The sequence below is a fragment of the Manis javanica genome, chromosome 9 (genome assembly GCF_040802235.1).
Source record: "Manis javanica isolate MJ-LG chromosome 9, MJ_LKY, whole genome shotgun sequence".
In the NCBI taxonomy this organism is placed as follows: domain Eukaryota; kingdom Metazoa; phylum Chordata; class Mammalia; order Pholidota; family Manidae; genus Manis; species Manis javanica.
In genome coordinates this window covers 24,123,435-25,276,867 of record NC_133164.1, presented here as the reverse complement: position 1 = coordinate 25,276,867, position 1,153,433 = coordinate 24,123,435, and the positions used below count along the sequence as shown (strand labels likewise).

Below are 1,153,433 nucleotides of genomic sequence, written 5' to 3'. Positions count from 1 at the left end.
CAATTTCTCGAGGAGATGGGTTCAGGAAGAAGCTGCTCATGCTTATATACAGGAGATGTTTGCCTATCTTGTCTTCTGAGAGTTTTATGGTTTCATGACTTACATTCAAGTCTTTAATCCATTTTGAGTTTACTTTTGTGTATGGGGATAACAATAATACAGTTTCATTCTCTTACATGCAGCTGTCCAGTTTTGCCAACACCAACTGTTATTTCCCTATTGTATGTCCATGGTTCCTTTATCATATAGTAATTGACCATATATTGTTGGGTGTATATCAGAGCTCTCTAGTCTGTTCCATTGGACTATGGGTCTGTTCTTGTGCCAGTACCAAATTGTCTTGATTACTGTGGCTTTGTAGTAGAGCTTGAAGTTGGGGAGCATAATTCCCAAGCTTTATTCTTCCTTCTCAGGATTGCTTTGGCTATTTGAGGTCTTTTCTGGTTCCATATGAATTTTAGGATGATTTGCTCTAGTTCGTTGAAGAATGCTATTGGTATTTTTATAGGAATTGCATTGAATCTGTAGATTGCTTTAGGCAAGATGGCCATTTTGACAATATTAATTCTTCCTATCCATGTGCATGGGATGTGTTTCCATTTATTGGTATCTTCTCTAATTTCTCTCATGAGTGTCTTGTAGTTTTCAGAGTATAGGTCTTTCACTTCCTTGGTTAGGTTTATTCCTAGGTATTTTATTCTTCTTGATGCAGTTGTGAATGGAACTGTCTTCCTGATTTCTCTCTCTGCTAATTCATTGTTAGTGTATAGGAATGCAACAGATTTCTGTGTATTAATTTTGTATCCTACAACTTTGCTGAATTCAGATATTAGATCTAGTAGTTTTAGAGTGGATTCTTTAGGGTTTTTTATGTACAATACCATGTCATCTTCAAACACGGACAGTTTAACTTCTTCCTTGCAATCTGGATGCCTTTTATTTGTTTTTGTTGTCTGATTGTCGTGGCTAGGACCTCCAGAACTACGTTGAATAGAAGTGGGGAGAGTGGGCATCCTTGTCTTGTGCCCGATCTTACAGGAAAAGCTTTCAGCTTCTCACTGTTAAGTATAATGTTGGCTGTGGGTTTGTTATATATGGCCTTTATTATGTTGAGGTACTTGCCCTCTATACCCATTTTGTGGAGAGTTTTTATCATGAATGGATGTTGAATTTTTGTCAAATGCTATTTCAGCATCTATGGAGATGATTATGTAGTTTTTGTCCTTCTATTTGTTGGTGTGGTCAATGATGTTGATGGAGTTTTGAATGTTGTACCATCCTTGCATCCCTGGCATAAATCCTGCTTGATCATGATGGATGATCTTTTTGATGTATTTTTGAATTCAATTTGTTAATATTTTGTTGAGTATTTTTGCATCTATGTTCATCAGGGATATTGGTCTGTAATTTTCTTTTTTTGTGGTGTCTTTGCCTGGTTTTGGTATTAGGGTGATGCTGGCCTCATAGAATGAGTTTGGAAGTATTCCCTCCTCTTCAATTTTTTGGAAAACTTTAAGCAGAATGGGTATTAGGTCTTCACTAAATGTTTGATAAAATTCAGCAGTGAAGCCATCTGGTTCAGGGATTTTGTTCTTAGGTAGGTTTTTGATTACCAGTTCAATTTTGTTGGTGGTAATTGGTACATTCAGATTTTCTGTTTCTTCCTTGGAGAGCCTTGGAAGGTTGTATTTTTCCAGTAAGTTGTCCATTTCTTCTATGTTATCCATTTTTTTAGCATATAATTTTTCATAGTATTCTATAATAATTTTTTGTATTTCTGTGGTGTCCGTAGTGATTTTTCCTCTCTCATTTCTGATTCTGTTTATGTGTGTGGACTCTCTTTTTTTCTTGATAAGTCTGGCTAGTGTTGTTTCTATTTTGTTAATTTTTTCGAAGAACCATCTCTTGCTTTCATTGATTCTCTTTATTGTTTTATTCTTCTCAATTATTTTTATTTCTGCTCTAATCTTTATTATGTGCCTCCTTCTACTAACTTTGGGCCTCATATGTTCTTCTTTTCTAGTTTCATTAATTGTGAGTTTAGACTGCTTATGTGGGATTGTTCTTCTTTCTTGAGGTAGGCTTGTATTACAATATACTTTCCTCTTAGCACAGCCTTGGTTGTGTCCCACAGATTTTGCGGTATTGAATTATTATTGTCATTTGTTTCCATATACTGCTTGATCTCTGTTTTTATTTGGTCATTGATCCATTGGTTATTTAGAAGCATGTTGTGAAGCCTCCATGTGTTTGTGGGATTTTTCATTTTCTTTGCATAATTTATTTCTAGTTTCAAACCTTTGTGGTCTGAGAAACTGGTTGGTACAATTTCAATCTTTTTGAATTTACTGAGGCTCTTTTTGTGGCCTAATATATGATCTATTCTTGAAAATTTTCCATGTGCACTTGAGAAGAATGTGTATTTGATTGCTTTTGGGTGTAGAGTTCTGTATATTTCTTTTAGGTCCATCTTTTCTATTGTGTTTTTCAGTGCCTCTGTCTCCTTACTTATCTTCTGCCTGGTTGATCTGTCTTTCAGAGTGAGTGGAGTGTTGAAGTCTCCTAGAATGAAAGCATTGAATTCTATTTCCCCTTTTAATTCTGTTAGTATTTGTTTCACATATGTGGGTGCTCCTGTGTTGGGAGCATAGATATTTATAATGGTTATATCTTCTTGTTGGATTGACCCCTTTATCATTATGTAATGTCCTTCTTTGTCTCTTGTTATTTTCTTTGTTTTGAAGTCTTTTTTGTCTGATACAAGTACTGCAACTCCTGCTTCTTTCTCTCTGTTAGTTGCATGACATATGTTTTTCCATCCCTTCATTTTTAGTCTGTGTATGTCTTTGGGTTTAAAGTGAGTCTCTTGTAGACAGCATATAGATAGGTCTTGTTTTTTTATCCATTCAGTGACTCTATGTTTTCTGATTGGTGCATTCAGTCCATTTACATTTAGGGTAATCATCAATAGGTATGTACTTATTGCCATTGCAGGCTTTAGATTCATGATTACCAAAGGTTCAAGGTTAACTTCCTTACTATCTAAGAGTCTAATTTAACTCACTTAATATGCTGTTAAAAATACAATGTAAAGGTTCTTTTCTTTCTCTCCTTCTTTTTCTTCCTCCTCCATTCTTTATATATTAGGTATCATATTCTGTATTGTTTGTGTATCCCTTGATTGACTTTGGGGATAGTTAATTTAATTTTGCATTTGCCTTGCAATCAGCTGCTCCACCCTCCCTACCGTGATTTTACTACCTCTGGTGACAGCTATCCAACCCTAGGAACACTTCCATCTGTAGCAGTCCCTCCAAAATAGACTGCAGAGACGGTTTGTGGGAGGTAAACTCTCTCAGCTTTTGCTTATCTGGAAATTGTTTAATCCCTCCTTCAAATTTAAATGATAATCTCGCCAGATAAAGTAATCTTGGTTCCAGGCCCTTCTGCTTCATGGCATTTAATACATCATGCCACTCCCTTCTGGCCTGTAAGGTTTCTGCTGAGAAGTCTGAGGTTAGCCTGATGGACTTTCCTTTGTATGTGATCTTATTTCTGCCTCTGGCTGCTTTTAACAGTCTGTCCCTATCCTTGATCTTTCCCATTTTAATTACTATGTGTCTTGGTGTTGTCTTCCTTGGATCCCTTGTGTTGCGAGACCTGTGGATCTCCATGGCCTGAGAGACTATGTCCTTCCCCAGATTGGGGAAGTTTTCAGCAACTACCTCCTCAAAGACACTTTCTATTCCTTTCTCTCTCTCTTCTTCTTCTGGTATCCCTATAATGCGAATATTGTTCCACTTGGAATAATCACACAGTTCTCTCAATATTTTTTCATTCTTAGAGGTCCTTTTTCCTCTCTGTGCCTCAGCTTCTTTGTATTCCTCTTCTCTAGTTTCTATTTCATTTGTCATCTCCTCCACCATATCCAACCTGCTTTTAATACCCTCTGTTATGCTCTTCAATGATTGGATCTCTGACCAGAATTAATTCCTGAGTTCTTGAATATCTTTCCGTACCTCCATTAGCATGTTGATGATTGAACTGCCTTTCAGAAGGAGTCATGAAGTCCATGCTATTTAAATCTTTCTCCAGAGTTATATTAATTTTACTCTGGACCAGGTTCCTTTGGTGTTTCACATTTGTATATGGTACCCTCTAGTGTCCAGAAGCTCTATTCTCTGGAGCTGCTCAGCCAGTGAAACAATGTCAGGGGTCACAGGGGAGCAGTATTGGTGCCTGGGGGGAGGAAAGAGCTGTTTCCTGCTCCCCGACTGCTATGCCTGTCTCCACTGCCTGAACCAGTGGGCTGAGCACACAGGTATAAGCTTTTGTCCCAGAGCAGCCAGATGGATCCCTGGTCTCCACAAGTGACTGGATTCTCAGTCTCTCCAGGAATTCTGCCTGTCTTAGCATTCCAACCCCATAATCACATGAGTATCATGAAAGCACCATGAAGTGTAGGTTTGTGCTCCCAGAGCAGATCTCCCGAGCTAGGTATTCAGCAGTCCCAGACCTTCCACGCCCTCCCTGCTCCATTTCTCTTCCTCCCACTGGTGAGCTGGGTGAGTGAAGGACTTAGGTCTCACTGGGCCACAGCTTTGGTTCATTACCCTGTTGTGTGAGGTCTGCTCTTTTCTCCAGGTGTATGCAATATGATGCCATCCTCTTTTCTGTTGCTCTCTCAGGATTAGTTGCACCAACTATATTTTCAAATTGTATGTGGTTTTAGGAGGAAGCCTCTGTCTCACCTCTCACACTGCCATCTTTAATCCAAGATCCCTGCCGTTCCTTTTTTCACTTCCTATTTTTTCCATATTCATTAAGAGCAAGTCTGGCTTTGTAGTTCAGTATTTTAAAGTTATCTGAATTCTCTACCACTAAAAATGCTCTTTCTATTTTTTATATTATTTTATTTTTTAATATCAAAGCTTTTGAACTCAATTACTTCCCTTTTGCATGCTATACCTTGACTTTTAATAGTCTATTTAAAAATTTCATGTTACTGTACTTTTTCTAACTTTATCTTATTATTTTTATTTTATACAATTGTATTTATTCAATTACGTCTTTGCTTACTCCCTTATTGTTTCCCTTTTTTTTACTTCTTATTTTCTCCAGAACATTTATCCTCTTTGACCATTTAACTTTCTATTTTAATTTCTTAATTTTTTTCATTTAATTTTTCTGCCTCTTTTTACAATGACCACAATAGGAACAGGGGAGCAGCATAAGAAAGAAGTAGCACAGAGTACTTGTTTTTTCCCTGAGGGAAAATTACATGACCATAAGTTACTACTAGCATAATATTCAGGAGAATTAATAATTATTGAGAAATCATTTATTCAAGCTTTGGAGTTTTGTATCTTCAAATAATAACATCGATTTGGCACGCTTCTCTCTGCCTTTCTCTAAGAGTGAGTGCCTCCATAATACCAAATGAGATTCTGTTCTCTCAGGACCACCTGACCGCAGGTAATGCATGTGGAGCCTCAGGGAGTCCGCTCCCCCGAATCTCTCCTGACCAGACCGCAGAGGTTCCAGAGCATGCACACAGGGCTGGAAATAAGCCTGCCGAAGAGCCTGCTCTTGCCAACTTATGCAGTGTTGTTTTCTCTCCCAGGGGGTCCCGCGTGGAAGACGTTGCTCTACTGAGTCACCCTTTCTTGCTGTATGTGCGTTTTGAATGACAAAGCTCACCGTGTTTTCCCTCTTTGCCTTGACGGTTGGAACAGTTCTAGTCTGACCTGTGGCTCACCTCTTGTAGCTGTGGCCCAGGAGGGCACCTCTTTCCTTCTCTTATCCGTGTATTCAATTTACCCTGATTTCTTTACTAACTAGTATCCTTTGTGTTGTTTTCCTTCTTTTATGTATTATGAAAGGTGCTATAAATTAGCTTTAAGAGTGAGACAAGAGGCCTTTTTTTCATACTATAAAAAGTTTTTCACAGATTGCGTATTTTTGAGCAGACACTATATGCTCCATCTGCCTCCCCTGGCACTGAGTAGTACACTACCTGATGTAAAAAAGGTGTGAATTCACATTTAATTGATTCCAGAGTGGTTCTGTGTTTTTACTGTCATACGGAAACCAAGTATTTAGGATTCATATACACTCTCATTTATGATTTTAAAAATCAGGCAATTAGGAATGTTTCTGAGGCTCATCTTCACTGGGCTGCTGTACTCAGGACAATGCTTACAATGGCTTCTGGTTCCTATTCTGCTACCTTGTCTAATAGTTCAAGGTTCATTAATCCAAGGCATTGCACCCGGCAGCATCATCTTTCACAAGTCAATCGACATATGTGCACTTTTTGCCCACTTAGTATTGTGAGGTTTCCCCAAAGCTTTTTCTATTACCTTGGAAAAAATGTTAAGTATTTTTCCTATGACTAAACGTTTCTTAAGGATATGTATAATGAAGACCAGACCTTTGTCAAATTGTGAGGAAGGATGAGAAGAGGGAAATTTTCAGGGAAATCTCCATTAAAATCATTTAAGCAGCAATGATTTGAACTATTCTTACGGAGCAAAATATCTTCATTATCCAGTATATTCCTAAATGCAGTGCTATATCTGGGAAAAGATTAGGTTAGAATTAAAGGCCAAATTCTTCAGGAAGTATCTGGCTTAATAACCTCTAGCTGTCCCTCAGCCTGAGGATATAGGGAAATTATTCACATATGCTCAGCACAAAGAGAAGATTCCTTCCTTCCTCCTGCACACAGCAAAATGGAGACAGCCGTCGAGGGCACAAACCACAGAACTCTTGAGAATGAGTAGATTAACACTTCTCTTCCTATGGGAGGAGTTAGGATTGTATCTATATTTTTAGAATGCTTTTTTAAATTGAAATTTAAAAGTATCCTTGTTGACCATCTGGAAAGTTGTGTGAATTTTTCTGGAAGCTTTAGTAACTTCAGATGGAGTATACAGGAACTAAAGTATTGCATTGTATTTTTTTATGTGAAGCCACATAGTATATTCTAGAATGAAATGTTACAGGCCTACAGATACTCTTCTTAATTCTGTGTTGAAGACAATAGTTGCCATGAGCCAAGAGACAGCTATACAACAAAAATCATCATGTATCAAAGGTTATACAATAATTTTAAATATCAGTATTTTAGAGAAATTCAAGTAATATTTAAAGCAATCTAATGTAGGAACTTTTAAACACAGTATATTCCATTCTGGATTTGAATTCACATCAGCTTGTGTGTAGCCATTTTAATTTATTTTATCCTAAAAACACTTTTTCAGCAATAAAAATAACATTTCATTACAACCAAAAATTTCACTGAGAATCAAATTAAATGGTCTAAAATTTAATATTACCACTTTAACTACACAAATGATCTGGTCTACATAGCTACATGTGTCCTTTACTACAGACTGTCTTTGGAACTATTTAATTCCATTGTTTAAAAATGACTTGAGTGATATCCATCAGATATTTGCATTTGTATATGCTAATACGAAACACCTGTCTCCCCATACTGTCATCCTTATATAGACTGAAAAGTAATCTCTAGAATTCTCCGTGTTGGGTCCTGGCTAGAGCCCCACTTCTGCCTTCTATGCCCACACTGACAGTATCATCTTGATAATCTGCACTTCACTCTATCAAGACTGTCCTTCACCTTTATGGATGTCAAATACCAGAACAAGCAAAATTTCATGGTCACACACACACATACAAAAACAGATGATTTTATCTTCAAGGGCTAAAACAGTCACTATATGGCAGTGGCCAACTTTATAGGAATTTTTAAGTCAATATAGCCAAGATAGTGATGCTAAGGATAATATATAAGAAAAAACTCCAATAGCCTATTAACCACTGGCTTGTTAATATTGAGAAGAGATACCACTAGAAATAGTTGTGTTTATACAACCCATTTTAATGGCCTTGCAAAACATCCTGCTCATAGGAAGTTTTTCTCAGGATGAATTTTAAGTCAAGGTAACATAATAACAAGTTAAATATACATCATAGAATCCTGAATATGAGTTGAGTAATTTTATAGATTAACTTTGCATATCTACAAAGAAGAAATGTTTCTTTCTAGAAGGCCATTTTTGAAACTTACTATAAATTTTCCTTTCATGAGGTTATATTCTTTTTCCCTGAAAACCTTTCTTTTAAGTCAATGTGCGATTCTTACATGTATGGAACAAAGGAAAAATGGTTTTTCCACATACGCATAAGATTGTAACCATATGCACCCAAAAGTCTAGTTTCTACTATGGGTTATATTACATCAAAATAAATGACAAAATCTCTGCCTGGAAAACCACACCAGTATTACAGGGGAATAAGTGATGTAATAAAAATAACCAGAGTGTTGTCTGTTAACTTTAATTGGAATGCATTTTCACTGCAGTTTCCAGAATAAGAAGTGTTAAGCAAAATTAGGAAAATTTCAAATACACTAAATAAGTTCAATAGTTAAAAATATGTGCTATTTTAATCTTACACACTTTCCATTTATTTATTTTTTGCTTTTTAATATAAGCATTATTTTAAGAGATGAAGTGGGAAATATGATTGATTAATCAGTGTTGATTAATGACATTTACAACCCACAGTAAATTTTTAAGGCTCTCCTTTTCAACTCTTTTAGTAAAGCAGTTTTATGTATTGAGATTTGCCTTAAGATTAATTTTAATAGAATAGTTTTTTTTTAATGAAATTTGATACAATGTTTGAAGACCACTGGATAGTGGTAGAACATTTTTTTCCCCCAACTCTGGTTTTCTTGAAGAAGGATTTTACCTAAACACACTGTTGGCTCCATCCCACCCTTACTGTTACCTTGTAGTTACCTAATTGATTGGAATTATTTCAGTGATGGGTGCCCAAATTGGTCCACAATTCTCCATGACATGGGTAGAATTCTCAGAAGTCCATTGCTTGGGTTTGATCATTTTACTGCTTCTTTCTCCATTCACACTCACCATCAAAATAAGTGTGTTGAATCCAAAGCTTAAAATTTCTAGTGGTGGGCCATCCCAGTGTTTAGCCTGGAGGCAGTCTCCTTTGTTTATCTTATTTGGCTCTCATGACAAGTTATGTAACCTGGTTTTATCTGTAATAAGTGTGATATTTTTTATTTCCATCTTTGTTTTATTCTTTAAATTGATCAGAATCTGATTTGACAATTACAATGATGGCTATGCCCGAGATCCCAATTGAGTAAATGTCTTGCAAGGGTTTTCTCCTCCACAGAAAGAGAATAAATATTGCTACCAACTTGTATTTACTAGATGCCACACTCTAGTTTATATGATTTGCACATATCATGTTTCCTAGTGCCTCTATAGTCTAGTGTGGTTACTACTCTCATGCTCATTTTACTGATAAGGAAACTGAGACACAAATATGTCAGTTACTTGCCAAAGGACATAACTAATAAGTGGCAGAGTCACAATTCAAATTCAGTTCTGTCAGATTTTAAAGAGTCCTCTTTTTCTTTTTATGCTAATCCTAAAAAAATGTGAAAAACATTTTTTGAAATGAGGAAATTGCTGGCAATTCCAAGAGAAAATTGATAATCATTTGAATAGAAGTTCAAAGACAAATACAAAATTAAAATATAGGACAGTTTGTATACCTTCTCAGATTACCCAAGAAAATAAACCTACCTTTTAACTATTTTGCAAGTAATATTATGATATCCAGTGAGAAACTATAAAAATGTTTACAAATACTAACAAAGTTACCTCATTAATAAAAAATATTCTGTTGTACGTTGCCAAATGTGTACCTGTGTGACCCTTCTGGAGTTAACACTGTCATAATTTTTCGAATGAATAAAATAGTTTGGACTATGTAGGCATGGAGACTATTGTAATCTTCAATTTAAAAAGCTGTAAGAAAAAAAGGTTTCTGAACAAATGCCAGCAAGACTCTTCTTTTTTAAGAGAAATTATTTATGTGACATTCAACATGAGAAACATGGCATGATTAAATTAATATTTGAATTGTTTTGGTGTTAAGTGAGAAAAATACAAAATTTTAAAAAAGAAAATATAAATACCCACAGTTTGATCATCTTCTATCTGCTCCCTCTTTCAATCTTTTTCTGATAAATCCAATGCTGATAAATCATTGTTTATGTCCTCAGAAATTTCCTTTCTCTTATAAAACTTATATACACATACAGATAATTTGTTTTTTATTTATGTATTTGTAATTATAATCTATGAATAACTATAAAACTTGTTTTCCAACAAATATATATTTCATATTCTATTTTTAGATTTATTTATGCAATAACTATCATTTTACATGAATTAGATTGTATCATCAATAGTTGACTGTTTTTAAAGTTTAATGTCTCTTTAATTTACTACCCTCTTCCCCCTCTTCTTTCTGTATCCCTTTACACAAGAGCTCACTGCATTCACACATAACAAAGTAAACACTGGTTGTATTTAAGTACTCTTCTACATGCTTATATATTTACATGATATGTAGATTTATAACTTGAGTTTAGATAAATCAGGCCATAAGAACTCAACTTTAAAGGAGGTTTTCATTGACTACCCCTATTTGTCTTGCTAAGTTTTCTTATTATTTAAAAGGTTTCTTAAGGATTTTTTACTTCAGGAACAGATGGGCACCATCACATGAGAGCCACCCACACAAAGTTTTATAGTTAATGCATTTTGTGGCAAGTTTTCCATTTGACATCTTACAGTTTATAAATTCATAGCAATAAAAATATCATGCAATATGCATCCCATGATGACATTTCTTTTGTTGATTATGGTATCATTTGCATTCTGTTTCTGGATTTCTTTAGTCTTTGCTCTTTTTTTAAAAAAGAATTAGATGTAGAATTACAAAAACTATTTATAGACAGATTTTGTCTATGAGTATGGCTAAAAAATTCATAACAACTGCAAAAGAATTTAAAAACAAGAGTTAGTAAAATGTTTGAATGATTAACTATAGGATTTATAAGATTATTCAGGTTTTCTCTTTGATATCAGTTTTGTAGGTTGTATTTCTGTAGTGCTCTCATTATCTTTTAAATGTTTGATATCGTTACACTGGCTATTTGTGACTTGTCTCTTTTTAAAATTATTTCTGTAAGTCTTGCCAGAGACTTATTAGCTTCATTGTTTTAAGAAACAACTTTTGTCTTTTGATTCTTTATTTTCTATTTCATTAGTTTCTGCTCTTATTATTATTACTTTATTTTTTTCATTTTGTTTTCCATTCTATAATACATTCAGATAGGTACTTAGTACCTTCCTGCTGGCCTTTTTTCTCTTCTCGTGCATGCATTCAAGCAGGTATGTGTTCCTTTAAGTGCTGCTTCAGTATACTGACCAACATGTAGTATGGTATATAGTATGTTATTGTCATTTATTTTAAAACTTTTTTTATTTTCTGCTACGACTTTATGTATTATATATATGATATTTAGAAAGCTACTTTTCTATTTCAATAAATGTGGACATTTTTAAATATGTTTTTGCTGATGCTTTCAAATATAATAAATTATGGGCAGAGAAAATTCTGTATCATTTCAAGCTTTTGGCATTTTTAAGACTTATTTATTGTCTACCATATGGTCATGATTTTTGATCAGTAGTTGCAAATGTTTCTTACGTGTGTGTCTGAAAATAATGCTATACTTATTTTTTGATGGTTAATATTCAATATATACCCAGAAGATATAATTTTTAAGTATGTTGTTCAAACACCTTTATTTTTATTAATTGTTTAATATTCCAGTGATTATTTGTTAAAAATTTTCACTATATTATTTTGGATTTTTCTCACTTCCTTTTAGTTTTATTGAATTCTGACTTTGATATTTTTTAATCCATATTATTAGGCACAAAAACATAATTCTTATTCCTAGGAAATTGGGAAAAAATATCATTATGATATGGTCCTTTTTATATTAAGGAAGATTGTACCTTAAAGCCTATTCTGTGAAATTTTAACAAAGGTATACCCAATCTTTTTTTTGCTATTCTTTGTTATAATTTACCATCCCTTTATATTCAAACTTTCCACACCCTTATACTTTAGAATGTTTCTGTGTAAACATAAAACTGTGGCTCTTGCTATTGTTGATCCTGTTTTCAAATGGTATTCAACTGAATAAGTGACAAAAGAAACATCAGCAGTACGGAGGACAAGGTGTGTGTTAGGTCAGTGTTTGCTGCAGCAGTGGGGTCTGTGTATTGCTGAAGCTGCATGTTTCCTCTGTGGCTGCTGTGGTGTTTCCCAAACACTTGATCTTCTAGAAACTATCTGAATTTGTTCAACAGTAGTGATAAATGGATAGGTAAAGGTGAGTAAATGGTGTTGGAATATTCTGATCAGTGTTCTTTATGCCTGTGAGTATATTGTGAAGGTGTTTGCCTGAGACAGCTGAGTTAAACAAAGTCTGCTAGTAACTAATTCCAGCTAATCCTGGAAGAGATTAGAAGAGCTGGGGGAGGAAGAGAGAAGAAGGAGGGGGAGAGGAAAAGAGAGTAGGAGGAGTCTGATCATTCTCAGGACATCCCTTCCAAGAGGATTCCAGCAAGAATGAGTAGTCTGTTGACTATGTTGGTATAACAGGCAGATTATGAAGTCATCAAGTCAATGGTCATATTTGTTTTTAAGGTTCAGAAAATATTGTTCTGTGATTTGCAGTGTTGTCTCATATTTTTCTATACCTCAGGATGCATTTACCAACTGCATGTACAATAAAAGCAAATGGTAAGAAATTCAGACATGGAAAAGTTTGGAAAAATAATAATATAAACTAGAACATTTGACCATTAGACTGATTTAACTTCTTATTCTCATCTTTTAAATGCTTTTCATACTTTCTCATTTCACTAATCTTAGAGCAGAGAATGGGAAATTAAACCACTTGTAGAATAGGCTGTTTCAGGAAGGTAGATAAGCTATACAATGTGTCAGTTTTGATGTTCTTCCCCACTTTCTGGAGGTGACCACTTAGAAAGATCTTTGGTTTTAAAAGAAGTCATATGCGGAGAGACAAATGATTAACCTGAGTGTTCTTATGATTTTTTTTTTTTGGGTGTTTGGACAAAATTTTAACCAGATTATTGATACACTTCATTATAGTAAATATTATGTTAGAGATTCAACTACGAATCCAAATGATCTGAGACAATAGCTAAAAGCTGTATTAAAGAATACTAACTCTGATGAATATACTAGTTACATGAATATGGCAATTATATGAGATACTAAATGTGAAAGGAACTGGGATTTTGTCCTTATCAAAATGGTAGTTACTTCCATTCTAAATGTGATTATAGATCCTCCTTGGAAATGCTGGGTAGAGATGAAAAACGTAGTAAGCATTAACATGGCCTTTATTATTTTAAGGCATCTAATAATCTGGCTGACCCAGATTGAGCCCTAATATCTTCTTGGAGGAAAGATAAGGTATAGATTTAGATAATTTTATAGCTCAATACAAGTTTAGCAAAAGATCACAGCTCATCACTAAAAATAAAACGAGGACATTATTTGCATGCAAATTATTGCAGCTAAGGAGAGACTGGAAAATGTACACCAGATAAAAGTCAACAGTCATAACACTCACACTAAAGAAAGAGAAAGCAGGAAATCAGTGTGAACACACAATTCCTCAGAAAATTCATAGAAACTTCATGTGAGACAGTAGATATTCCTTAAAACTAGCCATGAGGACTGGAGCCAGCTTGATCTAATCTCAAAACAAAACAGGGTGAACTCAGCTGATATCTGGTCTAAATTTCTACTGAATAATTTTTATGAATTTGAATTATCTTGGTTATTTGACTAAAATTCTCCGTGGAAATCAGACTTCAAAATGCTTACTTGTATAAATTTGACAACTTATAGGAAGAACAGGTTTAAAAATGGGAGAAGCATTACATAAAATGGTAACATTTGTCTTATGAGTTTTCAACAGGTTAATGACCCTTTCAAGACATGTTTATATTAAAAGTTCCTTTTGTTCACATTCATAAATGCCAAAAAGCACATCTCACCTAATCTCATTTCAAAGCAGGACTGAAAAGAAGACTATGTTCCATACCTTATTTAAAAGCTGCTGCAATAAAATTTTAGGAAGTTGAAACCATGTTCTTGGGTACTGAGGGAAAATATTAATGGAGAAAATTAATTGTGAATGAAATTAAATAACTTCTTTTTCAAAACTCTACGTTATTTCAGATTTAAAAACACTTCAGCATAACATACACACAAAAAAAGTACACAAACCATGGATGAAGAGGTTGATGAATTTTCAGAGTGAAAACACCACACAGGTCAGTTTCTACACACACACACACACACACACACACACACACACACACACACACATTGTTATGATTATTTGGATCTTATTAACTCCATGGACCAATGTGAAAGTAATTGGCATTTTTACAGAATTGAGTCCTCGGCAGCAAACTGATGAAGTCTTTAGTGAGAAGTTCTAGCTCTTCTAGTTCATCCATTCTCCTTAATTCTATTAAACTCTAGATATTCATTCATTTATTCATTCACCAGCACACACATATGGGGATTTAATTTGGATAAGCCTATCTTTTGTTCTTTGAGTAATTATAAACTGATGGGGTAAATAACATATGCATATAACTAACAATAATGCATGCTGGGCAATTTTAAATGCTTGGAAGTAGCACACATAAAGTAGAAATGAAATTCAAAGATGAGAATGAATAAACAACACAATCAAGAATGATTTCATGTTAGAGAAAAGTTTTTCAAATAGCCCTGGAAGAAAGGACCAAACTCACACATATAACAAGACAGCAGTAACACCGTAAGCATAGAGAACTTAGTGAATAGTCATGTTGGCAAGGATGTAAACAGCATGGGTAGATGTCTGGGTCTCCTGCCCAAAGTTATTGTTTCAGCTGTTTGGGGTGATGTCTGAAGATTTGCATATCTCACAAGTATTCATTTGATTATGATACTGCTGGTCCAATGACTATACTCAGAGACCACTGCTCCTTCCCAAAACAGGGTATCCCTAGGTGTGGCCTACAGTCCTGGGATTTCTCTAATCTAATCCATGTTATCTAGATCACATGCCTCATCTGAACTAAGCACTGTAGCCTGGATGTTCTTGGACTGGCTTGGATCATATGTCCACCTCTGTGTCTACGAACAGGGTCACATGGGTTGAGAGAAGTAAAGACCCACAAAGGATATTTTAGATAGCACTGCCAAAGAGAAGGGGTACTAGGCTAACAGAAATATTCACCAATGTGCTCTAATTCAGTCTTCTGATTCACTGAGTTATTAATAAGATCATAATACACCATTAATAATAACTCCAAATGATTGGACAGCTTCTCTGAAACATGTCATCTGGACTTTAAAATGTGATAATATCAACTATAACATGGAAGGATAGATATACATATTTTTCAAAACATTTCAATATATAATGCATAATGATTGAAAAGAAACTGTTTGCCAACTACTTCCTCAAACGAACTTAGTTTAGTATCAACGTATTGTGCAACTCCGCAGAGCAGCGTTCATTTTGTTGGCTATGTGAGTGACAATCATGCATCTGTGCAGTATGGTTGATTCTTAGTTACATTCAACATCTTCCAAAAGGTATAGCTCATTAGGTAGATACCATTCTCTCGGCTGTGACATTTCATTGGTCAGTTTTACACAAGGAAGTTTTCTTTAAGAAAATATTTTTATTAATCTACAAAATACTTTTTCCTTGGCAGGTTACAGTTTTTGCTAGTCTAGATGAAGGCTGCTCTAAGAACACTCAATGAGATTCTGGCTTCTTTCACAGACATCCTTTCCAGAAACACCCAGAAGGTCTGCATTGTCCATGAATCCACAATCTCCTATGGGACTGTGATAAAGTTACTCACTTTATGGCATTAACTTAAGGAGTTACAGGATGGAATTTTTTTTTAAACTTCTTTGGACACACAGTTAGCTATAATACACCAGCCAAGACAAAGAAAGCCTTCTAGCAAATTTCCCCCCAGAAAAAAATTACTTATGTAGAAAACAAGTATGAAAGCCCACTTGAACATTATAAAACCTCAATGTCTGAACACAGATAAAGTGATTTCCTAAGAAACTAATAACCATGTGAGGGTAATTTTCACACATTTTAATTCTATGGGAATTGAATAATTTGAGAACAAATAGGGAAAGCAAGGGAGTAATTCTTTAAGCAGACCTGCTATCCTGTAAACTTGCCCTTGTGAAAAACTGCCCAGGAGCATATTTAAGGGCTTATTGTTCTGTTTTCTGTGTATATGAGGTATGATCATACATCTGGGGAATGAGTTATGAAATGGAAAATGTTCTCTGGCCTGAGACTACAGACAGAGCTGTTCCGGTGTTGCTTTGGCATGGGGACAACATTTTAAAATTCTTCTTAGTGCAGCCAGAGTTGAGAGTCTCAATTACTCTCAAACAGTAAGGTAAAAATTAGCCTAATTTGCACCCTTTCTTGTTTGATTTTATAATTTTGGCCAAGAAATCACAACAGCAACTTACATATTCAATTACACGATAGTTCCGAAACATCCTTGCTTAATTTATTTTCTTACTTGCTTTCAAATGTTATTCAATACCTAGCTAAACAAACAAGTAAAACATGTGTGAATATTTGTATAACTGTCCAAAAGACATAGATGAGTAGCAGTGAAATAAATACCATGACTTTTTCCTTGGCTCCAGATTTGTTGATTATGGACAGAAAAAGTTAAGAAGTGTGATTTTCTTGTAATACTATGTCTCTATTATTTGGAGATGATTTATCCAGTTGTCAACGTATTTAATCTAATTTCCTATAACTTGGCGTCGTTTGTGACTGGGTGGTACATAGTGAAGCATTAGGGGATTTCAGCACAATTAACTCTATTATTTCAGAATAAATAATTCTATTAACATATTGGAAGAAAATATCTGCATGTACTAAAATATTTATGAATACAGTACATTATAATATCTCTTAATGCTGAAGTGTTTCTCTAAGGGTTAAAGTTTGTATGAGATTCCATTGTTTTATTTAGACAAGCTTTTCAAAAACTGCTTCAACAGGACATCAGCGAGATGGCACAATACGAGGTTCCCTGCTTGTATTCTCCACAGCAACAATAATTTGGCAGCCATCCATGGGCAATAGTATTTTCTTGCTAGAGCGTTGGTATGCACACAGGAAGCAGAGAAACCATGGTGGGCCTCAAGGAAAAAGAGGGCCATCTAAGAAGGCTGGTCCATGACCAGAGGCCAGACTTGGAGACTGGAGCTCTGGATACTTACCCAGAAATAGTCACATCCACCTGAGTTTAGCCATAGTCTTGGTCCTGCCACCAGTATCGTCCACCAAAGGACCTGGAGAAGGGCACCCCTACCCATGACTTGGGTCACAGGACCACCAACTTTGGTCCTAGCTGTGTACCCTGAAGCAGTCCATGGCCTAGTTTCAGCCCCTCTCCAACCCATGGATACAGATTATGAAGAGATTTAAATAGTGGCTTAAATAATATAAAACACAGTGGGAGAGAAGCAAAAGTACAGCATTTGTGTGTGCAAAGTTAAGTTGTAATCAGCTTAAAATACATTGTGGTAAGTGTAAGATGATTTATGTAAGCCTCATGGTAATCTCAAAGGAAAACTGTGATACATATACAGAAGATAAAGAGAAAGGAATTAAAGCAGAAACTATAAAAAACTACCAAATCACAAAAGAACATAGCAAGATACCACCTCACAGCTATTAGGATGGCTGTTACCAAAACAACAAGGGGCTGCAAGTGCTGGTGAAGATGTGGAGTAAATAACCTCTGGTGGACTGCTGTTGGGAAAATAAGTTGGTATACTCACTACTGAAAACAGTATGGAGGTTTATGAGAAAATTAAAAATATAACCATTATATTATCCACAGTCCCACTTTTGCACATAAATTCAAAGGGAATGAAATAAAGATGTCTGCACTCCCATATTAATTTCAATATTATTCACTGCAGTTAAGATAGGGAAACAACCTAAATGTCTATCGTCAGATGAATGGAAAAAGAAAATGTGGTATATATGCATAACGTAATATTATTCATTCATAAAAAAGGAAATCCTACCATTTGCAACAACATGGATGAACTTAGGACATAGTATGCTAAATGAAATAAGCTGGATGCAGAAAGGCAAATACTCATGATCTCATTTATATGTGAAATGTAAAAGAGTCAAACTTAGAAGCAGAGAGTAGAATGATGGATGCTAGGGGCAGGGGGCTGGGGGAAATGGTGGTGAAAGTGTACAGACTTTCTGTTAAAGGTGAAAAAGGTCTACAGAACTAATATACAGCATGCTAGCTGTAGTTAATGACACTGTATTCATCGTATTCTTGAAATCTTCTGAGTGCACAGATCTGAAGTAGTCTCAGTATATATGCGTGCGCACACACACACACACACACACCTGTGTGAGGTCCTGACTGTGTTAATTAGCTTGCTTATGGCAATCATTCCACAATGTATATGCACCAAATCATCATTGCCTTAATATTTTCAATATATATTTATAAATTATACCTTAATAAATATGGAAAAATTGCTAATATATTAAATTTCTTTCTTCTCTTTGATTTATGGAAAATGATTCTTCATTAACATATTTTTCCCGAAACATGGGAATTGAAATGGGAGTAAATTATAGAAGTAAGTTTAATTGAAAAAATATATTTAATAGAAGAAAGATGAAAATAGCTTTATTTTGTAAACTTCACCCATCATTATTTCATATTACGCATACTAAAATATATGGTGCTTGGAAAATTTCACGAATAAGTTGGAGTTACCAAAATTAGGTTCTTTGACAGGAAAAATTTATTTCTGTAGCACTTACCCACCAAAAAATTAATGTCCTAAAATTTAGAGCTAATTTGAGAACAGAGAAACCTTATTTTGTCTGCCATTCCTTTAATAATGTTTAACTGTGGTTTGATTAACAGAACTGAGTAATGTATTACTTTATGTAAGATAATTTTGCATAATCTTTTAACCTCCAGCTTTATTGGCCTTACTTTACATAATGTAATATTAAAGCTGTGATTTGACAAAATCTTTTAAAATGTACATACTTTGTTATCCATTATGGAGTTGAAGTTTTCTTTGGTTATAACTGTTCCTAATTTACTAGATTCCTAAATTTGTTATGTAGACATTGAATGTCTTAAGTTCAAGCATTAGGATGAAAATTTTCTCTCCATGGGCAGATTCTGAGGGTGGGAAATTGTGTAAAGGTTCTTCCTCTGTGGCTGGTTTATTACTGATACTTATTTCCTCTTTATCGGCTATGGAAGTAGGTATTTTCTTAATATAAAATGCACTTAAAATGCAGTCCATTTTGAATAAAAAGATGTTCTGATATTGTCAGTATGTTAAATCATAGGATCTCCTAACTACTCTTTATTTTTAAAATTATATTTACCATATCTGTCATATGGGTGTTTTGAAAAATACAGGTAACAGTCAGTAACTTTACTATTAAAAATAAGAAAGAAGATATTCCTGGATGTTTTTAGTGCACAGTATGTCCCTGAGGAATAATCAGACAATAGGTGTTCTCATCAGAGGAATGGTCTTACATCAAGTCCTTGAAGTCAATGTCCATTTGCATTACTTTTTGGGTAAAATGGTATTAATACCAATAATGGCACTACTTATTAAAAACAGAGGAATTCATTATTTTGATACATACTTCAACAGCAGTGAATAATTTGGAGTGGTCTTCACAACTAAAATAACAGTAAATCCTAACTTCAACAATTTTAATGTATTAGACAGTTTTGTGGGTTTTGAGTTGTTGTTTCTTTTCAGCATACTATAAATCACCTAGATTTACTCATTTATAGCTATGTTTATATAGGACACTTCTACATAATTTTATTCATAGTAAAGTAAATTTTGTTTTTGTTATTTCTAACAAGATACTGAGAAATAGCATGTTGTTTTTCTTAAAGTCTTTGTGCTTTTCATGTAAAAAGGAATGAATATCTTTCTCTAACTTGTCCTTATAATTTGTGCTCCATCCAAACATCCAATATGTCTGTATTTCATAAAATTATTCCTTTTGCCCAGTTCTGTTAGTTCAAACTTCTAAAAACCAACTCCTGTCTTCAGTCTCAAAATATCAGCCTGAGATATAGAGATGGAGACATATCGTTGTGGGGACAGCACCCTCCAATGAAGCCAGAGTTGATTCTTATAAGGAATTCAAACTGAGGAGGATTTTAAATACTCATTAATAACTTATAATGTTATTATTAATTCGGAATATTTATTTTCCTTTGGCCAAATGAAAGAAGCATACCAAAGGCATAGATGAATTCAACCCTTTGGATATCTGTTTGCAATAAGAATGCTGTGTTTCCTGAGGAAATTAAAGCAGTATATAAGGGGTCCTGTAATGTGTGAAATCTAAATATTCTCCCTCGGAAAGAGAAGACAGATTTATTGATAAGAAATTTGTTCCCTCCCCTTTCTATTCCCCTCTTGTCAAGCTTATGCTTAGAAAATTGACAGAAGCAGGGCCTTTGTTGAGGCTGCTGTAGAGTTGACATCCATCATCAATGCTTCCTCTCCTCAAATCTTTGAAAAAAATTAAAGATCATTTATTATATTCTTTCCTTTCCTCCCTCCTTCCCAGTGGAGGAACTTTACTTCCCTTTTTTCTTCTTTAATAAGGCTTATGATGATCTGCAAGAAGCTTCTTTAACTAAAAGGTGACATCTGATTCTGTTTGATATGACTTCTGAAATCATAAATTGGCTTTGAAAGTCAACTCAGGAATATAATTCTTCTAGTGGTGAATAGTTCCCAGTTTTCCAAGAGTTCTGAGACAGTAATATTTAAAATGTCCTCCATGGCCTTCTGTCTGTCAGCATGCCTATGAAAAATCTGTCAAGGGCAAGAGAAATTGACTGATATTCTTTTCTAAGAGTCTGTTCACCTTAGTGAGCCTATAGCAGAACAGAACTTTGGTTTTCCTAATTAGTCAATATTTTTTTTATATGAACTTGAAAGACAAAGGCAGTAATCGATGTGTGTTGGTTACATTATAATAATAAATAAATATATCTCTGATATGTTAAAGTTGGCATTAATTCAGAATATTTATTCTGAAATAAAGTGGGCATTAAAGATTCATCATTTAAACTTCAAGCATAGGTAATGGATAGATTCCTCAAAATACTTTGAAAACCAACACTGAAACTGAAATTAAATAATTTGATTCACTTAAGGGGTTATTTTTTATATATTGAAAAGATTATAAATTACGCACACATTTTTGAATCTAGTAAAGATGTAGAGACTATATTACAGAAAGCTATGGAATATACAAATGCTTTTCTAGTGCATAGGAAATAGTCTGGAAGTTTTATAAACAGAGAATACAATTAAAACCCAAATGACTCTGGAGAGTACTGTGGGTTGCTTATCAACTATCTATGCAAGCATAGATTTTTTTTTTCTCAGGCTGAGCTTCTAAATGAGCTGTTTTTGGTTAAACACTAAATCTGTCTATCATTCAATATTGTAAAATCAGAAATGAATTTGTATAATGTTTAAAATAGCCTATCTCACTAGGTGTTAAAAATGTCTTTAGCTTTTGTTGATCTGATTACCTACTTTGTCAAAATATGTAGTGGCCAGTATATTTTTTGCGTGTAATTTTTGTGATGGCCACTTCCTACCTCCCTCATTGTGTTTACAGTGAATGGACTGTTTGTGTACAGCAAAAGACCATCAGGATCTCTTAACTTAATGGAATTTAGTCTAGAATTGCTTGCTGTAAACAAGGATGAGAAAAGGACACGTGCTTTACCCAGAAATGTGGACTAGTGTCTCAATTTCTGGTTTTACGGGCTTAGCATGTTTTTTGTTTTGATGAATTTCAGTTTTGCAAGACAAGCTCTGAATGCTTTTGTGTGTGATAGCTCATTGTTAACTAAGATATAAATTTAGTTTTGATTTCTCTTAAATATATAATCAATATTCTCAGTAATACTGAGACAACTAGAAAATGCATGTTGCTTCTTTTATTGAGAAATTGAATCCCAGTCAATGATATATGTATATATCACAAGCATACTATGGACCAAGCACTGTCTTCAGTGATGCAGGAAATCCAATTGAACTATATAGTAGAGACTATGGCAGTGGTGAAAGGGTTGCTGGTGGCAGTTTTACTCACACCCACACAGAGTCTTAAAAGGAATTTTGTTGACTGAAATAAAATAAGAAGACATGTAATATCTGTCCTCTAGGGGAAAAAAAAAAGACTTGCATACAACAAAAATGTATAAGTCCAAGTTGAATGGTAGAGAGAGTGCCAAATACATGTCAAGGGCAGAGAAGAATGCAGGAACTTACAGAACAAGGGGCATGAATCAGGGGTGTCTTTATGCAAGTTGTATGGCTTGAGCAGGCAGCATTTTATATGAAGTAAGCAATAATGGGAAAGCCCAGATGTATGAATACATTTGGAATAGTAGGGACAACAGATCTGAGGGATTTTTTATAGGCATGCAACTAGGACTGAATTCAGAGAATGTAGATTGAGCAAGCATTCTGAGTAGTTTGAACTTTCTCTGAAAGCAACGGGAAGACACTGAATTCTACTTATATTATACTACCACTTATTGTATATATGCTATGTTTTCAAGCTTTGTGCTATACATTGTATGCATATTATTCCTTTTTTTAATCACAAAACGTTTAAGTGATATGAAGAGAAATAGAACAGCTTCACTTTCATGAGGTTTTTCATCACAGTAGAGGAATAAAAGGAAAACATATTCTGAGTGTCTCTAGCTGGTGGCTGGTTAAATTATTTTCATCTCTATTTTCTCCTCTTTCATCACTGGTTCACATTTTGCTAAATACACTCAATGTTTTAGACACTCAGCTGAAACTCAAGATGGCTAAGTGGTTGAACTGGGTATAAAATATATTTGCTATGACTGCTCTTTCCTCTATGACAGGGAACTTTTCAGAGGCAGTAGGCTTGTCACTAAGAAAGTGGCAGTCTGAAATCCCCTCTATGTCACTGTGTAAGATGGTTTCAAGAGAAACTAAGGAACTGAGATGCTGACTTGGCCAGAGTCACACAGTCAGAAAACAATTGATGTTTAACTGCTTCCTTCCCAAATTACCTTTAACTGTATGTTGCTCTCGGTATCCACCAGATGACAGACGTCAAGTGAGAGTACTACACAGGTTTCCTAGTGCTACCACGCAGTTCTTTTCATTTGTTCTGACCTTGTTATGTGTAATAGAGAAAGACTGAGGGTTGAAAAATCTCATGAACTAAATAATAATCATTACTGTTTCTATTTCCATCTTTCCTTACATACAAAAAATACCCAGTATAACTTCTAAAGCTGTACAGATAGTTCATTCAACTATAGCCACTTCCGCTAGAAGCTATTAAGTTAGAGACAGTAGGAAAAATGATAGGACTTAGAGAAGGAATTACTCCTTTTCTTTCCATGAGCAAGTATATTGCTAAATAACTGAGAAAAATGATACAGTTAAAGAAAAGCCTTGTGTTTGCCAATTAGCATAAACTGTGGTATTTCACCTACTTCCCAAGTCATTTTTATTAATTCCATTTTCTTCTATATTTCCCAATTACTATATTTTAAATTTTCAGCCATCATCAGGAATGCATTTGAAAGAAATATGTACTGGGTTTAAATATTCTGGTAGGAGAATACTAAGTAGCAAAATTGACTCAGTTGAGAGCTATTTCCAACAGCTGCATTTTAGCTCAGGGAATATCTAAAAATTGTAGGATCCAATATTCCGGTGCCCTCATCGAGGTCCAGAGTTAAGAGGGGATCGTCAAAGTTCTAGGTCTTGAGCAACTGAATATGTAGAGGTGATTTATGAGGGGAACAGGAAGTAAACACGTGTTTTAAGGCTCAGGCAACTTACTGGGTATGTTACCTGGGGAAGTCACTTAACTTCTTGTTTTTCCCATTTGCTCAAAAGAAGTATGAATATACATGTCTTATTTACTTCATTGGGTATGAACTTTCATATTTTAAAGTTAGGCAAAGCTCTTTGAAAACTTTAAAGTGTGCTACAAATAAAAAGGGTTCTGAAATTTTACCAGTCATTATTATCAACATCACGTCATATTCCTTTTGCCCCAACTTTTGTATTATTCTACAGAATATAACATTTCAAATATGAGGTGCCTAAGTGAAATTGCAGAATGGGAAATCGCCTGAAATACTGAACACGTGCTGTCATTGAGTGCCCATCAATTAGATTGCACATGGTCCCCCAGGGGACACTGGTAGAGCGTCAGCATCCCAAATCCACACAGTCAGGAGGGCTGCGGTGAAGTCAGTTTGTGTGCTGCTCAGAGCACTCACCACTTCTTTCTGGAAGGTGAACTGACTGATCAATAAACTCATTTCAGTTGCCATGCTAGTATACAACACAGTCAGAAATGAACTGGTGGCACTGAGGAAAGTATTTTGGAACACAGGTAAAAAAGCCAAGAGTAGAAGTTTTGAACCAAAAAGTGAGGCAGGGGACTCGTATTTAATGCTGTAGAGTTTCTATTTATAAAATACTTTTATATTAAATTAATTATTGTGAAGGATGCTTTAACATAAGTAGATATGTGGAAGGTCAGATCACAGCTTAATTTTTAAAAATACAGGCAGTAAGAAAAGTTATTTTAAAAGACCATATATATTTTAGAATTTTCTCAGAGCATTTCATCAATACACTTTTTTTTTTCCTACTGATACTTGAAAAAATGAGAAACATGACTGAGAAATTGAAATCTGGAATCAGAAAGGTATGACTTAAATCTTGGCTCTCCCCAGTTCCACTACTTGCAGAGAATTTAGCCAAATTTTAACTTATTTGATCCTTAGTTTCTTATCTGTAAAAAGGATAGTATCACACTTAACTCATGGTATTTAATCAAGATTACATGAGAATATGTATAAAGAACTTAATTTAGTAATGGGACCGAAATTATGTGAACAAATTATAGCTATTAGTATTACAAATGATAATTTGGTATTTAATATTAACAATATTTAAAGATAGGATACTTGTTTCCTTTTTCATAAACATTGCGAAGTTAAATAAGGTATTGATAAGGAACATGATCATCTCTTTTTTTTATCAGCTTAGCCCCAGTCTTTTATATTGCTGTACTAACTTGCACTGCCCATTTTTCAGAGGTTTTCTCATCACTGAATTGATTTGGGTAGGAACTGAGGAAGGCCTGGAGAATGTGCTGATGTAGAAAGGGAAGGATTTTCTGGATCAGAAAGGGAAAAAAGGAGAGGGACTTTATGTGCTTTTCCCTTTCGTTTTGGTATAATTTTGTTTTAATGGGTGACATGGAAATGTAATTGCAATTAAGTAAAATTATTATTAGATAAATAATAATTTTAACTCCAAACTGGTAGAAAGGACACTTTCTCGAAGTTACCTTTTGTAAGGAAGAATGGGACATAAACATGTTAAATCCCCAATAATGTCTGCGTTAGGCACCTAGTCCTTGCAAAGTTTTATGCTAAAACACAGGAAAACAAGATAAAGAAGTCACTGGGAACCTACCAAGTGAAGGAGATGTATTTATAAAAAAATAAGGAAATAACTGACCAGATACAGGGCTAGATCATGTCCTGTTGGACTGAAGGGAGGGAAGTTATTCTTTTCCAGAAGGTAGGGAGGGGATGTCACAAGAAGGGTCACTGGGGAGGTACCCTTGGCGCTTGATTTTGATGACACATGGTAGAAAAAAGAACAACATGTAGAATCGTGTGGTTTTATATGTGGACACAGCATTTGAGGGAAGCTGGCTGTGCAATAAAGCCTGATATTTTCTATATGTCTTCACAAATTAAAATTGCATTCACATACATTACAGTGCTTAAATCCTCAAATGTTTTTATAAATTACTGTATTTCTCATAGATTATGCAACTCAGAATGAGAGCAGTTCAGTGATATTTCCACACAAATACACCTAACACAGCTCAAACCCTTTTTCTTATTATTCTGAGTAAATATTTTAAACATATGTGATTTTCAAGAGCATAATTGTGAGGAAATTATGTAAATTTAGACACATTAGTATAAAAATTTCTCAAAAGGATTTGAGAGTAGGATTTTTGGATTTTTTGAAAACTCAGTAAGTGAAGTTCTAAATGTAAAAAAAAAATTTGCAGCAAAACATTTATTTAATCTCAGTGTTGTTTTAAAATGTTTTTGTATGATCCCATGTTTGGTTCACTGGATCTCCTCCAAAGAGAACTGAAATGCAGAGCCAGGAGTGTGACTTTCTCAACTACTGTTGGTGAGATAAAAATCCAGTGACTCTATGTGAGAATCCCTCATCCTGCCTTCATTTTGCATGTTGGAGAGAAGATACTATATTAAGTAGGCAGGTAATATCATGAATATTATACTATATGAGAAAATTCACAAGTTATTTCCAATCCTAGTTCAGCCACAAAATACTATGTAACCTTGAATAAATTATTTTCCCTCTCAACACTGTTCTCTACAAAATGAAATCATTAGATATGTTTTAAGACATTTATTAGCTTATTGAAGCTAATTGAAGAAAATACTATTGAAAAATTGAAGGAAATACTTTAATTATTAGTGAGGTTTTAATAAGGTGGGAAACTGTTGGACCGTTGTGTTGTATACTTGAAACTAACACAATATTGTATATCAACTATACTTCAATAAAAAATAATTTTTAACACAAACTGTTTTATCAAAATTGATTCAAAATTGAAGGAAATACTTTAATTGTAAAAGCTATATAAGGGTTTTGGCATAAATTAAAGGTAATGGGGAAACTCACTAAAAGAAAATTTAAGAAGAAGATAAAAAAAAATGTATTTAGTGGAACAATTGCAAAATACTTCTGTGTAAGCCATCTCCAAGGATTTGCACACACACACACACACACACACACACAAAGCATTTAGGTACAGAAATTTGTTTTATTGTATAGATTATTGTATAAAAAAAGATATTTTATATTTTTAATTAAAAAGATGAGAAAATAGAGAAAGGTATAGAAGCTAGAACGAAAAAAGAATTTGAGGGGGTATATGTATTACATCTTCTTTATCTATTCATCTATTGATGGACACTTTGGTTGCTTCTGTATCTTAGCTTTTGTAAATAATGCAGTAATAAACATAAGGGTGCATATATATTTTTGAATCAGGAACTTGTTTTCTTTGGGTAAATTCCTAGAAGTCATAGAAGCCATAAAAAGGAAAGAAATCCTGCTATTTGCATCAATGTGGAAGTATTATGCTAAGTGAAACAAACCAGGGGGAAAAAGAAAAATACCACATGATTTCATGTATTTGTGGTATCTTAAAATAAAACAAAAACTAAATGAACAAAATATTAGTAGGCTCATAGACACTGAGAAGTGACTGGTGGTTAGCATGGGGGAGGGGTTGAGGTGGGTGGGTTGGGAGGGAGAGCGGGGATAAAAGAGCACAAAAATTATTAACCACAAGTTGGTAAGAGGGATGGTCATAAGCATGGGGAATATGGTCAATGATTCTGTAACATCTTCCTGTGCTGACAGAAAGTAGCTGCACTGGTGGGAGTGAGGATTTAATAAGGTGGGTAACTGTTGGACTGCTGTGTTGTATACTTGAAACTAACACAATATTGTATATCAACTATACTTCAATAAAAAATAACTTTTTACACAAACTGTTTTATCAAAATTGATTCAAAATTGAAGAAAATACTTTAATTATTAGAGAAAAAATAAGGAGAGGTTATAAAGAAACAATGTATGGATGTGCCAAGGGGGCTTTTGATGAACAGTGTCTTCATCTAGGATTGCAGGAAAAAAATGATAAAATATGTCTCCCAAACTAGTTTTTGGCAAGTGTGCAAATAATTGACGCAACACTAAAATATTTATATTTTACTCTAATATTTTGGAAATATTGCACATTGTAAATATGGGGCCTGAGTCATCTGATACTCATAAAAACAAGTTTCAGTAGTGAGGAAAATATTTTGGCTAATCACTTTAGACTTCAAAATGTCTACATGGACCTCGGAAATAGAATGTTGAACCCACTTAGGAAGATGGGGAGACGTGTTTAAGAGAGGAAGAAACAAGTCGGAAAGGGGCTGCTGTGGGGCTGGGGGAAGGTGGGGTTGTATTGATTACCCTGTATTATTGTCTTATAACGGGCTGTTGCAGACTCAGATTTTGGAAGTGAGACAGTTGAAAGTAATGTTGACTTCTGGAAATCAAGCCTTGTGGTAGATCATATACTTACCAAAGAGGAACAAGTAAAGAAATAGTAAATGAAATTATATTATAAGATAGATTTCATGTATGGAGTGAAATTCTCTGTATATTGGGTATATTGGGTAAGCAGGAGTTCTGGAAAATGCCAATTCTTTCATATCTTATCTTAGACATTTTTTTTCCAGTAAGCCTTCCTTGACTGGGTTTTGTGCCTGCCTGTGTACTTGAAAAGTTACAGCCTATAAGGAATTCTAGCACAATCGTCTGTAAACTTGTCTGCTTCCTTTATTTAGACGTAAACTCTGAGCGTGGCAGGCGTTACCCTGGCCATTGGTTTACACTGCACTCAGCACCATGTTGCCACAGAGCACACAACATAAAGAGGTACGAGTCTGTGGTAGCAGAAATTAAGCTAGTCAGTAGAGAATGAAAATATAACAATAATAGTAAATACAGTAAAAATTAGGTGTGCGAAGTGAGGTGTTTAAGATCTAGGGTTCTAATAAGAATTTTTTTTTAATCCAAGATGTGTCACTTAGTATGTGATCAAGAACCACTATCATCATGTTTCTAAGCCTTAGTTTCCAAATTTGTAGATGGACACAATTGTAGTGTCTGTCTCATGGTGTTGGTGGGAGTTTGAAATGAAGTAACACAAGTGCTGCTATAGAGGAAACATTCACAAAGTGTTTACTATTACTTTTATTGACTATACATTTTTGCTACAAATATCACTAAGGCATACAAAAATAGTGAAGAATTTTCCTACGGAGTGAAGTGTATTTAAAATAATATGAAATATTTGTGCCATGGAAAAAAGGTCTTTAAGTTAAACAAAACCTGTCAGTACCCATTTTAGAAAGTATGATGTTATCTTAGAAATTGGATTATTTCAACATTGTAATAGTACTATTATATCTATAGTGTGTGTCACATAATAATTCAATAAATATCTGCCAAATATGTGAAGCCCCTTCACTGCTATATTAAAATTCAGAATGTCATAGTGTTATACATTGGAAAGGAGATACCCATTCTTTTCCTTTTTTCTTAACTAGCTAAACTTCATAAACTTCTTTGAAATACAGGCCATCTCATGAGTCATTGGTGGGAATGACTTAATTTACTTAAAAAAGACAATATTCTCTCTTTTGGTACACCAATGCAAGTTACTACAAGGTGCATTTCCCTTACGGTTATGATAATCCCTCTTTGGAATCTAAAGGGTATCTTCAACTTGCACGTGTGTTGTGCATGTGCATATGAGCATTGTAAGGAAGCAAATTCAAGATGATTATGTAATTTGGAAGAAGAATAGATGCTTTGATTTTCTTTTCTTTTTTAAGAACCTGGGTGTTGCCTTTTCTAATACTAGGTTGAGAAATCTTCCTGCAGCTGTATGGGATGTACATCATATAATCATAGAGCACATAATGATAATGTGAATATGTGCTTCCGGCAAGAACATCAGAGATGGAACAGAAGACATGTTTAACAATAGGTAGAAATGTATTTTGGGGGGCATTTATTACAGTAAAAGTGTCCAAAAAACACAATTTATATGCTCTATATCCCACGATAAAATTTCTTTTGAGCTTGTACTATCCCAAATTTTTTAGATCATTTAGTTTAATTCTTAATTTTTCTGATACCTCTCATTATGCCCGAGGAATTCTTCAAAGAGAAGAATGTGATCTAGAACAACAACTCTCAGTATCAGTGAATGTGTATGTGTTTGTGTTCTTTGTGTGCAAAGTTATTCCAGGGGAATCTGATTCCTACTCTCGGGGGCCATGAGTCCCACTCGCCACTGAAATGCACCACGGTGGTTTGGGACAGTATCACTAGCTGTTCGCTCGGCACCTACTGCTCCTCCTTTCCTCAGGATATGAACTCCAGCGAGATGACTACATTTTCTCATTTCTCTTTAGTTAGAGGTGACCGAATCACACATTTTTAGTGACTAAGACTTATCAAAATCTACTGTATGTTTCTTAGAAAGTTGTGCTTTCTTGAATTTGACCCTACACGTCTTCCTTCTTCTCTTGAGTGAAATTCAAAATGAGTTTGAACGTCTTACAACCATGAGGACCAGCGTTGCATGATAAGGGTAAGTTTTGGGAAGCAAGGAGTGTGGGTCATTGAGATTTTCTCAAGCAGCCAAATCTGTATGCTGAAATGCCTATTTGGACACTTCCTATTATTTGGAATAAATAAATGACACAGTGGGAGGTTTTCTACATCAGGCCAATAAGACACTCCTGCTACATAATTCTCTACTCTGTGTTTATAGACGTGGAGACATAGTTCCAAAGCATTTTATTATTTGTATCAAATTATCTGTATACTACTGACTCCTATATTCATATCTCCATCTTGAAACTTTTAACTGAATTCCAGACATATACCCAAACGTCTGCTTGTCATGGCCATGTGACTGTTTGGGAACATTACAAAATTAACAAGCACGACGTGGAACCTCATAGCTCCAATTTTCCATTAACAGAAGCTGGTCATCCAACAGGGTTCCAATTTATACTTATTGGCTGTTCCATTTACGCTCTTGTGCAGACCCAAAACTTTGAGATCATCCTTCACTCCCTTTACTCAAAACTCATATCCATCAACTCACCGGTTGACCCTTTCTCTAAAATACATCCTGATAGCCATTTTCCATGACATCTATTACTATCACCTTGATTTGAATCATTATTACCACTTTCATGAATTACTAAAAAGTCTCCAAACTGATCTCTTTACTTCTAGCCTGTCCTTCCAATGTTTTACCACAAAGCAACAAGGGGTATTGAATTAAAGAATAAATAAAAATAGGTGTCATTTTCTGATCACAACTGTCTTATTCAGATTAAAAGTCAAAATATCTTCAATTTCTCACGTGTTCTATTTTCTCTGGCACATCATTTCCTAACATTCTCTACCTCTCACTCCATGCCAGAAAAATTTATTGGTGGGTGTCTCCAAAGGATTATTTAAAAAATGAGTTACTTCTACTATTTTGAATTTTCAAGGATGCCTTCATTTCAATTATTTCACTCTTTCTCAGTCAAGGCTGTAATTTATTAGGCTGTAAATTTCATTAGTATTGTACTATGTCAGCCCATGTGATGACAATTAGGTTTCATTTTGTTTTCACCCTAGCTCTGCACACAAGGCTTACAGGATCTCTCAGCATGTTCACAGAAACTCCTCTTTCTTTCTGTTCCCTTCAGGCCTGGTCTGTCTTTGCTTCAAGTTATTCACCTCTGTCTACTCTCAGTTTCTACCTTATCTTCTGGTCCTGTGATCCTTAATACTCTTTATAACTTTCTATAGTGGCAGAAACCCATAGCCCCACTAATGTATTATTTCACCACCATGCTTTATGCTGTTACTTTCTATTCTAGAAAATGAATGAAATGCACTTCCCTTCCCTCATTCTTGAACAGATAATTCCAAATACTGTATATTCCTGATTGTAATGTTCCATTCTCTTACACTTGTTTCTGATACATTTAGGGTTGCCTGGTTGCAAGTTTAAGCTGACTTTGGAATAATTTCTTGGGAAGAGAAAAGAGTTTATCAGAGGTCTCAAAAAATTCAAAGGCCATAAAACTAGCATTGGGAATCAGCAAAAACAAGGACTAAGTGGAAACAATGATGAAATATTCAGAATGGTTTCATATAAGAACAATCTTGTTAGGGCTCTATCTTTAAAAAAAGCAAGAAATCTAAATATTAGTTAGTGTGTCACTTGCTCAACAATCATAGACAAAAAGATCATATTCAGTTGGCTGAGCCTAGTCATGAGATCAACCTATGGCTCTGTTCCAGTGAAAGAAAGTAGCTCTTTGGATCTCTGGAATCCATAATGGAAGGATTTACAACCCCTCACAAATGGAGGAGAGAATTACACCAAAGAATATATGGTTGGTGCTTGGAAGGGATGAAATTAAATATGGGTGATCAAAAGATAATCAAAGAACTACCATAGAGATCCTATTCAACACTGGTTCCCCAAATAATACATTGCTATTATTAAAATTATTATTTTAATCTTGCTGGTTGAGAGTTTCCTTGTCAATGTTATATTTACTCTTTAATACTTGAAATTTTACCTGTGGCAGAATGAGCAGACAAAAATTTTTTATAGAGACTGAAATAAGAAATGATCAAATTAAATTGTAGTTTAAAAGTCCTGTAAAACTGTAAGAAAATCTTTCTGATAGCAGAGTATATAAAGTGAGTAAAAGTGCCTGTGAATTGTGTTAGTATATTATGTTCTGTGTTATTTCCAACTAGGAAAAGGATTTAACATCAAACAATTAGCTGATTAAACTATTACCATATATGAATTACTGGAACTATTACTCTATATTTATAGTTATTTTTATCACCATCCTGTCATGCTGATTTTCACATTTTCCTTTCCTTTCTTTTTTTTTATCTTAATCCATGTAATCTACTTACTCTACATAAGGTCAAAATTAATAAAATGGCCCTGCTTACTGTTTCAGCTTTGAAATGCTGATAAAACATGCTCATGGAAAATTTGTAACATTAATTTTAAAGCAGTAATTGGACTAATCTAGATAAAAGTAGTGAACCACTACAAAGGGAAGAAGAGAGATTGAGAGGTTTAAATACTGATAGGACTCATAATCATACTTGATTTGAAATGTCTTTACTCAAGGACTTTTGGGAGAGATTTTGAAGGACAGTGGAGGTTATACCTACAGCCAGACTTATTGAATCTTTTCCTTAACAAAAGTCCTCATCTTATTAAAGACAAATATCAGGAATAAAAGATGATGTTATACAAGCAAGACAAATATTTTTTCCTTTGCTAACTTTTACCTAAAGGAAAGCATAGGAAACATTATTTTTCACAGAATGTATTTGATGAAATTACAGTATCTTAAATAACCATAACAGTTCCTTCCTGTCCTCTTGTTAATGTTTAATCTTTTCAAGATCATAGGATCTTCTCTTCCTAATTTAATAAAGATGTTCACCTTTCTTATCTTAGTTTTATAATACAAAAAGATTCCAATATAAAATAAAATCAATAATTTTCATTATTTGATGAATACAACTATAGAATATTTAACTATCTTTATATTAAGAAGAAGTGGCACAAGTTTATTCACTAACCTGACACATTTTAATAAACTCTGTTCTCTTTTAAAAAGAATACATAAAGAGATAAAGAAGATTTAAAAAGATGCAAGATTTGGTTCTAATCATTTTATTCTTTTTGGTAAATTCAGATAAAGATCCTCAGTTAATATGTGCAGAGTCTATAATATTATCTGCTCAAGATGAGCCAGGGAAAATATCAGTTGTTAAAAAACAGGAAGTCAGGTGGAGGTAAGGTTGGACAGTGTAGCGGAAATTATAAAGGTTTAGTTGCATGCAAATTATTTAAACTCCTTGAATTTCAGTTTCTTTACTGACAAAATGGAATAATTTGACTGATAATATTTTTATGCTGATGTAAGACAATATACTTAAATACTTGCAGTTGATACAGGAGATAGGCTCTCTACTTCCCTCTAACATTGTTGTCTTGCAAGTCTGCAAAATTAAGACTACCTTCCTCAGTCACCCCTGAAATCCTGGAAATGATGCCTATTTGACTAACCCAGACACTTGCTCAATATTTGACAATCAGAAGTGACTCAGAGGTCACACTCTCCTGCGGGTGAAATTTTAGCTGTTTGCTATCTTGACGATACTTGATTTTTCTTTGGCCATATTAGCTAGCAGAGTGTGGCGTAATGTCACTGGCTTTGTGTATGACAAGAAGTAGAGCTGGACCTGGTGACAAAGGTATGCAAAAGGTGAGGCATGGACTGGCCTGGTGACAATAGCTGATCACAGTGATTTTGAACTTTTATGGTGATTGTGACAGTGGCCTTGTCATTCTGCAGCTGGCAGCTGAAATAACAGCTACCCAGTTCCCTGCCCAGTCCTCAATTATGGGAAACAGAGGAGCTTTCTTTACAGCTGGGTAGTCATTCATGAATACTCAACCCAGAGTCTATTTCTTGTACCCTCCAGTAAATCCCTTCATTTTTAAGTGTCTTGAGGAGATGAAATGCTCTGAAAAGAAGCCTCAATCAATGCAGTACTAAGCAGATACTGATGCACAGTTGATGATTAATGGCAACAGTGATCATATTATGGCTGCAACAAAAATATGCATGTACAAAAGAAAGCACATTTGAAATTTTAAGTGTAACCAGAAGGATCAAATTCTTAACCAAATCTGAATGAACTCAGCATGCTGAAAATTTCCAACTATTCTGTTTCCTTTTATTAAATCTAACGTTGTACACTAAAATGTAATTGAACAGTGGATGTGGTGTAAATGAATTCTTCCCTGAATATAAAACTGGGCTTTAATCATACATTTGTAAGTAGGTGTTCTTTTTAGCAAATCCAGATAAGGAAGCAATGTAGTCAATATGTGCGTAGTCTATTGCAAATTCCCTGAAGAATGCTTTGATATGTTGTACAGTTGATATAAACAAGGAACATGCTCTGAAAAGTATCTAGAGGGAGTCAAATTGTATCCAAATCCAAATTCAATGTAGAAATATAACATTAATAAAAAATTTAAATCCAAGCAATTTATAGACTGGAACCAACTATGCCCTTTTCCTCTAAAGAAGTTTACATGAACTATGACTATATGTGTATAGTACACATTTGATTGCTCCCAAGTTATTTGAAAAGGCTCAAAACAACATTGAATGCACTTAAAAACATGTGTTGCTGCTAATGTCTTCTGGGAAAACAACTATAGCAAGTGACTTTGCGGTCATCAAGAATCAGGTCAGCTTAAATAGCAATAACCAGCAGATGTAAAATAAAGGCAGGAAAACTGAAAGTCTTTGGCTTCTGACTCCAGCAAAGTAACAGGAAATGAACAATTCAGGACATATGGGCAGACTAAATATTCCACTGTAATTCTTTGCCTAAATCAAGAAATTATTGCATAGGATACACTTTATTCTGTTCATTTAAAGCTGCTATAATCACCAATATTGTAATGTATTTTTTCTATAAACAATGTTTTTATATGAAGTTATTAAAGACAAATGGCTCAAGCTGTTTTATGTATTTTCAGAGTGCTACTTAAGTTTCATACATTCTAAGATTCCTTAAAATAAAGCAAATACAATTAGGTTTCTCAAATTTACAAGATAAAAATATAATTCAAGGTTTATAAATTCATATAAAAGCCTGCATCTTGAAACATTGATGGGAAATTTAAAGTTGGAAAAGATTTTGCAGCTTATCATATCTCCAACCTCCTTCCCCTGACAGTCTCAACAATTTAAAGACAAGAATTAGTAAAGGTATGTAACTAAATCATACCAGCAGTGTGCTTATTAGCGATTTTCCCAAGTATGTCATAAATATGGGCATTTATTCAGAAATACATATATTTTCTTTATCTCTATCTCCATCTAATCTCTTGCACATAAGTACATAGGAGATAATTTTGCATAGCAAGACTCTGGAACAGCTATGTGTGAGCTATTTTTTACTTTAACTACTATAGTCATACTTTTTAAGGTCAAGTCTGAGTAACAGAGATAAAATCTTATAGACACATTTGAAACCTCAATGGATTTCCTCACTGTTCTATCCACAGGCCAGTGGTCTTCCCTCATTCCAGTTTGGACCTCTAGGATGATGAGAACTCTATCTTATTTCCAGGTCTTCTGTTTCCAGATAATCAAAGGAAAGATGTGGGTGTCTCATGTTGTAACTCCGGGGAGGAGAAATCCTGGGACAAAATACCTAACTGAAAACAAGATCACTCAAAGGGAGAAATAAAGTTTAAAACCCATTTATTGCTTTCAAACTGTGGTTTGGGTCTGTCTCTTTCCTACTCCTGCAGAAGCAAGCGAAGCCTGCCCCCAAACTCGCAGGTTCGGATAAGCCCTAGGTCGCCCAGGTCCCATTGATATGGAGATGAACTACTGCTCTCCACCCCTTAGGAACGTCTGTTAATATGGAGAGGCACTAAAGCCAGGTGAGAGATTCTGGAAATATTACAATTTTACCTACACATGTGAACTAATTAGAAGGGCCTCAAGTGAACACTGGATGAAAGGCAAGTTCTCTTTTTGCTGGACAATTTAGGTACAACATGGGAGGTTATGAATTGACAACCACAAGAGGGCAACGAATGGGGCACTGAGGTCCCTCCACACTAGATGTCAAGAGATGGTCCAAAGACTTATGTCTGCTTCTGTCAGGCCCCCCCATATTGGATGGGCAGAGAAGGAGCTCAGCAGTTCCTAATTCTGGCCCTACACCTCTCTCCAGGACTCATCCAGGACCAGCCCCTTAATTCACTACCTCTTGACCTCTTCAAAGGATGTAGTTTCTCTTCCCTTCTAGGTGACCTTCATCTGGTCTCCCCAAAGAGTAGATGCAGGTGGATTTGCTCCCTTGATCCTCTTTGTAATCTACTGTTAAACTCTAACTTCAGCTTTCCTCCAGCATTTCCCTTTTGATTCTAAAAAGCATATCTGTTAGATATGAAAGACTTTGTGTTTGTGGGATTTTTTTTCATGCTTGTGCTAATAATACTGATTCTTTTCCAGACAGTGCTGATGCTTGAATGACTATAATATGGGATGCAAAAAAAGCAAAGCATGATAATTGATATTTCGAGACACACTTCCCTGCCTATGTAAATAGAATGGTTTTTGCTGCCAGGCTAAAGCCTCTGCTGATTCTAAAACCCCCACTTCAGCCACAGGAAGCATTAGCTTTCATTTGCTGGCATGCTGTAGCCGCGTGTTTGGTGGGGGTCAGCAGCAGGATGTTCATGTGAAAGGAGACTGCACCTTCACGTTTCCATAGATTTATGAGCCAGCTCATAGAAACAGAAATAGACTGAGAACTTGGAACATATTTTTAGGAAAATTGTGCACTTTATTCACTCTGTTTAGAGTGATTTCTGACAAAGAGATGAACACTTCTTCATGAGTACTGTACTGGTGTAGATACAAGCAGTGTTGAGCTTGACAGGGGTTAGTGCGGGTGATGGCAACAGGGCAGAAGACAATGAGGAAGTGATTAGTTTGGGCAAAAGACACAGATATTACCAAGGCATGCAGACAACCATTGCTACCTGAACAATTCGCCAATATCCTTGTGAAGCAAATATCACGCCCAATCAAGACTACGCTACATCTCCCCACTCTTTCATCCTCCCACTTGCTGAATGTCCGCAGTGCTGGACAGCAGAGGTTCTCTCAAGCACTAATCTATTGAGTCCTTATAATAGCATTCTGCATAAGTTAAATGTCCACATATTAGAGATTAATAATCTGGAGCAAATGTAGTCAAGGTTGCCTAGTAAGTGTATAAACCACGATTCTCAACCCATTCTCCCTACTCCAAGTGTAGTGCTGCTTGCTCCATGCCGTGCCTATTTCTGGAACTGCTAGGGACACAAGCACCAGAGCTGTGTGATGCCCAACCTGGTGTGAGGGCTACTTCAAATTACAATAATAGATGTTTATCACAGACTCTTGCAAGAACTTTGCATGCCTTATTTTTATTTAATCCCTTGAGTAATCCACAGAGACAGTCAGTGTTTTCTGATTAAAGAATCTGAAACTAAGAATGGTTCAACGACTTCCTAAGGTCACACACACTAATGTCTAAGGTAGTGTCAGATCCAGGCAGTCTGACTTCAGAGCACTTACTATTAAACATGAAGCTGTAAATCAAAAGGTAATATCAAAAATGCCCACTGTTTTCCTTTCTGGTCTTTCAGAAAGCATTTGTTAACTTGTGCATGGTAACTTCTTTTTTTAACTGAACTCATGAATGAAATAATTGTCAACTTCATTTGAAAAAGATTGCAGTAAATTAAAAATCTGTGTACTCAATATTGCACTGAACTCCACCATAATCTGTAAGTATATGAATTCCAGAAGTAATTATACAAATTCCAGATATTTTAGATTTTACAGCTTTCCTTATGTACAGATTCATTGATGTACTTCTATATTTCCCTAATACAGGAAGATATATTGATGAATTATTGAAATATAAATATATTCTATTGCAGATTGGAACCCCAGGAAGCCCACTGTGAGTCAGATTATCTTGCAGGAAGTTTATTAGGGAGTATTCTTGGTTCATAAGCATTATTTTCTTTGATATTTTACTACCTACTACATTGTTAATAAAATCAACACAAGAGCTTTCAGTATTTGAAGTTATTTAAAAATTTATATAAGCTGAAATAGTTTGTTAGATTTACAAAGGAAATAAACATTATAAAGCAAATGGCTGAAGCAACAGAGAAATAAGAGGAATAAGCAAAACAAGGAAGGCAGTATATATATATGAATATATTAAATATGTATATATTCATTCATAACCATTCAACCTATTGGGGAAAATACCTTTAACAGAAAATGAGAGAAGTTAGAAAATACCATGTTCTGCTAAGTACAATTTTATTGGTAAACTAAGACTTTGTATTGTTAATATTAGGCCTTTGTAACACTAGATTTGCAAAAACTGACACATTCTTCATTGTTAATAACTGGCTACAATCAAAATAATTAATTCACAGCCTTGCCTTTATCACCCTTTGATGGGATTCTTTACTAGATTCTGATTGAGCATACTGCATGCATTAACACATTTCATCATCTAAAATTTTAGAGAGTGTATACATTATTGCCTCTATTTTACTGAGGAGGATGGAGCTAACAGTAGATACGCAGTCTGTCCAAGGCCACATAGTAGTGGAGTCAAGAAGTGGACATAGGCAAAATTATTTCTGAATATCCCTTAACCCCTCATGGGGAAATATATCCTTATGCTATTTGAAATGGAAATTATTTTATTTTTTCACCTTTGCATAGATATTTGTGAGTTTTAATCACTTCTGTTTTCATTAGCATTATAATCTATATTATTGCACATTAAAAATATGCATTCTTAGTTCAAATATTAATTCCAAGAAATAAAAGGTGATGCAGTTTGAGTAAAATAAAAATGTATTGAAAGAATAGTAAATGTTACATATTATTTATAATGTAAAATATTTAATATATATTGTTATATACTATGTTCTAAATATACTATATATTTATATATGATATATAGAGGTTGTTAATAACTACATTTTATATGTCTTACATATACTATATAGTACATGTAATATGTAGTTTTAATTATATTTAAGCACAGAGTAACATTTTTTATATTATACAGATATGTAGATATTTTAACACATGAAATGTAATTGAGTGTACATTTAACCTTGTATGCTTTTTAATGTAACTGGAACATCAGCATCTTTCTTCCACAGATCTAGACTGCTAGAGGGATGGACAGAAGCAAATGGCATAGAAACTAGATGATTATTTTGTGACTTATTAAGGTTTGGCTATAGGGATTTTTCCCTCTCTAATGATAATATAATTACATGTTTCCAGAGTGAACTTGAAATTTAATGATAGAGGACTGTCTTGTTCTTTTCCTAAGTGAACAGATAACGTCTCAGCCCTTCTTCAGACACATAACCACCATTCTATAAATGACATCCTATAATTCAAGTGAATATTTGTTAGAACGAATGTAATTGCACATAGAATTTCCCATTTAGGTTCTGATCTGTTGAAATTAGGTAAAGCGACAGGGTAGGTAAATTCTAATTCTAATTTCATAAGGCTTACATCTTATTTTAAATTTGAAAAATGGAAGAAACTAAACAAAAATCTAATTATCCTCTTATAGTTAGTTCTGCTGATTCTTAAATAAATATTAGGACTAATCTTCACAAAGTAAAGAGGAGATGTAACAACAGCAGAGAAGGAAATCACTTTTGTACATATCTTTTTAATTGAGCTGAATTCTCACTTCTTCATATTCTATAAACAGTGTTCCTTTAATGTCTGAATGTCCATGATGGATTTACCAGACACTGAGGAATCCTACTGTTTAGACACCCACCTAAGCCGCTGACGTCACCTTTCGCCGTCTACGGAAGCTGAACTCGGGTTGTGACAGAGCTGCTCTTCAGTCCTCAGAAGAGGCTGAGGAATCAGTTGTGAATGGACTTGGGCAGCTTTGTTTGCTCAGCTTATAAACAGTTTGAAAAGTTCTGAAACTTGCCCAGAACACTTTGGCTTAGAGACAGCTATGCAAAAGTGTATAAAAACAAGCTTCGTTTTCACATTGTCCTTAACTGTTGCAGTATGACAAATATTTTCCTTCTATATTTTAAAATATTTGTTTGACTGTTTCATCCAGATATGCCATCGAATATCCCTGTTTCCTTTCAGTAGTCAAAAATGATTCATACCATATAAAATTATTTTAAGATGTTATCAGAGAACAAAACACTTTCTAAAGACCCTAATTTGTATTATGTTCATTTGTGAGTGCATTTTTATTTTTTTAGGCTCTATTTTCTGAAACAGTTTTAGATTTACAGGAGAATACAGAAGATAGTATAGGGAGTTCCCATATAGTCAGTTTCCCTATTACCCATTTTCCCATATGGCATATTGGGATGGTAAATTTGCTAATTAATCAACCAATATTGATTCAGTATTACTAATTAAGTCCACAGTTTACTCTGATTTCCTTGGCTTTTACTTAATATCTATCAATGTTCCAGGACCCCATCAAGATATCGCATTACATTCAGTTTTCTTGTGTCCTAGGGCTTCTCTTGGCTGTGAGTTTGTCAGACTTTTCTTGTTTTTGATGACCATGAGAGCTTTGAGGAGTACTGGTTAATTATTTTGTAGAATGCCCCTCCATTAGAATTTGTCTCGTGTTTTTCTCATTGTTAGACTGATTTGTGGGTGTTTTAGGAGGAAAATCTCAAAAGTAATTACTATTTGTAATACACAGCAAGGGTACGCAGTATCAATACAGTTTATCAAATGCTAATATTCACCTTGATCACCTGGCTGAGGTAGTGTTTGTCAATTTTTTCCATAGTAAGGTTATTCTTTCTTTTTTCCCATTTCTAAGTTGAAATCTTTGGAAAGAAGTCACTATGCACAGTTCACCTTTAAAGGGTACAGACTCCTTGAGGGCAGAGTACTTACATAATTTATTTGGATCTTAGCTGCAAGGGAGATCTGTCTCTTCTCTACCATTTATTTATTTATTCAAAAATTTATTTGTATCAGTATGAACTCATGGATATTCATTTCCTACATTGGGTTTTTGTCTAAAGTACTTTATTCTCTTTAAATCCTTCCAGCTCTGGTCACTGGGAATTCTTTCAGTTGGTTCCTTTGCCAGACACCCATCGATGCAGAGGTGGACTTTGTTGTTGACTTAGCACTGCCTTTCTTTGTGTTATTACAAGATGATCCAGGCTTGTCTTGTATCTTTTCTAACCAGTCCTAGTTTAGTTATTTCTCCAGAGATCCATGAAACCCTTTACTGAGAATGGTATTAAAATTCAAGACTGGGGGCTGGGTGTGCTTGTTACACTGGAGTGACATTCTAGTCCCCCCCTTAGATAATAGAGGAAAGAAACGTATGTCCATATACTAATCCATCCATCCATAAATATATATATTTATATATATAATGCATATTAAACGGAACCGGAGTTCAGATTACATCTCCAACTCTATTACCACATGGATTATTTTAGCATCCTCTCCTTGCTTTACTGTGAATTCTCACTACAACACTAAGAAATCTGGATCCCGCTATTCATTATCCATTTGCTTAATTGTTCAGTTCTGGTGTGCATGTGTAACAGTATCAGATGAGAAACTCTTATCGAAGTCTGTGCTCCTTCCTTGAATTACCCCAACCTTCTAAATGCTGTTTTATTTGCACACTTAAGGTTTATTTTTTGTGCTGTTAAATTTGATGGGTTTTGACATACGCATAATACCAGGTGTCCATTACAGAAACATATAGAGTTGTTCCAATGCCATTAAAACAACAGCAAAACAGAAAACAAACAATGTGTTCCCTTCCCCCAGAACCTTTGGCAACCAGTGATCTTCTAATGTCTCTGTATTGTCTTTTCTAGAATGTCATACTGTTGGGATCAAACAATATGTACCCTTTTCTGACTGGGTTCACTCGCCTGGCACTGTTAGTCCTGCCTGTTCATAGCTTGAAGGCTCACTTATTTTATCACTGACTAACACTCCACTGTATGGTTGTATCACAGATTATTTATCCATTCACCTACTGAAGGAAATACTGGCTGTTTGCAGTGTTTGCTGACTGTGAATAAAACTGCTCCCTACATTCATTTGCCATTCTTTTCTGTGTGCATATAAGTTTTTAAATAAGTTGTGATTGCTGCATCATATGATAAGATGATGTTGATTTTTAGGAAATGGATAATCTATGATTCCATTCTCAATCACAGGAAGGAACAATGATATTAAGTATGATTATAGCTACAGGTTTCTTGTAGATTTTTAAAAAATCAAATTTGCCTTTGATGAAGCTGCCCTCTATTCCTCTATCTCCTAATTTTTTGAAATAAATCATTAATGAATAATGGATTATGTTAAATAATTTCTCTGTATCCATTGATATGATTATTCATATGTGATGTTTTTTCTTTAGTCTTTTTATATAGAGTATTATATTAACTGAATTCCTAATGTTGAAGTGGTCTTTAATACCTGGAATAAATCCCATTTATTTGAAATGGATGAGTCTTTCATACCTTTTTGGATTCTATTAGCTAATATTTGGTTAAGGATTTTTGCAACTTTAGAGACACTGGTCTGTAGTTTTCCTCTCTTACAATTTTATCTATTTTTGTATTAGGGTAATGACCTAAATCCTGAGTCCTCCCACTGAGAAGCTTCCTTCTCTGAGGAGAAAATCAACCATCCTTTGTAGATGTGTAAAAAAATGACTTTTTGCCCACTGCAAAAGCCTTATTATTTTGACTAAGTCCATATATTTTTACTAACAATCCAGCAACTTCATTAGGCCAGGTATGAGGAAATGTTAAATCTGACTTACTTATACCTCTTTTTCATCAAGAGGCATGTCACATTATTTTATAACACCTAAGTGTTTTTACTATGATAATTGTAAGAGATATATGCTTTATATGAAATGTTTCACAAAAGATAAGGGAAGGTAAATTTGATTAATGTGTGTTTTTTTCATCTTGTCTATGACCCCAGGGAACATGGCAGTATTCATTTCTATACTCTTTAAGTATATCATACTTAAAAACCAATGATATACATATGAAAACATAGTTGCAGACAAGATGATCTCTACTAAAGCTATCATTTGTCATTGTATTACACATGCTTTATTTTTAAGAATAATATAATCTTCAGTGGCATTTTGAAATTTTCTTTTTAAATTCTCACCAGTATGTTTAATATTCAATTTTAGAGGGCACAGCTTGCTTTAATAATGAGTACACCAGCATGTAATGAACATTAAGAGTGTGTTAATATTTTAAACAGAGAGACTTTCTTCCAGATAATTTACTATAACGTCTAGCAATGATGTGAAGAGAAAGGTCAAGTAGCAACTTAACACTATTATTTCTTGTCAATAACAGAACAAAGATATCTAGAGTATTTCATTAGTACAACTAGTTCAAATGTAACATACATCTCTGACCTTCCTTTTCACAGTAATTTTAATTTTGCTTTGGGGGAGAACTAAAAGATTTTTCTGTATCAATTATATTTTTACAATTTTTTTCCAAACACTCTGATGTTTCTTTCACTGTTCCTAGTTTTTAAAGTATGTCTGAAGTTACCATTTATTAATGAAGAATCCTTTTAATTTGATCTTGTCTGTATTTGTCTGTAATTTGACAATTCTGCATGATTAACAAGGAACTTATTTCATATTCTTAAAATAAACCAATCTGTGCTTTTCCAACAGTTCTTCCAGCTGATTTCTTTTTTAAATTAGATTTTTACATATACACAAAGTCCAAAAGGGGGAGAGTCCGAATAGTAAGGAGCATTGCATTGGATGTTGTTGAATACAGTTGGATTTGTACAGAAAAAGGGCCATCTTAAAATGATCTATATTTTTCTTAAAAACATAATCATTTGCAATTTCTGATGACTCTTGAGAAATGGGTCAAACAGTGTATTTTTGGTACTGATTTTCTAATCTCGTGGGTAAAAAGCTAATTACTGAAGGATGGAAGGCATTCAGTGCAGAGACCTTTCCCAGGCTCTGAGCGCCACTCTTTCAATGTGTGCTGCCAGCCTGTCAGCCCTTAGCAGGGTCTTAACCATTGCCAGCAACTGCAAATATCAGGCCTCTCACAAGGGGTATAAAGGGCCAATTGATAGGAACAGACTTTAAAATGCCTAGAATTGCCAGGACAATAGCAATTTCATCCTTTGAGATTATAAAGATTTAATAGGGAGCACAGAGGAAGAACTAATAACGACCTTATGTAATATTCCTTTTCAATCTGACATCATTGCACAGATTGTTTTTAATACGCGTTTTTAAAGGACTGAGACAACAGCAATTTTGTTCTTCTGGTTTAGAAAAAAATTAATGGAAAGTACAAATATTTTAAAAAGATTTAAAAACTGGTTGAATGTATCATTCTCTTTCATTTGTTACAATCCCTCAGGTGATTTTTGTGTAGCTTTTTCTAAATTTACAATTAATTTTTTACTCATGTACCAATGAAGAAGATCCTGAAAAATTTGACATAATGCTTAATAAATATCCAAGGAGACTTTACGGAAGACCAGAGATTTTTTGGTTGATTTTCCTGTTTAGAGGGCAGCTAAACCATTAGGCAGCTTCATAGTCGCTGTGCTATTTAATAGATAAATATATCTGTTTTTCACAACTGTGGCTTATTGCCGTGTTTTATTATCTACTTCCTTGTTCTTCCTCTGTTATCTCACAAATTTCCATTATTGTTGATTAATTCCCCGCTATCATTACTTAAATTACATCCCTAATTAAAAATAAGAAAAAATACTATTTTGATTATATCATTATCCTTGACATCATATCAAATACACAGTGCTGCAGATTACAATTTTTGAATCAACTATGAAAATGTTCAAAGGAAAAAGACAACTTTACTTACTAAAATAAGTATAGCTCTTAAATAAACATTTTTAAAGTGAATGCTCTTTCTATTAAGCAAAATATAAGAACAAAAGAATTATGACTTACACTGTTTTCTTAAATGCGGCAGTTATGAAAAATAAAATGTACTACTTAGCAATAAAATGCTATATGTAACTGTGAAGTTGCTGAAAATTGCTCCTAGAGTTTGTGTTCTATTTAACTAAAGTCTAACTATGGTATGTCAATATATTTAGTGCTCAGTCCCTTAGGTATGCATACAAGGACTGAAAAAATGCAATCATCAGGAGAGGTAACAATTAACTTTTAATTATTTAAGAGGAAATGTTGGTTTTAATGGTTTGCTTCTTTTTCAGGCAGGCCCCAAGTTTAACCTCCTTTTTGCTACATTCCTGACAGGTATAAGCAGACCAAGAAAAAAAGAAGAAGAATAAAACAAAACAAAAAAACCCCAGAGGAAATCTGTAATCATCACATTTCTTTAGATATATTTTCAACATTTAATTTGAGACTCAGCTGGACTGTTCTGAATCTTAATTTTTTTGTTTGATTTAGTTAATGAAGATAGAGAATAATTTAAACAACTACCCAGATATACTCAAACATACTTTTTCAAAAAAGTTATTTGAAAAGGCAGCTTTTTCATGATATTCAATAATTGCTTCAGAGAGAAAAGGTAAATATAGACTAAATGATCATCTGTCTCTCTCATATCAAGAGAGAATTGAAAAACAGGGAAAAATCCTGAAAGAGAAGAACAGGGAAATAGAAAAAAGAAAAATGGGCAGGATGTCACTGGTGGAGGATTTCTCTCAAAGCATTTCAGCTCATTTTGAGGCCGTTTGGAAAACATGGGAGAAAAACTTTGTGGGAATCCAGTAACTACAACAGGATTTGGCTACAATTCAAACTGAGAGAAATGTGACTGTACCTTTTAATTTAATCCAAAGAACGTCTCAAACACTCTATACAGGTATACTTTGTTTTATTGTGCTTCTCAGATATTGCATTTCTTACAAATTGAAAGCTTCTGTCAACCCTAGGAAGTGTATCATCATTTTTCCAATAGCATTTGCTCACTTTTTTCTTGTCTGTCACATTTTGGTAATTCTCATAATATTTCAGTCTTTTTCATTATTATATTTCTTATGGTGCTCTGTGATCAGCAGTCTTTGATGTTACTACTGTAATTTTGTTCAGGTGCCATGGACCATGTGCATGTAAGATGATTAACTTAATCAATAAATGGTGTGTTCTGTCTGCTCCACCAGCCAACCATTTCTGCTTGTCTCCCTTTCCTCAGGGCTCCCTATTCCCTGAGACAAAACAATATTGAAATTAGGCCAATTAATAACTTTACAATGGTCTCTATGTATTCAAGTGAAAGGAAGAGATTCATGTCTCTTACTTTAAAATCAAAAGACAGGAGATGATTTCTTCATGGAGGAGGCATGTTGAAAGCTGAATAGTTGAAACTGGGCCTCTTGCACCAAACAGTAGGCCAAGTATGAATACAAAGGGAAAGTTTGGAAAGAAATTAAATGTGCTGCTCCAGGGCACACATGAATGTTAAGACAGTGAAACAGCTTTATTGCTGATGAGGAGAAAGTTTTAGTGACCTGGATGGAAGAACTAACCAGCCATACCATTCCCTTAAGCCAAAACCTAATCCAGAGCAAGGTTTAAACTCCCTACAATTCTCTGAAGGCTGAGAGAGGTGAGGAAGCTGCAGACAAAAGTTGGCAGCTGGGAAAGATTGGATCATAAGGTTGAAGGAAAGAAGCCAGGTCTGTGACATAAAGGTGCAGGTGAAGCAGCAAGTGCTGATGTAGAAGCAGTAGAAAGTTATCCAGAAGATCAAACTAAGATCATTAATGAAGGCGGCTACACTAAAGAACAGATTTTCAGTGTAGATGAAACAGCCTTGGTTGGAAGAAGAAGCCATCTAAGACTTTCGCCTCTAGAGAGAGGTCAATGCCGAGCTTCAAAGTTTCAAAGGACAGGCTGATTCTCCTGCTAGGGGCTAATGCAGCTGGTGACTTTAAGTTGAAGCCAAGCTCATTCACCATTCCAAAAACTCTAGGGTCCTTAAGAATTATGCTAAATCTACTCTGCCTGTGCTTTGTAAATGGAACAACAAAATCTGGATAACAGCACAACTGGTTACAGCATGGTTTACTGAATATTTGGAGGCCAGTGTTGAGATGTACTGCTTAGAAAAAAGAATTCCTTTCAAAATATTACTGTTCATTGATAACACTCCTGGTCACCCACAAGCTCTGATGGAGATGTGCAAGATTCATGTTGTTCATCATTCATGCCTGCTAACACAACATCGATTCTGCAGCTAATGAATCAGTCATTTTAACTTTCAAGCATTAGTATTTAAGAAATACATTTCATAAGACTACAGCGGCTGTATGTATTGATTTGTCTGATGGATCTGGGCAAAGTTAACTGAAAGCCTGAAAGTATTAATTATTCTAGATGCCATTAAGACCATCCATGATTCATGGGAAGAGGTCAAAATACCAACACCAATAGAAGTTTGGAAGAAGCTGATTCCAAACTTCAAGGATGATTTTGAGTGATAGACTTCAGTGGAGGAAGTAACTACAGATACAGTAGAAGTAGCAAGAGAACTGGAATTAGAAGTGGAGCTGGAAGATGTGACTGAATTGCTGGAATCTCATGGTAAACTGTGAATGGATAAGGAGTTGCTTCTTATGGATGAGCAATGAAAATGGTTTCTTGAGATGAAGATGTTGTGAAGATTGTTGAAATGAAAATGAAGGATTTAGAGTATTACATAAACTTACCTGAAAAAGCAGCAGCAGGGTTTGAGAGGACTGACTCCAATTTTGAAAGAAATTCAAATGTGGGTATCAAACACCATCAAATGCTACAGAGAAATCGTTCATGAAAGGAAGAATTAATCTATGTGGCAAATTTCAGTGTTCTCTGATTTTAAGAAATTGTCACAGCAACCCCAACCTTCAGTAAAAACTACCCTGATCAGTCAGTATCTATTAACATTGAGGTAAGACCCTCCAGCAGCAAAAAGAAGACTACTTTATTACTAAAGCTCAGGTGATGGTTAGCATTGTTTAGCAATAAAGGATTTTTAAATGAAGGCATGCACATTTTTTAAGCATAATTCTGTTGCTTACATTATTGCCTTTTGTATAGTTTAAACATAATTATGATCTGCTCTGAGAAACCAAATATTATGACTCAATATATTATGGCAGTCGCTTTATTGTGCTGGTCTGGAACCCAAAGTATCTGGGAGTTATGCCTGTACTCTAAATTACCTATAAAGAATATACTCTTAATGAGTGTCCCATAATTTTTTCACAAACCAAGAGCTTCTCATGGTTCCTTCTTCAAACAGATCCATATGTGAGCAATATCTCATACTATTCAGAGATAGAAAATCTATCTCCAAGTTCATTTCAAACAAGCAGCAGAAAATGTGCTAACTTCAACAATTAAATTATCTCATATTTTACTTTTTAAAATTATGTGAATGTCTAGATTATGGGCCAGCAAATTATGACCCATGGACCAGATCTGATTCACCATCCACCATCTGCTTTTTAATGGCCAGAAGTCAAAAATGCTTTTTTCCTTTTTTAAATGATTAAAAAGAAAAAAGAAAACAAAGATTTTGTAAATGTGAAAATTACATGAAATTGAAATTTCAGAGTTCATAAAGTTTTATTAGAACACAGGTATGACCATTCCTTTATGTTTGCTTTGGGAGTCTTTACACTGCAAAAGCAGAATTAAATAGTTGCTAACAGAGACTGTATGCTTGTAAATAGTAACATATTTATTACCTGGCCCTCTTACGATCTGGACCTTTCACAGACCTAGATCTGATTCCAGCCTAAGTAAAGCTATTGTGAACGTACATATTAAAATTATTTGCTAATTCACGCACACACTGATTTAGAAACACCTATTTCCTTAATTTTTGTATGAAATCTTTTTTGTTCCTAGGACTACATCTTTTGGAATATATAATGATGCATTTATTCTTCCTGCCTTTAATAAAATGAAGTTTTAAAAAATACACAAATGTTAAACATCTTCTGATAAAAAAGGGAGATCAATTTATGATAGTATCTTCAGTTTTTAAATAGTTTAGTGGCTTAATTTAAACTATACTACCACATATTGAATCTCATTTGATTCCCACAGAAACTCAGTGAAGTAAGCAACTCAGGCATTGTGCTTATTACACAAATGTAAGTATTAATAAAAAAGGCATGACTTTTCTAAAATCGAGCTTCAGTGGTAACTTTACAATGACTATTTTATGTCCTTCCCAATATATAACAATGATGATAGGTACGAAAAGCTTTAGCATGGCATTTGAACTGGCAGTGAAATACACTGTAGTTAGACTCAACAGAGAGACATGTGAGGAAAGAATTAGTAGAATAGAGGCAGAAGATTTCAGAAAAATTAAATAGTAACAACACAGATTCAAGATTTGTTAGGAAAATGGTCAATAATACATCAGTATCACTGAAATAAGGGGGCTTAATATCAGGGACTGTACATTATGACAGCTCCAGGGACAAAAGTGTGCTTGACTTTCAGGGTTAGTAATAGAAAATTTGAAATCGATTACTCAGATATAAAGTGCAATCTCCAATTCCATATAAAACTTGCATTACACTAGGAAACTCTACAGCATTTGCATTTGCTAACTGTGAAGGAGTGAACCTGGTACAATGGGTTGCAAGAAGGGCAGGAAGTCTGTGGTCTTGAATGACAGACAGTGGAGATGGTGCAGGCCAACAATATTGGAGCAAGAGCCTTTGGCAGCCTTTGCCTTTCCTTTCCTGTCCCATCCTTTTCTTTCCTTTCCTCCTTTCTTTTTATTCTCTTTCCATCTTTCTTTCTTATATATTTTTTTATATGTCATATTTTAGGCATACTTACTGTATGATACTCCAGGGGCTAGAGACAGCACATTATAATCAAGCATTGTTATATCTAAAGAAAGATATATGAATTTGATACTAAGTGGAACAAAAATGTCTGGAGTCTCAACTCAGTTTAGGTCAGGCATTACTTCCAAATAGAGTTGTCTCAAACATATAAAATGTTTCCTTTCCTCAGCTCTTGGTAATTTTGGAATTGGAAATATATTTTTACCATCTTATGTTTAAGTTATATATAAGAACTTATATTTAATTTAGGAGAAGCCCAAACTAAAGATTTTTGAGCGAAATTAGAGCAATACCGAGTTCCTAAGCCATTTATTTCATTTAGCTTTGAATACAGAATGGGATTGAAGTGAGAGAAACTAGAGATGAAGAGAGAAATCTGTGGGCAATCAGGATTGAATCTACACAAAAGAGTATAGGTGTGAGTTAGATGCTCAGTACAGAAATGAGAGCAAAGAACTGATCTGAAAGAAGTTGGAATAAATCTGACAAGATTTAAAAGGTGATTCAGTACATTTGTTGATGCACAAAATCTCTATATGCCAGCATTGCCATTTTCAGAAGAATAATTTTAAAAAATTTAAATCCTCATAATTTCTGTGATGAACATGGCCAACTTATTAATGGAATCAGTGAGTAACAAGTGAGATCACTATAGAGAAATTTAAAAGTGTTTAGCTCATGGTTATTGTGAAGACAAAAAGTAACTTGATTATTGTACATCTTTATTCATTAAACATACTTTATTAAGCACTTGCTATTTTTTTCTCATGCTACGTGAGACAGGTTATAAAGATGGAAAAGATAGAGTCTGTCCTCAAAAAGTCACAGCATGGGAGAAGGAAATTATATAAATAATTATAATCTAGAATGATAAATGATATAGTAGTTGATTGTAAAATATAGAGGGTTTAGGAAAATAAATGGCAAATTCTTCCTGAGGCCTCTAGTCATAGAATGGGCAGAGTGGAAATGAGAATCATTTAGTCAAAGAGAGAGACACTTGAACTGAATCTAACAGGATGAGTTGGAGATTTACAATTAGAAAAATGGTAAGTAAACAATGTTTGCCAAAATAATAACCTGTGAAAGATCACGTGGCACATAAAGGGATCATCCAGTAACTGAAAATGTCTGGACTGTGGAGGGAGTAAAGTGAGAATGAGCCAAGTCTAAAACTGGAGAGGAAAGCAAGGCAATGGAGGAAACAAGGGTATTATCTTCAAAAATGATATTAGTTACTTCTTTTAGGAAAGAATTGACGGTGAGAGTGGAACTTGCATACTGGAATGAATCCAGTTAAACTACTCAGAAACTGAGATGAATAAAGCACTCAGTATGAAAAGTAGGGGTAAGGATGGACAGAAGAAAGTAGATCTCAGAGCTAATTAGGAATTAGCATCAATAGGAAATGTCACAGAAACGATTTGCAGAGGGTGAGTTACAAGAGATACGTAATCTAACTTCCACATTGCAATTCCACTCTGCTTGGATGATAGTTGCCCTATAAATCTAAATAGGTCAATTCAGGAAGAAAAGTAAGTTTGGGGTAAATATGATTAATCTCAGTTTGAGAAGCTGAGTTTTACCGTGTCAACCAGACATACAGATAGATGACCAGATGGCGATTAAATAGAACAACTGATATTATTAACAGTATAAGTGATTATCTATAACATACAGGTCGTAAAAACATGGTATCAGAAGAAGAGGTAAAAACAACTAACATTTATTAAACACTGTGTGTGTGATGGACTATACTGGGGATTTATATTTTCCATTTATCCTCCCTAAAACCACCTGAACAGGCAGTGCTGAGGGTGAAATGTATATATATTAAATACATATATCAGAAAATAGGGAAAGTCTTAAATTAATAATCTAGACATTCACCTCAAGAACTTAGAAACAGAAGAGTAAAATAACCCAAAGCAAGCAAAGGGAAAGAAATAATAAAGAATAGAAAATAACGGTTTTGGAAACAGGAAAACAATACAGAATATCGATGAAACTAAAAGCTGTTTCTTGAAAACATCAATGGAAGACCTCTAGACAGAGTGCAAACTACCAGTATCAGAAGTAAACAGGAGTTGTCACCACCAACTGTGAAGAAATCAAAAGAATAATGAGGAAAAACAATGGACAAATCTACCTACATAAATTTGATAGCATAGATGAAATGCACCAATCCACACAAAGCAGACTAACCACAACGTACCCACTAAGAGATAAATTGTATAAATATCTTGTAGTTACTAAGAAAGTCAAATTCATATTTTCAAAAAAAAAAAAGCCAGATGACATCAATGGGCTTTCAGAAAATGGGAAAAAAAAGCAATTCCTAAGCTTGATAAAGAGCATCCACCAAACCTACCGCTAACATTATACTTAATGGCGAAAGACTGAACGTGTTCTCCCAAGACTGAATAAAAAGCAAGACGGTTCTCTCACCACTCCTGTTAGTTATTGCTGGGAATGCCAGCCAGTAAGATAAGACAAGAAAAGGAAGCAAAATATATGCATACTAGAGTGGAAGAAATAAAATTCTTCCTATTTGCATATGTCATGATTGTGTAGAAAAATCTCAACAAATTAAAACAGAATAACCTACTAGAACTGAAGATGGATGCAGCAAGGACACAAGATAAATGAGTAGAAGTTAATTGTATTTATGAATACACTGAAGCTAAATATTCAACACCATTTAAAGTGCATAAAAATGAAATATTTATATGTAAATCTAATAAAATCTGCACAGGCTTTTTTATGTTCAAACTACAGAATGCTGATAAAAAAATCAGAGATCTAAAAAAAATGGAGAAGCATATTGGATCCACGAAGGGGAAGATTCAAAAAAGGAAAGATGTTAATTCTCCTGCAAATTGACATAAATATGACATTAATATGATTCTTATAAAGTACCCTCAAGCTTTCTTGTAGACAAGATTATTCTAAACGTACTGGAAATTCAAATGAACTAGAACAGTTAAAATAATTTTGAAAATAAAGACTGGAGTGAGAGAAATCTGTTTACTTAATTTTAAGACATTAAATAGCTCCAGTAATCAAGTATATGTAGTATTGGTGGAGAGACAGACATACAGATCAATTGGATGGAAGGGAGAATCCAGAAACACCCACACAAATATACCCAACTGATTTTTGACTAAAGTAAAAGAGCAATTAAGTGGAGGAAAGATAGCCTTTGAAACAAATGGTGTTGGAGCCATTGGGCAACCACCGATAAAACAAAACAAAAAACACCTAAACCTAACACAGACACCTTATTATGATAAACATTGAATTCTTAGAGAAAAGTTAACAAACACTTAGTGGATTACCAAACAAGACTTAAGCTTCCTTAGATTGATATTGCAGAAGGTCATTTTAACATGGCCTTTTTGAAGAGGTGAGCAGTGTAATTATCAAACAGTTAAAATACTCCTAACTCTCCCTCAGGGTTTTTCCAGATGTGAGCAAAGTTCCAAATCTCTGCCAGATGCAACTGACTTCATTTTATCCAATAAATTCCATCTTACTAGTAAATACCAAGAAGACTGCATGCCACTGCCAAAGGCTGCATACAGTGTGCTTTGCTCTTGGAAATACAGCCTTTGGAATTTCATAACATGGGGGAAAGAAAGCACGGGAAAGCATGTATATTACTGTTGTTGTTCTCTCTTCTTTTCTCCTTAACAACTCAAAATAACAGATCAAATTCCCAGTCGATGGGGATTTTATTGTTTTTATTTAGTCTGAATATACTATAATGATTTCAGCTATCCAAGAAATGTATATTTTAACTGTAGTGGTATAACATTTATCAGTCTCCTAAATGTAATACTCATTGAGAGAAATAAAAGGTTAAAATAATAGTATGATTTTTGTATGGTAATTACCTATTTACTGGAAAATTAACAGTGATTCCTAGTAATATGAGCCTTCATCACATTCTTTATGTTTAATAGAGTTCAAATTTCTTGACTTTCCCTTGGTTCAATTTTAGTCATTTGTTATCTTGTACAATAGTGATGAGGGTGTAATTTTCAAATAATCTACCAGAGTTCTAATATTACTTTAGTTTTTTTCAGAATCTATGATTATATACTTCTTATATATAAATTTCTTTTTCCTCTTTTCTAATTTGACCTTCAACTTTTCTTCTCCCTCTCTCTCTTTTTTTCTTTTTTTTTTTTTTTTGTAAAGAAACTTATTGGATTTATGATATTTATGACTCCATTATTTGATTCATTAATATTTGATCTTTATTTTATTGCCATTAAGAATGCTTTGCTGCTCTTTTCTGGCATTCTTACTGGATGAATATTTAGTTTATATATTTTCAATGCCTCTTGCTTAATTTGTGAGCATTTATAGCTGTGAGTAGATATAAGACAGTATTCTGAAAGCATTTCAATATATTATACAAATGTCTAATTATTTTCCATTATATCTCATATGTCTTTCCTGTATGTATCATATACAGTATAAATGTTTATAACTATATATGCTTGTTTATAGTTTAATTTATTTTCTATGTAGTCTAATGATACCCCTGATTTCCTCTGTTCTCTCAGATTATTTGAAGATGTTAAAAATTCTAACTGATTTAACTCTGTTAATATCTAATTTTATAATACATAGAAAATTTGGTTAGTGATATTGCTACATTGTAGATTTATTATAGCTTTTTGTGTGTCAGAATATATTTATTTTTTAGTGTTCTGTGGGCACTTGTAAAAGCTATATACTCACTCTTTGCAAGGTAGAAAACTTGATACACATTGATAAAAACTTACTTATATAATTAAGATTAATATTTTAATTATTAATTTAACTATTAATCTTCATTTTGTCAGTTTTATAATTAAGATTATCTATACTTTATCAGATTTTTGTCCACTTGATCTATCCAAAATAAAGACTATATGTTAATATCCTCACTATGCTTGTGAATTTATTTCTACAATTAAAAAAAAATTTCTTCTGAGATAATTGTAGATTCACAGGCAATCGTATGAAATAATACAGAGAGATTCTGTATACATTTACCCAGTCTTACTCAATAGTAACATTTGTAAGTCTATAGTGCACTATCCCAACTAGGATACTGAGATTGATAAATTCAAGATACAGAACATCTCCATCAACACAAACATTCCCACAGGCTGCCCCTTTACAGTCATAACCACTTCCCTCCAATCGTCACACCTACCTTAACTACTGTAACCAATAATCTGTTTTCTATTTCTATAATCTATAACCATTGTACAGTCTGGCTATTCTCTACCCTTACATTTAATACATTGGACAGCTTTACGATATCAGGTTTGTATCCATTTGAAATAGACTTGAGACAGTGAGCAAGTAATTGCCAGCTCCAAAAGAACCCACTAATCTTACACTAGATTATTCTTTTTTTGCATTCTGCCACCTATAGTTTTCTTGGCTTTTGATCCATTTGAAATTGACACTGTTTTTGAATTTATCCTCTCTTAGAGTTGTGATTAGCTTCTGGACAGAAGTGCTTGGTCAGTAGGGCTCACTGGGTATGTCAAGAGAACTTATTTCTAATTAATTTCTCTCCCTTGTTTTTAGTGACCCAGCCTCTTTAGAGAAACCATACCCTGACCTGTCTGGTACACTCGAACCAATCTTCCCTAGAAAGAACAAAATTAAACCATTACAATTTTAATTGCCAGAAGTATGCCAGGGAAAGGTCCCTGGACTAGGAGTTAGGAGCCTCGACTTAGTCCGTTTTATCTATTTATGCAGCTTAAGATTTCTTTATATTTCAAATTCTTTTCTAAGCATAGAAAGATAGTATGGTTGTATTAAAATTTTTTGAAGAAGATTGGTATTTTGGAAGATGTTTAAGGGTCTTGAAGTCTTTAAGACTTTAGGAATCAAAGAAATAAGTTAATAGTAATAAAACATTTAGTAAGAACATTTACCTTAAACTGGAACCACGGAAATTATGTCAGTTAAGTAGCTAAATATTCAACCTACATGTAAAATACAACTAAAAATAAGTGTTTAGTAAAGGCTTGTGGGTGTCTCAGTGCTCAAATTACATATTGAATGTACTAAAAAAAAATAATTGAATGTCTTGCTTATACAGTGCCAACCAAAATGAGTGGTGAAGTTTACTCAATCTGATTAGATGTGTTTTTTAAATGTTATCTAACTTTGGTTTCCATTAATGAAGACAGTACAAATCTCAGTGCATTGAATATAGAAAAAAGGATAGTGTGTTAAGAGTTGTTAAACTAGAGAAAAGTTATATAATCAAGTTATAATTTATTGCCCCATTGTAATAAAAAAAAGACATTTTACTGGAGCTTTTTTGTTACTCAAATAAGTTCTTCAAAATCAAAATGCATTTACATTTATCTTATATGGTCTTTTATGACAGTAATACCAAAAGTTAAGTAGGGTATTTTTTGAGTTAAGTTGTAAAATAAAACAGAGTTAAACTAAATAATCACTATGCAAAAGAAAGTGGAACACCGAAAAAAAGATAATTATCTTTTTACAGATTGTTCTTCTGTAATTCATCATATATGATAAAAAACCTTAAGGTTAGGTATTTTTTCTCTTCCAAAAAAATAACTGTTGTGCTTGAATTTTTTTTAATGATCTTGGAACACAGAAGGTCATGGTTCCAGTGCGCTAAAATAGTCGCCATCCCGGGAAAGGCTAACAACTTTTATCCCCAGAAATCCCTTAATGCATACAGAGCAAAGTGTAATTTTCGAAAGGGGTTTAGGCCTAACAGCCATACTTTCTAAGTATTTACTAAGTATAAAGAAGTAAGCTACAGTTCATTTTAAATGCAGGTTATGACTTCAGTCCAACCATTTAAGTTTTCTAAACTGGGGTTTGTGGTATTTGGCATCAATTCTTCTGTTCTTCTGATAAGTACCTAAACAGGATGTCCTTGCAAATTAAATGAAAAATAGCTCTGGAAGTTTTCCTCCCTCAGGAACAAGCATTAAGATTGGCAGATGGCTTAAGTGGAAATACACAGGAATGCACTTTAGCGGCATTAGGAAAGTGTTCCAGCAGATATTACTGAGGTTAATTCATGAAGGCCCATCTCATTTCCTTCTGCATTGAAATGTTTTAATGGCTTTAAACTAAAGAGACTTAATTTATTTTGTCTGCACTGTTAAAACACAGCCTCAAGGAGGAGGAGAGCTTACATACACCTAGTAAAATAAAAATAATGGCTAACTTCTTACCACAGAAATTTTATGTCTTGATATTGAAGAAAAAGACACCTCAACTCAAACATGATTTCCAAACTTGGACTGCCCAAAGACTATGCCATTCTTCACACAACTTAAATTGTCTAACATTACATTTTTTTCTCTTTCTATCCCCCTTTTTAGGCACAAAAAGCTTATATGGCCGATATTTCATTATTGTCTCATGGTTAAGTGTTCAAAACCTTATGAAAAGAAACCATTAGAAATACATTAATGTTCCAACTTAAAAATATTTGGTTATTAGAAATAATTGGAAAAATTCTATGAAAACGGAAATTGGTGAAATAATACTTGAAAGTAGTACACTAATTTTATTCAATTAAATAGTTCATAAGTCATGATATTTCTAAAAATATGGACAAAATATGCTTAGTTAGGAGCAATCCTAGGAATAGACTTACGTGAGGAAAATGTGGAATTGTCCAGCAGGAACTTTCCTGGGAACGAAAATTGAGCCCTCACTGCCTCCGCAAAAAAAAATTATTTCTAGAGCTTCATTGCCTATACAATTACCTTGTATCAATAGCATGATTCCTTACAAACCTAAACTCATGAGATCTTCAACAGAAAAAGTAGAAACTCCTCATTACAGTGTATTCTATCAAGAACCTCTTAATCTGAGACTGCATACCTTACCAAACTTAGACCATGTATACAAACATACTGAATCACCCCACCATCAATTACATTTTTATCAAAACTTTTACACGGCATTGTATCACACTGAAATTGAGGTGCACAAATCAAATCACCCCAGGATAGAGGTGCATGTGTTTCTTCTTTGAGGTCTACCATTTTTCCCAATACACATTTTGATCTTAATCATCAGCTGCATTAAACAATATGAATTGTTAAATATTTTTATTGGATTGAGTCTTTGGTCATTACAAAGCGTTTGTTTCTACCTCTACTCTCACTTCTTGATTAAATTCTCCTACTGAAAGAAACAAACTATGCACTTTTGGCTGGTGTACACATGGTATGATCCTTAACTATCCTTTCAGTTTCAGCTTTCTTTAGTTTTTATGTTTAAGCCATTCTATTGTAAACGGCATATATTTGGAAATCGATTTTTAATTAATTGTGGACATTTTCTTTCTTTTTAATATTTTTCTCTATATTTAATATATTTACTGATGTACTTGTTTTTAAGTTTGCCATATTATTCTTTCTATCTTATTTATTCTGTTACTTTTGTTCTCTTTCTTTGCATTATTTTGGCTTAATTGATGCCTTTTTATGCCATTGGTTTTCTTGCTTAGTTGGTTAGTTATATATTATTTAACAAATCTTTTAATGGCTATTCAATATTATACCATGAATTGTTGATATTAAAGTCTACTCTTTTAGGGATCCAAATACATGTATATTTTATACTTGTTTCTGCATTTCTTTTCTTTTTCCTTTTTTTCACAGATAATCTTTTATTTGTTCTACCTTCCATTTAATTTTTTTCATATGTTCTAATTTCTTGTCACTCATACACTGAAATAATTTATTAAATTGTTCAGTTCTAGAGGGTCAATGGATTTTTTAAATAACTTCCTGTTTTCTACTAATATTCTTCTTCCTGTCATTTAGTTTATTTAATTTTTTGTTAAAATCATTTTAAAGTTCCCTTCTGGTTACCCTTGTGTCTTATCTTCAATGAGTCTATTGTTATTCTTTCCTCATATTTTTTGGTTAATTCCTATATTTTGCTTGCCCAAGTTACTGTTTGTTTTTTTTTTGAACCACTGAGTACACAGTGGTGTTATGAGGAGGAAGGACGGATGTGGATGGTAAAATTATCAGGTGTTATCTTTTAATAATGTTAAGTTTGAGGCATCTATAAGATAAGTCATGTAAGGCTGAAGGTGTACGTTCGAAATTGGTTATAGGAGAATGGAATTCAGAGTTTAGTGTTGAACTCAGAATGAAATTCAATATTCATAAATGTTTAATGTTGCCAATTTACTGATAATGAAGAAATTTCCAATTATTATTCATAATTATGAATTTAAAAAGTATGCCTTTGACTTACTACTTTTCACACAATTTAAAATGCTAAATAGATGCATTATTTTTTTGTTAGGTTTTAAGACTTACACTTGTAACATGAAAAAAATTCAGATAAAAACTCCATTCGGTTTGAGATAGATTATGAATTAGTTTCTCAGTCTGTCAGCCTGAACTTCCAATGTCCCTGCCTTATCTACGTCTATTCACCATTATCTCTTCCCCCTGCAGTTCCATTTCTCAGTGCTTACCCATTTGGCTTTCATCTTCGGTATGTCTTCAGAAATATCCTCTATGAAATAATCAGCAATCTCTTCATCGTCATAATCCTCTGGTCAGTATTCTATTCTACTGCTCTGTAGAGTATACATTTTTAACCTTTTCTTCTTCTGGAAGCTTTTTCAAAACTGTTATTTATAATAGCAGTCTCCCTTAGATTGTTCTTGGTCTCTGTCTTCTAAATCTCCTTCACAGCCTCCTCTTCCCTTATAAACTACTTCAAAGACAGGCGATTAAAATCCCTCCCTTGGGCTTCTTCTCCTTGTGCGATGAGTTCTCTTCCAAATCCTTTATCCACCATTTTTACTGAGAAACATCCAAAGCCATATTCATACAAAAACATTTATTGGTGCCTGAGGTGTATGAAAGACTGTGTTATGTCATCAAGAAGAAAAATGCATAAAAACAGTACTACACAGACTGGGTTTTAAGAAAAAAAAATGAGACTGAAAAACATTGACAAAATACTGTGCAGTAATTATTTATAGAGCACAGTATGTTATGGAAGGACAGAAAAGAAATGATTGTTCTTGCACAAAAAAAAAGGAAAGGCTGAGTTAAGTAAGCAATGAACACTGGCTAAAATTTTGCTCGTTCACAAATCAGGAGGACAATGCAGGCAGAAGAATAACTTGTATAAAATAATAAAGATAGGAAGGACTCTGGTGTCTACAGAGCTTGGAATAGTTCTACATGATCAAATTCTTCACTGGCTTCATCTAAGCTAAAGGGCATCGTTACTGCACAGCCCTCAGTATTCTAATAAGTGTTCTTAATTTCCAAAATTCCTAAATGTTATATACTCGTGTGAAAGACTCATTAATATTGTACACCAGTATTTATAGCATTTCTCATGCTGATCTGGCAAGTGACTTTTCAGAGCATCTCTTTTGAGCACTAGTTTTCTGTACGTCACTAGTCATGAAAATGCAACTTCGGTGTGTTTATACAGGTGCCTGCCTCTTCAATTATTCACTTTTCAAACTACAGTAAATGCAGCTACCACACATGCCCAATTGTCCTATTAATTTTTATGTGAATAAACATGAAACATGATACATGAAACCTCTGCTGACCTTATGCTATTCTAGCTACTCACTTCCTCAAAAAAAAGTAAAATATTTTTCTGCGTTCATCTCTTCCTCTTAACCTTTTACTCACTTTTTGTATACATTTCTGAGTCATCACATATATTCAAACAGTATTTAGGATAATATAACTCATTTAAGAAAACTCAGATTATTCAAATATTAATATTTTGTTGCATGCATTATTTTCTTTGAACATCAATAATTATTGAAACAAGGTCACTCTGCCATCCCAGCTCCTAGAAACCCATTGATTTCTCATTCAAAACTATGTATTCTATGAAGCTGCTATGAATTTTTATCAATAGAATTTTTACATGTTTTCTACATGTTTATTTATACTAAAACAACCAGTGGAATATATGGAGACAAACAAGTAACAGAGAACTCATACACTATTGTTCAGGGTGATTTCAAGATTTGCATCAGTGGTATTACGGTTTATCTGTTTACTGCTTTTTTTTTATCAGTCACTGAATTTTTGAGTTTTCCATGTAGATATATTTAGTGCTAATTGAGGCATATAAACTTCAGTAGTATGAAATTTACTCTCTATGGTATGAATATGCCCTAATTCATCTCCTAATTTCAGTATGTCTAGAAATTGGTATTTGTTTCCCTTTCTAATTAACTCAGTAATTCCGTTGGGCATATACTTGTACCCTTTGCTCGTGCAAATGTCTGAGTTTATCTGAGGAGTTAGAATGGCATTGACTATCAGTTAATTTAGGAAGTACTGCTATCTGTTACAATGTTGAGTGTTATCTCTAACCATCACACTAATATTGTATATATATTAGTAACCAGAAAAATCTGATATTTGACTTATGGGACCATGTAAATTTAATTTCCTTTTTCTCAAATTACTTATCAAAGTATTACTATTATGCCTGATTTTCTCCGAAACTGTGATGCTCTGTTTCATCCCCAAATATCTCAATGACAATTATCAGTACATAAACGTCTTATTGTTCACCCTTGTTTACCCAGAACTGGAAGAGTCCTTGTATGCAGTGAATTTTTCATATGTATTCATTAAAGAAAGATTAAAAGAGTAGAAATGAATGAACAATTTCATGAAACTGAAGAATATATTCTAATTTATGCATAAATTAAATACTGGACAATAATAAAGGGCAAATTATAGTTGAACCAAAAGACACTATTAAACTATTTCTGTCATTCGTTTAGCAGATGTGCCTTGTATGTTTTCCCTCCAAAATATTTCTTCCAATTGTCCCTGAAATTCCACCATTTGAGAATAACCCTTTTCCTCAGCATAACACTTTGTTAAGGCTTTCTGTTTATATGCAGCTTCTTCAGAATGATACTATGTATTTCCCCCCCCCCATTAAATAATATGCTATTGTATATTCATTTATTCATTGAATCCTTTAGCATTTAAGTGTTTAATATTAACAAGACATTATGTTGGATGACTGAAGTACAAACATTTTTTTAAAAAGATATAATTCCTGAGTTCCATTAACTCACAATTTACTAAGCAATGATGTTTTCTTATATTAGAGCTAGGAACTGAAATTACAGAATTATTGAAAATCAGCTTTCAAAACAAAAAAGAATTAATGAAAAATTCTAAGGGGCTATAAAAATAAGCATATAGTACTGAGAAGTGATTGAAAAAATAACAAAACTTTTCCTATTATAACGATTTATCCGACATCTACTATATCACATGCTGTACTAGATGCTTTACTGATGAAGACATTAAAACTCAGACAAAGGTTAAAATTGCCCCAGGTGACACAATTACTAAGTGTCTAGTCAGGCTGGCTCTAAAAAACATACTACTTTTTCTTTTACCCTAGGCTGTCAGTCTATAAAGACAGAGTATTTATTCAATTGTGTAACACACTATTGGCTTTGACCTAATAGCATCAGTAGTCCTCGTTTTTCAGAGTTTCAGGAAGGCAAAATAACTTGAGAGATATTGCTGGTAAGACATTTATTCTTATCAAAGAGTGCTAAGATCAGAAACCCCAGAAGGATCTAGCATTCAACTCTATAATCTTATAACCGCCCCACTCAGCTGTTTTCCACATTCACACTGACTATTCTCTTCCTTTCCCCAATGTCTACTTCTACAGCTCATAAGATCATGCAGTGTTTGTTCAATATATATATGTATATATATATAAATTCTGTGCTTCACTGTTTAAAGGTTAAAAACAATATTTCATGTTCAGAGTTATTTCCAAATGATAACTTACAATCAGAATTTTGTTACATATTTTATTTCATGATTTAGTTTCAAGCACACACACCACACAGACAGTTGGAACTATCTTTTAGAAAGCCTGCATAAGAGTGTTTTCTGTATTTCTATTTTAGAGTCTCTTGAAGAAAGAGAACCACAGAGTCAAATGTTAGATTACTTTCCCCAAAACTACAAGTCTTTATCCTTAGTTCTTAAATCCCAATTACTAAGCACGGTGTCAATATTAAGTAGATTCTCAATAAGTGTGCACTGACTAAACACACAAATGAAATAATTACTAAGTGAATGGATATGACATTTGATGTAGAATCCCTCGCAAAATCTCCAATCCTACAGAATGAGCAGAGTAAAAAAAGTAAAATATTTAATAGGCTGGAAGGCAAGAGATCTGTTTCAACTTATTTAACTCCCTTGAAGGCATACAGATGTTTTTCTCCATAGAGAGGAAAGAAGAGGAAGGTGAAATTGAAGAGATAAAAATAGTATGTCTTGTCAGCAATTCCGGAGCAAATGCAAGAGATTCGCCATTAGTAAAGAGGGTTCAGGGATAATGCAGTGTAATAATGTTATCTTCACACAGGAAGCAGAAGGCTAGTTTTATTTTTTTTCAAATCAATACTCTGCTATTTGCTATATAGTTACAGATAGAGTGGCAGTAAAAAAAAAAAGAGGCTGAGAGAGAAAATTCAATTGTTAAAATGGTACTTGAGTATCTTGACTTGTCTAAGTAAAATTTCACAAGTTATTATAAAAGATTGGAAAATACAGGTTGATTCATTCTCATGAGGAAATGGTGCAGCCTTTTGAAAAATTTTATTTTTTCTACCCTTTTTTTCCTTAAACTACTTCTTACCTTCTCTTTTTATCATTCTTATTTTCTCTTTTTCCATTCTCTCTCTCCCCTTTATGTTTCTATATTGTCTTTCCACTACTCTTTTTTTTTTCTTTTAACCACCAATGCAATTCTTCCTGAGGTTGTGGCTGGGAGCATCTGGCATTCTTGATGAAAGTGGGATCAGTAAAAAAGATCTGTACGGAGAGGAAGAGCAGAACTTCCCTGCGTCCTGTGAAGCTGCAGCCACTCCTTTCATCTGGTTTTGAGCAGGATCCCCACGGGGCAGTGGACAGGAAAGAGACCTGGGGTGCAAGTTATAAATTCCTCCATGTTCTAAGACCTGCCACTTTAGGGCCAAGCTTTCTTATACCTAGAAAATGAGTGGCATTTTTCCATTTGTAATTAGATAAAAAGGAAGGTTTGTCATGTATTATTTTCAGATGCAGAGTTGGGTGGAAGTTTTAATAGCTGGAAAGAAGATAAATGTGCTTCATAGTGTGCTGCTGTGCCTTACTTTGCTGAAAATTTTAAATACACTGTCAGCATTAAAATGAGGTTTATTTCAGATTTGTCAAGGGGCATTACTCCAGTAGTTACAATTTGTTTAATATTTTTCAAAATTTAATATCACATTAAAGATATTCAAAATATTTTGTTTTGCATATGAATAACTAACAAGGCACTTTAAAGAATTTGTTCTCTGTTTCTAAAGAAGAGATTTATGTGAAATAGGCATTTCTTTGCAGTTAGATACAAAGTCCTTAATTTACTGTATTCAGCTGACATGATGAACAGAGTTGTTAAAAGAGGCACCAACAACTGAATTAGTAAGTAAATCAGAATGAGATAAATTCCCCAGTGTATGGAATTGGAATTGGGTGGCTTATTTTTAAATCTTTGTTTAAAATATTAAAATATTTATGGTACCCTGACTTTTTATTCCACCATGTAACTATACTACACATCTATTTCTCATGTGTGTGTGTGTGTTCTGATCCCTGAGAGTTAGAGGTTTAAGACTGTCACAAGTTGATATATATATGTGTGTGTATTTTGTACATGTGCATTTGCCTTCAAAGGTAGTTCAAACTATGGTTTCCAGTAATGATGTATAAAAGAGAATTTACTAGTTTCACATATGCCATTTTATTTTACTTAATTTTCAGTGTTCCTGTTATATTATGGCAGAAAACAAAAGACTTCTCATAGAATCAAGCAGAACATGGCTACTTCTAAACGGAAACAAGGAGGGACTCCTTTCAGTCTGAGATAAGCAAACCACCATTCAGGTGATAGAATGGGCCACACCTCAGTGAGTTTGTCATCCAACTGGCACATGTGCCAACACTGATGATGGACATAGTGAGTCTGTGTAAACATGCAATATGGCTGCTATAAGAATTACCTGAAATGATAGTGGCTAACTCAAATAAAGAATAGTAGATAACAGGGGTCACTTCTAGTTGATGTAAAAAAAAATAGCAAGCTTTGGATCTGAGTGAATGAATAATCACTTACAAAGGCACAGTCAAGAGTGAAAGTCTTTTGGGTGACTTGTCTCCGATTCACGCAGAACAAAACACAGAGAATCTAGAGAGAACATTTACCACACTAACGTTGATGAGCTTTCTTTTCCTTCTTTCTTTACACACTCTACACCTACATCTCCTTCTAACTGGTTATATTTATCATTACAAGGTAGATAGGCCACATTTAGGAGCCCAGTGCAATTTCTACATGGCCCTCAATACATTTGCTTAAGACTGCTTTCTGTAGGCCAGAAAGTGTGTACAAATACACTAATTATAATAAAATGGTAACTTTATATCTTTAAATTAATAAAAATGCCCATTAGTAAATAATATTTGACATATTTGCATGTGCATTAGTTAAAACCATCTCATTAGGTTCTTATCCAGAGAGCATACTCCTGTCTATAAATGATGGTATTCTTACCCCTAAGATGTAACTCCATTTTTCTGACCACTAATATGGCCGGTAGAAAGCCGAACCAAACCAAACCAAATATGAGAAAATAAAACCTCTAAATTACTTGGATTATAAGTACATTTCTTACAGTCATTTTCTTTATAAGTATCCAAAGAAATTGTTTTTGTATTGTGCTTTATTACACCTATTCTCTAGCTTTTCAATTTGCAGGCTATTGACTTGATTTTGGCTAATGTAGAAAAGAAAGGCTATTTAAAGAGAATGTGTAATTTGGTAAGTCAATTTAAAGGAAAATTTTAATATTTCAGGATCTTCAATGATTAACTGTTTTTCACGTCAATTGTGAAAATATTATAAAATGAGTAAGAAGTGTATCTAAAACAAATTAATGTTCAGAAAGATTATGTTAGTGTGTTGACAATGTGTGGGTAAAACTGCAATACTTCCAGAATCTCTTGCCTGGCCTCAGTATATCTCTGTCTCAATCAATAGGTGTTTCCATGAGTGGAGAGAAGTGGTCCATCTCCACATCTGTAGGTGCTTACGAGGGTCCGGGGAAGAGCAAATGTGCACCCAGACCTGAGAGGTGTTTTTGGGTTCTTCCCAGCCAGAACAGGGAGAGACATGGGTGAGCAGAAGTGGATGACTGCTTTTAAGTCATAAACGGATTTCTTCCACTTTTTATCTCCCTTTGACTGACTTTAGTTTCAAATGTATTTTGCCCTGGGATTTTCCCTCTGGAGTTACAGTAACCTTGAGGAAATTACTTTGCTCTCCTAAGCTTTAGTTTCCATATATTACTTATTTCCAACCTTATGAAATTAATGTGAAGATTCAAGTAAGTAATGTAACAATGAAACTTCAATTTTCTGGAAGGATTAGCCATTGTCAGATAATCTATCTTTTTATTAAATCTCTAAAATTCATAATTTTAGGCTCCTTCCATGGAGACTTAGATATAGTAATACTAGAAAGGCTTCATTATAATACCACTACTACATTCCTTCCATAACCCTTAGGATGCTGAGTGTAGAAGAAATTACTCTACACTGTTTATTTGATGAATACGTGAACATCTATTATGCTCTAGTAGAATATTTCCCAGTAACTATGTGAGAAAGGCATATCATCCTTGGCTTTTGTTATATAAAATAATCATTGTTCCATTTTCTTAAGAGCTGTGCAAGAACATCATTAACAAAAAACTACCTGATTTTTAGGTGGATCTAAGAAGCATCAAAAATACAGTTGAGCCAATGAATAACTTAGAACTGAAGTTTTGATGCATTTATAAAACTGAACTATGTATGAACACTTGCAAAGTGTGTGTATTTGTATTAAGCTATACAAACCACAGCTGTCGAGATAAGCCTCCTATAGTCTCATACCTCTTTTCTGCATTAACTCATCCTTTAAGTTGTGTCTAGAGAGGGTTAATCCCTGGCAATTAATATGAGCAGAATTATTTCTGCCAACTGAAATAAGGTAGTAGATTCCTAAAACAAGGTTCACCATGCAGGCTGATATCTCTGCATGGAATTACAGTTTCTATAATTTCAAATCTGAGACTATCAGCAAGAGAAAATAAAAAATATGTTAAATTATATACATATGGAAAATTGTTTTTATATAGCTCTTACATACTGTTTTTTTAGTTTCCCCTTCTTTTGTTTACATTAAATATAATTTCTAAGTTATATTGCAATAACAAAAATAGCTAATATATATTTTACATTCTGTAAATCCAGCATTGTGCTAAGGGCTGTTGGAGATTGTATTTCACTTAATATTCTCATTACCATTTTACCCTTCAAAGATCTATTAAAGTTGCTCATGAAGGAAACATTTAGAGAAATAATACATTTAGGAAAAGGTAATACAAATTGTAATCTTTAATATGGTTACTTAAAATCATATTTATCAGTCGTAGTAAATTCTCCTGTTACTTTTCTTTTCCTGTTCACCAAGTTATGCTTAGAAAAGAACATTAAGATCAAAAGTAGGTTTCTGGAAAAATAGCAATCTAGTTATGAAATGTTTAAAAAATTGCCCTACATGTTTATTATATTTATTGTGTTAACACATTTGGAAATTAAATTTCCTGAAGGTGAAAACATTTATTTTACTTTATTTTTTTCAGTAGTGTCTAATACCCCATGCAAAGCACAGAAAAAAATGTCCTGATAATATGAATCAAAAAGTAGTTAAATCATATTTTAATATATAAGTCTAAAACAATGAGAAAAAGTGACTTATTTATAAATCTTATTTATAAGATATATCAAGATAGCAAAACATATTAGGATATGATAGCTTACACATTTCCATCAGCTGTCAAACAAAAATTTAGGCATTTATAAAAAAAGATAACATAATACACAATTTAATATGAGTTAGAAGATTCCACTGCTAATGAAGATGCTCTATGGATGACACAGTCATGACTGGATTCAAACATTCACTCCTTGAATTGGACAATCTCTCATTCATTTAGGAGTTTACTTATCAAATATTTACTAAGTTGATGGACAGTGACTGTAATGGGTATGTGGTGGGGACTTGATAATGGGGGGAATCTAGTAACCACAATGTTGCTCATGTAACTGTATATTAATGATACCAAAAAAAATTATTAAGTTGTTAGATGTCAGGCACTTTTAATGTTAAGATATCATCTAGATACATGTTTCTGAAAGTACACGAAAACGAGAAAAGCTTATAAGTGTGTTCAGAAGGAAGGCAGAAAGCGAGACAGGAAAGCAGTGATGGGGGAGTGACAATTTCACATTTGCCAATAAAATATCTTTATGTCACATTTACATTTTCTATAAGTGATATTCATTATGTCAACTTTTATGATTTCTACACAATAACTTTCTGTTAAAGAAAATATAAATAAATATTTTAATAAGAATTCCTATTTGTCAAAATATTACTAGTAGATTTGGCTTTAAGTTTCCCAAGTATGGTGGCGGAAGACAAATTTACTTATCCTCTCTGGGGATCAATTTCTTGATTGGAAGAGGAGGAGCTTCTACTGAAAATACAGCGACTTTCCAGGCGGCAAATTACAGGTTCCTTGACTGTTACTGACTGAATGGCCACTAGAGGGCACTCAGAACATGTGCTCTGGAGTTCAGTTTTCAGCTTTATGCCATCAAGACGGTGGGTCTTCACTATCATGTCATAAATACCCAGAGGAAAATAAGAAAACATTTCTCACTAACTGAAACTGATTAGAAATTTGACTTAATCTCAAAACAAGAAAGAAACAAAGCATGTAAATACTTTTGTGGTATATATAAAAATGAAATCCACAGTTTTAACAAGTTTGATATGGAAACTTTACAAAAATAGAGATCTCTAACTAATTTTTCTCAGTGATGATACCAAAAGTGGCACCATGAGATAAGATCATATGATGGAATAATCACAGGATGTAGAATCATAATAATAATGACAGCTACCATTTATGAGTGCTTATGATGCACCCTTTTTATCCTAATTACTTTATATATATGCTATATCACTTCATTTAATTTGCACACACACATAAAGTATGTTACAATCACTCTAATATTTTCTGGAGGTTTTTTTTTAAAAAACATATTTTTTAATACAATGTGAGCTTTAATAAAATACTACAAGTTGAATCCACAATATGAGCTTTAATAAAATATTACCATTAAATAGAAAAGTTCTATTTCAAATGGTACTTTATTTTAGGTAATATTTAATGACATAATAATATAAACATTTAGTTAGATTTGTCTTCTCTTTGGTTCTCTTTATTTTTCTCATTTATTTTTAGCAACTAGGTAGTAAAACTTTGAATTTTAAAACTAACAGCTTCAGAATTGATCATTCTAAGAACTAGACCCCAATGAGATATGTTCATTTTAATTTCCAAAGCATAATTTTTATATTAAAATAGTCATTTAATATTATTAGTGATGTTAATTTATAATGAGGTTTATGATGGACATGACTCATTAATGCCTTTAAGGAATAGTAAAAGAACTAACTCTTACTGTCTTTATTGTTATGACCCTTCAAGTTTTCAGATAAAAACATTATTATTCCCATTTTACTCATGAAAAAGCTGAGATCCAGAGAGCTGGATTTAAATTTCTTAAAAGTAGTAAGTATTGCTATGGATTGAACGTTTATATGCTTCCCATCCCCAACAAATTCACATGTTGAAATCTAATCCCAAATGCTACAGTATTTGGAAATGGGGCCTTTGAAGGTAACTAGGTCATGAGGGTGGAATCCTCATGATAGGAATAGTGTCCTTGCAAGAAGAGACAAGAGAAAGCGTGCCTTTCTCTCTCCCTTCCTGCTCTGAGGATGGAGTGAGAAGACAGCCATGTGCAAACACGGAAGAAGGCCCTCCCCAGAGCCCAACTTAGCAAAGCACCCTGACCTCAGACTTCCAACCTTCAGAACTGTGAGGAAGAAGTTGCTGTTGTTCAAGTCACCCGTCTAGGGTATTTTTGTTACATCAGCCTGAGCAGACTAAGGCAAGTATAAGGTGTTTTAAGTTCTTGTTAAATGTTATCCTGTCTTTATATTTAATCATGTATTTTTTCCTTTGGCTCAGAGATACAGAATTCTCTTATTATTCATTAAGCATCCCTTGTTATTTTGCTGTGTAAGCTTATGAAACTCGGTACTTTCATCCTTTTCCCTCATGTTTAACATAATAAACCATTTTTCCCATCATGGCTATTGTTCAGGAAAACTTCAGAATATGCAGGAACAAACTACAGAGCTATTTTAGTATGGTAGGAAGCCTCTGTTAAATGAAAGTAGCAGAAAAGGTGAATAGATGATTTTATCAGTAGCTCACATTTTGACCTCTTGTCTCATATTTTTAGAGGCCTGGCTTAGAGGGCTGTTAAATAGGATTGAGTCTCATTGAATAGAAGTGTTAGAACTGTTAAAGTTGTCTTAATATGTGCTTCCCACTTTGGGTAAATCCTCAATCCCAGGTCCCCAAAATACACTGTAGAAAAATCATTGGACTACAGTCTGTGCTCTACTTCCTCTGCGAGTTCAAGAAGCATTAAGGTAGAAATCTAACTGAGACTATTCCCTTCAGATAAACCTTAGTTTGATGGATGCTCAAATACCTGACAAAGCTTAAATTACTCTAGGAAAATGAACAAAGAGAGTACATTTGCAGAGAAGGTGTCTAACTTTGATTTGAGTGGTTAAGCTAGGCCTCTTCAAAGAGATGACTTTTAAACAAATTCCTAATGAGGAGAAACAAATATTCAACATAACACCTCTGAGAAATGTTTCTTAGGCATGGGAACATGAAGTGAGTGAGAGGAGAGAAAGCACAGGGTGCTCACGATAGTCACCGAGAGCCAGTAAGAGGGGCAACTGGAAGAGGCAAGGTCATAAAGGCAGAGGGGGCCAAAACCTGCCGGACCTTGTACGTTATGGTAAGGAATTGGGTTTTTAAAATCTGTTTGCTATGGAAGCCATTGGGAAGAAACGACATGATTTGATCTCAGTTTGGGAACAGTATTCTACTACTAATGAACCATGTTGAGGCAACAGGAGAAACAGAGAGACCAGCGAGGCTGCCAGGGTGCCGCCCAGAGAAAGACTGGCAGAGGTCCTCAGTGAGAGGCTACTGAGCTTCTCGTGCGTTTCACAGCCGATGAACTAGAAGCCTTGAGAGGAATCAAGGGTGAACCCTAAGTTCCAGCAAGAGCTAATCAGCTGATGGTGATGCCGTTTGCTTATCAAGGGAAGAGGGATGCGAGAACTTTTACTATGTACAACAAGGACTTCATTTACAGATTCACTGGAGTATCACTGCCTGAAGTTCAGTTGCTTCCTGCTAAATATTTATTGATAATCCTTCCAAACACTTCCCTGGTTTATGTCAAATAAAAATGTACATAACAGTCTTCAGACTGTTTTTAACAGAGTAAGTAGCAAATTTACATATTAATATACAGATACTCTTTCCAAAGACATTTCAGAATTTAAAACTCATCGAAAGTGGAAATATAATCTTATTTAGAAACTTAAAATGAACTTTCAATGATTGTTCAAATAAGGGAACAGTTTACTGATGATGGGAAAACAGGGGAGGGGTGATTCTTATGTTTCAAAAACAGAGAAGTTGACCTAAGTCATTCATTGAAAATGATATTGGACAGATTCTTCCAATTACAGAAAATAGAAAAATACAAGTTAGAACATTAGGAGTAAAATAAAATGATCTTACATATATCAAAGACATGGAGAAAAAGAAAAACAGACACATTGAAAAGGGAGATGACAAGCACAACAGTAGGAATAATCCAGCAGCTTTAGAGGAATTCTAAAGCAGATTTTTTTGTTATAATGTTTAACAAAAACTGAATTAGAAACAAAAATCACCTTTTAATTTTTATTGCATTGACAAATCTTACTGTTATGTTAACTTCTTGTCCTTGTAAAAAAAAAATGTAATACTAGAAGTCAGCATAGAAGGTTCACTGAGTAGATCAAAGAAATGGGACACCTCTGGAAGTAACAAATATTAAAAGTGACAAAGAAAGAAAAAGAGTGCCAATGCCTTAGATAAGATATGTACGGAAAACTGGAAATAGCCAAGAGTCGTGCACAACTGTAAACATCTATTCTCCAAAGAAAGGACAAATGAATGGTTGATTCTATTTTCAAATCTATTTCTCATGTATGCTTTTCTCATCCACAGAGACAAAGATGGAAACAGAAGAAAAAGAAGAGGCTAGAATTAGAATCAGCACCACCGTGTGGCAGAATGAGTTGAATCGAAATAAACCGAGCCACTCAGAATTGAACTGCAGTGAATACAAATGAATTGTGGGACTTGTACTAATTGTGAATAGCTGGCTGTGTGGGAGGGTGGCTGAGCGATTAGCCAGGAGCTGGATGAGAAAGCCAACTGTGCAAGATGGCTGCAGAATGAGTGGAAAATGAAATGAGAGATTGCTTCTGGTAGGAATTGGTTATTAAGACGACAAAGCATAATCATTACAAGAAGAAGCTATTCAGAGAAGAAAATAAACTTGCTACAGACAGATGTCAGAAATAAGAGAAAATGACAAAAAAAGAAGCATAGGAGTAAAAAAATAATGGAATAGAAGTCTACTGAAAGATGTATATTAATCATTACTTGATTAATTTTCCAGCTCTTGGACTTGCTACCTTCCTCCCCCTGCGCCCTGTGCGGGAAGCTCGCAGCATCCTCTTCCGTCCTGGTGTCTGTAGTTTCAGTGTGGCCCCGTTGGTCATAGTCCTCATTTCATTCATATTCCTGGTAACTTGATGAATTCTTTGAATTGGCAAACATTCACCCTTTCATTCTGGAGGTATTTCTCATATGTCATCTTTCATAATTCTCTCACCTCTGTTTTCTGTTTTTTTTCTTTGTGTAACATTTTGGTAAGATGTTTTATCTCCTTTATTGAACCTGCAATTGCCTATAATTTTGCTTGTGCACTACCAACCCCTCCACCCTGCACATACACCATACATATTTTATTCCCCCACCCCTACCCCAGGATACTTCTTGAGCTTTGAACGCCATCATACCCCATATGTCACCAATTGTCTACTGAAAGCATCTTTGATAGAAGCTAGAATGAATTCAGAACCATAGAAACAAGTAAGTCTGGGAACTAAAACTTTTAGATCAGGGGAGGAGAAGGAGGGGCTGGCAGGGTCAGGGAAGTTACACAAAATAAATGAAAGTGGGTATCTTGTGTCAATCGATAATATGTAGCAGTTGGATTCCTGGCCTATTCAGAAGCCCTCACATATTGAAGTAACATATTTTACTATCTCCTCTCCTCATTTTCCTCACCCTGTGTTTCATATCCCCAATTTGGAATAAAGGAGGGAAGGAAGGGATATAGGAAGGAAGGAAAGAGTAGGGAAAGGATGAAGGAAGGGAGGGAGGGCGGGGCAGCACAGTTAATGACTCTTATATGGCAGAATTATAGTTCGGAATTTTATACTGATTATTTCCTAATTTTACAAAAAAATCACTTCAAATCATCAGTGCCATCTTCAGTGTCTCTACTCATTCGTCCCCATGTCTTTTTCAGCTGGTGACTATACTTACTGTCTAACAAAGATACTGAAGGCCATCAGGTAAGACTTCCTCAACTACCATGTCATTCTCATATGACCAGAGTGATTTTCATCCCTTCTTATTTGTCACCCATCCTCTCTTGACCACTGTGTTTCTAGATGATTTTCTCTTCCTTGTGCTGCTGTCCCTTGTCCTTCCTTCTTCCTCAGGAAATCTGTCAGTGACACCCATTCATTCTGTATTTTTAAATGGTTACCTATTGATTCTATTGCCTCAATTTAGAGATATGTCCATAATTGTTCTTTCTTGAAATAAATCCCTCTATTTCTTTTATCTCCCTTTAGCTACTGCCTTATTTTTCTCCTTTGCTTGGGTGCCCAGCTTTAAGTGGGTTAGAGAATTCCTTGACTCTACATCATCACTGTTCAGTTACGGAGGAATGGGTAAAGCTTTGTTGACACAGACCTCCTTCTTCGGATGTCACCAAAGATATTCTAGTTACTGAATTCGGTGGTCACTTTTTAATCTTTATCTTTTATTATCTGTTTTTACTTGAATTTTTACTTTGACACATTTATTAAACAAATATTCATTGACTGTTATTATCTAGGCACCATTCTAGACTCTGGGGAGTAAACATAACAGTAGAAGTTCTTTGTTCTTACATTGGTTATTGACTTAACAGGGTTAGGCAGATGAATTATAGACACAATGAATATAAAAGACATATAAAATTTTTTAACTAAGTAGAATAAGCTAACAGGAATTGAAAATGCTGAGTGGCCATAGAATATGTATTAAAATCTTAAAACCATGGTCAAATACAAGGTTAAGAAAGTGATACTAGCTTATTTGACAAGGTTAGAACTTGCCCTGAGGAGATAAAGGAGTCTATATAACCAGATAAAAGGCAGAAGGAATGCTTACCCCAAAGCAGGAAACTGTGTGGTATTTTCTGCTGCATAACAAACCATTCCCAAATCTAGCAACTTTTATAACTTTTCATTTTCATTGTTCATTAAAATTCGTGGTGTCAAGAATTTGGTCAGGGCTTGACTGGGCAATTCCTCAATTCTAGCCAGTACTGACTGACATTATCTATCGAGTACTGACTGACCAGGCTAGGATTGCTAGAAAGCTATTGCTCTGCTGTAACATCTTCTGGAGCACCTACATGTGGCTACTCTCTCACAACAGTCTCAGGATAGCTTGTCTTCTTACATGGTGGCTGGTGGTTTAGTGATCTAAGTGAAAGCTATAAGCTTTCTCGTGACATAGCTTATGAAATTCCATCATGTATCTTCAGCGTCTTCTACTCAGGCAAGTCACTAAGGTCAGTATAGGTTCAAAGGGAGTGAGGTTTAGACCTTCAGTGATGAAGAAGTAAACACTAACAGAGGGGAGAAAAACAAAACTAAAACAAGGATAAGAGACAAATAATTGTATCATCAGAAATGTGAGGGCCCAGACAGTTTACATCACATGCATCCCTTTTAAGGAAGCTACCTAGAGGTTAAAACCAAGCAAGAAAAATATGTAAGATACAGAAAATTCATACAGTTAACCAGAAAATTAAGGAAAAGACTATCAGGACAATAGCACAGGTGGCCTATAAAGCAATTGTTTTACATAAGAACATTTTCACAAAGAAAAATGGAATTGTTTGGAAACAATAGCTAGAAGGACTGAAGATCTTTAGAAAGACTAAAGACTAAAGATCTGATATTAATAAGACAATAAGCAATCTCTATTGTTCTATTCTTGACCCCCCCCATAAAAAAGTAATTAGAATTTTCAGTAAGAACAGTGTAAAATGTTATCTCAATCTTCAAAAACTAATAGCATCTTCATGGACCAACAATAATCAAATAAACACAATAAGGGATAATTTATAGTAGTAAAAATAATATATAAATTATCTGGAAATTATCTGGATGCCTTTTTTCAGTAACCAATGAATTACACTTTATGATTTTAAAATTAAGTTGCCAAATTAATATTATGAACTTAGTACAGGAAGATGATTCTAATACCTAATAATAGCACAAAATAAGGAATACAAACCAGTTTAACTTATGAACATAGATATAAATTGCACTGAACAAAGCACTGGCAAACAAAGTCCAACAAGGTATTAAGTGATATATCCTTGCCAATTCAGGTTCCATCCAAGAACAAAAGCATCACTCAACGACGGGTAGTCTGTGAGAAAGTTCCCTGTTAGATGACAAAGAAAGTGTCTGACAAAATCAGTAGTCAAATTACTTTCTTTATAATCGAACAAGGACTTTGTTTTTAATATGATATGAAGTATTTATCTCTGCCAGGTTGTGTGCATGAGGGTGTTTCTAGATGCTTCGTGCAGTGCTGAGTGCAGACGCAGCTCGTGCTGTGCATTAGCCTGTCAGCGGATGCCCATCAGCACTGTCTGATTTCCATTAGAGATTTTCCAAAAAATCTCAAATTCCAATTAGAAGGGGCTGGCATATTCGTCCTTCTATCCTTTTCCTTGGCATTGTGTGTCAGTTTGTCTCTACTGCTGGAGGGTCTAAATCGCACTATCTGTAAAATCTGAGTTGCTCGTGCTCGTATAAACCACAGCTTCTTCTGCACTTCTGCGCTGTGGAATCCCACCATTTGCCACTGATAAGATGGGAGAGATCCGCTGAAAAGAACTACGGCCACTGCCGCCTAGACTCTTCTGGCTCTAACTCTGCTTGGAAGGGTAAGAAGGATGATTTAGTCACAGAGGCAGAATCACGGAGGGCATGAGGTCCCGGCTCCAAATCTGGGGTGAAGGGCTCCATAGTCTGGCACTTCTTGTTAGCTCCGGCAGGGAGCGCTGACGCGAATGTAAGTCAGCTGCCACTGAGACACATTTCGTGATGAGCCACAGTATATTATGAAATGTATTTGACATTTAAAAAATCTTTATTTACATTCTTTTAAATACAACATTTAACTTTTACATATTTTAAGGAAAATTTTTAAATTTTTGAATACTAAAATATATGTTTAAGTATAAATAATGACCATAAAGTCACATATTTCTAAGGTAAGACAGTTGAGAAAAGGAAATACCCTCTTTTTAAAAAAGTAAATCATTTCATGAGAAACAAAGGAAAGTGCTAAAGAAAGAGTTGCAAGTCAAATCCAACATCAAAACTGAGTGACATCAGCTTATTTCCAAACTGTAAGACTCAATTTTTTATCTCTTAATTGAGAAATATGAGTTACAATGATTTCTTCAATTTCATCTGGATCTAGCATTCTCTAAATCACATTATTTTCGTATTTCTATCCAGACAGACTTTCTATTGTTAACCTAAAGCAAAAATAAATATTAATGCAACGTAATAATATTGTAAGTACGATGATGTCTAGAAAAGGAAAAATAGTAAAGTTTCATGAAGACACACACATTCTCATATAAAATATTTTTAATTGAAAGATTCTTATACATTAGAAGAAACATTTTAATTCTTTTTAAAATACAGCTTTAAATTAGTCCTGAAAAGTTAGCAGTTGTAAATATGGGACCTTTCGGAAAGTATCCATCACAGAGGTTGGCAACCTATGACTGTGGGCAAACCCCAGTTCATTACTTGTTTTTATAAACAAAATTTTACTAGAACTTCACTACACCCATTTGTTTATGAATGCCTGTGCTGCTTTTACACTGTAGTGGCAGAGCTGAGTAGTTGAGAGACCACATGGCTCACTCTATTACCTGGTCTTTACGGAAAGTTTGCTGACCCCTATTCTTTCTTCATGTGAAAATAAATGTACCCCCAGCAATTAGACTACAATGGGTAATGAGGTTATTTTATGAAAAAAGTATAAATATTTCCTGAATAAAAAGACTATATTGAAAAAGAATAGGCTGTGATGCTATTTGATAAACATCTCATAGTTTTGAAGCTTTAATTTTAATATTTGTTGTACTTCGTGCTCTTTCAAAGGAAATACCCCAACTGCAGGTATCATCAACACCTTCTAATTCTTTAAGAATTTTGTAAATTCTTCTCGTTGGTGCTTTGGTATCATTTAATGAATAATACCAAAAGCCTTAGAGATTTTTCAGTTTGAAATAACAGATTATCTATTCATCTCTGCATTTTCTTTTCTTTTGTATTGTCCTTTACTTTCTACTTAAAAGAAAAAGAAGAGGTAGAAATTATTTTTTTGAAAATAAATCTCATCAGATAGAGACGTACTTCAAAAAGAAATGATTTTTAAGCCTTACTTGGATTCAAATTCTGTAATTAACAGTAAAGTTACAAGTGGTGTGTGATTCTTTGTATCTCTGCATAGTTTTGGGGGTATAAAATGAGGTGGAAATGGGTTGATGAGAGGAGTAGGGAAATGCGAATAGGAGAAATCTCCCCAGGGCATACTGAGTTCTGGGAAAGGTGAACATTATTATTTCAGAGAAGCCTGTGTAATGTTTTCCCTCAGGTCCATGATGTGGTAATATATTTTCAGGATACTTTTTTATTGTTATCATCTGCAGAAGGAAAATGATCATTTGTAAGGAATAAAGAATGTATTAAGAACTATGTAGCAAAACTTGGGCATATCTTTATTATTTTATCTTTTAAAATACAATTACTTTAAACTGATCAAAGCATGAGTCTTTATTATGGTTGTTATTTATATGCCATTATTGCGAGTAATATATTCTGCCTTTGTCTTTACAACGTTCTCAATTCTCATTTTCCTAACTTCAATACTGGCCCACGATATGACAAATACTAGAAATCCTAAACCTAAGTCTTATGCTGCAAGTTATATGCATTTAATTACATTTATCTAGCAAGCTCTTAAAGCCCACTAAATTGTGCATATATGGTTTTTTAAAGGTCATTTTTAACTAATCATTCATTAGCTAATTTTGTTCCCTATGGTCTAATTGATCATTCTAAGGACCGATTTATTTCCTTTTTCAGAAAAAGGTGTTTCCTTCCACTACTATTACTACTTTATCTGAAATATACTCAAATCCCAAAACTATGCAATGCCAGCAATAGAGAAGTTTTTAACACTATGTAGTAGTGTAGTATTTCTTGTAAACTAAAAGGAATTGGGTTACATAGTGAATTTGTATTAAGTCATACAATTCTTTGATAGTTAAATCAAGTTAGAATTTATACAATAAAGAGGATTATTATGGCTACAAACCCGTCCAGTGAATCAATCTTGGGAAGCAGGGAAAGATGGCTGAGACAGCCGCAACATGTATCTTCTAATAAGAGGTCATTATTCTTTAAGGAGAATACATGTTAGTATGCAGTATATTGGCATGTGATCTGCTGGGTTCCATCTACAGTGGTTGCCTAATTTTTTCTTGTGTAATTGCTTAGAAACTTTATTTAACTTCTTTCAAATCCTCCCTGTAGTTAAGAATTATGACAGCCCCAGTTTCTTCTGAGGTCATACCAGGAGAAGTATGTTAGTAATTCTGGACATGGACACTCAGGGAATGCTTGATCGGAATAGTAATTTAGTGAGTTTCTCATACTCTAGAGGAAATGTCTCACTTAAAGGAACAGAACTTCACTTATGATTCTAAGGAAGAACAAATGATTCTGTGAAACATATTAAAATTGTTCCAATAAAAAAATATATTATTCATGTTGGGTTGGAATGGAGGTGTGATATCTGGGGAAAGCAGGAGACATTCTTCCAGAATGCCCACTTTCTTGGTGAATTTTCAGTGTCTAGGGCTCCACTCAACCTCTGAAGTCTCCACAATTGGATTTTTGTGTATGCATTTATTCACTTATTATTAATAACTGAGAGTCTACTAAATGCCAGGACCCATTTCAGTTGCTAGGCAAAGAGCAGTGAAGAAAACAGCCCCAAGGCCCTGCACTCATCAAGCTTACATTACATTCTATTGCTGAAATTCACATTTTCTTTTAAGGATCACTTTTCTAAATATTTTGTGTATTGTAACTCATTTATTCATCACTATGATATATGGTATAAGATACTATTATTTTTCCTATTTTAAAAATAAGGCACAGAGATATCAGGCAATCTTCTCAAGGTAAAACTAGTAAATTACAGTGCGAAGAACTCAGAAAGTTGGGTCCATAATCTGTGTTTTAAACCACTGCAGTTCCTGATGGAGATTTTGGCAGCACATTAAGAATGCACGAGTGAATTCAGTTTTCATAGGCAGAGACCAAATTAATCAAGGTCATATTAATTACTGGACCTTGAAAATTATATTAGTTCAGAATCCTGTGCAAAATTTTCAAACTGTAACCTGTGTGTTCTTTAATTTTGGAATGCATCTATTCCTTTAGCAAGGCTGATGTATAAATTGCCAGAGTACCTGACTCCAGTAATTTCTTACTACAATTCTAATTTGATCCGGTAATTTCCAAAGAGGGAAATTCTTATGTTCTCTAAATCAAGATGAGATAAAGAGTGGAAGGATATTTAGGTAATTATACACTCAAATATTACTCATGGATGTGAGTACCAAAAATGTGTGTAAAATTGTATGCCTGCTTATGTAGAACACCCTTCAACTATCAATATACTCCCTATAATGAGTCACTGCCTGGTATATCAAGAGGGTCCTACCCTGCCAGTGAACAGAAACAACCAGGTATTGCAAAAGATAGAATTTAATATGAAGACTTGTTAATTAGGAATAGAGTTGTTGATCAGGTTATTGAAGGAGCAAAAATAGGACACGAGGTCTCAGAGAGGTAACAACCGTAGGAAGCAACTGAGCTCAGATGCAAGGAACAAGGAAAAGTACGTGGAAGTTTTAAAACTCAGAAATTTAAGAGGAGGCTCCTATGGATCTGAAACACAAGTCTCTGAGAAGCAGGTGTTACTTGACTGACGTTGGTATCTCCTAGCTAAAAAAAAGAGACTCATAGGTCTGGGCTCCTAGAATAGGGAGGCAGCTGGCTGATGTTCATGCTCCCAGAGAGAAGCATTCTTCTATTGGGAACTAAGATTCCCAACAAGTGTGGTTTAAAATTGGAGGGACAGGAAGTTCTATGAGAGTAATTAGCTGTAATAGGTGAGAGGAGTGTCACCCACTCCCACTGATTGATTTCCAGACCAATGCCTTCCCGTGTATTCTGGCTGATGGGAAAGACATTGCTGTATATTGATTGCTGATGCAAAGTACATAACCAACTCCTTTCATGGGGTTATCTTGTAAATGGCACTAAAACTGTTCCTTTTATTCAAGAATCCACATCCAGAATTGTTGTTATTCCAGTAAGCTGCCCTTCCATGATGAAAGAATACATTATTAACAACTTGTCCCGGGTCCTGGCTGGTCCCCACAGTAAATGATTTTGTATCAGTAAGTCAATATTGATCTCTGCTGGTGCTAGATGTGGCTTGTATTAGTAAGAGCACCCAGGCTATTCTTGCAGAGGGAAGTTCATGGAATTGAAATCATGCACAGTCACCATCTTTGCAAATGTGGCCACTTTCACTTGGGGTTACTGAACTATTACTGGGTGGCTGGGGGAATGTGGCAGATGGACCTGTTATTTTACCCACTTTATATCTGAGAGCCTTCCTTTTAGTGGATGCATTAACACATTTAGTGGATGCATTTAGTGGATGGGACACAATTGTCATCCTCCCACTCTGTGCCCATTCTATGAGGTCCACTCACCTGCTACTTCTCCAGTTGCCCTTAAACCACTCTTCAAATCATGTTCTTTTTGTGTCCTGTTAATTCATCCAAATTGACAGCAACAGCCCAAGAATCAATATAGATCTGATCTGGGCTGCCCCAGAAGGAGACCACAATGATACTGCCATCAGCGGTATCACCGTACAGAAGTAGTTCTGTTCAGCAACTGAGTGCACAGTGGAGAACTCTTTTGAAAGCAGGACCAAGTTTTTCCTCCTCAATTCACTGTCAAAAGAACTGCATTTCAGTCTGATGTACATCAGTGGACCTATATAACAGTACCTTTCATGATACAAATAATATACAGAAAATAAAATTGGTATTGAAGCATCACCAATACAATTCTGCCCTAGAGCCTCCAGAAGAAACGCCAATCTGACAACCCCTTGATTTGAGCCCACAAGACTCATTTCAGATTACTAAACATCTGAACTCCAAGATAATAAATGTGTGCTGCTTTAAGAAGCTAAATTTGTGGTAATTTGATACAGCAGTAATAGGAAACTAACACACCAGTTCATTAATGTCCTCTTCCTTTTCCAGGATAAGCCTAGAGCCTCACACTGACTTTTCATGTCATGTCTAGTTAGCATCCTCCAGAGACTGAAAATTTCCCAGCCGTTGCTTATTTGTGATGACCTTTGCACTTCGGAAGAGTACTGGCTCTTTTCAAAATTTCCCTCATTTTCTGTTTGTCAAATATTGTTTCGTAAATAGATTATCCATTGAGGTGATGAATGCACTGCATACATATATATAACTTGGAAGTCCTCTATGAGAAAGTTTGTCCATTCTTCCAACATTTTTTAAATTTATTTAATCATTTATTTATATTAGTAGGGATTTATGGATTTTCTTTGTACTCTTAAGGTTACAATAAAATATGATCACTATTTACTTTGCTGCTCAAATTGTTCCAACTTCGATTATTGGCAGTTTTTTCAGGTTAATTTTCTGTCCTCTTGATATAAGCCCCATCCAACACCTCTTTTTTAGAACTTCCTTACTTTCTGGAACTATAAGATACTCAAGGCTCATATGTTATTTTTCCTGCCCAAATCAAAGATTCAGCCATTTCTTCAGGGATCTCTGGCTCCTTTTATAGAATAATTGGCATTTAGAAACTAAGGTCTGGGCTCTATACATGCTTTTATAACAACTGCATTTTTTTTTTGAGAGGGCATCTCATATTTATTGATCAAATGGTCGTTAACAACAATAAAATTCTGTATAGGGGAGTCAACACTCAATGCACAATCATTAATCCATCTCAAGCCTAATTCTCATCCGATCTTCTGAAGCATAATGAACAAGTTCTTACATGGTGAACGAATTCTTACATAGTGAATAAGTTCTTAGATGGTGAACAGTACAAGGGCATTCATCACAGAAACTTTCAGTTTTGATCACGCATTATGAACTATAAACAGGTCAAATATGAATATTCGTTTGATTTTTATACTTGATTTATATGTGGATCCAACATTTCTCCTTTTATTATTATTTTTATTTTTAATAAATTGCTGAAGTGGTAGGTAGATGCATGATAATGGTAGAAAACATAGTTTAGTGTTGTAAGAGAGCAATTGTAGATGATCCTGTGTGTGCCCGCAGACTATGTGCTAATCTGAGCTAGACAGGGGCAATAAAACATCCACGGATGCAGAAGCTTTCTCTCAAAACGTGGGAGGTGAGGTTCTAAGCTTCACCACTGTTGTTCCCCAATTTCTCACCTGATGGCCCCCCTGTGACTGTGCCTGTCTTAGGTTGTTCCTCCCTTGAGGAATCTTACCCGTCTCTGGCTAACCAGTCATCTCCCGGGGCCATACAGGGAGATGTAAAGTTGGTAAGTGAGAGAGAAGCCATATTGTTTGAAAAGGTCAGCTTTTTACTTCTTTGCAGATTTATGCCCTGTGGCTTCTATGCCCAGCACTTGTCTCAAGGTATCTTTGCCACCTGGAGGAATTATGATGCTCGGTAAATTCGATATGAGGCACGAATTCTATTTAAGGGTTCTAATTAGGAAGGAAGAAGAAAAACTATAGAGGTAGCATATGGAAGAGAACATGGGAGGATTGGTTGTTTCTTTGACATATCTTCTTGTAGAGTACCTTAATCATGTATAGGTTTTAAACTACTAACTTGTGCACACATAATTAACATAATAGGAATACGGTGACATAAACAAAGCAAATCTATAATTACCAGCCATCTCCAGTGAAACCAAGAAAGCCAGTTAGGCACCCTAGGCATTTGTGAAAATTTGTCTATGATATGATGGATATTGTCCAACTGTACTTGAACAGTCTGAGAGAAATCAGACAAATTAAAGCAACCCATTTCTGGGATCTGTTCACATCCCATATGTTCTTGTAACCATAGATAGTCTATAGTCGTAAGATTTTGGAGTGCTGCAACTTGCACCCCTCCCAACTCCTGGTTGAGTTCCAACAGTACAGATCCAGTCAAATTCGTTGTCTCACTGTATGCACATGCCAGCCTAGACATCTCCCTCCTCATTCCAGTGGCAAGTCCAGGATACGGTGGGATGGACGTAGCCACAACCGCAGCATTGCCTGGATCCCTGTGGAGGCTTTTTGATGATCACCCCCGGCATGAGTCCTCCAGAGAGTGCTGATGCCGGAAGCTCCTCCTCAAATCGTATCTTAGTTCATTTTCTGGGTAGCCAAGCTAGTCTTGATCTTCTGTTAGTCCATTTTTGGGTTCTGTAATTCCGCTGCTGTTTTACTCCTTCAGTTTTTCCTTTGTTCTTTTACTCCTCAGATGAGTGAAATCATTTGGTATTACTCTTTCTCTGCTTGGCTTATTTCACTGAGCATAATACCCTCCAGCTCCATCCATGTTGCTGCAAATGGTAGGATTTTCCCTCTTCTTATGGCTGAGTAGTATTCCATTGTGTATATGTACCAATCTTCTTTATTCATTCATGTACCGATGGACATTTAGGTTGCTTCCAATTCTTGGCTATTGTAAATAGTGCTGCGATAAACATAGGGGTGCATCTGTCTTTCTCAAACTTGATTGCTGTGTTGCTAGGGTAAATTCCTAGGAGTGGAATTCCTGGGTGAAATGGTATGTCTGTTTTGAGCATTTTGATGAACCTCCATACTGCTTTCCACAATGGTTGAACTAATTTACATTCCCACCAGCAGTGTAGGAGGGTTCCCCTTTCTCCACAGCCTCGCCAACATTTGTTGTTGTTTGTCTTTTGGATGGCAGCCATCCTTACTGGTGTGAGGTGATACCTCATTGTAGTTTTAATTTGCATTTCTCTGATAATTAGCGATGTGGAGCATCTTTTCATGTGTCTGTTGGCCATCTGTATTTCTTTTTTAGAGAACTGTCTGTTCAGTTCCTCTGCCCATTTTTTAATTGGGTTATTTGTTTTTTTTGTTTGTTGAGGCATGTGAGCTCTTTATATATTCTAGACGTCAAGCCTTTATCAGATCTGTCATTTTCAAATATATTCTACCATACCGTAGGGTTCCTTTGTGTTCTATTGATGGTGTCTTTTGCTGTACAGAAGCTTTTTAGCTTAATGTAGTCCCACTTGCTCATTTTTTCTGTTGTTTTCCTTGCCCAGGGAGATATGTTCAAGAAAAGGTCACTCATGTTTATGTCTAAGAGGTTTTTGCCTATGTTTTTTTCCAAGAGTTTAATGGTTTCATGACTTACATTCAGGTCTTTGATCCATTTTGAGTTTACCTTTGTATATGGGGTTAGACAATGGTCCAGTTTCATTCTCCTACATGTAGCTGTCCAGTTTTGCCAGCACCATCTGTTGAAGAGACTCTCATTTTGCCATTGTATGTCCATGGCTCCTTTATCAAATATTAATTGACCATATATGTTTGGGTTAATTTCTGGAGTCTCTAATCTGTTCCACTGGTCTGTGGCTCTGTTCTTGTGCCAGTACCAAATTGTCTTGATTACTATGGCTATGTAGTAGAGCTTGAAGTTGGGGAGTGAGATCCCCCCTACTTTATTCTTCTTTTTCAGGATTTCTTTGGCTATTCGGGGTCTTTGGTGTTTCCATATGAATTCTTGAATTATTTGTTCCAATTCATTGAAGAATGTTGCTGGTAATTTGATAGGATTGCATCAAATCTGTATATTGCTTTGGGCAGGATGGCCATTTTGATGATATTAATTCTTCCTAGCCATGAGCATGGGATGAGTTTCCATTTGTTAGTGTCCCCTTTAATTTCTCTTAAGAGTGACTTGTAGTTTTCAGAGTATAAGTCTTTCACTTCTTTGGTTAGGTTTATTTCTAGGTATTTTATTCTTCTTGATGCAATGGTGAATGGAATTGTTTTCCTGATTTGTCTTTCTATTGGTTCATTGTTAGTGTATAGGAAAGCTACAAATTTCTGTGTGTTAATTTTGTATCCTGCAGCTTTGCTGTATTATGATAGTAATTTTGGACTGGAGTCTTTAGGGTTTTTTATGTACAGTATCATATCATCTGCAAATAGTGACAGTTTAACTTCTTTATCAATCTGGATTCCCTGTATTTCTTTGTTTTGTCTGATTGCCGTGGCTAGGACCTCCACTGCTATGTTAAATAACAGTGGGGAGAGTGGGCATCCCTGTCTGGTTCCCGATCTCAGAGGAAATGCTTTCAGCTTCTCACTGTTCAGTATAATGCTGGCTGTGGGTTTATCATATATGGCCTTTATTATGTTGAGGTACTTTCCCTCTATTCCCATTTTGCTGAGAGTTTTTATCATGAATGGATGTTGAGTTTTGTCAAATGCTTTTTCAGCATTTATGGAGATGATCATGTGGTTTTTGTCTTTCTTTTTGCTGATGTGGTGGATGATGTTGATGGATTTTCGAATGTTGTACCATCCTTGCATCCCCGGGATGAATCCCACTTGGTCATGGTGTATAACAACTGCATTTTATTTTAATATAAATATTTGTTTATCTTTATAAATACATTTACTTTATTATGAAAGTAAGGAATATAGAGGACATTATTGAAAATTATAAAACTAATGCTATATCTCATCATTCTGTGATAATCACTATGAATTTCTTCATGAACTTTCCTTTTTGTACATAAACATATTTTTTGTAGTGGGATACAATTATGATTTGAGTAGGCCTTTAGTTTTTGCTTGCATTATTTTTTATTTTTATTGTTATTCATTATTAAACATTCTTTTGAGGATTTGTACCTACCATGACTCACTCTATTTCTGAACTTGTATGTAAGAGATGTTTAAATCACCTCATGCTCACACAATGACCAAAATCAAAGGAGAATAACACAAGAATGTATTAATTTAGATGAAAATTAAATTGATGTAGTGATGTAGATGCTTATCTGACTAAAGATGTTTGAAAAAACTATTCAGTATGAGGATTTTAGAGCAGTTATTATTAATAAGATCTGATTGCAGCCATGTGAAGAAAACTGAAAGATGTGATAGTTATTCCAAGCTTTATATATCTATCTGTACTTTGTAATTACTTATCTATTTTTATTTCATAATTAACTTTACTTTTTTATTTTATATAATATTTTATTTTTCAATAATGAAGGAATATAAGGTGATACAACTGAAAAGGAGGATTAGTATGTCTACTTATACAGCCTCAATTTAATGAAATTATTTATTTAGAGTAATTTTCAAATTTTTAAAACCAAGAAATAAGAATTTACTCTAGTTTTGGCTTCAGTTTGTTTAAGATAAAATGAACAGAATAATGATTAATAGATTAAAAGAGGCCTTCATCTATATCAAGAAAAAGGGTATAATATAATGAGTTGTAAGAAATACATAGTTGGTCATTCATATGACCAACTATGTATTTCCCAGGTATATTACTAGTCTTCATCCACAGTTCCTGAAAACACTACAGAGTCTTAAACAGGTATTTTGTCATGTTAATGAGAGACTTTTGGACCCCACCCAAGGGCAGGGGTTGGAGGTTGAATCAGCCTATAGCGAATAATTTGGTTGATCATGACTATGCAATGAAGCCCTCAAGAACCCCTGAGAAGAGCTTATCTCTCTCTGCCTGCTCCGTTCAATCCTGCTTTTTGGTTGGAGAGAGCTTCTATGCTTGGGGAACCACAACACCTCCACGTGCCACAGGGCCAGGCCCCAGACTCCACGAGGTTAGAAGCTCCTTTATTAGGAACCTTGCCCTATGTCTCTCATCATCTAGCTCTTAACTTGTATCCTTTATGGTATTCTTATTAAAATGGTAAATATAAGTGTTTTCCTGGGTTCTGTGAGATGCTCTAGCAAATTAATCGAAACTAAGGGGGAGGTTGTGAAAACCTCCAATCTGTAGCCGGTAGGTCAGAAGTACCAGTAACTGCCTGGGGCGTGTGATGAGCATGCGGAGTCAAGGGTGGAGGGCAGTCTTGTCCAACGGGAGCCCTTAACCTGGGAATCTGGTACTGTCTCCGAGCAGACAGTGTCAGAACTGAGTTAAGTTCTCCAACACCCTGGTGTTTGAGAATTGCTTTGTGTTAAGTATGTGTGGGAAGACCCCTCTCACACATCACATATTAACACACATTGGAATCAGGTCTGGGAATTTGAATGAACTTATTCTACTATTACTGCTGTGTATAATATTGTTGCTGTTATATATATATATATATATATATATATATATATATATATATATATATATATATATGTAGGTAAAATATACAACACTTCATTTGGTGTTGGACCAAAGGGGAATCACAGAGGGAATTAATAAAATCCATTGCACTCTATCTGTCTAGGAGCAAAACAGAAGAAGAAAATTTGCAACAAAATCAAAGACTATCAGGAAAAAAAAGGAAATAATTACCATACTATGTTGGTGATACACAGAGGCATAATTTAAACATTTAGCACAGTTTTGTTCATGGTTTGCATACCTGGTGTATCAATGTGTGAATTAAGCCATATCTCTATTGTCAAGGTCAAAAATAATTTTGTTTTATTTTCCTTTATGCTCTTTTGATTGTTAGTATCTCACACTCAGTATTTTTTTTTCCTAAAATAATGTATTGGAGTATATTTCTACAAAAAATAGCCCACATAAATCTGACAATGATCAAATAAACAAAACAACTTGTCAAATAAGCTGAAAATGAACAAAACAAAACAGCTTTAAATTTTCTTTGACTCACATGAAGCTGTGCTATCTGAATGCTTGTAAGTGCACCTTGGTAGTATCATTCAATTTCTGGGGAAAAACTCACCACAAGAGGAAAAAAAAATATTTAAAAAAATCAAAATAAATGTATTAATTTTCTACTTCTGCATAGCAAATTACTACCAATTTAAGAGGTTAAAACAACACACATGTACTATCTCTCAGTTTCTATGGATCAGGAGTTCTAACATGTCTTTGCTGGGTTCTCAGCAAGGCATAATCAAAGTTCAGCCAAGGCTCAGTTTTCAAGAGAGAGTAAGTAAGAATTTACTTGCAACAGATCTACCTCCAAATTCACTTTGGTACTTGATAAAATTCATTTCCTTGCAGCAGTGAAATCGAGACCCACAGCTTCTTTCTGGCTCCCAGTTGGAAGCCTTTCTCACTCATACAGGCAACCACACTTCCCTGCCACAAGGCCCTCTCACATACAGAGGAAGGCTTCTTCAAAGCCAACATGGAATACAAAGAACAAGTCAGCTAGCAAGGCTCAGTCTTACATAATGTGCAGTAATCATGGAAGAGATCTCAAATTTCCTTTTGCATTCTTTTGGTTAGAAACAAGTAGGGGATCCTTCCATTACCTTAGGCAGGAGATAATAAAAGTGTGTGAATACCTGGAGATGGGGATCAGGGAAAGGTGTGTTAAAATCTGTTTTCCAGGAGCAGAGCCAACATGGCGGTGTGAGTAGGACAGTGGGAATCTCCTCCCAAAAACATATATATTTTTGAAAATACAACAAATACAACTAATCCTAAAAGAAAGACCAGAAGACACAGGACAACAGCCTGACTACATCGACACGTGCGAGAGCCCAGCGCCTGGTGAAAGGGGTAAGATACAAGCCCCGGCCGGCGGGACCCCAGCACACCTCCCCCCAGCTCCCGGAGGGAGGGAGAGGGAGCCCAGGACTGCTAAACACCCAGTCCCAGCCAACCGCACCAGAGTGCAGACACAGTGCATGCGTGGAGGGCTGGAAACTAGGGAAATAGGGCAGCAAGACCTCTGAGCAGGTGCCGAAGCTGATGCCCCTGTGACAAAGAAAAGGCAGTGCTCTTTGAAAGTCTTAAAGGGACAGGGATTTAACAGCTAGACGGAAACAACACAGGTCACAGCCCAGTGGCTGGAAATTACAGGGAAAACTGGGCACACTAACCCCCTGGGCAACAGCTCTGAGACCCCCCACGGAGGTAAACAGCCAAACAGCACCCCCCCAGTCCATTACCCCTCCCGGTGCTGCAAAAGCAGAGAAATAGCCTAAGGCAAAACACGCCCAGAGAAAGGCAGAAACGAAAATTCCTACACTTCGGCCGGGCAAGACACAAAGACCCAGCCTACACGCAATTACCCAACACAAGCCACTAGGGGTGGCAGTTGTCCCAGTAAAGAAAGGCCAGTAGAAAGTGAAAAGCTTGGCCCTCCCAGCTGACAGTCAATAGCACCTGTCAACATGAAAAGGCAAAAAAATATGATCCAGACAAGACTAACCCAGATAGCATCGGCATCTGCTACATCTTCCCCTGAGAAGGAACATGAGTTGTAAGAAATACATAGTTGGTCATTCATATGACCAACTATGTATTTCCCAGGTATATTACTAGTCTTCATCCACAGTTCCTGAAAACACTACAGAGTCTTAAACAGTAAGGACACAGAGGCACTGAACAACACACTAGAACAGATGGACCTAATATACATCTACAGAACTCTACATCCAAAAGCAACAGGATACACATTCTTCTCAAGTGCACATGGAACATTCTCCAGAATAGACCACATACTAGCTCACAAAAAGAGCCTCAGTAAATTCCAAAATATTGAGATCCTACCAACCAACTTTTCAGACCACAAAGGCATAAAACTAGATATGAACTGTACAAAGAAAGCAAAAAGGCTCATAAACACAAGGAGGCTTAACAACATGCTCTTAAATAATCAATGGATCAATAACCAAATCAAAATGGAGATCCAGCAATATATGGAAACAAATGACAACAACAACACTAAGCCCCAACTTCTGTGGGACACAGCAAAAGCAGTCTGAAGAGGAAAGTATATAGCAATCCAAGCATATTTTAAAAAAGAAGAACAATCCCAAATAAAGGTCTAATGTCACAATTATCGAAATTGGAAAAAGAAGAACAAATGAGGCCTAAGGTCAGCAGAAGGAGGGACATAATAAAGATCAGAGAAGAAATAAATAAAATTGAGAAGAATAAAACAATAGCAAAAATCAATGAAACCAAGAGCTGGTTCTTCGAGAAAATAAACAAAATAGACAAGCCTCTAGCCAGACTTATTAAGAGGAAAAGAGAGTCAACACAAATCAACAGTATCAGAAACTAGAAAGGAAAAATCACGACGGACCCTACAGAAATACAAAGAATTATTAGAGAATACTATGAAAACCTATATGCTAACAAGCTGGGAAACCTAGGAGAAATGGACAACTTCCTAGAAAAATACAACCTTCCAAGACTGACCCAGAAGGAAATAGAAAATCTAAACAGACCAATTACCAGCAACGAAATTGAAGCGGTAATCAAAAAACTACCTAAGAACAAAACCCCCAGGCCAGATGGATTTACCTCAGAATTTTATCAGACATACAGGGAAGACATAATACCCATTGTCCTTAAAGTTTTCCAAAAAATAGAAGAGGAGGGGATACTCCCAAACTCATTCTATGAAGCTAACGTGACCCTAATACCAAAACCAGGCAAAGACCCCACCAAAAAAGAAAACTACAGACCAATATCCCTGATGAATGTAGATGCAAAAATACTCAACAAAATATTAGCAAACCGAATTCAAAAATACTCCAAAAGGATCGTACACCATGACCAAGTAGGATTCATCCAGGGATGCAAGGATGGTACAACATTCGAAAGTCCATCAACATCATCCACCACATAAACAAAAAGAAAGACAAAAACCACATGATCATCTCCATAGATGCTGAAAAAGCATTTGACAAAGTTCAACATCCATTCATGATAAAAACTCTCAGCAAAATGGGAATAGAGGGCAAGTACCTCAACATAATAAAGGCCATCTATGAAAAACCCACAGCCAACTTCAAATTGAACAGCAAGAAGCTGAAAGCATTTCCTCTGAGATCGGGAACCAGACAGGGATGCCCACTCTCCCCACTGTTATTTAACATAGTACTGGAGGTCCTAGCCATGGCAATCAGACAAAACAGAAATACAGGGAATCCAGATTGATAAAGAAGAAGTTAAACTGTCACTATTTGCAGATGATATGATACTGTACATAAAAAACCCTAAAGACTCCACTCCAAAACTACTAGAACTGATATCATAATACAGCAAAGTTGCAGGATACAAAATCAACACATGGAAATCTGTGGCTTTCCTATACACTAACAATGAACCAACAGAAAGAGAAATCAGGAAAACAACTCCATTCACAATTGCATCAAAAAAAATAAAATACCTAGGAATAAACCTAACCAAAGAAGTGAAAGACTTATACTCTGAAAACTACAAGTCACTCTTAAGAGAAATTAAAGGGGACACTAAGAGATGGAAACGCATCCCATGCTCGTGGCTAGAAAGAATTAATATCATCAAAATGGCCATCCTGCCCAAAGCAATATACAGATTTGATGCAATCCCTATGAAACTACCAGCAACATTCTTCAATGAATTGGAACAAATAATTCAAGAATTCATATGGGAACACCAAAGACCCCGAATAGCCAAAGCAATTCTGAGAAAGAAGAATAAACTAGGGGGATCTCACTCCCCAACTTCAAGCTCTACTACATAGCCATAGTAATCAAGACAATTTGGTACTGGCACAAGAACAGAGCCACAGACCAGTGGAAAAGATTAGAGACTCCAGAAATTAACCCAAACATATATGGTCAATTAATATTTGATAAAGGAGCCATGGACATACAATGGCAAAATGAGAGTCTCTTCAACAGATGGTGCTGGCAAAACTGGACAGCTACATGTAGGAGAATGAAACTGGACCATTGTCTAACCCCATATACAAAGGTAAACTCAAAATGGATCAAAGACCTGAATGTAAGTCATGAAACCATTAAACTCTTGGAAAAAAACATAGGCAAAAACCTCTTAGACATAAACATGAGTGACCTTTTCTTGAACATATCTCCCTGGGCAAGGAAAACAACAGAAAAAATGAGCAAGTACAGCGAAAAGCTTCTGTACAGCGAAAGATACCATCAATAGAACACAAAGGAACCCTACGGTATGGGAGAATATATTTGAAAATGACAGATCCGATAAAGGCTTGATGTCTAGAATATATAAAGAGCTCACATGCCTCAACAAACAAAAAACAAATAACCCAATTAAAAAATGGGCAGAGGAACTGAACAGACAGTTCTCTAAAAAAGAAATACAGATGGCCAACAGACACATGAAAAGATGCTCCACATCACTAATTATCAGAGAAATGCAAATTAAAACTACAATGAGGTATCACCTCACACCAGTAAGGATGGCTGCCATCCAAAAGACAAACAACAACAAATGTTGGCGAGGCTGTGGAGAAAGGGGAACCCTCCTACACTGCTGGTGGGAATGTAAATTAGTTCAACCATTGTGGAAAGCAGTATGGAGGTTCATCAAAATGCTCAAAACAGACTTACCACTTGACCCAGGAATTCCACTCCTAGGAATTTACCCTAACAACACAGCAATCAAGTTTGAGAAAGACAGATGCACCCCTATATTTATCACAGCACTATTTACAATAGCCAAGAATTGGAAGCAACCTAAGTGTCCATCAGTAGATGAATGGATAAAGAAGATTGGTACATATACACAATGGAATACTACTCAGCCATAAAAAGAAGGCAAATCCTACCATTTGCAGCAACATGGATGGAGCTGGAAGGTATTATGCTCAGTGAAATAAGCCAAGTGGAGAAAGAGAAATACCAAATCATTTCACTCATCTATGGAGTATAAGAACATAGGAAAAACTGAAGGAACAAAACAGCAGCGGAATCACAGAACCCAAGAATGGACTAACAGGTACCAAAGGAAAGGGACTGGGGAGGATGGGTGGGTAGGGAGGGATAAGGGAGGGGGAGAAAAAGGGGGTATTAAGATTACCATGCATGGGGGGGTGGAAGAAAGGGGAGGGCTGTACAACACAGAGAAGACGAGTAGTGATTCTACAACATTTTGCTATGCTGATGGACAGTGACTATAAAGGGATATATAGGGTGGACCTGGTATAGGGGAGAGCCTAGTAAACAAAATATTAGTCATGTAAGTGTAGATTAATGATTAAAAAAAAAAAAGCAGTTCCTGTGTGGTGACCTCCAGTGAGTTCAAACAATGATATAAAGGGCATATAAAAGTGTAGGCATAGGGTCTGTTTGTGTTTATACAGAGGATCAAAGCTTAATTTGGCTACCCAGAAAATGAACTAAGATACGATATGAAAAAGAACTTCCAACATCAGCACTCTCGGGAAGACTCATGCCAGAAGATGACCATCAAAAAACCCCAACAAAGATCCATGCACTGCTACAGGTGTATATGCACTCATCCCACCAGTTCCTGGACTTGCCAACGGAATGAAGAAGGAGATATCTAGGCTGGCCTGTGCATACAGCAAAACAACAAATTTGACTGGATTTAAACTGTTGGAACTCAACCAAGAATTAGGAGAAGTGCAAATTGTAGCACTCCATAATCTTAGAACTACAGACTATTTACTGTTAAAAGAACATATGGGATGTGAACAGTCCCCAGGAATGGGTTGTTTTAATTTGTCTGATTTCTCTCAGAGCGTTCAAGTTCAGTTGGACAATATTCACCATATTATAGATAAGTTTTCACAAATGCCTAAGGTGCCTAACTGGTTTTCTTGGTTTCACTGGAGATGGCTGGTAATTACAGGTATGCTTTGGTTACATAACTGTACTCCTATTATGTTAATGTGTGTGTGCAATTTAATTAGTAGTTTAAAACCTATACATGCTGAAGTTACTGTACAAGAAAGTATGTCAAAGAAGTAATCAATCTTCTCAGGTTTTCTTCCACCTACTACTTCTATAGCTTTTCTTCTTCCTTCCTAATTATAACCCTTAAGTAGAATTCATGCCTCATATCAAATTTACCAAGTATCATAATTCTTCCAAGTGGTAAAGACACCTCAAGACAAATGCTGGGCATAGAAGCCAGAGGGCATAAAATATGCAAAGAAGTAAAAAGCTAACCTTTTCAAACAATATGGCTTCTCTCTCACTTACCAACTTTACATTTCCCTGTATGGCCCCGGAAGATGACTGGTTAGCCATAGACGGGTAAGATTCTTCAAGGGAGGAACAACCTAAGACAGGCACAGTCGCAGGGGGGCCATCAGGTGAGAAAATGAGGATCAACAGAGGTAGAACCTCCCCCCACCCTGTTCTGAGAGAAATCTTCTGTATACGTGTATGTTTTATTGCCCTTGTCTAGCTTGGATTAACACATAGTCTACAGGCACACACCTGATCATCTACATTTGCTCTCTTACAACACTAAACTATGTTTTCTACCTTTATCTTGTATCTACCTACCACTTCAGCATTTTATTAAAAATAATAATAAAGAGAGAAATGTGGTATCCACATATAAATCAAGTATAAAATCTAATGAATATTCATATTTGAACTGACTTTATAGTTCATAATGCATGATCAAAACCAAAAGCCTCTGTGATGACTGCTCTTGTAATGTTCACCATGTAACTTATTCACCATGTAAGAATTTGTTCTCCATGTAAGAACTTGTTCGTTATGCTTCAGAAGATTGGAGACTGACGAAAATTAGGCTTGGGGTGGATTAATGATTGTGCATTGAGCATTGACCCCCCCTATACAGAATTTTATTGTGTTTAACAACCATTTGATCAATAAATATGAGAGACGCCCTCACAAAAAAAAAAAGTACACACTTCCAATTGTAAAATAAATAAGTAACCGGGATGTAATGTATAGCATAAGGACTATAGTCAAAATATTGTAACAACTTGGTATGGTGACAGCTGGTACCTATAATTATCATGTATATAAATGTTAAATCACTGTGTTGCACACCTGAAACTAATGTAATACTGTGTGTCAACTACCCTTCAATAAAAAAAAAAATCTGTTTCCACAGTCCAACACTTTGACCCCTGTGACTCACATCCCTCTCACATGTAAAATACATTTACCTCAGCCCAAGGTTCCCAAGAGAGTCATGTTATTAGACAGTCATGTTATTTACTATTAAGCTTATCTCAGATCTGAACTTGTAAAAAATCTTTGCACTCAGGAGTAAGGAGACAAAAGTGAGCTCACGAAATACAGCATCAGCAAAGTCCAAAATTTCATCATATAAAAGAGATCCAAGTACTGATTATTATCTTGGGTGTAATCCTTTAAGTAGCTCCTAGGACACTTTTTCATCTGTCCATGGACTTTTGTAACTACAGAGACAAGTTATCTGCCACCACATACCCAAGAGGCTGTGGGTGCAGAGGCACAGGCTAACAGCTATAGACATCACCATTCAAATATGGGAAATGCAGGGTAGAAAAGAGCTACCAGACTAGTTATTAAATCCAGGCCAAGCAAATATTGGGAGTTCCTTGATCAGATTTAAAACCTGGGAATAACTTCAGAAGAAAGGAAACCCTCTTTCTTTTCATGATTTGTTTTGTATACAAAATAATATGACTCCACTTTCTGGGCTCTTGTCTCTGCATTCTGACTCTTGGTTCCTTCCTCTGAGTAATCTTTTTCAAGCTGTGGCTCTTTTTTTTAATTTAAGTTCTTCACTCAATTAATTATTATCTTCTAATTAAATACAGGCAATAAGAAAATTAAAAAAAAAAAACAGGCCAAACAGGGGGCATCTTCAACATTTCCTTGGGAATCTCTTTAGTTATAGTACCTTTACCAGTTTTGTCAATTTTTTTCATCTCTCCCATTTCTTTTGTGCTGGAATAATTCAGTATAGTCATTATGTGAATTTGCCTGTCAAACACTAAATGTATACATGTCTTATTGACACAGATGCTTAAAAAAATAGCCACCATGCCATTATCACAGTATATGAAATTTCTATCCCTTCAAAAACTGTATTAAGAATGTTCCTGAGTGGTTAAGAAAGTGGCATAAATACTAAGGTCAGCCTTATCTCAAATCTGAACTTGTAAAAAATTCTCTGTGTAGAATAACATAATTAGCCTCAGTGGATTTTTATTTGCTCTCTATAGCAAAAGTTAAGTATTTTATTTGAAAAGTGGCCACAGACGACTAAACATTTTTTGTTATGAGATGCCTCTAAGAAAAACAACATTTTCTCTTAATCTTCCTAAATGTCCGCTGTTGATTCTGTGATATGTGTCTGTAAGGGTATGTATGTATATATATGTGTGCACATGTGTGTGTATGTGTGTGTGGGTGTGTGTATGTTGTGAGTATTTGCACTCAAGAGTGGGGAGACAGAAGTGAGTGAATGGGTGGCTCAGACCCTACCCAGATGAAGATTGAGAACCTCCATAGCATTTGCCATCTGTAAGTCGGAGTCCAGAGTTTGGCAAATATCTTCTAAGAATTTCCACAGTTTTTTGACCACCAAAAGGCACAGGATTTCCACAATGTAAGGAAGAGTTGACATCTGAGGAGTAAGAGCCTTGCATATATATATATAGCATTTACTTCTCTTCAAGCTAGTTTGCACATCTGTTTCCCCACAACCAGATGTATTTCTCCATCCCTTACAAATTCTGCACAGCCATCCTGGGAGCTCATCAAAGCTGTTACCCTTCACTTCTCTAGGTTACCCTTGCATTCTTCTCCATTTCGACCTAAAAGCATTCAGAGAGTGTGCTTGGTCCACAGTCTAGACTTAGGTTGCAACCTAAATACTTAGACTTGAGACAGCACATCACACTGAATAATCTAATTTCTTCAAGTTTCTAACTGTAATAAAAAAGGGAATTCCAATACAATTTAGCAATCAGTGAATATTTTCAAGTATACCAAGCATTCAAAGTACATCCAGTTGCCCAAATCCTTTATAATATCACATCCTAACCCAACCCCCATCCCTACAAATAAATAAATAAAAAACCCCAAAATCATTCTGATTCTTCCTCATCTGTCCTGAATGAAATAAAATCTCTATGGTTTTTCAGAATGTGTATATACCATTTGTGTTGAAATATCTACTACTCTCATATTATTATATCCCTTTTATATGTAAAAGAATAAAAATAGTATTTACAGCCCAAAAGATTGAGTATGTTACTAGTGAAATAACGTGAGTAAAATGCTTCTATGAGTGTTTGACATAAATGGGTGCTAAATAAATACTGGAAATTACTGCTATTAGCTGGTTCTCATTGAAACCTCAATTCCTGTCCTTTCCTCTAGGCCAGTCTCTTTGCATTTCTATTTAAAACAGTGGTTAAACCTTGTGGTGGTGTGCTATTTCATTTGGGAACATAGAGATTAGGAAAGCACATTCAAGAGAAATAACCCCAAAATCTAATCCCAGGAATTTAGGCTATTCTTAACAGATGCCATAGCAGTGTCAAACACAGTCGTGTTTTTGTTCACCATCATGAGGCTAGGAGAACATAGGGCTCCTCAGCAGGATAGCTTTCCTTAGTAACACTGACATTTCTAGCATATTAGAATTTATTTCACCTATGAATAAAATGAATGTTATTTAAAATGATCTCTGTGACTTTGGGGATCAAAATTTAAATGAGTTAAATATGGAGTCAAGCCCAGAAATATTATAAAAAATAAAAAGAATATTATTTTTATATGTCAATACTTTATATTTCTACTGTATCATTCAGAAGTAGAACATATTTTAATAGAAGGAAATGGTGCCCTCTAGTGTTTTAAAGATAAACAGTTAGATAAATTAATTTATTCTATTTGAATTTATGTTTATTAGTTTCTCAACTCAAAATTATTTTATACAGATCATAGACAAAAAACAAGGTAAGCAGGCTATTAGTATAAGGTGTTAGGAAAATACATGGTGTTTCTGATTCAGTTTTTGAATCAGCATAGAAAGACTTAAAGCCTAGAAAAGAATTGGGTGAAAGATCAGGTTCAGTTATGCTGTACCTAATAAAACTTAGCTTCTCTACTATAAGGTCTGTCTCAAGCTTGGGATCACTACATATATACAAACAATATTACAGATGTCAATATAAATAATTACATAGAGGCAAGGGGAAAAAGATGGCAGAATGAGAAGCGAGGCAGAAACCTCCTCCCAAAACCATATATAACATGAAAAAACAGCAAATACAATGAATTTTGAAAGAGTGACCAGAGACTGCAACAGACTGCCTACATCTGGGGAAAAGAGAAGACCTCACAGAAAAGGGTAAAGTAGGAAAGTCAAGAGCCAGCAGGACCCAGGCCCCCTTCCACTCCAGCTCACAGATGGGAGGAAGAGAAATGGAGTGTGGAGGAAGTAGAAGCCCAGGACTGCTAAAACCCACTCCTAGAGAACTGCTCCAGGAGCATGAACCTACATTACATGGTGCTCCAGAGATTAGAGGGGATGGAAAGCAAAGACAGGCAGAGTACTCAGAGAGACTGAGATTCCAGGCACTTGTGAAGAACAGGTACCCACAACTGGCCACTCCAGGACAAAAGAAAGGCAGGCACTTTCAAAGACTTCCCAACAGTAAGAGGGGTGCTAAAGGGGCAGAAATTACACAGAGCTTGCTGCTCAGGAGAAAGGACTCATGGACAAAATCATCCCAACACACTCAACTCAGAAGGTTGAGGACTCTCACGAGCTTCAGATGTTCCATTCCTCTGGCTGACAACATAGTGCTGGAGCCCCTCACTGTGATACACAGCCTGATGCTCCTTCCTCCTGGCAGGCACCAGTCTGCACACCTGAGGCCGCCATCATGTGCCAGACCAGCCAGAGAGCAGCCCCACCTATGGCAGCTACAAGGGCATAATGAAGAGGCTACTCCCTGCACACTTTATCCAGTGTCACTGGTGATAGAGGTAGACATAGCAGCTGAGAAGCAGGAAAGAGCTCTTTCCTCCCAGTAGATGCTGGCTCTGCATGCCTGTGACACCCACCATTGCACCAGGTGCTGGACAGCTTCAGAGAGAAGAGCTTTTGGGCACTAGAGGGTGCCACCTACATACACAAAGTTATTACCCCAGAATAATTACTGCAAATGTTAAATGGCAAAAAATTATTGTACAAAACAGAATCCCCCAAACATGAGAAATAAGGTTAAGTGAAACTGAAATCACCAATCCTCTTAATAAAGTTTTCAAAATCAAAATCATAAACATGCTCAGGGAGCTACAGAAAAATATTCAAAATCTCAGGGAGGACTTCAAGAGAGAGAGAAACCTTTGAAAAACACAGTACCTGAAATGAAACATATAATGGAGGGTTTTAAAAGCAGATTAGATGAGGTAGAGGAGTCTGTAAATGAAACAGAAATTTCAGAACAGGAGTACAAAGGATGGGAGGCACAGAGAGAAAAAAGGTTCTCTAGAAATGAAAGAATAATAAGAGAACTCTACAACCAATCCAAATGGAACAATATTTGCATTATAGGGGTACCAGAAGAAGAAAAGAGGAAAAAAAGGTTAGAAAGTGTTTTTGAGGAAATAATTGCTGAAAATTTCCCCAACCAGGGAAGGAAATAGACTCTCAGGTCGTGGAAGTGCACAGATCTCCCAACACAAGGGACCCTAGTAAGACAACACCAAGACATGTAATAATTAAAATGGCAAAGATCAGGGACAAGGAGAGAGTATTAAAATCAGCCAGAGTGAGAAAAAGATCACACACATAGAAAAGAACATCAGACTATCATCAGACTTCTCCACAGAAACCTTACAGGCCAGAGGGGAGTGACATGATATATTTAATGCAATGAAACAGAAGGGCCTCCGATCAAGAACACTCTACCTGGAAAAATTATCATTAAAATTTGAAGGAAGGGTTAAAGAATTTCCAGATAAACAAAAGTTGAGGGAATTTACCTCCCACAAGACATATCTACAGTGTATTTTAAAGGGACTTCTCTAGATGGAAGTGCTCCAAAGGATAATAGCTGTCACCAGAGAAAATAAAACAACAGTAAAGGAACTAGAACAATTAATTACTAAGCAAATACAAAAGTAAATCAACTTCCCACAAAGTCAGTCAATGGATACAGAAAGAGTACATAATATAACACCTAAAATATAAAGAGTGGAGGATGAAGAAAAAAACGGCAGAAGAAAATACCATTTAGACTGTTTCTGAAATAGAGTAATAAGCAAGTTGGACTGTTAGATAGTAAAGAAGCTGCCCTTGAACCTTTGGTAACCATGAATCTAAAACTTGCAATGTCAATAAATATATATCTATTGATAATCACCCTAAATGTATTGTACCAATCAAAAGACATAGAGTCACAGAACAGATAAAAAAAAAACAAGACCCATCTATATTCTGCCTACAAGAGACTCACTTCAAACCCAAAGACATACACAGACTAGAAGTGAAGGGATAGAATAAGAAATTTCATGCAAATAACAGGGAGAAAAAAAGTAAATGTTGCAGTACTTGTATCAGATAAAACAGACTTCAGAACAAAGAAAGTAACAAGAGACAAAGAAGGACACTGCACAACAATAAAAGGATCAGTCCAACAAGAGGAGAGGATATAACTGTTATAAATATTTATGCACCCAACATAGGAGCACCAAATATGTGAAATGAATATTAACAGAATTAAAGGGGGAAATAGAATGAAATGCATTCATTTTAGGAGACTTCAACACACCACTAACTCCAAAGGACAGATCCACCAGACAGAAAATAAGTAAAGAGACAGAGGCACTGAACAACACACTAGAACAGATGGACCTAACAGAATACAGAACACTCCACCCAAAAGCAGCAGGATACACATTCTTCTCAAGTGCACATGGAACATTTTCAAGAATAGACTACATACTAGGACACAAAAAGAGCCTCAGTAAATGCAAAAAGATTGTAATTGTACCAAGCAGCTTCTCAGACCGCAAAGGTATGAAACTAGAAATAAATTACAAAAAGAAAACAAAAAAGCCCACAAACACATGGAGGCTTAACAACATGCTCCTAAATAATCAGTGGATCAATAACCAAATAAAAATACAAGTCAAGCAATATATGGAGAGAAATGAAAAGAATAAATGAACATCCCAATACCTGTGGGGTGTGCTAAGAGGGAAGGATATTGCAATACAGGCCTACCTCTGAAAGAAGAATAATCCCAAATGAATAGTCTAAACTCACAAGTAATGAAACTAGAAAAAGAACAAATGAAACTCAAAGTCAGCAGAAGGAGGGACATAATAAAGATCAGAGAAGAAACAAATAAAATTGAGAAGAATAAAACAATATAATGAATCAATGAAACAAGGAGCTGGTTCTTTGAGAAAATAAACAAAATATATAAACCCCTAGCCAAACTTATCAAGAAAAAAAGAGAGTGTACATACATAAACATAATCAGAAATACAAAGAATTATTAGAGAATACTATGAAAAATTATATGCTAACAAATTAGAAAACCTAGAAGAAATGGACAACTTTCTAGAAAAATACAAACCTTCCAAAACTGAGCCAAGAAGAAAAGGAAATCTGAATAGACCAATTACAACAACGAAATTGAATTAGGAATCAAAAAAACTATCTAAGAACAAAATTCCTGGTCCAGATGGTTTCACCACTGAATTTTATCAAACATTTATTGAAGACCTAATATCCATCCTCCTTAAACTTTTCCAAAAAGTAGAAGAAGAGGCCATACTTCCAAACTCATTCTATGAGGCCAGCATCACTCTAATACCAAAACTAGGCAAAGACACCACAAAAAAGGAAAATTACAGACCGATATCCCTGATGAACATAGATGCCAAAATACTCAACAGAATATTATCAAACCAAATTCAAAAATACATCAAGAAGATCATACATCATTATCAAGTGGGATTTATTCCAGGGATGCAAGAGTGGTACAATATTCAAAAATCCATCAACATCATCCACCACATCAACAAAATGAAGGACCAAAATTACACGATCATCTCCATAGATGCTGAAAAAATATTTGACAAAATTCAAAACAGATGAAATCTAGCATCAAGAATTTGAAGCAAAGTAATTTGGGCAAAAGGAATATAAAGAAAACCTTGGATGGTTTGGCTACAGTATGATTAGGGTGGGGAGAATTAACTAGATTTTCTGGGTTTCTAAAATTTGAATTTGAGTATAAATTGTTTGTGCTGTTTTCAGTAGTAAATTAATGTGTGTATACAGGATCTTATTAAAATTTGAATACACTTAAAAACAAAACAAAAAATGGACCCATCGCCAGCAAAGGACAAAGAGAACTGAAGTCCCCACCTTTAGCTGCAGTAATCCACAGTACACAGGTCTAGATCTGAGTGTAGTATCTCACATCTCACTTGAACTTATATTTTTAATCATGGTATTAGAGGAACAAGTCTTAACTAAACCAAATCAGACAAGAATATGTCCTCACACCAGTCATTTAACATTTAAAAATAACTGTGATTAATTTGATAATAATTTGGAGAACCTTTCAGTCAGTTTTGATGGTCAAACATAGGATGTCTCAAATAAACTGAGATATCTATTCAGCTTTCCCAAGTTAATATTTTAAAACACATTCTGTTAGAATGTATAGAAAGTAAAATAGAAGGACAACATTCATTCATTCATTCTTCTACTCATTTGTCATCTTTTAAAAAAAGAATTATTAAACACCATTCTCTGTCTCACATTGGAACACGAAGATGGGAAGGCATTATCGTTTGGTTTGTCTTAGAAACGAAAGAAGCACCTGGTCAGGTAAATCTTTTTGCAAAATGTACTTTATTTCCCTCTCTCTCTCTCTCTCTCTCTCTCTCTGTGTGTGTGTGTGTGTGTGTGTGTGTGTGTGTGTGTGTGTATCTATTTCCTAGGATTGCTGTGACCATAAAATGAGTTAATGTGTAAAGTACTTAGAAGAACACCTGGCACAAATTAAATGTTTACTAAATTGGGAAAATGACATAACCTGTATATACCCCTGTTTCTGCATTAATAAAATGAGAAAGATGTATCTACTCATAGAGTTGTTGTCAGGATTGAATGAGATAATGTGTATACACATATGAGAGAGAGAGCACAATTATTACTAAACCAAACAAGTGCGTAGTATATGAGCACAGAACGATTTGCACAAGTCATGTCAATTTTAAGAAATTATTCCTCTTATTTTCTAAGAAACGGATGAACACTGAAACCTCAAAGGCAGTTGGAATATAAATATCACTGATTTTTAAAGCTTTCTTCTCTTGCAAAATAAGATCAGTATCTAATGGTCCAGAAAAAAGGGAATCTTTAAACAAGTATCTGGCTAGTAGTGAAATGCCATTTTTGACCATATAATTTTTCTCTTTCTTGAGCTCACCAGTTTAAATGCTCAATTGGCAGGCTTATTACTGTTTTATGAGTAAAACTATGACATTAAATGAATTCATGGAGTATTTTACTCAATGACATTCTGTAGTAATACCTATTAGGTGTATTACTGAAAGACACAATTCCCACTGAATTTATACTTGAACTAAAAATTTTCAAGGGACTCTTCAAATAATAATTGATAAGTCCATTCTAGGGCATTGGGACAAATACCTCAAGTATTTTATGTTGAATGTTACTATTAGAAATTTTTTTCTATTTGTGTATGTATGTGGAGATTGTGTAAAAAAAGTCACAGAGATTGGAAACCAATGGACAGACTGCTAATCATGAAATTGTTTTTACCTTAAAAGTCTACCCAAATAAGGTAAAAAGGTTCATAAAATATAGGATAAATTCATTTCACTTTACCATATATAAATCATTGATAGAGTGGGTATGTCAAAATCAGGCATCTTCTGGCCACTTCTGAAGCCGGAGTTTTAGCAAATGAGAGTAAATAATATTTTTATTTGGCATATATACTGGTTATAAAAGTGGAAATATTTTCTTTTTCATTCTAATTTATATTCTCAATGAAAACCTTTCAAACTTAACATTTACTTCACAGTTTATCAATGGTTGAATAGGTAATGGGATACCCAAGGAATTAACAGCTTTTATTATTTTCTAATTGTCATTACCACACATTCTTCCCCACAGTTTACAATTTGCTTGTATTTTGAAAAATCACTTCCCATTAGTGGAAAAGATGTTTTGTTTTGTTTCCTTAAGTTTCACATCCTTAATCTGGGAATACAGTTTTAGAAGGACAGAAATGATCTCGTGGAAATTAGAGCTTCTGGCATGCAAATACAGTGCTTGATCCTCTTCCTCCTTTTTATTTAATATCTGCAGGCCTTCTGAGACTGTTTTTATCCTCCAGTTCCCATTAAAATAAAGCAAACAAAAATAGCACTCATTACTGCTTGTCTTGAATATATGAATCCCATTTCTAGGAGGAGTTGACTCTAGAAAATGATGTCTCTGGTTTCTCAGAGTTTATTAGTCTAATAAAAATATTAATCTACTTAATTGCTCAAACCATATGTGGAATTTTTAAAAATGCAGACAGCTTTTTGTTGTAAATCCAATGATAACATTTTCAAAGTACCTAATAACTGTCAACATATTATTCATACATATATTATCATTGAATCAAGTTAAGAGAAGCAGGAATTAGCTTTGAAAATTCCATTTGAAATGTATTTTAATCTATTACAATATTGGGTAAAACAAGCCTATACCATGCTTTAAGTGAAAAGGTGGAAAATGATGGCGTATGAACTAAATCTGGGTCTCCTGTTTTTATAAAGTATTATTGAAACACGGCCAAGTTCATTTCCATATCATCTATGACTGTTTTCACACCACAACAGTAAAGATGAATAGCTGTAACAGAGACTATTGTAGTCTGCAAAGTCTAAAGTACTTACCTGTTGAACCCTTTACAGTCCTCTGTAAAATGGCTGACCTCTGCTTAGAGTTCCCAAGGTAAGAAACCTCACAGAAAGCTTATGCATTTCTCTAGTGAATATTAATTAGACAAAGGCAAACTTTATTGCATGTGATAGACCAGAATTCATGCCAAGCCTAGTAAAGTGTCCACTATTAGACAATGAACTGCGAGGGCTTTCCTTCCAAAGAGGCAGCAATACAGCAGAAATGTCACATAGTATAGCTTTGAGCAGGTAAGGTTGATTATGATGCAAAATCTGTTACCGTGTGAACTCAAGTTAGTTACATAACATCTCTAAACTTCAATTTTTTTATCTAACTGAAGAAAAAAATAGTATCTACCTCACAAGGTAATTTTGAGTATTAAATAAGCAATGCCTATACACAGTATTTAGCACAGGCCCTGGCAAAGAGTAAAAATTAAATAGAGAGCTATTATGCTAGGGGTAATTATGCAGTCTCTGAAAATGACTGTGAATAGTAACATTTCTATTCCCCTAATAGTGTTTGCTAATTAATACAACAGGCATTGACTGTGTTTCATGTCAGGCACTCTGTAATGTGCTACAGAGGTACTTATTAAATATACATTTCCCTAAGATAACCTCATGGTTATTTATTTCTCTCATTATTCCTCTGTCTCTGTTTCAATTCAGAAATCACTTAGGCAAGGGCTAATTTTGATTATTTTTGTCTGACAAGTTTAACAATAGTAAATGAGATTTTCCTAATGCCAACTTTTCAAAATAAATCCCTAGATCCCATTTAGAGATTTAACTGTATATATATATATATTTCTTCTCAATGACTCACCACATAAAATTAGTTCATTTGCTTACAGTCAAGGAAGCATAGTCTTGCAAATGTTTCATTTTCCTTTTCTTGCCCATGGCAAGTAAGTCCTTTCTTTCCCAAGTAGAAGTTCTTAAGTAACATTGTCAGGCTTTCCAATGTGGTCAGATCACTTTTCTTTCAACTGATCTCATTTTAAGTATTTGTTTAAAATGGAAATGTCCACACTTGAAAGAGCAGAAGCAGATATTTTTGGGTTGTTTAAATGTAACTTATACAAACTTTAAAAATTAATGGGGGTAACAATTTCCCTCCTTAATTGGGGGAAAATACTTCTTTATTATGATAAACTTAGTAATATTATGAATATAAAAAGTGTGCACTTAAAGAGTTGGTTGGGAACCATGTTACTGTTAAAATGGACTTCATCTAGTAATTTCATTTTAGATGTTTGACATATAGTTACATTAAAATTCAAACATTAAAAGCCAAGGTTTAAATTAGAGTATAAACTACCAATAATATCTAAAGAGTCAAGATGCAAAGAAGTAAAAATCTTAACATAGATAGGAAAACAACTGTCCAAGGATTTTTTTAATGGTTCTTAATCATAATGGCACAACATTTATACATGACTATTGCAATTTCTTAAATACTGCTAAAAAATTGTTTAAAAAGTTGGGAAATGATAATTCATTTATTATTTACTATTGTTACTAAGTATTTATGAAATAAATATATTTTATAGATGACGTGAATGCATTATTGAAAACTGTCATTTATACCCAGGAAAAACCTAGTAAATATACTCATGAAGCTATAACACAAAAGGGCAAAGTACTTTTGACTGAATAGATACCAAAATTCAAGTCTATAACTTCTCTACAAATAATTATTGACAGCTGCTTATTAGTAACTGTAGTCATTATTCCATATACCTCCCATCAGATCAAACCTTTATCTAATTCATTCATGCCCAAATCTGTGAATGCATTATTTTGGTGGCTCTCATTCCCTTGGACATTTTCATATTTTACTTTATTTCCAAAAACTGTTGTACACAATAAATGCAAGAATGCCTTTCCTAAACTGACCTCTATACAACAGTATTACCTTTCTCCCTATCTTTTCCTCACATATTTTTCTTAAGCTTCAGGCTTAACTAATTCTGCTTTCCCAAATAGTTTACGCTGTAGTACATTAATGTATTTAGAATTGTCTCCGCAGCAGCCCCACAGAATCCATCCCCACCTGTTTCATCTGTTTATGACATTTCAAAACTCTGATGTATCTCCTTGAGGAGGTTTCACCCACCACCATCTTTTTCTCCATTAATTTCATTAAAAAAAAAAAAGACAAGTAAGGGCTTCACACATCAATTAGCATACTACAGACTCCATGTATATTTTGCACTTTCTCTACCTGATCCCATCCTGCACTGTGTCTTCTGTACCTTTATCATTCCATAAAGGACTATTAAATTATATACTTCCCCATCGTCACCACCAGACTTTCGATTCCCATAAGGTAGTTTGTCTAATTTGCTTGCTTTTCAGTTTCACACAAGAGGAAGTAAGTATATTTAGAAGTAAATGAGAAAACTCATAGAGAGAAAATGTTACATTGATAAACAGCAACAAAGATAATATAGAAAGAATATTTTTAATAAATTTGTTGAATTAAGCTTCTATACAATAAAATTACACTTTAAAGTATGCAGTTTGACAAATGTGTGTCGTCATATCACAACCATGACAATCCAGATTTTGAATATTTCTATCATCTCACAAAGTTCCTTCATGTCCCCAGTTGTCAATCCCTGTACCTTCTCTTGACTCCAAACACTAATTAGTTTGAGGTCACTGTAGTTTGGCCTTTTCTAGAACTTCATCTGAAATAGAATGTATAGTACATAAAGCCTTTTGTGCTTGGCTTCTTTTACTTAGAATGTTTTTGAGATACATCCAATTTGTTTGTATTAGTAGTTTGTTCTTTAATTGCTGAATAGTATTCCATTGTATGGATATATCAACATTTCTTTATCCATTCATCAGTTGTATGTCAAAACTTATAGTTGGACCATCTATTTTCTCTAAAATCATTGGACAATGGACATGGTATTCCATTGTCATCTGGCAAACTCTGTTGCCATGGAAATGAATTATCCATTTAACTGTTGTTCCATTAATGATGCTGAGTTTTTATCTCTGGCTCTCTTTCAGAGTTTCTCTTTATTCTCAATGTCCTGCATTTTTTCTCTAATATTTCTAGATGCATGCTTCTTTTCATTTATCTTAATTGTGATTCATTGAGTTTTAAAAATATGTGAGGTGGTATATGTATCAGAAACTGCTAATGGGCCACCTCAGAATTTCTTGCCTCCTTCTATCCTTGGGGTCCTCAGTAATTTTTTTACTCCAAGATCTGATGTATGTTCTAACACTATATGGTCTCTACCTATGTTTGCAGACCCCACAACTCTTTGCTTTACCTATGTCACATCTTCTTCTTCCTGTCCCATAAAATTTTATGGCTACAGTTAATGCTAGAAAGGGGTAAATTTTGGCCAAAGGGATACAGGAAAAAACAGACTGTGGTTTCTATATAAGACTAACAATTGTTAATTGATCTACCACAGGCACAATTATTCAGAATAGGGCTTTAGATCTAAATAATGAATTTGATTGGTTATTTGATTGGTTATTGTAGGTAAAATGGTGATAAACACGGTCATAGAATGCCAGTTAAATCACTGAGGCTTTAACTTACATTTAATTAGGAGAGAGGACAGGTAGGAGCTGAAGTATTGAGAGGAGCAGCAGTTGCTACAGTTGATTTGTGTGAGGGCAATGATAATTCTAGGGATTCTAGTGAGGGTGAGCTTCTTTAAATGATGCTGAAATTTTTGCAAAAAGAAGTGTGAGAGTCAGAGAAGCCAACAGACAACTACTGTGTACTGTGAAAAGTCAGAAAGTCTTGTCTATAGCTTTTAAACAGACTCTAATATTTATAGTCACAGGGAAAACTGTGCTGATTATCTGGCCCATCATCTTATAGGGTTGCATAGGAGTCTAATAATAGATTATTCCAAGGAGGAATCTATTATCTACAAAATTACATCCTAGGAAGAATTGTACAGATTAATGTCACCATCAAATATTCAAAGAACACATAAGGTCCTTATTTCCCTCATCCCATCCCATCTCCAAAAAATGATGGATTTTGGCAGATCACAAGGACTGCTGTAACTTTAACCTGCTTGCTGGATGTTGTATCTCTACTTGATCAGTCCTACGTAGCCTCTTTCATTTGGTGTGTTGCTATATTGATCTAGTGCATGCATTCTCTTTCACCTCCATCAACAGGGGCGATAAACATCAGTTCACGTGACAGTATACACTCTCTGACTTGCTCCAGGACAATGGTAATTCTCCTGCTCTTTGTCATCAACTAGTCTGCTGGACCCACCATTGTTTTATATTCTACAAAACACTGTACTTATCTGATGTATTGATACTTGGCTAATTGGAATTTAGATTTCCTTGGAAGCGACAAGTACCCTTGGAGGCCCTGTGTAGACAATGTTTCCCAGAGAGTAAGTGATGAAAACCCAGGAAGAGTCAGATCTGCCTTAGAGTGAAGGTTTTTGGGGTAGCTTGCCCTCTAAGTTATGGGTGAATTGTTGCACCTCACACTTAACTACCTTTAAGAAAGAGGCAGAGTGCATGTCAGGCCACCGTGGATACTGCAGGCAGCACACATTACACAGAGGTAAGTTCTCTAATCCCCTTACCAGTCTCAGAAAACTACTTATTTCAAGGGAGGCTGAGAATGAGAGGCATATCGAAGCAGGGTGAGGCTGAGGAGCAGGCCAGTCTGCCACGGTGACCACATAACCCAGTACATGTAACATATGACAGGTATCTGTGGTTGATAGAGTGCAGTGTGTAGAATCCCCAGCAAATTACAATAGGAGTGTTTCACAGAAGACCCCCTGGGAACTGGGGCAAGGCCATTCCTCAACCTGCAGAAAATCCTCAGTTTCCAAAGCAGCTCCTGTCATGCCGCTGGCCCCTTCTAGTTCTGTGTGACCACGGGACAATGTAATAACCTAGTGCTCATACAACATCAGCTTTCTTTCACAAAATGATTTTTACTAGATTTATTATGTCACAAGTTCCAGTGGACCCAATAGCTGTCTTTTGTAAAATAAAAATGGTACATTCAAAATCAGGACCAAGCATGCAAAAAGACATGAGTAAATAATGAACAGGTGACCCTTTTCCTCAACTTATAACCATTTCTTTCTAGGATGTTCCCCATAATTCACTGACTGTGAAGAAAAGATCACAACAGACCAATGTTAGAAATGAGTTGACGTGACATATTGGTGCTAGCCAGAAAGGACTGTTGTTCCATTATCTTTCCAGTCAGGGAGCTCAAAGAACTGCAATGAAGGGAAATGTTCCATGAAGAAAGATGTATGAGATGTTTTTCCTTGCATTCTTTGTGTTACAGAGAGAATTTTTCATTCATTCATTCTTATAATGCTAATATCTCTGAGCTCCCCAATTTATATGAGGATTGTATTATAATAGATTTTTAACTTGAATAATCCTGAAGTTCACTTTCACTTACTTTAGCATATTAATCTCAGACAAAAGTGTCTATAGGACTCAACTTATTATTTTGGGATACCAGATATCACCACACCATTTCACTAACCTAATAATCACTTCCCTTTCCTGACTAGTACACCAATACCTTTACAAAGATTTTTTTAAAATTATCACATATTTTTGTTTGTAAAGTAATATTGATCTTGCTTCTCAGTCCACTATATTACTAGAAATTGTTTGAATACCACTTCATCAGTGGCCACCGAGCTACACAGAAGCCTGTATATTAGTATAGTGGGTCCCCAAATCATACCAGACTGTGACTCTTGGCAAGTTTTTCATCTTCAAAAAATCCCATGGAAAGAGAAACTAGTCAGGTATGAGAACTGAAGAAGAAATGTGGTGCCTTAGAGCAAGATTAGTTTGTAAAACTGGTGGAAATTAACAGGAAGAGAACTAAGAAATAAAAGATGGTAGAGTGAGGGCAGTTTAGAAAATTACTCCCCAGGTTGCTTAGACAAGGCTCAGTGTTCTCAGAGGAGCTTACCTATGTCAGACATTTCCAATAATTTGTATGTAAATTATTCACAAATAATTTATAAATAACTGAGGATGTTTATAAGATTGATTTTCTTCATTATTCAGGCTTTAGACATTAAAATATGTCTGTATTCATTCATTCTTCCATTTGCCTCCTAGTAACTGAAACATTTCTCATGAAGTAGTCAAATCCTAAGTCTCTTACTGTTCCCCAGGGAAATAACATTATATTTTTCCAAGTATATACCCAGGCTACTGACTTGATATGATTTATCGCTGTAAGGGACTGCCAAGTTTCTCAAATATAAACCTTGAGTCCTTACTATTCTTGGTGTCTGGGCATCTAGAATATAGTTGGTCCTGAGTAAATGTTTATGTTGTTTAATAAATTACCAGTCTTCTTCCTCAAAAATGTTTCTTGGATTACTTGTCTTGAATGTCCCAATTTAGCTCTCCTTTGCATTAATGTGGCAAAGGTTTACAATTCAAAAGCATGGGTATTATTTGGAAGGAATAACATATTCAGTCATCTTCTTAAGAAAACAAACTATATCCTATAAGCTTTTAAATAGTTTTGTGAGTGTATCAGAAATAGAACATGAGTGATTTTTATGCATAGGAAGGGTATAGATTAACGAGTACAATAATGTTTGACACTGACTACCTGGAATTTTTATTTCACAGGGTTAAGAGCACAGGTAGGAGACTGTCTTCACTTCAAAAGACTGTCACAAGTTTGGGAATCCTCAGGCCATCCTCACTTCTGAGCATGAGCATCTGGCTATTAATTTGGGGGCTCCCATTATCCACTCAGGTTTGATGAATCCCTTGTATGACTCACAGAACTCAGGAAGGCAATATACTTAAGTGTTTTTATTACACAGTAATACGCTTCTTTAGGGTTTCTGGACCTGATTCCAATGTGTGTGTTTGTGTGTGTGCAAGCAATTCTCAAACACCTGCAAGGTGCCCAAGAACTCAACTCAATTCTGATACTATCTTCCCATAGCCAGCACCAGATTCCCCAGGTTAAGGGATCCGTCCTACAAAACTGCTCTCCATGGCACCCCCACCTTACCCTCTACCACCACTCCAGATGCCAGTTGTAAGCCCCACACAGTTAGTTACCTGTGCTTCTGACCAACCGGCTATAGATTGGAGGTTCTACAACCTCCCCTTTACGGTCCATTAATTTGCTAGAGCAGCTCAGAGAACTCAGGAAAATTCAGGAAGACACTTAAGTTTACCAGTTTAAAAAAGGATACTATAAAGGATACAAGTTAACAGCCAGATGAAGAGATACATGGGGCAAGGTCCCAAATAAAGTAGCTTCTATCCTTGTGAGCTTGGAGCCTGGTTAGGTGGCACATGGAGGCATTCTGGTTCCCCAAACATGGAAGCTCTCTCCAGTGGAGATGCAGGATGCAAGAGACAGGCTCCTCTCTTGTGTTTCTGTGAGGGCTTCATTGCATAGTCATGATTGACCAAATCACTGGGCATGGGCTGATTCAGCCTACACCCCCACTCTCAGTGGGGCCCAGAAGCCTCTCATAAACATGACAGGACACCCATTTCACCTTTAAGGCTCTTAAGTGTTTTCAGGAACTGTAGATGAAGACCAAATATGCCTTGGAAATACATATTTGGTCATTCAAATGTTAAGTAATTTTATAGCAAAATAATACAAATCAAAACCAGACAAAGGGAGAGATGCATAGGGGAAGATCTGAGAGGGTCTCAAAGCTTCTGTTGTCTTCAGGGTCATGTTATCCACCTTGCTCAGGATGTGTGGTACCATGCGGAGGACAGTCAGGAAAATTGTGGTGTCCAGAGTTTTTATTGGGATTAAATTACATACTGCCCAGGTGGTTGACCTTTAGCCTCTATCACCTCCTAGAGACTTGGGGTAATAGCTTTAGTATCTAGATCCTCTAGAGGTTGGAACTGATATGGCATGTCGCAACGTTCCATCATAAATAACACTGGTAGACTGTCCAGTAGCCAAAACCCCGGACAAACAAAGAGCCTCCTATGAGGTACAACATTCCAGGTGCCTAGAAATCCTCTTCCAGCGGCCAAGGGCAAAGGTCAAAGCTTTCTTTGGGTGAAGTTAATTGTCTACTACACAAGGGACATTTATGATGTGGAGGGCCACATGGAAGAACACTGGTTGTAGAGGCTAGGACTGTGGTTAGGTGGCAAGGAGCAGAGACTTTCAAAGAAAATGGTAATAGATGTTTAGAATAATGTATGCTAAATTCAAAGAAGACAATAATGGATACTTAAGCAAATATTATTTGAAATCAAACTTATTCCAGCCTTTTGACTACACTTAACCCCGACGAGCAAAGCCACAGTTGACTAGCTGTTGTCAAATACTCGTACAGGACACTCTTACTAAGGAAACCTCAGCCTAGCAACTTTCCACTAGAGATACCAGAAATTGAAGTTGAGCTGTACTACAAACACCGAACACCATTGATGAAACAACAATAATTATCTTCTCCATTATTGGAGATAAGGCTAAAATACTAATGACTGAAATCCACTGCATTAGTTTCCAGGGGCTGCCATAACAATGAATCACAAACTGAATGGCTTAAAAACCAGAAATTCATTTTCTCACAGTTCTGGAGACTAGCAGTCTGAAGTCAAAATATCAACAAAGCTGGGGTATTCTGTGGTCTCGCCGCTCGGCTTGTGGAAGGCTGTCTTCACTCCGCCTTCGGGCGCTCTTCTTTTCGTGTGGGCATCCTAATGAGGATTCCTTGTAAGGCCACTGGTCATGTTGAACTAAGGCCGATCCTCGTGGCCTCACTGTAACTTAATTACTTTTTGAAAGACCCCTCTCTCCAAATATAGTCACTTTCTGAGGTACTATAAGGACTTCAAAGTATAAAATTCAGGGAAACAAAATGCAGCCTGGTACAGCGTTGATCCACCGGGGCATCTGTACCAGTCCTGCTGGTGTCATCTCCGTCTGCTCTGTTAGTGGGCAGTGTTCTCAATATCAAATTATCTGAGCTGTCTGCAGGGTAACATTTTAAGTAGTTCAAAAAATTATAATTTTACAAGAATGTTTATCTTGTAACCCATAATATGAGTTTATTTAAGTGAATATTCTGGATCTGATATTTCTGTACAATATTAATATGGCAAACTTTTTCATAGGTAATTAAATAAATGAGCTGAATTTAATAATTAATGATGACAATTTAGAATTTATTTAGCAATTAACTGTATACAACTTAAAAATATATATACATATATAATATAATGTTTGTTACTGAAATGCAAGCTTTAGTAAAAAAATTGCAGAGATAAGCCTTGGTAAAAATGTTAAAAAATATTAGTTTTTCCAATGTGATGTTTAAGCAGTTACATCTCAATGTGATTATTTTTAATCTAGAAAAGAAGCAAAGGGGACTACCTTTTTAAATCATTTTCTGTGAAGAATAATTTATATATGCTTTTAAAGTTAGTGTAATTTTGAAACCTATGGTTCTTCTTTCCCATGGAATATTTCATAGTTTTCTACAAAGATGGATTCCATAAGAATGCATCATCTTGCCAAGTGTTTTAAAGAGGATTTTACTGTATGCTTTTGTGCTTCATTGCTTCAACTAAATAGGAGAGCATTAGTAAAGGATTTGAGATGGTTGTAAGGGTGAAAGTAAGGTTCAGAAAGTGTGCTTTCTAAAAAACCTTTAGCTAGAATTGTAAATGAAGCAAAGAACTTCAGTAAGAATCTGAACCATATGATAAAGTACTTTTTCCATTTCACAAGGACAAAAGAATAGTCCTCATTAGCCCAAAGAGGTAGTTCTATATAGTTATCATAGCTAAATTGATATGTTGGTTAAATTTAATGGAACATATTGACATTTTGAAGGAGGTTGAAATAACATTTTCACAAATTATGGTAATATAAGAATTCTAACTCTAATAAAATGTACTGCTAAAATAAAAACAATTATATGTCATTTCATCTTTGGAAAATAAGATACATCTCTAAGACACTTCCAAGAGATTTTTGCCCAAGTCAAACTGTGCATTTGTGAAACACATGGATAAGTACTTACTGAAAAGGAAAATTTCAACTGAATTATGATTTACAAAGTTTAAAATTTGTTGTCACTAATCAAAAGAAAATAACATCATATACTGTACGTGATAAAAAAAACATAATAAATACCAACCAGTCACTTCTCAGTGTTTATCAATCTACTGCTATTTTGTTCATTTTGTTTTGTTCTGTTTTTAGACTCTACAAATACGTGAAATCATATGGTAATTGTCTTTTGCCCCCTGGCTTATTTCACTGAGCATAATATCCTCTAGGTCCATTCATGTTATCACGAATGGCAGGATTTCTTTGTTTCTTAAGGCTGAATAGTATTCTATTGTGTGTATGTACCACATCTTCTTTATCCATTCATCTATTGATGGACATTTCAGTTTCTTCCATATCTTGGATACTGTAAATAATGTGGCAATAAACGGGAGACTGGTGGTTACTATGGGGAAGGAGTTGGGGTGGGTGGGTGAAGGGAATAAAGGAGCACAAAAAATTCTCAATAATAATTTAAGTTGATTATAGGATTGGAGTGCAGCATGGAGAATATAGCCAATGATTCTGTATCATCTTTCTATGCTGACAGATATTAACTGCACTAGTTTGGGTGAGGATTTAATTACATGGGTAACTATTAAACCTCTCTGTTTTATACTTGAAACTAACATAAGATTGCATATCAACTATACTTCAATTAAAAAAAAGAAATGAAGTACTAAAACATGCTACAAATTGGATGAATCTTAAATACTTTATGTTAAGTGAAAAAAGCCAATCACAAAGGATCACATATTGTAAGGTCACCTTTGTACAAAATGTCTAGAAGAGGCAAAACCGTATAGAAGTTAGATTTGCCTAGGGATGGGGGCTGGGAGGGAAATAGGAAGTGACTGCTAGTGGGAGTGATGAACGTGTTCTAAAATTGTGCTGATGGCTGCAAATTGTTTACTAAAAACTATTCACTTAGACACGTCATGGGTAAATTACGATAAAACTGTTATTAAGAAAAACATAATAGGACATGACTCCGAATTTTCCTTATGCTAGTCTTTGATAAAAAATGCATCAACTTCATATTAAAAAAATAATATCAACTTGACTTACTATAATTAATTTTGATTACTTATTATAGGAAATATATTTTATTAGGTTAATTTTCTTGTTGAGATTGTCTGGAACTGGAGAGACTGGATAGGGAAAAATTAAATTGACAAAGAGGAGTGAGGAATGGGAAGAATTGTTTTTAGAGTTTAAGCTGATAGAACTTACTAATGAAGTCAACTGGTGAGGGAGGGTGAAGTAAAGAAGAAAATAGAGGAGTAATTATTTTTTGGTCTAATATCTAGTTAATGTTATATAATTATTGGGATGACAAAATAAGGATAAAAGCAGTTTTACAAAGGGAGAACGACAAGTTTTCCCTTGAATATGTGAAGTTTGAGATACAGAGTGGTTATTTAAGGAATTATGTCAAGAAAGTCCTAGATACATCTGCTGCTTACATTATGAGTCAGAATTGGCTGCAGAAATGTGTGAGCTGTCAGTGTGCAGATGTTACATAAAGCTGAGTTGCTATCATATATGGAAGGAATGTAGAGAGAGAGAGAGAGACAGTTAAGGATTAAGAACAAACTTCAGGGCATTCCTAACATTTAGAATTCATGAAGAAGTGTAGAAGAATCAAAGGAGACTAAGAGGAAAGTAGATCAGAAAGAAATACAGAGAAGTGGTGTCAGAAAAGAAAGAGAACAAGTTTAAAAGTAAGAAGTCAATCATCTGGGTTAAATAATGCCTGAGTTGAGAACAGAGAAATGACTGATTATACACAAATCATCAACAAATACTCTCAGCTCAACATCAAAACACATCCAGAACAGACTACCTATCACCTTCACTCCTTCACCCACCAGTCCATACCACCACCATCTCTAGCCTGACATACTGTGGTAGCTTCTGTGATGGTTAATTTTATGTGTAAACTTGGCCAGGATATGGTTTCTAGTTGATTTGTCAAACACCAGTGTAGATGTTGATATAAAGGTCTTTTTAGATGTGATTCATATTACCATCAGTAGACTTTGAGTAAAGCAGATACCATCCACAGTGCGGATTCAGCTGGAAGCCTTAAGAGCAAAGACAGGTTTCCTGATGAAGAAACAATTCTTAAACTCTGAAACACAGAAACCCTGCCTGAGTTTGCCCCAGAGATTTCAGACTTGTCAGGCCCCACAATTTTATGACCAATTATTTAATCTCTCTCCCTCTCTTCTCTCTCTCTCTATATCATATAATATATGATTCAAACACACACACACACACACACACACACACACACATACAGTTCTACATATTCTGTTTATCTGAGCATGGTAATATATTTCCTAAGTGGTAACCCTGTTTTCAAACTTGTCTCTCTAGAAACCTTTTTCCACAAAGCAGTCACAATAATGCTTTTAAACCTTAAGTCTAGTGGTCACTTCTCACCTTTCTATGGCTTTCAGTGGCTTCTTATTTCAATCAGATTAAAATCCAAAGTGACTGACACATCCTAAAAGACCATATACATATAAGAACTGAGTTTTATCTTATCCTTCTGACCACATCTCTGACCATTCCAGGTCTGGATGACTCTGGCAGCCGCACTTGCCTATTCATAGGTGCTCATTCCCATCTCAGAGCCTTTTTATTTTGTGCTTCTTTATATATTCTTCTTTGTCCCCAGGTACCTCCATAGCTTACCCTGTTTCTCAAGGTTTTTCTTCAGGTCTTGATTTATTCTCAATGGAAAACAATGTCTCATGTTCTCCATAATGTGTTCCCTGATCATTCTATATAAAAAATAATAATCAGATATATTTATTTTCTATATCCTTTACCTTCCTTTATTGTCATTTTAACACTTATAATCACCTCACACACACACACACAAGTGATAACGCTGAAAGAATAGGCGTTTACTATATATGGCTGCAAGAATGAATAAATAGATGTTTATTGATCATTGGTCTTGGGTGTAGATGGAGGTATCTATGTGAGGGACAGAATGGGCTAATAATTTAAATTAATGAAAACAAAGGTTATAGTAAATATTACTGAGTGTGGTAAGTAGAAAAATGATACTCCACCCCCGATCCATGCCACATATTAATACCTAGAATATGTAAATATGTTACCTTATATGACAAAAGGGACTTTGCAGATACGGTTAAGGCTCAGAATTTTAAAATGGAGAGATTACACCATACTATCCAGGTGAGGCCCATGTAATCACATGGGTTCTTACATGCAAAGAACTATTCCCAACTGTAGTCAGAAGAGATGTGCTGACAGAAGAATGTCAGAGAAATTCATTGTTGCCAGCTTTGATAATGGAGGAGGAAGACAGAGATTAAAGGAATTGGGTGGCTTCTAAACTCTAGAATTATGACCTACCAAAAAATGTAAATGATAACATGTCTTGTTTTAAGTCACTAGGTTTGTGGTAATTTGATTCAGCAGCAATAAAAATCTAATACATTGAGTACAAAATGGACATGTACTGGGGATGGATCCCAGCAATCCTCATAAATATGAATCAATCTGTTCATTGATTCAGCAAATACAAATCCAGAGACTTCTATGCACATGATGGTTTGTTGGCACAGACATTACAGTATTGAGTGAGGGAGACATCCTTCCTTGCTCTCTTAGAAGTTAAAATTCATAAAGAAAACCATTAATGAAATAATTTAAAAATATCGGTTTATAGAATTGCAATAAATTCAATGAAGGGACAGAGAAGGTAGCTTTGGGGCATATGAAATGATAACTGAAAAGCAGAAAATATATATTCAAGGAGAAGTAAGGATATAAAGACAGTGCCAACCTATGGGAACAGTATAGTCAAAAGTTCTGAATCTGCAAGAATGTAATTTCCAACAGGAAAATGACTAAAGGTCATGGGCTGGTGCATAGTGAGAGGAGGGGACAGATGACATCGGAGAGCTCACCGTTTATTACCTCTGCTGTTTGGGTAACAAGGCTTTCCTTTTATCACCTTCTGCTTTTCAAATTTAATTCAAGTTGAAACATTACACAAATGGGAGACAGACTTTTTGTTCCTGCAATAAGAACCCTGTGCCCTGATATCAATGTTGTTCAGAACTCTTTTAGAAGAAAAACAAATTTTGCCAGGTTCCACATTGTATTACCTATAATACAATTATTTAAATATGAACATATGAAACTGTGTATCAGTTTTTCATGATTATAGTTCTTATTATATCTACAAAATCTAAATTACTGTACAAATTAAATGTGAGCAAAATATAAAACCAATACAGTTAAAGGTACCACTTCATTTTAATATGACAGGGAATGTTGTTTAGAAAATACTAAACACCCACTGAATTCAACAACTTTAATTACTGTACAGCCTAGGATCTATTTAATTTGGAATACCTATCCTTCCTAACAGTAAGTCTGTCAATAGGTCAAAATTCCATTCTTCCTTTTTTATTGGAATTTGCTTGAAAGCTTTCTTAGAATGTCTTTTTAGATTAACATCTAGTATCATTATGATGTAATAGTTTATGTCAACTATTTCAGCGAGAGTTCTGGGACCATCTGTATCAGAATCCCCTGAGTGTGCCTTTGAATTATGCAATTCTCAACTACACAGAAATGGTAATTTCTAATAAACATTTTAAAAGAAACAATTCATGATTTTACCATATAACACAGAAGCATATGTTTTTCATATGTAAGAAGTAACAAAACCTTTTGCTGCTTTTAATGCAAATTAAAATTTGCTTACATGTAACTAGCAGAATTTATCTGATAGATAGCACAATAGATTTGTTTTCTTAGAAGATCAGGGGCTGATGATAAAGTTCATGCCTCCTCAGTGCCCTCCCTTTTCCATCAAAAATAAAAATCCTTAACCTTGAATGCAGAAACTTTAATGAGTACATAATTTTTATAATGTCCAAAAAGTGACTGTAATAGCCTTGGACTATTATGTGCTCCTCTTCAGATAAAAATTAAAGTTTAAACATGTTTCAAAGAATGGAAATTTCCAAAAGCAACATTTGCAAATACTATTACTCATATAAGGAACAATTTATGACTAATAACCAATATGAAATTCTAGACTAAATATTCTTTATTAAAACCAGCTTATGAGTTTAAATAAACATTTTATGTTTGGGTGTGTGTTTTAGTTTGAAGTGTCCTCCAAAATGATATCAGGAGAAACATGTGGTTCTCTGTGGTAGCTCATTTGTAAGTGACCTCAGGAAACCAACTGGAGAAAGTGGAGAGGGAGAAAGAGAGGAGAGAACGGCGATCTGAAGACACATCACACAGTAGGTTTGTGGGCAAAGAAGCTCAATATTTCAGGGGACGCTTGAAACAACTGTGTAGAATGAACCTCAGACTAGTCCCCCCAAGATACGCTCTCATCCTCTGATGGTCCTGGGTTGCCCCCACTGGACTAACTCTCTTACTTGTTAAGTGTGCTATGTCTCCACTCTGGACAGTACTGTCTCGGGCATTCAAAAGGACAGCAGCAGAAAAGTCTTAACACAGACAACATGAGAGACTGTGGAACTGAGGCAAGCTACTGTCAGGCTATAACCCGTGGGCAACTGGTTTCTCCAACAACGTCTGATGTGCAAATTTTAACCAAGAGAGTACAGATACATGGCAAAAATATATGGCAGAATCTCCCCCTTGTACTGTTCATATCCACTGTGTCCTACCTTATATGAAGTCTTTCACTGAACTGTCATGCTGGCAATCAGTGATGATCTCTTCAAAGATATTCAATACAAGTGGGTTAATGGAACTAGCTATAGTCCCCTCCAAAAACTTGTAAGGTCAAAATTAATAATCATCATCTCTTTTTTCACCAATGACTACAGATTTCCCTCACTCCAGGCCAGCGTTTCAACGTTTTTGGATGGCTCAATTTCATCCCCTCAATGTTGAATGCATTAGTTTCTTTACAGATATTGTGGTTGCTACTAGTGCCTGTTTACATCTATAATTAGGCATGGAACTGCAAAAATATATCCCAGTGACTCTACCTTTATGTTTCTAAGCATGTTCTTTTTCTGCATAGGTAGTAATGTGCAGTTACAGCTCCAGCTCATTAGCAATTGGTATCAGTCACCTCTGCCAATATAACTTATTTTTCTGTCTGCTGGTCTACTGACATGGGAAACTCAAAATGGCTAGGTGATAAGTGTAGCTTCTAATTCAGTGGAATTCTCAATGCTTCCCAAGGCAAAGCATTACCTTAGGAACTAGGCTTCTAAAACAACAGAGGGTAAAGATATGCAACTTCCCCAAGTGAATCATTTTTATAATTTCCAAAAAATGATTGCAATAGCCTTGGACTGTTATATAGTCTTCTTTAGATAAGAGTTTAAGTTTAAACATTTTTCAAAGGATAGAAATTTGCAAAAACAATATTATTTGAAATACTATATATATGGAAATGGAGATAAATACTATATATATGAAAGTAGAGATTCCATTGCAGATACAGGAAAAAAATCCTACTTCTACATCGTGATAACTGGCATCTATCTATCAATCTATGTGTATGTATATAAACTATATATAGTATATACATGGGATATGTGTGTGTATACATATGTTACTTGGTAACCAGTATATTCTAGTTATTGAGTAGACAGTGCTAAGAATCACTAATTGGTTCAGTGCACATACCACAATGTGGAGGACAATTCTCTGATCTTCAGGGTATTGTCTCTAAACTGACACCTCAGTTGAGCTTTGTAATAGGCTAAATGACACTCAATGAAGCTGACTGCTTCTAGATGACAGAGCAAGATTGTTTCACTCTGTATTCATATGCCCATTAAAGCTCCTTTTCCACAGGTAGATTCTTTGGTCTGAGAAATATCTCTAAGGGCTTATGTTGATAAATCAGGTATTCTGTCAGTCATTGGTGGCAATGGCAGAGGTACTGCAGGCAGTGTAGCTAGTGAGAAAAAACCTTCATTAAGGGATGTCATTCAGATGAGGTAAAGTGATTGACTCCCGACATGGAAGGGATTCAATGTAAGCAACCTAAGACTAAGTGACATCTTAAGGAATGGGGCCATACTTTTTGCTCAGCATCCATCTTGGCTGAAGGATGACTGGGGGTTCAGTAATAACACTGGCTAGAACAGACTTAGAAAAATCTCATGCTGTTGGGAATAAGGCGTGTCTTCCATATCCTCCACCAAAATCTTTCCTTTCCTGGCTCCTAGAGGGTAAAAGAAAGGCCTGACTGACATACACATAATGAGTCATCCTGAATAGTTAGTGGTTGAATGACTCCTATATTGCGGGTATTTTATAGGGGGCATTAATGTGAAACATTTCATGAATAGTGACCACATTTCTTCAGCCCATCCACTGATCTCCTTCCCAAACATCCTGGTTTCCATTTTTCCAATCTTGCTTCTTATAGGCCCATGAACAATTAGACAATCATCATTGTCCAACATTTGATGTAGAACCACAACAAATACAAAGTGATGACTAAGTGCACTGTCTATAATTCAGGCCACTGGAAGGATTTCTCTTAGCTAGCTCAAACATTGCATGTTAACCCATCTATTAACTTTTCTGAGTGTTTTCCTCTGTTAGTTAGTCATAGGGAATTAAAAGAAGAAAAGTCAGACCAAGGATGAAATATCTTAACTGAGTACCACTGTGAGTACTGGGTCTCAATCTTAATGTGAGCTCAGAGTACCTTTTAGTATATGTCTCAAGACTGCTGTCTTAGACACATGAGAGAGCATTTATTGACCACCAGTACCTCTTTGATCAAGTATTTTTCCAAGATTGGTAACTTCCTCAAACCTCTAGGGTCCAGGACAGCACATGCACAGTATGGCTCTGTGGGCTTGCACAGGAGTGCTGCAGGCAGTGGCAGAAAAGCCAGGGGTCAAAAATAGGAGATATACATTAGAGTTGAAGTATGTTAGTATCTTCTTCTTAAGTTTTATCTGTATCTATATGATTGCTGCAATAATGACTAGATCCAAAATGTTGACTGAGAAGCAAATGGGAGATGTTTACACAGGTGTTAGGCAGGAAGCCAGAGATAAGTAAGAGGAGAGGTCAGAGTGATCACATGGAAGTGGAGACTAGAGAGTTGAGACTACAGATAGCTTCCGCCAATGAGAAAATCCTTATCAGGAGGAGTACAACCAAAGAGAAAGCCCACAAGCTAGAGTCAACTGGGCATGCTCCTGGGGTGTCCTGAAGTAACCTTTCCTCATTATAAAGTCATTTAAATAAATCTGCATTGTTGTTTTGTCCCCCTCTGTGGGCAATCAGAGAGAATTCTAGCAAAGAGCATGCACAGTAGAAATTAGCTTACATTATTGGCAGCCTGTCAATCAACACTTGTTTGAATAACAATATCCCTCCTAAAAGCCTCTGGCAAACCCCATAAAAGGGAACTTGCCCTAAATATTCAGGGCCCTCTGACACGAGGTCGAGGCTGCTCTATTAAAGAGCATAATAAACTGCTTGTCTGCTTTCTTGACATTGGTTTCACTCTGACTTCCCTGCGTCACCGGCCCAGTCTCCTTCCTAATATAGGAATATCTCTTTCACTTTGCTTTCTTGTACTTCAAGGACACTGCCATTTTTACAAATTGAAGGTTGTGACAAACCTGCATTAAGCAAGTTTATCAGTACCATTTTCCCAACATTTGCTCACATCATGTCTGTATGTCACATTTTGGTAAGTTTTGCACTATTTCAAACTTTTTCATTATTATTATATTTGCTATGGTGATCTATGATCAGTGATTACAACTTTTAAGGCTCAGATAATGGTGAGCATTACTCAGCAACGAAGTATTTTTTTAGTTAAAGCATATAATTTTTTTTAAGGCATAATGCTATGGCACACTTAGAGGACAGTACAGTATAAAAATAACTTTAATATGTACTAGGAAGCCAAAAAGTTCACTTGACTTACTTTATTGAAATATTCATCGCATTGCAGTGGTGTGAAATCAAACCCACAGTGTCTCCAAGGTATGCCTGTATCTTTATGCTCATTTCTTTATTTTATAAACACTCACAGTATATAACATGTATAAGGAATGGATCTTACCCTCAAAAGCATTACAGCTGAATGGAGGATTAGATAATTGCATAATTAAAAAAAACTTATAAGGAAACAGGAGGTGTACCTTTAAAAATATAGATAGGTCATTGTTTTCCAACAGTTGGAGAGCTTACGTATGACACAAGAGCATTCATGGCAGCTCTAAAATACTCCTGTAAACTCTCACAAAGTTATGGAATGGTTTCATTTTTGGCCTGTCTAAAAGTATTCTTGAAAAATACTTTCAGAAAGTAAAATCATATGATAAGTAATAAGTGAAAGGAATAATTTTATATGAACTCAAAACCATAAAATGTAAACACCGACTAAAGAACTGGATATTACGTCAAATGCTGTCATTACCTTTTGGTGGTAGAATTATGGATTATTTTAAATCTCATTTATATTCTCTATATTTTATACTTCTTATAAGCATTCATTTATTATATAGTTGCTTAATGTATACATTACTTAAATATGAACATATGATAGGCAGGACTGAATAAGAAAAATAGATAAAAATTTCCAATAAAAAAATTTCCAAGCAAAAGTAGATAAAAATTTCCAATTTAAAAAAGTGAGAATCGGGGGCAGAGCCAGGATGGCGGCATGAGTAGAGCAGCAGAAATCTCCTCCCAAAACCACATATATCTATGAAAATATAACAAAGACAACTCTTCCTAAAATAGAGACCAGAGGACACAGGACAACATCCAGACCACATCCACACCTGTGAGAACCCAGCACCTCGGGAAGGGGGTAAGATACAAGCCCTGGCCCGGTGGGACCCGAGCACCCCTCCCCCTGGCCCCTGGTGGGTGGAGAGGAGTCAGCAGGGAGGGAAAGAGAGCCCGGGACTGCTGAACACCCAGCCCCACGATTCCGGACCAGAGCGCAGACACAGTGCATGCGTGGGGTCCTGGATACTAGGGAAACAGGGCGGCAGGACCGGTGAGCGGGTGCCTGAGGCTGACGCCGGAGAACAAAGAAATGGGAGTGTTTTTTTTTTTTTTTTTGGCGAGTGCTTTTTGGAAGCCTTAAAGGGACAGGGACCCCAATACTAGGGAAACAGGGCAGCAAGACTGGTGAGCGGGTGCCTGAGACCGGTGCCTGAGGACAAAGAAAATTGCGCATTTTTCCCTTTTTTTGGTGAGTGATTTTTGGAAGCCTTAAAGGGACAGGGACCCCAATACTAGGGAAACAGGGCAGCAAGACCAGTGAACGGGTGCCTGAGACCGGCGCCTGAGGACAAAGAAAATCATGCGTTTTTCCCTTTTTTTTTTTTCTCTTTTGTAGTTGCTGTTGTTGTTTTGGTTTGGAGAGTGCTTTTTGGAAGTCCTAAAGGAGCAGGACAGGACACTTAGCCCAGAGGCAGGGAATCTGGGGATCTCTGGGCACTCTAACCCCCTGGGCAACAGGGAGCACAGAGGCCCCTTATGGAGATAAATAGCTTCCCGGCTGCTCCCCCTCCAATGGGGCTCCACCATTTTGAAGGAGAGCCCCAGCCAGGCCACACCCATAGCACAGCGGAGATAAACTCCATAGCAAACAGGCAGGTAGCAGAAGCCCTGTCTGCGCACAGCTGACAAGCATAAGCCACTAGAGGTTGTTATTCTCCCAGAAAAGGAAGGCCACAAACCAACAAGAAGGAAAGCTCTCCCAGCTGTCACTCGTACCAGCTCTGCAAACTGTCTCTATCACCATGAAAACGCAAAAATACAGGAAGACAAAGATCACAGAGACAACACCTGAGAAGGAGACAGACCTAACCAGTCTTCCTGAAAAAGAATTCAAAATAAAAATCATGAACATGCTGACGGAGATGCAGAGAAAAATGCAAGAGCAATGGGATGAGATGCAGCGAAAAATGCAAGAGCAATGGGATGAAGTCCGGAGGAAGATCACAGATGTCAGGAAGGAGATCACAGAAGTGAAACAAACCCTGGAAGGATATATAAGCAGAATGGATAAGATGCAAGAGGCCATTGAAGGAACAGAAACAAGAGAACAGGAATGTATAGAAGCTGACATAGAGAGAGATAAAAGGATCTCCAGGAATGAAACAACACTAAGAGAATTATGTGACCAATCCAAAAGGAATAATATTTGTATTATATCGTATTATAGGGGTACCAGAAGAAGAAAGAGGAAAAGGGATAGAAAGTCTCTTTGAAGAAATAATTGCTGAAAACTTCCCCAAACTGGGGGAGGAAATAATCGAACAGATCACGGAATACACAGAACCCCCAACAGAAAGGATACAAGGAGGACAACACCAAGACACATAATAATTAAAATGTCAAGGATCAAGGACAAGGAAAGAGTTTTAAAAGCAGCTAGAGAGAAAAAGGTCACCTATAAAGGAAAACCCATCAGGCTAACATCAGACTTCTCAACAGAAACCCTACAGGCCAGAAGAGAATGGCATGATATATTTAATGCAATGAAACAGAAGGGCCTTGAACCAAGGATACTGTATCCAGCACGACTATCATTTAAATATGATGGTGGGATTAAACAATTCCCAGACAAGCAAAAGATGAGGGAATTTGCTTCCCACAAACCACATCAACAGGGCATCTTACAGGGACTGCTCTAGATGGGAGCACTCCTAAAAAGAGCACAGAACAAAACACACAACATATGAAGAATGGAGGAGGAGGAATAAGAAGGGAGAGAAGAAAAGAATCACCAGACAGTGTATATAACAGCTCAATAAACGAGCTAAGTTAGGCAGTAAGATACTAAAGAAGCTAACCTTAAACCTTTGGTAACCATGAATCTAAAGACTGCAATGGCAATAAGTACATATCTCTCAATAGTCACCCTAAATGTAAATGGACTTAATGCACCAATCAAAAGACACAGAGTAATAGAATGGATAAAAAAGCAAGACCCATCTATATACTGCTTACAAGAAACTCACCTCAAGCCCAAAGACAGGCACAGACTAAAAGTCAAGGGATGGAAAAATATATTTCAGGCAAACAACAGTGAAAAGAAAGCAGGAGTTGCAGTACTAATATCAGACAGAATAGACTTCAAAACAAAGAAAGTGACAAGAGATAAAGAAGAAAACTACATAATGATAAAGGGCTCAGTCCAACAAGAGGATATAACCATTCTAAATATATGCACCCAACACAGGAGTACCAGCATTTGTGAAACAGATACTAACAGAATTAAAGGAGGAAATAGAATGCAATGCATTCATTTTGGGAGACTTCAACACACCACTCACTCCAAAGGACAGATCCACCAGACAGAAAATAAGTAAGGACACACAGGCACTGAACAACACACTAGAACAGATGGACCTAATAGACATCTATAGAACTCTACATCCAAAAGCAACAGGATACACATTCTTCTCAAGTGCACATGGAACATTCTTCAGAATAGACCACATACTAGGCCACAAAAAGAGCCTTAGTAAATACAAAAAGACTGAAATTCTACCAACCAACAGCTCAGACCACAGAGGTATAAAACTAGAAATAAATAGTAAAAAGAAAACAAAAAGGCTCACAAACACATGGAGGCTTAACAACATGCTTCTAAATAATCAATGGATCAATGAACAATCAAAATAGAGATCAAGGAATATATAGAAACAAATGACAACAACAACACAAAGCCCCAACTTCTGTGGGATGCAGCAAAAGCAGTCTTAAGAGGAAAGTATATAGCGATCCAGGCACACTTGAAGAAGGAAGAAAAATCACAAATGAATAGTCTAACATCACAATTATCGAAACTGGAAAAAGAAGAACAAATGAGGCCTAAAGTCAGCAGAAGGAGGGACATAATAAAGATCAGAGAAGAAATAAACAAAATTGAGAAGAATAAAACAATAGCAAAAATCAACAAAACCAAGAGCTGGTTCTTTGAGAAAATAAACAAAATAGATAAGCCTCTAGCCAAACTTATTAAGAGAAAAAGAAAATCAACACAAATCAATAGCATCAGAAATGAGAATGGAATAATCACGACAGACTCCACCGAAATACAAAGAATTATTAAAGACTACTATGAAAACCTATATGCCAATAAGCTGGAAAACCTAGAAGAAATGGACAACTTCCTAGAAAAATACAACCTCCCAAGACTGACCAAGGAAGAAACACAAAAGTTAAACAAACCAATTACAAGCAAAGAAATTGAAACGGTAATCAAAAAACTACCCAAGAACAAAACCCCGTGGCCAGACGGATTTACCTCGGAATTTTATGAGACACACAGAGAAGACATAATACCCATTCTCCTTAAAGTGTTCCAAAAAATAGAAGAGAAGGGAATACTCTAAAACTCATTCTATGAAGCCAACATCACCGTAATACCAAAACCAGGCAAAGACCCCACCAAAAAAGAAAATTACAGACCAATAACCCCGATGAATGTAGATGCAAAAATACTCAATAAAATATTACCAAACAGAATTCAACAGTATATCAAAAGGATGATACACCATGACCAAGTGGGATTCATCCCAGGGATGCAAGGAATGTACAACATTCGAAAATCCATCAACATCATCCACCACATCAACAAAAAGAAACACAAAAACCACATGATCATCTCCATAGATGCTGAAAAAGCATTTGACAAAATTCAACATCCATTCATGATAAAAACTCTCAGCAAAATGGGAATAGAGGGCAAGTACCTCAACATAATAAAGGCCATATATGATAAACCCACAGCCAACATTATACTGAACAGCAAGAAGCTGAAAGCATTCCCTCTGAGATCAGGAACCAGACAGGGATGCCCACTCTCCCCACTGTTATTTAACACAGTACTGGAGGTCCTAGCCACGGCAATCAGACAAAACAAAGAAATACAAGGAATCCAGATTGGTAAAGAAGAAGTTAAATTGTCACTATTTGCAGATGATATGATACTGTACATAAAAAACCCTAAAGACGCCACCCCAAAACTACTAGAACTGATATCAGAATACAGCAAAGTTGCAGGATACAAAATTAACACACAGAAATCTGTAGCTTTCCTATACACTAACAATGAACCAATAGAAAGAGAAATCAGGAAAACAATTCCATTCACGATTGCATCAAAAAGAATAAAATACCTAGGAATAAACCTAACCAAAGAAGTGAAAGACCTATACCCTGAAAACTACAAGTCACTCTTAAGAGAAATTAAAGGGGACACTAACAAATGGAAACTCATCACATGCTCATGGCTAGGAAGAATTAATATCATCAAAACGGCCATCCTGCCCAAAGCAATATACAGATTTGATGCAATCCCTCTCAAATTACCAGCAACATTCTTCAATGAACTGGAACAAATAATTTAAAAATTCATATGGAATCACCAAAGACCCCGAATAGCCAAAGCAATCCTGAAAAAGAAGAATAAAGTAGGGGGGATCTCACTCCTCAACTTCAGGCTCTACTACAAAGCCATAGTAATCAAGACAATTTGGTACTGGCACAAGAACAGAGCCACAGACCAGTGGAACAGATTAGAGACTCCAGAAATTAACCCAAATATATATGGTCAATTAATATTTGATAAAGGAGCCATGGACATACAATGGCAAAATGACAGTCTCTTCAACAGATGGTGCTGGCAAAACTGGACAGCTACATGTAGGAGAATGAAACTGGACCATTGTCTAACCCCATATACAAAGGTAAACTCAAAATGGATCAAAGACCTGAATGTAAGTCATGAAACCATTAAACTCTTGGAAAAAAACATAGGCAAAAACCTCTTAGACATAAACATGAGTGACCTATTCTTGAACATATCTCCCCGGGCAAGGAAAACAACAGCAAAAATGAGCAAGTGGGACTACATTAAGCTGAAAAGCTTCTGTACAGCGAAAGACACCATCAATAGAACAAAAAGGAACCCTACAGTATGGTAGAATATATTTGAAAATGACAGATCCGATAAAGGCTTGACGTCCAGAATATATAAAGAGCTCACACGCCTCAGCAAACAAAAAACAAATAACCCAATTAAAAAATGGGCAGAGGAACTGAATAGACAGTTCTCTAAAAAAGAAATACAGATGGCCAACAGAGACATGAAAAGATGCTCCACATCACTAATTATCAGAGAAATGCAAATTAAAACTACAATGAGGTATCACCTCACACCAGTAAGGATGGCTGCCATCCAAAAGACAAACAACAACAAATGTTGGCGAGGTTGTGGAGAAAGGGGAACCCTCCTACACTGCTGGTGGGAATGTAAATTAGTTCAACCATTGTGGAAAGCAGTATGGAGGTTCATCAAAATGCTCAAAACAGACATACCATTTGACCCAGGAATTCCACTCCTAAGAATTTACCCTAACAACACAGCAATCAAGTTTGAGAAAGACAGATGCACCCCTATGTTTATTGCAGCACTATTTACAATAGCCAAGAATTGGAAGCAACCTAAATGTCCATAGGTAGATGAATGGATAAAGAAGATTGGTACATATACACAATGGAATACTACTCAGCCATAGGAAGAGGGAAAATGCTACCATTTGCAGTAACATGGATGGAGCTGGAGAGTATGATGCTCAGTGAAATAAGCTAAGTGGAGAAAGAGAAATACCAAATGATTTCACTCATCTGAGGAGTATAAGAACAAAGGAAAAACTGAAGGAACAAAACAGCAGCGGAACTACAGAATCCAAAAATGGACTAACAGGTACCAAAGGGAAAGGAATTGGGGAGGATGGGTGGGCAGGGAGGGATAAGGGGGGGAAGAAGAAAGGGGGTATTAAGATTTGAATGCATGGGGGGAGGGAGAAAGGGGAGGGAGGGCTGCACAACACAGAGAGGACAAGTAGTGATTCTACAACATTTTGCTATGCTGATAGTCAGTGACTGTAATGTGGTTTTTAGGGGGGACTTGGTATACGGGAGAGCATAGTAAACATAGTATTCTTCATGTAAGTGTAGATTAAAGATTAAAAAAAAGAAAAAAATAAAGGAAAAAAAAAGAAAGAAAGAAAAGGGGGATTTCTCCTTGATAGGATAAAACTATTGGTAAATCAAAGATTAACGCATGCTTTAAATATCCTTAATTTTGATCACTTAAAGGGTGTAAGATAATCAGCTATGGAGGTACTCTTTTCTGATAATATTCCTTTCTCTTGATAAAAATAAAATAAATAAATAAATAAAATAAAAATTAAAAAAAGCAGCTCCTGTGTGCTGACCTCCAATGAGTTCTGCACAGTGGTATAGAGGGCATGTCAAAGTGTGTGCAAAGGGTCTGTTTGTTTCTATGCAGAAGATCAAGGCCTAGCTTGGCTACCCAGAAAATGAACTAAGATACGGTATGAGGAGGAGCTTCCGGCATCAGCATTCTCTGGAGGACTCGTGCCGGGGGATGATCATCAAAAAGCCTCCACAGGGATCCGGGCGATGCTGCGGTTGTGGCTGCGTCCATCCCACCGTTTCCTGGACTTGCCACTGGAATGAGGAGGGAGATGTCTAGGCTGGCATGTGCATACAGTGAGACAACGAATTTGAGTGGATCTGTACTGTTGGAACTCAACCAGGAGTTGGGAGGGGTGCAAGTTGCAGCACTCCAAAATCTTATGACTATAGACTATCTACGGTTAAAAGAACATATGGGATGTGAACAGATCCCAGAAATGGGTTGCTTTAATTTGTCTGATTTCTCTCAGACTGTTCAAGTACAGTTGGACAATATCCATCATATCATAGACAAATTTTCACAAATGCCTAGGGTGCCTAACTGGCTTTCTTGGCTTCACTGGAGATGGCTGGTAATTACAGATTTGCTTAGTTTATGTCACAGTATTCCTATTATGTTAATATGTGTGCGCAAGTTAGTTAGTAGTTTAAAACCTATACATGCTTAAGGTACTCTACAAGAAGATATGTCAAAGAAATAATCAATCCTCCCATGTTTTCTTCCATATGCTACCTCTATAGCTTTTCTTCTTCCTTCCTAATTACAACCCTTAAATAGAATTCGTGCCTCATATCGAATTTACCAAGTGTCATAATTCCTCCAGGTGGCAAAGATACCTCGAGACAAGTGCTGGGCATAGAAGCCACAGGGCATAAATCTGCAAAGAAGTAAAAAGCTAACCTTTTCAAACAATATGGCCTCTCTCTCACTTACCAACTTTACATCTCCCTGTATCGCCCCGGAAGATGACTGGTTAGCCAGAGACGGGTAAGATTCCTCAAGGGAGGAACAACCTAAGACAGGCACAGTCACAGGGGGGCCATCAGGTGAGAAATTGGGGAACAACAGTGGTGAAGCTTAGAACCTCACCTCTCACGTTTTGAGAGAAAGCTTCTGCATCCGTGGATGTTTTATTGCCCCTGTCTAGCTCGGATTAGCACATAGTCTGCGGGCACACACAGGATCATCTACAATTGCTCTCTTACAACACTAAACTGTTTTCTACCATTATCATGCATCTACCTACCACTTCAGCAATTTATTAAAAATAAAAATAATAATAATAATAAAAGGAGAAATGTTGGATCCACATATAAATCAAGTATAAAAATCAAACGAATATTTAAAAAAAAGTGAGAATCTAGATGAGAAAAGCACACTCTACTTGCAGAACTTCATCACAAGAATGTATGAGAGAAGCTATTAGGGGAGTTACAGTTCAATGTTTATTAGTGTCTAGATTATGAAGTTTATGAGTTTGCACTCTAGCCTATAGTCAGTGGTAGCTGGGAATATTTTATGAAATAACAACAAACAGACAAAACCCCCACAAAATCACAAAACTATGAGCTTTAGGCTCTAGGACGGCTTAGGACAATTTCAGTTTTCTATAAAATTAGATAAGGTTTTGTGCCTTTCTTTGGTCAAGAGAATGTGACAGAAGTGAAATGGGTCGTTTGCCAGGTGAAAGTTTGTGGAGCTGCTGTGCCATCTGCTGCAGTCTCTTCCCCTGACAGAGCGAGGCTGAGAGCAAGGCTGTCACTTGGAACTGTGGAGGTTCTTTCAGGCTAGAGCCTCAAGGAGGAAATACCCAGGCAAGTGCCCCTCCTCTCCCAGGTAACCTGATGAGAAAGAATGAAAAGTAAACTTCTGTGGTATTAAGTCACTAGCTTTTTGTTTGTTTCTGAAGCCTTACTATGTCTGTCACAGGGCAATATTTTAGAAGGGTTGATCTGGGGAACAGGGATGGACTGTGTGATACAGGAAATAACTGAAGGCAGCGAGAAAATAGGAGGCTGTGGAGGTAATCCCAACAGGGAGGAAGAAGGACTGAATTAAGAGAACAGACGTGAAAAAAAGAAACATGGACTTAGAAAATGATCTGGATGTAGGATCAAGTGTAAATCTTAATGAGTAATTGATTATGAGTATAACAAGAGGGAAAAATGGAAATGAGGTACATGTACTGACTTGGGGGATCTGGAACACTGAAGTTTCAGTAAGATAAAGACAGCAAGAGAAGGAATGGGTTTAACAGATCATGTCATTGTGTACTGGAAATATGATTACTGAGGTGCTGGCAAGATACTAAGTTAGGGACGCTAACTAAGTACAGATATAAAATTGATGCTGGGGTCACAGTACAAGTCCAGGCTGGATAAATATATTTGGAGTCATTTGCATGGAGATGATATATAGACACATTAGATGAAATTAGTTTGTTAAAAGAGGATTGAGAACATGCATGCTGCAGTTGAGAGTGGAGGAAGAGCTAAGAGGGAAATCTCTGGGAAGACAGGCAGGAGATCACCAAACCCAATTATGGAACAACTTTTCAAAAGGGAGAGATTATGACAAGTGTCACCAGCTGCGAAATGATGAAGGAAGATTAAACATAAATACATTTGGTAAGCGGGAGGTCATTGGCGACAGTAGGGAAATAAGTTTCAGGAATATTAATGGAAGATGTCATAATCAAATATAGAGGAAAAAAATGGCCAGAAACACATTGTAATATTTGTGGAAAGAAAAGAATTAGATAAGGTCTCAAGGGGCTACTTTTTCCCTAAGAAAGGGATATAAGATGTCCTTTAGAGGTTGAAGAAAAATATATATGTAGCAAAATGTAAAATGCACTGTAAGTATATGTACACTTTGAGTAATTTTAGCCAAAAGCTTCAGAAATATATAACAATTTTAACTTGCAACGATTTTTTTAAATTAATTAATTTTTATTTTTTTGAAGAACATTATGTTTACTAGGCTCTCCTCTACCCCAAGTCCCCCCCCACAAACCCCTACTTGCAACAATTTTTAATATAAAATTTTATTTTGAAAACAAAGATAAAAAGAAATAGAAATTGATGTAGTTTCCAAATTGCATAAATCATGAAACTCACAAAATGACCTCATTATGAATTTCTATCAGAAAGCCTAAAGTAGATGTTTTTTTTCTGACACAGACATCAGAGAAACCATTTTATCACAAATCTTCCAAGAGACTTCCACTTCTCCTGAAAGTAAACGCTTGATAAAAGGAACCTCAACTTAAAAACCAATGTTTAAATGCCATTTTTTCACTTTTTCTAATGTGTACATTGGTTGTAAAACCTCTAGGGGAAAATGATAAAAATTTCTTATCCACTTAGACAAACCTGAGTTAAGAAAATATGTGCAAGATGTTTGGAAGTACCTAATGATTCAATTATCAACAACCAAAATTCATTTATGCTAAGTGCAAAGAAATGACCTACAATTTTATTTATATTAGTGACTTATAATTTTATTTATATTAACGTCAGCAAACATTTCTGTGGGGAGAAGAGAAATTTTTAAAACACATTACTTAACAAGAATAAATGTCACAACACTGGAATGAGAAACATTAAATATTAAACAGCTGAACCCTCTCGCTAATAGACAAGTAATGCAGGGGGCAAAATGTCAGGAAATTATGCCTCTGGTTAAACAGAAGGACCAGGAACTTAAATCACCACATGGAAGAGATCTTCCCACAAGAGTTGGTAGGAACAAGCTAAGCCATTCAGAAAACAATGGTAGTATGACCTCTGACATGCACACGGTACAAAATTCATTTTCAGCCATGACTTGGCATGAAGTGTAGCCTGATTGAAATGTAAGCACTGTTAGTGGGTTTTGTAAAAGGACAATTGTGTCCTTTAGAAAAGGGAACTATGCACCAACTGTCTTTGAGCTAGAACCAAAATAAAGGGATATACAAAAGAAAACCTTGAGCATTGGTGTCTAGCTCCCTGAGCATTGGTGGTCTGCCTGGTGATTCATCCAGTAGAATTCTGACTTGGCATGAGCCCCACTAAGCTCCCAGTCTGGTTTCAGCTGAAAATACTGAAAGGCTAGTAGCGTGATGGTTAGAGAGGAGCAAATGTCCCCAAGCATGAGTCAGAACCTATGATTACCGTAGCCTCTGGAAGGAGCAGCCACTGGACAAGCGTAGGCCCTCTGCGTGGTCAAGCGGCATTATAGTTAACACAGCCGTTGTGTATTATGACAAACTGAATCAGCAAGCCATCAAGGGGAAATCAGAGTAAGCATGAACCGTATTCTCCTTTGGCCTGTCACATAAGGATATCAAGAGTGGTCTGTGATGTCTCTAACAGAGTATATTTGAATTTCCAACAACAAATTCAGTTTGTCAAATGGGAGAATATTAAAAAGGAAATCATTAGACACATTAAATGGCACAATGGTTGGAAAGAATTATTTTAGGATTTTGAAAAAATATTTTTGTATGTAAAAGATTTCTTGTTCCCTTATGTTCTATGGCATATACTGCCTACAATGTTTCAAAAGAAACATGATCAAGATGAATCAAACAAGATGAGTTCTGAGAATATGCCTTCGCATGAGTGACAAATGAAAATACCATACAAAAATAAAAAACTACCAAAGAGGCACTGAACATAAAATTAAATAGTTGAGAAATTGAAGCCAATAAGTTATCCTAAATTTAGAAGAAACTGATGAACTTTCAAGAAGAGCAGTGAGATAGGGGTAAAGCAGATAATAGAACAGGAAATACAGAAAAATGAAAAATAAAGAGAAAAATAATAGAAGAAACTTTATTCCAGATGAAAGAAGACATGCATCTTCATAAAAATGATCGATTGTATATCAAGCAAAATGACTGGAAAAATATTTGTGTGCGTGAAATTTTGTAGTATTTAAGGAAGAAATTCAAAACACTACCCAATTTCTTTCCAAAAAATATTACTCTAATTTCTACTTGAAAAGTAGTTCTACCAGACCTAAAATATGATGCATACCTTTTAAAAAATTAAAACAAGTTATTCTTAAAATTAGATTGTATAAAAATTACAGTGGAAGTGCATTCTAAAAGTTTCCTGAAACCTTGGTGGAGTTACAGATGCATAAAGTGAAAAATATCAACTGCACACATTTTCTAATAAAACAGTACTACAATTGTATAACCTAACAGAGCTGATAGGATGACACTTTAGCAAGAGTGATAAACAGTCATATCAAAGTTGCCGTGGCCAAAATACTCTCTTTCCTCTGAAGATGGGTGCAGTCTGGTGAGCCATTGCTAGTCACAGAGCAAAGGCAGACATAATGCTAACTGCTATAATATATACATATATGATTTCTAATACTAAATTCTAGCCTTTAATCAGTAGGCAAAAGACTAAACACAGTTAAGCAATAGAAGAATACTGACTTACTCCATTTTGGGAATTTTTAGATAAATATAGAACTTAAATTGTAACTAAGTCACAGTTCTATCTAGAAAATATCACTCTATGAAAGGAATTGTAACTGTCACAGCTATATTGTCAGTATATAGATAAATAAATAGGTAAATAGACATTTTAAGAATATTAAATCAGGTTATTGGGGAATTTCTGACTTCCTTATTTTTTTTGAAATCAATTTGTTCAATGAAAGAGTTGAAACAAAATTAATTTTATCAGTGTTTGCCTAATATCTATAAGAGTAGGTATTACAATTTTAACCATAAAATTGGAATCTCTTAAACTATTAAAAACCAATTTCTTCTTTAATTATTAAACAAGAAAAAGATATAAATTATTTTGAATTCAAAACCAAAAATATTATAATTTCCCTTTCATTCAACATTTTCTATTTTTGACTCTTTATTAAATATCTTTAAATGCATTATGATCTTCTTGGGGTTACTTGAGCTCAAGTCTTTAAAACCATGTATTTTTTACCCTAATGCAGAGAATATAGTGAAGGAATTTTTTAAAGAACATGGAATTGCTTTTAAAATTTGGAGTAGTTCTGTTAGTATAATTATGTAATTGTTTACTTAAATGTTTTATGGACCAATTATTTCAAAAGATTTTAAAATGCAATATTGAAACTTACAACAGAGAGAATAGGAATAACCAAATTCTGCAAATAATTTCAAAAGGCATTAGAGTATTATCTGAAGTGCTGTAATATAGATACAGTGACAATCACTTTTGCTTGAATTAGGAAGGAAAATTGAAAACCATGTGCTAACTCTAACCCAGCTTGGAGATCAAGCATAGCTGAAACGTTATCCAAAGAGCCTGATACAAAATTTAAGGTTATGACTACTTTAACTTACAGTTTTCCGGTAAGTGTAGAGAGTATCTCTGTTTTTCAGAGAAGCAGTGTGTCTACAGTATTGCATAAAATAAATATAATAGATATAACAAGTATAATTGTCCAATTCTCCAAAGTTAATGAGTTGAAACACACATATATATATTTGCGCGCACACACACAAACACCAATAACATCTTAGTTTGTTTGTTAACACTAAGTAATTTAAATCTTTGCAATATGAAGTATGGAGGAAAGCTATTATAATTACTGCACAGTGCATAGAACAGATGATGTTCTGTATATATTCCTCAATGTTACTGAATATTTTCATCGGGACAAGGAATATGTTGTATACATAAATTGTAAACATTAGTTATGAAACAATTCTACAAGTCATTGTTATCCTCTTCCTGCACATTTGGAGCCCGAGAATCTGAAAGTCAACAGTATTCCCATTGTAAGTGACGAAGCTGGAAATGAAATCTAGGTCTGTTGTATTTCAGAATGTCCTGCTCAGGATCATTATGCATCACGTTTTCTTACATACTGGGTAACAGAGAATTAATGTTTGCTTTTGGCAAAGAATGCTTCAAAGTAAAATCGTGAAACTTAAATCGGAGAAACTGAATTATAATTTAAAGGAGGAAATGCTTTATCAATGTTAGGAGGCAAGGGGGAAGAATTTTATTGAACTCTCAAGACTCCTAAGTATGTAGACAGGACTGGCTTTCCAAAAATACGAGGAGTAAAAGCAGTGGAGCTCCGGCACCCTCTCCTGATATTTTGTAGCGTTGAGTGCGGCTCCTGCTGGTGCCTCTGTCCCTTTCTCCCTAGTTTCTTCTAATTTCCACCTGATTGTTTGGCCATGCATATAGACGCTGCCTCTGAGCTTTTGAACATTTGAATTTTCCTCTAGTTTAGATATTTTGAAAATTTAAATTCCTTAAAACTGCGAGTCCCGGAGTATGGATCCTTAATAGCAGGAGTTCATTTAAGCATGATGTGTCTGGGAGGTACCTAGATGTCTGACGGTGTATTGCCCTCCAAATCATACCTATCCATCTTGCTTTAAGAGGTGACATTATAAAAAATAATAATAATAAATGATTAATTTAAACCCCAAGACTTATAGAGAAAGGGTTATAATGAAAAATGTCTGCTCAAAGTCCCTTCAGTCTAATAATTTGTAAAAATGCAAGTTGTCATTTATGGAAAACGAATAGATGATTTCTCCTTATTTTAAAGGGAATTTGTGCACATGGAGATTACCACAATAAAGGTATCATTTCATTAATGTCTTCTATCACAATAGACAGAACTGAGTATTGTTTTCTTGGAAATCTGTTAATAAAAAGGAAACTAGTTATATGTAGTTCACTCTTTAATATGCAATTTTAAAAAATGATACGTTACCTTTTACTTAAAATGTAACTGATAGTTTACAAACATGAATATTTAGCTGTAAATGTGTATAAATAATATTATTACATTTATTACCTCTTAATGCATATATTCATGCATGTTTAATCTAAATGTCATGTGAAAATTCTTTAAGGTGTAAGTATTTAATTAAATGTGTGTGAAATACTATAGTTTCTAAATGGCTCTTTCATAGTCTTCAGAGGAATAATATAAGCAATCACACTTTCCAACTTATTTTATGCATCAGTAAATGTATATTATAGATTCAATGGTAGCCCTATTTAATTATTTATTAGAATACTGATGAATTTAGGGTATTTAAAATGTTTATTCAAACGATATAGGACCTGTTTTTAAGAAATGACAAATATCACAGACAGTTAATGAGATGCCTAGGAAAGCTGTGCATGAGAGACTTTTCCTGGCTGCTTCATGAACTCAATTTAAATTGCCCTAGTTTCTTGTACTTGGGTGTAAGGCCAGATGTCTCTGAGCATCTGTAAGAGTACTGAAAGGAGTTGTTTCATGCATTACCATCTAAAATACAGGCTTGTCTACCATCTGTGAAAGGGAAAATCTAGCTTGATGTTCATAAAGCTGTTTGAAAGCAGATAATATATAGAGTTGTAACACTAGAAATGCTCTCTCAATCTGCTTCATACTAGAGCAGGACTGAAGAAAAACACTAACTTCTGTCATAAAAGATATCATACCCTTCAATTCAATTTATTCTTTGCTTCAAGTCCAACAAAAATAGGCAAAATAACAGAATTTTCACAGGAGACAATGTATTATCTACTGTAATGATTAAAATGTAAAAAGTGAAAAAAATCAAATATGACAAAGACATGTAGTAATAAGATCATTGACCTAATGTTGGTGGAAAGAAAAGTTACAAATACTTCAAAAAAGTCTGTGCAAATATCTGCTAAAGATGAACATATGAATATCCTATGATCTAGAAATTCAATTTCTAAGTATATACCCAGACTAAGTGCATAAATACACTAATTTAATGTCAGGTATTGAATTGATATTAGCAGCCTTATTCATAACAGCTCCAAACTGAAAACTATACCAATCATTAGCATAATGGATAAAATTATGCTAAAATTTTAATACATTTATATAATTGAATTGTATATAACACTTATTCTCAAGGGGTGATATCACCATAACAGTTTTTAGGAAAAAGATTTTACTCCTTTACGTAGGAAGGATAGATGGATGGATGGATGGATGGATAGACAGATAGTAGATAGGTAATGTGTACCTATCTATATTTCTATCTATCTAATAAAAGATACATAATATATCTGTAGTATAAAGTTTCATGGTGCACAAATAGGAAAAATATTGCTTAGAAAGGTTTATTGGGAAGCATTCATGAAAAAAAATACTGAGAGATATTGCTAACAGCAATGGAATAAATTCTCTAGAATGACACACAGTAATGTAATGGTAATTATACTAATAAATCTCAGACACAACATTGAGTGAGATAAATCATATATGTGCTATATGCATATTTTTATAAAAAATAGTCTAAAACAACACATATTGCTAGAGGTTAGTTGTGGTTATAATTGGGGAAAGGATTTGTAGATTTAGACCATAGCTACTCAAATATACTCAGTTTGTGAAAATGAATTGAGCCGTTTGATATGGGCGATTTTAGTGTATTGTAGAGTATACAGTAAAAAGTTTAACAATATTAAAAAGAAGGGGACAGTATTACAAACATAAAGAAGACTTAAAGCATGTATCTGAAAAGGAAGCTTTTTAAGCAAAAAGCATTAAAAGTTTAAGAGAAGAAAGAGTTATTGTATTGTTGAAATGAATAATTCACAATACATGGACAACAGTTATGGACCCAATAATACATCATGTATTATTTCATATTTTTTTCATTAATGTATTTTTTCATTCATGTAATAATAGATAAGAAAAATTACAAAAGTCGCATAGAGTAATAGATTCAATTTCACTTCTAAGTGGATAGATTTAATTCACTTATTTTAGTTAAGGGATAATGAAGTTGACTTAAATTTGTAAGTTGATTTAATATGTAAAAATAAAAAACAGTCAATAAAACATCTTTCTTCAAACACACACACCCATACACAAACTCACATGCATATCTGAACTCCTCTATAATTAGAGAATAGAGTTTCTTCAAGCAAATTAAGAAAAATTTTAATATTTGACCATGTTTAGACTATATTATGAAACAGTGCATTATAATGAAATGCAAATCATATAAAAATCTATGCAGTCTAACATAAGAAATCAAACCCACCTGAAAATAATTTAGAGGTTACCCACCCACGTGGCAAATAGAAAACATACTATAATAATACATAATATAATAAAGTAAGTTAAAAGGAGATGCAAATACATAACTGCAAAACATAGAAAATAGCAATAAAAATATTTAGCATATTAAAATATGCATATTTCATCTGGCATAATTTGTAATAGAATAGTAGAATTAACTCATATAGATTAATCTACAATAGAATAATGGAATCTGTATAATTCATCTAGAATAATCTAAGGAGGAAAATTAATGGAACTAACTACTCATGTTAGAAAATCCAAAGTGAATTAAAATTTCAATCCAAAAATCTATAAAAGAATGACAAAGTATATCAAAATATGTCAGAAGAAATTTAAAAAATGCAGAAGCAAAAAATAATGGGAGCAATAATGGAGTACTAATATATTTTTTCAAGTAATCAAGTTACATATACTGATGTTTGAAATAAGGGAAAAGTTGGAAATGGAAAGGCAATACCTTATGATTTTCTTTTCAAGTCATTTTCTACCCCTTCCCTAATTCCTGTCAACCACTAGTATGTTCTCCATATCTGTAATTTTTTCATTTTGGGAATGTTATTTAAATGAAACTATATAACTTTTTGAGTTTGACTTCTATTCACCCACCATAAAGCCCTTGAGATGTAACCAAGCTGTTGTGTATATCAATATTTTTTTCCTATATATTGCTAGTATTATTTTTTGGATACTACAAATACAGTTTGTAATGAAAACTCATGTATTTTTTGTGTAAAGAAATAATTCATTTTTTTAAGATCAATTGTGTTTCATGTATATTTCTTTCTCTCATTTTTTTTCTTTTGTTTTTCAATTGGAATAATTTCTACAAACCCATCTTCAGGTTCAATAATACTTTCCTCTATGTTCTGTCTGTTAATGATCTTATTGAGGGCATTCTTCTTCAAATATACATAAAATTTACATTCCACTTCTCTCATTTTTGTAGTTTCATCTTTGTGCTCATATTCCAGCAAAATCCAGACTCTGGGGAACTCTAAAGGTCAAATGCTGCAAGTGTTTTAACAGATAAATTATAAAAAATGAAAGGGAGAGAAAGGGCACTTTAGGTTAAAAGAGACATAAAAATCACACTCATGAATGTAAAATGGACTAAACTGTGCATTGGGATGCACACCTGGATGACCAAACCATAAAGATCTGAAAGGAAATGGTCACCAGGAGAGTGACAAGAATGGCTACTGTTAAGGGGAAAGACAGTTTGAGACTCAATCTGAGTCTATGAGGGGCTTTAAAGTTCTGGTTTATTTTTTTTCTTGATTTTTATGGTACTTACTTTAAAACTTAACAATAATTCGTTAAGCTATATATTTGCTTTTCATTGTTTTTGTTTTGTATCTGTGTTCTGTTTTACATCTTAAAAGACTTAAAAAGGAATGAGGTTGATCATATTAAATGTTTAGTCTTAATAATTCAGAAGAGTACTGTGAAACTGAACTAGTACAGCAACATAGAATCAGAGCACATTTTTCTTCATGTGAGAGGAATCACAAAGCATTAACTTCCTTTTTGCTGATGATTTCCGAGAGTCATTTATTTGATGACGCGGTAGATTCTATTTAATTATTTTGAACAGTACATTACTTTATTTTACTCACAGATGATTGCTGCTTTAAATGTTTAGATTTTACCTGAATTGAATTATGGCTCCTTTTACCATAAAATGAATGAATAGTCCAATTCAACAAACTATGTTTCACACTTGCTTTGAGATAAATTGACCTTTACTAGATTAGTTTCTGCTCACAAAGTGGACTTATTTAAAAATGCCAATTTGCATGGAGACCTTTCAACAAGATAGCAGGAGACAGTATGAGCTATTAGGTATTTTCTTGTCTTCTGACCTAAATTCACTCAATGTAGTGGTCAGTGGCTTTTTAATACACTTCCTTTATTTTCTTGCCTAAAATCTCTCTGTACACAAGTGCTTGACCAGAATGTGCTCTGCTGAACACAGATAACAAAACAACTGCAAGAAAAGTTAGAGCTACAGTAAAATTGATATATCATCCAAATCAAGAAATGCATGACTTTAAGTAACCAGGACACTGATAGTGCATAAAAATACTTTAATCATTATAGTTTTCAGTTTCATTAAGAATAAGCAATAATAAATTAGAAATGTTGAAAGGAATCAAACTTTCCAAGAAAGTGACGAGAATGCACGGTGCCCTTTTCTCTGGCTGTAATGCAGGACAGTGTGCAGAGGGCCAGGTGGGCTCTAATACCTTTATGGCACTGAATACAAAAATTAGCCACTTGGAAGAAAAAAGACATAAACAGTTAGATACTATATTCCAATACACAGAGCTGCAGCCAAATAATTTTATGAGAGAGAGAGGGAAGGAGAGAAAATTATTTCAGGTATAATTTATTTGAAGGTTAGTTATTCTTTCTATATTAGAAACAGAAGCAAAGATCAATGTATATATACACATTTTGACAAATACTGTATGGTATGATCTCACATATATGTGGAATCTAAAAAACAAAACAAAATGAAAAGAAATGAACTCATAAAAATGGAGTTAATTAGTGGTTGGTAGGGGCGGAGGAAACAGGAAAGGATGTTCATATGACACAAACTTCCAGTTATGAGTAAGTCCTTGAACCTAATGTACAGCATATTATATTTTATATATATTAAACAATACTGTATGATACGTGTGAAAGTTGCTAACTGAGTAAATCTTAAAACTTCTCAACACATTCACACACACCCCAAAACACTACTATGTGAGATGATGGATGTGTTAATTAAACTCATTGTGGTAATCATTTTGCAATACGTATGTAAAGAAAATCATTACACTGTACATCTTCAACTTACACAATGTTATATCTCAATTATTCCTCAATAAAGCTAAAAATACATATACAGATTTTATTTTTTTGCTGCATGGCATATGTGTGTGTTTATTTGCTTTTGTAAATATTATGTTTTTAGCATTATTGCTCTTATTTTCTACATAAGGTTAGTGGGAAATATCACTGCCTATGGAGCTTTTAGAGTGTTTACGATAATTTAACATTCTGTGCACAAGGAATTGGTTCTAGTTTAACCTTTCCTCCAATTAGATGTCAGACTCTCTATTTTCCTCTAGGTGGCAGAGTAGTATTCTAAATGTTAAAGTTACCCTTTGTGATAAACATTTTAAACATCCTGCATTTACCAGCTCCGTTGAAAATATATTTCCCGCTTCCTACAGCTAAGACAAAATAGAACGTATTCATGTGGTACATTTTTTAATTGGTGAATACAGTACAATAAGAAGTAAATACAGTATTAAAAACATTAAAGCTATTACATACTTGACAGTACTTGTAGTGATGTAATTCGCATGTCTGCATTTATCGAGAGACCAAGACAGTCCAAGGTCATTTAATAGTGTGTATCTTACTTCTAGAGTATATTGCCTGGCATTCAGTTTTATAGCCCTTACTACTTGCATTAGGGTCCCTGATGAAAGGACGCAAAGAAACACCTAGTGGTAGTTAAGTGCAACTTTCCCCAAGAGAGTTCCTGTCAGACTTTCAGGATAAATTATGTCTAAGAGCCAGACGGAGTTCCTACAAACACTATGGGTGAGATCTCCCTGATGTCCAGCGTCCCCTTTTTCCGAGTTTCTCTAGCACTAAAATGAAGCAGCATGCTACCTATCTATGCATCTCCTCTGCAGACTCACTGGGCAGATGTCATCCTGCTTCTAGAGACTTTGAAACTGAGAGGGCTTTTCACCATTTCCCTATTCTAGCCTGAAAGTCTTAGGCATATTTTATAGCAGTTGAAACTTCCAAATAGCCATCTTTTGTATTTTGCTGACTATGTCATATGTGAATTTGATTTCTATGAGAACATTTATCTTTCCTGCTCTCTTATACAGAGCCAAAAATAAAGATGCATAAAATATATAGATAAAATATTTAGTTAGTAAGGCAGTAATATAAAACTTAACGAATATGAAATAATGGTAGACTATTTTATGGTAAATTTTAAATAATGGTAGAGTTCTCTATGATGACAAATGTTTGAGGTCCATAAAAAGTAACACGACTTACTAACAAGGGAAACTATTTTTTTTTCTCTCCTCATGAGTCAAAGACTGATTTTCAGTTGTTTAGGACTTCGTAAGTGTAAGTAAAAAAGGACAATAATTATTATTGGGAGGGAAACAAGTGGGAATTTCCCTACTACCTGAATCAAATTGCATCCTTCAGTCCTGGATGTTGTGGTCCTACAAACCCTGTACAGGGAAACAATTCTCCAACTCTTAAGATAATTCAATGAAAATATAATTTGATATAAATGGTGACTATTGCTCCTCTCTTGTAGAAATATGGTGTACTCCAAGGCTGCTTTACCTTCTTATTCCAATATTCCTATTTCTTGCAATAGACTGAATAGGCCCTACTGAATGTGAAATGAAGACATTATTTTACAAAACATACCACACAATGTATTCATTTATTTACTCAAATTTTAATAAAAATAAAAGTGTATATTGAAGATATTATTTAATCAAATGCTTTTCTTTCAAATAATCAGATACTTAAGATTTAGTGTTTGATTCTGTTTGTTAAGATAAAAAATATTCTCATCTTCACTTTCTATGTGCATGTGACATATTTTATTTCCAGTTATATATTTCACTTCTAATTATTTATCCAAATCACATAAAATACTATACAGTCTATATTTTGGACTATGTTTTTCAAAGTAATAAATATGTATTAACTATCAAGAACTTTTATATACCCCATCACTTCAGTGTCCGTAAGGATCCTGAAGTGAATATATAGTTATTTTGGTTTACAGACTATGAAAACTAGAACTCAAAGAAACTAAATAGCTTGCTTAAGGCAATAGGTAAATTAAATAACTGGAATGTGGGCCCTGTAACTTCAGCCTGGAAATTTAGTTTTTTTAATGTTGTTCATTATGACAAATCTAATTTGCTGACATTCAGCATATTTCTTTCAGGCCCTAGTATATTTACTCATGTTATATTTCCCAAATGACATAGATCTGATGAAATCAGTAGATCTTCCAAATTAAGTAGCACCAAAAAATATTATTATTGTGTTTTCTCTGTTAGGACTGCTGCTTTTCTATTCACTTGTCTTATAGTTGGTTATTAACTATGAAAAAAGAATGTTTTCTATAGCTTTGAGATAGAACCTCCGAGCTTCTTTGGAGATTGTGAACTTCATGTCTCTAGAGGAAATGTCAGGAAAATTAAAATCTTCATGGTTCGTGAGTACTTTGACCTTTCCATTATCTTTTCTAACTGGATAAATTGTTCCTAATCTGTTTTCTAACCCTACTTACGATGACATTTATGACTTCACTCTGAAATCTTCACATATCACTTAACTGTACTGTATTAGAAATGCACATAAACTCTTGTGCATTACATTCATTTACTTGTGATAAACCTTTTAAAAACAGACTTTTTTAAAAAACAGGGTTACTCCTGACATGAAACTCTTATAAAGGCTACATTACCAATGATTGCTAGCAAGTTTTCAATCCCTGAACTGATCCACTGTTTTAATTTAAATTCATTTAAACAATGGAAGGTCTTACTCTTTTTAAATTGTTCAAGTTTCATATAAATTGCTATTCATTTTTTAAACCTCAATTTTCAAATCAGTGAAATAAAGGAGCTGAATTATTTGGTTTGTAAGGATTCTACCAATTTTAAAATTCCATGCATGTCATGATTCTATGATTTTTATTTACTTCAAAATTAAGCTAGGCAAATACACAGTAAAATTCCTTTTAAATATCTATGTACCTGATTTCACTGAAAGTTTAAGTATTCTTTAATTTATGCACACAAACAGAGATATTTACAATTACATTGACTTTCTTAGTAGAACAGAATAGCTTCAATATTCTTACTGTAATCATAAAATGTTAATTATCTACACTTAGAATGTAATACTCTATTTCCATTCTTTGTTAACTGAGTTTGAAACTTCAAAATAAAACGTAAGCTTTTTCTTATCTTTGAAATATGTTTTACATTAACCCTTAGAAGATAAAACTTTAGAAAGCATGTGTTGTAACTCTTTCTCATGAAGTTCTGAAATTGGTTTTCATTTTCTTTTTTATGTGAAAAGCAACATTTTTGAGATCAGATCGTTTACCATGAGAAAATCACCTCCCTTCTTGAAGCCTTGAACAAAGATAATGCTATATTTCAAAAAATGAATCCCTATGTTGTCAGAAAACTCTCCCTGTAACCTGGTTACCTCCCCTGAGCACCAAAATCTCTCCCAGAATCCATAGTAATGTCCAGAGGTATAATGGGTTGTGGGTCAGGAATTGGAAGAAAGAGTGAAGGATAAAACAACAGTGCTTACTATCACTTTACAAATAGCATGAACAATACCAAAACAAACAGTTAGGAATTTAAATTGTATTTTTATATTTACAGATAAGAGAGAAAAAGAAAGAAGGGAAAGGAAAGAAATGTAAGAGAAGAGAGAAAGTTAAAATTAAATAAAAATACTTATTATTTTAGGTGGTCTTACACAGAATTTTTCTTTTAAGATGACGTTTGATAAATTTTCAACTGTTGGAGCTTGGTTAAATAGTGACTTTATATGCTGAAATATTACATAATGATTCAAAGTAATGTTATTAATACAATTTTTTTTACATAGAAACTGCTTATGTTGTTAAATTAAAAATTAATGTATAAATGCTAAAATGTGAATACATTTTATACACACATATATTGTCACACTCCACCTATACATCTTTAAGTATATATGATGGATATCATATATGTATGTGTGCATGCATGTAAACATATACCACACATGCATATATATAATTACAAATGCACTGTAAGTGCATACATATACATACACATGTGCACAAGTAGTCTCAGATTCATAACATAGTGAAAAAGAGACAGACACAGCAAAAAAAAAGAAAACTAATGGAGTTTGTATCTAGGAAGAATTATGGGTGTTTTTTTTAATGCTTTATTGGTATTTTAAATGTTATTAAATAAAAATATAATTCCTTTATTAATTAATATGCTATTATTTGAAGACTCAAAACTTAGTTCATATGCTGGCTTTTAAAAAGACAGGATTCATACAGATACACACAAACTGTATTTATTATAAACTGTAAATAATTTTTAAATTTGGTCACTGTGAAAAACACTTTGTTAAAATCTGTGGGAGGTATATTCAAAGAAAAACTGGCAAATATTTTAATAGTCTGAGCTCAATGAAAAATAGGAAGTAGATCAAGAAAGCATATACTTCTCCCAATAAATTTTTAGAAAAAGATAGCCAAATCCTAGTTATTTATTTTTAATTTAAGGTTGGTGTTTCAACTTCAATAATTTTTTTTCTACCATTTGTTAAGGGATTTGATTTTACTCTCCTTACAAAATAATCAGTTATCCTCTCACCATTTCAGGGATTCCGGCAGAAGACATGAAACTCCTGGGACAGAGACAAAGCACTGTATTGCCTATAGCGAAACAAGTAGAAGGAACATCAGCGTGTGCCTCAGCTGCCTTTGCCTCAAGTTTCACAAAGGTGACAACTCAGGCCCAAACAGATGCCTGCACCAGCAACAGTGTGTGGACATTGGACTTCAGGAACCTGCTGTTTTATAACAATAATTAGTAAGTCTTCTTTTGACCTGGAGGTAGGTTGATTTATGATTGATGTAAACACAACCCTGAGAGAAGACCCAGAAAATTAATGGTGAGGGGTTTGTGTTCTTGGCATACCCAGCATGCCATGTAGGAATAGCAGTGTGCCTAGAGGACTATCTTTTTCAAAAGTATTTATGCTACCAGGTGCTATAGCAATGCTATGTATATATCTGTATTTTTCAGCCCCATACCATGAAGCAGTTATAACATCCTAACATACAGGCATACACACGTGTCCCATTTCTATATCATTTTTTCCTACTACCTTGCTATCTTACCGATTGGGTTGAGAAACTGGGACAGCTGCTCAAATTCTCAATCCAAATTGTTTCTAGTGTCTAGTGTTTTCCCAATACAGTATATTACTTACATTTAATAATAAACATATAAAACCAATGAGCAATATTCTATAGGTTTTAAGTGCTACTAAACAAAGTTTAAAAAAAGAGAACTCCATAGAAAGGATAACCAAACAATCTATGAAAAACATGCAGGATAGAATAAAATAGCCATTGATAACTAAGTAAGTGAAGAAAGTGGCACACTGGAGAGTAAAGGCTTAGAATACAAAAGTAAATACTGGGAAATTTCATTGGGGTATATCATAAGAATGCAGAAAATAGAATAATTTGGAAAATGCAAAAAAATGTTGGTATGGTAATATTTAATTATTATATTAAATAGTATGACAATATAAAAATAGTAATATTTCTTATGATGTTTTAAGAAATCATAATATATTCATAAAACATTTTGTTAATTTTAGGTATCTCCTCTTGCATAGGGAATACTTATGTTTGCTGTTACCAAGTTAAAAGTCACAACATCTTTCCAAGAGAAAAGTAGGAGAAGGGAAACCATTGGGAATCCTATTCATCACAGACACCAGCAAATGACTTTTGCAGCCAGTTTACTAATACCTGATGACAAAATGTTGGCAAGCTAATGTGCTAAAGAAAAATATCAAAAATGGTTGATATTATTAAAAGCTGTGGCTATCCTAATGCTTTATTATGGATTTTCTTCCTCATACCCTTAAATATAGATATCATCCAAAATCTGACAATTCACATTTATATTACATTATTTTATATTCAAATGACTGTTTGGGATGGATATGATGACTAACTATAATTATCTACATGCAACTTTCTCAATGCATCTATGATGATGTATTTTGCCTGCTGTGACAGTTAATTCTATGTGTCAAGATGGAGGGTGTTTTCGATGAAAATAACATTTAAATGGGTGAACTGTGAATAAAGCAGATTGTGCTCCATAATGTGGGTGGGCCACCCTCAATAGCAAAGTTCTGACTAGAACTAAAAGACCAACTTCCCAGAGCAAGAAGGAACTCTCTAGTAGCATGTCTTTGGACTGTATCTGTACTGTTGGCTTTTCTGAGTCTCTAGACTACTAGCCCACTGCAGATTTTGGCCTTGCCAGCCTCCATAATCTCCATAGATATAGACGTGGATGTACATTTCCAATAATTACATTTAAAAACTATAATTCACTGTAAGCAATATAAGTTACTCAAATGTGTTAAAGGAATGGTATTAACTCTTCATTAACTTTACCGTATATGTAAGGTAAGGTTGTGCATAGCATACTTTTTATAAGGTAACTTTGTATATTATCTTTATATAAAGTAATTTCACCTTATTTTATCTACCTCATGATTATTATGAAGATTAAAATTACATATATATATACATATAACTATATATATATATATATATATATATATATATATATATATATATACATAGTTTGCTTTGAATATTTTCTAACATAAAGTTGCTGCTCAGTAAGTTACCTTCATTTGAATGTATGGAAGAAAGCAGAATGTAAATCCAGTTACATGTGTGAAAGCTAAACTGACTCATAAATAATTAAGGATTACAGTTTAATTTAATTACATGCTATATTCCAGTCACAAGAAAAACATCTTATGTACTTATGTTTATATATCACCACCATCTTTCAAATATTAATAGAATGAAATATTCACATATCTTTTTCACCAACTTCTATTTTCCTTCAGAAAGTAGGCTTGGGTAACTATAGAATTAAATTGAAAAGTTACATTTATAGGGCTGCTTTGTTATGTAGTATCAACAATGTTGTGCTGGTAAATTTTAAAAAACTATTCTCTAAAGCTGATATAAAGCTGTTTGCTGATTTCTGTGGTATGCATACTCAAACCACAGTCAATTTCAAGCAATTAATGTGACACTGCTGAACTTGGAGTGAGGGAGAAATGCATATAATTGGCTCACGAAAGGCTGTATGATCTGGCTCTAGCATACACTCACTTCTATCTTGAGGACATCATGAATATACACATAGACGGAAATACACCAATTTATATTAAAGCAGCTGAACCTACTCTATGTGGTGCATATATTGTTAGGTATAAGTTCCTTTTAGAAATTCATTAACTGTTTATTATTACTTAAATAAATTCTCAAATTCTACATATTCCACATATAAAAATTACTTTTTTTCTGGTGCAAACTATAGGCATTAACTCACAAAGAAGTCTCTAAGGAATAGTAGAAAAAAATGCAAATGAGAGAGAGAGCCAAGGACAAATGTATATGTCTTGTAAAAGAGATTCTAGAAATACACAGGGCTAAACGGGCCAATCTTTGGGGAAAAAAATGCCTAAGGAACTGGAATTTTACCTTAATATTTTAATATAAACCATTCTATGGAAAAAATCTTAATACTTATCTCTAAATGAATAATTTTTCCTGAGAGGTATCATTAATCATATGTACTCTTTTCAAGAAAAAATTCGATTGTCTCATGAAAAGTAAGTGGGAAAGTCCTATTTCTGCCTGAAGTCATTATTTGCCAATCCCCATGTATTATACATGATTATATTGAACTCAAGAGATTTGAGGACAACAAAGAATTATTAAGATTTAGAGTTTGGAAGGAGTGAAGCAAAAAATCACTAATATGCCAGTTTTATTAGAAGTCCACTCTATAAATCCAAGCTTATTTAAATCTGATTACCTTCATGCAAAATGCAAATGAGAGAGAGTGCCAAGGACAAGTGTATATGTCTTTGTAAAAGAGGTTCTAGAAATACACAGAGCTAAACGTGTCAATCTTTGGGAAAAATGCCTAAGAAACTGTAATTTGTCCTTAATATTTTAATATAAACCCTGGTATGGAAAAAATGTTAATATTTATCTCCAAATGAGTAATTTTTGAATTGAATTCAGAGGCAAGAAAGCCTCTAATCTACAGAGTAAAATCTCTCTGAATACAATCCTTGGGATAATTCTAATTATCTCTTTCTGTTGAAATTAAAAAAAAATTTTATTGACGTATTGTTGACATACAATCTTATATTGATTTCAAATGTACAACACAGTGGTTCAACAGTTATCCATATTATTAAATCCTTACCCCCTCTAGTGCAGTTACTATCCATCAACACAGGAAGATGTTACAGAATGACTGACGATATTCTCTGTGCTGTACTACTGTGCCTGAGACCATCTTATATTGAAATATCGTTTTACCATGCCTCAGATGACAGTTAAAAATTAAAGAAAAATTATACTTTTTAAGGGAAAAGTGACATTTGACTAAGAATCATGGAAAATTAATAAAATTCACTTTGTGGTAATATGCCCCTTTGAGAACTAGTTATTTGGCCAATAGTGGATCCACAATGCAATTTGGAGAATGAATTTTATTGCAGTAGAGGAGAAACTTTAATAGGCATGCAGTCATTATAAATATTAGCTCATAGTACCTTATGACTACAATTTAAACAGAAAAAATTATAAAGAAAGATGACATTACTTACAAAAACTCTATGACTGGGGCGCAGCCAAGATGGCAGCATGAGTAGAGCAGTGGAAATCTCCTCCCAAAACCATTTATATTTTTGAAAATACAACAAATAAAACTATTCCTAAAAGAGAGACCAGAAAACACAGGACAACAGCCAGACTACATCCACACCTGCAAGAACCCAGCGCCTCACGAAGGGGGTAAGATACAAGCCACAGCCTGGCAGGACCTGAGCGCCCGTCACCCCAGCTCCTGGTGGGAGGAGAGGAGTCAGAGCAGGGAGGGAGAGGGAGCCCAGGACTGCTGAACACCCAGCCCTAGCCATCAGCACAGGGGCACAGACACACAGTGCATGGGGTGCTGGATACTAGGGAAACAAGACAGTAAGATCTGTGAGCAGGTCGCTGCATCTGGCACCTCTGGGACAAAGAAAAGTGAGTGCCCTTTGAAAATCTTAAAGGGACAGGGGCCTCACAGCTGGACGGAAGTGCCCCGGCACAATCAACTCAATAACTGAGAATCCTGGGGAACTCTGGGCACCCCAACCCCCTGGGCGGCAATGCTGCTCGAAGGCCCCTCATGGTGATAAAAAGCCTCCTGCCCATTCCTCCTCCAGCGTGACTCCGCCATAGCAGCAGTGGCCACGCCCACAGCAACTGGGCAGAGCTTCTTCCACAGCAGCCGGGCAAGAATCAGACACACCGTCTGCACACAACTGCCCAGAACAAGCCGTTAGGGGTCACTGTTCTCCCAGGAGAAGAAGGCTACAAACCAGCAAGAAGGGACGTTCTCCCAGCCGAAGCACGCACCAGCTTCCAACAAATATCTCTATCACCATGAAAACGCAGAATTTGATCCAGACCAAAATCACAGAGTCAACCCCTGAGAAGGAGATAGACCTAACCAACTCCCTCAAAAATAATTCAAAATAAAGGTCATAACCATGCTGATGGATATTCAGAGAAATATGCAAGAGCTAAGGGATGAAGTCTGGAAGGAGATTACAAAAATGAAACAATCTATGGGACGACTAAAGAGCAGACTGGATGAGGTGCAAGACGCCGTTAATGGAATAGAAATCAGAGAAGAGGAACGCAGAGAAGCTGACACAGAGAGAGATAAAAGGATCTCCAGGAAAGAAACAATATTAAGAGAACTGTGTGAGCAATACAAATGGAACAGTATTTGCATTATAGGGGCACCAGAAGAAGAAGAGAGAGAAAAAGGGATAGAAAGTGTCTGAAGAAATAATTGCTGAAAACTTCCCAAACTGGGTGAGCAAATAATCAATAAGACCACTGAAGTACACAGAACTCCCAACAGAAGGGATCTAAGGAGGACAACACCAAAACACATAATAATTAAAATGGCAAAGATCAAGGACAAGGACAGAGTTTTAAAGGCAGTTAGAGAGAGGAAAAAGGTCACATACAAAGGAAAACCCATCAGGCTATCAGATTTCTCAACAGAAACCTTACAGGCCAGAAGAGAATGGCATGATATATTTAATGCAATGAAACAGAAGGGCCTTGAACAAAGAATACTGTATCCAGCATGATTATCATTTAAATATGAAGGAGTGATTAAACAATTAACAGACAAGCAAAACTTGAGGGAATTTACATCCCACAAACCACCTCTACAGGGTATTTAAGAGGGACTGTTCCAGATGGGAGCACTCTTAAGACTAAATAGATGTCACCAGAGAAAATAAAATCACAGCAAAGAATGCAGATCAACCAAATACTAACTAAAGGCAAAAAATAAATCAACTACCCACAAAAGCAGTTAAAGGAAACACAAAAGAGCACAGAATAAAACAACCAACATATAAAGAATGGAGGAGGAGGAATAAGAAGGGAGAGAAGTAAAGAATCACCAGACAGTATTTATAATAGCTCAATAAGTGAGTTAATTTAGACAATTAGATACTAAAGAAGCTAACCTTGAACCTTCGGTAATTATGAATCTAAAGCCTGCAATGTCAATAAGTCCATATCTTTCAATAATCACCCTAAATGAAAATGGACTGAATGCCCAAATCAAAACACACAGAGTAATAGAATGGATAAAAAAGCAAGACCCATTTGTATGCTGATTACAAGAGACTCACCTCAAACGCAAAGACATGCACAGACTAAAATCAAGGGATGGAAAAAGTATTTCATGGAAACAACAGAGAGAAAAAAGCAGGTGTTGCAATACTAGTTATCAGACAAAATAGACTTCAAAACAAAGAAAGGAACAAGAGATAAAGAAGGACATTACATAATAATAAAGGGCTTAGTCCAACAAGAGAATATAACCATTATAAATATATATGCACCCAACACAGGAGCACCAGCATATGTGAAACAAATACTAACAAAAATAAAGGAAGAAATAGAATGCAATTCATTCATTTTAGGAGACTTCAACATGCTATTCACTCCAAAGGATAGATCCACCAGACAGAAAATAAGGAAGGACACCGAGGCACTGAACAACACACTAGAACAGATGGACCTAATAGACATCTACAGAAATCTACATCCAAAAGCAACAGGATACACATTCTTCTCAAGTGCACATGGAACATTCTCCAGAATAGACCACATACTAGGCCACAAAAAGAGCCTTAGTAAATACAAAAAGACTGAAATTCTACCAACCAACATCTCAGACCACAGATGTATAAAACTAGAAATAAATAGTAAAAAGAAAACAAAAAGGCTCACAAACACATGGAGGCTTAACAACATGCTCCTAAATAATCAAAGAATCAATGAACAAATTAAAATAGAGATTAAGGAATATATGGAAACAAATGACAACAACAATACAAAGCCCCAACTTTTGTGGGATGCAGAGAAAGCAGTCTTAAGAGGAGAGTATATAGCAATCCAGGCATACTTAAAGAAGGAAGAACAATCCCAAATGAATAGTCTAACTCACAATTAACAAAACTGTAAAAGAAGAACAAATGAGGCCTAAAGTCAGCAGAAGGAGGGGCATAATAAAGATCAGAGAAGAAATAAACAAAATTGATAAGAATAAAACAGTAGAAAAAAATCAATGAAACCAAGAGCTGGTTTTTTGAGAAAATAAACAAAATAGATAATCCTCTAGCCAACTTATTAAGAGAAAAAGAGAATCAACACACATCAACAGAATCAGAAACGAGTATGGAAAAATCACTACAGACTCCACAGAAATACAAAGAATTATTAAAGACTACTATGATATCCTATATGCTAACAAGCTGGAAAACCTAGAAGAAATGGACAACTTCCTGGAAAAATACAACCTTCCAAGACTGACCAAAGAAGAAACACAAAAGTTAAACAAACCAATTATGAGCAAAGAAATTGAGGCGGTAATAAAAAACTACCCAAGAACAAAACTCCCGGGCCAGATGGATTTACCTTGGAATTTTATCAGACATATAGAGAAGACATAATACCCATTCTCCTTAAAGTTTTCCAAAAATTAGAAGAGGAGGGAATACTCCCAAACTCATTCTATGAAGTCAACATCACCTTAATACCAAAACCAGGCAAAGATCCCACCAAAAAAGTTAAAGACCAATATCCCTGAAGAACGTAGATTCAAAAATACTCAATAAAATATTAGCAAACTGAATTCAAAAATATATCAAAAGGATCATACACCACGACCAAGTGGGATTCATTCCAGGGATGCAAGGATGGTACAACATTCGAAAATCCATTAACATCATCCACCACATAAACAAAAAGAAGGACAAAAACCACATGATGATCTCCATAGATGCTGAAAAAGCATTCGACAAAATTCAACATCCATTCATGATAAAAACTCTCAGCAAAATGGGTATAGAGGGCAAGTACCTCAACATAAAAAAGGTCATATATGATAAACCCACAGCTAACATCATACTTAAGAGCGAGAAGCTGAAAGCTTTTCCTCTGAGATCGGGAACATGACAGGGATGCCCACTCTCTCCACTGTTATTTAACATAGTACTGGAGGTCCTAGCCATGGCAATTAGACAAAACAAAGAAATACAAGGAATCCAGATTGGTAAAGAAGAAGTTAAACTGTCACTATTTGCAGATGACATGATATTGTAAATAAAAATCCCTAAAGACTCCACTCCAAAACTACTAGAACTGATATCGGAATACAGCAAAGGGTGCAGGATACAAAATTAACACACAGAAATCTGTGGCTTTCCTATACACTAACAATGAACCAATAGAAAGAGAAATCAGGAAAAGAACTCCATTCACAATAGCATCAAAAAGAATAAAATACCTAGTAATAAACCTAACCAAAGAAGTTAAAAACCTATGCGCTGAAAACTATAAGACTCTCTTAAGAGAAGTTAAAGAGGTCACTAACAAATGGAAGCTCATCCCATGCTCATGGCTTGGAAGAATTAATATCGTCAAAATGGCCATCCTGCCCAAAGCAATATACAGATTTGATGCAATCCCTATCAAATTACCAGCAACATTCTTCAATGAACTGGAACAAATAATTCAAAAATTCATATGGAAACACCAAAGACCCCGAATAGCCAAAGCAATCCTGAGAAAGAAGTAGGGGGGATCTCACTCCCCAACTTCAAGCTCTACTACAAAGCCATAGTAATCAAGACAATTTGGTACTGGCACAAGATCAGAGCCACAGACCAGCGGAACAGATTAGAGACTCCAGATATTAACCCAAACATACATGGTCAATTAATATATGATAAAGGAGACATAGACATACAATGGGGAAATGACAGTCACTTCAACACATGGTGCTCAAAAAACTGGACAGCTACATGTAAGAGAATGAAACTGGATCACTGTCTAATCCGATACACAAAAGTAAATTCAAAATGGATCAAAGACCTGAATGTAAGTCATGAAACCATAAAACTCTTGGAAAAAAACAGGCAAAAGTCTCTTGGACATAAACATGAGTGACTTCTTCATGAACATATCTCCCCGGGCAAAGGAAACAAAAGCAAAAATGAAGAAGTGGGACTACATCAAGCTGAAAAGCTTCTGTACAGCAAAGGACTCCATCAATGGAACAAAAAGGTATCCTACAGTATGGGAGAATATATTCATAAATGACAGATTTGATAAAGGGTTGACATCCAAAATATATAAAAAGCTCATGCACCTCAACAAACAAAAAGCAAATAATCCAATTAAAAATGGGCAGAAGAGCTGTATATACAATTCTCTAAAGAAGAAATTCAGATGGCCAACAGTCACATGAAAAGATGCTCCACATCGTTAGTTATCAGAGAAATGCAAATTAAAACCACAATGAGATATCACCTCACACCAGTAAGGATGGCTGCCATCCAAAAGACAAACAACAACAAATGCTGGCGAGGTTGTGGAGAAAGGGGAACCCTCCTACACTGCTGGTGGGAATGTAAATTAGTTCAACCACTATGGAAAGCAGTATGGAGGTTCCTCAAAAAGCTCAAAATGGAAGTACCATTTGACCCAGGAATTCCACTTTTAGGAATTTACCCTAAGAATGCAGCAGAACAGTTTGAAAAAGACAGATGTACCCCTATTTTTATCACAGCACTATTTACAATAGCCAAGGAATGGAAGCACCCTAAGTGTCCATCAGTAGATGAATGGATAAAGAAGATGTGGTACATATACACAATGGAATAGTATTCAGCCATAAGAAGAAAACAAATCCTACCATTTGCAACAACATGGATGGAGCTAGAGGTTATTATGCTCAGTGAAATAAGCCAAGCGGAGAAAGACAAACACCAAATGAGTTCACTCATATGTGGAGTATAAGAACAAAGAAAAACTGAAGGAACGAAACAGCAGCAGAATCACAGAACCCAAGAATGGACTAATAGTTACCAAATGGAAAGGGACTGGGGAGGATGGGAGGGAAGGGAGGGATAAGGGCAGGGAAAAAGAAAGGGGGTATTACGACTAGTATGTATAATGTCAGGGGGGGAGCATGGGGAGGGCTGTGCAACACAGAGAAGACAAGTAGTAGAGGCATGGAGAAGTTAATGCAATTGCCATAGGTAATAATTTAAATGCAGCATTTTAGTTTGGTATGGATGTATTCTGGAAAATTGTACAATACTGTAACTCCTACTGCTGAGCTTTTTGTTTTAAAATTAAAATAGGTTTTCCAAAAAAGGTAAATATTAAACTATGAGATTTATTAAAAGCAAAAATGAGCAAACTGATATGTTCAGGAGAAATCTGAGTAACATAGACAACACTCTGATATTTCAAAATATGGCATAAAGACAAGACACTATCTTTGTGCAGAGAATAAACATTTTGAGTTGGCCTCTGGCGAGTAAATAATAAAACACTAGATAACAAACATAGTGATTTTTGTTCAAGGAATAGTTTTTTTCCCTCAGATAATCTTGTTGAAAACCCCCACCCAATAGGCATTAATGATGCCTCATAAATAAGATATACTAGGAGAAAAATGAAAGCAGAGCTTCTTGTAGAACACGTTTGACTCATTTTCTCTCCTAGCTAGCTAGCTTTTTTCCTCACCTCATCTTCTGTGATTCTAAAGAGAATAATAAAATGCTGTTCTCTAATTAGGGTAGCATTTTAAAATTTGTTTTGAAATGTGTGAACTGCTGACATTTTCTGCTTACATTTAAAATACTATGGTGGCAATTACCATGGCTTTGGGTAAGCTCATTGGTGAACAAATACATCAGAACAAAGCCAGGAAAGTTTTAAAAGTCATAGCCCCAGTTGCTTGGTAATAGCTCAATTGTTTTTTTAATGAAAATATTTCCTATAGGTCTGCCACCCTAGTACTGTGTTAGTTTAATTTTGTAACAGCCTGGGGGAACTGGAAGATCCTCCAGCTGTTTACTAGGAGAGAAGGACATGGAGGAACTTGTGCAGTATGAGGGAGGGGTTTCTAGCCGAGACGAATTTGGGACTAAATTTCAATTTTTCAGGACACTTGAGATTAGACAGATACTGGGAAAGAACATGCTCAGTATTTCAACCTAGAACTTGGCTTAATTCAAGCAAATATTAGACATCACATTTTACAAATTTAGGTAGGACCCAACAGTAAAAATTAACCTCATGGATATAGTCCTGAAAGATGTTAGTCTGGTACTGCAGAAGGTATATTCCCCAATTCCAGAGACCTAGGAGCTCTCTGACTCAAGAGATAGTAAACATGACAATGAAAGCAGGTGTTAGAACACATCTGCCAACCCCACAAGTAACTGGCATCAGGAAATGTGCAAAGATTTTGGGAGTTATTTCCTCTAGGGATAAAAGCAACTGCTTATGGCCAAAAAGTACTCCGAAAAGTCACAAACAGGAATTGTCCCTGACAGCTGCTATTATAATAATATGCCTTTGGAGGCTGAGGACCGACAGGGTGGGAATCTGGGGCACATACTCTTTGATCTGAAGTTCATGGGTCTCTCACTCAGGGGGGAAGGGTAAACACCACCTAAATCGCCTATTTGCTATGTAGTGGGAATGTGCCAAGATAAAAATGTAATAAATTTAGAGGTCAGGACAGTCAAACCTTGATGTTAGCTCTGTTTGCAGCCCTTATAAAACTAAATCCTGAAGACTAGAGATTTTTGTCACCCATGCTATTAGAAGTCAGATGCTCTAACCCTGGTATCATTCTTGAGTGGAAGAGAAAATGGTTTGCCACTGAGAAAGTTGGTGAGATTGAAAGTTAGAGAAGAGGATGAAGCCTGAGCAGCTGCAATGACTCTAACCTGACAATCCGGGTGCAGAAGCTACAGCCCGAAGAACAGACATGTGGTGCTAGTATGATGAATTCTTATTACGAGATTATTGATGTTGGCTAACGAGTAATTCGTCTGCAGCTTATTTTCTCAGAAGTTTGGGAGAAAATATTCAGAATCTCAAGAATGTATCTTTATCCAATAATGCATTTATCCAACAAATAATACTAGATGTTAAAAGGTTAAGAAGTTTTTCATGAATTTGTTACAGATCCTATTTTAACAAATACTGCTTTTATTGAATTGTCAAAAGAACTAGCTTTTCAGATTCAATGGACAGTATATTTAACATTTAAAAGGCATTTTTAAAATTCAGGGTTTCTGAAATTTCCTGGAGTTCATCAACACATACCTACAGATATTCCCCAGACTGAACAGACTTTTCAATAGATTCATTCTTTTTTTTTTTTACAAAATCTTCTCATCTACTGTCCAAGTGCCCAGGGATGAGTGATTTTCTTTATAATCATTGCTGATTTGCCTTTGGGAAACGATGCAAACAAGAAGAGTTGAGAATTTTATTATCATGTATGATAAACAAGAGTTGCAATAATTTTTTATATTCAGACAATATTATACAATTCAGACAATACAAATAAATATTATAATATTTAATAGGATGTGTCCATAGAAACATCTCCAAGAACGAGTGGTAATATATACCAAAATTATGAAGAGCTGCTGATAAGAGTGCAACCCACCATTATATCATGTTCCCCACTATCTGAAAATCTGTTTGACATTGTGGTAAAATCATGTTCTGAATGATTGCAATTGTTTTTTAATTTGTTAAGGTTTGTTGTATGGCCAAAAATATAGTCTACCTCAGTATGTGGTCCATGGGTTTTTAAAAAGAATATGCATTTTTCTGTTGCAAGGAGGACAATTACATAAATGCCAATTAGACATTGTTGGTTAATGGTATTACAATTTATGGTATATTCTTCCTGAGTTTTATTTAGTCATTCAGTCTTGAAATCCCAGCTATAACACTGTCCTGTGATTTGGAAAAAAAAATGCCTATTAGGAAAAACTCAGTTTCTTCACCTTTAAAATGGGTTATAGAATGCTTATTTTTTAGGATTCTTAAGAAAAAACAAATAAATATGAAATATTTGGCATCTCACAGACACTTTAAATAATTATAGCCTTTACTGTTTTAATCATTGGGATCTGGTAGATAAGGCAATCAACAATCTAGTTGGCAAACAGAATCAGTCACTCACTTACCTTCTCCCAACTGAGATCAGTACATAGTTAGGTGTTACCATGTTCATTTCTTCAAGGAGTTATTTCAAATATTACTACTAATAAGATGTTACTGTTTGGAACAGCCTTAGTTTTATATTAGAAACAGAAAATATAAAGATATGGTACTTAAGGAAGAATGACTCATAATCAGATTGGAGAAAACAGAATGGACATAAAACCACAAGCAAAAGTAAAATAATATTTATGAGTAAAGCATTCTTCCAGAAAAATAAGGAGCAATTACTTTCATCCTTGGTCCAATTAAAAATGGTGTCAAGCAGAGGCTGGTATTCCAGTTTTCTTCTTGAATAGTTCATAAAACTATGAAAGGCAGATATGTGGCTAGCGATATTGCAAATGAAGAAACAAAGTTTTTAAAGAATCATAATCTATTTCAGCTGCAGTATATGGTAAAACAGAAAGGCAATATGAAGCAAGTCTGAAGAAGTAGTATAGCATAGAAAATTTATTATTTAATATACCATGCTAAGAAGTGTAGATCTAATTGTTAAAGAAAAGGTCATAGAAAGCTTGACAGGTGACTTATAGAATTAGTATTATAATCTACTGCTTGAAGAGTCATGAAAAAATGGAAATTAACATTATAAATGTGCATGTTTAATAGAAACACTATCAAAAATAAAATAATTTGTAGAGATATGATTATGACCTAACGGTATATAAAATTGAAAGTGTCTTCTTAAAATGTTATTTAGCAATTATGCTTTCAAATCACTCATTGGCTTACCCACGTACACACTATAAGGTAATCTAATACTATTTCCTTAATTGCATACTTCAGCAAATTGAAAAATCAAGTGAGTCACCTGAAATCCTACCTAGTTTGCAGATATATAAATGCAAATCAGAATGGTTATTTTCAATTTCTGTATTTGAATCTCTGAACTCTTATGCTTGACATAACTCAATATAATATTAATTGTACAATTAATATTACATTAATTATATTAATATTGTATACAATATTGTATACAATATTAATTGTATACAATTAATTTATACAATTAAATAAAATACATTGTATCCTAAGTGACCTTGCTTAGACCCTGGACTAATGCTAGTTAAAGTTGGTTTGAATGAGTATGAGCACGGCAGAGAAATCAATTGATTACTGACCCTCATGCACTATGTGTGCAAAAAATTACTACTTCTTTTTTATAGAGTATACAAGTGGAAGAAGGAAGATAGGATTTAGGAAAAGAAGGTAGAAGCTTTGAACCCCAATAACTCTTTACTTACTGTATCTGGCTTGGGGAAAGCAAAGATTCTCTTGGACCTCATTTTCCTCACTTAAAGTGGGTGAAATTAATACCTGCTCTCAAGGTAAGTGCAATATCAAGAAAAAAAAGTTATAAAAAATACAGTAATATGTAATTATATTCTATTTATGGTAGTTATTCTCTAGATTGTTTCTGTAAACATTTTTGCTAGAAATGAATATCTTGTGTGCCACATTTTTAATTCAAATTTTGTTTAGAAAAGGATATTTCTCTCTTTTCCTGCTGCCTAGAGGGCTGGTCTAACTGTCACTTTTATTATCCTCTAATTTACAATTTTGTCACTTTTTTTCATACTTCATTTGACATCCTTTTTCTAATAAATATAATCCATTTTTAGTTCATTCTTCTTTTTTCCAAACTTAAATAAGGATCTTTTCAAATGGACCAACTTGCTCTGACCAATTAACTGACAATCCTCTTCTGCTGTTTGAAATTATTCTTATTGGAAAACAATGAACATGTTCCAGATGTGAACAAATTTTCCAGGTTCAAACCAGGATCTGTTTCACCACAGGACATTTGAAAAATGCAAACTAATAACCTCAGTCATCACATGTAGAAAACTATGTGTAAAGAACACTTTATACATTATTTATACTTTACACACTTAAGCAAAACCTCAGTTCTGAAATTCATTTCCAAATTCACCACTCCAACCTGCTATGATTCATTTTTCCTTTTTCCAATCCTCTACTTTTCATTGTGGGTATCTTGGTTTTCTGTTCTTTGTTTACCATTGATTCTTGGCTGCATTTTCCCAGCAATGAAACTAGCTCAGGTCTCCAATGATTTGTGTTTCCTTTCTTTCTATTCTTGCATCCTGCCCTGAAGCAGACAGCTTTGGATCACTTTGGTCCTAGAACACTCCTATCCCAATGATGCACCTTATACAAAGCATGGCTAGTAGGCTTACCTTATCCCCAAAAGCACTGACCACAGAAATACAAAACTACAGTGCTGTATACCTTCTCTTTGGTCCATGTGTCAACATACAATGCTGATGCTCTATTGTTTGCAACTCTCCCGAGCTAGTTTTTCTTAATTTGTTCTTTATTGTATTTAACCTATCCTAAATTTAGATACTGAGTTCTTTATCTCTGGAACACTGGATTATCTCTATTATAAGTGCTTGAATTTGAAATACTGTAAAATGTGCATGCATCAATGCCCAACTTTATTACGTGTAAGCAATAAACCTTTATACCTTCATGTTTCAACAAGATGTGAGCTTGATATTTTACATTCAAGGAATAAAGGACCTCTATGTTTTTGCCTAATAGAATAATTGTAAATGGCACTGCAGAAAATCAAAAATAAAATTGTGTAGTACATTTAGTACTCTTCATTATATTTATTCATTTTTCTTCATTGTTATTTATTACACTTTCACTGATTGCTGTGCTTTAAAAATATCTGTAGGGTCTTTGAATGATTTGAATTATGGTTTGAATAATAATTGTACCTTAGATTTATATTGCTTTACAGTCCATAAAACATTTTCAGATACATTTTCTCAATTTATTTGATATTCAGAACAACAGTGCCAGAAAAGGGCACCAATGTATCTCTGTTACATAGAAGAAAACTAAAATTCACAGATAGTGACTTCATGCATCCTCACTCAGTTAAACATTATATTCCCCTATTTATTCCATAGTATGGAGCATACAGTGACGTGAAACTTCATTTTTCTCTCATTGCCCAGGCAAGAGGCATCAGACTATCAGGACTGTCAGCAAAGCTTTTGTTCTTCATATATTTCAGTATATCCAGAATCTTCTTATTCTTCAAGATCTAGAACAAATTCTTCCTCTCCTGTGAATCTTCCTGGTTGCTTTATCTTGAATAAATTCTCTCTCTAATGGATTTTTTTCCAAACAGCATTTAAAATTTTTAGAGAAATTATTTAAACTAACTTTCATTGCTTACTTGGTCTGCTTCTTTATTTTTCAATCTCATTGTTGACGATCTGTTAATACATACTTCTTCGTAGGCACTTCATACACATTTCTTCTTTTCCTCAGCCTATGTTTGCTCGTGCTTGCCTAACTCTAACGCCCTCTTAAAATAACATCTGTCTATAAACATTTTTCCATGGTTTGTTCAAACTCTCAGTACACATATCCTGCCTGACTCACAGATATGGAAGTTAAGTGCTCCCTCTTTGGGAATGTATATTTTATATGTATTTATTTAATTTTCACTTTAAGTGCTGTGTATGTATTGACATTTCTCCAAAATACATTTCTTGAGATCATGAATATATTATATATAAATAGCAGCATAGTTAAATGCAAGTTTATTTACAGTACCTGGTACATACAAAATTCATAATGGTGATTAGTATATACATGTTCAAATAAACACGAAATAGCTTTAGTAGTGTAACTAGCTCATTATAGAAGCTGAACCTTAGTTCACAGGGAAACACTTCAGGCATTCTCATTTCCAGCCCTCTAAACCTATCATCTTATTACACTTTCACTGAAGTGTAATAAATAACACTGGATATAAAGCTATATGCAAGTATTTGGGTCACTTTCTGCAAATCAAGAGTCCTCTTTAGTGTAATATAAATTTTCCAAATCTTAGTGCAGATTAAAACTTCTCTTCACTAATGCAAACCTTCCTCACTTGGTGGATTCTGCAGCACAGAAGGAGGCATAGTAATTGTTTCTACCTCTTCTCTCTCTCCTGCTTATTAGCTTAAGTTTTGGGTCCTTTAATGGGTCGAAGCAGGGAAAGAGGAAGAGACTTAAGGTGTAGGGACGACCTTGCTAAGCTGGTATAGTTTTAAACTGGACTAACTTCCCATAGTGGATACCATAGCTGAATCTTTCTCATTAGTATTTTTGTGGGTTTCTCAGATATATTTTCTCAGAGTCAGTCTTTCTTCTGGGTTAATTAGCCCCCCATTCTGCCCTTGTCTATAGCTGCCCAAATGGAAACAGGCATCTTTGCCCCACTTTTGGTGTAAATATCATGCAACTAAAATATTCCTCTTGTTTTATCCAGTCATCTAAGCCAAGTGTAGCCTCAGATTCTTATTTTCAGAATTCTTCCAACAAATACCAGTCACCAGTGTCATAATCAAACACATAGATCCACTTGAGGTTTATGTGAGGTGGCTCAGTGTAGGTTCAGAGGCACGGGGTCAACAGCACTGACAATGCTCCCCAGCACTGTCCTTGGAACATCTTTCTGGCTCTGAGACCGGGCCTCTGCCTTCCTCCCTGGGTTCTAGACCAAGACTGAGCTACCTAATATCTTTTCATAAAAATGCTTCTTACTATAAATCAGCAGTTACTATTTTTGCTTTCCTTTTTTTTTTTTTACCAAGAAATACAATAGATACCTTTTATATAGTAAGAATAATAAGTAAATATCACTGCAACATTATACAAGTTTTCAACTGTTTTAATTACTTCTTTTACTTTTTATTGAAAGGTTATTCTATGATGCATTTTCTGAATTGTCACCCTGAATTTATTATTTCTTGTTATGAGAATGAAAAAATGTAGTAAATTAATAAGATACAATTCAGTTACTCCCATTCAGTGCCCATTTTATTTCTTTCAATAACCCCTACTTATGCAAAGAGTATTGCCCTATATCTCAACACCTAAGCATAGCAGAAGTTCAAATAAGCAGTACAATGTTGAACATAAAAACTTAGAAATTAAAGCCACTTACAAGTTATGACAGTAAGGTGGTATTTTTTAATAAATATAGCACAAAATGCACACAGAATATAAGAGTTCAGACTCTGTAACTACATGCTGTATAAAATGTTCACATGCTGTTGGTACAAGATTGAAATGATGGCATTGCTGGTAAGACTCGTAAAGAGGAAAAATATTCAAAGTTTTACAATTGACCTTTATGGCAGTTTCATAGCTTAGAAACAACGGAGCTAACTTTACTAAATTTCTGCTCCCATGATAGTCATCCTTGCCTAGACAAATTTGGAAATTCTGTAACCTATATAATGTCGAGTCTCATTATATTTACAGTCTCATCACAGATAAATTAACAACTGCAGTGGACCAAATTGTAACTGAAAAGGATTTTAAATCTTTACAGAAGAAATTCAAAATGCCAAAAACGTGTTTTAACACAGAAGGTACTTCTAAAATTCTTCATATTATATACTACACACATTAGAATGTCCCCAAGTTTTACTTTCCTTTTCAATCTCATTTGAATTTTCCATCTATATCAGCTTGGGCTGGATTAAACTTTTCAGTCTATTCACCTAAGACTTCTGGAGCTCTTCATTTGTTTTCTCGCCAGTAAATATATCCTATTTAAATGAATTCACCAAGTGAGCCTTAGAGACTCTCAGTTCATCTCCTCAAAGCCTGTCTTGATGTTGCACATGAAAATCTCACAAGCAGAGAAGCCAAAAAATCATTTCCCTTAATCAGTGCACAAGTGGAAAAGATTATGAAAACCATGTAGTAATGCTTGTCCTGTCATATTAAGGAAAATGAGTATTGATATGAGCTGATGTTGTTTATTGTTTGCAAAATAATATAGGGTTAAAGTAATCAAGTAATATACATATGCATTTGTGTGTGTGTGTGTGTGTGAAAGTGTGGCATTTATGAAACTGATTAAACGACATTATATTGGGGTATTCAGCACAGTACTGTTTAACTATATGTACTATATTGTACAGCAGATGCCTAGAACTTATTCATCTTCATGATTGAAACTTTACACTGTTGAACAACAACTCTCCATTTCCTCAATTCCCCAGCCCCCAGTAACTACTGTTCTACTTTCTGCCTCTGTGAGTGGGATCATGCAGTATCTGTCCTATAAGTGGCTTATTCCACTTAGTATAATGTTCTCCAGGTATATCTATGTTGTTGCATATGGCAGGATATATTTCTTTTTTAAGGCTTTTGTTATTAAAAAATTATAAAATAACAAAAGAGTATGGAAAACAACACAAATTTGAATGAGAAGTAATTAAAACTTCTTGATATGAATATATGTGGTCACAGGAATTAAATATTCACTGAATAAATTAAGCAAAAGCTTATATAGAACTGTAGAATTTATCATACTGAGATTTCTAAAGAGCTGAAAAAAAGAGAGTGCTAAAAAAATAACAAAGATATAAAGATGAAAATAATGAAAGAATTTAATAAAGATGGAGAACAGATTTATAGGGCTTGGGGTTAAGTCTGATAAGATATCTTGAAGATGGTAATAGAATAAAGTAATATTTGTGATAATGGCTGTAAAGTTTCAGGAATTAAAGAAAGCCCTGGGCACCCAAGAGTTTTTAAAAAATCAACCAAGGTCAAAGAACATGAAGTATACACATGGATCCACCTAGACGCAGAAAATCAAAGGCAGAGTAGGGTTAAGTGTAAATAGAAAGAAAAGAAGGTCATTAGCATAAATGCAGATTTACCATGTGTAATCTGATATTCTAGAAGCAAATGAGGTTAAATATTTTTGTAAAAATAATAACAGAATATTAACTTTTTGGGGAATGGGACTAATATATGATTTTTTTGTTTAAAAAGTTTTATCTGTTTACTGTCAAAATTGAGTCCTTATAGTGAAATGATGTGAGTGCTAGCAGTTGTTTTAAATACTGCAGCAAGGCAAGCTTGTATGCAGAACAAATTTTTTAAAAGCTAGAAATCTGGTGTTATAGAAGCTTGGTAACAGCTACACAGGGGTTCATTTTACTATTCTTTTGCTTTGGCATGTGCTTGAATATTTTATGAAGTCTATCAAACTAAAATTCTATACATATTGCTTATATATTCATAACAACAATGCTTACTTGTGGATTTTTATAATAAGATAGTACTAACAACAAGGATACTATGGACAATGGGGTGAATGAGAAGAAATGCTTTTGAAAGATAATATCAATGGACTGTGATAAATCTGGCTTATCTAATTAAATCTTTAAAGTTTAGCTATATAAGTAATAGGAAGACAAAGTATAAATTTTGAAAATGGTAGAAGAAATTAAAGTAATGTAGAAAACCTGGTAAGTTATATAGAAGAAAAAGACAAAAGAAAAGCATACAAAGTAGAAAACACAGAAAAAGATGAGAGAAGTTCAAGTCTATCTTCAATTAAATAAATGGAAATAGTAAAGTCATTCCTTCAAAGCTGAAATCATAATGTAGATTTTTAAAATAATCCTGATATGTAATTTTTAAAAGTATCTACAGAAAGCATAAATGTAGAAAAATTGAGTGTAAGGGTATAAATATATATCAGAAAAATGCTAACAAAATGTTACTGATGTCTAATAGAAGCATAGGTTGTCGAACAAAGGTCAAAGAAATGAATTTTATTCTACATGATGAAAAGTAACTATTTAGAAAGAAATTATAATCCTGAAACATTTTGCACTTATAAATATATAAACTCACAGAACGCCCCAAAAAAGTGCACAAGGAGGGGTGTTTAAAATTTACTCGTTCAAAATCTCATAGTTCAATAATGAAACAAAGTACTTAGATACAAAGTTTTAACACAAGCAACATCCTATGTAAGTGGCATTTATAGAATCATGTACAAAACAAGTGGAGAACACATCTTCTTGAAGCACACAGGAGTATCTATATGTAAAAAGAGAATGTATTAGACCATAAATAGGGTTATCAATAAATGCAAAATTAGCAATAATTTAGAGTCTATGCTTTCTGAATAAAATGTACAATCTGTAATAACTGTGTGTGCAAGGGCTCTCAAATGAGGCATTAAGTAGCAGAGACAAACAGAAACTCCCACTAACTCTCCACTCTCAACCACTAAACTGCCTGCATGATTTCCAAGAGACACTTCTTTGTAGTTTATTCTTCTCTGTAAAATCAAAATGCTGAAAAATAAATGTTCATTTTTATTGTTGTGAAACATTAAGTCAACAAACAACATGTGGGACTTATCGTCTCACTTTTAAGGGAAAATCCTGTCAGACTGGTGGACATCTATAAATAAAAAGACGGGCAGTACCGACCAAATAACACAGCTTTAATGGATCACAGCTTTAGTAGAAAGTCTTACTTTTATGGAGTCAAATAAAGCACAGGAAATAATGCATCTTGAAAATCATTATGTTCTCTATTCTTACAATTGCTTTAATAATTTATAGAGATAGCATGTAAGGTGACAGGAAATTGATACTCAGACAAATATGTTTCCCCAAACTACTGTCAAATGAGCTGCCCTCTGGATGTGTCCTGCCTGGCATGGCAGTTGAAGCGGTCCCTAAAGAAATCAGTGAGCTGCAGCAATTTGACAAAATGACTCTGCAGAGCACGCAACCTTTACAAATTACTCTTTGTTTGAATACTAAAATGAATAATCTCATTTTCAAAGAGCATATGGGGAAAATGCTGTAAATCTTCTACTCCCACTGGATCAAAGCATATCTATTTTATCCATTATTGTGGAGTAAATTCTGATTTACTCAGTTCTTAGAGAAATGCTCCAGTGAAAAAAGGAAAGTATGGCTCAGCAACTTTTGGCTCACAAAATGTTTCTCTTGCTACAACTTTTAAAAACCCAGCTATGATTAAACTCACAAAGAAACTGATTCAAGAACAAATATAGGAAAATTTCCAACTGGACCTTTACTCAGAAACAGCAAACATTTCCAGACACTATGGAATGTTTAATTATAGAAACATCTATACTTAAAAATTATTTTCTTCACTTCTGTTATTTTCATTGCTGCTAATTCTCCTCCATTCTAATTTTACTATGCTCCCACTTTCTTCCCTTTTTAGTGACAATATCTATGTCAGACAACAGTACATGATACAATACAAATGTATAAACCTAACTCATGGCAGACAGAGAGGAAGGGAAGGTTCAATAAAAGCAGGACACATTTATTTATAGTCCCACAGAGGTGATTTTGGGGGAGAATTTCTTAATATTATTGTCTTGATTTCTTAATTTGTAAAGTTTCTTTTATGATATTAATTTTTTCATGTCCTAAAATAGCTATGATTACTAAGCAAGTTGCTGAATGGGAAAGCATCTAGTAAATTCCAAAATGCTATTCAAGTACAGAACCAGATTTTTCAAAAAAGAATAGTAATAGAAATGTTAGGATGGGAGGAAAGGGAAACAAACACTATTTTTATAATCACGTCTGTTCTGAATATGCAATGTAAGATCATGTATATTCCATGAATTCAAACTCAAAGATCTAAAAAACCTTTTGCTGCATATCTAGGTGCAGAGTCACTGAGAAATAATAATTTGTTAAATAGCTCTCCAACTGATGAGTAATGCCATAGTAATCAATTTGTGGATCAGGAAGTTCTTTTAAAAGGAGTGTTTATTTTAATAATTTCTAATTATAAAGATTCAATAATTACGGCATGGAAAAACCATAGTTCTGTGTGAATAATAAAATTATGTTCAACTTCATGATGTAAAAGCCTAGTAGACTAAAAGTAATTATCACTAATCAAATGACTAGAAGTTTCCTAATAATCAACATGTGAATTTGAAATCTAAATATATCTAGATGTCAAAGAGCTCTAAAGATTCAACTTTCAGCTTTGAAACTTTAGTTTAAACAAATTATTCTATAAATGGTAAATACTTTTTTCTATTCTCATAAAATTTTTTGTGGTGCTTTCTCTCACATATAAGGTTAGACTGACATAAAAGGGCTATAGAGACAAGGGAGGTTTTGTATGACATGTTCTGAGTTCCTATAACCGAAAGGTTAGCAAAAATAAGAAAGAAGCAAGCATTTGGATTTCAAGAGCAATGCCATAGTAGAGTTTCTGCCAGTTTTGCCTGAACTTTTGGAAGTCTACTTAAACTGGTCCTCAGACTGGAGCTTTCCTCCTGGTCAGCGATGACCTCTCACAGAGCAGCCCCCCTCTGTCTTTCGCAGCCTGCTGCAGTTCGTGCTCCTTGCTCATCTGTGCAGTTTGCCAGGGAAGAAAACTTCCACTGATTCGCAGGACATTCCAGTAACACAGTCACAACCTCACTCTCATCAACTCTGATGCATTGTACTTGCTTTAATGTTTTTATTACAAAACCAAAATCTTCTGCCTCTAATGAAGTAACTCTTCTTCCTCCTATGCCCCCCTACCCCCACCCCAAACAGACACCACAAGGACCTGTCCTGACATCTATGTCCTAAATTAAGTTCCCTTTGTTATATGATTTGCAGAATTTATTCAACACAGTGCAACACAAATGATCTCTCAGAATACTGAAGAACACCCACGTGTACACTGACATACTCTGTGACTGACCCTACTTTGGTTTGCCTCTCCTTTGGTCATAACCTACTAGGCTTAATACACATACGGGTCTGTGGGTAAATATTTAACAACGAGCTCTTAAAAAAATGACCCTTATTTGTGATGTTTTTAGATTTCTATGGTTTAACTATCCCCACTACAGATGATTTCAAGTTAACAATATGATGTAGGAAATTTCTGAAAATGTGATATTGTACTCTCAAAAATCATTATAAACTGACTTTCTCATTTTATTAAAAGTAGGATGTTTAGCCAATTAAAATACTCATTTCAGGTTGGTTCAAACCTTGCTCAGAATCCTCCCTCTAGTACTGTAGGAATTAGCAAAAAATATTTAACTACTTTATATTTCAGACCCTTCATTTGTGCAATGGGGATAGTAAAAATTCATCAGGTTGATGTGAAGAAAAATAAGATAATTCAAGTAAACTTTTCCACATTGCCTGGTTCATCAAAAAGTTAACGAATATTATGGACTACCATTAGTATTAGAATTAGTAACATAGGTAATATACTGAGAAACATGTCTCTGTTACTCTACAGCTAAAATCGGTATGCCTTTCCTCTCTGATTCCATTTAAGCTGTCTGTCTAGGAAACATTAAATGCTGCATTACTCTTTTCTTGTTTTGCCCATACATATGACACATTATTATTGTTATTATTATAGACTTCTACATTTTCATTATTCTTTGATTATAATACAGTGAAATTATGCTGAAGTCAAATTTTCTCTCTCTACATATCTTTCTTGAATATTATCATAAATAAGATGGTTCTACTGAAACTTCTCAGGTTCAAAAGACAATATATTATAGTTCTGGTTAATTTTAACTGATATTGAGAATCACTCATTCTTCAGTGTGACATTCATGAATTTTCACAACTTGACCAGAATACATTCATGTCATTTTTTTAGGGGCATTTTTAAGCACTTCATATTCAATTCCTCTTTACTCCTCTCTTGAGCAAGCCCTTCACTGACCCAGTTCAGTAGCTGGACTCAAAAAGGGCATTCTGACGATGCCTAGATGATTCCACTGAAGATAAATGATTTACTGGTACTACCGTTATTTACCAACTTAAATATTCAATATTTAAAACTGTTTATTCCTTTGTTTTTATGCCAACTGATACCTATATGATAATATTTCCACCTAGGAAACTGTGGTATTTGTTAATATATCTAAATTCATGGTGTGTGCAAACATAGGTCTGTGCAGAAGTGGGAACAAAACTGGCGATATTTTCCAAGTGTAAAAATTACAGATAGAGACTCTCTTCACCCGTACAGCCAATAGTCAAAGTCTACTATTGCTGGTCACTCCATAAGTGAAATCCAATATGCTTTTTTACGGTGATGTAAGACTTATCATTAAGATTTAGAGACAAAGGAGCTTTTGTCACTTTCCTCTTTAAAAATCAATTCCCTTTCATTTTCCTAAAAAAAAAAAAAAAAAAAGTCAATGGTTTCTTTTTAAAGGCTTTTTGTTCCTTTTTTTTTTTAAGCTAATGTGACCCTCTTGGAGTTGGTAATCCCTAAAAAGTGTGTTTTACTTCTTAAAAAGTGTTGTGCCCCTCTAGCACTGAACCTCACACACTACTTCCTTCACCTGGGCAATCTTCCCCTTCGTATTCTTCCCACATGCACGCCCAGGGCAGGTAGCCACACAGTCACAACCTGCTCCCTCCTACCCAGTCCCCTGCGGTGCTTCAGACTCACCTGAAATTACCTTGAGGTTTTCTCATTGGGGTTTGTCTTGTCACACCCTTCACCTGCCTAGCCAAGGTATCTATCTCACATTACAAGATTTTCTTATTAAATCTTTGATTTCCCCACGAGCCTATTAGGTCTGTTATAACAGAAAATGTGTTTGTATCATTCTCTTTTATACTTTCAACAGATAATTGGTCTACAATATAGATCACAAACACCTATGCATTGACAAAATAAAGTGAATAAATATTCTCTCACCTGTGCTATTAGTTTCAGTTAGAAGATTACTTATTTTTCAAGTTTTAATGCAAACTATACACATATATGTATATAATGCATTTATGTATTTAAAATTATGATATGAAAAGAAGAAAGAAAATCGCCACATTGTCATTTCATATCATGCAAGATAAGACTAGTGCCGAATGGGACTGCGGCACTTGTAGTATATAACTGACTAATTTGGATAGCATGCCACTTATTTCATTGTAAGAGTGCCAAGTTACAAGATACATAGGATGAAATATAATCAAACAAAAGTCCTTTATTGGGGGTTATAACACTGGGGAGAAGATAGTCACAGAGTGAGCAAGAGTTTTATTCGTCTGTCAATTGACTGATTGGCAGGTCTCTGTAAAATGGGCCTTGAGGGATTTGATACTTGAATTTTAATTAAACCAAAATTATTCATTGTTCAGTTCTAAATCCCTGAAGAGATTTTGAAAATCTTGCAGAGAGACTCCCAGTGGTAATTACATGTTCTGCTGAAATTTAATTGACTTGCATTACTCAGATAGATCTGACGAATGGAGAGCTATGCCATGGCATTGGTTTTTAGAGGAATTAGATGAAAGGCAAAAATCTACTAAAAAATAAAACAATGGCCAAGATTCTGCACTGGCTGCTCTAATACAAAAGAAGAAAAAATAATTTCTTTTTTAATGTGGGCCACCTATATAATATTTATAGGGATTGAATAACTTGTTTTTTGCATTCCTCTTTTTTCTTCTACTAAGCAATGTGATTTTTAACCCAAAAATATCTTTGAAAAATATATTTTTTGTAGAAAACTATGTTAACTGCAAAATAATATCTAAAATATCTCTTTCCTTTCTTACAAAGAAACAATGACTTACAGTTGATTTTCTCTACCAATTTCCCCTGTATTTATTAATTTATTAATCCTAATATTATTCTCCATGTAGGAAGATGACACTTTTGATTAATCATCTATTGAAATGTTTCTATGGGTGTTGTTTTTTTTTTTCTCATGATAGTAATTAACAGAAAGTATTAATTCTCTTTCTTGGTTAAGCTTTTTCAGGATCTCTTAATATTCAGGCCATGCATAAAACCAAGCTTATTAGTCCCACAGGCATAGAATCTACCCAAGAGTAAACAGTGTAAGATAATAAAATTAGGGCCAATCTTATTTTAAAAATTCCTCTATCCAGTTCTTCAATAAAGCATCACATCTTCTATTCACAATTCCTTTTGTTGAACTACAATAGTGAAAGTATTGTCTTTCACCATTATGTTACGATCTTAGCTATAAATATTTTGCAGATGTCATTTATCAGGTTAAGGAAGATTCCTTTTATACTGAGAGTTTTTATCATTAGCACAGGTTGAATTTTTTCATATATTTTCTCAAGCAATGGAGATGATCACATAACGCTTCTCCTTTAGTTACCTTTGGGTATTGTCTCACGTGCTCATGATCTTACTGCTATATTGTTGGATATAGTATCTCATGTATTTTTAGGAATTTTGTATGTATGTTCAAGAGGGATACTAGTTCATAGTTTTCTTCCCAATAATGTCTTTACTGGTTTTGCTACCAGGGCAACCCTAGTATCATAAAATGGGTTTGCAAGAATTCTCTCCTCTTCTACTTTAGGGAAGTGTTGTTGTCTTTTTTTATTTTTTTGGTAGTATTGGTATTATCTCTTTTTTAAATGTTTCATAGAATTTGTTAATGAATACATCTTGGCCTGTAGTTTTCTTTGTTGGATTTTTAAACAATTGATTTGATTCCTCTAATACATATGAGCCTGTTTAGGCCACCTCTTCCTTCTTTAGTAAATTTTGGTAATATATACGTTTCAATGAGCATGTCGATTTCATCTAAGTTATTAATTTTTTGGCATGAAATTGTTTATAATATTCTCTAAGTAATTCTTTTATGTGTTTCAGATATGTGGTGATACTCATTTCATCTCTGATATTAGTAATTCGTGTTTTCTATTTCTATTTTTATGACTGTAGCAATACATTTTTTAATATTATAGGTCATTAAAAAAACTGTCTCTTACTTTTCTAGTGTTTTTTAACTTCAGTTTTATTTTTTCCCTCCTCATTTATTTTGTTTTAGGTTAAATTCGCTCTTGTATTTCCAGTTTCTTAATTGACGGCTTAGATGGTTGATTTAAGACCTTTCATCTTTCCTAATACAAGCTTTTTAGGTTTTACATTTTCTTCTAAGCATGACTTTAGTTGTGTTCCACACAAACTGGTATGTTTCCATGCCTGACTGGAGTCTGAGTGACAGAGCTCTGATTTCATTTTCACCTAATTCAAAATACTTTCTAATTTTCCTGTGACTTCTTTATTGATGTATGGAATTATGTAGAAGTACTCGATAGAATATGTTGTTTAATTTCCAAATAGTTTTGAATTTTCTAGATATTTTTCTGTCACTAATGACTAAGTACCACTGTGGTTAGAGAACATAAATTATTTATTTTCAATCTTTTAAACTTCTAAGATTTATTTTGTAAGGTAGAAGATGTTTTTTCTTGATACATGTTTTAGAGGCCCTTGAAAAAAAGTGTGTACTCTTACCTCATTTGGTAAAATGTCCTGTAAATGTCAATTCAGTCAAATTGGTTGAGGGTGTTGGTCAATGTCTTCTATATTTACTCATTTTCTGTTTAACTTGTGTTTATTAATATAAGAGAAATGTTGAGTTTTTCTACTATTATAGATTTGTTCACCTCTCTCACTTTTCTTTTTAGTTATGTTGGAATTTGGCTCACATATGTTTAAACTCTGTTGTGGGGTACATACCTATTTAGAATGGCTATGTCTTCTTGGTGAATCATCTTTTACTATTGTAAAATGTCTCTTTTTATCCCTGTAAATATTCCTTGTGTGAACTATACTGTTCCTAATATTGATAATGCCATCTAGATTATTTTGATTGTGTTTTTTGTCTTTATGATACAGATTTTTCTACATGCTATGGTCTAAATGTGTCCCCCTAAAATTCACATATTGAAACCTAACCCTCAAAGTGATGGTATTAGCAGAGGGGGCTAGGTCATGAGAGCTCTGCCTCATGGTATTGGTGCCATTATAAAAGGGGCCTAAGACTGCTCCCTGGACCACTTTCACCATGTGAGGGTACAGCATGAAGGCTATGAATGCTAGTGCCTAGATCTTAATTCCCACAGCCTCTAAAATTGTGAGAAATAAATTTCTGTTGTTTACAACCTGCTCAGTCCAAGGTATTTTGTTATAGTAGCCTAAATAGAGTTAGAAGCTACCTTTATTTTTTACCCATTCTGTCCTCATAATCAAAGTGTGCTTTTATTTTATTCAACCTATAATCAAATCATGCTTTCTAATACAATTATCAAAGATGGATAATTTTAATATATATTTTTATATATATGTAAATACATATGTTCAATTGACTATACAGCTTATCTGTGACTGATCATTGACATTTTTGAATCTTATTTCTCCTTTTCTTCCTTATATTCTTTCCCTTCTTAGTTGCATATGTTTCTTCTTTCCTTCCATCACTTCCTTTATATATAAAATTGATTACTATTTATTGAATTATATGATCAAAATGGTAGGCAGTTCCTCTTACTTGAACATTTTATCAGATTCCCTTTATTTTCCACTCTTAAGATATTATGTTGTATAATTTTTAAGAACTCACAACATGAAGACCTAGACCTTAGGGAATTTATTCTACCTGTCTGTGCCTCAATTTTTTCAACTGTGAAATAGGGATAATAATAATAATACCTATATCATACAGTTTCTGTGAAGACTAATGAGTTAATATTTGTAGAGTGATCAGTGGTGCCTGAAACATAGATCTGCTATAAAAATTTTTGCTGTGATTAGTACTAAAGATTAATTTTACAATTTATGTACAATTAGAGAAATCAAGACTTTAAAATCTGTCTTAAATTGTTAAAGACTTTGTTGCTGTTGTTTTAAATTCAAAGGACATGTGGTTTCTTGCATTTGGACCCACTACTATGCTGATATAGTAATATATATTCTGTTTAAATAACAATTAAAAGATAAATCAATTCATGTTCTTTAATAACAAACTTATGTGATACACTATAAAACATTAAAAAGTAAGTATACTGAGATAACTCTATAGATCATGGAAACATATATGCTATTTTAAAGAGAATTTTCCATTTATCCATAACAGACAATACAAAGTAAAATGTATCACATTTTTCCTGTTATCTGAAAGATAAAGATCACATCTAATTCTTAAATGTATTTTGTCTATTGGAGTATACACTATGATAGTGCTCAGTATTTATCATTGGTTTAATCCTATTACATGCCACATAATTCTTACTCATGGAGAAAGAAAAATACCTACATTACTATAAAAGCAGATGAGTTAAAAAGAGTTTGACAAAAATTCATATGGAACCACCAAAGACCCTGAATAGCCAAAGGAATCCTGAGAAGGAAGAATAAAGCGGGGGGGCGGGGGGATCTTGCTCTCCAACTTCAAGCTCCACTACAAAGTCACAGTAATCAAGAGAATTTGGTACTGGCACAAGAACAGACCCACAGAACAGTGGAACAGAATAGAGACTCCAGACATTAACCCAAACATATATGGTCAATTAATATACGATAAAGGAGCCATGAACATACAATGGGGAAATGACAGCCTCTTCAACAGTTGCTGTTGGCAAAACTGGACAGCTACATGTCCAGTACATGTAGCTACATGGACAGCTACATGGACAGCTACATTGTCTAAACCCATACACAAAAGTAAATTTGAAATGGATCAAAGACCTGAATGTAAGTAATGGAACCATAAAACTCTTAGAAAAAAACATAGGCAAAAATCTCTTGGACATAAACACGAGCAACTTCTTCATGAACATATCTTCCCAGGCAAGGAAAACAAACGCATAAATGAACAAGTGGGACTATATCAAGATGAAAAGCTTCTGTACAGCAAAGGACAGCATCAATAGAAAAAAAAAAGGCATCCTACAGTATGGGAGAATATATTCATAAATGACAGATCCGACAAAGGGCTGAATTCCAAAATATATAAAGAGCTCACACACCTCAACAAACAAAAAGCAAATAAACTGATTAAAAAATGGGCAGAGGAGCTGAACAGACAGTTCTCTAAAGAAGAAATTCAGATGGCCAACAGACACATGAAAAGATGTTCCACATCGCTATTTATCAGAGAAATGCAAATTAAAACCACAATGAGATATCACCTCACACCAGTAAGGATGGCTGCCATCCAGAAGACAAACAACAACAAATGTTGGTGAGGTTGTGGAGAAAGGGGAACCCTCCTACACTGCTGGTGGGAATGTAAATTAGTTCAACCACTATGAAAAGCAGTATGGAGGTTCTTCAAAAAGCTCAAAATAGAAATACCATCTGACCGAGGAATTCCACTTCTAGGAATTTACCCTAAGTATGCAGCACTCCAGTTTGAAAAAGACAGATGCACCCCTATGTTTATTGTAGCACTATTTACAATAGCCAAGAAATGGAAGCAACCTAAGTGTCCATCAGTAGATGAATGGAAAGAAGATGTGGTCCATATACACAATGGAATATTATTCAGCCATAAGAAGAAAACAATGGATGGAGCTAGAGGGTATTATGCTCAGTGAAATAAGCCAGGATGAGAAAGACAAGTACCAAATGATTTCATTCACCTGTACAGTATAAGAACCAAGGAAAACTGAAGCAATAAAACAGTAGCAGAATCACAGAACCCAAGAATGGACTAACAGTTACCAAAGGGAAAGGGACTGGGAAGGATGGGTGGGAAGGGAGGGATAAGGGTGGGGAAAAAGAAAGAGGGCATTATGATTAGCATGTATAGTGCGTGGGGGGCATGGGGAGGGCTGTGCAACACAGAGAAGACAAGTAGTGAGTCTACAGAATCTTACTATGCTGATGGACAGTGACTGTACACTGTACAGGAGTATGTGGGGGGGGGGTTGGTGAAGGGGAGAGTCTAGTAAACATAATGTTTCTCATGTAATTACAGATTAATGATACGAAAGTTAAAAATTAGAAAAAGGAGTTTGAAAACTGACAACTGGAAAATTCCTGTTAGCCTTTCGTTTCCACTACTTCTATCAATAGTGAGGCCAAATGTCTGTATTTCTGTATAATTGCAACTTTCTCAGATATAACTACCTGGCACTATGATGAATTTGACCAGTCATTTTCTCATATTTTGTCATGTAGATATAACTCATGATTTCAATATTTAACTTTTTTAATAAATTATTTCATTTTGTGATAATTTTTATGTGTAAAGAATCAAGATAACTGAAATTTAATTGTCCCAAAAAGGAAAAGGAAAAAAAAGGAAATAAAGAATGTATTTATGACTGGAGTTATGAATAAAAATCTATTAAATATAATACTATATCTTGTTGAGTATATACTGCAATATATTTAGTGACAGGCTTTGGGAAAAACAAATGGACAATGTCTAGTCCCTGGTCTCAATGTGAACATTGTCTTGACAGGAGAAAATCAAAATGTGAGTAAATACATGCCATTCTGAAAGCACTTAGAGAGGAAGTGTGGCTGGGATTCAAACTGGGGAAAGGTCGGGAAAAAAAGGTAACCTCACCAGAGCCTGAAGGAAAACCTTGTTACTGTTGTTTGTATAATTACATACAAACCATCTTACTCTCGATGTTGAGACAGACCTAGACCTTTGGGAATTTATTCTACCTGTCTGTGGATTTAGGCAGAATAGGGTGAGAGCCTCCAGGAAAAGAAAAAGCAAAGCACGATAATTACAGTCAGAACAATGTAATGATGTGCAAAGAAGTCCCTATCGAAACTCTGTGTTAAGCATTATGCAAAGTCAGAATCACACTAATTCTCTAGGGTAAAGATACCAGACTAGGAACATAGACATCTTCAGTGAGATCAGTTAAAGCTCAAAGGCCAGGAGCAACTTGGCCTGGAATGTTGGGTGTTCTACAGATAAAGAGAAATGTCTCAGCATAACCCATGACTTCACTGTATGAATTAGATCATGACACTGTAAAATTTACCTTAGCCTGCTAAAAGGCCCAGCTTAGTTTTAACTGTACCTATGTACTGTATTTCCTTCTCTGATACTAACCAAGTAATCTGCAACCTAGGAAAAAGACTAATTTAGTAAGCAAGCCAACTATAAACAGTCCAAAAAGTTAAGAAGTAAGATTATTAACACACTTTGGCAAACAGGCAACAAGCCAGCCCACCTTGGGGGCAGGGCAGGCAGTCTTAATTGACATGCTCCCACAGGGAAACTGCTATCCTCAGAAAGAGTCAGAGCAGCAAATTTCATCTGTTACTCATCAAAAGTGAACTTTCTAGGACCACTCAACAAGTCTACACCCCTAGCCCTTTACCCCCATGCCTGAAAATCCTCAACCGTGCGTAAAACCCCTAGACAGTGAGCCAACCATGGACTCTCTTGTCCACTCCTGGCATGAGCTGGGAGTTCTGTCCTCTCACTTTCTCTCTAAATAAAAGCCTCTACCTTGTTTTCCTACTGTTATGGAAAATACTGGAAAGCCTGGACTGGACTATTGACAGAAGAACCAAATGGCACTCGGAGGTCTTGGAGTATTGAGGTTTTATTTCACACCGGTGGGCTCAGAGGGGAGTCATCTCCCAAGGTCTGAGCCCTGAGTACAAGCAAGGGGAGCAATTTATATTATTTTGATATGTGGCATTTCGGTATACGTAGGGCAAAAGAGGAGCCTGGAGGAGGAGAGGGGGCTGGGATGGCTTTGCCAACCAGAGGAAAAAAGCCATTTGCTGATGTTGATGGCTGTGTTGAATATTTTCCTTATCACTCCCCCCCTCTGATGCCCCTTTAAACACTTCGTTTTAGGGGGCATCATCTTTTTGGTTTATGATAGGGTTATAATGACTTGTATTTATACTTTTAATTGCTTTGAGCTAGGATTTTTCCTTATTACTTTTTCGTTAAAGTCCTGAGAACTTTGTGAAAAACACAAATGATTATGTTTTTATGCATTTGTCTGTATGGGCTTTGTGTGTACAAGTTGAAACCAGTCCTTCAGACTCTTGATAAGACTGTGCTTAACAAAAAATACCTAAGTTTTCTCAGTCTTAATTTATTTTTATGCAGTTGAGCATTACACTGAGGCTGGCTTATATAAGTGTGAGAGAACAGGTGCTAAGGGGATAGGGCCACTGAGGGCAGCTCCCTTGGGTGATGTCCGTGCACATTATAACTTTTGTACAGTTAAACATTATAGAGAGGTACTTTGGAAATGCAGGCTGAGACTTGAGTTCAGCTAGGAGAGACAGGTAAGCACAGTAAAACAGCTTAATGATTACTTAATAGACAATAGAAAGGGCAACTTTTTGAGGAACAGTTTAGTCAGAGGGGGCAGCAGAGTTTAATGCTCAGGATGAGAGATTCTGTTCTGGCAAGGGCCAGGATCCACGGTGTGCAGGTGTTCATTTGTCAGAGGGTAATAGTCAATTGGAGGCGGAGAGGATTCTGGAGGTCTGGCTGGCCTTCCACTGGTGTATTTCTTTGTCTGGATTATGGGCCCTTTCACTCTGGAATAATGGACCCACAGAGCGATGCCTGTAACTTTGAGGGCAGTAAGAGTGGTTAGAACTACAATGTGGGGGCCAGTCCACTGAGGTCTGAGTGGGTCTTTTTTCCAATCTTTAATCCAGACTGAGTCCCCAGCCTGGAAGGACTGCACTGGGGTTCCTAGAGAGATCAGGGCTCTTTCTATGGTGTATTGTTGTAATTTATCTAGGGTAGCTCCCAAGGCTTGGAGCTGTTCTCTTGCTCCCTTATCTACTATTTGGTGTAGGTTCCCTCGGATGCTTCCTAGACATGGGGGAGGGTGTCCATAGACTAATTCAAGAGGGAAAAAGCCTTGAGTCCCAGGTGTGCAGCGAGCACACAGGAGAGCCAGGGGCAGTAGGTCTGGCCACGGGAGGCCAGTTTCTTGGCAAAATTTAGCTATGGTTCCTTTCAGGGTGTGATTCCTTCGCTCTCCACTTGCTTTGAACTTTGTGGCCTGTATACAGTGTGGAGTTTCCAGGTAATATTGAGAGATTTAGTTAAAATCTGTACTGCATCTGCTACAAAGGAAGATTCATTGTCACTGTGAATTGTGGATGGTTGGCCAATCTGGAAGAGCCAGGGTCCCTGGTACTGGCAATAACCACACCCAGGGAGGAGGAGTGGAGGCTATTCTGAACCTCTCAAATAGTGCACCTGTATTCAGAGCTGCCTTCCCTTCAGTATGGGCTGAAAACAACCCACCTGGACTTGCTCATAACTGAGCCCCTGTCATTGTAAAATTGACTCCAGGGGCCCAGCCTCAAAGACAGTGACAGTACCCTTCTCACAAGAGGTGAGAGCAGGCATCCAAGAACACCTGATCAGACTCAAAGAAGCAGGTATTCTAACCGAGTGTCAGTTGCCCTGGAACACCCCGCTTCTACCAGTCAAAAAGCCAAGAGGAAGGTACCAGCCTGTGCAAGACCTGCAAGACATTAACAAAATGACCATTTCTTTACACCTGGTGGTCCCAAATCTGTAAACCCTCCTCAGCCAGATCCCGGGGTCTGCCAAATGGTTCACTTGCCTAGACTTAAAAGATGCCTTTTCTGCCTCCAGCTGGCCCCGCAAAACCAGGTTTTGTTTGCCTTTGAATAGACTGAACCTGATACAGGGCGGCAGATACAAGTAACATGGACGCAGCTTCCACAAAGGTTCAAGAACTCACCCACTTTCTTTGGAGAGGTGTTGGCCGCAGACCTCACCAGCTTTCCAAGGGAAGCCATGTGCTGCACCCTCTTGCAGTACATAGATGACCTCCTCCTTGCCAGTGACACCCAGGAAAATCGTGCAAAAGGCACAAAGGCCCTCCTGCAACTTCTGGCTGGGCAAGATACAGAGACCCAGTCTACACGCAATTGCCCAACACAAGCCACTAGGGGTCGAAGTTGTCCCAGTAAAGAAAGGCCAGGAACAATTGGAAAAAGTCTAGGCTCTCCCAGCTGACAGACGTGTCAATAGCATACCACTGCACCTATCAACATGAAAAGGCAAAAAACTTTGATCCAGACAGGACTAACCCAGACAGCTTTGACATCTTCTACATCTTCCCCTGAGAAGGAACCTGGGGAGATAGATTTAACCAGTCTTCCTGAAAAAGAATTCAAAACAAAATTCATAACCATGCTGATGGACTTGCAGAGAAATATGCAAGAACTAAGGAGGGAGAATACAGAAATAAAACAAGCTCTGGAAGGACTTCAAAGCAGAATGGACGAGATGCAAGAGACCATTAATGGACTAGAAAACAGAGAACAGGAACGCAGAGAAGCTGATGCAGAGAGAGATAAAAGGATCTCCAGGAATGAAAGAATTTTAAGAGAACTGTGTGACCAACGAAATGGAACAATATCCGCATTATAGGGATACCAGAAGAAGAAGAGAGAAAAAGGGATAGAAAGTGTCTTTGAAGAAATAATTGCTGAAAACTTCCCCAAACTAAGGGAGGAAATGGCCTCTCAGACCACAGAGGTACACAGAACTCCCATGACAAGGGATCCAAGGAGGGCAACACCAAGACACATAATAATTAAAATGGCAAAGATCAAAGACAAGGACAAAGTATTAAAGGCAGCCAGAGAGAAAAAAAAGGTCAGGCTATTATCAGACTTCTCAGCAGAAACCTTACAGGTCAGAAGAGAATGGCATGATATACTTAATGCAATGAAACAGAAGGGCTTCGAACCAAGAATACTGTATCCAGCACAATTATCATTTAAATATGTAGGAGGGATTAAACAATTCCCAGACAAGCAAAAGTTGAGGGAATTTGCCTCCCACAAACCACCTCTTCAGGGTATCTTACAGGAACTGCTCTAGATGGGAGCACTCCTAAAAAGAGCACAGAACAAAACACCCAACATTTGAAGAAGGGAGGAGGAGGAATAAGAAGGGAGAGAAATAAAGAATCATCAGACCGTGTTTATAATGGCTCAATAAGTTAGTTAAATTAGACAGTAAGATAGTAAAGAAGCTAACCTTGAACCTTTGGTAACACAAACTTAAAGCCTGCAATGGCAATAAGTACATACCTTTCAATAATCACCCTAAATGTAAATGGACTGAATGCACCAATCAAAAGACACAGAGTAATAGAATGGATAAAAAAGCAAGATCCATCCATATACTGCTTATAAGAGACTCACCTCAAACCCAAAGACATGCAGAGACTTAAAGTCAAGGGATGGAAAAAAATATTTCATGCAAACAACAGAGAGAAAAAAGCAGGTGTTGCAATACTAGTATCAGACAAAATAGACTTCAAAATAAAGAAGGTAACAAAAGATAAAGAAGGACATTACATAATGATAAAGGACTTAGTCCAACAAGAGGATATAACCTTTATAAAAATATATGCGCCCAACACAGGAGCACCAACATACCTGAAACAAATACTAACAGAATTAAAGAAGGAAATAGAATGCAATGCATTCATTTTGGGAGACTTCAACACACCACTCACTCCAAAGGACAGATCCACCAGACAGAAAATAAGTAAGAACACAGAGGCACTGAACAACACACTAGAACAGATGGACCTAATAGACATCTACAGAACTCTACATCCAAAAGCAGCAGGATACACATTCTTCTCAAGTGCACATGGAACATTCTCCAGAATAGACCACATACAAGGCCACAAAAAGAGCCTCAGTAAATTCCGAAAGACTGAAATCCTACCAACCAACTTTTCAGACCACAAAGGCATAAAACTAGAAATAAATTGTACAAAGAAAGCAAAAAGGCTCACAAACACATGGAGGCTTAACAACATGCTCCTAAATAATCAATGGATCAATGACCAAATTAAAATGGAGATCCAGCAATATATGGAAACAAAACAAAGCCCCAACTACTGTGGGATACAGCAAAAGCAGTCTTAAGAGGAAAGTATATAGCAATCGAGGCATATTTAAAGAAGGAAGAACAATCCCAAATGAATGGTCTAATGTCACAATTATCGAAATTGGCAAAAGAAGAACAAATGAGGCCTAAGGTCAGCAGAAGGAGGGACATAATAAAGATCAGAGAAGAAATAAATAAAATTGAGAAGAATAAAACAATAGCAAATATCAATGAAACCAAGAGCTGGTTCTTCGAGAAAATAAACAAAATAGATAAGCCTCTAGCCAGACTTATTAAGAGGAAAAGAGAGTCAACACAAATCAACAGAATCAGAAACAAGAAAGGAGAAATCACGATGGACCCCACAGAAATACAAAGAATTATTAGAGAGTACTATGAAAACCTATATGCCAACAAGCTGGGAAACCTAGGAGAAATGGACAACTTCCTAGAAAAATACAACCAACTGAAGAGGTCAGTCCTGGAGAAGGGTTGATAGGAAAGCACGGATCAGCCTGTCTGGGTAGTCCTGTTCTCATCAAGCCTCTCATGCTCCCATGTCACCAGCATCTGAAAAATGCCTGCTCCTGGCTGAGGGTACAGTCTGGCTGCTGGTCCAGGAGAGAGTGGGTCTGCTGGTTCTGGAGGTGGCGGGGAGGCTGATGGTGGTGGGGTGTCTGGGACCAGGGGTCTGGGTGCTGATGGCCTTGGAGGCACATAAGGCGGGGGCAATATTAGCTCTTCCTCTGGGTCACCAGCAAGAATTTGCGGAGGCTTAGGCTTCTGCTGATTCTTTGCAGGCTTCTTTGTTGAGGCAACTAAGACCCTACCCTGTCCCTGCCTGTTGCAAGCAAACCACACCCAAGGGAGAGGAGTCTGGGCAACTCCTAACCAGGAGTCAATGTATGGGGACTGGTCAGGGTGACCCGCCAGACCGGGCGGACTGTTGGGACATCTAGAGACCGTTTCAGAGGCCTCCCTACACTGAAGTTGGGCCCATTCGGATTCACACAGGGCTTTTAATCTGCCAGGAGTTAATTTCACTCCGTAGTCTTCTGAAAGTCTCTTCCTGAAATTCTTGACAAGGACTGTGGGTTTACTGTGCCCTGACCCCATGATGTGTCTGTGGACAGTGCCGCGACAACAGACAAGGGAGGGGTGCCTCCTCTAGAGAGGAGACCAGTCAGATGCGGTCCGTTCGTGCTCCTCTCAGAGACTTGAGTCAGCCTTGACTAAGGTGCACCCGTATTAAGTCCGGGGCCAGGTCAGCCGAAGCTGAGTCACCATTATGTCGTGACGCCTGACGGTGAATGCGGATGAGGGCCCACTCAGATTCCGTAGCACAGGCTGAATGGCTTCAGCCGCCCTGCACACTCACTCACACACTCAGACCAGAGTTTAAACATTCCCCCCTGGGAATGTCTACCTGTGAGACTTCTAAGAAGTCTCTGGGAGGTGATCAGGCTTCCCTTCCACCCCAACGGGTGGAACTGGCTGGGTCAGGTGCCCCGGGGCCTTACTGGATTTGACGTTGGAACCAGGTCCGCACCTGAGTCCGGCAGGAACAGCGGGGCGGGGCCAGCCCAGGGCAACCAGGGAGGCTGCCGAAAGGTCAGGCAGGGCGCACCTTCTCTGTTGGAATCTCTTCTTCCATCGCCGCCCCACCCCCGTCACCCCAAACCGGTGGCAACAGTGGGCCAGTGCGGTTGGGTTTCCAGGTTAGGGAACCAAATGTTTAGGAAGATACTGGAAAGCCCGGACTGGATCACTGACATGTTCAGCTTTGGTATGAGAGAAAAATGATGCTTTTTAATATTTTTTCACTTTAGTGTGATTTGTTTCCCATGACTAAGCAGCACTTGGAGGTCTTGGAGTGTTGAGGCTTTATTTCACACCGGCGGGCCCAGAGGGGAGTAATCTCCCAAAAGTCTGAGCCCTAAGTATAAGCAAGGGGAGCAATTTATATTATTTTGATATGTGGCATTTTGGCATGTGCAGGGCAAAAGAGGAGCCTGCAGGAGTGGAGGAGGGAGCTGGGAGGGCTTTGCCAACTGGAGGGGAAAAGTGGTTTGCTGGCCTTGGCAGCTGTGTTGATTTTTTTCCTTATCACTACCTTGAGTGTTTGCGAAGCTCTTTCTTCGGCTCCGTGAACAAGAACCCCGGCATCAATGTCATTACTTTTCAGCGTTAGCACAATGTCAAAAAATACGCCTAACAGTATATGTTGAAGGAGAGAATTTCACAGAAATATTTTGGAAATTTAGTAAGATAACAAAATATCCATGAACTATACTTGATTTCCCACCTGGCTTTATTGTTAGCTCAGGGTCATGTGAAAAATTCTGGCCAGTGTGGGTCGATGGATGTGATAGATGGTTTTGTGTAGCTCACTGGCTCTTTGAGTTCTTTCTGTAATCTCGCCAGAGGCCACAGATTTAAATTGCAACATCAAAAGCTGGGAAAAACCACAATCTTGAATCACCGTTTACTGAGGAGAGCTACCCGAGAAAATCTCAAAACTTTTAGGTGAGCAGAATAAGTTTTTGATATGTTAAATTACTGAGCTCTGGTGAGATGCTGCCACAGTGAAGCATAATGTAACCTGACAAATACAGAGATGGCAGAGTTCGCATTTTTTTTCTCTAAAGCTTGCTTGTATTCTGACAGCTGTAATGCAATTCTTTTTGCCATATTTATGAATGATTATAAATCCTTTCCTCCTCAGTGGGCAATAACAAAAGGCTTTGTGAGACGCACTGCAAGGCTGACATGGCCATCAAAGGAACATTACCCTAGCCTCTAAAAGTTTAGTACTGTAAAGAATATAAAATGCAGCCCATCGTTAATGGTTGTTCCTTCTACAGCACCAAACAAAATAGATCATGTCTCTTTGCCACCCTGATTTACTTACTAGGGACTTGTTTCAGACACCCAAGATTATCATTGTAGACAGTCTGAAGAAGTCAGGTTTCTTTTGTTTTTACTTTAATTAAACTTACAAGTATCCTAATCCATCAATCCTAAAACATACCTTTTACATATATTAACATCTGTGAAATTGAGAAGTATGTATAAATCAGTGTTTCTTACAATTACGCTTTCTTTGTGACACACGAAATATTGGTGTGCTTTAAAAATGATGTTTATATCAAATATAAAAGACTGCAATATTTTTATACTTTATGATCATTTTTAGTTTTCTTTTTAAAAAAACATTGTGAATTAATTTAGAATATTTAAATGTTTCAAAATGTTTATGTGAAAACAACCATTTTAACAGTAAATTAAAGAGTTATTTAGTCCACAAAGGCATCCCTGCATAATGTTTAAAAGACAACACTAAATGAAGGTCACAAAACCTAGATATACTGCAGAGTTTCATATAAACCAATTAAGAAAGCCTAATCATGTTTCCACCTTCTCAAACATCATTTACGAGCTGCATTCCCCCCCCCGCCCCAAATCTCCAGTGTTTTCCCATGGGCTGTTTTCCTATTTGATTGATTCATCGATAAATTACCTAGATTACTCTGTAGTCTGTGAACCTGTGTGTCTGAATTTAATGCCTCTTTGAAGTGTAATTTTATATTTTATATAGTAGATAACCACATGCCTATTAGACCTTCCATGTCAAACATTAAATTAGCAAAAGTGTTGCTGCCAAAATGAAATACAGCAAAAAGAGAGAGTACCATTTTATAAAAAAGAAGTAAAATAGTCATGGGAAACAAATCACACTAAAGTGAAAAAATATTAAAAAGCGTCATTTTACTCTCACACCAAAGCTGAACATGTCAAACAGATGTATTAGGTGTGAGTTCATTAGAGGCAAGATTCTGAACTAATCTTCTCTGCTTGAACTATATGGGAAATTTTAGGTGGCAAGTATGTTTACTGAAAATCAATATACTGATCTTATTTCTATTTTCAAACATTCTGCTGTAGAACTATGTCAGATGTAGCTTTACATGGAACTCTGAATTTCACAAATGGAGGTCAACCAAATAGATCCATATTTTTTCCAAAGACAATAGTATATACCTCAGAATATATGTCAAATTTAATATTTTAAACCTTACTTGCTATCATAACAATACAAAATAATAATTATAGCTATAAAAGTTATCTCAATTTCTCCATCTGTTTCTTCTTGTTACATAAAGAATAAACTTGATAGGTATTACTCTATCTCTCATACATTATTCAACACTGAGAAAGACATTATAATGCAACACAAGGAATACTGAAATTGAGGAGATCTGTGTCTGATGCCAGCTTGATCCCTGTCACTGGCAGTGGATGCGGACCAAATTCCATGTTAATATCTTTACAAATATGCTACGCATATTGGTAATCAAAAGATAACTTATGCCTCAATGCTATTCAAAATGTTAATGAATTTCTGTGCTAAGAATGCTACATGAGATTGGATGTCAGCTAGTATGTAAAACTACTCTGAACTACATCAGGAAGTCCCCTGTAGAAATATTCTTTACTCGTCATATAGAAGATTACAGATAATTTAGAAAGGTTGATTTGTGTAATATTGAAGAAATATACCAAAACTCCTTGTCTTCACATCAGGACCCAGGAGCCAGGTGCATGTAAATTGCAATATTTCTAGAATCTCTTGTTTGGCCTTAGTTCATCTCCATATCAACAGGTGTTTCCAAGCGATGGAGAGAAGTAACCATCTCCATCAATAGGTGATTGCAATGGGAAGGAGGGCATGTGTGGGCAGGAGAGGTTGGATGGAGTACCTTTTTGCAGCAGGGTAGTGAGATACATGGGCCAGCAGAAGTGGATGAGGCAATAAACAGGTTTCTTCCACTTTATTTCTCCCTTTGACTGATTTCAGTTTCAAAGGTATTTTGCCCTGGGATGGGAAAATATTTTCCCCCTAGAGTTACACCAAGATATGAGAAATAGGATGTGAGAAACAGGATTAAAAGTCCTGCTTTCTCTCCCATGATGTGGTCTTTAAATTGAATGATTTCATCTAAAAGACTCAAGTCACCATTTATTTTTCTAAAATCCCCATATAACTTCACTCTTAGTGTGATATCACTTGATTTATATCATGACTGGACAGTGGTTTACCTCTCCAGCTCATCTTTGGCCTAACACCCCATAGGCTACAATCTAGGCATACTCAACTATGTAAGTTCCCTAAACATGCCCTAATGTCAGCTTCACCTGGGTTTTTGCAAATGTACTTTCTGTATCTGGGAAGCTCTTCCTCTTGCTTATGACCTAGATAAATCCTACCACATTTCTGATCTCAGCTTGCTTTGTCTTTTCCTTTAAGAAGTTTTTCCCAAACCTCTCTACATGTTCCCTTAGCACCTGGTACTTTCGCCTTCTCCATAGCACTTACCACATTTGAATGAAATTACCTGTTTGTTTCTCATTTTCTCATATTTAGAAAAAACACGTGTCTTCTAATCTATATTACATACCCTGAGCATTCTACAGTCAAATCAGTTCTCTGTGTAGAGTAAGGCTTGGGAAATATTATTATTAAATAAGTGTGTAAATGAGTTATTATTCATGTGCTAGAAGATACCACCAATATGCAATGTTTTTCAAAGATTGACACAGTGTTTTTGCAAGATGCATCTAGGCTCCAAGAAGCCAGATGTTTTTCACATATTTCTACAATCTAATAGGTAAAGCAGATTTACAAAAGAGCAGGCAAACTAATAACTGTAAGTGAAATGAATAGACCTCTGATAGTTAATCATTAAGGTGAGAAAGCACAGAAGGATTTTCTGGGACGGTGGCATTTAATCTGAGAAATAAAGAATGTAAATATCATGAGAAGAGTCAATGGGGATAAGACAAATATAAAGGCTTCAAGATGACAAAGAGAAGCAAACACTGTACTCTCCAGACTCCAGTATTGCAGAATGCTTTAAATTGTTCTTTCAAAAAATAATACATAAAACAGAAGTGATTACCTATTTTAAAAAAAAAGATTATATAAGTATAATTTTGTTACAAAGTGGAAACATTCCAGAAAGTAACATTTTAGTTTTTGAATTGTACTATGGAATTGTATTTTAATAAGAATCGCAATTATAGTTTCTAAGGTTAAAATAATTAACTTTTCACAGGTTGGAAAGCAAAAAACAGACATGCAAGCCTTAAATTTAGGATACATATTTTCTTAGATAAGAAGAATATACATGCTTCTATTAAGTAAAATATAGTTTTCATAATTAGTGGATTTTGAAACAGTCTGTGTTTTATTGTCATGAAAATACAATTTGTAGATTTCATTGCAAGGGGATAAATGTGATTATAATAAAAGCAGAGTGGATGATCGAATAACAAACTTCAAAGTTGATATTTTACGTTTTTGTTTTTGAGAACTGTTACATACTAAGAAAATGGTAGCAGAAAGCTTGAGAAGGAAAATACAAGCCAGTATTAAAATACACCCAATGACAGAAAAGTGACAATGAATGAGGTTTTCATAATAAAGATACAGAATGGGATTATGTTATGGCATGGACTTCGTTGAAAATTAGTGACAGGCAATGGTTTTGATGTAGGCCAAGGGAATAATAAAATAGGTAGGAGAAAGAAAGTGTTTATGGATGATTTCAGAGGACTTTCTCATCAGGCAAGATGCATAGGGACCTTCAGTAAAAAGATTAAAGAACATTTACTCAGGCGATTATGAATTGGCTGGGCATATTTCAATATGGGAAGATAATATGTTAGAAGGGTAAGGTATTTTATTAAATTTATTTTCAATATGTACCTGTAAAAAGTGCACATACCCTATAATGAGGAGGGCATGCATAAAATTTGTTATAAAATTTGACATCTATCCTTTTAAAAAAAGAATAAATGCTTAGTTTCTGACATTTTCTTGTCACTTGTTCTCTATACATCTCAGTGATAGATTTGCTTTTAGTTTTCTGATGTTTTATATTCTTACTTATCACTGAGCCTGCGGTCATTGTAAACTTTACTGAAATTGGCTGCTAAGGCCACAGTTATTAACATTACAGAGACTGGCAGTCTGATTGATAGCTTAATAGCAATAATACCATTTAACTTTCATTTCCTACTGAGAATGTGAGAGCACTAGGTAGTTTTATAATCCTTGTTTCCATGGGAAACCAGGCTAAATACAATGATAAGACTGACTGTTATTTTTGTATAGTCCATTAAATTATTTCATTTTATATTTTTATACATGACTGGTGTCCTTATTGATAGAATATAATGTTACGCTCCATTATCTGCATTAAATTTTCATAAATATCCATTTTGGTTACAAAATATGATAATGCATGTGGTTCTTAGGAAGCTGTATTTTGTATATTACATATACTACATAATGTATTCTTATGATAAAATAATTTAGAGAAAAGAAAATTTTTTTCAAATATTCATATATCTACATAATATTTTCCAATATAATTATTAAAAAAGCCTACCTGTAAGTGGACCTGATCAACTGTATATGAACAAGAGAGAGAAAGAGAATATGAGAGAATCCTCAATTTATGGCATCTAAGATTGTATTATATATGGAAGTAATTGATAAAAAGAGCTAAAAAAACAAAAGACTGTAATATCTATAATGTCTAAAGGAAAAAGAAACTTCACACATAAAAAGTAAACATATGTATATACATACACACACATGTATATAAAATCTAATTTGGTATATATATTACACTGTCCCAGACTCTAAGAACAAAGAGTATTTAAAAATAACTTCTAAAATATTAACATGTTAACGTGTGAATGGTGAACAGACATGTTATGGTAAACATTTGGATTTTATCTTTTTTGTGGCTTTACCAATATACAGTCCCCCCCATTTTTTTTTTTAGTGGAATTAACTTAGTCTAAAGTTTTGTATTTTTAAGGGTAGAATAAGTCTGCTGCGCAGTTCGGAAGTCCAGAAGACCAAGTTTGCAACTTTCCTTACTTGTATAACCAGATTTCAGGCACCAGACTTGAAAAACAAGTAGCCATCTCTCCCAGAACTCGGACTCTTCGGCCGACGATGCAAGGAGTGAAGAAAGGCTGGAAGTTAACCACTGCAGCCCTGGGCAGCAGGAGTGGCTACGTCAAGTATACTGTCCTCACTTCTATGCTGGGTTTGCTGTATCCTTCCTTTTGCCCCCAGAAGCTTCTTTGTTTCTGTCTGTTCTCTGAATTGGTTACCTCGTGTCCCATCCATGTGAACCTCTTAATAAATTTATAGTTTCTTGCTTAAGTAACTGACATGTGGTAACTATTCTTTGAAATCATCCATTCATTCAGTTATTCCACACTTTGAATGTCTATATATATTAAACACTGCCTCAGGGGGGCAAGGTACATCAAACAAAAAATGAAATACTTTTGTCCTTATAAAGCTCACAATCTGAGATAAACTGTAAACAGAAAACACAATAAATAAATTATATCAGGCTTCAGAAGATAATTAAAGTCTAGGTAAAATGAAACAGGGTAAAGGAGATCTGCAGGACTGGACAGGCAGGAGCAGAGAGAAGTGTGAAGTTTATTAATTCTCCATAAAACCCACTGCAATCTCAACATTGTGAGAAATTGGAGCACTTTAGTATTTATCAGAAGCCGAAGATATTTATCATAAAAAAATAGATGTTCGGTATAAAGCTGAAAGGGGAAAGTAATATATTACAAAATAATTATATATTACTTGATTATGTAAATTATATCTGTAAGAAGGTCTTGAAAAAGGTGACTCTGAATGTTCTTGCAGTTACTTTCCAGTCATAAAAATGGGAGTCACTTGTTTAATTTTTGTGTTTGCTTCTTTATATCTTTCAGATTTTCTACACTTATCTGTACAACCTTGGAATTAGAAAGTACATAATAACATTTAACTCCCGGTAAAGTGGTAGCAGACTGACTATGAAGATATACTTGTATAAGTCTTACAGATGAAGTATCAACAAGTCATCACCACTAAAAAATGAATCATTTACATATATGTACATTTAAACAAATTAAAATCAATGATGACAATAAACTGTATATTAGAGACTGAGGAATTTCAATTTACAGAAACAAGGGAATTGAAGGCAAAAATATCAAGACCTATGCAAGCACCAATTTTAAACTGGAATAATGATGAAAACAAGAATGGCTAGAACAATTACTATATGTATGAGCAGTTATATATGTGTTAAACCATTAAATTTTTTGTAAAGGTTAGACACATATTATTGGTGAGTGAAAAACGGTGGGCCTATGATTGGAAGGAAGGTCTGAATTATCAAAACCTCATGCCAAATGTCTACTTACAGTCTTCAGACATGGGAATTGTATACAAAATAAACATAAACAAATTAACAAACACAATCCAAAAACATTATTCTTCCAGTGACCAGATTAGTGTATTCCCAAGCCCCATTCCAACCTCACCTCACTTCAAATAACCTGTGTGTGTGTGTGTGTGGGGGTGTAACATCATAATTAATTTATAGTTGATTCTGAGACGTCAGTTCTATTTAAAATTTGGGTGGGAAGAAGTTCATCGCCTGCCTGAAAGAAGTAGGCTCGAATCACGGGAGAATACTGATAGCTTTTTCTACTCATAATATAGAACATACACACACACACACACACACACACACACACACACACACACTAAAAGCAACAAAAAATAGCGCCTTTCAATCAAGTTTAGCAAGTAGATTAAATATTTAATATACAGCTATTTCAAGTCAATATCAAAAGCACTTACTCTCTAGTACGTTGTAAAAGGAAAATTTTCCACTTACATTAGCACTATCTTAGAAAATTCCAACCTGGATATTGTACTGTATCACAACTAGTTCTAACCCACCATAACTGACAGAACTGTGTACTCTGTGTGACTTCAGTGTGCCAAATCCTTTCTAGATTCAACTATAGACAAGTTTTGGAACAGGATTTGCTTTAAGCAATTGTATGTATATATCTGGACTCATTCTGACATATTTAGATTCATCTTAATACTGAATGAGTTATCCCCCCTCCTTTATAGCATATCCAACCCCTTAATTTTTCACCTGGTGAACTGCTTGGTGACTTTTTCAACTAATATGTGTTCCCTTTCCTGATAAGACAAAACACTTAGGTTGTTTTTTTACCCCCTTGATATCAGTGACTTACAATGTAAATGGGTAAATATAAGAATAGATATTTCTAAGAAAATACATTAAATGCCAATGAATGATTCAAATTTAAGAAAAAAATCCTATTAGCAATGACATCAGTGGAAAATGAAATATCAGTGGTATTTCCTTCATTAATTCACATATTTATTTAACTCTTACTACCTGCCAGGTTTAGGATAAATGTAAGTGACCAAAAAAGATTATTTTATTATCATTTTTAAATATGAAAAGTCAATGAAAGTTCAGAGCATGGAAAAATAAGTATTACCATATGTAACTTTGGATATAAATCAGTGTAAGAATTTTGTAAAGCAGTTCGGTGAGATGCAATAAAAGCTTTAACAATGTGTGTATTCAATAATTTCACTTCCTGAGACTCTATCTTAATTTGTATTAAAAATTGTATGTAAAATTTATGATATGTTTAGCTTAAATATATGAAAACACTACAATACAGTAATTGTACAGTAGGACACAATGAATCCATGTAAAACAAATTCTGAAACACTGAAAGTGATGCTTGTAAAACATATCCACCAAGATAAGAATCTTCATAAATGACATTACATGAGAAAGCAGTTGTATTATAAATATAACATTATATAAAATATGCTGAGGAAAAAAGATCTTAATTAATAATACATAACAATTAAAAAATATATTTTCCCTTTATATGATTCCTCTTAATATTTTTCTTTACTTTGCTCATTTTATACAATGAGAAAAATTTTTTTAATTTGCTTTGATTACTGTTTTTGTGCCATTTTGTTTGTATATTTAAATGTCAGGGTATCAGAGATTAAAAGGATCTTGAAAATAATTTGTTCTACCTTCTTTTTTTTTCTTTTAAAGAAATGGTGTGGAATTATCAATTGCTCTCTCTTTGGATTTCATATACATATATATACATACACATATGTGCACATGCACACACATAAAATTAGTAGGCCCTAAGCTACTGTTACTGATAGAAACTGTACTTCAGTACAGTAAACTATCAACTAAAAGTAGAAGGAAGAAAGAAATCTATTTCTCTCTCATGGAAGAGTGTGAATGAGTGCCATATTTGAAAACATGAAGCCTAAATCCAGTACTCAAATTCCTGGTCACTGAATGGTCTATTGAACTCGACAAATCAAAAATCATCAAGAACAGATCTAGATGTCATCTAAGTGAGGCTGCAGTTAAGGCAAAAGCCCTTCACTGGATCTCTTAGGCAGAAAGACAAGACATTGAGTGGGTAAAGATAGAATAAAGCCAGTAAAGCACATTAAAAGAGACTCAAAGAGTTAACCACATAAAACCAGAGAGCCAGAAAGGACTCACAGAATTAATTAATTTGTTGAAATTTTAAAGGCCAAGAGTGACTTGGAATGTCCTGTTATTCTCCAGATGAAAAACAATTCCCCGGATAAAGAAAAACATCAGAACACAGCCCATGTCTTCATTGTGCCAATTAGATCAGGCCTCCAAGGCCAAAGATTGTCAATCAATGACTTCTCTGCCTTCTCCATGAGGTAGAGCAGGAAAATGGGCAAGGGTTATGCCATTGTAAAATCTACTTAGCCTGTGAAAAAGACCCAGTTTATTTTTAACTTAAAATATATGCTGTTCTTCCTCTACTTGCAGCCCCTTAATCAATTAAGTAACCTTGCAACCAGGACAGGACATAGACCTCCAAAGTATAAATGAATCTATGTGGATAAAGAATGCTGATATGGACCAACACAGTCATGTAAATAACCCTATTCTTAAGACAAAACTTCAAAGGAATTATGAATCACCTATATATGCATCATGCCTTATTGCTGACTCCTACCCAAAAGGTCCTATAAAACCCCAAGCCCTAAACCCTTAAGCATGCCTCCACTCTGAGGTTGCCCACACCTTTCTTTCTTTGATTGTGTACTTTTTGCCTTAAATAAAGACTTCTTACTGCTCAACTTACTATGTTTTGTCTCTGTACTCTTCCAGTGATAAGCTTCTTTGTCATTTTGCTACTTCATTCTATTCTGCAGACTTAAGCACAAGTTTTTACTCTGTCTCTCTTCTACTCCAGATAAGTTGGAAGGCACCACTGAGAGTTCTGATTTGGGCTTGCAAGTTCCTGTCGTGTGGGTGACCTGGACCAGACTGCAGCTGTATGATCATGCTCTCTAGTAGCCTGCCTATCTCACCTTAGCAGGCCCATGCTGTTACTCTGTAAAGAGTGAAATAAATTTACTTTGCCTTCTTGACTTTGTTTTCAGTATGACTTCACTGAGTCTCTGAACTGAATGCCCAACAGAACCATGTAACCTCTTTGAGGCAGTTGAACAAGAGCAATGTCTCAGTAAAACTGTTCAGAAAGCAGAAGGAATGAAGTTGGTTTGGGAATGTCTTTGCTCAGAAGAAAGAACAGTTAGTCATTTTGCATTTGGTCTGGAGCCTTTCAGTGTATTACCACAGTGAGAGAGCAAAAAGAAAAATATCTAAAGCTAATTGCTGACATGTGCTGTATGTAATTTATACTTTTTATTATATTCAATAAATGCTAATCAATAAATTATTGATTTAATTACTAATTAAATTTATAAATAAATTAGCCTATACCTAATTTTATGTTTAAATTTTAAGATTGTAAATTTCATTCCATAAGATGGATAAATTTCATAAGAATTATTAATTTAAATTGTAGTATAATAATAGTTTATAAATTCTAATTATTTTTCTAGGTTTTGGCAATGAAATTTAAATACATTAAATATTGATTAAACTGCCATATGGAAAGCAGTTAGCTATTTCTTTTTCTCTAAATCTTTATCTTAATATGGATACTTTTTATGTCATATACTTTCCATATTACTATGAAGGGTAACAGGAAATGCCACTACAAAATACCCTGCTTTGGTATATTGATTATTTTAATCTATAGGCACTTGAAAAACAGCAAATGCAAGGAGAGGCTTTCTTGAACTGTTACCTGCCTATAGACAGATCCTACCAAAGGAGCTTGATTTATGATAATTATAATAAATCTCATCCTGGAGTTTCATCACCCGGGTAAGACTGACTCATCACAGACCAGAAGTGGGTACCATACACACTTTTTCACAAACTATCACAACTCTCACCTGTTCTAAGGGCGTATTCGAATTTCCTAAAAGCCACTGAACTCTCCTCTACAAGACCCACACCACCCTCCCTTTTCCCATTTAAGATCTTTTTCAAGTCTGAATTCTAGGCTACTGTGGGGTGTTATTTTTCCCTGGCCGTCTTCCATTTAAACATGAGGTAAACGTTCTAATAAATTCCTGTTTGTTTTTCTTTTGTCAATCTGTCTTTTATTACACGAGTCTCAGCTGGGAACTTAAGACTTTCCTCCCTAAAAACCATTAGAAGGCAAGGGCAAAATCAGATAAGGAAAATCCTAAAGCCATATAACTCTGAACTTTTGAATCAGACTAATTAGATATTGGATGGCTGCTCCTCTGACAAGGCAAATTTATTGAAGATCCAGACATTTTGGATCCCTTCATTCCATATCTGGGGGAAACTCTACAGTATATTTTAGAAGGAAAATACTTAAATATTATTAAAACTGAAACTAAGGGAGAGACTTCACATAGGTTCCTATACATGCTACATTTATAAATAGATTTTTTATTAAACTTGATGTTATAATAAACAATGTATTAAAACAGTAAAACATTGAAATTTCCATAATGTATCTGTGTATATTAACTCTGTGCTTTGTAAACCCTTTCTTCTAATTCTTGAACTTTTTAAAGCAGTTTGAGAGTACTGACAGAAATCTGGTCATGACTCTGAGAAAGAAAGGATGATATAGGAAATTACTTGCCACATTACCTCAAAGAGTGGATTTGGGGTTTTTCTTGGATTGTTTTTATGATACTAGAGCAATGAGCTCCTGGATAAGAAGAGTCTTTTTATGAAAACCTTAAGCTATTGATTGGCAAGATAAACTATACTGCTCAAAAAGGCCTTAAGGTGAAATTGAGAAGAGAGAAAAACAATGCTGAGATGAAAAAGTTTTATAAAATACAATGGATTATAAAATGTAGTATAAATGTCGAAGAAAGAAAAATGATGGAGATACAGAATATTCTCAAAAGTACAGAAATTAGTTAAGATATTTTTAGCATATACAAAAATAAATATAAAATATAGCAAGGACAGTATTTGTAATACTCCAATGAATTTATATTATTTATATGTTATACATACAAATATAAAACTATTTCCAAAAATGTACAGGGTACATTTACTAGATACAATGTAGTATTAAATAAGTATTCACTTAAAATTTTGACATCTTTAAAATCAGGTAGATGAGCAGTGAAATTAGTCTCCTTTAAAAAGTCTATGATTGGCCAATTTTAATTTAAAATTATTTTGAAAATAAATGTAGATGGCGTAATGCTGTTGCCAAGGATACATACAGTTTTTGGAAATCTATGTGCTAATAATACAACTGTTCTTAGTAAGCCACTGGTCAGACAGGTATTAATACAATTTTTCTAATGCTATTTTAAAAAATATATGCCAAAAGAATATATATCTATAATTAAAACATTCAGCTAAGTGGATATATTTTAAAAACACATTAAAACATTTTATTCAATTTACTTCCAGACTTTAAAAGTTAAATAATACCCAAATCGGAGAGGCAGTACTCCCCCCCTTTCTGGGGGTGAGGGGTGATTGGGACTGTTTGCACATGTACCAGTTTTGGAGGTTATCATGACTGCAAAGGATGAATGGCAAGCAGTGCCCAGAAGCTAAGAATGCAAACTGTGTTCTAGGTCCCAAGAAAGTTGCTCACAGTAAAGATGAATCACCTAGCTAAAATGCCAGTAATGACATTGTTGATAACAAGGAAAGCAGCAAGCTGAACCGCTAACTCTGTATTCACCTGGGATCAATGAGAAAATGTTGATTAAGTAAAACGTATTTTTTAAGTCAGGAATAACCACAAATTAAGGCATAATTATGTAGATTTCAGGAAAAAAAATACATTAAAAAATCAGAGAAATACAATGAAACTATTTTAGGACATTTATATAGTTATAAGATCACAATGGATGGAAGGTTAAAAATGTTTGTTCAAACACTAATAATTGATCATTCTTCCTCAAAAGGAAGATTATACTTTCATTCGCTCTTCATTATTTTCACCATGTGTTACTCATTTCAGGGTAATGAGTAGGTAATGAGAAAGGCCACCTTCTTCTGGCATTATTTTCCTCATCTCTATAATTCTGACTTAAATGCCAATTGTCCCATTAAAAATCATCTTTGCTCTTTCAAGCAAAGTTAGCTCCTGTTGCTTCAGGAAGAGGGGATTCCCTGCTCCAAGCAAGTTAGTCATGAATTGGCTCAGGCTGAATAAAGAGCAAATAAAGTTTAAAAGGGTTCATACCACGTTTATTCTCAAGGCAGTTACCCAGCTATGTACAAGATCAGTCCAGTCTCTCCTGGCTCTGGGGCTGCTCCCTTCTGCTGCTACCCAGGGTGGGGCTCAATCCTCTCCCTTCCTAGCACCGCGGGTCCCGGCTTCCTTCCTCCTGCTTCCTCTCTCTGCCCACTAAGCTCGCCCGCCGCTTGTTCTCTCTCCTTCTCCTCTTCCTGCTCCTTGCACCAGGAGGGACTCTGTGGGAGGGTCTTTATGGTGACTGGCAGACCTGATCAATTACATGCCAGGAAGTGAGGCGAGGAGAGAACGGGTATTTCCCCTTTCCCCTCCCCTGGGTCGGTACTCCAAGACGGACAAGCTGCTCTGTCTCCAGTAAACATCCTGCTGCCCGTAGATATGCAAACAAGCTCTTTATGTACACAATGGGCAAAATTAAGGCCAGATGCGTATCCTGGTCATAATTTCCATTTTCTCTACAGCTCCTCTGTCCTAATAATATTTAATAATTTTCATTTCCTATTATCCAAAACTGTGGCCACATCCACTCTTTTAAGTAAACATTTATTGATACAATAAATACATCTTTTGTTTAAAATGATCCATGCTCTTCACTAGGCACTCAGCATACATGGCAAACCACAGTCCAAATTTTTGCCATATAAAACATGTACTATGTAGTCATGGGGCTTACCCTTTGCCTGGGAAAATAGACACCAAATTTGTAAGTAAAATCAACATTAGTTAGAGATACAGTAGAAGTCCTTGGGTGCCTAAAGCAATTCCACTTAATCTGTGCAAGGAAGCAAAGAGAATCTATATAATGTACTGATACTGGGCTGAAAATTACTGCAGGATGTGGTATTAGCCAAGCAAAGAATAGGAGTGTGTGTGCCCCGCGGACTGTTGAGCAGATCAGGACAGAATTCAGCTCAGAAGAGAGGGTGCATTGTGCTGTTAAGAACTGGCAGAAGTTCCAGTTGTATGGCTAGACCAAGAGTATGAAATAAAGACTAGGAAGTAGTGAGACTGCAGCAAAGCCGAGACCCTCTTAACCATCTGAGGACATTGGATTTTATCCAAGGCCAATGGGAAGACATTGAGGGAGTCTATGAAGATGAGTATCATATTCCTATCTGTGATTTATAAAAGATTTATAAAAAGTTATTTCATTATTAAAGCAGCCATTGATTTTTTTTTTTTTTTTTTTTTGCAGCTTACTTTGTATACTATATAGCTTCCACTATATTGAAGATTTCAGGAAGGAGAGCACCTTGCATGTCTTTCTATCCCCAACTCTAGAACCTGCACTCCTGACAGTTGGTCCAGTCACAGTATTGTGCAACCATCATGCTGTATAATTAGAGTCCATTTTCATCATCCAAAAAGAAAGAGAATGAACAAATATTCTTCAAGAGGTAGACGGGGAGGAGTGGTGATTCGAAATTTCTAGTATTACAGAATACCAATTTATTTTCAGTTACGTGGATCCAATTTTTTTTTAAATCACGAAGGAGGAGTGTTTCTATGGAAGCAACCTAAACTACTGAGAACTATGAAAGAAAGTGGATATAGGTTTTAGACAACAAGCGTGTTCAAACATTTAAAGAGGTGTCATTTGTGTATGCCACAGCTATCCACATACAATGGGTAGAATAAGAAATAATGATTAGAAATTTCAAAGAAATATAAATAACAGAATATAAATAATTCTAATATTTTGATCTCAATACTAGAAAATTAACCTTTACAATAAGAATTGTGTGAGACTTATTAAATTTGATGAAAAGATTAAACAGATGATACTGATTTTTGTTTTTGCCATTAAGATATTATTACTGAATTAATTTACCTATCAAAATAAAAAAATTCTACAGGTAACATTACAGAAAATCCCCTAAGACTCAAACTCTTTTAGCATATTCCAAATGATTTTCATTGTAATTTTTTTGATCTGGATACATTCATCTGTCTCAATTAGTCTGTGTCCTGTCAGAAAACATTAACAACATGTATGTCAGATAGGGAATTTAATACAGGAAGTTGGTTAAATAGATGAGGTTGGGAGCCAAAATAGCAAAAGGGGAGTGGGGAAATAAGACAAAGATTGGTGACTACAGGAAGCAGTTACCATTATGATTGCCGAGGAAATAATAAAGGGAGAGATGGCATTACTAGGAAAAAAAGGGTTTAGATTTTTCTGATTTATATTATGGCAGCTGCAGAATATGAGCGGAAATAAATAGTAAGGGTATATTTTGAAAGAATGCAGAATGTATTACTGGATGGGGCCAAATTTGTGAATATGGCTATATTTCTCAGAGATTCTGGATTTAATATGTTAAATCTGCTCTAATAATTTGTTTGCTCTGTTGACTGAAATCTGGGCTCACTGGTTGGTAACATTCAGTGAGGCTGAGATAAAGAAATTCTCTAACATATTATAGAGGGAAAATATTTAAAAAGATTAGGAAAAAATAGGAAAGTAGAAATAGATGTGTCCAGTGCCATCCTGCCCCCCATTACATAGCAAAACAGGGCTGAGAGGACACCCTTCCCGAAGGCACTGGTAACATATGGCTTAATGAAAAGAGCAGCGTCACTGATATGCGCAATGTCAGTATTCCTGCGTAGGCTGGCGAAGACTGCAGAAATACCTCCACCAAGATGGGCTTTCTCTTTATAATAAGGATGAGGGATCCCAGAATGGCACATGCATGAGTCAACATTTACATGTTCAGAAGAAGGGGCACGCGTATAACTACGTGGGGATTAGAAACAATGAGATAGGAATGTTTTGACTCTCGGGTATTTTTGGCAGATGCTAATTAATTGCAGGATTCTAAAATTTAAGGAGATTAGTAATCTATCACATGCTCTATTTAACACAAGCAAACTGAATTTGGTGGATGGGAACCTTATCTGAATCATCGCAATGGACAGCCACCACATCTCACTTAGTTTTTCATTTATTTGAAAGTGTTGCTAGAACCTCTTCAGAAATATAAATTATAAATCTTCCTTTGAGCTGTCTCCAAAGGGAATTATACTCTTTCTATGTTTACTGTCTACCAGGGAAAAGGAAGATTTGGTAGATTTTTCGGACATACCTAGAAACCAAAGGTGGCATTATGGCCTATTGGCCAAATTGGGTTTTATGGAAGCCAGTTCAAAAAGGTGGTTTTGGCCCAAGTTCAGCTTATGAAGTTCAGTGTGCCTACATAAACACCTTGTGCTTATGGACGCAGTTTCTAACAATATAGTTATATTGCGAGACTGGCAGAACACTCACATTTGGGTGTCATACTTGTGGGGTGAGTTCCCATGGTAGAAAAAAAATCACACAGAAGCCTCTGAAAATGTTTCTTCCTGCCAGTACAGTAAACAAAAAAGCACAGTCACATCCCAGTGGAAACTGCAGAGATTAGTGCCGCCTCCACAGACTTCAGAGGTGCAGGCTTCTGGGTCCTATCCCAGCTGTATTTAAATTGCTCCTGTGTCCATGCTTAGCTGCATGGATCCGCAGGAATTATTCTGGAATCATGTGGAATAGTGTAAACTTAAATGGGAGGGGGCAAAAATTGTTTTTCCCGCTGTGGTAAATTTTAGAAGCTAATCAATATAACCTCTGGATATGTCATGCAGTTACAGATTTTGCAGATGATTTTTCTGGACCAAGATTGTTAGTGGTTGAATTGTGTCCTTCCCAAATTCATTATGCTGCCTTTCTAACCCTGAATGCCCCAGAACCTGACTGCATTTGGAAATAGGGTTGTTGCAGATGTGATGAGTGGAGCTGAGATCACACTGGAGGCAGGTGGGGTTCTGATCCAGCCTGACTGTGATGCTTACTGAAATGGAAATGTGCACAAAGACAGGCACAAAGGAAGAACATAAGAAAATCCAGTTATTTTGTCATGAGACAAACAAAGAACTACCAGAAGCTGGGAGAGAGGCCTTGACCTGATCTTCTCCTAGTGCCTTCAGAGGAAGCATGGCCCTGAGGACAACTTGATTTCAGATTTCTAGCCTCCAGAATTGTGAGACAATGAACAGAATCTGTTGTTTAAGCCACCAGATTTCTGGAACTTTGATGGGGCAGCCCTAGGGAACTAACACAAGGCGTCAAGAACTTTTTCTATGCAGGCCCATAAAAGTAAGTATTTTAGAATTTACAGTCTATTTGGTTTCTAACACAATCACTCAGCTCTGTTATTATAACACAAAATCAGCCATATAGAAGACATAAATGAATGAGTATGGTAGTGTTTCAATAAAATTTAAAAAAATGCAGGGGCTGGATTTGATCTAGTGACTCTAGTTTTCAAAACCTTGGTCTAGACCAATTTGCAAGTGCTGGCAAAACGTTTGTTCTAACTTTGCAGCTTCAACTATATACATATACATATACATATACTTACACATACACATATACATAGACATGTATCCACAGTCTTGCCTCATGACTATGTTAAGCTTTCTATTCTCTACCACATTCTAGTTGCCTAGATCTTAGTTACCTTGATATCCCATAGATCACAGTTGTCTATTACATTTCTGACAACATGGTAACCCAATCCAAGCAGCAGTGGTAGTAGTTATCTTAGATCCTTTAGTATTCTAAAGGTTGAGGGAATAAAACCTACTCCCTTCACCAAGTACTTGAGATTCAGGATCCATCAAGAATATTAAAACCACACTGATGGATTTGTTAACTGACTTGATGAGGGAAATTCTTTCACAATGTACACAATGTGTATGTATAAATCTTCACATGGCACACTTTAATTATTTTACAGTTCTGTCACTCAAAAAGGGCTGGAAAAAACCCACATTATTTAAATAGAAAGGATTTCAGGAAGGAAATCTGTTGTATAATGTCTTGCCAATGGGCCTCAGCCCCGGGCAAGTTCACTATGTTTTCAGTGAGACCGAGGAAGACAATGGAACATTCTTGGGGTAAAAGGGCCTATTTCCTGGCTTGTTCTCCCAGAGATAGGTGGGTAGCACTAGAATCACATCTTCATCCAGCAGTCTGAAGGTCTGTAATTTTCCTTTGTCTCTGCCTCTGCCCAGAGCACTGGGCAGAGCTCTTTATAGAGTGACTCAGTCAGTAACAGCTTATTGCCTGAGGGTGTGGAAGCAGTAGCCTAGCAGCAGGCCAGTTACATCATCATGTAGTTTAGGTTCAGGTAAGGATCCTGGACATAGGAACTTCAATTTTCCCAACATACATGTAGCAAAGTAGAAGGTTCAGAAAAGGGGGGATCATGATATAACCAGATATTAATGGCAGGAAGTAGTTACTACTTCTAGGCTGAAAAAAACAAGAAAAGGGAGGGTACCCTGCTCTAGAAATTGGCCATAAGAACTTAGTACCATCATGCTATGAGATCCGAGAAACACACCACAGAGCTAGTGCTCAGATGCCTTAGAAGTCCACAGCACTGTAGGTGCTTGGACCTAAGATCTGATACTCAGAACAACAAAACAGGATGGTTGGCGGGGGGTTAGTACCTTGTAGAGCCAGGCCATGGATGGGGTCGGCAGTGACAAAAGCTGCTGGAAGCTGTGCTCTATGGTCTGATGCTGACACTGGAGACCGGAAGTTTCTCCCCTTCCTATAAACTCTAATCACCTATGGTGACTCCTGTTGTCAGAATCAAAGAAGGCAACAGGCAATGTTCTGTAAATCACCCCAGAATGACACAGCAGAGTCTCGACAAGCAGCCCTAGGGCTGAGAGAAAGTAGATAGGAACAGCACACTAAACGGAATGAATTGCTCTTACAAGTATTTTAATTCTGGATTGTTATGTATATAGGAGTTTATTCAGAAACAGAGAAAATATACGTCTAGATTACTTTCTGAGTATGTATAAAATTCCATGGGAGATAGGAAAATTGTGAAGGACAAATACTAGATCTGCTTGCTTTTGTTGTTGGACAAAGCATAAGAAAATAGACAATGTGCATCCTAGCTTTCAGCTATAGTGTTGCTTTGCGGACAAACAGGAAAACACTGACAACTGCAAAGGCAGGGGAACAGTTTCTGCATTTATTAGCTTGAAACAGGCATACAAAAGAGATTATCCATTAAATATGTCATTATTCTTGAAAAAAATACAAAAATAAGCTTTGTAGAATAACAATTGTCTACATTATCTCACATCAAAGTGTCATTAAAACAACCCAGTTGATACTCAGTAAGGAAATCAGAATTTACTTATGTTGAGGAAACAATCCACAGATTTACAGTTTCTGCAAAACTATATACTGTAAGATGTTATTCAGATATTTACAAAATAAAAAAAACAGGATAAATGCAAAATAATAAAATTCAAGAATATTACTGTAGATTAAAAGCAACACTAGCAACAAAAAAAAAAACAGGAGAGGTAACATGCAACTTAAGAAGGCACTTTAGTGTGTTGTGCAGAAATAAAGGAAAATAAGGTTTATTTATTACCAACAGAAGTTTGATATATACATATATATATTTAACCAACAAAAGTTATGTGTATGTGTATGTGTGTATATATATATATATATATATATATTTATTTATATTATCATTATTAATATAATCAAGGATTACTCTGGCATTTTAACATTCAAAAGAAAGATATTTTGTGAAAGTATTTGATCAAGAATGCTATTTGCCTATCTCTCCCTAGTCTGTTTCAGAATCTTGATTGTAAACACTGGTAAGTTTTGTCAATTCATGCATCTATATCTGAAATTTTGAGCATGGGTTCAATGAATACATGAAAAATATCATATTGACAAGTACTAGATTCTTAGGAAGGGATGATAACTATATGCATTTTACTATATACCTAACTAACCAAAAGATAAATATATACATTATAACATACCTTAGAGATACACTTTCTAGTTTCTTACTGAAAAGTAGCTTGAAATTTCCTAGGGCCAGTGTGAATCAGAGATCAATATTACATCTATTTCAAACTACTTCTCTTTTTGCATATTATTAAGGGTCTTCAGATTCTTCCCAAGTTACAAGGTCAGAGTTCTTATTTTACCATATCCTCTATCATGATAGCACTTTCTGTTCTTTACATCTTTATTACTATTTCAAAGAAGGGCTTTGTGGTTTCTTTGACACTTGCTCGATGTTCTACTTTAGTAGTGTTTTATCAATGGCCATTTCCTAAAAGGCTTGGTTTCCTCTAGGCTAGCCTGCAAAATGCTGGTTGTCGGCTTTGCTTACCGGAACTGCACCTGGCTTCTGCCCTGTGTAACCCTGCTGTCCTTGTGGTGCTGTGCCCTCTACTGTTTCTGGAGTTGGAGGTGGAGGACAACTAGGAATTTTTCTTTTGGGAAGTTACATTCTGATTAAGAAATGAGCCACAATCTCATTAAGGACACAGAGTTAAGCCAACAGAAACAGCAAAGGGGGGGAAAAAGGGAGAAAACAGAGATTATGGAATATATTTAAAGACAAGGGGAAATCTTGAAAAAAACATCTCTATGGATGTGAAAAATCTTAGTTATAAAAAACTTCTATATTTAATAAGGAAAAAACATACATACAAAATTCTATAGAATAATTTATTTATTTACATAAAGCTATTTTGAAAGGCAACATTTATTTAGAATGGGAAACTTTGGATTGTTTGCCAAAATGACTCAATATGTGAAGGTCACAGTTTTGTTACCTACAGTCAGAATCTGTTCTGCAGACATAATTTGTCAAAAATAGTATATGAGTAAAACTTAAAATAAAAAAAAAAATACCATAATCTAGATTCCACTGCATACACAATATATGTGGCTTCAACTGGTGGAATAACAGACTAATAGTAATTTACCAAATAAGCATTCATTTTCTCACAGAAAGCTCCAGAATTAAGACATAGTTGATGCTGATTCAGCTACTAAGCCATATCAATTCTCATGGGCCTACAATGGCTACTGCAACTCCAAATATCCTCAAGTAAGCAACAGGGCCAAAGAGAAGATGCCAGGCACATCGGCCATTGTTTATGAGAAAAACGACTGCTTTGCCACAGTCTGAAAACCCACTACAAATAATTCACTCTCATCATTCATGATCGATTCATATGTGGTCTCTAGGTGAGAGGGCTCAGAAAATAATTACTAGAGTCGGGCACTTGCTGTCCCCCACAAATCTTTATTTTTCATTTGCAAGGAAAAAGAGAAGAACAAATTTGTGGTAGGTGGCATGAAATGTCAAATATATCTATTTACTATTGAAAGATAAGAACTGGAAACATGGCCTCTATCCTATAACAGTGTCAACTGACTATAGCTGGAAGCATATTCTCTCTACCAGATGTTTCATTACTTTTATTGCTTTATTGCTTGTGAGGCTCCTTGAGGAATTTGTGATTATGGCTCCAGTCCTGCAGGAGTAACCAGGGACTTGGCTGTTTATTCTATAGCATATAAGGTATAATGGTTATATTTCATGAATGTGTGTAATTGTTCTCTGGGTGTGTAGTGTCTTCATTTTTTACAGTATCTCTTAACTCCTTACTGAGTTCCCCTGTAGGTTTCCTCCAGTTTTTTCTTTATATTACTTTCTCTCATATTTTTCCTTCTTTATTATTTCTCTTTCCCATTTTAACTTCTTGCTTCTAATCAGATCCACTTTGGGCCACTTTTCTGTTTATTCTTATCCTCTGCATTATTTTTCTACCTCAATCTTATCCTCTCTCTTTCCCTTCTTGCGTGTGTCTCATAGGATATGTGAAAAACGTATGTGTGTTTCTGTTTTTCACTATTAACTTCCAGTGTGTTCTCCTTCTGTTCACAAGCTATATTTCATTGTCTTCCTCACTGGTTTTAGAGCTTGTTATTTGTTTCCCTGTTTATAAGCTGATTTTTTTTCTCTACCATGTCAAGGTCAGAGGCTTCATTTAAGTTTATCAATTTCCTTTATTTAATTCCTCTTTTAAGTCTAACAGGAATTAACATGAATTGTATGAGTGATGTAAGGTTTTCAAATATGTAAATGCATTCTTTTACTAAGAGAAGATGAACCAAATGGTCTATTAATTGTGTAAGTATCCAGTGTAAGGAACCTGAACAAATCCTTAATGAAAAAAAATGTGATCTTATCAGCATAGCGTTTTGGTGTATGTATATTTATAGTTTACATCAAATGAAAATTTCCTTATAAACCATAGAAAAAGTTTTGAGAAAGTAAGCTGAGAACAATAATGGCAAGATAAACCAAGACAGAGAGAAGAGGTAGATGAATGGTAGAATGATTAATGCTCTATCTACACAGTACAGGTGTTTGGTACTTAAGCAAGTGGCCAGAAAACAAATTGAACATTTATTCTTCCTGACATAAGGATTAAGCAACGTAGTTGATTATACCTTTATAAATAAAGCTTTGAGTCAACTGTTGTCATGACTGATTTCTTTGATATTTGCTAACACTGCAATTGAACATGCTCTTGGGAATTCTTTTATTTGTGTTTGTTTCCTGAAGATGGGAATTAACTCATTATTAATGGGATTAATAAAGACATTATGAAACAGCCCCAATAGTTTTATTAATAACCACAGTGGTGTTTAACCAAATACAAAATATTTTAGAGACAATAATGGTGTTGGCATAAAAACTTTCTCAGCATTAAAATGCCAGGGGTTAAAACAACTTTTAGAACTTGATAGGTAAGAAATATCTTAGAGTGGGATCTAATTCCAAGTCTACCAACATTTGTTTATTTGAAAGCGAGGGGCTAGATTTATTCAAATTAAATTTTATCACACATCAGATACGTTTTGAGCACCATCTACATACCAGGTGCTAGAGGGATACAAAGTTAAATAAAATAGGGGTTAACAGTTTGAAAGATCTGGCAATGGAGTATTACAAGCAGTGATTAGGATTTTGAAGGGAACAAGATGCTTTGAGAGAGAATTCTGTGAGCAGCGGGAGCTTTTTTAGGACACATTGATCACAGAAAGGCTCTCTGAAAAAGTACCACTGAGGGAATCCAGCAGCCTAAGTAAGAGGGAAGGAAATCCACATATGGCAACTCATTTCAGGAAGAAAGAACTGGGCTTCTTCAATAACCTGAAAGAAAACCCAGTATAGTTGGAGCACAATGTGATGGAGGGACTGTGGCGAGGTCAGCAGGGGCTATGCCAGGTAAGACATTTGGATGGAACAAAACCTGGAGGGAAGAAGACCACTTATGTGGCTTTCAGTACTACAGTTAAGATGAAATACACATCTTTTTGAACTTTTAATACTTACAAAACCATTTATTATTAAAAAATTAAAATACATGTTAAAGAAAAGTTTAATAACTTCTCATATACCTGCCATTCATATTGAACTACTGATGTTCCTATAAAAACAGTTTGTTCTTAGGCATTTGATTGATTAATCACATCCAATGGGTCATCACATATCATTTTTACATACCTCATTAATAGAAAGAAATGTATGTATCTTTTGTCTAAGAAGTACTTCTTGAGAGACTGTAATGAATGGTATATTCATTTTTTGTAGATGTAACCATAAGATAAGGGGACCTTTTCTATTGTATCATAAATTAAGAAAGGTCCATGGTCTAAACAAATTGACTTTAAATATTCCACATTCCAAAAAAAACAAAACTGAATATAACCTGGAAAAACACTCTTGTGGGGACTTATTAAAGTCTTCCTAACCAGAAGTCTCTTCTCCACGCTTCATATACAAAAGCCTGAGGCAAGAGACATAATCATTGCTCATATTTCTCCCTTTATACACCTTGCAAATTAAATGAAGAGTGGAGTAGCAGAGCTTCAACTAAACATCTAGAGACTGAGAAGCCGGCGGGACCAAGATCCCAGCAGCAAGAGGGTTTGAAGTGACCAGTTGGTTAGGTTCATGTGGATTGTTGGAAGTGTAACCAAGGTAGATTCCTTTCACACCTTTGCACCAGCAGTGAGCAAGTACACAGATAGTGGCTGTGACAGCCATCTGGTAATAAACAGGGAAACAGCCAACTGAGAATAAACTATTACACCACTGGTGAAGAGTACCTGTCCTTTGTCTTTTCTGTCTTCCCTAACATGTCTAAGGAGAAAAGAGTTGGAGTAGAACTAAATTAACAGATTATTTTAATATATGAAACTAGTCCGAAAGTTGTGAAATTTTCCACCATGTCATTTTTCTCCATAATGTCTTTAAGAAAAAAATGAGATGCATTCAATTTGGTATAATTTCTGGAGTATTTAATAACTAACAAGAGCATGGGCAGGTTGAAAAATAAGGCATAGGGAAGGCGCAATACTCTAGGTTAACAGCAAGAAGGTTGTTACTACCTCAGGGTTAAGGGCAGAGAGCAGGCTTGGTTACTGGAAATCAAAGAAAAATCAGGCAGAGGGGTCACTTTAAAGAAGCTGTGACCTTAAAGGGGGAGCTGGAAAGTAAGTGCATTGACCTTATTCTCTTCCTTCTAACCTTGACCTCTTATTTAGCTTCCCAATAACCAGCTAGAACAGAAGCCAGAGGTCAAAAGATCTCACTTTAGTTTATACAGATCAACTCCTTGAGAAGAGATCAGTCAGTCTGGGCAAGGGTAGAGAGTGGATCTGGAGAGGCAGGAAGAACATATCTGGTCCACTAGTAAAGAAAGAATTGGATGTTTGGCAGAGCATAATTGAAGGAAGTGATTACAGAAGAAAAAATGTTTTTACTTAATGCATTCAAACTATAAATTAAGCTAATACCTAGATTGACCAGAATCATGGTTTTGGAAAGTTTAAAGTTTAAAATAGTTTCTAGAATGTCTTTCTCATTTTTCAATCAGATTTTGAAGAAGACTAAATAGATACTGTTAGGGTAAGAATGAATTATATAATTTAGTCAAATAAAGGAGTCTATATTCCAATTTGCAAGACAAGCTTGACAATAGAGTTTTTAGTCAAGTGTCAAACACATGTAACAGTAGGAGAAATGAAACCGCCTTGGTCATCAAAGAGAACTGGGTTTGGTTCCTGGTTCTAACTTAATAGCTGGGCATCATTAAGGTCAGTTGTCCTTCTAGAGTCTCAATTTCTTCCTTCATTAAATATCACAATCCATTCACAGGTTTTCCATGCAGATTAAATGAGACATAATAATGGAAAGCATATTATCATTTTGACTGGCCTGTGGCTCACCTCTAATCTTCATTAGAATAAGTTAAATAATCAAAAAGAAGAAGAGGAAGAAAAAAGAAAGTTGGCATATGGAGGTAATACTGAACACACCCTAACTGAGCACTTTTGTTTTACCTATACCTTTAAAAAAGTTGATCTTTTTGGTTTTGGTCTGAAAAGGATAAATGAAATCATTATCTCCAGACATTCAAGACAAAAGTTATTGTTCCAGACTTATGATTTACAAATCTGTGACCAATTAAGGCCGTCATTTTCTAAGCTCTCCGAACATTTTGTCATTAAGGAGAAACAAAGTGATAAAGTAGGCATCCTGAGTGACAATGTCAGGGAAAATTTGGGGCATTGGCAAAGGATGGCTCTAAATAAGATGTAGTTGCAGGGATGGCAATGAGACTCCTTTAGTAAAAGTACCCAGGAAACGTTGAGTACAAAGCAGGTGGCCACCCTTAAAGTAAGAGCTAAGCATCCCTGAAGGAGTACTATGGTCTGTTCAATCTTATGTGCCCTACCGTTAAGCACGACAAAATAACAGTAGCTCCCTGAATCTGCCATGTTCCTTCTCACTTCCTTCTTTTGAACTTCTTCCCTCTTTCTAAAATGTACACCTACCTTTTCCTGTCACCTCAGTATTTGGATTAGTTCCTATTCTCCAGTCATGATTTAGCTCAAGAATTTGCTTAGCTAAGCCTCCATCTGAATAACATGTGGTGGCCTTATCAGCACATTGCCCATTGCATTCACCTCTCATAATTTTTACCACCTATGACATTATTTTTAGATTGCCAGTTAGACAAAGAAAGAGAGAGAAAGAGTTATGCCTTTTTATTACCAGCTTCCAGTAGTTTACCTGTCACATGATATTTTTTTCTAAGTAAATGCATGTATTGTTAAAACAAAAAGATGACCATTAGACCATTGATGGTACCCTGTCATTAGTCAAAATATCAACAGAGTTTTCAGAAAGTCACAGCTAGCCTTGACTTGACCTTCAAAATATGTGACTGAAGTTCTTTCAAGTTCCTTAGCAGAGGCCATATCTTTACCCTGTGTTCTTTCCTATATTGGTATATTTTAATTATCATTTTAAAAATACAAATTATATTTTAATTTTTGAATAAATCTAGAAGAATTTCATACTTTTGCCTGGAGAAGAAGAATATTAACTCATTTAGCAATGTTGTAATTTAGTTATCCCTGTATAGTTTATATCAAATCTGTAATATAGTATGTTAAAAATAAATGCTTAGACATTAATAAATAATTTGATATTGATTTGATTCATTCTCAGATTCCTTCATTGCTATGTAAGTTATTAGGTGCATGTTATACAGGCACAATACTATGATGAACTTGAGATTCTAATGTTATTTGGAAAAAAATAAGGCATTCATACTTTATATTATTTATTGGATTATTTTATGATTTGTTTTGATACACATATAAGAGCTGTGTTGGTATGATAATTACAGAGTATATGCTTAGGCTTTTAATTTTGTTATTATAAATATAATCTTTTAAGATGTACAAAAATGGTGCTTTGTTATTCCTTTTCTAGATATACAGTTAAGTAGTATATAGAACATTTTATTTTTATAAAATACCATTTGCTTATTTTGGCTTAGAAAACAATGCCTTCCTACTGATAAAAATCATTAATAGGAAGGAGATTGGGGTTTCATGAAACATCCTATAATAATGGTTTTAGTAGATATGTATTCAGTGACTGCTGATACAGTAAGAGTAGGCATGAAACTCAGTAGTCCTCATCCCCATATGCATGTTATTGTTGATCCATAAAAATAACATATAATAAATGAAGAGTAAATAGAAGAAAACTTCAATAAACCACTACTATAATAAGAAAACCAAAAATGGGAAGCCAAACTATTTCATTAATGAAAATTCCCCGAACTGTGAAAACTAAGAAAGTAACACCTTAATCCAAACAAAAGTAACACCCTTGTCCATTACATTACATAAAAATTCTGTTATAAAACAATTCCTCAAATAACAATTAAGACTGATTTATATTCACAATAACAGAAGAAAGCATGAGAGTCTACTATTAACATTTGATCAATATTGCTTTATAAACTTCATTTTCTTCAGTATCCAATGATAGCAATTTGACTTTAAAAATATTCCATAATTTAAAAAAAATCAAGGCTGTCCATGTATTAGAACAGAATTACCAAATAACTTTGACAAAATTAGCAAAAACAGATTTGATGAGAAAAGAACTATTATAACTGTTGCTCTATTTGAAAATATACAAAGAAAAGAAATATTGTTCTGATCTTTACATGATTTAAGACACACATAGGTGAAGTGAATTTCTAAAATATTTCTTCACACAAATATTAAGAATGATTGAAAAGAACTGGTACTAAGACTCTTCTACCACATTAGTTTCCTATAGAGAACTTGGTCTTCAAATATGAAAACCCACCATGAAAACATGCATCTTACCATATTCATAAGTCCAGTCATGTTTATGTCAGTACAGTAGGAGTTTGGACAGGTGCCTCAATAATCAAAATTCTGGAGTTCCAATGGGTATGAATTCAAAACAGCTTACCTTGAGACAGTGCTTGGTCTGAAAGTCTTCCTTGGTAATTTGTTGGGCTGATAAAACCCAGGGTCAGGGGTTTCATTTATTCCTGAAAAGGAAATGATAGAGTATCAAAACTCTGAATATCACAGATAAAACTCAAAATATTACAACTACAAAATAGCCTACAACATACCTTCGAAGCAAGCAATCTTGAAAGCAATAATTTTTAGAGAAGGATTTAAAGACAATGGCCTCATCACACTGGTGTGGGGAAGAAGAGGAATGGTGTAGAATGAGGTAAAATGAACTAGAGAACAGAATAGTACTAGTTTTTACTTAGTTTTCAAGACAAAACAAAAAAGAAACAAGCTTAAAATATAATTATTAGAGGATATAATTTTCACTGTAAAAATATTAAGAAATGTGCTACACCATTCTGAATTTTTTGGCTATTAGTTCATAGGGCTGCGTACATCCTTGGAAGCACTAGGTAAGGAATGCATAAGATGTCTCCAAGGGGCTGGGAGTGTCTAACTTCCTACCTAATTGAGATGATACACTGAAAATGTTTAATATTTTTAAAAAATTAGTATGCAAATATTTCATGGGTTTTCTTACAGAATCCAATATCCTACATAGGATAACAATGCTTTCTACTGTGAATGATTCTCCTTTTTTTTTTTTAACAAGTTGCTGTCAACTATGAATATCTGTATTCTATTATTAGTTTAGACCTTTTTAATATTAACATTTCCAATTCCCTTAATTCCTTTTCAGATTATAAGATCTATCTTAAAAGAACTGACATCTGGACTTGGTAATATTTTGTATTACTTAAGCTTGGTTACTTTATTCGCTTTTTAAACTCGGGTTAGTGATTGTTCGAAAGAAGTAAAAGCCAATTGTCATCTTGTAAACTGACAGTCATTCTTGACTTGAAAAGCAGTCCAAAGCTTTTAGCACTCTCTGTAATTAATTCAGTTTGTTCAATGTTTAAATAAACATGACACTTAATCTTGTCTAATTTAAAGCCATAAAAACAAATTATATGCATGTTTAAACTTCTTATCAATAATATTCTCTCCCTTTCTAATTTTAGACAATATGATTAATATAGGATTTAAGAAAGCAAAAATAATATTTAATCCATATTTTATTGTCATATTAGGTTAGGACATCTCTCAAGATTAGGATTTGGTCAACTTTAGATATTTTATTAATCTGTGATCTATTGTTAAAAATGTGTCCTTATTTTTAAAGAATAACCTCAGGGAAAAGGCAACAGTTGACAACTGTATTTGTTTCATTTGATCAATGAAGCAGGATATAACAAGCTTTGCTGAAGATTTATTTTCTTAAGAATTATTCACTGTTTATATCTTTCTGCTTATGTGCTGGAGTTTAATGGACATTTTTAAACTAACAAAAAAACCCAGATTATGCTTGGCCAATTATTTTACAATGATAAAAAGCATTTCTGTGGCCAAGATTATAATTAGTACGTTTGTTCTTAAATTGTCATCACAATATTGGAAAATTACCATTACTCAGGTTAATATTTTTCATATCCTGCAAACTGATGAATTTGTTTTAAAAGTTTGAATTTCTTTTTACTTTGTAGTTATGTGATTTCAAAAGTTTATCTTTTCATTTGGATTTCTCTATATTTAAATGAGCTGATAAGCATTTAAAAAGTAAATAAAGTCAAATACATTATGTTTTTGGTAGCATGCCATGCATTTTAAAACAAAAGAAGTGTTTTCAATCTAGTTTTGATTTCAAATGTTATCTAAAATTTTACCATTCTACACTGGTATTATAGCAAATAACAGAATTGAGAAAAGTAAAATCAAGACAGGACATCAATAATTATTCTATCACTGAAAGATAGAGCTAGACCATCTAGACCTACCAATATATACAAAATGTGTATATGTATACAAACATAAAGATATATATACATATCATACATCCATAAAGTAAATGTATGCTCATATTTATCCAAAGGAACATGAGCTGATTTAAAATTTAAACAAAGTAAAAAAAAAAAAGTGTAAAAACCATATGCAACAAAGGGATGATAGATAAGAGCTTCCAAATACTTCTGTTTATTTGAATAAACCAAAAAATTTAGTTAAATATATACGGTTTTACTCTGTCTTGAGTTAGGGAAATAAATTAATATTTTATCTATTTTTTCCCCTGGAGTTATCCTTTGTAAAAACAACTCAGAAGGTGCTGTTTTTGTTGTTACTATTATTATTGCTATTATTATAGTTTATACTAGAAGATTATCTTGACAGATAACTACTATATGAGTCTCAATAACAGTTCTGAGTACCTTATGCTCTAAAGGGCAGACCCTTTTTCTGTTCATTGAGCCTTTTAAATCTTGCCCCTAGCACTGGTCTTGGCTTGACAAGGGTCCGGGTGGAGTAAATTCCTAAACCTAAACAGAGTAGGAGGCAGAAGTCTAACTGTGAAGACCTGGCTTATGGTGTAAAGAGGAGATTTATGAAATACGTAAAAGAATAAATAAAGCAGGAAACAACAAAAAATAGCTTATAAAACTGGGAAATGAGTGCTGAAAATTTGGTTTGTGTTATTCTTATTACTTTTTGGCAAATGTGTAATTCAGTTATTACATAGAACCTCTTTATGTGTTCACCTTCATAGAACCTCTTTCCACGCTCACTTTCATGGCTTTTTAAAAATGTAAGACAATGGCAGAAGGCAAACTCTATCATTGACTCCTTTATAAATTTCACATAAAATATGGTCTTCTGTTTATAAAGTGCTCTTAACCCCATTCCTGAAATTTGTTTCATGCAAATTTCAATTATTCCTGTGTATATACTCTCAAATAGATTCCTAATATTATTCTCATTTTTTTACATTATATGCAGAGAATAATCGTGTATAGAATCATCTTGACTATTGTTTACATAATCAGCTCCCTGAAGAAACCATATATTGAGTTCATATTCATCAAGTAAAAATAACATGTTGTCCTTTTGATTAACGTTTTTTTCCCCAGACTTATTTACTAAATAACTTCCTTTATGAGTGATTTTAGTTTTGCAAAACATGAAAAAATAATTAATAATAAATTGTGGACTTCAGATTGTTTACTCAAATGAAAGATTTCCTTAAAAGTTGAACCTGTAGGTCTTATGTTAATCCTATAGGTTATTACCACTTTTTAAAGGTAATTACCATTAAAATATAAATATAATTATCAAACTATGGATCCCATTATACCAATTAAATTACTTAAAAAAATTCTACATCTTTTTAAAGAAAGTGTTAACCTTTATTTAATAAATAATGAAATTCATTAAATTATAAAAGCTCATAAACATATTTATGTATGTATATAAGTGCAATGTTCATTTAACATGCATCTTTGAAGCACTGACTATATTCCTTAAACTGTTTTAATCACTGAGGATATTAGCAGTGCACAAGTCAGACAAAACACCTTATTCTTTATATTCTATAGAGGTATTTCTTTTTTATAAACTAAATTTTCCAAAGCAAAACATTAAATTAATGAATTTACAATATAGTTTATTTTAATTTTATCTTGATATAGAAAATAAGACAACATTCCTTAAGTAAATTCTGTATGTCAGTATCTATTAATTTATTATCTCACATACTCCTAAGAGGAATCCTTTATAGCAAATATTGTTTTCATCCTCATTTGCTTAGTTAAGAAACAGGCATGGAGAAGTTAAGTCAACTTCTCAAAGTCACACAATTACTGGGGCCCTGATTCAAGCTCAGGCAGTCCAACATCAAAATTAATACTCCTCAAATAATGTGCTATAAATATATCCTCTCAGAGAATATAATATGTTTATATGCTTGTGTGTTAATATTTTGCATGGATATTTGTTATAGTAAAACAGGAAACAATTATGGAGATATAATTTCTCAAAAGAGATGTAAAAAGATACTGAAGGAGGAGCATAGTTTCATAGCTCTTAGAAGATAGGGGTGTGACTAGTTCCAACCTTCTAATGAAGACATCTTAGAAGTTAGAGGCTGGGCTGTACAGTAAGTTTACTTAATACGAGGTAGAGTAGAATATCTGCTTTATCAGTTTCCTATTGGTATTACAACAATCTACCACAGACTTAGTGGCTTAAAACAACACATTCACTTTTCTAAAGTTCTGGAAAGTCTAAAATGAATCAGCAGGGCTACATTCCTTCTAGAGATCCCAGGGGTGAATCTATTTCCTTGGTATTTCCAGCTTCTAAAGTCTGGTACGTTCCTTGCCTCGCAGCCATCATCAGAGCTACTCACTCTGACTTCTGCTTCTGTCCTATTAACAAAGAAATGTCCAGGACTACACGTCTTCACTGGTGAATTCCACCGAAGAGTTAATACCAGTCCTTCTCAAATTGATCCAAAAAAAAAGGGGGGGGGGAGTAGCAGATACCTCTGGGTTCATCCTAAGTTCAGCATTACCCTAATACCAAAGCCAGGCAAAAATTCAATAAAATAAAACTGTAGACCAATATCCCTTAAGAATTTAGATGTGAAAATCCTCAACAGAATGCTAGTAAATTTTTAATTAACAGAACGCTAGTAAAGCATATTAAAAAGATAATATACCATGAACAAGTGGTTTTTATCCTAGGAGTATAAGGGAGGTTGAACATATGAAGTTAATGGAATGCCACGCATTTATAGAATGAAAAAAAAAAAGATCATTTCAACTGATGCAGAATAAACATTTGAAAATGCAATTCCATTTATGATAAAACACTCAACAAATTAAGAATAGATGGAAACTTCCTCAACATGATAATGGACATTCATGAAAAACCCACAGCTAACATCTTACTAAATGGTTAAGGACTGAAACCTTTATTCCTAAGATGAGGAATATAAGGGTGCCTGCTCTCATTGGTAGCTCTGATCACAGCAGTTAGGGAAGAACAAAAAAATTAAAGTATCCAAATTGGAAATGAAGAAGTCATCCTGTATTCACACATGACACAGTCTTATATACATTTAATTATTTGTATATAAAGAATTAAAAACTATTGGAGCTGACAAATTCAACAAAGTTGAAAGTTACAAGATCAAAACAGTTATTTATTGGTTTTCTATGCAGCAACAATGAACAATCTGAGAAGAAAATTAGAAAAAATTCCACTAACAATTAAATCAAAAAGAATATAAAAGTATAGGGATAAATTTAAGAAGCTGCAGACATGTACATTGAAAATTACAAAACACTGGTGAAAGTGATTAAATAATACCCAAGTAAATGGAATGAAATCTGGTGTTCATGTATTGGAAGACTTCATATTGTTAAGATGACAGTATTCCCCAAAGTGATCTACAGATTGAATGCAATCTCTATTAAAATCCCAATGGTTATTTTGCAGAAATGAAAAAGCTGACTCTCAAATTTATATGAAATATGTTAGCCCCTGAATATGCAAAACAATCTTGAAAGAGAAGGATAAAATTGGAGGACTCACACTTTCTGATTTCAAAATTCACTATAAGCTACAGTTATCAAAACAATGTGGTACTAGCATAAGGATAGACATATAGATCAATGGAATATAATTGAGATTCCAGTAAAAAATCCACACATCTATGGTCAATTGATTCTCAACAAGGTGACATTCAGTGGGAAAAGAATAGTTTCTTTAACAAGCAATGTTGGGATTACTGGGTATCACAGGCAAAAGATTGAAATTAGACCCTTATTTCACACCACATCCATAAATTTACCCCATAAAAATGAAAGAACTGAAAATAGGTGTTCAGACAAAAATATGTAAACAGTTGTTCACTGCAGCGCTATTCCCAATAGCCAAAAGGTGGAAATTGTTCAAATGTCTATTGACTGATAAATGAATAAAGAAATGTGATATATCCATACACATGAAATATTATTTAGCTATAAGAAGAGTGAAGTATTATGTTAATACACATTACAACATGAATAGGCCTTGAAAACATCCAAAGTGAAAGAAGCCAGACACTGAAGGTCACATATTTATTGTATGGCTCTTTTTATACAAAATATCCAGAGTAGGCAAGTCCATAGGGATAGAAAGCAGATTAGTGTTTGCCTAAAACTGAGGGGTGGGGTGAATTAACAGTGACTGATTAATGGGTATAGTTTCCTCTTAGGGTAATGAAAACTTATTAGAATTAGATGGTGATAATAGCTGCACAAATGTTTTGCACATTTTAAAATGGTTATAATGGTAAATCTTTGTATTGTACCACAATAAAAAAACAACTGCATATACTGAAAATCAACATCAGTGAAATTCAATCCTAGACTTACCCAACAAAAAGTAACCTCTCTCAAGTATTAAATTGTACATTTATTCATTAAACACACAATTTTGTTTCCTCCTTTTTAAAAACTTGTTTACCAAATCAACAGCTCATTGTCCACTAGGAAGCATGCCCCATTTGCTTTTGCCCTATGTTTCTTGTTGTTGTTGTTGTTCTGTTTTCTCCATTTTATTGAAATTCTGTTTATATTTGTTCATATGCTCAACTCTGATACTTTTAGGATGGGGGAGTAATAAAATAAACCATTATTTTCAGAATACAGCAATAAAAAGAACAGAATGTAATATTTTCAGATATAACTTTATCCCTACTCATTTTCTTAACTCAATTTTCTGATTCCATTGTATTTTTAATTAAAATATTCTGAATTCTGTTTCTTTCTCCTCAGTTGGTTTGCCTCTGCCATGAGGCTGATTCATATCTCACACAAGAATGATTGCATTCATTTTTTCTCTCTGATTTCCTTTCCCTTTCAATCCATTTCATATAGTTCTATCACATTAATCTTCCTTAAACATGGCTTTCACATCTCTCTTCGCTGCTTTAAATTCTACAATGATCCTCTGTGCCCTCATAATCGAGTCCAATTTCAATTGCTTGGTATTTCAAGTATTTTATCAAATTACTGTTTTTACTTAAAAACCTGTATCTTCTTACCCTCTTTCATGAATTCTCTACTTCAAGCATAAGACAATGCACAGCATTGGTCTCTGGAGTCAGAAGAAATATAATTCCTACTTTTTAGGACTTATTATTTGGAATATTAAGAGAGTCACAAATTATCAGAATCAGTTTCCACATTTATGAAATAGAAATAGAAAGATTTCATTTCTATCTGGTTGTTATGAAATTGTGAGTTACTATTAAACATGCTAAAAATATGAGTTGATATTAGTTTGTATGCACTTCCACAGTACCTGCCCCTTACAGATCATCAGCATGATACTTTCTACCAAATGTTCTTAACATAATTATGACTCTTTCCTTTATCTTCATCTGTTCCCAGTATGCAGCATGACTCTATTGAAGAAGGGAATATGTGTGAAAAATGGACTTCATGTGAATATTCCCAGGTCACAGAGAAGCATTATTTTTTTCCTGAGCATTAGCATAATAATAGCTAATAAAAATATGACTAATTTCAAGCTTGGAAAACAGCTCCTACAAAAATTTAATTATGCTCTAAATATGTTCATTACTTTTTCCTTAGATAAAACTGAGTAGTATTTAATTCTAAAATATAAAGTGTGGTATTAGAAAATCGGACCCTGTTGTTTTAGCATCTCTTCTTTGCAGTAACACCCCAATGTTAAAACTGTCCAAACTAGCTAATTAATGTACTTTTGGAACAGTGTTACATCTATAACTGTAGAAAAGACCATCTTAGAATTAGCTATCCTGAAATTCTGCTCAAATGAAACAATTATGTTGGGTAATAACTGGTAAGCCTAATATCACAATATTTTTTCTTTGTTTTCTATTTGTCTGAGTCTCCCTACACTGAATTAAGAGCTATGCTGATTGTTATTGGCCTCATTTTTCATAACTAGAAGGTAAAAGTGAAGACTTGATTTTCTACATCTGTAATGTACTTTGCCCATTATAGATACAGATACAAAAATACACTAGTCCTGAGTTTGCACTTGTCTCCCTTGTTGCTGGTGTACACAAGAAATGTCTTTCCATGGCCTGAATACACTGAAGTTGGAATACCCTTCTGTTTAAGACTTTTTCCTTCTGGGTAAAATAACCGAATTAGATAGGCAGCTAAAATATTTTCTTCATGCTTTTGATAGATGTGGGACACTATAGGAAAAGGAAGGCTGATGTAAGTTCCCAAATGTGACAGTGTGACAATGCCTTATTCAGACCACAGCTGTTTTGCCATTTCTCCAGTTTAAGAGGACTTTTTCAAACATTCCATTCAGAGATATGAAATGAAACAGCAGATAGAGAACCTGAACTGAGCATGGACTTGACATTAGAAAAGACCTGTCTTTAGGTGTGGATGGAAAAGGTTGGCTCCTATTGAAAGTCATCAGGCTATTTCAGACCCAAATATTTTCCATTTAATAGAGTATACAGAACAACAACCAACCTAAGGCTGGCTTTGAGTTCCACTTTGCTCTTCTTTGATTTTGTGCATGCAGTTGAAGGTTACTATTCTAGACTTTCTTCTTCTCTTTCTAGTTAGGTATCAAGCGCTTAAGCTTAAGTCACAGAAACTCCTCAACCACACACATTCATTGCTATCAATCCAAGACTCTTTTATAATTTGTATGTTTAATTATCCCCTCTCATCCTCATTTTTCATTGTTTAGTGAAAGTCCTTTCTTGTATAAGTCCATATAGAAAATGTATTATCGTTTGCATGTATAACTTATAACTTATATTCACATACACATTGTTATTTTATAATTATATTCTCTTTCAATTACATATTTTAGATCCACCCTGCCATAGCACTTCATGGTATCCATTCATCCCTTTCTACATTCCCGCTCCCTCAGAGAATAGATTCTCAGGCTGCCTCAACTCCCTACCAACAAAACAAGTATGTACTGACTATCCTTGTGTATGTCCCCCAAATGGCACGTGGACCATTGCTTTGGGACATACACGCGGACTAAGAACTGCATGGGCATAGAGTTTGCATGAATTATATTTTGTTGACTACTGCCAGACAGTTCTGCAAACTGGTTTTACCAGTGTCTTCTCCTGCCAACTGAGCACGTGAGTCCTATTAATCTCATATCCCTCCCATAACTTGCATAATTTTTGTTACTCTGATTGCAGAGTGATGTTTTATAGTTGTGATTTGAAATACTCTGGTTTCTTTTATGTGTAATGATCTCTTCACGAATTGTATATCCCGTTATATTTCCTATTCTGATTGCCTGTTATTATATTTGCCCATGTTTCTATAACATTAATGAATTAACAACGTGTGTGTGTGTGTGTGTGTGTGTGTGTGTGTGTGTGTGTGTGTGTGTGTGTTTGCATGTCTATATTTGAAAGAGGAAAAGTAAAAGAGGGAGAAACTGTGGGTATTATTTATACTTGCTATGATCTTTCCTCTCATTATTTGGTTGTTATAGGTACTTCAAATGAAGGAAGGTCTGAATCCTGTGCAAGCAAAACAATGATTTTCGGAGATACAAAACTTTCAGAAACACACAATTTGAACTAGAAGGTAGTATACAGTATCATGCTATATGAGTGGGAGAATAGTGACTGACAAAAGTGGTGACAGATCTGTAGAGAGAAAGTTCATTGCACGGTGGGTTGGTGAAATAAGGATACGGAACAAGCTCACAGCTAAGTCAGTATAAACTTAACTATTGGAGAGTTTAATGTATTGCTAGGAAAAAGCCAAAACAAAATCCCATACTCATCCTCTATTCCCTTTGTTTCTACTCAAGCTGTCCTTTCCAATTTTGTGACTCTTTGTATTCAAGTCTGTTTTTTTAAATATTTTCAATGTTTAAATTGATAAGCTTCCAAATATATTCTTAGCAGCGGTGCACATGCCCAAAGAAAATGCATATGCATAAATTAAATCTTATACATGTATGTATTTGTGGTGCACGTGTATGCATGCATATACATGTACACACATGCACATGTATATCAGATCAAAGTAGTTCCACTCTGACTGCTTGGGGTTGGGGGGTGGGTAAATTAATGGGTATACTGCTACCTGCTGCTCACATGCCTTATGAGATCCTGGGAAATTCCTAGGTAGACTAGCATCCAGCTCAAAAATGTCTTAAAACCTTGAGATAGTTTGTTGTATAGATGTGAGAGAAAAATAATGACCTCTGCTCTTTAATAGATGCTCTGGTATAATTTACATCTCAAAGCATCAAAGTTAATAAGGCGTATAAGGAAACAGTTTCATAAACTTGTCAAAACACTGTGATTACAGAGCCAACAATCTCTTTTTTGTTTTTATTAATAGGATGTGTTTTATTTGGGGTACTTTAGTAGGATGCGGTTGATGGGAGCCCCTCTTTGATACTGGCACTGACCAAACCAGACACTTTATGAAATTACAAATGAGTACAAAATTTCCTTGGTTTACTGTAGATATCACTTTCCAGGAGTGTTAGAACTGATAGGAATGTATTTCTTGGAATTAAGGACACATTTGTTCTTGATATAAAAAATCTGAAACAGAATATCTCATCTGATTGTCCTGTACTTCCCCTTTCTTTACAACTACTCAAGCTGTTGTTCCCCTATATTTTTCTTGCTTCTTACTTTCCAGGTTTGATCTCTCCTTCAGTTTCCTCCTACTCCACAGCCACACCTTTATTCATACTTTAAAATACGTATGTGAACCACCCTGAGTCAGCTACTTTTATTAATGAACTGCATGTCTATGTATTTGTTCAATCCACAAGCTTCAAAACATTTTCTACTTTCCTACTGTTTTTCTTAAATGCCCTGATTTTTGTTGAATCTGTCAGCATTTTTGAGGACAAAGTGCATTCAATGCATCAACCATGCAGGGCATTAACTAAACATTCAGACATTTGATACACAGCATGATTGAAATCTTTAAATAAAAGCCCCAAAAGGATGTTGCCTAGTTAAACATCACCTTTATTTTACATGTTCTTTATAATGAAACAAAGTGCTTCAAAGTCTGAAAGTTTAGTTAACTCAAGACAATGTCAATTCTTGTTTATTACTTAGCTTAAATGACAGTTGTGTCTGTAAATCCAACACCTCCAGCCCTCAGCCATTCTACTATTGTAACAATAGGTGGCACTATCACGTAGCAAAACCTAAAGCTGAACTTCTTTTAGGCCTCCCAATCAATAATCACACTATCCTTAAAATTCCCCAGTAGTATGAGCTCACAAAGGCCTTGCTTAAACACAATCAATCTTTATTCACCGGTAGATTAAAATGGTTAGCTATACTTGACTGCATCAAGCTCAGGATAAAACATTGACATAATTTTGTATTTGTCGAACATTAATACTTATGGTTTATTGCTGCCTTTTGTACCCATTTCACAAATATTTAACTCTAGAATCACATTAAGATTTGTTTTTAAACATTAAATTTGATAATGCAAGTTATTATCCTTAAAAATGTGTTCTCAAATTTAGAAAAAGTACAGGCTGTTTTATAAATGCTGCGTAACACCGTACTTGGCTCTTACGAGGCATGTGGGCTCCAACAGACTTTACCTGCATTGTAGAAGTTTGAAGCTGTATCTTTGGCTAACTTGTTTTGCTCAGGTAATAATAATGCAGATAGTCTGGTAGATCTGTCTATCTTTGCAGGCACTGTAATGCAGCTCATGTTATAGTTCATTTTACTAGATTAAGCAGCAGATTTAAGTAGAGATTAAATGCTAAAAACAACAAAGATTACTTTTTAATAAGCATTATGGAGGACTATAAGTCTTACATTCCAGGTTTGGTCTATCAACAGTCTTTTAATTCTTGCAATATAATATTTTAGAATGATTAAACATAAAATACTAAGGTCCTGAAAACATGTTTGGAATTGAATGCATAGGGGCTTCTAAGAAATGAATTAGAATTTGTGGTAGCTGTTATGGTTTGATTTCACTTGTTCTGTGTTCTCTAATATTTAAGACAAAATTGCATATTGCTTGCATACTAACTGTTCTTACATTTAATCTCTTCCCCTTTTAATGAAGTACAAACAAGAATAACACTTGTATGAAAACAGAGAACACGTCATGTGCTGGAAGCAATATATTAGTGTGTTCTTAGAAATATAAATGTGGTTGTAGAAACATAGTGATCTGCATAGCTCTAATAAACCTAGAGAGTCGGGTGCTTAATGGGAATGAATTGAATTGAGTAAAGCTCCAAGCATATCCACTGGAGTAAATGAATGTTCTGAATTCTGTGGAAAGCAATTGGAGTGTGTCACACAAGCATCCAAAGGAAACAGGTGGTGATTTCAGATTTCCCAGGTGAGGATTACAATCAACTTGCAATTGTGGATCTCTCCTGTGTAAGAGAAAATACGGATTGTTCTTCATAGTCACGCTCTGCTGGTGTTCCCTTTGCTGCAGACACTGCCTTTTCAAGCAGCATCTACTTTACAGCAGATAAATTCATCCTTTTGCCAAAGACATTTGTAATTGTCAGAGCCTTTGCTGTTTTCTTTGACTGGGGCGAATCAGCTGGTTAACTAAACAGCAAGAAAATGCTCAAACACTTCTTCTTTCTTCCACTAGCTGTAGCTGTCTTTCATGCTTTAGGAAATGTCCCCTGCTAATTAAAGCCAAACAGTGCATAATGGACTTTCATGAAAGCTGAAATGTATTCCAAGTACAAACCATTTGAGCAGCCTGTGATTTAATCTTTGCTATTTGTTTTCCCTCGTCAAGTGACTGACAGGATGAGGCAGGCACAATCCATTTTTCTGATTAATACACTGCCATGCACTTTGATTTCCTCCATATGAAGGTTACAAAGATTAGGTGGTACTATCAAGGAAAAGACCAGTTCTCATAAGGAAAAAATGCCAAATGCACTCTGTTTTGTGAAGGGTAACTGAGGCTGTGCAGTTTAATGGAAGAATAGGGGTTTTGGAACCAGAAAAGTGGTTGGGAATAGGCTTCAATTGTCCAGTTTACATACCTCAGACAAGTACTGTAGCATATGCCATCCTAGGAGGCACCTTACGTATCTACCATCCTACCATATTAACATTTTGAATCAGTACCAGTTTACTAACAAATCTTGCAATTATATTTAGCAGCATTTTTCATTTCTTGTGGAAATGAGATGATATGTATCTTATAATGAATAGGATTAGCTTTAGAGTCACTGAAATATGATAATCCTCACAAATTTCCATTTCATGGCTGGAAAATGAATTTACTAACCCTTTCCTCAAGAGGTTATGGTGAGCATTACTTATGATGGCATATGTGAAGTGCCTGACAGATAATAGGAGTCCATTTAACGTCAATCATGATCTTGCATCCTTTCTCAAGTATAATCAATACAGAGGTTGTAAAATAGCCAATCATTACAAGAAGGAAGTTCTCTATATTTCCACAAATGAAAGCAAACTACTTCAGGAGTTAATATGAGATAATATTCAAAATTTCCTTTCTCCTCTTAAATTGCTCTTTGATATTTAAAGAAGAGATATTTCTTTAATTTGCCATTTTATTTTCCTTTGTAAGTAAATTTAATGATTGTAGTGTTTCTAGAACATAAGACAATTATCATCCCATAAATCACTGATAAGATATCATAAAATGATTTTAAACACTGCATTTCCTAAGTGCACATCACCATTAATAAACTATTCAAGCAATAGAAACAATAAAGTTCACTAAATTCTATTCATTATTCTACTACTGAATTGATATTGATCCTCAATGGTCAAGTAATTTAACATTCTATACCACTGTGACATGCCTAAAATGGAAAGAGTGACTTATTTAATATGATTTTGATATGATAATTAATGGCTAAAAGGTATTATTCTGAATTTAGAAATATTTCACTGTGGTAATATATTAATATTATTAGGTATCTTAGGTGGAATGAGTAGATATTGCTTTAAGGTTTAAGGTAAGGCAGGATGCATTTTGCATTTGCTAGAATACTTGAAATTCATATACAAGCAAATTGCAAAATTCATTTTGAACACTGGTCATGTTTAACTTATGTCCGGATCTGAAAAACAATTAACCCCTTGAAAGAAGTGAGCAGATGAAGGTAATTTGTGGTTATGCATTGATTAAATAATTACTTTTTTGATAAATGATTTGCCCACTTTATTAATTTTAAAGTAAAATTAACCTTATATTTAATCCTAAAGAAATTCTTTAACTTGTGAGATCTATTTTAATATGCTGAGATTGGTTCTAATAATTTTAATATTGGTTCAATTAGTAATTATTCTTTGGTCAAATGACATGGGTAGTTCCAGTACTAACTCTTTCTCAATAAGTATTCCTACTAAACATTATTTTTTAAGTGTGTGAAACTTCAAACACAAATACAAATTCATTTTTGTGTTTATCCTGAGACTATTTTTTCTGTATAACTGGAAAAAAAAGCAAGAAGATATACACTTTGTGACATCACTTATGTTTAAAATCATTTTCTTTAGATAAGCTCTTTTATAGAAATGCCTCAAAATAGTGAACTTTAGGTTGAAAGCTTAACAGTCCTAATGCATGGAAGTACCAAATGGTCATATGTATGGAGAAAAGAGTGGTGAGAAAGAAGGACAAATGCAAAAAGGCAAACACGTTTCTCTAAAAGGAGCACTTGAATGGGAAAGGAATTTAAAGAAAAACCCATGGAAATCCTAATTTTGTTGACAACTCAATTTTTTCTTCCCCTTTTCCTCTAACTTCTTGTATCTCCTCTCTTTCCACTGTTCTCTCTCCCTTATGGAGTTAGTTTTCCCTTGTGTTACTTCAATCAGGATCTTGCTGATTCTTCATATTTTTGGTTCGTTTTTTAAATATCTGGAAAATATTCAAAATACTGTTCAAATGGATCTAGAATAGCTTTCCATTTGGTTTCTGCTGCAAGACAGAGGCGGGGTAGTCTGTGGCTTATAATTCTGAAACAGATTTATTTTACTTGCACTTAATTTTTAATGGTCAAGTAATTTAACATTTTATATGTTAAATATATGTTACCATTCTATATGTTAAATATATTCTAAATATAATTTAGGATATATTTTTGAAATGTTAAGGGGTTTGATTTTCCTCCTTTTTACTGTTTTCTTTTTCTCTACTGCTTAGTCTTTTCTGAACTCATTAGTTCAAGACAAAGATAGATGAAAATAGGAGCCATTTTAGCACTGACCTGCACAGACCCCAAATTAACCACTATGCCACTTTGTACCCACATATATGCAAATAATGTAGCTCTATACCACCCGTGCATAAAAATAAAAACCTTAAGTGAAGAGTCTAACATTGTTTATTTTTATCTCTGTAGTAGAATGAAGTTAGTGGAGTTGAAGAACAATGAGAACATTTTATTCAATGTCTATTCCTGATGGCAATTAATAAGATTTCAGATAGTGGGAACTACATCTCAGCTGATTACCGGCCTGACACTGTAAGGAAATTCTGTAGAAGGAACAGGCCATATCCCAGTTGATAAATCAATGTATAGAGAATACATAATTTTCAAAAGTGAAAATAAGATGAGACTTAAAATAATTCTGAAAGTTCTGGATTTGGAAGAGTACTAGTAATGTTTGAAATCTACTAAGGAGTTATCAGTTACTTGTCAGAAGAAAGTTTGATAATGTGCCTAGACTATGATTTAGTGATTTCATTCCCAGGTATATATTTTACAGAAATTCTTGTTCTTAAGTGCCAGGAGACAATGTGCAAGATTGTTATGAGTATCACAGCAGGTAATATGATAAAACAGGAGAAGTGTTGCTTAACAAAATCATGGACAAATTTTGGAATATTATGTATCAGTTGAAATTGATGAACATAATAGGTACATACATTAAATTAATAAGCACATTATTGAGTCTAAAAAATAAGTACAGCATAAACCTTTATTATAGATACCAAAACTAGAAAAATGGAAACTATATTTTACAATATATTGAAACACATGTTTATTTGCCTATGTGAATTACTCTGCATATATAGCTATATACAGTACTTATGGTAAAAATAGAAATAAATGAAAGGCAATGATAAGTAAATATTAAAGACCTCTAGACAGCAAAGCAAGGAAAACCTAGTGAATTTCAATGGTAAATTCAATTCTCAAATTATGAATGTAGTCATTGAAAATTGAAATTATTAGTAATATTATTTAATTGCCATATATAGACCATATACTTTTCATGTATGAAATGTAAGAAATATTTAAATATAAAAATTAAGTGAAAGTAAAAGCAATTTAAAATATATATACTAGTAAAAGTTCTGATTTGCTGCTTATGGAAGTAGAAGTGGGAATAATTTCTTGAAAACTAGTTTTGCAGCAGGTAGCAAAGCATTTAAAAATGTTTACACTATTTGCCTGAGCAATACCATGTCTGCAGACTTTTCCAAAGAACATAGTTACAGATATTCAGAGAGGTTTGGTTATAAGGCTGATTTTTTCCCCTTCTATTATGCCTTATAATAGTAAAAATTAGATGAAACAATTGTTTTATAATGGCATGTCCTTATACTGGATTAGTGTCATTATAGTGTCATTAACATAAACAATAAGATAATGCTGCATGTCAATATTGTCAAGTTCAAGGTTCACATTCTCTCCAAAGTTCTTATAGCACACCTTGCTCCAAAAGATGTTTCCTTTAAATTATTAGCATTCCTTATTTGTATTTCTAGGCTTATATATTTATTATATACTGGGTCATATATAATGCCTACTGTGTGTTCTATTTTTTGTTGAATTTATAATTTCATATCTGTATATGTACCTAAAACTTTTATTAAAACACAGTGCTTCAGATACAAATACCTATTTTTTATCACATATTATAGGGATTAAAAATAATATATCTTCAATGTTTTAAATGAATGGAAGGTACTAATTAGCTTTGGTTTGCAGGCACCTAGAAAATTAAGCAATAAAGTATTTTCTATGCCTTTTGGATAAGATACCTGCAAAAACTGGGTAATACTAGGAGTTGGTGGTATGGGAGATAAGGAATACTCTCTTACTTCTGGTGTGACAGTGGACCAGTGCAGTCAATATGGAGATCAATATGGCTAAACCTAGTTCAATGAATAGATGATCCAAACATTCAACTCCTGGATATATTAACCAAATAAATTTCTTCAAAGTTCCAATAGTGGACATGTAGAAGATCGTATGGTATGTGGTATTAGGGAGTTGTAATTTATCTGTGTTCATGTCCGGGGAGAGCACAGGCAAAATGCAGAAAGGGCACAACATGTAGTACCTTGCTACAGTTAGAATCAGTGGACTAAACAGATCCATGAATATAAATGGACTAAATAGTGAGATGAAAAGCAGATAACTCTACTGTAGATGAAGCTTCTGTAACAGAGATCCAAAAAGATAGTGCTGTAGAAAACACAATTTATTTTTATCTCTTGTATAATATGCCCAAGGTCACCATTGCCATTCTACTGTATACCAGCCTATTTCTGCATAACCTGTGTGTTAGCTAAGCATGGTTTTTAATTTTTTTAAATGACTCTTACAGGATGTAGGAGAAGCAAGAGGAGGAAGAAGGGGAGAAGTGGATGGAGAATAAAGAATATGAAAACAAGAAGAACCTGAATTATTAATAATCTGAAGCTTTGCAGAAAATGTTATGCTGTACTGTGGACTCAGGTCCTTTCTGTCATATTGTTTGTGGTTCTCAAATTGCAATATGTATCAGGACTGCCTTTGGAGTTTGCTAAGACATATTTTTGGCCTTTCTTCAAAGTTTCTGACATAGTAGGTCTAGTTTGGGCCTGAGAATACTTAAAATTACCAACAATTTCTGAGGTGATGCTCATGCTATCCCCTGAGAAGAATACGTTGAGAAGCAATGCCTTTGAGTATTGTTACTTGCCTGGTTGAAACTGTAATATTCGCATGTCTGGAGAGCAGAGAACACAAAAAGAGAAAAGGAAAACACAATATTTAAGGACTCAGACCTAGAAGTGTTCTGTACCATCTCTGTTTACATTACACATGGGCACACCAAACTGCAGAGATCCTGGAATATGTACTGTATTATATTACTATTGATTAAGGGGATAATGAATTTTGGTATAGAAACAACAATCTCTGCCATTGTCCCATCTATGTTAATTAAAATTGCATAAACACAAAACCATGCATATTAAAACATTAAATTGGTTGCCTATGGGGGAAGGGAAATGAATATATAATCTTTCACAGGCCAGTTACATAATGGGAACTGAGTTAAATAATTAACTTAATTATCTGCCCTGATGTTTAAAATAAAAAATCTGCTCGTCTACAAATAAGCATAGATTTACTTCAGAAAAATACATGCAAATTTGTCTTGGAAAATTAATTTCTTTTTATAAGTTTACTATACAATTTAATTACTTAACTTTTAGGTAATTATAATTCTTAATTATCATGCAATTTGAAAATTTCTGCCATGAGCAACACTGTCAAAGACTGAATTACAGATCTTATTGTTGGTTGAAATATTAAAACTGAACTGTTTTGATAATTCTTCATTTAGTGATAGAAAAAAATGCAAATTTGTATTATAGGATTTGATTTGAAGCCTAGATTTGACACATAAAAGCAATGGGAGATTCAAAAATTTCTCATTAATAAAAAAATAAAATGGTAATACAAATATTAACTGGCATTTTGAGACCTTACAGTATACCAAGCATTCTGGTACTAACAGCTTAGTATGAATTTAGTCTTTAAATCATTGAAATTGCCCACTGGGATTGGTACTATTACAATCACCATTTTATTTATCAGAAAACTGAGGTGCACATAATAAAATAAATTATGCAAGAACACTAGTTAGTATAGGCCAGGATTGAAAGTTAGGTGGGCCTGCTTGCTGAGCCTGCATTTTTCAGCCACTATATTAAACCTTCTCTTTACAGAAGGAGAGAACACTGTTAATGGCTCTAACAGCGAGGGAGCAACACTCACACAGTGAGTATAAGCCCACACACAGAAACGAAGTGTGCTTCTGCTGGGCTGTTACGAAGACGGAAACTGGGCACGTGGCCCAGTTTAGAGATTGAGGCAAGAGGGGAGGTTTGCTGAGGGTTTATGGGAAATAGCCCTTAAGCAACATGTAGTGAGTTGAAGAGTGTCACCCAACAATTACTGTCATTCTGGAACCTCCAAATGTGGCCTAATTATTCAGTTATTTGGAAATGCTGCCTTTGCTGATGTAATTACTTAAGGAACCCAAGAAGAATCCTACTGTACTAAGGGTGGGCCTTAAATCCAGTAACTCCTGTCTTTACAAGAGGAGAAGAGGACAAGGAGACATCCAGAGGGCAGAAAAGCAAAGACTGCACTGGCTAAAGTTAACTAATCAAGGAAGATTATTAAAGGGCGTTGCAAAAGGAGAGAGAGGCCACAACTCAGTTTGAGCTCAACTCTACTGAAACAAACAGCAAGAGAGTTATTATGAGCTGGGGTGCAGTGGGGTGGGATGGCTGTCCCCAAGGTGTTGACTACTTGGCCTCACCCAAAGCAGAAGACTTTCTAGTACCACTTGACAGAAGGTAGTTTTACAACTTGGAGCAAGGTGCCAGCAGAAGTTAGGTTCTTACCCTCTCACAAGACAGGGAGATGAGGGCTCTTATCTTCCTTGACGATTACGTTTCAAAGGGCTCTCAGGTTTTTGAGAAAGTCCTGGGTTGTAAAACTATCAAGAAGCTGTGAAAGAGATGTACATTTCAAAGAAGCAGAGAAACGATGTGCAATTACAAATTTTCTAAAGTAAATGCTCTAAAGCAAAGGGAAAGGACGGACATTAGTAGTTAGGGCCTTGTGGATGTGGTTAGGGCCAGGGTGAGAGGGAAGTCAGAGGTTTAGAGGCAAGAAGAAGCCTGCCAAAAATTTAATTCAGGCTGAGGGTAATCCTAAGGCTGTACTGATCGAAGGCCATGTGAAGATAAGCAGAGGTTGTAGTTACACAGTCACAAATTAAGGAAAGCCAGGAGCTACCAGAAGCCAGCAGATAAGGGAGAACACTGCCCTACAGCCCTCAGAAGGTCATGGCACTGCTGACTCCTTGATTTGGACTTCAGGCTATCTGAACTGGGAGAGAATGAATTTCTGTAATTTAAAATCACCCAGAGTCTCATGATTTCCTATAGCAGTCCTAGAAAATGAATACATTACTGGAAACCAGCCTATTTCTCCCTGTTTGTGCTTGCAGTCCTGAAAGTCCTTGGTAGAAATTTTACATTGAAATTAATTTGACGCACTGTGGAAGTTCAAGAGCTGAGAAACCAGTATCTTAATGGTATCCATGACATGCTGAATCAAATCAATATAATCAATTCTGTTCTCTCCCTTCCTGTACTGTTAGGCAATAAAAATTCCATATATATGGTTGCAACTTTTAGAAAAAAATCAGTTACTTGGAAACGGAAACATCCCAATTGAGACTACACACTCCACACAATTCAAGAGAGCACCCCCAAGTGGACGACAGTGTAAACTGCACCCTCTGGACCAGTTCAAAGCTGAAGTTCTGCTTCCTTCCTTTTAGTCACTTTCTGCAGCATTATACCAAGCAAAGGAGCCTGAAGGCTCTGTGGGCCCTAAGGGGATAGCCAGTGATACCGTGATGTCTCCTCAAGTATACAGTGGGAATTAAACAGCATATTTATATTATTCTGTAAATTACATAATCTCTCCCAAACTTCATTTAATTTGCAAAATATATATAATGACTTGTACATGCTTATGAGGATTAAATGAGAAAGCAAAAATTAAAAATCACACATTAAAAAATAATAGATTTGTTGTTTTACTGTACGCACAGGCCAGCTTAGATATCTCCTGCATTCCAACGGCAAGTCCAGGTAAGAACTTGTTCGTTATGCTTCAGAGGATTGGAGACTGTTGAGAGTTAGGCTTGGGGTTGATTAATGATTGTGCATTGAGTCCCCTATACAGAATTTTATTGTTGTTGACAACCATTTGATCGATAAATATGAGAGATGCCCTCTCAAAAAAAGAAAAAATAGATTTACTAAGGATCTAAAATTGGCTGGTGTTATTATTATGACAATGATTACAGTGGCCCTCTAAGTTATGCTGAAATTATAAAAACACTGTGGCTTCTAGAAACAGATGGCACTAGAGTTGTATGTAAGGAGTCTTCTGTAGCCACTGTAGCTACAGCATGTTATTCACTTCAATACTGTAATCACAACATCTGAGTACAATAAACTAATAACATTTATCAATTTTTGGATGAGAAAGATGCTAGGAACAAAAGATAATATAATCTACTTTGTAATAAGTAGATAAATTACCTTGAGAAAGTGAATAATGAACCAATACCAATATAGTCATATTTAAGAGGCACTGATGGAGAATCTTTTACAAAGAGACTCACAATTTTGGAGAAATTACAGTGCCTGGTTTCTAGACTTACTGGAAGCTACAAAAATTAGGAAACTAGAAGAGACTGTCACAAAAATTGAAATAGAACATGCTTTTCAACCAATGGTGATAGAATACATCAGTACCCATACGAAAAAATGAAAGGAAAAAAACTCTCCTATCTAACTTTTTATGCCAGATTTAATTCAAAATGATCATAGACCCAAATGCAAAAGATAAAAGCATTGGAAAGGAAAACACAGGGGAACAGCTTATTGTCAAGGCAGTAGGCAAAGTGTTCTCAGATTGGTTATAGACAGTAATAATAAAAAATAAAAGAACTAATATATCGTTCATTATAGGACCAATTAAGAAAAAGAACGTCCAAGATGCAAACTGAAAGAAAATATTCACAAAATATATATTTGACAAAGAACTGAATATTCATAACATATACAAATATTATAACTCCATGATAAAAAGACAAAACAGCCAATAAAAATACTAATGATGAAAACATACACTTCACAAAAGGAGATACACAAAAGGTCAGGAGGCACATGAAAAAGTTTGGATATCTCTATCTATCAGGGAAATGCAAATTAGAGCCACAAAAAAATACCAGTACATACTTACCAGAAAAAAATTAAAAAGACTAAATGCTGACAACACTACATGCTGATGAGATAAAGGAGGAAGTGGGACTCTCTGCTCTTCCTGGAATAATGCAAAGAATTTAGTAGGCATGCAAAACGTCATAGCCTCTTTGGGAGAAAGTTCTATCAATTTGTTTTAAAACTAATCACATATACAGTCTACATTCCAGAAATTCTAGTCCTATGTATTTACCCAACAGAAATAAAAACATATCTTCACAAGGGAAGTAGTGACTCTACAGTATTTTCCTACGCTGATGAATAGTGACTGCAATGACGTGTGTGGGGGGAACTTGATTAATAGGGGTGAATGTAATAACCACAATGTTGCTCATGTGAAACCTTTATAAAATTGTATATCAATGATACTTTAATTAAAAAAAACAAAAAGAAAACACATCTTCACAAAAAGACTTTGTACAAAATATTCAAAGTAATTCTATTCAAAAGAACCAAAAAGCTGGCAACACCCCAAGTATTGGCCATAGAGGAATGGGCAATGACTTGTGTTGATCCATGGACAAGGGATGGATCCACAGAGGTGAAATAAAGCCTTGAGTAAACAGTAACATTAGAATCTTGAAGGTGCTTATATGGGCTTTCATTACAAAACTCCTTGATCTTTATTATATTTTTGTAAGTTTCCGTAATAAAATATTAGGGGAAAAAACTTTTCAACAGGAAAAACAGACTGCTTGTCAAAACGGTATATCAGGTGCCAAGTGTTTCAGAACATTCCAAAGTGGGTATCTGTGTTGGGGCGATGAAGGGTGAAGAAGAGTTCACTGCTAAACAAGATCAAAGGCTTCATGATATATCCAGAAGGAAGCCCATAAAAGCAGCTTAAGTGGTGGGTGCTTCACATAAGCAGAAGGGATGGATAAAGAGAAATGAGATGCATATCAACCAATATAATAAACTTGAGTTCCTGAAAGTTAGACATACAGTTTGAAGGATGGATTGGATTAAATAATGATCAAGTGAGGTATAAAGGAATAAAAATCGTAAGTATTAACCTCCTGAATACTGTCTTAAAGTATTTATGTTTAGTATGAGACTGATACAGGTTGCTCTTTCCCTCCCTCAAATTTTAAGACAATTCTTTTGATGATCTGCTTGCCATCTGGACACTGGTGTACTGAGTGCCTGTGTGAACTGGAAGACGTTTAGACAGGCTGTATTGATATGTATTAGGAATATTGTTTTGTCAGCTCAAAATCCAACAATAACTTCTAATTTCACTCAGATATAAATGAGAATACTCAATCAAATTACTCAAATTCCCTGGTTTACCTCATTATCTCCCTCACTTCATTTTCCACTATTTTTTTCTCTTACTCACTGGATTGAAGAGACAAGTTTTTTGCTGTTCTTGGAAAAATGCAAGGCCTACAGGTCAACTAATGACAAAATGTAAAATCCTATAAGGTCTCATTTTATTTTAACTACTCTGTGTATATACCATTTTATACCAAAGTGGAATATGAATCTATTAACTAATCTAATTCACAGTGTTAATATAAAATTTAAATCCTACTAGAGACCTTAAAAAACACCTCATCAAAGAAGATATACATGGGAAATAAGCATATGAAAAGATGTTTCACATCATATGTTGTCAGGAAAATACAAATTAAAATACCAAAGACAAACCACTGCACACCTACTAGAATGGCCAAAATCTGTAACACTGACAACACCACAGCTACAGTAGAAGACAGTTTGGCAGTTTTTCATAAAACTAAGCATAACATGACCACACAATCCAGCAATGGCATTCCATGATTTTAGCCAGATGAGTTGAAAACATGTCTACACAAAAACATGCACATGGTTGTGTACAGCAACTTTATTCATAATTGGCAAAACCTGGAAACAACCAAGATGCCCTTCCATAAGTAAATGGATAAATAAACCGTGGTACATCTGGACAAAGGAGTATTACTCAGTGCTAAAAAAGAAATGAGATATCAAGCCATGAAAGACATAAAGGAATCTTAGATGCATACTATTAAACGAAAGAAGCCAATTCAAAAAGGCTACATTCTGTATGATTTCAACTATATGACAAATTGGGAAAGGTGGAACTATGGTGGCAATAAAAACATCAGTGGTTTCCAGGTGTTAGTGAGGAAAGAGGAATGAGTAGGCAGAGCATAGATAATTTTTAGGGCTGTGAAATTATTCTGTATGATGGATACCTGTCACTACAAATTTCTCCAAACCCATCGAAGGTGCAAAAGCAAGACTGAGCTCTCATGTAAACTATGGACTTCAAGTGATAATCTACATTATTGTAGGTTTGTCAGTTTTAGCAAATGTACCCCTCTGGTGGGGGATACTACAGGCCAGGAGTATATAGGAAATCTCTGCAACTTTTGCTCAATTTTCCTGTGATTCTAAAACCGCTCTAAAAAAAACAAAACATATTTTAAAAAGTTAAAAATCTTAGAATTGTCTTCTCAAATCTATTAAGGTATGGAATGAATATTGATCACACTCTGTTTTTGAACATATACAAGAAGACTGATATTAAATATGGAAAACATTACACATCAGTCAAGATGTTCAGAGTTATGAGTTCTAATATATTTTACCTAAAACTGTCAATAAACTAAATTACAATGGCTAATGACTATGATCATGACAAATGCAATTATTAACTTTTTGGCCATATTTCTATTCTACTTTTAGGATTAAAATACTAAAGCTGAATTTTTCAATATATTCTTTTATCTTTTTTTAATTCTCTTTCCATGGATAAAGCCATTGTATTTGAGGAAACAAGATTAAAGCTTTAAAATGTTCATTTTTCTTTAATTTCTAAGATTCAAACTTTGTTCCCACAGAGGCAGAAATTGCAAGGTTGGCTGGCAGCATGTAGCCAGGTGTCAGGTATTCACTTTTTTGTTTCTGCCAAAATCTGGAAGCAAGGAAATGAAATGTGTTTTAGGGGCACACTTACAAATTTCATAACAGGGAGAAACTATGAAATTGATCATCTATTTTTAAGAACTCAAGTATCTGAGGGAATATTTTGGTAATATAACTTTCCACTTATACAAATCAGACTTTTGCAGATTTGTTATGCTCTTTGACACTAGATTAAGAGAGACAAGCCCAAATAATGGCATTTTAAAAATTAAACATAAAAAATGAAGTAAAACAATTAGTTTATTTGGAAGAAAATATTTGCAATGTATGAAACATTCTGTGCCTTCTTAAAACACCTCCAAACATGCTCTGGTTATATCTCAAATAGCTTTGGTATATAACTCTCAAATGTCAGCTGATCTTAGGGTATCACTACTGGAGATTAGAGGGTATTTTTATACACACAGTGGGATGTCTTGTAACAAATCAAATTTTAGAAACAGAATTTAAATCACAGCATGTTGAATTTTGATCTGTGTCCTTACAGGCTTTAAATTCCAAGCCCAACCAATAAAGGATACCATATTTAACTCTTCTTACTATAATGCCCTATTTTTAAATAGTTTTACCTATCTATATGAGCCTAAGAAACAGAACGAAGTATACACCACATTGCATACCTGAATTTTTTGTCTGACAACTCATTGAAATTGGATATACAGATGACTAACTTATTATTATCAATAATTATTTACAATAATTATGTCAATTACTGGATGGAAAATTAACATATATTATAAAATTCACATTTTGGACTCTGTCTCAAGTCACTATCAATTGCAAACAGTACATGATAATGAGGATACAATTGCCTTCTCTCTCATCAACCCGGTCTCATTAAGGAGACTGTTTCTGACTTCTGTAAAATTCTTTTTTCATGAAGAAATAAAGACATGATCAAAGAGTTATAACCTTTTTCCTTGACTCTCTAATTTGGATACTTGTATAATAACACCAATAACATCAATTAACTATCAGTGACCAAAGCACAAATATGTCTGCTAATCAATGAATGGTTAAAACCAACTAATGACCAATATGGACTTCATTATAGCTGAAGTTAATGACAAAAAGTAGGAAATTGTGTATCTTTCCAGAAAGAATGTTAGTGTTGAGTCATGACAACCTGATCCATTACTAGAAACTCATTGGAAGGCAGAAGAGGGCATTGTTTTTTAGCCACTGCCTTTCTTCAGCTGATATAAAGACTGTTTCCTTCCACGGTTTGAATGAAAACACCAAGGTATTAAATTATCATGCCTGTACATTCAGCACTGAACCTTTCCCATGTTCCAAACTTAAATTTTGTGTAACTAGCTGGAACGTTCAATTTGATATTCCAAAACAAATGTAAAAAGTGACATGTATACAACTGAAGTTCTTATATTATTTACTCTCCCCAGTAGTTCTCCTTTTGAATTCCCTTCCCTGTTGGTGCTAACACTATTATACCTGTCACACAATTTTGAAACAACCAAGTAGTATCTGCCTGTCCCCTCTCCAGCCCTCCTTGGCTACTCAGTTATAAGTCCTATCTATTACCTCATGCTTACACTGTCTTAATGTGTGTAACAACTGCTTTCACATTTTATAGAATGCTGGAGAGTGTAGTGAACTGGGTGATTACTACTCAGTTGCACCCAGAATTAAAATGGTCCCAGGAAACATCAACAGAAAAAAGAAAGACTGTTATTCAGGCAACTCATTTATTCCCTGCTCTTATTCGCATCTTCTCCTGAAGTAGAAAATGCACAGATGCACATATCACATGAACAATAACACATACATATGTTCACCCTCACAGCTGCATAGACTCACTATCTGAAAGAGAACTTCAGCTAGAGATGTTTAATATTTATACACTCAACAAATATGAATACCTCCTCTGTGCCAGGAACTGTGCTAATCCTAGAAATGAGCTTTTAATAAAACAAGACTGATTCTATCACCACAGAGTGGATATCTTTCATGATCTAATAAGCAAAAGAGAATTACAAAGGCAGATAATAAGATTTCCATGTGTAACGAGTTCTTTGAGTAAAATACACAAAGGGCAGAGACAGGATGACAGAGGGCAGCCACTCCACAACTGAGGCTTTTGGCAGAGATGACAACTAAGATGAAACTTCAGAAGTGAAAATAAATGAAAAGAGGGGGAAAGAAGAATTCCATACAAAAGGGCAGGCAAGCCTGAAGCTCCTGTCATAGGTATAAGCTTGTCAGGTTACAAAACAAACCTGAAATAAAACTTGTCCTGCTGGTGCTTGGTGACTGTCCACATGGAAGTGCATGTGTGTGTTGGTGCACATGCATGTACATGTACAGGGGAAGACAGTTGGTGTATGTATGAATATTAATTTGCTAGGGCTGCTGTTATGAACACCACAAACTGGGTGGCTTAAAACACATATTTATTTCCTCAAAATGCTGGAAGCTGGAAGTCCAATATCAAGGTATCCGCAGGGCTGATTTTCCTCTGAGGTCTCCCTCCTTAGCTTGTAGATGTCTATCATCTCCCTGGGTCCTCATATGGTCTTCCTGATTTGTGTTTCTGTCTTAATCTCTTCTTAAAAGAACACCAGTCATATTTCATTGCAACCTATCCATATGACCTCATTTTACATTAATGACCTCTTTAAAGGCCCTATCTTAAAATACAGCCACATATTATTCTTAGGTACTGGAGTTCGACTTCAAAATATGAATTTGGAAGGGACATGATTCAGCCAGAATAGTCTGTGTGGGTATGCATATATTATGTACATACACAGGTTTACATGTGTGGCTTTATGTGTATTGCGTATGTTGGAGGAAATAGATGTGTGTGTATATATATATATATATAATATGTGAATGTATATGTAGGTATAAGAGTGCATGAGGAGGCAAATATATGTGTATGCTGTGTGTGTGTGTGTGTGTGTTTATGCACATGCGTGCATGTGTGTGATTACATAGGCCACCTTGGAAGGGCAAAAGATGTGACTGAAGAGAAATGTAGATTCTCTGGTGAAACAACACAAGAATCTGTATTTATAAGGAGTTCTCAAGTGATTCTTTTATACACTAGTTTGTGAAGTGCTAAGATTTTAGAGTGCAGGTAGAGGGAGCGAGAGGCCTTTGACAGAAGAAATGAGTTGTGGAAATTTCTCCAATACAAGGGATGGTAGGAGAAAACGGTTAAAGGGTACATAAGCCTCTGAATTTGGTAGTAGCAAGGTAGGAGACATGCCTTATGACTCCATTTTCAAAGTGAATTATGCAATTCAGTGCTGTCATAGCATGGTAGAAGAAAAAGGAGGATTATGGGGATTTTTTAGAATGGAGGGTCAGATAATTAGGAGATAGGTTTTAGGAGAGTGTGGAAGCAAGTGTAACTGAAAAAATATACTCAGAAGAGTTGCTGTGAAATACATGATGTCAAGTTGAGATCATATATTTGTAAATGAAGCCAATAGACATGTGAGTATTCTCTCCTCCAGCAAATTTCAGGAAAAGGGACCAAGTATTCGAGTTCATCAAGATTGGGGTTTTGTGAAAATAGTGGAAGGAAAGAGAAACACAGAAGTGTGGGTATGTTTGCAAAGAAGTAACAATAATAATGCGCTGTGGGATGTCTGGCAGAAAAGAAGAGAACTAAAGCCAAAGTGATTTGGGAATTAACTGCAATTTCTCTCTCCACATCTGCAGTCTTTGCTGCTGATTTTCTGAAATTATGTTAGCTGACTGATCGTCTGCTCATGTGCCTCTAGCTTCTGTTCCCAGATTTTACCCAAGATTTACTTGTCTTTATCCCATTACAAAATACTTCCAGATCTCACTTCACAATGCTTTGCTATGAAATACACTCTATATTCTACGGTACTACACCTCTTTTTTTCAAAGTAGTTCATATATACACACATTAAGTCAATCTTCCTGATTATAAATGACAACTGAATTAAAAGAAAATTTAGAAGAAAGTAGAAAATAGGATAACAAGAGAAAAGAAAACACATACTGAATGTATTAATAACATGTACTTAAGATTAGGGTCATTATTACTATATTGTTGGCCCTGTACAAAGCAGGCCTATAAGTTTGGTGGTGATTTTTATACCTACCTTGTTTTCAAATAAGAACATGAGGAATTAGAGAGTTCAATTAATTTGCCAAAGATTACATTCCTAGAAAATCACAGCTGGAATTTGGATTTACCCTACTACCTACTTAAAAAATCTAGTTTCTTAAAGTCAATGTATTCCTTTACTTCCCAGTTCCTGCCTATATACACACACACTGGCTTGCGTCCTCTGAATACTAGAACCAGGTAAGCTCTCCCTTGTTCAGATATCTGCCTAGAACAATTTATTTGGGCAAATCTTTAATTGAGAAATCTATTTTTTTTTGAGAAATTTATGATTGGAACCTAAGGGCCTGCTCCAGAACGGTATCACAAGGAAGGAGGATCGTGTGCCATCTGTGACAGAGACTCACCTTCTTCCCGCTGCTACAGCTGCTTCTTGCTCTCCTCTCCCTCCCCCCAAAGTCTGCTATATGCATGTTCTGACGGCTTCACAATTACTGAATTTTAGCTTCAGTAGAAAAAACAAGAGAAGCAGAATCACAGACTCCCTGGAAATTGCCTTACACAGATACGTGGGTTGACGAAAAACTTCCAAAGTCCACAAGCAGGCTGGACCCCTACAAAAGCATGATGTGAACCCCGACACCCACAGGCAGCAGTCAGAAAGGAAGATTCACAGGAAAGCAGAGCCTGTGCAGAACCAGTGGCTATTTATCGTTGTTCCCTCAGTGAAGGTCCAAAGCCTTTTTAAATTGACCTTCTTATTGGCTCCGTCAGCCCCTTCCAGTTATTAATCGCCCTGTTGATTAACTTAAAGCCACTGATTAGGGGCTCTAACCACATCTGCAAAATCACTTCACAGCAGCACCTCACTGTGTGCACTGAGCAACTGGGAGAAGGGATGGAGCTATTCTAAAATGACTGCTACTCCCTGTCGCCTTTCAGCTCTCCCAAAACAACGCGCCTGGGGGCCAGACCTAACAGGACTAATACTGAAAACGGTATTCTGCAGACTGTAAGTTCAGTTCAGGCAAACTGACATATCAAAAAGCTATCACATCAAGAATTCAAAGACCTAAAATTATTATTATTTTTTAAATAATACATTGGGATTGGAATTGTATACTGGTTCAAAGAACTGTAAGTAATTTTGTAATTTTGTTAGCACTTACTTAAACAGCAGCAAATAAGCACAGCTGTCCCTGTGAACTGCATAAATAATGCCCTCTCTCCTCTCCAATGACTGACTGCTCTGCCCTGTCCTGCACTGACTTGCATAGAAGTGGCCTATGGCCCTATAATCTGCTCTTGGTTAATGAGAAGTAAGAAAAACTGGGGAGGGTTCCTAAGAATATTAATTTCCCTCTTGCTTTAACACTGGCTTTCTTGTTTCTTCCTTTATGCATAAGCTTGGAACCAGGAGTTGGAAGAGTTATTATATATTCATCATGGAAAGTTTATAAGAATTACAGGAATTTCAGGTCTGGCATTCCTGAGGTACTGAACCCCCTTCTTATCTGAGAATAGTAAGCCTTACTTAAAATCCAGTATAGTAAGTTTTTCTGTTATTTGCAGATGAAAAAGTAATTATAAGTAGTATATGCATATTTTTAATCTATAAATCTGCCTCTGTACATTATTTATGAGAATTAGCTGGACAGTTATGCACATAAACATACGTGCACAAGATTGTTTATTAGAAAACTTATAGCTCATAATACCAACCATAAAAGCAGTCTATTACTTCTAATATTGGAGAATTGCATTGAATATATAAATAAAGTTATATTCAAAATATGGAAGCATGCAACTATTAGATGGAGAAAGGTTAAGCAATCAACACTGTGGTAATAATTTGTGAATAATTGTGAGCCAGGATTCAGCCCAGCCAGTTTAACTTTGGAATCCATGTTTTAGCATTTATACTATCCTCTTCTCTACTCATAAATATAGGAATATTTTATGATAAATTATTAAGTGTAAAAGCAGATGTTAAAACAGTATAGTTTGCACTTATCTATACAAGTACATGCTTGTGTAGTATTAACAAATATGTGCATTTTTGTTTATGCATGTAATGTGTATTTTATCTATACATTCTACTTCTTTAAAATAAGTGTAAATTTTGAAATAATGTTGAGGTATTGAATTTTGTTCTTAAACTTAATATAGTCACATTTTTATTTATTTTCTCACAAACTTTTACAAGAAGAAATGGGTTCAAATAACATTAAGTGGATGTGTAGTTTTTATAGACTGAGTTAATTTATAACTATCAGTAGCATCATAATAATTTGTGTAATCATAAGAAAATGGGTGAGCAAGTAAAGCTTTCTAAGAAATACAGGTTAAAAACACTGTTTTTTGAGAAAATATTTTAGAAATAAACATTTAAAAACAAATAGTCTCAAGTTTACAAGTTAATAACATTTGAGAGATCATTATCAAAAGTAATCTTGAGTATTCACATGAAAGTTATTTATCTTTTTGGAAACCTCCTTAACAAAACTTACTTTATGATAACGGGTTATAGAATAACTTTGAAATTTGTGGTAACTGGTACTCAAATAGTCTCGAAACATCTCCCATCTCTTTCTAAATGAAGGATTATCATCTAAAACCGTTGTTTATTATTCTCCAAAGAACTTGTATTAATAAGTCCTTTATTAAAAGTTCCTCCTTAAGAACTTTGTGAATATGCATATATTTATTTATATATTACATATTATTTATAATATATATTATATATATATTATATATATATTATATATATATATATATATATAATTTAAGTCTCACGAAGCCCACTTACTCCCCCAGTTTATCCTATGACATGGTTTTTGACCTTTACTTTTCCCTTTATATAACTTAGACCTAATTTGCTAATATTCCTCCGAATTGCTGATGACACAGTACCACAAAGTTCCTCTTGGGTATTTCCATAAAATTCTGCTGTAGTACTACAGCACTTAAGTGTTTACAGGTCTACCTCCTCCATTAGAATGAGATCCTGAAGACCAAACACAGTGCTCTAGTCCTCACTGTGGAAGAAACTTCTGGTACATAGAAGGAGTTTATAAATATTTTATGAATTAATGATGAAATGAACGATATTCTAGTATTAGTTACTACTTTTTCTTATGTGTGATTTTTCATTAGGTTAGGAAAGCAGAATTGATATTATTTATGGTCTCCCTGCTTTATTCCTGACCAAAATACCTGTAACCATTTCCTTCCTGTCAGAGTTCGTACATTATCACATTGGCATTCTTTCATTGCCATCTTAGATCACCATTTCTCAAGTACATATGTTATTTTGAAAAATGTCTTTGTTCTAATCACTCTTCTCAATCCATAACATTTCAATGATACTTACTTAATTATAATCAGTTTCCCATGCTATAATTTCTGGAACACTTCGTTTCTTAATTAGGAACAGTGTTATATAAATTATCTTAGGCAAAACAATAAACAAAAAGACACAGAAGTGTTGGTTTGTGTCAACAACCCTATAATATGTTTTGCTTATGTTTTTCCTTATTTGCTTTCCTAATTACCTACTTTATACTTCTAATGGAGCCTTGGTCCCCTTCCACTTCAAATATAAATTTGATTAATTTGGTACTTTTACTGATTAATATCTTTGATGTGGTTTTCTCATGAGGTGAATAGTTTTAGTAAAGAAACAATAAAATTATTCTCCCTGTTATCTAGCTATTCAATTCCCATGTCTTCTATTTTTAACCAAAGACAAAATGTTTCAGCTATTACAAAAAATTGAAATACTATCCCAAGTAGTTATTTTCCTGCCTTAAATTTAAAAAATCATCAAAGATGTCATATAAGACTAACAGAATTTCCACTATGTTTTATAATTCCTTTAGTAAGACAACTTTCTACACAAAACATGTTTATCTGGCACAGCAGTGAGTCTTCAAATTCTCTTAGGATTTTCCTTTCTTTGATCTAGTAATGTCATCCTTTACAAATAATACTTTTGATTCTCTGCAAAATTAAAAAAATACTAGATTTTAGAGAAAACAAACAGCATAAACTTCAAAAATGAAAAGCCATGGTTATTCATCTGCTAATATTAGCTAGTTTTCAGATCCTGAGTCTACCAACTTAAAGGGAATCTGGGTCCCTTGAGAATAGATTCTTCAATGCCACTGAAAGAATATAAAATAAACATTATTCCAATCTTTTACCTAAAAAGACTGGTATCCATTTATCCACATAAATATACACTAGGGAAAATTATGAGGGCCACTGGATACAGGGTGCAATGTGACACTGGTGATAGGGGATGTGGGATGCCACAATGGTCCTTCAATCAAGAGTGAGGACATAAAGAGTCAGTGATAAATTAAATCTTGACCCAAGTCCATTTCATTACCATTCCAGTGAGTTCACAGACCTACCTGTGGTATTGTGACTTATATAATATATATTTGGTCTTCAAGTTTCTGACATAGATCTCCTAAAACCTTGGAATTTCCTAAGGATAAGAGTATAGAAGTTCCTTTTTATGTTAATAAAGTGACTTTTGGAACACAAGGAAGCATGGGAGCTAATCACCAGAGGAACCACTGAAACCTTTCAAAAAGGTTTGAAATTTCAGTCTCCTGACTGACTCCTAGAGAGGAGAGAGAGGCTGAAGACTGAGACCAATCACCAGTAGCCTGCGATTTAATCAATGATGCCTATGTAATGAGGCCTTCATTAAAAACTCAAAAGGGCAGGACCTAGAAAGCTGGCAGGTTGTTGGTGAACATGTGGAGATTCAGGGAGAGGTCCCACTAGAACAGGGTCTGGAAGTTCTGTGCTCAGTTCCCCCTACCTTGCCCTAGTCATCTCTTCATCTGGCTGTTGATTTGTATCCTTTAATATCCTTCGTAATAATCAGTAAACTAGTGAGTAATTGGGTTTCCTAAGTTTTGTGAGTCATTCTAGCAAATAATTCAAATCCAAGGATAGGGTCTTGGGAAGCCTCAATCTGTAGCCAGTTGGTCAGAAGCACAGGTATAACAGCCTGGTCTTATGATTGGCATCTTAAGTGGAGGGAGGCAGTCCTTATAAGACTGAACCTTGGATTAATGGAATCTGATGACATTTCCAGGTAGATAGTATCAGAGTTGAGTTGAATTGTGGGACACCCAGTTGATGACCAGAGCATTGCGTGTGGGAAGGGGGTCAGGGGGAACCCCATCCTTGCTAAATTGGAATTTTACTACCTTTCTACCCTTGGGTTATTCCTAGTACTTGAAAACAAAATTAGGATGCTTACACCAAGGAGCTGGAGGAGCAAATTACACAATTTCCCTAATTTGTAGCTTAAGAGCTTTTTTGGTAGGAAGTAGTAAGTGGCAGTTCTTGAAAAGCCCCTCATCTCCCTTTGCTTCATCAGCCAAGGCAATGAACCAGAAGTCATACCATGAATACGCGGTGAAATAGCTGAGATCATGGACACTCTCAAATACTTAAAGGAGATAGGATTCCTTGTCCTATTGTATCTGCTTTTGTTTATTTGTATGGTTCTCTTGGGGAGCAAAAGGTGGAGTGTGGTAGATCATTCTACATTATCCTAAATTTAACCAAGTAGCAGTTTCAGTTCCATTTGTTTTGCCAGATGTGGCATCTTTATTGAAACAAATCCACACAGCCTCTAGCAATTGTAATGCGGCTATTAATCTAGTGAATGGCTTCTTTTCAAACTCCTCTAGTAATCAGGATCAAAATCAATTTGCTTTTGTGTGGAAAGGACAGCGGTGTTTTATGAATTTCTTGTCCCTGCTTTATCAGGGCCCCTTTAAATCACTGTTCACCTTGATCAACCTGACATGAAGAACATCGTGCTGGTGATACACACTCTGTCACCCAGATACAGCTACGCAGAAAGAATGTGGGCATGGCCTATGAAAGACCCACGCTAAACTGCCTGTTTAGGATGGCACCATGAGGGATGGAGGCATCATCCTCCAGGATACAGTACATGCTGTGACCAAATGGCCAGCATAGGTTACTGAGTCCCTAACATCTAGAATATCCATGTCTGGAAACAAAGGGGTGAATACAGGATGGGCCCCTTTCATTCATTACCAGTGACCTTCTTGCCATTTCATGCTGCTTCTCCCTATGTTGTTAAGTCCTGTATCACTAGAGACTTAGTTGGGGGTTTAGAGTTGGGGGTCACACTGCCAAGGAACACAGAAAGGATTCCAGTGAAATAGACTGTGACTATCATCTTAACACTTTGAACTTCTCATCCTTGTGGATCAGAGGGTAAAGAAAAGAATTATAACATTAACAGGGACAACTGACACTGATTGCCATAAAGGGCTAAGAATGCTGATATACAATGGGGTTAGGGAGGAGTAGGCCTGAAACCTATGGAGTTTACTGGGTGAAGATTTGGTTTTCAATTCCAGTAATAACTGTAAATGGGCAACTGCAGGAGATGTGACCTAAACAAGATAACACAATTAAGGGTCGGGTGAAAAAGGTTTAGGATACACGGTTGGGGAAGAAAATTATGGTTTACCAATTATGGACTTGAGATTGCTACAACAGTGGAATCCATAGCATGTTGAAAGAAACTTTGAGACAAATGGATTTGTACTTTGCCTCTCAGAAAAGTAGTGAAAATATGTGGTTTTCACAAAAAAGACACCCATGTTGTAGTGTGGCTGCTAGAAGAGGATGAGGGTCACTCTCTGCAGTCAGTGTAACTATATGAGTAACTCTCATGTCCACCACAGACCTTTTTGGAACTGGGAGACTTTGCAAATTGTGTCATCCAGTTGCTATGGAGAATGAGTCATGTGTGCACAGCCACAGTGGCTTGTCTCTTGTTCATACTGCATACAGCTTAGGTTGCAGTGCTAGGTGTTCTTTTTGACACAGAGTCATGAGATACCATGGGACTTAGACTCATGCATGTGCAACCAGAAGTGCAGGGAATTTAGTATCTCAGAGAAACAGCTTTGATCGATGTAATACTGGAGTTGAAGATAAATTACTTCTCTTTCTTCACCTGGAAAGATTTTTTAGAAATTCATATAGCTTCCCAGATAAAATTCCTTAGAAGCTGAGTAATAAATTACGTAAGACGTAGTGCTAGCTCAATATGCACCTCTGAAAGTACTACCCTTTGGCAGTCTTATTACCTTTTTCAATACATACTGCATTCTGGGGTTTGTGTATCTTCATAAATTATTAACTCCTAAGATTTTCCTCAGACTATTTTCTAAGGACACCCATTCTAAGACAAACATATATCCGTGTGCCAGTTCACTTACTGAGTAAATATTCATCTCATATATATTTTTTTCAGATTTTGTAGATCTTTATTGTGCCTCTATTTTTCCCTCTTAAGCTATTTAGAATACTTTAAATTCTATCTGTTTGTCATATTCCTAACAGTTCTTCAAGGTCCTAAATCATTCCCCTACTGATCACTTGTATTACACTTTCAAAATATTTTTCAGAATCTACTTTAACAATTTATAAATGATGTTAATATCATATCCCGTATCTAAAGTTTATCAAAGCTAAGGATTATATCTGTATCACCTTCCTAGTACTTATCATACCTACTACAGTCTCATGAAAGTACAGTATACATGTTTATTTTTAAGCTAATTTGTGTTTCCCTCTGTGTACTTTATCCCTCTCTTTCCATCCCATTGAAATATGGTAGCCAGGCCTCTGATGCTCTCTTACCTCAGAAATTATTAATGTTTACCTAGTTTTAAAGTTTTTGTATAATCTACCTTCCTATTTTTTTCCCTATAATTCTCATTCGGTGGGGCATATCCACAAAATAAGAGACCTTTTTTCCCTTAGAACACCTTTTAGAATATCAAGACAAGAGGTCAGATTTCTATCTTACCTCCTTTTTCTTGAAAAGTTATTGAGATAATATAGGCTTGTGTATCATTGACTCATGGTCTATGTTATATTCATATGGAAGGAGGTTGCAAGGCCTCAGAGGTGAATGGTTGCATAATGCATCCAAGCAGATGGGACATGAAGCTTCAGAAATAATGGGATCAGTCAAAAAATCTGTGCTTAATTGTCCCACTGAAGCAGTACTTTCTGAATAACTGCCCAAAGGAGCTCTAATGGTAATTCCAGGTTTTCCAACAAGCATGTAAGGTTGTAGTTCAACGTGAAATTTATTAGATTCAATCAAAATTTGACCTTTATTTGACCTCCATATTCCAGCATATGGAATAATATTCATGCACATAAATACTCATAAGAGGCAATGGACTGAGCTGCTTGTACATCTCAGGTATGAGTGTGAATGGTCACTTCCCTTGGTCCTCTTCCCATGTGCTATTTCCTTTAGCAGCTTTAACTAACCTATTTGTTTGCTGCAAGGTGCTGAATAATGTGGGATCTTTTCACTCTGCCTTCTTTAAGCACCAAGTCCTTTCTCCCTTGAAATGTGCATTTACTTTTACTCTTTTATTTTCTAGTATCTTTGAATTTAGCTAGGTCTTTTTGCTTTAGCTATAGATCAAATCTCGATTACTAAGACCATTTTCCATCCTCCATATCCCCTTACTAGCACCTTAAAAATCAATTAAAAGCCTTCATGGGTTTTTCACTTTTCTTTTTTTTTTTATTGGTCATTTAATTCTAACAGTCTCTTATTTTAGACAAGAATAACAACTTGTAATATACAGAAGCCATATGGCTAATGTGAACACAGGGAATACTTTCTTATCTACCAGCACTCATAACATTTCTTTCAAAATAATGTTTTTTTTGTTTCCAATATATTGGAAGTGTGTGTGTTAGTTGGCAATATAAGTGTTGAAAATAGTAGAAATTTGTAGAAGTTTTGAAATAAAACATGAATCATGAAAGGTAAGCCTCTGATTTAAATAAATTGTTGGAATTAAGCAGATTTTGAAAAAGTAGAATATATAATTATCTCTGGGAATTACACTACAGTATTTAATACTCAAATTTTGAAATTGAGGAAAACACAAAGTGTTTTCTTATGAAATTGAAAATTTGAAGTCAATATGATTTTGTTTGTAGTGTATATATGGAAACATAATACCAAAGTCCTAACAGTTCTATATTTTTTAGCAGTTTTAATTCTTATTAAAATTAAAAAAATATTATTTTGAGATTTCTTGTTGGTTTGGTTAATCTGAATCCAATCATGTTGAATATATTTTTAAGTTACAGGTTGTGAGAATGAAGGCAAGTGTCAGGAGTTACACAATTTTATAAGTCTCATCAGGAAAATTAAAACTTGCATCCCACAAGCAACTTGCATTAGTTACGTATTCCTACATAATATGTTACCCTAAAACCTGGCAGTTGAAAGCAATGAACATTTGTTCTATCACAGTTCTTGTGTATGAGGAATCTGGGCAAAACTTAGCAGAATGTCTGTCTCGCATTCTCATGTAAGATCCCACTCAAACTAGCAGCCAGAGAGCTATAGTGTCACCTGAGGGCTGGACCGAAAGAGGACTAATTTCAGGGCTCACTCACATGGCTGTTCATGGCATTTCATCCTTGTGAGTGATTAGACTGAGGGCCTAATTTCATTGTTGACTAGTGGACAGATGTTTACTACAGTCTTTGCCACATGGGCCTGACTACAGGGTGGCCCAAAATATAGCAGCTGGCTTCCCTTAGAAAAGTGCGTGTGAGAGAGAAAGACGGGACTAAGACATACTGTAGTCTTTGAGTAATCTAGCTGTAGTGGGGACATCCCAAACTTCTGCCATATTCCATTCCTCAGAAGTATTAATAAATCCAGCCCATATCCAAGAGGAAAGGATTATACAGGTATTAATATGATGAGGCAGGGATCATTGGAGGCTGTATTAGAGGTGCCTACAGCACAACTGTGGAGATTCTCCCTTGGTCAACTGTTGTGGATGCAATGCAAAAACAGAAATAATAAGAACACTTTAGAGAAGAAAAAGGGCATAGATTTCTTTATGATATGACATTGTTTAACATGCAAAGAGAACAGTTTCTTAACTACCAATTCTTGACATTTTGTGAGTTAATATATTGGAAGTGTGTGTGTTAGTTGGCAATATGTGTTGAAAATAGTAGAAATTTGTAGAAGTTTTGAAATAAAACATGAATCATGAAAGGTAAGTCACAGCTCCATTTTACTCAACTATTTTCACTGAGACACTAAATAAACACCTACTACTGCCATACCCATGTATGTGGAATTCTATAATCTGTGCCTGCACAGATTCGGTAGCAAAAGAACACCTGTACTCTATCGTTTTTTCCTCCTTTGGAAAAATGTTTATTCTTTGCTAATTAATCACTGAAATACAGTTCTTGATACTATAAAGGTTTATGGGAACGTTTTTAGTTTTAACTAATTGCATAACAAGTTTCACATAGGAAGTTTTGCCAAACTTTGTTGACTGAGTTATTAAAGGAATGCTCTCAATGGAAGGTACTAGCATGTCCTTCCAATACTACAATTTATCTCAATACATCTCTTCATGTAAAACAATTATTAACCAGTTGTTTCCGATATGATGAGATGAAGTCATACTTATTTTTTTGCTGAACTTCCTAAAGTCATACAATAATTTATTTTGTGGAAAATTTGGGATTGGAGGCTGATTATGAATGATGATTTGAACATAAAATTGGCAAAATAATTTTTTTCCTGAATGATTACACAGCTGCCAACCATTTAAAATGAATGTTTATAAATTAGAATCTGACAAATACATTTTAAAAATTATTATTATGCTCATTGTGTTATAAGAGTATACACTGGCATCTAGGCAAGAATATTATAGCCAATTATCTCTGGATTGAAGTGTTTGGTGCTTATGTAATGCTAATCGGTACTTCCTCTATGCCCAGGATCGCAAAGTTCTACAATTTTCTGTGCAAATAAGCCATGGTGAAGTACATAGCTATAATTCTTTGGTAGTCCTTTATTTGTCTGCATTTATAAAGACATAAACAGTCTCTTAAAATATGTCGGGATATCTTCACTGAGGGCCAAAGGACATTTGTTCTCGCATTTTTAAATCAGTATTAGCAGAATAGAATTTTAACAAATATTGGCAAAATTGGACTTTTGGGGATCTGAACATAATATTTTTGTCACAAGGAGTTCCTTTTCTTTAGTTAAATTGTAAATTTATTTAGGACTAATACATCATAGTGTCTAAGAGAAAATAATATGATATTTTAATATGAAATAATAGCCCCTGTATACAGACAGGAAGTTTCAACAATGTTTATTGCCTAATCAAGCTGCATATCATTTTCATCACATGCACATATTATTTGCTCCCCACACTCATTGTCTAGTCATTCATCTTTTCTCCCATTTACAGTCAAGATTTCACATGATGCTTGAGTTTCTAATTTGTAGTATTTCTGTGAACTCTTACTATATTCTGAGAAAGGAGAAGTAAGGAATATGACCCAGTATTTGTAAAATTTCAAAAAAGCATCAGAAGAAAACCAGTTCAAGTACAAATTGCTCCTAACATTCTCTGAAACAGTAAAAACTTTGAAATAATAACCAAGACTTTTGTGCACGTCATATCACTGTTTTATTCACCATGCCTATCCCTGTTCACAGCCACTGGAATTACTCAGTACAGATTTAGAATTTAAGCTGTTGAGAATATACCCCCTACTCAAAGTGCTGCATAGGCTGTTTGAATAAGTTAGGGTTCTGATGTGAACCTGAAGAAGCAAGAGCAGACTTTGGAGTGATCTGGTAGTTTGTTTTTAGCCCTCATAGGTTCCCTGATGGCCTGATGGCTGCCTGCCTTCCTCACCACAATAGGCACAATGCTTCCAGATTTTCCTTATCTGTGTTCCTAGGTAATCCCAAGAAATATTTTCTGGTCTCCTGTCAGGATAAAATGTCAAAGCTTCAGCGGTGACTTTTTAATAGGTGTTACCTAACCGGAATATTTGCATTGCAAAATGCAGTTACACTAAGTAAATATCTTTAAAAAAAAATCTTGCCTTCTAATGGTAGACATTCAAAATTATATACATGACTTGGGAGAGATGTCACTCCAATTACATTGCACACACGACCACTATATTCCTATTTCTAAAATGCCTATTTTATAAGCACATAGGGGACTGAAGCAATTTAACAACACAGACAAGGCTTTGAAGTAGCCTTTGAGGTATATCTGAAAAGCCATATGCACTCTGACATTTTAGAATTCAATTTTTGCAGTATAATTCAGTTTCACTCATAGTTGATAAGAACCTGTTCTCTAGGTTTGGAGCCTGCCCTGGGGTTTACTATTGCCACAAATGGACTCCAATTCTATTCCCTTTTCCCCAGAGTGAAGAATAAACTCTTTCACTGAGACTTCCTGTTTCCCATGAGTTAAGAGTTCAACCCTGGTTTACTTTAAATAATATTCCAGTGAGATCTATTTGTTACCAGCAATGCCTCAAAATTCCTCTTGAGATGGAGTGGTTGGGGAGCTGTGTGCTACAGGGTGATTGCTTTTCACTCCTAGAGAATGTCTTCTCCCCAGAGTCATTGGAAAGGGATCTCAGTTATCCAGTAGAAGCCCTGGACCCCCATGCCAGTCCTCTCTGCTAACTGCTCTGGCTCACAGAAGGATAAAGCCATCTCCATACTCTATGACAAGCTGGCTTAATGGGCACGTGCCAATGTCAGGCACTAGCCCATGAGTCCTATATCATCCTACAACATTTCTCCTTAAATCATAAGATCATCAACAAATACTTTTCCAGGTTTCTGAACTGCATATTAAAATATATTTGATGCCATGCGCTATACATACCTAGTTTTCAAACAGACATTACTAAGTCATGTGAAAACTCTGCATAACTAAGATATACATATTTTTATTTTGTGATACTTTAATATTTTCAATATTATTATTTTCTCTAACAAAAAAATATAAATAACAACTGATATTCCCTCCCAAAAATGGGAAGAGGACACAGTAGTGGAGAAACAGGAATTTTGGTTAGACAAGACTCATTAAAATACAGCTCACGTTGGCTTAATTATTTAAACCATCTAAGTTTAGTTTACTCATCTATAGATCAGGATAAATATCCTTTGCTTACAGAGTTGTTAAAGAAGCCAGTGCATGTAAAAACAAGTGAATAGAAGACTCATTTGGGGCAAACAACATGCTTATCAATTTTTTCTTCCACATTCCCTATATTGTTTGCATGATAATTTCACTGGTTAGGATGCTTGACACTGGGTAGGGTTCACTGTTTTAATCATTATTAGACCCATTTCAGACAACGGCCTTCAGAAGGGATGCTCAGCTAGTCAATTAACTTTTGCTTTAGCACTTGTTTTCTGAGGAAGATTTCTCTCCCTGTCTCTCTCCATCCTGGATTAACTAGAAAACTACCAAAACTGTTTTTTGGTTTTAGTTTCCTCTTTCACATCTTAAGAAGTAACTTTTTATTCTACATTACATCACACACTGACATCTGGGAAGCCGAACCATTACCTGTCACTCTTTTAGCTCCCTCCACACATTCTGAAGCATGTCCAAATCTGTTTGCTTGTAAGTAACAGATGCTTCTTTTATTCTCTCCCCACCCTCCACCACCCACCCCTGCAGCTTTTATTTGATCTCTTCCTTTCTGAGGAAGAAAGCAGAACTTCCAGGCAGACCATGGAAAATCTCTACACATCTGTCCTTGCCTGTTTTCTTACTTGGTAAAGATGTTTTGGAAGATCTATGCTATACCTTAGAAAAAGTGTGACATTCGTGGGGACAGGGCTTATTTTAGTTATTGACAACTTCACATAAGAAAAAATAATAAAAAAATGGAAATATAACTACCACAAGATCATATTTATCAAACATGAAAAGTATCTCCTAGTGACTTGACTAATCTATCTTTGGGTAGGTGACACTAAATCCTGCATAAAAGACTTATTCTCATAATTTTATTTTAGAAACATGTTTCCCATAATTAAAATTTAGACTATCCCAGATCACTTGCATTTAATTCTTCTGAGACTTAGGATTAATATTCTTTTATTAAAAACAGATAGAAGAAAACACAAACACTTAGCCATAAGGTGTAATGGAAGCCCAGTCTAATTCTGATCTTTTTTTCTCAGTTGCCTTCTGGCATTTTTGTTGTCTATAACAACTTGTGGAATCGTAATATTCATCATCATTACTGATCTCTAGTGATTCACATATACACAGATACAACATATTAAGGCACTTCATGGATTAACTATTATAATTTACAAACAAAAGGCAAGAAAGAATATCTGATACTCCTGGAAACAGATGTTTGGAAGGTATCCTCAATGTTACTATAAATGGTCTATATACCTTAGTATTTTCTAAGCAAGAAGTACATTTAATGTTAGCTATTTCATAAAGCCAACTAGAAAACATTAAAAAATATAATCTGCTCTCCAGGGAAATGAATGACATGGAGATACACAGAAATTTTGAAATATACTCTATACATCTCACTTTAGCAATGGCATCCTCTGTGAATTTATTGCAGGTGATAGTCATCCTAACTCATGCACCCATTCATTATGAAAGAGTTCAGATACTCACAAGGAAATGGCTGGCTTTTTACAGTTCTTTTTGGCCTTTTACAATTTTTTGATGAATAAGGCACATCTAATTCATGAATAATTATAATTACGGGTTCAGACATGAGCTTTGACATGCTTTTGGAGATAATTTTTTCAGCATTCTAAAATCCATAATACTTTGAAAGAGGGACATATTCTAATGGAATATGCTGATACACATCATGCACATTTATTTAGCAAATTTACATTAAAATGAAAATACAAATAATTTGTGGCCTAAAATAACACCAGTACATGTAGCTTCTATAACACATAAACAACAAATTTCTACTTTTCTATTAGCAGTAAGCCATTGTGGACTATTATGAAAATGTATGCATTAGCCCACATTAGTTGCTTAAGAAAACATTGGAAGGATGGATAGATGAATGGATCAATGGACTGATGGATTATTGGATGGATGGACTGGTGAGTAGAAACATAAGTAGTTTAATAACATTAGATTTTAGTGAAAAATTAGTGAAAGGAATATCCAAACTTTTTTTAGTCTATGAATCTTGAAGAAATTTTTTTTCTGAGAATATATGAGTTACTGCTTTTTATGGCTAGTGTAAAAATAATCAAGAATATATGCGACCTCCGAAAGTTTCATTTGTTCAATTAAGAAAATAGTGACAGGAGCTATATCATAACCAAAACCCTAGGGCAAGAAAAAGATTATAATGACCAATCTCATTCTATAAAATCTTTCTCTTTGCTAATTCTAAGAATTGGTCTGATTTAACTTGAGTTTCTTCAGAATCAGTTTTGAAATGAAGATTCCAATACAACTGCTTTCTCTGGGATTCGTTCCCAGAAAGTCTCAGTACAAAAGAGGGAAATTGACATAAGGAAAAAGAGAAGCCAATAAAGGGGAAGTAATTGAACAAGTTCCCCTCTGTGGACAAATGGGAGTTTAATCCTGTTGCAAACTCTGTTACTGGTAGAGAGAACACAGTTTTCAGAATTACACCATCATACAGCCAAGGAGCTTACAGATCTACCCACCATACCATCAAACATCTGTTGAGGTCTGTTCGTTGGAGGGAACATTCCTTCCCTAGGGCTTCAGGCTCTCACCTTTGTAGAAGAGACATCGGTGGCCAGGGAGAACCTCAAACGCAGCTGTGAGCGCTGTGAGCTGGATCTGGACTAGAATGTCTAGAAATATTACATGATGTGGGGACCTTCAGGGTGCGGGGGGACACGAGTGGACAGTAGCTGTTACATCACACTCTTTTCTTATTTAGAAATTGAGACATGCCATTGTACACAGGGAGGATCATTCATTCCTTAACTAAGTATTTATAAATATCTACATGTGGCTCACAACTTAGTTAAGCTCTGGAGGTAAAACAATGAACAAGAGCAAACACAGTTCTTGCCCTCACTGAGCTTACAGTCCAGCAGGCAAATAAAAAAAAGAAATAATTAAATAAGTACTACTTTACAACTCGAATAAATGCAAGGAAGAAGTACATGGTGTTATGAAAGCATATATGTTCTCAGCTGAAAATCTGTACTAGTTGTTCAGCCATCAAAAAAAGGAAAGTTTACACAAAATAGTAAAATGTTGTGATTGTCAAGCTCATTCATTGATGCTTCATGTTTTCTCCTCTGTAGCATATCATTTTATTATCCTGGTTTTTTATTCTATTAAGAAGTACTGCTTTACTCATTTTAATCAAGACATAATTATCTACCCATTTCTGGCTGGTTGTGAGGCCTTACACATGAACAGATGAGACATGAGAAATCCTGGAAGAAAGTAAAAGCTGGGACATGGTTTTAATTAGCCATAATCTGAATTCATTTCCTAACCCATATACATGCCCACCAGCAAACAGTGGAGGGCTTACTGGCTGAAGTGGTATCAGACCAACCACTGAGCTACCTCCAAGCTATGATAATCCAGATGCCTTTAGGAGTCTAGCCATAAAATGCAGCAAGAAAAAAAACACAGAGACAGAGCAAGAATCAGTAGTTGCACACTTTGTTGTAAACATATAACATAAAATTAGCCAGGCAAATCACTAAATGAACAAATAGCAACAACCATCTCTGAGATGGGGGATCCATGTCTATAATATAAAAAATAACCAGTTTTCAATCAATAATTATATTGTGGGTCTTGAAGGAAAAGACTTTAATGCAGCTATTATAAATATGTTCAAAGATCTGAAGAATTTTAAAGAATTAGTCAATTAGAAGATAAATCAATGAAAAGAAAAAAGACAAGAGAATCCAAAAAGGAAAGTGTTATTAGAGAAAAACAGGGACATTTTATAATTATCTAGCACGTGTTAGTTAATCAAGATAAAACAAGTGTTAACATATTCACATCTAACAACAGATTCACAAAATATATGAAGCAAAAACAAAATTTAAACAAGAAAAGGAAAACTCAACACTTATAGTTGGGGATATGAATACACTTCTCTCCCACGGTAGTTTATACAAAAACTGGAGAGGATATCAGCAAGAATATGGAAGATTTGAACAACTTTGTCAATTTGACTTAACTGAAATCTCAGCAGCACTCTATCTAACACAATACGTATGATTTCTCAGTGGTACATCTACCACCCTCTCAGACAGAACAGACACAAACAAGCTGTGATGTTTAAATAATTAAAATCATATAAAAATGTTTTTAAAAATGAAAGGAATTTAGAAATTAACAACAAATAAATAAAGGAAATCCATAAATACAGGAGTCAACATATGTTGATTAAGAAATCATATCAGAAATTAGAAAATACTTTGAGGTAAATAGAAGAAAAATGAACATCCAAATTTATGGAATGTAGCTAAAGCAATATTTAAATAAAATTTATATCATAAACACACATATTAAATAAGAAAAATGATCTGAAACTAATTATATAAGCCTCCATCTTAATAAACTAAGAAGATAAATCCATACCCAAACGAAGCAGAAGGGACAAAACAAAAAACATAAGAGTAGAAATCAATGTACAAAACAGAAATCTAACAATAGACATAATCAATGAAATCAGAATATGAAAAATATTCACGAATTTTTGGCTAGTCTGACCAGAACACCAAAGAGAAGACACAAATTACAAAAATGAGGCCTTAGAAGAAGGCATCACTACAGACACTACAGAAATTAAAAGGATAATGAAATCCCTTGAACAACTTTACGGCAACAAATTATATAAATTGTATAAAACAGGAAAATGTCTCTAAAAACAGAAATTACCAAACCTTCATCAATAGGAAGTAGAATATATTAATAGGTCTAAAATCAACAAGGAAATATCATTAATAAATCAGAAACTTCCCACAAAGGAAAGCCCAGACTCAAACGGCCACAGCGGTAATTTCACCAAGTATTTAAAGGAAACAGAAGCAATTCTTCACAGACTTATATAGATGAGGGAAAATATATTCACAGATTCACAAAATATATGAAGCAAAAACAAAATTTAAACAAGAAAAGGAAAACTCAACACTTATAGTTGGGGATATGAATACACTTCTCTCCCACGGTAGTTTATACAAAAACTGGAGAGGATATCAGCAAGAATCCTCTCTTGCTGGATTCTCACTCTGTGAAGTCAACGCTATCCCGATAACTTAAGCCATCAAAACAAAGAATCAACATTACATTGTATACGCCCCCGTTAATTCAATTACAAAACCTCACAAAAATTGTACAAGTCTCACTTCATTAAAATATCATCTATGAAAAAAACAAAACTATCGACCCATATCATTTGGGAATATAGACCCAGAATCTTTACTAAGTATAGCAAAATAAACACAACATATTTTTTAAAAGAGAATATCTATAGCCAATTTGCTCCAGTAATGAAAAGGTTTATATAACATTTGAAAGTCAGTCAGTATTGGAGCTGGGACTAGAGACAGTTGAGTACAGAGCGTAACATGCTAATTTTACAGAAGTACCCCATCTCTTATGACCCCCCACATTTGGGGATCAAGTATCCAAACACATTTTACATTCTCTTTTTCATATATCTTATCATTACTTACATTCTATCTCACACGTTTGCCTTTTGCTTTCATAAAGTGTTTTATGAAATATCCATGAATGTCTCAAAATGTGCTATTAAATGATTAAGGGTAGGATGCAATTACATTTCATTTAGAGAAAAATACTTTCCCAATGTTTCATTGCTTAACTCTGAATTTTTTGTAGAATTTAATTTATTGTTAAATTTTGCCTTGCCAATTTGAAGAATATCAAGAAAACAAATATACTCTTAGGCGTATTGTATTTTGTAGTCATTTTCAAAAGGAATATTGTCTATATTAAGAGCAGTGAAACAACTGTACCCTTCTCTCTTAACCCAAGATTTAACAAAATATTGTTCACTAAACAGAATAAGTACTATAGCAACTTCTAAAATACAAATAATCAATGGACATTCATGGAGAACTTAAGAAAAGGCAAAGGTATTGCTGTTTTTCTTTATTAAGCTTTTCAATTTTAAAATATTCCATATTTAATTCTCATAATTTGTAGAAAATACAGAGTGGACTTTGTTTATCTTTGACAATCATTAACAGTGACAGTACGAAGGGGGAATGCAAGTCACTAAAGTATATATTAGATATCTGCTTACACTTCAAGGAAATTAAATCATTTATTGAGCCTTGTGTGAGATGCACAGAGATTTAGGAGATTTGAACTCTATCCCCAGTTGTACAACCATTGTTAGGTCTTTACACTTCTTTTACTGCAAAATGATTAATAATGTGAAATTAGTCACTGTTGGGAACTAATAATATGATAAATGGCCTCTTTAAATTAGTTCTTAGAAAGAAACATTAGTGGATTTCTATTGCTTCATTTGAATTTATTTTTCCAGTTCTCTACGTGCATTGAAAGCTTTTAAAGACCTTTGACAATGCGTTCTGAGGGGCAAAAAATTGAATAACAGATTATACTTCCAAAAGTTCAATGAAGATATGAACCAAATGATATTATTTTTATGTCTCCTATAAAACAATGACTCGGCACTGTTGATAATTCATAAAATTCTGTCATTTGTATTTTCTTCTTATTGTGTTTCCTTCCAGAAATTTCATACTATTGTGCAAGTTCTAGTAATTTATTAAAAGGATCAATTAAAAGATCCTAAAGGGATTAAGAACAGACTATAAAAATGATAACATACTACAGAGAGCTGAAATATATCTTTCTAAATTTGTATTGTAATCAAAGGTAAACAGAATCTTAGAATCCCAGCTCCTAACATGACACATTGTACACTCCGGTGCTAATTTAAGTCGGCAGATTTGTGGATAATGCAACTACATTTGACTTCAAATTGCAATTTTGAACATTATTTTTGTGTAATTTTGAAACTCCATATTAGATGGAAATAATAAATTTAACTCCTTAATTTGACAAAACTCAAATGCACATTTGTCCAACTATTACACTTGCTCAGATGTAATTACCTGCTATTCATTTCACACTCATGTTGAACAGTATTACCTCATGGGACAAAGTACAAAACATGTTCCTTATTTTGTATTTTCCTTGAAAACTGTCATCTATGAATTTATTCATAAATTCAAATTATACCCTTGGGATATGCTTCTCTGCCGACTTCACATGAATTTCAACACAAAAATGCTTCCCCACTAAAAATAACCTTCATTTTTTCAAAAAAGACCTTTTACTGATGGGGCACACATGAAAATGAAGGAGTGCGTGAGCTGAAGTTTTTCCTGAGCATGTATCTTGCAAGACAATCTTGAAAAAGCCTTATTATTTCCATTTTACAAATAACACAACTGAGAGGACGTACTTTAAACACCTCACATCAAAACTAATTCAAATACAGTTCTGTTAAATCACAAATCTCTCTTCTTCCTCCTGATCATGTAACACAGGTACATGGCCTCCATAAACTCTACATTCATGTACAATTAATCTGAATTTATAATTCATAGCTAGCAGAATTTTTGTGACATAAAATGACTTTATAAATTACTAACTGACATTGTTATATTTGTAGTGCAAATGTTATGTCTTATCGTAAGTGGATATATTTTAGGTCCCTTTAAAAGAATTTGAAATTAGAATTACAACCCAGACCAGCTGGAAATGAAAGTGCTTTTCCAGCACTTTCTAACTACTGAAATATCTTTTATAAAACTTCTTGCGACATTGTTTTTCTGGTCCAGAATAATTTATTAGTCTGAAGAATTTTGCAGAGTTGTAAAGGAGTTGAAGAGATGTGACAATATATGACTGTTTTGTTAATCCTAGGATCTCATCTTGAGCTAACTCTAATCAACAACATAATGAAAAAATTAATTCTACAGGAGTACAAGAACTTCTCATAATCTTAGTCTATTAACTAATACAAAAACTTGTAAAAAAATTCTTTAAAACTGAAATGCTGTAATTTCCCCAGTAAATCTGTTATCTCCCTACATTTTGTCATAGCTTGCATTACTTGGTCAAAATTCCTATGGATGGCCCTACCAGAACTCTGTCTATGCCATCCTTTGGAAGGGAAAAGTATCTTTCCCACACATTGACTTCAGGCTCTTCAGGCTGCATGCTCCGCCCAACACAAAATAAACTTTAAGAGCTCTCATACAGGTTACCATTGCAATTTTCCCTTTAACTCCAAAACCCTAAGTAGGTGCTAAGTTAGCAGTTGTTTCTTCAAGTTCTGGAGTGTTTTGGACACAGCTTATGCTGAATAATAAAAACACATTTAACAAGAGAAATTAAATTTTTGTTATAAAGCCACTAAAATGTGGTGCTTTTTTTTTAAACATTTGCATGACTTAGCCTAAGCTTATTCATGTTTATATGAATTTATATTTATTTGATTGCATGTATGCCCATTCATTCCTTTGACTCAGTTTAGTGACAAAATTAATTTCTAATTAATGTCCTCATTCGGAAAGCAAGAGAAGATTTGCACATTTTTCTTTAGATAATGTACACACATTAAAAAAAATGAAATGAACTTGAGGATTTGACAACAAATTTGGTTATACTTAACTTCCTCTTATTTTACTTTGTTGGGGTACCTTATAAGAACTGACCACAAGCTATATTATTTCCAATACTAAGTCACTGAATCTCAGAAAATGAGTAACTCTCTTTGATTTACAGTCCCAGTCTAACTGCACAGAGCTCTATCAGCAAACTCATTTTGACACTTCTGAGCTATAACTATAGCAATTCGTTTATAACATTCCCCAAATTTCAAGTGCACTAACAGACTGTGCTTGGCTGAAGCTGTTGTTGATTTAAAATAGCTGGAATTCTAATGTAAGTTTATAATGAAATGTCTGACAAGACTCTAACATGGGAGTCTCCTAATGATTTGGTAATGTTTTGACAATCTGGAAAATATGTTAAAAAAAAAAAACCTAGCAAATGCAAGTTCTCCCTAAGCAAAAACCCCATCTGCTCAAAAAATTCTTTCAAAATACCAAAAGCACTAACCACAATGTAGGAATAATTAGTTGTGATTTCATTTCTTTAAATAAATGATCCTTTAGATGAGATAAATAATAGGAATTGTAGGAACCTTTAAAATCTTGAGTTTATAATGCACCTGCCTGGTAACCTTTAAAGGTAAGTGACAGAGGGAATTGTCAAAGATCCCTCAACTGTGGCAAAATGTGTCCTGAATGCTCCTATTAGAGGAGCTAAAAAGGATATTTAAAATCTTATTAATTTAAAGCACAAAGAAAAAAGTGAGTTTTATACTAAGTAGAGTACTGAATGTGCTTCCTTTAGACAAGCTATTATGAACATTCATCATTTATCACTCCAGTTGAGGTAATATTGACAATTCCCTTTACAAATTACCTTTAACGCTCTCTGCCAAGCTGAGGAGGCCTCAGTACTGACTGGAGTGGTCCACAGGTTACGTCAGATGATTCTGAGTCAGCTGGAGTTCTATTCTGAGCTTTCCATTTATGTAACATTGAGAAGGTTCAAGTTAGCACCTTCCTTTTGTACATAGATACGTTAGTTACTTCGCATAATCAGTTTCATATAATACATATATATTCCTTAGCTTCTCCATTCAAACATAACGAAACTGAAGTCCCAAGAGTTTCAATAATCCATACAGTTAAACTATATGAGAATTTCTAATGCTGATTTATTAAAGTGCCATCCTCCATTCCTCCCCCACTCCCTTCTTTCTTTCATTCTTTCTATACAAATAACTGATGATCTTTTCTTTAAACTTTGCTTTTAAAAGCTAGCAAATATATGCTGATGGACAGTGACTGTAAGGGGGTTTGTGGGGGGGAACCTGGTATAGGGGAGAGCCTAGTAAACATAATGTTCTTCATGTAATTGTAGATTAATGATAAAAAAAAGAAAGAAAGAAAAGGGGGATTACTCCCTGATAGAATAAAATTAACTGCAAATCATTGATTAATGCATGCTTTAAATATCCTTCATTTTGATCATTTAAAGGGTATCAGATGATCAGCTATGGAAGTACATTTTTCTGATAATATTCCTTTCTCTTAAAAAAAAAAAGCACTTCCTGTGTGGTGAACTCCAATAAGTTCTTCACAATGGTATAAAAGACATATCAAAGTGTGGGCAAAGGGTTTGTTTGTGTTTATACAGAGGATCAAAGCATAATTTGGCTACCCAGAAATGAATTAAGATACAATATGAAGAAGAACTTCCAACATCAACATTCTTTGGAAGAGTCATTCCAGAAGATAATCATCAAAAAACTTTGACAAAGATCCTGGTGCTGTTGCAATTGTAGCTGCATTCATCCCACCAGTTCCTGGACTTGCCATTGGAATGAGGAAGGAGATATCTAAGCTGGCCTGTGCATACAGTAAAACAACAAATTTGACTGGATCTATAATGTCAGAACTCAACCAAGAATTAGGAGAAGTGCAAGTTACAGTGCTCCAAAATCATGTGACTATAGACTATCTACTGTTAAAAGAATGTATGGGATGTGAACAGTTCCCAGGAATGTGTTGTTTTAATTTGTTTGATTTTTTTCAAAATATTCAAATTCAGTTAGACAATATCCATCATATCATTGATAAGTTTTTCACAAATGCCTAGGGTGCCTAACTGGTTTTCTTGGTTTCACTGGATATGGCTAGTAATTGTAGGTCTGCTTTGGTTATGTAGCTGTATTCCTATTATGTTAATGTGTGATTTATATGTGGATATGGGATCCACATATAAATCAAGTATAAAAATCAAACGAATATTCATATGTGACCTGATTGTTTATAGTTCATGATGCGTGATCACAACCAAAAGTTTCTGTGATGACTGCCCTTGCACTGTTCACCATGTAGGAACTTATTCACTATGTAAGACCTTGTTCACCATGTAAAAACTTGTTCGTTATGCTTCAGAAAATTGGAGACTCTTGAGAATTAGGCTTGGGGTTGATTAATGATTGTGCATTGAGTCCCCTATACAGAATTTTATTGTTGTTAACAACCATATGATCAATAAATGTGAGAGATGCCCTTTCAAAAAAAAATAATTAAAGCTAGCAAATAAAATGATGCCTATTATAAATTATAAAATGTCTAAAATAGCTAATATATTAATTTTAGCAATACAGAAAAGTTGTAAGTAACCTTTGGTCATATTAGGCATACTTATTAAAATTCAATATAAATACTTCTCTTATCTCTTAGGCTTCATTTTAACCAACATATTTCCAAGGATTATATTTTTTGTTTATTTTACATGTCAGGGAAAATCACCTATGGATGGGAACATGTTAGCACTTCTACCTGAAGACACTAGATAAAATCAAATAGCATATTTCCATTAATGAGTTTGTAGTTTTTCCTTGCTGGTTCCAATGGCAACATTTATGCTCAGAAGTAGATTTAACGTGAAATTAATGCATTTTAAGCTACAGGTCCCTTCACTTACTAGGCCCCTTTCTGTATTAACTTACTTTTATAACTAATTTTATAATTATGTGTTACATTACTCTTAAAGAGATTCGCTAAATTATAATACACTTTAGGCTTGAAAATGTGGATAATTAATTAGTTATTGTCTGTATTAATACACACTAAAATCTTCCTCAATAACTTGAAAAGTTTTCGTATATGTACTGCTTTAACTTTCAAAATCACCATCAGTATTAAGACAGTTATTTCTAAAGGTAAGCAAAAAAAAAAAAAAAAAGGGTGACCATGTAATCTGCAGTCCAAACCATATCTATCTCAGACAACTGAACATAATCTCTTGCAATACTCTACCATTTGGATCTTCTGAAACTATGGATCTCTTAGTTCCCTAAGTTCTTCTGTACATGGGTGTGGACAATTGTATAAAAATTCAGCATTTGGTGGTATAAATTAAGAGAAGGAAAGATTCAGGAGGACCTGAAAAATGTTTTCAAATATTTGAGTTGTGTGCATTAAAGGTACACTTGTCCTGTGTTGCTCATGGTTATAAAATTAGACCTAGTAAATAAAGGTTAAGAATTGAATTCAAGTTCAATATAATGAAGAGATACTCTCCCCCTTTCAGAACTAAAACTACCCAACAGCAGAAAAATCTTTCTTGTGAAACATAGGTGCTTTGTCATAGGAAATATTTTAACAGATATAGGACGCTCCATTGAAAAACAACAAAAAAGATGAAAAAATTGTGTGCACTGGTAAAAGTCATATGAAGTCTAAGATTTGAAGAAGATTATACATTGGTTTATAGCTTTGACTCCATAGTCAGACATACTGGATTTGGATTTTTAGCTTTTCCCTAAAAAGTCCCCAATTTAGGAAAAGACAAATAAATTAATCCCTAGACAATGCTTAGACTTTATTTGCATTATAAATTAATGCCTAGATAATGCTTAGACCTTATTTGCATTATTGTTAAGATGTGATTTAATGCTATAGCTCACAACACATATATACTCTAAAAATAGTAATTTTCTATATGAAAAGCAAAACTTTGGACACTATTTTTTAGTGTGCTTTGGGCTGCAACACATATACACAAAATCAGCTGGCTTCAGAAAACTGGAAATGTCTCATCTCACATACAAAGAAATTTAGAAAGTCAAAGATGGATTCAAAGTAACTAGCTGATTTTGGATTCACAATCTCTTTTAAAAAGTCATTTACTTCTATACCAGGTATTACAGTCCCCTGGTACCACCTGTTAGATATTTGATCATGATGTCAGCTTACATTGGGAAGGATGTTCCCATGAGCCTATATTTAATATCAATACAGTTGACTCTTTAACAGTATAGGAGTTAGGTGTTCCAATCCCTTCTGCAGTCAAAAAACTGTAACTTTTGACTCCCCCCAAATTTAACTGCTCAAAGCCTGTTAACTGATAACCTAAACAGTTAACACATATTCTTATAAGCATTTAATTCCGTATTCTTAAAACAAAGTAGGGAAAACAATTTTTTTTCAAATAGTCACAAATCTCTATATAATTTTCCAAAATATTTATTGAAAGAAGATCTGCATGTAGGTGGGCCTGTGTCATTCAAGGGTCAACTTTACTTGGAAACAGCTGGTACAGCCTTTCCCATTAAGAGGGGAAAACCACGTCATGAGAATGGAAGGCCACTTCAAGTCTCCATAGCTCTTCATACTGCCCAAAGGTATTTTATATTTGAGGGTGAAATCTTTTTAGGTAACACTGTGTTCCTCTTCCTAATGCAAATGAGTATGTTTTTATAATCATGAAAACAGAACAATTATATCATTAAAATCTATCACTAAAATCTATTCATATTAAAAAATAACCACCTAAAGTAGTTCGAGCTTTACATTTTATACCATTCCACATATTTTGAAGTCAGTTAAGACAGGTCTTTCTAAATTTTTGAGCAGATTAAGATGATATGACACAAACCAATCACTTCTCTAGCATCCTTACATATTTTTTCCTCCCAGCTTTATAGAGGTTTAATTGGCAAATAAAAATCATATATAAAGTGTACAACTTGATGATTTGACATAAAAACACACTGTGAAATGATAAGCACAATCCATCTAATTAACATATCCATTACCTCACAGAGTTAACATTTGTGTGTGTGGGAGCACATGTGTGTACATGTGTGATTATGGTTGAGAACACTTAAGATTTACTTTATTAGGAACTTTCAAGTAACTATAGTCACCATGTTGCAATTTAGACCCAGAATTCATTCATTTTATAACTGAAAATTGGTACTCTTTGGCTAACAGCATCATTTCCCCTATCCCCCAACTCCTGGCAACCACCACTCTACTCTCTGGTCTTACGAGTTCAACTTTTTGGTTCCACATATAAGTGAGATCATACAGTATTTTTCTTCCTGTGTCTGGCTTATTTCACTTAGCATAATATTCTCTAGGTTCATCTATGTTATCACAAATGACAAAAGTTATTTTTGTGTGTGTCACCACATCTTCTTTATCCACTCATCTACACACAAATACTTAGGTTGTTGCCCTATCATGGATATTGCAAATAATAGTACAGTGACCATGGAGTGTGGCTATCTCTTTGGGATGCTGATTACATTCCCTTTGGGTATATATATATATGTATGTGTGTGTGTGTGTGTGTGCACACACACAGAAGTGAGATTTCTGGGTCATATGGAAGTTCTGTTTTTAATTTTTTCAGGAGACTCCATATGGTTTTTCATATTGATGCACCAATTTATTTTCCCAGGAACAATGCAGCAGGAGTCCATTTACTTCACATCCTTGCCCGTGTCTATTGTCTTATGTCCTTTTGATAATAGTCATCTTAATAGGTATGAGATGCTATCTCATTGTGGTTTTGATTTGTATTTTCCCAATGATTAGTGATGTTCAGAACATTTTCATATACCTGTTGGCCATATGCATGGTTTTCTTTTATTTGAAAAAACTCTATTCAGATCCTTTGCCCAACCTCTTTCAGTTCATTTCTATTTTTCACAGTTGATTTATATGAGTTCCTTATATATTTTGGATATTAACCTCTTACTGTATGTATGGTTTGTTAATATTTTTCCCCATTATGTAGGTTGCCTATTTTGTTGATTGTTTCCTTTGCTATGCAGGGGCTAAAAAGCTAAAAATTTTGATGTAGTCTCATTTGTTTATAACTTTGTTTCTCCTTTTGATGTCATTTCCATAAAAATCAATGTCAAGACCACATGTCAAGGAGCTTTTCCCCTATGTTTGTTTGTTGTTTTCCTAGCAATTATATGGTTTCTAGTATTACACCTTGAGCTACAAGGTCAAGGATCAAGACTTTGATGCCACCTAGCAGCTACCTTGCAGATCACCAAAGATATTATGGGTGTAATAGACATCTCGCTACTTGTATTATTTTGAATGTAAAATTTAAACAGGTTTGCCAGATAATACCACACGTCTTTAAAAAGGAAATGAGGTATTTCAATAATTCTTTTTATATGCATTCACTTACATGTATGTTGGTATACTTATGTATATAATAGACTGTAATATAACTTGGTAATTTTCACTTTTCTATTAGAAATGAGTCACCCTCATTGTTATTCTATTTGATTTTTACAACTGTCTATAATTGCAAAATATCCCAAAGCTTCATAAACACATGAAAACAAATAGACCCCCTTTGAGAATACAAATCCAAATAGGACAGATCAAGTTTGTTATCGAGGTAAAATATGCATAATGTAGATAATCACTTTACTACTAATGCAACTTGAGAACACACTGGTTATTGCTGCTAATTTGTATCAGCAGTTCTTTCAGTTATTCATTTGTTCTTTGAAAAAAGTAATTTTGACACATCTCAGTGACAATATATGTTATGTACATGCATGCATGTACCTATGCAATTAGTCTATATAATGATAAGATATATACATAGTGATACATAATGATAATACATTATGTAAAGCTCTAAAATATAACTGATTTTCAGGATTATTTTTATAGAATATTTTTACAACATTAATTTTACACTTAGAATTTAAACGTTTTAAAAGCAGCATTAATTGTGTACATAAAACTCTTTGGAACTTACATGTAATAATCTGTATTTTCTGAATGATTTTTCTTTTGTTCTGATCTCACTGGGAATGAAATGATTATAAGCTTTTAGCATCAGATTCACTAATAAAGGAGATAAATCAAATTTTTTATTAATTTTTCTTTAATCACTTTCACATATTATTTATCAAGGTATGACACAGGTAAATTATTTTATTATAGCAATTCACTGAGATATAGGATAAGCTAAAAATATAACTTTCCCATGGTTATAATAATGATATTCCATAGAAGGCTATTTGATAAAGATCAAACATGCATTCTTCCATGTCTCTTCTCTGATCCCGTCTGTGTGTCTATGGTCTGGCTATCAAAGCTCTAAAGGATCTAATTTGATTTCTGTCTTCACTTTATTTTTTCCTTCCCTGTAATAAATTGAGAGTACTTTTTTATTTTTAAAAAGTATGTTAATTACTTTACTGGTGATTAAATTGTTTGGGAAAACACAGGAGATTTTGGTTCTGAGTCAATTAGTCTCCACCCTTTTCTGCTCTACTTGCTGTTGAACAGTAGGGCCCTCATCTACCGCCTTGCAGAGCATTCAACAATTATTATGTTTGTGGTACAATGGAGAATTCTCCTTTATTTGCAGTCACTCCCACACAGCAATCTGGTTTCACTGGAGTAATGTGACTTTTTACTCAGACTTTTCTCTGATTTTGGTAGATAGCTCTGTGATGACCAGTTATCTGCTTCAGAAATTCTCATTATGCTCAGTACACAAATATCTCTTCTTGAAGGGTTTGCCATGAGACATCAACCTTTGAATTTTAAGAAGAGTCTTAACACTTAGAAATATAAGCAGTATGTGTTTTAAAACAGCATTGTATGCAATAAATAATGTTTAGCAAGCATTTACAGATAAATGTTAGTAACGTGTATCATGCCTGGAATGAAGTTGGTATCTAATAATGCTTGTTGAAAGAAAAATGGACTGAATGAACTATAGATCATTCAGTATTCTCTATTCTCTATTTATATGTAAAGATCATAATTCAGAATTCTCAAGAAGATACTTTTCACTTTAAGAATCTTAATTTTTCTTTAAACTCTACCCTTAAAGTTATGATAAAGTGAAGCTTCAGAGTTTAAATGTATTCATATTAGGTCCCATAATATGTAGACTTATCTGCCATAGATATTTAGGAACCCAGATACATGAAATGACATACATTGCTATTTCATCATGATATATTTCATTTATCTGTACACAGTAGGATAAATATACTTCATTTTTGTAGAGCAGCCTTATAAAATCATCTATATTTATTATTTGCATTTTTATTGCTCAATTACTCTAAGGAACTCAATATATTTTATCAAAGTTTTTTTATTCTTTTACTCTAATGATAAACCACACAAATCTCTCTGACACAGGTAAATATGTATAAAGACATACCCAAGGCTGTATTTCCTGTTATATATTTACTGCATATTAAGAAAAAAATGAAGGGTATTAAATCTCTTCAGAGTCTAAGACAAAAACCACTGAATAGATCATAGATATCCCCATAAAAGTCATTACAAAAGGGTATTTCTTGTGGGCTTAAACAAGCACTAATTAACCTCTTCTTGGTTTTGTGACCCTATGGATTTATCTGGAGTTGGGGTGGGAAAGTTCAGTTCAATTTTGGTGTGATGAATTTGTCTAAATTCTACTTAATTTTTACTTTAAAAAAGTGGCTTATATGCTGAGAGCTCAAATTCTAATCTTTTAAATAATCATTTGCAAAAATAGAATTAAAGTTATGCATAATTATAACTATTATTATATACACTTGTGCTAGTCTATGATCTTATATGAACACTAAGTAAACAAAAGTGATTTTCTACTAATCATTTTAATTTAAAAAGAGTACAGTACAAATAAAAAGCTTGGGAGTGTGAGATAACTGGAATTTTTATACATTACTATAGGAAAGTAACATGGAAATTTAAGAATCTTAAACTATTCAGAGCTATTTTCCCATCCCTACGCTTTTCACTCTTGGGTTAAGGAAAGTATAAAATGAGGAAAAAGTAATGATGTTTAGCAAATTTTTTAAAGAGGAACAACTAAATCTAAATGATCAGTAGTAAAGAACAGATTAACTAAATACAGCGTAGCCACTTAATGGACTAGGAGGTAACATTATAGTAATATAGTAATAACAGGAACTCAAATTGTTTGGAATATACACTGCTAAGTGAAAAAAATAAATAACAAAACTTTATTTACATTATCATTGAAATAGCGTAGAAATTTTTCTGTGCCTACTGACACAAGTTAAAATAAATCATTCTATTGCCCGATCTGTGTAATTATAATCTTTCCCCTTAAGTACCTTACCGTTTGGCTCCAAGCCAATCTGCTCCCTTCAAGTTCCCTCTCCAATTCAACAATTTCCTCAGAATAAACTACCTCTGTTACAGTTTTATATATTTTAAATTCCATTGCTTGAAAGGAAAGCCCTCCATTAGTTGGTCCTATCTAAAGTATATCATCCTAATGTTTTCCCAAAAACCATTCCTTATGCTTCAGATATAATGAATAACTGGGAATTTCAGGAAAATACCTAGTGTTCCCGTGATTGTAGGATATTGAGCATATTATGTCTGCTCTTTACAGTTCTGTTCTTTTCTGTCATTGAGCGAGCTGATTCTGCCTCACCTAATTTTAGGGCTCTTTCCAAGTGCTCACCTCCTCTCAGCAGCTTTCCTGCCCCCTACATTCTATTACACGAATTATTGAATATCCAATTTTGAGTTACAATTCCATCCTGGGCAGTTGTTATATCACAGTCTTCTTTGTATTTCTAAGTTCCCAGATAGAAGCAGTATCTAGGAAACCACCAACATAATTTTTTAGCATAATTATGTCAAATGGACAAATGGAAATAGTTTTAAGGCTAATATATCATACTAATATACTGTGATATTACTAAGACATGGTCTCATATACCTATTATGCTGTTTTATTAAAAACTAAAATGTGTAACTTAATAAAACTTCAGTGACTCTTCTAAATGGAATGTTTAATGCAAAAATCCAAAGTAGATAAAAGGTCAATATAAAAAGAACAAAAAAAATCTATATATTCTTAATGAACAATAGGAAATTTAAATTAATACTGAAGTATCATTTATAATTTTTAAAGCATATCAAAAACATGAGTTATTGGGGTGCAAGTAGTCAAATGTGTAATGATGTGTGCTAATAATTATAAAATAATGATGAAAGAAATCAAAGAAGACCTAAATAAATGGGGAGAGAGCATGTGTTCAGAGATCAGATGATTTAATATCGTTACACTGTAAATCCTGCCAAACTGATGTACAGATTAAACACAATCAGAATTAAAATTCTAGAAGGGATTTTGATGAAATATATAAGTTGAATCTAAAACTCATACGGAAAGGAAAAAGATGAAGAATAAAAATCAACTTTTAAAATTGACCAAGGTTGGATGACTTAATTTTAAGGTTTACTATAAAGTCACAATAATCAGCAGACAATGGCCTTTATTGTAAGGACTGGTAAACAGATTAGTGATGCAGAGTAGAACTACATTCACATATATGTGGCCAATTGGTTTTAGACAAAGTTGATGTTGTAGTCTGTTTGGGCTGCCTTAACAGACTGGGTGGCTTAAACACATGATTTCCAGCCCCTGCCACAGTTCTGGAGGCTGGAAGTGTAATATCAAGGTGCTGGCAGACGTGGTGTCTGATGAGGACTCTTTCTGGCTTGCAGAAGGCAGGCTTGTTGTTTCCTGACATGGCTTTCTCATGGTGCAAGTGTGGAATGAAAGAGAGGCCCCTGGTGTCTCTTCCTCTTCTTGTAAGGATACCACTCCTACTTGATTAGGGTCTCAGGATAACAATTTCATTTAATCTCATTATCACCTTAAAGGGCCTATCTCCAAATACAGTCACCTTGGGAGCTAGGGCTTCAACATATGAATTCAGGGGGAGGGGCACAGTTCAATCTGTAAGAGGTGGCAAATGGAGAAAAGATGGACTTTGAAAAGATGATGTATGAACAGTTAGATAGTCACATGCAAGACACACACAGAGAGAGAGAGAGATGCTGATTGCACTGGCCACTAAATTAAAATAATGCACTGTGGGTCCTAGACCTATACTTAAAATTTTAAAAATAATAAAACTTCTAGAAAAAAAGAAAACAGAAAGTCTTTGTTGCTTCAGGTATGATAAAGACTTTTTAGTATAACACCACCAGCAGAATTAATCAAAGAAAAAATGGTAAATTGCATTTCATCAAAATTGAAAAGTAAAGCACTGGAATGGAGGGTTGAAGGAGGACAAATAATAAAACTGCAATAGAATTTGCAAATCTGAAAATATTTTATCTCTCTCTCTCTAAATAAATATAAAATGTCCTACATTTTTTATCACGTTTTGTAAATTCTACTCCCATAATACACAGTCAATGATACTTGATTACATTCCAATACATTTAAAACCTGGTTATATTAAGTACAGCTTCTTAGGTCATAGAGTCAACTGTCAAAACCACGCATCAACAATATTTTTAAGTTATTCAGAGAGTAAATATTTTATGCTCTGCAGGTTATAAATCTCTGCATTAGAGCTCCAGAGCAGCCATAGTTAATAAGAGAATGAACAGACATGGCCAAGTCCCAACAAAATTCTATTTACAAAAAGAAGTGGCCAGCCTAGTCTCAAAGTTTGTTAATAACTGGTAGAGAATCAGCATTAGTGTGGAAAAATCTCTTCTTGGTTACTAACAAGAAACATAAAATTGGGAAAATGACTTGCCACTTGGGAAACTGGAGTTTTTTTGTGAATTTGTGAGTTTTAAATTTTTTTTGTTTGCTCTTGTTTTTCCTGTATTGTACTGAAAGAATGCTAAATCTAAAATTAAAATGAGTTTCACACTCTGGTTTTTCTACTTATTAAATTTGATTTGAATCACTTTAATTTTCTGAATTTTAGTTTCTCCTGTAAGCAGAAAAAAAAGTAAGGATTATATAACTCAAAAATCATTTTGTAATGTAATAAGCATTACACATACCTACCATCTGCCTCCTCCTCTCCCTATTCTTACAGTTCCTCACTTCCTGACTAAACTCTACTAAACATACTGACCAGTGGCATTTCCTTGCTTTCCACCTTCTCTTCACGGGCACAATTCTTTCTTCATTAACACAACTGTTATCTAAATGCTAATGTTATCTAAACTGATGTCTTTAAGGGTCTCCCTTTGGTTCAAACAATTCTTTCCACCTCATACAAGGAAAGTTATCTTCTGTAAACTCATTACTCATCAGCTTAAGAAAATGCAATGATTTATTACTGTTAAGGGTAAAACTTTCAACTCATTTTATCACAGCATAGAGAAGCCCACCTGGTTCTTCAACCAGGACCCAGCTTAAAGCCTGCTGTTCCATGCCCCTGTGGGTCTCAGGAGACATAGAGTCAGAGGGCTCTCCTCTCACCCAACCCTCCTCTTTATAGGGGGCAAGGAAGGCACTGCTGCTGTGGGTCCAATCCTTGTATATGTATCTACCCATATTTTTCAGGCGCCACACCAAGGGCCAACTGTTTGGCTCCACCACCCGCTTTGGAAGCCCCTGTGGCCATGTGTTGGTGGATAACAGATGTACCAAATAAATTATATTTATTGCTATTGCACCAAGGAAAAGGGTGTTTCAATCATTTTATTCCACAAAGAAAAGGGTATTTTCAAGGCTTTCAAGGGTTAAAAACCAACTCCTGTGCCTTGTGGAATGTTGTCTTAAATTAACTTAAAAACCTTACTTCCTGCCACTTTCCCTTCCTTTATTTTGTCTGTCCCTTGGTCACTCTAATGCACTCCTTATTCTTAAGTAAGCGATGAATATGCAGTGTTCATTCACTGCTATTCCCTCTGCCCTTCAGATATGCTGTTACCCATTATGATGTTATTTCTTGCATCTTATTTGTATGCCCCCTACCAGGAGGATGGATTCCTTTATCTTTTGTGTAGCACTTTCTACTTATCTCTATATGGAGTCTTTCCTCCCATTTACTCTCAATCTCACAAACCTACATCCACTACACATTTATTGTCTTTTTAGCTCAGCCCCATATATTTTTATTTTTATCTTTATTTTCTAGGTCAGAGCCTAGAATAGGATAGGTGTTGTGAATGTCTGTTAAATATAAAGTTATTAAAAAAGACGTGATTTTGTTTCATCAAACACAAAAACGCTTCATTGGCATTTCCAGGTTTGGTGCCCTCCTCTATTATTTCTTGATTTATAAGGAATGATTGTTCATAACTTTGTATTAACTTCAGGTAACTGTATATATTATAGCCTTCAAACAACTGGAGCTGAGAATTTAAGCATATCCAAATAGTTTAAATGATACATTGCTTATTTTTTCCTTGTTCTTCTCTAAAGTTTTGCTTTCTAATCCCTTATCTCTCTTATTTGGGTTTTCTGATGAGTTGACAGTTTGGAAATGATGGAAAGAAAAAAGAAAATTAAAAGTTACTGCCTACTTAGTGCCATCTGCTATTATATTCTACTTTCTTAGTTACCCAAAGAGCAGCTTTTTAAATTTTACTTTGGCAATATTTTCTATGCTTTTATAGCACCTTCTCTCTTCCTTTTTTATATGCTGCAAGTCTCTGATTTGGCTTTTCAATTATACTGCTACATTTCCTACTCTGAATAAAAATTTAAGATGCCTCTCGAGGCACTTACTTATCAAATGATAGGAGTCTAGACCTAGATTGGATAAGCATTTAAGAATTAGTCTGGAAATGTAGGTCAGGGCAACTAAGATTTTTCTGCTTTCTGTATCCTTTCCGGCATGTTGCTTTCCAAAGATTTTAACACAAAGGAAGTGACAGTGTCACTGGGAACCTCTTTTTTATTTTTTCCTGAATTCATTTATCTTTTGGTAACTTAGATTATCAAATATGTCCTAGGTTTCCCAGACTAAATGAGCATTGTATCCCTGAGAACAATTGATACAAATCTAATAATGCTGTTCTACAACTAAAAGTCCCATCTCTATTTTGGATGACTTAATCAACTAAAAGGAGAAAAGCAGAAGGTATATATGCCGAAATATTTATTGCAAAGTATGTTTTTATATTTTCCAGTCTTTTCTTAGGTATGTACACACACATGTATATATTTTTGTGCTACATTTTTCTCAATGTTTGCTTGGCCAAGTTTGTATTTCTATGGAATATACATATTTGCTCCCCCATCTTTCCACCACTGAAATGATTAAACCTGGACCAAGGAGGACCTTTTGAAGAAAATAATGGCACTGAAATGGAAGGGATTACAAAATAGAGTCAATTTGCAAGTTTTGAATGCCAGTTTAGGAAGTTAAAACATCTCCAGAAGGGAATGGAAAATTATTCAATATTTTGTTCAGGGAAATGATTTTAAGAAAATTGGTTTGTTGCAGCTATAGGAGGTATAGGATTGGAAGACACACAAAAGTTAGAAATATCAACCAGACAGATTGGAGGTGATCGTGTGAGAAGAAATGGTATACAAGTTTTACATCAGATGTTCTCAGAATTTTAAGTAGAATGGGGACAGGTAAAAGAAAAAGAAAATAAAACAAAGCAAAGGATATGTAAAGGAATTTGGAGAATGATTCAATATGACTGGTGAGAGGCAGGAAGGCTTTAAAGATGTCCCCTTGAAAATCTGAGGGGGATTTTTTCATAGTCATTATGTGCTCTATACTGAAAATGGTAATGGAAAAATAGTATCAAACACTTACTTCAGAGTACAGAACTATACTACCCATAATTCCTTTCCCTGCAGTATTCTAGGTTAGAGTGGGCACAAGGGATAGTCTGCATGCAATGCAATTTGGAAAGTAAACTTAATAAGCATCTATTTCTCTTTACACTTGGAACACTGGTGCAAGGCATCAGGTGCCGCTTATCATCACTGACATGCTGACTCATGTTGCATGCAGCATCCAGGCCCATGGTTAACACTGAGTGTCAGCCAGAGCTTCTTCACCTTTCCCTGAATCATGCACAAGCACTTCAGCTGCTGCTGCAGTAAATGGGCCTATAGCTTATTTAGCTCCTGCCAGATTCCTTAATCTTGGTGCCCTGACTCCAAGGTTAGGTGTGTATTGAGCTCCATGATATAAGATGCCAGTTTCTTCTGCAAATCTCAAACCTCCTAAGGTTGGAGGTTTGGTAGGAGTGCCATACTTAAATAGGCTTCAGTTCATTAATGTAGGTTCCAGTTTGCTTCGCTCTCCCTTATTTTGGGCCCATCCTTCCTTTTGGACTACCTGTTTATTGATTTTAGCCCTGGCGTCAGCTGCAGAAGCAATAGCCATACACAAACTGGACAGCCAGTCCCCACGATTACCTGACATCAGATCCCTAAAATAAAACTCTTATTCTTTGTCATTTATAGTGGTCTTGTTTCTTGGATTATTCAATATGCTATTCTGAGGCAAATAGTTATCTTAAACTTTGTAGACTTAATCACACAATTAAAATAAATAATTAAAATATAACATTTCTAAAAGGTAAAATCATTTGTAAGCTTTAAGGGAAAAAATAAATACAGAGTAATTAAAATTTAATGTGAAAATAAAAACTTCTGAATAAATATAAATACAAGAGGCTAACAAATTTAAAAAATATTAGACTCATAACAGACAGGTGTGAATGCTTTTAACATGAAAATTAGATTTACAGATCAATACAAAATGTAAATATCATTGGATGAGCTTATTGGGAAAAGCAAAAAAGTTGTATCCTCCTAATAGATTTTTGGTAGAGTCTTTAGGGTTTTCTATATATAATATAATGTCATCTACAAATAGTGACAATTTTACTTCTTCCTTACCAACTTGGGTGGATTTTATCCCTTTATCTTGTCTGATAGCCATGGCTGGGACCTCCAGCACTATGCTGAATAAAAGGGATGAGAGTGGGCATCCTCGTCTTGTTCCTGATATTAGAGGAAATGCTTTCAGCTTTTTGCCATTGAGTATGTTAACTGTCGGTTTGTTTTTTATGGAAGTTATTATGTTGAGGTATGTACCCTCTATGCTCATTTGGTTGAGAGTTTTTATCATGAATGGATCTTGATTTTTGTCAAATGATTTTTCAGCATCTATTGAGATGATTGCATAGTTTTTATCCTTCTCTTTTAAAATGTGGTGTGTTTCTTCCTTTGTACTGGATAGATCCACTCTGCTTTCTGGGCTGGAGACTAATGGCTGTATCTGTGGTGCCCAAATGCTCTTTCTTCTCCAGTGCCTTGTTCTCCTTTGTGGTGGAGCCTCAGCTGCTGTTGGTGGGCTATGGGTTAGCTGCCTTTCTGTCTGCCAATAGCAATCTGTGTCAGCCTGCTGCAGATGGCAGTTCGTCTCAGCAGGCTCTGTGAACTGGAGCATGGTAGCTTCTGCTGGAGCGCTGACGGCGGGTCTGCCCTCTGCCTATCCTGCAGTGATGGTGGTAATGCCTGACTGATGGGGTGTGCAGGGTGTTTGCATGGCTCTGGGGTGGAACGCAATGGCATGCACGTGCATGGTGGGATGCAAGGGCGTGCAGCTGTGAGGTTACACGTCGGGTTTCATGGAGGCAGGGTGCCAGACCACTGTGTGTGGGTTGCCAGGTTGGGCCACCCACGAGGAGGAAGGAGTGCTTGGATGTGGTTCCCAAAGGTACCTCTCCAGCTGGGCTGAGACAGGGCTGAGTAAGTTGGGAAAGCCTTCCCCTGCCTGCCAAGCAGCAAAGTCTGACACTGCTGGTCCTGGCGGGCTGGACAGGCAGGTGCACAGGGAAACAGCTCAGGGCTGAGCCTCCAGCAAAGGGGATGGAGTATTTGGGGCTCCCTCCAGTGCCCAACAAATTGGGCTGAGGGAAGACTGATGAAGTGTTGCCCACCTGCCCTTCCTCCGGTGGTGAGAGTTCCGTCTAACCCTCGCCTCTCTGGCACCCTTCCCACTGTTGGTAAATCTTTCAAACGGAGACCAGGGTCTCAGCAGGAAGACAGGCTTGCCTGTCCTCCACAAGTGGCAGGAGACTCAGCCGCCCAGAGTGCTCCGACTCTCCCTGGAGAGCCGGTTAATCACCAGAACCCAATGCAATGTGCACTCACATTCCCAGAGCAGATCTCCAGGGCCAGATATGCAGAGTTCTGAGCGTCTACCCCATCCCCGCTCTGCTCTTCTTCCTCTCGCCTGTGGGCTGGGCTGGGGAAAGGGCTTGAGTCCCACTCCATCTTGGCTCTCCCACTTTACCCTTCTTTGTGGGGTCCTCTCTTCTTCCTCAGGTACAGGGGGTCTGCTCTGCAGTCTTCAGGTCATTTTCAGGGTTTGTTGTATTTGCTGTAGTTGCTTCCTTGGTGTGCATGTGAGCACAGTTTCTGCCTTACCTTCCTACTCTGCCATGTCTTTTCCCTTCCTAAAGTCACATATTCTAAAAATTATGCAATGGAAATATATTTGCCAATCAATTAGAAAAAAAATCAGAGTAGGAGCAAAATGACTTCCTAAAGTATATTGGCATATATAGCTACAGACTTACATGCATTATATCAGCATATACTTACATATTGTATGTACCTATAGACATGCTGAAAATATCATATATAGGAAATATCAAGAGTTTATTATTGAATGACCTCAATAAATTACCTAATTTCTATTACATCAGTGTACCCAATTGTGTACATTGTAAGCAGGCCCAATAAAACAGCACAAATATAATAAATCAATGTAACTACCACCAAGAATAAGAGCTAGAGCATGAAAAGTGTCCCAGAAGCTGCCCTATGACCCCTTCCCATCACTCTATGCCTACACACCTCCACTCTCCTATGTTCTAACCACATAGTTAGTTTTCTCTTTTGGATAACTTGATATATATGTAGGAAACCCATTACTGACACAAAAGAAGCTACATAGCAACTGAAATCTTAGTGTTATTAGAAGATATGAAAAGGCTTGAAATAAGATCCTTCATTGAAGACTGTGGCACAGTCACTAAAACATTGTTAAATTATGGGAAAAACTAAACTATTCTTATACTTGTTTACATCTCAATTGTCTCATGATTTATGGAAGACAATTCTGGGACTTATTATACTATATTTAAGTGATTAATATAGTTAAACAGCCTTTTTAAAAAAAAATTTTGTTACCATTAATCTACAATTACATGAAGAACATTGTTTCCTAGGCTCTCCCTTCACCAAGTCCCCCCAACAAACCCCATTACAGTCATTGTCCATCAGTGTAATAAGATGCTGTAGAATCACTACTTGTCTTCTCTGTGTTGCACAGCCCTCCCCTTTCCCCCAACCCCCACATTATACATGCTAATCATCATACCCCTTTTCTTCTTCCCCACCCTTATCCCTCCTTACCCTCCCATTCTCCCCAGTCCCTTTCCCTTTGGTAACTGTTAGTCCATTCTTGGGTTCTGTGATTCTGCTGCTGTTTTGTTCCTTCAGTTTTTCTTTGTTCTAATACTCCACATGAGTGAAATCATTTGGTATTAGTCTTTCTCTGCTTGGCTTATTTCACTAAGCATAATACCCTCTAGCTCCATCCATGTTGTTGCAAATGGTAGGATTTGTTTTCTTCTTATGCCTGAATAATATTCCATTGTGTATATGTACCACATCTTCTTTATCCATTCATCTACTGATGGACACTTAGGTTGCTTCCATATCTTGGCTATTGTAAATAGTGCAGCGATAAACATAGGGGTGCATCTGTCTTTTTCAAACTGGAGTGCTGCATTCTTAGGGTAACCTACAAGTGGAATTCCTGGGTCAAATGGTATTTCTATTTTGAGCATTTTGAGGAACCTCCATACTGCTTTCCACAATGGTTGAACTAATTTACATTCCCACCAGCAGTGTAGGAGGGTTCCCCTTTCTCCACAACTTCGCCAACATTTGTTGTTGTTTGTCTTTTGGATGGAAGCCATCCTTACTGGTGTGAGATGATATCTCATTGTGATTTTAATTTCCATTTCTCTGATGACAAGCGATGTAGAGCATCTTTTCATGTGTCTGTTGGCCATCTGAATTTCTTCTTTAGAGAACTGTCTATTCAGCTCCTCTGCCCATTTTTAAATTGGATTATTTGCTTTTTGTTTGTTGAGGTGTGTGAGCTCTTTATATATTTTGGATGTCAAGCCTTATTAGATCTGTCATTTACGAATATATTCTCCCATACTGTAGGGTGCCTTTTTGTTCTATTGATGGTGTCCTTTGCTGTACAGAACTTCTCAGCTTGATGTAGTCCCACTTGTTCATTTTTGCTTTTGTTTTCCTTGCCTGGGGAGATATGTTTGTGAAGAAGTCACTAATGTTTATGTCTAAGAGATTTTTGCCTACGTTTTTTTCAAAGAGTCTTATGGTTTCATGACTTACATTCAGATCTTTGATCCATTTTGAATTTATTTTTGTGTATGGGGTTAGACAGTGATCCAGTTTCATTCTCTTACATGTAGCTGTCCAGTTTTGCCAGCACCATCTGTTGAAGAGACTGTTATTTCCCCATTGTATGTCCATGGCTCCTTTGTCATATATTAATTGACCATATATGTTTGGGTTAATGTCTGGAGTCTCTGATCTAAACAGCCCCTTTTTAAGGACACTTTTGGTTGTTTCCTAGGGTGTCTAAGGCCAATATTCACATGAAATTTGTCCAGAATATGTGTCAGACTGATGAACAAACAGAAAACAGTAGATAAACAAAGGAGGTGCCCAAGTGTGCCAAATCTTACTGCCCTGAGACAGTTTGCAGGCCACGCTAGGAGATGACAAGCCCAGGAAATACACACCACATAGACTGGAGAGTATGGGGAACCCAGGGCAGTTAAAATTCACAGGACAGAATATCAAAGAAGAAAGAACTATAGAGAGAAAAATATTTTGAAATATGAGAGAGCTTCCCTTAATTATTTAGCTGCATAATGACCAGTGCATGCTTGGAAAGAACCTTCCTGAGAGCAGGGAGAGAACCACGTTGGAAGGATTGAGGGTTATAGACCCTGGTGGTCCCATGGGGCCAGGAGCAGAGCCTGTTCCCAGCAACCGGTCTGGAAAACCTCAAGATTCCTAGGGCACTGGGTAGAGTGAGAGAAGGGGTCAGCTTATGCAGTGGGGAACAATGAATATCCCTAGACAGAGTACTGCTCCATTCTCACCTAAAAAATCTTAAAAGAAATAGCCAAGATCAAATCATTTCACATAACTTTACTTAATCTCAGAATAAAGCTGAAGAATATTCACAGGAATACAAAAATACCAAGGGCCCAATTAGGTTAAGATTCACAATGTGTGGTATCCTATAAAAAATGATCATGCATGCAAAGAAGCAGGAAAATAAGACTTGTAAGAAAGAGAAAAATCCCTCAGGTAAACTGAAGACTAATGTAAATGTTAGAAAAGGCAGAAAAAGATAGTAAAACAGTTACTGTAATTTTATTCCACATGTTCAAAAAGCCCAGTAGTGATATGGATGATGATGATGTGTGTGTGTGTGTGTATGGGTCTGTGTAAAGACCCAAATCATACTTCCAGAGATAAAAATTAAAATGTGTGAGTAAATTTTTCTTAATTTGCAGCCGTGATCATCTGTGCATAAAATCCAGTAGGTCTACAGATAAACAACCAGCAGTTAGTAAATTTAGCAAGGATACAGGAAAAAAGATCAAAACATAAATATAATTTGTATTTCTTTGTACTAGCTGTACAATTGGGAAAAAAAGCATATGCAATAGTATACAAAAATTAAATACTTCAGGCTAAATGCAACAAATAATGCGAAAGATATGTATACTGAAAAGTAGAAAACGTAATTTAGAAGACATAAATATAACCTAAATAAATGGCGAGGTAAACCCAGTTAATGAGTAATGTGAAAACTCATTGATGTTAAGAAATCAGTTGTCCTTATATATGTCTATAACTCAATACAATCCTAATCAGAAGCTCAACACACTTATTTTTTTTTTTTTGGCATGGAAATTCACTGAGTAATTCTAAAATTTACAGAGAAATTCAAAGGAATTTAAAGAGCTGAACAACTTGAAAAAGCAAAATAAAGTTGGAGGATTAATGCTACCTGGTCTCAAGACTAAATGAAAGGCCATATGCATCAGGAAAATGTGATACTGACACAGGCAGACAAATAGTGTCTGACAAGAAGACAGGAAGAGAGCTGTGGTAAAAAGAATAGAAATGTGTTACCAGAGGCTCAAAGAACTCTGAAAAAAGAATACCCTTTTTTGAAGAAAGTACCTGTTATAAGATCGAATACTGGGCTTCCCACGGCCAGGAGCTATGACTACGCACACACGCACACCCTTTCACTCCACAGGGAATCTTCAAATAAATAAAAGATAAGTAAATGAATAAATCAAACCCTTTTATCAGCTTTTGGTGATTTTCAGCACTATTTGAGGATGATAATCTTTGAAAAAAATTAAACTTCCTGTTATTCAAACAGTGCAGAAGTAATACATTTATTCATTGTCTGAAGAATCCTGGGAACTAACAATTCTTTATGTAAATTCTAGTGTTATCACTTAAATTATTCCTAAGTTTGGTGAATATCTAGAAGAGCAGAGAATTAAAGTAAATTGCATTTATTGATTTTATTCATGAGTGTCCCATAGGGCTGACTGCATAGAAATAATTGAAAATGGTGATAGTAAAAAATAAAAGATAAGATTGGTATTTTGTAGTTTTCTATGTATAAAATAGCTTTAAATCTTTTAAAATTAATACTTTATTAATCAATTTCTAAAATTGTTAGAAATAGTTGCAAATACTCAAAACTTATTTCTGGTACATCCTAAACTCCCAATTCTAGAATGTCCCTCTTTCTTAAACTTTGTGTTTTTCTTCCATTCCTCCTTATGTTGTGGCTTTGAAGAGTGAAAATAGTGAAAGATTCACTATCTTTTAAAAGGGAATTAAAAGAATCTTACAAATGATAAAAGCTGTTAATAGATTTTAGATTTTATCAAGATACTATATGTGGGAAGGGAAGGGACAACCATTTAATAGATAGAAGTATATGGTTTTGAATATAAATTTATTGTTAATTTTGGAAAAACATTTGACCACAAGACTGACGAAACACCTCAGACTTTCTTGAAAGGTAAGACCTGTTTTTATTTCTATTCATACAATACTATTACTGAAACACAGTAACATTCTATTTACTGTAGAAACCTGCTACAATTTGTGCTAAATTGTTAGTATTCACTGTACATTGCAACCGGTAACGCTATGGAAGCTTGTCTCACAAAATATGTCCCATTTCATGAGTATGTCTATTGCTTTTAAATGTCACTGCTTTTAAATATGCCAGATCTTTTGTCTAGAATGCCATTCCCTCCCACTTTCTAACTGGTGTATTATTATGCATCCTCACATTTCATTTCTCGTTTCTAGGCAAAGATATTTGCACTTTTCTATTTGCTTCCATTGTACTTTACAAATCATTGTTACAGTACTTATTTTATGGTTGTAAATTTTTAAAAGCACTTTGATGTGCTGGGAGCTATATGAAGGCAGAACACTGTTTTGTTAACAATGGTCAACAACCATTGTCAAGTGGATATCTGCTCTGGTGCCAAAATAATTTCTGGTACAACTAAATTATTCATTGCATGCTGCTGATTAAGTGGACATTTTTCCTAAATGATAATTAGTATTGGGTGGACGTTCTCCAAAGTAACAGTTTAGAAATATGATTGTTTTTGGTCATTTTTGGATAAACATATATTCCATGTTTACTGGGATAAGAAATATCTATGTTTTGTAGAAAATTTAATTTTTGGAAGCATATGATAATTTAAAATACATGTATTTTTTTAAAATATCTACCAGAATCTTTAAATGTTCCATCACATGAGTAACTCATTTACAACTATGTTATGGGGGATAGAACTCTCCCTTAAAAAGTCAGAATCAGTTAACATATTCAGGCATTTAAGGAGTTGAAAACATGAAGACAGAAAGGAGTACAATTTCTTCAATAAAATGGTCATTCATGAGCATTTCAAACAGGTGTCATTTTAGTAAAGCAAAATTTCAATAAAAAAACAGTATGAAACTTCTGCACAAATAAAAATGATTAATGAAACTAAAATATATTTTAGCATGAAGTCCAAAATGTGTATTCAAAATATCTCCCCAGATATAAACAACAGAATGGAAGCAATTTGCCAAAATTAGTCTGCAATTCAGTCGGCATTTATGCACTTTGCTAAAATCACAACATTATACCTTATTTTCATTTCATAATTTGCAAAGGGATGCCACTTGTCCAGAACATGATTAAGCTATACAGTTTAAGACTATATTTACAAATTGCTTTATCAAGTTTATAATCCTCTGATGAGAAAAATGAATTATTTATTCAGCATCCCAATGACGTTACTGCCTACATACAAACTGTTTGGCAAAGCTTCAAGGAAAAATTCTCTAAAATTCAGAGATACATAAAATTGTATTTACTAAGCAAACTACTGGGGTATAAATAAATGCATCCAAATAGCAGATATTTACTAGACAGATTATGGATATTTCTATTTTTTATGAATATGTTATTTTATCTAAGTTTATTTTTACATTGATTATCCTAATAAATGAACCATACTTTAAAATCAAAAGAAGATAGAAGCATATAATAATCAAATGTGGCAATATGCATTTATTATTTCAATTGCTAATTTACATCAATGCAAATTTTAGATGTTAATGGAAACAAATGTGTTAACAAATGTTGTCATAAAGCTTTTCATTTCATTACTTGGACAAAATGATAAGCAAATAAAAAAGTCTATGCAAGGAGAGATGGTAGGGTGTTTGTTAATACAAACCATGCCATATATATATAAGAATGATGAAATCCCTGAAATGTGTAATATGTGTTTCATTAAATGCCCACAATATGTGTGAAATCCATATAAATATTTGGAAACATCTGTGAAAATTTATTAATTTTACTTTTATGTGCAGCATTTATATTGAATATACCATTACTGTATAATCTGCAAAGAGGACATTTTTTCTTATAGAACTAATAACAGTAGTAAAACTGAAGATTTGAAGAAATATTTCCTATTTCAATACAAATTTTGGAATTTACTTGTAATAAGACTTTACTTGCTTATTCAATTGTGCTAAATTTTGCATGTTGTAAAATGTACACATCTGGTTTTAAAAGTATGTTTTCTCTGGAATATTTTTAACCAGCCAATGATTATCTCCTTGTAATTATCCTCTTCTACATATCAAAAAAAGTAATCTGAGGTTTCTTTGAAATGTTGTCTACATTTTTTTTGCTTCTAATTAATACTCTGTGATTTGATCTGTATTTTTCCTCTCTGCTGATTCTATTTAAGTTTAACTGTCCAGTAATATTTCTGTAAATATCCTAACTTACATTCTACACTGAATGAGATTACTGTTGACAATCTAAATTTTATATTAAAAAGTTTAGATACCAAAGAGAATTGACACACTATATTGTTAGACTGAAGTTATGTTTACACAGAGTTTTACATTCAAATGTTTGGGTCAGTTATTTTTAGTGAAGTACTCTTTTTAAGGCAGTTGAAAAGGTTTTCATGAATAAATTAATAACTTTATGACTAGCATTTGCATTCATTGATTCTTGCTGTTTTGACTCTGGGACTCTTCTTTGTGTGATATTATTGGACGTGAGGGTGAATAAAAAAGAGTTACTTTTTCAGGTAGGTAAATATATAATGGAAGCAACTACATGTTCATAACACTAATAAAATGTGTTCTGCTGTGATGCACAGCAAATGAGAGATTAATGTAGTCGCTGTTACAGAAAGTGTTAAGAAAATCCTCAGAGAATAGGTATGACTTTTTAAACTTACATTTCAAGGATAAGTACACAAACTATCTCTTTTAAAATATTTCATTTATCAGACATAACTTAGCACTTGATCATAAAGCTTTGCCCACAGATATGCATATTAATTTTCAATGCCCTGGAGAATAGTTCATGCATTGTACGTAACAGACTGGCAAACGATTGCCCAGTCACAACCATATACCTTCTAGCAGCTGCAAGTTTGGGGAGTAACAGCTAGTGCACATTACAAGGGTATGAATGTCAAATGGAGAGGGTTGAGCCACTACAGTTTTCATCTTGCATGTTTTAATGATGCTTTCAGTCTAAATTGATCCTAAAATAATCTGTCATAAAGAAAGGAAAAATGTTAGCTTAATAGTAGTAACAACAACAAAAATGGGCCCAGCACTAACAAGTCACAATTCAAATTATATATTAATAGCCCAGAAACCAGACATATACATTTTGAGAAATAATTCACAAGTCATGAGAGCACTATCTTTTGAATACTGATACGGCATTAGGAAGATAGCAATTATTGCTACTACTTTTTTCTCCCTTCTTTTGTACACTAAACTCAATAAATAGTTCTGTTTTCCTTGTTCATAAAAATTCATAGTACGTAGGACTCTCAGACATGTTGAAAAATATGGGTGAGGAAGAGATAATTTTAGTGAGGTGTGTATATACTGATAGAGCTAGTTCTACAGCCATTTGTTGATGTTGGCAAGATGCTAAAATAAGAGCAGACTAAGTGCTTAATTTATTGTTTCTACTTCCTTGGGTTGTGAAAAAAGGAGATCTTGGATAAGGGCTTTAAAAATAAGCAATGCATTTAATTGCTTTTGCACAGAAAATCTTTCATGTTGATAGCCATAAATATTTAATGAGTAACAAGAATAGAAAATAAGTTAGGGAATAGAAGCCATCATTGTAATAACAATACATTAAAACCAATTTGGGGGCTTCAAATTCCAGGCCTTTTGAGTAACTTTCATCTTATAATCTCCTACTGAACTAACTACAAAATCTGGATTCAAGAACATAAATACAACAGCTCAAACATATCATAATAAAATCAAGACAAGCTGACTTTGGCAATCAACAACATAGAAAAGTGAAATTCACTACTGTGAGCTTTCCTTTCTGACCTTTTTTCCCCTTATTTTTCCTTTGGGTAAGCTGCTTTGGTTTTGTTTTGTTTTGTTTTTAAACTCACACATATAACTGAAATTGTCTTTTAAACTCATTTATAAGAGGAAAATGGTAGTTTGGACATACAAAACTTTTGTCAGAACTAGGAGCCAGACATTGGTGTTAGAGTGTTCCAAGGACACCAGGCTTTGTTCAGGAAGATTCCGAACTGTGAGAGTAAGGCTAGCCTACTCAAACTGACAGAAGCAAAAATAGAAAATATGAATAGCCTTATATTTATTTCAGAATTTGAGTTAATAATGGAATATGCCTCCATAAAGAAAACTCCAAACAGATCTTTTAACCAGTTATACTTTAAACATTTAAGAAATAATTAGCACCAGTCTTATGCAGATACTCTGTTGGGGGGTTGAGTCTGTTCTCCTTGGTTCTTGGTCCCCTCGCAACAAAGAACTGAAGGGCAGAGACACAGTAGCAAAGGAGAGCAGACGTTTTATTTGAATACACTCCAAGGGAGGAAAAGGCCAGAGTCAGGGCAGACAAAGGCAGGTTTACTGGAATAAAGCAGAGGAAGGGAAGCTCAATGATGGGAACTTGTACGCTCAGATCAGAGCTCTCAGTAGTCCCTCCCTACTTAGGTGAAGCAGGACAGAGAGAGTGAAGACTGTGCTTAAAGTCTGGAAAACAGAATGAAATAGCAAACTGACAAAGATACCACTAGAAGAGCACAGAGACAAACGTGCTTTGGTTAGTAAGAAGTCTCTTAAGAACACACACTCCAAGAAAGGGGAGTGTGGGAAGCCTCAGAGAGGAGACCCTCTTAAGCACTTAGGATTGTGTCTTTTAAGGCCCTCAAGAATGTGGCAAAAGGCAGGGGTAGGTGTGGGGGTTGCTGGGTGTAGGCATGGCATGTGGTCTCATGAAGTATCTCTCCAGTGAGAGACGTTATATCACTACCCACAGTCAGCCCTCCAGATGTAAGATAAACTTCCTGTTCTTCCCCAAGATAGTGGCTGCCCTCAAGCTCTGGAAACATATCAGTTAACACTGCTTGCTTTGCCTTAAGACAGGTTGTTGGCTGATTACCAAATAATATGTCAGGAATCTAACTTCCAGTTCTCTTTGAATGGACTCATAGTCTTAAGATAAGTCCCTCCTGTTCTTATTATGCTGTTCATATTTTGGCATTTTTCACAATGGTCAGGAATCATGATGCTTATCCCATGTCACTGCCCTATCTCACCTGCATCAGCTAGAGCACATTTCAATGTCATCCCAGACTCAGAGCACATGGAATGAACTCACATTACAAGGGGCGTTAACTCTGTGAGTTCTTTCTGGCTCTCTGGCTTTATCAGATTATCTCCCTGAATTCTTGGTGGGCCCCACTCTCTTTTCATCCCACTCATATCTGTCATTCTGCCTATCACTCTATGGAACAGATCAATAGAATAAAATGGAATATTTTTAATCAGATAAATGATAAGGGAATTCAGCAAATACATCATTAATCATTAAAAAGTGCAAACTTTCCCTCTGAGATTAATGACAAACATGTCCACTACCGCCATTTCTCTTCATTAGTGGACTGTAAGTCCATGACAGTGTGATTGTGCCAGCAGATGAAATAAAACCTAAGTATTGAAATTGAATAAATTAAAGGTCCCAATGGAAATTACATAAAATCTATAAGAATTTAAAATAAAGTTACCATTCATTAGAATCAAAACCAGTATACAAAAATCATTGTATTTTTTAAAATTTTAACACCGAGTTTCTGGAAAATGAATCAAACCACTGACCAAAGCAGCAGAAACATGAAATCCCCATTAATTAATTAACCTGAAAAAAGATGTAGGTATCTTTACACCAATCTAATATAATGTCATTTACATGGAAAACTACATAACGCCATTGAGAGAATTTTGAAAATATACACAAAGGATGAATATACTGTGTTTACAGTCTTAAAATGTATATTGTCAAGTCTTTTTCAATCACAACTGATCTGAAGAAAGCCCCATCAAAACAATAGATTTTTCCAATATTGCTAAAATTTATGTAAAATTGATAATGACTAAGGATAGCCAAGATAGTTTTGAGGACAAAGATGAAGACATGATGCTAGATATCAAGATAAAGTTTCAATAATATATGCAGTATGGTATTTGTGCAAGAATAAACACATGCACATGTGCAATAGAATGGAGAAACCAAGCTAGTATGTGATCATCAGTTTTACAATAAAGTAAATGCTTTACAGTAAAGTAAGAACTGCTGCCATCCCACTGTTATGGTTTTGGGCAAGAATGCTCTGTTTGATAAATCTGGAATTTCTAACTTGGGTTCCATGCACTCTCTGCATATCAAATTAATAACACATCCAGTCAGATAAAGAAGACAGATGCATAACAAATCTGCTCAGAAAGTTTAAAAGGGGCAGTGGGGTAGAGGTTGCGGGGAATGTATCAATTAAATGGAATAAAAAAAACACTTAATAGCCTCTAAAGTAAAACTTAGAGCAAAATTTTTAACTTATTCAAAGAAGGTAGTGTATGTTTTCACTGAATGTAAACCATAATGACAATGGTAAAAATCATGGATTAAATAGCATGAGTAAAACAAAATCCAAATTTTTAGAAGTTTAAGAGGAAACTGATAGAACGTCATTGATAATAAGCACATTTTAACATTCATCCCTTATAACTTGATGGGTCCAGCTCTCAAATATAAATATAACCCATTTGTGATAATGAATGCCCATCAAAGATTGTGCTGAGCTACACTTTTTGGTTTTAAAGCACTAATTAAATATATATTTTTTACAAGATCAACTAGTAAAACTGTAAGAAATTCCAGAATCATTGAGTGAAATAATTGTGATAGAACATACCTCTATGTATTGATGACAAAGAATAAAACCAAACATTGTATCACTTATGACTTTTTTCCTCCTCCTGTACCTATAAAGTTGCTGGGCCAAAGGATTGTGAATAAACTAGCTCTACATTTAAATGTTGTAGAAAAAACAATCACACAGTGAAACATTTCATTAGACAAAATACATTGGGTCCACTTTTAGCCCAGAGAGGGTCCTCTGTCCCTACTGAAAGGAACAATGTGGCAAAAGGCATAGAGTTTTTGAAACATAAGATTTTGAAACCTTGAAAAAATCTTGTCAGATTTTTTATAAACTTCTTGTGTGTGTGTATCCCCATTAACATAATCACTTACCTTGGTAGAAACTAATATAGTTTCCTCCCTGAATGATCTTTGTCAGCTGGTCATTGTTCTTGAAAGCCTAGCAGGAAAACTCCCTTTTCTGTGCTGGGGGTCGACTCTACTGTGCGCATGTACACTGATCGATATGATGACGGTAAGGATACTGTGTGCATGGACACTGATTGATATGATGACAGTGAGGATACTTTCATCAGCGCTTATTTTAAGTCTTGTACTTTTTTTAATGTTGAATTATATTCTCTTTTAATGTAATAATTCACTTGTCTCATGCACCGATTTCTACTCTGCTGCTATTAAATATGAAAGGACCAGATATACCTGATATCATTTCAGTCTAAATTCTACTTTAAGATTTCACATCTGTTTTGTTCTACTAGTCTTTTTATTTTTTCAACGTTTATATTTATAAAAAATGAGTTAAAATATATTTCCAGAGTTGCATATATGGAAGACAACTTTTTTATCTTTTCTTACAACTGCTAACAATGTTAATGAAATCTGTACATCTGAAATATTAGTAAGAATTGGACTAAATGAACATTTTGACAGAATTGTATAAGAATAACAACTTTTAGAGAATGTCCTTTGGAAGGACACTTTTAAATATGGGTTTTAACATTTTTAACTTAAGGAATACTATATTCATTTGTTATAAATTCCAATATATTTGGACTCAATTTCTAGCCTTGATTGTATGTGAGACTTTGAGTTGCTAAAGTTTAAAAAAATTTTTACATATATAAAAAAATTATTAAAATAAATTTATTATGGGAGCCAAGATGGTGGCATGAGTAGGACAGTAGGAATCTCCTCCCAAAAACATATATATTTTTGAAAATACAACAAATAAAACTAATCCTAAAAGAGAGACTAGAAGATACAGGACAACCTCCAGACTACATCCACACCTGCGAGAACCCCAGCACCTGGTGAAAGGGGTAGGATACAAGCCCCGGCCTGGTGGGACCTGAGGCCCCTCACCCCAGCTCCCGGTGTGAGGAGAGGAGTCAGAGCAAGGCGGGAGAGGGAGCTCAGGACTGCTAAACACCCAGCCCCAGCCATCCGCACCAGAGAGCACACACAGTGTATGCATGGGGTCCTGAATACTAGGGAAGCAGGACAGTAAGACCTGTGAGCAGGTCCCGAAGCCGGCGCCCCTGTGACAAAGAAAAGCGAGTGCTTTTTGAAAGTCTTAAAGGGACAGGGACCCCACCGCTGGATGGAAGCATCCTGGGTGACAGTACACCAGCTGGAAATTCCAGGGAACTCTGGGCACACTAAACCCCGGGGCAACAGCTCTGAGACCCCTCATGGAGGTAAACAGCCAAACAGCCCTCCGTCCATTACTCCTCCATTGCCCCCCATAGCAGAGCAGCAGTCTGAGGCTGGCAACGCTCACAGCAAAGGAGCTTCCTCCATACTGGCCTGGCAAGATACAGAGACCCAGTCTACACACAATTGCCCAACAAAAGCCACTAGGGTTCACAGTTGTCCCAGTAAAGAAAGGCCAGGAATAAGTGGAAAGTCTTGGCTCTCCCAGCTGACAGACAAGTCAATAGCTCACCACTGCACCTATCAACATGAAAAGGCAAAAAAATTTGATCCAGACAAGACTAACCCAGACAGCTTCAACATCTTCTATATCTTCCCCTGAGAAGGAACCTGGGGAGATAAATTTAACCAGTCTTCCTGAAAAAGAATTCAAAACAAAAGTCATAACCATGCTGATGGACTTGCAGAGAAATAAGCAAGAACTAAGGAGGGAGAATACAGAAATAAAACAAGCTCTGGAAGGACTTCAAAACAGAATGGACAAATGCAGGAGACCATTAATGGACTAGAAAACAGAGAACAAGAACACAGAGAAGCAGATGCAGAGAGAGATAAAAGGATCTCCAGGAATGAAAGAATTTTGAGAGAACTGTGTGACCAATAGAAATGGAACAATATCCGCATTATAGGGGTACCAGAAGAAGAAGAGAGAGAAAAAGGGAAAAAAAGTGTCTTTGAAGAAATAACTGCTGAAAACTTCCCCAAACTAGAGGAGGAAATGGCCTCTCAGACCACAGAGGTACACAGAACTCCCATGACAAGGGATCCAAGGAGGGCAACACCAAGACACATAATAATTCAAATGGCAAAGACCAAAGACAAGGATGAAGTATTAAAGGCAGCCAGAGAGAAAAAAAAGGTCACCTACAAAGGAAAACTTACCAGGCTACCATCAGACTTCTCAACAGAAACCCTACAGGTCAGAAGAGAATGGCACAATATGCTTAATGCAATGAAACAAAAGGGCCTCAAACCAAGAATACTGTATCCAGCACGATTATCATTTAAATATGAAGGAGAGATTAAACAATTCCCAGACAAACAAAATTGAGAGAATTTGCCTCCCACAAACCACCTCTACAGGGCAACTTACAGGGACTGCTCTAGATGGGAGCACTCCTAAAAAGAGCACAGAACAAAACACCCAACATATGAAGAAGGGAGGAGAAGGAATAAGAAGGGAGAGAAATAAAGAATCATCAGATTGTATTTATAATAGCTCAATAAGCGAGTTAAGTTAGACAGTAAGATAGTAAAGAAGCTAACCTTGAACCTTTGGTAACCACAAACTTAAAGCCTGCAATGGCAATAAGTACATCCCTATCAATAATCACCCTAAATGTAAATGGTCTGAATGCACCAATCAAAAGACAGAGAGTAATAGAATGGATAAAAAAGCAAGACCCATCCCTATGCTACTTACAAGAGACTTACTTCAAACCCAAAGACATTCACAGACTTAAAGTCAAGGGTTGGAAAAAGATATTTCATGAAAAAAACAGAGAGAAAAAAGCAGGTGTTGCAATACTAGTATCAGACAAAATAGACTTCAAAATAAAGAAAGTAACAAAAGATAAAGAAGGACATTACATATGATAAAGGGCTCAGTCCAACAAGAGGATATAACCATGATAAATATATATGCACCCAAAACAGGAGCACCAACATATGTGAAACAAATACTAACAGAACTAAAGGAGGAAATAGAATGCAATGCATTCATTTTGGGAGACCTCAACACACCACTCACTCCAAAGGACAGATCCACCAGACAGAAAATAAGTGAGGACACAGAAGCAGTGAACAACACACTAGAACAGATGGACCTAATAGACATCTACAGAACTCTACATTCAAAAGCAACAGGATACACATTCTTCTCAAGTGCACATGGAACATTCTCCAGAATAGACCACATACTAGCTCACAAAAAGAGCCTCAGTAAATTCCAAAAGATTGAAATCCTACCAACCAACTTTTCAGACCACAAAGGCATAAATCTAGAAATAAACTGTACAAAGAAAGCAAAAAGGCTCACAAACACATGGAGGCTTAACAACACGCTCTTAAATAATCAATGGATCAATGACCAAATCAAAATGGAGATTCAGCAATATATGGAAACAAACGACAACAACAACACCAAGTCCCAACAACTGTGGCTTTACTATACACTAACAAACTACTAGGAAGAGAAATCAGGAAGACAATTCCATTCACAAAAGCATCAAAAAGAATAAAATACCTAGGAGTAAACCTAACCAAAGAAGTGAATGACCTATACCCTGAAAACTATAAGACACTCTTAAGAGAAATTAAAGAGGTCACTAACAAATGGAAACTCATCCCATGCTCCCGGCTAGGAAGAATTAATATCGCCAAAATGGCCATCCTGCCCAAAGCAATATACAGATTTGATGCAATCCCTATCAAACTACCAACAGCATTCTTCAATGAACTGGAATAAATAGTTCAAAAATTCATATGGAAATGCCAAAGACCCTGAATAGCTAAAGCAATTCTGAGAAGGAAGAATAAAGTGGGGGGGATCTCACTCCTCAACTTCAAGCTCTACTACAAAGCCACAGTAATCAAGACAATTTGGTACTGGCACAAGAACAGAGCCACAGACCAATGGAACAGAATAGAGACTCCAAACATTAACCCAAACATATATATGGTCAACTAATATTCGATAAAGGGGCCATGGACATACAATGGGGAAATGACAGTTTCTTCAACAGATGATGGTGCAAAACTGGACAGCTACATGTAAGAGAATGAAACTGGATCACTATCTAACCCCATACACAAAAGTAAATTCGAAATGGATCAAAGACTTGAATGTAAGTCATGAAACCATAAAACTCTTAGAAAAAAAGATAGGCAAAAATCTCTTAGACATAAACATGAGTGACCTCTTCTTGAACATATCTCCCCAGGCAAGGGAAACAAATGCAAAAATGAACAAATGGGACTATATCAAGCTGAAAAGCTTCTGTACAGCAAAGGACACCATCAATAAAACAAAAAATATCCTACAGTATGGGAGAACATATTTGTAAATGACAGATCCGATAAAGGGTTGACATCCAAAATATATAAAGAGCTCACACACCTCAACAAACAAAAAGCAAATAATACAAATAAAAAATGGGCAGGGGAGCTGAATAGACAGTTCTCTAAAGAAGAAATTCAGATGGCCAACAGACACATTAAAAGATGATCCACATCGCTTGTCATCAGAGAAATGCAAATTAAAACCACAATGAGATATCACCTCACACCAGTAAGGATGGCTACCATCCAAAAGACAAACAACAACAGATGTTGGTGAGGTTGTGGAGAAAGGGGAACCCTCCTACACTGCTGGTGGGAATGTAAATTAGTTCAACCATTGTGGAAAGCAGTATGGAGGTTCCTCAAAATGCTCAAAATAGACTTACCATTTGACCCAGGAATTCCACTTGTAGGAATTTACCCTAAGAATGCAGTACTCCAGTTTGAAAAAGACAGATGCACCCCTATGTTTATCACTGCACTATTTACAATAGCGAAGAAATGGAAGCAACCTAAATGTCCATCAGTAGATGAATGGATAAAGAAGTGGTACATATACACAATGGAATATTGTTCAGGCATAAGAAAAAATCAAATCCTACCATTTGTAAGAACATGGATGGAGCTAGAGGGTATTATGCTCAGTGAAATAAGCCAGGCAGAGAAAGACAAGTACCAAATGGTTTCACTCATATGTGGAGTATAAGAACAAAGGAAACTGAAGGAACAAAACAGCAGCAGAAGCACAGAACCCAAGAATGGACTAAAACTTACCAAAGGGAAAGGGACTGGGGAGGATGGGTGGGAAGGGAGGGATAAGGGCAGGAAAAAAAGAAAGGGGGCATTACGATAAGCATGTATAGTGTGGGGGGAGGTGCACGGGGAGGTCTGTGCAACACAGAGAAGACAAGTAGTGATTTTACAGCATCTTACTATGTTGATGGACAGTGACTGTGAACGGGGATGTGGGGGGGACTTAGTGAAGGGGTAGCCTAGTAAACATAATGTTCTTCATGTAATTGTAGATTAATGATACCAAAATACAATTAAATAAATAAATAAATAAATAAATAAATAAATGTATTATGTTCTTAAGAGGGAAATACCTCTCACATACATATATATTTGTATGTATGTATGCATGCATATGTATATATTTCTATATACACACATACACACATACATACACATTTCCTTTCTTTCTTATCTATAGTTTTGAACTATATTAACATTAGAAAATTTTAGCATTAAAGAAAATTCACTTCAAAGTCATTAACAATAATTAAGAACTACTCTTTTCTTATGTATTTTCTCTTAGTTTAATGTCGATGTATACTTTGATTTTGCTAAACATGTTTATTATTTATTATTATAACTAGTAGGGCTTCTATAAAATATCTATTTTGAGGAAATTAATATTCACGGTTATAAGTATTCTAACAAGTATTAATTATCCAGTTGGATGTGGATGCATTCATGTATTTTACCATATCACACATATCTAATTATTTCAAGACAAAATCAGTAACTTTCCTGATTTGCAGTGATAGCCCCTCCCCACAGATATGAATTTCTGGACACGACTGGAAGAGCAATGACAAAAAAGATGGTTCCCAATTCCCTGCTTCATTGGGAGATATTGTTTGGAAGGTGGACCAAACTCAAGCAACTAATCTCACGCCTTGTTTTTGGCAGCTCCTGGTTGTTGTTTCTTTTTCTCTCTCATCTTTTAAGTACCACCATTTTTGCCTATTTTCCTCTTTATTTAATTTTAACTAAATATGAACCCACTTCAAGTATTTCTTTTCATAAGCAAGTAATTTTAACTACTGCATTCGTTCTTTTTGATCTATTTTTAAACCTGGTATTTATAACAACTGAAATGCCAACACATCTCTAATAGTATTGTGAACAAAATAGAGAAGTATTGGCAGCTGGGGAAAGGGTATTTGAGGAAAGAATTTTTCCCTCATCTGTACCAACACTAGCTTCGCTTTTCATCTGTAATGATAATTCTACTTAACAGGATGAGACTCAATGTAAAAAGCAGAAAGCAATTTTCATTAAAAAAAAACGTAATAATGATGTGATATTTTCTTAAAACACCGTTTCTTTATAATCATAATAATGAAGCAATCACTGCTCTTTCAACCCCTCATAATTTCAAAGCCTACGACTTAACATTAAACAATTCATCATTTTTACAAGAAGGAAATGTGGTCTAGAGTAAAAGTTAATTTCCAAGTTATGCTTTTCATAGCTCTTTGAATGTAAACATGGGGAGTCATTAAATTCACGGCTCAGCTTTCATTCTTTGACCTTTTAATTCTCACCTTTTCTTTCTGCACTGGAGGATCAGAGGGGATGCCTTCAGTTAGTGTGCCCCATTACGATCCTTTACATGCAAACTACAGGTTTCCTACCCCTATTGTTAAAGCATCTGCTTCTCTATGAGCTGTGCTCATTTGGGTAAAACTTGACATTTCTATTAGCCATTTCTTGGTGTACTTATAAATTATTTTAAGCACTTCCATAAACTAGAAAAATAATAATGGGTCTTAAACATTGCTCAAAAGAAAAGACTGTTTTGATAATATGAAAACTTTACATTCATGAAACAAGCAAGGCTAAAGAAGTTAATCACTTCAAAAAGTCTAATTTAAGATACAATTATGGATCACTCAGCCTGCCTCATGGGGACCATGTGAATTCAAAATCAGAGTAGGTATATCTGTTTCCTATTTTATTTACTTATTTCACAACATGTTATTCAGATCTAATGTGACTGTATATATCATTTTGCCAAATGAATAAAATAATCCCTTCTTTTTGTAGAGTTTGATGGAAATAAAATTGTTTTTCTAAGTTTCTTGTAAAACAGGACATTTCACCTTTCTGAAAACAAATACAACATTTACATATTTACTTCTAAGAAGAAATACCATGAACTTATTAAATTTTTTAAGACTTTTTAACTGAAGACAGCTGAAATGATGATTCTCTCTGAAATATCAAGCATGACATTGGATATTTTCATAATTAATTTGGTGGTAAGCAATCGCTTTTTAAACATATTATATATGATTTCATTTCATTATGTGCTATCTGTATAACTTTATAGCTCTCTGGTTGTTAAAGCATTCCATCTTGAAAGAGGATTTTGCTATTATGCAGAAAACAATTACTAAGTTTTAGACAGTGACTGCTTCCTCAGAATGAGACAAATCTTCACAAATTCATCCAGCATGTTACTACTGCTATTATTAAATTTTCCACACACTAAGCCCACCTTCCCCATTATTTATGCTCTTATCCTAGTAAAATTATGTCCATCTAATGGCCAGAAAATTCTTCCTCTTATCCTTTTTTGCTACTCACACAGCAAAGGTATTCAATTAGCATAGTATGAACACATGAAATATAATAGTAAAATATTCCTGTAATTTTCTCAAAATCAAAATTAATCATCCCAACTTTTAAATGAGGGAAAATGCTTACTTTATTATTCATTAAGAATATATTAAGTTGAAGTATAATACAGAGAGTCATCTTTCTGAACTGATCCTAAGATCTAAAAGAAATAAATATATATAGGATAAAATTCTTTCTGAACCTATTAATGTAAATGTGTCTTGTTCCCTGACTGCAATCCTAATACATGAAGACTATTAAAACCTAATGTTGACCCCATTAATTAGTTGGTGCTATTCCACAGCATTTTCTGTAAACACAGCTATAATGTAAATGATTCATATGCCATATTTTAAATAAAACTATATAAATGCTATACTTGAACTCTATTATTGAGTCCTATGGGATATGTATCTCCTTTTGTGAACATTACTAGTCGTTTACCCAATTTATCTATGTACATTCATGGATATCAAAGTTATGATAATTCGATTCAAATTTTACATAGAGCTTCAAGAAATGTAATCATTTTAAAATGCCAAATTTCAAAGATAAATTTATATCTATTTTCAAAAAATATTTATAATCAATTCTGATAAATTATTTCAATCAGGGAATCAGACTAAAATACTTAACAGGTGGTTTGTGCAACAAGATTTGTTGTGACTTATTAATATTTGAAAACTTAGGTCTTTGTATGAGTTAATCACTAATTTCCATGAAAATTATTCATTTATAACTTTGTGCAGATATGGTTCAATAAAGTAACAAATCTCAGATAATGTAAACCTAGATTCACCTGGTCAATGCATTACAAAGATGGCTCGTGGCAAATATTTATCAGAGAGTCATGGCTGGCCAGAAGATGATGATTTCAATGCAGACCTCATGTATTAAAAAATTGTACATCTAAAAGCCAAATTACAAAGTATGTAAAAGCTTGACAAAAATTCAAAGAAGAATCCAACATAGAAAATATGCTAGAAGGTAGACATTCTGATCTCTGATATTCCCAGTATGCACCTGGAAATATAAAGGGACAGCCATTTCATAATGTTCCCACTTGGAATCCCACATATATACTAGCTTTATCCCAGAGTATCATTTGACAGACAGCTGGGCAGTCATCCGTCAAGTGACAGTCAGTTCCACTTTTCTATGTTTTCTTTTCCGTTTTTTCAGATTAGAAAATTGACAACGAGGCCAACAATGACTTGATGAGCAGTCGGCTTTTGGGAATTACTGCCGAAGATCAACACACCAGAAGCCAGGAAGGAATTTGAGCTCAAGATCGAATCCATTAATCAGACAATCGTCAGGTGATGGACTCACAGGAAAGACTGTCACGGGTCCATGAGTTGTCAGGTTTCCTATGAGTGACACCAGGAATGGGCCCAAGCCCCCAAGAGAGATACCAGGGAGATTCAAGGGTCAGGGCACCAGCATGCTGGAAGTGGCATTAGTCAAGTTCTGGTTGAGTCTCTCTTAGGTAACTTGGAGGCATCTGATGACCTTTGGAACACCTAGCAGAGAAAACCCCTAAGGGCTTCATCAGCCATTGAACTAAAATAAGACTTTATTACTCTCATGGCAGGAAGTAGTCACCTTTCACAACGACATTTTGAAAACTTTAAAGGAAAATTTTCAAACCCAGAAAAGTGTTTTAAATATTAAACTTATTCTAAAACCACTGCATGATATCTATTTTCCATGTTATTTTTATTAATATGAATTCAATCAACTTGTGCTCATTAAGTCCCTTGGGAGTTCCTTATAACTTTTCTACAACCAAGGATGAATCAGATGTGACTAAATTCTTCTAGATTTAAATTGTCAGCTGTTTCCCTAAAGCAACTTAGCCTTCTGACGTACTCAAATTCAGAAAAAGCAGATCAGAACCAAGGAGAAAAGACCAGATATCCATTGTACAGTTGACTCCTGATTAATACAAGGGTAAGGGCCACTGACCCACCTGTGCATCAGAATTTTGTGTATAACATTTGACTCCTCAATAACTTAACTACCGATAGCCTATTATTGATTTTCTGGTAGTAAATGATAAAATATATAGTATCAACATATATTTTATGAAGTAATAACATACCTAGTTTCTCTAAGTGTTTCTGACATTTCTACGCTATGCAGTTTGTGAGTTCTTTTAATTTTCTACCTCCAAAAATTTTTCCAGTATGTTTACTAACATAATCTGCATAGAAGTGGACCCATGCTGTTCAAGAGTTTACTATACTTCAATTGCTTATGGTATTCCAGGGACAGCTAACTATCCACAAATCAGACTTCCCCATATTTCTTGCCTAGTATCACTTAAAAAGCAAATGAAAATAGAAGAGGAACAAAAATGAAATCTGATCAAAATCCAAAACAATTATCACTCATGAGAAATGAAGTCCGTAAGTCAATTGGCATATTATTTAAAACATTATAATCTAATTAATTTATCCCAACCTAGTATGATTAATATTGATCGAACTATTTAAAATTCTTTTTAAAAAAACGCTCATGACCCATATGCTTTCTTAAATTATATTATGTGGGCAGACTTATAAAGACAATTAGCAATGAAATCATGCCTCCCCCTGAGCCTTGTAGTTTTATTTACTTACTCATCAATTTTACAAATATTTTTTAATAACTAAGTCATGTCAGGGGACACAGTAGTGAACAAAATAAATGCAGTCATGGCCTTTATAACGTTTATACTCTATTGAGGAGTTAGACAGCAAGTAAACATTATATAATATGCAGAAATAAAATATAGCATCTAAGTTGGTGATAGGTGGTAAGGCAAAATTAAATCAGGAAAAGGAGAATCAGGAATGCTAACAGAGGGTTGCAAATTGAAATAAGGTTATGAGGGAGGGCTTGCATGAGAATGTACTGTTTGAGCCTGCAGGTGAGGGAGTGAGCCTTGCAGACGTACTGGAGAAGAGCATTCCGGACAAAATAGTGCAAAGGCTCATAAGTAAGGGTGCAATATGTGAATTCAAGGACAGTGAACTGGTCAGGATGGAAAGGCAAAAGAATCAAAGTCAGCAAGAGTAAAAGCAGATGAGGGCAAATAGGTGGGAGAGACACAAACTGAGAGATAATTTTGACTTTTATTCTGAGTCATGTGGAAAGTCATTTGTTGTTTTTAACTTTAGGGAGCCTTGTTTCATTTACTTCTTAAAGTTAAATTCAAGATATTATTGCCTGACACTTATATGTGGATAGACAAGTAGATAAATGATTGATAGATAAACTAATGTTTCTTAATACTAAAATAATGCTTTATATTATGAAAACAAATAGAACTTACTCATATATTGATATTTATTTTAGTAAAGTATATTCATATTAAGTAGACTAATTTTAGTTTCTAAAGTCTTCTTAAAAACAAAGTTATCCCATGCAAAATGATTTCTCTCAGACCTACCCTCTTTAAAATAAGCAATAATTTTCATATAAAATTTTATGATAATTCAATAGGTTACACTAATATATGACTGGGAAACCAGAATAGAATAACAGCCTCTAAAAAAACAAAGTTGCATAATTTATTTATGTCTCTACCCTCCATAAAAATAGAAATTGTGTAAAGCAAAGAAGCAATTACCATTAATTTATACAGCAAACTTTTTGAGCATTCCTATACCCCAAAAAAATAATCTCTTAGGCTTTTCTGGTACCTTAGGACACAGCTTGCTAATGATACACAAAATAAATTGTGATGCTCACAGACACAGTTCAAGGATATGACAGCCTGATGCTAAGATGCTGAGTACAGTTTCCAGAAAAGGAGCTGGGTGGGGGCTGTTCTCACTGCTCGGGGTGCAATCTGCCTCTGTAATTGCTCACTGCAAAATAAACCACTGAACACTGTTTTGACTCTTTTTTGTAAAAGTGAAAATCTTCTTTACATTTCCTTTTGTTAGTGAATAAAGGGACTAATAATATAGATATTTTGTAAAAGTGAAGTGGTGTGGCATAATATAAACTTTTGGAAAGTATGGGATACCTGTATCTACATTTAAATGCAGGCACCAACTGTATGACCATTGGAAAACTTTATAACCTCTCTGTGCCTCAATATCTTTGTCTGTAAAGTGGGGATAGTAATATTACTTGTTCTTAAAATTGTGCTTGGAACATGTCAACTAAAGTAAGAAAGGGAAGGAAGTCACATTGGAGGAGAGATGTCAAGCAGGAGAAAAAAATGGGAAAAAAAGGAAAGAAGGAGAAAAGAGAGAAAGGGAGGGAGGAAGGAAGGAGGTCTGAGAATGTAAAGTGAGAGTACTGGTGACACCGAACTTTAGGTTCTTTTCATTTCTATTTTCCTTTCATTAATCTGTAAAATCATTACTATATGTGGAGGGGGTGGTCCAAAACAGAGACTTCAGAAGACCCTGAACTCACCTCCTCCCATGGACATATGAAATCTAAAGGCATATACGGAATAATTCCCACTGAAAAAGAACTGAAAACTAGCCGAACAGCTCCCTCTACAACAAGGGATAAAAGGGCCACATCAAAACACGTAGGAGAGGCAGAGACATGGTCTTTCCCAGAACACCACCATTCTATTATAGCAACACATAATAGAGAGGGATCACATGGGTCCGGACCTTCTGCTTAAGGAACAATGGGTTTGTGCCCCACTTTGGACACCCCAATCTTTGGTAACTGCACTGGAGAAATGAAGCTCCCAAAACATCTGGCTTTGGAAACTAGTCCAGGGAACCTGGGAGCTGTGGTGATTTGACATAGTTCTTTTGAGGGGCTCACATGCAGACTTGCTCATCCTGGACCCGTTGCAAAGGCCAGCAGTTTGAGAGGTGACTGGGTTGTATGTGAAGGAGATTTGTTTGCTAATCTTAAAGTGTCTGCTGGAGGGGCAGAGACCAGTCGGGGCTTCCCTTGGGGATCGTGGTGCTATGACCACCACTTTTACAGCCTACCTTTACCTTCCTAAGCAGGCAGGTGGGTGTATAAAGACACAGCCTGTTCAGAGCCATGGGCATGCCTGTCCCCAGTGCTCTCTTCCTGTCATGCTAAATCCATGGACATGCTTTGCCCTCAAAATTCTTCTATAATCTAGATGAATGGATAAAGAATATGTGGTACATATATACAATGGAATGTTATTCAGCCTCAAGAAAAAAACAAATCCTATCATTTGCAACAACATGGATGGAGCTAGAGGGTATTATGCTCAATGAAATCAGCCAGGTGGAGAAAGACAAGTACCAAATGATTTCACTTATTTGTGGAGTATAACAACAAAGCAAAACTGAAGGAACAAAACAACAGCAGACTCACAGTCTCCAAGAATGGACTAGAGGTTACCAAAGGGAAGGGGTTGGGGAGGGTGGGTGGGAAGGGAGGGAGAAGAAGACTAAGGGGCAGTATGATTAGCACACATAATGTAGGGGGATCACGGGGAAGGCAGCACAGAGAAGACAAGGAGTGACTCTATAGCATCTTACCACACTGATGGACAGTGCCTGCAATGGGGTGTGTGGGGGGACTTGGTAACATGGGTGAATGCTGTAACCACAATGCTGCTCATGTGAAACTTTCATAAGATTGTATATCAATAATACCTTAACAAAAAACATAATTCTTCTACAATCTTAGCATAGTCAACACAAGGGATATCTATTAATCTTCCAGTCTAGAGGCCAGCAGTGTCTATGACTACAGTTCCACGGAACTGTTTACATTTTTATACTGCAGCCTAAGGATCGGACTTCTAATCATCCTGAAACTAGGTGCTAACTGAGATCACTCCCTTTGGAACACTGACAGGTCCTGGCACAAACTCAACAACTGGCATCTATCAAGAATAAATGAGGCTACACAGACGATCACACAAGTTCAATAGACAAACAAGAGCTAGGGCAAGGTTAATGATAAGCCTCATGTCCTGAACTAGGCCACTCCTTCAAGAGAGGTAGTTGTTTTGCTTAATGCATAAACATAAACCCAAAGTAAAGCAAAATGAGGAAACAGATGAATATGTTTCAAACAAAAGAACAAGATAAAACCACAGAAAAAGACCTTAATGAAACAGAGATATTTAATCTACCTGATAAGGAGTTCAAAGTGATGGTTGTAAAGATGTTCAACAAATTTGGGAGAGGAATGGATAAAACAGTAAGAATTTCAACAAAAAGACAGGGAATATAAGAAAGTTCAAACAGAAGTCACAGAGTTGAAGAATATAGTAATTGTACTGAAAACTACACTAGATGGGTTTAACAGCAGACTAGATGAATCAGAAGAATGGGTCAGTGACCTGGAAGACAGGGCAGTGGAACTCACCCAAACAAAGCAATACAAAGAAAAGGCATTTTAAAAAGAGAAAATATCCAAGTGACATATGGGACATCATCAAATTTCCACTAACATTCACAATGCAGGGGTTACTTGGAGAAATAATAGCTGAAAATTTCCCTCTCCTGGGGAAGAAAAAGGACTTTTAGATTCATGAAAAACACAGAGTTCCAAATGTGAGCCCAAAGTGGTCTACACTACCAAGACACATTATAATTAAAATTTCAAAAGTTAAATGGAATCTTAAAAGCAACAGGAAAAAAAAACAACTTGTTATGTACAATGGAACCTCCAAGACCTATTGGCAGATTTTTCTGCAAAACTTTGGAGGCTAGCAGGCAGTAGCATGATTATTCAAAGTGCTTAAAAGGAAAAAAAAAAAATCTTCCAGTCAACAATACTCTAACCAGCAAGGCAAACATTCTGAATTGAAGGAGAAAAAAAGAGTTTTGCAGACAAGGAAAAGCTAAAGGAATTCATCAACACTAAAGTGACATTAGAAGAAATGTGAAAGTTACTTCTTTGAGTTGAAAAGAAGTGGTACTAATAACCAGAAAGTAAAAACCACTCTGGTACAGTTGAATACACAGTAAAGGTAGTGGATCAACTGCTTGTAAAAGTACCATGAAGGTTAAAAGAAAACATTAGTAAAATTAATTATAGCTACAATAATTGTTGCCAAGAACTTAAAATAGAATTTACATATACATATCTAGGCTGCTTTATGTGATCCTCATGGTAACTGTAAAGCAAAATCCTATAGTAGATACACAAAGGATAATAAAAATCTAAGTATAACAAAAAGTAAGCCAACAAACCACAAGGGAATAGAGCAAGAGAAGAAGAAAAGAACATACAGGAATTAAAGAAAAAACACCTGAGTAAACAATTAACAATTACATTTAAAGTAAATGGACTAACTTCCCTAATCAAAAGACAGAATAGGTGAATGAATTAAAAAATGAGACTCATCTCTTTTTTGCCTACAAAAGATACTCTTCAGATCTAAGGTCACACACAAACTGAAAGTGGGTGGAAAGATTTCCCATGTAAATGGAAGTGAAAAGAATGCTGTGTAGCTATAGTTATATCATACAAAATAGACTTTAAAACAAATACTATATACTATAATAAAAGAGAAAGAAGTTCATTATGCAGTAACAAAGAGGTCAATCCAACAAGAAGAGAAAGCATTTGTAAATATTAATGTACCAAACAGAACACCTACATACACAAAGCAAATATTAACAGATGTAAAATGAGAAATTGACAGCAACAGAGTAATAGTAGGAGACTTTAATACCCCACTTACATCAATGCATACAATCAATAAGGAAACAATATCAATTAATAGATATATACAGAACATTCCATACAAAAACCCCAATACACATATTCTTCTCAAGTGCCCATTGAACATTTTCCAGTATAGATAGCATGCTAAAGCACATGAGCCTCAATAAACTAAAAGACTGAAATCATGTCAAGCATTTTTTTCTGATAACAATGGTATGAAATTACAAAGTAATTATAGGAAGAAAACTGGAGAGATCACAAATATGAGGAGTTTAAGTCACCAGACTACTGAAAACCAATGGGTCAAAAAGAAATCAAGGTGAAAATAAAAAGTATCTTGAGACAAATGAAACTGGAAATGCAAGGATCTAAAATCTATGGGATACACCAAAAGCAATTCTAAGAGTCAAGTTCACAACAATCTTAAACAATCTAACTTTACACCTAAAGGACCTAGGAAAATAAGAAAAAACTAGAAAAGTAAAACAAAGCCCAAAGTTAGTGGGAGGAAGGAAATAATAAAGATCAGAGTGAAATAGACACAAAACACAAATAAGATCAATAGAAATTAAGAGTGGGTTCTTTGAAAAGATAGACAAAATTTAAAAACTTTTAAGTAGATTCACCAATAAAAAAGACAGATGGTTCATATAAATAAAATCAGAAATGAAAGACAAGTAACAACTGATACCGCAGAAATGCAAAGCATCATGAGACTACTATTAAACAAATAAAAGCCAAAAAACTGGACAATATAGAAGAGATGTATAAATTCCTAGAAACATACAATCTTTAAAGACTGATCCATGAAGAAACTGAAAATTGAATAAATGGATTACAAGTAAGGCAATTGAACCAGTAATCAAATGAGTAATCAATGAAAGTCCAAGACCAGGTGGTTTCTCTTGGAATTCCAGCAAACATTCAAAGATTTTACATCTTCTCCACCCCTTCCAAAAAACTGAAGAGGAGGGAACACTTCCAAATTAATTGTATGAGGCTAGCATACCCTCATACTTAAACTAGGAAAAGATGCCATAAGAAAAGAAACTTACAGGCCAATATCTCTGATGAACATAGATGCAAATATCTTTAAAAAAATTAACAATTTAATTCAACATTACATTAAAACACCATGATCTATTGGGATCAAGGGATAAAAAGATGATGCAAATTCCACAAATGAATCAAGGTGATACACCACATTAACAAAATGAAAGGTAAATAGCACATGATCACCTCAAAAGATGCAGAAAAAGCATTTGACAAAATCAACGTCCATTTTTTATGAAAACTCTCAACAGAATAGGTATAGAGGGAATGCACCTCAACATAAGAAAGGCCATATATGACAAGCCCACTCTAATATACTCAACAGGGAAAAGCTAAAAGGTTTTCTTCTAAGATCAAGAGCAAGACATGATGCCCAGTCACACTACTTTTACTCAACATGTATCAGAAGTCCTAACCCTGGCAAGTAGGCAAGAAGAAGGCATAAAAGGGCATCTGAACCAGAAAGGAGCGAGCAAAACCATTCCTGTTTGCAGATGACATGATACTACATAGAGAAAACCCTAAAAATGCCACCAAAAAATGATTGCAATTAAATAATGAATTCAGTAAAGTTGCAGGATACAAAATCAATATACAGAAATCTGTTAGCTGTCTATACACTAGCAACAAGCTGCCAGAAAAAGAAATTAAGAAAACACATTTGCAATTGCACCAAGAAGGGTAAGATAAATTTAACCAAGGAGGGAAGACCTGTACACTGAAAACTATAAGACACTGATAAATGAAACTGAAGATACAAATAAAAGGAAAGATATTCTGAGCTCACAGATTGAGAATATTAACATTGTTAAAATGTCCATACTACCCAAAGCAATCTACAGATTCAGTGCAATCCCTATCAAAATTCCAATGGCATTTTTAAGAGAACTAGAACAAAAAAATTCTAAAATGTGCATGGAACTACCAAAGGTCCCAAATAGCCAAAGCAATCTTGAGAAAGAACAAAGCTGGAGAATGGCACTGGCATAAAAAGAGACACATGAAAAGACAAGAAATAACAGAGATTGGAGAGGATGTGGAGAAAAGGGGACACTTGCGCACTGTTGGTGTGGTATGGAAAGCAGTATGGAGGTTCCTCAAAAAATTAAAAATACATCTATTATATGAATTAGCTATTCCACTTCTGGGTGTTTCTGGAAAGAAAACAAACATACTCTTTTGAAGATATATTCACCCCATATCCACAGCAGCATTATTTACAGTAACCAAAATATGGAAACACCTAAGCATCTTCTGATAGATGTATAGATAAAGAGGAGGTTGTATATATGCACAATGGAATACCAGTCAGCCATAAAAAAGAGGAAAATTTTACCACTTGTGACAACATGAATGGACCTTGCAGGTATTATGCTAAGGGAGATAAGTCAGACAATGAAAGGCAAATACGGTATGATTTCACTTATATGTAGAATCCAAAAAACAAAGCAAACGAACAAACCAAACCAAACAAAGCTCATAGATACAGAGAGCAGATTGGTGGTTATCAATGGGGAAGGGGCCTGGGATGGAAAAGAAGGGTGAAGGCGGTCAGCTGTATGGTGACAGGTGGTAACTAGACAATGTGGTAAGCGCTCTGTAGTATATACAAATATCAAATGATTACATTGTATAACTTAAGCTAATATAGTTATATATTAATTCTACCTAAAAAAATAAATAATGACTATATTTGCTTACTCCAATTTGAGCTCAATTTCTGTTACTTTTAACTTATCAAATTGTATTCTTTAACAGCAGAAAAGGGAGATATAAGGGAGTTTTATTTATGAGGGAAGAAAACTCTCAAAGTGAATGTCACTTACTTTGTTGAAAAAACTCAGGGGTAGTAAACTTTCCAATAGATAACTAAGGGAAACTACCAGGAGAAAATCTGTAACCAAACTTCTGGCACCATTTCTACATGAAACTATTTCTAGTATTTTTGTTTTGGGCCAAATCCAAACTTTATTATTTGGATTATATAAAGGTCTTTCTAGGGTAGAACTCCCCATTTCTTCCCCTCATCAGGACAGGTAAGAAGTGAGAAAGTAGTAGGGTTATCCATAAGATTTTAAAAAGTGAGATCTGATCTGCTCACCTGGGGGTATTCACAAAGCAAAATGCGCTCACACCCAGAGGTCAGAGCCCATATAGGCTGTTCGTCCTCTGACAGTGGCAGTAGTTAATAGTAAACCTCAAAGCACAAAAAGACAGCTCAGATTTCAAAAATGACTTATAATATTAAACTACATTTTGTACAAATATGATTTAGGTTTATATCAATATGCACTATCTCATTTAATCCTCAGAATAACCTGTGATATTGCCTAGTTTTCATCCCTTTTAACAGCAGCGGGAACACACTGAGAGAGAAGTGAGGCTGAACTGTTAGATATTTTTAACTAGTGCAGGAAAAGGTGGTGACTATAACAGTTCACCACAGGGAACTTAATTTTTCCATATGTCTCCAAGGAAGTGCTGACTTAGAAAATATTTACTGTATATTTTTGGAGTAATATAGCTATATATAGAGGAATAATTCAAATGAAAATATGCATCACATAAAACATTTATACATTCTACTTCTGAGAATGGAAATTAAATACAAGTATAAATGAAGGTATCTTTCTTTTCCCAGGTTTACTCAATATACAAGAACAAAAAATAAATATTTGAAAAAATAATTTTAGGAAATGTCACTGGGAATAAATAAAAAGGAAGACTTTTATAAAGAGCATTTTTATTTAGTGTTTGGTATATGTGTGTATATGTATATAAATCGTGACAGTATTGAATATGAATATTGTTAGCTTTCCTTGATGATGTAAATGCCATGCATACACTGCATTTGAATTTTCCCCAAATACAAATGCACATCACAGAGGGTGAGCTTCTCTTTCAATGTGATGATTATGAATCTTTTTTCATGATATTGGTAATGATCTAGCACTGATTATGACGTTGATAGATGTGTAGTTTCTCAGCAGTCAGTAACTTTCTATCAAATTGAAGTTGAAGGATATTTTTTTTGTCCTAAGATCTTACTTGTTTGCAGAGACTATACAAGACATAGAGTAGACAGGTATTGTTTCCACTATCAATCTCCATAAACTGCAAACTCTCCTTGTAATTGGAGAGGGTAAAAGGGCCAGAGGTTAGTATTTTCAGTTTGTTCATTATGTCTACTGAAATGAGCATTAGCACCATATTCAGTTTTTAAAATCGCAGTACAAACAGAAAGGAAGTGCGACTGCGTGTACTTCATTTAAAATATTACCTTGATGAGTCCTGCTTGGTCAAATTCACCGGATAGCATTCAAGTCCCAAGGACTCTAAGTCTGATAAAGTAGATTTGGTTATTTTTATATCAACTGATGCTGCCTCTTAGAGTGGCTCATATTTCAATTTGTACATGCAGTGTTTTGTTTTCTTAAACTGCAGTTCTGAAAAAGTGTACATTTATAATAAATTTCACTGTAGGGAAAATCTCTAAAGGTCAGAGCATCTCCAAGCACAAAGTAAAAAACCTTGTTAAGAACAACTCATATTTCAAACGTTTATGAGTGTAAGCAAATGTGCTAGGTACAAGCGCAGCTCGTGAGTGAAAACAGCCCTTTGGCTTCCTCAGCCCTCCGAAGGGAGTTACAGTGTTGCTGGAGTGAGTAAGCTGACTGCTTTGCCACAGTGGAGGTGACGAAGAGCATGTCTGGAACAACGGACATGCCTCAGGATGTCTTTTACTATCACCATATTCTGTGATTAAGGTCAGGGAAAAAACTACAACTCAATCTAGGCAGGGCTGTTGGCCCACACTGCTTCAGGAATGGAGATGTGGGTCATGCCAGCAGGTGAAGGAAAACCAGCTGAGGAGCTTCCCAAGGCAAAGGGAAAAGGGAATGTTGAGTAATAAATACCAACTATGGCCTTGTGACCAGTTACAGATATGAGGACTGCAATTCTCACAAATATTCCTTCTCCCTTTGCTATAAATATATATATGTGTATCTTTGTTTTATGTCTTCCCTCATCCCCTTATAAGATTATTGATTTTTATATCACAGTATGTAAGTATTGTTAATTTTACATCATAGTTTTTAAATTACTGGGTATCGAGGAAAAAAGTTAAGGTGTCTTAAGGATTTTACCTCCTCTTCTGGGAAAGATGTTGGCGCATTTTTGGTTTATACAGGATAGTCTGAATCATGTTAGGCAGAATAGATGAAATGCATGGTGTTTTATTATGTTAGAATGAAGACTTTGTCACTGTCTTCCTTTGAAGATTAAGTATGGTTTAAGGAGATGTGTATGGGTGTAAGGTTGATAATGGGTGACTTGTGATTTTATGTGTCAATTTGACAGAAAGCCCAGATGAAACTTTATTTCTAGGTGTGTCTGCAAGGGTGTGTCTGTGTGACAACAGCTAAATGAGATTACTGAAATAGTGAACTCAGTAAAGTAGATTGTCCTTCCCAATGCAGGTAAGTGTCATGCAATCCACTGAGGGCTCCAATAGGAAAAAAGCTAACAGAGGAGGAATTCACCCAGTTTTGCTTCCTGCCTACATATTTGAGATGGTACCACTCACCTTATCTGGTGAAGCCCTAGGACTTTATTTGTACCACTGGATCCCTGGTACTCAGGCCTTTGGGCTCAGACTGAGTTACACCACCAAATTTACTGGGTGTCCAGTTTGCAGATGGTAGACGTGGGACTTCTCATCCTCCATTACATGACTTATATAACTATATATTATAAAGAATTGGCTTACCTGATATTTTATACACACACACACACACACACACACACACACAAATGCACACTACTGGTTCTGTTTCTTTGGAAAACCCTGACTAAAGGGTCACTAAGAATGAAAATGAAACAAGTACTGTTATATTCAATAAATACAAAAAGAATTTGGAGAAGGAAGAGAAATGGTTGGCTATAATACTGAGATGACTTCATAAATACATGGATTTGAAGTTGATGTTTAAAAAAATTATGGGTAATGAAGAGGTTAAGAGTACTACAGCCAGGGAGAATAATTAGAAAAAACCCAAGGGCAGGAAAATGCCAATATATATGAACAGAGGAAGGATATGCCTGTGAACACTGAGTTCAAATTGCCAATGATGTGGGAAACTTTGAATTTTAGTAGAAGTATAGATTGTAAAAGGTTTTGTTTTGTTTTTCTATAAAGGAAAATAACATGCTAATACTAGCATTTTTTTTGAAAAATAACAAATGTTCAGATGAACATATATCAACAAAGAGGGAAGATAATACTTGATTGGGAAGCTTTCAAAGACTCAGTAACTAACATCACTTGTTGGGGATCCTGCTGAGCTATGGAAGCTTTAAGTCTTTGCTACTTTTGGCTACTTGTGAAAAATGGACTTACAAATAGTCTCAGAAACTGCAAAAGGGAATTTTCCTTGGATTCCACAAATAGATTCAATTTACCATATGCTGGGAATCCTGATGGTTAAGAGTGGCTGTGGAGCTGATTTTATGGTGCACATATTGGGGGATATGGAATGGAGGGAGGGAGAGTGAACTGGAAGAGTAAGCAGAGGCCAATGAAAGGCCTTCTATGGGTTATCAAGAACAGATTTTATCTTTGAGACAATACAAAGCCTCTGAGGTGTTTTAAATGGAGCATTAAAATGATTGAATTTGTGCTAAAATATAAATACATGCATACACAATTCCTTTGGGATATTCATCTATATATGATCCACTGAACACAAGTATTTAATTTTTATGGAAGCTAGAATTCCAGATTTTTATTCTCCTGTACTAGTGCCCAGCCCTCCTGACATATGGTTTCATAGCCATGGAATTGACTTTGCCAAAGGGATGTTAATATGTTTGGCATGAGCAGCGTTTGACTTGCTTTCATGCACATCTGCCACCATCAAGTCTGAGGGAGACTGTGAGGTTCATAGAGCAGAGTCAGCCCTCAGACTAAAGAGCCTCCAGCTGACCAACAGCCGCATGCTAAGAAATAAAGGTTCATTTATCAAAATATGCAATTGGCATGGCTGTTACACAGCAAATGTTGACTGACACACCTCTGCATATTCCTGATACCTTATAAAATATGACAGTAAAGAAACACAGAGGTCTAAATCCACATACACAAAGAAACTCAGAGAGAAACTCATCATCTGGAAGGTGGAAAATAGATCAATGAACAGCAAGGGACTCAGGAAATGGAAAGCTAAGAACTTGCCCCAAGGGACACAAAGAAGAAAGATATTTTGAATATTGTTAGGCTGGAAAGCTTTAAGAAGTTTGAGATTCAAATTTCTGCTGAAGGTGTAGAAACAAATAATACTCTAAAGCTGAAGTTCCACGAAAAGCCAGCAGACCCCTAGATTTCTGACGTCATCCCAAGTTATCAGTCAGATTCTCCTTGCCCACCTGGCAAAAGATTCAGTCATTTTAACTAATGGGGCTGGAAATGAGTAGACGCAGGGGCAGGGAAAAAGCAATTAAGCAAACAACAAAAATCAGCATTACACCAAGGAAGAGAATACTGTTTCTAGAAGAAAGGGGAATTTAAGCAGCGCTGGGTGCCACACAGAGGCCAGAAAGCTTTAAGACTGAAAAGTGTCCTGTGGGTTTATTTAAGGACTTTCTCCTTGTGACTTGCATTTTTTAGTGCGACTGAAGTAGACTTCACCTTGAGCTAATTTTTTAAGTGAATTACATTGAGGAAATGGATATACTGACTGGGTATATAGCCCTATCCTGAAGCCTAGCAGTAAAGAGAGAATAGAAAGGTGCCTGAAGAGAGCAACAGACTAAATAAAGTGTTTTTATTTACTTGTTTTTGTAAAAGAAAGAGGCTCAAGCAAATTGCGATGCTGATGAGAAGGATAAAACAGAGGGAGCAATTTATGATGTGAAAAAGAAAAGGAGAAAATCAGTTTTCTCTTTCCTGTTTCCTATTTTTGGGGGTTTATTAATATACCTTTACTTCATCAAATTCCCTATTTATTCTGAAAAACACTTGCAGTGTGCTTCCCTTATTTTTTGATAGAAATCCTGTATTTCTTATAATTTATTAAAAACAAATTTAAATTAGGTGCAGATTTTACTTTGCTTCAGTTAATGTTCCAAATAAACTGTTCTCTTTTGCCTTATGGGTAGTCTTTTTTTTTCTGCTGCAGAATACTTTTGCAAGTCTCCTGTATGCAGGAGAGACTGTGGATGCTACACCTGTAGGGTAGCAGCCTTATACCTCGGTGTTTGCAGGAAAATCCAAACTGTCAGGAATTGTTTCCCTCTTCCTGAAGGCTTTCTCCAAACTTTCATGCTTATCCACCAAGATCACACATTCAAAAAACCAAGCCAAGAAATTAATACTCACTACCCCCTGGTCTGAAACCAGGACTAACAGCTGATGTGTGATCACATTGACTTCCAGCTGCCATGGTCAAGTAACACCCAGCTATGTGTTTTAAACCATTCTTAAGTGGGATTAGGCTCCAGTCATGCACAGGTATAGCTGACTTGATAACACACCCATTATTGGATGCTTTCCCATCCTTCACCCTTCCTCACTCCCATCTTAGTGTTACGTGTACCTCACAAATAAAATACTTACATTAGCATCCTCGTCTAAGGGTTCATTTCTGGAGGAGATATTTTTTTCTTGATGCCTCGATGAAGGATACTAGAATATTTGCCTTTGATTTTAAGAGGATAAATGGATATGGTAAATTCATTTAACAGGCCAATTTACAACCTGAGGGGTTTGAATAGAGAAATGGGCCAATGGATACCCTGTATATTTTGTCTTTGAACTACGTGTGGGATGTGTGTGTGTGTATTGGCAAACGTGTACATGTGTATGAACTTACTTTCTGGCAATCAGCTTAGCCAATATCCTGAATGACCTGCTTGCTCTGTCCAGCTGTGGTATAGCCCAGTTTACTCCTTCAGGACATTACCACCCATCAACTCAGGGTTTCTCTTTTCCAGAGCCACCAGGAAGATCTTGAAGTCTCTCTCTCATTGTTTTAAGTGGCTACTGACCACAGCAGGAAGAGGGTGTATTGTTCCCAATATATCCCACTTCTCACATCTATCACTTGCCTTTGCTGTCTCTAAATTAGGTGGTAATAATGAAATTTATTTGGAATGCCCTGTGGACATGTATTTTTCATCTAAAAGAATGTTACGACTAAGGCCAGAAAACCTTCCTGTAATTTTTTCCTGGGTGCATCATGCCGAATATAAAATCTTCACCTATTCTGAAATGTGAGCACAAAGCCCAGTTTTGTACAAGTGCGTAGGACTTAACTTTTTTAATTTTTGTAAAAATTTCACTGCGAATCTTTTGTGGGGTGGGGAAGAAGGTTATATAACTTAGACTTTGAAAACCAGAAATGGGAGGAGCCCTGAAAAAGCAAAAGATGAAAAAAACACATAAAGTGTGAATTCAGAAGATCATGTCATATCTGGCAAATGCACTGAGTGAACCAGATTAGCTGGAGTCCAGGATACAAGGCTGAGGAAACTGGAAACCCCTAAAGGAATGGCAAGGGCTTTGGGTTCGCTCTTCGGCTTGGCCTGCTACCGGGGAGCTAGTTAGCCTTAGGGATTTTGGCCTAGAACACCAAAATGAGAAGAGTAATGTTTCAGGAAAACAGGCTAGTGGATAAGGCTACATGGAAACCTAAATTAATACTGGGAATAAATCTTGAGATTTTTAAAATAGCCTATTTAAGAAAAAAATATATTTCCTAAAACACATCTATAACAAAAATGAACATCCAGGGAAGTGTTGAAAAACAAGCCAACAAAATCCATACCTGAGGGGTGAAATTGGGATAAACGGAATGTCAACTCTCTAACAGATTCTAGACCACAGTGATTGGCACCGTTAGAAGCGGGCTGCAAGGCCCCTTTGGCGACGATGTCATAAAGATACAGGGATTCCTGTGACCCCATAGAAGTGAATCAGGAAGAAGTAAATTGGGTCTTATGATTACGTGAGTTAAGTGATGGTTGGAAGGTATGTTTGGAACTTACTGGGATGAATGCTAATACCTTCCCCAACATCTGGCACTCATTTCAAAATGTGAGCTATGACCTGTCAGTGTGTTTAAGAACACAGATTGACACCAGATTATCTAGTCCCCTTAGCTGCAGTTTACTAGATCATCATATAAAAATTAACTTTTCAGAGCCTAATTTTCCTCATCTTTTACTTTGAATGTTAGGGGGCTACAGTATAGGTCTAGCATGAGGATTAAAAGAAAAAAATGCACTTCAAGCACTTAGCAAAGGACACTACATCCAGGAAGACCCCGATTCGTGATGATTATATCGATGAGCTGCTGCTGCTCATGGTGATAGCGATAATGATGGTGATGTCAGTTCTTCTTGCTCTTCATTTGGATAAAATATCTTATTCTGAATAGGTGCACAATACATTACTCCTTAGACCAAACAGACACAGCACTGACCCTTCCTAACGCCTTCCTTCTGAGGCTATAGAAGCACACATTTAAAGAGAATATCAAAGAACTTCATTACCAGTTTGACAGGTAAATTTCTTATTCACAAGTGACGAAGGGATATTTCCAACTAATATGATATTATACATAATATATATAATAAAACCATGCCTCAGAGCAGTGTTCCAAGTACATGTGCCACAAACTTCTTTAGCAGTGTTAGTGATGATTCTTCCAAATACATACTTAACTTATAAACTATATTCAATTGTGATTACTTTTAAAAACTAGCCCACTGTATTACATTTAGGAGGGTTTTACATGGATTTATAATACATTTCCTTAAGCAATTTATCAATCTGGGTTACAACCTATTCCCACATCTTTCCTTAAACGGTGTCATTAACTTTGCTGTCACCTTACAATTTGCATCAAAGATTTTCAGAGTAGCTATGGTTTTCAAGGTTTTTTTTATAATCAGCAAGTTTATGAGGATGTAATGGTCCATTATTCTCTATTGCTTTGTTTGAAATTTGTTCTGACCTTAAAAAGTAGAACTTTCAAAGTTGATGACCACTATAGAGAAGAACTCCAAACAGAATATTAATGAGAAATGATCATTAACAAACCAAATAGTTCTTTCCTATGTTTAAAAGTTATTAAATAAATATATTTGCTTTAGCATTATTGTCTTCAGTATTAAATACCAGAATAGCATACTTCATCTCGAGTTACAGATCAAAAGTTTTATTTTAGAAAACAATTTCCCTTAAAATATATTCTTTCCAAAGATTTCTATCCATTGGTTCAATAACCAGAATAATAGCTACTTAAAATGTGTACATATTTGTTTGAAGAGCATTTTTAATAAAACTGTGTAAATGTCCTGTGATATGTGCAAATATTTTCCAAAATGAAGGCAAGTAATATTCTTTTCTAATGCATTTTCCTTACTGAATATTTCACTTTTAAGCACCATCTCACGTTATTCCTGATAACATAAATTTAATACATCACTGTATTCACTAATGATTATGACTAAATCCAAATCAGATCAGAAGTTTATTATCACCATCTGTCTAGGAAGACCAACAATGTAATATATTGAGTAGCTGCTATTGCCATGTACTTCAGTTTTCTAAATGCATCACATAATTTATTTATTTACATATTCCTCGTATTGATTTGGATGTATGCTAATTCATTTTCATTTATTTTCTAGATGTTGCCTCGGCTCTTTTGAGTCATATAATGTTTTAAATTAGTAGCTTAAGGCCATTTCATTGAATGATCCTACATACAAGAATATACAGCAAAGCATGGTTATTGACTCCAAATTCATAATGCACTAATGGAAATTTTAATCTTAAGAAAAGCACCTTCTAGTAATTGCATCCAATATTCAAGCACTTTTTCAACAGCTTCAATCTATAAATATGGGTACAGCTACTTTTCATTAAAATACTCAAGGGACAGAATTTTTTAAAAAGGCAACAAAATAATTAAGCTCTACTTCAGGTTAACTTTTTTTTTTGTGAGAAATTCTTAATAGGACTTACATTTATCCCTATTCAGACTGTCCACAATAATAATTGTGATGTTTGTTAAGAATGTGTAAACAGAAAAGTATTAAGGTTGGCTTCTACTTTACATTCTGTAAATTAGAAAGTGTTCTCTAAATACAAAACTGTCTCCAAATTAACTTGCTGTTTACAAAACTACTCTAGGGATGTCAAACTCCAATACTAATATTAGGAATGATACTCTATATTAGGCTGAAAAGAACAAGTGGGAAATACAAAATTACTGACCCAAAGAATGACACAAAAATACACTATTTAAAAATGCATTGAAATATTTTAAAAACTCAGTTGTTTTGTACCAATTTCATGTCAGTATAAAATGTTTTACTGCTAATGAAGAAAGTAGAATGCTTTTCCAAAGTAAGGGGATATAATACAAATTGTTGCATATTTGTCTACTATAATTTGTCAAAGTACTGTTACACAAATTAGCATTAAATTAATTTAAAATAATTATTGATTACCTATTATGTGCAAAGCGAATATCAAGTTTTAAAGTAGAAATAAAATTAATGACACAGTTTGACTTTGGGTACTTAACATATTATTCAGAAGAATAAACACACTGAAAATTTTTATCCCACAGGAGTGTCACACAAGCCAAATGAATGTTCAGCACTGTAGTGTAAGTGAAAAGTGAATCTAGAGCTGATGAACCAGAAACTTCGCCAAATTTTGAAAAAAATATATGGAGGTAAAATGATAAAATGCAGCAGGCAGGAGATGGGGAAACTGGAGAAGCTTAGAAAATAGCTCTATACAAAAATAGCAAATTTTGAGAGTGATAAAATTGAAGCTGGTTAAATGTAGCAAAAATCATACTTATTACTCCACTTAATAACTTTTCAGATTTTGTAGCCACTTACTTCATTCAAATCTATCATCTTATTTCTAGTAGACATAGAAAAGGCATTTTATTCCTTCCATGATTAGGAATATGAGCTAAACAGACATTGTTACATGATCACACATAGCTATATAGGTGTGCACCTATCCAAGTTTGAGGCATATTGGAGATAAGTATAAGCATGATTCACACTATTGAGGAAGGTTTCTTTTTTTTTTTTTAATTTACTTGCTTCATTCAAATAGGCTCCTATGTTTATTAAGTTTACATGTAAGTTCCTTAAATATTCGTTCTCATTTCTTTTACCATGGTAAACGTATTCAAAGTTAATGACTGAGGAAATAAATTATTATTATCAATTTTCTAAAAATGAGCCTGGCAAATGCCAAAAAAAGGATGTATCAAAAAGATTCTAAGCAAAGGATATTATCAAATCCCATGATCCCAGAAGCTATGTTTTCCATATCTAACCTTTGATAAAAGTGACAAGGAAAAATACAGTCTACCCTGCTTGAGAAAATAAATCCCCCAGAGTAAGTTTCTAGGCTAGTTTTGGTTATTGGTATCAAGTTAAAATTAGTTGTAGATTTTAACAGTAGACTATTTTACCCAAAAGGGAATAACAATCCCAAACCCATATATCATGCCTTGAAAAATACTGACTTGTGTATCTCTTTAGATTACTAACATGAGAAATAGTTCATTTGAGCTCTTTATTTCCCATAGGATCCTGTTCTCTACAGACACAAATTTTTTTTTTTTATTATAGGGATTTGTTGATGGGAAGGAAAATATATCCAGCAGATAAGTTTAATTTAAAAATCAAGTGTTAAAGCTCAAGGTGACTAGGAAGAGAAAACTCCCATGACTGATATTTTCCCAGACCCCAGACCAAAAAATATTATTTTTTATTTATATTTGCATGCCTGCTGCTTGTGCCAAAATATTCAGATCTAATGGAATGTAAACTAGGACTAATTTTCCCTAGCAAGGAGAGTCAAGTCCAGATAAAGAAAAATGGCACATCTACAGATAAATGCAGAGTCATTTCCTGCTCTCTGTATCATCACTGCTTTTCACTTTGACACTAGATGATTTAACTGCTGGATTTTATATGGGACAGTCCTTACTATTTTCAGAAAAATGAATGTCATGCAAAGTAAATCATTAAGGTGACCTAACCTTACAACAGACCTTCCAAACTCATATGAGCTTACAACCCTACCTTTAGTTCTTCTAATAAAGATAGAAACTGAAAGGTGTTTAGGACTTGATTCTTTGTGGTCATGAGTCATAGAAAAGGATTGTGCAGTAAATTTAAATATAAACTCAATGTGGCAGGAAATAAAATGACTCTTAACATCATCACAAAAAACATATTATCATCCTTGGCTTAAACACTTATATTAACAAATTCAAACTTAATTACTCTATGAGATAGTATTACAGTTGCCCACTTACCCAAGAGTACTCATATTAGGCTTTGTACTAGTAATTAAATGGTTAATATTAAAAGAAGGATAAAGAAAAAGACTACAAAAGGAAAATTCTTATATCTTAACATTTTGAACCTAATGAGAAGTTACTATTGTTTTCCTCATTTTACATATGAGTTTATCAAAGGATGTCTAACACTGGCTAGTTGGAAACTGCTTTTATGGGTACTTTTTTTTATTCCCTGTAAATTTGGAACCTTTTTGAGTCTTAATAAGAAATACGTGTTTCATGTTTGGTATTTGTCTCCTGTTCCTGATACAGTGCTCCTAAAACTCCTGTAATTTTTAGAGTGATAAGCGTACTAGAAGCATCAGTCGCTCCCATGTGGTGATGCCCAGCCAGCCCACAGTGTGCTTCCTAAAGGGAGCTGGTCACCGGAAAGGCAAAGCCTTGATTAAAATGTTGGAACTTTCAACCCCACCCCACCCCCTAACTTTAAGGAGTGGTGAAAGGTGGAGATTAAGTTAATTATCAATCATGCCTACATAACGCAACTTCCATAAAAACCCCTAAACAACAGGGTTATGAGAGATTCTGGATTGATGCATGCACAGACATGCCAGATAGATGGCACACCCCAACTCTGTGGGGACAGAAGCTCCTGTGCTCAGGACACTGTTGTGCCTAATGATCTGGCTGTTTATCTGTACCCTTTATAATAAGCTGGTGAATGTAAATAAACTGTGTCCCTGACTTTCATGAGCCTTCTAGCAAATTATTGAACCTGAGGAGGAGACCGTGTAACTTTCAGTTTACAGTAGTTTGGTCAGAAGCACAAGAGGTCCAGGACTTTTGACTGGCATCTGAAGTGCTGGGGGTCAGCTGAGGAATTGAGCCCTTAACCTGTGCTGTCTATGCTGACTTTGTATTAAAATCAGAATTGAATTGAACTGTTGAACACTCAGATAGTGTCTGGACAATCAGAAAATTAGCTGGTGGTGTTGGAAAATAACACAGACCTTACCAAAAAAAAGAAAGATTAAAAGGTAAGTGGCAAACAAGATCATTACCATAGCAGACTCAGTGGCATGCTGGTGATTATAGTGGGACAAGGTAGGAAGTGGTTTTGGAATTGTAAATAGATGAAAAACTTAGAGGAAAGATGATCATTCATAGAGAATCACCTGTCAGAAATGAGGGGCTGGAGGATTTTGAACTGTAATTAAATTTTCTCACTGACATGATCCACTTGTGACAAACAAGGAACAAGACCTGAGAAGGGTATGTCTGAACCTCCTAAAACTAAACTTCCAACAATCAAGGTACAAAGTATGGGGAGAAATTTGTCCCAATTCCAAATAAGAGACTCCTCTGAGCCCCCTGCACTTGTAACAGCCTGCCATCCAAAATGCTTCTGTTATCGAGACTTCTCTCCAATTTGCTCTGACAACTCAGAAACAATCCAGTGGTGCTGGATAGTTTTCAGGTTTCAAGAACTATTCAATTCAATAAAATCCATGTAATAAATCCCAGAAGTCTGTTTTGCTTTAGTTACGGGGAATGTTTGCCACAGTTGTGAGACACAGTGATTGCACCTTTGTGAATCAGGACAGGATAAATTATGCTGCAGTAACTAATTACCATAAACACAAAAAAAAATCTCAGAGTCTGAAAACAAAGAACACAGAGGTTTCTTTCCTGCACATGATATGTATCTATATAAGCTGCTTGCGTACCCTGTTTCAGTTTGTCATCCTTACTCTTAGACCAGGGAAGAAGGAAAATATTCTAGTAGTATTTCTCATCAGCAATTAAATGTACCAACCTACAAGTGAAACACGTTACTTTCTCTCACAGCTAACTGGCCAGAATTAGTCAAAAGCACTAATGAACCACAATGAATAAAGACCTGGAATTTTATCATATGTCTATGAGGAAGAAGAACTGGATTTCTGGCAAATAACAACATGACTTTGAGATGATATTTCCTACCTTCTGCTGTTGCCTATTCGAGTCATTCCATTGGAAGGAAGGAATGAGGGAGGGAAGGAGGGAAGGAGGGAAGGAGGGAAAGAAGGAGGGAAGGAGGGAAGGAGGGAAGGAGGGAAGGAGGGAAGGAAGGAGGGAAGGAGGGAGGGAAGGAAGGAGGGAAGGAAGGAGGGAAGGAAGGAGGGAAGGAAGGAGTCTAACTATGAAGCCCTCATGGTCTTGTTAGTATAATTTCTCATTATCTGCAAGCCAAAACATAGGATTGGAAGCCCTTCATAAACTGGACCAGTATCTCCTATCTCATATCCGGCTGGCTCATAACAAACTATGCTACAGTTGAACTGAATTATTCACAGTTCGCATAATGTTCAGTGTAACTTCATATCCAACCCTCACCTAGAATTTCACCTTTCCTCTCATTATGTGCTTGTCAAGGGTCTATTATCCTGTAAGATGCATACGGGCATCCACCTCAACTGCTACATTTACTGAATTACTGAGTCTGCAACATTCTGCCTAACTCCATCAAGGCACTAACCCCTTTGTGCTGTAATTATTGTCCATGAGCTTATCTTCTTTATGAAACTATAAACTATATGAAATCTGTTATTTGCATACCTAACGCAAAGCCCAGCACCTAACATAAAAAGCATTCCATAGATGCTTACTGAATAAAGTAATGATTAATTTAATTCATATAGCATTTAAACTATTTGATATGTGCCTCCTTCTTTATAAACTACTTAAAGGCAAGCACTGTTTTCCTTCTCTCTTTATGTTTAGTATCTCAAATAGGATTCAACAATTTGATTCTTAAAAATTGTTTTCAAGTCAATGAATGAATAAATAAGATTACCAAACTAATAATAAACTTCTTCCTTAGTTACTGAAATTACTTTAAATTAGCACAAAAATGTTAAAAAGTAACCAATATATAGTAGAGAAACCTCTTCAGCCATCACTGGCAAAAGCCCTTACTGAAAAGTAAAAGGTAGATCCATTAAGAGTAGCCTCAGAAAGCAAAATCCTTATGTGGGAATGATCTTAACAACTGACCTGCTGTTAGGCACTCTTACCAACTCAATTTTTCTTTAGTAAGTATGACCCCAATGTCTACTATCTTTTAAACAATGATGGTGGGTAAAGAAGTAATCCATTTTAAGGTAAACTGGATGCCACAGGCAAAGCTAGATTTTGTGACAGCTTCGGGTCCCTGAAGAAGGTTGGAAGTCTCTCTATACAGGGAATGGATTGCCAGTGAGCTATGGAGGTAAGGAACACATGTCCTAATTAATTGTATGCTGGCTCATAAATACTATTCTGACATCACATATTCATCTATTCACTCTGGATCATGATACTGCATACATGGATATAAAATAGGTCTTACTATAAAACAGTTAGGTAACCTAAGACTTCAAATCTCAGATAATACACTCAGATTTTAATGTGATTTAAACATACTATTACAAATAGATATGTGGCATATCTGGGCCACTGCTGCACATTTTAGGATGTTAGTAAATAGGGATATCTCCAAAGATTAAGTAAAACTTGCACAAAAATGGGAAGATGAATGATGAGAATGAGAATTCTGTATTGTACTTGAATATCACAAAATATTGTAATTCCTGTCATTTCATGTTTTCCAGCATTTGTACTAAACAGTGTGTTTTAGACTTTTGTGCTCTCTATTTCAAATCCCATTTCTTAATGATGTATTTTCTATTGTTGTTGCCACTGAAAAATGATACAGACTTCTTGCTTTCTTGTTTAAGGAAATGACAACTGTTTGAGACTGAAGACTTTTGTTCCAAATTTCAGCTACCAAGATCTAAAGCCTTCAAAAACTGTTTGTAATGGAAATTCCTATGGAACTTTTACATGACACAAGGACACTGAAGGTTTGAACACTATTTTATAAAAGCCTCCTTTTTCTTTTGTGGCAACTAACGTTCAAAAGCAAATATTGCTTGAAAACTAAGGATTTACTTTAGAGTCTGCAGACAATGAGGATGCATCAACAGATTCTGGCTCAAGCATAAACCCACTTCAAATACAAGTTATGAAAAACAATCCTTCATCTAATACATAGAGCTTTAAAGTAGCTCTGGTAATTGGTATGTTTTTCCTCTATTATGAAGCATAACTGTGTTGCCAGGATATTCATATTTCTAAACAACCTCACCTGATAGCTAACCTAATTTTAGGCTAATGTCCTGTACTAATGTGGAGCTTTGATTCCTGGTAACCACCTGAGCAATTATTGAATTACAAAGTGACACGGAGTAAGCCTGGTATAAAGTAAATGCTTAATGAGTGTGCTATTTGAATCCAACATCAATAAAATGCATTTGTAATTGATTACTCATCATGAAAAACTTACTAAAATTAATTTCAAACCAAAATCATGTTGATAATATAAATTTAGTCATAAGCAAAAGTAAATATTCTGAGTCAGAAGTAGATCAACTGTGGAAAAATTAATTCCCTTTATGATTTAAGGTTTGTATATTTAGGATTTAAGGTTTTTAAGATATATGAGAGAGGGAGAAAATGTAATAAGGGAGGAAATCTGTAAGAAAATATTAACTTGAATTGAAAGGCAAAAAACAAATGAGAAAACCTTTAATTTTCAACATAAAAATGATTAAACCAGAGATCTATATCTGTATCTACTTTTATATGTAGCAGAAATTATAGGAAATAAAAATGCTGTAGTCATTTAAAGTTTTACAACAGTAAACTAACCCAGTTTCTTTATTCCATATATAGCAGTGAACTACTTATGATTATGAGACTATTTTGCAAAACAATTTAAGACCACAAGCAGAAAATGTCATTACATAATTTTTGTTGAATCCATTTTATCATTAATTGTGGGGGCCCGGTCTACGGCCGAGGCTGAGCCCCACTCCAGCTGGACAATGCCCTAAAGATGGCGCCTGCTTCCCTGTTGGGGATTGGCCCAGCAGACTTCCGTACCCGTGCACAGCTCGTGCTGCCCGCTTAGAGTGGCGCGTGACACCTATCCGCTTAAAGGTCACACATGATACTGTCCCGGATTGGTTGGGTGACTGAATATAAGGGAGCCGGCCGGGAGGGAGAGGAGCTTCCCGACAACTGCTGTAAACGCCACGAGAGATTAGACAATAAAGCCTAGAGAAGAATCAAGACCTTGGGCGTGTTGCTTCGGTCCCTGAAGGGGCGCAACAATTAATAATATATATTTCAAATTATTCAAATCCAGTGAGGTAAATTACATTGTGTATTGCTACAATTCTTCTAAAGTATATGGTGAGAAAAGTACCTCTGAAAATAAGACTTACTAGTATGTCCCCTCAGTATTGCACACTGCTATCATTCATTCATTCACTCATTAATTCACTCACTCAATTCATTGGTTTATATATTTTTAACTGGGACATTCTTTTGGCAGGAAATGCAAATTAAAATATTGCTTAGTGCAGAAATTATAGTCTGGTCAATTTTAAGTGATTTTAATGGAGTTCTTAACTTCTCGGTCAAGGAAGTAAAATTTCTTACACTACAACACTAATTTAACAAACCAAACCAATAAGCTTATTTTGCTAAACAAAGAATGTCTCCCCTGAGTTCTAGAATGCTTAGTCAGGAATGCAAATGAACGCACAGAGCTATCATTGTCTTTCCAATGTGACACTTACTACCACGGTACTATAGCTATAATTTTCTTTTACCAATTCCAGACCACTGAATTAGGGCTACAGATAAACATAATAAAATAATGATGGAATGAATCTTTCCCCTACATTTTTTTATTCATTAGTAAAAATGTCAGAAATATGATAATGAAATTAATTTTTTAGAGATGCAATTGATAACTTTAAAAATTTCTCTCTATATAAAATTCTAGAATTCCCTACATTTATAAATATTCCTTAAAATACATTAAATGCATTGTTGTACTATCCAAATTTTATGCACATTTCTTAAATTTTTTTCTCATTGTGTGTACATGTATTCTAGCTCCTGCCAAAGTCACTTATAGAGAATTGGTCCTCCATAACTTTGTTGAAAACAGTATTTTACCTTTAATTCCTTAAATACTATTCACAAAACTTTTAAATCTTATGATTTAATTTGAAAAATACTGGGAGATAGTTTTTCTTGAATAAGCTATTGTGCCATAACTGTTTATAACAGCCTTTTCTGAATAAAGCATAGGTAAAGTTAAAATTTGTAATTTAAATATGCTTGAAATCTTGTCAGTTTTTATTGTAATAATCCACAAAAATTCAGATTATAAAGGGGCACAAGGAAACTTCATCATGATGGAAATGTTAATTATGTGGTTGTTGTTTGATATACATATGGATATATCGAAGCATATTAAATTTTACACTATGAGTATGTGTAATTTGTCAATTGTACCTTAATAAATGTATGAAAAAGTCAATGATCAAAGATCATATAAATTGTAACAATAAAGTGAAATAAAATGTCAAGAAAAATCAGACCTCTAGCTTTTCTTCCTACTTATCACTTCCTATCCTCACCCTTTCAGGTCTATTATATGCTAATAATGTACAGTCTTCCTGGTGGCTTCAAATTTAAAGATGACTATTTTCTTATGTGCAGATATTAAATATGATTATAGATTCACTTTTAATTATAGAGCATGCAAGTTCTCTATGGTTATAGAAAAGATCTATAATTACATAAATATACATTTCACTTTTTCAAATAAGTTCACAGTTCTAATATCCACTTAATTTCTACAGAGACTATTTTTTAAAATAAATAGTTTACATTCAACATATCCTTTTTTTTGCTAACTTTATTTATGCTTCTAAAAATACTTTTTCTTTTCCTTTAAAAATATATATTCTTCAAACACATATTCATATGTACACACATATACATTCAAATATCCATCATATACATGTACTACACACACAAATACAGAGAGCAAGTTATTTTAATCTAGAAGTATTGTCTTAAAGGTAGGTAAAATAAGTGCCTATTTTCCTTGTACACATTTGTCTTTTCTAATTTTGGAAACAATATTCTGCATAAAGTCTATGGAATTTCTGGTCTCCAAAGTTAAAAAAATATGTATTTTTAACTAATCTTTTTGAACATGTGTACAATGCAATTATTAAATTATTAATAAATATCTAATGCTTTAGTGTTAATATAATATTAGCTGTTAGAAAAGAAAATAATAGTGACATAAGGGAAAATAGATATTATTCATTTTGTACTGCTTAGGCATACGGTGAGAGCATATGGACCCTATGTCTGAAGAAATGGGATGTCCCCAATTTCTAAAGTTTGAAATATTAAGGAAATGAGCTGAATCAGGCTAAGAATTGTTTGACTGCCTCATGATAGTGAAATTATTTTGCCCAATTGTTTTGCATTGGTCTTTATTCCATAGTCTGAGGTTTGGCATGACTAGTCAATGAATCGTGTCAGAAAACATAATGAAAGCTGCAGGAGCACTGCTTTCCCAGGAAACCAGTGGTCATGGAAGAACTGCACTTAATCTTATGCACAATTAAGCACAGCAGCCAAACACTAAGTACCCTGGGGGAGGGCTTTCATGTTTCACAATGTATTTAGAGTCTGAGAAATTGGTCATGGTAGTCAATTGTCTTAGAACATTTAGGCGTGTATTTATTTATATTGCTACCTTTGTCACAGATAAAACACACCTTTAAATATCTGGGATTACTGCTTTTGTGTAATCTCTCTCTGAATGAGAGAGAGATATATAGTACAGAAAGTCAAAGCAGGTACAATTACATATGCTTTCTGACTTAAATTTTGCTATCCCTTAGAAAAGGAATGTTGTTGAAGTTGATAATATGTTCATCTTAAAATATTTTAGTCATCTAGATTCTCATTCATTGCTATGCTGATTTTCATAATCCTAAAATTGACACCAAATAAGTTCATTAAGTAAAATTCTTACTTATAAATTGTATTAATTTACCTTTGAGAAAACATCTAAAGGACAGATTCTTTGAACCCTCTGTATCAAATGCTGAGCTTAATTAGTTAGGGGTAAAATTTAAATAGGAAACATAAGATCAAAGGCTTTTCCATGGAAGTAGCATATGTAATTTTATTATTAAATTGCTTTTTGAAATAATATATTGGATAACAAAATTGAAAATGGAAAAAAATCCTCTAAATTAAAATTTACTAGTAAGTTTCAAAAAAAAATGTTGGAGAAAAAGTTAACATAGTTAAAAGATAATAATAATAATAATAATAATATTTTAGGATACTGCTGTCTTTTAAATCATGCTCATGTTGAAAATTGATGCATAAAAATATATCACAGAAATGAACACTTCATTTGTTGGACCCTTACTGTACTGCCTTATGTTTTATAAGCCTAAGGTTGAACTCAGTGACTCTTCATTATGACATTCAAAAAGTTCTTAGAAGAATATTAATATAAATCTCTCTAAATCTCCAAAATTTGAAAGCTTAATAGTCATGCTAGAATAATCTCTTACTCTTTACGTTAGCCTAACATTAAACATATCTTCTATTCTACAAACTCTCTCCTAGGTTATCTCATCAAATGGCTTAAAAAACATCAATATACTGATGACTCCAAGATACCTAATACCAGTCCTAGTTGATTGTTCATTGATTCATTGGAAATATCAATTGACAACATAAGATCCCCACTAAGATAGCTAATTAGTATTTCCACTACATATGTTCCAAAATAAATACCTGGTTTACCTTTCCAAAGCTGCTCCACATCCCGACTTCCCTCCATCATTATTCACATATTGTTCATCAGTCTCCTCAAGTATTCTTGCACAGTGAACATCTATCAATATCATTAAATCTTATTGGATCTATCGTCAGTTCATATGCATAACTCAACCTCTTGTCTTCACCTTCTTAGTTCGAGTATGGTCATCTCTCTCTTAGACTTTTGCAATGGCCTATTAACCTGTCTGTAAGTTTGTATCCTGTCACCTTATGTTTCATTTTCCAGATAGGTATAAGATAAATATTCTTGAGAGGTAAGGCAGATGATGATTTAACAGCATTGATCAAAACTCCCCTTTGTTTTCTATATAACTCAGAATAAGGTACATTATGCCTGGATGACTTACAAAACACTAGCAGAATGACTTCTACTAACCCTTTTACTTGGTTATCCACCCTCTTCTCCATGATCATTTCTGTCAAGCAGGTGCCAGCTGATACCAGCTCTCAGGGAAGGAGTCCCTGAGCATAAATTCATTAGTTAGGAGCATAACAGTGCCGGCCACCAGAGGAGGTGGTCCCAGGATGGACGCACACTGGATGGCCTGCAGATGTCAGGTGGCCAAGAAAGACACAACTGACAGTAGCACTGGAACGGACAGTGCTTAACACACACAGAGAAGAGACAGAGAAAGATCTACTTCAATAATCAGCAACAGTGCCCCCCGGCCCAGGGGTCAGCTTGACCCCTTATGCCACAGGTGAAGTACTCATTCCCTCCCAACTGGGAACAGCTGCATCAGTGGAGGCAGCCAGGTGCCTACGACACACACGTGAGCAGAACAAAGAAGGGCACATCACACCTGGAACAAGGAGCGAGAACTCAAACAAGGTGCTTTACCTCCAGGTACAAAGTCAATCCACACTCCTACCATGCAAGGGTTTGTCTAAGCAGAACTGCCTTTCTGAGCAATCTTATTGTAATTACATAATCCCTCCTCAGACCTTTTGCAATTTGTTTTGCATAGAACAAAATGCTCCTCCTCTCAGACAGACATGTGGTTCACTCCTTTACGTCCTCAGATCTCTCTAAAAGTGTCTCCTTTTTGTCTTGCCAATGGGTTTCAGCCCTGGGGAAGTTCGCCATGGGTTCAATGTGAACAAAGAAATTGACAGCAAAACGTTCTTTGGGGTGAAAGGGTTGATTACCTGGCTTGTTCTCCCGGCGCAGGTCGAGCACTAGCTTCTCTGCGTTCGCCCAGAGCACTGGGCGGAGCTCTCTATATAGCGCAATAATAGCTTATTGCCTAACGGTGTGGAAGCGGTAGCCTAGCAGCAGGCCAGTGACATCATCAGGTGGTTTACGTTCAGTGAGGATCCTGGCCACAGGAACCCCAGCTTCCCCACATTTTCTTTACCTGCTCTACTTGAAACAACCTGACACTCCTATTCACTCTTTATCCACCTACTCGGCTTAAATTTTTCTTCATTCGCTTACGACCAATTCATAGACTTCTGACTTTCCATGATTTTGAAACTACTGTTTTATTCAAATCATTCATAATGCATTTATAGCTACTGGGATGGGAACATTCTTGTGACTGTTCAAAACTTCTTCCTTGACTGCTGTAGTCCTGCATTACTTACGACTGCAAACCCCGTTAGCTATCAGAAGCAGGCAATCCAGGTATCTCTTGGGTGGCAACTGCAAAAGCTGGGGCACCAGACAAGCATAAAATCTCCTGGGAAGATACTTGCAATCTGCAGTGGGCTAGAGAAAAAGGATGGAGGTGATGTCTGCTGGCTTTCAGTCAGGATCACAGTCAGCCCCTACGTGTCTGATAAATTAGAAGACTGATGCTCAGGCAGCAGCTTTTAAAGTATGCAAATGGATTTTTTCAGGGAAAGACTGGGAGATATGGTCATTTTTTTTTGCTTGCTCTCTCTTTACTAAACCCTGGATTGAAGGTGGGGTAGGGTGGGGGCAGCCACAGTGAGTCCTAGCGAACCCATTAAAAATGGTTGGTTGGCTTGTCATAGTCATGTGGGTCTCATGGACACAAGCCCTGCTGGCTTTCAGAGCCAGGTGATTTGATTTGGGGGCCTCTCCGTAAGGTGGGAATCTTCAAAGTTGGACCACTAGGTGTGGGGTCCAAACCCTCTCTCCTCAGAACATAGGTGGGAGTTGTGAGTTCCCTCCCAAAAGCGCAGTGCTGTGCCGGGGATGGGGTTTTGGCAGGAGTGTGTCTCAGACTTTTCTCCACATTTCAATGTGGGTAATAAGTTTAGCTTCTCATCTGCCCAGTATGTAGGAGTCACTCAGTTTCGGAGTTCCTTTCAGAGCATTTGCAGAGCGTGCAGCTGCACACTCAGTGTGTCCATGGGAGGAGGTGAATTCAGAGACTCCAGTGTTGCCAGTTTGTCCTGGAGCCTAGAAAGTACTGTCAGCGAAAGGATTTATACTGCAAAATGTGGAACAGGACCTGTTATATATGTCTTCAACAATAGTGGTTGATTTAATTTTTTAATAAACTTAGAAGTATATCCTTAATGAGCCCTTCTCTCCAGTACCACCATTTCTTTAGTTCACACCCTAACCATCTGTATTTTATACTGATTTTTAATTTACTGTTTTGTCTCCTTGTCAGTAATTTCCTCACTCAAGCTCATTCTTCACTAATTACAGAAATCTAATTTTAGGCACATGCCTGATTATGATACTCTTTGTGTGCTTTATATTTCTGTTAAGGTAATGTTAAATTTCGTTTTTTTCCCTTATATTTCTAAGTCATCACTGAGCCGCCTGCTCAGCTCAGAATGCCCCTTAACCCCTCTTCTCCGTCCCTGCAAGCTTACTTATTTTCAGATTCAAGTGGTGTTTCAGAGTTCCCTTCAGTTTTCAATCTCTTTGATGAGTCCATATTTTTTAGATTTTTTATTGTATTTGTTGCCTTTTATTCTCTGATATCAAATGTGTATTTATCCTGAAATATGCATCTGTGTTGCTGTACTCCAAACAAAATTTCTACCTTTCCTCTATAATGTACTATGTATTCATACAACTTTTAAAATACTAATCATATTGAATTTTGTTTTATTTATTTTTTAATTCAAAAGCCTTTGATGTTAGATTATAGGCTTCCCAATGACAAGGGTGAGGTACTTTCCATTTCTTATTTCAGAAGCTCCATATGTCAACATCTGTATACAATGTTCTTGGTAAATATCTATTACAAGAAGAGATGGTTTGGGGTTTAATAATAACACATGACAAATTTTTTTTTTACCTAGTTTAGCAATTATTAAAATGTTGATTAATAGATATCCAGATAAAGGGAGATATAAAGTATCAGGGTGCAATGTCTTGTTTTGACTTTGTACAATCTCTTTGCTTTTTAGGTACTTTGAATGATGAGAAAGGGAAAACCCTTCATATATTTGTATGTCACAAAGATGTAACAGTTTCTTATGAATTGGAATGATTTATAAAATCCAAAGTTCACTTAATTACTCATTTTGTATTTATTCAGTCAAACAGAGTTTTAACCATGGTAAATAAAAATTTCACTTGCAATGCTACTGCAACCCCATTTGTAATATAGGGATAGACAATTTTATAAAAGTTAAATGTTAAGACCAATGAGGAAGTTTTAATTGACTACAACTAATTTAAAAAGTTTACTATTTCAAGGGAAATGATAATCTGTTTCAATTATAAGTTTACTGCATTTGTGTGTATCCATTTTATTATTTAAAACCTCTCTATAAAGGACACAAACTATTAGTTTTCAACCCAGGACCTAATTTCCTTACTGTCAGAGTAATTCAACCATGCATTGTTAACAATCTATCTCCCATGCAGCCTTTTGTCATCTAATAGTTTGCACCAACTCAGTCTAGGGGTGAGCCAGACATCCCCCATGTCAGACAATGTTCCAGGGTCCTCAGCTCTAACCATTTAGTATATAGCATCACCTAGACATAAAAAACGGTGGGTAATAGGCACTCTCCCAGTTCTGCCTTACAAAACATAGAGTGAAATTTGCCAAAGTCCTTTGGTGAAGAAAATTTATTAACCTTAAATGAAAACTATAGAAAATTTGCTTTCTTGGATGTCGTATGTAAGTAAGACACAGAATGGCTAAAAACATTCTATTATTAGCCTTATAAAGTTGACACACAGATGATGTCAGAGAATTTCAAAGTCCTTCAAATAAATAAAGCTGGTTTTCTAACAGAACCATGCCTCACCCTCTAGAATGCCTAGTTATACAGGCCAATATCCCTATCAGTTTTTTAAGCTGGTGATGTACTGTGTAGACTCAAAATGATTTAAAGGACTTGTTTAAATATTAGATATAGCAATGTGAAGGATTTACAAAAGTATACAAGAAAAAATAGCTGGAAAATTAAAAATAATTTAATTTTAAAACTAAAATGTCTGCTACAAATATAGAAATATATTCAAACAATTTAAAACTCAAGTTGCAAAAAATATTCCATGGTTCCATTATACTGGACAATATAACACACATTTACATATAGAAATATGAAAATACATTTTAAAGGCCTACAAATCAAAACAAATAAGGATGCTTATCTATGGGATGGAGAATGACAATAGGAATTGTGACATCTCAGCCTTTAAAATTTTTCCTACCCTTATAATTATTATGTACACATGCAGTTAAAATATTTTTAAAGGGAAGCTACAGATTATCAGATAAATCAGCAAGCTACTGGTAAGAGTAAAGCTAGCATTTGGTAATAAGGCCAAGAATAGAGGGTTTACATTTGACATATAGAGGAAAGGAAAACTATTTTAAATAGATTAATATAGTAACTAGATCAAAAAAATAGTTGACAGAGAAATAGCTAATAGACAATCTCAAAAATGACAAATACTAGAAGAAAATAATCCCAATATACTAGTAAGGATTCATCATATTTTGTCAACTTAAATCGACCTGTAAAGACGTAATGAATTCAGGTAAAATTATTTTCTCCTAGTAGGTAACACTGTTTCAGCAAATGAAAAAAATCAGTGACTCAGGAACTGAAATGGTTCAATTCACCTTGATAACAAATGTAAAAGAGTTAATTATTATGAATACTAACAAACCACCTAGAACCTAATACATACATATTAGCATGCATAATATATTCCTTAAACAGATATAAAGCAATTTCCTCAAATTTTTTAAATGACTAGCTATTTCTGCACATACTTCATAGATTGTAAGTTAGAAGCAAAATCCATTTATTGACTTCTCAAAATTAGAGCCAAACATTCCATGATTGTTTACAATTTGCCAAAAGCCATTTTAAATGTTCTAGATGTATTAACCACTTAATTTTCATGACAATATTACAAATCAGGTATTTCTAATATTCATGTTTTTTATTTTGTTTTTGTCTTCTTTTCAGTTGAGCAGGTAAAGATATAGTCAGGCTAGTAAGTGGAGAAGAGGACCAAGTATTAGTATTTCCAACATTTAGACACTGGGAAGAAGAGAAGAGGGGCATGGAGAAGAAAGCTGAAAAGTACAGACCATAGATAACACCACCAAGGGTGTGTGATGCTGGAGAGTTTACAGGAGTGTCACCCTAGGTGTGGAATTTTGTTGCTATAAGGGGGACACCTGGAGGCCGCTGATGACATTGACAAGATCAGTTTTATGGATAGGAAGGTAATGGTGGAGAGAGGCAAGTCTGATTACAAAAAGCTAGTGAGAACAGATGATTTCTGCACTAAACTTTGAAGGAGAGGAAACAGTGCCAGAAATACTGCAGACAATGTGCTATCATTGGATGGCTTTAAAATCATCATCATCATCATTTTCTAGATTAAAGCCCTTATTGTATAATTTTTTATTCAGTATGTAGCCACTTGTCAGAAAGCTGCCCACCTGGAACCCAGAGTATTGATAAAACACTGGCAAATTCTTAAAAAGCAAATATTAAAAACAACAGTTATCATAATGTAATATCATGGATTCATACTATTCTGTTACTCAGATCTGCCTGTAGAAGAAATAGGAAGTCAGAATTAACAGGCAAAATTGAGTAATTTTCTCCTAGAAGGAAATACCATTTCAGCTACTGAAACCCGAATGAACAGTGGAGTACAGGAGTACACGGTGTGACTCCGTAAAACTACGAAATAGTCAAGCATGCTTGTCGCCTCTTCCCTCATGGACTCAGAGTCTCTCAATTCCTGCATCCCAAAGGTGGAGAAATACTTTTAAAGCACTCTCAACACAAAATTTCTCATTTCTTTCACTTCACTGGATAAGGAAGCTCTCTTGCTACCTTCATGAAAATTCTTGACCATTATGATTCCTAGACCTCATCATGACTGGACTTCCTAAAACCACTAAGATATAAGTTATCTATTCTGATGATTCTCCTACCAAAGTCAAAACAAAAAAAATTAACCTTACCGCACATGTAAATTTCACAGCAGATTGTCTAGTATTTAACAGACATTCAAATGCCAGGCCTATGGCTAATAATGTATGCTGATAGTATGCAAACACTGATCACTCATTTGCTCTTTTTCCTGTGCACACCACCAGTTACATTTCAATTACATGTGGTCAATTGCCTAAATGATGGGAAATGGTCACTGATTTTTTTCAGGAGATAACAAACTTAGACTTAAATTTAGAAATTTAGAAATTCATACTGCCAGAAATGTGGAAAATGAATAAATGACCAAGAAAATCCATATTTGGAAAAAAATATATAATAAATAAAATTTTCAACATGTTGATTTGAATTACCAGTTCAGGAAACAAGTGAATGTTTCTAGAAGGCAATGAGACAGTACGGTGTGAACCTCAGAAAAAAGAACTGGACAGGGAATATACTTTGACATTTATTAATGCATGTTTGAAAACTGAGCACATGTTTATAAATTTGGTTAATTAAGGAGAGAACACTGAAAAAGCCATTAAGCTGTAGTGTAGATTTCCTCCATTTCAAGTTTGGAAGGAAATGATGAGTAACCAGAGGATACTAAGAATAAATGGCAACAGATGTAGGTGGTAACTTGGAGACTTTCTATCAGGCAAGAATAAAAATGGTGCTCTTGCAATGAGGGCTGATAAAGAACAAGCAACTTTCTGAAGCTGATGGAGTTAATGAAGTGAGACAGGATGGAGCTGGGGTTTGAAGGCAGGACAGCTGTCTTTAGGGATCTTGCTTTGAAACACATGCTGACTTAGGTAAGTTCTTTTCCTATCCACAGGTTCCCTGAACTGTCTCAACTGTCAGTGAAATGATCAGCAATGAACTGTGTTGTCTGGCATTGATAGTTTCTCTGGGCAAACTTTAAAATGTTTCCAATGTTCTTTTGTCATTAAAGTAAAAAATTTGAAGAGGTGAGTTGATATTTATACAAACTAAAATGGTTGCTTTTCCTTGAATGAAATTTGCTTGAGGATAAAGCTTTGAAATGAAAACATAAATGTAAATATCACTTTTTATTAAATCAACAAATGCCTACTATACAGCTGACAGGCACTGGATCATCCATTCATTTTATAAGTCATTTATAAAAATGTATATAATACATTTTTGTCCATAATTTGATAGATATTTTCCTCATGAAAATGTTGGCCTCCATAATATTCATGGGTGACATATTTTGGATAATTTCTAATTTCCAGTTATTATGCAAGTACTTTGCATTTATTAAATCACTTAACTTGTGGATCTATGATGTTCATAGACTGCTGTGAGCAATGAGTAGGGTAAAGCATGTAGAGAACTTAGGTCAGATATTTAATACAGAAGCAACCATATAAAGTATAATCATTCATCTCACTATAAAAAGAGTTCATTGAGGCTTAAATATATTAAATAACATGCTCAAAATCACACAAAACATTACATCACCAAGAGTGGACCCTCATGAATCCTAAGGACTCTGGGTGATAATGACATACCAGCATAAGTTCATCAGTGGTGATAATGTGTGACTCTGCTGAGGGATGTTGATAGTGAGTGAAGCTGTGCGGTGGGTGCAGGGGAGGTAAGGGAAGTCTTTGTACATTTTACTTGATTTTTCTGTGAACTTAAAACTGCTCAAAAAAGGGTCTATTTTAAAAAAAATCATAGAAATCAATTTTAAGTATATTTAAAATTATATATTCACTTAGGGAGTGTTTATTTTTATCTGCTAAAAATTTTCTTATCACTTATTTCATCCACCACACTTTAAGGTTAGTCAAAAAATACAAACAGGTAACAGTCCTTTGAAAAATTGTTATAACAATATCATTGTTTTATTTTGAGATAAGTTACAGAGACTGAGTGTGGAAAATAATCTAAAAGTGTATAGAGGGTGGTAGTGGATAGAACTAAAGACAGAAGAGGAGAGAAATGTGACATTATATTGTCATTTATACCTTTTTATTATGTCTTTTACTTTTCCTATCTCACTTATTGTTTCTCATTCTCAGAATTCCTTTGAAGTCAGGAAATACCTTGTTCCTCAGATACTGCACGGTGTTATCTTTAGGGAAACATTATTTTGTGCAACTTATTAAATAATACCTTGATTCCACATTTAATAAATTAGAAGGAGACGTGTTCTCCTATATCAAATATTCTCACTGAATATGTATTTGAGGGCTGACACCTTCCTACCTGGGACAGGAAGACACACCTCTCGCCTGTGAATTCAACGAGGCTTCCTAGGAACTTATCCTTACCAGTTCTTTCCTCCTGCAGGGCAGCCTAAAAATATGCTGCCCACATATAGGCCATTACTTAATAGAAAGAAGTTTTCTTCTGGAATTAATTAGATGTTGGGCCCAGGGAAGAAAATTTATGTAGCAGTAGCCATCCTACTTCCTTTGAAAAAAGAGGGAGAATTGAGTAGATTAGGGTGAAAAATGGATCCTTGATACTAAAAATTTGGGGAGAGAGAACACATAAAGAACAAATTATTTTTTACAAGAAACTCTTGAATGGAAAATTTCCTGACAAATGGGTACTCAGTCTCCACTTTATCATTGCCCAAGATCAACACATAGGACACAGGCTATTTAAAAACATGGGTTTGTTCAAAGTGCAATTGTGTTTTGTCAAGTACTTTTTAATGCAAGATAAAAGGTGCAGCTGTGAGAGGCATGCTAATTTCAATAGAAAAAAGTCTGTCTTACCAAGGTCAGATGAAATTTAAAATACATTATAACAGTGATAATTTATCAACTACAGCATCAGCTATAATACATGTGAAAATAGTAGATAGCAAGGAATTATCAGAGATATTCTTTGATTAAATAGCTGGGACTCAATTTCTTTTTGAAAAACACAGAACAATACAGTTGTCATCAGCTACAGGGCATGATGTTCTGGGACATTTTGTGTGATTTATGTAATTTATATTGGGCAGAACTCTTAGATCATCAAGCCCCTAACCACCAGAGTGTAAAACTGAATTATTATTTCAAAGGGGATGAGAGAGCATTTTAAAACATTCCCTAATGCTATAGTCCAAATGCTTTTCATGACTTGCCATATTTTACTTACTCTAATTTAGAATGCTGCTATTAAATTAACATTTAATTATCATGACATTGTGACCACTCATAAGAGACAACTGAACACTGTGAACTAATCCATACTGTGCAAAGCACACAGGCTATTTTCTCAAAACAGACATTATGCTTTCACTGACAAGAGTAGGTAATATAAGTCACTAATAAGAATACTGCTTTCAACAGGATATAATACAATCTTTAGTTTTCATCATCTTTATTTTGCAAACAGAATAACAATTATTTCATATTGTCTTGCCATGGTAAGATGGAAACAAATAGCTGAAAACATGTTTAAATTGATGATGGTGACTGGATTTAGAGAAACTATCCACTCTAGGGCTCTACTCAAATGTGTACTTGTTTATCACGGAAAACCCAGTAAAGAGGAAGAATAGTCGGGTAAATCCCTGAGACGTGGTTGGTGATACTCCAGGAGCTTTTCCCTGGCAGAGCAGGGAGTGTCTATGGAATTAAACACTGAATGTATAATAATCCCTTGAAAGTTAGGTGCTGATAATTAACTCAGTCTCCCACTTCTATAGGAAAACAATCGGTGACAAGAAAACCTTTACACATAATAACTAAAATCTGAGTTAGTTTCCTGTTGCTACAGGAACAAATTTCCACAGTTTGTTTTGCTTAAAACCATGCAGATTTATTAAAGCACATGTCTGGAGGTCAGAAGAACAAATTATGTCTTAGAGCTATAATCAAAGTGTCTGCCATGCTGCACTCCTTCGGTGTGTCTTTCCTCCTAGGAGAGAATTTGTTCCCTGCCTTTCCTAGATTCTAGAAGCTGCCCACATTCCTTGGGGTGTAGACTCCTTCCAGCAATCACATTGTGATGCCAATAATATTACCTATTATGTGATACACAAATATATTAATAAAATAATGACTTTCCATTAGTAACTCCTGTACAATCTTTTTTTTCTACTTGCATTTTAATTCTGAGTGTTTAGAAGGGTATATTATCATCTAAGCAAAAGATAATACACCAGAGAGCTACAAAATCTCAGAGAAACAGCGCTCTACATAGTTATGAGTGCATGACCTACATTAATTGAGTATCTTAGCTAGTTTAGGAAAATTACTTCCAATTTGAATAATATATGTTAAGTGATAGTACCATAACATGGGATCTTACTTATGTTTCTAATATTATTGTATTTTTCCTATGAATAATACTGACATTTAAATATAATTTGGTCAATTCTTCCAATTATCCTTTTGAAAATTGTTTTGAAGTATGTTTACACTTATAGATATACTAACTTCAAGTTTTAATTAGCTGTATTGGCAGCATATGACAAGCTACAAGTTACTTATTAAACTCAGCATAATTATTGTTATACTCAAATGCACTGGATTTAAATAATGTGACAAAAGCATTCATAAACATTCACATATGAGCTTTAGTTATGTAACTGTTTTCTCATTTGTATCCCAAATACCTTCCCACTCAGTTTTCGATCTCAACTCAGGTGTCATTTCATCCATACTTCTTCTCATAACATCCCTCTACTTTTTAAGAAGTAAAATTGTCAGGCTGCCCATATCCACCGATGGACATTTAGATATTGGTATTAGATAAATAGTTTATTTTTTTTTAAACTTTTTTTAGGTTAGCATATTATGAGCTCTTTGGAGGCCAGGAGTTTTACTTGTTTATTTTTGTTTCACCAGAGCTTTCTCTTAAAGTTGGAACATTTATAGGGCTACCCTGTCATGTTTGCTGAGCGATTGGTGGAATCAATAATAAACAAATGAATGGATGTAAAATTAATGATATTGTAATTTATCCCACATAGTGCTTCAGCGGTTTAAATGGTGGCCACCCAACATAAAATGGGTGGTCCGTCCAAGATAAGTTCATGATCAACTAACTCCCTGGCACCTGTGAAACTGCAAACCTTTTGTGGAAAATGGATATTTGCAGATACAATTAAGTATCTTGAGATGAGAACATTTTGGATACCCTGTAGGCCTTAGATCCAATGACAAACTTTCCTATAAGAGACAGAAGAGAAGGGGAAACAGAGGACAAGGTGATGTGAAGGCAGGGCAGACACTGGAATTACAGGGCTGCAAACCAAGGAAGCCTAGAAATGCTTAAGTTGGAAAAGGAAAGGAAGAATTCTCTCCTGCGTTCTCCATGGAGAATGTACTGCATTGTTGACACACTGATTTTGGACTTCCGGCCTTGAGAACCGTGGGAAAATGCACTTCTGTTAATTTAAGCTGCCAAGGTCATAATGCATTATGGTAACTTTAGTAAACTTATACACGTACTCTGGGGAAATATAAAGGAAACAGAAACCAACTCCTCTACTTTCAATAGACTTGTTTATTTAAGGGCAATTTTCTACTCTTTTCCCAACACACAGACACACACAACAGAAGAAATCTACCTCATTAAAAGTAGGAAATTAACATACAATGTTCATGTTCGATAAGTACAGTCATTTTCAAAAAATTATTTGTGTTTATATTAACTTAGAACCTAAATGGAACTGTCATAATAAGTACATGTTAATCCATGTATTTTAACATCATACCTACCCATGTTAAACTGGTTTTCTTAGCTTATTGTCAGTATTAGTATTTCACTATTTTGTGAAGTTTTGTAGAAAATATTTTGTAAAAGTCGGGCTATGTTGTGATTAATGAAGAATGAACAGAGTTCAGTATGGAACTGGATTATTCCCGTGTTTTCTGCCTGCTAACAGAACTTTGAGAACACATTATTAACGAGAGGTGTTTGCCACACTGGGTCTAACTTCCCAAGACAGAAGTCAGGATCATATTAACACAGATAATAATCATTTACACCACACATGAAGGCATGGAGACTGCTTGGATTCCAGGTCTGGCAATGGCAGCTCTGATTGGTAAAAGCAGTAATGAAAAAGGTTTGGAGACAGCAAACTGCACCATCTCTGTCAGGTGGCTGAGGCAGAGGACTATTCCCAGGGACGTCCGATGTTTTCGGCTTTGTGCTTTGAAATGTGTTCTCTAAGACTCTGACTTTCTTTTTAATAATTTATTTGTCTCCTTTAAACTGTTAGAGTGTGTTTTCATTTCTACAGACTGACTAGTTCAGATTGCAAATTATTAGAGAACAAGAAGGTGAGGTACTGAGGAAAGCCAGGGAGGTAAAACAAGTCTAGATTGGACAACAGAGGATTACGGATAAATGAGTGATGACTTGGCATTTTTGTATGAGTATATTTGGAACATAAACAAATTTTCTCCTCACTTTCTCTTATCTCTTATATCTAGCTGGGTTTCCTAATCACATTATTATTCCTTTTTATTATGTGAATATCCTTTTCTCCTTTCCTTCTTCCTCTAACTCACTGGCACAGCAGTGTCTTCATTGATTTCTTGGCATTCAGTCTTGTCTTACCTCTTTATGTGGAAAAAAAAATCATTGTAAATAATCACTTCTGTGTGTCATTCACATTATTGAATAAATTTCTCTAGCCCAAATAAATGAGTTAACAAAAAGAGAAATGAGTATTTTACATTGGCATCACAGAGGATCTTAATGGGCCCAGTATATTCTGTTGGCAAAGTAAAGCAATCAATGATTTGGATAAATGTAAAAAATAGTACTTCCTTTCTATCAATCACAAGGATCACTAAAAGGTGTACATGTCATCTATTATATTAAACTGAATGCGTATCATGTTTTATCTTTGTGTTTAATATGGTAGAAAATAACAAGTTAATTCTACTAACCAAAATTCTGTTTTATTTTAATGTAAACAATTTATCCTTAAAAACTGTATGATACTTAATTATTTTGCATTTGTAGCTATTTTTGCAGTAATGTGTACATACATAAACATTATTATTTTTATCTACTAAAGGAATTATTATTTTTGTTTTAATGTATTCAAATGCCAAAGCAGTAAAATCTACTTTTGACATTACTAATGCAAACTGTATGCTTTTAAAATGAATCTAAATGATAAATAGAATTTTAGAATGCTTGAAAACATAAGTATTCTTAGATGATAAAAAGCTTTTTCACTTCAACCAAAATGAGATTCCTATTTTAGTGTAATATGTAAAGCAGGCATATACAAAAGCCTGGAAAGAACCAGCCAAAAGAAAAGTTCAATTCCTGAACATAACATTTCCAAAGACTCTAGAACATAGTATTATCTTATTGCATTTACATTCACCTTCCCTGTCATGATCCCAAAGCACCCGCTGAAAACCTTTCATGAACCCCCTTTGAAACTATCTTTTAAGTTCTAAGATTTATGCATTAACTTCCTTTATACTACTATAAGAGCAGGGAAACACAATGTATTTTAAACCTTAGTTGAATATCACAGCTAAACAAAAATGCTTACAGCATTCACTACATTACCACTTACTTTATATACTTCTCATACAATATTATACCATAATTCAAAAGATTTAAAAGGTCTTTTTCCTCAAAAAATATATATGATAAACTTTAGGAAAACCAGCACTAAATCTAAAATGTTTTTGATTTCCTTCAATAAAATGTATTGATGATTAGAGTAAATAAACCTTTACTGAATCAAGAAAATGTAGTTGTGTTATATACATATTTTTATATTTAATTTAAATACAACTTTATGGAGTCAATATCAATATTCCCACAGCTATGAAAACTAATGACCATCATATTTCAGGTACTTCTCTAAAGTAGTAGAATAAGGAGAATTAGGATTGAAACTCTTAATCTCATGTTCCTTCTGCCAAAATGTATAACCAAATGATTGAAAAATTTATCTGCTCCAGAATGATAAATTATCCAAATCTCAAGCTCCAAAGCTTCTTTATGGCTGAGTATATAATCCTTAAGGACCACAGTCTATGTATCTAGTAATTTATTTTTATTTCTTGCTGCTGGGTCTCTGTTTTGGATACTCAACTCCACTAGTGAATTAAAAATTTCTTACCCAAGGAAGAAAAAGAAGTTCACAACATAAAATATACCTTCATTTACTTAGTTTCCATAGGGATATAATAATATTGCAATCTTACAACTTTAAATAATAATAAAAAAATATTTGTTTGGATTTCTGTTATTCACTACTTTAAAAATTATGTGCTCAAATCTGTATCAAAACACCAATAGCATTTTTCAATAAACTAGAGCAAATAAGCCTAAAATTCATATGAAACCACAAAATACCTGAGTAATCAAAAAAATCCTGAGAAAGAATGAAGCCAGGGGGTATTATACTCCCTGACTTCAAGCTATAATACAAAGCTACAGTAATCAAAACAGTATGGTACTGACACAAAAACAGACCCATTAATCAATGGAAAAGAATAGAGCCCTGATATAAACCCATACATATCATACATATATGGCAATTAATATATGATAAGGAGCCATAATATACAATGGGGAAAAGATAGTCTCCTTAATAACTGGTATTGGGTAAACTGGACAGCTACATGAAAGAGAAAGAAACTGGATTACTGCCTAACTCCATATATAAAAGTAGACTTGAAATGCATCAAAAACCTAAATGTAAGACATGAAACCATTAAACTCTTAGAAAAAAAACAGACATAAATATCGAGTATGAGCAATATTTTCCTGGACACATCTCCTTGGGCAAGGCGAACAAAATTAAAAATGAACAAATGGGAGTACCTCAAACTGAAAAGCTTCTGTACAGCAAAGAATACCAGCAGCAGAACAAAAAGACAACTTAGAGTATGGGAGTAGCTTTGTAGTATAGCTTGAAGTCAGGGAGTGTAATACCCCCTGGCTTCATTCTTTCTCAGGATTTTTTTGATTACTTAGGTCTTTTGTGGTTTCATATGAATTTTAGGCTTATTTGCTCTAGTTTATTGAAAAATACTATTGGTATTTTGATATAGATTTGAGCACATAATTTTTAAAGTACTGAATAACAGAAATCCAAATATTTTTTTATTATTATTTAAAGTGGTAAGATTGCAATATATGGGAGAATATATTCATAAAAGATTTATCCAATAAGGAGTTAACATCCAAAATATTTAAAGAACACACGATTCAACATTAAAAAAAAACATATTAGAAAATGGGTGAAGAACCTAAACATTTTTCCAAACAAGAAATATGATGGCCAGCAGGCACATGAAAAGATGCTTTGCATCACAATCATCAGAGGAATATAAGTCAAAACCATAATGAGGTATCACTTCACACCAGTCAAAATGGCCACTATCCAAAAGATAAGAAATAACAAGTGTTGGTGAGGATGTGGAGAAAAGGAAACCCTCCTACACTGTTGGTGGGAATGTCAATTGGTGCAGCCACTAGGAAAGCATTGTGGAGTTTCCTCAAAAAACTAAAAATAGAAATACCACAAGACTCAGTAATTCTACTTCTAAGAATTTACCCGAAGAAACCAAAATCTCTGATTCAAAAAGATATATGAATCTCTATGTTTATTGCCACATTATTTACAATAGTCAAAATTGGAAGGAATCAAAGTGTTCATCAATAGATGAAAGTGGTACATATACAATATACATAATAGAATATTATTCAGACATAAAAAAGAAAGAAATCCTGCCATTTGCTACAACATGGATGGACCTAGAGGATGTTATACTAAGTGAAATAAGCAAGGCAGTGAAGGACAAATACCATATGATTTCACTTATTAGTGGAATCTAAAAGCAAAACAAAACAAAATGAACAAAATGGCAGTAGACTCACAGACACTGAGAAGTGACTGATGGTTACAATTGGGGAGGTATGGGGGAAAGGTCAGGGAGTGTGATGGGGATAAAAGGGCACAAAAATTCTCAATCATGATATAAGTTGGTCCCAGGGATAACAGTACAGCATGGAGAATATAGCCAATGATATAACATCTCCCTACGTTGACAAATAGCAACTGCACTAGTGGGGGTGAGGATTTAATAATGTGCGTAATTGTTGAACCACTGTGTTGTATACTTGAAACTAATATAAGATTGTACATCATCTATACATCAAGAAAAAAAATTCTAAATATTTTAAAAAACAGCCCCCCAAAAATACCCCAAGCAAAATATAAGTAAATCAGATCCAACATTTTAAACAGATAATACAACATAAATGAGTCGTTTCATTCCAAGAATGCAAGATGTTGTAAAAATCAAACTGTGTAATTTATCCCATTAGTAAAACAAAGAATAAAATAAATGATTGTCTTAAAAAGTTATGTGCTCAATAAGTATTTGTTAAGTTTTGAATGGGGTGAATTAGTGATTTTTAGTATTCCTTTATGTTTACTATCACTATATATGCCCAATAAAGACCAAATACTGTCTGCTGCCATAACTGATAGTGAAGTCTTACTATGTGGTTCACATACATAATAGATATCTCTGTTCTATCTTATTAGGATATTAGTTTACTAAGTGTGTGACATCGGCAAGTTGAAGAACTCAAAATTTCATGTGTATAATTGGAGTAAATTTTACCTAAATATAGTACTTTTCAAAAAATAATAAAATCAAATATGATAGTTAAGTGAATTTAATAGTTTTCCTTTCTTTCCTTTTTTTTTTGCAAAAGAAATAAAATGTGCTTTTATGCTAGATATTAACTAGGGAAACATTCCTGCGTTTTTGTATATTTGTATTCCCAATGTTATTCCAATTTAAATTTGGCAGAAGCTATAGTTTTTCAGGGAGATGATGGAGAGAAGAATCAAATAGAAGAAAAAAATGTGAAAGAAACTTTAGCCATTAATTTTGTTCCTGTCATTATATCTTCATATTGAAGAATAAAACGTTTTTAAAAGAAACATATCATAGTGATAGACAATTTCAAATATTTACAATTTTAATCTTTGCGAATTGAGTCAACAACTATAGTCACTGACATTTGGACTCTTGATACGTACTCATAGAATGTTTTGATAAATCCTGCAAGGCAAAGTGAGAAATCTTAAGTAATTTTTTAAAGCATCTAGTGCAATCGGGATACTGAGCTTGTAGAAGCAATGATACAACCACTAGCCAAGAGGCACTGAGCAGTCCCCCATACATAAGTGACCTTACATAAAGAGTTTGTGGCAGAAACATTTCTAAGTTTCCTTCTGCTTCTAAAACTTCATTATGCTATGGGTCTTAAAATCGTGCATATTTAGTCCCATAGAAAGAACACACAACTGAATCTCAGGGTAACTTGAATGGAATATTAATTCTGTCCATATCTAGATATTTAATCCTTAACAAAAGATACATGTTAAACCTGTGTCTATACAGAAGGTGAGTTCAGAAAAATAAGGTTGGGTACATAAACCAATATGTTTTCTTCAAAAATAAATAAAGTGATCTATGACAAAGTTTTGTGATTCTTCATTAACTTCCTCACATACTGCGGAGTTTCTCATGCATGCCAGGAACACTGTTGAAAATGATTGTAATATCTTCGTTATTTCTGTTTCTTCAGTTATTTGCATATAGTACTGCAATAGGGCTACTACTTATAAATAATTCCTAAGTATTTTTAAAATCAGCTCTTGTTTAAGCCAGCATTATGTTAAACTGTAATGGTGATGACATCATGAGTTTGATGTGCTAGACCTAATTTATGCTCTTGACTAAAATAAAAGCGTTACTATTATAGTAAAACAAAAATTCCAAATTAAAAAAGCAATTAACCAACTGAAGTGATAAATAAATGACAGATATTAGTTTGGGTAAAATACAGTTTTGTATATTTGTTCATTTTTCTAGTAAACTCACATTAAAACAATGCCAAATTTAAATGTTATTATAGCCAAAATTAAAAAGAAAAATACATCTATTATTAAAATAGAGCTGTCCACAAAACTACGTGCAATTTTTCTTAGAGATATTCCTTACTTCTGTTCTGTAACTGTGGTAAACTTCTTAATTTTGTTGGCTAGTTATATCAGATTAATAAATTACATATATGTGTATATATATATATAATTAATACATAATAATTACCACAAATGCATGTAGAAATAATTTATTTCCAAACTGTTTATGCTTTCTAATGTTTTTGGATAATGTGTCATTATTATTCCCCATAAAAAAATCAGTTCTCAGCGACTGCCAGTGCATCATATATAACTAACGCTTAAATTGAAGAGCTGCTTTTTCAAAAAACATATGTTCTAATAGAAAAAATTTATATAGTATTTATATATGTACTTTAAACTAAATGAAAATATTTGCAAGTATCACAATTTTTTAAAAATTAGAAAAATGTTCATATTTATTTTACTATTTCCAAACCATTAACTACTGAACACAATTTCCACGTGTCTATAAAATTTCAGTAAAATCTTAATTAAATGGATGTAGGTAGTGAGAATGAAAGGAAGTATATATGTCCCCAAATTATTCATTAAAAAGATCTTTGCTCTACTCTTAAAAAAAACAAAGACCTTAAGTTCTTTATATCTTTGTTTATGACTCATTTGAACCCTCCATAATATGTCCTAAGATTGCCTATCCCTATTGTGAACTTTTTGATGTTTGAGTATTCACTTGAATAATTTTTAATGATAAGCTTTCCAAATATTTTGTTTCAAAATGGCATGTGACATGTATACTTATTTATTATAAAATTATATTGCTTTTACAAAAAATTTAAATTTCACTATTTGAGTTTGTAGTATAAACAGTTGATTACAACTCACTTCTCCTAAATTTCTTTCTTCATTACAATTAAAAAAGTTATACATGTAAGCCTTGGTGTACATGTATATATATATATACACACACACACATACAACTCACACATATTCATATGTGAATGTGGAAATCATGTATGATATTCACTTCAGAAACTTCATTGAAATTTTATAGGATGTTTTGCTTATAATGACCAGTTAAGAAGATTTGATACTAACCAGAAGTTCATTGCTCAGAGTAATACACTGTTTGAATGTTAAAGGATCCCTGGAATGAATCAATGAATGGATAGGTAGAGAGATAACAGTAATATTCCACAATCTGCAATGATAGGTTATGCCTGTCAGGTCTGATGGTGAGACAATTTAAGGAACCAAATATGAATCTTCATAACTACCCTTCCCTGAAGAAATGCATGCCATTTGCTATAATATCAAATAATTGTTTTCACTGCCACAAAATCCATGATGAAAAGCTGCTACATCATGAAGGCACGCATGCCATCTCAGGAGCAGTGATTCACCACAAGTCATTCTGGGCAACAGCAATTTTTCAGCCAGGATTGCATTAGCTACGCCTCTTGTTTTACTTGCCGTGGACTAGAAAATCTCTAAACTTGGCAGTTCAAAATTAAAATAACCCTCACTTTCACTCTTCATTGTTTATACAGGCGTATACATGTTGACAAAGTCCGTTAAATCTATGTCAGAACTCATTTCATCTCTTCAATTCAGGGGACACACAAATCACAAAAAAAATTTATTCTACAGAAGAGGATGAAATTCAAGTATTTACTTACTGAGGAAGAAAGAGAAAGAAACATATAATCGATTACTCAATATTCCCAGGGAGAGACCTATGGAAATTATATTTATAAAAGAAATACAAAAATCAACATCAGAGATCAAAACCTTTTTGAGTTTCAATAATCCCTGAACTTTAGAAATGTCACAGAACCACAGAAAAAATAATTTACATATCAAAATATGAAGCATTTAATTAGGAAAAGTCAAGAATACCACAGAATTAGGAAGAAAAACACAAAGCTCTACAATCCTGAAAAAATATTACAGGCACTTAGGATTAATCTAGGATGTAACATGTACATGTATTAGAGCCGTCAGAAAAGTAGAGAAAGTAGTGAAGTAAAAATAGCAATGAAAGATTGACATAAAGTTCCTGAAATAAAGTGAGGTTTGACTCAATAACGAACAAATACTGTCTAGAGAGTAACCCAAGTAAACAAGAGGAAAAAATGAGCATATAGTAGGTGTCAGAAATACGAGCATGTAATAGATGTCAGTATATAATGGAATTCAGAAATATATCTTGTAAATTTGCTTCAGAATGAAAAATTAAAATAATAAGTAGACATCATACATTTCCTATATATAAGGAGTATCTGAATAATAATGATTATAGTAGCTAGCAGTAATTGAGGCATTAACATGTGTCAGGAGCAATTCTAACCAAAATTTATATATTTATTCATTTAACACAAAAATCCTATGACATAGGTGTTATTTTGATTAAGGGCAAGAAAGGTTTTAAGACAAAATACTTAGACTTGCCACTTACTGGTATAGGAGCTTGTGCATGTTACCACAATTTTTTATTTCTCTGTTCCCTCCTCTGTATCTCTCATAAGTTTGTTATGAAGAATTAAGTAACACATGAAAATTGCCCTAAACATGTAGCAGTATATTGCAAACACTGTGAAAATACTAACTTGTCATTATAAACATTATTATTATCTCAATTTTGCTGATGAGGAGACTGTCTCATAGAAAAGAGAGAAGTAAAGAAGTCTGCACAAGGTTATAGTTAGCAAACGGTGAGTTCAGATTTGGGAGGAAATATACATAGATAAATACCATATGATTTCCCTTATATGTGGAACCTAAAAGTAAAACAAAACAGCAGTAGACTCACAGACACAGAATTGACTAGTGGTTACCACTGGGGAGGAGTTAGGGAGGGATGGCAAGTGAGTGGGCAGGGTGAGCAGGATAAATTGGCACAAAATCTCAGTAATGTAAGTTGGTCATGGGGATGGAAATGCAGCATGAAGAATATAACCGACAGTTTTATAACATCTTTCTATGATGACAGTGTAACTAAACTAGTTGGAATGAGGATTTAATAATGGGTGTAACTGATGAATCACTGTGTTTTATACTTGAAACCAATATAATATTGTATATAAACTACATTTCAATTAAAAAAATGAACAAGAAACCATATACTTTAAAGAAAAATCTGTAATTCAGTAGGGCCTGAGATGGAAATGTAGATAGGACACAAAAACACAGAGCAAAAAGAAAGAAATAAAACTTTCTTTACCTAAGGGTAACAGTGTTTTGAGGCCCCTGGACAGAAAATAGAGGAATAAAATAAGAGTGATTCTAAAAAGACGGCTAGGGCCAGTTTTTTCCCCTCCTCTAATCTATGTTCATCACATAGCTGTCAGTTCACGTTTCATACTTGCACAAACACAGCATAATCTTGCCTCAAAGTGACTGTTTCAAATTTCTATACTTCCTCTGACACTTGAGCAACCTTGAATTAAGCAAAGTGTGATTCTAGGCTGCCATAACTGGGTGACATTGCCCATGTGCTTTAACCAAACCAATAGAACTGTGAGTCAAATGAAATTTAACAATAAATCCTCAACTCATTGACCATTGTCCCTTCAGATTTTTACTTACTTAAATAAATACATACATATTTATACATACAAAATAACTTTACAGATGAGAGCTGTTTTTGACTCACATATTACCCCTAAGTAATTGCAGGCAATAATATCTTGAATATCTTTGCCAGAGGATGTTAATAACCATGACAACTCTGTTTTTGTATTAGGATATACAATATTTATATGTCTTTGAACGTTAAAATCTAATTATTTGTCCTTGATTCACAATAGATTAAGCTTTTTCACAATGAAAGCAAATTATTTGCAATGTCACTGCCATAACATCAGTCAAAATATCAGAATTAGATATACAAATAAAAAATTATAAATTTTTGGCAATCGAATGAGCAGTGGCCGTCCTTGACATTTACTGACAGTTGCCTAATGAGACCAGTTTCTAGGTTAAAATGTAAATTATAATATAATGTCACATTGGGAAGATTTCAGAAGCATAATCACGAAGAAGAATTCAAAAAATCTACAGTGCTCCTTAAGTGGTTATCTAATTTTAAAGTATGCATTATTAAGCTTTATGAATGGAAATTATTTTTATTGTAACCCCGTTCTTGTTGTTTTGGGTATGTATGAGAGCTTGTTTCTCTTTATAATATTATGTACCTAGAGAGAAATACAGATATTTTAAGTGGAAAAAGAGATTCTCATTTTTTTTGGAGAAATGTTATCGACTGTAGCTGAGTGCCATTGTATGAGCTATAATTGATCATTGTGTGCTAACAGTGTATAGGAAAATAAGGCAACAATGACATTGTAAAATAAAAAAAAATATTGCTTCTGTGCAGGTAAATTAAACAAGATTTCAAGAATGTGGGCATTTAATCATGGGTACTTCCTCAGAGTTTTAGTTCAAATTAAATTCACACCTTCTGCCAGCAACATACAGTCTTGTAGCTCAGTGTCCCTTTGTTCTTTTATAGGAAAACTTCTATTGTCCATTTGTGTCTCTGCAACTTTCAATGCCAAAGTGAGCTGTGAAAATAGTTACTAATGAAGGAGTATGTAACAATTATCCCTTATACATCAAAAGCAAAGAGAACTTAAACATACTATATTTAGCACCTGAATGGATAGAATGGGTTTTGGCCACAGATTCATTTCTAGATCTCCATGTTATTTCCTGTACTAACAGAAGAAAAGATTACAAAATTAGAAACAGGGTGACACAAACCAGTCTTCAGAATTTTATAATTTCCTTAACTGGCAAATTTTATGTGGAATTAAAGTTGATATGTTGATAGATCTGGTCTACTTTTCATATGTATGTATGAATGAGTTTTAATTCCATTTTCTTTCTTTTCTTAGTTGATAGGTCATTAATAATACTTTATGTTAAGTTTTGGGTACTTAACATAGATTTTTTTTTACAGTATACTGCATTTTCAATTAGGATCATTCCTGTATGCCCCCTGTCCCTATCCTTCTGTGTATAAAGATGAAGAGCCATACTCAGTCCTGTGTTATGTAAGATCACATAACAAGGTTTCATAAGGATCTAAGGGCCTACTGTAACACTTTGTAGAGGTGCCAGTCCCACACATGTAGAGTAAATCATGTTTTCTAGCCTCATCTCATACCTTCCCAAAGTAGTCTTACTATATATATATCCTTTAAAAATAGTCTCTGAGAGGTCTAGACCAAATATTAGCCTGTAATTTAGAAAAATCAGATATCTCATGATCCTCAAATCCACTGAATTGTGCATGCACCTACTCTGAAAAGACATATAATGTTATGTAGTACTGTGTCACGATGCTCATCCCCACCCCCACAACAGTGGTTATGCCCACCATATGAGCCTTTATATTGTTCCTTTTCAGCCAGTGACCCACAGAAACTCATGACCGTCTATCAAGGTACTCTTAAATCTCAATCTATGTAAATATTCTATTTATCTCACAACCTGAGTCAAGGTTTTCCTCATATAAGCAGCTACTTCCACTCTACTAGTCTTTAAACTTCTGAACCTTACATTTCACTCAGCATTTACATATTAAGAACTAGAGAAGAAGCATAAACATATCAATAAATCAACAATTCAGAAATGCCACTTCCTTTGCTGATTTTACTGACATCTCAACAGTGTTGGGTAAAGCGTGACATACTTGGAAATAGTTTCTGACAAATGTTAGCATGTCAGCCATCAATTTTGAAACCTAACAATACAATTACACTGGAAGATGCGGATAAATGTGCTTATGGCCAGTTATACAGAGCCAGAAAAAATTCTGTAAGTGGAAATTTACTATGAGGAACTCACCTTTGTTTATACTTCTAGTGTATAGTGTATCACATCACATGCAGTATTTTTTAATCTCTCAAGTGATTATGTACTTGAAAATACCAGATAGATATAAATAAATAGCATTTCCATTCATGTTTATTCACTATAAATGTGATTTAAAAAAATTTAGCTTTTTCATTATTCCATGTATCCCCTTTTATGTTTATATATAAAAAATTATGTTTAGAACAAGAAGAAAGGAAGCAAGAGTAAATAGCAGGTATTTGATACAGTCATTCCTTTTCTAAATAGTGTGAGACTAAATTAAGATACTTTTTATCCATAATCTACAAAATAAATAATATTCACTAGAGATTTACACAGCACTACCGTTTTACCCCCTCACATTTCGTTTACAAAGATAGCCTGTTCTTTATGTACAGACCTCCATAGGCTTTTCTGGGTCTTTGAAAACATGAATGTCATGCTCCCATAAATCAGTTCTGGCCATCTGAGTGCCCCAGAAGGAAGTGCCCACAGAGGCAATGAAGGATGGGGTTTTGGGGCAGTTAGAAGCCCCACCATTCTCAGTTTTCTTGAGTCATTATATCCTTGAGGTCTAATCCTTGGGGGAGAGTCAGTATTTTGTATACTTGTTCAGGGCTGTGCATAGAGAAGTTATAGTGACAGCTTGGTCAGTTTATAATCTCTGGCATTTGTCTCTGCAAGGTTATTGTTCTTTGTATTAGTTTAACAAACCCTTCTCTCCTACTTATTTACCACACCACTATGCTCCTTACCCTTTATGGTAATTTTCTAGCCAGAATATTTACAACCCTTCCTCCCACCTTAGTTAATCTAAGTTTTAATTATGTGATATTTGCCTTGTTACTGATTTATTACCTGTTTATTCTCATACTTCTCTAAAATTCCAGCCAATGGCAGACATTGGAGCACACACACAACTAAGGAAAGAATTGTGGCACATTTGGATTACGAATGCTTTCAAATGTCACTTTTACACTCGTGTTGTGCACCTCAAATAGGGAGAAGGCAGGTACTTCTGATAGAGAGAAAATCATTTGGAAATATATGTATTCCAGAAAGAATATTACGTGAGTCTGAATATGTGTTTGGGGAAATGGTAAATACTGCTATGTAATTTAAGTGCTGTATATACAAGAGAGAATAAGATGTGATCCAGGTCAGATAAACAGAGGCCACATTAGAAGGAAACATACTGAGAATTTGTTCCCCAGTATGTGAAGATGTGAATTTAATTCTGTATGAGAAACTCTAAATAAGGATCACTGTAGTTAAATGACACAGGAAATGAGTCTGAAGGTAAATTAAGAGCATTACTGTAATAATTTAGTTTACAGTACTACTTTTCATATGGTATTCTAATTAAGACTAGCAACAACCTCTTAATATAGACAGAGTATGCACAAATCTTTGTATGTTACAGTCAGCAACACTACTCCTTGACTGCAGTTTTTGAGGACACAGATTCAAGCTTAGGTCTTGGTCTCTAATTCAGAAGTGCTTTCATACACAGTCCTGCCTTTATCCTACTAACAATAGCCAACATTTGCAAAGTATACAAGATACACCAAACACTGTCATAAGAAATTGACATTTATTACAAAATTTAATCTTAATACTAAGTCTATAAAATAGATAAAATTATTTCCATTTTATCGATGAGGAAGTATAATGTAGAAATATTTATTAAGCAACCTGACCAAGGACCTATCTCTAGTAAATGATGGAGCTGGGACATTAACCTAAAGGATGCCTCCATAGTCCAAATGATTAACCCCTATTTTATACTACCTCTCCCTTGATAATATTTATACTCTCTTTGGTATTGGTATTTATTATTGGTAGAAAATTACCTGATAAAAAAATTTTCTGTCTCTTCTTATAGTAAATGTATATTTTTTTGTAAATATGTAACATGATTGAATTTACTGTATGTTGTTCATTAGATTCCCAGAACCCATACTATCCATTGAACACTGAAGTATATTGTATTATTTCTATAATGATAAAGAACAACAACTAAGTTCCTAAACAAGAAATATACTGGCAGTGTAAATATTTTTATCAGCCTCAAATCACTTTGACTTTATGCATGATATTTATACATATGTGGCCCTGGATTTACTCTCTGGACCACCTCATTACCAATACTGGTATCCTAAGAATCACAGTCCCACCTAAATGACAATTCTATAAAGAGTTGCACACAACTAATGTATTTCAATTCCCCAAGTAAGCCTTCTGTTATATTGAAGTATAAATAATATGTCCAACAAAATATTATGTCCAATCATGTGAAGATGATGTAACTGCCTGAGAATGTGAGACAATCACATGAAAATATTTTTAAATAATAGAGTGATTTTATCTTTAATAAAAATAATGCATAAATAGTAACTCACATAGAGTACAAAAATTGTCATAAAGATAAAACAGACCCCATGTCTCTGTTTACTTGGAAAACTTGACCATCTCTAGTGACTGAACCTGTCTGTGGAAAGATCACCTTTTTAAGAGTTAATGAGGAAGCTTGAGAAGTGGCCAGGAGTTGTACACAAACCACAGCATGCTTACTGGAAGCAGGCAAGCCGAGCTAGGAGAAGGCTGAGCTACAGCATCAACCACTGATGAGAAATCAGGTAGGGCAATAAACCACAGATTGCACTGGATTTGATTATTCGGAACACAAGTCATTTATTAAAACCATTAAAACTACCCAATGTCTGTGCAGAATTTTTGATGCTAGAGTACAACTTTAAATATGTATAGTATAGAATTACTTTATGATATAAAACTGTGGGTTTTGGTTTAATTACTATATCCACTATTAACATATTTTTGGGGAAAACCATTCAACCTCTCACACCTCAGTTTGCTTATCTACACAAAAGGTAAAAATCCAACACTGCAGAAGTGAATTTTTAAAGTATCCACTACAATATGATGCCTGGACTGTAAGAAATCAGTCTTTCTCTATTTCCTGGAAACAGAATACCTAAGTCACCTATATTTTTATCTGAGTTTAGAAATAGGTAGAAAAAAAATAGTAACATTGGATTCCTGATTTCCCATCTAGTGCTCCTCTCACAACATAGCTTATCACCTTTTGGAAATTTTAGTAAGTACCTCAATCAGCATTTTACTTAGTTTTTCAGCATGTGGGGAAAATAACAGTATTGATTTCAAATGTTATAAGGATTAAGTTGGTGGATGTAGTTTGAATCTTCAGGACAGTTTCAAACAATTGATACTATGTTATTAGATGCTGCTGAGGCTGCTGCTAGTGATGATTAACAATTATAATAATGTGTGCCATGAGGACAACATATGTTTTTATTAAAAAGTGGGTATCTTTTCCTGTGTCAAACAATCCTCAATTTAGTGAATAGTCTTAAATATATGCTATTAAATGGAATAAGAAATTCTGAGCATATCAAAGTGTTTTCATTATAATAAAATATTAATATTTATATTACTATAAAGCCTTGCTTTAATTTTCCCACTGACCTTTAGTGGGAGCTTTCAGTAAACATATATAATTTTGTAGTCTCAGTTTAATCAATTGTGACCTTAACAGTTAGTTAAATAGAAAAAGACATTAAATTATTTTGGAAATTGGATTTATAATAGTCATATAAGCATATCACTGTGGAAAGGGAGAAGGTTAGAAAATGGAAAGGGATTTTGTGAATATGAGGAGGAAACAACAATTTATATTTGATGTATTATTCTGACATTGAGATTATACAGAATGAGTGTTAATCATGTATAACAGAAAGCAGTGGTTAGGGCTTAGATATTTCAGATTTTAGCAATGTACACTGACAGAGAAAGTGGTAGAATTAAATTTCAAACTCAACATTTTAATATTTTTATTTTAAATTAGGGTTTACTTTTTCCTTTTTAATGCATAACATGTATTTGTAATTAACTTTTATTTTTACCTCTCTCTTTTACCAGTAGCCACTTCTTAAATATCAGATGTTTTATTACACAATAACTGTACTTTCATAAACAAGATGTAAATGGTGTCCCTAAAGTCATGTAAGAATGAACTTCAGTTTCCAATGGAAGAATTCACTGCACCTGAAGTGTTTCTTTCCCTTGTTAGATTTTCACTTCTAAAGCTTTAGCAGAATTTAAGTGAACTAAAAGAAGAGTATTTCATATCATTACAGCTTCCTTTCAAATTAAAATGTTGCTCCTATTTTCTTTCTTATCAGATCACTGCTAGTTTATGTATCAAGTTAAGAGCTGAACACCATCAATGGGAAATATACTGCATACTCCTTCCATATCTTCACCCTTGCAAGAGCTATAATCTTCGCAAGAAGTTGTACCATAAATCCTAACATCTAATCTCATTGAGCAGCTGAATGTATCAAATGAAAATTGATTGCAACTATTTTCCAAGGGAATTCAATCTCAATATTGAGAAGAATTTCTGGTAAGCCAATTGTAATATTTTTAGTCTCTCAAGTTCATGGGCATAAAGAAGGTATTGATGTATGAGTCTTATCCTTTAAATTTTTTTCCTTCTGAGGTATCATGCATTAGCTTATAATAAATGCAGTAGCAATTATTGAAAATACAGAGCATTGGATTTACAAGTACCCATTTAAATGAACTCAAACATATTTGATATTTAATGTTGGTATTTTTTTCTCAATATTCTTACAAAATTAAGTGATTCCTTCTGAATCTTAATATCAGGATTTTCCCACTTCTTAAATAAAAGTTTCATTTTGCTTTTAGTTTTTAATATAAAGAATATATCATTCTAAGAACTAAATATTCCTTTACAAAATAAATATGGAATGAGGATCATGATAAAGAATACATAATAAATATAAGGATTTTGAAAATATTCCTAATTTGCAACACACATAAAAAAATCAGAAGCAGAGAAAGGTTGGGACACTATAGAATATATTTCTTGTCAATGTTCACATTTAGAAATTAGGAACATTTTTAAACAAGACTTCTTGTATTCCTTAAAACAATTATGAATTACTTTCTCTGTTTATGATTGATCGATTGCTTGATTTGTAGGAGATAAGCCCCAACCACCATCTTGTTAGGACTAATTTTCATCTACTTTTTACTAAAATCCTTACCACAAAAAATAAAACTAAGATTTACAAAGTGTTCAAGATGTGGCAAAAAGTGTACTAAGATGACTATACAAAAAAAAAAAGTCTTCAAAGAAAACAGAGTAGCTTCACAACTTAGGACAGGCCTCAAAGATAACATCAAATGTTAATGAGGCTGAGCAGCAAATGGAATTCTCAGTTACTGCTGCTGGGAATTAAAATTGGTGAAAACCACTGTGAGCACTTTTTTTACTGCATTTACCGAAGCTGAACTAATTAATACCCACTAATTCCACTTCTAAGAATATTCCTACCAAAAAGGCAAACATATGCTCTCTAAAATAAATGCACAAGTATGTATATACCAATATTATTTTCAAAATACAAAATCTAAATATTACTGACTACCAAGAATAGAAAGGATGAATAAATACAGTGTATTCCCACAACGAACTATTAGCAATGAGCAAGAACAATGACCATTCTAAGGAAAAATATGGAAGAATCTCACAAATCTGTTAGGTAAAAGAAGCCAGGTATAAAAAAGCATATACTATATTATACCACTTTTATAAAACTTAAAATAAAAACAAATTGAGTATATAATATTAGAAATCACAATGGCAGATACCTTAGGAAAACAAAGTGACTAGAAATAGACATATGGGCAAATTAGGGGGTGCTGTTAATTCTCTAACCTTTTTTTCCTCCTTTTCTTCCAGTTTTAAAAATAGTAAGTGATAATCAAAATAAAATTAAATTATCATATATTATTTATGCCTTACATTGGAGTTAATGAAACCTTTACTGGTAATTTTGCAAATATATCATCTGGTAAGATTTTAGTAAACAATTTTAATAATAGATATGGTAATTCATAGAATATAAAATGGTATAAAATATTTCTTTCATAGTACTAAGAACACTATTTTTCAACATGTTCAGATTTTTGCAGAAATCACTTAAGATTTGAAGGCCAGGATATCTTCATAATTTATGTTTCCAGTTTTCCTACACCAAGTTTAAATATTATTTTTGAGAAAGAAAAATGTTAGTACTGAGAAAGCCTAAGATTCTCTAATTTTATCTCTTCATTACAGCTGCATAGTTAAATGTTTTCCTGTTTTAATTTCAAGATCACTTTTTTCCTCTGAGCTGTCGCTTAATTCAGTTCCATATTTAAATGCATATTTTATCACGGGACAATATTCGCTTTGCTTTTTTTACTCTATTTCATAAATTAAAGGGCCATCTTTAAATTATTTGCAATTTCCCATGTGGATGAAGAGATATAGCCATGAAGTAGCCAGTTGATAGATACCATTTTGAATGAGAGTATCCTCATAGGACCATGTGAAGGTGCATTGCTGAAATTCATTGATACTTGAGCTATTTTCATCTCATAAAAAACTAGTTCACAAGTAAAATGGGTTCTCTATACATATAGGATTAATTACTGAAATACATACTATGGCACTTTATGAAACTCAGGTTCATTAGTGCATGCCCAGAATTGCTATAGTTCAACCTGCAGCTGGTACATTATTCTTTACTAGAAAAACAAATTTAAAAAAAAGATTATATCCAAAATAATCATTTTGTTATTTTTAATAAAGCTAAAAACTATCCCTTGTGAAGCTTTTTTGAAGATTGCTACAAACACAGAATAACTACCACTGAAATTGTGTAGGAAAGAAAACAGGACAATTTGGTGACATGCCTAATTCTCCTCAGAGCAATGATAATGAATATCTTGTGCTTTAAGGATGGAAAAAATAGTATCCCAAGTACTGCTGAATTTTTCTCAGATACAGAGAAATGGGCTTTTTAAAATGAAGCCTACAAAATAGCAGTGTTATTATGAGTGAAGGCATGGCACCTCTGTTGTGAGAACTCAAGATAGACTCTACAAATGAAAGAACAGAAAATTATTTTCAACCAGCACAAAATGTATAAGAGGTTTTTTATTAATAAGAAATCACAATCAAAAGAATTTAAGCCAGGAATCATTGTTGGTGGTCAGGAATATATATGCATTAATCTGGAGTGTCACATTTGCCTCCACACTTCCCATCACATACACGTATTCACTTATTTAGAGGTTAATGGAAGTAGTTTACTTAAAGTAACTGACCTATAGTTGAGCTAAACTCTAGCTTGATGGACTGCCTGCTCAAAACATGTATTTTAAGTGGAATTCAAAAGAGAAATAAGGGCTTATTTATACAGTAAATAAACATTGCTCACCTACCAGAGTCAGGCACTTTACTAGTTGGGATAGACTTGTTAAAATCTACTTCTATTAAAGACTCACTGTCTAAGCTGCTATATTCTTTTTTCCTGAAACATCAGAAATTAACCACCTCAATCACCATCTTATTTCAATTAGGAGTCTTTATCTCAGGGCATTTTGATATTCCATGTCTTCTTAATATCACACTTTCTCTTTGGTCAAGTTTCTATTTTCAATTTGGACTTTTGATAATTTATATTCACAATATTTTCAGTGTTAATACTAACAGAATTTCTCAAAAGATTATTAGCCATTGCTGCATTAATTTTAATACCAACATATTCACAAAATCAATATGACTAATAAATATATTTATTAAAACTATTATTAACTGCATGAAAATTTACAACTTTGTATATGAAAGAGTCCACAGGATCAAGCCTAATTTATGCCGGGGAACTGCATCATGACTTATTAATATGGAATTTTAGTGTGCTTCTTCTGATGATTATATAACTAAATCTTAATGAAAATTCAGTTCACACCTTGCTGCATTTAGATGGAAAGATGAATGGGACCTTAAAATAAACTTGTTGAATTCCCTACCAAATACAAATATGATTGTTATGCATCCTTTGGCTGATGTTCATTCAAACTCTATATTGGATATTTGTAGTTCTGTATGGATATTCAGAAATCTATCTATCTATCTATCTATATATATGCAAACAACTGGTTTTCTATTACCTTTGAACATAAATCATAGTTTTATTTTCTTTTGTTTAGCATAATCTTTTTAAAGGCAAACCTTGCAGTATTAAAACAAGAGAAAACCCACTACTATTTTGACAACTGAACTTAAAATTCAGTGAAAATTCCTTTTCACATCATATGAGGTAGATGTTTTTTCCATCTGTACTTATGCAATTCAATCATGTCTAAATTAAATGAAGATAATTTTTTAATCTCTGTTGATTTTCATCCTTTTGACTTAGATATTACTTATTGGTAATAATTTTGATCTTTACTTAGATACAACTTTCATTGATAAAACTGTATTATAATAAATATGTTAACATATATATTTATCTTTAAAACTCTATAACCTAAATGTATGATTCAAGTTATGTGAATTCATTTGTATCATAAGTAATTATTGATACAGAAACTACCTGCTGCTTTATGATTGGTCTCTAGGTGAAAGTATTTTGCAGTGAAAATAAGAACATTTTATTCACTAGTAAAGTTCATGAAAAATCAAGTACTTTAACAACAGAAGAGAAATCTCAAGATGAAAACCAGAAATTGGTGCCAAAGAAGGGTGCATGAAAGAGCAGGAACCAACCGAAGAGTGTGTAACGTACTAAGGCAGGTCTGGGCATAGCTCATCATGAGTTAGTAATTACATAGGAGGCAGGTTTTAAACATGTGGTTAAAGAAAAAACAGCATGTACCATGGTGGAGATTGCTAGCAGGTATAACACACAGAGATCTGGTAAAGAGGAAACTGGAAAATAAAGACACAGACTCATCACTGTGTCTTCTGCATCTCAGATTTCTCCTCTCACTGGGGATAACCTTTACTGTTACAATTCAAAGTGACATCTGAGATGTATATTAAACAAAATGCCAATTCTGAAAACAGCAAATCTTTATTATCTCATTTTGTGATTTCGGGGTTTTTTTGGTGCTTGCGAATTATCTCAGTGCTTTCACAGACATTTCTGTTTCAGTGATTATACAACATAACTTCCTTAAATTCTTACTAGTTTGTTAATAAATTTCATCTCACTAAACTCTAGAACCTTGGAAATACAGTCAGATGTCTCAAATCATAATCTTTGGGCAAATTTGCAAATTTTTATTTGCTAGCCATTGTTTTTAGTAATCTACCTTACCATTTAGATATCAATTTAATGTTCTCTACCTTGGTTTCTGACTTCAGACAATTTAAAACATGAAATTAGGCTATGTAGCCTCCACAGGTTTGGATCAGTATGAAAGGGTTTCTTAAATGTGAATAAATTATTTGATTCTGAGACAGGGAGTATGTAGTACAGAATTCAGAAATAATTTTGGACTGAAGCACCTCACAGGTATTAATCCTATGTCCTGCTAGATCTCCTACTAACCCTCTTCCTTCCATAGTATCTCAGCTATCAACATGGGGAGGAAAAGTCAGTACAGCCACCTTGGCAAACTTCAGATTGCTAGAATTGCCTCATAGGCAGCCATTTTGTTACAAAGCTTCCTAGTCAACATCCCAGGGTTTGGGATTTGCCCTTGGAGAGTAATAGCACACTATCCTTGGGACAGTGCAGAAAGCCCCTGTGTTGGAACTATTAGTTCTTTTGTGTGTTGATATGTGGGGGCACATACAAAAGCTCAAGCTCCTTGGCTAGGTAGTCATGTGTTACCTAAACAATAGGGTATCTTTGTCAGGTGTCCTTAAGGGGGTGCAGTGATGAGATATCTAGTCCCTTCCCTTCATTTGATTAAACACTGGTCTCCAAGAGCTCAACCCCCAATACCTCTGAGTATATGAGCAGCAAGAAGATCAATGGCATCACCAGTAAAGAATGCAGCAGCAAAGAAAAAGACAGGTCACTATCCCCACCGGAGCAACATGGACAAGGAGACCAGAATGCAATCTCTTTAACTTGAAAGATCCCAGTGAACCCATTCTTCCAGAGGGGCTGCCTTGCCTGAAATAACACAGACAAATGAGAAAATAAGAGTTCTGCCCCAAATAATAATAAATAAACAATGCCAAAGATACCACCGCCCTTGCTATAGGCCTCAAGCAGACAACATCTATGATCAAAAGCACAAGTTAGTGGCTCTGGTGACCTATCACTCCTATTGTAGTGGGCTGGGCCGCCATCTGGGCTAGCATTTAGCCCCTGGGGAGCAGCCAATTAGCACCATTTATTTTTAATATACCCCCACCTAGGAAATTTGGGTAAAAAGGAAAGTAGTGAAAACTGGCAAAAAAAAAAAAAAAAATCTCATGTCACTCTTGAGGTGGTTTGGAACTAAGGACTAAGTCAAGAGCAGCCTACTCACAAAGCAATCCAAGAGTCAGCCATCCTGCTCACAGCGCCAGTTGTTTTATAAGATTAAACATTCTTTTGATGGTGAAACAAAGGACATTAACATTTAGAACTCTGTTACTTTGAGCTCTAAATGTGTGAAGGTGGCCAGGGAGGGCCATGTAAAGGAATGAAACCTGTACAGAGGGGTAAACTGAAGCTGTAGAAAGCAGATTATTTATTGCAAGTAGGGTGGGGTTAGCTATGTCCGCCAGGCTCCCTGAGGGTTAGCTAATCTGAATGATTTCAGGCTCCAGGGCACAGTCTGGTACCTGGTCTTGAGAGACCCAGAGACTGGTAAGGGAAGAGGTTGGGATGTAGACTTAATCAGCTGCTAGAGAAATGGAATTTAACAGTCATTAACCAGGGCCTCACAACTGGGTCCTGACAGCATTTAGAGAAAACTATTATAAGTTAATTTTAGTTGTAATGCTTGAACAAAAGTTAAAGATAAATTACTGATAAACTTGGAGGATTGAAGATGGTGGCATGAGAGGTGAGACAGAGGCTTCCTACTAAAACCACATATAATATGAAAATATAATTAATATAACTAATCCCGAGAGAGCAACAGGAAAGAGGACTGCACCAGACTGCACATACCTGGAGAAAAGAGCAGACCTCACGGAACAGGGGAATGTACCAAAGCTGTGCCCCAGCAGGACCTAAGCCCTTCCCTCACCACAGCTCACCAGCAGGAGGAAGAGAAACTGAGCAGGGAGGGAGTGGAAAGCTTGGGACTGCTGAATACCTAACTCCAGATATCTGATCTGGGAGCACAAAACTACATTGCATGGTGCTTTCATGATACTCTTGTGATTACAGGGTTGGAAAGCTAAGACAGGCAGAATTCCTCAACAGACTGAGATTCCAGCCACTTGTGTAAAGCAGGGATCCATATCCGGCTGCTCTCGGATAAAAACTTATACCTGTATGCTGGTCCCACCGGTTCAGGGAGTGGAAACAGGCATAGCAGCAGGTAAGCAGGAAACAACTATTTCCTTCCCCCAGGCACCAATCTCAATCTCCTGTGACCCCCGACGTTACTTCAGGGGCTGAGCAGCTCCAGAGAGTAGAGTTTCTGGAAACTAGAGGGTGCCATATACACAAATATGAAACCTCAAAGGAACCTGGTACAGAGTAAAATTAATATAACCCCTGAGAAAGATGACATGTACATCATGAATCTTCCTGAAAGGGAGTTCAAAATAAAAATCATTAACATGCTAATGGAGGTACAGAAACATATTCAAGAACTCAGGAATTAATTCCAGTTGGAGATCCAATTGTTGCAGAGAACAATGGAGGGTATTAAAAGCAGACTGGATATGGTGTAGGACACGATAAGTGAAATACAAACGAGAAGAGGAATACAAAGAAGCTGAGTCACAGACAGAAAAAAGGATCTCTAAGAATGAAAGAATATTGAGAGAACTGTGTGGCCAATCCAAACGGAATAATATTTGCATTATAGGGGTACCAGAAGAAGAAGAGAGAGAAATGGATGGAAAGCGTCTTTGAGGAGGTAGTTGCTGAAAACATCCCCAATCTGGGGAAGGAAATACTCTCTCAGGCCATGGAGATCCAGAGATTTCCCAGTATAAGGGATGGAGGGAAGACAACACCAAGACATATAGCAATTAAAATGGCAAAGATCAAGGAAAAGGACAAACTTAAAAGCAGCCAGAGAGAGAGATAAAATCACATACAAAGGAAAGCCCATCAGGCTAATATCAGACTTCTCAGAAGAAACCTTACAGGCCAGAAGGGAGTGGCATGATGTGTTCAATACAATGAAGCAGAAGGGCCTGGAACTAAGATTACTTTATCTGGCAAGATTATCATTTAAATTTGAAGGAGGGATTAAACAATTCCCAGATAAGCAAAAGCTGAGAGAATTAACCTCCCTCAAAACATCTCTACAGTGTATTTTGGAAGGACTGCTATAGATGAAAGTGTTCCTAAGGTTTAATAGCTGTCACCAGAGGTAATAAAACCACAGTAAAGAAAGTAGACCAGCTAATTACTAAGCAAATGCAAAATTAAATTAACTATCCCCAAAGACAATCAATGGATAGACAAAGAGTACAGAATATGACGCCTAATATGTAACGACTGGAGGAGAAAGAAAAAGGAGGAGGAAAAGAAAAGAAACCTTCGACTGTGTTTGTAATAGCATATTAAGTGAGTTAAGTTAGACTTTTAGATAGTAAGGAAGTTAACCTTGAACCTTTGGTAACCACAAGTCTAAAGCCTGCAATGGCAATAAGTACATACCTATCGATAATCACCCTAAATGCAAATGGAATGAATGCACCAATCAAAAGACATAGAGTCACTGTATGGATAAAAAAACAAGACCCATGTATATGCTGCCTACAAGAGACTCCCTTTAAACCCAAAGACATACACAGATTAAAAGTGAAGGAATGGAAAAAGATATTTCATGTAACTTATAAGGAGAAAAAAGCAGGAGTTGCAATACTTGTATCAGACAAAATAGACTTCAAAACAAAGAAAATCACAAGAGACAAAGAAGGACATTACATAATGATAAAGGGGTCAGTCCAACAAGAAGATATAACCATTATAAATATCTATGTTCCCAACACAGAAACATGTACATATGTGAAACAAATACTAACAGAATTAAAAGGGGAAATAGAATGCAATGCATTTGTTCTATGAGACTTCAACACTCGACTCACTTTGAAGGACAGATCAACCAGACAGAAAATAAGTAAGGAGACAGAGGCACTGAACAACACAATAGAACAGATGGACCTAACAGACATCTATAGAACTCTACACCCAAAAGCAGCAGAATACACATTCTTTTCAAGTGCACACGGAACATTTTCAAGAATAGATCATATAATAGGCCATAAAAAGATTCTCAGTAAATTCAAAAAGATTGAAATTGTACCAACCAGTTTCTCAGACCACAAAGGTATGAAACTAGAAATAAATTATGCAAAGAAAATGAAAAATGCCACAAACACATGGAGGCTTCGCAACATGCTCCTAAATAAGCAATGGATCAATGACCAAATAGAAACAGGGATTAAGCAATATATGGAGACAAATGATAACAATAGTTCAAACACCACAATATTTGTGGGACACAGCCAAGGCTGTGCTAAGAGGAAAGCATATTGCAATACAGGCCTACCTCAGGAAAGAAGAACAATCCTATATAAGCAGTCTAAACTCACAATTAATGAAACTAGAAAAAGAAGAACAAAGGAGGCCCAAAGTCAGTAGAAGGAGGGACATAATAAAGATTAGAGAAGAAATAAATAAAATTGAGAAGAATAAAACAATAGAATCAATGAAAGCAAAGAGATGGTTCTTTGAGAAAATAAACAAAATAGATTAACCCCTAGCCAGACTTATCAAGAAAAAAGGGACTCTACACACATAAACAGAATCAGAAATGAGAAAGGAAAAATTACTATAGACACCACAGAAATACAAAGAATTATTAGAGAATATTATAAAAAATTATATGCTAACAAACTTGATTACCTAGAAGGAATGGACAACTTTCTAGAAAAATACAACCTTCCAAGGCTGACGAAGGAAGAAACAGAAAAGGAGAACAGACCAATTACCAGCAACAAAATTGAATTGGTAAGCAAAAACCAACCTAAGAACAACACTCCTGGACCAGATGGCTTCACTGCTGAATTTTATCAAACATTTAGTGAAGACCTAATACCCATTCTCCTTAAAGTTTTCCAAAGAGTAGAAGAAGAGGGAATACTTCTAAACTCATTCTATGAGGCCAACATCACTCTAATATCAAAACCAGGCAAAGACACCACAAAAAAAGAAAATTACAGACCAATATCCCTGATGAAGATGATGTAAAAATACTCAACCAAATATTAGCGAACTGAATTCAAAAATATATAAAAAATATCATCCATCATCATCAACTAGGATTTATTCCAGGGATGCAAGGATGGTACAACATTCGAAAATCCATCAACATCATCCACCACATCAACAAAAAGAAAGACAAAAACCACATGATCATCTCTATAGATGATGAAAATGCATTTGACAAAATTAAACATCCATTCATGATAAAAACTCTCAACAAAATGGGTATAGAGGGCAAGTACCTCAATATAATGAAGGTTATATATGACAAACCCACAGTGAACACCATACTTAACAGTGAGAAGCTAAAAGCTTTTTCTTTAAGATCGGGAACAAGACAAGGATGCCCACTTTCCCCACTTCTATTCAACATAGTACTGGAGGTCCTAGCCACAGCAATAAGAAAACACAAAGAAATAAAAGACATCCATATTGGCAAGGAAGAAGTTAAACTGTCCCTGTTTGCAGATGATATGATATTGAACATAAAAAACCCTAAAGAATCCACTCCAAAACTACTAGATCTAATATCTGAATTCAACAAAGTTGCAGGATACAAAATTAATACACAGAAATCTGTGGCATTCCTATATACTAACTATGAACTTCCAGAGAGATCTATCAGGAAAACAATTCCATTCAGAATTGCATCAAAAAGAATAAAATACCTAAGAATAAGCCTAACCGAGGAAGTGAAAGACCTATACTCTGAAAACTACAAGACACTCTTAAGAGAAATTAAAGAAGATACCAATAAATGGAAAAACATCCCATGCTCATGGATAGGAAGAATTAATATTGTCAAAATGGCAATCCTGCCTAAAACAATCTATAGATTCAACGCAATTCCTATCAAAATACCAACAGCATTCTTCAACAAACTAGTGAAAATCATCCTAAAATTCATATGGAACCACAAACCACCTCAAATAGCCAAAGCAATTCTGAGAAGGAAGAATAAAGCTGGGGGCTTATGCTCCCCAACTTCAAGCTCTACTACAAAGCCACAGTAATCAAGACAATTTGGTACTGGCACAAGAACAGACCCATAGACCAATGGAACAGACTAGAGAGCCCTGATAAAAACCCAACCATATGTGGTCAATTAATATAAGATAAAGAAGCCATGGACATATAATGGGGAAATTACAGCCTCTTCAACAGCTGGTGTTGGCAAAACTGGACAACTGCATGCAAAAGAATGAAACTGAATTATTGTTTAACCCCATACACATAAGTAAACTCGAAATGGATCGAAGACTTGAATGTAAGTCATGAAACCATAAATCTCTTAGAAGACAACATAGGCAAAAATCTCCTGAATATAAGCATCAGCAGCTTCTTCTGAATGCATCTCCTTGAGCAAGGGAAACAAAAGCAAAAATGAACACATGGGACTACATCAAACTAAAAAGTTTCTGTATGGCAAAGGACACCATGAACATAACAAAAAGGCACCCTCCAGTATGGGAGAATATATTTTTAAATGACATATCCAACAAGGAGTTAACATCCAAAATATATAAAGAACTTACACACCTCAACACCCCGAAAGCAAATAACCCAATTAACAAATGGGCAGAGGATATGAAGAGACAGTTCTCCAAAGAAGAAATTCAGATGGCCAACAGTCACATGAAAAGATGTTCCACATCACTAATCATCATGGAAATACAAATTAAAACCACGAAGAGTTATCACTTCACACCATTAAGGATGGCCAGCATAGAAAAGACTAAGAACAACAAATGCTGTCAAGGATGCTGAGAAAGGGGAACCCTCCTACACTGCTGGTGAGAATGTAAGCTAGTTCAACCATTGTGGAAAGCAAAAAACTAAAAATAGAAATGCCATTTGACCAGGGAATCCCACTTCTTGGAATTTACCCTAAGGATACAACTTCTCAGATTCAAAAAGACATATGCACCCCTAAATTTATCGCAGCACTTTTTACAATAGCCAAGATATGGAAGCAACTTAAGTGTCCATCAGTAGATGAATGGATAAAGAAGATGTGGTACATATACACAATGGAATATTATTCAGCCATAAGAAAGAAACAAATTCTACCATTTGTAACAACATGGATGGATCTGGAAGACATTATGCTCAGTGAAATAAACCAGGCGGAGAAAGACAAATGCCAAATGATTTCCCTCATTTGTGGAGTATAACAATGAAGCAAAACTCAAGGAACAAAATCGCAGCAGACTCAGAGACTCCAAGAATGAACTACTGGTTACCAAACGGAGGGGTGTGGGAAGGCAGGTGTGGAGGGTGCGTGAAGGGGATTGAGGGGTATTATGTTTAGTACACATGGAGTAGGGGGTTACGGGGAAAACACTGTAGCACAGAGAAGGCACGTAGTGTATCTGTAGCGTCTTACTACACTGATGGACAGTGACTGCTTTGGAGTATGGGTAGGGACTTGATAATACGGGTAAATGTAGTAACCACATTGTTTTTTCATGTGAAACCTTCAGAAGAGTATATATCAATCATACCTTAATAAAAAAAGTTACTAATAAGCTTCTTAGATTAAACATAAAAAAATACATCAGTGAGGATCATGAGTTATCAATAAGATTGTTCCAAAGAATGTTTCATGTTAAGGAAAGGAAGGACCCAGAAATTTAAGTACAAAATTGAAGTTTGGACAAAAAGACTTTGTAACACTAATTGACTTTGTCAATTGTATTCTTTTTATTACAGTTAAAATATTCCCTTTTCACTAAGACTACATTGATTTCTCTACAAAAAGACATCTTTCCTCTTTTTTTATCCTATTTTACTGTATCTCTTCTTTAGCAATCAAAGTTTTCATTGCTTAGTTGATCTGTATTCCCAGTGTTTAGAAAATTCTTGGCATGTTTGTTGAATGAGTGAGTGAGTGGATGAAACTCTTTATTGTCTTTTTTTTTTTAGCTGACTGTAAGGTTTTTCTTTTAAAATACTTTAGTATAAACAGTATGGCATAAAAGTATATGCAAATTATCTTTAATTTACCCAACAGGAGAGATGAGTTAACATTTGAAATAGTCTAATCAGGAATTAACACTTCAAAGAAAATTACATTTTCAACATATTCATTAAAATTTACCACAGAGCATATTGAGGAAGTATGAACATTAAAAATATATATGTAGGTGGTTAGGAAGACTGTATAGCAACTAAGACAGGATAATAATTTCAGTATAGCTTTGCATCTATTGTTCTGTTGGTCCTCTGTCCTAAGGAGACAACCTACTGCCTGTTTACCAGCCGAGAAAGATGGCTGATCCTGTTGACAGAACATTCTTGCATCTGTTGCATAGTTAACTTTTCCTGAAGCTTGCTAGCTGTTGTGCCTAAAGGTAGAGTGAGACTTACCCTGAGCTGTAGCATCTGTAGGTGTTTTTTAGTTCCTTCTTGCTAATAAGTATTTGTGCCCTTAGCATAATTCTCTGTAGGACTTGCCTTCATTGCCTGAGGTTATGTGAAAGAAAAGGTATACCCATGGGTTTGCCCAATATTAATAAGGAAGAAAAAACACCTTTTAATTGTTGAATAGGTTAAATTGCCTTAGAACACTCAAAAAATTTTGCAGCAATTGTCATGGTAAGGTTTACCTAAATCATAATAAATGAAAGCATAGAACAATCCTTTATTTTAAAATTTGATGAGTTAATAGAAGCATGTTACCATGTCCCTGTCTAAATTGTTTTGTTTTGTAAAAGTTGGGGAATGAGTGGAATAAAACCTAAGGACCACTTTTAAAAAGATGGAAGATACTCGTTGGCAGCAAAACTTAAACATTAGGGTACTGAAAGCTGGTTTAATAAGAAGTGGATACTGATTTGTTGACATTTTATTAATTTGTATAAAAAAGGGTAAGAAATTTCAATCAAAGGAATATGGTCATGGTTAACCCTATAGTCTTTTCAAATATACACTCACTCCAATTAAAAAAAACACAATAAATGATTAATAGAGCCATTTAAGAAAGTCTGTGTGATAAACTGCTCAAGGGATGATGGTTTTTTACCAGCCTAAGGGCTGATAAACTCTCGAGGGTTCTACCAGTGCCAATTCCCCTAGATAGAGCTGGATCCTGAGACAACAGAAAATTTTAAAGGGCAAAAACTCAAAATAGGAAATAATATCAAAAAGTGGCAAAGTAAAGGCTTCTTCCCAGGCTATAGTTAAAAACTAAAAGAATTCTGAAAAAAGAAAGGAAATGAGATTTGACTTCCATTCTTAGAATATTTAATAAAGGGGAAGAATTGTTCATGTTAAAAAAGTAAGTAAAATATTAGGTAGTATTTCTGGAATTAAGGTATACTAAAATGGGCCACCGACTTCATTATAGAAAAAAAGGTTTGCCTCCTCTCCCTCCCCACTGAGTTGGGCCCTGTGACCCAAGCAAAGTGCTGTCGCTGCCCAATAGCAGAGTTTTAGCAAAAGAAAAATTGAAAAGTTATGAACAACAAATGTATTTCTTACGAATGAACTAAAATTAAATGGGAGTTCCAGGAAGCATGGAAAATATAAGTGATATAGCTGTGAATAGCATCAGTCACCAAGGACATGTGTAGTATAATGAGTATAGTGTAGAACAGAATATTATAGTACATACAGAGTTTAGTTACCGTATAGGAAAAATAAATTTAACGGTGATAGCCACCTTGAACTATGAGAAATATAGTTACGAAACTTAGAAAGCTTTGGCAAAAAGAGTAGCCTTAAGGAAATAAAATTGGCAATCAGATAAGGTGCTACAAAGTATTAACAATAAGCCATTTTTAGACTCTTTAAATAAATTCAAGAGACAGTAAGTATCCAATATAGGTTGTTCCAAAGTAAAATTAGGTAAGTTAAGAGTAGGTCTAGATATCTAGTTTTATGAATGGCAGCCCCTGAAATTGATTTATAAGTAAAGGTAGGAATTCAGCACTCTGCCAGGTCATGCTAAAAGGGAGGTTGATAATAACACAGACACGACCCTACAATTCTTTGGGATTTCAGTAATCTGCAGAAATTATTAAATTATTGATAGAAATGAGTGGATTCCTCTGCGTGTACAAATGTTTTTGATGGGAGGAAAGATCAAAATCAGAGTTTTTAATAATGCAATTATTGAGGCGATAAGAAGAATAAATTGGAAATAAAGCTGTTGCTAATTACATGATTATAGTATACCATCCTGAATACATCAATGGATAGTTACATGGAGAGGAGCTTTTTGCAATAGACAGAACTACAAATTGGAGCACTACTGTTTCCGCTTATGCAGATTACCTTGTATCAGACCAAGCATACCAATGAAAATATCTTTAAAAAGTAGATCAAGTGTAAAAATAAAAAACTGATAAATAAGTAAAAAAATTAGTTTAAAAGCAATCAAGCAAGGGCATGATTGTCTGAAAAGTGGGGTGATGCTTGATTGCAAGAATGGCCAACTATTTGAAAATTAATCAATAAAATTCATCACCTAAATGAATTAAAAATAAAATCATGATAATCATAGGAAAAACAGGTGATAAAATCCACTACTCATTCATAATGATAATACTATTAAAAATACCCTGGGAATAAAAGAAAACTTCTGCATCTTGATAAAAAATATCTATGAAGATCTTAGAGCTTGCACTTGCACCATACTTAATTAAAAGAAAAAAACCACTCATAGTTATAATCAAAATTATGAAACACTTAGGGATAATTTAACAAAACAAATATGAGACCTTTACCCTGAAAATAACAGACTATTACTGAAAGAAATTAAAGGATACCTAATTAAATGGAAAAGTCAGTCATATTTGCAGATGAGAAGACTAAATAAATTGTGGTAAGGAATTAATTTTCCCCAAAATGACATACAGAATTAAAGCAACTCTAATTACAATTTCAGCAGGCATTTTGAAGAAACTGACACCTTATTCAACAATTTATATGGAATTGTAAAGGACCTAAAATAGACAAAAGAATTCTGAAGATGTTCAAATTGACTTTAATTTACTTAAAGACTTCTATAGTGATACTGCAATCAAGGTCATGTGGTGTTAGCATTAAGATAGACAAGTAAATTCAATAGAGTCAAGAAATACACCATACTCAATGGCTGATTCTCAATAAAGGAGCCAAGTTAAGTCAATGGGAAAAATGAGTTTTTTTTCTAGAAAACTGTACTATAATATACATTATCCTAGGAGATCAATCAATCAAACAATAAAGCTAAATAATGGGAAAGTGTATCAAAAGTATAACACAATTAATATGTAGGAAATTCCTAAAAATCAGAAACCTGTATCTAAAAGATCACATAATAATAGCCTGAATGGAATATTAAGGGTAAATGCTAAAAGACACCATAGCAAGATTTAGGCAAAACTATTTTTTAAATTAATATTGAATAGCTAAGTTAAGTGTAGGTTTCCAAATACTTTAACATAAAGCATGACTTCTGAAACTTCCAATATATATTCTCTAAAAAATAAAATTTGTGCATGACTTAATTGAAGGGGTGGCTTTATATGAACATTACACTAAACTTGAAGTTTAGATATGAGTACACCATAACTAAAAATAGCATTTTTAAGTTAGATTGACCCATGTTTCAATCCTAGAAATGTTATTTACAATATATGTTACTTTAGTCTAATTATTTTCTAAAAATTATGCTTGCATTCATCTATGTTGGGATGATAAATATGGTATTTCCTAAACTGGCTTATGCAAGCCATCAATTGGCTTATGGAAAGCATTATATTTCAAATTTATGTTATTTTTGTACAATGCCCATAACTCTTGGATTTATAACTCCAAAAGCATTCATTTTTAAATCTAATTTCCTATATGAGCAGACTCCTATTTCTCATTCAAATCTGTTAAGTGGATTCATATAAACCAGAAATATACATCTAACAGAAATTTATTTCTGTAGAAATAGAGGGAATGTTGCTTTTCACTATTTGGTTACTTGGTTTCTCAGTTTTTAGACTGTTCTCAATTTTAGGCAATCAATATGTAATTCACTATTAAAGGAGCATACCCAAGAATAAAAACTACAGAGGATGAAGAAAGACTGGCATTCAGACAAGGTACGCAGAAAGTTATGTGATGCTTTAAAAGGAATCTGCAAGCATAAGAGAAATTTTATTCTTGCTTTTGTCCCAATGGTACATAAAAAAAGTCATAGTATTCTTGTTGCTGTGCACTCAACAATTATATTTTGAATTTTGCTTATTTCCCAACTTTATTCTGTTTTATTTTTGTAGGATATCTTGGAAATGGATGAATGAAGTTGCTGGGAAAAATTAATCTAAGATTATTCTGAAAATTTTCTTTCATATAAGTAACAAGACTTTGAGTTTAATCTTTGCCCTAAAACTATGTTTTATCTGTGTTTTTTGTTGTTTAAATACAAAATTGTTTTTAAGTTATACTTAAATATTATATTTAACATTACATGTAACACTATAATTAAGTAACTGTACTCACATTTGCCTCCTTTCCTTAGTGTCTTAATTTGTGAAATCAATTAGAACAAATGGTCAATGAATCTAGTAACTAATGATAACCACATGAATTTAACATAGTGAAATTCCTTTACTATTTTCAAATCTTTATATATCTATGTATATGTATGTATGCATGTGTGTTTGTGTGTGTATGTATATATAGAGAGAGTATTATTACAACACTGTAAATTGATTGAACCTAACAGACATCTATGAAACAGTGTGGTCAGCAATTGCAGAACACACATTATTCTTGTGTATATGTGGGACTTTTCTATGATAAATCACATATAAGGCTGTAAAAGAAGTCCCAACATACTTAAAATAACTGGCATCATAAAAGTATCCTTCAATTAAAGTAGAATTTTTTGTAACAACCAAAAATGAAAAAAAACAAGCATCCATCAATTGATGAATGGATAAACACAATGTAGAATATCCCTACAATTCAATATTATTGAGTTATAAAGAGAAATGAAATACTAATTCATGCTACAATATCAATTAACTTGGAAAAGAATAGCCTAAGAAAAAGAATCCAGAAACAAGAGACCTCATACTATGTATTTATACTCATATGAAATGTCCAAATATGCAAAGCTGCACAGAGAGGCAGAGAGACAGAGAGACTGAGAGGGTAAAAGGACTGCAGAGATGGGGGAGGAGGAAATGGGGGGTGACTGCCAATGGATGGAATGTTTCCTTTGGAGTAATAAAAATGCCTTGGAAGTAGATAATGGTGATTGTGCACAACTTTGTGAATATACTAAAACTACTGAATTGTACAGTGTGAAAGTATGAGTTTTAGGAGATGTGAATTATATAAGAAAAGGGGGAGGAGCAGGAGGAGGAGGAGAAGCAGGAAGAAGAGCAGGAGGAGGAGGAGCAGGAGGAGGAAGAGGATGAGCAGGGGCAGGAGCAGCAGGATGAGCAGCAGGAGCAGGAAGAGGGAGCGGGTGGAAGAGAAGAAGGAGGCGCAGGAGCAGGAGGAGGAGGAGCAGGAGGAGGAGGAGCAGGAGGAGGAGGAGCAGGAGGAGGAGGAGCAGGAGGCGCAGGAGCAGGAGGAGGAGGAGCAGGAGGAGGAGGAGCAGGAGGAGGAGGAGCAGGAGGAGGAGGAGCAGGAGGCAACAGCACCAGCATTTAGAGAGCTTGTGAAAGGCACGGATGCCAAGCCCACTGCGGTCCTGCATCCGATTCCCAAAGGTGGGGCCTGGACATCTGCGAGCAGACAGACCTCCCCGTCAGCTCTGATATACGTCAGTGATCTCCCTCTCCAGGGACAGGTGAGAGAGAGAAGCAGGCGAGTCAGTAGGTAGGGAGATACAGATTTTTCCGCCAACTTTCTATGCATACTGTGTGCCATAATGATTGTAAAATTAACATCAGTGGTTAGAGTGTAGACGGAAAGAAAAATAAACTGGTAGACTTGAGATGGAGTTTGAAAATACAATTAACATTTTTTTTTCTTATACGTACGGACACACAAAACCTCTAGCTATATACAATAGATTTTAGTTAGAAAAAAACTCTGCATTATCTTAGTCATTTGTTTTAATTAAAATATGTGTAGAATGAGAAAAACATTTGTATTTTTTTGAAAATCAGATTATTTTTGTTCTTTGGAGTTCATTTTCTAATTAGTACATTCTCAGTGACTTTGCACAACTACTAGGCTGCTGTATTTCTGATTTTAGCAAACATTTTGTCTTGGGCTTGCCTCCTTTTATTTTGATGCTATTGCATATTTGATTCCAGTGAAAGGTGTTGACTCTCTTCCTTTGGATACTACTTTTTCCTTCTTTTGTTCACTTGTGCTTAGTCAGCCTATAAAAGTGTTTTGTTTGCTAAAATACCAGTAAAATCCTTCTGCTTTCAACACATTTGATTATCCCTAAAATTTCTATTTCATCATTATACTTTAGGGAAATCATTTGCTCATGAAATATGTTTTCTTCTTTGTTCCTATTCTTTCTTTTGGCAGAACTTTGGAAGGAAAACAAAATATGTTTGCTTTATCTACTTCTTCTGGTTAAAAGTCTGAAACAAGCTTTCTGTGTCTAATTTTCTCAGAAGATTTATATCTTCAGTATCAAGATTTTTCCCTCTCTTAAGAAACTTTCTACCCACTATTTCCTATATATTACAGGAAAATCGTCTATATCCAGCTGAACTTCACCTTTTACACTTAGCTCTAGCCAAAACTTTCATAGATTTGAACTGAATTGATAGTAATTTTGTTAGCCAAGTATATTAGTGAATAACTGTGGTCCATATTCCAATTTTCTATATTCAGAGTCATATAGAATTACAAAAGAAAAGTCATATAGATAGAATATCCAAGGAGGAGGAGTAACTCTAGTTACTAGGAGTAACCAATAACTCTAGGAAATTAGTTGTAAATTATAAAAAGAAATCCAACATAAACCAATATATCATGTAAATTCCTCAACAGCTATCTAGAAAAACAACCGTCAAAGTGTTGCTCTCTCTTATTTAGTAATATTAAAAATTCATATTTAACACACAGAAAATATATGGGAACTTTTAATATATAAGTAATGTTTTCTGCTAAAGCAATGAGTCATATTCTTAGGGCAAACTGAATTAAACATTTAAAATTTTTAAAAATCATACCCTGGGGTAAGGTTTTGAATAAAACAAAGGTCAAATTTCTATTAAAGATTAGCCAATTTTATCTGCAGTAATACTTTATAAAGTGTTTCATTCTTCTAAATTTGTTTTACTATAATTCACTCATTTTTTATGAAGATAAGTCTTCCTGGCCAATTATCTTGACAAGTGGTGGCATGGGAACTGTATCAAAAAGAACCCAAATACACCTCTAATAACATCTGCAATGAGAAAAGAGATGTCAGGTCTTTAACTATACTGAAATCCTTTTATGTCTAGGCAGTCAGAATTCATTTTAAAAAATCATGTTCTTTACTATGCATATAAATGATTTAATGATTTATCTACTGTAAACTCTTGCATTATAAGAAAATATAGATAATCCTTTGAAATCCAAAAAATGTGCCTATTCACCACACACCAGAAAATGATTTCACATATACAGATATTGGCTCTAAGTACTTGAATTCATTATGGGATTGAGGAAGAGATGACAAATTTCATACTATTTGCTGAATCCATGAACTTGTTAAAATACTTTCCTTTTGGTTGCTTGTGAGAAATCAATTAAATAAATATTTTCAATTATTTTAAGAGTCATTTAATACGTTATTTATTATTACTTAACTTAATACATTATTTAATATATTATCAATACATTAATTTATTATTTAAATTTCCAAACACAAAATTTTAAGGAAGCATAATGGGAACAACAGAAATAGGTAACCTTTTTTTTCACAGACCAACATTGGGACAAAAAACTAAATACTCTTTGCCTTTCTTATTATCAAATAAACCATATTTCTAGTCCACTGTTTGATAGTTCACGTTTCTTCACGTGCAATTTTTCTAAGTTTAAGTCACAGCTTTTTTAAACCTAGGATGGACTTACACTGACACCTGTTGGTAAGATCTTGAGGCATTTCCCCACTACCGCAAAAGAGCTCAGCTCTTGGTCTCCAAAATGTCTAGAGAGGCCTAGACCTTGCCATCCTTTTATTCACTCATTTTCAGCCATGTAACTGCTTATCTTTGACTTAGAAATTCACGGATTGTTTTCCAGTTCTGGACAGTCTTCTATAAGTGGCCACCTCATCTCCATTCCTTATTTATACTTGCAGATATTCCTTATTTTGTGTTGAATAATATTCCCAGATAAATCCTGATACATTTTAAATCTTAATAGTTTAAATAAATAACATGCAGTTTCCATTCTGCTATTCAGCTAATATCCATATGTTTATATGGGATAGCTACTCAGTATTTTTGTCAGCCATTTGAGTTTAGCATCTCCTGGGAACCTTTCCTGCTGAAATCAGTTGTCTTATACAATAGACAGGCCTCTGTCTCCAAACACCACTACACAACCACTGCTTCGCCACTCCCAAATCAGGGGACTGGAAATAACCAGTTGAGTAATTAATCTCACAATCAGAAGATGTCTCCAGCATGCCCTGATGATATGTATTCCATCAATTCTCTGTCCTCCCAAAGCCCAAAGTTGCCTCCTGGAGTAGTTTATTTATTACTTCCTAAGACTCCCTGTGCAAAAGAATCACCTAAGGTGCCTTTAAAAATATTTATATCTAAGTCCCCGTAAATAACATTGTCAACTAATCTAACTGAAATTTATAGAGCACTTCACCAAATATTAGGAAAACATTCTTTTCAGGCGTAAATAGAATATTCACCTAGATATACCAGTTCCATTGACGAGTCATTTACCCACCAGATCCATAAGCTTGGCATAGCATCTGCCACAAACTCTTAGATGCTTTTTCTGCCTAACCATAATCAGATCTTTCAATTATTATAAAGTATACTGGTTCCCTAAGAGGTCAGGTGCTTTTAATTATATATCTGATCCTGGTAATATGATAAATGCTATTAGAAATACAAACAATGCTATTTGTGCATGGAAGAATGATTAATTCTGAATGAAGGAGAAATAAGCAGCAGAATATTAGTTGTTTTCAGGATGATAGTTTCAGCAGGCAGAAGAGGGAGGGAAGAGCAGTTTTAGAAATGGAAATGAACAGCTGATAGATGAGAAAGTACATATGATTTTTGGAAAACTGAGAATTCGAGAGTGGTTAGAACATGGGATGTTCAAAGAGTCATGACAGATGAGATGATGTTGGCCTAGCTTGTGAAAATCACTGAAACCTGGGCCAACCTGAATATTGTTAATGCGCTCTCAGTGCAAGAGCTTCACACACTGAACACAACCGCAGAGGTGCACAGCCTCCCAGGGAGTCCATTTCTTGGGGGCTGAAATAGAAGATTATCTAAAGAGAGTTTAGACATTATTGTCAAGCAAATGAATTGGTAATAATCTTAATTAAGGCTACATAAAGGAAAAGGTGCAGATATGAAAAAAATTGTGAGAACCCCAATATCTTGAAAATGTACATGTAGAACCTACTGTGTTCACACAGCATATGATTCCAGCTTGATAAAATTTATTATAAGTGTTACATCAATAACAGCAAAATACTGAATTATGTCTAAACTAGACACGGCACTAGTTGAAATGCTTAACACATTTATTAATTATAATTAGTATTATATTCCTCACTATACTATATGATGTATATTATTATTATTCCTATATTACAGGTGAAGAATATCAGGCTCTGAAAGCTAAGTAAATCACCCACAATTTAATTAATGGTAAATAAGTGGTGTTTAGTTTCATCAAATTTCTGTTGTCCCACTTATTAAGAAATGAGTAAACAGTAAATAATTAAAGGAATTAATTGAAGGGAATTAAAGAAGATAAATTACCTCAATAATCAAGATGATAAACAGTGGTGTCACAAGAAAGGTATCAATTCATATTTACATATTTTGTGAGTGTAAATCTTTTGGTCAATTGGTGAGAATTAAAATACAAGCCATATGAAATAGGCCAAACAAAATTTATCCAAGGGCCATATCCCACCCTCAGATTGCCAGTTCCCAAGAATCATTGATTTTGCAACCTGGTCATCTAAATGAATAGACAAGAAGTTTATGAGAGAAGAGGTTTTAATCACCTGAAGGATTTCATATTCTGAAAGGAAGCAGGGTTCCTTGAAGCACCAGATGTGGTGAGCATCTTTTAAAGTGGCTGCAGTTGAAACTGTTTGATGGAATATTTATTCTTCTTAGGCCTTTAGATTTCTACATCTATCATATATATAAAAACTGTGCTGATAATCTGAAATCTCTTTTAATTTGAACTTTAATTTTGTCTCTGCCTTCTCTCTGGTTCAGTTGGTTATCCAAATTGGCTGTACAACAGAATCACTGAAGAAACTTTTTAGAAAGATTTGTTTTTTAATTATCTGAACCACACTATGAAGTGACCTAACTGAAATTTATAGGACACTTTACCAGATAGTAGCAAAATAAACATTATCTTCAAGTGTACACAGAACCTTTACTTATACTGTTACTGTAAAGCAGGTTTGAATAATGTTTTTTAAATTTTATAAACTAAGATATATTTTTTGACCTCCACATAAACTAAAATTCAATGAAAGTAATGCATCTGGGATATCACTATATATTTGGAAATTAAACTTACACCTCTAAAAAATATGGAAGTTAAAAGGTATTTTAATGTTTTGGTATTTTATTGACATATTGATAAAGTATCAGTATCTTATACATTTTTTTATATGTAAAGTACTGGGTGGAATGAAGTAAAATTACAGTTTTGAATATTTATATTTTAAAAAAGAAGAGACATTTTACACATCCTACAGACATTTAAGGATGCTTAGAGAATTCTGTAAAACACTTCATAGTAATGAACTGGACGACTTAGATGAAAGGATAAATTGCTTAGAAGTCACACACTACAAATGATGCTCAAAAAATAAATCATAACATGTATAATCATATACCTGTGAAATAAATTGAATTTATAACTGAGTCACTCACAAGATACTTGCAAAGACACTGCTGGATAGCTTGTGGCTCTCAGAACAGGTTGATACCAGCAATCACACATGGAATATTTCACCTGCAGTGTGAAGTCAGTGGGTATTTAGTCTGTAAGGACTGAGGTAAAGCTAACAGTGAATTTCTAAACTTCAATAGTGGGGCAAACCACTGGAAGAACCATCACTTCTTGAGACAGATGTATGTGTACATAGGGTAATTGGTAGTGTGGCTATCAAACCAAGGTCAAAATAAATCATCAGTCCTAACTGGGAAGTGATTTAAAATATTGTGTATTTAAAATTCCAGGTAAGCCTATGATTTCAAATAAAAGAGAAAGCTTTCGTGTCTGTATATACTTGCTAATGCATGAAAAAAATGAGTAATAATCTGTACTTTCACCAGAGTATGAAGTGAAAAGACAAGACTACTCTTTTAGAGGAGTTATAAAGATAACATGATAAAAAAATAAGATTTAGAAATTCTAATGAAATGGAAGGATAAAATTATAGGATCAATTATATGAGGTACCTCAAAATAAAATATATTAACTTATTATTTTCAATATATAAGTACCTCAGAATGTTTATGAAAGATAAATATTACATAATATCTTTTAAAATGTACTTTTTGTTGATATTAATTTCTAGAAATAAATTGGCACTGATAAGTAGAGACTCTCAGTTGTGTTATACAGTCGCTTCCCAGTTGAGTGAAAACAAGGACAAAGATACAAGTCTTGGAGTCCCAAGAATGTGTTTTGTACCCATGTGCTCTACTGTGTGCTAAATTGTATGTTAAGATCAAGGTGCTTTAAGGCTGTGATGTAGTTATTTGTAGAAACCAGATAATATCTGTGAAAGCTAGAAGTATTTGAATGTTTTATCATAAGAGAAATAAATTTGTTGGGAGAATTAATTGTATGAGTTTTAGTATGTATTACATAAGTTAAATCATGGAGACTTTTACAGGTCATAATTATACTATAGAGAAGATACAGATAACAGATTAAAATAAGATCAGCTAGAATACAGCTAAAGTGGGCTAATAAGGGAAAGGTTTTAATAAAGACAGAGTGTTTAAAAATGTCATCTCCTTTTGCCTTGGTTATAAGAGCCTCTCTAAACATTAGTATTATTAAGATGGAATTATTAAAATGCATTCAAGTAGAGTAAGTGGTCTTTAGAGAGAGCAAACGTGGAATAGTTACCTCTATTTTAGGAAAGAACAGTACAGAAGTTTGGAAAAAATTGTCCAGTTGTCAAAAGGTGAAATGTGTAAAGAACCATTTTAGGTTGCAAATAACAGGAATTACACTGTTCAAGGATTTCTTGGGAACATCTGAACTGCTGTATCTTAGTGGGATGTGGCCACCATCCATGGCAATAAACTGGAGATTGTGTGTCCCAATTGCTACACCTAGTCTACCTGCTAGATTAGCTCCATGGAAGGCAACTCTAGTCCTGGGATACTGTGGAAGTCACTCTCCTGCTCTGCTATGTTGAGGATTTGGCTTCAGGCAGAAACCATGTCAGTCTGCTGCTTAATTTGTCTCTCCTGGTTCTTTGACTCTCAGGGGAGAGAATCTGTCCAGCACTGTTAGGAGATGAATAGGAAAACTTCATTTCCAAAATTTTAACTGATTCATCTCCTTATTGTTGGGAAGCAACATACTAGATACTGCCAAAGGCTTAGCTTAACTTTATGCCTCCAGTTTTTCTGTAGCAATTGAACTGGGCCACTTGTTCCTTGCAATGTTGTCAAATTCAAGAATCTCACTGTATTCTTTTAAAAGTAACATTATTAGTTTAAACTTATATATGTTTCACTAATAATCATCTGATATGACATTTTAAAATTGTGTTACACTTTCATGTTTTAAAAACACCACCTTTCCATCTACTTATTGCACTTAAGAAGTAAAAATGAAGGTTTTTAAAATGAGATTTAGTAACATTTTCAGGATATGGCTTTAATCTGTTAAGAGTAATAAAGTAAACTGGAATTGTATATTTAAGTTAATTTCAAAGATTCTTTTCTTTTCAGTCAATGTTTAACCTGAGAATGAAAAGTCAGTGGAGTTCTCTGACCTTTCAAGTATTAATTAGAAATTCATTTCAAACTTTATAAAGGTTTGGGTAAGAGCAATTTCTTAAACATTAGCTTTCATTAACATTAAGGAATTTATGAACATTACCTTTCATGACACTGAGCAAAGATATTCTGCTACACATGACACATTCCATAGTTTCAAAACATGAATATACACTAAATGAAATAGTAATCAATCAGTAGGCTGATTAAAAATGCATTAGCTAGAAGTAGCAGATGGAAGAAAACACGGGAAGATTATTTCTTTGACATAACTTCTTGTAGAGTAACATCAGCATGTATAGGTTTTAACAAACTACTAATTAAATTGCACGCACACATTAACAGAATAGGAATACAGATACATAACAAAAGCAGACCTACAATTACCGGCCATATCCAGTGAAACCAGGAAAATCATATCTGACTTGATTGTTTATAGTTCATGGTGTGTGATCAAAACCGAAAGTTTCTGTGATATGACTGCCCTGCACTGTTCACCATGTGATATGACTGCCCTGCACTGTTCACCATGTAAGAACTTATTCACTATGTAGAACTTGTTCACCATGCAAGAACTTGTTCGTTATGCTTCAGAAGATTGGAGACTTGAGAGTTAGGCTTGGGGTTGATTAATGATTGTGCATTGAGTCCCCTGTACAGAATTTTATTGTTGTTAACAACCATTTGATCAATAAATATGAGATGCCCTTTCAAAAAAAAATGCATTAGCAAAAATTTGTAAATCCACATAATTTTTTTGTTATTGAGAAGGAGAAATGTGGACTCCTTATTCTTGGCAAGTACGTCGTATGTAGTATATTTATTGAATTATAGTCAATTTTAAGTTCTTAAATGGATTTTAGTCTCATAGAGATAGGTGGTGTATAAGGAAACAAGAACTTGTGGGGTTTTTCTGGACAGGGGGATGGTTGACCACGAGGTCTCTGGAGTCAGCCAGCAAAGATGGAAAGCCAGTACTTGAGCCTACAAATTAACAATTACTTCACAAAGCTTTTGCAAAGATTAAATAAATTAAAACACACAGACTGATTATTATGTCTAGTATAACAGAAGTGGTTAGTCTGTAGAATTTGCTATAAGAAACACTCCCACCTTAAACCTTTTCCCCTATTATAACCTTCGGAAGATAATGGGTTAGTTCAAATTGAAATTATATATTAAAATCTAATTAGGCTTCTTGTCAGTCTCTTGAAGTAAATTAAATCTGAAGTGAATATTCCATTTTAAATAAATCTTAATGATGTATTTCAGAAAAGAAAAGATTCTGCTTTGTTAATACTTCCAAGAACATTGACCATTGACTGAATAGCTTTTTGTGACTTTGACTACATAGGAATATTACTTTCAATTTTTATGACTACAGAAAATTATAGGACTGTTAAAGCTTTATATAACATTCATTTTAAGATTTCTACTCTGGCTTCGAGGACTTCTTAAGTTTTCATAGCAGTATTTCCCAGAAAGCCACAAAAAGGCTTGCATAAGCCTTACATAAATATGTATGTAAATGACAGAAATAAAGCAAGAAAGTCCTTTATTAACATATTATGGTCATTTTAACTTATTTAAATTTTTTTTACTTTTGCTTACTGAACATGTTTAATCACGGTTCATTATTTTATTTGTGGCCATTGTAACTACTGTGTGTATTTGATATATTGTTTCCAGCAGCAATATAGTAACCATGGTTTGCCAGTCACTCATGGAATCTAATATTCACTAGTGATAGTTGGTGCTTAGCCTACATCAAACCAAGAGATTCTCTACTTCTGAGAATATATTAAATCAAAGAATCATATAATAAAGTATCTTTAAGGGGTCCTGGTTTAAAATTTCATGAGTATATGTTCTTTTACTAAGAAGCATGTAATCAAAGTTAAAGAAAGGCCGTAGTTCTGTTGAAGTCAACAGCATTGATAAATTGAAGTCCAGATCTCAACATTTCAGTAAACCTTTAACTTCATAAAGTCTAGACTGTGCCATGAAATCTATCTTGAGATATGATCTCTAGTTTAGTGGTTGAGGATTTACTCATTGATTGTAAATAATGCCTTTGATATTTGTTAGCCCTTTATGATTACAGGAAATACGTATAAGCTCTCTAGCCCAGAATCTGTTATAACTTATTCTCACATATTTCCACTCCAGAACTGGAGCAGTAGCCACAGGATAAGTTTGGGGACCTACTGGACCAACTGGGAGGAGAACCAGAGTTAAAAGTCCGTCGATCACCTGACCTCCATAAGCCCCTACTCTGCTATACACTAGCTCTGTGACTTCCTTGGATAAGTTACTCAACTGCTCTGAGACTTAGTTTTGTAATTCATAGTTTATAATAATAAAACATACTCTGCTCTTATTTATACTTAAGGACATTGCAGTAAAAAGAATAGCACAATGCTTTGCTTTTAGGTATCCAATAAATCATGACTAATTGAAGAAGCAAGGAAACTAAAGAACAAAGAAGTGCAAAGTTTGTTATTAAGAGGTAATTTTCCTATTAATTGGCAAGCTCACAATATACTTGACTGATCTTTTCTTCAATGCCAAACACCAGTAAAAGCTGCTCTCATCTCTCATATGAAAAATTGCTATTAGGTAATGCAAAGAACTTCCATGGAATATAAACATGATTCTCTCCATTGACGATCTTTACAATTATGATTCCCTTTTTGTGTGTTAAAGTTTACAAGATTAGGCAACATGACAGTGTGTCTTGAAATCACTTCCTGGACTGTATGTAAAAATAATTTCAGTTTTTGTAGTGCGGAAACTATACTACGAATGTCCCCTATACATTGTTATTAGACATAAGAACAAGTTAATGACAATTAGGAAAACGAAGAACAAGAAAAACGCAAAAGACGTATTTTTTGGTAATGATATAAGGTAGTCAATACTTATGTAGAAAACATAAGATTTTAGTTTCATAAAAGAAAATAATATGCAATACTTTTTAAAGTATAGCAAGGTATCACATATTTATACGGGAATTGAAATTGTAGAAAATGTTTGAAGAATAACATAATGTAATGAGAAGGAGATATTTAGTTTATAGCTATTATAAAAAGTGATATTTGAGTACAGTTTGTCAGAACTACAATTATGTGATGATATAAAAATACTGGAGGAATGTAGAGAAAAATGAGTTTATCAGTTTAGTAGGAAACCTTTTTTGTAGTTTTGACTCTAAAACAAATTTGTTTTTTTAGTCTGTTAAAATCCATTAAATACTTTAAGTCTCAGTTTCTTAACTTAAAAAATAAAGTGTTCAAGCTAGTTTACTGTCATCCTGATCTTAAGTAAATGTATTCTTTCATATATTCATTAATTAAATAATGTTATTGGATCTTAAATTACAACAAAGCAAAACAAAATAATGGGTGAGTAAACATACAGAAACAATATAAATACAAACTTCATAAGCATTATGAGGAAAATAAATGGGATGAAGTGACATTTACCAGGGAGGAGGGCTTGGAGAGATCAATGACATTAGATTGATTATTTTGGATGGCCTGTTTGAGAAAATATTTGAGATGAGAAGTGAAGGAGGAAAGGAAACGTCAAATAACTGATTAATATGTTATGGCTCTAAGGGAAAAGTGGACAGCATATCTAAGGGGAGAGTTATAAACTCTAAGAAATACACAAGAGAAAACATTCGAATTTTTTAAAAAGTAACAGAGGTGAAGAATGCCTTCAATAGACTTGTTTCAACATGACCAACAAAAGTATCACTGAACTTGAATACAGGCCAATACAAACTCACAAACTAAAATAGAAAGAGAATGAATAACGAAAAAGAAAAAAAAAGCAGAGGATAAAAGACCATGGGACAATATCAAAGGGTGTAAAGTATGCATAATTGGAATACCAAAGGATAATAAAGAGAGAATGAAGAAATATTTAAAGAAATAATATCAGAGAATTCTGCAAAATTAATACCAGATACCAAACTACATATTCCAGAGGTTCAGAAAGCACCAAGAATAAATAAATCTACCCCAGTGTATATGTATGGCATAACTAGGTTTGGAGAACAGATCAATTTAATTCATTTTTCATTCACATATATATCATAGTAAATTGCAATTGTGCCAAACAATTATGAAAAATATTTTAGTATTCTTCCATACCAACATCTTTGTACCAAATAACATGCATCATAGAAAGGAGTTCAAAATGTTTTACCATGTGTCTCTCCATGTATTCTACAAACTGATTCCCTGTACTCCCAAAGGTTCTTCACTTCACTTAATGTCCTTTAATACATTTATTTCCTACTTAAGTAGGCTAGAATAGTTTCTGTTGCTTGCAAGTAACATTTAACACTTACTGAAGAGTTTTATACTTACTTTTTTAACATACAAAATAAAAATATGGCTACAAATAAAGGGAGTTATCACTTGAGGGAAAATAACATTTTCTTCAGTATATATGTTTAAATATATAAATTTTCTGCACTGTTTCTTCTTAATATTTTAAAGTACATCAATTTAATTTGCCAAATGTTAATTTTATCATTAAATTAATTACATGAAATTACTATTTGAAAAACTAATACCATAAACTTAATTCTGTATGCAAATAACTGAAGTGCAATATACATATATTTGTCTTTGATATTAATAAATCAAATCAGATTTAAATTGTATCATCTATTTAAAATAGTGATTGCATGGCTATAGTTTGAAAAATACATGTCAATTATTTCCTTAAGTGCCAATATGAAATTTACAAGTTTTCCCATTCACATTTAGAATGTGGAACAAATGAGTAAAAATTATTATTTTCAATGTTTGAAACGATGATTAGACATTTAAAAAAAAATAAAGGTCTACTTTGATTACATCAATATAAATAATACTCTTTAAGGCTTAATTGTTTAAGTAATATTTAAATAGAATTATGTTCATAATTGTGTCCAAAAGCAAATATTTTCCAAATCATGTGAAACTGAGGGTCATGGGTGATACCAATTTTAAAGCTGGAAAAGCAAAAGTTTTAGCCTAAAATATTGTTCTCAGAGAGAAGGAGGTAAGAGAAATTTATTTGGAGCATCTGTGTAATACCTGTGTAACAGATTATCAAAATTTCCATCTACTTGATTTTTTTGTGTAATTAGCAACTATAAGTGAATGGTCATTATCTAAGCCCACACCGCACTCTTGTTCCTGTAACTGTTTTTATAAGTATAACTTAATATCATTTAAAATAAAATCTGCTATTTTCCCCAGTCAGAAATGTATCCATTTTTCTCTACACTGATTTTACCCATGAAACTTGTCTCATACTGCCTTTGCAGTTGGTCATTTAGGTACATATCTGAGCCAAAACAATGTGTGTTCCTCTGCAGCCAGCAGCAATGCTTATATTTTTATGATTCTAAGCAGAAGCATAACATCTAATTCTATGCATGAAGAGCTGAAATTATGGAGTCACTCCATGAACAGCATTTTATAAATCTTGTTTCAATATTATTTCAGCATTAATTTATTTATACTTTCCAGAAGACATATTTATAAAGCCACAAACAATTATAAAATTAAACACCAAAATGCTTAAAGGCACTACTTACCCAACCCTAGAAGAGGGAAGATCTTAACTGTGACAATCCAGAGCTAGAAGAGAAAAAACTTGACTATATTATATATATTTATTATACATTAATTTTATTATTATATTTTTATATATTTAACTATACATAGTTTTCCAAAGATGATGGCAAAAATCAATAACCAACTTAATTGAAAACTGCAGTGCAAATGACAAATGAAAGGACTAGATCTAAACTATAGCAAAACAACTTATATATTCATGAAAAAAAAATTCCCCAAGAAAATATATATAAAACTCATTCAACAGCAAATTTGAATTGATAGTCCAATGCTATAGTCACAGACATAAATGAAAGTGATATCAGTCACACCATTAGGCTAGGAAAAGTTAAAACAGAAAAAGATAACTATTAGTGAATGTGAGAATGAAGGAACATGGATACTCTTACCTACAGCTGGTGGACATGTGAAATACTTTTAGAAAAACAATCTGACAACATGTATTCAAACTTAAAGCTCACACACTTATCTATAGACTGTGAGTCCATTATTGGAAACATATTCATAGAAGCTAAGGATGCAAGTACACAGGAACATTAATACTTAATATACATTTTTTATTTGTTTTAAAAAATGAATGAAAAAATGCATATTAATACAGGAATGGGTGACTTTACTATGGTACAACCACACTGTACACTATAACGCATATTAAAGCTTGTATTATTTTGTATAATTTTTATGAAGAATGGCTGGGTGAGAAAAATAAGATGAAGAGAAAGAATTATCTATAACTATTTGGAACTATTTTTGTAAAACTAACAATGATAAAATTCCTATGTGTGTGTGTTTGCATGTAAGTTAAAGACAATACTGTCTGTAGATTCCATGTATGAAGTGTTACAATAAACACAGTAAGAGGCTTACACCATCTGAGAAGCGGCTTTAACTTTACGAGCCTGAATCCCCATGTCGATGGCCCACAAAAGCTCTGGAGGAAGCAGCTCTGCATTTTATGTGTTTCTACACTTTCTTCTATCTCTCTAACCAAAGAATAATGGCCTCTACTTTTCTTCAATCATCCAAATATGATCTACGAACCTCTCACTGGTAATCTGTCATCCAGAACCCATATGATAACTATAGTTCTCAGCTTCTACCCTGGAGTCAGCAGTATACATGCATAGAAAGAGAATAATAAACACCACCAATGTTTTGAGGGGTGGGGGTAGGAAACAGTAAGTAAGGGGGTAATTAAGGAAAGAGGAACAAATGGGAAACAGATTAATAGGAGGAGGAAAACATTTTCTGTGAAAAATGCAGTATATAGTTACATAGTATAATCGTATTTACCTAAAGTCATGTATATACATATGTGTATACATACACACGAAATATACAAAGAATTTGTATATTATGTGTGTTTAACAAATTCTTAATATATTTTTCTCAATCAATAGAGTTAAGACTAGTTTCAAGAATATCAAGTATATATTGTCAGGTGAAGCAAATTAATTTCAGACTAATGTCTATAATATGACTTTATTTTGCAGAAAACGATCACCATTATTTTGAAAAACAAAATTTGTATGTGTATGTGTGTGGCTGTGTATATATGTAATATAGAGAGCAATAAAGATGCATTAAAGTTTAGGTCTTGTAAATATATCTGTAATACAAATCATGATTTCAAATCATGACTATTTTAATGCCAGCATCTCCTATCCACCAAATAAGAAAACACTGAGCAGTTACACTTTCATTTTTAGATACGTGTTCTGATCATCTCTAATATATAGGAGTATTAGTATTACATTTAAAAATAAATTTTATAAATCTTATAATTTACAAATATGTGTAAGATAATATAATACAAAGGCTCTACCTACATTGAATACTTTCTTTAATATTCTATTAAGTTCTAATCACCATAACGTTGGAAAACAGACACTCATTTGTATTGAGGTAAACATGCAAGATTTTTTGGTACATAGATTCATTTAAAATGTATGCAAAATGAGTAATTCTAACTGAAGTGTATGAAAAGGAGATGGCTTTTTCACCCACAGCTAAGCTTGATTTGAAGATTGGTGATGGAATGCCTATTTAAACAGACGAAGGTTAAGCAACTGAGTTAGGTTCTTTTCGGTGCTACTACTGCAGTCACCAAAACTGTGGATAAACCCCAGGAATAAAACTCCATGGCAGCCTTTACTCACTCCATTTCAGAGAAAATGTGGTGCCATAAAAGTTTCAGAATTAAACCAGTCCTGGGACCACTTTTGTGAATATATTTTACCCACATGAAAGTCATAAAAGAACTGACACTGGGTAAAGACAGATAATGTACTGAATGTACCTGGTCCTTATGACCTATTCTCACCTACTACACACAAGTAGTCATACATATCCATGCACTTATATTTAAAGACAGACAGACAGACAGACATACATATATATATATATATATATATATATATATATATATATATATATATATATATACACACACACACACACGCACACACGCAAACTGACAACTATGTTATTTCTAAAGGAAATCTCTTACATGCACAGTTGCAGCAATGATCGTGGGCACTGCTTTAGGTCAGACATTAAATACACATGCGGCTATGTGTTTGTAATGTCTATGTGTGCATATATGTGTGCACATGTGGTGTGAGTCCAATTATCTTAATATATATTAGTATAATTTCAAAAATTACCGAGGAATAACATGTTTACAGTACTAGCATTTTACATAAACTGGTGCTATATATAGTGGAAATATATTTTCTTGATTTTAGTTTCTACCTGAGTTACCCAGTAATGTGTCAGAATCCTGAACTTTGAACTTCTTATTATTTTTCATGTACAGGTAACTATTATAAAGTGGTGACTCATATGAAACAGTAATGATGAGTAAATAGTTACTGTATTTTATAGGAAATGAATAACATTTAGAAATTCAAGAAATATGATAATATTGAGAAAACTGAAGAACTTAAAATATTGTAACCCTCTAACATATATATATATATATGTTCATATATATATATATTTCATATATATATATATATGAAAGATAAAAGAAAAAAACAACAAACAAATCACAATTGAAAAGCCAGGTGAATGATGCACTTTTTTTTTGTTGTTAATTAAAATTTTGTTAATGCTAACAAGTGTAAGCATTTTATATATGAAGTCAGTTTATATAAAAATATCAAGATAAGGTAGTTCATCCATGGGATTTATAAAATAGTTCTCATCTCAGTATTTTATGCTAATTAGAGTTTATATAGAGTTCCAAAAAAGAGTGATTTGAGATCATTAAAGGTATTTGCCTCAGTAAGATTTTAAATAAGTTTTCAGATGGGGAACTGCTGTTTATTAGGTGAATGGTGAGTTTTCTGACACTGGGTCAGCAAGCAGGAGGACTTTACTTTCTAAAAAGGAATAGTTTGTGGTGAACATATTGAAGACTGCTGCACCCAAGATCATAAAACCATCCATATTCTTTGGGTGGTTTCTCTTATTATAGTCCTTTGTTCTCCTTCTTTAATCTCTTTCCCTGTACTGCAAAATACCACCAGTATTCATAATTCCTAGTTATTATAAAGTTTTAAAATAAATTCAACCATTCATGTGCATATTAATTTATTATACATTAGTATTTCAAACCTGGCTTGCCTTCTAGTTATAAGAGTTGTAGAGTAGGTATCAGATTTAGCCACACACAATACCTCCTTAGGAATAGAAAACTCATGTAGGCATTGTTGATCCACCTCAAAAAAATGGGAATAAAATCAAATAAAGTAAATAAAGTTATTACCCTATCACGGTGGGAGAAATGAATACATCAACCAAAAAATACACATGGAGAAATGGCTAGGCATTCACAATTGATTCTATTCTTACTTTTTTAAATAAAATAAATTAGAAAGGATAAGGGTATGTTTTAGGCAAAGTCTCTAAGGCTCATGAAGGCATTCCTCCACACTAAAATAATGCAAACTCATCTTCATCAAATGTACTTGTTTAATGTATATTTTTTTATTTTATGGAGAAGACATGAGGAAATTTGTATTCCTATCAAAAAAGAGCAGAATGCATTTCAGGATAAAATGTATAAAGCTAGCACATTTTTCCAATAAATATTCTATCATCTTTTCTGTATTCCTGTCAGAATATCATGATCTTCTTTCCATGACAAGCAGCCCCATTCACTGGACATTTCTTCATTTGATTCTTTCTCCATATCATCCTGAAATTCAGGCTTCCTTTTCTCTCAAAAACATTCTAACAGAAAACAAGGCAAATCATGTAAAGTAAGCCACTGGGGAAGTTGTTTTCAGTAATATTATTTGCAATCCAGGTTTCAGAGCTAAGTGGATCTGTCATATCCTCCAATAACATTTCTCATACTTTTATAACAGACATCAAATTCACATCTAGTGAACAGTTCTCAGTGAATGCCTGCAAAGGACAGAGGAAGGGAGTGATTTAGGTGTAGATTTGGAACTCATATAGAACCCTAAATGAATATTTTTGTGTAAAAGTGTGTAAATATTTTCATGTCAGACAACATGAAGTAATAAATTCTACTAGTAAAGGAATTACAATATGTCTTCTCCCATTCCAGCTGTAAATATTAAATGCTAAGCTAATTATACAGGATTCAAAACTTTAAGCACAGTATTTTATATTTTATACCTTTCTTTTTCCTTGCATCCTAAAGTGAATTTTGATAACCCACTTCAAGTCCTACCTATTTCTTAAGCTGTGATTTAAAGTTACCATTCTCATTTCTAATACAATGGACAGATGTTAATAGAAAGAATTCCACAGTCCAGAATCCAGAAATTAAAAATATGTAAAGAATTAAGGCAAACTGTTGGGGGAAAAGTGTCTAGATAACTGGAAAAATAAGGAGCACTACTTTGTTCCCTATATTAAAAATAAAACCAAATGGATCATATCATTAACATAAACCAAAAAATTACAAGAAAAAATACTGAGGTAAAAAATGATAAATGATAACAATCTTTTGGTGGGAAGAGCTTTTCTAAACTCATAAAGACCACAAACCGCTAAAGAAAAGAAGATGCATTTGATTCTTACATTTTTACAAATAGAAAAAAATATAAAAAAATGTAAAAGACAAACTGATTAATGCACAATACCTATGACTACTGAAAAGCTATTTCTTTTATATATCATGAAGTTTTACAAATCAGCAAGTATAAGAGAATGATGAATAATTGAGTACAGGCCTGTTTAAATGCAAACTGTGGAAAATTCCCCCACTTATTCATAAATAAATAGTAACAATTCTTTGTTTATTATGATGTATCTTTACCTATACCCAATTAAAGAAGCTACAGTCAATTTTATACATTCATAAGCGAATTCCCTTTTCATTTTATACCACTGTCTCTGCTACTATTCATTCATTTATTCACTCAACAAACATCAATGGAGCAACTGTATACACAAGACACTTTTCTGGCAATTGACAACACTGAAACAATCAAAGAACAGTTCTTGCTCTTAGAGCTTACATTCTAATAGAAGATACAGAAACAAAACCAACAGACAAAAAAGGACAAATACAATAAAATGTCAGAGTTATCAGTGCTTCACAGCACTCACCCTGGTAACAGTAGTAGTAACATTAAGTAAAATCATGACAAGAGGGTTACTCTGGATAGCACAGAGAAGCCATCTTAGAAGGAGCTGACTGTTGGATCAGAGACTTGAATAATGTGAAAAGCTGCATCATAAAATATCTGAGAGAACTACATTCCAGCTTTAGTCAACAGCAAGTAGAAAGTGTCTAAACTGTTAAGTACGCCGGCAAGTTGGAAGAACAATAAAGATGTTGATTAAATTGTTAGAGAATAAATGAAGAAACTAGGGTGGCAGATGACAAGAGATAGAGAGCTATAGGCAAATCCAGTAGGGGTATCAGGGATTTTTTTTTGCAGTTTGTCAAGCAATGATGATGTAGATATATGCGTGAGCATGTCTGTGTGCGTGTGGTGAGAGAGAGAGAGAAGTGTTCTGGAGCAGGGGAGTGAATTATGAGTTATTCTACATTCTGAGATAGACAATTGTGAAGGATAATAAAAAGTGTTATTTTGTTCTTGTTCCTATTAGATTGCTGAGCCATGAATAAATAGAAGATTTGGTGAGTACTGGGGGCTAGAGGTACAATGGGATAGTTATCAGCACAGTGAAAAGTATTCAGAACGCGGAACTGTGAGAGATCACACTGAGATCAGCAGACCTGAGGACAGCGTCTTGAGTCACTCAAATGCTCAGGATCTGTGAATTTAAAAAGAGCCAACAAAGTAAACTGAGGAGTGCCCAGTGAGGCAGAAATGCAGGGTTTCCCAGAGCCCATGAGGAAGGAGTAATCATCTCTCTCAGCATTAGTGTGTCTTGTGATATAATTTTTTATAATGAATGATATATATTACATCAATTGAACTAATTATAATAAAAAATATTATATTCTTTCTTCCTATCATCCTTCTGATAATTATTTATTTGGGTATTTCAATTTTGTCTTTTGAGTAAGTGTGTGATTTTTTTCCCAACAACTAGTAAAGGTGGCAGTATTTTTGCCAGTTGTAATTTTAGCATTTTTATGGGCTTATGTGAGTTTTAATAATATGAAGCCAGTTTATCTCATCCCCAAAACTCTTTTAACAATAATTCAAACTATATATTTAATTGAAATTGCCAGTTATTGTCAGGTCTGACTCATGTAAAGCCACAAAATAAAATTATGAATAAATTATATGAAAATTTTATACTTATTCTCAATTTGACAGTTCTGCTTTTGAAACTGCATTTTCATCATTGTTAGTTTTCCTTATAATATTGAAATTTAATCATAATCCATTATTTTATAGCATGACTAATTTTGTTACTCTACAAAGTGATTAAAAATTTGGTAAAGAGAATAAACGCACACCTGGGACACTAACCTTTGAATTTCACAGGACTGTACTACTATGGGGTATTACAACTCATACACTTTCAAAGTTGTATGAAACCTTACAGACTAGAGTGACTAGACATAATATGGAAATGATCTTCTTGGGAATGCATGATTGATTAATTCCATTACAGAACAATATTTTTCTCATGATGTCACATCAATTTTATTTTCTTAACCTATAGAACTAAAACGCTTTCTATATCATCCATGGTGAATTATTAATGAAAGCAACTTTTTCCTTTAAAAGTGACAATAAATTTGACATATGTAATAGAGAAAAGTATGAGACAATTTTCTCTTTTTACATTATGATATATCAAATTAAGACAGCCTAAAGTGCTTCCAACACTTAAAGAACTTGGACACGAACAATTTTTTGGAATAATTTGGCAAAATGAATATGACAATAAAAAGTAAAGCCATGGACACTGAAATCAGGTACAAAAATCACCACATCTCATTTCTTTCCTCTCAAAGTAAGCAGGTTTTATCACTTCTTGACAGATAAGAAGACAAATATTTCTCTCTTGGAATTCTATATTGTCCCTTTCAATAATTAAAAATTGTTGGGTACTTAATGCATTAAGTAGTGAATAAGTAGAAAGAACATAACCTAGCTGTTTCTATTGTTATTCCTTAGTGCTACTACCTCTGTTAAGGAGCGGCTCCACAGGGTCCGCTGGCATGTGCTGGGCTGTGCTTTCCTGATGAGGATGCAGATTATCAGGGGTCTTGGTCTTTAAAAGAAAGTTGAGGACCACACTCAACTGTCAGCATGGTAACGGAACTCTGACAGGAATCTAAGGATAACATTAACACTCACCGCTTCTAGTTCTGTGTGTGGCGTTCGGTGAGGCATCAGTGAGCTTAGAACTGACAATACATTAAGCACTGTCACTGACAAAATATAGGGATTTCTATTTCTGAAATTATAAATAATAAACTAGATTTTCAAAACGCCTCCTGCAACAAAAGAGCTAAACTGGCTAAACTATGTAACTGAACTAATAAAAATCTAACAGATAACAAGAAAATACAATTCATGTAACTAAATGAATTAAAACAGCATATAGGTTTTCACTTAAAATCTTGGTAGCTGGCAATCATTCTTTTAACAAAATAGCAAAAAGTAGTATTCTTAGGGGTGAAGTGTATTACCATATATGATTAATCACTCAGGATATATTTTCTCAAAAGTTATTTTTGGCAAAATTCATGAAATGTTTTAAGATTTTTGATGGAAATGACTTTTCAGGAAAAATACTAAATGATACCTTTAGCTGAAACTGAAAGTGCCTGGCATCCCATAACCTCAGGAGCATTAAGCATTGTCACTTACAAAGTATTCCGACTTCTATTTCTGGAACTATAAACAATGAACTAGATATTTTTTAAAAACCTCCTGCAACAAAAACAGCTAGAAGAACTGGTTAAATTATGTAAGTGAATATAAAAATACCCTCAGGAAATCAATGAAGAGAAGCTGAAAAGCAGAATAACAAGAGGATAATGACCCCTTTAGCTGTCCTGAGGGAATCTTACCTGGAGCTTTTATTTGACTGAGTCAGCAAAATAGAAAGGAGGACCTTGAACAGGTCTCATTATGGGAATTGGACCTAGACACATCTCCTACCCCTAGCACAAAAATAAAACTGGAATATAAAGAGCTGTACCTCAGAAACTGAGTGGACCAGAAAGAAAGATCCCCATTGACAGGGGAAGAAATAAGGGTATTTCTCCAGCTTGGCTTGAGCTCAGGAGGTGTGAAATTCTACACTGGCAATTTATAAGCAGAGGCCCATCTTCAAAAGAATCTGAGTTTAAAATTCTTGAATGGCCCAGGAAAACATAAACCATGGAAACTAACATTATTTTCTGGGTAATAGTAATCCTGAAATGGCCCAAACAAGAAACAAAAATACTTGAAGGTAGTCACCCTAAATCCAAGATAAATTACATTTCCAGAGATAACACAGCATTGATCACAACCTCATCAGATTTTTAAATTATATATAAAGAAATAAGCCAACCTGAGTGAGAATCAGGAGGAAAAATAATCTGTGGATTTAGGACTCCCGAAACCCAGAAATGGTACACTAAGATATAACTGTAACAGGGTCAAGTAATTTTTTAAAATAATAATCATTAGGAAGTAAAAAGATTCTATTAAAAAATTAGAAAGATTAACATAAAAACAGAATTTCTGGAAATAATAAATATATAAAGAGTGGAATAAAAATGTAATTGTATGGATTAAATGGGATTAAATTCTTCTAAAGGAAATACTAGCTAACTGGAAGATATATTAATCAATCAAGAACTTGTACATGGAGAAAAAATAATGGGTATATCAAAGGAAATTAAAGATATCTAGAGATAAAATTAGTAAATCCAGTATATATCTAATAGAGTTATCAGAAAAAAATAAGTAACAGAGTAGAGGTAATGTACAAGAATTATTTTTAAGAAAAATAAAAGCATTTTTTGAATACAGGAAGCAAAACTAAGAACAAGTAGAATTAGAATGAAATAAAAGGAAATAGGAAAGGAAGGAAGGAATCATATACAGAATTGGAAAACAAAAAAATGCAATCACAGAAAAGTAACACTATTTTAAATTAAAACAGGTTGATAGCTCATACCAAATACTGAAACCACAGGACAATGAAAAAGTATCTTCAACTTTTGAAGGAAGCAACTGTCAACTTATAGGGGACATTACGTATTCCATCCAGATCCCACTTTAAGAATGGAAGCTTTTTATACCACAGAAGTCAGGTCGCACAACTGCCAGTCTTTCTCAAGATTACCCTCTACTGAGGAGAGTTGCCTCCACCAAAATTGCTTCCCCTTTTTGGGGCAACAGGTGTCCAAAGACAGAGCCTTGAAGAGCAAGGCTCAGTTTCCTCCCTCAACTCAGAATAACTGAAGGGCTATCCTAGCTTCATCACTTCCTGAGTTTTGGCTGCTTTATTTGAAACTGTACCCGACTCTGACATATTCCTTTGCCCAATGCACTTTCCTACCTTTCCTCTGCCTCCTCAACCTGTGTTCCCTAAAACTCTCTTGCACTAAAATTGTGGTTTTAAAGATACTCCCGGGAACTCAACTACTCAAATAACCAAAAATAAATAAATAAACAATAAATGACAATTCACAATTAAGGGCAAAAAGTTATAGACTAATATGGCAAGTTCTCAGCAAACAAATGTCTAAGAAAAATCTTTAGAAACAAAGAAAGTTAATTCAAGATCAGAGTAAAGAAAGAAACTTGAACAAAAAATTAAGTAAGTAAAAGGAAAAACTATCATTGACAGCATAAACAAGAATACAAATAATGAATAATTTTGGTGAATAAAAAGTTTGAATTAGAATACTGGAGAAAAGCAACATGTATAATATGAAAAGGCATTAGGAAACAAACATTTCTAAAATCCATGTACTGTGAGGAATAAGAATGGGGGCAGCATTAACAAGATTTAATAATAATGGAAACCATAGAGTATAATTTATATGAATGCATTTGAGAATGTTGATAAATTAGACAACTTTCTCAAAAAAAAAACGCACCTATACCTAATTGTTTCAAGAGGAAATAGAAAAGTCAGTTGACAGCTTACCATTCAGACTGTGGTATTATCCTGATTAAAAATTACTGTATAGTACATAAAAGTATAGCACAATATTATAAAAGAAGTGATGAATATTACTACAGAGTATTTATTAACCAACCCCTACAGTGCTCAAACATTTTTGGTAACACTGTATAGCCCAGAAATGTAAAATATATTATTAGGGAATAAAAACGCTTAAGAATAGTTACAGAGGCGGCCATCGGGCCAACGCAGTTCACGTGCCGGCAGCGGCGGCAGCAGACCCTTCTAGACCTCTCATGGCTCAGCCAGGGACTCTGAACCTCAATAACGAGGGGTACTGAAGATGCACTGTGAAAAAGTCAGAGACGAGCACAACGATTGCTTGGAGAAATCCATGCCATGAAGGAACCCAAAGCAGCATGATGTGGGGAACACAGTTCCTGAGCCACAGAGACAAGGACCTGAGAATGACTGGCACACCCACAGCTTTTCCTCCCTCCAGCCTTCCTGCCCTTTCTCTCCCATAAGTAGGAATCTTTGCTCCTTTTTACTTTAGAAGATGGTTTCTAGCTCCCCAATGCTCAGAGAATATCACTGACACAAACCTCCTGACATCCTGGCAGCTTTGGGGGCACGTGTGGTTTCAAGATGTTTTCTTTTTCATTTGTGCTTCATGGCTCAGTACTTCAGTGACTCTGAAGTACTCTGCTGCCAGAGGTTCAAGTGATGACAGCTAAGAATCAAGTCAGTATATCCAAGAACAACAAGCGACTGGAGAGGCTCTCTCCACACTCACTCACTCACTGGCCTGGCTGATGCTTAAGTACACCAGTAGGGCCATTATGATGGAAGTGAGACAGAGTTCCACAGCATTCTGACACATGCATCAGAGCAAACTACTGATGGGGGAGGGCCCTTTTACCCAACACAAACTCTACCATCAACTTGAATTTTTATCTTGCACTTCATATCAAAACTTGAGAACCAATGGCATGGATTAAACAAAAGACAATTACTTTATGTATCTAGGGTAACCACATTACTAAATCTCCCCAAGGGTGAGGATAAGGCATTACCTGAAAGAACCAGGCCTAGAACCATGCTTGCCCCATAGAACATGATAACTGTCACATCTTAGCAGGACCATATAACTTATCCTCACATGTAAGTTATATGGGAGGTGCATGTGTGTAGTGGGTTTGCAAACACATTGTGATACCATACATCTTCAACATTTATTGAATTTTCCCCATTATAGGGAACAAGCTCATGTGTTTTAACAACCCATTGTCTCTTTTGAAACTCTCTTTTCTGTTGCTTCCCCAAAGCCTTCAGGGAAAGAGGAAGCCCCTGGCTTTACAGCCCATGGTCCTCATCATGAATCCTGGGCTTGTCGAGCATGAAGTCTTCATTCCTCGGCTTCTATTCTAGGCCCCATTCTCCTGGAAACAAATGGGCTCTGCATAGGGTTTGAATTCTAGTTAGCTCCATTCTACTTCCAACTTCCCACTGACTGGCTTCTCCCTGAGGGGCAATATGTATTTCCTTCAAACTGAGCAGTTGCTCTAGAGCCAGGCCATGATCCAGCCAGCTTCAGCCTTCTTTACCTACAGTAGGTCCTCCCTCACGGTGTTCCCCCCAAATGGGCTCGGCCTCTTGCAGCCACTAAATGGTAGGCACATTTCCCAAGATATCCTCAGCCTTGTCAGCTATTGGAAAAACTCAAACCAAAAATTAGATACTATTTTACTAATACCAAATTGGTAAAAATTAGATCAACCTATACAAATGATTGTAAGGAGATGGGTAAAAAAAAGAACCTTCGTGATATAAAATGAAGTACTGATCTATGTAGCTGTGTTGGAGAACAATTAGCCAACATTTTATGAAATTAAATAAGGATATAACCTATGAGCCTATAATCTCATTCCATAATGGGATCTTTACAAGGGGGATATTCACAGCATTATTTATACTAGCAGGGAGGTGGCATTTTAGTTTCTAACTCAAGAAGAATGGATAAGCAATGTGTGTCTGGTATATACAACAGAATACATTACCAAGAATAGAAGCCAAGCCTGTTAAACTGTATGCCTATAGGGCAGGGCATCAGAAGGGAACTGGAGATCAGAAACAAAAAGAAAATATTAATCAATGAAATAACCAAAAGCTAGTGACTACAGAGAATTATTAAGTTAGTAGTCAATAAACATTAAAGAGGGAAAAAGAAAATCTTTCCTAAAAGTAAAATGGTTCACATTAGGTCTAGAACTAAGAGAAAGGATTATTCTAAAGATACCCTATATTATTAACTTCCTATTGCTGTTACAGCAAATTACCACTGCCTTAGTGGCTTAAAATACAAATTTATTATCTTACAGTTCTGGAGATCTGAAGTCCATTATGAGTCTTACTGCCTAAAATCAAGATGTTAGCAGGATTGGTCCCATCTGGAGGGTGTAGGGGTGAATCTGTTCCCTTTTCCGGGTTCTAGAGGCTGCCTGCATTGATGGCTCACCTTCATTGCCTTCATCTTTAGAACACATCACTCCAACATCCACTTCCACAGTCACATGGCCTCTCTCTCTCTTTCTCTCTCTCCTCCCCTCTCACCTCCCCCATAGGGACTCTTGTGATTACATCATCCCCACACAGGTAATCCAGGATAATCTTCCCCTTTCAAAATCTTTAGATAAATCCCATCTAAAAAGGTTTGACACTTGCAGTAACATATTCACAGGTTCCAGGGATGAGGAGATTGACTTATTTTCCAAGGGGGTGAGTGGAGAGAGATTTTCTCAGCTCCCACACCAAGACAAATACAGAGTTTCAGAGTAAATTCACCAGTAGTAAAATACAGCAGGCTGAGTGAGAATGGAAATCCCCAATTAAACAAGAGCAATAGGAAAAAAAAAAAGAGAGCATAGCAACTAGGTAAACATAATGAAAAAAAAATGAATGAAACAAAGAAAAAAAGACCCTTGTTTGAAATTAAATGTAACCGAAGTAGACAAACAAGTACATTAGAATTCTTCATGCTATAAGGACTGGCAACTGGCTTCAATACAACAAGAGCATCAAGGCAAGATGAGAAGCCAAAGCAAAGAACTAGATGGAAAGCTGAGAGAGAAAAAAAGCTCTGAACAAGGTCAAAACAGGCTAAGTAAACAATTTAAGATTAGAAAGAAACAGAATAAAGCTTCAAACTGTAAAACTGATATACCCACTTGAAAGCAGTATAAAGGGAAAGACATATTATACAATTAATGAGAAGACAATAGATTAAAAAAGAAAGGTGAAATGATGTAACAATAGAAAGGTTAGCCAACAAATCAGACAATTATGCAAGATATGACACAGCAAAATACCCATAGCAATGAAGGAAGACCTAAAAATAAAAAATAAAACAAACAAACAAAGAATAGTTATAGATCAGAAGGGGAAAACATAATATAATAAATACAGAAAAAGTATTAGATACAACTTGAATTCATGGTTAACAAAACAAGTGCACAATCACCAGCTCTAAGTAAACACTTTCAGTAAGATACCACTATACGACCACTAGAATGTTTATAATCAAAGAAATTATAAAAAATGTTTATGAGCATATGGAGAAACTGAAGCCCTCATGCACTGCTTATGAAAATGTAAAATGATGCAGCCACTTTGAAAAGCAGTTTGACAGTTCCTTAAAATGTTGCACATTAACTTAAATGATAACATGGCAGTTCTACTCCTGGGAATCTATCCAAGAGAAATGGAATCATTTGTTCACAAAGAAGCACAGATAAGCAGTTCAAAGCAGCACTATTGATTATTTCAAAAACAATTTAAATGTCCACTGACTGTTAGACGGATAAACAAAATGTGGTATATCTATGCAACAGAATACTGTTAATAACTTTAAATAATAAAGTATTGATATATAATACAAAACAGATGATGTGCAAAAGTATTATGCTAAGCAAAGGAAGTCAATCACAAGATCATATGTATAATTTTATTTATATTAAATTTCCAAAAAGACAAATATTAGAGACAGAAGATTAATGTTTCTTATGGAAGGGATGCAGGTGGAATATTTTTCAGGTGATATAAATATTATACAACTAGCCTTATAGTTTGATGCATAACTTCATAAATTTCAAAAAAGTATCAAAAATAAATTGAGCTCAAAGACACTTCACAAAGTATTACCACCTGTGTATATACAAGCAATATACAGATGGATATTTAGAACTTAGATCCAAGGGATTCTATGCTTCCCTTTTCTGTCACATACATATCATCCCAAAGGTAAATGATAACTAATTTTTAAATTTACAAATTACATATAAAAGTAGTGACATAAATAGTACTGGAGGTCCTAGCCATGGCAATCAGACAACACAAAGAAATACAAGGCATACAGATTTGTAAGGAAGAAGTTAAACTGCCCCTGTTTGCAGATGACATGATATTGTACATAAAAAACCCTAAATAATTCACTCCAAAACTATTGGATCTAATATCTGAATTCAGCAAAGTTGCAGGATACAAAATTAATACAAAGAAATATGTTGCATTTCTATACACTAATGATGAACTAGCAGAGAGAGAAATCAGGAAAACAATTCCATTCACAGTTGCATCAAAAATAATAAATACCTAGGAATAAACCTAACCAAGGAAGTGAAAGACCTATACTCTGAAAACTACAAGACACTCATGAGAGAAATTAAAGATAGCAATAAATGGAAACACATCCCATGCTCATGGATAGGAAGAATTAATATTGCCAAAGTAACCATCCTGCCTAAAGTAATCTACAGATTCAATGCAATCCCTATCAAAATACCAAGAGTATTCTTCAACGAAGTAGAGCAAGTCATTCTAAAATTCATATGGAACCACAAAAGACCCCGAATAGCCAAAGCAATCCTGAGAAGGAAGAATAAAGCTGGGGGGAATTAGGCTCACCAACTTCAAGCTCTACTACAAAGCCACAGTAATCAAGATGATTTGGTACTGGCACAAGAACAGAACTATAGACCAATGGAACAGACTAGAAAGCCCAGTTATAAACCCAACCATATATGGTCAATTAATATATGATAAAGGAGTCATGGACATACAATGGGGAAATGACAGCCTCTTCAACAGCTGGTGTTGGCAAAACTGGACAGCTACATGCAAGAGAATGAAACTGGATTATTGTTTGAGCCCATACACAAAAGTAAACTCGAAATAGATCAAAGACCTGAATGTAAGTCATGAAACCATAAAACTCTTATAAGACAACATAGGCAAAAATCTCCTGAATATAAGCATGAGCAACTTCTTCCTGAACACATCTCCTTGAGCAAGGGAAACAAAGGCAAAAATGAACACATGGGACTACATCAAACTAAAAAGTGTCTGTACAGCAAAGGACACAATCAACAGAACAAAAAGGCATTGTACAGTATGGGAGAATATATTTGTAAATGACATATCTGACAAGGGGTTAACATCCAAAATATATAAAGAATTCACATATATCTCAAAACCCAAAAAGCAAATAACCCAATTAAAAAATGGGGAGAGGATATAAAGAGACACTTCTCCAAAGAAGAAATTCAGATGGCCAACAGACACATGAAAAGATGTTCCACATCACTAATTACCAGGGAAATACAAATTAAAACCACAAAGAGATATCACCTCACACCAGTAATGATGGCCAGCATCGAAAAGACTAAGAACAACAAATGCTGGCAAAGATGCAGAGAAAGAGGAACCCTCCTACACTGCTGGTGGGAATATAAGCTAGTTCAACCATTGTGGAAAACAATATGGAGGTTCCTCAAAAAAATAAAAATAGAAATGCCATTTGAGCAGGGAATCCCACTCCTTGGAATTTACCCAAAGAATACAACTTCTCTGACTCCAAAATACATATGCACCCCTCTGTTTATTGCAGCACTATTTACAATAGCCAAGATATGGAAGCAACCTAAGTGTCCATCAGTAGATGAACAGATAAAGAGGTGGTACATATACACAATGGAATACTATTCAGCCATAAAAAGAAACAAATCCTCCCATTTGCAACAATATGGATGGAGCTGGAGGATATTATGCTCAGTGAAATAAGCCAGGTGGAGAAAGACAAGTTCCAAATGATTTCCCTCATTTGTGGAGTATAACAACGAAGCAAAACTGAAGGTACAAAATAGCAGCATATTGACAGACTCCAAGAAGTGACTAGTGTTTACCAAAGGGGAGTGGTGTGGGAGGGTGGGTTAGAAGGGAGGGAGATGGGGATTGAAGAGTATTATGTTTAGTACACATGGTGTGGGGGGTTACAGGGAAAGCACTGTAGCACAGAGAAGGCAAACAGTGAATCTGTGGCAACTTACTACACTGATGGACAGTGACTGCTTTGGGGTATGGGTGGGGACTTGATAATATGTGTAAATGTAGTAACCACATTGTTTTTTCATGTGAAACCTTCATACGAGTGTATATCAGTAAAACTTTAATAAAAAAATAGTGTCATAAAGTACTATTTTGTGCCTGCCTTCTATTGTGCAACATCCTTGTCAGATTCATGTATTATTTATAACAGTAGTTTATCATTTTTATTGCTATAGAGTAATAGCTGTATACATATATCTTAATTCACTTCTCATTTCTGTTATTTTTGATGGACATTTGTTTCCCAGTTTTGACTATTACAAAAAATATATCAACTTTCTTTATACATATTTTTTTTGCATATTTGTAGACATTTCTGTTGAATATATGTCAGAATAGGATTTGAGTCACAGGAGATGTATATGTTTAGCTTTAGTAATTATTTGTAGTTTTCCAATATGGTGCCAATTTATACTCCTACGAACAGAATGTTAGACTGCCAAATGCTTAACCACAGTCATTTAGGTGGATGTGTACTTGAATCTTATTGATGTTTTACTTTGTTTTTCCCCTAGGATGGGTGAAGTAGAGCACCTTTTCACATATTTATTAGTCATTTAAACAGTATCTTTTACAAAGTGCCTATTTCACACTTGTCTTATTTTTTTAAAAAACAACTGTTGTTTTTTCTCCCATTGATCATAGGATACTTTACACATTCTGAATATCAATTATGTGTTAAAATTAGATTCCTTCACTTCATGACTTGAATTTTACCTCACTTAAGGGTATGTTTTGACAAAGAGAGCTTTAAGTTTGAATGGAAACCAATTAATGAATCATTCTTTTATCCTTTGACTCTCACCTATAGTCTTAAATTCTGAAAATCTGTTAAGTTCTCTTCTTGATTTTAAATATTTTTTTTCACATTTTATGCACAATTGTGCCACTTGCAAAAAATGAGATTTATCTCTTCAAGTCTTATTTTGTAATTTAAAACTTTTTTCCTAATATTTTGTACTCATTAGGATTTCTATGGCAAATATAAAAATGAAGTAACGAGAAGATATCTTTGTCTCATTCCCACTTTCAGGGAGAAGAACATTCAATACTTCACAAATGTAAATATAGTAATTTAGTACCTATTCTTTATAAGATTAAGGTCATTCTCTTAATTTTCATTGTCTAATAAGATTTCTCTATTCTAAATGAGTGGGTGTTAAATACTAACAAATGCACTTGCTTCATATATTCTCCTGTTAATGTGGTGAATTACACAGTTTAATTTTTTAAAGTCACATTAACATCCTTTCAGGAAGGGGGAAAAAATGTCAGAGTAGGAAGACAAGGCAGAAACCTCCTACATACACACCAAGGTAGCAACTACAGCAATTACAACTAACCCAGAAAGTGACTTGAAGACTGTAGAAAAGACCACCTACACCTAGTGAAGAAGAGAAGACTACATAGAGAAGGGAAAAGTGGCAGAGCTGCAATTGATTGGGACCCAAAACCTTCCCCCATCAGAGCTGACAAGTGAGGGGGAGAGGAACAGAGCAGGGAGAGGATAAGTGTGCAGGAATCCTGCACACCTGGCCCTGGAGATCTGCTCGGGAACACAAGTTCACTGTGCATTAATGGAGCTACACACCAGGGACAGCTAGAAAACTCTGGGAGACTGAGACTCCTATTGCTTGTAGAGGACAGGCCTGCTGCTTAGGTCTTAGTGGGATCCAATACGCAGATAGCAGTTTGAAAGATTTACCAGCAGTGGAAGTATGCCAGAGGGCTCGAGGTTGGAAGGAGCTCCCTCCAGAGAAGAAAGGGCAGGTGGACAATGCTTCTGAAACCTCCCTCAGCCCAACCGGTAAGGAGCTTATGGGAGCCAGTTCCCAAGACTTCATCCATCTCCATCACCAGTGGCACAGCACCCTGGCTAGCTTCTTTACGCACCAGTCCTGGACAAGCTACACAGCCCAGCAGTGGTCAGACTTCACTGCCTGGGAGGTGGAGGGAGACTGACTGTCCCAGCTTTCTCAGCCCAACCTCAGCCTAACTGGTGGGGCACTTGTGGGAGCCAGTTCCAAATGCTCCATCTCTTTCATTGGTGGCTCAGTCCCATAGCACTACTCCCATGTTCATGACCCCACCAGGCCCAGCAGATTCCACTGTGGCCAGGAAGGCAGATGATCGCCCAACCCATAATGAATCCCAGCAGAAACACCACAGGGCATACAAAGGGCATGCAGAGTAGGAGCTATCAGCCTCTTCTTATGGAGATCAGTCACTACTATGCAGGCAGAAAGGTGGCCCTACTCACAGCTCACCAACAGCAACTGATGCCCCACCACAAAGGAGAAACAGACACTGGTAAGCAGAGTCCTGAGCTTCTGGGCACCACAGGATGCCTTCTTCATACAGCCATTACTCTTTAGACCAGCAGGCATAGCTGATCTATTTAATACAAAGGAAGAAACTCAGAAACCCAGATGAAATGAGGACGGAAAAGATTATATTCCAGACAAAAGAACAAGACACCTGAAAAAGGGCTAAATGAAACAGAGATCACCAATCTTCTTGTTAAAGATTTCAAAGTAACAGTCATAAAGATGCTCACTGATCTGGGGAAAATAATTAAACTCAGTGAGAATAACAGAGGGACAGAGATTTGAAAAACAGCTACTCAGAGATAAGAAATGCAATAACTAGAAAGAAAAGTACAATAGAGGGACTGAATAATAGGCTGCTGTAAGTAGAGGAAAGAATCAATGATATGGGAAATGAAGAACAGGGAAACAACCAAGCTGAGGAAGAGAAAGAAAAAATAATTTCTAAAAATGAGAAGACATTAAAAGAGCTTTGTGAGAACTGTAAAGGAAACAATATTCATATCATAGGGTCCCAGAAGGAGAAGAGAGAGACAAAGGAGTAGACAGTCTCTTTAAAGAAATAATTTCAGAGAACTTCCAACATCTGAGGAAGGAAACAAAATCCTGGAAGCATGGAGAGCCCCTAACAAAAGGAACCTGAGAAGGCAACACCAAGACATATAGCAATTAAAATGGAAAATATGAAAGACAAAGAGAGAATCTTAACAGTGGAGAGAGGCAGACAGTTACCTATGAGGAAAACTCCATAAGGCTATCAGCAGACTTCTCAGCAGAAACTTTACAGGACAGAATGGACTGGCATGAAATATTTAATGTATTGAGAGGGAAGAACCTACAACCAAGATTCCTCTACTTCAGAATTGAAGGAGAGATTAAAAGTTTTCCAGATAAACATGGGATCAAATAATTCTCCACAAAAACATACCTTACAGGATACGTTAAAGGGACTTCAGTAGTTGGAAATATTCTTCAGCTTAAACATTTTCATCAGTGAAAATAACCTATATTAAAGGTAGTAAACCATTACTTACTAAACAAGTATTAAAAAATGGCAATAAGATCAATTATATACAATATCAATAAAGGGTTAAACAAAGATGTAAAGAAGTAGATTATGACATCTTAAAGTGTAAAGAAGGAATAAGAATAAAAAATAAGTACTTTTAGATTATGTTTTAAAAAGAACAACCCTTAACTTAATATAGACTGCTATATATTTAGGAAACTATGAACCTTATAGTAACCATGAACTTAAAGCCCATAATAGATTCACAAAAAAATAACTAAAAAAATAAGTCCAAGCACAACACTAGAGGAAACCATAAAATAACAAGACAGGAGTATATGAGGAGAAGAAGAAAGGAACAGAGAACAACTAGAAAAACAACCAGAAAACAATTAATAAAATGTCAGTAAGTACACATCCATCAATAATTACCTTAAATGTAAATGGACTAAATGAACCAATCAAAAGACATAGCAGAATGGATAAAGAAACAAGACCCATCTATATGCTGACTACAAGAGACTCATTTAAAATATAAACACGTACATTGACCAAAAGCAAAGGGATGGAAAAAAGTATTTCAAACAAATATAAAAGTGTGGGCAGGAGTAGCAGTACTTATATAAGACAAAATATCCTTCAAAACAAAGTAAATAACAAGAGACAAAGGCATTACATAGTGATAAAGGGACCAGTACAACAAGGTGATGTAACAATTGTAAATATCTGGGCACCCAACATAGAAGCACATAAATATACAAAACAAATACTAAAAACATAAAGGAGAGCATTTTAACACCGACTTACATCAGAGCACAGATCAACCAGACAGAAAATAAGGAAACAGAGCCACTGAATAACACATTAGACCAGATGGACTTAACAGATATATGTAGAACATCCCACCCAAAAGCAACAAGATACACATTTTTCTCAAGTGCACATGGAACATTCTTCAGAATAGATCACATATTAGGGCATAAAAGAAGTCTTGAGAAATTCAAAAAGATTGAAATTGTATGAAGCATCTTTCACATCACAATGATATGACACTAGAAATCAATTACATGAAGAAAAAAAAGAAAACCCAAAAACACATGGAGGCTAAACATGCTTCTAGATAATCAATGGATTAAAGACCAAATCAAAGGGGAAACCAATACATGGAGATAAATGAAAAGAGAAAGTGGTTCAAAATATGTGGGGTGCTGCAAAAGTGGTTCTAAGAGGGAAGTACATAACATAACAGGCCTACCTCAAGAAACAAGAGCAATCCCAAACAAACACTCTAAATGCACAACCAGAGAAACTAGAAGACAAACAAATGAAACTCAAGGTTAGTATAAGGAAGAACATAAGAGACATCAGAGCAATAATAAATGAAATGGAGGATAAAATAGAAAAAAATCAATGAAAACAAGAGGTGATTCTTCAAGAAGATAAACAAAGAGACAAACACCTAGCCAGACTTAACAAGAAAAACAGAGAGAGGGCACAAATAAACAAAATCAGAATTGAAAATAGAGATGCCAAACTGACACCACAAAAATACAATGCAGTATTAGAGAATTCTATGAAAAATTATATGCTTAAATATTAGACAGCCTAGAAAAATGGAAAAATTCCTAGAAAAGAACAATCTTCCAAGACTGACCCAGGAAGGAACAGAAAATCTGAACAGACCAATTACCAGTAATGAAATTGAACTGGTAATAAAAAAACTCTCAATAAATAAAGGTCCATGATCAGATGGTTTCACAGCTGAATTCTAACAAACATTTAAAGAAGAGCTAATATCTAGCCTTCTTAAGGTATTCCAATATACTGAAGAGGAGGGAATACTTCCAAACTCATCCCATGAGGCCAACATCACTCTAATACCAAAACCAGAGTGAGGCACCAAAAAAAAGAGAAAATGATAGACCAATATCCTTGATGAATATAGATGCAAAAACCTCATCAAAATATTATCAAACTGAGTTAAAAAATACATCAAAAGGATCATCCATTATGACCAAGTGGGATTTATTCCAGAGATGCAAGGATGGCATAATATTTATAAATCAATCACATTCATATGCCACGTTAACAAAAAGAAGACGAAAAGCCACATGATCATCTCAATAGATGCTAAAAAAGCAGTTTACAAAATTCAATACCCATTCATGAAAACTCTCAATAAAATGGGTATAGAGGGTACATGCTTCAATATAATACAGGTCATATATGACAAACCCATTGCCAACATTATACACAATGGCAAAAAGATGAAAGCTTTTTCTCTAAGATCAGGAACAAGACAAAGATGTCCACTCTCACCACTTTTAATCAAAATAGTATTGGAGGTCCTAGCTACAAGCAATCAGACCATACAAAGAGATAAAAGGTATCAAATTGTAAGTGAAGAGGTAAAACCGACATTATTTGCAGATGACATGATAGTATATATAGAAAACCCTAAAAATTCTACCAAAAAAACTATTAGAAATGATTACTGGATTCAGCAAAGTTGTGGGATACAAAATTCTGTTGCATTACTATATGCTAACAAAGAACAAGCAGAAAGAGGAATCAGAAAAACAATTCCATTTTCAGTTGCATTGAAAATAATAAAATACATAGGAAAAAACTTAAGCAAAGGGGTAAAAGACCTGTACAGTGTAAATTATAAGACACTTATGAGAGAAATCAAAGAAACAAATACATGGAAATCTATTCCATGCTCATGGATAGCAAGAATTAATATTGTTATGAATGGAGAGCAAGATTAATATTGCTATCACCATCTAGCCCAGAGTAATTACAGATTCAGTGCAATCCGTATCAAAATACCAACAGTATTTTTCAATGAGGTAGAACAAGTCTGAAAATACATGTGAAACCACAAAAGACCCTGAATAGCCAAAGCAATCTTGAGAAAGAAGAACAAAGCCAGGGTTTTACAATCCCTGACTTCAAGTTACACTACAAAACTATGGTTATCAAAACATTATGGTACTGACACAAGAACAGACTCACAGATCAATGAAACAAAATAGAGAGCCCAGATATAATCCTACACATATATGGTCAATTAATATATGATGAAGGAGCCATGACTACACATGAAAAGACAGTCTCTTCAATAAATAGTATTGGGAATACTGGACAGCAACATGCAAGAGAATGAAACTAGATTACTGTCTAACTCTATAAACAAAAGTAAACTTGAAATGAATTTAAGACCTAAATAAAAATGAAGCCATACAATTCTTATAAGAACACATAGGCAAAAATTTATTTAACATAAGCACAACAAATTTTTTTCTGGACACATTTCCTCAGGCAAGGGAAACAAAAGCAAAAATAAAAAACTGGGAGTACATCCAATTAAAAAGCTTCTGCAAAACAAAAGAGGCCATCAACGAAACAAAAAGGCAACCTACAGTATGGGAGAATATATTTATAAATAATTTATCCAATAAGGGGTTAACATCCAAAACATATAAAGAATTCATATGCCTCAACACCTGAAAACAAATAACACAGTTAAAAAATGGGCAGAGAATCTGAATAGACATTTTTCCAAAGAAGAAATACAGATGGCCAATAGGCACATGGAAAGATGCTCTACATAGCTAATCATCAGGGAAATGCAAATCAAAACCCCAATGAGATATCACCTCACATCAATCAGAATGGCCACTATCCAAAAGACAAGAAATAACAAGTGTTGGCGAGGGTATGGAGTAAAAGGGAGCCCTCCTACACTGCTGGTGGGAAGGTAAATTGGTGCAGCCACTATGGAATGCAGTATAGAAGTTCCTCAAAATATTTCAAGTAGAAGTACTATATGACCCAGTAACTCCACTCCTAGGAATTTTCCCAAAGAAAACAAAATCTCTGATTCAAAAAGATATAGGTACCCCTGTGCATATTGCCACATTATTTGTAATAGCCAAGATGTGTAAGCAACCAAAGTGTCCATCAATAAGTGAATAAAGAAGTGGTACATATACACAGTGAAATATTATTCAGCCATAAAAAAGAAATTCTGCCATTTACAACAACATGGATGGACCTATTATGCTAAGTGAAATAAGCCAAGTGGAGAAAGACAAATACCATATAATTTCACTTATTAGTGGAATCTAAAAATGAAACAAAACAAAATGAACAAAATAGCAGTGGACTCATAGATACTATAAAGTGACTGGTGGTTACCATGGGTTGGTGGCAGGTGTTGGAATGGGTGGGTGAAATAGGTGAAGGAGATAAAGAGGAACAGAATCTCAATCATAATATAAATTAGACACTGGGATGAAAGTATACCATAGAGAATATAGTCAATAGTTCTGTAACTTCTTTTTCTGTTGAAAGATAGTAACTATAATAGCTGGGGGTGAGGATTTGATAATATATATAAATGTTAATCATCATGTTGTACACCTAATACCAATATAATATTGTACATCAACTATACTGCAAGAAAAAAATAAAGGTTTAACAAGGTAAAAAATATATTTTGTAAGTAGGTATAGAGAATATTATTTCAATAATTTTACTTCCTTTAGATTTATATTTAAGGTATTTTTCTTGAGAGCTGAACAGTTTTTATTTAGACTAAACATGCTATTTGAACTGGATTTTACCTGTTTTTGTGCTATGAAATTTCTCACATATTCTATTTCAATCTAGAATTATGTGTCTTTGTCTCACCAATGTTCTCTTTTGTTTCCTTCTTGCTTTATTGTAAATGAATTATTTTTATATGCTTGTACAATTAACTTTTTATTTAGTGTGCCAAGAATACACAGTGGAGAAAGGATAGTCTCTTCAACAAATGATGTTGGGAAAACTAGATCTCCAAATGCAAAATGATTAAACTAGCCCACTACCTTATGTAAAAATCTATCCAAGATGAATTAAATACTTAAATGTAAGACCTAAAACAATAAACTCCTGGAACAAAACATAGAAGAAAATCTTCCTGGTAATGGTCTTGGCAACCATTTCTTGGATGTAACACCAGAAGTTTAAGCAATAACAGTAACTAGAGGTCAACCGAGACAAATAAGGCAAACGGTGTATGAAAAAGAATGAATAGGCAACATATGGAATGGGAGAAACTGTTGGTAAACCACATATCTGATTAGGGGTTAATATCCAAAATACTTAAGAAACTCCCATAACTCAAGAGCAGAAAAAAAATACTCTGATTTAAAAATGGGCTAAGGACTTGAGCAAACATTTCTTCAAAGAAGACAAATAGCCAATACATATATGAAAAGATGTTCAACATCATTAAATAAGGAGAAATGGAAATCAAAATTACAATGATATATCACCTCATACCTGTTAGAATGGCTACTACAAAACAAAAACAAAAACAAAACAAATAGCGTTGGTAAAGTCATGAAGAAATTAGAACCTTTGTATGCACTGCTAGGAATGTAAAATGGAGCAGCAGCTATGGAAAACAGTATAGAGGTTTCAAGAAATTAAAATAGAAAAATAACATTAGGTCCAGCAATCCAAATTCTGGGTGTATATTAAAAAATAATATAAATTAAGTTCTTGAGGAGATATTTTTACTCCCATATTCATTGCAGCATTCATTATTTACAATAGCCAAAATATGTTACCAATGCAAATGTCCATAAATAGATTAAAAAAAATAAAACTAGAACCACCATAGATTCAGGTTTCCCACTTCTGGGTCCATATTAAAGTAACTGAAGGCAAGAACTCAAAGAGATATCTGCACCCTCATGTTCATTGCACTTTATTCACAAAGCCAAGATAGAGAAACAACTGAAAATGTCCATGGGCAAACAAATGGATAAAGAAAATACGGTATATTCATATAATGGAATAACATTTCATCTCAAAAAATAAGGAAATCCTCTTGTCTGTGACAACATGAAGAATGTGGAGGTCGTTATGCTAACTGAAATGTCAGTCACAACAGGAAAAACACTGCATGAGAAAACTCACTTATATGAAGTATCTTAAACAGTAAAATCCACAGAAGTAGAGGATAGAATAGTGTTTTCCCAAGGACTGCGGGGTGGGGGAAATGAGGAGTTGCTGTTCAATAGGCATAAACTTTCAGTTGAAGATGAAAGTTCATCTTTAAGATGACTGAGTTCTATAAATACATTCTACAACATAGAAGCTATAGCTAAATATATTTTGCATTTAAAATTTTGTTAAGAATGTAAGTGTCACATTACATTAAGTATTCTTACCAACAAAAAAGTGTAGAGGGTATAAGAAAACTTTTGGAAGTGATGGATATTTTTATTACCTTAATTGCTGTGATAGTGAGTTGTTCAATGGGCATAAAGTTTCCATTTTAGATGAATAAATTCTAGAGATCTGCTTTACAGCATTGTGTCTATTGTTAACACAATACTGTACATTTCAAAATTTGTTGAGAAGGTAAATCTCATGTTAACTGTTTTTACTAGTAAAAAAAAGGGTAACACAAGAAATCTTTGGAAAGTGTTGGATATGTCTATCCTTTATGGTGATGGGATGGGTCACAGGTGTTTGCATACATCCAAACTCATAAAATTGCAAACATTAAATATGTAGTTTCTGTATATCAAACATACTTCAATAAAGTTGTTAAAATTGCTTCTAAGTTAATTTGTTCTGCTGTTTTCTTTTCTTAACCATTAAAAAGGAGATAAAAAAATGGCAATGAGGTTACTTTAAAAAATCATATGCCAACTCAAGTTACATTGGTTCCAAATTAAAAGGCATTTTTTTTCCCTCTCTATTCTTGTCTTGACTGTTTTTCATTTTCATTATAGAAAGAATTCTCTCTGGGTAAACCAAGAGGCTACAGTGTTAAGATACTGTCATAACACTGACCTGTGAAATCATTTTAGCACAAGCATTCCACTGTAGATTTAGAAATATCCAAATTTGGGGAAATATTCAGTTTCTGATTCTTTCAGAAAATATTGTAAACAAAATATTTATCCTATCTGGTAGAAAGATTAAGCAGAAATGTCCCCCAAACCTGGCTGTTTTCCCTTCTGAATTTGTTTTTTTAATGCAGACCCTCATTATCTAATTATACCAGACTAATGACTTGCTTCTCTTCCAGCAGTGTATCTCTATTTCTACCCATCTTTTTGCTCTTTGAGAAAAAAACAAAACAAAACAAACAAATCTATTCATGTTAATCCTCTGCTTAGAACTCTGTTTTTGGATTCTACTCTTTGAACAGCCAAAATCATTAACAGGCCAGCCAGTACCTTCACAAACTGGTTCCAAACTAAGTCAGCAAGAATTTTACATCCTAATATTTTAAATTTCTTGTGTTTCTGGCAGAATCCTTGTTTTATTTTCTGCTCTGTGTTTTGTAAGAGGTATAGTTTTCTTTGCTGGAAAATGCTTCCTGTGTTTATTTACTATCAACAAAAGAAAGACAAAATAAAATACCTTACCCAGTGTTTTAATGTCTGTGTCACATAATAGCACTTATATTTAGCATTTCTTGATCTTCTTTATTAGACAGGATAAATTGTAGCTTATCTTGATTGTCCAACACAAGGACGTTAAGGCAAAAGTCAATTGAGACAGGGGCAAAAGGCATTCCCATTGTCAGTGGGACTCCAGCTCAGAGACTATCATTTCATGAATACCTACCAACTCTTTCCTTTCTCTGACAGAGGATGCAAGGGATTTCTGTTAATTATGCTATTATATTGTAATTAAACATCTTTTTTAGAATATCTATTACTCATGCTTCATACTAGAAATTTATTCTACTCTGAAATATTAAAAAATGATTTGTGTTATAATACCTTTCTTTGGATTTGTGTTATAATCATTTGAGCCTCAAATTGAACCTATCCTAGGGGCAGTATTTTTGTGGTTTATAATTTATACAGAAAATTACAAATTGTGTACTAAGTCTACAGCTAACAACAAGTTGAAGACTGATAAGACATATGCTATTAACAGATTTACAGAATGTCATATAAGAATGAAACACAAATTGAGAAAGATTATCAAATTAAACTGACATTTTTGTATTTTTTGACATTTTATTTTAATTTCTTTATAACTTCTATAGTCAGTAATAATCATGCAATTAATACTCCTTAAGTGTACAACATTTAAATGTTAGAGGTGTCAAATCAATTGATTTTAATAAACATAGTTAATAATTTCCATACTCTAAATTGTTCCATATATTGTAGCTTCTCTTGATAAAGTTACATGATTTAAACTTCAAAAATGTAAATTAAAAAAAATAATGAGTAATAGAATCAGGAAATTAAATATAGAGGCACTCTACTGTTTAAGAAAAATAATATACACATGTATATCCATAAACTTTCCATTTTTGGATCATCTTCTTGATGTTTTCATTTTCTGAGCAATGTAGGACTTTCTTCATGAGCAATCATTTTGATTTTATCTTATGGACTTAATTATTTAACAAAGGTATGATGATAAGCTCCAATTAGGACCTTATTCATGAAAATTCATGTAGTGATTTCCTCGAATCATTTTGTTTCTCAAGACTGCCTGAAATCAATCAAATGAAATACATTTCACATGAAAAGCTAGCTACAAATTTTTAGAGTAAACATTATATATACTGACATGATAGTTATCTTTTATCATCTTTCCTAAGGAACTGAAGAGACACTAATGCCCTTGTCCCAAGTTTCCTCCTACCACATCCATGTATTTTTAATGATTCTCTTTTTATTGTAAATTCTGTTTGAAAAAAATGTCAAAGAGTTTTGGCATGACCCAGAGCAGAGTTACCTTTTAAAAATCATGATCTAGCAAATCACTCAGAACCTACAAAGAGCACACCTATACAAGAAAATAGACTTCAAAATATCTCTACATAAAAAGTTTGTCTTAACAATGATTTGAACCACAATTTGTGTTTATATTGTCTTTGTATTTCATAACAAAAAATAAGGTTTTTAGGCTGATTATCAAAAATTTTGTCATTATAATTAGTATGACAAAAGACTATAAATCTTTAAATAGGAAGTATCACAAAGAGATCTCAAGGGGGAACCCTATGAAGGATACACTGCCCCGATTCCTTTGACTAAGGCTTGGGAAGAGTAGTGAGATTTTAGAAAGTCTCATTTACTTGGTAGAAATCAGAATGCAAGGGAGTGGTGAGACAAGCATCTTTCCATTTGGGACTTTCCATATACTGCCCAGTGTAACTGTCCAAGGCAACTGAACAGCAGAGAAGCAGCATGGAGTGAAATGCCCGGATCAGTTGGCCACAGTGTGACCTGACAGACTCATGAATCTCCAATTAAAGATTCCGAAGTGCTATCCACAATCTCTGTGCCTCACTGTTGCTGGGCTCCTGTGGGGGCACTGGAACTTCACCCTTAGGAAGTCCTGGGGGTGGAGGGAAGTAAGAAACCAAAGGCAACCTCAGTCATTGGTTATCCAAACATGAGTTTATTGCCCAAATGGACAATTACAACAAGTCTCATGGCAATAGATAAAATGAAGATGGATCTCAATGCCAAGGAATAGGATAAATGATACAGCTGAACAAGGAAATGGTTAAAATAGGCCAAAAATGCAATGACATAAACTGCTAAGGAAAATCTAGAAAAAAGTGGTATTTATCCTCAAGTGGCAAAGTACTGGAATAATATTCTAATATTTGCATTTAGCTTAAAAATCTCTTCATTGGAATAAATTCTAATTTAATAATGTAATTAGGTGCTATTCTTGATTAGATTTAAGATCACATTTGGGTTACAAGGAAGCTTTAAAATTTTGTATTTGTGGACATATCATTAACTGAGTAGACCTCTAAAAAATAGCAAGTAATCCCTTGCCTCCTTATATTTAAACTATGCAAATAGATGTTCTTCTCTTTCATCTGATCCATTATCAATTGGGGAAATTCTCATATTGGTATGTTTATGTCACCATTGTCATGGGTAGTATGACATACATCCTCCCTTTAAAAATTATTTCAATTCAATCTACAAACTTGAAAGTCTTTAGGTATAAGGATCAAATTCTCTCTCTTTCACACACACACATACATTGATAACTTCTAAGTTAATATACAATTTAAAGGGGAAAATATAAAGACAAAAATGGCGTGATCTATGTAGCTGGCTACCATTTTAATGTTTCAGTGCTCATCAGGGTAAAAACTGGATTCTTTAAATTGCTACATAACAAATTAAGAATAACGTTGACTAGTTATTACTCATATCCTTTATAGAAAATCATACTTTATTTGAATAACTTGCAGTCACTGTTAGTTTTATATACATATAATTTTATGTGCAGACTTGTTTTAATACTCACTATAATTGTCTGTCTTTCTTTATAGTTCAGTCCAGAATGTAGTACATTCTTTATGGTTCAGTCCAGAATGTAGTTTTAATCATTATCAAAAATAATATGGTGAGTTTTATAAATATACTCCCTGAGTGGTGTTATATATCAACATGAGAATTTTGAGGACATTGAGAAGTCGTGTTGAGCTTATGATCCCTAAGTAGGCTCATAACCACTAATTATAGAATGCTAATGTAAATAGTTACCTTGTTTGAGTTTTCTAAATATAAATGTGTATTCTGATTTTTAAAAGCCTTCTCTCATGGAAAGAAATAACATTTATTCTTTTGCCACCAAAGGTAGGCAGACAGATGCCACAGAGAAAATAGAAAAAAATAAGAGATAAATAATTAGATACAGAAATAAGGCCTAACATGTTGTGTCAGTAAGTAAGGAAGGAAGGAAGGAGAAAAGAAGAGAAGGAGGGAGGGAAGGGAAGAAGGAAAGAAAAACAGAAAGAAAAGTATTTATACTTACATTTTCAGAGTGATTTTTGAAAGAGGAATAGAATGCTAAATTTCAAAGGTGTTTGGGGAAATTCAAGAAAATCAGATTATGAAGTAGATGGGGCTGATGAGGTGTAGGCCTTAACGATCTGTTTGCATAGGATAAGCCATCACAGGACCAAGCAACCTTTTGCAAAAAGAAATTCAGATACATAAAGAAGGCAGTGAAGAGAATCCTGTCAGCTGCTTCTTTATATCCTGGCAGTCTCTCACACTTCAGAGCCACTGACATACAGAGATGCTAACAAAGATCAGAAGGACAGTGAACAAAAACACCACCAAAACAAACCTCACCATGCAATTTTTTCACAGCAGGGCCAAGAGCAGAGCCCTTCCAACTTTCCCAAGATCTTCAGGCTCCTGAAAAATGTAACTGTGAGCACACTCATAACTCAGACATAAACTAAGTGAAAAATATATCAAAGCTGTTATTTCTATAAAAGCATTGTTAAATAGTTGGTATGTTCATATCACATCCTGTCGTTATTTGAAAAGTTATAGTTATTTATTTTTAAAACTAGGGCCAAACAGTATATAGTGATAGTAAATAAAACTGAAAGATGTATATACTCAGAAGATATTATATTAAATGGCAAATTTCAATTATGGCATGCATATTATACAGACATATACAGAACAATCCGTCCAAATGTAAAAGAATGCACACTCTTTTCAAGTACACATGGAACATTCTCCAGGACAGATCATAAGTTAGACAACAAGTTGTAATAAATTTAAGAAGACTGAATACATACCAAGCATCTTTTCTGATCACAATGGTATGAAACTGGAAATCAGTTATAAGAACTATAAAATTCACTAAAATATGTATATTAAACAACATGCTATAGCAATTAAAACAGTATGGTATTGGCTTAAAAACAGTCACATAGATCAATGGAACTGAATAGAGAGCCCAGAAATAAACCCATGCATATCTGATGAATTAATTTTTGACAAAGAAGCCAAAAATATACAATGAGGAAAGGACAGTCTCTTCAATAAATGGTGCTGGGGAAATTGGACAGCATGTAAAAGAATGAAACTAATATCATACAAAAAAACTAATTCAAAATGGATTGAAAACTTGAACATAACACCTAAAATCATAAAAACCTTAGATGAAAACATGGGAGGTAAGCTCCTTGACTTCGATCTTGGCTCTGAATTTTTGGATTTGATATCAAAAAACAAAGGCAACAAATGCAAAACAGAGCAAGCAGGACTACATCAAAGTAAGAAGCTTCTGCATAGCAATGGAGACAACTTACTAAATGGCAGAAAATGTAAATCATATATCTGATAAGGGATTAATATCCAAAATATATAAATAAGTCATACAAGTTAACAGCAAAAAAATCTAATTAAAAAACGGGCAAAGGATCTGAATAGGCACTTTTTCAAAGAAGTCATACAGAACATCAACAGATCCATGAGATGTGCTCAACATCAGTAATCATCAAGGAAATGCAAGTCAAAAACCATAGTGAGATACCACCTCACATCTATTAGAATGGCTAGTATAAAAACACAAGATATAGCAAGCATTTACATGGATGTGATACAAAACAAATTCTTGCGCATTGTCAATGATATGTAAATTGGTGCAGTTATTATGGACAACAGTATGGAAGTTCCTCAAAAATTTAAAAATAGAACTACCATCTCATGTAGCAATTTCACTTCTAGGTATTTATTTGAGAAAAATGAAAACACTAACTAAAAAAGATATATACACCACCATGTTCATTGCAGTATTATTATTATTTTAATTAAAGTATCATTGATATACAATCTTATGTTTTCACATAAATAACACAGTGGTTTCAACATTCACCTATATTATCAAGTCCCTACCCCCTCTATTGTAGTCATTGTCTATCATCATAGTAAGATTTTATAGAGTAATTAATTTTCTTCTTCATGTACTCATTGCAGGGTTATTTAAAACAGCTAACCTGTGTCCATCGATAGATGAACTGATTAAGAAAACATGGTATGTATGTGAATAGTAAGGGGATATTATTCAGCCACAAAAAATGAGAAAATTTTGTCACTTGCATAAACATGGATGGATCTTGAAGGCATTATGCTGAGAGAAATAAGTTGGAAGAGAAATATACATACTATATGATCTTACATTTAATCTAAAACAAAACAAAAAGGACCAAAAAAAAAATGAACAGACTGGTAATTGCCAGAGACAGGTTGGTGAAATAGGTGAAGGGGTCAAAGAAACAAATTTCCTGTTATACAATAAGTCATGGTAAAGTATAGTATGGTGACTATAATTAATAATATTGTATTGTATAGCTGAAAGTTGCTAGAAGAACAGACCTTCAAAGTTTCACCACAAGAAAAAAATATGTAACTATGTAAGATGATGAATGTTAACTAGGCTTATTGTGGTGATCATGCAGTATATACAAATATCAAATCATTATGGCATACACCTGAAACAAATACAATGTTTTCTTTGAATTATATTTCAATTTAAAACAATGACAAAAGAGAAACATTCAATTATAGAATAAAAATAGTAGCTATTTCTGATATATTGTACTAAATATTTGTATATATCCAGACTAGTACTTTGGTACATCCTACCACTTGGGTAATTCCTCATCTGCTTGAATAATCTGGTAACAAATCCTTTCATGGATAGATGCATCACGAGTTCTGGAGCAGCTATGCAAAAGGTAAAAATCTCACTATATGTGATACTAAATGGATCATTAATAGTCTCAGATAAGAAGATCTAATTAAAAAATTTGGAAATAAAATATAATCATTGAAATCAAAAAGAAAAAACTGAAGGGATAAAAATAAAGGTGTCATATTTTTATAAAAAATATTTTTGTTTTCATGTATAGTAAGAAATATAAATTAAATCTACACTAATAAAATAAAATAATCAATCTATCATATGGAAAAAAATAAAATTGATGTTTGCTTTCTGCTTGTGCAAATAGGCACAGTCATATATAGTCATATATATACAGTCATATATATATATATATATGATGACAGGACAAATGAGGACTTCAACAGTGCATATCAAAATACAAATGTATAAGTCTTGATATAGAAATACTAATAACTAATACATACTGGACATTTTTATTAACTGCTAGACTCTGATTTTGCTGCAAAGAACTAGCACATCTGTATGTGTCTACAAATTCGGTAGTATTTTTATTCTCAAACAGAAGGGATAAACTGATGCTTAGAGGCAAAAAAAGGAAAAAAATCTCAAATTTGTATCAATAATGGATATCAAACAACAGTGAAAATAAATGAAAGACCTTCATGTTGATATGAATAATCTCCAAAATACTATAGTAATACAGTAAAAAAGAAAGCAGCTTAAGAAAGACTATATCCATGTACATGTTTGCATAGAAAAGTATAAAAGACCTTTAAAAGATGACTGGGTAGGTAAAATTTAAGGAGGCAGATATTTTAAGTATACCTTTTATATTTATATTTAAAACCATGTAGGTATTAGCTATAAACAATAAGTAAATGAAAATGGTGACAGCACATCTCCTCTAATTTAAAAAAAAATATTTTTTGTTTCATCATGGTTTTACCATATACCTATAAATCCTTAATTATTCAATTTTGAATTTTAGCATTGTTTAAGTGATGTAACAGAAACTAATTGACCCTTTCTTTCTTTTAGAAATAGCCCCCCATCATGGGATGTACACACACTATACCTTACTGAGCACAAGTAGATTACAGAGAACATGTTTGTGATTTGTCCCCTAAGTGACCAGTGACCATGAAAATGGCTTCTCACCAGTGAAACGTGACTGAATTAGTGTGTGTGACTTACAAGACTACTTAAGAAAAAGCTGCCTTCTTTCTTCTCACTCTCTTTTCCTTTTTTGAATGAAGACAGACTAGAGAGTATAGGTTATGGTTGCTAACCACCTAGGAGTAGAACTGTAAGGTGCACCTCCTCTCTTTGCACTAGTAGTGAGAGAGAAATACATAGCTTAGATTAATGTAATTATGTCTTTTTTGTTGCTGGAGCATAGACTATACCTTCATTAATATTAGTGGTATTCTAATGTATTCTATTATTGCCTTTTGATTTCAATTACATTGTGAAATTTATCCATTTCTATGCATGTACCTATAGTTTATTTTTCCTGCTTCATGGCAGTATTGAATTGTGTATTTCAAAAGAAAAACGTGTATGGACAAAAAAATTATTTCTTTCAAATAATTCATAAGTAAAAGAAGGATTCATAAGGAATTTTATGAAATACTTGTAACTATTGGCAATAACACAAATTTCATGAGCCCTGAGATGCAAATCAATGTTACTTAGGATTTTGTATAGCCTTAAAGTATACATTGAAAATGTAATACTGAAAAATGAATTAAATCTTCAAGAAGCACAAAAAAGAAAAATAAAAGTAAATTGAAACAAAGTAAAATATTAAAAGAAGAAAAAAATTCAAGAATTTCCTACTAAACCTTGAACAATGTAAATCAATGATTAATATTGTGGGATGTCTGATTGGAGAAAGAAAAAGTGAGGGGGAGAGAAAGAGTGTGTATTTGATGATGCATAGAAAAGCCTTGAAAAGATTCAAATTAAAAAGAATCATATTCTCTTACAAATTAATACATAGTACTGGGCTGAGATAAAATTATAAATTTCATATTTTAAATGTACTCATTGATGGCTGGGAGCCAAGATGGCGGCGTGAGTAGAGCAGTGGAAATCTCCTCCCAAACCACATATATTTTTGAAAATACAAAAAATACAACTCTTCCTAAGAGAGACCAGAAGACACAGAACAACAGCCAGACTACATTCACACCTGCGAGAACCCAATGCCTCGCGGAGGAGGTAAGATAAAAGCCGCGGCTAGTGGGACCCAAGTGCCCCCACACCCCAGCTCTGGGCGGGAGGGAGAGGGATCCCAGGACTGCTAAACACCCAGCCCTAGCCATCCGTACCAGACTGCAGACACAGTGCATGTGTGGGGTGCTGGAAACTAGGGAAACAGGACAGTAAGACCTGTGAGCAGGTCCCCACAGCTGGCACCCCAGGGACAAAGTAAAGCAAAGACTTCTTGAAAGTCTTAAAGGGACAGGGACCCCTCAGCTGGACGGAAGCATCCTGGGACACTTAGCCCAGTGGATGGGAATCCTGGGGAACTCTGGGCACTCTAACCCCCTGGGAAGCAGGGCAGCTTGGAGGCGCCTTATGGAGATAAAGAGCCTCCTGGTGGTTTCCCCTCTGATGCGGCTCCACCATTTCAGAGCAGCAGCCCGAGGCAGGGCACGCCCACAGCAAACATGGAGTCAAACTCCATAGCAGCTGGGCAAGAATGAGAAGCCCCATCTGCGCACAGCTGCCCAGCACAGTCGCTAGAGGTCGCTGTTCTCCAAGGAGAGGAAGGCCACAAACCAACAAGAAGGGACATTCTCCCAGCAACCACTTGCGCCAGCTCCGCAAACTATCGCTAGTGCCTTGAAAAGGCAGAAAAATTTGATACAGACCAAAATCACAACACCTGAGAAGGAGATAGACCTAACCAGTCTTCCTGAAAAAGAATTCAAAATAAAAATCATAAACATGCTGAGGGAGCTGCACAGAAATATACAAGAGCTAAGGGATGACGTCTGGAGGGAGATTACAGAAGTGAAACGATCTCTGGAAGGATTTATAAGCAGAATGGATAAGATGCAAGAGGCCATGGATGGAATAGAAACTAGAGAACAGGAATACATAGAAGCTGATGCAGAGAGAGATAAAAGGATTTCTAGGAATGAAACAATATTAAGAGAACTGTGTGACCAATCCAAAAGGAACAATATCTGCATTATAGGGGTACCAGAAGAAGAAGAGAGAGAAATAGGGATAGAAAGTGTCTTTGAAGAAATAATTGCTGAAAACTTCCCCAAACTGGGAGAGGAAATAATCGAACAGACCATGGAAATACATAGAACTCCCAACAGAAAAGACCCAAGGAGGACAACATCAAGACACATAATAATTACAATGGCAAAGATCAAGGACAAGGACAGAGTATTAAAGGCAGTCAGAGAGAGAAAATAGGTCACCTACAAAGGAAAACTCATCAGGCTATCATCAGACTTCTCAACAGAAACCTTACAGGCCAGAAGAAAATGGCATGATATATTTAATGCAATGAAATAGAACGGCTTGAACCAAGGATACTGTATCCAGCACAATTATCATTTAAATATGAAGGAGAGATTAAACAATTCCCAGATAAGCAAATGTTGAGGGAATTTGCCTCCCACAAACCACCTCTGCAGGGCATCTTACAGGGACTGCTCTAGATGGGAGCACTCTTAAAAAGAGCACAGAACAAAATGCCCAACATATGAAGAATGGAGGAGGAGGAATAAGAAGGGAGAGAAATAATCATGAGACTGTGTTTATAATAGCTCAATAAGTGAGTTAAGTTAGACAGTAAGGTAGTAAAGAAGCTAACTTTGAACCTTTGGTAACCATGAATCTAAAGCCTGCAATGGCAGTAAGTACATATCTTTCAATAGTCACCCTAAATGTAAATGGACTGAATGCACCAATCAAAAGACACAGAGTAACAGAATGGATAAAAAAGCAAGACCCATCTATATGCTGCTTACAAGAAACTCACCTCAAACCCAAAGACATGCACAGACTAAAAGTCAAGGGATGGAAAAAGATATTTCATGCAAACAACAGAGAGAAAAGAGCAGGTGTTGCAATACTAGTATAGACTTCAAAACAAAGAGAGTAACAAGAGATAAAGAAGGACACTACGTAATGATAAAGGGCTCAGTCCAACAAGAGGATATAACCAATATAAACATATATGCACCCAATACAAGAGCACCAATATATGTGAAACAAATACTAACAGAATTAAAGGAGGAAATAGAATGCAATGCATTCATTCTGGGAGACTTCAACACACCACTCACTCCAAAGGACAGATCCATCAGACAGAAAATAAGTAAGGACACAGAGGCACTGAACAACACACTAGAACAGAAGGACCTAATAGACATCTACAGAACTCTACATCCAAAAGCAACAGGATACACATTCTTCTCAAGTGCACATGGAACATTCTCCAGAATAGACCACATACTACGCCACAAAAAGAGCCTCAGTAAATTCCAAAGGACTGAAACCCTACCAACCAACTTTTCAGACCACAAAGGTATAAAACTAGAAATAAACTGTACAAAGAAAGCAAAAAGGCTAACAAACACATGGAGGCTTAACAACATGCTCCTAAATAATCTATGGATCAATGACCAAATCAAAATGGAGATGCAGCAATATATGGAAACAAACGACAACAATAACACAAAGCCTCAAATTCTGTGGGACGCAGCAAAAGTAGTCTTAAGAGGAAAGTATATAGCAATCCAAACATATTTAAAGAAGGAAGAACAATCCCAAATGAATAGTCTAATGTCACAATTATAGAAATTGGGAAAAGAAGAACAAATGAGGCCTAAGGTAAGCAGAGGGACATAATAAAAATCAGAGAAGAAATAAATAAAATTGAGAAGAATAAAATAATAGAAAAAAATCAATGAAACCAAGAGCTGGTTCTTTGAGAAAATAAACAAAATAGACAAGCATCTAGCCAGACTTATTAAGAGAAAAAGAGAGTCAACACACATCAAAAGAATCAGAAACGAGAAAGGAAAAATCACGACGGACCCCACAGAAATACAAAGAATTATTAGAGAATACTATGAAAACCTATATGCTAACAAGCTGGAAAACCTAGGAGAAATGCACAACTTTCTAGAAAAATACAACCTTCCAAAACTGATCAGAAAGAAACAGAAAATCTAAACAGACCAATTATCAGCAATGAAATTGAAGCAGTAATCAAAAAACTACCCAACAATAAAACCCCCGGGCCAGATGGATTTACCTCGGAATTTTATCAGACATACAGAGAAGACATAATAACCATTCTCCTGAAAGTTTTCCAGAAAATAGAAGATAAGGGAATACTCCCAAACTCATTCTATGAAGCCAACATCACCCTAATACCAAAACCAGGCAAAGACCCCACCAAAAAAGAAAACTACACACCAATATCCCTGATGAACGTAGATGCAAAAATGCTCAACAAAATATTAGCAAACCAAATACAAAAATACATCAAAAGGATCACACACCATGACCAAGTGGGATTCATCCCAGGGATGCAAGGATGGTACAACATTCAAAAATACATCAACATCTTTCACCAGATAAACAAAAAGGACAAAAACCACATGAGCATAGATGCTGAAAAAGCAATCGACAAAATTCAACATCCATTCATGATAAAAACTCTCTACAAAATGGGCATAGAGAGCAAGTACCTCAACATAATAAAGGTCATATACGATAAAACGACAGCTAACATCATACTGAACAGCGAGAGGCTGAAACCTTTTCCTCTAAGATCGGGAACAACTCAGGAATGCCCACACTCCCCACTGTTATTCAACATAGTACTGGAGGTTCTAGGCACCACAATTAGACAAAACAAAGAAATACAAGGAATCCAGATTGGTAAAGAAGAAGTTAAACTGTCACTATTTGCAGATGACACGATATTGTACATAAAAAAACCCTAAAGACTCCACTCCGAAACTACTAGAGCTAATATCGGAATTCAGCAAAGTTGGAGGATACAAAATTAACACACAGAAATCTGTGGCTTTCCTATACACTAACAATGAACTAATAGAAAGAGAAATCAAGAAAACAATTCCATTCACAATAGCAACCAAAAGAATAAAATACCTAGGAATAAACCTCACCAAAGAAGTGAAAGAGCTATACCCTGAAACCTACAAGACACTATTAAGAGAAATTAAAGAGGATACTAACAAATGGAAACTCATCCCATGCTCCTGGCTAGGAAGAATTAATATCGTCAAAATGGTGATCCTGCCCGAAGCAATATACAGATTTAATGCAATCCCTATCAAATTACCAACAGCATTATTCAATGAACTGGAACAAATAGTTAAAAAATTCATTTGGAAACACCAAAGACCCTGAATAGCCAAAGCAATTCTGAGAAGGAAGAATAAAGTGGGGGGGATCTCACTCCCCAACTTCAAGCTCTACTACAAAGCCATAGTAGGAACAAAACAGCAGCTGAAGCACAGAACCCAAGAATGGACTAACATTTACCAAAGGGAAAGGGACTGGGAAGGATGGGTGGGAAGGGAGGGATAAGGGCAGGGAAAAAGAAAGAGGGCATTACTATTAACATGTATAGTGGAGGGGGGGGCACGGGGAGGGCTGTGCAACACAGAGGAGACAAGTAGTGATTCTACAGCATCTTACTATGCTGATGGACAGTGACTGTGAAGGGGTATGTTGGGGGGACTTGGTGAAGGGGGAAGCCTAGTAATCATAATGTCCTTCATGTAATTGTAGATTCATGATACCAAAATTTAAAAAAAAATGTACTCATTGTTGACCAAACATAAATAGCAATGTTAAAAATGAAAATATCTGTTTTAGTGTGATTTGTATAGATCACAGCCTAACATATAGTGCACATAAACAATTAAATGCAAAACTAAATAATAAAGCTTCAAAATATATGTGCTAAATATTACACAAAAGTAACTGGAATTGTTGTCACTATTATTCACACATTTCAATCCAAATAATGTATTTCAAAATGCATCCATGTTTTATTATTGTTCATCTACTTAATTTTGTGTTTTTATTACAGATGTGAAAGACAAACCCACAGATAGCTGAATTATTTCCTTCATTGCTTTTCAACCATATGTATGTGAGGGAGCATTCTATTTTGATATCTGCCAGCCACATCAACACATTCTGAATCATGCACTTTTTGTAAATCCAAAAACCCTATTTTTCCTGCTTTTTTTTTTTTGTAATGGTGTATGTATTTCTTTCATGTTTGTCCCTTGCTCTTAAAAAAGTACAGGACACAGTGCAGAAGAAGCTATCACAGGGTGGATGAAGTTACTCAGTACAGAGGTGTTGCTGAAGTAAACATTTAAGAAATACAGTGAGATACACAGAACTTATTTGATCACAAGACAATTACACTTAAGCCTGACTGGGAGAACATTGTTCAGTGGTTTCCAAGTCACTAGAAAATAAATTTAATGTTAAAGGTTGTTTCTCTTTGCTTTGCTCCTTAATGTGTTTAAACAATCTAATTCCACTGGTAATTTATTATAAATGTAAAACTGAATTGCATGTCAGTAGGAGGCTATCTGTGTTTCCCAATGGAGAAAACTAATGAGAACTGAAATACAACTTTAAAGGAAGTTACAGAATCTCCATTCAGAAGGTCACATTTTTGACAAGGCAGTAAATAAACTACATCATTACTGTGACTGATAAAATATGTATATTATTCATCATTAACTAAAGGAATTTTCTCTATCTAAAAGAGTAAGCATTATAAAGGACAGAAATGAATAGATCTGTTTGAAGGATGGTAGTTTTTAAAAATAGCCTCTATTTATTGCTGAAGGACCAGAATCCATACATAATTTTCAGAGGTTCTATGAAATCTTCAGAATCTCATGCACCTTTTAACCATGCATATACCCATGTATATTGGGAGCAGAGTTGCGATTTTCTTTATATTTTTTGTAATCCAAAGTAGATTTCTGATCATGCAATCACTGCATTCCATAAGAATGCAACTAGATGAAGGAAAATGTAGAATAAGTAAAATGAAAAGTTAAAATGAATTTTCTTTAACATAGCAACCATACAAATATGCACTGTCATATATAATTATTGATGGTATATTTTTGCATTGAAAAAATATTTTGTTAATGTATGGCATTTAATTATGTTAAAAAACAAAATTACTGGAATATCATGTTTTGTTGATCATTTGGAAGCAACCAAATTAATTTAAAAAGTTAATTTCATATAGACCCAATAACATATTGTTTTCTACTATCATATGAGAGGAGTAAAATAAACGTTTTCAGTCATCAAAGAATTATCAATCTTAGTATTCTTTTTTCTACCTTGAATCAGCAAACAAACCAGAAATTGGACATTCATTGTGACCTTTAAAATATCAATGACTTCATGGAAGAGGCAGGAAAAATAAAATGGAGCAACTTAAGAATATACATTATGTACACACATACTTTGTATAAACACATTGCACACATACACACAATTTTTCTTCTAAATTAAAATATAGGGGTTTTTCATAGAAAAATACAATGCTATTTTTTCTCCTCTCTTGGATTGTTTACAACAGAACTCAGTATTTAACAGTGGAACATATGAGAAGAGAAAATAAATGTGTACTCAAACTTTTCTTTTTTGCTCTTATACATAAATTGGCTTTTCTCCTACTTATTTCATATTGCTCTTTCTTCCTTCAACAGACACAGACATAGTTTATCTTAAAACTGGCCAATGATGAAGTTTGGTTAAAACAGTCAAACTTTTTAAATAAACATATTTAGAGGCTAAATCTTTTTCTTCAGTCTGTCACTCTACCTTCATTTGGCAAAGAAAGGGGAAACAAGAGAAATGTTACCTATGAAAATAACTAGTACCTATTAAGGAATCATTGATAAAGAAGATTAATCAGAATAATTTATTCTCAACTTCAAAGGAGTTTCTGTGTCCTGGTATGAATTTTAAGAGGGAAAAATTGGTTATTTATAGTACTATATTATTATAACATTAAATGATTTTAAAGTAATTTAAAACTTCAATTTCCATAATAACTCTGTTCTTATAAATTAAATTGCTTGTCTGAATAATATTGAGAAATACACGCATGTTTTCCAATAAGTATGGATAATTTGTCCTTGAAAACTGAAAATTATGAGAAAATGGTGCATGTATAAGTCATATATAGTTTATTGAACTTTAATGAGTTAAAACCCCAGCTTTCCCATATGCATTTCATGTATAAAGAAAAAATGTTTCAATTAATTTACCAACAGTGGTAGTAATTCAAAGAGACTGCTGGTGATGTTAGTTTTTTTTTTCTCTTTGCAATAATTATGTTACATTAAAATAAGCCAACTGGTACAATGATGTAATTAGGCAGAAAATATATTCATAAAAATTTGAAGTAGATACACAAATAGAACTATGATATCTGAAGGCACTGAAAGGTAAGGCAAATTACACTTTTTACTTTTAGACAAACATTTAACACAAAGATGATTAATTTTGCCAATTCAAGCAAAATTATTTTTCATTTGGAAAATCACTAATTTATAGCACTAAACTATTTGTTCTAAAATTGTGCAGCAGGCTTTTAAGTAACTTTTTTCTCTATTTAAATTTTCTATAGATAGTAAATATGTATCCTATACATTTCAGAAAAGCATAGAACAAAAGTTTATTTGCTTTTTTACTTTAAAATGACTGACAGCCATTTTCAAACTATTATTTTTCATTTCAAGAAAAAACAAAACATCAAATTTGAAAGGGCTCTTCCACTTTGGAACAGATGTACTGGAACAAATTAAATCTGTTCAACATGTTAGAATAAAACGCTGGAGCACTTATAGTAGATTATTGCTTGCTGAATAAAATTTAAGGATACCATCTGTTGAGCTTTATGTGAAAATTTTCTAACTCAAATCTTGGATGGAATAATGTAAAATAAAATAGATGTAGCAACAAATCATATTACAAGTGAAGACCTATTATGATATGTTTAAAATATATTTTTATTTCATACTAACGTACTCAAAATAGGATGTTAAGAGTTTCTTCCTGAAGAGTACCATGCCTGATTTATCTTTGCAGACCATACAGAATGAAAAGCACATTGAAAGATCCAAATTAAAGTTTTGATGATATAAAAAGCATATATTTAAGTTAGTAAGATAGTATTTTATTTGCTCAACACCTATCAGTTTTTCCCAAAAAACTGGTGTAGTAAAACAGGTACCTGATTGTTATGGTGGTTTGACGACTACATCTATATCTATAACTATTCATACCTATCTACATTTACTTACTGAAAGAGGAAGAGGGAGACTGATTATGTTTTTAATCTGCATCATATAGTTCCATGTGTCCGTGGTTCTTACGTAATGTGATTCATTTAACTAGTAAGCCAAAAGATGCCAAAATACTTTGTAATAATTATTCAAATAAATGTTCTGAATACTCACATGTTACAATGACATAATGGAGCATATTACAATATTATAACACTTCTTAAAGGACATCTTTTTAATCTGATTGCCCTTATGATGCCCTCCCAAAGAACCTTATAATTTCTTTTTCATATCCTCTCTAATCCTTGAAACTACTTCATCTTTATCAGTCCTTCCCACTAGTCTTTAGGTCTCTTAACAATAAAGATGATGTTTTTTTTAATTAAATTTATTTTGGTATCATTAATCTACAATTACATGAAGGACATTATGTTTACTAGGTTCTTCCCTTCACCAAGTCCCCCCACATCCCCGTTCACAGTCACTGTCCATCAACATAGTAAGATGCTGTAAAATCACTACTTGTCTTCTCTGTGTTGCACAGCCCTCCCCGTGCCCTCCACCACACTATACATGTTAATTGTAATGCCCCCCCCTTTTTTTCCCATCTTTATCCCTCCCTTCCCACCCGCCCTCCCGGTCCCTTTCCCTTTGGTAACTGTTACTCCATTCTTGGGTTCTGTGCTTCTGCTGCTGTTTTGTTTCTTCAGTTTTCTTTTGTTCTTATACTCCACATATGAGTGAAATCATTTGGTACTTGTCTTTCTCTGCCTGGCTTATTTCAATGAGCATAATACCCTCTAGCTCCATCCATGTTGTATGTTGTTGCAAATGGTAGGATCTGTTATTTTCTTATAGCTGAGTAATATTCCATTGTGTATATGTAGCACATCTTCTTTATCCATTCATCTACTGATGGACATTTAGGTTGCTTCCATATCTTGGCTATTGTAAATAGTGCAGCGATAAACATAGGGGTGCATCTGTCTTTTTCAAACTGGAGTGCTGCATTCTTAGGGTAACCTACAAGTGGAATTCCTGGGTCAAATGGTATTTCTATTCTGAGCATTTTGAGGAACCTCCATACTGCTTTCCACAATGGTTGAACTAATTTACATTCCCACCAGCAGTGTAGGAGGGTTCCCCTTTCTCCACAACTTCGCCAGCACCTGTTGTTGTTTGTCTTCTGGATGGCAGCCATCCTTACTGGTGTGAGATGATATCTCATTGTGGTTTTAATTTGCATTTCTCTGATGACAAGCGATGTGGAGCATCTTTTCATGTGTCTGTTGGCCATTTGAATTTCTTCTTTAGAGAACTGTCTGTTCAGTTCCTCTGCCCATTTTTAAATTGGATTATTTGCTTTTTGTTTGTTGAGGTGTGTGAGCTCTTTATATATTTTGGATGTCAACCCTTTATTGGATCTGTCATTTATGAATATATTCTCCCATACTGTAGGATACCTTTTTGTTCTATTGACGGTGTCCTTTGCTGTACAGAAGCTTTTCAGCTTGATATACTCCCATTTGTTCATTTTTGCTTTTGTTTCTCTTGTCCAGGGAGATATGTTCAAGAAGAGGTCACTCATGTATATGTCTAAGAGATTTTTGCCTTTGTTTTTTCTGAGAGTTTTATGGTTTCATGACTTACACTCAGGTCTTCGATCCATTTCGAATTTACTTTTGTGCATGGAGTTAGACAGTGATCCAGATTCATTCTCCTACATGTAGCTGTCCAGTTTTGCCAGCACCATCTGTTGAAGAGACTGTCATTTCCCCATTGTATGTCCATGGCCCCTTTATGGAATATTAGTTGACCATATATGTTTGGGTTAATGTTTGGAGTCTCTATTCTGTTTCACTGGTCTGTGGCTCTGTTCTTGTGCAAGTACCAAATTGTCTTGATTATTGTAGCTTTGTAGTAGAGCTTGAAGTTGGGAAATGAGATTCCCCCCACTTTATTCTTCCTTCTAAGGATTGCTTTAGCTATTCGGGGTCTTTGGTGTTTCCATATGAATTTTTGAACTATTTGTTACAGTTCATTGAGGAATGCTGTTGGTAGTTTGATAGGGATTGCATCGAATCTGTATATTGCTTTGGGCAGAATGGCCATTTTGGCGATATTAATTCTTCCTAGCCAGGAGCATGGGATGAGTTTCCATTTGTTATTGACCTCTTTAATTTCTCTTAAGAGTGTCTTATAGTTTTCAGGGTATAGGTCTTTCACTTCCTTGGTTAGGTTTATTCCTAGGTATTTTATTCTTTTTGATACTATTGGGAATGGAATTGTCTTCCTGATTTCTCTTTCTATTAGTTCATTGTTAGTGTATAGGAAAGCCATGGATTTCTGACTGTTAATTTTGTATTTTGCAACTTTGATGAATTCCAATATTAGCTCTAGTAGTTTCGGAGTGGAGTCTTTAGGGTTTTTTTATGTACAATATCATGTCATCTGCAAATAGTGACTGTTTAACTTCTTCTTTACCAATCTGGATTCCCTGTATTTCTTTGTTTTGTCTAATTGCGGTGCCTAGGACCTCCAGTACTATGTTGAATAACAGTGGAGACTGTGGGCATCCCTATCTTGTTTCCAATTGCAGAGGAAAAAGTTTCAGCTTCTCACTGTTCAGTATGATGCTGGCTGTGGTTTTATCATATATGGCCTTTATTATGTTGAGGTACTTGCCCTCTATACCCATTTTGTTGAGAGTTTTTATCATGAATGGATGTTGAACTTTGTCAAGTGCTTTTTCAGCATCTATGGAGATGATCATGTGGTTTTTGTCTTTCTTTTTGTTGATGTGGTGGATGATGTTGATGGATTTTTGAATGTTGTACCATCCTTGCATCCCTGGGATGAATCCCACTTGGTCATGGTGTATGATCCTCTTGATGTATTTTTGAATTCGGTTTGCTAATATTTTGTTGAGTATTTTTTGCATCTACGTTCATCAGGGATATTGGTGTGCAGTTTTCTTTTTTGGTGAGGTCTATGCCTGGTTTGGTATTAGGGTGATGTCTTCATAGAATGAGTTTGGGAGTATTCCCTACTCTTCTATTTTTGGAAAACTTTCAGGAGAATGGGTATTATGTCTTCTCTGTATGTCTGATAAAATTCCGAGGTAAATCCATCTGGTCCAGAGGTTTTGTTCTTTGGTAGTTTTTTGATTAACACTTCAATTTTGTTGCTGGTAATTTTTCTGTTTAGATTTTCTGTTTCTTTCTGGGTCAGTCTTGGAAGGTTGTATTTTTCTAGGAAGTTGTCCATCTCTTCGAGGTTTCCCAGCCTGTTAGCATATAGGTTTTCATAGTACTCTCTAATAATTCTTTGTATTTCTGTGGGGTCCATCGAGATTTTTCCTTTCTCGTTTCTGTTTCTGTTGATGTGTGTTGACTCTCTTTTCCTCTTAATATGTCTTGCTATAGGCTTATCTATTTTGTCTTTATTTTCTTCAAGAAATAGCTCTTGGTTTCATTGATTTTTGCTTTTATTTTATTCTTCTCAATTTTATTTATTCCTTCTCTGATCTTTATTATGTCCATCCTTCTGCTGACCTTAGGCCTCATTTGTTATTCTTTTTCCAATTTCAATAATTGTCACATTAGACCATTCATTTGGGATTGTTCTTCCTTCTTTAAATATGCCTGGATTGCTATATACTTTCCTCTTAAGACTGCTTTTGCTGCATCCCACAGTAGTTGGGGCTTTGTGTTATTATTGTTATTTGTTTCCATATATTGCTGGATCTCCATTTTGATTTGGTCATTGATCCATTGATTATTTAGGAGCGTGTTGTTCAGTCTTCATGTGTTTGTGAGCCTTTTTACTTTCCTTGTATAATTTATTTCTAATTTTATGCCTTTGTGGTCTGAAAAGTTGGTAGGATTTCAATCTTTTGGAATTTACTGAGGCTCTTTTTGTGGCCTAGTATGTGGTCTATTCTGGAGAATGTTCCATGTGCACTTGAGACAAATGTGTATCCTGTTGCTTTTGGATGTAGAGTTCTGTAGATGTCTATTAGGTCCTTCTGTTCTAGTGTGTTGTTCAGTGCCTCTGTGTCCTTACTTATTTTCTGTCTGGTGGATCTATCCTTTGGAGTGAGTGGTGTGTTGAAGTCACCCAGAATGAATGCATTGCATTCTATTTCCTCCTTTTATTCTGTTAGTATTTGTTTCACATATGTTGGTGCTCCGGTATTGGGAGCATATATATTTAGAATGGTTATATCCTCTTATTGGACTGAGCCCTTTATAATTATGTAATGTCCTTCTTTATCTTTTGTTACTTTCTTTATTTTGAAGTCTATTTTGTCTGATACTAGCATTGAAATACCTGCTTTTTTCTCTCTTTTGTTTGCATGAAATATCTTTTTCCATCCCTTGAGTTTAAGTTTGTGCATGTCTTTGGGTTTGAGGTGAGTCTCTTGTAAGCAGCATATGGATGGGTCTTGCTTTTTTATCCATTCTATTACTCTGTGTCTTTTGATTGGTGCATTTAGTCCATTTACATTTAGGATGACTATTGAAAAGTATGTACTTATTGCCATTACAGGCTTTAAGTTTGTGGTTACCAAAGGTTCCAGGTTAGCTTCTTTACTATCTTACTGTCTAACTTAACTCGATTATTGAGCTATTATAAACATGGTCTGATGATTCTTCATTTCTCTCCCTTCTTATTCCTCCTCTCTTCATATGTTGGGTGTTTTGTTCTGTGCTCTTTTTAGGAGTGCTCCCATCTAGAGCAGTCCCTGTAAGAACCTGTAGAGTTGGTTTGTGGGAGGCAAATTCCCTCAACTTTTGCTTGTCTGGGAATTGTTTAATCCCTCCTTCATATTTAAATGATAATCGTGCTGGATATAGTATTCTTGGTTCGAGGCCCTTCTGTTTCATTGCATTAAGTAGATCATGCCATTCTCTTGTGTCTGGAAGGTTTCTGTTGAGAAGTCTGATGATAGCCTGATGTCCTTTGTATGTGACCTTTTTTTTCTCTCTGGCTGCCTTCAATACTTTGTCCTTGTCTTTGATCTTTGTCATTTTAATTATTATGTGTCTTGGTGTTGCCCTCCTTGGATCCCTTGTCATGGGAGTTCTGTGTACCTCTGTGGTCTGAGAGGCCATTTCCTCCCCTAGTTTGGGGAAGTTTTCAGCAATTATTTCTTCAAAGACACTTTCTATCCCTTTTTCTCTTCTTCTTCTTCTGGTACCCCTGTAATGCGGATATTGTTCCACTTTGGTCACACAGTTCTCTTAAAATTCTTTCATTCCTGGAGATCCTTTTATCTCTCTCTGCATCAGCTTCTCTGCATTCCTGTTCTCTGTTTTCTAGTCCATTAATGATCTCTTGCATCTCATCCATTTTGCTTTGAAGTCCTTCCAGAGATTGTTTTATTTCTGTGTTCTCCCTCCTTAGTTCTTGCATATTTCTCTGCAAGTCCATCAGCATGGTTATGACTTTTGTTTTGATTTCTTTTTCAGGAAGACTGGTTAAATCTATCTCCCCAGGTTCCTTCTCAGGGGAAGATATAGATGTTGAAGCTGTCTGGGTTAGTCCTGTCTGGATCAAACTTTTTTGCCTTTCTTTGTTGATAGGTGCAGTTGTATGCTATAGACACATCTGTCAGCTGGGAGAGCCTAGACTTTTTCCAATTGCTCCTGGCCTTTCTTTACTGGGACAACTGCGACCCCTAGTGGCTTGTGTTCGGCAATTGCGTGTAGACTGGGTCTCTGTATCTTGCCCCAGTGGTATGGAGGAATCTCCCTTGCTGTGGGCATGGCCATCCTCAGGCTGCCGCTCTGCTATGGTGGGTCCCCAGAGGGGTAATTTGGGGGGGGGGGCTGTTTGGCTGTTTACCTCCATGAGGGGTCTCAGAGCTCTTGCCCAGGGGGTTAGTGCACCCCAGGTTCCCTGGAATTTCCAGCTGCTGGACTGTTACCCAGGATGCTTCCGTCCAATTGTTGGGTCCTTGTCCCTTTAAGACTTTCAAAAACCACTTGCTTTTCGTTGTCCCAGGATCACAGGCTGCAGGACCTGCTCACAGGTCTTACTGTCCTGCTTCCCTAATTTCTGGCACCCCATGCATGCACTGTGTGTCTGTGCTCTGGTGCGGATGACTAGGGCTGGGTGTTTAGCAGTCCTGGGCTCCCTCTCCTTCCTGACTCCTACTCCTCTCCTCCCGCCAGGAACTGGGGTGAGGGGCCTCGGGTCCCCCTGGGCTGGCGCTTGTATCTTACCCCTTTCACCAGGCACTGGGTTCTCACAGGTGTGGATGTAGTCTAGCTGTTGTCCTGTGTCTTCTGGTCTCTCTTTTAGGGATAGTTGTATTTGTTGTATTTTCAAAAATATATATGTTTTTGGGAGGAGATTCCCACTGTCATACTCATGCCGCCATCTTGGCTTCACCAAGATGATGTCTTTACTGCTCATTTTATCCTAGTTATAATTCAGTATCATGTAAATATACTCTAAAAATTAGTGATAGCACAGATTTACAGAGGATATTCAGGCTGTGATTTGCATGATTAGTCAGCTGAAAACAAGCAATCACAAAATATTTTAAGTCTTCAAGAAAAGTAAGTATTTTTCTCTTGCCTTGTGGTATGCCTTTAAAATTTGTTGACTGCTGTACATGTATTATATAACAGAATGGGCATAAAATGGGAGGATTTGTTCAACTGGATAGGAGTTGGACTGTTTTAATGTTTGCTATAGATATAGGTGCAAGAAGTTTTCAATTATTCAATATACTTATTTTTGTCCTCCCTCTTGTCTTTGGGTTCCCTATACACTGCTCCTTAGAGCGATTCTATGTCTTGTCTTACACCTGTAACCTACTATTGTTATACTACAGCTTTGTTGATGTGGTAATAAGATATAGGGAAAGAGCATTCTATGATCTTCTGTCCCTGGTATAGTTTTTTTCAGTCTATTACTTTGAACTGCTGCTGACTGTGTTTTTACCTCACTAGGGGAGACATGCTGGAGAGGATTCAAGTGGTAAGGAATTACCTTTCCCTTGGTGAGGTAAGTTTTCTGACAAAGTTGTTTTAGTCTGGAAAGTAAGCATTTGTTAAAAGAGTCTCTGGTTGTGTCCCACAAAGCTTACTCCTACCATCCCCACAAAGGCCATGAAGAGATCTTGTTTGAATCCTAACTGTGTAGTGTTTCTAGAGGAAAAGTCCAGAAAGATTACTGAGGGGCAGGTTCTGAATCTTTGCCATGTCAGGCATTTCTCACTCACAATTGTCCATTCTCAGCTTCTAGCAATTGGAGTGTTCCTATCACTGTAAAACTCCTAAAGTTACTTCCCTAGGTAAGCTGATCTCAGATGTGACTCTCTGTAATTGCATGACTTTTCAGATTTAGGGGGTTATTTTTGGATTCCCTAATTGGGTTCAAAAAGATTTTTAGTTTATCAGCCATTTCTTGTTAAAAAGACAACAGTGATAATTTACAAGATCTTTATGTACTCTGAAAAGTCTAATAACACAATTAAAGCAACTGAAGACAATAAAAATAAATGGAAAAATATTCCATACTCATGGATTGGAAGAATTAATATTGGTAAAACAGCCATACTACCCAAAGCAATCTACAGATTTATTGCAATCCCTATAAAAATACCCATGGCATTTTTCACAAACTAGAAAAAATAATCCTAAAATTTAGTATAAAACCAAAAAGCACTCTGAAGAAGCAAAATGTCTTGAGAAATAACAAAGCTGGAGGTATCATGCTCCCTGATTTCAAACTATACTCCAAAACTATAATAATCAAAACACTATGATACTGGCACAAGAAAAGACACACAGATAAATGGAACAGAACAGAGAGCTCAGAAACAAACTAATGCATATATGACCAGTTAATACATGACAAAGAAGGCAAGAATATAAAACAGGGAAAATCAGTGTCTTCAGTAAATTCTGTTGGGAAACTGGAACACTGTCTTACACCATACACAAAAATAACCTCAAAATGGATTGAAGACCTAAATATAAGACCTGAAACAACAAAACTCCTAAAAGAAACCATAGGCAATGAACTCTTGAACATGGGCATTAGCAAATTTTTTTTTCCCCCAGAATGTGTCTCTCCAGGCAAGGGAAACAAAAGCAAAAATAAACAGTGGGGCTACATCAAACTGAAAGGCTTCTGCATCAACAAAAAGGCAATCTACTGAATAGAAAAAGATATTTTCAAATGCTAGATCAGTAAGAGATTCACATCAAAAATACAGAAAAAATGCATACAACTCAGTAGTAAAAAAAAAGTAAGAAAGAAAAAGAAACGGGCAGAGGGCCTGAACAGACATACAGATAGCCAATAGACACATGAAAAATGTTCAACATCACTAATCAGGGAAATGCATATCAAAATAACAATGAGGCATTGTCTCACACCACTCAGAATGACTAGTATCAAAAAGACAAGAAATAACATGTTGATAAGAATATGGAGAAAAGTGTATCCTTGTGCACTGTTGTTGAGAGATAAATTGGTGCAGCCACTATGCAAAACAGTATGGAAGTTCCTCAAAAAATTAAAAAATAGAAATACTGCACAACCCAAAGATTCCACTTCTGGGTATTTACCTAGAGAAAACAAAATCACTAATTCAAAAAGATATATGAATCCTTATGTTTATTGCAGCATTAATTACAATAGTCAAGATACGGAAGCAATTTAAGTGTCCATCCATGAATGAATGGGTGAAGATATGGTACATATACACATGGAATGCGAATGTTGGCCATGAAAAAGAATGAAATCTTGCCATTTGTGATGACGTGGATGGACTATAAGTTATTATGCTAAATGAAATAAGTCAGAGAAAGACAAATACCATATGATTTCACTTATTTGTAAAATTAAAAAAAAAACAACTGACCAATTAATAAAAGAGACACAGCCTTATAAATACAGACTGGCTGTTGTCATAGGGGTGGGAGGTGGGGGGGTAAGACAAAATAGGTGAAAGGGAAAGGCATGAAGTTCCAATTATAAAATAAGTCATGAGGATGAAATGCACAGCATAAGGAATATAGTCAATAATACCATATCGTCTTTGCATGGCGGCAGGTGGTGAGCACATTTACCATGATGAGCATTTTGTAACATACATAATTGCTGAATCACTATGTTGTACACCTGAAACCCATATACATATAATATCATATATAAACTTCATTTCAACTAAACAAAAAATCTTTACATGTAGAAATTAAAACTAGAAGATTCTCTGCCTGCATAATTTAAATCACTTTTTTCAGTCTTCTTTAGAGAAAACCATTTTGGCAAAGTGGCTGGATGTGCACTATAAGGTACATTCTATGTGTTAGGGAAGAATGGAACCCTACATTCTGTTTTATGCTATATTCTCTCATTCACCTTGATATACTTGGAATGCATGAATACCTTGTGGATAGCTACTACTATTACTATAAAGAGTTTCTATTACTGTGGATTTTGCTACATCTTAAGAGCAAATAAATAACAAGATTGTAAACAGCAGAGAAAGCAGTAAAAATATATCTCTATGCATATCCAAATTATCTGTTATCTTGCTGAGCATAATGACATGTTGGATGTCATGATACTATTCTTTGACCCAGGGGAACAGATTGTGTGGCAAAGCTTGATTGGGACTCTAGGAAAAGAAGAAGGAGGAATTTTAAAAGCTATATTCTCTTCAAGCAATTACAATACACACAGATTTCTTCAGATAATCTATCTGCTTGCTTTTGCACAGGTACATGGGTTATGGTGGTGGTGGTCAGGGAGGAGAGAGTCCAATGTTTCTGAAAAGTGATTTAAATTAAGATTCAGTCATACATTATTCAATGTTCCCAATTACTTAAATGTTTCATTGTTCTTAGGATTAAAACTCCTATATTTCTACAGAAGAGGAAACTGATGAAAATAGAAAGATTTTTTTTAAACATTTAAGATTTTGAATTAAATTATAGATAAATAACTATATGACAAGGTTGACCTGTGCTCTACAGCCAACATAAATTGTGAATATGTTAGTGCATTTTGAAGTAATAAATGATAAAGATTTTGAATGATGAAGTCAATAAAGTTAATAAATGATAAATATTGTGAAGTGACAAATGTTTTGAAATAATCTTAAAAGGTCCTGCAGAAAAATATTTGCAGGATTTATACTATATTCCCATATCTATATCTGTGAATGTATGTGCCAAAATTATTTAAGTATAAGGAAATTTGTGGTGACACAAGACCATCACAAATACAGGTAGCATCTGTGATCATTTAAGCCTACATATGTGAACTGGTATAGAATAGAATCAGCCACCATATTAGTACTCAGTGGGAGGATGCCAATTAGCAGCACAAGGGACATATGTTTCTAACAATGAGTTTTTTGCACATGGTGTTTTACAAAACTTAATTAGTGCCCCAAATGTAAATATCAAATGTTTTATATAAATATTTCAGATGTCCATATTTTCCTGTAAAGTAGACAACCTGTCAGAATTGCATGAAATAATAGACTGGACCTGCTTTGTAGCTGACTTCTTTTAAATGGGGAATATGTGTTTCAGGGTATCACCATGAAGTCCAAACATATTTTACACATTCATTGCATTTTCCAGTCACATATAAATCATCAAGTTTGTGTACTCTGATATGGAGTGTACCCATGCAATGAAACTTCAGCAAATTTAAACAGATTAAAAGAGTCTTCATATTTTTTCATTATAGAGATTCAATTTGTATCACTAGGTTTCAGTCAAGTACAGAAGTTATATGCAACAGACTTTTGAAGTATTCTTTTTCCTGCCTTACCCATTCAGTGTTACAATGCTATTACATTATAGTATATGATATGAGAGTACACTAATGCTATTATGGGCTACATTTCTTCTCTAGTCTAGTGCAATGCAACCTTCATGACTTACGTACCACAGCATATAAAGTTGCCCTCTATTTCTGACAAAAGGGATGACTTGCTTCTTCCCTGAATATATTGTTCTCATAAACTAAACTGCCTAAACATTCATGTCTTCCATGGCTGTAAAAAATATTACCACAAATGCTACAATTTTCATGAATCTTTCACAAAAACACCTATCTCACTAATTACACACTCTTAACTGAACCCACTCTCTAATTTCCTTTATTTTTATTTTTTGACATTTTTAATTTTTTTTAACAATGTGAAATTTTAAAATGCCTTAACAGGGCCTCAAATTTCTTGACAGAGAGAATTCTATTGAGACATAATTCAAATATCACACAATTCACTCATTTAAAGAACACAATTCAATTATTTTTTAGTGTGTTTACAAATATGTGCAACCATCTCCACAGGTAATTTTACATTTCTATCATTTCAAAAAGAAACCGTACATTTGAGCTATCAGAGTCTTATTCTCTCTCCTCCAGCCTTCCTCACCTCCAGCCCTAAGCTACCCTTAATTTACTTTGTCTCAATAGTTTCTTATTCTAGACTTTCATGAGAATGGAATCATATATGAACTTTACTTGAAGAGCTTCTCTCATAATGATTTTGAGAGTCTTTCAAATTATAGCATATATCAGTGCTTTCTTCCATTTCTAGGGTTGAACAAATTACATTCTATGGATATACCAGTATTTGTTTGTCTACCCATCCACTGATGGACATTTGTGTTGTTTCAACCATGTGAGTTACCAGTAATGCTGATACAAACATTCTTGTGCAAATACTTGTGTGAGTCTGTGAGCATATGTTTTCATTTCTCTTGGGTATATAACTCGTTGGGAATAGCAGAGTCACAGGATAAGTATGTTTAATCACTTGAGGAACCGCCACCCTGCTTTCCCGAGTGGCTGCACCATTTTACATTCCCATCAGCAGCGCCTGACAGGTCCTGTTCTTCCACACCTAACATCCAGTTTAGATAAGGAAAGATGCATGGTGTGTGCTGGACCTTTAAAATTGCATTATTTCCTTCATATTTTATATTAGGATCAAGCATTTATTTTTATACGTTTCTCTCCCTCTATTGAGACAAACTTTTCATCAAAGGTATCTACCCAAGGGAAATATCTGAACAATTTACTATTTGCTACTTTACTTACAGAGTTGGTAATTCAAGAATGTCCTTTAAGGCTTAAGGGAAAAGAATCTCATCCATCAGCCACAAAGAAATCCTGTCCACGTTTAGAGGGTAAAATAATTTTCCTTCTTTTGCCAAAGGAGCCCACCTGATAACAAGAGCAAACGTTTACTGGGAGTTTAGTATTTACCAGTTAATGTTAATTACTTACAAAATGTAGTGACTGAGGAAGGAACTATTATACTAGTTTTAAAGATAAGGAAATGAAGCACAGAGTATTTGAAGGAACTGTTCAATGCCACACACCAGAGAAGTTGAGGAGCCAAGATTTCAGCCCTTCCTAACTAATCCAACTTCATACCCATCATATTATTTAACTATTATCAAATTATCTTAAGACATGAACATGGTGTTTCTTATTCCATGATTCTATGTGAATACATCGACAACTGAAAGGGCAGATGAAGAGAAATAAAACACATTTGAGTCATAAGGAAGATATTACGATAAACTACTTATATGCATCATTTAATTCTTAACACTATATAATATATAACTATATAACATTATAATACCTGTATTCATGGGGCTATGATTAGTGTATACTATGGAAATTATATACGTATACAAATTTATTTAATCCCTACATTAATCTATATAAATAATAATGCATAGGTGAGGACCACCTGGCATATGCCATTGCATTGCCCAATGCCTCAAGGTTTTCCACTTTGTATGTTAAACAATCTCTAAGTAATGAGAGTTGAAAAGTATTATTATGAATTAATATAAGGAAAAAAGGTATCACTAAACTGTAGGAAACCATAATACTGTCATTTTGACTTGTTTGCATACCCTTTCTTTATGCTATTAAATTCATAATTTATTATATTAATATTTCAAAAACCTCATCAAGAAAACAGCAAACTATAGCATTCCATTTGTCTCAACTGGTAAACATGCTAAATTCCAATCAATTTAATTGAAGTTTTTATAACAGATGCTTTATTTCAAGTTATAGATCTTAGTCTTCTATGAGTTTTGAGGTTTTAGAAGCTCATATAAACTAATTTAATAATGATCATAACAGATAATTTTCATTTCTTGTTGTTTTCCATAGTCTACTAAATTATGTAACAAATGTTTATAATGCCCCAAAGTATAATAACAATTTGTTGTACTGAAATGTTTGGCAAAATTTCAATACATAGTGATAATTAAGAAAATTTACATTTGGAATACAAAATATTTTAACAAAAACAAAAATACATCTAAAATATTATCAATACATAGAGCTGTTTATATTGATATACTTAGGCAGTTATATCTTAAATCACATTATAATTTATATAGTTTTATACATAATCACTATAAACACTTTCCCACACACAAAAATACATACCTAGCCATACAAAAATTATCATTTAAGAAGTGTCCATTATCTTACCCAGGTGAATCAAAAATATACTTTGAGGTTTGAGGAAGAAGGTCTCAAAAAATCCCAGGAAAATTGTCAGTAAAATAATACTTCTCAAATTGATCCTTATGTACAAAGATTATAAAGATATTATTTTAAAATTTATTATAATTATTGTTAAGTTTTTGGGATATTTTTTGGAATAAAAACTTCTTATTTTGTTGAGAGAATATGCAACTGGAATTCACAACTACTGACTTGATGATTGATTTTTAATAAATACCAGAATGTTATAACAGAAAACTATTTTTACTTGAATCATTGAGCTACACATGAAAGTTATGCTCATTCATGCTAGTTATACACATTCATGCTAGTTGGTGGTTACAAATGGATTAGTCTTCTTTTATTTATTTAATTAGTTTTATTTCCCTTTCAATAAGTGTCCTAAGGCATACAGAGATTTCTAGTGATCACCTATTCAGTTGGTATTGAGCTTTCAACTCAATTACCGTACTCAGAGGAAAACTATGAAGAAAATCATGCACCCAGATTACATAGAGATAACAACTGCATGCAGTACAAGGCCTTTTTCCTTCTCACAACTACCTCTTGACTCTTATTTGAATCAAGATGGTATTGATTCTTGATTCAATACTATCTCAACGTTATGCCTTATTACTGATGAGCATAAGTAATGAGCCATCTAAATTTATAATTTTAAATCAATCATAACAGTTTAAAAGGCTTTCAAAATATTTCATACAGTCAGTATTTTTCCATTTGAAAGAACAAAAAAATGATGTGATTTCTTTGTCTTTATTTTTGGTATAATTACCACAGAAATTACTTTTAATATGAAATATGCTTAATATCCGATTTTGAAAATATATTTGCTGAGTTAAATCAATGATCATCTGGGTAAATAAAAAGTGTAACTATATAGGTAATACTTGTGGTATCTAATCACAACATATTTACTGATTCTTTTTTACTGTTTTAAGGCTAGCCTTTTAAAATTCGGTTTAAGAAGAAACTTACTCTTCAGATTTCTCTTAGAAAATATTAATTAGGAATTTCACTTTGAGTGGAAAACACTTTGTAATGTTAGGAATTTCTATGCCCAGTCCTATGTGAACAATCGAAACCCTGAAAGTGATTTGATGCTAACACTTGCCCCTAGCCCAGGTTCAGTGCGTGGCAGGGAGAGTCTGCAGTAGGTGAAAAAGTACAGTGATGGGCTCCTCTTTCCTTTCCTGGCCTACCAGAGTTTCTGCTCTTCCCGTTTGGTCTTGGGTCACTCGGCAGGTGTACATGGTTGGAGCGAGAGGAGAATCAAGGGGGCTGGCGAGTACTTAAATGCCTGGTATTGTTAAGACATATGTCTGCTTTTGGAATCCGCTTGTGTTTAGTGCTGATTTCTTCTTTGCTTTGCAGACCTCTTCTCACACATACACATCCTAAGAGAATTCTCACTTAGTTATCTTAAAATGGTTAGGCGTAGCCAATGAGGTGGGAGCTAGCGTTTGTCAGCCCATGAGAGACCTTAGTTATGTTTTCAAGTATTTTATGAATGGTTTGCTAAACACTGCCATTATTAAAAATTAAAATAGGTAAATATAACTATTTTACAAAGGTAAACATAAATACTCATTATTTCCTACTTATTTTTCTGTAGCTTACTATTTTTTTATGCTCTTGAGTTTATTCATGATATTTCTGTTTGACAAAAACATCATAGAGTAGAGTGCTACAGCTATTTGTTCACAATAATGTCAATTGAGTAGCTTAAGATCTAACAGGGTAGGAATATTTATATCATAGAAGTCAGAACACACTATATAAACCAGGGATTTTTTAATTATCTAGATTTAACACAGTAATGGATGAAAAAGGCAGGTAAAACTATAAAGTGTGTGTCATGCCTATACCTATTACTTTGTGAAGAACAAAAAAACTGAGGAAATTTTTTTTTCCCCAATATTCAAAGTATTGTAAGATGCAGCAAATAAGCCATTCAATGCTTGTGGAACCACTGAAGTTCTGACATATATTCTGATTGTTTCACTTTCATCTTAGTTACTAACATAAGTGAAAATATCAACCAACATTTACATTGAATGTACACTATTTCACCAATTACAACTATGTTTTGGCTACAAATACAGAATTAGATAAAATCAATAAAAGCATCATATGAGAACTCATAGTGAACTACATGTCATTTATAACAAGAAATACTGCTTACTGTTTGTAAAATTATGCTACATATCCTATAGATCAACAAAATTTGTAATAAATTGATGTGCATATATATACATACAGATTTATTCTTTCCAGAGAACCAGTGGTTATACATTACCAGCACATCACTGGATACATTTCTATGCATATTCTGGCTGATGATTTATTCCTTCCAAATGCCTTAAGAATTCAGTTGCTCACTCCTAAGACCTAAGGACTTAAGACAAGGACATAAATGCCAGGTCTCTGTGAATGAAATCAGTTACCTGATTCACTGGAAATACTCATAGGTCCTTTGCACCAAAAATCCTGAGAATGCAGGTAGATGCTAATATTCAAGGAACTTCACCTTTACTGTTGTCAATTAGAAAGGTTAAACTGCATGTCTCTTAAGCTTTAGGTTTCATAAGTAGAAATCACAAACTAGCCTTTTGTCTCCCCCAAAGAAAATGCATTACATATTACATATTAAATATATCAAGTAATCACCAGAAAGTTCCTCTCACTAAACTTGAAAGCAATATAAAACATTACCCACATTCCTAATAATTCAACCTGAACAACAATGAGTACATAGTGTTTTCCATCAGGACAAATCTCCTAGTGTCATAACTAGTGTATATTGCTTTATCAATAAGGTAAAAGTAAATGACATGAAGCAGGCATTGTATATAAAGACAAGAATAGCATACATTAAACTTCTAAATAATTTAGAGTATTAAAAGTAATTTATAGATGACATATCATCAAACCTCCATGATTTTTAATGTAACCACAATCTACTGGACATTTACTGTGTCCTACATAATGCACTAAGAAACTTGTATCAACTCTACAAACACTAATCATTTTTTCATATGTAGATATACAAATATATATAAACATGTATCCAGAGAAGTGGGTACACGCACAGAAAATGTTTCAATATCACATAGCAAAAATACCTGGAACTAGGAATTTTGTTGTTTTGCCAAAACTTCAAGATACCTGAATAAGGATTATACTGTAAAATTTAAAACAGATATATACATTTGATAAGGAAATGGCAGTGTAAATCTTTGCAGTAGAGCATTTCATGAAAAGAACTTAAAATTTTATCTCCATTGAACTTCCTATCCAGAATGGTAATGTATATACAGAAACATGCACACATATACACTGTACACGGGGACACATAATAAACTGAATACAGATTTTGAGGAGCTAAAAATCATGAAGTTTTTTTTCTAGTTCAACCTCTCATTTTACAGATTAAGTGAAGCACAGAAAGTCAGAGCTTGCCCTTAACTCTAAAACAGCAGAACCAGACACTCTAGCTCTTAAAGCGTTTTTTAAAGCTTAATTTAGAACATGACATTAATATCATAGGTTTTTTAATCAAATCAAGTTACTTTTCAGTTACATATCAGGGGAATAAGAAGGAGTACTATTATAATAAGTCCTTTTTCTTGATGAAGTATATTTATATTTATTTCATTTTTAATATGGTATTTTGTCTTAGTTCAAAAGATACATGATAAATTGAAAAATCTGTTCTCAAAAATGTATTTTTCACAATCTGTGTAGAACTGCTGTGAATATAAACTCTAACATTTTATTTAAAATGCTTGTCTTCAAAGGGAGTTAGAGGACAAATTTACAGACTGTAGTGATTTCTTTGTATCCAAACCCAGGCTAATGACTAGAATTTGGATAGTAAAAAAAGTTGAATTACACAATTGAGTTAGAAATGGTCACTTAGGCTTTTTAGCTTGTCTCCCTGAAAGCAGTCGAACCAATTTAATCAAACAGTGTGAAGAGAGTGACAGATGAGAAGCACATCAATCCCAGCAGGTCTGGCATGACTTGAAAGACCAAATCTATCACAATGAATTAAAAGCACAATGTGAAAGGGAAAAAGACCAAGACTTGATTTACATGCCAGCTTCACTGGAGCAAGGATAAAGACTGCAGAAGTCATCTAGGGAAGCACACTCTAGCTGGACAGGAGGAGTGTCAGGCCAGCACAGCCCTCCACACAAAAGAGCAGTAGCAATGTTACATCTGTCAGCCATTAGCTGAATCATTTAGACTTTAGAATAACTTGCAGAATATTTAAGATAAAACAAAGTAAAGATACAGTACTTTAAAGGTGTTGAGGTTTCTGGGTTTTCTTGGTAACTTTTGAAATTCCATTATAAAATTATTGCAAAATGTATCATTAAAGTACACAAATTAGAAAAAGGGTAAATATTTATCTGTCCAGTTTATAACTTATTAGCTATACTGTGAATCTTTGTAATATTGACAAAGGGTCCCTCATTACGAAACACAGCATCTTCTTTTTAAATAACCATCACCCAAAAGAAGTCCAGGAAACTTTATGATGATCTGATGCCAAAAATGCTGGCAATAAAAGCAAAATTAGACAAGTGGGACTATATCAAAACACAAAGCTTCTACATAGCAGAGGAAACAATCCCATAAAGTCTCTATCAACTTCCAATTTTATTCTTCTTATTCTATCTACTATCCTCTGCCTGTCTGCTTCCTACTACTCTAGACTTTGCATCACCACTTTTTCCTACTAAATTACATTGCCTTCCTTCTAAATTACATTCCGTTTTATTGTGGAGATTGATTCTGGTTCTTTGTGTCCTGTCTGCAGAAAGAAACAAAGGAAGAGAAGATATCGCGATACAGTTTCATACTATAGCATCTGAAATGGAAACTAATTGTCCTCTTTATAATATCTCAGCTGATGAATCTATAAATAAATTTTCTAATTAAACACCTGTTCATTTTCCCAGTAATTTTTAATTTTTTTTCAGTTATCCTAATTTCGCTGGGTAAAGAATTTTCCAAGGAGGTGCCCTGCTCCAGGATGTGATGGGATAATTGGAATGCGGTGCTAACTCTGATCTGCCAGTAAAGTGATATCAGTAAATGTGGAAGATCTTTTCACATGCATGTTTGAACATACACACACAGATCTTTTGGTATTAAGCAAGGAAAGAAGTGAGATTATCTTTTGTAGAATTACATAATGGACCTGATTTCTCTATTTTTGCCACTCTATTATTGTAATTAATAAATTTTATTAAAGAACAGACATTTGAAAATTAATTCTGATATTATTTAAATTATAAGGAGTGATAAAAACTACCAAAAGTTTCTAGTTTTCCAGAGGACTTCCAGCATTGCTAGTTATTAATACCCTAGGAAGTAAATTGTGCAGAGGTGATTTCCCTTAAAGACAGAATGAAGAGTCAGAATGCAACACTTTACTATTGAAAAAGGATCAAGCTGAGAGTGGATTTAGTTTAAAAATAAAACCTTACTTTCGAAAAGCAACTCATGAAACTGTTAAATGTAAGCTAAAATCAATTTGATTTCATGTGAGGAAGACATTAGAGAGAAATTGTTAGGAAATAATACTTTAAAATGAATGTTAGTGGGGAAAAAAAAACTCAAGTCTAAGACATATGGCTACAGAATGAAATACTTCAAAAAGAGACCTATAGCATAGTTTTCTCATTTTACGACTGAATATTTTGAACATTTATATTTGAATGGCATATTCCTTAACTTGAAAGTTCAAAATTTTAGAGAAATGTGATAGTATATTTTAGTGTCCTCAATTATTGTATAGGTAGGAGTTATGATGAAGGAAGAAAGGGATTCAAATAACAGAAAATAAAATATTTTCTACCTATTGAGAGCATACTCAGTATATCTTCCACACTATGTATTCAAACCTAACTTATCTGTTCTTATGAGCAATCTTGTTTCACTTTCTTAATAATTGATTTAGTTTGTAAAATGACCAGTGAAAATTGAAACTAAAGGTAATCTAATCAATTGGTTCAGTCATTTCTGTATACTTTGTAAATCAATGTGAATCTCTAAGGAAAAAGAGATTTCATGACTATCTATCACATTCTCACATTCAAATGTTATTTAAAATGGCCAAATCACTGCTCTATCACCACCATACGCACAAAGAATTCCTGTAAGAGATAAATTCTTAGGAAATGATTACACTTATAAAGTCCTTGTTTGAAGTGAGCAGACACAAAATGGCTTGAAAATTAAATGCTTCTGGGTATCAGAAACCTGTTATAGAACAATTGTTATTACCAAATTGAAACTTTTAGATTATATAAATTTTAGATTTTTTAAGTGCTTTGAATATTAAAATATAGATTGAGCCAGCCTCATGTCATCTTCCAACTTCATAGGAGAAACTATCTTTGTGAAACTTAAGCTCCCATAGCTAAATATAAAAAATCTCATTAAACAAAAGTTGGCCCCCCAAAAAAATTCTTGTAGTTACTGATTAGAAAACTCTACATAAATTTCTTCAGATTACAGTCCTAAAATGAATCTTGAACATCTGAGAAGAGTCAGTGTAGTTTTTGAAAGTTATTTTTTTAAACCTTCAAGATAGTCGACATAATAGCAAAGTCTCCACGGCACCAAATTGTTCAGAACTTAATTTCTTTAATTTTAATTATATGCTATTCCTTGTTTTGATGTTTAATAAAATAATTAAAATTGTCCATAAAGCATTTTTTGCTTCCCTTGTCTCCTACTCATTCCTATTTCCAAAACCCTTTTTAAAATCCACAGCCAGTATTCAAATTCATTTTCATATACATTTATTACTCCATGTTGGATAGACAATGTGCTTAGAATTATTTTTAGGTAAAAATTTATAACATTTGAGGAATCTGTATTTAGAATTTATATCACAGTTTTGTCTGAGTAAACAGAGGAGATTTCAGGTTTCAGAGAGGAAACAAGAAGAGAATCAGTTTTGCTGAACAACAAAGACTAAGAAGGAACATACACAGAGTAACATGTGGGTAGAATTGTTTTAAAATCTGTCTTACAGGAACAGGTGATACCTTTCCTTATTTCTAAGCAGAAAATGATAGAAAGCAGAACATTTGCTAGAAGACCAGAGATTTACTCTCTGGAAACACTTTTTTCAGGAAACTCAGTGGAATCTGGAAATAACAGTATAGGGCAGGATAAGAAGTAAAGTCAAAAATAAGAATGAAGTAAAAATCTGCATATAATGGAGCACTTACCTTGGTTTCCTCATCAAATGTGCAGACTGAGAACTACCCAGAGAGAATGCTAGGGGGCCTTGCAGTTTCATCTATGGAAAAACAGAAGGACCTCAAAAAACATAATTGTCAAAGATTTCTTTCACATTTGCACCCACTTGCTTCATGAAGTGTTGAGATGGGTGGTAAGGAAACCTTACTTTCACCAGAGATTCCCTGGGATGCTGAATCTGCCATTAGGATTGACATGAATGAAATTTATTGGGGAGTGCTCTCACGATCAATAACTGGGGGATAAGAAGGAAGCAGAATTGAGCAGAGGGAAATGTTGAACTTCAGTTCAGTTACAGCAAAGGCCTGAGCTAACTCTCTAATGTTCCTGGATCTCTGATCTTCATATCCAGGCATTATCCACTGTGTAGGTTGAGGGCTGTTGCAGGCTAGGAAAGTGAATTGCTTTTAGCTGAGACAAGAGGGAGAGGGACTTAGCTGAGATGGCTAGCTGCTGACCCTCCACAGCTGAGAAGCTAAAGCTTGAGTTCTGCAGAGCAAATCTGGACAACACACGTCATAGTCTATTCCAGTCCACCTTCATTTCAGACAACTTTAGAAGTCCCAGTGATATTAACTAAAGCCTTCATTGTGATTGTAGCATGACCTAATTCTTCCTCAGCTGCATCCTATTACCTTAAATTCCCCATAGCTGCTGAAGCCAAGAGCACTTTTCAGTAAAGTTTATGCATGCAAATAGCAAAATCTTAGTTCAATTTCTGTGAAATGCAACCTTGTGACTTACATTTGCAACAATGCTCAGAGACCCACTTGGCAAATTTATGCTTTCAAATTCTGGGCTCCATAGGCTCAGAAATTCTGATTCCTAGAAGAGAAATTCTTCTACCAGGTACCATAGCAAGAATTCCATTAATCCTCAAATTAAGACTGTTCCCTGCCCATTCATTTCAATCTTTTGTGCCAAGACACCAACAGTCAGGAGAAAGCTATCTACCAGTCAGGGAGAAAGAGTTCTGATCACTGGCCTGAGGCAGGCTTCCTGTGATAGAGTGGGATTGAGGAATATGGACAGTATCCACTTAGTGTGTCTTTTGACTCTCCATTCTAATTGTGATGGTAAAGTCACAAGTATACTGTCAGGGCCTATGTTGGGCATGTAGAGGGCTAAGTTCACTCAAGGATGAGCCCTGGACTGTGACCTTCATGAATGCTTCTTAGTTCACTTGTTTAGTTTTTACTCCTTTGGTGTGTAGTAGGAAAGCAAAAGGGGGGTGAGTTGCTGTTTTATAGCTATTTAGGATATTTTCCTCTTGCACCATCTCCCCCTCTCTGTATTAGCCGAGAGTGCTTACCATAAACTGAAACAATCACTGGCAAAGAGAATAGAAGTACTATGATTGGTAATCAATAGTGAATCAATATCTAATTGCTAGACTTGGAATTAAATCTATGAAATGCAAAACCTGAAAAATATTAGTGGGTGTGTTAAGAACCAAGTGTGTTTACCTCAATAAATAGGCAAGAATTATATGGGTAACTGGTAGACTCCACAAAGGGGAAAAATATTATAATTAATGGTAAGAAGTACCTAGATAGAAAGTATATGCATATGTATATGACCAATAACACTAATGATGAAATAAAAACTGGGAAAATTGTTCATTCATATCAGCTCTTCAATAAAATTTTTTTATTTATTGGCCCTGCATGGTAGTATTTACATAGTCATAATGATATAATCATCCATTTATGGAATTAGATATAATGATCTGACACTATTGGAGGAAGGAGAGATCATAGACAGTGCAAATATTTGCAGTATCTTGATTATTATAGGAATAGACTATATATTATCTAAACCAGATAAATCAAGAAATAACAATATAAATGTACTATTTAAAAATATAAAATTTATTACCATGGAGAAATGTAGCTTAAGGAACTTAAAGATCATGGTAGAGAATACTGTCTATCCACTAAATCTATGCTCTTTTCTTATAGTAACATCATTTCTCTACTTGAATTCATTTCCCAGCATTTCTTGAAGTCATGTGAGGTTACATACTTGCCAATGGAATATGAGCATATGCAAAGTAAGACATTTTTTTATCTAAAGTTACTGAGTGTCCCTCATCTAAAGATTCCTCCGTTACCTGCCTTGGCTAGAGTTTTTTTTTTTTTTTTGGATCATTCCCTGCAGGATGATTGGGTAATTTTCCTGACTGTATGGCTTTCTGGATCTGCCTTGAATAAGTGTTGTAAGGTGGTTTAACCTGCTGGATTTTACTGTTTTCAACCAAGAAAATGAATCCATTAAACAGACCTTGCACTTATTTTTTTTCTTAAGCTACATATATGAATTACTTTCCAAGACATAAAAAGACATACATACATATATATATATATATATATATATATATACATTAATTTCTGAAACCAGTCACTCTCCAAGAATGAACATTTCCTTTATTACAGAATGACTTGGCTACTCTCTTGCCTGCTACCAGAGGAGGCATGGCAGGGAAGGGGGATGCCCCGCCCTAGGACTACCCATGTGACTGATTTAAATGCACTGCACAGTGAGATGATGAAAGTATAAGGAACTGAATGCATTCCTTTGATCCCCTGTCTCTAGGTTTCCTCAATAAATCATCCTTACTCTCATGGATCCCAATCAACACAGACAATGTATTTCATATGAACACAGTGATTGTCAAAATTATATGAAACAACAAAATAAGTCTTAATTTCTTTCATTGTAACTTCAAAAAAATAGGTATTGATAAGATAAGGACATTTAAAATAAAATGAATTATCAATAAAGAGGATGGAAATTTAAGATGTCATTTGTTTTAAAATTTAAATATAAAATAATCTATAAAACAAATTCACTTTTTATTCATATGTGCACCTATTCAATCAAAGTGAAGGCTACACATTTTATTCTAAATATACTGAAGTTACCACTTCTTTAGCTATAAAATGGGAATGTCTAAATGTACCAACTCTAAATGAATTCCCAGGAGAGAATTAATTATTTGGACTTGATTAATGGACAGGGTAGATGCTAAATACTTTTTCACATGTTTTTCTCCAGGTGGCAGAAATAAAGGAAAATGTCACTCTACATTTTATTTTAGTTTTCTAAAATGTTAATGTAATGCTTAAGAATCTCAAATATGTCATAAACTTTATGACAAAGATAGATTTGACAAAAAAGTCAACATGAAAAAATATATATTACTGCAAAGGGAAAGCCAGTTTCATAATTGCACTTCCAAGCCTTTATAGAAGTAGGGAGGCAGTAAAGCAATGAGATTATCATTATATATTCTAGAGTAGAATTTATTTTAATCTATTTTATACCACTTTACTAACTGTAAAACTTTGGACATGTTACTTAATATCTGAGTCTCCAAAGATCATGTTAAAATGGTAATAAAAAGATCTAATATCCATTCAGTGTATACTACATCCAGGGAAAGACTCTTTCAAGGGGTGCAATTACTATCATCCCTATTTTGTCGATGAAGAAACTGAGACACCCAATAATTAAACATTTGTCTACAATAACATAAGGTGCTTTTTGTTGTTGTTGTTATTATTGTTTTTTAATCTACAATCACATAAGGTTTTAAGTAGCAAAGCTGCAACTCAGCCTCAGCCAGTTTGACTCCAAGGTCTGTGTCCTAAACCACAGCTATACTGCCTTTTAGTGAGGTGTGGTAAAATAATGCATCTACATTGCATATAGTAATTGTTCAATGAATATTCTTTTTGTTATTAGTAATTAGAATTCTGAACTGTTATCTCTAATGTTTGTATCATTTTTAATGATGTGCAAAATGAAATAGTATTAGTTTCAGATTCATATAGCATCTCTAGAATAAAATGCCATTGACATTGTCAGTGATGCTTGACAAAATCATACCTATTTTTAGGACTTGATTCTGCCCCTTTGTCTGTGTGTTAATTATAGATTCTTTCAGAGAAAAATGCCAAATAGGCTTTTTCCAAAGTTGAACCCAATGAGAGCAGTGAGGAACTGTGAGAGGAGGGTAAAGTTGTGACCTATTTAAGGGGCAAATAGACAGGACCCGTGGTGGACAGAACATGAAAGAAGGAGACTGAGGAGTTTGAGATGTACAGGACTGCCAGGGTGAGCAACAGGTTTCTGGCTTGGGCAACTGGGTGATTGGTACAAGTAGTTGAGAATGATGATTTCAGTTTTAGACATCTGGAATGTTTTGTTGCTCCTGAATGCATAGATGGAAATATTTTGGCAGCTCTAAGACCGAATTTTTGGAAACTCTGAAAGGGAAATGTAACTTTAAAGGTGACCAATGTGTAAGTTACAGGATATTTTAACTGGGTCCCAAACTGATACCACTCTGTGTTTCCAGGCCAAAGGCTCTTTATCACAGAATATTTAACAATTTTCCCAATTTATGTGCTCAGGAGCTAGAGAAGAGATGTGGGCTCAATTTTAACCATCTTCAAATGTTGGGGTATAGACCTATCTGCTCCGGAGGGTTTCAGGAGAGTGACACAATTCAGGTTATAAAGAGGAACACACACACACAATCAACATAAGGGAAAAAGAGTAATAAATGGCACAGACCTAGGTTTATAGCCAGGAGTAGACAGACTAGGATACCAGTATTTAGAAGAGCATATACAGTAAACTACAGATCAGTAACAGGGATTTACAAGGCATTTTTAAGATTCTGAAAATTGTATTACTTTTTCACATGCATTTTTTTTCCACCATGGACTGTCAGTTTCCTTGCACAATTAGCAGTAAAACCTCTTAAAAGTAATTGCAGGCAAACTCACTCCCTCATTAGAAAAGTAGGAAAGGCATATTTAAGGAATTTTTCTTCCCCAAAGATAATTTTGAGATGAGAGGGATCTTAAAGCACAAAACAAACATTTAAAAAATACTATTTTAAAAGGTAGTTTCCCTGTTTTTGTTCTTTTAGACTCCAGGATGAAGTAAGGGTCAGAACGTATAAAATGAATGAGTATGCTCTTCCTTCAGTCTCCTTTCACACCCGTTCTTTTTAGTGTGAGATTATTTTTATTCCTCTAATACAGAACTGATTAGGTATGAATTCAACCTGACAGCTGTGTATTCACCTTTCATAAGGGTCTCTCTGTGGCAACAGAAAGTATTTGTTTCAGCCTAAAGGTTTTCTAAGTGTTATGAAGGCTTAAGAAAGCAGGTTTTCCTGGAAATCCAGGGTTTTTTTTTTCTCTTTTATTGGTTCCCTCAGCCAATTGGTATCCTAACACACTTTAAAATACAAAGCTATTTTGCAAGGTTTCCCTTCCCCCATGGTGACAAAGAGGAAATGAGGGAGGATGGAAAGAAGAGAGGGAAGATGAAAACTATAGACAATACCAACATTTTTTTTCCCCATTTCCAAATGTACACACATTGATTGCACTTAAAAATACATGTACATCATCACATGCAGTGAGGAGCTGCTATATCACTTTTATATTTCTTCAAAATAATAGATAAGGGCAGCTTAAAAATAATACCCGTTCATTATCTCACATTGTCTGTGGGTCAAGTCTGGGCACCACCTACCCATTCCTCTGCCGGTGTCAGCTGGACCGCTGTCTCATCTCGAGGTGAGCTTATTTCGGTGGTTGGCTGGCTTGATTTCTTGCAACTATTTGACTAAGGGCCCTGACGTTTTAGTAGATGTTGGCAAGAGACTACCTCTCAGATCCGGGAGCCACATGAAGTTTTTAGAGCAGATTCACAGTTCCCAGCCAAGCAGGCTTTTCCAGCATGGCAGCTCCAATCAGTCAGCAAGCAAGACCTCTAACCACAGCTGGAACCTCGGCCCTCTTTTAAGGGCGTTCACCTTATTAGGTCAGGCCCATGCAGATTCATGGCTTCTTTTGTTTTTACTCAAATCAGCTGAGATGCGACCTTGATTATATCCCAAATATCCCTTCATTTTGCCTTCATTTTCACCTGCCTGGTGCCAGATGAATATATTATGCTGCCTACTGCCTCCCCACCTAAGTTATTTATCCATGTTTAATTTCAACTGTAATTGGTTAATGTAGTGATATTTTCAAACCATTTTATGGCAAAATATACCTATATATGAAAGATGGTAAGTTAGATATAAGCCATCAAACCGGCTCTTGTATGTACACCTCCATCTGGGATTCCCACAGGAAACCAGAATCCCACAGGAGCCCAAATGACTTTTTTGCTTATTTTGCACCATGATCCCCCTGAGATTTTTCTATATTGGTAGAAATGTAGAAACAATGGTACTAACAGCCTCCAAACATGAGTGTTATAATGTACTGAATAGAATGCTGTGCACTTTTATCCCTACCTACTTCTAAGTTGTTCTGAAATGCGAGTATGCGAAGGCTTGTTAAACAGTCTGCTGGACCTCGCTCCGGGAGTTCTTAATTCTGCAGGTTTGGAGTGGGGCCTAAAGATTCCCATTTTTATCAAGTTTCCAAGCAGTGCTGCTGCTGGCCATGGAACCAGTCCTGCAGGTCCCCTGAAGCCCTGATCCAAGGGGAGCCTTGGATGCTCTGCTAGTGGGGGGCACCCAGTTAAGATGAGGCCAGTTACGACTGCCTGGTGGTCAGATGCAGGATGTTTTCCTAATAAGATACAGAGATTAAGAGAACCAGTGAGGATCTCATGCTTGGAGAATTTAAATGTTAGAGGTTAAGAGAGAGAGTGCCAGCTGATGAGAGCACAGCTGACAGGAAAGGAGCAGGCTGAAGAATCCACAAGGCCTCAGAAATGATCACTAGAAGAATTCTCTGAAAAATCACAAGCCAGAGGATACAGAGGTACAGGACATGCAGTGAGCTGACACTGCCCCAGAAAAGCCAGATAGTGGGAAAAGCTGCCAGAATGCTAATTAGTACTTAAGGAAATACTTTCTGACTGTGGGGTGGATGGAGAAGGGCAGATTAAGTGAGTTCCTAGAAATGTGAAAAAGTTTCAGAGTTACATTCTAGACTTCTTAAGGGTCAGCTCTGTTGTGATATCTGGGTTTTCCAAAAGGTTTACCTTAAGCCTTTTTCCCAGGTTCCCCTAAGTTCTGTCCAGTTTATCAAGATTCCTGTCTTGCTACAGTTGTGATACAAATTTTAGTTCGCAAACTCAATTTCAGAACAAGTACATAGCCATCACATTTATCTTTTCCTACTACAGCATTCCTAATTGTCACATTAACATAAATGCCTGGATTAATTTACATTCATTGTAAACTAAAAAAATCTAACATGCTCTCTCAGCCTCACTCACCACCTGGCCCTAACCAGTTATGGAGTCTTTCTCCAAGCACCCTCAGGTACACCCATATTCTGTAGCAGCCTATGTGGCACTGGCTGATAATAAACAGATGGGGGATAACAGGACAGCTGGGGGTTAGCAGGATGCACACTTATCTAATACCCAATCTAAATGCTCTATTAATTAGAACAATATAAGGGCCACACATTAAACATCACAATATGGTAAAATATTACAACAAAATATAAAGTCAGGTCAGGAGTAAAGTAAAGGTGGAGGAATTTCTCAGGCAGAGAGAACAGCCCAGACGAATGTCCTAAAGCAGGAATATGTCAGAGGCAGTGTAGCTATGACATCAGAAGACATGAAGAGCACAAGGAAGGGGCCAGGGGGAAACATGCAGGGGAAAAATAGTGTGAGGGCTTTGGACCATTTAAGAACTTCGGCTTTTACCCCAAATACTGGGGGGAGTGATGACCACGTTTATCTGCCTTCTTTAAAAAGATCATTCAGAATGTAAAGATGCTGGTAAAGCTTAGTAAGGAATGAGCATAGTCACTTTCTTTACAAGCAAAATAATGTTTAATAAGATGGTTGTTCGTAAGCATGTAATCTAGACCTAGGAAGTTATTGAGACCATTTTGTTAGTTAGCCACGATCTCTTGCTAATTACAACTGGACACTTCCTTTGCTATTACCAGGATTAAGCTGCCTGACAGGGTAGAGTTCAGTTTATGGATCAGAGAGAGCTGACTTGGTGCTGAAGGAAGTGCAGCACGCACTGCCAAGACTATAGGCACCAATTAAACAGAATTTCTCTCTCTAGTTGTGGTCTCCTCAGGTGAGTACCATATGTTGTCCGCAACTTTAAGCCCTTTCTTACTATTCAGGTTTTCCCAGTTACATATTTGCATTTTCATTCCTCTGTCACTTGTTCTTCAGTTTAGTAACTGTTTAGCTCCTACCCAAAATGCATGCCACAGGTTAAAAAATTCTTCTCTGAAGTTTTCCAAAACTGCCCTCATCAGGTGCAGAAATTCCTTCCTTTGCCCATGTTACACATTTTACATCCCAGTAGTATGACCTTTACTGCATTTAATCTTGTTTGCCATAGCAATGAGGTTCTTGAGGGAGGGATGATATCTTATGCAGATTTCATAAAACTTACAGAACTGTAAAGCATGGAAAATTATATTGTGCATTTGTACAATACTGGGATTAAATAAATATTTGGAACAACTGGAGAATGAATATCCATTTGTTCTTTCATGCTGGCAATGACTTCTTACTCAGCACCATGCACCCCTCTGGCCTTACACCTTACTCTAGAGAAATCCTATATGTCACTCTGAATGACTAAGTACAGAGAGAGCTTCTGTGAATTTTCATGTATCTCTTCCTAACATTTGCATGTTGGACTCTAAATGTAGCTTGAGTTGCTTATATAAGAGACCAATGACCATATAAGAATTTCTATTTCTCTCTGGAAATATTTCAAGCTCCATAAAACATAAAATGTGAAAGATTATACAAGTGCATTATTCTTGAGTATATTATTCAAAAAATGATAATTACTGATTAAAAACAGTGAGGCCATTGATAAAAATCAACCCATAAAAACATGATGGCTGACAAAAAATTACACAGTAGATGATTCCTCAATTCTGACAGTATTCTGAGACTTAGCAGAAGCAGTGCCATATGGATGATGGAGATTTATTAAGAAAATATTAAATAGTATCAAAATACTCTCATTAATAATGGTGGTAAATCAGAAAGACAGACAGCAAAATATAATTTCATTACTTCTGCCAGAAAGTAACATGCCTTAAAAAAAGCATGCACGTAGGTATTTTACTAATATTGTATTTTGGCTTTGATACTGTGTTCTAAACAATCTAAACAAACCTTCTGTAAGCATTGGCAATAACTGCTTTGTTATGTTATAATCAAGTAAATAATAATGATAATAACAAAAAGAAAGTGTCTAAACACTAATCATTATTACCAAAGATAATAAAATGTAGAAAAATCCCCCCTTCAGGGAAATGTGATTAATCTAGTTGCTGTTAATCTTGCTCCTGGTATGACTGGTTCTTAGAGATGTTTACATCCTTGTCAGGAAGCATATGCAACAAATTAAAGAACATGCATTGTTTAAAAATGTTGAAATGCACTTATTTCCTTTTCTTTCTTTCTTTTTTATATCTTTCCTAACCCCACAAGTAAGTTTGCCTATGTTTTTTTCCTAGAGAGGAAAATATGCCTGTTATTGTAAATAAGGAAAAAACACTTCCGCATTTCATCATCACAAAGAGAAAAGAGCTCAGAAAAATGAAAATCTAGGGAAGTAGCCAAGCCTTAGTAAATATTTTTAAATAAGCCTGTTTTCTGCTTTTGTAACTAAATGAAATGGCAGATGAGGGATATTAAGCTGGTTTTGCTTTGTTGCAATTGAGACAGAAACATATTTTACCCAAATATAAGAGCTAAATTTACAATTTTACAAAACTGCTTCACAAAACTACATGTTTTATATTTTGATTAATGGATTTTTTTGCCTTTGGTTTGCCCTCTTTTGTTACTCCATTTTTAAATTTTTTACAGAATTGTTTATGCATCTGTTCTATTTTTAAAACAGGCTATTGGGAGCATTTTTTTTCCTATTGTCTGATAGTTTCATGTAATCAGTTCAACCTACTATTACACTACTATTTTCTATTTACTGCTTTATCCAATGTGTCATAACAACATTGACTCAAGAAAATATCTAAACTCAGTTTGAATAAAAAATACTGAAAACTAAGAGGAAAATGGGTCATATAAAGAAACTGGAAGAGAGCAGATTATTTGGGATTTCAAAGTAAAATGTTATATAACATATTAATGTATTTTAATGTTGACATCACACTAAACTTTCATTTCACAACTGCTATAGATTAATCACAGCTAAAAAGAGTCCTGAAGTCTTAAATTTACTGAAAAATATTTTTAAATACCCAAAATTATTTTGAGAAAGACACACATTATAATCCTATAGAACTTGACTAAAGGAAATAAATTCCACACTCAGAAAAAATTAAATGAGTAAAACAATGCAACAGCTACAACATACACATTGATGTAATATTATGTAAAGCATGATGCCATCATTTCCTTTACCTATGGCTCTGTAATGGATGACTCCAAAACACAGTGTCTCATAACAAAAATCATGTTATTATTTTCTCAGTTTTGTAGGTCAGAAATTTGGGCAGGGTTTGACTGAGCAATTCTGCCCCATGTAGCACTGCCAAAGGGGATACCTGAGTTTTATTCAGTTGTAACTGAGCTGGCATGGAGTGTTCAAGAAATCTTTTCTTGCCTACGTACTGCTTTGGGAAGGGCATCTGCAAGGCTGGATCAGCTGAGACTCTCTCCCTCTGCAAGGCCCTAATGTCAGGGCTCCTCCAAGTTCTCTATCCAGGAAGGAAGGTAGTCAGCCTCTATATACAAAGGCGTAAGCTCCAAAAGAAGGAAGCAGAGGATGTCAGTCCTCTTAAAAGCTAGGCCAATGACCGGCAGTGTGTCATTTTCACTGTACTTTAACAATGAGGATCGTAGATCAGAAGACTTCAAGAGGAAGGGACATAGATTTACTTCTCAGTGGTAGTAGAATTTATGCATTTGCAGTTCATAATAGCTCACATTACATCTTGGCTCACCCCTCGTCCCTGTCTTCTCTGTATTTTTTAATAATTTGAGGTAGAAAGCATCTAATTAAATATTTGTGCATTTAATACAGTGTATGGTCTTTAAGTACTTTACAATTTTTATTGGTTTCGCTTGAGATTCTTATTTTGATGAAAACTAATATCCTGAAACACGCATTATTTATAAACAAAATTATTTAGAATCTTGATCTTTCATTACTTTTCCATTTCTATGTCCAATTGTCATTGTCAATTATAAAATAAATACATATTAACAGGTAAAACAGAATTGAGAACTCAAAGATAAATCCATATATATACAATCAACTAATATTTGACAAAAGAACCAAAAATACTCAATGGAGAAAAGACAGTCTCTTTAATAGGTGGTTCTGGGAAAATTGGATATTCACATGTAAAAGAGTGAAAATAGACCCTTATCTCATACTACTCATAAAAATTAACTTAAATTGGATTAAAGTCTTAAATATAAGGCTGAAACCACAAAATTCCTATCAGAAAAAAGTGAAGGTACAATGCCAAAAAAAACACAGATTTGGAATTCTGGAAACAGACTGTGGTAGAGTTACATAAACCTATGACTCATTAGTGTACAGTGGAAGGCTGGGGCTGGTATAAAATCTGAGGGAGTGTATAAAATGGTAAGAGTTACAAAAACAGATTGCAGCAGAATATAGTATAAAATTTTCAACATTTCAGGGTGGTTAGAAGCCAAATCCATGAAAAACTGAGAATAAGTTGAGTGTGGTTATGAAATTCAAGAGGAGAGAGAACATTGACAGAATAAAGATAAGACTGTTGAATGACACGGAAGTGACAACCAGGGTTATGAAAGCTATTAATTGTATGTGTGTGGAATTCAAATTAGAGTGTGTAGAGGAATTTTAAAAAATGAAAATGCAAAACAAATTAAAATAACTAGTCTGAAAAGCTCTGCAAAGGAATAGAAAAAGGAGGAGAAGAATTGGATAAATAGGGTTTTGTTTCATCACTGGGGAAAACAAGTTTTAATAATGATTATGTAGCCATAATGTAACCTCCTCCCCCACCACACACAAAGAAATTTTAAAAGATATAAATTATATCTGTTTTTTATATTGTGAATTTAAGTTTATATTTAATCTTATTTCAAAATTTAATTAACGTATAGATTAGTTTTTATAGACATGACTATTTTCCAACCAAAAGCTACATTTTCAAAGTTTTAAAAATACAGTTCCCTATATTTAATTATAAGCCACTAAATGGACATAAACACAGGATACACAGTCGAAGATCCATTATAATTATCTACATGAAGAAAATATATATTGATCTTATAAAGACTACAAGAGTGAAACACTGCTGCCAAGATTGATGAAGATAAATGTTAATAAATTCGTCTTTGAAAACTTTCCGTGATTAGAGAATAAATGCAGACAGATTAGAATAGTTTGCAAGAAATGCTAATCTTATTAACTCTGAATAATGTTTTTGTATTTGATAAAAATTTACTGGATGATTCATTTACATCTCTAAGATATATCAGGATACATGCATACAAGTACAAATACATATTATACATGTACATACATACATAAATACATATATTTAAAGTACTGTGCCGAATGTTTGCTGAGATTAGCAAACACGATGTTTTTTCCACTTTTATCATACTTTATTAAAGCCTTAGATCAAGCTATTAGGATTCAAGAAAGGTGAGCTGCACTTAAACATTGTCTTGTAATGATAGAAAACTTAAAGTGCCCCTTTTATTTTTCAAAAGGAATATTAAAAAGAAAATTCTTCCTTTGAATTCCCAGAATTTTTGTAGTTACTAGAAAGGGCAAATCTAAATTATGAGAACTGTAGTGGGGAGAAGAGAAAAAAAGGAAAACCTAGGGGCTCCAGAAGACAGTCATTCTACTTTAAATAATTTTTTTTAAAAAAGAAAAAAAAAGATGCAATATTATCGGTGAGAATACCTCACATTTAGGATTAAGTCTATTTTCAGGTTGCACATTTGAATCACATAAACACTCCGAAGGTGAATCCATCACAGTTTATCTTACTTTTTTTGGCAGACATATCTGTCTCCTGGAACTATTTCCTTCTCCCATGGATTAAAATAATTAAAAAGTCATCTTTACCTAACCTAATTGATGTGATAGTATGAGCAAACAGTAGTCACTGCTTTTTAAAAAGTCACTTCATAATAAATTAATTGAAATTTGAATGGAAGGATCCATTTAAAACAAAAAAAGAAGTCTGATTTCACAGATTGAATATGGAATATATTTTGTTAGTCATTAGAATTCTGATGGAGTAAACCATTTGCCTTTTTCCCACTTACACCATCATCCCTCCATTCTTAGTGGTCCTTCAGTAAGTCCTTTGTAATGTAGAGAGGGAAAGTTCTCTTTAAAAGGAAAGAACTTGTTCTGAAACAATCATGTCCAATTCACGTAAGTGTGAAGATAATGTGTTCCAGTCACACACTCCTCAGGAAATCAGTGACTGTCATGATACGCTGGCACTCAGAATTCCTTAGAATGCCATTACTTGCTCCTGGTGCATTAAGGTAAAAAGATTTACATAGGCCTTATTGTGTCACTTTTTTTTTTCCAAAATATGCATTGTCTATCATGGTTTCCAGACATGCATTTATCCATCAGATCTTTATATCAAGATATTAGTTGGCCCTAAATTTAGGGAGGCCAAAATAACCAAAATACCTACTTATTCTTTCTGCCTCTCAGAGATATAAAAAATGTGCAGACATTAACACAGCTGCATGTACCACCACAATGCTTGGCTTGGTTTGTGAAAAAGATCACAATCCCTGTATGTTCTTTATTGGTGCACTGACCTGTCTTGCCTACTGAGTGGCCTTCAGCACTCACGGGAGGGCTCCCTCCATAATCCTTGTTTGGTTTGTACAAAATGGGAAAGTCTTCAGAAAACAAAACAAAACAAAACAAAGGTTATTGTATATCTGAGCTAGTGTTTGGGAAAACAAGATAAAAAAGGCATGACCTCCCCTTGTTAAATTTGCTATATTGAGAAAAGAAAGGCAAGTAAGCAGGTGAAAGAATGGCTGAAATCTGTAAGGCTTTCTGAAGATGAGAACATCCAAGTTAAGATTTGCAGGGCCATGTGCAGCGAGCCAGGGAGGAAGGGAGTGAAAGGACACTGCAGGGGTTGATGGAGACGCACATGCATAGCAGACACTTGAACAAGGTTGGTAAAGAATTCCGAACACAATTAAAAGATCTCTATTCTCCTAATTCTCACCTCTATCTTGATAAAACTAGAAGCAGAAACTTTTATTATTTCACCCAGATATTAAATATTCCACCCTCTTCTCTATATTAGAAAATGAACCTATCACCCACCCTACAGCAAAACTAAGGTTTTTTCTCTTTCATCTCTCAAGTCTATAAGGTTTTTTCTCTTTCATCTCTCAAGTCTATGCATCAGTAATTCTATTTGTATATGCATCCAAAATATATCGAGTACCCATCCACATCTATCTTCCTAGATACTCATCAAAGCCAGACCACATTCATTCTTTAATTTGGTAACTGCAATACTCTTCTTTCCAACATCTGTGCATCTACTTTCACTTATTTACAGAGTATTTCTCATGCAGTAGCAAGAGCAATATTTAAAAAATTTAGATAAGGTCATTCCTCTGTTTGAAACTCTTAAATGGCTGTCCATTACACTAACAATAAAACCAAAGCTCTTTACTTCAATATACAACTCCTTTGGCTTTACATACCACTCCCTCACTCATTTATCATTTGACTGTGCTTGTCCCATATTACTCCCATTATCCACAGGCTCTGGCCCTAGACCTTTGTATGTGTGATTTCACCCTGCCTCAAAGAGCTTGCATTGGTAAGAACTTGCCCTTCTTTTAGACCTCCAGGTAAATTACCTTGTCAGTTCCACGTCAACTCAAGGTAACATAGCGCACCCCCATTCCTGCTCCTATCTTTCTATTTCACCACTATTATTGCTTGTTTTTCCTGCATAGCAGTTATTAATACTTGTACATCTATATACACACATACACACACACAGTATATGTGTGTGTGTCTATGAGACTACAGATAAAATTGAGGGCAGCCACATAAAATATTTGGTACTAAAGCCCTAGCTAGTAAGGAAAGTATACAACCAACTGTCATGTCCAGTGTCCATATATTTTACCCCTCAAACCTTCGGTAAGTCTTCACATCCACAGTGAAAATTATTTTTTACATTATTTCCTTTAAAACCCTTGTATGAAGACATTTTTATTGATGCAGATGTTAGAAATAAGAAAACGTTAAGAAACTGCTTGATGTCAAACAAAACACTCAATTTGGAAAATTCTTGTTAAGGGAAAACTTTGTTAAGATGATGATTTGAAAAGAAAGTAGTGTGAGAATATTCCACCATGAAGAAACTGACCTTCAAATAATAGAACACTTACTCTATTTAAGAACACATCTTTCATACAGATGTGCCCAATATCAAGGCTGAGTCAGTGCTGAAGTGTCACTGAATATTACATCATGAAAAAATGTTATCACAGGCTAATTTAAAAGTATTTTCCAAAGAAGCTTCTTTTCTGTTGTTTTGTTTTCATTTGTTTGTTTTGCTTTACAAGAGGGTGTAAATGACTTGTGAAGGAAAGCACGAGGTGAAAATACAGAAATAATGCAAGGTTCTGGAGGTAGGGAAAAAATAACATTACAGAAAATCTTGGAGAGAGTAGCAAGGAAATCATGAACTGTGAGAAGAAAATAAATCAGCTGGGAGGACCACTATATCCATGCATTTAGAATGAATATGTTGTAGTTGGGCACTCATGTCAAAGGCTGCCTTAGACGAGCTCTCAAATTCAGACTTTTAGTTGCAGGGAATTTTACCATGTGTACTTACCCTCAGCCTTAGTAGGATACACTGATTTGTAGTTATTATGATCCGTAGTCCAAGCAGGTTTTCAACGGTAGCTCTCATAACAACACTAAAGCTTGCTGGGTCAGAATGTCTCTTCTTAATGAATAATTTATATTACACCAAGTCACATGCTGAGCTGTGGGAAGTACTACTAGAGGTGAACATTTGCAATATGAATCCAGTTTTAAATTTCTACTTACTTCAATTGAGGGAAAATAATATATAAGTTTAGTTTTCTTTTCAAAGGGCTCAGGAAGCCCTTGAAAAAGACAAAATGACTCCCATGACAAAAGCAGAGGATTTCATTTTACAGTTTTATATCTAAAAGGGACAAAAATCATCCCTGAAACAAAATTTTAAAATGCATTAAATCTAAGAATTGCATAACCCTTTCAGCAGAAAGCAGAAGTCTATTTTAAACTAGACCAGTGTAATAAAATTTAATTTTAGTATAAATTAGATTTTTCTGGATTCTCTCTAGTCTCAAACCAGGACATCACAATCTCCTATAACAAAATTGTTGAACAGCCCAGGGTCTTGCTACTATCAGGATACTCAGCAAAGAAGAAATCTATTTATTAGCATATCCTTCCCTATCAGAGCAAAACATTGTATTTTTTCTTTTGTTCCTTGCTCAGATATTTGTTATCTCAGGGTTTCAGAGAATCAAATACAACCACATCTGTCAGCAATACTAGGGATTTCTGCTATAGAGAGTTTACTTCCACTGCTGGCATACTAAGTACACAATAAATATTTACTAACATGAATTGATATATTTATGCATATACATAACAAACGCAGTGTTTGCTCTAACACAGAGGTGATTAGAAAAATAATAGCTAATTTCTGTGGAGTGCTCAGTGAAGTACTGCATTAAATTATTTTATTTATGTAACCTGATATGTAAATAGAAGAGCAGAAATTTCTACTGTATGTCTGATTGAAGCCCATGATATTAATTATGTCTGTTTTGTCAATCCTAAAAAGAAATAAAATGGAGAATCGAAGATAAATGACTTTTGACTACCCTCTATTGCTCCCAACTGTTGACAGATTGGAAGGACCCAAGCCTGCTATCAGATTCTCATTAGAATTGTTTTTATTGGTTTTTATAAATTCCTGGATTTCTTAAGGCTTTTGCTAATTTCCATTGAGGATTAGGTGGCCTTTGAATCCCTCATCATGTTTTATGATATGTTAAACCATTTTTATTTAAGATATAATTAGGAATACAAATTAATAAATTTTTTAAACGAGATGTTTTGTCATTTATAACTAACTGATATGCTGTATTTTAAGAAAGCTTGCTGTGGATAAATGAGAGTTCCTATGGCCAGGATTCTCACCTGGCCCTGGTTGACTAGCCCACTGCACACCTGTGGGCAATTTAACTCTATAAAAAGAGATCCACCCAGTGCTCTGGGCACAACACAGTGTCAGGGCTGCAAGGCTGCAGGAGAGCAGAGCAGAGGCTGGAGTGGTGGCAACATTGAAGACAGAGGCCCAGAGGATGGCTGTGCAGGACGGATGTGCAGAGAGGTCCAGAGGACAGCTCTGTGGACAGAGGGGCCCAGAGGTCGAGACTGGCTTGCTGCCTGCAGACTCGCTCTGAGTGAACAGGATTCTAGTCACTGACCTGCTACCTGGAAATAAACCTGGGTATAACACTTTCACCCCAAGAACTTTTTCCTGTCAATTTCTTTGGTCACACTGAATTCATAGGGAACTTACCCAGGGCTGAAACCCACTGGCAAGACAATTGGTGAGAGTCGGCAGGATTCACTGTTGACCAAGGAAAAAGACAGGCTGCCCTTATGGGAGGGTTACTTCAGTGGGCTGCCCCTGTGAATGGGGAAACAGTAGATTGTCCCCCAATGGGTATGTTGTCTGAGGTGGCTTGCCTCCTAGAGAACTGGGCCCTACCCCAGGATTGGAGGCAAGTAGAGGTGGCACCTGAGGCAGCAGGGGTGGCTCTTGGTAGAGTGAGCAGATCTTTGAGAGGCAGAGTGCCTGTGAGGCAGCGGGGACTGTGGGTTGGCTGCTTCTCACAGTCTTAAAAAGGTATACAGAGGAGACCCAAGGAATGGCGGCATGAGAACACAAGCTGAAGACTTTAGTAGATTCCCTGAGGAGGGAAGTGGCATTGTTGCAAGAGGCAGCACGAGAACGTGAGCTGCAGAGTTCTGTGAATTCCCTGAGGAGGGAAATGGTATTGGTGCCGGAGGAGGTGGCACGAGAACGCAAACTGCAAACCTCTGTGGATTCCCTGAGGAAGAAGATGGCCTGGATGCCGGAGGAGGCAGCACAAGAGCACCAGCAACAAGGAGCCATTGGAGACGAGATGGCAGCACTGCCAGGTGTTCTGAAGGAGGAAGAGGCCATCAAGGAAAAGGACGAACTCCTGAGGGAAGCACAGGCAGAGGTGGCATGAGAACATTAACTGCGAAGCATTGAGCTGAAGGTAAGAGACCTTCTGAAGACAGAGGTAGCATTGCTGCGAGGCACAGTAGAAAAGGTAAAGATTATAGCAGAGGAGGCACTCGAGGGAGGGGAGAGAAAGGTGCCATCAGTTCCAGAAATGGAGGAGCTGGGGAGGGATAAAGGGGTGGTGCCAGAGGCACTGACCCCTCCTGTATTAAAAGCACACTCAATAGTTGCAAAGAAAATAACCCAGCAGCTGAAAGTTCCCCAAGGAGAGGAGCAGCCCCCTCCCCAGGTTGTGGCGCACTCTATGGTCCGCCCCTAAACTCAGGCTGAGCTGGTGGATTTGGGCTCCTGGTTTAGGCAGAAGCCCTCTGAGACCATATCAGCTTGGCTCCTGCGTCTGTGGGACTTAGGGGTCGATGGAATTGCTCTGTCGGGATCAGAGATGGGAAAGCTGTCTTCCCTGACAGTGCAGCCTGCCTTGAGGCACTGATTACAAAATGCACATCAGACCCCAGGGAGTCACTCCCTCCTCAATTGGCTTATGGCTGCACTTCATGCTGTGTGGCCCAATCTGGGTGATCTACCATCCTCTCCTGTTAGATGGAAGACATATACTGAGCTCCAACAGGTGCTACGAGAGCTAGGCATGAGAAATGCCATCTATAGTCCAGAGAATTATAACCCAAATGAAGAGCTTTTCACTACTGGGATGAGAAATACTGTACTTCAAACAGCTCCTACATCCCTCTTTGGGTCTTTAGTGGCCATTCTTTCTCCTCACTTGGGGCAGCCCGTAAGCGAGGTGACACATACAGTAGCAGACTTAGGAGAGGCAGAAGCAACGAGAATTAGGAAAGAAATAAGACCTGTTACTCACAAGAAGAATTTACAGGGCCCCATGAGGGTTATAAGGAGCCAGATGTGGGTTGATTTGATACGGGCAGGAGTAGATGGAAGGAAATTAGATGGGAAGCCAAATAGTATCTTACTAGTTATGGCAACAACTGAAATCAGAGCAGCAGTTCCAGCCATTAAAACCAAAGAGGCAGAGGTCAGAGACAGAGCCACGAGTCTGGCCTGTGTGTCTGCAAGATGTTTTGCTGGAGAGGCTGGAGAACAATGTTCAAACTTCCTTGCATAGGGACCATTGCAGAGAACTAAGCACACATAGATTGAGAGGAGAGAATCCTAGATGGGTGGAGTGTGGATAAAATGAGAGTTCCTGTGGCCAGGATTCTCAGCTGGCCCTGGTTGACTAGCCCACTGCACACCTGTGGACAATTTGACTATGAAAAGAGCTCCTCCCAGTGCTCTGGGCACGACACAGTGGCAGGGCTGCAAGGCTGCAGGAAAGCAGAGCAGAGGCTGGAGTGGTGGCAGCACCGAGGACAGAGGCCCAGAGGATGGCTGTGTGGACAGAGGGGCCCAGAAGCAGAGAATGGCTTGCTGCCTGCAGACTTGCTCTGAGTGAATGGGGTTCTAGTGACTGACCTGCCACCTGGAAATAAACCTGGGTATAACCCTTTCACCCTGAGAACGTTTTGCTGTCAATTTCTTTGGGCACACTGAATCCATAGAGAACTTGCCCGGGGCTGAAGGCCTTGGGATTTTATTACCTTATAGTTAGATGTGAAACAAAAAGTTTCAGATTTCCTCGTCTAATTTTCCTTACTTTGATCCATATATTTTGCAATCTAAGTAGAATTGTATGATATTAATAATTCAGTATGACTTTAATTTTTAACTTTATTTTTTAAAGTAGTTTAAAATCATAGCAAAATAAGAGGAAGGTACAGAGATTTTTCATGTACTCCCTGCCTGGACACACACAGAGGCATATTATCAACATTCCCCTCCAGATGCGACTGGTACACTTGTTACAATTAATGAGCCCTCACTGACACATCATAACCACCCAAAGTCCAATTGTTTTACTTTCGATGTTATGCATTCTATGGGTTTGGATAAATGTATGATATGTTACCATCATTTTCACTGACCTAAAGAGCCTCTACATTCTACCTATTTTACCCTATTTCCCCTCCCACCCCTGGTAACCACTGATCTGTTTACTATCTTCATAGTTTTGCCTTTTCTAAAACGTCATATAGTTGGAATCAAATAGTATTCAGCCTTTTCAGATTAGCTTCTTTCACTTAGTAATGTGTATTTAAGGTTTCTCCATATTTTTCATAGCTTAATATCTGATTTCTTTTTAACTCTGAATAATATTCCATTGTATGGATACAACACCATTTATTCATCCACCTATTGAAGGACACCTTCATGGCTTTTACATTTTGGCATTTGTGAATAAAATTGCTATAATAAACATCCATGTTCAGACTTTTGTGTGGACATTAAGCTTTCTATTCTTTTGGGTTAATACTAAAGAGTGAAATCACTGGATTGTATTGTAAGCATATGTTTAGTTTTATAAGAAACTGCCAAACTGTCCTCTGGAGCAGCTGTACCACTGCATTCCAACTAGCAACAAATGAGCATTCCCGTGGCTCCACATCTTTGTCAGCATTTGATGTGGTTAGTGTTCCAGATTTTGGTCATTCTAATTGGTGTGTAGTACTATGTGATTCTTGAATTTGCATTTCTCTGAGGACATTATTAGGTGGAGCATCTTTTCATATGCTTATTTTCCATATGTATATCTTCTTTGATGAGGTATCAGAGTCTTTGGCTAAATTTTAATCAAGTTGCTTTCTTATTGTTGAGTTTCAAGAGTGCTTTGTATATTTTTGATAACAGTTCATTATCAGATGTGTCTTGAGCATATACTGTCTCCCAGTCTGTGGCTTATCTTCTAATTATCTTGACATTGTCTTTCACAGAAGAAAAATTTTTAACTTGAATGAAGCCCAGATAATTCTTTACTACTTTCCTGGGTCATGGCTTTGGTGTTGTATCTAAAAAATCATAGACATAACTAAGGTCATCTAGGTTTCTCCTATATTATCTTTCAGGAGTTTTATAGTTCTGAATTTTACATTTAGGTCTGTGATTCATTTTGAATTAATTTTTGTGTCATGTATAAGATGTATGTCTAGATTTCTTTTTTGCATTTGTTAAAAAGACCATCATTGCTCCCTTGCATTGCCTTTGCTTTTTTGTCAAATATTAGTTGACTATATATATATATATATATATATATATAGTCAACTAATATTTGGTCTATTATATATATATATATATATATATGGGTCTATTTTAGGGCTCTCTCTGTTCTGCTCCATTTTCTGTCTGTCTATTCTTTCATCAGCACCACACTGTATTCATTATAGTAGTTTATAGTAAGTCTTCAAGTTAGGTAGTGTCCGTCCTCCAACTTTGTTCTCTTTCTTACGTGTTAACTATTCTAAGCCATTTGCCTCTACACATAAAATTTATGAAGAGTTGTCAATACTGAAAAAATAAGTGCTGACATTTTGATTGGGATTGTACTGAATCTATAGATCAAATTGGGAAGAACTAGCATCTTGACAACATTGAGTGTCCCTATCTGTGAACATGCTATGTCTCTCCATTTAGTTCTTCTTTTACTTCATCAGAATGTTGTGGTTATCCACATATAGATCTAGTATATACTGTGTTCATTTTATACCTATGTATTTCATTTTTTGGAGCTAATATAAATGGTATTTAGTTTTAACTTCAAACTCCACTTGTTCATTGACAGTATAGGAAATAAACTGACTTCTGTATGTCAACACTTTGTATTAAAATCATACAACCCTACTATTGTCATTTATTAGTTTTAAGAGTTGTTTCATCTTTTGTTGATTCTTTAGAATTTTCTACATAGATGATGCTATCCTCAACAAGAGTTTTTTTCCTTGTCAATTTGTATATCTTTTATTTATTTTTCTTGTATTACTGCATTAGCTGGTATTTCCAATCAAATACTGAAAGGAGTGGTAAGAGGGAACATCATTGTTTTATATCTGATCTTAACAGGAAAGGTTTGAATTTCTCACCATTAAGCATGATGTTAGCTGTGTGTTATTTATAGACATTTTTAATCACGTTGAGGAAGTTTCCCACTATTCCTATTTACTGAGACTTCTTATCATGAATGGGTGGAGGACTTATTTTTTTCAAACAAATACATAGGTAGTTAACAATTTTAAGTTATTTTTTACAATTGTTAGAGTGGTAATGTCAAGAACCTGGAATAGTAAGTATATATTTATATATTAACTATGATGTGTAAATATGAGGGGGGGTGAAGATCTGGGGTATGGTGCCAAACATGTCTATATTTGAAAACTTGTTTGAGTTTTAATCACCTTTATGACTGTACAATTTATATAATTTAAGCCCCAGTTCTTAAACTGTGAAAAGAGAACATTGGTACCTAATGTGGTTAGGTGATTAACTGAAACGTTGCATGCAAGGATCTCCATATTGTGCCTTAGTCAGAATAAATACTCAGACATCATTAGTGCTTATGGAGAAGTGGATGTCCTCTAAGTCTAGTGAGTTTGAAAGAGTTATTTTTAAAACAGTCCATTTATAACGGCTAGAAAAATGGTATCTATTTTTTACTCTGTCTCATGTTTTATCATACATGCTCTGTTTTTCTTTTTTCCTGCTACACTTTGTTTAGGTCCCTAGTTGAATGCAGAACATTTTTATAAACTGAGAAGCCATATTTCTTTACCTAAATTAATTTCAACCTGGCTCTTATACCCAAACTCTTCCCCTAACATTCAGACAAACAATGCCTACAAATGAAAGCTTGAAGATTATTACAAAATTGTAGGAAACAGTATTGTAAAGACTTAGAATTTCTATGCTGTGCCATCCAGAACTACATAAAAAGAGGTATGGAGTAGAATTACTTAAGTCATTTTATATAGCTTGATAGGACTCATTGGCCTCCACGACTGTCCCATTAATACCCGTTATCTGTGGAATTTTAATGATGCATAAGTCACTCGGCTACTGGCTTTTATATAATACTAAAACATGAAATACATGTGGGGCTCTTGCATAATCACAGACTAGCTTTTTCTGCAATCAGAGCTATGGTCTCAGAATAACATTGTATCTAATTTGGTTAGGTGATTAATTGAAATGTTGCATGCAAGGGTTTCCATATTGTGCCTAGGTCAGAATAAATACTCAAAAATTATTAGCATAGTCCATAATATGGCAAACCTAAATTCTTAAGTGTGTATATTATCAAGTGGGATATGTGGGGGAGGGAGATCATGATTATGAACAGAATGTTAAAATGTGATTGTAGGAAGCTCCTTTTCTCAGAGTCATGTGTAAGTCGGCAGTGCCCAATATGTTGAGTAAAACAGCACTGTGGTTTGAAGTAGAGCCCAGTGTCAGAGTGAATAACACCCAAACAGATTACCCAGTTCCATTTGGCTAGAGACATGACAAAGAGTAAGGGCAAGAGACAGCTGAAGTTTGTTTATTTAACCTGTCAGTTTCATATCAGCAGGCTACATAAACAGGAATTGGCCCCATTTGTTTTCATGGGATCACAGGCACTTCCTCTGGGAAATATCAGGAGAGACAAACCACAGGTTACCATGACGTCACTGATATTGTCCCATTTGGCCACCTGATTATTCTACATGGAAAGTAAGAAAACATGTTTAGGGAGGATTTTTCAGATCTCCTTGCTCACAAAGAGAAGGGTGGATAAAACAAATAGCCTTTGAGGACTCTAATTCTTCATTTACATAAATCTGACAATGTGCTGATCATAGGAATTCATGCTTGTTTTAACTTTATTTAATAAATGCAAAAATTATCAAAAGAAACTTGTTTGGAATAAACAAAGTCACTACCAGGCTAGTATATTAGGAATGACATTAACTGTTATATTTTACATTTTAGTTTGACAACGAAGTTGATTTTTAAATCAACACAAAATCCAGATCAAAGTAACCACATCACATACACATACTTTGCTAAACTAATTAGAATGTCTCTGTAAAATGGAAATTCATTTATGGGCAGAAATCTCTCTCATATAAAAAATAGAATCTGAATATATTGCTTTATGATAAATGTTTAGGGGAATTGAGGAATGAATTCTGAAATGTTATATTGGTGAAATGAGACTTTAGCATAATGTTCCTAGTCCCTGGGTCCCAATAAACTTGAACTGGTATTATTTTGTATGAAGGCAAAAGAGAAAATATGCAAACAAATGTTTTGCTTTGTGGTTAGCAGGTTTCAAGTGATGAAATGCACAAAAATAGTGCATAGGGAGTGAAAGAATTATATTTTTCACCTGGACTGTGTTTTGAGTGATTAGCCTGTGAAATATGTAAGGCTCCAGTGCTTGGCTCAGAGCTCTATAAATAGCTTACCTTTCCAGAGATCTATACAGTTCTTGGCAAAGGATATTTCTTATCCTTGCTTTTTATTCTACTCACTTGTGAAGGCAGAACCTCTAAACAATCTTTTATATGTATATTTGATAGTGAACAAGTATGGTAAACAAGTATCCACTGTGACAGAATTTAAATTAAATATGCAAAATATCCCAGATAGATTGAAAATACCTTACTTGCAGAGTTTATCTACATCATGTAAAGAAACTAATATTTCTAAATAAATGGATTTCCCATATTATTAGGATGCAGCATCCAATAACCAATTACATTTTTCTCTTTGCATTTGTATGGATTAATAGAGTACATTTTGGGCCACTTTATTTTCCTAAAATGGAGCACATTTTATCTGAGGTAATTGAATGAAATTGTTAAGTATTCCTCTAAATTACTGCTTTCAAGAACAGCAACAAATTGCAAATTTTGATGCACTGGAGGGTTCTTTTGAAATATGTTACATGTGTTTGAAGTATTCTTTTCTGTCATGCGGAAGAAAAGATTCCATGGCTTCAAACTGATTGAATAAATTCAGGGACACCCTAGAGGGAAAAACAAATCCCCAAAGGAGCACTGAAAAATCCCACCATGGCCACTTAAGTAAAATGAGTCAACCACTCAAGTTGTTTACAAGTTATAGAAACATCTCATCTCAGAATACAGAGTTTTTTTTCTAATTCAGAGAATTAATTTTAAAACTAAATTGTGTTGCATACTGTTATATAAGGATTAACACACTCTTACTCAAAAAACATTAACAGTCTAATCCCACTCTTTTTCCCCCTGAATTGTCTGTTGATTGACTGCTGATCACTTTATCACTAAATGTTCAATTTAGTATACTGGTAAGAATTTACTTCATGCTTTGGTAAGGGCACATAACAGAGAAAACCCATCTCATCTGCACCACTTCTGAACCTTTCCAACACCCCTGTTAGTTTTTCCTCCTTGTCGCTTCCAGTCCCTGACATCTGATTTATCTGATACAGCCCCTTCATCATTTGTTTCATTCCATTTTCAATTGTTTGGCCGCCTGTTTCATGCCTGCCCACAAGTTACTCTTTTGTGTTCCTGACATTTCCCTATTTGATAAACACCTTCAGACAATTATAAATATGAAACACTATCACTTGGTTCTTGGTTTTCAGCAGCCAATGTGAATACCAATGTTGTCATGTGATTATGTTACAGAAAATGCTTCCTATATATAATACTTTTAAACCAGTAAAGCAATTATGCACTCCATAGGTCTTTAAAAGTGAAAGATGTTTTTTTTTAAATGCTAGTTCAATAAAGTCACTCTGACACTGGGACCCTCAGTCACAGACTTTAAAAAAACGGTAATTCCTTGTAGAAATTCTCTCAACTCATCTTAAGTCATAGAAAGGAAAACAGAATTCTTCAGAGACTGCTTATAAAGTGATGAAACACTTCTAGGAAATGAAATGGAAAACACAACGGTGACTCAGGCTTAGAGAGTACCATTTCTTCCTTTTAGTAGTCTCAGCACTTAACTCAAAAGAGGAAAAGTTCCTCTGGCAAAGGAATCCTGTCAGGAGTAGGGTATCCGTAGTAAGAGTCTAGTATAAGAGGTGGTAAGTCGATGAGGCAAAGTCAAGGGGAGGGTGATGCAGAGCAGGAGCTATTTGTATAGGTCGGAATGGATTCCTCAATAGGATGATACTGAAGGTGAAGCCTGAATCGACTGAAGGAGTAAGACAAGTACCTGTATCAGTGACAAACATCCAGGCAGAGAGAAGAGTATTTGCTAGGACCCAGGCAAAAGCATGTGTGAGGTATTCCAGGAAGACAAGGAGTATAACTGCCATCGTCAAGTGAACTGATGTATCTCCAGAGGAAAGGGTGTTCCGGCCTGGGGTGAGAGCTCCATGACCAGTAAAACTGAAGTAAGGCAGTTGGGAGAAACCATTTTTACTGTTCACAGCTTGCCTAAATTCTATAGCCAGGCCTGGCTCTATCCATTCTCTCCAGCCTGGACGTGCACTCTCCTCTCCACCCATCCTTTCTGGTAGGAACTCCATGGCGGAAGGGGGTTCTTTGGTGACTGGTAAACACCAGACCAATTATGTAGGAGGAACGGAGGGGAGGAGAGAATGGATTGACCGCAAGGCTCTGCAGCAGTAAACACCCATTGATGTGCAAATGGACTAAGGGTAGGCAGGAGATTCTGGAAATTCTGCCATTTACCCCAGCTGATCAGAACATCTCTGTAAGAGTTAACTAGGAAGCTGGATAAAATTGACAAAAAGTAAACATTTCAGTGTTCTGCTAATGGCCCAAAAACATATAATAGTCACAAATGAATTTATTCTTGAATAAAAGTGCCAAACTTGGGGTAAGAACACAGAGAATGTGTGGTTCTCATCAACCTCTCCACCCCCAGCAGCCCATGCTCCATTAGTAGGCATGAAGCATTAGCAGGTCCTACCAGGGCGATTAGACCTTAGGAACCGGCCCTTTTCTCTGCTGCGGTCTAAGAAGTTCTCTCTCTTTTAAGCATTGGATGATCGAAGTGTCCCTGGAAGTGATGGTCTCAGAGGTAGGTGAGTGGGGAAAGCCACCAGCTGTGCCTGAGGTTTCTGTCTTGATTAGGGGAAACATACACCTGGCTAAAGTTATACACTTGTCTAAGGGAGACCAGAGAGAGCTCAAATTAAACCAACAATCCTGGCCAACACTGCAGCTGTGCTTATGCTCATCGCAGAGGCAAAAAGGGAGAACAAGCCAGGGAAGCCATGAACACCTTCCCTACTCTCCAGAGACCATCAAAATAACAGATGCCTTTTAGATCACAGCTTCTAAGAACAGTGTCTGTCCAATCACTAGCAGACCACCAAGTGATACGAACACAGAGGTAAACCCTGGGAAGACAGGCTTAAAAACAGTATCAACAAAGCACAAAAACAAAAAGCTAAGGAAAAACATCAGCTGCCAAACACAGCAGAGGAAGCTGATTTCACAAGTCTAGTCTGGGCAAATTACTAAACAAAGAAATAGCAAACAAGAAGAACCAGCAAGAACAGCAACTTTCACTGGGGAGAGAAAATCAACATTAAAATTTTTGCACTTCAGAAGATACCATGAAAAATTATAGTTATCTTTAGTTCCTTTTGCTAGATCAAGTAGTTGATCTTTGGCAAGTTACAGAAGTCTTTGGCATTCCTTAATACTGCCACATTTTCTGTATCCAGTGACCAGTGCAGAACTATGCAATGCATGTCTTACCAGCAGAATAAAATCTCCTTTTAGTTTTGCCCTAGATCTGTTAGAGTTTCTTCACTCATTTGACCAGAATTCATTAGGAATTTCTAATAAAGCTTCTGTCTTTTTCATTTGTGCATTCTCTATGACTTTTCACTCAAATAGTGTCTCAAAGTCAAGGCAGTGGAGCACAGGGTGGGCAGGAGTCTTCCAATATACATGCAGGCATTAAAAAGGATTGCCTACAGAGAATTTAAAAGCAATAATAAAGCTGTCCAAAAATTAGATTTCTGTTTGATCACCATCATAGTACATCAATTTAAGGAATGTCAATGGTAAAATACGTGTTTAAAAATACTTTTAAATTCTGAGCAATTGCTGGTATTACTGTTTTTATAATGTAAAATTCAAATGAACCATTTTATTATTTATCTGTCAATATCATTGTGTTCTGCATACTAATTTTGAGGACTTCCGTTTATGTAGTCACCCTCCAAAGAGGAAGACTCAGCTATATGCAATTCTTTTGAGAATAAACTCAAGCTCATTCAGAATAATTTGACCTCACTTCAAGTGTACAGTTCCTGAGTCTATTTATTATGTATCCATATTATTACATTTTTTCTCTTATTTTTGAATAACAATTCTACATATTTAATGTGCAAGTTTAGGTGTACACATAGATAGTGAAATAACTATTACTAACATAATCATCTCCTCACATATTATTGCAAAAAGCAACTTTGAAATAAATAACGATTGCACCCTGATTTTAAAGACCAAGAAACAGAATTTAAGTTACTTGAACTATATCATTCAGTGTAGCTACCTATTATTAATGTTTAATCGTTGTGGTAGGCAAAATAATGGCTTCCAAAGATATCCACAACCTAATTTCTGGAACTTGTGAAAATGTTACTTTATACGACAAAAGGACTTTGCGGGTATGATTAAATTAAGGTCCTGAAATGGATTATCTGACATTAGTTGAGTGGAATGAATCTAATGACATGTGTTTTTGAAAGGAAAACCTTTTCTCGCTGAGATCAAAGGAAGAACTGAATGGTCTGAGGCATGTTGCATTGCCGACTTTGAAGAGGAAGGGCGACCACTAGCACAGAAATGTGTACGGCCTGTAGAAGCAAAGGAAACTGTTTCTCTCCTTGAGCCTCCAGGCATAAACACAGCCTTGCCAAAGCTGTGATTTTAGGTGTGCCCCATTTCAGGCTACTAATCTCCAGAACTATAAAGTAACACATCTGTGTTATTTTAAGCCACCAAAGCTTGTGTTAATTTGTTACAGCAGCCACAGAAAACTAATACAACCGTGAACATATTTGAAAGCCACTCAAAATAATATCAAACATAAAAAAACCTTGGTATTTCCATTTTTGAAATGCATTACAAAATGGAATGACATTTCTATGAATCTTGGCTAAATTAATTATATAATTATTTCCTTTTCCAATTTGTTATCAATTGCTATAATTTTATTAATTTTAATTTCCAGAAAGCTTTGTGTTTAAAATGAAACAAAAAAAGACTCTTCAATCAATAGTGAGTGAATACAGATTAACAAACCTGGATATATCATCTTTTGAAAATGATTTTGTTAAGAAGGCCAATACTAAAAATGTCATTGGTGTATTTGGAAATGTTTAGATTCAGAAACAAATCTTATAATGCCTAAGAATTGTCCCTTTTCAAAAAATACATCAGGTTAATTGGCATATATTAATAAACTATCTTTTTTCCTTTTTTACTGTACTACTGCATTTCATTTATTTTTATGTTTAACTGCCTTGATTATACATATTCAGTGGCCAATACAAGAAAATTTTCTTTGCCTGCACTTTTTCTGACCATATATATTTTTTGCTACATTACAAAATTATAACTAACGATAATTTTGTCATGTACAGGAGGGGGATGTTAGAAAATAATCTGTGTGTCAACTATGCCTATATGCCACTGAGACTTGGTCAGTCACATGCACGTACAAACTCCCATCTCACATAACTTTCTTTCCAAGTATTATATATTTTGTAAGAGACCCTTTGTTTAATGTGACTCTCCCTGCAGCTGCATTGTTATCTTATAATACTGTAAAATAAAAAATCAAGGAATAAGAATGACTATGACCTTGAAAGAGATGCTTCAGTAATAAAAATTAGGTCAGAGGAGTATATTTGAATCTTTAAAAGTCATTTTGGATTTATACTTCTTTTCTATGAATGCTTTATAATTAGCACAAAGAGACATAAATGATATTCCTTAGAAAATGTATTAAAGCTACAAAAGCAGGATTTTTTTCTATAAGGCTGATAGTTTCTTTCCATGCTCAAAATTTCATTCCAATTTTAAATTAAGGAACTCCGCATATAAACTAAAAGTTAACTGTGAGTAACACTGAAATGAACATGGGAGAACAGCTATTTCTTGGAGATCCTGATTTCAATTGCTTTGGATACATGCCCAGAAGTGAGATTGCTGGATCATATGATAATTTTATTTTTAATTTTTTGAGGAACCTCCATACTTTTTTCCACAGTAGCTGCACCAATTTATATACAGTGTAATATTATTCAGCCTTAAAAATAAAAAGGAAGGACATCCTGCTATTTGTGACCACATGGATGAATCTGGAGGACATTATGCTAAATGAAATAAGCCAGATGCAGAAGAACAAATACTACGTGAGCTCACTTATATGGGGAATCTAAAATAGTCAATTCCTGAAGCAGAGAGTAGAAAGGTAGTCACCAAGGGCTGGGGGAGGAGGAGACAGACAGGTGTTGTACAAATGGTACAGTTTCAGTCATGCAAGATGAATAAATCCTAGAGACCTACTGTAGCAAGTGCCTATGGTCAACAATATTGTATACTCAAAAGCTTGCTAAGAGAGTCTAGGTCTTATGTTACATCCTCTCACCACAGCAAATATGTAAATATATATATATATATAAGTATATATATTAATTGGGTGGGAAAATACTTTTGGAGGTGCTGGATATGGCTAACACATTGATTGTGCTAAGTTTCAGGAATGTACACTAATCTCCAAATTCATCATGTTGTAAGCATAATACATACAGTTTTTGATATGTCAGTAATGCTCAATAAAGTGTTTAAGTCACACACACAGGTTCATTAAAAAAAAAACTGGATGATAGTCTATAACCTGTATTAGCACACTCAGTCCCAGTACTAAGAGAGCTATAGTGCCTTCTGTCATGCCAGGTTTCATGCAGACTGGACGCAGTGCCTCCTCTAGCCTCGTCAATGCAATCTGTTGCCCAGCTTTGGTTTCATGGATGAGAACTGGATAGTGTTTTCTTCAAATGCAGGAAATTTTTTAATCTTTCATTTCTGGCTAATGTTGTTTTTGTTTGGTGGATGTTACAAGGATTTGGAAAATGTCTCTTAATTGACAAATTTATAGTTTATATAAAAACACTATTTTTTTTAATTAGAAAGAAGGCACATCACTGGCTAGTGATTCAACAAAAACAAAATTAAAAGTCATGTGATCAAAACTGAGAAAAAATATTGTAGAAAAAATATCAAGTTCAAGAGTATCTAAAGAAAGTCAATGTAAAGCAATGTAACTTTAGGGAATAAAATACAAGAAAGCATTTCAGTTGCATAAAATAATAAATTAATAGAAAACTCCAAATAATCTGAGTTCTGCTGTTTCATCGTCACTGAGTTTACAAATACTGTCATTATTCCTTGGAGATTCTAGTTCTTTCCTGTCTCATTAAAGCATTTAACACATATGTATTATGTGCCTACTGGGTATAAGTCAGAGGGAGGTAAGGCTTGAGCTAAAACCACCGACCTTGATGAAATGACAGAATTGTTCAGATGCATAACTACAATAATGATTAATAAGTAAATAAGGGAAATTTTAAGTAAAACCTAACAAAACTGAACTAATGTGAAATAAATGTGACAAAAATACACACAGGAAAGACAAAGTAGAGAAATTACCCAAATTGAGGGAAAGGAAATGGTCAAGGATGACTCTTGATGGGGTTATGCTTAGTCTTTGAAGAGTTGAGATGACTTGAACAGGTACATAGCTTAGGTGGCCTGTGCGTCTGATGAAGAAAGCAGCATATTCAAAGCACTGAGTTATGATGACTGAACAACCAGGGCTCCATTAAGTGCCTCGAGGATAAAGGAGGAGCATTCCAGGAGTAAGACAGGGAAAATCTGCAAAAGTGAAATAATGGAATAAGTGAAGGACTTGTCTGTGACAAATTATTTCAACCACTTCATCAGAAATACCCACTTGCTACATTTGTATTTTTAAAAAATATGTAGGCTTATGTTTCACCTAATTATCTTCTGGTAAAGAATCATAAAGTATTATTGCATTTAAAATTATATGACTCATTATGAAATAAGTTTTTTTGATAGATTTTTACTAGGAATTTCATTTTTAAGATACTTGTCATTCAAGTATTCCATCTACTTCAGATTTGACAGACATTGAGAATTATTTTTTCTAACAATCCAGGACTGTAGTGAATTCCTGTTATTATATTGTTAATTTATTAGAAGTTTTTATAAACTTCAATATTCATCTGTTTAGAGTCTCCTAAAATTAAGCAAAATTTTTGATGGCTTATGATGTTTTAATATATGCTGATAATAACCATTGTTTGTTGAATGATTACTGTGATCCTGCTAATACTGTAGGTGCTTATAAACATTACTTCAAATAATTCTGAAGCTAATCCTATGAGGTGGGATACTAGATTTTCCATTTTACAAATAATTAAACAATTATAGAGGTTCAATAACTTGTTATGAGTTATCCAGGAATAAATGGAAGAGCACAATTGTTTCTTGGACACTTAAGTTTATGTTTTGTTTACTTTGTTTTTAATCATTGTGCTACACTGTGATATTCGTACTTCAATAGTTTGAATAATTAATTGAGTTAGTATTGTAATTCTGAAAATGTGATTTGTTTTTTACAAAAGGGAACCAAATTACAGCTGTAAGGTCTGGGCTTCTCTCAGGAGACCTGGATTTGTGTGTATACATGTGTATATCTTGTTGATGTTTGTGACTGCATAATAATATATAATTCCGCACCTAATCACCTGCAATAGCTGTCAAATTTTTAATGACTACATATTATAAATGTTAAGAGTTGACACAGTATCTTGAGCACATTTAGCAATAACCAAGCATATGATGCTGATGCATTAAGCCAGAAAAACGATCTATTAATTTTCAAGAAACAACAGAACTGATGCTTGGGATGGAATTTATGGAATGACCAACATATTATATCTCTATAAAGTTACCTACAACATCAAGTCAAATCATATACTCAATTTATTCATTTTCAAGAAAAATAGCTTAATAATGGTTAGCAAAATTCACTGTTCATGGACAGCCCATATATATCCTGATAGGCAAACTTAAACATGGGAATGTTAACAAGGTAAGTACTGTTTAGTGACGTAGTTTAAAGCAAGAACAACCAAGTGGCTCTAAGAGGAAATGGTATCATGCTAAGATATCATTATGAATTTATCTCATAGCGAGACTAATTCTAGAAATGTAATTAGAATACCGCAAGCTGATAGGCTACAACTTAGTGTATCATTTCTACAATGATATCTAAATACTTGACATCTATTTTCTACATGAGAATTGTCTAATAGAATTCTCTGTGAACATAGAAATTTTCTACATGCTGTTGTTCATCATTGTAACTACTAGTCACTTTTGGCTATTGAGTGCTTGGAATATTAACAGCATAACTGAGTTTCATTAAATTAAATTAAAATAAAGTTTTAATTGCCACGTATGGTTAGTTGTTACTGTTTTGTTTAATAAAGCTCTAAGGCTTTCCTTCATTGACAGGGCTTCTATACAACACAAAAGAGTTTAGATATCCTATGCTTCAGTGGCAATACTACTATTCTTTATTGATGAATGATGTCTTAAACATATAACATATAATTTACTGAAGACACAGCCAAATGCTACCACTATAGAAGTCCAACTAAGATCATTTTGTGTTTCTCTGTTATGATCAAGTAAGTGCTACATTTGTAGTTTAATTCTCAGAGTCAACCTTTTATTCCCAGGTTGGTGGGCAGAACATTAGTGAATTCTCAAATATTAACAACTCTTACATTTGTTTTGCCAAAGTGTAACACTCCTATAAGATGTCTCATTTTTCTGCACTCATTTTCTTCATTTATCATAATTTCTCTTTCTTCATTAGAAGAGGAAGTCAGAGAGTTGTTGAAATAAATACAGATGTGAGATGAAGTAAACTGACAAATAGAAGTATTGCATTTTAATTTTTGCCCTGCTGAATAACAGTATTTATGACAATCTGACATCCTTTATAGACCTCTAATAGTCATTACTGCTATGAATTCTTTAAACACATAATGGATGAGTCAATTGCAAAAGGCTGTAACAGCAAGGAACAGGTACACATTATGTCCCTCTCTTATAACCTCAGGAGCAATTTAACTTTTTAAAAGATAGTTGATAATATGTATAACCAATAAATTATGCTCACAGAATATGACCTAGAAACCCTGGTATGTGCATCCAAAGAAACATTATACATTGCAAAGTATACTGCAATAGCAAAAAATTTTAAACCTTAATTCGCATCCTCCCTAGAATAAATTATATATTTATTTTGGTTTTAAACATATTAAGGCCCCATATATATTTAAAGTACCATACCGATACCATTTCATATCCTATACAATACTAGAACCAATTTGCAGGATCCTATATATAAATGAAAAATACGAAATTCAGTTTTGTGGTTGTGTCACGGATCTAATAATTACAAGTTACCGTATGTTACAAGAACCTCTGGTATCAGACACCTGGTCATAAAATCAACAGAAGTTTGTCCAGTTAAAAAACAAACCACAAGTAGTGGATATTTGTATGTAATAAGAGAAGATAAAGTTAATAAATATTTTCTATCCAAATTTTCATAAAGTCTTGAGGAAAAAATCCATAAAATACAAATTAATTTGATTGGTTTGAGATGGCGGCGTGAGAGGAGAGACAGAGGCTTCCTCCTACTGGATACAATTAGAAAATATAGTTGGCACAACTAATCCTGAGAGAGCAACAGGAAAGAGGACGCGTCAGACTGCACACACCTGGAGAAAAGAGCAGACCTCAGCGAACGGGGTAACGTACCAGAGCTGTGGCTCCGCGGGGCCCAAGCCCTTCCCCCACGCCAGCTCACCGGCGGGAGGAAGAGAAACGGAGCACGGAGGGAGTGGAAGGCTTGAGATTGCTGAATACCTAGCTCCGGAAATCTGCGCTGGGAGCACAAACCTACATTTCATGGTGCTTTCATCATACTCTTCTGATTATGGGGTTGGAAAGCTTAGACAGGCGGAGTTCCTGGGGAGACTGGGATTCTGGCCAATTGTGGAAAGCAGGGATCCATCCGGCTGCTCTGGGACAAAAGCTTGTATCTGTGTGCTCGGCCCACTGGTTCAGGCAGTGGAGACAGGCACAGAAGCTGGAAAGCAGGGAACAGCTCTTTCCTCCCCCGGGGCACCAATACCTCTCCCCTGCGACCCCTGACATTGCTTCAGGGGCTGAGCAGCTCCAGAATAGAGCTTCTGGACACTAGAGGGCGCCATATACAAACATGAAACGCCAAAGGAACCTGGTCCAGAGTAAAATTAATATAACTCCGGAGAAAGTGTTAAATGACATGGACCTTACGACTCTTCCTGAAAATACAAATTAATTCATATTTTAACATGAGATTTCAATTTTCAACAACTAAAATATACACTAATTTTTCTATGTTGATGACTCTAATTTCTAACCACAGCTTCAGGCCACACAATTACCTTTCAAATGCTCTGTGAAACTATTAATTTAATATTGAGCCATAGAGATATATTCCTTTACAAATAACAATGAAGTGTGTGTGCACATGGGTGCATTCGTCTATAAAACACACACATATAAATATGCATAGATCTCATATATGTGTTTTTCTCTCTCACATTTCAGGTAGCATCATAGTCATTCATATGCTACAAGTCACTGAAGCCTGAAATACCACAATTATATCTCACCCTTTCTTCCCTCTAGCTCCCAAGTTCAATCAGATGAGTTTTGTCTCCAAGTCTGTATTACCTTTCTTTCCCATTGTCAATTTGGCATGATACAACCCTAAATCTGACGCCCATTATTCCTCACCAGAATTCTATAATTGCTCATTACTTATAAAATCTCATTAATTGTATGTAACATGGCTTTCACTACATGGCAGGTTCCTATCTCTAAAGGTCTCTGAAACTGTTTCTGGTTTAAATCATCCCCAAGTTAAGTCTCTTTCTTAGCTTCTGCAGAATTAATGACTATTGCTGCTCTTGTTATCATTCACAAATCTGTGATCAAGACTGTGTTGCCTCTCCATTCATGCAGACTATATTTTGAAAAGTCAAACTGGAACTTCATCCATTCCCTTAAACACATTTCTCTCGATAAGAATGCAGGAAATGCACGAGATAGCCACCATCTCCACTGACAAAGCTTTACCTATTTTTAAGACTAGATTATTACTTTATCTAATTTCAAATGTCAATGAAATCACTACTGTGGACATAGCCACTGGTCAAAATAATCTATTTCTTCTAAAGTATCACATTTTTCTAATATGCTTTCTCCATATGTATTTCTTTTTGTGTATGCTGATTCTCTGTAGTTCAGGAAAAGAAGTTTATGCATTACTTCTCTTAGTGCCTAACAGAGTTCTTTGCACATATCAATTGAGTTAAAGTCATTTAAAAAATGACTCTATTGTTGAATCTTTGTAGGTGACTGGAGTCTGATGGTGTGATCAGATCAGCATGAATAAGCATGAATCTGTAGAGTACAGATCCAACTGGTAATTCTGCAAGTCAGTTGTCAATGTTTGCCTGTGAAAGCAAATGTACACATTTTACTGTTGGATTAGTTTTTCATTTCAAAATTTCTGAATCTGCAGTATCAGCTATGCTAAAAGAAAAGTGAAAGTGAAAACTTACATTGTAGTCATATATAAAGCACATTAATAGAGTAACTTCATGGACACAAAAAATGCCAAAACCTTGTACTTTATTCCCAGAGCTCAGACATCAGTACTGCCAAACAATTGCTGTGGGTTGGAAAACATTCTGGATATTGATATTCAATATTTTTAACCTTTTGTCAGTAGGTGATGAATTAACTCAGCTCCAAGGCTGTTGCAGTTGACAGTGAGAGCTGATTTAACGCATTTCTCACTGCAGGGAGAAGAATCAGGACCAGAGAGAACAGCCAATAGAAAAATGAAAATGAATTAAAAATAAAATTAGTGCTATAGTACTTTAGCACTGGTAGGCATTCCAGAATCTCAGGGATAATTAATATTCTTAATATAAAATATTGATGTTATGCAGTATTAATGAAGTATCACAGTAAGAATTGACAGTGTTTAATGTTTCATAGCAGCCTCCTAGCTGAGCACAGAACTTTATACAAGCAAAGGAATTTAATTTTAGATCCAAAAATATTAAAACCCTTTGGGATGGAATACAATTAACTCTTTCTTGCTTTCTGTCTTTACTATCTTGCTTTACTCCTTATGCAATGGAAATGCTTCCTTTCAAATTACTACTTGTCACCAAGTTTGTAAACTTGCATGCATTTTTTGACCTTGTTGCTTTATCATTTGGAGGAATAAGGAATACAAATCACACCACTGCCTAAAGCAATTATCTTATTCGGAATTACAAAATTGTAACTTTCAAGATCTTTCAGTCATTCCACATTTACTGATGCAATTATTCTTTATTCTTTTTTATTAAAGTATCATTGATACACACTTATGAAGGTTTCACAAGAAAAACAATGTGGTTACTACATTCACCCTTATTATCAAGTCCCCCGTTCATACCCCATTGCAGTCACTGTCCATCAGTGTAGTGAGATGCCACAGAGTCCCTATTTGTCTTCTCTGTGCTACACTGTCTTCCATATGAGCCCCCACACACCATGTGCACCAATCATAATACCCCACAATCCCCTTCTCCCTCCCTCCCCACCTGTCCTCCAACACCCCTCCCCTTTGGTAACTACTAGTCCCTTCTTGGAGTCTGGAAGTCTGCTGCTATTTTGTTCCTTCAGTTTTGCTTCAATGTTATACTCCACAAATGAGGGAAATCATTTGTATTTGTCTTTCTCTGCCTGACTTCTTTCACCAAGCATAACACCTTCTAGTTCTATCCATGTTGCTGCAAATGGTAGGATTTGTTTCTTTCTTATGGCTGAATAGTATTCCATTGTGTATATGTACCACCTCTTCTTTTTCCATTCATCTACTGATAGATCCTTAGGTTGCTTCCATATCTTGGCTACTGTAAATGGTGCTGTGATAAACACAGGGATGCATATGTCTTTTTGAATCTGAGAAGTTGTATTTTTTGGGTAAATTCCTAGGAGTAGAGTTCCCAGCAATTATTCTGTATTTTAAACCTTCCTCCCCATCTAGTAGTGTTTTATTAATCCTGAATTATAGTTCATACAGGAAGTACAAAAAAGTCTTATTGTAACTATTTTCTCATATAACTATCAGTTATCTATCACTTTTCACCATAATGCCAGATGCCCTGAAAAATACCATTATTCCCTAAATGAGCATTGTTTTATTCTCTATGATTACATATATATCTAAGTATCTGTCTACCTATCTATTAACTCTGGGATTTATATACTTTTTGTTTTCAATATATTTTAGTAACTATTCTTTTCAAATCATAAATGATTCCAACTTAATGCAGCAAGTGTACCTTCAAGCTGGCTCATGTTCCTTTTGGATACACTTCTTACTTATTTTGCAGCTTCCTTTCCTTATATTCGACAATATGTCCCAAACTTGTCTTGTACATTTTGTGCTAAGCACCTCAGAGAGCTTTATCTCTGTGGATTCTAGCTACATCTATTGCTGAAAAGTATTTAAGGAACCAAATCAGGCTGCTAGAAGTGTTTATTGCTATGGGGGTGCTAGTTGCTACTGACCTTAAATCTTTTCAATGGATAATGCTGGAACATAAATTCAAAAATAAAAACATCTTTCATTGCTTTACTCAAATCAAATATAAGATTTATATTATTTTATCTTTCATGCTGAAAAGCTATCTTCTTCACAATATTAACATAATTCTTATTTTCTTTATCCAACAATACCCAAAATTATATGTGGAATATGCACACAATTACAGTAAGACAATAAAATAAAGTTTGAGAAGTATTTGCATTTTTTTCTTTCATATATTGCTTTGAGAATGTACAAATAATTGGATTGACTTTTTTCCTCTATAACATTATTTTGCAAAAGTATATACAATTGGCTGTATTTGTGCAATTAATTCTAGTTGAGATTTTTCTTCATGATTTCATCTTAGTTTTTGATTATAGAGAACATTCACCTGATTCAAATATTAAAGTTATAAGAATATTCACAGAAATTCTTTTCTTCCCTGTTCCTTCCATTCTGTTCCCTGCCTTTTTACAAGTAATAACTGTTTTTTAGTAGTTTCTGCTTTCATTAGTCTTTTGCACATGTAATTATGATGTGTGTGTGTTCATTTTCTCCACTTTCTTCTTCAAAAGGCAGCATAACATATATATTGTTTTGTACCTTGCTTTTTTCATTTAACAATGTACTACAGAGATCATTCTATATCAGTATGTAGAACTCTTTTTCTTTTTTTTTCCTATGGAGTGTTTTTATTGGACAGATTTTAATTCACATTTTTTTCCCACATTTCAACCACACTGAAATAAAACATAGCTTTAACAAGCCTATGACATTTTAGCATTGGGACATCGAGAGATTAGAAACATCATTTATTTTTTTTATTTTTTATTTTGTTATTATTAATCTACAGTTACATGAAGGATATTATGTTTACTAGGCTCCCCCCTTCACCAAATCCCCCCCACACCCCATTCACAGTCACTGTCCATCAACATAGTAAGATGCGGTTAAAATCACTACTTGTCTTCTCTGTGTTGCACAGCCCTCCCCGTGCCTCCCCCACTATACATGCTAATCGTAATGCCCCCTATCTTTTCTTCTCCGCCCTTATCCTTCCATTCCCACCGTCCTCCCCAGTCCCTTTCCCTTTGGTAACTATTAGTCCATTCTAGGGTTCTGTGCTTCTGCTGCTGTTTTGTTCCTTCAGTTTTCTATTGTTCTTATACTACAAATATGAGTGAAATCATTTGGTACTTGTCTTTCTCCGCCTGGCTTATTTCACTGAGCATAATACCCTCAAGCTCCATCCATGTTGTTGTGAATGGTAGGATCTGTTTTTTCTTATGGCTGAGTAATATTCCATTGTGTATATGTACCACATATTCTTTATCCATTCATCTACTGATGGACATTTAGGTTGCTTCCATATCTTGGCTATTGTAAATAGTGCAGCGATAAACATAGGGGTGCATCTGTCTTTTTCAAACTGGAGTGCTGCATTCTTAGGGTAAATTCCTACAAGTGGAATTCCTGGGTCAAATGGTAAGTCTATTTTGAGCATTTTGAGGAACCTCCATACTGCTTTCCACAATGGTTGAACTTATTTACATTCCCACCAGCAGTGTAGGAGGGTTCCCCTTTCTCCACAACCTCACCAACATCTGTTGTTGTTTGTCTTTTGGATGGTAGCCATCCTTACTGGTGTGAGATGATATCTTATTGTGGTTTTAATTTGCATTTCTCTGATGACAAGCTATGTGGAGCATCTTTTCATGTGTCTGTTGGCCATCTGGATTTCTTCTTTAGAGAACTGTCTATTCAGCTCCTCTGCCCATTTTTAAATTGGATTATTTGCTTTTTGTTTCTTGAGGTGTGTGAGCTCTTTATATATTTTGGATGTCAACGCTTTATTGGATCTGTCATTTATGAATATATTCTCCCATACTGCAGGATACCTTTTTGTTCTATTGACGGTGTCCTTTGCTGTACAGAAGCTTTTCAGCTTGATATAGTCCCATTTGTTCATTTTTGCTTTTGTTTCTCTTGCCCAGGGAGATATGTTCAAGAAGAGGTCACTCATGTTTATGTCTAAGAGATTTTTGCCTATGTTTTTTTCTGAGAGTTTTATGGTTTCATGACTTACACTCGTCTTCGATCCATTTCGAATTTACTTTTGTGAATGGGGTTAGACAGTGATCCAGTTTCATGCTCTTACATGTAGCTGTCCAGTTTTGCCAGCACCATCTGTTGAAGAGACTGTCATTTCCCCATTGTATGTCCATGGCCCCTTTATCGAATATTAGTTGACCATATATGTTTGGGTTAATGTTTGGAGTCTCTATTCTGTTTCACTGGTCTGTGGCTCTGTTCTTGTGCCAGTATCAAATTGTCTTGATTACTGTAGCTTTGTAGTAGAGCTTGAAGTTGGGGAGTGAGATCCCTCCCTACTTTATTCTTCCTTCTCAGGATTGCTTTAGCTATTCGGGGTCTTTGGTGTTTCCATATGAAGTTTTGAACTATTTGTTCCAGTTCATTGAAGAATGCTTCAATGGTAGTTTGATAGGGATTGCATAGAATCTGTATATTGCTTTGGGCAGGATGGCCATTTTAGCGATATTAATTCTTCCTAGCCAGGAGCATGGGATGAGTTTCCATTTGTTAGTGACCTCTTTAATTTCTCTTAAGAGTGTCTTAGAGTTTTCAGGGTAGAGGTCTTTCACTTCCTTGGTTAGGTTTATTCCTAGGTATTTTATTCTTTTTGATGCTTTGTGAATGGAATTGTCTTCCTAATTTCTCTTTCTATTAGTTGATTGTTAGTGTATAGGAAAGCCACAGATTTCTGTGTGTTAATTTTGTATCCTGCAACTTTGCTGAATTCCGATATAAGCTCTAGTAGTTTCGGAGTGGAGTCTTTAGGGTTTTTTTATGTACAATATCATGTCATCTGCAAATAGTGACAGTTTAACATCATCTTTACCAATCTGGATTACTTGTATTTCTTTGTTTTGTCTAATTGCCATGGCTAGGACCTCCAGTACTATGTTGAATAACAGTGGAGAGTGAGGGCATCCCTGTCTTGTTTCCGATCGCAGAGGAAAAGGTTTCAGCTTCTCTCTGTTCAGTGTGATGCTGGCTGTGGTTTTATCATATATGGCCTTTATTATGTTGAGGTACTTTCCCTCTATACCCATTTTGTTGAGAATTTTTATCATGAATGGATGTTGACTTTTGTCAAATGCTTTTTCAGCATCTACAGAGATGATCATGTGGTTTTGTCTTTCATTTTGTTGATGTGGTGGATGATGTTGATGGGTTTTCGAATGTTGTACCATCCTTGCATCCCTGGGATGAATCCCACTTGGTCATGGTGTATGATCCTCTTGATGTATTTTTGAATTCGGTTTGCTAATATTTTGTTGAGTATTTTTGCATCTATGTTCATCAGGTATATTGGTCTGTAATTTTCTTTTTTGTTGGGGTCTTTGCCTGGTTTTGGTACTAGGGTTATGTTGGCTTCATAGGATGAGTTTAGGAGTATTTATTCCTCTTCTATTTTTGGAAAACATTAAGGAGAATGGGTATTATGTGTTCTCTGTATGTCTGATAAAATTCCGAGGTAAATCCATCTGGCCCAGGGGTTTTGTTCTTTGGTAGTTTTTTGATTAATGCTTCAATTTCATTGCTGGTAATTGGTCTGTTTATATTTTCTGTTTCTTTCTGGGTCAGTCTTGGAAGGTTGTATTTTTCTAGGAAGTTGTCCATTTCTCCTAGGTTTCGCAGCTTGTTAGCATATAGGTTTTCATAGTACTCTCTAATAATTCTTTGTATTTCTGTGGGGTCTGTCATGATTTTTCATTTCTCATTTCTGATTCTGTTGATTTGGTTGACTCTCTTTTCCTCTTAATAACTCTGGCTGGAGGCTTATCTATTTTGTTCATTTTTTCAAAGAACCAGCTCTTGGTTTCATTGATTTTTGCTATTGTTTTCTTCTTCTCCATTTTATTTATTTCCTCTCTGATCTTTATTACGTCCCTCCTTCTGCTGACCTTAGGCCTCATTTGTTCTTCTTTTTCCAATGTCGATAATTGTGACATTAGACCATTCATTTGGGATTGTTTTTCCTTCCTTAAATATGCCTGGATTGCTATATACTTTCCTCTTAAGACTGCTTTTGCTGTATCCCACAGTAGTTGTGGCTTTGTGTTGTTGTTGTCGTTTGTTTCCATATATTTTGCTGCATCTCCATTTTGATTTGGTCATTGATCCATTGATTATTTAGGAGCGTGTTGTTAAGCCTCCATGTGTTTGTGAGCCTTTTTGCTTTTCTTTGTACAGTTTATTTCTAGTTTTATGCCTTTGTGGTCTGAAAAGTTGCTTGGTAGGGTTTCAATCCTTTGGAATTTACTGAGGCTCTTTTTGTGACATAGTATGTGGTCTATTCTGGAGAATGTTCCATGTGCACTTGAGAAGAATGTGTATCCTGTTGCTTTTGGATGTAGAGTTCTGTAGATGTCTATTAGGTCCATCTGTTCTAGTGTGTTGTTCAGTGCCTCTGTGTCCTTACTTATTTTCTGTCTGGTGGATCTGTCCTTTGGAGTGAGTGGTGTGTTGAAGTCTCCCAGAATGAATGCATTGCATTCTATTTCCTCCTTTAATTCTGTTAGTATTTGTTTCACCTATGTTGGTGCTCCTGTACTGGGTGCATATATATTTATAATGATTATATCCTCTTGTTGGACTGAGCCCTTTATCATTATGTAATGTCCTTCTTTATCTTTTGTTACTTTCTTTATTTTGAAGTCTGTTTTGTCTGATACTAGGATTGCAACACCTGCTTTTTTCTCTCTGTTGTTTGCATGAAATACCTTTTTCCATCCCTTGACTTTAAGTTTGTGCATGTCTTTGGGTTTGAGGTGAGTCTCTTGTAAGCAGCATATGGATGGGTCTTGCTTTTTTATCCATTCTATTACTCTGTGTCTTTTGATTGGTGTATTCAGCCCATTTACATTTAGGGTGATTTTTGAAAGGTATGTACTTATTGCCATTGCAGGCTTTAAGTTTGTGGTTACCAAAAGTTCAAAGTTAACTTCTTTACTATCTTACTGTCTAACTTAACTCGCTTATTGAGCTATTATAAACACGGTCTTATGATTCTTTATTTCTCTTCCTTCTTATTCCTTCTCCTCCCTTCTTCATATGTTGGGTGTTTTGTTCCGTGCTCTTTTTAGGAGTGCTCCCATCTAGAGCAGTCCCTGTAAGATGCCCTGTAGAGGTGGTTTGTGGGAGGCAAATTACCTCAACTTTTGCTTGTCTGGGAATTGTTTAATCCCTCCTTCATATTTAAATGATAATCATGCTGGATACAGTAGTCTTGGTTCAAGGCCCTTCTGTTTCATTGCATTAAGTATATCATGCCATTCTCTTCTGGCCTGTAGGGTTTCTGTTGAAAAGTCTGATGATAGCCTGATGGGTTTTCCTTTGTAGGTGACCTTTCTTTACTCTCTGGCTGCCTTTAATACTTTGTCCTTGTCTTTGATCTTTGCCATTTTAATTATTATGTGTCTTGGTGTTGCCCTCCTTGGATCCTTTGTCATGGGAGTTCTGTGTACCTCTGTGGTCTGAGAGGCCATTTCCTCCCCCTAGTTTTGGGAAGTTTTCAGCAATTATGTCTTCAAAGAAACTTTCTATCCCTTTTTCTCTCTCTTCTTCTAGTACCCCTATAATGCGGATATTGTGGCGTTTCGATTGGTCACACATTTCTCTTAAAATTCTTCAATTCCTGGAGATCCTTTTATCTCTCTCTGCATGAGCTTCTCTGCATTACTGTTCTCTGTTTTCTAGTCCATTAATGGTCTCTTGCATGTCATCCATTCTGTTTAGAAGTCTTTCCAGAGCTTGATTCATTTCTGTATTCTCCTTCCTTAGTTCTTGCATATTTCTCTGCAAGTCCATCAGGATGTTTATGACTTTTGTTTTGAATTCTTTTTCAGGAAGACTGGTTAAATCTATCTCCCCAGGTCCCTTCTCAGTGGAAGATGTAGAAGATGGTCAAAGCTCTCTGGTTAGTCTTGTCTGTATCAAATTTTTTTGCCTTTTCATGTTGATAGGTGCAGTGGAGTGCTTTTGACGTTTCTATCAGCTGGGAGATTCAACCCTCTTTCTACTTGGCTCCTGGACTTTCTTTACTGGGACAACTGCAACACCTAGTGACTTGTGTTGTGCAATTGCGTGTAAACTGGGTCTCTATATCTTGCCCGGCCGGTATGTAGGAAGCTCCCTTGCTGTGGGCATGGCCAGCCTCAGGCTGCTTCTATGCTATGGCGGGGCCCCGGAGGGGTAATGGATGGGGGGCTGTTTGGCTGTTTACCTCTGTGAGGATTCTCAGAGCTGTTGCCCAGGGGGTTAGTGCACCCAGAGTTCCCTGGAATTTTCAGGTGCTGGACTGTGACCCGGGAAGCTTCCGTCCAGTGGTGGTGTCCCTGTCCCTTTAAGACTTTCAAAAAGCACTCGCTTTTCTTTGTCACAGGGGCGCTGGTTTCCGGACCCGCTGAAAGGTCTTACTGTCTTATTTGCCTAGTTTCCAGCTCCCCACGCATGCACTGTGTCTGCGCTCTGGTGCGGATGGCTAGGGCTGGGTGTTTAGCAGTCCTGGGCTCCCTCTTCCTCCCCACTCCAACTCCTCTCCTCCCTCCAGGAGCTGGGGGGAGGGGCGCTCGGGTCCCGCCAGGCTACAGCTTCTATCTTACTGCTTTCACCAGGCGCTGGGCTCTCGCATGTGTGGATGTAGTCTGGCTGTTGTCCTGTATCTTCTGGTCTCTCTTTTAGGATTAGTTGTATTTGTTGTATTTTCAAAAATATATATGTTTTTGGGAGGAGATTCCCACTCTCCTACTCATGCTGCCATCTTGGCTCGACCACCTAGAACTCTTGTTCATATGAATTTACAATCGCCTAGGACTCCAATTTTTAATTTTGTTTTTCATTTCATCCAGTCCTTTGTGGATGGGCATTTTGACTGTTTAAAACACTGTTTTACAAATAATAAAAGAGCAATTAACTTTGTTCATAAACCATTTTTCAAGTGTTCTAAATCTGCAAGCCATTCTAAATCTTTAGAACAGACTTTTAGAAGTGGGGTTGCTGTACTAAAATTCAGATTCATGTCATTTCCCTAGATATCACCAAGTTTGTCTCCACAGGAGTTGTGGCATTTTGCATATTCATCAGTGATTTATTAGAAATACTGTCAAATGAGAAACTTTGAGACTCTGACAGATAAGAAATCATACTTTTGTTTTTACTTGTCTTGTTAAATATGCAATATATATATATATTATAAGCATCTTTTTATATTTTAAAGACTTGTCTGTATTTATTTTTCTGAGACTAGTTTACTAGTATTTTACCTATTTAGTATGTGCTTTCTGGCCTTTATTTTATATTATTATTTTTTAAATTTTTTATTAAGGTAATATTGATATACACTCTTATGAATGTTTCACATGAAAAAACAATGTGGTTATTACATATACCCATATTATCAAATCCCCATGCATACCCCAATGCAGTCACTGCCCATCAGTGCAGTAAGATGCCATAGATTCACTACATGCCTTCTCTGTGCTACACTCTTCTCCCCGTGATCCCCCACACCATGTGTATGTACTAAACATAATATGCCTCAATCCCCTGCTACGTCCCTCCCCACCCACCCTCCCACACCCCTCCATTTGGTAACCACTAGTTCCTTCTAGGAGCCTCTGAGTCTGCTGGTATTTTGTTCCTTGAGTTTTGCTTCATTGTTATACTCCACAAATGAGGGAAATCATTTGGCACTTGTATTTCTCTGTCTGGCTTATTTCACTGGGCATAATATCCTCCAGCTCCACCCATGTTGTTGCAAATGGTAGGATTTGTTTCTTTCTTATGGCTGAATAGTATTCCATTGTGTACATGGACCACATCTTCCTTATCCATTCATCTACTGATGGACACTTAGGTTGCTTCCATATCTTGGCTATTGTAAAAAGTGCTGCGATAAACTTAGGGGTGCATATGTCCTTTTGAATCTGAGAAGTTGTATTCTTTGGGTAAATTCCAAGTAGTGGGATTCCTGGGTCAAATGGTATTTCTATTTTTAGTTTTTTGAGGAACCTCCATATTGCTTTCCACAATGGTTGAACTAGCTTATATTCCCACCAGCAGTGTAGGAGGGTTTCCCTTTTTCTGCATCCTCACCAGCACGTGTTGTTCTTAGTCTTTTCAATGCTGACCATCCTTACTGGTATGAGGTGATATCTCTTTGTGGTTTTAATTTGCATTTCCCTGATAATTAGTGATGTGGAGCATCTTTTCATGTGTCTGTTGGCCATCTGAATTCTTTGGAGAACTGTCTCTTCATATCCTCTGCCCATTTTTTAATAGGGTTATTTGCTTTTTGGGTGTTGAGGCATCTAAGTTCTTCATCTATTTTGGATGTTAACCCCCTGTTGGATATGTTATTTACAAATATATTCTCCCATACTGTAGGATGCCTTTTTGTTCTGTTGATTGTGTCCTTTGCCATACAGAAAATTTTTAGATTGATGCAGTCCATGAGTTCATTTTTGCTCTTGTTTCCCTTTCTTAAGGAGATGCGTTCAGGAAGAAGTTGCTCATGCTTATATTCAGGAGATTTTTGCCTATGTTGTCTTATAAGAGTTTTATGGTTTTGTGACTTACATTCAGGTCTTTGATCCATTTTGAGTTTACTTTTACGTATACGGTTAAACAATAATCCAGTTTCATTCTCTTGCATGTAGTTGTCCAGTTTTGCCAAAACTAGCTGTTGAAGAGGCTGTCAGTTCCCCATTGTATATCTATGGCTCCTTTATAGTATACTAATTGACTATATATGCTTGGTTTTATATGTGGGCTCTCTAGTCTGTTCCATTGATCTATGGGTCTGTTCTTGTGCCAGTACCAAATTGTCTTTATTACTGTGGCTTTGTAGTAGAGCTTGAAGTTGGGAAGCATAATCCTACCAGCTTTATTCTTCCTTCTCAGAATTGCTTTGGCTATTCAGAGTTTATTGGGTTTTTTATGTACAGTATCATATCATCTGCAAACAGGGATAGTTTAACTTTGTCCTTGCCAATCTGGATGCCTTTTATTTCTTTGTGTTGTCTGATTGTTGTGGCTAGGACAACCAGTACTATGTTGAATAAAAGTGGGGATAGTGGGCATCGTTGTCTTGTTCCTGATCTTAAAGGAAAAGCTTTCAGCTTCTCGATGTTAAGTATAATGTTGGCTGTGGGTTTGTCATATATAGCCTTTATTATGTTGAGGTACTTTCCCTCTATACACATTTTGTTGAGGGTTTTTATCATGATTGGATGTTGAATTTTGTCAAATGGTTTTTCAGCATCTATGGAGATGGTCATGTGGTTTTTATGTTTCTTTTTGTTGATATGGTGGATGATATTGATGGATTTTTTAATGCTGTACCATCCTTGCATCCCTGGAATAAATTATACTTGATCATGATGGATGATCTTTTTGAAGTATTTTTGAATTCAGTTTGCTAATATTTTGTTGAGTGTTTCTGCATCTATGTTCATGTTCATCAGGGATATTGGTCTGTAGTTTTCTTTTTTTGTGGTCTCTTTGCCTGGTTTTGGTATTAGAGTGATGCTGGCCTCATAGAATGAGTTTGGAAATATTCCCCCTTCTTCAACTCTTTGGAAAACTTCAAGGAGGATGTGTATTAGGTCTTCACTAAATGTGTGATAAAATTCAGCGGTGAAGCCATCTGGTCCAGGGGATTTTTCTTAAGTAGGTTTTTGATTACCAGTTCAATTTCATTGCTGGTAATTGGTCTGTTCAGATTTTCTATTTCTTTCTCAGTCTGCCTTGGAATGTTGTATTTTTCTAGAAAGTTGTCCATTTCTTCTAGGTTATCCAATTTGTTAGCATATAATTTTTCATAGTATTCTTTCATAATTCTTTATATTTCTGTGGTGTCTCTAGTGATTTTTCCTTTCTCATTTCTGATTCTGTTTATGTGAGTAGACTCTCTTTTTTTCTTGATAAGTCTGGCTAGGGGTTTATCTATTTTGTTTACTTTCTCAAAGAACCAGCTCTTGCTTTCACTGATTGTTTCTATTGTCTTATTCTTCTTGATTTTATGTATTTCTGCTCTAATCTTTATTATGTCCCTCCTTCTACTGACTTTGGGCCTCCTTTGTTGTACTTTTTCTAGATTCATTAATTGTGAGTTAAACTGCTCATATGGGATTGTTCTTCTTTCGTGATGTAAGCCTGTATTGCAATATACTTTCCTCTCAGCACGGCCTTCGCTGCATCCCACAGATTTTGTGATGTTGAATTATTGTTGTCATTTGTCTCCATATATTGTTTGATCTCTGTTTTTATTTGGTCATTGATCCATTGGTTATTTAGGAGAATGTTGTGAAGCCTCTGTGTGTTTGTGGGATTTTTCATTTTCTTTGCATAATTTATTTCTAGTTTCATACCCTTGTTGGTAAAGTTTCAGTCTTTTTGAATTTACTGAGGCTCTTTTTGTGGCCTAGTATATGATCTATTCTTGAAAATGTTCCATGTGTACTTGAGGAGAATGTGTATTCTATTGCTTTTGGGTGTAGAGTTCTGTATATATGTCTGTTAGGTCCATCTGTTCTAATGTGTTGTTCATTGCCTCTGTCTCCTAACTTATTTTCTGTCTGTTTGATGTATCCCTCCAAGTGAGTGGAGTGTTGAAGTCTCCTAGAATGAATGCATTGCATTCTATTTCACCTTTTAATTTTGTTAGTATTTGTTTCACATATGTAGGTGCTCCCATGTTGGACACATAGATTTTTATAACAGTTATATCTTCTTGTTGGACTGACCCTTTTAACATATGTAATATCCTTCTTTTGTCTTTTGTGACTTTCTTTGTTTTGAAGTCTATTTTGTCTGCTAGAAGTACTGCAACTCCTGCTTTTTAATCCCTATTAGTTGCATGAAATATCTTTTTCCGTCCCTTCACTTTTAGTCTGTGCATGTCTTTGGGTTTAAAGTGAGTCTCTTGTAGGCAGCATATAGATGGGTCTTATTTTTTTATCCATTCAGTGACTCTATGTCTTTGATTGGTTCATTCAGTCCATTTACATTTAGGGTGATTATCAATAGGTATCTACTTATTGCAATTGCAGGCTTTAGATTTGTGGTTACCAAACATTCAAGGTTAACTTCCTTACTATCTAAGAGTCTAACTTAACTACTTAATATGCTATTACAAACACAATCTAAAGGTTCTTTTCTTTTTCTCTTGCTTTTCCCTCCTACTCCATTCTTTATATATTAGGTATCTTATTCTGTACTCTTTGTCTATCCCTTGATTGACTTTGGGGATAGTTCATTTAATTGTGTATTTGCTTAGTAATTAGATTTTCTACTTTATTTACTATGATGTTTTTACCTCTGTTGACAGCTATTAAATCTTAGGAGCACTTCCATCTAAAGCAGTCCCTCCAAAATACATTGCAAAGATGGTTTGTGGGAGGTAAATTCTCTCAGCTTTTGCTTATCTGGAAATTGTTTAATCCCTCCTTCAAATTTAAATGATAATCTTGCTGGATAAAGTGATCATGGTTCCAGGGCCTTCTGCTTCATTGCATTAAATACATCATGCCACTCCCTTCTGACCTGTAAGGTTTCTTATGAGAAGTCTTATGATATCCTTATGGGCTTTCCTTTCTATGTGATCTTTCTTATTTCTCTCTCTGGCTGCTTTTAGTAGTCTTTCCTTATTCTTGATATTTGCCATTTTAATTACTATATGTCTGGGTGTTGTCTTCTTTGGGTCACTTGTGTTGGGAGATCTATGCACATCCATGGCCTAACTCCTTCCCCAGATTGGGGAAGTTTTCAGCAGTTACCGCCTCAAAGACACTTTCTATCCCTTTTTCTCTCTCTTCTTCCTCTGGTACCCCTATAATGTGAATATTGTTCTGTTTGGATTGGTCACACAGTTCTCTCAACATTCTTTCATTCTTAGAGATCCTTTTTTCTGTCTGTGCCTCAGCTTCTTTGTATTTCTCTTCTCTAGTTTCTGTTTCATTTATCATCTCCTCCCCCATATCTAATCTGCTCTTAAGACCCTCCAGTGTGCTCTTCAATGATTGGATCTCTGACCAGAATTCATTCCTGAGTTCTTGAATATCTTTCCATACCTCCATGAGCATGTTAATGATTTTTATTTTGAATTCTCTTTCAGGAAGATTCAAGAGGTCGATGTCATCTTTCTCAGTAGTTGTATTAATAATTTTACTTTGAACCAGGTTCCTTTGGTGCTTCATATTTGTATGTGGTGCTCTCTAGTGTCCAGAAGCTCTAAACTCTGGAGGTGCTCAGCCTCTGAAGCAATATTGGGGGTTGCAAAGGAGTGGTATTGGTGCCTTGGGGGAGGAAAGAGCTGTTTTCTGCTTGCCGGCTGCTATGCCTGTCTCCATTGCCTGAACCAGTGGGCTGAGCACACAGGTATAAGCCTTTATGCTTTGCCTTTGTAGTTGCTGTAGACAGATCTTTCCTCTGGCTGGGCTAATGCCAGGGTTGGGTTTGCTGGTTTGTGAGCCAGGTGGGGCTGTCCAGGAGAAAGACACAGTGGGCTGCATATCACAGAGGGGGTCCTTGGAGCTGTGTAGCCAGTCAGGGAGCTGGAGCACCTGGAAATCCTGAAAGCTCCCAACCTGCTGGGCAGAGTGCACCCAGACAATTTTGTCTACCTGTCCTTTCTCCTGAGCAGTAAGCTCTGTGCAATCCTTGCCCCTTTAGCAGCCCTCTTGCTAAGGGCTTCCTTGTTAGGAAGTCTCTCACACTGCCCTCATTTCTTTTGTCCCAGAACTGCCCGATATGGATCCCTGCTTTCCATGCTGGAATCTCAGTCTCTCCAGGAATTCTGCCTGTCTTAGCTTTCCTATCCCCTAATCACGAGAGTATCATGAAAACACCATGAAATGTAGGTTTGTGCTCCCAGAGCAGATTTTCAGAGTTAGGTATTCAGTAGTTCCAGGCCTCCACTCCCTCCCTGCTCCATTTCTCTTCCTCCCTGAGGTGAGCTGGGGTGGGGGAAGGGCTTGGGTCTCACCGGGCCACAGCTTTGGTATGTTAACCCGTTCTGTGAGGTCTTCTCTTTTCCCCAGGTGTATGCAGTCTGGTGCAGTCTTCTTTCCTGTTGCTCTGTTAGGATTAGTTGTATTAGTTATATTTTCATATTATATGCAGTTTTAGGAGGAAGCCTTTGTCTCACCTCTCGCACCACCATCTTTAATCCTCCTAATCCTTTCTGGCCTTTATATTCTGAATTAGATATATTATTCTTTCTTTGTGAAATATACTGGAGATATCATTTGTATCCATATAGTGTTTGATCTCTGTTTTTATTTGGTCATTGATCCATTGGTTATGGAATATTATGTTTCGACTTGCTTGTGGGTGAGTTTTTGCTATTAATTTATTATTTACAATGTGGTATGACTATAATTAACTTATTAATTGTCCCTTATTTATTTATTTACTTGCTGCCTAACATTGTAAAGTGCTAAATGTGTAGATAGGAATACAGTCATAAGTATGATGATTATTGTTTAGAAGAGACAGACATTAAACAGATCATTTAAATATAGTGAAAATTTTACATTTAGATATGTACAGGAAATACACAAATACGTAAGAGCTTATAAGATACCTTATGAGATGTATTATACCGTAATTATATCCTTCATTCTAAAAATTAACCCTTTCATAGCTTCTATTTTATCACAATAAATAAATGTGTACTTGGTATCAATTATACTGTACCAATTATGCTTGTACTATAATTGACACCAATTATGCTTTATCAATTGTGCTTATATTGAGCCACTACTTAGATTTAAACTTATGAAATTATTAACCCAAAGTTTTCATATCTAGATATGATGAAGGAATAGGCACTGTATTTAAATTTTTACCAAAACAACTAGAAAACCATAAAAAAATAGATGAAACAATGTTTTTCATTAAAGGGAAACACAACACTATGGATTAGGGATTACTGAATAAAAACAAGCAAGGTGAACTTTATGATTTTACCAGTTTTCTGCCTGCAAAGAGTATCCAGCTCGAGTGCAGAGCATCACTGAGTAGAGAAGACTAATTTCAAAGTTTGGGTTTGCCAAGGCAAGTAGAGTTTGCACAGCGATACACTTGAAAAGAAACAGCTACAATGAGAGACAGATTGAGAGAGTGAGCAGGTGAGCCAATACAGATCTGCAAAAGGGTCCCTCAAGAATTTATTGAACACTAACTTGTACATGATTGTGGGAGTTTTACCCAAAATCAAGAAAGAATATCTGGAAACAAACTGCGGAGATACGTATGGTGAAGAATCATTTGTGTTCCAACAACTTAAAACAGAAAGTCTTTGTAACAGATTCCTCAGAAGTTTTGCCATCCATGGTGCAAACAAAGTAGCTCTAGGTTAAATGTTGCTCTGAAATACCTTAAGAAGTTTAGGACGTTAAGAAGAAGAATGGTTGCTGATTGTACTGAAAATTTTCTAATTTGTAGGAAATATACCATGAGCTAAGAAGATACAGGATTTGATTATCAACAAAGGAAAAATGAACTTTAAAAAATAAATGTAAGGAATAATTTATCTTGAACTCTATTCAAAATAACTACATAATAAAACAAAATTTATATAACTTACTGTAACTCATGAAGCAATATTTATTTTTGTTGTATTCTGATGTGCTGGTGGTTTACGATAACATCCTATCAGTATATTTCTCATTTCCAGATATTTGATTTCAGTCTTTCTATATCTTCAATTATGTTCAGGTTTTATCTACTTTTCTTGCATGTTACTTGTGTATTTCTTGTTATTTCTGGACTTGTTTATATTGATATATAATTTAAACAAAGTTTAAGAATCCTCACAATACTCCTCCTATTTAATTTTTGTGCAAAGTAGTTTTGTTTTCCCATTTGATTAATTCATTATTTCTTTAAATAGAGAATCCTCACAATACCCTTCCTATTTAATTTTTGTGCAAAGTAGTTTTGTTTTCCCATTTGATTAATTCATTATTTCTTTAAATAGGAATAATGTTACAGGGCTTCTATGGAAATTTACACATATCACCAAGCTTCCAAGATTTTTTTCCATTCCATTTTTAAAATACAATAAAAAGTCAGCAAACACATAATCTGGCACAAGTGTGTGAATTCTGATTATTAATCTGTTCAATTTATTTATACAGAAATCTATATTGTCTTTGATTTGATAATTTTAATTAATTAGCAAAGGGATTTTCTGTTTTGGATGTCCTTTTTATTTCTAAAATAGATAAACATATTGTGAGAAGGAAAGACTGAGAAATAAAGAAAAAGAGAATACTAAAAATACAGAAACAAGAAATTTTAGGCTCCCAAATGCTGGTGTTCTTGCTCTCTTTCTATTTTGAATCTTATTGTCCATTCAATTCCTGCTTTTTTCCCATTTATTTATTTACTCGTTAATTAATATATATTATTTATTGAAGTGCTGTTGTTATACAATATTAGTTTCAAGTACACAACATGGTGATTTGACAGTTACATAAATGCTCACCCCAAGTAGTGTATTTACTGTGAATATAGAAAAATGTTACAGCACTATTCACTATATTCTTGATGCTGTACTTTAATCCCCAAGAATAATTTATATTATAATTTAGATTTTGTGTATCTTTATTCCCTTCACCTACTTCACCCACCTACCCCAACCCCTCACCACCCATGGTAACTACCTGTCACTTCTCAGTGCTGAGTCTATTGCTATTTTGTTTGTTTTGTTTTTAGATTCCAAAAATAACTGAAATTATATGGTACTTGTCTTTCTCTACCTGACTTATTCCACTTAACATAATATCCTTTAAATTCATCCATGTTGTTGTAAGAAGCAGGATTTATTTTTCATGACTGAATAATATACCATTGCATGTATGTACGTCTTCTTCCTCTCTTCATCTATTCATGGACACTTTGGTTGCTTCAATATCTTGGATATTGTAAATAATGTGATAATAAACATATTGGTGCCTGTATCTTTTCAAGTCAGAGATTTTGTTGTCTTGGGGTAAATTCCTAGAAGTATATTTAATTCCTGCTTTTAATTCTTTATTTAATTTTCTGTTTTTTTCTTAACTTTGTGGAAAGTTTTGAAACTAAATTTAGGGAAGCAATGCAACTGAGATCATAATGTAGTAAGACTGTTTTCTCAGACAGCAGCACAACCAGAGCAGAACCCTCTCACCTTCAAAGATGCTTTCAGTTTTTATACAAATGCACTGCAGTTTATCAACTGAAAATGTCCTTGGATTCAAACAGAGTATATAAAATGAAACCCAATGCTTTGAAATTTCACAACACATTCAGCTCTTATTGGTAGGGAAATTCTTATTCACAAGAGCCTAGGGTGTACCTCCCCCATCTTGCATCAGTTACAAGAATGACACTGAGGTAAATTTCTAAGCTTAAGTAGTTGAAAGCAGGTAGAGAAAGAGAAACATCAGAAACCTAGATTTCCAGACTAAGCTTTGTCCTTTTCCCTTTCAAATTCCACAGATTTCTATATTTGCAATTCTGAACCCTAGACAGATTTGATTTGTTGTCTATTGTTCTGTCAAAGCTTTAATATTCTACCTATAGTCTATACATATTTCATTATTTACTTATTATAAATAAGCTATGTTATGCAGAGTGAAAAACATTTATGATTTTGTAAGTTATTACTCTGCTGACCATCATTTAGGAAACAGAGATTTTGGATGTTACTAATATTCTGACATAAGAGAAACAATGTTTAAAAATCACTGAGTTGGCAGATTTCAACTCAGCCAAGATGGCAGATTTGCTGAAACACCTCAAATGCATTGCATCATAGTCTCCTATTTGATTCTCCCCTGGTAAATGTCTGCTGTCTTAAAATCTTGTCCCAAAGAATAGTGCTTCTGATCTTAAGTATGAGGGGTCAAGTCACTAATGTCATGAAAATACTTATTTTACCTCTTTTCTTCCTTTTCATCCACTGCTTTTATCATCAGCTTTATTTTCAAGTGTATTATATATATTTTTCCAATTATTCTCAAATGTTTTCCTGCCTTAACCTCTGCTATACCTTGAGGCTTGTGTTCCCATGAAATATAGACAATTTTTTCAGATTGTGTGTATACAAAAAGTCGTAATTAGTATATATAGCAAAGTTGGCTCTTTTTATGTGAAAATAAAAATAGAAAAGGTGGTATAAAAGGAAGTGTTTTTCTTCAATTAGTTTTTCTTTCCTTAACAGCAACCACATTAAGACATTTCAAAAAGATGTGTTAACTCCAAAGCAAAATAGGTTCAAGTTAATGAAACTGAAGTTATTCTACAGAAGTGTCCACAAGCACCGAAAAGAAAAAGAGAAGAAAGCATTCGTGAAGAGATGGAAGAAATAACCTTCTGTGCAGTCACACTGACTGAAGAATCTGGCACTTACATTTCCTAATCCTCATGTTTTAAGATAGCTTATCTAAACTGTCCTTTTATCTGACCCATCTTTATCTGTACTCCATAATTACTGAATGCAATTTTCACCTTTTTTCACTATATTGATGACATCATTTTCAGGTTTGTGGATAAGGGAATCCAGGAAAGATCAGAGCTGCAATTACGATGGATTTCTGCAATAAGCACCAAATTTGTCAGTAGGATTAGGAGCATGACTTTCAAGGCAAGTTAGCTCAGACCCTATTTACACTATGACGTAAACGTATGACGGTTAACCTGTCTACACTATGAAATCTAGGCTAGTCCTCTCCAATTCAGCAGCCACTGACAACCTATGAAAACACTGAAAACTTACTTACATTTGATTTTATATTAAAATTAAATAACATTTTAAATATAGTTTCTCACAAGGACTAGTTACCTTTTAACTGATCAATAGCCACATGGGGCTAGTAACCACCATATTAGAGAGTGCACATTATAGAACCTGTGCATCACTGCAGAAAGTGCCACTGGGTAGTGCAGATCTGTACCTCATGATTTTTGAAAGGGAAACAACAGAAGTGGGTTCCAAGACTATATCGTGTATAGGTTTGTTGTGATCTCAAACCCACTTGTTCATGACTTAAGTGAAATCATTTTGGTCTAAAGGTGAATTTGTTTACGTTCAGGAAGCCATGTCAGGATATTGTCACTGACATCTATGTCAGTAACCACTCAGTAGCTCAGAGGTTGACTGGAAGCACTGGGCACTTCTCAATAAGAGTATATGGAAGACTGGCCATGACATATTGGACATTTGAATTTTAAATGCCAAGAATTTGTGAGGCCTTACCAAGAATGTTCCATCTGGGTAAAGCTATCCTTTGCAGATCTAAAAAGTTCTCCATAGACTTTGGAGCATTAGCTCCTGCTGCGGTGAGGCATGTCTTTTCCAGCAGGGGTGGAAACTGGGCAGCGACCCTGCAGAGATCACCCTGGCCACTCCACTGGCACCTTTGTACCCCTAGCAATGTGCTTTAGCAGTAACAGACTTTGGCTTTGAGGTGGCAGCTGGACATTAGCTCTCAGTCAGCTAGTCCAATGACCAAGGACCAACTCATAGACAGGTGCACTGCACCAAGGCTTGGACTTTATTTCTTTCATTGCCCCTTTTCCTGTTAACAATAGCTAAATTACTCTTTTATTGGTTTGGAGTATGTTATTTATTTAACCATTTATTAAGATATTATCCTACATCCTATTAGCTTATGATATAATTCCCACATTGAACCTGTGTTAAATAACATGTTGGCAAAGACAATCTCAGTCTTGGGTATGATTTGTTCTGAATAAAAAAGAATGGCAAGATATTATCTTTTAGGCTTCTCAAATGGTAACTCATAAGTTTCCCCTAAAGCACTCCTAATAAGAGGTGGCACAGCCTCATTATGAACAGTGTCAATTGGACCTAGACTACATAGGCATAAACCAGACTTTCATTCACTGACTCAACAAGTTTTCCAAGTTACTTTACCACACTATATATGTCAGTTTTCTCACTGAGAAGTGGAAATACTAATAGAAGTTATGATATAGGGTTGTTATAATTTAATTCATGTCAAATACTTTTGGGAACATAGCAATTCTTAAAAAACTGTTAGCCAAAATAATTTGTATTATTATTTTATAGTTACTATACATGTTAAATGAGAATAGTGACTATAATTCACATTATTAAGTCAAGGGCTTCTCTGGTATAAATTATCAGCTTAAACCTTCAATGTAACATTATCCCTAAGCAAAAAAAAAAAAAAATGGAAAAGAACAAACTAACAGATTTATAGAACACAATGCATATTAGAGAAGTGTTTCTACACAAAAATTTGATAAATTATAATATGTTTGAAAATTATAAACTGTAAGTGCTATTAACTATCTATTTTTTTGTTTTTATATAAATTGTGCCAAAGAGAAAGGTTAGGGAAGTCTTTAAGCCCCTATTCCAGCCAAAGTGTATTCATCTAGCAAGTCACTGAGAGAAGGGAATAAATGGTGCTCATTTTCATATACTCACTTTCAAGTAGGCACAATGATTTGTTTTTAGAATAAAATGCTTTGATTTGATTTTCAACTGCAAAGAAAAAAAAAGTTGAGGCATTTATTTCAAGGATGTATTCAAAAAAATTAATCCTCCTAGTCTTTGAAGTATTTCAGACAACCACTGAAAGTCTAGATCTGAAGCACCAAGAGTTATTCTCGTGTCTCTTAGCTGCTCATTAGTTTGATGTATTTCTTACAGACACCATTACTGCCAGGCTGCTGATCGATTATAGCACATAGCTGGACCTCATTATCAGATGGCTCTAATTATACTGAGAAGATACTGAAAATTTTATTTTCAGAGTGAAATGCCAGAAAGGATTTTTCTCTTTAAATTATATTTTATACCATTAAGCTTATATCTATACTAATGTGATTAGCAAATATTTAAATTAATAGCTAAAAATTCATGTTTTATATAAATATATCTCTAAAATGTATCCTTATGATTACTCCTAAAGAACGAAAATAATGTTCCTGTCATAACTTTCATTTAATTTTACTAATATAAAGAACAGTAAAGTTGATTTGACTGTGTTCAAAATAATTAATTCATAACTCTAGTTAACCAAAAGGATCAAAGGAGTATACATAAACAACAAATAATTATGGTCATTTTTATGAAAAAAATGCCTCACACACTTATTGGGTTCTCTATATCAACATTATCCTTGACCAAAAAAACTGTAATCTTTTAATTTCCTTTTGATCCCAGAGAGATATACTCATTAGAGAAAATTAATGCACAAATATTACTCGTTCCATATGGAACAGTGAATAAATGGGTGCCCTACAAAGACATACTATTGCCATGTCAAAGCTGTTATAGCACATATATGTGACTAAATGAACAAATTGGAAGGAAAATATTGCCAATATGATACATATGAATACTCCTCTTATAAATGAAAAACTTCATTTTTTGAAAATTGCTATTTTTATACATGAACAATAAAAAATATTCCTGCACAGTAATTTTTTACTGTGCCATTGTGTTTTCCATGAAGTGTGGAAAAGCAGGTTAATTTTGTCTTTTGGCCATACTATTAGAACCTTTTGTGGAATACATGCTTCACTGTAAAAATAAGGTTATTTATTTGGTTCAATTCCCTAGGATCGTATGAATAATCAACATCCTTGGCGTAGGGTAAAGAAAAATATTAGAAAGATCCTGAGAATATCCATTTGCCAGTGTTATAGAGGCCATGGAGGGAACCATAAACTCTCTTAGGCAGAATGATGAGGAATAAATTGTGCTGCAGTATTTTTGCCTTTATTAGGCTCATGCTGCAGATGTGGAAATGCAACAAAAATGTAACAACAGCAGTTATTTAACATGCTAAACTTGAAGCTTACAAGTGAAGAGACTGTATCCCTAACTTCTACAATATAATGACATTTTAGGGAACATGGATGTTTAAGGGAAAACAGAGGGAAACTAAGACCCAAATTTATGTAATTGATGCTAACGAGGAAAGAAGAAAAGGAGAAACCAAATTTAGGAAAGTGGTTAGCAAAAGGTTGCAAGTATGCAAGAAGGACATTTCAAGATGTACTATAAGGGACTGGCTTTAACAATTAAAGACATTGTGCAATTTCCACATTAACAAACACAGGAGAAAATATCCTTCTAGTGAAAAGTCAGATTCCAAAAGTGAGGAGAGAGGAAGGGGTTGAAAAAATCACACCCATTTGAGTTTTAACTCATCTAGAATAGAAAGTAGAGTGTCTAAGGAGAACAGGAGTTTAGAGCTGAGGTACATCCCTCCCACACTGAAGAAATCCTCAAGAGTAAGGAATGAGTCTTCCCGCTAATACATGGTACCTTGAGCTTCAATATTTCCTGCCTAGTAAACTAGATGACTAAAACTAAACTAGGTATCTACTCTATTCTTTTACAGCCTGAAACTTTTGTGGCATAGAGATCTTCTGCTACCTACACAGTGTTAAAGAGAGTTAGTACACAATTTCTTCTCATGGAATACTTCTGTCAATTCTGAGACCTGGACTGATTTCCTTGTGCCATTTATACATCACTGCATACTGTTGTTATGTGGTGTGTTAAGGCACTATAAATTTATTTGGGCAGTTGCTGAATGAAACACATCACACAGTTTCTTTTGTGTCATACAAAATATTCCCTAAAGAAATCTTCATGTTTGTCGTGATCATGGATACTATGACATAGGACACAGAGGCATAAGTAAGGCAGATTAGAATGTAGATAAAGTCAGGGTTTCACATAGACTTAGAAAGGCAAGCTAAATTTTTGTATCTGGAGATTAGCAAGCAGAGATATGATTACAAAAATAAAAAGCATTCAACACATGCAGGTCAATATTTGTTGAAAGTAGAAGTGGGCATACTATAGGGACATACAGTTAGATCATTTTGAACAAACTGAGATTCTGAGAGTCCACTGGGGAGAGATGTGGTAGGCTGCCAGTAGGATTCTGTTCAGTGAAAATTAGAATAATAAGGCATATAAGACCAACAAGAGATTTTAGAGACTCTGTCTTCAAGCCTGATGTTCAAAGACTTAAAAATCTCCCATTGTAGTTTCAGAGTTATCTAACAATAGAGCATTAAAAATGACTTACTGCTGAGTCTAGTACCTACTGAAGTAGAAATAATGGCACAGGGCTTAATTAAAGTAATAATTGGACTGGAGTGAGGTAAAGCTAGAATTGGTACAAATTGTTCAGCATCATTTCATTATAACCACCCCTAAGTATAGCACATACTGAATAATATAATACGCATGTGTAAATGTTGAAATTTTTGAACTGGGAATTACTTTTACAAAGCACTATCAATTCCCTTCATTTTACAGATACATTCATAGTTTTATTCATTTAAGAAATGTTTGAGGAGATTTTACTAAATGTCAGGAACTATGCTAGATGTAAGAAATTAACTGGAGGATGAAATGCACCACATTGATGTTAGTAGGCCATTATAAACCCTTCTTTCTCAAAATCCCCAGTGTTACAGATCATGCCAGCACATCATATGTTATTCACTACCACTTCTTTCTGCGATCACCTACAGGCTTTTGTTATAACTCCTCTCATTCTTTTAAGATTTTACTGGTAACAACACTCCTCTGTTATGGTTCTTCATTCTTTAATAATCAAGCATGTAATCTTTCAATAATGATTTTTATCAGCACCATGAACATCCCCCCTCCTATGAACGTGTCTTCCCCCTTAATTTGGTATCTGATATACATGATAGTGTTCTAGAATTTGACATGACCAATAAACACCATTTTATGATCTAAATTTCAAATATCCTAATCTCTCTCAGGTTTTATTTTTCCACGTCAACACTACAACGGATTTCCAATAACTTCTCAGTTCCTCCATTATGTGTCATCCATTGGTCTTCCCAATTTTCCTAGCCCAGTTTCTTTATTGTCATTTCTTCTTTCTGCTTCCTAGATCCCCTTCTAAATTTATTACATCATTTTCTCACATAGCCCTCAACTCTCAACATGTTTTTTCTCTGAAAATAAAAGCAAAAACTTACAAAATTCCACATATCCTTAGCCTCTGCGTAAGCACCTTAATGCAGCTAAAGGAAAACATAAAATCACACTAATTTTTAGCACCCTTTAGATTAATGATCCTTGATCTCAGATAGGCCACCAAAACTACCTGAAATCATACCATATTTGCCTCGTTAATTTTTCTATTCTCCTTGAAGTTTATTTCATGCCTTCCAAATTCCAACACACTCTTTTTCCTCTTCACTTTCACTTAATGACTTTGTTTTTATTATGTAGAGAACCTAAAAGCAATGAGAAAAGGGTTCTGAGGACTCTCACTGCCACATGCCAACATACCTTCCTCTGTGACTGTATTTCTGTCATCTCACCCATAACTGATGATGTTTTGATTGTGCAAACCCTTTGTGTTCAGTACAACCAACCATTTCTTACTTACTCCAATTTATTGATCCATATCAGTTTACTCTCTCTACTGCATTATTACTGTTAGCAGATATGAAGTAATAGTTCATTCCTGGATAACAAAGATCATCCATTTCCTGCATCTCTTTCTCTTTTTCTTTCTAATAAAACACTAAAAAGAACTGCTGATAATGTTTTCCTGAACATTTTTTCTATAGCAGTTGACAGAGAATATTATTTCTTCTTTCATGAAAAACAGTTTCACCTGAGACAGAAGACAGCACTACTTCTTGCTACTTCCCTGGCCAATCCTTCTCCATTTCATTTACTGGTTCTTTATTTTTTCTCCAACTTCTATGATTTCTGGCGTCCCTGGGATCATTCTTCAGAATTTGCTATTCTTTATCTGAACTCATATATTATATAATCAGATCTAGTCTTATAAATTTAAATGCATCTCTAAAACCTCTTTTTTCCATTAATACCTCCCTAAAGAGAAACATTAAATTGAATTTACATTCTCCCTAATGAGAGATAATAAATATTAAGAAGAAGAATTTGTCAGATAGTTTAGAACTATAGAAGACTACAGACCACTATAATATCAAAGATTTTCCCACCCTCCAAGAATCAATTTTCACTTCCTTGAGGGAGATAAAACCCCTACTGAGAATGTACACTTTAAATTTTATTTATTCTTCTGATGACTCTCACATTCATACCTCCAAGAACTGCTTATAACTGAACTCTAGACTCATAACTGCTTAAATGACATCTACAGTAAATGTGTGGTATCACAAATTGAAAAAATACCAAATCAAAATCTTGATTTACATCTTCACTCCTCTGAAGTCTTTTTTTTCTGAAACCTTCCCCTTCTCAATAAATTGTAAGTAATTGTTGTATTAGTTCAGAACCAAAGCTTTAAGAGCACCTTTGCTTTCTGTCTAGCATCATTTGATCAAAATTTATCCTGTTGGATCTAACTTCACAGTTTATCCATAATCTGACCACTTATCATCTCTATTACTAACCACTTGCACAAATCCACCTCTGTCCTTCAGCTGGATTATTGAATACCTTCCAACCTTTCTCTCTTATTTCTTCCTTGCTCTGCATTCACCTAAGTCTGTTTTCCAAGTGGTGATTTCTTTAAAGTCACATAATAATTCTAAAACTAATAGCATCCTATATCTCACTCAGTAAAAGTCCATGAACTAGCCTACAAGAACTTACGTGATTTCCACTTGGTTATCCCTCTGATCTCAACATTGGTCAGTCATCCTGTTGCTCTGGTATAGCGACCTAGAGGGAGAATGTTCCAGAAAAACAAACAAGTGCAAATAGTCTGAGCTGGGGTCACAAATCATTCTCCATGAGGAATACGTAGAATACTATCAGAAACACAGCTAGAACTGAAGAAAGCTTTCTCTGCTTTTGTTCATCAATAAATATCACTTAGTCTTTAATTTCTGGCTTACTGTAGAAACTGAATTAGATATTTAAATAGAAATCACAGACTTATTTACAACAGAGTTTTCTATGCCAGCTAATTATTAGATTCTGCTATATTTTGATAGCTCCTTTTATATGATTGGTTTAACAGATAATTATGAGAAAATAGTTTTCATTTTTTGTAATTTAAAGCTAAAATGACAAATCACCCTTCCCAAAAACATGTATGTCATGTATACTGTATGACTATAACTTCTGTATTATCATGTACTTAGAATAAAAGCTCTATGTATACGTTTTAAGCAAATCTCCTTAAAATATATACAGAGTTTAAGTAAATCAACAAAACCATCAAGCATCCTTTGTAAATAATGAATAACATTTTTTGAGCAGCCTGAGTAGTCACAGGGTATAATTTAATCCCATGGGTCACTGCCCGTGTATCCTGAAAACATAAATACAATCTCCAGCATTGTCTTGTTTAAAACCTGAGGCATTTAAGCCAGTCAGAAGGTCTGCCTTTTAGTGAGAAATTGTAAGAGTCACATATAACACTGTTGTTTATCATTTTGGTTCCAATCTGTTTATGAAGAACAAAAGTAATATTCATATATCCAATACAAATAAATTCTCTTGGATTTTTGGATGAGCAGCATGAAAAACTTACAGAGAAGAGAGAGTATTAGCTTAAATTATATAATAGACTGCAAAATCTTGCTAAAATATAATAAAACATAATTTTAAGAGCTAATCAGTTAATGTAATCTTGATGACAGGTTAAACAGTTACATATTTTCTGGAACAAGAAAAAGATGGGCCAAATATAATGAAATTGTATCATTTGGTTACATTTAAATAAAACTTTTGAAAATTATTTTTAAAAATTAGATAAAAAAATAAGATAAATTATGAAACTGATGCTCACGGTAGATTAATTTATGAAAAGATTGGAATTTTCTCATGTTATTTTAGCAGCTTTTAACTATCACAGATCAAACCAATTACATATTTTTTTCTATCTATTGCTTTTGTCTCTCATAAAATAAGACTATACAAATAAGACATATAAAAATGAGACCAAATAAAAGCTACTAAAACAATCAGAGCATACAGATATTAGGAGAATTAATAGGCAAGTGAATGATTCTAATTCCCTGGGGCACAGATTATCTTTTGTGAGGTAAAGTCCATAAAATCCTATGAGGTAAAAGGGAAAAAACAATAATTGCCTTTTTTCATAACTTTATAAATATAATTGTTACACTGTTTTTCTCAGTAAAAGCCACCACACATAAAGCAATGCCAAGGAATTTCTACCATTATTAACATCAGTCATCACAGGTTACCAGTCAGTAAAGGGGTATTAACATGGGAGTTTTTTTCAGAATTTAAAATGAACATTAACTGATTTCATCCATAAAATGATCACCCCACGATACAGTCCCTAAAAAAGAAATAATTTTTTAAAGTGCTAGGTTATTTTGTTTCAGGATGAAACAAATCTGTAAACACATGTTCCCGCTGTAAGTGTAGACTTCCAATGGTGGGCAACTTTTTAAGACTCTAAGAGACTGAAATTGTCAATGCTAAACTTCTCATGTCATAGAAAACGGAATTAAGGTTGCAAGATTTAAATGACTTTCTCAAGGTCATATACCACTTCCTAGAGGAAAGAGGAGAAAGACTCACTTCTAACACTACAGTGTACTGTCCAACACTATATTCTAATACTTAATGCATGCTGTGCCTTTATTCATAGCCTTATTCTGTTATGTGTTGGGGGAGTTATGAATGTTTATAAAACTTTTTGTTTTGTATTTATATCACAGGCACTTCTATGCATATAAATCTTTTGTCCTTAGGAAATATATAAAATATGTACAATTACTAGGCATTTTTCCCCTGAAGACAAGGTTACTTTTAGTGATAATTGCCTATTAAATTTTTTCCAAATGTGGGAAGTTTTGACAAATAACTTGAAGACAATGAAAAGGCCTGAGAGTAAAGGATATTTTATCATATCTGCTACTAGGCCTAACACTACAGACTATTATAGCAGAAAAACTGGTTACAGGTTTTCAACAAATTATGTCTTTGACAAATCATATTTTCCAATTTAATCATATATGTTTTAGTAAGACCGGAAAATCTGTTTTGTATTTTTAAAATGATTTTATTAACATGCCATGCAATGTGGAAAGTAGTGGAGAGCATGACTCTGTGAGAAAAAGCAGAGATAGTCTGAATAGTGATATAACCATGAGGCTGAAGCCCTTAACTCTGATAAGTCCATGGAAGGTTTTTTTGTTTGTTCTGTTTTTTTTTTATTTATATCTCTTCAATTGCCTCTACTTTTCACATATAATCCTCTACTATAAACCACCCCTTTACTTAAAACATAACCAGTCACTGCATTTTACGTTCCAAACGATCCATTAAAACTTTACTTTGTTTCACTGTGTATATCGTCATTTTGTTCAAGAAAATAGCGCATGACCTTTGACTCACTTTTCATCATCACATTTCTAAGGGGTCATTGAGCTGACTTTGAAACAGCAGCGATAGATCTCTCTCATTTCATCAATTTTTCTTCTTTCCTAACTCCACTTTGTTTGCTCTGGGTAAAAACATATGTGTATGTACATGTATAATTTGTATGTCTCACCCCAACATGGTATTAATTCAAACACACATTAGTCTCTTTAAAGAGTAAACTCAAAATTACATATCTATATCTATCTATCTATCTATCTATCTATCTATCTATCTATCTATCTATCTATGGTTATAGGTGGTTTTGTTACATCTGGCCATTGCTTTTCCTTCTTACAAAGTAAGACTATACAAATAATACTTTACAAATGAGACCAAACAAAAGCTAGTAAAACCACCAGAGCAAAAAGATATTGGAGCATTAATGGGCAAGTGAATTACCCAAGAGAGGAAAAGTCACAGAATATAAAGTTGCAATACTAATGTGTCAGTCAGTGAATTTAACCATTACATAGCCTAAATTATGAGATAGATCTTTTTTTCTGTGATCTTTTTTTCCATTTTGTATAAAAGGACATGACGGTATTCATCCTTTAAATTTTTTACTAATTAAAATGCTTTTTAAGTTACTCAACATTAAGACTTACTATAAAGCTCCAGTAATGAATAGAGTATGGTATTGGTGAAAGAACAAAGAGATCAATGGAAGAGAACAGATAACTCAGAAATAGATAGACTCATGTAAAACAGTCAACTGGTTTTTGATACAGGAATAAAGGTAATTTAAAGGAGAGAGAATAGTCTTTTCAACAAATGTCACTAGTACAATGGGATATCCACATGCAAAAAGATGAATCCAGATTCAGAGCTATGCCTTTTACAAAACTTAACTCAAAATCGATAAAAGGCTAAATATAAAACACCAAATTATGAAACTTCTAAAACATGACATGAGACAAACTAGCTGGTTGGGGTTTGGTGATGACTTTTTAGATACCAAAAGAATGATACATTAAGGAAAAAAATTATAAATTGGACTTAATTAAAAGTGCAAAAGGTGTTAGTAAGAAAATGAAAAGATAGGAAAATTAGTGGAAGAAAGTGTTTACAAAACACTTATCTAAAAATATACAAAGAACACTTAAAATTCAACAGTAAGAAAACAAACGTCATTAAAAAATAGAAAAAATACAAATAGACATCACACCAAATAATATATTCAGCAAATTAGTATATAAAAGGATGTGTAACATTATGTACCCTTTTAGTATTGCAAATTAAAAATGAGATACCACCACACACCTACTAGAATGGCCAAAATCCAGAACACTGTCAACACCATGTGCTGGTGAGGATGAACTCACATACAATGCTAGTGAAATGATTCAGTCACTTTAGAAGATAATTTGGCAGTTACTTAGGAAGCTAAACAGAGACTTACCATATGCTCTAGCAATCTCAAAATTTACCCAAATTTTTCAGGGTAAAAGCTTTTCTAGGTCAAACCACATAAAACCTGCACATGAGTGTTTGTTACCAGTTTTATTCACAATTGCCAAAACTTGGAAGCAATCAAGGTGTCCTGCAATAGAATAAACAAACTGTGATATATCTGTACAATGCCATATTATTCAGCAATAAAAAGAAAGGAGCTATTCCAAAGAAGAAATTCAGATGGCCAACAGACACATGAAAAGATGCTCCACATCGCTAATCATCAGAGAAATGCAAATTAAAACCACAATGAGATGTCACCTCACACCAGTAAGGATCGCCACCATCCAAACGATAAACAACAAATGTTGGCAAGGTTGTAGAGAAAGGGGAACCCTCCTACACTGCTGGTGGGAATGTAAACTAGTTCAACCATTGTGGAAAGCAGTATGGAAGTTCCTCAAAAAACTAAAAATAGAAATACCATTTGACCCAGGAATTCCACTGCTAGGAATTTACCCTAAGAATGCAGCAGCCCAGTTTGAAAAAGACACATGCACTCCTATGTTTATCGCAGCATTATTTACAATAGCCAAGAAATGAAAGCAACCTAAGTGTCCATCAGTAGGTGAATGGATAAAGAAGATGTGGTTCATATACACAATGGAATATTACTCAGGCATAAGAAGAAAACAAATCCTAACATTTGCCACAACATGGATGGAGCTAGAGGGTATTATGCTCAGTGAAATAAGCAGGCAGAGAAAGACAAGTACCAAATCATTTCACTCATCTGTGGAGCATAAGAACAAAGAAAAAAACTGAAGGAACTAAGCAGCAGCAGACTCACAGAACCCAAGAATGGACTAACGGTTACCAAAGGGAAAGGGACTGGGGAAGATGGGTGGGAAGGGAGAGATAAAGAGGGGGAAAAAGTGGGTGGCATTACTATTAGCAGACATAATGTAGGTGGGGCACAGGGAGGGCAGCATAGCACAGAGAGAGAAATAATGATTCTATAGCATCTTACTACACTGATGGACAGTGGCTGTAATGGGGTATGTGGGAGGGACTTGGTGATGGTGGAAGTCTAGTAACCATATGTTCCTCATGTAATTGTAGACTAATGATACCAAAAGAAAAAAAAAAAAGAAAGGAGCTATCAAGCCATAAAACAACTTGAAGGAACCTTAAATACAGATGACTAACTAAAGGAAGCCAATCCAAGAAGGCTCTCTACTGTATGATTCCAACTATATGACACCTTGGAAAATGTAAAACTACAGAGATAAGTAAGAATAGTGGTTGCTCAAGGTTGCAGGGAGGGGGATGACAGGGAAGAAGACAGAGATGAATGGGTAAAGAGGATATTGAGGGCAGTGAAATTATTCTATCACCCTGTCATAGTGGATAGATGACAGGAATTTGTCAAAATCTACAGAACCATAAACACAGAGAGTAAACCCTAAACTATGGACTTCAGTTAATAATAATGTATTTATTTCGGTTCATCAATTGTAACAATTGTACCACACTAATTCGAGACTTTAAAGTAGGAGAGACTGTGCAGTGGGGTGATAGGCATATGGGAACTCTCTGTACTTTCTGCACGATTTGTCTGTAAACCTAATGCTTCTCTAAAAAATAAAATCTATTTATAAAGAAAAATTGCTTTTATTGCCCTATAAGGCAATATTTTAATACTAACCTTTGGCATAAGAGAATTGTTCCATTTTACTGACCACCTTTTTGTAGTAAAGAACTCAATATGTCATGCTGTAGATGGATGATTTAGTGAAAAAACACTCTTTTCTTCTTTACCCTTCAGAGAATACCTTCCTAGTATTATGTCCTATTATTGATATAGGAGATGTACAGTAAAAGGCTCAGTTGAGTTATAACTCAGTTCAACACACTCCTTACAAACTTAAATCTTTAAAATATTGAATATTACTTACATAGCATAACTCATTTTAAAGTCCTTTTATAACAACACACTTATGTTATTTCATTAATCTGTGATTGCCCATGTTAAAATACCTTTTCTCCCCCCATAACAAATAGCGGTTATTGCATACAATGTTGGATATATCAATATATTTATATACACTAATATGTATATATTTCACAGTATGGTTCTACATAATATCCTTCCTTTGTTGTTATGTGTATGTATCCACTCAATTTTCAAAGTGAGGAAAAAACACTATAAGTGGCTTCTCTTCAAGTAACTACTAGGTTTTACAATAAAAAATTACCCTGATTTATCATTAAAAAGCAGTGTTACACTTGTTATTTCAAGGTTAAGTCCACATCATAAAAGTGGAGCATAACTTGTCTTTAGTCACAAATTATGTTCCACAGTGGGCCTGAAGGAAAAACCTAACAATTTTATTCCAATTATTACTAACAATTTGGAAGTCCTGGCCATAATATGCAGGGATTAACACATATACTGCCACCTGGATTCAGTTCTGATTTATAGCTTGGTAAGTTTTCTGAAGGGTTTGGCATGTGATCAACTTAAGTCTTTTTTAAGAATTAAGTTTGTGAAGTAACGAAAACTATGTTTTAAACCATCCCAGAAATAGGATATATGCTTGGATTCCACCTGTTCTTATCAAATATTCCTATTGTTCCTGTCCTGATTTATGTACTATACCCAACCTCTCTTTCAGTATACTTTCAATATAAGTAAATAAACATGATCCCCTTCCACTTTTTCCCTTTCTTTTCTCATTCTATTCAGCACAGTAAGAGTAAAGCATCATGCTAAATGCTACAGTGAGAAGAAACAAAACTAAGCATTAATCCTCCACTCAAAGAGTTCAGATTTTGGAGTTAAGACACAAAGTAATAGTATACAAGACACATGGAATAAAAGAATCACACATATTGTATTAGGATTTCTAAATAAAGCATTTCCTTGTTGTTCAACCAATTTCAAATGTTTATGCTCCATTCAGAATTCACTTCACAATTCATCTTCCACTCTTTCAAGTTTGAAACACTTTTTCTTAAAAAAATTATTAAGCTGTCTTCCCTGCTTAGTAGGGAATTTCTGAAATCCCACTTGCTCATGGAATTTCCAAAAAGTAAAATAAAGTAAATGAGTTATTTGGAAATAAATTGTCATATTTGAAATCATGGTAAATGAAGATTACTGAAAAACTAAAACCTAGTCTAATGCATTCCATAGCTTAAAAATATATTTTTAAGAAGCATTTCCACACATATATATACACACATGTATAAATATATATATTATTTTTGAACTGGTTAGAATTATATTTTAATTTGCAATTATAAAATGCATTTATTTCCCACTTTCCCCTCTATTTTAGGTATCTTTTTTCTTTTCTTCCATTTGACTCTGTGTGGAGAAGTGAGAACATTAATTTTGTGTTATATTCCTGAATTGCTTTAAACTTTTTCATGTGTACTGCTCCAGTATTTAACAGGGTTTTCTTAGCTTTTCAGGTTCAGTGGATTTGTGAAAGTTGCAGTTCTTTGCATTTCCAATCTTTTTGTTTGAAAAACCAAGGAGAATTGAGGTGGTTAGGGGCTGCGGGGCAGCAGTCAACTATTACAGTTAAAAAAATAATAATACAGTGTTTACTCTGCTGAGGACAGTAACAAGGGAATACAAAACTAGGTTTGCAATTGAGTAGAGAAATATTGACTCCACAGAAACACAAAATACACAACATTTCACAGAGTACATTTAGAGATTAGGTCAGCCTTCAAGCCATTTACTACAAGCCAACTAAATTAATCAGAAAAGACTAATGCTACAGGGAAGAACTCCAAGACTTTGTCCTTTATATGGACCGTTTAATGATAAACTGTTCTCTTCTTGATCTTTTCAAGATACCTTCATAGTATCAGTTCATCTTACTGGAGAGATGTTGGCAGCCGCGCTCAGAAAATAGCGCCCAATGCAGGGCAGCCGGAAGGCCCCGAACTTCCTAATGACAAATCATCCCACACCACTAAACTATATGCTAATTGCGCCTTGGCATAAGGACCAATGAGACCCACCAAATGGTTATGCTAATAAGGCATATGGAGCCGCACCAACCAGGTCAGAGCATGAGAACTATATAAGCAAGCCTCTCCTTCCCCTCTGGGTCCTGCCCAACTCATTTGTTTCACAAAGAGCTGAAGAATAAAGCTTTCTGCAGAAGAATCCTGCTGTTGTTGCATGCTGTTCTTGCTGGCGAGGACAGGGCACGCGACAAGTGGTGCCGAATCCTGGGAACCAGAACATCACCGGCACAGGGAGGACCCTTCAGACATCTGGAGAGGATTCAGAACTGCAGGTCAGAAGAAAGCCTGGAGGGGTAAGTTCCGAGAGGCCCCTGCTTTTTAGGATGATGGTTGATGGTTCTCTGTAAATAAGGAGGCACCATGGGGAATGCACCGTCATTAGTCACGGCGCTGCAGACAGCTCTCAAAGAGCGAAACTTGAAGGTCTCCAGCAAAGTCTTAGGATCTTTTGTGAAGGAGATTGACCGTGTGGCCCCCTGGTTCATTTGTTCAGGGTCCCTCTCAATCCCGAGCTGGGACAAACTGGGGAAAGATCTTGATAGAGAGGAGGAGGAGGGTAGCCTGAGGGGAGGCACCAGGCCCCTCTGGAAACTGATTAGAGCTTGTCTGCAAGATGAGAGATGTGAAAAGGTAATAAAAGAAGGTCAGAGAGCATTGACAGATATCCAAGAGAGCATGTCAGAAACGGAACGGGAAACAGAGAGTGCGCGCGGCCGAAAAAAGGCCACAAAAACGAAGGTAAAGAAACCTCAGAGTGAGGGAGAAAGCCCGCCTAGGGAAAAAGCAAAAGAGCCCCGAGAAGCAAGTGACGATCGCCTCGGAGAAAATAGTAAATACCCCTGGAAAGAGTTGAGGGACCTCCAACTCTCCAATAGGGAATCTGAGGAGGAATTAACGTCCGCAGAGGAAGGGGAAGAGAATAAAACCGCAGAGTGCAGAAGTAAGGGAACCAGCAAAGTTGAAAAGCGGACCAAGGAAAAAATGAAAGCAGGGTGTCCCCCGACGCCCGTTGCCCCACCACCTTACGTGAGTGGCGCACTCTCCTTTTGCCACCCAGATACTCTTCAGGCAATTAGACAAATGTTTCCTGTATTTGAGGATAATGGCGCACGCTCTCACCAGCCCCTGAGCCATAAACAAGTTAAGGAGTTAGCAGAATCCGTTCGGGCTTATGGAGTCAGTGCTAACTATACCATAGCACAAGTTGAGAGATTAACAGAGACAGCCATGACACCCGCAGACTGGCAATATGTAACTAAGGCATGCCTTTCTAGTATGGGGCAATACATAGAATGGAAGGCATTGTGGCATGATATCAGCATGACCCAGGCACGCGCAAACGCGGCCGAAGGACAGCCTGCATGGTCATATGATATGCTGACGGGCCAAGGACAGTGGGTAGCCAACCAGACCGCCTTCCCCTTACAGGTATACGCACAAATAAACACGTGCGCCGCCAAGGCATGGAAAGCCCTCACCAACAAAGGAGAAGTATCAGGCAATTTGACAAAAATTATTCAGGGGCTGAGCGAGCCATTTTCTGACTTTGTCGCTCGTATGATGGAGGCCGCAGGCAGAATATTTGGAGATCAGGAACAAGCAATGCCCCTAGTGGAGCAATTAGTATTTGAACAATGTACCAAGGAATGCAGACAGGCGATAACACCCTGGAAACAAAAAGGGATACATGCCTGGTTGAAAGCCTGTAGAGAAATAGGAGGGCCACTCACCAATGCGGGCCTAGCCGCGGCCATATTACAGAGCCACAAACAAGCCAGGATCACTAACAGAAGTATCATGCTTTCAATGCGGGAAATTAGGACATATAAAGAGAGAGTGTAGGAGCCCAGCTTCAGAACAAACAACCCAAAAGACCCCTGGGTTGTGCCCTAAGTGTAAGAAAGGCAGGCATTGGGCCAATGAGTGCCGGTCTATTAAAGATATAGAAGGGAAACCCTTAGAACTGCCAAAAAACGCCCAGAGGGGCCCCCGTCACCAGGGCCCGCAAATATATGGGGCAACCAGCACGCAAGTGTCATTCGGGAACAACCAGGCCCCCCAAGGAGAGCCACTTCAGGTTCCGCGGGATTGGACATCCGTGCCACCACCAGAATAGTGTTGACTCCACAGATGGGAGTTCAGCCTATCCCTTCAGACTTTAAAGGCCCCCTACCACCAAATACCATTGGGTTACTCCTAGGGCGCTCTTCTGCTGCATTGAAAGGCCTGGTAGTTCATCCCGGAGTTATAGATCAAGATTATGAAGGACAGGTAAAAATCATGTGTTCGGCTCCCAGAGGAATCTATCCTATATCCCCGGGAGACCGCATAGCCCAGCTCTTAGTTTTACCTAGTCTCCACGCCAATTATCCTGCTACCAACACGGAGAGGGGAGAAAGGGGCTTCGGCTCCTCTGACTGGGATTCAGCCTTCATAGTATTAGATTTAGCAGACAGACCAAAATTAACTCTTCAAATAGAGGGAAAGAGCTTTGAGGGAATCCTAGACACTGGAGCAGATAAAAGTATTATCTCTGCAACCTGGTGGCCCTCCAAGTGGCCTGTGACCCAATCCTCACATTCATTACAAGGTTTAGGATATGAGTCAAGCCCTTCAATTAGTGCCAAACCATTGAAATGGCGAGCCCCTGAAGGACAAGAGGGTACAGTCACCCCTTATGTACTCCCTCTACCGGTCAATTTATGGGGGAGGGATGTCATGAGAGACTTAGGCCTCAAACTCATTAATGAATACTCCACCCCCGCCCAAGGCATAATGATGGACATGGGATACATCCCTGGCAAGGGGCTGGGGAAACACCAACAGGGACACATAGAGCCCATCCTGCCCAAAGTAAAGAATGACCGTCACGGCCTGGGTTTTTCATAGGGGCCATTGAAGATGCCATGCCCATACCTTGGCTCACAGAGGAGGCCGTATGGGTTCCTCAGTGGCCCCTATCCTCTGAAAAATTAGAAGCAGCTCATTGCTTAGTGCAAGAGCAGCTCCAAGTGGGACACCTAGAACCCTCTGTGTCCCCATGGAACACACCCATATTTGTAATCAGGAAAAAGTCAGGATCATGGAGGTTGCTTCATGATCTGAGAGCAGTAAATGCTCAAATGAGAATGCTTGGACCCGTACAACGGGGACTGCCACTCCTCTCTGCCTTACCCAAAGAATGGAAAGTGCTCATAATAGATATTAAAGATTGTTTCTTTTCTATACCTCTAAGCTCCAAGGACAGGGAAAGATTTGCTTTTACTTTGCCAGCTATTAACCATGAACAACCCGATGCCAGATTTCAGTGGAAGGTCCTCCCTCAAGGAATGGCAAATAGCCCCACCATATGTCAACTGTACGTTCGGCGAGCGCTAGACCCAATTCGTAAGACCTATCCCAAGCTAAAGATCATCCATTACATGGATGACATCCTTCTTTGCTCCCCACAACCAGCGGAAATAGAAGAAGCATATATAGATCTCACTAGATCCCTAGAAAATTGGAGACTGAATATAGCAAGCGAGAAGGTCCAAAAATCTAGTGTTAGCAAATTCCTAGGAGCAACCATTTACACAGATGTAATTTGCCCCCAAAAGCTTGAGATAAGACATAATCAATTGCGAAATTTGAATGACTTCCAAAAACTCCTAGGGGATATTAATTGGTTGCGCCCATACTTAAAGATACCCACCACTGAATTGACTCCACTATTTAAAACCCTAGAAGGAGACCCACAACTAACGTCACCGCGCTCCCTCACACCTGAGGCATTACAAGCCATTCGCAAAGTAGAACAGGCTTTGATGACAGCACAATTAAATAGAGTGCAATCGAATGAACCCTTTGAGTTGTGTGTGCTTCCCACCCCGGAGCTGCCAACAGCAGTTTTATGGCAGCACGGCCCACTGATCTGGATCCATCCCCAAGCCTCTCAGGCTAGGACAATAGAGTACTATCCGGCAGCCGTGGCCAAACTTGCTTTGAGAGGAGTAAAAACCTCCATGACACATTTCGGAGAGGCTCCAGCTAAAATTATAACCCCTTACAGCGTAGAACAAATACAAGTATTATGTGCTATGAACGATGATTGGGCCATACTTGCTTACAGTTTCTCAGGAACCTTTGATAATCATTTCCCTAAACATCCCCTCATCAACTTCGCCAAAAATCATCTCCTAGTATTTCCTCGGGTCACTAGCCTAACCCCGCTGCCTCATGGAAAAACAGTTTACACGGACGGGTCTAAGACAGGCACAGATGCCTATGTCCATGATGGCAAAGTTGTGACAAAAGGCTACACGCCTGACACTCCACAAATAGTGGAATGTCGCATAGTCTTAGAGGTCCTACAAATCTTTCCTGAACCTTTAAATATTGTGTCTGACTCCTGTTATGTAGTTAATGCAGTCAAATCTCTAGAAGTGGCCGGGCTAATCAAAGCATCCAGCCCAGTAGCCACTTTGTTCAAACAGATACAATCAGCACTACTTCATAGGCAATCTCCTTTGTATATAACTCATATCAGAGCACATTCAGGCCTTCCCGGGCCTATGACCCAAGGCAACCACCTGGCAGACCTTGCAACCAGAAATATAGCTTTTCCCCTGCTAGACCCTATCACCACAGCTTCAAAATTCCATACACAATTTCATGTCACTGCCGAAACACTGCGCAAGCGGTTTAGCATAACCAGGGCCGAAGCTAGGAACATTGTCCTTAGCTGCCAACATTGCTGCAGCTTCCTTCCCACATCTCATGTTGGGATCAACCCCAGAGGTATTAGGCCTTTACAAGTTTGGCAAATGGATGTGACGCATATTTCGTCTTTTGGGAAACTGAAATATGTACATGTATCCGTGGATACGTGTTCAGGAGTCATCTTTGCCTCCCCATTGTCAGGAGAGAAAGCTTCCCATGTCATCCAGCACTGCCTTGAGGCTTGGAGCGCATGGGGGTTACCACACATTCTGAAAACAGACAATGGCCCAGCCTATACCTCTACAAAATTTGCTCAATTTTGTCATCACATGGGGATAAAACATATCACTGGCCTTCCCTACAACCCACAGGGTCAAGGGATTGTGGAATGCGCGAACCGCACGCTCAAATCCTATTTACTTAAACAAAAAGGGGGAATTGAAGATATACCCCCCACACCAAAAACTGCCATAGCCCTAGCACTTTTCACTATAAATTTTTTGAATCTGGATGCTCAAGGCCATACAGCAGCGGATCGCCATAATCAGTGGCCAAAAGACCCACAAGAACTAGTAAAATGGAAGGACGTGTTATCTAACCAATGGAAGGGCCCGGATCCAATCATAATCAGATCCAGGGGAGCTGTGTGTGTTTTCCCCCAGGGTGAAGAAAATCCCTTCTGGATCCCGGAGCGCCTAACGAGGAAAGTCCTAAACAAAGGAGATGACTTCGCTATACCTCCTGACCCTGCTCCTGACACTGGAGACCCCGACTCAGGGAGTATTGAGATGGGGAATCCTGTCTGCCTTTCCTAAGCCTATGCCTGTCCGTTTCAATGCAGCCGTTTTTCCACGCTTTTTCACTACCAATGCTAGTATGAACTTGCCCTACTTAGTTAAAGACACCCTAGTAGCTCCCCTGGGAGAAAACCGATCCTTCGTAACTAATGGGTCATTATGCTTCACCACTCAGAATCTAGCTGGCTGTATCTCCCTGAAACGGAGGAAATACGGATGGTTCAGTGACATAATTCTAGAGGCCAGTAGCCTCCCCGTTATGTCAGCTAAATTTGAAGGGCCTAATAAGGAAGGGAGCCCGCCCTATAAGAACATGACTATCCACCAGATGGTTCTCTGGATCAATGGCACATTTGTACACTCTCCCAGGAACAATTCCACCGACAGGCCTCGTCAACCCAAATATGCCTCCCATTGTGTGGGCGACTATGAGGGAGAGCTGTGGCCCTGGACTGACTGTCAGTCAACTGTAGTAACGTGGGCAACTGAGAGGCAGGAGTTTACCATCTCCCCAGATATGGAGGGACGGCCAGCCAATGAGGCTTGGTGGCCAGTAAAGGTGCTCGAAGGCGAGTTTCGTCAGCAGCTGAGCATGAACCCCTTCCATAAATGGATGCTGTGTGGAGTCAATGGCTCGTGTACCGACCTCTCCCCCTTTTCCGCCCTCCAGGGTGGGGGAATCGGTGTAAAAAATATCACCTTTTGGTGCGAGAATAACCACATGCGCGCACACTGGAACATGATCATGACCCATAACAACGAGAACTACACGTGTTCAGCAAAATCAGGTCCAGAGTCACCTAATTCCCTTTTTCCACCTTCTCCAGTATGCGTATACCCCCCATTTCTGTTTATCTTATCCAATAGTAGCTTTGACTCCTGCTCCAATGAAACCTGCTTTCTGTCTCAGTGTTGGGATGCGCGTAACTTTACCAATGCTTTGGTAGTCCGCATCCCCCGTTGGGTCCCTGTTCCCGTAGACGCCCCTAACACCATGACTCTGTTTCGAGAAAGGCGCGATTTCGGTGTTACAGCCGCCATAGTGCTCCTGATCTCCGCGACCGCGGTCGCAGCCACCACCGCTGGTATAGCTTTAGACACCTCCATCAAATCGGCTACAGAGCTCAATAACCTTGCAGCCTCAGTAGCTTCTGCCCTGGACCAACAGTCCACACTTGATGGCAAACTGAAAGGAGGAATAATGATCCTCAATCAACGCATAGATCTCGTGGAGGAACAAATAGAGGTGCTCTGGCAAATGGCCCAATTGGGATGTGAGCGGAAATATCGTGCCCTCTGCATCACTAGCATTCAATATAAAAATTTTACATGGGCAGCTAATCTGTCACGAGACCTGTCCCAGTATCTTTCAGGAAACTGGTCCCAAGACTTCGATGGGACACTAGAAGAGCTGCGGCGAGAAATTATCCACATCAACTCCACCTGTCTAGATATCTCCGTAGCGGAAGGACTCTCTTCCTGGTTCCTCAGAGCTCTCTCCCACGTCAAGGAGTGGGCGGGCATGGCTGGGATGGGCGTGTTCCTGCTTGGAGGTCTCATGCTCTTACTCTGGTTGTTATGCAGACTCCGCAACCAACATAAGCAGGACAAGGTGATCCTTGCTCAAGCCCTAATGGCGATAGACGTTGGCGCCTCTCCCCAAGTGTGGCTCAACATGCTTAAGAAGGAAGCCCGGCTTTAGCTTGAGGTAGCTCTTGCACCCTGAGCCCATGTGGCACTGCACCAGGCCCGAGTACCTCAATGCTTAATCACAGCTTTCTTTAAGAAGCTCATGGTGCAAGAGGGTTGAGAAAAAGGGTCCAAACCCTTTGTACCAAGTGGTCCCAACGCCAGCCAGAGGATGCGAGGCAAAGCACTGCAAGAGGTCTTGGACCCCTCTGAGAGGCATGCCTGACTGCATAGGGGTAGATGCCCAGAACCCCTCTCCAAAAAGGGGGCATCAGGAAGTATGATGGAGGTCAGGCCTCTGTCTCCGCCTCTGCTGGCAAGTTCCGCCTTGAGCTTCTGTTAGACAAAAAAGGGGGAGATGTTGGCAGCCGCGCTCAGAAAATAGCGCCCAATGCAGGGCAGCCGGAAGGCCCCGAACTTCCTAATGACAAATCATCCCACACCACTAAACTACATGCTAATTGCGCCTTGGCATAAGGACCAATGAGACCCACCAAATGGTTATGCTAATAAGGCATATGGAGCCGCACCAACCAGGTCAGAGCATGAGAACTATATAAGCAAGCCTCTCCTTCCCCTCTGGGTCCTGCCCAACTCATTTGTTTCACAAAGAGCTGAAGAATAAAGCTTTCTGCAGAAGAATCCTGCTGTTGTTGCATGTTGTTCTTGCCGGCGAGGACAGGGCACGCGACAGAGAGATAGATGATAGATAGATAGATAGATAGATAGATAGATAGATAGATAGATAGATAGATATAGATTTATTAGGAAATATACCATCAATGAAAGTTTATTGGTTATAAGTACTTAGTAATTTTAAATAAAGAATAAGCTAGACTCTTCAGTTTATATTAACATTAAATTTGTGTTAAGTGAGAAAACACTGGATGAACAAAAGATGCTTTTTCTATAAATTAAAAAAATGCAAACCTATGGTATTTATAATAAAAGGCTTAAGTGAATCATAATTCCATTCGGGCACTCTTTACACACTTAAGCTATTAAAATTATATTACTTATTAAGCCTTCACACTAAAATGCAGTTTGCACAACATAGTAGGGCACAGTATGCCTAAACACCTTTTTTTTTTGTAAGAACATACTTTTGAAAAAGATCTGATTTTTATGAAGCAAATGCAGCGATGGTACTGCTGCATTAATCTAAATGTATCCATATTTAATTTTTGGTTTTTACCATTAAAAAATGTTAGAAGGAAGGACAATATTAAAGCAGTCCCCACCTGAACAATGAGACTGAACAGTAGGAAATAGAAAGTGAGTACTGAACCAGTTTGTTTCAGTATTTAGGGCAGGCTGGCTGTATCAATGGAGGAAAGAACTCATCAGGCTGGCTTTGTTGGGAGTATTCTACTCTGCCGCCTACGCCTGAAACAGTAAGTACTCAAAAAAACCTTATTAATCATTGAGAAGAAGACACGGCTGCTTATTATTGCTCTGCTACCTTCTAGATTGCAGAGTTGAGCAATCTGTTGTTCCATTATGGGCCTCAGTTTCTTTGCTACTATTAAGAAAAAATTGACTAATGTTCTTTTCAAGCACTAAAATTTTATGTTTATACAAGGAGTTAAGTTTTACAGAAATGTATTTTTGTTTAATTGTATTTTAAATTGCTAAGCATTCATTTATTTTACTACTTTAAATAGAAACAGTGTGTGCTTTCCTAAAAACTGTGTATTGGATAGCCATTAAACATTTCTTGAAGACTTAGATCCTAATTATGAACATTAATTAGTTGGCTTTACTGCCTTTCCCCTTGCTCTCAGCTGTTTGTTTTGCTCTGTTTTAAGGGATGACTGTTTAAAATAAGCAAGGCTTGAGTAATCAGCTTTTAGGCCAAGGGGAATGATGAACGCAAAGCAGGCTCTTTTCAGAACAAAGAGAGGTAGAGTCATATCCTGAGCACAAGCAGAAGGAACAGATTTGGAAAAGAGAAGTTTTTCTGTTGTTTTCTTTAAGAGTCTCAAGTGGATATGACTTCAGAATTCAGGGAGTTAACTTGCAAGCGGGAAGTAGCCATGCTTAAGACCATGTGGGAGGTGGGACTGTGGGAAACAGGAGCAAGTATGACCCTCCTAAGTGCTTTCCGACTGGGAGCTTTTGGATCAGGCTGTGCTGGTCAAAGGTACTGAATCTGCATAGCTTCCTTGGTATTATCTATGGTTATGTAAAATATTACCAAGGAGACTTTATGCTTTTATACCATTGTATATCCTAAGTAAGGGTGGAATTATGTATTAAAGGGGCCATAGGTTGCTGGAAAATGTAATCTAATCTGCATAATCAATGAAATATGACATGGAGATAACAACTGAAATGGCTTCTTCTGCATGAGTGTTTCCGCCGGCACTAAGAATCCTTTGTGTTAACTCACAACAAAACCTTGTCCTGAAGTGAGAGATAAAAATACTTTTTTTCCTTAATTAGAAGCTATATCTGTAGGTCTCAGATTTCTTTATTAAATGTGCATAGAGGGTGATTGCCCACACTAAGAATTATATAAGTATATAATTATACACACTTATAATTATATAATAAGTTTTGGTTTGGGGTAAGTCTCACTTGATTTCCATGAGTCTCATTCAAAAATCTAATGTTTGTTCTGACACATACCAATTTGGTCAGACAAATAGAAGCTAGTTACTCTCTGGGAAAAGGTGTGTGTTTATGTGAATGCATGCTTCTGTGTGATGAAAGAGAACCAGAGAGACAGAGACAGAGAAGATAAAGACAGGGAGAGAGCAAGAAAGGAGGAAAATAAACTTGCCAAGTGAAAAACTGAAGAAATCTTATAAATCAGAGATGTTAACATTTGGTGACAGAAGAGAAATAGATTATACTAACACTGTAATCTCATTTGATCTTTGAATTTACTCTTGTGTTTTCACCTGATGTCAACAGGGAATGATTGCAGGAGTGACAGAAAATAACTAAGTTGTTTGGAGCACTAAAACAGGCATCCTAAGTAATAATTATAGCCAGTGTTTTCCACTAGATAAAAATAATATAGAAAACTGCTGTCCAGTTATTAATATATTTAATGAAAACCCCCTTCTAGTAAATACTTAAGTTATACTTATTTATAGGATGTATCTATAAAATGTTCCTGATATCAATAAAACAATTATAATAACATCTGAGCATTTAGTTATTCACTTATTATACATTCCAAATAGCTATTGCATAAATTGTACTTGTGTAATATTATAAATCCAGAGCAACTACAAGCCTGGATTAGATAAAGAGTTGGAACAAATACTGCCAGAAGGAAATATGAGAAGGTTATAATGGCAGTTCACAAAGTTGAGAAGGGCAGAACTATATTAGACTACTGTGTCCCATTTCAGTGTCCACAAAGCATGTGAGTAGAAAGACTCATAAGAGGAAAGACGGGAATTAGGAAAACAAATATGCAGGTTCAAAAACACTGTCACACAGAAAGGCTAATGGACCTACAGTGTTTAATCTAAACCATGACTCATCCAAAACTCAAAATGCCTCCCTGAGGTTGCGAATAGTGCTTTGCATTTTTTTCTTTTTTACTGAGAAAATGAAAAAGTATACAGTACGTAATACAATACTTAGAAAGCATACTTAACTGTAAGTACCATTCACATAAAACCATGTTACAAGGATACTATAAAAATCTCACTTTAGGAATCTGGGAGAATAAAGTAGACCTCTAAACTTGATCACCCCTCAGCCCTGCCATACAGGACAGTTCATAAGGTCTGCACTTCAAGTAGTAGTCATATGTGATGATTGATGGAATATTTTTAAGTGGTGCCATTCAATACATTCAAGAAACTTAATGGATTGGACCTCTAGGTAAAATTTGTTTTTAGTTAGAATTTTCTATAAATGAAGTTTTGAAATGAAAGGCTTTTTATTGAAACTAAGGAAAGAAATGTGTTTACCTTTAGATTTTATCCAAGAGAAACACATACCAGTTGACCCTTGAACAACACAGATTTGAACTGTGCAGGTCCACTTTTGTGTGGATTTTCTTCAATAAATACTGTATGGTATTATAAATGTATTTTGTGTTCCTTCTAATTTTCTTAAGTGTTTTTCTCTAGTTTACTTTATTGTAAGAACACAGTATATAATACATATGTTTACAAAATATGTGCTATGTTATCAGTAAGGCTTCTGGTCAACAGTAGGCTATTAGTACAGTTTTTGGGGAGTCAAAAATTATACTGATATTTTTGATTGTGTGGGGGTTCAGTGCCCATAACCTCCATGTTGTTCAAAGGTCAGCTGTGCTATTTAAACTGCTCTAGCTTATTCTTTATTTTCTGTCACTAGAAAACCTATGATGTAATGGCTATGGAGCATACACTTACTGCCATATCCCAGGTGCTGCAACAGTACCTGGAAAACAGCAGACAGTACTCCGCTGAATGAAGGCATGAATAAATTACATGGAACAATACAGGGGAGTCGTGAAGGCTTTAAAACCAAGCCAAAGAGAAGGGAAAAGTTTTCCAAGGTTTCAAGTCTGATCAAGTGAGATGATGCTGTTATTTTTAACAGAAGAGAAAAAGAGAGTAAAAATAGAAAATAGAATAAATAGAAAAAAATTCAAAGGAAGTAAGTTCAGAACTAGCTGTACTGTGCCAAGAAGATAACAAAGTACAAAAGTGAAACTTTCCACCAGTGTGTGGGAAAATCTAGAGGAAGTTCACAGATAGAGATAGGACTTTGGGAGTTATTTTCCAAGGTGAAGTATCACATCCCCGAAGCAAATGAGTTTGAGGGGCAGAGAGTATAAGAGTGTGTCACTGCTTTGAAGAGTAGAATAAGGAGATAAAAACGTAGAAGAGTGGAAAGGAATAAAAGAAACTTAAAAAATGCCATGCAAACCATGGAAAGAGAATTCCCACAAGGAGAAAGTAGTCAACTCCATCAAATGAATTGGAACCATCTAAGGTCTGAAAGCATCGTCTTTACCCTTCTCTCACCTCTTCTCTGAATCAGAGGCAGACTAATCTGATTGAATTGACCTCTTTGGTTCAGATTTATTTCAGGAGCTCCATGAGAACTATTTTACTTTGGGGAAATTTAACTGATTAAGTGTGCATTATCTACTGAACCGAATCATTTCTGCATGCTTACAAATTTTAAATTCTCCATTACACTACATTGAAATGCATGGTTTTCTTAGTAAAGCTTAGTAATAAACACATCAAAATCTCCCATATGCACGCACACAAACACACACACACACACACACACACAAATGCCATATAGGCTCATCAGTGTATTTTCTAAATGTGCATTTCACTGACATTTGATAAGTTTATTGTATAAATGAAGAAAACCCTCAATAAATACATGATAGTTTTCCCTCTACTGCTAGAAGAAAGATTAGTTTCTTTTAAACAAATCCAACATTTCCCCCTCCTATGCTAACTAGTGTCTTCTGCTGATGGTTTCCCCCTTGCCTTTTGTGTGATTTACTGTCAGTCTCTCCTGTCATCACAGAGCTGCTACTCTGATGACTTTGCAACGAGCTTTCTCCCTTCTGTTGCTTTTCCTCTTCACTGCATCACAACCCTTTTACCTCTCATTATCCTTTTGCTGTCAGTCTTGTTCAGCTTCTTTGTTCATTCTCAATTCCCATAACTGTAATGCTCCTCTGTTTTTGGTCTGCTGTTTTGAGATGGTTTTTCTCCCTTTGTTTTTGGCTTACTGTTCTGCTTTTTGTACCTAGAGTGAATTTTTTTAATCATGTTACTTTTTAAACATTGCCTCAAGTCTGAGGTTTTACACCACAGAATATTCTATTAGTGCTTTCCCTCACTCTACTTTACTGCTGAACTCTTTCTCCTTATATCATATCACCCTGCTCTTCCTGGCATTTTACTGCTGTAAGTCCTCTGTTTTTGGTGTACAGCACCAATGAATCAACATTCTTTATTTTTCTAAAGCAATTTACAGTGGTCACTAGTGAATTGCTCTTTTTTGGCTACTCCAGGGGAAGACTGTCTATTTTTTTTTATTATTTCTTGTTTCCATTAAAGAAAAATTACTCCATATAGAAAGTAATACAAAAAAATAAAGCCCAGATTTATCATGTCAGTAACAATGATTTTTACTTTTTTAACTTATCTTTGTATCATTTAGCTGGAAGAAACAAATTTTGAGAAATGATGATAATCTCTAATTTTTATTACTGATTGTGCAACTGAGGCTATGTCAGCATGGCATTAAAGCATGAAAAAACTAAGTTCAATTACCTATTTGATGACATCTTGGTAAATGTCAATGAACTGCCATAATTAAATCCAACTTTCATTACAGAGTTGAAGCAAATCTCTGTCAGTGAACAAAATTAAGAACACATATATTTCTTTCATATTTTAATATTAGATTATAGCCTTTTACAAAATATATTAAATTATTAGTTCAGAAGGGTTATCTAAATAAGACAATTTAAGATTGATTTTCATTTCCTCCAAATCCAACCCATCAGTTTCCTAATCTGTAAAACAAAGGCTTGAAGAAGTTTTCTTCAGTAATTTTCTTCTAAATTCAGATGTCCAATTTTGCATAATTCCAGTTTTGTTTCCCAAAATACCAATAAAGAAATAAATGAAATATATGTCTTCTGAATTTTTCTGTCAGAAGAGTTTATATTCCTAGAAATTAAATGTTAGTTAATTCTACAGAAATCTCAAAGAAATCTTTCCATGAAAAGTACTTAGTGTGGAAGATCAAGACCTAAATTTACTGAGACTTAGAATTTTCTTTATTTCAAAACCAGAACTCTTTATGCAAAGTAATGAGTTCCTAATTGACAGATTCAACTAACCCTTTCTGAGTTTACCAGTGATCCTACTCTTGTGGTGGCTTCACAACACATTTTCTCTTAACATTTCTCTATTCTTGGTATCTTCCTACTGTGGTTCTCTTTCTGTGATGGTTCCTTCTCAATATCACTATCTGTCTCCACTAGCATTTCATCTATGCACTGATATGCTGCCTATGCATAAATGATTTTTAATTTTGTATCTCTCCCCTATATTTCCCACCTTGCTTCCAAGACATATATACATGTATAATGGCAAGTCGTATCTGTATTTTTTACCAGATACTAAAAGTTGAACCTGACCCTACTGGGTATCACTATTCCTCCACATTTTAAATCTGTCCCACATCCTAACTGTTTTCATCAACAGTACAACCATCCGTCAGTCACTAACCCAGACCTAGGACTTCTACTCACTCAAGCTCCACAGCTGCTCACTCCAAGTGGACTTCAGGGCCACGATTGCAGTGCACTCCCAAACCACAATTCCTGCTTCCACAGATCCCTTCATGTATTGCAGTCACTGATGCTTTCAGCGTGATCCTTCCACAAACTGGTATCATACCCTTCTACTGATCCCCTGAGCTTTTTCCCATGGCTTCAAGGAAAAACACCTTTGGATGGTAAAGAAGACTTTATATGATCTGAGCCTCAGTAACTCTCCAGGTATCTACTACTGATCCATTTTCTGTCACACTCTTTTGTAGAAAGCCAAATAATTTCTCTTCTTTCTTGGCCTTTGGTCTTTGTTCATACTTTGCAATTCATCTTCAGTGTTACTCGAAAAAAAATTTTTTTAAGGATCTGATAAATTTTATATATTCTACTTATCCCACTATAAATGTTAACATAGTTAATTTACCTCCTTTTCAGTACCTTGTACTCATCTCTAGAAAAAATATATTCAGATGAAATGTATATGTTTGTAAATACACATAGGGCAAAGACCTGTATTAAATGTGTGTTGGCTTTTATTTCTCTTGCTGCTTTTTTCTTCCAGAAGGCACATATAGTTCTCCATCGTTCATCAATTTTATCGAGAGAGCCCTTTGGTTATATTTGCAAAGTAGAACATTTTCATGGGAATCTTCCCATGAAATAATCTTGGGTTATTTGTAGGAACTGTAATTTTGATTTCATATTATCTATTGATACTGGCTGTTGTTGAGTACATACATCACCATTTTAAGCCAAAATTTGTCATTACCTGTTCCATGAAACAATGATTCATAAGTGTTTCCATACTCTAGTTAGTTTCAGAAATGTGTTAAAAATCAAAAATGGTTTTACTGTAGGAAATCTTAGAACCATTATGATATTGATACACACTTTGAATTTTCAGGAGGAAAGTAGATAATAATATAGTCTTCACAAAGTTATTTCACCAAAGTATTTTTTATAACAGCTATTACCTTATATCAAATGAATGTCTAGCAACTATTATCATGTATCAAATCAACACCAGTTTTGAAAATGCTGATCTAATTTTCCTCCCTCTTTCCAAACTGTCAGAAGGCATTTTCTAGACTAATTTAATTTGTGAATACTACACAATATAAGAAGATAAACTTTCAGAAGATGATAATACATTAGGAATGTTACCCGAAATTGATCATGTTCATGTTTTGGAAATGGTTGGATGACTATTCCTCATGCCATTTTTAATAGCCTATTATTTATTAGAGGTTATGGGTTTTATAGTGAGGGAACAATCTGAACAATGGGGTCATCTGGTTAATAAGAATAATAGTTGTAACTTATTTAAGCCTCTGTCTGCTTTGGCATTTCTAGGTAAGGTTTTTACTATCATTGGTGGCAATATCTGGTAGTTATCAGATATCTAGTGGAAATACTGGTGGTGATCAGGTGCCTAAGGGGACATTCTGGTCTTATTCAAGTAATGGAAATGACATCTTAGTAGATGGCAATATAGAGTAGTTCATCACTGAAATGACAGTACCCAACAAAAGTGGAATGGGACCACCCCAGTTTAGCAGATAGGCTATATTGGAGCATCTGTGACCTTCTGGGGACTCTAAATATAACTTAGAATATAATAAAATGGAAAATCCCTGTTGAATAGGTAGGAACAAAAGTGAAGCATCTTAGTGTTGCTACCATTTGGTACGGGCTGCCCAGGACCCTGAGATGTGCCATCCACGGTTCTCAGTGGCCGCAATATGACGATGCTCACATGGTCCCTGGCCGCCGCAGCTCTGCAGTCGGAGCCCAGTTTGTAACGCTAACTTGGAGACCACAAAAGGAATTAGTTACATGGAACAAGAGGGTGATTTTGAGGAAAGTATCAAATTTAGTAAGTCATCTAAACCTTTCATAGCACTATTTTCAAGTGAGACATATTGGAGAGGAAAACTTTAAAATCAACTGAAGACGGCATTTAAAAAATGGCCTTACCTGGAAAAAAGAGTCAAGTCTTCTGGATAATTTTCTCTTCAGATAGGACAACCTTCTACTATAATCTTTCTCTGGGACATTTACTTCCCTAATGGGAAGTACCTTCTTGCACCTATTTGGTTGCCATTTTGCCCTCAGAAGTAACTAAAGCCTCAGCTGCACTGTTGTACAGAATCCTTTAGTTTTTGTTACTGAACTCCAAGGCATGGATTCTCAGCCATCTTGGCTTTTGCTTCATTCTGAGAAAATGGCATTTTCCAGCCAAAACAGACAAGATAAATACTGAAGAACTTAAAATAAATGGTCCCAGTATTGTGGTGAAAAACATACAATGTACATATTTTAGGTAATTACCTGGATTATGTATTTTATCTAAATATATTGTCTTACTCTGACAATATATTTTCAGCAAAACTGAAGGAACTAACTACTAAGAAATTACCCAAAGAATACAACTTTGTATTCCACAAATGTAGCATTTTTCTCAGAATCAGTGTTCTTTCATATCAACACTTTAGATTACTTTAACGCTCAGTTTCACACCCATACCATTTTATCTTGAATAATCTCTCTGGACAGAAGTAATTAGACTATAAAAGAGGAAATGCAATTTTTCCAACATAAAAAATTAAGTCGATTTTGGTAAGATGGCTTTTCTGGGTTGTTTTCATATCTGTTTTTTTTTATTTTTAACCCAAAATTAGTATTATACTTATTAACTTTTAAAATGTGTGCCTTTTTTTATCAATAAAACTTTCATTAGTAAATTAAGGTGCTCATGAAACCTGTTAGAGGAACTAAATGTCTTAAATTTATTTATTTTTTCTTTTCATTATTTTATTTTATTATTTTATTATTAAGGTACCATTGATATACACTCTTACGAAGGTTTCACAAGAAAAACAATGTGGTTACTACATTCACCCTTATTATCGACTCCCCCCTCATGCACCATTGCAGTCACTGTTTATCAGTGTACTAAGATGCCACAGAGTCCCTAAGTGTCTTCACTGTGCTAAATTGTCTTCCCAATGACCCCCCACACACAATGTGCCCTAATCATAATACCCCTCAATCCCCTTCTCCCTCTTTCTCCACTTCCTCTCCCCCACCCCTCTTCTTGGTAATCACTAGTCCCCTCACTAGTCTGGGAGTCTGCTGCTATTCTGTTCCTTCAGTTTTGCTTTGCTCTTTTACTCCACAAATGAGGGAAATCATTTGGTACTTGCCTTTCTCTGCCTGACTTATTTCACTGAGCATAATACCCTCTAGCTTCATCCATGTTGTTGCAAATGGTAGGATTTCTTTCTTTCTTATGGCTGAATAGTATTCCATTGTGTATATGGACCACATCTTCTTTATCCATTCATCTACTGATGGATACTTAGGTTGTTTCCGTATCTTGGCTATTGTAAATAGTGGTGCAATAAACATAGGGGTGCATATGTCTTTTTGAATCTGAGAAGTTGTATTCTTTGGGTAATTTCTCAGGAGTCGAATTCCTGGGTCAAATGGTATTTCTATTTTTAATTTTTTTTGAGGAACCTCCATATTGCTTTCCACAATGGTTGAACTAGTTTACATTCCCACCAGCAGTGTAGAAGGGTTCCCCTTTCTCCACATCCTCGCCAGCATTTGTTGTTCCTAGTCTTTAGGTGTTGGCCATCCTAACTGATGTGAGGTGATATCTCGTTGTGGTTTAATTTGCATTTCCCTGATAATTAGTGATGTGGAGCATCTTTTCAAGTACCTGTTGGCCATATGAATTTCTTCTTTGGAGAATTGTCTGTTCATATCCTCCGCCCATTTTTTAATTGGGTTATTTGCTTTTTGGGTGTTGAGGCATCTAAGTTCTTTATATATATTGGATGTTAACCCCTTGTTGGATATGTCATTTATGAATATATTCTCCCAAACTGTAGGATGCCTTTTTGTTCTGCTGATGGTGTCCTTTGCTGTACAGAAGCTTTTTAGCATGATGTAGTCCCATTTGTTCATTTTTGCTTTTGTTTCCCTTGCTCGAGGAGATGCATTCAGGAAAAAGTTGCTCATGTTTATATTTGAGAGACTTTTGCCTGTTCTCTTCTAAGAGTTTTATGGTTTCATTACTTAGATCAGGTCTTTGATTCACTTTGAGTTTACTTTTCTTTATGGAGTTAGAGAATAATCCAGTTTTATTCTCTTACATGTAGCTGTCCAGTTTCACCAACACCAGTTGTTGAAGAGGCTGTCATTTAACTATTGTGTATCCATGGCTCCTTTATTGTATATTAATTGACCAGACCATATATGCTTGGTTTTATATCTGGGCTCTCTAGTCTGTTCCATTGGTCTATGGGTCTGTTCTTGTGCCAGTACCAAATTGCCTTGATTACTGTGGCTTTGTAGTAGAGCTTGAAGTCATGGAGCATAATCCCACTGGCTTTATTCTTCTTTCTCAGGATTGCTTTGGCTGTTTGGGGTCTTTTGTGGTTCCATATGCATTTTAGAATTATTTTCCCTAGTTCATTGAAGAATGCTATTGGTATTTTGATAGAGATTGCATTGAATCTATAGATTGCTTTAGGCAGGATTGCCATTTTGACAATATTAATTCTTCCTATCTATGAGCACGGGATGTGTTCCCATTTATTGACATCTTCTTTAATTTCTCTCATGAGTGTCTTATAGTTTTCAGGGTATAGGTCTTTCACTTCCTCTGTTAGGTTTATTCCTAGGTATTTTATCTTTTTGATGCAATCGTGAATGGGTTTTCCTGATTTTTCTGTCTGCTACTTCATCATTAGTGTATAGGAATGCAACAGATTTCTATGTGTTAATTTTGTATTCTGCAACTTTGCTGAATTCAGATATTAGATCTATTAAATTTATTTTAGATAAACATTAAGAAATAACCCTACTGGTTAGGGCACGAGGGACATGAAACTGACAGAGGCAATCCATATGGTACTGTAGCTCTGATAGTTAATGAGAACTCATGAACTTCAACTTAAAAGTTATTTGAAATCTTCAGGAACTTGTTTTTCACCATATGTCACCATATGTTTTCAAACACTTTGAAAAAAGGAGACTAGCCTAAAGATAAATATCCACACCAGAAATAGAAATCTTGAAAATATATATATATATTTAAGTTGTTCTTTGTATTTACTATTTGGCAATTATTTTTAAATGGCAATCACCTGTTATCTAAATACAGTATATCATTATTTTAACACTCCACACTCCAGATACTTCAATAAAAAAAGGTAAGTATGGGTCTGTGTAAGGTGATAAATGTCCTAAAACATCCAATATAATTATTACAGGTATTCATAGTAATACTTGAAATCTATAACATGAACTCTAAAATAAAATTTCCTATTAAGGCTTACATATGGATACATATGTGGTCACTTTCCTTATTAATAATGTTCTACAACATTCTAATACATTTTAATTTATAAAGCACTGTCTTTTGCACCTACTAGGCCTATAACTATAGCTCAGAAGAAAACTAATTATTGTGAATAGGTCAAGGTATGCCTTAATTCTTTAATATAAATTAAATGATATACTATATTTAAATAAATAGTAATACTGCCTTCAGCCTATAGCTAGAAGCTCGGCTTGAGTTTTAATGAAATTAAAGCAATACTGTAATACAAAAAATATTTAAATATGTTGTTTTCTTTAATTCTTGCATTTTTCATTATTTTGAGCGTGTATTCTTGGCCCTGCATAATATATTTACAACCCTATAGCTATTAATATAATATTCATATTGTAGAGGGAATGAGACAAAAACATTTGCAATGGTGAATGTGTTTAAGAGCCTCATAAGGGCATTTATATGTATCTTCTTAGAACTGATGGTTTATTTTATCTTTTTGTTGCCTCTAGTTTGTAGCAATTCAGCATCATGTGAAAACACAGCTCTAGTTGGACAAGAGTGAACCTCAGGATCTTATACAACAGTAAGTCCATTATACACCTTTGAAAGAGTGCACCATCACGGGCCTCATTATTAACAGCAATACGGTGATTTGATTTATTTGAAATAATGTGCAATGCTCTTAATAGAACTGGATTAATTTTTTCAGCCCTTGTATCTGATGTAACAGTGAAGCAGCTTGATTTAAGACTTCATTTGATATTCATACAGATTTTGGTTTATCTCAGAGCAATACAAAAGCAATAAAACATAAAAGCCTCAGGTCTCAGGGTCCAGAGGGAATGTGCTGAGAGCAAGAGGATGGTTAAATGCGCCTCGTTTGTTTTGTATACTATTTGACACTTCCAGGATTTTTTTTTCCTTCCTTTTTAACCTCAAGATTTAACTTTAGCAAGGAATTTACTTTATTGTTTTCAACATCTTTTCATCTTTTATTTGTTTCTTCCCATTGTCAGGACCCTTAGGCAGTCTTGAGATGTATCATCTGTTTTATACTGCTAGACATTTTTAGCTATTTTCTAATCTCTAACATCTCTTCCTTAATAATTAACAGCAAATAATTTCCATTGAAGAAAATTTTAATTGAAAAGATTTCAATTCTTACTGAGCACCAAATAATCTTTTCAAAATATTTTTAAGTCAAATAAAATCCCCTATTTCCTATGTAAAATCCCCTATATGTAACACTCCTGGGCTTCTCCTAGGTCTTCAATAAGTACCAAGCAGTCCAAAATTGGGGAAGAAATGGATCTGCAACAGTACATGAAATAACAGATTAACAATATTTTAGAAAGGAAAAATACGTTAGAAAAGAAAACTATGGAAATACCAAAAATTGTAAAATAAATCTAATAGGACCAACCTAAGAGTAAGCACAAATATCTTTCCCTGCCATCTTGATAGCTGCAGTAGGTATTACCACTGTGTGCCAACGTCAGGCTCTCCTCCATTCTGAGCTTACTGGAACATTCCATTATGGTGACCTGGATAAGGAGTGGTCAAATTACACGATCTGCCCAATGCAACCTGAGTGACAGTGACATACTGTACTTGCAGGCAGAAACACTTAGGAGGCAGTTCCAGACAGACATCTACAGAATGTAGGAAAGAAATTAAACTTGGTCTTTCTAAAATACTTATGTTTTAGAGTAACTGCAGCCTATATTGACTGATGCAGTACCCTGAAGTCTATTTTTCAACTTCTGAGTAAGAGAAAATATAGTTTTCATTGTTTTACCTATTTGTTTTGAACCTGGAATCTGTGTACAAAACATAAAGGCAACGACATTAAATCCATCTAGTAATAAAGCTTAGAGAAAGGAAATTATGTAGAACTTCCAGTCTCCTATTCCTGAAGTGATTAATATCTGACTTAAAAGCTATGTTATAAACAATCATCCAAAAACAAACCTGAGTTGACTAAAATATTTTCTAACTGACCATCATATATTGTCATTTTACTTTCATTTATTTACCCATTTATTATGAGAAAACTTGCTAAATTGTGAAAAAACAGAAAGCAAAATACATTTTAGACATCCTCTATTAACCAGCAAGGTGAATCATAAATCGTTTCAACTGATTGGGTCTTTGAGCCAAATATTTTGAAAGCCTTCTAATCAATAAGGGTTGAATCAGAAACTCCAGTAATTCACTCCTCATATGCTCAGATTGAGGTTTTATTATAGATAAAATTATAAGCATAAAACCATAAAAATTTCAAAGGTAAATAAGGAGAGATAAAATATAGTATATGTTGGCTGACATTTAAATGACAAAATTATATGTTAGATTTATTTTACATAAATCAATGGAGAAAATATTTCCAAAAACATGCATATGGTTGTGTAGAGCTATATTACCTTATCTGTCAGGTGAAAATTAAACACAAACACATACATACACACACATTTAAAAAAGATCTGTGTATTTCTACCCTAATAATCCTACAGGAAAGAAGGTAATATGTGGAAAAGAAATTTTTGTCCTCACGGAGCTACATACATATATAAGGGAAGAAACACATGTAAACACCTAATTCCAACACTGTCAGATAATCATTAAGAGAGAGGTATTCACAAAGCAAATGTGGTCCTATATCAAGGGTGAGTCACGTAAGGACAGCAGAAGAGGAAATGCCTAAGCTGTGTCATGATTGATGAAGAGGCACTGAACCGGATGAAAGGCAGACATGGAGGGGAAAAAATTGAGATAAGTACTGAGTTTCAGGCATGTGAAGCAGATTATGCCAGGCAGGTAACACAAAAGGCCCACTGTATCTAAGAATCAACAAGTGTGTTTACAATGCAAGAAAATAGTGGGCGCAGCTCATGAAGAGCCTTCTACCACCATTTAAAAGTGTTTCATGCTTATTTGCTAAATAATTGAGAGTCATTGGATGTTTTATGGAGCATAAAGATGCAACCATATCACAGAGATACTGAAGCAACAGAATTGGGAGACTGTAGCAGCTGACTGCACATGGGGGACAAGAGAGGAAGCATAGTCTACAAAGGCTTATTAGCTTCTGGCTAGGACTAAGTAGTAACTAAATTAAACTCATTACAAGAAGATTATGGTAAAAACAAGCAATAGGTTTGCATTCTGTGGAGAGACACAGTAAGAATTGTTAGACTGTGTAATTTGAATTTATTACAGACACTAACTATACCATTATTCAGAAAAATATTTGGTTCTGAAAGTTAATTTACCTGATTAGTTGTATATATACAAAGGAGGTTTATTTAAACAAAGCAACGCAGTGCTCAAAGTACTTTATCAAATGCAAGTAGAAAGAACACCAGCATCAACATACAAACTACAGTACTCCCCAGTTCTTAATATGGGCTATGTGATAATTCTTGCTTTATGAAAGAGTATCTGCTTTCAACTCTGAATTTTCTAAACAGTTCAAGTCTGACTTTTTGAGGTAATGGATGAGATTTAAAACAATCATAAAATGTAATACAGAATTACTATTCCATTTCCAGGGGCACGCTGAATAAACTTATAATAGGCCAAATCTAGAAGTTACTCTTAAAAGGCTAGGCATCAGATTTTACAGTTGAAGGAGCTCATGCAAATTAGGTAAATGTGCCAAAGTTCTTCTCAATATAAAGTTACACAGAGAGATGCAAAAACTATCTCAGGTTGGTAAAATTCCATTTAGCACAAAATAGCATATATAGCAATGTGGGAGTTAATTTTCACTTCTCTCTACTGTGTATGTGTTTGAAATTTTTATCACATATTTTTTAAGATGCAGAGACATACTTCATGTTTTCTTAAAAATTTTTTTCCACATTACTCAAATGATCAAAGTTTCAAGCTTAGAATATAGTAATTCAGAATAACTATATCCAAACTCCTGAAATGCCTCACAGTTATGTATCTGTTAGACAGTTTAAATACATCTATATTCCTAAACAACGTTGCTCAATAAACAGTTGCAAGAATAGTACAAGGAGCCTCTATACCCTGATCACCCAGAGACCTTCCAATCATCCCAGTCATGTTTTGTTTTGTTTTTTCTTTTGTAGCAAAAGGATCCAAGACAGGATCGCATTTTGCATTCAGTATGTCTTTCTAGTTTCCTTTAATCTGGAATATTTCCTCAGCTTTTCTTGGCTTTTATGACCACAAAATTTTAGCACAAAGCAAATATTTTGTAGAATATCTCTAGTATGTATTTATAGAGTACTCCCCACTATTAGATTCAGGCTGTGCATTGTAGGTCAAATTATCACAAATGATAACTGCATTTCATTCTATCAGCTGACAGCCAGTGTCTATCTGACCCATCACTGGTTACTTAAGGGAGTATCTGCCAGATTTCTCCATTGTAAAGTGACTTGTTTTCCCAGCCCACTCCCAGTGTAATTAATGGACAAGTGTATTATTTTAGTACTTGGTTCCCTTCATCCTTCCTCCCTTCCCTCTTTCCTTCTTTCCATCAAACCCTCCTGATGTCCTTCTTTAATTTTTCTGCTTTTACTCAGTCAGGTCCAATTTTATCACTGTTTTTGCCTGCTTTTACCCCTGTCAATTCACTGATTTTAATATGCATTTTAGCTAGAAAACAAACTCAAAGCAAATTGGATACTTTTAGAGCCAGAGGCCTATGCTATGAATAAAACCCATGATGTTTAGTGTCTGGCATTATGATAAAGCTTTTGCCTGACTAAATTCAGTGTTCTATGTGGGGAATATCCTATTTTGCTGAGTTTGTATAGCTGTAGAATTATGCTATATAATAATCATGACTTTTAGAATCCTGCTACTCTGACCAACTCCTACATTTCTCTCTGTCAACTGCGAGCAGCAAACTCTGCTCTATCACGAACAACTTACCTGGATGCTCTCTCTACTTTCTGGCCTTTATTAACAGCCGCTCCTGAGGAGGCCACCCGGCAGTGGCATTATCAAGATGAAGATGCTTTTACTGTTACTAAATCTCAGTTCCAGAAGAGGCTTGGTGGTATGGATTGGACATCTTCCCTCTTGCTCAGTGGTGCTTCCAAACCCCCTCTCTGTTCAGCTATAATGTACAGACCTCATAACCTTCAGCGGCATCCTATGCTCCTTACTTAAACTCATGGTTCACATATACTAATCCCCCTGGTCACCTTTGCTATAAAAGGAAACCTCACTATTTATGAATCTTCCAGACCACCACCTCCCCTCCTTTCCCCTTACTACTGAAAAAATCACCTTTCATCATCTCTAACATCTAAATATCCACCGCACTGATGCCTACATTTTCTCTCCTTCCCAGATTTGAATCTATGGTTTACTTCAGTCAAACTCTGGTAAACCTTCTCAGATGACTAGTCCCTCTCTTTTGCCATCACACTTAACTGGTGAACCGCAAACACAAGTGACGTCAGCTATCCTCTAACAACAATAAAACAATTACAAAGTCTCACAGGTTTAATTTTAAATAAATGACAACGTTCCTCAAATCACTACTCAGCACTGCCTGCTGATCTTATTCTGTGTCCTTACTCTCTTAGGGAAGTGAAACTTCCTTTCTTACTATATATAAACATTATTTCATCTTTTCTCCTTTATCACAACTTTATCTCAACACTCACCTGATGGCTTTGAATCCTACTGGATTGAGAAAGCAAAAGTTCCTAATACTTAGGCTGGGATCATAAAAACAAATTAGAATTGTCCTAACCAAACCCAGAAACCTGACTTTTCTGTAGATTTCTTCAAAAACATATTTAATGTGTGAGTTATTTTTTTTCCTGGTCTGGGATTGAATTAAAAATAAAATTTTATTTTTATTTTTTTCTAATAGCTCATATACTATATTAGCTATTAGAAAAATGGCTTGAGATAGGCAGGTGGTTTGATAATGTGATATAGAGAATGAAAAGGGCTTTAGCTTAGGAGTCAAGAGCTTTGTCATACACTCGGCTGTACTAATAACTCACCACATAAATTTGTGTACTTTTCATAATCTATATAAGACTTGGTTTCATAATTAGAAAATGAGCATTGACCTGAATGATCATTAAGGATTCATGAAAGTCTGACATTCTACAATTCTCTTATCGATAAAAATCCTATAGATCTCAAAACAGAAGGAAGTTATAAGTACTGGCTAATAACACAAATCTGGTTTTAGAAAATTTTCTATATTCATCATGACTTAAAAATTTTGGAATCCATAACAACATAAAAAAGGTATTATAATGTAAAAAGACAACTTTTGTCATTCTGTACAGTATCAGAGATAAATGTTTTCTAATAAATTCAATTTCAATAAAATTGTTCCATTATATTCTTAACTATGGCACTCACAATTAACTTTAGCAATAACTCCAGGGATTTTTGCTTATTACCTGATAGACACACATTTCCTAGAAAGTTCATGGATGCTTTATATTTTAAAAATGTCCCATTGGAATACCATATAAATTTAGAAACATAGCCCAATAACCAAATGCCATAATCCACACATTTTCTTTTGACTTCTTGAGCTTTGTAAATCAAATCTAATCACCGTTGCATAATATATGTTGTCAGCTACTACTTGCTATTAATAATAATATGTGGTATTCCTCCTAAAACAAGTCTAAGACATTATATCACATTTGAACATAACATTTACAAGTCTCTGAAGCTGAATGGGGATGATGACACTAAATAAGTTAATAAAAAATTTTAAATCCAGAAAAAAAGCTGAAAATTAGAAATGTACTAAAAACTGGGTTTATTTCTGAGTTGGTGCTAAATCAGTCATGAACACAGTAACCATATTTAGGTTAAAAACATTCCTAAGTGGCTGAGCAGTGATTTAAAATCCACGCATCTATTGAGGTGAGGTTATGAGACTCAGGATCTTATATTATCAAAGGTACTATTTTAAATTATCTAACAAATATTACTTCCACCATTTCAAAGTGTACTTTCTCAGAAAAACTAAAGAACTATTAATCATTAATTTTAATGATTTAATATTAGGCTCTGTGGCTTACGCTTGACATATAATGTATTTTATGGATTTGTTTCAGAATTGATACATCTACGCAAATATTATTTTCACTATAGTATTTCCTGTCCAATCTAACCTTAATCACTCGTCACTCATACACAAATGCAGCCTCACATATACCAATATGTTCTTACCTAATCATATATCTGCATCCATCTGTATTGCTTTATTTCATGTTTATTTGCTTTTCTTTCTTTAGTAAAATGGCAAAACGCCTCTGTATTAGTTTCTCTTTGCTGCCTCAACAAACTGCCACACATTTGTTGCCTTAAAGGCACAAACATTTATTATCTTGCAGTTCTGGAGGTCAGAATTCTGGAATGGCTTTCACTAGTCTAAAATCAAAATATTGGAAGGGATGCATTCTTTCCAAAGCTTTTGGAACATAAAACCTTCCTTGCCTTTTCCAGGTTCTAGAGGCTACCCACATTCTTTGGCTTGTGGCCCCATTCCATCTCCAAACCCAGCAATAGCTGAATGACACTTTCTCATACCATACCATTCTGATGCTGACTTTTCTTCCTCCATCTTCCATATTTTAAGTGATTACATGTGACCAGTCTGGATAATCCAGGATAACCTCTCTATCCTAATTTCAGCTGATTTGCATCCTAATTCCATCTGCAATTTTAATTCCCCCTTTAGTACATCCCTTATGTGATGTAGTCACAGGTTCCAGGAAATAAGATGTGGAAATCTTCGGGAAGCCATTATCCTGCCTACTGCATCCTCCAACCTTTAAAATATGCATTTTGGGGAAATGGTTTTGAAAATATTAATAAAGCCTCTTGAGTATTGTGATAGGCAAACTCCAAGATGCTTCTCCCCACCCCCATGATATCCACATCCTGGTATTCATACCTTTGTGAAATCCCCTCCCTTTGAGTGTGGGTAGCCTAGTGAAATGATTCTTACAAATAGAATATGGCAAAAGTGATGGAATGTCACTTCATGATCAGGCTAAATAAAATGTGACTTTCACCTTGCTAGCAAATTCTCATGCTGGCTATGATGAACACAACGGTCGTGTTGGGGAAACCCATGTGGCAACAGCCAGCAAAGCACTGAGAACTCCAGTCAAATTGTTCTTGAAGGACTAAACGCTGTCAATCACCATCTAAGTGGCCTTGGAAGTGCATCATTAGCCAATTATATGCTTAGCTGAGGCCTTAATGCTGGCCAACTCCTTGATTACAATCTTATGAAAGACACTGAAGCAAAAGACGCACCTACACTGGATCTGGATCCCTGATACAGTTAATTTGCAATAAATGTAAGTTACTTTAAGCCACTGAATTTTGTGGTAATTTGTTACACAGTAATATATAATAAGTAGAATCTCCCTATTCATTTTCCCTAACCAAACAACACCTAGGTTGAACAATTCAGGGACGGGATATAATGTAATAAAGGAGAGAGTTTTTTTTTAAAAGTATCATCTTGACTTTTGAATTTAACTTTAGTCATCATGGGATAGAAATGTGACACATCCAGACATTTGAGAAAAAGGTGAATAGCAACAGCTTTTTACCCACCAAATAAATTAGGAGATACTCTAGTTTGAAGGAAAAGGGAACTTATCAGGAAAAGGATGAGGAAGTAGATTTGATTGTCTCCCTGAGAGAGGATACTTATTCTTTCTTTTTGGAACACGAGATTGGGAAGATGACAACTCACAGTAATATTTGAATGCAGAGGTGATACACACCCTGATGTCAGAAACAGCACGATTGATGAGACAATGAAACTAGACGTTGGATCCAGATAGAATATGAATACTATTTCATTGATTGCATACACCACAGCTGGCTTATGTTTTCATCCATGGATGGACATTCAAGTTATTTCCAACTTTCGCTATTGTGAATGGTGCTTCTGTAATGGGCTGAGTCAGACAGAGTAATGCCCTGAAGGTGCTCCTCAGGTGGAGGCTCCAGGAATAAGCAGGAATGACTTCCTGGGATTTTAGGCACCCTGCCGCTTCGGAGGTGAACACCTGGTCCTGAGAAAAATGAAATGGTGTGTCTGGGTGGTTGGGGCACTGGAGCTTGGCACAGGCGTGATTGAGAAGCAGGTGTTTCACAGCAGGATCCTGTTTTGCCGCCCAGGCACTTGGTTTCTGGTACGCCTGTGTCTGCCGCTCCCGCGTGCGCATTGCACGCCCCAGTTGCGGCCTCCAGAGGTCCCTCCAGGGCGCGGCCTGTGGGCGGAGCCCTCCTTGACCCCTAGTCAGGTCTCCAGGGCATGGCTCCACCACCTCGTCACCCTGGGGTGGGAAGCAGGGCACACGAGCCACAGGGGTCCTCACCGCAGGCTGTGTGAGCCAGATTCCCCGCAGAGGAGTTTGGCATCAGCAGCACCCGGGGCCCCTCCACTCCAGAGATCCCACGAGACTGAGATTAGGCTTCTTCCGAGAGGCGTGCCCCTGGCTTCAAGGCCTGATGCCACCAGTCTCTGCCAGTCTCTGATGCTTGGCGCCTACCAGCCCACTCTCTCCCTGCGCTTCCATCAGGACGAGAGTTTACTCACCCCACAACCTGAAGTCACCTGGCGCACCCTGCTGGGCTCCAACCGTGCTGTGTTTGCCTTCCTGCCCTGCCCTCCACCTGCCTGGACCAGGCTCCGGGGCCCTCGCCTGCAGGTGTCACCCCATGGTGTTAAAAATAAATTGCATTTATTTGAACAACCGTTTTAATTCTTTGTGTATATACCTGGGAGTGGAACTGCTGAGTCATATGAAAATTTTGCTTAACCTTTTTAAGAACCACTAAATGATTTTCCATAGCAGCTGTGCCATGTTAAATTCCCATCAGCAAATGCAGGGTTCCAATTTCTTCACATCCACACCAACACTGATATTTTCTATTTTTTGATTAAAATATCGTAATTGATGTGAAGTGCTCTCTCATTATGGTTTTGCTTTGTTTCCCTAATGACTGATGAATGACACAGAATCTTTTCATATGCTTATTGGCCCTTTGTATATCTTCACTGGAGAAATGTCTAAGTCCTTTGCTCATCTTTTTAGTTGGGTTATTCTCTATGTTGCTAAGTTCTCAGAGTTCTTTACATATCATGGAATCTAGACCTTTTCCAGATACATACATGATTGGCAAATATTTTCTCCTATACTGTAGGTTGTCTTTTCACTTCATTAATAATGCCTTTTAATGCACAAGTTTTTAATTTCTATGAAGTTCAATTTATTTTTTTTTCCTTTTGTTGCTTTTACTTTTGGTATCACTTCATTGCTAAACCCAAGGTTAGGAAGATTTACCCCTATCTTCTTTTCTAAGAGGTTTTATCACTTTAGGTCTTATATTTAGGTCATTGGTTCATTTGCATTAATTTTGTATGTGGTATGAGGTGAGAGTCCAACTTTACGCTTTTGTGTGTGAATATTCAGTTGTCCCAATGAGTGTTAAAAAGGCTATTCTTTTGCATTAAGTGATTGGACACCTTTGCCAAAAATCAGTTGGTTATAGATATTTGAGTTTATTTCTGGGCTGTTGTAGTAAAGTATAAAATGTTAAGGCCTGCTTGGAGTCATATGAGTTTACCAGGCTCAAGGTATGGACCCCTTTCCCGGAGGAGCTGGCCACTCCTCAGGGAGAAGGGAAAAACAACCCTGGGCTGCGTGCCCAGGATACTGATCCTTGGGACCTACCCAAGATATTTATCCTTGGAAACGTGCCTAGAACAATTATATAATAACATGTCATGTGCTTGGCCCCGGCTCTTGGCCAGATGTGAGTCCATACATGACTCATGCATGCGCCTATTGGCACTGAGCCTCTTTTGTTTAAACTAGCATAAATATTAGCCTAGAAAAAACCATGAGCAGCCTTCCCTCGATTGCTTTGTGAGTACTGCTGCTGCCTTGTCGTCCTCCCCTGAGACTTGCCCTTGGTGATTTGTTTCCCAGTGCTGATGATGGGGTCCTAGTGGTATGATGAACTGATTCTTTCTTTCTTGTCCTTCCTTTTTTGTTTTTTTCCCAAAACTTCTCTGTGTCTCCCTCTTCTCACTTATCTCCCTCCCCCTCTTTTAATAAAGTGAAAGTATACTAAACAGCTGCGGCTTGTGGTGGTGTGTCTTGCATATCGAGCCCAAATTAGCATTTAAGCCTGTGCACAGCAATTGATAAACTGATTATCAATACAGCTCTCAGTTCTATTCCATTAGTCTGTATGTCCATACTCATGCCAGTACCACACTGTTTTGACCACTGTAGCTTTGTAGTAAATTTTGAAATTGGGAAGTGTGCCAAACTCAAATCTTCTGCTTTTTCAATGTTGTTTTGCAATTACAGATGAATTTAAGAATTCATTTTTTCATTTGTGCAAAAAAAAAAAGACCATCAAGATTTGATAGAGACTGCAGTGAATCTGTAGATTGCCTATGGCCACTAGTAAATCTTGCAATCCACAAACATGAATGTCTTTCCATCTAATTGTGTCTTCTATATTTCTTTCATCAATGTTTGTAGTTTGGGTGTAAACTTCTTTACCTCTTTGGTTACATTCACTCCTAGGTATTTTATTTCTTTGAATGTTATTGTAAGTAGAATTGTTTTCATAATTTCTTTTTCAGATTGTTCATTACATGTGTGCAGAAACAGAACTGATTTTTGTGTTTTGATCTTGTACCCTGAAACTTTTCTGAATTTGTTCATTAGCTCTAGTGCATTACCAGTTCTTTGTTGATTGTTTAGGGTTTCCTATATATTGAGCCATGTCATCTGCAAATGGAGATAATTTACTTCCTTCTTTCTAACTGGGATGCTTTTTATTTATTTTTGCTGCCTAATTCTCTGTCTAGAACTTACAGTATATAAGGCATGAATAACCATGGTGAGAGTGGACATCCTTGTACTTTTCTAAGTTTCAGGGCAAGATTTTAGTCTTTTACCAATGTACATTGTTAGCTGTGAGTTTTTCAAAAATGCCCTTTGTTAAAGAAGTTCAATTGCTTTCATGTTTTGTGTTTTGGTTTGTTTCTTGTTTGTGTATTTATTTTTATCATGAAGGGTGTTGGATTCTGTCAAATACTTTTTCTGTGTTTATTGAGATGATCATGTTTGTTTCCCATTCTTCTTTTTCAGCCTTTGCTGTGAAAACCACTGAGTCCTGGACCAAATAGCCACTCTTTCATGCACTGATGTATCAACTAACAAGTGACCATTTGTATGTGCCTTCTGTGAGCCCTTCTGTACAAGAATGTGAGGCCACAGATTTAGAGCCAAGCACTAGATTGATAAACCAGACCCAGTGTTATTGTCTGTCTCCATTACTTTTGGACTTGGAGAAAAGCCAGACTTTGGGCTAAAGGAAGTGGCTTAATGATACAACTTGAAAGGCATGGCCTATCATTAGAGTAAAACTTTAACTGAGGGAAAATAGCAGACTAGAATAATAGGAACCAAGAAAGTAAGTTTATTTTTCTCCTTCCCACCCAAGGACTATTCTACACACAGAACTTCATGAAGCCTCTGTGAAGACATTATTGAAGGCCAAGCAATGAGCCTTCCTTGTAATGAAGAACAACTGTCAGTTCCCTCATGGCTCTTTCCTGCTTGGTCTCTATCCTTCTGGCCACACACACTTCTGCTTCTCTGATATTGTGTTTTTCAAAATAGCATAGCAGTATGCATTTTAGTCTCATTTTTCTACAAAATACTGGACAAGACATTAAAATAAAGAGTTGTTGTTTTTTTTTAATGTGTGTTGTACCCATCCAAATGTGTGAGCCAAGATCCACCACCACTATTCATGGCATCACTAGCCATCCGAATTCCAAATCTCTAATTACCATTAGCAATATAACTTAGGGGCTTAAATTTGGCTAATTGTTGTCACCAGGAAAAATACCTACAAACATAAGGTTACTAAATTCATCTATTCAAACATATATGAAATGGTCGGCAATGTTCTGGGTATTAGGTAAAATGTCACCACTTGCAACTAGAGCAAAAAGCCATGGCTGGTTTCCTTGATGGGTTAATCACTGACTGGAATTACATGCATGCTTTTGGGCTTGTGGTCATTTAAAAATTAAGGTCCAATCAGAGAGAGACTTGCTCCATTTCTTTCTTTTTAGTCGCAAGTATTGCAAAATCTTTTTACCAATGATTTCAAAGTTAGGCAAGTTCACTCTGATGAAAGGATCTGAGCATGATCAGAAATGGAGTGATTACAGTATGATGGATAAAGCACAGCAAGAGATGGTCGGGTGGCATAGATGTAAACAGAAGATGGCATGGTCTTCTTATACCACTTAATGTTTTAGTCATTTTGAACAACTTACTTTTACTCTTTTACATTTTCAGGTAGTCTTATTCATTTTCTATCCCTAGTGTGCATCTCCTCTCTAAATACTTTGGTCTGATTTGAAACAGAACTTCACTGCATAGGCCATAATTTCATACCTATCTATTTATACCTGATGTTCTTATATGTGGAAGCTACTAGATGTGAAAGAAATTATTCTGTTTTTATATAATTTTTTAAATAATTTGATTTCATTAAAATTTCTTATTCTTCCAAATAAGTAGGACATAAGATTGGAGCACTGGACAAGAGCTGGATAGGGAAGTCCTTAGGCTTATGGGAGTAGGTCTTGGAATACACTCTGTTACCTGTACTTTGGCTACAGGTTGTAGAGAAGCCAAGTGAAGACAAAAATGACAGTGTATCTGAGGACAGAAATCAGAGAATAAAATGGGGTATTTAGCCTATAGTCTTGAGTAGGATTTCTGTGATATTTTTCAAGTTACTCAATCTCACTGTGCTTCTGTTTCCTCACCTTAAAATCATGGATAATAGTAGTGCTACTCTCATAAAGGTGTTGTGGCGATGATGTTATAAAAGTGAGAACACTGCATGTGCACAGTAAAACTTAGCTATTATCACTGGTCACCCAACGTGAACTGTTAAGGCATTAAGAACAAGATCCCAGGTATGTAAGACAAGGATAAAAAAACAATAAGGAGAAAAATCTGTTTAAACGGGGAGGTAAGGGGTATATCCTCTTGTGATACAATATATATAGAATTAAAAAGGAGTATGTAGCCTTGAGAAGATTATTGGGTCTTCTTTGGTGACATAAAACAGTCTTCTTTGGCCTCATTGTATGAACTGTCCAAACCTCTTAGCATACAAGCATTTTAACATAATATCAGACATTAAAAGAAACTCTAAAAACAGTCAGTAACTCAGACAGTTATTTATAAAATATGTAAGAGAGCCAGATAGTGGTTATTTTGTAAATCAGTCTAAATTATTTGTTCATTAATTTACCAACTAGAGTCTATTCAATTATTTGTGTTGATAAGATCCATGTACATTCCATGATGCTGACCAACTTTAAGATATAAAAGAAGTACCCACATTTTTAAGGTTTTAAGAAGACAGAAAAGAAATGAAGTTTTCTACTAGGAATAATTAAATTGTTTCATCTCTTATAAAAGTTTTTCTTAGAGGAAAAGCTGAAATTGGCTTTATGCATCCTTTTTAAAATTATCTCAAATACTGACATTTCCAAAATTAGACTGGAAGGATTATGAGACAGAGAAATGATAGATCAGCTTATCTTATAAAGCTGTTGGTGGTAACATTACAGAATCATCAGTGGAAATGTTAGATTTGCTGTAAATATAATATTGAAGAAATCACTAACTTTTGCATATTCTTATTAATACTAAATCTCTTCATCATCTGAGGGAGAAAGTCTTTTATCTGAACTCATCTTTTTCTTGCTTTAAATATAGACTATTTTTAATTAGTGTAAAACTAAGAACTGTGTTAATTAATCAGATAAAGGAGATTACATTTGGACCATCAATCAGTTTTAAAATGGGACTTCAATTAAATCAGTTATGCTGGCAGAGAATTTGTGGGCCTATTCAATAAAGCCTCTTCTTAGGAGTCTTCACCTTAGGGAAACAACTCTAAAATAATTTTAAAGATCCTTCCTGAGGCTGACCTTAAACATGAGTTGCTGACTGATTCAATATGATTTGAAAGGCCTCTATATCATTTTTTATCTCTTCATTTAGTACTCTTCCCAGCCTGCTAAGAATAATAGAAGGTTTCTTTACACATTATTTTGAAAATTGAGACAGGTAGAAAAAAACAGAAAAAGAAGGCTAGCTTGGTTTAAGATAAATACACAAACAAATGTTGTAATTTCACCTTGCTTTGCTTTACTCAGACCACAAATTTGGCTTTGTTCACTTTAGCAGTGAATGCAAAGAGGGAGATATGATCAATGACACAATTTACTGTGGTCATAAAATAAAAACTTATCAGAATACCTCTTTACAACTCAGTAAATTCATACTTAATAATGCCTTAAATTCTTTTAACTTGAGGTAAAAAGTATCTTATTGAAATAGCAAGGCTGAGAATGAAAATGCAAATAATTTGGGTTTGCTAATCATTAACTTAAATCTAAATTCATATTTGAATTTATATATGGTACAATAACTTCTTTTAATCTTTTTTTTTTTTTTTACCAGTTTCCCAAACATTCGATTACTTTCTACATAAACTGCACAACCTTGCTAGCCAGGTTCACCAGTAGGTGTGGTGGTGGAATGCTCAGTAGCCCACTGTCCCATTCAGACTTTCCAGTTTTCTGTGTTAATTTCTTCCAAATGTTACACACCTTATGCAAATACCCAGCCAATGAGGGTCCACTCTCTCCTTTCTGCCTTCATCTTTTTCCTCCATTATGGATGGGATAGAAGAAATCTTATCATCTTAGAGTATTCCAGACATCTTTTTCTCTTCTTTCACGTGGCTGCTGTGCCTAGACCTTCTCATTCTAGAGCTACATTTCGGACTACAATCTAGTTCAGCAATAGGCTACAGAGTTAACAATTTATTTTTGTCAAAACTTGCTTCCTCTGACTTTAGTGACCGTATTTCATCTTGGTCTTTCCTCAGGTTGCATTGATAAGATCTCCCCTTGAATCAGGGGAAGGTAAAGAGATATTAAAACTAGATACTAATTCACAATTTAATGGCCATTTCTCTGTAGGCTGAAAAAATGTCACATGGGAGAAGAATATTTTTGGTTTACATATTAAGTTTAGACTAATTGAGACTCCTACACTGCAAAGGTGGCTGCTAGGTTAGTAAGAGTCTTTGGTCCTAATTAAGACTCAAATCTTACTTGCCCATTTTGAGTTATTGGAGAATCTTTCTCTGACATCCATTCTTCATTCTTATCAAGTTTTGAACTGAATCTAAGGCAAAGATGGTATGGATTCCCATATGTATAAATTGTTAAAATAATTGACAAGTAGACCTTCCAATAGTTGTGGAATATTAGCAACTAAGACTTTAACTTCAACTGAAGTTTAGTGAATATTTTATCAGTGAACTTTTTGCAGGGTCGTAGAGATACACGCTCATTCAGTTTTACAAGAAATGTGAATTGCCTTATTTAAAGGCATAAGGGGAGTAGGTGGAGAAGGGAAGAATGAGGAGAAGGGGGAAGGAAAGGCAAGGAAAAGAAGGGAAGGACAAATGATCTGCTGTCTTTCACCCTCTCTTTATCTGCTGTGCTCAGGTAGTGAGAAAGACCTAACTTTATTAAATCAGTAACATCCAATAATGTAAGCCAATTATTGAAGCACTGGAGATTCAGTGTGGATACCCCAAACTAGTACTCAATTTTTTAGCTTTTTCCTTCTCTATGGCTTCTCTCTAAGGTGGCAGCAGGGAGTATAGAGGATGTATGTGAACCTTATCACAAGCAGAAAAGAAGGAACCACAGATTCACTTACTGTCCTCTGGAACCTCTTTTGGCTGAGGAGTGGCTGTTCTTGCCTGCCTCAGGACTGTGATAAATAAAGCAGAATTGTCAAATCTGGGTTTTTGAGTTCAGGGAAAAGCCCAAATCCTTACAGTACTGTAAAGACCCTTTAAGCTCTGCCCTTCTTTACATTGCTGCCCTCATCTCCTTGAATCGCCTCCCTTGCTCTCTCCATTCCAGCCACATGGCCTTCGTATGCCTCTACTGTGCTGAGCACGCTCCACTTCAGAGTATTTTCACGTGCCCTTCCTTCTACCTGAAGTGCTCCTCCCCCAGATATCCTCATGGTCTTTAGTTCTTTGTTTTCAAAGCAGCTCCCAATCTAGTCACTTCTATTCCTCAACCTCCTAAATGTCTTCATAGTATTTATTAACATACATAACTATTCATGCATTTCTGTTCACTTTTCCCATACTAGTGAATGTGCTTATAAAAAGAACATGTCTATAAAATTCTGTCAGTTATACCTAGAGAAATATGACATTTTATAGTCTTGAATTTTTTTTAAATGTTGAATGAATGGATAAATAAAAATTATCTTGCCACATTGTTTTAAGTGGTCTCATGTAAATGTTTTGCTATAGGCTGACATCCTAGTTCTCATATACCTGAGATCAGATGTCATTAGCTTTTCTAATAGCTTTGAGCTGTACAATTGGCTTTGAGTGGCTATATCTAAACCAATCTAACAATTATGCTTCCTATGTTCATATATATCAATAATATTATGTTCTCCCATTTCTTCTGTAATCTCCTTTTGAATTTTTCAAATACCACTTCATATTTATCAAATGCTTCTATCCCAAATCCCTATCAGGTAGGCAAAGATGGAAATTTCCAACTTAACACATGTATACACTCAAATAACTACTCTTATTGCAAGGTACATGTGGTTAGAAGTAGTTACATGGATACTATAATCTCTTGCATGGATACCGTCTATGATTTAATATTTATGACTAAGACATTTATAACTTAGGAAATCATATAATGTGAGCAACCAGCAAGGACATTTAATTTTTCTAATTAAAAGATATGTGGATAGCTTTTGGGCATTACAACTCATTCTTACTATTTTTGTATTATTGTTATTGCTATTTTTATTATTTTAAAGTTCTCTCAGTTTTCAATTCCAAAAATCGTAACTTCTTCAACTCTTCTCAAGATTCTACTGCAGTCCTACAGGGGTTTTGATAAAGTAATGATATCTATAAGAATAGAGTCAATGTTGGCTATCTGGTCTAGTCTAAGACCTTCTAATAACAGCAGAGTTCTACTTCTAACTTTGAGAAATTTACTTTGTGCAGTATCATCCATCCCAAATCTGGGTCCCCACAGAGCAGGATATTAAGGGGGCTTCCAGATGCATTTAAGACCTAAATCAGAAAGCTAAAACTGTAAAGATACCACAATTAAGGTGTAGAAGAAAATGTTCATAAAGAAAATTTCACTGTGTCATGAAAAATTAATGGGTTTAATTAAAATAAAGGAATTTTATTTTTAAAAAACCCACCTAGAGCAAAGATAACAAAAATGACCAATTGGGAGAAAACACTCAAATGTCTAACAACATCAAAGGAGTGAAAAGAAGAAAACACAAGGAATTCACTCAAACCAACACCTCACTGGATAAGTAAATCAAAGATACAAGCAGGTGACTTAAAGAGAACACCAAATCAATGCATCAATATAAAGAGGTGCTCAGTAATTAGTAATATGCGTTTTAAGACCATTGTGAATTAACAGTAAATAAAAGTCTGGATAATAGTAAGTATTATAGTATTGAACCCAAAGCAGTGTTCGTGTGAGTACAGGTTGCTCTTGCCATTCTGGAGAATAAAGCTTATTCAAATTGATAACGTTCAAACCCTAGAAACAAATAAACACACTCCTGTATATGAACTCCAGAAGAATATACATAGCCATCCATAAATATATAATTATGAATATTTATCACACAGGGTTTTGTGACTGTGAGTGTGAGTGTGTGTGTGTATTTGTTTGTGACTGCAGGGAGTCAGAGTCATGTGCAAAACTGAGAAAAAATGTAAGTTAAATGTGAAAGATGCTTATGCAGAGGACGAAGTGATGAAGTAAACATACACATAGCAACGTACATATGTTGTTGAAAAAATACTGTGCTTAGGAACATTTAAAATATGTGCTCATAAAACTGCACTATGTATTTTACAAAGATATATAAAAGCACAAGATTGCACATCAAGCACATTTTATATGGTTGCCTATAACAGGAGGGGAGGACTGGAAGTGGGGAATGGGAGTGAAATAAAAGATGACAGAAACCTACAATGTCAGCAGTGTCTGGCTATGAACATGAGCATATGGCTATTTGCACCTCAGATCAAAAAAAAAATAAGTATGCCTTAGATAAACTTTATAAAATATAAAAGATAATGATCTATGGAGATAGGAAACAATAGGGATTGTTCGCCTGCTTAAACTGACAGTTACGGAAATCATATGCCAAAATTCTGTAACTGTTGGTGATTTAAGTTAAGGGTGCACATTATCCTGAGCATACCATCTTGGTTCTAGGGTTATACTAAAGAGAAAAACGCTTAATTGCAAAAAATAATTTTTTCACTTTTTAAGAGAAATAAGAAAAGGTAGCTGAATATGGAATTCAGAAACACAAAACTTATTCTTTAAGTTCCTTGCTTATTGCGTTATTGGACTTGGCTATAAAAATGGTTTTTTTAAGAGAAAGTAAAAAGCTGTTTGGATACAGTGACATTTTAATGCTAAGCAGTGAAAGAAAGCTCTACTAAAGCAGCACATTAAAAAGCTGCAACTGGGGAAAGTCAGCTTCTAATTAATGAGCTTTGAAATAGAGGGGGGAAATTCAGCTACATAAGGACATACTTACACTTACAGACCTCAGAGAGAAAACAATCCTCATTGGTGACTAAATTATTGGGGTTTGGAGTGGAAAGAGCTTAGCAACCTAAGGTAATTTAAATGTGAAAACATATTGCTTTGATTGCAATTACTACCTAGGTTTCGATAATTAATCTCAAAGAAATATGTCATGTGTACTTGCATGTGTGGGAGAAAAGAACCAAGGAGAAATGTCAATGTTTTAGGACACAGAACTATTTAAACTTTTATTTCTGACCTAACAATGTTAACGAATGTGAAATTTCCATCTGAGGTTCTGGTCTTGTACCAGGAGGTGGAGCCCTTCAGTGGTACCTTGGAACTGGAACCCTAGACCGGGTGCCTCACGTAATCGGCATACTACAGTAAAATAGTTTCATATTTGAAAGTGATAACGGCGACTTTTAATATATCAAGGCAAAATCAGGAGAGTTAAGAATTTTGCAAACACTAATATGAATGGCACAATTTTTCTGTTTTGTTTCTTTGTAAAAAATAATATGAGTCGTTATAATTGGAAAGCTTTGAAGTGATACATATACAGAACTATAGAATCACTGGTGCTGATTTCCTATGAAGATGACTGCATTTAAAAAACACACAAGTGAATATGATTGAATTTCAGGAGATAAATATTTACTGTCTATAAAGGACAGATTTCCTGTAAGGATTGCCAGCATTTTGTGGCTTAAACACTGGTTTTACATACCGGAAGTCAGGATACAGGCTGCTCTTCGGTCTCTGTGTGGCCTGCCAATAGGAACCTAATTAGGAGTCAAGATGAACATCGCCATTGAAGACTACCTGTGCTGCAACTGCTTTTTAAATTCATATTGAAAGCTACCAAAAGTATGAAACACTTAATACACTCATTTGTGAACTCCTAAATCTAGGATTTCATTCTTTAGCCAGAGCAGTGATTCTTCATATTATTACCAGAGCTCTCTGCTTTCACATTACATTTTTTTTTAAGGCTCAATTTTGTAAAGCAGTTTTTGGTTCACAAAATTGAGTGGCAAGTACAGCATTCTCATATAGCCCTATCCTCACATATGTACAGCCTCCCTTAGCACCAGAATGGTATGTTTGTTACAATGGATGAACCAACACTGACACATTATCACCCAAAGTCCATAGTTTACATTACGATTCTTTCTTGGTGTTGCACATTCTATGGGTTTGGCAAATGTATAAAGACATGTTCTGCCCTTAAAATACTGCACAGTATGATTTCACTGCCCTACAATTCAGTTGTGCTCCACCTTTTCATCCATCCCTCACGCCCTCCAAATCTCTGGCAACCACTGATCCTTTTACAGTCTCTTTAATTTTGCCTGTTCCAGAGTGTCTTATAGTTGGAATCATACCATATATAAGCTTTTTCAAAGCTGATGGAGCACATATATTTACTATGTTACCATGAGTATTTTATAGTTCACAAAATTTTGCTATTTAAACCAGTTAAGAAATCAGCAGACACAGAAAGAATTTCTGAAGGAAAAGGAATGAATTTTGGCAATTTACTTGGGTCTTCTTAAGTGCATAGAATCCTTGAGATAGTATAAGTTAAAAAAAAATACAAAATAGTACAATGATTATACAATGGATCCAAAAAAGTTTCAGGAAATGTCAAGAGAAAAATTCAGTCAAATATTGAAGAATTCATTGGCATAAAATAATTTTTAAATCACTGGAGGGATCACAAGCAATAATATTTGCAATGGATACCAAGAAAATGTGTTGAAATTACTTCCTTTTCCATGCTGTCACTTCATGTTAAGAATAATTACACTGAAAAATCATGGTAAATTTGCAAAGCCGTGAAACTCCAACAGAGAGCTTCTGTTTTGACCTTTTAAATAGGCTGTCTGAGCACAAAAATGGAAATATTAGATTCAACATTTCAACTCTGCACTGGAATAAATACATATAAAAATTTTGTGAAACTCCAGTTTAATGTGTTGTCAACATATTTTCATAAAGAAATACATATTTGAACATTTAACATTACTTTTAAATAAATTTATATTTTTAAATATGCATAAAAATGTGAGATATTTGGAAGTTTCATTAGAGAGATATCAATATATGTAGTTCCCTTTTCAATATTTAAACCAGTTTCCATATAAAATACTTTCATGCATTGTAGAGTTAAAATAGACTTTTATCAAGAAGATCTGTTCATTGTCAGAGATGGTCCAATAGGTTGTAGTGGTGTTGTGGGTACCCTTTCTCAGTATAAATACTTAATTTTATTTAATAGCTAAATTATTAATTTAAGTCAAACATTATTTTTCATTAAAAATAAACTTATGAAAAAAGTGTTACCACAGCATTGAACAAGCTGATTAATGCAACATTTATAAGAGATAAAGTGGGATTCAAAATCAGATCTATCTTCACTATTGTGTGTACTGTTTCCAAATCATCATTTATCTGAACTTCAAGATATGGATTCATGCTAGTTAATATAAATAAGGCTGATATAGATATCACACACAATTGACAAAATTTAAAAAGGAAAATACTTCTTTTCCGAGCAGCCTGAACAATCACTTTCTATCCAAGAACCTCTTTCTTTAGAAATCTACAACAGGAAGGGATACAGAGAAAATCTAACTGTTTATCCACACTATATCATATACAAAGATAAATATATACATGTAAAAATAAGTATATTAAAAATGTATAACATCACACATGAAAAATCCTATGTTATCCTTGCATTCCAAATACCTATGATTTACCAAATATGTGCTTTTCCACTTTCAGTCACACAACACCATTCTTGGACATATTCAAGGAAGATCATAGGCAGATATAGATTGTGTAGCAGTGTACAAAGACAGTCTTTATAATTTTTTCCCCAATTTCTCTGTACACCCCAATGCTCCCAGGAGGTGAATCTGTTTCCTCTCCCTTGAAAATAATTGCTGCTCTAACAAAACCCTAATCCATGTGGTATTGGCTCTGTTACCAAGCAGTAAGCAAAATCCAGAAAGACAGCAAGAAAACTATTAGTAGAGATAGCAAGTAGAAGACTAAAGAAAAACAGTCACATTGTGTTTTGGTTGGAAAAACTGGCAAGACTGTTGACTGCATTACATGTATAATAGAAAATATACTTAATGAATTTGAAAAACAACTAAACCTATTTTAAGACGTAATGTTCAAAGTCTCAGTTGATTTATACAAACTACCTATGATAAGGTGTTGTAAAGGGCAGATGAACTAAAGAAAGGGCTATTCAGTTTTGAAGCATAATTTGAAGAAATATCTCAATCCAAAATTGCTGTTAGAAAATGTAACTTTTTCTCAGCCTCTATTCTTCCTGACAGAAAAATTTTCTCAAAGTGAGAAATTGCATTAAGATAAATATCAGTCCATAGTACACCCAAAAAATGTGGCTTCAAGGTAAAGATAAAAATACACTTGAGGTTGCCAGTCCCTTATCACAATATTTGAAAGATTTAAAGTGTTGCCTGACAATCCCTTAGAGCTCGACAACACAGATTCTAAGAATCTGACAGGGCATTATCCCATTGGAGACTTCCCTGCCTAAAGCAGACAGATGTCTATCTCAAAGAGAATTATTAATGAATATTTGGGGGCACTGAATGAATCCTAATGTTATTCATTGAAACCAACAGTGTTTTTAAGAAAATTGTATTGTTGAAAGAATCAACACACTGGAATAAAAGGGTAAGGCAGTTTAAAAGAAAATAGCTGTATGAGTTCCCTATCTTTTAAAGGCAATGACTAGTTGAGAAAGCTATTAAGTTGTAAACATAGCTCATCTTTCATCAAAACATAATACAGGTAAATATAAAGGGCAGAGATGAACTTCAAGAAGATAGTGCTGAATGCTGTGGAAAACACTCCCAGAAAGACTAAGTCTTAATTGAAGACCATTTCTGTTCCAGAAGTAGGATTCTTTAATAACATATGCAACATTAGATTTCAAAAGTAACATGAACCAATGACTGCTATGTGCTTCTATTCCCTACCTTTTTTGGGGTTTTTATGATATTTTTCCTATTTTTCCTTCTGTTACTGCCTCATTATTATGTTTTGGGTTGTATGGTACAGGGGAAAGACAAATTTTATTTTTGTATACATATATTTAGATTTAGAGAAACCTCAGGTAACTTATCTTTTTAGTTCCAGAACAACAACTGAGAAGCTGCAACTGAGAAACTGCCTCTCATCAGTACTTGATGTAGATGGTGCAGTCCTTGGCTTTTTGCTAATGCTGGTTTTGGATAGATTTTACATGAGGCATGTGTGCATTTTTCTTATTTCTAGTCCAGTTCACTGCAGTCACCAGTTGAATATAAATGAGAGAATAACCATGCAGAAAAGAGTGGCCCAGTCCAGCGTCACGTGGATTCCTTTCCCACAAAATCATGAGAAAGAATAAATTCTGTTCTAAACTACAAAGTACTGAAGGTATCCTTATGCAGGAATGGAAAACTGAAACAGAACAAGATATCATTGATCTCCTACAGCATAGGCCATAATATAGACAACCATGAACAGTCCATGATGGTGAAGTATTGTAGATACTTTCTAGTCAATGTTACAATTAGAAGAATCAATTCAAAATGAGAACTTTTTATTTAAAAAATGCAATGGCATGCATTATACAGAAGTTCATAAAATTTGTATTTTATTTCAGATTTTGGATCAAATTAGAATAATGTATTGCTCTTAAGAATCATTCCTGGTTCATTTTTTTTCTTTTTCTTTTCATAAAGATATATATGTGTATATATATATATATACATATATATATACATATGTATATATATATATATCTCAGATCATCTGGTGTTCTTGTTGCAGACAAGTATCACGATTGTGAAATAATGGTAGGGAATGTATAAGAGAGAGAAAAAGCAGAATGCCATTGTTAATTTTAGATTTGGATTGTTTTAACCATATGGTTATTTAATCATGTTTTATTAGTAGGTCTCATAATGCTATCCATTAGTTGCAGTTCTCTTTTATTTGTTGAAAAGTATATGACACATGAAAATTACTTGTCATATGGAGAGGGCCTTTAAGGGAGTCTATTGTAATAAATATCTTACCAATTTACTGAGAAAATAATACTGCTATAAATTCATAATTTAAATCATGAGTCTGAGAAAAATACAATTTAACATTTCTCCCTTTATACTACTCACTTTTATTATTGATCTCAGAAATAATCAAAATAAGCAAAAATGTTTATTTTATGTGACTCAGAAGAAGTGGTAGCATTAGACTTTACACTTTATATGGGTAGAAATTCTAGGACCAAGCACCTCTTCACTTGTATAAGTAATTGCTGAGATAATAGTAACATTAACTAGAATTTATCTACAATACTTAACCATTATGAAACTGTTCCTTTGGAACATAAAGAAATTTGTCCTCCCTGTCTGTCATCTATCTATATTATATATATATGTAAGCATTATATTTTATCCTAAGTGTATATATTTTCTAGGCCTCACAAGTGTTTAAAGATCCATAATTTAAATCTTAATTTCAATTACATAAAATACTACTTGAAATCTATACTATCTTTGTCTTTAACTACCAACTTTTGGAATTATTCAGATTTATTTATTAAAAACATTGATATGCATCCAGTTTTGTGATTTAAAGTGATCTATATACGTAGGTATTTGCATCAATACATATTTACATTACAAATATTGTTCATTCTTCATATTTGTATCATCACATAATTGACTAAAATTTTGGATATTTTTATATATTGTTTAAATTACTTCAACAGTTATCAGTAGAATACATTTATTTTTAGATTATAAAAGAATTTGCATAAATGAGCTGATACATGTATATTTTCTTATATTCTTTCACTAATTACATAAAGAGTAGCATAATATAGATACTTTAGTATACTTTGCTTTCTTTTGTACTTAAAATAATTCTGAAAATCACTCCATATAATTTCAAAAATCTTTTACATCCTTTTCTTGTATAATTTATGCAGCCTCTCATATGTATTTGGGTTACTTTCAATATTTAATGCTCTCATACAATGCTACATTAAATAACCTTTTTGTTCAGATAAATTTTTAGGATAGATTTCTTGAATTGATGTGCGGGGTCAAAATTGAGTACTAGTTTTCCCAACATATAAACTGTTGTATAAATATACAGTTAATGTACAAGTTAATGAGTAGATATAAAAATAAATGTAGACATGTGTGTATCTGTGTAATAGTATATATATATATATATATTCACTTCTAATTTCTATCCACTGTTTTGCTATAAAGTAAAGGCTTTTTAAAATAATAGAGACACGTCACATGAATAAAAGGAACAACTTGAAAAAAGTTCTCAGTGGTCATAACTGAGACAATTTGGGCAGAATAAACAATGAAAATAATTCGATTTTTCACCCAAGTAATAAAATAAATGAGTGCAGTTAATGTGGAATTCCAGTTAATAAACAAAGAACAGAAGATGGAGGTAGAACATTACTACTTGTCAAACAATATAGTATGAGCATGAAGGGTACAAAGATTAAGATAAACTGAAGAACAGTCTTTAACAGACAGTCTACAACAGATTAGCAGAGGCTAAGGAAACATGACAAATAATTCCAACGTAGGATCCTTGGCTGGATCCTAGTCCAGGAAAAAGCACATGAGTTGGGAACCTGGTGGAAGTTGTGTAAGGTCTAAAGTTTAGTTAGTATTACAGCAATGTTAACTTCCTCATTTGATATTTGTACCATGGTTATGTAAAATATTAACATTAGGGTAAGCTAGGTGAAGGGTCGATAGGGAAACTGTGTAATACCATTTCTACGGCTTCTTTTGTAAGCCTCAGTGTATTTCCAAATAAAAAGGTGAAAAATAAAAACTCGTTTTTCTTCATACACATTTCTATGTTTTCTTTAGCTAAGGATTAATTCCTTATACAGTTTTACACAGTCATAAAATATTCTAACAGAATAGAATGTAAAAAATCAAATTCAAGTAAACAAGTGTGTACATGAATCAGAGACTCTTTTATATAATATATTAACTTAGTAGATGTTTCATATTATTGTATTTTTGCTTGTCCATCTCTTTATTATTCATATTTAGGAGATTTTAGTAAGTAATTTTTTCAGTGATATTAAAGCAAAATATCAATTTTGTGTAGCCTATATGAAGAAAAAAACATATATGATTATGAAACCAATTTCTTTTTTCTATTTTATATCTGGTACACAGAGCCAAATATTAATACATTTAATTTTTAAACCTTGGATTTAAATAAGCAGTATTTTGTTGAAGGCTAAATCATGATGTTAGCACACTATTCAAGTTCAGCAATAAATAGTTCCTGGTAGTAAAAATCTCATTCCTATAAAGTTTTGCAGATTATATAAATATTTCTTAAACCAACATCATATTCATAGCATTAGAGATTCCAAAACGGATAAAAAACATATATGCCATGAACCCACCTTTTAAAAACTTACTTTGGAGTTTATATAATATTCAGACTATTATGGAATGAAAGGACTTCATAACATAAAGCATCAAATCAAATTAAATTTATTTCCTTAAATGTATGATATTCAAATGCTGTGGTGATCAAGAATTTAAATTGTTGGATAGTATTATTTTGGAAGGTATAGTATGGAGACATAGATTGCTGTAAAGGGACAGTAGAATGTAGACATTATAGAAAAGATATTTAACAAAATCTGTGTCCTAAGATTTAGTGGGAAGGAGTGACAGGAAGGGCAGTAAACAATGAATTGGTATTCTCTTCAAGAATTTGTCCTTAATTACCTTTCTACCCTTGGGCAAATCACCTATCATCTTTTAGTTGGCTTCCTTTCCTCTAAAATATGAGGGCTGGCTTACAAAAATTTTAACCTCTAACATATTCTGCTTCTCTATAAAGAAATAGACTTTATTTTTAGCACATTTTAGGTTCACAGCAAGACTGAACAAAAACTAGAGATTTCCTATTCAATCCCTGCTAACTGCACACACAACCTCCCTGACTATTATATTAATATCCAACACCAGAGTGTACATTTATTAACATCAATGAACCTACATTGACACATTATTATCCAAATCCATAGTATATATTAGGGATCCTCGTTGGTATTATATATTCTATGGGTTTAGGACAAATGTAAAATGACATGTATATACCATTTTAGTATTATATAGAATTTGTTTCACTGCCCTAAAATCCTCTGCATTCCACCTATACAGAGTAGACTCTTTTATATAATAAATTAACTTAGTAGATGTTTCATATTATTGTATTTTTTCCATTCTCCTCACTAACCTCTGGCAACTACTGATCTTTTCATTGTCTCCATCATTTTGCTTTTCCCAGAATGTCATATAGTTGAAATTATACAGTATATATATAATAGCCTCTTCAAATTGGCTTCTTTTACTTAGTAATATGCATTTAAATATCCTCCATATCTTTTCCTGGCTTGATAGCTCATTTCTTCTTAGCTCTGAATAATATTCCCTTGTCTGAATGTACCATAGTTTATTCATTCACTTGCTGGAGTTTGCTTCCAAGTTTAGGCAATTTTGAATAAAATGCTATAAATATCTGCATGTGGGTTTCTATGTGGATATCATTTTTCAACTCATTTGGGTAAATACCAGGAAATATGATTGCTGAATTATATAGAAAGAGTATCTTTATAGTTTTGTAAGAAGCTGCCAAACTGTCTTCCAAAGTGGCTATTCCATTTTGCGTTCCTACCAGCAATGATTTGGGTGTAGTCAGTGTTTTGGGTTTTGGCCATTCCGATAGGTAGGTAGCGGTTATCTCATTCTTGTTTTAATTTGCAATTCCCTAACAACATGTGATGTTGAACATTTTTTCATATGTTTATTTGCCATCTGTGTATCTTCTTTAGTGAGGTGTCTGTTTAGAACTTCTGCTCATTTTTAAATTTGGTTGTTCATTTTCTTACTGTAGAGTTTTAAGAGTTCTTTGTATATTTTGGATAACAGCCTTCTATTACATATGTCTTTTACAAATATTTTCTCCCAGTCTGTGTTGTCTTTTCATTCTCTTGACAGTATCTTTCACAAAGCAGAAGTGTTTAATTTTAATGAAATCCAGCTTATCAAATATTTATTTCATGAATCATGCTTTTGGTGTTATATTTAAAAAGTCATCTCTATTCCCAAGGTCATCTAGGTTTTCTTCTACATTATCTTCTAGTTTTATAGTTTTGCACGTACAGTTAGATTTGTGACCCATTTTGCATTAATTTTTGTGAGGGGTGTAAAGTCTGTGTCTAGGTTCATTTTACTTTACTCAGAGAAGTTCAGTTCTTCTATGACCATTGTTGAAAAGACTATCTTTGCTCCATTGTATTACCTTCGCTTTTTTTTCAGAGATCAGTTCACTATATCTTTGTGAGTTGCTTCATTTTTTCTTTTCAAAATAGTATTTATTTATTTTTTGTAAATATGAAAATAGCTGAAAAAATATAGTCCTTATATTCCAAGTGAAAAGGAACTTTCTTCTAGGAATTGGGGGTGTGGCAGTGAGCAAACAGAAAGTTCTTGTTTTCATTGAACTTAAATCTAAGACATCTTAATTTTATAAAATAATTACTTCAGTATATCTAGACACTCTCATGGAGATTAAGAATGTAGAGGAATATCAGAATTTTTACATCCCAGGGGGAAAAGACCAAATCAGTTTCTTTTCTACTTATAGAGTATTATTATGTTATCAACACCAATAATAGACAAACTACTATGCCACCATACTATTAAAGAAGAGAAGCATTTAATCACTTCACTGAGAATCTTATACCTGCTTCAGCACTATGCTATTCTATCACATTGTAAGCATGTATTAGCATATATTAAGAGAAATACAGTCAAATCAAACATTCACAATATGTCAAACATTTTGCAAAATAAGTTGAAAACCGAAACACTCATTTACTTCTTCAGAAATGCTAATTAATCATGAACAGGGCTACAGAAGGAGTTATCTAAGAGCAAGCTTTCTCACAGCAAGAGCTTTGTGGGTTATGATAATGGCATTGTTCCAAAAAATGAACATTAAAGAAGAGACACAGCAAACTTCAATCTTAATTGGAAATAACAGAAAGAAACTTTGAAACCCAGAGGATGGAAACAAAGCAAGAGACTAGAAATGATAAAAAAAAAAAACACAGACACTTCAAAAATAAGTTCCCTTAGGAAAAAAGGTTGAAATCACAGTGTTGCTTCACAGAGAAATCTCAATGGATAGTTACTAATTTACATCTGAAAATAATATCTTCTGATCACAAATGTCTAAAAATATTTACAGTAACATTAAAGTTCAAGATCATGGCAATCCAAGTGAAAAAGCTTTGACCAGTGAACAAATATTAAGTGGTACTGGTTTGTTTTCAAATGTGTAAGATAAAATGTAGCCAAGAAACCTTTAATTCTTTTTGCATGAAAGAGTTAAATAACTAATTAAATTATGGAAGAGTGAAAGTATGCCTGTGTGTTACTTAGGAGTGCACCTTCAAATTTAGAACTGTTTTTAAATGTTTAGGAGATACTCAACTTCTCAGCAGGTACTTCCATATAGTTAAACCTCAGCTGTTACTTAGAAGAATGCTATGTTCTGTCATGAAATACAGATAAACAAGCCACTGGTACTTACTGCAAAAACAATAATTATTGATGGATTTGAAAAGCATGGGAATCTTTCATCTAGATGCAGCTGTCTCAATTTATCTATGAGAAAACAAAATTAGAAAGATGAACTGACTTGCCTAAATTTGTATTAGAAAGCTAGCAAAGTCACAACTTTATCTCAAAGATATTATAGGTAATTCCATTTTATGATCTAATTTTTGTTCCAAATACTACCTTTTGAGATTCTTGTTGAAAATATGAACACATGCTTGTCTTCTGGAAACAGTGTCGGACACCTCAGTAATGCTCTCTAACTATAGCCTATATGAGCTATGATATGCTTGTTGAAGACTGACTTCTTGGTTCTTATACAAGTCCCACCTGTACAGAAGGAAAAATAAATCTATCTCCCTTTTCTATTTTCTTAGGATTTGTGTTGCACATTTGGACTAACTGGACCCCTTTATTTGGCACATACACCCCCTTAAACACAATTGCAGGGAGGTACGCCTAGCTTCCTCCCCTTTTGGTCTTACTTCCTTCTCACATTTTTATTTCCTTCTCTCTAGGCTGTTAGGGACTTCATGTGCTTTCTTTAAGCCCTAGCTTATAATTATTTTTCTTTATGTTAATTATATTCAGAATGATTTTTAAAGAAAGTCAGCTATAAATTGACAGAGAAATGAACTCTGTTACCATGTTATCCCCGTATTACATTACAGGACGTATACTGATTAAGATACAAATATAATCCCAAGGAGCTCCTTTCCACATACTGTGATAATAATGTATTACAAACAGAAAGATTCTGGCTTTTCAGATTGCAGATTATTTTCAGTGGACAGGTTTATCATAAGTCACCTATAAAATCCTGGCCAAAATCTTCAGTTCCATATTGCCTGGCCCTTAGTATCCTAACCTCAGGTCCTGGTTAAAATGAACAACATTCTAGTTGGTATTCTAGACTCTTATTGTGCTGGGATAGCAGTTCTTTGCAGGGGAGCTGAACTGCCCTGGTAAGACTTTTTAAATGTAATAAATGAACTGGTCTATTCGCCTGAAGCCAAAGACTGTTTCCAGCTGATAAGTTTGATTGCTCTTTTTTAGTCAGTGTAAAAGCCCTAAAGGGGAATTGCTGTAGTCTCTTTTTTAGACCCTAAGCCTTCACTGCAAAGCTCTGAAAAGACAAAACAAATTAAAAGACTTGTGGAGTGATTTTAAAGTGAGAGCAAAAAGGTGTAGCGTAATGTAAATAATGCATTATGTAACCAGGACAAAATGATGGACTCAGTCAAGCTCTATGAAAAAGACAAAAGTAATTATTCAGAATCAATCAACTTGAGCTAAATACGTGAAAAAATAGATGAGAATTGTTATAGCACATTTAAATTGTTTTCCTTTGCTCTAATTCTGAAATTTTGGAATGACACTCTTACTTTTCACAAATAAAACTGAAAAGACTCAACCTATTTTGTTCAATTGAAATGAACAGTCCTTTTAAATCTGTGATGCAGAATTTGATCATTCCGTACTACAAATAGTGTTATGCAGCCAAATGGCATTCCAAGCTATCTGCAATTATGTAAATTATCCCAGTGGCATTTAAGACAGGAACAGCTAATTGTAAAACTGATGAATAATAAGTAAATAGTTGTTTCCTTATTATTTTCAATTATGAGTTCTCAAATATTTAGACACACATTTATCAGAGAATAAAGGAGAGAAGACAAGGTTATATTAACATTTAAAACTCACCTAAACTAACTATGAGATTTTAAACATATAATTTTTTAGTTTCTCTAGTTACCTCTAAGAATAAATACCAGAAAGCTACTTTTCCAACCTCAGTATTTTGCTATGCTGTTCATTTTTAGAAATCTGAGGCCAGGATGGCAGTAATATTAGTCTATTTCTCTTTACAAGTTATATAAAAAATTTCCAATTTGGGGATTCCCTGTCCTCTCCAATACATTGTAGCATACAAAAAGAAATAGGATGTTCCCACAAAGTTAACTGAATGGTATTTTAGAAAGCAAAGGATTTGAAAGAAGAGATGGATGTTACCTGAGATCTTAACCAGAACAACAGGGAGATGGAGATGGAAAAGGAACAGTGTTGACTTCCTGGGGTATCAGGTGGGGAAGGAAATGAAAAGAATGTAACAGAGAAAGAATAAAACCCAGTTGTTCTTTATCTCTGAATAAAGGAGAACAAAGACATAAAGAACGGAAGGGCTGAAGAGCTGGCTGAGATTAAAGCATATTGGAGCTTGAGTATCAAACAGATAGTACTGAGAAAAAATATCTTTTATTTAAGTAATTGCTTCCTTGGGAAACAACTGCCTTCACAAGAATGTTGAAGCTTGAGGAGGAAGCCAGGGTAATTTTCAAGTTTCATGAACACTCACGTTGTTATCTTTGTCAAATAAACTTATTAATATAATGTATTTTATTGGGAATAATATTTGAAAATGACTAATATGCTTTTATCTTTTGCCTTTTTAAGCATAGAATGTAGACACAAATCTGCTAAAAATATTTATATAGCTATGTAGGTAAATTAGGAATGGCTATGAAAGGAAATAAAAGGTAAATCTAAGATAATAAGACTTTTCTGGTATATAAAATGGAATTATAGAGCTAGACAGTTTAGAAGCAGGTATTTAGTAGAGAGATTATTTTTTCCAGATTACTTTTCCTTCCTTTAAATCAAGTTTCAAAACAGGAATTGCTAGTTCATAGTGTTCCCTTACAATACAGAGAAAAATATTTTATATCTTTTGACAGTTCTTTGCAGGTTATAGCAAGGATATATAAGAAACAGGGGATCTGAAAGGAAAATCTCCCTATTTGGGGTGCATAGAAGATTTGGGGAGGCATAGAGGGAAGGAGGCAAAGCAAACAAATAGCAAGGATTTTCCCCTTTCTGGCTCTGATCACTGGCGAAGAAGTCCCTGCTCAGTGAAGTTGTCACTGCAGGTGGACTAGGGCTTGGACACATCTGAGACTCTGCAGAGGTGTTGGGCAGGCTAGTCCATATTAATATGAGGCTGGGTTATATCAAAGTACATCTGGTGATACTACAAGCTCGGGCAGAGGAAAGTCTCTGAGGTTTTGTTTCTGTCTTTATTTCTCATGTACTGATGCCTGGATCCAGATATTGCTGGGAATCTGCATCAGGTGCTTGCCTTCAGAAAGCTAGATTTGTAATGTGCCTGCAGAGCAGATTGCCAGGGCTGTGACAAAAGGGTATCCAGACCCCACAGAGGCACACAGTGTTGGCAGGAGCTAGGGCTGACCACTCATCCAGGGAGCAAAAAGCACCATATAATGTTCCAGGCAAGCGAGACTAGGAGAACACGTAGCTTTAAGGTAGTTAAAATACAGCATCCTAGAGGACAGAGGTCATGGTGCCCCAAATCCTTCCACATTTCTTCTTCCAAATAGGTAGGCACATTCTTGAATGAAAAAGGGGGAGTCATGAAAGCTGACTTCTATCCAAGAGGAAGAGAAATTCACGTTAATTATAAACCAGATTGTGTGTGTATGTTGGAGTGGGTGAAAAAGGTAGCTCAGAAGCTGTTACAATTTCTATGTAAACAACTTGTATGAGTCAAAATTTGTGACGGTGCTGTATGTCCACATGGTTATCAAGATATGTGTGGAAAGAGCATTAACGGGATGAATATAATAGTTAGTCCCAGACATAATACATAGTGAAGAAGTAAGTCCTAGATCTTTAGATCAGCAATACGAAATATAGACTTTATCATCCAAAAAAAGAAGCCACAAATACAAAGTGGTGTAAATTGTTAACTATACCATAAATTCTCTTGGGCTGCAAAATGTGATTATGTTACTTTAAACATTTTTTCCATATTTTGTTTTACATGATTTCAAATACACTTTTTCTTCTCTTATATTTCTTTCACATTTTTACTTCCATGATCTGAGATTGCATTATCTATTGCTAAACTATATTTCACATCTGTTTTGCAATCTACATCATATCCTGAGATGCTGTGCATGGCTTTTTGATTATTAGATTTTTCCCAAAATGTCTTCATAAAAGACCAATTCCTTGGTGAACCTCAGATAGAATGAATTATACTCAGAAGAGGAAGGAGCCAGATATTATTTTATTATTTTTTATTCATTATTATTATTCTAAATAAGTACCTCTTGTGAGTCTTATCATTAGATAAATTTGGGAAACTATCAACAGAGAAATGCAAGAGAAAGAATTTCTCCCTAAACATTCCTCATGTGTTGATAAATATCAGCACTTTTAACATGAAAGCCTATAAAACATCCTTAATTTCTCTGCATAAAGAGAGGAGTGACATTAGCTGCTTCTGTTCCTTAAGTTCCTCTCAGGGAGTGCATGTGGCTGGCAGCGTGTGCTGTGGTAGTTACTGGTTTTGGTATAAGTTTGATGGCTTGGGTGCCTAACTGTTGTCAGTTTAGAGATGGAAAAAGTGTTAGGAGTCAGTTGAGAAGAATTCCAAAGTGATTTGAGATCAGAGATTTTCATAGCAAAGCCAGTCTTCTTTTTATTTTCACAGAATTCTCCCTCTTTAAAGCCTGATTATTTGTAACATACAGAAAATATCTTTTACTAGCAAGATTCATCATATGATTTAAGTAATCTTTGAACAAAATAAATCTGCTGATAAAAGCTTCATAAGTAAGCTTTTCTAAGTTGTTCAATGGAAAACTTGGTTTCCTTTGAACAAAAGGGAGGCCTGACCAAGCTGGCAATTTTCACTTGCCAGGTCTAAGATAAGAAAGCCTTCCTTTAACCGAGTGAGAGTGACCCCATCAGTCTGTTGATGGATCACCCAATGATAATAGTTAGTAATACTTTGAGGAACAATACATAACTTTATTTTCAACATATTTTTTGTGTATAATATGTATTCACCAGTTTTAGAACAATAAATAAAATTTAAATTACAGTTTTTCAATTGTTATAAAAATAGAAATATATTTCCAATATTCATAGTGACAATGGGTCTTGTTTTAAGTAACAAAAAAAATGAAAGTGCATCTCATATCTAGTAATCTTTCTTGGGTAAAGAAAAATATGTAGTATTATATATCAAGTTCAGATATTAAAAGGAAAATATACTTTTTGACTCTAATTTTGATGTAAATATCTCAGAAATCGATTTATCAAATAAAATAATTATTATGTGAGCATAATTTTGGGAGAATACACCTAGGTTTATCCCTACAAAACTACCGAATAGCTTCAGATTGTTTATTCATACGTGAAGCATTACCTGCCTAATGAGGCATAGAACCTGAGAAGCCCTTGGGTGTCTTCCGGCTGACTTGCAGACATGCATAATTCTCAGCTGTTATTCTTTTCCCCCGACTTATTCTGTGTATGTTTATCTTAATTTCCACTCTTGTTCTTTCTAACGAGTAAACCTAACATACTTTTTCCTACCAAAACTGTGTATTATTTATTGGTGATCTTAAAAACATTGTATACCTGAGCAATCATATGGATCAGTCATAGAAGTTTCTGGTTTGGAGGAATATTTTTATTCATCTCAGAAGAGTTGTGAGCTGTTACCGAAAATGTCCATGTTCTGTGAGTGTGATTAACTGATGGACTGATGTCAGAGGGGTGATTATGTCAGAACATGTGAGTCCCATCTCAAGCTTTTTTCCTTTCAAATACCACAGCATCTTTGTTCCTCCAATACTCTAGCAAGATGAGCATATCTAGGACTGGGTTTTCCAATTGTAAAGAAAAATAAAAGATGAGATCAATTCAACATCTTCTGGATATATGTATTGATATTTGAAAATCATTTCTATGTGACACTGAATAATTGTTTAGATCCTGTGATAGGAAATCTTCCCGTAGGAAAGTGACAAAGAATGTAAGTAGCAGGTGTGAGCCTCTTTCAATTTGGATTTGATTGCTACTGAAGCTACTTAAGAATCAAGAAACTGAATTTTATATCTGTGTACCTTCTGTATATAATGAAGCTAATTATTCTAAAAATAATTGAACTGACATTTCGGTGGTAATACCATCCAACCAGATTGTCATAATCTTTGAAAAGAGAAGATTGAAGTTTAAATGATTTCTTATTTATAGTACAATAATTTAGCAGAGCCTAGAAATACTTTGAAGGATTAGAATAGATGATAATCAAATCTAAACAAGATGTGAAAAAATAATTGGAGTTTAGGGTGTGGGCTTAATTAAGGGGTGTTTAAGAACCTGTATAGCCCATTTGTTTACATAGAAAATGCATATACCTTTAAAGAAATTTTAATAGCAAATGTCTGACATTCAGAAAACCTTGTGGGCAGTCCAGACACTCAAAAATCACCAAACACAAATAAGGTATTATATTTACTCCTTTCCAAAGGTAGAACATAACAAGAGATATTGTATGTCTGATGCTAATCATGGAAGTTGAATATGTACAAAAGCACACAGATTGAATGGTAGTTTTGCTCAAAATACATTTAGCAGACAACCTGATTATTAATAATATCTGGTGCTTATTTAAGAGGCACCTTTTGAGTCTCAACAGAATACTTTTGGATCTGGATATTATTTTTCAAGGACCACTGAAGATTCCTATTAATCACAGATGAAAGAGGTAGCAAAGATTTGAAGTTATCCCACTGTGAATCCAAGTTAGATCTGTTACATAGTAGGCATATGAACACTGGCCAATTTATTTCATAAATAAAATAGAGAACTTAACAATATAGACTCTTATCTATCTTACAGGAATAGATTAAAGAGACAATTCATTTTAATTATTACCTGACATGTAATACTATTTGTTGTTTGAATATTTTTTAAGATTGCAGATGGGATACAGAAAAAAAAACTTCACGTTCTAACTGAAACAAGAAAAAGAAGCCATTTGTCATATTCATAACATCTTCAAGAATTTAGTCTGTGGTATCACTGCTACTATTATTTGGAATATGGTAAAACATTTTTTAACATCTCTACAACATCTTTCATCTGTCACCACTCCAATAATACTTTAATTTAATGATTTGATTCATTAGTAAATGATGAGCTTAGAAATTAAGAACAATTATCCCACATATTTGTCCTTTATAAATAAATTATTGATTGGTAATTTTATTGGCCTTTTCTTTTATATCCAAGCACTAGATTAGAACATTTTAACTCTTAGAGTAAGAAATTATTCATTTCTCTAGAGCAGTTTTTTTTCAAAATCCTATAATTTTGTTATTACTGATTATTGAAATAGCAACATTTGCTTATAAAATGAAGAAAAAAATTTGATGAATGTTCATTATGGCACTCTCCTTTTCTCCCTCTCATTCTCCCTAAATAAATAAATACATATTTATTTGTTTTATTATACATAGAATCTACAATTACATTTCTTTTTCAATCTGCCAAGCTATGGGTTTCTCAACTTTGTTCATCACTTCAAAGAGCCAGATTTTAGCTTTTTGTTAGCTTTCTATATGGTTTTTCTGTTATCTTTATCATTGATTTTTCCTCTTATATTTTCTCTCATTACGTGTGTGTGTGTGTGTGTGTGTGTGTGTGTGTGTGTGTGTGTGTGTGTGTGATATATAGGACATTATGTCAATAAATTCAAACATACAACTTATCAGAACTCACCCAAGATGTAATATAAAAGTTTGAATTACTTTTCAAAAGCTGCAAACAAAATCCAGAATGCCAATCCTATCCAATATTCAAGAGGAGAGGAGGATGGGAGGAAGGAACACTTTGTGATTTCATAAAGAATAAAAACAATCCAGTTTAATAGATACTGGAAAAGAATTTGAAAAAAGTCAACTACAAAAACTCTCAGAAAATCAGGAATAAAGAAACTCCTCAGAGAAGATTGAGAACAAAGTGCAAACAAAATGCCCCAATTCTCCACCCTGTAGGTATGAGACTGACTCATATTAGGTTTTTCACAAAATTCTATCACTCACTATCATTCTCTTCTCTCTGTATCTGCCATTCTCTGGGAGGATCTTGTCCTTGATTCTCAGTGGCCACATTTGCGTTGGAGATGCACAGCTTTAATAGTCTCCATCTTGCAAGATTTGTTTTGAGACCAAACAATCCTGTTGTCTGAGTAATTGGGACTAAGTATATTTAATTTGGAAAATGCCACCAAAATTGCCAGTGGGCGAGGGTGGGGGGGAGATTTCTGAAGGTTTATTTGCATTGTATACTATAAGTAGTGGGAAAATATTGCTCTTATAGGTACTTAATTCTCTGAAAACCAAGTTTCTACATAAAGATTATCTGTTTATCATCTGCTAACAAAAAGCATTTCACTCTGTTATTTGTAATAAAAGATATGTTTCTCTTATATTTTAGGCAAAAAAAGAATATAACTTTATATGAACTTTTCAACTATATTTGGAAGTTCAATGTCTCTCTGTATATAAATGTTTTATCCACATAAGACAGGTCAAATATCTTCAAAATGACACATATATTGATAGCTTATGTAATGGAAAAAAGTTAGATTCATTATACTAATACTTGTCTCTGAGATCCTGAATATACATATGGACAATGGCCAAAACATTTGAAAATAAAACTCTGACCTACAAACTCTGTCCCACATCCTACAGCCTAGGAGCCACATGGCAGCCTCTGCAGCCCTGAAACCACTGGAGCTAAAAGGTCAGGACTTAATCACGGACCGCTAGCTTCCGTGACTTTCGTCCCCCTTCTCACTCCCACTTCCAATTTAGAACCAACAACCACAGAAAGGCAAAAATATGTTCTCTAGCCAATCACATAGGACACCTCTCTTCTAGCTAGGTCACCTCCAACTCCCCATGGCGATAACCTCCAACCAGGGCCTGAGGCCCTTCCATTTCTCACTATAAAGATTTCCCACATCTCTGCCTGTCTTTGAGTTTCTGCCAAACATAAGTGATGGTGGTTGGTTCCTTATCTTTCATGGAAGGCTCCATGAATAGTCTTTGTTTGTTCTAATTTGAGTGGTCTTCATTTTTTTCTACATCTCTCAATTGGAGGAAAATACACAATCTGAATCTAACCTGACACATACATCTTTCAATGAACCATTTACCTTATTTTCTATTAAAACCAAACATATTAGAAATAATGACAACAAAAGTAATATAATCAAATTGGTCAATTGGTCATGTTTATGAGATTAGTGCATGATGACTAGAATTCTTTATGATGATTGGTAGATTTACTCAAATTGGCAGAAAATTCATTTTTCAACATTAATTAATTATTCATTCAATTACTTTGACATTAATTTATTCAGAATGGCAGAAACTTCAACATTTATTAACATGCTGATTAAAATATATGAAAACTTAAAAACTGGTTTCCAGAAATAAATTTTCAGTCGTACGATGAGTTTTTAATATTGTATTTTATTAAAACTGAAGAAACATTTGACTTCTTAATATATGCAAGGCAAGTCACCCTCCACTGGGCTCCAAAATATTTTTAATTCATATAGTTGTCTTGGTTTCCTTTCTGTCTTATTTAATATTTACATCAGTCTTATTACCTTTGGGGCCCTGACACTTAGCAACCAGATAGAAGTATTGCTTGAGGGAGTTGAACCAAAAATCAGAAATCCCATAACAGAGAAACTGCTAAGAAGAAAGCCAGGGAGGAGCCTAAGGGAAGGGAAAATTAGGTCCAACAGTTGTGGAGAAGAAATTCAAATTTGTGACAAGGGTGCTGTTCCACTGGCAAAGGAATATAAATTATAGGATAAATCTAGGCTGAATTATTTTCAAGTCATCTCTGGCTTATGAAGCCACAAATCATCTCTGGGACATGCTGTTGCAGACTTGTTTTTTGGGCATCCAGTTTTACTGTATCAAATTAGTCCCATCTTTTGTTTCTAAAATGATTTTTAGACACTTCTTTTGCCTTCTGATTTTTAGTTTGAATGGAATCTTTATGCTCTCTTTCCAATTGTATAAGTTGATTTGAGATGTCTGATTTTGGAATTAGACCATATTCTAAGTTTTTCAAGCCACCTTTTAAAACTTTTTACTATTCTTGTCCTTTGATTTTTTAAGTGTATTTCCTCATATGTCTCTGTGATATTCTTTATGTTAAACACAGACTAAAGTAGCATTAACATGTGATTGTTTAACATGAGATAACATACTTCTAGAAAATAACTTTTGCTTCACTTCACAGTTTTTATTTCATAGGAAGCAAAAATATTCCTTTTCCTTAAGCTATGTCTTCAGAGTGATATTCTATTTGATTTTAAATAAACAGCTGCTTTTCCAAACTTAACTAGATTTTCTGAAGGATAGTCAAAATAAGGTGATTAAGAAACTTTGGGGGATTCAGTCTTCATGACTGAGTTCATTAAGCAGCCAAAGGCCTTTGTGGAAAACAATCATACTAAGCAAAAAATAAGTTTCATAATGTGAGCGGTTTATCCTGAGGAGTGCAGATTTTCCCAAGGGCTCATTTCAAATTAGAGTAAGTTGGCTAAATGAAAGCAAAACTTAGGAAGAAAGCAATACTGAGAGTTCTCATAATAAATTATAGCTCATTGATTTCCTCTGAATTACAGTCAATATGACTTGATTACTATCTGTTTATATGTAAAGATATTTTTGTTGCCATACTATGGTTATCATAAAAGAAGGTCACTGTAACAATCACATAGGATATTTATAGGATTCCACTACGGTGCCACCTCTTCTTATTCGTTGAAAATTCATGTTGCAATCCAATGCTTTCTTTGTTGCACTGGGAATGTTCTGGACTTTTTCTGGATCTTTCCCAACTGTTCTGTAATTCTCTTAATACTTCATAACAACTTTTTTTTTAATTTTTAATTTTTTGATTTTTTAACTACTCAGGCTTGGGTAAATTTTTATGCTATCGTCAATCAAACATCAGGAGTCTTGCAGACAAATACTACTGCAGAAGCATAAGGTTCTTCTGATGACTGCCCTGGGAACTGTTCTTTGGAGAGAGCCGCCATTGGTCTACTTCATGTATCAGTGCTGCTGAGGGTAATAGAATCTGTTTTTGGTTTGCACTTGGTTGAAAAATGACTACTTTGGACATTTCTATATCCTCTTTTACTGAAGCACTTGTTAAATTACTTAATTGGGTTTCCTGCTATTTTATTATTTGTAAGAATTCATGCTATGTTCTGGATAGAAACACCTCATCAGTTATAGTTGTTGCACATAGCTATTCCCTTGTTTGTTTTGCTTCTTCATTCATTTCTTCCTATCTTTTAATGAAAAGTAGTTGTCCGTGTGAATATAGATATTTGTCAATATTTTTCTTACGTTTGTAACTTTCTAAATCTTGGCTAGGAAAATTTTCCTTTACTATGTTAATAAAGATATCCTTTGATCTGAAAGATGTATTGACTTCTCTTTTTGCATTTAGACCTACAATCACAACAAAAAGAAATCATGTATATGAATGGTGTGAGGTAAATTTTTCCTTGTTTTATATACATAGCTATCTAGCTGACCCAGCACCATTTAAGTTTATCTTACCTCAGCACTGTAATATTACCTTTGAACTAAATGAAATGCATCTATTTCTGAACTTGCTATCCTGATCCATGCATCTTCTTGCCTATCCTTTAGGAAATAAAACAGAGTCTAGTGCCATTTAACAACTCATTATACCTAGTAGTTAGTATTCCTCTTTGTTCATCTTTAAATTTCTTTATTGTTCTTTACAATTTGAATTTTTATACACATTTTAGAGTCAAGTTGTTAATTTTGTCAAAAAGAAAGAAAGAAAAAGAAAACCCTGTCATTCTGATTGGGTTTATATCAAATTTATACATCCATAGATCAATGTAGAAAAATCTGTATATTTAAACTACTTGAAGTTCTCCAGTTCAAGAGTATGTTCACATTCCTCCATTTGCTAACATCCTCTTAATTTTACTTAAAAATATAGATTTCTTACATATATTTTAGACTAATGTTTAGATATTTAATGCCTTTTGATTTTGTTACTTTTTTACTTTTTTTTATAACTGGTCCATTTTATATAAATACAATTGATTTTGGATATTGTAACTGCATATTGGATTTAGTATATTGACCTTGCATCCATATACATTGATAAATTTACTTATAACTGATAACTTCTTTGTAGACTTTTGATATGGCACATGTACAATTATATCAAATATGAGTAATTACAGCTGTATTTATTTTCAATTACTGTGCTTTTTAATATTTTTGTCTTGTTTCTTGGCTAAGACCTTCAACACAGTATTGAATGAAATTATTGAAAATCAATCATCTTTTCTCATTTCTGATCTCAGAGAAGAAGAGTTAAGCATTTCAGTTTAAGTATAATGCTTAGTATAGGTTCTATGCATATACTTTTTATTTGAATATCAAATTTCTATTCAAATTTGTATTAGAATACAAATTTTGTATTAGAATACAAAAACATTTCTAAGTATTTTAATCACAAATTAATATTGAGTATTATAAAAATCTAATGTAAATAGTAAAGATACACTATCTTTATTGCTTAGTTGTTATGATTATTTCTTTGCTTTCCTTATTGTATTAATATAATCTATTTCCTGATTATTTTTTGGCCTTTCATTGAAGTGCACAAATACTAGATCTACAACTCAATGATATATTCATACACTTAACAACTCTTTGTAACCAATATGCAGACTAAGAACTGCCCTAAGCCCCTAAGCCATCCAATGCTTTCTCTCAGTGACTAACCAGACTATGCTAACTTCGAATTCCATGTATTAGTTTTACCTTAAGATCTTAACTTAACATAAATTAAATCATTTATATGTACTCTTTTTTATCTGCCTTTTCGCATTCAAAATTATATTCTGAGATTCATTTTTCTACTAAAAAACATAAGTTGCAATTTGTATAATCAATTTCTGGAGTATTCTATGTGCAAATATACCATCAATTACTCTTTTTCTGCTATGATAATCATTTTAGCAGTCCCCAGTCTGGGGATTATTATAAATAGAACTATTACTATATATAGTACTGGATGGCATGACTAGTTGGTATCATCTTGCTGATTATAATACTGTTGATAAAAACTTATTGAATGCTAGTCCATGTCTTTCATATTAATCAGAGTGAAAAATGGAGTGGAATATTCATAGGAAAATTTTCTAGACACATGATGCTAAAAAGATTAGGAGAAAGCATTGTTTGTGGGCAACTGACCATGTTATTTCTATATATTTGGGGGCAGATTTTGTTTCAGACGGTATTTTCAAAGTTTACCTAGTAAATAACATTGGAAGGTAAAGATAGCGTCTAGGTTAGAAAAATTATTTCCTTTGTTTCTTTATTAATAAAGATACTATATCTCTCTAGAGCAAAAGTTGGGCAAGTTTACATGCAGCTTCCTTACAAGAGTGGGTTTTTTCTAACCTAGGTGTTTCTCAGGTGTGAAATGAATGCATTGTATGTGCAGCTTCTACCTGGGTCCATCTCAGCACCATGTCAGCTTCTGAGTGAAGAATCTTGAGTTTTCTGATGACATCTATGAAACTGAAGCAGACTGGTTTTGACATGCATAATCTTACACCTTTCACAAATTTTGACATATATCTCTGTTTCATTTTGGATATTTATGTTTTGGGTTACCTTCTAGCTTAATAATCTTCTTTTCACCAGTGTCTAATCTGATCATCAATACATTTACTGAGTTCTTAAGTTCATTTATTATAACTCATAGTTTTAATTACATTTATTACTTTACAATAGATTCTGATCTGCCAACATTCTCATTTTGTTTTTGTCTTTTAGCTTCTTAAACATAAAAATCATTGCTTTAAAGTGTGTGACTGATAGCTCCATTATCTGTATCCTCTATTGCTCAGTGCCCTTGGCCAGTTGATTCTCTTCATTTTCATTCACATTTTGTTCCACATATGCCTGGTTAATTTCAATTGAGTGCTTCCATGTTATATTACACCTTCTTAATATAATTTGAGGCTCTGAATAATGTAATCTTTACCCAGAGATAATTTATCTTTGCTTCTGGCAATGTTATAAAATTGAGATGATCTGAAATTGACCAGTTTTAGTGAAGGTTTATCTCTTTCCAGTTCACTTTCATTCCTTTATTGTAGCTGTTTGAGAGTTCATTACAAATTCTATGGATTTTTTTCCAGGTGGCCTTGAACTCTAACCTTGTCCTTATAGGTCCATGGGTCTGTGGAAAGCTTTACTCAGCAACCCAATCTCAACTGCTACTCCCAAATCATTACATTTTCTAAAAGAGAAAAGGCTCCAAATGTGTCTTCTCTGGTCTCCCAGTCCCTTCTTTTCACAATTCCTCACGACCTCGTTCTTCTCTGATGCATTTTTTTCTTTGGTTCAATAAGTGGTTGTTCTCAGGGAAGAATTATTTCAAATCATACAGACCAACCTTCCACGGAGCACCAATTCCTCAAATTTTTTTAACCCAACTTATTTATCTCATTTTATTTGTCTCTAAAGACAATATCTCCCAATAGGTCCTCAACATGTCAGTCAGTTATATTTCTCTTGGTTATTCCCCATCTATCCTAAAGTTATATTTAGTTATGTCTGCAATCTACATTTATAGTATTTATTTTCAAGAAGGAAATGCTGCTTTATATTATTAAATATTGTATATGTATGTATAACTTATGTAAGTATCACATAGATATATAGACATGTCATATATGTGAAAGAAGACCTTAAAATGACAATGGAAAACACATATTACAAATCTTTTCCCAAGACTATGCAGAATTATTATTGTGTTTTTCTAAAAAACCAAAACGTAAAAGAGAAAAAAAATGACATATTTCAGGGATCAGAAAGGAATGCTTGGAGCTAGCATTTCCTAGGGATCCAGAATATCACAGTTGACAATTGTTCAGAATATAGGCTTAGAAGGAATGGTGTGTAAAAGGAATTTGAAATTTCACTTGAAAGTAACACACATTTGACTTATTGAAATCCTGAACCCATCTCATTATCATATTAGCAAATTTTTAGGTGTAAAATTATAAAAGATACCAGCAATTGTCATAATAACCTTATCACTGGAATGATTCCCTGTTCTGAGGAGTAAAGAATTTTCCAGTAAGTTAAGTGCAAATCCCTGTAGCTCTTACTCCCTCTCACTACCAAAATAATATATCAAAAGCAATTACAAGGGAGGGGATGGGGCTGTGGGTAAAATAGGTGAAGAGGATAGCAGAACAAACTTCAAATTGTAAAATACGTTAGTCATAGAAATGGAAGTGCAGCATATAGAATATAACCAATAATACTGTAATATCTTGGTACGGTAACGGGGGAACTACACTCACTGTGACAAGCATCTAGTAATGTATATAATTATCAAGTCACTATGTTGTACATCTGAAGCCAATATAATATTGTATGTCAACTTTATTTCAGTATAAAATAATAATGTAAAAAAATTATATATCATTAACTGAATCATAGCAATTTAGAGACTTTTAATATATGATGATGGTGATTGCTACTACAAACCAATTAAATCATTTTGGTCTGAAGTGAAATTTAAAAAACCTTGGAGGATAATTGATAACCCATAATTGCAGTGTCTTTTCTACAGAAGATCCTCTTGGAGTAAATCAACTCATTCCCTACTGACTTATACCCATTGTGCATATGGTAATGTTCACTTTATTCTCATAAACATAGACCAACAGTTTGCTTTAACCTAAGTGGTACACCAATATATTTTAACATTTTTTCCCCAGGGCTAGGTAATTTCTCAAACTTTGTACCACTTGTTAGTCTTCAGGGGTCTTTAAAGTCCCCTCATTCTAAAAGACATCAACATATTGACCCACTACACTGATAACATCATGCTGATAGGACTGTAGAATTCAAATTAATTGTATAAATTATTTAATGACATAGTAATACATTTGTCAAACAGTGGGAAAAATATTCCACAAAATATGTAAGACTTCCATTTCAGGGACAGGTCCTTGATTGCTCCATGTCATAAAATAAATTGCTGCACCTTTTGCTCACTTACTACCAAAAAACAATGCACAAGAGGTTTAATTAAACATGTTTACTTTGTGGTCTGAAAGACAGCCAAGCTTAAATAGACTTGCAGCAAGATAAATTAGTTAAATCTTTATGACAGTGTAAGTCAGTTTGCTGACCCAGGAAACCAAGTACCACTCAAGTATTTGTGATGTTTCAGAATGTTCTACAGAGGCTGTAACAAACCACAACTAGAAACCACACTGGAGACTTTTTAGTTTTGATGCAAGATCATGTCATCTTTTCATGAATCCATGATCATTTCCAGAAGCAATTTTTAGATTGGTAATAGGCCATGAAATAGTATAAAAGCTAAAACCTTGAATGGTTACCACATTATCCTATGCTCCTAAATGTTATGTTGACTCATTTTGTTGAAATGTCATAATGTTGGGTGCACATTATGCTCAAATAAAACTTGAGGTATATATGTAATACCTGATTATGTGCAAATAAATTGCATGATCAGACTAGCCTGTTACCCTTCCCATTGTGCATATTCCTACCAGGCAACTTCCTTTTACCCTTAACACACACTTTTCTCATAAGGAAATTTTTTTGATCATCTGACAAAGGAGGTGGAAAATAACATTTTATTAATGACTCTACCTTACATATCAGTAAAACAACCAGAAATGGACTGTGGTAACAGTGTAGTTTTCTTAGGAGTGGTTCTGAGGCCATGAGGAAAAGGGATGGCTTGCCAAGAAATATTTTTTACAGCGGCGCATCTTGTAAATCATTTTCTTTGGAAGTAGATATGACATGGTTTAAGGATATCCAACATTCATAGTAAGGGTGGTTAATTTTATAGAATAGTCAAGGAAATGAAGGAAACAAGTTTGAACAATTAGGAAAAATAAGGAAGATTCTTGCAGCAAGATTTTGTATTAGGACCCAGAATGTGAAAATATTGGTGTCACATATAAATTCTTATCAAGAGGCCATTATGCCAGAAAAGATTTCAATATTCAGCTGGATTATTTAAGAGTACTTAAAATTCCTTAAGCTTAATATGTAAGTGTCCCTCCTTCAGCTGCCACTGCAATGTTTTCACAAAGACCTCACAAATGAAGACGTTATTTAGCAAATAGGAAGCTATGCAGAAAATCAATGGCATGGATTTCTCACAACTTATGCTATTTTAGTTATTGCTACCACCGAGTACTCAAACTTGCTAGAAGAAATAAACAGCTTCAAGCCACTAATATTATATAATATAGTAAGAATATCTCTGAAACACACCAACTTTATTTACCCCTTTTATCTTGTATTAGTAGTTTGTCTTCACTCAAACAGATAGTTCTTTAAGTTTTAAAAATACTTTCTTTCATGTCTCTGCCAGTACCAAAGTTCATATACTAATAAGTTATGACAAACCACTTTAATATTATATAGAGCATTGCTTCTGACTGAGGAATTCTTTACACAGCAAAATACAGGAAGGCAGTGGACCAATGTCCACAGAGATCATTAGTTTTCCCCCTCAAGTATCCATCCTAAACAATGTCATTCAAGGTGTAGAATATATGCTTCACAGGTTTGTAAGTTGATAAACAGAAATAAGGGATAATACCTCCCATAGGTACTCTAAAGTATTGATTCACAAACTATTTGCTTACTATTTCTGTGTAATTTTGTGCAACTTAGAGGTTTTAGTACCTCAAAAAAGACAGACTTCTACTAGTGGATCTATGATTCCATTGAATTGGAAGACGTAACATCAGTTCCCTTTTGGGGCTTCTGATGGTTTACGGGTAAAAAGGAAATTAGATTTTGGTTTTGGTGATTCATACAGATTGGAAGCATGGGAGAGTTGAGATAGAGCCAAATTTTCTCTAAGAACACCTCATTGTTCTTTTATTTGTAAAGTTGAATGTTAATGAAAGACCATTGTAACAGTATAAAAGCAGTACCACCAAAGGCTCAGATCTTCCAGAAATAAAGATTTAGGTTACAAAAAAAAAGCTTAGAACCTCACCAGCTGAGTTCAGGTTGACGTCAAAGGAACATTATATAGTTAATGGAGAACAATGATCTTAATTCCATCTATGGTTCAGTGATAGGCTGCAGAAAATTAGGAATTATATTTTCCTAAAATTAATTTGCTTTTCTTTTCAGATACATCTATATCTATATCCTTCTTTATTACTTCTTCTACCAAACTACTTATAGTTATCCATACAACTTAATTTGTGTGTGAGATAATATTTAGGCAGCATCAGATCAGAAGTAGAGAAGAAATGGACAACACTACAGTCCCTGGGCCTGAGCATTATATGTAATAACATTGAGTCTGCCTCCCTTTGGGTCACATGGTTACATATGCATGAACTTTGCATTGAAAAGGGGATAGTTGCATTATGTTTCTTGGGAGAAATTTTTTGGTTTTGGAGTTCATATATGGGAAGAAGGGTTTATGTGGATGTTGAGCAGCCAAGTTTTGGATTATTACGGTCATTTGTTTTGTTTTTATTACTCAGCATTTAAAAACACTACCTTTTTAAAGTTAGTCTACTAGTGTGTCATTCTGAAATTTTCCACCTATGCTCTGGAAGAGGCATTCACTATTTTCTTTTTTCAGCTACTGGAGATTTGGAAATGAGTACATGACCTACAATCACTTATTTAAATGCTCTCACCTGAAACTTTAAATATTGAATGGGAAAAGCTTAAAAATAAGTGGCCAATTACAGCAGTGGTGTGGAGAGTTGAGTTCAGGTGACGTTGGGAGCTAATGCGGTGGGGCCATCAGGGTAGTCCAGAAGAGTTAGTTTCTGTGATATGATATCTATTGAATTTTACATTGCTTCTTCCTTTTTCCTGACAATTTCCTAAATTTTGTTCCCTAGTCTTTTTGATGATTCTTTGAGCAGCTATATATCCTTTCAATAAGTTACTTTTCTGCTTAAGTTAGCTACACTTAATTTCTCTTGTTTCCAAACTGGAACCCAAATTAATGTGGTGGAGGAAGCATATGTGTTGCTAAGAATCTAAAGTTTATGTAAACCCATGAGTGACAAAGCTTATTTTACCTCATATGGGGTAGGCAAACTATGAGTAATGTCACAATATAAAAAAGTTATATATCAAAGAATAAAAACATGGAGAAAGATGTATAGTTCCAGAAATAAGAATTTATATGAAGGACACAGGCAGAAAGATGCAGTCTTTGGAGTAGATTGAGTAAAAGATTCATCAAAGGCACAGGTACTCTTGATTATTAAATGGGTGTGGAAGGTCGTAGTAGAGATTTGGCTTTAACTTTATATCAATACCAAATCACCCTTTCACAAATGTGTCTGACTATAACAATTACTTGGGGACCTTATTAAAATTATGAACCCTCCAATGTAGATGCTAGTGTATCAGAGTAGGGATGGGTCTAAGGATAGCTATACTTTTATCTATGTCCCTAGATAATCTCACAAGCCAAAGTGCCTGGGACAATTCTGAACTAAAAATAATTTTGTATGAGTAAAAGTACTAATTATCAACAGATGTTCAAACTTCAGATAATTATGATTCAAAAGATACTTCTGCTTATAATAATAACACAGTCATGCTTTTTGATAACATTACCCAGTTTTAGAATGTCATCACTAGCTCAACAAATGAAAAAGAACTAAGTTATTTTATTATGTTGCTTGAAAGCAGCTTGGACTTGAAAGTGCAGAAAGGGAGAGTTGATTGTCTGCGGCTCCCTGAAATAGTCATGCATTACTTTCAAATTCAGTTGGCAAGGATTCAGTCCGAAACATCTGCAAGAATTTAGCACTGAGCCATGTATTCACTGATCTCTCTACCTGTTACTCTAATTACTATACTATAAAATTTTCATTTTTTACTCGGGCTCCCTCTGATGCTGCTGAAGATCACAGAGTAAGCACAGCGGGGGAAAGGAGTCAAAGACAAGAAGCTATGGAAGAGAAAGGAAAGAAAGGCAGGATAAAAGAATTTGGAAGCTACATGTCATCATGAAGCTATATTGCAAGCAGAAGATGGTCCAAGATCTCACATTTATCACATTCAGTTTTTCCTAAATCCAAATACATTTGAATCAGCTTCAGTCATGTTTCCTTTGTGATATAACTAGCACTGATAAAGAGGTAGGCTATTTTTACATATATGATTTTGAGTGTCTATACTACAATGCTTTGGAAAGAGGAATCGACAAAAGAAATTAAAAAAGGAAAGAGTTGTGAGAGAGGTCAATACCCAAATGGTAACTAAGTTCATTATTCCATAAATTGAACTCTCAGATTCAACATTGTTTTTGGAGTCACAAATACAAGTGGAAGTAAAATCCAATATAAACTTCTTTAATTAAAATGAATTTAGAAGTTATGCTGCTCAAAATCCAAAGTTTAATAAAACTAGACCCAGGTGCTCCAGCGTGTCCCTAGTATCCTATCTTTGGTTTTAAGGCTGGCATGTTGTTCAAATAAAGTATCACCATGCAGGGTCAGCATGCATGTGACGCCACAGAAGTTCATGATGATGACCTCCACACGATTAGCTCACGTGAAAAACAGGATCTGCCTTTCTAAACACATAAACCAAGTAAAGACCAGAGATCGGGTCTCATAGCCTCTAATTACATTACATGACCTAATTTGTGATCAGTTATCCTGAATTGCCAATACTGGACCATACACCTGTCTCTGGAGCCACGGGTGAAAATGACTTTACCTTAAAAAATGGAAAGAGAATTGGAAAAAAAATGGTACCTTATAGTAAATTTAGGGTTTCAGTACTAGAAAAACAAGGAAAGGTTATTGGGCTTGTGGGAAAACCCACAAAACCTATTACCATATTTGTAAATTTATATAAATCTGTATCTTAGATACTTGGATGATATTTTCAGTCCCAAATTGAGTATAATATCAATTACAATAGGCTGAAGTACTCTAAAAACACACAAAAAAGTTAATTACAGGTTTTTGAGAGTACCCACGCTATACTCTCTTCCGAGTAATAATTAACAGCTGGGTCTACTTCTTTCTGTTCATCATCGTTTAAAAAAACAAAAAAAAAACTTCCATGCTTGAACAGTTTATTTTGTTTCCAAGTGCTTCCAGAATAAGCATTTATTTCTTAATGTTGCCAAAACTTGCAATTAATAATTAAAATGTTTATCCTAAGGATTATTCTCAGTGGCAAAACACTGCTAACACAGGTTTTTATAACAAATATTTGAGCATAGCTTCTTTAAAACATCCAAATTGAGAGAAAAAATGAAATGTTATCATACAATAAAGCTGTCTTGAGTTTTAAAATAATTCTGTAGGCTAATAATGGTCTGATGTTGAATATTCTTTTACTTTGTAAATTTGATTCCTAAAAAATTCATTTACTGAAAATATTAATATTTTTTAAAGCTTATATTTAAAGAGAGTCAGTTATTTATGTTTCAAGTACAAATTTAGTATTTGATAGCAAGAAATGCACCTCAAAATTAAAGTTAATTTATTATTCAAACAAAGGAAAATGAAGATTCTGGTTTAAACATAAACATATCCATACTCTTGGTTGTAAGCAATAGAAAATCTTTCTTAAAGTAGCTTAATAAGGGAAATGTACTACATGCCAGACTCCAAGGAACATTTTGGAAACCTCTAAGAAACCACAACTTTTGTGCTACCATGACTTTTTCCTGAAGATTTAATTTTTTTGTTTTAATTAGTTTCTTCTTTTATTATGCTAAGGTTCACTTTATACCCATGTCAAGAGAGACACCAAAAGCTCTTATCTTTAGTTTCTTTTTGCAGTGAAAAATATTACTTTCAATACTAATCTGCTTTCAATTTCTGAATCCAATTGAGCCAAGTACCACCCTTAGTTCAGTCAATTCTACTAAAAAGACAATTTCCTTATTAAACCTATGAAGGGAACAAGAATAAACAAAAAGTGCTCAGTGCTGAATGTTTCAGGTCTTACATTAATAAGTTAAGTTGACATAAAATTCATTTTTACCATTTCCTATTTTATCCTTACTTATAAATAATATACTTGTGAAAGGTGAATGAACTCTCCAGCTACTGTGGTTCTTCTCAGCTATTTCCTTAAACCTGCGTCTTCAGGTTAGCTGAAATGCATTGGAATCCAAAGATTCCAATCAATAAAGTTAAACTTTGATAAAGCTAAACAAGATTAGACCCAATGGCATCTTATTTCATTTGAATTCCTATATTATTGCCTTGGTTTTCCCTATTATGTTTGTCTACCTTGAATATGTAAATTACCTGAAGTTTTTTGTGTATTTCTTTGACAAAGAAATCTGGGTAAAAATCTCACATTGATAGGGGGAAATACTTAAAGCATTCAACATTTAATTGTGCATACTGGTAGTTTTCCTATGCGAGATTATGAAGTAAATACTTTCTTTTTAGCAGTGTAAATCACATCTCCTATGGTCTACATTTAAGTTTCATCGCAGAACAGGTGGAAGGAGTTTGCATGCCAAGAAGTCTCCCATGGTATTCTCAGTTTGAATGCTTGAACTCAAAAGGGGATCATCTGACTTGTAAACACTTTAACTTTTAATGTAACCGATATGAAACTGGCAGCACACCACAGAGGTATGTCATAGATTACTCTTCACGTGATAGAACATTCTAAAAACTGTTAGGACGTTGTTTTTAATCTTTAATTCAGAATTTCTAAAAATAAAAGAATACATTGCTTGTTGTCAAGCATAACACATCTATTTCTCTCAATTAGCAAACACGTGGTCTCTCCCTGTATTTATAGCCTAAAATTAATAACACGTATGGTTTCCTTTATACTTTCATACTGGTTTTTGGTACTAAAATTACATCAAAGAAGTCACAATGATAAAGGCCTGAGTGGAATTCACCCTTGAAGAAACTATTTCTAAGCCCATGGTTAAGTATTCCCATATGGCTATGTAGGTGCAAGTAGTCTCTTTGTAGACTGTAGGATCAGAATAATTTTTTATGTGCTTTTCTAGAACCAGGCTTTGGGATCCTTATGGAAGTTTAGGGATGTTATTTCCAGGCACAGATGTAGGGAGAAATAATATAATAGCAATATGCTCTTTAAAAATCCATTTCAGCTGATTGACTTCCACATTGTGTAGAAAGAATTACACACCATGACCAAGTGGGATTTATCCTAGGTATGCAGTGCTGTATCAACATTCAGAAATAATTTAATTTAATCCATCATATCAATAAGCTAAGAAAGAAAATCATATAACCATATCAGTAGACGCAGAACAAGCATTTGACAAAATCTAAAATCCATTCTTGATAAAAACTCTCAATAAACTAGGAAGAGAAGGAAACTTTTTCAACCTGATGAAGAATATCTAAAAATAACTTACAGGTAAAATCATACTTAATGGTGAAAAACTTGAACCTTTCGCGATAAGATCAGGTACAAGGCAAAGACTCTTGACACTCCTTTTCAACATTGAGGAGTTCAAGATATTTTCTGTTTGTAGCTAGAATTATGAAACTACTAGAAGGAATTTTAAGTTCAAGATAATGCAAAAGACTAGAAAATGAAATAAAATGTATATAGATAAGAAAGGGAGAAATAAAAGCTGTCTTTGTTTACATGTGACATGATCACCTATATAGAAAATCCAAAATAACTGACAAAAAAAAAATTCCTGGTACTAATAAGTGATATTAGCCAGGTTACAGGATACAAGGTGAATATACAAGATCAATCACTTTCCTATATCTCATCAATGAACAAGCGGAATTTGAAATTAGAAAGATAATATTTTCATTAGCACACAAAAATGAAGTATGTAGGGATAAATCTATTGAAATATGTACAAGACTTATATGAAGGAAACTGTAACACTGATGAATGACATCAAGGAAGAAATAAATGGAGATATACAGCATATTCATGGACATGGAACTTTATTTAAAATTATATCACTATAGAAGACACAACAAGAAATATTGCTATAACTTGTGTTAGGGTTGAGGCACTGGTGTTTAATAAGCTTCTTTGCTGTTTGTAATGCTCAGATAAGGTTGAGAAACACTGCATTGCTCCACATTACATTTGGTTCCTAATACAACTTTTTATCAAGATACTGTTACATTCTTTCCCAGGAAAAGCAACATTGGGGTGTTGTTAGCACTGAACAAAGGTTAGGTTAGCACCTCATTTCTTGACCAAACTGTAGATGGCTCCATGAGCTCTCTTTTAACTATGTAACACCTTTGGGCCCTGTCCTCAAGTCTGCCTAGCAAAACTCCTGCTAAATCCTAAGGTCTCCCAGCCTTGGTATCCTGATCACCCTCCATGTCTGTCCAAATTCTTCATACCCCCCTCACTTGATCTAATCACCTGAACTCCCCACCTGGCTCTCTGGTTATAAATCCCTACTTGTCTTTGCTATACTCAGAACTCAGGTCAGTTCTGCACTGAATTCTTTTTCCCCTCGTTGCAATAGTTTCTGAATAAAAGCTCTCTTTACTGCTTTAACTAGTCTCAGGCTCCGGTTCTTTTACACATCCCAAGGTCACTAAAATTCCTTCTAGTAGTTTCATAATTCTAGCTACAAACAGAAAATATATCATAAAATGTCTTTCTTTGAATCAGAGAATCTAAAACTTGTATCTCGAATAATATTTATCCAATAACTTTATTTTCTAGATAAGAAAAAGAAGCCCCTGAAAGTACTGACCTTCCTAAGGTCAAACAATGCGTTTGGAATTTGACTAAGGACACAAGTCATATGACTTCCAATGTTGTGATACTTCCACAGTGGGAGAAACACAGTGAGAGTTACTAACACAATTCTGGCACATACATTTAAAAATTAATAGCAATTAATTGAGAACTAATAGTTAAGAACTAGTAAAGGAGAGGTCACAAAATATCAAGTAATATGCATTCAAAATGATGATCACAAATTCACTGGCACCATAAGCTCTGATATAAAAGGTGACACAGCCAAGTAAGAAAATGAAATAAAAGACACTCTCAATTGAGGAAGTCATTAGCTTTGGGAAGAAAACAGATTCAGAGCTTTAAGAAGCATGCTTTTAGGAACAAATATTTTTTCCTGTTTAATGCCTAAACCTGGAAGAGGAAGCAAAAGGCTTCTAGGTATGGTGATGGGACAATCAAAATTAGGTTGTATTTGGTTCATGATACTGTAGTTAGATATTTGGAGTAGATTTCCCCAGAAGCTGCTCCATGTAATCAATAAATAACCAAGGCAAAATATGTATGGAAAGAGGTTGTGATAGTACAGAAAGAGGGTCTTCTAAGTTTATACTGACTCTGATTCTTGATGTCCAATGGACATATATGGAATGTGCCTGATAACATTGCACATAAAATTGATGTAGTCATGACCATGACGGTGGGACTACTGATGTTGCCATTTATATAACCTTCTTGCCTCCAACCTTGATCTGCAGACACACTGATTTTATTAAAACAAAAATACTAATGTGCTCTTTAGCATACAACTGTTGAATGATTTTTTATTGCCTTTAAAAGAAAATCAAATCTTTAGCTCCTGTGAAGAACTTTGTATAGATAATGCCCATCTTGACCTCGCTCTATCTGCTTCACTGGCTTTAAGCTGCCTCTGTACAATTGCTAAGCTTACACCATGTTGGCACTCTCTCAGGTTCTCTGAATACACAAACTTTACTTCCTAGTGATTTTTCTGGAATATTCTCACGACAGTTCTGACCTCTCTTTTTTGTATTACATGTCTCCAAAGACTGCTTTCTCCTTTTGTTCGCTTCTACTGCTTTACCTTTACTAACTCATACAATTGTGAATTTCCATTGTTGACAGTAGTTTGAGGGCAAAAGTCAACACTAAACAACTAATTTTTGACTGGCGAATAACTTTATTTGTTTTTAAAACATTAAATTATGTTTTGCTTTCTTAATTATTAAGATGAAAATACAACATGTTGCATTAGGACCTGATTTACTAAATACAGTATTTTTTTAAATTTTTAAGTGAAATACATGGTTTCTTTTAGAGAAGTGTTGTTTAAAATATAGTTTGAAGAAGGAGGGAGTAGTAAGTAGCACAGGCCGATGCTGAACATACGACCCACCTTTTTTTAACAGAAGAGTGCAAAGCTCCCATAACCGAGTGTGATTTGGAAGCCACCCAACACTGTGTGAGGCTCTTCTGTCAGTAGAGCACCCAGAATTGTTCATACCTCTCTGTGAGACTGGCTCTCTTTTTCCTAATCCTGAGATAGAAAAACACTGTTTTGAAGCTCTTCTCCGTACAAGTTGACCAGTTTGGTTACAAAACAGGAAAGATGTTCCCAGCCTAGTAGATGAGCCAAAAGGGACATTATTTCTCAGCTTCCCGGAAGAAGCTGCAGGCAGTGGAAATGTTACAACCCTGAAGGGTAACCCAGCTCTCCATGACAGAAATAACTCAGAGGCAGAATTACTCTTTTCTAAAATGGGTTGTGCCAATTGGCATTGCAGTTTAAAAATTCCACTGGGGAGAGATCTCTGCCCTGCTGATTTAATTACTAGGTTTTGCCTCACCTTATTTGTTTAGGTTTTGCTGTATTGAGTGTTGCTATGGAATCCTGCCTAAATTTATTTAGTAGTACTGAAAGAAAAAATGATGGCACTATTTCAGTTAAAATAACAATAACAAAAAAAAAGAATTTATACAGCCAAGCAAAGATCTTACATGGAGAGACCATTTTTTCTTTTTTAATTCCCAGATGCTTGTCTGGCCATCCAAGCCAAACAAAGAGAATTGTTGGTAATTAAAAAGTAATTCACTGAAGTGAGTGCAGCTGTAGCAATGGCTTTTCTGCCAGATCCAACGTGATCTATAGAAGCAAATCCTAATTGTTCCCAGTGAAAAAATCTTTTCCTCATGAGTATCAGTGTAAAATGTTTATTTCATTTATAAGAACTTTGGTAAATTTCTGGCAATGAAATCGTAAAAAAGAAAGGAGAGTTTGCCAATCTGACAAATATCACATGTGCATCTGAATAATATATACAAACTAATATAAGCATGTGAATATTTTACAGCCACTTTTATTCCGTATTTTATCCCTTAGTTTTAAATGACTTGAATAAGGGGACTTGGTAAAGGGGCATTTACATTATCTATTTATTTCAGCTTAAAATATTAATAATACTTTAAAACTTCATATGAAAATATCATTAAAGCTATTAATATTTATTTCATTAACATTCTTTTGGCATCTTCTTTACCAGGCGTTTTTTTCTCTACCTTCAAACCAAAGGTTTCTTTCAAACCCTCTGCAGGGAAGTGTTTCCTTCAGTTGGTATCTCCCAGATTTCTTTGGGCTGTTGCTTGCTTTGTCCTGTCAGCACTTTGAACATTTTGTTTTTTCTATTTTGGTACTTACCACAGTTTTGGAACAGCTTATTTCTATTTCTGTCTCCTCTAAGAAACTGCTATTTTTTGAAGGTCAGAGCAGAAAGCATTTCCACCTTTGTTGCTGTACATGCCCCACCCTCATGCATCACTTTCAGCACAGAGCAGAGCTGGGCACCTGGTAGAGGATCCGTAAAAGCAAACAGTGAAGAGAGAGTAGACAAATGATACATCTTAAATAAATTCCTATGATTTATTTTATTTTTTACTGTTGGATTTTTTACTTAAATATATGAGTACAGTTTTTAATGCATAAGATATATTACTACATGTGTTATAAAGCTGATAACTTGCAATAGAAGTGGTTTACTGCTGTACTTCCATTAAATAAATATAAGGACTGTTTTTATCAGAGTTATGTCCAATTCCGTAACAGACTCATTGGGGAAATGCATTAACCACAACTTACTTCAAAGCAAAGTTGTTAGAATGTAAATATTTTAAAAACTGAAGGACAGATTTCTTCTTTGTCATGGTGCATATGTATACACAAGAAAACTTTATGAATTTTAATTGTAAATAAATATCTCCTGAACTATTCACAAATTTCAGGGTGGATCCTTAAGTTAAATTATAAAATAAATAGCTCTTTTCTATTTAAAATACAGAATATTTAAAAGTAGAATTTAAAGCCTTTAATAGTTATTAGAGTTTTAAAAGTTATTAAAACTAATAAAACAAAACTGTACATATGAATAATAATAGGTTGTTGCAGGCATAAAGGGATTATAGAGAGGCACATGGACATTCTAACTTAAAAAATTAAAACATATTAGTCCATTCAATAAATGTCTTGGGGCATTCCATGTACCAGCTGCTGAGAATACAAATCATATTTAGCATTTGCTTTCACAGTTTACTCTCTAGGATGGGTGGGACAAGACACAGTAAACAGGAATGAAGGAATAAGTGAATATCAGGTAGTGAGATGTGAAATGATGAGAAAGTTAGAAAATGAAAACTGAGTAGCAGCTGATATAGGTCCATGTGAGCCAAAACTCAAAGTACAGGAGTCAATTATCCAGATGCTGGGGACAGACGGAACAGTTTGGTAAAGGCCCTGGGGCGGTATCATCCCTTGACTGTTCCATAACCACAAGGTGATCCTCTTGCCTGAAGTGAAATGACTGAGACAGAAACTGATACATGTCAGTTTAGAGCAGAGGCCTAGCACAACATCGGGCAGGGCCACACAGCTACCGTAAGATACTTGAGTCTCATTCTGAGGAAACTGTGAAGCCACTGGATGGTTTGGAGTCACAGACCACGTCTAATTGTTTTAAAAAGAACATTCTTATTGCTTTTTAAAGAATAAACTATAGGAGGACAAAGATGGAAGCAGTGAGGCTGGTTGGAAGCTTCTGTGACCAGAGTTGGCTATTCGCTGGAATGCCCTAGCATTCACTGGAAAGCTGTTTGTGACAATTGTCTTTAAACATTTGTAAAACATATATTGCATGACAATTCCAATTTCTTTGAATTTGTCTTTTATATTTTTCATGAAACTGCCTTTACTTTTCTCTTTCTATTTTTGATACTACTTTTCAACTACCATCTCTTTATCCAATCAACATGGTAATTAATACAAGCACATGTAGCTTTCACTTAATCTTCATGAACTATGAGACATATTGTGTACTTAAACCACAATAATCCTGTCAGGCAGCAGTTACTGCACTCTATTCAATGATGAAAAATGAAGCACTTAGAGGGTAATCCACCTGCCTGATTTTCTAGTATTGAATGGCAGATGTGACATTCAGACCAAGGTTTCTTTGCTACTAGGACCTGCTGTTTGCCCCTGAACTAAGTGAAAGTTCCCTGCCATTGTGGTCCATTGAATACAGCAGAATCTAAGCAAAAGACTTCCAGTGATTTTGAAATGCAAAAGCATTTCTAAAATAAAGAAAATGGAAAAATCCCAAAGTTATGTGTTTTGCTCAAAAATATACTGACTGAATATTTATACTTACGCTACTCCATTGTTTTGTAGCATGATATCTATAAAATGCATACACGGAAATGAGAAATAATCGAGTGTACTTCACAACTTTCAGACTGGTAAACTAGATAAAATAATTCATCAAGCTATTTATTTTTTTAAATACTGAGAAATTGGTAGAACATTTCATGTACAAAATTTCGCCTACTTTGGTTTTCTTGATTAGTTAACCACCTGCCATAGACTAGAAACAAAACACGTTCAAATCTATACATTTTGGCAGACTTTTCTCTAATAGAAATTAAGTGGGTGTTGGTGCTCAAAGTAATTTTTGAGATAGTGCAGTCTTTCTTTTGATACAGCAAAAAAATGATACCAAGTTTCCGGCATTAATGGGAAAGAAATTTAAGACTAAGTATTTGCATTTACAGTTCATTTCTATGAAGAGTAGTGTACAAAGCTTTCTAAATCCACAAAAATAAGGAGATACTAGTAATTTACCCAGGTATTTTCATTTTCTTTATATATGTGAATGGGCTGATATACTTGAATGCCCAAACGATGATTTTCAATATATTTGTTGCAAAATGTTCCTGGATATCTAACTGAATTACCCACTATCTTTTAAAGAGTTGGTGAGACATGGAAAGAGATATAATCACAGTCAAATATAATGTTTTTCCTCTAATGAAAAAAAATACTTTAATATTATCATAGATGCTGTAATTAATAGGTGTTTTATAATAAAAATATAGGAACTATCACTTGACCAAGAAGTAGTCAGTGAAAGAAATGGTCTCTTGGGGAGAGTTCACAGTAGATCTCTTCTAAAAATTGGTAACTGTTGTTAATATTTATCTTGAAATTTTCCTTTAGATTTTTATTTTATTTGGTAATTTTTAGAAAGTTGTACATTCCCTGACTTTAGGAAATGTAATCAGAATTCCTGGGAATTGTTAAAACATTCTCATTTTTAGATACCTCTCCATATTTCTGAAAATTTACTTAAAATACATGCTAAAGGGCATTTTTCTAAAAAATCAACAGGCTTATGGTAAGATGTTTAAAATATCTATGTTCTCCTAGAAAAAGATATAAACCTTTCACTGAATAACTGCAATTAAAGTATTTTCCTAAATGAAGCCTTCCCAAACTCCAAAATGTATTTAATAGATAAAAAGCGTATTAACTTGTCAAACCTATAGTCATTCAAGCTTCCAAGTGTTCCTTTATAGTATCTATCAGGATTATCTGGAATACAAGTGTCCCACACAAGGGAAACATCAGGGAAAATCCTTGCAGGACTTCGGCCTGGTTTATTTGCAGCTCATTGAGAAAGAGGTAGAGCAGGGGATGATGAAGTCAGGGACACTGAGAGATGCTACAGGGGTCTTATATTCTACCTAAAGACACTGGAAGATCTTTAGATGGAAATAGGAAGCATGGAAAGGCTTAAGCAGAGAGTGATACGATCTGAATTGCATTTTAATGAGTACACTGAATTATTCATTGAAAAGAAATGAATGTCAGACATTCCAGATTGGTAAGGGATTTGCCCCTTTGAAGAATGGAATTGAATAGCTAAAACTCTTCTCACATTTCAGTGACATTCAGAATTCTGGACATAAATTCAGTCTTTAAAATGTTTTCCAGCACCTGATTTGATAAGTAAAAACCAACCATGTCCCTAAATTCTTCCCCATTACCTCCAATTCAAACTTCTGCCAACTCTACCTTCATTGTGACAAACCAATTAAGAAAATGAAAACAATTTCTAATATAAATACTAGTTTTTTTCTTGCAGGCACTTGGGGATAGAATAATTTGAACCCAAAAGGAGTATGCTCAGTAGATTTCCTATCTTTTTTACTCTGCTCATTAATGAACTTTGCTATTTGGCAAAGGTCAGGACTTCATCACACTGGGCCAATCAATACATACCTTAATATATAAAATAATTTATAAATGTGGGTAGGGACATTTTGCCTTTCTAGCTGTTTGTAGATACTGCATCTTCTTTTGGGTGGGAAGGATTGTTTATGAATGGGGGATTGGAACACACTTAAAAATTGCATGTAATCATGAAAACCATTTACAGTGGTAAGGTTGCAATCCAACTTCCACTTAACTGTGTATATACCTTGCTTTATAGTTATCTACTATTCTTAAAATTCTGGAATTTATTTTCCTTACACAGAGATAATTATCTATCTGTAGGTTACTTCTTTCAAAAACATGAACTCGGTGCTTGCAAGTTGCTTATCAAGTTATTTTAAACAAAAACAATTTGTTTCCCAAATGTACCAGCTGATAAAATAATTTTCATCCTAGTATATATCTAAGTTAGTAAGGAAATAGAGTATGTTCAATGGAATTACTAATAATTTTAAAGTCGTATTGGATGATCTGAAATAAATACTGTACAGTTAGAAACAAATGATTGAAACACTACATTTATAAAATAGATGTTCATGTAGCACAGTTCATCTATCTTAATTTACCACTATTTGTGGTAAAATGTGGAATTACAGAACCATTCAATTTAAAGGGAATTTCAGCAAACATAGTACATGCTTTTGAGAGTGTCCTGAATAAAATTTTATATTCTTAAAGAGAACAGTAAAATATACATTAAAAATTTCATACCTATGGCTTTTAAAGGGCACTCATTTAACTTGTAATGTTAGTTTTGCACTAACAATGAAATATGAAGGAGATAGCATCCATTATTTTCAGCATACTATTAATCAATGAATTCATTATCTAAATCCAAAATCATCAGTACAGCAACTAATTGAAACATGAGTGAATTTTCTGCCTATGCTGCCTTCAGTATTTACTTGTAACTCCAAATTGCTAAGGGAACATGAAAATGATATTTCAAAGTAAAATTGAATTTATATTTTTGTTTCTATTACTGATTGAATTGTTTTTCCTTTACTTTGATGCTATTTTTTTTTGATATAGTATGGTTAAGATTACAAGATGTAATATAAATGAAAACTGAAGGTCTTTAATTTTTAAAATTTTTTCTTTTTCCTTATATTTGCCCTTACTCTTGTGAACAGATTCTGGTAGCATCTAAGTATAGGTGCAGCTTTTAAATTCAATTTGAACCGATTCCTATCTAGTCAACAAAGATGCAAAATTAAAAATCTGTCTTCACCCCAACAAAGCACAAATAAAGTTTAAGAGACGTAAATATTTTTTTCAAAAGTGAAAGAAACGTTCAAAGGACTTCATCTCAGCAGTTTAACTTGAGATGTTAATCAGTTTTCCTTCAGCCTGTCACTATTCATCACAGACTGCTCAACTACAATCTACTTTCCAGCTCATTAACCTTGTTGCTATGCCTTTATATTGTGTGGCTCAAGAATCAAAGTCTGAGGAATACTTCTCGTCATTTAATTCAACTATGTTCCATCTAAAATAGTATTTACCTTCCAAAATACACAAAATATAAGGATTTATATCTTTTGGGTTGTCTAGGAAAAACAGACAGATTGTATGGAACTGAAAACGAATCAAGAGGCTCTCCATTTCATTCATTCATTCATTCAATATGCATTTATTGAGACTTATATAGTGAACATTGTGTGAGTTATTTGGATATATTTGTGAACTAGGCAGGTTTATTCCTATTCTCTTGCTGTTGATGGTCTAGTCAATACAACCGACTGCAAATTTATTCTATGCTAAGCAGTGTACTGAGTGTCTAATGAGAAGGGACAAACAGATGTTGAACACTTCTCAAGTTCAACAGAGATTACTGTTGGTCAATCAGCACATTGGAGTTCATTGAACTTAGGGTTATGATGAGGCCACTTAGAATAATATAGGAAACTTCAAGGGGTTATGAAAATGTTAGGGAGTACTCAGTGCACGTATGTGTGTGTCTGTGTAATTCTGCACATGACAAGGCAGACTTTAATACATAGGCTTCAATTTAAGTTATATTCTAATAACAACAGCTTTTAAGTTTTATTTAACTTAATACTATATCTTCAACAAAAGTGTTAAACTATGATTATTAAAGAGACAAAAGAGACAATATCTATTCAGAGAGTGTTGATTATTTGGTTATCACACCTGGATTTTTTTACTAAGGAGAAAATGAAACAGTTTAGTTCCCAATTTACATTTTCTAAATATCTAGTAATCTCAAGCCTGCTTAGAGGAAGGGTTTCTTAACTTTAGCAACCTTAATCTATATAGTGAAGACACTGCAATCTAAATTAAAGAAGCCTAGTAAATAAAAAGCTCCTTGAGAAATACCTGTTATTGGAAATCCAGAACATTGAAAATCCACTGCTCACTTATTGGATATGCAAAAATACAAAAATAGGTCAAAACACTCAGTGAGTCTTTAAGGAATCCTCACCCATAGCAGATGGTAAGTACACATTTTTGATTGAATCTTAATAAATATAAAAATAAGATTGAGTGAATCTTAATTAATATTCCTTGTACCAATCTTAATAAGTATTCACATAAGTATTATCAACCTGCTTATCAGAAAGTACATGAGAAAATAGGATATGGTATCAAGAAAAATGGCCATGGGCCCTACTTTCATGGAGCTTAATCTTCAGCTGATATCAGAAAAGTTAGAGACGTTGGATGTCATCCTCTTTGTGGTAGGTATATTTATTTTCTCCAGATAGATTCTTAGGAAATCAGAGATTTAAGGTCATGGAAAAGTTGTTCACCATGATTACGATAAAGTAGCATTTGACAGTCAATCAGGCAATTTGGTGCTGTGGACAAAGAAAAAAAATAGAAACACTTGTGTGTTCCTCCATTTTTACCTGCCTGACCTCAAAGACCTGTACAGCGTCTCTTAGGATAGGTATACTCGAAAATAAATAGAATATTAGTACTTACACCTTGGTTTACGTCAAAGCATTTACATGGGGGAAAAGGCATCACCAAAATATGAAGAGAACTGGCGGATGGATGGCCGGTGCTGCAGAATCCCTCATGGCCGAGCCTTGGTCCTTTTGTTGTCTATCCACCTCCACTGCCATCTGAGTTCACCTGCTCCCAGCACCCACCTCAAAGATTGTTGGATTCAACACAACTACTAATTACCACTAATGATTATCCATTAAACTGCCTTACAGTGTTTCAACAGTTAAAGATTTTAACCCTAGGAATTAAAATATTTTTAAGAGCCAGGCTTTCATATTATGCAATAGACAATTATTTTTACTATCTTAGTAAGAACTTTTAGAATAGAAATGTCAAAACTTATTTCCCTTCATAATACTTTGAGAGATAACCACCAAAAATACTTAGAAATATCCTTCTAAAATTAAACTCAAACTAGTTTAATTAATAAGATGCACCATTTCTTTCTATTGAAGGTCTCCTTTTATTTAGGGCACATAACCAAGTATTGGTGGGCTATCATGTATAATTCCTGCCATTTGGCTTTCTCATCTGCCAAAATCAGTTGTGAAACATGTGTTCCCACCACAGAAAAAGAAGTGAAATAGTTGTACTTTGATCTACAGTGTTTGAGAAATGCAAAACAAATTCCAAACCTCTATTAACCTTGTTTGACAGAGAAGTATTATTTTAGTCATAAATTTCAAGCCATTTTTTCTTTTTCTTTTTCGCCATACCACTGTTTCAAATTCTTATAATGATCCTGGGTTCATTATAATCTGTCAAAATTCCTGAGAAGTTCTGTATTTCTATCTTCCCATGGGATACTGATTACACCCTTGAGAGCCAATGGCGACTTTTCAGTTTCTGTGTGCTTCTTGAAAGCATGGAAATTAGCCCAGTATCCAGCCTCCCTAGAGCACAGTAAGGTCTGTTCCCTCCTAAGATATACCATCTACTTGGGGGTGATGCCTATATGATGGGTGGCCAAAAAACTGGTGAAATTGTCACAAATTCTAACCAGCTTAAAGACAATTTATCAAGTGGCTGGGACATTAAATTAAAAATTTAAACTGTTTACCAAATATTATATTTCCTAAGTATTTGTAAAATTTACAAGTTACATAGAATGTTACGGCTTTAGCAGCTTCTGAGTTTTCCTCCTGAATTTTATTTGGTCAGTTCAGAATTACAGTTTAATTTTAATTGTAATTTCTTTTCTATTTGCCTGAAGCAGTTTTTCCAAACTGATTCCACTATAGACAAAGTACAGTATATTGTGGGTTTTTCTAGACTCTGGGCTTATGACAGTTGGGAATACATTTCTTGTGAGTTTTGATTTACAAGTATTTGTGATGGTTGAATGTCAATATATTTTTAAATCATGAAATCTCTATTTCAACAGTTTTCTATCCTAATCAGAAACATAACTGATTTGATCAAATGTGTTGTTTGTGAACATTGAAAAAAAATGAGATTTTCCAGTGTCTGAAGTGTGAATATATATACACACTAGCTAACCTGCAAAACCTCAGCTAATTGGCCTTATCAAAGGTCTGAGTTTCTTTTCTAACACTTTCATCTGAGAATTTTCCTCAATTTCATCATATGGCAACTTTATCCAACCTTCAGTGCCAATGCATAGATTCCCTATTGAACATCTGGGATACAGACAGGATGAAATTAAGGCAAATTCTCACATGCATTTGCAGCATCATTTTCAAACCTAGATTTCAAAGATTTCAAATCAATAATTAAAATTAAAAGTGAATTGCAGTAAAACTTCAAAAATATTCAAAGGTTGTTGAAAACATCTTATGCAGTATAATTTGCTAAAAACTTTGTAAATATTTAACAGGAACGTGTTTTGTGATAACACGTAATTTGGCAAGCACAATGTTGTTTTGAGTGAATTTATTAACAGTGAAATGGCTTCCAAAATATAAGTCACTTCCCCAATGGGATACTTAGCAAACTTTTGTAATAACTTGGGCTTTTACACCCACACAAAAATGAAGCTTGTTTCCAGTAACTTCCTCTACCTGTTTTTTGCAAAAACTAAGGCAAGGATATCTAGAAGACTGACTTTTCCTTTGTAATGAAAGGTATGAGGAAAATGCTTAATAAATATGAAAAACAAAGACAAATTGAAGTTTCAATGAGTTATTTTTGCTACATCATAACATAATGAAATTACAAATAATGCAGTTGTAACAAGTTATACAAACTATGATAATTATTTTCCTATCAAATAATTGATGCTGGGTTTTGTACCCACCTTCTAAAATTATTTAAAATGCTTTAGGGATAAAGGAATTGATGTGGGACAGATCATATTAGCTTGTTACCCATTCTTTAAATTTAAATCTTCAAGATTAGAACAATTAGAGCATATTTTTACCTTCTCAGTATTTAATTGTTGCTGAACTATACCTGTCTGATATTTTAGTGAAGTATTATATATACTCTCCTTGCCAAAGGTCAAAAAAGGAAAAGCTTTGAGAAAATGACATTCAAGAGTGTGACAAAACACCCAATCAGACATGTATTTTACTTTAAACTTGTGGTTGACTTCTTTCACTATTTGAACCATTTAAGGAAAATGGTGAACTCATTTCTTCTGTACTTTTCAGACAATTTTATTAGAGACTATTGAAAGAATTTTCTTGCTTCTCTCAGATTACTATATGTTTTTAATCCAAATCCAATAAATCACTAATATTTTCAACCTTATTTGCAATTTTAATTTAAGCACACTTTGAACACCATTAATAAGGTTACTATGTAGTCTTACAACATGCTTGACAAGAATGCAAATTTGTTGCTCAGTATCACTGCTAAAGGGCTTTTTTTTCTTTACAGTTTTTTCCTTCATGCTTTTGTTATGCATTCTAAATTAACCTCTGTTCAAACTGTCAGTGAAGTGGTCCCTGGTCACACTAACATGATCTTACTTTCACTTGTACCTACTCTGCCCGCTGCCTGACACCTCAGATTTCATTGTGCTTTCTATTCTAGTGCCTAGGTTCTGTCTCAGTAGTAGTGACATTGTCCCTGATGTGCAGAATGCATATCTGCATTCTAGATACTTTTGTTATTCATCATGTTGTAGATTCCTTGGTAATGTTCTTATGAAAGTCAACATTACTATTCACCTGATTTCAGGTTTTATCTGAGAATTTGCCTCAATTTCATCATATGGCGACTTTATTCAACCTTCTGTGCCAATGCATAGATTCCCTATTGAACATCTGAGATACAGGCAGGATGAAAGTAAGGCAAATTCTCACAAGCATTTGCAGCATCATTTTCAAACCTAGGAAGTAAGAGCCCTTGCTGATGTGATACTCATGGAATTATGTGTAATGTGTTAAATTAGTGAAATGTCAAATACGTTTTCTGAGGAAACACAAATGGTTTGGTTCTAATAATTATAATATTAGTTATAGACTGATGGAACTCTACTACAAAGGAAAGGGTCACAGTCATATTCAAGGAACACGAATTGAAACATCATACATACCTGGACAAAAACTAGATTTAAGAAAGATTTGGGATCATAGAAAATTAAAAGTATTTTCAGCAATGAAAATAATCTAGAATGGATATCAACCCTCTGAAGGTAGGGTTTAGATTCTGTAGATACTATTGAAGTCCTTAGTGTGTTCTCTTTCATGCAAAGTGCAGTTACACACACACACACACACACACACACAGAGGGTTGGCATCAACTATTTGAAATGCAGAGATAAATAAACTAACATTGTTGCCACAGAAATTACCCTGTTTCTCAGTCCTAATCGATACTAGCAGATGTCTCTACCCAATAATGAAACAAAACAAAACGCCTATATTTTTCTAATTCTATAATTCAAAGTAAAAAACTAACCACCTCTTTGGCTCACAGCAAATAGGAACTAACAATCTAAATAAAGGTCTTCTCTCGTTTTAGCATCCTTTATCCCTATCCCAACCACTGTTATTCTCAGGCACACCATCCACAAGAGACTTTCACTTTAATGTGTACAATAGATGTGTATGTGCATGCTTATCTGAAATGGTATGATATTGTTTCGTGAATGTATGCTTGTACTTTATGCAAGTATTTTTTTCTATCACTCTCATTGCATTTTAATTTTTGTTGCTCAACAATATGTTCTAAGAATTATTCATGTATGTTTAACATTCTTTTATATGAACCTACTTTAATTACTTATGGTTTTTATACTTGGTTGCCAATAACCCTCAGATATTAAGTAAAAATGCCAGAAAACACTGGATTTCATTACCCATTTCTTCTTTGATAGCTATTTGAAGAACATAAGTATTATATGATTAAGCTGATGAGTGGACAGGTGACCCACAGTCATTATAAGGGATAGTATTCCGATTCTGCAGACACCAAAACTGACCCAGACAAAGAATTTGTTGAAGTCATTGGATAAAAAATACAGATCTGTGTGTGACTTCTTCATAAAGACAGTACATTTTGGGTTTCTCTTTTTGTGAAATCTACAGGTTGTGTTGCAATTTCAAGAAGGTGGACCTTCGTAAGACAATGACAGTCTTTTAAAGCCAACAAAATTTGGGAGCTCTTTTAGTAGCTGCCTATGATATCCTTGGTTAACACACACATTTTGAATTATTCTTTTCTATACGTACTTTCTCTATTTAAGCAATAAATACTTAGAACCATTACCTCTTCTGGGAATTGCTGTCAAAGGAAATTTGAACCCATGCCTATTTACAAAGAATTATTTTGACTAGGTTTAACCGATATTCTGAAGAAAAACCAAATAGGACTGGTTTAAACAGGAGAGAAGCTTATTTATCTTTTTTATTTATTTACTTATTAAGTACCATTGATATACAATTTTATGATGCTTTCAAATACACAACACAGTGTTCAACTTTCACAGATATTATCAAGTCCTTACCCCCTCTAGTGTGGTCACTGTCTATCAGATAGTAAGGTGTTATAGAATAATTAATTGTATCCTATTTATCTCTTGTGAAGCTATTCCTATCTGCTCAACCACTCTGGAATTATATCATCATCTCAAACAGTAGGAAGGGGGAGAGAGGGGATAAATGGAACAACTGAGTCATCTTTTAAAGTTTCCAGGAAGTTCAGCTTCCACCTTCTTAATCAGCACTTACTCAGTGTCCATGCAACATGACTGAAGGAAGTCTCATCTTTATTCTAGGTGGCTGTGTGCTCAGTATTGGGAAACTATTTGCTGTCATAGACACAGGCTGGCTGGTGAAAATATAACCCATCTTTGTGATTATATGCCCTTTACTTCATTGAATCAAAATGTTAGGCAGGAAAATAGATATGAGTGGGATGGAAAGAGAATAAGGTCAGTAAAGCCCACTAGAAAGGACTCAGTTAACCAGTCAAAACTAGAAAGCCAGGAAAGACTCAGCTAATGAGTTAATCAGTTACAGCTCAAAAGTTCCACAGCAACTTGGCCTTGAATGTTTGAATATTCCCAAGATAAAGAAAAGTATCTCAGCATAATCCATGTCTTCATTGCGTCAATTAGATCATGCCATTGCAAAAATTTCTTTAGCCTGCTAAAAGGCCCAGCTATAAACAGCATAATAAAGACAGGAAGATTCCACCTTAGAGCTAAAATTGCATTTTAAAAAATCCAGGAAGTTAAGTAATATTTTTAACATACTGTTTAGCAAACAAAAAATAACTCAGCCCACCATGGCGGGCAGGGCAAGTGGTCTTAACTGATGGTCCCAGACCAGGAAGCTGCTATTCTGGGAAGAAATCAGCAGTAAATTTCTTGTGTTAATTTTGCAGAATTACCTGGAGAACTAATAAGAAAAGAGACTTAATGACTCAAGGATGAACATTCTGGGACCACTGAACAAGTCCACAACCCTAACCCTTTGAAAATCCACAATGGCCTATAAAGCCCCAGACCCTAAACTCTTAGGGGCACCTCTTCTCTGAGGTAGCCACACTCCCCTTTCTCTGAGTGTGCACCTTTTTGCTTTAAATAAACCTCTCACTGCTCAACTTATAACATTTTGTCTCTGCCCTTTTCCAGTGGTAAGTGTCTTTGTTACTTTGCTTTTCCATTCTAATCCTCTGAATTTCAGCTCTAACTTTCACTCTCTCTGTCCTATTTCAGATAAATAGGGAGGGGCTGCTGAAAGCTCAGATCTGGGCTTGCAAATTACCATCCCCTGGGTGACCTGGACAGAACTGCAGCTTACAGTCATGCTCTTTAGTAGCCTACCTGAATGTCTGCTTCCTTTGCCTCTAGGAAGTTTGCAGAACACAATCTCACTCCATCCAGTGCTTTGTGGCTCCCCCAAATCCTGGGGTGGTAGGGACTCAGTTCCCATGCCATGCAGATCCAAGCAGACACTGGACACCAGGTGATACTGGCTTAAGGAGTTAGCGGGGGATGTGCCCCATGCTAAGTAGCAGAATGAACTTCCTTTATCATTCTGTTCTGTCATTCCCAGGCACTCTTACTTTAATAAATTCTTCCTCACCTTGTACTCTGACATTCCCTGTGTCTCTGAACCAACTTCCCCCCCAATAAAACCACTTTATCCATTACTGCTTGTGACTTCAGAATGAGTATTTCTAACTGTAGATTTTAGTGTTCTGAGCTGGGTCAAGGAGAGCCCACTCATCAGTCACTGTGCTTCTTGACTTCTACTCAGATAACTTCTGCTTAGCCTCAGCAGCTTTTGACAGCGCTAACATGTATTTTTCAAGTTTGGGGATTATATTTATATCCAAGATTCTCTAAAAATGGAATTTCTGTATTCTTCAAAAGTTAAAAAGTATATTATTTTCCTTTGTAAAGGTTCCAAGAGGATAAGGAGGAAATGCTGAAATACACTCTTGTTTAAAGCAGATGTTCTTATAAGTATTTTAAGTTCTATTCCAGGGAAGAGAAAAAAAAAAAGGAAAGGGCGATTTTAGTTCAACTTGGAAAGCACGAGTAATTAACAAAAAGTTGCCCAAGTTTTCCTACAGAAGAAGTACATAAATACCTATATAATACTGCAATTATAATATCCTGGTTACAAGAGAGTGGGTTTAGTAACCAGGAAAGAGAATATGTTTTCCGTTCAACATTACTAAGTCCTATAAGCATCTATGATGGTCAGTTTTATGAGTCAACTTGACTAAGTCACAGACTACACACATATTTGGTTAAACATTATTTCTGGGTGTGTCTGTGAGGTGTTTCTGGATAAGATTAGCACTTGAATCAATAGACTGTGTAAAGAGATTGCCCTCCCAGATGTGGTAGGCATCATCATCTTATCATTTTATCAGTTGTTCTATTCAGTCTTCTGAATAGAACAAAAAGGCTGCTGAAGGAAGAATTCACTCTCCCTGCCTGACTAGAAGAGCCGGAACATCAGGCCTCTCCTGCCTTCACAGTGAAGCTTATACCATCAGCACCCCTGGGTGTCAGGCCTTTGCATGCAGGCTGGATCTTGCACCTCTGATCCCTCAGTTCTCAGGCCTTCCGATTTGGACTGAAACAGTACTTCCAGCTTTCCTGGGTCTCCAGCTTGCAGATCAACAGATCGTGGGGCTTCTCAACTTCCATAATTGCATGAGCCTATTTCTTATAATAAATATCTTCATATGTATTATATACATATTCAGAGAGTTACATACATACTACCATTTCTGTTTCTCTAGAGAACCCTAATACATCATCTTACAATTAGTAACTGTGTGTGACTGATGGAAAATCCTTAGTTTCCTTTTGTTTCTCGATTTTAAAAATAAACATTATCCTCTTTTATACAGAGGTGTTATTGCCCAATTCATGGCATCTATGAAATTTCTAAAGGTCATAAAGTCACTCAAGTCAGCTGCTTCAGGTAATGGGGTACATAGAAAGGCCAACAAATTCCAAAATATGAAATCTTTGCTATAGCTTATTTGATCTGAATGATTTTTTTGGTCAGAAGCAATCCTCTGTAAAATACTATAATGGTGTAGGTAAAATTACAATATTTATAGAATCTCTTGCTTAGCCTTAGTTCATCTCCATATCAATAGTGTTTACCATCCCCCTGGAGTTATAAATGGTAAATAAGGTAATCTGTAATTCTGTGGAGAGTGGTTTTGGCAGCATTGTAGACTATTAATAAAGACAAGAGTTTGATGATATGTTGATAGGATCTGGTTTGGCAGTGGTACAAGGGTCTAGTCCATTGAGAATAAAATGCTGCCCATTCCATGACAGGAGAATGCCTCATTTAATTAAGTATTCAAGTTACTAGGTAGTTGACTGATAAACTCAGATTATGGTGCCTCTTGGGGAATTTAGCTTTATTTCTGCTTTGAATAGGTGAGAGAACATCTATCTGCAGCTAAAGCCAGAAGAGCTTTATTGAGTCAAAGTTGCTGATCTCATGCATTGTCACTGCTGCTAATATGAGCACTTACTTAGTTCATGAGCCCAATGGGTAATGGTAGATATAGCTAGAGAAATGGGTTTACTGATGTCCTTAGAATGGGTCAACTTACTCACCTAATTATTGTGATTCTCCTTGTATTTTGGTGAGCTTTCACATGGGGTACAAATATCTCCACACCCAGTGTCAATTCAAAAATGTTTTCCCATCTACTACTTATCTCCAGACTTCCTTGTAAGAATTTCCCTCTCTTGTCCATTCCAAGTCCATGACCATTAAGCCAAATTATTCACCACTATTCACAAATCAACAGAGGCCCATGCCTCTGGCCATCTGTCATTGCACACAAAGTTAACAACCAGGTACACTATTTGAATTTATAGATATTCCTTTATTAGGGATATAACAAATATTTGGTGTCAGCTTCAGTGACCTGAGAGTGACCCCAATGTAATGCTGCATCTGTGGACTTCCAAGTAGTGACATTACATTGTATTAAAATATCTATAAATTTGTTACCAGCTGCTACTCATATGAAATTTCCCTAAAGTCCATACCTGCAGGTATAGCGATGGGAAGCAATATAATTATGCTATAGATTATGAAACACCAACTAATCTGCTATGTTATACAGCCCATGCATGACAGCCTAGACCTGTTGAAAAGCATCTTCTTGTTCTGGGACCCACTCAAAAGTGTCAGCTTATTAGGTTAATTAGTAAATAAACAGTTTAGTTTACCATGTACAAATAGCACTTTCAAATTGCAAAGTTTTCCTTTCTGCATTGTGTTTCTTTCTTAGTGGATGGAGAGGGTTGAAGAAACAAATTGTCATTTAACTTGGAAGGGATCTTTCAACATTTCCCAGAACGATAAATTTGGGGGGAATTTATTTTTCATCCTTTGCCACGTATTTGTTTAAGACCACTAGAATGACTACAACATTCTAATAATCAGATCCTATCAACATATCAAAGTAATAAATTGATGTAAGAGACCACTGTGGTAAAATGGGGATGTGATCAAGGTTGTTCCAGACTAGACTATGGTCCAGGATAAGAGAGTTACATAGCCAAGAGGCAGGGCATATTACTGCTATGTGCAGCTGAAAGAAAGTGCTCTGATGGTCTTTACTAACAAATATAGAGGAACAAAAAGCACTTTCCAGATCAATAGCTGCTACCAAGTGCTGGCTAAGGGATATGTTAATTTATTCCAGCTATAAAACTTCATCTGAAACGGCAGCTGCAATTGGAGTGAACATGTGATTAGGATGATGCTAATCTATCACCATTCTCTAAGATCCATCTGGATTGTGTATACTACAAATATACAAGTTGAATAAGAATATAGCATGAATCACCATCCTTATACTTTTCAAGTCTTTTAGAGTGGCACTAACCTCTGCAATATCCACATGATTGATTTTGAATTGGCCTTTTGGTAGATAGAATCAGTTCTAGTAGCTTTCACTTGACCTTTCTTATAACAAGACCCCAGGGAATCAATGCAGAAATTCTGCCAATTGCTAAGTGTGACTATTCTAAATTATGAAAATAACCACAGGATATGTGCAGGGACCCATAAGCCCTCTGTGAAGTGGGAGCAAGCCAAAATTGCATTGCTCACTTGACCTTCATAAGCCTCAAATCTGGCTGGTGGACCACAACAGCATTTCAGGTCTCCAGGATTAAGGTCATGCCAGAGACAGGAGCACAGTATTCCCTCAGAAATCTGGTTATTTCCTCTTTGCCAATGAATAGAAATCTAACATTGCAGTCTAACTCAGTATGTGGGTACCTTCATCTACAACAAACAAAAGAAGTTCTGCTATTTCCCCTCCATTTAGTATAGTGCAAAACTGGGTACAAAGCAATCAAACAAGCAATGTATTAGAGGCACTCTCAGCTAATTGAGCTAAGCCTCTGAATTCTTACATCTGTTGAAATTGATATGATACTGATATGAATATGAATGCAGAGTACTATTTAGGGAGTCTGAATTCAGCCTATTCTAACATTTTATTCCTTAAACCTGATCTAACACATTTAGAATTAATTCTAACACTTCTCCAAATTTCTGTCTATATATATTTGCAAAACCTTGGTAATTCTTTTGTGTGCACAGGACTTTCTCATGGACCATACTTTGTACCTTATTATCTGGCCCTGTTGGAAATTAAGCCCAGCTATATATTTAGAGGTGATGAATTGTAGGGATGTAGGCCTTGAGGAAGGTTAGCAAGCCCTTGGAAAAACAATACCACAGGGGAGGCCACTAAAATTTTTTCACGGAAAAGAGACCACTTTCCCAGAGAAGAAGGAAATAGTTCTTTTAATGGGCAAAGGAGGCTCAGCAAAGCTTTAAAGATTCAAAGTCCCCAGCATATGCCTAGCGTTTTACTCCTACATAATGAGGATGCTTCTTCCTTCGGTTTACAATTATGTGTTCCCCACTTCCTCTGAGTTCTGGGCTACCATCCTGCAAGTCCATATTTCTACTTGCAGTCTGTTCCAGGAAATTTAGACTCAAAATTCTTCTAGCCTCTGCTCACTGCCTGATTCTAAAGCCACTCACAGTTTTAGAAGTTTGCTCTAACAGCACCCACTCTAGGTAAAAAGATCTCTATTAATTTTCTATTATTTCCCAACAAATTGCCACAAAATTAGTGGCTTAAAAATAACAGAAATTTGTTACATCTGAGTTCCTGTGTGTCAGGAGTCTGAGCACAGATTAACTGGATCCTCTGCTTCAGATTTCACCAGACTGAATTCACAGTCTCGGGGACTGGCTGAGGGATATGTTAATTTATTTCAGCTACAGAACTTCATCTGAAACAGCAGTTACAATTGGAGTCAACATGTGACTGAGACGATGCTAATGCATCATTATTCTCCAAGATCCATCTGTGCTGTGTGTACCCCAAATAGATAGGCTGAAGGAGAATAGAGCATTTTCACCTGAGACTCAGGGTCTTATTTGGATCATTGGCAAAATCAATTTCACTGCAGCTGTAGGATTGAGCTCTCTGCCTTCGTGCCGGTTGGCCACCAGGGACCATTCTTGGCTACCAGAGACCGTCAGCAATTCTTGTCCTGTGACTCTGCATCTTTGCGGTTTGCCCCTTCAAGGCCAGCAGACAAACTATCTGTTTTCACCTTATGTTAGGGATTTAGCAAATTAGGTCAAGCCCATACAATATAACCTCCTTTTGTTATTAAAACCAACTGATCACTAAATTATTCACAAAAAGATATCTTTTTATATTATACAAGGCATGGACACCAGGGAGTGAGTAAATTGCAGTATTTCCAGAATCTCTTGACTGGCCTTAGTCCATCTCTATATCAATAGGTGTTTACAATGGCTAGGTGGAGAGGTGAGCTTGCACTGGAACACGAGAGAAATGGGAGAGGAATGAGTGAGCAAGAGTAGCAGCCAGAGAGAGAGAGATGAATGGAGTCAGGCCTCCAAATAAAGGTCTTCTTTCCCCTTAACTGATTTCGGCCACATAGGTTTATTTGCTCCAGGCTGGGAACATGCTTCCATCTCTGTCCCTGCCCAGAATTATAAAGGGGAAGGAATCTTATAGACCATCTTAGAAAATTGACTATGATACCCAGCAAACTTAGGGTAAAAAAAAAAGTTCTACTCTTTTTCATGAATTTCATGAAACTTTTCTATGGTAGTAATTTATTGATCTTCCAAAGTTTTGTTTCCCACAGATATGTGACACAGGCGTGTATACTAACTCCTTTACCATTTCATGCCATAGACTACCAATGGCCACTTTAACACTAGAAACAGTGCCCTTAATGTCTTTAAATATAATCAGTTTAGAGAACCACTTGCACATAAACCAGACGCAAGTCAGAACACCTGCCATTAAGATTCTTTTCCTGTGGTATCATTTGGTATTCTCATTTTTGTAAGAATGTGGATTTATTCAGAGAGAAGCAAAACCACCCTGAGTGAAAGAGAATAGGGGGTTTATCACAGCATTTAGGTCTATGTGAATTGGGAGCTATTAGAGGAATACAGGCCATTTTTTTTATCCTGGCCCAAGATCGGAGAAGGTGAAGGAGGACATCAGATGAAATTGCAGACACTGCAGGTCCACGTGATGGCCCAGCACGTTAGTCTCACATCAACAAGATGACCAAACACATTAGCAACAGCCTGTGTAAGCTGCTGTGGCAACTGGCACCCTCCTTCAGTCCTTATGGTGTAGAAATAGCAGCTGCTACTTTATTCCTGCCTTCAAACTCACAGAGATAAGTCTTGTGACCAACACTAACCTGGGGCCACATAGTAAAAAAATTCTGATCAATATAGTTACAGCTTAACTAAAAAGACACAGTAATAAACCTTGTAAGTTACCAAATTATAGCTACCTGAGATTCAAGTAAAACAGTATGCAGACCTTTCTTAAAATATCATATTCTGCTAGAAAGATAAGTAAATATTTAGACGCCATATTTCAAAGTGTTTCTATAATACCAGATACATGAAATCATAGGCATTTCAGGACTTCTTTAGCTATCTCACTTTTAAAGGTGAAAATAGATTTGTATAGTGTATAGTTTTGCAGTTCATTATACTAATATACAATTTTCATGCTGCAATATATCATGATTTTGATTTTGCTTTTTTCCCAATATTTGTTTTAATCAGGCAGTTATATTTTGATTTCATTATCCCTGACATTTCAAAATCTCTGATATATATATTACTTATAGAAAGTCACAATAGAGCCAATTAACACCTTAATTATAGGGACTCAAGGTCTATCTCTTCTATGGCAATTTTGATTCCTGTTTTACAGACAAAAATTTATCCATCCTTTCACAAGTTCACATATTTCTCTGGATAATACCCAAAGATAATATGAGTGCTTTTAACACTTTATGGATACAATCAGAACTTCATGTATTTTACATTTTGCTTTGCATCTTTAGTTTTGTTTTTCTAGTTAACTTTTTGTTGGTATATCTCCTTAAAATTTAAAAAAAAAACATTTCACATTTCTTTTCTTTAGCTGCTGCATTGCTTTATCTTCTTAGATTCCATATATTTCCTGTTTCTTCCATCCTCACCATGGCCTAAAGCAGCAGCTGGAATATATCAGGAATTTAATAAATGTTTCACTGACTTGAGCACTCCCAGTAATGTTTTCACATTTGCAACAAGCCCTGCAACTTCCAGCCTGAGAGTTTATATACATTAGAGAAAAAATTATTGACTTTAAAATAACCTTACCCTCCACAAATCATTTAAATAATGAGGGTTCTCAAAACTATTAATCAAACTACATGGAGAAAAGTCATAAATATTCATGAATTGTTTAATACTGTTGTTAATGATTGCATTACTCATTTTATATAAAAATTCAATCTTTTTTCCTATGTATCATTTGGTAAAGCTCTTTACTGACTGAACAGAATGTAAATGATTACCAATTCTTTTCTTGCTTTGATATACACTCTATGCCTGAAGAAGGATAAACCAAAGCATGCATACATCCTTAAAGCTGTGATGCTAGTTCAGAACTGATATGAATTTGGAAGATTATGCAGCTATCATCATCCAAATAGCTTGGGTTTTTCCTATTTCCTGAACTTCTTTTTCATTAGTAACTCTTTGTAAAGTCTACACACTCTTGAATTGTCCACAATTATTCAACAGCTATGCATGAATACTCATGTATCCAGGCTGAATACTGTAATTATCATGACTGATTTTTATTGTGAAGTTATAACTACTTCTTCTCTTCCTAATGTGAATCAGGCTTATAAGGAATGTTATGTGCTTTGTAAATGGTAATTAGGTAAATATGAAAAAAAGAAAAGAATGACTTTAAATGGGAGGCTGTAATGGCCTTCTGGCTTAGCATATTAGAAGGGTGGCTGGTTAAAATTAGTATTTACTGATGGTGTCTTTTAAAAAAATATAAAACATTTTAAGTCTTTATTGCTCCCTGAATCAAAATTATATTGTTCAACTTTTAAAAGTCAAGGTCTTAACCTTTTACCCTTTTAGACTTAGGTCCCTTCATGTGAGATCCAGATAGATTAGATAGATAGATAGATAGATGATAGATGGATAGATGATCGATAGGTAAACACAAAACTCTCTGCTTGAAAAGTAAGGATGCAAATGACTACAGGGTAGCTGAATTTACATGAAGCAGAAGCTTTGTAATAAGATTTGAAAAATAAGCATAAAGAAAAAAGTTTTTAGAAAGAAAATGCTAATCAGGTATATAGTCTATGCTTCCTTCTTTCTGAAAACTTTGTACATGATCTTCTGTTCCTAGATGATGCCTCAGGCCTGATAATTACAGTTTGTTTCTGATCTAGTAGTATTGGGTCAGGGATCTGCTTCTGAGGACGTCTCACCCAGTGGGCTAGGTACTAAAATCTCAACCTAGGCAGTGGAGGGTTCTTGACTCTGAATGAGAAACACTCAAGCAGGTCAGATGAGTGTAGGTAAGGAAGGAATTCATTAAAGCAAGAGTAGCAGGGAATAGCAGCAGCCATACAGGCAGCAGAGAGCAAGGAAGAACAGAGGGAGGAAAGGGAAGCTCATCAAAATCCTGCTCTGCATAGGACAAATCCCTTGCCAACTCCTAAAACCAGAGTTACCAGGCATCCATTGTCCACCTGATTCTGCACAGTGTGGGAACTAAGTCCCTACCACCCCAGTATTTTGGGGATCCATGGAGGACTGGGTGGAATGAGATTATGTTCTGAGAACTTCCCAAAGGCAAAGTCAGGAGAATTTGGGGCAGGCTACTAAAGAGCATGGTCATACAGCTGCAGTGCTATCCAGGTCACCCAGGTGATAGGATATTGCAAACCCATATCAGAGTTCTCAATAGCCCTTGCTTACTTGTCTGAAGTAGAACAGAGGCAAAGTGAAGACTTGTGGTTAATCCTAGAAAAATAGAATGAAATAGCAAAGTAACAAAGATACTACTGGGAGAGCTGAGAGACAAAAATGCAGTAAGCTCAGCAGAGAGAAGTCTTTATTTAAGATAAAAAGTACACACTAGAAGAAAGGAGAGTGCGGGCAACCTCAGAGAGGAAGTGCTCTCAAGAGCTTAGGATTCTGTCTTTTAAGGCTTTCAAAATGGGGCAAGGGGCAGGGGGGATAGGCTTGACATGTGTTTTCATGACATCTATCTCCAGTGGGAGACATTATGTCACCATCCACAGTCAGTTCTCTAGATAATTCTGTAAGGTAAACTTAACACAAGGAATTTATTGATTTTTCTCTTCTCCAAGATAGTGGTTACCCTCAAGCAATGGAGACATATCATTTAGGACTAGTTGCCCTGCCTTAAGATAGGGTCAGTTGTTGACTGACTACTAAAGAATATGTTAGGAATTTTATCTTATAACTCCTTGTTTTTTAAAATGGAATCTTAGCCTTACTATGGAGTCCCTCCTGTTCTTATTATAGTGTTTATATCTTGGCATTTTTCATCACAGGCAGGAAAAGTTAATCATGATGATTGTCCCATGTCCTGCCTTACCTCAGTATTGCTCCAGAAGGTGAATATTTTCACTACTGGCATAAATAAAGTTATCTGACCATAAAGATTATAATTTTTTGGATTATCTTCCTCAAGATATATGTATTAAAAATCAGTCAGCACAGGACAATTAAACAACAAATACCAATTTATCTACCATATATATAAATTTGACTTTAGAGGAATACTAATTGAAGCCACTTTCTCTGGTTTATATGCCTGAATGTAGACAAGTTTCCAAGGTAGATATGTCTGTTGCTAGATTAAATTACATTAAGCTCCTTAAAAACAAATCAAAATAAAACAAATGTCAGGTTATATATACATAGAAAACACAGAAACAATTTTTAAGCATAGCATGTGACCCATAGAAATTTTCAAAAAAGAATAATATCTTGCATTTCATTTGGTATTTCTCTGATTCCTTGAGCAAATTTTTACCTTACTAACATGAAAGTTTATGGGGATTATCCAAATGAATGCCTATTCAAAATGAGAGGTGATTTCATTCACTGAAGAAGTGGTATTACACTGATTCAACTAAGTAACTTGTACATACTCATTTCAAGTTCTATCATGTTTCTATTCAAAGGAAAGATGTTTAGTCAATATCCTTCAAGTTATCTAATATGTGATTAACTCCAATTCTCCCAAATTCTAGAGAATCTAATCACATTCAAGAAGACATATGAGTGGATCTCTTAGGATAGACGATAAAGATGAAGACAGATCATTAATGAAGTTGTAATTAGGATACTTAAAAAGAGTGTGATTTTATAAAGAAATAGAGCATTCAAGATTCAACACTCAATTTCATAAAGTCATGGTTTTGTTAATGGGTGTTTCATTTCAGTTTAGTGAAATAGCATGGATAAACAGCATTCAACATAAAATAGAGCATCAACTATATTTTAAATATCTTAAATTACTGTCAATTAATCTACACTAATTATATACAATATATACACAAGTCAAATTTAATTTTTCTCCTTTGCTTTTCAGGAGTTGGGTTTGTTTGTTTGTTTTTAATGGTTGGGTAGATAATAACTATTTTGTTTAGCTTTGTCACATATACACATATCAATCCGCATCATTTTTTTCCCTGGCCTCTTATCCCTCAAAGCATTCAGTTTTGTGATATTGCCGACAGAGGGGGGTGGCACTGACTTCCAGGCTTTGTTTTCTGTTCCTGCTGCCTCTGCTTTCTGAAGTCCCAGATCCGTTGGAACACCTCATGCAGGAGGTGCCTGGCTCCTTTCCATTGCTTCCCTAAGGGAGGTAAGTGTGTTTCTTTCCTTATCATTTGCCTTTTCCAACCTCTCATTCCACCAAACTCTTTCTTTCATTAACTGATTTATTTCCTTCACTGGGTTTTAAATCTTACTTTTCTCCACTTCTAATTATTCACATCTTGAATGAGTTCCAATTCAATTGGGATAAAATTGAAACTCTTCAAAATTAAATGATAGAATTAAATCTACATAGACTACAATGTTGGGCAAGAAACTATTGCATTACATCCACTGCAACATCTTACATGTACTTGTTTGTATAGGTGACTGCCCAGTGAGACAATGACCTTTTTTCACTGTTGTATTTTATAGTTCAGTATATACTAGGTACTCAGAGTTTATTTTACCTGTCACATCTTTTCTTTAATAGAAAATAACACCCATTTTAAAATGAAATCTAATAAATCACTGTTTACTATTTAAAGTATATTATTTCAATCAATCACTCATTCTTTCATTCTTTTAAAACATTTCGACTTAGCCCCTACTCTGTACTGGAGCACAGGGCAACATTCCGAGGGTATAATGCAAAGTTATTGGTGTCTCCCCTCCTACAGCTTATAAATTGGTAAATGTTCCTGGAATTAATCAGATAATCATACACAGAGTTATGCTGTAATATTAATACATAAGTTATCCATATTTAAATGGTTGACATAAAAGGTGCAATTCAAATATGGCTTTTTCCAGGAAGCTTTAACTGATCTCACTACATTCAGAAATTCTCATTCTCTTTTCTCAATTTTAATATATTTATTCATTTTAAGTCAGCAGATTTTAGTAAATAAAATTCAGGTGCGCAATTAAATTTGAATTTATGATAAGCAAGAAATATTTTTGTTTGTTTCCTATTGCTGCTATAACAAATTACCACAAACTACCATAAATGATTATAAAAAATAATTGTAATGTATAATTTTTTTATATTATTCATCAGTTAACACTTAAAATATAGGAGTTTAAAAGTATATATATATATATATTTTCTTATAGCTCCAGATTTCACAAGTCCAAATGAGGTCACTGGACTAAAACCCAGCACTCAAAAGGCCGTTACTTTTGAGGGCTTTAGAGGAGAATGCTTCCTTGCATTTTCCAACTCTTACAGGTTGCCCACATTCCTTGGCTTGTTGATCACTTCTACCTTCAATGCCAATAGTGGTGGATTGAGTCATCACATCACATCACACCAAAACTGCTTCTATAGAATATGTCCTGTGCAATATTTAGGACACGTATTTGAGAATATATATTTATATATATATGTATGTGTCCGTGTATATGTGTATGCATATACATTGACATGCATAAGTGTGTATACATATATAATATATATACATACACTCTATATATTTACACACAGATCCACACAGATACATAATTCACCAACCCTAATTTGTATTTATTACTTACATGTCACAATACAAATTTCTATTCTAATCATTTCATTAGATATATGACATTCAGTTTGGAAGGGTAATGACTCTATTCAGGACAATACAATCTATCATCATGTTTGGGGTCAGAAACAAATACACATTTTTAATTAAGTGATTAATATATTGGCTCCATGTTTTCATTTTTATCTGATTAACTCTGTTATGCTCAGAATAAATTTTGGAACTTCTCTGTCTTTGGATGTCCCTATTCTGATTGGTTACTGATCATTTATCCTCAGAAACAGGGAGTGGAAATGTCATTCCTAGAAGTCCTGTCCTAGTTCAACAGTGGGAAATGCCCAATAATGTATAAAGCCTGAAAACAATTTAATGCCCTAGGCATATACTAAAACTCCTATACTCTGGGAACATACTAGAATTTCTATACTTCACGAATCCTTAGAAATAGAAATAAAGATAGGTAGAAAGTACTGAGTGATTAAAATGTGCTAGATAGTTGAGCACGTGATTTTTAATTTAATCCTAAAAAAAGTCCAGATCCCACTTTCCAAAACACAATTTTGGAGCATTTAAGTTTTTTAAGGAATGTCAGAGCTAGGATTCAAAGTTCCTTAATACTGAGACATTTTGTCCAAGGAATGTTTGGGTTATGGATGTTAGAACATTATCTTTCACCCAGAAATTTACCAAGAAAAACTTTCCTATGGTATCACATTTGGCCTATATAATTAAACTTGGAAGAACCCTTGCTCCTGTTGCCAATAAGCACATTAACATTCTATTAACACATAATAGAATGTTAGTTTAATGGACTGCTAGGCATACTGAAGAACACTTCTGAGTTCCCTCAAAGTTACAGAATTAGTATTTGAATGTTCATAGCCACATATGTAATGGAAGGGGTCTGGAATCAATAAATTTCTGGCATAACCTAATTCTGAACCTGATCTTGAAATTACACATGCAAATATAAATCCATTATTTTAACAAAAGTATAAGTGTATTAATTAAAAATGCTATTTTTTCCTTTATCAAAGTTGTTAAGTTCATTAATGGTTATTTGTTGGGTTAAGACCCTCAGAAAACTGTCCTTCTATTTTTCTCTGAGTTTTCAAATTTAAGAAATGCCTTACTTAAAATGCAAGAAATTTCCAGTAACTTTTCAGGCTCCAGTGATACATTATTTATGTTAACAAACTGGAAAGAGTTTATTTGCTTTAATATTTATAAGGTATATCAATGAGGCATACAATGCAGTGTTATTAAGCTCTATAACCACTACAAAACTAGATTCAATTAATGTAATGTTAACCAAAGGATTTAGTCAGCAATTCATAAATAAATAATTGTTTATATGTCCATATTTTTAAGACTCTTTGAAATACTTGACTGAAGCCAGCTGTTAAGAATGTATTCTGCTACCTCATTCTATTAAAAATGCAATTTTTAAGGAAAATATATGCAGATTTTCTCAGAGCGGATCACATATTTTAAAGCCATATGGTTTTTAAGCTTTTGAAGATAATAAAGAGGTTCACTAACCTATTACCTTTGAAATATTTACTTGAAGTATTGAATAATCTCAGAATGATCTGATTCAAAGAGGTTTAATTGGCATAAGCCATGCCATGTCTTTTAAATAAAATATTTGAAAGATGTTTTTAAAAGTATTAATTACCAAAGCATTTTTACAATGGATAAAAATAAGTGAATAATTACATTGGCAAACAGTTTGGAGATAAAAATTATTGTTAATAAACTATTTGAGTTAAATCAAATTTAAAGGCCAGCGTATTCATTCATATAAAATCTTAGTATTATTGACCAGAAAAAATATTTCATTTTTTTCTCTCCAGTACAATATATGGATTGGTAATGTACCAAGCATTAATCAACAGTTAAAAATTTTATTTTATAAAAATTCAAAAGAAGTGAAAGCACTTTTTTTAAGATATTCATTTTAAAAATGATATAGGAATAGAGCTATAATCAATATTATTCTAATTTGCATGTAGTGTCTTTGTAAAGAAGGAATTCAGCAGCCTCACTGTTCATTTCAACTGCCTTGCAGCTGTCTAATCAAGGTCAATCAATAGTTGTCAATCAGTAGTCACTTCACAATTGACATAAGTTTTTATTTCATTCATTAAAAAAAAAGTATTAGGACATTGCTAATGAATTAGCTCATACATGAAGTGCATGTCAACTGCAAAGGACTTTTAAGCTTCATCCAATACTTCCATCTTGATCACACTGAGATTCCTTCCAGTGATTTATGAAATGTTTATGAATACTTGGATGAAGCCCAGATAGGTTTTCTAACTTATATTTGGGACTATGTTGTACACCTGATAGGAATAGGCTTTTTCAAAAATATTATTAATTTTTAAAGTACCACTTAAAATGTGAAAAATAATAATTAGGTATAACATTCAGAAAAATGTCACCAAATTTTTAAAAATCAGTAAGAAATGCTATATGTATCCTTCCATGTACTTGATCCTAGCCAAAGTTATTCCTCTCCTGAAAGTCTGTAGGATAGTTTGCATTGTACCTTTTGACTATTAAATAATGTCAATATTAGGAATTAAGATTTTGTTGCCATTCGTAACTTTTATTTTTTCTAAATTATTCCAAGTGGCAAAATTATTTTCAGTTGCTTACTGACCTAGTAAAGCTCAACTGATAGCTCAAATCATGAAGCAAATTGCTTCTGATGTTTTGAGTGTTCAACATAATTTTTTAGTAAAAAGAACACTGATAAGGAACAAAGTAAGCAGCTATGCACTAGAGACAGTTTTAACCACACATTTGTAAGCATATGGAAGTACCTATTAAGTGGCCCCTCTCTATTCCAGTGGGGGTACATAACATCAATATAAATGCTGTTAACATATGAAAATTGAACCTGTGCTGGTAATGATTGAAAGAAAAAGGAAAACATGGGGTCCTTGACTTGTTTATAAAAATTCAGAGTAAGGTTTGTTTATATATTCATTCAATTGCTCTTCATCAGCCATTCCTACATGCTAGTTAGCAGTATACTCAACACATCTATTATCACTTAATATTAGATACCAAGGAAACTGTGTATTCAAAGTTTTCATGTTGCACTTTATGCATTAAATATTTGTCATTTATTTATTGTTGTTTGTTTTGATTTGCAGCATGCTTTCACAATAAGATAATTTGTTTGGGGTGGGGAAAAACTCTTTGCAGGTCTTAATTTTGATTGTGTGAAGAAAAGCCAAGAGGGGCACACACTTTTTTTTAAAGCACACATTAGCTTTAAAAGGTAGCACATTTGTGGGAATACAGTAGTTTAGTGAAAACTGTTTTATGTAGTCCTTTGGTTCTATTAAAGGTGATTGGAGGTCTTCTACAATTAGAAGAATAATGGATTTTGAGATCTGATCAAGTTGGGGAAAAAAAAGTCTTTAATCTGAAGTTTGCAAGTAAGAATGACCAGTCAACAAAAGTTGGGAGAAAAACCCAACAACAATAAACCAAAAATTGAGAGAAGATAAAATGCTGAAAATAATGGGATATTTAAAAACTTGTGGGGGAAAATTTAACTCACACAGTTGTGGATAAAATGAGAGTTCCTGTGGCCAGAATTCTCACCTGGCCCTGGTTGACTAGCTCACTGCACATCTGTGGGCAGTACATGACTGTTGACTCTATAAAAAGAACTCTGCCCAGTGCTCTGGGCACGACATGGTGGCAGGGCTGCAAGGTTGCAGGAGAGTAGAGGTTGGAGTGGTGGCAGTGCCGAGGAGACTGGCCCAGAGGATGGCTGTGCGGGACAACTGTGCAGAGAGAGGCCCAGAGGAAGGCTGTGTGGGACGGCTGTGCAGACACAGGGGCCCAGAGGACGACTGTGCAGACAGAGGGGCCCAGAAGCAGAGACTGGCTTGCTGCATGTTGACTTGCTCTGAGTGAATGGGATTCTAGTGACTGACCTGCCACCTGGAAATAAAGTTGGGTATAACCCTTTCACCCCAAGAATATTTTGCTGTCAATTTCTTTGGTCACACTGAATCCATAGTGAACTTGCCCAGGGCTAAAACCCACTGGCAAGACAACAGTGTATGAAACTTATGGGGATACCAAATGTATTGTTACTTTAGGCAACCTATCTTAATATAAAAGTAATACCACTACTTATCAGACAGTTTCTCTTAGCAGTTAGATATCTTGACATATGTCTCAGGTTGGTGTTCTTATGTAGAACAACATTTACTTAAAATTACAGAAATATTAACAAATAACTAGTGTGCCAGTCTAATTCATTCAGTTATTATGTACTTTATATTTAAAGCAGATATACGATTTAGTCAAATACATATAGGTACACACACACAATATAGAAAATCAGGAGTTATAAAAATTTTGTGACTGAGAACTCAACTGATAATATCAACTGACAACTGATAATATAACTTTTCTATTCAAAAAGATTTCCCATGATTCATGGTGCAGAACTCTGGGGATAAATTGTTTATCTTAGTCAATCTGTACAAATGTAAAACTGATTGATGTAATGAAATTTGTCCCTCAGCTACTTCTATAGATAAACTCTATCATATGGTTGGCTTTCTGAAGTGAAATCTAATCAATTTCTTTAATTCAAAAAATAGAATGACAGCTTTTTCATCTTTATAGACTAGAAACCATATATGTCTCATTTGCCAGGGGACATGTTGTTGAGTTAACTGCTTTTGTGTTCCTGCCAAGAGCTCCATTTTCAAAATTATATTTGGTATTAAATAGAACATGCTAAAAAATTCATTGTTGTAGGTTTTAAGCTTTCTTTTTCATATTTTAAGTTTGATTACCAAGGGAATGTACTGTTTTAGAGAAAGTTTAAAAACTCTTCTACAAAATAACTCTAAAACTATCATGATCTGACATAGGAACATTTTCTTTTAAAATTACAACACATCTTTTTTTTAAAGCTTCACTGCCTCCCTGAAGCCAGTGGGCATATCCCAAGCCTGTACTCTCCTGGTGCCTCACCAAACCAGGTGGGTGCTCCTAGGCCCTGTCCTCTCCCTCTGCCTTGCTAACGCAGGTGGGCATGTACAGTCCACAGAAGGGACTCCTTTGACCCCCTGGCTCTGGTGGCCAGGGGACCTTCCTTTTCTGAGCCCACAAGACAGAAACGATTGCAGAGACAGTTCTTGGCAGGCTTCCTTCCCAAGGGCAGTGCAGAGAGAGCACACTGAACACACACCCAGGCTTCCTGTGAAGAAGGCTTACTTACTTGTCCTGGAGATTCAGCCTGAGGAGGCAGGTTTCATGTTTGCCACATGTATAGAGGCTACAGAGGTGCCCTCAGAATTCACAGGCTGGGAAACAGCATCCTTGTGCTCTTCATTAGCCCCACCACAGCTCATGGGTACCTCCCAGAAAGGAGCTTATACACTCATGTGGAGTCCCGTCATATATCTAAAATGAGGCTAACACCCAAAATATATAAAGAACTCATTCAAGTCAATAAACACGAACAAAAAAACCCCAAACAACCTGATTTAAAAATAAAAGTGGGCAGAGGAACCAAATAGACATTTTTCCAAAGAAGCCATGCAGATGGTCAAAAGATGCATGAAAAGATGCTCAACATCACTAACCATCAGAGGAATGAGATATCAAAAACCACAATGATATCATCTCACACATGTCAAAATGGCTATTATTAAACAGACAAGATTTAACAACTGTTCACGAGGATGCACAGAAAAGGAAACCCTCATGCACCATTGGCAGGAATAAAACTGGTACAGCCCCTATGTAAAATAGTATGGAGTTTCTTAAAAATTTTTAAATAAACTATCTTATTTTCTAGCAGTTCCACATCTTGGTATTTATACAAAGGAAATGAAAACAGTAATGTGCAATGATAGATGCACCCCTATGTTCCTTGCAGCACTACCTATAATAACCAAGATAATGGAAACCACCAGTGCCCCTCAATGGATGAATGGGTAAAGAAGATGTGATATCTATCATCTATCTATCTATCTATCTATCTATCTATCTATCTATCTATCTATCTATCTATCTATCATCTATCTATCTACACACACACACACACACACACGACTGAATGCTATTCAAAAAATAATGGAATCTTGCTATTAGTGACAGCATGGATGGACCTTAAGGGTATTATGCTAAGTGAAACAAGTCAGAGACAGAAGAATATCACATGATTTCACTTATATGTGGAATCTAAAAAACTAAACAAAACAAAAAATGAAAACAAACATATGTAGAGAGACCAAATTAATAGTTAACAGAGGGGGGAGGGGTTAGGAAGTGGGAAAAATGGGTGAAGGGATCAAGAGTTTCAAACTTTCAGTTATAAAATAAATTAGCCATGAGTATGTAATTGTACAGCATGGTGGCTACAGCCAATAATACTGTATTGCATATCTGACAGTTGCTAAGAGAGTAAATCTTAAAAGTTCTAAATACAGGAAAAAAATAATTATAACTTTGTATAGTGATGGATGGTAACTAGATTACTGTGTGTGATCATTTCACAGTATATACAAGTATGAATCATGTTGTACACCTGAAACTAATGTGATTTTATATGTCAATTATACCTCAACTAAAAAAAACAGCTTCAGCTTCAAAGCTGAGGATACTGTCTGTTTCCAGATGCAATGATCCTGAGAAAGTATCCATATGATACATTCCTTTTAGTATTAGGTGACTTTTTTTTAATCTAAAAAATTTCTGGGGTTAAATACGAGAAGATAATATAAATTTTGCTATTTATTATTTTCTTCCTTATACATGTCTCCAGTAAATCTCCAAGTTAAATGTAATATTAGGTTGCACTACAAGATTATCTTTGTTCCTTCTCCTACAACTAGCCTGAGTGTTGTGGCTTGGTGTTTCTGATCATTCCATAACTTCTCAAGTACGCAAATAAATAAATATTTATACACACATACATATACATACAGATAGGAAGATACTATATGTTAAAATAAGGTAAATGCGCAATAAATAAATGAGCTCTTGTATTCATTCAGAAATAATTAAATAAATGAAAAATAAAACAATTTTCCCCATAGAACTCAGAATATGTTGCCTCAGTGTTTTACCTGTTTATCAAAGGTGCCACAAAGGAGTCATATTTAAGCTGAATTGTGAAAGCATTCAGGACATTTGAAAAATAATTGCAGTCCAATATTGCTGATATTTAGGATGAAAAGGGAATGGGAAGAATTTAAAGTGAGATAAAAGAAGGGATAGTAAGTCATGAGTCACTATTTGAAAAGCCTTATGAGGGAGGATACAGGGCAAACCCAAGACTGGACAGACAGCTGAGAGACAGTCTAGGATCACTTACTGGAGCAGAGACTCCAGATTGGAAACTGCTCAGGGACCCATGACAGGGAGGAACACCGGGACTGTAATTTATGAACTGCTGGAGACACAGAATCAAACTCCAGGAAGATCCAGTCTTAGGGGGACTTCCACAATATTGTGTGATTTACCTCCAGGAGGGGAGATTTCCACTAAATATCAGAAAATGGTACCTTCCTGTTTCTGGCAGGGAGAGGAGGAAATGAAATATTTTGAAGTAACACCAGAGCATTCTGTCCTTAACAAGGTCTGACCTCAGGAGAAACGGGTTATGCACAGCCTAATTTTCTGGGTATTGTCAGAGACTAACTGACCTGGGGGGCATGAGGTAGAAGGGACTTTGCTTCTTTCAATTTTGCTGTGAATCTTCTCTAAAAAAACTGAAGTCTTAATGATGAAAAAAGGTATATATGTCACATTAGAAAATTTGCATTTTATTCTTTGTATTAACATTTAGAAGATATTACCTTTTCAGAATACAGAAATATTCTTATTTGAGAATGTCTGACAATGCAGAAGTTAAATATTAATGGAAACTTTTGGACCCTATTTCCTACAAAATGGCAAATTAGAAAGCCCCAAAACCATCACTCCAAGTAAAATTTATGATGTGAAGCATAAAAACATAATAAATAAAGATTCAATTTGTGTTCACAGGATATAATATAAATCCCACTGCTAAAAAAAGAGGAGGACACACGATCTAAGAGTGTAAGCTGGTGTTACAGCCGAGGCTACGTCCAGAGCATATGGTGACACCAAGAACATAGAACCTTCCGTGTAAAAGGCCAGTCAGGATTCAGGAGGCAAGATGCTGGACCTGGGAGATTTGCACTTGGAAATCTGTCCCTTAGGTAAAGCCATGATTTCCCAGAAAGCAAGGATCAGGGAAAAAAAAAAAATCAACTGCAGGCAAAAAATGCAACTATCTTGTTAATGAAAGAAAATTAAAAGAAAGAAAAAAATGTAGAAAGGAGAGAGTACAGACAGGGTGGTAGAGAGGAAGGAAGGAAGGAAGAACAAGAAAACAAGATTCCCTTAATATTTTGTAGCAGCAAACCAAGTTTTAATGCAAAAAATGATTCCAGGTTGATAGCAAGTGATGTCTTGCAGAAGAAAAGTAAAACTTTCGAAGAAAGAGATTGTGAACCCAGGTTCCTCAGTAATTTATATTCTCAGATAACCTAATATGAGTCAAAATACACACAATAAGAAAAGCCACTGTAAAACAACTGCAGAAAAAAAGTCACTACGAGTGAAAAAGTTGAGAGCTGAATCATACTCCCATGAAATTGACATTGAAATTATTTTATGAATATATAATTATATTAAAGCATTTATAGAAATAAAGAAGTAATTGAAAATGATCAGCAATGACTCAACTAATCTGCAAAAGAAGCACACGGGTGATTCACAAGGAAAAGCTACGGTGTTGCCCTCAATGTTGGGTACCAGTGTTCCCACAATGACGTTCACAAGGAAAATATGAATATTCACAGGGAAAATCTACAGTAGTGTAAAGATGGGACTAACGCTGATCACATCCAAGATTCTGCTGCCACAGTTGAAAAATAAATTAAAATTGTGATCTCATAAATAATATTATCACATATAGAATGTACAGAATTTTATAAACCAGGCTCATAAAGCTTTCAATGCCTATGTTAGCATTTGGTGTAGTTTCCGTATTTTCCTATGTCAACTTGTGTATTTCCTATGACAGGACTGATATTTAAATACATTTTTAAATGTTTGCATCATATAAATTGAGTACACTTAAATTAATTAAATATTTCCATTTTTTTACATCAAAATTAGCATTTTTGTACAAGTAGGTTTTTCTGTGTCTTCAGATACTGTTTCTTGACAGATATTGATGTCTATACACCAGGAATATTATAACTTAACAAATAATAAAAACATTTTTCTTCTGTAAAACATACTGAAAAATTTTTGAAGGTTTTTCCAATTTGCTCACACATAACTAAAATGTGTGGAAAATAGTTTCTTCATAACCCTGCTTGGACAAAGAATTGTCTGTCTTGTTTTGTTTTATTTTCTAATTCAGTCAGAAGGAAATGTCATGGAAGTATGGTTTTAATTAATATTTCTTCAGAAGAATTGAAGATTTTATGCACTATAATTTCTAATCATGCTCGTTGCCTAGAAGAAATTTTAAAAATAACTATTTTCCATAAAATTAATGGAATGTTGATACAGAAGTCACCCAATCACCCTAACACTGGCAAATTGCCAAAAAATCCTAGTACCCTGCATTCAGTTTTATTTGTCTTTTGTTCCCCTGCTAAATGTAAAAAATATTTTGCTTTCTCCCTCTTAGTTATATACCCATCATCATTCCCACCAACACATACATACACTCTGTCCCCTGGCCCAGTGATTTCCACTCAATCAACGTTTGTTAAATACAGTCTGCCAACTGAAAATAAAAACAAATAAATCTTTCCTGTAATGACTGCCTAAAGCACTTCATTATGAAATATAAGCATCCTTAAAATTTGGTTAGGTGAAATTCAGACTTTAGTTTGGAATATATAAAGAAGAGCTTCAATTAATATTTTCCATAGTTTTTCACAATATAGTCAACTATGGAGAAAAAGATGCTCTATTACTACAGACTTAGCTGAATCTTTCAGTATGAAACTCCAAGAGCAAGCTTCCTAAAATCACATTACTTAATATGCTTCTTGAAGTATAGGTTAAGCACATAATCCCTATATCTAGACAGTTGCCATGTTCAATAGCCTATATTTTCCAGACTTTTATTTTCACTGAACCCGTGTTTCCCTTTCAGAAAGGACACATAAAAACAAAGGCTATGAGAATGTCTTAACAGCAGCCCCTCTTAAAGCAAAACCATCTTGCCTGTTTTAAGAATAGTTTATTTTCATGTTTTTAACGGGGGAAATGCAATGTTTTAAGAAAAGTAAAGGGTTTGGAAAAGAAAGAGGAAAAAAATAGAAGCAAAAAGAATGTTATCATTACAGTACTATATATATATATGTGTGTGTGTGTGTGTGTGTGTGTATATATATATATATAATATATAAAACATGTTACCTTTTGATTCAGAAGACACGTGTAGAATATAAGGTACTATTAACCTCCAAGTAAATTTATGGCTTAGGGTAATCGAAAATAAATATATGACAACCTTTGCTATATTTTATCTAATTTTTGAAAATATACTTTGAAGGGACAAAGTAGTCATTTTCCCTGTAGTACTGAGTGAACAAATGAATCATGAAGGATGAGCTATCACTTTCTTCTTCACTGCTCTCAGATTTACAGTAATTCAATTAACTTTACATGGATTGCCTCTTTGAATACTACTAAGAATTTATTTATAAAAATCTAAGTTCTTATCTTTACTCCCAGGAGAAATTTTACTCTAAATTTCTTCCTGGTCTTTACTGAGGTGTTCTTTATTACAAGGAGGAATGTATTAGACACATTTAGTCAAGGTCATTTCTTAAATCCATTGATTTTCATCTATTTAAGATACATTGACTAAAGACCTTTTGGTATACATAACATAATGCTGATGACCTTAGATGAGACTGCTTCACACATCCAACAGGATAATCAATAAACGGAGAACACTGTAAAATCCAACTTACATATAACCGGGTGACCAATACTTGAAAATAGCAGACAGGTCTCGAATACTCCCATCTCTGAGTAGTAACTCACAAAAAGATTGCAAAAGAGAGAGGCGAGTAGTGCGACCCTAACAGAGGTGGATTATCGGTAAAACTGCCCACAGAGACAGTTTCCTGTCCTAGATAAGGAATGCTAAGAGTGGGTCAGCTCTGGTACATTCAAAACAAAGAGTTTGACAAGTCTGCAGCTCTGCAGGAAGCACTGTTGGGAAGCACGTCTAGGGAACAAGGAGGAAATAGCGAGAGGTTTGGTGGTGAAAGCAGAGAAATAATCATTCTGTTGAAGTTCATAAGTCTATGGAAACTAGAAGCACCACTGAATCAAAAGCAGACCCCACAGTGACCAAGCCCTTCCCCCAAAACACCCACATGAAGCTACCATCTATTAAAGACCTGAACTTAACGGTAATACCAGAATAGAAAACTCTCAAAGAAAATACATAAACCATCCAAACTCCTCACCCTACTTAAATTGTTATTGCTGGTATGGAAAATGTCTACAAACATTTATGAACTAGGGAAGACAATCTGTATCCATACAGAGCTACTATAAGAATTAAAAAGTGACAATCAATCATTTTAGGTATGAAAAAAAAGTTAACCCCCTGCTATGGGAAAGGAGACCTAGCAAAGGAGATACTGCACATTTGCCTTTAATTGAATAAAATTAAACAAGAAATTAGAGATATGAAAGAAACACAACAAATTGGATTTTATAAAAACTCATGATTGTAATGTCAAACAAAAGATGTGAGATGAGAAAACCGAATGAAAGTCAACTGAAGAACAAAATATCATCTTGGGAACATTACAAGGTTCTAGTGGAAGAGTAAATATTTCATATGAAATAATATATATAAAGGAGAAAAATGAAGAAAAGCCAAGAGAAAACAATAAGGAAAAATAAAATGGATCAAAGAAAAATATGTATACACATATATGTATACATATTGATGCATAAATGCATACATATGGATGGGAGACACATGTAGTAGATACTGAGTAATAAAAAAAGTGGAAAAAACCTAATATTTGAGATTAAAGTAAAATGATCTGATAGAAAAGACTACCAGAGTCTATATATTGATAGGATTGACCTTATGTCTAAAAAATTGATCTGGAGTGGTGAACCTAATCAACCAATATATTAGAACAGTTACTATATTTTAATTACAAACAGAAAAAAAAAAATTGGTTCCTCAGTCCAGGCAAGAAGAATAAGACAGCTACAAAATAAAAAAAAACAAAGAAATGAATTAAGAGTAAGTTTTCCCCAGACCCTAACAGAAACATACAAAGAAAGTTAAGAGTAGAACAACATTTTCAAGAATATTAAAATAAAAGGGTTAAATTCAAAATGTTATATATGACCAAGATCTTCCTCATATATTCAATATAGAAAAATAACAATAAACATAAATAAGAAATAAACAAGACATAGCAAGAACACAAGGAAAACCTTACTCATGATCTTTTCCTTAGGAATATATTAAAGGATAATTTTCATCTAATGAAAGCCAATATAAGAAACTTCAGCAAAAGATTAATGAAAAACATTTATTATTTAAAGTTACTGATTCAACATTAAATCAAAAGTGATCATTTGAATATCAAAATAACCATACATTAACTATCTTGATTTCATACTAATCCTCAATAAACAAATAAGTAAAAAGAAACAGTGGGGAAGAAAACCTCTTCTTAATAGAAAAATATGGTTAATAAATGAGGTGCCATCTTAGAATTTTTTAGAAAACATTTCACAAATCCAAGTATAACAATTAATTAGGAAAACAATTACTGAGTGAAAACAAATTGGAAACATAGTTGCATTTGCTGAATTATCACCCCACAGACTACTGATAAAAAACAGTCTCTAAAATGGAAAACTCTATTGAGTACTACTTTAACCAAAAGATCAAAGTTAGCAAAAGTAATAGTGGGACAACTTGACAATATGTGCTACTGTTGTGATGTGATATTAAGTACACAGCATCACTTATGAAGTGCTCTTGCCAATCATGTTCAAGTTGAACAAATCATGCTTTTTGAAGTAAATACCAGAGGAAATAAATATGGTAGTGGAACATGTTAAATGACACCATGAGAAACAGACAGACCCAGAATGAAGAGGCAATTTCCAGACAACTGAATAAATTCTTCTAAAAGCATATATCATAAAAACAAATAAACAAAATGATTGGGGACTAGTCTAAAAAGAATGAGAGTAAAAAATATAAATATAAAAATCAAAGTTGATGTCTGAGATGTGATTGAATTTAGTGAAAAAAGTCTGTAAAAGAGACTTTAGGGACTATTAAGAAAATTACACATAAACTGAGTATTAAATGTATAGGACTCTTCTTAATCTACTTAGTTGTGATAAAGCTATTGAAGTTATGCAAAAGAACAGCTTTTATCTAAGAGGATGCATGCTGAAAAACTTATAGACAGCAATGTGGGAACAGATAAAGCAAATCTGAGAAATGTTAATTAATCCCATCTTTATTTATGCTAGATTTTTTCCTAAATAAGTGCTTCTATAAACATTTTGGGAAGTACTATAATTTATTTTATCAAATACACATCAAAAATAAATTATCACCCCTTGCTCAATGGCCAATTTATAATATAGTTAAATATATTCTGTAATATCTACAATATAAAATATTTGAGTTCGACTGAGATCATTAAGATGAAGATTCAAGCATTCACAGTCACACTTTTCAAATCCATGATTAACTCTTTCCCAGAATCTCATTTTGATGGATTATTTCCTGGGGTCACTCCCAATACCAATTACTGACTAAATCAGCTCTGTGCAGGAAATGGATGCTTCACCAAGAGGGATTATTCAAGGAGTTTAATGAAGAGCATAATAAAGAAAAATTAACAAACGATGGTGATGTACTTCATATGGATCCATCCCAGAGAAAGCTGCATCTGTAACGAAGGTCTACTATTATACCTGTGGCTATTGATGAAGGAATATAGACATTGGTGTACCTAGAACAACAGGGAGGCACTAGGGGCACAAATACCTTGAACAAATTCTAGCCCACTGCCCCAGCTCCTGCTGTTGGCAAAGTCTAACAGGCAAGTGGAAGGAAAGGCTGTCCCTCAAGTCAATCCATACATATCAGCTTCCCTGCTCTGTAGGCAGAGCCATAATAGATTTGAAGGAACCAACAGAATATCAGCATGATCATTTCATAATTATCACATTTTAAAAATGACTTACACAACTCTTTCCATGAATAGCAGTGATCAATTTCCTATGAGACTTTCAAGTATTGTATGAAAATCTAAATATTATTGCTCATTGCTATATTTTATTAAGATGGTATGTATAGATTGATTTGTATGAAAACATAAAAATATGTATTTTCTCTCAATATATTAAATTGCTGCTTTTGCATTAAATCTCATTATTTATTTTGCATTCTCTCTAATATATTTTAGCTATTTCACTACATAGTTCTTCATACTATATAAAATATGAGGCACAGTAAGTATTTGTTATTAACACATACTGAAATTATAAAATAGGATATATGTATTCCAGAGATAATAATTTGCATGTTGATCACTGTAAAATGTGTTTATACCTTGGGAACTTCTGAGATCATGATTTTATACCTTTATAAGACAACACAACACTGGTTATATGGGGAAGTTGGAAAGCATTAGAAAGTTCAGAATGGTTTGATATATTTTGTGAAACATACACATGCATGTATGTGTATTTAATTACATAATAATACAGAAATTTAAATAAATGGACCTTTCAATTTTGAACTACACTTACAACTCAGTTTTCAAAGGCTTCATGCCTTATTCTGGGTACAGATCCCTGTTCCACTTACGGACATTTTTCTTTCAAATACCACTTATGATTATTTAACTTTTGATAATAAATACTACTGGGGAAATCTCCAAATATGTGGACTAGTGTCTTACCTCCAGGTCAATTTAGTGTCCTTCAGTTCAGGACTATTTACGAAGTGTCTACAGCCTTCTATGTTTAGGGAAGGAAGAGGTGGTAGATGGTGATATTAACCGAGGTAAGGAATAGTTAGGGAAGTACAAAGGTGAGTACAAATGATGAGTTCAGTTATGAAAACATTTTGTTTGAGGTGCCTGTAAAATGTCCAGATAGTGACTGAATAAAAACATTTGATATGTGGGCTCTGATAATTATTGGAGAAGAGTGGCAAAAAATACATATTTGAAAGTCAGCTGTTTATAGGTGGATGACATCATCTAAATTATGTCTAAATTGTCTGTAAAAAAGAAGGATTGAGGACAACTGAAATTTATGTTGGTTTCCCAGGTTGAGAAGTAAGGTCATTTCTAGTTTTATTTCTATCATTTATGCATTTTCAAATTTCCATTATAATCACAATATGTAAAGCAATAATTACCAATTTTTTCATACATTTTTTCTGCAAAGAAAGCTACTACATGTTTTTTAATCTGTATATTTACTAGTTTGACAGCTTATATAGAGCTGAATACTTTACCAAACAGCGGAGGAATATATAGGCATGCTTTATGTAGGTAATTAAATTTTAAGATGTTGAACACAGATTAGGTGTGTGTAATAACGTACATTGAGCATTTATAATTAAATGCAAGATATTAAATACAAATTACCCCAAGATTCAGGAGAAGAAACAGCCTTGAGCAGTAAGTTTTCTTTTTGACTTACTGATTTTAAGTTGTTGACAGAAGATCTAAATGGAATTTTATTACATATTACTGAAAATATAAGGCTATATAGGTCACAATAGGGACAAAGAAAGACATTAGACATTGTTGGAATAAAATGTTATATACATTTAGTGAAAAAAGAAAAGAAAAACAGCTTACTCTGTTTAAGAGCTATTTCTTAATTTCTCTGCTATCAGACACAAGTGATATGAAATAATAACTCCAGCTCCTAGTTTACAGTCCTTGGCAGAGAAACAGGGGGGTCATTTAATTTAATGCCATAAAGTTAGTAGAGACACTAATCTTACTTGTGGAGTTAAAATGTGGTATTATTATTTTTACCACCCTTATTTTAAATGTTAAGATTATAACTATAAGAATTGTCATTGTATGTACATATGAATGCATCTGTTTTCATGTTATCTCTGCCTTCTTCCTTTTCTTCCTTCCTTCCTTATTTTCTTTCTTGAAAAAAAACAAGGTATATTTTATGTTATGGCTATTTGCCAGGTTGAATAACTTGGTAGCAGTTGTTCCATGAGTGAATAGAAAATAATAAACATTAAGTGGACCAGGTATTAGAGTCATAAAGACCTTGTTTCAGGTACATAGCTCTATTATCTTAATTACCTTGAGGAATTAATGTAATCACTGCTTCAATTTCTTCCCATGCAAAATTAGTCTGCCTACCTTACAAATTTGTTCTGAGGATTAAATAGGATGATATAATATTAGGTTTCTTCAATTATGAGGTACAAAAACTGAACTGAAACTTTGCTAAAGTAAAACACAAATTTATTGGCTCAGATAATGCAGTGCTTTACTGAGAAATCAGCTTTATGAACAGGAAGTTCAAGGGGCTCAACATTGTCCTCAGTATGTCATTGATCTGATTTCCTTTATGCCAGTTCTATTCACAGGCAGGCTTTCTATAATATCATGGTGGCTGCCTCGAAATACAGGGTTTAATTTTCCTCAGCAACTCCAGGAAAGAGAGAGAGAAAAAAATTTTCATTTTTTCCAAAAATTCTAACAAACGTCTCATTTTATTCACACTGTAAAATACATCCTTCAAAAACCAAGTGGGGTTTTGGTCTATTTAATTCTAAAATTTTAATAGCATAATAACAAAAGCCTGGTTGATCTGGTTGATTAACAATGCTAAATATGGGCTTCAACCCAAGAGTTTCTCTCATTTAGCTCCATGCTTTAGAGATATGCTTATATCTTGGACCCAAAGCACAATTTTCCAACAAAATGATCTCTCTTTTATAGCAATTGGAAGCAATAGTTGGAAGTAAGAGGAACAGATAATATGCCCCTTATTTGAAAGTTGTACTCAGTTTGGGACTAACTTTGGCCTTTTCTGGCAAGGAATACCTGCATGAGGTATCCTTGCACTGGAAAATTAAGTTGCTGAATTAAAATTTCAATTGAGTCTTAAAGGAGACTTAGAGTAGACAATGACATTGCAAAGAAGAGAAAGTAAGGAAGTGCATTCTAAGCAGATGTTCCAGGAAGGGGAGACAAATAAACCAGAGATAGCAACGGCTATTTTGAAAATAGGTAGCTAAAGTTTAAGATAATGTAGATAGTCAGACAAAAGGAATCTCAAGAAGTGAAGCTAGGAAAAAAAGAAATATGTATATATATATTAGAAAAAAACAATTGAGAACAGCAAAGTGAGGACAGTTACTATTTTGCAACTCAGACGTTATACATGAGGTACAATGAGACTCTACTCGGCACATTCCAGCTGTTTCCCTGGTGGAATCTACTTATCTGAGTGAAAGTTAGTAGAAAGCAATGATTTTAGCTTGTGGGAAAATAACGTAGGAAAATAAAGAATAGAAATACCTAGTAAGAAGTTGGAAAAATAGACCACAAATTCAAGAGATATCAGGAGGACTGGAAGTAAGAGAGGCATAAAAATAGTAGTTACTGTTTATAGTTTGTCTTTTGTGAGAAAAACAGTTGTCATGGGTTCTACTGTGAGACAAAACTTAGCAAGTGTTGTCCTCATACTGTTTCTCTCTTTATTCTGGCTAGATCCTGCGATAGCAAGGTCCTAGAAGATGAGAGAAGCAAATGCATTAAAAGACTTGACTTTCTGACTAACTGCATGAAGGAGAGCTCCTACTGGACTTTTATACGAGTGAGTAATAAACTTCTAGTGTGTTTGGGCTATTTGACATTTTAGGATATTTATTATTAAGGCCTAGCTATCCAGAGAGAAAAACATATAAATATGCATCATTATCTTTTAGGGTTTAGATTTCCAAATGCTTAATTTGAAGGAAATTTGAAATTTACAAACATAATTTAAACTCTATAATTTGATTTTAATCTTTTCTGATTGCCATTCATTTACACATGAAATAAAGACATGATTGCTGATTTAGTTAATATTGAATATTGTAAAGATACTTAAATGAGTGTGTAACAGTAGAACTGTCAGAGAACTTTTTTCCTCTAATATTCCTATATGTGTAACATGATCCTCCCACTGTTTATAATGAACACACTTCTTTTATTTTCATTTTATCATCTACATAACATAACATAAATTAGGCAATTTTGCTCATCAGTACTAAGTTCTTCAAAGAATTAGAAGTGGTCTTCCAGTTACTTATTTATGAAACTGCCTACAAAGTAAAATTTATTGTGAGGAAATTGCAAAAAGACAAGAGAAATCTTAGTAACTGGATCTTGGCATAACAAAGAAGTCCTTGAAGACTTGAAATAATCTACTATTTTCTCAGGAGTTTCTTGGTTCCAATTAAGCATGTCTGTTGTGACTGAATTTTAATTAGTATGGATGTTTGTACTTCAGAAATTCAGAGCTTGAATTAAACTTCATAAGTTTGTGAGACCAAAAGAAAAAGAAGAATATTTCAACGAGCTTAAAATTTTAATTAGGACATTTGAAAACGGTGGCATTCTTCACATTATAGCTGCTATGTCATCCCAAATACCTTTATACAACTGGTTTGAAGCTCCAGAGTGAATTAGCCACTCAATGGAGTCAAGTGCTCTAAAAAGTACAAACAGCAAACCAAAGGCAAAAATATATGAGAAATTTATATGTTAGCTAAATTATTTGGTTTTGAAATTTAAAACAAAAGATCAAATAGCTCCATAGAGACACAGATGTGATGTATTTGTCAAGTTATATTTTTAATTTCCAAATAATACAATTTTTTGGAAGATTTTTCTGAGAAGTTAATGTCTATTGGCACCTCAGTTACTGAAGACTATCCAGCTAGAAATAGTGAGACTGTTTCAGAAGTAACTATTCTAATTTGTTGGTTGGCTTTTTTTATAACTACTTTGCTGAGATATGATTAACATACAAAAAGTATCATACATATTTAATGCATACAGCCTCATGAAGTTGGAGATAAGTATACACCTGTGGATGCCCTTTCAATATCTACTGCTGAAAGGATTGTTCCGAAACGGTAATGCAGCAGTTACCACCTTTCACCATCCGTGGCACCACTGAGCATACATCTCTCTGAGAGGAGGTAACTGAAAAACCTTAAAACCAATGGTTTTCACTCTAAACTGTTTATCAAAATCATCTGGAGAGCTTTGCAAAACACAATTTGCTAAGTCCCACCTCCTGAGTTTCCAATTTTATATTTCTAGGTAGGTACCAAGAATTTGCATTTAGAGTAAGTCCCCAGGTGATGTGCTCTGGCTGGTCCACAGTTCACTCTCTGAAAACCATTAGCTGAAGTACTAAAGCCTGATTAACACTTGAACTCTGTATGAGAACTTTTTTTTAAAAGTCAAATATGTGTAAAAACCCTGTATTTTATTATGTTTTTTTTTTTTATAATCATAGGCAATTTGAAACATGCCTCAAGATGTTGCCAAACACGTTCATAGGCAATTGGAACTCCATATTGCAAAAATTAGCATCAACCAAACCATCTGTTTACAGTAAAGAACTTTTGAGCCACCCTTATAATTTTAAATATAGGGCTTCAGGTGGAGTCACTTACAGTTATTGAGTCCATCTCCTTAATGTTTTAAACCTATTCCATCAAGGTTGACTAGACCAGAGTAAAAACCCTTACATTTTATTACATAAAAATGAGTTCCTTTCTACCTGTCACATGCTGGCTTTGATAAATAAAAAGGAGATCTATATCTATATCTATATATCTATATCTATATCTATATCTATATCTATATCTATATCTATATCTGTATCTATAACTATATCTATATCTATCTCCTATATATATTTTGTAAATACACATACACACATATATATGTATATGTACATATATATATATATATATATATATATATATATATATATATACTCTAAAGGATGAACCATTCTGGAAGAGAGTTTCAAAAGGAAAGGAAGTTACAAAAATATAAAGGAGATGTAAATATACAAATATATTTATTTATTCATTGCATATATAAACATGTACATTGTACATATTATTATTGATTTCCAATTTAATTTTGTTGTGGTCAGAGAAAGAACTCTGTGAAACTTCCGTATTTTAAATTGCATTAAGATTCATTTTATGCTCCAGCATATGAATTATCTTGGTGAATATTCCGTGTTCAATTTAAAAATTTCATAAATAGTGCTTTTGGCCGTGTGTTTTATACATGCAAATTGAGTTAAAGTGATTGATAGTGTTATTCAGATAATACCCTTTCTGGTTGTCTACTCATTTCATTTCAGTTTCCTAGAGATGAATTGAATGGTAAAATCCCTTAATGATTGTGGGTTCATCACTTTCTATCTTTAGCACTGCCTGATTTTGCTTTATATATACTGAGACTCTCTTATTTGGCACATATGCATTTATGATTGTTATGTCTTCCTGTTCAACTGGCTCATATATCATTTTGATATATTATTCATTATACCTTGAGATGAAATATAATCTTTTTTAAATTAAAAAGAGTCATGAAAGACTTACTTTGATTAAAATTTCATGGTACACTTTCTACCCTTTTATTTTCAACTTATCTGGGGTTCTATATACTAAACTCTTTTGTAGATAGAATATAGTTGTATGTGCTTTTTAATCCACCATAATAATTAGGTCCTTTATTTGGATCATGTAGTTCATTTATATTTAAGATAATAATGTTTGTGTTTACATCCACCACTTTTCTATTTGTTCGCAGGTTATTTTAAGTGAATTTTAAAAATTGTTCTTTCTTTCTGTCATAACTATTTTTTTTGAGTGGGGACATATGTTACCTCTATCAAAATTCCCAATGTTATTTTAAAACTCTAGATGGGCAGGGATCCCTTTAAGTGGTCCTACAGGCTCTCCCAACCGACAGGCTACTGAAGCGGGGAGCATGCCATGGGGCTACTTGATGACCCTCCCTAGTGGCCCCCACTGTTAACCCCAGGCCAATCCAGTTGCACCTCATCCTGGCACTCATGCCACAGGCTCTGCTTCCCCCTCCAGGACTTACCCACCATACCCTATCCTGGTCAGGCCCAGCCAAGACTTGCAGTGCAGGGGACCCTGCTGGGTCCTCTGTAAGGGGTATATGCATAAACATGTGCATTTTCTTTTGCACATACAGAACATCATGCATTCTTCCTCCTGCTTTTTACAGTAAAGAACTTTTGAGCCACCCTTATAATTTTAAATATAGGGCTTCAGGTGGAGTCACTTACAGTTATTGAGTCCATCTCCTTAATGTTTTAAACCTATTCCATCAAGGTTGACTAGACCAGAGTAAAAACCCTTACATTTTATTACATAAAAATGAGTTCCTTTCTACCTGTCACATGCTGGCTTTGATAAATAAAAAGGAGATCTATATCTATATCTATATCTATATCTATATCTATATCTATATCTATATCTGTATCTATAACTATATCTATATCTATCTATCTCCTATATATATTTTGTAAATACACATACACACATATATATGTATATGTACATATACATCTGGCTCAGTAGGACTGGGTTCCTTCTTTCTAAGAGCCCCTGTAAATGTGTACTTTTCTGGAGGGAGCGGGGTGCTTCCAGCCCATTTTGCATATGGTGACTTGTATAATTATCTTTTCAAAGGTACTTGGATAAAAATGAAATAAAACCACTTTGAATACTCAAAAAAAGAGAAACACAAAAACAACCCTAAAATTCATAAAGAACCACCAAAGACCTCAAACAGGCAAAGTAATGTGAGAAGAAAAGAAAAAAGCTACGGGCATCACATGTCCTGATTTCAAAATATATTCCAAAGAGCTACACTAATGAAAACTGCATGGTACTGGCATAAAGACAAAAAATTTAGACCAACGGAGTAGAATAAAGATGCCAGAAATAAACCCATGCATATATAGTTAACCTCAACAAAGGTGCCAAGAATACACCATGGTGAAATGGTAGTCTTTTCAACAAATGGTAGAAGTCCCTTATCTTACAACATCCACAAAAATCACCTCAAAATTCATATAAGATTTAAATGTAAGGCCTGAAACTATAAAATTACTAGAATTAAATGTAGGAGAAAGCTTTGCAATATTAGTTTTGGCAGTGGTCCTGGAAAAGATATCAAAAGCACAGGCAAGAAAGGCAAAATGCACAAGTGAGAATACTTCTAACTGCAAACTACAAAGGAAATAAACTTCTTGGCAAAGGAAATAATCATCAGAATGAAAAGACAACCTACATTAAGGGAGAAAAAATTTTCAAACCAAATATCTGAAAAGATATTAATTCCAAGATATATAAAATAATCCTAAACTCAAAAACAAAAAACAAAAACAAAAAAAACAAATAACACAATAAAAGAAAAATGGGCAGAGGAAATAGACCTTTTTTCCAAAAAAGACATACATACAGCCAACAGGTGTGTGAAAAGGTGTTCATCCTCAAAAATATAAATTTGAACTACTGTATTATCTGGTGATTTCACTTTTGAGTTTGTGAGGATGTGAACAGATTTAACCTCCTTTTTTAAAACCTCTGTTTTGTGCTTCCTCTATTTTTCTTTTTTTGGCTATAATTATCTTTATGTAGTTTTAGTATTTGCTCCAAAGGATGCTCTAAAGGAAATCAGTAAGTTTGCTCTAAAGGATGTTATATTTTCAACAAATTTGGGAAATTTGAAATCACTACTTCAGTTTTTTTAGTCCCATTATCTCTTCTTTCTGAGATTCCAGATGCTTATTTATTAGGGTATTGGTGACTTTCTCATAATTCCTGATATTTTTTCACAACTCACCAAAGCTCTACTCATTTAAATTTTAAGGCTTGCTTTTTTTCTGTGTTTCTTTTTGTACATTTCTCTTGCTAAGTTCTTCATGTTCACTTATCTTTTCTTCTTTGGTGTCTAATCTCCTAATAAATGCACACAATAACATTTTCATTTCAAATATTGCTACTTTTCACTTATGGAGTCTTCCATTTTGTTCTTTTCACCCTTTGATTTTTTTCCTCCTGTGACCCCTCATCTTTACTTCTTAACACCATTGGTTCTATTAAATCCATAATAGGTCTTTCAAGCTCTTTGCTGTTTCTAATACCTGAATTTGCATTATGTTGTCTTTCTTTAAAAAGTGTTTATTTTTGTCCAACAAGCAGTTAATGCATGTCACATTTTCTTGATCATTTTAATTTAGTGTTAATTTAGAGGATTTAGAAAAGTTCTTACTATGGGATGTAGTCTTTGCTTTTAAGGTTTATCTTCTTATTGTCTTAGCAGAATGTTTTGGTGTTACTTTGATACATCAGAGTGCCAGTTTCTAGCCCAAGGTGACCTCTTCCTTCTGTGGAAGCTGCTTTTTGTTTGGCCTTGTGAAGGTTCACCCTGAGCATGAAGAAAGCAGCCATTGGTCAAGGAACCTTGGAACACCCAAACCCACATATTCACTCCTTTTTGGTATACTGTGTTGCAAGTCCCACCAGTAATAGTATCCTTGAACTCTGTTTCTGCTTTCTCCCCTCAGCAAGACCACTGTTTTAGGCTTTCTTTGCATGAGTCAAATGTGAGAAGTTGCCTCTAAGTGCAGAGATGGGATAAGTGTGGGGCTTATATCATATGTTGCTGTCTTTCATTTTTTGCATTTCTAGAATTTTATTTTTCTCTTTGATATCTGAGCATCCTCCCAAAACACAGATGAAAACTCAAGTTCAAGGACAAAGTTTCTAAAGGCTTCTTTACACTCATAGAAAAGTTTATCATAATGTTTTATCTAGCCATAATTATTCTCTGTTTATTTGAGTTAGGCCATTATATTGTCATTATAATCGATATTAGTAACAGTAATTCTTTAGGTAAAAATGTGGTTTTGATGTTCATGATGTAATTTCTTTTTAAAATGTACCTTCTAAACTTTATTTCCTTCTTTTATTTTCTCCTCTGAATTTAAATTTCATATTCCAAAATGCACATTTTTATTTTCTTCCTGTTACTCTTATTCCACAAACAGTAAAAATTATGGCAACTAATGTATCAACAAATAATTGTAACCTAGATATTGTTATTAATTTTATGTATATATTCTCTAATATGCAATGCACACATTTAGTTTATTACTATATTTTGAAGATGGACTAAAAAATTAATACATGTAAATATTGTCCTCATGTGCTCAGGTTTTTGCTAAAGTAAATTATTTTAAATGCAAAATGAACATTTATTGAACTGAAACTTTTATTAACACTTCAGACAAATGCACCACTGTATTTTAATATTTAATGTCACATAAATAATAAATATATTTGAAGTGGTTTGGAAGGATACACAGAATACAATGTACAAGAAGATAAAAATAAATGAGGAAACCAGAGGTTCAGAGATTGGAATAGGAAAAGAAAGCTGAAACATGCTTCATCGATTTCTTTCCATCTCTATTTATATTTAAAAGCTGTGCTTACGGCTGATGTGATCTTTCTGTGTTGTGGCACCAGTGTGGGTGAAAAGCATGTAAATTTTACTTAGAAAAGAAATTGCTAAGATGTTTGTTATACAGGTAACTAAATGCACATCAACATTTACTTGCTGAGTTTGCTATACCTTCAATAAGAAAATTCTCCTGAATTCATAATATTGGCACTTGCTTTGCTTTTAATCAATCAAATAAACCAAGTACTGGATTTTTATTTCATAAATTTACCTTAATTAGAATGACTTTTTAATGCTTAAGTTGCTTAGGAGTTATTCCTTTCAGTCATGCATAATTGATTATTTTTTTCATAATGTTAGTAATTTCTCAGAATACTTGCACACATGCTGAGAAACATTCATTAACAAGAAAAGAATGTGTGACTTCTGAAGAAGTCTTGCTGCAGAGATATCCTAATTAGAAAAAAAAATGAAAATAAGACTCTATTAGACTCCAATAAAATCTCTCTTAAAAATGCTATTTTTCTTTATGAAATCAGTATATGTTTTGATATGGAGTCACTATTTAAATATTAAAAGATATTGACCAACATATATTTACTGCAATGTAGAAAGACTACATATTACTGTTAACACAGTACCATAAAACATTAAAGTGTTCTTTTCTCTATAGTGTGTGCACTAGAGGGAAAATGGAAGACAGCTACATCATCACCATTACAGAGGCAGCTGTGTGTTGTGTAGAAAGTGGATAACAAAATAGTTTTCTCTATTGGGATCTATCTGCAATTCAGAGTCCAGTTAATTCTACTCACATAAATAAGCCCTGTTCTAACTCTCCCCAGGGGATAAGTCATCCAAGAAAACAGTTTAATATGACATGATTCAATCAAAAACTTGCAAATAAATAAAATGCATGGTTATAGTAAGCTTTACTTTACTAAGTTGCATCCTGTTTAAAGAATGTTATGTTGAGGTTTCCAAAATATAATTTCATTTCATAGTAAATACTCATTGGCATGATATTTGGGAAGTAATAAACTATTAACTGTATAATATGTTCTATTAAAATTCATCAGAAAATCTAGGTCTACTCCAATAAAATACTGTTCTAAAGTGAGGCAACATGGAAAATTATAGGGAGTATACATGCATTTTATGCCATAGAAAATAACCATCACTGAAACTTATAGATGATTTAAATGCTTAAGCTGTCTGGTTCTCACCTTTTTATTTTACACTGAATCTAGTGATGAATTCCTTGCAGTGGCCAAAATGCTATATTCTGACACATACAAAGGTCTTTGCAAATATAATCACATTATTTGGAATCCTTTAGCTTCTCTTTGCTCTAATATTCCCTGCATTGCTACAAAAAGGTGTACAAATAATTCAGTTCAGGAACCCTCTCTGAGAAATCACCTCCTAATGCCAATGTTCAGTATAGTCATTCCTTCTCTGTGTTTCCATAGCATTTTTTGCATACCTTGACTACAGTACTTCAGCATATTCAATTGAAATTCTCTCTCTTCCAAACTACATTATAATCCCTCTTCTATCTCAATGTCCACCTTCCTAGTGGAGTGCCTACCACGTATTAGGAACTCCCATGAGTATGCATTGCATAAAACTAGAAATTATAGATTAACTCCTATCTACAAGTACTTTACTCTTGTTTCTTTTCATCTAAGAAGTGGTAACTGTTTTACACACTGGAAGTACATCATCCTTACATCCATTCTGTATTCCACAATAATATATAATAATAATAGCTCACATTTATCAACTGTGTGCTCTGTGACAGGCACTGTGGTTATCACTTCACATGGATTAATCCATCTGATTATCACACACACATAAATCTGTGAAGTAGGAAGATGTATTTTACCAAATTTGTAAAAGAAAATCAGAGTTTCATAGGATTAAGTAACCTGACCAGTATAAAAAAACTAAACAAACTGCAGTGTAAAAATTCTAAGCTGTTCTTCCTGAATCTGGTGACCTATTGCTTAACCACTAAACTTCAATACTTCCATATATCTTCCCTCTCTCCCTCCTCCCCTCCTTCCCTTCTGTTTTTCTCTTTGTCACTTAATCTGTCTTTTTTTGTCTCTCATTCCTGACTTGCTCTAAAAGTGAGTGAATTGAACTGCTTATCCGTATATCTCAAGAGTAAGACTTTCCCTTTGAGAATATGCAAAACTCTGAAGCAAAGAACACTGCACACGTTTAACAATAGCCCTTTGGGAACAAGAGAAATTTGAAAGCATCAACTATGGTTTCAATCTCGTGTGGATAAAAGCAATGTGCAATATTTGTCTGGAGTTTAGTTACTTGCCAATTCAAAACAGCTGGACACAGTTAACGAGTGGGAAATAATCATTTTTTAAAAAGTGTTCCTGTATACCTGCAAGGATGTCATAAAATCCTTGGACCAAAATTCTTGTACTTTACTGATGAGATATTTCTTCAGGCTGCAAAGAAAGGAGCGTGCCAAGTGGGAGATTTCACTCATTACACAAGCACACATAGCAATTTACTTGAATAACTGGCAAGCTAAAACCTGTCGGACTATATCAGAGCTATTTATGTATCTTATTTCCATCTTCTATGTCTTTGCTGTTGACTAGAAAAATTTCTCCTTTCATATTAGCATATGATTAGCTTTTAGACTTTGATTGAATTAATTAAGTCAATAGTGATACTTATAGAATCTTCACCAATAAAGCATGCTTTGAAACATAATGCCATCACAATAGTTAGGTTTTTAAAAAACCACACAAACTTACAAGGGTCAAATTTTTTAAATAAAAAAAAACATATAGAATATAGAGGAGAAATTTATTTAGATGATCACCTGAATATATCACCTGCTTCCATAAAATCCATCAGTGATTATATTTTAATATTGCTATCATAAATTCTTATGTAGTAAAATTAAAATTTTAATAAAATGTTGACATCTCATTTGAAATATAATTTTCAAGCAGAATTTGTTAATGTATCAGTAGTTCATTTGTCTCTGTAAACAGAAATAGCATGATAAATTTCCCTGCTTAAGTTAAAAAGCAAGCCAGTGTCTATGGATTTCAGAGCTCTCCAGATGAAAGATGGGAAGGTAAGCAGTGTTAGTGTAGATAGATAGGTAGACATTAGCAGGGAGGGGGAGCAGGAACTCAGATGGATACTTGCTTATATTCTACACATTCATGTAAGCTGTTGTCACTGGATGTGGAGTGAGAATATAGATAACAGACTGGCCAAAATTGGCTGGTTCCAACATGGAGGAGAAACTGACCCAAACTTCACCCCCAAACATAGCAAAAAGCATACCTCCTCCATGCTAGGACAGTTCTGAGGAGAACCAAATGTGGTCAAACCCCCCTGCTGGACAGGAGCAGGGAGCAAGCCCAAACCTGGTGGAGTGGGAGGGAACCACCCCTTTGAAACCTAACCCCACTGAGTGAATATTCATCTCTCTTTATATAAAAAAGGTTCCCTATTGTTTTCCTCTGGTTGGGACTCCCTCCAGGTCTGTCCAGGGCCCCATCTCTTGGGCATGTATTTTTGTCTTTCTCTAAAAGTCTTATTTCCAATAAACTCTTAGTGATCAATGGATTTTTGTGTCCATTCTTGAATTCTTTCTCACAGTGAGATCAGGCTTACAACTTTTTGGCAACCATGGAGAGGCCCAGGGTATCTCTCATCCCTGGAGAGTCTTTAACCCTCACCCTGCTGTGGCTGGAGGGCGCCTACCATGTCCCTCTCTGCCCATCTGCCTTCCCTACCGTGGCACACAATGGAATAGCTCCTCTCCGTTTCTTTTGCTCCCTCCAGGCGGCCAAGAGCCCACGGTGTGCACATGTGATCCGCAGGGATATGCCTACAAGCACGGCTCTGGAGAACGGGAGGGGGCTCTCCCACTGCACAGCTCCTGCCCAGCTCACACACTCCCTCCTGTGTCTCCGGCCTGACTTCCCCTGCCTACTTTTGGCTGTCTCCTCTCACTCCTACCTCTCTACCTTGCTTCCCTGGATATGGGGTATGGACACCTATGATGTGTTTTGTCAGTTAGCCAACAAGTCGCGTCTTCCCAGTGACCCTCCTGCCTGGGCACAGGGTATTAGAAAACAAGCTGCTAACTCTTTTACTTTTGGGCCGGTGACCCTGAAGAAAGAGATTTCTCCCTTCGGGTCTGCCTCACTCACTATCTAATTAAGTGTTGTTGTAACCAAGTGAAAAAGTTGGCATCTTTGCCTTTATACTGTACTTGTATTTGTCTCCTTTACTGCCTTAACCTTTCGGCCAAAGGAAAAAAAAAAAGAAAAGAAGTGCTTCGGCTCAGCCCTGCAGCCCTGCATGTTAGGCTTGTTAATCATCAAAGGAATTTTGCTTACAGTTTGAGATTTCTGCAAATAGCTCCTTACCCGAAGCTTGCCTCCTCCAGGAGATGGGAAGATATATTTCTGAAAATAATGACTGCCCTGTCCAAGATTTATAGGAACATCATGACCAGTTCTCAGCACTCTCCAGAGCCTGGCAGCTTTCCAGATGTCCGCAGCCCCCCAGGCTCTCCCTAACCTGCTTCCCTTCCCCCTCCCCTTCCCTAACACAGAAGAAGCTTACAAACAGCCCTGAGATGCACTGTTACTTAAGGAGGCTAGTCTGTCATCTTCTCGGTCTGCTGGCTTTCTGAGTAAAGTTGCTTTCCTTGTCCCAACACCTTGTCTCTCAACTTATTGGCATGTCATACAGCAAGTGGCATGAGCTTGGACTTGGTAATGTAACCAGGATAGAGTAGTTCAATTACCCCAAGTTATAATAAAGCTGAGTCCTACATGGGCTAAATAAAATTTGAGGTTGTTCAGAGATTTCTCCAGATCAAGCTATTAAATATAATCAGAACAGGAAAGTCCTTCCTTTAATGGCCATTGTTAGCTTTCAGATATTAATGATCCCCTTAGAGACGGGAGAATGGGACCTCCAGTGATCCCTGGAACCACAAGGATGACCAATCAAGGGGAATCCATGGTGGAACATTGGTTTTAATCATTGGGTGTGCTCCCTATAGAGATCTTCAGTAGTACTTCTACTCCCCAGGGTGCCATGGTGGCCTGAGCACAGCTGCTCTGAAAATGGGGCAAAAGATGCTAGGGGATGCCCAAGGTCTACTGTCTCACAGTCAGTCTCTCCAGGAGAGACTTAGTTTAAGATGCCTCTGGAAGAGATCCTCACCTGGCCCACTAGGACCACCAATGGTGGGAGTCTCTCTTGGCTCCTGACTTGGTTGCACCTCTGTTTTTATGGAGGCTAACCTCCTTGAGATAATGGGGAACACTACCTAAGGATTCACCCCTGGGCTGCATTCCCAAACACTGGGACACATTCCCAGTGGACAGCCTAAGGAGGAAAAGTTTATTTTCTTTTGTAGCAATTCATGACCCCAATATAATTTAGATGGGAAAGGCTGGCCTGAGAACAGCAGGCTCAATTACAGTGCTCTCGTACAGTTGGATATCTTGTGGGCAACAGGAAAAATGGACAGAAGTATTTTATGTACAAGATGTGATGGCCCTAAAAGATGACCCAGATGAGTGCAAAAACCATACAATGAGATACTCCTTGGCTGTCAGGCTGCAGGAAAGGCAGAGACCCAGGACTTAATGACTCTGTGCCTTTTACCCGTAGCACACAAAAGCCTAAAACCAATCCCAACTCCTGGGCCAGGACCTGGCCCTAAGGCCCTACCTCCTAAGAAATGTAGGCTTATCTACTTTTGGCTTTCTTATTACTTCTTGGCTTCCTTATTACTAAGGAACTAAAGACAAATTTGGGTCTGTTAGTAAACATGTTTTTTACTTGCAAAAAACTGTACTACTGAAATACACATGTCTCTAGAAACTATGAAATGTGTTCATAAATTTGCCAGTCAAAAGAATGTTGATGTAAGAAAGAATTCATAATTGCTTGCTTCTCAGTTTACTGAATTCCATGTAATTCTTCTGCTTGAATCCAGTTTTCCATTAGTTTCAGATATTCTTACCCAGGTGAGTCTTAACTATCTTAATGTCATTAGAAGTACTTGTATGTGTCAAAAGTCTTTTCCATTGTTCTTCTTAGAGATAAGGCTCTTTCAGGGACAATTTTGTAGGATCTGACAATTAAGGTTCACTGAAAATTAAGGTTTCTAAAGGTTTTAAGTTCAAATTAAGACTACTTGAAATCATAAGGAAAACATCTCTTCGTGCAAGAAAAGATGTGTCCTTTAGGTAAAAGAATATATGAGGAATGGAAATGTAGTTTTATTAAGAGTAAAATAATAATAATAAAATAATAATCATAATAATAGTTTTGTCCTAAAAAGAGGTTGACTTTTTAAAGAGGGAAAACAAAACAAAACCTCAAAGTAAAAATAGAAAATTGTAGGAGACTGCTATGAAAGAAATCTCTGAAAAAGAATTTAAGATTATATTTTAATATCAAATATACTGCAAGATTAGAATTTTGTTTTCTGTTTGTTAGAAGGACAAAGTTTCCTTGAACTATGGTCTACTCTTTAAAGTATCAAGAGATTGTAAAAGGATTTTTCTGATTATTTTATGAGAATGATTTCTTTTGATGTTGTCTTAATCAGGTCTTTAAGTACTTAAGAAAACAAAATCTTCGTATTAAAAGAGCTAAGTTTTACTAACAACTATCTTTGATTGTCAGTTTGGTTGAATGGGTAACTAAGTATTGTTCATAATGACCCATAATCCTATTTAGGCAAGTGCCTTACAGCCTATTTTGATATTTTTGACAGACTTCCCCAAATCAAATTCTAAGTAAAGTCCTTTTCACCTCTAGTTAAGTCTGAAATTTTTCAGAGGGCCCCTGGAACATGTCAGAGGATTTTCTCCTCATAAAGGAGAGATATTTACCTAATCAGGCTTATTTATTTGATATGTAATATTAACTGCGAAGCATTGTCAAATAGTGATGCCAAGCCTTCCTAAATATATTTGTATAGAAATACGTAATTAAAATAAATGTTCTAAAAGTCATATGAAACTCCTAGGAATCTGGTATGTCCTGGTACACCATTTTTAATTGTAGTTATTGAAATGCTGTATACCACAGAAAAAACCAAATTTCCTTGTCAGTTATATAATGATAAACTATCATCAGTTATTTAATCATGGCCATTTTTAAGTCTTTTGTTGTTTACAGACAGTTAATGTCAGATCCTACAAAATTGTCCCTGAAAGAGCCTCATCTCTAAGAAGAACAATGGAAAAGACTTTTGACAAATACAAGTACTTCTAATGACATTAAGATAGTTAAGACTCACCTGGGTAAGAATATCTGAAACTAATGGAAAACTGGATTCAAGCAGAAGAATTACATGGAATTCAGTAAACTGAGGAGGATGATTTTAATTGTCATGAGTTTTGCTTAAAATGTTACTGATCTTATATCTATATCTATATCTGATATAGATATAGATATATATTTGTTTTTCTAGATTTAAGGAACCCTTTGCTTTTAAGCTGATCTACAAAAATTTGGTAAGTTATACCTTGATTAACAGAATTTAAATATTTATCTTTCTCTCTCTACCTCCTCAGCCCTCCAGGTATTAGAAAATCTCAGTGACTATTTTTATATTTTTATGGAAATATATATTTATTTACATAAATTCAATAAGAATCTGTTTTTGTAACAAGATACAACTGAAAACATAGGTCGTATCACCAAGGCTTTGACTGGAATGTCGCATTTGAGAAAAACATTTAAACACTCAGATGTGACCAGCCGGCTTTAAGCAACTAAGGTTGACTTTATAAAGCCAATGACACCCTTGAAAGAATAGGCCTGGTACCTTGCTTACAGGGTTCCCAGAAGCTTTACCTGGTGAGTAAGGAAGGTCACTTCTTGGCAGATACAGGTACCTCAGTATATTTTGGGGACCTCAAGAAGAGGAAATAACCCGAACCCTGTAGGTATTACAGGATAACTCAGTTGGCAAAGTCCTTGACTTCACTCTCCTGACCTTGAGAGGCCTTTTTAAAAGTGCCCTATGAAAATAAATTCCAGCAAAGCAGATTTTAAAAGCTTCTGTATGGTTAGTCACTATTCTTACTGCGCTTATGTAAATAATTGAGCCAAATTTATTGAACTTTAATCACAAACAAATAATTATCTTTAATAAAAGTGAGGGCAATTTTAGAGAGAACAAAGCTATGTTTCAGTCATATGCCTTAATGGATATTGGATTCTCATATCATTCATTATAAACTGAACTGGATCCTGGATTCTTCTAGTTTCCTCAAATATCTGGCTATGACTCTCCAAACTAATGTTTCCAATTTTCTCCCATCCTTTAGCTTAGAATCATTAAGAACTAAAGTTGCCTTTTCCCCCTGAAGCTCTACAAGCTAAAGCTAAATGGTTTGATAAAAACTTCAGAGGTATCACCATGACAGCCCATGATCAGGCAATCTTTATGCCTGTTGCTGTACAGGCTACTCAGAAAGATCACCGAAGACATTCACACTACAAGGGAAGAAACTGTCGAATCACTGCTTGCACTCTGGCACTTGTCCGCTTCAACCCTGACAACTAAAAATCTCACTTGCAGCACCCAAGACTCGGATACTAGGTTTATGATTTGCTTCAAACATTAACCTTTGTTTTTCTTTTGTTTTTGTAGAAATGACTCTTGTTAACTACATATTATTTACACAATATAGGCCTAACTTTGGAAGCCCACCTGCAAGATTGCTTCCTGAAATGAGAACAAACAGTTCACTGAATACAACTATTCTAAGATTGAGATTTGTTCAATGAAATATAAGGCTCTTTGTCAACTTAACTTTTAAATGGTGAAATTTCTTTAATTTCAAAAGGGAGGCTGTTTCTAAGCCACCCTAGCCCAGAAGCTCAAGGCTGTCAATGTTCATGAAACAAAACCCCAGAACCTGCTACAAAAGTTATAGCTAAAGATGATGCTCAGACAAGGACTTCAATGCATCCCACCATTGATGAAGTTGTGTATCAGCAACGCCTCAACCTGGTTGCATTCTCCTTTTATGCACCCTTGTCCACCTTGGCCACTGCTGAGATAACTCATGACCCCTCCTTTTCCTGATAGCAAGGAACTGCTGGACTCATAGACAGGGACAATGCCTCTTCTCAGCAGGAAGCAGCTACAGAATGACTGACACCTATTTTCCCTTCAAAGATTTCAAGGGTCCACATTCATTGAGGGGGGAATGTTAGAGTAAGTAGATAGGTAGACATGAACAAGGAGAGGGAAAGGGACTTCAGTCCTTCTACACATTCATGCAAGTTGTTCTCACGGGATGTGGAGTGAGAATATAAATTACAGACTGGCCAAACTGGCTAGTTCTAATACGGAGGAAAAACTGACCCAAACTTCACCCCAAAATCCACTGACATAGTAAACTCACACTTCCCCATGCATGACAGTTCTGAGAACTGAATGTAGCCAAAACCCCTCTGCCCAGCCTAAGGGTGGAGCAGGCACAAACTCAACAAAACAAAACAAAACAAAACAAAAACACAACCTTTCCTTTGAAACCTAAATCCACTTAGTGAATATTCATCTCTCTTATATAAAAGAGGCTCCCTGTTGTCCCCTCTGGGTCTGCCTGGCCCCAACTCTTGGGCATGTCCTTTTGTCTTGCTCTAAAAGTCTCATTTCAAATAAACTCATCATTCTCAACTGCTTTTTGATCCATTCTTGAATATTTCTCACAAGGAGACCAAGGACCCATCTCTGGTAACAGAAGTAATACCTGATTCTCAAAAAAAAAACCAAAACTGGTAGAGTTAGTAGTTATCTAGGAGAGCTAGTACATGTTATGAGGTTAGAAGTTTTTTGAGTTATAGGAATGCCTCAATTTAACTGATATCTTTTAGATATTTGAAAAGGCCTTTTTTAACTAGTGTAACTATATCTGGAGTTCTGCAATGTTTTCATGAAGGCAGGAAATGAGTGGAAGTGTGGTTTTATAGACAGGAAGCAAGGAAACTGGGAGGCAGGTAAAGTAATGTCTTTTTCTTACTATTGCTAATAGAATTCTCCCAATGAATCATTTTCAGCCTATGTCTGTTTCCTCAATATGGGATGGGGAATTAAAATAATGCAAATAATTCCATTACTCAAAGCATACATTTAACAATTGTTGGAAAGATGTAAACTCAATCACTTTTATGCAAACAAAGTTTTGTTTTGTTTTGTTTTGTTTGGGGGGATGATAACCAAAATTATGGCTGGATTGTCCCTTATCATTCTTACTATGATTGTAAGATGCCCTTGATAACCATCAGGAAATTTTGGGGGACAAAAAGTTGATTACTTACAAATTCTGCATATTACTTGGCACATCTGGGGTCATGTGTAAGGAGAGAGACAGAGATGGAGAAACAGAATTCTCTGCTGCTTCTTTAGTTCAAGAGGAGGGCACTCAAATATGCCAAATGTTTACTGGTGGATTTAAAACATAAGAGCACTTTAAGCTCAGGAAGATTAAAAACCAGCAGCCCAATGGTCAGTTACCTAAGGAGCCTAGGGGTAGGGGCTAGGGTGGGGTGGCCTATCTCTTTAGGTAGTTGCCTGGCTGGCCCTATGTTTATTTGAGATAGTCATCTTTGAAGTGGGTCTCTCAGCAATCAAATCTTAAGTCTGGCACTTGCATTACAAAAAAAGTAAAACCAATTACAGGGGGCAACTCTTTTGAACTACCTTATGTTGACATTTTTTCCAAATTGCCTTTTAAGATTCTTTTTTAAAGTCTCACCCCCTGCAAGATAATAAACTCCTTGATTACAAGATTGGACCCAATGTATCTACATTGCTATCTTTTTTAAAAAGAACTAGAGATGATACATTATAGATATCCAACATGTATTTTTATAATGAAATTTTAACAGTAATGCAGATTTGTTATTATTAGTAGAGTAATGAGGTTTTTATTATCTTGATATACTACTTGGTGTATGGATATTTTCTCTAGATATGTAAATGGGAGTCTTTTTCAGTGACAGTTTTATTGCATCGTGTATTCACTTAATTTAAATCAACTGGAATTTATGTAAAACACACACACACACACACACACACACACACACACACACAGCTGTACCCACACTGTGGTTGTTGAAATGATGAAAATATTGCAACCAGTTACATAATTAGTCAGTTACAAAACTTTTCCTGTGAGCAAATAGCTGTCTATCTGAGTGAAATGTGCCAAGTGAGACCCTTCCACAATAACCATTAAGACTCAGAACAAAGAAGCTAAAGTACACCAAACAGAAAGATTTGCTCATTAAAATTAAATTCTCCTTCTCCCAATGGGATATCCTTGAACACTCTCCTTAATATGGAGAATTCCAGCTGACATTTGCCAAAAACATTTATAACTCAGATCCTGGATGAATTGTAGAAAATGATGGGTGTTACATGCACAACAGTAGGTTTAGGTTTTATTCTGATTTTTTTTCAGGAAAGATGTTTTTCAAATGAACATCTCTAACAGAATATGCTGTTATATATAAGTATGAATTGCTTTAGAATTTTGAAAACCATTACCATGTTCTGGTAAATTAGTCTTAATTTGCATTTTTATTTAACAAAAATCTTGATTAAAACATATTTTATGAATTGTACCTAGTTAGCCAGTACTACTGAAATTTTACATTTTTTATCACTGAAAATTCATAATATTATCTTTACAAAATGTATATCAGACCAGAGGGGTACTTTACATATAAGGAAATGTATTATATGAAGTCAACTTTCTCATTTAGGTCAATTACCTGATGTTAGTTGGTAATATCAATACAAGCTATTTCATATTGAATTATTTTTCTTATTAATAATTCTAATTTATAAATTTTTAGCATATTTTATTCTATTACCTAGCAATCACAGGCATTGTTGAGCTCTAACAAAACTCTAATTAAAAATGTAATAGGAGGTATTTGTATTGCTTAAGGATTACTAAGCACCTTATTAATAATTAGTGATAAGTTACTCAATTTGTCAACAAAAATCTATATGCAAAGGTTATTGATTTGTTTTAAAATATTTCAAAGTAAACTTGGGGAAGTATTTGTAATGACTGCATAATTACCTATATGTAAATAGAAAAAATTTCAAAGAATAACATTTATGATTATGAAATCTATATGTCACTATTTAATAAAGTACTATATGCCAACTATAAAATGGTTGATCAAATTTTTTTTTTATTCTAGGAGGATTATTTACATTGAGTTCTTTATTCCCATACTTCATTTCCTTTTTGTAATGTAATTTGGTTCCATTTATAAAGCATATACAAGTTAACATTAGCCTTGTATATTTATACTGATTTATTCCCTTTAAAATACCCTTTCATTTTAGGCAAGTTGACTCATTTATAATCAAAAGTGATGCTTATTTGCATATGAAAGAGTACTACTAATAAATAGTAAGTTATAAAAAATGGAACCAATGGTGCACTGAAAATGGCATTTATTGCCTGGATGTGCTGATTAAAAATAAATTTTGTGATCCAGATGTTAAAAATACTTAGCTTGAAATTGCTCACCATAATGGTAATATTTTCACTATGAAAATGAGCTAATGCTATGAATCAACACCAGCTTCTCCTCAGCAGTTGAACATTTACCAGAATTATCACTGACCTGGAACTTTTTCAGGATGAAAGTGTATAGATTTAATAATTATACCAAAACACAGGGTAAACTAAGACTGTTTCAGGTAACTGAGCCAATAACGTGATCTTCATTTTTGGTCATATTGAGGTTGTTATTATTAAGTTAATGACTGAGGACACACAAATGGGGCATAAGAGGAACTTACTAAGACTGCTCTCAAATCCATTCTTTACTCCACAGACGGAAATATATTTTAATGTGATTTAGACATTTTCCTGGCTTAAATTATTTGAAGGCATTCCATGACTATCAGGATGAAATCTAACAAGTTTAATACAGGTTTGATCAAACATAATTCATCTGATGCCTGATTACATCCTCAGCCCTATTCTTCATCACTTTCCTTGAATCATACTGAAAGGATCATTTTCTTTTTCTTTTTTTTTAAATTAATGTATCATATTCTCCTTTGCCCTCAGGAATTTGGGCATGCTCATGCCTCTGCCTGGAAATGTCTTTGATTTATTTCAGTTGCTGACACCTACCCATTCTTTCATACTAGAGTTTTATCTCCACAGTAATCCTTTCCTGAGTCCTAATTTGGGTTTTCTGCTCCTCCTTTCTGCATCAAATCTATAACTTTATTCTATTTTATTTTTCTTCTATTTCTTCATTCTTTATTGACATCTTTTGTGTGTCCCATATTCCACCTAGTCTTGAAATATTGCAGCCCCTAAGAGTAATTCATGGGAATATATATTCCTCTAATGAAAGTTACCTCATATCCAGGGTCAGCAGCTTTAAATGCTACCAAGTTTTATGTTGATCAATTCAAAATGCTTATTTTCATACCCAACATCTCCTCTGAATTCAAAACTCCTCTATCTAAACTGAAAATATAACATTTTAATTTTTATAAATAATAAGAACTATTTTTTAAATGTTTATTTTTTCTTCTTGGAATGTTATAATTGATTTGTGCCACTTAAAACTTAAGTGTTCCTTTTTGAGTGTCCCTGATAACAGGAGATGATGTCAATAACTACCCCAGGATCTCAAGCCAAAATCCCAGAATCTTTGAGTCTTTACCTTTTTCATTTCACAGGATCTCCATCAGTGATTCCTACCAATATAATCACAAATATTTCAGTCTTCTGTATAACCAGTAATTATTGGCCTACCAAAAATCATCAAAATGTATGGTTTAGACCACTGAATCACTGGCTACACTCTGCCTGTTTCATTCTTTCTGCCCCACTATCTACTATCCATTTTCTAGACTATTCTTTTCAAAATACAAATTTATTTTCTGATTACAGTCCATTACTATTAAAATCTTCAAATAGGTGTTCTGTTACTTATAATAAAATCAGAACTCCTTTACTGGAAAACATGATCTTTTTTTTTTTTTTTGTCCACTTACCTGTTCTATATCACTTGATACAATTATCTTTCTATTTTTTTAAATTTTTACACTATGGTCACAGACACCTTCTTTCTGCTTCTTATGCATAAAAATATCTTGTTTGTTTCTAAGTCTTTAAGGGTTAGTAATACCTAACCCTTATACTTAGAATGATCTTCCCTTATTCTTCATACAGTTGATTCATGACAAAAATTAGGTCTCAATTTAAACATCAATTATATTACTTCCCTAGGGCTGCCATAACAAGTACTACAAAATGGTTGGTTTAAAAATAACAATAATTTATATTTTCACCGTTCTACAGTCTAGAAGTCCAAAATCAAGGTGTTGGTAGGGTTGGTTCCTTCTAAGAGCTCTGAGGAAGAATCTATCCCATGCCTTTCCTAACTTTTTATTGATGGCTGGCAATCCTTGGCATTCCTTGCTTTGTAGATCTAACCGTACAATCTCTGCCTCTGTCTCTACATGGTATTCTCCCTGTGCGTCTCTTAGTCTAAATTATCTTCTTTTTATAAAGATACCAGCCATATTGGATTAGGGGCTACCTTAATGACTTCATCTTAACTTGACTGCATCTGCAAAGACTTTCCTTTCAAGAAGGTCACATTCACAGGCCCAGGGGTTAGGGAGTCACTGTATCTTTTTGGAGGACACAATTTGATCCCCTAACATCACCTCCTCTGAGTGTGCTTCATGTAAAATTCATTTTCAGAATGCAGTATCTACTTTTCATCATACTACTTGCTGTGACTAAATATTTTTGTATTTATTTAATGGCTTACTGTATGCCTTCTCCAAATAAAGACTGAATGCCATGAGGGAGTGACCACCTTAGCTGTTTTTGCTCTTGCTGATTTTCCTAGATATGTACATAGAAGATTACACAGCATACAATAAAACCTTAAAACAGATTCAGTATGTGTGAATATGTTTTAATAATAAATATATTATAATAGATTTATCACTAATATTACTGTTATACTATTTGCTTATTATAATATCTGTTTGTTACAATATCTGAAATATCATGTGTGCCATTTAAGTTTATCTTTGACTTTATAATCAGTGGGTTCTACTTAATGACTTGTCAAGGTTATAGTGAGTTTTTTTAATCCAATAGAATATAAGTTCAATTCAAGAGTGAGTCTTTCTCTATTACATTAATATAGCATAAAATCCAATTTTTGGCCGTGTTCCCAGGCAATTGGGGTTACAAAGTCCTCTTGTCCTCTGCATTTGTGTATAATGTAGAAACTTGAATCATTGTGATGTATGGCAATGTTACTGAGACAATTGATTATATCCCCTGACAGGTGCCATCTATAAAGAGGATAGACATTATATTAATTTAAAAAAAAAGATAAATCATGGAATAAGAATTAAAGCTACTACAAATCTATCAGTTAAAGAATAAAAGTAATAATCAAGCAGGATACTATTTTAGCAAGAATTCAATGTTACTGTGTATAGTATCAATAAGATAAGATATAGAACTAGATAATTTCTTAAATTATATTATTTGGATAATCTCTGTTTCTACAAAACAAGTAAAACTCTTTATCTATTAGAAACTGGCCTATACATAGTGGTTAGATTTTCAAGGTTTTCACATTTACATATTCCTAAAATAACAAGTTCATTCATGATGATTAGGTACTTTTTTGGTTTTTCAAGCTAGTAATGTAAAATACTAAATTGCAACATAATTTATGAAAGTTGTCAATTCTACTCACTGTAATTTAGAAAAATAAATACTTTCTTAAGTGAATTTTAGTGAATAAAAAATCAATTAACCTTAGAAGAAATTCACTAGAAGAGGAAAAAATCTCATTAGCTTTTGAGAGAAAGGGACTATGATTTTCCCCTTACACAGCAGTATATTCTCTGCAACAGTTGCAGAATTTTAATTGACAGAAGGGGAAAAACATCTAGACTAGTATAAAGGATACTTTGTTTCTGACTGTTCAATAAAATAAAGATTAGATTTTAATTGAAATAGAAACTAATAGTAGTTATTTTACAACATTGGCCCTGTTGACATTTTGGCTGGATAATTATTTGTTGTGAGGGACTACCCTTTATATGGTAAAATGTTTAGCAAAATCTCTGACCTCCACTGCCAGTTGCCAGTAGTATAATAATCACATCTCTATTTTTGGAGACAACCATAAATGCTTCCAGATATTGTCAAATGTCTACATGAATGTGTGGAAAGAAAACATATTCCTGGATTGAGAATTACTGCATTAGAACAAACACATAAAATATTCCTGTCACACCAGATTTGTGTTATGAAAAGTTATATCTGTCCTGATGTTTAAATAGGAAAAAACCCCAGTCCTTTTGGGAATCCAAATCCAAGCCTATGCGAATCATGGGATAATGTAATACATTATTTTCGCCAGGTGGATAAGGAAGTCTAAGTAGAAATAATTTAACAACAAAAAGATTAGGGACAGTGAAAGCTCTCAAGAAACTAACAAAAGGGATATCCAAATTTTAGTTTTAGAATATATCCACAATTTAGAATATACAGAAAAATGAAGTTTCTCCTAAAGATGAATTTACAATTAAAATTAAAATCACCAAAGTAAATAATCTATTCTGAGGAAGAGTATTTGGACCAAAATAATATGATTAATATTTTCAAAACTTAATATAAAAAAGTTAAAAACTCAAAAAAGGAATATAAAATAAATGTGTTTTAAAGAATTAAATTAATGAAACAATGAGTGAGAAAAATATTAAAAGCTTAGAGCACCATGAAACAAGCAATAGATGTGAAAAATGACCAATGACCATATTAGAAATGAAACATTTTATCGTAAATAAAATTTGGATAGATTTATTGTAAATAAAATTTAAATAGACTGATTACATATGGTTCAATATGGAATCAATAAACTGGTAGAAAAATCTGAGGAAATCTCCTGGAGTTCAACACAAAAATATAAAGTGATGGAAATATCAGAGAGGTTATAGGACAAAGAGGATATAATAAACATGTGCAATCTACATGTAACAGAATGGATAATTAAGAAGAATAAGAAAAAGTGAATCTAAAGATTCTACATTTGATGTGATATTGTCTAAAAACTCATGAGAAATGAAGATATGTCCTAAAATTGAAAAATGTTGAGCTGAGAGCACAATAAATTAAAGCTAACCTCATTTTAGACACATAATTGACTCTCAAGCACACTAAACAGAGATATTTAAAAAGAACCAAGGATTATGCATAGAGGGAACACATTGTCAGCTGTAGAATTATCACTATTATTAATATAGGACAGAATACAAAGAAATCTAAAATAAATTTATAAATTGTGGAAGTAAAACCACAAATTGCTCAAATTCTTAGCAGATAAATGTTTTCCACACATTTGGTCTTATTTCACATAATAATTAAGTATTGTTTTACTTCTAAGCTGTCATTATTCTATCGATTATAATCAATACTTATTTATTTTATCTACATTTATCAATTTTCCAATGATAGTCAACCAGCTTATATTTCTCTGCTCAGCAATAATAGACAATTTAAAGAAAATATTCAAAGACCAAAATACTGCCCCATCAGAAATGCTTACTGACAAAATAATTGTAAAACAAATTTCTTTTAGGGAAAATTAAATCTAATAAAAACCACAAAATAGATAAAACTCTAGATTGTGGGTTCCCTTTCGAGTTCCTTATGTAATTTTGAGAGAATAGAGAACTGATGTACTTCAAACATTATTAATGACATTTTATATTTTAAAGTGTATGAGTAAAATTGCTCAAAGATGAAAACAGAATGTGTATCTTCTTAAAATGTAAAGAGAAGAGAGGGAAAAAACAGATGGTGGGATGGGAAGACAAAGTGGAAACCTTCTCCCACACACACACCAAAGAAGCAACTATAGCAAATACAACTAACCCTGAAAACAACCTGATGACTGCAGAACAAACCAACTACACCTAGTGAAGAAGAGAAGACCACACAGAGAAGGGTAAAGTGGCAGAGCCACAATCCAGTGGCAACAAAGCCCTTCCCCCAGCCCAGCCCATAAGTGAGGGGGACAGGAATGGAGCAGATAGGGATAAGCGCTCAGGAACTCTGCACACCTGGCCCTGGAGATCTGCTCTGGGAACACAAGTCCACACTGTGGTGATTAATGGGGCTGGACACCAGGGAGAGTTGAACTCTCAGCACTCTGGGAGCCTGAGACTCTTGCAGTTTGCGGAGGAAAGGCACTTTTCAGTGGTCTCACTGAAATCCAACACAGACATGGCAGTTTGAAGGATTAACCAGCAGTGGGAAGGATGCCAGAGAGGTAACGGTTGGATGGAGCTCTTTCCAGATGAGACAGGGCAGGTGGATGACACTTTTCCAGCTTTCTTAGCCCTATCTTGCTTAACTGAGGAGGCACCTGTGAGAGCCAGCTCCAAGCCCTCTTTCCTTCTTGCAGGTAGCCCAGCCCTGGGTTGCCAGACCCTCCACAACTGCATGACCTGGTGCTATGTGACCTACTTCCCCTCACCACTGTGCAACCATGCAACTCACCACCATGTGCCTGCCCCAGGGCCCCACCTACCACCTCAACTCACCTACTTAGCCCAGCAGCACCAACACAGCTGCAGGACAGACAAAGGGCAGCCAGCCCACAATGATCCCAGCAGAAGCGCTGCTGCTCAGCTTACAAAGTGCCAGCTGAGATGAGCTGCTACACACAGTGGACTGAGATAGGCCACTGCTAGAAAGCAGAAAGGAAGCCCTGTCCATAGTCCACCAACAGCAACTGGGGCTTCACCACAAAGGAAAACCAGGCACTGGAGAGCAAAGAATATTGAGCTTCTGGGCACCAAAGGAGGCCTTCATCATAAAGCCATTACTCCCTAGACCAGGAGACACAGTGGATCTATGTAGTACAAAGGAAGAAAGATGAAAACTTTGATAAAATGAGGAGGCAGTGAAAAATGTTCCAAAGAAATCCTACAGGACAACACACCAGAAAGACAGCTAAATGAAATGGAGATCACTCATCTTTTTTATAAAGATCTCAAAGTAACAGTCATAAATAAGCTCACTGATCTATAAAGGCACTGATGATCTCAGGGAGGACTTCATAAAAGAGATACAAGAGCAAAAAAAAAAAGCCACTCTAAGCTGAAGAATACAGTAACTGAAATGAAATATACAATGGAGGGAGTGAATAACAGATTGCTGCAAGTAGAAAAGACAGTCAATGAGAGGGAAATTAGAGAACAGGAAGACAACAAAGCTGAGGAACAGAGAGAAAAAAGTGTCTCTAGAAACAAAAGGATGCTGAGAGCTGTGTGACAAATCCAAACAAAACAATATTCACATATTAGGGGTACCAGAAGGAGAAGAGAGAAACAAAGGGGTAGAAAGTCTCTTTGAAGAAATAATGGCTGAAAACTTCCCAGTCTGAGGACAGAAACAGACACCCAGGTCCTGGAAGTGCAGAGGGCCCCTAACAAGAGGAACCCCAGGAAGACATCACTAAGACATAATAATTAAAATGATAAAGATTAAGGATAAGGAGAGGGTCATGAAAGAAGCAAGAAAGGGAAAAAAAGATTACTTATAAGGGAATCCACATCAGGATATCAGCAGATTTCTCAGTAGAAACTTTACAGTACAGAAGTGGCATGAAATATTTAATGTACAGAAACAGAAGGACCTACAATCAAGAATCCACTACCTTGCAAAGATATCTTTCAAATATGAAAGGGAGATTAAAATTTTCCCAGATAAACAAAACCTGAAGAAGGAATTCACCACCACTAAACTGGCAATAAAGAATAGGTTAAATGGACTTCTGTAGATGAAAATATTCTTAAGCCTAAATATCTTTCACCCATGAAAATAAACCCACAGTAAAATTAGTAAACCAATGACTTACCAAGCAAGTATAAAACTAAAACAAAACAAAACACACAATTTAGTAATACCAACTATACACAAAATCACTCAAGGGATACAAAAAATGCAGATAATGATATCTAATGAATAAAGTGTGGAGGAGAAAGAAGACAAAAAAAGAAGTACTTCTATATTGTATTTGAAATAGAGCAACATCAAATTATTATAGACATATATGTAGGAAGCTATCCACGAATCTTATGTTAGCCACAAACCTACAGCATATAATAGAGACACAAAAATTAAAAATGAGAAATCCAATTGCAACAGTAAAGAAAACCATCAAATAATAAAGAATATAAGGAGGAAGAAAGGAAAAGATGAACTACAAAAACAACCAAAAAACAACTAATAAAATGCCAGTAAGTACATACCTATTAATAATTGCCTTAAATGTAAAAGGACTGTGCGCACGAATAAAAAGACATAGGGTGGCAGAATGGGTAAATAAACAAGACTCATCTATATGCTGACTATACGAGACTCATTTCAGACCTAAAGACATAGATAGACTGAAAGTGAAGGGATGGAAAAACATATTTCATACAAATAATAGGGAGAAAAAAGCAGGAGTATTAGACAAGATAGACTTCAAAACAAAGAAAGTAACAAGAGACAAAGAAGGACATTACATAATGATAAAGGGATCAGTCCAACAAAAGGAAATAATTATAGACATCTATATACCCAACATAGGAACACCTAAATATGTAAAACAAATTCTAACATAACTAAAGTGGGAAACGGACGGCAACTCATTCATAGTAGGGGACTTTAACACTCCATTTATGATAACAGAGAGATCAACCAGACAGAAAAAAAATAAGGAAAGAGAGACACTCAACAACACATTAGGTCAGATGGATTTAACAGATACCTGCAGGTCACTTCACCCAAAAGCAGCAGGATACACATTTTCCTCAAGTGTACATGGAACATTTTCCAGAATAGATCACACAATAGGCAACAAATAGAGAGCCTCAATAAATTCAAAAAGACTGAAATTGTGTCAAGCAGCTTCTCAGACTACAATGTTATGAAACCAGAAATAAATTACACAAAGAAAGCAAAAAAGCCTACAAACCTATAGAGGCTAAACAACATGCTTCTAAATAATTGATGGATCAATGAAAAAATAAAGGTAGAAATCAAACAATACACAGAGACAAATAAAAATTCAACAGACCAAAATCTGTGGGATGCCACAAAATTGTTTCTAAGAGGGAAGTACACAGAAATACAGGCCTACATCAAAAAACAAGAACAATTCTCCAAAAACAAAATGAACACACAATTAAAGAAACTAGAAAAAGAAGAACCAATGAACCCCAAAGTTAGTAGAAGGGACATAATAAAGATCAGAGCAGAAATAAATAAGATAGAGAAAAATAAAACAATAGCAAAATTTCAATGAAACCAACTGCTGGTTCTCTGAAAAGATAAATAAAATCAACAAACTACAGCCAGACTTACCAAGAAAAAGGAGAGAGGACACTAACAAAATCAGAAATGGAAAAGGAATGGTGTCAAAAGGAATGTCAAAACTGACACCACAGAAATACAAGGAATTATTAGAGAATGCTATGAAAAATTACATGCCAATAAATTAGGCAACCTAGAATAAATGGACAAATTCCTAGAAAAGTACAACATTCCAAGACTGACCCAGGAAGAAATATAAAATCTGAACAGACCAATTACCAGTAATAAAATTGAATTGGTAATCAAAACACTTCCAAAACACAAAAGACAGCTTCACAGCTGAATTCTACCAAACATTTAAAGAAGAGCTAATATCCATTCCTCAAAGTATTCCAAAAAGTAGAAGAGGAGGGAATATTTTCAAACTCATTCTATGAGGACAACATCACTCTAATACCAAAACCAGAAACAGACAGTACAAAAAAATAAAATTAGTGATCAATATCCTTGATGAACATAGATGCAAAAATCCTCAACAAAATATTAGCAAACCAAATTAAAAAATAAGTAAAAACCAAATTAAAAAATAAATACATCAAAGTGATTAAAAGTGGAATTTATTCTAGGGATGTAAGGAGTACAACTTTCATAAATCAATGAATGTCATATACCACATTAACAAAAAGGATAAAAATAAAAATTACATGATCATCTCAGAGATGCTGAAAAACCATTTGACAAAATTCAACTTTCATCTATGATAAAAAACTCTAAAAAAAATGGGTGTAGAAGTTATGTACCTCAACATAATAAAGGAAATATATGACAATTCCACAGTTAACATCACACTCAATGGTAAAAAGAGTAATTTCTTCAGGTATGAGACAAGGTATCCACTCTCCCCACTTGTATTCAATGTAATATTCGAGGTTTAAGGGTATTATGCTGACTTCAAGCTACATTACAAAGTTACAGTAATCAAGATATTATGGTGTATGCAGAAGAATGGACCCACAGATCAAGGCAACAGAATAGAGAGCCCAGATATAAACCCATGAATATTTGGTCAATTAATATATGGATATACAATGGGCAAAAGACAGTCTCTTCAATAACTGGTATTTGGAAAACTGGACAGCTACATGCAGTAAATGAAATTGTATTACTGTTTAACTCTGTACACAAAAGTAAACTCAAAATGGATTAAAGACCTAAATGTAAGATACAAAACCACAAAACTCTTAGAAGGAAACATGCAAAAATCTCTTCAACATAGGCATGAGCTGTTTTTTTCTAGACACATCCTCAGATAAGGGAAACAAGATAAAAAATGTACAAGTGTGACTACAACAAATTAAAAAGCTTCTGCCCATCAAAGGACACCATCAGTAAAACAAAAAGACAATCAATAGTATGGGAGAATGTATAAGTAAATGATTCATCTGATAAGGGGTTAACATACAAAATATATAAAGAATTCATACAACTCAACACCCAAAAACAAATAACCCAATTTAAAAAATGGATGGAGAACTTGAACAGACATTTTTCCAAAGAAGAAATACAGATGGCCAACAGGCACATGAAAAAGATGCTCTGCATCACTAATCATCAGGAAAATGTAAATCAAACCAGTGGGATATCACCTCACACCAGTTAGACTGGCCACTATCCAAAAGACAAGAAATAACAAGTGTTGGAGAGAATGTGAAGAAACATGAACCCTCCTACCCTGTTGGTGGTAATGTAACTTGGTGCAGCCACCATGGAAAGCAGTAGGGAGGTTTTTAAACAACTAAAAATAGAAATACTGTAGACCCAGTAATTCCATTTATAAGAATTTAGCCAGGGAAAACAAAGTCTTTGATTTGAAAATATATATGCTCCCCTGTGTTTTATTGCTGCATTATATACAGTAGCCAAGATACAGAAGCAACTACAATGTCCATCAACAGATGAATGGATAAAGAAGATGTAGTTCATATATACAATGGAATGTTATTCAGCCATAATAAAGAAATTCAGCAAAATCTAACAATATGGGTGGACCTAGAAGTATTATGTGAAGTGAAATTAGCCAGGTGGAGAAAGAAAAATATTATATGATTTCACTTACATGTGGAATCTAAAAACAAAACAAAACAAAATGAACAAAACAGCAGTAGACTAACAGACACTGAGAAGTGATTGGTGGTTGCCATAGGGGATGGGTTGGGTTGGTTGGGTGGAGAGAGTGAAGGGGATAAACGGGCACAAAATTCACAATCATAATATAAGTTGGTTACAGAGATGGTAGTACAGCATGGAAAATACAGCCAGTGATTCTGTCACATCTTCCTATTTTGACAGTAATTTCACTAGTGGGAGTAAGGATTTAATAATGTGGGTAACTTCTGTACCACTGTGTTGTATATTTGAAACCAATGTAAGATTGTATATTAACCATACTTCATTAAAATAAATAAATAAAATGTAAAGAGAAAAGCAGGATTAGGTTGATAATTCAATACAAGATAAGAAATGAGAAGAAATAAAATTGAAATTATTAAAATTGATAACTACATAATGATAAGCTAAAATGATAAGGCCGAGTCAACATGAAATTATAGGCTTGAAACTGCATAGACTACTATATTAATAGCATAGTATCAAAAACTAGTTAAATTTAAGGATAAACAAATCCGCAATTGAAATAGAAGATTTGATATTTTTAATATTATTTAATATTTAATATTTTCACAATCATATCATTGTGGTTGGCACTAGAATATCAATATCTGCCTGAATATAAATTTTTGTACACATCATTTCAAAAGTAAGATTTTTAAAAAATCAACTGTAATTAGATTATGGAATTCAAAATAAGACCTGAAACTATGACTCCTAGAAGAAAACAGTGGGTAAGCTCCTTGACATCAGTTGTGGTGATGACTTTTTGATTTGACACAAAAAACAAAGGAAAAACAAAAGCAAAAATAATCAGAAGGGATTAAATCAAACCAAAAAGCTCCTGCATAGTAAAGGAAACCATTAACAAAATGAAAGAAACTTACAGAAGCAAAGAAAATATTTGCAAGTCATATATCTGATAAGGGGTTAATATATGAAATATATGAAGAACTCATACAATCATACAACTCAAGAGTAAAAAATATAATTTAAAAATGGGCAGAGGAATTGAACAGATATTTTTCCAATGACCAGCAAATGGCCAACATGTACACAAAAGTTTGCTCAATGTCAGAGAAATTCATCATAGGAGATATGCAAACCAAAACTACAAGAAACAAAATATTACCTCACACCTGTAAGGATGGCTATTATCAAAAATAGAAGAGTTATCAAGTGCTGGCAAGAATGTGGAGAAAAGGGAACCCTTATGCAATGTTGCTAGGAAAGTAAATTGGTGAAGCTACTATGGAAAACATCATGGAGGTTCCTCAAAAAATTCAAAATAAAACTATTATAGGATCCAAAAATTGCACTACTTCATGTATAGGCAAATTAAAGGAAAGCACTAGCTTGAAAAGATATCTGCATCCCCATGTTTCCTGCAGCATTACTTAAAATAGCCAAGACATGGAAACAACCTAAGTGTCCATCAGTGTCAGTGAAATGATCAGTAGCATAACATTTGAGATGACAAACTTTACCATTTTATGGTAAAAGAATGAAATCAAAGAATTAACTTGAAATCAAAAATCTCTTACTAATAGTTTTAAATTCTATCTACATGTTGTCTTTCAGAAAATAAGCTTGTGAAAGGTCAAATGTATTATAAAGTAATGAAAAACAAGAGGAGATGGGACTATTAAATTGAAGTATTGAAGAAGTTTCCTTAAATACACAAAAGGATTAATTTTATTGTAAAATTATATCAAATAATGCCATTGTGTGATCCTGAAAGATCATTATTTTCAAACTTTACATAATGATATTTGTTAGGTCATATTTTAAAGTTAAAAGAAAAATTTTTAAATAGCATCTTTGGGCTATATTATAAGCCTAAATTAATGTCATTTAGAGATCACTGGGGTTTTTGGCTTCACACTACAATGGACTCATCTAGAGAAAAGAGACTGACTAAATATAATTAGGACTTGTAGATATGATGAAACCTTGTTGCTAAAAGCTGAAATGGCATTGATTTAAACAGCAGCGTGGTGTGGTGCAATGAGAAAAAAAGGTTATGCTGAGTAATTTCATCATTATGAGTTTTGTTACATGGGAAAGTTATTTGATGTCTCAGCACCCTACTGTCTGCCTCTGCAAAATCTGCAATGCTCATACATTTTACAGGAGGTGCCAACAGTGTAGAACAGTAATTAATACAATAGGTCTTGAATGTCAGACAGCCTTCGTTAAAATAATGTCACCACAACTTACCAGATTCATCACAGTGAGTCAATTTTGTATTTATTGGTTCTTGAAAATAACAATATGTACATTATCTTGAATATATTTTAATGAAGTCAGGATGGAATGAATACATCTCTTATTATATCATCTGGCACACCGTTAATCACTCAATGGATTTTTAGCTATTTTTGTAAGTAGAATATTTACATGCTACCTTGTTCCTGCCTTTATAGTTATGCTCTGAAAAGGTCATTCCCTATGTTCTACTCTGTAATTTATTGGTATTATTAATATGTTTGAGGCAGCAAATATAGTGAAAAGCCTACTCTTTTTGAAGACTTTTAAATATTGGCCTTATCACTTGATATCTAATCTTACTGAAGTATAATTTTCCTTGTAAACTTATGATTTTGATGAAAAGCTGCTTATGAAAATAACTACCTCAGGTGGAGGCCCTGGGTGAATGGCGTGGCAGGATACAGCAGATAGTTAAAATGTCCTGCATTGGACATGCTTGTGAATGTGAAGGCTGGAGAAAGTAGAAGAGTAATGAAAGTAGAGAAGAAGAGATAAGAACCCACATTGTCAGAAATAGCTTAATTTTACTTATTTATAGTTTTTTATTATTCAATTCTAGTTATTTGCATTTCTTTGAATTTTGTTGTAATTGTGTTGCCTTATTTGTTCTTTGATGGAAAATTACAGAAAAAGGCTGGTTAGCGTTATCAGTGGTACTTGTGCTCATTAACATCTGGAATCTGTACAGAAATCAAAGGCTGGTGGTGTGAGCCATTCACTGACTAACGCAGCAGAAGCTCACAGCCAAACGTGAATTTTAAAACATCAAGCTTGCTTCTCTCCTATTGAACATGGCATAAGATTGCAGGAAATTTCACTTGAAACTCAAAAGGAAATGTATCTTTGCTGACATCCAGTTACAAAAGTGTCCAAATCGATTGTGAAACAGATGAGAGTTATCAGCTTTTTCTATAAAATGTAAATGCTGTGAGCACTAAACTATGTTTTCTACCTTTATCTTGCATCTACCTACCACTTCAGCATTTTATTTAAAAAAAACATAAATAATAATAATAATAATAATAATGATAATAATAATAATAATAATAAGGGGGAAATGTGGGATTCACATATAAATCAAGTATAAATCGAACGAATAATCATATTTGACCTGATTGTTTATAGTTCATGATGCGTGATCAAAACCGAAAGTTTCTGTGATGACTGCCCTTGCACTGTTCACCATCTAAGAACTTATTCACTATGTAAGAACTTGTTCACCATGTAAAAACTTGTTCGTTATGCTTCCGAAGATTGGAGACTGTTGAGAATTAGGCTTGGGGTTGATTATTAATTGTGCATTGAGTTCCCTGTACAGAATTTTATTGTTGTTAACAACCATATGATCAATGAATATGAGAGATGCCCTCTCAAAAAAAAAAATGTAAATGCTGTGAGAGTTGGAATTTGCTGCATTTTGCTCTTCATTAGATGTCCAGGAATTAATGCAGAAGTCCAAATAGATATTTATTCTGAAGGTTGAGTCCCATTATAAAAAAAAAAAAAACCACAATACCAAAAAAAATGCAATACCAAGTACATGAAAATAATTAGGCAGTGTAAGTTTAAATCTTTCATCTGTAGTTTAATATTTTATGAGTAAATAGAATTAATGTATTACAAAATAAATGTATGCTCATTACTTATGTGAATTCCTAAAACAGATGAACAGCATGCTTGTTGCTATATATCTGTGAATACTTCCATACTTTCCAAATTTTCTAATTCTCCTTTTAAACCTATTCCTCCCTCTACCTGTCTCTAGGCAACGACTAATCCACTTTCTGACAATATAGATTAACGTGCTCTTCTAGGATAATATGTAAGCAAAACAATTCAGTATGTACTTTTTGGGGGGGGTGTTAAGCTGGTTTCTTTTATGTAGCATAATATTTTTGAAAAGCTTTTGTATTTTGCAAACATATACAACTTGTTTATTTTTAAATTGCTGAGTAGTAACCTATTGTATGGAAATACCACTATTTGTTTATCATTCACCTATTGGTGGATTTCTTTTTCCATTACTTCATCAGGTATTATAAAAATTAAGGTGCTATGAATTTTGGTCTAAAAGTCTTTGTGTAGCCATAGTTTAGATTTCTCTTGGATAAATTCCTAGAAGTAGAATAGCTAAGTTACATGGTAAGTGAACTTCAGTCATTTTAAGAAATTCCTAGAACTGGAATATCTGAGTCATATGAAAAATGGATGGAAGTTCCCAAAAATTTCACCCATTATTTGTCATCATTCCTCTTTTAAATTCTAGACAATCTTGGTGTTCAGTATCTCACTGTGGTTTTAATTTACATTCCCCTGATAACTAGTGGTGCTGAACATATTTTTGTATGATCATTGGCCATTATTACATCTTCTTTTGATGAAAGATTTTATTTTTTTTGGTCTGTATTATAACTGGGCTACTGTTTATTGCTATAGAATATTAGATACATGTATATATTGTGAGTAGGATTCCTTTGTCTGTATTTATGTTATAAATATTTTTTGAAGGGTATGCCTTGCCTTTTGTTTGTTTTTGTTTTCTTTATTTTTCGATGGTATCTTTTTGTGTTTTGTGGTATCATTGAAGATCAAGTCTATAATTTAAGGTAGTATAATTTATCATTGTTTTCCATGATTAGCATTTTTGTGTGGTATCTACAAAATATTTGCCTACCTGAGGCTTACAAATATTGTTTTCAGACACATTTTTCTTTTAGAAGCTTTATATTTGTAAGTTTGACAGTTATGTCAACAATGCATTAGAAGTAAATTTTCGCCCATACTAATTATCACTAGTAATGGGCTACCAGGTTTTACACAAGCAGAGGAGCCAGCATTGTCCCATACAAGTGATATTAACAGGTGGTATTAAATATAACTTCAATTTCACAAGGGAAAAAGAAATGCACAGAAAAAGAGAAATGGATAAACTCTAGCTAATTTTTTTCACTATAGAAAGAAATAAATTTCAAATGGCCTTAAAATTGTGCAATTGTCATAAAATTATTAGATTGAATAATTATCGTTTGACTATATTGTGCCTTTTACAAAATGATGAGGAAATTAGGTTTTCTATGTTCCAAATATACAAATTCTTGTTTCTTACATTTATTTGTATGACATCTCCAAGAAAGATTAATTGAAATAATCTCAAAAATGCATATAGGAAATATTAAATAAAGATGAAAATTGAAAATCAAAAATAGTATTAAATTCCTGTGAATTAGGGCTGTGGATGACAATGTAACACATGTGAAATTCAAATTCGATGAATAATAATGTCAATGTTAATTTTTTTAAATGAAAATGATTATCACATCAAGTCCTATCATTTTTTTCCCCTTCAATTGTAAAATTTCTGGTGCTCTGCATAAATCTGCTTAAACCTTTACTGAGAGTCCTCTAAGGATATTGTGCAACTTTCTTTCTTAGTTGAGTCCACTCTCCTGGGTTGCAGGTATTCCTATTTTTCTGTACATGGTCTCGGGGGTTTTTCTTGTTTGTTCACATATGAATATATATATATATTTAATTGTTACATTATATAATATATAATATAAATGAACACATCATATATCTTTATATATTTAAGTGCTCTTCATATAATATCCTAAGGTATTGAATTTAGGCATATCTAAAAATATCTAGCATTGGATTTCAATAAATATTAGTGGGATACAGAATTCAATTTTAAATTGAAATTTTTTTCCCTCAGAAATTTGAGGTAGGTTAATATATAGTATTGCATTACCTTCTGTTAATCAAGAGCCATTTGATAACATCATGATACACTCTTGTTCTCTTTAGAGAACTTTAAACTTTTCTCTTATCCTTAGTGCTCTGAATTTTTGATGATCTGTCTAGATCTGGTTTTATTGTCCTTTGATTACTAGTTCATGATAAGCCTTGTCAATATGGGAACATATGCCCTAAAACTGTAGCTGTTTTCTCCTCCTGTGTATTCTTTTTTCCCTTCATTTTGGGTATTTTTCTTAATTTTTTACTTGAGGATTTTATGTATCTTTGCTATTCACCATTATTTTTTCTCCTAATTTTGGGCTAATTATAATTACCTCATTTTTAAATGTGTATTACTTTTAGTAGTTCTTTCCATATGTCACTATTTTTTATTAAGTAGATGTTCTTTCATGGTATTATATTATTGATTCTCTGTGATGCAATAGAGTTACATGTTACACACAAATGCACATGTTTGTGCATGCACTTTTAAACATATTTTTGTTCCTAGAATTACATCATTTTCCTTTTGGATCACTTTTTCTATAACCTTATTGTAAGATCTACCATGTTGTAAATCCAGTTGTTATTGGTTTGCAATTAATTTTAATGGATATAACAACAATGAATAGGTAGTTCAGTGCTCTGGGTACATCAAGGGGGTTTGAACTGACAGGCTTTTGATTCATCAGGTGGGAGTGGGGTTTAACTATCAAACAATGCTAAATACAAACATACTGGAAAATTTCTCATGGCTTTGCAGTTCCTTCAGAGAATCAACCTTTTATTCCAGTGTATCTGTCTTAGAGATTTTGCATGGAGAAAGGGTCACAAGTGGAACTAACAGGTCTCTAGAAATACTGTAAATTAGACTGTTTTCCAGTCCTGCATCTAATTCCTGCTCTCTGCCCACCCAGCACTGCTGTGTTCTCAGTGTGCTGGAAAGGATGGGTCCTCTCAGCCATATCTTGCTTTGTGAATATACTAGTTAGCAGCTTTCTCCCTTAACCCAGCAGTTACTACTGTTCGAACTTCATTATTGTTTTCTTCTTCCTTGGTAAAGGATGAGCTATTGGCAAAAATTTACATCTCTTTCTTGTTCTGAATATATAAATCAGAAATATTACTTTAAGTTCATGCCATTAGAGCTTTATGGAATATAAGAATTTAGGTGAGATTATTTGGCCAAAATCAAACTAAATGTCTTTACTATTAAAATTGTTCTTAATCACATTTAAATAATTTCCCCCACAAATTATAGTTTATTAATAAATCTTTTTCTCAGGATCACATTCAAGTAGACTAAAAGACAGACTATAATTGGGTCCTAAATTATTCTCACTTAAAAATATGATAGGCATTTGAAGCCTGAACGGTTGAACACATTTGTGAGTGGAGGCAACAGATGTTTATTTGAACTCTCTAAACTAAATTTACCATGACGTCAGTAAGGCAATTTCATTTGCGGTACAGGAACTGAATGTCTTTTATTTTATCTATATTATTCTTTGTATATATTTCTTTTTTTAAATATATAATCTAAATATTTTACAATTTATCCCTGAATATACATAAAGGCAGCTTGAGATTTCAGTTAGTAAAATAAATTACGATTTACACTTGTCTCAATCCCACAAAATGCCAAGAAGTACAGGTAGATTTTTTTCAATGAGCATGCTAATTCAAATTGAAAATAAACATACTTTTTTTTAAATAAATGAAGTCAGAGTTGTATTACTTGAAAATTAGTATTTGTTCAATACTTCCATATTCTAGGTATTTCATTGACATGCCCCTGAATATTTAACATTAAATGGAATATAGGTGATGCTCAATATTTTGAATGAATGAATGAATATAACAGTCCTTCAACAGTCTGTGATTTTTAGTTTAGATGAAAAAACTAAACTTCAGAGTATGTAAACAACTTATAAAGGCTATGTAATTACTTAAATAGTAAAAAAAAAAAAAATTAAAGGGCAGAACTTTTATTTAGCAGCTGACACTACCTCTCTCTCTTAAGGTTGTATTTTACTTTGCGACAAGTTATCAATCTAGAAAATTACAGTTTGATTCAAGGGCAAAAATGAGCCTGCTACTTTTAATTCACCAAATATTTGGATACATGATTTTGATGGAGTCACTTAAATTAGTAAATCTATATGCAAATAAGAAAGTCAAGCCATGTCTACTCACTCTAAATCTACCTTCAAAATGCAGGCACATTTAGCTTGGGCAGTATTTTTAAAATAATAAGGCACTTCTGCCAAGGTAATTGTTTACTCTACCACAAAAACTTTTACTTTTTATAATTACCACCTACACTTCTGCTATTAGATTATTCATTTATTAAAAATTAGCTATTGTTAATAAGTATATCAAAACATAATGAACAAAATAATAATTATGTTACCAAGCTTTTTCTTTCTTGGGGGGCCAGGCTGCTTTTACATAGCTCTATATACACAGGTCACCATTCAGAAAAGTGTTTTTATGGGCATAAAATCACAAGGCATGAACTGTTCTACACCTGGCTCTTTACCCTGCTTCCTTACACTTCCTGCCAGGAACTTATGTGAGATTTTCTGACGTATAGTAGCCACTTCTAAATCATGGAGGTGGGAAGAAATGTTAAGGCTAACAAAACATGGAAATAAATAGATCCAGGGTTCTTTATGATGGTGGATGACAGACTGTCTACTTTCATTTATTATGATGCTTAAGGATTTTTTTTCTTACCTGCTTAAGTCACTCTTAATGTAGCATCCTGTGGCTTGCCAAACAATATATTAATTGCTAAGGATTAGACCCAATAATTCTCACATAGTCCAAGCCATCACTTATGTACAAAAAACTACAAAAAGACATCATAACATTTGATGTCATAGAAATTATAGAAAATCTTTTTAGGAAGAAAATAATATTGGTTTAGTTTATAGGTGAATAAAATTCCAGCATTTATGGAATAGAGTTATGGAATAAGACCAGCGATGATCACTAAAATGTAGTTATTGAAATAGTTCTGTAGTGTTACAGAGCATTGTGGGGAAAATCCAAATATCATATTAAAATGATTATTTTTCAGTATTTTCTTGGCTGTATTTATCTATTCTTTCTTCTATGGGAACTTTATTGACATTGTATTTAGAAATAAATTAAACCTTTAATTTACCAAATAAATGTATAAGAAATTTTTGTACCAGTACTGAAAACATGTAACATGCTATAATTTTTTAATAAATTTGTGCTAGTTATGAAATATGATATCAAAGACTGACCCTTAAACTTCAATTTTAGTAGCAGAGATCCTTTTATATCTCTCTTTCCACAAATGCCCCAGTTTTAGAGGACAAGCAGAGGGGAATGCAAGAGTGATGGGAAACATTTTACCAGGGATACTGTTAGCATATTTCAGCTGCTAAAGTTCATGCCTATTTTTGGTTATTTAAAGATATTTAAAGGTTAACAAAAATGATGGTATGTTGGCAGTATCTTGCTTGACACAACAGGACTAGTTTCTCTAGGTAGCAGGACAGAACCTGCATTTTAGAACCGGGGGACCTTATAAAAGTTCCATCACAACCTGTTATGGTCAGGCAACAGCCCGGCCCAGAGAAGACCCACTAGACACCCAGTGGGATGGTGCTGCCATCATGCTGCTCTCATTCCTCTTCAGGGACCTTTCAAATCTTGCTCAAAATAAAACAGTCCCTCTATCTTCCTCCACTGGTTGCTACTGTGCAGTTTTTCAACTGAAAAGAAGTCCTCTGTATATACATACTAAAATATATTTGCAGATGATTTTTTTTAATGAGTGCATACTTTCTAAATTAAAAGACACAAAGGCAAATACAGCTAGGCATAGTGCAACAGACTGAATAGAATACAAACAAATACACCATTTATAACTGCTGAAGTGAAAGAGTTAAATATCCTCACTTAATGACAAAGAACTATAGTGAGTGATAAAATTTAGTATAAAGATTAACGATTTATTCCTATAGATTTAAGTGATATAATAATATTGGAGTTAAAGCATTTTAAATTATTTTAAAAGACTGAAAAGAATATACAAACAACAATGACCCTGTCATATGTTTTGTTACATGAATTCATGGCTAGTATTTGGCTTTGAAGGGAAAATGATGGTACTGCCATCCTCATAACCTAAGTCCCAAATGTGCTCTAATTATCACCATTTCCCAGGAAGTATGAAAAGAAATAGTAGAGTCAAGAGAAAGTGGCTTTATATCTTGAGAGGTGACCCCCAAATAATCCATGTCATTATCATTTACATTCCATTGATTGGTTACTTGGCTCCACTGAACTACTAGAGGACTGAGAATTGTCATCTTTTACTGGATGTTACGTGTGCACATAAAATTTGACAATTAAAAATAGAGGGCAAATGGGATGTGGAATTAGTAATTCATGTTAAATTTAGCTTCTCTAGTGTTTCAGATTATTATGTGCTCTATTTTCCCTATAATGGACACAATCTGACCTTATACTAACCCTATTATTTGATCAGATCCAGCTTTATCCCAAGATATTTGGGTTATGATGTGGCAAGTTTTGTTTTGTTTTTTTCTCTTTACCTACATCAGACTGGAAAACTTAAGAGGCATACAAGAACCAGGGTTAGCAGATTAATACAAACACACACACGGCTGATGACATCGAATTGGCACAACACTGTGAGCAGTTTGCCATTACCTAATTAAAATAGGCATGAGCATATGCAAAATTGGGCAATTCTGCTGCTAGGCATGTTTCTTTAAAAAAAAAGTGCATTTCCATCAAGGTACCTGTTCAGAGATATGCATAGCAAACTTATTTTTCATGGGAAGAAAAAAGAAGCTACCCAAATAGTTTTAATTCAGCTGAGAAGCACTAGCATGGCTGCTTTTTATTTTTTTTAAGCTGACATTTGCTTGGAGAAGTTATGATTCTGTTTTGATTGCTTAGTTTTATGCACCACTTATTGTTAAATATTTTGAGTATCTTCCCAAGAAGAATCTATCTGTAGTACAAAGGATAAATAAATCATGTATGTCTTTATAAAATAATAAAAGATATCACTGAAAACAAATGTACCATGACTATATACATCAATTTGGATAGGACATGAATAGTTAACATTGGGCCAAATAAGTGAAATGCACTGAGGAGGACACACAGTATATGAACTGTGTAAAGTTCAAAACAAGAAAATATTATATATATGTATATATACATATATATGTGATTACTATATATTACTATATATTATATATTTATATGTCACATATAGTATGCAATATAGTATATGTAGTGTATATGTGTGTGTACATATATGTATTTATATTAGTGCAACACATATATATATTTAACTATAAAGGAAATCAAAGGGATGGTTAACAGAAAAATCATGACTCTAGTTAGAGGATTTCCAAAATATTTATGTTCAAATTCTCAAGCTGAGTGTGTGGCTGTAGGTATTTATTTTAACATAACTTTTAACTACTGTTAAAATATTCTACCTATAATCTTCCATGTGTGTAATACAAGTTAAATAAAACATTTTGAAAGTGAGAGGTTTACTTGATAAAAACAGGGTATTTCAACACAGTTTTTCTTGATTGTTAAATTTTCAGTTATCTTTATGATATCCAAAATGTGGTTGTTTCTAATATTTTCTGTGTGGGTCCTGGCAGTTATCAAGAGATTGTTCGGCTCCTTTCTTGCTATCTGGCACACTTCCTACAGTACCCAGGGAGACTATGCTATTAGAATGGATTGCACTCCCTCTGCCCTGTGCTCCGTTTGCCACCTCTGCTCACCCTCCACTGTGATTGCCACAGGATATTGAAGAGGAGTGAATTGACAGGCGCAAGAATGGTTCGTTTCTCATCTTAATTCCCTTTGTGTCAGTCCTGCCTCTGATGATTTAAAGGAAGGAAGACAGGATAAGAGCAAAGGTGAGAACCTCAGCCACAACTAAATTAAAAATTAGATTGGAAAATCTGGCCAAAGCCATAAGACTGTGTAAGTCCTGACTCAAAGATCATTGCATGCCTCATTGGTTAGCAATGAGGGTTTAAAAATAAAAAGAATATGTGGTATAGATGAGAGTTAAAAAGTCCTGATTATTTGCTTCATAAAATATCCAAGAGGAAAACTGGAAAAGGTAAGTTATAATATTTTTTATAAATATCCTGCATTATAATGTCTTTCACCAACATTCCCAAAGTCTCTGGAAATATGATTCCCTCTCATCCTAACGAGTTAAGAGAACATGATCTCCTGTGTAAATGTGCATTAGTGATACAAATATAACTGGATGAATCAATTGTGCCTTACTAAACAATGTCCTTTTCCTTCTTCTCTTCCTTCTCTGGTTCCTTCTCTTCCACCTCTTCCTCCTCTTCCTTTATTATTGTTAATATCACTGTTATTGTTAATATGTGATAGTTCTCTTCAACTTTAATACAAGGCCAATGTGGAACAATATCAGTCTTTAATAGTGATAAGCTGTAATAAGGTGTACTGAGTCAATCATTTTATAAAACTAATTTATATGTATTAAGTATGTTAAAGAAGGAAGGGCCTTTTTCTACTTTAGCAATGATAAAAGTGATTTTTTTTTCTCATGAGGTTTAACATTAGCAGTTTTTTAATTTGAAAATTTCCAGTGCATAAAAACATATACCTGCCTGACCTTAATGGTTTTTGTTTTAGTATATATGTAAGAGCTTAACATGTTTCTACAAAAAAAGAGATGCACAGCTCTGCAGCATCAGTTCACCACTTCTTTTATAGTCATTTTAGAAAATATTTTACAGAAAAGAGTGCCTTCCTCACTTCTCAAATATGTGGCATAATATTAAATATATGGAAACAATTTATTAAGATTTTATATTCAAATTTTGATAAAAATAGAAATCACAAGGAAGGGATTAAAGATGGTGGCATGAGAGGTGAGACAGAGGCCTCCTACTAAAACCACATATAATACAAAAATATAATTAATACAACTAATCCTGAAAGAGCAACACGAAAGAAGACTACACCAGACTGCGTAAACATGGAGAAAAAAACAGACCTCACAGAACAGGATAATATACCATAGTCAAGACCTGGTGGGACCCAAGCCCTTCCCCCATCCCAGCTCACCAGTGGGAGGAAAAGAAACAGAGCAGGGAGGGAGTAGAGGCCTGGGACTGCTGAACACCTAGCTCTGAAGATCTGCTCTGGGAGCACAAACCTATATTGAATGGTGCTCTGGTGATTAGGGGGGTTGGAAAGCTAAAACAGGCAGAATACCTGAAGAGACTGAGAATCCAGCCACTTGTGGAAAAAAGGAATCCATATCTGGCTGCTCTGAGACAAAAGAAAGACAGGCAGTCTGAGAGACTTACTAACAGTGAGAGAGCTGCTAAAGGGGCAATGATTGCACAAAGCTTACTGCTCAGGAGAAAGGGCAGGTAAACAAAATTGTCTGGATTCACGCTGCCCAGCAGGTTGGGAACTTCCATGATCTACAGTTGCTCCAGCCCCCTGGTTGGCTACACAGCTCCAAGGCCCCCCACCACAATATGCAGCCTGCTGGGCCTTCCTCCCGGCCAGCCCGCACCTGGATTGCAAACCAATAAACCCTGTTCTGGTGTCAGGGCAGACAGGGGGCAGCAACACTTAGAGAAGCTATAAAAAGAAAGTATAGAGGCTTATACCAGTGTGCTCGGCCCAATGGTTCTGGCAGTGGAGATAGGCATAACAGCCGGGAAGGAGGAAACATCTCCTTTCTTCCCTCCAGCCACTGACACCACTCCCCTGTGACCCCTGACATTGATCCAGGGGCTGAGTAGATCCAGAGGGCAGAGCTTCTGGGCACTATAGAGTACCACAGACAAATATGAAACATCAAAGGAACCTGGTTCAAAGAAAAATCCTAAGTACACCAGAAAAAGAGTCAAATGAAAGCAATCTCATGAATCTTACAGAAAGAGATATCAAAATAAAAATCACAAACATGCTCATGAAGGTAAAGAAAAATATTCAAGAACTCAGGAAAGAATTCCAGTTGGAGATCCAATTATTACAGAACACAGTATCAGAAATGAAACATACAATGAAAGATTTTAAAAGCAGATTAGATATGGTGAAGGAGACACTAAATGAAATGAAAATTAGAGAAGAGGAATACAAAGAAGCTGAGGCACAGAGATAAAAAAGGATCTAATACAAATGGAACAATATTCTCATTACAAGGGTATCAGAAGAAGAAGAGAGAGAGAAAGGGATGGAGAGTGTTTTTGAGGAGGTAATTGCTGTAAACTTCCCCAATCTGGGGAAGAAGATAATCTCTCAGGCCATAGAGATCCACAGGTCTCCAAACAGAGGAGACCCAAGGAAGACAACACCAAGACATATAGTAATTAAAATGGAAAAGATCAAGGATAAGGATAGACTATTAAAAGCAGCCAGAGAGAGAAATAAGATCACATACAAAGGAAATCCCATCAGGCTAATATCAGACTTCTCAGAGGAAACCTTACAGGCCAGAAGGGAGTGGCATGATGTATTTAATGCAATGAAGCAGAACGGCCTGGAACCAAGGTTACTTTATCCGGCAAGATGATCATTTAAATGTGAAGGAGGGATTAAACAATTTCCAGATAAGCAAAAGATGAGAGAATCTACCTCCCACAAACCATCTCTGCAGTCTTCTATTTTGGAGGGACTGCTATAGATGGAAGTGTAACTAAGGTTTAATAGCTGTCACCAGAGGTAATAAAACCACAGTAAAGAAAGTAGAACAGCTATTTACTAAGCAAATGCAAAATTAAATTACCAACCCCAAAGTCAATCAAGGGATAGACAAAGAGTACAGAATATGATATCTAATATATAAAGAATGGAGGAGGAAGAAAAAGGAGGAGAAACAGAAAGAACCTTTAGATTGTGTTTGTAACAGCATATTAAGTAAGTTAAGTTAGACTCTTAGATAGTAAGGAAATTAACCTTGAACCTTTGGTAACCACGAATCTAAAGCCTGCAATGGTAATGAGTACATACCTATCGATAATCACCCTAAATGTAAATGGACTGAATATACCAATCAAAAGACAGAGTCACTGAATGGATAAAAAAACAAGACCTATGTATATGGTGTCTACAAGAGACTCTACCCAAAGACATACACAGACTAAAAGTGAAGGGATGGAAAAAGATATTTCATGCAACTAATAGGGAGAAAAAAGCAGTAGTTACAGTACTTGTTTCAGACAAAATAGGCTTCAAAACAAAGAAAGTCACAAGAGACAAAGAAGGACATTACATAATGATGAAGGGGTCAGTCCAACAAGAGGCTATAACTATTATGAATATCTATGCACCCAACACAGGATCACCTACATATGTGAAACAAATACTAACAGAATTAAAGGGGGAAATAGAATGTAATGCATGCATTTCAGGAGACTTTAACATACCACTTACTCCAAAGTACAGATCAACCAGACAGAAAATAAGTAAGGAAACAGAGGCACTGAACAACACATTAGAACAGATGGACCTAACAGACATCTACCAAACTTTACACCCAAAAGCAGCAGAATACACATTCTTCTCAAGTGCACATGGAACATTTTCAAGAACAGATCATACACTAGGCCACAAAAAGACCATCACTAAATTCAAAAAGACTGATATTGTACCTAGCAGTTTCTCAGACCACAAAGGTATGGAACTAGATATAAATTATGCAAAGAAAATGAAAAATCCCACAAACACATGGAGGCTTCACAACATGCTCCTAAATAACCAATGGATCAATGACAAGATAAAAACAGAGATCAAGCGATATATGGAGACAAATGACAACAATAATTCAACACCACAAAATCTGTGGGACACAGACAAAGCTGTGCTAAGAGGAAAGTATATTGTAATACAAGCCTACCTCAAGAAAGAACAATCCCATATAAGCAGTCTGAACTAACAGTTAATGATACTAGAAAAAGAAGAACAAATGTGGCCCAAAGTCAGTAGAAGGAGGGACATAATAAAGATTTGAATATAAATAAATAAAATCGAGAAGAATAAAACAATGGAAAATTCAATGAATGCAAGAGCTAGTTCTTCAAGAAAATAATCAAAATAGATAAACCCTTAGACAGAGTTATCAAGGAAAAAAGAGAGTCTACACACAAAAACAGAATCAGAAATGAGAAAGGAAAAATCACTATGGACACCAGAGAAATACAAAGAATTATGAGAACACTATGAAAAATTATATACTAACAAACTGGATAATCTAGAAGAAAAGGACAACTTTCCAGAAAAATACAACCTTTGAAAGCTGATGCAGAAAGAAACAGAAATCTAAACAGACCAATTACCAGCAATGAAATTGCATTGGTAATCAAAAAACTACCTAAGAACAAAACCCTTGGACCAAATGGATTCACTGCTGTATTATATCAAACATTTAGTGAAGACCTAATACCCATGCTCTTTAAAGTATTCCAAAAAGTAGAAGAAAAAGGAATACTTCTCAACTCATGCTATGAGGCCAGCAACATTTTAATACCAAAACCGGGCAAACATACCAGAAAAAAAGAAAATATCCCTGATGAACATAAATGCAAAAATTCTCAACAAAATATTAGCAAACAGGATTAAAAAATCTATCAAAAAGATCATCCACCATGATCAGGTAGGATTTATTCCAGGGATGCAAGGATGGTAAAGTACTAGAAAATCCATCGACACCATCTACCGCATCAACAAAAAGAAGGACAAAAAACACATGAACATCTCCATAGATGTTAAAAAAGCATTCAAAAAAATTCAACATCCAAAAACTCAACAAAATGGGTATAGAGGGCATGTACCTCAACATAATAAAGGTCATACATGAGAAACCCAGAGCCAACATCATACTTAACAGCAAGAAGCTGAAAGCCTTTCCTTTAAGATTGGGAACAAGATAAGGATGCCCACTCTCTCCACTTTAATCAACATAGTTCTGGAAGTCCTTGCCACAGCAGTCAGACAATACAAAGAAATAAAGGTCTCTAAATTGGTAAGGAAGAAGTTAAACTGACACTGTTTGCAGATGACATGATATTGTACATGAAAAATCCTAAAGAATCCACTCCAAAACTACTAGATCTAATATCTGAATTCGGCAAAGTTGAGGGATACAAAATTAATACACAGAAGTCTGTTGCATTCCTATACAGTAACAATGAACTAACACAGAGAAATCAGGAAAACAATTCTATTCACAATTGCATCAAAAAAAATAAAATACCTATGAATAAACCTAAAGGAGGAAGTGAAAAACCTATACACTGAAAACTATAAGACTCTCATGAAAGAAATTAAAGAAGATAGCAATAAATGGAAACACATCCCATGCTCAGGGATAGGAAGACTTAATATTGTTAAAATGGTTGTCATGCCTAAAGCAATCTACAGATTCAATGCAATTCCTATCAAAATGCCAACAGCATTCTTCAATAAACTAGAGAAAATCATTCTAAAATTCATAAGGAACCACAAAAGACCACGAACAGCCAAAGCAATTCTGAGAAGGAAGAATGAAGCTGGGGGGATTACGCTCCCAAACTTCAAGCTCTACTACAAAGCCAAAGTAATCAAGACAATTTGGTACTGGCACAAGAACAGAATATTAGATCAATGGAAAAGACTAGAGAGCCCTGATATAAACCCAACCATATATGGTCAATTAATGTATGAAAGAGGAGTTATGAACATACAATGGGAAAATGACAGCCTTTTCAACAACTGGTGTTGGCAAAACTGGACAGCTACATGCAAGAGAATGAAACTGGATTATTGTCTAACCCCATACACAAAAGTAAACTTGAAATAGATGAAAGACCTGAATGTAAGTTATGAAACCATAAAACTCTTAGAAGACTACATAGGCAAAGATCTGAATATAAATATGAGCAAGTTTTCCTGAATGCCTCTCTTCAAGCAAGGGAAACAAAAGCAAAAATGAACACATGGGACTACATAAACTTAAAAGCTTCTGTACAGCAAAGGACACCATCAGCAGAACAAAAAGGCATCCTACAGTATGGGACAATATATTTGTAAATGACATATCTGACAAGGGGTTAACATCCAAAATATATAAAGAACTCACACACCTCAACACCCAAAAAGCAAATAACCTGAGTAAAAAATGGGTGGAGGATATGAACAGACAATTCTCCAAGGAAGAATTTCAGATGGCCAACAGGCACATGAAAAGATGCTCCACATCACTAATTATCAGGGAAATACAAATTAAAACCACAATGAGATATCACCTCACACCAGTGAGGATGGCCAGCATTGAAAAGACTAATAACAAGAAATGCTGGTGAAGATGTGGAGAAAGGGGAACCCTCTTACACTGCTGGTGGGAATGTAAGCTAGTTCAACCATTGTGGGATAGGAAGACTTTTGTTGAGGTTCCTCAACAAACTAAAAATAGAAATACCATTTGACTCGGGAATCCCACTCCTAGGAATTTACCTAAAGACTGCAAGTTCTCAGATTCAAAAAGACATATGAACCCCTATATTTATTGAAGCACTATTTACAATAGCCAAGAAATGGAAGCAGCCTAAGTGTCCATCAGTAGATGAATGGATAAAGAAGATGTAGTACATATACACAATGGAATATTATTCAGCCATAAGAAGAAAACAAATCCTACCATTTGCAACAACATGGATGGAGCTGGAGGATATTATGCTCGGTGAAATAAACCAGGCGAGAAAGACAAGTGCCAAATGATCACCCTCATTTTGTGGAGTATAACAACAAATGAAAAGTGAAGGAACAAAACAGCAGCAGTCTCACAGACTCCAAGAAGGGCCTAATGGTTACCAAAGGGGAGGGGTGGGGAAGGGTGGGTGGGGAGGGAGGGAGAAGGGGATTGAGGGGTATTATGTTTAGTGCACATGGTGTGAGGGGTCATAGGGAAGACAGTGTAGCACAGAGAAGGCAAACAGTGAATCTGTGGCATCTTACTACACTGATGGACAGTGACTGCAGTTGGGTATGGGGAGGACTTGATAATATGGGTGAATGTACTAACCACATTGTTTTTTATGTGAAACATTCATAAGACTGTATATCAATAATACCTTAATAAAAAAAAAGAGAAATTACAAAACCAGAGAAAAAGTACACTTGGCCTAAGTAAAGGATTATACAAACATTATTAGGATATGGGCATTTTCCTTAATACTTCTTTCTGGTTAAGTGCTTCCCCTAATATTTCATTACAGAAAAAACAGATATAACAGTTTATTTTCCCATTCATTTTATCCATTTCTCACATATAATTAGTCATCAGGGGTAGTTGGTTTTACCAACCAAACCTATTTACCGTTATCCTTCTCTATCCTGCAGGGTAATACAGGCCATTCACTTCCCTCTCTAAATTACCACGAGACCTTTCAAACTGGTCTTTCTCCATTCATGGGAACCTCTGAATAATTCTAATCTATCATTCATGATGATCATTTAAACATACATCTGAACAAATATACTGCTCTGCTTAACAATGTTTCATTAGCTGCACATAATCTTAAAGATTAAGTATAAACTCCTTAATATGGCACAGCAGGTCATTCAATTCCCCCTGCTCCCCTCAAGCAGCATCTCTCACCACAGTCCTTCATGTTCAACCCTCTGCGCTCCTCCTCCTACAACTGCTTGACTACTGCTCCTTCATACATCAGCTTAGGTATTACCTCTTCCAAAGAGCCTCCCGTAAAATATTAGGGCACGGAATGTCCCTCCTGGATATTATCATGTTAACTTGGCATAACTGTATTATGATAACATACAATATATATTTAACTGCAATTGTTTATTTAATTATTTACCCCCTAATTAAATATTAGGTGCTTGGGAGTAGTATCTTTACATCTATATATCCTTGGAAGCTAAAGCAGTGAGTTAATGATTAGAGTAAGCTATTGGTTTAAATTGAGCTATTTTAAATTGCAGTTAAATTTAAAGATAATGGACTTCACTATTTTTTTTTTCTGTGAAAGAACCTTAATATTTAACCTGAAAAAAATGTGACCTTTAAGGGAAGGTAATGGTAGAAAGTATTTCAGTAAGAGAAATAATGTAAGAAAGATTACAAATTAAGTCTTAGTGTATCTAAGTGTGTGGAAGTTTAGAATGGCTAGAACAGAAAACAGTGAATGGCATAGAACATTGAAAAAGTTGCATATAGTTTTGTGGATACCAAAATTCAAGATATAAAAGATGCACAAGAGAATGGTAAGATTGAGTGGTTTATCTTATTTAAAACAATCCAAATGATAATTTGGGCGGTTTTATTTTTGCAAATTTAAGAATTTTGTATTCCATTTTTTTCAGACAGAAAGGAGGTTTTCAAAAATGTTCACAAAGTAACTTTTCCTAGCAGCTCTGTGGAAGATTTGGAGACTTAAGAGTGGGTCATGAAGGCTAGTTAGAACTCCTTAGCCATGCCTCCTGACCTGAGTGACATAAGTCACTACTCACTAACGATTTCACTAGAGATCACCTGCGTTCCTCCTGAAGTAGAGAACTGCCTCTTAGCTCAATTATTCTTCCTACTGAGTTGACAATGGAATCGTGATTTTGATCCCAGGAAGCTTTTAAAGTTGAATAATGGAAGTATTGTTTGTACACACGAATATCCTCAGGCTTTATCTCACATTTTTTTTCTCTTTAGATAACACCTCTTAGTAACAGGTGGGCAAAAACACATGGCTATATTTGACATCTCTTTTTTACACTCTCAAAGTGCTATGAATATAATCATGTTTGAATTGTGCTGGGTCAGGGGTTTTACTCGTAACTGTTACCCCAAGATTATTGACTATCATTCATTCAAAGTGAAGTGCTCACATGCATCAGTTTTCTACAGTAACTCATCTGAAGCTCTCTGTGTAGTCCTTATCTCCCAAACTACTCATTTTATTTGTCTTACATTACATAAGCAGTCACTTACATTTGTTTATGTCATCTTAAGGTATGGGAATTTCACTTCTCCCATATATTTAATTTCTTTAAATGAACTGATCTTATTTCAACTCATTTTTCACATCCAGAATTTCTCCATGTGATTCATTTGTTAACCCTTCTCTATCAGACCTTTTTTACTCACTTGAGAGTGAAAGCAAAACTCAATTACATTCCAAGCTTTTATCGAAATTCTTTTAAATATTGGAACTACATTTAAAAAATTCTAGTAAATAGTAGTAAAATCATCCTCCATACAGGAAGTATAGGAAGATAAGAAGATAAAGCATTTCTACTTATTTAAAGAAGCTAATGTGATATATTGAATATTATATGCATACACACACACACACACACATTGGCTTTGAGTTATCTAATCTTGTGTTGACATCTTGTGTTGACATCCTATTTGTCAAATTAGCCGGGTGATCTTGGGATCAATAATTAATGCTATTTGAACAGTTTTCTTATTGGTAAAATTAAATTCAGTAGTGATATATATTAAGTGAGGTAATAATATGAGTCAGGACTTGGCATATGATGACGGTCAATGAGTTTACCTCCCTTTACTTATTTTCTACACTTTCATTCCCACGATGTCTTCCACCAGCTTTCTTGCTGCATAAGTTCGCCTTTTGTGTATTTTCAAACATTCCAATATTTTAGAGATATGTGAAAAAACACATTCTCTTTTACTCCAGAGGGTATTTCCATTGAAAAGGACAATACTAAACGTGTTACTTTTTAAAAGCTTTATCGAGATTAACAACAAAGATATAAACTAAAACAGATATCAATGTATTTATCTCATACAGCTTTTACACAGTCATATGACTGTTTACCTTGGCTTATTTGTAATACTAAAAACAATTCAATAATTATAAATCATACTTTAGTATGAAGTACGTCTTTATTTTTTACTTGAATTAGCAGAGAATTTGCAATTAGTGTCAATCAATATTTGTTGAGTTGCTGATTATGTTGGTTAAGTTTTGAAATTTCATAAACTTTCATTTGCTTTTTAATGACTCTTATTTAATATTTACTATTCTTGCTATATAAGGGAAAATAGATGAAAGAAAAGTTTAAAATCTAGTTCTCTGACACATAAACTCTGTCAATGTTTTCCAGTGATTTAAGATCACAAGGATAATCTGTGTATTGCTGGGAGGTATGGAACATTAATCTCAAGGCTAAATTTTACTAACATTTTACAAAAAATTGATAATTATTAATGTTGAATTTCTGTGATGCCTGTGGATCTTTATGCTACCATTTCACAGCTGAGTAACCTGAAGCTTCCTTCCATGACATTCTAAAGGTCACACAAAAGTTAGTGGCATGTAGCCAAGAGGGGATGTCAGGCAATTTTGATGTCAGTCACAACACATAGGGCAATATCTCCTAATTCAATCCATTAGCTACATTGCCTCAAATCTAATGAAATAAATCTCATTTAGCAAGTGAAATTTTTGTTAAATCATTTCTTAGCTATCTCCTTATACTGAGTCAACAAATGTTACAGTTAAGTTCACTGTCTATAAGACACATAGACCTTAACAAGAGCCCTTTGAGTAGTATTACCAATGTCAAGGTCAAAAGTAACATTAGAGAAGAAAACAGCACTATAAAAATAGCTAATAGCCCAGTGAGCTGCATGTTCAGCATTACACACAGCAGGGAAGGAAAGGAGGTGCTTTGTGTTCAACTGGTCATCTATTCTATGTGGAAACACATAATCCATTCATAACTATTAGAAGGGCAGTGAGGAATTGTCTTTCTTGCTGAGGTGGCTAATTATACTTTGTACTTGTTCTTACAGGAAAGGTATTTCCTGTCTTTTGAAGTTGTAATACAGAGTATAATATAGAAATAATTGCTGCATGTGATTGTGCCCCTCGTAAAAACTTTTTGAGTATAATTAAAGGGAAAGTGAAATTAATTTATAAATTAATTTTTAAGTTACTACTGTGGAAATATCATATTTAATATCTGTGTCCCATCTGAACAAAGAAACAAAAAAAAACAGCACAAGGTTTTCATTCAGCTTATGTAGGCAATTACCTATAAGTTTCACAAATTGGTAAAAATTAAAAAATAAATTTTATAGTGGAATCAAACTGATCAATCAGTAAACAGTGCATTGGGAGTTTAACCACATTGATTTGAAAATATTAACAGGATAAACAAATAATATTATATTTGTAAATACAATATATTTAAAAATAAAATATTTAAGTAGGTACAATCCTGGAAAAGAAGCTAATATATGAAGAATAAAAATTAAGCTTTCTTTCCATGTAGAAGTTCAGCATCAATTACCACATTTAGCTATCTCAAAATGTTGGAAGATGAATATTATTGCTCATTTATGTGAGAGAGGAGAGCTCAGCTGAAAGCTCAGAAGTGAGTCTCTCAACATCATACACTTCCTGATGCACATTTAATCACCTTCAAATCAGCCTCACTAAATGCATTTTGGTTCTCCCTGAAACTCCATAGAAACTTTTGTTGTAGATTTTAAAAAGCTGATCCCTCATTCTAGAACAATCATTTCCCATTTCCCCTACCTCTTTCACTTGACTAAGTCCTCCTTTATTCACTAGTTAATTATGAAGTCCTTACTCTGTGGTAGGAACTGCAATTCCCTTTCAACTGCCATGTCTTAGCCATCACCAATAGCCATTAAGAATATGTCAGTTTCCCTGCCTGAGACCAGTTGTATTAGTTTTCACCACCATAAAGCAACAAAGAACACCTTGGGTAATTATGGGGACTTAAGAAATTTAAGTAAATGAAGAGCAACATTATCAATAGTTAGATAAAAAGTATGGTAATTAAAAAATGATTCTATGATGAAAAAAGTCAAAGTACTATTCGGCAGTCCAAGTTTATTAAAACAAAGCAGTATACATAAATAATATGTAAACTCTTAGAGGGTAAAGGTGATATTGCAAAGGAGGAAATTTGTGTGTGTGTGCGTGTGTGTGTATGTGTGATATTGCAAATATATCATTTACTCTTTGTCTTGCAAACTCATGATTATACCAATAATGCAATATACTTGAAAAAAAAGATACTAACATCATCTTTTTTCTGTATAAATTTTTACATTTTTGTTATTTTAGATTGATTTTCTTCTCTTAAAGATAGAGAATCATTTGAATAATGAATATTCTAAAACATAAGAGTTAAAACATAAACATTAAGGACACTTTTAAATCAATTTCAAAATACTACACTTATCAAAATACTAGGTTTATGTAGTTTTACATTATTAATTTAAATAAACAAATTAAATTTCTGGTTCACTGTTTTTTAATTATTTTTATACTGTGGGGGTTTCATGTATGATCTTTTCTATAAGAACATTTAAAGATGGAGAGTAGTGAATCCAAATTTTAGTCTGACTAGCAGTAGAATTTTAACTACTTCTACTTGTAATAACAAATAGCTTATGTGTAATCACTGATTTTATCTCCAGGTTTTTAATATTCTTCATCCCAAAAGACCTTGATCATAGTAATTTCAAGACCCATTTACAAGGTTAGTTTTTTTTAATTTAATGCTTTAGAACTCATCAATAATTAAGAATAATGCATAACTGCTTAAATAAATAAATGTGAATAGCTTATTGTCATATTAGAAGAAAGGTATAAATCAAAATGTACTCAAATTGGTTCAGTTATTAAGTTTGGCAGCCTATTGTAAGATTCAAATTTATGAAACTCAACAGTTTCAAGGTTTAAATAAGGTAAAATATTATATGTTTTTAAATTAAATTATTATAATCATTAACATAATTAGTATTATTCTTTTTTGATTAGCAGATTTTTGGAAAAGAGGACCAAGAAATGTGCCCTTAGTTGAAATACGGGTCATGGGATGAAATACAGGTCACAAAGCACATAAAGTGAGGCACGAGACCCTGTGACAGAAAGTGATGACACTGGCTTTAGTGAAGAGTGGGAAGCCCAGAGGGATAGTCACCGAGGGCCTTATCACTCCACTACTGAGTCAGGAGCAGCTGCACAGGAATTGTCCAGCAGCATCCTAGCCAGTGAGGATCCAGAGGAAAGGGGAGTAAAACTTGGATTAGGAGATTTCATTTTCTACAGTGCTCTGTCCATAAAGCTTCTGCAACAACCGGTGTAGACTGGAACACAACCAGAACCTGTTTTGTGGCCACATGGTTTGTGCCTTACATTATTACTCCTTTCCATTTTCAAGAAAATAAGTATGATATATTCTTACTATGTGTTGATTGCACCATATCTTCCTTTCAAAATATCTTCCTGCTGATTTCTGTGGCAATAGTTTAAGCTGTATTGAACTGAATAAGGGTGATTAGTTTTCCGAGCTTGATGAAAGCCGTTATCTTCTAGGTTGGCCTTGATTGATTAGATTGGGTCTATTTAGACTTGTTTCCCTTTAGTATTAGGGTATTTCTTGAAAGTATGTTCCCTATTGTTAAAACATAGGATTTCTGGAGTTCACAAATGCCTGAGGTGCTCAGTGATGGGCTTCCACTCCAAGTAGTAGAATGCAGACATGTCCATGGAATCCATAATTACTGATATCTCCATTTTCTTTAAACTCCACAGTGGTTACACTTTTCAAGACCTCAAGTTTCTCATCCTTCACCTGCCCAGACCAACTTTTGGCCAAATACATACAAGAAAGCCTCATGAAGACTTCTGGGGCCAAACCTTGGAATAACTTAGTAGTTTCCAATAATATTCTCTGAAAATTTCAGTTGCTTCTGAAAAATGAACTCTAATCTTTGCGTCCTCAGCTCAGAAAGGCTACTTACTCTGCTTGATTTGCATTCGTTAGCCACAGTTTGGGAAGTTCATTAATGTTGAAAGCCAGATTGAAGGCTTACCTTACTTATCTCCGTTCTATCAAATGTCACAGTAACACACTACCTGTTTTCCTACACCTAAAAAGATTTGCCTCAAATCTTTGGTCCAGTTTTATAACTGTTTACTGTGATAGATTAAGTGCAGCCCTGGTATCTCCAAAATAACCACTGTCCTTAACTAAGATATTATTTTCCTTTTCATAACCTAGTTTTAAGCTTAACAGTTCCATTGTATATTCTTCATTTTAATATATCAGTCTCAAAAATGATAGCAAAGAAGTTTGATTTCATCTTATCCCAAAATGATTAGAAATATGTATATTCTCAATTTCCAAGTACTTGGATCTATTTTATTCAAAATTTTGTTTTTTATGTCTGCTATTAATGCCTTCCTTTATAGAATGCAGCACTTAAAAATTTGGTCTTTAAACTTACTAATTATTTCCATGATGGCCTAATGTTGGGTGACACTTGGATATATTTTATGACTGCTTGAAAATAATTATATTATTTATTATATAATTACATTTGGGAGATTATTTATATTTTGTGTCTAGCTTGTGTTTCAAATCTGGAAATGTGCTAAAGTTTACTTTTGTATTTCTGCAAGTGTATGTTTATTTTAATCTCGCAACTGTTTATTCGGTTTTGTACCTTTTAAAAGGTGTATTTGCACTTTCCTTTAATTCTATTTTTTCTGTTAGCAATTTAGTAAGTTATATATCTTGAACAAATCAGTACCTAAAAGCACACACTATTCAGTGTCATTCTTATATTTGCTTTCTGGACTGAGAGTTATTCGCAATGATACTACATGGAGCATCCCGCACTCATTGGGGCATGTGTTCTAGAATGCATTTCACCCTTTCTGCCACACTGCTCCTTTTTCCTGGATTCCTCATCAATAAGCAAAATGAAGAAGGATGGCAGAGGTTGTAGTTGGAACAGTTTCTTGACAGCTTATAAAGATCGGTTTGGATTAAAAAAACCCAACTTTGAAACCCTATGTGACTTTTCAGATTTAGCATAATATCAAATAAGAACAGTCAGAGTGGTATCCGGTGTTAAAATAATCTTATATTCTCCTCTCTCTCTTTCTTGAACCCCCTCGCATGTATACCCACACAACATAGCTATTAATAAGTAATTACAAAATTATTCATAGCTTAAAAACTAAAATAATTTGTATTTGTTTTTTAGAGTTCTTACTGTATACAAAATAATATATCAAATCTAATAGGATAATCATACAACATAAACATTGTTTTACATACCTTAGAAAGAGTATAATAGACTCTGTAATGTAAATTTATGTGCAACATATGCAAAGAGGTTTCTTTAATGACAATTTCAATTGTTCACATTCTATAAATTTTCATATATGACTCTTTATGTACCCTGGTAATAAGTTTCTTCATAAGTAATTACATACAATGTTTTCATAAGCAGTAACTTCATGATTCTTGAGTCATTTAGGAAGATGAGAAATGCACACTATGATTATAGGTAAAAACAAACTAATTAAGACTAAAATAAACTATGTCAAACATCAGCCTTATATTATCATGTTTTTCTGTTCTCCAACTTAATCATATTACTGTTGTAAACCATTCACAGTGTAATAATTTAACTGCTTGTAAATCTTTAAAAAAAAGAAGAACATGACACATAAGTTTTTTGTATCTGTAGAACAAGTCATTAGACTATTACAAATCTAAATGATACTACGTAATTTTGCAATCTAATCACAACATAGATGTTTTGGGTACCATTTTCCAAATAAACTTGAAATGGAATTGAATAAAGCCTCATATTCATTATCAGTCTAAAAGAGCCCACAAATCAAAATCTTCCATAACATGTTCTCCATGGTTGGTTGACTACTATTCTCCTGTCACAGAACAAATGAAAAATAATTCATTTTGTTACAGTGGGTGCCTGGAGGTAAGTACATGTCTATGACATTTTAGAAGTGCCTTTCTTTTCTGTAAGTGTGAAATACCCAGTGACTTATGATAAAAAAAATACTATTTTTGATTATCTATTTCCCTTAAAATCAATTTGTCATCAGGTTTTCAAATTTATTGTATTGCAACTTGTGTGCCAATAAATGTGGATTTGAATTACTTAGTATTTAAAATTAGAAGTTAAAGTTTGGCTCCTAAACACAACTATAACATATGAAATATAAGATTAAAAATAGAACTTATTTTTAAAAGCATTTAGGTAAAAGATTTAACTTAAATCTAGTGGTTGAATTTGTAGTTAAATATCCTAGAAATAGATTAATGTTATGTTCACATCATAATTTTCTAAAATTGGAATAATTCCATCTACTATTGTTGGACGGATTTAAGAAGAATAAAAATTAAAAAGTAATATTTTTAATTATACACTAACAATGGTAATTGAGTTTGTGAATAATGTAAGCATAGAACATATCAACAATGCAATTTGGGAAAAACAGTACACTCAATTTCATAGGCTGAAAATTTAGTTACCAGTCTTAGGAAGATATTAGGTAGTAGAATTAAATTCTCTGGGTCTCTTCATGGTATTAAATGAAAGCAGTATAACATATCTCTAGTTCTTCTTAGTGCTAATATTTTATATTTTTTCATTTTGGAAAGTTATTTATTAATAATTATGATTTAGATGTGTAAAAGACATTTATGCATAAGTGACTCACATTTCAACTTTATAACCTCAATGGTGAGATAAGGATAAAACACACGCTGTTAGCATAGGATTAGCTCACATCTATGCGTCTTGTATAGCAATAGCATACATATGTCAGTGTTAGGAAAAGTCATTTAGTGAAGAGCTTTTAAAAAATGAAATATGAAAACATATGAACAGAATAAGGCATCTTTCTAATTGGGCACTCCCCAAACTGGAGAGTGTTAAAGATTGTGTTAAGTGATGCTTATACATGTGAAATAAGAAAAGAGGGAAGAATGGACAGGGAAAGGAGAACACAAACCTGAATAAGAAGAAAAATACTGAAGGCAATACTACTATCATGTTCTGGTAAGTTCAACAAATAGGTCCTAATAAGATTCTCGCAAGTCTTACCAGAGTCTCCAGAGTGCGCCAAGGTTTGAAATATACAATTATATAATTATTTGCTAATGATATTTTTTCATGAAACTTATCACCAATTGGAGAAGTAGTCCTTGAAACACAATTGAGAAATGATGCTTGTTTTAAAAAGTATGATACAATCTACACTCATTCATAATAAATTAAAATAATGAAAGTAATATTTAAGATGATCAATAATAATGAATTTAAAAAATTAAAAGTAAAGGGCCAGATAGTGATAAAAGAGATATTGCTGAAAATTTATCATGAAATTTTATAGGATATATAGACCATGCAAATTCTTATTAACATGATGTTAAAAAAGAGAAGAAATCAGAAAATACCAAATTTCTTAAATATTTGATTTTAAAAAATTATTTTAAGGAAATTTTATTTTAGTGATAAAAGAGCTAGAGGGTATTATGTTCAGTGAAATAAGCCAGGTGGAGAAAGACAAGTACCAAATGATTTCACTCATATGTGGAGTATAAGAACAAAGGAAAACTGAAGGAACAAAACAGCAGCAGAATCACAGAACCCATGAATGGACTAATAATGGTTTTAAAGTAATGTTGTAACTCCAAAGGGAAAATTCTGGGGCAAAATACCTTTGAAACCGAAATCAGTCAAAAGGTTAAATAAAGTGGGAGAAATCTGTTTATTTCTTGCAAGCAGTCACCCACTTCTGCTCTCCCATGTCTCTTGTGACCCAGCTGCAGAAGATGGGGACCCCACTCAACCTTTCAGGTCCTGATATGCCCTCGCTGGCCCTTGTAATCACCTGTTGATGTGGAGATGGACTACTTCTCTTCACCCCTTAGGAACAACTACTGATACAGAGATGCACTAAGGCCAGGTGAGAGGTTCTGGAAATATTGCAACTTTACCCAGACATGTGAAAGAAAAAGAATGTATTCAATCAACACAGAATTAAAACAACTCACATTTTTGTCCTTAACAGAAGAGTAGACACAATAATGGTGATATGAGGTCAAGTGATCACGAAGTTGGTAACGAATAGCCCTTCAATTCTTCAAAATGATTACATGAAAAAGGCAATTTGATTAAACTCTGGCAGGTATGAAAGCCCTCTCTTGTTTCTTTGTTAAAACACATGTCCACTCTCACACACACACACCACACACACACACACACATACACCTGCACACAAACACACAAACGCACAATGTGCCTCACATTGATGCCCATAACTGAATAACCTCGAGTGACACAAAACGTCATGGATCCCCTGGCTGCTTGAAGCCTCTCCTCTCTGTTGAATCAATGTGATGACTCACAGTTCCTTTGAAGGTCAGCTGTACTTGTGTTTGAATTCTTTGAAATTTCTCTGACCTTTATTCTATATCCCTCTTTGCTTTGCCTGAGTTTAGAGTAAAACATGGAGACACCGTTAGGAATCAAATAAAATATTTATGATAAGGGGAAAAAGTACTAATTAAATTTCTAGGTAAACATAGTGAAATGAATCTCTTCCCCTGGACACACTAGGTAATTGACAGTAAAAATAATAATAAAATAAAATATAAAATAAAGTAAAATAAACTGGTATAAACACATCAGGACAAAGAATAGGATAACAGACTGCATTTTCTCAATGGCTTGAACAAACTTTTGAAGAAAAATATAGATAGAACAAAGGGTAATTTGTTTATTAGAAGTAAACTAAAAACTAAATGCCTATATTAGAGATAATTAAATCTGGGAAAACAATGGGAAAGACTGGTTAATAGTAAGGATATGGTACATTTGTATGTGCTGATTACAGGGGCATGTGACCATCCCCTCAAAGACTAAAATTATCTCCAATGAAAATTACCCGAGATGTCTCAGACTTGAGGACAATAGATGCGCACAGAGATTGATACTCTTGCAGCAAGGAGCTAAAAGAGTAATGTGAACCATGGGGTATCCGGCTTTCATTTTTGTTGCTGCTGCTAATAGAGCTGAGACAGTGAGCAGTGTCAGCCCAGTTATGAGCAAAAAAATATTAACAATGGAAACAGCATATGCAAAAACAATTCTTTTGGGTTAGATGTGTGTATTTCCAAATCCAAAATTCAGACAATTCCTGCATAAGACAATCAGAAAATAACAAAAGAAAGACTAGGAAAGAAAGCAACATACATAGTATTTAACTTTGCTGCAAGTGAAAACAGAATGGAGAAGTGGTTCCATTTCTTATATGAAGAGGGGAAATGTAATATATTTCAGAAAGCATCAGATTAATACCATATACCCATATTGATTTCATGCTTCTCAAAATGTAACTATTAACATATAAAAATAACCCCTTTGCCTTATTATAGTCACTCCCATTTTAGATGCAATGAATTTTGCAATGATGATTAAGCCAATTCATTTTATTCAATGACAATGGAGGTTATAGGGACAACAGTATTCTGATAAAGATTTTTTTAGATGGTTTTCTAACCAGAGTGGAAAAGTCATAGTGTATCTCTAGAAATTAATGAATAATCGATTATGATTCTTTAAGAGTAGTCTGATTCATCTCCCAGTTCACAGGGTATCAAAGCAATGTCTTTTCCATATTGATGCACATCATTTCAATGTGAAGTAGTAGAGCAATTCATTGAATAGTGTGAAAAATGGTATTTAGTATTGTGGTAAGCTGAAGAATTGGCCCCCAAAAGACAGCTGTGTCCTAATCTAGGCAACCTGTGTTTCTTTAAATGGTAAGTTAAATTATATATACCAAAGTGATTAAATTAAGGATTATGAGATAGTGGGCACTAAATGCAATCAAAATGTCCTTATGAGGGAAAGACAGAGGAAGATTATAGACAGAAGAGGACATGGCAATGTGACCGCAGAGGCAGAGTGTAGTGAGGGAACCACAAACCAAGGTAGAAGGCCAGCAGAGCACAGCAGCTGGAAGATGCAAAAATGAATTCTCCCCCCTCCCCCCAAGTCCTCAGAGGTAACATAGTCCTTCAGGCAACACCTTATTTTTGATGTAAACTATTTTTGTATTCCTGGATTCTAGAAATATAAGAAAATACATTTCTGTTGATTTAAGCCCCTAAATTTGGGGTAATTTGTTATAGAAGTCATAGGAAACTAATATAAGTATGTTTTGGTAAGATTCTATCATTATCTCAACTACTTTGACATATTATATTGTCTCATATTCCATACTCTTCTCAATAAATACCTGAATACAATACAGGTCTTGGCATCAAGAGTGGCTTTTGCAATATATTTAAAATCTCTGGAAACAATGTAAGCTAATTCATAAACTTAACATAATTTACCTGAGTATACTCAGTTTAGAAAATTGAATACTATTATTTTGCAACATATTGTTCAATGATCAGTGCACTTTCTTTCAAAACTAAGTTCCTCATATCTTAGTAGGTGTTCACTGCAGAATCTCACTTTATCAGTATGTCTGTTTCTTTTTACTGGGCTGTTTAAAAATACTCTTTTTGTTTTACTTTTAAATATTGTTAATCTGCCATATTCTCAGAAACTCATAACCATATTTAACACTTGAGTGCACATTTTCCATTGTGCTATAAATTGCTTGTCTGTTTAATAATCAGTGAATACTAAATGCATTGTTGGGACATACATTTTATGAGTAAGGAATGATTAACTGTTCTAGCAATAATTCTGAATTTTCATTTGTAAATGCACAAACTGTGTATTAAAATAGCAGAGTAAATTTGAATCATATGCCATTGATTGTCATATGAGCACACCATATATGAGTAGTCTTAAACAATTATGATATTACTAGATTTTATATAGATATGAATTTACTAATTCACTTATTTACATATGTGTCACCTAAATTAGTCAATAGCCTTGATTTTGGTTTTCCTGACATTTTCCCAAAGAGAATAGATGTATGTATAAACATCTGTTTTTCTGTCACAGTGTGAAAAGTGATCTATGAAAGTAGCAGCAACAGGAAGTTGCATTTCAATAAACATGTTACTCAACTGTAGTCCTTAAAAGTTAAAAAGGTATGTTCTTTTGCAGAGTGTAAAAACAGCCAAAAATTCAAATATTCTAATTAAGGAAAAACTAATATACTGAATTGTTATTAGACATTATCACTATGCTCTATACCACAGAGACACAGATGAATGAGAAAAGGAACAGGAGTGTAAGGAGCTCAGAATATGACTTAATATATGACTTAGTGTTACACAAGGTGCTGTCATAGGTAGAAAATCATTTCTATGGAAGGCAAATTGAGTAGCAAACCATTTATTAGGAGGAAGGCCAGTCCAGAAAGCTTATAGAGAACTTGATGCTACTATGGCTGTTATGGTGAGATGGGGGAAATAATTTGGATGTTAAATGAATATATGTATGTATGTTTGTATGTATATGTCATGTCCTGAGATTTCTTAGTAATGTGACATAATATGAATAGAAGTTGGGAGAAGTGAGTCTGCTCTTCTAAGAAAGAAAAAGAGAAGTAATCTGGAGATAGACTGCAAAACCAAACACTATGATAAATAATAGTAAATATAAGTGAAGTGCTTTTTTATTTGTTATATTACTGCATTTCTGGGTTATTAAATTGGATTGAACGGATAAGTAGTTCCTTTCATGTCATTTAACAAGTGGGCAGTCCTCACTTAAAAATGTAAACTGATGATGTGAGCTATAGCAGAGTAAAGCTATCGTAAAATTCAATGGAAAAAATTTACAATGGCCCATGACCTTTAAAAAATGTTGTCAAAATATTAAAAAACTCTTTTACTGTTATTTAATTATTTACAGGGCAATAAGAAATAGTAAAACTAATAATAACTTAGTATACACTACATGGAAAAATTTGAAACATTGACAAAGTGTTTTATTTCTTTGGTAAAAAAAACTCATGAAAAGTAGTTGAATAGTACTTCCCTTCCAATCTTCTATAAAATTTACAATTTGGAAAGATTATTTTTCTATGCCTTGGTGAATTTCCATTCTTCCTTCTGAGTTTAGGTCAGTTTTCAGTATTCCCTTGTGCTTGCAATGTTGTGAAACACCTCCAAGAGTTCCATTAATATGAAATTTATTTTCTAGGATTACTTCCTCTGGGACATTTCATCACAACCACCTTCCTCATTTATGCTGATAAATTCACCTTCACTGTGTTCTTCTGGCTGCACATCTTGAGTCTCCCAAAGACAGCAGCAGCATCCACATTTCTACCTTCTAATTCCACCCGGTTTCTTGTCCAGTGTTATCACATTTCATTTATTTTTTTGTACCTTGATATTTATTTGTCTGTTCTTCTCCTCTGTTTGGACTGTGGTTGGTTGGCTCACTAGTACTTCTGACCCAACTAGTCTCATTTTTCCCAGAGCACCTGGGGCTGCCCAGCAGAGCTGTCACTTCTCAGACCACCACTCTGCCCTTTGCTGTTCTCCATTTCCCATCTGAACTCTCCACGCATGCCTAAACATATCTTCATATTTACTAACTCTATCCATAGGCCCCTCTCTAGCTCAAATCCCACCATGACTGTTCATCACCTGTGAAGACTGTCTCTTGCCTTCATCACAAGCTGGTCCTTGCTGCCTTCTTTAGCTTCATTTCCTCTTGCTGTTTGTTCCAGGCCCCTCAGGATGTACCTCATCCTCCAGACATTCCTACCTCTATGCTTTTGGGGTTCCCACTGTCTAGGCCACCTTTCTTTGGTACCCGCACAGCATTCCAGAACTCGAAGCCAGTTCTCCCATCCCAACCCAGGCCTCACTGAGCCCGTGGAGGGGATCAGCACCAGGGTCATGCTCTGCCTGATGCCAGCTCGGGTGGTTCATCGATCTCCCAGTCTGTTGGTCTCCCCAGGTGCTCAGAAATTAATTCTGGCACCCAATATTCCTGTTTTCCTCAGGTAGGGAAGGACATGAGCAACCCGCCTCCGTCCCAGCCAAGCTCCTATGCTGTTCTCTCCCCCTCTCCTCCAGGGATTCTGCCTCACCCCTCCCCATCCCCACAGCCCTTTCTGAGGGTCCCGTCGAGATTCTGAGAGGGACTGGCCCACAAGAACCCTCCTGCCAGGAGCGTGTCCTGAAAGACAGAAGCAATATGGTGGCTCCTGCTGAAAGGCAGAGAATTACACACCTCATTTCTCTTTCCCTTTTAAGCACTGAAATTTTACCTATAGAGCTTGTAAATTCATTATAGGAATTTGCTGGAGGCATTTTCAACTCCCCCATCAAAACCGCGGCTCCTGCTCCCTTGGGATGGAGAAGTTCAGGGAAACAACTCTGCAGTTAGTTCACCCAAACACACAGTGGGGAAGGTCAGTTAACGTAATAATCATAATGTTTATCTATGCAAACAATAATATAATCTAACTACTGTGAGAATTGTGTTTACTGCATCAACTCACTTGATTTCCCCCATCCCCTTTTGAAGTTTGTTTTAATTTTTTCCAAAGACAACAATCATAAGGTTCATGATTCAAAGAATAGTAAGGGCTCAAACATAAATATCCAATAGTCCAAAGTTAAAGTTGAATTATTATTCAGCTATTTGTGATTAAATTTATGAATTTGGGAAATTTTAAGATGGGAAGAGAAGAAAGAGCAAACTTTAACTCCTCCCTTTCCTCCCCAGAACCTGACAGAAGTTGTCAAAGGAGAATAAGAATAAAAATAAAATGGGGGAATGGATTCTTAATGTTAAAAACAACCAATCAAGGTAAGGCAAATTTTTTGAAATTCAAGTAATTTTTTCTAAATATATGAAAGATGATTGTAAATTGAAGAGAACTGCTCACTATGAATTTCAACCCAATAGATGGTAAGAAAGTTATGAGATGTTACATGAAGTAGAAAAAGGAAATTGGGACAAATATTATAGCATCAAATAAACTTTTAGGGTGAGGATCAAAGTTAATGACTGGTCACTGGGCTGATGACAGCCTTTAGTAACAACTTTTGAATTGAAAGGCTTTGGAAACAATGCTGGGAGGTCAAATACTGGAGTAACACATGCACTCCACACTAATTCTGTACAAAGGTGCCACCACTTCAACATGGGAGAAAGATTCTGGAATCAGATGTCATTCTTGATTCTGGGTAAAGAAGACTAGAAACGGAATATCAGCAATTGGAAAAGTGAAAATTACTCTACCAGAAGCCATCTTTGTTCAATACAACATTATTTCAATTAAAAAATCTTCAAAGTACTCAAGAAAATGTTTTAAGCTTTGAAACATAAGCTTCTATGAAGTTGGTTATGGAAATTAGAATGAAGAAATTACTCTTTCACTAGCACAGCTGGAGGAAAAGCAAGCACTTCTCTCTTTTTCAATGTTTGAAAACTATATGCAATTTACACGAAATATACTTAGGTAGAGTTCAGATGTAACAATTCCAAATGCTGATCATGCTCCTTCTGGAGCATAGAAAGCAAGTAAAAAGTTCAGAGGATAAAGAACTCACATGGCTCAACACCCAAAAAGCAAAAAACTCTATTAAAAAATGGGCAGAGGTTATGAACAGGCACTTCCCCAAAGAAGAAATTCATATGGCCAACAGACACAAGAAAAGATGCTCCACATCTCTAATTTTCAGGGAAATGCAAATTAAAACCACAGTGAGGAACGAGAAGATGGCGGCGTGAGTAGAGCAGTGGAAATCTCCTCCCAAAAACACATAGAGCTATGAAAATATAACAAAGAAAAATCTTCCTAAAATAGAGACCACAAGACACAGGACAACATCCAGACCACATCCACACCTGCAAGAATCCAGCGCCTTGTGAAGGGGAGTGCTTTTTGGAAATCTTAAAGGGGCAGGACAGGTCACTTAAACCAGAAGCAGGGAATCTGGGGATCTCTGGGCACTCTAACCCCCTGGGCAGCAGGGAGCACAGAGGCCCCTTACGGAGATAAATAGTCTCCTGGCTGCTCCCCCTCCAACGGGGCTCCACCATTTTGGAGGAACAGCCCCAGCCAGGCCAAGCCCACAGCAACAGCGGAGATAAACCCCAAAGCAACTGGGCAGGAAGCAGAAGCCCTGTCTGCGCACAGCTGCCCAGCACAAGCCACTAGAGGTCGCTATTCTCCCAGGAAAAGGCTACAAACCAACAAGAAGGGAAGCTCTTCCAGCGGTCACTTGTACCAGCTCTGCAAACTATCTCTATCACCATGAAAAGGCAAAACTACAGGCAGACAAAGATCACAGAGACAACACCTGAGAAGGAGACAGACCTAACTAGTCTTCCTGAAAAAGAATTCAAAATAAAAATCATGAACATGCTGACAGAGATGCAGAAAAAAATGCAAGAGCAATGGGATGAGATGCAGAGAAAAATGCAAGAGCAGTGGGATGAAGTCCGGAAGGAGATCACAGATGTCAGGAAAGAGATCACAGAAGTGAAACAATCCCTGGAAGGATTTATAAGCAGAATGGATAAGATGCAAGAGGCCATTGAAGGAATAGAAGCCAGAGAACAGGAACGTATAGAAGCTGACATAGAGAGAGATAAAAGGATCTCCAGGAATGAAACAACACTAAGAGAAATATGTGACCAATACAAAAGGAAAAACATTCGTATTATAGGGATACCAGAAGAGGAAGAAAGAGGAAAAGGGATAGAAAGTGTCTTTGAAGAAATAATTGCTGAAAACTTCCCCAAACTGGGGGAGGAAATAATCGAACAGACCATGGAATTATACAGAACCCCCAACAGAAAGGATCCAAGGAGGACAACACCAAGACACATAATAATTAAAATGGCAAGGATCAAGGACAAGGAAAGAGTTTTAAAGGCAGCTAGAGAGAAAAAGGTCACCTATAAAGGAAAACCAATCAGGCTAACATCAGACTTCTCAACAGAAACCCTACAGGCCAGAAGAGAATGGCATGATATACTAAATGCAATGAAACAGAAGGGCCTTGAACCAAGGATACTGTATCCAGCACGACTATCATTTAAATATGATGGTGGGATCAAACAATTCCCAGACAAGCAAAAGCTGAGGGAATTTGCTTCCCACAAACCACCTCTACAGGGCATCCTACAGGGACTGCTCTAGATGGGAGCACCCCTAAAAAGAGCACAGAACAAAACACACAACATATGAAGAATGGAGGAGGAGGAATAAGAAGGGAGAGAAGAAAAGACTCTCCAGACAGTGTATATAACAGCTCAATAAGTGAGCTAAGTTAGGCAGTAAGATACTAAAGAAGCTAACCTTGAACCTTTGGTAACCACGAATCTAAAGCCTGCAATGGCAATAAGTACATATCTTTCAATAGTCACCCTAAATGTAAATGGACTTAATGCACCAATCAAAAGACATAGAGTAATAGAATGGATAAAAAAGCAAGACCCATCTATATGCTGCTTACAAGAAACTCACCTTAAACCCAAAGATAAGCATAGACTAAAAGTCAAGGGATGGAAAAACATATTTCAGGCAAACAACAGTGAGAAGAAAGCAGGGGTTGCAGTACTAATATCAGACAAAATAGACTTCAAAACAAAGAAAGTAACAAGAGATAAAGAAGGCCACTACATAATGATAAAGGGCTTAGTCCAACAAGAGGATATAACCATTCTAAATATATATGCACCCAATACAGGAGCACCAGCATATGTGAAGCAAATACTAACAGAACTAAAGAGGGAAATAGACTGCAATGCATTCATTGCAGGAGACTTCAACACACCACTCACCCCAAAGGATAGATCCACCGGGCAGAAAATAAGTAAAGACACACAGGCACTGAACAACACACTAGAACAGATGGACCTAATAGACATCTATAGAACTTTACATCCAAAAGCAACAGGATATACATTCTTCTCAAGTGCACATGGAACATTCTCCAGAATAGACCACATACTAGCTCACAAAAAGAGCCTCAGTAAATTCCACAATATTGAAATTCTACCAACCAATTTTTCAGACCACAAAGGTATGAAAGTAGAAATAAATTCTACAAAGAAAACAAAAAGGCTCACAAACACATGGAGGCTTAACAACATGCTACTAAATAATCAATGGATCAATGAACAAATCAAAATAGAGATCAAGGAATATATAGAAACAAATGACAACAACAACACTAAGCCCCAACTTCTGTGGGATGCAGCGAAAGCAGTCTTAAGAGGAAAGTATATAGCAATCCAGGCACACTTGAAGAAGGAAGAACAATCCCAAATGAATAGTCTAACATCACAACTATTAAAACTGGAAAAAGAAGAACAAATGAGGCCTAAAGTCAGCAGAAGGAGGGACATAATAAAGATCAGAGAAGAAATAAACAAAATTGAGAAGAATAAAACAATAGCAAAAATCAACGAAACCAAGAGCTGGTTCTTTGAGAAAATAAACAAAATAGATAAGCCTCTAGCCCAACTTATTAAGAGAAAAAGAGAGTCAACACAAATCAACATAATCAGAAATGAGAATGGAAAAATCACGACAGACTCCACAGAAATACAAAGAATTATTAAAGACTACTATGAAAACCTATATGCCAACAAGCTGGAAAACCTAGAAGAAATGGACAACTTCCTAGAAAAATACAACCTCCCAAGACTGACCAAGGAAGAAACACAAAAGTTAAACAAACCAATTACAAGCAAAGAAATTGAAACAGTAATCAAAAAACTACCCAAGAACAAAACCCCGGGGCCGGACGGATTTACCTCGGAATTTTATCAGACACACAGAGAAGACATAATACCCATTCTCCTTAAAGTGTTCCACAAAATAGAAGAAGAGGGAATACTCCCAAACTCATTCTATGAAGCCAACATCACCCTAATACCAAAACCAGGAAAAGACCCCACCAAAAAAGAAAATTACAGACCAATATCCCTGATGAATGTAGATGCAAAAATACTCAATAAAATATTAGCAAACAGAATTCAACAGTATATCAAAAGGATCATACACCATGACCAAGTGGGGTTCATCCCAGGGATGCAAGGATGGTACAACATTCGAAAATCCATCAACATCATCCACCACATCAACAAAAAGAAAGACAAAAACCACATGATCATCTCCATAGATGCTGAAAAAGCATTTGACAAAATTCAACATCCATTCATGATAAAAACTCTCAGCAAAATGGGAATAGAGGGCAAGTACCTCAACATAATAAAGGCCATATATGATAAACCCACAGCCAGCATTATACTGAACAGCGAGAAGCTGAAAGCATTTCCACTGAGATCGGGAACCAGACAGGGATGCCCACTCTCCCCACTGTTATTTAACATAGTACTGGAGGTCCTAGCCACGGCAATCAGACAAAACAAAGAAATACAAGGAATCCAGATTGGTAAAGAAGAAGTTAAACTGTCACTATTTGCAGATGATATGATACTGTACATAAAAAACCCTAAAGACTCCACTCCAAAACTACTAGAACTGATATCGGAATACAGCAAAGTTGCAGGATACAAAATCAACACACAGAAATCTGTAGCTTTCCTATACACTAACAACGAATCAATAGAAAGAGAAATCAGGAAAACAATTCCATTCACCATTGCATCAAAAAGAATAAAATACCTAGGAATAAACCTAACCAAGGAAGTGAAAGACTTATACTCTGAAAACTACAAGTCACTCTTAAGAGAAATTAAAGGGGACACTAATAAATGGAAACTCATCCCATGCTCATGGCTAGGAAGAATTAATATCGTCAAAATGGCCATCCTGCCGAAAGCAATATACAAATTTGATGCAATCCCTCTCAAATTACCAGCAACATTCTTCAATGAATTGGAACAAATAATTCAAAAATTCATATGGAAACACCAAAGACCCCGAATAGCCAAAGCAATCCTAAAAAAGAAGAATAAAGTAGGGGGGATCTCACTCCCCAACTTCAAGCTCTACTACAAAGCCATAGTAATCAAGACAATTTGGTACTGGCACAAGAACAGAGCCACAGACCAGTGGAACAGATTAGAGACCCCAGAAATTAACCCAAACATATATGGTCAATTAATATTTGATAAAGGAGCCATGGACATACAATGGCAAAATGACAGTCTCTTCAACAGATGGTGCTGGCAAAACTGGACAGCTACATGTAGGAGAATGAAACTGGACCATTGTCTAACCCCATATACAAAGGTAAACTCAAAATGGATCAAAGACCTGAATGTAAGTCACGAAACCATTAAACTCTTGGAAAAAAACATAGGCAAAAACCTCTTAGATATAAACATGAGTGATCTCTTCTTGAACATATCTCCCCGGGCAAGGAAAACAACAGCAAAAATGAGCAAGTGGGACTACATTAAGCTGAAAAGCTTCTGTACAGCGAAAGACACCATCAATAGAACAAAAAGGAACCCTACAGTATGGGAGAATATATTTGAAAATGACAGATCTGATAAAGGCTTGACGTCCAGAATATATAAAGAGCTCACACGCCTCAACAAACAAAAAACAAATAACCCAATTAAAAAATGGGCAGAGGAACTGAACAGACAGTTCTCCAAAAAAGAAATACAGATGGCCAAGAGACACATGAAAAGATGCTCCACATTGCTAATTATCAGAGAAATGCAAATTAAAACTACAATGAGGTATCACCTCACACCAGTAAGGATAGCTGCCATCCAAAAGACAAACAACAACAAATGTTGGCGAGGCTGTGGAGAAAGGGGAACCCTCCTACACTGCTGGTGGGAATGTAAATTAGTTCAACCATTGTGGAAAGCAGTATGGAGGTGCATCAAAATGCTCAAAACAGACCTACCATTTGACCCAGGAATTCCACTCCTAGGAATTTACCCTAAGAACGCAGCAATCAAGTTTGAGAAAGACAGATGCACCCCTATGTTTATCGCAGCACTATTTACAATAGCCAAGAATTGGAAGCAACCTAAATGTCCATCTGTAGATGAATGGATAAAGAAGATGTGGTACATATACACAATGGAATACTACTCAGCCATAAGAAGTGGAAAAATCCAACCATTTGCAGCAACATGGATGGAGCTGGAGAGTATTATGCTCAGTGAAATAAGCCAAGCGGAGAAAGAGAAATACCAAATGATTTCACTCATCTGAGGAGTATAGGAACAAAGGAAAAACTGAAGGAACAAAACAGCAGCAGAATTACAGAACCCAAAAATGGACTAACAGGTACCAAAGGGAAAGGAACTCGGGAGGATGGGTGGGCAGGGAGGGATAAGGGGGGGGAAGAAGAAGGGGGGTATTAAGATTAGCATGCATGGGGGGGAGGGAGAAAGGGGAGGGTGGGCTGCACAACACAGAGAGGACAAGTAGTGACTCTACCACATTTTGCTAAGCTGATGGACAGTAACCGTAATGTGGTTGTTAGGGGGGACCTGATATAGGGGAGAGCATAGTAAACATAGTATTCTTCAGGTAAGTGTAGATTAAAAATTTAAAAAAAAAAAAAGAAAGAAAGAAAGAAAAGGGGGATTACTCCTTAACAGGATAAAACTATTGGTAAATCAAAGATCAACGCATGCTTTAAATATCCTTAATGTTGATCACTTAAAGGGTGTCAGATGATCAGCTATGGAGGTACTCTTTTCTGATAATATTCCTTTCTCTTAATTAAAAAAAAAAAAAAAAAAGCAGTTACTGTGTGCTGACCTCCAATGAGTTCTGCACAGTGGTATAGAGGGCATGTCAAAGTGTGGGCAAAGGGTCTGTTTGTTTCTACGCAGAAGATCAAGGCCTAGCTTGGATACCCAGAAAATGAACTAAGATACGATATGAGGAGGAGCTTCCGGCATCAGCACTCTCTGGAGGACTCGTGCCGGGGGATGATCATCAAAAAGCCTCCACAGGGATCCGGACGATGCTGCGGTTGTGGCTGCATCCAGCCCACCGTCTCCTGGACTTGCCATAAGAAGGAGGAGGGAGATGTCTAGGCTGGCATGTGCATACAGTGAGACAACGAATTTGACCGGATCTGTACTGTTGGAACTCAACCAGGAGTTGGGAGGGGTGCAAGTTGTAGCACCCCAAAATCTCATGACTATAGACTATCTATGGTTAAAAGAACATATGGGATGTGAACAGATCCCAGAAATGGGCTGCTTTAATTTGTCTGATGGTTCAAGTACAGTTGGACAATATCCATCATATCATAGATAAATTTTCACAAATGCCTAGGGTGCCTAAATGGTTTTCTTGGCTTCACTGGAGATGGCTGGTAATTATAGATTTGCTTTGTTTATGTCACCGTATTCCTATTATGTTAATATGTGTGTGCAAATTAGTTAGTAGTTTAAAACCTATACATACTTAAGGTACTATACAAGAAGATATGTCAAAGAAATAATCAATCCTCCCAAGTTTCCTTCATATGCTACATCTATAGCTTTTCTTCTTCCTTCCTAATTACAAACCTTAAATAGAATTCGTGCCTCATATCGAATTTACCGAGTATCATAATTCCTCCAGGTGGTAAAGATACCTCGAGACAAGTGCTGGGCATAGAAGCCACAGGGCATAAATCTGCAAAGAAGTAAAAAGCTAACCTTTGCAAACAATATGGCTTCTCTCTCACTTACCAACTTTATATTTCCCTGTATGGCCCCGGAAGAGGACTGGTTAGCCAGAGACGGGTAAGATTCCTCAAGGGAGGAACAACCTAAGACAGGCACAGTCGCAGGGGGGCCATCAGGTGAGAATTTGGGGATCAACAGAGGTGAGGCTCAGAACCTCACCCCCCCTGCTTTGAGAGAAATCTTCTGCATCCGTGGATGTCTTGCTGCCCTTGTCTAGCCTGGATTAATACTTAGTCCATAGGCACACACCTGATCATCTGATCATCTATATTTGCCTTCTTACAGCACTAAACTATGTTTTCTACCTTTATCTTGCATCTACCTACCACTTCAGCATTTTATTAAAAATAAAAATAATAATAATAATAGGAGAAATGTGGGATCAACATATAAATCAAGTACAAAAATCAAATGAATATTCATATTTGACCTGATGGTTTATAGGTCATATTGCATGATCAAAACCGAAAGTTTCTGTGATGACTGCCCTTGTACTGTTCACCATGTAAGAATTTATTCACTCTGTAAGAATTCATTCACCATGTAAGAACTTGTTCGTTATGCTTCAGAAGATTGGAGACTGACGAGAATTAGGCTTGAGATGGATTAATGATTGTACATTGAGCACTGACCCCCCTATACTGAATTTTATTGTTGTTAACAACCATTTGATCAATAAATATGAGAGATGCCCTCTCAAAAAAAAAAAAAAAAAAAATCAAACGAATATTCATATTTGACCTGTTTATAGTTCATAATGCGTGATCAAAACCGAAAGTTTCTGTGATGACCGCCCTTGTACTGTTCACCATGTAAGAACTTATTCACTATGTAAGAATTCGTTCACCAAGTAAGAACTTGTTCGTTATGCTTCAGAAGATTGGAGACTGACGAGAATTAGGCTTGAGATGGATTAATGATTGTACATTGAACATTGACCCCCCTATACAGAATTTTATTGTTGTTAACAACCATTTGATCAATAAATATGAGAGATGCCCTCTCAAAAAAAAAAAAAAAAAAACCACAGTGAGATATCACCTCACATCAGTTAGGATGGCCAACATAGAAAAGACTAGGAACAACAAATGCTGGTGAGGATGCAGAAAAAGGGGACCCTACTACACTGCTGGTGGGAATGTAAGCTAGTTCCACCATTTTGGAAAGCAGTATGGAGGTTCCTCAAAAACTCAAAATAGAAATACCATTTGACCCAGGAATTCCACTTCTAGGAATTTACCCTAAGAATGCAGGATCCCAGTTTCAGAAAGACATATGCACCTCATGTTTATTGCAGCACTGTTTACAATAGCTAAGAAATGAAAGCAACCTATGTGTCCATCAGTAGGTGAATGGATAAAGAAGATGTGGTACATATACACAATGGAATATTATTCAGCCATAAGAAGAAAACAAATCCTACCAATTGCAACAACATTGATGGAGCTTGAGTGTATTATTCTCAGTGAAATAAACCAGGCAGAGAAAGACAAGCACCAAATGATTTCACTCATCTGTGGAGCATAAGAACAAGGCAAAAACTAAAGGAACAAAACAGTGGCATACTCACAGAACCCAAGAACGGACTAACAGTTGCTAAAGGGAAAGGGACTGGGTTGGGGGTGGGTGGGAAGGGAGGGAGTAGGGGAATAAGAGGCATTATGATTAGCACACATAATGTGGTGGTAGAGCACAGGCAAGGCAGTATAGCATAGAGAAGACAAGTAGTGACTCTATAGCATGCTACTACCCTGATGGACAGTGACTACAATGGGATATGTTGTGGGGACTTGATAATGGGAGAATCTAGTAACCACAATGTTGCTCATGTAATTGTATATTAATGATACCAAAAATTAAAAATAAAATAAAATAAAATAAAATAAAATAAAATAAAATAAAATAAAATAAATAATTGAACTTAGAAAAAAAACCCACTAAGGAAGAGGATATCCCTGTGGAAGCTGTGTAGAAAAAGAAAAAAAAAGAAAGTTCATAGGATCCTGGTGAAGGTTAGGCTATTTTATGTTCACCATTTCTATCAAAAGTCACAATATTTTTGAAAATAATTTGCTGCACAATATATTATACAAAGATTTAGGGGAAATTGCTGTAATTCCACTTGCCACAACACAGAGTGGTTCCTGCCATAAAGAGCTCAGATTCCTTCTGAGTAAGGATGATGCTTTTGAGTTTTGAGGTGGCTGTCTCTGTTGATGTCAACATGGTAGGAAACAATGCCATGATTTAACCTTAGGAGTAGAATCAGGTTTGGTCCTTAGTTATTTATATTTGTCATAAAAGCATGAATTCATATTGTGTATAAATTTAAGCCTTTATGTGTTACCAATTTTTTTATGCAAACACTGGCTTATCATTTTCATTGTTAATTAAATTGAATTAGGTAAAATTACATTAATAAGAAGTCATGTATATTAGGATTTTTCTTAAATCCAACTTCTTATTGAACTGTTCATCTAAAAACAACAATTATAAAACAACAGTGGCAAAAAAACATGTAGATACATCCCCTGAATGATTAAAAGTATGATATGCAAGTCTCCCATTATTTATCTAATGAAAGTAAAGCCCCGTATGAAAACAGATACATATTTTTGATGTCTTGCAAAGTCTTAGCAAAGCTAACTTATGTAGAGATGCTGCTGCCATGGTGAGAAGCCCCATCCCATGAGCTGAATGCTCATACATTTTCTCTCTTCTTCTCTTTATTCCTTTTCCATACTTTACAATTATTTTATTAATCAAGTATTTGCAGGACAGTAGCAATACAGACAATTAATAAGTCAAATGTCTGATTTTTGAAGGCAATTAATAATTTATTTCCAAAGTTCTATCTCAGAAAGTTTGAATGATTTGAAACTCTAATAACAATCTTTTCCTATAGCACTGTGATATTGACTTAAAATCATCATCTTTGCTAATTTTATATACCAAAAACGTTTTTAAGGAGTGCTATAATTTTGTATATTTGCTATTTCTTTACTTTCTGTTCTTATTTTGTTGGTCTTTTTTTTCAATTTTTAAATTGTTTCTGAATTTTTATGAATACTTGATATTAACATTTTATGTATCAAGCTTAGTGGTAATATTTTTCAATATTTTTTCAGGCATTTTCTTGTCAGTTTTCTTGATGCTTTTAAAATTCTTTTAAGTCGTTCTGTAGTTCTAGAAAATAGACATTTTATTCTCCATTTTTTCTCCAATGTTTTTTATATCTATGGAACTGAACACGGTTGTTCTCTGCATATAACTACACAACTCTCCTTAAAATTGCTTCCACCTGGCCGTCTTCAAGTCATAGTTTAGATCAATTTCTATCATATTAGAAAAACAAGAATACATTTAGAGCTCTATGGTAAACTGATTGCTGAAATTGCTTCTATTCTTTACTATTCTCTTATCTCTGTTCTTTATAGTATGACATTGCAGCAACTATAATCAATAGATGGAGTCTATTCTCTCAATTCTTGCTGAGTTCAGCTCAGATCAGTAGAAATATCCATGTTACCCAAAGGCCCAAAAGCAAACTGAGGATTAATTGCTGTATGCCATAAAGATATTGTGTCTTTAAAACAATTCTGTGGCATGTTTGTGGCAATAAATAACTGATTGAAACAAACACCTTTCAGGTGTATGTTTATTTAACCAAATATTATGTATTTTATTGTATTACTGTGTAATCATAATCCCCATAGATGATAAAACATTAAAAACACATTTATAAAGGACAACAGAAAATAAATGTAAATAAATATACTCCCAAATACCCATTTTGAATATCACAAATTTATACTTAAAGTGTCTAAAATTTCATTTCTTCAAGAAAGACTTTCCCACACTATGTTTCATGCGTTATATGCTCCCATGGAAGCCTCTGCTCCTCTTTTGTAAGCATTCATAACACCAGTAATATTTTCTCAACTCCAGTTCCTCTCTAAATTATAAATCTTAAGAAATCAAGATCTGTGTCATTTCCTTCATTGAGCTACTTGATGCTTAGTAAAATAACTATTTAGTAAAATACACTAAAGAGCAACTTACTCTTTTAAATGTACTGTATTGGTTTTTCCATTGTGATTTTCTTTATTTTGTAATACTCATAATTTTTCCAGTTCTAAAGACAGTATCTTTTATTTTATTTTTTTATATATAATTTAATATATACCTTCCTGGCTTTGCTTAACTTTTACAAATCTCTGTGAAATATATATTCAACTATTTTTTCTAAATCATATTTTAATTCTTCCATTTCTTCCATATTGACATTCAATGCTAAATGCAATGCAATTCAAAAGTTCTTTACATAACACTTCATACTTCAAGATGAAAACTTCAGATATTTCCCAGCATGGCATGATCCTAAACCATTATATAAAATAAATACAACAAATTTTGCCAAAACAGTTTTTAATAAGTCAGAATCATTTGAAAGAAAAAGAGACCAGCTTAAATAGGCTAGAGTGAGAAAAATGTATTATATGGGTCCTGGAGGAGCCAAGAGATTATATTTAGTCAGGATTCACAAGCTATAGGAAAAGAAATTTGAATAAACTATGTACCTCCTTTAGTGTTCTGCTTCTTCTCCCTCCAGAGTAGATCATTCTGCTTTTCAAAAACCATGCCAAATGTAACACTTCATGTCCTTTCTGCTTCAGGGCACATCACATGCAACTGAACAGAGTTCCTACAACTTAATTTATATTCCCTGAAGAATATCTGACTGGCTTACATTAGATCAAGTATCTCTACTGGACAATTATTTCTGTCACTCACAATTTATTATTTCTAAAAATGGTATATGAACAGGATAATACATTAATTCTATTACAGTTAACTGATAAAGTCTGAAAGAAAATATTTCATAATTATTTACTGTTCTACATATAAAATGAATATCAATAAACATTTTATACCAATAAATTAAATGTTTTACTATAAAATGTGTTAAAATTCTTGTGAATCGGCAATATTTTTTTGAAAACGATATTAAAAAAGGCATCTTATTCAACATAGTGAAATATATGAGTTCTATGAGAAATTTTTCTCATAAAATTTAAAAATTTAAGGCCAAGCAGAAAAAGAGTTATATAACTAAAGAGGTATTAAGTGGTTCTAATTAGAAATACTTGGCCAGCAGGGCAGCCAATTCTTTCAACTTAATTTTTTATTTGCAGTATTTTTCCATCATTATTATGATTAAATTTATTTTGAGAATTGAGAAAAAGTATGAATTTTATCTGGAAGAGTAAATAATTAAAAATAAAGTTTACCTTTCATAATGAAACTTAATGAAAGAGGACATTTCAGATTAAATAGTAAAGTGTATTGAGAGTATAATATTTAAAATACACAGTATAAGTCTATGTATAAATAAATGACATATCAAATAAATGACTTTCAAATAAAAAGTATTTTTATATGAAATTTATAATTAGAATAAAGGAAAGTCATCAATGAGATTTTGAAAAAATTATTAGTGGCTTACACAACAAATCAATAGTAAAGGAGAAGGATAATGTTCAGAAGATTAAATTCAGCCAATAAGTGATTACAAATAAACAATTACAACTGACTTAATTAAAAAGAAAGTAGACATTAAATAGAATTTCACCAATCAAAATTACAAGGCCTCAAAAAAAACAACAAAACCCTGCATGATTCAAAATGTCAATAGTTTAAAAGCGTGTTTTAACAGTGAATCTAAGTACTGATTAATACAGAGACTTAATACAGATAACCCAGTAAGATTCTGCCAAACACAGTCTGCATGCAAATTACAAGTATAAACTCTGGACAAAATATGAAAAAATAATGTTTTAAAGGCTCTGTAAAGTCAACAAAAAAAGGTGGATTCAGTGGCAACATTTAGTACAAGTTTGATAAGTTTTGAATATCCCTATTTTCATGGCTTTCACCTTGAAGGTAGCACAGTCATTGGAATAATTGTAGAAAATCCTCTAAGTCAGGTGGAATCCTAAATTCTGTGTGCAGATTTAGCCCAAATGTTTGGGCTATTCCTTGAATCACACATTTTTCCAATGATCTAGCTACACATAAAATGTCTGAACAAAGTCTTAAGCTGCTACCCAGGAGACAGAGTGGCAGTTTGATCTTAACCCTGTTGAAGGCCTCTGTAGCAATGGAATCACTGCTTTTCAGAAGAATAGTGCTGAATCTACAGTCTCCAAATATAGCATTCACAATACCCAGGAGAGAATACAAATTATTCTTTCAACATAACTAAAAGAGGAAAATATTACAGGTTCTTAAAAGAAAAAACAATAAACAGAGAATAACCTTGAGATGACCAGATGTTACAGTTAGCAAAAATGAATTTTAAGATAACTATCCCACCTACGCTCAGTAACATAAAGGAAACATTATTTAAGTGATACAAAGCTGGAAAAGGTCTTCAGGTAAACTATAAAAAATAAACAAATGAAAAATCAAAAACTTAAAAAGCATATATAGAATAAAAAATATTCACTAAATAGATTCATTCAGGATGGTGTTGACAGAATAGATCCAGTGAACTTGAAAATATAGGAACTAAATTACCTAATCTGAATTAGAGAAATAAAACAGTGATTGAAATGAAAATAAGCAGCGTTTCATTAATCTTTGGGAAAGCATATAAAGGTTTTGTAAACATGTCACGAAGTCCTAGACAAGAAGGGAGAAAGCATGGGAGAGGAAAACCATTTGAAGAAATAATGACCAAAATGTCCAAAATTGGTGAAGGATATAAACTTTCAGAATGAAAAAGCTCAGCAAGCCCAAAGCAATATAAATAAAATGTAAACTATGCCCTAGCATAAAAATTAAAACAATTTTTAATTAAAAGCAAAGGTAAGAAGAAAATATTTAAAACTCTGAAAAGAAAATACCATAATTCATAGAGGGGAACAAAAACATATATTAACGATGAATTTTCATAAAAAAATATACAAGCAAGAAGGTAGTGGATGGACCTCTTTAAAGTGTTGAGAGGAAAAAACTGTTAACCCAGAAATATTTATCTAGAAAAAGCATCCTTCAAACAGAAGGTGAAACAAGCACATTCCTAGATAGACCAATGTTTAGAGAGTTGTTACAAGATTACTAGGTAGATTCAGGTTGATAAAAGAAATGGAGTTCATTAGAAATGGAAACTAGATAAATAAAAAAGACAATGTTTCTCATCATTTCTTTAAAAAAATATTTAAACCAAGAATTATAATGGTTTCTCATGGGATTTCTAATGCATGTAGATGTATTATATAAGATAACTATAGCCTGTAGTATGGTGTGAAGCTTATTACAGAATGACACATAGAATTATGTAGTTCCTATGTTTTATGTGATATAGCAATATCAGTTCTAAATAGACTGAGGAAAATTGATGATTATTGTAATCCCTACATCAATCATACACAAACAGAAATACTGATAATAAAAAGCCAGTAGATAAAATGGAATTTTAAATTTATACAGATCTTTTGGAAACAATATGGTAATTCATTTGAACATATTACAGTATTATTTGCTAACTGCCCAATGTTTGGTACTTATATAGTACTTAATAGAAAAAAGTGCATTTCACAGGAACACTGGTGAAAATACTGACAACAGTTGTTTAACTATATCATTTTGTATTTACTCAGTTATTGTATTTTAATGTTTCATACATATTGTTGTGGGTACTGTTACTATTTTATTTTACAAATATCCTTCCAGTTGTGAAGTATTCCTTTTACTTATTCAGCCCTTTTTGTTTCTCTCAGAAACATAAAAAGCTATGTGGGGTTAAGGGTTGTGATTCTCTTTCAGGAATCTTTGCAAAGTCACTGCATTTCTGTCTCAAATAGCATTTACCAGTACTACACAGTGTGCTCAAGAAATATTGGTTAGGAAAACAGATTAAAGTAACCTTTAACTATTGTAGGTTAGTAATTTGACCTAGGTCATTTGAAAGATAAATGACAGTACTAACAGCAGATCTAGTTAACATAAGGAGCTTGTTTTAAGTCTATTCTTCAAAGTTTCTAAATCAGGATTTTTGCTTTACAAAGTAGAGGGAAATTAAGTAAGGCAGTAACTAAAATTAAACTTTTTATGAATTCATAAAAAGTTGTGTCATACATTTCAATTTTCCAAAATTATGTATTTCCTTTACATTAATGAAATAAAGTGGATTCTGGTGAGTGTCATTCAATAGGTGTCGTCCAGGTAGATGCCTGAGAAAGTAAAGTTATCTGAGAATCACAGTAGGTTAAGCCCTTTACTTGAAAGAGTTTTTGAAAATATATTTAATGAATAATACCCAATAATTTCTACAGAGACAAGACCAGCAAGCATATTATTCTTTGGAGTATTTTTATTTATTTATTTTATTCATTCATTCATTCACATTCATTTTAACATGATATACTTATTTTTTTTGGAAGTAAACCTATTTTTTTTGTTGAAATATAGTTGTTATATTTTTCATAACCATAAGAAGATATGGTTCATATACACAATGGAATGTCATTAAACAATAAAAAATAAAGAAATCCTGCCAAATTTTTTTTGAAGTAAACCTATTTTTTTGTTTACATTAATGAAATATAGTGGATTTTATATTGGTTTCAAGTATACCACACAGTGGTTAAACAGTTACACACATTATTAAATCCTCAACCCAACTACTGCAGTTACTATCTGTCAACATGGAAAGATGTTACAGAAACACTGGCTATATTCTCCATGCTCTACTACCATCCCTGTGACCAACTACATGATGACTGAGAATTTTTGTGTTCCTTTACTCCCCTTACACTCCCACACATGCACCCCAACCCCTCCCCCATTGTAACTACCAGTCAATTCTCAGTGTCCATGAGTGTATCACTATTTTGTTCATTTCGTTTTTTAGATTCCACATATAGGTGAAATCATATGGTATTTGTCTTTCTCTATGTGGCTTATTTCACTTAGCAGAGTGTTATCTAGATCTATCCCTGTTGTTCAATTTGGCAGGATTTCTTTATTTTTTATTGTTTAATAATATTACATTGTGTATATGAACCATATCTTCTTTAACCATTCATCTATTGATGTACACTTAGGTTACTATTGTAAACAATGCTTCAGTAAACACAGGAGTGCATGTATCTTTTTAAATCAGGGATTTTGTTTTCTTCAGGTAAATTCCTGGAAGTGGAATCATTGAGTCTTATGGTATTTCTATTTTTAGTTTTCTAAGGAATCTCCATACTGCTTTCCATAGTGGCTGCACCAATTGACATTCCCACCAAAAGTGGAGGAAGGTTCCCATTTCTCCACATTCTCACCAACACTTGTTATTTCTTGTCTTTTGGATAGTGGCTAGGCTAACTGGTGTGAGGTGATATTTCATTGTGGTTTTGATTTGCATTTCCTTGATGCTTAGTGATGTGGAGCATCTTTTTCAGGTTATTGTTGGCTATCTGTATTTCTTCTTTGGAAAAATGTCTGTTCAGGTCCTCCATCCAATTTTTTAATTGGGTTATTTGTTTTTTGGGTGTTGAGTTGTGTGAGTTCTTTATATATTCTGGATGTTAACCCCTTAGAAGGTGAACTATTTATGAATATATTCTCCCATACTGTAGGTTGTCTTTATTTTCTGCTGATGGTGTCAGAAGTTTTTTTAGTTGATGTAGTCCACTTGTTCATATCTGATTTTGTTTCCCTTGCCTGAGGAGATGTGTCCAGGAAAAAACTGCTCATACTTATGTTCAAGGGTTTTTTACCTGTTTCTTCTAAGAATTTATAGTTTCATGTCTTACTCTCGGGTCTTTATTTCATTTTGAGTTTACTTTTGTGTGTGGAGTTAGACAGTAATCCAGTTTCATTCTCTTACATGCAACTGTCCAGTTTTCCCAACACCAGTTATTGAAGGTACTGTCTTTTCCCTATTGTGCATGCATGGCTCTTTATTGTATATTAATTGACTATATATATATATATACGTATATATATATATATATATATATATATACGTATATATATATATATGCATGGATTTATATTTGGGCTCTCTATTCTGTTCCACTGTTCTATAGGTCTGTTCTTGTGCCAGTGCCAAATTGTTTTGTTTACTTATAGCTTTGTAGTATTGCATGAATTCATGGAGCATAATACCCCAGCTTTGTTCTTCTTTCTCAGAACTGCTTTGGATATTTGTGGTCTTCTGTGGTTCCATATGAATTTTAGGACTATTTGCTCTAGCTCATTGAAAAATGCCATTTACATTTTGATAGGGATTGCACTGAATCTGTAGATTGCTTTGGGCAAGATAGCCATTTTGACAATATTAATTCTTCTGTCCATGAGTATGGGATAGATTTCTATTTATTTGTGTATTCTTTAATTTCTCTCATGAGTGTCTTGTGGTTTTCACAGTAAAGATCTTTCACCTCCTTGGATAGGTTTGTTCCTAGGTTTTATTCTTTTTGATGAAATTGTAAATGTAGTTGTTTTCCTGATTTCTTTTTCTGCCAGATTTTTATTAGCACATAGGAATGCAACAGATTTCTGCATATTAATTTTATATACTGCAACTGTGCTGAATCCAATTATTCTATAGTGTTCTGGTGGAGTCTTTAGGGTTTTCTATATATTGCATCATGTCATCTTGCAAATAGTGACAGTTCACCCCTTTCTTACCAATTTGGATGCCTTTTATCTCTTTATTTTGTCTGACTGCCATGGCTAGTTCTTCCAATATCATCTTGAATAAAAATGGTGAGAGTGGACATAACATGATATACTTTAAAAAAGAAATCTGGCTTCTGCAAATGAGCTGAGATAAAGAATTAATTGTCATGAGCCAACATGGCGGCATGAGTAGGACAGTGGGAATCTCCTCCCAAAAACATATGTATTTTTGAAAATACAACAAATACAACTAATCCCAGAAGAGAGACCAGAAGACACAGGACAACAGACTGACTACATTGACACATGTGAGAGCCCAGCGCCTGGTGAAAGGGGTAAGATACAAGCCCCGGCTGGCGGGACACCAGCACACCTCCCCCCAGCTCCCGGAGGGAGGGAGAGGGAGCCCAGGACTGCTAAACACCCAGCCCCAGCCACCCGCACCGGAGTGCAGATACAGTGCATGCATGGAGGGCTGGAAACTAGGGAAATAGGGCAGCAAGACCTCTGAGTGGGTGCCGAAGCTGATGCCCCTGTGACAAAGAAAAGCCAGTGCTCTTTGAAAGTCTTAAAGGGACAGGGATTTAACGGCTAGATGGAAACAACACAGGTCACAGCCCAGTGGCAGGAAATTACAGGGAAAACTGTGCGCACTAACCCCCTGGGCAACAGCTCTGAGACCCCTCATGGAGGTAAACAGCCAAACAGCCCCCGGCCAGTCCATTACCCCCCCTGGCGCTGCGAAAGCAGAGAAACAGACTAAGGCAAAACACACCCACAAAAAGGGAGAAAGGAAAATTCCTACACTTCGGCCAGGCAAGGCACAAAGACCCAGCCTAAATACAATTACCCAACACAAGCCACTAGGGGTCTCAGTTGTCCCAGTAAAGAAATGCCAGTAGCAAGTGAAAAGTTTGGCCCTCCCAGCTGACAGTCAATAGCACCTGTCAACATAAAAAGGCAAAAAAATATGATCCAGACAAGACTAACCCAGACAGCTTTGGCATCTGCTACATCTTCCCCTGAGAGGGAACCTGGGGAGATAGATTTGGCCAGTCTTCCTGAAAAAGAATTCAAAACAAAAGTCATAAACATGCTGATGGATTTGCAGAGAAATATGCAAGAACTAAGGAAGGAGAATACAGAAATAAAACAAGCTCTGGAAGGACTCCAAACAGAATGGACGAGATGCAACAGACCATTAATGGTCTAGAAAACAGAGAACAGGAATGCAGAGAAGCTGATGCAGAGAGAGATAAAAGGATCTCCAGGAATGAAAGAATTCTAAGAGAGCTGAGTGACCAAACTAAAAGGAACAATATATGCATTATAGGAATACCAGAAGAAGAAGAGAGAGAAAAAGGGATAGAAAGTGTCTTTGAGAAATAATTTCCAAAAACTTCCCCAAACTAGGGGAAGAAATGGCCTCTCAGACCAAAGAGGTACACAGAACTCCCATGACAAGGGATCCAAGGAGGGCAACACCAAGACACATAATAATTAAAATGGCAAAGATCAAAGACAAGGACAAAATATTAAAGGCAGCCAGAGAGAAAAAAAAGGTTACCTATGAAGGAAAACCCATCAGGCTATCATCAGACTTCTCAACAGAAACCCTACAGGCCAGAAGAGAATGGCATGATATACTTAATGCAATGAAACAGAAGGGCCTCGAACCAAGACTACTGTATCCAGCATGAATATCATTTAAATATGAAGGAGGGATTAAACAATTCCCAGACAAGCAAAAGTTGAGGGAATTTGCCTCCCACAAACCACCTCTTCAGGGCATCTTACAGGGACTGCTCTAGATGGGAGCCCTCCTAAAAAGAGCACAGAACAAAACACCCAGCATATGAAGAAGAGAGGAGGAGGAATAAGAAGGGAGAGAAATAAAGAATCATCAGACCGTGTGTAAAATAGCTCAACAAGCGAGTTAAGTTAGACAGTAAGACAGTAAAGAAGCGAACCCTGAACCTTTGGTAACCACAAACTTAAAGCCTGCAATGGCAATAAGTTCATACCTTTCAATAATCACCCTAAATGTAAATGGACTGAATGCACCAATCAAAAGACACAGAGTAATAGAATGGATAAAAAAGCAAGATCCATCCATATGCTGCTTACAAGAGACTCACCTCAAACCCAAACACATGCACAGACTTAAAGTCAAGGGATGGAAAAAGATATTTCATGCAAACAACAAAGAGAAGAAAGCAGGTGTTGCAATTCTGGTATCAGACAAGACAGACTTCAAAATAAAGAAAGTAACAAAAGACAAAGAAGGACATTACATAATGATAAAGGGCTCAGTCCAACAAGAGGATATAACCATTATAAATATATATGCACCCAATACAGGAGCACCAACATACCTGAAACAAATATTAACAGAAATAAAGGAGGAAATAGAATGCAATGCATTCATTCTAGGAGACTTCAACACATCATTTACTACAAAGGACAGACCCACCAGACAGAAAATAAGTAAGGACACAGAGGCACTGAACAACACACTAGAACAGATGGACCTAACAGACATCTACAGAACTCTACATCCAAAAGCAACAGGATACAAATTCTTCTCTAGCGCACATGGAACATTCTCCAGAAAAGACCACATACTAGGCCACAAAAAGAGCCTCAGTAAATTCCAAAACACTGAAATCCTACCAACCAACTTTTCAGACCACAAAGGTATAAAACTAGAAATAAACTGTACAAAGAAAGCAAAAAGGCTCACAAACACATGGAGGCTTAACAACACGCTCTTAAATAATCAATGGATCAATGACCAAAACAAAATGGAGATCCAGCAATATACGGAAACAAACGACAACAACAACACTAAGCCCCAACTTCTGTGGGACACAGCAAAAGCAGTCTTAAGGGGAAAGTATATAGCAATCCAAGCATATTTAAAAAGGAAGAAAAATCCCAAATGAAAAGTCTAATGTCACAATTATCGAAATTGGAAAAAAAAGAACAAATGAAGCCTAAGGTCAGCAGAAGGAGGGACATAATAAAGATCAGAGAAGAAATAAATAAAATTGAGAAGAATAAAACAATAGCAAAAATCAATGAAACCAAGAGCTGGTTCTTTGAGAAAATAAACAGAATAGACAAACCTCTAGCCAGACTTATAAAGAGGAAAAGAGAGTCAACCAAATCAACAGAATCAGAAATGAGAAATGAAAAAATCACGACGGACCCCACAGAAATACAAAGAATTATTAGAGAATACTATGAAAACCTATATGCTAACAAGCTGGGAAACCTAGGAGAAATGGACAACTTCCTAGAAAAATACAACCTTCCAAGACTGACCCAGAAAGAAACAGAAAATCTAAACAGACCAATTACCAGCAACGAAATTGAAGTAGTAATCAAAAAACTACCAAAGAACAAAACCCCCGGGCCAGATGGATTTACCTCAGAATTTTATCAGACATACAGGGAAGACATAATACCCATTCTCCTTAATGTTTTCCAAAAAATAGAACAGGAGGGGATACTCCAAAACTCATTCTATGAAGCTAACATCACCCTAATACCAAAACCAGGCAAAGACCCCACCAAAAAAGAAAACTACAGACCAATATCCCTGATGAACGTAGATGCAAAAATACTCAACAAAATATTAGCAAACCGAATTCAAAAATACATCAAAAGGATCGTACACCATGACCAAGTGGGATTCATCCCAGGGATGCAAGGATGGCACAACAATCGAAAGTCCATCAACATCATCCACCACATCAACAAAAAGAAAGACAAAAACCACATGATCATCTCCATAGATGCTGAAAGAGCATTTGACAAAATTCAATATCCATTCATGATAAAAACTCTCAGCAAAATGGGAATAGAGGGCAAGTACCTCAACATAATGAAGGCCATCTATGAAAATCCACAGCCAACATTATATTGAACAGCGAGAAGCTGAAAGCTTTTCCTCTGAGATCGGGAACTAGACAGGGATGCCCACTCTCCCCACTGTTATTTAACATAGTACTGGAGGTCCTAGCCACGGCAATCAGACAGAACAAAAAAATACAAGGAATCCAGATTGGTACAGAAGAAGTTAAACTGTCACTATTTGTAGATGACATGATACTGTACATAAAAAACCCTAAAGACTCCACCCCAAAACTACTAGAACTGATATCGGAATACAGCAAAGTTGCAGGATACAAAATCAACACACAGAAATTTGTGGCTTTCCTATACACTAACAATGAACGAACAGAAAGAGAAATCAGGAAAATAACTCCATTCACAACTGCATCAAAAAGAAGAAAATACCTAGGAATAAACCTAACCAAAGAAGTGAAAGACTACAAGTCACTCTTAAGAGAAATTAAAGGGGACACTAACAGATGGAAACACATCCCATGCTCATGCCTAGGAAGAATTAATATCGTCAAAATGGCCATCCTGCCCAACGCAATATACAGATTTGATGCAATCCCTATGAAACTATCAGCAACATTCTTCAATGAACTGGAACAAATAATTCAAAAATTCATATAGAACCACCAAAGACCCCGAATAGCCAAAGCAATCCTGAGAAAGAAGAATAAAGTAGGGGGGATCTCACTCCCCAACTTCAAGCTCTATTATAAAGCCATAGTAATCAAGACAATTTGGTACTGGCACAAGAACAGAGCCACAGACCAATGGAACAGACTAGAGAATCCAGACATTAACCCAGATATATATGGTCAATTAATATTTGATAAAGGAGCCATGGGCATACAATGGCGAAATGACAGTCTCTTCAACAGATGGTGCTGGTAAAACTGGACAGCTACGTGTAGGAGAATGAAACTGGACCATTGTCTAACCCCATATACAAAAGTAAACTCAAAATGGATCAAAGACCTAAATGTAAGTCATGAAACCATTAAACTCTTGGAAAAAAACATAGGCAAAAACCTCTTAGACATAAACATGAGTGACCTCTTCTTGAACATATCTCCCTGGGCAAGGAAAACAACAGCAAAAATGAATAAGTGGGACTATATTAAGCTGAAAAGCTTCTGTACAGCAAAAGAAACCATCAATAGAACAAAAAGGAACCCTACAGTATGGGAGAATATATTTGAAAATGACACATCTGATAAAGGCTTGACGTCCAGAATATATAAAGAGCTCACATGCCTCAACAAACAAAAAACAAATAACCCAATTAAAACATGGGCAGAGGAACTGAACAGATGGTTCTCCAACAAAGAAATAGAGATGGCCAACAGACACATGAAAAGATGCTCCACATCGTTAATTATCAGAGAAATGCAAATTAAAACTACCATGAGGTATCACCTCACACCAGTAAGGATGGCTGCCATCCAAAAGACAAACAACAACAAATGTTGGGGAGGCTGTGGAGAAAGGGGAACCCTCCTACACTGCTGGTGGGAATGTAAATTAGTTCAACCATTGTGGAAAGTAGTATGGAGGTACATCAAAATGCTCAAAATAGACTTACCATTTGACCCAGGAATTGCACTCCTAGGAATTTACCTTAAGAATGCAGCAATCAAGTATGAGAAAGACCAATGCACTCCTATGTTTATCGCAGCACTATTTACAATAGCCAAGAATTGGAAGCAACCTAAATGTCCATCGATAGATGAATGGATAAAGAAGATGTGGTATATATACACAATGGAATACTACTCAGCCATAAGAAAAGGGCAAATCCTACCATTTGCAGCAACATGGATGGAGCTGGAGGGTATTATGCTCAGTGAAACAAGCCAAGTGGAGAAAGAGAAATACCAAATGATTTCACTCATCTGTGGAGTATAAGAACAAAGGAAAAACTGAAGGAACAAAATAGCAGCAGAATCACAGAACTTAAGAATGGACTAACAGGTACCAAAGGGAAAGGGACTGGGGAGGATGGGTGGGTAGGGAGGGATAAGGGAGGGTGAGAAAAATGGGGGTATTAAGATTAGCATGCATGGGGGGGTGGGAGAAAGGGGAGGGCTGTACAACACAGAGAAGACAAGTAGTGATTCTACAACATTTTGCTACGCTGATGGACAGTGACTGTAAAGGGGTATATAGGGGGGACCTGGTATAGGGGAGAGCCTAGTAAACAAAATATTTGTCATGTAAGCATAGATTAATGATAAAAAAGAAAAAGCAGTTCCTGTGTGGTGACCTCCAATGAGTTCTACACAATGATATAAAGGGCATATAAAAGTGTAGGCATAGGGTCTGTTTGTGTTTTTACAGAGGATCAAAGCCTAATTTGGCTACCCCGAAAATGAACTAAGATACGATATGAAAAAGAACTTCTAACATCCGCACTCTCGGGAAGACTCATCCCAGAAGATGACCATCAAAAAACCCCAACAAAGATCCTTGCACTGCTACAGGTGTAGATGCACTCATCCCACTAGTTCCTGGACTTGCCATGGTAATGAAGAAGGAGATAAAGCTGGCCTGTGCATACAGCAAAACAACAAATTTGACTGGATCTAAACTGTTGGAACTCAGCCAAGAATTAGGAGAAGTCCAAATTGTAGTGCTCCAAAATCTTACAACTATAGACTATTTACTGTTAAAAGAACATATGGGATGTGAACAGTCCCCAGGAATGGGTTGTTTTAACTTGTCTGATTTCTCTCAGACTGTTCGAGTTCAGTTGGACAATATTCACCATATCATAGATAAGTTTTCACAAATGCCTAAGGTGCCTAACTGGTTTTCTTGGTTTCACTGGAGATGGCTGGTAATTATAGGTTGGCTTTGCTTACATAACTGTACTCCTATTATGTTAATGTGTGTGTGCAATTTAATTAGTAGTTTAAAACATATACATGCAGAAGTTACTCTACAAGAAGGTACGTCAAAGAAATAATCAATCTTCCCAGGTTTTCTTCCACTTGCTACTTCTATAGCTTTTCTTCTTCCTTCCTAATTATAACCCTTAAGTAGAATTCGTGCCTCATATCGAATTTACCGAGTATCATAATTCTTCCAAGTGGTAAAAACACCTCAAGACAAATGCTGGGCATAGAAGCCACAGGGTATAAAATATGCAAAGAAGTAAAAAGCTAACCTTTTCAAACAATAAGGCTTCTCTCTCACTTACCAACTTAACATTTCCCTGAATGGCCCCGGAAGATGACTGGTTAGCCAGAGACAGGTAAGATTCCTCAAGGGAGGAACAACCTAAGACAGGCACAGTCGCAGGGGGGCCATCAGGTGAGAAAATGGGGATCAACAGAGGTGAGGCTTAGAACCTCCCCCCACCCCTGTTCTGAGAGAAATCTGCTGCATCCATGGATGTTTTATTGCCCTTGTCTAGCTTGGATTAACACATAGTCTACAGGCACACACCTGATCATCTACATTTGCTCTCTTACAGCACTAAACTATGTTTTCTACCTTTATCTTGTATCTACCTACCACTTCAGCATTTTATTAAAAATAACAATAATAAAGAGAGAAATGTGGTATCCACATATAAATCAAGTATAAAAATCAAATGAATATTCATATTTGAACTGACTGTTTATAGTCCATAATGCATGATCAAAACCAAAAGCCTCTGTGATGACTGCCCTTGTAATGTTCACCATGTAACTTATTCACCATGTAAGAATTTGTTCTCCATGTAAGAACTTGTTCGTTATGCTTCAGAAGATTGGAGACTGATGAAAATTAGGCTTGGGGTGGATTAATGATTGTGCATTGAGCATTGACCCCCCTATACAGAATTTTATTGTGGTTAACAACCATTTGATCAATAAATATGAGAGATGCCCTCACAAAAAAAAAGTACACACTTCCAATTGTAGAATAAATAAGTAACCGGGATGTAATGTATAGCATAAGAATATAGACAAAATATTGTAACAACTTGGTATGGTGATAGCTGGTACCTAGAATTATCATGTATATAAATGTTAAATCACTGTGTTGTACACCTGAAACTAATGTAATACTGTGTGTCAACTACCCTTCAGTAAAATAAATAAATAAAAAGAATTAATTGTCAGAACCACAGAGAAGGGACTCTTTACTTGGTGGCATGGAAATGAGAAGAAAATAGGATAGATTTGTTACAGTCACTGTTACAAACTACAGTCTTCATGAAGGAGGTGGTTTTAGAAAATGCTTTGTGACCCAGTGCACATCTACCAGGGATAAGTAACACTCATGACCACTGATTCCTGGTGATTGGAGAACAGTGATTAATGTCCAAGGAATCAGAAAAAACGTTATATGTAAAAAGCTAGAATATAATCATCAGAAAGAATATAGTTTTAGACATTTTCTAAATATATGATTTTCATTTTACTCTAATACTCTGTTGTTGGTGTGTGTTATTTCACATTGTGTGCTCTATACTTCCTACCACCTAGGTCATGGGGATCTGTCTATAACTTTGCTACCTTATGCAGAAGGTAGAAATATGACCTAGATAAGGCCAGGCAATGTTCTCCTTAGTGAGCAAGGCAAAAGGAAAGGGACATTTAGGTTTCTGTTTGTGCAAGCAGTATCAGTGAAGTCCTGAAGTTAGTGGTATTATGTGGGCCAATTTGTTTCTTCATCCTGTTTCTTTATCCCACCTTGTTTCCATGGTTTCTGCCCATTTTACAAGGCTGATTCTCTAACTTATTTTGAGTGTTCCAATAATGAGAAATAATGTCCTATTTCTGTTTAAGATAGCCACAGTGAGCTTTTCCTTCTTGCAATAAAGAACTCTGACACAAAAAAATCTTGATTATACAAATAAGTATTGATTTTAGATTTTTCTATATTTTTGGATTTAAAATGATGCATTTAGCATTTATTTTTTTCACAAACTGCATTACTGTTTATGAGTCATTTGGGCTAACCTTCATCTGTCATCTTATTTTTAAGTTTCTGTTATGAAACAGAAGCACATATTTGTTAGTTTCATGGTCACCCTTTATGTAGCCAAGGACTTCTAACTTCCTAATGTAGCACAAAATAAGATACAGATATGGACAATTATAAATGTACTATTATTTAGTACCAGTTGGTAAATAGAAAAAGACACTTCCAGCAAAAGCCAAAGGATTGAATACTTTAGACTATATAGAACATAAAGAAAATTCAACCATTTCTACACTTAAGAATTCCCTTCCAATTTTAGCTCAATTAAGACATGCAACAACTAGTGCTATCACAGAGGAGTCCATCTGTTACTTTCATGTTTACCCTTAGTTAGGAGGGGTTTATCCCTAGAGTTTTTCTCCTGACTTTACCTTGTGAGCAATCTTTTTAAAAAGTTATTACATTAAGCTTTACACGTTATTTTTAACCTTATCATTTGAGTCCCTATCCAGCAATAATAAATTAGAAACAAAAAATTCTTTTTAAAAAGTTTATAAATTATCAACTGAGAGTTAATTAAAAACATAAGAAAATGCTGCATGAGAATAGGGTACACTATTATTTAATTGTAGGAAAGAACATGAAAGTCTAAATAAACAAAGAAACTTTTCATTAGTCTGTAATAGTCACAGATTCAAGGACCTGATTAAAAGCAACTAAATTCCATTTGAAACCAAGTTCAACACACACCAGAAAGAAGGTAGTCAACGTTTTAAAAGTGAATAGAGGAAAACACATCAATGGCATTTTAGAGATAAATTTCTCAAGTCATGACATTCCAGGCCTAAGGGTGATTCCATCCGGAAGTTGCCCCATCCCATGGCCTAAATCTTAGATTAATTTCCTTGTTCAAGTTTTTCTCTGCCTTTGGAGTTGTACATTGAAATTGATCTCCACAGATATGGAAAGGAACAAAATGAAAGTTCAGTAACAGTGAAGTCCCTTCTATGCATATGTTTACCTTGTAGTCCTTGTAAAGGAGAGTAAACAAATGTTGATTAACAAAAAAGGATTCCAAAACACATGAAATAATATCCAAGGTCACTCTCTGCTTCTGTCCATCACAAATATGAAGAGCAGAAGCAAGTGATATCCATTAAAGAGATGAGACCTAGCAGTTAGAAGAGATTCTCTTAATTTACTCATCTAATAAGACTATGTGTATGTCTGTTTTCCTGATATGCCACTACCTATTTAAAATATTCCCTTAAGCAATGGACTATACATGTATTGCAAATATTTTTATATCTCATGAATTATTATCTAGAGATTATTTAAAACACAAACTTATAGAAACATTAATGCATATTATGCAATTTAAATTTTAAGAAATTTAAATTCAGGATCATATATTAGCAATTTAGCCTGTTACAACAGAATTAATGCCACTTTTTATTAAAATATGGAGGGTCTAGCTTTTTCTCAAGAACTGTTCATCAAAGATAGCTGTCCACTGTTTGAGGAAGCCAATTTCTCTCTCTGCAATGCTTTGTTTACCACTCAGTAGGCAGCTTTGATAGGAATACACATGGAGCTGTGAGACAGTAAAATAAGAGGCAGCAGAAAGAAATGGACTTGATAACATTCTAGGGAAGCAGATATTCTTCCATATCTAAGTTGAGGGTGCATGCATATGATCATTTTTAAGTGAATGTGTCCACAATTTTATTCAGATTGTCAAACGTTCTTATATAATTCTCTCCTAGAAAATTAAAGAAAACAAAAGACTACTTTCTTAAAGATTTGTATGCCTGCCCCAAAATATTACTTATTGGGATGTAAAGATGTTTTAAAATTGGTTATTTTTAAACTTTCATATGATCATAATTAGCAGAATATTTTTTATCTCACTATTTATAAGAAAAATAAACCCGACCAAAAAAATAATTTTGCTGTTTTGAAATATGTTTTTAAAAAATTGTATCAGTTTTTTTGTGAGCAGGAAGAATTAGGCAGCATAATTTTAAATGTAATTTCCTTCAGTTACAGGAAGAGGCCTTCAAATACTGATTGTCATTTATTCACCATGTGTTGCCATAGAGAGGCATAAAAGAGCAATTTAAGAATTAAATCTCTGCTTCACTTCTAATTTTCCTTCTTCTGAGCTTTGTGCCTGACCTTTATGACACTCTGAATATAGCTTTCATGGTTAATCATAAATAATTTGGCAATTCAAAGACAATAATATCAGATATGATGTATTTTTTCTAAGCAATAAAATGCATTCAAAGATATCAAGGTTGAAGAGAATATAGTAAGAGGTTGGATTTCATCATTATGTGGTGACAGCATGGTGAATTAAGATGATGCTTACTGAAATACCCCATTGGGTCAGCCTCTACATTCTTTGGAATCATTTTACTGGTTGTACCAATGTGATATACACACACACACACACACACACACACACACACACACACACACACACACACACACACACACACACACACACATACATACATACCCTGATAGAGAAGAGTAAATTTAAAGGAGACATATCCAGCAGGTTACATTATGAAGATTTTTTCTCAAAAATAATTAGAGAGACCAAGAGAAATGTCTTCCTTATACAGATATCTTTAGAACAAAGGTGGGCTACTAAGACAATTAAAAATAATCATTCCAAACTTCTCCAGTATTTTCTAATACCCCTGTTCATCATATGTTGTTCTTTTGTAATAATGTACAAATTTGCTTGGTATTTATTAATATCACTTCCTACCTTATCAAAAGAGGCCCTGAAAAAAGTTTAGTTTCCAAAACTCAAAAACTCCTCTGTTGAAGAACTAGTATCATCATCAGAGCGAACAGTTATGCAAATTACTATGTGCAGAAATTGTCTTAAGTGTTTTGTGTGGATTATTTCTCACCCCCACCACACACAAATAGATCCCTTGAGAATAGAGTTAATACTACCCTGATTTTCCAAATGAAACTAAGATGCAGGAAGATTAGAGTTAGTAAGTGGCAGACTTGGATCATAAACACAGATCATTATGCTCTAGTCTATGCTATTAACTATTATGTTAACATAAGTATTATGTTGTTATCCTGCATATTTTTCGTAACAGCTTTACTGAATAATTGAGATAAGGTACAATTCACTCATTTAAAGTATACTATTCAATGTTTTTTTTAAATTATTATATTCACTAAAAACAACAAAACAAAATGAAGAAAATAGCAGTAGACTCATAGACACTGAGAAATGACATGTGGTCGCCATGTGGGAGGGCAGGGAGTGGGTGGGTGGGGGACTGAGGGGGATAACGGGGCACAAAAATTTTCAAAAACTTTGCAATCATAATATGAACTGGTCAGAGATGGTAGTACGGCATAGAGAATATAGTCAATGATGCTGTAACATCTTCCTATGTTGACAGATAGTAACTGCACTAGTGGAGGTGAGGACTTAATAATATGGGTAACTGTTGAAGCATTGTGTTGCATACTTGAAACGAAAACAAGATTGTGTATCAATTATGCTTTAATAAAAAATACTATATTCACAGAGTTGTACAACTATCATCACAATCAATTTTGGAGTATTATCATCCCCCAAAATACATCCTTTTCACTTCAGTTATATTCTGCTAACAACCCTTTTTGGCAACGGCTAATCTGCTTTTGTCTCTGTAGAATTCCCTTTTGTAGAATTGCCTATGAATGGAATCACATCATAAGTGGTATTTTATGACTTGCTTCTTTCATGTAGCATGTTTTCAAGGTTAATTCATATTGTACTATGTATCAGCACCTCATTCCTTTTTTATGACCAAATGATATTCCAGCATATGGATGTGCCACCTTTTGTTTACCTGTTTGTCAGGTGATGGGCATTTGGGTTGCTTCCACCTTTTGGCTATTATGCATAATGCTGCTATAAACATTTGTGTACAAGTTGTTATGTGGAGATATTTTAATTGCCCTTGGGAATATATCTAGAAGTGGAACTGTTGAAAGATACCATAAAGAGCATTTAAGGAACTTGCATCAGTTTTAAACATTAACAAATGTTGAGTCAGATGTAATTGGATAGGTCCTGTTTCAGAGATTTATTTTAAATGTCATAAATAATATAGACAAAAAAGACAAAATAATATATAAAATACATAAATGAACGATATGTTTTAGAGTAAACATAACATACTGCCAGTGCTATGAAACTTCAATTTAGGCATATTAAGTATTTTGAAAAAAATACAAGAATTTTTCACTTTGAAGAAGGTACATTCAAAACTGATTTTAGAGCACTAAGAAATTATTATATTCACCTCCCAAGGTTTAAGTGTCTTACTAATTTTAACTACTCATTCAGTTTTTAAGGAAATATTTCACCTGAAATATCAAGCCTGAAATTTCTCCAAGACATTTTTGTTCCTTGTGTAAGAGTAAATTCCAGAATTAATGTATATGTCTATCAGTAGATGACACATTATTAAATATGTGTACAAATCATCTGCCTGGCAGCCATTACAATGAACAAAGTAGAGCAAGTCTATTTTTTGAAATAAAAGTATGTCCAAGATTATTAAGTGAAACTAGCTGATGTGCATAATTCGATTCCTTGTGCATGTGTGTATTTGTCTATGCATGCTTTTATTTTTTATCTACAAGTATTATCTGGGCAATGGCATTTGGGTCCATTTTTTTTTCTTTTTGTACTTTTTTCCTCTTCTTATCATTATTACCTTTAATAAAGCAAAAAACAATGAGAAATTTGGGATTCACTTTATTAAGTAGTATTATATGTATATGTAGAATTAAATATAGATGAAGGTAAACTGCTAAGATAGAATTTGCCATAAGATGTCATAACTAATACTGTTTTTCTTCTTCCTGGGAGGATGAAAATCTTGAAATATTTTAAAAAATAGAGCTATAATAATCGAGGTCACATATATTTAATTCGATCTCATTTTATCCTGAAACATCTCTCTATATAACTGATTCAGGTTTAAATCTTTAAACTTCTTAGAGTATATGAATATATACAAATATGTGGATACTGTAAAAGACTGATTTCTGAACTGAAAACACCTGTATGCAAAGGATTGATTTGTCCTATTTAAATGCTAATAAGTTAGCTACCCACAGTTACATGGATACTGACAGATGCCAGGTTCATGAATCAAAAAATAGTATTCATATCAGCAAAATTATTCTGTATTTCTCAACTCTAAGTCCCACAGGGCAATGAGGACAACCAACTGAATCTAGTGATGCAATATGCAGGAGACTGCACAATAGGAGAGGGACTCTGAACATAAAACACACCGATGTTATGACACTCCAGAAGCAAGCCTGCTGCTTTGCAGAAAGAGACATTCCTTTAACTGTACACATTCTGAGCTGCATGAACAATCTTGAAAAATGGTCCAGGGTAAAGAGCTGTCAGGGCCTCATAATCCCAATATATACAGCAAAATCTCTATGAGTACAGGTATGGAGGACTCCCAGCAGTTCACCCTGGGTCATATGCTGACTTGACCTTTCTTTTTTTTTTTTTCAGTATTAGAATTATTTATTTCCCACCTCCCCCACTACTTCAAGTGACAGACGCAGCACCCTGCCCTGCAGAGGAAGATGCCAGGCGGCCAGTGGTCACTGCTTGGTCCACTGCTGGCTTCCCCCTTGGCTATGCAAATCTAGGCTAGCTTAAAATGTCCCCCAGTCTCTCCAGGGGAGCCGGGCTTAAAGGGAAGCTGCAGCCAGTTCTGTGAACCACAGTGCTGGTTTCTGGGTAGGTTAGCTATAAAAACTGCTGCAGCTGGGCTCCCTTAGGACAAGCTACCCCCACAGGGGTCCCGAGCTCAGTGCCAAGGGAATCCCTACACTCTGAAGCTGACTTCACTGGTTACTCTGGAGCTGGACATGTGGAGATGCAGGTGGCTGGCTGGAGGGTATGACCTGGCCCTTGGCCTCAGCCTCTGTCATCCAGGGGCAGAGGCTGCAGGCCGTCCAGGCATTCCCGAGCTGGGCCCAGAGGCAGGCAGGACTGGTCCCAGGTTCGCCATGTGTACCATCACCTGGGTGTGTGGTGAGCCAGTAGGGCCATTGGGGACCCAGGGGTCCTTGTCCATGCCACAGGCCACACCGACCAGCTCCCTAGGTTTTCCATTGCAGTACAATGCACTCCATCATGTTTCACATTAGTATGCTTCGGGAAATTTTCACATTAGTATGCTACCCTATTGCCCACTCTAAAAAATCTGACCAATAGATTTTGTAATCAAATTCCTTTCAGTTCATCTCACATAGGATTTAACTAGGGTTCTTACTAACAAGACTCCAAGAACTAAAATGAAGTCAACTGTCTTAGCCTGTTCTGGCTGCTGTAACAAAGGAGCACACACTGGGTGGCTTATAAACTTCAGAAATTTATTTCTCATAGTTCTGTTCTGGAGGTTGGAAGCCCAAGATTAGGTGCCAGCATGGCCAGGTGTGGGCCCATTCTGGCTTTCATGCTTCTTGTATCCTCACATGGCAGGCTTCTTCTAAAGGGCATTAATCTCACTCATGAGGGCCCACCTCCCAATACCATCATATCAAGCACAGGATTTCAACACATATGAATTTTGTGGAGACACAAATATTTAGTTTGTATCACCAACATACAATATTTTCCTCAACCATGCCCTCCAGGATTCCGTGTCTAATGAGATGGGGAGAAAAAAAATCACATAAATCATTGGGTCCACCTTAGGAAAAGAGATTTTTCCTTTTTTCTCTGTTCTGACCCTCCATTGGCCCCAAGGCAATACTCCAGAAAAATTAGGATTCATTGTTGATTGCACTAACTCTGCCCTGGCCTGCTAGGGTGAAATCTAGGGTAATTCTATCAACCACTCTGGCCAGTGAATTAGGCTGTGCTGAATGCCTTCTAAAGCCAAGATGCTATCATTGATAATGTTCACAAGCATCAGGGAAAAATTATTAGTTCTTTTTCTAATTGGATGACCCTTACCATAGCAATAAACTTCCAGACTATGCATAAATAATGAGTTCATTAGCACTCTGGGGAGCTTCTTCAATGAGCTAAGGGTCACCTCATGTTGGAGAGATTTGTGGGTTTGTCTGAAGGCTACTGATGACAATTCCTTAAAAATGTGAAGGTCTCTTATGACCACAGTAGTGTACAGTCAATTATGGCTTGGAAGCAAAAAAGTTTGTGCCACGATTTCAAACAAGAAATATAGTCCTGGTGGAACACATGATTTTTCCAGAATAAAACTGTCATTTATGGCTATTGGGGTTTCCCCAAGAGGAATTTCTTCAGTTGGTGGGAGGCTCAATCCCAGTCAGTCCCATCGAGAACATGTCCTTACTGTGAGTATCCACATCTGTGATTCAGACTGTCTGATTAGCAGCAGGAATTTTTTTCCCTATTGTTTATATCTTCAAAGAGAAGAGTCTTTAATCTGCCAGTCTGTACAGTCTCAAATCACAGACAAAGACAGATAGGCTATAGATAACAGTTTAGGAGATAAAAATGTCTCAGAATTCATCAAGGGAAGTTAGTGGCTTGGCTGAGGAACTTTCTGAATTCTACCAGCTGAGCAGAGAACCCATATTGGCTTTAGGTTATACATAGCAGGTGCTGGTTTTACACAGATGGTTTTCCATTGCAGTACAATGCATTCCATCATGTTTCAAGACAGACGAGCATTCAGTGAATCACTTCCAGTCATTTAGGGAAATCTCTGTGAGTGGAAAGCCTCATAGAGCCAGAAATTTCCCTTAATACAGTGAAATGGAATATAACCATTCCCCCAAATGGATAGCTTTTCAGCTACTTTCTTGAAAATTTCTATTTGCCAAGCAAGGCTTGTAGGGTCCTACCCACTTTGTTATTTATTGAATCTAAAGTGACCCATCACAAAATGTGGACATCAGGTTGGGAGTCCCAAGGCCTGCATGTGATGTGCATTCAGCTAGTTCGAAAGTTATATTTGATGGTTGCATCAGAAAGGTGACACCTTTGTTCTGGGAAATGGCTTCTTGAGTACTAGAGCTGCAATTGATTCTCCAAGTAAAGTATTGTCTTTCTCTTTTATGATCATCATTTAACTTGGGAGAAAATAGGAAGTAAAGTGATCTACATTTGTCATTATCTCTACGTGCAGCCATCCTTGAATGGGAGAATCCACACTGACATATGGAATGAGAAAATCCAAGCATGTAACGTATTAACTCTATTATTAATTTAGCTATGCAGTCAAAACCATGTCAATTTAACATTCCTTCTTCACTAGCGGCCCTTCCAAAACCATCAGTGGAATGTGGGTGTCCTTTCCTCTATGAAAGTAAGTAATTTACTTGATTCCACCAGGGTCATGAAAATTTGTGTCCTCCTGTCCTTTTCTCTGCAAGTCCAAGACTACCTGATGGTGATGTGCAGCTACAGGTTCCTCATTTGAAGCAGGGAGACTGCATGCGTGTTTTTTGTAGACCAGATGAGTTCAGGTTAGAGAGAGGGATCAAGATCTGGGGACACAAATACACTTACACACAGTGAGAGAAATTCATACACAGAGATTTTTTTCATTAGCATTAGAGAAAAAATTTTGGACAGATACATATTTCAACCTCTAAAATCTACCAAATACACGTAGCTTTGTTTTTATTCAATGATACTGTTGAGTTGTTGTTTTTATTCTATATTATATCTATTTTCCATATTTTATCACAGGACACTAGGATGTTGAGTTTTTTTTTCTTTTTAATGTATCAGGGACCTGATTTCTGGCTGATGTAACCCTGCATTTCCCTCTATGTGTACTCAGTTTCATGCATGTCTATTTGCTAATTGTCTCTGGTTTTTACAGATCACTGTACCACTATAGAAAATGTGGGTTCAGAAGATAATACTATTTTATATATATTTTTCTATTTTATTCTGAAACAAAATATCCTGGTAAATTTGTGAAGAAGACTGATGATATATCTACATTTGTGAACAAATATTAGTGCCCCAAAATGAAATAACAAAAGTGACTTTTGGAAACTTCTGGTGCCAGCTCTGACCTATAAAGAGCTTGGAAGTCATCACTCCTATTCTTACAATAGGAATAAAGGAGAACACCCTGAAAATCAGACTTGTCATAAACTCATCAGACAATTGAAATCATGGGGTGAAACCATGGCCTAAAAATCTACAGACAGAGGCTAATGCAGAGAATCACTGTCAAAGTCACCTTACTGAGAGTAGGAGCTACGGGAGCTGTCAGGTCTTAAATGTTCTTTGACAAAGCATTGGAGGCAGTGTATAAGCTAGTATCAGGGTGAGAAATTCCTGGAGGCCTGTCCTAGAAGGTCCCCTACACTTTCATGGATTTAACTTCTCAGTATTTTATAAGGGTTTCATGGTAAAGAGCCAGTATTAAGCTCTTTAAGGCTACCTGGAACCAGGAGGCTCACCCAGCCAATGCCTGCAGCCCACCACCCCGAGACCCCATCAACACATCAGTCTTTCCTCCACTGCTTGAAGACTGGAAGATTCCACTGCAACTCTGGCCTCAAGGTCCCCGGGCTCAGAAGGCTGGTGTGCTGCCGCTGTGGTACACGATGAGAATTCTGATGCAGTTTTGAAAATTTGGCATGGAATAGGGAGGAATCCAGCAGCAGATGTGAATCTTGTCTGTGATTATTCATGAGAGGAGCCCTGAGACCTGCATGCCCTCTTGGTCTATGGAAAGGTGGCTCAGGCACATCTTGTTCCGAACAAGAGCTTCTCTTTGGGTTATTACCTCATTCCTTTCACAGGAAGTAACTGCTGGCTTTGGCCATGGATGCAATGACTATAGTTGGTTGTATCCAGTACCGAAAATGGCTCCAGCAGAATTGGGTGAACAAAGAACGACTGCAACAGATTCCTAAGCATGGGCTCCAGTCTCCTCACTGCATTTGACTCCCTGCCCCAGCCCCCCTGTTTTCCCTGGGTTGTCAACACCCTCCTTCCCGTCCTTCTCTTTCCTCCCGCTCTTCCTCTTCAGTGACCATCCTGGTCTAATATTCCCTTTCTTTCCTCACCTCCTGTAACCTGTCTGTGCATCCCCTCTTACTCCCTCCAGGCTTTTATGTTGAGGGACAGGGGACCTTTCTCCCAGATTTCTCCCTTACATAACCTTAGCCTTTTGATAGGGTTGGTAGTGCAAAGGGACTGGGTCTTCACTTACTGGGAATAAAATTGTTTTTGTGGACAAAAAATAAATACTATTGAATCATAGCCTAGAGCACAAAATAAATATTGAGTCTATACAGATACAAATAAATAATTCAATAAATTAAAGATGGGAGAAAAGAAACAAATCTCCCATGATTAATTCCAAATAATTTATATAGATACTCTATTTTCAAGGAGAGAACATAATTATCTGCTCCATATGTGTGAACTGCACAAATGAGTTACTTTGAAAGTATACAATATGGAAACAGGGAGTAAAGAAACTTTACCATGGAGAAGTCTAACAAATACTCCCTCAATCCAGTGTGCAAGACCAACAACTGTCAAAAATAAAATTGCTAGTATGAGCATTTGATACAATGTGATGAAAATGGTACCTTACACCTAAATAATCTTCCTTCCAGTAACCTATATAGCCAGTCTTATCATGAGAAAACATCAAGAAAATTCTAAAATTCTAAATTCTACAAAGTACCTGAACAGTAACCCTTCAAAGCTGTCAATGGTATTAAAAAACAAGCTGTCTGTTAAATATCACATCCAAGAGGAGCCTAAGAAGATAATGGCAACTAGATGTAATCTGGTATCCTGGATGAGATTCTGGAACAGAAAAAGTACATTAGGTAAAAACTAAGGAAATCTAAGGAATTATGGGCTTTATTTAATAATAATAATGTATCCATATTCATGAATTTTAAGAAATGTATCATATAAATGTAAGATGTTAATAATAATAAGAGAAACTGAGTGCAAGGTATATGGGAATTCTCTTCATACTTTTTTTGTAAATCTATAATTGTTCTAAAAATCACATCTATTAAAAAATAAAGTCTATTGAAAAAAACATGGATTTTACACTTTACTGAACATATTCTATACTTCAAAATTTTTTTCAAATGGTTCTCTAGATAATATACAGAATTCGGGCACATGTGGGAATCCATGGAGAATCATGATGACCATGGACAACTGGAAGTCACGCACTCATCCACTCAGAAATACATCCAAGTGTTGAATACCTGTGAGTTTTTCAAGAAATCTAGGGATTCGGATTTTATATAAAAGTTTTAAAAGTTGCCATTTGATTCATTTAAAAATAGCATATATATATATATATATATATATATATATATATATATATATATATATATATATGTGTGTGTGTGTTTAAAGGTAATTTTGTTGTATATTAGAGAAAGTAACTGATTTTTCAAAAATAGTCACTAAGTAGACAGTTTGATATTTTACCCAAGAAAGTATTCCCAAATTTCATATTTATATTTTCTATTACCATTAAGTTTTTATTCTTACTCTATATTCCTACTTCTTCAAGAAAAAGGTACTATGTCACAAAATATGACCTGTGTAATTTTAAATCAATTTTCTCAATTTATATCTACCAGTTTCCTTGAAAACCTGAATTGTACTTATTTTCTATGTATCATATGATTTAATTATGAATAGATAAATAAGTTCTTATTCTTGATAATTCTATTTTGGACTCCATAACAAAGAATGAATGATGGTTAATTTTATGTCAACTTGAATCTGATAAACAGATGCCCAGATAGCTGATAAACCATTATTCCTGGGAGTTTCTGTGATGGTGTCTCTGGAAGTGGTTAGCACTAAGTCAGAAGAGTAAAGATTACTTTCACCAATGTGGGAGGGCATCATCTAATCTTTGATGGCCTAAACAGAAAGAAAACACGAAGGAAAGGCAAATGCTCTCTCTGAGCTGAGACATCCAATTTTCTCCTCTCCTTGCAAACCAGGAGTCCTGTTTTTCAGGCAGGCAGGCTCAGATCAAGACAAACACCATAGACCCCATTTATTCTCAGGTCTTTGTACTCAGACTAAAATACACCCTGGCTTTTCTGCTTCTGTAGCTTGCAGACAGCAGATCATGGTACTTCCTGGCCTCCATAACCATATGGGCCAATTCTTAAAATAAATATCCTCTTACATTGATCTATATGTATCCTATTGGTTGTGTTTGGTTGGAGGGCCCTGAGTAGTACAGAATATTTTTGCTATCTAATATTTACTCCTCTTGCCTGAATGTACCTACTTATTATGCATTAGAAAGCATGAGATGAATTAGCAAGTACATAATTGCTGAAAAATAATAATTATACAATCTTTATATTTTATGGCCAAAATAAAAAGGGTCATATTGATTTATTTATATTTATAACATTTCTATGTAAAATTCATATAAAATAGTTTCATTTTTCAGTATTAAATTACTCTTCATGGGCTATAAAATCATGGAAAGCCTTTCTGCTTGTAATTGTATTGAAGTTACTTATGTGTGCTTTGTTTTATTTTTTATGTCACATTCAGTAACCTTATAGAGCAATGAAAATATTCTAAGCATTGCTTTAAATAGTAGATTCAATTATTTTCCTTTGTATAATGTAGATTTTCTTAGATTAATATGGCTTATGAAAGTAAATACTAGAAAAGATATATACATTTATTGCAGAAAGTATTCTCTTGTAATCCCCTAAGTAAAATCATTTAAAAATTGTGTTCACATGTCTTATAACAGAAATGGGAAGAACAACACAAGGAAAGCCCAATGTCCCTTTGATAAAATACCACCTTTCTAAGTATGTATTCTATAGAACATTTCCCTTGTATGTACAAATCTGCCTTCTTCAGTATTATAATAACATAAAAAAGAAATGAATCATATATATCAATAAAATAATAAAGATTTATGGTACATTATGTTATGGACTATAATGGAGGAGTGTACATATTTGCTTATTTACCCAGAATGGTAATCATTCAAGGATATACTAATAAATGCCCAAGAAGGCACAGAAAAATAAATGTCTGGTATCATCCTACTCATATAACCATAGTTCTTATAAAACTAAAATAAATGATATAAGGATATGAATACAAAGAAGAAAGTACAATATACAAAAATTAATTAAAAACACCATATCAAGGATTTCATTTATAGCTTGTGGCAAAATGTCATTGTTCCCAGTAACAAATAAATAGCAGTCTTCCACAGAGGCAGGAGGAAGAAATCCCCCTGCCACTAATTCCAGACAAAGGGACAATGCTACCAGAGGAGGAGTAAAGCCCTATACTCCTAGAGGAGAGGCAGAAAACACACTTGGACCCAGAATCTTGTGGTGAGATTCTCTAGTAGAGATCTGCCACCACTAGGAGAGAGTTGGTAAAATGCTGCAGAAGACCAGCCAGAGTTACAAGGCAGAGACTAACTACTGTGGGAGATGAGGGGAAGGTTTGCTGAGAAAACCCTACCCATGTGTCTCAGAAACACTAAGCATGCTTGAGACAAAGGCAGAACCAGTAAATCAGAGAACTTCCCTGATTCTTGCATCAAGTTACAGTCAATAACTCTACCTCTAGGGAACAGTCCTTTGCTGCAGTGCATGTACATAGGACCTAGAGAATGCTGTTTGTGGAACTGGAAACAAACAAAAAAAATCCTCTGGCATGTTAGGCTCTACAATAAGATAAAGTAGAATCAGCCCATTTCTATATACATAAAAGTTTGTGGTGAACTGGAAATAAGTATAGCAACAATAAAACATATGATTCAACTCAAGACTTACATGGACTATACCTCTCATGACTTGAAATTAGAAAAACACAGGCCTATTTCTAGGTATAAACCCAGTTGCTTCAGTTTATCTCTTCTACACATAAAGTCTGTCATCCAGTTATGACACCCAAGATAGCAAGGGGAATTAATTTTTGGTTAAGAGAAACTATTAAGAGAAGGAGACCCAGTGATGACTCTGATGTTGAGATTCTGGAACACAAGTGCTATCAAAGTATATGATTACCTAGTGTAAAACTTGGGTAACATGTATGAATAAGATGGGGACTCTGAGCAGAGAGGTGTAAATTATAAAATTTTCAAATTGCATCTAAAAGTTGGATCCAAATATAGGCAGCCAACAAGAACAAAAACTTTAATCATAAAGATATGGATAAGTTAAAATTAAAATAATTGAAGACAATGTACCATTCCAGTGCTAAAGAAATATAACTGCAGTGGCTATATTAACATTATATATACTATGCTTTGTAACAGGAATGAAGATAAATATTACATAATGATACATAAATTAACTTTTTAAGAAGATATAAGAATCCTATATGTGTATGGGCTTAATAACAGGGTTTCATAATCCATGAAGCAAAAACATAAGAGAACTACAAGAAAAAAAAAAAACAAATCCAAAATTATAGGTGGATACTTCCACACTCCTCTCTCAATAATTAATAAAACAGTAAAGATTTTTAATAGGAAAACTGTACCTGTGATAACGGAATATATTTATTGTTCCTTGAAACAATTCACATTTTTATGAAACAAGAATGGTTTATACATATATTACATACTAAATGCATATCTTCCTTATTTCACCTCTGTGTATATGTGTACATGCAGCTGTAGGTTTGTACGTTGCTATGGCATTATAGTTAGTGATTTAAAAATGTGTAGGGTCATTTTGTGGACTGAAATTTAATTTTTACCATGAAGGGAAAATTATAATTATTTAACCTTTTATGTCTTCATTTTCTTTCTATAAAATAGGGGTAATGGTAGTAACTAACATTGTGTGTTGAAAAGACTACATGAAATAAATAATACACATAAAACTCATAACTGTCCCTGGTAAATAGGTAAAATATTTTGTTCTACACTCTCTATGAAAAAAAAATCTAGCTTTTACAAAAACAAAATGCAGTATCAATTATTAATAGAAAGAAACATGTTCTCCTTGGAGGCATGAAATAATTTACTCTTATTCTATTCATATAAATTAAGTGGACAGAACTTTGACATAATGAAATAAAACTAAGTTCATTTCCTAATACTCTATTTACTTTCAATCCATTTATACTTCAAAAGATTCACATACTTCTATATAATCAAAATATTGTGTACCTGTTTTTAATTAGATAAAGAGAAAATAAAATCAGATAATTATCCTAGGGTTAGAGAACTAAATTTTCCATAATAAAATTGGGTATAAAAATATGCAATAATTTTAGAAAATATGAAAGTATAAAAGTAATAATTTATTATGCATTAATATAACTTCATATGAAATCTATTTCCTATAAAAAATGATAGCTCTTTCTAGATACTATGGTTTAGTTTTCAGAAGATCAAAACTCCTACCAAAGACAAGAATAAAAAACTGGTTTGGTTTTTAAAAAAAACTAGTTTGAAGGCATGAGAGAATCAACCCTGAAGTCAGCTGGGATTGGAGGGACCAAATCCCAGAGAGAAGAAAACATTGTGGTGAATCTGGCACTTTTCTCTGTTTTTTTCATCAAAACCTTTGCTGATATGCAGCATGGGAAGAAAGACTGAAAATCCTAGGAGAAACCTAAGGAATATCTGAGATTATCAAAGATTTTAGTACATAGCAGGGATGGAGGAGGAAAACTGTTATTTCAGGGGCAGACAAGCAAGTCGGACTTGAAAGGCTAAATTCCCCAGAGAAAGGAGCCTGACATTTTGTAACACTTGAACCATTTGACGTGTTTGCAGTCCTAGGGTTTACAAGCAGAAACTAGCTGCTGTTAAAATGCTGAAGGCTTCAGTAAAATAATCAGAATTCTTCATTCTGAATAGTTAAAAATTAGAATTTAGGAAATATTAAGAAGGAAGGATACAGGTCAACATTTCACACTCCCAAGCCTTGGATAGACTAATTCATAGAATTAAGAGCAAATGGGAAAGGTGTCTAACAAATTCTGAAAACTAGTATTTGGACTGAGGTGTACTGACATAATTAATGGTAATGACATAATGTGTAACTGGTCTACAATAGGGAGGAAAGAGAGAATGAAGCAGACACCATAGCGGAGAATACTCCCTATTAACTTTCCACAGCTTAGACTATGCCAGTTTTTGCCATCTGGTTCTTGAGGCTAGGAAGTCTATAAGTTTTGAATCAAAGTTTTAGGCACCACTTGTGGCTCCAGCTGTAGTCACCATTAAGATAAATCCAAAAATTGTCATCATCCACCAGGTGCCTTACTCTTCTTTCAAGTATTGACTCCCTCCATAGTCTGCCTGCCTTTGTTCACTTTCTAGTATCTTCAAGTACTTTTATTTTTGTAATTGTCCAAGATAAGTATGAGTTCATATTGTTATGTAGATCTCAGTAGGAGCTTACCAGGACACACTTGAATTTGACTCCAGCCATATAGGAAGTAGGTTCAGTAACTATTTTAAATTATTTCATTTGATGAACATTTTATGAAGATTTATTCTTTAGTCATTATTACAACTGTTGGCATTAAGAAGAAAATTAAACAAGATTCCAATCTTTAAGAACCTTAAAAGGGGACCTCAATAAAAAATAGTTAATTTAGTACAATAGATACTAAGAAAAAGTCATGTTCTAAATGCTATGAAAACACAAGAAAGATCATCTAAGTAGAGAGGACTCAGAGACTTCTCAAGGTGATCTTTGAGATGAATTTAATAGCTCAAGGGAACTGATTAATAGGGAAAACAGATGCGTAAGACAATACCCTTGAATTAACTAGAATATGGGATCATAACAGTGATATTTACACAAGACTATAAGAAGTTTGGTATTGCTGGGTTAAAAATTAATGCAATTAATGATAAAAGATGATGTTGGTTTTTGAAGTTCTCATATGCCCCTGGAAGCAGGAATTTACTCCTTATCTTTGGTGAGACAAGGAAAGACATATAAGGGATTTAACCAAATAAAACTATAACATTTACCTTTTCATGCTGTTTGAAATGTGAAAGGTGGATTAATTTTAAATTGGGAAAGCTAATCTCATAAAAAAATAATAGATTATTTCAACACGTTCAGTAATAGATAATAACAGGTTTAGATTAGTAGAGAAGGGATATTAGCAGTAGATGTGCAAAAGCAGGAAAAAAAAGAGTCAAGTAATATATAGACCATAAAATCTGTAAGCAAAAACTTGTTTAGTAGATCAAGAGCAGATGTTATGGTGAAAATTTTTTGAGGGAAAATGAACAGCTGTATTAATTCTAAAGTTGGACACTTGGATGACTGGATACATGTCGCAAGTCTTACCGATGATTACAGTGTTTAAGCATTTTATTAGGAATAGGCAATTCTTTTCATTCAAAGGTTTTTGGTGGGTGAAATGAATGAAGGTGAAGATATATTTGTAAATCATCCAATGGTAACTGTCAGGAAGCCCTGTGCATAACTATGGTAATCACAACAGTAAAACAAATGTACATCCAAGGAGAGTGTGTGGAAGAAGGACAGAGTCATGAGCTATCTCTGAGACACTACAATGCTGATAGAAAGGTGGAAGAAAGTTGCTACCCCTTTTTAATGTGTCCTCCTTTAATTATTTGCATATAAATTTTTAGACACAGTAGCATTGGCTTGTTGAAAGAACCCTTTTTCCATTGAATATAGTAATAATTCACAGAAATAAGGAACATGCTTATTAAAAGTGATTAATTTTCTCCATGTCTATAGAAAAATTTTTATTTTGAGTACTAGAACTAGAAAATTTGGAAACATAAAATACTTTATGTTTGCAATGCTTGGCTATATTCTAACTTTTGCAGAAACTATGAAGGCCAAAAAGAATGTAGAAAAATATGCAATGTATACATAAGGGAGGAAAATTAATGACACACATCTTAGAAATATAAGATATGAATAAAGATTAAAGATATGAACAAAGATGAAAGGAAAGAAATACTAAATTCATCTCCAAGATCACCTTGAGAAGTCTCTGAGTCCCCTCTTCTTGACAGAAGACTGATGGCAGGTGACCTAATAACCTGTATTCTGTATAAGGGTCATTATACTTAGAAAACTGAATCCTTACTGAAGTGAGAGCAAAAGCAGCTGTATTTAACTATGTCAAGATAGATGTCGGTTTCACTGAAGTAAACTATTTTAGCATTTAGAATACTTATTACTGAAAATTGGTTACTGAGATTCTTTTTGTTCCTTGAAGATTTAGTATAATATTGATTTAGGACAGGTGATATGCAAGCCTACTTTTGGAAATAATTTGAATGCTATGAGAAATTAAAAATATGAGAAATTAAAAAATTTTAGAAATCATCTGTGTAAACTCAATTTAATACTGAAGTTATGGAACTAACCAGTGTATTTTAAAAACAACAGTAATTTCCAAGTTATTATAATAATGAATTTTTTATTAGTAATCTAATAAAAACAGTTGAGGTATAAATCTAAATATGGGTGTATCTGAATTATAAAATATAAGCCCACAATACTTTTAGGGTGAATATAGAGATACCCTTTTAATCCAATAATCATTCCTGGAAATACATGTCTTATAAATTACAGGTACATAAAAATATCTACATAAAGATGTTTATTCACACACTGTAGTAGTAAAAAGTTCTAAGCAAAGTGAATGTCTTATAAATAAAAAACTTATGAAATGATTTTATATACTGATGAATAAACATTATCCAATCAAAAAAAGACAAAAATGAAATGTATCAAGAGAATTTACAGTGATTATTCAGTGAGGGAAGCAAATACAGAAACATGCATGTGTGATAATTACATGGCAGTAAAAATAATCTGAGCGTGCATATAAATATGTAAATGTACATTTTTACAATTATTAGATGAGCACGGAAAATACATAGAGGTTGTTCCTTGTCAAGATGATCTGGTGAGATAAATACTGGAGAAGAGATTGGGAGTAAGAAGCCAAGACCAAAACCAAAACCAAAACAAATTTGTTATGATTGACAACAAAAAAATGGACTATCACATTGATGCTTTATGTAAACTGTGCATATTTTAAGAGCAAAATATAAAATTAACATAGTAATATATCTACTTCAGTTATATATTTGTTAATAAATTGTTCACACATTTATGAAAAGGGACATAAACCTATATTGTTGGGTGGTTGGACCTGGGAGACAAAAGGCATTTAGAAAAGGGGCACTAGTACTAGTCTCTTTCGACAAACTCAGATGTGAAAGAAATGTTCCAACCTTATTTATTAATTAAATAAGATAAGACTAAAAGTATTCGTTCTTTTGAAAGATTCAATATTGGTCTTTTGTGGTAAGTTGATTGGGTTTTTCTTCTCAGGAGTTAAATAAGAGCCTATGTACACTTGGACAGTGCTTGAAGAATAGAGTTAGCCACTTATTCATGAATACTGACAATATCTCTGTGACCTCTGCAGCTGAAGGACTTCTGATTTCAGGTAAGAACTCTTTCCTGAGGCAGGGAACAATTAAATATGGAATGTAAGGAGAAACTACAAGAACAAAGCCCAGTTTGTACATAAACAAATCATCTTGCCAAATAAACAAATCATCTTGCCATAAACATACCCTCAAAGTTGCAGAGCCAAGTAATATATAATATGTTATCTTTTCTTTCTCTTGCCTGGAAAAAACAGCAGTTAACTCCTCTAGTCAGGACTCTACTCACACAGGAGACCTGGCGGAACCTGGCATGTGTTATTTTTTCTTTGTGCACTTGTCTCCCGTATGTAACATCAGGCTGGTGGAGTGATGCAGATCTCCTTGGTCCTTCCCCACTCTCGGTGTTGTCTATAGGAGTTTATGCCTTATTCATCATGAATACCAGTTCTTACTGCTCTTTCTTTGGTTGGTTTGATTAGCATGGAACAATTTTTAATTATCAGCTAACATTTAAGTTATACTCAATATTTCTTTCTCTGTAAATGTATATTTATATATACATTTTTATAAATATTTATATATACATATTTATATGAAAGAGCAGTAAGAACTGGTATTCATGACTGAATAAGGCATAAACTCCTATAGACAACACCGAGAGTGGGGAAGGACCAAGGAGATATTTATATATACATTTCTATATATTTATATAGCTATACTGCTTCTCTACATACTCTTCATTCACTAGAAATATGAATGAAATACTATAAAATATCTATTCCATCTTCAGTGTTCCTTAATATATGTGTTTCAAATTTTTGTTCTCCTTGAGAATTTGGATTTCATTTAGTGTGAATTTTCATATCTATTTTTGGTTTCCCTCTAATCATTGTTTAATATTCTGTTCAAGTTGTTCAATGTGTTGAACAACTTCAAAATTATATGTTCTTTTGTCAAAATTATTTTGTTATATTTTAATCATGTTGTCATTTTTTACACTATTGATTCTTGCATATTTTTGCCTATCTTTATTTCTCTAAATGTGTCATACAAATATTTAAAATAAATATTTATTAATTCCTGAACTATATATACATGCATAACAGATGTGTGTGTACACATACTTATGTGTATCTAGTTCAATTTCTAGTTTTATTAAGTTATTTTAATGATTGTTTTATTAAAAATGAAACACTTGCTGCTCTTCAGATGAATATTACTTATTAATACTACTGATTTTTAAAATTCTATCTACTGACCAATTGTGGTTTTACTAACTGTCACTGATGTAATCTGATGTCTTCACAAATTTTGGAATTTGTCCTGAAAAGACTTTCTAGTGAGACATTTTTTGCTGTTTTCTCTATTGCTTCTCTCGTTACCTACTCCTCTTTACCCCAGTACCCACCTAAAGACATAGGTTCTGGTTCAAGGTACTTTCCCCAAGCAAATGTTAGTGTGGTTGAATATTTTAAAAGCCACTCCTATTTCCTTAGAATTGTTGGGTAAATCCAAGTACTGATGACACAGAAGTATTAAGTAGCCAAAACTGTAAAGGGAGCCACCTCTAATGAGGCCAAACGTTTCCTTCTGACTTGATGGACAGGCAGTCGTACTGCATGGGACATGATTTCGCCTCTGCCTCCTTGCTGCACAAGAAGGCCACTAGCCACTAGAGAGAGGGAGGGTGTTTTGGATTTGCTGCATAATCGGAGGCTTTGTACATATTAACTGTCATTTCTGTCAGTCCATTCTGATGATTCCATTGTAAAGGTGGGGATTCTTCTGGAGAGACTGATACATCTCCCACAAAACATGGGGGAATATGCACCCATTTTAGATCCAAGAGAAAAGTTTACAATAACAGACGTGGAAGGAAATTTAGTGCGATATACTTTGGGAAAAGGATGGACACAACATCCACCCTATCCTAGTACTTTGTATCCTTGATTGAGTATGTTGGAGTACTTCATTTCTTTTCACTCTATGCAGAGAACTGTTAAAATTATTGAAAAGCTACTAGGCCAGACTCCACTTGGAGAGGAATTTGCTATTTAAGTTGGTTTAGCTAAGGAGTTGACCATGATCACATATTACCAGACCAAAGGAAGGCATACCAGAGAAATCTCTGCACTGCAAAACAGTGGTGTCATTAATGTAAGATAACCTTGATTTCCTCCTCTGTCCTTTTTCCCAAGCTTGGAACAGCTAATTTCAAAAGAGTGAAGGCACAGAGAATGTCTCTCTCCCAAGCCCAGGTTCCCTGGCCCAAGCAGTGGTGGCTGTTCTGGAACGGTCCCTCCTCCCCATCCTTTTCTCCAGCCTCTTCAGCATCCCCATCTTCCTTCTCAGCTCTGGTCTGTGATGCTGCCACCCTCTTCTGACCCTGTGGCTCTTGTCCCCACTGGCCCTTGCCTCTCTGCTTGCTGCATTGCCCCCTCCACATTATAGGAACAAGGGGACTCACATAACCAGTGCCCTAAGGGCAGAGCTGCCCTCACTAGCCAGTGCAGCTCAGTCAGAGAGAGCCAGGCTCTGGGGATCAGAACAGGGGCCCCTGCCAATTCCAAAGCAGGACAGGGAGGTGGAGAGCAGGGAATGAGCTGAGTGCCCTGGCATCTTATTTCTGGCTTGGAGAACCCTAGAGTCAAAGGGAACACTCTTCCAGCCAGGAGGCTGTGCATCTTGGTCTGGGGAGGCAGCCCAACCTGGGAGCTGCATTGTGCTGGAAGGGTCCTGCCTCTGTTGGCCATGTTTCTCTACCGATGGACTTGAGGCTTTCAAATGTTCTGTGGGCATTCCCGCATGGAGCCTACTCAAATCCTCACTGGAGAAGTCAGGGTAGAAATTAAGCCTTCTGAGCCCAACTCAAGGTTTCCACATCCTGGGGTGCAGCTGCCAGAGGCCACAAGTGGAGAGGCTTGAATTCTGCCAGCATCCCTCCCAGGGCTGTAGGCATCAGGCCTGATAACACAGTGACAAGGTTGTTGGAGCTCCAGGCCTAGAAGCAGTGCCTCTTGGTGCAGTGAGAAACCTCTCCCTGCCCACCTTCATTGCTCGGATTTGGAGATGGAGCCAAAGGAAACAGCTGCAGTGGGGCGAGAAGGAAGGTGGGGTTCTGGGGGCAGCAATTCTGCACCCTTCTGGGCTCCTCCCCTGCCTCCTGTCAGCACAGCTTCTTAGGGGTGGGGCAGAATTAGCAGAAAAAAAAAATGCCCGAACAACAAATAGATGACCATCATACACACACACAAAAAAAGCCCAAGACTGTTTAAAACAGAGGAGAGTGAAGCTCAAACCCACTGAGGAAAATTCCATGCTGACTCATCTCCAATCGTTTATTCTTGTCAAATTCCCACTGCCTTCCAAATTCTCCTCTCTACAGACTTTTTAAAATAAATAAGTTTAAATTAAATTAAAATTTATACCTGAAATCTGTTGTGTTTTTGACTTTTGAACTCTTAAAATTGACCAAGACTGACCTAAAAATGCCCAAGATTGGCCTCATGAATGTCTATTCAGGCTCAGAAAATTTTACTAACTTACTAGGGTTAATATGTTAGCAAAAAATATTTATTCCATTCTATCAGTAAGATAAAAATCAAGTCCTGTTTTCAATTTTAAGTACAGTCCAGTTTGTCCTCATTTGCCAAAGAGCAGAACGTGGTGGAGACAGCAAAGTGAAGAAATGAAAAAGCATCGGCATTAAGTAGCATTTGTGGAAATCCAGGAACACAAGCAAGATATCCTAGAAGATACAGAAAAGAACTTTTAATTGTGATTGTGAAATGGAAAAGACTTTTTGAAAGGTGGCATTTCATCTTAGCCTTAAAGGAAGAATATTTTTAAAAAAGCTTTTATTTAGGAGTAATAGTAGATTTACAAAAAGTTGCAAAGATAATGCAGTGGACAGGATCAAGAAATACAAAGCATATATTGGCTACAAAGTACATGAAGATGCTGAAGGAGAGGTAATAGTCAAGAATTCCTTCATCAATTCCTTCAATAAACTTTTTTGAGCTCCCACTTTATGCTGGTCAACTTTATAGATCCTCAGTGGCCATCAGGTAACAAGAGATAAAATATTCCTGGCATTGTGGAAATTATATATCATCAGGGAAATGTAGATAAATACAATCAACATAACATATAAAAATTAATAGTATATTTGAAAGTAATAGCAGGACAGAAACAGAAACCAAGAAAAGTACATGGTGATAAGGTTAAAAGGTTTTGGGAGGAGAAGAATTTGTGTCAAGAAAGATAAACAACTCTTTCAAGAGTATTTATTGCAATGGGAAGCAAAGTAATGGAGTGATGCCCTAAAACAAGGAAGTGCAGTCAAGAGAAAGGCTTCTTTTCAGTAAAATATGGAAGAATACCATGTTTTTGTACTGCTGGGAGTGATAAAGCAGATAAAAAAAATATTAAGATGTAGAAAAGTGAGAAGGGAAAATTGTTGGAACAATGTCTTTGAACCAGTGAGAGGGCATGATATATAGCACACAAGTCAAATGAATCCAGTGTTTCAGACTCAAATCAGCTAGGTGAATCATGGTTCTATTACTGAACTAAGATACACAGGAGGAAAAACGAGTTTGGAAAGGAAGAATGTAAGTTCACTTTTATGTGTGTGATAAGGTGAACCCTTTTGGAAATATATATGTATTTCTATTTTTATCAGGGGCAAGAGTTCAAATGGAGGTCCAAATATAACATGCTAACTACCTAAAGTTTACAAATTAATAATTAAACAATGTATGTTGTTTCCTCCTACTTTGACAACTATGCCTTCACAATGGGAAAATAGGAGGAATATATTGTAAACTTTGGTTGTATAATCAAAAGCTAGCAGAATCATGAAGGCAAATTATTTTTTCCCAAATTTACTGAGGTATAATTGACATTTGACATTGTATAAGATTTAAGAGTACAGCATGGTGATTTATACAGGTATACGCTACAAACCGATTACCAAAAAACCTTAGTAAACACATTCATTATGTCACATACTCACCATTTTTGTGTGTGTGGCAAGCACATCTGGAATCCATTGTTTTCGTAACTTTCAAATGTACAATACAGTGCTGATAACCATAGGTACCATACTGTATATAGATCGACAGAACTTACTCATCTTATAACTGGAAGTTAGTACCCTCTGACCACCTTCACTCCCTTCTCCCATCTTCCAGTACTGGGGTAACCACCAGTCTGCTCTGTTTATATAAGTATGTCTTGTTTTGTTTTGTTTTTGATTAAATGTACATGTGAGATCATACAGTTTTTGTCTTTTTTCTGTTTGACTTATTTCATTTATAGTGATGTCAAGATCCACCTATGCTATTGCAAATGGCAACACTTCCTTCATTCTCATGTCTGAATAATATTCCATTGTGTGCGCACATATACACACACACACACACATATACCATATCTTCTTTATCTGTTTGTCCATTGATGGACACAGGTTTTTTACCTTGGCTCTTGTGAATGATGCTGCAGTGAACATGGGATTGAAGACATCTCTTTGAAATCCTGTTTCCATTTCCTTTTGATATACACCCAGCAGTGGCACTGCCAGATCATATGGTAGTTCTATTTTCAATTCTTCGAGTTGCTTCCATATCATTTTCCATAATGGCTGTACCATTTACATTTCTATTAAGAGTGCACAAGTGTTCCCTTTTCTTCACATTCTTTCCAGTATTTGTGACTTCTTGTCTTTTTGATGATAGCTATTCTAATAGGTGAGAGGTGTTACCTCATTGTGTTTTTTATTAACATTTTCTTAACAGTTAGTGCTGTTGAGAACATTTTAATGTATCTGTTGGTCATTTGCTTATCTTCTTTGGAAAAAAATCAGCATCTTTGCCTATTTTTAAATTGAGTTATTTCTTTTTTGCTCTCAAGTTGTATGAGTTATTAATATATTTTAAATTTTAACCCTTTATCACATAGATGGTTTGCAAATATTTTCTCCCATACCATAGGTTGACTTTTCATTTTGTTGGTTTTTTTGGCTGTGCAGAAGCTTTTTACTTTGATGTAGACGCACTTCTTGATTTTGCTTTTGTTGCTGGTGTTTTGGTGCCACGCCTCCCTTAAAAAATTGTCAAGGACATTATCAAGGAGCTTTTTCCCTGTTTTCTTGTACAAGTTTTATGGTTTCAGATCTTATTTTTAGTTCTGACACATTTTGAATTAATTTTTGTGAGTGATGTGAGATAGCGGTCCAATTTTATTATTTTGCATATATAGATATCCAGTTTTCCCAACACCCATTTATTGAAAAGACTATCTTTTCCCACTGAATATTCTTGGCTCCCTTGTCAAATGCTAGTTTACCATATATGTATGGGTTTATATCTAGATTCTCAATTCTATTCCATTGGCTTATGTGTCTGTTTTAAACACAGTACCATAGTGTTTGATTACAGTAGTTTAGTAATATAGTCTGAAATACATTCCTTATGTAGTGAAGATATATGTTGAATGAGTGCAATTAAAATTTAGATTGAGAAATGCACCATTTATGTTATTTATTTAATTCAAACATTGTAATGGGAATACATGAAATATCCCTGTTACAGAAATTTTGTTTCAACACCATCTTGTACATTTCTCTCACATAACTTGTGATTTTCATAGTTTTTTAAAGCAATATTTAGATCTATATAGTATGCCTTACATTTACCTTCTAAAAAATTTAAATGAGGGAGGAGAGGATTAAAGATGGTGGCATGAGAGGAGAGAGAGAGGCTTCCTCCTAAAACTGGATACAATTAGAAAACAGAGTTGGCACAACTAATCCTGAGAGAGCAACAGGAAAGAGGGTGGCGCCACACGGCACACACCTGGAGAAAAGAGCAGACCTCACTGAATGGGTTAACATACCAGAGCTGTGGCTCTGCAGGACCCAAGCCCCTCCCCCACCCCAGCTCACAGGCAGGAGGAAGAGATACTGAGCAGGGAGGGAGTGGAAGGCTTGGGACTGCTGAATACCTAGCTCTGGATATCTGCTCTGGGAGCACAAACCTACATTTCATGGTGTTTTCATCATACTCTTCTGATTACGGGGTTAGAAAGCTGGGACAGGTGGAGTTCCTAGGGAGACTGGGATTCCAGGCACTTGGGGTAAGCAGGGATCCATATCTGGATGCTCTGGGATGAAAGCTTCTATTTCTGTGCTCGGCCCAGTGGTTCAGGCAGTGGAGACAGGCACAGCAGCCGGGAAGCCGGGAACAGCTCTTTCTTCTCCCCAGACACCAATACCACTCTGCTGTGACCCCAGATATTGCTTCAGGGGCTGAGCAGCTGCAGAGTAGAGCTTCTGGACACTAGAGGGCGCCATATACAAACATGCAACGCAAAAGAAACCTGGTCCAGAGTAAAATTATTAAAACAACTCCCGAGAAAGATTTAAATGATATGGACGTCATGACTCTTCCTGAAAGGAAGTTCAAAACAAAAATCATCAACATGCTAGTGGAGTTCTGGAAAGACATCCAAGAACACAGGAATGAATTAAGGTTGGAGATTCAATCATTGAAGAACACTATGGAGGGTATTAAAAGCAGGTTGGATAGGGTGGAGGAGAAAATAAATGAAACAGAAACTAGAGAAGAGGAATACAAAGAGGCTGAGGCACATAGAGAAAAAAGGATCTCTAAAAATGAAAGAATATTGAGAGAACTCTGTGACCAATCAAAGTGGAACAATATTCGCATTATAGGGATACCAGAAGAAGAAGAGAGAAAGGGATAGAAATTGTTTTTGAGGAGGTAGTTGCTGAAAACTTCCCAGTCTGGGGAAGGACATAGTCTGTCAGACCGTGGAAATCCACAGATCCCCAAGACAAGGGACCCAAGGAAGACAACACCAAGACACATAGTAATTAAAATGGAAGAGATCAAGGATAAGGACACACTGTTAAAAGCAGCCAGAGGCAGAAATAAGATCACATACAAAGGAAAGCCCATCAGGCTAACATCAGACTTCTCAGCAGAAACCTTACAGGCCAGAAAGGAGTGGCATGATGTATTTAATGCCATGAAGCAGAACGGCCTGGAACCAAGGTTACTTTATTGGAAATTTGAAGGGGAGATTGAACAATTTTCAGATAAGCAAAAGCTGAGAGAATTTACCTGCCACAAACCATCTCTACAGTCTATTTTGGAGGCACTGCTATAGATGGAAGTGTTCCTAAGGTTGAATAGCTGTCACCAGAGGAAATAAAAGCATAGTAAAGAAAGTAGAACAGCTAATTATTAAACAAATGCAAAATTAAACTAACTATCCCCAAAGTCAGTCAAGGGATAGACAAAAAGTACAGAATATGATACCTAATATATAAAGAATGGAGGAAGAAGAAAAAGGAGGAGAAACAGAAAAGAATCTTTAGATTGTGTTTGTAACAGCATACTAAGTGAGTTAAGTTAGACTCTTACATAGTAAGGAAATTAACCTAGAACCTTTGGTAACCACGAATCTAAAGCCTGAAATGGCAATAAGTACATACCTATCGATAATCACCCTAAATGTAAACAGACTGAATGCACCAATCAAAAGACATAGAGTCACTAAATGGATAATAAAACAAGACCCATCTATATGCTGCTTACAAGAGATTCACCTCAAACCCAAAGACATACACAGACTAAAAGTCAAGGGATGGAAAAAGATATTTCATGCAAACAACAGGGAGAATAAAGCATGTGTTGCAGTACTAGTATCAGAAAAAACAGACATCAAAACAAAGAAAATAACAAGAGATAAAGAAGGACATTGCATAATGATAAAGGGGTCAGTACAACAAGAGGATATAATCATTGTAAATACATATGCACCCAACACAGGAGCACCAGCATATGTGAAACAAATACTAACAGAACTAAAGGAGGAAATAGAATGCAATGCATTCATTTTAGGAGACTACAACACACCTCTCACTCCAAAGGATAGATCCACCAGACAGAAAATAAGTAAGGACACAGAGGCACTGAACAACACACTAGAACAGATGGACCTAATAGACATCTATAGAACTCTACATCCAAAAGCATCAGGATACACATTTTTCTCAAGTGCATATGGAACATTCTCCAGAACAGACCACATACTGGGCCACAAAAGAGCCTCAGTAAATTCCAAAAGATTGAAATCCTACCAACCAACTTTTCATACCACAAAGGTATAAAACTAGAAATAAATTGAAAGCAAAAAGACTCACAAACACATGGAGGCTTAACAACACGCTTCTAAATAGTCAGTGGATCAATGACCAAATTAAAATGGAGATACAGCAATAAATGGAAAAACATGACAACAACAACACAAAGTCGCAACTTCTGTGGGATGCAGCAAAAGCAGTCTTAAGAGCAAAGTATATAGCAATCAAGGCATAATAAAGAAAGAAGAAGAAATGCAAATGAATAGTCTAACATCACAATTATCAAAATTGGAAAAAGAAGAACAAATGAGGCCTAAAGTCAGCAGAAGGAGGGACATAATAAAGATCAAGAAGAAATAAACAAAATTGAGAAGAATAAAACAGTAGAAAAAAATCAATGAAACCAAGAGCTGGTTCTTTGAGAAAATAAACAAAATAAATAAGCCTCGAGCCAGACTTATTAAGAGAAAAAGAGAATCAATACGCATCAACAGAATCAGAAATGAGAAAGAAAACATCACGACGGACCCAACAAAAAAACAAAGAATTATTAGAAATTACTATGAAAACCTATATGCTAAGAAGCTGGAAAACCTACAAGAAATGGACAACTTCCTAGAAAAATACAACCTTCTACGACTGACCGATGAAGAAACACAAAATCTAAACAAACCAATTACCAGCAAAGAAATTGAAGTGGTAATCAAAAAACTACCCAAGAACAAAACCCCCGGACAAGATGGATTTACCTCAGAATTTTATCAGACATACAGAGAAGATATAATACCCATTCTCCCTAAAGTTTTCCAAAAATTAGAAGAGGAGGGAATACTCCCAAACTCATTCTATGAAGCCAACATCACCCTAATACCAAAACCAAGCAAAGCCTCCACCAAAAAGAAAACTACAGACCAATATTACTGATGAACGTAGATGGAAAAATGAGTATTTTTAGCAAACCGAATTCAAAAATACATCAAAAGGATCATACACTATGACCAAGTAGGATTCATCCCAGGGATGCAAGGATGGTACAACATCTGAAAATCCATCAACATCATCCACCACATCAAGAAAAAGAAGGACAAAAACCACATGATCATCTCCATAGATGCTGAAAAAGCATTCGACAAAATTCAACATCCTTTCATGATAAAAACCCTCAACAAAATGGGTATAGAGGGCAAGTACCTCAACATAATAAAGGCCATATACGATAAACGCACAGCCAACATCATACTGCGAGGCTGAAAGCTTTTCCTCTGGGATCGGGAACAAGACAGGGATACCCACTCTCCCCACTGTTATTCAACATAGTACTGGAGGTACTAGCCATGGCAATCAGACAAAACAAAGAAATACAAGGAATCCACATTGGTAAAGAAGAAGTTAAATTGTCACTATTTGCAGATGACATGTTATTGTACAAGAAAACCCTCAAGACTCCACTCCAAAACTACTAGAACTGATATCGGAATACAGCAAAGTTGCAGGATACAAAATTAACACACAGAAATCTGTGGCTTTCCAATACACTAACAATGAACTAATAGAAAGAGAAATTAGGAAAACAATTCCATTCACTATTGCATCAAAAATAATAAAATACCTAGGAATAAACCTAACCAAAGAAGTGAAAGACCTATACCCTGAAAACTGTGAGACACTATTAAGAGAAATTAAAGAGGTCACTAACAAATGGAAACTCATCCCATGCTCTTGGCTAGGAAGAATTAATATAGTCAAAATGGCCATACTGCCCAAAGCAATATAGAGATTTGATGCAATCCCTACCAAATTACCAAGAGCATTCTTCAGCGAACTGGAACAAATAGTTCAAAAATTCAAATGGCAACACCTAAGACCCTGAATAGCCAAAGCAATCCTGAGAAGGAAGAATAAAGTGGGGGGGGATCTTGCTCCCCAACTTCAAGCTCTACTACAAAGCCACAGTAATCAAGACAGTTTAGTACTGGCACAAGAACAGAGCCACAGACCACTTAATATATGATAAAGGAGCCATGGACATACAGTGGGGAAAGGAAAGTCTCTTCAAAAGATGGTATTGGCAAAACTGGACAGCTACATGAAAGAGAATGAAACTGGATCACTGTCTAACCCCACAAACAAAAGTAAATTCGAAATGGATCAAAGACCTGAATGTAAGTCATGAAACCATAAAACTCTTAGAAAAAAACATAGGCAAAAATCTCCTGGACATAAACATGAGTGACATATCTCCCCAGGCAAGAGAAATAAAAGCAAAAATGAACAAGTGGGACTATATCAACCTGGACAGCTTCTGTACAGCAAAGGACACCATCAATAGAACAAAAGTACCCTACAGTATGGGAGAATATATTCATAAATGACAGAACTGATAAAGGGTTGACATCCAAAATATATAAAGAGCTCACAGCATCTCAACAAACAAAAAAGCAAATAATCCAATTAAAAAATGGTCAGAGGAGCTGAACAGACAGTTCTCCAAAGAAGAAGTTCAGATGGCCAACAGACACATGAAACGATGCTCCACATCACTAGTCATCAGAGAAATGCAAATTAAAACCACTATGAGATACCACCTCACACCAATAAGGATCGCCACCATCCAAAAGACAAACAACCACAAATGTTGGTGAGGTTGTGGAGAACGGGGAACCCTTCGACACTGCTGGTGGGAATGTAAATTAGTTCAACCATTGTGGAAATCAGTATGGAGGTTCCTCAAAAAGCTGAAAGTAGACATACCATTTGACCTAGGAATTCCACTTCTAGGAATTTACCCTAAGACTGCAGTAGCCCAGTTTGAAAAAGACAAATGCACCCCTATGTTTATCGCTGCACTATTTACAATAGCCAAGCAATGGAAGCAACCTAAGTGTCCATCAGTAGATGAATGGATAAAGAAGATGTGGTACATATACACAATGGAATATTATTCAGCCGTAAGAAGAAAACAAATCCTAACATTTACAATAAGATGGATGGAGCTAGAGGGTATTATGCTCAGTGAAATAATCCAGGCAGAGAAAGACAAGTACCAAATGATTTCACTCATATGTGAAGTATAAGAACAAAGAAAAACTGAAGGAACAAAACAGTAGCAGAACCACAGAACCCAAGCATGGACTAATAGTTATCAAAGAGAAAGGGACTGTGGAGGATGGGTGGGAAGGGAGCGATAAGAGCAGGGAAAAAGAAAGGGGGCCTTACGATTAACATGTAAATGTGGGGAGGCATAGGGAGGGATGTGCAACAGAGAAGACAAGTAGTGATTCTGCAACATCTTACTATGCTGATTGATGGACAGTGACTGTAATGGGGTTTGTGAGGGGGACTTGGTGAAGGGTGGAGTCTAGTAAACATAATGTTCTTCATGTAATTGTAGATTAATGATAACAAAATGAATTAAAAAAATTTTAATATATCCTAGTATGACACATACACACAAAATTAAGTTTTGTCCAAGTTATTTAAACATTTCTCTTCTCAACTTAAGTAAAATATTTTGCCAATTAAGATATTACATTGACCTATAATGAACAGAATATACACATTAGATTATATATTATTTTTACATTTATTTTTTCATTTACCATCATTTTGGTTTCCTTGTTATAATTTACTTTGATTTTGTTGGAATGAAGCATTGTTGCATATTTCATTTGTAGCTTTTTTGATTTTGGAAACCAACATAATTTCGAAAAGTTTTTTAAATGTTTTTAAGATTTATGCATATATATTTATCTATAAATACACATATATTAAGTATATATGTATATTTATATGTACAAGTATTATATATATATTATGAATCTACAGTTAGTTAACAGTTGGTATTACAAATTCAAAGTGAGTATATTCAAAATTAAGATTATCTCTTCATAGAAATGGCATCTTTATTTCTCTTAATTCTTTAATTTATCTAACATCTTCCTTAAAGTAAATGTTATTGCATTAACAGTAGTTAATCAACATACTTACTGAGTGTTTGAGAATGGCTATCTGTTATGAAATAATGTGGCCATAAAGATCATCTAAATGTGGACAAGACCAGAAACTATCCTATATAATCTATGAATTGGATAAGAAAACTACAATTTGTTGATTGTATTTGTTGATTCTGAGTCTCACAGTGACAAATAAAAATTATGTGCTCCCAATTAAAAGAAACAAAGTTTCTGGACTTGAAGTCAAAATTTGTCTGCTACTGCAAAATTCATTTTTTCATCATTTGAGCCATTAATATAACAACAAAGATGATTTTTGAATTAATGAATAACAATAAAATTTTAGATATTGATTTTCAAAATGTGAATGTATTTTATTACATACTTATTGACTATAAAATTATTCACAACTCTAGCACTCAATATCACCAAATGTCAAAGAAAAGATTAGTATTACTCTTCACATATGCTACACCTAGCTAGCTATCTAGCTATACTGATAGTAATTACTTAATATTCCAAAATCTTTCTCAGTCATCATCTTCAATGGTTGTAAATGTCATGTGAAACACATAGGAGAAGAAAGAAAATCGTGCTAGGCATTATTGGAAAATAATACTCTGTTGTGCAAGAATCAGTGTATTCAGGCAGTCTCAGAGGAAAGATTTGAAAAGGTAAATGAAAAGTCTTTTTGCCTCTGCCAGTTAAATTCTCCTTGAGCTCCTAAGCACTCTCTTCACTAACGCCAGTGGTATGTTCCAATTCTCTTCACAGTATTCTTAAGCAATCAAAATGTGTGTCTAGGACTCAGGGCTAGCAATGTTAAAAAATGTGTTCTCTTTACTCCTGACTGTGGTGTGTGTGTGTGTGTGTGTGTGTGTGTGTGTGTGTGTGTGTGTGTGTGTGAGAGAGAGAGAGAGAGAGAGAGAGAAAGACAGAGAAAGACAGAGAGAGACGAATGGAAGAGAGTATACTGGAAATACAAATGTCAGAAATTTAATGTATTCAAATGTAACCACTGGGCCTCATGCTATTACACATGAAGAGTGACAAGAAGCTATGATTGAATTTTTGAAAGGGAAAATATGTTAGATTTGAATAGGAAATAAGAGTTCCAATGTCAATTAAAAAGAACAGCCAGAGAAGTGGGATGAAAGAACATCTGGGTTCATAGAACATGAAACAGGAGAATTTCAAAAACATAAAATAAATGTTGAAGAAAGATCGAATAAGACAAAGCCTGGAAATACTGTTACTGTGGGGAAGGCTCTGTTAATAGCCAACCTGATAGCATTTGCCCAGCTTGTTCTTTGCCAAGGGAATCACAGTTTGAGATGTGGGGTAAATTATATTCTTGTTCTCCTCCACTGAAGCAACAGATGACCATAAAACTGTGTGTTGATCAGTGAGTTATAAGAGAAAACTGTTTATGGAGTTTCACAGGAAATGATTTGCATTCCTGATGAAAAGGTATTGTACGGACTTCATGTGACCTTTCTGGAGTTAAGTACTATGATGCCTGGAACTGTGGCAGCCAGCTCTTGATCTGGAGGAACAAGCCAAGATGAAGACAGTTTCCAGCACAGGTACTGTACTTCACTTGGAATAGAAGCTACTTTCCTCACACTCCTTGTTAAGTGGGTGTAGGGAGTATGGAAAGATAGTAGAAAGAAAGGAAAATAAATAAATAATGATTAGTATAAACCACAGTGAGTCATGTTTTTCATAACAGATGAAAATATCATAAATGTTAAATGTGGATTCACAATTAGAAGTGAAGAGATCAGTAATCTTGAAATATGACTCAAACCTTTCTGTGGTATATTGAAAATGAATTGGAGAACAGAGCAAAAAGGAATGAGGTTTACGCCTGCTCAGCATCTTTTGCTTGGAAAGTTTGGATAAGAGCTAGATGGTTGCATGAGCTTGAAAGAAGACATTATTTTTACTTTTTGCCTTTATTATACATTTTTAAAAGACATTTTTAAAAACAGATTTTGTACTTAGCTTTGGATTTAAAACCTGGTTCTGTAACTTCCATTAGCAAATTGAGCAAATAACTTAATTTCTCCAAGCATAAGTAAGTTTCTTTACCTTTTAAAAAGAGATTTTGATAAATGTAATATTTTTTCTATTAAATTGGTAGATAAAAACAGAAGTAGAATCAGTGCTAATTTAAGTCATATCTCTAGATCCTTCAAATAAATCACAATGCTCTTGAATTAATATTGTTTTTTTGACAATGACTGACATGATGATTATTGAATGGTACAAAATGGCTCTTAGCTAATTCTTATAAAAAAGCATGTATATTCGTTTCTTAATGAAAGAGAACATTTTCATGATGTAAAAACAATAGACCATTGGAAGAAAGAAATCACTAGAAATTTAAATATTTACAGATAATAAAAATGGATCAAAAACTTTATGATAAATTAAAGCAATAGAGAACACACTTATTTCTTAACTTCCAATTATTTTAATGACTAGTATTTTCATAAGGAATGTTATGATAATAAACAAAAGATTCTTAAATGAGCAATTTCTAAAAATCTGGCTGATGCCAATTTATTTACTATATTAGTCATGTACACATTTAGTATACATGACTAATACAATAATAGTTCAAATAATAACTGAGGATGGAACAGTACCATGCAAATTAATGAAAAAACATGGTTTTTAAAAACTCAAGCAAGAACTATGGTGACCATCTCATAACACACATAAACATATGCTGTTTTAGTCATGCAATATGATTTTGTATACTCCTGCCAATGATTCTGACTTATTTGAGGAAAGGTTAAAAATGTATTTATTAAGGATGTATTTTGCAACAGGCATAAAAGACACTTAATATCTTAGTGCAGACTCAGAACAATCCTAAGAAAATGTCTGTTTCATAGAAGAATAAAGTGAAAATCAGTGAGATATGATAATGTAGTCAGTGCTTTAACATCTGAAAAATAGTTACTACAATTTTACTTCACTTAGTATTGCTGCCTCCAAAAAATTTAAATTCATTTTTTATCATGTTAGACTTTATAAAATAACATTTTATTCATGCTAGAATGCTTCCTTTTGAAAAGAAAACTTTTATCACTAATAATGAAAATCATTTCCCACACCTATATATTATATGTGAGCAAAATGAATGATTCTTGTAGAGTATAATTTATAACTTCTAAAGGTAGAAGAAAAATGGTATTAATTTGTATAGTTCAGAAATCTAAAGATTTATCATTGAAAGGGGTGTTTATACTTTTATAAAATACTCACATCTATGTTCTATCACCTTTATCTTTATTCACATATTCATACTATATTATAATATAATAAATGCAATGTAATGTTATAATATCTGAATCATTGGAAAATATTATCAATGAGTTACTTATAATATTATTAGAGGGAAAAGGTTTTTTTAATTATTTTGGAAATAGAGGAAAAAACATATTTCCTGTTTATAACACTTAACAAACTTATAAACTCTGAAGTAAATATAAATTAAACAAATGTTTGAAAGCATAGGAAGAAATCATAAAGGTAGAAACTGGAGGGGATATATCATTTAAAATGAGGAGAAAAACAAGGTGGACTCTAAATTTAATTGAATTTTATATCAATTCACATAAAATACAGGACATGGTGTCTGAGAGAAAAGATGCAGCTTCACTGTACTGAGGAATCAAAGGTTGAAATCAGAGTTGGCAAAGCAGCTGAGAATCGAATGGGAAACTCCAGAAAGGAAGAAGCCCCTCAGGGCCAAAAATGTGTCAAATTCAATTCCAACAATTTTCTTATTTTTAAATCATGCATTGACAAAGTGAGACTCTAAGGAGTATAGCAAAAATCAACACATTGAAGGCAAAAAGTGATACACATAAATTTCTTAGCTTCCCTAAGCTGGTAAGCCAGAGCCTGGATTTCAATTGCTGCCAATTTAGAGGGCTTTGATGAATACCTTGGACTTTTTATTGAAACTCCAGACACACCAACCTTAAGAGTTAGAAACACATCACAGAACAAAGAGGAGGTGCCCTCTAGGCCTATGGGCAAAATAAAAACATATATGCTATTGAACAATGCCTAAAACAAAGACAGCACCAAAATGATGTAGTAGCAATGTAGCAGCCTGCCTGAATGAACCTAATACTTTTCAACCCAAGATAACAGAATTCACAAATTTTAAGTAAACATCAAAGAATATGCAAGATTAAAAAAATACATGATTTCTGAGTAAGAAATATGATCCATTATAAAAAGTAGACAAAATAATTATATTTATATTGGAATTATCAACGAAAATACTTGAAAATGATTGTTAAAATATATTAAAGTGCTTCAGATGAAGATGAATATAACAGGTGAAGAGCTGAGGAATTTCAAGAGAGAGATGGAAACTGCAAAAGAACCAAATGGAAATACAGAAACTAAGAAAAAAAACACAAAATCTGAAAAAATATATTAGCTACTTTATATCAATAAAAAATATCCTTGATGTTGTAGAGGGGTGCATATATATTAGCCAACCTAAAGACAGGTACATTAGTAGAATCCCACAGACTAAGGATGAAAAGATTTGTATAAAAATAAGCAGAACCTCTATGTGGAATTATATTAAGCTTAAATGTAATTACAATCTTAGAAGCTGGGAAGAAATTTACTTTTAGAGTATTGGCTAACTTAAACAAAATGTGTTTGTAAATTCAGTCCTCAGGTCCAAGTACAGAGAAACACATTTAAGTGCATCACAGTCAAATCAAAATATAAGTAACTTTTTTTCAAAGCAAATGGGGCGCAGCAAGGAAGACCTTTCACATGAAGGAACGTGATGATACAAATCATGACTGAATCCTCACTAGAAGGTACATAGGCTAGAAGAGGTACAACATCTTTAAAGTGTTAACAAAACAGAAGAAGGTCTTCAAATTGAATTTTTAGGTGGTATGAGACTATTCCTCAAAAATGAAGAGTTGAAAGACTGTCCCTGCGAGAACTATCCCCCCATTGTCTATATCCTCCCATTGCCCATTAGTACATCACACAGTGTATGTTGTCTTGCAGGTCTTCACTTTATAAATTACCTATAGACATTTTATGTCTAGATGGGATTTTGAGTGAATTAAGTGAGGAATAATCATCACTCAGGGTTGAAATGCTGAGTACAATTTTATAGGAAAAAAAGTCAGGGCTTTTATATTTGAGAGTAAGTTATAATTGGGAAATAAGTAATTTTCTATGAATAGGTTGTTTTGCTTATTAGTACCCTCCATGATAAGGTTGCATTTAATAAGGAAATTTGAGAGATTCTTACTATCAAATGAAGAACTTGCTGTATATTTTCATAGTAAGACTCAGAGTGAAAAAGGAAACAGTAGGTAAACCTAATAGCAGGAATGGAAACAACTGTCTACTATGATTGCGACTTTTAATTTATGCAGTATTTTTTGTAGGTTGAATTCTATAGTTAGCTTTATGATAAGTGTACTACAAGGTAGTATTAATGTCAGCACACTGGCTTACTTATAAAAAGAGAGTCTCCTCAGTTTTAATCTTTCAGTGAATTGGCAAATTTAGTGAAAAAGAGCTTGTTTCCAGGCAAACCAACAGAAATACTCTTTGTGAATGAACGCTCTCCTCTACATTCATGTGTCTTTCATTCCAAAGCCAAATCTACATCATTAAATACCTGTTCATAAAATAGCTATCTTTAGAGTCTTAAATTTTTAGTCCTATCCAATGTTGGCAAATCTATTTCCACACACTTCAAAAGTAGTTTTTTGTATAACAGGGTTGAGTTTGTGAAGTGGCACAATAAGTTTTTTAACTAGTACCATTTCAGGATATCGTGGAAAAGTCCTTCTGCTCCCAAAGTATCTCCTCCTTTCACAGTTTGTGGAACATAAATCACATAAATATTTTTGTGGGTGAGATTTTTAGAGCATGAGGGGTTTTCAAGGACTACCAAAATAAAGTCAAACACTCATGTACAATTAGAATATAACACACTTTTTCAACTGGCATATGGAGCTAGGCCATATTGGGTTCACCCAGATGAAGGAAAGCATTATGAAATGTGAAGTCTGTGCTGCCTGTGACATGGAGGTGAGAATTTTAGTTTAGACTCAGGAGAACTCTGACATGCTAAGACTATAAAAGCAACTCATATTAAAGATTCTACCCCTGAAAAACATAACTACATTCTTACTAGCAATAATAAATTATATAATTTTGTCCCCACACTTCAAGACAAATTAAATTTGAACAAAAAATAAAGATATTTATCTGAGTGACAGGGAAATGACTAAAGTACCAAGATCAGCAATTTCTCCTATTTCCAGTAAGTAAAAAGAAAGTTGAAATCAATAGCCAAAATAGAAGCAACTAGAGTGTCCATCAATAGATGAATGGATAAAGAATATGTGGTACATATACACAATGGAATATTATTCAGCCATAAAAGAGAAAGAAATACTGCCATTTGTGACAACATGAATCAACTTGGAGTGTATTACACTAAGTGAAATAAGCCAGGTGGAGAAAGTTAAACACCATATGATGTCACTTATATGCGGAATCTAAACAAAAAACAAAATGAACAAAACAGCAGTAGATTCTTAGACACTGAGAAGTAACTGGTGGTTACCCAGGAGGAGGGCCTTGGGTGAGTGGGTGGGATTGTTGAGGGGGATAAAAAGGCACAAAATCTCAATCATAACATAAGTTGGTCACAGGGGTGGAAGTGTAGAATGGAGAATATAGTCAATGGTTCTGTAACATCATTCTATGTTGACAGATAGTAACTGCACTTCTTGGGGTGAGAATTTAATAATGTGTGTAACTGTTGAATCAGTGTGTCGTATACTTGAAACCAATAAAATATTACATATTAACCATACTTCAATAAAAAGAAAATAAAAATTTAAACTAATAGAACAAAAAAGAAATAAATGAGAAGGCATTATTACTGGTCTGAGTTCTAATGTCCTTTTGTTATCATGTATGTCTATTTTTATGGTAGCAAATTAAAATATGTTAGACAATTAATGACATAATACATTAACCTGAGGCAATAAAACAACTAGTACTGTGTTCTCATATATATATATATTTATATAAATATTTATATATTTTTATATATATATAAAATATATATATATAAAAATATATATATATTTTATAATAAATATTTTATATTTATATTTTATATAAAATATATATATATAAAATATATATATATTTATATATATTTATATATTTATATATATATATATATAAAACAGTTTTAGACATCACATTTTAAACATGATTTTGGCAAATCAAAGCAGTCCCAGAAAAATATGCAGTGTGATTTGAAGACAATTGTATTTATGACTACATGAGCTGTTTCTGCTAATTTAATTCTGAATTATTGAAGCTTTCTCTATAATGTATTAACGTTGATAAGAAATGAAATTCATTGAATGAGGAAGCACATACATAATTACCTATTGAAAGTTATATTAATCCATGAATTACAAATATCTGGATTCTAACTAATAATCATAAAGGTTCTTTATGTAATACACATGTGTGTGGGGGGAAAGAAACAGAGTTAAGAGAGAGGAGGGTGAAGGAAGAGGGTGGGAGGAGGAAGAGAGACAACACAGTGAAATCTGTATTCTCAGGTTTCAGGGTTTTTTCCCCTAGATTCTTTATTCAGCATCTACTAGATGTCTTTATTATATGTTAGGTATTATTTCTGGTGCTGTAAATTATCCTTGTCACTCTCCAAGGAGGAAACAAAGAAAATACATGAGCAATTTTACAAGAATTATACAGATTTGTTTTTGAATGTTCAGAATATGGGAAAACCAGAAGAGAATATTGAGTAGCATTGAACTAGGAGAAGTGAGGGTCCTGGGCAAATAGAGACATTGTGAAACACCAGAAACAAAGCTGCCTTACACAAGCTGTGACCTTTGGTTGATGGATGAAGCCAGATGATGCTATCTGCACAGAGAGCTGACTAAAGAAATAACTGTCCTCAATTCTCTATTCCTCTTGTTCACAGCTGCCTGAATCCCAACCATCTAGAATCCCTAAGGCCAGGGACCCATTAATATAGTCCATTCAGGTCAAGGGACAAGGGTACATGTATAGCATGACAATGAAGGAAGAATAGAGGCACAGAAAGGTAGATCCAGAATGTTCAGCTCAAGAAAGAAACTATTAAAAAAAAGACACATGTATAAAATATATATTTTATTTCATAAGCAGTGAAAGTAAGTGCTGTGTTTTTCACTCTTTAGTTACATCCACTAAACTTCTGCACAGTAAATTTTAGAAACACAATGCATATTTTTAAATGAATGTATACATGAATAAGGGAGCAGTGGCAGCTATTCTTAAATTATTTAAAAGCAGAATACAGAGTACTCTGTTCTAGTTTGCCTCAGAGAATTAAAATTATGACTAAAGGATTATACATAGATGGAGGCTAAACAAAAGTACATTTTTAAAACCTAGAAATTGTCCTCTGAATAATGAAATGCCTTATTACTTCTGAGCTTTCTGCCAATGAATTCATTCAAATGAGACATGAGACATGCTTTTTTTAAGAAAGGCAAGAAAAGAATGAATACAGGAACTGAATAGGTTCTTGGACTGGCTGCACACTAATATTTCCACCACTTCTTAGATCCTTCCATTATGGGGCCCAGAGGAGACATTTATTTCAGTCTTAGTATCAAGAGAGCTGTGATTCTCTTGAGAAACTGTTTGTTGTTAGCCCACGGGGATATTCTGAATCTCTATATGGATATTGGCTTTGGCAGTAGGGAATTTTACAATCAAATTTGTGGTCCATTTTGGCAAATGTGTAGAATGTTTTATGACTGCTGTATTTGCATATTAACATAATCTCTGGCTTTTCTTATTTTTCTTTTATGCATCATGCATCTAATCTTTTTAAACTTTTTAAACTTACTGATTATTTTCTAACATAAGTTTTTTAACTTTTTAAACTTTTTTAAAAATTTCTTTTTAAACTTACTGATTATTTTCTATCTTATTTATAAGCCTTTTGGGAAATACAGCAGACTATAAAGAAAGTCTTCTATAATTCTGTTTAGAATTTCTAAACACATCCAAAGAGAAAAAAAAAATAAATTCCCTTAGAAAAACACATGTAATGGGAATGTTTCTACATTGTACATTTTACCCCACCCCTTCACTGTTTGGCAGGTAGATACCTAAGTTGCAGGGAAGAGGCTGATAGATGCACATCTTATAAAAGTGAATCCCTGAAAGACAAGAATTTCAGCTAACTTTTCTTTTTAAATTTGAAGTTATTAAAATATCTCTGGTGCTTAAGATATTCTTGCAGAGATTTGAGTATAAGAAAAAGACTAATGAATTCCTAGGAGTAATTCACTCAGTTAGAGAGAGTTTCTGAAATGGAGGACCTGGTTCAATGCCAGGGTCACTTCCGCAGTGGTGTAAGGGTTGTGTATATAACCTATAGAGGCAGTGAAAAACTCTCTCCGGAATCGACAGCTCTAGAGATAGGAACATTCACTAAAGTTAAAGACTGGGTGTGAGTTGAATATATATATATATATATATATATATATATATATATATATATATATATGCAAAATAATTTGGAGATCAAATATAAGATAGTATGTGTTGAACACATTTAAGCATAAGATGAATCTTTCCCTCTTTTCCCGTCACCCTCTCACTGCCAAACACAGAGAAAGACACCAGGAGACCTTCACCATGACAAAAAAAAAAAAAAAAACCTTGCCACTTTCAAAGGGACCATATTGGGCAGCAACTGCCGGTTTCCAATTATCTCTCTTTTTGATTTGTAATTAGGACAGACCCTGCAAAACAAGGCTCTGACAGTAATCATGATTCAAAGAAGTGTGTGTGTATGTGTGTGTGTGATGTCCTAGTTGAAATTGTATGACATGCTAGGAATATTTATACTGTTCAAGCTGAACTTTGGTTTCAAGTAAGGGAAAAGCATTTCATTGTTTTGGCATTATTTGACACAATAATCAAGTGAAATAGAAACAACAAATCACCTTTATGGGACCTAGGGATATTACATGTATATTAATTCAAGTCAGAGTTGGGATTCAGACTCAGGATTTTGTCAAAACAAAGTATGCATACTAATAAATTATTAGGATTTCCAAGTGTGATTTATTTTCTATCAATATATGATGCTACAAGAGACATTTAATATTATATTTAGATGACTGAAAAGAGAGAGGTACGCTCCCTCTTTTGTGGAAAAAAATGTAAATTCCTATAAACAAAGAAACATGTAAAAAAAAATTACCCTGAAAAAAGGTATGGCTAAAATAAAGAGGTAAAGCTACTTAGATGAATCAGTTATTTTTAAGAATTACAGTTCTAGTGAAAGTGACTGCTGAACATTTTGGAAACATCTACTTTTAATCACATTTGGTTAGCCAAATTTTTGTTTTTAATCCAAGATATTTATAAAAAAACTCTTGGGAATTCTATTTTGGAAAATGCAAACCACTTCTTACATTTCTGTATTATTTCTTTAATTCACTATGCTTGAAAATCATTTAGCATATCAATTTTCAGTTGAAACGTTTGCCAGTACATAGTCTTTCTTTACACAGAGAAACAAAGATTTGCGTGCATTCAACCATCACAGGACTTGAATGCATCTTCAAAAAGAGAATGTGGATAAAACTCTGAAAGTCACACATTATAAATACAAAAATTTTTAAATCACAGTCCATAGACATAATAGGACATTGAGAACATTAAAATGATTTGGCAAAAATTATACCACTGGTTGCACATACCTGGACAGTTGTAGTCAACATTATCATTTGGCTGTTCATAATGCTCCCATAATCTCTTCCATAACAGAAGAATTTTATAGGAACCATTTTAGAATAGAATGAAAATAATTTCCTAATTTCTTATTATAAATACTTAGTTACATTTTTTTAATCCCTTGATATATGAAATAGAAGTAGTGGTGTTGTGGTTGACAGAGGAATAAGGGAGCCAGAGCATCAGGAACTTGTCAGTAAGTCAGTCACTAAGGAATATACTTTAGAAAATGATCATTGAGCAAAACATGGATGACAAATTAATCAGTGTAGTTCAGCTGATTAGTGATGACTTATTATAACTGTATTGAATTGTTAACATATTATAATATATGGATTTACTACAATCTAAAGCAAATGAACCTCCAGCCTACTCACTCCTTTCTTCAGACAACAAACTGGAATTGTTGAAATAAGGAAACAGAAAACAGAATCTCACACACACACACACACACACACACACACAAATTATTTGGATATAATACTGGGGAAAAGCGCATTGAATTGTTTTCCATTACTAAATGTAATATTGGAAACACTACGTAATTTCAGATTCATTATACCTGACTGCAGATATTTTCAAAACTACAAGATAAGGAAGCAATCGATAGGGGAGGTAGGGGGCTGATTGATTAGGCTGAGCACATACTGTATTTCTGAACTACTGTTAGTCAAGGTGTTTTAGTGAGACAACTTTCATCTTAAGAGATGGACATGAGTTTCACACTTCTTTGTGGAAGTAATCTCAAATTGCATATGGCTGAATTTTGGGATTTGTGACCATTAAAGTCCTTCAAAGTGAGATAAACAAAGTAATTTATTTTAAAAGAGACCTCAAAACCCAAAGCTATTCCATAGAAATTTGCCGAAGTATCCTCTGAAATATAAGAGGTATTCTATCTTTAAATATATTTTTCTTTTCCATTAAATATTAGGAATTGATATTCAAAACAAATTGCATTTTAATACTTTGATTAGGTTTCAAATAAATAATTTGAAGTCTCCAGTAATGAAAGAAGGAAAAAATTGGGCTCAGATACCTCATTTTCCTTTGAGGGAAAGATAACTTTTATAAAATATTTTAATCACATTGCTTAAGGCAAAAATACTTTACTGAATTATCTTCATTCATATAACTCAAAACATTCTAAATATGCAAATTCCCTTCCTGAAAAATCTGTTTAAGTAACATTTACCTTTAAGTATGTTTCATTTCCCAAGCACAAATCAATTATGATTACAATATCTTTTCATAACAATTAAATGTCTAAAAATTAGAAGAGGGACATGTCTTATCAATCAAGGCAACATTAAGGTCACTGCTACAGCCTGTGGTTCTTGTTTCTTGAATGCAGCCAGTTTCTTGAATGCAGAAATAGAGTACAGCAGTTAATTTAATTGGAATTCTATCTAGCAGTTAATTTAATTGGAATTCTATCTAACATTCTGTCTTCTATCAGAGTGGTTTGAATTCCTGACAAGTGAATGGTCTGTTGTATTAAAGCAGTCATCAGTACAGGAAGTGCTACTTTAAGAAAAAGATACTGAAAGTGAATAATTGCAAATTACTAAGCAACCTATTCACATTTGAGATTTTCATGCCTTTGAAATATTTAAAACCACTGGCCCTGTAAGAGGTATTATGCACCTGTGACAGAACAGTTCAACAATGTTAGAAATTGCCTGAATTTCTCACTGAAGTAAAAGTCAACCAAAGAGGGAGAAAGTGTAAAGCATTTAAAATAATGTCCAACATATTAAAGACTAATTTATTAAATTGCTTGAGATCAGAATCTTAATTTTCAATTTATTAAAAATAAAATTCTTTAAGTTTTACTAGGATCTTGTAGTGAAAATAGAAACGTTCTTTTAGTCATGAGACACACAAACACAGTTACTTCTATTTTAAGACTTGCATAGAATAGGAAGGGTTGATATGTTTGGTAACTGGCATGAAAATGTTGGAATGATAGATACAAGATGACATGCATGGATAAGGCAAATGATGGCTCACTACATAAATATGGCCTGGAAAATAATAGTCTAAAGTTGCAATGAGTCTATCACTAGCATTAGTCTTGAATTAGCAACCCCCAAAATGTGGTCATAATCTTATAGATAATTTATAACAAGAGGAATTTGAACAAAATTCCTGACCTGTTCCTAAATTTCTAAATTCTTAAGTTTTGAATTAGGGGATCTGTTCATGGACAGAAGTATTTCCAATTTGTGAATTGGGGCGGGATAAGGTTTCAGCTCCAGACCATCCTCCACCATATTTTTTTATTTCCTTACACTGTTCCACTCTTAAGGCAAGGGTAGAATGAATGAGAAGGAATAGAGGAAGATGCTTGTATACTAGTCTTATATGACAATATGGTTGGGTAAAGAAGAATTTCAACCCAAGATAAAGTAAGCATACACAGTTCCTGAGTTTGTTATGCTCATGGTCTAATTGGGAGCAACAAACTCTCAGAGAGAATGGTAGGAATATGCAGCTATCATATTGACAGATTAAGAAGATAATTATAATTCTCAAATTATCATTTCACTTCATAGCAATGAAAGAAGTATAAATCAACAAATTGAAGAAGAAAAATAATTAAAAAGAATTAAAGATTAAAGAAAACATTATATAAGTAGCTTTTAAAAATACTTTAATTTGATAAAGTCTTAAAATGGAAAGCATCAAGATTCATAAAAGACTCAATATCTTTAAAGTTACATGATATAAATACTGCTATCATGATTTCAATTTAATATTATGCTGAAGGACAAGGCCAGTGTGATACAACCACCAGAAGACTACTAGCAATCTATTAACTACTTAAAAAAATCTAACAGAAAAAAAATTTAGAAGAAAAAAGTATGGATCCATAATCATAAAAGCTATAAAGATTCCAGAGATGCTTTTGCAAGACTTGTATTAGAATATAATAAGAAAAAGCATGAATATATTACTAAGGGGTAGAGTAAGAGGTAGAAGAAGGTAATGAAAGGATGTACTAACTACTGTACAGTAAACAATTCTCTATGTCACTTAGGATGGGATTTAATGACATATGATATATATGTAGTCACAGTAGCATTAAAAAAACAGGATTTATTTTACACGTTCAATAATTTGGGAAATAACCTTATACAGTAGTGAAGCTGCTCCATGAAGATAAAAAATGCCCCAGTTTCCTTATATCTTTCTCTTACATTAATGTTAGCATAGGCATGTCTTGAAGATAACAGAATGATCTTAAAGTCAGGTTGTGGGGCCACAATTATGTTAGAAATCTCAATGACCAAATTTTTGAATAATAATTTGAAAAACAGAGTTGCAATCAACTGAGAGGGATAGGATGCTAGGTTAGTAGAAGGGCTGCTCAGTTCATTTCGACACACCTATTAGGCGAAACTCAAGTAAGGAGTCTGGAAATGTCTATATTAGAGATGAAAGTTGGAGGTCATGATTATATATATGTCACTTAAAGTCATAGTACAGAAATTCATCTCAAAGGGAATAAATACAGATAGAATGGAAAATCAAGAAATGAACCCTGACACAGTTCAACAATATAAGATTATACAGAAGAGAAGAAACCTATACAAGTGTTTTAAAAGGAGTGTCCACTCAATTACAACGAAACCAGAAGAATAATTAACCTGGAAAAGAAGTGAAAAGAATGAACTGACGGCATGTGTCAAATGTTCCTGCAAGATTAAGCAACAAAAGGAAGACTGAGAACTGACCACTGGTTTTATGAACAGTGATTGATTGGTATTTTGATAAGTTGTACAGTTTGTATAATGTGCTGAAGTTAGATTAATGTTGAGTTAGGCAGGAAATAGGAAATAATTTGTGCTAGGGAGATTACATAATTACTATTTCTTGACGTGTGTTCTGTTCAAGGTGAATCAAATGATTATAGCTATAGCAAGGAAGATTATCTATCATCTATCTATATCTATCTATCTATCTATCATCTATCGATCTATTGATCTATCATCTATCTATCTATCTATCTATCTATCTATCTATCTATCTATCTATCTATCATCTATCTATATTCTTTCTACAGTAGTTCAGGTATTAATTGCATAATAATTTTGGCCATGTAATTTTAAAGTTTCCATTGCCTGATTAACTAGTAGAGTGATATTTTTATTTGACAAATGAAATTGTTTGTGATGAAAGTGGTATTATGAAGATATAGAGGGATGATCCGTTATTAATCAAGCTGTATGAGAAGAACGGCTTTCCAGTTGAGGAAATTTTTATTTTATTTTATTTATTAATTTAATTTAATTTTTATTTTTATTTAATTTCATTTTATTATTTTATTTATTTATTTAAATATTTATTTATTTATTTTTATTTTATTTTACTTTACTTTACTTTATAATTTTATTTCATACTGTTACCAAAGTAAAATCAAAGTAAATTAAAATCATAAATGTTTACAAAATATGAATTATAAAAATATAGGCTAATGCATACATTATTTTATTCATGCAATCACGTTTTGTCTTCTTAATTTGTTCTGGAGTCTAGCACAAGTCTCAAGAACTGAAAAACATGACAGACATTATCACTGCTCTCATTGAAACATTTAAAAATTGATCAACTTGACCAAATAAAATAAACAAATCAAATAATCAATACTTCTATACTTCAAATGATATGCAAATGTAATAAATATAACTAAACACCTGGGAAAAATATTTTAGTAAACATTTTACAGAAAACATCAAACATTTCTACAAAGCAGAAAGTAAAAGAAAAACATTCTTAAAGGAAGTTCGGCAAAATATATGAAAGGGTGATTTTGGTTCCAAAATACATTAAAAAGAAGTTCTTGCCTTTTAACCGAAAAATAAAAGGAAACAAAGAAAAGAAAAATTAATATCCCTTAAGTAAACACAATTAGCATTTTTAGACTTTGAAAAGTCTGAATGAAGTTTTAAAAAATAATCATAATATCTAATGTAAACAAAAATTATCACAGCAACAGTATGAGTACAATTTAGCCTCATGCGTTTAAAAACCCTATGATACAGCAAGGTCGCTTCTTAATATATAACTCTAATGAGTGAAACAACCTCAGCATGCATTCATAAGAAAACACTGTACCATTGTAGCAGAAGAAAAAAAAAAGAGCTGTCGGGGGATGGAAAACATGAACTGCATGTTGGAATACAATATAGCAATTAAGAAATACGCTAAGCTCCATGAGGTAGAAAAAAAAAGGATTTGTTATACTGTTGCAAAACAACAAACTGTAATAATTAAATATCAGACAAATATTTAGAGCATAACTCCATGTATGAACATACATATGCACAGCATCCAATATGTATTTTATGCAGAACATCCAATACATATTTCCATGGAGCCTATTGATATTGACAAATAGAGAGAGAAATAGATTGAAATTAAATGCATACAATTAATTATTTGAATTTGGGAACTTGGTCAAGGAAGACTTTTTCTTATTTTCAGTATTTAAATTTGTACAATGAGAATGTAGTCTGGCATTATCTGGGATGTAAAATAAATGAATAAAAAAGAAAACAATTTTTAAATATGCCAGAGATAATAATCATTTTCAAAATATGATTTCATGATCATATTGGTCGCTTTGAAGTAGAATACTAGAAAAGGTTTGAAGGTTCTCAGAGAAATGCATATTTTAAAATAATTTTTATTCATACAAAATATTAAATAAAGAACTACTCTAAGAATCATTAACTATAATGAATGGTATTTAAGATATTTAGTGTAGGGGTTTTTAACCTTTTGGATTTCAAATTCATGATACTAATTCCTCAATTCACCCTGCCATGCTATCAATGTGATTTAGAGAAAGGTATTTAACATCTCCATCAAAAAACTGAGGAAATAAATCATTTCCATTTAATATGGCTCTCATGGCATTTAATGCTTTCCACTATGTAAAAAGCTTAGAAAATTGTTTAAGACACAGTAGGAAGTCAACAAGTGTTAGCTATGATCATTATTCTTTAAAACAAGATACATAGAAGAAAAAAGTGGCTATGTTCTGAAGGTGTAGTTAAAAGTAAATTCATTTTGATAAAATCATAAGGGTTGTTACTTTAGGTTTTATTTAAAAGAAAAACAGGCACAATTTGAAAAAGTAATGTATTAATATCTGCTTTTCCCTTTGCATATAATCTCAATATGCCAAAAATATACTCTCTGCCTCCTACAGTTTTCACCCTCCTACGTTCCACCACCAAAGACCAGACAAAATATGCTTTAGTGATTGATGCTCATCAAAGATGGGGATTATTATCTTATTAGTTTATTTTCTGGAATACACTTTACTTTCCAAATCCCTTAGAGAAAGGAAAAAGAAATGCAAAAATGAGGTGTTTCAAATCTACTGAGTGATTAATCCACAAATAAATTATTATTTTTACTATTGATATATCATATTATATTTAATGTTTATAATAATCTAACATTTATAATTACTATTATTATATTTCAGGCAGCTAATCCTGAGATAGTAATGTTTTTCTTACAGCAATTAAAAAACAAAGTGAAAACTGTTCTTTCTATGCAGCATAATTAATACACTTGAATATGTCATAATATTAATCCAAAGAATTATGAATACATGGCTTTAAATATATATTTGATTATGATATTTTGATATTCTCCATAGTTACTGACTTGAATTCTGACTTAAATTTCTATCCATCTGTAACAGTAACAATAATATAAAATATTCTTATATGATCTAAATCTGGACAATATACGATCTAAAATTAAGAGGTAATTTCTAAACTATACCCAAAAATTATAATAATTTTAATTAAAATTAGTATGTTGAAAATTCAATAAGGAAGAATATGATTGTTTAATATTAGCTTTGCTTTTTTGCTGTTGTTCCTGTGGTTGCTAAGAAGGTTAATACTGTCCAAAATAAGATGGCAGTTGTTTAGCTCACCAGGTTGTGAAGGATCTGCGTACTGAAAAAATATACAGGTATTTTTCTCCCAAAATGAGCTGGGCGCTCTCTTCACAACTACATGCTGCAAAGTGTCTAAATGGCATTTGCTATTTTCTTTCAAAATATGCTCATCTTATATATAATTTAGTCATACTGTTTAAACTTTGCATAGCAAATTATATATACATAATTCTCCCTTTCATTTTTTATAAAATGTTTAAAATAAATCCAATTCACTTTAAGCTCTCTACTAAAACAGCAGTTCATTGTCTCAAATTCTTCCTTATTTGAGTTTTATAAGAGCCCCTGTAGCTATTTAGCACTTATAAAACATAAAGACTTTGCACTTATAAGGAACCCAAAGCTAGAAATTACATTCCATCTGTCACTTCAACAAATTCCAAGTGTTACTTTTTTTTCAATATTTAAATGCTATATAATTTAATTTAGGATGATTTCTTTAGATGACTCTCATGTTCTCAGTAACTATGTAATCTGATCTTGAATTTGAAAAACAGAATCGTCCATTTTTTTTCTTTTGAATGATTTAATTAACTAGATTCCTTTAACCATTTTGAGAAATACATTTTTAACATTAAAATGGAAAAAAATGAACATATAGTAAGTTAAATTTATTGGAAGGACTTTAGAAGTAGGAGACACATTCAAATACTATGTTTCAGTAGCTCATTTTCTTTGGTTAAAGTCTATATGCTTAATATTTTTTCCTTATTAGTAAACTCAAGTCTGGGGTAATATCATTTTATATTTGTTCAGCCATTATTTATTGATCCCCAGCTTTGTGCCATTGAATATTCTGGGTATTGTATATACATAATTTGACCAAAGAAAATAGTTGTTCTTAAAAGTCTTAAATTGTAGGTAAAAGGTGGTAGCATGAAGAGTGAGGCAGAAATCTCCTCCCAAAGCCACATATAACACAAAAATAGAGCAAATACAACTAATCCTAAAAGAGTGACCAGAAAGAAGACTGCAACAGACTGTCTATATCTGGGGAAAAGAGAAGACCTCATGGAAAAGGGTAAAGTACCAAAACCATTTTCTGGCAGAATCCAAGCCCTCCTCCTACCCCAGCTCACTGGCAGGAGGAAAAGAAACAGAATGGGCAGGGAGTAGAAGCCTAGGACTGCTAAATGCCCAGCCTGGAGACCTACACTGGTAGCATGGAACCACATTGCATGGTTCTCTGAAGATTAGGGGGGTTAGAAAGCAAACACAGGCAAAATACTTCGAGAGACTGAGATTTCAGCTGCCTCTGGATAAGAGGTACCCACAACCAGCCACTCTTGGAAAAATGAAAGGTTGAACCTTTGAAAGACTTCCCAACAGTGAGTGGGCTCCTAAAAAGTCAAGGACTGCACAGAGCTTGCTGCTCAGGAGAAAGGATAGGTGGACAAAATTGTCCCAGGACACTCAGCACAGCAGGTTGGGAACTTTCAGGAGATTCAGGCATGCCATCCTGCTGTCTGGCAAGGTATCCCTGAGGACCCCACCATGATATGCAGCCTGCCTCTTATTTCTCCCAACTGGCACCTGCTCACAAACGTGCTGCCTGTGACATTGCTCCAGGCCAGCCAGAGTGCAGTCCCACATACAGCAGCTACAGGGGTGTAACACAGAGTTTCCTCACTGTGTTTCTGGCCCACTAGTCCTAGCAATGGAGGCAGGAACTGCAGCCAGGAAGAAGGAAAGAGCTCATTCCTCTTGGCAGGCAATGGTGCCACTTGCCTGCAACCCCCACCATCATTTCAGGGACTGGAAAGCTGCAGAGAGTAGAGCCTCTGGGAACTAGACAGCGTCACCTACATGAAGCTATTAGTCCACACTATTCCAAAGGACTAGGAAAAGGCAGAAGAACGTTGTTCAATCTAAAATCCCTCAAACACCAGAAAGAGGGCTCAATGAAACTGAAATCACCAAAACTCATGATAAACATTTGAAAATAAAAATCATAAACATGATAATGGAGCTATAGAAAAATAATCAAGATCTCAGGAATGACTTCAAGAAAGAGATAGAAACCTTGAAAAATACAGTATCTGAGATGAAACATACAATGGAGGGATTTATAAGCAGACTAGATGAGGTAGAGGAGATGGTAAATGGAATAGAGATTAGAGAACAGGAATACAAAGAAGCTGAGGCAGAGAGAGAAAAAGGATCTCTAAGAATGAAAGATGAAAAGATGACTCTGTAACCAATCTGAATAGAACAATATTCATATTATAGGGGTACAAGAAAAAGAAGAGAGAGAAAAAGGGATAGAAAGTCTCTTTGATGAAATCATTTCTGAAAATTTAACCAATCTGGGGAAGGAAATAGTCTCAGGCCATTGAAGTGCACAGATCTCCCAATACAAGGGATCCTAGGTAGACAACATGAAGACATATAATAATTAGAATTGCAAAGATCAAGGACCAGGACAGAGTATTAAAAGCAGCCAAAGAGAGAAAAAAGATCACCTAAAAAGGAAAACCTATCAGGGTATCATCAGATTTCTCAACACAGATCTTACTAGGCCAAAGGGAGAGGTGTGATATATTTAATGTAATGAAGCACAAGGGCCTCAAACTAAGAATAGTCAACCCAGAAAGATTATCATTTAAATTTGAAGCATAGATTAAACAATTTCCAGATAAGCAAAAGTTGAGAGAATTTACCTACCACAAATCATCTCTACAGTGTATTTTAAAGGGACTGCTCTAGATGGAAGTGCTCCTAAGGCTAAATAGCTGTCACCAGAGAAAATAAAACCACAGTAAAGGAAGTAGACCAATTAACTACCAAGCAAATGCAAAAGTAAATTAACTTACCCCAAAGACAGTCAATGGATACACAAAGAACAGAATATCACACCTCATATATAAAGAGTGGAGGATGAAGAAAAAGAAGGGAGAAAAAAAAAGTACTCTTTAGATTCTGTTTGAAACAGAGCAATAAGCAAGTTGGAATGTTAGATAAAGAAGCTGTCCTTGAATCATTGGTAACCACAAATCCAAAGCCTGCAATGGGAATAAGTACATATCTATTGATGATCACCCTACATGTAAATGGACTGAATGCACCAATAAAAATACATACAATCACTGAATGTATAAAAAAGCAAGACCCATTTATATGCTGCCTACAAGAGACTCATTACAAACCCAAAGATATAAACAGATTAAAAGTGAAGGGATGTAAAAATATATTTCTTGCAAATAATAGGGAGAAAAAAGCATGAGTTGCAGTACTTATATCAGACAAAATAGATTTCAAAACAAAGAAAGTAACAAGAGACAAAGAAGGACATTAAATAATGATAAAGGGGTCAGTTCAACAGGAGGATATAACTATTACAAATAACTATGCACTCAACATAGGAGCTCCCAAATATGTGCAACTAATACTAACAGAATTAAAGGAGGAAATAGTATGCAATGAATTCATTTTAGGAGACTTCAACACATCACTCACTCTGAAAGACAGACAGACCACTCAGAAAATAAGGAGGCAGAGGCACTGAACAACATATTAGAACAGATGGACCTAAGAGACATCTACAGAACACTCCACCTAAAAGCAGCAGGATACACATTCTTCTCAAGTGTACATGGAACATTTTCCAGAATAAATTACATAATAGGTCACAAAAAAAGCCTCAGCAAATTAAAAAAGGTGGAACATCTCAGACCACAAAGGTATGAAATGAGATATAAATTATGCAAAGAAAATTTAAAAGCCCACAAATACATGAAGGCTTAACAACATGCTCCTATATAATCAATGGATCAATGACCAAATTAAAACAGAGATCACGCAATATATGCATAATAAAGGAAAACAAGAGTTCAACACCCCAACTTCTGTGGGATGCAGACAAAGCAGTTCTAAGAGGAAAGAATATAGCAAAACAGGTCTTCTCAAGAAAGAGCTATCCCAAATGAAGTCTAAACTCACAAGTAATGAAACTAGAAAAAGAACATCAAATGAGGCCCAAAGTCATTAAAAGGAGAGACATATAAAGATCAGAGAAGAAATAGAGAAGAATAATACAATAGAAAGAATTAATGAATCCAAGAGTTGTTTTTTTTTTGAGGAAATAAACAAAATAGATAAACCCCTAGACAGACTTATCAAGAAAAAAAAGAGTTGACACATATAAACAGAATCAGAAATTAGAAAGGAAAAATCACTACAGATACAACAGAAATACAAAGAATTATTAGAGAATATTATGAAAAACTGTATGCTAACAAAATTGAATAATTTAGAAGCAGAGAAACTTCTAGAAAAATACAACATTCCAAGACTGACCCAGGAAGAAACAGAAAATCTGAACGGACCAACCCATTACCAGCAATGAAATTGAAATGGTAATGAAAAAACTCCCAAAACAGATGGCTTCAAAGCTAAATTGTATCAAACATTTAGTTAAGATCTAATACCCATGCTCTTTAAAGTTTTCCAAGGAGTAGAAGAGAAGGGCATACTTCCAAACTCACTGTATGAGATCAGCATCACTCTAATACCCAAACCAGCCAAAGACACCACAAAAAATGAAAATTTCAGACCAATATCCATGATGAATATAGATGCAAAAATGCTCAACAAAATTACCAAACTGAATTCAAAAATACATAAAAAAGATCATCCATCATTATCAAGTGGGATTTATTCCAGGGATGCAAGGATGGTGCAGTATTTGAAAATTCATCAACAGCACACATCACATCAACAAAAAGAAGGACAAAAACCACATGATTATCTCCATAGATGAAAAAAACTTTTGACAAAATTCAACATTCATTCATGATAAAAACTCTCAACAAAATGGGTATAGAGGGCAAGTACCTCAACATAATAAAGGACACATAGGACAAACCACAGCTAATACCAAACTTAACAGTGAAAAGCTGAAAGCTTTTGTTTAAGAATGGGAACAAAAAAAGGATATCCACTCTCTCCACTTTTATTCAACACAGTACTGGAGGTCCTTGTCACAGCAATCAGACAATGAAAAGAAATAAAAGACATCCAGATTGGCAAGGAAGAAGTTAAACTGTCCCTGTTTTCAGATGATGTGTTATTATACATTTAAAAAAAACCCATATAATCCACTCCCAAAATACTTGAACTAATAACTGAATTCATCAAAGTTGCAGAATTCAAAATTCGTGCATAAATCTGTTCCATTCCTATATACTATGATGAACAAGCAGAAAGAGAAATCAGAAAAATAATCCCCCCATTTACAATTGCTTCTAAAAGAATAAAATACCCAGGAATAAACCCAACCAAGGAGGTGAAAGATCTACACTCTGAAAACTACAATATACTCATGAGAGAAATTGAAGAAGACACCAATAAATTGAAACACATCCGATGCTCATTGATAGGAAGAATTAATAATGTCACAATGGCCCTCCTGCCTAAGGTAATCTACAGATTCAGTGCAATCCCTATCAAAATATCAACAGCATACTTCAATGAACTAGAACAAATAGTTCTAAAATTTATACGGAACATGAAAGACCCCAGATATCCAAAACATCCAGAGAAGGATCAATAAAGCTGGGGGGTTGCACTCCCTGACTTCAAGTTCTACTACAAAGCCATAGTAATCAAGAAAATTCAGTACTGGCACAAGAACAGACCCATAGATCAATGGAATAGAATAGAGAGCCCAGATATAAACTCACACATACGTCACTAATTAATAAATGATAAAGGAGCCATGGATATACAATGGGGAAATGACAGCTGGTGTTGGCAAAACTGGACAGCTACATGTAAGAGATAGAAACTGGATTACAGTTGCAGTCCATACACAAAAGTAAACTAAAAATGGATAAAAGACTTTAATGTAAGTCATGAAACCATAAAACTCTTAGAAGAAACATAGGTAAAAATCTCTTGAATATAAGCAGGAACAACTTTTTCGTGAACACATGTTCTTGGGCAAAAGAAAGAGAAGCAAAAAATGAACAAATGGGACTACAACAAACTAAAAATCTCTGTACAACAAAGAACACCATCAGTAGAACAAAAAGGCATATTACAGTATGGGAGAATATATTTTCAAATGACATATTTGATAAGGGGTTAACATTCAAAATATACAAAGGACTTACATGCCTCAACACCCAAAAAGTAAATAACCCGATTAAAAAAACGGGCAGAGGATCTGCACAGACACTTCTCCAATGAAGAAATTCAGATGGTAAACAGGTATAAGAAAAGATGCTCCTTATCACTAATCATCAGGGAAATGTAAAAATCACAATGAGATATCACCTCATACCAGTTAGGATGGTCAATATTCAAAAGACAAACAACAAGTGCTGTTGAGGATGCGGAGAAAGGGGGACCCTCTACAATGTTGGTGGTAGGAATGTAAATTAGTTCAACTATTGTGGAAAACAATATGGAGGTTCCTTAAAAAATTAAAAATAGAAATACCATATGACCCAAGAATTTCATTCCTAGGAATTTACCCTAATAATATAATTTCTCAGATTCAAAAAGACATATGCACCCCTATGTTTATCTCAGCATTATTTACAATAGCCAAGATACAGAAACAACCTAAACATCCATGAGTAGATGAATGGATAAAGAAAAAGTGGTACATATACATAATGGAATATTATTCAGTCATAATAAGAAAACAAATCCTACCATTGCAACGACATCGATGGAGCTGCAAGGTATTATTCTCAGTGAAATAAGCCAGGCAGAGAAAGACAAGTGCCAAATGATTTCCCTCATTGTGGAATATAACAACAAAGCAAACACTGAAGGAACAAAACAACATCAGACTCACAGACTCCAAGAAGAGACTAGAGGTTATCAAGGGAAAATGGATGGGGAGAACAGTCAGGAAGAGAGGGAGAAAGGGATTAAGGGGTATTATGATTAGCACACATAATGTAGGGGGGCCACAGTGAAGACACTGTAGCACCAAGAAAGCATGCAGCAACTTACTAAGCTAATTGACAGTGACTATAATGGGATATGTGGGGGGGACTTGATAATATAGATGAATGTAGTAACCACCATGTTGCTCATGTGAAACCTTCATAAGATTGCATATCAATGATACCTTAATTTAAAAAAGAAAAAGAAAATCTTAAATTATTTGGTGGGGTAATATTAGAGAGATATCTAGCAAACAGAATCAAAAAGTAAATAAATATAATAGGGTAGAATCTATCTATTTGATAATGATATTAATTTTTAGAATAACAGAAAATTACATATGGAGTGTTACATGGAGGGGAGTGGTTTTTCTGTTTCCTGTGATAAATTGTAAGAAAAATTATATGTGAATATCTTACAAATTTACAAGCATTAAAGAATATTGGCTTTTATATTATAAATATATAACTACATTATGCATTCCATAGGTTAAAGATATTACTTAATAAAGACATAGGACTTTCTCCCCAGCCTATAGTTTAATCACAGCTGGGAGTTAAATGAATAAATAATGGCTTATTTCCTTTTTTCCTTTTTTCCCTTAACATTGAGACCTGAAAAATATTATTTCTTCAGCTATGAGGTTGAACATTTTTTCAACATATGGCATTGAATTTAAAATATTTTTAAAATTCAAAGTAAATTTTGGAGGGATGGAAAACTGAAAAACACAAAAAGAAAAATAAGAAACTTATAGGAAGAGGCATAGGGATGCATGATTAAAGGGAGAGCAGAAAGTACCGTAATTAGATAAATTAATAGGCAAATGTATACATGTTACACAGAGAAAAAAGAGAATAAAATGGCCTTGGGAGATTAAGCACATCATTTTGCGCATGCATGCATATGCCTCTAATCTTTACATTATCTATGTAAGGTAGGAATTTTTAGCTGTCAGTTTTATCACTAGAATAGAAGTAACAGTGATTTTTAACTAGGAAACTGTTTCTTTTTTCAATATTTCTTGATATCCTTAAGTTCTAATGTTTCTATATCTGATTAACACCCAGTTAAGTTTTAGAAATTATTGCCACATTAAGAAATGTTTGTGAATTTCCCAGCTACAAATTTGCTTCACATATAAATTATACCTGATTTACCTGAATTTGTTTCATAAGATATTAGATTAACTAAATTCAATAATAATTGAAAATTTTCTATGTATACTTTTCTGTTTTTATTTTTATTCCTTTTGTTATCCCCTAAATGCTATTACTGTATACTTGGTCTTCTCAGCTCTTACTAAACAATTTGCAATAATCCAGCATTGTGCATCTTTTTGCAACTACATTTATAGAACATAGATCCATGTTTAAAGAGCCTAGAACTTATAGTCACTTAAAAAGAAAGCAAAAAAAATAGTGTAGCTTTATTTTTATTTCAACATATTAGGTCAAATAGCTAATATATCTAATACCATGGTCCAAATAAGAATAATTTACTTATTTTGATTAAGCAAAGAAATTTTCACTAGAAGCCCACAGCAGACTTCTTGCTTTTTGCTTTTCATTTCTAGACTAAAATGAACTTGTTAGGTCATTTCTAGCTGGAAGAAGAATTTAAAAAAATGAATGTCTTGGAAAAGGGATACCATTTTGCCACAAGCTCAGATAAGCTGTGATTTACCATTTGAAGCTGGACATTGACATCAGTTTTTCTTTTTTTCCTTATCAGAAAGGAATGAATAATAGTTTATGACTGGAAAACTTGTAATAGATATATTGAACTCATGTTGTAACTAAACATTTTTATCAGATTATCCTTGTATTTTTAATATGTTGTTATATTGTACATATATTGTATATATATGTAATATATATATATATATGAATATATACACATATGCATATACAGAGAGTGAAAGAAATGGAGATAGAGACAGAGACAGAGAATGAAAGAATGAAGAGATGGGGTGTTATGTTGTGTGCAGCCTAAATGATAATGAGTCTATTAATTTTCTCTGTATTGTACTATAATGGTAACTGTAATGAATACCTTGCCCCATTATCTTTTCTCTATCTTCCTTTTTAATAACATGACCCATTACTTTACTGGACATTCCTAAGTCTTTTAGCAAAGGGATTCAAAAAGGAAGGAATCCTTAATTATTTCCAATTATCATTAGAGTGGATAACTGTATTGTTCTTTTACATATCATAATATTTACATATAAAATCATGTTGCTTATAATCAACAATTCAATAATGACAACGGGTTAAATTATTGAAACCTTCAATTAATTAATATCAAAATTAATTTTAAAGACCTTGTTATTATTAGATCCTATATAATTTCAATGGAATTATGTGTGATCTTACACCATTATTAGTGTTTAAACAAATGACAATATTTGACAATATTAGTTTCTCCACAAAAGAAGATATTGGAAGAACAAATAGAAAATATAACCTGTAGAATTGCTAGAATAGTATTAATGTACAATGAAGGTCCCTTGTTTGTGAGTTAAAGTTTATGAATTGTTACATAAGGTACTATTTTCTTTAGTCATTAAAGTTCAAGCCTAAGATTTTTATAAATAAAAGGAAATTTACTTGCACTAAATAATTAAAAAATTATTTATTGAGATAAACCCATTCACATATGTTAGGTCCAGTCTTTTCCCTGCTTAATATATATTATATAAGATGCTTATTCGGAAGATAGACAAAGATTCCTAAGGCAAGTGGTGGAGCTAACCTCATCCACAGGGCCAATGTTTCTCAAATAATTATAAATTCAGCATATATAATGGGTAATGTGGAAAAATTTCTGAGATATCATAAAATTAGGTGACATAACTGCCAGAAAAAGGGAAGTTAATTAGTAAATAGCTGTGGGCTGTAGCCACCCAGACACTCCATGTTCCTGAATGAAGTCATTTCAACAATTATTTAAGGTCCCCAGAACCACTGTATCCCTGATCTATAGATAATGTAAGTTTAAACAATTTTCCTTGAGACTCCTCAGAAATATGCCCTGTTTCCTGAGTCTGATGGCCATGTTGTTTTTGTTAACTGGCTTTGCTGCTGTTGAGGCAGAAACATCCTGTCCCATTACTCTTTTTTCTGGTAGTATCTATAACATCTCAATACAACTTTTATTTCAGGTATCTGTCTCTAGAGTTTCAGATTTGTCATGGAATGAGCATAAGTAGAATATCCATTAGGAGAGATGTGATATTTCTAACATGAACATATTTACAAGTCTAATATTAAGGAATAGAGTTTAAAAGGAGATGTCAATCATCTTCATTGTAAGATTTGAGAATTTTCTCCTACAGTGACCTGCTGATATGTCTTCTGAAGTTTATGAATTGATTATTTCTTTAGGTTAGGGCCAACAAGATCAAGTTACAAAGCACATATTCTCCATAAGGAAACACAAAAAAAGCCATTATAAGCATCAAATTATAGCTTTAATTAATTTATATGTCTGGTTACAGTGGTGGGGCTTGATATAAGTGAGAATATGGTGTAGCAAGACTTTAATAGATGTAGTAATTTTGAAGAGTGATTGCTGAGAAGTCAGTGGAAGCACCAAACATACATTAAGCCATTAGGGTCCTGAGATTATCGGTTAAATTTGGGGGGAAGGGAGGTTCTAGGTATGCAAATCAAATTTCATTTACTTTCCATTTTTCTTCAATCTAGGCCCTAAATTATCTTTTTTAACTGTAAAAAGTGAGAAGTTGGTGCTCTATGTGGAATAGATGATTAGGGGACTAATTTAATCCAAACAATGTAGTTTAGATATTCAAATTATGAATTATAGATTTACCTGGGATTCAAATACCATCCCTATTTCTTACTAGCTGTGTTACTTTGAAAAAATTGGAAATACTCTCTGTACCTCTTTTTCTAAGACACTTAGAGTAGTGTAGAACCTCTCTTGAGCACTCAATAAATATTAACTATTTTCATAGATGTTTCATTCATACCTAGGAAGCTCCAATAAGCATTTTTGAGTCATGCTCTGTTACTTTACTGAAAAGACATCCTTGGGATTGGCAATATTTTTACATCTGTCATTCTTTTTCAAATTCCTCTCATAACATCACTCTAATACGCTATTACATTATGTCTAAAATGCCATTATGTTTAGCCATATGAAAGTGCCAATATTTGAAATCCTCAGAAACAACAGTTTAAAATGATTCAATTCATGAATGACTCTAAGTCTTCATTCTGCTTCAACTTCCTGTTTAATCTACCTGCCTATTACATGGCTGCCATATTTATATTCTTTAAGTACAATCTTCTACCTGTCATTATTCTACCAGAGAGGTCCCATAGATGCACAGGTATTTACTGATACTGTAAAAATTATTTGAATGTGGAACAAGATCCTCTATAATTTACCCTGCATTTAAAATTTCAAGTGTATCCCAAACTATTAATGTTACTACAGTTCATGCTCCTTTTGCTCTGGGCAGCCCACCGTTACTGATGGTTGGAGCTCCTTCATTTATTCTTCTGTTTGTTGGATTTTTAGGAGACATCACTTATCTCTGGGACTCAATTCAAATGAGGACAGTAGTTAAAAAGTGATCTTGTGTAGGCATATCTTCCCACATGAAATAGTTACTGTTTTCCTTCCTCCCACTGACTGAACAACTGAGTTGCCATTGCTAACTTGAGAAGAGATTTTGGGGAGACAAATACACAGATAGTAGCTTGCCTTAACACTTAGAGATGAGCACTCTCCAAAACCTTTTTATTAAATTTTCTCAAAATCTTGTCATCAAGATATAGTTGTGTCCATTTATAGCCTCTTACTTAATCCTGACCATTGTATAACATAGATAACATAGACATTAAATCGATATGTCATATACATTAAATGCCTAAATAAAACATATATTTGTCCTATGACAAAAGGGTTCTAAAATTTTACTTGGTGAACTGATATATACAGAAAGGAATGAATTCAAATTTCTAACAAGGATGATGATATTCTTTCTCACTAACTATGACAGTTCCTAAATGGATATAAGATACAGAAGAACTGTCTAAGGCAGGCAGATTCAGATACCAGCCCTTTATATCAGGTTCCTTCTACTCTCTAACATTAATTCTATTAACTGACACTACTTTTAGCCTTGCTAATACTCTCTATTCTCTGAATATGCCAATGGTATTTTTAATTTCAGATATTTTGCTTTTCATAGTATTCCATTTCAAGTGTCTTACTGTGGCTTACAAAAATCTTGCCCTCTTTTAAGGCCAATAAAGGGTAATATTCCTAAGCAATGGAACACAGTGTAAAATGAAGGATATAACACTCTTACCTATTTTATTTGGTTTCATATGACCCAAGATTAATTAATGATGACACTCCCTTTCACACTGTTTGGGATGATAAATTATATAATGACAATGAATAAAATAATATTGAAACTGCAGTAATATTTGCTATTCATGGGAGTTTGTGAGTTTGTATAAATTTTAAATTTCCATAATCTCATTATTCTTGACTACATTGAAATGACATGATTTTTAATTACTATTAACCATTAACTTGTCAGTGCAAAGAAATGAATCTCTCTGAGACTATCAACTGCTTTTGTTTTATAATTCTAAATTCCTAATTTCATATTTCATGGCAATATAAATCATTTAATAAATTTGAAAAGTTCTTAACTAACTTCTAGAATGCAATCGCTTTGGTGCCTTTTTAGGATTTATTCCACTACAGAGTCTAACATGAGGTATATGACTAATAGGAATTACTGTTAAATAAATACAAAATGAAGACATATTTTAATGACTTTTATTTTTACCATGTATAATTCCTAACCAATGATAAAATGGAGATTGCACAGGATCCAAAAATATTAGAAAGTCAGCTCCAACTGTGTTGATATATTAAACAAAAGTAATTATATGATAAGGAAAAGACATTCTAGCTGACCCACAAGTCAAGAACTCTGGGTGATAATCATTATATGTGGCATACTACTACAAAAGCTGTCTCTTCAAACTCTGTGCTGAAGCATTTTACTTTATGAAATGAATCTTAGGTACTTTGCCTTCCCAGCATCCATTATTCATCTTTCTGGAAATAACATCAAAAAATTGCTTTGGAAAATAACACTTCTTTCATGATCAGAATTTAGCTGGTGTAACAATTCACTGCTTTCCTGCTTCTTTTTGACCCAAGATAGGTCAGTCATATGATTTCTCACTAAAATTTGAATTGTGTATATAAAAGAAGGGCAGGAGATGGATGACTGTACATGCTCTTACAGAAATTCTCCATTAGTGCTTGTTAATTAGACTCTATTGAGACCCTATTTCTTGCCATCTCTGATATAATGTTCTTCAAATTATACTTTATTTTTTGAGGCCTTATATATCCTTTCAATAAATTCATCACTTTCTTATGTTAATAGAGTTCATTATTGTTACATGTCACTGAGGAATTCAAATTAATATACCATAAGACAAAGATGGTTATCATTTGGCAAAAGAGACTGATAGGTGATTTCACACATTGTCTTTATATTCTAAATGGTTAATTAGACAATTTAGGGAGGCATCCAGGAACACTGTTTAATGTGGAAGTTAAGAGCATGGAACCTGGACTGTCTGATTTTGAATCATGGATTAACCACTTCCCAGGTATAAGACATGATCCTCATTGTCATTGGCTCAGTCTCCTCAGATTTCTAACGAGGATAATGATACTGATGTTTTAGAGGACTAAGCTGTCAGGAATAAGTGTGCTGAAGTTCCTTGAAGAGGGTCTGAAAAATTATCTGTAGTCACTAACCAATAATTGTTTTAAAAAAATCATTGTACAGAATAGAAGCACCTACTCTGTAGTTGAAGGTGTTGCTATGACCTGTTTTGATAAGATCAGACTGATTTACCTATGCAACATAAACCTTAAGCTTTCAAAGAAGTCCTGAAGTTCTTCATTCCTAACCTAATGCATTAATGCTAAATACCACTAGTTGCACATTATCAAATGTAAACAAAAATTATGGTAATATGAATAAGAATCATAATTTTCCCACAGTTCTTTAGAAAGAGCTTGACAATTACGTAAGTACCAGAGAGAATTTCTTTTGAAATGCAAATTCATATATATTTTTCTTGTAATTTTCAACAGTATATCTGGGACAAAAATAAACATATATCAATTTCTCTTTATAAGTACTTTAATTTGGAGTAAGATGAAAAACACATTTGCATGTTTCCTAGTCATACTTTTCATAGGAAATAAAAACCTCTCACTTTTTGAAAAAATGCCTTAGTAATAATATTGCATAGTTTTTAATTTGAGTAATATACTTATGACCTGCTACATTAAAATTATTTGTTGTTTATGTGTTTGCATGGAGAGTAGATGAACTGAAAGAAGAATGTGTTAACATTTGTTGCAAGGATAATATAGGTGACAAGTTCTAAGCAAAATTTCTGTAATGTGGCAGTACAACAAAAAGTCTCTAATACCAGGTATTTTATTCTCTTGTGTCAAAAAAATTCTAATTTTAAGCTTGAGAAATTATTGTTGTTGTTTAGTTGAAATTACATTTAAGATGCAAATTTGTGTAGCTTTCATTAGTTATAGTAGTTGCAGTGTTTATTCAAAGTGGTTGGAGAGAGTTCTGTTTCTTGCTATGGAGAACTGCTTTGCATCTGACAAACATCCTTATGAAAATAACAAGATATGTGGATAAAATATTAATACAGATATAGATATTATTGAAGCTATTTGAGAGATACCAAAAACCTCAAGAGATTTGAGAATGAAAGTACAAGGAGGTAAGCATTAATTCAGAGCTATTTTTCATCTTGAAGCAAATCAAAATTGGTGACTAAGAATGTCTGAAACTGATCACAGTGTTTTGCAGTTGCATCCTATAGTGGAAACAAAAATCGGAGCTCTTGTCACATTAACATGAAAAATCCATAGGCTACATCTTAGGCTTTCAGCTGTGATCTGTTTGGTTAATGCCTAAAAATAATTGTTTTGCATTGCTCTCTAGACATTTATCCCAAATAACTGCAAATGTGCACCCTTTGACCAACATCGCCCATTTCCCCTATCTATCCTATACTGTTAGTCACTGTTCTTAATTTACTTATATTTTCAGTTTTCTCTAATAGTGCTTTTGAGCCACTCTCTGAGTCCTCTTCCACTGGGATCCCAATTATATGCATGTTAGACCTTTAACATTGTGCATCAGTCATATAGCTAAATTTTTCCCTGTATTTTGCTTATTTTATCTCTCTGCACTTCAGTTTTATTAGATTCTAATGACTATCTTTAGCTTCACCAGTACTCTCTTCCATATGTCAAATTTGTTATTGGATCAATGATTACATTTTTTAAAAATTTCTATTTAATATATACAAATAGAATTTGTATTAGTTAATTAGTTTACCACAGATACATACAAATAGAATTTGTACATATTCAAGGTGTATATTAATTTGATGTTTATAGTGAAGTGATTACTACAGTCCAGCTAATTAAAATATCATTTTTCTTATATTTCTGTGTATGAGAGCACATGAAATTTCCTCTCTTGCAAATTTCCAGTATTCAATATAGTATTATTAAATAGAAGTATCATGATTAAGTCTGACTAATAATTATAAAGCTCCTTAAAAAAGAATGTTAAACATATCCTTTAATAAAAAATGAAATAAAAAGCAAGATATACATGATGAAATTAACTAAAAAGTATTTTAATTAATAGATTAATTAAAAGGTAAAAGGAAATTAGTGAATTATTTAACATAAAGTCAAATAAATAAGAGAGAAAGAAAATAGGATTGTTATATGAAATACTGTTAACATGGCCTCTTTCTTACTCAGTATTTCATTTTGCCTTTAAATAGATAGACTATCAAAACTCAGGGTCACAGTTTATTAGCTCTGTGATTTGAAGAAGGTTCTTACTTTTTTTTTTTTTAGTTTCTTCATCTACACATTTAGAACAGCAGCAAATCACTTACTTATGAAGGGTATACCAAAGAACATTTGCAAATCTCTGAGCAGAATTCCTGTCATATAGTAGGTGCTGAAAAAGTTGAGCTCTCTCTTTCTGCCCTCCTCCTGAAAATACTATTGTAATTAAATGCTTATTTCTCAGCTCTTTGGTTTATGGGTGATATCTTATAATTTGTGATTCAAGAAAAATATGAGATGTGAAATCAAGTGAGTTACCAAGAGTTAAATGCTTTATGAAGGAAGAAATGAATACATTAAGTGCACACCTAAAGCATTCTCCTTGAAATAGAAATGTAGGGAAGTCGCTAAGGAATAAAAATTATATTTGTCATTTCCTTTTAAGGGAGAAGGACATAAAATTTACAGACAACTCTCAGAATAGGTTAATTGTATGCAATTGAGTGCAAGTTCATTTTTATAATCCTACAAACTTCAAAAGCCAGGAATGTAAAGAGAAAATGATGAAGTAGATAAGACTGATTGCTTTCTATGAACTTGTAGCTAAAACACAGTAAAATAAATTACCTTATATCCCATGTAACTCCAGCCCTTTGTCATATGCATCTATCATCTTAACCACAAATATGAGTTATCACTGATTATGAATTCAATAGATGTTAATTAGTTTACCACAGATATTCTTTATCTCCACTTTGCTGTGACTAATATACTATTGCTTCTTACTAAACCTACAGCTAAATGAGTCTTTTGACATAAAGATGCCTTTTATTACTTTTTTCTTGCTTCTCACATAGATGTTACTCGTGTCCTTACATGATAGAAGGAAAAAAATTTTAAGAAAATTTCTAACATAGTAATTAATGACTCTAAACATATAATCACAGAAAGCATTTGAATTTAATTTTTTGCACAATAAACTAAAACAGCATTATTCTGTTTTAGAACAAATGGCATTAGTAAGGTATTCACTTATTTACTGATATGAAAATGTAGCATTAAAAATGTATTTTTGTATTATTACACTTAATTTAAGTGCCCTAGTACAAATTAAATAATACTAAATATTGTATTGCTATATCAAATTTATGTTTAATATATGTATGTATATTAGATATATAAATACTCCCTTAAAATATACTCACATCTGTGTTATAAATGCTGAAACAAAATCAAATACTTAGTATATCTCTGATTTTAATTTATTATATTGAAGATAAATTTACTCTTGTACTATTATTCTTTCTTATCCTGTATACCTCTGAAATAAAAGTAGACTCCAATAATAGCTGCTCAATGGCTTTACAAGCATCAGTTACACAGGCAAAACAGTTTTAGCCATTTCTGCAAAAAGTAAAAATGAATTTTCTCTGATCAGAATTAGACTGTCTTTTTCTGCATCAGCTGCTCTGCTCTAGTGCTAAATCTACCAAGACTAGAAATATGGTCTCTGTGATCTGTAGTCAGTGCAATGTCCGTCTTGCCTAGAAATGCTGATAGGGAATGTTTAATGCTGCCTGGGATATTTTAAAATCTTGTATTTGGTAAGCAACTCCCTTTTTTCTTCCCGTGCAAAGAACTACTTTTCTTCCCAAGTGCTCCTATACATTCAAATGATTCAAATGTATGCCTCTGAATTAAAAATATGAAACCTGACAAGTTGCTTATTTCTGATTATTTTATCTCTAGCTGTCTTTGGGTATTGTCACAGTTTGAATTATATTTGTAATATTTTTCTAGCAATTTCTGTTGCTTTGATTATTAGAAGGTATCAAGTAGTAGACTTCCTTTCAAGAATGTTGTATGTATCAACTCACTTATTACACGGTGCAATTGCCTTGCTTGAATTGAAAATTACCAGGCGAATATGCCCTAGAGGGGTCATGGATAGGTTAATTAAAATAATTGTGGGTTAAAGATATATACTCATATATACAACAATTGAATACTGACTTAACAATGTGACAGTCTCCCATATAGGTGCTCTCAATAGTAGATAATTTTATCAATGGTATTACATTAGGGAAAGTGAAGAAAATAATATATGGTGGCATAGAATGGAATATCATATGGTGGTCAAGGAAGATGATAAAGGGAAGTTATCTAGAAATCTTGATTTCAGAAGTATGTTTCAATAATTTGGATTTTGTACAAGTAATGATTCTTACTATTAACTAAGTGGGCGTGCAATTAATTATATTCATGTCACAACACATCAGTGATCCTTTTAAAACCTACACAGCTCATGTCTTCTTTACCTAAATTCCCCCAGTGGTTTTGAATTTCACTGAAAATAAAATCCTAATTCCTTAAAATGGCCTAAAAGGTGCTACGGAAATTAACACCTATTCTTACTATTCTTTCTCTTGCTTATTCCATTCTGGTCATACTGGTCCTGTTAGTAGTCATCAAATATGAGAAACATTCCTGCGCTGGGACCTTTTCTTTAGCTCTCCCTCTGTTGGGAAGCCTGCAATTCCAGATACTAATTTATCCACTTGATAAATTTCTTACTTTCATCCCTTTCTTCCATCTTTGCTCAGATGCTACTTTTTTCATGATTCTTAGCCTGACTGTTCTACATGGCACTCAGAAGTCCATATCTTAGAACCAAAAAGACATATTTTTCTTTCTGTCTTTCTCTTTTGATAGATGATAAAGATAGATAGAGATAAAGCTATCTCCACATTATCATCTAATATACTATATGATTTTTAAAGTCAGGTAGAAATATAACTGTCAGAGGCAAAGTTGATATAATTAACTCAATGGAGATTAATATTGGAGTGATTGTTCATAGACCATGATTTCCCAGAGGCATGATAAATAAAGGCCAACCAAAGTCCTTTTAAATTTATGTTAAAACTTGACAGAAGTTTGGAAATAAATCAACGGAGATTAGGAGATTGGCCATTTGATGAAGCTTTTAGAGGTCCAGTTACCAGAAGCACATCATGTTATCCCTGTTTAGGTAAAAGGCACATTGCTGAATCTTGTATTATCTTACCACTAAGAAAGGCACACAATGCTTGTTGAACTTCCTGACCTTTCAGAAGTAAGGTGTTTAGGATATTTCTGACAAACTCCAGTAAGATAGCTGAAGTTCAGAACTTGTATTAGTTATCTATTGCTGTGTAAAAAATTACCTCAAATATTTGTGCTTTAACCAACATATTTATTATCTTTTAGCTTTTAGCTTTTGTGAGTCAAGAATCTGGCCATGGCATTGCTAAGTACCTATGTTTCAAGTTTTCTTCCAAGGCACTAGCCAGAGATGGAGTATCATCTGAAAGCTCAGCTGGAAGAGAGCATCCAAGCTTATTTACATGCTCTTGTCAGCGTTCAATTTCTTACGGGCTGTTCATTGAGGGTTTCAATTCCTAACTAGCTGTAAGCCAGAGACCTCCTTTACACTTGGATTTCTCTTTAAAGTAACTCCCAACATGATAGATAATTTCCACACAGCACAAGGGAGAGACAGCAGACAAGACAGAGGCCAGAGTTCCTTTTAACCTAATCTCAGAAATTATATCCAATCACCTTTCATGCAGTGTGTTCATTATAAATGGTCATAGGATTCAGTCCACATTCAACAGGAGAGTATTACACAACTGTGGGAATATCAGGAGACAGAAGGCATTCATATCCATCTTGGTAGCTGCCTACTACATTTATCTTAGAGTTTCAGAACAAAGTTATCATGAATTCTACAGTTGAGAAATACTCAATTCTAAACAAATATATAGGGTATGCTAGATGTTCACAGTATAGACTGATGACAATAATGGAATGTTCAGTTATCGTGCATCCTGAGCTATTAGGAATACATTTTATCTGATTTACTGTGTTAGAAGGCTAAGCTGGTACAGTAAGGACTGGGATCAAGCAGGCCCAGAAGGTGATGCCTCTGCCATGAACACCATCTGAAGATTACGACCATTAGGACAGCCTCCTACACAGCATTACATTACAAATTCATTCAAGCATGTCAGAAATTATGAAAAATGGCTAGTGTTATTATTTATCTTATCAAATAAATTCAGGAATTTCTAGATCACCAGCCATAGTATAGTTAAAGCTCAACATTATTTTTATTATTTTATTTAAAAAATTTGGTAGTCTGCTTACTAGGTCAACTCAACTTGATTATGTGTATCTTAAAATATTTTTTATAGCATTTCCTAGCATAGGAATAAAATGATATAAGCCTAGAGATTTTTTTAGGGAAATAATAGTTAACAAGGAGCCCAAAAATTTGAAACAAGTCAAACTGAATGAAAAATATGTATTCATTTACAAATTTTATTCCAAAGAAAATGTAAATGTTACTAATAATTCAGTTTCATTTTTGAAATTTTAATTTAATATTTTATTTGAGAGCAATAAATATATACACTTTTTAGTTTTTTAAACATTTTTCTCTATGCCAAATGATCTTTTTGTTCAGTTAAAAAAAGAAGTGAGTAGGCTTTATAATATTTTCAACCTTGACATGTGCATCAATTTAATCTACTCACCTGATGTATATTTATAGTGATAAGAAAATATTAATCAATCCTATTAGTTATTTTATATCCAGGAAATTATATGCACTAAGCTGTAATAAGGAATCCTTCTTTTTAATAAATTTAAGTATAATAAGATATTACTAGAGTAAGTTGAATGAGATATACATTATTTTGACAGGTTACCTGCTGGTGGGTAATTGACCTTTATCTTAGTGTTAAAAAGGGTAAGTATATGCTGTTGCCACATACTCAACTACATTCCTGTGGTGTATTGGATGTATGATAACAAATAGGATAAGGATTATAAACTAAAACAAAGCATAATTTTAGGATTACAGTTTAGTCTGTTTGATTACATAGCTTCAGGCTCAGGATGTCAAATGGTTAGTAACTTGATTTAAAAGGATTCTGGTTTTACCTGTCTCATGATTTCTTCCAGTCCTCCCAGTTAGTGAATACATACATCTAAGCAAAGAAAGGGTCAACCACTGCTTATTTGGTGTGAAAATATCAGAAAGGCTTCCATGCATTTACTAAAATGACATTTCTGTTAATGTTAATAGATAAGAATGTTTTGTAAAAGAAGAGGATTATCTGAGGCAATGGCTTTATGTGCCTATAAGAATAAGGTAAAATTAAACACACATACACACTAATTTACATAACACTTTTGTTTTGCAAGTATTGTGAGAAAATGAAAATTGAAGTTTTTTGATAATTAGTATCACAGTCAGACTTTACATTACACATGTCTCCTATTTAGATAGGATGAAAAATATGTGTGATTTAAAGCAAAGCTTTCACATCCCTTAAGATCTTCAGGTAAGCATGTCGAAATATGGAAAACAAATGAACATGAGTGATTCTTGACAAAAATAATTACGTTTTACATCACACAGTCTTTAGGAAATGGCCAAAGGCAAATCTAAAATCCTAAAAAAAAAAAAAAGAAAATCAAAATAGATACACCATCAAAAACAGTATGATTGATAGAATAGTTAAGCAATGAACTAATGAATTAAAATTGCTAAAAAGTAATTCAAAGTATTTATCATTTCTAAAATTACTATACTAATTTGAGTTTATATTAAAATAAGAAATGCTCAAGCCTCATCATAATGTTTCTAGCGAATTGAAAGTAAGTTAGAAATTAGTAATATATGAGTTGCAATGTCAAGTGATATCTTACTGAAAATGTATACAGTTTAACCAATGGGTCACTTCATGAGTGAGCCTTTGTAATATTTAAAACAGTATGTAATTTATTTGAACTTACATACCAATTACTAGCAATTTGTTTTGTTGCAGATTAAATATTATGCAAATTATTTGTTTTCCAGGTTTTTATTTAACAGACACGTCTTTGTCAATGTTTTATTTAGTACTTCCACATAAAATAAATGGCTTTGGAAACATTAATCACAGTGAAATCTCCTAAGTTATATACTAAAGAACAAATAAATAATTTATAATCACAGAAAATCAATGCATGATTTACTTTATTCTACTTTTGAATGGCTTCAAAAGATGGTTAATAAAATGAGATGAAATAACAAATCTACTAAATTTCTAAAATAATCTTACTCTCAAAATCAGCATTTGGGTCTTAAACTTATTTCTTGGATTTAACCTCAATAATGAACAGTTGAGGAGACTGAAACTTGGTCTCTTAAACAGTGGTGGTTTACACCCTTCTCTTCACTATAAATAAAACAGCAGGAAATTAGGGTCTAAGATATTTGTCAAGAAACAAGTTATGTTATAGACAACTGCACGTGTGAGTCACTATAAGATGCATCTACAGTTATGCAGAGATTAGTTTAAATTTTATTTGCAAGCACCTGATTTCATACCCCATTACCTCTAAAAGCCCATTCTAGGTTTGTGCCAAAAGTCATATTATGCACATGGCATTTGTTTATGGTGTTCACCACATGATGCCAAGACTTTCTGCTCATCCCTTATGCCCCAAACTCTAACACTTTTCTCATCCCTTGTCATTTTTCACCCTCCTCAAGACCACTATGATTGGGATCTCCATTGTTTGCCACTTAACATATTACATAATGACCTTCTTATTGATCTATATAATAATATTCTTGGCCTCTATTTTTAAGACATCATTTTAATATTAATCAGACCATGCCTGCTCTGCTTCCCAAACAACTCACTCAGAGTAATGGCTACAAGGACCCTCATAACAGCCCTAATAGCCCAACTCGTCTCAGTTTTGCACTCTCTCTTATTCAGTCTGTTCTGGACTCATGTAATCTTGATGCTCTTTGAACTTTTCGAGGCTTTTTCCTTGGTTCTTTATTTCTCCTGGAATTAATGTTTTGCCTAGAGAGGTCTATGATGTGCACTTTCACTGCCATCTCAGTGTCATTTCATTTTCAGGCTCTTACCTAAAGACCAGTGGGATCTTCCCGAAAATCCTTCGAAAAGTGTCTTTTCTCTACTCCCTAGTACTTCCCCTCCCACCTTTTTTTTCACTGTAGTAGCTATTATGTTCTATATACTAAATGAGAGTCTCCGCCTCTGTTTATTATTGTTTTCTATGCCCCTGACTGCTCTTACTTGATAGTAAGCTACAGGATAGAAGGATTTTACTGTATGTATTCGGGTGTGTGTTTATACTGTATCCCAGATGCTTTTACAGTCACTGACAGATACCATAAATACCTACCTGTTGGCTCTAACAGATGGAAGTTAAGCCTCTTTAATAACAACAGGGATTGCTAGAAATCTGCTTTTTCATTTCACACACACACACACACACACACACACACACACACACACACACTAATGAGACAAACAAGAGTCTTTTCCTAATACTTCAATACCTGAACATAAATTAGAATCCTCTGACTGAGGTTAATTTACCACAGTAAAACTATATGGATTCAAAGAATAAGACAATCTTAATCTACTTCTTATCTGTATTTTCATATACCAATTTAATTCCATTTCGATATTTACTTCCTTTTTTTAATAGTTTAGTAGGAAATATGAAAAATACTCCTGGGTATTCTACAAATGTACATTTATAGCATTTGAGAATGAAAATGGTTTCAGAAAGGTAGTATGCATTCATCCATCCAATGCTGGATATTAGAATGGTAATGTGTGCAGCTTGTTTGTGCCTGATAATACAAAATACTACTAATTCTGCTTCCATTTCCATAGGCAGTGTGATACATAGCTGTATCTGGAATGATTTAGGATTTTAAAAGAGGCACATTTCCATAGTAATGCAGATTTTTTAAAAGGCAAAACTAAGGTATGTTTATAAAATGGAGTTACCTTAGTATCATCATATATCATTAGTGAGGAGAACAGAAAAGCAGTACCTTTTACAAAATAATACTAAATCATTTATTTTTTCTTATTGTAAATCAGTGCAGATATTTCACAAGAACTTAACATGTTCATGTTAATAGCAAGGAAAACACAAAATAAATGTTTGCTAGTCAATCAAAGCTTAGACATAACAAATCTGTTTTTAGCTGCATTCATATTTACAAATGATTAAATACTAAACAACAAACAAAATACTTATTTTATTTCAGAAATACTAGTTAAAATGTTTATGTTTACATAGTGATATATATATATGTACACATATATATATACAAGTGTGGGGTCATGCAATCTAAATTTAATTTAAGGAAAATTATCATGATTAGGCATATATTTAATATAGTTAATTACTTCTTTATAAGGTAAGTACAAATATTTTCTTCCTATCATTAAACATCTTTAAATAATTTTTTGTGAAAAATATATTTACTTTAAATTTTTAAGCTCCATGTATATTACAAATCAAACAGATATTTTCTTCCAAGTAAAATAATTGTATTTAACTCTAAGAAGGATGTAGGAGATACCCAGTAACATATGATAGATACAATTTATTGAATGGTGGATCTCTCAGTAACATTCATTTACTTGCTTATTGATTGCTACAATGGAGGCACCTTTGGGCCTCTATCAACACATATTGAAGTCAACATTTAGATAATTAAAATGTCAAACTCTCACCATATGGAGATAACAATGGGTTTTGAGGAAAATCGTTTCTGACTGGAGGTCAAAAAATAACTACATAGGGACATTATAGCTGTCAAAAGCTGATAGCTCAGGAGGGAGGGCAAAGTAGAAAGTAACGTAATCAGAGAAAGATAATTAAGGAATAGAGAGCAAGAAAAACATTTATAGGTTTATTCTTAAACTGGAAGTTGGGTTTTAGTCTTTAAGAATATATAATATAAATTCTTCATTGACACAATCACTTATAATTATTTTGATGGCTTATAAACTAGGGCATTTGAGTGAGGACAGAACTTCTAATAAGAGGCCAGACTCCTCATTTCTCAGATGTTAAGCTGGAGCTAAAATTAAACTACTGATGGTTTTATAATTGAATATTGGCATAATTATGCAATGTTTGTTATTTCCTCAATATTGGTATAAGCTAAATTGTAAGATAAAAACTTTCTGTAATTATATCTACCAATTTTGTGTGATGATGCCTGGTGTAAGGGAAAGAAATGAGCTTTTTGAGTATCATACCCTGAGGATCAAATTTGAGAAATGTTTTTAAATGTATGATCTTGGTTACATTGTTTCAATGTTCTATAATTTATATATTTCATCTGAAAAAAGAATAAATTCTATCTGTAGAAGTATTATACCTCTGTTAAATGTTATTTACCAGTTAATGCCTAACATACTAGATTTTTATACCACAATTCCTTCCATGTTCTGAGAGCTCAGAAAGAGGTCTCAGAATATGTTGATCAGTGTATGACCCAGGCATTCATGATTTTTTTGTGCTTGAAAATTCACATTGTTCTTGCCCTAAGTTAGTGTAGGAATTAGCTATCAGTATTAAAACTTAAAATAGTGTCACAATTTAGCCAAATGTTATAATCATGCTTAGCCTATAATGATTTTTTTGTTGTAAAATCTTGGCTTTTCCTAAGAAGACAGAATATTTTTACTCCAGTTGAAACTTTCTATGTCAAAAATGCTAGGTTGTATCATAAAAATAAGTGAATACATCATGGCATTGGGTTTGATACTCAACAGAGTTAACTGCCATTCATGAAACGTGCCATTTATTACCTGTATGGCCATGGGAAGATTAACATCTCTCCAATCTCCAATTTTTTCAATGATCAAATGGAAAAGAAGGATATAATTTTTAAAAAGAAAGAAAAAAGAAACCTTAGTAGCCATCTCATAAGGTATAGATAGGAGTAACTAGATCTAAAATGACTGACACAATAACAGACACAGTAAGTTTTTAATAATAAGATATGTCACTTAGTAAGTTAATGGCTATATTTGGTTTTAATAGTAACAGTTTACAAAAGCTCTATTAACTTTAAATTCCATCCCTGAAACATCCTCTATCTCACACACACACACAAACACACACACACACACACACACACCTTCATTTCCTTTGTGGCCATTGACTGTTTAGGAAAGGAATGGTTTGTTTAATCGTACTTCAAACTGAATATGAAAAACACAGAAACTGTTCTAGGGGTAATACAACTGTACACCTCTCAAGAATAAAACTGCTAGGACTGGTTTTGTATCAGGAAATTGCTCTCTGATCTTAATATAAATATATGAAGATAGGTATCTGTTACCTCATTCATGTATAGTAATATGTGGTGGTTTTAATATAATATGTTGAGAAATTTATTATTACTTAATAAAATGAAATCTCTATTTCCAAACTATTTTATAGTTTCAATAAAGATGTATCTAAATATAAATATTCAATTATTTTTGTTGAACGTCCAATATATGACAAAATTTCAATCTCTCTACTTGATATTTTGGGTGTAAAACAAGGCAGTCATAATTTCTGATCTTATGTAGTTCACAGTTAATTAAAGAAGACATAAATAAGTAAACACAGGTTTGATTAATACGATGGTGGGACACTTACATGGGTATGCCTACAGGTGATGTAGCTCGATTAGACTTCAGGGAAACCTCTCCAAGGTACTCATATGGAAAGCTGAAATTAGTATGAGGCAGTCAGATAGAGTAAGCAGGGTAGTGGTTCCAGAATGAGGAAACAGTACGTCAGAAGTCTAGGATCTAAGAACATGCTACATTCAAGTATCTGTTAGAAAATCTGCTACAAGTACAATGTGTGAGAAGTCAAAGTTGAGAGATGGTGCAGGAAAGGATGATAGAGTCATGTTGTCAAAGCCCTTTAAACAAAGATTATAGACTTTCTTATAAGCTCAAGTAGAAGAAATGGAACAATTCAAATAAGTAATATGGTAGTGATATGTGTATCTGCCTGGAGAACTTAAATTTTTTTTAAGAAAGGAAAGACAAGTAGAAAGTGAAACAGTTTAGAGACTGTTGCCATATTTCATTGAGGTGAAGGTGGTGGACACTAACAAATACATTGTGATACAAAGAACTAACATATTTGAAATATAATTATGAAGTAAATAGTAGTGCAGTAATTAGTAAATCACTATATGTGGACAGAGAGATAGATTAGAAATAACTCAATATTTATGGATATTTGGGCTAATGAATGGATGATAGTGACCTGTGCAGGGTAAGCTGTACTAGAAAAGACACAGATATCCCCAGAGAGATAGTCAACTTATTTTGGATATGTTGGGCTTTCACTTCTGTGAAGTAGACAATGGATCAGAAGACAAGAATTTGGATGGTAATTGAGGAAAAGGGAATAAATGATATTCCCTGAAAAGTTTTTAGAATTAGAAAATTAAAATTTAATCTTCATTCTTCTCAACAACCAAGGATTGGCTGCAGGAACCGTAGACTATAAAGAACTCTCAAAAGTAGCCAATGTAGTAGTAAGGAAATGTAACAAAAATGAAAAGCCATGAAACTAAAAAAAAAAAAATTCTATAAAGGAGAGAATGATCAAGAGGATGTATTTTTGCTGAAGGTAAAATACAGCAATATAAAGCAAGCAAAATAATAACTATTGTGTCCATTGGACTGAGGAACATTTAGTTCACTCATGATCTTGCTTGGTTAGGATCTACAGTTTAGACAAAACAGTAGTTAAAGATAAAAACATCTTTCAAAGATTAGATACTATGTACATGCAAAGTGTTAATTTACTCAACATTAGCGCTTTGAAGAACTATTTTATAAACTTGACAATGTGATGGACAATATTGAAAATTACAAATTTGTTTTAGCTCCTCATTGAAAGGCTTATTTGATACGAATTATAAAGCAGTTAAATAGGAATATTCTTGAGTAAAGTTCAGTATTGTGCTTTGGCACGGGCCATGCTGCTCATGCTGTTTGACAAGGTCCATGCACAAGGAGGAATCCTGAAAACAGGAAACCTCATAGCTGGCCCCTGCTAATTCCTGCACTTATTTTTGCAGTTACGATGTTGGTGATTGGGCTCATATGTGGGAAATATTATGTATCTATGACTGATTCATCTTACATAACCCAGATTCATCAATACATAACCCAAAGTATTGATCAAAGCAGCAATTCCGGAAACGAAAGCAGTGTTATGGGACTAACTCTTCCAGCACATTGCCATGAATAAGTGAGGCAGAAAAACCCAGGCCTCTCAAAACTAGATGCAGTTTGTTCCTCCTTTTGTAACAATTGAAACATGATTAACCAGGAGTTATAGGAAACTGAACCATGGAAAAACCACCACAGAAAAAAACATTTTCCCAAGAAGTTTATATGAAACAGCCAAGTAAAAGAGATTAATAGTCCCCACTGCCCACAGCCCCCTTTTATGTGGCTTGTAATATTAGAAGAGTACTCACCTCGAAGAAAGAAGTTATGAGTAAAATAGGAAGACTTATATTTATAAATATCCCATATACAGAAGTTTATGATAAATTTATGACAAAACATTATTATATTAATGGTAAAGTAGTAAGAGCAGATTTAGTGTCATTATATGAAAAATTAAAGAGGACTGCAAGGCCCCAGTGCCTGTAGATGCAGGAGGAAAGGTGTAAACATCTGAAATTGTAGAATGAATATTATGAAAGAATAAAGTGTTTTATTGTATTCATAGGAATGTTGAGGAATGTTAAAACTTACAGGTGATAGGAGTACCATCCCTAGACTTTAAATGTAAGCCTCAACCCACATGTGTAGGATAAGATTTAATTAGTACTACATTGAGTAACCAAAAAGACATATAGCTTGCATTTATATAATCTGCTTAAACTTTATATAGCCTTAGACACATATCTTAAACTCTATGCTTAAAAGCAAACATTATGCTTAAAAGCAGACATTATAAACCACACCCTGCCACACGCCATTTTCCTGTCTAGCACCTAGCACATAACCTACATCTCTGGCCAAAAAGGTTAAGGGAAAGTTAAACATTAAATGTTACAAGAAAGCTGTTTAAAAAAGTGGTAACATCTGTAATGAGCCAGAATTATACAAAAACTGAAAGGAAAAAACACTGTACCATCCATGATCAAAGAAAATGTGTAACATTATGTAAACCTTAAAAAGATATAAAAATAAAGACCCTGCCGCTTAATGTCGGGAGATTTTACATCCTTGATCGGGTGTTTCTTTTCCTCACTCATCTCCTCACTCACCGACGCTGTCATTTCCTTCGTGACCCACACCTCGGCTGGAGTTAGACTCCGGCAGTGATTAATATTTAAAAAATAATATTGCAAAATGATAGATTAACTTTTTAGATGATAGCTTACTCAGGAAGTGACTCGTTTTGTGAAAAGAACTTTTGAAACTTTGCCCTTTACTAACATAGTGCCCAGAGAATGCTGGTGATGTAAAGGATAAAAGTGGACATTAAAGCACACATATCATCAACACAGAACAATACGGAAAAAAGGAACTGCAAAAGCCAGAACAACTGGTAGGTAATATTTGTAATATGTATAGGATAAAGGCAAAATACTTGGAAATAATTTGTTAAGAAATCTATTAAGAGCTGTTTTAGAATGAAGGTAAGTGCAATGCCTTATACAGAGGCTCAGAGAAAGGTTCTTCATAAAGGAAGTGACTAACTCAATGGCAGGTACCTGAAACTGAGGAAAAATACTGGCATTCCAATAGAAACCAGAATTCTCTATGGCAGAAAGAACTCTCAATATTCACTTAAAATCGGTTTAAGGATTCATGCCGATCTTTTCTATATGATAATGGTGGAAATATTATACTCTCAGTAATTGGTACCAGAATTCTGCTTATTGGTATATTTTAAATTTTTGTTAAAATTATTTTATAAACTAACTTAGAAGAAGCTAATAATGAAAGAATTCCAAGCGTAGGCAGACATTAGGGAAATGATCCTGGGAAGGTAAAAGGAAGGAGGCATGATCTAGTGGATTTACAAGTGGGACAGCCACAAATTAGCCTATGTGATATGATGCTTTAACAGCAACACATTAAAAATGACATTTAGTAATACCTTTTAATTTATTTTGATTAGTGGACTTTTGTAGAAACCAGACTGAACTTGGCCTTCAAGTAGTTAAGATGAAAGTGAAATGGTCTGCTTACACACAAGTGAGGAAACACTCAGGATCATAGGGAAGAAGAAACACCTAATTTGTTGAAGTCTTGTGATTATCTCTATACTCCAGTTAAGTCAAATTGGAGGATGTGAGTTACATTTATCTAAATCCCTGATAGGTAGAATAGAGTATCCTGTCCAAATTTCCTTGAACTACATTAGTAAAAAGAAGTTAGAAGTTATAACCATAAAACTATTATATAATATTATTATGACATATATATTTCTATTCAAAGACATTCAAATGGTGTGTCCACTTCAATGTATTTCCAATAAATCAGATTTGTTATAATGCAGTAATTTGATGTACAATTCTTATTTTAAAAAGAAACTCTTTATTAACTTTAAATTTAAAGAATCCCTTCAGGTTTTTTAATGTATAAAATGATTTAAATACCAAATGACTGATATAACCCAGATTTTAATATCTAGGGTCTCCAAAGTCAGATCAATGGCATTCCTTTCAAGATTTTTTATGTCCAGTTATTCTATATTTTACATGATCATTCATTGGAAATTGGGCTCATATTTAATCAAATTATTGCTAAAATACTATATGAATAAATACATATATGGAACAAATTTTTCCTGTTGTTTCTCTATATGTCTCTATTAATAAGGCATTAGAAGAGAGAGAAAAGAATATTGCATCCTGAAGAATGAACCTGAAGCATTAGTCCACTCTAGATTCAGAAATAAAGTCCTATGGAAGTTCTGAAAAGAGTATAGGAGGAGGAAACAAATGAAAACAACTGAGGAAAAAGGTTGAGTGAAAGAATTATAGAAAATAGAAGCAGAGCGACTTATGTGGGAGTTCAATTATGTGATCTTACATGTCTTTAACCTTAATTCTCAGCTATTTTGAAATTAAGTGAAAAAGTATTTTATTTTCCTATTGTTCAAATGAATGAATTGGACGGGTTGAACTCAAAGAATTTTTCTAACTTGAAATTTTTATGCTTCCAGGAATTAAAGTTAGTTATTATTTATTATCATCATAATAAAGGGAGATGTTAAATGCTGACAAATATCAGATACTACTTCGGGATTGTTTCTGTGAGCAAAGGGCATATCCATCCTTAGTGATGTATTGAACATCAACTTCAAGAAAATCTTGAGAAATTATGTAGTGCAGACCTGAAACTCATTATTTAATGCCTGGAAATATCAGTCCATTTATAAATGCCCCACTGCCCTTAATGAATTATACATACCTTACATAAGGATCACGTTTTTCTTATAATTTGGTTTGCTATTAAGAAATGTTTATTGAATAAGTAATTACGCACATGTATTTTTTTCACTCAATTTAACTTTCCTCTCAACAGATGAAGATTCTGTCTGTCTGTCTATCTATCTAACTAGCTAGCTAGCTATATGTATATCTATATCTATGAACAAATACAGATTATAGGTATCTATCTATATGGGGAGCAGGATTAAACTGATGACAAACAAAAGACAATGGGCTTATGTTGAAAAAAAGTAGGGCATATTATTGCTACTATATTAAGCACTAAAGGAAATTTATTTAATTTAAACTTCAAAACACACCTTAGGGTAGGCTTTTTATCTCCAGTTAATCTGGGGAAATTGGTATGACATCTGAAGATTAATTAAATGAATCAAAATCCTTTCCTTTTTTCCATAAAACAGGACATTACATTATTTTTAATCTAACTCACAATTATTGCACATACTTAAGTAAATACTCTTTCACTGGATTTTTACTAAATATGTGGCACCCTGCCTGAAGTCTCCTTAATCTTCCAATAAATGTTGGCATATATTATACTTCTTTATCAGAAATACAGCAAAACAGTTAAAATAAGTGAGTCACTATTGTCACAGAGCTAAGGTGGACTGAGTGAAAGGTTGCTGGAACCCGGGGACTGGATTTGGGGATCACCTTGCCTTTCAGATATGACTCTAGGAAAAGGAGCCTCGTTGTTGATAGGAATAAACTTGAGGGAAAAAGACAATCCAAATATGCTACTGTTGGCAAATGTTAATTCTGAAAGGATGTCATTTTTATGATAATTTGCATGAAATTAAGAGTCAGGAAATAATATCTAATGTTAATGCTAACCTAGTATCAGAATCAAAGATATGGTTTGGATTGTTCCTTTTATCCAGCAATTAAAATTCATATATCATCCAAAAATAAATACCAAACTACTCCAAGCCCATAAAAAGTAGTGACCCTAATTAATGGATAGACTTAATTATCAAAGGCAGATGGTGGTCTTACATAATGTCTTAATTTTTTAAAAAGGTAAAGAGAGAGAGAAAAAAACAGTGAAGAGTTACTATAAACAAAGTGATTCATGGCTTCTTTGGATTGCAAATGTTAACACTATTAAGTTTATCGTTTTTTTGAGATCATTAGTCCCATTTTCTTACAAAAAGATTTAAAAGTAGTGTATTTCTATTTTTTATAATGAAAAAAATAGCAGCATGTTTTTACATTTAGTTTATAGTTTAAAATGTAACAATTATTTGACTCAGCAAGAATTCCCAGTTTTTATATATCAGTTTTTATATATTAATTAAAAGAAGTGTGTTTAATAGAAAAACATGGATGTCAGTGGAAGAGTAGTTTTATTTTTCTAAACAAGAGCCATTTTAAATTTATGTTTCTGCAGCTTATTTTATTCTGTTTTTAGATAGGTGACAGTAAAGAACTGGGGAGGAGAATATTGGGTGATCACAATGATCAATGGTAATACATTCATCATTTGAAGATGATAATACATTATCATTCACAATTATGGAGATCTTAAATTATAATTATATGTAAAAGACTTCTTCACTTTAATTTGCTGAAAAAAATCCTAAGTCTAGAAATATATAATCATTTCCATTTTAAAACCAGTCTATTTAAAGACTGCTCCCTCAAAATAAAACTTACTTAAGTATATTTAAATATAAGTTTTTAAAATATGAATATCATGAAGTTAAGAGAATAAACCAAAACCCTACTTTGGACTTGTAACTTCAATAATTTAATAAAATTCAATGTATCCAGTCATTTAAAGTGCTTAGTTTATTCCCCATCACATTAATACAATGATCAGAGATTGTCTTGAAGTAAGGTCTTAGATTTATTTGAATTATTTAGATCAGTTTGCATTATTTAGAACAACCATGAAATGTAACCAATATAAAATCGATAGTTTCTCCATGGCAATCTCATATTATCTCAGAAAAATTCTCATGCTATTGTTTCTGTTGTTTCATAGACATACATTAACCAAAATAGCACTTGCTCCCAGATAAAAACAGAACTATGTTAGTTTTCCATTGATAAACAAATGCCAACAATATACATAATTAATGCTGTATGAAATATGCTTATTAATTCATCACCCAAAATTTAATTCATCAAATATAATTATCAGTCACATTAGCTACATGGAGAAGTCTATTCAGAAGTCAAGAAGTTCTAAACATGCCAGCATTTGGGCATTTTCCTAATATTTATGCACAAATTGGAATACTCCACTTCACTTACGATTACTAGGAGTATTTTTTCCTTATCCTCCTGTAATTATAATTATAGTTGGTTTTCTGGTGTATTTAACTTACACTTCAAGATTTTGATAGTCTAGGAAAATATGCAATCTTTCCTCTTAATTTTCAGTGATTTGAAGTTAATCATGTAAAGTATCTCTATTAGATCATGATTGGATTGGAATATTTCCAAATACAGAGATGGTAAAAAGAAAGCTAGAATCAAACTGGGAATGCCTTTGATTCCTTCATTAATATACCAATAGTCTTATATGCATACAAAGGCTCAAAATGGAAAAATGTTGTTACCAATAAATTCTAAGTCTCAGACATATTCTAAAATTCAGAGAAAATACTTAAAAAGGACACAAAGATACATACTCAAAAAAATATAAATCAAGATGGAATCCTAAAAACATATTCAAGTCATCCATCTGAAAGGTTAGAAAAGAGTGAGTAATGAGAGCAAGAGAAAACAAACAGAAAACAAATAATAAAATGAGGAAATTTACCTCTAACATCAATAATTACCTTTAAGGTAAATGGTCTAAATAAATCAACAAAAGTTGGTTATTAGCAGATTAGCAAAGTGGATAGTAAAAAATGTGAACCACCTACAACAGTTATAGTAACTGATCATAACAAATCACATCAAAGTATTTCTTCATTTCAACAGAATTCTTTTTCTAGCCTTGGTACTATCATCTGACCGGGAAAACTTTTGGATATTTCAGAGATTCAAAATCATCAATATTCCAAATGAGAAGGATTGCTATGATTTCAAGGACTCCTAAAGTTTATATTCATTTAATTCCATACCTTATCATGAGTATCTTCAGAGCTTTTATTATTTTTCCTACAAAAAACAGAATTATCTAGGGTAGTTGGAATTATGTTTTTGTTTTCAGTTCTTTTCTTTTCAAAAACCTATTGATTGCTTCACCTGCAATTTTATGTAAAGAGTTGATCTAGATATTATATAATTTTTTCCTCTGGTTCTCTTCTGATCTCACTAAATGGTTCCATTTGTTTACAAAACAAAAATGGGGGCATTTTTGGTGTATCACATCCCTGTAAATTTTTACAAGATTTAATTGTTTTGAAGGCCCTTTTCCAAACAATTAGTTGTTAGTTTTAAACTGCTCAGAGCAGTTCTGTTGCCTAAAGTGTTGTTCCTTATAAAAGAGGAAAAAAAGAATAGTGCATATGTGAATTGTATGTGGGAATAGTTGTAATTCAAGGGAATCATGATATTCTTATTATTTTTCTATGTTAAATGGAGAACATGATGTGAAGATATTAAGTGCATAAAATAAATATGATAACCTCAATATAATTATAAAACACTCTAGGGGCTTTAACTAATGAGCCTGTAATTGCTGGACCATAACATTTTTAATTAAGGTTCTAATTTGAAAATGTGGGTTATTCACAGGGGTCTTTACTTTTTCTTATTTTCATTCAATTAATTATGAGAAAAATGCAACAGTTTTCTTATTATAAAATGTAACCAAAAGTAATTAGCCTAATAATTTGAAGAAAAATAGTATCATCATAGGTTCGTAAGTTAACATAAAATCAATATGAAAGTACCACTGTAGAATTCTATTATGATAGAAATATTACCATTACTATGCACTATTAGTATGGAATACCATTTTGAAAAGAAAAGTTGTGTATTTAATTGAGTTAAAAATAACCACAATATTTTTACTTTTTTATTTCTATTTAACAGGTGTTCTCTGGCTTAACCCTTCTTATATATTTTCACAGAATATCTTTATTACTATTATTGATTTTGATAATTTGGAGAGCTTAGATTTTAGAAAAGCATTAAATTATTTTGTTTGCATGTTGACTTAATTCAAATAGTTTTTAGTGTACTTTTCTGCTGTTCGTATATCCATGGAACACATGCAAATTTAAGTAAACAACATTAAAGCTAAGAATTCATTGTTCATTAAAAGTTTACTATACATGAGATTTTTTTTCCGATATAGGAAAGATCTAGGACAGGAATTTAGTGAGTAGTGAGAGCAGGGGAGTTGAGATGAGGGCAGAGGATGGAGGAAGATATTAATTCAAACTGCTTGACTCTCAATAAGGCAGGAGTCTTAGCTACAGTAAAGGCAAGCGGCAGTAAAGTCAAGTCTTCCTCATCTGTTTTTCCCTTTGGCAAACCATTTCAGGAGTACCATTGACATAAATTTTGGCTCTATAGTTGTCTAGTTTATCTGTTAAACATAATTCTAATTTGTTCACTCACTTCTAAACACAGATGACTGAAATACCAGTAACATGTTTAACAAGTTAAAAGAAATAATGGTTTATGTCAAGTGTGTTCACTTTTTATTTGCTTAAAATCCTTATGCTTGCTTTATTTTTAATACCTGTTAGCCACTTATTAGTTATGAAATAGTTTATAACGGACTCATTTCAAAATTCATTCAAAAGCAAAGAACTAAAAATGAACTAAAGTCACACTTTACAATATTTAATTTTTAATGATTTTTATTTCCCCACATCTGGAGAGGTACAGATGAAAACTGATGGCTCAATGCATATTAAAGTGGATATTAATTGAATTTAACTGAGGCATATTAGTTAATATATATTGATCTGAAGAATATATAATGAATTTTGACTTCTTTATGACTTTGAGTCTCCTTTTGAATAAAGAGTTTAAAAAGCTAAAAGAAAGTGACCACAGGAAAACAAAACATTAAGAATTAACCTCCATGATGATATTTGGCTAAAATGAAATATATGTGTGCATATATATATATATATTTAATATATTATTTATATTTTCTTCTCAATCTTCCTTCCTTCAGTGGAAGAACATGCATAAAAGTAAAACTATCCTGTAAATTTCCACAAAGGTATGAATTATTTCATGTATATCATATGGCCTTTAAAGCAGTTCAGCTAATAGATAAATATTCTCTAAATTGTTGAATTCTGTGAGGTACATGAATAAAACAGCATTTAGAGTGAGTATAAACAGTAAAGTCTTCACTGATAAATTGCATATACTTACATAGCATAATTAGGCCTTACAGGGAGGCAGCTGATACTAACAATTCTTTTGGGGAGAGAATTATAGGTAATAAGATAATGCTGAATGTATATTCTGTGAATATAACCTTCTCTGAAATATATCCCAAATATCACACAAATATCACACTTACAACCTCAGAGAGTTTAACAAGTCAATAGCTCCCACCCACACACCAGTGCCATCAACAGTCAATTCTGAGGCTCTCTGGGGATCCAGAGCAGGTTCTATTAAGGGGTCAGAGGGACTCAGCTAAGGGACTGGGACTCTTGGATTAATGCAGTGTATATTTGATAAGAATCAAGCTACAGCAAGCAGGAGTGGGTAGTTTATATGGAGTAGGAGGGGAGAGGTGAAGGAATGAAATGCAATTTTCAAGCACTTTGCACTTTGAATTAAGGTAAATGTTGGTGACATTCTCTACTGCAGATTATACTTGAATAATCTGAATATTCATGAGGTTTAAGATGCTTGAAAAATTCATACACAAGGAAGCTTTCAACAGTTAACAGTAGAATAAAGGCATATAAGTAATTGTAAAACAGTAAATGTGAGCTTTAAGTATATGTTAAGGGGCCAATCAATCTCTAAAAACTGCTCTCTGAAACATTCTTTTGATACCCTGCTCATAGAATTCTCACCCTCTACATTCCTTCCACACTCCAAGATGCATCATTTTGAGCTCAATTCCTTCATCAACCCATTCAGTTAATAACTACTGAGAAACTATCATGTATCAAACACTGTTCTAATTCTGGAGTAATAGCAGTGAAAAAAATAGGTAAAAATTGTTTTCCTCATGGAGCTTATTTCTAGTGGATGTTATGAGAAAAATTAATCTGGGTATAAAATGGAGAAGGTCTCTGAGGTAAGTCCATCCATATGGGACACAGGTACGCTTATGCACCTTCTGAAAGGTGTGTCTGTATGTATGCGAGACAGAAAAATTCTTGAGGGTAACGATCAATTAATAGACTGTGAGCTTAGCTAGATCTAAACACATCTCTGAATGTACCTTGGGAAATTCCCTCTGGCTTACCAATTTGGGTCATAGCTAGAATGAAGGATATACATCATTTAGGACAAGAGAAAGTATGAGCAAGAGCTCCCCTTTTAGAGGTCAGAGGCTGCCCTGGGTTACAGAAATCCTTGCAGCAGGAGGACTGGTACGTCTTAATTAAAAACAAAACAACACATGCACACACACACAGAGAGAGAGAGAGAGAGAGAGAGAGAGAGAGAGAGAGAGAGAGAGAGAGAAACACCCTGTTTCTTGCAGGTTCCTTCCTGAAGAAAACATCTTAAAATAAAATAGGATGCTCACCACAAGGTGCCCTTCACACACTTGGGAATCTCAGAAAAGACACCTGGACATCTTAGTACATGCGGCTTAGACACAGTGAGAAGAGTAATGTCCCATCAGTGAGGGCTGAAGTTCTTCAAGGATCTGGACACCAGGTTCAATGAAGTGGTGAACGGCTCTCAGATCTACTTCCGAAGCTCTCTTTGGCCTCCAAGAACGGCCTCTACTCCTACTCACCTATTTCAACCACTGCTTCTCTTGCATTCATTATTATATTGAAGACCATTAATGCTTGTTTATATCCATTTTACTCTATTATGTAATAATAGGAAGCAGGGAATAAACCATTTCCCGATAAGCACTTAAATATAATGACTTGACTTTTAACAGAGATTTTATTTTGTATCTGTCAGTAAGTTACTGTATGGTTATATACAGGCTTACTTTGACAGTGTTTATATGGGATCCTGATTCAGCAGTACTGTGAAGGGTATTAGAAATTTGAAAAAATGCCTCTGTCATTTGCCAAGTGTTTGAATTTAGCAATGGAAAAATATTACTAATGTCTTCATAGTTCAGACCAAATTTACTTTGTTTTTATAAAACAAATATTAGTGAAATATACTTACATATATACTTTTCCTAAGTTGTTTGTGGGTATTTAAAATTTTTCCTTTGATTATTATTTAGCCTTTGGATTAATCATTGGGCAAATACAAAAAGAAAATACCTCTGGAAAACATGCTGTCTACACCTTGCTTTCAGTTTTCCAAAGTACTACCATATCTTTTATATTACTTTCCCTTTTAAAAACAGTTATATGGATGGAACAGGTATTATTCTTATTTGGCAGATGAGGAATTTAATCTAAATGACTTTTAAAGGTTAAAACATATTTAGTGTAAGATTTGAGACTCAAATTAATTTTCTCAAAACTAAATTTGTAATTATAATAAAGAATGCAAGCTCATTAATTGTAATGACTTAAAATATACCAGACATACTTCAGCATATATTTTGGTAAATATTCAATTTCTACTTGGTTAAGGCTGATAAATCAGTATTTCCTTTTATTCTATGCTCTTTGTATATAAAAAGAACAGAACAACATTTGGCACAAGTTACTGCATAAGAACTTATCTGAGATGGCTTAGAACAAAAGGCAGCAAGCCATTCCCATCAGCATGTCAGTTTGCTACATCTCTAACACCTTTTCTTTTTGTTCCTTTGACACTATTTCTCCCTTTCCTGGCCTGTTTTTCTTTTTTCCTTTACAGTAAATTTCTTCAAAGATTTCTCTATACTACTTTCATTATTCTTCTCAAAAAATTATTTTTCTGCCATAAACCCATGCTAATGAATCCTACTGAAAATGCTCTTGTCAACGTCAGTGGCAACAGCCTTTGGAAGTTCAGTTGTCCAGTGTCAGAAGTCTTACTAGTCAGCAGACTTTCCCCATCTTTCTGATTCTTTGCTAACAGGACAGTACAGTTTGTGTTTCCTACATGAGGGGCAGCCCTTTCTTGTTCTTCAGTATTGTAGTTCTTTATCCTCTACTCCTTGACTTGTAAACACTGGAGTGCCTACAATTTCAGACCCTTAACACTGTTTTCTGTATCTCTACTTGGTCTTCCAAAGATATCAATCAGTGTCAGTGCACTGTTTTCTATTTATATGATAAAATACTTCTGAATTTATATAATCAGTTCAGAGTTTTCTCTTAAACTCTAGACTTTGTTTATATTGAGTTTAATATATCTCAAAATGTGTATATGAAAAACTAAACAAATTTTCCTTCCCAAATCTGCTCTTTCATGTGTCCCTTTTTTAATCAATAGCGACTGTATCCTTCCTGTTACACAGATTAAAAAAAATAAATAGTGGCTGTTCTTGAATCCCTTCTCTCTCAGGTCACATATTCTGTTTCAGGAAACTGTGGATCCTTTAACCAAAGTTATCCTGATTTCAACAGTGTCTCACTCTTCCCACTGTGACTGCCCTGGTCCTTGCCACTATTATTTCTGGACAGGATTCTCTTAAATGCCTCCTAGTGACCTACCTGCTTCCAACCTTGAACCCACTTTCAATCCTATTGTCAGTATAGCAGCCAGAATCATTCTAAAACTTAATTCAGAAAATGTCACTCCTTTGCTCACTTTACAGTTCCGCATTTAACCTAAATCCAAAGTCTTAGCAATGGTCTATGAGTCTCCATAGCACTGAGCCCTTCTCCTTTACTTCCCTGATCTCACACCCTATTTCTCTCCAGATTGCTGACTCTGCCCCACCACACTGGCCCTGTCTCTGCCTTTCACACTTTCTGTGAATGCTCTTCTGAGGCTGTTTCTCTTCCTGAATCTTTCCCCATAAATCATTATGGTTCCCTGATCTCTTCTAAATCTAGTGTCACTTCGAAAAAAGACCTATAGTAGATACTCGATTTAAATTGCAAATCTCCTTCTTCCACATCCATCCTTACCATGAGCAATTATTCCCCATAGATCTATCCTCCTCTAAAGTATATAATATTTACTAATTGTGTATATGTCTGCACACAGAAATACAAGCTTCATAATGGAGAGTTTCTACCTGCTTTGTTCAATCATTTATCCCCATTGCTTAAACAGCTCCTGACACATACTAAGTACTCAGTAGGAGTTTACTGAATGAGATGAAAATATGAGTAAATATCAGTGTCTTGTAACAGCAATCTACCATTGCTGTTTAATGGATATACAGTTTTGGTTATGAAAGATGAAGCGATGATGGAAGCAGAGATCAGAGTAATGGGATTGCAGGCCCTGAAGGAGCAAGAGGTTCATGATCCAAGAAATGTGCACAGCCTCTAGAAGCTGGAAAAGACAAACAAACAGGTCCTCTCCTGGAACCTCCAGAAAAGGAGGAGCACCTGCCAACCCCCTGATTTAATCTATTGAGACCCCTTTCAACCTTCTGAGCTAGAATGGTAAGATAAAGTTGTGTTGTTTAAAAAGGCTTTAAATTTGTGGTCAATCTGTTACAACAGCAATAGGAAATTGCAATAAAAGCTTTTGGTTTTGATTGTGTCAAATTTTCTGTTAGAGAATATAAAAGTAAATACTTAAAAATTAACATGAGAAATAGTTGTTTAATTATCTGATTGAAAATTCTTGTCCACAGATAATGTCACTGTGCCATTTATCATATATTTACTTGTCTACCTTTCTAACAGGACATCTTTCCCCTTTTCCAAACTTTAGGTAATTCTCTCTAAATATATATCTATATGTATATGTATAATAATGTAATATATAGCGGGATATGACATACATTCAAGAGAAAATTCAGAGACCTTTGCTTGAGAATGAAACAAACTCAGGAATAGGAGTTTTCAAAACCAGCATGACTTTATGTGATAGTTTATGAAATAGAAATGAGAAAGCTGTTTAACCTTTACAATGATTGGTTCTCTTAATGCAGGTTTTAAAAGTCAGGTGATGGGTTAAAAGGGCTTATAGCATTTTAGGAAGATGACTTAAGTTTCATTTATAATCATCAGAGATGTTTAAAAGAAATGATCAAAGTAAGTTTTGCTATGTTCAACATGAAATATGCTAGATTAAGTTTTGCTGATGTGGCTTACCTGGTTTTGCCTAGTTGGGGGATGTTCAATCTTGGTCTCCATTTTATTTTAACAACATAAATATATTTTTGCCCGTAATGATATCAGTTGAAAATTTCTAATATCATTCATATCTCAGTTATTATTTTAGTTACTTTATATCATCCCATCATGTACTTATTATAACCATTCTTCTGTTAAAAATTTGATTGTATCAATTTTTTCATTACAAATTATACCATGAATGAATGCAGAGTTCTTACTAATATCACCACTGCATTGTGAAAACCATAGTCATTATTTTCTTTTAAGATTTCAGCATTTTAGCATTCAGAACAAAAGGACTTTACTGAAGCAAACCTCTAATTTTTATGGTAAAAATAGGATATCTGCATCAGTCACCATTTGCCCCCATTCTCTCATATTGGTCCACAAGAAAAATAAATGTGTTAGTCTCTCTCCTGACATTCAAAGGGAAGAGTACATCCTACTGAGTACTTTCCCTTTCAATCAGCCTTCTTCTACAGACTTCCCTCCTTCATCACATTAGTCAGCAGTGGTCTTCTGATGAGGAACTGCAGATATCAGTTTTCTTTTATTTGAGCCCACCGGGAAGAGAATACATTTACATAGCTGTTCTCCAGCACAGGTAATTCACTGTGGGTGATCATATAAAGGTTCATTATTATTATTTGATATAGTAATTTGGCAAGCTGGGCTAATGCACTTACTGGAAAGACCATTTTGATATTACAAAAGGTGAAAAAAATTCTGTCAGGAAACCAGGGCACCATTTTATGCTTTTAAATAAAATGCTTCTTGAAAAATTAAAATTAGACTGCATCTCTGTACAGAAGTGAATACTTCTGACACATTTAAAAAAGACTTATTGACTAAAATTTTCTGCAACTAATGTACAGCATAAAAGAGAACAGCCATGTTGCTTTTTCTCAATTCCGGCTGTGTTTTAGTTGTAGCAAAATATCATTTTAAGCAGGTGATCTTTAACATATGGACTGATCTTGACAAATGCATCATATGCATACCTTTTGGAAGAGTGTAGTAGGGGAGACAAATACAAGTATTTCTTTTTATAAATTATTTTGATTTACTGTCACTACTCTGACTTTTGTGATAATTTTGTGTATAATTACCAAACAGGTTTTTGACATACCTTCTGTTTTTCTGAGTTTACCTAATTATCAAAGAATATGTTCCCCAGGTATATGCAAAAATAAAATCAATTAAAATAAGATAAAATAAAAGACTCATGAGTGTTTAACCTCCTCCCAGTGTTCTATAATACTAGGTTTAGCGAAACATGGAGATTCTAAATATGCCTGGATGAAGGAAGGGAACCTGGGTGAGTGCCCATGACTCTGGTAGCTCCTGTCCCAAGGTGACCCCTAATGAACTACACTCCATGCATTCACCTCCTCTGGTGGTTCTTGCCACAGTGAAATTGGTCTGCAGAGAATGCAGAAGTAACATAGTGCCAATGTGGGGAGTAGATCTTAAGGAGGCATGGCAAGAAGCTTCAGCTTTTGTATTTTTGGAGCCTTGAACTGCCCCATGAGGAATTCCAATTTTTTTGTTTTAAACACATGTGGGTAGAGTGTGTAGAGAAGCCAAATGGAGAGGAAGAGGCCCTGAACTGCATGGATACAGATCCATTCATTTCAGCTTCTCAGGTGATCCTACTTTCGAGCCCTTCCTGCTCTGCAGACAGACAAGTGAGCAGAGTCATCATGCACCTCCCAGTCACCATCTGATTACAACCGCATGAAAGAACCAAAGCAAAAACAACACAACTATCTAGTTTAGTCCAGATAATGTATTATTGTTTTGAGTCACTAAGTTTTGTAGCAACCTCAGCAGTCAATAAACAAAACAGTAATGGAAGCCTGGCAACACAGACTTTTGGCTCATTACATGGCTTGCATCATTTTTTTTTATTAAGGTATGGTTGATATACACTCTTATGAAGGTTTCACATGAAAAAACAGTGTGGTTACTACACTTATCCATATTGTCAAGTCCCCACCCATACCCCAATGCAGTCACTGTCCAACAGTGTAGTAAGATGCCACAGATCCACTATGTGCTTTCTCTGTGCTACACTGTTCTCCATGTGATCCCCCACACCATGTGTACTAAACCCTCCCTACCCACCTTCCCACACCACTCCCCTTTGGTAAGCACTAGTTCATTCTTGGAGTCTCTGAGTCTGCTGCTATTTTGTTCCTTCAGTTTTGCTTCATTCTTATACTCCACAAATGAGGGAAATCATTCGGCATTTGTCTTTCTCCACCTGGCTTATTTCACTGAGCATAATGTCCTCCAGCTCCATCCATGTTGTTGCAAATGGTAGGATTTGTCTTCTTCTTATGGCTGAATAATATTCCATTGTGTATATGTACCAAATCTTCTTTATCCATTCATCTACTGATGGACACTTACATTGCTTCCATTTCTTGGATATTGTAAATAGTGCTTGAATAAACACAGGGGTGCATACGTCTTTTTGAATGTGAGAAGTTGTATTCTTTGGGTATATTTCAAGGAGTGGGATTTTGGGGTCAAATGGTATTTCTATTTTTAGTTTTTTGAGAAACTTCCATATTGCTTTCCCCAATGGTTGAACTAGCTTACATTCCCACCAGCAGTATAGGAGGGTTCCCCTTTCTCCACATCCTCGCCAACATTTGTTGTTCTTAGTCTTTTCGATGCTTACCATCCTAACTGGTGTGAGGTGATATCTCATTGTGGTTTTAATTTGCATTTCCCTGATGATTAATGATGTGGAGCATCTTTTCATGTGTCTGTTGGCCATCTGAATTTCTTCTTTGGAGAATTGTCTCTTCATATCCTCTGCCCATGTTTTAATCGGGTTATTTGCTTTTTAGGTGTTGAGGCATGTAAGTTCTTTATATATTTTGGATGTTAACCCCTTGTCAGATATGTCATTTACAAATATATTCTCCCATACTGTAGGATGCCTTTTTGTTCTGTTGATGGTGTCTTTTGCTGTACAGAAACTTTTTAGTTTGATGTAGTCCCATGAGTTCATTTTTGCTTTTGTTTCCCTTACTTAAGGAGATGCGTTCAGGAAGAAGTTGCTCATGCTTATATTCAGGAGATGTGTGTCTATGTTGTCTTCTAAGAGTTTTATGGTTTCATGACTTACATTCAAGTCTTTGATTCATTTCGAGTTTACTTTTGTGTATTGGGTTAAACAATAATCCAGTTTCATTCTCTTGCATGTAGCTGTCCAGTTTTATGGCTTGTGTCATTTTATCATTTTTTAAATTGAAGTACATACAATAAAATGCACAAATCTTAGTGTACAGCTTGATGAATTTTTTTCACACTCATATAGTCATCTTCCTAGTCAAGATACTAAACATTCTCACTTTTTTTATCCTTCACTTATTTCACCTATTTTGTCCAACCTCCTTCCCTATGGTAACCACTGGTCTATTTTCTATGTTTATGAGTCTATTTCAGTTTTGTTTGTTTGTTCATTTTGTTTTATTTTTCTTGATTCCACATATAAGTGAAATTATATGGTATTTGTCTTTCTCTGCCTGGCTTATTTCCCTTAGCATGATCCCTCTTGGTCCATCCATGTTGTTACAAATGGCCAGATTTCATTCTTTTTTATGTCTCAGTAATATTCCATTGTATATATGTGCCACTTCTTTTTTATCCGTTAATGTTCTGATGGACTAAATAATGCTATGATAAACACAGGAGTGCATATATCTTTTTGGATTAATGATTTGTTTTCTTGGGGTAAATTCCCAGAAGTGGAATTGCTGGATTATATGTTATTTCTATTTTTAGCTTTTTGAGGAAACTCCATACTGCTTTCCATAGTGGCTGCACCAGTTTGCAATCCTGCCAGCAGTGTACAAGGGTTCCCTATTCTCCACATCCTCCCTAACTGTTATTTCTTTCTTATATTGTTGCTATTAGCAAGTCTGACTGGTGTGAGTTGATATCTCATTGTGGTATTGATTTGCAGTTCCCTAATTAATGATGTTGAGCATCTTTTTAAGTGTCTGTTGCCCATCTACAACATCTTCCATGGAAAAGTGTCTATTCAAGTCCTCTGCCACAATTTAATCAAATTATTTGTTTAGTTTTAGTGTTGAGTTGCATGAATTCTTTATATATTTTGGATATTACTCCCTTATCAGATAAAAATTTGCAAATGTATTTTCCCATACAGTTGGTTGCCTTTTTACTTTGTGGATGATTTCCTGTTATAGATATTTGGCTTCATCATGTTGAGGTAGGTTCCCTTTATACTCACTTTATTGAGAGTTTTTATCATGAAAGAACGCTAAATTTTATCAAATGCTTTTTCAGCATCTATTAGATAATCATATGTTTTTATCCTTTCTTTTTTTAATGTGGTGTATCACATTGATTAATTTGCAGATGTTGAACTATCTTTGCATCCCTGGAATAAATCTCACTTGGTTATGGTGAATGATTCTTTTGACTTATTTTTTAATTTGGTTTGCTAATATTTTGTTAAGAATTTTTGCATTTACATTCATCAGGGATGTTGAAATATAATTTTTTTTTGTAATGTTAGTGTCTGGCTTTGAAATAAAGGTGATTCTGGTCTCACAGAATGAATTTATTTCCTTTTCAGTATTTTGGAATAGTTTGAGGAGGATAGATGTTAACTTTTCTTTAAATGTTTGGCAGAATTCTCCTGTGGAGTCATCTGCCTGGATTTTTGTTTGTTGGTAATTTTTTAAATTACTTCTTCAATTTCATTACTAGTAATTATTCTGCTCAGATTTTGTGTTTATTCTTGGTTCAGTCTTGGGAGACTGTATGTCTCCAGGATTTTACCTATTTCTTCTAGGTTGTCCAATTTATTGGCATATTTTTTCAGAGGTGGCATAAAATATTTCAAAGTAATTTTAAAATTGGCAACAGTTGTAACCATTACATCATTTAAACATTGCATCAACCATAGAGCACTAATAATATTGTATCCCTATGAGAGATTAAAAAATTGAAGCTTATGGACATTTCTGGAAAAAACATTAGACATGTTGAACCTACATTGCTCTCCAATTACTGAAGATACAGTGAAGCCATTCACATATTCATAAAGCAGAAAAGATTATGCTGCATATCTGCTTAAAATTTCCCAGTGGCTTTCCTTAATGCTCAGAGTTAAACCTAAATTCTTATATTGGCTGGCAAGATTTTGAATGACCTGCTTTTCTGCAAACTCTCTGTCTTCATTCCTAATCTGTTCCCCTACCCCATCTCCCCCTCCTATTCCCATTTTCTGTCAGCAGTTTACTTACTGATCCTAGAAGAGTACACTCCTGCTCTAGGGCTGTTAGCTCTTGTAGTTTTCTCTGTCAATAATAGCAACAAATTATATTTCTGAGTTAGTAGGTACTCAGTATTTAGTTTTCAGTTATTTATCCATCAATACTCAAAGCAAGACATTAAATGCCCTGCCTATTTGGAGATTTGATAAGGAGAAACTTATAAACCTTTTCAAGACAACACAAGAAATGATAGAAACAAAATTTGATCACAGGCTGTTTGGCCCAGAGTATCAATTGACCGTAGTACAGCTACCTAAAACGCTCTTCTACCAGATAAATACATAGTTCCTCAACCTTCAAGACTTTGCTCAAATTTCATCTTATTAGAGCAACCTCTTACCTGATTTTATATAAAATTGAATATTTACCATCTCTATATACTTACCCTGATTTATCTCTTCATAGCACCAATTGCCATTTGATATATTCTGTATTTATTTGTTCATTGTTCAACTCTCTTCTCAGTAGAAAGTAAATGAGTAAGATTTCTTTCTTTTTTGCTAATCATTTCAGACTTCTAATCCCAAGAAAAGTGCCTGGCAAATAATAGGCACTAAAATAAAAAGTTGCCAAATGAAAAAAATTAGTAGAATACTCAGGATTAGAATCCACTTTACAGTATGAATTTCATTTGGCCATACTCCGCCTCTATATTTATAGTCCATCATTACTGTGAATTGTTATATAAATATTAATTTACATATTTATTTTCAGGTGCATACATTTACCTTTTGTGGCTCAAATAGATTTTAAGAACACTGAGTATAAGAAATAAGTTATTTTTCATACCTATCCATCATGCATTATGAATAAGTAAATAATTTCTTAAGTATATTTGATTCTCTTTAATGAACTCTGATTTAAACTATATATTCTAGTAAAGTAAATAGTCACATTAAGTAGGTCTAAATCCTGGTTCTAACATCTCTACCATAAATTGCCTTATTGTCAAATGGACATAGTAATATAAAGGTCTATATCAGATGTCTCACATGAATCATGGTAGGTTATATCATCATGATACAGTGAAAATATATACATTTATACACACACACACACACAAACACACATATACATATTTTTTTCCTTCTTAATGGAGGATTTGCTTTGAGACTAGTTCACATTCTAATGCAGTTTCCTTTAAAAACTAGCTTAAAATTCTGACTATCAATTTCATGGAACCCTTATAGTGACACATACTCCTGATTTCACTGTGGCATAGAAGAGAGACATGAAAAAAGGCAATAATCATAGAACTTATGAAATTCTCAAATATTAGAGATAAGTTCATGTCAGATCCAAGGAAAGGATTACCATCAAAGTAAAATAATAAAGAATTATAAAAAATCAGAGATCTAGGTTAAAAAAAATTATGACTAAAATAGATAACTCATTTACTTACTAAGTCAGAAAATAAACAAGGTCAAAATTGACAAACTTCTAAATGAGAATGGGAAAAATGACTGACATGCCCAGGAAACACAAATTTTTTTATTTAAAAAGATTTCTTTGTTTAAAAACCTGGATGAGTTTGGTGGTTTTCTAGGGAAAATATGTTTTGGAATTCAAAAGTATTTTTGGTAGAGGTAGGCTTTAGAAAGTTATATGCATAGTGACCATCAAAGTTCATAATATCATGTATTCATAAAACATATTTATTTCTATATTGAAATCCAGGAATACTTGAAAAATGAAGGATTTTTTTTTTTAAAAAGCAAAGGAACTTAGAACAGTTCACAATTTGTCCGGTTTTGGCTGCCAAATGAGTTATAATAAAACTTTCATTTTTCAGAACTTCCACAAGTGAGTCAGAAAGAAAAACAAATAGAAAGTAAAATGACTAAAATGCATAAAATGCCACTTATGGAAGCCATGAACCCTACATATTAAAAGATTATCAACCTCCCTGATATTCAGGTAATTATAAATAATATTACTCATACTAATTTTCACTAATATTAGTAAACTAAAATTATTCGCAATATCTAGTATATCTATACAATATCTAGTACAGAAAATGTGCAAGGATATAAACAGTTTTACATGATTTTATAAATAGTATAAATTGATAAAAATATTTTTGGTGGTAGAGAAAGCCTTCCAATTCAATGTTTTTACAGTAAGCCTGCATTCACTGGGTGTATATGCACATGAAATAAAAAGGTAATGTGATCTATTTTCATGATTTACAACATAGAATTCTAAACCCTTGAGTCGGAATTATGCTAATCAGATAATAGAAATGAACAAAATGTTATATACATACTCAACAACACTTTTAGGAATCTCCCAGCAATTAGAAAATGGTTTGTTATTCTAAAAGATTTGAGTGGCTGAACGGTATAACTTACTGGAACATACGGAAATATTAATGCACAGAAAACTTGATAGATTTCCCTAAATTATATAGAAGTGGAAAGGCTAACAATGGGTAACAACGTGTATTTCATTGTCTGCTAGATTATTCCAGGAATAGGCATTGTTTTCTCACTTAATTAAACATTTAAAATTCTATTTCTCAAGCCAATCTGAATTATTCTAAATTTCCTTGGTACGTAAATGTAATGCAAAGACACAGTGAAGTTTATACATTGTCCCAGTTGTTATTTATTGATTAAGAAACAAACACTCACTGGCATTGTTTAAAAATGATGACATAAAGTGAGAAGAGTTACTATGATGTAAAATGAATGTGAGAAAGAAGTAAAATTCCAGGATATTTTCAAAGCTAAACTAATGGAAGTAGAGGATCATATTTACTTTTGGCCAAAACAAATTCATGTATTATTTTGGAGTGATAAATTAAACTAAAGTTTAAGTACATTATAGTAACTATAAACAGAAAACTATGATGCTTTTATCTTCTACAAGGTGATCTTCAGCTTCTGACCAGTTTTGAGATTGGTGAAATGGAACTGTCAGAAAAATTGATCCAAAGTAGTCATGCTACCAAGTGTTTTTGAAGAATTATTCAAGTGCACATTTAGCCTGATTAGAACTTGAAAACTAGAAAAATTATTTTAAATTACTAATTTATCTAACTTCTAATAAAGAGCCTTTAAAACAAATCTTGACAGCTATAAATAACTGGTTATTAAAGGGGAGCAATCCAGAGGTGAAACGTCTTAAAGGGACTTCTCTCATGACAATAAAGTAGATATATTTGTAGACATGAGTATATAACCAAAGAATAATAAAAAAAAAATGACACATGCACTTTTTAAAACAATGTGATACAGACTTCAGAATAACTAATGATTTCAGCATATAATAAATAAATGAAATATCTGAGTATAAATAAGGATGAGGCATTTAACATTTTAAGAAGGCACATTATATTAAAGTATGGTAGAGAAAATACAGGCCTACTTAGCTATTTTACTTGCCTGTCTGCACCAAGATAATAGATATTTGATTGGCCAGGCTAACAAACTAAATACATCAAAAGTCAAAGGTAACAAAAAATAAATTAATAAGTAATGCTATATTCATAGGAATGAGAGAAATAGGGAAAGAGAGAAAGAGAAACAAATGAACCAGTTAATGCCAGTTAATGCTAAATAGACCAGAGTCAATTAAGAATTACCCTACTTCTGAATTCGTACCCCAAAACTCACTTGAATCCCTCACTTTTTGTGGTGTTCTACCATACTAATGATGGGTACAACTCTGTGATATTCTTTGGCTAGTAGAGACTAGAAAACTTGATGAGGAGAGACTTGAAAATTGGTTTTAGGTTTTTACCTCCCTCCTTGGAACCCTGTCAATGTCATAATGAAAACCCAAGGCTAGTCTGCCGGTATAGGAGAGACCATATGAAATAAACCCTAGTCATGGCAGTGAAGGCCATCCTAGGCCATGCTCCTCAGCCCACCCAACAGCTGATTGCATACGCACAGAGGAGCGCGGGGAAGATCAGCACACCTACTTGGCTGAGGTCTCGGAGAAATAATAAATGGTTATTGTTTTCAATTTATAATTTGAGAATGATCTATTAATTGGCAATAGGTAACAATTAGAGGATGTTTATAATGGATAATGTTTAGGACAGCCTTAAGGATTTATCATTCCAGATGATACATCCCTTCCAAAATAGAGTTGTTGTAGTACTGAGGGGAAGATGGACCAAGGCTGAGTATGTGAAGTTAGAGAAATGTACTGATAAGAGACTTTTCTTTAACAGTTTTACTCTGAATACCATTATAGAACTAACTATATTCAGATGTCCACTTCCTGACTGATATTCAGCCAAGAATCAGATAACTTATTTTAAATCACTCCTACTACATTGGCTACTTTAAAGATGGTCCTTAACTCAAAAGCAGATGAATCATCTACTTTATCTTGAAATCTTTCAGGGTGGTTTCAAATTAGAAGGTTAAGGAAGACTATGAGTAGGAGATCCAGTCTTTGATGAAATAAGTGACATAGTCTTGATGGGTAACATGAGACAGGTTGCAGAGTTTTAGGACAAATAGATTGCTTAAAGCCAGGAGAGGAATTGTGGAAGCGCCTTTCTCAATGAAGACTCAGCACAGCTTTCAAAATAAGGTAGAAGAGGAATATTCAGTAAGAGTGCATACAAAACTCTAAACCCCTGTCATGGGAACAGTATATAAGAAGAAGATCAGGAAGTAGAAGGATGAACACTTTCTTAGAGAAAATAAAGCCCAGGGCAATATGGGGAGGACCTGTGAAAGAGAACAGACAGTATCAGGAGTTTGTCTGTTTGATAGTAACATAGTATCAAGTCCCTGAATAAATTTGGATCCAGAGTCCTGATCTCAATGCACTGCACGTTCATCACCCACAAAACTTGAATCTGATCTCAACTCTGTCACTTGTCTTGAACAATGGCACATTTTATTTTTGATTGTTACCTTATTATTTTGTTCACTTTTTAAATTTTGTTTTGTTCGTTACCTTACAAAACAATGATAATTCATAGGTTATCTTAGGGGACTAAACAACAAAGCATGTGATTAGTGGTTAGTAATTATACTGTAAATTAATAGAAAGTCAATATACAAAATTATTTTTGGCTAATTGTCTAGCATATACCTGCTAATTTTATGGTCTACATAATTTAGTTCAAAACAGCATCACAAATTGTATACAAGGACATTTTATTGTGATCTCTAGATGACTCAAAAGAGTTATAAAGGAAGAGGGACTCTGTCTCTGTGTGTCTGTCTCTCTGCTGCCCTCTCTCTCTCTCTGTCTCTCCATCGCGCTCTCTCTCTCCCTCTCTCTCTTTGTCTCTGTCTCTCTGTCCCCCTGCGTGCTCTCTCTCTCTCTCTTCCCCCCTCTCTCTCTCTGTCCCTCTCACTCGCTGCTCCCTCTCTGTCTCTGCTCACTGCTGCTCTCTTTGCCTCTCTCTGTCTTTCTGCTGCTGCTCTCTCTCTCTCTCTGTCTGTCTCTCTGCTGCTCTCTCTCTCTCTCTCTCTGTCTTTCTGTCTGTCTCTCTGCTCTCTGTCCCGCTGCCCCCTCTCTCTCTCTTTCTCCACCCCCCTTCCTCTGGGGCAGCCACTCTCTCCTTCAGATAATAAAGTCTCCTGCGTGGGAAAAAAAAAAAAAAAGAGGGAAAATGTTAAATTCTCAAATGCCAAAATCTCCTGCATATAAATAACTGAGTTGATCTTATTGTACTTAAATCCAATATGAATATTTTTATTATGTACTTAATCATGATGAAGAGTATAATGAATTGAAAATTATAAGAGAAGGTGGCATAGAATCCATGTGAAAGAGTGGTGGATCAGTAAAGATAAATGAAAAAGGTACATTTCTGAGCATGAGATAAATTTTAAAAAAGAACTAAGCCTCTGAAGAATTACAGAATTTGAGTAAAATAACTCTTTATATGACGTTCTGATTTAAAAAAATGTATTTGAAGACAGTTAGATATGGCTTTTAATAAATCTTTCCTAAAGCACATATTCTGGAGGAGGAGCATATCTAGCTTAATCCATTTTATTACATTTGATGACACAAACTGCCATTAATAGAAAATAAATCGAAGAAACTATGGTGTAAAGTAAATCTAAAATCCTGTGGAGCCCAAAATTAACTGAGTGTGTTATTGAACCTGTAGTTTTAATGCAAATATTAATCATTCAAATGTTTGAAAATTACTGCTGTTCTCAGGGAGCAAGTCATCAATATAGCTTATACCTATTAGAAAAACTTCCCTAACACATCATCCACAGAGTATAAATGAAAAATCCATCTCGTGCTCTTGCCTATTTCTAACACAATCCCTGATTTAGTATTTTAATTTGGGTTGTGTCCAACTCATTTTCTTTGCTGGAAATGTCTTTCTGCTTTCTATGTTTACTTTTTTTTTAATGTTTAGACCTTGGATTCTGAAGTAAAAAAAAATTGAAAAAAGTGAGGTTTATACAGTGATTTTATAAAATTTTTATTTTGAAACCATTTCAAACCTCAGAAAACATGCAGGGTTATCCCTTTATTATACTTCTCTCCACAGTATCTACCTGTTTAAGTTTTGATGTTTTCTCAATAATTTTTTCTCTCTTTACATGCACTTCTGAACTATGTAAATAGTTTCCTCATTAATCTTCAATGGACAAATTTTAAAATCCGTACATAATTAATATGCAAATAATTATTATCTTGGTTTCAAAAAAAGCTATTTTAACATCATTCTTCTTTAATATTGTAATAATATTCTGCTGTAATGGAAACTATTATTTCTCTCTTATATATGTATGTAGGTATGTATGCATGTATCTTTAAGCCATTTCTTATTTAATTGTTCTCATTTTTTTATTATCTGAATGAACTCATAGATTTCTTCTTAATCAATGGGTTGTAATCTTCATCTGCCACTATTTGTTTTGATGTTCAGTGTGTCCTAGAGTTTAGACACGGCCCCTTCAATCTAGCTCATGTGTCATTTTGACAATGCACTATAATTTTTTGACAATTCTCTTACTTTCTGACACAACAAGATTTTGCACTTGAATCTCATACATTCTGTGCCTGAGATCTAAATTAGTCAGTCATTTCTCCAAGGCACCTCGGTTATTTTTATTAAGAATCTGTATTTAGAAATCAAAATCAGGGTCTAAGTATTCTGGTTATTTTTGATTCTGCTCGTAGTTATTGTTTCTAGGCCCTTTCAGCAGAGTTATGGAATATACATGCACTTATGTATATGTATATATTTTACAAAAATACACATATGTACATATATATAGCTGTGGGTGTTAAAATCATAAATTCCATACTAAGACTCCCATCTCTAATATAGCACTATAGCTACTTTCTAGCCTTCCCATATTACATGTATGTCACTCTTCTACAGTGAGACAACTACCCCCAACATTATCCTACACCACCTAGAAAGCTTTCTTAACAATGTTAAACTAATAACACTACAAAAAGTAATCCTACTATGTAAAGTTTATTTTTATAGTTCTTTATGTCTTTGGACTGCAAATACATGCCATTTCTTTCCTTTCCTTAAGTTAATAACTTCTTGGGTTTTCCTACTGTATCTATATCTATCTACACACCTTTCTCCTTTTTTCTTCTTTTTAAACAATTCTATAGTAGAAAATATGTGGATATAACCTATTTTTTCAATACTCTATTATATAATTAGAATTTAGTTGTTTTTTCTAATATTTTTGCAATTAGAAGAGTGTTATAGTAAATCACCTTATATGTGTACATTTTTGTATTGTCAGAGTATCTTCAGGGTGAATTCCTACAAATGGGGAGTGCAGTTTTATTTCAAATGCTATAAAACATGCTAAGGTATTATTTTGAATAGTCATGAAAGCAAATGATTGTCCTGTTCCACCTAACTAGAGATAATGTAGTTTCAGCCCAGTCCCTATGATTTAATAGAGAAAAATAGTTACAAAGCAAGTTAAATCTAGAAATTGAGCAAACTACAATTATCTAGAAAAGTATGGATGGGTTTCCTAAATATATCTTTGAAGAATAAATCTAAGCACAAGTAGTACAGTCTGCATTATTATATGTACTTAGGTGTAAAAACAAGTAAAGCTAATTTGCATTATTAAAACATCAGGATAATAATTATCTTTCATGACTGCTAGTGACAGGCAGGGAGTAGAAGGGTCTCTGGGATGTTGAATAATGTTCTAGGCTGTGACCAGAGTGCCTGTAACATGACAGTGCCCAATGGAAAAATCGATTAAGCCACTTATAAATGATAAATGTTTGAGTGCAAAATAAAAAACTTTTCATAAAGATATAAAAGACACCATATAACTTTTTCCTTCTTATTCCACCAAGTATATTTTGTTTTTTAGGACATTCAAAATGGCAAATGCGGCAAAATTTTTTTAATATATTTAAATTTTAGAAAGAATATACATATTATATAATGGTAATGTTCTTGGTAACTTTAAATTACAATAACATTTTTATATATTTTTCATAAATGTGGAAAAACTTGGGACTTTTTAATATTCAATACTTTAAAGGTTTGTAGTAATCAAGGTAATTAGTGTTAATTTAAGAGACAAATGTTAGGTGGTATAGCAAAACCAAAGTATATTTCTCATTAGAGAAAACTGATTTATATTTAGAGGTCCAGGAACCATCTCTATTCTATGCAGTAATTGCTCTTTCAGAATGTTTCACAATAATGGTTCCACCATCTCATGGCCACTATAGACACTGCAAGGAGCAACAAGATAGAGGACAGAACTACAGTTTTATCTGCCTCAGCTCAGAAGTGGCACACTCACCATACTAACCACATGAATTCAGGTGGCTTCAAACTAAGTATGCTGGAAAATGTAAAGGGACTGAAATATTTGGTAAGCAGTTAGTATTTCTCCCATAACTTGGCAGGCTCATTACTATACATGTCTTTACTCCTTACACAATTTCTCCTTACACAATTCCTTCCAAAAGAAAAAAGAGTCTGTAGTCCCCATGTCCAAGTAATTTGTTACACAGTGACAGTAACCAAACAGTTGATATGCAAGTTTAATTGAGAGTACAAAAATATTATGGATATTTAAAACATTGGTGAAACCAATTCTTGCTTCAAAATTAGCCTATAAATAAAGCAATTCTTTTCCTTTTAGCCCTTTATCCTAAATTATCTCTTTGTTTCTCCCTTAAGTAAAACACTGGATAATGTGGATGAGAATTCATAGTCCTGAGAGCTTTACCAGATGTTTCAAAAAGCCCAGTAAGTGATAAAAGCAAAATATTATTTAGTCAATGAAGGTATCACCTGTACCAACTTCACAGCAGTAGCGATATGTGGTTTGCCAGGTCATTATCAATACTACTTATGACTTCTTGATAAGGCTCTATTAGAACAAAGTCTTCTATGTTCTTTAAGAAATGTTGCAATATTGTATATAAAGTAGAGGTGCTGGAATATTACATATTTCACAAACCAGCTGATTCACCTGCTAATATGATTGGCGCCTAGAGGAAAGGGCACAGGTGCACTTCACATGTCTCCATTATCTCTACTGATATGTTTTGATTAGAGTTCAGAATATTTGAGAGTACAGCTCTAAAAATATGTGCAATTTTGGTCATGAGATGTTTTTTATGGTCTGGCTGAATATCTAGGATAGGTCTGGGGCTTGGTATGCTTGTTCACTCTGATGATTTGTCTATACTTCCAGACCTGTTCTTTACTTTAAATCACTCCTCTCCCATTCAATCAATTCGTTCCTTTTTGAACTATTAGATGTGTTTTCGATCTTCTTGTTCTTTCCTATATGTATTTAAACCTCTTTGGGCTAATTTTGAAAGATCTAACATTAACTTTACAAAGGGGAGTGAATTTTACCGTTGATTGATGCAACTTTTTAACTGTACCATTACTCTGAGAGAGTAATTTTGGCTTAATGAATTTATTTTATAGAACTATTTTCTTCTAAAGTGTAACTAATTCTTCAAGGTCCAGATCAATTTCTATGCCCTCTTTGAAGTTTTTACTCTAGTCTTGGCGTGATCTTTTTTTATTTTATTAGATTGCACCAGCAACTACCATATTCCTATATAAAATGAAATGTAATTTTTATTTTCTCATTAGCTCAACGTGTTCAAATTTGGTTGCCATCTATCTATCTTTCTTGATCTGAAGTGAGATATGTAACTACAAATGAATCTAACTTCATGCTCTGGTAGATGGTTGAATAGAATTCTATGCTAATGAACTAGCTAGTAATTATCACATCAAATTTATAAGGCTGGGGTCATACAGTAGTAGACAATTTTGGAATGTCTCTGAAGCCACCAACAGATGTCCACAAAAGCCTTCTAGATGGCAGTAATCAAGAGTTTTCCCACTAAAAGCACTTACGTTGGACTGGTTTATTATAAAGTGTGCTGCTTGCATCAGATGTTAAATAAGGCCATTATCCAACTCATTTGCTTATATGTTTTTTTCCAGGGAACTTCTAATGTGTTTGAGGACAGCAGTTTATTTTAAATAGTCAAACAGGCATTATTACACTTTTCTCTATACTGCTGTACATATTATATTCACTTTTCTATTCCATGTGGAATTCAATTAAATGGAAGTCTTAAGCCTTTTTCATAATCAGAATAGTCATAGAATAGTCATATAATAATTTGCTTCCTTTTTTCTATATATACTTAGTTATATATTGACATATTTAGTTATCTATCAGCTAAAAAAGATACATTTGAGAAATTCAGATAATGTTTGAGGTAAAACGTTAGCGACATTTCCACTTTGGTTGAAAACAACAATAATTCAATGATAAAATATGTGAAATTTTACCATTATTATAGAAATACTATAATATGGAGTTATTTTTATAATATTAATATAATATTTTTCAATGGAAGTCTTGCTTTGTGGCACACTTATCAGTATTAAATAATAATAGTGAATTAAATAGTTTTTGTATTTAAAATATTCATGAATCATTAAATTTGCTTGAGATGTGAACTTTTAGTCTTATGTTGTTGGATACTTCAATGCAAAATCTTCTAAATATGCTCACAATATTGTGAGCATATGTAACCAATCATATTGACTTTTACTTTCTTTTTAAAAAAACATTTAAAAATTTAACTTTGTTTTTCTATGTAATATCCTTTTATTATTTTATCTTATGTTTTACTGTTTCTAGTCCTAAGATTTATTATCGATTTTAAAAAACTCACAAACAAAATTTTCATATCCCTATTTCCACAGAGAGAACATGTTTGGAGTTAAACTACTTACAGAAATCCTATACATTTTTTGGTGTTTCAATGATTATACATACCAGATGAAACATTTTTTTGGTTATACTGTCAATTTTAGATTTCAGTAACATTTTTTATGATTGTAGTGTACTTTGAAATGTTTATTAAGAAACATTTAGCATCAAGATTGTTTATTTCACATTTACATTTTCTTTAAAGTCTATTGAGCTTATTCTGTTTTATTTATTTATTTAAATTTTTTTGCTCTCATTAATGTACAATTACATGAACAACATTATGGTTATTAGACTCCCCCTATTATCAAGTCCCCACCACATACCCCATTACAGTCACTGTCCATCAGCATAATAAGATGCTAAAGAATCACTACTTGTCTTCTCTGTGTTATACTGCCTTCCCCGTCCCCCCGGCCACCACCTACATTATACGTGCTAATCATAATGACCGTTTTTCCCCTTATCCCTCCCTTCCCATCCATCCTCCTCGATCCCTTTCCCTTTGGTAACTGTTAGTCCATTCTTGGGTTCTGTGAGTCTGCTGCTGTTCTGTTCCTTCAGTTTTTTTCTTTGTTCTTATACTCCACAGATGACTGAAATCATTTGATACTTGTCTTTCTCTGCCTGGCTTATTTCACTGAGCAAAATACCCTCTAGCTCCATCCATGTTGTTGCAAATGGTAGGATTTGTTTTCTTCTTATGGCTGAATAATACTCCATTGTGTATATGTACCACATCTTCTTGATCCATTCATCTACTGATGGACACTTAGGTTGTTTCTATTTCTTGGCTATTGTAAACAGTGCTGAGATAAACATAGGGGTGCAAATGTCTTTTTCAAACTGGGCTGCTGCATTCTTAGGATAAATGCCTAGGAGTGGAATTCCTTTGTCCCAGAGTGGCTGGATGTGGATCCCCGTCCTCCACAAATGGCCAGAATCTCAGTGTCTCAAGCATTCTGCCTGTTGCAGCTCCCCAACCCCTCCCCCCCACCTTTAGAGCACGCACACTGTAGGTTTGTGTTCCAAAGCAGACCACCAGGGCTGGATGTTCAGCAGTCTTAGGCTTCCACCCCCTCCCTGCTTCATTTCTCTTCCTCCCATGGGTGAGCTTAGGTGGGGGTAGGGCTTGGGTCCTGCCAGATCAAGGCTTTGATACATTACCCTGTTTCTTATGAAAGGGTACCCTGCGGTCTGCTGTTTGTGAGGACTGTATGCAGTCTAGTGAAGCCTTCTTTCCTGTTGCAGTTTTAGGACTAGTTGTATTAAGTATATTTTCACAGTGTACGTGGTTTTGGGAGGAATTCTCAGTCTCACCTCTCACACTGCCATCTTGAATCTGCATTCTGAACTTATTCTGTTTTTATATCAGAACAATCTTAAGGATTTTTATGGAAAAAGCATTACATTTCCTCATCATAATTACAATTTGTATTAATGAGCCTGTAGCACCTACAGAGAGCCTACAGAGTACCTTTAAACTGCTATTCCAATATTGTAATGACACTATTTCATACAAGAATTTCTGCTTTCCAGAAACTTCCATTTTTAGGAAAAATTTGCAAAATTATTAAAAATTTTTTAATGCTTTACTCATTCAGATTTCTATTCTATATTTTGCCTCATACTAGATATGTCTATTACAATTAAATAATACATATTAAAAATACATTTTTTTCATTGTTTAAAATGCTGCTAGTAGACTACCAGTCCATGTTTCAGTAATACTCCACTTTGACTAATAACCTATCTTTCTTGGACTCATATATTTTAACTTTAATTGCCCAGCAATGTCACAGGAAATTTAATTTTCATGCTTTTTGTATCATTGGTCTCAATATTATGTTTTTAATATCAGAATAGGTAATATTAATCATCATAATAATAACTATGATAATAAACAATCACCATCATATTTACTGGTCACACTAATATGATAGGCTCTGTGTGTGTGCCTCCTATAGTGCCTAAAAAAATTGTACAGAGATTAATACACAGTATAATTCTTTCATTCTTTCTTTCTTGCACTCATTTATTTAATTCTTTCAACATCACAAAGTGAATACAATTTTTACCCCATTGTTTGAAAGAAAATCAAGACTGGAAAGCTTAGTTACCTTATCCCAGACCATACAGCAGAAAAATAGTAGAACACATAATTAAACCAAAGCAGTCTTCCTCCAGGGTCCACATTTTAAACATCATGTAACTTCGCCTCTCGCACCACACACCCAAAACCCAGGAACACATTTTTCTTCCTGAGAAAACCACTCAGAAACCTAAGAAACTGGGATAATTCTCTTACGTTACCTCTGGGAGAAAAGAAGATGCTTAAACTGAATCCAATCTTAACCAACATGGAGAGAGGTTGTTCATCAAAATTTTAGGGGAGCCACAGAGAAAATCACGAGGGCTATAACTTTCTGCTTCTGAAAACAGAAGGCTCATTTTGAATAAATCACTGCTTATACCACTCCATAACAACTGGAGGAAACGTGGATGGATGCAATCATTTTCAGGAAGTTACAGGATTGTTAACATCACTGCAGGATTCTTGTCAATGAGCTGAAGGATGGTTGTCACTGAAGGGCAGAATGGTATATGTTTCCTTTTTTTTTTACTTTATCTATTTTATTTATTTACTTATTTATTTATTCAGATATTATTGATATATAGTCTTATGAAGGTTTCACATAAAACAACAATATAGTTACTACATTCACCCATGTTATCATGTCCCCCCATAATCCATTGGAGTCACTGCCCAAAGTATAGTAAGATACCACAGAGTATCTCTGTGCTATACTGTCTTCCCCATGATCCCCGCCACACCATGTGTGCCACTCATAATGCCCCTCAATCCCCTTCTCCCTCCATCCCCACCCACCCTCCCCCACCCCTCCCCTTTGGTAACCACTAGTCCCTTCTTGGAGTTTGTGAGTTTGTTGCTGTTTTTCTCCTTCAGTTTTGCTTCATTGTTATACTCCACAAATGAGGGAAATCATTTGTTACTTGTCTTTCTCTGCCTGGCTTATTTCACTGAGCATAATATCCTCCAGCTCCATCCATGTTGTTCAAATTGTAGGATTTGTTTCTTTCTTGTGGCTGAATAGTATTACATTGTGTATATGTACCACACCTTCTTTATCCATTCATCTACTGATAGACACTTAGGTTGCTTCCATATTTTGGTTATTGTAAATAGTGCTGCAATAAACATTAGGGGTGCATACATGTTTTCAAATCTGAGAAATTATATTCGTTGGGTAAATTCCTAGGAGTGGAATTCCTGGGTCAAATGGTATTTCTATTTTTAGTTTTTTGAGGAACCTCCATATTGCTTTCCACAATGGTTGAACTAGTTTACATTCCCACCAGCAGTGTAGGAGGGGTCCCCTTTCTCCAAATCCTCGCCAGAATTTACTATTCTTAGTCTTTTCAATACAGGCCATCCTAACTGGTGTGAGGTGATATCTCATTGTTGTTTTCACTTGCATTTCCCTGATAATTAGTGATGTGGACCATGTTTCATGTGCCTGTTGGCTATCTGAATTTCTTCTTGGAGAATTGTCTGTTCATATCATCCTCCCACTTTTTAATTGGGTTATTTGATTTTTGGGTGTTGAGGCATGTGAGTTCTTTATATAATTTGGATGTAAACCCCTTGTCGGATATGTCATTTACAAATATATTCTCCCATACTGTAGGATGCCTTTTTGTTTGACTAATGGTGTCCTTTGCTGTACAGACCTTTTTAGTTTGATATAATCCCAATTGTTCATTTTTGCTTTTGTTTCCCTTGCCTATGGAGATATGGTCATGAACATGTTGCTAATGTTTATATTCAGGAGATTTTTGCCTATGATTTTCCTAAGAGTTTTATGATTTCATAACTAATTCAGGTCTTTGAATCATTTTGAGTTTACTTTTTTGTATGGTAATAGACAAAAATCCAGTTTCATTCTGCCAGTACCAGCTGTTGAAGATGCTGTCATTTCCCCATTGTATGTCCATTGCTCCTGTAGCATATATTAATTGACCATATATGCTAGGGTTTATATCTGGGCTCTCTCGTCTGTTCCATTGGTCTATGGGTCTGTTCTTGTGCCATTACCAAATTGTCTTGATTACTGTCACTTTGTAGTAAAGCTTGAAGTTGGGGTGCATATTCACCCCAGCTTTATAGTACTTTCTAAGGATTGCTTTGGCTATTCGGGGTCTTTTGTGGTTCCATATGAATTTTAGAACTATTTGCTCAAGTTCGTTGAAGAATGCTGCTGGTATTTTGATAGGGATTGCACTAAATCTGTAGATTGCTTTAGGCAGGATGGCCATTTTGACAATATTAATTCTTCCTATCCATGAGCATGAGATGTGTTTCCATTTATCAGTATCTTCCTTAATTTCTCTCATGATGTTTTGTAGTGATCAGTTTACTTGATCACTTCCTTTGTTAAGTTTATTCGTAGGTAGTTTATTCTTTTTGATGCAATTGTAAATGGAATTCATTTCCGGATTTCTCTCTCTGCTCATTCATTGTTAGTGTATAGGAATGTCACAGATTTCTGTGTATTCGTTTTGTATTCTGCAACTTTGCTGAATTCAGATACTAGATCTAGTAGTTTTGGAGTGGATTCTTTATGGTTTTTTTATGTACAATATCATGTCATCTGCAAACAGTGACAGTTTAACTTCTCTTTACCAATCTGGATGCCTTTTATTTCTTTGTGGTGTCTGATCACCATGGCTTAGGACTCCCAAACTATGTTGAATAAAAGTAGAGAGAGTGGGCACCTTGTCTTGTTTCCGATCTTAAAGGAAAGGCTTTCCACTTCTTGGTGTTAAGTATGATGTTGGGTGTGGGTTTGTCATATATGGCCTTTATTATATTGAGGTACTGGCCATTTATACCCATTTTGTTGAGAGTTTTTATCATGAATGGATGTTGAATTTTGTCAAATGTTTTTTCAGCATCTATGGAGATGATCATGTGGTTTTTGTCCTTCTTTTTGTTGATGTTGTTGATGGATTTTCTAATATTGTACCAACCTTGCATCCCTGGAATAAATCCTACTTGATCATAATGGATGATATTTTTGATATATTCTTGAATTCAGTTTGCTAATATTTTGTTGTTGTTGTTGTTGAGTATTTTTGCATCTGTCTTCATCAGGAATATAGGTCTGTAATTTTATTTATTTTTTGTTCTGTCTTTGCCTGGTTTTGGTATTAGGGTAATGGCATTAAAATGAGTTTGGAAGTATTCCTTTCTCTTCCACTTTTTGGAAAACTTTAAAGAAGATGGATATTAGGTTTTTTCCAAATGTTTGATAAAATTAAGAGGTCTAAACAAAATCCAAAATGCAATTTAAGAGTCAGAATATCCAGCTAATTTAGGGAAAGAAAGCTGACTGAAAAAGAAATCTAATTCAGAAAACGTTTATCTCTTTTAGAATGGCTAAAAATAAGAAATGGGTAGTTGTCTAGAGAGCTTACCCATCATTTTGCAATATATTCTTTTTTTAGAGTCTTGCAGTGTTCTTTATTAAATCTAAATGTTGCTTTTTATTTGTGCAAGATTCTCTATTTGAATTTCCCTGAGACTGTAATTTACTACTTGACTTTCAAAAATTCATCATTGTTCTAAGAAAGAACATGGTAATTTCACTACACTCTGGAAGGATAACCTATTTAGAACTTTTTCAGTTAAAAGATACAGGTTAAAATGGGCTTCAGTAGTACGATCATCATATGTGTAAGTAAAATGGTGTGAGAGTTTTCATGGCATTCCATTTCAATATATTTTTTGTGTATTTGAAATGAAAATAATGCATTATTAATTGCAACTGCTGATAAAATTTTCAGAGTTAATACATTATTTATGACTGTACAGTTTTACATTTTTAAATCTTGGAACCAAGTTAATATGAGCCAGATAAATTATACTGTCTTTGCTTGTAATTTTTTTTTTTGCCTTTTTTTTTGTAACTTTTTTGTAACTTTTTTGATTATTTGCTTTTTAACTGTTATGTAAAGATAGGATGGGTTTATCTACTCTATAGTCCAAGCTAAAATATTTCTGCAAGCATTATTTCTCATTTTAAAGTGATTAAGAATCCTTCTTGTACTTTGGATAATAGCAGAAGCAAATCCCTGTTCACTCACCATGTACAGAGCAGTAAGTAAAAACATACTTTGTTTTAAATTGAATAGAGAGGTAAAGGTGACAGCATGGTTTCTATCCATCACAAAGAATAATTTCAAGAATTAAATAGAACAGTAATTATAACTTGCTTCAGTATAAAAGTGATGCTCCTCATCCTAACTTACTATTTGTTTGTATTGCCAATAATAAATTGACACTAGGAGGTTTAACTTAAGCATAAACAGGAAGAGAGTTGCTAACACATATTGAAAAAAAAAAAGATTAACACATAAGGATTGCCACAAGGAAACTACCAAATCAATCAATAAGATATTTGTGTAGGCACTTCAATTATATAAATGTTCAGTTTTAGTTTTATTGATACATGTCATAACATATGTGTGTGTGTAATTACAGTGTACATATTACAGTGCATATATACATACTATATATAGATATTAGAGTATATTGTGAAGATAAGTATATATATATATATATATATATATATATATATATATAAAGTAATTTCAGTTTGTTATTAAGGATATGTAATTTTTTTAAACCATGAAAAAATTATATTATTGAAATTATATTATTGAAAATGATATATTTCAGCTTGATTTAAGTGATACTTTACAGTTTTTGACACCAAATTTCAGAGAATGTGAATGAAAACCCCATTTCTGAAGCTCAGTTTTGTTGCTTTTTCATGCACGCAGAGTCTCAGGTTAATGTTTGCAGTACCTGCATCGCAGGCAACTGCTGAAGCATAAAGCCTCAGGCCGGGTAGCAGCAGAGGGTTCAGAAAGACCAGATTCCCCTGAATGCATGAAGGCTTGCTCTTCCTAAAGATAAGCATGACTCAAGGAATCTGCTCACACAGACAGGGAACACAGAACCAATAAAACAGACAAATAAAATAGGGCCAGAAACCCTAAGTATGAATCAATTCAATTATTTTATAGTATATAAGGAGAAGACCCACATAACATATAGGAAGAAAATAGCCTGGAAAGATACTAATTGTTAATAACAACAAAAATTTTTGTATATTCACTTTACTTCTGACCTATTTTAGGAAAACCTGTTTTAAGTTTTATGTGAAATAACACAGAAAAGTAAGAACACTGAAGAAAATACAATTAAAACTAAAACAAGGCCATAAATATCCAGTTAAACATAGCAGTTAGTTATATGTACTATTATATTTGTCTCTTCAAACAAATGATGTCAACAGAAAAAGAGGTTAACAAGAAATGAAAGTATATTACAATCCAAGAGCAAATTACCTAAGGAAATGAAAAATAGAAAGTGGATGGTAGAACGGTAATTAATAGACTTAAAAGAGCACAGCATGTGGACTCAAATGCTTACAGCACCAATGAAAGACACTGATAGAAGGGAACATTTTCCTGTCAAAGGATGAGATTTCTAGAAGCAGACATGAGCATGATTATGCTATTGGGTATTTATTAGTGATTAGGGATCAACATCGAAAAGAGTAAGGGCAAAGGGAGAAGCTGGACCCCGATGCAGGCTGAGGAAGGCCTTGGCCAATCCCACAAGGAATTCTGAAATATACATGGTTGTCAGAAATTTCATGAGATGGACCAAAATGTGCAGATTTTTATTCCTTTGCTGGGATCCCTCAGTGGGTTGCACTGGGAAGAGTGTATGTCTTTGTGTAAGATGGTTCTTGTTTTAGGACAAAATTCCTTTGATCATTCACATTTCAAGTCTAGCTAGCAGAGGGACTGACAGTCTTGAATTTACAGAAATCTCTCCATAGTAAGTTGTCTTAGAGGTTAGAGATAGTTGACTCCAAGGTAGATCAGATTTCTTTGATGTCTTTTATAATAAAGACAATGTCTCTCTTTGGGGCAATGACTCCCTTAATAAGCAAGTTTGTTTGCAATCATTTATATAATACTGGGGTTTCTGAGGTTTAGGATTCCTTAGCTATTATGCAGCATTCACATAGGCCGAGCTCTGTATCATTCCCATAGGAATTCAGGAGCAAGAGGAAATGCTATGAACACGAAGCTCATGATCCTTGCTGTGCCCTGAGGGACAGAGTGCATTACATCTGACACAGGAATCTTGAGTCACCTTCTAGCATCCATGAAACTGTGATGGCCTAATGTGAGCTTGAAAGTAGGGTAGAATTTGAAACCTACCACTACTCTTGAGAGTCTTTGATGGTGAGAAAAAATGCTGACAGATACATGGCTTCTGATAAGGGGAGTACAAAGGCTCTCTGCAGGCTAGGACAGGGCTTATAAGATCCTCTGGGATTTTATATTAAATGGTCTAACTCTTGTGGTGTGTGATGGAGAGAGTAAGGCTCCCACTGAAAGTAAGCATCCTATTTGTTGATGAATAAACATTTACAGGCTGAGAGAAAATAAGGATTGAAAAAAGCTGCCCAATTCTTTTGGATAAACACCCAGAGGTAGGACTGATGGATCATCGGTAGTTCTATTTTGAATATTTTGAAAAATCACCAAACCACATTCCACAGCAGCTGCACCGTTTAGTATTCCGACCTGTGATTTATCCAGAAGAAATGAAAGCGGGACCTCCAGGATGCATTAGCACTTCTGAGTCACTGAAGCACTATTCACAGTAGCCAAGATATTGAAACAACCTATATGTCTCTCAACAGATGAATTGATAAATGTGGCACACACACACCATGTCAACTATTTAGCCTTTTAATTGGCCAGTCACATAAAGACAAATACTGTGTGACTTCACTTACGTGAAGAATCTATAACAGTCAAATTCATAGAATCAAAGAGTGGAATGGTGGTTGCCAAGGGCTGAAAGGAGGGGAAAAATAGGGAGTTAGCAATAACTGGACATTAAGTTTCAGTTAGGCAAGATGAGTAAGTTCTAGAGATTTGTTCTTCAGAATTATACTTCCAGTCAACAATAGGGTGTTATGCACTTAAAATTTATTAACAGGATAGATCTCATGTTATGTGTTCTTATCACAATAAAACAAGATTAAAAGAAAAAGATACAAGCTTCCAAATATTGCTTTGATTTTTGTTTACTCCCCGTTCGGCGGGAGGAAGAAGGAATGTTATCATGAGCAGCAGGCGGGTATGTAAATGAAGCAGAAAGCCCACCCAGAAGCCCTAATACCGCAGCGATTAAGGGAAAGAGCACCAAAGCTGATATACCGGGTGCATCAAATTAAAAATCTGTTTAGGGGAACTGTGAGCAGCTCTCCTCCTGCTTTTAAGTGAAAATAAGTTTGCCTTTCTGACAGTTGCAGAGCTGCCATTTCCCTCTCTGCCCTGTGATCCCTCCCTGAACCTCTACCCTGACTTAAGTTGCTTTAAGGAAAATTATAGTTAGGGAGAGGTCTTCCAGTCTCAGTAAGGAATGAAGACCACTGCACTTGGCTGAATATGCTGGTGATCTGGGGTTGAGGGGAAGGGTCAGGGAGTGTGGATAAAATGAAGGTTCCTGTGGCCAGGATTCTCACCTGGCCCTGGTTGGCTAGCTCACTACACACGTGTGGGCAATGCATTGTTGCGTTGTTACTGACTCTATATAAACAGCCCTGCCCAGTGCTCTGGGTGACACGGTGGCACGGCTGCAAAGCTTTCTTCTGCAGGAGAGCAGAGCAGAGGCTGGAGTGGTGACAGCACTGAGAACAGAGGCTGAGAGGATGGCTATGTGGGCCGGGAAGCCTAGAGGCAGAGACCAGCTTGCTGCATGCAGACTCGCTCTGACTGAACAGGATTTTAGTGGTTTACCTGGCACCATGGAAATAAAGTTGGGCATAACCCTTTCATCCCAAGAACATTCTATTGTCATTTTCCTTGGTCACACTGAATCCATAGTAAACTTGCCTGGGGCTGAAACCCATTGGCAAGACAGGGAGGCACCAAAACTTTTATGGATCTATTAGTCATGAAAGCTACCACTCAGTCTTGTCCTGTGGGCAGAGGAGGCACCTGGATTCAACTGATGGCTTTTGTGCAGGGTTCATAGTAGGAGAAGGAAAAGAGCATAGTTTATAGTTCAGTCCCTATAGGCCAAGTCAATACTGACTTTGTTGCTTCTGCATCTGAATATACAGTAAGAATTGGTGTGTTAATGCTTGTCCTTCCCCATCCAAAAGCACCAGAGGTAAACATCCAGTGGAAGAAGAGATGCAGGTAGAGAAGTCCTAGTGGGACAAACTTCCCTGTCATTTTCTACCACTATGTGGTCATATTTTAGCATGAGTGCCTATACCCGTGGTCCAAAGTTTTCACTATATAAACGGTCTGTTCTTTGACAAGTCAGAATCCTCAGACAACTGTCCTACTATGCCATTAACACAAGTCCTTTAGTGGGGTGGCTGATAAATACTGACAAAGTCAAAGGACCTGCTTCTGCTTGAAATGTAAAACCATTTAGAACTACGTGGACAGATTCCCAATTCTCAGTGCTTACATCAGCCGAGTAAAAAATACTGTCTCTTTGGCCCTTAACCATACACAAAAAAAAGAGGCATACAACATTTTTCAATCCATTGGGTATTAGCGAGATTACATATCTTTGTGGCTGATTCCCCTTGCCCCACCCCTGGTTGGAGCTGTTTTACTCTTTTGCAGCCCACTTTTAGAGGTGCTCTTTGAGATTTTGGATTCCTTGTCTCCCTGACATGGCTCTCAGGTTTTTCAAAAGCATCTGTAAGTTTTTCTAAGGTTCTTATCCAAACTAAACAACCCATACCAAGGGCAGAATTTATTGGGGGCATCTTAGAAAATGGCTACAGCAAAGACAGTGAAGAAAAAACAAACAAACAAACAAAGAGCTGACCCACTGAGGTATTCTTGTAGGCTTGATATTTACATTTTAGGGATGGTCAACTAAGGCTCTATGACTAACAAGGCGGGAAAGGTTTATAAAACTTTGTGAAGTGCAAATGGTAGATTTAAGGACATAGCAAGATGGGCCCTACCTTAAATGAAAAAGTAGCCACTAAGCCTTTTATGGGAAACTTCTTCTCTCATGGACCCAGACACAAAGCTGGTTTAATGCGGTCCTCAAGCCATAGATTCCTGTAAATGCCTGTGCCTGTTTCACTGATGTTCCAGCTAAATATAAAACATGACAGCATCTATTGGGCTGCTGCACACATTCAACTTCACCATCAGTCACAACTGAAAATGGAAGGGATCATCACTTCAGCTGGTAGACAGACTCTGTTAAAGCTCAGTCAGTACTCTTCCCAATGAAACTTGATACATTTTTATGAACTTTTAAGCTGCCGCCAACAACTGAGTTATTTTTCCTGACACTTGGAAAACTACAGAGACTATCAGATAAAAAACACCCCTCTTAGGGTCACAGACTTAGGGGTTGCAATCACAGTAGCTGATCAAACTGTCTAGGTCACTCTTGCAGGTGCCCAGTCTAAAGGCCTATCCCATAATGACACTGAAATCAAATCTGCTGAGCCAGCCGGCACCAATTAACTGCTGCTATTGTGTCTGGATCTAACATCATAGCACATTCACCATCAAAGACGGGGTAGGAAGCAAAGTATTATTACGCAGAGGTATCCACTGGATGTCAAACTGGTTCGTCTGTTAAAAGATAGCCTGTTTAACTTGGAGTAGAAGAGATCACATTATGCAAGCAATGGCTCCTACCAGCTACTGACAGATTGACTACACAGACTTGTGAAATATCCTTTCTGGATTGTCTGCAGTGCCTTACCATTGCTGACATGTTTTTTATATGACCATCAGCTAACTCCACCCATACTGTTGCTGCCCTTGAAATGAATCCATGCCATGTTTCTGTTTTTTGGAATATTTGGTCTAATAATAGAGTTTCTTTTATTACAAAAGTCACTCAACAATAGTCAAGGTGTTCAGTGGACTTCTATCCTCCCTATGTACAAAAGTCTTGTATGCATGAATGTTAGAACCGCCACCTAAAAAACAGATGTATGCATTTCCTTATCCTGCCTTCCTCTCCTTCTAATGTATACAATATAGTAAGGCAGTTGGATGATTAATGCAATTATTTCCAGAAAAAGATCATCTTTTTGAAACTGCCTTTTGTGTAAGATTGGGACAAATGTAGTGGTAGCATATATAGAGCCATTTTGAAAATTCAAGATCCACTCTGACTGATTCTTGGCATGACATGTCTTTCCTCTACAAGCAACCCTAGGCCAGTCTGGCTGACACTCACATTAGGTGGAAACTCCACTCAAAGGGAGCCTAAGGAATTCAAACTTAACTGAAAATATTAAAAGCTATAACAACAACAACAAAAAATCAATGACACCAAAAAAGAAAACAAATCAAGCAAAATACATACAAAATCTATATGCTGAACTATATGAAATGTTGATGACAGAAATCAAAGATGACCTAAATAAATGGAGAAATATGCTGTGTGCAGTCATTATGAAACTACTCAATGTTACTAAAATGTTACTGTTCCCCAATTTGATCTGTGGATTAATTGTAATCCCAGTTAAAATCCCAGAAAGCTTTTTTTTGGTAGATCTTTGACAGTCTGATACTAAAATTTATATACAAAGGGAAAGAAAGTAGTAAATATTTTAAAATAGGAGAATAAAATAGGAGAACTCCTACTACTCAATTTCAAGACTTACTATAAAGCTGCAATAACCAAAACACTGTGGGATTGGCAAAAGCATAAAACATTGATCCAAGGAATAGATGACAGAACTTCAAAACAGGCACACATAAATATAAACAACTGATGATACAAAGGCAAATGGAAAAATGGCAGTCTTTTCATCATTTTCATGCTGCTGGAAAAATTTGATGCCTATATAAAAAAATGAACAGCAATCATGTTACATATTACAAAAAAATTAATCCAAATGGATCTCAGAAATAAATATAAATGCTATCGGTATACGTATAGGTATAAGATTCACTTCTGAAATAGGTACTTTTTGTCAGTCTAGGTTTGCAACTGCCAAAACAAAAATCTATATGTTTTTAGATGTAACACCAAAACATAAGCCATAAAAGGAAGTAATCAATATATCAAATGGTATCAGTACTGATGAATTTTTCCCTGTGAAAGGAATTTTTAAGAAATATAAAGATGATTAGTAAAACATATTTGCAAATAATACTTAGTAAAGAACTAATATCCAGTAAACACAAAGGTTTCTTAAAGCTAAACAATCATAAAATAATTTCCAAATTCTATCAATGGACAAAGATCTATGCATTTTATCCAAAATATATTTAACGATAAGATATAAGTATATATATATATATATATATATATATATGTGTGCAGTCACTAGGGAAATGCAAATTAAATACAAAATCAGGTACATACCACTGCATACTGACTAATATAACTAAAATAGTGTTGAACATTGTGGGCTCTGGTCTGTAGTTACAGGTATTAGTATGAATATGTAGATTAAGAAATATCGTACAAGGGGTGGAGTCAAGATGGTGGTGTGAGTAGGACAGTGGGAATCTCCTCCCAAAAACATATATATTTTTGAAAATAAAACTAATACAACTAATCCTAAAAGAGAGACCAGAAGACACAGTACAACAGCCAGACTACATCCACACCTGCGAAAACCAAGCGCCTGGTGAAAGGGGTAAGATACAAGCCCCGGCCTGGTGGGACCCAAGGCCCCTCCCCCCATTTCCCAGCAGGAGGAGAGGAGTCGGAGCAGGGAGGCAGAGGGAGCCCAAGACTGCTAAACACCCAGCCCCAGCCATCGCACAAGAGCGCAGACACAGTGCATGAGTGGGGTGCTGGATGCTAGGGAAACAGGACAGTAAGAGCTGTGAGCGGGTCCTGAAGCCGGAGCCCCTGGGACAAAGAAAAGTGAGTGCTTTTTGAAAGTCTTCAAGGGACAGGGACCCCACAGCTGGATGGAAGCATCCCAGGTCACAGTCCAGCAGCTGGAAATTCCAGGGAACTCTGGGAGCACTAACCCCCTGGGCAACAGCTCTGAGACCCCTCACGGAGGTAAACAGCCAAACAGCCCCCCATCCATTACCCCTCTGGGGCCCCACCATAGCAGAGCAGCAGCATGAGGCTGGCCATGCCCACAGCAAGGGAGCTTCCTCCATACCGGCCGGGCAAGATACAGAGACCCAGTCTACATGCAATTGCCCACCACAAGCCACTAGGGGTCGCAGTTGTCCCAATAAAGAAAGGCCAGGAGCAAGGGGAAATGCTTGGCTCTCCCAGCTGACAGATGAGTCAATAGCTCAACATTGCATCTATCGACATGAAAAGGCAAAAAAATTTGATCCAGACAAGACTAATCCAGACAGCTTCAGCATCTGCTACATCTTCCCCTGAGAAGGAACCTGGGGAGATAGATTTAACCAGTCTTCCTGAAAAAGAATTCAAAACAAAAGTCATAACCATGCTGATGGACTTGCAGAGAAATATGCAAGAACTAAGGAGGGAGAATACAGAAATAAAACAATCTCTGGAAGGACTTCAAAATAGAATGGACAAGATGCAAGAGACCATTAATGGACTAGAAAACAGAGAACAGGAACACAGAGAAGCTGATGAAGAGAGAGATAAAAGGATTTCCAGGAATGAAAGAATTTTAAGAGAACTGTGTGACCCATAGAAATGGAACAATATCCACATTATAGGGGTACCAGAAGAAGAAGAGAGAGAAAAAGGGATAGAAAGTGTCTTTGAAGAAATAATTGCTGAAAACTTCCCCAAACTAGGGGAGGAAATGGCCTCTCAGACCACAGAGGTACACAGAACTCCCATGACAAGGGATCCAAGGAGGGCAACACTAAGACACATAATAATTAAAATGGCAAAGATCAAAGACAAGGACAAAGTATTAAAGGCAGCCAGAGAGGAAAAAAAGGACACCTACAAAGGAAAACCCATCAGGCTATCATCAGACTTCCCAACAGAAACCCTACAGGCCAGAAAAGAATGGCATGATATGCTTAATGTAATGAAACGGAAGGGCCTCAAACCAAGAATACTGTATGCAGCACAATTATCATTTAAATATGAAGGAGGGATTAAACAATTCCCAGACAAGCAAAAGTTGAGGGAATTTGCCTCCCACAAACCACCTCTACAGGGCAGGATGGGTGGGAAGGGAGGGATAAATAGAAAGGGGGTATTACGATTAGTATGTATAGTGTGGGGTGGGGGGCACGGGGAGGGCTGTGCAACACAGAGAAGACAAGTATTGATTTTACAACATCTTACTATGTTGATAACAGTGACTGTGAACGGGGATGTGGGGGGGACTTGGTGAAGGGGGGAGCCTAGTAAACATAATGTCCTTTATGTAATTGTAGATTAATGATACCAAAATTAAATTAAAAAAACGAAATATCATACATATGTGTCATACATACAGCTCTCAATGTCTATAGCTGAAAACAATTTGAGCAACAAATAAATAATGGTAGTTTGTATTATAATTATGGGAACAAAATAATAAAAATCAATGAGTTCATACTAATAAATAAACATTTGAATAAAGTGGGAAGAAAAGACAACTCTTTCTTATAAGAAAAATCCGATTCATAAGAAGAGAAGGAATCAGGGAAATATAAATAACCATTAGAACAGCACAGCAAAAATATCTGAAGGCAAGATAAACAAATGAATTCTAATATTAACAAGTTTTATAAAATGGTATATTTTCAAAGTTTCACTGTCTCCCACAAAATATTTTTTGAATACCAAACAGGACCATAGCAACTTTGTATTGAAAAACCTGGCAAACACCACCTCAAACATGATATCAAAGCCAATACCAGTGGTGAGGGGGCTTTTCCTTATCATGTGTTTCCTGATATAATGTGCTAATAAGGGCACATTAATCGTGAGGTATGTCCCTCCAAAAACATCTGTGGTCTCTATCACGGTAAACATAGAACAAACCCAGTTTAAAGGACATCTTACAAGGCACCTGACTCTTCACAGTTTTCACTTTCAATGTGTCTCAAAAAAGGTCATGAAAAATAAGAACAGAGAAAATAATTTTTATCATTCATTGCAGGACAAAAATCTTTACTAATAAATGAAATATGTAATCTGAGAGAAGATCCAGAAACAGAGAAAGGATATTGCTTTAAACACTGGTAAAATAAAAATAAGATAAGTAGTATTTTATTTTTGACAGTTGTGCCATAGTTATGGGAAATACAAGTATCAGACAATAGAAAGGGAATCAACTCTATCTATCCCTATCTATCCATGCACCCATCCATCTCTATCTCTATACAAAACATCAATACTGGAGATTGATTTAGATTCTAATAAAAAAGCACAACCATTTTTTTTCCAAATGGAAACTGAAGTAGGAAATATATAATTTATAATGTTACTATACACTTTTACAGTCGTAGAAATTGTAATGATTGTGATTTGGTTTTCCATTTCCTTATCTTTGTTTCCATAGAAAAATATGTCTACTCCTAGTCCTTTTTTCCCAAGTTCAGCTATCTATTTTCTAAATTTCACACCATTTTTGCTTTACCAAGTTTGCATAGATGCTATCTCTTGTTTGTTCCAGAGCTCTTCTTTCCAATTTCTCTGACTGCCTGTGGGCAATGCCCCTTGAGCAGGCAGGTTCTTCATAACAATTATCCATTCCTTTCTACAGGGATAGTAACCACACATATATCCCAAAAAGTGCTAGATACTTTCTTACTAGTGAAATTGGGACTTGATCTATTTGTTTGCTTTTCTCTGGGTCTCTCCCTAACTTGATTTCTGGTGTTCTCTCTAGTGTCTGTGTCCTATCCAATCCCATGAATTATGGATTATATTAGTCTTTTTACATTTATATTAGCCCTGAGTGAAAACGCTGTTTCCTAAATGCATAAGAGAATATCCTAAGTGAGTCCCATGAAAATTAAACTGTGTAACACCATTTAATACACTCTTGGAATCAGTGGCTGAGTACTTACTAGCCTTTTGTGCGTTTTATACACGAATAAGGCTAAGTAAAGAATTGAGCATGTACTAGCTGCTTAAAATACTCACACAGATTGAGCACTTAAGTGTTCTATAGACATGAAATACTAGTCTTCATTTCCAAAGACACAGTACATAGTGGGGTTGCTATTGTGGTAACTGAATAACAGCAGAGGCTGGGCACAGTCCCTGAAGAAACCATTGCGTAAAATTAAAATCTATGTATTTGCTGTATATGGGTTTTTGGAGTGATTAATCAGTATTCCTTGTGACCTCCCCACTACTCATATTGCAGGAGATTATAATCCTTCCATAATTTTCAGGCGTTGTATTAACTAGTTTTTTCATGAACCTTATTTTGGGGAAGTTTATTGAAAGATTATTATGATTAGTTTACTTGGAATAATGGTAAGTGAAAAGGTATCCTTTGAGAACTATTATGTTTTCTTCCTTTAGAAGCCCTGACTACAAATCATGTTATCTGGTAGTCTTGTTTTGCTTGATTTTTACAGCTTTATTGAGGTTATTATTGATATTTCTTTAAATGCTCATATTTAAGGTATACAATTTAAGGTGAGTTTGGACATATGCATATACTATTGATGCCAGCACCACAATCAAGGTAACAAATATATCTATCACCTCAAAAAGTTTCCTTGTGTCCCTCTGTTTTTTTGTTTGTGTGTTTGATTGGTTGTTTGGCTTTATTTTCTTTTGTGGTAACAACACTTACCTAAGGTAACAACACTTACCTAGATAACAACACTTATCTACTTATCTAAGAGATCTACACTCTTATATTTTTTTAAAGATACAACTTCTAAGAATAAATATTGTATATGTTTAATGTCTACAACATGATGACTTCATATTCATAGTGAAAATGATCACTACAATCAAACTAAGCAACATATCTCTTCACATACCTTCTTAGATTTTTAAATGCACAATACCATATTGTTAACTACAGGCACTATGTTGTACAGCAAATCTCTAGAAGTTACTTGTTTTGTAAAACTGTAACCCCATTTCCCAACTCCCCAGATTCTCTGGCAAACTCCATTCTATTTTCTGCTTATATAAGGTTTTCACACCAAAACCTAAATAAAGCTATGGTAAAAGGTGTTCTTCCATTTAAAAATAATCTGTATTTCTCCTTTGGCCAAAATATATCATAGTGGCAATGTACCTGATATAGTATTTTCTATATATTGTATTTGATTTCTCCATTTTAGCTGCTCTGTATTATAGGAGAGTCTAAGTGTTCTGAAGAAATGCATCATCTAGTGCCTGCCTTCCTCATTTTACTGCTTCAAGGATTACAGCTGACCTTTGAACAATGCAGGTTTGAACTGTGCAGGTCCATTTATATGTGGACTTTTTATAAATATATTGGGAATTTTTGTGAGATTTTCAACAATTTGAAATAAAATGTTTTTTTTTTCTCCTCTAGCCTAGTTTATTGTAAGGTACAGCATATGACATGTAACACACAAAATATCAACTGTTACATTATTGGTAAGACTTCTGGTCAACAGTAGGCCATTAGTAGTTAAGTTTTGGGGGAGTAAAAAAAAGTCATATATGAATTTTCTACTGCATGAGGGCAGCACCCCTAAACCCTATGTTGTTTAAAGGTGAGCTATGTATAAAAACAATACATGTTGCATGCTTGAAAGACATCTGGCATACTTTAAATATTCAATAAATGCTATTTTTTGTTTACTTTTTCTCTATTGGCACCATCATAATTTTTACTGAAAGACTTAAAGCTGAAGGTTTTCTCTGACATAAATTCTGACTTAGTTCAATCAACATGATTATTTGTAATAGTTTTGTCATTACTGCTTTCCTAACAATCTCTTTTTCTTTCTGTCTTCTTTTTTTCATTTTCAATCTTATAAGAGACAGGAAGAAAGAGAGACCCAGACTATTTTATCCCAATCATTAAACAAACTTAATATGTTTCAATTCCAAATTGCAGAGACTGAGATGAGAATAATCAGGAATAAACTGATTGGTAGGCAGAGCAAATCTAAGAGTTTAAACATATTTTGAGATGTATGTACCCTGATCCTTAGTCTAGGTTTAGATTTAGAGCACATATCAGAGCTATATTAAAGCATATAAATAAGATCACCTAGGAAACTTGTGTAGACAGAGAAGAGGCCCTTCTATTGACCCCTGACTTCCTCTAGTACTTAAAGAGCCAAATGAGGAAGATACCCATCAGGGGGAACCAAGATGGAATAGTCATTGTGCTAGCATAGAGAGAATGAGTATGTGCTGTCCTAAAGTCAAGTGAAGAGCATTTTTCAAGGTGAAAGGAAAAATAAAAAGAATTGAGAAATAGCCATTGAATTTGGAATGATGAAAGTTGTTGACAACCCTAACAAACATAATTTATTTGTATTCTAGAGACAGACTGACTATTATGAAATCAAGGAAGGACAAAAGGGGTTGTTAAAAATTGAAAGTACAGACAACTTTGAAGATTGCAGATGGTAGAGAGGTATGGATAGAATTATATATACCTATTAGTTTATTTGTAAGACCATGTAATAGTTAGGTCTATAAACATAGCTGTTACTGTACATTCATTTTCTTAATTAAAATTCTCAATTTGTAGGTAAATTGAAAATATTCCTACCTATTTTTTTAAATTGATAGCAGTAATTGTAATTAATTAGGGCAACTATAGAGACAATCTTATAAGCATGCTACCAAATAATCTATTCACTGATAACCAGTGTTGTTAACTAGCAATGATCTAGGATCATTAACTGGAGATACATACAGGGATTTAATGCAGGGATTTATTATTGTCAGCCAAAAAGTAGAACATATGGACAAATATGGAGTTATCGTTGATAAAAAATGTATTGTGGTATTTGTAGGCAATAGATACAAGTTTTCCAATAATTATTTCTATAAGAAAAGAAAAGGTCAAAGGATAAAATACTCACCAGGGAGCATAATGTATCTCAAGTAATATGTGTATTAATACTTCCAGTATTTCAGTTGCATTGACTTTCTTTTCATGTTGTATCAAGGATCACATCATATTTTCACTGATTTTAAATGGAACATATCTTTATTTAGAGTAATTTAAATGATTGATTAACTAAAAGTGCTTTTTAAAATACTTCATCTTAAAATCAGATGCAGAAAACAAATCAGAATAGAGCTTAACTGTGTCTTTCCCACAGGGTTATGTTTTTTAATAACCCTGAAAAGTACATTTTTCTTTTCTGACAGGGAATATCATTATTTTATTGCAGAGGAAAAAGGCTTATTTTGAAAAAGACAAACATCTTGGAATTCTATTATAAAGATGTATGAATCATTGTCTTTTACTATCATAACATCCCTTACTTTATATAAAAATGGTTGCCTAAGTTGCTGTGGGTGCTTTAGTGGTCAGATAAACCTAGTAACAGCAAAAATATTTCTGATTCAAGAACAAACTATGACAAAAATAAGAACCATTTCACAATATCTCACAGGTTTACATTGCTGCTAATGATTCATTTTTTAATTTCTATTCAAATAATTATAGTCAAGGCCTCTTAATCATATCTTGAAATTTTAAAGTATTTTCTTTAATGATTAGCTTTATTTTTTTTAGTACCTGTGATAATATGATATCTGATAATATGGTTGTGAATAAGTTCTTGTCCCAGGACAAAATTATTGTTCTGTTATAATATTTATTTGAGGAAAAGTTAAATGGAATTTCAAAATTCCATTAAAAATTTCCTAAAGATAGAGGCAAGGAATTCTAAACAGCTTTTATTTTTCAAGGTATCATATATTATCTTATGAAGGTTTCACATGAGCAACATTGTGTTTACAACATTCACCCATATTATCAAGTCCCCCCCCACACCCCATTGCAGTCACTGTCCATCAGCATAGTAAGATGTTATAGAGTTACTACTTGTCTTCTCTGTGCTATATTGCCTTCCCCTTGACCCACCTACATTATGAGTGCTATTATAATACCCCATATCCCCTTCTCCCTCTCTACCCACACACCCTCTCCAATGCCTTCCCTTTGGTAACTGCTAGTCCCTCCTTGGAATCTGTGAGTCTGATGCTGTTTTTTCCTTCATATTTGCTTTGTTGTTATACTACACAGATGAGTGAAATCATTTGCTACTTGTCTTTCTCCACCTGGCTTATTTCACTGAGCATAATACCTTCTAGTTCCATCCATGTTGGTGCAAATGGTAGGATCTGTGTTTTCTTATGGCTGAATGCTCTTCCACTGTGTATATGTATCACATCTTCTTTATCTACTCATCTACTGATGGACACTGGTTGCTTCTATATCTTGATTATTGTAAATAGTGCTGCAATAAACACAGGGGTGCATACATCTTTTTGAATCAGGGATCTTGGTTTTTTTGGGTAAATTCCCAGGAGTGGAATTCATGGGTCAAATGACATTTCTATTTTTATTTTTTTGAGGAACCTCCATATTGCTTTCCACAATGGTTGAACTAATTTACATTCCCATCAAAAATGTAGGAGGGTTCCCCTTTCTCCACATACTCACCAGATTTATTGTTCCTTGTCTTTTGGATGTTGGCCATCCTAACTTGTGTGAAGTGATACCTCATTGTGGTTTTAATTTGAATTTAATTTGCATTGGTAGCCATGGGGATGGAGTGTCTGAAGCTCCTGAAAGTTCCCAATCTGCTGAGATGAGTGTACCAGGACGATTTTGTCCACCTGTCCTTTCTCATGAGCAGCAAGCTCTGTATAATCCTTGCCCACTTAGCACCCCTCTTGTTGTTGGGAAAGTCTTTCAAAGTGCCTGCCTTTCTTTTGTCCCAGAGAGGCTGGTTGTGGGTACCTGTTCTCCACAAGCAGGTGGAATCTCAGTTTCTCCAAGTATTCTGTCTGTCTTTGCTGTCCAACACTTCTAATCTCCAGAGCACCATGTAATGTGGGTTTGGGCTCCCAGAGCAGATCTCCAGGGGTAGGAGTTTAGCAGTTCTGGGATTCTACTCCCTCCATGCTCCATTTCTCTTTGTCCCACCTGTGAGCTGGGCTGGGGGAAGGGCTTGGGTCCTGCTGAATAATGGTTTTGCTACTTTAGCCTTTTCTGTAAGGTCTTCTCTTTTCCCCAGATGTAGGCAGTCTGTTGCCATCTTCAGATTGCTCTTTCAGGATTAGCTGTATTTTCTGGATTTTCATGTCATATGTGGTTTTGAGAGGAGGTTTCTGTGTCACTTCTCATGCCACCATCTTTTTGCCTCCTAACAGCTTTAACATAAGTACTGAATGGATAAAATTTACTTTAATATAAAAAACTACATTGGTCACTTATTATATACAAGGTCCTTAGGTAAACTGACTATCAAACAGCATTATAGAAAACAACATACTCTGCCCCACCAATAAAATTTATAATTTGGTAACACCTTAATCTGAGCACACCTGTGTGGGGTGAATATAAGACTAAAAGGAATATTCTGTTTTGTATAGCAGAGTGTGAAGAGAACTAAGCAACAAATGGCTGGAGGCATAGATAAACTAAGAGGATATTGGAAGAGTGTCCTTACATCATAAAGGTTTACAGAGAAAAAGATTCAATCAAAAGCAGTTGAATGAGAAAATAAACTATAAGAAATACAAGGGCAAATAAAATAGGGATGGTATTGTTTGGAAGGAACATAAAATGCAAGTATACAGTCACAAAAATACATCATATTGCAAAGTTAAATTGGTCTCCCTCAAGTAATTATCATGTAAGTGCATCTGACGTGACCATTTATCATTGCTACTGATTTTTTTTTTGGTAGTGGTGGAGGATGTAAATTTTCCCTGTTTAATTTCTTGTTGCACAAAGTCTTAAAATGTTTTCATCAATGAATTCCCATACTAAACTAAGACAAATTCTGAGTGTATGTGTGTGTGTGTGTGTGTATAAAATGCATATGTATATATAAATATACATAAAACAAATTGTTTACATAAATACGTAAAATGCATAATCCTAATAAAATATTTTCCAAATTACACTTATTTTTTATGTACTGCTGACAGTCCTCTTGTACTATGACACCAAATTTAGCAAAACGATACAGGTTTTTTAAGGTACAGGTATCAATATATATTAAAATACATATACAATTAAAAAGACCATGATAAAGAAATAACCACTGTTAAAATTTAGATGGAAGTAATAAAATTTGAGAGAACTACTGTTTAAAATATCTGTCCCAAAAATAAACCAAAAAATTTCATAATGACAAAGGAATGAAATGAGGAGTTAAAACTTTTAATGAAGAAAGGATGATATAGATATAAGAAAAAAACATACAATCTAAAACAAATTATCTCAAATATTCATACTTTTCTACATATGAAGGAAAATACTTTTTCTAGGAAGGAGTATTAACTGCCTATGATACTATGAACTTATGTGCAAATATCTTGGATAAAATATTAGAAAACCAAATAAAAATGAATAAAAAAATAGCCTATGTGCATCACTCTGTTTTGCTAGAAAAACTTCTTTTCTTTGGTTAGTGGTACTACTAGAAGCCATAGTTCTACTGATAAAAATATATGTCCTTTAGGGTCATGACACTGTCTGAGCTTACAAAGTAAATGGTAAAAGTATACCTGAAAGCAGTTCTTCTATCAATGTGACTAGCAATGACTAAACTGTAAAGTTAGAGACTACAGAGCACATGAATATTTATAGAGGCGAAACACCTCTCACCAGGGCTATGTTTCATAACTCTGATATTTTGTGTTTCTTTTTGAATTATGAGAGCTATTATCTTTCTTTTTTAAGCATGTGGTCAATTTTTCCATAAATTTCTCCTCTAGTTACAAAAGTGGTCAGTTTTGTAAGACAGTTGGATCTCTATCATTTTTGTTATAGAAGCATTATTAAAAATGTTCTAAAAAGGATGCCTTTTTGTTCCATTGATGGTGTCCTTTGCTGTACAGAAGCTTTTCAGCTTGACATAGTCCCACTTGTTCATTTCTGCTTTTGTTTCCCTTGCCCAGGGAGGTATGTTCGTGAAGAAGTTGCTCATGTTTCTTTCCAAGAGATCTTTGCCTATGTTTTTTTCTAAGAGTTTTATGATTTCATGACTTACATTCAGTTCTTTGATCCATTTCGAATTTACTTTTGTGTATGCGGTTAGACCATGATCCAGTTTCATTCTCTTACATGTAGCTAACCAGTTTTGCCAACACCAGCTGTTAAAAAGGCTGTCATTTCCCCCATTGTATATCCATGGCTCCTTTATCATATATTAATTGACCATATATGTTTGGGTTAATATCTGGACTCTCTATTCTGTTCCATTAGTCTGTGGCTCTGTTCTTGTGCCAGTACCAAATGTCTTGATTACTGTGGCTTTGTAGTACAGCTTGAAGTTGGGAAGCAAGATCCCCCTGCTTTATTCTTCCTTCTCAGGATTGCTTTGGCTTTTCAGGGTCTTTTGTGGTTCCATACGAATTTTAGAACGATTTTCTCTAGTTCGTTGGAGAATGCTGTTGGTATTTTGATAGGTATTGCATTGAATCTGTAGATTGCTTTAGGCAGGATGGCCATTTTGACAATGTTAATTCTTCCTGACCAAGAGTATGGGATGAATTTACACTTGTTAGTGTCCTCTTTAATTTCTCTTAAGAGTGTCTTGTAGTTTTCAGGGTATAGATCTTTCACTTCCTTTGTTAGGTTTATTCCTAGGCATTTTATTCTTTTTGATGCAATTGTGAATAGAATTGTTTTCCTGATTTCTCTTTATGTTAGTTCATCATTAGTGTATAGGAAAGCAACAGATTTCTGTGTATTAATTTTGTATCCTACAACTTTGCTGAATTCAGATATTAGTTCTAGGAATTTTGGAGTGGAGTTTTTAGGGTTGTTTTATGTACAGTATAATGTCATCTGTAAATAGTGACTGTTTGACTTCTTCATTACCAATCTGGATTCCTTGTATTTATTTGGGAGGATATGTTCATATCCTCAGTATGGAAGGATATGTTCATAAATGAGATATCTGATAAAGGGTTGGAATCCAAAATATATAAAGAGCTCATGCACCTCAACAAACAAAAAGTAAGTAATCCAATTAAAAAATGGGCAGAGGAGCTGAACAGACAGTTCTCCAAAGAAGAAATTCAGATGGCCAACAGGCACATGAAAAGATGCTCCATATCACTAATCATGAGAGAAATGCAAATTAAAACCACAGGGAGATATCATGTCACACCAGTTAGGATGGCCACCATGCAAACAACAACAGCAAGAAGTGTTGGTGAGGATGTGGAGAAAGGGGAACCCTCCTACACTGCTGGTGGGAATGTAAAGTAGTTCAACCATTATGGAAAGTAGTATGGAGGTTCCTCAAAAAACTCAAAATAGAAATATCATTTGACCCAGGAATTCCACTCCTAGGAATTTACCCTAAAAATGTAGGAGTCCAGTTTGAAAAAGTCATATGCACCCCTATGTTTATCATAGCACTATTTACAGTAGCCAAGTAATGGAAGCAACCTAAGTGTCCATCAGTAAATAAATGGATAAAGAAGATGTGGTACATATACACAATGGAATATTATTCAGCCATAAGAAGAAAAAAAATTCTACCAATTGCAACAACATGGATGGAGTTAGAGGGTATTATGCTCAGTGAGATGAGCCAGGCAGAAAAACCAAGTATCCAGTGATTTCATTCATTTGTGGAGTATAAGAACAAAGAAAAAACTGAAGGAACAAAGCAGCAGCAGAATCACAGAACCCAAGAATGGACTAACAGGTACCAAAGGGAAAGGGACTGGGGAGGATGGGTGGGAAGGGAGGGGATAAGGGAGAAAAAGGGGCATTATGATTAGCACCCATAATGTATGGGATTGGGGCACGGGGAAGGCAGTACAACACAGAGAAGACAAGTATTGATTCTATAGCATTTTACTATGCTGACGGACAGTGACTGCAATGGGATATGTGGTAGGGACTTGATAATGGGGCAAGTCTAGTAATCATAATATTGCTCATGTAATTGTACATTAATGATACAAAAAAAAACCCCAAAACAAATAAATAAAAATATATGTGTATAAAAAAATTGTTCTAAAAAGAATTAAAGTTATCACTACATATTTCCAAATATTTTCATCTGTTTAAGGAATACATTTTAGTTGAATGTTACATTTTAATATCTGTGTATTAAAGAATACATTTTAATTTGTGTTTGTTACACTTGTCTAAAATTTAAAAGAAAAGTATACTTTTTAAAAATTACTATACATTTTTAAATTAAAAACACATCACAAGAAACAGGAGAGATATAGGAATAGTGATAGAAGCAAAGTGTTTAAAAGGCATTTTAGCTATTACAAAGATTTATTTATTTGCAATGATGTGATGGCAAATGTTTAATAACCTTCTCTAGAGGAAAAAAAAATGCAAGCCCTGATTTGTGGCCTTTGCTATCTCCATGGTAAAAATACCCCTACCAAAGCCACTTAAAAGCAACCAATATGAAATCAACCGACTCACAGACTCGCCAAATATTTAAAACTGATCTTTCACACTCACTGATGTGAAACAGCTCTAACATACCTTTGGAGATTACATGTATTTCTTTTGTAAAATTATACTCAATATTTATACTTACTTCAGATCTGCAATCTCAGTAAACTTTAAAAAATGTAATGAAGTTTTAATCCATTCAAATTTCTCCAAGATCAGAAAATCCTCCATATGTTTCTGTATATTCCCTACAGTCTATAAATTTTTTGAAGGTATTTAAAAAGGCAGGTAACACGAATACATAGTGTAACTAATTTTCATTGTTACTCTAAAAATTTGATTCACCAAATTATTCGTAATACAGATCTCTCCTGTTTTCCAGATTTATGTGATTTTACTCATTAAAATTTTCACATGGGTTTGATAGACTGTGAAATCTGTGGCTTGACTAAATTATAAAATTTAACTACAGTTAAGATCTAAATTTAGGGGTTATACATAGAATTCATTTACACCTGTTTTCCTTCTCAATTTCTAAGATAAGTGGCAAATAACCACAGCTGCAGTCAGCATCTTCACTTTTCTATCACAAAGATAATATTGCCAACAGCAGTTGCCAAATCTCTTGATATCAAGTATTACATATGTAAAGCAAAAAGACATGGATGTCACTTCAGTATTATCTCAGTGCCCTTGAGTTTCTCAGCAGGTATGCCATCTGCTATCTGATTCTGATTCTTCACAATTGTAAAGGTTCTAATGCAATGCAGACTTAACCTTCTATCTGTCATCAAATAGGAAGCCAAGAATATAATGCCTTTTGAGTAGATGTTACAGTGGCATATCAGTCTGCTACAATCATAATAACATTTTTAGACTTTTAAAGTATTTTTAAAATAATTTCCTTATTCAGTAAGCAGGGTATTAGTTACTATGAATAATAATCAATTAAAGGTGTGCAACACCTAAATTGTGTAAAAAGCTAAAAGCTACATATAAATTATGAATCAACTGATATTGAAATAAAATATGTATTTTTTTTCAAAGAGTAAACTGTGTAGTCTGTATAGGAGAGTCTTAAGAATTTGATTGACTATAAACCATCTACTCAGAAAACGCATAAGCATAAAACATTTTACCTTCTCCCTCAAGATTTTTACTAAGACCCGGAGGCCATCTATGAAAATTAAATTACAAACAATTGCACAATAATGTTTACCACTATACTAAAAATTTACATAAAAATACCACTGACTTACTTTGCCCATAATTCAGATACACTGTCATTAGGAACACATAAGTAATTTCACTGTAACATTTTAGTATGAAGACATCATTGGAAATGAAGATTTTTTTTATTTAAGAATTCATTTAAATACTGTTTTGAAATCTTCAATCTAAATTAGTTAACATGCTTTGAGAAAGTAATTGTTGAAGAAAAACTGCATAAGATATGTTAGGGTATACAGTAAAAATAGCCATAAATTCCAGTCCACATGTAATTATCACCTTAATAGGATGACTTTAGTTCCCCAATTGTAAAATCTGAGCTGGCACTGTGACTTGATTTGACCATAAAACCACAGTGGAAGCCACATTTAACTAGGTGAACTTGAGCTATGAGAGGACTTTCATGCCTTTGTTCTTTTGGAATCTGGCTGAATAACATCATCTGAACAAGAACAAAAATGATAATCTTCTGGAGGATTAAATGTCACAATAAGCAGAGATGAACCAATTTAAAATAAACTGTCTTAGAAAAGCCAGTCCCCCAGATGCCCCAGCAGTGAGTCCAGGTAGGGTAAGCCATACCTGTCCCAGATATGAAGAATTAACCAGTTCATCCCAGCCCATTGTACATTCTCAAAATCATGAACTACATATGTATTTGTTGTTTTAGGTTTGGAATTTTTGTTTCGAAAGCTAAATTTAAAACAAAACAAAAGTAAAAATTTAAGTTTCCTTTGAATCTCTGAGGAAAAACATATGACCAAGTGAGTTATGAGGCAATTTCTTTTTTGATATCATGAATCTACAATTACATGAAGAACATTATGTTTACTAGGCTCCCCTCTTCACCAAGTCCCCCCCACAAACCCCATTACAGTCACTGTCCATCTGCGTAGTACGATGCTGTAGAATCACTACTTGTCTTCTCTGTGTTGCAAAGCCCTCCCCATGGCACCCCCCACATTATACATGCTAATCATAATACCCCCTTTCTTTTTCCCCACCATTATCCCTCTCTTCCCACCCATCCTCCCCAGTCCCTTTGCCTTTGGTAACTGTTAGTCCATTCTTGGGTTCTGTGATTCTGCTGCTGTTTTGTTCCTTCAGTTTTTCTTTGCTCTTATACTCCGCATATGAGTGAAATCATTTGGCACTTGTCTTTCTCCACCTGGCTTATTTCACTGCTCATAATACCCTCTAGCTCCATCCACATTGTTATAAATGGCAGGCTTTTTTTTTCTTCTTATGGCTGAATAATATTCCATTGTGTACATGTACCACATCTTCTTTATCCATTCATCTACTGATGGACATTTAGGTTGCTTCCATTTCTTGGCTATTGTAAATAGTGCTGCAATAAACAGGGGTGCACCTGTCTTTTTCAAACTGGAGTGATGCATTCTTAGGGTAAATTCCTAGAAGTGGAATTCCTGGGTCAAATGGTATTTCTATTTTGAGCTTTTTGAGGAACCTCCATATTGCTTTCCACAATGGTTGAATTAATTTACATTCCCACCAGCAGTGTAGGAGAATTCCCCTTTCTCCACAATCTTGCCAACATTTGTTGTTGTTTGTCTTTTGGATGGTAGCCATCCTTACTGGTGTGAGATGATATCTCATTGTGATTTTAATTTCCATTTCTCTGATGACAAGTGATGTGGAGCATCTTTTCATGTGTCTGTTGGCCATCTGAATTTCTTCTTTAGAGAACTGTCTATTCAGCTCCTCTACCCATTTTTTAATTGGATTATTTGCTTTTTTTTTTTGTTGAGGTGTGTGAGCTCTTCATATATTTTGGATGTCAACCCTTTATCGGATCTGTCATTTAAGAATATGTTCTCCCATACTGTAGGATACCTTTTTTTCTATTGATGGTGTCCTTTGCTGTACAGAAGCTTTTCATCTTAATTTATAGTCCCACTTGTTCATTTTTGCTGTTGTTTTCCTTGCCCAGGGATATATGTTCAAGAAGAGGTCACTCATGTTTATGTCTAAGAGATTTTTGCCTGTTTTTTTCTAAGAGTTTTATGGTTTCATGACTTACATTCAGGTCTTTGATCCATTTCAAATTTACTCTTGTGTATGGGGTTAGAAAGTGATCCAGTTTCATTCTCTTACATGCAGCTGTCCAGTTTTGCTGGCACCACCTGTTGAAGATGCTGTCATTTCCCCATTGTATGTCCATGGCTCCTTTATCATATATTAATTGACCATATATGTTTGGGTTAAAGTCTGGAATCTCTGTTCTGTTCCACTGGTCTGTGGGTCTGTTCTTGTGCCAGTACCACATTGTCTTGATTATTGTGGCTTTGTAGTAGAGCTTGAAGTTGGGGAGTGAGATCCCCCCAACTTTTTTCTTCCTTCTCAGGATTGCTTTGGCTATTTGAGGCAATTTTAATAACCACCAGCATATACTGTTGTTCCCCCTCCCATATACATTACACCCCATTATTTTCTTCAGCAATGTATTTTTTTTGGTCCTATCTCTTTTTACTCCATACATTTGGAAGATATTTCCAGAAATGCAATGTTGTTTGGAACAGGGTGAGTACGCACCTGCATATACTTTGTCATACAGAGAGCTCCTGAAGTCAGGAAGTCCATGGGAAAAAGAAATGTCCAGGGTTTACATAAGAATTTATTTTTTGGAAAATCTGTGTAGTTCAGTAATAAGAGAAAGAAGAGAAAGGAGAAAAAGGAAGGAAGGGAAGAAATAATAAGGAAGGAGGGAGAGAAGGAGGAATTTAAAAAAAAATGGAAGAGAGAAAAGGAGGGAAAGAAAATTGTCTGAAAATCATCCCAAACTCACCTCTTTAACCTTTGTTAGTCAATGGCCTATGATTAATTTCCCAAACCCATTCCCAAATGGCAAATTTTTATTTCTTTGATCTTTTTGTACCCATATAAGGCTTATATCTTATAGATCTGATATTCTTCAATATAAATTTAAAGATTTACATTGCCTCTATAATCCCAAAGAACATTACATCAAAGGGAAAATGTACATTCTATATTGTATAAATAAAATATTTACTTCTTACATTTTGCCTTTCTCATGTTATCTGATTCACATCATGAGCTCACTATGGATACTATGCAATTACTTAATCTAAGATTTATCTGTAATTTTAGGAAATAATTTTTATAGTAAATGTGAAAAATAGAAATTTAAACCATGTTTGGGAAAATGTTAAAGTATTGACATGATTAAATATCAAAAATCATATAACATAATAATAGACTGAAAAGAAATAAGGATATGTAGAAGGCAGCCTGAAACAAGAACTGAATGAAAAATGCAAATAAAATTGAAGCTTATAACCTACAAAGAGATCTGAGCATGCATAAAATACAAGTAGTAATATAGATATTCTGTAAGAAAATAATTGTAAGGAATACAGTGTATGGGGATAAAGCAATCAAATTGATGAAATGAAACAATTTATTCACAAGAAAAAGAGTGGTGTCTTTATATGCCAATAAATGATGTATCTGAATAATACAAATGAACAAATTGGTCATACACATTGCTGTGTGTCTGATATAATAGAACCAAAGTGTTTTATGTTTAAAGAAACTGGTTTACATATTATTTCCAATCAAATTAATGAATATATACCACCAACACTTACTCACATCCTACTGGATCCCAAAACAATAATATGAGAAGGATGTCCTTGTACTGGTGGGATAAGGTAGACAGGTGGACTATAACATAATTATTGAAAAATACATGAAATGTCATCTTGGGGTTGTGACAAGTTACAGAAAACCAGAACTATGATAGCTATATATTTTTATGTACCTATTAGCCAATGATTTTTTTATTTGCTTGTCTTATTTTACAATACAGTTAAAACATATCAGTTATACCAAATACAAGTTATCAATATACAAGCTAGCCATGGGTGCTATGAAGGGAGTTTTGAGTTTTAAATAACTCATCAAATACCATTAGTCAGCCAATTGATCCTTATATTTACCAAGACTCTGCCAATCTTTGAATAATCACTAGAGATAAGCAGGACACTGTCCCAGTCCACCTGTAAATAACTCTGCTTTACATAATCTCTCTTGCTGTTTCTAAATTGTCCCCTATCATTTTTCTGCATTTTTGGCACTATTTATAGAACAAAGGACACATAACTAATTCTTTGTATCTTGTGATGAGGTACAGATACTACTTCAAAGATACACTTAAGTTGACCAAATAAATGTTCAAGCACAAGTGTTCATGATCATGCCCAAATTCACTACTCTTTATCTTGTTTCCCCATAGAAATTTGAACTTAATGATATGTTGATTCAATATAACAATTAAATGATTGTTAACTAACTTAACCTCTTGGTTTGACCAATCAGCTTCCATTAGAATAAATATGCTATGGTGATTTTAATTCAATTTCCCAACATATTTGATCGTCAAAGTGTATTATATATTTCATTAACTCAGTCACGTTAACCTTATCAATAGCAAGAGAAATATATACCAAATAGCAGTTATAGTATGAGTTGAACTAAGGTCATTGTAAAATATATTAGTTTGATTGACATTAGTTGGACTAAAATCATTGTAAAACCACATGCATATTTCCTTGGTCTTCCAGACAAGTGTGGCCCTTACCTATTAACAGATTTTGTCCTGGATTAAAGAATAAATCAAGGACAAAATGCAGTTAAATTCTGGATCTCAAATTTCTTGTGGGCGTAGCCATGTGTACTGTTCATACTGCCGGGTTGTACTGAAATGGGTTTCTCTGCTGGTCCCTGTCAGTTAAAGTTTGAACAAAACCCTCTGCTAGGCAGTCTATAGCTGTTTTTAGTTTCTAATGATCTTGTTAGTGAACAAAAATATTGTTAGTTACATGGTGAGCTTCTCACAGAAATTGTGAGGTGTGTTTTTTTTCTACCCATGGGTGCACTTTCTGAATGCCTGCATGGTCACTTACTTTATGTCTCCATGGGACATGTTCCAAACAGTGAATAGACGCAGTCACTTGGTTTTTATTTCATCCTAAATTTTAATAGCCATCAATGTGATCATTTCATTTTCTCTTCCTATTTCTATACTATTTGATTCTTCTCTTTCTAATTCCATAAACTACCATATAACAAAGCACTTCACATTTTCACCAATCTAGTGGCTCTAGACCAAGAATCACTAAAAAATCTCTCTTTATACTGTTTTTATTATCTAATTCCTCTTATGCCTCAAGAAACACCAATCTTAATTATGCCCATTGTGTGAATCTATGTTTTTTCCCTTTTTATTCAAAGAGCAACCATCAAGTAACAGCAATAGTTTCTTTTCAGAACAAGTAAAAATTAATCACTTTTTGTCTACCTTCTGTACACGAGGCTGACTGGCATCTTCCAGTAAGTGATCATGGAAAGGGTTGACTATGGGATTACATAACTCCTGGAGGGGACCTAATGCTGGCCCAGCCAAAAGCAGCCCCTGATGCTCCATTGGTCACCAGTGTCAATGAGGGAAATCCCCCCTTAATGAGGGAAATCAACACATTCCCATTCCCATGGCATTATAATTTGTCATAACCCAAAAAATGAGGGTTAATTCAGCTAAGAGTAGGTTATATTCTTCCACATTGAAGAGGTTTCATTGAAAACTCAGTAACAAGCCAAAACATTCCTTTCAAATGGCATGTACCTTTAACTTCCATTAGTCCCAGCAGTTAATGGTAAATAACAGTAACAGTCTTTTCCCTGAAGCTCCAATCAGTGTGCTATATGTAACGTAATGTAACATATTTCCTGTAGTTAGTTCTGGCTAATTGGCTGATTGCCACTCCTCCCTGCTCCACCTCCCCCAGGTATACTACATTGTTTTAAATAAACTTCTTGAACGAGTTTAGGCATTTCTTAAGGTTCCTATTTTGCACACCCATATTAAACAGGATGAAGAGCAGATCTGCACTATTTCCCTTTTCCCAATTGTTGGGTTAAAGGAAGACATACCTGTTCAGACAGGCCATGCATTTCAGTGATACATTTTGATGAGGGTCAGACAGTAATTGTATTGGCTTTCCTTCAAAAAAATTCCTCATTTGGGATGTATTTTCACCTTTAAATTCTCCACATTTGTATGACTACCACACTCCCTCCCAATAAATTAAATTAAATTAAATTAAATTAAATTAAATTAAATTAAATTAAATTAAATTAAATTAAATTGTATTGTCCTTTAAATATTCATTAAAAGGTCTAGAGGTAGTTTTTCTTTAGTTTAAAGCTGCTTGGAATTCTTTGGGCTTCCTGATTTGTATTTGTTAATTCTAGAATATACACATGGTATTATTTTTTAATACCAACTCCTCCAAATTCTCTTTTTACTTTTTCCAGAAATCTAATTAGGCACTTAAATTCCTCATCCTCTAATTTCTGAGCCTTTCCCTCTCTCATTGATAGTTTCTACTTTATTTTTTCTTTACAGTGTGCATCATTAAGTTTAATTTCTGATATTATTATTGTGTACTGATTTCATACCCATTAGTGGTTGGTCTTCAGTTTAAGCATGTACTTAGTGTCTAATTCTTTCTAATATTCTTAATTTCTAGAAATTTGATGCTTTTAAAATTCTGGCTTGTCTTTTTTGTTTGATAATGTGTTATATTATAATATTTTTTATGTTTGCTTATTTCTTTGAATATATTGCACAGATGTGTTTTCAAATGCAGTATCAAAATTATATCATTACCTTTTCTCTTTAGCAGTCTGATTTTAGTCTATGTTTATATCTATGATTTATATTACTTCTGATGTTTATACATGGTGTATTCTCAAATCTATTTTTCATTATGTAATTTATCACTTGGTACTGCCTTACAGAAGTCTTGGGATATAGTCTATCTTAAAAAATTTCTTATGTTTACTATTACAAATTACATGAGTAATTATAAATTGAATCCATTTAAACTAGGACCTTTGCTTTGAAATTTTAGATCACTCAGTCATTTTAGGATTACTCAGGTGCACATAAGTTTGTAATTAAGAATTTGCAGAGAAATGTATATTTTTCCTTTTTCCTTCTTCCACCTAGAAACAAAGTAAGGTGTTTGGGGAGTGTTTTACTTTCCTAACTTATCCACAGACTAGGTTAACTTTTAGATTTATTGGATAATGTGTCATTTATTCTAATGTTAGGTTTTGTCTGTTCCATGCAGCACCACCTAGACCATCTGTGCCGTGCATTAAGCACAATTTAAAGTTCAGCAGAAATGTGAGATACCCCAGGTTCAGTGACCAGTCAGTCACATCTCTGAGCTTGTGATTCATTTCGTTTCTGTTTTTCAAGAAGTCCCTATATTTTCCTGCCAACTGGTCATGAATTTTTAAAATATGTAGTTATCTAGCATTTGCGCGTTTTCTTCTGAAATAATTTTTTGATACTTTTCATGTATCACAAGCTAAAAATTTTGCAGCCCTTACTGCCATTTCTGAAAGAAGCACTCTTCAGAATACTGTCTAGAAAGTGCCACTAAAAATTACTTACTATTAAAGGGCGGAGCCAAGATGGCAGCGTGAGTAGGAATCTCCTCCCAAAAACATATATATTTTTGAAAATACAACAAATACAACTATCTCTAAAAGAGAGACACAGGACAACAGCCAGACTACATCCACACCTGCAAGAACCCAGCGCCTAGTGAAAGGGGTAAGATGCAATCCGCAGCCCGGCGGGACCCGAGGCCCCTCACCCCAGCTCCCAGCAGGAGGAGAGGAGTCAGAGCGGGGAGACAGAGGGAGCCCAAGACTGCTAAATACCCAGCCCTAGCTATCTGCACCAGAGCACAGACACACAGTGCATGCATGGGGTGATGGAAACTAAGGAAGCAGGACATTAATACCTGTGAGCGGGTCCCGAAGCCGGCACCCCTGTGACAAAGAAAAGCGAGTGTTTTTTGAAAGCCTTAAAGGGACAGGAACCACACAGCTGGATGGAAGCATCCCGAGTCACAGTACAGCAGCTGAAAATTCCAGGGAGCTATGGGAGCATTAAAACCCTGGGCAACAGCTCTGAGATCCCTCACAGAGCTAAACAGACAAACAGCCCCCTGTCTATTACCCCTCTGGGGCCCTGCCATAGCAGAGCAGCAGCGTGAGGCTGGCCATGCCCACAGCAAGGGAGCTTCCTCCATACAGGCTGGGCAACATACAGAGACCCAATCTACAGGCAATTGCCCAACACAAGCGACTAGGGGTCGCAGTTGTCCCAGTAAAGAAAGGCCAGGAGCCAAGTGGAAAGAGTCTTGACTCTCCCAGCTGACAGACAGTCAATAGCTCACCACTGCACCTATCAACATGAAAACGCAAAAAAATTTGTCCCAGACAAGACTAACCCAGACAGTTTCAACATCTTCTACATCTTCCCTTGAGAAGGAACCTGGGGAGATAGATTTAACTAATCTTCCTGAAAAAGAATTCAAAACAAAAGTCATGACCATGCTGATGTATTGCAGAGAAATATGCAAGAACTAAGTAGGGAGAATACAGAAATAAAACAATCTCTGGAAGGACTTCAAAACAGAATGGACGAGATGCAAGAGACCATTAATGGACTAGAAAACAGAGAACAGGAATGCAGAGAAGCCGATGCAGAGAGAGATAAAAGGATTTCCAGGAATGAAAGAATTTTAAGAGAACTGTGTGACCCATAGAAATGGAACAATATCCACATTATAGGGGTACCAGAAGAAGAAGAGAGAGAAAAAGGGATAGAAAGTGTCTTTGAAGAAATAATTGCTGAAAACTTCCCCAAACTCGGGGAAGAAATGGTCTCAGACCACAGAGGTACACAGAACTCCCATGACATGGGATCCAAGGAGGGCAACATCAGGACACATGATAATTAAAATGGCAAAGATCAAAGACAAGGACAAAGTATTAAAGGCAGCCAGAGAGAAAAAAAAGGACACCTACAAAGGAAAACCCATCAGGCTATCATCAGACTTCCCAACAGAAACCCTACAGGCCAGAAGAGAATAGCATGATATACTTAATGCAATGAAACAGAAGGGCCTCGAACCAAGAATACTGTATCCAGCACAATTAACATTTAAATATGAAGGAAGGATTCAAACAATTCCTAGACAAGCAAAAGTTGAGGGAATTTGCCTCCTACAAACCACCTCTACAGGGCATCTTAAAGGGACTTCTCTAGATGGGAGCACACCTAAAAAGAGCACAGAACAAAAGACCCAACATATGAAGAAGAGAGGAGGAGCAATAAGAAGGGAGAGAAATAAAGAATCATCAGACCGTGTTTATAATACCTCAACAAGTGAGTTAAGTTAGACAGTAAGCTAGTAAAGAAGCTAACCTTGAACCTTTGGTAACCACAAACTTAAAGCCTGCAATGGCAATAACTACATACCTTTCAATAATCACCCTAAATGTAAATGAAATGAATGCACCAATCAAAAGACACAGAGGAATAGAATGGATAAAAAAGCAAGACCCATCCACATGCTCCTTACAAGAGACTCACCTCAAACCCAAAGACATGCACAGACTTAGAGTCAAGGGATGGGAAAAGATTTCATGCAAACAACAGAGAGAAAAAAGCAGGTGTTGCAATACTAGTATCAGACAAAATAGACTTCAAACTAAAGAAAGTAACACAAGATAAAGACGGACATTACATAATGATAAAGGGCTCAGTCCAACAAGAGGATATAACCATTATAAATATATATGCACCCAATACAGGAGCACCAACATATGTGAAACAAATACTAACAGAATTAAAGGAGGAAATAGAATGCAATGCATTCATTTTGGGAGACTTCAATGCACCACTCACTCCAAAGGACAGATCCACCAGACAGAAAATAAGTAAGGACACAGAGGCACTGAACAACACACTAGAACAGATGGACCTAATAGACATCTACAGAACTCTACATCCAAAAGCAACAGGATACACATTCCTCTCAAGTGCACATGGAACATTCTCTAGAATAGACCACATACTAGGCCATAAAAAGAGCCTCAGTAAATTCCAAAAGATTGAAATCCTACCAACCAACTTTTCAGACCACAAAGGCATAAAACTAGAAATAAATTGTACCCAGAAAGCAAAAAAGCTCACAAACACATGGAGGCTTAATAACCCGCTCCTAAATAACCAATGGATCAATGACCAAATCAAAATGGAGATCCAGCAATATATGGAAACAAACGACAACAACACAAAGCCCCAACTACTGTGGGATACAGCAAAAGCAGTCTTAAGAGGAAAGTATTTAGCAATCCAGGCATATTTAAAGAAGGAAGAACAATCCCAAATGAATGGTCTAATGTCACAATTATTGAAATTGGAAAAAGAAGAACAAATGAAGCCTAAGGTCAGCAGAAGGAGGGACATAAAAAAGATCAGAGAGGAAATAAATAAAATTGAGAAGAATAAAATAATAGCAAAAATCAATGAAACCAAGAGCTGGTTCTTTGAGAAACTAAACAAAATAGATAAGCCTCTAGCCAGACTTATTAAGAGGAAAAGAGAGTCAACACACATCAAAAGAATCAGAAATGAGAAAGGAAAAATCATGATGGTCCCCACAGAAATACAAAGAATAATTAGAGTGTACTATGAAAACCTACATGCTAACAAGCTGGGAAACCGAGGAGAAATGGACAATTCCTAGAAAAATACAACCTTCCAAGACTGACCTAGAAAGAAGCAGAAAATCTAAACAGACCAATTACCAGCAACGAAATTGAAGCGGTAATCAAAAAACTACCAAACAACAAAACCCCCGGGCCTGATGGAATTACCTTGGAAATTTATCACACATAAAGAGAAGACATAATACCCATTCTCCTTAAAGTTTTCCAAAAAATAGAAGAGGAGGGAATACACCAAAACTCATTCTATGAAGCCAACATCACCCTAATACCAGAACCAGGCAAAGACTCTACCAAAAAGAAAACTGTAGACCAATATCCCTGATGAATGTAGATGCAAAAATACTCAACAAAATATTAGCAAACCAAATTCAAAAATACATCAAAAGGATCATACACCATGACCAAGTGGGAATCATCCCAGGGATGCAAGGATGGTACAACATTCGAAAATCCATCAACATCATCCACCACATCAACGAAAAGAAAGACAAAAACCACATGATCATCTCCATAGATGCTGAAAAAGCATTCGACAAAATTCAACATTCATTCATGATAAAAACTCTCAGTAAAATGGGTAGAGAGGGCAAGTACCTCAGCATAATAAAGGCCATATATGATAAACCCACAGCCAACATCATACTGAACAGTGAGAAGCTGAAAGCTTTTCCTCTGTGATCAGAAACAAGACAGGGATGCCCACTCTCCCCACTGTTATTCAACATATTACTGGAGGTCCTAGCCACGGCAATTAGACAAAACAAAGAAATACAAGGAATCCAGATTGGTAAAGAAGAAGTTAAACTGTCACTATTTGTAGATGACTTGATATTGTACATAAAAAAACCCTAAAGACTCCACTCCAAAACTACTAGAGCTAATATCAGAATTCAGCAAATTTGCAGGATACAAAATTAACACACAGAAATGTGTGGCTTTTCTATACACTAACAATAAACTAATAGAAAGAGAAATCAGGAAGACAGCTCCATTCACAATAGCATCAAAAAGAATAAAATACCTAGGAATAAACCTAACCAAGGAAGTGAAAGACCTATGCCCTGAAAACTATAAGACACTCAAGAGAAATTAAAGATGTCACTAACAAATGGAAACTCATCCCATGCTCCTTGCTAGGAAGAGTTAATATCGTCAAAATGGCCATCCTGCCCAAATCAATATACAGATTTGATGTAATCCCTATCAAATTACCAACAGCATTCTTCAATGAACTGGGACAAATACTTCAAAAATTCATTTGGAAATACCAAAGACCCCAAATAGCAAAAGCAATCCTGAGAAGGAAGAATAAAGTGGGGGGATCTAACTCCCCAACTTCAAGCTCTACTACAAAGCCACAGTAATCAAGACAATTTGGTACTGGCACAAGAACAGAGCCACAGACCAATGGAACAGAATAGAGACTCCAAACATTAACCCAAACATATATGGTCAACTAATATTCAATAAAGGGGCCATGGACATACAATGGGGAAATGACAGTCTCTTTAACAGATGGTGCTGGCAAATGTAAGAGAATGAAATTGGATCACTGTCTAACCCCATACACAAAAGTAAATTCGAAATGGATCAATGACTTGAGTGTATGTCATGAAACCATAAAACTCTTAGAAAAAAACATAGGCAAAAATCTCTTAGACATAAACATGAGTGACCTCTTCTTGAACATATATCCCTGGGCAAGGAAAACAACAGCAAAAATGAACAAGTGGGACTATATCTAGCTGAAAAGCTTCTGTACAGCAAAGGACACCATCAATAGAAAAAAAGGTATCCTACAGTATGGGAGAATATATTCTTAAATGACAGATCCGATAAAGGGTTGACATCCAAAATATATGAAGAGCTCACACACCTCAACAAAAAAAAAGCAAATAATCCAATTAAAAAATGGGTAGAGGAGCTGAATAGACAGTTCTCTAAAGAAGAAATTCAGATGGCCAACAGACACATGAAAAGATGCTCCACATCGCTGTCATCAGAGAAATGGAAATTAAAATCACAATGAGATATCATCTCACACCAGTAAGGATGGCTGCCATCCAAAAGACAAACAACAACAAATGTTGGCAAGATTGTGGAGAAAGGGGAATCCTCCTACACTGCTGGTGGGAATGTAAATTATTTCAACCATTGTGAAAAGCAGTATGGAGGTTCCTCAAAATGCTCAAAATATAAATACCATTTGACCCAGGAGTTCCACTTCTAGGAATTTACCCTAAGAATGCATCACTCCAGTTTGAAAAAGACAGATGCACCCCTATGTTTATCACTGCACTATTTACAATAGCCAAGATATGGAAGCAACCTAAATGTCCATCAGTAGATGAATGGATAAAGATCTGGCTCATATACACAATGGAATATTACTCAGCTATTAGAAAAAAACAGATCCTACCATTTGCAACAACATGGATGGAGCTAGAGGGTATTATGCTCAGTGAAATAAGCCAGGCGGAGTAAGACAAGTACCAAATGATTTCACTCATCTGTGGAGTATAAGAACAAAAGACAACTGAAGGAACAAAACAGCAGCAGAAGCACAGAAGCCAAGAATGGACTAACAGTTACCAAAGGGAAAGGAACTGGGGAGGACGGGTGGGAAGGGAGGGATAAGGGCAGGAAAAAAGAAAGGGGGCATTATGATTAACATGTATAGTGGGGGGGGCATAAAGAGGGCTGTGTAACACAGAGAAGACAAGTAGTGATTTAACAGCATCATACTATGTTGATGGACAGTGACTGTGAACGGGTATGTGGGGGGGACTTGGTGAAGTGGGGAGCCTAGTAAACATAATGTCCTTCATGTAATTGTAGTTTAATGATACCAAAATAAAACTAAAGAAAAATAAATTACTTACTATTACATTATAAGGCATTTTCCAATAATGTAATTTCTTGAGTTGTAAACTCAGATAGTGGAAAACATGGTCAGATAAGACCAAGAGGCTGAATATAATGTTGTCTATTCAGTAATTTCAAAAACTTATTTCCTGCTTCATGACATGAACTTCTCTGCATCCTATGTATGGAAGTCAAAGTAAAACTTGGAGTCTACATCCCTTCTTTTGGGAGGCCTTTAATAATCATCAAGAGAAAAGTAAAACCAATTTTGTCTTCTTTACAACAATACTGTTTTTTTGAGTGTATTTATCATAGGAGTAATCATATGCTAGATGTATAAAAATTCCCTTTTTACCTTTTCAACCTCTTAAGCACCAAACATGGTGTGCAGCAAATGACAGGAATATGCTTTGAAGCTGTCCAGTTATAAACCTTAGGAAATAACTACATTATAAACTAAGACATTGTGTTAGAAGTAATAATCCCCTAAAACTATCATAATTATACATATTAATAATTTTCAATTATATTTGCTTATGGAATGCTAAAGTATTAAATAGTTGACTTCATATCTCAAATGCATTTCAAAGTATTATAACTGAAATAGTTTTTACAATATTAACTAAAATTAAAAATCCCTGATGTATGAAAAGCTGCACCACCATTTTTAGATAACTGCTAATAAATTAAAACTCAAAATGGTGATCCTCAACAATGAAGCTATATTGAATGTGCTACTCATAGGCTTTGTAAATTTATTAAGATCTTCATTATAAATGAGAAAGTGCAAACTTAATTTTGTTTTTGGAGATGATTTATAGCAACATGTTATTTTTATGGTGCCTAACATACACACTCTTTACTGAACAAATTGAAGAAGGAAAACTGCAGATAAAATTGTCACTTAGATAAAGTGTTTGCAGTGAGGTTTTGTGTGTACTAGAAAACTGTTTTATATATGCCTGTCATAATGCTGTGTTTGCAGTTCAGTAAATATATGGCTTGGGCCAAATGACTGTGTCAGCAGCTGATTACAGATCAATATGTTCACAGTACTGCTAAGTGCTGAATTAAGAGGAAAAAGTTCTGTTTCAGAGACATATAGCATTGATGACTTAAGAAAACTGTTTTATTCAGAACATACTTCTAATATTGTATAAAGCAGTGCAGCATGTAGCACATAACTATTTTTAAATCACTGCTCATTCAAATAACTCATCTTTGGAAAACTTTACTTTATTAAACTATATCAAATATATTTATATGCAGTTTTATGTGATATCCTTAAGTTATAATCATACACTGAAAATGTAGGTTAGGAAGTAATTTCTTAACATTACTTATGGTTTTATCATTTAAAAAAATTTTTAGTTTTCAGAGCTAATATAATATAACCACAACTCAATGAATTTATCAACTGGTTTAAAACGTTTCTTGTACTACACCATATCCTTGTGGTTTATAATTTTGCCATAGGATACTGCTACATTTAGTCTATATGAATTGAATTCTTCATAAAGTAAAGGCATTGACAACTTGAAACATGCCATTCATCTCTCATGCTTTGCAATTAGCATCCAGACATAACTTTGGAGAAGGCAGTGTATAGTAATGACCTAAGGCTTAAATAGTGTTACAGAATGGGTCAGTGTTGGTGGGATGAAAGTGTTCCTTTATCTTCAGTCAGCTGTATCTTCCATTATTTCTGTTTCCTTCAGGATTGGCAAATTTCCACTGGTTTTATAACATGCTTGAGATACTTAAATTTTTTTCTCAAATTTGGAAGGGCTGAAACCTAGAATGCTATCTATGTAGTTGAACCATATTACCATCTTCTCTTAGGGCTCTGTCATCTCACTTGGATGCTGCCACATAATGAGATCCATCCCCACTGTTGTGGCTCCTAGCCATCTCTGTCTTTTCCCCAGCCAGTAGAAACCTCTCTTAAGTTAACCCTTTCTTTCAAGGTTTTTGAAAACCAATTTATCATTTCTGCATTCTAACTTCTTTATCTCAGGTGGAATCTGGAAATGTTAGGTAGGATGCCACAGAGGCAATTGCTGCCTTTTGCCTTCCAACCTACCTTCCCTTAGACAAAGAAAAACAAAGAAATAATAGTGTTAGATTAATGCAAAGTGATGACAGGCATTGGATAGGGAAATGGTCAAATAGAATAAAAAAATAAACACACTATCTCAATGTGATTTCTAGCCATAATTTAAATGATAGAACTAATATGCTTTAATATATACAGTGAAATTTCTACTAAATACACTTACCAATATTGTATCATTATTATTACAAAATATGTTGTAAACATACTCAGGTCTTTGTAAATTCTCATATCTTTCTGATTCTAAATTACATGTTATATGCCATGCTACTCATATTATTAATGGATATATGTTATGTCATGAAATATGTGATTCTTGCAATTTAATCATAAGTGAGTACAATTTCCCTAGCAATTCTCATTCTCATCATCAGAACTATTAAAAATCCATTCACAAATAAAAGTGTCCAGAGATATTAAAACTAGTGGGTGTATTCTTTGAGGAATTTATTAAATGATGACAATAACTTTGAGAAAGTACAAAGCCAATACAATAGTCATAAGTTGAGGCACTAGGTATAATGTAAATAATACATCTGGATACTTATATAAAAAATAACATACACTTTACAATTTCTAACACTTTTAATTATTTATGAATGATATACCTTCATTCTAACAGTCCTAAAGATGAAGAAAACTGAGCAGTGATTATTTTTTGTCAAATATATTTTTTAAATTATATTATGTTTACTAGGAGCAGTGAATGGTTAAAGATGGGAAATTATTGAGGCTTAAGTATTTTGTTGCTAAGGCTGATGTTAGATGTGAATATTTGACAGTCAGAAAGGTTTATTCATAGCCTTTGGGAATTTATGAAAGACCTAACAGAAATAGAACACACATCTTTTGCAATAAAGAACAAAGGTCCACTTACATAACAGGTATGGCTAGTAAGGGAGCCAAATTTACCTGGAAAATCATTAAAAAACAAACAATAATGAAAACCTCCTGCTTCATTGCTCTGAGTTGATTTCTTCCCCAGATTGAACAGCTCAAATTCCTAACAAAATGGATTTTTTAAATGCACACATAGAGAAAGCATGAGCACACAACTCACATTACTACATGATTCTCATGAAATTTTATACCATGGAGGATAAAAGATGCTAGAGAGATCAAAAGAGGTAACCTAAATAACAAACATGATACTAGCCTTGGGCCTTTCATAACTGATGCAGAGTCCTAGACAACAATAAAGTAATACCTTAAAGTTCAGAGACTCAATTGTTTTGAATTTAGAATCCTGTTTTCAACCAAACTATAAACCACAAATGAACTCTAAATAAAGACACCTTTAGACAATCCTGTTTTCCCTTGGGAATGTCACTTGAAGAGCTGCTTAATTAAAATGTGGGTGTTAATTATGAAAGGTTAATACATGGAATGCAAGAATTAAAGGATCAAACCAGGTTGAGTAATAAAGGGTAGTTCTGATATAACAGCAGTGCTCTGGAGTGAAAACAACAGATCTAGGATGGAGGAGCATAGTAATGGCCTTCCAGGAACACTATATTAGAAGTTTTTAAAGGCACTATTTCTGCAGTATCAAGAGAAAAAGTAGAACAAGGAAGACTATCCTCTGAATATAAAAATGCAAAAGATATTATGAATTCACTTTAAAATCATTTTTGAATGACAAAGTAATGCTTAACAAAGTGAATCACTATGTGTAGATGGTTCTCATTGTTAAAAGTCAGGGAGTGTTTACTAGCTACAGTAATAATCACTACTTACAAAGGTATATTACATCATGTGCACTATACAGATACCTTGAATACAAAATTAAGCAATCGTTCTTGTGCATTGAGAATGATGAATTTCATTACGGTATACAGACTGGAAAGGAAGATCACACCAAGCAATCACACTTCTAAGTATTTACCCAACTGATTTAAAACTTAGGTACATGCAGAAAACTGCACACAACTGTTTGTAGCAGATTCATTTGTACTCATCAAAAACTGGAAACAACCAAGATATCCTTGATAGGTAAATAGATTATCAAGTTGAGGTACATCCATACAGTTAAAAATGATTTAGCAATAATAAATTCATTCTAAAGCTGTGAAAATACTTGCATGAATCTTAAATTCATATTGTTAAGCGAGTCTGTAAAGGCTATTTACAATAACAAACATTCTAGAAAAGGCAAAATTATAGCAAAGATAAAAAGGTCACTAGTTACCATGAGTTTGGATGTTGTTATGGGCTAAACTGTACCCCATAAAATTCATATATTAAAGCTCTAAATCCACAGTACTTCAAAATGTAACTATACAAGTGCCAACAAGATGGGGACTAGGGGCAAAACCCCTGTGAGTCAAAAATCCACATACAACTTTTGACTTCACAAAAACTTCACTACTAAGAGCCTACTGTTGAACAGAATCCCTACCAATCACATAAACAACACATATTTTGTAGGTCAAATGTATTATATATTGTATTCTTAAAATAAAGTAAGCTAGAGAAATGTTTTTTCAAACTGTCACAAATCTCCCCCAAATTTTCAAATATATTTACTTAAAAAGATCCACATATAAGTAGACTCGTGCAATTCAAACCCATGTTGTTTAAGGTTCAACTGCATTTGGAAACAGGGCTTTTAAAAAGGTAAGTAAATCAAAATAAGGACTTTAGAGAGGGACCTAAGCAAATTTGTCTGGTGTCCTTCTAAGAAGACTAGGTGAGGATGCACAAAGACACGCCAGGAGCGCATTTGCTCAGAGATGACCGTGTAAAGAGGCAGCAAGAAGGTGGCCAACTGTAAGCCAGCAAGAGAGACCTCAGAGGAAACCAGTCCTGAGAGCCCCTTCAAACCTCCAGAACTACAAGAAAATCAACTTCCATGTTTTAAGTCACCTAGTCTGTGGTTTTTGTTATGGCAGCCTTAGCAACCTAATACAGGGGAAGCAGGAGAACAATGAATTATTGAAGCACAGGCGATACTTTAAAATGATGAAACTTTTCTATATGATATTGTAATGGTGGATACACAATCTTATGCCTTGTTAAAACCCACTGATTTTTAAGGTACAAAAGTGAAACTTTATGCCTGCAAATTTTAAAAATGATTTAGGAAATCAAGGAATCTTAGGATGGGATGAAGACTGCGACAGTACAATCTAACTGTCTAATGTAAAAATGTATGTAGTAAGTTCAATGAATGTGTAAAAAAAAAAGAAAAGTTGCTGACTTTGGAAATGATTGGTGTTTATTAAAGACAAAAGAATTGTAAATGAATGCTCTGCTCTAGTTGATAAAGATTTTTTTTTTCTCCACAAGAGCATGGTTTAACAGTTTTTCTTATAATTAGACTAGGTTTACAGGTTTGGGGAAGAAAGACCACAGAGATAAAGTGTCATTTTCCTCTTACCATACTGAGAATATAAACTATCAATATAACTTATTACTATTAATACAAAGCTTGATCACTTGGCTGAGTTTCCACACTGTAAAGTCACTTTTATTTTCTCTATTTCTCTATTGTACTCCATGGAAGGAAGTCTTTAGACATATAAGGGTAGTGCTGTAGGGACAGAATAACTATAAAAATTATTTGGAATTCTTCAGTACAGTATAGCTGTCTCTTCTGTTTATTATATTACCTAATTATAAGAGTATGGACACATGGGTATTCATTTTATACTACTGGTTATAATCTAATATTTCTTTGGGTTTTTTTTGCTCTTTCAATTGTTTTCTCTGTTCCTTTGACATACCTCCATCAGTATATGCATGGGTGTGTTTGTATGTGCATGTGTTTATTTGTGTGTGAGAGAGAAACAGAGAGACTATGACAGACACAAAAACAGTATATTCCTCCAAGTTACTTCATGATGCTCCTGGCTCATGTTCCCGCACAAGTCCAAGAATTAGCCAGTTTTCCAGGCAACACACTGATTTCTTTTATTGAAGAATGGCATTAGAAACCAAGATCTGGGTAATATGCTTCCTCATTGCCACTGGGTTTTATTGCTTCTAGATCTGCGCAGTTAACAGAACAAAGAAATGTACACCTGCATTATTATTATAGTGTCCATGGAAATCAGTAATAATGCCATATCATTTATTCCTGATAGTTGGTCATGTGTGTCTTAATTTTTTCCCCTTGATTTATGTTTAATGTAACACAACTTTAACTTAAGGAAGCAAACTGTTTTCTATTTTGTCAAGAAGTTTTATAGTTTTAGATCTTATATTTAGATTCATTATTCAGTTCAAGTTAATTTTTTATATAATGCAAGGTATGTGATAAATTTCACTTCTTGCATTTGAATGTACAATTCTTGGAGCATAATTTGTTGAAACACTATCATTTCCCAATTGAGTTACATTATAATTCTTAGAGAAAAATCAATCTATCAACTATGTACAACTCCATTTCTGAGCCTTTTGTTCCACAGATCTATGTGTCTAGGGATTGACCAATTTGGTACTATTTGATTATTATAGCTATGTAGTAAACCTAAAATAAGGTATTTGAGTACCCTAAATTTGTTACTCTTTAATAAATTATTTAAAAATTTTATTTCACTTATCTTTTAATTTTAAGAATTTATTTGAGCAACAATCAGTTTGAATCAGGCTGTGCTAAGCCAGAAGTGGTTAGAAGCACCCTACCAACAAATGCTCAAGAAAAGGCTTTAATAGAGAAAAGGTGGAAGCAAAGGTAATTATTGACTAGCTAAAGCTTAAAAGCCAGTTGATTGTGACTGGCTGTACTTAGTATTTTGAGGTTGTAAGCCTGAGGAATTTATAGGCTTAAATTCTGATTTGCTTACATAGGTCTCAACAGCATCAGATTAGTCTAATGATTTCCTTGTTTAATTAATTAACAACTCCCCACCTTTTGTCATCCTGTTATAAATGAAAGACTGACAAAATTTGGTATAGATATACCTCATTTTATGACACTTCATTTTATTATGCTTTGCAGTTATTTTTTACAAATGAAGATTTGTGGCAACCTTTGTCATCATCTGTGTTGTGCAAGCCTATTTGCATCATTTCTCCAACAGGACTTGCTCAGTTTATGTTTCCGTGTCACATCTGGAACATGCATTTAGGACCACAGAAAGAACACAGCACACCAGGGGGAGTACAATTATCCTATGAAAAGGATAATACCACAAGCCTGAAGTACATGCCTTAGCCAGGACCCTTATGTACCAAACCAATTGGTATTAAACAAATAAAAGAATGTACCTAAATAGGCATCAACCTGTTTTAGCCAAGTGACTTCTTTGTTCATTTCTTGTATTTGCTACAATACCAGAGGTGTTCAAATAACCTGACCATTTCAACTACATGATCAATCATATCAGCATATCTGTCTTTATCCCTTTAATATGTATAGGATCTGTAATGACACCCTCTATTTTATACCTGATGCTAATGGAATGTATCATCTTTTGTTTATTCTTAAAATGTCTTTTATCATTTTTTTCTTTTATCATTTATTTGTGATCTTTTTGGAGAAAAAGCTATTGGTCTTACAGATTTCTGGTCTTTATCACTTCTTTCAGCAGGGTGTTCAGTTTATTTTACTCTTACCTTCCTAGTGTTTTAAAAGGGCAAATCAAATTTTTGGTTTGAAGCATCTTGTTTCCTAATAAATTAATGATACAGATTTCTCCTTATTTACTGAGTTGAATTTTCATAATAAATATATATTTCTAAAATTACCTATCTAGTGATTATCTGAACCCTCTTGATTTTCTCTTTACTTAATAGGTTATTTAAAAAAAGGTCACTTAATTTGCAAATATTGGGTATTTTACAGATACCTTTCTGTTACCAATTTTTATTTAATCCTATTTAATCTTTTTTATCTTAATAAAAATATACACATACTTTGATTTACATTATTTTCATTTTGCTGCCCGTGATCCAGAATATGGTTTATCTTGGTTAATATTTCAGTGGCATTTGAAATTCTGCTGTTGTTTGGCAGAAGAGTCTGTAAATGTTGATTAGGTTAAGTTGGTTAATAACAGTTTTTTCAGGTCTTCTATATCCTTGGAGATTTTCTATCTACTTGCTCTGTCAATTGCTGAAAGAGGAATGTTGAAGGCAATATTCCAAAGTTCAATAATGACACCTTAACTAGTTGTAAAATAAAATTAGTAAGAGTGACTGAAACAATATGAGATTTTAAGTTTCCTTCTCAGATATCTGATGTACTAAGTAGAGCAAAATTTCAGTGTAGTTATCCATATACTTCCATCTGTTTTGATGTTTCTCTTTGACAATTTCAATTATTTTTTTTTAATAAAAGGTCTGCTTTATTGATGTAAGTCTTATGCAGGACTATTCCATTCCTGTAATGAAGTCTAAATTACTCAGCTTCCTGACTATTGTATCTTAGTTTCAGAGTTTTGGATTATAGGATACCACAGGAAGTTTGTGTATTATCTCAGAATTTCTTAGCATTTCACAGATAGTATTTGTTTACATTTTCCCTTGTAAATGGATATTTATTTTTTATTTTAAGAGTAAAATTTTTAATTTTAATTTTATCCATGTGGTTATTTGATTGGAGAGATTACATTATTACATTATCAAAACTCAGTTACCCAAAAGTCTTCATGGAAATATTTTCTCCAGAGAAAGGCACAATAAACTATTAAAATTCTCTCTGAAGATTTCTTCTGTTTTCCTCTAATTGTCAATTTTAGGAATTACCTAGAATGACTTATTCCAAGGCCCAAATGGTTTTATGCTGTATTCTTAAAGATTTTCTAAGAGATCCTCTCCAGCTAATTTATTGATACCATGAATTTGTTTACAGCACAATCTGACACAATGATTCTGTTTTGACATACATGGTAATAACTAATAAGCTCCTTATTTATGGACAGTTTATTATTTTGAACTTGAGGACATAAAGAAGGCATATAAAGTAAGGTCATCCTCCCCTTCTGGACAAAGGAGAAACAAAGAGTGAAAATCCTCAACACAACTCTTTCACTTAAATTATGAAAATGAATTCACAGATAAATGAGAATGATGGCAAAAATAGATGAGCAAGTAAAAGAACATTTATTCCATTATATCATTATGTGAATAATGCCTTATTTGTATTGCAGACACAGCAGTGTGGGACATGTACAAAACAGATCAATTTCTATGTGTGAATAGAAAATATCTTTCAGCAGGCCTTATAAAATGATAATTGCATTGCAAAAACAAACAAATACACACAAAAAAACATAATGCTTGGCACTGAAATGTGACATCTGCAATAATCAGTTCAATTGGCTTCTAGGACAGTACTTGACAAAGCTGTCTGGCAACAATCTGTTTGATAATTGACCAATGAAAACAAATTGGAAACAAATAGCCCATGATCAGAGTAGGAACTGACTGAACTATAAAGCTGGCAGAGAGACATGATGTTGCAGAATGGTAGTGCCTTTGAAATAGGAACATCATGAGAAAGAGGCTGAGAAAGTCACAGGAAATCTGAAGAATTTTGTATTTTAATAACTCAACTACTTGTTCCATATTTAACTAATCAAAATCTTTCTTAGTCACAGAATTATATCACATCTTGCATCTAGGTCTTTTTCCCAATATATTAAAAAACTTATTTTCAGTCACCATTCTAACTCTGCATACCTTAAATCAGACCACTCCAACATTCAGGATGGCAAAGATCTATTAATACTCTCTTTTTGGCACAGGGACTCAGGTTAAAATGTCAGAGTCCAGGCAGCTTTTTAAATCCCCCAGGCTCTCTATCAGCCACCTGCAAAAGTGAATTTGCATCACTGTCACTGGAATTCTGCGGCCCCATCATAGCTGGGAAAATTCACAATGCTTCTTTAAAACTCATGCAAATAATTGTCTATTATACTGCATCTTTATAATCTACCTACTTTCTTTATAATATATTAACTTACAAATGTGTATTTTCCTATGTATTTTAAAATAATTGAGGGTAGGGTTGGATCTTATTTACTATTGTTTCCCTCATATCTAAAATATCATCAACTATACTGATAAAGGCTCTCAAATAATTTGGAATGGATAATTCTAGTGCAAATAATTCATTTTATTTGGTCATCATTATTTTCTTTTACATGGCATAGATCTTGAACAAAAGTATTTAATATGTTCTTATGAATGACTTTATAAACTGGCTTTTTAATCTATATACATATGGTCCGAAGGTTCTTTTGATTTTGGATCTGGCTATGCTGGTTGTTTCTAAGTGTCCTCCTTAGCATCCACAACACCTGTCAGTTCGGAAATGCTGCACCCATATTATGTTCAAAGTTCTTTTACTTCTTAAACATGACCTGAGCCTGTAGGGAATTATATAATCTTGAGGAAATTCTCTAAAATATTTCTATAAACAATTTACAGCAATATCCCTCTAGCTCCACCAAATAAGCCTGTAACTCCTTTGAGGTAGTGAGTTCAGAGCCCTGTCCAATAATAAATAAGAAAACTCAATGTTATTTTTATTGCACCAACTTAGGAAGACTCGGTTTCCTTTAATCTTAGATTGATGAATATTCAAGGAGCTACTGACAAACTGAACTAGAACCAAAGAAAAATATAAAACAAAATAATTTCTAAGTCAGAATTACTTTTTGGAAAAGTTATCTTTGTTTTTGTAAAGACTAGTCTACACTCCCAAATTCCTCTATCCATGGTTTCCTTGCTTCACAGCGATACACATTAAAATATAGACACATCAAAATATTTTCCAGTTTCACATCTCCATTAGCTATGTGACTAACTGCATTACTTATCCTTCTGTGTAAGTTTTCTAAAATTTAGAAGGAATCGTTTTGACATAAATGACATATATTTTCCTTTTTTTAACTTTAAAACTTCTTTCCGAAAGTTGAAAAAGTATTTTTAAATATCCCTGAGTGACATTTATCAGTAACTTGTCAAAATGAATTTGGATTGTTGCAACCTGATTAAAACAAATTTCCATCAGAAACTCCAAAACACCAATTCACATCCAACTGTATTATTCTGAGTCTGCATGAAATTGTATCCAGCTTTACTTAATAAGACTTATTGAAGATGAACGACATTTTAGTCACTGTGATTTGATGTGAACAGATCAAAATAGTGAAATATCTATAATAAAGGATAAAATTAAATATGAGTAAAAATATAGTTTTAAATTTTACATTTTCATTAGTCTATCTTATATTTTCCCTCCAATAGGTTTCCAGTATTTTTCCAATAGTTTCTGGTATGTAAAGCATAGCACTTAGTAAGCTGAAATAACTAGGAGTTTCAGAATTATTTAATTTGGCATTTATATAGCTCAACAAATTCGGTAAAACTCTCTTTTTCATAGAACACAATATAATTTAGATACTGATTTCTACTTCTATATTTATGTTAGATATGCTTTATTATTAATGATGAAATAGCTTTTAAAAATATAAGATTTTAGGTAGTGGCAGTTATATCACATAGCTTAATGCTCCAAATGTATGTCCTGGATATGATGTAATATGGTATGATGTATTTACATACTAAAGAAAAAATGTCTCTCCATAGAGAAACAAACAAAAGCTTTTTGGAAAATTATGTGATAAATAAACCATACCTTTGTAAATAAAATCTAGAATGAAATTGTACTAAGGGGCTGAACCAAACATTTTAGTGACTGAACCCATTCAATTCAACAATCATTTATTAGCCACTTACTTTGCAAAAAAGCATTGTTTTATTACAAGAAATCACCTCTGTACAGTATATTGAAAGTTCACTGACAAGAATCAATAAACTAACAGATGTCATATAAAGCACAAATGTAATAGATATAAAACATTGTAATTGAATATCTAATAGCCAGTAATGATATCCTTTGTGTAAAAGCATCAGGTTCTTACTACCTTAGATTCCTAAGTATTTGTTGAAAATAATTAGAATGAAAGCAATTTGAAAATCACAATACAGAAATAAAGACTAAAAGAAACTTGAAAACAGAAACATTTTCCCTTGGACAAAATGAGGAAAAAGATATGGCGGAATTCTCAAAGTGATGATGATTGATTGGGTTCTTAGCAGGTGTTATTTTAGAATCATATAGAGAGAGATATTTTGCTAGTGTGAACTGAGGAGCAAATGAGTTTAGGAAGTAGAGCTAGCAGGTGTAAAAATAAAGCACAACTAATGAGGAATAATCATAAACCTTATGGTATATAAGTTGAAAATCAGTAGATACTTTGGATTATTATAGTATTTTGCAGCAATTCCATAAAATATTTTCTAAATAACAACTGGCTTTAGGCAAGTCCTTCATAAATATATATGCATATATATATACATATATTTCTTAATAATTATGTACACATTTTCTTAAATTTATAAATAAAAACATTCAAATACACACATACACAGCACACACACTATGGATCCTGTCTGTATATTTGAAAGAAGCTATTCTAAATGTCTAACATTTCAGTTTCATATACTTTCCACTCTCTTTGATAAGTTATAATAACTTTATTTCTCAGTAAATGCCCAAACTAAATAAGGTGATATTTTATGTATTTTAGAAACTAGTATTAAGTGTATTTATTTTATTTGCACAAAATTAGCCCAATTATTTAATACACATGAAAATTTTATGTTCTCAAAGTGAGAAATGCTCATGGAGAACAGATAATGATGCATAGAGAAATCTTTTAATGTATTTTATTATAAATCACTTCAGAAATATCAGCTTACTAATATGATTAAAGAAAAAAAGAAATATTTAATTTAAAAATGTTTTAATTTACCATATATATAAAATAACTCCAAAAATATAAATGTAGTGTTATTAATGTCACTGAAATAGTAATATAGGACACAATAATAGCAATTTAGAATAATAGAAAATAATTTAATTTAGAATAATAGAAATAGTAATAAACTATAGAATTTTATATACTTGGTTCATTTTTGAAATTATTATAATGGAGGGAGGATAATTTCAGTTTATTACAGAAAAATGTAATAAATTAAATGTTATGCTGCATTACTTTCCTGAGAGAGTAATACAAAAATTAAGAAATGCAACTTTAAAAGAGATTACTTAAAAACAGAGCTTGTATTAGTAATATTAGTAAATATATTAAAAATGTACCTATGATTTTATTAAAGTTTAGGACCAAAACTGTAACAATTTGTGACTCAATGTCATGTCCTTTTATTTGAAATATATATGCAAATGCACTAAAGAAAAAATTTCTCAGGCATATCATGATTCACAAATAAATTTTTGAGGAAGCTATAGTACTTTCTTTTTCTAGTTCCATAGCTGGAAAAAGAAAAAAACTAAGAATGAGAAAGACAAATCCAATTGTTCTACGGAAATAAATGTCAGCAAGTCAATAATATGTGAATAATATTATCCCATGTTATGAAGAATATATTTATATTTTAAATTTGAACATATAAGTTAGTATAGTATTAAAATGTTATACACAAAAATATATGATTGCATATAATACTATTTCTGCCAAGTGTTGCTTAATTAAACTGACTTCAAGAAACTTTACCCATCTATTATATGTAAGATTAAATATAAAATATTTAGCTTAGCACAAGAGATTTAATAAACACATGATTATTAGGTACCAAAACTAACATGTTTGATTTCTGCTAACTTAGAAATGTTTAAGGAGGTTAGAGGCATAGATTTCATTTATTCATCACAATGTTCTTACACAGTAAATATTGTTATCCATGCTCAAAAATATGATGAAAGTGAGATTTATAAAAAAGAGTACATCTTGGAGATGGGATTAAAGATGGTGGCGTGAGAGGAGAGACAGAGGCTTCCTCCTAAAACTGGATACAATTAGAAACTTTAATTGGCATAACTAATCCTGAGAAAGCAACAGGAAAGAGGACGGCGCCAGACTGCACACACCTAGAGAAAAGAGCAGACCTCAGCGAATGGGGTAACGTACTGGAGCTGTGGCTCCACGGGAACCGAGCCCCTCTCCCACCCCAGCTCACTGATGGGAGGAAGAGGAATGGAGTAGGGAGGGAGTGGAAGGCTTGGGACTGCTGAATACCTAGCTCCTGAGATCTGCTCTGGGAGCACAAACTTACATTTCATGGTATTTTCATGAGACTCACATGACTACCGGGTTGGAAAGTTAATACAGGCAGAGTTCCTGGGGAGACTGGGATTCTGGCTGCTTGTGGAAAGCAGGGATCCATATTTGGCTGCACTGGGACAAAAACATATCTGTGTGCCCAGCCGACTGGCTCAGGCAGTGGAGACAGACACAGCAGCCAGGTGGCGGGGAACAGCTTTTTCCTAACGCCAGGTAGCAGTACTGCTCCCCTATGATTCCCGACATTGCTTCAGGGCTGAGCAGCTCCAGAATAGAGCTTCTGGACACAAGAGGGCACCATAAACAAACATGAAATGGCAAAGGAAACTTGTCCAGAGTAAAATTATTAATACAACTCCGGAGAAAGATTTAAATGATATGGACCCTGTGACTCTTCCTGAAAGGGAGTTCAAAATAAAAATCATCAACATTCTAATGGAGGTATGGAAAGACATCCAAGAACTCAGGAATGAATTTAGGTCAGAGATCCAATCATTGAAGAGCACAATAGAGGGTATTAAAAGCAGGTTGGATATGGTGGAGGAGACAATAAATGAAAGAGAAACTAGAGAAGAGGAATACAAAGAAGCTGAGGCACAGAGAAAAAAGGATCTATAAAAATGAAAGAATATTGAGAGAACTGTGTGACCAATCCAAGTGGAACAATATTGGCATTATAGGGATACCAGAAGAAGAAGAAGAAGAGAGAGAGAAAGGGATAGAAAGTGTCTTTGTGGAGGTAGTTGTTGTAAACTTCCCCAATCTGGGTAAGGAGACAATTGCTCAGGCCATGGAGATCCACACAAATCCCAACACAAGGGACCCAAGGAAGACAACACCAAAACACACAGTAAATAAAATGGAAAAGTAAATAAATAAAAAGGGTAAGGACAGACTGTTAAAAGCAGCCAGAGACAGAAATAAGATCACATACAAAGGAAAGACCATCAGGCTAACACCAGACTCCTCAGCAGAAACTTTAGAGGCCAGAACGGAATGGCATGATGTATTGAATGCCATGAAGCAGAAGGGCCTGGAACCAAGATTACTTTATCTGGCAAGATTATCATTTAAATTTGAAGGAGGGATTAAACAATTTCCAGATAAGCAAAAGCTGAGAGAATTTACCTCCCACAAACCATCTCTGCAGTCTATTTTGGAGGGACTACTATAGATGGAAGTGTTCCAAGGATTGGATAGCTGTCACTAGAGGTAGTAAAGCCATGGTATGGAGGGTGGAGCAGCTGATTGAGAGGCAAGTGAAAAATTAAATTGACTATCCCCAAAGTCAATCAAGGGATAGACAAAAAGTACAGAATTTGATACCTAATATATAAAGAATGAAGGAGGAAGAAAAAGGAGGAGAAATAGAAAAGAACCTTTAGATTGTGTTTGTAACAGCATACTAAGTGAATTAAGTTAGACTTGTAGATAGTAAGGAAAGTAACCTGGAACCTTTGGTAACCATGAATCTAAAGTCTTAAATGGCAGTAAGTACATACCTATCAATAATCACCCTAAATATAAATGGACTGAATGCACCAATCAAAAACATAGAGTCACTGAATGGATGAAAAAGCAAGACTGATCTATATGCTGCTTACAAGAGACTCACCTCAAACTAAAGGACATGCACAGACTAAAAGTCAAGGGATGGAAAAAGACATTTCATGCAAACAATAGGGAGAAAAAAGTAGGTGCTGCAGTACTATTTCCAGACAAAATAGACTTCAAAACAAAGAAAGTAACAAGAGATAAAGAAGAACATTACATAATGATAAAGGGCTCAGTCCAACAAGAGGATATAACCATTATAAATATATATTCACCCAACACAGGAGCACCAACATATGTGAAACAAATACTAAAAGAACTAAAGGAGGAAATAGAATGAAACACATTCATTTTAGGAGACTTCAACACACCATTTATTCCAAAGGACAGATCCACCAGACGGAAAATAAGTAAGGACACAGAGGCACTGAACAACACAGTAGAGCAGATGAACCTAATAGACATCTCTAGAACTCTACACCCAAAAGCAACATGATACACATTCTTCTCAAGTGTACATGGAACATTCTCCAGAATAGACCACATACTAGGCCACAAAAAGAGACTCAATAAATTCAAAAAGATTGAAATTCTACCAACCAACTTTTCAGACCACAAAGGTATAAAACTAGAAATAAATTGTACAAAGAAAACAAAAAGGCTCACAAACACATGGAGGCTTAACAACACGCTTCTAAATAGTCAATGGCTCAACGACCAAATTAAAATGGAGATCCAGCAGTATATGGGAATAACTGACAACAACAACAAAAAGACCCAACTTCTGTGGGACACAGCAAAAGCAGTCTTAAGAGGAAAGTATATAGCAATCCAGGCATATTTAAAGGTGGAACAACAAACCCAAATGAATAGTCTAATGTCACAACTACTAAAATTGGAAAAAGAAGAACAAATGAGGCCTAAAGTTAGCAGAAGGAGGGACATAATAAAGATCAGAGAAGAAATAAACAAAATTGAGGAGAATAAAACAATAGAAAAAATCAATGAAACCAAAAGCTGGTTCTTTGAGAAAATAAATAAAACAGATAAGCCTCTAGCCAAACTTATTAAGAGAAAAAGAGAATCAACACACATCAACAGAATCAGAAACGAGAAAGGAAACATCACGACGGACTCAACAGAAATACAAAGAATTATTAGAGACTACTATGAAAACCTATATGCTAAGAAGCTGGAAAACCTAGAAGAAATGGACAACTTCCTAGAGAAGTACAGCCTTCCAAGACTGACCAAGGAAGAAACACAAATTCTAAACAAACCAATTACCAACAAAGAAATTGAAGTGGTAATCAAAAAACTACCCAAGAAAAAAACTCCTGGACCAGATGGATTTACCTCGGAATTTTATCAGACATACAGAGAAGATTTAATACCCATTCTCCTTAAAGTTTTCCAAAAAATAAAAGAAGAGGGAATACTCCCAAACTCATTCTATAAAGCCAACATCATCCTAATACCAAAACCAGGCAAAGACCCTACCAAAAAAGAAAATTATAAACCAATATCCCTGATGAATGTAGATGCAAAAATACTCAATAAAATATTAGCAAACCTATTCAAAAATATATCAAAGGATCATACACAATGACCAAGTGGGATTCATCCCAGGGATGCAAGGATGGTACAACATTCGAAAATCCATCAACATCATCCACCACATCAACAAAAAGAAAGACAAAAACCACATGATCATCTCCATAGATGCTGAAAAAGCATTCGACAAAATTCAACATTCATTCATGATAAAAACTCTCAGCAAAATGGGTATAGAGGGCAAGTACCTCAACATAATAAAGGCCATATATGATAAACCCACAGCCAACATCATTCTGAACAGCAAGAAGCTGAAAGCTTTTCCTCTGAGTTCGGGAACAAGACAGGGATGCCCACTCTCCCCACTGTTATTTAACATTGTACTGGAGGTCCTAGCCATGGCAATTAGACAAAACAAAGAAATACAAGGAATCCAGACTGGTAAAGAAGAAGTTAAACAGTCACTATTTGCAGATGACATGATATGGCACATAAAAAACCCTAAAGACTACACTCCAAAACTACTAGAACAGATATCAGAATACAGCAAAGTTGCAGCATACAAAACTAACACAAAAAAATCTATGGCTTTCCTATACACAAAAAATGAACCAATAGAAAGAACAATCAGAATAAACAATTCCATTCACAATTGCAGCAAAATAATAAAATACCTAGGAATAAACCTAACCAAAGAAGTGAGTGAAAGACCTATACCCTGAAAACTATAAGACACTCTTAAGAGAAATTAAAGAAGGCACTAACTAATGGAAACTCATCCCATGCTCTTGGCTAGGAAGAATTAATATCATTAAAATGGCCATCCTGCCCAAAGAAATATACAGATTTGATGCAATCCCTATCAAATTACCAACAACATTCTTCAACAAACTGGAACAAATAGTTCAAAAATTCATATGGAAACACCAAAGACCCCGAATAGCCAAAGCAATCCTGAGAAAAAAGAATAAAGTAGGGGGGAATCTCACTCACCAACTTCAAGCTCTACTACAAAGCCATAGTAATCAAGACAATTTGGTACTGGCACAAGAACAGAGCCACAGACCAGTGGAACAGACTAGAGACTCCAGACATTAACCCAAACATATATGGTCAATTAATATTTGATAAAGGAGCCATGGACATACAATGGGGATAAGGCAGTCTCTTCAACAGATGCTGCTGGCAAAACTGGACAGCTAAATGTAAGAGAATGAAACTGGATCACTGTCTAATCCCATACACAAAATAAAATTCAAAATGGCTCAAAGACCTGAATGTAAGTCATGAAACCATAAAACTCTAAGGAAAAAAACATAGGCAAAAATCTCTTGGACATAAACATGAGTGACCTCTTCTTGAACATATATCCCTGGGCAAGGAAAACTAAAGCAAAAATGAACAAGTGGGACAATATCAAGCTGAAAACCTTCTGTACAGCAAAGGACACCATCAATAGAATAAAAAGGTACCCTACAGTATGGGAGGATTTATTCATAAATGACAGATCTGATAAAGGCTTCACATTCAAAATATATAAAGATCTCACATACCTCAACAAACAAAAAGCAAATAATCCAATTAAAAAATAAGCAGAGAAGCTGAATGGACAGTTCCCCAATGAAAAAATTCAGATGGCCAACAGACACATGAAAAGATGCTCCACATTGCTAGTTATCAGAGAAATGCAAATTAAAACCATGAGATATCATCTCACACCAGTAAGGATGGCCAACATCCAAAAGACAAACAACAACAAATGTTGGCGCAGTTGTGGAGAAAGGGGAACCCTCCTACACTGCTGGTGGGACTGTAAATTAGTTCAACCATTGTGGAGAGCAGTATGGAGGTTACTCAAAATGCTCAAAATAGACTTACATTTGACCCAGGAATTCCACTTCTAGGAATTTACCCTAAGAATGCAGCACTCCAGTTTGAAAAACACAGATGCACCCCTATGTTTATCACAGCACTATTTACAATAGCCAAGAAATGGAAGCTACCTAAGTGTCCATAAATAGATGAATGGATAAAGAAGATGTGGTACATATACACAATGGAATATTATTCAGCCATAAGAAGAAAACAAATCCTACCATTTGCAACAACATGGATGGAGCTAGAGGGTGTTATGTTCAGTGAAATAGGCCAAATGAAGAAAGACAAATACCAAATGATTTCACTCATCTGTGGAGTATAAGAACAAAGGAAAAACTGAAGGATCAAAACAGCAGCAGAAGCACAGAACCCAAGAATGAACTAACAGTTACCAAAGAGAAAGAGACTGGGGAGAATGAGAGGGTAGGGAGGGATAAGGGCAGGGAAGAAGAAAGGGGGTATTATGATTAGCATGTATAATTGGGGGGTGGGGGAAAGGGGAGGGCTGTGCAACACAGAGAAGACAAGTAGTAATTCTACAACATCTTACTATGCTGATGGATAGTGAATGTAATGGGTTTTGTTGGGGGGAGTTGTGGTAGGGGAGAGCCTAGTAAACATAATGTTCTTCAAAAAGAAAAAAGAATAGAGAAGATGCCATGCTAAAGAAAGAGCTGAATGATGAGGGTGAGGGATAAGGAAGGACATTTAAGTTTTGGGGAAGCAGGTTATAATAGAAAATTATAAAAAATCATGGGGATTAATGTAATTCTGTAAAAACAAGGATTTGGTAAAGAATAAAACAAACAAACAAATAAATAAAAAGAGTACATCTTAAAGCCACAGATTAATAAATTGTCCTTTAAGTGGTTGGAAACCAGATTTACCACACACCAAAACCTGAACTCAGTAAACTGGCCCAATTAATTTCTTCCTTAGAGTATTTGTTTCTGTTTGATACTCTGAAGGCTGTTCTCTAAGACAGGTGAGCATTGCCTGAAGTTATATTAAAGAGTTTAGCACTGTTCAATAAATATTTTTTAAATCATTCTATTTTCTAGGCAGTACATTTGGTAATAGAGATAGCAACAGGCAGAGTCCCTTGTTCCTAAGTGGTAATTAGATTACTCTTATTACCAAGTTCCCCAACATACCCCATTACAGTCACTGTCCATCAGCATAGTAAGATGCTATAGACTCATTACTTGTCTTCTTTGTGCATACTGCCTTTCCCATGACCCGCCCCCCCTCTACATTCTGTGTGCTAATTGTAATGCCCCTATTTCCCCCTTATCCCTCCCTTCCCACCCATTTTCCCCAGTCCCTTTCCCTTTGCTAACTGTTAGTCCATTCTTGGGTTCTCTGAATCTGCTCCTGTTTTGTTCCTTCAGTTTTTCCTTTGTTCTTATACTCCACAGATAAGTGAAATCATTTGGTACTTGTCTTTCTCCACCTGGCTTATTTCATTGAGCATAATACCCTCTAGCTCCATCCATGTTGTTGCAAAAGGTAGGGTTAATTTTATTCTTATGGTGGAATAATATTCCATTGTGTATATGTACCACCTCTTCTTTATTCATTCATCTACTGAAGGAAACTTAGGTTGCTTCCATTTCTTGGCTATTGTAAATAGTGCTGTGATAAACATAGGGGTGCATCTGTCTTTCAAACTGGAGTGCTACATTCTTGGGGTAAATTCCTAGAAGTAGAATTACTGGGTAAAATGGTATTTCTACTTTGAGTTTTTTGAGGGACCTCCATACTGCTTTCCACAATGGTTGAACTAGTTTACATTCCCACCAGCAGTGTAGGAGGGTTTCCCTTCCTCCACATCTGTGCCAACATTTGTTGTTGTTTGTCTTTTGGATGTTGGTCATCCTAACTGGTGTGAGGTGATACACGTTGTGCTTTTAATTTGCATTTCTTTGATGATTAGCTATGTGGAGCATCTTTTCATGTGTCTGTTGGTCATCTGAATATCTTCTTTGGAGAAGTGTCTGTTCAGCTCCTCAGCCTATTTTTTAATTGGTTCATTTGATTTCTCTTTCTTGAGGTGCATAAGCTCTTTATATAATTTGGATGTCAACCCCTTATCGGATATGTCATTAATGAATATACTCTCCCAAACTGTAGGATGTCCTTTTGATCTACTGATATTGTCCTTTGCTGTACAGAAGCTTTTTAGTTTGATATAGTCCCACTTATTCCTTTTTGCTTTTGTTTCCCTTGCCCAGGGAGATATGTTCATGAAGAAGTTGGTCATGTTTATGTCCAAGAGATTTTTCCTATATTTTTTTCTAAGAGTTTTATGGTTTAATGACTTACATTCAGGTCTTTGATCTATTCTGAGTTTACTTTTGTGTATGTTGTTAGACAATGGTCCAGTTTCATTCTCTTACATATAGCTGTCCAGTTTGGCAATACCAACTGTTGAAGAGGCTGTCATTTCCCCATTGTATTTCCATGGCTCCTTTATTGTATATTAATTGACCATATATGTTTGAGTTAATGTCTGGAGTCTCTATTCTGTTCCATTGTTCTGTGCCTCTGTTCTTGTGCCAGCACCAAATTGTCTTGTTTACTGTGGCTTTGTAGTAGAGCTTGAAGTTGAGGAGTGAGATCCCGCCCACTTTATTCTCCTTCTCAGGATTGCTTTGGCTATTCAGGGTCTTTGGTGGTTCCATATGAATTTTTGAAATATTTGTTCCAGTTCATTGAAGAATACTGTTGGTAATTTTATAGGGATTGCATAGAATCTAGTTTACATTGAATCTAGTAGATTACTTTGGGCAGGATGGCCATTTTGACAATATTAATTCTTCTTAGCCAGAGCATGGGAAGAGTTTCCATTTGTTAATGTCTTCTTTAATTTCTCTTAAGAGTATCTTATAGTTTCAGGGTATAGTTCTTTCACTTCCTTGATTAGGTTTATTCCTAGGTACTTTATTCTTTTTTGATGCAATTGTGAATGGAATTGTTTTCCTGTTTTCTATTTCTGCTTCTTCATCATTAGTGTATAGGAATGCAACAGATTTTTGTGTATTCATTTGGTATCCCACAACATTGCCAAATTCAGATATTAGATCTAGTAGTTTTGGAGTGGATTTTTTAGGGTTTTTATGTACAATATCATGTCATCTACGAAGAGGAACAGTTTGACTTCTTCCTTGCCAATCTGGATGCCTTGTATTTCTTTGTTTTGTCTGATTGCCGTGGCTAGGACCTCCAGAACTATGTTGAATAAAAGTGGGGAGAGTGGGAATCCTTGTATTGTTCCCGATCTTGAAGGAAAAGCTGGCAGCTTCTCACTGTTAAGTACAATGTTGGCTGTGGGTTTGTCATATATGGCCTTTATTATGTTGAGTTACTTGCCCTCTATACCCATTTTGTTGAGAGTTTTTATTATGAATGGATGTTGACTTTTGTCAGAAGCTTTTTCAGTATCTATGGAGACGATCATGTGGTTTTTGTCCTTTTTGTTGATGTATTGGATGATGTTGAAGGAATCTCAAATGTTCTATCATCCTTGCATCCCTGGGATGAATCCCACTTGATCATGAAGGGTGATCATTTTAATGTATTTTTGAATTCTGTTTGTTAATATTTTGTTGAGTATTTTTGCATCTGTGTTCATCAGGGATATTGGTCTGCAATTTTCTTTTTTTGTGGTGTCTTTGCCTCATTTTGGTACTGGAGTGATGTTGGCCTCATAGAATGAGTTTGGGAATATTCCCTCCTCTTCCACTTTTTGGAAAACTTTAAGGAGGATGGGTATTAGGTCTTCACAAAGTGTTTGTTAAAATTCAGCAGTGAAATGATGTGGTCCAGAGATTTCCTTCTTAGGTAGTTTTTTGATTACAATTCAATTTCTTTGCTGGTAATTGGTCTATTCAGATTTTTTGTTTCTTCCTGGGTCAGCCTTTGAAGGTTGTATTTTTCTAGAAAGTTGTCCCTTTCTTCTAGGTTATCCGGTTGGTTAGCATATAATTTTTCATAGTATTCTCTAATAATTCTTTGTATTTCTGTGGTGTGTGTAGTGACTTTTTCTTTCTCATTTCTGATTTTGTTTATGTGTGTAGACTCTCTTTTTTCCTGATAAGTCTGGCTAGGGGTTTATCTTTTTTTGTTTATTTTCTCGAACAACCACCTCCTGTTTTCATTGCTTCTTTCCAGTGTTTTTTTCTTCTCAATTTTATTTATTTCTGTTTTAATCTTTATTATGTTCCTCCTTCTACTGTCTTTGGGCCTCATTTGTTCTTCTTTTTCTAGTTTCATTAACTGTGAGTTTAGACTTTTCATTTAGGATTGTTCTTCTTTCCTTAAGTAGGCTTGTATTACCATATATTTCCCTCTTAGCACAGCCTTCACTGTGTCCCACAGATTTTTGTGTTGGTGAATTATTGTTTTCATTTGTCTCCATATATTGCTTGATTTCTAATTTTTTTTGTTCATTGGTCCATTGATTATTTAGGAGCATGTTATTAGGCCTCCATGTGTTTGTGGGCTTTTTCATTTTCTTTGCATAATTTATTTCTAGTTTCAGACCTTTGTGATCTGAGAAGCTTGTTGGTATAATTTCAATCTTTTTGAATTTACTGAGCCTCTTTTTGTGGCCTAGTATATGATCTATTCTTGAAAATATTCCATGTGCACTTGAGAAAAATGTATACTGTTGCTTTTGGATGGAGTGTTCTATAGATGTGTGTTAGGTCTATCTGTTCTAATATGTTGTTCAGTGCCTCTGTCTCTTTATTTATTTTCTGTCTGGTTGATCTGTCCTTTGGAGTGAGTGGTGTGTTGAAGTCTCCTAAAATGAACGCATTGCATTCTATTTCCTCCTTTAATTCTGTTAGTATTTGTTTCACATATGTAGGTGATCCTGTGTTGGGTGCAAAGGTATTTAGAATAGTTATATCCTCTTGTTGGACTGACCCTTTTATCATTATGTAATTTCCTTCTTTGTCTCTTGTTACTTTCTTTGTTTTAATGTCTATTTTGTCTGTCACAAGTACTACAACTCCTGCTTTTTTCTCACTATTAGTTGCATGAAATATCTTTTTCCATCCCTTTAGTTTCAGTCTATGTCTGTCTTAGGGTTTTAAGTAAGTCTCTGGGAGGCAGCATATAGATGTGTCTTTTTTTTTGTCCATTCAGTGACTCTATGTCTTTTGATTGGTGCATTCAGACCATTTACATTTAGGGTGATTATTGATAGGTATGTACTTGTTGCCATTGCAGGCTTTAGTTTCATGGTTATCAAAGCTTCAAGGGTAATTCCCTTACTATCTAACAGTCTAATTTAACTTACTTCATATGCTATTCCTAACACAACCTAAAGGGTTATTTTCCCTCCTTTTTCTCCCTCCTCCATTCTTTGTATGTTATGAATTATATTCTGTACTCTTTGTCTTTCCCTTGGTTGACATCTATTTAGCCTTAGGAATTCTTCAATCTATGGGAGTCTCTTCAAAAATGCCCTGTAGTGGTTGTTTATGGGAGGTAAATTCTCAACTTTTCTTATCCAAAAATTATTTAATTCCACCTTCAAATTACATGACAACCTTGCCAGGTAGAATATTCTTGGTTTAAGGCCCTTATGCTTCATTGCATTAAATATATCATGCCACTCCCTTCTGTCCTGTAAAGGTTTCCGTTGAGAAGTCTGACGATAGCCTGATGGGTTTTCCTTTGTATGTGATCTTTTTTCTCTCTCTAGATGCTTTTAAAAGTCTGTCTTTATCCTTGATGTTTGCCATTTTAATTATTATATGTCTTGATGCTGTCTTCCTTGGGTCCCTTCTGTTGGGACATCTGTGCAGCTCTATGGCTTGAGAGACTATCTCCTTCCCCAGATTGGAGATGTTTTCAGCAATTACCTCCTCAATGATATTTTCTATCCCTTTTTCTCTCTCTTCTTCTTCTGGTACCCCTATAAGGCTAATATTGTTCCATTATGTTGGTCACACAGTTCTCTCAATATTATTTCCTTCTTAGAGATTCCTTTTTCTCTCTGTGCCTCAGCTTCTTTGTATTCATCTTCTCTAATTGCTATTCCACTTACCATATCTTCTCCTACATCTAATCTGCTTTTAAATCCCACCATTTCAAATATGGAATTTCTTAATGATTGAATCACTGACTTAAATTTGTTTCTGAGTTCTTGAATATTTCTGTACCTTCATAAGCATGTTCATAATTTTTATTTTGAACTCTACTGCAGGAAGATTTGTGAGTTCAGTTTCATTTGGTCCTTTTTCTGGGGTTTGTGAGATTTTGGTCTGAACCATTTTCTTTTGATGTTTCATATTTCTGTGTGGTGCCCACTAGTGCCCAGAAGCTCCAGTCTCTGGAGCTTCTTAGCCCCTAGAAGGAGGTTGGGGGTTGTAGGGAAGCAGAGCTGGTGCTTGGGAGGAGGAAAGATCTGTTTCCTGATTCTCATTGGCACTGCCTGTCTCCAGTGTCAGAGCCAGTGGGCCAAACACTCAGGTATAAGCCTCTGTGCTTTGCGTCTCTAGCTATTGTAGGTGGGGCCTCCCTCTGGCTGGACTGATGCCAGTGCAGTGACTGCCGGTTTGTGAACTGGTGCTGGCAGGCTAGGAGGAAGGCACAGTAGACTGCATGTCACAGTGTGGGCCTCAGAGCTGAGCAGGCAACCAAGGGGATGGGGCGCCTGAAGCTCCTCAAAGTTCCCAACTAGCTGGACTGAGTGACCCAGACAACCTTGTACAGCTCTTCCCTCCCCAACACAGTGAGCTCTGTGCAACCCTCTCCCCCGTCAGTAGCCCTCTCACTGCTAGGAAGCCACTCAGACTGCCTGCCTTTCCTCTGATACAGAGCCACCAGATGTGGATCCCAACCTCCACAAACGGCCAGTGTGTCAGTCCCTCAGGCACTCTGCCTGTCCAATTTCCCCAACGTCCAGAGCATCACACAATATAGGTTTCTGCTCACAGAGCAGATCTCCAGAGCTGGGTGTTCAGCAGTTCCAAGCTTCCATCCCCTCCTCCACTCCATTTCTCTTCCTCCCACTGGTGAGCTGGGGTGGGAGAAGGGTTTGGGTCCCACCAGATTAAGGCTTTGGTACATTACCCTGTGTTCATGAGGTCTGCTCTGTTCATAAGGTCTGTGTGGAGTATGGTTCAGACTTCTTTCTTGTTGCTGTTTTAGGGTTAGTTGTATTAACTATATTTTTGTACTATTTGTGGTTTTGGGAGGAGTTCTCCATCTCACCTTTCACTCTGCCATTTTGAATCCCATCCATCTTAAGTATTCTTACCAAAGACACACAAAAAATAGCTATGGGAGATGATGGATATGTTAATTACATTGATCATGGTGAATATTTCATAATTTAAATGTATATTGAATAATCAAATTGCATACCTTAAATATATACACATTTAATTTTCAATTATATCCCAGTAAATCTGGGGGAAAGTAAGAAAGTTAAAATATAGATACTCAAAGCCAAAACAAGATGGCTCCTTGAAAAGATTGATCAAGCAGACCAAATTCAGTAAACATGGAATACTACAAAAAACAAATAAGACTTGTATTAAGTGTGCTAAGTGTCAGGACCAGTTTCAATCATTTTACTTTTATCAACTCAGATTAATGTTCATTCCAAATCTATGATGTTATTACTACTGCTTCAGTCTAATTTTCAGGCACACCATACAAATGAAATGTGTCCCTCCCATGTTTGTAGTCATGTGTGGACATGGAACTTACTTTTTCCAATTAAATGTGAGTAGAAATGGCATTTGTTAATTTGGGGTACAAGCTTAGAACTATTGCATAATTCACCATACTTTTTTCTTACTACATAGAAATTGTGAAAATGTACCTAAGAAAAATGTAAAACTAGAATATTAGAAAATGAGGCAAGAAAGGTAAGTGGCTTGTCCTGTCAATGACATATGAAGGTAGAGGCCACTCAAGGACCATCTAGGGGAGTATATTAAGTTTTTAACAGATTTTAGTTTTTAAGGACAGCTTTAAACCCGTACAAAATTGTGTCACTGAGAGTTTAACGTGATCTTTGAGGCCCTAGTCATCTTTGGAGAGAAAAAAATTGAAAATGCTATGTGATACCCAAGGAAGTACCCACTTCAAATATCACCGAAAAGGGATTTTCTTGCCAAGATTCTGAAAGTGCACAAAATGCTGGGGGTTTTTTTTGTCAAGATTAATGTACTATGAATATGGGAGGGAAAAGTCAAGATGTGTAGAAAATGGTAAGAAAGTTCTTGGGGAGAATGGTTTTCACAGGTGTAAAAACTTTTGGAGGAATAATAGAAGAATAATGTGTGATAGTGGCTTTGACCTTGGTCAGTACCTGGATTATCATGTTGTGTGTGAGTGTGTGTGTGTGTTTAAAATATGAAGAGAGTAAAATTGGCTCTCTGCCCTGACTTTTTACCTGCCATTGCTTTTAGATGATCACTGTCTGCCCATACACCAGTGATAACTCATGTGGGTTTTTACTAATAATAAATGGACAGAAGACACAAAATGGTGAGGAGCTGAGAAAAACAGATAAGAGTTTGAGCAGCATGGGTTTAATATCAATTTGGATCTTCAAATAAGAGAGAAAACTATGTTGTGCTTTAAATTTGACATCTCATTTAAATTTTTTGTTTTAATTAATAGGCCTTGGAAAATCACAAATGTTATGCTATCAGGGAAAAATTAATTTTTCTTTTTAATTAAGATATTGAAATTGAAAGCTAGTATTCTTTTTCCACTTATTTGCTCACATATATAATAATTGTTTTACTATGTGAGACTTTTTTAAAGTTCCTGAGCCAACATCACACTATTTTACATCATTAAAGTCATACATGTAATTGACTGTGGCATAACCATTCATTTATTTTCCTTTACAGAAATATGTTTAACTTTTTTGTACTGATTTATTCTTCCCTGTGTACTTCAGAAACAATCACATATTTTTTTATGTACTTATTTACTTTTAACAACCTTAATGGTCATAAGCCTTTGGCTTGATCAACATTACTGGTAATATTATCATTGAACAAAAAGTGTTTATAGTACAAAATGTTTATTAACGCCAAAAAAGAAGAAATTTTAAAAATGCCCTTAGTATTTGCTTTGAAATACCCTATTGTTTTTATAAAACCCTGACATAAATAATTACATAGTGATAAAACTTTGAAGGAAAAGTGGAAGGTGTGAGAGTAAGAGATTTTTTTTTCTGAAATTTCAGCTGGAGGATGATATTTAAATTGATCCCTAAAGGATGAATAACATATAAATATTGATTTTCTTTATTTTTACTTTTTGTCAGTGTACACTTTAGTGAAATATTATTCCTTGTATAATAGCTTTTCAACTGATTTCTCCAACGTTTAAAGGTAGACTATTATGTCAACTGCTGATAATGGAAACCTTCATCTCTTCCAATATGAAATGGTGAAATTTCTAGAATTAATTAAATTATGTCTGTAATAATGGGCATCATCTTCTTACTCTTGCTCATTACTAGACAAAGTCAGGTTGCCTCTCTATTGGTGTGTTGCATCTTACATTACTCATTTAATGCAAAGAGTATATTCTGACTTTAGTTAAAGGTAGCATCTTGTCTAAGAAACATTTGGATAAGAACTTGGATTTAGAATTCTGTAAGTGCAGGTAATAACTATGTGTTAATTACATGAAGGAAACTATTATTTTTCTTTCTTTGATATTCTTCATAGTTAGTTAAACATGTTATTCAAAATGTATTAAATGCATTTGAAGTAAGTTTCTTTCCTATTGTATACTCCACACAAAATTCTAACAATCAAATGGATGAGAATGATGATAAATATGCACCCAGTCGTCTGTCCTTGTAAGACTCTTCCTTAAACATCTTCAAAAGCTGTATTTTATATTATATTTTTAACTTTGCAAACATAGTTTTTAAATTTCATTTGGGGTTATTATTTAAAATTCATAATTCAGAGTATTTCCTATTTAAGAAAATATGTAAGTATATTAAAGAAAGTGTTAATTACAGAAATTTGTGTTGTGAACAATGCGAGATGATTTATAAATCTAGTCTCATAGATCTGGAGCTGGGATTCATAGAACTACATAGTTTGTAACAAGGTGTTTACTTAATATTCTTTATTTTAGTCACATTCAAGTAGTCAACATTCCTTTCGTTACCAATCTCTCAATAATTATTTATCCACATTGACTTCATTTTAGACCTGGGAAATGTACATACATATTGTCTATGAATTATTTCATGGATGGTAGAAATCAATAAATTTGATTTTGAGGAAACATAATTCTCCAATTACTGTTCTAATTTAAATCTTGAACACATTATGAATCATAATTTGGCATCTCTGTTTTTTATATTAAAGCAGAAGAATTTATACTGTAAGATAAGAATGACTTATCCTTAACCTATGTGATCCAGTCCACCTTGATTTGCTATACCAACAGTTAATCTACAGGCCAACAGATGTTAAAGAGAAATTGTGAGGAAATTAATTTAAATTGATAGAAAAAAGTACTGCCTTCTATCAAAACAATCTACAGTCATTAACAGTGCTAAATCTCTTATTATGACTATATTAAGTATCATTTTATAACACTATAGCCCTTGGATTCAACACTATAGCCCCTGATGAAAGGAATGATGCATTAATTTCTCTGACTTCTTCTGGTGGAATATTTCTGAAATATTTTGTAGAAATAATGTTTTAATGGGCTTCATCTTTCAACTTAAAATAATATTCACTTTGTTTACAATATTGATATTGTAGTCATACATATTATTTTCAATATTCCCCTGACTTATTTTTTAATTAATGAAAAATACCAATCTTAAATCTCCTTTACGTTTAATCATAAATATTATGTACAACACGCTTTTACTGTTAGAGACAATTCTTAAATCTTGAACACATTGGCTAATGAAGGAGAGCCAAAATTATCCAGTGTTTTCTGGTAGCTTACACTTAGATTACCTGACTCTACTGGTCTGCTTCATTTTGCCCAGTCCCCCACTTCTCATATATGCGACTGCTTCCTTAAATAATTTATTTGAACCTATGACTTCTTTTGGAAGGATCCCTAGGCTAAAACATAGAGAACAAAATCTAAAACAAAACAAAACAGACAAAACAAAAATCCTAATGAGTTTTATTATAGTTAAGGATACACAATGGGGTTGTTTAGAAAATATATACCTAACATTTTTTTCTTAGAAACTATTATAATATTAATCAGTATTAGAGTAGAGTTAGGATTGATAGTATCTACTATGTGTATTGTGGTAAAGACAGACAGAGACAGACAGAAAGAGACACAAGTGACAAACAGAATTCAATTTTAGATTATTAGGAACTCCTGAAATGTTATGATCAATAAGTATGTCAATATTTGCCAAAAAAGAATAATGCTAAAAAAGGTATAGCATCATGAATAGCTACACCACAAATAAATTCATTCTTTAGAAAGTAGTTTATCAATAGGTTATAATAATTATAAAAAGTATGATATTTTTAAATTATTTCAAGAAGTAATGTGAATCATGTGGAATATTTCCTACTTAGTGATTTTCTGCATAGTTATATATATATATATATATATATATATACTGCTGAACAACTGTATGCCACTTAGCACCCAAAAATGTGTGCTATTTATGTAAATGGTATTGTATATTTGGTCTGTAGAATATACCTTATTATACTTATAAAGATATTTATAAAGCAATATGAAAATATATTTATAAAATACAAATATGAATACAGATAATAGGAAAAATATAAAGACACTTGTGTTAGGGTATCATATTTCTCAGGTGACTTATTTTTCAATATTTCTCAAGTTTTTAGAGTGGAATTTATATTAACATATCACACTATTTCCAATGAAATATAAACATTAGGTAGACTTGTTGGAGTTTAAGGCTAACAGATGCCAACTACCATTTGTCAGATCTGTACCCCATTCTGATATTTAATTCACATATTTAAATTAGTTCATAATTCCAATTAATTCGCAATTCCTGCTAAATTTAGTATGATTTTTCTAGGATTTCAAAAGTAGTACCCACAGTGATTACCCATGTGCATGTTTTAGAGGAAGGGACTAGTTTCAGAACACAGTGGAACATGAGCACGGATCACTGATCTGTCTTTTAATAAGTTTCTTTTCAGCCAGTCAAGTACATATTATTTCAGATAATCTAGGGGTTATGCTGTGGAAAAACTCATCGGCAAACTCTTAGTGGATTAAGTATAATTTCTCTCCCAAATTACATGTCAAGTGTAGGAACATACTATTTATACATGTCCATATGAGCCAGGGTTGAGAGGGTCCTTTATTCTATGGAATGACGAATAGACTCAGATGGATGGATTCATTGTGAGAACAGCATCTCAATATGTGACCTCAGAATATACTGTCAGAAGGACAATACAGCTTTAGAGTAATGTACGACCACTATGCCTCATATTTGATTGGCCAAAATTGTCACATGATAATCTGGATTGTCACATGACCAACTGTCACACATGACAATTCTGCATTCCAAATGAGAAAGGATTGGTTAATGTAGATTATCAAATTGATTATTTGGTGAGCATTAATTTTTTACTTATGTTTTTGTTGCTAAATACCTTTTTATGTTTTCTGGACTTTTTTTTCTTTTAATATGTAATACACAAACATGCCCAAAGGAAACAACCTAAAAATCCATTCAGTCACTCTAATCCAGCTCAAATTCCAGAATGTCTGTGTGCTGTGTAGTAATTTCAACAATAGATCTGTGCCTATAAATCTGAGAAACTATGAACTGAAGGACAAATGCCTTCCCTTCACAAGCTCCCAATATTCAATGGTGAAATGAGGTCTGAATATCTACACTAAATTCCCCTTACCAGAAAAGAAGGAATGGAAGACTCTCAATAACCAAAGGACTATAGTCTGAAGTCCTGCTGAATTGACATTGTGATCAGTCCCTATAATAAATAGTCCTGCTAAATACTTATTGATTAGACCCTGATTTTGCTCTATAGGATTTGTTCCATGGTGTATTATTCTCTATGGTCCTGGCCCTGCAATTCTAAGAGATGCTTTTTTTCCTTATTCTTCTTGGCTTTCCTTGAGGGATTGTATCTATCTTAGACTTGTATAGCTTTTTAAACTCATGTCCAATTTAAGGGATTTGTAGGAAGGGACAGAGTTCTCAAATAATAACAGGGATTTTTTCCTCCACTATTGTTATTTCAGGTTTGTACTTGCTTTAGCAATATAACTCCCTTAAAACAGAGTTAAACATTTATTTGATCTTGGCCCATTGCATATACTAGCAAATATTCATATCTACAGTTCTTATTAAGATACAATTTTCATATCTGATAAATACCATATATAAGACATGTGCAACATATATATGTATATGTGTGTGTATATGTATATATATATTTATCACCTCTACCTCCCAATTGTCCTTAAATTTGAAGCTAATAAATTATAATCTGGGACTCTCAGGAAAAGTTATAGTCTGATTTTCTCTAAATCAGTTAATTCAACTTTGAGGTTTAACTGTCTCCCATATCCTTAATCTGATTTTGTCCTGAGGCCCTTGAATCTGCTTGAGAATTTTTGAAATAAAAGGGAAGGCTGTACCTCTATTTTCATCTTTGCCAAAATGTTGAGTTTTGTTAGGATGTTGCCACTTGAAACCCTTATAAATTATCTCCTACTGTTTAAACCTCATAGCATCAAGGTCCAAAAGTCCAGAATGTTTTTACTTATTTCCATTTCCTTGTTTCAGCAATCAAATTCTTCCTTTGTCTTATCTCTTTCTGATAAACCTGATACAATTCAGGCAATAACAATCAAAACCACTAATATTCTGTTTCTTGACCTCTTCCCCTAAGGCTACAAAATAATTGGGCATGGAATCAGCCTCACAAGATTTTTCATAGACATGATTCTGAGGTAGGGCAGGGATATGAAACAAACACCATGATTAACTTTTTCTATGACGAAAAATGCAGAGATAGTAAGAATAGGAAGCCCTCCAACTTAAGGCTAAGATTCCATTTTTAAAAACCAGGGAGTTAAGAGGTAAGATTCCTAAAATATTTTATGGTAATCAGCCAATAACCAACCCTATCTTAAGACAGGGCAAGCAGTTCTAATTGATATGTTCCCAGTGCTTGAGGGAAACCACTATCTTGGAGAAGAACAGGACCAATAAATTCCTTGTGTTAAATTTACCTTACAGAATTATCTAGAGAACTGACTGTAGTTGGTGACATAATGTCTCTCATAGGAGAGAGACATCATGATAACACATGTCAAGCCTAAGCACCCACGCTCCATTCTTTGCCCCATTCTTGAAAGCCTTAAAAGAATCCTAAGCCCTTAAGCACACCTCTTCTGTGAGGTTGCCTGCACTCCCCTTTCTTAGAGTGTGTACTTTTGTCTTAAATAAAAACTTCTTCTAGTTAAACTTACAGCATTTTTTTCTCTGTGCTCTTCCAGTGGTAAGTGTGTTTGTGACTTTGCTATTTCATTCAATTTTCTAGGCTCAAGCTGAAGTCTTCTCTTTCTCTGTTCTACTTCACACAACTAGAGAAGAGCTACTGAGATCTGTGAGTTGGACTTGCAAGTTCCTGTTGTCTGGGTGACCTGGACAGGACTGAAGCTATATGATCATGTTCTTTAGTAGCCTGCCTAAAATCTCCTTTCTTTGTCTTTGGTAAGTTCTCAAAACATATTCTCAGTTCATCCAATGTTCTGTGGATTCCCAAAACCCTGGGGTGGTAGTGGCCTAGCTCCCACTCCGTGAAGATTCAAGTGGACACTGGGCCCCAGGTGACCCTAGCTTTAGGAGTTGGCAAGGGATTTGCCCTATGCCAAGCAGAAGTTCCGTGAGCTTCCTTTTCCTCCCTCTGTTCTTCCTTGCTCTCTGCTGCCTGCCCGGATGCTGGCATTAGCTGCTACTTTCACTTTAATGAATTCCTTCCTTAGCTACACTTTTCCAACCTGTTAGAGAATTCTTTTTCATCCAGAGTCAAGAACTCTCCAATGAGGTTTCATGTAGTGTGCAGAGAGGCCTCCCCAGTTACAGCTATCCTCCAAAAATGGTACCACATATTCTGCTATTGCTTAAAAGTGACATCTGTCCAGACTCTGCTAATTGTTTCCTCCACTCCTTCCTCTGATAAGCTTCTATCACACGTTAGATTTGCTCAGATAGCACTCCACTCCTGAAACTAATGTCTGTATTAGTCAGGCAATGCCATATCATACTGCATATCAAACAAAAAATATTAGTGAGTTAAAATAAACATAAATTTTGTTTATTCTCCAACTCACATTAGTGGTTGAGGTGTGTTCTATGTAGTTACTCAAAGTCCAAGGCTATATGAGGCTCCACTAACTTATAATGCAAACATGTCACTGAGAGCTTCAACTCTAATAATGGCAAAGAAAGAGACCCAGAAGGTTATACACTGACTTTTTCATGTTTTATTGCCTATTACTTGTTATTTGGTATCAAAGACAACCTTACCATTCTCTTCAGATTAAACTTCACAGACTTCATCCTGTTTCTAGTCCCGACCTCCATATTCTTATTATTTTAGAAAACTTGTCACTGTAAATTATTTCTCAGCCCTTTTGAGATGTACATCTCTTTAAAAGCCTCTTATGATCCAAGACTGTCTTTCTCAAGGAACTGGAAGCCATTCCTTTGAAATGTAGTCCTCAAAAACAATAATGACCTGATCCCCCAATCTATGTGGAGTAGGGAGAGAAGCTTTATAGGTGATAATCCTGCCAAATGATAAAACTGTCTCTTGTCATGACAGTTAGAGAAAGTTTACTTTTTCTTTGGGCCAAACCAACTGGCAAACACAGATTGACTAAGATCCCCCCATCTCAGTTCTTAAAAGTCCCCAAACTTTTTTAGTGCAGTTGTACTCAGACTAAGTCCTTGCTTCTTTCCCCTATTTTAACAGTGTTGAACAAAGCCTTCCTTGCCTCTTTAACTTTGGAGAATTTTTTTTTTTTTGAGAATAGAAACAAATTATAAAAGGGATGTATTAGTGTAAAGAAAATGGAAATTATGATCAGGGTACTTGCCTAGCCTCAATATCACCCACTGTGTACATAAAGAGCCTGTTTGTATATCTATGGCCAGCAGGATGTTTACCTGGGAGAGACTGGCTGGTCAGCCAAGGGAGTATTGGCCCAGGGGAGAGGTGGAGAGGAAATACCCATTCTCTCCACTCCTCATTCCCGGTATGTAATTGGTCAGCATCCACCAGTTGCCATAGAGACCTGCCCACAGCATTCCTCCCAGTGCTAAGGGTGGGGAAGGGAGGAGAATGGGAGAGGGCAGAAAGGGAAGCCTAGAGGGGGAGCCAGGAGAGAACAGATGCTGGTAAAGGGAAACTGTAGAGCCAGGGTGCTGTTAAGCAGAAGCAGCAGGGAGACTGAGCCATCAGCAAGGGGCAGCATCTGGGGCAGCAGTGTGCACAGAGAAGCAGAGGGCTTAGGCATGAAGAGAGTAAGCAGAAGGAGGGAAGCTGCAGAGCCCTGGTGCTAGAAGGGAAGAAAGCTCTGAACTAGGGAGCAGGAAGGAGCAGCTCTGGAGCCAGGAGAGACTGAGATCTACTGCCATGAGAATAAACATGGTAGGAACTTCTTTTAAACTGCCAACCCCACCCCCAGCTTGCTTTTGTTTTTATTTGCTCTCACTGAATTCACACTGAACTTGCCTGGAACAGGGAACCCCCTCCTCCTCCATGGAGCAACAGTTAGGTAGAAAGGTAGACATGAGTACCCTGGGAAGGGGAAGATAAAGTTCAAAGAAAAGAACTGTCCAAACTCTACCCAGGTAGGGGTTCCCACATGAAGACAAGAAAGGCTTTGCAGGGGGTTTTCTTGCCTATTGGGACCAGGCTAAACCGGTCCTAGCACAATCAAAACAAAGAACCAAGCAAACCATAACCTCCTCACATTCTCATTAAAATATTGTGGTTTTGCTTCTCCCCATCCCATGGCTTTTTCTGTGTGCATTTTGGGAAAGACATGAGTAGTAAGAGGAATGGGTGTATAAGTAGAGCTTTCAATCAAATGACCTTACCCTGTCAATCAAAAGAAGTGCTAGATAGTGATAAACAGACCCTCCCCTACAAGTTTGGGGCCTTTGTCTACCTTGACTCTGGCCCACTCCTCCACCATATTCAAATAAAATTTTCACTGTACTTTGCTATTGTGTCTCTGCCTTTCAAGTCTTTGTTGTGTGGGGGCAGGTGGGGGAGAATTGAGGAGAACAAAATCAATCTGTAATAGATGGCAAAAAAAATAGGAGAACAAAAGTGATATTGAACAGTACAGTGAACAGCAATCTCTTCTACAATGTGACAAGTCTATACTTTTTATATTATGCTTACATAACCTGTGTACAGTAGAAATTTAAGAAATTAATAGCAAACAATATATATCTTGTAAGGTAAGTTTATGGATACTTCATTCAGAGGATCTAATCTGAGTAAAAGAATGGCGATCTCAGCAAACCAACCAGCCTACCTATATCACAAGCATAAAGCATTTAGAAAGGCTTTTGTAAAATTCTGTCCTTCATTTTCACCACTCCACCTTATCATAACAGTTTCCTCTATACATACCTACACTTACTTGAGCATTTCTGGAGAGTTCTGTTTAAACCTATGACTACTTTGTCTCCATGAGCAGCTCAACTCTATTTGTCTAATATGCATTGCATTTCCATCAAAAGCATTTCAAAACCTAGGCCCAGAAACAAGTTAAATATGCTTAAAAATAAGATGACCACTTGACTGATACAGACTAAATCCTAGAACTAGATTCACATCAAAGTATATTTGATTCAGAAACTCAATTATGCTCTGCATTCTGTAGCATCATCATTCTAAGGCTTCTCCTTCACAAGATGGCTGAGACCACCCAACGTGCTTGTTCAACTCACTGGAGAGGCAAAGAGTAACTTCTGTATTATTCCAAAAATAAAATATTATGTTATACAATACAATTAAAAGAAAAATTTTCTTCCTATAAGACTTCTGCTTCATATGGTGTGTGAGGGGTCACAGGGAAGGCAGTATAGCACAGAAAAGACAAGTAGTGACTCTGGGGCATCTTACTGTGCTGATAGTGATTGCAATGGGGTGTGGGGGACTTGATAATATGGGTGAATATAGTAACACAATGTTTTTCATGTGAAACCTTCATGAGAGTGCACATCAGTGAAACCTTAATAAAAAAAAAGACTTCTGCAAATATCTCCCATTTCCTGATAATTAATTCAATCATTGCTTTTTCTTTTTTTAACCATTACTCTCAAGAAAATATGTTAAATAAATTAGGCCTTTACCATTATTTCTCTGGTATCTCTATCCTCTAATACGTCTGTATTTCAGTAGTCTTCTAAAGAAAAGGAATGAATGTTGGTTCACATGATTATTGTTGATTATTTATTCAATATTTCCAGTAATTAATTCAAATTGCAGCCATTCTAACACTTAACACATTAGTTTCCTTCCTCATCTCAAACTCTTGTTTTTCAAACATCCATTTCTCTCATGCATAAGGAATTTGTATCTTTGCTTTCACACACTTCATTTGTTCATTCATTATGTGCTAAACTCTATTCCTGTTAATTATTCTCTCTGCTCTAGCTACTTTTTATAACATTATACTTGTCCATAATTTAAATTGTATACTTGTTCTAGTAAAAATAGGAAATACTTTGTCCATTTCGTTCAATCCACAGATTTCAGAGTAAGTTTCCAAAAAAGTAAAAAATCAGGGGTTATTTTTCCAATTATGTTAAGTCCTACCAAATGTTTAGATAGCACATTGCTTATTTGTCTTTGATGTATTGCATGAAATCTTCATAAACTTACCATCTCCAACCCAATCCATTCTTTATAAATTTGAATCCCTCCTTCATGAAATAGTTACTATAAGTGCTTTAATAGGAGCGCCTGCTGAATAAAATCTATCATTTTTATTTGTTCAGAATTTACTTATTTTACTTAAATTCTTGAAGATTAACATAAATGATTTGATAATAACAGATTGACTTTTTTTCCTGAGAATTTTGAACATAATCTTCCACTGACTTATCTTCTCTACAGGTGCTGTTGTAATCTGCTTTGTAATCTGCTGATGTAATGACCTTACCATCTTTCCATTCCAGATAATTTCTCTGGTTGTTGCTGAAAATTCTTTGTTCCTGGTAGTATCAAATATGGTACTTCTATGTGTGGACTTAATAACAATTGCTTTCATAGATATGGTACAAAATCCTTTGCTATTATTTCTTCACAATTGCCTATTACTAAATGTGACTACATTTCCTGGCTTTCATACATGTCCAGTATCACATATGATACAGTATTTCTTCTAGTTGCTATTTTTATTTTGACAAAGAATATTAGTAAAAATGATTTTAAAAATAAATATTCATCTGTTTGAAATCTAATTTGTTTCCTAGATTCTACAAATGTCTAATTTAGTACTTTAGGACATACACAAGCAGTGAAACCATTTCACACATAGTTAAGAAGTTAAATCGGAAAGAATACTAGTGATAACCAGCCTCTCTTTTTATTTAGATATTTATTTATTTTTATTTTGGTATCATTAATGTACAATTACGTGAACAAAATTATGGTTACTAGACTCCCCCTATTATCAAGTCCCCACCACATATCCATTACAGTCACTGTCCATCAGCATAGTAAGATGATATAGAATTATTACTTGTCTTCTCTGTATATATTGCTTTTTCTGTGTCACCCCAGGTACATTATGTGTGCAAATTGTAATGTCCCTTTTTCCCCCTTATCCCTCCCTTTCCACCCATTTCCTTTGGTAACTGCTAGTCCATTCTTGGGGTCTGTGAGTCTGTTCCTGTTTTATTCCTTCAGTTTTTTCTTCTTCAGTTTGTTGTTGCAAATGGTAGGATTTGTTTTCTTCTTATGGCTGACAAATATTCCATTGTGTATATGTATCACATCTTCTTTATCTATTCATCTACTGTTGGACATTAAGGTTGCTTCCAATTCTTGGCTATTGTAAATAGTGCTGTGATAAACATAGGCATGCATATATCTTTTTCAAACGGGGCTCCTGCATTCTTAGGGTAAATTCCTAGGAGTGGAATTCCTGGGTCAAATGGTATTTCTATTTTTTTGTTTTTTCAGGAACATCCATACTACTTTCCACAATGGTTTAACTAGTTTACATTCCCACCAGTAGTGTTGGAGGGTTCCCCTTTCTACAGATTCTCGCCAACATTTGTTTTGGTCTTTTGGATGCTAGCCATTCTAACTGGTGTGAGGTGTTATCTCATTGTGATTTTAATTTGCATTTCTCTGATGTTTAGTGATGTGGAGCATCTTTTCATGTGCCTGTTGCCCTTCTGAATTTTTTCTTTGGAGAAGTGTCTGTTCAGCTCCTCTGCCCATTTTTTAATTGGATTATTTGCTTTTTGTTTGTTGAGGTGCATGAACTTTTTATATAATTTGGATGTCACCTCCTTATCAGATATGCCATTTATGAATATATTCTCCCATACTGTAGGATGCCTTTTTGATCTACTGATGGTGTCCTTTGCTGTACAGAAGTTTTTAGTTTGATATAATCCCACTTGTTCATTTTTACTTTTGTTTCCCTTGCCCAGGGAGATATGTTCATGAAGAAGTTGCTCATGTTTATGTCCAAGAGAATTAGCCTATATTTTTTTCTAAGAGTTTTCTGGTTCCATGACTTACATTCAGGTCTTTGATCCATTCTGAGTTTACTTTTATGTAAGGGGTTAGACAGTAATACAGTTTCATTCTCTTACATGTAGCTGTCCAGTTTTGCCAACACCAGCTGTTGAAGAGGCTGTCATTTCCCCCATTGTATATCCATGGCTCCTTTATCGTATATTAATTGACCATATATGCAGGGTTTATATCTGAGCACTCTAGTCTGTTCCACTGGTCTATGGGTCTGTTATTGTGCCAGTACGAAATTGTCTTGATTACTGTGGCTTTGTAGTAGAGCTTGAAGTCAGGGAGCATATTTCCCACTGCTTTTTAATTCCTTCTCAGGATTGCTTTGGATATTCAGGGTCTTTGGTCTTTCCATATGAATTTTAGAACTATTTGCTCTAGTTTATTGAAGAATGCTGTAGGTATTTTGATAGGGATTGCACTGAATCTGTAGACTGCTTTAGGCAGTATGGCCACTTTGACAGTATTAATTCTTCCTAGCCAAGAGCGTGGGATGTATTTCCATTTATTAGTTTCCTCTTGAATTTCTCAAAGAGTGTCTTGTAGTTTTCAGGGTATAGGTCTTTCACTTCCTTGGTTAGGTTTATTCCTAGGTATTTTATTCTTTTTGTTGCAATTGTGAATGGAATTGTTTTCCTGATTTCTCTTTCTACTAGTTCATAATTAGTGTACGGGAAAGCAACAGATTTCTGTGTATTAATTTTCTATCCCACAACTTTGCTGAATTCAGATATTAGATCTAGTAGTTTTGGAGTTGATTCTTTAGGGTTTTTTATGTACAATATCATGTCATCTGCAAAGAGGGACAGTTTGTCCAGTTTGTGACCATATAATTTTTCATAGCATTCTCTATAATTCTTTGTATTTCTGTGGTGTCCTTAGTGATTTTTCCATTCTCATTCCTGATTCTGTTAATGTGTGTAGACTCTTTTTTTCTTGATAAATCAGGCTAGGGGTTTATCTATTTTGTATATTTTCTCAAAAAGCCAGCTCCTGCTTTCAATGATTATTTCTATTGTTTTATTCTTCTAAATTTTATTTCTGCTTTTATCTTTTTTACATCCCTCCTCCTACTGACTTTGGGCCTCATTTGTTCTTCCTTTTGTAATTTCACTAATTGTGAGTTTAGACTGTTCATTTTGGGATTTTTCTTCTCTCTTGAGGTAGGCCTATATTGCAATATATTTCCCTCTTAGCACAGCCTTCGCGGCATCCCACAAATTTTGTGTTGTTGAATTACTACTGTCATTTGTCTCCATATATTGTTTAATCTCTGTTTTATTTGGACATTGATCCACTGATTATTTAGAGCATGTTATTAAGCCTCCATGTGTTTGTGGGCTTTTTTGTTTTTTTGTGTGTAATTTATTTCTAGTTTCAGACCTTTGTGATCTGAGAAGCTGGTTGGTACAATTTCAATATTTTTTAAATTTAGTGAGGCTCTTTTTGTTTCCTAGTATATGATCTATTCTTGAAAATGTTCCATGTGCACTTGAGAAGAAGTGTATCCTGTTGCTTTTAGATGGAGTGTTCTGTAGGTGTCTGTTAGGTCCATCTGTTCTAAATGTTGTTCAGTGACTCTGTCTCTGTATTTATTTTCTGTCTGGTTGATCTGTTCTTTGGAGCGAGTGGTGTGTTGAAGTCTTCTAAAATGAATGCATTGCATTCTATTTCCCCCTTTAATTCTATTACTATTTGTTTCACATATGTATGTGATCCTCTGTTGGGTGCATAGATATTTATAACAATTATATCCTCTTGTTGGACTGACCCTTTTATCACTATGTAATGTCCTTCCTTGTCTCTTGTTACTTTCTTTGTTTTGAAGTCTTTTTTGTCTGATACAAATACTGCAACACCTGCTTTTTTCTCACTATTAGTTGCATGAAATATCTTTTTCCATCCCTTTAGTTTCAGTCTGTGTATGTCTTTGGGTTTTAAGTGAGTTTCTTGTAGGCAGCATATAGATCTGTCCTGTTTTTTAATCCATTCAGTTACTCTATGTCTTTTGATTGGTGCATTCAGTCCATTTCCATTTAGGGTGATTATCGATAGGTATGTACTTATTGGCATTACAGGCTTTAGATTCTTAGAGGAACCAAAGGTTCAAGGGTAATTCCCATACTATCTAACAGTCTCATTCAATTCTCTTTGTTTGCTATTACAAACACAACCTAAAGGTTCTGGGGTTTTTTTCCTCCTTTTTCTTCCTTCTCCATTCTTTGTAAGTTATGAATTATATTCTGTACTCTTTGTCTATGCCTTGGGTGACATCTATTTAGCCTTAGGAATACTTCCATATACAAGAGTGCTTCCAAAATGCACTGTAGAGGTGGTTTGTGGGAGGTAAATTCTCTCAGCTTTTGCTTATCTGAAAATTGTTCAGTCCCTCCTTCAAATTTAAATGATAACCTTGCCAGGTAGAGTATTCTTGGTTCAAGCCCCCTTCTGCTTCATTACATTATATATATCATGCCAGTCTCTTCTGGACTGTAAAGCTTCTGTTGAGAAGTCTGATGATAGCCTGATGGGTTTTCCTTTGTATGTGATATTTTTTTCTCTCTCTAGATGCTCTTAAAAGTCTGTCTTTATCCTTGATCTTCCCCATTTTAATTATTATATGTCATCTTGATGTTGTCTTCCTTGGGTCCCTTCTGTTGGGAGATCTGTGCACCTCCATGGCTTGAGAGACTATCTCCTTCCCCATATTGGGGAAGTTTTCAGCAATTACCTCCTCAGTGACACTTTCTATCCTGTTTTCTCTCTTTTTCTTATTCTGGTACCCCTATAATGTGAATATTGTTCCATTATGATTGGTCATACATTTCTCTCAATATTCTTTCATTCTTAGAGATTCCTTTTTCTCTCTGTGCCTCAGCTTCTTTGTATTCCTCTTCTCTAATTTCTATTCCATTTACCATCTTTTCTTCTACATCTAATCTGCTTTTATATCCCTCCATTTTCTGTTTCTTTTCAGATACGGAATTTCTTAATGATTGAATCTTTGACCTAAATTCATTCCTGAGTTCTTGAATATTTTTCTGTACCTCCATAAGCATGTTTATAATTTTTATTTTGAACTCTCTTTCAGGAAGATTTGTGAGTTCAGTTTTATTTGGTCCTTTTTCTGGGGTTTGTGAGATTTTGGTCTGAACCATGTTCTTTTGACATTTCATATTTGTGTGGTGCCCACTAGTACCCAGAAGCTCCAATCTCTGGAGCTGCTCAGTCCCTAGAGTGAGTTTTTGGGTCATAGGGGAGCAGTACTGGTGCCTGGGGGGAGAAAGATCTGTTTCCTGATTCCTGTCTGCAGTGCCTGTCTGCAGTGTCAGAGCCAGTGAACCAAGCACACAGTTGTAAGCCTCTGTGCTTTCTGTCTCTTTTTTACACCTTTTCATCATGTGAAAAGACTAGCATCTCCTTTTAGAAGAGTGGATGTAGGCTTTTCTCTGATAAAAATAATTCATAGAATTCTTTTGATCTCAAGTGATGATGGGAGAAATCATCAATGCTCCTGTCTCTGTTGGCCACTTGGTCCTACAACCACTTTTGACATGGCCATTGCTTAATACTTGAGGTGTGGAAAATCATTGAATCTGCCAGTAGGATCATAAGTTGAGTACTTCCGTTTTAGATTAAAGAAAACAGGAGATAAACATCCCTATAGTAAAGTATTTAGAGAACAAATTAAATATCCCATATAAAGAGCAGTTTTATCATTCATTCAAATCTTGGTATTAAGTGCAGTCTATGAACTAGAACATGGAAATCACCTAGAAGTTGATAGAAATTAAAGTTACCAGGAGATGCATATGCTTCTGATGTGCAAAACATAATTTGAGTCGCAAAAATTCAGTGTATGACATAAATCACTCTTTTTATTAAGTAAAATGCATGCTATTCCATTGATTCATAACACTTTTATTTTGCAATGAACACTTTCAGCAGCAATGACCTAATTTAAATGAAACACATTTTAATGAAAAGACAAGGACAGCATATTCATCTAGCCAAAAAAGTGATTCTGAACTACCAATTTATACAGAAATGTCTGTTAACTTTTACCAAAGAGACTATAGTGAACTATAAAAGGCACAAATGTGAGGAGGCATCTTCAAAATTTTCTTTAAGTTTTTATGTATTTCAGAAAAATAATGCCATTAACAGGTAATAAACACAGAGAACTTTAGAATATGCATTTAAATATCACTCTGTGAAGCATGACTTTATTTAGATGAGAAGTCTGTCCTCTAAGTAAGATTCTGCCAATGTAGTTCCTATGTTGTGCAAGAGTTTCTGAATTTTTTTAAAACAACTGTTTACATGCTTTTCAGTGCTGTTTATTCTGTTTGGAATGCATCTAATATACATTTATATTATGTCTTTGACATTTGAGTTGCTGTTCAAATATTGTTTAACCACACAATCCCTATGAATAGTCCTTATGTAGACATTACCATCCTGCTGTATCTAATGATGATGCTGTTGATGTTTGTATAAAACACCATTAAATATTAAATCTTGTTTCTCACCAGGACTTATTTTAGTACATTTGGTGATTACTGAATTTATTTCTGCAAGAAAATTGTTATTGAGTTACATACTGATTAGAATTATTGCTTAACTTAAGTTTCATGAAATGCATTCTATTGTTTTCTTCTTCTTAATTTGGATACACTTAGTAAATATTTATTAAATGAATAGATGGATGAATAAATGAGAAAGTATATTTCATGGAAGCCAAATTCTTTATTTAACTGGTTTATCAATATTACTGCAAGATATAAAATCTGAATTATTTTTGAAAATTATTCATTTTCTTATTCATATAATCTAGCTTAGGGAAGTTTGAGCATTCATGTATGAGCTTTGCATTTTTAAATTTCTAAATCTGTTTTGTAACACATTGATTTTATTCCATTTCTGTCTAAGAATAAAGCAAAATAGTTTACAAAGTCTTCAATATTATATTCTTTAATTTTTTTAATTTGCTTATAATTTATAACTCTTTTGGGGAAAGTAAATGCATTCATCCATTTATTAATTCATATATAAAAAATATTATAATAGTCACTATAAGGCTATATATGTAAGCCATTGAAAAGTATTTGCTCAAAATAAGCTTATGTTTTATTTGTGATACATAGAATAAAATAATTTCTGTAATGATAAGTGCTTTCAAGAACCTAAACTATTGTTTTCTACTGGAGAATAAAGAAATCATAACTTAAAATAGCCAGAAAACAAAAAAAAAATCAATAAAGCTTTATTTAGGGGACATTTAAGCTAGACTGGAATAATGAAAAGAAGAAAATCTAGTCAAAATTAAGGAGGCAACACAGAGACAACAGCTTGTGAAGAATTCTGAAACAGGCAACAGAAACATTTGGAATATCTGAAGAATAGAATAATGCTCACTGTTGTTTCTGTTTGGAGAATGGATTACGGAAGGCACATATAGATTTGAGAGAAAGTTTAGAATGCTGTTGCCTACTTGAAAGGAAATAGCTGGCTATGGATGGTGGATGAATTAATGGTGATACCTAACAAGATTTGGTATATAGTTTAGTTGTAGCAGACAGGGTCAGCTGAGAGATTGAATGGGAAAAGAAATGAAGTTTAGGACTCAAATACAAATCCAAGAAATTTAATTTGAGCAACTGATGCAGATGAGATAATCCGTATAGCACAGAAGTCTTTTCCCTCCTTTCCTTCTTTGTCACTCTTTCCTTCTCTTTCTCATTCTTTTCTTCTCTTAATATGTGACAGCTTATAAATGGTGAGTCTATGCTTACTGGAGAGCAAAATGATACGTTTCTAGAGCACTACATTAAGTCTATAGAAGACGTTGAGATTCAGCACCTTTGTGTAGATTAGACTTTTATAAGCACAATGATTTATTTTTTCTCAAAAAGTCTGGGATAGATTTAGGTAGGTTGATGAATTTGGGTGGGAAGATGAAATATTTTTTGCACATTTGTAAATATTTCTTCAAAGAAGTTTTAATTTGGAACATATGGAAAATATATGCTGAGAAATTACTTTTAGTCACAAAAGCAGTTATTTTCAACTTGTCATGTATTAGTATTCACATGCAAAATTTCCCGAGTTACTGTTTTCTCTTATCAGATGATGTAGATCAAGAAAGAAATAATTTTTCAGCACAAGGAATAGGGTTCCCATAATTGTATCTTAATCCACAATACCTAGGCTTGAAATACACTGACAAATTGTCATTAAGAAGTTCAGAAATATATAGAAATATGACCTAAATAAAAATTACATATATACTTGCATATATCCATGATCTAGAACATATCTTCCAGTAATTATTATTTACAGTAATATGAAATGCTTAATCTACAAAAATTCCCATGTTTGAATTTATTTATTTATTAAGAGAGCTCTTCAAATTTTATCTTTTCAAGTAATGTATTTCTCCCAAATCACACCAAAATCCCCAAATAAACATTTGGTAAGTTTTAATGCTTTATTGTGGGATGCATTATTTGGGTAACACATTTTAAGCTTTATATCCAGGAAGCATTATATTAGAACATATAATAATTGGCTAATTTCATTCTCAAAAATATAGACTGGAAATTTTTTGTCTATATCTATATTGTTAATGAAGCAGTGATGTGAACCTAAGATAAAAATATCAGAGAACATTCATGTAAAAATTGCTAAGGAAAAAATATGTTTTTAAAGTTAGTCTTATTTTAATATTGCTATTTTAAAAAACATAGATCCTAATACTATTCTCTTATTTTAATATTCCTATTTTAAAAAACATAGATCCTAATACTATTCTCCCTAATAATAAATCAGATTATTCTGAATTTTAATATTGATGGCCTTGAACTTAACTACAAAAACTAGGCCAGAATATTTAAAAAGATAGAAAGCTTAAGAGGAGTTTTATTCCTATCCTATAAGTAACTCTTTAAAGTTGAATAAATTATATTGTCCTTTTTCTTGTTTTGAAGATCACTTATCTATGGCTTTATTCAAAAAGAACTATGGCAATATAAATATAGCACTGATAACTTCATGCTTGAGTAAGTGGAGGTGAATATTTTTATTTGGGTCTAAGAAAATCCTTTTAGAAGCTATGCACATATACATGTACGCATCACTACCTACAACCCACCAATGAAAAATAAATTGATAGAAAAAAAACAAATAATAACAAAGTAGAAGTAGAAAAGTTAATGAAACAACTACTGGAATGATTTTAAGAGAAATTATACATACATTTGTTTTTAATTCCTTTGTATACAACCTGATGATAAATCACAATGCTGAATGTAGGTTAATCTATCAGTCTCTTATTTTTTCATGAGCTCTTTAAATTTGTCCTGGACTGTGTTTATTATTAAAGTTCCTAATACCCTCCATGACACATTTTTTTTTAATCTAGGTGTTCTTCTCTTTCTTGAATGGCAATTTCTAATTCATATTTCCTTGAGAAAGTGCCCATTTCCTCCAGATTTTCACATTTATTAGAAAAGAATATGGGAATATTTGCCTTACAGTTCTTGAAATTATGTTGTGTCAATTTTTACATTCAGCTTCTCACTTCTGATATTTCAAACGTAGCTTTTTGTTGACATTGTTTTTCTTTATTAGACTGTCTAATAGTTAATTATATGTTTGCAAGAAAAATGTTCTCAGTTTATCAATTATAATTTCTTAAGTTCACCACCAGATCTTATTAGTTACCTTCCTTCAGTTCTTGAATTAACAGTTATTTTAATTATTTTCATTAATTTTTCTTTATAAGCAAGTATAAGTGTGCAAACCTGACCCACCTATATAATTTTTACTATGTAAAGTTCAATGTCATTATTTTTATTACCCTCTGGTTATAATTTTAAATCGTTTCTAAGACAAAACTTTAAATTTTTGAAACAATCCATTTAGCTTATTTTTTTCTCCTCCAATCGTTAAAATTTTTTTCTGTGTTTTATTTTATTTGTTGATTGGTTGGTAGATTCAGATCCAGTATATTTGTTAAAGCATGATATATTTGTAAAGAAGAGTGAAGGGTCCTGGATTTTTATCTGACTTAGAAAATAGTCTACCAGACTTTCATGGATTTTGCTATGAACACACAATTTTGGGGTCAGAGGCAGAGGAAATCCTTTGGCAAAGCGTGAAGGACTCTTTATGGCATGAACAGCATATTTGTTTCAGTTCCTCTTGCCACCTAGTTCCAAAGGGCTTTCACAGATGTTTGCCTATGCAATGTGTTAGTATACACATGTGTGCATATATACAAATGTGTGCATATATAAAATGTCTTTTTTCTTTTTTTTTTGTTTTATCAGGATTGTGTTATCTTTTAGAAAATTCTAATGTTTTTCTATTCTTTAACTTTCCTTATATATTATGGTCCCAGGCTGTGCTTTCAACAGTCTAAATGGACTAGATTGATAACTATTGCTATTGTAAAGACTTTAATCAGATGATCTCGTTTTCTGATTTCAGAGACTGCTTTACAAAGAGTAGTATTTAAGAAAGATATTCTGCTAGTCATTTTTTTCTTTTATGTTTGTGCAAGCTGGAGACTTCCTTTATTTGAAGTATTAAGAAAGTGCTTTATAGAAGGAAGGGCTTCTTGCTTAAATTAGTGCATAAAAATTATATTCCCAAAGGGAAAGGGAATGGGGAGGATGGGTGGGAAGGGAGGGATAAGGGTGGGGAAAAAGAAAGGGGGCATTACGATTAGCATGTATAGAGTGGGGTGGGGCATGGGGAGGGCTGTGCAACACAGAGAAGACAAGTAGCGATTTTACAGCATCTTACTACACTGGTGGACAGTGACTGTGAAGGGGTATGTGGGGGGGACTTAGTGAAGGGGGGAGCCTAGTAAACATAATGTTCTTCATGTAATTGTAGATTAATGATACCAAAAAAAATTATATTCCCCCTCCTCTTCTTTTCCTCCTTGATCTTCTCTCCTTCCTTCTCTTTCTCATTTCCTTCTCCCGCTTCTGATTCTACTTTTCCTCTATCTCCTTCCTTTTTTCCTCCCTCCTTTCCTTCCCACTTCTTTTTCCCTCTGCCTTTTCCTTCCATTGGGGTTTTATTTTTACCAGTCAAAAATCATGGAAATAATTGTCCAGTTCTTCTTACCCCTAGGTTTATATTAGAGTTTTACATAAAATATGTGTTTATTGTGTACAGACAGCTGTGCACTGTAACCAACACCTCAGACAGAAGCTGATTTAAATTGACACTCTTCATGGAGTCTTTCAATAATTAACCCACCTTCTGGGAATGACAGCTCCAGCTGATAACCCTTTTATGCTCTATACTTGAAGGTTTTTAACTTTTAAATTTTAGGGTCTGCTTTATTTGTTACCATTGTTTCTTTGACTTCTTAAATGTTTTTCTCCAACAAGAACATGATGTGTTCATAGCAACAACTAGTCAGGATAAAGAAATAGATAAGAAACCATGTTTTATCACATCTGAATGTTTTTCTTAATTTTACTAGTCTTTTGTAATATTTTAAGATGTGTTTCCAAATTAAGTAAGTTTTCTTAGGGTCAAATTTTGTCTCTAGTAATGCTACTAAAGTGTACCTTAGCAAGTCATTCAACTTCTTTATCTCAGTTTCTATGGTCTGTTAAATAAAATTCATGACAACAGTTAACTCAGCTATGATGATTAAATTAATTAATATTCATAAAGTCTATAATTATCACTGTTTAATAGAAAATGCAATGAAAAATTGTTATTCCAGCTTTTGTGCTTTAATTTAAACAAAATTGTATTGAGCTGTAAAAATTATATGTATCTTTTCAGCCCATACATTCATGAAATATATGTTTCCATTCTCAAATTAGACACTTGTAATTTTCTGGACATTAATAAGAAATTGTTGCTTTTTTTATAGCTTCATTCTCAAAATATAAAAATATACTGATTTAGATACCCTTGATTCTTCATAATGTTTCAAAATTTTTGTGTATTTAGAGCCAATCAATTGTTCTTTTGATAATGTTTCTACCTCTACAAAAGGAAATATTTCAGGTTAATTAAAAGAATCCCCACACTACAGCCTCTAAGAGCTTGCTGATTTCATTTCTATGTAGAAGAGATGATATTTCTCTGGTGTGGTATCATATTTTAAGAAACTAAAGTCACATATTCCTTGAAAAAGACAAAAATACAGATAAAGAAAAAAATGCTATCAAGAAGGTATGATTTTTTAGTCAGTTTCATATTATAGATGCATTGACTGTAGACACTCTCAGAAAATGAACTATTTACATTTCCTTCCTCATCATTAAGAAATATGGATTTTTAATTAGATATCCTTTCCATACTTAATTAAATTTCCTATGGTACAATACAAAACTTAGCTAATGCTTGTATTTATAGGTTTTAGATACAGCACTTCTACTTAGAGCAAAAGAGGTTTGTAAAGATTGACAGATTTTATTTTAAACACCTTTTTATCTGTCCTACATATTCTGAAGTAAGATGTTAAAATTCAACTATTTGTATGAATGAAGAATTGAAATAACATATATTTAAATATTGTTTGCTCAATAAATGCCTCAGATAAAAAATCCAGTCAAACCTATACATGCTGAAGTTACTCTACAAGAAGATATGTCAAAGAAATAATCAATCTTCCCATGTTTTCTTCTGCCTGCTACTTCTATAGCTTTTCTTCTTCCTTCCTAATTATAACCCCTACAAAGAATTCGTGCCTCATATCGAATTTACCGTGTATCACAATTCTACCAAGTGGTAAAGATACCTCAAGACAAATGGTGGGCATAGAAGCCACAGGGCATAAATATGCCAAGAAGTAAAAAACTAACCTTTTCAAATAATAAGGCTTCTCTCTCACTTACCAACTTTACATTTCCCTGTATGGCCCCGGAAGATGACTGGTTAGCCAGAGACGGGTAAGATTCCTCAAGGGAGGAACAACCTAGACAGGCACAGTCGCAGGGGGCCATCAGGTGAGAAATCGGGGATCAACAGAGGTGAGGCTTAGAACCTCTCCCCCCCTGTTCTGAGAGAAATTTGCTGCATCCGTGGATGTTTTATCGCCCTTGTCTAGCTTGGATTAACACATAGTCTACAGGCACACACCTGATCATCTACATTTGCTTTCTTATAACACTAAACTATGTTTTCTACCTTTATCTTGCATCTACCTACCACTTCAGCATTTTATTAAAAATAATAATAATAATAATAATAATAATAAAGTGAGAAATGTGGGATCCACATATAAATCAAGTATAAAAATCAAATGAATATTCATATTTGAACTGTTTATAGTTCATAATGCATGATCAAAACCGAAATTTTCTGTGATGACTGCCCTTGTACTGTTCACCATGTAACTTATTCACTATGTAAGAATTTGTTCTCCATGTAAGAACTTGTTCGTTATGCTTCAGAAGATTGGAGACTGACGAAAATTAGGCTTGGGGTGGATTAATGACTATACATTGAGCATTGAGTGCCCTATACAGAATTTTATTGTTTTTAACAACCATTTGATCAATAAATAGGAGAGATGCCCTCACAAAAAAAAAAAAAAAAGTACACACTTCCAAATGTAAAATAAATAAGTAACCGGGATGTAATGTATAGCATAAGGAATATAGTCAAAATATTGTAACAACTTTGTATGGTGATAGCTGGTAGCTAGAATTATCATGTATATAAATGTTCAATCACTGTATTGTACACCTGAAACTAATGTAATACTGTGTGTCAACTACCCTTCAATAAAAAATAATTATCTAAAAAAAAAAATCCAGTCAATTGCACATTGGTTCATTAATGGGAATATGCAACCCTCCTTAGAGTTCTCTACCCTTTGGTCATTTGAAGGTAATTACAAAACTACTTTCTGCCTTGTGAATTGTAGCCTAATTAAACTACCCTCTAGGCAGCCACAGTGGTGATACTGGATAAGCAACATTTTCTCAAATTCCCCCAATACTACTATGTTCCTCTCAACTTTGCTGATTTCATGTGTTTCCTGCCAACTTAAACTTTTTCATATTTTAATAAGACTCCATGCTGGAATAAAATCTTTCAAAGAAAATATTCAGCAAGGTCTCCTTTGAAAAGGGTAAAACTATGAGATTTGTAAAGTTGGTAAAAACCATCAGGAATAAAAATGTGTGCAGTTTATGAACATAGAGTGAAAAACTAAACATGTACTTGCTATGTTTTGCTCAAATATAAATTAATGAGAAAGTAAATATGTCAATTTAATGGCTCTTGTTTCTAAAATCAAAGAAATACAGATATGCATATTTAAAATGATTTAAATACAGTTTCCAATGAAAATTATTAGACATAATATTTTAGATACTGGTTTTTAAACAAAATTAGCATTTACATAAAGAAAAATAGTGTCATAATAAGTATGAGAAGAACTGTAGAGTTAATAACTAAGGAATAATTTAAAATACCTTGTATATTTTCAGTGATTCATGGTAAAACTTGTGAATTAATGTTCATTCATACATGATTAGTTTACGCATTCATTTCATGTCTTAGGAATATATGACAGTGTCATGAATTCATGTTTTACATTATAGACATATTCTGATTTCATTTTTAATTATGAAATAATCTGAAAAAATTGTAAAAATGTAAACACTGATGATATACTAAGAGCCATGCCCTTCCATTCAGGTTTCTAGATTGTATTTTGCCATGATTCATTTAAGATATATTTAAAGAAATCAAGTATTATGATAGTTTTAAGCACACTTTGCTTTTCTTTCTTTACACTGAGAACACCATATTTCTGAATTTTCTTTGTCCTTCTCAAGTAAAAAACCCACATAATTTATGAAAACACGTAAGTACACATGCATGAGCAGGCACACACACACACACACACACACTCACTCATCTCACATATATTAAAACATTGGGAAAAACAAAACATATGAAACTCAAAAATGAAAGTAGCCCCAAGAAAAGAAAAGGAAATGAGACTGTTGAACACTGACTTTCTGGTATCAGCAAAGCAACCTGCTGACGTTAATTATTAGTTTACCTTGTCATTTTGAAGATATTTCTTTTGCTACTTTGCTACTTTTATCTCCTGCTGCTGGCAAGAATTATGTGGCTGCTGCTGTCATGTAAAAGAACTGCAATATCCAAGTTGCTTCCAATATTTAATGTATTTTATGCTGTTTAGTTTCATCAATATGGTTTTTATGTGGATTTTTGTAAAACGGCATCACTCAGAAAATAGAAGTTAATGCAGCTTTTCATCTGATATTTACTGAGGACTTCTTATGGGCCAAGCACTATTCTAGGTGAAGGGGCATTTGGAACAAGCCAGACATAATCAATGATTCTCATCATGCACATAGTTTAGAAGGGATAACACTGAATAAACCAATATTTCAAAATATATATAACCTGAAATCTTAATTATTTTTATTACTCAACTAACTCATTTTTATATTCAACTCTTTTCATTATCTATTATTCAAAATGTGTCAAGTTTGAGGTAGATATTATCACAACTTCTCCCTGGAAAAGTAAAAATGTCTATATTCCTGAGACTCTTTCATACTATATTTGAAATCCCAGTGCACAGCAATGGCACTGGATAAACAGCCATTTATGAGGTCATTTAATTAACTGTCTATGTGTAAGGATGCATTGCTAGTATATACTGTGACATTGAAAACATTTCATTTTAATTGTCTTCTAACTTAGGAGTGGTGCTAACAGGTAGCAACTAGTTATAGGTTGCTACTTAAATTTAAATAAAGATTAATTAAAATGAAATAACACCATATATTTACTTTCCCAGCCATAGGGGCCACTTCAAAGGCTCAAGAGTCACATATAACTAGTGGTTATCTTATTATTGGACACCTCAGATATACAACTTTTCCATCACTTTTTACTGGATAGTGCTTCTCTTGAGGATATGCTGTTTTTCGGTTATATATGTCCTCAAGGTTAGATGCCATAGATGACATTTGAAATTGTCACAGGAACTGAGATATCTTAAATTATCCTTAAACTATGTAAAACTGATCAAATTAAATGGTCTTAACATTTGAATCTTAAGAAACTAACATATTAATAAGAATACAACAGTCTAACCGAAAATCTTAACTAGACCATGCATGCATTCAACAATCAATCATTTGGTTTAATAGAGGCAATGTAGGAAGAAATGACCATGCTTAGAATGAGGATATGAATTATTAAATATCAGTTTGATAATATTTTACAAATGTCAAAATAAAATCTGCACTGCAGTATAGTGGTAGCCCATAGGTGAATGTAATCAATTATTTCTGGTGGGGAGAGGATGGTAGATAATGTTGTCTATAGTTGAACCTAAAAAATGAAGTAGCTATTTATTAGTTTGATTGTGGAGAACAGGGAAGTAGGGAAGAAGTACCTCCAGGGGAAAGGAAGGAGCATGAACAAAATCTAAGGGCATATATGAACAGCAAGGATAGCAAAATGGAAATATTTCAGTGAGGCAATATAAAGTTTGCATCAGGCATGAAGGAGTTACAGCTGAAGAATGAGATTAAGACAAACAAATGGAGAACCTTGGATTTCTCTATGGCCTACATTAGTTATTATTAAATAATTACTAAAAAACACCCAGCAACTGGTGCAGGAACATGCATGTAATTATTACAGTGAAAAGTGGTTTGTGTAACTCTGTCTTTTGATGTACTCCGTAGGATTTTTCAGTACTCTGTGGAAAAGTACCATCTAACATTTTTATCTTCTGTAACATATTAATATGAAAAAGAGGTGTTACAGTAAAGTGGGTTACAATATAATACGATGTGAAAGTGAATTTTAAAGACCATTAGCCATTTCTCTTTAAAGTGGCTTCTGGGAGTTAAATATTCTCTGTTTGAAAATGATCTCACATTATCAAATATGCCCTTCACCTTTTTTTCACTCTTATTTTAACATTCTTTAAAATTCCATTTTAAACAATGCTATGTATTTAACTATATAATCACACACACTGTGAAAAAGAATTCCTTCCAGAGAATTCTCATGTATAAATTTTGTTTTCAAAGGAAATACTTCATTGCTGGATTTCATTCATTTATACTGTTGGAAGTTATCCAAGATGTTAAGGACCAATTTAATAAATCAGTTTTCATGCAATTCATGGAAGCTATTGTTCTCATTTACTTGACATCAAAAAGTGTCTTTTTTGTTAATCATTAGGAGATTAATTATAGCCATGGTCAGCAAATCTGCAGCACGAAAATGAGGTAATCTAGTATTGAAATAATAAAAAAAAACCCACATACATATCCTATGGTGACGTGTGCTGATCAGCATGTAATTTATTATGTTACAAAATGATTTGGATATTTTAATTAATAATTATAATTGCCTCCTACAGTTCTATTTATAAACTAACATCAAGAATAGGGAAATAGTGTAAAATATCCTTTCTAAACAGATGACTCAGAGGTATGGACAGATTTCTTAAATACAGGTATATGTCAATTAAAACACATTTAGAATTAGATATGTTTGAAAATTTCTAGCATGCTGTCTATAAATAATTCATATACAAACCTATGGGAAAATTTTCCATTTTATAAGAGACCTTGAACATTTTATGCATGTTGTCACTGTATGCTATAATATCCAATGACTATTTTCCTGCATTAAAAAAGACATTTCCAGGCTCTCTTGTTCCCTCCTGGTATGAGCCAGGAGCTCTATTCTCTCACTTTATTTCTAAATAAAAGCCTGTACCTTGCTCTCCTAAAAAAAAAAAAAAGACATATCCTAAATGTTTATTCTTAAAACATAAAGTTGTTAAACTTTTAATTGTTCATGGTGGTTTTGAAGTAATACAAGGGAAAAGAAAGAAATCTCTACTTAAAGATGCAAGGTCTAAACAAAGTCTAAAATGCATGAATCACTTGAAGAGATAGCAGAGAGACAGACTTTTTTCATGTCACCTGTTCTAAGACATTTCTCAGGTCACTGAGGCACATGAACTTCTCTGAGAACTCTCAAGTTTCCTCTTTATTTTCCCTCTACCTCATGTACTCACAGCTTTGAACTTCTTAGGGCATCTGTTAACAACTTACTCATAATGACAATGACTAACATTTACCAAATATCCTTTATGTGCCAGAATTTTTTACTTACTAACTCATTTTATCCTTCCTGTAACTCCCAGAATGAGAAATACTGTTATTATCTTCATTTTTTCAGTAGTACAAGTAAAGAACAAAGGGAAGTTAATTTTTCTGAAATCATAGAGTTAGTGAGAAGTAGAGCCAGATTATAACAAAGGAAGACCATCTGACTCTAGTCAATAACACCATTCTCCTTCCATAAGCCAGAAGTAATAGAATGAAGTAATTTTCTCACAATCCATAACCTATATAATGCATGTAAGACAAAAGTGACAGTCACAGTTAATTGTCTAAAAACACATGTATTTGAGTAACTGTGTGGAGGAAAATAAAGCACTGTCAATTTCCTTTTTCCAGGTAAGGATACTCTTTTATTTTGAATGTTCATAGGATAAATACAATGGTGGTAGTTGGCACAAGAGAGGGCAAATAGGGTTGGTAGACAAGTCTTAGCTAGCCTATAAGCATCATCACTACTTTTGTAAATATTTTCCAACAAAAAGCCTGCTAAACCATTTCAACATAAATGTCTAACATCTCTTAAGGCAGCCACTCACACTTTTAAGCAGATAGCTGCTCATAACTCCCCTTTATGAAAAAACTCTGGAGTTACCACTGTGTGGATGACAACATATGTGTAGGTTCTAGCTTAATCTTTATAAAAAAGAGAAAGAGAAAAGAAAAGAACAAAAAATGCTTCAGCTATATTAAGTAACTCTGAGTTGCTGTTGGTCTGGAGTAAGGAAAAAAAGAGAGAAGTAGAAATTCATGTCACTTCATCATGGGGTCACTGAATAAAGATTCAGCCTCCAAAGGTGTGTGCAGGTGTCAGATTTATTTGTAGTTCTTTTCTCCCAATCCAAAAATCAAAGTCTTCACGTTCCAGTGCTTCACTTAAAAACACAACGAAATTCATTCAGTTCTCTATCATTTTGAGTGTTAAATACCAATATTAGGTAAGCATTTCAACTTATTCAAAAATAGATGGACAGGTGACCCATCATTCTGCTTTAATAATCACTAATGACCAATTTTCTTCCAGTACACACATGCACATTTACTCCTGCATTATTTCAAACCAACCCAAGACAACATAAAACTTATTCTGTAAGTATTAATTATGTATTTCTAAAATATAAGGGCTTCTTAAGAGCACACATACAATTATACCAAAATTAATCATCCCTTTATCTCACAGAATATCCAGTCAACATTTGCATTTATCTAATTACCTCATAAATACTTCGTTATTTGGTGGGTTGGATTTTACCATTTGCTTGAACTAACAACTAAAAGAGATCCATATATTACAAACTACTAATGTGCATCTTAAATCTCTTTCAATCTTTACATTCTGCCTTTCCATCTTTTTCTTGTAATGCTTGCTATTGTTGTTGATGAAGTTAGAGTCTTCGTCATGTTGAGTTTTTCATGGTCTGAATTTTGGTGTTTATCACTTTATGATGCTTTTTCACCTATTCTGTCCTTTTCCTACTTGAAGGTGTATCAGTAGTTAAATCAAGAAATTTAATCATATTTCATTTCAATTTTGTTTGATTGGGGTGATATTGCATACTTCTACTGAATACATGTTTGAATATCACTCTTTAGATGAATCAGACAACTGTGCCCCAGCTCTCCATAACTCTCTCTCCCCAGCAGATACTGCATTTACCCCCATGGAATGCAGTAACACCAGTCTTGCTTAATGATATGTGGCAGAATTTGAGAGGGAAAGCACATCTTCTTATGCTCGAATCTCAAATCCTTAATCGCACAACCCTCAAAACTACACTGAGACTCATGTCAGAATATTCTGAAGCAGTGGAATTTGTGTGAAACTGCATGCTCTTGCAAATTTTATACGATGTTTTAGAGTGAATTCTGATGGTTTTAGGCCATGGAAACTAGAATTTAATATTATACCAAGTTAATATGTACAATATGGATATATGTTCTTAGAGTTTATAGAGTTTAATGTGTTTGCTCTTGCAGGCAGGAAACATTCTTGTTCGTCTATATTTTGTGGTCTGAAACCAGAAATCTCAAAGCTCTTCCACAATACATGAAGCTGAGGCACTAGCAATTCCTTAGTATGATGTTGAGAGGATTTTTAAAAATTAGAACAAAAAAAGAATAATGCAGTATATTTGTCATGTTGCTCCATTCACCAACTTCTGAGTATTACCTTAGTCTCCCATGACACTGAGGAGAATGCAAGAATCTTTGAAAACACTATATTGTTTTTCCTTTAGGCTAAAGGTGAATGAGCAACTAATCAAAATATTCTTCTGGATACTGTGCTTTGCATTCAGCCTCTATTTCCATCTTCTTTGTTACTTGGTTTTACTTGCATAGAATTGAAGGCTAAAATCTGGTTTGTTTTGTTTTGTGTTTCTTCACAAGACCTTCCTGGAGCTATGTTTGTAGACTTAATTTATGTTTTGCCAAAGATATGCACATAAGCCAGATCTGTAAGTGAAAACTGGCACAGAGGCAGCAGCATATTCCATATCTTGGAAGTAAGCCAGCCCTTCAAAAAAGACAAATAGGTAGCCAGCCAAGTGGCAAAGGTTAATAGAAGTTTTGCAACTTGTAACCTGGAAAACTGGAGTCCCAGTATTTGACAAAACAATCTCTGCCTTCAGGTTGCCTTTCTACTCCAGTTACAGAGTTGCAATGTCTGTGGAGTTACATGTCTAAAGTCATTTCATAGCTGATGGAAGTTATTTGTTATTCCTAGTCTTGCAACTCAAGGGCTTTCTTCTGCTACCCTTTGAAAGGCAACTACTCCTGGATATCAGACCTTAGTGAAAACATTTGACTTCACTGAAGGGAAAACTGGATTCTTCTGATAAAACTTTCCCATACTACAATTGGAGGCTTCTGAGCTAAAGGTTTGTAATGTGAGTATAAATTTTGAGGAAAAAGAAACAGCTCACTGAAAATCTGAGCAGCAGTTCATCTGCTACACACAGAACTGGTCTTACTTGCTGATTTATCTTATTTTTCTTTGTTCATTTTATGGTTAAGAACTATTTCATTGTATGTAAGTACCACAATTTGTTTACCCAGTCACCGACTGATGGGCATTTTTGCTGTTTCTGTCTTTTGACTATTGGAATAGCTATAGTTATATATACATATTTTTAATTTAAAAATTTACATGGAAGTACAGTAAAATGCACATATCTTAGTGCACAGCTTAATGTATTTTGACATGAGTGTACACTCATGCAACCGTCACCTAGATCAAGATATTGAACATTCTTACTAATATTTTTCCCCCCATGTGCTGTTTAAAACAGTATTCCAATGGGGTGTTATCTATAAGATTGTTTCATTTGATAAGAAAGCATGATTATTGTGATGGAATAGATGGGCAAGTTCAAAAAACTGCAGCAGCAATTCACCATGACTATGTCAAATTGCTCGCAGTCCACAGCTCTCTGTGTACATTGTAAAAGATTAACTTCCAAACACTGATCTTTACCATAGATAATGTCATTCTGAGATCCACTGAAATACAGTCCTCCTGGGATGTAAATGCCATTGTTAATGGTCCAGGCAGTTAGATCTTTCAACTTTCCAGGACTGGATTATTAAAAGGATATCCACATGAAGAGTCAATTCCAATGGGGAAAAATGCAATAGGTATGTGCCTCAAGAAGAGAGAATATCTGGAGGAAAGCAACTGGAAAAATAATAATAGTGAATATAAAAATAGTAATAATAAATAAGAGGGTTTATACTCTTGAATATTAAAAATAAGAATAATACAATAGAATAAAATAATGATTAGTATGTACATTAGCTTTCAGGATCAACATTTGAATTCACTGGAAAAATATAAGCACTGTGAAGGAATTTTTTTCTGGGATTCATGTAGTACATGCCTGCGTAAACTACCAGTGCTCACAAACTTGAAGCTATCTGTAAGCCTCTGCAAGGACACATGATTTGGAGAGATGTTGACATGTAATTTGTGGGACATAACATTGACATACTTAAAATTTTCAGATAGCGTTGGTAAACCCCCTAACTTTTAAACAGGGGCCTATGACGTGTTTTACTTGCCATGCTTTTTGTCAGGATGTGAAGTTGTGTGACTTTTACAGGTCTGGCCACTTCCACATATAATTAAAGCCCAAAATGACCATATCTTTTTTTTTCTCTAAGTACTGTGATTCTCCCAATATTATAATTAGGCAATCAGATTCTTTTTGCATCTGTAGCTACCAAGGAATGAACACTGTAGTATTATATTAATTGGTTGTTTTATGCCTCCCAACACCCAAAGGTAAATGGGTTGATGGCTTTCTAACATAACCTTTATTTATTTTCAAACATAATCAGGTAGCTGGTTCACCTACTACTCTGCATTAATATAACCTGCAAATGACTTTCTGAGTTGGCCAGGTTTTTAATTTTTCCCAGTATACTAGGAAGAACCAGTGGAAATAGTTCTATCTGATATGAAAGGATCTGTAATTTCTTTATCTCGGTTCTGTATACTATTGTCTACTTTCTGCTCTCAAAGTGACTCCAGTGAATGTCCCAGGAGATTCACATACCTTCTTGTGAAACCAGTCCCATGTAATGCTTGAAGAACCCTCTATCTGAAATTAGCTGAAGCCCAAGATTGCCTCCATGGTGCTATTCCTGATCATCATACTGATACTGTCAAACTTTATATACTCTTGTAGAGTATAAAAGCCTCATTTTCACCTCTTGGTGCCCATTATATTGGTTTTCTATTACTATCAATAATTGCTGTAGATCTTATTTAAAGCCCAATTAATCATCTTTCCTGAACAGGAAGTTTTTGTTAAATAATCCCCTATGGGCCAAGGGTTATGCTAAGGAAAGACAAAACTTGTCTCAGATGGCCATGAGGTCCCCCAACTCACCACCTCATCTTGTCTGAGAACTCAACATTTTCCAGCTGCTCTCAATGACATCAATATGCATTTCCCCTAGCTGAGTTTCAAAGTCTCCTCAAGGTTATTCACTGGATTAGTGTTCTCTTGATTTTTCTGTGGGAATTGTGTCCATTGTAAAATGATCTCTTTGCCTCTGCAGCAAATCTACTGAATAACTGTGGAGGCTAAAAGAATCCTGTAAACTCTGGTGTTACATCACTAAGGCATATTTAATATGATAATGACCATTTTGTTTCGCTTACAATGTGGATATCTGTACACCTTGCATAATATGCACTAAAATCTAAAGAACATACTACTTTTTATATGGAATGATTAGAGGTAGGAGAACTTCAAAAATAGGATTCTGAAATTGCTTATCGACCTTAATTGGTAGACTCATATGATAGTGTACTGAAGGGAAGGCTTAGCACATTATGTGACATAATAAGAATGAGAAATATAAGGGAAGTGAAGGTGACTGGCTGATTCTACCTTCACTGAAGCACTTAAAGAGAGAAAATTTCAAAACTCATTTGAAATTATCTAACTGAAATGGTAGCCAAATAAGTTTTTGAACCACCACTTTGGAATTCCAAATCCTTCAAGCATTTATAGAAACTTTACATACTGAGAGCCAGTATTCCCTTGTTTCTACAAGATAAACTTGAAACGCAGTTTTTCTTTCCTTGTTTTTTATCCACTCCCTAAGTATACTTTTGCAATTTTCTACTGAGAATTTACACTCAAGGGTGAAAGTATGTTCAATTTAAGTTCTCCCTTCAGCAAAAATGGCTTAAATGATATTCCTCCCCACATGCTGCAATAATCTTTATAGCAGGTAAATAGGAACTTCAATGTATTGACCAAATGCAGTGTGACAGGTATTTTGCATGTTAATTCACATAATTCTGAATCACTCTATGAGCTAAACATTTTCATTCTAATTTTACACCTGAGGAAACTAATGCTTACCTAGGTTAAATAACTTGCTCAGGATTGAAACAGCCAAATAGAATCTGAGAGTGGCATTGACTCGTTTGTTAAGCTACACTAAATGCCTCTTTCATCCCTCTGGCTTGTTTCAGTATTCCTTCCCCCAGCTAGTTTGCACTACTGCATCTTCATGGGCTACCCCTCTACACATTCATTCACAGCTGCTCTATTAATACAACCTTTTTCCTATTCCAGTGAATTTTAAGCAGTGATATGACACTCTGGTACAGCAATGTGAAAAAAGTACAACATGGAACTTCTCTTTCTGGCCAAGATGGAGTAACAGGAAAGATAATCATTCTCCTATATATAACAAATAAAAATGGGCAAAGTAAATGACATAGTGATTTTCTACACACTTTATCAGGAAAACTAAAGGCTAGTGATCCATGAGTGATGAGAGGTAAATAAGTTGATTCCTATGAATACCCCAGATTACTGTCTTGAGACAGTTGCCAGAATGTGGAACAAGAAGGAACCACAAAAATTACTGCAGATTTCTTGAGTTGAGGGTATAGATCTGAGAGTCCAGGAAAACAAAAGTAGATAGGGCTCATAGACTAGGGCACCAAATAGGAGAAAGAAGTGCAGGGAAAAATCTCCAGAGATTTCAGAGGATTCTTCAGATGTATTCATCAGAATAATGAATGGCACACATATGAGAGAAAAACTAACCAAGATTGGGGAAACACCACTCAAAAAGATAAGAATAATAGCTCCCATGCATACACAGTATAGAGAATAGTTCATATTCTAACCAGCCATACTAGAAAATATCACAATTTATAAGTAATTAAGTAGAGCCCTCAGAAATATGTTTCCTAAGTAGTGGGGAATAAGTGACAAAGTTATATTAAACATGACTTTGGTCACCCCTAACAAATATTAGTATCAAGACCCAAAAACAGATAAATTACAAATAACTGATCTGCATACCAGAATGAAGCTCAGGATTATTTATATGAATAAGAATATTCAATGCCCAAAAATGTAAAATTCACAATGCCTTGCTTCTGATAAGTACCAGAGATACAAAAAAGTAAGAATATACAATCCAATGACGAGCGATATCAATCGCTGATCTAGAGATAACAGAGATGTTTAAATTATCAGGCAAGGATATTGGAACAGTTTTTACAAGAATATGCCATTTGTTCATTAATAGAGCTATTTATGACATAAAAGAAGAATCCAAATAAAATTTTGAGAGATGTTCAAAGAGGATGAAAGAAGACAACACAGGTGATGCAAACAAACTTTAACACTTAATGAAACAATCTCCCATCAGAGAACTGCAAATGGGGCAGAAGGAAAGAAGCTGTTATAGGATGAAGAGTAAAGAACAACGAAGAGATAAACAGAAAATATTAGATTGGCTAGGGCCCCAGAGTCAACCGTGTTTGGGATGAGAAGGCCCAGAGCAGAGTTGGCTTGGCATTTGGGGACTGGCTGACTGGATATTCTGTGTTACTGGTCCAGCAGAGCATTTACAGGGACATGAAAATTACCCAGGTTTTGGTTTGTTGACGTGGCACCCTAGGCAGGGGTGGTTCCATCTTGGGCCTAGAATGTTATTTCCATAGATATGAGATGCAAAATTAATGAAATGAAAAGTGCACCAAATAGGATTAAGAACTGACCAGATAAGTTGTAAGAAAAGATTAGTGAACTTGAAAATACAGCAATAAAAACTATAGGAAGAAAAAAATAAAGCTAAAAAGAGCATCATTGAGATGTGGGACAAATAGGAAACAAAGTAATTAAATGAATTACTTTATTAGATACATAAAGAAAACTACTAAAAGGCACAATGTAATTGCCTAAAACCAATGATAATGAGAAAATCTTAAAACAACATATGTAAAAGGACATGTAACATGTGAAAGAACAAAAATACAATTTATAGAAGATTTCTCAGTAGAAGTAATGCATACAAGAAGGCACTGTTCCGAACAACATCATAAAGTCCAAAGAAGAAAAGTCTGCCAACCAAGAATTTTATATCCACAGAATATGACTTCAAAAACAAGAGTAGTAGACTTTTGGAGACAAAAGCTACAATAGTTTATCTTTAGCAGACCTGAAGTACAAAAAATGTAAAAGTAGGTCCTTAAGGCAGAAGAAATTATGAATTTAGATGAATGAACAAAGAACACTGGAATTGTCAAATGGGTGGATATTTACAAAAGAATGTTTTCTCTTTATTAAATCTCTTTAAAAATTTAATTTTAAACAGAAATAATAAAAAACATATTGTGGGAATTAAAATATATAAAAGTAACTTTAAAATAATAATAGAAAGGTCTATAAGAGAAAAAATTAAAGCATACTATTATAAAATTTTATACCATGTGTGATGTGGTATAATTTCATGGTATATTGTGATAAGTCAAAGATGTATACTTTACACCTGTATGAAAACACTAGCATAACAACAGTTGTAGTAATAAAAACCCCAAAATGAATAATAATAATATACTAAATTTAAAGAAGACAGTAAAATGGGAATAAAATAACAGTTAAAAAATAGAAATAAAAAACACCATGATAGAAGTAGGCATAACTACATCAGTCAAACATAAATAGCACAAATAACCAATTAGAAAGCAGAGATTTTCAAACTGGATGAAAACAAAAAGAGATGCAACTATATGATGCCTAAAAAAATGTCTGACTTTTAGGATAAAGACACAGTATAAGTAAAAGGATGGAGAAAGTTATGCAAGGCTAACAATATTCAAAAGAAGGATGGAGTAGCTGTATCAATGTAAGAAAAAGTTGATTCAAGAGGAAAGGATTTTTTTAGGTATAATAATAAATTTATCAAGAAGGTATAACAATCCTGAAGCTTTATCAACTAATAACAACAAATATATAAAGAAACTATGTACAAAGTAAATAAAGCAGTTTTAAATTTCTCATATGCCAAAGAAAAGATTAAAAATTTTATTTAAAGATATTTTGAACCAAATAAAAATGAAAATGCAGTATATCTAAACTTTTGAGCTGCTGCAGTATCAGTACTTAATGGGAAATATATGGATCTAACTGTCTTTATTAGGAAAAGTAAAAGGTCTCAAATGACCTCTGGTTCTACTTTAATAAAACAGATTAAAAATAACAAATAAAAACTAAGTGAAGGAAAGGAAATAATAATGACACGAGTGAAAATCAACTGAATTAACAAATAGAACACAAAAAATCAAAGAGAATAAAAGTAGAAAGAATGAAACTAAAATCTGGTTCAGTGAGATGGTCATTAAATTAATATATCACGAGATGTTAGCTTAATATATTATCCCTCAGAGAAAACATATTTGCCTCTTTACATCAAGCATCATCAGTATCTTATTCCAAAGCTGTACTAATATGGAACTCTGAGAGAAGATCACCAGGCTGATTATTAATGGAGCCCATTTAGACAGTGGTTTCCTGTACCTACTCTCATGTTTATTAACCCTATCCATGAAGCCTACAGTTTTTGTTATAAATCACAGGGAAATTAAAATGGATCAATAAAAAATAAAAATACAATTTTTATTAGTGGATTTTTGCCATAAAAATTAAGCTAAATTCCCAAAAGTATGTTTTTATTCAGTTGTATTATAACAAATTTAAAAGAATTTATAAATACATAGAAAGGTAGCAGGAAAACAAGAAAAAATGCATACATTTGCCAGTATAAATGAGATGGCAAAATAAAAATTTTATTTTTACTGCAGCACTCTAATTACATGAAATTATAAATCGTATTCCCTTAAAGAAACTATGTTTTTAATATGGGTGTGTGTGTACAAAATACATAGCAAAGTTTTCATTTTTTTAGAGTGATGAAACAATTCTGTACGATAATGACACAATGAAAGATAAGTCACACAATGCATCTGTTAAAAGCTATAGGAGTATAAGGCACAAAAAATGAAAATAATGTATACCAATTTAAAAAATATGAGTTTAGAGATCTCAGGATACAATTCAGAATATGACAATAAAATTGAACTGTTTTCAAACGTATGAAACAACTTCACATAAAGGGATGAAGGAAAGGTAATAACTTAAACTTTAGATATGAATGGGAAAGCAACTGCACATAAGGGCTGTTCTTTTGTTGCTAAAGTTGTTTCTATGAGTGTATAGGTTAACAATTCAGAACTTTCTATATATGTATACTAGAACTGAAAAAAAAGGTAAATGAATGTCTGACTGTTAGAAGCAAGATTTCTCACTCTTGTAGTGGGAGATTATAGATATGCAGGTGGGGAAGGCAAGAATTATTCTAGTGATAATATTTTATCAAAGTTGGGGACAACAGAACTTTGTTACCTCAATATAATTATTGATGCATGAATGGAGAAAATTTATAAACATGTATATATGTGCAGATCAGTACTCACTCATGTATTTCATTGCTTTTTCAAATGGGAAAGCCTAGAAGCAAAGACACCCCTATAACAATGAGCACACACAAAACACAGATTTTAGTTTCTAATTCCATTATTCAGCAAAAGGAATAAGTGCTCCTTAGAAAAATGGCTGATTCTCAAACTGAAAGAAATATGAAAGATGAACTTGGAGCATCCTGTATGACCAGAAAGTAAAGAAGTGTTCAAAAATAAATAAACTGCCTCCCAGATGGGGGTATATCAGAGGGATTCAGGAGCCAACAGGGAGACTGGTCAATGGCCAAACCTGAATAAATTATAAGCAACAAAATAGAGTAGTATTGAATTTTAATCCTTACTATAAATTTTGTATTTGTAAGTTTACACTTACATAAATAAATGATTGAATAAATAAGTAAATCAGGGAAAGTGGGCAAATCCCCTGTGCTGAAGAGTTCTAATAATTTAAGTAGATGCTCTTTTCTCAAGGAGATAGGGGCATAACTTCACATTTCTCACATTTAGGCTGTGCAAAATGACTTTCTTCCAAAGAGAATAGTATGCAAAGGACAGAAAAGAATAACTGGGCAGGGGAGAAACATTAAAAAATTTGCAGAAGAATTATATAATTTTGTTTTAGATAATGATTTTGGTAACACAATGAAAAATTTACTGGAAAGAAGATAAAAACATAGAGTCTAAAAGATGGATTTGGAGGCTATGCATAGAAAGGGAAAGAGATGGTAGGGTCTCTTAAACTATTAGCTATGAGCAAAGATAGGAACCATGCATTTATCTTTACTTTAGTATCATTCTCAATCATACTTCTCTAAACCTAACTTACCTAAACTAGGTGAGAGATAATATAGGTAATTATGCTGTTAAATGAGTAGAAAGCAATCATAGACTTTAATTGACCAGGAATTAACACATACACACACATGCATACTCACTCCATATACTTGAACAGCACTGATAAATAAGGGAATCTCCTCACTTATGTGACTTTTGGTAATCTACATCAAACTTGTTGAATAGCTATTGGAAATACAGTTTTATTTATTTGGTGTCTGCTTCACTTCTTTCATGATCAATATGTTAAAATTTCTATCAGGTACATTTTGTAACAAATCAAGCAAAATAATGATCAAATAGGATCACATAGACATTTAATTATTTTTACCTACAGTTAATTGCTTATAGTGTATTGGCATTCACCTGGACTTAATCATAAAGTTAAAGTAAATTTGATTGTGTCTTTACTGAGAATTGCATATTTTTAACATATTCTATTAGTTAAAGCTTGAAATATCAGCTAATTTGTGATCCAGCTTTTGTATTATTTCTAAATATCAACTTTTTATTTACTAAATTTAATTATACTTGGAGAAGTTTTCTTTATATACATTTTCTAGATTCATTTTTATGCTGTTACCTACAAAACTGCATATTTGCCTGATGTAGATGCATAATTATATTATTTAAATTGTGTCTATATTCTGAATGAATGTGATAATCCAAATCAGTTTGTTTCACCATTTCAGCACTTATTTAAATTTGTCAAGTGGTACATACTCCATTAATTCAGAGACACACTTTGTCAATTTGATTGACTATCTTGTTGGTACAGCTGCTTGTTTTCATAATCCAGTTGTATATTAAGTTATTTGAGTCTGTAGTTACATGACCAATCTTGTTTATTTTCTGATGACTCTCTGTTTTAATAACTGAAGTCATTAGTGTATGAAATGTGTGTTTTGCAAACACTAGGATTCATTACCAAATTGTCTGTTGATATAATTAACATAATCTATATTAAAATGTTTTAGTGAAAAAGGTAGTATTATAATATGAAATGTCAGTGTTATGGAATATTATTTGTAGTGTAGATATATGAACCAGAGGAAAATACATACTTTTCATAGTGTGTTGAGATATATCCTTCATTAAAACAGAAATTTTTAGTCAAGACAGTTGCATCTCATAATTTCTTTTATATACCTAAGAATCTGGTGCAAAAGAATGTGTGCAGGTAGCAGTCTTAGGATAGTAGAGTGATTCCATGGTATTTTAAAAAACATATTTTGTTTTCATTTTTTCTGGTCTGCTGAACATTTTTACTGTTCAGCATATTTGCCTGTGTTCAGCTCTACCCCACATGCTCATATGGTGTGACTGCTGACCTTCCAAACATTGCATCCTTATTCCAGACAAAGAAAAGAAAAGAAATGAAAAGGGAGTAGGAAGGGGTTGTATCTATATAAGAGAAACAATGCTTTTCTGGAAATCTTTAGCTTGCATCTCTGCCAAGGACAATGTCACACACTTGCCACTAATTGAAATGAACGTAGAAAGCTTGTGAATTTTTTTTAATCTTTTAAGTTTACAACAATTTTAAATTTACAGAAACATTTATGAAGTTGTACAGTAAGCCTTAATATACACACTCTCCCAGATTACTAACACTTTTCTTAGTATGGTAAACTTATTACAATTGATGAATCAACATTGAAGCCAGTGTTTATTATTAATTAAATCTATAATTTACTCATATTATTTAGTCCTAGTTAATATCTTTTTATATTCCTAGTTACCATTTTAAAATTGGTGTTACATCTCCTTATACTCCTCTTGGCTGTGACACCTCTCAGAATCCTTGATTTTGATACACTTAAAAATTTTAGGGACTATAGGTGAAGTATGATGAAGGATGTCCCTCTAATGGAATTTGACTATTTTTCTCCCATGATTAGAGAGGCTTTGTGCTTTTCTAAGAGAAAGGACAAAGAGATAGCATGATTTTAATATAACGGATACATACTATCACTATGATTTATCTCTGTTGATACTGACTGTAATCACCTGGCTGTGATAGTGTTCATCATTTTCTTCACAGTAAATGCACTTTTTTCCCCCAAATTTCCACACTGTACTTACTCTTTAGAAGAAAGTTCTACACTAGAGGATAGAATATCTACACAAATTTGGGGACTTTTTTGCAAGACTGACTTAGGGTTTTCTTTTTTCTATTGTACTTACGATTTTTCAATCATTCATTTATACCAGCATTGACTCATGGTTATTTATTTTATACTTTGTGCATCAAATGCTAATTTGTTTTCTTGCTCAAATTGTTCATAGATTTTGGTATCAGGAACTCATATCTTGTGTCCCTTTAACATAACACCATCATTGCAGGTTTTCTTTTCTTTATTTCTTTTTTTTTTTAAGATTTAATTTCTGACATTACAAAATACTCCAGGCTCATTGGATATTTTTGTTCCAGTGTTGGAATCAGTAATTTTCTAAGGAGGTCTGGTTCCTTTTATTGGATAATGATATTAGAAACCAAGATAAGGAAGCCAGGTATGCTCATTACTAAAGGGGTATTGTTTCTTTTAAGCCTTCCCAGCTAGCAGAAAGGGAACGATGTATCAACTAACTTTTTGATATGTATGGATATATATACATTTTTATATGTTAACTACTATATCTGTGTTAAGCTAAATATGAACTCATTAAGTCTCCAATTACAATTTTTAAGGTAAGTTTTTATTCAATATTCTCAACTACAATTTAATACCACTTGAAAAATTTTAGTTCACTACCTGAAAAGGCATTTCTCCAAAGAATAAATACAGATGACCAACAGGCACATGAAAAGAAGATCCACAGCACTAATCAGCAGGGAAATGAAATTAAAACCACAATGAGATATCACATCACACCTTGAGAATGGCCACTACCAAAAGACAAGAAATAACACAAGAAATAACAAGTATTGGTGAGGAGGTGGAGAAATGGGAACCCTCCTACACTGTTGGTGGGAATGTAAACTGGTACAATTACTGTGGAAAGAGTATGGAGCTTCCTCAAAAAAAAAAAAAACAACTAAAAATTGTAGTACCATTTGATCCAGTAATTTCGCTTCTAAAACTTTAACCAAAAATAACAAAATCCCTGATCCAAAAAGTTATATGCATCACTATGTTATCACTGGATTATTTACAATAGCCAAGATATGGAAGCAACCTAAGTGTCCTTCAGTAGATGAATGGATAAAGATGTAGTACATACACGCAATGGAATATTATTCAGCCAATAAAAAAGAAACCCTGCATTTGCAACACATGGATGGATCTAGAGGGTATCATGTTCAGTGAAATAAGCCAGCTGGCGAAACACAAAAACCATATGATTTTACTTATTTGTAGAATATAAAAAAAAGGAAAACCTAATGAATAAATTAGTAGTAGACTCATAGACACTGTCAAGTGACTAGTGATCACCACAGGGGAAGAGCTGGGATGGGAGGGGGAGGAGGATAAGGGGGCACAAAAATTCTCAATCATAATATAAGTTGGTCACAGGGATAGTAGTACAAAATTGAGACTATAGTCAATGATTCTGCAACATCTTTCTATGTTAATAGATAGTAACCACACTAGAGGGGGTGAGGATTTAATAATATGGGTTACTGTTGAACCACTGTGCTGTATATTTGAAACCAATACAAGATTGTGTATTAATAATACTTCAATAAAAATAAAAAATAAAACAAAATATATCTTTTTGTATCACATTAATGCAAATGTTATAGAACTATACTATACTTATTCCACTGTCTATGTGTATGCAATTTTGTATTTGCAATAAACACTGTGGTATAAACTAAAATTATAATGAAAGATGTTTTTTTCTTCCATTATATAAAGAAAATATTCATTTCAATTTCTTAATCTTGCAAGTTGTGTTTATTAGATCTAATCACTGGTTGAATAAATGACTAAAGGTGAAGGTCATAACATTTTAACACTGTACAGTTTCTAGAGTACTTCTTTATACATTTAAGCACCAAACTGAATTATGTGATAAGATGTTACTTTAAGAAAATAATTAATAAATAAGCATCATTACTTCTGGAATAGTATAAAAGTGAAATGGTCAAAGTAATATAAAGTGCAAAGTCAGTAAAATAAATACATCTCTTACAGAGGGGTAAAGTGATAAGTGATAGTTCTTTCTATTCATCTTTATTATAGAAATGCCCTGATATTTATAATTTCTAGTTATCTCACTGATATTTTATACAACCACCCTAAGTATACATGTACCATATTAGAACTTGTGTGAAGTGTACACTTGTTTTCTTATCACTAAAATATGAATTTATTCACAATTTTATGGATATCATGTATTAAACATAACTGACATCCTCTACATACTAATAATAAAATTTGAAATAAAAATAATTATAATGTAATTACTGACTTTTCATGACATTATAGCACCCACAGTAAATATATTTCCAATGCATTTACATATTATCACTGACAACTCATTTCCTATGTTTACAGATTTGCAAGATTTTACATTTTTGGAACACTGGTATTTTTTTCCATTTGATTATAATTAAAACCTTATAATGGTAGTTATAAACATTAGGCACTGCTGACAATTTTACTCTTAAAATTGTTCTATTAGTGTCATTATACCTACTTTAAATTCCCATAAAAAGCAAAATGAATGTAGCCTAAATATAGGGCAATATTACTTTTGGTTCATTTACCACTTATAAGACAAAAGCGCAGTCTTATACTTGAGCTTTTAGCTAATGGGATAAACAAAACAGTAAAGAATCCTATGAGATATATTGTGTGGCTGATTGAAAAATTAACTCCTCAAAAACAAACTTCTCATCTAGGAAGATGGAAGGCAACCTTTGCATCTCTTATTCAAAAATATCTTGATTTAGGTATTTTTACTGTCTTAAATAATATTATCTTTAAATAAATGATCAGTTAATACATAAGATTAGTTCGTATGAAGAGTAAAATACAATTTAAATTCAATTGTTGAGAGATGGACTTCTTCCAAGCTGATTATATTATTAGATTAATATGTTCGATATATGTCCTCATTCAGAAACAAATGTAGTCTGTCAACCATTTTTATGAGCCAGGAGATAAAAGATTAAGGTGTCAAGCTAAATCTTTAAGAATTGATAGTTTAGTGAGGAAAACATATTAAAATAAACATACAATATGTATACAACACAAACAACAATATAGGTACATATGTGAATTGTGAACTTCGTAATATCTTTCTATCTTTCCAGGAGGCCACCCTTAGGCAGTTCTCCTCTTTGGCATCATGTTAGATAAAACTTGTGTGAAAACCTCTGCTGATCAAAGATGTAATGATGATAAATATCCCAGATGCACTTAGCAAATTAGCTTCTTATGCCAGCCTACCACATGGCCGCTGAAGTTGGTCAGAGGTTTAAGATGCTGTGTTACATAAAAATTGTGGAAATTATAACTCTATAATTCATCACAGATGAAAAACATGAAACTCGTTAAAGAGATACTTGTTGAACAAAAATTATTAGTTGCATATTGCAAAATATTAATTTCACACCATTCCAGCTGTGTCTATTTATATAGAAAATGCCAGCTCCTTCAACATTACTGAAGAAATAGTTAACTGGTACACCATAGATAAATTTAGACAACAATGATTTGAAATCTCTATTTGTTCATATAAAATATGACTACATAAATGAGAAGAGATAGCATATATGTACAGTTTTTAAAAAAGCTATAAATAATAAAGTACCTCTCAGTGAACTTAAAGGCATGGAACATAAACAACTCAGAAGAAACTTCATTAACCTTCCCACATCATAACCCTACCCTTTTCCACAATATTACTACCACAGTTTTAAATCTATCCTTTACTTCTATTATCACATGTATATATGACTCTAAAACAAGCATAATTTTCCTTGACCCTTACATAAAGGAAATAATTAAGATTTCCATTTACATGCCTTTCCATTTCGTTTGTTCAGAATTAAATTTCTTTATATTACTTCAGGTGCATGCTAAAGTAATTTTCAGTACTGCATAGAATATAATTGTATAGGTACAAGTTTTTATTTTTAATTTTATACTTTTCATGTTTTTGATGTCACATTTTACATCTTTTTATCTTGTGTATCCTTCAATTATTGTGTCCTTCTCAAACATTTCCAAAAAATTAGAATAGGTAGGAACTCTTCCAAACTCATTTAATGAAGTGAGCATTAACCCAAAACAAAAACCAGACAAGGTTGCACAAGAAAAGAAAATTACAGGCTAATGTAGATGCAAGAATCCTCAATAATATATTAGGAAACCAAATTCAACAATACTTTAAGAGCATCCCACAATATGATCAAGTGGTATTTATTCAAGGGATGCAAGGATGGTTCAATATCCACAAACCAGTCAACGTGACCACATGGACATTAAAAAAAAGGAAGGAAAAAAATCATATTATCAAGGTGGAGCCAAGATACGATATATTAATGTTTCTTAAGTCATATATTATCAAATTGTACATGTTTAGGGGCTTTTACATGAATAGTACCCTACTGCAGTAGATAGAATTATGGCAAATAAAGGTGTCCAAACCCTAACCCTTGGAATCTGATAAATGGGACTTTGTAGGTAAAATTAAGGTTACAACATTGATCTAAAAAGGGAAGATTAGGGGGTGGAGCCAAGATGGCGGCATGAGTAGAGCAGTGGAAATCTCCCAAAACCACATATATTTATGAAAATATAACAAAGACAACTCTTCCTAGAAGAGAGACCAGAAGACACAGAACAACATCCAGACCACATCCACACCTGCGAGAACCCAGTGTCTCATGAAGGGGGTAAGATACAAGCCCCAGCCTGGCGGGAACTAAGCACCCCATACCCCAGATATGGGCGGGAGGAGAGGAGTCGGAGCGGGGAGGGAGAGGGAGCTCAGGACTGCTAAACACCCAGCCCTAGCCATCCAGACCACAGCGCAGACACAGTGCATGCGTGGGGTGCTGGAAACTAGGGAAAAAGGACAGTAAGGCCTATGAGTGGGTCCATGCGGCCGGCGCCCTGGGGACAAAGAAAAGCGAGGGCTTTTTGGAAGTCTTAAAGGGACAGGGACCCCACTGCCGAACGGAAGCATCCTGGGACACTTAGTCCTGCAGCAGAGAATCTGGGGAATATGAGCACTCTAACCCCCTGGGCAGCAGGGAGCACGGAGGCCCCTCATGGAGATAAATAGGCTCCCGGAGGTTCCCCCTCCACGGCAGCTCCACCATATCGGAGCAGTAGCCCAAGGAAGGCCACGCCCACAGCCACAGCAGAGATAAACTCCATAGCAGCCGGACAGGAAGCAGAAGCCCTTTCTGCGTGCAGCTACCCAGCACAAGCCACTAGAGGTCACTATTCTCTCAGGAGAGGAAGGCCACAAACAAACAAGAAGGAAAGTTCTTCCAGTGGTCACTCGTGCCAGCTCTGCAGACTATCTCTATCGCCATAAAAAGGCAAAATTTCAGGCAGACAAAGATCACAGAGACAACACCTGAGAAGGAGACAGACCTAACCAGTCTTCCTGAAAAATAATTCAAAATAAAATTCATAAACATGCTGACGGAGATGCAGAGAAATATACAAGATCTAAGGGATGAAGTCCAGAGGGAGATTAAGACACCCGGAGGGTGATTACAGATGTCTGGAGGGAGATTACAGAAATGAAACAAACTCTGGAAGGATTTATAAGCAAAATGGATAAGATACAAGAGGCCATTAATGGAATAGAAACCAGAGAACAGGAACGCATAGAAGCTGACACAGAGAGAGATAAAAGGATCTCCAGGAATGAAACAATATTAAGAGAACTGTGTGACCAATCCAAAAGGAACAATATCCATATTATAGGGATACCAGAAGAAGAAGAGAGAGAAAAAGGGATAGAAACTGTCTTTGAAGAAATAACTGCTGAAAACTTCCCCAAACTGGGAGAGGAAATAATCGAACAGACCACGGAAATACACAGAACTCCCAACAGAAAGGACCCAAGGAGGACAACACAAAGACACATAATAATTAAAATAGCAAAGATCAAGGACAAGGAAAGAGTTTTAAAGGCAGCTAGAGAGAAAAAGGTCACCTATAAAGGAAAACCCATCAGGCTATCATCAGACATCTTGACAGAATCCTTGCAGGCCAGAAGAGAATGGCATGATATATTTAATGCAATGAAACAGATGGGCCTTGAACCAAGGATACTATATCCAGTATGATTGTCATTTAAATAAGAAGAAGAGATTAAACAAATCCCAGAAAAGCATAAGTTGAGGGAATTTGCCTCCCAAAAACCACTGCTACAGGGTATCTAAAGAGGGACTGTTCTAGGTTGGAGCACACCTAAGACTAAACAGATGTCACCAGAGAAAAAAAAATCACAGCAAAGAAAGCAGACCAACCAAATACTAACTAAAGGCAAAATATAAAATCAACTACCCACATGTGGTCAATTAATATTTGATAAAGGAGCCATGGACATACAATGGGAAAACAACAGTCTCTTCAACAGATGGTGCTGGGAAAACTGGACAGCTACATGTAAGAGAATGAAACTGGACCATTGTCTAACCCCATACACAAAAGTAAATTCGAAATGGATTAAAGACCTGAATGTAAGTCATAAAACCATAAAACTGTTAGAAAAAGACATAGGCAAAAATCTCTTAGACATAAACATCAGTGACCTCTTCTAGAACATATCTCCCTGGGCAAGGAAAACAACAGCATAAATGAACAAGTGGGACTATATTAAGCTGAAAAGCTTCTGTACAGCAAAATACACCATCAATAGAACAAAAAGGTACCCTACAGTATGGGAGAATATATTTGTAAATGACAGATCCGATAAAGGCTTAACATCCAAAATATATAAAGAGCTCACCAACCTCAACAAACAAAAAACAAGTAATCCAATTAAAAAATGGGCAGAGGAACTGAACTGACAGTTCTCCAAAAAAGAAATTCAGATGGCCAACAGACACATGAAAAGATGCTCCACATCGCTAATTATCAGAGAAATGCAAATTAAAACCACAATGAGTTATCACCTCACACCTGTAAGGATGGCTGCCATCCAAAAGACAAACAACAACAAAAGTTGGCGAGGTTGTGGAGAAAGGGGAACCCTCCTACACTGCTGGTGGGAATGTAAATTAGTTAAACTATTGTGGAAAGCAGTATGGAGGTTCCTTAAAATGCTCAAAATAGACTCACCATTTGACCCAGGAATTCCACTTCTAGGAATTTACCCTAAGAACGCAGCACTCAAGTTTGAAAAAGACAGATGCAACCCTATGTTTATTGCAGCACTATTTATAATAGCCAAGAATTGGAAGCAACCTAAGTGTCCATCAGTAGATGAATGGATAAAGAAGATGTGGTATATATATACAATGGAATACTACTCAGCCATAAGAAGAGGGTTAATCCTACCATTTGCAGCAACATGGATGGAGCTGGAGGGTATTATGCTCAGTGAAATAAGCCAAGCAGAGAAAGAGAAATACCAAATGATTTCACTCATCTGTGGAGTATAAGAACAAAGGAAAAACTGAAGGAACAAAACAGCAGCAGAATCACAGAACTCAAGAATGGACTAATAGGTACCAAGGTGAAAGGGACTGGGGAGCATGGGTGGGTAGGGAGCGAAAGAGGGGGGCAGAAGAAAGGGGGTATTATGATTAGCATGCATAATGGGGGGGTGGGAGAAAGGGAAGGGCTGTACAACATAGAGAAAACAAGTAGTGATCTACAACATTTTGCTATGCTGATGGCCAGTGACCGTAATGGGGTGTGTGTGGGGGGACCTGGTATTGGGGAAAGCCTAGTAAACATAATATTCTTCATGTAATTGTAGATTAATGATAACAAAAAAAAGAGAAAGAAAAGGGGGATTACTCCCTGATAGGATAAAACTAACTGCAAATCAACAATTAATGCATGCTTTACATATCCTTAATTTTGATCATTTAAAGGGTGTCAGATGATCAGCTACCATAGTACATTTTTCTGATAATATTCCTTTCTCTTAAAAAAAAAAAAGCAGTTCCTGTGTGGTGATCTGCAATAGGTTCTTCACAATGGTATAATGGTCATATCAAAGTGTGGGCAAAGGGTTTGTTTGTGTTTATACAGAGGATCAAAGCCTAATTTGGCTACCCAGAAAATGAATTGAGATACGATATGAAGAAGAACTTCCAACATCAACATCCTCTGGAAGAGTCATTCCAGAAGATGAACATTAAAAAACTTCAACAAAGATCCTGGCGCTGTTGCAGTTGTAGCTGCAGTCATCCCACCGGTTCCTGGACTTGCCATTGGAATGAAGAAGGACATATCTAAGCTGGCCTGTGCATACAGTAAAAGAACAAATTTGACTGGATCTATACTGTTGGAACTCAACCAAGAATTAGGAGAAGTGCAAGTTGCAGCGCTCCAAAATCGTGCAACTATAGACTATCTACTGTTCAAAGAACATATAGGATGTGGACAGTTCCCAGGAATGTGTTGTTTTAATTTGTCTGATTTTTCTCAAACTATTCAAATTTAGTTAGGCAATATCCATCATATCATTGATAAGTTTTCACAAATGCCTAGGGTGCTAACTGGTTTTCTTGGTTTCACTGGAGATGACTGGTAATTGTAGGTCTGCTTTGGTTATGTACCTGTATTCCTATTATGTTAATGTGTGTGTGAAATTTAATTAGTAGTTTAAAACCTATACATGCTGAAGTTACTCTACAAGAAGATATGTCAAAGAAATAATCAATCTTCCCATGTTTTCTTCCGCCTGCTACTTCTATAGCTTTTCTTCTTCCTTCCTAATTATAACCCCTACAAAGAATTCGTGCCTCATATCGAATTTACCAAGTATCATAACTCCTCCAAGTGGTAAAGATACCTCAAGACAAATGCTGGGCATAGAAGCCACAGGGCATAAATATGCAAAGAAGTAAAAAGCTAACCTTTTCAAACAATAAGGCTTCTCTCTCACTTACCAACTTTGCATTTCCCTGTATGGCCCCAGAGGATGACTGGTTAGCCAGAGACGGGTAAGATTCCTCAAGGGAGGAACAAGCTGAGACAGGCACAGTCGCAGGGGGCCCGTCAGGAGAGAAATTGGGGACCAACAGAGGGGAGGCTTAGTACGTCACCCCCCCTGTTTTGAGGGAAATCTTATGCATCCATGTATGTTTTGTTGCCCTTGTCTAGCTTCGATTAATCCTTAGTCTATAAGCACAGACCTGATCATCTACATTTGTCCTCTTACAGCACTAAATTATGTTTTCTACCTTTATCTTGCATCTACCTACCACTTCAGCATTTTATTAAAATAATAATAATAATAATAATAATAATAATAATAATAATAATAATAAGGGATAAATGTGGGATTCACATATAAATCAAGTATAAAAATCCAACGAATAATCATATCTGACTTGATTGTTTATAGTTCATGATGCGTGATCAAACCGAAAGTTTCTGTGATGACTGCCCTTGCACTGTTCACCATGTAAGAACTTATTCACTATGTAAGAACTTGTTCACCATGTAAGAACTTGTTCATTATGCTTCAGAAGATTGGAGACTTGTGATATAAGCTTGGGGTTGATTAATAACTGCACATTGAGTCCCCTATACAGAATTTTATTGTTGTTAACAACCATTTGATCAATAAATATGAGAGATGTCCTTTCAAAAAAAAAAAGGTTACCTTATATTTCAACATTGCCATTTGATTTACTGAATAGTGAATTCTTAGTATTTCTTAAAAATAAGCAAAACATCATGTTTTCAGGTTGCAGTTGAAAGACCTAACTTCTAATTAATTTTTGAAGTCAGACTGAAAAGGGCATTTTTAATCATCTTAAGCTAGTTCTGGGAATCAAAGCCTACTTAGCTCTAATCCGACTATTGATATTGACCCCCCTTTGCCTTTGAAAAACTACTTAATACTTTTGCTTATATTTGCTGTTTGGAGAATGAAGATAATAAGGAATTGTTATATTAAGTAGAAATACTATAAGATTAAGATAGAATAAGCTGACATATCAAGCATATGGAATTCTTTGTGAAAGATCTTATAATGTGTTTAAGAATTATTTCTAAAAAGTAAAAAAATGAATTAGGTTTCACAAAATACATGTTCTGTTATATGAGTGTATGGAAAATGGAAGTTACATGGCCAGGATCCTCACCTGATACCCATTGTGTAGGTGTAATGAGGTAATACTTAGGCTACTGCATAGGCAGCATGCTTGCATACCTGTTGGCAATAAGCCATTACTGTCAGTAATGCTATAAAAGAGCTTCCCTGGTGCTTAGAGAAGATCCTAGAGAAGAGAGTAAGAGAGCAGGAGAGAGAGGGGCAGAGGCTGAGCCAGAGGTAGAAATGGAAGCAGATAGGATTCTAGTGCTCGACCTACCATCACTAGAATAAAGCTTGGTATGAGCCCCTTGTCACCTACAATGTTCTGTTGTCATTAGTCAGTCTCACCAAATCCATAGTGAACTTGCCTGGGGCTGAAACCCTCAGGAAGTTTCACCGCAGACCCAAAAATGGAAATGCTGCCTCATGGGAGAGTTACTGCAGCAGACTTCCCCTATGGATAGGGAGACACTCAGGTATCCCCCAGTGGGCATATGGTTTGAGGTGGCTGGTCTCCTAGAGGATTGGGTCCCTCCCCAGAATAGGGATGAGGTAGAGGTGACACCTGAAGCAGTAGAGGAAGCCCTCTGCAAAACAGGGAATTCCTTAAAGAAACACAGTGCCCATGAGGTGGTGGGAACCATGGGTTGGCTATTTCTCACAGTGTTAAGAAAAGTCATAATGGAGAAGGATATACTTCTGCAAGAAGCATGGGAAGGGGCAGCACAAGAATGCCATAAAAGGACGTAATGGTAGAGGATGTAATGGTAGCACGAGAAGCAGCAGCATGTGAATGCAGGTTGCAAGGTTCTGTAGGGGAGTTGAAGGATGTAGTGGTGCCATCAGCTCTACAAATGGTAGAAGATATGTTAGATGATGACAAGGAGTGGAGGTGGTGCTGGAGGCACCCACTGATCCTCTATTGAAGTCTCACCTGGTTGTAGTTAAGAAAATACACAACTGCACGTCCTCAGGGAGAGGTGCTGCCCCCTCCCTAGGTTGTGGAGTACTCCATGCTCTGCCGCTATACTCAGGCAGTGCTGGTGGATTTGGTCTCCTGGTTTTGGCAGAAATCTTTGGAGTCTATATCATCCTGGCTCCTGTGCCTTTGGGATGAAGGGGTGTATGAGAGATTATTCTCTCCTGGTTCAAAATGGGAAAGCTGGCTTCCCTAACAACTCATCCTGCCCTGCAGTAGCGATTACAAAATGGATACCAGACCTCAGGGAACCACTTCCTCAGGGAACCACTTCCTCCTCAATGGCTGATGGCCGTGATTCATACTGTATGGTCCAATCACGGTGATTTACCATCTTCCCTGCTAGATGGCAGATGTATGCTGAGCTCCAGCAGGTGTTATGGGAGTTAGGCATGACATATGCCATTTATAACCAAGGAAATCATGGCCATAAAAGGATTCTTTTTCCCCAGCGATGAGGAATACCATCCTTAGATGGCTTCCCTGTCCCTCTTTGGTACCCTAGTGGCCATTCTTGGCCCTCATATAAGGCAACCCATAAATGAGGTTACCTGTACTGTAGCAGATTTGGGAGAGGCAGAAATGATGCAGGGATGGAAGGGAGTGAGGGCTAATACTGAAAGGAAGAGGTTAAAGGGTCCAGTGAAGGTCACAAGGACCCAGATATGGGTTGATCTGATAAAGGCAGGAGCAGATAAAGAGAAATTGGATGGGATGTCAAATAAAGTCTTACTGGAGTTCTAGCAACAACTGAAGCTGGAGCAGCAGTTTTGGGCTTTGGCTAATGTAAGGACCAAGAAATGGAAGCAAGTGACAGAGCCACAAGTCTGGCCTGTGTACCTGTTGGACTTCCTGCTGGACAGTAAGTTGAACCCACCTGGACCCTCACAGGACAATGATTGGGTACTATGGTTTGATGGATGGAAGGGTGAAGGCACCCACCTTGGGGGACTGGGTGGGGTCCGGAGGGCACACGTTGAAATAACAACTTATTGGTCCCCAGTTAGTGTGCAACATGCCCTGGCTCTGGTGGACACAGGAGCTGAAAGCTCACTGATTATGGAAACCCTGAGTGGTTTTCTAGGACCCCTGCTTTTACAGAAGGCCAAGATTACAGTGTGAAACATAACCAGGAATCCCTGTGGCCATTGGTCAAGCAGGCTAATCAAGTTAAAGATTGAAAAAAGGGTCAGGGTCTTCTAGCCACACCCCCAGTCAGGGACTTGATGCCATTAGCACATGTATGGGTAAAATGGCCAGGGGGAAGGGAAGAAACTTTTCTGGGACTCCTTGGGATGGGAGCCCAATGCACAGTAATTCCAAAACCTGTTGATGAATACTTTTCAGGGGCTAAGGTTAGATTAGGAGGATATGGACATGCAAACATTGGTGGGATTAAAGTGAAAGTTTGAATTAAAATTGGGGTAAGACTGTCACAGTGAAACAAGCTCAAATCCCACTGAGCATCTACCCCCAAAGTCTATATACTATGTACAAGATCTGCCTATGTTGGTGTCATTAAAACGTGTGTTTCATCTCCCTTAAGGATAATCTCTTCTAATGTCTTTGGAGGATTGCATACACACGCTAGAAAAAAAACTGCTGCTTGTTGAGTGTGCATGGACCTCCCTACCAGTTCTGCTACTGGCCCCCTGTGGAAAGTGTGAGTCACAGACTCTTCTGAGTAGAACAGTTGCAATAACCACTTGGTGGTAATTAATCTTCTCAGGTTTAAGATGACTATTATCATAATTTTGCTGTTATTTGTATCATAATTACTATTATTATTTGTATGTTGTTCTAGCCTCTGTTGCTGTTGTGGGATCTGGTTGCAATGCTCCAACTTCCTTGCACACATACCACTGCAGAAGATTGAGGATGCATATATTGTAAGATGAGAATCCGGGAGGTAGAATGTAGGGAAAATGGAAGTTCCATGGCCAGCCTCCTTACTAGGTAATACTTAGTCTACTGTGCAGGCTCACACTCGCATACCCACTGGCAATAAGCCATCGTATCAGAACTGCTATAAAAGATTTTCCCCAGTGCTAAGAATGGAGCCTCGAGAAGAGAGCAAGAGAGCAAGAGAAAATAGAGCAGTCTGGAGGTGAGGGCAGAGCCTGGGGCAGAGGCTGAGCCAGAGGCAGAGATGGAGGTGGATGGGATTCTAGCACTTGACCTACCACTATGAGAATAAAGCTTGGCATGAGCCGCTTTATACCCCAATGTTCCATTGTCATATTTGGTCTGACCAAATCCATAGTTAACTTGCCCAGGGCTGAAACCCTCAGGCAAGACCATGAGTCATCAATTAACAACAAAAACACAAATATTCATGGTAAAACACAATTCAATTGAAAATAAAAACTATTTTCCCTGAAAATCTTAACATTCTTAATATGATTATCTTGTAATATATGTGGTAGCAGTTGGCCTCTATATCAGCTTGAATTAATGTATTTTAATGTAGTAATGAGAAACATCTCTTTGTTGCATGGATATGAATCTAAAAAAATAGCAAAACTCAATCACAGTAAGTAAATAAATAAATAATGAATAAATAAATGTTTTATTGTGACCAGAACGCGACTTTTCATTTTCCTCAGAAGAGTCTCCACTTATGAGTATAAAATCTGTTTGAGCAACCAGGTGACTAATGTTAAGGGTCATACGGTTTTCATCAGCAGCATTTCGCCATGTGTATATACATATATCTACCCAAAGCCACTGATAACTGCTTCTGGTTTCTCTGAAGCAAGATGGAAACTTTGAAAGGAGAACTTACTTCACCATATCATAGATTTTCAGGATATAACATAAGGTCAGTAAAAAGTGAGAAACACTGTGATCTATAATTAATTTCAAATATTTAGAGTGTTATAAAGTGTATAGACAATGAGGCAACTACAACTGGGCAGTAATTTCATGTTCAGTTTTACTTTATAGCTTAAATTTCATGGTATTTTCATTTTCTGTATATTTAATTTTGAATAAAGTCAGTATCTATCACACTGGACATATGACACAGATGTAAAGGGGAATGATCTATCTCCTTAATAATAGTAGTCAACATATAATGTCTATCCATAATTCCCTGGACTTTAAGGTAAGTGCTTTAAATACATAATTTTATTTTGTCTTCACAAATTCACATGATAATCATTAAATAATTTGATGTTAGCACATCATTATACTCTAGGTTATGCCACTAAACAAAAGTTTTGCTTTGAAAAAAATGATGGTAAGAATTTCATTTCAATTAGCCTTGATTATAAGCAAAGATACTAACTAGCCAATTTCAGAAGATCAAGGAAAAACTAGAGATTTCAAACTAAAGCTGAATATTCAAGTCTTGGATAGAATGGGCCAAGGATATGAAATGTAAGATGTGATCTACTTAGCAAGAATGGAAATATTTTCCAACAGTTTTCAGGATAAACAACATAAAAATTTATCTTTGTATTACCTCACATGAGTCAAATTTTAAGAGGCAGAGTCTGAGAGGAAATATTAGAATCCCATGTTCATTGGACAGGGAACTTTTATTTACTGCATTTAGCATGAATTGAAAAGCGAATCCTCCAAGCAGCAGGAATATTGAGGATAAAGGTGATGGAATGTTGTATAGGTGGAGAGGGAGGAAGGAGTCAGAAGGCAGGATGGGAGAGCATTGCTCCATGCCATAAACCAAGGCTTCTGTTATACATTCAGTCTTGAATTCAGTGGCAGAAGCTCATAGATCAACTAGACCATATTCTAACAGTTTCAGCCCACAAAATATTCTACATCAGAGTGAGGTCCATCTACTTAAGGCATGGGGACTCTATTTGGCATCTACAGCCACATTGCTATCTTGCTGGGACCAATTTTGAGTGATGTAGAGGCTGGCTCACACATAAGTGACCTTCTTTGAGGAGTACACTTTAATATGGAGTGTGCAATATCCCAATATCAAAAATTGCATCTCCTAAGTATTTACCTTGTCTCAATAAAAGAGATAGGGTTGTTTTTAAGGGGTGGGGCTGACTGCAAGAATTTAGCTAGCTTCCTTTGGGTTATTTTCTCCATCTCTAATGGCTAACCTTCATTAATATTGCAAACTCATTCCAGAGCAATAAGAGCCCCCAAACCAGTCAACACCTCTTCTAAGGTTTCCCATTTGAAGCTGACAAAAAGGAAATCACTTCAAGAGGAACTAAAGTTCAGTTGTAGCAACCAAAACTCACTCCAAATAATTTAGAGACCTTTTACTATCACCTTCAAATTCATCTAAGTTGGCATGTGGGGTTGTAGAACAGGTTCAGCCTTAAAACACCTCTGCTACTGTTATTTTTAACTAGTAAGCGTCACACATTTTAACTCATCTCCAAGTAAACAGTGAAAGTTCTAACAATTAACCTAGTTTATATCATGCTCATACGTTTCTTCCTGCCATGCTCAGTATTTGTAGTTGTTTTAGTGCTAGTATCTGAAAAGGGATGAAATATTCTATCTAAGCAGTATAAATTTTCATACTAGTGCTTATAATGGGCAGGTTTAAGTGGGGTTTCTGAAGCGTGAGGAGAGCTAATAACCAGAGAACTGTTCAGGCAGCCAGCAACAAATTCTCTCAGTTGTTATTTATGTATTAATGTCTTCATTTCACCTTTATTTTGGAAGTATGCTTCTAGTAATAAAGAGTTCTGTGATTTATTTTTATTTTAGCACATTAAGCTGTTTTTCAACTGACTACTTCTCTCCATTACTTATGATGAGAAATCAGTCATTATTCATATTTTTTTCCTTTTGTGTAATCTATTTTAATCCTCCAGATATTTGAAGAATTACTCTTTGTTTTTAGTTTTGAGCTTTTTGACTATGTTGTGCTTAGATATGGTTGTTTTCTGCATGTATTTTACTTGAGGCTCACTGAGCTTCTGGGATCAGTAAGTTTGTATTCATCAGTTGGTAGAAAATTTTGCATCATTTTTACTTCAAATATTTTTATTCTTCTGCATTTTCTTTCTTATCTCTTTGTGGTATTCAAATTACATGTATCTTACACAGGTAGATGTTGCCCATTTAACAGTGAGGTTCTTTTTATTTCTCTCAAAATTTTCTCTCTCATCTTCAGGTAAATAATTTAATTTTATCTATCTTTAATTGTATTGGTTCCATCTTCTATCATATTCAATCTGTTGTATGAGTCCGATTTTTATAACTTATAACTTTCATTTATAAAAATACAAATTCTCTAAGTTTTTACATTTCTACTCACATACCCCATCTTTTCTTTCCTTATGACCATGTTTTATTCTACATTAAAAAAAATACTTATAACTGGCTTAACACATATTCTGCTAATTTCTACACCTGAGCCATCAGGCTGTCTATTTTACCACATTTTTCCCTTGACCATGCCATGTGTCCTGTTCTTTTTCATGTCTAATTATTTTACTATATTTGCTTTTATTTATTTTTATTTTGTTACTTATTTTATGCTGGACATTGAATATGAAGTATCAAAAAAGACTGAATTCTGTTTTTTCTCTTCTGAAGAGAGTTGGCTATTTGAATGTGCTCTGGATTCATATGATATGAAATGCTAATTGCATAAGGACTGAAAACAAAATCTCTGTTGCATTATATGGATTTTTATTAATGCAACCATATGCGTAAGTACTTTCTAGACTACTGCTGCTTTTTCAGTAGTTAATGGAGTAGAAGGGTACTTAAGCATATTAATCTCTTTAGATGACAGCAATTTTTCTGCAATTTCTGAAAGACCTAACCCCTAACACAGTTATCTTAAGTTGTCTGTTGATAATAATAGATTTGGCTAAAATTCTGAAACATACTTACTAGCTCTCATACTGTTTTAGCACAATGTGATAACAAAGCCAAACAAAACAATTATCTGATAGGACACATTCAGTTTGTTCCACTGATTATATGCAATTAGTTCTTTATTTGGTAATTAGCATAGTTTTAGAAGGAACATTTGTATTGTTCAGCTACTCACCTACTCAACTGAAATAGTAGTTAGAAGCTAGGCCCCTCAAGACCAGAAAGGAAACGGAATAAAACCATAGTCCTGAGATCCAGGACCTTAAAACTTCTCAGCAAAAGATGGGAATGACTTTTTCCTTCCCCTTTTGTAATTAGCAGGAATAATAATAAATAAGAAGCTCCAGATTTTATTTTTGCTTCTTTGAATACTGTCTGTTTTATCCAAAGGACTCTTGTTTGCTTTGCTAAGAAAGGGCAAAGGCAAACAAATAAATAACCTAAACAAACTTTATCCAGGCTGTTCTTTCTTTGTATGGTAGTGCTAGAAACATGACTGTGCAAGCTGAAACCATGCAAAGTATCTTAATAATCAATGGGAAAAAGTATAATTGTTCAATAACCTTTAAAAGCTTTTCCATAATTAAAACTCTCTCACTGTCAGTTATACATGTACAATGAAATGAAAAAACAGTAAAGCCAATAATTATTTAATATGGTGGTATCTTGGCACCACTTCTGACATCAATTGTGTGGATTTTTCATATTAATTCTCCAATTCTTTGACACCAGCCAGATGCCCAACAACTGAATTCAATTCTGACACTAATTGGAGTTAATGCAGAATCTGCAGGGCAAGGATTCAGTCCCATAAACCACCCAACTTCAGACTCTGGTTGTTAAGTCCTAGGATCACTTATACTTCTGACTGACTGGCTATAAATTCAGGGTTCCCACAATTTACTCCTCACATTTGATAATTTCCTAGGATGACTTACACGACTCAGGAACATACTTTACATGCATTTATTTATGCTTATCAGTTTTATTATAAAGGATACAACTCAAGAACAGCTAATTGAAGAGATGCTTAGGTCAAGGTATAGAGGCAGCACTTTGTTGTGTTCACCAGTCCAGAAACTCTTTCAATCTCAGTCAGTCTAGAGATTTTATCAATGTCAATCTCCAGGCCCCTCTCCTTTTTCTGGAGTTTGGCAGATGAGACTAAAAGTTCCATCTAATCATTTGATCTTTATGGTTACCAGTATTATCCTGAGTTATCAAGGGTCTCCACCCTGTTACTCATTTATGATCAAATTCAGCTCATTATTAATAACAAAAGATGCTCCTATTACTCAAATTCCAATGGTGTTAGCACCTCTGTGCCAGAAACAAAGACCAAACATATATTATAAAATATCTATGACATTCCTTTAACATTAACATTTACTTTTTTTGTCAGCATCATGTCTGAGACAACACTATCCATTTTCTCACAATCACTTTCCTCATATATGTCAATAAGTTCACCTTAATTAGTTTCTCTGGCTGGATAGCAGAAATCTCTCAAAGGACAGCACCTCCATATTCCCATGGCCAGCTATTTTCTCAACATTTAACTTGTATTATATTCTAATTTCACTTCTGGCATTTTCACATTTTGCTTCTCAGTTACAGTTTTATGTTTGTTGGACAATTCCCTCCTTTATCCATTTTTCTAAAATAGTACATGGTTTTATCAGTGTAAGACAGGAAGGCAACAAAACTACATTCTTTGCTTCTGTGCACAATAGGGACCAAGGGCAGGCTGCCCCATCGTGTGCCATTGTGTCATGCAGACTATTTTGAGCTAAAAAACCATTAAGGTCCAAGACTTGGGAGGATATTTTGACTTCCTCCATCCCAAATGCACAGAAAGTATTTAGATGGAGGAACAGCTTCAGGAAGAGAGCTATCACCATAGACAGATATACTATAACATAAACTAAGTGTGGTAGACAGGGAGGGAGTGGCTAAGTATGTTCAATTTCTCTCTGTGCCTCATTGTTCCTGTGTGGTCCATCAAGTATTTTGTTTACCACACATTTACTCTTTTCATATTCCTGTGAATTATTCCCTTTTTCCTTTGAAGTCTCAGACCCCTACCCCCTTCTCCTTGGTTAAGGATGACATATATATCTCATTCTCCCTGACTGTCTTTGGAACTCATGTCTATGACTTCCCTGTATATATATATAATTAATATTTGTCTTTTTCTCCTGTTAATCTGTATCATATTAATTTGATTCTTAGATCAGTTGGAAGAACTTCAAGAGGTAGAGCAAATTTCTTCCTCCCCAACAGCACAAAATGAAGAATAGGTACATAGTAAACAATCACCAACAGACTGATAAAAGTAAGACTGATCACAGATTTGGAGGCACATGTTATTTATACAGCAATTTTTGGATTGATGAGATAGCTACAAAGCTCATATTTCAAGTAATTTCTTAGTTAATAGTCTGTGATAACTGAAATTTGAATTGTGTTCTTGGGGGACTGATATTATATAAGTAAATCACAATAATTACAATTTGTACATATTGGGACTATGCAAAGCAAGGACTACCTGTTGTTTTCTTAGATTCCATTGACATGTGCATGGTTTTATATCGCATTATAATATTCAGCTCTGAAGAAACATTTTTGGGCTGTTTCATATATGAATGTAATTTGATAAGACATACTTTCATTTGATCCAAGCCCTTTGAATCTAATAAACTGAAAAAAAAAGGGATGTGGAAATTTGGATAACATAAAATTTCTCTGAAGAACAAAAGGAAGGGGATTTCTTTTGTTGAAAATTGCATTTATCTATAGAAACAAGATGGATTTAAAAAAAATTTGGTAATATTTAAGATTTGAAATTTAGAAGTATAAAACTGAAGAGTGAAGTTTGACTTAGAAGATACATAAAGATCTCATATGCATGTTCAGACCCTAAGCTCTTGAAGTGGGTAATGGTTTTTCTTTGCTGTATCCCTAAAGAATAAAAGATTCCTGGGTATATAAGATGTGTTAACGTTATCTTCACAATGCATGGATAATCAACAAATAAGAAATTCTCTGTGGATCTGCAAAAATAATGACCATTCAATATTAACTCTAGATCCGGTGGACATATAGTATTATGAACCATTTTTATAACTCCTATATTATTACAACCTCCTATAATCAAGTGTGGTGTAAATCAAAGTTTTCACCCAGAATTTCCAGATTTTCCCACCTTGCCTTAGTCCATTTATATACCAATGGATGTTTATCGCAGCAGAGCCTCTGGTCCACCGAGGACAAAGGGTGGAGAGAAAATGGCCATTCTCTCCTCTCTTCTGTTCCCAGCACCAAACTAGTCTTGTGCCCATCAGTCACCAGAGATCCCCCTATGGCATTCCTGCCAGGAGAGGCAGTCTGGGGAGTGAGTGTGCACCATGGCTATAGGAGACGGAGCAAGGGCTATCTACTGAACTCAAGAGAGTTGTGAGCAACAAACCCCTTTTTCCAACCTGCACATTCCCTTGTCTTCCTTCACTTTGACCTGGATTCAGAGAACTTACTCCAGGCGGGCAAAAACCTTACTCCTGGAGCTACATCAAGTAACATCTATGTAGGTAGATAAACTGACATTTGGCCATATTAAGGAATTAGTAGTGAATCTCCAAGTTCTTATTTTATTCTATTTAACTAATGTCAGTCTGGGGGACTAGTCAGATAATATGTCAAAAGTGATCCTTGGTACACGAGAGAGAGAGAGATCTAGGTACATAGGTCTGATATGCCTTTTTGGAAGACCTAAAATCAGTACATATTGAAACCTTAGTTATCTTCCTATCTTCTAAAGAAGCTATTCCAAAGGTATAATGCAACAAAGTACCAATGATTAGAAGTATTAGGGAGATTTCTCTGCACTCATTTACTTGATTATTTATCTTATAAGCTTTTTTGTGTTCAGTTAATTTAGTTTGCATGATATACATGTGACATTTAAAAACACAATTTACAACATTAATGTAAAAAGAAGAAAGAAATAGGTGAAGGGAATAAAGAAATAAAAACTTCCAACTATAAAACAAGTAAGTCATGAGGATGAAAAGTACAACAAAGGGAATATAGTCAATGATATTGTCATATCTTGTATAATGACAGATGGTGGGCCACCACTTATCATGGTGGGCATTTTGTAATATACATAATTGTTGAATCACTATGTTGCACATCTTAAACTAATATAGTACTGTACATCAACTACATTTCAATTTCTTTTAATTTTAAAAATAAAGAGAAAAACCGTATGAGAATAGCAATAGGTGAAACAAAATATTAAAATCAACACCAATTTATGATTGAAGCTCCTAGAAAGATAGGACTAGAAGGGATAGGTCTCAATTTCTCTAAAATAAAACAAATAACAATATCAAAATATTAAAAATATTAGCCCTGACAACTGGAATGAGAAGGATATATGCTCACTATATCCATGACGTCCTGGATATATTAGGTCACATAAAAAGGTGTTAAAAATGATTAAATAAAGCAATTTAGTTGATATAAACACGATATAAACACTTCAAAGTGGGCAGTCTCTTTTTGGAGAAATGAAAAATAGGGTAGAAGTCAGAAAGCCTTTACAGCATAAAGAATAAAGAACAAGGGAGGGACAAATAAAAAATTAATTGATTGGCTGGGGCCTGGTGTGGATGAGAAGGCCCAGAATTGGTTTAGTGTTTGAGGACTGGCTGACTATAATATTGCATTTCTGGGTAAGGGGAACATTCTCATAGACACAAAAGTTATCTAGCTTTTAGTTTGTTAAGACAGAAATCACAAGAGTTTTATATTTTATATTTTGAGCTGTCTTTGAAATGTTTTTTTCTTTCCCTCTGAGTACATAATTTCATTTAGCTCAGGGGATGAGGCCAAAATAAAAGTTCTTATCAGGCTCTACCAGCTTCCAATTTGTCCAGTTTCTGACCACAGCTCTACTTTAAAAAACAAACAAACAATCAAACAAAACCTTCTTGTCAGTTTTCAATGGGTACAAATAGTAAATATTCCTGGCAGTAACAAATGGCCCCATGTATGAAAGAGGCATCCCCCTACCATAGTGCAGAAGATAACTGTCTTCCCAGCATCCAGAGCCTCTCCCGAAGATATGCTAAAGAAAGACTTAAACAGTCCTCCTGATCTGGCAACAGTCAGTAGGGCTCCAGCCACAAATAGAGTGTGACCCACATTTTTTTCCAGCCATATCTGGTCACAAATGGAAAGCAAGCCACATTTCTGTCTGGCCACATCTTTGGGCCCCCTAACGGGAAGGCTGGGGTGCCTGAATATGCTAGAACTGATGACCAGTTTGCCCCAGTCAGGAAGAAAACAAAGCCAAGTCTTCAGGGCACAAAACAGGACAAAAAGAAAGTGAGAGCTGTTTCTGGGAGAGTAATGATCCACACCATTGGGTACCCCAAAGCCAAATTGCATAAGAGTCTGGATTTGGGAAGGAATAATGAAAATTTTTACTTTCCTTTCTTAACTAGGCACTAAAGGGATCTGGGAGAGCTGACTCAGTAAGAATTCTCATCTTTCACTGGCTTCTGACAGTTTTCCTTGGATCCCATCTGAAGGCTCTGAAGAGACTGGGTCATTTAAAGGTGAGTGTAGCTCTGTTATCTACCAGAATTTGGCAAGGTTTCTATTAATTTTAGTTTTAGTTCCCCCTTTGCTGTATAAGAGAATAACTGGTAGCAGTTTACCAGAGAATCCCTTAGGATCCTGTCAGTCCTGAGAGGGATTCACAGGGGGCACTCCTTGAAAGGCAGATATGGGGGTGCTTGAATTGGTGTTAAAGGATTTGTACAAAAGGTTGGAGGACAATCCTTTCTTCACTGCCCCAGTTGACTGCAAGTGAGACATCAATTTCTGGGCCAGTGTTTTGTTGATCTCTAGTTGGGTGCAACAAGGAAGGCCCAGCTGTTGATTTAGGTTTCTGTCCTTGGAGCTGTTGCAGCTGTAAGGCCACTAACTTGGTGGACTTCTGTGTACAGGCTTATGGTCTCTTCAAAGTGGAAAGGCAATTCAGATAGAGGAAAAGTGCAATGAATACTCAAGTAAAGGAGGATAGAGAGGGAGTAGCAGGGATCACATCAATCTTACAGTCTTTCGCTTTAGGTACTTTGTCTTAAATTTTTCATTAGCCTTTAGTAATGAATCTTTCAATGAAGCCGTTTTTGAATCTTGAAGTCTTTTGGAGGCTTTTTTATACAAATTAAAATAGATAACCCATTCAGTTTGTTTGATTTTGGAACCCATTCTTTCAAGTGAACTTGTCAAATGAACAACTTTATCTAATTAGAATGTTCCCCACAGTGGCCATTGTAATTCTAAGTTGTCTTAATAAGATTTTACCATTTCTGTAGATATCTCCAGCCTCCAAGACTACAGATCTTAAACATATAAAAGTAGTAGGTGGCACACTCTATCCTTTTGAACTTGAGATACCATATCTTAGGTAAACCTTGGGTCTTCCAGAGCCAAATCAATACCTTAGAGGGATGTACCACAGGATTGGGGATTTTGTAGTATTTTACAGTGTACCTCATTGCATGGAAATTGTGTTGAGCCTGGCAGTTGACCTATTTCAGTCTCGCTCTGTGATGACCAGCTTATTTTAGCACAGGAGTCTTACAGCTAATTGGAGAGCACTCTAACATCTTTTAAGTGGTCAGTCTATTCCCACCAATGATGTGCCTTTGGCTCCTGAGATTCCCATCAGCAACAGATCTGTTACTTCTTTCACTATAAAGATTTCTTTATAGAGACAGATACCCAATTGGATTTTTATAGTTCAACTTTTACCTACTTAGATTTTGATTCTGATGGTCAAAAGTCTGAGTCTTCTGTCTTAATGAATATTCTCAAGTCCCTCAGCTGTTTATGGGGAGGACTTATTTGTTTACACTGGAGACTGGGAATCCCCTAATGACTGCTTCCCATTGTGAACTCCCAATAAAACTACTCTGCAACCTTTCCAGGACCCAGGACCTTTCTGAGAAATAAATGTTTTTCAAATAAAGTTAGTTTCAATTGGAGAGCTGCACACAGGGTTGTGGAGCTCAAATCCAATAGTGACTTACCCATGGCCTCCAGTGAGAGCAAAAGGAACAGTGAATTGTGCAGTTGCCTGGCCTCTGCATCTTGTCTCACAAGCCATTCAGATCCTATTCCTTGTTGTCAAAAACTGTTAAAAATGGTTAAGGAAAACAATTTAGGTGATACAAATTTTACTTAATACTCCATGAAGTGCATAGTCTCCTTCTGGAGAATTACAAAATGGGGCGGAAAGCAAGCAGCTTCAAAATAAAAGTGAAAGAACAAGAGGAGAAAAATAGAAAATATCTGACTGGCTGGGGCCACACAGACCACTTTGTTTGTGATGAGAAGGCCCAGAGTTGACATGACATTTGGGGATTACTTGACTGGATATATTGTGTTTCTGATCAAGGGGAGCATTTGCAGGGACATGAAACTATCTAAGTTTTGGTTTGCTGATGTGGCAACCCTGGCGGAGGTGGATCCACCTTGGGTCTAGTAAACTATTTCAACAAAAACAAGGAAATGAAATAAAAATCATTACTGTTGGAATCAGGAAACAAAAAGGCCAATATTTTCAGGCAATGATGTTGTGTAAATAGAGAATTCAAAGGAACTTCCAAATAAACCACTCCAGCAGCACCAAAAAGAAAAAATGAATCATTTCACATATTCTCACAATAGAATAAAAAATATGTTAAATACAAAGATTGATAAAATGAAATGTATGCAAGATGTCTACACCAAAATTTCTCATTATTGAGAGAAATGGAAAAAGAAAAAATAATAAAAGAATATTTTATATCCACGTGTTGAAAGTCTCATTACCATAAATATATAAATTCTCTCCAAATTGATTTATACTTGAATGTAATCCTAATCAAAATACAGGAGATAATTTGTGGGAAAATGAAAACTTTTATACTAGGATTGATATAAAACATACAAAAAGGCAAGAGCCAAAAATAGCTATGTCCAACACAATTGGAGAAATTATACTTTTGTATTATCAAGATATATTAGTAAGTTATGATTAATTATTTGAGCATATTTTTGGTGCAAATACAGGCATATAGAATAATACATTACTTAGTTCAGGAATACAATGGACCAAAGCACTTGTTTTTTGTCAAAGGTGACACTGCACTATAGTAGGAAAATGAATCTTCCCAAGGTATCAGTAAACTTTGTCTGTGAGGTGCAGAGTAATGAATATTTTAGACTTTGCAGACCATGAAGTCTCTATTGTAACTATTCAATTCTGTTTGGAAACATCAAAAGGGGAGATGTCAACAAGTGGGCACGTACTCCAATAAAACTGTATAAAAGAACACTGAAATTGAGTCATACAGTTTTCATGCCACAAAATTATATCCTGCTTTATATTCTTTCCAGGCATTTAAAAATGTAAAAAATTTTCTGATCTTGCAGATCATATAAAAACATTTTGTCTTCTTTGCCACACTTTTTGACCACTGCTGTTTTCATTAAATTGTTCATGGCCAGTTGAATATTGACATGAGAAGGAAAGAAATCGTTACTACTACTTGACACAATACGCAAAAAAGTCAATTTCAGTAGAATTGTAGACCTAATTCTGAAATATAAGGGGATACACTTTCTCTAAATTAACATAGTAAAATATCCTTAGTAACTTGAGATAAGCAAATCTCTACATTGAAAGTTATTTTAATAATGACAATCCTGCTACTAAGAATATTAATTTTACAGAGTTGGTGATTATTTTCAGGCTGTTTAAATGTAAAGACAAGATTTTTTTAAATACAAAACTAATGTGGACTTATACTGTCATTTCCAATGATACTGATGACCAGAGGCTTTTACTGAAATATATCAATCAATAATTATGACAAAGGTAATAGAAATTTAGTAATTAAAACTGCCACATGAAATTTTAAGCATGTATAAGGCTATCTGTGTATTTATTTCTTCTTGGTAACAATACATAAGAATTATCAAGATAAGAGGAGTAGGCAGGAGGTGCAAAGTGCCATGGCCCTTAACTGGTTTATTTTCCAGATTCATATGGTAAAGCTGAAAGATCAAATGCATTATGCAGGAAATAATTTAAGGCGTGACTGGGGGAATCCATGGCATGGATGCTTACATGACTATGATATAAATACTCCCTTTTGTATATTAAATGCAAGAGATATAAGGATGCTATACATTCTGGGAAGTTATCACATGGCTTCAGCTAAATTTCAGGTAGTCAAAGCTCAAGTGCCTTATATTACAGAAAGCAGTTTGAGATCCTGAAATTTAGAGGGGTAAAACAAAATAAATTTCTGAGTAACAGTCAATACTCAGCCTATAAAACTGGCAAAATAACAAGTCTGAAGACCTGGGCAGAAATGGCTTAGAAGGATGATGAGTATTTTTGGCTTAGCTTTATGTTTATGTAGTACAGTTATATTTATATATTATGTTAAAGTATTATATTTATAGTTTGGCCTTATGTTTATGTGTCTGAGAAAAATAGCTAGACATAAGCAAGAGTTAAACAGTGTCTCTCAAGTCAAAACCAGAACATGGCATAAAATACAGTTGAACTTCATCACTGGTGGACTCCATATTTGCAACTCTGCCTGCTTGCTAAAATTTGTAATACCAAAATCAGTTCTTACTGCACTTTCAGTCATTCAGGCATGCCCAGTATGGAAAACTTTGAGTTATTTAATGCAGTGTTCCCAGCTGAGGTGAAAGATGATACCCTACCTTCTTGTTTCACCTGTCCTAGTATATGCAAGTGTCCCTTCTGTGGCTGTTTAATACCATTTTATTTATTTATTTATTTATTTATTTTGGTGATTTCATTGTTTAAAATGGCCCTCAAGCATAGTGCTGAACTGCTGTTCCTAAGAGGGCATGATGCACCTTACAGAGAAAACACATGTCTAAGATGAGCTTTGCTCTAGCATGAGTTTATACAGAGCTGTTGGAAATGAGTTTAACATTAATGAATATAACTATATATTAAATAAGGTGTTTGAAACAGAAACACACACAAAACAAGGTTACGTATTGATCAATTGATAAAAATACTGTGACCAGAGGTGCGACAGCATTTCCCTTAGAAGCAATGATTCAATAATCACTAGGGCCAAAAATGAGAATTGGCCATAGCTGCCTTACCCATAACAGTTTATATCATTCTTACTACAGCAAGCTAAAATATTTCATATTTTTTTCCATGAACAAATTTTATTTGATCTTTGATTTTGCTCTAATTCACTATCATTTTTTGTTAGAACCAATATAATTAATTTACTGATTATCATTTTAGGGCTGTTTTCTGAGTTTTATAAAGTATAGATTTATACTATAATGAGGATAATATTCCTCTTAATTTTATATTACATCTTTCAGTCAGAAAGGGCTTAATTAGGAAAGAAACTGAAAATTGAGTAGTAACATTCTGACAGGATAAATATTAATTTTATCTAATTTTTAAACTATTTGTAAAAAAGTAGTAAATTGATACTAGAAACTAAATTCATTACCATTCTCATTCTCTCATTTTAAAAATATAATTATTAAAGATAATTATATTAAAGGCCCTCTGAAACTACACTTTTCTCATAGAAATTAGGCCTCAGAGAATTTATGCCTTTACTAAGGTCATAGAGCAGTACAAATGGATAAAAAGACCCCCGATTCTAGTCCTTTTTCATGATTTTTTCTCCTAAATAGATTAAGCTTTATTTTCCTCCCACTTTATAATGTATTTGGGAAGCTCATTATAATAGCTGCAATATATAGCACTTACCTTGTTGCAGGCATTAATTTAAGTTGCAAATATTAACTAATTTTATACTCTTAATAACCCTTCTTGAAATAGATTTCCCAGAGAACTTAGTACCTCTCCTAGAGTCACAGAATTTACAAATGGCAGAAACCTGAAGTGAACAGGACTTCTGAGTCTGCACTACTCTTACTCACCAGACCTTCTACAAGTGATTTTTGGTTATTTTCCTAGCATCCATAAATTTAATATTTATATTTACAATTAACAAACATTTTTACATTTTACTGTGCCTCTGTAGCCTTCTGAAGTAAAGGGATGTATTTTTCCCATTTTAAATTAAAAAATATTTTTACTTCTGTTTTGTTTCGTTTTTTACGTTTTACAGAGACAACCTTTAATGACAGTCATAGGCCACCGAGGCAAGCTGAAGGGCAGGACTCCAGCACCTGGCCAGCTTGCCTGGCCTGCGACCTGCTGGCCCAGAGGCGAGGCGAGGGGACTCAGGTCACGAGCTGGCTTCCTGACAGGGAGACAGTCAGCAGAGGCAGCCCATCCTGAGTGGTCGGTGACAGGCTTAACATGAAGGACACGCACTTAGGAGGCTTATCTTGGCTGCAAGACGAGTAAATCTCCGCACCCACGAGCCAGAATCTTAAAAGTTTATAAAGAGGCCTTAGCAAGGCTCAGCTACGTACACCATCCTGATGGTCTCAACTGCGCGTGTTCCTCTGGCAGGGCTGCGTCCTTAAAGACGGCTCCCACGGTGGAAAGAATGGGCAGAGGAACCTTCCAGGGACACAGGAGCCTCCACCGTCGCGGGTCCACTCCCGGTTCCACCTGTGGCGGGGGCTCCTTATGACGTAGGCCAGCAGCTCCCTGACGCGACAGAGGCAGGGCCCCGGGCGGCGCCGCGTTGCGGGCGCCCAGCTCCCCGCCCTCCGGGACGCGCCCTCCGCTGGAGAGCACGGGCGCACCTGGGGGGCTCCGGGCCGGGCCTTTCCGCTCACCCAGCCCGGAGGAGGCAGCGGCTGGCTCGCCCCGCACCACAGACACCGAGGGAAGGCCGAGGCGTCCCTGAGGAGCGGAGCCGCCTCGAGGACAGGCCTGCTGCGGGCCCACGAGCCGGCGGCTGCGGCGAAGCCGGCCCTTCCCGCCCGGGCCCAGCCGCGCCCGGCCGCACGCTCTTCTGGGCGGGCCCCACGCCCTCCCCAGGTCCCAGCGGGGGCTGCGAGCTCTCCAGCATCTTGAGGTAGGCGACTTCTGTCATGACCCACTTTCAGGCGAAGTTCAGACAAAAACAGCAATCTGGGAATGTGTTAATAGCTTGGCAAAGAGTCACATGAGTTGTACAACCAGCAAGGGGTTCAGGATAAAATATACTAAGGTGGCGTTCCAGCTTAGATGCCTGATGCTACCGGACTTAAAAGTTATACTTCAGTGTCTCGGTTGCCTCCCCACGAAGGGAGGATGATACATATTTACCTCAAATATTTGCACTACAGAAAACAGAAATAACATAAAACATTCTGGCCCATAATTCTCAAAGGAAAACTAGCATTATCTATGCTCCTGAAAAAATTTGTTTTCCTGAAGGAGGTTAACTTAATTTCAGAGATTTAGGAACTGACAGACTTGTGCTTTTTAAAAGCCTCCGTAATTGTGTGTGTCATTTAACACTAAATTGTTTGCTGTTTCCTTTCTGTATCCTCTTCTTAGTCCTGACTACAGTAATTGAACTGCATTATGCTATGTTAAAAATGAATTTACATTTGTTTTTAGTGCCTTACAAGCACAGAATAATATTCTTTGTTTACTAAATTATTCTGAATAGTACCTCAAAAATACATTTCCCTATTTCATGTTTTGTGGTTTTAAAAGTAAATGAAAAGCAAGAAAAAAATAGAACATTGCTTCAATTCAGTGCATATTAGGATAATTGAAACAAACAAGACCATTTAATCAATTTTTACCTGGAAGAGTGTAATGCATAGACATAAAAATCAAACATGACTATTTACCTACTGATACAAGGAGAGGTATATTTTTATTAAATGTAAATGTGCAAGTAAATTAGAAATACTGTTAAGTGTTATGCTTCTGAGAGTCCAGGCTGAAATCAACAGAAACATTATGAAAATGTAAGTTAAGATGATAAATTACCTTGCTGCAAAATTGAGAATTTTTTTTCTCTAATTACTCCCTCAAGTGTTTCTTCCCACTCTTATCTAGAAAGAAAATTTACATTTTAAAATAAGCAAAAATGGAGAAAAATATCCATTATTGGAGGAAATAAATGACAAGTTAAGGTGTGTGTTTATGTGTGTGTGTGTTTACAAGAGAGCTATAGAAGAGGGGAAAGAGAGAAAGAAGTTAGGGATTCATATATGATGGGATTTTACCTTCTAGGCTATTATAAAATGAATTGTTTTAATGTCTATATCATCTTATTAAATGGGTGAATGCCAGAGGAAATATGCTGAAATTCCCTCTTACTAAAGTATTACGAGAATTGTTGGATACAAGCTTATTTTAACCACCTAAATCAATAAACAGAATATTATTCACATCTTAGAGCTCCCTTCCTTTGCAACTCGTCACTATTTAAATGATCTTTTCTAGAGGTAAGTACAATGTTCACTTTTCATCATATATGCTAGTTTTGCCTGGCTTTGAATTTTATATGAATGGGCCATACAGTGTATATGATTTTGTATGTTGCTTTTTTAGTTTGCTGTTGTTTATGAGATCCATTCATTACTGTTGCTAGTAGTTGAACCCCTTCATTTAACATTATTTTATAGTATTCGTTTGAATTAATAAACTACAGTAATTTTTGTTTCTTTTATGGTGGACATTTGGAATTGTTCCAGTTTGGGACAACCATTCAGATGACATACGTGGATGCAACACTATTAAGTATATACCCAGGTGTGGAAGTACTTTTCATAGTGCATGTGTATGTTGAGCTTCTGTAGGAAGGAAAAAAATTGTTTCCTGATGACTTTTCAATATTTTTTAGTCCCAGAAACATTATATGAGTTACAGTTGTATCATTTATTTGCCAGCATTGGTATTCTCAGACTTCTATATTTTAGCCAGGCTAAGGCATATTTGTGGGTGTTTTACATTTGTTTTATTTGGCATTTCTTTGATTAGCAATATAGTTGAGCATCTTTCCATCAACAGCTTTATTGTCTATGTGTATAGCTTCTTGTTGGAATTGACTGTTTAAATCTTTTGGCCATTTCTAACATGGGTTAGATGATTTTCTTACTCTTTTGAGAGTCCTTTATATATCCTGGATATGAACAACATAACCCTTACTGGCTATATGTGTTTTAAATATCTTTTTCCATTCTGTGGCTTGTTTTCTAACTCAGTGGTTTCTTCTGATAAGCAAAAGTTCCTACTGTGAATGAATTACAACTGAGCAATGTTTTCTTTTAGGATTATTGTGTTTGGTGCCCTGTTATAAAAGTTTTTCCCTATTCAAATTGTAAAATAAAGATATACTTATTTATTATCACCTGGAAAATTTATTATATTTATTGTTTTATATTTAGTGTCACACTCCAACTGGAGTTAGTATTTCTGGTGTTAGGTAGAAGTTGTTTCATTTTGAACATATGGATATACAATTAACCCAGTGTGTTTGAAGATGTCCTTTGCATATCAGAGTCTCAGGAACAGTTTAAGTTTGTGTTGTCATTAAGCCACCACTTGATAATCTGCTACAGCTGCCATAGGAAGCTAATATAGTAAACAACTTCTGTCACTTTTTTCTTAATTTTTAAGATTATTTTGAGAGATTTAAAGTATATAGCTACTTTATTTTATAACACTGGAACTTGTTTGCTTCATCACCCTTTCCAGAACCCATAATTCATAGATCCTGTTCTGTTTGCTCCAGGAAATCCTTAACCAGCAACACCACTAAGATGCTTTGGAGACATGATTTCTTTCTAGCAAATATCATTAGTCTATAGAGAGGAGGTCCACTTGACAAGTTGATTATATCCTGCCTTTTGCCTGCCTTTTGTTCTTTCTTAGCAATCTCACCTCATTAAAAAATAAATAAAATAATAGATTGCAGGCCAGTTATTCTAAATTTCATCCCCCATTTTCAATTTTTTCCAAATTTTTAAAGTAATTTTCTTATGGGTTACTGTTGATTTTTTTATTTTTCTACATATCTTAAGATGATAAGGTTTCTTTCTACTATTATAGTTAATTGCACTAATTTTCGATTATTAAACTGCCCTTGCATGCTTTTTTGTGAAGGGTTTTTCTTCATATATATATTTGTTTAAGATTTTAATAAATGGCATTTCCACTACTTTTATTTCAAATAGTATTTATTTTTGCTTCTATTCTTTTTCAGTTTTCTTTGTTTGACTATTATAATCAAGTCTTATTTGATAAAGCTTTGCAATAACTAACATCTGTCTGCCTTGCTTATTTCTATTTTATATCTGGTTTTAAATCTATGAATTTTTGCTTCCATATTTAATATAATAAGCTTCTGTCAACAAAGCAAAATGCCTTATAGATATAAACCATGGAAGGGTTGAAATTCTTGCTTAAATGTACCGTGAAACACATAAAGTGCATTTTCATCTGTTTTAACTGATATTTAAAATTATGGAAAGAACTTTTAACATGAAATCTACTCTCAGCAAAATTTTAAGTGTGCAATACAGTATTGATAACTATAGGCATGATATTACAGCAGATCTCTGAATCTTAGTTATCTTGCATAACTGAAACTTTATATCCATTGAATAGCAACTTGCCATTCCCACTTCCTTCCCGTTTCTAGTAACCATTATTTTACTCTCAGCTTCTATGAATTTGACTCTATTAGATACCTCATATAAGTGGAATTATGCATTATTTGGCTTATTTCACTTAGCATAATGTTCTCCAGGTTTATCCATGCTGTTACATATGCCAGGATATTTTTTTTTCTATTTTGAGGTCGAATAATGTATCTTTGTAAATATATACCTTATTTTCTTTATCCTTTCATTCATCAGTAAATATTTAGATTGTTCCCATATCTTGGCTGTTATGAATAATGTTATAATGAACATGGAAATGCTAATATCTCTTTGAGATCCTGATTTCAGTTTTTTTTGGATAAATACCTAAAAGTGGAATTGCTTATTTTAATATCAATTTTAAAATAAAATATTGAAGTAACCAATAACCCTGAAATATTTATATTAACATGGGTACCAATAAAACATATTCTTAAGGAAAAAGAACAAGTCACAAAAGAGTATGTGAAGTAGGTGTATTACTTTTCTTTTGCTGCCATAACAAATTACCACAAACTTATTGAATGAAAACAACACACATTAATTATCTCATACTTCTTTTGATTAGAAGTCCCACCTGGTTCTCACTGTGTTAAAACAAGGTTTATGCCAGGCTACATTCCTGTCTGGATACTCCAAAGGAGAATCTATATTCCTGCTTCTTTCAGATTCTGGAGACTTGCCTGGATTCCATGGCTAACTCCCTTTCTCGTCTTCATAGGCAGGGATATAACATCTCACTTACCTTTTCTTCATCACTTCTTCACTGTAGGAGGAAAAGGACTGCTTCTGAGGACCCATGTGATTAAATTGGGTTCATCAGAATGCTCCAGATTAATCTGCCCTTTTTAGATCAATATTGTAACCTTAATCTTACCTACAAAGTCCCATTTATCAGATTCCAAGGGTTAGGGTTTGGACACCTTTACTTGCCATAATTCTATCTACTGCAGTAGGATACTGTTCATGTAAAAGCCCCTAAACATGTACAATTTGATAATATGTGACTTAAGAAACATTAATATATAGTAAAGCTATAATAAAAAAGCGAAGAAATGATAAGCATAGTATTCAAAACAGTGATCACCCTAAATTGGGAGACTGATAGTTGTACAGTCTGGGAGTAAACACAGAGGCAGAGGTTCAGTAGCATTGATATATAATTTTAATTGTTAAGTTGGGTACATTTCATACACATTTTATATACTGGGTGAATGGTAGTTTTATAATTCTATATGCCTTGTATACATCTTATTGAAATATACAAATATAATAATTTCATAATAGAATTACAAAATTAGTAATATAAACAACCAATTTGATTACTGTTAAGCTATTTGGAATAAATCTCCATCTAAGAGCAATTATCAAAACTAAATTTAAAAAATAAAACATTTCTTTGAAGTTACCTTAAAACTACACAAGGTTGTAAAGTGTTAAGGGACAAAAATTCAAGGGTTTGGAAATTTAGGGATGCAAACCCAGCATTTGGGGATAGTTTACACCTGGGGCATTTATCAATTCTGGAAGCATTATTAACCTTAAGCAAAATAAATACATTCTCATGAATTATTCAACAAAATAAATATTTGATAAATATTAGAAGAAGACAACAAGAACAATACAATTACTTCTAAAGGTAACTGATATGCCTTAATCATAAAAAATGTAAGCCAGAAGATGATGGAATACCATCTTCAGTAAGCTCATTTAAAATAATTGACAATTTAGAATTATATATCCAGTGAAAATACTCCTTAATCAATTAAGTTAAAATAAAGATATGTTTTTACAGTAATTACTGAGACAAACAATAATTGTTTCAATTTGAGCCACCATGCTTATACATAGGATGCAATGTGGATAAATGAAAGAGCTGTGTTTTCCAGTAAAAAAAAGTGTATATATTAAATATATAATATTTTTTAGTGTGCTTAACATCTCTGATTATTAATTTCCCTCTATAAATCAAAATCAGTTTAAATATAGGTGCTTACCATGTATGACAAAACTTAGTGGCTTACAATATAAATATTATTTCTCACAATTATGTGGATTAGCTGAATGTTTATTCTGTTCTTAGCTTGGCTTACTCATATATATCTGTGCTGAAGTGCAGTTTAGTGAATAGCTCCACTAAATTTAGCTGTGCTCTACTTGACAATAAGCAGGCTGATCAGACTGATCTAAAATAGTGTGACCAGGGAAATTTGGTTCTTCTTCATGTGATCTTACATCCTCCTTGAGCATAGTCCAAACTTGCTTTTACTGAAGTGGCATTATATAGAAGAGTTAGAGAAAATGCACCAGGCCTCTTGAAGTCTAGGCTCAAGATAGGCATAATGGAATTTCTATCACATTGTCTTGGGCAAAGCAAGTCATGAGGTCAGCCCAAACTCATAGAGAGGAAATTGGCTCTACCATGTGATAGTACAAAAAGTCATTTTACCTTGCAAAGGGTTGAGCATGAAGAGGAATGGAGAAAATAATTTTTTGCAGTCAATATGCCAAAATGATTCTTACTTCACATCATTGTTGCCAAAATAAAATGAAGGGTGCTGGCACAATATAGGTGATCTATAGGTCCAGGTGGCTTTATTATTCAATGCAATAGCAGGTGCATAGCTTTGAGGCAATGCATTTAAACCAGGGCAATCATTTCCCTATATACCAAGAATGAAAAAGTAGAATCTGAAATTAAAAACACAATACTGTTTACATTAGCACTCCCCAAAATTAACTACATAAGCTTAAATCTAATCACTACATATTGCATCACCTTGGTAGGTTTCCTTGCCTTTTGATGTTCCCTTGGTTTTAGCATGTAGAAAGCCTCAACAAGATATTAAAAGGCAGATGGAGGAATACATCAAAGATGCATTACCCTTCTTGCTCCCTGTATTGTTATTATTCCAGCAATGACTGTTCTTGATTCAGCTGATGTCAGATGGTCACTTCTCTTCAGAATCATGAAGTCTGGGAAACTATTTTCTTCTCTTTCCCCATCAGGCCTATGGGTATAAAGGTGTATACTGTAGCCACTACCTGATTATTTCAACAAATTCTCATAGTCTTTTAAACCTATACATGGCTCTTTAAATTCTGCTTTCATTAAACTCACCAAGTACATCCTTTATATTAATTTTTTGTGTGTGTGACAACTCTAATTGACACACATTCTAAAGCAGTTATTTTAATAACCATACTGACATATAATAAACTTAAAAATCAGATGATTTCAATCTGAATGTTTTCCTTAAATGTAAAGAATAAGTGTGACTTTAAATGTAAAGACAAAGTGTGAGTCACATGCCTAATAGGCCTATGTCTAGTCTTTTGTTCTATTAGCCTATTGTAATTTAGAAGAAAAACAAAAAAAAATTGGGGTTTTCTTATTCCTAGAGGAAAATGGAAAAAATCTTATAATTTTTGCCTTTGAAAATGTGGGCATAGTTCTTTAGAAAACTAGAAAATAAATAAGAAATACCATAGAAAATATGCAGACTTGTTTTTATTCAGGTTATGTAGTGCCAAAGGGTTAAAACCTGTTAAATTACAGTTAGAATATAATTTAATTCTAAATAGTTGAAGATTTCTCATGTTATTCTTTGTTCTGCCAGTGAAAAATGACTAAAATTGAACTGCTATTTAAAATTTGTGAGAAACTCAGATAAAACCTGAACATTTTGACCTTCAATAAAAGGAATGGAAGAAAACTGATTTCATAAAGAATCAAATGAAAATTGCTTTAGTAAAAAAAATAATGTCAAAAGGAATACAGATAGGACATTTGCAGTTGATAAAAGCAAGCTATTTCTATTTTTGCTCCATGAAGTAAACTTGTAACATTCTTAATGCTTCAAGCAGAGAAATCTTTTTTAAAACACAATAATTGTGAAATAACAGAAATCTGTTTGGACATATAATGGAAAAAATGTCTCAATAAAAGCAACATAAAAACAATCGAATTAAGTCTTCAGTGCCAATGAAGGTAATAAACAATAAATAATATATGATCGAGTGTAAACCTATAAAATTCAGGTTTTTCAGTGCAGCACTATAAAGTCTACTCACCTCTTTTCCTCCAACCATACAGTTATTTTTACTGCAGTTACAGTACATTGATAATTTAAAGAAGAAATACACATACTAGAAATATCATTTTTCATTAAGTACAATTAATATCAAACAATTTAGCAAAGTAAATACATTTTTTTACAAAAGTAATCAAATGCAAATCTAAGCTTCTATTGTCTGTTCTGTGACACTAGAGCTGGAAAATTGCCCAAGATAGGAATGAAGGACAACCTAGATGGAAGTAGATGGGAGAAAAGACTATCCTTCTTGTTTTGCCAATTTTTCTTGTCGGCCACTGTCTAGTAACATTTCTTCACCTCAGCTACAGAAGTTCAGTTTTCAGCCAATGTATATTTAAAAGCATATAAAATTACTAAATAAAACTATCATTAATTATAATATAATACCAAATAAGAAAATTTTTAACCATGATAAAGTATGAGTTAATCCAACAGTTTAGGTTGTTTTCATATTAGGGCATTCATCACTATTATACCTCATCACTGTAGATTTAAAGAGACATCTTTATAACCATAATGAGACATCCCTTCATGCCCATTATTAGGAAGGCTACCATTAAAACAAAAAGCCCAGAAAAAAATGGAAAATAAGTGTTGGCAAGAATGTGAAGAAATTGGATATTTTTCCATTGCTTATGGGAATGTGAATCATGCAGTTACTATGTAGAACAGTACGGTGATTCCTCAAAAAATTAACATAGAATTTCCATATGATCCAGTAATTCTACTTCTGTGTATATGCCCTAAAGAAATGAAAGTAAGAACTTGAGTAGATATTTGTACACCCAGGTTCATAGCAACTAAAAGGTGGGAGCAACACTAGTGTCCCAGTGGATTAATGGCATAAACAAAAATGTGATAGTCACATATAATGGAATATTATTCAGCATTAGGAAATGTAGGATAACCTGACAAATGCTACAACATGGATGTATCTTTGAGATATCATACTTTCACAAAAAGGCAAATATTGTATTTTTTGACAGAAAGTATAATGGTGGTAGTCAGGGGCTGTAAAGATAGGGGAATGGAAAGTTAGTGTTTAATGGTATAGAGTTTCAGCTGGGGAAGATGAAAAAGTTCAGAGACAGATGCTGATGATGGTTGCATAACAGTATGAACATATTTATTTAATCCTACTGAATTGTACACTTAAAAATGGTTAAAATGGTAAATTTTTTGTTATGTAAATTTACCACAATAAAAATCATCAAGTATAAAAACAATGCATGATTTTTTTTCCAAAGATGTAGAAAGGAGACTCCAAGAAAAATCAATGCATATTATTGATAGTGTCATTCAGGGAATAGGAATTGAAGGATTATGTCTTAATAGGATAAGTATATTCCTAAAGCCTGAACCTTGATTTTAGTTGAAACTCAAATGATATCTCCACTAGGATTAGGAACAAGACAAGGATATCCATTACATTAACTTTGTCCTAGAGGTACTAGTCATTGCAATTAGTCAATAAATGCCAGATATTTTAGAATAAGAAAAGAAGAGGGAACACTTAGTATTTTCCATTGATATGAAAGTGTAAGTGAAATACAGAACAAATTACATATCTAACTCAATAAACAATTTGATAAAGTAGAAATTCAAAAAATTCACACAGAAATAAATAGCCTTCAGCTAGACACACAGTAACAAGTTAGAAGACAAAAGTCATTGAAATGGAGACTCTACTTAGGATAGTGAGAAAATAAACCTTTAGAAATGTCCTAAAATAAATGGGGAACATCTAACTGAGAAAGATTAGAAAAAAAATAAAGAAAGGACCAAGAGTAGACTTCAACAAATAGAAAGGCATCTCTAATTGTTACATAGGGAGTTAAACATTCTAAAGATGTCAATTCTCCCTAATAATTCTGATAAAAATACAAAAAACATTTATATAGTTACAAAAGCTCAGCTAAAATATTTGAAAATAACAATCATAAATATCTAGGAGACAATTGAAACTGTGAGTGGTAACTTCTGAGGAATTAAAACATAAAGCATCCATGTTAAAATTGCACTGTCACACAGAAAAGATCACAGCAAGTATATAAACAACTGTTAAAATTGAAGAAAAATGAGTGAAAATACAAATAAGCAAATACATAAAGAGATAATTCACAAAAGGATTAAAAGAATGTAGTGGTAAACCCATTTTTCCCTACTAAACACAAGATTGATTAAAAATTAAAAGCTTATCTTGGAGAAGTTGGGGATAAACAGGCACTCTCCTAATTGCTTCTGGAATTGTCACTTGATGCAACCCTTAATGAGAGAAATTTGCCAATATGTAGTACTTTTGAACCTGCAATTCCACTTCTAGAAAATTACTCTGAAAATTCATATTCAACAATACATTAACTTTATATGTACTATTCATTGGATCATTGTATCTAGTTATAAAATATTACAAACAACCTATAGTCCATGTGTAATTATATGACTGAATAAACTATCTTGCTGGCAGATGATAAAGTGCATTAAAATTATAAAATCATTAAGTCAGCAATCTCTCTTAACTGGTATCAAGTCACATCCAAAATGTATTCCTAATTGAAAATAGCAAGTGCAAGAAAGTATGTATAGTACAGTGTAGTTTGTGTAAGAAAGAAAGAAAATAAGAACATAAGGATATATTGCCTTTTGTTTTCTTCTTTCCCCCAAAACAAAAAAAGGACAGAAAATGAGAATAATTATCTATAGAGTGAACATGGACCAGTTATTAATGCTAATGGTTTTTATTTTTATTTTCCTTTTTTCATAATGTCTATTTTATACCTTTATAGTTTTGCTGTATCAACAGACAGACATAGGACATTGGTATTGGATAAATTTAGGGCTTGTATAGCATTAAATGACAGAGCCTCATAAAATTTTGAAATGGGCACTAATATATCTAAATTAAAAAAGAATGAAAGACAAAGTTTTCACCTAACAGTGCATACAAAGACCCTTGATTCAAATTTATGGTTTGGTTTAACATAATTCTCCCTGACACAATTAAGTATTATTTTGCTGTATGTTCAATAAACATTCAGAAACTACTTCAAGCACTTTATGAATAAAATATATACTTAGAATTCTATTTTGAGATATTGATACAGTATTCATGGAGAAAAGAGAAAAAGTTAAAATTTATCAGTAATATTTTTTAAATCATTGCAAAACTACAGTAATAAAAATATTAAAGCACAACTATTATTTTGTATATTAATAGCTCCCAGCAAACATTCTCCAGAAAAGAAACAGAAGTATAAGTCTAATCTGAACAAATTAAACTTTTGTTATTCCTCTAAATAACGCAAAATAATGACTTATTTGACAAAAGTCCTAACGAAATGTAATAAAAAGAAATTAACTTTGTGAAGTCAAATTCTCAATTACATAAATGCACAACTGTATTATTGATATGAGTTTCAGTAGGCTGTATTACTACTGTAAGTATTCTATGTAGCTTTTTGCTTATTAGAGACAGAATAAGTGGTTTCTCTTTTGAGGTCTGAAAACAATTCTTCAGACCTCCAGTTTTCTTCTCAAACAAATTGGATTAAGAAGATTTATGGATAATTAATACTGCCACAATACCTGCTGTGCACATATTCTGGAGTTTACATACTCATTTTCACCTTTCCTAGTACTTCCCATCATTGTATTTCACTCAGTTTCTATTAAATAGAATGAATTTACACAGTAATGCAAACCTGAAAATAGAATAAAACTTCTTAGAGTACATTTATGGTTTACATACTTTAACCTTAATAACACATTGTATTTTTTTTTTGAGAGGGCATCTCTCATATATATTGATCAAATGGTTGTTAATAACAATAAAATTCTGTATAGGGGACTCAATGCACAATCATTAATCAACCCCAAGCATAGTTCTCAACAGTCTCCCATCTTCTGAAGCATAATGAACAAGTTCTTACATGGTGAACAAATTCTTACATAGTGAATAAGTTCTTACATGGTGAACAGTGCAAGGGCAGTCATCACAGAAACTTTCGGTTTTGATCACGCATTATGAACTATAAACAATCAGGTCAAATATGAATATTCGTTTGAGTTTTATACCTGATTTATATGTGAATCCCACATTTCTCCCTTATTATTATTATTATTATTATTATTATTATTATTATTTATTTATTTATTTTTAGTAAAATGCTGAAGTGGTACGTAGATGCAAGATAAAGGTAGAAAACATAGTTTAGTGCTGTAAGATGGCAAATGTAGATGATCAGGTGTGTGCCTCTAGACTAAGTATTAATACAAGCTAGACAAGGGCAACAAAACATCCACGGATGCAGAAGATTTCTCTGAAAACAGGGGGGGTGGGGTTCTAAGACTCACCTCTGTTGATCCCCAATTTCTCACCTGATGGCACCCCTGTGACTGTGCCTGTCTTAGGTTGTTCCTCCCTTGAGGAATCTTACCCGTCTCTGGCTAACCAGTCATATTCCAGGGCCATACAGGGAAATGTAAAGTTGGTAAGTTAGAGAGAAGCAATATTGTTTGAAAAGGTTAGCTTTGTACTTCTTTGCAGATTTATGCCCTGTGGCTTCTATGCCCAGCATTTGTCTTGAGGTATCTTTAGCACTTGGAAGAATTATGATGCTCAGTAATTTCGTTATGAGGCATGAATTCGAATTAAGGGTTATAATTAGGAAGGAAGAAGAAAAGCTATAGAAGTAGCAGATGGAAGAAAACATGGGAAGATTGATTATATCTTTGACATATCTTCTTCTAGAGTAACATAAGCATGTATAAGTTTTAAACTACTAATTAAATTGCACATACACATTAACATAATAGGAATAAAGTACATAACCACAGCAGACCTACAATAATGAGCCATCTACAGTGAAAGCAAGAAAACCAGTTAGGCACCCTAGGCATTTGTGAAAACTTATCAATGATATGATGGATATTATCTAACTGAATTTGAATATTTTGAGAGAAAGCAGACAAATTAAAACAACACATTCCTGGGAACTGTTCACATCCCATATGTTCTTTTAAAAGTAGATTGTCTGTAGTCGCAAGATTTTGGTGCACTGCAACTTGCACTTCTCCTAATTCTTGGTTGGGTTCCAACAGTACAGATCCAGTCAAATTTGTTCTTTTACTGTATGCACAGGCCAGCTTAGATATCTCCTTCTTCATTCCAATGGCAAGACCAGGATGCAGTGGGATGAATGCAGCTACAACTGCAACAGCGCCAGGATCTTTGTTGAAGTTTTTGATGATCATCTTCTGGAATAACTCTTCCAGAGAATTTTGATGTTGGAAGTTCTTCTTCATATCATATCTCAATTCGTTTTCTGGGCAGCCAAATTAGGGTTTGATCCTCTGTATAAACACAAACAAACCCCTTGCCCGCACCATGATATGCCCTTTATACCATTGTGAAGAACTTATTGGAAATCACCACACAGGATCTGCTTTTTTTGTTTAAGAGAAAGGAATATTATCAGAAAAATGTATTTCCACAGCTGATCATCTGTCACCCTTTAAATGATCAAAATTAAGGATATTTAAAGCATACATTAATCGTTGATTTACAGTTAGTTTTATCCTATCAGGGAGTAAACCCCCTTTTCTGTGTTTTCTTTTGTTGTTATCATTAATCTACAATTACATGAAGAATATTATGTTTACTAGGCTCTCACCTATACCAGGTCCCCCCCACAAACCCCTTTACAGTCACTGTCCATCAGCATAGTAAAATGTTGTAGAATCACTACTTGTCTTCTCTGTGTTGTACAGCCCACCCCTTTCTCCCAAATTCCCTATGCATGCTAATCATAATACCCCCTTTCTTCTTCCCCCCCTTATCCCTCCTTACCCACCCATCCTACTCAGTCCCTTTCGCTTTGATACCTGTTAGTCCATTCTTGGGTTCTGTGATTCTGCTGCTGTTTTGTTCCTTCAGTTTTTCCTTTGTTCTTATACTCCACAGATGAGTGAAATCATTTGGTATTTCTCTTACTCCGCTTGGCTTATTTCACTGAGCTTAATACTCTCTAGCTCCATCCATGTTGTTGCAAATGGTAGGATTTGTTTTCTTCTTATGGCTGAGTAATATTCCATTGTATATATGTACCACATCTTCTTTATCCATTCATCTACTGATGGACATTTAGGTTGCTTCCATATCTTGGCTATTGTAAATAGTGCTGTGGTAAACATAGGGGTGCATCTGTGTTTTTCTAATTCGATTGCTGCGTTCTTAGGGTAAATTCCTAGGAGTGGAATTCCTGGGTCAAATGATAAGTCTGTTTTGAGCATTTTGAGGAACCTCCATACTGCTTTCCACAATGGTTGAACTAATTTACATTCCCACCAGCAGTGTAGGAGGGTTCCCCTTTCTCCACAACCTCACCAACATTTGTTGTTGTTTGTCTTTTGGATGGTGGCAATCCTTACTGGTATGAGGTGATATCTCATTGTGGTTATAATTTGCATTTCTCTGAAAATAAGCGATGTGAAGCATCTCTTCATGTGTCTGTTGGCCATCTGTAATTCTTTTTTGCATAACTGTCTGTTCAATTCCTCTGCCCATTTTTTAATTGGATTATTTGTTTTTTATTTGGTGAGGCATGTGAGCTCTTTATATATTTTGGACGTCAAGCCTTTATCGGATCTGTCATTTACAAATATATTCCTCCATACTGTAGGGTACCTTTTAGTTCTATTGATTGTATATTTTGCTGTACAGAATCTTTTCAGCTTAATATAGTCCCACTTGTTCATTTTTGCTGTTGCTTTCCCTGCCCGGGGAGATATGTTCAAGAAGAGGTCACTCGTGTATATGTCTAAGAGGTTTTTGCCTAGGTTTTTCTCTAAGAGTTTTATGGTTTCATGACTTACATTCAAGTCTTTGATCCATTTTGAATTTACTTTTGTATATGGGATTAGACAATGGTCCAGTTTCATTCTCCTACATGTAGCTGTCCAGTTTTGCCAGCACCATCTGTTGAAGAGACTGTCATTTCACCATTGTATGTCCATGGCTCCTTTATCAAATATTAATTGACCATATATGTTTGGGTTAATGTCTGGAGTCTCTAATCTGTTCCACTGATCTGTGGCTCAGTTCTTGTGCAGTACCAAATTGTCTTCATTACTATGTCTTTGTAGTAGAGCTTGAGGTTGGGAAGTGAGATTCCCCCTACTTTCTTCTTCTTTCTCAAGATTGCTTTGGCTATTCGGGGTCTTTGGTGTTTCCATATGAATTTTTGAATTATTTGTTCCAGTTTGTTGAAGAATGTTGCTGGTAATTTGATAGGGATTGCATCAAATCTGTATATTGCTTTGGGTAGGATGGCCATTTTAATCATATTAATTCTACCTAGGCACGAGCATGGGCTGAGTTTCCATTTGTTAGTGTCCCCTTTATTTTCTCTTAAGAGTGACTTGTAGTTTTCAGGGTACAGGTCTTTCACTTCTTTGGTTAGGTTTATTCCTAGGTAATTTTTTCTTTTTGATGCAATTGTGAATGGAATTATTTTCCTGATTTCTCTTTCTATTGGTTCATTATTACTATATAGGAAAGCCACAGATTTCTGTGTGTTAATTTTGTATCCTGCGACTTTGCTGTATTCTGATATCAGTTCTAGTAGTTTTGGAATGGAGTCTTTAGGGTTTTTTATGTATAATCTCATGTCATCTGCAAATACTGACAGTTTAACTTCTTCTTTACCAATCTGGATTCCTTGTATTTCTTGGTTTTGTCTGATTGCCATGGCTAGGACCTCCAGTACTATGTTAAATAACAGTGGGGAGAGTGGGCATCCCTGTCTTGTTCCCTATCTCAGAGGAAAAGCTTTCAGCTTCTCACTGTTCAGTATAATGTTGGCTGTGGGTTTATCATATATGGCCTTTATTATGTTGAGGTACTTGTCCTCTATACCCATTTTGCTGAGAGTTTTTATCATGAATGGATGTTGAATTTTGTCAAATGCTTTTTCAGCATCTATGGAGATGGTTATGTGGTCTTTGTCTTTCTTTTTGTTGATGTGGTGGATGATGTTGATGGATTTTCGAATGTTGTACTATCCTTGCATCCCTGGGATGAATCCCACCTCATCGTGGTGTATGATCCTTTTGATATATTTTTGTATTCGGTTTGCTAATATTTTATTGAGTATTTTTGCATCTACATTCATCAGGGATATTGGTCTGTAATTTTCTTTTTTGGTGGGATCTTTGCATGGTTTTGGTATTAGGGTGATGTTGACTTCATAGAATGAGTTTGGGAGTATTCCCTCCTCTTCTATTTTTTGGAAAACTTTAAGGAGAATGGGTATTATGTCTTCTCTGTGTGTCTGATAAAATTCCGAGTTAAATCCGTCCGGCCCGGGGGTTTTGTTCTTGGGTAGTTTTTTGATTACCGTTTCAATTTCTTTGCTCATAATTGGTTTGTTTAACTTTTGTGTTTCTTCCCTGGTTAGTCTTGGAAGGTTGTATTTTTATAGGAATTTGTCCATTTCTTCTAGGATTTACAGTTTGTTGTCGTATAGTTTCATAGTAGTCTTTACTAATTCTTTGTATTTCTGTGCAGTCCTGATTTTTCCGTTCTCATTTCTGATTCTGTTTATTAGTGTTGATTCTCTTTTTCTCTTAATAAGTTTGGCTAGAGGCTTATCTATTTTGTTTATTTTCTGAAAGAACCAGCTCTTGGTTTCATTGATTTTTGCTATTGTTTTATTCTTCTCAATTTTTTTATTTCTTCTGTGTTCTTTATTATGTCCCTCCTTCTGCTGACTGTAGGCCTCCTCATTTGTTCTTCTTTTTCCAGTTTCAATAATTTTGATGTTAGACTATTCATTTGGGATTGTCCTTCCTTCTTCAAGTGTGCCTGGATCGCTATATACTTTCCTCTTAAAACTGCTTTTGCTCCATCCCCCAGAAATTGGGGCTTTGTGTTATTTTTATTTGTTGCCATATATTCCTTGATCTCTATTTTAATTTGTTCATTGATTCATTTATTATTTAGGAGCATGTTGTTAAGCCTCCATTTGTTTGTGAGCCTTTTTGTTTTCTTTGTAGAATTTATTTCAACTTTTATACCTTTGTGGTCTGAAAAGTTGGTTAGTAGAATTTCAATATTTTGGAATTTACTGAAGCTCTTTTTGTGAGCTAGTATGTGGTCTATTCTGGAGAATGTTCCATGTGCACTTGAGAATGATGTATATCCTGTTGCTTTTGGATGTAGAGTTCTATAGATGTCTATTAGGTCCATCTGTTCTAGTGTGTTGTTCAGTGCCTCTGTGTGCTTACTTATTTTCAGCCCAGTGGCTCTATCTTTTGGGGTGAGTGGTGTGTTGATGTCTCCTAAATTGAATGCATTACAGTCTATTTCCCCCTTTAGTTCTGTTAGTATTTGTTTCACATATGCTGGTGCTCCTTTGTTGAGTGCATATATATTTAGAATGGTTATATCCTCTTGCTGGACTGAGCCCTTTATCATTATGTAGTATCCTTTATCTCTTGTTACTTTCTTTGTTTTGAAGTCTATTCTGTCTGATATTTGTACTGCAACCCCTGCTTTCTTCTCACTGTTGTTTGCCTGAAATATGTTTTTCTATCCCTTGACTTTTAGTCTGTGCATGTCTTTGGGTTTGAGGTGAATTTTTTGTAAGCAGCATATAGATGGGTCTTGCTTTTTTATCCATTCTATTACTCTGTGTCTTTTGATTGGTGCATTCAGTCCATTTATATTTAGGGTGACTATTGAAAGATATGTACTTACTGTCATTGCAGGCTTTAAATTCGTGGTTACCAAAGGTTCAAGGTTAGTCTATTTAGTATCTTACTGCCTTACTTAGCTCACTTATTGAGCTGTTATATATACTGTCTGGAGATTCTTTTCTTCTCTCCCTTCTTATTCCTCCTCCATTTTTCATATGTTGTGTATTTTATTCTGTGCTCTTTTTAGGAATGCTCCCCTCTAGAGCAGTCCCTGTAAGATGCCCTGTAGCAGTGGTTTGTGGGAGGCAAATTCCCTCAGCTTTTGCTTGTCTGGTAATTGTTTAATCCCTCCATCATATTTAAATGATAATCATGCTGGATACAGTATCTTTGGTTCAAGGCCCTTGTGTTTCATTGCATTAAATATATCATGCCATTCTCTTATGGCCTGTAAGGATTCTGTCAAGAAGTCTGATGATAGCCTGATGAGTTTTCCTTTATAGGAGACCTTTTCCTCTCTAGCTGCCTTTAAAACTCTTTCCTTGTCCTTGATATTTTCCATTTTAATTATTATGTGTCTTGGTGTTGTCCTCCTTGGGTCCTTTCTGTTGGGAGTTCTGTGTATTTCTGTAGTCTGTTCGATTATTTCCTCCCCCAGTTTTGGGAAGTTTTCAGCAATTATTTCTTCAAAGACACTTTCTATCCCTTTTTCTCTCTCTTCTTCTTCTGGTACCCCTATAATATGGATATTGTTCCTTTTGGAATGGTCACACAGTTCTCTTAATATTGTTTCATTCCTGGAGATCCTTTTATTTCTCTCTATGTCAGCTTCTATACATTCCTATTCTCTGGTTTCTATTCCATCAATGGCCTCTTGCATCTTATCCATTCTGCTTATAAATCCTTCCAGAGTTTTTTTCACTTCTGTAATCTCCTTTCTGGCATCTGTGATCTCCCTCCGAACTTCATCCCATTGCTCTTGCATATTTCTCTGCATCTCCATCAGCATATTTATGATTTTTATTTTGAATTCTTTTTCAGGAAGACTGGTTAAGTCTGTCTCCTTCTCTGATGTTGTCTTTGTGATCTTGGCTTGCCTGTAATTTTGCCTTTTCACGATGATAGAAATACTTTGCAGAGCTGGGATGAGTGACGGCTGGAAGAGTTTCCCTTCTTGTTGGTTTGTGGTCTTCCTCTCCTGGGAGAACAGCGACCTCTAGTGGATTGTGTTGGGTAGCTGTGCGCTGACAGGGCTTCTCATTCCTGCCCGTTTGCTATGGAGTTTATCTCCGCTGTTGCTGTGGGTGTGGCCTGTCTCGTGCTGCTCTTCCAAAATGGTGGAGCCGTGTTGGAGGAGGAGCGGCTGGGAGGCTATTTATCTCCGTGAGTGTCTTCCATGCTTCCTTCTTCCCAGGGGCTTAGAGTGCCCAGAGATCCCCAGATTTCCTGCTCTGGACTAAGTATCCCACCCTGTGCCTTTAAAACTTCCAAATAGCACTTGCCAAAACAAAACAACAACAGCAACTACAATAACAAAAATTAAAAAAAAAAATGCCGCTTGCTTTTCTTTATTCTCCGGTGCCCACCTCAGGGACCCGCTCACTGGTCTTGCTGGCCTGTTTCCCTATTATCCAGGACCCCATGCATGCACTGTGTCTGCGCTCTGGTCCGGATGGTTTGGGCTGTGTGTTCAACAGTCCTGGGCTCCCTCTCCCTTCTGCTCTGACTCCTCTCCTCCTGCCCAGAGCTGAGGGAGGGGCGCTCAGTTCCCGCCTGGCTGGGGCTTGTATCGTACCCCCTTCATGAGGCGCTGGGTTCTCACAGGTGTGGATGTGCTCTCGATGTTGTCCTGTGTCCTCTGGTCTCTATTCTAGGAAGAGTTGTCTTTGTTATATGTTCATAAATATATGTGGTTTTGGGAGGAGATTTCCGCTGCCCTACTCACACCGCCATCTTGGCTCCAACTCCCCAATACATTATATTTTTTAAAGTAGACTGGGTTAGGGTTTGTATTAAATTTTCATATATCTAGTTAAACTCTTCTCATCAGGATGTTTAGATAATCAGTCTAAAAATATTTCACTTAAAAATACTAAACAAAATAAGCAAATACTCTTGAATGTGGTCATTGAATGTCAGTAAGTTCTATATTATTTACATTTCTAGATGATGCTCTGATTAAATAATTTATGATTGTATCCCCTGATACACTTAAGTATTCTAAAAATATTTATTTACACATCTCAATGATTCATCTGATTTGTTCTTATATTTATTTTTATTCAATGATATGTATAGACTTCATAAAAATGGAAAAAGTATTGAGTATATAACATTTTATTTTAAGAAAGCTGTCTTAAGAACAAAATTGTATAGACAAGCATAATGAGTAATGCTAGCTGTATAGAAATAAGGAACTAAAGATTAGCTCAATGAAGAAATGAAAATATGACCAGCAATTCAGAAAACCCAAATAGTAAACTCAGATACAGCCAGCTGAAAAGTCAGCATGAAATCATATTTCAACAAGGGCAATGTGGCAGCTGTAAGGTATGAAAATCTCACTCTTTGGGTGACCATTACTCTCTTCCTCACTGAGAATATTTGTTCTTTAAACTCAGAACATCAGGAAATTCTACTCTTTGAAATGTCATCAGAGCTTTGGAAAAAGGGTTATTTCTGACAAGGAATTCCACATTTTACTGTAACTGTGTAGTTACCAAAGGAAAAAGATCTTGAGTTTACTTTGCAATCCAGGCCAGAAGTTTACTTCTTTATACACAGGCCTCCTTTTCTTTGAGCTTACTTCTTTTAAATTTCATCTAAATTTCACCCTTCCATAAAAACCTGTTAAAAATATTTTTTTTCTCCTATGTTTTGTGAGGTAGCCCTTGGTTTCTCTGGATTGAAATTTCACTCATTGAAATGGGTCAACAATCTTCATTTTTCCATGTTACAAGTTTGTTCCTGGTGATCATATGCTGACTGAGGTAGGAGAGAAATAAATTATTATTAATAAAATAAATGGGAAAAATACTTTTGGTAGCTATCAATGTGATAAACTTTAAGTCAATAGCATAAAGAGAAGGAGAAAAATACAAATAAGAGTGTATGGGAGACGGAGCCAAGGTGGCAGCATGAGTAGGACAGTGGGAATCTCCTCCCAAAAACATATATATTTTTGAAAATACAACAAATACAACTAATCCTAAAAGAGAGACCAGAAGACACAGGACAACAGCCAGACTACATCCACACATGTGAGAGCTTAGCGCCTGGTGAAAGGAGTAAGATACAAGCCCCAGCCTGGCGGGAACTGAGCGCCCCTCACCCCAGCTACCGGCGGGAGGAGAGGAGTCAGAGCGGGAAGGGAGAGGGAGCCCACAACTGCTAAACACCCAGCCATACCCACCCGCACCAGAGCGCAGACACAGTGCATGCGTGGAGGGCTGGAAACAAGAGAAACAGGGCAGCAAGACCCCTGAGCGGGTCCTGAAGCTGATGCTCCTGTGACAAAGAAAAGTGACTGCTTTTTGAAAGTCTTAAAGGGACAGGGATGCAACAGCTGGACGGAAACAACAAAGGTCACAGTCCAGCAGCTGGAAATTACAGGGAAACCGGGTGCAATAACCCGCTGGGCAACAGCTCTGAGACCCCTCACAGAAGTAAACAGCCAAACAGCCCCCATACATTACCCCCCGGGGCGCGGCAAAGCAGAGAAGCAGCCTAAGGCTGGCCACCCCTCAGCAAGGGGGCTTCCTCTATACCGGCTGGGCAAGACACAAAGACCCAGGCAACACACAATTACCCAACACAGCCACTAGGTGTCGCAGGTGTCCCAGTAAAGAAAGGTCAGTAGCAAGTGGAAAGTTTGGCCCTCCCAGCTGACAGTCAATAGCACCTATCAACATGAAAACCAAAAAAATATGATGCAGACAAGACTAACCCAGACAGCTTCCCTGAGAAGGAACCTGGGGAGATAGATTTAACCAGTCTTCCTGAAAAAGAATTCAAAACAAAAGTCATAACCATCCTGACGGACTTGCAGAGAAATATGCAAGAACTAAGGAAGGAGATTACAGAAATAAAACAAGCTCTGGAAGGACTTCAAAACAGAATGGACAAGATGCAAGAGACCATTAATGGACTAGAAAACAGAGAACAGGAACACAGAGAAGCTGATGCAGAGAGAGATAAAAGGATCTCCAGTAATGAAAGAATTCTAAGAGAACTGTGTGACCCATCGAAATGGAACAATATCCGCATTATAGGGGCACCAGAAGAAGAAGAGAGAGAAAAAGGGATAGAAAGTGTCTTTGAAGAAATAATTGCTGAAAACTTCCCCAAACTAAGGGACGAAATGGCCTCTCAGACCACAGAGGTACACAGAACTCCCATGACAAGGGATCCAAGGAGGGCAACACCAAGACACATAATAATTAAAATGCAAAGATCAAAGACAAGGACAAAGTGTTAAAGGCAGCCAGAGAGAAAAAAAAGGACACCTACAAAGGAAAACCCATCATACTATCATCAGACTTCTCAATAGAAACCCTACAGGCCAGAAGAGAAGGACATGATATACTTAATGAAATGAAACAGAAGGGCCTCAAACCAAGACTACTGTATCCAGCAAGATTATCATTTAAATATGAAGGAGGGATAAAACAATACCCAGACAAGCAAAAGTTGAGGGAATTTACCTCCCACAAACGAACTCTACAGGGCATCTTACAGGGACTGCTCTAGAAGGGAGCACTCCTAAAAAGAGCACAGAAAAAAACACCCAACTTATGAAGAAGGGAGGAGGAGCAATAAGAAGGGAGAGAAATAAAGAATCATCAGACCGTGTTTATAATACCTCAACAAGCGAGTTAAGTTAGACAGTAAGATAGTAAAGAAGCTAACCTTGAACCTTTGGTAACCACAAACTTAAAGCCTGCAATGGCAATAAGTTCATACCTTTCAATAATCACCCTAAATGTAAATGAAATGAATGCACCAATCAAAAGACACAGAGGAACAGAATGGATAAAAAAGCAAGACCCATCCACATGCTGCTTACAAGAGACTCACCTCAAACCCAAAGACATGCACAGACTTAGAGTCAAGGGATGGAAAAAGATTTCATGCAAACAACAGAGAGAAAAAAGCAGGTGTTGCAATACTAGTATCAGACAAAATAGACTTCAAACTAAAGAAAGTAACAAAAGATAAAGACGGATATTACATAATGATAAAGGGCTCAGTCCAACAAGAGGATATAACCATTATGAATAATTATGCACCCAATACAGGAGCACCAACATATGTGAAACAAATACTAACAGAATTAAAAGAGGAAATAGAATGCAATTCATTCATTTTGGGAGACTTCAACACACCACTCACTCCAAAGGACAGATCCACCAGACAGAAAATAAGTAAGGGCACAGAGGCACTGAACAACACACTAGAATAGATGGACCTAATAGACATTTACAGAACTCTACATCCAAAAGCAACAGGATACACATTCTTCTCAAGTGCACATGGAACATTCTCCAGAATAGAGCACATACTAGGCCACAAAAAGAGCCTCAGTGAATTCCAAAAGATTGAAACCCTACCAACCAACTTTTCAGACCACAAAGGCATAAAAGTAGATATAAACTGTACAAAGAAAGCAAAAAGGCTCACAAGCACATGGAGGCTTAAGAACATGCTCCTGAATAATCAGTGTTCAATGAACAAATCAAAATGGAGATCCAGCAATTTATGGAAACAAAAGACAACAACAACACAAAGCCCCAACTACTGTGGGATACAGCAAAAGCAGTCTTTAGAGGAAAGTATATAGCAATCCAGGCATATTTAAAGAAGGAAGAACAATCCCAAATGAATGATCTAATGTCACAATTAACAAAATTGGAAAAAGGAGAACAAATGAGAACTAACGTCAGCAGAAGGAGGGACATAATAAAGATCAGAGAAGAAATAAATAAAATTGAGAGTAATAAAACAATAGCAAAAATCAATGAAACCAAGACTTAGTTCTTTGAGAAAATAAACAAAATAGATAAGCCTCTAGCCAGACTTATTAAGATTAAAAGAGAGTCAACACAAATCAACAGAATCAGAAACGAAAAAGGAGAAATCACGACTGACCCCACAGAAATACAAAGAATTATTAGAGAGTACTATGAAAACCTATATGCTAACAAGCCGGGAAACCTAGGAGAAATGGACAACTTCCTAGAAAAATACAAAGGCATAAAACTAGATATAAACTGTACAAAGAAAGCTAAAAGGTTCACAAACACATGGAGGCTTAACAACACGCTCCTAAATAATCAATGGATCAATGACCAAATCAAAATGGAGATTCAGCAATATATGGAAACAAATGACAACAACAACACAAAGCCCCAACTACTGTGGGATACAGCAAAAGCAGTCTTAAGAGGAAAGTATATAGCAATCCAGGCATATTTAAAGAAAGAAGAACAATCCCAAATAAATGGTCTAATGTCATAATTATCAAAATTGGAAGAATAAGAACAAATGAGGCCTAAGGTCAGCAGAAGGAGGGACACAATAAAGATCAGAGAAGAAATAAATAAAATTAAGAAGAATAAAACAATAGCAAAAATCAATGAAACCAAGAGCTGTTTCTTTGAGAAAATAAACAAAATAGATCTGCCTCTAGCCAGACTTATTAAGAGGAAAAGAGAGGCAACACAAATCAAGAGAATCAGAAACGAGAAAGGAAAAAATCACGATGAACCCCACAGAAATACAAAGAATTATTAGAGAGTACTATGAAAACATATATGCTAACAAGCTGGGAAACCGAGGAGAAATGGACAACTTCCTAGAAAAATACAACCTTCCAAGACTGACCCAAAAAGAAACAGAAAATCTAAACAGACCAATTACCAGCATCGAAATTGAAGCGGTAATCAAAAAACTACCAAAGAACAAAACCCCCAGGCCAGATGGATTCACCTCGGAATTTTATCAGACATACAGGGAAGACATAACAACCATTCTCCTTAAAGTTTTCCAAAAAATAGAAGAGTAGGGAATACTCCCAAACTCATTCTATGAAGCCAAGATCACCCTAATACCAAAACCAGGTAAAGACCACACCAAAAAATAAAACTACAGACCAATATCCCTGATGAACTCAAATGCAAAAATACTCAACAAAATATTAGCAAACTGAATTCAAAAATACATCAAAATGATCGTACACCATGACCAAGTGGGATTCATCCCAGGGATGCAAGGATGGTACAACATTCGAAATCTATCATCATCATCCACCACATCAACAAAAAGAAAGACAAAAACCACATGATCATCTCCATAGATGCTGAAACAGCATTTGACAAAATTCAACATACATTCATGATAAAAACTCTCAGCAAAACGGAAATAGTGGACAAGTACCTCAACATAATAAGGCCATATATGATAAACCCACAGCCAACATTATACTGAACAGCGAGAAGCTGAATGCTTTTTCTCTGAGATCAGGAACAAGACAGGGATGTCCACTCTCTCCACTGTTATTTAACATAGTACTGGAGGTCCTAGCCACGGCAATCAGACAAAACCAAGAAATACAAGGAATCCAGATTGGTAAAGAAGAAGTTAAACTGTCACTATTTGCAGATGACATGATACTGTACATAAAAAACCCTAAAGACTCCATTCCAAAACTACTAGAACTGATATCAGAATACAGCAAAGATGCAGGATACAAAGTTAACACACAGATATCTGTAGCTTTCCTATACACTAACAATGAACCAATAGAAAGAGAAATCAGGAAAATAATTCCATTCACAATTGCATCAAAAAGAATAAAATACCTAGGAATAAACCTAACCAAATAAGTGAAAGACCTATACTCTGAAAACTGCAAGTCACTCTTAAGAGAAATTAAAGGGGACACTAACAAATGGAACTCATCCCATGCCTGTGGCTAGGAAGAATTAATATCGTCAAAATGGCCATCCTGCCCAAAGGAATATACAGATTTGATGCAATCCCTATCAAATTACCAGCAATATTCTTCAACGAACTGGAGCAAATACTTCAAAAATTCATATGGAAACACCAAAGACCCCAAATAGCCAAAGCAATCCTGAGAAAGAAGAATAAAGTATGGGGGATCTCACTCCCCAACTTGAAGCTCTATTATAAAGCCATAGTAATCAAGACAATTTGGTACTGACAGAAGAACAGAGCCACAGAGCAGTGGAACAGACTAGAGACTCCATTCTCCCAAACATATATGGTCAATTAATATTTGATAAAGGAGCCATGGACATACAGTGGCAAAATGATTGTTCAACAGGTGGTGCTGGCAAAACTGGACAGCTACATGTAGGAGAGTGAAACTGGGCCATTATCTAACCCCATATACAAAAGTACATTCAAAATGGATCAAAGACATGAATGTAAGTCATGAAACCATTAAACTCTTGGAAAAAAACATAGGCAAAAACCTCTTAGAGATAGACCTGAGTGACCTCTTCTTGAACATAACTACCCGGGCAAGGAAAACAACAGCAAAAGTGAACAAGTGGGACTATATTACGCTGAAAATCTTCTGTACAGCAAAAGACACCATCAATAGAACAAAAAGGAACCCTACAGTATGGGAGAATATATTTGTAAATGACAGATCTGATAAAGGCTTGATGTCCAAAATATATATAGAGCTCATACACCTCAACAAACAAAAAACAAATAATCCAATTAAAAAATGGGCATAGGAACTGAACTGACAGTTCTCCAAAAAAGAAATACAGATGGCCAACAGACACATGAAAAGATGCTCCACATCGCTAATTATCTGAGAAATGCAAATTAAAACTACAATGAGATATCACCTAACAACATTAAGGGTGGCTGCCATCCAAAAGACAAACAACAACAAATGTTGGCAAGGCTGTGGAGAAAGGGGAACACTGCTACACTGCTTGTGGGAATGTACATTAGTTCAACCATTGTGGAAAGCAGTACGGGTTCCTCAAAATGCTCAAAACAGACTTACAATTTGACCCAGAAATTCCACTCCTAAGAATTTACCCTAAGAATGCAGATATCAAGTTTGAAAAAGATAGATGCACCCCTATGTTTATCGCAGCACTATTTTCAATAGCCAAGAATTGGAAGCAACCTAAGTGTCCATCAGTAGATGAATGGATAAGAAGATGTGGTACATATACACAATGGAATACTACTCAGCCATAAGAAGAGGGCAAATCCTACCATTTGCAGCAACATGGACAGAGCTGGAGGGTATTATGCTCAGTGAAATAAGCCAAGCGGAGAAAGAGAAATACCAAATGATTTCAGTCATCTGTGGAATATAATAACAAAGGAAAACCTGAAGGAACAAAACAGCAGCGGAATCACAGAACCCAAAAATGGACTAACAGGTACCAAAGGGAAAGGGAGTGGGGAGGATGGGTGGGTAGGGAGGGATAAGGGGGGGAGGAAGAAGGGGAGTGTTAAGATTAGCATGCATAATGGGGGGGTGGGAGAAAAGGGAGGGCTGTACAACACAGAGAAAACAAGTAGTGATTCTACAACATTTTGCTATGCTGATGGACAGAGACTCTAAACGGGTTTATATGGGGGACCTGGTATAGGGGAGGGCCTAATAAACATAATATTCTTCTTGTAAGTGTAGATTAATGATAACAAAAAAAGAAGAAAGAAAAGGGGGATTACTCCCTGATAGGATAAAACTAACTGTAAATCAACGATTAATGCATGCTTTCAATATTCTTAATTTTGACCATTTAAAGGGTGTCAGATGATTGGATATGGAGGTACACAAAGTCCTCCAATGAGTTCTACACAGTGGTATAAAGGGCATCTCAGTGTGTGGGCAAAGGGTCTGTTTGTGTTTATACAGAGGATCAAAGCCTAATTTGGCTACCCAGAAAATGAACTAAGATATGATATGAAGAAGAACTTCCAACATCAGCACTCTCTGGAAGAGTCATACCAGAAGATGATCATCAAAAAATCCTCAACATAGATCCTGGTGATGCTGCAGTTGTAGCTGCATTCATCCCACCAGTTCCTGGACTTGCCATGCGAATCAAGAAGGAGATATCTTAGCTGGCCTGTGCTTTCAGTAAAACAACAGATTTGACTGGATCTATACTGTTGGAACTCAACCAAGAATTAGGAGAAGTGCAAATTGTAGCGCTTCCAAATCTTACAACTACAGACTATCTACTGTTAAAAGAACATATGGATGTGAACAGTTCCCAGGAATGTGTAGTTTTAAATTGTCTGATTTCTCTCAGACTATTCAAGTTCAGTTGGACAATATCCATCATATCATAGACAAATATTCACAAATGCGTAGGGTGCCTAACTGGTTTTCTTGGTTTCACTGGAGATGGCTGGCAATTATAGGTCTACTTTGTTATGTAACTATATTCCTATTATGTTAATGTGTGTGTGCAATTTAATTAGTAGTTTAAAACCTATACATGCTTAAGTTACTCTACAAGAAGATATGTCAAAGAAATAATCAATCTTCCCATGTTTTCTTCCATCTGCTACTTCTATAGCTTTTCCTCTTCCTTACTAATTACAACCCTTAAATAGAATTCGTGCCTCATATAGAATTTACTGAGTTTCATAATTCTTCCAAGTGGTAAAGATACCTCAAGACAAATGCTGGGCATAGAAGCCACAGGGCATAAATCTGCAAAGAAGTAAAAAGCTAACCTTTTCAAACAATATGGCTTCTCTCTCACTTACCAACTTTACATCTCCCTGTATGGCCCCGGAAGATGACTGGTTAGCCAGAGATGGGTAAGATTCCTCAAGGGAGAAACAACCTAAGACAGGCACAGTTGCAGGGGAGCCATCAGGTGAGAAATTGGGGGTCAACAGAGGTGAGTCTTAGAACCTCAACCCCCTGTTTTGAGGAAAATCTTCTTCATCCGTGGATGTTTTATAGCCCTTGTCTAGCTTGGATTAACACCTAGTCTATAGGCACACACCTGATCATCTACATTTGCCCTCTTACAACACTTAACTATGTTTTCTACCTTCATCTTGCATCTACCTACCACTTCAGCATTTTATTAAAATAATAATAATAATAATAATAATAAGGGAGAAATGTGGGATTCACATATAAATCAAGTATAAAAATCAAACATTCATATTTGACCTGATTGTTTATAGTTCATAATGCGTGATCAAAACCAAAAGTTTCTGTGATGACTGCCCTTGTACTGTTCACCATGTAAGAACTTATTCACTAGTAAGAGTTTGTTCACCATGTAAGAACTTGTTCGCTATGCTTCAGAAGATTTGAGACTAATCAGAATTAGGCTTGGGGGTGGATTAATGATTGTGCATTGAGCATTGAGTCCCCTATACAGAATTTTATTGTTGTTAACAACCATTTGATCAATAAATATGAGAGATGCCCTCTCAAAAAAAAATAAATAAATAAAAAATAATGTATGACCCTGGTAAACTTAGAACATTGAGATACTTAAAAAAATTAAATGAGAAAATATACTTTGGCAAGTGAATACATAATAACAATTGTAATAAAGATTAGAAGTATGAAGTGATATGGATTAAAATGAGGACATAAGATAAACTAATGTAAAACTTTAGAATCTGTCACTCTTCTAAAAAACAAGTTGGTATGTTTTGATTAATATTCAATGTGTTTATATTAATTGAGAGTAGCATATAATATATGTATATATACTATAAATAAATTATATTTGTATATATCAAGCTTGTTGCATGTAATTGAGTGGAGAAGGAGAACCAACTGTGAGAGTATTCAGAATGAAAACAGAGGAAGAGAACAAGAGCCTAGGACACTTTGATTTATCCCAACTTTGAAGTCATGGACTCTCATTGGGGATTGTAAAAAACCAACCAAATCTATTTTATATGCTTTCTTAGAACACTCCAGGGGATACTAGGTACACTGTCCCAGGCTGGGAGCTGGGCAGGAAAATTTTCAGGAGATACAGATGTGTGCTTGTGAGTACTGAAAATTGCAATTATATATTGGAAGATCTATTATCCTTTCAAATGCACTTTCTTTATTGTTGTACTTTGAGTAGTTTAAAAAAAAGTTCAGATATGAATATATACATTAAAGAAACAAAAAGGGCTTCTTCTAAGTTGGAGAGGAAAAATTAAAGCTGTGGTCACTCAGCCAGCTTTACAGGGGTCAGGTGCAATAACTGTAGGTTACATCAGAATGTGACTTTGCCCAATAGTATCAGTTTAATGAGGGCCTCTTCTTTTTTATTGAGTGAGTTGAGAAACATCAGAGAATAGTTTTGATTAAAAGAGAGAGCTTTTCTATATTTCTATATATTATTATATACATATTTATATATATGTTTCTGTATATATATATATATATAGACAAGCTTTGATTTCTGCGTTGAGAATGGCTTTTATAGGAGCAAAATCAGTAAATGGGTGAAGATTTGCTTCTGGCTTAAACCAGGGGGGTATCAAAGCATGTGCTGGTAGGATTCCGAGCATATTTTGGGAAAAGAGGCAGTAAGATTTCAGGTGGATTGAATACGTCATGAGAGAGAAAGGTCATGGATGATAGACATCCAAATGTGTATGTCCACACAAGACATTTCCCTCAACTTAGACTGACATTTCCTGCTACTTGCTCAAGAAAAAACATGATCTGAAAAATGAAAATGATGATGTTATTTATGGAAAAAGTGCAAAGGCAAAGAGACATTTTATACCTATTTATGCCAGTCACCACCGTATGCCAGAAATCCTTATCATAAACCCTCAGGACCTGCATAACAATCATTGTATATCGGTCTACATCCCTACACCTAAACTCCTGTACCTCCCTTTATCTAAGCTCCCACACCTCTTGAGCTTCTAACATACTTATCTTAGGCCCTCTGGAATTCACTTTTCATCAGAGCAAGAGCCTCCTATTTCCCAAACTTGTTATGTAAGGGTTTTTTTTCTGTCTTTCACTAGCTGAAGTTAGGCTCTCCACAGAGAATGCTACCTCCCTTGAACAACTCTCATAAAAGTCATGTTCAGCCTAGACGTACTCTATGTCCCTCCTAATTCCACACCAGTCTCCCTTATTTGTCTCTAAAAACATCAAATTTTGAATTTTATTTCATCAAAATATAACTCAAAACTTGTCCTCTCTGCAATAGTTAATATGCAGTCTTGCTGACCTTGTTCCTCCATGACAGCAGCTCACTGTGACTATCCTAAATTGTGCTTTTGTCAGAATTCCCGGGGATTCCAATATTGTGACTCTCCTTCCAATACCATGGCTCTCAATTTGTTGCCCTTTTGTCCTCCGAGATTCTCATCCTTTCCCTTGGCACCTCACTTTCTATAACATACCCTTGCCAGCAGCAATGATTTCAAATTTAACACGTACATTATGTCAGTTTCAAAGGCCATACTATCTGAATTCCATTCTTTAAATGAGGTATATACAAATTGAGAACACTGTTTTCTTAGTGAACAAATTTCTCTTACCTTTATGCTAAGTGAAACATTTTCTCTAGTAGTCTTCTTAACTACCATATTTTGTCTGATTCTAGTATAACTTTTCACTCAGTTACTCATTTAGTGGATATCTAAGGACATTTCGAACTCAACATGTGCAAACTAAAGTTTTGCTCTTTCTTTATATACTTCTTCATTCTGTAGTTTTTGGCATCTGAATTAATAGCAACTCCACTCTTCCTGTTTTCCAAATCAAGTTGAGTATCATTTCTCTTTTCTGTTCTCTTTCCTCAGCAAGTTCTATTAGTTTTACATGTAGAATCTTATAGATATGATGACTCCTCACCACCTGTATACTTACCACCCCAGTTTACTGCACACAGTCATTTAGATTATTTCAGTAGTAACCTGTCTAGTCTTCCAGCTCCCCACTACCTTTGTCCCTATCCAGACTCTTTCATACATTAATACCTTTGTTCAAACTACCTTTGCCCCTCTATCGATTATTCTCAAAAAGATAATCATTGTGTTAAAAGTAAAATTAACAATGTAACTTCCTAACCCTTTCTGAGTATCTGTCAAATTTATTTTCTAGCTTTATTTTTCTTTATAGTCCTTCATACCCTACAAGACCCTGTAGCATTGTATATGTCTGTGTGTGTGCATGTGTGTGCTTATTGATTTCTTCATTCTCTCTCTACAGTGCAAACTCCATGAACAGTTTACTCTTTTTTATTAACTGCTCTTTTATTAGTACAAAAACAAGGCCTGATATATATTAGATAGTCAAAATATCTAGTAAATGAACAAATGGTGACCTCTATTTTTGCATTCAAAGACAAATAGTTTCCTTCCTCTGCTAGGATTTGGCAATTTCAGAACATAAGTTAATCTATAATTATTATATAATTAAACTGCCCACAATAGTTACTTCCTTAATTATGGGCAATTTAAATCTTGAAAAATCCATACATTTAATTGTTTGTTTGGGGACCAACACACTGGTAATGTAATATTCCCTACATAATTCCCTTATGTATCTTTTAAATGATAGAAAATTATAATAGTGCATTAAATGCAAAGAGAAAACTGTCATGAGAAAGTTCTATTTTGGCAAACCAAGCAAATAAATTTACTGTTAAGAGCAGTTGTTTGAAGACTTATATTACTGGTGTTCAGATTTGACATGTAACTGAACAATTCTTGAAGTTGTATTTCAAAACAGATTCAACATCTAAGTGAATTAATTGAAATTGTAGTATCTGGAAAAACAAAATGACTGCCATTTACTGAATCACAGATAATCAGGAAATATTTTTAATGGTAGGATTAAAAATAAGATCACAGAAAAGCAATTTTAATTAAAATACAATATAAGGGAAAATTTTGAGTCTGAAAATGTGCTCTGATAAATAATACTGTAAAGAATCACTTAAATCAGAAGACCAACAATCAAAGAAAGATTATCTGCATTATTTCATATTTGATTTATTTTCATGGAATAGCTATTTCCCTAAAATAACTTGTTTTATTTTTTATATTCTTGAAGATTATTCAGTCACCAAAATTCCATGAGCCAAATTACTTATTCATAAATTCATCCTTCTGCCACATATTTATTGATTTCAAATATGTCTCGGACATTGGAGATGCTAACATTTTTAAGGTGGGTTGTATTATATGGATCCACTTATGAATCCTTTGAACTATTCAATGCAATTAAAATGAAAACTACTGAGAAACAGACTGTTTAGTACCAAAACCAAGGCACATGGGCAATTTTAATTCACTAAGACATTTATAAGGACTTTTTGGAGATTGTAGATAAGGAAAATAAAAGAATTGGTGAAGTTTGAACTAGATTTTTTAAGAATGTATAATATTAAACCATAAAATTTAACAATATCTCCCTCATTTAGGAGACACAATTTCAAAGGTATGGACAGCCATAACATATTTGGGAAATGGTATAAAGTTAAGTGTGTTTGTTTCCTAAATAAATGGGCCCAGACATAGAAGTCTGACATAGAAGAAAAGTCAGGACATGTAGTTTGGATTTTTATGCAACATGAAAATTATATTAGTTGCAGCAGAAATGAAAAAGTGGCCATAAAACATGACTTTATTTATTTTTTAAGTCTGCCATTTGATTTTAAAAGGTAACATGTTTCTGCTTTTAGTGACATAAATGTATTTTTCATATAATTTAATACCTTTGCATGGTATCAGCAAAGATTAGAGAGCAGAATGCCACTTCTGCTATTTTAAATGAAAATATGCCTTTCAAAAGGTGCAAATGGCCTTAAGGTTGCCCAAATCATGCATGTGCATCCCAGAGAAGGTATTCATCTCCTTCATACTCACCTGTGTTCTACGTGAGCTAATGACCAGAGTATAAAGAAGATAATTTCTTAAGCAATTCTATAGAGGGAGACTAGCAATGAATATTGTGAAAAAGAATTAAACATGTTTACTCCCAAGAAGCAGTTCAACATTCAATTTTGAGTAATGTGGAAATAGAAATTCAATATGTATGCAAAGAAAGCCATCTCAAATTAGTCTGTATTTTAAACCTAATAAAAATGTGTCTTATATTTTACTCTCTTAAAGTGAAGCATATTATTTTAGATACACTGACATAACACAGAACTCATGATATCTCATCACTTAACACAAGAAAAGTTTTTCACATCACATTTTTAACAGTTTGAAAATGATATTCACTGGTGACTTTTCCTATATAAATTCAGATATCAGTTTCTTCCAACTATGATATTTCATCCCCTATAATCTGAGTCCTCTCTTGGGTACACTGCATCACATGATAGGGGAAGAGAACATGAAGGAATTTTCAGGATTTTATTGTGTTTATTTGTCCTTGAAGTAATCATACAGTTTCCATTCATTTTATATTGGTTACATCCCAGACACCTGACCGCACCTACTACCAAGGAAGGTGAAGAATAGTCTTTCTTGGTGCCTGGATAAAAAAAGGATGGAACTGTTTCTCTGTGCACATAAATCTCTTTGCTATCTATTTCCTCATGTGTCTACTCATGGTCACAGAGATTTTACTTCTCCATTCAACCATGAAATATACTCTTCCCCAAGTGAGACAACCCATGTATTTATTACTTCCAACTCAAAGCCCAGGATATGTGGGTGATTTGCTGACTTTCCCATTTTATGTGGATGTGGCTTTCTTTGGTCTTGTGACCTGTAATCTAAAGAAAAGTTGTTACTTGCCATTCCAAGTCCTATTCCCACACATAGCCCATGTACTATAAAGTAATAGACAGAAATCCACAAAGAAAAAACTAAACAAATAAACACATCAATTTGGAAAATTGAATAAGAGAACACAGAAACTATTGGTCCATATCAACTTAGAATGGTAGAGGAAAAAATACGTGGTAGATAAAATTTGATTAGTCCCTGGTATGATTGCTCTTTGGTAAGTGTTCCATTGCTAATTTTTTTCAGGTTTTGGTTTTTCCCTTTGTGATGCTGCTTCTTGTCTGTTAATCTCCATGTCTTTATCTGTGTTGGGAATTTCACATCTCTAACTAAGGCTGGTGCATGTTTGGGAACCTGTAGATTGTTTTAAAACATAAATGATTCATTTATTATTATAATTATGGCTTTTCTTACTCTGGCAATGCAATTTAATAAAAAAATCACCAGGTATCTTGTAATCTCTTCATTCCTTGTCAGTTTCAAGAGTAGTCAACCCACCAAAGTTCTCTACTAGACATAATTCTTTTTTTAAATTTTTTATTTTATTTTATTTTATTTTTATTTAATATATATTTATTATTTTTATTTTTTGAGAGGTCATCTCTCATATTTATTGATCAAATGGTTGTTAACAACAATAAAATTCTGTATTGGGGAGTCAATGCTCAATGCACAATCATTAATCCACCCCAAGCCTAATTCTCGTCAGTCTCCAATCTTCTGAAGCATAACGAATAAGTTCTCACATGGTGAACAAATTATTAGATAGTGAATAAGTTCTTACATGGTGAACAGTACAAGGGCAGTCATCACAGAAACTTTTGGTTTTGATCACACATTATGAACTATAAACAATTAGGTCAAATATGAATATTCGTTTGATTTTTATACTTGATTTATATGTGGATCCCACATTTCTCCCTTTATTATTATTATTTTTTTATTTTTAATAAAATGCTGAAGTGGTAGGTAGATGCAAAATAAAGGTAGAAAACATAGTTTAATGTTGTAAGAGAGCAAATGTAGATGATCAGGTGTGTGCCTGTAGACTATGTGTTAATCCAAGCTAGACAAGGGCATTAAAACATCCACGGATACAGAAGATTTCTCTCAAAACAGGGGGGTGAGGTTCTAAGCCTCACCACTGTTGATCCCCAATTTCTCACCTGATGGCCCCCCTGCGACTGTCCCTGTCTTAGGTTGTTCCTCCCTTGAGGAATCTTACCCATCTCTGGCTAACCAGTCGTCTTCCAGGGCCATACAGGGAGATGTAAAATTGGTAAGTGAGGGAGAAGCCATATTGTTTGAAAAGGTAGGCTTTTTACTTCTTTGCAGATTTATGCCCTGTGGCTTCTATGCCCAGCATTTGTCTTGAGGTATCTTTAGCTATAGAGGTAGCAGACGGAAGAAAATATGGGAGGATTGATTATTTCTTTGACATATCTTCTTGTAGAGTAACATAAGCATGTACAGGTTTTAAACTACTAATTAAATTGTGCACACACATTAACATAATAGGAATACAGTTACATAACCAAAGCAGATCTATAATTACCAGCCATCTCCAGTGAAGCCAAGAAAACCATTTAGGCACCCTAGGCATTTGTGAAAATTTGTCTATGATATGATGGATATTGTCCAACTGTACTTGAACAGTCTAAGAGAAATCAAACAAATTATAACAACCCGTTCCTGGGAACTGTTCACATCCCATATGTTCTTTTAACAGTAGATAGTCTGTAGTTGTAAGATTTGGGAGCGCTACAACTTGCACTTCTCCTAATTCTTGGTTGAGTTCCAACAGTATAGATCCAGTCAAATTTGTTGTTTTACTGTATGCACAGGCCAGCTTGGATATCTCCTTCTTCATTCCAGTGGCAAGTCCAGGAACCGGTGGGATGAATGTAGCTACAACTGCAGCATTGCCTGGATTTTTCTTGAGGTTTTTTGAGGATCAACTTCTGGTATGACTCTTCCAGAGAGTGCTGATATTGGAAGTTCTTCTTCATATCATATCTTAGTTCATTTTCTGGTTAGCCAAATTAGGCTTTGATCCTCTGTATAAACACAAACAGACCCTTTGCCCACACTTTGATATGCCCTTTATACCATTGCGTAGAACTCATTGGAGGACTTCGTGTACCTCCATATCCGATCATCTGACACCCTTTAAGTGATCAAAATTAAGGATATTTAAAGCATGCATTAATCGTTGATTTACAGTTAGTTTTATCCTATCTAGGAGTAATCCCCCTTTTCTTTTTTTTTTATCTTTAATCTACACTTACATGAAGAATATTATGTTTACTAGGCTCTCCCCTATACCGGGTCCCCACTATAAACCACTTTACAGTCACTGTCTATCAACATAGAAAAATGTTGTAGAATCACTACTTGTCTTCTCTGTGTTGTACAGCCCTCCCCTTTCTCCCTCCCCCCCTGTGCATGTTAATCTTATACCCCCTTCCTTCTTCCCCCCTATCCCTCCCTACCCACCCATCCTCCCCAGTCCCTTTCCCTTTGGTACCTGTTAGTCCATTTTTGGGTTCTGTAATTCCGCTGCTGTTTTGTTCCTTCAGTTTTTCCTTTGTTCTTATACTCCACAGATGAGTGAAATCATTTGGTATTTCTCTTTCTCTGCTTGGCTTATTTCAATGAGCATAATACCCTCCAGCTCCATCCATGTTGCTGCAAATGGTAGGATTAACCCTCTTCTTATGGCTGAGTAGTATTCCATTGTGTATATATACCACATCTTCTTTATCCATTCATCTACCAATGGACATTTAGGTTGCCTCCAATTCTTGGCTATTGTAAATAGTACTGCAATAAACATAGGGGTGCATCTGTCTTTCTCAAACTTGATTGCTGTGTTCATAGGGTAAATTCCTAGGAGTGAAATTCCTGGGTCAAATGGTAGGTCTGTTTTGAGCACTTTGATGAACCTCCATACTGATTTCCACAATGGTTGAACTAATTTACATTCCCACCAACAGTGTAGGAGGGTTCCCCTTTCTCCACAGCCTCGCCAACATTTGTTGTTGTTTGTCTTTTGGATGGCAGCCATCCTTACTGGTGTGAGGTGATATCTCATTGTAGTTTTAATTTGCAATTCTCTGATAATTAGCGATGTGGAGCATCTTTTCATGTGTCTGTTGGCCACCTATATTTCTTTTTTGGAGAACTGCCTGTTCAGTTCCTCTGCCCATTTTTTAATAGGATTATTTGTTTTTTGTTTGTTGAGGCGTGTGAGCTCTTTATATATTTTGGATGTCAAGCCTTTATTGGATATGTCATTACAAATATATTCTCCCATACTGTAGGGTCCCTTTTTGTTCTATTGATGGTGTCTTTTGCTGTACAGAAGCTTCTCAACTTAATATAGTCCCACTTGCTCATTTTTGCTGTTGTTTTCTTTGCCCAGGGAGATATGTTCATGAAGAGGTCACTCATGTTATGTCTAAAAGGTTTTTGACTATGTTTTTTCCTAAGACATTTATGGTTTCATGACTTACATTCAGGTCTTTAAACCATTTTGAATACTTTTGTGTATGGAGTTAGACAGTGGTCCACTTTCATTCTCCTACATGGAGCTGTCCAGTTTGCCAGCACCATCTGTTGAAGAGACTGTCATTTCGCCATTGTATGTCCATGGCTCCTTTATCAAATATTAATTGACCATATATGTTTGGGTTAATGTCTGGAGTCTCTAATCTGTTCCACTGGTCTGTGGCTCTGTTCATGTGCCAGAACCAAGTTGTCTTGATTACTACGGCTTTGTAGTAGAACTTGAAGTTGGGGAGTGAGATCCCCCCTACTTTATTCTTCTTTCTCAGGATCGCTTTGGCTATTCAGGGTCTTTGGTGTTTCCATATGAATTTTTGAATGATTTGTTCCAGTTCATTGAAGAATGTTGCTGGTAATTTGATAGGGATTGCATCAAATCTGTATATTGCTTTGGGTAGGATGGCCATTTTTATGATATTAATTCTTCCTAGCCAGGAGCATGGGATGAGTTTCCATTTGTTAGTGTCCCCTTTAATTTCCCTTAAGAGTGACTTGTTGTTTTCAGGGTACAGGTCTTTCACTTCTTTGGTTAGTTTTATTCCTAGGTATTTTATTCTTTTTGATGCAATTGTGAATGGAATTATTTTCCTGATTTCTCTTTCTATTGGTTCATTGTTAGTGTATAGGAAAGCTACAGATTTCTGTGTGTTAATTCTGTATCCTGCAACTTTGCTGTATTCTGATAGCAGTTCTAGTAGTTTTGGAGTGGAGTCTTTAGGGTTTTTTATGTATAATATATCATCTGCAAATAGTGATAGTTTAACTTCTTCTTTACCAATCTGGATTCCTTGTATTTCTTGGTTTTGTCTGATTGCTGTGGCTAGAACCTCTAGTATTATGTTAAATAACAGTCGGGAGAGTGGGCATCCCTGTCTAGTTAGCGATCTCAGAGGAAAAGCTTTCAGCTTCTTACTGTTCAGTATAATGTTGGCTGTGGGTTTATCATATATGGCCTTTATTATGTTGAGGTACTTGCCCTCTATTCCCATTTTGCTGAGGGTTTTTATCATGAATGGATGTTGAATTTTGTCAAATGCTGTTTCAGTATCTATGGAGATGATCATGTGGTTTTTGTCTTTCTTTTTGTTGATGTGGTGGATGATGTTGATGGATTTTCACTTGTTGTACCATCCTTGCATCCCTGCGATGAATCCCACTTGGTCATGGTGTATGATCCTTTTGGTATGCTGTTGAATTCTGTTTGCTAATATTTTATTGAGTATTTTTGCATCTATATTCATCAGAGATATTGGTCCATAAGTTTCTTTTTTGGTGGGGTCTTTGCATGGTTTTGGTATTAGGGTGATGTTGGCTTCATAGAATGAGTTTGGGAGTATTCCCTCCTCTTCTATTTTTTGGAAAACTTTAAGGAGAATGGGTATTATGTCTTCTCTGTGTGTCTGATAAAATTCAGAGGTAAATCCGTCCAGCCCCTGGGTTTTGTTCTTGGGTAGTTTTTTGATTACCGTTTCAATTTCTTTGCTCGTAATTGGTTTAACTTTTGTGTTTCTAATTTGATCAGTCTTGGGAGGTTGTATTTTTCTAGGAAGTTGTCCATTTCTTCTAGGTTTTCCAGCTTGTTGGCATATAGGTTTTCATAGTAGTCTTTAATAACTCTTTGTATTTCTGTGGAGTCTGTCGTGATTTTTCCATTCTCATTTCTGATTCTGTTGATTTGTGTTGATTCTCTTTTTCTCTTAATAAGTTTGGCTAGAGGCTTATCTATTTTGTTTATTCTCAAACAACCAGCTCTTGGTTTCGTTGATTTTTGCTATTGTTTCATTCTTCTCAATTTTGTTTATTTCTTCTCTGATCTTTATTATGTCCCTCCTTCTGCTGACTTTAGGCCTCATTTGTTCTTCTTTTTCCAGTTTCAATAATTGTGGTGTTAGACTATTCATTTGGGATTGTTCTTCCTTCTTCACGTGTGCCTGGATCGCTATATACTTTCCTCTCAAGTCTGCTTTTGCTGCGTCCCACAGAAGTTGGGGCTTTGTGTTGTTGTTGTCATTTGTTTCTATATATTCCTTTATCCATTGATTATTTAGAGGCATGTTGTTAAGCCTCCATGTGTTTGTTAGCCTTTTTGTTTTCTTTGTAGAATTCATTTCAAGTTTTATACCTTTGTGGTCTGAGAAATTGGTTGGTATAATTTCAATATTTTGGAATTTACTGAGGCTCTTTTTTTGGGCTAGTATGTCGTCTATTCTGGAGAATGTTCCTTGTGCACTTGAGAAGAATGTATATCCTGTTGCTTTTGGATGTAGAGTTCTATAGATGTCTATTAGGTCCATCTGTTCTACTGTGTTGTTCAGTGCCTCTGTGTCCTTACTTATTTTGTGCCTGGTAGATCTATCCTTTGGGGTGAATGGTGTGTTGATGTCTCCTAAAATGAATGCATTGCAGTCTATTTCCCTCTTTGGTTCTGTTTGTATTTGTGTCACATATACTGGTGCTCCTGTGTTGGGTGCATATATATTTAGAATGTTTATATCCTCTTGTTGGACTGAGCCCTTTATCATTATGTAGTGTCCTTCTGTATCTGTTGTTACTTTCTTTGTTTTGAAGTCTATTTTGTCTATTATTAGTACTGCAACCCCTGCTTTCTTCTCGCTGTTGTTTGCCTGAATTATATTTTTCTATCCCTTGACTTTTAGTCTGTGCATGTCTTTGGGTTTGAGGTGAGTTTCTTGTAAGCAGCATATAGGTGGGTCTTGCTTTTTTATCCATTCTATTACTCTGTGTCTTTTGATTGGTGCATTCAGTCCATTTACATTTAGGGTGACTACTGAAAGATATGTACTTATTGCCATTGCAGGCTTTAAATTCGTGGTTACCAAAGGTTCAAGGTTAGCTTCTTTAGTATCTTACTGCCTTATTTAGCTCAGTTTTTGAGCTGTTATATACACTGTCTGGAGATTCTTTTCTTCTCTCCCTTCTTATTCCTCCTTCTCCATTTTTCATATGTTGTGTGTTTTGTTCTGTGCTCTTTTTAGTAGTGCTCCCATGTAGAGCAGTCCCTGTAAGATGCCCTGTAGAGGTGGTTTGTGGGAAGCAAATTCCCTCAGCTTTTGCTTGTCTGGTAATTGTTTAATCCCGCCATCATATTTAAATGATAGTCATGCTGGATAGAGTATCCTTTGTTCAAGGCCCGTCTGTTTCATTGTATTAAATATATTATGCAATTCTCTTCTGGCCTGTAGGGTTTCTGTTGAGAAGTCTGATGATAGCCTGATGGGTTTTCCTTTGTAGGTTACCTTTTTCTCTCTAACTGTCTTTAAAACTCTTTCTTTGTCCTTGATCTTTGCCATTTTAATTATTATGTGTCTTGGTGTTGACCTCATTGGATCCTTTCTCTTTAGGGTTCTGTGTATTTCCGTGGTCTGTTCAATTATTTCCTCCCCCAATTTGGGGAAGTTTTCCGCAATTATTTCTTCAAAGACACTTTTATCCTTTTTTCTCTCTCTTCTTCTTCTGGTACCCCTATAATATGGTTATTGTTCCTTTTGGATTGGTCACACAGTTCTCTTAATATTGTTTCATTCCTGGAGATCCTTTTATTTCTCTCTATGTCAGCTTCTGTGCATTCCTATTCTCTGGTTCCTATTCCATCAATGGCCTCTTGCATCTTATCCATTCTGCTTATTAATCCTTCCAGAGTTTGTTTCACTTCTGTAATCTCCTTTCTGGCATCTGTGATCTCCCTCCGGACTTCATCCCATTGCTCTTGCATATTTCTCTCCGTCTCCATCAGCATGTTTATGATTTTTATTTTGATTTCTTTTTCAGGAAAACTGGTTAGGTCTGTCTCCTTCCCTAGTGTTGTCTCTGTGATCTTATTTTGCCTGTAATTTTGCTTTTTCATGGTGATAGTAATAGTTTGCAGAGCTGGGATGAGTGACTGCTGGAAGAATTTCCCTTCTTGTTGGTTTGTGGTCTTTCTCTCCTGGGAGAACAGCGACCTCTAGTGGCTTGTTTTGGGCAGCTGCGTGCAGATAGGGCTTCTTCTTCCTGCCCATTTGCTATGGAGTTTATCTCCACTGTTGCTGTGGTTGTGGCCTGGCTTGGGCTGCTTGTCCAAAATGGTGGAGCCGCATTGGAGGGGGCGTGGCCAGGAGGCTATTTATCTCCATGAGGGACGTCCATGCTCCCTGCTACCCAGGGGGTTAGAGTGCCCAGGGATCCCCAGATTCCCTGCCTCTGTACTAAGTGTCCTGCCCTGCCCCTTTAAGTCTTCCAAAAAGCACTCTCCAAACCAAAACAGCAACAGCAACAATAACAACAAAAAAAATTAAATAAATAGTTTTAAAAAAGAAGTATGCACGATTTTCTTTGTCCTCAGGTGCCTGTCTCAGGCACCCGCTCACTGTTCTTGCTGCCCTGTTTCCCTAGTATTGGGGTTCCTGTCCCTTTAAGACTTATAAGAAGCACTCGCCAAAAATAAAAAAGAGGAAACAAAAAATGGCCACTCCTGTTTCTTTGTTTTCCAGCATTGGCCTCAGGCACCTGCTCACCAGTCCTGCCACCCTGTTTTTCCTAGTATCTAGGACCCCACGCATGCACTGTGTCTCTGCTCTGGTCTGGATGGCTGGTGCTGGGTGTTCAGCAGTCCTGGGCTCCCTCTCCCTCCCTGCTCACTCCTCTCCTCCCGCCGGGAGCTGGCGGGAGGGGAGCTCATGTCCCACCAGACTGGGGCTTGTATTTTACCTCCTTCGTGAGGTGCTGAGTTCCCACAGGTGTGGATGTGGTCTGGATGTTGTCCTGTGTCCTCTGGTCTCTATTTTAGGAAGAGTTGTCTTTGTTATATTTTCTTAGATATATGTGGTTTTGGGAAGAGATTTCTGCTGCTCTACTCATGCCACCATCTTGGCTCCGCCCATAGACATAATTCTTAGTCTGAGTTGTATCTTTGATTATTTACCACATGCTTCAATTTTTCAACTTGATAGTGGAAATGATGAAGCTATCTGACACAAAATCCTGAGTGGAAATATAACGGCATTAAATTAATTTTTGTACCATGGCTGATGTGCTTTGTGGTCTAATACTACTGTCAAAATTCTAAGTTTGACCTTTTGCCATTCAATATTTATGACTATTCTGACTTAACTTAGGAACACTTTCCTAGATGAAGGTCACTAAACTAGTGCCAATGGGCTAAATCCAACCATGCCTTTGCTTTTATAAATAGTCTATAGACACTTCATCATTACACCAGTAGAGTTGGATAGCTTTGACAGAGGCTACATGGCATGCAAAACTGAAGATACTTACTACCTGGCCATTAACAAATAGTTGACTCCTAACAGTTACAATAAGGTTGTCATATTTCCTGCAACTTCACAGGTAACATTTTATGGAATGTTTATTGTAATACACAAATGGGCTTTCTGACTCTTACCTTGCTATGTCTGTTTCCTTACTCTTTGTTTCCCAACTTTCAAACCCAAGTCACATATTTTACATTTTAGTGGGGTAGCACCTCTCTTCCCTATTATGTGTTATAAGCTGTATTAAGCTATCCAATTATCTCAGAGACAAGCAATTGGAAGAAAGTAGTGGGGAAAAGGAGGGAGAGAGATCACACAGGAGGTTTTTATGGGGTGATTCTGGAGGTGGCATATATTACTTCACATGAGCACTCCTGACTGCAAATGAGAATAGGAAATTTAGCTCTGTGGCTTTAAAGAAGGTATAGGTTTTGAAGAGCACATGTACTTTCTGCTGCAAGAAGACATTATACATATTGTCATCACTTGATGTAGTATATGACTTCCGTAAACATAGCAAGTTGACAGGTGAGTTCTCCTAGTTAAATTTAAATTCACATGTTGTAAACTTTAAACAATTAGCATAAACAAAAATTTTTAAAACTTTGAATCAAATTTTTGTTTTTATATCCATTATCACATGGATAACATTGCATCTCATATTAATATTTGTCAAATATGAGAGAGGGATTAAAGATGGAGGCATGAAAGGAGAGACAGCGGCTTCTTCCTAAAACTGTATACAAGTAGAAAATATAGTTGGCGTAACTAATACTGAGAGAGCAACTGGAAAGAGCACAGCACCAGACTGCATACACCTGGAGAAAAGAGCAGACGTCACGGAACAGGGTAACTACCAAAGCTGTGGCCAGGCAGGACCCAAGCCCCTCCCCAACCCCAGCTTACAGGCGGGAGGAAGAGAAACTGAGCAGGGAGGGAGTGGAAGGCCTGGGACTGCTGAATACTTAGCTCTGGGAATCTGCTCTGGGAGCACAAACCTACATTTCATGGTGCTTTCATGATACTCACATGATTACAGGGTTGGAAAGCTAATAAAGGCAGAGTTCCTGGGGAGACTGGGATTCCAGCTACTTGTGGAAAGCAGGGATCTATATCCGGCTGCACTGGGACAAAAGCTTATACCTGTTTGCTCAGCTCACTGGTTCAGGCAGTGGAGACAGACATAGCAACTGGGAAGCAGGGAACAGCCTCTTTCCTCCCCCCAGGCACCAATACCACTTCCCTGGGACCCCCAACATTGCTTCAGGGGCTGAGCAGCTCCAGAATAGAGCTTCTGGACACTAGAGGACCCCATGTACAAATATGAAATGCCAAGGAACCTGGTCCAGAGTAAAATTAATATAACTCTGGAGAAATATTTAAGTGATATGAACCTTACAACTCTTCCTGAAAGGGAGTTCAAAATCAAAATGATCAACATGCTAATGGAGGTAGGGAAAGATATCCAAGAACTCAGGTATGAATGCAGGTCAGAGATCCAATCTCTGAAGAGCACAATGGAGGGTATTAAAAGCAGGTTGGATACAGTGGAGGAGACGATAAATGAAATAGAAACTAGAGAAGAGGAATAAAAAGAAGCTGAGGCACAGAGAGAAAAAAAGGGTCTCTAAGGATGAAAGAATATTAAGAGAACTGTGTGACCAATCCAAACAAAAAATATTCACATTATAGGGATACCAGAAAAAGAAGAGAGAGAGAAAGGGATAGAAACTGTCTTTGAGGAGGTAGTTTCTGAAAACTTCCCCAGTCAGGGGAGGAGATAGTCTCTCAAGCCATGGAGATTCACAGATTTCCCAACACAAGGGGCCCAAGGAAGACAACACCAAGACATATACTAATAAAATTGTCAAAGATCAAGGTTAAGGACAAACTATTAAAAGCAAAAATACATCAAAAAGATCATCCACCATGATCAAGTTGGATTTATGCCAGGGATGCAAGGATGGTACAACATTCGAAAATCCATCAACATCATCCACCATATCAACAAAAAGAAGGACAAAAACCACATGATCATCTCCATAGATGCTGAAAAAGCATTTGACAAAATTCAACATCCATTCATGATAAAAACTCTCAACTAAATGGGTATAGAGGGCAAGTACCTCAACATAATAAAGGCCATATATGATAAACCCACAGCCAGCATTATACTGAACAGCAAGAAGCTGAAAGCATTTCCTCTGAGATTGGGAACTAGACAGGGATGCCAACTCTCCCCACTGCTATTTAACATAGTACTGGAGGTCCTAGCCATGGCAATTAGACAAAACAAAGAAATACAAGGAATCCAGACTGGTAAAGAAGAAGTTAAACTGTCACTATTTGCAGATGACATGATACTGTATATAAAAAACCCTAAAGACTCTATTCCAAAACTACTAGAACTGATATCGGAATTCAGCAAAGTTGCAGGATACAAAATTAACACACAGAAATCTGTAGCTTTACTATACACTAACAATGAACCAATAGAAAGAGAAATCAGGAAAACAATTCCATTCATAATTGCATCAAAAAGAATAAAATACCTAGGAATAAACCTAACCAAAGAAGTGAAAGACCTATACCCTGATAACTATAAGACCCTCTTAAGAGAAATTAAAGAGGACACTAACAAATGGAAACTCATCCCATTTAATATTGTCAAAGTGGCTTTCTTGACACTTTGGAAGCAATCCATAGATTCACTGCAATTCCTATCAAAATACCAAGAGCATTCTTCAACAAACTAGAGAAAATCATCATAAAATTAATATGGAACCACAGAAGACCTTGAATAGCAAAAGCAATCCTGAGAACGAAGAATAAAGCAGGGGGAAATATGATCCCCAACTTCAAGCTCTACTACAAAGCGACAGTAATCAAGACAATTTGATACTGGCACAAGAACAGACCCATAGACCAATGGAACAGACTAGAGAGCCCTGATATTAACCCAACCATATATGGTCAATTAATCTATGATAAAGGAGCCATGGACATACAATGGGGGAAATGACAGCCTCTTCAAGAGCTGGTGTTGGCAAAACTGGAGAGGTACATGCAAGAGAATGAAACTGGATTATTGTTTAACCCCATACACAAAAGTAAACTCAAAATGGATTAAAGACTTGAATGTAAGTCATGAAACCATAAAACTCTTAGAGGACAACATAGGCAAACATCTCCTGAATATAAGCATGAGCAACTTCTTCCTTAACCCATCTCCTCGAGAAAGGGAAACAAAAGCAAAAATGAACTCATGAGACTACATCAAACTAAAAAGTTTTTGTACGGCAAAGGATATCATCAACAAAACCAAAAGGCATCCTACAGTACGGGAGAATATATTTGCAAATGACATATCTGACAAGGGGTTAACATCCAAAATGTATAAAGAACTTACACTCCTTAGCACCTAAAAAGCAAATAACCCGATTAACAAATGGACAGAAGATACGAAGTTATGGTTCACCAAAGAAGAAATTCAGATGGCCAACAGACACATGAAAAGATGCTCCACATCACTAATCATCAGGGAAATGCAAATTAAAACCACACCAGTAAGGATGGCGAGCATCGAAAAGACTAAGAACAACAAATGTTGGTGAGGATGCGGAGAAAGGGGAACCCTCCTACACTGCTGGTGGGAATGTAAGCTAGTTCAACCATTGTGGAAAGCAATATGGAAGTTTCTCAAAAAACTAAAAATAGAAATACCATTTGACCCAGGAATTCCACTCTTTGGAATATACCCAAAAAATACAACTTCTCAGATTCAAAAAGACACATGCACCCCTATGTTCATTGCAGCACTTTTTACAATAGCCGAGATATGGAAGCAACCTAAGTGTCCATCTGTAGATTAATGGATAAAGATGTGGTACATATATGCAATGGAATACTATTGAGCCATAAGAAAGAAACAAATCCTACCATTTGCAACAACATGGATGGAGCTGGAGGACATTATGCTCAGTGAAATAAGCCAGGTGCAGAAAGACAAATGCCAAATGATTTCCCTTATTTGTGGTGTATAACAATGAGGCAAAACTGAAGGAACAAAATGGCAGCAGACTCAGAGACTCCAAGAAGGGACTAGTGATTACCAAAGGGGAGGGGTCTTGGAGAGTGGGTGGGGAGGGAGGGAGAAGGGGATTGAGGGGTATTATGTTCAGTACACATGGTGTTGGGGATCTCGGGGAAAACAGTGTATCACAGAGAAGGGACAGTGGATCTCTGGCAACTTGCTGCACTGATGGACAGTGACTGCAGTGGGGTATAGGTGGGAACTTGATTATATGGGTAAATGTAGTAACCGCCTTGTTTTTCATGTGATATCTTCATAAGAGTCTATATCAATCATACCTTAATAAAAAATTAAAAAAAGAAAATATTTGTCAAATGCTTTTGTATTAGACTAATCTAAATTGAATGATTTTTCAGAACGAAATTCTAATTAGAATACTTGCTCAAGGAGGTACAAATTGCCTTGATTCCCGATATATTGGGCATGGACATTGGCATGGGCATCTTGTATATCTGTTCTTTGTTCACTGAAAACTGGGCATGTAAGAGACTAAAACAACATTTGAATTTGTGAAGAAATCAAACACATTCCTGTGGAGAAACATCAAACAACATTTCCTGGAAGGACTTAAATTCCACATGAAAATATCCACAGAGTATTAAGCAGAATGCAGAACAAAATTAATGAAGAGAAGTTTAACTTTATAGTTCTTTTAATTCACCAAAGATAGAGAATGTGATTGCAGAATTGATTTCCTTTGAAAATTGACTTTTTAGTTTTGAATCTCTAAGGAACTTAAATTTAGTTTTACTTTCTACCTGCATAAATACACTTATAAATCCTTTAAAGGATTTATAATGACATTTGGGTCATCTTTGTATTCAACTGTCATTATTTAAATAACTTTTAACACTGATGTCATTCTCGAAGCTCTGATACATAGTAGAACTGTCAGGCAGAAAGACAGATATGAGTGGAATGAAAAGAGCATGAGGCCCACCAAGAACCCAGGAAGTCAAACAGATAAAACCAGAGAGGCAGAAGGACTCACAGCGTCAGTGCCCTTTGCAACATGAGTTCAATTCAAATGCTCCTATTATGGGCTGACCTGGAGACTTGCTTTACCTAATGTAGATGAGACAGAGCTGAGACATGGGACAAACATCATGATTAACTTTTCCTGCCCATGGTGAAAAATGCTGATACAAACAGTGCAGTAAGAACAGGACAGACTCCATCTTAAGGCTAAGGTTCCATTTTTAAAAACCAGGGAGTTAGGAGGTAAGATTCCTAACATATTCTTTGTAATCATCCAACAACCTATCCTAAGGCAGGGTAAGCATTCATAACTTATCTGTTCCCAGTACTTGGGAATAGTGACTATTTTGGAGAAGAGGAGAAAGTTTTTCCTTTGGAATTACGCAGAGGACTAGCTAGGCAATGGCATATTTGTCTCTCACTGGATATAGACATCATGACAAGCCTACACTACCCAACCCTTTACCTTTATTTCATTCTTGAAATGCCTTAAAAGACAGAATCCCAGCTTTTGGGGACATCTGCTCTTTGAGGTAGCCCACACGCCTTTCTTCGAGTGTGTCACTCCCTCTGTCCTAATCCAGATAAGTAGGGAGGGGCTGCTGAGAGCTCTGATTTGGGCCTGCAAGTTCTTGTCACCTGGGTGACCCAGACAGAACTGCATCTATATGATCATGCTCCTTATCAGGCTGTCTGAGAATCTCTTTTCTTTGCCTTTAGGAAGTTCTCAGAACATAATCTCACCCCATCCAGTGCTCTGCAGCTCCCCTAAATCCTGGGGTGGTAGGGATTTAGTTCCCACACTGTGTAGATTCAAGCAGACACTGGACACCAGCTGACTCTGGCTTTAGGAGTTGGCAAGGGATAATGCCCTATGCCGACCAGCAGTTCAATGAAGTTCCCTTTTCTCCCTGTGTTTTTCCTTCATCTGCCTTTATCTACTCTCATTCTAGCCCAATCCTCTCTTAATGTGTACTCAAATAAATTTTCACCCTGCTCCACTACTGTGTCTCTGCCCTTCAGTTCTTTGTTGCAGCAGGGACAAGAAACAATGAGAACAGACTCAACCCCCTAATAGAACCATGAAGTTGAACATGTTTGGGGATGGAGAATTGATAGTGAATGAATTGTCAGCCTTAAGAGCCAAGTAGTCATGGTAAAATTATCTCATTAATTCATGACCCTCTTTTTGGTCTCTGATGTAAAAACCTATACTGCAAATCAGAGATCCTAGGATAATACATAAAAGAGCAACAAGAGGTAACAGGAGGTGCAGAACCAAAAAACTGTTGATTTCCTCTTTGGGGTTTATATCATACTCTTGGTTACTTTTTCTTTTTTCTACTCTTCCTTTACATGTGCAAGGAGCACAGTCTTTTGATACTCTTGGCATTGATCTACCTCCTCCAATTTTCCCCTCTAGAAAAGAAATAGTGCCTTGATTTATTGAAAAATTGGGGAAGAATAAATAGCAAGTTTAGTTCTCTCTCTTATTCTTGGCAACAGGCTGTTGCACAGCAACAGAGCAAAAAGATGTTCAGTTTCTGTCTTCCATGGCGTGTCTCACTAGCAAAACAAGGGACAGGGATTTGCAACTGTATTTCACTGGCAGTCTTTGCTTGGATTTGTCTCCTAGGTGCTGATGTTGAGGTCTCACTGCTTCACTTATGTTCAGATATGAGACACATACCATACTGCAATGCTGTGGTCTCTATCTGATGACTCGGGCTCCCTTTTTTCTCTATTAGTTCAGACTTCAGGAGAGGAAGGGGGATGCTATACTGGTTTGCATACACATATACCCACACAAGTAATTATATGCTTACACTGTGATAATTTTTCAAATACAGGAATTCAAAGTTTAAATGTCTATTTTGTATTTCCAATAAAATAAACTGTGAATATAGAATAAAATATTGAATAGTACTGTTGACAACATAGTAATAATAGAAACAAATACTCCTTTACTATAACTGTCTCTATTTCCAATTCACACACCCCGAGAGACCATAGCTCTCAAGTCCTCTCACTCTTCTTTCTGATACTATGAAAATAACATTTCATTATATTAATATTATATTAATTTGCTGATTTTTTTCATTATCTTTTGGCATTCTATTACAGAAAATTAAATTATCATTCATCTGCACATCTAAACACATCCACTTAACACTCCTCCCTATTATATGTTCTATATATAATATTTATACTATATAAATAAATGTATTATAAATTAACTTATAATAAATATGTTTAACAGTCTTGGTTAAAGTCAGTGATAATTTTGACTATACTAAAGCTATTGGTTGAGTATCATAGCTTAGTGAATCATAATTGAATTTTGAATTCTATTCAGTGATGCAACTAAGTTTTTGTGATTATTTATACATCCCTATAGTTTTCAGTAGATTTTAAATTCTCGTCTGAGAACATCCAAGCCCCTGAAGTGGTCTAGGAACTTTGTGCTTGGTAACTTCCTCTTGGAGCTTTTCATATAGAACAAAAGCTCCACTCTCATCTGCGTGTTTTCTCTGAGACTAACACAGTCTTAACAATGTGTCTTTCCATCACCTTCATCTTGAGACATCCTGTTACTCCCGTCCCTTTTACGGAAGCCAATTTCTTGGGTGCCATATCTTGTTTCATAGTGTGTAGGAGCACATTCCTTAGAAATTCACTATAAAAAGTTGATGATGGGGGAATACATATATTGAGACTATGTGTGTATGAAAGTGAGTCATCTTTCTTCATTGTTGAATAGGAAGTTGCATGAAGACTGATGTGAAGGCCTTGCTTCATGTCTTCTAGCTTCATATGTGACCACTGAGAAACATGACTTTGCTCTAGGTATTTTATGGTACTTGTGCTTTCTTTTCCCCTCTTCATTTCTTCTTACTTTTATAGGAATTTCTTGTTATATTCCTGATAAAGCTTTGTGATGGTGTATTATGAAGTATGTTTTTACAGTTATTGATTTTGGAATTTAATGGTCCTTCTAGATCTATAATTTTTGTTCTCTTTGAAAAGTTATTTTAGTTTTTCTTTGATTTTTCTCCCTCAACTCTATTTTCCACATTCTATAATTATGTATTAGACATAGATTGACCCTCTTTTTATATGTATATTATTACTTTACCATTTACTTGCTTTTTAGTCTTATTTCCAGGGAGATGGAATTAACATTTTCTAACACTTTGCTTATTAAAAAAAAAATCTGCCATCACTCTGTGATAGCATGGATACCAAAAAAGTGATTTTATGCTATCAAAGTTTAAATGGAAAAGGAATTATGACAGAAGAATTCCAAATGTTCTTTCCTGGTATTATGACCTATTTTGTGGACTCTTGCTTAAGTTACATTATTAATGTGATTTATCTTATTCTTTGCATCTAGTAAGTGAGATTGTGAGATTTTTTTCAATATTGCATTTCCTGAATTCACCTTGCCTTGATATTTTATGGTCTCTTACCCTATAGTTTTTTTTAACCTGACTTTTTACATTGAAACTTCCTGTCAAATGTTTTATGATTGTTGGCTGGCTACTCCAATGTAAGAGTGAGACACCTAACATCTATCTATTTTTCACTGTAAGCCAGGGCTTGCCCACTGACTGGCTGACATAAGTTGAGTGAGTGAGTGGGGAACAAGTCATTCCTTTAGCAGAGCCACACAAGTCAACATCATTAGGTCTTCTGCCAATATTTTCCACTTTTTACTGTATTATCTCTATGGTTTCGTGACTTTCTTTGAATTTCTATTTTATGCTGTTTGGTTTAAACTTACATGACTGTTGAAAGATTTTACTTTGTTGTGGGTTGATTACATTCAGAATTTTCTTAAGTGCTCATCTGTAAATGAATCCAAGTTGGTCTGGAAATATTTAATTACACTTCTTGGCTAACAGTAGATTACACTATGATTTACACTATCATATTACATTACCAACTGTCTGACTCAGTTCAGTTTATTTGAAATCTTTTGTTTTGTTTTTGAAGCTGTATGTTCAAATATTAGAATTCGGAGAAACTAGTACAAAAGAATTCAGATAGATCAATGTTACAAAGTGAGCAATAATCAATTTCAACTGTATATCATATCAATGTCTTTCACAGTAATTCGCTATTTAGTTTGTTGGGTGGCAGGACTGTATAATTGCTTAGTTAGGTCTATCAGTTTCTTAAAAGTTCAGGCAGAACAATTCTTAAGTTTTCCAGTAAGTATACACTAATTCTGAGGTATTGATCAGATTTCATAAGCCAAAACATAATCTCACTCGTATTTGTATTTACATGTTATTTGTATTTGCATTGGGTAACATGTGCCACTCAGCTCTAATTTCAATCAGGTTGTCACGCTTGTCAATATAGATGCAAATACATGTGAGATAAAAATTTTCAAAGCCTGCTATCACATCTGTCAAAAGTTTTCAGGAATCACCAGGCTAAAACACACTAATCGAAAATGCTTTTTATATTTCATATACCAAATAATTACAGTTAAAGTTTTATAAACTTCTTGTTATAACTTTAGAAATCTGACTTGTAGCTTAAGGTAATATTTTTCTTACTGGAAAATATTTGAAACTACTGTGAGCTAAAATGTGTCATTATGTGATTTCAGTGAACAGTACCAGTTTAGAAACAATCAGTGACATTTCAGGTTTTCTAGCTGTTGTCACTGATAGCTGGCTAAAGCAGTTTACCATATGGTTAAGAACAGCAAGAAATACTGCTTCCAGGATCATAAAGACATCCTTCCTTGGAGAGTGCTATGTTTGTTTTATACTTTGTTAACTTTCAGTATCCGTGGACTAAAGACTATGAATATCAAACAAAGCAATTCAACTTACTTTATTAGGTCTCCAAGGCAGAAAACAGTTTCAAAGTCCACAGCTGGCTGTATTTCAAAGTTTATTTTTTTGTATTTTCTTATTCACATTGAAAGTCTCCTTTATCCTCAGTCATATTACCACATCACCTAAACTCTCTGGATTCAATGATGTTTTCTCTGTTAAATGTGGGATGAGAATAAACCCATAGGTGTAGTTCAAATTTAAAATACTTTCTGATACTATAAAAATTCAATAATAAGTTTGTGTAAATTAGGTATCTGTGGGGTATGAGAGATTTGTATGGATGAGATACGAACAGGAATAAAAACATGAATTGCTGTGAAAGATTTTAATATGTGATTTACTGAACACAGGCAAACAATTTACTTCTGATAGTAGAATAAAACAGCTAAGAAAAGGAGAGAAAAACTATACTTTCAGAAATAGTGAAAAATAAAAGATGGCTTCAGAGAACATTGGTAATTAGTTTTAGGCCTTGAAAATGAGAGGGAGTGTTCTCCTTAAGATACCATCTACTTTTTGTCTCAGACATTTCCCCCTTCTATGTTTTTTCTGGTCCTAAAAATGAATTAGATAATCAGGAAATGTGCTTTATAATTCAAAATAACTAATTCTGTGCTCTTTACATTATTAAGATATTCAATTAGAGTTGCATGAAAGTTTTGAGTAGACACTTGAATTCGCAGAAGATTGATATGGGATTGTGTGAATACTGATTTGTTATTAGTAATGAAAGTAATGTAAGTGATATAATTAAGAGGGAGAGAGAATTCCTGGGGAAGCTGATGGGGGAGAACTTGTAAGGAATCACCCCTCGGCATTCTGTGTGAATTTTTTACCAATATAAATAAATGCTCTACATTGTAAGAAGTGTGGAGAAAGAAATTATTTGTGGCAAAGAGAGTAGAGATTTATCAGGAAATCTCACCAGAGCATGGTGCTATCTATGTGTATTAAGTATATTAAATATATTAAGATCTGATTCTCTGGTTAATCATTTTATTTCAGTTACAATAAAAAGTCATTGTGACTTTGAATAACTGACAATATTGTGTGTTTCATTTTCAAGATATATTAACTTTTAAGGTCTGTAGCTAAACATATTTAAGTATTTTAATTATTTCCTCTTTATACCATAACATTAGAAAAATGATATCGCCGTATCCTACAATCAGTTGTAAAATGTGTCTCTTAAAAATCTTAGTGGTTGTTTTTCATGGGCAAAATTATATATGTCAAGTATGATTACTTTACAGCCATGTAAGCCTAAAGTTTTACAGTCAAGTAGTTAATAACTGTTAATTCCATGTTGTTTGAAATATTCACATAAATCTTCACTACCACTTCTACAGACTATTAGAATATATTATTGAAAATAAAACTAACACATTCTCTTGTTAAAAGCTTTATAACTTTAAATTTTCCCAGTAAAGTACTAAAGTGATTCTAACTTTCCACAGACATTGTCAACCCTTAAAAACAATTGTCTCTGCAAGCCGCCTTCTGAAGAATCTTGATGCTATTGTCCAACAAGAATAAGGCTCAGAATTACAGTAACAGTAAAAATCAGAATAAAGAAATTTTGGTAGTATGAGTCAAAATAACAATTATATATATGTGGTACAGTTATATAAGTAGTTGAAGACAAATGCACATAGTTTGAGTTAAAACTAGGCAATTCATGTGGATTTAGGAGTTGAGAGTTTAAAATGTGATTTTTTATAACTATGATTTCATCATTAGTAGAAAGAAAATGAGTATACTTAGAATGTCCTGCTGAATTCCAGCAGAGAGGTTGGTAAGTTTGAATCCAACCTGCAAGAAGAAATAATAAGTATGTTCGGTAGGTAAGAGAGAGAAAATGTAGAGGATTCTTAGGAGATTTAAAAATGTTGTTTTAGAAAAAATATATAGCATGTAACTCAATTTTCAGTATATTAAGATGTGAATAAAATGAATATTTGTTAAAGAAATAATAAAATGAAATGGAGCTATGACTTATTAAAGCAACACTTTATATTGTGCTTGTGCTTGCATATATTTTGTTGTGTCACAGCAATTTGTGACTTGACTTCTCTTTTACTTACTAATATTTTTTAATCAAATGTTATTTTATTGGCAAATGATTTATTTTTAAAAATTGCCACTCAAAAACCATTATATCTATATAACTATATAGGTATATAATGTTATATATGGATATGTAGGTGTGTCAAACAGGTATTATCTTCATCCTGTCAGGTTTTTTATACTTTTATCTCATTAAAGTATGTATATGTGTGTGTAAATATTTCAGCAAGTTTAGTTTTTATTAGGCATCTTTTTTTTATTCTGATTGTAAGAAACTGGGTTTTAAATTTCTCCTTTTTTTTATATGCTTTAGGATAGTTTCAACCGTATTCAAACTCTCAGTTCTTAAACATGAATAAGATTTAATCTGTTTTTTTGCATGGATGCAGTCAGTGAAAATGAATGGAATTACCTTTAATTCAGTTTCTTAAGTTTTCTCTGTTAATTCCTCTGCTTAGGTTTTTCTAGTTGATTTTCAGTTAAAAGTGAGATTTTATACTAAAATCACCTAGAATTCAAGGTACTCCTATTGAGTAACCACCATCTTAGCATCTTTATTAATCTACTTTTTCTGTTCCTATTGTAATGGGTAAGCCCTCCCAGCTTTTAACTAAGGCATGTATCTGAGCCACTTCATCAATATATACATACATATCTATTATATGAGCTTCAATTCAAAGTGCATATATGCCTTATTCTCTCTTTTCCAGGATACCTAGTGTTGGAAAACTAAATAAGCTTATTCTAATTTGTATTTCTCTTTGGCTAACTGTGAAATTAATACTGAAATAGGAAAAATACAATTGGTATTGAATTTAAAATCAATATTCATTGAACTTCTAACAGCTCAATATATGCAATACTTCAGGAAGTTTTCATAGATTCTCTTTAATCCTTACTATAACTTTATAGACAGTTATTATTTTTCCTTTTGCAAACATAAGCTTGAGGACCTGTTATATTGAGTTATCTGCTAAAAAAATTTCACTAAACAAATATTTATTAGGCATATCATGGATGCCTGCTTTCAAAGCTATATATGCTGAAGTCTTAAATAAGTCTGCTAATTTTCAAATCAGGGATGATACAGTAAAATTGTTTATCCAAAGTATACCACTTCTCACCCAATCTTCTTATATACGCTAGGGATTGTAGAAATGAGAAAGAATAACTCCTTTGTCTGTAAATAACTCATACTGTTTAAAAAATACGTATATAATTTTTTTTAAAAGTATTTTTAAAATTTCTAAAATACCTTTTTTAAAGCAATGAAAAAATCACTTCTTTACATTAAAGCTATTATAAGCACTATAGGTAATATTATACTTAAAATATAGCATTATAAAACAACACAGAGCATAATACCCTCTAGCTCCATCCATGTTGTTGCAAATGGTAGGATCTGTTTTTTTCTTATGGCTGAGTAATATTCCATTGTGTGTATGTATCACATCTTCTTTATCCATTCATCTACTGATGGACATTTAGGTTGCTTCCATATCTTGGCTATTGTAAATAGTGCAGCGATAAACATAGGAGTGCATCTGTCTTTTTCAAACTGGAGTGCTGCATTCTTAGGGTAAATTCCTAGAAGTGGAATTCCTGGGTCAAATGGTATTTCTATTTTGAGCATTTTGAGGAACCTCCATACTGCTTTCCACAATGGTTGAACTAATAATTCACATTCCCACCAGCAGTATAGGAGGGTTCCCCTTTTGTTGGGGACTGCCTTTGTCTCCTCACATGTTTGTAGGCAGAATGGGAAAGCACCTTCCCCCATGTCTGAATGCAGCATGGGAATGCACAAGCTTGAGAACAACCAGTGCAGTCCTTGGAAGTTACCTGTCCACAAAAACATATCTTATCCTCGAAGATGAGCCAAGACTCCTCACTCTGAAAATAGGGAAACCTTGAAGATGTGTGGAAACACCCCCCCTGCTTCTGGCTATGCCCTTCCCCCACTTGCCAATGTGGCAGGAATGGAGAACAAAGAACATTCTGTTTACACATTCCATGAGCAACTAACAGGAACCCTGCTGTAGCTCAGTTGGTAGAGCATGGGACTGTGAACCTCAGAGTCGTGAGTTTGAGCCAAACTGGAGCAGCTGAGGCAAGCAAGAGGGCTAGTGACTGACAACATGAAGGAGCATCAGCCCTTCCCATTTGCCCAGCTAGCTCAGTCGGTAGAGCATAAGACTCTTACTCTCAGAGTTGTGAGTTCAAACCCAACTAGAAGCCGCAGAGAGAAGCAGCTGGGCTGCTGGCTGGCAAAGCATAGGAGCATTAGCCCTCCCACCTCTTTCTGTCTTTATTTTCTTCTCCCCCCTTCTGCACTTCAGGACCTGCTCGACTAGGCGCGGCTGGACCACATCACCCTTTCTCCACAACCTCACCAACATTCGTTGTTGTTTATCTTTTGGATGGCAGGCATCCTTACTGGTGTGAGGTGATATCTCATTGTGGTTTTAATTTGCATTTCTCTGATGACAAGCGATGTGGAGCATCTTTTCATGTGTCTGTTGGCCATCTGAATTTCTTCTTTAGAGAACTGTCTATTCAGCTCCTCTGCCCATTTTTTAATTGGATTATTTGCTTTTTGTTTGTTGAGGTGCATGAGCTCTTTATATATTTTGGATGTCAACTCTTTATCAAATCTATCATTTATGAATATATTCTCCCATAATGTAGGATACCTTTTTGTTCTATTGATGGTGTCCTTTGCTGTACAGAAGCTTTTCTGCTTGATATTAAACTTCCCACTTTTTATCAAAGATTCTTAAGTATGAAATGTAAACCCACCCATGTCATTTTCTATCAAAAAATGTGTGATACATATACTTACCAAAAATAAGTCACTCAAGTGTATTTGCTTAAAAAAGTCTCCTTTTTTCTTAACTGTGTGTGACATTTCCATTCATAATAAACATTTGATAAACATGCAGTTGGAATTACTGTATCAATCTTTTAAGTATGATTTATTTAATTGTCCTAATCTATTATAAAATTTGTTGAACATATTAACATACTATTTCATGCAAAAATGCTTTATTGTTCTCTTATTAAAATTTTCCTGACATAAAATTATGAGACCAGAGAGCATTGACTATTAAAGTGTTGATCCATGTTACAATATTTCACTCTACTAAATTCAAAGCATGTGATAATGTTACCGTGAGTATTTCCTCATATTTCAGTCAATCTCATCCAATACTGTTCAGAGTGTTCTTTGTCAGTACCTACAAAAATTGCATAATCAAATACCCTATGTACCACCAATGCTTATCCTGTGTTAATACCAACAGAAATTCATGCAGATGTGAACCAAAGATACACCTAATGATATTAATACCAATGTTTAGAATAACATCATAATAGAGGAAACATCTTAAAGTCCATCAATAACAGAACAAATGAATAAATACATGAAGCAAAAATAAATGGAATAATAAAACTGTACAAGGTGATGATAAAACCAAAAACATTGGTGAATTTTGTATTAGGAAAACAAAGTGGTGTTATGATCTTTATAAGAAGAGAGAGATGTTAATGAATGAAAAGAAGCATAGCAGTATTTTCAGCTGCTGGTAATGTTCTGTCTTGACATGGTTTATAGATACATGAATGTGCTCCTTGGTAAATCATGAAGCTGCACATTTGTGATGATGTATATTTTTATATATGCATTTATATTAAATATTTTATTAATACATATTTTGACATTTTGTGTTTATTCAAATGTTACTGATAGCTGAGAATTGCAATACCTTATGATGACCTATTCTTCAATTCTGGTTTTCTCTTTTTGTTTGTATGACTGTTAGTTTTCAATGTATTCTACTCCATTCACAAACTATCTTCTCATGGTGTAAATTTCTTTTAATGCATTGTAATATAAATGTATTTATGTATATTTCAACTAGTATAACAGTAAGAATGTTCAATAAGCTACAACTTTTATATGTCTTTGCAACTAATTTATTTACATGTGTTTCTTATTCAAAGGTTTCACATTGGTTCACATTCTACTGGGTTCAGTCGATTTTGCCCAATTTGTCTGATCTTGATCTCTAGCTATGGATCATATATATGTTTTTCTTCTGTTTTCATCTGAGAGGACCAGCTCTTCTCCAGGGCATTTTATACTCATCCAGGATCATAGAGTGAGGAAGTCAAGCCAAATTACATAGTCATATTGAAAGACACACTTACCATATTGAATATCACACACAATCTCAACATGAGTGGGAAAGAAAAATATATCCCAGTTAGGGCCAAATTAGGGTGGAAGCCAGTAGGGAAAATTGTGCAAGTAAAGGGTATGATTTGTCTTTATTTAGAATTTGGTATTTTTCATTAACAGTTTTCATTAAACTCAAGTGTTTTTCAAATATTGTATATCACTTACCTTATTATTGAGGTTTTGGTTCCCCATTGTATTTTGTGCCCAAGGAGAATGGAGAGTGCCTCACTCACCTTACCCTCATCATTGTCCTTAATTTACTTACTCTAATAAGTGATACTTAAAAGAACTTGACAAAAAGTATGGATTGTATATAAGAATATAAAATATGTACAATAATAACAGAATACTTACAATAGTAAAATGCATAGTTAATTCCAGATCCTTGCTGATAAGAGAAATATTTTTATTCCATATACTTTACAACTGTGCTCTCCTTGAACAACTTGTTATATCTTGAGTAATGTTCTTACTACATATGTCAAAATGAAACAGGATACCTGTTGTTTAACCTAAGTGAAAACCTAAAAGGATTTGTGGAAGAGAAAATACTCAGTTTCTTTTCAGTATTTGAGCTGAGTTTTTCTTTGAGCAGGAGTGATTCAGGAGGTCTTACTGAGGCTATAAGACTGAACAGTTTAGGATTATTACTACTGTATGAAACATATGGCAAAAAATGCCTAAGAAAATCCTGCAGATTTCTGATTTTGCACAAAAGATAACTTCACCAACTTCTGTAATATGTATTAGCATGTGATATATTTTTTGTGATAATATCGTAACTATTTCCAAGATGTACTTGTTTCTGATTTTTTAAAAATTCTCTTCTTCAGTGCCTTTAACATGTAACTAATGTGCCTGTTCTGTACTTTAGAACTGTCTGGAATATTCGATGTCATGAATTTAGGGTAGCCAAGCGAGTTTAGGAGGAAGATTGGAAATTAGAGGATTAGGGTTGGGAAACCTATAAGTTTTAAGTCTCTGTAGCATGAAATTCGAATTAGCTTATTAGTTTAAAGTCGGATTCTTTACATTGTAATTACCTACTTAGATTATCTACAAGTAATAAGGAAGGAAATTTGCCTGTGCTTCCCCTACCTGTTGTGGTAATGCTTTGGAGGCAGAAAGAATAGTGTGGTAGTGCTAAAGAGGACCTGTCCCATACCTTTCCTAGTGGATTCCAGGAGCAGAGGAAGGTCACAACACCTAGAAGCATATTTCATAGGGTGAATGCAGAAGCAAGAGGCACTTTATGATAATCCACATACTTAAAGCAATGTTGATACTTAGGGAAGAGAAGGAAAATATAAGTAAAAGAAAAACCAGGAATATCCTGAATGACAGGTTTAATCATAGAATAATTTTAATGAATTTCCTTAAATAATTTCTTCTTACCCATCATGTGCATGCTGTGTGTTTTGTTATACTTCATTACAATTTTAGACATTTTATTGGGTAATATTTATCTATAAATAGATGCCTCATATTTGCCCTCAATCAATATATTTATTCTGCTATTACCTCAGTTTCTACCTAAATGCTGTAAAAATTCTCTCTTAGTATATTAAATCTGAAAACCTGAATGCCTTTGTAGTGATTTAGAGGCTTTGAGGAATAAAAGGGGAATAATATTGTTTTGTTATTGTTTCTCTTTTGGCAAAACTCTTATGCTATCTAAAGTAGGATGCTGTATGAAATGGAATTGTTCTGATTGTTTCAATTTTATGATGAAGAGAGAATCCTTCTACTTTTGGAAAAATCATATTTATCACTCCTGGTTATCTCCTTCCTTGTTTTGTCCCAAGGTTCCTCAGCCTCACTACATATTATGTTCCTGGGCTTGTCCTTTTGAGGTTCCTTGTCAGAAAAGTCATGTCAGAGAGGATTTTCACCAGTACCATTACCAGCACCCTGCTCAGTATAGTCTCAACTCACAGGATTTCTTGATGTGACTTCCCTTGAATGCTACACAGCTAAGAACTCCATTTACAATGTGGCTGATTGACTATGACACTCTCCTAACACGTGTGAAGATTCACAGAAATGAGAAGCTTTTAAAATAGAAAAGTGAATATCAACTCTAATTACATGGCATCTCAAAATGTTAATTTGTCTAAATAATTTACTAAGACTCAATTTCTGTGTTTTTTTTGACTGTCTTCTATATGTCAAATCAATTTTCAGAGCATAAGATTTATAAAGGAATTTGTGGCTTAGGAATTAGTTTTACAATATTTTCGAAGAAAATCCAGTGTTATGCTCTCCACAACTTTGTGTTACATTCTTCACATCTTTTGCTGAGATCTCATCTTCCTTATGATGTTGTTCATGACCCCCCCTTTTTAAACAAATAATACCTACCCTGTTCTTCCCAATCTCCCTTACTTTGCTGTAATTTTCATTTTTCTGTAAGAAATTATAATTCTCTAGCATATATATGCTTTCCTACTTATTGCATGCATTTTAATTGTCCATTGGCTTAGAATGCAAGATGGTAGATGTTTTTATTGGTTTTGTTCCCTAAGTCTTGCAACATCCTTGGATAGGGTCTCACCTATAGTAAGTGATAGACAATTATTTTTTTGAATGTTACTAAAACTGAAGGGTCCCCACCAGTAAGATGGCAAACTTCCGGCTTCTCTTCGGGGTCCTCAGTTCCCGCCGGCACCACCTGAAGCCCAATCACCTCTTGCCCCCCTCCCAATCCCAGCACCTAGCCAACAGCCACCAGCCCCGTAGAAGTGACACCTCAATCAATTCATGCCCCTTCCTATATAACCCAGCACCTTTCCCTAATAAAGCGGAACTCTCCGGTGAATTGCTGCTATGTGTCGCTCCTTTCCTTTCATTGGTGCCGAAACCCGGGAGACGGGACACCCCAACTGGGCCCTGTCTTCCCCCCGACACCAGCAGCAGCTTGCCCTCGTACTCTTTTTCCGGCGCTGGCTCATCACACTCACCACTCCTCTCTGGCCTTTAGGTAAGTTTTCCCCCCGGAGTGGGCCACTCTTCCCCGAGCTATCGCAGTGCCATTGACCGTGATCGTCTGGCAAGGCCCTGACGCTCGGGGATGAGGAGGGAACGCTCCCCGCCTCAGGCCTTCACGGCTGCAGCAGACCCTCAGGCCCCTCCTCCAACAGCCATAAATCCCCGCCTCAAACTTTTACGGCTGCGGTGGACGCTCAGGCCCCTCCTCCGACAGTCATAAACGCATTCACCGTCCCTTCCATCAATGCTGAAAGTTTTTAAGCAAAATTTCCCCGGGGTGGGCCACTCTTCCCTGAGCTATCGCAGTGCCATTGACCGTGATCGTCCGGCAAGGCCCTGACGCTCGGGGATAAGGAGGGAACTCTCCCCGCCTCAGACCTTCATGGCTGCGGCGGACCCTCAGGCCCCTCCTTCAACAGCCATAAATCCCCGCCTCAAGCCTTTATGGCTGCGGCGGACTCTCAGGCCCCTCCTCCGACAGTCATAAATCCCCGCCTCAGGCCTTCACGGCTGCGGCCGACTCTCAGGCACCCCCCTCCAACAGCCATAAACGAGGTGACTCCTTTGTGGATGAGAACACTCCCTTTCCCCCCCCTCCTCCTTCTGTTCCATCCACCGAAAACGCCTAGCGCTAGGTACCTTGTGACTCCGGCACTCTGCCTTCTTAGGGAAGTCTGGGTGACGACCCACACTTCCTAAGAAATTCCGACTCGTATACGAATTTCCGCAGACCACCAAGGATCATTGGGGACGCCCTTTGTCTCCTTGTGGTCTGCTTCCAGTCCAAGGATCTCTGTTCGTCTTCCCCTGTTTGTCTCCTTCTCTGTCCTTTATCCATGGGAGCCTCCTCATCCCTCCCTGAAAGTTCACCTCTTGAATGCCTGCTTAAGCATCTGTCTACCCTCTCCCTGATGCCTGATATAAAACCAAAACTTCTCCTTAAATATTGCTCCCAAGATTGGCCGACATACCCCCTAGACAATAACAACCAATGGCCCGCAGGGGGAACTCTTGATCCTAACATCACTCACGATCTTTTTAACTACTGCCAGTGCCTGAAAAAATGGAAGGAGATTCCCTATATCGAAGCTTTCTGCCTCCTCCTCCCCCTGCCCCCTCAAGTTCTCCTAGCCTGCAAGCCGCCGTCCCCGCAGAAGCCTCCCGTTCACTCCCTTCCCCTTCTTCTCCTACAACAGCCCTTCTCCCTTCCTCCCCAACCATCTCCTCCCCCATCTCACCTCCTCCACCTTCATTCCCTGCAGATTAAGCCTGAGCCTTTCAGCCCCCCTTTAACTAGGTCCCGGGGGACTCCTACATCTTTGCCCTCATCACCTATTTCTCCCCTGTTAGGAACCGCCTTTGTCTTCTCACATGTTTGTAGGGAGAATGGGAAAGCACCTTCCCCCATGTCTGAACGCAGCATGGGAAAGCACAAGCTAGAGAACAACCGGTGCAGTCCTTGGAAGTTATCTGTCCACAAAAACATATCTTGTCCTCGAAGACGAGCCAAGACTCCTCACTCTGAAAATAGGGAGACCTTGAAGATGTGTGGAAACACCCCCCCTGCTTCTGGCTATGCCCTTCCCCCACTTGCCAATGTAGCAGGAATGGAGAACAAAGAACATTCTGTTTACACATTCCATGAGCATCTAACAGGAACCCTGCTGTAGCTCAGTTGGTAGAGCATGGGACTCTTAACTTCAGAGTCATGAGTTCAAGTCCAACTAAAGCAGCAGAGGCAAGCAGCTGGGCTGCAGGCTGGCAACACGTGGGTCTGATTCTATATTTATTTTCTTTGCCCCCCTTCTGCACTTCAGGACCTGCTCAACTAGGCCTGGCTAGACCGCGTCATTCCCCACAGACTGAGCCAGAACCCTTCAGTCCCCCTCAGACTTGGTCCCGAGAGCCTGCCAAAATTATCGCCACCCTCCTGGAGGTAGCAGGATCCAAAGGCATTTAGGAGATTTAGCCCAACTAGAGGAATGCCTAAGTTCCTTTTCCACTGATCCCACGACATACATCAGGGAGTTTCAATAGACCCTCCAGTCTTACAGCCTCACACATCACGACATTTTCATGCTCCTGGCCAATACTCTCCTCCCTGAAGAGCATAGACAAGTTTGGGACTTCGCCCAAACGCACGCTACCAAAACCCACAGGAATGACCCCACCTATCCCCCTAGCCCCACTGCTGTCCCTGAACAAGACCCACACTAGAATTATAACACCGCCGTAAGTCTCTGCTCGCGAGATATTTTTGCCTCCTGCTTAATAGCAGGTCTGAAAAAGGCAGCTTGTAAAGTAGTCAATTTTCAAAAACTCCAAGACATAATTCAAAAGAGAGATGAAATCCCCTCCGAGTTCTTAGACAGACTCACTCAAGCCTATTACAGTATACCAGCCTGGACCCAGAAACACCTGAAGGAAGACATGTCCTTATGACATACTTCCTAGCTCAAGGCTGCCCCGACATTAAAGCTAAACTCAAAAAGTTAGAACAGGGCCCCGCTACCCCACAGACTGAGATCTTAACAGTGGCCTTTAAAGTCTTCCATAACCGGGAGGAGGAGAAAGAAAGCCGTAAACAAAAGGCTGATCAGGCCAATTTCCAAATGTTGGCCCAGCTGATAAAACCACAACCTGGGCACCCCTCTACAAACAAGCCCCCCCCCAGGAGCTTGTTTCAAGTGTGGAAAAGAGGGACATTGGTCAAGGGCGTGCCCCTCCCCCAGATCTCCTACCACCCCATGCCCCAGATGCCACAAAAAGGGCCACTGGGGGTCTGATTGCCCAACCACCCGAAGGGGAGGCTGGACGAACAATCCCCATCCTAAGCCCACCGTAGTGGGGCTGGCAGAAGAAGATTGATGGGGTCCGGGGGCTTCTTGCCCGACCATTTCCATCAACAGGAGCCCAGGGTTACTTTAACAGTAGACGGTCGCCCCATCTCCTTCCTCCTAGACACAGCAGCCACCTTCTCAGTCTTGCAAGAATACCGGGGCCCTACCATGCCTGCCATTACTCCTGTAGTCAGGGTAAGAGGTAAACATTTTCCCATTAAGCGCCCCCACCCTTTATGCACAATCCAAGACAATCCCATACCTTTCTCCCACTCCTTCCTGGTTATGCCCCAGTGTCCCATCCCTTTACTAAGATGGGACATCCTTTCCCTCCTCCACATTTCCATAACTATATCCACTCCCACAGCCCCCAGTACTCCCTTTCTGATGGCCCTCATAGCCAATGACCCCCCTCTACCAAATGAAAGCTCTGATTCTGCCCTCATACACCCTGTAAATCCCCAAGTTTAGGACATTACAAGCCCCTCCGTGGCCCTATGTCCCCCTGCCTCTATCAAATTACGTGACCCCTCTCAGTTTATCTGTCAGGCCCAATACCCCCTAACCACTTCAGCCCTCATAGGCCTCCAACCCATCATTCAAGATCTCTTAAACAAAAATTACCTCAGACCCACTCACTCCCCATTTAATACCCCCATATTAGCTGTTAAACCACTTCAGCCCTCATAGGCCTCCAACCCATCATTCAAGATCTCTTAAACAAAAATTACCTCAGACCCACTCACTCCCCATTTAATACCCCCATATTAGCTGTTAAAAAAAACAACAGATCTTTCCGCCTTGTCCAAGACCTTCGCCTCATCAACATAGCTGTTGTCCCTATCCATCCCTTAGTTCCAAATCCATACAGCCTTTCATCGCAGATCCCTGCCTCGGCTTCCCACTTCTCAGTCCTAGATCTCAAGGACCCATTTTTCTATCCCTCTAGACCCCTGCTCCCAAGATTTTTTCATCTTCACCTGGACGGACCCATACACAAGACATTCTGAACAACTCACTTGGACAGTTTTGCCACAAAGCTTCCGAGATAGTCCCCATATTTTTAGGTCCTAGCTCAGGACCTCAAACAGTTTCATCATGATCACTCCAAGTCCACCTTATTATAATACATAGACAATCTTCTAGTCTGCGGTCTCTCGTGGGAACAGTCTCAACTTGACACTGCCTCCCTACTTAACCTTCTAGCTTCCAGAAGTTACTGAGTATCCCCCATCAAAGCTCAAATCTCTTCCCCTCCTGTCACTTACCTCAGATCCTTCTACCTCAACAAAGAAAGTCCATTACCTTAGACAGAAAATGGCTCCTCTCTGACCTGCCCATTCCCAAAACCAAGACAGAAATCCTTTCCTTTCTAGGCCCTTTCTAAGCCTGGCTAGATATTTTAGAATGTAGATCCCTAACTTCTCCCTGCTCCCTGTTGGCAAGACCCCTATACGACCTCAGCAAGAGCCCCCCCCGAAAAAACCATTATCCTCCTCACCCCGACACTCCTTCATTAAGCTCCGTCAAGCCCTTGTAGAAGCCCCAGCTCTCCATCTTCCTGATTTGTCAAAGCCCTTCTCATTATACATTCATGAGAGGTCCAGTCAAGCTCTAAGAGTCCTAGGCCAATATTATGGCCCATCCTTTGCCCCAGTAGCTTATCTCTCCAAGCAATTAGACCCCACAGTTCGGAGATGGGCCCCCTGCCTACGAGCATTAGCCGCTAGACAGCTCTTGCAGAAGGCAGCTCATAAACTGACATTCAGGGCGCCCCTTACCATTCTGTCCCCACATCACCTAAAAGATCTCTTGACCTACAAAAGTTTATAGACTCTCCCTCCCTCCAGACTCCTGACCATACTGTCCTCTTTCCTCCAAAATCCCATTCACCCCCTTTGCCATCCATACCCAAATCATGACTTATTCCTCCTTTACTGCTCTCTTGCTTTTTTCCTCATTCTTATTGTCTTCCCCGCCACCCCAGCCTCCTTTGTATGGCGATTAAAAGTCAGACAGACTTACACACAGCATCAAACAAAAGTTACTGCCCTCATTGCCACACCAGACTGCCCTCTGAAAAGCTGCTCTGCTTTATACCTCCACTTTCCTCCCTCCACCGAAGTGTTCACTAGCAGCTACCCTTATTCTCCCTACCTCTGCTTCCTCTATGACCAAAAATAACCCTATTGCAGGCGATAGCCAGACACCTACAAGAGATGTCCCTACTGGTCTTGTGCAATTCACTACATGAGTAACTTCCAGTACCCACAGTATTACTCCTCCAACCGTTTCATGAAATATCCCAACGACTCATTCTTCTTATCAATCCCAGATCCCTGGGACTCTTGATGAGCTGCCAGAGTCACAGCCTCAGTTTACTATGGGGGGGTCCTCGACCCCCCACTGTACCCTTCATATCTGTCAAAAGTATGTTCCCTCTCATTCCCAGATCTCTCAAGTTGCATCAGATAGCAGACATTTCGAAAAAGTCATTATCCAAACTCTTGACGGCACCTCTTCATCTTTTTATCCCCGCCCCTCTTCCCATTTGTCCTACTCTTCATTACAGCTCATTCAGGACACCACCATCTTTCTCAACCACACCCTTAACACAGACAATTGTTTCTTGTGCGCATCACTACAGCGCCCACTGCTGGCCACCGTGCCCCTTAATATTTCCAACTACTCCTTCCATGCAGAAAGACAACCCCTCTGCCCTCTGGCAGGCATACCCCTATGGGAACCAGAATACGCAGATAATCTCACCATCCACCACTGTGTAGGCCCAACTCCACCCCCCTCCAGCGCACTTCACTGCCTCTCTATCTACACCCCTACCTCCGGCTCTAAGAGTTTTACGCAACTGGGATACTTCTTTTGGTGTAATGGCAGTCTTTTCAACTCAGTGCCTCTCAACTCTAATACACCCTGCATTCTCGTCACCCTAATCCCACAGTTTACACTTAACAGCATGGCAGAATTTCTTGAGCTCCAACCTCCCTTGCCCTCGCACACAAAAAGAGCTGCTTTCCTTCCCATCATGGTCAGTAGCTCTTTGATCACCTCAGCCATTGGGGCAGGGTTTTCGGGAGAAGCCTTGGGTCACTCTCTATGGGCAGTTAGAGATCTCGACGCCAAACTTGAGGGAGCCCTGACATCCACTGCTGATTCCCTAGCCTCTCTCCAAAGACAGGTCACTTCGCTAGCTAAAGTCACCCTTCAAAACCGGCGGGCCCTAGATCTGCTTACAGCCGAGAAGGGTGGCACCTGCGTCTTCCTCTGGGAAGAGTGCTGCTATTACATCAACGAATCTGGCATTGTAGAAACTGACATCACCAAACTCACCGACCTTGCCTCCAGCCTCCACTCTGCTTCCAATTCCAACCCATTCTCTTCAATACTAACAAACCCCCTCCTCACCTAGCTCTGATCAATTGCAGGCCCCATAATAATCATTCTTCTTGCCTGTCTCTTCTTACCCTGTATAATAAAGTTCTTCAAATCCCAAGTTGGAAAAATCTCTAATCAAGCTTTCAACCAGCTTTTACTCAGGAACTACCAGCTTCTGGCCACAGAAGATCCCTCACCCTCACGTGACCTCACCACACGCTGAGATGGACACCTCTCTCCACTGGAAACTGTTCCTGGAAACAATGGCCGCAGACGCCTGGCTCCTGACACCCATATCCTCTTGGCACCATTGTAATCAACAGGTCCTCAACCTATAGTTACAGGGAACCTTCATTGATTTCCAAACGTGAAGAAGTCCACATCTACTCGTCCTTACTGCGGGGAGTCCTATCAACCCTTTCCTCCCAATCCTCAAGCCCTCACTCCCTTCTCCGCCCCTGTTCAGCAGGAAGCAGCCAGAGAGAAAGCAAAGTCCACAAACCCATAGAGGAGAAAGGGGGGAATGAAGGGTCCCCACCAGTAAGATGGCAAACTTCTGGCTTCTCTTCGGGGTCCTCAGTTCCCACCAGCGCCACCTGAAGCCCAATCACCTCTCACCCCCCTCCCAATCCCAGCACCTAGCCAACAGCCACCAGCCCCGTAGAAGTGACACATTAATCAATTCATGCCCCTTCCTATATAACCCAGCACCTTTCCCTAATAAAGCGGAACTCTCTGGTGAATTGCTGCTATGTGTCGCTCCTTTCCTTTCAAAAATCATCTAGTTTCTTCCTGGATCTGGATTTTTATCATTTTTCATTCATATAGGAGGTCCTTTCATTTTTTAGGACAAATACTAAAATACGTATTGAAACAACATCAAAAATTCACCCCATTATACCAGATAAATGTCATCAAGTAGATATTTGCCCTAAAGTTTCTATTTCTTATTCTGTGCTTTCCCCAAAAAGCAAACAGCTCTGACAGACCTTTCTTAAAAATAAATCCATTGTTATGAACTTCAATATATTAAAACTTGTGTTCTGTGTAAAGAACAAACGATCATCTGTTTGATTATAATTTGCTTTATGACTAGCATAGAATTGCTGCCTTGGGATTCTTTTTTCCTATACCCAGCCTTTTCTTGATCAATAGGCTCCCCTTAGAGGGATCATTAGAACACAAGTTGACATTCATTAGTATTTAGATGATGAACTACATAATGCATTTTCTTTCTGTTCAACAATATGGTATTATTTACTTCAGTATGCAAACTAAATCAAATCAACAAATAAATACATGACTATAGTTCCCCAAGTTTTAGATTAACAATGCAAAAATGGTCCTGCTGGGCTTAACTCTACATTAAAATGTTTTGATAGTTTAGCCAGAGCACCATATTCTGAAGAAGTGTGTATAATTTATTTGATTCTGAATTCGGAAATTACACAGTTCTTGTGAAAAGAAGTGTTATTATTGGACCTGATGATAGGTACATCCAACAGGAGTGAATATTTAATTTGTTCTTGTATTATTCTTGTAATAATATGTATTTAATTTTAGTAACTAATCTCAATCACTTAAAAATATTGTCTAACCTCTTGTCAGTCAGGAAAATAATAGAAGTATGCTATATATCAACCCCAAACTGTATTCCTGAGAAGATCCCTCACCCTCACGTGAAGTCAACAGATACTTCCTTTTAGTATGTTAAATGTAGTGATGCTGCAAAATATTTCTTTCAAGAAGTAATTGTTATCCACAAGAATTTCCAAGCTTTCTTAATTTTTAGTGCACATTGGCCTGTAAGTGGCACAGAGAAATATTGAATAAAATATCAAGTGTTTTTAATGTTACTTATTTCTTACAGTTGATTTTGAACATTTCAAAAGCTTATGACTTCTATGATTTATTCTTTCATTGATAAAAAAATTTGTGTCTAAATTTCCTAAAGCAAGAGTTTATTCTTTTAGTATATAGTCTTATGTGTTTGTCATATATATTGCAAACATGACAAAAACAGAAAGCAGAAGAATTTCAGCACTCCAAAGGATTTCATCGTGCTATTCCTTTGCATTCATGCACTTCTTCAACTCCTAACCCATGGCAACTAGTCTGTTTTTGATTTTTCATGAATGTTCCAGATATGGAATCAGGCAGTAATCAATCTTTTGATCCTGGGTTCTTCCACTTGGCATAATTCATTTGTGATCCATCCATTTTGTTGCATAAAAAATTAGTTCAGCCCTCGTTATTGAAGTATGTATGAGTAGTATTCCTTTGTATGAGTATATCACAATTTATCTCTTTACCCACTAAAAGGCCACGAGGGTTGTTTTCAAGGTAATCACGATTATGCCACTATATACATTTGTATATAGGTTTTTGTTGAGTATCAGTTTTTGTCTTAGGTGATCACCAGAAGCATGATTGTTGGGATATAATATAAGTGCATGTCTTGGTTTTCCAGTGTGGCTGTATAATTTGCACTCTTCAGCTACAATGTCTGAGTGACTGTATTGCTACCTGGGATAACCAACATGGTTTCTTCAGTGCTTTTTTTTTTCTTTAATTATTCTAATAGGTTTTTACTGATCTCTCAGAATGGTTTTGATATTCATTTCCATTACCTTTTGATGTGCATTTTGTAATGTGGATATCTTCCTTGGTGCTGTCTCTGTTCACATCATTTGTAAATTTTTATAGTGATGTTTGTTTATTTGCTGTTAGTTTTGGTAATTCTTTACATATTCTGAAAACAAGTCCGTCATGTGCTTAGTGACTTACATGTATTTTCTTCCAGCACCTGTTGTGGTTGCCATCTCTGAACTTTGTCCTTCACAGAAAAATATTTTTAATTTTGATGAAGTCAAATTTACCATTTATTTTTCTTTTATGGAACATGCTCTTGATACCAATTCTAAGAACACTGTCTTATCCAAGGTCATGAATATATTTTTATGTTTTCTCCTAAATGTTGAATATTTATATGTGCGATACATTTTGATTTATCTTTTTATTTGGTGTGAAGTATAGGTCGAGCTTCCTTTTTCCTTAACTTGTCTCCCTCCACCACCTCCTCTTCCTTCTTTTCCTCCTCCTTCTTCCTTATCTTCTTCATTACCACCCTCATCCTCATCATCAAGAGTATCATCTCTTAGTCCTCATCTTCTTTTAAAGTATGGCATTCCTATTGTTCCAACAATACTTGATGAAAGACTATTTTTTCTCCATTTGATTGCCTTTGTGTTTTTGTCAAAAATCAGTTAACTCTGTTTGTGTGGGTCTATTTCTAGATATTATGTTCTGTTTCATTGGTCTTCCAGTTTATCTTTTTGACAGTATTATACTAGTTTGACTAATGTAGCCTTATAAAAACTCTTAAAATCAGTTATTATTATAATCATTTGCTAAAGCTGCTGTAACAATGTACCACTAACTAGGGTGGGGGAGCGGTGGTGAGTGGGTAAGGGCGTGGAAACAACAGAAATGTATTGTCTCACAGTTGTGGAGGCTAGAAATCTGAAACCAAAGTACCAGCAGGGTTGGTTCCTTATGAGGGCTGTGAGGAAAGGATCTTTACAGGTCTCACTCCTTGGCCTATAGAAAGTCATCTTCTTCTGGTATCTCTTCATATCATCCTTTTCTGTATTTTTATCTCTGTGTCCAATTTTCCTCTTATAAGGATACTTACCAGTCACATTGTTTGGGTACCCAGCCTAATGACCATTGTTTCCAAATAAGTTCACTCTCTGAGGTACTGGAGGTTAGGGCTCCAACATATTATTTTAGGAATTGGGAGACAATTCAGTCCATAACACGTTGAGTGCACTAACTCTCTTCTTCCTTTGTAGAATTGCTTTGGCTTATATAGTTCCATTTATTTACCATATACATTTTAGAAACAACTTATCTATTTCTATAAAGGATTATACTGTGATTTTAATTGGGATTACATCATCTGTATATCAGTGTAAATATTTGACATCTTAACAACTGTAATGAGTCTTTTGAATTCATTGACATGTCTTTACATTTATTTCCATTCCTTTGATAATATTACATCAGTTTGTGAATATCAGCATGGAGATCTTTAACATATTTTATTTGATTTTAATTTTTTTTTTTTGGAGGGAAACTCAGGTAACAATGATTCCTTTGTTTTATTGTTATTTCCAATCTTCATTGCTAGTGAATAGAAGTTATGATAGATTTTTGTATACTGATCTTATGTCCTGTGACATTGCTCAACTCATTAACTATTTCTAAGGGAGTTTATTGTTATTTGTAGTTGTTCTTGTTTTTTAATAGGAGCCTTGGGATTTTCTATATTGACAAACATTGTCTGTGAATAGGCAACATCTTATTCCTTTAAAATCTGAATGCTATTGAGTTTCTTCTTGACTTATTATAATGCTAGACTTGCCAGTATGGCACTAAATAAGGATGGCCCATGTCAACATTCTTGCCTAGTGGAGGAAAATCATTTTGCTTTTCACATTATATGTGATCTTAGCTACTGATATTCTTTATTAAATTGAGTAAGCTTCTTTCTGCTTACTCTTTGTTTACTCGGTGTTTTTACCATCAGTGAATATTTAACATGTTAGATATATTTTCTCCATCTATTACTATGGTAATGTTTCTTATTTTAACATGTCATGTCATGAAATATATTGGGTATTGTTAAGCCAGCTTTGCTTTCATGAGAGAGATATACTTGGTTGTCATATATCATTATTATTATATATTACAGGCTTCAAATAGTTGATATGTTGTTGAGGATTTCTGCATCCATATTTATGTTGGGTATTAGTTTTGTGTTTATGTCTTTGTCTTATTCCAGGATAAAGTTTAAGTGAGTTGGGAAATTTTTACCTTCTTGTGTTTTTTAAAACAAATTATAAAGAATTGTTGGTATTTCATCCTTATAAATGCAGCCTCAATATGGCTTTAGTAAAAGTCACCAGTGAAACCATCTGAGCATGGATATTTCATGAAGATTTGAAACTACTAATTAATTTTTTAAAATGTGAAGCGCTATTACAAATATTCCTTTTTGAATGAACTTTTGTAAATTGTATCTTTCAGAAAATTTTTCTATTTCATCTAAGTTGTTGAATTCATAGGCATAAAAGTCATTTTTGTTGTTTCCTTATTATGTTTTCAATATCTGAGGAATGAAATTATGCTCCAGATATCATTCCTGAGATTATTAACTTGAATTGCCTCTCTTTTCATTTGCAAATGTAGCTAAAAATATTAAAATATGAATAAAAAGTATTTTAACAACATGTTCTGGGAATTTGTTAATTATTGTTTTTAACAATGAATTTACTAAATTCACTTAATAAGAAAATCTTAATCATACAACTGATATAAAATGCCAATAAATATTTGAAAAGCTATTATTAAACATTTAAAAATATAAAATTCAAGTTGAAACATTTTCACCTATGCATATACAAATATTTTTTTAAATATTTTTTAAAATGGTAGTTATCATATTGAAAATATGTATGAAGTAATTTTTAAAGTGCCTATCAGTTGACTCTATAACTCTGTAGATTTGAATTCTATAATTCTATAATTATAGAATTATAGAATTCTTGAAGCATTTGGAAGGTAAAAGAGAAGCATCCATTTTATAGCACACCCATGTTATTGCTCAGTATGTAACATACCTGGGACCACAGATGTTCTTTTGTGGAGTTAAACTTAATTTGAGTGCATGGTTTGCTTCAAAATCCAGATCGTAACAAAATCAAGATATATATAAAATATCTTACAATATGTTAAGTTCTCTGAAATTACTGTAAATTATAAAAAAAATAATACCTCCATTACAGGAAATTTATTACTCAAGTAAGATAAAATTAAAATATTAAAAAAAGTAACACTAATTTCCTGAGATAGTTTATTCTAGACCACTAGCATCCACAGGTTCAGACGGCAGAGCTGCAGCTGGAAGCGGACCCTCCAGTTTGGTTCTGGATGATCTGGTGATAAACTAACCTATAATACACTCTTGCCTTTCCTATACCACACACTAACCAAGATAACCAGAGCTTTGGAAATAGTAAACAGAAGTAATTTCCCTCAGGATTTTAACTAAGATGCCCAGGACATAAAAAGGTTGCCAAATTAAATTAAATACATTCGTGTTGATGTTCACTCATTACTCATACACAGTGTGTGTGGTCAGTCACTCCTAACGCAGCCTCAATATGGCTTGTAATTGCTCTACCTTGCTGTGGATCCTCCTTCAGCCTCTTCACTTGCAACCTGGGCATGTTTAGCTCAATTAGGAAATTCCCTAGCTTCTGCAAGATGCCCTTTTACCAAGATCAGATACTACAAAAGATGCACAATTTTTAACCTGTCCTCTGTACAGCTTATGCTCAGGTGCAGCCTGCTTGTGATCTCCCCTTTCCAAATATGCACCCCATAAATTTAAGCTCCATTATCATACACAGAGACATAGCCTTGAGGAAACTAACCCACATCTTAAGTTTTATAAGCCAATTCCCCATAAAAGATAGATAAATGATACATACATACATACACACACACAGGTATATATTTATACATTTACTAATAAAATCTCCTACAAGTTCCCTCTCTATGGTTGAACCCTGGTCGATACATTATGCAAGCAATAGTATTTTTAAGGAATGTTATTGATGAAATAATGCATGAGAATATAGTAGGAAAAAGTGACATATGAAGGATTATTCCTGGAAAATCCAAAGCTATTTTGATAAAAATTTATTTAACACAAGATTAATGGTATTTGTTATGGATCGATTGAGCCTGACCCAAATTCTTATGTTAAAATCCTAATCATTCCCCTCCATAGCTCAGAATGATACCTTATTTGCAGATAGGATCTTTACAGATGTCATCAAATTAAAATAAGGTTATCAAAGTGGGTCTGAATCCAATAAAACTAGTGTCCTTATAAAAAAGGGAAATTTCCAGACAATACACACAGGGAGAATGCTATGTGAACATCAAGGTCATGCATCTGCAAACCAAGAAAACCAAAAAATGGTCAATAAGTCACCTGAAAAGAGCAAGACAAAGAATAGCTTCTCCTTCACAGTCCTCAGAAGTCAATTTATTTAATCTCTGATTTCTAGCAATTCAGAATTGTGAAACAATAAATTTCTCTTATTTAAGACATTCAGTTTATGGTACCTTGTAAAGGCAGTCTTAGCAAATGAATACTGTATTTATTCATGGATTCTTACATCACCTTCTTTTAAACAGATTTTTTCTAAGTGTACTTCAAAGAGCACAGTTCTCCTTAAGTTTTAAAAATGAAAGTAATGTCAATTGATTTTATCTTTTATTAAGTGCTAGGAAGCAATAGCATTCTGGTTAATATTTGACGGTGGAGAATTTCTTATTTTCCTAGGAGAGTCTTCCTCACAGTGTTGGAATACTTCTGTAAATAAAGCATGGGGCACTGAATGACTCACTTTAAACAGGCTTATTTTGTCATGTAATACAGATATTTAAGTCATTTATTTGATATTTGTCTCCTCTAATTAAAATCCCTTTGTTTTGTACTAATTTTGCTGCCATACTAGAATTATCTACATTATTTTGATTTCTTATTAAATGACCAGGTACTTTAAAATACTCCTACTTTTGTATGCATTTAAAGAAGTCATGAAATGTTAACCTCACATTTGTTATTAGTAAGCATTAATAGCCTTGATTTGCTTGCTTGTTTTCTGTGTTTGTATATTTTTGTTTGTTTCTTTTCATTTGTTTAAAGTGTATGTTTCTGTTTCTAGAACTTTGATCCACAGAAAACAAATCCAAGTACCTCTCTCTGCTTCAGATTTTATGTTAAATCTCTGAACTGTACACATTAGATAATGTCTCTCTAAATTGTCCATAACAAAAGTGAAACTCTTATCTAATAACTTATGAATTACTCCCTGCTTTTATTTTCTATAATCTGAAAGAGGTCAAATGATTCTCTTATGATGACTGTTTTGTACAGAATAATGTTACTGAAAATGGGTTTTCTGATAAAGTCTGGTACAAACACAGAGATATATATCAAGTGAGGGATGTACTGTAGTTACATCCTAGAAGGAAGGTCCTAGAAGAGAGATACTACATGTCCAGAGGACTGAACATAGTTTACTCAAAAGCCTGAAAGCATAGTTTCTCAAGCAAAATGCAGGGAGGGAGATCCTGTGGGTAAAATTGCAATATTTCCAGATCTCTCTCCTGGCCTTAGTGTATCTCTGTATCAATAGGTGTTTCCAAGGGGTGGAGAGAAATAATCCATCTTCATATCATAGGTGATTACGTGGGTGAGCATGGGCATATCTTGACTGGAGTGGTTGTGTGGGGTCCATTTTTCTGCAGCTGGGTCATGAGAGACATGGCAAGCAGATTGGATGACTGTTTGTAAGTAACAAATGTTTCTTTCCCATTTTATTTCTCCCTTTGGCTGATTTTGGTTTCAAATGTAATTTGCTACAGTATGGGAAAATATTTCCCCCCCAGAATTACAGATCCAAACAACTGGTAGGCTGCAGCCCTCGTTAGCTGTCAGGGGTGGACTGGCTTTATTGCATTTTGGATGCACACATGTTGTTTACTTTGAATGTTCTCTTGGAAGGGGCCATCTTGGAGGGAAAATGAAACTGTTGTCATGAGGCCTATCTGGTTTCAAATGTTTAAGCAGTAACTGTGAAACAGATTCAGGCAAATAGGGTAACAGGTCAAAGAGAAGTGAGCAGGGAAGGACATTGAGGCAACAAACATTTTACCCTTACTTAACAATGACAAAATTCAAAGCATTTATAGATATAATCAAATTAAGGTCATCTGTTAAAGGAAAGGGGGAGTTAGACATACAATGACATTGACACACACAGAGGGATGATGCCTATCTGGAAAAAGTGATGGAAGTTGGCTTTATGAAGCTATAAGCCAAGGAATGCCATAGATTGCCAACAACTACCAGAAGCTAAGAAAAGGAAAGACTACCAAAGCTCTCAACCCTGTAGTATAGGGAACTGTTGTCTAGCTTCAAGTTGTGTTGAGCTGCTGTGTGGACTTTTGCCAAACCCTAATGGAAAAGAAGCCCTTCAGGCATGCCTCCAGTAGAGATTCAGAGAAGGCCATTATACAAAGGAGAAAGGTCCTCCTGAGGACTCTGGAGGGATTGAGAAATCCCTGAGGTTGGTTGTGGAATTCCAGGGTGAGTCTTCAGCCAAGAAGGAAACATTCCCAGGTCCCAGCACTGAAAAGGAAGACAACTTGGAGGCCATCTCACAGTGTCTTCTCAGGGCCTGTGACTACTTGGGCATCCCCAAGATGTTAGTGGGTTCCCCTGCTCAATGGATTGCATGAAGATTGAAGCAGGAGAAAATGGGAGAGCAGCCAGGACCAGAGAAGCCAGACTGCCGTTACTCCACTGGGTCTGCTGAAGGCATTGGTGGTGTTCTCAGATCCACCTGTCCCTTTGTTTTTAAATACAAAATTCAGGGCTTTATTATAAAAATAGAATTTAGAAAACAAATATGGGGCAGAAGAACCATTTGAGTTTGAAAATTAGGAACAATTTATACTCTAAATCATAAAGGAAAAAGCTAAAAATGATTCTGAATTTAGTTAATTCAGCAAGTAGAAAGGGTTATTAATAGAGATAATGTCAAGTTCCCCAAATTTTTTTGGCTATGTAAGGACCATAATTAGATGAGAATGACTGAGGTGAATTAAAAGAATAAAATGAAATATGCAAAAATTCAGATGGCCAACAGGCACATGAAAAAATGCTCCACATCACTAATTATCAGGGAAATGCAAATTAAAACCCCAATGAGATATCACCTCATGCCAGTTAAGATGACCAACATAGAAAAGACTAAGAACAACAAATGTTGACGAGTTTGTGGATAAAGGGGAAACCTCCTACACTGCTGGTGGGAATGTAAATTAGTTCAAACATTGTGGAAAGCAGTATGGAGGTTCCTCAAAATGCTCAAAATAGAAATACCATTTGACCCAAGAATTCCACTCCTAGGAATTTACCCTAAGAATGCAGGAGCCCAGTTTGGAAAAGACATATGCACCCCTATGTTTATCGTAGCACTATTTACAATAGCCAAGAAATGGAAGCAACCTAAGTGTCCATCAGTAGATGAATGGATAAAGAAGATGTGGTACATATACACAATGGAATATTATTCAGCCATAAGAAGAAAACAAATCCTACCATTTGCAACAACATGGATGGAGCTAGAGGGTATTCTGCTCAGTGAAATAAGCCAGGAGGAGAAAGACAAGTATCAAATGATTTCACTCATATGTGGAGCATAAGACCAAAGCAAAAAGTGAAGGAACATAACAGCAGCAGACTCACAGAACCCAAGAATGGACTAACAGTTACCAAAGGGAAAGGGACTGAGGGTGGGAGGGAGAAGGTGAATAAGGGATATTACGATTAGCACACATAATGTAGCGGGGGGGGCACGGGGAGGACTGCAACACAGAAAAGACAAGTAGTGACTCTATAGCATCTTACTACACTGATAGACAGTGACTGTAATGGGGTATGTGGTGGGAACTTGATAATGGGGGTAATCTTGTAACCACAGTGTTGCTCATGTAATTGTATATTAATGATACCAAAATTTAAAAAATATGTACATATGAAATATGGACAGTTGTGGAGGACAAGGAGCAGTACTGCTCAGGACAGGTGAATAAAAATCAAGATGCATAAATACTGGCTAAGAAGACCTTATACTAGGGGAGTTAAAAATATCCAAAGACCAAAGCTTAATTTGTATCACTTCATGCTCATATGTTGAAAATATGGGCTATAGATGTCTTAAGAAATATGCTCTTTTTTTCCTTTCTTTTTTTGTTTTGTTAGGGTGTAAAAAAACCCTCAAAAACTGCAGACTTAGTACAGTCCTGTACATAGATGTCTCTAATTGAACCAGCAGGAATCTCTGAATAATGTAGCCAACCCTTTCTTGAGTAGGATATTTTAACTCAAGCATATGCCCATTAATGCTGGAAATTTTACTGAATTATTGAGGTCTAATTCTTGGGCAGTTTGGCTTCTATATTTTTATTCATAGGAATAGAGATGGTGGTGAGAGTAAAACAATGTGTCTATCAATATCTGTAAATGTAAATATGTGTATATATACCTGTACCCACAAACATGTCTCAAAATATTAAATATGAAGTTCTATTGTATTCACAAAGATAAGATCTCTGCATATAAATAGTTCACATTTGCTTAAGTGACAGAATTATAAATTAAAAACAGAATTAAGATGAATGCATTAACAAAAGTATTTTCAGTTCTAATATAGAGAGGGATCAAATTTCTTATTGGAAATTAGAGCCACTAGGGATCAACTTTCTCTTTTTGGGTCAATTAGGGAAGTTTTCACAATGGTAGTGGCAGCTGATTTGGACTTACACCTGTTTGCTTGCTTTCAGTTTGTCTTTCCTGGATTTCATAGATGCAGGTGCCATGCCTCTACTGCCCATCACTGTATACTCAGTGCTCAACAGGCCTGCCAACAGCTATGAAATCAGCATTTATGGTATAGGTGAAAAAATCATCTAAAAGAAATTGATCATATAATGAAATTAGGTCTCTACTTTTTTTTAAAAAAAGTTTTTATCAGAAACTTCTGATGCCAAAATAGGTTGAATTATTATTGCAGTCTGATTATAGCAGTAAAGTCCTCTTGGTGTTACTTCTCTCTCTTATCCCCTGGATAGTAGCTGTTTCTTATTGTCTGTAGAATAAAGTTAAAAATATGTAGTTAATAAGCCATTACAATCTACATTATACGTTTTTTCCTAATAAATTTCACCCAGTTTTTCCTAAGTCTCTTGATTCTAACCAAATTGCTTTTCTCATTTTCCCCACTACAAAGCCACAAATATTTATTTCTCTCCAACATTTTTCACAGTATTCCATTTTTTATGTTTAGAAAATTGTTTTGGTTTACTGCTTACCAAAATTCTTCTGGCGTCAAGACCTGGTTAAGGACTTGCTTCCAGAAAATACTTATCCAGAGTGTTCTAGTGATCACTCCGTTTCTCAAAGCTTCTATAGCGGTTGTAGTTTATACCATTTATTTTATCTATGTCACCTTGGACAATTTTAACTGTTTAGACTCTTTAACTGTTTGGACTGCCTCTTTCACTGTTATATTGCCAACATAAATAAGGGATTTTTTTTTATATAGCCTAATGGCTCAGTGTATTTAACTAAAGTGATGATATTGAACTGCTTAGGCGCCAAATCATAAATGCCCTAAACTTCAGAGACAGAGAAACAAGAATCTTAAGGCACTGTTCCACACATAATTAGGGTCAACAATGCGGTTTTAATCAAGGTTAATAATTTTCATACCATCCAATTCTGAACATCAGTCCTAGAGTGTGAAGTTGATTCTGACTCTATCCAAATGACCTATTCCAGAATCGTAGAAGAAGACAGGCCCTAAGCAAGCTGTAGGGTCCTTTGCTTTGTTTTCCATTCTGAAGTTAGTTATCTCTCTTCCACTGAAGTAGAAGAGACCTTTCAAGGGTTACAGATCCTATAGTGATGGTTGAAGGAAGTGTATTGAAAAATCCTAAAAAGTTGCATATCTTTCCTAAGTACAAGGACATACTCATGCATTCTGGCTTAGAACGATCATTGGGTTAACGATTTTGTAATTTAGGTGTTCTACATTCTATGAGAGAGATGGGAGACAAAGAGAAAGAGAGAGAAATAATTTATATTTTTGTACTTTATATATATGAAAATATACTTTTTCAAAAAAAATCTTTGAAATGTGCTTTAAATTTTTGCAAGTACATTTTTCAGGAAACAGTCAATCTATAAAGTTCAAATGTTGAACATGAATATATTGCACATGAAGTCAGGGGCTTCAGCTTGCAATGACAATTTGTTATGATATTCCTGGAGCTAAAATTTGGATTTTCAAGTTAGTGGGAAAAAACTTCATGCAAACCTAAAATCACCCTCCTCAAATACTTTTTTGAAAGCAGTAAGTAGTTTTGTGACCAAGAAACATCATACTTCTTTTCACACATAAAGATCAAGATGTTTTTTAGCCCATTTATAAAGATTTTACAGGCAAAAAATGACCTGTTATCCAAATTCATAAAGGATACTTTACAAGTATGTATTAAATCTATTATTTTATATTTTCTAGTTTCAAGAGACAGGGAATCTTTTGTGCAAAATATTTATCCAGGTTATTGGTCATTTGGGAACTACGTTTTAATAGCATATTGATTCAAAATAGTAACTAGTCAAATCAATCATCTGGAACTGTGTGTATGATTTTATTAATGGAATTTTATTTTATGTAAAATCAAACAATTCTGAGAAAATTACTTTCAAGTTACTTAAAAACAGATGCAAAGATGCTATCATGCTAATTTAATTTTTAGGCAATATTACATTTTTGCCTTTTGTTACATTCTCTTCCAAATGACCATTTTTCTATGATCCATTTAGTACAAAGAGAAATTAAAATATTTTAAGCAAAGTAAATAGTAAAAAATAGTAATATACCTATGTATACATATATGTGTGTTTGTATATATACATAATATACTTATGCATGTGTCTATGTGTACATATATATGTATATATATGCATACACACACAGTACATCCATTTTATCCTGGAACAACATAGGTTTGAACTGAACATTTTCAATTATACATGGACTTTTTCAATAAATATATTGGAAAAAATTTTGGGGATGTACAATTTGAAAAAATATTTTCCTTTCTTTATTGTAAGAGTTCTGTATATAATACATATAGCATACAAAATATGTGCTAATCAATTGTTCATGTTATTGGTAAGCCTCCCTGTCATGAATAGGCTATTACTAGTTAAGTTTTTGGGGAGTCAAAAGTTATGCAATGATTTTAGACTGTTTGGGGGATTGGAGCCCCAACCCCCACATTTTTTCAAGGTCAACTGAATGTATCTCCTCTATTTTGAAATGGGTATTTATGTCTTACCTATTTTCTAATTTTATTATCTAAGTTTAAACCTTGAGTTGAAACTTTTTTTTTTCATATCCTATTTTTATTTTATATTCCTTTGGCTACCATAGAATGCTTACTAATATAATTCTTTTTTTGGTGGGTAACTTTTTTTTTGGTATCATTAATCTACAATTACATGAGGAACATTATGTTTACTAGGTTACCCCCTTCACCAAGTCCCCCCCACAACCGCCATTACAGTCACTGTCCATCAGCATAGTAAGATGCTGTAGAATCACTACTTGTCTTCTCTGTATTGCGCAGCCCTCCCCGTGCCTCCCCCCACATTATACATGCTAATCGTAATGCCCCTTTATTGCCCTTAGCCCTCCCTTCCCACCCATCCTTTTTTAATGCACTCTAAATAGTAGTCATTTGTCAGATAGCTGGTTTGAAAATACATTATCCCAGTCTTTAACATGTTGCTTCATCCTTTCACAGGATCTTCTGCAGAGCAGAACTTTAAATTTTATTAAGGTCCACCTTAGATTTTTCCATGGATGTATCATGTTGTTGGTATCAAGTTCTGAAATTCTTTTCGTAGTTTTAGATCCTAAGGATTTTCTCCTATGTTGGTTTCTTTGTTTCTCTAAAGATTTTGTAGTTTTGTGTCTTGCATTTAATTCCATGACCCTTTTGATTTGAATTTTATATAAGTCGTATGATTTAAAGGTGATTCTTTTCTCTCTCTCTCTCTCTCTTTTTTTTAACCTTTGGATGCCCAGTTGTCTTAGCACTCTTTGCTGAAAAACCTATGCATTCTCAATTGAAATGCTTTTCAACTTAAAAAAGTAATAAATAAACAAGAAAAAAAGATGGACCTGTTTGTGTGGGTCTATTTCTGAAAATACTATTCTCTTCCATGTTTAATATGTCTTCTGCCTTTACCACTCTCTTGATTAATAAAGCATAGTTTCAGTATGCTTTATATTGAATAGAATAATTCCCCCACTTTCTTCTTTGCCAAAATTGTGTTTAGCCATTCTAGAGACAATGGATTTCCATATAAATTGAGGAAGAGCTAGTCTATTTCTACAAAAACAAAAAATGATATGTCCTTTAATAGAAATGCATTAAACCTACAGATCCATTTAGGAAGAAATGCCAGTTAGATACTTTTGGTTGATTGTGTTGTTCAGATCTCTATGGTTTTCTCTCTGGTAGTTCTATCAGTTATTGAGAAGGAATGTTAAAGTTCCCACCTCTAACAATGGTATTTCTCCCTGTATCTCTATCCATTTTTGCTACATTTGTTTGCTGTGTAGACTTGTAGGATTGTTATGCTCTCCTAGTGAATTGATTTCATTAGATAATGTCCTATTTGTACTTATTTTGTTTGCTCTGAATTCTACTCTATCTAGTATATTTGGCAAACCCTGCTTTTCTCATTTGTTTTTATTAAAGTTTACATGAAACATCTCTTCATATGTCTCCTTGTACTTTCAATCTACCTATATCATTAAATTTGAAGTGAGTTTCTTTTAAACAGCATATAGTTAGATCATGTTTTTGTTTTGTTTTGTTTGATTAACCCACTTGGCCAATGTCTGCCTTTATTTGGTGGCTTATGACTATTTACATGTAAGCTAATTATTGTGATGTTAGATCTTAAACCTGCATTTTATAATTGGATTTCTGTTTGTTCCTTCCACTTCACTGATCTCTTTCTCTTTTCTTTTATTCCTGTGAATGTTTCTCAGGATTCCGTCTTGGTATGTTAGTGTTTTTGGATGTATATATTTCTATTGTTTTCTCAGAGTTCAAAAGTACTTAAAGTTTGAAACCCCTTGAAAGTTTTCCAGTGCAACTTTGTCTTCCAGCACAAGGTTTTCTTCATTTATGGATGAAAACATTGATGATATTGTGTATCATTTGTCTTGCTCTATGACCTGGGAGGGATGTCTTAAAGTTTTTGACCTGTTTTATGTTTGCTTGTGCTTTTTTTCTATTATTCTGCAGTATCCCTTTTCTTTACCTAAGCCTTACATGAATGAACAAGATAACTAAACCAAATCTTGGCACTGTAATTTATAATTTATAGTTATTTTTTTATTTTTATAGGCAAGGGAGGAGGAAAGTGATAGTGGAAACCTTTGTTGACAGAATGGCTTCTAAGCCATAGCTGTTAAGAGGTCACTCAAGCAGGGTGACCACTTATAAGACAAAAATCACATAAATGATTGGACATAATAGATCAAAGGTCATTGGAAATTTGATGAATTAAAAAGGAAAATCTGAGCCGTGGGTAAGTTTGCCAAAACTGAACATAACTACGGGTTAACCTTAGGCTGCAAAAGTACCAAGTAATACTGGTGATCCAATGGGTGGAAAGCTAGAAACCAAAGCCAAAAAGTGGTTGAGAAGATATGCTTTGATTGGAATAACTGCTTCCTGCAGATAATCACCAAAGAGAATTACATAGTTTCAGTGTGAGAGAATCAGGACCCACTTTACACATCATATTGGCGGCCCTTTGTGGACCATCTATTGAAATGTGTTTTATGCATGGAAATAAAGGACCTCCTCCTTTTGCATGGTAACTGTGGATAGAAAGGCATGTTCATGTTACTCAGGACACTTAGACAGCTGCAGCTTTGTAATAAATGTAAATATATGTGTATATATATATATATATATATATATATATATATATATATATATACAAACATTCAATATGCCAATCTGAATAAAAACAGAGGTGTATAACACATATCTTGAAAAGGGGAATTGTCACACTGCACCCATGACTTTTAAATGAAATGCTACTTCTGAGGCTGCTGAATGTTAAGACTGCAAGCACTGTTGGCTGGGTCACATAGGGATACCTAGTTTCTTCTAATTCCTTTATCTCAAGTTATAATGAATAATAAAATAAAAAGAGCTCTAGCTGTTAAAGCTCCGTATGTGAATGATTTGGGGGGAACAATATGAAATAATGTCATGGTCCTCCTTTCTTGGCTTCCCCAAATTGGATTGAATAAAAATATAAAAATTGAGGAAATAAATGGAGTGGCTACTAAATCAGTGAACACAGTGTGAAAACCAACCAATTAATGTCAGATTCTTACTTTGAAATCAGCCTGCCAGAGGTAGATTCACTCTAGTGAACGTGCTTTTAAACTGATCCATCAAAAATTTAGTAGCTACTCCATTTATTTCCTTAATTTTTATGACATTTTTAATGCCTCAACAGCTCAAACAACAGATTTGCTCAATTTATCTTAACCTTTGCAATGCAAAAAATTATATGTGTGTCTGTGTGTGTATGTATATAATATGTATGATAAACCATCAAAGATATAGATTTATGACTCTGACTAGCTAAAGGGCCAGGTTTCTAGGTGTAGTCCTCAAGAGGGGAATGAAGAACATTTGTATCCAAATGAGTAAAATGCCATGGGGATGGGGAAGAAACTTAACCAGATTGCTGAATAGTGTACACAACTGTTTGCCATACCCACTTTGTTTGTGAACAAGAAATGAAACTAAAAGCAGACATGCACTGCTTTGATGTAATCTGGACCAGCCCAAAGTTGGCAGGCAGATTACATTGGCCTATAAACCATAGTTTCAGGTGGATACTGGTAAGTCTTGACCAGGACAGTTACTCATTCAAGATTTGGATTTGCATATTAATTAAATAAAGCAAAGATCTCTAACATGGTAACAGACTTAGAGCTACAAATATTGTTTCAGTTTGAACATCATGTTTATAACATAATCAAGGAACTCATTTTAGTGCTGTTTAAACAGTACAATAATGGACCAAAGAAGCATTATATAGTGAAATTTTCATGTATCATATCATCCATAAAATAACAGATTGATGAAAATTGAAATGGAAAATTGAAATACCTGCTGTGTAGTATTTGAAAATGGAGCATTTCTTTTCTTTTCTTTTTAAATTCCTTTTAATGTAATGCCAGGACCTTTTGTGAGTTCAGGCGAAAGGATCTATTTTTAAACATGATCATGATATCATGGCAGTATCTCTAACTCTTGCTCACTGATTTCACAGGGGAATAGCATAATGGTTTATTGCTTCTTCTCACCTAAGCTAGTACTAATACTTGCTGCTGCTTTCCTACTCAATGGATAAAGATAATCTTATAAGATAATACTTATCCTACTCCACCTATTCCATGTGATTGGAAATAGACAAAAGGAGAAACATTGGACAGATCCATATTGCTGGTAGCTTGAAGTGTCAGTTGATTGAAATTGGTGGCCTTATTCTGGGAGGGAGGGTTAGGTGTGAAAAAAATAAATGACAGTTGGAAATAAGGGGAGGAATTGCTGATAGAAAGGAAGTCACTAGTGAATAATACAAAAAGCAAAAGCTAATTTTATTTTGGTGCCTTCTGAAAGACTGAAAGCAAGAGATTTGATATTATCACTTAGTTATATTTACCAATGCCCATAAAGGTCAAGCTATTTGCTTCCCTTTTCCCCACATCCTTGCCAATACTTTTTGTCTCATATGTTTTTGATGACAGTTATTCTAACATGTGTGAGATGATATTTCACTGTAGAATGGATTTTCATTTGCTGAAGACTAGTGATGCTGAGCATCTTTTCATGTACCTGTTTGCCATTTGTATGTCTTCTTTGGAAAAATGTCTATTCAGTTCCTGTGTTCAATTTTTAATAAGATCATTTTCTGCAACTGAGTTATATGAATTCCTCAAATATTTTAGATATTAGTCCCTTAATAAAAATGTTTGCAAGTATTTTCTCCCATTCCATGGGTTACCTTTATATTTTATTCAATTCTTTTGGGGCAGAATATTTTAGTTTGATTAATTATATTTGTTTATTAATTTTTTGTTTTTGTTTCTTGTGCTTTTGGTGTTTTATCTAAAAAAAATCATTTTCAAGACCAATGTCATGTAGCTTTCCTGTATGTTTTTTTCTAGGAGTTTTATCTTTCAAGTCTTTGATTCATTTCAAGTTAATTTTGGGAGTGGTATAAGATATGTGTTCAATTTAATTCTTCTGCTTGTGCTTATACAGTTTTCCCAACACCATTATCCTTTCTCCACTGAGCATTCTTGGTTCCCTTTCAAGTATTAGTTGACCATATACATGTAGGCTTATTTCTGAGCTCTTGATTCTGTTTCGTTGGTCTGTCTACTTTTATGCCAGGACCGTACTGTTTTGATTTCTGTAGCTTTATACCATAGTTGGAATCAGGACCTGTGATGCCTTCAGCTTTCTACTTTTTCAAAGGATTCCTTTGTTGATTTGGTGTGTTAGTGGTTCCATACAAATTTTAGGTTCCAGAATTTGGTTTTTATTTTCCATATGCACCTCATTGACTTTTACTAAATATACATGTATTCGTAACCAATTTGGAATAATTAATAATATAATAAATGTTTTTAAACAAATGTATCATTCTTTGTGTATCTTCCTTTCCTGCTTGGTTTTGTCATTCAGCATTCTTCCTGAGATTCATTTCAATTAAAGCATTGTTCCTCTTATATACAATTCATGCATGCGCATAGTTGAAATTACATATCTGTCCTCCATTTGATGGAAATTTACGTCTTTCTGGCTTCTTTGCTCTAATAAGCAATGCTACTATAAATATTTTCTCTTTCTCTCTCTTTTCCTCCAGGGGATATAACCAGAAGTAAGATATACCAGGTTTTTCACAACTTTCTTTCCTAAATGTTTTTAGAAATTTCAAAATAGTGTGTAAGCAATTGTGTGTTTCTACATCCTGTTCTGCAGATGGTTGGTATTGGTAATTTTTGCCAATTGAATGGATGTAAAAGCATATTTCACAGTGATTTTAATTTACATATTCCCAATATTTTCCCTATATGGTTATGCATTTTTTATTGTATTCATTGCCCATTTCAATTTTATCAGCTCTTAATTATCACTTCATGTCCTTGACCATTTAAAGGACATATAAAATATATTATTTTTGTATTCACTTATAATCTGAATGTTGAATCTTGTTGATACATAACAGTAGACATATATTCTTGAAACTAACCCTTTGCTCATTATGTGTATGGCAAGTATTGTCCCCAGTTTTGGGCTTTTTAAAATACCAGTGTTCTGTTATTCTTTAATGCACAAAAAATAAAGTTTAAATGCTGATTCTAGCAATCAATTACAAGGCATTATTTAGCTCAATGTGATTTGATTTTCTAGTAAATAAGAATAAGTACAAACAGTATGCAAATAAAATCTTTCAACATACTACATGAACTTCTTGTAAAAAGAGGTATTATGAAACTTATGTATTATTAGGTGGAATCTGTACTTTACAGTTAAGCTTAATAAAAGAAGGGCAGAATTTATTGTTATGTTTTTACCATTTTTTCCCAGATTTTTAACATTGAAGAATAACTGCAAACTGCAAACTACTTTACAAATTAAAACTTTGTTATCTGAATAACACCCATATGATTATTTATAGTTCAAGTCATCCATAAGTAGGAATGAAGACAGCTTTCATTAAAGTGATCTATTCCTTCTTATATTAATTTCAAGCAAAGTTTATAATACAGATTTAGCTGATGGCATTAAGATGAAAATTAATAATCAAGGATGAATAAATGTAAGTGGAGAGAATTTCTGAAACTTCTGTAAAATCATGATGTAGTCTTAATATTTATTCATATATACACATGCACACAATACATATAAATACATGTATAAATACCAGACATATATACAAGTATATACATATATTTTTATATATTTATACAGATAGATACTATTCCAGACATAGTATGAGATTTTATCCATTGAAATATTCTCTAAGATTAATTTATCTATATTTATTACTCAATTTCTTTTTTTATTTTATAAGATATAGCAAATAAATGAAATATTCAAATAGTCATAGGAAAATTAACTGGCTTTAGTTGATTAGGGAGATATGTTCACATTCTAAAGACAATTACATATAAAAATATATTTATATTCACTGATGAAACTTTTAAGTTTTTCTCAAAGAAAGAAACATATAGGTGATCTGTGAACATTGAATACTATACAGCATTAAAGAATATTCAGAATAAAAATGGGTATTTACATTTATTAAATTGATGAATAAAAGAAGATATCTTGACTGCAACAAAATGAGGAAAAAGAAGGGAGTTAATAAAATATGGCTTATTTTATTACCAATAGCTGAAATACAACTAATGATATTCAGCCTTTAAACTTGGGCCATGTTTTATAGCACTGCTGGGTTTAATTAGTCCTTTTTGCCATCTTAAGAATATACAGCTTTTTTTAATATTGAAATTATTCCTTAATTATGGTAGTATATATGGTTATATATAATGTATATGACATATATCATGTATTTTATATGTGTGTGTGTGTGTGTGATTAGGAAAAAGCAATTTGGTGTTCATAAACCAATTTCTTTCATTTCAAAACCTGCCCTACCATGTATGTGTGTTTGTGTGAATTTGTATTTATAGTTACATCTGGAATTTTTATTTGCCACATTGATGTAAGGACAGTAACTCTTTTATAATTCATGTATTCTGATAATCTTGAAACTACTTACTGATAAAGGGTATTCAGTGCCCTTTTGCGTAGCATTAATTCCCAAGCTTCATACTTGTAGATTAGAGAAGTTGCCAGTAAAAATGTTTTAGGTCATAAAAAGATTTATGTTATCATTACATTTCTGTTGTCCAGCATGGTATTTCAACTCAGGTATCAGATTTAGCTCCCTCATGTTATCAGATTAATTCTGGAGATCTAATTCTGGAGATATTTTCTTTAAGAAAATATCATAACTTTATGATTATGTTTTAAACAATGTATTAAGGGATCTAAAGAATTTAAAGAGTTTCAGAAATGGTTTAAGTTATAAATGAAAGCAAGTCAAAATATATCTTTCCAAATTAGCAACTTCATATCTACTAACGCTCAACCTTTGGCATGTCTGATGTGCACCATTTTGATTCTAATATCAGGACAGCACTCATTTCAAGATTTGGACTTGTCACAGAGTTTACTGCTTAAAATCTCTGTTTTGGCTAAAGAAATAGGATGGAGTATGATTGCCTAAGCTTTCATCATTCATCTACTCCACTAAGTAGATGAGGTAACTGGTACTATTAGTTGGAAAAGTGGGATAGGATCTAGTTGCACACACAGAAGAAACTAGCTACTACCTTTTGTTGCCTCACATAGTCCTTGCTTTTCAGAGCTGCTGCAGATCTCTAGTCTGCTTCACCTAGAATGTTGGACAGATCCTTTTCTGCTGTTCTCTAAACACAGATAGCACAGGTCAGTTTTGTTTTACAGGGTATTAAAGGTTAGTTAATTTTACAGTAATAAAGTAAAGGAAGTCCTAAATTGGGATGTTAGATTTGAGATGCCTGTTTACATTTTAATCTGATGCCTATTAGAAATATTCACAAGTATTTCCAACAACGATACATTGTCTGATACTGGTATGACTAAATAGCTCTTAAAGATGATCCCTTTTACATGGAAATATCTTAGCTTCTGTTAAAAAAAATTATTGTGGAAATAGACTGACCTTTTAAAGTCAGTGTTTTAAATCTTATAAAAAGAAAATGCTATCATTTATACCTTAATTTTAAAATTCAGCAAAGTATCTTCAACAAAAATGCTTTTCTTTCTTCTTATTAATATTTTCCTTTTCCTCCAGACACATCTGTTTTAGCTTTAATTGTACCACCACAAAAGCTGTAGTGAAGCCCAGACCCCCAGTATCCCAGAATGTGACCTTATTTGGAAATAGAGTCATTGAATATGTACTTAGTTAAGGTGTCATCTTAACTCAGTGGGCCCTTAATGCAATATGATTGGTTCTTACAAGAACAGAGAAATTTGGACACAGGTACAGACAGGGGGAAGATAGATGTGCACGTGCAATGCCACGGAATTTCTGATGCTACCAGAAAATGGGAGAGGCAAGGAAAGATCTTCCCCCAGAGGTTCTGGAAGGTGCTTGGCCCTGATAACACCTTGATTTTAGATATCTGAGCTGGGAAGACAAGATATGTTGGTTGTTCTAAGTCATCTGGTTTCTGGTACTTTATGACAGCCCTCAGAAACTAATGTAATAACTCATCTCATTAAAAGTTAGTTGCTGTATAGGAAAAAATATCCACTTCTCTTTACAACTATGCTATATAGATGAATATTTATTTATCCTTTGAGGTAGAAACAGTGTCTCCATCAGGATTGGAAAAGAAAGAAATGCTAATTATAGAATTAAGGAGGGTGCCCTAAATAGGACAAAAGGAATCTACTGTATTTCAGATGATTACATGCATATTTTCTTGGCTTTCAATTTAATAATAAAAACTTCTGACCATGAATATGGCTATTAGAGGAATGACATTAATTACTATAATTAAAGTCTGTCAAAATATATGCAGTCAACATTCCAAACCTTTATACTGACTGCAAAATGAATTGATGGTCTCAGTTATTCATCATGTCACCATCTCAGCTGATGGAAAGGTTTTAGAATCTTTTTTATCAAATCCTGTATCTATCATATAAATACATCCCCTGTCTTTCTCCATGCTATCAATCTTTCAGAAATCTCTAACTATTCTGCTATGAACTAAGAAAGTAATACTTAAGAGTAGTTCTTACCCCACTTCAACTGTTAGGGAAGATAACAGTTGACAGAGCAGTAGCTAAAACATTCTGTGTATATCTTTGAAAATAGATGACACCATCCATAGTTTACTTGTTTGCTGCTGTGTTCATGTGTGAGAACACCCAATTGCCTTGATATTGTCTACCTGTGTAAAAAATAAATCACAAATAATATTAAAAAATAAAACTTGTGTCCAAAGCAGTGCTACATTTGTTTTTTGTCATGTGACAGTATCTAGCTTAAATATAATTTCAGGCTAAATGACACAATAAATTTGCCTCACATAAATAATACAAGAAAGCATTTATAAGTTCCAATTCCCAGTAAATATATTTTAGTGTGCATTTGTTAGCATTTATTTGAATAAAGTAAGGGAGAAATATAAATTTCCTTTCTAGCTGTATAACAGACACTTTAATTACCCTCTTAAAACTCTCATGTACTTTAGCATGAAAGTAGCATTCATTACATAGTCAAACCATGTTTATTTAAAAATATTTTCCCTATATTTTTATCTTTTCTTGTTGAACATTAATCTTTAGTATAATAAGCATTTGCTTTTCCTGATTCAGAGCCTAAAAATGTTTAATTTTCATTCTTTCCTGTCCTCTAGAACGTTTAATCTAACATTTTTTCAGAGGTTGAAAATGCATAATGTAGCAATCACATAGTTTAACATTTTCTAGCAGGAAGAGCAAGTGACATGCCATTTATACTGAATATATAGATTTCTTTCCTATGCTAGACAGCAGGAAAACTCTTAAGAGTGGGCTAAATGATAGGAGCACTTCATTGTCAATTGGGAGAATTTTTAAATCTCCTAAACCGTAGTGCTCCTCAATAATGAAACTGAATTTTAAACATTTAAGAATTGATTTTTATGTAACTATCATCTAAGTGTTTTACTATTTTCCTGATAAATGCTATGAAATAAATTAGCTTTTAAAGTCTTCAGTCTATAGACATAATCTCTATCTTAATGAAACAGTGGAAAAAAGAACTATATATCAATGGAATTGTTATCAAATACACATTTAGGAAAATAAAATAAAAAGATTCTTAACTTAATATCATAGTATACTACATTTGATCAGACAGGAAAATCAAAAGATTTAGAAAAAGCAGTCTGCATTTAACATTGCCATCCTTTGTTTATATACTGTGTATTAGCTATAATCTTTAAATGGAAGATAGTTATTTGCAATAGAACTCACAATCTTGCTATGTAAATACCTAAGCTGTGGTCAGTGCTTCCATGATTAACAAACACAGAGTCATAATAAGATCATGTGTTAGGGAATTAATCTGGATACCTCTGGAAAATGTATTTGTATTCAAGAAGTCTATAGTTCATTTCTGGCTTTGAACAGGTGTCAGTAAGAATAAAAAAAATTGGAGTGGCTAAGTGTTGGCAGCCGCGCTCAGAAAATAGCGCCCAATGCAGGGCAGCCGGAAGGCCCCGAACTTCCTAATGACAAATCATCCCACACCACTAAACTACATGCTAATTGCGCCTTGGCATAAGGACCAATGAGACCCACCAAATGGTTATGCTAATAAGGCATATGGAGCCGCACCAACCAGGTCAGAGCATGAGAACTATATAAGCAAGCCTCTCCTTCCCCTCTGGGTCCTGCCCAACTCATTTGTTTCACAAAGAGCTGAAGAATAAAGCTTTCTGCAGAAGAATCCTGCTGTTGTTGCATGCTGTTCTTGCCGGCGAGGACAGGGCATGCGACAAGTGGTGCCGAAACCCGGGAACCAGAACATCACCGGCACAGGGAGGACCCTTCAGACATCTGGAGAGGATTCAGAACTGCAGGTCAGAAGAAAGCCCGGAGGGGTAAGTTCCGAGAGGCCCCTGCTTTTTAGGATGATGGTTGATGGTTCTCTGTAAATAAGGAGGCACCATGGGGAATGCACCGTCATTAGTCACGGCGCTGCAGACAGCTCTCAAAGAGCGAAACTTGAAGGTCTCCAGCAAAGTCTTAGGATCTTTTGTGAAGGAGATAGACCGTGTGGCCCCCTGGTTCATTTGTTCAGGGTCCCTCTCAATCCCGAGCTGGGACAAACTGGGGAAAGATCTTGATAGAGAGGAGGAGGAGGGTAGCCTGAGGGGAGGCACCAGGCCCCTCTGGAAACTGATTAGAGCTTGTCTGCAAGATGAGAGATGTGAAAAGGTAATAAAAGAAGGTCAGAGAGCATTGACAGATATCCAAGAGAGCATGTCAGAAACGGAACGGGAAACAGAGAGCGCGCGCAGCCGAAAAAAGGCCACAAAAACGAAGGTAAAGAAACCTCAGAGTGAGGGAGAAAGCCCGCCTAGGGCAAAAGTGAAAGAGCCCCGAGAAGCGAGTGACGATCGCCTCGGAGAAAATAGTAAATACCCCTGGAAAGAGTTGAGGGAACTCCAACTCTCCAATAGGGAATCTGAGGAGGAATTAACATCCGCAGAGGAAGGGGAAGAAAATAAAACCGCAGAGTGTAGAAGTAAGGGAACCAGCAAAGTTGAAAAGCGGACCAAGGAAAAAATGAAAGCAGGGTGTCCCCCGACGCCCTTTGCCCCGCCACCTTACGTGAGTGGCGCACTCTCCTTTTGCCACCCAGATACTCTTCAGGCAATTAGACAAATGTTTCCTGTATTTGAGGATAACGGTGTACGCTCTCACCAACCCCTGAGTCATAAACAAGTTAAAGACTTAGCGGAATCCGTTCGAGCGTATGGGGTCAGTGCCAACTATACCATAGCACAAGTTGAGAGATTAACAGAGACAGCCATGACACCCGCAGACTGGCAATATGTAACTAAGGCATGCCTTTCTAGTATGGGGCAATACATAGAATGGAAGGCATTGTGGCATGATATCAGTATGACCCAGGCACGCGCAAACGCGTCCGAAGGACAGCCTGCGTGGTCATATGATATGCTGACGGGCCAAGGACAGTGGGTAGCCAACCAGACCGCCTTCCCCTTACAGGTATACGCACAAATAAACACGTGCGCCGCCAAGGCATGGAAAGCCCTCACCAACAAAGGAGAAGTATCAGGCAATTTGACAAAAATTATTCAGGGGCTGAGCGAGCCATTTTCTGACTTTGTCGCTCGTATGATGGAGGCCGCAGGCAGAATATTTGGAGATCAGGAACAAGCAATGCCCCTAGTGGAGCAATTAGTATTTGAACAATGTACCAAGGAATGCAGACAGGCGATAACACCCTGGAAACAAAAAGGGATACATGCCTGGTTGAAAGCCTGTAGAGAAATAGGAGGACCACTCACCAACGCAGGCCTAGCCGCGGCCATATTACAGAGCCACAAACAAGCCAGGATCACTAACAGAAGTATCAAATGCTTTCAATGCGGGAAATTAGAACATATAAAGAGAGAGTGTAGGAGCCCAGCTTCAGAACAAACAACCCAAAAGACCCCTGGGTTGTGCCCTAAGTGTAAGAAAGGCAGGCATTGGGCCAATGAGTGCCGGTCTATTAAAGATATAGAAGGGAAACCCTTAGAACTGCCAAAAAACGCCCAGAGGGGCCCCCGTCACCAGGGCCCGCAAATATATGGGGCAACCAGCACGCAAGTGTCATTCGGGAACAACCAGGCCCCCCAAGGAGAGCCACTTCAGGTTCCGCGGGATTGGACATCCGTGCCACCACCAGAATAGTGTTGACTCCACAGATGGGAGTTCAGCCTATCCCTTCAGACTTTAAAGGCCCCCTACCACCAAATACCATTGGGTTACTCCTAGGGCGCTCTTCTGCTGCATTGAAAGGCCTGGTAGTTCATCCCGGAGTTATAGATCAAGATTATGAAGGACAGGTAAAAATCATGTGTTCGGCTCCCAGAGGAATCTATCCTATATCCCCGGGAGACCGCATAGCCCAGCTCTTAGTTTTACCTAGTCTCCACGCCAATTATCCTGCTACCAACACGGAGAGGGGAGAAAGGGGCTTCGGCTCCTCTGACTGGGATTCAGCCTTCATAGTATTAGATTTAGCAGACAGACCAAAATTAACTCTTCAAATAGAGGGAAAGAGCTTTGAGGGAATCCTAGACACTGGAGCAGATAAAAGTATTATCTCTGCAACCTGGTGGCCCTCCAAGTGGCCTGTGACCCAATCCTCACATTCATTACAAGGTTTAGGATATGAGTCAAGCCCTTCAATTAGTGCCAAACCATTGAAATGGCGAGCCCCTGAAGGACAAGAGGGTACAGTCACCCCTTATGTACTCCCTCTACCGGTCAATTTATGGGGGAGGGATGTCATGAGAGACTTAGGCCTCAAACTCATTAATGAATACTCCACCCCCGCCCAAGGCATGATGATGGACATGGGATACATCCCTGGCAAGGGGCTGGGGAAACACCAACAGGGACACATAGAGCCCATCCTGCCCAAAGTAAAGAATGACCGTCACGGCCTGGGTTTTTCATAGGGGCCATTGAAGATGCCATGCCCATACCTTGGCTCACAGAGGAGGCCGTATGGGTTCCTCAGTGGCCCCTATCCTCTGAAAAATTAGAAGCAGCTCATTGCTTAGTGCAAGAGCAGCTCCAAGTGGGACACCTAGAACCCTCTGTGTCCCCATGGAACACACCCATATTTGTAATCAGGAAAAAGTCAGGATCATGGAAGTTGCTTCATGATCTGAGAGCAGTAAATGCTCAAATGAGAATGCTTGGACCCGTACAACGGGAACTGCCACTCCTCTCTGCCTTACCCAAAGAATGGAAAGTGCTCATAATAGATATTAAAGATTGTTTCTTTTCTATATCTCTAAGCTCCAAGGACAGGGAAAGATTTGCTTTTACTTTGCCAGCTATTAACCATGAACAACCCGATGCCAGATTTCAGTGGAAGGTCCTCCCTCAAGGAATGGCAAATAGCCCCACCATATGTCAACTGTACGTTCAGCGGGCGCTAGACCCAATTCGTAAGACCTATCCCATGCTAAAGATCATCCATTACATGGATGACATCCTTCTTTGCTCCCCACAACCAGCGGAAATAGAAGAAGCATATATAGATCTCACTAGATCCCTAGAAAATTGGAGACTGAATATAGCAAGCGAGAAGGTCCAAAAATCTAGTGTTAGCAAATTCCTAGGAGCAACCATTTACACAGATGTAATTTGCCCCCAAAAGCTTGAGATAAGACATAATCAATTGCAAAATTTGAATGACTTCCAAAAACTCCTAGGAGATATTAATTGGTTGCGCCCATACTTAAAGATACCCACCACTGAATTGACTCCACTATTTAAAACCCTAGAAGGAGACCCACAACTAACATCACCGCGCTCCCTCACGCCTGAGGCATTATAAGCCATTCGCAAAGTAGAGCAGGCTTTGATGACAGCACAATTAAATAGAGTGCAATCGAATGAACCCTTTGAGTTGTGTGTCCTTCCCACCCCGGAGCTGCCAACAGCAGTCTTATGGCAGCACGGCCCACTGATCTGGATTCATCCCCAAGCCTCTCAGGCTAGGACAATAGAGTACTATCCAGCAGCCGTGGCCAAACTTGCTTTGAGAGGAGTAAAAACCTCCATGACACATTTCGGAGAGGCTCCAGCTAAAATTATAACCCCTTACAGCGTAGAACAGATACAAGTATTATGTGCTATGAACGATGATTGGGCCATACTTGCTTACAGTTTCTCAGGAAACTTTGATAATCATTTCCCTAAACATCCCCTCATCAACTTCGCCAAAAATCATCTCCTAGTATTTCCTCGGGTCACTAGCCTAACCCCGCTGCCTCATGGAAAAACAGTTTACACGGACGGGTCTAAGACAGGCACAGGTGCCTATGTCCATGATGGCAAAGTTGTGACAAAAGGCTACACGCCTGACACTCCACAAATAGTGGAATGTCGCATAGTCTTAGAGGTCCTACAAATCTTTCCTGAACCTTTAAATATTGTGTCTGACTCCTGTTATGTAGTTAATGCAGTCAAATCTCTAGAAGTGGCCGGGCTAATCAAAGCGTCCAGCCCAGTAGCCACTTTGTTCAAACAGATACAATCAGCACTACTTCATAGGCAATCTCCTTTGTATATAACTCATATCAGAGCACATTCAGGCCTTCCCGGGCCTATGACCCAAGGCAACCACCTAGCAGACCTCGCAACCAGAAATATAGCTTTTCCCCTGCTAGACCCTATCACTGCAGCTTCAAAATTCCATACACAATTTCATGTCACTGCCGAAACACTGCGCAAGCGGTTTAGCATAACCAGGGCTGAAGCTAGGAACATTGTCCTTAGCTGCCAACATTGCTGCAGCTTCCTTCCCACACCTCATGTTGGGATCAACCCCAGAGGTATTAGGCCTTTACAAGTTTGGCAAATGGATGTGACGCATATTTCGTCTTTTGGGAAACTGAAATATGTACATGTATCCGTGGATACTTGTTCAGGAGTCATCTTTGCCTCCCCATTGTCAGGAGAGAAAGCTTCCCATGTCATCCAGCACTGCCTTGAGGCTTGGAGCGCATGGGGGTTACCACACATTCTGAAAACAGACAATGGCCCAGCCTATACCTCTACAAAATTTGTTCAATTTTGTCATCACATGGGGATAAAACATATCACTGGCCTTCCCTACAACCCACAGGGTCAAGGGATTGTGGAACGCGCGAACCGCACGCTCAAATCCTATTTACTTAAACAAAAAGGGGGAATTGAAGATATACCCCCCACACCAAAAACTGCCATAGCCCTAGCACTTTTCACTATAAATTTTTTGAATCTGGATGCTCAAGGCCATACAGCAGCGGATCGCCATAATCAGTGGCCAAAAGACCCACAAGAACTAGTAAAATGGAAGGACGTGTTATCTAACCAATGGAAGGGCCCGGATCCAATCATAATCAGATCCAGGGGAGCTGTGTGTGTTTTCCCCCAGGGTGAAGAAAATCCCTTCTGGATCCCGGAGCGCCTAACGAGGAAAGTCCTAAACAAAGGAGATGACTTCGCTATACCTCCTGACCCTGCTCCTGACACTGGAGACCCCGACTCAGGGAGTATTGAGATGGGGAATCCTGTCTGCCTTTCCTAAGCCTATGCCTGTCCGTTTCAATGCAGCCGTTTTTCCGCGCTTTTTCACTACCAATGCTAGTATGAACTTGCCCTACTTAGTTAAAGACACCCTAGTAGCTCCCCTGGGAGAAAACCGATCCTTCGTAACTAATGGGTCATTATGCTTCACCACTCAGAATCTAGCTGGCTGTATCTCCCTGAAACGGAGGAAATACGGATGGTTCAGTGACATAATTCTAGAGGCCAGTAGCCTCCCCGTTATGTCAGCTAAATTTGAAGGGCCTAATAAGGAAGGGAGCCCGCCCTATAAGAACATGACTATCCACCAGATGGTTCTCTGGATCAATGGCACATTTGTACACTCTCCCAGGAACAATTCCACCGACAGGCCTCGTCAACCCAAATATGCCTCCCATTGTGTGGGCGACTATGAGGGAGAGCTGTGGCCCTGGACTGACTGTCAGTCAACTGTAGTAACGTGGGCAACTGAGAGGCAGGAGTTTACCATCTCCCCAGATATGGAAGGACGGCCAGCCAATGAGGCTTGGTGGCCAGTAAAGGTGCTCGAAGGCGAGTTTCGTCAGCAGCTGAGCATGAACCCCTTCCATAAATGGATGCTGTGTGGAGTCAATGGCTCGTGTACCGACCTCTCCCCCTTTTCCGCCCTCCAGGGTGGGGGAATCGGTGTAAAAAATATCACCTTTTGGTGCGAGAATAACCACATGTGCGCACACTGGAACATGATCATGACCCATAACAATGAGAACTACACGTGTTCAGCAAAATCAGGTCCAGAGTCACCTAATTCCCTTTTTCCACCTTCTCCAGTATGCGTATACCCCCCATTTCTGTTTATCTTATCCAATAGTAGCTTTGACTCCTGCTCCAATGAAACCTGCTTTCTGTCTCAGTGTTGGGATGCGCGTAACTTTACCAATGCTTTGGTAGTCCGCATCCCCCGTTGGGTCCCTGTTCCCGTAGACACCCCTAACACCATGACTCTGTTTCGAGAAAGAAGCGATTTCGGTGTTACAGCCGCCATAGTGCTCCTGATCTCCGCGACCGCGGTCGCAGCCACCGCCGCTGGTATAGCTTTAGACACCTCCATCAAATCGGCTACAGAGCTCAATAACCTTGCAGCCTCAGTAGCTTCTGCCCTAGACCAACAGTCCACACTTGATGGCAAACTGAAAGGAGGAATAATGATCCTCAATCAATGCATAGATCTCGTGGAGGAACAAATAGAGGTGCTCTGGCAAATGGCCCAATTGGGATGTGAGCGGAAATATCGTGCCCTCTGCATCACTAGCATTCAATATAAAAATTTTACACGGGCAGCTAATCTGTCACGAGACCTGTCCCAGTATCTTTCAGGAAACTGGTCCCAAGACTTCGATGGGACACTAGAAGAGCTGCGGCGAGAAATTATCCACATCAACTCCACCCGTCTAGATATCTCCGTAGCAGAAGGACTCTCTTCCTGGTTCCTCAGAGCTCTCTTCCACGTCAAGGAGTGGGCGGGCATGGCTGGGATGGGCGTGTTCCTGCTTGGAGGTCTCATGCTCTTACTCTGGTTGTTATGCAGACTCCGCAACCAACATAAGCAGGACAAGGTGATCCTTGCTCAAGCCCTAATGGCGATAGACGTTGGCGCCTCTCCTCAAGTGTGGCTCAACATGCTTAAGAAGGAAGCTCGGCTTTAGCTTGAGGTAGCTCTTGCACCCTGAGCCCATGTGGCACTGCACCAGGCCCGAGTACCTCAATGCTTAATCACAGCTTTCTTTAAGATGCTCATGGTGCAAGAGGGTTGAGAAAAAGGGTCCAAACCCTTTGTACCAAGCGGTCCCAATGCCAGCCAGAGGATGCGAGGCAAAGCACTGCAAGAGGTCTTGGACCCCTCTGAGAGGCATGCCTGACTGCATAGGGGTAGATGCCCAGAACCCCTCTCCAAAAAGGGGGCATCAGGAAGTATGATGGAGGTCAGGCCTCTGTCTCCGCCTCTGCTGGCAAGTTCCGCCTTGAGCTTCTGTTAGACAAAAAAGGGGGAGATGTTGGCAGCCGCGCTCAGAAAATAGCGCCCAATGCAGGGCAGCCGGAAGGCCCCGAACTTCCTAATGACAAATCATCCCACACCACTAAACTACATGCTAATTGCGCCTTGGCATAAGGACCAATGAGACCCACCAAATGGTTATGCTAATAAGGCATATGGAGCCGCACCAACCAGGTCAGAGCATGAGAACTATATAAGCAAGCCTCTCCTTCCCCTCTGGGTCCTGCCCAACTCATTTGTTTCACAAAGAGCTGAAGAATAAAGCTTTCTGCAGAAGAATCCTGCTGTTGTTGCATGCTGTTCTTGCCGGCGAGGACAGGGCACGCGACAGCTAAGGTATATAAATGCTCAAAAATTAAATTTAAAATCTAATTCTGTGTAACAATTAGAAAGTTAGCTGTTTCATGGAACCTAGTCTGGAAATCATATTTGGGAGCATAGAACAAAGTAGCAAAATATCTTTTCACTCAGCAAAGCTTAACCTACTGCTAACCTGAATGTCTGTTCATTTTGAGCATGGCCTTTACTGGAATTCATTAACTCCACTTTGCTGGTAATCTAGTGAAAGGATTGCTCCTATCAGAATCATGTTTGGGTGGGTCCAGATCAACTGTAGAAGGTCTTCTTGAGAAGACTAGGTAGGCATCCTGTGCTCCTTAGAAACAGCCATAAACCTGCTACATTCTTTCTAATACCAATGACTGATTGGAAAAGATTAGAATTATATGGTCCATTAATTATATAAAAAATAAATCTTTTCTACCATAATAGAAGCTTTGGTCTTCCTAGCTATAGTTGTCTCTAAATATATTTTCTCCAGAAGTCCTAGACAACTCACACTGTGGTGTAGTTATCCACAAGTTGCTGTCACAACTCTTTCTCTTATGCCTTCCAATACCTGTGATAAAAATTTGTGAATATTAAATAACAATCGAATTCTGGTTCTGATGGTATATCTGGAGTAGGAAGCATACCTTTGATATGTAACTGAAATCAGGCTTCAACTATTTCCCTCAAGGGATTTTAGAATTCCTACTTTTGAAGAATTAATGATTCACATCCAGCTCACTGCAAGGGAAATTGCTGCCTCCAATACCAGAAACTTTCTTTATTCTTCTTTATTACTACCTCTGAAAAGAATAGTCATATATTTAACAGAGAGAACCAAGAAAGTTTGAACTATGCATATGATATTTTAATTTTCATTATCAGATAGTTACTCTGATTGTTTGGTTGGTGGGCACAGTGGGGCTTAGGGTATAGAGTAAGAGTGAGTACTCTCTTCCCCCAATTTTTGAAAGTACTTAAGTACCGGTTTTATAACCAGAAATATGGAGATTCAAAAGCAGTGGAAACTCTTCACTGTGCATTTGGTGTTACAAAAAAATTACAAATTCCCAAAGCAATAGAATAAATAATGTAATTATAAAACAAGGAAAATAATTCATAAATAAAAATAATAAATACAATAAAACCAAAAACTGGGAAAGGCATACTTTTTTTCAGGAAATTTTATACATAATATTTTCAATAGCAACAAAATATGTTACCTAGGAAGAGATATACTTAATATGTTGCTTGTAAAAAAATGTAGAAAATAGGTAAACATTTTAAAAAAATAAACATATTAACCTTAAAGACTATATGAGTTACGGAAAGGAACATTTGAATTAATGGAAAGTCATACCATGTCAATCAATAGGATCACTGCATAATGTCAATTATTTGTAAATCATTCCATGAATTAAATGTGATCTAAATCAAAGTAGCAATGTACAGAGGGTTTATGCTAAACAGTCCTACTTTTAAACAGCATTTTAAAATTCAGGTTTACTGAAAATATAAGTATATAAAAATGACTTAGAACATTCAGGAAATGAATAAAAGTAATAGAACTATGTAGAAGGTACAAATATTCAAACTTAACTAATATAAAGGAGTATCATATAATAACCTCAGCTGTGTATCAAAATATCCATTCATCTCTACTTAGAAGTGTGTTAGTTCTAAACAAAGCCAGTGTCTTATGGTTATAATTCAGACAATATTAGTTTTCTGATTATTAAAATTCAATAGAACATTAAAGAAATCAAGGGTTAGAGAACATAATTTATTATACTCCTAGAATTTGAAGAAACCAATATATATAAAAGTTCTGATGACTGCAGAATTCCTTGGAGTCACTTTATTGTTAGGATTTGCATATATCCAACTTGTCAGTTGAGCCATAATTTTTATGAAGGAGTCCCTTCATCATGTGGACAGTATGTCAGCAGTATTACCATACTGAAAAAGGCCACACTGTTTTCATACTGGGTTGACTACAAAGGGAATGTGCTCCTTTGTAGTTATAAAGTGAGGTGGCCCTGTGAGGCAGTTATATTATCCAATTTGCCAGCCAAAGAAAAGAAGAACACACTAGATTTAAGTATATTAAGAAGGAATATCTTCAGTGATGTGTTGGTTTGTTTTGAAATTCAACATTTTAAACACTTAGGATTTGCACAATAAATGTTAAAGAGTGATGAATTATTAATGATACAAGGAATTGTTTTCTAGGGGAACTTAGATATGGTATATAAAAGTGACCTGACAAATAATTATATACATATAATTATATATATTCATACTATGTAAGTAATGTTTGTGTAAATACCATGACTGAACTAAAATAAGAATTCTCTCTCTCTAGGGAGGGAATATTGTGAAGAACAAATAACTCTGTTGCTTGGGTATACATGTATATATGCATGTATATATATCCATATACCCTGGAGGGGAAAGAACTAAGTAGGCAGCTCCTCCTAGAATTTTTTTGCTTAATGAGGTGGCTATCTATTTAAATATAAAGCATAAAATATAAACAAATTATCTTTTTCACACCTCTGTCTCTGGCTTTTTAAAAATAAGGCTTTACTGTCAAGTCATGAAAAGATACAGGAAACTCCGTTTCCTATTTAACAGCTGTATGATCCTTAATGTCAGTGCCAACTAGGTAAGGTAATATGGATTTCAGAATAGGGTAAAGGGAAAGGTGGCTTCATTGGCAGCTAGAAAATCCATTTATTGTATTCAAATATTAATGTATATTAAGCTCAAAGTTATAGATTTTAATAGTGTATGTTTATTATGAAATTATAAATTTATTGCTGTTTAATTTATTTAATCTATATATTTTACTCTTATTCCTTTGCTCGGAAGCAAAGACCAAGATGAAAATTGTAAATCCTTTTTTCCTCAGGAATTTCAGAGAAATTTCAGCAAGCGTTGAATGAACAAAAATGGCATGAGAGAACAGAAATAGGTCTTTGACTGTCAGCTGATATTTAAATAACATGAATGCCATCTAGTTATAATGGATTTCTTTAGAATTGATGATACTTAGAGAACAAAGGGAATCCACCCAGAGTACTTACTACAAAAAACTGTAGGGCATAATAGTTGACATGAAAATGACTCTTCAAGACTTTCAGCATAATAAACCCCTGGGTGAAAACTCTCAGAATGAATCCCAGAAATACAGAACCAATGGCGTTTCCAAAAAGCTACTACATTTACGATCACCTGGAGAGACAGAGTACCAAATGTGAAATCCCTGCTGTGACTGCACTTAATATTAAAAGTCATAAAAATGGAAAAAAAAAGGCAGAAGAGTCAGGGCCAAATTTAAATACTCAGTATTTTTAAAAAATCAGCCTTGCAACATATGTTGTTGTTTCTTAATTATTTATTCTACAATTCAATTGTCTAATTACTTACTTAATAAACAGTAAATGTGTATTGAGCACATTTCATTTGCTGCTAGCCTCTATGCAAATTGCAGACATCACAAATATAAATACACTTTTCTGCATGCAGGAGTCCTCAATCAGTGGAAGACATGAGTATTTAAATCAATAAATAAATGTGATATAAGGAAGATATAAAGAACAAGGAATCTGTGAAGTCACAGAAGAAATAACTTAGTATAGCTAGAATGATTAGGTAAGATGTCACACAGGAGGCGAACATTTAACCTGGGCCTTGGCGAAAAGAAGAATAGAACTTGCTGTACAGAACTAGTAATAATGTACTCAGAAAAAAAAGGGAAATAACATAATTTCAGTACAACTTGCTTAGTATTAGGAAGAGGAATTAGAAACTATCTTGGAATAAACAGGAACCTAAAATACCCTTTATAAACAGTGTGTCAGAAAGTACTGCCATTCTTAATATTAATATTTAAAATTAACAAGACCCATAACAATGTCTAGTATAATGCAGTACTCACGGTATTTGAGAAGTTGAACTGAGTGCAACCCTACTGAATCAAATTGAATTTACTTGTGGCCCCTAAATGTATTTTTGATAGGCTCTATTTCTTTCAGAGCAGTTTTGGGTTCACAGCAAAATTGAGTGGAAAGTACAAAGATTTTCCATATACCCCTGCCACACCCATGCATAGCCTCCCCTTTACCAACATTACTTCTCAGAATGTTTTTGTTTTGTTTTGTTTTGTTTTCGGCCAGGATGAACCAATATTGACATACCATAATCACCCATAGTCCATAGTTTACCTTATGGAAAATTCATTCTTGGTGTTGTACATGTTATGGTTTTAGACAAATGCATAATTACATGTATCCACCATTATAGTATCATACAGAGCATTTTCACTGACCTAAAAATCCTCTGTGTGCCACCTGTTCATTCCTTCTTCCTCCCTAACCCCTGCCACCACTGATTTTTTACTGTCTTCATAGTTTTTCCTTTTCCTAAATGTCATATGGATGAAATTATGCATAATTTAGCCTTTTCAGATTGGCTTCTTTCACTTGGTAATATGCACTTAAGTTTCCTTCAATTTATTTAACCATTCACCTACTATAGGACATCTTGGCAGCTCCCAAGTTTTGGCAGTTATGAATAAAGCTGCTATAACTGTGTGCAGGTTTTTGGGTGAACATCAATTTTCAGCTCATTTGGGCAAAAAACAAGAAACAACATTGCTCAAATCATATGGTGAGAGTACGTTTAACTTTATTAGAAACTACCAACCTGTCTTCCAAAGTGGCTACACCATTTTGCATTTCTGCCAGCAATGAATGAGAGTTCTTACTGCCCCAAATTCTCTCCGGCATTTGGTGTAATCAGTGTTCTGAATATTCACCATTACAATAGGTGTGCAGGGATATCTCATTATTTTAATTTACATTTCCCTGATCACATGTGATTTAGAGCATCTTTCCATCTGCTTATTTGTCATCTGAATATCTTCTTTGATAGGTATCTCAAGGTCTTTGGTCCTTTTTCAAATTGTGTTGTTTTTCTTACTGTTGAATTTTGAGTTCATTGTATATTATGGATAACAGTCCTTTATCAGCTATGCACTTTGCAAATCTTTTTTTTCCAGTCTGTGGCTTGTATGTTCATTTTCTTGACACTGTCTTTCACAGAGAAGAAATTTTTAAATGAAGTCCAGTTTATCAAGTCTTCTTTTCTTAGACTGTGCCTTTGGTATTGTATTTCTAAATGTATAGTTCAGCTACATTTGAAGGGAAATCCTTTTATTTCCTATTCCTAATGTTCTTTTAGAAGACAAATGTGGTAGGCAGAATAATGTCCCTGCCCAAAAGGTCAATGTCCTGATATGTGGAACCTGTAAATACTTTACTTTACATGGTGAAATAATTTTTGCATATTTAATTAAATTAAGGATTTTTCAAAGGGCAGTTATCCTGGATTATGAATCTCCTTCAGTGTGATCATAAAATAAAGAAACAGGAAGCTAGTGTCATGTGAGAACAATTTGGCTATTGCTGCCTTAAAGAAGGAGGGACCACAAACCAAGGAATTGAGGTAGCTTTACTAAGCTCTAAAAGGCAAAGGAACAGATCCTCCCTTTGAGATTCCGGAAGAATGTAGTACTGCCATCATTTTGATTTTAGCACATTGATGTTCATTTTGAATTTTTGGAGTTAAGAACTGTAAGATAATACATCTCTATTGTTTTAAGCCCTTAATTTTGAGGTAATTTGTTACAACAGCGATAGGAAACTAGTGCAACAAATTATACTGAGAACTCTTGTGTTATTTGAGGATCTTAAAAACTAGTTTGATTTTTATTTTCCACTTAAAAAACATTTCCCTCTATTTTTTTTAATCAAGAAGAGGAGATAGAATATCAAATACTCTGAAGAAGAACTGCAAGGTGAATAAAAGGCTTCCTGCTACTTAACATAGATTACTTAATTCCTAGAGAGGTATGTCTGTCTATCTACTATCTATCTGCCTATCTATTTATCTATTATCTATCTATGAGAAGAGAACAAGAGAAAGAAAGTTACTGAGTTGGTACTGATTATGCTTTTTTGAAACCCAATTTATTCTAATGATTAACAATAAACCCTTTTATAATGCTGCATTTCTCTGTTCTCACAGAATGCTTTAGTGCTTGGGTATATTGGTAGTGTTAAATTGATATATCAGAACAATTCTGAGTCATATCTATATCAGTTGGTATTGCATCTCCAGCAACAAATATCAAACGAATTTCAGAAATTTGGATGAACTTGTAATAGATCAGAATGAACATATATAGAGTGGCTCTAAAGAGTCAGAATTGTCTCAGAGTCCAGGTCTTGTGTGATAGTGCAAACATATGAATAGAAAGTGTGTGTCAGTTTGAAAAAAGTTTAGTCCCCAGTAGAAGGGTAAAATGAGTCACAGAGCGAACAATATCCACCAGGAATGTATTATAGAGTACAGATCTGTGTCTTCCTAGTTACTAGCTGCTAAAGACTTTTAAAAATAATACAGCAGATTCATCATGTTTTGTGTTTATGCTACCCAAACACAATTTAATAGAAAATCTAGTGATTGTATTCAATAAGTGTGAATTTTCATGAGATAACCCCTCCCAGCTGTGTCAGGTATGTTCTAATGTTCCATTTTCTGAACCAGTGAAAGTGAGGGTCATGATCATGATAATGATGAATTAATAAGATAAAATGGCAATTGATAAAAAAATCTTGGCAGATAGCAAGTTGTCCCTTCAGCAATAACTTTATAATCATATTTCTATCATTTTGGGAGAAAAGTACACGTAAAATGAGTAGATTTTATTGTACTTAATAAATACGTTTTATCTATCTCAATGGTACAGAAGAAGTATAATGTTTCTCAATATGTTAAAATTACTTTCTTTGGCAATTGATAATTGCTTTCTCTCCAGCTTTGCCATCACTTTGAGAAGATTGTACTACTCCTTCATTGACGTAGGGCTTACTGTATGACTTGCTAAGGAAAATGAAATATGAGCAAACAAAGCAAGCCATTCTTGAGCAGAAACATTGTGTACAATTAGGTAGTTTGTCTCTGTCTATTATCTCCATGACATTTTGCTATTTTCCATGAAAAAATCATTCAAGTAGTGAATGTTCCCTTTAGTCGGGGACCCAGAAAGGCCAATAGAACCCAACCTAGAAGATGCAAGACAAAGGCAACCTGTGACTTTGATGCAGAGTGATTAAGAATTAAACGTTCTATTTAGCTACTGGGATTTAAGAGTTTTGTATTTGAAACATCAGACTTGCATAGACATTGGCCTTCCTATTATCTCCTCTGGACGTCATCTCAAGCTAATATGAGCCGAAGTGAATTGGTTTTTCCCGACCCCAACTGTTTCTTCCTTACTGATTTCCATTCCAGTGAACAGCACCGATTTACCACAAGGTGGCTAAAGCCAAAAATCAAGAAATTATCCTGAATTCCCCTTTTGTTCATCACTCCTTTAACACGTCTAGACGAACCATGAAGTGATGGTAGTTAATATCCCTTACTCTTTGAAATAGTTTAATGGCTTAAAGGCAATAGAATATTATTACATTGGCCTTTGTCATTTTCATGTATGTTATGCTTTTTGACTCACTATGCTCTACTCTTTTGGACTTCTGTTTTCTAGGCTACAGAAATACCATGTCTGTTATACTGAGGATTGTTCTAGATTTCTTTATCCTTAGATCATACTTTTTTTTTTTGAGAGGGCATCTCTCATATTTATTGATCAAATGGTTGTTAACAACAATAAAATTCTGTATAGGGGAGTCAATGCTCAATGCACAATTAATCGACCCCAAGCCTAATTCTCATCAGTCTCAAATCTTCTGAAGCATAATGAACAAGTTCTTACATGGTGAACAGGTTCTTACATAGTGAATAAGTTCTTACATGGTGAACAGTACAAGGGCAGTCATCACAGAAACTTTCGGTTTTGATCACGCATTATGAACTATAAACAATCAGGTCAAATATGAATATTCGTTTGATTTTTATACTTGATTTATATGTAGATCCCACATTTCTCACTTTATTATTATTATTATTATTATTATTATTATTATTATTATTATTATTTTAATTAAATGCTGAGGTGGTAGGTAGATGCAAGATAAAGGTAGAAAACATAGTTTAGTGTTGTAAGAGAGCAAATGTAGATGATCAGGTGTGTGCCTGTAGACGAAGTATTAATCCAAGCTAGAAAAGGGCAATAAGACATCCACGGATGCAGAAGATGCTTCTCAAAACAGGGGGGTGAGGTTCTAAGACCCACCTCTGTTGATCACCAATTTCTCCCCTGAATGCCCCCCTGCGACTGTGCCTGTCTTAGGTTGTTCCTCCCTTGAGGAATCTTACCCGTCTCTGGCTAACCAGTCATCTTCCGGGGCCATACAGGGAGATATCAAGTTGGTAAGTGAGAGAGAAGCCATATTGTTTGAAAAGGTTAGCTTTTTACTTCTTTGCAGATTTATGCCCTGTGGCTTCTATGCCCAGCATTCGTCTTGAGGTATCTTTACCACTTGGAAGAATTATGATACTCAGTAAATTCGATATGAGGCACGAATTCTCTTTAGGGGTTGTAAATAGGAAGGAAGAAGGAAAGCTATAGAAGTAGCAGGTAGAAGAAAACATGGAAAGATTGATTATTTCTTTGACATATCTTCTTGTAGAGTAACTTAGGCATGTATAGGTTTTAAACTACTAATTAAATTGCACACACTCATTAACATAATAGGAATACAGTTACATAACCAAAGCAGATCTATAATAACCAGCCATCTCTAGTGAAAACAAGAAAACCAGTTGGGCATCCTAAGCATTTGTGAAAATTCATCTATGATATGATGGATATTGTCCAACTGTACTTGAACAGTCTGAGAGAAATCAGAGAAATTAAAACAACCCATTCCTGGGCACTGTTCACATCCCATATGTTCTTTTAACACTAGATAGTCTGTAGTTGTAAGATTTTAGAGCGCTACAACTTGCACTTCTCCTAATTCTTGGTTGAGTTCCAACAGTATAGACCCAGTCAAATTTGTTGTTTTACTGTATTCACAGGCCAGCTTAGATATCTCCTTCTTCATTCCCATGGCAAGTCCAGGAACCACTGGGATGAATGCAGCTGCACTGTAGCAGTGCCTGGATCCTTGTTGAGGTTTTTTGATGATCATCTTCTGGTATGAGTCTTCCAGATAGTGCTGATGTTAGAAGTTCTTCGTCATATCGTATCTTAGTTCATTTTCTGGATAGCCAAATTAGGCTTTATAACTCTGTATAAACTCTGTGTATCTTCTGTATAAACACAACCAGACCCTTTGCCCAGACTTTGATATGCCCTTTATACCATTGTGTAGAACTCATTGGAGGTCACCACACAGGAACTCTTAGTCCATTCTTGGGTCCTGTGATACCACTGCTATTTTGTTCCTTCAGTTTTTCCTTTGTTTTTTACTCCACAGATGAGAGAAATCATTTGGTATTTCTCTTTCTCCACTTGGCTTATTTCACTGAGCATCATACCCTCCAGCTCCATCCATGTTGCTGCAAATGGTAGGATTTGCCCTCTTCTTATGGCTGAGTAGTATTCCGTTGTGTATATGTATGACATCTTCTTTATCCATTTATTTACTGATGGACATTTAGGTTGCTTCCAATTCTTGGCTATTGCAAATAGTGCTGCAGTAAACATAGGGGTGCATCTGCCTTTCTGAAACGTGATTGCTGCGTTCTTAGGGTAAATTCCTAGGAGTGGAATTCCTGGGTCAAATGGTAGGTCTGTTTTGAGTATTTTGAGGAACCTCCATACTGCTTTCCACAATGGTTGAACTAATTTACATTTCCACCAGCAGTGTAGGTGGGTTCCCCTTTCTCCATAGCCTCGCCCACATTTGTTGTTGTTTGTCATTTGGATGGCAGCCATCCTTACTGGTGTGAGGTGATACCTCATTGTAGTTTTAATTTGCATTTCTCTGATAATTAGCGATGTGGAGCATCTTTTCATGTGTCTGTTGGCCATCTGTATTTCTTTTTTGGAGAACTGTCAGTTCAGTTCCTCTGCCCATTTTTTAATTGGGTTATTTGTTTTTTGTTTGTTGAGGGGTGTGAGCTCTTTTATATTTTGGACGTCAAGCCTTTATCGGATCTGTCATTTACAAATATATTCTCTCATACTGTAGGGTTCCTTTTTGTTCTATTGATGGTGTCTTTTGCTGTACAGAAGCTTTTCAGCTTAATATAGTCCCACTTGTTCATTTTTGCTGTTGTTTTCCTTGTCCGGGGAGATATGTTCAAGAAGAGGTCACTCATGTTTATGTTTAAGAGGTTTTTGCCTATGTTTTTTTCCAAGAGTTTAATGGTTTCATGACTTAACGTTTAGGTCGTTGATCCATTTTGAATTTACTTTTGTATATGGGGTTAGACAATGGCCCAGTTCATTCTCCTACATGTAGCTGTCCAGTTTTTCCAGCACCACCTGTTGAACAGTCATTTCACCATTGTAATGTCCATTGCTCCTTTATCAAATATTAATTGACCATATATGTTTGGGAGAATGTCTGGGGTCTCTAGTCTGTTACACTGGTCTGTGGCTCTGTTCTTCTGTCAGTACCAAATTGTCTTGCTTACTATGGCTTTATAGTAGAGTATGAAGCTGGGGAGTGAGTTCCCCCCCTACATTATTCTTCTTACTCAGGATTGCTTTCGCTATTCAGAGTCTTTGGTGTTTCCATATGAATTTTTGAATTATTTGTTCCAGTTCACTGAAGAATGTTGCTGGTAGTTTGATAGGGATTGCATCAAATCTGTATATTGCTTTGGGCAGGATGACCATTTTGATGATATTAATTGTTCCAAACCACGAGCATGGGATGAGTTTCCATTTGCTAGTGTCCCCTTTAATTTCTCTTAAGAGTGACTTGTAGTTTTTAGAGTATAAGTCTTTCACTTCTTTGGTTAGGTTTATTCCTAGGTATTTTATTTTTTTTGATGCAATTGTGAATGGAGTTGTTTTCCTGATTTCTCTTTCTATTGGTTCACTGTTAGTGTATAGGAAAGCCACAGACTTCTGTGTGTTAATTTTGTATCCTGCAACTTTGCTGTATTCCGATATCAGTTCTAGTAGTTTTGCGGTGGAGTCTTTAGGGTTTTTTATGTACTATATCATGTCATCTGCAAATAGTGACTGTTTAACTTCTACTTTACCAATCTGGATTCCTTGTATTTCTTTATTTTGACTGATTGACATGGCTAGGACCTCCAGTACAATGTTAAATAACGGTGGGGAGAGTGGGCATCCCTGTCTTGTTCCCAATCTCAGAGGAAAAGCTTTCAGCTTCTCGCTGTTCATTATGATGTTGGCTGTGGGTTTATCATATATAGCCTTTATTATGTTGATGTACTTGCCATCTATGCCCATTTTGTTGAGTTTTTATCATGAATGTATGTTGAATTTTATCGAATGCTTTTTCAGCATCTATGGAGATGATCATGTGGTTTTTGTCTTTCTTTTTGTTGATGTGGTGATGTTGACGGATTTTCAAATGTTGTACCATCATTGTATCCTTGGGATGAATCCCACCTCGTCGGGGTGTATGATCCTTTAATGTATTTTTTAATTTGGTTTGCTAATATTTTGTTCAGTATTTTTGCATCTACATTCATCAGGGATACTGGTCTGTAGTTTACTTTTTTGGTGGGGTCTTTGCCTGGTTTTGGTATTAGGGTGATCTTGGCTTCATAGAATGAGTTTAGGAGTATTCCCTCCTCTTCTATTTTTTGGAAAACTTTGAGGAGAATGGGTATTATGTCTTCCCTGTATGTCTGATAACATTCCAAGGTGAATCCGTCTGGCCAGGGGATTTTGTTCTCTGGTAGTTTTTTGATCACCGCTTCAATTTCATTGCTGGTAATTGGTCTGTTTAGATTTTGTGTTTCTTTCTGGGTCAGTCTTGGAAGGTTGTATTTTTCTAGGAAGTTGTCCATTTCCCCTAGGTTTCCCAGCTTGTTAGCATATATGTTTTCATAGTACTCTCTAATAATTCTTTGTATTTCTGTGGGATCCATCGTGATTTTTCCTTTCTCGTTTCTGATTCTGTTGATTTGTGTTCACGCTCTTTTCCTCTTAATAAGTCTGGCTAGAGGCAGATTTATTTCATTTATTTTCTCAAAGAAGCAGCTCTTGGTTTCATTGATTTTTGCTATTGTTTTATTCTTCTTAATTTTATTTATTTCTTCTCTGATCTTTATTGTGTCCCTCCTTCTGCTGACCTTAAGCCTCATTTGTGCTTATTCTTCCAATTTTGATAATTATGACATTACACCATTCATTTGGGATTGTTCTTCCTTCTTTAAATATGCCTGGACTGCTATATATTTTCCTCTTAAGACTGCTTTTGCTGTATCCCACAGTAGTTGGGGCTTTGTGTTGTTGTTGTCGTTTGTTTCCATATATTGCTGAATCTCCATTTTGATTTGGTCATTGATACATTGATTATTTAGGAGCGTGTTGTTAAGCCGCCATGTGTTTGTGAGCCTTTTAGCTTTCTTTGTACAGTTTATATCTAGTTTTATACCTTTGTGGTCTGAAAAGTTGGTTGGTAGGGTTTCAATCTTTTGGAATTTACTGAGGCTGTTTCTGTGGCCTAGTATGTCGTCTATTCTGGAGAATGTTCCATGTGCACTTGAGAAGAATATGTATCCTGTTGCTTTTGGATGTAGAGTTCTGTAGTTGTCTATTAGGTCCATCTGTTCTAGTGTGTTGTTCAGTGCCTCTGTGTCCTGACTTATTTTCTGTCTGGTGGATCTGTCCTTTGGAGTGAGTGGTGTGTTGAAGTCTCCCAGAATGAATGCATTGCATTCTATTTCCTGCTTTAGTTCTGTTACTATTTCTTTCACATATGTTGGTGCTCTGTATTGGGTGCATATATATTTATAATGGTTATGTCCTCTTGTTGGACTGAGCCCTTTATAATTATGTAATGTCCTTCTTTTTATTTTGTTACTTTCTTTATTTTGAAGTCTGTTTTGTCTGATACTAGTATTGCAACACCTGCTTTTTTGTCTCTGTTGTTTGCATGAAATATCTTTTTCCATCCCTTGACTTTAAGTCTGTGCATGTCTTTGGGTTTGAGGTGAGTCTCTTGTAAGCAGCATGTGGATGGGTCTTGCTTTTTTATCCATTCTATTACTCTGTTTCTTTTGATTGGTACATTCAGTCCATTTACATTTAGGGTGGTTATTGAAAGGTATGTACTTATTGCCATTGCAGGCTTTAAGTTTGTGGTTACCAGAGGTCCAGGGTTAACTTCTTTACTATCTTACTGTCTAACTTAATTCGCTTGTTGTGCTATTATAAACATGGTCTGATGATTCTTTATTTCTCTCCCTTCTTATTGCTCCTCCTCCCTTCTTCATATGTTGGGTGTTTTATTCTGTGCTCTTTTTAGGAGTGCTCCCATCTAGAGCAGTCCCTGTGAGATGCCCTGTAGAGGTGGTTTGTGGGGGGCAAATTCCCTCAACTTTTCTTGTCTGGGAATTGTTTAATCCCTCCTTCATATTTAAATGATAATCGTGCTGGATACAGTATTCTTGGTTTGAGGCCCTTCTGTTTCATTGCATTAAGTATATCATGCCATTCTCTTCTGGCCTGTAGGTTTTCTGTTGAGAAGTCTGATGATAGCCTGATGGGTTTTCCTTTGTAGGTGACCTTTTTTTCTCTCTAGCTGCCTTTAATACTTTGTCCTTTTCTTTGATTTTTGCCATTTTAATTATTATGTGTCTTAGTGTTGCCCCTCTTGGATCCCTTGTCATGGGAGTTCTGTGTACCTCTGTGGTCTGAGAGGCCATTTCGTCCCCTAGTTTGGGGAAGTTTTCAGAAATTATTTCTTCAAAGACACTTTCTATCCCTTTTTCTCTCTCTTCTTCTTCTGGTACCCCTATAATGCAGATATTGTTCCATTTAGATAGGTCACTCAGCTCTCTTAGAATTCTTTCATTTCTGGAGATCCTTTTATCTCTCTCTGCATCAGCTTCTCTGTGTTCCTGTTCTCTGTTTTCTATTCCATTAATTGTCTCTTGCATCTCATCCATTCTGTTCTGAAGCCCTTCCAGAGCTTGTTTTATTTCTCTATTCTCCTTCCTTAGTTCTTGCATATTTCTCTGCAAATCCATCAGGGTGGTTATTACTTTTGTTTTAAATTCTTTTTCAGTAAGACTGGTTAAATCTATCTCCCCAGGTTCCTTCTCAGGGGAAGATGTAGCAGATGTTGAAGCTGTCTGGGTTAGTCTTGGGTGGATCATATTTTTTTGCCTTTTCATGTTGATAGGTGCTATTGACTGCCAGCTGGGAAGGCCAAACTTTCCACATGCTACTGGTCTTTCTTTACTGGGACAACTGCAACACCTAGTGGCTTGTGTTGGATAATTGCATGTAGATTGTGTCTTTGTGTCTTGCCCAGCCAGTATGGAGGAAGCTCCCTTGCTGAGGGTGTGGCAAGCCTTATTCTGCTTCTCTGCTTTTCTGCGCCCCAGGGGGTAATGGACAGGGTGCTGTTTGGCTGTTTACTTCTGTGAGGGATCTCGGAGTTGTTGCCCAGGGGTTAGTGCACCCGGTTTTCCCTGTAATTTCCAGCTGCTGGACTGTGACCTGTGTTGTTTCCATCCAGCTGTTGCATCCCTGTCCCTTTAAGACTTTCAAAAAACACTCGCTTTTCTTTGTCACAGGGACTTCAGCTTCAGAACCTGCTCAGAGGTCTTGGTGCCCTGTTTCCCTAGTTTCCAGCCATCCATACATGCACTGTGCATGCGCTCTGGTCCGGATGGCTGGGGCTGGGTGTTCTGCAGCCCTGGGCTCCCTCTCCCTCCCTGCTCTGACTCCTCTCCTCCTGCTTGTAGCTGGGGTGAGGGGCGCTCGGGTCCCGCCTGTCCGGGGCTTGTATCTTACCCCTTTCACCAGGCACTGGGCTCTCGCACATGTGGATGTAGTCTGGCTGTTGTCCTGTGTTTTCTGATCTCTCTTTTAGGATTAGTTGTATTTGTTGTATTTTCAAAAATATATATGTTTTTGGGAGGAGATTCCCACTGTCCTACTCATGCCGCCATGTTTGCTCTGCCACTCCTTAGATCCTTCTTAACCCAGATATTCTCACAGCAGCGTCCTCTTGATCATTCAGACACCTGTGTACTCCTCATCAATGACATCTTTTGTATCCCATCCCCATTAAGCACTCTCACATGATTCTATTTCATTCTTCATCATTTTCTTAACACTTGTTATCTATTGTCAACTTCTCCCATTCATTTTTATATTATCTCTAGAAAACACTGTGTCAGATTTGTTCAAACCTGAATATCTAGCACTGAGGATAGTATTTGGAACATAATGGACATTCATTTTATACACACACACACACATATATGTATATATGATAATATATATGACATGTATGTGATAAATTAGTGAAAACCGTATACAATCATATGTCATGAAATTAAACAAAAGTATTTGCAGGAGGATTGATGTATTTGTTTAAGGTTCTCTAAAGAACAAGTTAAAATTCTATTTTATTATGTTCACAAAGATAAGAATCGAATTATCTTAGAAATAATTATTATGTTATTTATGTATGCTTACTCTTTGCTATTACTATGATGACAATGATAATTCTTATTTTTAATCTTAAATATTCCATAATAAATAGGTATACTATCGCTAAACATTGTCCATCTGAGAAAATACTGAATGGAGTTCAATCTCAACAAAACACGTAAGATAATTATAGTACCTGTTTTATGTTGCTCACTACCTGATTTCCTGTTCTTTCAAAAACACACTTTAACAAGTTCAATTTAACAAATATATATATATTTATTTGTATATTTGATAATAAAAATATAAACATATGTAAAGGGTAAATTTGCTAAAAGTTATTCCCTCTCTATTGGTCCCATGAGACAATCTCTTTTTATATTATCTGATAAATCTTTATTCCCAGTTGCCAAGAACTAATTAAGTTGAACCTATTTCAATAGCAATAAGAGATCACTACTTTTTTAAATCAACTTCCTATTTTCCAGTATGGGAATATTATAGAAGTATGTTCCTGCGAGCATTGTTCCTGGCTGTGAAATACAAGTCAAAGTGTATAGTACAACAAATATATTAAATCTGAGAGGTTTAGTTCTACTTAGGCAAATGCCTTACTTCAGGAAAAGCAAAGAAATGAGAAATTTAATTCATCAACTAACTAGTTGTTTTTCCAAACTTTCCAGCCATTTGCTATATTAGGTTTTCAGTGATAGCTTTATTTATTTTTTAATTACATAATAGTAAAGAGTACAAGTATACTTCAACTAGTAATTGAATTCAGTGTGCCAGCTAAAGCATCTTGAAGCAGTGAAAATGTAGGATTCTTATAGGAATTTGAACTGTAAAAAATCATTTTAAACATACAAAATATCAAACATATTTCCAAACTCAGCATAGAATTCCAACGTGGCATAGAACTATACAAAAATGTATATGAAAATGTAAATATAATGGTTTTTGTTTCCTTAACTTTGTTTCCAAAGTTTGTTTTCCTCGATATAGTCTCTTACCAAGAGAAATAACTGAGATTTTCCATCCATTATCCCAGTCAATTATCATTACTGGATTCTTAACTACATCAGCGTTGAAGGGCACATGCATACACAAGGAAAACAATGGCCATTTCAGTAAACTAAGGCTATTTATGACAGATGTGGGCATTCAGAATGATTTTCCTCCCAAGCCTGACAGACACACAAAACATTTAAAAATAATTAACCATGCTATTGGGCCTCAGAGTTTGAAGGAGGAAAAGTTTGCTAAACCACATTACCTAACTCTCCACTTACTCAGGAAGAATAGAGTAATCTCAGAGTTTGATTAATTGCTTAGAGTTTTAATTTCCTTGGATCCAAGAGCACATTTTTCATTTAACTCTAATAATTTTTGCTTGAATCCTAAAATATGTAAATGCATTTTTTACCTAACCAAAAAATTTGATTGATACATATCTTATATGTTTGGAATTCTCACTTACAAATATTTAAGTGAATGCTGAAAACAATGACATAAGGAAATTTTGGTGAATTTTATTGATTTTTTCTGACCTATGAAATAACTTGTGTGTACATTTTACTGATACTGAATTTTTCAAATACATAAAAGTTATTTACTTTCAACTTGTCTATCCACTAAAGCTAGTGTATTTGTTTAATCACCATCTAAAATTGCCAAGAATTTAACCCAAAATTACCCATGTATCATGTAGAAAAAATTTGATAAGTATTAAACCATCATCTTACCCACAAGAGCTATTTTAGTTGATCCTCAAAATTAATATTAATTTTCAATGAGCATGCAGTAGGCTGACATATGACCCTGAAACAAGTCTATACACTAATCTCTCTGGATCCTGTGAATATATTATTTTATAAGGCAAAAGAGGCCTTGCAGATGAAAATAAGTTGGGGAATTTTGAGATAGGGGAATTATCCCAGATTTTTGTTGTGAGCCTGAAGTAATCAGAAGGGTCCTTATGAAAGGAAAGGAGCAGGATCCGAGTTAGAAAATGTTATGTTACAATGGAAGCAGAAAGGGAAAGCAATGGGATGGTAAGACCAGTGGGATAAAGAAGTGGCAACAGAGCCAGAGGTCATAGTAATATGGGGCTATAATGAAGGTATTCAGACAGTTTTGGAAAAGGCAAACAGATATTAGAGCTTACAGAAGGAACACAGGCCTGAGGATAAATTAATATTAGCCAAATGAAATCCATTTTGGCTTCTGACCTCCAAAGTTCTACAATTAAAAATTTGTATTGTTTTTAAGCCATCAAATTTGTGGGGGCTTTTTAAAATAACAATGGAACTTAACACAGAGCTTAAAATATTTTCTTCACAAAAGTATCATTTATGATTTTGCTTCAACTATAAATTATACAGTTAAGATTATATTATAAAGTAAAAAATTGAGTTCTCTAATTACTTTGATAAACAACGTAGAAATACTGTTATTCTAGAAATTTGTCTAGCTTTCTCGTTTTCCTGTGGGCTTTCCATATTTTCTTGAGAATATTTTAAAGAAAATCATTGCAGAACCCTTAAGATGTGAATTAAAAATGTGAAATCAGAATAGCTGTTATCCACATTACAGTTAGGTATACCTATCTGCAGACATTTAAATCATTTTGTTTGTATTACTTTAGAAGTTAGATTTATTCTAATGTAAAGGAAATACATGTTCGCCATCAAAAATATGCAAAAAAAGGTTAATGTCATTAATCAGGTTTCACACAAAAACAGTCACTGTCCATATTTCCCATAGTGTAGGAATATACAATCTGAATAATTCCACATATAATATTTTGGACCTTGCAATTATCACTAAACAATAACACTTAAGCATATTTTACCACATTTTAAATGAAGCTGTTAATAAATGCAGAGTACTCTACACATTGCATGTATCATTATTTAATCAATTCAGCATATATGAATACTTAGTAATTATTTTTTTCTCTAACACTGTGATAACTGTATATAATAATTCTTACGTTTCAAAGATAACTTGTAAATTGCTGGAAGTGAAATTCTGAGATAAATTGTATGCAAAATTGAAAATCATAAGATGTCCCAACCCACTGACTCTAATGGGGTATGTGATGGGGACTTGATAATGGGGGGAATCTAGTAACAATGTTGCTCATGTAATTGTATAGTAATTATACCAAAATTAAAAATTTTAAAAATATTTTAAAAGTCCCAACCAAATTTTTCTTCAGGAAGGTTTAAATTTAAATATAGTCTTCTCAAGAAGGCATTAAAATATTCATTTAATCACAACCTTTGCAGCATTGATCATAATGATCTTTTTCTTACAAACTCATGGGGAAAATAGCATCATTTTTTAGTCATCTGCATTCACTGAATTAATGATATAGATTATTTGAATTGCTCTTTGTTCATTTATAATTTCTTCTCATTTCAGAAAATAAAAGCCTATGTTTACCTCTACTTATTTATACTCTATAATTTTTGATTGAATTAATTTATCCATCTGTTATTTATATTTAAATGATTTGGATAGATGTCCAATATATTTTGACAATAAATAATAAGCAATTTTCCCAGCATACCATGGGGCTCTATAATCCCTTGTCTTGATTTTTTTCCTCCATTCTTCATGAATAACACACTAATTTAAGAACTCCAATTTTATTATGAATTTTTATATGCAATATCTAATTATTCTATTAATTTTAAATATTAATCTAATAATTTTAAATAACTGTTCAACTATTTTCAACCATTCATGAAGAATAAATGTGCAGCAAGAGGGCATTCAAACTCAGAATGTTATTTAAAACTTTCTGAGTGAAAAAAATGTTGAAACCAAAATTAACCCTTCTCTCTATCTGGCAAACTCCCCTTTGGTGACAGGCATGATTGCAATAAGTCATCTAGCAACTATGTGTTCCCAGCTTATCACAACCATTTAGTCAGCAGCTTCTCTTCTAACTTTAGCAGAAATTTCCTGGTGACTGGCATTAGACATTTAGATCACATCTTCTACCTCTACCCCATTCTGTGTGTGCATGGATTTTTTTTTAAAGGCTTTTCTTTTCCCCCAAACATAAGAGGAATCATCACTGGTACTTCATTAAGAACCTAGAATTTCAGATTGTGGTAAACTTTCACTATTTTGGTTAGAGAAAAATAATATTCTTTGTGTATTTTTATCCCCTTGTATCTTAGATACCACCTATTTTAAGGCATATGCTACATACTGTATATATTATTCTGCAACTTTTACATTCTACATGCTGTGTATTTTATAAATGTTCATATCAATAGTTCCATTACCTAATTCTCACATGTATGATTATACCTCAGAATATTTATTGATTCACCATCTCAAGGATATTTTGTCATTACAAACAATGCTACAATGGGATTTTCATGTTATGAATCTGACACCATTTCTCTAGGGTACAGAGCTTGGAACAGTGTTGCTCTAAGTGTATGTACAACTTCTGTTTTATGAGATTTAGATAATTCTACCACAAATTGCTTTTCTCATTTGCATTCCCACTGGCAAAGTATATGAGTGCCCATTGTTCCAATGTCATGCAAGGCTGGGTCGATGTGCATGAGGACTTAGGAGAAATTTATCAATGTCATATAGAAAGGTAGATTTATTTTGAAAGAAAAAATATATAAAACAGTTGCTAACAAAAGAATAGAAGGATTAGAAGGATTAGAGTTGTCGAGAAGCATCCCAGGGCTAAGCCTAGGATGATTTGTGGGATGCACAATGTGAGTTTATCACATGCAGGTGTTCTATGGATTTATTCCATTCCATTTAATAGACTGACTGTGTGACAAGTGAGGGTCATAAAGATGATGTGGGTGCCAGAAAGTCTACATTCAGTAAATGTTGTCTTGGAATATCATTTTCCAATCATCTGGGGGTCTTGGGGTCAGAACACTGAATAAAAAGCAGAAGTTATAGGGAAGACAAGAGGAAAGTGATTTCAGTGCAAAGACTGAGAGTTACCGCCATATATTTATTGAAGAAGATAAGGAGAGTGAAACTCTACTATAATTGCTGGTAAGCTCTACTTAAAAAATAAGCTTACACTTCGTCAGATTTTTTTTTTTGATAGGGCATCTCTCATATTTATTGATCAAATGGTTGTTAACAACAATAAAATTCTGTATAAGGCAGTCAATGCTCAATGTACAATCATTAATCCACCCCCAGCCTAATTCTCGTCAGTCTCCAATCTTCTGAAGCATAATGAACAATTTCTTACATGGTGAACAGTACAAGGGCAGTCATCACAGAAACTTTCGGTTTGGATCACGCATTATGAACTATAAGCAATCAGGTCAAATATGAATATTTGTTTGATTTTTATACTTGATTTATATGTGATCCCACATTTTTCCCTTTATTATCATTATTTTTTTTATTTTTAATAAAATGCTGAAGTGGTAGGTAGATGCAAGATAAAGGTAGAAAACATAGTTTAGTGTTGTAAGAGAGCAAATGTAGATGATCAGGTGTGTGCCTGTAGACGAAGTGTTAATCCAAGTGAGACAAGGGCATTAAAACATCCACGGATGCAGAAGATTTCCCTCAAAACAGGGGGGGGGTTGAGGTTCTAAGCCTCACCACTGTTGATCTCCAATTTATCACCTGATGGCCCCCCTGCGACTGTGCCTGTCTTAGATTGTTCCTCCCTTGAGGAATCTTACCCAACTCTGGCTAACCAATCATCTTCCGGGACAATACAGGGAGATGTAAAGTTGGTAAGTGAGAGAGAAGCCATATTGTTTGAAAAGGTTAGCTTTTTACTTCTTTGCAGATTTAAGCCCTGTGGCTTCTATGCCCAGCATTTGTCTTGAGGTATCTTTACCACTTGGAGGAATTATGATACTCGGTGAATTCGATATGAGGCACGAATTCTATTTAAGGGTTGTAATTTAGAAGGAAGAGAAAAGCTGTACAGGTAGCAGATGGAAGAAAACATGGGAATATTGATTATTTCTTTGACATATCTTCTTATAGAGTAACTTAAACATGTAAAGGTTTTAAACTACTAATTAAATTGTGCACACACATTAACATAATAGGAATACAGTTACATAACCAAAGCAGATCTATAATTACCAGCCATCTCCAGTGAAGCCAAGAAAACCAGTTTGGCACCCAAGGCATTTGTGAAAATTTGTCTATGATATAATGGATATTGTCCAACTATACTTGAACAGACTGAGAGAAATCAGACAAATTAAAACAACCCATTCCTGGGAACTGTTCACATCCCATATGTTCTTTTAACAGTAGATAGTCTGTAGTTGTAAGATTTTGGAGTGCTACAATTTGCACTTTTCCTAATTCTTGGTTTAGTTCCAACAGTATAGATCCAGTCAAATTTGTTGTTTTACTGTATGCACAGGCCAGATTGGATATCTCCTTCTCCTTCTTCATTCCAATGGCAAGTCCAAGAACCGGTGGGATGAATGCAGCTACAACTGCAGCATTGCCTGGATTTTTCTTGAGGTTTTTTGATGATCACCTTCTGGTATGACTCTTCTAGAGAGTGCTGATGTTGGAAGTTCTTCTTCATATCATATCTTAGTTCATTGTCTGGGTAGCCAAATTAGGCTTTGATCCTCTGTATAATCATAAACAGACCCTTTGCCCACAATTTGATATGCCCTTTATACCATTGTGTAGAACTCATTGGAGGTTACCACACAGGAACTGCTTTTTTTTTTCTTTTAAGAGAAAGGAATATTATCAGAAAAGTGTACCTTGATAGCTGATCATCTGACACCCTTTAAGTCATCAATGTTAAGGATATTTAAAGGATGCATTAATCATTGATTTACAGTTCGTTATATGCTATCAGGGAGTAATTACTCTTCTCTTTCATTCCTTTTATATTTTGTTATATTTAATCTACACTTACATGAAGAATATTATGTTTACTAGGCTCTCCCCTATACTAGGTCCCCCATATAAACCCCTTTACAGTCACTGTCCATCAGCATAGCAAAATGTTGTAGAATCACTACTTGTATTCTCTGTCTTGTACTGCCCTCCCTTTTCTCCCAACCCCCGTATACATGCTAATCTTAATACCCCTCTTCTTATCCCCCCCTTATCCCTCCCTACCCACCCATCCTCCCGAGTCACTTTCCCTTTGGTACCTGTTAGTCCATTCTTGGGTTCTGTGATTCCACTGCTGTCTTGTTCCTTCAGTTTTTCCTTTGTTCTTATCCTCCGCAGATGAGTGAAGTCATTGGTATTCCTATTTCTCTCCTTGGCTTATTTCACTGAGCATAATACCCTCCAGCTCCATCCACATTCTGCAAATGGTAGGATTTGCCCTCTTCTTATGGCTGAGTATTCCATTGTGTATATGTACCACGTCTTCTTTATCCATTCATCTACTGATGGACATTTAGGTTACTTCCAATTCTTGGCAATTGTAAATAGTACTGTAGTAAACGTAGGGGTGCATCTGTCTTTCTCAAACTTGATTGCTGTGTTCTTAGGGTAAATTCCTAGGAGTAGAATTCCTGGGTCAAATGGTAAGTCTGTTTTGAGCATTTTGATGAACCTACATACTGCTTTCCACAATGGTTGAACTAATTTACATTCCCACCAGCAGTGCAGGAGGGTTCCCCTTTCTCCACAGCCTCGCGACCATTTGTTGTTGTTTGTCATTTGAATGGCAACCATCTTTACTGGTGTGAGGTGATAACTCATTGTAATTTTAATTTGCATTTCTCTGATAATTAGTGATGTGGAGCATCTTTTCGTGTGTCTGTTGGCTATCTGTATTTCTTTTTTGGAGAACTGTTCAGTGCCTCTGCCCATTTTTTAATTGGATTATTTGATTTTTTTTTGTTAAGGCATATGAGCTCTTTATATATTTTGGACGTCAAGCCTTTATCGGATCTGTCATTTACAAATATATTCCCCCATACTGTAGGGTCGCTTTTTCTTCTATTGATGGTGTCTTTTGCTGTACAGAAGCTTTTCAGCTTAATATAGTCCCACTTGTTCATTTTTGCTGTTGTTTTCCTTGCCCAGGGACATATGTTCAAGAAGAGGTCACTCATGTTTGTGTCTAAGAGGTTTTTACCTAAGTTTTTTTCCACGAGTTTAATGGTTTCATGACTTACATTCAGGTCGTTGATCCATTTTGAATTTTACTTTTGTATATGGTGTTATACAATGATCCAGTTTCATTGTCCTACATGTAGCTGTCCAGTTTTGCCAGCACCATCTGTTGAAGAGACTGTCATTTCGCCATTGTATGTCCATGGCTCCTTTATCAAATATTAATTGACCATATATGTTTGAGTTAATGTCTGGAGTCTCTAATCTGTTCCACTGGTCTGTGGCTCTGTTCTTGTGCCAGTACCAAATTGTCTTGAATACTATTGCTTTATAGTAGAGCTTGAAGTTGGGGAGTGAGATCCCCCCTACTTTATTCTTCTTTTTCAGGATTGCTTTGGCTATTCGGGGTCTTTGGTGTTTCCATATGAATTTTTGAATGATTTGTTCCAGTTCATTGAAGAATGTTGCTGGTAATTTGATATGGATTGCATCAAATCTGTATATTGCTTTGGGCAGGATGGCCATTTTGACTATATTGATACTTCCTAGCCACGAACATGGGATGAGTTTCCATTTGTTAGTGTCTCATTTAATTTCTCTTAAGAGTGATTTGTAGTATTCAGAGTATAGGTCATTCACTTCTTTGGTTATATTTATTCCGTGGTATTTTATTCTTTTTGATGCAATTGTGAATGGAATTGTTTTCCTGATTTCTCTTTCTATTGGTTCATTGTTAGTGTATAATAAAGCTACAGATTTCTGTGTGTTAATTTTGTGTACTGCAACTTAGCTGAATTCTGATATTAGTTCTAGTAGTTTTGGAGTAGAGTCTTTAGGGTTTTTTATGTACTATATCATGTCATCTGCAAATAGTGACAGTTTAACTTCTTTACCAATCTGGATGCCTTGTATTTCTTTGTTTTGTCTGATTGCCATGGCTAGGACCTCAAGGACTATGTTAAATAGCAGTGGGGAGAGTGGGCATCCCTGTCTAGTTCCCGATATCAGAGGAAAAGATTTCAGCTCACTGCTCAGTATAATGTTGGCTGTGGGTTTATCATATATGGCCTTTACTTTGTTGAGGTATTTGCCCTCTATTCCCATTTTGCTGAGAGTTTTTATCATGAATGGATGTTCAATTTTGTCAAATGCTTTTTCAGCATCTATGGAGATGATCATGTGGTTTTTGTCTTTCTTTTTGTTGATGTGGTAGATAATGTTGATGGATTTTCAAATGTTGTACCATCCTTGCATCCCTGGAATGAATCCCACTTGGTCATGGTGTATGATCCTTTTGATATACTTTTGAATTCTGTTTGCTAATATTATATTGAGTATTTTTGCATCTATATTCATCAGGGATATTGTTCTGTAATTTTCTTTTTTGGTGGGGTCTTTGCCTGGTTTTGGTATTAGGGTGATGTTGGCTTCATAGAATGAGTTTGGGAGTATTCCCTCCTCTTCTATTTTTTGGAAAACTTTAAGGAGAATGGGTATTATGTCTTCTCTGTGTGTCTGATAAGATTCCGAGGTAAATCCGTCCGGCGTGGGTGCTTTGTTCTTGGGTAGTTTTTTGATTACTGTTTCAATTTCTTTGCTCGTAATTGGTTTGTTTAACTTTTGTGTTTCTTCCTTGTTCAGTCTTGGAAGATTGTATTTTTCTAGGAAATTGTCCATTTCTTCTAGGTTTTCCAGCTTGTTGGCGTATAAGTTTTCATAGTAGTCTTTAATAATTCTTTGTATTTCTGTGAAGTCTGTCATGATTTTTTCGTTCTCATTTCTGATTTTGTGTTGATTTGCATTGATTCCCTTTTTCTCTTAATAAGTTTGGCTAGAGGCTTATCTATTTTTTTTATTTTCTCAAAGAACCAGCTCTTGGTTTCATTGATTTTTGCTATTGTTTTATTCTTCTCAATTTTGTTTATTTCTTCTCTGATCTTTATTATGTCCCTCCTTCTGCTGACTTTAAACCTCATTTGTTCTTCCTTTTCCAATTTCAATAATTTTGATGTTAGACTATTCATTTGGGATTGTTCTTCCTTCTTCAAGTGTGCCTGGATCGCTATATACTTTCCTCTTAGGACTCCTTTCGCTGCAGCACACAGAAATTGGGGCTTTGTGTTGTTGTTGTCATTTGTTTCTATATATTCCTTGATCTCTATTTTGATTTGTTCATTGATCCATTGATTATTTAAAAGCAGGTTGTTAAGCCTCCATGTGTCTCCTAAAATGAATGCATTGCAGTCTATTTCCCCCTTTAGTTCTGTTAGTATTTGTTTCACATATGCTGGTGCTCCTGTGTTAGGTGCATATATATTTAGAATGGTTATATCCTCTTGTTGGACTGAGCCCTTTATCATTATGTAGTGGCCTTCTTTACCTCTTGTTACTTTCTTTGTTTTGAAGTCTATTTTGTCTGTTATTACTACTGCAACCTCTGCTTTCTTCTCGCTGTTGTTAGTCTGAAATATGTTTTTCCATCCCTTGACTTTTAGTCTGTGCATGTCTTTGGGTTTGAGGTGAGTTTCTTGTAAGCAGCATATAGATGTGTCTTGCTTTTTTATCCATTCTATTTTTCTGTGTCTTTTGATCGGTGCATTCAGTCCATTTACATTTAGGGTGACTATTGAAAGATGTGTACTTATTGCCATTGCAGTCTTTAAATTCGTGTTTACCAAAGGTTCACGGTTAGCCTTTTTAGTATCTTACTGCCTAACTTAGCTTGCTTATTGAGCTGTTATACACACTGTCTGGAGATTCTTTTCTTCTCTCCCTTCTTATTCCTCCTCCTCCATTCTTCATATGTTGTGTGTTTTGTTCTGTGCTCTTTTTAGGAGTGCTCCCATCTAGAGCAGTCCCTGTAAGATGCCCTGTAGAGGTGGTTTGTGGGAAGCAAATTCCCTCAGCCTTTGCTTGTCTGGGAATTGTTTAATCCCACCATCATATTTAAATGATAGTCGTGCTGTGCTGGATACAGTATCCTTGGTTCAAGGTCCTTCTGTTTCATTGCATTAAATATATCATGCCATTTTCTTCTGGCCTGTAGGGTTTCTGTCGAGAAGTCTGATGTTAGCCTGGTGAGTTTTCCTTTATAGGTGATCTTTTTCTCTCTTGCTACCTTAAAACCCTTTCCTTGTCCTTGATCTTTGCCATTTTATTTATTATGTGTCTTTTTGTTGTACTACTTGGATCCTTTCTTTAGGGGGTTCTGTGTATTTCTGTGATCTGTTCGATTATTTCCTCCCCCATTTTGGGGAAGTTTTCAGCAATTATTTCTTCCAAGATACTTTCTGTCCCTTTTCCTCTCTCTTCTTCTTCTGGGACACCTATAATACAGATATTGTTACTTTTGGATTGGTCACACACTTCTCTTAATATTGTTTCATTCCTGGAGATCCTTTTATCTCTCTGTATGTCAGCTTCTATACATTCCTGTTCTCTGGTTTCTATTCCATCAATGGCCTCTTGCATCTTATCCATTCTGCTTATAAATCCTTCCAGAGTTTGTTTCATTTCTGTAATCCCCCTTTCTGACATCTGTGATCTCCCTCTGGACTTCATCTCATTTCTATTGCATATTTCTCAGCATCTCTGTCAGCATGTTTATGATTTTTATTTAAATTCTTTTTCAGGAAGACTGGTTAGTTCTGTCTCCTTCTCTGGTGTCTCTGTGATTTTGGTTTGCCTGTAATTTTGTCTTTTCATGGTGATAGGAATACTTTGCAGAGCTTGGACTAGTGACGGCTGAAAGAACTTCCCTCCCTGTTGGTTTGTCGCCTTCCTCTCCTGGGAGAATAGCGACCTCTAGTGGCTTGTGCTGTGTAGCTGTGCACAGACAGGGCTTCTGCTTCCTGCTGGGCTGCTATGGAGTTTATCTCCGCTGTTGCTGTGGGCTACTGCTCCAATGTGGTGGGGTTGCGTCCGAGGGTTAGCGGTAGGGAGGCTATTTATCTCCATAAGGGACCTCCGTGCTTCCTGCAGCCCAGGGGATTAGAGTGCCCAGAGATCCCCAGATTCCTTACCTGTGGACTACGTTTCCTGCCCTGCCCCTTTAAGACTTCCAAAAAGCACCTGCCAAAACAAAATATTGACCACAAAAAAGAATAAAAGAAAAAAGAAAAAAAAAAGAAAAAATGGCTGCTCGTTTTTCTTTATTCTCCATTGTCAGCCTCGGGCTTCTGCTCACTGGTCTTGCTGCCCTGTTTTCCTAGTATTGGGTCCCTATCCCTTTAAGTCTTCCAAAATGCGTTCGCCTAAACAAAACAACAACAACAACAAAAAAAAAATGGCCACTCAATTTTCTTTTGTTCTTCGGCACCAGCCTCTGATACCCACTCACTGATCTTGCTGCCCTGTTTCCCAAGTATTGGGGTCCCTGTCCCTTTAAGACTTCCAAAACACACTCGCCACAACAAAAAAACAACAAAAAAAGAGAAGAAAAAAAAAAAGATGGCCACTCGCTTTTCTTTTGTCCTCCAGCACCGGCCTCCGTTACCCGCTCACCATTCTTGCTTCCCTGTTTCCCTAGTATCCAGGGCCCCGTGCATGCACTGTGTCTGCGCTCTGGTGTGGATGCCTGGGGCTGGGTGTTCAGCAGTCCTGGGCTCCCTCTCCCTCCCGCTGAGACCTCTCTCCTTCTGCCAGGAGCTGGGGGGAGGGGCACTTGGGACCTGCCGGCCGGGGCTTGTATCTTACCCCCCTTGTGAGACGCTGGGTTCTCGCAGGTGTCGATGTGGTCTGGATGTTGTCCTGTGTCCTCTGGTCTCTATTTTCGGAACAGTTGTCTTTGTTATATTTTCATAGATCTATGTGGTTTTGGGAGGAGATTTCCGCTGCTCTACTCATGCTGCCGTCTTGGCTCCTTTTGTCAGATTTTTTAAATGAAAATATCTTAAAAATGTTTTTATATGCTCTGTTATGGAATTAGTTCATATATTCACCATTATCAGTGTAGTAGTTATTATGTGCCAGATGCTATGCTAGACACTAAATTTATCAATATAACCATAATTTTTATCTTTCCCTCAAGAATCTTATAATCTAAAAATGAAGACAATTTTGTGAGTATATGTTTGTGTATGTACTTTTACATGTGCTTAAAAAGAGAAATAATGCAGATAATGGACTGTGAGGGGGATGCAAAAGCAAAAACAAAGGTGTTTGAGAGTTTGAGCAGGTAGAAATGCAGTTTGGGTGGGTTATTGTGTGGAGAGACTTTGACAGTTGATTCAGAAGGAAGTTGGAGAGATTGTTGGATCAGATTGCAAAGAATTCGTAGGTCATATTAAGAACTTGATGTTAATTTTAACTTCAGTGGGAAGTGTCATTAATGGGAAACAATTCAAAACATTTTTGAAAAGAAATAAACAAGTTAACTTATATTTTTAGAGAAGTAATTATGAGCACTGCATCAAGGAATCTTTAGTGAAAATTAACACTGTCATTTTATTCATTGAATTAAGTAATTTCTGTTGTGCATGTTGTACCATGTGCTAGATAGTGATTAAAGCATTTGAAAATCATTGATGAACTACATATGGAAAAATCCCTGCCCTATGGATCTTACCTTCTAATGAGGAAAATAAACAATATTTGTTAAATGACTAATTTAATATTACAGTGTGTTGGATATGTGTAACATGGAAGAAAATAAGAGAGAAATATAAAGCGAATCCAGGGATGATAGATAGGATAGGATGGATATTGTAGGCTTTGTTGAAACAGTGATGTTGGTACAGAGCCTTAAAGGATGTGAGATACTTAGCCATGGAAATATCTCCATGCAGAGCTGATCACCCAACAATGACCCTACACTCTGATGTAGTGTCTTGCTTCAACACTGACAGTAATGCAGCCCACAACCTTCATGGTGTCTGAACACTCACTATTTGTTTTGAGTAAATTGGGCAAGAGATGTAAGAGGCCTGGTTTTGAGTGGGCTAGTGATCTATCTCATTGATGTTCATCAAAAGAGAGTATCTTGATTCATACTTTGTACAGTATCAGCTCTGTGCTTTCCGTATCTTATGCTTAAAATGTACATATTTCCTTTAATAATTATATTTCTGAGTGTGTTTGTGATACACACAGCCCTCTTGCTCAGGTATCTATTCACTAGAATGCTGATGCAGGAACCTCTGTCCAAAATCTCTTTTCAGAAACAAACCAAAGCAACAGGAATATAACCTCTTTATTTCCACCCTCCAAATCTTGAACAATTGCATTTAACTTCAAATTAATTTGCAAAATTTAACCTGCGTTTAAAATTATGGCTGCAAAAAAGTCCTGAAAATACTGTGTTAGCTCTTCAGGCTCTGATTTAGAAGAAGGAACAATAGAAGAAGATTGAAGCAGTTGCTGATTACCAGTTTACCATTTCCACTCCAACATGAGTTAAAAAGGCAAATGAAATATGGAAAGACATTCCACTTTCTACATTTTAGAACTTCAAGTTTGAAGAATAAATACAAAAATCTTTAGCAGTGGTAGTTAGGGGTGGGGCAACAGTAATAGAAATGTACATGTACAATACCATTAAACTTAGCTGCAAATGAAATAAAGTCAGATTTATTAAGAACGTGAGTCAAAGAGACAATAATACAATTCTTTACTGTTCTGAGGTAAAATGATTTGAAGCTATACCATTCAGCACTGATTTCCATTTCTTTACATACTGAAGAGTTTAGCAAATTAGTATATGCTACCTAAAACCTCTATGGCTGTTGTCTTGAAATTGGATTCAATTAGCACACTCATAATTGAACTGAAAGGAAACAAAAATCCTATCTACTGACTGATATTCAGTCTTCAACTGTGTAGGCATCAAAAAGTAATTATGGAGGAGGGGGGTTCAGAATTAGTGTCTGTTTACAAATTATGTAGGTAACCAAAGTAAAGGTGCCAACTTTTTGGGTCCAGCTTACTGATTCAAAGGTCCCATCACTGTCATTCACATATTATTCACCTGAATGATCTGAGTGACACATAAGTTACTGTTCCATATCATGACATTTCTTGATTATGCAGGACTCATTCTCAGAGATGGTTCTAGAACTTCCTCCTCCAGTCTTTTCGGTAAGTTTTAACAATTAAACTGTTTATTAAATTTATTTCAAATTTAAATAGAAAACATTGTTTTTTAGACATGAAACTAGAATGAGCAATTCTTAGCAATGTTTTCTGAGTAGATTTATTTATTTTAAAGTGTGTTATATATTTGTTTGAAGATATAGAATACGGATTACAAGATTTGCAGATCTGAGGAAATTCATAATTTTAATAACTTTTTGTTAATCTTCCAAATTGTATTATGTTGTATTACTATTCTCTAGGAACAGTGTTTAGAAACTCACAATGAGAAAGGCAACATTATGCAGTTTAGTTTGTGAAAAAAACACTTAAGGGATTCATGATCATTCAGCAGAATAAATCATGTGTTCCTTTCATTAAAACTTTTGAATTGAATTTTATTGTCACATAGATGAAAGTTACTAGAATATTAACACACTGTCACCTGATTTAAAGTCATACTTCCCTGTAGGCTCCTCCTATTAAATCTTTATCGGCTTCTAAGTATGAAAAAATTAGAATAGAGTTAATATCTGACCTGAGGAAACAATATGCTCACACAAAATGAAATAACTATAAATAAACTGAAATTAAAAACAACATAAAAATTTAGCTCTTAGAGCAATATCTCCATAACTCCATTGAGAACAAGTTAAGTCATTAGAGGAAGTCAAATTTGTCCCTTTATGTAAGACTATATAAAAATATTTTCCCACAGCCAATAGGAGTTCTTTTCAAGGTCCAGCAGTGCATTCATCTTCTAAATATTGCTCTGGAAAACAACATGACATATTGTTTAGGAATGTTTTTATCAAGTATTTAGCATCATATCAACCACTTAAGGCATGTGCCTCAAATACATACATTTTTATTTCTTCAATCTTATTTCATTAAGCAATACTATTGTAGTTTTTATTTATGTAAAACTTTAATACTTCAAGGGAAAAATGCAATTTAAGTGAAAAAATAAGCTATTTCAAAACAAAAATGTTATTGCTTTTTGAAATGTTTTTATATAACTATCTCCTGAAGTAGGTTAAGGGTGACCATTGATGTTGACATTTCTCACATCAAGATGTAGATCTGTAACCTTGCAGTTTGAAATCTAGGTGGTCATGGGATTACTTTGACAAATAGAACATGGAAAAAGTAATGCCTTGACAGTTTTCTGCCCCAAGCCTTAGAATTGGCAGCTTCCACTTCCTCTGTTTTTATATCTACTCTTGAAAGTGAGCTGCCAGCCTGTGAAACAGTACAAGAAGAACGAACTATGGAGAGCCCCACATGGAAAACAGAAAACACCTCACTTAGAGACCTGTCAGAACTCCTGCCCATGAGCCAGCACTATCTCTTGCCAGCCATGTGAGTGGACCAACTTGAAAAAGGATCCATAGTGGAACTGTTCTAGTTGACATCATATAGAGCAGATTTGAAACTTTCCCACTAAACCATGCATAATCTGAAGATGTGTGAGTAATAAAATGCTGAACTTTTGATCCACATCTCCACATAGCAGTAGATAACCAGAACATAATTTGGTAAATAGAGGTAAGACATTGCTGTAGTAAAAACAAAGAAAAATTTGGTATTGCTGCAAGCTGAACCTGGAAAATGTGATAGTACTGAAAGAATATTCAAAGTTGGTAGTCTCAGAGACACTCAATGAAGGCTTGAAGGATGTCAAATAAATATGTGAGAGCATGGATAAAAGATGATCCATGTTATGTAGCAATGGAAAACTTAGCAAACTTGTTGTGAGCTCTAACAGAGAAAGTAAAACTGCTACCTATTAAGACAGTATAAGATGCAAAGGAGATTTACAGTTAGAATATCTCAATTGCCAGTTGGTTTCTTTTAGTTACATATAATAAAACATAGGAAGAAAGAGTTAAATGTAAACATTGAAGAACTGCTTATTTTTATTTTTTGTGAAGACTTTATTCAAGGGAATATAGTGAAGATTCAGTGAAGAATTTTACCAGTGTTGAGATAGTGAAAATGTTCTAAAATCCATTGTTTTAATGGTTGCAAAACTGCAGACATATTATCAATTATCTAATTTTGCCCTGTAAAAATATCAGTTGTATGATATGTGAATTATATCTCCATAAAGCTGTTATTCAAAAACATACAGATACATTTCTCTGGCTAGTGGCAGAAGAGAAAATCAAGGACATGGGATGATTTGATAGACCACTGACTGGAAGAAGCCCTGTTAAGAATGGTCTTTAGGAACAAAGAATGGACCCTGACTGGCAGACAGCAAAGAAATGGGACCTGAATTCAACCACCTTAATTTGACACCAACTGAACACTACTAATTCACTTGAATGAGCTTAAAAGATAACTCTTTTCCCAGAGCTTCCAGATAAGATCCTACCCTGGCCAACACCTTTATTTTGATTTTGGACTTGAGACACCCTCATCAGAGAACCCATCTGAGCTTGCTTTGATTTGCAATTTACAGGACTATGAGCTTTGTTTTTGTTAATGAAGAGGTGTTTCTAACTTAAATTGTGGTAATTTGTTATGCAGCAAAACAATAACTACCTGAATAAAAAAGACTTCTGATTCCAGACTGTAGTAATTATTTTGCAAATCATCTAAGCCTACAAGCCAAAGATACTGAGAGATGTTTATTTTATTGGTTCATGCATATTAGGAAAGAAATAAAAGATTCAAGCAATTTCCTAAAACAATTATTATCAGTGTTTTCTAGGTAGTTTAGTAAGAATTTACTATAATAATTTTTCATTGTTTTCCCCCTGTAAAGAAAAGGAAAAATTAATTACAGGCATAAAGCTTACATTACTAAGGATCAAAGACAAGATGTGATGAGAAAATGTGAGAATATATATGACTGCTTTACATTAGTTGAAAGGACTTTACTTGACTAAATCATCCAATAAAAACTTGAGAAAATATGAAACTGAGACTTTGTACCATATCAAAAGCCTGAATTGAGAAAAAACACGGCATCGGTTAGAAACTGAAAGAGTTTATTTCCTTTAATTACTTCATGGAAACATCAATAAATCCTTGAAATCAATCCCATTGAGATTATAGAACAAACAATAAAAAGGTGTCCGTGTTAAAAAAGATTTGTGGCCTCTGTGTTCTATTAATTGCATTTCATGTAAAATATGTAGGATATTATTTTTCTGTGAAATGGAAATTATGTTTGTCTCAAAGGCCTATTGTGTTGTTAAAACTAAATATGTCTTTCATAAAATTTCTCTAAGTATATAACAAATAAAAGCAATAAATACAAAAACTATATAATAACTGGAATAAAATATGAACACAAGACTTCAGAGATACATAGGAGAAAATGATATATTCAAAATATCTAATGTATATACAAGAATATGGTAAATACACTGTGTCTGGACATTAAAGCCTTTAGTGTACTTTAAGTAGTTAATACAGACAAAATTGGCTGAATGTATAGCTAGTATTTGAACTTGCATCTTGGATGCATAAAAAAATAAACACCATTATCAAGTGTTATTTTTGAAAACCAAGGTTGGTGGAGTGGAGTATGATACAAGTGATTAACAGATCATGTTCAGAAACATGTTATGTCATACTAAACAGCTTCCACATAGCAAAAGAAACAGTCAACAAAATGAAAAGGCAGCCTATGGCATGGAAGAAATATTTGAAAATCGTGTATCTTATTAAGGATTAAAATCCAAAATATATAAAAAACCCATGCAACTTAGTATCAAATAAAAAAAGTCTCCAAAGAAGATATCCACATGGCTACTAGGGACATAAAAAAGTACTTGACATCACTAGTCATCAGGGAAATGCCAATCAAAGCCACAATGGGATATCACCTCACAACTGGTAAAATGACTATCGTCAAAAAGACAAGAGATAACAGGTGTTGGCAAGGATATAAAAAAAAGGAAAGCCATGTGCCTATCCACAATGTACACAACCAATGTGGAAAACAGCATGGAGTTACCTCAAAAGAAATTGAACATAGGACTGCCATGTAATCCAGCAATCTGACTTCTGGATGTATATCCAAAGGAAATATAAAAAGGCTCTCAATGAGAGATCTGAACTCCCATGTTCATTGCAGCATTATTCACAATAGCCAAAATATGAAAACAATCTTAAGAGTCCATCAACAGATGAATGGATAAAGAAAATGTGTTATATATATATATAAATATAAAATGAAATATTATTATTCTATGAGGAATAAACAAATCCTGCTATTTGTGACAACATGTTTAGAACCTGAGGGCATTATGTGTTGAAACTGGACAGAGAAAAACAAATACTGCATGGTATCACTTACATGTGGAATCTAAAGAAGCCAAGCTGATATAAACAGAGTGTAGACCTATGGTCACCAAGGGTTGGAAGGTGGGATACATGGGAAGATGTTAGTCAAAGGGTACAAACCTCCCATAATAAGATGATTATGAGTAATCAACAGGGGACCTGATGTACAGCATGATGATTTTAGGTAATAGTACTGTATTATACACTTGAAAGTTGCTAAGAGAATAGATCTTAAATGTTCTTACCACATTTACCCACAACCACACACAAATGGAAATTATATGAGGTGATGGAGGTGTTAGTTGATGCTTGGTGGTAATTATTTTGCAATATATAAAAGCATCAAATCAACATGTTGTACACTTTAAGGTTACATTATGCCATATGTCAGGTGTAGCTCAATAAACCTGAAAAAAATTATAAAAAGCATTCTCAACGACAGCTTTCAGGAAAGAGTCTGAAATGAATAATCAAACACAATTGAATCCAAATACTGATATTATTAAGAGGTGAGGCAGTTATGCAGACAACAGATAAAAAAGCATACATAAAATGTCAAAGGCAGTACAAAAAGCAAACAGATTAGAAAGAGAAGGTAAAAGGCAAGGTCATTTGAGATGTGGAGCCTGAAGATTCTCTGAAGTTCAAGAGAGTAGTCACTGGTCAAAGTTAATGGGATGCTGTCCAGTAAGCCTAATGTAACCTCACTAACATGAATGTGTTCTTTGGGGCTTGGAGAACACTTGAATAATGCTGTAGATATTTCAGATGAGCCAAGTTTTTCTCAATTGTGAAGTCAATTTTACTTTGGGTGTCTTTTCTTAACAAGTATACTGAAATTTTGAATGCAAAATGAGACATAGACCCTTAATTTGGCTCCTGGAAGTGAATCATTTTTGCAAAGATAATTTATGGGTTATTATATCAAAAAGAACGAGATAGAAGAGACTGACCATTTATTTACCTGATATCGAGAGGCCATGTAAAATTGGTGACTATTCTGTGTGACTCTCAGATTGTTTCAGAATGTAGTATTTCTTAACTAGAGAACATTTTTGCATATCTTTCTCTAATGTCTTCAAAACTTTGAATATATTCAATGTTGCTGAATTGTTATGGTTGGTGTATTTTGAGACTTTAGCAATACTTTCAGTTATAAGACAGGTCCTGTCAATTTCTACGATGTGTTTAAGAGAGCAAAACTTACTCCTCCAAAACTGATTGGACTGACTGTTCAAAAAGATCAATTGGCTGTACTGAGAACTAAAAGAAACAGATGACGTCTTTTATGCCCATGTTTTAAGATTCTGTCAAATGAGTCCACAAAAGAAAACAAAAGAAAAAGAGGTTCTTTTCAGATAACTGTAGGCTCTGAAAACAATCAAAATACTTGTCATCCTGTCAAGACCATGTATTACATCTTATATTGGGAACCGTAAGTATTCTAAATTACTAAACATGCATATTTACTAAACTGGAGCAAATATTTATTTTACCGAGCACCTATTGTGTAACATATTTTGTATACGTTGCAGGAAAAAAATGAAAAAAAAGTCCCTATATTTAAGCGACTAATATATGGAGACAGACAATAAATAATAGGCCAAATATCTACTAAGGCAAATGATTATAGCCACATTGGAGAAAAATAAAGTAGGAGAGGAGACTAGTAGAGAAATCTGGAGAAAGCTAGTATGTCAGCTACATTTTAATGTAGGCAGAAAAGACTTCCCTGAGGACATACAATTTGCACAAGACTTGAAGAAACTGAAAATGGCTCTTGCAGATATTGAAAGAGGGGGGTTATGACCATAGAGAGCAAGGACCAAAACTCAGTTTTATTATGTCAGTTATAGCATTTGCAAATCTTACCTTTAACTGGCTGCTTAGCAGATGGCAAAGGCCAAGCCTGCCATCACTTTGAGAATTGTAATTGTTTCTTTTTTTTTTTGAGAGGGCATCTCTCATATTTATTGATCAAATGGTTGTTAACAACAATAAAATTCTACATAGGGGAATCAATGCTCAATGCACAAACATTAATCCACCCCAAGCCTAATTCTCGACAGTCTCCAATCTTCTGAAGCATAATGAACAAGTTCTTACATGGTGAACAAATTCTTACGTAGTGAATAAGTTCTTACATGGTGAACAGTACAAGGGCAGTCATCACAGAAACTTTCGGTTTTGATCACGCATTATGAACTATAAACAATCAGGTCAAATATGAATATTTGTTTGATTTTTATACTTGATTTATATGTGGATCCCACATTTCTCCCTTTATTATTATAATTTTTATTTTTAATAAAATGCTGAAGTGGTAGGTAGATGCAAGATAAAGGTAGAAAACATAGTTTAGTGTTGTAAGAGAGCAAATATAGATGATCAGGTGTGTGCCAGTAGACTATGTGTTAATCCAAGCTAGACAAGGGCATTAAAACATCCACGGATGCAGAAGATTTCCCTCAAAACAGGGAGGGTGAGGTTCTAAGCTTCACCACTGTTGTTCCCCAATTTCTCACCTGATGGCCCCCCTGCGACTGTGCCTGTCTTAGGTTGTTCCTCCCTTGAGGAATCTTACCAACCTCTGGCTAACCAGTCATCTTCCGGGGCCATACAGTGAGATGTAAAGTTGGTAAGTGAGAGAGAAGCCATATTGTTTGAAAAGGTTAGCTTTTTACTTCTTTGCAGATTTATGCCCTGTGGCTTCTATGCCCAGCATTTGTCGTGAGGTATCTTTACCACTTGGAGGAATTATGATACTCGATAAATTCGATATGAGGCATCAATTCTATTTAAGGGTTGTAATTAGGAAGGAAGAAGAAAAGCTATAGAGGGAGCAGATGGAAGAAAACATGGGAGGATTGATTATTTCTTTGACATATCTTCTTGTAGAGTAACTTAAGCATGTATAGGTTTTAAACTACTAATTAAATTGCACACACACATTAACATAATAGGAATACAGTTACATAACCAAAGCAGATCTATAATTACCAGCCATCTCCAGTGAAGCCAAGAAAACCAGTTTGGCACCCTAGGCATTTGTGAAAATTTGTCTATGATATAATGGATATTGTCCAACTGTACTTGAACAGTCTGAGAGAAATTAGACAAATTAAAACAACCCATTCCTGGGAACTGTTCACATCCCATATATTCTTTTAACAGTAGATAGTCTGTAGTTGTAAGATTTTGGAGCGCTACAACTTGCACTCCACGTAATTCTTGGTTGAGTTCCAACAGTATAAATCCAGTCAAATTTGTTGTTTTACTGAAAGCACAAGCCAGCTTAGATATCTCCTTCATTCCAATGGCAAGTCCAGGGAACCGGTGGGATGAATGCAGCTATAACTGAAGCATCGCCTGGATCTTTATTGAGGTTTTTTGATGATCATCTTCTGGTATGACTCTTCCAGAGAGTGCTGATGTTGGAAGTTCTTCTTCATATCGTATCTTAGTTCATTTTCTGGGTAGCCAAATTAGGCTTTGATCCTCTGTATAAACACAAACAGACCCTTAGCCCACACTTTGATATGCCCTTTATACCATTGTGTAGAACTCTTTTGAAGGTCACCACAAAGGAACTGCTTTTCCTTTCTTTTTTTAAGAGAAAGAGAAAGGAATATTATCAGAAAAGTGTACCTTGATAGCCGAATATCTGACACCCTTTACGTGATCAAAATTAAGGATATTTAAAGCATGCATTAATCGTAGATTTACAGTTAGTTTTATCCTATCAAGGAGTAATACCCATTTTCTTTCTTTTTGTTTTTTTATCTTTAATCCACATTTACATGAAGAATATTATGTTTACTAGGCTCTTCCCTATACCAGGTCCCCCATATAAATGCCTTTACAGTCACTGTCCATCAGCATAGCAAAATGTTGTAGAATCACTGCTTGTCTTCTCTGCCTTGTACAGCCCTCCACTTTCTCCCTCCCCCCCATGCATGCTAATGTTAAGACCCCCTTTCTTCTTCCCCCCCTTAACCCTCCCTACCCACCCATCCTCCCCAGTCCCTTTCCCTTTGATACCTGTTAGTCCATTCTTGGGTTCTGTGATTCCACTGCTGTTTTGTTCCTTCAGTTTTTCCTTTGTTCTTATACTCCACAGATGAGTGAAATCATTTGGTATTTCTCTTTTTCTGCTTGGCTTATTTCACTGAGCATAATGCCCTCCAGCCTCATCCATGTTCCTGCAAATGGTAGGATTTGTCCTCTTCATCTGGCTGAGTAGTATTCCATTGTGTATGTATACCACATCTTCTTTATCCATTCATCTACCGATGGGCATTTAGGTTGCTTCCAATTCTAGGCTATTGTAAATAGTACTGCAGTAAACATAGGGGTGCATCTGTCTTTCTCAAACTTGATTGCTGCATTCTTAGGGTAAGTTCCTAGGAGTAGAATTCCTGGATCAAATGGTAGGTCTCTTTTGAGAATTTTAATGAACCTACATACTGCTTTCCACAATGGGTGAACTAATTTACATTCCCACCAGCTGTGTACGAGGGTTCCCCTTTCTCCACAGCCTCGCCAACATTTGTTGTTGTTTGACTTTTGGATGGCAGCCATCCTTACTGGTGTGAGGTGATATCTCACTGTAGTTTTAATTTGCATTTCTCTGATAATTAGCTATGTGGAGCATCTTTTCATGTGTCTGTTGGCTATCTGTATTTCTTTTTTTGGAGAACTGTCTGTTCAGTTTCTCTGCCCATTTTTTAATTGGATTATTTGTTTTTTGTTTGTTGAGGCATGTAAGCTGTTTATATATTTTGGACGTCAATCCTTTATCGGATCTGTCATTTACAAATATATTCTCCCATACTGTAGGGTCCCTTTTTCTTCTATTGATGGTGTCTTTTGCTGTACAGAAGCTTTTCAGCTTAATATAGTCCCACTTGTTCATTTTTGCTGTTGTTTTCCTTGCCTGGGGAGATATGTTCAAGAAGAGATCACTCATGTTTATGTCTAAAAGGTTTTTGCCTATGTTTTTTTCTAAGAGATTTATGGTTTCATGACTTACATTCAGTTCTTTAATCCATTCCGAATTTACTTTTGTGTATGGGGTTAGACAATGGTCCAGTTTCATTGTCTTACATGTAGCTGTCCAGTTTTGCCAGCACCATCTGTTGAAGAGACTGTCATTTCGCCATTGTATGTCCATGGCTCCTTTATCAAATATTAATTGACCATATATGTTTGGGTTAATGTCTGGAGTCTCTAATCTGTTCTACTGGTCTGTGACTCTGTTCTTGTGTCAGTACCAAATTGTCTTGAATACTATGGCTTTATAGTAGAGCTTGAAGTTGGGGGGTGAGATCTCCCGACTTTATTCTTCTTTCTCAGGATAGCTTTGGCTATTCGGGGTGCTTGGTGTTTCCATATGAATTTTTGAATTATTTGTACCAGTTCATTGAAGAATGTTGCTGGTAATTTGATAGGGATTGCATCAAATCTGTATATTGCTTTGGGCAGGATGGCCATTTTGACGATATTAATTCTTCCTAGCATGAGCATGAGATGAGTTTCCATTTAGTGTCCCCTTTAATTTCTCTTAAGAATGACTTTTAGTTTTCAGGATATAGGTCTTTCACTTCTTTAGTTAGTTTATTCCTAGCTATTTTATTCTTTTTGATGCAATTGTGAAGGGATTATTTTCCTGATTTCTCTTTCTATTGGTTCATTGTTAGTGCATAAGAAAGCTTCCGATTTCTGTTTGTTAATTTTGTATCCTGCAACTTTGCTCTATTCCGATACCAGTTCTAATAGTTTTGGAGTAGACTCTTTAGGGTTTTTTATGTCCAGTATCATATCATCTGCAAATAGTGACAGTTTAACTTCTTCTTTACCAATCTGGATTCCTTGTATTTCTTTGTTTTGTCTGATTGCCGTGGCTAGGACCTCCAGTACTATGTTAAATAGCAGTGGGGAGAGTGGGCATCACTGTCTGGTTCCCGATCTCAGAGGAAATGCTTTCAGCTTCTCGCTGTTCAGTATAATGCTGGCTGTGGGTTTATCATATATGGCCTTTATTATGCTGAGGTACTTGCCCTCTATTCCCATTTTGCTGAAAGTTTTTATCATGAATGGATGTTGAATTTTGTCAAATGCTTTTTCAGCATCTATGGAGATGATCATGTGCTTTTTGTCTTTCTTTTTGTTGATGTGGTGGTTGATGTTGATGTATTTTCGAATGTTGTACCATCCTTGCATCCCTGGGATGAATCCCACTTGGTCATGGTGTATGATCCTTTTGATATGCTGTTGAATTCTGTTTGCTAATATTTTATTGAGTATTTTTGCATCTACATTCATCAGGGATATTGTTCTGTAATTTTCTTTTTTGGTGGGGTCTTTGCCAGGTTTTGGTATTAGGGTGATGTTAGCTTCATAGAATGAGTTTGGGAGTATTCCCTCCTCTTCTATTTTTTGGAAAACTTTAAGGAGAATGGGTATTATGTCTTCTCTGTGTGTCTGATAAAATTCCGAGGAAATCTGTACAGCCCCGGAGTTTTGTTCTTGGGTAGTTTTTTTTTTTTTTTTTTGAGAGGGCATCTCTCATATTTATTGATCAAATGGTTGTTAACAACAATAAAATTCAGTATAGGGGGGTCAATGATCAATGTACAATCATTAATCCATCTCAAGTCTAATTCTCGTCAGTCTCCAATCTTCTGAAGCATAACGAACAAGTTCTTACATGGTGAACGAATTCTTACATAGTGAATAAATTCTTACACGGTGAACAGTACAAGGGCATTCATCACAGAAACTTTCGGTTTTGATCACGCATTATGACCTATAAACAATCAGGTCAAATATGAATATTCATTTGATTTTTGTACTTGATTTATATGTTGATCCCACATTTCTCCCTTTATTATTATTTTTATTTTTATTTTTAATAAAATGCTGAAGTGGTAGGTAAATGCAAGATAAAGGTAGAAAACATAGTTTAGTGCTGTAAGAGGGCAAATGTAGATGATCAGATGATCAGGTGTGTACCTGTGGACTAAGTATTAATCCAGGCTAGACAAGGGCATCAAAACATCCATGGATGCAGAAGATTTCTCTCAAAGCACGGGGGGTGAGGTTCTGAGCCTCACCTCTGTTGATCCCCAAATTCTCACCTGATGGCCCCCTTGCGACTGTGCCTGTCTTAGGTTGTTCCTCCCTTGAGGAATCTTACCTGTCTCTGGCTAACCAGTCATCTTCTGGGGCCATACAGGGAAATATAAAGTTGGTAAGTGAGAGAGAAGCCATATTGTTTAAAAGGTTAGCTATTTACTTCTTTGCAGATTTATGCCCTGCGGCTTCTATGCCCAGCACTTGTCTCGAGGTATCTTTACCACCTGGAGGAATTATGATACTCGGTAAATTCGATATGAGGCACGAATTCTATTTAAGGATTGTAATTAGGAAGAAAGAAGAAAAGCTACAGATGTAGCATATGGAAGGAAACATGGGAGGATTGATTATTTCTTTGACATATCTTCTTGTAGAGTACCTTAAGTATGTATAGGTTTTAAACTACTAATTTGCACACACATATTAACATAATAGGAATACAGTGACATAAACAAAGCAAATCTGTAATTACCATCCATCTCCAGTGAAGCCAAGAAAACCATTTAGGCACCCTAGGCGTTTGTGAAAATTTATCTATGATATGATGGATATTGTCCTACTGTACTTGAACCGTCTGCGAAAAATCAGACAAATTAAAGCAGCCCATTTCTGGGTTCTGTTCACATCCCATATGTTCTTTTAACCGTAGATAGTCTATAGTCATAAGATTTTGGAGTGATATACCTTGCACCCCTCCCAACTCCTGGTTGAGTTCCAGCAGTACAGATCCGGTCAAATTCGTTGTCTCACTGTATGCACATGCCAGCCTAGACATCTCCCTCCTCATTCCTATGGCAAGTCCAGGAGACGGTGGGCTGGATGCAGCCACAACCGCAGCATCGTCCGGATCCCTGTAGAGGCTTTTTGATGATCATCCCCCGGCACAAGTCCTCCAGAGAGTGCTGATGCCGGAAGCTCCTCCTCATATCGTATCTTAGTTCATTTTCTGGGTATCCAAGCTAGGCCTTGATCTTCTGCATAGAAACAAACAGACCCTTTGCCCAAACTTTGACATGCCCTCTATACCACTGTGCAGAACTCATTGGAGGTCAGCACACAGTAACCTCTTTTTTTTTTTTTTATTAAGAGAAAGGAATATTATCAGAAAAGAGTACCTCCATAGCTGATCATCTGACACCCTTTAAGTGATCAACATTAAGGATATTTAAAGCATGCGTTGATCTTTGATTTACCAATAGTTTTATACTATCAAGGAGTAATCCCCCTTTTCTTTCTTTCTTTCTTTCTTTTTTTTTTTAATTTTTAATCTATACTTACATGAAGAATACTATGTTTACTATGCTCTCCCCTATATCAGGTCCCCCCTAACAACCACTTTATGGTTACTGTCCATCAGCTTAGCAAAATGTTGTAGAGTCACTACTTGTCCTCTCTGTGTTGTGCAGCCCACCCTCCCCTTTCTCCCTCCCCCGCCATGCATGCTAATCTTAATACCCCCTTCTTCTTCCCCCTCCTTATCCCTCCCTGCCCACCCATCCTCCCCAGTTCCTTTCCCTTTGGTACCTGTTAGTCCATTTTTGGGTTCTGTATTTCCGCTGCTGTTTTGTTGCTTCAGTTTTTCCTTTGTTCCTATACTCCTCAGATGAGTGAAATCATTTGGTATTTCTCTTTCTCCACTTGGCTTATTTCACTGAGCATAATACTCTCCAGCTCCATCCATGTTGCTGCAAATGGTTGGATTTTTCCACTTCTTATGGCTGAGTAGTATTCCATTGTGTATATGTACCACATCTTCTTTATCCATTCATCTACTGATGGACATTTAGGTTGCTTCCAATTCTTGGCTATTGTAAATAGTGCTGCAATAAACATAGGGGTACATCTGTCTTTCTCAAACTTGATTGCTGTGTTCTTAGGGTAAATTCCTAGGAGTGGAATTCCTGGGTCGAATGGTAGGTCCGTTTTCAGCATTTTGATGAACATCCATACTGCTTGCCACAATGGTTGAACTAATTTACCTTCCCAACAGCAGTGTAGGAGGGTTCCCCTTTCTCCACAGCCTCGCCAACATTTGTTGTTGTTTGTCTTTTGGATGGCAGCTATCCTTACTGGTGTGAGGTGATACCTCATTGTAGTTTTAATTTGCATTTCTCTGATAATTAGTGATATGGAGCATCTTTTCATGTGTCTGTTGGCCATCTGTATTTCTTTTTTAGAGAACTGTCTGTTCAGTTCCTCTGCCCATTTTTTAATTGGGTTATTTGTTTTTTCTTTGTTGAGGCGTGTGAGCTCTTTATATGTTCTGGACATCAAGCCTTTATCGGATGTGTCATTTTCAAATATATTCTCCCATACTGTAGGGTTCCTTTTTGTTCTATTGATTGTGTCTTTCGCTGTACAGAAGCTTTTCACTTTTATGTAGTCCCACTTGCTCATTTTTGCTGTTGTTTTCCTTGCCCGGGGAGATATGTTCAAGAAGAGGTCACTCATGTTTATGTCTAAGAGGTTTTTGCCTATGTTTTTTTCCAAGAGTTTAATGGTTTCATGACTTACATTTAGGTCTTTGATCCATTTTGAGTTTACCTTTATATATGGGGTTAGACAATGGTCCAGTTTCATTCTCCTACATGTAGCTGTCCAGTTTTGCCAGCACCATCTGTTGAAGAGACTGTCATTTTGCCATTGTATGTCCATGGCTCCTTTATCAAATATTAATTGACCATATATGTTTGTGTTAATGTCTGGAGTCTCTAATCTGTTCCACTGGTCTGTGGCTTTGTTCTTGTGCCAGTACCAAATTGTCTTGATTACTATGGCTTTGTAGTAGAGCTTAGAGTTGGGGAGTGAGATCCCCCCTACTTTATTCTTCTTTTTCAGGATTGCTTTGGCTATTTGGGGTCTTTGGTGTTTCCATATGAATTTTTGAATTATTTGTTCCAATTCATTGAAGAAAGTTGCTGGTAATTTGAGAGGGATTGCATCACATCTGTATATTGCTTTGGGCAGGATGGCCATTTTGACAATATTAATTCTTCCTAGCCATGAGCATGGGATGAGTTTCCATTTATTAGTGTCCCCTTTAATTTCTCTTAAGAGTGACTTGTAGTTTTCAGAGTATAAGTCTTTCACTTCTTTGGTTAGGTTTATTCCTAGGTATTTTACTCTTTTTGATGCAATGGTGAATGGAATTGTTTTCCTGATTTCTCTTTCTATTGATTCATTGTTAGTGTATAGGAAAGCTTCAGATTTCTGTGTGTTAATTTTGTATCCTGCAACTTTGCTGTATTCCGATATCAGTTCTAGTAGTTTTGAAGTGGAGTCATTAGGGTTTTTTATGTACAGTATCATATCATCTGCAAATAGTGACAGTTTAACTTCTTCTTTACCAATCTGGATTCCTTGTATTTCTTTGTTTTGTCTGATTGCCGTGGCTAGGACCTCCAGTACTATGTTAAAAAGCAGTGGGGAGAGTGGGCATCCCTGTCTGGTTCCCGATCTCAGAGGAAATGCTTTCAGCTTCTCGCTGTTCAGTATAATGCTGGCTGTGGGTTTATCATATATGGCCTTTATTATGCTAAGGTACTTGCCCTCTATTCCCATTTTGCTGAGAGTTTTTGTCATGAATGGATGTTGAATTTTGTCAAATACTTTTTCAGCATCTATGGAGATGATCATGTGGTTTTTGTTTTTCTTTTTGTTTATGTGCTTGATGATGTTGATGGATTTTCGAATGTTGTACCATCCTTGCATCCCTGGGATGAATCCCACTTGGTCATGGTGTATGATCCTTTTGATATACTTTTGAATTCTGTTTGCTAATATTTTATTGAGTATTTTTGCATCTACATTCATCAGGGATATTGTTCTGTAATTTTCTTTTTTGGTGGGGCTTTGCCTGGTTTTGGTATTAGGGTGATGTTGGCTTCATAGAATGAGTTTGGGAGTATTCCCTCTTTTTCTATTTTTTGGAACACTTTAAGGAGAATGGGTATTATGTCTTCTCTGTGTGTCTGATAAAATTCCGAGGTAAATCCATCCGGCCCCGGGGTTTTGTTCTTGGGTAGTTTTTTGATTACCGTTTCAATTTCTTTGCTCTTACTTGGTTTGTTTAACTTTTGTGTTTCTTCCTTGGTCAGTCTTGGGAGGTTGTATTTTTCTAGGAAGTTGTCCATTTCTTCTAGGTTTTCCAGCTTGTTGGCATATAGGTTTTCATAGTAGTCTTTAATAATTCTTTGTATTTCTGTGGAGTCTGTCGTGATTTTTCCATTCTCATTTCTGATTATGTTGATTTGTGTTGATTCTCTTTTTCTCTTAATAAGTTGGGCTAGAGGCTTATCTATTTTGTTTATTTACTCAAAGAACCAGCTCTTGGTTTCATTGATTTTTGCTATTGTGTTATTCTTCTCAATTTTGTTTATTTCTTCTCTGATCTTTATTATGTCCCTCCTTCTGCTTACTTTCGGCCTCATTTCTTCTTCTTTTTCCAGTTCTGATAATTGTGATGTTAGACTGTTCATTTGGGATTGTTCTTCCTTCTTCAAGTGTGCCTGGATTGCTATATACTTTCCTCTTAAGACTGCTTTCTCTGCGTCCCACAGAAGTTGGGGCTTAGTGTTGTTGTTGTTATTGGTTTCTATGTATTCCTTGATCTCTATTTTGATTTGTTCATTGATCCATTGATTATTTAGGAGCATGTTGTTAAGCCTCCATGTGTTTGTGAGCCTTTTTGTTTTCTTTGTAGAATTTATTTCTACTTTTATACCTTTGTGGTCTGAAAAATTGGTTGGTAGAATTTCAATATTTTGGAGTTTACTGAGGCTCTTTTTGTGAACTAGTATGTGGTCTATTCTGGAGAATGTTCCATGTGCACTTGAGAAGAATGTATATCCTGTTGCTTTTGGATGTAGAGTTCTATAGATGTCTATTAGGTCCATCTGTTCTAGGGTGTTGTTCAGTGCCTCTGTGTCCTTACTTATTTTCTGCCTGGTGGATCTATCCTTTGGGGTGAGTGGTGTGTTGAAGTCTCCTACAATGAATGCATTGCAGTCTATTTCCCTCTTTAGTTCTGTTAGTATTTGCTTTGCATATGCTGGTGCTCCTGTATTGGGTGCATATATATTTAGAATGGTTATATCCTCTTGTTGGATTGAGCCCTTTACCATTATGTATTGTCCTTCTTTATCTCTTGTTACTTTCTTTGTTTTGAAGTCTATTTTGTCTGATATTAGTACTGCAACCCCAGCTTTCTTCTCACTTTTGTTTGCCTGAAATAAGTTTTTCTATCCCTTGACTTTTAGTCTATGCTTATCTTTGGGTTTAAGGTGAGTTTCTTGTAAGCAGCATATAGATGGGTCTTTCTTTTTTATCCATTCTATTTTTCTGTGTCTTTTGATTGGTGCATTAAGTCCATTTACATTTAGGGTGACTATTGAGAGATATGTACTTATTGCCATTGCAGGCTTTAGATTCATGGTTACCAAAGGTTAAAGGTTAGCTTCTTTAGTATCTTACTGCTTAACTCAGCTCGCTTATTGAGCTGTTATATACACTGTCTGGAGATTCTTTTCTTCTCTCCCTTCTTATTCCTCCTCCTCCATTCTTCATATGTTGTGTGTTCTGTTCTGTGCTCTTTTTAGGGGTGCTCCCATTTAGAGCGGTAGCATGCCCTGTAGAGGTGGTTTGTGGGAAGCAAATTCCCTCAGCTTTTGCTTGTCTGGGAATTGTTTAATCCCGCCATCATATTTAAATGATAGTCGTGCTGGATACAGTATCGTTGGTTCAAGGCCTTCTGTTTCATTGCATTAAATATATCATGCCATTCTCTTCAGGCCTGTAGGGTTTCTGTTGAGAAGTCTGATGTTAGCCTGATGGGTTTTCCTTTATAGGTGACCTTTTTCTCTCTAGCTGCCTTGAAAACTCTTTCCTTGTCCTTGATCCTTGCCATTTTAATTACTATGTGTCTTGGTGTTGTTCTCCTTGGATCCTTTCTGTTGGGGGTTCTGTGTAATTCCATGGTCTGTTCGATTATTTCCTCCCCCAGTTTGGGGAAGTTTTCAGCAATTATTTCTTCAAAGAGACTTTCTATCCCTTTTCCTCTTTCTTCTTCTTCTGGTATCCCTATAATACAAATATTATTCCTTTTGGCTTGGTCACATAGTTTTCTTAGTGTTGTTTCATTCCTGGAGATCCTTTTATCTCTTTCTATGTCAGCTTCTATACGTTCCTGTTCTCTGGCTTCTATTCCTTCAATGGCTTCTTGCATCTTATCCATTCTGCTTATAAATACTTCCAGGGATTGTTTCACTTCTGTGATCTCCTTCCTGACATCTGTGATCTCCCTCCGGACTTCATCCCACTGCTCTTGCATTTTTCTCTGCATCTCATCCCATTGCTCTTGCATTTTTCTCTGCATCTCTGTCAGCATGTTCATGCTTTTTATTTTGAATTATTTTTCAGGAGGACTGGGTAGGTCTGTCTCCTCAGATGTTGTCTCTGTGATCTTTGTCTGCCTGTAGTTTTGTCTTTTCATGGTTATAGAGATAGTGTGCAGAGCTGGTACAAGTGACCGCTGGAAGAGCTTCCCTTCTTGTTGGTTTGTGGCCTTCCTCACCTGGGACAATAGCGACCTCTAGTGGCTTGTGCTGGGCAGCTGTGTGCAGACAGGGCTTCTGCTTCCTGCCCGGTTGCTATGGGGTTTATCTCCACTGTTGTTGTGGGCGTGGTCTGGCTGGGGGTGCTCCTCCAAAATGGTAGAGCCCCGTTGGAGGGGGAGCGGCTGGGAGGCTATTTATCTCTGTATGGGGCCTCTGTGCTCCCTGCTGCCCAGGGGGTTAGAATGCCCAGAGATTCCCAGATTCCTTGCCTCTGGTCTAAGTGTCCTGTCCTGCCCCTTTAAGACTTCCAAAAAGCACTCTCCAAACCAAAACAACAACAGCAACAATGAGAGAGGGAACAGAAAAAAAAAAAGAAAGGAAAAAACTCTTGATTTTTTTTTTTTGTTCTCAGGCGCCGATCCCAGACACCCGCTCACTGGTCCTGCTGCCTTGCCTCCCTAGCACCAGGGTCCCTGTCCCTTCAAGGCTTCCAAAAAGCACCCGCCCACTGGTCCCACAGGGAAAAACACGCGATATTCTTTGTCCTCAGGCGCCAGTCCCAGTCACCCGCTCACCAGTCCTGCCGCCCTGCCTCCCTAGCACCAGGGTCCCTGTCCCTTTAAGGCCTCCAAAAAGCACTCGCCAAAAAGAGAAAAAAAAAGGGGGGGGGAAAGCGCGATTTCCTCCATCCTCAGGTGCCGGTCTCAGGCACCCGCCCACCGGTCCCGCAGGAAAAAACGTGGGATATTCTTTGTCCTCAGTTGCCGGTCCCAGGCACCCTCTCACCAGTCCCACCGCCCTGCCTCCCTAGCACTGGGGTCCCTGTCCCTTTGAGGCTTCCAAAAAGCACTCGCCAAAAAGAGAAAAAAAAAGGGGAAAAACGCGCGATTTCCTCCATCCTCAAGTGCCGGTCCCAGGCACCCGCTCACCGGTCCCACCACCCTGCCTCCCTAGCAACAGGGTCTCTGTCCCTTTAAGGCTTCCAAAAAGCACTCGCCAAAAAAAAAACAAACCGCTCCAGTTTCTTTCCACCCGCCGGGAGCCAGGGGGAGGGGCATTCGGCTCCCGCCGGGCCGGGGCTTGTATCTTACCCCCTTTGCAAGGCGCTGGGTTCTTTCACGTGTGGATGTGGTCTTGATGTTGTCCTATGTACTGTGGTCTCTATTTTAGGAAGATTTTTCTTTGTTATATTTTCATAGCTATGTGTTTTTGGGAGGAGACTTCCACTGGTCTACTCACGCCGCCATCTGGGCTCCGCCCCTTGGGTAGTTTTTTGATTACCATTTCATTTTCTTTGCTCGTAATTGGTTTGTTTAACTTTTGTGTTTCTTCCTTGGTTAGACTTGGGAGGTTGTATTTTTCTAGTAAGTTTTCCATTTTTTCTAGGTTTTCCAGCTTGTTGGCATACAGGTTTTCATAGTAGTCTTTAATAATTCTTTGTATTTCTGTGGAGTCTGTCATGATTTTTTCCATTCACACTTCTGATTCTGTTGATTTATGTTGATTCTCTTTTTCTCTTAATAAGTTTGGCTAGAGGCTCATCTATTTTGTTTATTTTCTCAAAGAACCAGCTCTTGGTTTCATTGATTTTTGCTATTGTTTTATTCTTCTCAATTTTGTTTATTTCTTCTCTGATCTTTATTATGTCCCTCCTTCTGCTGACTTTAGGCCTCATTTGTTCTTCTTTTTCCAGTTTCGATAATTGTGATGTTAGACTATTCATTTGGGATTGTTCTTCCTTCTTCAAGTGTGCCTGGATCACTATATACTTTCCTCTTAAGACTGCTTTCACTGCGTTCCACAGAAGTTGGGGCTTTTTGTTGTTGTTGTTATTTGTTTCTATATATTCCTTGATCTCTATTTTGATTTGTTCATTGATCCATTGATTATTTAGAAGCAGGTTGTTAAGCCTCCATGTGTTTGTGAGCCTTTTTGTTTTCTTTGCAGAATTTATTTCTAGTTTTCTACCTTTTTGATCTGAAAAATTGGTTGGTCGAATTTCAATATTTTGGAATTTACGGAGGCCCTTTTTGTGGGCTATTATGTGGTGTATTCTGGAGAATGTTCCATGTGCACTTGAGAAGAATGTATATGCTCTTGCTTTTGGATGTAGAGTTCTATAGATGTCTATTAGGTCCATCTGCTCTACTGTGTTGTTCAGTGCTTCCATGTCCTTACTTATTTTCTGCCTGGTGGATCTATCCTTTAGGGTGAGTGGTGTGTTAAAGTCTCCTAAAATAAATGCATTGCAGTCTATTTCCTCCTTTAGTTCTGTTAATATTTCTTTCACATATGCTGGTGCTCCTGTGATGGGTGTATATATATTTAGAATGGTTATATCCTCTTGTTGGACTGAGCCCTTTATCATTATGTAGTGTCCTTCTTTATCTCTTGTTTCTTTCTTTGTTTTGAAGTTTATTTTGTCTGATATTAGTACTGCAACCCCTGCTTTCTTCTAGCTGTTGTTTGCCTGAAATATGTTTTTCCATCCCTTGACTTTTAGTCTGTGCATGTCTTTGGGTTTAAGGTGAGTTTCTTGTAAGCAGCATATAGACCGGTCTTGCTTTTTTATCCATTCTGTTACTCTTTGTCTTTTGATTGGTGCATTAAGTCCATTTACATTTAGGGTGACTATTGAGAGATATGTACTTATTGCCATTGCAGGCTTTAAATTCGTGGTTTCCAAAGGTTCAAGGTTAGCTTCTTTAGTATCTTACTGCCTTAGGTCACTTATTGAGCTGTTATACACACTGTCTGGAGATTCTTTTCTTCTCTCCTTTCTTATTCCTCCTCCTCCATTCTTCATATGTTGTGTGTTTTTTTCTGTGCTCTTTTTAGGAGTCCTCCCATCTAGAGCAGTCCCTGTAAGATGCCCTGTAGAGGTGGTTTGAGGAAAGCAAATTCCCTCAGCTTTTGCTTGTCTGGGGATTGTTTAATCCTGCCATCATATTTAAATGATAGTCGTGCTGCATACAGTATACTTGGTTTAAGGCCCTTCCGTTTCATTGTATTAAATATATCATGCCATTCTCTTCTGGCCCTTAGGGTTTCTGTCGAGAAGTCTGTTGATAGCCTGATGGGTTTTCCTTTATAGGTGACCTTTTTCTCTCTAGCTGCCTTTAAAACTCTTTCTTTGTCCTTGATCCTTGCCATTTTAATTATTATGTGTCTTAGTGTTGTCCTCCTTAGATCCTTTCTGTAAGGGGTTCTGTGTATTTCTGTGGTCTGTTCGATTATTTCCTCCCCCAGTTTGGGGAAGTTTTCAGCAATTATTTCTTCAAAGACACTTTCTATCCCTTTTCCTCTCTGTTCTTCTTCTGTTACCCCTATAATACAGATATTGTTCCTTTTGGATTGGTCACATAGTTCTCTTAGTATTGTTCCATTTCTGTAGATCCTTTTATCTCTCTCTATGTCAGCTTCTATACATTCCTGTTCTCTGTTTTCTGTTCCATCAATGGCCTCTTGCATCTTATCCATTCTGCTTATAAGTCCTTCCAGGGCTTGTTTCACTTCTGTGATCCCCTTTCTGACATCTGTGATCTCCCTCCGGACTTCATTCCATTGCTCTTGCATTTTTCTCTGCATCTCCGTCAGCATGTTCATGATTTTTGTTTTGAATTCTTTTTCAGGAGAACTGGTTAGGTCTGTCTCCTTCTCAGGTGTTGACTCTGTGATCTTTGTCTGCCTGTAGTTTTGCCTTTTCATGGTGATAGAGATAGTTTGCAGAGCTGGTACGAGTGATGGCTGGAAGTGGTTTCCTTCTTGTTGGTTTGTGACCTTAATCTCCTTGGTGAATAGCGACCTCTAGTGGCTTGTGCTGGGCAGCTGTGTGCAGACAGGGCTTCTGCTTCCTGCCAGGCTGGTATGGAGTTTATCTGTGCTATTGCAATGGGCATGCCCTGGCTCTGGCTGCCGCTCCAAAATGGTTGAGCCCCATTGGAGGGGGAGCGGCTGGGAGGCTATTTATCTCCATAAGTGGCCTCCGTGCTCTCTGTGCCTAAGGGGTTAGAGTGCCCAGAGATCCCCAGATTCCCTACCTCTGGACTAAGTGTCCTGTCCTGCCCCTTTAAGACTTCCAAAAAGCACTCTCCATACCAAAACAACAACAGCAACCAAAAAAAAAAAAAAAAAAAATTAAATAAATAATTTAAAAAAAGAAAAATGCCCCATTTTCTTTGTCCTCATCTGCCGGTCTCAGGCACCCGCTCACCGGTCTTGCTGCTCTGTTTCCCTACTATTGGGGTCCCTGTCCCTTTAAGACTTCCAAAAACCGCTCGCCAAAAAAAAAAAAAAAAAAAAGGAGGGAAATAAAATGGCTGCTCCTGTTTCTTTGTTCTGCAGTGTCAGCCTCAGGCACCCACTCACCGATCCTGCCGCCCTGTTTTCCTAGTATCCAGGACCCCACCCATGCACTGTGTCTGTGCTCTGGTCCAGATGGCTGGGGCTGGGTGTTCAGCAGTCCTGGGATCCTTCTCCCTCCCACTCAGATCTCTCTCTTCCTGCTCGTGGCTGGGGGGTGGGGCACTCAGGACCCGCCGGGCCGGGGTTTGTATCTTACCCCCTTTGCAAGGCGCTGGGTTCTCGCACGTGTGGATGTGGTCTGGATGTTGTCCTGTGTCCTCTGGTCTCCATTTTAGGAAGAGTTGTCTTTGTTATATTTTCATAGATATATGTGGTTTTGGGAGGAGATTTCTGCTGCTCTACTCATGCCGCCATCTTGGCTCCGCCTCTGTAATTGTTTCTTTACTTGAATTCAGGTTCTCCCAAGACTCTAAAACTTATTTGAGGCCAGTAGATGTTTTTAATCACCCTATATTAAGCATCTTTTGCATTTTATCTTGGGTCCTCTATAAATCATTGGTGCCTGTGTTGATGTTTCAGCAGTTCCCATAAATGGAAGCCCTAACCTCTCCGTCCTTTCTCTCAGATCAGTTTTTATTTAGCCACTTTGCTCAGAATGATTAAGTTGTGTGCTATAAGTTGGTTTCTATCCACCATCCACCCTTTCCCAGCCCATACTGGTAACTCATGAACATTTACACCAAACGCTTAAAACCTATAATATTTATAAGTGCATTCAAAATTAGCAAAATTAGTAGGTCTCTTTACACTGTTTACATAGTATCATATTTGGATAGTAGTCCTATCCTTATCTATTTAAAATTATTCAAAAATCCTATCACAGTTAAAAGAATTTTCTCAAATATTTCCCTATATGTATCACTTATATTGATAAATTCCTGTAAACTTGAATTATTAAGCTATCCTACATATAATACCAAGTGGTGGTAAAATATTTAACTTTCCTAACACCAAGCTCCAGAATGTCGCTCTTCAGATTAACACTTAATGCTTTCCTTATATCTAAGATCGTATCAAATTCTCTGTATAAATTGAATATACATCATTTAGGAAAACCTGAATGTAAGGAGCTAAAACAACAAAGAGGACTATCATGATCAAAAAATATCTTTAGGAGACATTTGAAGCATAAACTAACTCAAAGGATGTACTTCCTGTCTCTAATAGAAACTCAGAAATGACACCTACCTCTGCCATCCAATACAAACTTATTCAAGAATTTTCTGAAGGGGTCTAGATAGTAAAGGTCCTATAGAGATTGTTTCTGAATTTTCTACTGCTATTTCAAGTGATGAAAATGGAGCCCAGCAGGATGATAAATTTTACTCTTTGGATAATTAGGTTAAAGCCTTATTGGAGTAGACACACATTTGGTGAGAAGTGCAGGAAAATGTACAAATGCCCAGATGAGAGCACAGGGACGTTAATTAATGGGAAACATGAAAGACAATACTGTGATAGGAAAAAAAGCTAGTGTACTATACTTAAGAACGTAGCTAGTAGTCTGTTTTTGGCCTCAATATTATATATTTTCAGGAGTAAGAGAGAACTAGTAAGCCAGATAGAGTCCTTCTCATAGCAACAAATAACTCTGGACATAGTGCTTGCAGAAAATAGGAACTACTTAATTTAAGTTAATTCTTATAATATAAATAGGAAATAATTTGTAGTAGCTATCTTTTATTGAAGACTACTGTAAGAAATGGATTTCTGAGTCACTCATCTATTACATATTTAAGCCTCATTACATACCACAAAGTAGGCATTATCTTCATTTTATACATGTGGTAAATATGTTTGCATGAATAGACTACTGTTTTTCCTTTTAACATATCATTGATGTGAATTTACTGTCAGGGAAAACAATACATTAAAGTCAATGTACTGTTAGAAAAAATGGTAAATATGCATTTTACAATATATCATAATTACTATAAAATAAAACAAATATGACAGAAGAGCAAATATATGAGGAGTGAATAGAATTAACTGTTGTAAAGTCACATTATATTGAAGTGACATCATATTAATTCGGTGTATGTTGTGATAATTTAAGGATGTGTACTGTAATCCTTAGAGAAACCACTAAAAATGAGAAGCAGTAAAAGTTTTAAAAAAGAGAAACCATGAATTAAAGAAGAGAGAGGAAAAATAGGAAACAAACGTTAGCATAACAGATTTACTCATAAAGATACCAATAATCTGTAGATTCAATGCAAACCCAGTCAAAATCCCAGTAAGTTATTTCGTGGATACTGACAAACTGATTCTTAAGTTTACATGCAGAGGCAAGAAGTCCAGAATAGCCAGCAGAGCCAAAGAACAGGGACAAAGTCGAAGGACTGCCATTACCCAACTTCTAGATTTTAGAGACTTAAGGCAAGTTAAGTTAATCAAACAGTGTTTTATTGGTGAAAGAATAGATGGATCAATGGAACAGAATAGTGATTTCAGAAATAGATC

At 35.1% G+C, this 1,153,433-nt stretch overlaps 4 long non-coding RNA genes across 13 annotated transcripts; 3 read left to right on the top strand and 1 right to left on the bottom strand.

Annotated features, from left to right (window-relative positions):
• Positions 1–217,681: 217,681 nt before the first annotated feature.
• Positions 217,682–995,938, bottom strand: LOC140843357 (uncharacterized). Of its 8 annotated transcripts, XR_012121023.1 has the most exons (8): positions 995,782–995,919; positions 991,362–991,465; positions 583,909–583,982; positions 525,431–525,499; positions 520,256–520,312; positions 493,599–493,823; positions 396,632–396,674; positions 217,682–217,951 (listed from the first exon to the last, which is right to left on the bottom strand). It is a non-coding gene; the product is annotated as an uncharacterized lncRNA (long non-coding RNA). The 8 variants fall into 8 exon arrangements; XR_012121025.1 differs by lacking the exon at positions 520,256–520,312; XR_012121027.1 differs by lacking the exon at positions 583,909–583,982.
• On the top strand, positions 542,122–595,072 carry LOC140843359 (uncharacterized). Of its 2 annotated transcripts, none has more exons than XR_012121032.1 (3): positions 542,122–542,207; positions 553,946–554,019; positions 594,761–595,072. It is a non-coding gene; the product is annotated as an uncharacterized lncRNA (long non-coding RNA). The 2 variants fall into 2 exon arrangements; XR_012121033.1 differs by lacking the exon at positions 542,122–542,207 and adding an exon at positions 542,881–542,956.
• Positions 564,342–566,222, top strand: LOC108401735 (uncharacterized). Its single transcript, XR_001854256.3, has 2 exons — positions 564,342–564,449; positions 565,607–566,222. It is a non-coding gene; the product is annotated as an uncharacterized lncRNA (long non-coding RNA).
• Positions 995,939–996,198: 260 nt separating the features above from the next.
• LOC140843358 (uncharacterized) lies at positions 996,199–1,131,228 on the top strand. Of its 2 annotated transcripts, none has more exons than XR_012121031.1 (3): positions 996,199–996,335; positions 1,128,571–1,128,618; positions 1,130,726–1,131,228. It is a non-coding gene; the product is annotated as an uncharacterized lncRNA (long non-coding RNA). The 2 variants fall into 2 exon arrangements; XR_012121030.1 differs by having other exon boundaries at positions 1,130,747–1,131,225.
• Positions 1,131,229–1,153,433: the final 22,205 nt, after the last annotated feature.